Below are 1096143 nucleotides of genomic sequence, written 5' to 3' on the forward strand. Positions count from 1 at the left end.
CACAACAGCTGCCACTAACGTGTGCTCAGCTTGTTTCTCTAACTTAAGATCCAGAAATCTGATGACTAAAAACCTTTATCCGGTTAAAATATATACTGAAAGACGACCAGGATTTAAAAAGTTTATCATAAAAATGTGTCTTAAAACTGGATAAAAGTCAATTTATCAAATGAAACGGACCGTTACCTTGATTAAAATTAAGTATTTCTCTATTTTTGAAAATTGTTTGAAACATTTAGAATAATGTAGACAGGTCAACAAAATATATAACATAGGTCCAGTCGTTTTTAGACATTTTAATGCAGAATATATAGTTACATATTTCAGCTTTAAAGTGGGACTGCGGGACTTTTGTCTCCCCCTCCTGGCAGTGAGAGTAATTACAACATTGTTGACACATGCTTTACGTCCTAGGTTCCGCCGTGGCCTACTCTGTCGCTCCTGTTGTGGCTGTAAAACGTGGATAAATTGTTTTGAGCGTCACACAACCCTGCAAAATGACTCATTTCACTGTCAGAGTTTGATCCATTCGGTCCAATAACATCTGGAAAGTCTAGAAGAGCCACACGATTAAAGAGGTACTACACACTAAAATGTGTTTTTGAAATGTTCACTAAATGATATGACTATACTGGGATAAAACACTTCAATGCTGGTGTTAGTATTGGCATTGACACCAAATTTATAAAAACTGGCATTTCATGGGTTGAAAATGGCTCAACCTGTCACCTGCTGTTTAAAATCGGCCCTGAATAAGGGGTGGGAGGGGGGGCAATGCTGACAACAGAAATCCTCCTCGTATCTCCACCTGCAGCCCTTCAACTGTCTGTTCCTGCAGTTGTCAGCTGGTAAAATCTTGTTTTGAAATGTTTAATCGCGGTGTAACCGGAGCTCCACCGAGTCTGTCCCTTCTTGTCTGTCAGTTGAAGCTGTCCGCTGCTGGAGCAGAGCTGCAGAGCTGCGGTCTGACAGGTTCAGTAACAACTCCGGTTACACCATGATTTCATATTTTAAAAAAAGGTTTCACCAGCTGATAACTGCAGGCACAGACAGCCGGAGAGTTAAAGAGCTACAGGACGAAATGCGAAATGACTTCTGGCTCGTTTAAATGTCGTTGCACTATTTGTCCTCCTATTATTATTATCCTTATTATTATTGTTGTTGTTGTTGTTGTTGGTATACATGTCACTGAGAAACCCCTGCCCTCCTGCCTCACACAGTAGTATGAATTACTACTATAACCTCCTACCTGTGGGTATTTTAGGGCTTAAATATACAACAATATTGAAAGCAGCAAATGTGTGCAAATTTAAACTTTGCTGAAACTGAGGACAACGACTGAAAGCGAAAGTAATTTCATGTTCATGCTGGAGCGGGTTGTTCCACTTTAAAAGGGGAGAGGGGTCATATCTGCAGGTTGAATCAGCGGTTTATTAGAAGTGAGTCCCGTTATGTCGTTTATAGAGGGATTTATTCTAGGGTTTACTTAGCTATATTATTTTTATATTGACACTTACTTACTCACTTATAGTCTCCCATAGCAAGACCTTTCTGCAAAGCGCTCCTGTGGACTTTTAATTATTGGTGCACATACAGCAGCAATGGTAAACCGTGCAGTCTTATATTTCCTTTTTATAGTGGAGGTTTTTCCAAAAGGTAAGACAAAAGGAATCCATAATTATGATGTGCGTTACAGTTGGTTTTAAAGTAATTTGTTGTGAGTAGGTTTAGTTTGTTTGTTTGTTTAGATCCCCATTAGCTACTGTATTGTAACAGTATTCTTCCAGGGGTCCCCATAAGTATTTTTTAACAACATTGTAATAACAGAAGATGCATCAATACACACCCGTATTCATACTCACAATACATAACACAACTACTATGACACAGAACAACCGACCCAAAACCTGTCTAATACAAAGGCAACGATAGATCCATATAATCATTTCATCTCTTAATAATTGAGAAAAGAAATCACTGAACAACTCAGTCCACTAAATCACAAATGAAAGTAGGATGTATTGCTCTCTATATCCAATTACATCTTCAAGAACAGAAAAAAACAGTCATGTACTTTACTACACTATTCCTTGTGAGATTAAACCTAAAAATAACTGTGTATTTTGTCAATGACTTTCATTACATTATAAATCACAATGTTAAGCTGTAAAAATATATATATATAATAACCTCAGTGTCACATCTATAACTGTGATTTCTTTTCCTCCATGCAGGTCTAACATCTGTGATACAAACACAGCAGACTGTGATGGCAGCAGTAGGAGAAGATGTCCATCTCAGCTGTCAGCTCATGGAGTCTAAAGATGTTCTTCAGGTCACATGGCAGAAACTTTCACCTGAGGGGAAGAACAAGAATCTTGCCACCTACAGCAAACGATTTGGGCAAACAGTGAATCCTGGTTTTCAGGGCAAAGTGGAGTTTAAAGATGCTGGACTGCAGAACTGCTCCATAGTTATCAGGAAGGTGATGGAGCAGGATGAAGGCTGCTATCTCTGTTTGTTTCACACGTATCCTGATGGTTCTCTGACAGGCAGAACCTGCCTCCAACTCTATGGTGAGGACTAGGGCTAAAACTTATTCTCACTATTGATTTTTCTCCATGAAATGTCAAAAAACCCAAAGAAATGTAGTTTAATATCAGATATATTCACATTTATGAGGCTGGAAACAGTGAATTTTTGGCAATTCTGCTGAAATCAATCCATTACACGATTAATCGGTGCAGCTGTAAGGATCTATCTGCATTATTAAAGACATTTCCATAATCATCAGTTGGATTCTGTATTTCCAGTATTAAACACATTCCTGCTGGAGAATTATCGTGTCAAAGCTGATGTCTTTGAAAGAAATGAATTCATGTGAAACAGTATTTAATGTCTTGTGTTTGCAGAGCTGCATGAACCCATTCTACAAATCAGAGAATCAAACTCTACTGAAGAGACAGTTGTGTCCTGCTCGGCCACAGGTCGTCCTGCTCCCACAGTAACTCTGAATGTCCCACAACAAGACCTCTACTTCTCTCACAACAGCACAGTCAGTGTCACCAACACCAACGGTACAGTCACCGTCACCACTACGGCTGTGCTGTCTGGTTCCCATGAAAACGGTGCACAAGTTGGATGTGCAGCACGACTGCTCTCAGTCCCTGAAATTCAGGTGTTTAAGACAATTCCTGCAGTGAAACTGTTTTCAGTTCTTGGTGAGAAACACTTCCAAAACCACAGATTTATAGAGTAATAATTACTTTATGATTTTTTGTTTTTGTTTATTTTTCCAGGTTTTGATCAATAAAATGAATCTCATAACAGTGATTCAGTTAATGTTCACATGGTCTCCTGTCAGTAATGGCAATTTCTTATTTGATTCTTCGTTGCGTAATCAATGTTGTTTCATATGACAAATGTTCCTCTTTTTCTCAGGTTCCACTGTGATCGTTGTGTTTGTGGTATTGGCCTGTGGTTGTGTTGCTGCAGTCATCGCTGTCCCGCTTAAACGAAAATATAACAACAGGTAAGTCTTTCAGTCGATAATTATTGTAATACTTTTGTCTGAGTTAATATTGAAATGAATGTTTGTTCAGCTTTAACTTTTCTTAAATCCTTCAGTTTGTCACACAGGGACTCAGAGATGAATGAGATGAACCAGAGCAACAATTACAGACACTTATGAGTAACACACTTTCATACTCAGTACAAAACATGTTCTCTTTTTGGACCATTAAGTACTTGTTTTATTAAAGAAATATGATACGTGAAGTGATGCAAACATGTATTAATTTGCTTTTTTCAGGCGCATTCAGACAACGGACGTTAGAAGATTTGAAGGTTCAAAGAAGTTACATTTGACAGCAAGGAGACGAAATTTATTAGATCACCACTTGTAAATGTAACTGAATGAGGTGGAATTCTTTAAACTATTTGATATATATTTGTTTATATATTTCCTCTAAAAAACTTTCTTTGAACAGTTCTTTTTTTTCATATGAATATTTGACTTTGAAAAGTATTTGAATGATTTTAAGCTCAGCAAGAACTACTCTCATTCCACTTTGACATTTGCAAAACCAAACCACCTGTTTTATTTTATTTGAATTATTAACTTGTTTTTTTCATGTGAAAATGTTGTATATAATGTATACTTACTGTGTCTTCTTTTTGTTTTTGCTCTGTTTCTGTCATTTGTGTAGATTTAATTTTGTTGCCACTGGAACATAGCTAATTTAATATCTTCAAATAGAAATTCTGTTTTTATGAATCTTCATGTCTAGAAGTAGTTTTTGGTTAAATTAAGAGTGTTATTATAAGGTTTTAGAGCTGTGACAAGAAGCTGTGATGATTTATTCTCTTATTAAAAGGTAAAACTGCAACTATCAAACCCTCATACTGTGGTTAATACCGTGAGGTAAAACGGTTGGATGCAATTGCGCAACATGGACACCAGAGGTCCCACTGACCTCAAATGTACTGGCGAAGAGTTGAGGCGTTTTGAGAGATCAGGGAGTGAAATGAGGCAGCAGGAATTCGACGCTGGTCGGTCGTAGTTTTATGTAGTAACCATGGATTATTCTGCTCCAGTTTGACATTACCTGTAACGCAGGAACACCTCACAGACTGGGAGCCAAGCTTGTTTTTGGGAGACTGTCATCTGTCAGCGGGTAAGTTTAAAGTCTCTGCGACTTTTGTTTGACGTAAAATTAGTTTGGAATAACTTGAATGTTTAGTTTCCAGTTATTTCTGCCACTTTCTTACTTATTTCAAACTTTTTATGGTGACACTCCTCAGGATGCATAATCAGTGTAAATAGTAGATTAATAACTACCAGACAAGTCTATGAAGATGGCATCTTTTAAAACGAATCATGTTTTACTGAAAATAACATTTAATTAACAAGTTAATAATCTCATACACTTTTATCATTGATTTAAAGAAGAACACGTTTGATTTACTTATATAACTAACATGTTTTCCTTGTTGCACTTGTTATATAAGCTCTGCAGAACTGATGATGATTACCATGTATTTGGGGCAAATTTCTTTGAATTTCATACAAATTATGTCAGTGTCTCTCATGTCACTTTGTGGTTTCCTTAAAACATTTTCATTCATTTGATGTGATTGATTTACATCCACAAAATTGGACTGATTATGTGGCAAAACTTTTTCTTCTTCTTCTTCTTCTTCTTCTTGTGGTAAAGGTGTTCAGGTTTAAGCTTTTATTTCAGCAGACTTTGTTCAAGAAATCATGAAAAAAAATCCTCTGGAACTGAACCAGATATGGAGAAAATGGTCAGTGCACATCTGGATGGAGAGCAGATTTCTACTCTAATGAATGAGTTTTCTCAACAGAAACAAACACTGGATTTTCTACAGATTATCTGCTTTTAAACTACAAATCCTCTAACAGAAGTTTTTTTGAAGTTGAAAAGTGATTTAACTGTTGCCCAACAGGAGCAGGCCGACTGTTTGAAGCCAGATGGTTGGCGCTGTAAAAGGGCAAATCACGCCCATAAAGCTCTGAAGTCTCTACCTCATGGTTGTGGCGGGTTTCTATTTCCCAGCAAGTGCACTTCACTTCACTTACAGAAACTGATCAAAGGGCAGTTTATGTCTGACCCCTGCTGTTTACAGTCAGATGCTGGAGTGGCATCTTTCTATTGTCTCTCCCGAACAACAAGAGTGGAGTTTTGCCACAATGTGATGCTTACAGCCAACCAACCACAGGGCTCGGCTGGTGTCTCAACACTCACACACCTTAAATGCCTACGCTAAACCCTCATGACTCATGTCTTCTTATCCCGTCATGCATCATCATCTGGATGCTGTAATTTCATTCAGGTTGGATCTCTAGTATCAATTTGGAAATCTCATGTGGAAAGGTGCTGTCTAGACATGAAAGTGGCAGCTTGTTTTGCTACCGGATGATTATGGGCTTACTGGAGGCAGGGTGCGCGTACTGTGGATTAACATGTAAAACCCCAATTAGACCCCAGGTGATGTTTCCTGAATCAGCAGCCGTTGTTGTTGATGCTTACACATTGCATCTACATGGCAACACATTTTAAAGCGAACTAACTGCTGTCTCAGATGCACAAAAGTGCCAAAGTGATGGCTGTTTAGTTATTCACATGTTTGAATTTTGTAGAACTGCAACGATTAGTTGCTTGGTTAAATTTATCTGCAAATATTTTGATAATCTGAGTCATTATTTAAAAAAGAAACTGACAAATTCTTTGGTTCCAGCTTCTAAATGTGAATATTTTCTGCTTTCTGTGACAGTAAACTGAATATCTTTGAGTTGTGGACTGTTGGTTGAGACAAAAGAAGACATTGAGGGCATCATCTTAGGCTTTGGGAGACAGTGAACACCATTTTTCACCATTTTCTGACATTTTATAGACCAAACAACTAATAGATTAATCAATAATGAAAATAATCGTTAGGTACAGCACTAGAGTTTTGCACAGTGTAATCTCTTATGAAGCTGGCACAATGCCATCATTGCTAATGTCATCCTCTGGCTTCATGTTTCTCATTACAGCAGACAGTGTGCCAGTAAGATGCAGCAACAGCCACGCTGACCAGCAAGTCAGAGTACTGGACAGCTGAAAGGAGTACGTCTGAATCCACAACTTTGATTCACACTTACTGATTGAACATCTGTTTTTTAAGTTTACTTAGCCACAAGCTGTCATAAGTGTTCAATGTTGAGGTTTAAAAGTGAGATTGAGGTTGTGGTTGAAGATGTTTAAGTTGTCTGACAGTGTTTGTGTTTGCAGCTGCAGCCTGGATGTGATACTTGGTAACCCTGCCTCTGTGTGCGATGTGTGGACTTGTTCTGCCCCTGTGTTTGCTGCTATGGATAGTAGGAACAGCTTTCTCCAGGACACAAGGTATGTTTTGCATGTAATTTTTTTTGTTTGTTTGTTTATTAAATGGACTGTAACTTCTTTTAAGAGGGTTTTAGATGCTTTTGAAGTTTCACAAGGCCTCAATGCCCCTAACATGTGTATAAAATGTTAAAGATTTAAAGTGATTTTACATTTAAAAAAACATGTGATGAGTTTATGAAATAAAGTATTTATTAAAGATTAAACTCCAGATTTCTTACATTGTTTACTTCTCTCTAAACTTATCAGATGGTTTACAGTTTGAGGCCCAAAGAGGGAAAAATGTGAATTATTTCACAAATGGCAAAAACTAGAAAAAGTCTAAGAAAGTCTCACAACCTCCTAAATTTATCTCATGACCCTTTGGAGGCCCATCCCCTGGACTAAACTACAAAAAAGTACCAGCTACAGCAGGAAAATGCTATTGAGGCATTGATGCATCAGAATCAACAATCTAATAATGTCATATATAATAATATATCAGTCACAAGAGCTGTTTTTCTCCAGAATGAGTACATTTACTTTTGATACTTTCAATACATACACTGTAAAGTAAAGGATCTGAGTGCTTATTCCACCACTACATTTTGACAAAGACAGTTATTTTACAGCAGGGATGGGACGCTTTTCTCTACTGAAGGCACCACTTTTAGGCTGACAACATTTCAACCTATAATCTTGACTAATGCAGCCTTCAACAGTCACATTTTAAGCTAAAGGAAGTTTAAATTTAATATATTTTCTGCACTCAGCTTCAATGAAATTGATATTAAGACAAGCACATAATTATTCACTAATATGTGATTTAACTTTGGCAATAATGTGGTAACACTTTAATTTATAAGTTCTTTAATTTTATACAAATTTCTTGGAGATTTTCTGTTTAATTTGCAGGTATTTAAAGATATCAAACAATATAGTCGCATGTTAGACTGTTTTTTTCCTACTATTGTCCAGGACAGTTTTACAATTATTTACTAAAAGTAACTTCTGTTTAATTGTTAATTCTTTGGATATTTCTTTCAGGGGTTATGTAATTTAGTAGTATATAGGAAATGTGCTCATTAGAGTTTTTAAGAAACAACTTAATATGCTAAAATGTAGTTTGTCACACAAAACTGCAAACTGCAAATGGAGCATTTTCTGTCAGTCACAGAATAGTCAAGAATCTAACCTACTTAACACTTTTTTCACTTTTTTCCTACAATTTTTATCACCACTCTTTTCCTATTTGTTAAGTTTACTGTTAAATACCTGCAAATTACAAAAAAAACCTTTCCAGGAAATTAGTAAAAAAAAAATTAAAGAACTTGTAAAATGAAGCATTACCAATACTGTAACTTTAACAGTTATGCCAATAAACCTTATTTGTATTTGAAATCTGAATTAATTAACCTAACAAAACTTCAATGTCTATCCTGACTGGCTTGCTTGCTGTGTGTGTGTTGTCTCAGGTGAGGTCATGGCTCCTGCCAAACTGAACGCAGAGGCAGGTCTTCCCCTCCAGCTTGGCTGTAACATCACCACGCCGGCAGGCAGCACCATCCGGCAAGTGCGCTGGTTGAGGCAAAAGAAGATGCTCCTGGCGTACGAGCCACTTGTGCCAATCCGCATCAGCCGTCAAGATTCCAACGTGGTGCTGGCCTCCTCGCATGCCGACGCCAGCTACATCACCATCAAGAGGGTGCAGCATCAAGAAGAGGGCTGCTACCGTTGCATCTTCGATGTTTTCCCCGGGGGCCAGCAAGAAGGACAGACATGTGTAACCGTCACTGGTGAGTCCAGCTTTTCAGAAGCTCACCTGCAAGCCATTTCCTTTTCATTTGAGTCAGCAAGCTGTTTATTCTGTTTTATCATATTTTTAATTCTCAATAATATGTTCCAAGATGATAAAACAGTTTTGTGTTTGTTTTGGGATTGTTGGTTCCTAGCATATGTTCTCTTTAGTAAGCAACTTTTGTTCTTTTTTCTATAAAAACAATAAGAATTTGTAAGTGTTTATTTGTAGAAGTCATCTACTGCAGCCTGTGTGCAAGATGTCCTGATCAGGGTCACACAGAGTGTTTATTTTGCTAACTAGTCCCAGAATGCCTTGAGGCAGGAAGTAGTGGGCTCAAGTCTGAACTCCAAAACAAGCAGGGGAGAAAGCCCACCCACCTAGCTTTCCTTTGCATCCTGTTGTTACCATTAAATGTGCACACACACACTTTTATTAATCCTCCTCGTTAACCCTGCTCCTGCACGCAAGCAACATCCCTGTGAAGTGTTTGACTGTACATTTTAATGCCAGCAGAAATAATCCTCTTGACAGATACTGTTTTCAATTACAGATTTGTACAGTAATATAAATAATTGGAACATTTCCTTTGTCACAGGTAAAGTGCAGCTGGATGGAAACAAGACGGCCGTGAGCGGGAAGCCGGCCACCCTTTCCTGCTGGTACAACCTCCCTGAGAGGGTGCAGCAGGTGCTGTGGAGGAAAATAGCCGAGCAGGGCGACACCACCACTGTGGCCTCCTATAACAAACACGGCCAACAGAGCACAGATGAGGTGTTCAGGGGGCGTGTGAGTCTGAGCAAAACCCTGGCCAACACCGAGCTGACCATCCAGGAGGTCAGGACAGAGGACGAGGCGTGCTACACCTGCGAGTTCCACACGTTCCCAGACGGCATCAAGAGCGCCACCGCCTGCCTCTCTGTATATGGTGAGTGTGGTGACAGGGACGACAGCCACATTCATTCATTTTTAAAAACATAAGCATTAATGAGGCACTTTAAAGGAAAATGAAGGGATGTTATGACCTGGCCCTAGCACTCCACAGTTCATTGTACTTGAATCCTGTGTTTTCTATGAATGCAGTTGCATAAACAATGATATATGATTAATAACTGCTTCGGCCTTATATGAATCTGCAGGAAGAGTCAGCTGGAACACTTGGGGGGAAAGTATTTCATTTTGTTTAGAAGAGTCTGGACACATTATTTAACAAACAATCTTGACACAAACTGGGGATATATTGTACTGTACACTGAGAGGAAATGTGCATCCCAGATATAGCTCAGGAAAAGGAAACACTGTGTATAAACAAACCACAGGCGGCCCCCGAGGTGAGAGTTACTGAAGTGGGTGATTAATCTACTGTCCTGACCTGCTTTGGAGCCTCGCCACAGCGATTTGTGTCCTTCGCCAACACTGACTTAATCCCCGTCCTCTTTTTTTCCCTTCAGCGCTGTGACTGTGCGGCAGAGTTGTAAACCACAATGTTAAAGCAGTGTTATCTCTCTTAGACTTTTAGAAGTTGTACGCAAACTTTCCAACTTTCTGGAAGTGTGACTAGCTGTTGATCTTTCTCTGTATATTTGTGTGTTTTTGGAGTAATAATGTTGACAGAGGGAGGGTGTCATTGAGGGGAAAGGAGTGATTAATTTGGGTGAAAGCCCGTAGGATGAGTGGCTCACTGTTTCCTAGACACAAGGCCTCTGTGTGTGTGTGTGTGTGTGTGTGTGTGTGTGTGTGTGTGTGTGTGTGTGAGTGAGTGTGTGCGCGCACATACATCCATCTTCTAGCTCTGCTAACAAGCTTTGCTTTTGTCTAAACTGACAGAAAGATCCAGACACACACACACACACACACACACACACACACACACACAGTGTTAGTAAAAGCTGCTTTGCCTCTGTTCTCTGTCTGGGTTTTGTTTCCAGGCCGGCCTGTCGCAGAGACTGACAGGCGATGTGCTCTGTCTCTCCGTCTCCATTATGAAGGCAGAGGAACAAATCTCTGCTTTCTGTTGTCTGTGATTGACAGGCTCAGACAAAATACAAACCGGCAAAATATCTAAAAGAAACCACAACATAAAGCTCATTGAACTTGGACTGAAAGTCACATTTAACATCTGAATAACATCTACAAGCAGCCACTAAACAATCTTTCTTTCTCCAGTTTTACCCAAACCAGAGGTTACCTATGTGAGCTCACCTTCAGGGGTCACCGAGGCCAACTGCACCGCCCAGTCCCGGCCCGCAGCAGACATCATGTGGAACATCGGCGGGGACAACCGAACGCTGGGGCCGGCCATTTCATCGGCCTACGATCAGGGCGACGGCACAACGATAGTGACGAGCACGCTGTTCTTCCAATCGGCGCTGCTCAATGACCTGTCCGTCAAGTGCATCGTGCACCACCAGGGTTTGGAGAAACCTCTCTCAGTGTCCCTCAACACAAATAGTGAGGAGTTTAAAAATCCTGTTCTAATGGGGTTTTTATCAGCATGATTGGTGTTGAGCTTACTGATCTCTAATCAAATTAGCTCACAACAACCTCGTCTTAAAGGCCCTGCACTGCAGAGTTACAGTTATTCTTAATTTAAGCTTGAAATTCTTTCATCTGTGCCACTAATGGAGGATTAATGCTAAATTAAATCAATTCACTTTTGGATTCTGGGTCAATTCTGGATGCATTCAGCAACCATGGCAATGTGTTTTGTTCCCAACTGCGGCAACAAAATGCTTTCTGCCTGGCTTCTTCTCCATAGCAACGGCAGCCGAGACCGAGTAGCCTATTGTTGTATTTCGACCCGTCTGCCATACAAAACTGAGAGACAAAAAAGTTATTTTAGTCAGAGATAATTATAAGCTGCTTTGATGGGGTCCTAAATCCTGTAATGTTGCAGTATGTGGAAAGTATTATTCTTCTCATATGAATTATCGTACCACATCATCTAACATGTTTAGTCCAGATGTCTTACACTTACACGTTGTACTTCTGAAACATAAATAGAGCTTTGGCTTAAATTTAAGTGTGTGTGTGTGTGCTTGTGTGCCGCAGTGGCTCCAGCCATGGTTATCCTCCTCTCCGTGTGCGGTGTGGCAGTGGTCCTCCTCCTGTGCCTTTGTGTGTGTCTCTGCAAGTGCTTCATCTGCACTGATGGTGAGCTTCACTTATTTATTCTGCCAAGTTAAATTCACTATTGTCAAATAACTTGCAACAAGGTCATTCCTGTTCTCTTGTGGTCTTTCCGAAAGGTATTCAAGGAAGTGACGGTTGGGGGGTGCAAAAGAGTAATTTAGAACGTTATCAAAAATACTGTTAGGAGAGTATCTCATTGTGGATTTTCCCTTTTATGGTTGCTAATTTGAATCTTCCAACAGGAAAAAGTAGGTGGAGAAAGTGAAGAAGAGGCACTTTGATCAGTTCTGAATAATCCTAACTGCGTCAGAGTTCAACAGAAGACATTGTTCTGGGATTGACTCGCATTTTAGGCACTTCTTTACTAAATAGTTTCCATCATGGGAGAAAACTCACTCAGCTGATATGAGGAAAAATGTTTGTCTTGCTGTGCTGGCCAAGTTTTAACTGCCTTTTCACATTCATTCTGGTTCATGACCTGGAACAGAAAAAATTATTTTATGAGCAAGATAACCTCAGGAAACTGATTGACGAAACATGCTGCAAACCTCATTTTGTCTGTTAAAAGTTGCACGTGAACACACCATAAAGACTACAGCTAACGGACAGCTGACTGACCCCCACATGAGAGAAAATAACCAGTCAGCCTTCTGTAAGATGAGGAACATACTAAATATACTACAATCTAAATCAAAATTGCCCCCTTTGTTAGACAACATGGCCGGGCAAAAAATGAGCCAAAAAAAGTATATAGTCTGTTTTATCGATTTGTTCTGGAGAAATTTCAGATAAACCTATCATAGGAAATAATCTCAGAAGAAGTGAATAGGGCGGTGTGTACATGTTACGGTAAAGTGACAGTGTACAAAAGCATCACCTAACTGCGAAATAGCTCACATTTCTCTGAAAACACACTCAAAGCGTCAACATGTGTCATCAACACTCCCTTGACTCCTGTTGACACCTTTCCCACAATCCTCTCCACCACAGAAACAGTCCAGCGTAATGTGGCATTTGGACCTCTTCCCACTTCCCCTTTATCATAAATTTTCTGCCCACAAATGAGAGAAGCACCTTAGCACAGGCAATGACGGAGGCCTTGGCTGACGTTGCCACTTCTGCTAGCCAAACAAAAGTCGTAGCCATAAAGCAAGAAAAACGGAAGTTGGAGGTGATGTGTCATGGTCAGGACAGTCCTATGCCTCCTATTGATTTGGCAACATTTTTGTGTGTCAAGAGAAAGAATTAATCACAATAAATTGATATATTTGTCATACCTGCATGAATGTTCAGATGTTTGCAAGGTTTTAAAAACCCTTAAAAGGTGATGAAAAGTCTACAATTCCTCTAGAGCTATGCATTTCCTAAATAGACCTCATTCAGAAGGTTCCTCTCTCCTTCAACTTCTCCTTGTCTTTTTTTTCTTGTGTGATAAACAAGCAGAGGGCACATACGCCCGTTTTCCCTGATGTCTTGAGGATGCAAACCCACTGACACATTCTCTTAATTCCTCCTTTCCTTGTCACTTAAGATCCAAAATCAACAGTCACCCACACGGGTCACTCACAACAAAGCTCTCAGTCATGCTGTTGATTTAAGCGTGTTTGTGTTTTTGTCACATCCCTAACTCATGAGAACATCAGACTCGGTCTCGACACTCTCAAATACAGTGTTTGCATGAGATTGATAGCTTTGTGTTGGAGCAGGTCTGCGGCCAAATTTTGGCGTGGGATATTTTGAAGAGATCGCTGTAAAAATAGATTTTTTTCAAGGAATCAATCCCCTGTTTGCCTGAAACTCTTTGCCAAAGTTTCCTCGCTTTCCAACTCTGTGGATCCTGAGCAGAATAACAAGTGGTCGGGCTGATTGTGTGGAGTTAGTAGCCAGAAGAAAAGACCCTGTCTCTCTTTCTAATCCCTTGGACTGTGGAGGAAGAAGACAGACAGTAGGGGCCTGGGAGAGGGAGAAACAAGAAAAGAGTCCAAAGTTGAAAGCCTGCCCAGTTGATAACAACACTCGACTGTACAGACACACACATACTGTAGTTCATGTGCCAGGAACACAGGCATTTACTGTGATGGGACTCAGATTGCAGTTTAAGGGAAGAGAGCTGTGATGCACTCAGGATGCAAAGTGTCCGACATCCTCTGTTCATATTAGAGCTAATGTGATTCATTTTAGAGCTGAAATGATTAATTGATGAGCAGAAATTATTCTGCAACTATCTTGATAATTGATTATTCTCTAAAACCCTCATGCATTTTGATTGGGATTGTTGGGAATGAATCTGTCTTGGTAACACTCTAGCAAGCCAGCCATGACTTCCCACTAACTGAACAACAAAACTGGAAATCCTCTGGTGTGTAGTAGCTTTCTGAAAGGAAAACTATGTTGAGAAATATTTCAAGTGTCTGTGAAATGTTCGGCTGCAGAGAAACCCACTGAGGATGGTTTTAAAGAGTTGTCATGTCTATAGCTGAAGTCAAACCACAACCCTGTCCCAAGTAGGCTGTTGTGGTCCCTTCTGGATCAGTGGGCGTAATTCAGGCTCTGCCTGCTTCAATCTCATCTGGGAAGTTGGACCAAGGCCTGAGGTTCTTCCAGTAAAATGCTAAAATGTGATTTTTGGTGTGGCCTGAGTGGAAATGTACAGTCTTTAAGGTGCAGTGGTGGCACAGCTACAAGGGCAGGGAGTTGAACACAGATAAGCACCGGTCTTCTTTCATGAAAGCAAATGTTTTCAGTGGCACCTTTCAATCTGTGGCACTACAGGAAGTGCAGGGGAGTGACCATATCCTGTTCGGCACACAAACACGGTCAGCCTTTGAATCGTGAGGGAAGAACTGAGGGTAACACTGATTGCTTCTGGGGAAAAATAGATAAGAGGAAGCACACTGCAAAAAAAGAAGACCTCCACAGTGCTGATTGATTTTCCAGCTTAGTTACCTTGTCACTCTTGCTCCAATTAGATTTAGTCTATATGTGAGGATCCCATTTTAATGCTAAGTGAGCCGCCTCCACATAACTCACATTGCTGCCACATGTAGATTGAGGTGTGGCAGGGGCTTAATTACGGCTGTGGAATTCCTGCAGGTTTTTTTTTTTTTTTTTGTGCATGTGGTGTTTTGGCTCTGAGTGGGCGTTTTTGAGGACTATACAGACGTGTATGTGCTCACTGTGTTTATTTTTGCATTCTTGTGTGGGATATATATCAAGTAAATAAAACCTCTGCCCATGACATTATAACATTTTTGCAATAACATTGTTGGAAAACTAGGACAATGCAGACCGGTGAGGAAAGACTGGATCTGCGTGATTCATGCAAAAATGTGAAATGAAAAGTGGAAAGTTTCTGGTGGTCCCAGGACAAAGCTGACCAACTAACTGTGTGTGTGTGTCTCTATCTCTCTCACTCTCTGTCCAGACTGATTTGGAGCACAACGGCCACCACTGCTTTGATGAAGGTCCAGCAGAGCTCTGAGCCTGACCTAGCTGCTCAGCACCGTGCCCTCCAGCTCAGTGTGCAGAGGACAGGAACAGAGCTTTCACAGAGCTGAGCCAACACTGGTGGTTCTGCTTCTATGAGAAGGGAAGGGGAGGGAAGATCTTGGGGACACAAATCACTTAACAAAACTGTCAACAGAACTAAAAACACTATTTAATGCTACAGTAGAAGTTACACTTACAGTGGATATGTTGCTTTGATTGATAAAATAGCTGTGAAAGGAGTGGAGGCCTGTTGGATCAGCAAGTGGCATCATGAGGGTCCAACAGAGAACTGAGTAAATACAAAACAATTTGGCAAAAGCAGATACTGAAGGCCCAGAAAGATTATCTGATAAGTTATATTTGTTTATAAATACTGATATATGTAGCTTGAAAAGAGCTTTTTTAGTTGTGAAAGTATTTTTTGACTTTGTTGAGTAGCTTATTATTAAGCAAGTTAATTAAGCAATTAAATATATTAACCAATAGGAAAAAAAACATATACACTTATATATTAACATCTAACTGAAATTACAGTAAATTGCCTTATTTGTCTACTACAGCATACATATCTGCTATGTGCATCACTTATCCTGTGTTTTCCGTTGAGAAAAATCTGAAACCAAAAGGGAGAAATATATATTTTAAATGTATTTATTTCATGATGTGTCCGCTAGTTTTACCTTATTTTCATAACAGTAAATCAAATCTTGCATAAAGCAATAACATGGCGTTCTATCATAGGAATAGCAGACGGTCACACTGAGCCTGATAGCATCCTGCTACACAACACAAGAGCCACAGACTCTGAGCAACAACCCACATTAGCTTTCCTGCTAAAGTCTCCTTCTTATCTGACTTACAAACATGAACACATGTCTTGTCCTGCACATTAGCTGGTCAAACGAGCCACCAAACAAACTTTTGGGGGAAAAGTGCACCACTAACTTTAATTAGCAGTCTAGATAGCTAGATAGCATTAAACAGCATGTAAACATACCTGAAAATGTCACTTTGAACCTGTTAGATGCTGGTTTGGTTCTTATTCTTCAATACCACTGCTGACAACACGCTGTATATCCATGACATGTAGCTACAGCAGTGTTTACTTTGTCTCTGTTCCGTATGGTATAACACTGTTAGCCTGCTAGCTAATGTCAATCAAACAAGCCTCGGACACACCTTTCTCATATTTCCCCAAAGACCTTTTTTCTTAATCCTAATCCAAAACCATTAACAATACATTAAAAAAACATGTTGATGTTATTTTTAACTGCAAATGGGGATGATTAAATGTGATTTCATTTGGACTTTAATAGCACAGGCGTCACCATAAGGTCGTTATCTTTACAGTATATATTGTGCTTTAATGATGCATTCAGGACTGATTAAGTTCCATTTAAAAACAACAGAAATAGGCTTCAACAAATTCTCAAATAGTTTTTCTATATTCGTTTTAAGTGGCTGAAGTTAGACACATCAGCCACTATTACCTGACCACTACAGGGTCTTACATCACCTGAAAACCCTCTGTTTGTGGTTGTCAGTGACGCAAACTTTATGTAAACTGTAGTGGACAAGAGGTATGATTAAAAGGATGCCGTGCTAATTTTAAACTATACTCACAAGTTACAGGAAAGTAAAAATGATTACGAGGAATGAGGCTAAAGTGAACCAGCCCTGTATGACTCAGACTGAGAGCACGGTTTGAGGGAAGAATGGAAGGTTTGTTATTCATAGCTGCTGTGTCGTGTGGGACAGAGAAAGGTGGTTGACCTGTAACCTTCAAGGATTCACTGGTTAATACCGCCCAACCGATGCCTGTGCGGATGAGCCCTGCAGTTGTGAATCATTGTTTTTGTGTGTATGTGAGACAGACAGTGAGAGAAAGAGGGTGTTTGCGTGTGCTGTTCTGCAAGACTGTGTGTGTTGTGAATGCGAAAGAAGTATATCTGTTTTTATTTGCATTGTTGTACAGTATTCATGACTTACAGAGCCGAACTATAGGGAGCACCAGTGTTAGAGTTTAACTTTATATTTGCAAACTTGGGAAAATATATCATAGTCTCATACTATGGGTCATGTACAGTATATATTATTTTGCAGAGAATCTCATTTATCAGAAAAAAAAGAAGCATTATATTAATAATTAATCTCAACGTTTATAGTTAAGTCACTTACAGTATCTGTATATAAAGATGATTATAAGGTTTAAATTTTAATAAATGTCCATAGTGACGTGATAAAACTTAGCTGAAATACTAAAGCTGCTGTCCGTCTAATCCTGTCTTGAGTATCAACAGTGATATTTTCTTCTTTTTTTTTAAAATAATGTTCACCTTTCTTTAGTATCTGTAAAGTTTCCTGTGCTGGTGCTGAGATAAATGAAACTTAAGTGAGTTCCAAGTGGAAACAAATAAAATCTGAGTCTCTATCTTCTTTTGTTTCACTGCTCAAGTATTTTGCAGAAACTGCGTAAAAAAAATCAAGTGTTTTCTTGCATATAATAGCTCAAAATTATAACTGAACTCTCTCAACCCTCTTTTTGATATTGTTGCGTAGTGAAGTGTGTATGAAGACTGTGGTTGGCACTGTAAGTTACACAGTAGAAAACCCATTTCCTCTGCTTCCCACTCCAGTGACTGTACTATTTCATTCTCTAAACCCCTGCGAGTGGCATGTTTGCATTGTTGCTCTTTGCCTTAAATTGTCTATGACTAACCAATGCAAATATCTCAAGTTCAAAATAGCCTAAAATGAACTTGCATCCAGTTTCACAAAGTTGTTTCAGTTATTATTTGAGTGAGTCATTTGGTAAATCATGGATAAAATTAAAGGGTTTCGTTCCAGAATAACACCCCTGTCATTTGAAAAAATACGTTGAAATTGGCTGTTTGCACACCAAAGACCACAAGATGTAAACTGCCTAAAAATAAATGTTTCAAGGAACAAAAATGGTGTGAGTGATTTCAGATTAATACTTAAATTCAGCCAATTGAATATAAACTATTAGTAGTTGTCCCAAAAAGCTATACACTTCTCAAGAATAGAAACAATACCTGCTCTCTCTCAAGGAAAAAAAAAAGAAATTGTGTTAGATTCAGAAAGAGGAAATTGGTCTGTTTCTTTGACTTTTATCCAAATGGAATTTACCCTGTTTTGGAAATGAACTCCATCTGAATGGGACCATGGTAACATTCCATTGAAAACACCTTTCATCTATGGAAAGACATTTTTCCTTCCACAAACCTCAAAAAAGACAGGAAATGGAAAGTAGCTCCTTTGTTCCTCTGAGGCGTTGAACACACTTAAGTTGATTCTCTACGGCGATACTGATGTCATTAAAGCACTTATCAAAAGGAAACTGTCTGCTAAACTAGAATGGGCTTCACGATAAAGTCACAAGTGTGTTTTTGTTTTTGTCCCTCTCTGGCTGTAAATGTTTATGGACTCACACTGATAGGAAATGATCATTTTTATTCGAAATTATGTCTCATGTGCAACTTAATATTAGTGAGATAAAGAGATATAATCTGGTGATGAAAGTGCAGAGTTTGGCTTTTATACCACTAGGTGGCAACCTTTATTAATTTGCTGTGAGGTGACAGGTTTAATTGCACATGTCCCATCCAGCTTTAATTTACACTTCTGGATCCCTTCTACTTTACAGCTTAACATAAACAGGAAACTTGCATAGCCTTTAAAAGTGATGACATCTAATAACATCTGAAAACATGCTCATTTTTTGTTGTTTTTTTTGTAACACTCACTGCTCTGAGAGGCAACGAGCCTCTCCACCTGTATGCAACATTTGGTGGGCGATGCAATGTGTGAGGTGTTAAAGCAAGTGTATTTTTGTGTGAGAGTGCCTGTACCAGATTATGCAGACACTGCCGTGATGTACGTCAGCTTTCAGCACTTTCAAAACCACAGAGGTAGCACATCCCACAGGCCAACTCCACCTATGCCCGCTTTACTTTCCACTCATACTACAGTTCAATTTGCATCATCTTTGTCCATTTAATCAACACATTGCACTTTGTAGCTTGTTAACAGCTGCATCCTGCTTTTTTGACAAAGCCTATACACTGGCTTCTGTCCCCTAATTTAATGATAGTAAAAGTCTACAACAAAATTCATCAGACAGTCAGCATGGTTACAGATTTGTTTTCAAAAAATTCACACTCTAAAGTCAAGGTGCTTAATTTAAATGTAATGTCATTGCATGCTAGATTTCAAGCCACTTCCTGAAAGGTGACACTTATCAAAGTGTCTCTTATTCTGTGGCTTCACTTGAATGCCCCGTGGCCATAAAGAATGTTTGGTTTTTTTATTTCAATGTCATCCTTTTCATCGCCAGCCTTTTAATTTACATTCCCCTATGTTTTCCTACTGTGTTTTCTTACTGAGGTTCCTGTTGCAGAAATGACCTTTACAATCAAATTTCACAGATTCTTGGTTCAGTTTTTTTGTTGAAATTGTAGCCGGTTTCATTCTGAACTGAAACGTCTCATTTCCTGGATTAGAGGAGGGAAAGAGAAGGTTTTCCCCCTGTATAACTGTTCCATATATGTACCTCAACACCTGCAGGTTAAAGATGACTCATTCTGAAATATGGCAGATGTCATGTTGGGATTTTCATTATTAGTAGCTTGGACTACTAATAATTATTGTAATCTCAGTACAGTAGGCCTATATGTTAAAATGAAAGGGCATTTTTCAGTTGATGCAAATCACCTGAGCACAGGTCATAACTAATTGAGTTTAATGGACAAATGTGGATACATAATACTCCATTAAATCAAATGAAAACACATTCACAAGTGAATTTTTTACTGATATACTGTGTGCAAACATGATGCCGTAATCCAAAGTGTATGTATGCATGATGTCAGTGTACATATTATTAATGTACTCAAGTTAATGAACAAGATGATCAATTGGGTGCCATTTTTTGTTTATTAACTTAATCATGTCAGCTAAACTAAGATTCACTCTCGTTTTAGGCTAATCACATTACTGGCTATGCGAAATGAGTTTTTTGTCTATGCTAGCAGCTTGGTCAGTTGGTCGGTCAGTTGGGCCGACACTGGTCCCAACTGAAAAATGTCAACTATCAAATGGATTGCCATGAAATTTTGTACAAATATTCACGGTCCCCACACAATAAATCCTCATGAATTTGGTGACCCCCTGACTTTTCCTCTAGCTCCACCAACAGATTGTGGTTTTCAGTGAAATGTCACTATTGGATGGATGGCTATGAAATTTTTTAAAGACATAGATGATCCCTAAACTTTTAATGTATCACCAACATCAGGTCAAAATTTCAATTTGTCCATTACTTTAGTTTACCTGCAAAAATAAAGACATTCCCATCATCCTCAGCTGTAGCAATGCATTGTGTGAGGTGTTAAAGCAAGTGTATTTTTCTATGAAAGTGCCTGTACCACATAATGCAGGCACTGCCGTGATGTACGTCCGCTTTCAGCACTTTCAAAACCACAGAGGTAGCACATCCCACAGGCCAACTCCACTTATGCTGTGTGATTCCCATCAACCTCAGCTGTAGTTTGTGTGTACTTCTAAGCAAACGTTAGCATGCTAACATGCCTCAGTACAGCCGCCGGCATGGCTTTTAGACTCTTTCTTGTTGACTCTTATTTCTTTGATGAGGTTGCTGATCACATTATCAGGTAACTATATTAGACCGCTAATAGTCCACAAACCACTGTGGAACTGTTTATCATTTAGATCAGATAGATAAATGACAACCAGGTATAAAGGTTTACATCACTCCTTCAAAAGTTTCAGCTGGGTAAAATCTGAGCTTGAATTTGCTGACGAGTAGAGTTCATGACTAGTGTACTCCACTGTAAAACAACGTCTAGCCCTTGTTTTACGTATACGTGACGTGTGGTTTACTTCTGCTTCCTGTTCGTCATTCTGAAGTCTGCTGCCAAATGAACAACAGATACTGTACCCAAGAAGAAAGGGAACTTCAATCAACATCATCAGAGAGCAAATAAAGAACAGAGGTGCAAACACAAACACACACAATATAGACAGACAAACATAAAAAAAAAAGGCATCTGAACCGGATGTGTGCGCAAAGACTGTTACCTGTAGAGGAAGCAAAACTATTTACCTGTGAATGTGATACATTCTGAACACTTATACGCACCACACACATACACACACACACACACACACTTAGCAGATCTAAACAATAGTGGTTTCTCAAGTAAGAAATTTCACTTCTGTATTTTACAGTTTGATTAACCGGAATTCAAAAACACAAACTGGAGGTAAAAGTGTGATTCACCATGATTCACGAGAGTAAACAACATTGTGGAGAAACTGATTATATTTTGTAGTTGTAAAAAAAAGTTCATAAAAAAACAAAGCATATTACATCAAAATACAAAACATAATAATAGCAAAACCTTGCATGGACGAAGTAATTTAACACACAATTCGATATAAATCAGATACAAGTTACAACTTACAGTCTTGTAATGAACACTGTGAAATGTTTTCATATTAATCAGAACCCTGATATCATAAGATTTAACTTAGCAGATTGAAGTAGCATTGGGATCATCATTGATATGAATGGTAGACAAGACATGCCGGTTAGCGGAGCTTCCTCCTGGGAGAGGCTGGGGGCTCGGATCTGGTGTGTTCTTGGGTTTTCTTGCACAATGGACACCTTGGATTGACATCAGGTGAGATCACAATCATGAATATGTACCACAGCCTATTTATTTTACTGGTTTGTGGCATTAATCTGTTATTATGTTTTCAGAATACAATTATTGTATGTGAAAATCAGAAAACCTCACCTTTACAACCATGTTTTGATGCAACATATATAGTTATCACTATGACGACAAACAGCACAACTCCAGGAACACGGTACACATATGGCCACAAAGTATCTTGAGTTGTTGTGTTCCCTGCAAGATAAAATATTACATTTCCTACAGCATTATTTTATAGAGATTCATTTGACACCTGTTTTTTAGATTGTAAGCTGTACAAGGCCTGTTAAACACAAATACCACTGTGAGAGTGTGAATGACATTTTCTTACCAGTTTCCAGAGTCGTCCATGTAACTGTGGTGAGCTCAGCATTACCTGAAAAACAGTCAAATCTGATTCTCGGGAACTGGGAACAACTCTAAATGAGTCAATCAGTGGCAGTAAGAAATGGTTTCCTTCAGTGCAGTCTAGGAAAGATATAGTCCAGCTGTGTAGAGAGGATCACTTACCATAGACAGACACGTTGATGGCATGACCCACATTGTCTCCACTTCGACACAGATACAGACCTGAGTCATTTCTTTGTATGTTTTGGAAGATCAAAAATGATATCCCTTCTACATGGTTTGAAACTTTCCACTCTATTTTAATGTGAGGGCTCCTGTTGAAATTTACTGGAACAGGAGTATTTTCAACTTTATACCAGGAGACTGTTGATGGTGAATTGATGCAGAAAGTAAACGTGCAGTTTATCGTAAGATCTCCTCCAAGTAAAGCCTCATGAACCGTGTGACGGCGCACTTTAATTTCTGGGTAACAGTCATAATCTTCACCTAAAAAAAGGAAAAAGACAAAACATAGAGATTAGAAAGGCAGTAAGAATGATACAGAAAAGAATTAGATCACAGAGAATATTCGCTCGGTTTTTCATGCTTCAGCTGTGACCATCAAGCTGAAAATCTGTAGTAACTTTGTGGTTTTCTGACTCTAATCTGTAACAAACTCCTCCAAACAAATATGTTTAAGTTCACATTACTGAATTTTAAGAGTTTGTGTTGGAGCAACGGCTGAGATCAGGGTCCGCCAAACTTAATGAAGGAGGTGAGATTTGGAAAAAAGTGCGGTCTTTCCCGGAGAGGCTCAATTTAAGGGAAAAGAAGTTGTCTTTGGCTATATACAGGCTTATTTAGCGCAAAATTAAGTCATTACAATGCTGTTCTGGTAGCTGCAATATGTAGCCAAGTTTTTACAAGAGAGCACCCTTTCCAAGAAAAACAATGCAGGTGGACCAAGAAAAAGCTGATTTTACGGTCACATCTGCTCTCGTAAACGGTTGTTAAGGAGGTATTGCTAAAATTAACATCAACCATTTACACAAGATCATCCTGAGGTACAAAAAATGAACCAAAACCTGCATTATAGCATCAAAGACTTATTTTACAACTTCAAGTTTATCAGTTTTGTAGCGATTAATGTAAAACTCACCTTTCAAGGCTGCACATTATGAACATATTTTACTATTTCTCTCATAGCAATTCAATTGACTCCAACCATATCCGCATTCAAGTTTATTTAACTGTTGAGAATGCTGCACTGTTAAGTCTTTCGGTTTGTGTAGGAGAATATCTTTACGTCTGGTTTGGATTTAAGTTTAAGATATATTAAGTATATTTAAAACCTTTTGAGTATTTATAAGAGTTAACATGCAAAACATAACTTGTTTCATACTAGTGAATACATTACTTGGCGACAGAGAAACAAAGCCCCGCTCAGACTGAGCGACTTCGAAAGAATAACAATAACTTACTTTCAGCTTTCAAAGTGAAGAGGAGCACCGCTAAGATGAACACATGAAGGATGGTAAGGCAGTGGTTTGGTCTCATGGTGGAAACACTTAAGGAACCAGTTATCCACTTCTGTAAAACAACTATCACTGGAGGTCTCCTCTTTATATCACAGTAAGCGGTTGACTTTACTTCCTGTTTTTGATGATGGTGGTCTTTGGTCTACATGTATCCCCAGTTCAGTTTAACACATCACAGCTCACAGGGGGTTTTCAAATAAACTTTTGTGCTTGGTATTAGATTATATATAGTGTATAGTATTGGATTGATTTACAGGGGGGGAAAAGTGAGTCAGCAGTGATGGCATCATATAACATATAATTTTAATTTACAGTAATCAAAAACAATTATTCATACATGAAAAATGCTGTTTCCTGATTGCACAAAACAATTAATAATTCTGAAAGGTTGTGAAACATTAAAGGGGACCTATTATGCTCATTTCCAGCTCTATATTTTTAATTCAGGACTCCACTAGAGTAGCTTTGCATGATTCACAGTTCAAAAAACTCCTTATTTATCTTATACTGGCCCTTTAAGGTACCCCTCCCCAATGAACCCACAAAACAGAACAGAGGTGCAAACACAAACACACACAACAATATAGACAGACAATCATTAACAGGGTATCTGAACCGGATGTGTGCACAAAGACCATTTCCTTCCTCTGCCTGCCTCAATGCTTCCTGGATGGGCGGAGCCTCAGAATCAATAAAGGCAGCGATCTCACCTGTGGCAAAACTTTTAAGAACAAAGAAGCTGGCTGACCTCATGTGGACGCCTCGTCCCTCCAATAGTTTGATCTGTGTATATGATATGTAAGTTTCCTTTGGTTTAAAATGCACTTATAGCAGCTTATGATTTATTTGCTGTACTGATTAGGCTTAAGTAGTGGGGAAGCTATTTCTACATTTTTTTTTTACCTTTGTTGGATTAATAATTGTTGAAATTAGGAATTATAATGTCTAGATTAATATTCTTTGTTATCCTTTTTCTTCTGTTATTAGATCAACTAGTTTCAGCTATTCCACAATAAAACATTGGACTGGAACTCCTGCAGCACGTATATATGCCACACACACACAAACACACACACACACACACACACATAGCAGATCTAAAACCAATAGTGGTTTCTCAAGTAAGAAATTTCACTTCTGTATTTTACAGCTTGATTTACCGGAATTCAAAAACACAAACTGGAGGTAAAAGTGTGATTCACCATGATTCACGAGAGTAAACAACATTGTGGAGAAATTGATTTATATTTTGTAGTTGTAAAAAAAGTTCATAAAAAAACAAAGCATATTACATCAAAATACAAAACATAATAATAGCAAAGCCTTGCATGGATGAAGTAATTTAACACACAATTCAGTATAAATCAGATACAAGTTACAGATTACAGTCTTGTAATGAACACTGTGAAATGTTTTCATATTAATCAGAACCCTGATATCATAAGATTGAAGCAGATTAACAGATTGAAGTAGCATTGGGACCATTGGAATAATTTTCATAGATATGCATGGTGGACAAGACATGCTGGTTAGTGGAGCTTCCTCCTGGCAGAGGCTGGGGGCTCGGATCTGGTGTGTTCTTGGATTTTCTTGCACAATGGACACCTTGGATTGACATCAGGTGAGATCACAATCATGAATATGTACCACAGCCTATTTATTTTACTGGTTTGTGGCATTTTTAATCTATTATCATGTTTTCAGAATACAATTACTGTATGTGAAAATCAGAAAACCTCACCTTTACAACCATGTTTTGATGCAACATATATAGTCATCACTATGACGACAAACAGAACAACTCCAGGAACACGGTACACATATGGCCACAAAGTATCTTGAGTTGTGTTCCCTGCAAGATAAAATATTACATTTCCTACAACATTAAGGAAGCATTGATGTGTATGAATTTAATTAATGTAAAATTATTTTTTAGAGATTCATGTGACACCTGTTTTTAAGATTGTAAGCGGTACAAGGCCTGTTAAACACAAATAACACTGAGAGTGTGAAGTTTTCTTACAAGTTTCCGAAGTCGTCCATGTAACAGTCAAATCTGATTCTTGGGAAATAAAAGAAATTACAAACACCTTTTGAATAAATCATTCAGAAATGGTTTCCTTCAGTGCAGTCTAGGAAAGATATAGTCCAGCTGTGCAGAAAGGATCACTTATCATAGACACATTGATAGCATGACCCACAGTGCCTCCACTTCGACACTGATACTGACCTGAGTCATTTCTTTGTATGTTTCAGAAAATCAAAAACAATGTCCCTTCCAAATGGAGAACTGTCCCTCAACTAATCTGAACATCTCACCTTCACACCCTTGCATTGATATGACAGATATCACTATGATAACAAATCCCACTATCCCAGCAGCAGAGTACACGTACATCTATACATTTTCTAGTGGTGTAGGATTAAAATTTAATGTAGTGACTGCAAGAAAATGAGGAAGTTTGGGAGGCAAGTTTTTTTGTATCTAATAGTAATGTACACTACAAAAATGTTTTAGGATTCAGATTAGAGTAAAGTCATGGATAGCATGTGGAATAGCAGAAACTGTATAAAGTTTTCTTACTTGTTTCATTCTTCCCTGTATCAATGGGAGGCTCAATGTTACCTATAGAACAAAACAGAGGTTAGTTAGTAATACTAGGTAAGTACAATCCAGTCCAGAAGTATTTTAATCCCTGAAAAAGTCACACTTACCATAGACGGACACATTGATGGTGTAGCTCACATCTTCTACACTTTGACACCGATACAGTCCTGAGTCATTTCTTTGTATGTTTTGAAAGATCAAAAACAATATCCCCTCTACAGAGTTTGAGTCTTTCCACTCAATTTTAATGTGAGGGCTCCTGTTGAAATTTACTGGAACAGAAGTTTTTTCAACTTTATACCAGGAGACTGTTGATGGTGAATTGTTGCAGAAAGTAAACGTGCAGTTAATCTTAAGATCTGCCCCAAGTAAAACCTCATGAACCGTGTGACGGCGCACTTTAATTCCTGGGACACACTCAAAATCTTCACCTGCAAAAGGAAAATACAGAGATTAGAAATGACTGACCAATTTATCATCACTTGAAAATTTGATAGCAGCTGATGATGACAGAGTACACTTTTTTTTTTTAAAAAAACTCAAGCAGTAAGAAGGATACAGAAAAAGTTAAAACAGTTTTTCATGCTGCAGCGGTGACCATCAAACTGAAAGTCTGTGGTAACTTTGTGGTTAAGGCACTTTTCTGCCTCTAACCTGTAACAAAGTCTTCCAATCAAATATGTTTAAGCTCACATTATTGAATTTTAAGAGTTTGTGTTGGAGCAACGCTTGAGATCAGGGTGCACTAATCTTAATGACGGAGGTGAGATTTGGCAAAAAAGTGCGGTCTTTTCTGGAGAGGCTCAATTTAAGAGTAAAAGAAGTTGTCTTTGGCTATATACGGGCTTATTTAGTGCAAAACCCAGTCATTACAATGCTGTTCTGGTAGCTGCAATATGTAGCTAAGTTTTTACAAGTAAGCACCCTTTCCAAGAAAAACAATGCATGTGGACCAAGAAAAAGCTGATTTTACAGTCACATCAGATTGTAAAGGAGGCATTGCTAAAAATGTACCATCAACCACTTACACATACTCTATAAAGATGCTGCATTGTTGAATGTTTCGGTATGTATATGAGAATTTTTACGCCTGGTCTGAATTCAAGTTTGAGATATAAGAAGTATATTTAAAGCCTTTTGAGTCTTTATGAGATTTAACATGCAAAACATAACTTATCTGGTTCATATTAGTGAACACATTACTTAGCGACAGAGAAACAAAGACCTGCTCAGGCTGCATGACTTAGAAAAAATAAGAATAACTTACTTTCAGCTTTCAAAGTGAGGAGGAGCGCCGCTAAGATGAACACATGAAGGATGATAAGGCAGTGGTTTGGTCTCATGGTGGAAACACTTGAGGAACCGGCTATCCACTTCTGTAAAACAACTATCACTGGAGGTCTCCTCTTTATATCACAGTAAGCGGTTGACTTTACTTCCTGTTTTTGATGATGACGGTCTTTGGTCTACATGTATCTCCAGTTCATCACAGCTCACAGGTGATTTTCAAATAAATATTTGTGCTTGATATTAGATTATATACAGTATATAGTATTGGATTAATTTACAGGGCGGAGAAAGTGAGTCAGCAGTGATGGCATCATCTAAACATATAATTTTAATTTACAGTAATCAAAAACATTTATTCATACATGAAAAATGCTGTTATTTGGTTATTTGATTGCACAAAACGCAATCAATAATTCTGAAAGGTTGTGAAACATTAAAGGGGACCTATTATGTTCATCTCCAGCTCTATATTTTTATTTCTGGACTCCACTAGAGTAGCTTTGCATGATTCACAGTTCAAAAAACTCCTTATTTATCTTATACTGGCCCTTTAAGGTACCCCTCCCCAATGAACCCACAAAACAGAACAGAGGTGCAAACACAAACACACACAACAATATAGACAGACAATCATTAACAGGGTATCTGAACCGGATGTGTGCACAAAGACCATTTCCTTCCTCTGCCTGCCTCACTTCTTCCTGGATGGGCGGCGATCTCACCTGTGGTAAAACTTTTGAGAACAAAGAAGCTGGCTGACCTCATGTGGACGCCTCGTCCCTCCAATAGTTTGATCTGTGTATATGATATGTAAGTTTCCTTTGGTTTAAAATGCACTTATAGCAGCTTATGATTTATTTGCTGTACTGATTAGGCTTAAGTAGTGGGGTATCTATTTCTACATTTCTCTTTACCTTTGTTGGATTGATAATTGTTGAAATTGGGAATTATAATGTCTAGATTAATATCATTTGTTATCCTTTTTATTCTGTTATCAGATAAACCAGTCTCCGCTATTCCATAATAAAAGATTGCACTGGAACTCGTAATTGTAATAAAAAATGTTATTTTAAGTTCATAAAAAACCAAAGCATATGACATCAAAATACAAAACATAATAATAGCAAAACCTTGCATGGATAAAGTCATTTGACACAAATCAATATAAATCAGATACAAGTTACAACTTACAGTCTTGTAATGAACACTGTTTTGATATTAATCAGAACCCTGATATTGTAAGATTTAACTTAGCATATTGAAGTTACATTGGGATCATTTTCATTTATTTGAATGGTGGACAAGACATACTGGTTAGCGGAGCTTCCACCTGGGAGAGGCTGGGGGCCCAGATCTGGTGTGTTCTTGGATTTTCTTGCACAATGGACACCTTGAATTGACATCAGGTGAGATCACAATCATGAATATTTACCACAGCCTATTTATCTGATTGCTTTATGGCATTTGTAATCTGTTTTTGTGTTTTCAGAATACAATTGCTGTATGTGAAAATCAGAAAACCTCACCTTTACACCTACGTTCTGATACAACTAGTATAGTTATCACTATGATGACAAACAGCACAACTCCAGGAACACGGTACACATATGGCCACAAAGTATCTTGAGTTGTTGTGTTCCCTGCAAGATAAAATATTACATTTCCTACAGCATTAAGGAAGCATTGATGTGTAGAAATTTAATTAATGTAAAAAAAATGTTTTCGAGACCTGTTTTTCAGATTGTAAGCCGTACAAGGCCTGTTAAACACAAATACCACTGTGAGAGTGTGAATGAAGTTTTCTTACCAGTTTCCAGAGTCGTCCATGTAACTGTGGTGAGCTCAGCATTACCTGAAAAACAGTCAAATCTGATTCTTTGGAAATGAAAGAAATAACAAACACCTTTGAATGAATCATTCAGTGGAAAGATATAGTCCATCTGTGTAGAAAGGATCACTTACCATAGACAGACACATTAATGGCATGACCCAGACTGTCTCTACTTCGACACTGATACAGACCTGAGTCATTTCTTTGTATGTTTTGGAAAATCAAAAACGATATCCCTTCTAAATGGTTTGAAGGGTTCCACTCTGTTTTAATGTGAGGGCTCCTGTTGAAATTTACGGGAAGAGCAGTGTTGTCAAGTTTATACCAGGAGACTGTTAATGGTGAATTGTTGCAGAGAGTAACTGTGCAGTTAATTGTAAGGTTCTCCCCAAGTAAAGCCTCATGAACCGTGTGACGGCGCACTTTAATTTCTGGGTAACAGTAAGAATCTTCACCTGCAAAAGGAAAAAGACAAAACATAGAGATTAGAAATGACGGACCAATTTATCATCACTCGAAAATTTGATACCAGCTGATGATGACAGAATACATCTTTTTTTTTTTTAAATCAGGCAGTAAGAATGATGGAGAAAAGAATTAGATCACAGAAAGAGTTGTCTTGGTTTTTTATGCTGCAGCTGTGACCATCAAACTGAAAATCTGTAGTAACTTTGTGGTTAAGGCACTTTTCTGCCTCTGGCCTGTGACAAATTCCTCCAAACAAATATGTTTAAGTTCACATTACTGAATTTTAAGAGTTTGTGTTGGAGCAACAGCTGAGATCAGGGTGCACTAATCTTAATGAAGGAAGTGGGATTTGGAAAAAAGTGTGGTCTTTCCTGGAGAGGCTCAATTTAAGGGAAAAGAAGTTGTCTAGCTATATACAGGCTTATTTAGCGCAAAATCCAATCACTACAATGCTGTTCTGGTAGCTGCAATATGTAGCCACATTTTTACGAGTAAGCACTAGGGGTGTGCCCGAATACAAATACGTTATTCAGCAAAGCACCAATAGTGGGCTTTTTTTTAACAAATATTTGTTTCATACAAATATTATAAAAATAACTTGTTTTCGGAAAGAAAAAAAAACATGTCAAATACCAGCACACAGGTCGGTTACATCGCTATCTCAGTCTTTCTCCTCTGCTCCACTGTTACATCTATGAACAGGTCTCAACGAGGGGAGTCACATCCACCTGCTACATGACACACATTTCCTAATTTGAGGGTGTTCCTCAGAGATAAAGTTGAGCTACTGACACACACAAAGTGCTCGCAAGGGACTCCCCATAATCTGTTGTTCCCCCTTTCCTTCCCACAAAGTTAGGTTGTAAAAAAAAATAGGCAATAAATGAAATGTGCAAAGCAATAATCACCTTTGAAGTTCTACCCTACATATAACATGGTGTGCTGTTTCTGTGTTATGGGTGTATAAATAGGTAGAGGTCTGTCTGCAATGAGACGACAGGTTAAGTTTTTCTCAGTAGTCAGCGCAGTCGTCTATGATCTCGGAGACTCCAGTTCGAGACCCAGAGAGGGGGCCTTCTTCATAATGTAGTTTATTCATGAATACTTATTGTAAAACTTTAATTTTCTAAAATTAAAAGTGTAATAAAAACAAAAACAGGATTTTTTAAGACTCTTTCCACTTTTATTTGAATACAAATACATATAATTTTGCTGCCTCAACAAATACAGATATAAATACAAATACTGGGCCCTCTGCACATCCCTAGTGAGCACCCTTTCCAGGAAAAGCAATGCAGGTGGACCAGGAAAAAGCTGATTTTACAGTCACATCTGCTCTCGTAAATGGTTGTAAAGGAGGTATTGCTAAAATTAACATCAACCATTTACACAAGATCATCCTGTGGTACAAAAAATTAACCAAAATCTGCATTATAGCATCAAAGACTTTACAACTTAAGGTTTTGTCGATTTTGCAGCAATTAATGTAAAACCCACTGTTCAAGGCTGTACACTATGAGCATATTTGACTATTTCCTTTATAGAAATAGAAAATAAATGGACCACATCCGCATTCAAGTTTATTTAACTGTTGAGAATGCTGCACTGTTAAATCTTTCGGTTTGTGTAGGAGAATATCTTTACGCCTGGTCTGGATTTAAGTTTGAGATATAATAAGTATATTTAAAGCCTTTTGAGTATTTATAAGAGTTAACATGCAAAACATAACTTTACTTGTTTCATACTAGTGAATACATTACTTGGCAACGGAGAAACAAAGACCTGCTCAGACTGAGCGATTTCGAAAGAATAACAATAACTTACTTTCAGCTTTCAAAGTGAAGAGGAGCACCGCTAAGATGAACACATGAAGGATGGTAAGGCAGTGGTTTGGTCTCATGGTGGAAACACTTGAAGAACCAGCTATCCACTTCTGTAAAACAACTATCACTGGAGGTCTCCTCTTTATATCACAGTAAGCGGTTGACTTTACTTCCTGTTTTTGACGATAGCAGTCTTTGGTCTACATGTATGCCCAGTTCAGTTTAACACATCACAGCTCACAGGGGGTTTTCAAATAAACATCTGTGCTTGGTATTAGATTATATATAGTGTATAGTATTGGATTGATTTACAGGGGGGGGAAAGTGAGTCAGCAGTGATGGCATCATATAAACATATAATTTTAATTTACAGCAATCAAAAACATTTATTCATACATGAAAAATGCTGTTATTTGATTGCACAAAACACAGTCAATAATTCTGAAAGGTTGTGAAACATTAAAGGGGACCTATTATGCTCATTTCCAGCTCTATATTTTTATTTCTGGACTCCACTAGAGTAGCTTTGCATGATTCACAGTTCAAAAAACTCAGCAAGGTACCCCACCCCAATGAACCCACAAAACAGAACAGAGGTGTGAATACAAACACACACAACAATATAGACAGACAATCATAAAAAGGGTATCTGAACCGGATGTGTGCACAAAGACCATTTCCTTTCTCTACCTGCCTCATGTTTCCTGGATGGGCGGCGATCTCACCTGTGGCAAAACTTTTGAGAACAAAGAAGCTGGCTGACCTCATGTGGACGCCTCGTCCCTCCAATAGTTTGATCTGTGTATATGATATGTAAGTTTCCTTTGGTTTAAAATGCACTTATAGCAGCTTATGATTTATTTACTGTACTGATTAGGCTTAAGTAGTGGGGAAGCTATTTCTACATTTCTTTTTACCTTTGTTGGATTAATAATTGTTGAAATTGGGAATTATAATGTCTAGATTAATATCCTTTGTTATCCTTTTTCTTCTGTTATCAGATAAACCAGTTTCAACTATTCCATAATAAAAGATGGGACTGTAACTCCTGCAACACGTACACACACACACACACAGCAGATCTAACCAAGAGCGGTTTCTTAAGTAAGACATTTAATTTCTGTGTTATTATAGCATGATTTACAGGGATTCAAAAACAAACTGGAGGTAAAAGTGTGATTCACCATGATTCACGAGAGTAAACAACATTGTGGAGAAACTGATTATATTTTGTAGTTGTAAAAAAAAGTTCATAAAAAAACAAAGCATATTACATCAAAATACAAAACATAATAATAGCAAAGCCTTTCATGGATAAAGTCATTTGACACACTAATCAATATAAATCAGATACAAGTTACAAATTACAGTCTTGTAATGAACACTGTTTTGATATCAATCACAACCCTGATATCATAAGATTTAACTTAATTTAAATTCATGTAGACGGGATCATTGGGATAATTTTCATAGATAGGAAGGGTGCAAAAGACATGCTCGTTAGTAGGGCTTCCTCCATGGAGAGGCTGGGGGCTCGGATCTGGTGTGGTGTTGGATTTTCTTGCACAATGGACACCTTGGATTGACATCAGGTGAGATCACAATCATGAATATGTACCACAGCCTATTTATCTTATTGCTCTGTGACATTTTTTATCTGTATGTAAAAATCAGAAAACCTCACCTTTACACCCACTTTCTGATACAACATATATAGTCATCACTATGATGGCAAACAGCACGACTCCAGCAACACGACACAGATATGGCCACAAAGCATCTTGAGTTGTTGTGTTCGCTGCAAGATAAAAAAGAGTACATTTCCTACAGCATCAAGGAAGAATGTATACATTTAATTAATGTAAAAACATTTTTAGAGATTCATTTGACACCTGTTTTTTAGATTGTAAGCTGTACAAGACCTGTTACCACTGTGAGAGAATGAATTTTCTTACCAGTTACCGGAGTCGTCCATGCAACTGTGCTGAGCTCAGCATTACCTGGAAAAACATTCAAATCTGATTCTTTGGAAATAAAAGAAACAACAAACACCAGATGAATCATTCAGTGGTGGAAATGGTTTCCTTCAGTGCAGTCTGGGAAAGATATAGTCCATCTGTGTAGAAAGGATCACTTATCAAAGACAGATACAATGATGGCATGACTCAGACTGTCCTCTCTTTGACAACGATACAGACCTGAGTCATTTCCTGAGTATTTTTTTCAAGACCAAAAACGATTTGGCTTTTAAATGGTTTGAAATTTTCCACCTTATTTTCTCATGTTTATACCAGGAGACTGTTTGTGGTGAATTGTTGCAGAGAGTAACTGTGCTGTTAATCCTAAAGTCTTCCACAATTACACAACTAAAGTTTAATAAATTGTGTCGCGGCATATTTAAATTTCTAGGTAACAGTCAGAATCTTCACCTGCAAAAGGAAAAAGACAAAACATAGGGCCAAATGTACCACAAATTGTGCTGCCTAGCAACTAGCGTGCGCTTGTCTCATTTGCATGCATGTAAATGATGTAATATTCATACATTCTTACTCATACATCCTTTTTATGCAAATAAGCCTTGTTGCAAAAACGGTCTAACTCACAAAGACCAGCGCTAATTGCCCCACGCAATTAGGGTGGAGTTATTAGCATCTTCAGATAGTTGGTGTGTGTGCTGCACGCACTTTCTCTCTCTTCGGATCTTCAAGCTTGTGAGGCTTGAATTATAATGAATTGATATTGAATGAGTTCAGTTATACATTGGGGTGGGGATCAAGTGGGTATGGGGTTTTAGGCGTATATCGGCTTATTTCAGACCTGCCTGAGTCACATTAATAGCTGTAGCCTATTCTGACGGACATTTCAGTAGATTATGTTGTAGATGTGAAATACTAGAGAAGCAAAAGAAGCAAAATAAATGAAAGTTGGTTTGTGATTGTGGAGGGCTCTGTGTGGGCGCACCCCTGCTAATTAAAGACATGCAATTTGAGGCTTCTGTGCTCTCTGAAAACCGCTCCACTCATACAGTTGCAAAACTTTATGGGCATGTTTGTGCCGGCCTAAAGCAAAATCTTTTGGGGCAGATTGTGGCTGCAAGTGCTGCACAATTCACGAGAAACAACCTGCGACTTAGTCATTTAAAAATTTGAAAAATACCAGCTGATGATGACGAAAATACACGAAAAAAAACAGGCAGTAAGAATGATACAGAAAAGAATTAGATCAAAAGTTGTACTGGTTTTTCATGTTGCAGCTGTGACCATCAAACTGTAAATTCAGGTCAGCTAGGCAGGCCAGCATGTCATCTGTGGTAACTCTGTGGTTAAGGCACTTTTCTGCCTCTGGCCTGTAACGAATTCTTCTAAACAAGTATGTTTAAGCTCACATCACTGAATTTTAAGAGTTTGTCTTGGAGCAACGGTTGAGATCAGGGTCTGTCAATCTTAAAGGAGGAGGTGAGATTTGGAAAAAAAGTGCGGCCTTTTCTGGAGAGGCCCAATTTAAGGGAATAAGTTATATACGGGCTTATTTAGCGCAAAACCTAATCATTACAATGCTGTTCTTGTAGCCAAAATATGTATCCAAGTTTTTATAAGTAAGTACCCTTTTTAAGAAAAACAATGCAAGTGGACCAAGAAAAAGCTGATTTTACAGTCACATCTGTTTGTAGGCATTGAGGCATTGCTAAAATATATAACCATTTACACATACTCTATAAAGATCATCCTGAGGTACAAAAAAATGAACCAAAATCTGCTTTATAGCACCAAAGACCCATTTTATAACTTCAACTTTTGTCAAATTTTCAGTGATTAATGTGAAACCCACCTTGGTTTTTCTTTCATTTTTCTTTTTACAGAGTAAGGCCGTACATTATGAAAATATTTTACTATTTCCCACATATGAATTAATACACATTCCCATTCAAGTTTATTTATTTGTTGAGAATGCTGCACTGTTGAGTCTTCAGGGTGTGTGTAGGAGAATATCTTTACACCTGAAATTTAAGATATAATAAGTATATTTAAAGCCTTTTGACTCTTAAGTTTTAACATGCAAAACATAATTTATCTGGTTCATATTAGTGAATATATTACTTGTATGCTCAGATTGAGGGTGAGCAACTTAATAGAATAACAATAACTTACTTTCAGCATCCAAAGTGAAGAGGAGCACCACTAAGATGAACATATGAAGGACGGTAAGGCGGTGGTTAAGTCTCATTGTAGAAACACTTGAGGAACCAGCTATCCACTTCTGTGAAACAGCTATCACTGGAGGTCTCCTCTTTATATCACAGTAAGCGGTTGACTTTACTTCCTGTTTTTGACGATAGCGTTCTTTGGTCTACATGTATCCCCCAATTCAGTTCAACATGTCACAGCTCACAGGGGTTTTTTAAATAGACATTTGTGCTTGGTATTAGATTATATACTGTGTATAGTGTGAGATTGATTTACAGGGGGAAAAAAGTGAGTCAGCAGTGATGGCATCATATAAACATATATTCTTAATTTACAGTAATCAACAGTTATTGATGCATGAAAAATGCTGTTATTTGATTGCACAGAATCATCATATTATTACATTCTCTATTTCCTGACACAATCAACAATTCTAAAAGGTTGTGAAACATTAAATTATAGAAGAAAATCAGTGAAGCTCATTAGTCATTCGTATAGTCAGAAAGTGATTGAATAGGTGATACAGCACAGGTTGCAAGAAATGAAACTATTACTTCAAGTTAATTCAAGTCATGGATGTGCACAAACAGCACAGAGTCACAGTTTTAACCATTCGGTGAGAGCAGGACACAAAACATTCAAACCAAGATCACAAACAAATCCGTAAGAGAGATGGTAAGAGATGATGCTGCTTTGGGCTTTTATATCACAATCTGAGGGTTTTTGTAGCCTGATTTCTTCCCTTTATGCACTTCTATCTTAGAGCACAAGACTGGTGTGATTCAATATTTTTCTTATTCTCAACAAATCTCAGTAAAATCAAACACAACATTAGTCTGTCTTTCAGTTCTTTCTGACTTCCTGCCCTGCTTGTGGCATCAGCACATTGGTTTCTACTGAAGATATAACTGTTCAGAAAAAGTTTAATCTTTTAAAAAGTAATTTTCTGAAACAGCTGGGCATCGTAGTTTTTTATCAAATCAAACCCAAACAGGTGTAAGTAATGAATTTGTTGGGGACTATTTTTAGTCGTGGATTAATACACATTTGGTGCTTTAATGAGTATTTACAGCAGGACAGTGTATGTGGGACTGACTCAAATAAACTACAGTGTCCAAATTTAGAATATTACTAGACTTTTAATCTGTAAATGCTCCCAGGAAATTTCTATATTGAAGTAGGAGTTGATTGAAGCTCCTGCAATTTGCCAGCTCACAAACTTTTATGAAACTCTTGCACCATATGGCGAGGTGGGATTAAAAACAGCAACATTTCACAGAAATACAAGCAAAATAATAATAATAATAATAATAATAATAATAATAATAATAATAATAATAATAATATAAGTACCCAGTGGTCTTTGGTTTTTGTAGCTGTTGCACACTACATGCTAACAAACTTCATTTACCCTTTGCAAAATTGTTAGCATAAAAAATAACAAAAAGGAAATGTTAGCAATTCCATAACACATAATCATGCGTGTAGGTATTAATTTTGGCATTTCTTGCTAATCCCATGTTTTCTATAAGAATTTTAGAGATGACTCACACCCAGCTAGCTTCGTTGCACCTGTTAAGGAGGGACACAATACATCCTCACCATTCTTACTGGCTTTTTTCACAGCAGACATTTTTACTTGTCATAGTAGGAAAATAATAACATTAAATTCTATTCAAGTGTCCCAGTAAGCCATGACAGCGTGACAGTGAGCCAGCATGCACAACACCAGGACCCTGAAACTTGAGCAGCTAATTGGATTTCAGCCATCATTCATTTAATTATTTACACCTGTACTTTTCCTACTGTGTCATGTAAAAATGTTTCCTGTGCAAAAGGCCTATTGGTAAAGATGAAAAGATGTTCAGCATAGCTCCACCCAACTTCAACCTGAGCAGAGGTCTCATCAGCCAGAGTGAAAACACCCGTGCAGGTGTGCAGGCTGTCAAAGTATTGACCAAATGGTGGAGATGCTAACTTATGAGCTTACTTATGGAGCAAATCTCTGGAGTCTCATGTAGATGGGTGAGAGAGTCTGTGCTGTGTCATCCTCACGTTGAGTAGAGAGCAGTTTTTACAAAAATGTAGGAAACAAAAAGGACACTTTGGCTATCCAAGACGAGTTTTCAGAATCCGCACATTATGGAGCTTCCTGCACCCCTTCCTGGTGTTAGGGTCACCCCCTTGTAATTGTCCTCCTGAGCTCCTGACATGATCTTCTAGTGTGAGCTTGTTGAATGAACCAAACTGTGTCTCTGGCCAACATCAACAAGACTATTAATCCAAATAATGTGACATGTCCTCCGCTTGGAAATGGCGTCTAGTGGATCTTTAAGGAACACGGATAGCTGCGTACTCAGAACTCTCCTCTATCTGAATCCTTGGCCGAGCAGCAGCTGCTGGTGCCCGCTGATGGTTGAGTGCAGCATAAACAACAGAACTCCCCTCTTCCTCCGCCACATTCCTCTGTCTCTCATCGTCCTCTTTTATCACGCCGTAAAGATGGTCTTCTGGTAACGTCGACTCATTGCGTTGTGAGGGCGGCATCTTCTTCCGTGTAGATCGCCTAGTTGGCGGGACAGAGGGGCCTTCTCTTGACGACGGCTGGAGGCTGGCTTGTGGGAAGGCTTGCTCGACCATTGGCATTGCCATGTACTGTAAAGATCCAAAAAAGCATTTTGTATTTAAATGTTTGAGGGGATAAAAATGGGATGATATAAGGATGGAGGTAAGTTTGAAATGTATCTGTATCTCACCTGATTTTCAGTACTTGTCTCTTTCTTTGGTTTCCCTGCATTGTGGACATTTTGGTGAAATAGACAGACTCATTAATATTTACTGCCTAGTATATTGATTTGAACATTTTGGAAAAGAGAATTGTCCCTTAATGAATCAAAAATCTGAAAGTCTCACCTTTGCATCCTAGCATTGATACCATAGATATAATTATCACGACGATGACAAATCCCACTATCCCAGCAGCAGAGTACACATACATCAACATATTATCCTGAGGTGTAGTATTCGGATTTGACATGTTGTCTGCAAGAAAATGAGGAAGTTTGATTCAGCATGAAGGCAGGTTTTTTTTTAATATCTATTAGTAATGTACACTGCAAATACATTTTAGGATTCAGATTAGAGTAAAGTCATGGATAGCATGTGCAATAGCAGAAACTATATAAAGTTTTCTTACTTGTTTCATTCTTCCCTGTATCAATGGGAGGCTTAATGTTACCTATAGAACAAAACAGAGGTTAGTTAGTAATACTAGGTAAGTACAATCCAGTCCAGACGTATTTAATCCCTGAAAAAGTCACACTTACCATAGATGGACACATTGATGGCATGGCCCATATTGCCTCCACTTTGACACCGATATTGACCTGAGTCATTTCTTTGTATGTTTTGGAAGGTCAAAAACAATATCCCTTCTACAGGGCTTGAAGCTTCCCACTCAGTTTTAATGTGAGGGCTGCTGTTGAAATTTACTGGAACAGGAGTATTTTCAAGTTTATACCAGGAGACTGTTGGTGGTGAATTGTTGCAGAAAGTAACTGTGCAGTTAATCGTAAGATCTTCCCCGAGTAAAGCCTCATGAACCGTGTTGCGGCGCACATTAATTCCTGGGTCACAGTCAGATTCTTCACCTGAAGGAGAAAAATGAAAACAAACACATGCAAAGTGCGAATGAGAAAGTGATTCATCCTTGCTTGATACTGTACTTAAATACTGTAATAAAACAATTGAATCAGATACAGCAAATGATAAAAGAACATGACACTAGATTTAAAAACCCATAGACCAACAGTGTAGCACAATATATCATCCAACAAAAAGCAAATTTTTTTCTTATAGGTGCTGGCCGAGGGGAGTTGTTAATGGTAATCAGGTATCTGAAATACACATTAGAAGTCTTCATAATGCACTTTCAATGTAAGCGATGGGAGACAAAATCCACAGCCCTGTGCAAAAATATATTTAAAAGTTTATTTGAAGATAATTTGAGGCTTCAGTCATCCAAATTAGTCAAATCACTTCAATATTTTTCAAAGCTACTCTTTATAAGTGCCAAATTTCCTCTTTTTGTTAGGATCGTTCATGTCCTCAGCAACACAAAGAGGGAATTATTTTACTGAAAAGACAGTAACTGTGGAAGATATCCACACTGCTGAAGGTTCACATAATCTTCAGATAAACTTTTAAATGCATTTTTGTTCAAAACGTGGACTGTTGATTTTGTCACTTACATTGTAAGCACATCTGGAGGGGATTTTCTAATGGCCAGTATGAACAGGAGGAAGGATTACAACAAGCAAAACATGTTTCAGTGTTCATTTTGGCACCTGACTGTTCTTTTAAGACAGCCTTCAAAAGCTGTGAACCTGTCCTTTGGGGGAAAGTACCATCATGTGCAATAATAAGAATATTAACATGATCCAAGGCTGAATACAGTGATGAAGAAAAGATAAAACAAACTAATTAAACAAACTGAGAAAAAATCATTCTGTGACATTTCATTTTGTGATGAGCGGAAACACAATTTGCATGAGATCCAACAGTTTGAGGAACTGAGAGTTGAACCCCATTTAAAATACACTGTCTCCAGGGGAAAGTTTAGCTCAGACATCTACCTCAGTTTAACGCCTTTTACAAATGTTATGGCCCTTGATCACTTGGCATAAATCACTAGCTGAGCTTGGAAACAACACTGACAAAACAGTCTGACTACAAGCTCCATTTAGTAGCTGTTCTGATCATATCATATTAATAGCGATAACTTTCTCAGTTATTTGAGAGGGTGTTTCATGGATGTTCACACTCGGTAATATTAACATAGATGCTTATGATTTTGCTTTGAATCAAGTACATTTAAAATAGCGAAAATAATGTTAGTGGCAACTTGGCTCACTTTGAGTCATGTTTAAATAATACACGTTCTCCCCTCAGACCACAAAGAAATTTTTAAGGCACAAGGAAACCACAGAACACTTGATAAATACATGAATGAAACTGTGGTTGCTGACTGTTCACACCATTTATAAGAATTGATCGGTTTCCCACTCCTTTGTTGTTTTTTTTTAGAATAAGAAATTCCAGCTGTGTTTTTAAGATTTTTAAGGAGGATAGATCACGGAAATTATAGCCTTCCTCGTGTAAATCAACACTTTAAAAACACAAGGAACATGAAAGGAAGTGGGCTGACTATTGATAAAGCTAATGAGTGAGTTCAAGTTCTGCCTCTCTCTTTTGGGTAAATTATTTTATTATTTTTCCGTCAAGCTCCCACACGCACTCCAGAAACACCCTCATGTTTTGGAAGAAGGAAGCATTTTTAGCTCCTGAAACTGACATTGTGAATTGGTTTTACATTTGCCAGCTTAACAGTTGTTCATTATAAAATGTACATACTTTTAAGGATAGGTTAAGATGTGCAGTAGCTTATTATGTGGTATGTTCAAGAAACAATCACTCTCATCATAACCATGTTCAATGTACTTCGATAACAAATATCTGTTACGACTTTTTATGTCAAATTGAGCCGTTGGTTTTGTTTGGGAGATGATTTTTTCAATATCTGTCCTTCCGACAACTGTACAAACTGCCAATGTACTTTACATTTGTACATTAAATGTGAATCCACAGTGGACACATACGCAGCACTTTAAAATTCATGATGAATCAGGCAATCATCAAGTCGCCAATCCTACCATGAGAATTTGGATAGTGGTTACGAAGTTCTCCTCACGAAACATAACAAGCTGACTTTTTATTCTGAAAACCTTAGTTAACACTTTTTACACCTGCAGAGGAAGCAAACTTCACACTACACAAACACTGAGGCAGCATAACATGCAAGAAACAAAAACTTACTCTCAACGTTCAAGGTGAGAAGCAGCCCCGCCAAGATGGACACATGCAGGATAGTCCAGCAGGGGTTAGGCCTCATGATGGAAACACTCAGAAAACCTCCTGTCATCTTCCAGTCGCAGACAGTCCAAATGGGAAACGTTCCTCTGAGCACATTATTTTTAAGTTAAACAAAACAGAGAAGTGCTGAAGTTGAGGTTGGTTTTACCTCACTGTATGCTGCTTCCTCTTTCTAGTCTCAGCTCGCTCCCTTCCTACCTCTGCCTCTTTCCCCTTAAAGTAGGGGCGGTGAATGTAGTGGAGGTGAGTGCAGAACGGTGGGTGGTCTTGCTTCTGCAGATGTTGCAATGTTGCAGTGAAACATCTCAGATTAGGGGGTTCCCGCAGCTTCGGAGGCTGTCTGTAAGACCTGCTGTTTTACTATAATCTCTATCTCTCACACTCTCTTTTCAGTCTTGTTTCAGTCTGCGCACCTTCATCACTTTTTGGCAGTGTCTGTGGTTCACATTCTTCAAGCTGACTTCCTCTCCTCTCTCCCTTCCTTTCAACTCTGCCGTCTGCATCTCCTGCAAATTTGTACGGCCCTGTGCACAGCATTGCGGTTACAGGGGAAGACATAAAGTGCACTCAAGACGAGATGAGGATGCTGTGTGCGTGTGTGTGTGTTTGTGGTCACTCAACACCATTAGCCTGTGGACTACACTTTTTTTTCGTCTTTTTCTTTTTTTTTAGCAGGAAGGTTGTGTTAAGAGCTGGGGACAAAAAGTTCAAAAGCCACACAAAAGACTCTTGAGTTGTACTGTGGGAAACGTAGTATCCAGAGCTTTGGGGGCTTAACCTTTAGTATACTTGTGGCTACAAGTTATCCCAGGCTCTGCTGCTTATATTTTTAACTATTTTTAATATTTCTCATGTAATTCGGCCAACTTGTGTCCCTTTAAAACTCAGAAGAAACAAGAGCAATGAAGGGAAAGTACAAAAATCTGGAAAAAGTCCCTACAATAGTACCCAAGTAAAAGTACATTTACATTAGTAAATTTTAGGCCCATTCCAGTGGGTAACCTTAAAGTAGTCTTTTCTTAAATAGTTAAAAAGTACAGTTGTTACAGGTATTCTGACTCTACACCATATTATGAGGCTTTTGTATGTTTTACACATTATTATCCAAAGTAGGGGTAAAATAATTAGGCCTATAGGGGAGTGAAAAGTGCAATATAAGGAAGTATTCAGATCCTTCACTTAAGTATAGAATTACTATCAGAACCACAGTATCACAAATAAGAGTACTCATAGAATGGTTGCTTTCAGAGTTTTACAGTATTACATACAGTATATTGAACTATTACTGATGCAGTAAAGTGTTAGCAGCATTTTAATGTTGCATTTGGGCCAGGTGGAGCCGATAACTTGTCCTGGGTAGTTTATTATATAAACTATATTTTAACATGACATGTTTTGTGTGTAAAATCCAACTAGTAATACTAGTAATCTTATTAGTAACGTCAGATAAATGTAGTGTGGTTCCCTTAAAAGAAGTACAAATAAGCAGAAAAAATGTAGCCTATGTAAAATCTTAACTAGTATAACGGTAGATGTCAGATAAATGTAGTGCATTCATTTTACATGGGAATTTTATTATTCATTTGAAATGTAGAGGGGTAGAATTACAAATGAACAGAAAAAATGTTACACAAGTTAAGTAAAAGTACCTCAAATAGTAGCATTATTTGAGTATGTACTTCATTGCTTTCTGGAAAATACTCACTTACTGTGTACACATCAGGGGGGAGGTGAACATGTAAATTACAGGTAAAAACCATAGATTGCATATACAGATATACAAGTGATAGATAAAAAAAAGATATATAGATAGACTTTGGCATGGTAAATTACTAAATTTGGCGACATCTTGAGGCAGTTTGAGCAAGAAGACAAGCAGGGTTGAGAGAAGGACAAAAGTCTGAGTTGTACAGAGAATTAATATCTTTGTTTCTGGATCAACAGCGCACATGTGTGGTCTTCAGGGTCAGTGCAAGCCGCCGGAAAAGTACCGACTGCGCAAACTCCCTTCCTTTACGTAATGACGTACACCGTAACGTCCGCGACGAGCCGAAAATGGCGGAGTACCTGGCATCCATTTTCGGCACAGAGAAAGACAAGTAAGTTTTATTTAGTATTTTTATTTAAATATACACTTAAACAGCGGGGTTTGTGCAAAGTGAGGTTGCAGCTATGTGGACTTTACCGCCAGCGAGCCCCAGTTTGTAGCCGTTGCACCAGTGAATGCCCCAGTTAAGCTTAAATTAGCAAGAGGAAGCTAACGATCGGCTAACGCATTGAATGAAACTCAGGAAGGCACCTCAGCTAACCTGCAGCTGCAAAATATATCGTTTTGGAGATTGTTGCCACAAATCTTAAACAACTGCGAGCATACATTGTAGTTTGTTAGCCAGCTTGGTTAATTAACGAACTTGTTAGCTGAGTGGACGGATTGTTTTTGTTTTTGTTCACCGGTGGAGAGCAGCAAAAAGCATCTCACACATGCTTTTTAGTCAATTAAATATATTGATTGTACCTTGCTATCAATAATATAATGATTATTTGGGGTATGACTTTTGATGCCTTCATATAAGATGCAATCTGAAAGGGGATGGTCTCCATGTGGTTCAAAACAACGCAGTATTATGGTTATAATAGGGTTTTATTGTTCATTTACCTGTAGAGAAACAATATTTGCAGTATTTATCTGATGCTTAACATTTTATCGCAAACTTAGCTATATGTTATAGTAGCTATACTTAAATCAAAACAGTCTCTAGGTTCATGATATGGATGCATGCAGCTAACATTTATTCAGAGAGTTGTGTTATTGTGTTGTTTTCAGCTGTGATACTTGAGTATCTGCCTCCTTTTTTTTATGTATTTATGTATGTAAGTGTGTAATTGAATTTGTTTATTTAAGCATGACCTAATTATTTCTGTTATCGATTACAGACTGAAATAAAAAAAATGCACGTTTTCATTAGTGATTAATTATTATTATTTTCGCGATTAATTAATTTGTAGTATGGTCTATAAAATGACAGAAAATGGTGAAAAATGTTGATAACTGTTTCCCTAAGTCTAACATGACGTCCTCAAATGTCTTGTTTTGTCCACAACCCAAAGATATTCTGTTTACTTTCACGGAAGACTAAAGAAACCAGAGAATATTCACATTTGAGGAGCGCGAAAAAGAGATTTCCGACTTTTTAAAAATGATTTAATTGTTTATCAAAATAGTTGGCGATTTAATTCAGTAGTTGACAACTAAGCGACCAATAGATGCAGCTCTAATGTCATGAAGCTGCTCATTTGTACCACCTATTGAACATGTGTGTGGCTGCAGCTGATTATTTTCATCCTCGATTAATCTGCCAATGATTTTCTTGATATATGATCATGTAAAATAGTGGAAAATGTCCCGCACCCTTTCTCACAGTCCAAGACAGCATCTTAAGATAGTTTGTTCTCTCTGTCCAGCACTCCAAAACAAAAACATAGATTCAATTTATTACAGGTAAAGACAAAAAAATCAAGCAAATATTCCCATTTAAGAGGTCAGAACCAGTGATATATATTTTTTACTTAATTAATTAAACATTTAATCAGTAAAAAAAAAAATGTGTCTGATTGAGCTCTGAACTTGTGGTCATAGCGCTGTGTGCTCTAACAGTCCCAGTGAAACGTTGTCAATAAATGTGAGCGTGATGACACTGTTCCTTCTCTTCCAGGGTCAATTGTTCTTTCTATTTTAAAATCGGAGCTTGCAGACATGGAGACCGCTGCTCGAGATTGCACAACAAACCAACCTTCAGCCAGGTGAGGATGCCACCGAGCCTCTCTCTCTTTTAAAAATAAAGACCGTCTTCTGTGGAAAATCTTCTTACTGTTAATGAAATATTGTGTCCTCTCTGACATCGACCTGTCCCATTTATCTTGACGCCAAAAGTCCAACGTGATATGCGCTGGGGGCCTTTTTTTGTTTGATTTATTTTTGATGGACATTACGTATTGTTTTTAAATATAAATCATATTAAGTATGAGTACTGGATATACCCGATGTTTTACTAAACCCATTGGGGTTAAAAGGTCAGCATTGTGAAAGCAACATGCTGTCAGTCATGTTGTAGTTTTGTCCTTTCCTATTCATACTGTAGTAGTTGCCTTTTAGATCTCATGTTTTGCAATTATGAACTTTCCTGATTCAGCGTTTTGTTCTTTTTCAGTGAGGTCAAACTTCTAAGCAGTCTCTGTATTTGGATGAGATTTGTTTGGGGGGGGGGTTATTCTTAAAAAGAACGAACTTATGTGTACAAGTTGTAAAGGAAAACGGCCGATATAACTTAATTTCGGCTTTAGGAGGACGTCAGGGTGTGATGAAGTCAAGCTTCACAGCTACAGTTGAGCTGACCTGCTTTTTTGGTTTGCCCCATCTTCAAAAGATCATGTGACAGCATAACTCTTTATGGATGCAAACAAGCTAAACTAGTTGTGCGTGTATTTTACGATGTCTCACCATATATTTCTTTTTGTTCCTTGCAGACCATCTTGATTCAAAACATCTACCGAAATCCCCAGAACAGTGCACAGACGGCCGACGCCTCGCGCTGTAAGTTTAAAAAAAATTTGTCAGCAAACTCTCTTTCTGTCTCTTAAAAGTGGTGCTCAAATATAACAGCAGACATGAGATACCGCTTCAGCTCCGTTAACGACTGATTATGTCTACAATCTATAGGCATTAGCAGACACTCGATATCCCTAGTGATGCTTTACCAGGCCTCTACTGCTGCCATCTTCACTTCTTGCTTGTTTTAGGGTTTTTTTTTTTTGCTCTTTAGCAAGTGACATTTAATATCTGGAGTGCAAAGCCAAAACAAACATACTTAAATTGCACTGATTACAGTAGATTATACTAGAACTACTAGATATGATCAGTAAATATGTTGAGCCCATTCTAGCAAAGCTGAGGCAGGACCTCTGATACAGGTAGGTGTGTAATGGAAGAATGTTCAGTTTACATCCAGTGAATTTGAAAATGATTTGCGTTCACTCTGCTGTAAATTTTGAGCATTTTGTGACTGTTGAACTGGTCAAAAGTTCTTTTATCAGCATCTGTAGTCTGATAAGACTTGATCTGAAATGACCTCAGTGATAGATGCAGTGATGGAAAATAACAGGCAATTATTGGCTATTTAAAGAGAAATTCCAGTGTATTATTTTATTTTATTTTTTTCATTTTCCATCCCTTTGAATGTTATTTGTAATGTCGCATGCACCACAGTTCAAGACAAATTTAATCTGTTTTGAAATACATCTGTAGGTCATTCACTTCCATTCAGCACCTAATTTGGTACACAAACAACTCTTGACTCTTAACCCAGTAAAGATCATCTATTAATCTAGTAGATTACAGTCGTGTTTTGCAAGATTGCATCAGAGCAGTAACGTCGGGGTATAAAAGTTCACCAGCATGTGTTTGATTTTCTTGTTTTTCACCCCCAAAATGGAACGTTCAATCAACAAAAATTCTGTGGACCTACTTTCTGTAGATCACAACCTATTCAAGCAAAACTAAACAATATGTTTATGCTATACATCATAATCTCTGATGTAAAATGGGAATTAAAGCAAGGGTATATATAAGCCCACGGTCATAGCCCATTTTCCACCAATTATCTGTAATGTAATGTTTTAAACTATTAACTTGAGTGTAAACTGGCGACTGGTGAAACAGTCCAGTCGTAGACATCGTCTCACAACTCCAAATCCATTCTGGCGTCTCAAATGTTTAATCAGGCTGTAAACAACGACAGGCACACGGAAGAGGAAGTGGCCTGGATATCCGCTAGCTACACCAGAAGCCTTGACACATTGGCGGTTGCCCACAAAGACTAAATCATTGTCAGACAATAGCTGATGAGTTCTGAGATTGGAAAAAAAAAAAAAAAGTTGAGCTTCTCCTCCATTTCTAAGATCTTGAACGCAGCTTTATCCATCACATAATTAGCCGGAACTCATGAGATGTGATAACGAAGGCTCGCAATTTACTGACAGAAAAATTTCTAATCACATTTTTTCCTCCCCAGCTCTATATTTTGGTTCACAGAAGTTTACGTTTTGTATTTCAGACCATTTCCCTCTTGAACATTTACCTTCATAACCTTCAAAACTCTGCCCAGTCTGCTGATGGTTTACACTGTAAGTTTTCCCTTCATACGCAGGATCCTCCGGCACCGACTCCATTTAATTTACTGTTTCACACCTCCCACAACCCCCCTCCCCATAAATTTGGCTTAGTCTAGCAACATGTCCCCCCTTAGAGACATCTTAACGCATCACATCATTCCTTGGATATAAAATAACTGGCCCGGCCACATGCTGTTTTGCATGTTTCCCCGGCCTAACTCAAACTACCTGAGACAATGTGGTGCAATAATGTGCACAGCTTTTGGTTTTTAGATCCTTCATTCTGCTGACGTGAAACAGATGTTTTAACTTTGTGTTTTTTTGGCTTCACACTTAACCGTTTCACATTGAGTACACAATTTTTGCTTCTGATTCATTGAAGCAGGGTCCTCCTAGTGCTGTACCCAATTTAGGAAATCCTCCTTCATGTAATAGGCAGGAGTTTTCATGACTAGTTAAATAACTCCCCCCCACCCCCGAATATCGATTCTGTGATATTACATAATGACCTCTTTCCGCACATCATGTACGTGTTGTTTGTAAAGAAGTAAAACTTTTGTAATTTTAAAGTAAAACTCTGCCAACCTGGAGGAGGATAAATGGGGTCAGCTCTAGTTTTTACTTTGCTTCTATGAAAACAGGAAACTGAATAATTGTCAGTTTAAACTGTAAAATCACAGGAGAGAGGCCTGCTCATGTAGCATCTCATAACATACAGAATTTTACCCTTTTGACTTACAGGTAAATTTTTATAAGATTTGGGTGTAACATTATAGCGATCATGCTATGTTGCTACAGTTAGTTTTCTCTGTTAAAAGATGTTTAAATCCATTGAAATGTCTTTGTTAATCACTGTCCATGTAGCTGCGGCTTGACTTTCCCTTGTTGACATTTTGTAGGCGCCGTCAGCGATGTGGAAATGCAGGAGCACTACGACGAGTTCTTCGAGGTAAGTGACCTTTTGTGCTCGCCGCTCGTCTTCGTTTCACATATTGCACCGAGCGACGTCACAATTATGTTATCTGCCTTTTGTAACACGTTGCGGCCGAAAGGAGCAGCATGAAATGTATTCAGTTTATCTTTTTATGGGTTCAGGAGCAAATATTTGCACAGAAGTGAAATGTAACAGCTGCTTTTATGCATAGAAACTGTGTGAAAAATGTGATTAAACTCATTGTAGATACTAATCTGAGGAAAACAAGATGAATACTCTACATGTTCACGTTGAGAGATGATGATAGAGGATTGTTAACATTTTTCAGTTGCCCCTGACATGACATGAATGCAATGATGCAATCACCAGGCAGGCTTTCAATATCCAACTCATATCTAAACACAACCTCTAATCCAACTTTCAGTCAATAAAAAGAATGTTTTGTTAAGAGGAGTTGACTTAACTCCAACAGTATCTCTCACTACTTTATATCTGAGTAATCTGAGCTGGTTGCAGTTATTAATTTCTTTTATGCTTAAAAAAAATCAACAACCTTGGCAGAGTTTTCACTGGAAGTGGTTAGCTGTTGTGGTGATCTCAGTTAACCAATTTCCTGATTGAAAGATAAAGTAGATAACAGATAAGAACCAGTTGCACAGGCCAATTGTTCTTTTGTTCTTTTTATTGGTGTAGGAGGTGTTCACGGAGATGGAGGAGAAGTACGGAGAGGTGGAGGAGATGAACGTGTGCGATAACTTGGGCGACCACCTCGTCGGCAACGTCTATGTTAAGGTTCGTGACGAATTTGAGAGGAGGAAGCTAATAAATGAGATGAAAGGGTAATAAAAGTGCCGCTGAGTCTGATCTTGAGTTGACATCATTATAAGCTGATATGAAAAAGTGTTTCACAAATTTATGTGAGATAAGAAGTTTAATGGACTATATTTATTTTGTAGAGTTAACTACCACCAGTTATTCCCTAAGTTAACGTTTCTTCTGTGTGCAGTTTCGTCGTGAGGAGGATGCAGAGAAAGCAGTCATGGACCTGAATAATCGCTGGTTCAACGCCCAACCCATCCACGCAGAGCTCTCGCCCGTCACTGACTTCAGGGAAGCTTGCTGCCGCCAGTATGAAATGGGGTGAGTGACATTTTGTAGGTTGTAGGTGCACTGAAAACTTCCTATTAATAAACAAGATTAGGTCAAAACCTGGTTAAAAAAAAATGGTATAAATGCAGTTGCAAGAACAATAATTTGATTTGAAAGAGAACTTATTTTAATTCTAGTCATAACTATTCAAACTCCCCCCCCCACACTTTCATCTGTTTCTATCTGCATTGAGTATTTAGTTTTGTGTTTGGGGTGCTTTAACCGTGCGCTCTCCCTCATGCCCCTATCCGTCTTTTATCTGCCTCTGTCCTGGTTGATGGTCATGGAGGCTGCAGTGGAAATCGTAAATGAAAGTTTTGGCAGCATTTTGTGTGCAAATTTCAGGAGGCTTATCTCCACCTAGTTACTGCAGTTAAATGCAAATCGAGCGTACTTGCAGAGCAGCCGCCCCACACTAAACTGATAAAACGGCTACATTAGTCGCACATTTTACTTGCAAGACCTGTGTTTTAATGCTGTTGTTCATCATTTGTGATGTGAAAACATTAGGATGGTAGTAGTTCCGTTATAAAATCCAAACGGAGCGTCTCTCCTGCCGGCTGCTGACAGCGCTGCCAGCCACACTGGACGGTAGAGGAGAGGACAGTAGAGACGCTGGTAAACATCTGTTTAAACAGGAGTTTAACCGACTGCACTGTATTTGACACCGGAGCATCTTGGAGCAGGAAACACAATCACTCTGTGTCACTCTACATCACTTTGCGTCACACTGCGTCACACTGCGTCACACTGGGTCACACCGGGTCACACCGCTGTCCTCCGCCTCCATCATCTTGCGCTGATTCGTTTTGAAAGAGCATCTGTCAGCAGGGAAACTCCCAACACTCCACTGGCCAAGGAGTGGCGTAACTTCATTACTCTCTCTCACTCACGTACGGTTACAGGGCCGGTTCATGACCTGTCCAGGCAAAAAAAAAAAAAGTAACAAAATCTCTCCATTTGACTGTCTATGTCATTGTCTGTAATTAAATTTAAATGAACAGCAGCTGTAAACTACAACAACTGTGTCTGTAAACCATGTGTTATACACGCTGAGTCCTTAAATGGAATCAAAACACAGCTGCAAACCATTACCTCTGCAGCTTCAGCCCCGTCTATTCATACATCTTCTGAGTTTCCTGCTGAAAGCCGAATCTCAAAGATTTGATATTGAATTTATTTGAGAAGCCATTGTATTAACATTTGTAAGGGCATCAGGTAAATGCAGCAAAGGGCATCAGGTGGTAGCTGTAGTATTGAAGTTTGGTAAACTGACAAACCACTGAAACACAATATCACTGGACCTTAAGATGGTTGAGGTAATTCCTTTTATCTTATCTTGAGGCCCTGTCTTAAAGAGTGTCTCTGTGTTAAGATTTGACTGTTGCTTATATCTTAATTACTCTGATGAATTAGCTACAGTAAACTCGGGGCCAGGTAGTATTCCAGCATAACAAGCTGCTGGGTCTCCAGCCACTAGATAACGCTTCACTGTTGACGGCATCCAGCCTGCAGATGTGTCCTTGTGGAAGGCACTGAAAGCCAGCTGCATGGGCACCTCGTGAATTATCACATTTTCTTTTAAATGCAAAGATAAACTTTGTCCCCGCACAGTGGGAGGAAACTTGCGCTCCTCTGCTTTATGAGCCCCTCAGTGATTTTCCATTGGAGCGGAGGTTGTTTGCTCTGTAAGTGATAGGACTAACTTCATGTAGAGGGAGATAAACATCAGACGTTCTGCGTGGTAGGCTGGCAAGCTCCTCAGCATGCGTAAGAGCCAACCTCTCCTCGTGGCACCGATCAACCAAAATGCATGCACAGTAAGTTTTAACCCCTTCATGTGCTGTTTGCCTACAGAGAGTGCACCCGAGGTGGCTTCTGCAACTTCATGCACCTGAAACCCATATCGCGGGAACTCCGTAGGGAGCTGTATGGCCGCCGCAGGAAAAGGTATAGAAGTCCAGTTCAACATTTATATTTTAGAATCAATTTTATACTTATTTAATCTTTTTCGACATTTAAATGAATCCCTTCTTCTCTCCCACCAGGCACCGCTCTCGCTCGCGTTCCAGGGAACGACGCTCCCGCTCCAGGGATCGACGAAGGGACCGCGAGAGGCGGAGGTCGAGGGACCGAGAACGTTCTGGAAGATTCTGAAGGAAGCCCAAGACTGACCCGATCTCCTACCAAATCCCTCCTTCTTAATCCTAGCAGTGAAGACAGTTATTTTCTTTTTTTTTTTTTTTTTTTCTTTTTTTGGTGAATTGTTGGAAGTGTTTTTCTTTTATTCCTTTTTTTAAGATGAGCTTGTGTCGCTTTCTCAATAAAACAGATTTGTAACTCTGCACTGGCACCATTTGCTTATCTGAACATAAGTTTGTTTCTTATCTAGTATACCCTCAACAAACCAAGATACTTGTATAAAATAATTACTAAACAGGTGTGGAAAGATATAAAAAAAAAATAAACGTGGTAACTTGATGAAGTCTTAAGTTTAGAAATTGCATAAAATTTCTAATAAGTTGAGCGGAGACGTGTGTTAAAATGTTGAGGGACTAAACAATTTGGAGACATCGGAAGCTTTGAGTGCTTTAAAAATTTGTGAAGTGATCTCATACCTAATGTATTTATTTTAGATATTTATATTGACCAATTAGGTATTTATCATATTGTCACAGTCATTGCTGCAAAAAATTACCAGTTGTTTGCTTTTAAACTGTCAAAAACCCCAATTTAAAGCTCCTATTTTCTCCAGTTAGACTATATTTATCACCCAACTATTTCATTTTATATTTCTGAAAGATCACAAGTAGTAATGACATTGTTGTTTTATTCTATTATATATTTTTTTACATGATTATTTTTTATAGTGTGTGAATGATGCAACATGAACCAAACCTTAATCAGCCAATCCTTCGTTCCTTTCCTCTACTCTCAGTTCTGTTTTATTAAGGGAGTAGGAGTTAGTGATTAATTAGTTTGCTCAAGATTAATATTTCAAAATATGTTTTTGCAATCTCTCGCTCTGATATATGCTGATTTCAGCACATATCATACTGGACACCAAATATTACGCCATAGAAGAGAAAAGTACAGTTTAAAGCCATTTTAAATGACTATATGGCCTTTAAAGCTATTTGAAACACTTAATAGCTTTAAAAATAAATACATGCTGACTCGTTTTTTATTGTGGGAACAACAAACTGCGCATGAGAAGTTCTCAAGATGTCACATGCATCAAAGTCCGTGCAGTGTGTGTTGGGTCAATAAAAGGTAAACATATGGTGAGGACAACTGCAACACGGCGTCACCCCTAAATCCTTATTGAGAAATCTGCGCTCTGATTGGTGCAGGCAACAAACAGACGCCCTCGCCGTAGCCAATCGGCGAGCGTTCTAAAACTTTGCCCACGTCCTCCCAGCTTGGTCCACGTGTTCCGTCACGAAAACTGCTCCGTTTCATCAGTGCTTGCTCACTCCGCAGTGTTGTTCCTGCCACGCCGGTACGTCGGAGTCTTCTCTGGTTTTTTACACACGTTTTTGGCCACATTTAAGTCGTCAGGTGAGTGAAAATGAACGAGTAAGTGCGACATGTAAAGGAAAAATGTAACCTCGATAAATGAAAACGAGTGATTTTAAAAAAAAATTATCTTGCTGCCTCAATGCTGCTCCGTATCCGCTGCTCTGATGCAACAATGTAACTGCGCAGTAGAGAGATGTTGGCTCGATGCATGTTTCCGCATATTTGCCGCATTTAACACATTAATTATGTGTCAGTGTTACGTATATCCTCAACCTTACATTTCATATTTTACATTTTTATCATTAATTCCGCCAGGGCTGAACCGTGTGTATATTTAATCCGCTAATACAACACACAATAACATCTCTGTAGCATGGTATGGCTAGAAGAGAACACCTCACTGTTCATTTTCTTATAGTAATGATTATTTTCATTGGATATTAATCCAGCGCAGTCTAAAATGTATATAGTGAATAACACCAGTCACATTTTCCCGAAAACCGAAGGTGACTCATTCAAATTCCTTCTTTTGTATGACTAACAGTCTAAAGAAAACCAGCTAATACTCACCTTTTGGAAACAGCAATCAACGAATTTGCTGACATTTTTGCTTTAAAAATGACAGAAAATTGTCACAGATTCATTTTCTGTCAATCCATGAATCCACATCCAGTGTCTCATTACACTTCAGGGTCACATGTGGTTATCTAAGCTAAAAGGTCATCATAAATTGCACCTTTGGCTCTCTAACATGTGGTGGGTTTTCAGGTGTGGGCTACATGTTTGCACTTTTACATTGTATTTCTATGGCAAGCATTCCTGCTGTTCACATTTGACCCACCATTTGTTATGGCTGAGTGAGTATCTATAGTCTGCTCTTCTTGTGCTGTTGACCAGCTGATATTTTGGTAGTGTTTGTTGCTGGCAGAGCAATTATCTGCCTCAACCATATGCCTTTTTTTTTTTTTTTTTTTTTTTTTTTTTTTTTTTTTTAAAGTCCTTCTGCACAGTAATTGTTAAACTTTGAGAGCACTGAACATACCACAGAGGATTAGAAAAGCCACAGCTTAAGCAGATATCCAAGTCTGATAAGGTAAGAATATTACAGGGATTTTTCATTAGATTGAGTTTGATGTTGCCAGACAGATCAGGTGATTTTCTGCTCTGTATTTCTTCAGCCTGGTAGGTATTTGGGGAGTGGATTCTTGGCTTAAGTCCGGAGTATTAAACAAAAATTGAAAATTCTCCTCGTTAAATCCTCTTGCGAGTCTTAAACGGCCATGCAGCCTGGGCTCAGTGCCGCATGTGGTCTCTCAGAGGATCATATTGCCCTGTTGAACCCTGCCTCAGGCCACTACATACCATCAACTCTTTCCCACATTTACAGCAGCAGTTGTAGCCAATGTAACTTTAATTAGCAGCATGACTAATAGTTACTGCAGACTTGCTGATATTAAAATTTGAGGTTATAAGTGGGCAGAAAAGGAGAGTTGAAACACGCAAGATCGAGCTCTGCATCTTTCCTATTTGAGAATAGATAGAGATCAGATGGATCTCCACTTTGTGAACAGTGAAAGTCTCCCACAACACATGAAAATCTACATTAATTCCTGTTTTCTCCTTCTATTGATTTATTTGTGTTTGTTTTATTTATCAGTGCGTCACTAACTCTAAAGCAGCACATCTCTGTTAGTTCTCTCCCACGGAGAGCTGTTTGCTTAAGAAGATGTAGTTGGCTCACTGAGTGAACATCATCTGAACTCATGGTGGAGTCAAAGAGGGGCCCCCGGTTTTAACAGCTGGCCTCGGTGTGTGCACTGCGTGTTAGTGAAGGTTCATCTGCTGCCATTCCAGCTGGATGAGGGAGAAACCGAATGGATGTCTTCATATTTTTAGAAGTCGAGGGGCTTAAGTAGCGAGAGGCATCTGATTCTTTGTATCTGTACTGTTGTTGTCTGCCAGACTTAAGCTCCACCAGAAAAAAAATAACAAATAACCTGCTTCTGTTCCAGGAAAGGTATTACTGAAACCCATATCGACCCATAAGATCTGTAATTATATTAACTGCATGGTAATGTTTACACTAATAGTCCTTAACCAGATTAAGAGGTCATTTTAAGTTCACTTACCGTGCTGTACAAGACTCCAGCTTAAGATAATGTTTAACATTTAGTCGTAAAAGTGTGACTTTAACAGCATTTCAAACTTGTTAAGACAGAACATTGAGTCATTATAGGTTCACATTAACCACATTCACAAACACAGAGCCCATCTGAGCTTTAAAAGGGAGATCATGATAACAGACAAGTGCATGTCTGCTAATTTATCGTTAAATATAATATGTTGCTCTTAATTTTTTTGTGCGATTTTGACCTCTAAGATATAAATCTTTTTTTCTGTAGTGAGTGTCTGATGCAATATTAACTAAAGCTTGATCAGCCAACTGTAACCTCCTCCCACTTTCTCTCTAGTAGCAGTGATGACTAATTTTCTTGCTCATCATGACAATGGCAGTAGTTTAAATATGTGTCCGATTGAAACTCTGCAGGGGTGCGAAGGGCAGGGCGCAAGTAATAACGCCAAACTCCTTGCCAAGCGTGATGCAGCTTTTTTTTTTTTCAGTGCTGATATGACTCAGCATTAATAAGAGGGAATAGGAGTGGTTCAGTGTTTTTTTTTTTTTTTTTTTTATCTCACTGGTTCCTGTTTTAATAGTAGTCTGAAATAAAGCTAAAGATTTGACTTGTTTTTCTCTTTTCAAACAAACAGTAACATCCGGATTGGATTTACTATTAATCAAGTTCATTTCCTGTTATTGGCATTGTTTTAATGTTCCTTGCTGCTGCTAATGTCCCAGTTCCTCTTCTGGTTGTTGTAACACAGAGTATCAAAAACTGTCAAGTATCAAAAGCTGGCTCTGAATGCTTGCTCCGGTTCAAGGTCTTGCTTACTTACTTTGTGATTTGATACTTCCAGATTTGCTAATTGTAGCCTGTATCTTTTAAGCTCTTGTACAGCTTCTTTGTGCTAAGGTACATTTTTATACTCCTAAATGAGGTATTCAAGTATCACATTGGCACCAGCACCGCAAAACTTCAAACAATCCCCCGTTATTTTCTGTATGAAAAAGAAAAGATTACGAAAACATAACCCTTCTTCCTCTGTTTTTTTTTTCTTCTTCTTCAGGGTAAGCCATGCCGTCAGTTCCCTCGTCCAAAGAGACCCCCGTCAAGGGCCCCGTCTGCCCCCACGCTGCCAAGATGCTCAACCACACCAACGGAGAAGCCAAACTCCGGGAGGGTTCCTTCCCACTGAACGGGGTTGACAAGCTGCCCGCGGTGCTGGACACCGAGGAGGCCAACAGAGCCCTTCAGATGAACACAAAGAACGCTGCAGTTGAGAGGAAATGGATCCGGCCCGACCTGCCGAGCCGCTGCAAATGGAGCCTGGGAGCCTCGAAAGCTGACTCCCCTCATACACAAATTCCAAGGTGAGTCCAGTTTTCACACTTTACATATAAAACATTTGAATTTGCAGTTCAAAAATTGACCAAAAAAACAGGAACTGAAATGTATTATTGTACAGATATATATAAGTTTTATTTTGCTTGTTCAAGCCAGTGAAAACCAGTTCCATTACACTACTCAGGAATGACGCATACAAACACCCGCTATTAAAACTCCTCAAACTAGTGAAACGAGTGGAAACGGGTGTAATTATCTCCCACCAGCGGTAGCAAAAATATTTGAGACTGATGTTGAAGCGATTATCTTCGCTGTGAATCTACACACAGACACGTGACGTGTGTCTGAATCTGTTTCTCTTTGCTGAAACACGTGTTGAGGTTTTTTTTCTCTTTCTCTCTCTTCCACTTTCTCCTCCCAGAACGGTTACGCCAACTATTCTTCCAAACATCCTGCATAGGATTGGTGAGACTCCCATGGTACGCATCAACAAGATCCCCAAAGCGTTTGGACTCAGATGTGAAATATGTGAGTCACCCAACACTCAAGCCGAGACACATTCTCAAATCTAGAAGTGTAACGTTTGATGCTTTCACACAACGGAAACAAAAGGTTACACATAGCGAGTTGTGGCGTGCGATGTGCTACGTGTTCAGTTTTTGTTTCAGTTTGACAAGATTATGAATAGAACAACTGGAGGTGGTTCAGGGTCATACGCATCATTCAGCTTTCTAAATCAACTCTTGTACAAATATGTATCTGTTATTTGTTTTTAAGTGGCCAAGTGCGAGTACTTCAACGCTGGCGGCAGTGTCAAGGACAGGATCAGTCTGAGGATGGTGGAGGACGCTGAGAGAGCTGGCATCCTCAAGCCTGGAGACACCATTATAGAGCCCACCTCTGGAAACACTGGTAATTAACCACATGTGTTTGTCCTCAAGAATGCACGTGTTGCTATGGTGAAAGGTATTTAAAAGTGTTAATGGTATGTTATTTACCGTACAGCGGTAGTGTTGTAAAACGTACTCATCTGTACTCGTGTGTGTGTGTGTGTGTGTGTGTGTGTTGTTTCTAGGTATCGGATTGGCTCTGGCTGCAGCTGTAAAAGGCTACCGTTGCATCATAGTCATGCCTGAGAAAATGAGCATGGAGAAGGTGAGATCTTGAACGTGTCAGTTGTTTTGCTCGTCCATTACTTGAAAATAAAATTCACAAAAATGATAGAGACATAGCTTTTTTTTTTTTTTTATAGTGTAGTGAAACTGAAATTGCAGAAGGTGTACACCTGTTTCCTCTTATGATTGTTTTTAGTAACCCATAGCACATTAGGCTTGCCTCCTGTCTAAAATAACACACTGTGCTCTTTTTAAAACCCTAAAACCTTTTGAAAAAGCAAAGCATTTAAACATTCAGCAGGTGTGTCAAGCCTCTAAAATGCCACTGTTAATTAAAAGCTGCACCTTAACCTGTGTGGTATTCAATTTTCTGAGTCCTGTCCAAACCTTCTTGCTGCCACATGTCTTGACTGACAGAAATTATGCAAAACTCTATAGGTCAGCACTCATAAGCTATAGGAAACCATTATATATTATAATTGATATTTTTTGTAATGTCAAGCTATTCAGTCTAGCTTTGCTAATTTTAATACAGGTCTATGTTAGGCTGTTTTATGTAGTAAAATATAAATGTCAGATTGAGACTTGGTTGTAGTTTATTAATAAGATCATATTTACTCAATTTGTTTTTCTACGCAGGTGGATGTCTTGAGAGCTCTCGGAGCCGAAATCGTCCGTACGCCCACCAGCGCTCGCTTCGATTCGCCAGAGTCGCACGTTGGCGTAGCCTGGCGCCTGAAGAACGAAATCCCCAACTCGCACATCCTGGACCAGTACCGTAACCCGAGCAATCCCCTGGCTCACTACGACACCACAGCCGAAGAGATCCTTGAGCAGTGCGACGGTACGAAGACACCACAATGCTGTCATGTTTTTATTTAAAGGATCTTATCTGTTACCACCATGCTCTTCTGACGTTCAGCAACAATCTCCTCAGTTCACAAAAGACCTCTGTTCAAGTAAATTACACTTTTTTTTTAATTTAGAGTAAATCTGAATCATCTGTTGTGCCTCTGACTCATAACAGGTAAAATAGACATGCTGGTGGCAGGAGCAGGTACAGGAGGAACCATCACAGGCATCGCCCGCAAACTAAAGGAAAGATGCCCCAACATCAAAGTAAGTCGTCTCTGTCCTGAAGTCAAAGGGGATAACTTAGTCACTGCTTTCTAAGATCATAGAGGCATTACTGTGTGTTACAACTGCTTCTTACCGTTCTTATTTTCCGATTCTGAATATTTCCAAGACGTCAAGCTACATTTATTACTTTTATATTCATTTGAGCCATGGCTAAAAAGAAGCGGAATAAGAAGCAGATGTCAGCTGAGCCCCATTGTTCATAAATGTTGTGTGTTGTGTGTAGATCGTTGGTGTCGACCCAGAAGGCTCCATCCTCGCTGAGCCTGAGGACCTTAACAAGACCGATAAGACCCAGTACGAGGTGGAGGGCATCGGGTACGACTTCATCCCCACCGTGCTCGACAGATCAGTGAGTTCCAGAGGCTTTTTTTCCCCCTTATATCCCCTTTTCTTATGTGTTTCTGAGTTGCGTCAACTTAATATTACGTCTTTATTTCATATTTTCAGGTAGTTGATACCTGGTACAAGTCCAACGATGAGGACTCCTTCAACATGTCTCGTATGCTAATCAGAGACGAAGGCCTGCTGTGTGGTAAGTACTCTTTCCCACTTACAAAAAAAAACCTCAGAAGTGGATTGTAATTATAATAATTATTGTCATCTTAACACGTTGGTGAAAGGCAGCTAATTTTTTTTGGACTTTTCTTTAACAGGAGGCAGCTCTGGAACGGCCATGTCAGCAGCAGTAAATGTCGCCAGAGAACTGAAGGAAGGTCAGCGCTGTGTCGTCATCCTGCCAGATTCCATCCGCAACTACATGTGAGAATCCCCACACATCCAATAACCATATGATTTGAAATGAAGGGGTTCAAAAAAAGCCTATTTTTGTGATATTCGCCATTACAGACAGATGTATAAACTTTCAGGATTAAAGCAAGTGATTTCTTTGATAATTGCAACATGGGAATCCTATGAAAACTGCTGATTGTGAATTAAAATCGTGCAAGATTTTGATAGGTTGGACCCTCATGGTCACACATTTGTTTGAGAACAGATCGTTCTTAACGGGGGTAAAGTGCCATGTTTGTCAGATTTCTCCAGGGACTAATATGGGCAATTTGTAGAAAACTTCATGTTTAGCTCCCCCATGTGGAAAATTAAAGTAATTTGTTCAACCTAATATGTCATTGTGACAAATTACATTGATAAATCATACGGAGCTTCTCAGAAAATAAATAAATGGTGCAGCAATATTAATAAAACAGGTATTACTGTGTGGTTTGAAACCCTGCTTTGATGATCAAGGTAATCACTGATCAAATCACCGACTTCAGCCTTAAGAGGTCACTTTAGGTTAGCTGAGCCTTCGAGTGATTGCAAATATCCGGTTTGGTTTCTATTCATTGTGTAAATAAAAAAAAAAATCTTTCATCTTTTTCCCCTCAAGGTCCAAGTTCCTGAGTGACAAATGGATGGTCCAGAAAGGTTTCCTGAGGGAGGAGGACCTCATGGTGAAAAAACCATGGTATGTGTGTTCATTTTCTCTCTCTCTCAATTAAAGCGTATCTCCTTGCATGCTCGTTTACGACATAAATCCCTTCCTATTTCCTCTTTGTCCATCAGGTGGTGGAACCTGAAGCTGCAAGGCTTGAACCTGTCTGCCCCCCTCACCGTCCTGCCAACAGTCACCTGTCAGAAGACGATCAAAATCCTCAAAGAGAAGGGTTTCGACCAGGCGCCCGTGGTGGATGATGCTGGGTGAGTGTCCTGAAAAAGAAAGACAAACTAGCTAACTGCCACACAAAAAAACAGTTGTTGAAACCTTTTTGTTGCATTGCAGTATTAGTTATATACCTGTTGTAAAATGTAAATTTTTATCCTGGACTTCTGTATGTGTGTATGCAGGTTAATCCTGGGCATGGTGACATTAGGGAACATGTTGGCCTCTATTCTGGCAGGGAAGATCAAGCTGTCAGACCCAGTCAGCAAAGTACTCTACAAGCAGTTCAAACAGGTCAGACATCTCTGTTCTCAGCTCTTGTATATAAGGAAATGTGTAAAAGTAATGCATTCATAATGATTTTCAAATAAATTGGATGGAGCACTGGTTTACAGCTCTTTACCAGAACCGTTACCAGAACGACTATTCAAGTCTCAGTTCATCAAGATATCTTGTCAGAATTAAATGTTCTGTAAAGCTTTGGCATCGTCATACGCTCCTTGTGTATATGTTACTTTCAAATTTCACATAATTAATCATTGAAATAATAACCTTTTCTTCCTCCCAACACATTCTCTCGTCATTCTCAGATCCGTCTGACCGATAACTTGGGAAAGTTATCCCGTATTCTGGAAACTGATCACTTTGCCCTGGTGGTGCATGAACAGATTCAATGTAAGTACAACACGAGTACACACACACAGCTCATAAACACACTTCCTTTGCTCTTATTCTTTTTAGCCGGGTCTTAGAAACTTTGATATGTTGGCGCCCCCCAGTGGTAGTATGACAGAAATACACTTATTACATTTCCTAAATCCACACCAAATACTACTTTTATGCAGGTTTTTAATATTTAGTGTGTTCACACTGGAAAAGTAACTAATGTACTCAAACCAGATAGTATGCAGACTAAATACGGTAAGTTTTTGTGCGTGCTTTCATATTCTAACCGCTAAACATTATACTATCAAAGTTAGAATGTAGTTTGGGTTTGTCATCCAGCTTTTTGCAGCCAGCAATGCACACTTTGTTAGAAAAAGATCTAATCAAAATTATTCTAATTGCTCAGATTAGTGTGAAAATTGATAATGATGCCTTGTGGGATTAAAACCAAGTAGTCAGGAAACCAAAAAAGTAGTAAACAATTTTGCAATCAGTGTCTTCATCCAAAGCAGCTTAGTCTGAATGTGTACACACAGGTTCATGGTCTGTCTCAAGGACACGGTATTGATTAGTGTTGAACCCGTGGTCCTGCCGCACCCACATTTTTAAGATAACATTGGTCTGTCTCAGTGGGTCAGTTTGCCACAGATCATTCCTCTCTGATATACGAGTGTTAAAGTCCAGCTGCGAAGGGAGCATCCTAATGGGAAATGGATTTTGGACAAAAGTAGTCTGGAAGAGATGAGTATTTGGCTAAAAAACAAGGACACACCAATATTTTTGTGTGTTTTTGTCTAATGTCATGCAAACACTCCAAAGTTGTGAGGATATATTCAAAAAGAAAATAATTTACATCATATAATTAATGTTCAAGCTAAGACAGAGTTATTGCATATTTTCCAATGATTCCATGTGTTAAATAATCAATAACAAACTCAGATTTACTTGATTTGAAGAAGTACAAAATGACTTCATGGTGCTGTGGGTTTACTGAATAATAGCATCTCTAGTTTTTATCTTTTCTTCAGCAGCTGTGTCAGAATAACCCTGATAAGTGCCCGGGGAGGAATATCACATCTAAGCCGGACACAGAGTGACCTTTTCAATATTGTGGAATTGCCTTTTATACACATTTTTTTGAAACCACCAATTTGGTTTTTTTCCATGCTGGACATAAACAAGATTTGGCATAAATGCAAACCACCATTTAGACGCCAGTAAAATGTGGCTTTAACGGTAGTAAACAAGCTCCATTATATGTTTTCAGTTATTTGTTTTCTGCTACACATGCTGATGTTCAAGTGTAATTCAGTTGATTACTGGTTTAATTTGAGAAACCGTGACCAGCTACCTCAGCATGCGACATGTCACATGCATAATATTTAATGCAATGTGAGATTAATGTGTCTGGCACTGTTTCAGAGTATTTACACACACATTCACATGTGCCTTTTTCATTTACTTTAATCTCCTAGATGGTTTTAGATACAGTTTATCAAGTGAAAAAAGGATTATTTCAAAGCATAATGAAAAATTGCATGAATAACCCCAGTAAAGTTGAAGCAGCACTAATCAATATTTTATGTTAACAATTGATCAGTGGACCATACATAATGTAAAAGAGGTCACTCATAGTGATGAATCTACAGAGTAGGGCTGCAACTAACAATTATTTTTATTATTGATTAATTCATTAGCTGTTCGGTCCATAAAATGTCAGAAAATGTTGGAAAACGTCAATCATCATTCCCTAAAGCCAATGATGCAAACTCAACAAATAGTCCACAACCCAAAGATATTCAGTTCACTATCAAAGACGACTAAAGAAACCAGAAAATATTCACATTTAAAAAGCTGGAACCTGAGAGTTCAGGCTTTTTTTTGTACAAAATTGCTCAAAACAATTAATCGATTATCAAAGTTATTGGCAATAAACGCTCTATTGACTAATTGTTGCAGCTCTACCAGAAAGAACCCCACTGCAGTTCTCAACTTTATCGAGCACTAAGCTTCTTTCAGCTCATTGTTTTTGCATCAGTGTCCCACTCTCATAAACCTCGACCAAAACAGAGCTAAAAGGAGCGTGAGTATTTTTAATTACTCCGATCATCACTCTCTCTCTCCTCTTCTATTCTTCCACCAGACTTGACAGACGGCTCTCCCAGTCTGAAGCAGATGGTCTTCGGGGTGGTCACCGCGGTCGACCTACTCAACTTCGTCACAGGCGTGGAAAGGAGAGAGCGGTCCCTTTCAGAGTCCACTGACGAGCTGTGACCGGCAGACTGAAACACACAGTACACACTTGTACATTTCTGACACTAGCATAATAAACGCAATGAGGAGTTTAGTAGAAGTGTCTTAAAGAGGGCAAAAAATGATCTTGTGAAGTTTTGATTTAGGTTAGTTCTTTTTTTTTCCACTTAAAAAAAGAAATGAATAGATTTTTTTTTTTTTTTTAATGTTTTGGACTTGAGTCTTAAGGTTCAATCAAGTGATGGATGGATGAGATGGAGCCTTTTATGCCAGTCAGTCAACTTGTGATATTGTTTGAAGCCGTTGATTATTACTTATTATATCTGCTTGTAGTGCTCAAAGCAAATCTTTTATAAGTTTATAACTTTTAGAAAGTTTTTGTTTTATATTATCTTAAATATTGAGGCCTTTGTGTTGCTTTTTTTATTTGTCTGAAAGCTTCATGATTGTTTCACTGTGGCCTCGTGCGTCAATCGAACATTAGAAATAAGACATAGATTAGTCTCAATTATCTTGTTAATCAAGATTAGACAGGTTGATATTTGCTGTATATAAGTAAGTGCTGCTTTTTTCATTTTTGTGTGTGTGTGTGTGTGTATATACACAAAAAGAAATACACGTGGAATATAATCAAATTTCTTGCACACAATCATGTGGCGTTCTCTGCTCTTTCAGTGACAGTGGTGTGACTGTAAAGTTGTCTTGACTATTTAATCGTAGCTGTGTCTGGAAGAAATATTTTGTATTGCATCATTTTACCTTAATGAATGTGTATGATTTAAATAAAGTTTAAAGAGATTCTGTAGCTGTCTGCCTCATTACTGTAAACCAACTGACGCCATGATGATCATGAATCTTGCTTTACCCTCAGTGATGAAGAGTAAGTGAATAAGTCTGATCAAGCTCAAATTTAACAACAGCCAATAAGATTTAGTTATTTTTGTAAATGTTTGATGTAAAAGTTTCCAGAATACTGTTTTTTTTTTGTGTTTAAAAAATGTAAAATATAAAAACAAGCCTATGTAGTCTCACATTTTATTTTTACGATATTTACATATGAAAAACATGTCAACATAAAACTTACAGTATTTAATCTTAGCCTTGTTTAGAAAGTTTTAAACTGTCCCTTAAATCCAGTAGTTCCCAATCTGGGGGGTGGATCTTTTTATTGTTTAATACTTAATACTTTAATACTTTATTTGTTTCAAAGTTGTTTTCATACATGTTGTTTCCACTTTCAGCAATTCATGATGTAGAACAGAGAAAGCAAAGCAAAACTAATGTTGATTAAGTTAAGTTGATTGAGGTAGAGTGATATGACAAATCAAACTTATAGCTACATCATTTATATGATAAAGATAAATCTAAGGAGTGACCTCATTGCCTTTTTTCTTGTGAGATACTGAATAGTTTAACCTCTTCAGGGCTTCTGATGAAACAATCTGAGAAGTAAAAATCACTGTTTGGTTGAACAGCTCACAGCTCACTTCCGCAGACGTGTTGGAAACCTTTGCCAAAATGAATTAAAGGTGGTTTCAGATGAGGTTATTTGGTTATAGACAAATCTGCACATTGAACACATTTACATACTGTACTTTCTGCTTCATTCATTTTTCCTTTACTGTCCAAGTTTCACATTGGTTTACTGTAAATGTATGAATGAAAGAATGAAACCCTTTATCGTCCCCTTTGGGAATAGTACATCCTATGTAAATAATCAAACAAGACAGAGCATAAACCAGAGCGCAGCATTTAGGTTCAACCATGGGCCAGTTTTTTCACATTTTTTTCAATGGGGGACATTACTCAGTGCAGTGTAAATGCAGGCCTAAGTGTTTTAATTTTATTTCTTTTAATTAATTTAAGAATAAAATAGATTTATAACACTGTTAAGGATTGTATCGGAGGGAGAATAAATGGCATCTTGTGAAGAACAAGTCTGTTTTGGTTGCACAGGCTAAAGATGTTGAATTAAAATAGTGTTCATGCATTAAACTTTAATATCTGGTAGGTTTCATTTCAGCTCTGTGCACTGTTCAAATAGCAATTATAATTGGGAGTTGGGATTTACAGGAGTCTTGTGTTTATTTTGTTATCTATAGTAGATTTGTGAAAAATTATGTAAAAGTTTTGATGTAAATTATAAAAGTCAAAACTTTTATCAGGGGGCCAAATATTTATATGCAGTTTTTCTGCACACAGGTTACATAAAATACACAAATTGCAAAAATACTGTACCTAAACACAACCTGCCAAATAATTTAAAAATATTTGATAATATATTTGTGTCAGGTTAATGTAGATATAAACATGTTTAGCTCATGAGTTAACATTTTAATATTCATATTCATATTAATATATTGAAAAGTTCCAAAAATTGAAAACCAATTTGTGTATCAGAACTTTGTTTTTTCTTCTTTCCTCTCCCATTAATCATCTCACGACCCCTCAGATTCATCTGGTGACCCTTTGGAGGGGCCTGACCCTAGGTTGGGAACCACTGGACTAAACTAGCTAACTGTATGTAAAGTAGTTGAAACTAGCTTCACCTCCAGCAGCTACAACAGTAACATGCTGCTCTAACACTGATGCTTCAGTATCAATAATCTAATGATGTCGATATAATATATCAGTCAGAGGGACCAAACCACTACTTTTACTTTCATACTTTAAGTACATTTTGCTGCTCACTTAAGTAGGATTATTCATGCAGGACTTTTACTGATAATGGAGTATTTTTACATGGCTGTATTGGTATTTTTACTTAAATAAAGCATCGGAATACTTCTGCTATCACTGTTAACAGCACAATTACTCTAATAATTTACTGTTTGTACTATGAGCTTGATAAGAGTCATTAACAACGCGCTGTGTTTGTGTCTGCCATGTGGTTTGTGGCGCATGTAATGTTCTACCGCTAACACCGTGTGGGCGGGGCTTAACCGAAGGCATTTTCTTGTGAAAGAGAAACTTCGAGTCCGCCCTGACCAGCGTTCCTTCGGCGCGCGCTGACACCGCAAAGGAGCGACTCCCTTTACGTTGTCCAATCAGCGCTGTCGATGCGAGCCGTTGACCGTGGCGATGTATGGTGTTGTGTGGTAGCTGCTACGAGCACGGCTAGACAGGCAGTATGGCGGAGGAGGGCAGTGTGTACGAGTTAGAGGGGCTTGAAAAACAACTACAGAGTTTGTTAAGCCGTTACTCAAGCGATGAACTGCGAGCCGACAGCAAACCGTTCTGCTCGGACTACTGCAAGGTAAGGAGCTGTAGCTTGAAGTTGGTGACAGGCTTGTTGTCGAAGATAGAAGCCGACTCCCCTCCCCCAGAACACGGCTACCGTTAGCAACTGTTAGCATCTAGTTAGAACGAGCCGTTGTCGCTTTAAACACTAATATAACGATATAACACCTTTTTTACGATTACAGCCGACAACCAGGGCTGAAATTTAGGTGACGCTTTCGACGCGTCCGAGTCATATTTTGACAATGATTGTTTAGTGTACAGCTAGGAAGCTAACACGGCTAAACGCTTGAGCCAGCTGCCCAGCTAGCCCAATATTTGCCCGCAAGTTAGCGTCGTTTGTCGGCTGAATGTTTACCAAATTACCCACTGGATAACTTTTTGCAGGCACACAGCACGTTTGGTAAACGTTGAACTAGAAAGGAGGGTGTTAGTTAGCGTCAATCTCTAATTTAAGGTTGCCATGTGATGTGTAGCTAACATTACCAAACATTTGCCAAATAGCCTACGTAATGTAGAAATCTGGCTTAATGACCTGTCTTAGGACATGTAGCTTAACTTTAAGTGTACTGTTGCAATAGCAGATAACATAATTTATTGTATCACAAGATGTGCTTATACCCTTAAGTTTTCCTTATTGCCATAACGTTAAAGGAATAAGATCGGCCACTAAATCTCATGGAGAAGTGCATTTAAATGTCAGCTGTCTGGGATTGTTTGCTAATCTTTCCCTGTCACAAAATAGAGTCGTAAATAAGGCTGCAACCTAATTAGTAACAAAGAAAAATAATTTAAATATTGCAGGGTTTAACTCGCATAGCTGTCTATATCTCAAAAAAACCCAACCCTGTTATTGTTACCAGTTGACAAAAACAAAATATAAATTATTGTTTTGCTGCTTGGCTATTGGCATGTCATTCAAACTTTACAGTTAAGGAGTAGCCCAGTGTAAAAACAGTTTGGACACTCATTATGGTAAATTCATGAAGCACAATGAGTGTGTTGGATCAGTGTTTTGAGTCAGCTTAACTTGTGATGCTGTGCAATTTGCGGCAGTTTGATTTAGTAGGATACTGGTTGCACAGATGGGACAAAGGCCTGAGAACAACATTGTTGACAGTTGACATTCACCGGATTCCGGTGGTGTACAACACTGAGGTTTCTGGATCTCCACCATTAGAGGGCAATATAAGCACAATGTGTGGGTGGGGGGGGGTGTATGGGGGGGTACCACAGGCCAAGTCTGGGTGTTGTGTAAAGCAGCACCGAATGCCACTCTTGGGATGCAGACAGACAGCCCCTCAACTTTAATAGTATATCATTGTAGTGATACAGCATTTAAGGGGGAAAAGACGGATATAACTGTTCAGACAAGATGGCTGTGCCCAGTCTTCATCTACTGTACACTGAATAGTTTCATTTAGAGCTACAACAGTTACTGGCCAACTATTAAATTGATTGCCAACTATTTTCATAATTGATCGATCATTTTAGTCATTTTTGAGTCATTTTGTAAAGAAAAAAAGGCAAAATTCTCAGATTCCAGCTTCTTAAATGTGAATATGCTGGTTTCTTTTATCCTTCATGATAATAAACTGAATATTGGGACAAAAGACATTTGAGGACATCAGCTTGGGCTTTGGGAAAACCGATTGACATTTTTTTTCCTGGGCCAAACAACTAATCTCCCTAGCACCATACTAATCAGTGAGATAGGTAACAGTCTGTTTTCTCTTGGTTTTTAATTTCATGTACTTACAATTAAGAAAAAAATGCAAAGCTGTACACGTGTTGCATGAATCCCACTAGTTTGTTCCTTGTACTTGTTGTACCCATACTCAAAATCTCAGTCAAAACATTGATTATTGCTACAGACATAAACACGCTAAATGATACAAGCTATTAATCGTCCTTGTATTGCAGTTTTTGACTCATCTTTGTTTTGTTCCTTCTCCACGCAGCTGGTGGAGGAGTATGCCTCTCGCTGGCAGGTGCCGCTGCCTCAGCTCAGGATCTTTGAGGTGGCTCTCCGCTACTTCGCTCAAGCCTCCATCTTCTTCACATCAAACTGTGATCATGTGCTCCACACACTCAGTAGTCTGGCCTTGTAAGTACACAGACCTCCCTAAAGAGGTTTCTTTAAATCTTTGCAGTCCTAAAAAAAAACCCACATATTTAAATCTAAATTTGAATCAATTTCATACTCTTGCTAAATGGTTTTCCACTCAGTAGGGCTGTTGTTGTCGCTCTCATTCAGTTCAGAAGCAACGCAGGATTTACAGTCGGGATTTACAGTCACATAAATTATTGTTACATAAACATGCAGCACTGGACATGACAGTTTAACTTAGTGACCATAAAACACGTCTGGAAACAATGTGTGACTGACAGAACTACGGCCTCATGTTTTCATTCCTCATCTCTTGCCACTGTCCTTGAATCTGTGCACTTTTATTGTCCATAGTGGAGCCGGCAACATTGAGCTTCTGAGCAAAGATAACATGTTTGTTTAGGTAATATTATTGCTGCAAAACCAGGCTTTTAACGGCCGAGACCATTCACAGCCTCCACAATCATCATAGTTGGTTTTCTCGCCAGTCCAGTGATGTGAGGGTTAGTGTAGTCCAGTTTTACCATTTTTAACACACAATGTGATCTCCATAAAAATGACACTCATCTGCAAATTATACCTGAGTTGTTTGTGATGATTCATTTCTCATGCTAGCTAAAACTAAATGACCAATACATCAGTTGTAACCACAGGCTAGTTGTCGGGATGGCTGTGTTGACAGGAACATTGCTGAAATGTCTTGTTTGAATTACCGCCCATGAACAACTGGACATGCAACCAAATTTTATTTTTTCTGTTGCACAAATGCTGGTAAAATGCTCAAATGACCGCAAACCCTTCTCTCATTCACATTTCCTGAAGACAAAGTTGATCAGGTGTATCTTGCACCGTTATGTTTTGGTTTCTGTTTTGTTCAGTTTTGCTTCTCTGTCCAAGTTTCGCATTCATTTATTGTGAGTGAATGAAAGAATTAATGAAATCCTTTATTTTCCCATAGGGAACAATACATCCAAGGAAAAATGATAAGCGACACATTAAAAAGACAGAGCATTAACTATATAAACACAATTAACATAAAATACACAAACTCATTTGCCAGTGTTAACAAATTGAGAGAAGAAACAACTGTCAAATCAGTAGCATTTGATAAATGATAAGAATATTTAATTGAATCAGCCAAACATTTGTTTGTCTCTGTTTGTCAACCACCTCTGTAGTATTCTAGTTTATTCTGGGCCAGTTGAAAGTTGATTTTGCTGACACAAGCACATTTGTTGACCCCACTCTATCCATAAACCCTCAATCCTCCACACCGCCTCCCGCAGGGTTCCCCGCAGCTTCTCAATTAACTGCATTCCACTGCCTCTTTATCACAGTCAGTGTCTTTAAATACACACAAAGAAGTGAAATACTGTGGATACCTAGATTGGCCCAACAGATTAAAGTTAAGTTTACACTGTTTAGGGTAACCCTTGTTAATGAAAGCCAAACAAATTTTCATCTCCTCACAGGAGTGTTTTTGAGTTGCTGCTGTTCTTTGACCAGAAAGACTTCCTTCAAGAGCCACTGAAACACTTCACTGTTACATTCCAGGTGAGAATGACCTTTGTAGACATTTTTGCGTGTTTGTTTGTGAATCATAAATTAAATTACATTCTGTGCTCTATATCTCAGTGCAGCAGATTACTTGAAACCATTCACAACATTTTGTGTAACATGGGGTGATGGTGCACTATAATTAATTGTTTTTGTCCCTGGGCTGTTTTAGGAATGTCATTTGGCCCTTGCGAAGCATCAGAATGTTCACTTACTTCAGGTGGAACGTTTGGTTCGGGGTGGTGGGGCTTGGGCCAGTTCAGCCTTACAGGCAATTCTCAGTGAGTCCAGTTTACCTCAGAATGAAGGTAGGTAACATTTGTAGTCATTACCTTTTCTAACCTAACTAACCCTGGACTAGACTTAATCACCTCAGCGTGCTCTCCTTATGTACATTGTAGACACGTCTGAATATGTTCATCTCACTCTCTGATCCTGTTCATTTCGGCATTTACTATAGTTAAATGTCAAGATGTACAAGATGATAAAATATAATTTTTAATGTTAAATTCTGAGGCAAAATAAATGTGTTGTTGCATATTCGGGCTTTAACCCAAAAGTTTGATTCCAGTATGGAGCTGAATGTCCTTCTGTATGGTTGTTCATTGTAATTCTTGCTAGTCTTTTCAGCATCAACAGTATTCACTTTCAACCATATCTTTCTCCATTTTGGTTTGGCCTTCTCTCAGTGGATGGGTGCATTAGCTCTGAGCTGCCAGTGTTCTTTGAGCTTCGAGTGCGCTACCTTTTATCCTGTGAGCGGTTCAGTGAGGCTTTGGCCCTGGCTAAGTGTTGTGCTCAGCATCCAACAGCAGGGCAACACTTGTTCTTCCTCCAGGTCTACCTCACATGGCTTCACAAAACGTCACAGCATGATCGTCTACATAAAGAGGTGGGTGGAGTGATAGCATGAGAACTTTGTCTTCTGTGTTTTGTACCAGTTGTTGTTGATCACATCTACTCACACATCTATACCAAGATTGTACAAAAACAAACTACCTTTTAGCCCTAAACTGATGCTCTGTCTTTCAGGTAGCTGACCTCAATGGCAAAGATGCTGTGCACATCATCTGTAGTTTGGAACGTGAAGAAAAGGATGAGTTGCTACTTGCTCTCAGCAGAGCCTTCCTCTCCCAGCAGCTTCGAAGGGGAAACATGTACTATTTGTGGTAGGTCAACTTAAATTTGATGCTTATGTAAAGAGAAGTTGGTTTATGACACCAACAGGGGCCTATTTATGGGCTCCCACTTGATACAAAAATGAAAAACCATTCAAGTAAGCACTAAGTCACTTCCTTTGTCCCCTACAGTGATCTTGTTTTCATATGGAGCAAACTCCACAGTCGGTTGAAAACATCCAAACAAGCTCTACTTGAGGAGAGTCGTCAACTGATGCGGTCTGCCACCAATGTCAACTCAATCTTTCCATTTATCAGAGTGATTCTGCAAGAGGTGAGGAATTAGTGTTTTTTTATTTGCAGATCAGAGCAAATGGTATTGAAAATACATAACAGTGTAGAATTGTTTAAATGTTGCTCTTACAAATTGAAAAAAATCTGTAAAAAATATTCATAAGTTTTGACCTGCAATGTTAAAATGATGTTAAAATTTCGAAATGTATTTAGATATTTAACAAGTCCTCTGTGCCTATCTTACTAGCTGGGTGAAGATGGTATCCAGTTTTGCGTGGAGCTTTGTGCTAATGCCCTGGAGTCTTGCCTTCCCTGTGATGTCGTCACCAAGTCCCTAATCTACAAAACCATTGCTGGCCTGCTGCCCAATGATCTGGAGGTTTGCCGGGCATGTGCTCTTCTTGTCTTCTTCCTGGAACGCTCTGTTGACACCTACAAGATGGTGTACCTGCTCTACATGCATCCTGACCAGGAGTACCACGTGGAGTACAGCCCCATCAGAAATCACATCCGCTTCGAAACCCTGCAGGTAGAGCACCTCTTTTTAATGACAGAAAAGGCATAGTTGTGTACAAAGTTTCACATTGTGTATTATGTTTCCCTAACTTCAGTTGCAGTAATTACCGCTGGACAACTTCTGTAATATAATATATGGTGACTTCTCAATGTGTATTTTTTTCTATTCTCAGGTCTTGAAGAAGGACCTGTATTTTGACCCAGAGTTTTGGAACCTCATTGCTTTGCGGACCAACTGTTTGAAGCTGATGAGTGGGAAGGTGGTTGATGCTGCCCTCGAGGAAATCATGGATGAAAAATGGATCTCTAAGTATTGCACCAAAGAGGCCGCTTCCCGATCAAGCGCATCGCTATGTCAGAAGGGAAGTAAAGGGGCAGCAGCAAGGAAGCGCCACCATAAAGAGGACAGACATCATAAAGAGGATATAACTGATATGGCACCCAAAAGACTAAAGATGGGTCATGGCACGGCTGTAAAGAAGAAGGGCAACCAAGGGTCACGACATATGAAGGAAGCCTCATCTGAACCTTTGAGGCGTTCGTTTTGGCAGCTAGACAGAATTCAGGACAATGTAGTGATTCCATATGGAGAACAAAGACGCACTACACGGCTGTCTGAAAAGAACCCGCCAAAACGGAGGATTCGTAAACCCAGGTGGCTTCTGGAAGACTCAGGCACTCTTGAAGAGAATAATGTTCCTCCGAAGATCAAAAAGCATGGATTGAAACATGGAAAACACCATCAATCGTCTGTCGTAAAGGGGCCCGAATCTGGTCAGAGCAAGAACAACACAAAACACAAAGTGTCAGTAAACTCCCATTTAAAGGCGAGGGAAAACAACACCAAGCACCAGAAAGGGTTGTCTGTGGACTCTCTTAAACCAGCCTTTGCTCCACAAGTAATTCTTGAGCTCTCACTACCAGACAATGAACTGATGGGTACGTTTACAGAAGACACTTGCAACAAACAGAGAGGGTTCCCTCAAATGCTTCTTTACAAACCTACAGTGAAACTTCCTGCCGCATCACAGCCAGTGAAGGCTGTGCATCGCAAAGAGGTTATTCTTAGAGCAAGGGATGCAACTATGTTTGTACAACAGTTGCATTGTTATGCTCGGCGGGAGAAAGGAAAAAGGAATGGGTCGAATATTCATGGATCAGTATCAACAATCACACGCTCATCTGTGCAGGGAAGTCCTCCCAAAGATCCACCAAGAGAGCTTTTTGAAAATCCTGATGTTGAGATGAAGGGTGGAATTTCCTCACAGACACCAGCAGCAGCAGAATCCCCAGTTTTAGGAAAAGTCCTTCAAAAGAAGGGTTCAGCAAGAGAGCTCTTTGAAAACTCTGCTGTTGAGATGAAAGTTGCTGCTGCTTCACAGACATCACCTGCACTAAAAGTTACAGAAACTTCCGTTTTAGAAAAAGTCCCTCAAGCTCAAACCACAGAAAAGATCTCACAAACCATAGTTTCAGCGAGAGAGCTCAGTGAAGAATCCGCCGTTGAGATGAAAGTCACTATCGCTTCACAAACCACAGCAGCGGCTAAAGTGACACAATCCCCAGTTATAGATAAAGCTTCTAAAGTGCATAATATAAAAGATGTCTCAAAAACCACAGCCTCAGCCGAGGCTTCACAGACCATAACTGCACACAACAATCAGATGGTAGTTACTGATGAAATCCCTCTAGTGTCCAGTACGGCAGACAATTCAAACACTGGAGCTCTAGGTGAACAAGAACCGAGTTCACTTTCCTCTCGGTCTGAAAGTGGCAAGAATTATGTAGCCCATGTTAAAGCAGACACTTCAGGGGTGCTCACCACAGTGGTACCTAAAGACTCAGATGGACACATGCCCTATAAAGATGAACTCAAAAGGGACACAGCAGATACAGGTGTTCAAAAAGACACAATGTCTGGCGAGAACATGGGGACTTTGTGTGCGATTTCAGAGACAGAATCTACTTGTGCACCTACAGAGCCAGACAGTATAAATGATATATCTGCTCTGACATTAGTAACAGAGATGGTAACTGAATTTACACCTGAGGAACTTGCTCGAGATCTGGAGAATCACAAACAACCAGTTCTGGAGGACGGTGCCTCCAAGGAGTCAACATCAGTGCTTAAACCGAATGTTCCTCATAAAATACGGACTACCTCCAGCTGCTTTGTGCCACAACAGGGGACCTCTAGAGTTGCTGACATGCAAGGTAAAAAGAACGAGGGAACCGATGACATTGATCCAGAAACACCAGAGAACAGTGATCCAATGGAAACAGCAGTTGAATCAGAGGAATCCAAGTTAGAGTTCTGTTGCATCTTTTGCAACAAGGACTTCAGGGGTAATCGTGTGGTAGCACATGCAATGTTTCATTACCGTAAGGATGAGTGTATGTTCTGTGGGACAATGTTCAAAGATGACCTCCTGGCCATGATGCACCTGTCTGATCACATAGAGAAGCTGAAAAAGAGCAAAGAGTCAGTCGGCAACAAAGCCCAAGAAAACTGGGTGTCTGACACCAAAGATATCTCCACACCTAAGACCTCTGCCAAAGCTAAGACCACAAACATGTCTTTAGGGCATCGTAGTAGTGGGAGACCGAGGAAATGTGCTGTCCGTCCTAAATCTCTGAGCAATCTAGAGTCAGGCCCAACTGAATCAAGAAAGTTAAGATCCAGTGACAAGCCAGCAGATGGTCAGTTTTTACAGAAAGGAAAGGAGCAAAACAAGAACCTTGATAGCAAAACCTCTGTTCACAAGGTAAATGGACATATTAGCAAAAAGAAACAGCTTGACAGAATGAAACAGAACACCACAAACTCGAAAACTAAGCAGCCGCTTAGACAGCAGGAGATCACTCACGACAGAACAAGTGATGGAGCAGTTAATCCTGGGTTACCAGAAACCCATGATCTCAAAGTGGATTCCTCTACAACATCAATGCAGGTAGAGAAAGAGTTTGGCAGTTCCACTGAAGATACAGTGAAGGAGACAGAATCTCTGCAGGTCCTGAAGACAGCCACAAAACAAGACAGGAAGGTTGTTGAAGAGAAAAATGTGGAGCCACAAGAGAAAGTTTGCTGTCCTGCGGATGGATGCACTTGGTTTACAGACCTGTCTAAAAATCGCGTTGCACTCCTGTACCACGCTCTGGATGATCACTATGGTGATGTCAAACCTTTAGAACTGTCATTTCAAATCGGAAACAGCAGATGCAGTATTTGCATGAGGGTTTTATGGAGTTTTGAACATTTTCAGCATCATGTAGAAAGACACAGACTTGCGCCTCGGCATCCTTGCCTTCATCAGGGTTGCACTGCCAGATTCAAAACCGGAATGGAAATGAGACGCCATGCCAGGAGGCACAGTCCACTGCAGGCAGTGTGCTGCCTCCCTGGTTGTTCTCAATTATTTATTTGTCTCTGGGCACTGAACCTTCATGAAAGAGAGCACTACGCTTCTAAACCCACTAAACCAATCAAGAACACAAATGTGCAAACAAATGACAAACATAACAGACCAGTGGAGAAGAAGCAAGATCATAAGCCAAAAGATTCTACTGCTGCCACGACTGTAAAAAAGACTGTGAGTGTCAAGACTGCTCGTAAATTAAGAAGACAAGCTTCTCATAGTTCATCAACAGGAAGAAATCTTAGTGTTCCTTCTCTCTCCTCTGTCAAATCATGTCTGTTGAAACAAGAGAGAAATGAGACCAAGGATTCCAATGTGTTGAAGAATCTCTCTAACAAGGACACCACCGGGGAGTCAACTGTTCCTAACCTGAGATTAAGGCAAACATTACGAAAAGGGCAAGTAGCAAGAACAAATCTGACAGCTCCCAAAACTCACAAAGTCTTCTCATCATCTTTGTTAAAACACAACAGCAAAGTAAGGCACAAGCTAAAGAAAAAGCTGGTCAAAGTAAACACAAAAGGTCCTAAAAGAAGAGGGCGTCCTCCTAAGTCAAAGAAAGCTGTGCACGATGAAAACACTACTACTAGTCGAAACAATGAATCTGTCAAAGCGAAAACTGCTCAGCTTCCTACAAATACTACTGAAACAGCAGAAACTTCAACAGTTAGCAACAAGTTTCAAGAAGAAAAGAGCCAGCATGTTCAAGATGTAGTAAAAATGATAGAAACGTCAACAAATGAATCGAAATCAGTGAACAAGCAGATTAAGAGCAATCATGTTAAACAAAAGATCTCACATAATAAATCTACACCTGCTGATACAGCTAAGAGTTTAAATGAGTCAATCATCACCACGTCAGCAAACAAAACACAGATGTTAACTGCTGACAAAGTGAAGAAATCGCATATTACAAAAAAACGCTGTGCTCCTGAAGAAGGCAATACTGTTTCTTTGGACTCCAGTAAATCAAAGAAGCACAAGGTTACAAACAGCAAAGTCAACACAAAGACTGTCAACAAAAAATGTCCTCGCAAAGATCTGGGCGTCTCAACAGCCTCAAAACTTGCCAAGTCAAAATCTGAGGCCAAAGCAGCAGCAGCAGCAGCAGCAGCAGCAGTAGTAGAAAGTCTTGCTGATGAGCAGGGAAAAGTAAAGGCGGAAAACACAGACTCAACACAAAACAGTCCTGGTAACAGTTTCAAAGAAATAACTTCACCACACACCACCTCAGGAGAGAAAAAGCAGAAGTTGACAACAAAGGAAAAATCTAAGAAATCTCATAGTCCCAAAGAAAAGAATACTCAAGCTGCTTCCTCTGACTCAGGCAAAGCAAATAAGAAGCACAAAGTTATAAATAAAAAAGAGGGCAAAAAGACTGTCAAGGAAAGACGGCCATGCAAAGACCCGAGCAAAACATCTGCTTCAAAAAAGACTGCAAAGTCTAAATCTGTAGTCCAACAGGTTGAGGCCCAAGCAGCAGCAGCAGCAGCAGCAGCAGCAGGAGAGAGCTGTCCCAATGTGGAAGGAAAAGCAAAGGAGGAAACCTCAGACGCAACACTTGAAAGCCCCGGTTCCTCCTGCATATCTGCTGTTACTTCTAACAGTGTAAATGAAACAACTTCCCCACCAACTGCCTCTGAAGAGAACAAACACAAGGAAGCAAAGAAATCTAATATGAAAAAATCTGACCCCAACAAAGCAAAGGTGATTAAGAAAGATGGTGATATGAAGACTGTCAAGAAAAAATGTCCACGTAAAGATGAGGGTGCTCCGTCAGTCTGTAAAAAGCCTGTTAAGTCAAAAACTAAAATCCAACATGGCAAAGCAGAGGAACGAGCAGAAAGCGAAGATGAAAAATCCACCGTGTGTATAGACACTTTGGCCGAGTACGGAAAGAAGCCGTACATGCGTCTCCCGCCGACAGCATACCTCGACGAGAAGTTCATCACCATGCCAAAACGAAGGAAGGAGATGCTGTCTTTCCAGACGTCTCAAAGAAACCCCCCTCCTGAGCGGGCTGATGTTACAGCGGCTCCGCAGAGACAAAGATGTGCCAACTGTTTCGCCACTTTCAACAACACCGAGGAGCTGCAGAGTCACCTCCGGCTGCAGAGTTGCTCCAACCTCTTTGGGTTTGACTCTGATGACGAAGGTGAGTACGCAGTTTTGACCTTCTTGGATTTTTCATACTATGGAAAGTTCAGTTAATTGGAATCTAGAGGAAAATATTTTTACGCGTTTTCTTCTTTTTGTGTTTCAGGCAACAGTTGAATTTGTCTACTTAATTCAAAGTGACTTGACATTTTGGATGCATAATCGAGTGGCCTGTGGACCCGCATGGAGCTCCTGGATGGATCATACCTCAACAGATCTCTTGACGACTTTCTCATTATTTTGGGCAAAGACTTGTACATCTGGAGTTGCCAGAAGAAGAGCGCGAGAACTGAAAGGGTTACCCGACTTTCGCTGCAGCATGTGCCTGGGCATGTGCAAGGCCCGGGAGCGGCCAGAACACATAAAATAGCCAATCAATAAAAGACTACTGAACAGAATCCCATTTGGACTTTTTAGCAGAACAGCTAGTACTGAAGTGCCTGCTCTGGAACCAGTTTCCAGCTGCTTCAACTGGTAATGGAGATTAAACATTGTGGCTTAAAAGACTGGACTCTTGAAAGCTGTGAAAGAAACTGACGAAGACAAGGCTGCTCCTGCTATCACTAGGATACATATTTTTCGCATCAGTAAGCCATAAAATTGCATTGTTTGCTTTTTGCACTCTTCTCATAAGATTTTGTTTCTGCCTAAACTCTCAAAGTGATGGGGATTGTACAATGAAGCGTCTTAAAAGTTCCTGCTTTTTTAACATCTTATAATTAAATACATAATTTAGACTGAGTCTAAACTTTGAAAAGTTGTAAGATTGCTGTATCAGTCTTCTTTAGAAAGTTTTTAGGAATAATTCTTGTTTAAATACTTACTGTATTTCTTACACAAAATTCCCCATAGAGTTGATTAGGTCTTTGCTGCTTGTCCTTACCACGAGTAACCAGTAGGGGTCAGCGTGCGCTCAGCCTCATTATGTTAACTTTTTTTCCCCCTCTTGCTGAACACAAGACAATATTGTTCGCTCGTTTTTTTGCAGCAGCAGCAGAAAGATTTCTACATTTGTAGCTGCTCCACTGTATTAATCACTGTATGGTTTAACTTCCAGTCACATCCAATCAAGCTTTATTTCCTTTAGCAATAACAACTACTAACCACAGTTGGTGCCAGTATCCACACAGTATATTGCAGGATGCTGCCTCTGATCATGTCTCTCAGTCGCTGTCAGTGGAGCAGCTCAAATTCTGGCTGTTTATATTTTCTCATTTTTAACTTAACAGGACTGTCCAAGACCATAGAAACGTTGTGATTTCTCTTTTAGGCTGAATGTTGTCTTTTAGGATTCCTTCAACGAGACAGACGTGGCAGTCGTGAACAACCATAGTTTTAAGTGTTACCAGGAGGCCACACCTGTCTTTCATGAGCAGCAGCAGCAGGTTATATTTATTTATGTTTTATTTTCTATCTTTTGTAAATATTTGAAGAGTTTCAATGGCTTATTATATAAGGGGGTGTTGGAGCTGGGTTTATATTTTGTTCTTGAAGAAAAAATAAAACTTATTTGAAAATGGCATCAATTCTGACTTATAATGGCATTTAACAGACAGGAGGAGTGTGATGTCATTAGAGGAATGAACAGACCAAAAGAAATAAAGTAGGAAATAAAATGCTTCAGTGCACTGGCCACAGATAAGACACAGCAGTGTTGGACAAAGGGCTGCAGAGGAGGAGAAAATGTTAGATAATGTTCCACTTTAAAAAAATGTTTTAAGTAGACTCATCACTCAAGATAAATCCTCACCTTTGCCAACTTCTGGCATGTGTCACTTTACCATTATTGAAGTTTGCAATCCAACATGTGTAACTACTTAAAAGATAAAACAAAGAGCGGAATGCAAATTGCCAAGTGTGCATAGCCTGATGATAAAAGGGCTCCATCAGTAGATGGAAAAATGTTTTTAGCCAGTATACAAATTATCCTTGTAAAAAGGATCCAATTTTTAAGAGGCCATTTAAAAAAAAAAAAATCATTAGTTGCCAGTCTCCTCAGCCCTTTCAAAAAGCGGCTCTAAATATTTTAGCATTTTCTTGGTATGATAATGATAATCGGAGAAGAAAATCTCACTGATTATCTGGATTGATGCCGAGGCACAGGAAGTAAATCAAGTGTATCTTTTATTTCTCCAGTTAAGCTCATAAAAATACAATAGAACGTACAAGGAAGAGGATGAACCTGATAAGTTCCCTTCAAGCCTCGTGATGAATTTATTTGTTGTGGCCTTTTAATTTACAGCAATCACTCCCATAACCATATTTTGATATTTTGAATTTTGAGAAGAAGCTGAACCCACAGCTGCACTCAGATGACCTGGATCTCTACCAACTGCTTCAGGCTCAAACTCTGTACGCCTGAAATTTCAGTGACTTCTCAGGGTAATTTTATCGCAACAGTCAAGTCAAGTCAAGTTTATTTATAAAGAACGTTTCATATGAAAGGCAGAGACTCAATGTGCTTCAAGATAAAAAAAAAAAAAGTGGATCATACATGACAAAAACATAGAAGATATACATATAAAGTAGGACCATAATGATTGAAGGCACCATAGGCCATTTAGAATGTATTCTGTATAGTGAGGAGACCTTCGCTTGACGATCAAAGGCAGAGATTTTCAAAGTGGGAGGCGGGCCTCCCCAGGGGCCTCCAAACAGTTTCAGGGGAGGCTCAGTGAAGGGAAGTGAAAAAATATTACATTAGTTATTAAAAGGAGATCACGTAGAATAGCTTTAATGTGTGTGATTTGGTTAAAGAGAGTTCAGACGTACAGTAGTTACCAGAGTCAGAAACTAATAAATGCCTTCAGACAGACCTTTTTTATGTTTTTGATGTAGTCTGAAGCATGTCAACAGCAATATTAGGCTATCTTAGCTCAATTGTTGAGTGTCTATGGGATCAAATAACATAATCACGATCCCATAGGCATCCAGGAATTGAGCAAAATTAAGTAAGTAAATTAAGGGGGGCTGAGGGGGCACCTTTTTCTAAGCTTTGTCTGAGGGGAGGCCCACAGGCTCAGACTTTGAAAACCCCTGATCTGAGGGATCTGTCCGGTGTGTACTCAGTGAGGATGTCAACAACGTAGGAAGGAGCTAAGCCATTCATAGATTTAAAAACAATAAGAAGTATTTTAAAATCAGGCTGCATCATTCTGAATGAGCTGGAATTTATTTAATACAGTAGGGTCCAAAAGTCTGGGACCATTTTCCCATGGGAAAGACTTTTGGACCCTACTGTACCTGCTTTGTCAGTTCAGCAAGAAATGTATTACAGTAATCTAGTCTATTAGAAATGAATGCATGAAAGAGCTTTTTCAGAGTCTGACTGTGACAGGAATCATCTAACTTTAGGTATATTTCTGAGATAATAAAGGCAGTCTTGGAGATATGAGACTTGTGCCTCTGGAATTTAAGATTAGCATCCAAAATCACACCCAAGTTTTTGGCATGCTCACAAGGCTTTACCAAAAGGGGAGTTAACAAAGAGTGCATGTGGTGCTCAAAGCCTTCTGACCTACCAAAAGAATCTTTGTTTTGTCCTCATTTAGCTATAAAAAAATTGTGGCCATCTAATATCTGATATCTGGAATGCATTGGATGCAGCAACTTCCCGGGCTGAAAAATGAAGCCAATGCAGAAGTGCCAAAAACCGCAGTCCCTCGAATGGCCACTTGAGGCTGGCTCCAAAAGCAAGTCAGTCCCCATGTTAAATTGTCCAACTTTACAGCAGAAATAAACATGTTTACAGCCTGGTACAAAAAACAGTTTTGGTCTCTGTCGCTGATTTACCTGTCCATGACAACTGTACGGGGCGGGGGGTGAATTTTTATATAACTCACCTTTTTAAATTGTATTAAAGCTTAAAGTTAGGCATATTTAAGGGTGTGGCTGCTTTGAGTGAGAGGACGGTGCCATTGCAGGCAAGACTCTACCACTGCGACAACGTTGGTTTGGAAATGTAACCATGGCGTAACCCCAGATTCTCAGCATTTAGGTGTAGCCGTCACTATTTCAGTGTTTCTCCAGTTCACAAAAGTTAATTGTAGCATATTGGTCACTTACAAAGTCTTGTTCAGCATTTTGTTTAACTAAAAGACCCTTTAAGGAGTTGGATTTTCAGTTTTTCCGGTGAGTATATTTTGTTTTAATGGTTTTAAGCCTGTTCTTTGCTAGCAAAAATTAGCATTAGCATTATGACAGTTACCCATAGATTGTAAATGCACCGTGCTAACCAAGCAGCAGCTAGCATTAGGATCAGCTCCACCCTCTCGTCCAAATATGGTAACATCTGGCTCCAAAAATCCAAGATGGTGACAGTCAAAATGCAAAACAGGAGGCGACATATTTTTTCCTTGGATGGCGAAGTCATGACCCATACCTACTCAGCCTCTGATTAGCTTACCCAGATATTCTTACCCTAACCAATCTCAGTCCTCATGCCTGAGCCTAACCAACCCAACAAACGAAGGCAATGAGTACTGGCCAATCAGAGGCAGAGTAGGCTGAGTCATGACTTTGCCATCCTGAGAAAAAAAATTGGCTAATGGGTGACATTTTTTACAGTCCATGGGCGAAGGTTGTTGGTAGAAACAGATATGTATAACTGTGCGTCATCAGCATAGAAATGATATGAAATATTACATTGCTGAATGATGGACGAAGTGAAAACATGTACAAATTAAACAGCAGTGGGCAAAGAACTGATCCTTGAGGGACTCCAGTAAGATAGGAAGAAAGCCAATTAGTGCCTCTAAGGCCTAAACAGTGTTCTAGGTGCTGAAGAATTATATGGTTAACTGTGTCCAAGGCTGCACTGAGGTTGAGAAGTACAAGAATAGAGACTTTATGGTTGCCTGGGCTAGTTTTAAGATCGTCAACAACTCTGACCAGGGCAGTTTCTGTAGCGTGCTTAACTCTAAAACCAGACTGGAAAACGTCAAACAAATTGTTAGACGACAGATACATATGTAATTGTTGGCATACAACCTTTTCAAGAATTTTTCCCAGGAATGGAAGGTTTGAGATTGGTCTGTAGTTCTCAAAAACACATGGATTAAGATTACTCTTTTTCAATGGTGTTAATAATATGTTTGAGACTTGTGGGGAAAATTCCAGAGAACAGGGAGTCGTTAACAGTCCCAAGAACATTATCTACCAAACAGCTGAGAACATTTTTGAACAAAAAAACAAAGGCACCATTTCTTGAGAATGACATTCAGCTTTTCTGTGAAATAAATCCCATTGCAAGTGTAAATGAACCTGCTTGCGCTTTTGCTGCCCTGACATTCAGACTTTGGAACAATCTCCCCCCTATCACTATATCAGCTGAGTCTGTTGACTGTTTTAAACAACATTTAAAAACCCACTGTTTTTTTGGATGTCCTTTCTATAACATTTGATAACTTCAAGGGTTTGCTCTTGCTGGTGACTGGTTGCTGTATGCTTTCTGTGCTCGTATGTGTGTTATGTCTGTATATATTTTTGAATGTTTTTTTCCTGCTCTGTTTCATCCTTTTTTTCTGTTTTTCCTGTTCTTTTTTTTTACTTACTGTTAATGTCAACAGAGCAGCCAAAGTGGATACTTACCCTGCCGAGTCTCATCAGAGTCAAGGTATTTAACACAAATGATCAGAGATTAAAAATGTCTTTGTTAGATGACGCTCTGTATGTCTGACTTTAGTAATTAGTGTTTGGCCATTAGTCACTGTAATCATGCACAGTAATCAGCCGATGATGCAGGCAAACAAGTGTTGAGGCAGTTCAGAAGGCAGACATTCACCAGGCCCAGACAGAAAGGCGATCTCTCTGTTTTTCATCCGAGTCAATATTGTTTATTGTGGTAGACACAGACAGAGGGAGAAGAAGAAATGGGAGACCACAGGGAGAGTCAAGTTCCTTCCCACAGGTGTGTGTGTGTGTGTGTGTGTGTGTGTGTGTGTGTGTGTGTGTGTGTCCGGAGTGGTTGGGGGGGAGGGGGTGGGGCTTTTCACTATATTGTCATTTGAAACATGAGCATGTAATATGCATTTCTCATGCAATAGACCTTTTTAAAGGAGCAGTGACACATTTAAAACGAATTTCAATTCAAAGAAGAGTTGTTGAAATGAATGTTTTATATTCCTAGAGATTCAGGAGGGTTAATAATGAAATGAGAAGTTTACATTCTCTACACACAGGTTTTCTAAAGGCTTATTCTGACAGTTTTTAACACTAAATTGGACTTTTTAATGCAAAAAAACTAAATAATATAATATATAATACTACATTTACATAAAATGAAGGGAGTTTGGTATTCTCTATCAGAATGTACATATTTGTCACTAGACAGACACAGACAGAACAGTTAAATGACAAAAAAGTGCATTTTTTGTTATTTCTTAAATGGTGTAAAGATTAAACAGAGTTTGGTTGGTATGTTTTATTTTGCTCACAGGCTGTTGTTGTCAATATACCCCCCAAAAATACACTATAATATTGAATCTTAACAAAATGTCACCACAAATGCATCGGTCTGACAAGGCTTTTAATCAATACTTCAAAACAATTTTAAATATTTAATAGTGTCATGATAAAGTTTTTCTCTATATCCATGTAGCAGAAGTGGGCTACCACAGCACAAACACTACAATCACTGCTACACTGCAACAAATCTTCATCTTAACATTTACTGTCCTTTTGACCCCTAAAATATTTTTAATGCATTACCAGTAAATTACTTGTTAAGATTGATCTTTTTGCAGTGCTGGCAAAACGGATAATTAAAAACATAATTCAATTTCTCTGTAATAATTAAAACAGCTGGAGTACAAATACATGTAAATACTTTCAATCCAAAATATTTAGTTATGATAGTGACTTAAATACAGTATTTTACAACAACAGATGAGTCCATCTTAAAAATGTTTTAAATATGAAAAAATTAAATATTTACAAATAATATTACTCAAGAGTGTGTAAAGTTAAATTACAAGAACTGTATCTTTGCGAAAGGTAGAATGACTAAACTCTGCCAGTGTTACCATCCATTGTGATTCAGCCATGTCTGAGTAAAACCTTCAAAGAGCAGCACTACAGTAGAAGCAAGTAGAAACTGGAGGGTATAATAGCCCTTGGGAGTGTTTAAATCAGCATTTCTTTAAACAAGGTCTGACAAGAACTCTATTCTCAGATTTCAGGTTAAAGAAAGGGAGAGAGTTGAGTTTTATCACAAATAAAAAAAATCAAAACAGATACAACCTATTCGTGTTGGGAATTGTTCTCTTAATGCGCTACTAAAAGATAATGTCCTTATTACCACCGCTACTAAAACTGTGAATATAAGGCCCCAGCAACATGCAGTGACATCACATTACATGATTTCTGCACATTAATCCCTTCAACCTCTCGAAAATCTCGTCCCTCAAGGCTGCCAAAGTGTGAAGTTGTCTAAAGCTTATTTAAACTAAAAAAAACATGGAGTCTGATCTGTTATTATCTCATTCCACTTTCACACAGTCATGAGTGGTGCCTCTGCGGCAGTGGGGTGGTTGAATATCGTGCTCAAACACGTTGCAGCGGGGATCAGTGCTTGCTTTCGAGTCTGATTGGTCCGTCCTGCCCTGCTGTCACACTGCTGTCAGGTGTGACTGGTTTGCTTTCAGTCAGGATCATGTTATTAACGTTGGGAAGAGGGCCAACACATGGGCACTGTCAGACAGAGTCCCACAGAGTCCAATTTCTTTCCTCATTTCCTCTTTTTTTCACTGGTTTTACTGCATATGTGTGGCTGTTTTTGCCTTTTTATTTCACTGGGCAGCTCCCACATCCGCCTTTGGATGCTAGCTTTTTTGGAAGAGTGTCAGAGCACCGATAGTATTATTAAAACTCCTCCAAGTGCCATTTGTAGTCTGTCATAATCCAATAAATTTGTAGTTCCACCTTCGTGCCCTTCCAGTCAAGAGGCGCTTCACCTCCTTGCCCAAAAAGTTTCTAGCCTCAGGTTAAAGGACAATAAATGGTGGCGTCTGCAGTCCGCTGGCATCTAGCTCTGCTCCTCTCCACAGCTCCCTGTGATTGGTTAATTCCACTCAGGCCTCATGTAGTTGGGGATGCATTGGCAGACCTGGTGACTGTAGTAAAACCCAGCCTGGCACACACGCCTGGGCTTCCTGCAAGGCAGCCTGTAACAACTAGAGACGGGAAGAACAAGAGAAAGATTGGAAGATGGGAAAGAAAGCCAGAAAAAACAAGGTCAGGAGGAAAATGGAAAGATGAAGGCGAAGTAGAGGTGAGAGAGTTTAGAGAAGGAAATAGAGCAAAAAGCGAGACAAGAAGACACAAAAAGATAGAGATGGTTGAGAGAAGGGTGGATGGAAAGAAAGAGGGAGGATGAGAGGGGGGATAAATAAAAAGAGGACACAGGGGGGATTATATTCCCTTGGCATGAATACTATTGATTATTCAGATCTTCACATCCCTTTTGGATAAACCCTGGTCCAAGTTTTATTTGTGCGTGCATCAAAAGATTCTCTGAGAGACAGGGAGGGAGTATTTCTCAAGAGAAGGGCTGAATACAGCCAATTCTGGGAACTCTCCCCTTCAAAATCACAGTAGGTGTATGGTCTTCTCACCACCTCCTGTGACCAGATGTTGAATCAAACTTAAAAAAATAGGCAATGAAAGGAATGATGGACAAAGAACAAGTAGAAGAGTTGGACTCTTGAACTTGGAGTTGGAGATATAAATCCATACTAAGTACTTGCGTGAAATCCATTCTAAGTTTCAAACCAGTCATTTAAAAAATTAGGTCATACATCTAAAATTTGGCCATCAAAGAAATGTCTTAGCTAGTTAAGACTTTAAAAACTGAACAAAAGAAGAGAACAAATAGGTCTTTAAAAGAATCGTTTGATGTTTTAGGAAATATGCTCATTCTGTGTCTCGCCAAGAGTTAAATTAGCAGATCGTTACCATTCTCATGTCTGTATGGTAAAGCCAGAAGCTAAGCTTAGCTTAGCATAACTGAACGCAGGGAAGACGCAGCTACAGTGAGAAAAACAAATGAATTGAATGCAAGGCTCCGACAAGTCACTGCACCCGGCCAAGAAATAGTCCCAGACATCTGCTAATTCTTGGCAAGAAAGCAAATAAGTGTATTTCCCAAAATATCAAACTCTATTAACTTAAAATAGACTTACGTAATGTATGTTAGGAAACGTTTGTGTTTATAGCTAAGTGCTAACATGGAGAAAGTTAGTATTCATGCAGTTTACATGTGATTACAATGAAATTATGCTACAGTAGCGTAACATTCCGTAATGTGAGGTATGTTGTGTTACTTTTCTGAAATGTAATTTACCGGTTTATATCATTTTTTAACAGTATTTAATCATGTGTATGGTCAAATGTGTCGACTTTTGCTATAACATTGCGCAACTGTTACACCCGGTAGTTACTGGGTCTTAACATGTAGTAAATACTCCACGTAAGTTTAGTTTTGTTTGTGTGGTGCAAACCATTTTAATTAAATTTAGTAAAAGCCTAAGTTATAACTAAGGCTAAATGTGAAGATAATTTAATTTGTTTTTCGAGATAAAAAAAGGCAAATTGAGTGAAACGGGAAGCTTGAGAATCAAGGAACTCTAACTCATCCTGAGTCTCAGATCTTTTTTTTTATTTCAGCCCTCGTAAGCTGAAAATGTTTGAGAATCTCTGGCATGAAAGGTCGCCTGTATGTACATTTGTGAACTTTCCCACATGTGTAAAGTCACCAATACAAATACTCGCCGCTCATGTCAAAGCTCATGTCTGCTTATGTGTTTTTCTTATGTGCCTGTCACTCCATCTGTCTCTGTGCCTGCCCGCCTGTCTGATCGCTGCTCTGCTCGCTATCTCTCAGCAGGCCTCTCGGGTCAGAGGCCTCTTGCATGCCGGCTGTGGGAACCACAACACGCATGCATTACACGCACACGCAGCTGAGAACATGGCTGAATGTTTAGGACGCCGCATGTCCATAAAAGGTAATAAGGAAACATCTGATAGAAAGAAAGTGGAGAAGGAAAGTTCCTCTTTTTTCAAGTGTGGAATGTATGACATGTCCATTGAGACTTTTTGGAAATGCAGATGTTCATCACACATTTCATTTTGACCACTTTAGTTATGCTCAGATACTACTCAACATGACCCATCTCCGCTTATAAAAACATTTTTTGCTGGCCTTCTATCCCCCAAACACAGTTGATTTAAGTAAATAGTGATATGATGGATTTGTTTAACTACTTAAATTACTATAAACCAGGAACTGTCTCGTCCATAGCAACAGTTTTTACCCCAAAACACTGAGTTTGAGCTCTAAAAAGTGAACTCAGTTAACCATAACAAATGTGAGCGACACACTGACATTAGCTAGGCAACAAGCACACATAAACAAAACACACACATAAATTGTAATTATCAACAAAGTATACATTTCTCAGTAAAAACCTGCTCAGAAATCTATCACGTCAGTGCAATTCTGTCATTATGGCAAAGTTATATAAATTGAAACACAATGTACTTATCATGGTTATTTCTGACCACAAGCTCAGGACATCCTTTTGGCTTCAGACCACGTTACATCACACACTTGCGCAAAATGACCACAAACATAATTTATGCTCTCGTAAAAGTCTTTATAATGAGTCTGAGTGCGTCTTGGGCTTCTCAACATGCAGGTAAGATTGTGTAGCACAGCTGAACATTGCTGGACCTGTGGGTTTACATCATTCAGGATTTTTATTTTTATGCAATTGTAGAAGCAGGAAGAGAAACCAATAACAATGAATTGCTTTGCCTGGAGCCTGGAAACCAAACTTCACACTCTTTTTTTTTTTTTTTTTGGAATTAAACTGAATGTATAAACACACAGATATCAGGCAGCTTAACTTAGCTTATAACTTTAAAAAAATGTGGTGGCCCAATTTAAATGATAAGGTTACAATTACGTAAAGAATGGATGCTGTTTTTATTGCCATTTGCCATTTTGTTTTTTAGTCTCAGCAGGGATTTCTAAAAGTTAACGGCCTCAGTGGCTGAGGCCCAGAGTGTGGATACTTGGGATAATTTCATCCCCCAAAGGAGACATTCTCCCATTGCTTTCCCCTCTCTCCACAGGGAGGTTAGAGTGCAAAGCTGAGAAATTCAGACCCATCACGGGGGCTTGAAACCAGACCGAACACACTTTTTTAATACTAAATCGGGCTGGTCTGCCTTTTTTTTTTTCTTCGGCCTACCTGCAGGTGTTGGGGTTGAACCTCTTGCCTTGCCGCAGACAGGACTCCGGACTCTCTCTGCACTGGCACAAGCAGGTGTCGGGGTTGAGGGGTTGATTCCCGGGACACACTGCATCACACACACAGCCGCACAGCTCCTTATCCCACCGCTGGCCGGCAGGGCACCACTTCCCCTCTCCTTGACCTTCACACTGACATTCACCTGCAACAAGACAGAATTGCAGAACTAAACATTTTGCTCCTTTTATGAATTAAAACCAATCAGATATTGCATTGTGCACTTCTGTCAGTTTTGCTGGGCTAAATATTTTGTGGTCAGGTTCTGACTTGTTAGACATTTTCATAACGCTCTGCTTCCCAAATATTTCCTTCTATCTGTGTTTATCCTTCCTTGCTTTATCGTGCCTGGTTGCTTCAGAATTACAGCCTTTTTCTCAGGAATTTGGTGCATTTACAGTAAATAGATCCTCATGAAACTAAGGCCAGAGGCAGATTTTTTTCTTTTAAAAAGGTATTTTTGAACATTTTTGGCATCATTTTTCATGTGGCAGTACCTATTGTGCAAATGGAGTGTAAAGACTCTCTTCTACGCCTTTAATTTTCTTTTAAAAGACACGATATTGTTAAATATTTTTCATTAACTTAAACCCCTCCTCACAGGTGTCGTGGTCCAGTTTCCAGCCTGGATCGCAGCTGTCCTTAGTGAGTCCGTTTCGACAGACACATTCACAGGTGGACTCTTCTAAAACCCTGTTGGGCCCACAAAGAGCCAGCAGCCCCGAGTCCAGCGCCTCTGGAAGCCACAAAAAGACAGACAGGTTTGTCAATTTCATTATTAGACAAAGCAAAAAAGTAGATGGTAGGCACTGTAATTCAACCACTCGCTGCATGAATGTACAAGTAAAATGCCACAAAGACACATTCGCTTCTCATGTTGCAGTTGAATAAACACTCCCTCAGTGGGAATTATTTCCAAGTAATTTCATTTACCGCTCAGGCCTCATCATCATCATCACCTGGCACTCATCACCTGGCTGCGGTGGTGGAGTTTTTTTGAAAAAAGCTATTTTAGCAGAACCTGGCTCACATCCCCAAACCAGCTTCCTTTGGTTTTAAAGTGCAGCCACATCCTCATGAATGACATTGTATCCTGTGCCATTCATTTTATTACAATTACAATCATTATCTAAACATTCCTAAAAATGTATGAAATCCATTCATAGATGACTCACTGGCCTCTGGTGTTTGTTTGCAACATGTTGGGGTATAATTCATGCACTTTTTGTTGCAGGACACTGTAATGCCTAAATGTTTAAGGGTGTGCAGCTTTTTACTTCTACCAAACTGCAGCAGGTGATTTCACTAGTTACTTCCTCTCTCTGGCTGTGTTGTGCTAATCAGTGAAATCACCTGGTGTTGTGTTTGCTGTCCTCTGTCTGACGTCCCATCTTGAACCTGCTGCAGTGTTATCACCCTTTCCAAACATTGCTTTGACTACAGAAGTTAACCTATGAGGTAAATCTGTCTTTTTGGTCTGCGATATACTGCTTGATTTAAATTTTGCAGGTTTCTTGCTTAACATCCTGGTTTCAGAATATAATGTTGCAGTTGTAGTGACTATTTGCTGTTGATTTGCTGCTTCATTTTCATTTAACTCTAAGAAAGTAACTTGTGCAAAGCTAGTTTTCATGTCTTAAAGTATTAAATCAGGACCTAAAATAGATGATAGACATTTTTTTTTTGGCTTGTGACTCCCTTACCAATTTTATTAGCTCAGTTTAAACTCAACTTTAAGCATCTTTGGGTTCCTTTAACAGTGCTGTATAAATAAAATGTATTATTATTATTGTTATTATTATTGTGAACTTGTCTTCTGTGGCGCTGGAGGCACCAGAGTTATCTGGGCTCACAGATGATACATTTTTAGCAGCAAGCGTGTGTTTCAAACTAGGGCAGAGAGAGCCTAATGTAAGATGTTAGTGAGTTGCATTATGGGAAATGTAGGATCCACTGTTTTTTGGACTACACTTGAGGCAAAAAGTCAGAATATTTCAAGTTCTGCTGCTTCGATTTTGATTATTTTTTTGTAATCTAATCTAATCTATCTCTTGAAAGTCCTATGAATTTATGGAAAGACAATACTAAATTGCTGGAGTGCACCTTTAATGAAAGCTGTGCACTTTCTCTTTTCTTCTTTTTTTTTTTTTTTTGACAAGTGAAGAAAAGTTGGAGAAATATTAGAAAGAAATAAACATGATTTTGTGTGACAGAAATATTGTTTTTCTTTCTTATCCCTTTAATTATCTTGGGGATCCTGACAGCCAAAAGCCACAGCTGTAGTCTGAAAAGGCAGCAGAAACAGATTAATTTGTCTAACTTGATGTAGTCTTACCCGTCTCTCTCTCAGAGTAGTTTATGGCGTCTGTAGAAACACACACACAGTTCACTGGATCCCATAATAACCCTGAAGCACAGGGAACCTCAGGAGGGGAACACCTACACACACACACACACAGACACACACAGATACACCAATACACTTATTATAAATACATGGATACACAGACTGACTCAGATATATTTTGTAAACGCACACACACCCTCTTCACTTTCACTCACAGGTAATCTGTCGCGGCTCGTCTTATGATGGAGTGCAGCGGCCGTTTGGAGAGGCATTCGCACGAAGTGTGGTTGACAAAGGTTACCATGACAACAGAGCGTTCCATCTTAGGCGGGGACAGTTCCATCAACTGGCAGGAGGAGAGACAAAAGTCAGAAGTATGCATGTATGAAGAAACACAGTACTTTTTGCTGTTTTCCTTTGTATTCATCTTTTACTGCTTTCATCACATTATTATTGTTGTGACTAAGTGTTTCTGCTTGAAGCTGATGTAATGGTTGCAAGATTGTGCAACTATGCGTGACTGTGTGTGTGTGTTGTATGGACTTGATGTCCAGTTGCAGCCAAAGGGTGTCCCACTACAGAAGGGCGGATTGTGATACAGATGAGCTTACATAACTGGCTAGATTTTCTCTTTTTCTGAGGCAGTTTGAGGTATAAGAGTAGAAAAATACCAACACAGTCATGTAATGGAGCAATGTTAAATAATTCAATTCTTGACGTGGAACTAAACAGAGTAGATGCAAGAGGGAAAGAGGAAAATCCAGCTGCAGCACTTACTGTTTTGTTGACAAGCGTGTGGCTCGTGTTGGTGCAGTAAAAGGCTTCATTGGTGCAGCATCCACCACACCGATGCAGCGCCACACAGCGGGGGAGGTAGAACCGACTGGTGGATTCTGGATATTCTTTGGCCACCTCAACGCACACCTCTCTGGGCTGGCATGAGGTTCGCTGGATCTCCTCTAGGATGACTGAAAACATATGTGATTGCGTAACTGGACTAGCTGCTTTGGGAAGTTTTGCGGTCATGGCAGGAAATCACTGGTTGTTCAAATGGCGTATGTAGTCTTAGATTCCTTGGATTTTTGTCTTTTTTCCATTTATTTTATTTACCTTTCTGTTTTTGTCAACAAAACAATTAAATCTGTCCATCAAACATGATTTTTTTTAGGTTACAGCTCTGCTTCTGATGCAACTTCGCGGGAAGACCTGATCCTGATGAAGATGATGCAAAATGCACATTTAAAGGGGACATTACATGTTTTTTTGTGATTTTATGTCATTTATACACTGTTATAATGTCGGATGTCTATGTTAAACATAGTCAAAGTTCCAAGACTTGAGAACATACAATATATGCTCCCTCCTAGTCAAAAGCCAGGGCTTTAGCCTGCTCTGAACGTTCCTACTTCCCCTTCAAACTGACGTCAGATTGTTCACACATGCCTACAAACGTCCGTTCTGTAGACTTTGTTGTTATTCCATGGGTTGTTCACATTATCCACTTGCATATTTTGGATCATATTTGGACTCGAACATGTATGGATGTATTTGAGAAGTAGAACGAGAAGAGGAAGCAAAATTTGATTACTATTGTTTCTTTACATAGCCTCTCAATGAATCTTCTGAAAGCTGGCCAATCAGAACAGAGTGGGCTCATTGGGAGGGGGGCCTTAAAGAGACAGGAGGTAAAACCGCCTGTTTCAGACAGAGGCTGAACTGAGGGGCTGTGTAAAGACACATAAGGTTTTTTGAACTGTAAATCATGCAAAAATGTTCCAGTAGATATAGACCTGGAGATGCAAATGATACGTCCCCTTTAAAACTTTAAAATGTCCTAACTCCTTGGCTATGAGCTTGAATGACGCCTTGCGCCATATATGTGGAGTCAAATGTATTATTTCAGATACCACTAGTCTGCTTATCATCTAAATTTAAGTTTTATTAGGAAACATAGCGTTTACCTGCCAGAGTCCCGTCAACTTTGTAAAGAGCCTCCTTCCTCGGCTGACCCCACAGATCTTCGTTGTTGGAGTGGACTGAAGGGCTCGCTGAAGAGGCGGAAAAAGAGGAGGAAGAGGGTGAGGCGTGCCGCGATTTCTTCCTCAGGCAGTGCTGAAGCAGATTGTATTCAGGGTATAGGAGCTGTAATAGCTGATCCACGCTTGTCACCGTCTCTAAACTGGGCTGGTCATCTGACAACGCTGGAGCCTGGAGGACGGGAGAGGAGAACGAAATGTGGCTCTAATAACACATGATTCTTTCAGTCATGATTTAATAACACGTAACTCTCTCAGTCATGATTCAATAATACATAACTCTCACAGAAATGATCGTCACTAAAGCCCTTCTCATAAAACGACAGAACAAGCTTTGTATTCATGAATAACTTCACCAAAGGGGTAAAAAATCGGAGATGAGGACACAGGAATATGAAGCTAAAAGTTACACAGAAACTTAAAACCAACATTTGCCTCACAAGACACAAGTTTCAGGCTCATTATTTTTATATTTTATTTTAATTGCTAGGGAGTTTTTTGGAGAAAAACTGTTAGATACTGTCGAATTTACAGGGTAAGCTTTGCTGGTTTGAGCTGGATACACAGTGAATACCTCAGCTACCAATGTGTTGTAACATGTTGCTGTTGGCTACTGTTAGTTATTATGGTGTGTCCTCTCCTAACCTACACACACACACACACACACACACACACACACACACACACACACACACACACGATGTTGCATTCGGGTACACAAGGAAGCTGCAGAGACAATTTTCTTTTGGCTTTAATCTCGCAGTTCTTGTTCTTCCTTGTTTCTTTTTGATTGTGCCCTTTCATACCTAGTTATACTCGGTGTTTTTAGAAAATGTCACCTTAGGGAAAGTGATAAAATTTGAAAATACCTGACTTGTCGCTGCAGTGCCCTTGAGCAAACCATTGAAGCACAAGCTTGCCCTGCACCATTAACCAGTTTTTATATTTTACAAGTCCTTTTGGTTGCTTTATTGATCCATTTCCTTGTAAAATACGTCATGCTACCCTTCTTAAATGTGCCTTCTATAACAAGACAAGTTCTAGTCTCATAAGTGCAAGCTCCTGTGGAGTCCTTGAATGCAGCATTAGATCAGCTTGAATGAACCAAACAGATATTCCGCAGTATTATCGTACAGCGATAGCTTTATGTGGTGCACCAGATCCATGCAGGAAATCTCAGTTTACAAAATCACTCTATAAACCATGCGTGATGTGAGTCATCCATAATGATTTTTCACCCATCATGATAGGTGACTCTGCTGTACTCCGTCACGATACAATAGATGAAAGATAAGAGGTTAATTGTGAAACAGACTGGTTAATAGAGGCTGCAGTATTATCTGTGGGGGGGGGCTAAACGTAAGCTTGGAGTTGGCAGTTTGAGTTTCACATATTAATTCTTCCCTCAGGGGGTGGGAACGGTTGTTTAGTTTTCCAGGCTGAGAGGGAGCAGACTGGCAGAGCTGGCATTACCTAAACAGAAACCAGATCTCTGTTATCAGTCTTTCCATTTATCTCCCCCTCCTTCTCTGTTTCTCTCCATACATCTCACTGTGTTTTTCTGTCTGTCTGGCCCCCTGTATTTACACTTTTTTGCCTTATTGCTTTTTTTAGTGCTCACCTGAGACGCCAAATATGAAATTCTTATTTAAACAAGATTAAATGGAATCCAAACATACTGGCACATTTTCATTTCTCTCTTTCTTTCTCTTATCTTTTATCTTCCTTTGGCCAGAGAAAGCCTTAAAGTAATGTAGCAGTCTCTGGCAGCCATATTAGAGATCCACATCTCTTGGACAACACCGGTTGTAAACAGCTGAATGAATTTCTAAATATACAGTTCATCTACTTCAGCAAAACTGTAAAGACGTGATTGATTACTTGATGTTTCTGAGTGGAATCGCAACATCTTGCCCGTGAATATCCAATCAATTTCACTTGTAGTTTATCATCAGTATGTCTGGATGTTACACCTGAAACTACAGTAGCAAACGTAGTGACTTGATGGTGTATCTGAACATCAGTTGTTTTAATACTGCTTCCCACTTGGACACTCAAAAAATCCAAGTGTATGCTTTATGATTCAAGTCGTGGCTTCACAATTATTACAATCATATTTTACAACTATGATACTTTGAATAGAGGAGAAAGGTAAGGACAAGATAGTTCAAACGTCTGACCTTCTTGTCAGCTTTGTGTTTTTTAGCCAGGTTTTAGTATATTAGCACAACCAATTTACCTCTGTAACTGTAAAGAGTTTAAAGACTGATGATACAATCTCATTAAGAGAGAAAACCTTGACAAAACCTTCTTTTTTTGGTCAAAATTGGAAATAAAAAGCCATTTATACCTTTTAAAATTTGACAATATTGGCTCTATATTGGTATTTTCAAGCTGATGTAACCAGTTTTTACGATATACTGTGGTGAAACAGTCTGATGGTAACAATACACCTCTTGCGTCTTTATTAGCGGTTTCGCATTTTTTACTGCTCAAACAGAGACACAGCAGGACCAGAGAAACCTCAAACCCCATTGTTTAAGTGAGTCCAAGTGATTGTGTAGTGAGTGTGCAGGATTTTCCAGAATTTCTTAAACTATAAACAACCAACCTACTTTTGTTTGTGGTGTTTTGGTGAGTTTGCTTCACATTTCACTCTACAGCTTGTTCAGTGAGATTAAATCCAAGGCAATCATGGTGTGTAAAGTACAGTAATTTCACCTTATAGTAGTATTTCAGAAAAGTTTGATAATTATCGTGATAATACCATTTATTTATGATACACACAATAATTGTAGCATGACAGTTTGATACTGACACATACCTAATGTCTACATATATACAATATTGATGTGTACATGAAATTTATGCACTAGACAATGGATTATTCTCCATTTCTTTAAAGGTCTTCCCAGATTTCCTCTTTCTTTTATTCCTCTTTGTGTTCTTAGTTATCACATGATGTAATTGCTGTGGGACTATGAAGTCATGATGGACAAATGACCAGCAGTTCAGTGCAGCGCTGTGGGGTGTGTACTGCTGGCACAAGACACACGCATATAAACACACCCATTTGTCTCCCATCTTACATCCGAAATTACTGTAAAATACATTTACATTTCAGACAAATTATGTGACTGCAATCCATCCATCTGCAATTCATTCATTCATTCAACTCCAAGAGGATTGTATTACTTAAGAGCTCTTCTGGTGCATTTGTGCACTTTGTTTAATGAGAGAGGAAACAGAATTCCTGGCAGTAAACCGACGCCACTGTGAAAACATGAGTGAAATGACAGAACGAGTATCATGAGTCACAGCTTTCCTCATGTTTTTGACAAGGCAGAAGCTTTTAAATCAACCACAAATACTTCAACAGAAGTATGAGTGTGTCAGGATTCAACAGAGCTTGAAAACTAAACGGTTTCCTGGCTGGCTCATGAGCAGCATTTACAGTAAGATGGAAATCGAAGCCAAAGCAAATGATAACTTGTTAGTGTAAACTGGCTCATAGTCTGATTTAAATGACTTCAAAGGAACAAACTACTACTACTACTACTACTTTACTACTACTACTAGTACAGGAAACTTATTATGTAAACTAACTGAGTTTATGTGAGTAAAATTAAATTAAATGATGATTCAGTGAGAAGTGATTTTACAAACTGCAAAAGATATTTCTTCTTTATCTTCAAGAAGTTACTTAAAACTTAAATTTAAAGGGAGACATAACATGCTTTTTGTGTTTTCTGTCATTTATATACTGTTATCATGTCACATGTCTATGTTAAACATGGTCAGAGTTCCAAAACTTGAGGTGAATGTATGTAAAAATGCTTCCTGCAAGTCAAAAGTGAGGGCTTCACTCAGCTCTGATTGCTCTGTTTGCAATGGTACCTCTACTTCCCCATCAAACTGACGTCAGATTGTTCACACATGCTCAAAAATGACTGTCTGTTCTGTAGCCTTTGTTGCTTGTTGCTAAAGTAGTTCTGTGGGTTATTTCAGATCAGATTTGGGCTTGAACCAAGAGCAAACCAATCAGAACAGAGCAGGCTCATTGGGAGGGGGGCCTTAAAGAGACAGGAGCTAAAACAGCCTGTTTCAGACACAGGCTGAACTGAGGGGTTGCGTAAAGAGCCAGTATAAGATGAATAAGGAGTTCTTTTGAACTGTGAATCATGCAAAGATATTCTAGTAGAACCCCAGAGTAAAAAGAAAGACCTTGGAATGTGCATGATGTGTCTCCTTTAAAAACCACTTTTAAGGGGATACTACAGATTAAGTTTTATGCTTTCCTAAAGACTCTCAAGAGACATATTTTAAAAAATCTAAACTGAAGCAGAATAGGGCGAGATATTCTGACTTTTAGTCATTATTATGGAGTCAAACTCCAAAAATGCTAGATCCTACACTTCCCATAGTGCAACTCAATAACATTTTTCATTAGACCCTTCCCTTTATTAAACCCTGATGATGTCACTTGGGTTTTCTTTCTTTTTTTTCTGCTTTCTTTTTTAATTTTCTAGGTTTCTTATTTACTTTTTCAAATTTGTCATGGACTGTATACATCTGGATTTGTTAAGGTTTTCCACTCTTTTATTCAGGTTTCACCTTTGAAATGACATATGTAATTGATTATAGACATTAATTGACAAGCTGTAAGAGTTAGTGAAACTTAAGTACAGGCAGACACGTGTTTCTTGATGAAAGACATATTAAATAGCTCACCTCGGTGCCCATGTCTCCAGTTTGATAATAGTCTGTATAGTCTTGTCCTGAGCACAAATTGCTGATATTAAGAATCCATAGGAGCAAAGCTGGTATCCACATAGTGAGGAGATGGAGATGGAGAGGAGAGGAGGAGATGGAGAGATGTCAGAGCAGAGGAGGAGGAGGAGGGAGGAAGTTAGAGAATTTAAAGCTGGATGTAAAGTGAAAGAGAGGAAGGAGGAGAGGAAGGTGGAGGAGTGTGAGGTGAAGAGGAGGAAAAGGAGGGTATCACAGACTCGGCAGGTATCTCTTCGCTCCTCTCTTTCATTCTATCCGGGGACGAAGTTGCTCTTCCGGCGCAGGTTGTTTGAATTTGGGAAACCAGCTGAATAAAACATGATGAGGGAATCGTCTCCTCTTCTTCGTGTCAAACGCTGCCGCCTCTTCCTTTTTTTCCCCCTTGCACTTCAGAGGAAGTCTGTCCTCTCCTCACGCTGCACTTCCATTCTAACTGTTGTTTAATTGATGTCAGGTGTCTTCAAGACAGATCAAAAAAAAAAAAAAAGGAATGAAAAGTTCTTCTTTATTTGACCTTCAACTGGAATTGTACCTCAGTCTCTTTCTTTTATTTGCTGTTTTTCCCATTTATCTCTCTTTTTCCTTCCAGCCTTGGTCGTCCCCGTCGCCCTTCACACTTGTGCACCTCCTTGCTTTCTTTATCTTTATTTTTCCCTTCTTCTCACACAACAGCTGTGCTCTTCCCTCCCCTTGTCTCTCTCTCTCTCTCTCTCTCTCTCTCTCTCTCTCTCCCAGATTATCGCTGCCTCTTTATCTATCTCCTGTTTCTTCCTCTGAAACCTTCGGGGGGGAAAAACTCTCTCTCTCTCTTTTTTTTTGCCACTTTCTAAATCTGTCACAACTCTTCTGTCAGACTGTCTGATCCTTAGAGAGGCATCAAAGAGAGAGAGAGGGAGGGGGAAAAAGAGGAAGAGCTTATTCCAAATCCTGTTTAAAAAAAAAAAAAAAAAAAAGTCCAGCTTTTGGTGTTAAGTTCTTATCCAAATAGAGTGAAAAAGACAAGAATGGTAGTAGGAGGATTGCGTCCTGCGTGTAGACGTCCTGGTGGAGTGAATGAGAAAAAATACAAGAATGGAAGGATTGTATGTTGTGGGCGGAGTGGAGGATCTGAGAGAGATGATTCGTGCTTTATAGCTGATTATACTGGCACACTTTCTTTTTTTTTTTTTCTTTTTTCCTCCGCAAAAATTGCAGGCTTCACAGTGTCTGCAGTAGCAGCGCCTTGGCACTGACACACACTCTCTTAAAACATGTCATCATCATCCTTTTTATGAGATTTATAATTACTGGAGAGCTTTTGTTTAACTTTTGGACTTTATAACTTTTATTAAAGATAAGGAAAACAGGTCCTCCCGCTTTCCTTATCGCACATCCCTTTCTCACACATTCGTTATCTCGGATGTGTGCGTGTGTGTGCGCGCATGTGTGAGAAAACGTGTGTTCAGTAGCAGCCAGTAGTGATGAACGTGTGAGTTGCCCCACAGCAGCTTTAAGTGCCTTTTTATGTGCCGCTAATACCTTTGCTCTCCCCCTCTCTCTCTCTGTCTCTCTCTTTCTTCGCTGTTCCTGATTTATGCCAGCTGCCCCGCCAGTCTCTCTTTAAAATGTTGACCTCGGGAAGCACTACTCTAGTGTCAAGACTAATCTGAAATCGGCCTCACACTTGCAGCTCCAAACACCTTTTCTGCCTTTGTTTTCTCTCTCACACTTCATTATCTTTAATGCTCCCTTTTTCCCTCTCTCCCCCCTCTCTCACTTTTCCTCTTCCTCCCTTGTTTCCTTCTGTTCTTGACCGTCCAAGGTCTTAAAAAGCCAAACTTTACATACCTCCTGAACTATTCTGCCTCAAGGCTGTGGGCATGTGTGTCTGTGTGTCATGGAGGAGGAGGAGGAGGAGGAGGTGGTGGTGGTGGGGAGGGGGTAAAGAGAGGTGAGCTTACATCTTTGTCTGAATTATGATACCTTTTTTCCTTTCTTCCAGGGCAAAGCAGTTACCGGCAACTGTAAAATAAATCATGGAGACGGACAGACACACTGAAGAAGAAGAAGAAGAAGAAGGAGAAGAGGAGACACCGGTTAGTTAAAGAGAGGCTGCCAACGACTGGGAGGGAGAAAGAGGTGTGTCTGGGAAACGCTCGAATGAGAAAACATCCGATTTTTGGGCCAGTCACTGCCAGCCTTTCCAAAGGATTAAAGACGCACAACCCTGCACACTCACATGCACGCACACGATGGCAAGTGTCTGCTTGCAGTACACTTTATGTGTCGAAATCTGAGCAACCAAATTCCACATTCCAGTCATTGCTTTCTCCACTTCATCATGTGAGCCTTGAGCATAGAGTGGAGACGATAGAAAGGGACGTTTATCAGTATCAGTCATGTGCTGTTCAGTATAATTCTTTAGCAACAGGCTTGCTGGTGGTTTTTTTGAGTAGTAGTTTTTTATGTTTAAACAAAAGATGTGACAAAACCAGTTCACCTGCTGCTTGAAAATGAACTCATGGAATGAATATGCGTCAGATGGCATTAACTTGGATAACTGTCTAAGAGGAAAGGATTAGCTCTTTCCTGGTGGGGTTAAGGGATGATTTAAACCTCTGTGATAAATAGTTATTATCCATGATCCTCTCTAGAAGCCGACAACAAACCAAAAACGGTTGAAACCTGAGCAGAAGTGAGGTCAAGTCAGAAAAAGACACGTAAAAACAGATAAAATAGATAATTTTTCCATCAGGTGCAAATCTTATAAAATGTTGGATTAGTGTTTTATGGCCGTTTTTGCTGGAAAAACCTGATGCACTGAAATTCTTTTAGGACAATGCATGAGGTATGTGGTGCCCCTTTTAGAGACTTGTGAAATTTAAAAGTACACACAAAATAGCAAATTAGCTGTATCCTTCCCTTTGTAGAAAAGCAGAAAAAGCAAAATTCAGAAAGCATTTACTGCAGCGTGGCCTTGATTAAAATGAAATAAACATCTGTTAGAATCTGATTGAAGCTTTTCTGCTCTACTTCACAGTAATCACCGTTTCGTTTGTGAAATAACCGCCATGCCTATCTGTGACAGGTGAACTTTGTGAACCTGCTCAAACAGAAACAAACCTGGCTGAGGCTAAGCAGGTCTGATACAGTTGTTAATATTTGACGTCAAATGTTGAGCCGCAGTTAACATACGAAGATTTGTATCAGACTTTACACGCCAGAGTAATGCAAAACTGCTAAGCTTGGTATGTCTTAAGACGGGGAAACCATACAGTTGTAATAATTACAATAAAATCGTCAAGGTTAAAGGTGCATTCATGACAACTTGGGATTTGAAAACTGTTTGTAAAAGGAGGAAAAATCCTTCACCTGCCCTTCAACATTTAACCTGAAGCTGAGAGTTCCTCAAGTTCCATGTAGATCTCTATGTATGTACAGTACAAGTAAAAGTTTGGACACATCTTCCCATTCACTTCAATGAGAAAGTGTGTCCGGACTTTTAACTGGAACTCTATATTTGAAATGTAGTAATTTCTTCAGCGGAGAAACCATACTGTTGTAATCTAAACACAATTGCTCTAAGAAATAGACAGACAAAGCTTCACATTTATAATCTTTAATTTTTTTCTTTTTCTTAGTGGCCATACTGTATTTACCTCCGCCAGACATTACCCCATTAATCCAACACCCAAGTGCTTTAAAGTGTACAACTTCATCCAAAATCATAGTAAAGCAATTTCCATGTAAAAAAATGCAAATAAAGAAAACAACTCCTTCTTAAATTATATAACATTTTACTCCAGCTAGACTGACAGTGAAGAAATACAACTCAAAATGTTAAGTCACATGTGTAAATAACGTCACAGCCACCAAACGTCCATTGAAAGAACTTTAAGGCTTATTAAGAAGCTGCAGATACTGGGCTGAGCAAACGTCCTTATCTCAGATATAATTCGCAGCATTCACAGTTGATTTAGTTCAGGCACAACAGCCTGACTGACACGACTAACATAATTTACGGTTCAGTTTCTTCTCTTCTCCCAGCCGTCCTTGCTCCGCCGTTTATCAAGTGCCGTTCCTCTGCCTCGACATCCTGTGCCCTGCAGTAGATAGAGCGCCCTTTGCACCGCACAGTTGCAGAACTCACACAGCAGTGGCATTGTACTCCATAATTATGGAAAACTGCTTCCTCTATTTTCAGTTTCTGCTGCCGTTTAGAGCGGTAATGACATCCTCTGCTATTGAGTTGATGTTGACTGGACTGGAGGCTCCTCTCTGGGTTCCTCTGTCTTGGTCTTTATGCTCTCAACTTTTGAGGTTGGTTTGGCCAGCGTACTGTAAATGGTCATAGCCTGAAGGCAGAAGAACAGGGCAGAAACTATTTAATACAGTATATTATAGAAATGGTGACAATTTACAGCAAAATTAGTGATAATTTACAATGAGGAGTTGAAGAAGAGCTTGACACAAAGTATAGTAATGTTTCCTATTCTAAGCTTATTTTTTTTCCATTTCAGGTCACATGAGAATGCTAGGACAACTTACCAAAGAAATAAGGTAAGCTATCTTTAAATCATCATCTTTTTCACTTTTTTTAAGTCAGTTTAACATGTGGTTCTGTATTTATTTATTTAATTACATCCACACTTGACCAACATAGATGTGAACATGAACTACAACGTAGAGTATGACAAAGGAAGTCCATAAATGGATGAGACAACGACTACGAAAAGGTCTATATATCAATGTTCAGATCATTTTATTTCACTTGTTTGTTTTACATTAAAATAGTTTCTAAATGTGTCCAAAGATCAAAATTCCTGTGAAAATGCCACATTTTTTTAAAAGATTCCTGGGGTTTCCCTTATTGCTTGATAATGACTGATAATAACCTCTGAGCCTCAAATTATTTGAAAGCTCAAACCACCGTTCTGTAATTTTTTACCAGTGAGATGACTGTTAACGTACTGTGAAATAGGTCTAGTCAAATTTATTATATCAGGACGAGCCTCTTGAGATGCATCGTCTCCTTTTCAATGGGGTCCCAAAATTAACTAATTTGGCTATGAACCAGAACTGTATTGGGAGTCCTGATTTACAATGTTTAAATAATTCTATACCAAGAAATGATGATATAAATGTATTAAAAGCACCCAAAACAACATTAAAATTAATAACTTAACCACACACAAAACCTCAAGTGTAGAAAACAATAATTTTCCATGACACACCAAACTGTGACCCAAAGAATGGTAAAATATTAAGTAGTGCTGTCAAAATGAACGCATGCATTTGAATAAATTTGAAATATTTAACATGTTAAAAAAATGAATGCATTACTGTCTGAGGCTCAGTTTTAAAGCTAGAGTGAAGATACTGGTATCATATGAAAGTAGACGACCATGAATAGTAATTTGTCAGGAAGGAGGTAAATAATGCTCCAAAGTTAAAGTCTGCTGAAGTTTTCATATTTGTATGGACTAATGTGGACCTTGCTGAAATTCAACTGGCACTTGAACATTACATAACATAAATAACACATTTATTGTTGTAAATTATCATTTATATAGTAATTGTGATTAATCACAGCAAACTGTGTGATTATGTAGTTTTTAAATCGATTTACAGCTCTAATATTAAGTTCCTTCATCTTTAAAGCAAGTCTCGGGTAACCTCATACCTGTGTGACCATCCCGCTGACGTCACCGGAGTTGGAGGGCAGGAGGACGGTGTTGGACTCCTTGGCGAGTTTGGAGAAAGCAGAGACGTACTGTTCGGCAACACTCAGAGAGGCTGCAGCATTTCCGTTCTGTGGAGAACACAGCCAAACATCTGGTTACAGTGAATATTCAGAATATTTCCAAATAACACAAGATTATTCTGTGATTCTATAAAGATAAATGAAGCCGTAAAATCTGCTTTTTTACCTGTTCAGCCAGAGCCTCTGACAGCATACAAATGGCTTTGGCTTTGGCCTCTGCTGTGGCCAAAACAGCTTGGGCCTCACCTAGAGAGAACACAGGATCAATACATGATTTCACAGAAAAAATAAGACGTCACTTAAAAGTTGTTTTAGCACGGTGGTTAAACCCATGCAACGGCCTGAGGCAGTTAGCAACCATGTTTGATTTGTTTCATGTCTGAGCCTTGAGATCCTCGTGTAATGTAACACAATCTGCAGGCAGGTAATTAAACGCTTTGTGGATTAAGTGTAATGACAACCTAAGCCCAAAGTTAACAAAACCTTTAATTACATATATAATCATATGATACATGCATGTAACTGAGTCTATGGGAAACAATTCTTTAAGTCAAACTGCACCAACCAGCTGCTTTGTTTATCTGCTCCGCTTTCTCGCCCTCTGAAGCGAGGATCTGCGCCTGCTTGTAACCCTCTGCGATGTTGATGGCCGCTTCGCGTGTCCCCTCCGACTCCAGCACCGTCGCTCTCTTCTTACGCTCGGCCTCCACCTGCGCAGGGAACAAAGAACAAAAAACGGATTACACATATTTCACCTTCAGGCGAACAAAATAATCCTAAAATCACCTGGTGGTTGGGGGCTATAATTTTCAGAACCTTTTAGGAGCTCTCAAGCGTGTAAGCTATATTTAATAGCCTGAATTTAGCATAATTTGTGCGTACAAATTCTCAAAAGATACTTAGGTTTCCTGAAAATTAGATGGTACTGAAAACATCATTATTAGTAGTACTTTTCCAGAAATACAAGGCATGAAAACAGAAGTTTAGACACCAGAAAAAGTAGGATTGTTCTGTCATTTCTGGAAATCCTGACTGCAAACTTGCCTTGAAATGTCTTCTTAAACACACTTATTCACATGTGTGTCTTACCTGCATCTGCATCGACTCTTTAACCCGAGGTGGAACCTGTATATCTTTGATTTCGTAGCGCAGGCAGCGGATGCCCCACTCGTCTGACGCCTGGTTGATGGAGTGGACGATGTTGGAATTGAGAGACTCCCTTTCCTTGAAAACCAGACAGGCAACAGGTTCAAGGTACATGTCATTTCCTTGCTGCAAGAACTGTAACACATGGCATGCGGTACAGCTGCTTCTTACCCTGAATACTTTATCCAGCGTGAGTTTGCCCAGTTCTGAACGCATTGTGGTTTGTGCGAGCTGAGTCACAGCATATTCTGGATCCTCTACACCATAACTGGCCTGGAAAGACACCACTGATCAGTCTCCAAGGAGAGCATTTCATGAAAAATATAATTATCTGGCACCACCTGGTGGCTAAAATACAGAATGTCTTGCTATGGTCACAACATTTAACATCAGTTATAGACATTTCTTGTCTTTTTAATAGTTCTGCAATTAATTTTAGTTAATATTTTGTGTCAAACATAGTAGTAATTTGCAGAACAAACAACTGACCAGGTACTGATGCACAAGTACTCTAAGTGTTTAAGCAGTTATAATTCCTTCAGCATACCTTAAAAGGATCCAAGATTCTCAAATAAAGGACCCCATCAATTTGCAGCGTTACATTATCTGCGTAAAGACAAGCCATTAATTAAACCGATAATGAACACAAATGTTTAGTGTGTCATTAGTGGTTTTCTTAAAAGGCAATAAAAGAGAAACGCTTACCAAGGGATACAGCTGACTGTTCAGGAACATCAATTACAATCTCTTTAAGGCTCTGCACGTAACGAATGCGGTCAAGTATGGGAATGAGGAAGTTCAGTCCCTATGAGAAGAACATGCAGAAAGAGTGATGTGAAGGAGGGTTCTGCTTTTTCCGTCTATACATAAATAGATATGTGGTCACAGAGAGCAGCTTTACCGGCTCTAAGATCCGGTGAAAACGACCCATCCTCTCGATGACCCAGGCTTCCTGCTGCGGCACAAACAGGACCACAGTGTTCATGGGTAAGCGCGAGGCCCATCGTTGCTGGGCAGGAGTCACCCACAGCTTGGGCACAGTCCTCTGGGAGTTCTGCCGACACAGAGGATAACATATTATACAAATCAGTAGATCTGTCCCAATACCCACATTTCCAATATCTCTGAGTATATTTTTTGATAATAGTCAACAGGGTCCAAGTGATTGTTAAAATTGACAATATGTAGATACTTTTAAACAAAAAAATTGTGCAAAGTACGTCAGGCACAAAACAAGTACCCAACACAATACTGGGGTGCTGATAACAACAATATATATATATATATATGTATATAAATATTTGTAAAATAAGGCATAAAAACAAAATCTATGAAATTAGAGACAAAAAAAATTCAAAATAAGTTAAAAATGAAATAATCACAGGGGAAATAGGGTTAATGACATCATCCTGTCAGTCACACAAATGCATAGCTCTTAGTGCTAAAGCTAAAATGTATTCATTGTTATTAATTACAAGGACTTGACTAATTAATAAGTTAGTAATGAACAAAAATGAAAAGGTTTAGATATAACATTATGATTTATATTTAGGACATGTACCCATTATAGTAGACCATTAATTATATTCGTTCATGTTGATGATGAGGTAGCTACTTTCGGTTGCTATGGGTTACAAAGCTTTAAAGCCTCGCTCCAGCCAGTGTTACTTCCTGTTTCACGCTTCTTTCTCAAACTGAGAACGGGGTTGTGGTTAACAGTCAGACATAATCCGTTACCGTGGCAACCAGAGTGCCATTCTGGCACACTGGCGATGTGTCGGAATGATATTATAGCCTAACCTGTCCACGTACCTACAGCATTAGCTATACAGACTAGGTTACATGTCAGTAACAGTTATGTGAAATCACATGATAGCTTTATTGATGGATCATCTATCATAAGTAATGACATCTTGCTTTATTTTAGCCTATGATAAATGTCTGTAAATGTTCCTCCTCAGTGGCCAGGCCCCATATTCTTACAGTATACATGGAGTGAGCAGTGGTGTAATATAAATAGATGATATATCATAAAAAATGAAATATGCTACCCCTGAGGATGTCTTGTCCGATCGGGGACACCAGCTGTGTCCCCAATTGGGAAAAAGCTGTTTTTTGGGTCATCGGTTATGGTTAGAGTTAGGGTAAGTCTCCAGGAAATTAATGTTGGTCTAATTTATGTCCCCAAATGTGGCCTAGGTCACTGTGTGTGTGTGTGTGTGTGCATGCTGTGCCAGGTGTGCAGTGAGATGTGAAAAATAAAGCATGAGAAAGCCCCAGCCTTTATACTGCTACACAGCTGGGGAACAGGAGATGTGTGTGTGTGTGTGTGTCTGTCTATCTGTCTGTCTGTCTGTCATAGGCTACTTTGGTAAGAAATTTCAGACTAAAGATCAGTTAACTGGGGATGGCTTGTCCAACTGGGGACAACAGCTGTGTCCCCAGTTGGGAAAAAGCTGATTTTTGGCCAAGTGGTTAAGGTTGGGGTTAGGTTAAGACTCCAGGAAATGAATGTAAGTCCCCAAATTTAATGTCCCCAAAAGTGACCTAGGTCAATGTGTGTGTGTGCATGCATGTGTGTTGTGCCAGGTGTGTGGTGAGATGTGCAAAATAAAGTGTGAGAAAGCCTCAGCCTAAATACTGCTATATAGCTGGGGGACAGGATATGTGTATGTGTTACACAATATTATTATAATATTTTTATAGGGTTTTATTACTATTATTTATTATTTTTGTTGTTGTAATTCATGATAGTTTGGCAACATTTACTATGTTTCTCTGTATAAACAACCCATTATTACTACAAAGTCAAACACAACAGATGTAACTTTGTGTGTGTGTATATATATATATATATATACAGTTAGCTAGTTTAGTCCAGTGGTTCCAAACCTAGGGGTCGGGCCCCTCCAAAGGGTCACCAGATAAATCTGAGGGGTCGTGAGATGATTAATGGGAGAGGAAAGAAGAAAAAAGTTCTGATACAAAAAACTGTTTTCAGTTTTTGGACTTTTTCTTTAATTGTTGCTGAAATATTGGATCATTTGAACATTTATTGAAATGAAACACATGTGAGAAGTTAAGAGAGAAAAATCACTATTTGGTGGAGCTGTTAATAACTCATAGACATCTGACATGTGACCCCGACTACACACTGCTTTATGTAAGAAGTCAGGTTGGAAACCACTGGTTTCATCTTTAATAATGTGTTGTATTTTAAAAGCTTGTTATATTATCTAGAGAGTACAATATTTCCCTCTGAAATGTAGTGGAGCAGAAGTTTAAAGTTCAAATGGAAATACTCAAGTCAAATACAAGTACTTCAAAATTGTACTTAAGTACAATACTTGAGTAAATGTATTTAGTTACTTTCCACCACTGCCCACATCCATTTATAGATCTGATACTGTATCAGTGACGCTCACAAAAACAAAGGGATTTTATGAGGATGACTATGACTGCAGCTTTAATTTTTTGAACTTTGAGCGCAAAATTAGGTTATTTGTCAAAACATATTTAGTGAACAGTGTGGCTAATCAACATTACCAGGAAATGACTCAGAAAAACATGAAATATCTTTTTTAAAAATGCCAGAATACACTGGAGTGGGGCTTCAATTTCCACCAGTTTGACAAGAGCAGAGTCACCTGGTTATGTTACGGAGAAATAGCAAACTTTACGGATATAAATGCACATAAAGGAACCTTAAATAACAGGTGTTGCCAGTTCCAATAGCAAACAGCGAGGTGTAACTTTACCAGCTAAAGTTAGCTAGCAGCTAGGTGAGTCAGCCGGCAGTTATCACTGAAAGACAGTTAGCGGATAATTAACGGGGTCTTTACCTTTAAAACGGCGCCGCCGGCCCGACACAATGTCCGTAACATGTTTTAGGGAAAAAACTTATACAAAGGTGTCACAACCACTGACTCAGGTTCATGTCATTTTTCATACAGAGGTTGGATTATGTCCTGTACGCGATGGCGAAGTCATGACCCGCCCTACTCTGCCTCTGATTGGCTAGTACTCAGGCATAAGGAGTGTGATTGGTTAGGACTAGGGTAAGAATATCAGGTTAAGCCAATCAGAAGCAGAGTAAGGCGGGTCATGACTTCGCCGCCGTGATTTATTAAATGTTGGTATGCAACACCGCCACCTTCTGCTTTGGATGACGGCACCGCAGCTGTGTGCCTCCAGCCAACAATTGTGTCTGAAAAGTGTGATAGATAGTCAAGAAATAAACCCTTTTTACAGCTGACACGTTGGATCGTTAGAGCAGGACAAGCACAGGTGAAATTAATGACATTAATTGTCCATGTAAGCCATGTGACTGAATGACAGGGTATCTGCAAGTCTTGAAAAGTCTTAAAAGCATTGATTCAGGTTTCCTAAAAAAAAAGGCCTCAGAAGGTATTTAAGGTTTTAATTTAAGGTATTTAACGAAGGTCTTAAATATTAATTGTAGCCTACCATATGTTTTTTTTTTAATGATTTTAGCAAAGCTGGATGGGAAATCCCGAAATCTATTGTTCCAGACCTCTGACCTTAAATGAATTAGTTGTCTTTTAATTGTTTAATCTATCCATCCATCCATCCATCCATCCATTCTTTTTCTTAGTTATATCATTGGAAATTATTGTTATATACTGCCAGGACTATATAATGATGACAAAAATGTGAAATAAATTGAAATAGACAGCAAATATTTAAGTATTTATATAGATTTATACCCAAAGAGCTGTTTTAAAAACACTGTTGTTTGCTGTAGCTACATTGTTCATGTTCATTCAATTGTACATATTCAGGCCCGTAAGGACGTGGAGAATGTGTGTTATTACTTTCCGCCTGCTCATATATTGCCATTTCAACTGACTAAAAGTTTAATAACCATTTTCCAACCATCTTGAAACCGTCTTATGGATAAGTCTGAATTCAGAATAAATATACCAAAGTATAGTGCTATAGTGAGTGTTAATGAGTACTTTTTAAAAAAAAAAAAAAATTAACAGCATTGTTAACACAACAGGTAATAAATCATGCAAGAGTTAAAAAGCACATTAATATATTTTAAATAATTGCACAGCTTGAATGAAAAATAGGAGAAAGACATAAAAGCTTTTTTTATGGAGATTGTGCCTAATATACTCTGTTTAAGAGAAAGCAGGGAAATAATTTGATGAGAAACAGAGCAGACTGACTAATCTCTGTGCAGCGTTGATAAGAAATGCGTCTGATTTTTGTACATCTTGTGATAGGGGAGTAAACACATAAAGCAGTACTGCTTTGTCATAACAAATGAGTCATAATGCATTTATTCATACATACACCACCTCTAGGTTTTATATATGAAGGTATATAATAATAATATATTTTATTTAAAGATCACTTTTCAAGGTACTCAAAGACACTTCATATCACTTCACTTATATCTTATTGTTTCTGACAGTGAGATAAAAGGGGGAAAAAGCATTTTTACACTGCAAAGTATAGAGATGAAATATGGTAAAACTGAGATCTTGCCAAAGGACACATAAACACACACAAGTGACACAGGAAATGACCAAACACAGATGATTTCAGTCCTGTCTACAGGATGTTGACCTCCCAGGAGTGAGGCTGCAGTATTCTGAGTGTTAGGATGAGTTTGATAGCTTTTCTAAACCAGCGGTAGAACAGAGCGTAGATCAGAGGGTTCACACAGGAGTTCATCAACATGACCCAGGACAACACACTAAAGTACGACAAGCTATTGGAGGTGTCTTGACCTGCCAGAGCTGGGTAGTAATACGGACAGAAGCACATTAGAAACACAGCTATCACAATGCCAAGAGTCCTGGCTGCCTTCCTCTCTGATCTTTTAGCAGTCGGAGCCGCTCTCATCTTAGTGGCAGCAGTCTGTGACTGAATGACTCTCATCTGAGATACAGCAACTACAAACACCCTCATATACAGCACAACCATGACAGTACAGGGCCCAACAAAGGTGATGAAGAGGTCAACAGTTCCTGAGATGTGGCTGATGACTACCACACACTCGCCGTGGCAGGAGTTGAACCTGTCCGGCCGCCCTAAATGGTCCAGTAGAATCAGCCCGTTGTAGATAATTGAACAGGCCCAACACAGACAGATACAGATTTTAACCTTAGTCAGGGTGACTTTAGAGGAATAGAGCAGTGGGTCACATATAGCAAGATAGCGATCTATGGATATGAGCACCATGTGGCCCAAAGAAGCTGAGAGAATACAATAAGAGACATAAGGAGTCAGAGCACACATCAGCCTCCCCAGCAGCCAGCACATCAACATGTAACGCAGGCCTTCGATAGGCATCACCAGCAGCCCCACCACCAGGTCGGACACGGCCAGAGACAGGAGCAGGGTGTTAGTCGGGGTGTGGAGCTGCTGGAAGTGGGAGATGGAGATGATGACGAGCAGGTTGAGTGTGACAGTGAGCAGAGAGACGAAGGCCAGCAGGGTGTAGAGGAGTGAAGACTCAGAGCGGGGTAGCAGCAGACGTCTGCAGGAGGAGTTGAAGTCAGGGAAGCAGAGTGGGGGGCCCCCAGTGCCATCCATCAGGGAGGAGGGGAAGAAATGCAACTCCCCACCAGACAGTTAATTTATCCTCCTTTAACCTGCCGCCACCCTCCCTTCTTTCCAAACATCCGCTGATAGCAGTGATGCAACTTCTCTCACGCATCATCATCTTCATCACTTCACCCTCTGGCCTATTTTTCCATTGCAAAGCTATGAATGATACATTCTGTTCAGTATACATGCAGTATAGCTAATATTGAAAAGCACCAGAGGGCTCAAACTTTGATTTAAATGCAACAAAGCCTTGAATGTATAAATCTAAACAGAACAGGATATCACAACATGCAAATTAAAAAAAAAAATGTCTTAAAGTTCCAAGATGGAGCACTTAAGCTGTAAGTTGTAACAGAGTTACTATAAGTCAAGCAAAGGGGCACAAACCAAGTAAACTTTTAAAAGTGTGTACAATTATGGCCCAAATACAGTGCATTCAGAAAGTATTCAGACCCCTTCACTTTTTTCAAACATAAATTCATTTTTCCCCTCATCAGTCTACACTCAATACCCCATAACATAGATATCCCTAATGAAAACCTGGTCCAGAGTACTTAGGACCTCAGACTGGGCTGAAGGTTCAACTTCCAACAGGACAATGACCCTAAGCACAGAGCCAAGACAACGCAAGAGTGGCTTACGGACAACTCTGTGAATGTCGTTGAGTGGCCGGGTCAGAGCCCTGACTTGAACCCAATCGAGCATCTCTGGAGAGACCTGAAAATGGCTTAGAGGATCTGCAGAGACGAATGAATGGCAGAAAACCCCCAAATCCAGGCTTGCACAGCTTGTTGCATCATACCCAAGAAGACTTGAGGCTGTAATCGCTGCCAAAGGTGTTTCAACTAAATACTGAGTAAAGGGTCTGAATACTTATGTCAGTGTGATATTTCAGTTTTTCCTTTTTATTGAATTTGCAAGAAATTCTTAAATTCTGTCTTCACATTGTCATCATGGTGTTTCGAGTGTAGATTCATGAGGGAAAAGATGAATTTAAATGATTTTAGCATAAGGCTGCAACATAACAAAAATTGAAAAAAGTGAAGGGGTCTGAATACTTTCTGAATGCACTGTAAGGTGTAAATTGCTTAAGAAGTCCTTTGCAAGCAATTCAAATGACTTTTTACTTAAGCAAATGTAAGGCAAATGCAAATATAGGTGGAAATTTTCCTCAAATGTCTAAAAGTGAAAAATAAGTATACAGTTTTAGCTCAGTTGCCATAAAGTGTATATTAAATCTGATGGTGTGTTATTTTTTGTGCAGTAGACATTACAGCTGACAACATACATTGACAGAATAACATGAACACCTTAAGATATAATGCAATCCAGTGTAACACCGCAAACTACCATGTTTCAAAGTAAAGTAGGAATTGAGGTTTCCATCATTTCACAGTGGGTGAGATTTGATCTGACTCATGGTTGTAAAAAAAGGTGGTAAAATTTGGTGGTGTTGTGCTTTAAAATGTGGCAGAAGGAGGCTTTTAGAATATTTGTAGCTTTATTGCTTTTTTTACTCTACAAAGGTGCAGCAAGCATCTTTTAGAGCACATTGTAGACTGTGCTAATAAGACTCCTGGAGCGCCCCCATGTGGCTACAGCCAGAACATGTATATCTTGTGACTGAGCAAAGAAAGTGTTACTTTTTCAGCAAATTTATCCCTCAGAGTCCATCATTTTTACATATTTCTACCTAAAAATGTGTCCTGTAAAACTGATTGTCTTTTGTTGTTCTCCATAGATGTTATATGTCTTGATTAAGGGAGGACTGTAGTAATAGTTGTTTGACCTCAGGGAAGTGAATGGGTGTTTTGTTATTTTCCTCTTACTCAGATTTTTCCAATTTGAATGACTATTTTCTAATTATCTTCCGTCCTTTGTGATTCACAGGCCGGCTCCACACAGACGTCCGGGTGTGGTTGCCTTATGGGTAAGTCTACGTGCAAAGTGAAAATCCAAAAAACACATATAAATGTAGTGGTTAATTTAGTGTGTATGACTTTCTTATTTTTGGCGGGACAAAACATGCCATTTGTTGCATGTTGGTTTTGGAAAATTCAAAATGTTTATGTTTGTTTTAAAAAATCAAATGTCAGCATCAAGGCAAAAAATAAAAACTGCAGGCATTTTGCATTTGACAGCTTTGTTATAGTACAATAAATAAACCATGGAAGAAAATACAACACACTGATTTGATTATTTTTATTAACTGGCTTCTTGAAAGGCTTACAAGTAAATGATGAATAATAGTGATAGTTGAAGTGCAAACCACTTTAAAGCATTTATCTTGAAATTATGCTCAATATAAAGTGGTAGGAAAGCAAAGAAACTAACAAGGTCAACAAGGCCACTGAGGAGAAACAAGCCTACTGTCTAGTATGTTTGATTAGAATATATAAACCTATTATATAAGTTAATATATCCAAATGTATTATCATGCATTATTTTAAAAACATTTTAGATATACATATGGTTTTGTACATCATGTCTGTACTCATTAATCAAAACTAAGTAATCACATATAACCATTCTGTTGACTGACTAATAATGTATTCATAAATAATGCTCATAAGCCATTCATTGTACAGTGCATGTGTTGTGGCTCTGTGCTCCAGTGAATTGGCTTTAAAAATAGTGAATGAATGATTATGAGGTTTAAGTGCTGACCTTCAGATTTAAGTGTTTCAGGTTGTTCACATCTACATTGAATAAACAATGTGGGAATCATAGCCTTTTTATTTTGGAACAAGGCAGCAGGAAAATGATGGATTTAATACCCTAAAGTGAGTAATTATGCACATCAGTGCTCAGCCAAATTACTTCCTGACTACACTGTACATGTAGAGACAAGTGAACAATGATTCACTATTGTGCTTTTCTATGATTTTTCGGACCTTATGACAGTGAGGTAAAGACAAAAGCAACACATTTTACACTGAGAGTGTAGATATTAAATATGGATAGAACCGGAAAGAAAAAAAGGCTAAATTGTGAAGATACACTTCTCTAAATCATAGAAATCCAGTCACTTAAATCTTTGTCATATATGTCAGAGAGCACACTCACATACAGGAAAGTGAGAGCATGTTTCCAAAACAATATAAAATGACCAAACACAGATAATTTCAGTCGTGTCTACAGGATCTTGGCCTCCTGGGAGTGAGGCTGCAGTATTCTCAGTGTTAGGATGAGTTTGATAGCTTTTCTAAACCAGGGGTAGAGCAGAGCATAGATCAGAGGGTTCACACAGGAGTTCATCAACATGAGCCATGACAACACACTAAAGTACGACAAGCTATTGGAGGTGTCTTGACCTGCCAGAGCTGAGGAGTAATACCGGCAGAAACACATTAGAAACACAGCTATCACAATGCCAAGAGTCCTGGCTGCCTTCCTCTCTGATCTTTTAGCAGTCGGAGCCGCTCTCATCTTGGTGGCAGCAGTCTGTGACTGAATGACTTTCATCTGAGAAACAGCAACTACAAACACCCTCATATACAGCACAACCATGACAGTACAGGGCCCAACAAAGGAGAAGAAGAGGTCTAGTGTGCCTGAGATGTGGCTGATGACTACCACACACTCGCCGTGACAGGAGCTGAACCTGTCCGGCCGCCCTAAATGTCCCATCAGAATACACCCATTGTACAGAAGAGAACAAGCCCAACACAGACAGATTGAAATTTTAACTCTGTTCAGGGTGACTTTAGAGGAATAGAGCAGTGGGTCACAGATAGCAAGATAGCGATCAATGGATATGAGCACCATGTGGCCCAAAGAGGCAGAGAGCATACAGTAAGAGACATAAGGAGTCAGAGCACACATCAGCCTTCCCGGCAGCCAGCACGCCTCTATGTAGCGCAGGCCTTCGATTGGCATCACCAGCAGCCCCACCACCAGGTCAGACACGGCCAGAGACAGGAGCAGGGTGTTAGTCGGGGTTTGAAGCTGCTGGAAGTGGGAGATGGAGATGATGACGAGCAGGTTGAGTGTGACAGTGAGCAGAGAGACGAAGGCCAGCAGGGTGTAGAGGAGTGAAGACTCAGAGCGGGGTAGCAGCAGACGTCTGCAGGAGGAGTTGAAGTCAGGGAAGCAGAGTGGGGGGCCCCAAGTGCCATCCATCATGGAGGAGGGGAAGAAATGCAACTCCCCACCAGACAGTTAATTTATCCTCCTTTAACCTGCCGCCACCCTCCCTTCTTTCCAAACATCACCTGACAGCAGTGATGCAACTTCTCTCACGCATCATCATCTTCATCACTTCACCCTCTGGCCTATTTTTCCATTGCAAAGCTATGAATGATACATTCTGATCAGTACACATGCAGTATAGCTAATATTGAAAAGCACCAGAAGGCTCAAACTTTGATTTAAATGCAACTCAAAGCCTTGAATGTGTAAATCTAAACAGAACAGGATATCACAACATGCAAATAAAAAAATGTGTCTCAAAGTTCTAAGATGGAGCACTTAAGCTGTAAGTAAAGCATTAAAAAGGGACACAAACCAAGTAAAACCAAAAAAATGTGTACAATTAAGGCTCAAATATTGTAAGGAATACTGTAAGGTGTAAATTGCTTAAAAAGTCCTTTTAAACAATTCAAATGACTTTTTACCTTAGCAAATGTAAGGCAAATGCAAATTTAGGTGGAAATTTTTAAAAGTGAAAAATAAGTATACAGTAGAAGCTCAGTTGCCATAAAGTGTATATTAAATCTGACGGTGTGTTATTTTTTGTGCAACAGACATTTCAGGTGACAACATACCATGTTTCAAAGTAAAGTAGGAATTGAGGTTTCCATCATTTCACAGTGGGTGAGATTTGATCTGATTCATGGTTGTAAAAAAAGGTGGTAAAATTTGGTGGTGTTGTGCTTTAAAATGTGGCAGAAGGAGGCTTTTAGAATATTTGTAGGTGTATTGCTTTTTTTTTACTCGACAAAGGTGCAGCAAGCATCTTTTAGAGCATATTGTAGACTGTATTATTAAGACTCCTGGAGCGCCCCCATGTGGCTACAGCCAGAACATGTATATCTTGTGACTGGATCAAGAAAGTGTTACTTTTTCAGCAAATTTATCCCTCAGAGTCCATCATTTTTACATATTTCTACCTAAAAATGTGTCCTGTAAAACTGATTGTCCATAGATGTTATATGTCTTGATTAAGGGAGGACTGTAGTAATAGTTGTTCGAACTCAGGGAAGTGAATGGGTGTTTTGTTCTTTTCCTCTTACTCAGATTTTTCCATTTTGATTCACTGTTTTCTAATTATCTTCCGTCCTTTGTGATTCACAGGCCCGCTTCACACAGACATCCGGGTGTGGTTGCCTTATGGGTAAGTCTACGTGCAAAGTGAAAATCCAAAAAAGACATTTAAATGTAGTGGTTAATTTAGTGTGTATGACTTTCTTATTTTTGGCGGGACAAAACATGCCATTTGTTGCATGTTGGTTTTGGAAAATTCAAAGTTTTTGTGTTTGTTTTAAAAAATCAAATGTCAGCATCAAGGCAAAAAAATAAAAACTGCAGGCATTTTGCATTTGACAGCTTTGTTGTAGTACAATAAATAAACCATAGAAGAAAATACAACACACTGATTTGATTATTTTTAATAGCACAACTGGCTTCTTGAAAGGCTTACAATTAAATGATGAATAATAGTGATAGTGGAAGTGCAAACCACTTTAAAGCATTTATCTTGAAATTATGCTCAATATAAAGTGGTAGGAAAGCAAAGAAACTAACAAGGTCAGCAAGGCCACTGAGGAGAAACAAGCCTACTGTCTAGTATGTTTGATTAGAATATATAAACCTATTATATAAGTTAATATATCCAAATGTATTATCATGCATTATTTTAAAAACATTTTAGATATGCCTATGGTTTTGTACATCATGTCTGTACTCATATTAATCAAAACTAAGTAATCACATATAACCATTCTGTTGACTGACTAATAATGTATTCATAGATAATGAATAAACAATGTAGGAATCATAGCCTTTTTATTTTGGAACAAGGCAGCAGGAAAATGATGGATTTAATACCCTAAAGTGAGTAATTATGCACATCAGTGCTCAGCCAAATTACTTCCTGACTACACTGTATATGTAGAAACAAGTGAACAATGATTCACTATTGTGCTTTTCTATGATTTTTCGGTCCTTATGACAGTGAGGTTAAGACAAAAGCAACACATTTTACACTGAGAGTGTAGAGATGAAATCTGGATCTGGATGGCTAAATTGTGAAGATAAAATCCATTGTCACTTTCATCTTTGTCATATATGTCAGAGAGCGCGCACACAGAGAGGTGAGAATGTGTTTCCAAAACACTGAAAAATGACTAAACACAGATGATTTCAGTCCTGTCTACAGGATCTTGGCCTCCTGGGAGTGAGGCTGCAGTATTCTCAGTGTTAGGATGAGTTTAATAGCTTTTCTGAACCAGGGGTAGAACAGAGCGTAGATCAGAGGGTTCACACAGGAGTTCATCAACATGAGCCAGGACAACACACCAAAGTATGACAAGCTAGTGGAGGTGTCTTGACCTGCCAGAGCAGGGTAGTAATACGGGCAGAAACACATGAGAAACACAGTTATCACAATGCCAAGAGTCCTGGCTGCCTTCCTCTCTGATCTTTTAGCAGTCGGAGCCGCTCTCATCTTGGTGGCAGCAGTCTGTGACTGAATGACTCTCAACTGAGAGACAGCAACTACAAACACCCTCATATACAGCACAACCATGACAGTACAGGGCCCAACAAAGGAGAAGAAGAGGTCTAGTGTGCCTGAGATGTGGCTGATGACTACCACACACTTGCCGTGACAGGAGCTGAACCTGTCCGGCCGCCCTAAATGTCCCATCAGAATACACCCATTGTACAGAAGAGAACAAGCCCAACACAGACAGATTGAAATTTTAACTCTGTTCAGGGTGACTTTAGAGGAATAGAGCAGTGGGTCACAGATAGCAAGATAGCGATCAATGGATATGAGCACCATGTGGCCCAAAGAGGCAGAGAGCATACAATAAGAGACATAAGGAGTCAGAGCACACATCAGCCTCCCAAGCATCCAACACCTCTCTATGTAGCGCAGGCCTTCAATAGGCATCACCAGCAGCCCCACCACCAGGTCGGACACGGCCAGAGACAGAAGCAGGGTGTTAGTAGGGGTGTGGAGCTGCTGGAAGTGGGAGATGGAGATGATGACGAGCAGGTTGAGTGTGACAGTGAGCAGAGAGACGAAGGCCAGCAGGGTGTAGAGGAGTGCAGACTCAAAATGGGGTAGGAGCAGACGCCTGCAGGAGGAGTTGAAGTCAGGGAAGCAGAGCGGGGGGCCCCAAGTGCCATCCATCATGGAGGAGGGATGCACGGATGAGGTGGGGGCAAGAGAAGTGGTTAAACTCAGTACCTGACAGTTAATTTATCTACCTCTAACACCAACCCTCACATTTTCCCAAGAAACCTAAGAGAATGATGTCACCTCTTTTCCCTCATTATCTTCATCACTTCCTCCATTTTTCCTTCTTTATCTTTATTTTTATTTACACATAGAGTTAATATTTATATCAATAACTGGTGTGTATTGGCTTTGATTTCTTTAACTTTTAATTAGGTCTTCAATTCATCACAAAGAAGACCCACTTAAAAGACGGGTCAACCACTTGTGGAGCATCTTAGCCAAACTCCAAATATCAGAAATGTGTTAACAATGGAGATGCAACAATTAGTTGATTAATTGATTAGTCGCCATCCATGAAATTAATCGCCAACTTTTTAAATTATCTTTTTATTAAAAAACAACGTCCAAATCTCTGCTTCCAGCTTCTCACATGTGCATATTTTCTGGTTTCTTTAGTCTTCTGTGATAGTAAACTGAATATCTTTGGGTTATGGACTGTTGTTGGGGACAAACAACATTTGAGGACGTCATCTTGGGCTTTGGGAAACAGTGATTGGTATTTTTCACCATTTTATGGACTAAACAACTAATCGATTCCAAGAAAATGATCAACCCACCACCAGATTCCCTCTTCGGAAAACATCCAAGTTATTATAATAATTACTTTCAATAGTAGGTCACAGTAATCAAGACAGACAAGAATTGTTTAAGTTCAGTTTACTGATATAGCCTTGAGTTTCCTGAGTTATATATTAGCTTGTTGTGTTTCTCATCATACTCACCCTGCTTTAGGAGATTAAAGGGGGAGGCACCCAACCACTTCCTGCTTTTAAGCTCCCGCTGACATCACCAGTGATGTCACAGGCTAAGGCCAAGTATGGGGGGGATTTATTGTATTTAGTTCAATGTTTTGTTTAGTATTTGAGTGATTCTTACTAATTTTTGGCTTGGGGTAGGGAATATGGGAGGTACTGTTTATATAGACAATCTGTACTGGTACAAGAAACATTGTTGTTAACCTGTTATAGGTGTGGAAGACTAAAACACCCCCGAGAGAAATATGGTTCTGCCTAGACAGATTGGATATAAATATTTTTTTTCTTATCTGTTTTCTGTACAGTGCTGTTGTGTATTTAGGATTTTATCCATACTTTATTTTACTCTACGCTATTAATGTTCCCCCTTAATCCTCATAATTATGTCTGTGTTTTTATTTGATTGTAATTCTTAATCTCTATAAAGCATTTTGGTAAACATTTGTTATTTTTTAAAATGTGCTCTATGAATAAATTGACTAAATTAACATGACTAACATTTGTAATTGTAAACACCCCTCTAACTTGCTCTTTCTTCCTACCTAGCACTTTAAATAATTTTGATGACTTATTAGAAAGTAAGAAATAGAGGAGTATTTATGAATGACTTATCTGCACTAATCAATGTTTGTAAGATATTCATAAAGAGTCATGAGCTTCTCACTTAATCAAAGAGCTAGCAAAACAGACATCCTGTTTTTGCTGACCATCAATGGTTTAACTTCTCACCTTTCCTCAGTGACGTACAGGTGGACTCCAGGAAACCGTGACATCACTGTTGGTTGTGTCAACATGTCTCCAACCTTTAGAGACCCTTAGACCTCCAGACCAGCTGAGAAGGCTGCCAGCGAGGAGCCTGTATGAAAGGCAGAGGAGGAACCCAGCTGCAGACCTTCTGGTTTCACCCCCCCCCCCCCCCCCGATCACTCAGCTTATACTCACTGTAGAGGATGATGCATCTGGATGTCTCGCCATGGCTTACTTGTCTGGGCATGATCTACTTCTTGCCTGGTCTGACAAAAACAGTAGAGTCAGTGAATTTGAGGTTGCCAAAGTTAAAACCACATGAAACTTTAATATTCTGTGTAAATATACTTAGATACATGAATGCGCCGAAAAGCCGGACATCCGAGTTTTCCACCAGCACTTAAACGCAGCATACGTTTGTGGATCAGAGACTGTGAAAAGACTCAAAACTCCAAACACAAATATAAGATGATCCACACGTGTGAGGCAAGCCGTGCACAGATTAACAATCTGTAAATAAATGCAAACGAACTTCACAAATATTTTAGATATTTATATGCACAGGATGCTTTTAAAAAGCAAATTTTGTCATTTCAATGAAGTTGAAAATATATATGTATATGTATAAAATATTCATATTTATTCAAGTTGCTATGTATTTATTTGTAAAATTGTTTTACATTTGTTCAAATTGTTTGGTATTGGTAGTTTGTGGATTGTGTACACCATAAATTACCCACAATTTGCCATACACATTTTGATAATGTAACACACATTTGTCACTATTATTGAGACTAATTTCTCTCTGAAAACATGCGATTGAGAGGAATCTGAGCTGGAAGAGAGTTGGGAGAAAGGTCGACATCATGGTGGAGAAAATATTTGTTATTTTGAGCCCTTGAAACACACAGAAATGATCTGCTCAGATGAATCATAATGAAATTAAAAATGATTTCAGTTAAGGTGGAAGAAGATGATTCCAACCAGCTATCTATGGTGGACAAAGGATGAAATATTGTTGTTATCATCTGTGTACTTAAAGTACTACATGCATAATGTTATGTACATTAATCATAATGCAGTTTTCCAGTGATGCATCCCTCCGCTATATAGTTAAAAATGTTGCTTATGCTTATTCCTGGCAGTTATTAGGCAATGTAATATATCTTATAAAGTAATGTTGTCTGTGGCATTAAAAGATGAATTCAAGAAAATGTTCAGACCTTCAAAACCTCCTTAGTTTGAACAAGTACAAGAAAAGTTGCTGTTTGACTTGTTTACCTGTTGTTTTGTTTTGTATCATTATCCCAAAGTTGCATCATTATGTTTTTGTTTTGTTTTTTAACACTTCAGATTGGCCTGGTGCCTTAGCGGTTTAGAGGTGTTACTTTATGACACAACAGGTGAACTGCTCTTCTCGTAGCCATTAACTACGATAGAAGCTTGTTTTGTTTGCTGGGTGCGAAGCTTTAATTTGATCTCAGAGGTATTACTTTGTGCATAGTTGCATTTGTTTGTGTGCGTGATAGACATTGCGTCATTATTAGCCTCCAGCAGCATTTAGTGTTTGCTGAATATGTGACTAATGATGTTTAAAAAAAAATCCATCCATATAATCTGTGGAAAAATCTGGGTACACTTTTTATCCAACGTTGAAATTACTGCCACACATAATGAGTTCACTTCTGTGTTTTTGTTACTCCTAAACAAAGAAGAATTGTGATATTTCATAATTACTGCTCCAAAATCAATAAAGGAACATTTGCAGTTATGGTGCTTAAACTTACTAACAACATGCCAAAGAAAATATGATTAAGAAAATGTGTTTCTGAAGCTTAAGTGGAAATCCATTTTCATAAATTTGCTTTTAAATGGTTCCTTGTTATTGCTCTCTTTATGCAGCAGTAGTTTTGTTAATTAGCTTGGAGTCCAATATGGTTTCTTAATTTTCCTGAATGGTTATTAATGAGCCTTTAGTTTTATATTGTATTAAGTGGTCACTGATCAGCTCATGGAGGTATTTTGTCTCATTTCTATTTATATAACCATTACTGGCTCTGGTGGCTAAATTGGCCTTAATGAAGCCAGCAGACCAAATCTTCCCCTTTATTGTAGCTGATTGTTTCATTTTCACAGCTTATTGCAACATCTTGAAAACACCACAGTTGAGTTCTCTTTCAAATTAACATTAAAAATGAAAAAAGAAGAACATAAAATACTATTTATATTATATTAGTTATAAAAACAAAAATATATATTAGAACATTCATGTAAACCATAAAACTACATTAACTTAATTTACTCAAGTACAAGGAGTATTTTCTATTAACAGCTTTACCAAACCGATAAATAACCTTTTAAATTGGAGTCTGATGCACAGTTAATTATGGGCTGCAAACCATACAATGCTGGATTTTGTATATAAATTTGTTCTGTAAGCACTGACATTCTTGCACATAATACATTGGAATAATTACTCAAAGGATGATATAAGATCATGATCAAGATTATTACCAGTATATCTGTATTAATTAATGGATATGGCTGTCTGTGATATGCACATAGGCATATTACTCTTTATTCTCTTTATTATTCAGCTGTGGAGACTCACAGAATCAGCAACCAGTCAGAAGACAACAGACTGTGTGCTTTAAGATTGTGGGTTTAACACAGTTGGAGAGATTTTTTTTTATTGTCAAAAAGATGAAGGCTTTTGGTTGGAGCCAGATAATTGCTTATAAAATGATATATATATCTTGAGTAAAGACTCTGACAAAACTGTTTCAGTGTCCTGATCCAGTAACTCAACCTGTTGGTTACCTGTTTGAAGTTTCTGAAGCTGTGGGTTCAATCCTCAGTCTGTCATTTAGTTTTTTCAGATCAGCTTTAGTGCTGAAGATTGAAAAGCTCTGGTGAAGACTGGTGGACACCATCTGATGGACCACTGAGGACTGAAAACATCACATGAAAACATTGTGTCACTGTGAATCTGTAGCTTACTGTGTTGAACAGAAACACTGAAGTTTTAAAGTTGTTACAAGTTTTAAGGTTGTGGGTTCAAGGAGGAGACAGCGGTGTGGCCTCACTGAAACAAGTCACCTCACAGCCTGGCTGCCCGGTGTTACGGACAAACTGGTCCTGGTGGTTCAGCCAGTGGTCTGCACTGAAGCAGTTTTACGTGGAGTGGGGTGTTTCCCACCTTTGTGGTAGCTTACTGACCTTGTTGAAGTTGTGGGTTCAATCCAGAGCCAATCAGCAGTGCAAAACTTTAGCTCACTGTGTTTGACTGCAACACTGAACTTTTAAAGTTGTGGGTTCAATCCCGACTTGAGCGATGAATTTTTAAAAATAGCAGCTTGGTTTAAGATGTAAAACCCTTTGTAAAGGTTTGACCCTTGAAACTCACTGTGTTAAATTAATACTCAAAGATTTTTAAGTTCAAGATAGAGCTATGTGGAGATTTTTAAAAGCCAATATCTGAAGCAAGAAATGTCCTGGTCTAGTAGCTCAGTCTGTTTGGCAGCTGTTTAAACTTATTGAAGTTGTGGGTTCAATCCTCAATCAATCAAACACAAGATACACCACTGAAGACTGAGAACATTTAATGACATCTCCTTGTTCCCATCTGAGACAGCGGTGCACTGTGTATAATGTTTTATGATTGTTTAAGTTTTATGATTGTGAGTTTTAAGGTTGAGTTAATATCTGGCTCAATCCGTGATTTTTGAACATTAGCAGCCTTGATGAAGATTGAAAACCTTCGGTGATAATGCCTGGCAGCTGTTTCACTCTGTAGCTCATTGTGTTAGATGGCTACACTCAAGATTTAAGTTCATGGGTTCAATTCACAGGAGGGTGTTTTTTTTTTTCAAGCAAATAAAGATTTAAATACTCTGTCAAAATACCTTTTTAGGTTCAAACAGCTTGAACTGTTTGGTAACATTTTGACTTTGTTGAAGATGCGGATTCAATCCAGCCGCACCACTGAGGACTGAAAACATCAAATGAAAACATTGTGTCTGTGTGAATCTGTAGCTCACTGTGTTGCACAGTGATAGACAATTTTGAAAGTTAGCTTAAAAACCTTTGATAAAAGTGGCTGACTGTGTTAAATTGCTGCAGATAATATTTATGTTTGTTGGTTCAAGCTGTGGCCAGTACCTTGATTAAAGACAAAAATGTTCTGACAAAACATTCTTTCAGTATTGCAGGCCAGTAGCTCAGTCTGTTTGGCAGCTGGTTGAAGTTCCTAAAGTAGTGGGTTCAATCCTCAGTCTGTCATTAAGCTTTTTCAGATCAGCTAAACTGCTGAAGATTGAAAAGCTCTGATGAAGATTGGTGGACACCATCTGGCCCTGTGGCTCCCTGTGTTAGACAGCTTGTCAGGAGCTTTATGGTCATAGGTTTGATCCCAACTCTGCCTTTCAATGTTTTATGTCAGACACACAGCTGAAGACTGAAAAGCTCTGGTCAAAACTGATATTGACCTTGTAGCTCACTGTGCTGGACATCAACATTGAAACTTTGAGGTTGTGGTTTCAACCCTGACTGATACTTTATTTTTAAAAGTCAGCCTCACTACGGGAGATTGAAAACCTCTGGTGAAGACCGTCACATATGATCTGATCTTGTGGCTCACTGTGCTGGACAGTTGCATTGTTGTTTTGAGGTTATGGGTTCGATCCCGACTCTGTCAGTGAATTTTGAAAGTGATGACTCAGAGGAGAGGTTTAAAAGCGCTCAGAGAAGAGCTGTGAGTGTGACGGGGACCTGGTGGAGTGATGGCGTCGTCAACACACATCTCAGATACATCTGCTCTCATTAAAACCCTTCAACTACGTGCTTGTTTATCTCAAGCTTTTAGGCAATTTCTTTGAAGTTTAAAGGTTATGGGTTCAATCCTGACACTGGCAGGTAAATTTTTAAGATTGAAAACCTGATAAGACCGTTGGATGCTATCTGAACCTGTAGCTCACTGTGTTAGGTAGCTTCAGTTGAAGTTTTATGGTAATGGGTTCGAATCCCGAGTCAGTCAGTGACTTTTGAACATCATCACTCAGAGGAGAGGTTTAAAAGCGCTCAGAGAAGAGGTCTGAGTGCGAAGGGGACCTGGTGGAGTGACGGCTTCGTCAACACAGATCTCAGATACGTCTGCGGACGTGAGGTGGCTGGTTCGATCCCTCTCCTTCACCAGTAACTGGAGCAAAAAAACTGTGTCCCACATGGGTGGGTAAGGGGGGGGGCCTTGTCCTCCCCCGATGTTCCACAGGTCTGTATGCAGGGGGTTATGCAGCAAAAAGTCCTACTCAGCTAAAGTTTTATTGATGCATGAAGGTGCGAACAAGTTTTTAAAAATGTTGGAAGTCTCTTGCCATCGCATGTTTGTTGCTTATTATGTTCTGTCATTATTAATACACAAAGCCACCGCCTGCCTATCGGGATAAAATGCAAAATTCTCAAATGACACTCAGTGTCTCCATACTGTTGTAGACTGCTGTGATACTTATATATGTACTCTGTATTTGGTTGGAGCCAATATCAATACTTTGTAAAGCAACATTACAGGCAGAGCAACCAAGAAGATCTTTATCCCTGAGTGGGGATTGAACCAACAACCACATGTTTAGGTACTTATTACCTGTCACTCACCCTATTGAGCTATACTTCTGGTTAACCACATAGGGGTTTATCTCATGCACATTTTGTTCTTGCACCCCTCATGTTACACTTAACATTTCATGAAAATAAGGAATTAGCACATGGAGGCAGTGCAGCTTGTGTGTGGTCACACTTGTCTTTGGCCTTGTGAGGGTTCATCTGGCTGAATTGGGGGATTGAACCAAGAACCTTTGTAACACCAGACCTTTTCTACAACCACTCAGCCAGTCAAGATTCCAAAGAAATGCCAAAGAAAGTATGATTAAGAAACTCTGTTCTTGTAAAACACAAGTTGAAATCCATTTTCATCCTCATGTTTTTGTGACCCTGGCAGAGTTAACAATATAATCCTTGGAACAGGGTGATTTTGACACTGTAAGACTGTCAGTGTGATGCTAAATCACTTAAAATTTGATAAAACACATTTATATCTCAAACACATCTTGTTTCTGCAGCCTTTATGTTACACTTAATGTTTCATGAACAATTGTTGTTATTGTAACTTGGGACAGTATCTCTTGTGCACGTTGACACCTGGGGGTGGTCTGGTGGTGTTTGGGAGGGACGGGTGGTGCACTTTCTTGTTGGGAGGCTTTATCTGGCTGGGTTGAAGACACCATTGCCTTGTGGACACCAGCCCTTTTCTCTAGCCACTAAGCCAGTTAATCCATCCACCCACCCATGGAAAATGTACATTAATGTAACTTTCACCACATGGCAGAATTAACAACATCACCCTTGGAACAGGGTGATTTTGACACTGTGATGCTAAATCAGTTAAATGTTTTAGTAGAGAGCACAAACAGTTGCACCTGTAGAGTCCTTAAACATGCAGGAGACAGGGGTGTGGCCTCACTGAAACAAGCCACCTCACAGCCTGGTTGCCTGGTGTTATGGACATTCTGGTCCTGGTGGTTCAAACAGGTGTCTGCACTGAAGCGGTTTTACGTGGAGTGGGGTGTTACCCACCCTTGTGGTGACTTTCTGACTTTGTTGATGTTGTGGGTTTAACCAAGAGCCAATCATCAGTCCAGATCTTTAGCTCACTGTGTTTGATTGCAACATTGTAGTCTTAAAGTTGTGGGTTCAATCCCAACTTAAGCAATGGATTTTTAAAGTTAGCAGCTGTAATTAAGATGTCAAAATATCTTGAGAGCTCACTTTTCTGGTGTAGTATCTCAGTCTGTTTGGCAGTTGTTTTAAGTCTATAAAGTTGTGGGTTCAGTCCTCAATCAGTCACACTTCTGAAGGTTGAACAACTCCAATGAAAACTCTTCTACACCATCTAGTTGTGAAGCTCACTGTGTTAGACAGCTTCTTTGAAGTTAAAAGGTTATGGGTTCAATCCCAATACTTTCAGTGGGTTTTTTAAAGTCAGACACACTCATGAAGATTGAAGATCCAAATAGCTCTGGCTTCAACCTTAAAACCTTTGAGTAGCATGTGTCCTCAACCCAGCCAGATAAACCCTCCCAACAAGAAAGTGCACCACCCTCCCCTCCCCAACACCACCAGACAGCCCCCAGGTGTCATTGTGCACAAGAGATACTGTCCCAAATTAGAATAACATTTTTTCATGAAACGTTATGAAACGCTGCAGGAACAAGAAGCGTTTTAGATATAAATATGTTTTATCAAATTTTAAGTGATTTAGCATCACACTGACAGTCTTACAGTGTCAAAATGACCCTGTTCCAAGGAATATATTGTTAACTCTACCAGGGTCACGAAAATATGAGGATGACAATGGATTTCAACTGCTTTAAAAGAACAGAGTTTCTTAATCTCCTGTTTTCCTTTTATACACTTGTAGAGAATGCCCCCCTAATCCAACATTAACACTGCTTTTAGTCTGTCATTAAATAAATAGATGAAAATGGAAATAAATATTTGTGGCCTCACTGAAACAAGCCACCTCAAGCTTGGCTGCCTGGTGTTACGGACAAACTGGTCCTGGTGGTTCAAACAGGTGTCTGCACTGAAACAGTTTTACGTGGAGTGGGGTGTTACCCACCCTTGTGGTGACTTTCTGACTTTGTTGATGTTGTGGGTTCAACCAAGAGCCAATCATCAGTCCAGATCTTTAGCTCACTGTGTTTGACTGCAACACTGTAGTTTTAAAGTTGTGGGTTCAATCCTGACTTGAGCAATGATTTAGACCCTTGAAACTCATTGTATTAAATTGCCACTCAAAGGTTTTTAAGTTCAAGCCAGAGCTACATGGAGATTCATAAAAGCCAATATCTTGAGCAATGATTGTCCTTGTCCAGTAGCTCAGTCTGTTTGGCAGCTGTTTAAACTTGTTGAAGTTGTGGATTGAAGAGTTGAAAACATTGTGTCAGTGTGAATCTGTAGCTCACTGTGTTGCACAGTGACAGACAAGTTTTGAATGTTAGCTTCTCAATTGAAGATTAAAAATCTTTGGTAAAAGTGGCTAATATTTATGGTTGTTGGTTCAAGTTTTGGCCAGTACCTTGATTAAAGACAAAAATGCTCTGGCAACATATTCTTTCAGTAGCTCAGTCTCTTGGGCAGCTGGTTGAAGTTCTTGAAGTTGTGGGTTCAATACTCAGTCTGTCATTAAGCTTTTTCAGATCAGCTAAACTGCTGAAGATTGAAAATCTCTGGTGAAGATTGGTGGACACCATCTGCCCCTGTGGCTCCCTGTGTTAGACAGCCTGTCAGAAGCTTTATGGTCATAGGTTCAATCCTGACACTGCCTTTCAATGTTTTATGTCAGACACACTGCTGAAGGCAGAAAAGCTCTGGTGAAAACCTTTTTTGACCATCTGACCTTGTGGTTCACTGTTCACTGGTTCACAACATTGAAACTTTGAGGTGTTGGGTTCAATCCTCACTCTGTCACAGATGTTTTCTTCTTAAACTCAGCCTTACTGCAGAAGACTGAAAACCTGACATGAGGACAGTTTAATATGATCTGATCTTGTAGCTCACTGTGTTGAACAGCTACATTGAATTTTTAAGGTTGTGTGTGTGGGTCAGTCTGTGACTTTTGAACGAAATCACTAAGAGGTGAGGTTGAAAACCAATGACTAAAGCCTCAGTAATAGTCAGACTCTGTGGCTCAGTGTATTAGACAGCAGGTTTGTGTTTTAGGGTCGTGGGTTCAATCCCGGGTCAGTCTGTGACTTTTGAATGACATCACTCAGAGGAGAGGTTGAAAAGCATTCAGAAAAGAGGCATAAGTGCGAAGGGGACCTGGTGGAGTGACGGCTTCGTCAACACAGATCTCAAATACGTCTGCGGACGTGAGGTGGCTGGTTCGATCCCTCTCCTTCACCAGTAACTGGAGCAAAAAAACTGTGTCCCACATGGGTGGGTAAGGGGGGGGGCCTTGTCCTCCCCCGATGTTCCGCAGGTCTGTATGCAGGAGGTTATGAAACAGGAAGTCCCGTCCAGCTGAAATTTTACCATTGCATCAAGGTGCGGACAAGTTTTTAAAAATGTTGGAAGTCTCTTGCCATTGCATGTTTGTTGCTTATTATGTTCTGTCATTATTAATACACAAAACCACCGCCTTCCTATCGGGGTAAAATGCAAAATTCTCAAATGACACTTGGTGTCTCCATACTGTTGTAGACTGCTGTGATACTTATATATGTACTCTTATACTTTATATGCACTCTTATACTTAGATATACATACTTTGTATTTGGTTGGAGCCAATATCAATACTTTGTAATGCAACATTACAGGCAGAGCAACCAAGAAGATCTTTATCCCTGAGTGGGGATTGAACCAACAACCACATGTTTAGGTACTTATTACCTGTCACTCACCCTATTGAGCTATACTTCTGGTTAGTCACATAGGGGTTTATCTCTTGCACATTTTGTTCTTGCACCCCTCATGTTACACTTAACATTTCATGAAAATAAGGAATTAGTACCTGGAGGCAGTGCAGCTTGTGTGTGGTCACACTTGTCTTTGGCCTTGTGAGGGTTCATCTGGCTGAATTGGGGGATTGAACCAAGAACCTTTATAACACCAGACCTTTTCTACAACCACTCAGCCAGTCAAGGTTCCAAAGAAATGCCAAAGAAAGTATGATTAAGAAACTCTGTTCTTGTAAAGCACAAGTTGAAATCCATTTTCATCCTCATATTTTCGTGACCCTGGCAGAGTTAGCAGGGGGAACGCATTGTGACATCCAAGAATGTTACTGTCAGATACTGTTCCCCCTGTGTCTAGTAGTAAAGGAAGCTCACACACCTCTGAAATTGATAATCTTGACTTCTTTCCTCATAACAGCTAAGTCTTGTGACATGAAGACAGTTTAATATGATCTGATCTTGTAGCTCACTGTGTTGAACAGCTACATTGAAGTTTTAAGGTTGTGGGCTCGATCCCGACTCTGTCAGTGAATTTAGAAAGTGATGACTCAGAGGAGAAGTTTAAAAGCGCTTAGAGAAGATCTGTGAGTGTGAAGGGGACCTGGTGGAGTGACGGCTTCGTCAACACAGATCTCAGATACGTCTGCGGACGTGAGGTGGCTGGTTCGATCCCTCTCCTTCACCAGTAACTGGAGCAAAAAAACTGTGTCCCACATGGGTGGGTAAGGGGGGGGGCCTTGTCCTCCCCCGATGTTCCGCAGGTATGGAAGCAGGGGGTTATGAAACAGGAAGTCCCGTCCAGCTGAAGTTTTACTGATGAATGAAGTTGCGAACAAGTTTTTAATAAATGTTGGAAGTCTCTTGCCATCGCATGTTTGTTGCTTATTAGGTTTTGTCATTATTAATACACAAAACCACCGCCTTCCTATCGGGATAAAATGCAAAATTCTCAAATGACAGTCAGTGTCTCCATACTGTTGTAATACTTATATATGTACTCTTATACTTTATATGCACTCTTATACTTAGATATACGTACTCTGTATTTGGTTGGAGCCAATATCAATACTTTGTAGACCAACATTACAGGCAGAGCAACCAAGAAGATCTTTATCCCTGGGCAGGGATTGAACCAGCAACCATGTGCTCAGGTGTATATTACCTGCCACTCATCCCACTGAGCTATCCTTGTGGTTACACAGATAGGTGTTTATCTCTTACACATTTTGTCCTTGCACCCCTCATGATACACTTAACGTTTCATGAAAATAAGTTATTTGTACATGGAGGGAATACAGCTTGTGTGTGGTCACACCTGCCTTCTACAGGTTCATATGGCTGAGTTGGGGATCGAACCAGCAACCTTGTGAACGCCAGCTCTCTTCTGTAACCACTCAGCCAGTCAAGGTACCCTCCCATCAACTGAAAATCCTCAATCAATTAATGTCATATGCAACATGCCAAAGAAAGTATAATTAAGACACTCTGTTCTTGTAAAGCACAAGTGGAAATCCATTTTAATACACTTGCTTTTAAATGGTTGCTTTAAATGTTATTGCTCTTATTGCTCTCCAATATGGTTTCTCAATTTTGCTGAATGGTTAATACCTTGTGATCATCAGCCCTTTTCTGTAACCACTCGAGTAGTAGAACCACTGACCCACCCAAGGAAAATGTGCATTGATGTTACTTTTGTGACCATGGCAGAGTTAACAATATGATCCTTGGAACAGGGTGATGAACACTGTGAGACTATCAGTGTGTCACTAAATCAATTAAAATGTTTTGGTGGAGAACACAAACAGTTGCACTTGTAGAGTCCATAAACGAGCAGGAGACAGGGGTGTGGCCTCAATGAAACAAGCAACCTCTCAGCCTGGCTGCCCGGTGTTACGGACAAACTGGTCCTGGTGGTTGAGCCAGTGGTCTGCACTGAAGCAGTTTTACGTGGAGTGGGGTGTTTCCCAACCTTGTGGTGACTTTCTGACTTTGTTGAAGTTGTGGGTTCAACTCAAAGCCAATCAGCAATGCAAAGCTTTAGCTCACTGTGTTTGACAGCATCACTGAAGTTTTAAAGTTGTGGGTTCAATCCTGACTTGAACAATGAATTTTTAAAGTTAGCAGCTGTATGTAAGATGTAAAACCCTTAGTAAAGGTTTAACCCTTAGTAAAGGTTTAACCCTTGGTAAAGGTTTGACCCTTGTGGCTCACTTCGTTAAAATATGCTACCCATAGGGTTTAAGGTTCAAGCCAGAGCTGTTTGGATCTTCAATCTTCAGGAGTGTGTCTGATTTGAAAAAATGCAATGAGGGTGTTGGGATTGAACCCACAACCCTTAAACTTCAACAAAGATGTCTGACAGAGTGAGCTTCACAACCCGATAATGTTTTAGAGTTTTCATTGGGACTGTTCAACCTTCAGAAATGTGGCTGACTTGGAAAAAGCTCAACGAGAGACTGAGGATTGAACGAATGTTTGTCAGAGCGTTTCTGTCTTTAATCAAGATATTGGTTTTAAAAAGTTACCAAATGGAAACAAGTAGATGATGTTAATTGTTTTTATTCTTCAGTGGTTTATCTTCTGTCTGACTGATTGAAGATTGAATCCACAACTTCAAAGCCTTTAAACAGCTACCAAACAGACTGAGCTACTGGACCCAGACAGCCATGACTCAAGATTTTGGCTTTAAAAAATCTCCAAGCAGCTCTGGCTTGAATCTTAAAACGTTTGAGTAGCAATTTAACACAGTGAGCCTCAAGGGTCAAACCTTTACCAAGGGTTTTCAATCTTACATACAGCTGCTAACTTTAAGAAGTCATCGCTAAAGTCGGGATTGAACCCACAAGTTTAAAAGTTCAGTGTTGCAGTCAAACACAGTGAGCTAAAGTTTTGCACTGCTAATTGACTCTGGGTTGAACCCACAACTTCAACAAAGTCAAAAAGTCAGCACAAGGGTGGGAAACACCCCACTCCACGTAAAACTGCTTCAGTGCCAACCACTGGCTGAACCACCAGGACCAGTTTGTCCGTAACACCGGGCAGCCAGGCTGAGAGGTGGCTTGCTTTAGTGAGGCCACACTGCTGTCTCTTGCTTGAACCCACAACCTTAAAACTTTTAACAACTTTAAAACTTCAGTGTTTCTGTTCAACACAGTGAGCTACGGATTCACATCATGTGATGTTTTCAGTCCTCAGTGGTGTAGCTGGATTGAACCCACAGCTTCAACAAAGTTAAAATGTTACCAAACAGTTCAAGCAACTGGATCAGATGCCCAAAAAGGTGTTTTTGTGAGAGCATTTAAATCTTTTGCATGACAATGAAAAAATAAAATAAATCTCCAACTCTTTGTTAAACCCACAGTTTAAAAGCACACAGTCTGTTGTCTTCTGATTGGTTGCTTATTCTGTGAGTCTCCACAGCTGAATAATAAAGAGAATAAAGAGTACAGACAGCCAAATCCATTAATTAATATAGATATACTGGTAATAATTTTGGGTTAGATCTTATTTTATCCTTTGAGTAATTATTCCAATGTATTATGTGCAAGAATATCAGTGCTTACAGAACAAATTTATATACAAAATCCAGCATTGTATGGTTTGTAGCCCATAATTAACTGTGCATCAGACACCAATTTAAAAGGTTATGTGCACAGTGACACCTGGGGCCTGTCTGGTGGTGCTGGGGGAGGGACAGGTGGCGTACAGCAGACAGCAGTGTAGCCTCATTAAGCAAGCTACCTCACAGCCTGGCTGCCCGGTGTTACGGACAAACTGGTCCTGGTGGTTCAGCCAGTGGTCTGCACTGAAGCAGTTGAACGTGGAGTGGGGTGTTTCCCACCCTTGTGGTAACTTTCTGACTTTGTTGAAGTTGTGGGTTCAACCCTGAGCCAATCAGCAGTACAAAGCTTTAGCTCACTGTGTTTGACAGCAACATTGAACTTTTAAACTTGTGGGTTCAATCCCAACTTGAGCAATAAATTTTAAAAGTTAGCAGCTGTATGTAAGATGTAAAACCCTTGGTAAAGGTTTGACTCTTGTGGCTCACTTCATTAAAATATGCACATCAAAGGTTTTAAGGTGTCACCAGTCTGATGACCAGCAACACAAGCAGCACTGTTTTACCTGGGAGAAGGGAAGGAGCTTCATTATACTTCATATAAATCCCTAAATGTTGAACTTGAACTTGACCTCCTTTTCATGGTTGTGGGGTCAGAAAAGGTCAAATTACAGATTAAGACAGGAACAAGAGTATTATGTTGTATGATCAGTAGTAGCTACTGAAACTGAAAGTATAACATTTGACAGAATATCTGATTAAACTAGTGTTGTGAAACTATTAGAAAAAAGAAAGACAGTCAGACTCTGTGGCTCAGTGTATTAGACAGCAGGTTTGTGTTTTAGGGTCGTGGGTTCGATCCCGGGTCAGTCTGTGACTTTTGAATGACATCACTCAGAGGAGAGGTTGAAAAGCATTCAGAAAAGAGGCATGAGTGCGAAGGGGACCTGGTGGAGTGACGGCTTCGTCAACACAGATCTCAAATACGTCTGCGGACGTGAGGTGGCTGGTTCGATCCCTCTCCTTCACCAGTAACTGGAGCAAAAAAACTGTGTCCCACATGGGTGGGTAAGGGGGGGGGCCTTGTCCTCCCCCGATGTTCCACAGGTCTGTATGCAGGGGGTTATGCAGCAAAACGTCCTACTCAGCTAAAGTTTTATTGATGCATGAAGGTGCAAACAAGTTTTTAAAAATGTTGGAAGTCTCTTGCCATCGCATGTTTGTTGCTTAGTATGTTCTGTCATTATTAATACACAAAACCACCGCCTTCCTATCGGGCTAAAATGCAAAATTCTCAAATGACACTCAGTGTCTACATACTGTTGTAGACTGCTGTGATACTTATATATGTACTCTTATACTTTATATGCACTCTTATACTTAGATATATGTACTCTGTATTTGGTTGGAGCCAATATCAATACTTTGTAATGCAACATTACAGGCAGAGCAACCAAGAAGATCTTTATCCCTGAGTGGGGATTGAACCAACAACCACATGTTTAGGTACTTATTACCTGTCACTCACCCTATTGAGCTATACTTCTGGTTAGTCACATAGGGGTTTATCTCTTGCACATTTTGTTCTTGCACCCCTCATGTTACACTTAACATTTCATGAAAATAAGGAATTAGTACCTGGAGACAGTGCAGCTTGTGTGTGGTCACACTTGTCTTTGGCCTTGTGAGGGTTCATCTGGCTGAATTGGGGGATTGAACCAAGAACCTTTGTAATACCAGACCTTTTCTACAACCACTCAGCCAGTCAAGGTTCCAAAGAAATGCCAAAGAAAGTATGATTAAGAAACTCTGTTCTTGTAAAGCACAAGTTGAAATCCATTTTCATCCTCATATTTTCGTGACCCTGGCAGAGTTAGCAGGGGGAACGCATTGTGACATCCAAGAATGTTACTGTCAGATACTGTTCCCCCTGTGTCTAGTAGTAAAGGAAGCTCACACACCTCTGAAATTGATAATCTTGACTTCTTTCCTCATAACAGCTAAGTCTTGTGACATGAAGACAGTTTAATATGATCTGATCTTGTAGCTCACTGTGTTGAACAGCTACATTGAAGTTTTAAGGTTGTGGGCTCGATCCCGACTCTGTCAGTGAATTTAGAAAGTGATGACTCAGAGGAGAAGTTTAAAAGCGCTTAGAGAAGATCTGTGAGTGTGAAGGGGACCTGGTGGAGTGACGGCTTCGTCAACACAGATCTCAGATACGTCTGCGGACGTGAGGTGGCTGGTTCGATCCCTCTCCTTCACCAGTAACTGGAGCAAAAAAACTGTGTCCCACATGGGTGGGTAAGGGGGGGGGCCTTGTCCTCCCCCGATGTTCCGCAGGTATGGAAGCAGGGGGTTATGAAACAGGAAGTCCCGTCCAGCTGAAGTTTTACTGATGAATGAAGTTGCGAACAAGTTTTTAATAAATGTTGGAAGTCTCTTGCCATCGCATGTTTGTTGCTTATTAGGTTTTGTCATTATTAATACACAAAACCACCGCCTTCCTATCGGGCTAAAATGCAAAATTCTCAAATGACAGTCAGTGTCTCCATACTGTTGTAATACTTATATATGTACTCTTATACTTTATATGCACTCTTATACTTAGATATACGTACTCTGTATTTGGTTGGAGCCAATATCAATACTTTGTAGACCAACATTACAGGCAGAGCAGCCAAGAAGATCTTTATCCCTGAGCAGGGATTGAACCAACAACCATGTGCTCAGGTGTATATTACCTGTCACTCATCCCACTGAGCTATCCTTGTGGTTAGACAGATAGGTGTTTATCTCTTACACATTTTGTCCTTGCACCCCTCATGATACACTTAACGTTTCATGAAAATAAGTTATTTGTACATGGAGGGAATACAGCTTGTGTGTGGTCACAACTGCCTTCTACAGGTTCGTATGGCTGAGTTGGGGATCGAACCAGCAACCTTGTGAACTCCAGCCCTCTTCTGTAACCACTCAGCCAGTCAAGGTACCCTCCCATCAACTGAAAATCCTCAATCAATTAATGTCATATGCAACATGCCAAAGAAAGTATAATTAAGACACTCTGTTCTTGTAAAGCACAAGTGGAAATCCATTTTAATACACTTGCTTTTAAATGGTTGCTTTAAATGTTATTGCTCTTATTGCTCTCCAATATGGTTTCTCAATTTTGCTGAATGGTTAATACCTTGTGGTCATCAGCCCTTTTCTGTAACCACTCGAGTAGTAGAACCACTGACCCACCCAAGGAAAATGTGCATTGATGTTACTTTTGTGACCATGGCAGAGTTAACAATATGATCCTTGGAACAGGGTGATGAACACTGTGAGACTATCAGTGTGTCACTAAATCAATTAAAATGTTTTGGTGGAGAACACAAACAGTTGCACCTGTAGAGTCCATAAACGAGCAGGAGATAGGGGTGTGGCCTCAATGAAACAAGCAACCTCTCAGCCTGGCTGCTCGGTGTTACGGACAAACTGGTCCTGGTGGTTGAGCCAGTGGTCTGCACTGAAGCAGTTTTACGTGGAGTGGGGTGTTTCCCAACCTTGTGGTGACTTTCTGACTTTGTTGAAGTTGTGGGTTCAACTCAAAGCCAATCAGCAATGCAAAGCTTTAGCTCACTGTGTTTGACAGCATCACTGAAGTTTTAAAGTTGTGGGTTCAATCCTGACTTGAACAATGAATTTTTAAAGTTAGCAGCTGTATGTAAGATGTAAAACCCTTAGTAAAGGTTTAACCCTTAGTAAAGGTTTAACCCTTGGTAAAGGTTTGACCCTTGTGGCTCACTTCGTTAAAATATGCTACCCATAGGGTTTAAGGTTCAAGCCAGAGCTGTTTGGATCTTCAATCTTCAGGAGTGTGTCTGATTTGAAAAAATGCAATGAGGGTGTTGGGATTGAACCCACAACCCTTAAACTTCAACAAAGATGTCTGACAGAGTGAGCTTCACAACCAGATAATGTTTTAGAGTTTTCATTGGGACTGTTCAACCTTCAGAAATGTGGCTGACTTGGAAAAAGCTCAACGAGAGACTGAGGATTGAACGAATGTTTGTCAGAGCGTTTCTGTCTTTAATCAAGATATTGGTTTTAAAAAGTTACCAAATGGAAACAAGTAGATGATGTTAATTGTTTTTATTCTTCAGTGGTTTATCTTGTGTCTGACTGATTGAAGATTGAATCCACAACTTCAAAGCCTTTAAACAGCTACCAAACAGACTGAGCTACTGGACCAAGACAGCCATGACTCAAGATTTTGGCTTTAAAAAATCTCCAAGCAGCTCTGGCTTGAATCTTAAAACGTTTGAGTAGCAATTTAACACAGTGAGCCTCAAGGGTCAAACCTTTACCAAGGGTTTTCAATCTTACATACAGCTGCTAACTTTAAGAAGTCATCGCTAAAGTCGGGATTGAACCCACAAGTTTAAAAGTTCAGTGTTGCAGTCAAACACAGTGAGCTAAAGTGTTGCACTGCTAAGTGGCTCTGGGTTGAACCCACAACTTCAACAAAGTCAAAAAGTCAGCACAAGGGTGGGAAACACCCCACTCCACGTAAAACTGCTTCAGTGCCAACCACTGGCTGAACCACCAGGACCAGTTTGTCCGTAACACCGGGCAGCCAGGCTGTGAGGTGGCTTGCTTTAGTGAGGCCACACTGCTGTCTCTTGCTTGAACCCACAACCTTAAAACTTTTAACAACTTTAAAACTTCAGTGTTTCTGTTCAACACAGTGAGCTACGGATTCACATCATGTGATGTTTTCAGTCCTCAGTGGTGTAGCTGGATTGAACCCACAGCTTCAACAAAGTTAAAATGTTACCAAACAGTTCAAGCAACTGGATCAGATGCCCAAAAAGGTGTTTTTGTGAGAGCATTTAAATCTTTTGCATGACAATGAAAAAATAAAATAAATCTCCAACTCTTTGTTAAACCCACAGTTTAAAAGCACACAGTCTGTTGTCTTCTGATTGGTTGCTTATTCTGTGAGTCTCCACAGCTGAATAATAAAGAGAATAAAGAGTACAGACAGCCAAATCCATTAATTAATATAGATATACTGGTAATAATTTTGGGTTAGATCTTATTTTATCCTTTGAGTAATTATTCCAATGTATTATGTGCAAGAATGTCAGTGCTTACAGAACAAATTTATATACAAAATCCAGCATTGTATGGTTTGTAGCCCATAATTAACTGTGCATCAGACACCAATTTAAAAGGTTATGTGCACAGTGACACCTGGGGCCTGTCTGGTGGTGCTGGGGGAGGGACAGGTGGTGTACAGCAGACAGCAGTGTAGCCTCATTAAGCAAGCTACCTCACAGCCTGGCTGCCCGGTGTTACGGACAAACTGGTCCTGGTGGTTCAGCCAGTGGTCTGCACTGAAGCAGTTGAACGTGGAGTGGGGTGTTTCCCACCCTTGTGGTAACTTTCTGACTTTGTTGAAGTTGTGGGTTCAACCCTGAGCCAATCAGCAGTACAAAGCTTTAGCTCACTGTGTTTGACAGCAACATTGAACTTTTAAACTTGTGGGTTCAATCCCAACTTGAGCAATAAATTTTAAAAGTTAGCAGCTGTATGTAAGATGTAAAACCCTTGGTAAAGGTTTGACTCTTGTGGCTCACTTCATTAAAATATGCACATCAAAGGTTTTAAGGTGTCACCAGTCTGATGACCAGCAACACAAGCAGCACTGTTTTACCTGGGAGAAGGGAAGGAGCTTCATTATACTTCATATAAATCCCTAAATGTTGAACTTGAACTTGACCTCCTTTTCATGGTTGTGGGGTCAGAAAAGGTCAAATTACAGATTAAGACAGGAACAAGAGTATTATGTTGTATGATCAGTAGTAGCTACTGAAACTGAAAGTATAACATTTGACAGAATATCTGATTAAACTAGTGTTGTGAAACTATTAGAAAAAAGAAAGACAGTCAGACTCTGTGGCTCAGTGTATTAGACAGCAGGTTTGTGTTTTAGGGTCGTGGGTTCGATCCCGGGTCAGTCTGTGACTTTTGAATGACATCACTCAGAGGAGAGGTTGAAAAGCATTCAGAAAAGAGGCATGAGTGCGAAGGGGACCTGGTGGAGTGACGGCTTCGTCAACACAGATCTCAAATACGTCTGCGGACGTGAGGTGGCTGGTTCGATCCCTCTCCTTCACCAGTAACTGGAGCAAAAAAACTGTGTCCCACATGGGTGGGTAAGGGGGGGGGCCTTGTCCTCCCCCGATGTTCCGCAGGTCTGTATGCAGGAGGTTATGAAACAGGAAGTCCCGTCCAGCTGAAATTTTACTGATGAATGAAGGTGCGAACAAGTTTTTAAAAATGTTGAAAGTCTCTTGCCATCGCATGTTTGTTGCTTAGTATGTTCTGTCATTATTAATACACAAAACCACCGCCTTCCTATCGGGCTAAAATGCAAAATTCTCAAATGACACTCGGTGTCTACATACTGTTGTAGACTGCCGTGATACTTATATATGTACTCTTATACTTTATATGCACTCTTATACTTAGATATATGTACTCTGTATTTGGTTGGAGCCAATATCAATACTTTGTAAACCAACATTACAGACAGAACAAGCAAGAAGATCTTTATCCCTGAGCAGGGATTGAACCAACAACCATGTGCTCAGGTGTTTATCACCTGTGACTCATCCCACTGAGCTATCCTTGTGGTTAGACAGATAGGTGTTTATCTCATACATGTGTTATTCTTGCACCCCTTATGTTACACTTAACATTTCATGAAAATAACTCATTTGTACCTGGAGGCAGTACAGCTTGTGTGTGATCACATCTGTCACTGGCCTTGTTAGGGTTGATTTGGCTGAGTTGGGAAATGCACCAGCAAACTTGTGAACACCAGCCCTTTTCTATAACCACTCAGCCAGCTAAGGCACCCTCACACTTAGGAAAATATGCATTGATATTACTTTCTTGACCCTGGCATAAAAATATGTTGCCATTGTAATTTGGGACAGTATCACCGTGACAGCTGGGGGCTGCCTGGTGGTGTTGGGGGAGGGACAGGTGGTTTACTTTCTTGTTGGGAAGGTTTATCTGGCTGGTTTGACAACACCAGCCCTTTTCTTTAGCCACTAGGCCAGTTGACCCATCCACCCACCCAAGGAAAATGTACGTTGATGTAACTTATGCCACCCTGGCAGAATTAACAATATTGTCCTTGGAACAGGGTGATTTTGACACTGTGATGCTAAATCAATTAAAATGTTTTGGTAGAGAGCACAACAAGTTGCACCTGTAGAGTCCATAAACGAGCAGGAGACAGGGGTGTGGCCTCACTGAAGAAAGCCAGCTCACAGCCAGGCTGCCCGGTGTTACAGACAAACTGGTCCTGGTGGTTGAGCCAGTGGTCTGCACTGAAGCAGTTTTACGTGGAGTGGGGTGTTTACCCATCCTTGTAGTAACTTTCTGACATTGAAGTTGTGGGTTCAATCCCAACTTGAGTAAATAATTTTTAAAGTTAGCAGCTGTATTTAAGATTGAAAAGCTTGGTAAAGCTTTTATCCTTGAGGCTCATTGTGTTAAATTACTACTCAAAGGTTTTTAAGTTCAAGACAGAGCTATGTGGAGATTTTTACAAGCCAATATCTTGAGTAATGACTGTCCTGTTTATGCATCAGTTATAGTAATCCAATGAATGATATATAAATAAAAGAAACTAATTATGCTGCATAATAAATACTTTTACTCTTGCTTATAATTGATCAAACAGCTGTATTTCAACCTTTAATAAATCCGCTACACGTTCAAATACAGTCACCGAAATGCTGTTAATCCTAAATGTGTTTTTTAAAAGCTGAAACACATTAAAAGTTTTATCCCAGAGTGACGTCAGACCACCAGGGAAGGGGTTAAGATACGTCACCGCGACGTAGGTTGTATACAAGGAAGTAACTTGACTGTACATCCATGCTCTGTATTAGCTTCGGTAGCTAACCTATATCGCTTTAATTGACAGTTGTGATGAAGAATAGTGACAACACTTGAACTACACCTCGATTCAAGTGTTTAACAGTAATGCTGCTACAAACACCTGACACTAACACTACAAGCAACACGTTACTTACTTAATGAACGGAGACGAGCCGGGAGCACATGCAAGCTGGCAGCTGAGTTAACATGTCCACAAGCTACCCCACTCCCATTTACAGTCACGCTGGACGAGGAGACTTCAGAGATGTGTACGAGCCGGCGGAGGACTCTTTCTTGTTAATTGATGCTCTGGAGAAAGACGCAGAGAGGCTGCAACAGATGAGGTGACACGTTTGCCTCTTTTAACATTAAATATTTCCCTTTATTCCAGCTGGATACGACCTGTGACTCCGTATAACTCATGTTTCTTTGTTGTCTGCAGCCCATGTGTGTGTTTGGAGGTCGGCAGCGGCTCAGGAGTGGTGTCTGCATTCTTGGCATCCCTTGTTGGATCTTCAGCTTCATATCTGTGAGTGACTCATACATTAAAAAGTAACTTTTTTTTTTCCTCTATATCCACCTAATAGAAATGTCTCTCCCTCAGTTGCACTGATGTGAATCATGCAGCAGCACAGTGCACAGCAAAGACAGCCTCCTGTAACAGTGTTTCACTACAGCCAGTCATCACAGACCTGGTGAGACTTTTTGATTGTACATTTCAAGCAGCTTCACATGCAAGGACTTGAATTGCACATCTCAGTTCTGTTTTTCCTACCTCAGGTGGAGTGCCTCTTACCCCGGCTAAGTGGAAAAGTGGACGTTCTCCTATTCAACCCTCCCTATGTGGTCACACCTTCAGATGAGGTGGCTCAACTTTGGCAGGTTTTCAGATTTCAGAGGTGTGTAGAGTGTCATCAAAGTGCTTAAGTGCATTTATTCATTTCTTTCAGGTTGGGAGTACAGGCATTGAAGCTGCCTGGGCTGGCGGGAAGCGAGGCCGAGAGGTGACTGACAGATTTCTGCCTCTGGTGTCAAAGTTGCTGTCCAGTAAAGGGCTGTTTTACCTCATTACCATTGCTGAGAATGATCCAGGTACGATACTTTTGTTTCTCTGATGACTTCAAACCATCTGAGTCTGTATAACAAGTTCAACCTCCTCTTTTTCTTTACCAGAGGAGATCCTCCAATTACTGGGCAAACATGGTTTGAGAGGAGAGTCGTGCTTGTCTACAAGAGCTGGAAATGAAAGGCTGTCTGTCCTGCGCTTCCACAGGAGCCAACAAACGTGAACTCAACAATAAATCCTTTGAAAGGATTGCAAGAACTGAAAAAGAAGTCAGTGGACAGGATTTCTTTAATCTAATGGGGCACAGTCTTGGATTTTGGAAGGACAAATGTTCTCTAATGAGGAAAACTGAAAGATGTACACATCAGACGAATGATGAACATTTTCTGATTAAAGCTCTGCAGGAGTGAAACACAGCATGAGAAAGAACCTTTTTTTTTTAGTGAGAAATTTGCTGGGTGAAAGGACAAAGGTGCCTTTGATGTACTGGTAAAACAAATAAAGTAGAAATACAACAAAAGTGAGTCCTTGCATTGAGCCCGACAGGTTTAATAATGAAACGGCATCCAGAAATTCATCATACTGTAGTTCATTATATTAACATACACCATTCACACAGCATTACAAGTAGGAACAACATGCTTAATGCTAAATTAGAGGTTAATCCCAGTGCAGACACAAATCTAACAAGTCTCAAAAGGTATAAATGGAATGTAATTTTTGTTTCAAGTAAAATGCTCACGAAGAAAGAAATCTGACTCTTGTGTTTACATGCTTGAAGCATCTATTAACGAAATCTACTCAAAAGTTCCGTCAATATGAAAAAAGTCCATTTTGAGGTACTGGAATGTGTCATCTATATCAGTCTGCTCTGTCAGTGTTTCTTTAACATTGTTAATCCAGTTCTAAGTAACAGAAGTAAGAAGGTTAATGGTAGACATTGACAGTGGTAAGCTGTGGTCAGTGTGAACTTTTAACTCTGTGAATTCGACTTCCAGACGATGTGTCCGTCCTCGCCGAGCCTGACCGCGCGGCTGGCTACCAGCTCCAGAGCGGCAGGGAAGGCGCGGTGCTCGGCTTCTCGGATTCTGTCGCACAGACTTTCCTCAGTGTCGCTGCCGAGCACGGGTACCGCCTCCTGCACGATGATGGCTCCCGCGTCCACCTCTTCCTAAAAACACAGAGAAACAAAAGCTTTGTGAGCTGTTCCAACTCCAAGATATTTTAAGTATTATTAGTTTGGCTGCTGTATTTGACAAGTGTGTCAAACTTACTGCGACAAAGTGGACCGTGCAGCCGCTAACCCGCACCCCAGCCTGCAGAGCCTGCTTCTGGGCGTTCACACCCTTGAATGAGGGCAGCAGGGATGGGTGGATGTTCAGTAGTTTACCTGAGGCAAGGACAGACAAACGCACAACGTAATATACCTTCCTGTGACTCCAAAATGATCATATCAACAGTGCAAATATGAGGATTTACACACCGTTCCATTTCTTGACAAAAGTCCCTGTGAGGATCCTCATGAATCCAGCCAGACACACCATCTCCACCCCGAACTCTTCCAACACTCGGTCGATGGTGGCATCAAACTCTGCTCGGCTCCCGTACAGTTTGTGGTCCACCACCTAGTTTGGGGTGAAAACATCTGCTTTCATGTAATCTGGGATCTCATTAAGAGACTGGAGTCCTGGTAAAGAATTATTCTGTGATGTTTATTTGAATGTTTATTTTTTTTTGTACCCGTGTCTGGATGCCAGCCAGCGATGCTCTCTTCAGGCCCTGAACTCCGGGTCTGTTGGAGATGACCACCACAATCTCTGCGGAGCTGGACGGACGCTTGGCCTGCTCTATCAGGGCCTGCAGGTTGGTGCCTGGAACGGTGGAGGATTTTTGAGACACATCGTGAGGAAAACATAAGGAATTCTTTTGTAGGATGTGATCCACTTTCAAGGGAATAGTTCAACATTTTAGGAAGTGATGAAGATTGATACCACTCATGTTTTGTACAGTAAATATGAAGCTGGAGATAGCAGCTGATCTGTCTAAACAAAATCCACCTCCCATCACCTCCAAAGCTCTTTAACAGTTTATATCTTATTTGTGTAATTTGTCCAAATACCGACGTATAAGAAAAGACAATGCTGTGTTATGGTGGGAAACCAGCGGAGACTCCAATAAGTCAGCGGTTACACTTCTTATTTCAAGATGAACAAAAACACACCTGTGCCAGAGATGAGAACAGCTACTCTGGTCCTCTTGTGTGGCGTGCAGCTGTCACCATGGCAACCACCATTCAGCTTGACCTCCAACTCCCCACTGGAGGTAGGACCTGCATTCAGCAGGCTGTGTTTCAGGTTGCGGACCGCCACAGGCTCTGCACCTGTAAAAGCACATACAGGAGTTTCACCGTTTTTGCTTTTAACCTTTATTTTTTCCCGCTAGTATCTCAAAAAAATCGTTTCTGACTGCTCTGCTGTGTTCCAAAGTATCAGTCATTCAGTGTCTCACCAGGCTGCTTCTGGGCCAGTGAACCCACAATCCAGGCCTCCTCGTGAGCTTGTAGCTGGCGCAGGACCCTCTGAGCGTCCACGGGTGCGACCACCAGTACCGCCCCCAGGCCACAGTTGAAGGTGCGGGCCATCTCCTCCTCGCTCAGACCCCCTTCCTCGTGGAGCCAGGAAAACACCGGGGGGAAGCTCCAACGAGAGGCATCTGAGTCATGCATAAATAACAAGCGTAAATATTAAAACGAGACTGTACGCTTTAAAAACACAGAGTGACCTCTACATTTTCAAGACGGGAAAGACGGGCTGTTTATTCATTGTTTTTATTTGCATGAACTTCAGTGTGCACAAAGGTCATACAGCTATAAATGTTTATACTATTTTTTTCCCCTCGCATAAATAAAGAATTGATTTTCAAAATGCAAATGCAAACCTCATCCGGAATCTAAATTGCTGACGTCTTATATGCTTATGTTGCATATGAAGATGAAGTGTCCGTTTGCTTTCATCTCACCTAAATCGACTGCCAGCTCTTGCGGCAGCACCCGAGGGATGTTCTCCAGAAGGCCGCCGCCGGTGATGTGAGCGTAGGCTTTGACAGCACCGCTGCGCAGGATTGGCAGAAGCAGACGGCTGTAGATCTTTGTTGGTGTCAGCAGAACCTCCCCTAGAGGCGGAATAACCTCAGTTATTTGAAAATTAACAGCACGCTTAGTGTCAGCGATGTGACTTGGAGGTGACTTACCGACGGTCTGTCCCGGTTTGCCAAAGGGAGCAGGGGAGCTGTAGCTGAGGTTAGCTCTTTCAAGGACTTTGCGGACCAGGCTGAAGCCGTTGCTGTGGACCCCAGAGGAGGCCACTCCGATTAGCAGGTCTCCTTCGGCGATGTCCCCCAGCCTGGGCAGCATGGCTCCGCGCTCCACCGCTCCGACACAGAACCCCGCAAGGTCGTACTCCCCTGGAGCGTAGACGCCCGGCATTTCCGCCGTCTCTCCACCTGGACATGGACACACACAAATATTTTAAGGAACAAGACGAGTAGGAAAAACAAGCTACAGCTCTTCTTTTTGATTTAGAGATGCTACAAATCGTTTCTCACGGTCGACTCCAAAATAAAGGATGACGTCTCCTCTTACCCAACAGCGCGCAGCCGGCCATCTCGCACGCTTTGGCAATCCCGCCAACCACCGAGGCCGCCACGTCCACGTCCAGGCTGCCGCAGGAGAAGTAGTCGAGGAAGAAGAGCGGCTCGGCGCCCTGAGCCAGCACGTCGTTCACACACATGGCCACCAGGTCCTGACCCAGGCCGCCATGCTGCCCGCACGCCTGAGCAATCTGATAAGTGACAAAAATGCTGATGTCCATGAGATAACCCTGATCTTTAAAAGGCATAGATTTATATTTCTTTTCAGCGGTTTTAAGAGGCCCAAGTCTGAGCCTTTGAATCTGTCTACAGATAACTGTATTCCCTGCTGCTCAGTTACTTCCGAGCCAAATTTGAATAGTTATTTCTTGGCCGATCTGGAATCAACTAAAGCCAATTTGGACCGAGTTGCGGTTTTAATACATTCATTTGGTTCTAATTTGTTCCAGGACCGTGACAGTGAAGTCTGGGAAAAAAAAAAGAAAAAGGACTCATGGGGAAAGTGTGATGACTGAACACAATATGAAGATTACCAGAAATCACTAAATTTATTGTTTTTATTTTCCTCCCAAAAAGAGGATGAAAGAATCGAAATCCCACCTTGAGTTTGGTCCCAACTCCGTCTGTCCCAGATACCAGGATCGGGTCGACAAAACCTGCTGCCTTCAGGTCAAACAGCCCAGCAAAGCCTCCCAGTTCTGCATTACAGCCTGGTGGAAAAATACCAGTTACAGTCACTGCTTTGTCCATTCATTCCAGTTTGACTGTTTGTATTAGGGCTACTTAACACTGGAAAAATACTATTAAAAACTTTTTCTCCCATTACTATGTGTGTTTGATGCATCAGTACTGCACCTAACAATTATTTAAGTGCACTAGAAGGTGTTTTCTTTCTGTCACACTTGCAGTCTTTAGTTTTTGAACATGAAAATAAAGTTACCAGCGCGAGAAGTTGCCTTGGCCAGAGGCTTGATCATGTCCACCAGCTTGTTACCGGCAGCGATGTCGACTCCGCTGTCCTTATAGGTCAGACCTCTGTCAGAGAGAAATACTGCTCACTGAACTGATCAACTGTGACCTAATTCTTATGAAAGATGCTTTAAAAGGGTTCAAATCAGTAGAAAAATATCTGAAAATGTGATTTTTTTTTTCTTCATTTCTGGTTGTGGATTAGAACACAAATCAAAATGTAAATTAATAGAATTAAATATTAAAAAGAGGACACACTAGGACACACGTATATCCAATGTGAAGTTTATTAATGAGAAAATTCTACATCACATACAAAAAACACAAAAAAAAATCTCTATTACATAATACAAAAACAACAAAGGAATGTTTTAGTGTTTTGTTTTGTGTGTGTGTGTGTTCAACTTGTACCACGTTCACACACACCTGCGTTGGTTCAGGTGGGCGATGGCCCGGTGGCCGATGTCACGGCGATACACGGCGCCCGGGAAACCCACGGCCGCCACGCCCTGATTGGCCGCCCGCAAAGCCGTTTCCAGCGAAGACCTGACCGCGGTGACCGTCAGGACCCTCCCGCCGCTGGAGACAACGCCTCCGTCTTTCAGGGCCGTGCCGGCGTGGAAAACCTGCACCCCCGTGTCCTCAACCTGGGACAAACCTGTGGAAGAAGAGAGGTGTTAGTCTGGCAGGTTACAAGATACGTATTTAGAAAAAAATCCAGATCATTTTGATTTAAAGCCTCTATGTGTCGGATTTAATATGACTGCAGCATCTTTCAAGTTATTCTGATGATGAAAGTTTTTGCTTGTAGAAAAATAAGCCTCTTCCTCTCAGTGTCCATGGATGCATTGTTGTCTGCCAGTCTCTTTTGATACAAGCAGCTTTAAATTTTCAAATCCAACACAAAGCAGCTTAAAGATAATATCTGAAAAACATTTAAAACATTTTTTAGAATTATGAGGACAACTAGTGAATGAAATTTGCTAGAACCACCTTGTATTATTAAGTATAACATGGAGGTTTGTATAAAGATTAAATAATTAACACATGAAACCTGCAACAATTTGATGAATTGTTTAACTCATTTTTTTAAGCAAAAATACATTATAATCTGGTTCTGTGTGATATTTTCTGCTTTTCTTTGTTTTCCATGATAGTAAACTGAATATTGTTGAGTTCTGGACAAAACAAACCATTCTTATCATCAGTTTCCACTCCAAGAAAACCAATTATCTACCAAATATTAATTAACATGGATACTACAATTTAACATGCCAAAAATAATCTTAAATTGTGGGTTTGCACTGAAATTGCCTTTATAGATTTTCTAACAGACAAAGAAACCAAATTTTGGGAAGGTTTCATTTTGTTGTGTAATTTAACCTGGAATTTGGCATTGCACATTCCTTATCAGTCTCACATGAATCAGGCATGATTCGTTAACTGTGTTACGGGACATGTGGTGACAGATTTCACTGCCAACATGTTTTTGGCAGTTTTACAACTTGTTTCAATGCAGACACGTTCAAACAAGACTCCCTTTTAATGTTACGTCAAGGACTAACGGCTAAGTTTGAGCGTGGAATTTATTCTCACTCCTGGGATCAGCTCAACTCGAGGCCAACTTATAAACTTTTCAGAAGTGTTTTAAACCTCATCTGTGCAACATCAAATACCACTTCCCCTCTTTTATTCCTGCACATGTCTAACCAAACAACCGTGCTGCTGCGCCATATCCTACCTGTGATTTCTACTCCTTTCTTGTAGGAGCCGGGGTAACCAGAGCTGGCCATGACCACTGTGACTGCAGAGCTGTCCTGCTGCCACACGGGGGCGTTGGAGGCCAGTTTGCCATTCATAGTGTTCAAGATGACTTCATACAGGTCGCTCTGCAGAAGAGGCAGCAGGACCTGAAAGAGCAACATTTATCATTTATCTTGCATTAAGAAGATCCAGCGACAGACGTCAGAAAACAAAACACACCTGACACTCGGGGTCACCGAAGCGACAGTTGAACTCGAGGACTTTTGGCCCCTGCTTGGTCAACATCAGGCCTGCGTACAGCACGCCTGGAAAACAAAACAAGCAGAATTTCAAACTCGCTGCTGCAAATATAAGGACAGACTGGGGAAAATGAGAGTTATGTGAAGTATAGATGACAGAAAAAGAGCACTTGCCCACATAAGGAGCACCCTCCTCTTTCATCCCGTCCACGGTCTTCTGAAGGACCGTCTCTCTGATCTGCTGCAGCAGCTCCTGGCTCACCTGCACAGGATCAAGAGGAAGCAGCAGAGTAATTAGAGATAGCTGTACACTAGCGGACTGTTTGAATAATCTTAAAATAAATCCAACATCTAACAAAAAGTAGAGGAAAAACTCAAGTGGGAGTAAAGTTTTGGAAAGAAGCACCCTAGTACCTGAGGGGTTGGGCAGTAGGCTCCCATGCCGCCGGTGTTTGGGCCCAAGTCACCGTCCTGCAGCCGTTTGTGATCCTGCGCCGGAGGCATCGGAGACACCGAGGAGCCGTCACTGAAACACAAACACTACAGGACAAAACACACTGTCAGGTTTTATTCTCATCCATACGTTCATGCATATTAACGTGAACGTAGAATTGGTGTCGTTCCGACTCACAGATACTTCCTCTCCCTCTAAAAGCTCCTCAACCACCACCGTCTCCCCCGCAGCTCCGAACGCTCTGTCCTGTAAATCACAGCGTTAAAAAGATTTACCTTTGAACATGTGGAAACTGTTGAAACTGGAAGGTGTAATTACTGAATGTATATCTGGTATTAAAAAAAAAAAAAACCTAGCTTCTGTGCCTGAGGTTGCAGCACTGCTGAACAGGCAGAATAAACAGTAGTTGAAGACTTTTCCAGTATTTTTATTTTATTTTAGGCAGAAAGAAGAAAGTGTTTCACTCAAAAAAAGATTCACACAAAAAATACTTTCACAAAATTAAACTGTTGGCTAGAAAGCAATAGTGACTGCAGAGTTTAATTAATGTTAATACCCTTCTGCCATCATTTCAACCCAGAGACATAACGGCAAATAGTCTCTTAACTCATAATCGTTCAGTGGGTTAAATACTGCAGAGTATTTTCTACAGCTTTGCCTGGAAAAGGAGCAATGATCACACAGAGAAATGTCCAATAGTTTCATACCTTCATGATGTCCATCACAGCCTGACAGGCCTCTTCCTGGTCTCGCGCCACAATAACTCCTTTCCCTGCCGCCAGGCCGCTGGCCTTCACCACCAGAGCTGGAAACTCGGCCCTGGAGATTCCGGATAACGAGATAAACTCAGAGATATGCAGTAAAAATCTACATCTTTTCACAGAAAACACATCTGGAACAGATGCTGGATAGCAGATATAAAGCATTAGATGTTTTTTGTGGACCATTTAACATTTTGCACGACGCACTTTTGTTTGGGAATGGGTTTGGGATCCATATGGTTGAAGGCTGTAAGAATACGACAGCTGTTGTTGCTGCCCGAGATGACCAAAGAAATGATCTTCCACTGAGTACGAGGGATTTCTTTTCATCCTCTATAAAAAAGTTTCAGCTCTCTTTATGTTGGATCAGTTTCTTCTTTGTGGGTGCTCTCATATGAAAGACAATCATCACATCTTAGATCGTTAACTCGGGAAACCATCTGAGAAACAAACTGTCATATTCTATTACGGTGCAAATTTTTGTGTGTTTAATGGCTCCGAAAACAAAACATTCATAACGTTCTATGCTGGAAATCAGGACTGATAAAAATGATGTTTTTTTCCCTCAACATAAACAGCGAGAACAATAAATTCAGCATGAAGCTTTACACATAACAATGTTTATCATTTTTATTACTTTATTCATGGACAAATAACTGTGTCGACACTCTTCCAAAGCTACTGAGTCTACCGTACTGACGTGCGGATGTAGTTGCAGGCTTCCTGGGGGTCGGTGAAGGAGCCATAACGTGCTGTGGGGATGCCGTGACGCTGCATGAAGGCCTTGGAAAAGCTCTTACTGGCCTCCAGCTGAGCCGCTTTAGCAGAAGGGCCGAAACACGGCACTCCTGCAGTCGTGAGGTCATCTACGATACCTGGAGAGGAACGGTACGGTTGATGGAGCGGAAGGGAAACCAAATAAAACCCACAGAAAAAAAGAGCGTTAATGTCCACTCACCCGCTGCCAGCGGCACCTCAGGTCCCACCACAACCAGTCCCACATGATGATCCTTACAGAACTGAGCCAAGATAGTGTGGTTACTCACTGACACCTCTGCATGGAGACAAACAGGGAGAGAGATGCTGCAATCAATCGATCAATACATTAACTGAATTGTACTCTATTCATTTAAAAAAATAAAGGAAAATAGGAAAAAGAAGTCCTTATTCACACTTCTTCTTCTTCTTCTTCTTTATTGGGGGATGTGTTTGTGTTACTGTGTTCACTACATAATAAAAACCACAATTTTCCACTTATGTCTTGGTGGGACATTATAAAATATATCTGCTGTCATTTCTTCTTTCATGTAAGAAATTTGGAAATTTTGGGGGGGCATTTTTTACTATTTTCTAACATTTTATAGTCCAAACAATTAATCAGTAAAGAAAATAATTGTTAGTTGAAGCCCTAAATGATTCAGTATTGTATATATTAGAAATCTTGTACCATATACTGCATCTATAAACTTCAGGGTCTAACATATAACGTATGTCATCGTGTTTGCATTTACCAGAGTTGCTGATCTTCCCGCAGTCTGCCGTGCCAGCGTTACCGGGGGCCACCAGGACTTGCTGAATCTGCGGTGACTGGGCCAGCTTCCAGGCCAGAGCGTGCTCCCGCCCACCGCTGCCGATCACCAGCACCCGTTCCGCCATGGCACCTGAGTGACGGGAGAATAAATCTCAGCGTGTAGGATTAGACTGAAACCTTTCACACCTTCGCTGCTGTTCAAAGGCACGGCCGAGCACTTCTTCACGTCCGACTTTAATCGTTCCTAAAAGGGCCGTTTAATTGCATGCAAAGATTGACCTATAATGAAAGGGGAGCTGTGAGGGAGCGCTGACCTTTTCTGAGGCCTGGGGTCTTATATTATCTTGTAATGCCACACTAACAAGGATCCAATCAACTAGAACAAAAACACGAGTCAACAATTAAATGGCGTGGTCACCAAGCAAGACCAAATCACCGGCAACTGTGAACGGAGGCTCATTTGCATTGAAAAACAAATCCATTATCAGGTTGATATACGGTTAACTGTTCAGTGGAGGCTCAGCTTGGCGAGGCAGTTATTCCACAGTTTTATTTACAGAAAAGCAACGACTGGACCACTTTTTTGTTTCTGAAGCAAACCAGAGTTCTGTTATCTGCACATACAAGGGCTGGAATATGCTTATATTAGCTTTTTTCATTCATTTGCAACCATTTAAAGCATTTGTGATGTAATTATTGATCACGTTTGACGGGATTTGATGCTCACTGTTCCTATCTCAAATAAGATGTGATATGCTTTATCATACTGATTGTTAGACAATGCAAATTCATGATAAACATTTGGATCAATGTAACATCGTCACCAGAATAAAAACTTGAATGATTTAACTGGTTTTGTGGCTCTTTTGTTGTCCTGAATTTCCTAAACTAGACAAAATCACTCACTAAATTCAATTCCAACTTGTAACAGCTACTAGTGTGCAGATTTTTACATTAAAAAAACAGACTTCTGTTCTCAATCTTTAACCCCCAAACAACTCAAACAAACCGGGGTTAGAGTTCAAACCATCCCAGTCTGCAGTGATCTGAAACCTATGGCTTAAACTCAGAGGATTGTGCAATAAAGAGTGAAGGCCTGTATGTGCAGAAACATTGTCTACAAAAAGATACAGTACAAAGGGGTGAGTGTTGCACAGTGGGTGCACATGTTGCACAATTAGCCAAATCACCGGCTTTGATTGAAATCACTCCGCTCATGTGACCCACATGTCAGACAGCGACTAAAAAACACATGAGCCTAACCATGCATGATTTTTAAACATCACTTAAAGAAAAAGGTTGTAAATATGAGGCGGTTGTAGCATCAGTGATAAAAAATAACTTTAATGTACTCTTAACTGTACTCCACTGCAGGTTTGGAGTATGAAACTAAAATTATGGGATTAAAGACTTCATAACATCAAACTTTGCTGTGGTTAACTTGTGTAAAAGATGTCAAAATAAAAGCAAAAAAGCATTTAACTAACAATATGTTTCTCCAATATGGCTGCACATGTATATATATACTGTACATGCACTTAGCCAGCAGTTAAACAGAAGCAAACTCATCCAATATCTCAAAAAAAGGACAATATCTCATGTATTTACTCAAACCAGCTTCAATTGTTTCACTATGCAAGCTAGTAAAGCATGGATGGCATACATTCATTCTGGTCTTGCATGGAAATAAAAACTGTTATGACTTTAGTCAGACAGTTAACTTGCTTTTTTTTTAGCAACGTTAGCTCACAGATTTGTTGGTGAATTAACACCTAGCATGCTGTTTTGACACTCACCTGTGTCTGTGTGTGTGAAGCAGGAAATAGCCGGAGCCCGGTTCAGCAGTAAGATGTGTCTCCTCTGCTCTCAGCCTGCTGACTGACCGTGGATGCAAAGTATGTTATCACACACACATTACACACGCACACACACACATACTACACACACACCACGTGGATCCAATATATCACCATGATGTACTTAATGGTGCCAACAGACGTTACGAAAAGTTACTTAAAAGTGCTAAATAACATTAAAAACGAACAAATTCGCCGTTGTTTTCTATTTCGTTAACATACGTTTCTGTTTCTTACCTTTATCTGCTGCCTAAACTGTTTTTGGGGCAGGTTTTTGGGGATTTTGTCAACTTCCTCGGGGGTGTAACAACCCAGTGCATCATGGGAATTGAAGTTAATTAGCCATTCCGTGTGTGTTGCCTTTTTTTCGCCCTAAAAAACATTCCCCCGGGTTTACATTCACCTCGGTTTCACACTAGAGAGGAAAATAAAAGTCATTTTATTTTTAATTTCCTCCTGTGGCGCCGAATATAATTTTAAATACATATTAATTTATTTACTAAAGATTTGGAGCCACTATAATCACAGTTTCCCAATGTTTTTCAGTCTAAAAATTAGTCTACTACTAGGTTCATTGTGCAATACACAATAAGAAAGATGATAATAACAGAAAATATTATAGATAATAGGAATTTTGATAATCTTTGTAAAATGTTTATTTGTCACTTGGACTGCCAACAGCAGAGGTGGAAGTAGCTAAATACATTACTCAAGTATTTAAGTGGGATTTTGAGGTACTTTATCCTTCAACTTCACTATAATCTTGAGGATATTTTCACTCTTGATACCTCACTACAGTATTCATTTTGCAGACTGTATACTAAATCCAACATTTGCTTTTAAAAGTTGATGCATTGTTACAGTTAAACTACATAAAAGCAGTTAATATTAGCTTCAACTTGGCCAGCTACAACAATTAAAGGCTGCTTACACCTTAACGCATCACTAATCATCCAATAATTTAATATATACTCATATAGCAGGAGCCATTCTGCTCCATAATGAGTACTTTTGATACTTATGATATACTTTGCTGCTATACACTGCTACTTTTACTTAAGTAACCACCATTTACTCCTCTATATAACCTTGAAATTAATACAGATAAACTTCATCTCATGCAGGCTGGTTCATAAGTAGTCTTAAACACCACACACACTGACACATTATATATCACATAGCATATCACATAAATTGATATGAGTTTAATGCAAATATTGAAAAAGACAAATGCTGCCAACATTTAAGCACTCTGGCTGCAGTGACTCCATCCCCTTTAATGTGGCCTTTGGAATAATCCGAGGTGTTTAGTCTGCTGATATAAGCTCCTGTGTATAAGAACATAACAACTCTGAAATATGAACTGGAGCTGTGCCATTTATTGCTTTGAAAGAAATCAATAAATTCTGAAAGTCAATCCTCAAATTAACTGGAAGACGGTGTAAAGTAGCCAAAACACGGACTGATGGAATCTGCTTTTTTTTTTTTAGTTCTAGTTAAAAGTCTGGAGGCAGGAGGGTGCAGAGGAGGACGCTACGAGACTCAGATAGTTACAGTGGATGTAGAGAGAGTGTGGTCAATTAATGATGCAGGCAGGTAGTCTTGTGTCAGTTTGCACAGGTGCTTAAAACATACTGAATCTGCTGCTGCTTCAATAAGAGAACAGGTGGTGTTGTTATAATCAACAACAGATTTTTATGGTTGTTTCTCTTCAATGCACAAAATAGTTTCATTTTCTCTTTCTGTGTTGCTTATATCTTTTCTTTCTTTTGTTTTTTTTCTCCTCTTTCTGCAGCGTAACAGTCTACTGAGTCGGTGAGAATACAAAAAATCATAAAAACACACATTGAGAATTGATTACAGGAACCTTCTTTATGTCTTGAAATCTGACTCCATGTCAATATTGGTACAAAAAACTGACAAAAATTCATTCAGCAAAGATGTCACTCTCAAAATCATGACAGATGTCTATTAAAATGTCACTTTGTAAATGTACGAGTGGTTTAAAATAAATATTCTACAACATCATGTGCCGTTTCTATCACTTGTCTTTTTGCTTGCATCTCTTCCAGGGAGGTCAGAGGTCAGACTCAGTTACACAGCATCACTTCAGCAGGGAGGATATTTTCCAATCCACGAGGATCATCAGTGTCATATTTTCAGTTTTTAACACAGCAGATGAGTCTTATCACAACACAACACGAGTCTTCATGCTTATTTCGAGTTCATGTGTGGCAGTCCGGTCACAACACAGGAAGTTCAGGAGCGTCGAGGAGTTCTTGTCCTAACTCTGAATGTCGTCGGGCGAAGAGCGTGATGCCTGAGCTGTACGCTGCAGGGATTGTAATGTGGGTTAACTTCACTTGTCCCTGCTCCTCTTCCAGGGCCATCTGTCTCACTTGACCTAAAGAAAGCAGACAGGGGGAAAAAATGTGGAAAATATGTTGCATATGAGGTGAAAATGTGCAGGAATAAGACTTTAAATAACTGCTTTTACCTTCGACATCCATTGCTTTCCACCGCGGGTCAGACTGGCAATCTGAGAGGTCGGACAGGCAGCAATCTGGCGTCAGCCGCTGCAGCACGTCTTCTCGGCGAATCAGCAGCACAGATTCGCTGCAGAGTCGCTGGTGGACTTCTCCCTCGCTTACTGGAACAGAGATAAAAACATAGGAACAAAGTATTTCTCCTGAAAAACAATAAGGAGTCACTGTTTCCTTCCCCCTTACCCACCTAAATCTAAAGGATTGGTCATGAAAACAGCAGTGGGTGCGACTCCAAATATGAGCTGATGGTGCCAGGCGTCGGGCACCTCCTCTCCCTCGGGTACAACCAGCTGCATGTTCATAGTCGCTACGGGAACGGCGCCTTTCTGGATCCAGCGTGCCAGCCAGGGGACTAGTTTGACCTGGCGGCGAGGGTGAAGGTGGAAGAAGCGACCTATAACCTTCCCTTCACTGGCTTCCTCGGCTCCCGCGATGAGCTGAGCGTGAGTCGCACCTGAAAGAAAAATAAATTCCTCATTTCACCTTTTTCATCACCTCTAGCAATACAGAAACTAAGTTATTATATTTAAAATCAATGAACACAAGTGTACTTCTTTTCCACTCAGGGTCTCATGAGTGGGGCGACAGCTTGAGATAAATGCCTGAAATGTCAGAGTAAAAATTGTGAAACAGAGCTGAGAAAGTCAATTACAGTCTCTCCTCTGAGAGACATAAAAGTCTTTGTCTAATTCAAGAGGGTGCTTTTTGAATTTGCCTGGTTGGCAGTGCAGCCAGCTGTCACACAGGCAGGAACAGCGCTTATGGGTTCAAGATGTTATGGAGCCTCGTTTAGCGGTGAAGTTATAGTCCCTGCTAGCATCTGTCACACCTGAGATATAACTTCCTGTTAGAGCAGGTGCCGATACAAAATTATCCTTCATGTATTAATATTTCATCGCCTGAAATGGTAGAGAGCAGTTTGCTGGAGCGGTAGCTTTGAGCTGGCGCCAAGTGTTTATAGTATAATATCTGGCAATTTAGTGGATGGTTTTTTAAGTGTGAATAGACACATTAGAACGAGCAGATACAGAATAGAAGCTGAGACACACAAAGTGATATTCACATAAAATTGAACATGGATATACTTCAGGGTTTTGAGACTTTTTTTCTTTTCTTGAAAAAGTTGTAATGATGACATTTTCTATCACACAAGCTCAGAGAGGATTGTTCAAGAGCAGATACTGGGAACGGCTATTTTTGATTGTTTTGTCATCTTGTAGACTTTTCATCATGTTAACCTCTGTGTTCTACTTGTTGTGTCTTGTGTTGGCAAAATTGTACCAACTTTGTTAACACACACACAGCTTCAATAAAAATACGTAAGACAAAATTAGACTCATTCTTTTAGTCAGTGCTTTAATTTTCAAAAAATAACACCCTGTCACTACAATGTTCACACTAAAAGAATTAAAATGTTGATTTTCAGCACCTCATTCGACACATGAAATAGCATTTAACTCATTAGTTGACTGAAAGAAAATGAATCGGTAATAATTTTGAATGATTAAATGTTTTAGAGCTGCAACGATTGCCAACTATTAATTTCATTTTTAAGAAGAAAATATGCAAATTTTCTGATTCCAGCTTCTTAAATGTGAATATTTTCTGATTTCTTTAGTCCTCTATGACAGTAAACTTAATATTTTTGGGTTATGAATTGTTGATCAGGACAAAACAAGACATTTGAGGACGTCATCTTGGACTTTGTGAGTCATTTAGTCCATAAAATTTCAGGAAAATGGTGAAAAATGTTGATCACTGTTTCCCAGATTAATCGATAATGAAAATAACCGATAATTGTGGCACTAAAATGTTTATTACAAAAATTAACTGGTTCTTCTTTTATGATAAACTGAGTATACAGTATATTTCAGTGTTTACCCTACGTTAATTCTTCAATTCGACAATTGGTTAGCCTAATCGGACCAGGCTCACTTAAGGTGGACTGACCTTTAAGGTGGACCAGCTATTCTCATTTTAGAGACAATCTCAGCTGCTTCTAAACAGAGAACAGAAAAACAAGTGGCTGCTGAGTCTCTATTGAGTTTTGCTCAGCGCATCCTGTGATAAATAAATCAATTTGGGCAGATTAACAGATATTAGAACCAACTGTTAGTTAGCCCTAAATAATATAAAGTGTTTTATTCACATCAGTAAAATGGTGTTGTGAAGATGCTGACAAATCTAAGGGTCAGCTGGAGAGGAGCACTACATTTTTTCAGGGACACACCCCTGCTGTTTTATATTTTACCCAAACTTTGCAGGTGACCTGTAAATACAAATTCTCTCTTCCTTGATCAATAGTTCTCAGCTTTGTCTCCTCCACAGGTACAGTGACCTCCTTACACGTGTCAAAGCACACAGCTGAGGGCATGTTCAGTGCTAAATAACACACTCAGGTCTTGTGTTGGCACCTGTGTATCTCCTGCACACCAGGACATTTACCAGCTTCGCTCCGGGACAGCAGGTAGTCAGGCAGCGGGGACTCGTTCCTCCTCAGGCGGGTTTGGACGCAGCGGTCAGCCTCCTCTGGGGCCACGTCCACGCCGAGGGCCTTCAGCACATCCACCACCGCCGTGGCCCCGCAGGCTGATACTCCTATCTGCAGGGTCTGCCTCTCCAGAGCCTCCTGGATGGACCACAGCATGGCTTCCTCTGCTCCTGCCTGCTCCTCCTCCTCCTCACCTCCACCTCCACGGACCTGCTCACTCACTGACTCCATCTGAGAGCCTCACCTGCACACCTGGAGATTAGATTAGATAGAAATTATCAACACACAATATTAAGATTAAGGACATATAGTAAAAAAAAGGATAAAAATGAAATATGAAGTGCATGTGAAGTGCATCAATAAAGAGCTCCATATGATTTGTAGTGTGGCACGAGATGTCAGGGCCAAATAATTCAGTTATAATGGAGTTAAACTTACCTTTTTAAAGAGTAAAGAACAATTTAGTTACTTAATAAACTAAAAAATTATATTCTATTGCCTCACTTAAATTATTTTACCAACAGTCTCTTTATTGCTACAAACTGAATAAGCATTAAATTCAAATGCATGTTTGCCAGTACAGAGTTATTACATATTTATCTGCTGTTTTCTCACCATGTCTCACATATGACAGAAGCCGACAGCAACAACTATATTCAGCTTTGCGCATGCGTGAAACACCGTCGGCGCTTTCTTTGCTGGTCGAATAAGGAGGTAAGAAGACAACTAGAGCCCCTGCTGGTCGCCTTCAGCCATGACAGAGAAGAAACATTGCAGGTGTAACTCTACACCAAAAATGGCTTTACAAAAGATAAAACCCGCCCAAACATAAACATTTAAATGGTCAAATTAATTAATATATAACTGTAACTAAAGAAACACCGTTCTCAAGGCACAGTATGAATAAGACTCCAGTATATTCTGTGGGTGTGTGTAAAACGGATTAATATAATTATATTGTATATTTTGTTTTGGGTTTTTTTTTTAACCAACTTCCTTTGGCCCCAGTTACTTTGGACTGACTCCTGCATTATAATGTAATGTTGTGATCGTGTTTTATAATATAGGGGCCTTGAGTCAAACTTATCTTGTGCTCATGTGATGCATTTTCCCTAAATGTGTTTTCAAAATTACAAAAACCTTATTGACACACAGACACACAGAAAACCTGAGGCCAGTAAGTATTATTCCAGATTGAGAGTATTGGTTGGTTTCTGGGTTTCTTTGCAAAATACTGTTATAATGAAGCTGGGGCCCAACAGCATTTATTTATTTTTTGCCATGGGGCCCCTCAAATATCCGGCTATGGTGATTAGGATAAACATATTATATATTGTATTAACTCAGCACACTTTTTCAGTATGGAGAATACACCTACCTTCTGTCGTATTTGAGATTTTGATGATAGTTTCCATGCTGACATTACACTAAAATCTCTTAAATCAATCTTAATATCACACAGATATCTAGATATATAAAGGTCTGGGTAGGGAAAAATCATAGAGTGACGCATTTCTGGAATTGATCTCTGATTGCACTTTTTAAATTAGTTTTTAAAGCCCATCCTACAAGTGACCTAACCCCAACAGATCTGTGTAATATCTGCATTCAAGCTGAAATGTGAAAATCACCTAAGCTTATGGTTATACAGTTTGTGCATATAATGACGTGGTCACGAGTCTCATAAAATCTACATGTTTTTCACATTTCAGGTATTTTAGATGCTATTGGTATTGAAAAGCACAGTGCACACAACACCCCAGAGATGTTCAGGCCTGTTCAGTCCTGTGATGGTTTCCCATCAGGCCAAGAGATGTCAGTGTTGCTACATGTCAGCGCAGCAGGAAACAGAGCACAGCAAATACTGTGTGTGTGTGTGTGTGTGTGGTGTCACTATAGGTGATGCTTGGCGAAACTGCCTGAGGCGTGCAGCATGTTGCCAGCGGCCGCCTCCTCCTTCGTGTCTCGCATGAGCATCAGTGTTTCACATGAGGGGGGGGGGGCATCGTGGTGAACCTGGTTAGTGACTCTGAACTGTTTGGTTTTCCTGGGGCAGAGGTTCTCTTCAAGAGAGGTGGAAACAGGGTTATTAGAACAAAATATTAGAATAATTTTCCATTTTTACACCAATTTCAGCTTCTCTTAATGAGGCCAGAAGGTCAGAGCAGGTAATCTGACAAATTTTGTGAACCTAAATCCAAACAATATTCATAATTGTTTTCGTACATCCTCAACAAGTTCAAATTTGAAAATGAAATCCAGCAGAAGTCTGAATTCAGACCACGTAGCCCAAAATTATCCAAACAAGACTCCCACAGGACAACAGTTCCCTCTGTTATCCTGTGGCCTCAGGGCCAAATGTGACTGTTCACCACACAGTGCCATCTGGTGGTGGAAAAGGGATATAAGACAAACATTTCCAAATGATCTCCACCTAAACAAAGACTTTCAGGTCATAAAGAAAGTCTTGTTTTCATGATCTTAAACACCTTGCTTTGATCTTTCCTACAGTAGCTTCATCTGTACTGATCCCATGTAATCATAAACTGCTTGGTATTCATCTCACCTCTGCATTCTCCTGGTTTTTCCACAGTTACAGCGATGGCTGCTGGAAGCACTACTAGGAGGGAGTGTGATTAAAGCTGACTGGGCCCCCACGAATGTGATACGCCAGCCGATATGAAGCATGTCAACGAAGAGATGAGGTAGGGAGGGAAAATCTTCACATGTCTGGGATGAAAGATAGAACCAGAGAGGCTGTCTCAGTTTCTCACAGGCAGCCTTCACCTCAGCATCACCTTTTGCCATTTGCAGATGTGGAGAAGCTGCAGAGTTGAAAGTGCTGTAGTGGATTTTTCTTACTACTGTATGAAGTAATCACAAGGCTGAGCTATTAGTCATCAGACTAGTCAACAAATACACAGATCAATATGTTTGTTTATAAGGAATATGAATGATGCGAATACCGTGGGCTTGGAGGTTGCTTGAAATGTTGGATGTGTTAATAACGTTGGCAGACACTCGAACCAAGAACTCCTATCTGCAGATTGCCACAAACACCAAAATACAAACAGAAATATGCAGCAGGATTTGAACAATTAACCCTTTTTGACATAAAGGTGAAAGATAATGAACCTCAGCAGGACAAACCAAGAATATACAGAGAAGAATAAAACATTCAGTTTTGGTTTGAGGTGTTCGGTACATGCTGGAACAATTCTTTAACACCAAATCCTTGAGCTTTCTGCATTGGAGCTGGATAGATGGAGCTAAAACAGTACTTATGTGGGCCTAGTTCTGTACAGAATAAAACTATTTGAACCAGCAACTGACTGAACTTCAGAGAGTTAGAAGCAGCGCTGGATATCACGGTGTTATGAACAGTGATGCTATCATTTGCTGCTCATGATGAGATTGCTTAGCTTAGAGAAAAATGGACAAACTACAAACTCTGCGGCTACAAATCTTTGAAATGAACTGCGCAAAATGAATCAAAACAGCCGGCTGATTTGTAACTTACACCACTAAATCCTCAGAGAACGTCCACCAGGCACAGCTGCATCACTGTCAGGCTTCATCGTAGCGAGCCGGTGCCAAAGTCCATCCATCCCTCCTATAAAAGCCTGTATTTATTAACAAGTTACATGACATTGCTTTGTCTTTACATTCTTACAATAAAACTTGCTTTTCTTGTTTATGTCATTTCTTGAAAGTCTGTGAAGCAGGAGAAAAACTTCTCTCTGCAAATATACTGCTAATATTCAGGAAATACAGATACAAAATCAGATCATAAATGACCATTTCCTCATGAAACACTTCTAGAGGACAACTGGACCCCGACAGAGATGTGATGGAGCTGTAGTGAAACCGAAAATGGACATTTGGGTTAATCCTGTGGAGATGATCTCAGTGGATGGGGCTCCATCTTATTTTTGGCGCCATCTGAGTGTTATAAAGAGAGCATAAAGAGAAGTCCAATGAATTGTTTTGGTTTGTTCTGATATCTCACAACCAGGATGACAAAGATGACTCTACACAGATTTTATGGTCCCCAGCTGCGTTGCCATATATATAAACAGCTACATTACCCAATATCTTAATGTTATTAAAGTGAACAGCTGGCGGGCCTGTGAGATTGTTTTTTTCTCCCATTACACAGTGCCTATATTCCAAATACATTTCATTTCGTCGCTGCCCTCTATTCAAAATCTGCTCACAAACTGTCATTGCTGGTGATAGCGTCTTGCGAGCCTTCAGGTTATGACTGGTTGCCACAAGCTGTACAGTTCATAAAGATGAGACAAAAAGAGAAGAAAAAACAACAAAGGAGGTCTTGTTATGTAAAAACAGGGTCTTAGTTCAGTTTGTGATACCTCGCTGCTACTTCCCAGATGTGCGGGAAAAAAAACGGAGAAAATAGGGAATCTGTCGGCTGTATATCGTCCCCTTGGTATAATAAGAGAAGCAGTCTGTTTAAACAGTATCTCTATGACCTCTTGGTGCACAGCAGCTCTGCAGGGATCTACAGGATTAACCGGCGCCTCTCAGGTAAGCTGATTCATAATAAATAGCAGCAACACTTTGAAAATACCCATAACAGCACATTAGCATTGAAATGAGGTAGCACTTTTGTCAGCAGGTAGTCCTGGGTCACAGAGACAAACGTTGAATACTGCTGGAGGTACATGAGCACACACTCTGCTGTCCCCTCCCAGGCCCAGTGCGCCTACATTGGTAATGTCAATAGTGTTAACATCCTGGCTCGTTTGCAGAAGAGCAGGGGCAGGGGAGGGATTCCTTCAGAGCACTGGAAGCCATCCATTTTGGACAGAATTCAGATTCATTTTATGCGCTACATACATGACAGACTTTTCTACATACGCTGTAAAATTTACAGGTTCATACAAAAGCCATGAGGTTGATAAGATTTGCACGTATCTTATAATCTTCGTTTCAACTGGCTATAAAACGGTTCTTGTTGTTAACTTAGCATTTATATTGGTTGTTACAGGATGCACCCTCATCTCCTGCAGTAAAGGTTCTCAGAATTTCAAAAGGCAAGTGCATGAATAGTCACATACAGTATTTAGTAACCGGCAGGAGCATGTTTATATGTGTTTTGTCGAGCACATAATGTGAATTTTGCACTCCAGGGAACATTTAAGTGGCAGGTCTATAGGGCTGTGTTCAGAGTCCAAGTTGCATAAGAGCAAAATCATGATCTGCCGGTTATTGAAATTATAGAGTAAAACATAGCTGGCTCTGAGACACAATCCTATACCTGCCAAGCTCAGCTGTCAAAAAACTGAGTTTTTTTATGGTTTATTCAAAATCCCATCAATGGCCTGTTCTCTCGAGTGAATATTGCAGAGCACAGATTGTTCTTTCAATGGCAAATAAAAGGTTTCCTCTCTCTTACTGTTCTTTTATTTAGGGATCTGTTATACTGTGTTCAATCAGATGTAGCATCTGGAGTCGCCATGCTGCGTGTCGGCCTCTTTTTAGTGAAATCTGAACTCTAACTCAACTTCTCAAGGTAAATAAAACCTTCAAACATTGAGAATTTCATATGTTTACCAGCCTTTTTGGATGATTTCTGCATAATGTGAGGATTCTGTGTACTCACCAAGGAAAGAAAAGGCTTTAGTAAGATTGATTCTCAAAGCTGCTGTTGTCCAAACACTTAACATGAGCTTAGCATGCAACAACAAGAATCCTAACAGCATGACAAGAGCGCTCTGCAACAGCTGCACGGCTCGTTCATGAATACAAATCAAATCGTACGCCACTTTCAATTAGATCTTCAAAAAAATACTTGTGTGGAACAATTCACAAAGGACATGTTTTATTAGTATGTTATGTATCACAAGCAGTACGTGAGTGAAAGCAGAGTGTTAAGTCATTATTTATGAATGTCTGATAGGGAGCTGTTGTTTGGGTGCTTGTGCGTAATGATTCAAAAATTGTTTATTGCCCATTATCACGTCTAACCAGGATCAGATTCGGCTCACACCTTGCCTGACGACTGAAGAAACACTCGCCTAAGCTAGTTGTGAAATGCTATACATCATCACCTAACCGCAAAAACAAACTGTCCTTGGCAGATAATGTTCCATAAAGTTGCTTGAGCTGGCTGATTTTCCTCTCTGCAAGACATTTGTCAGGTTTTTCTGACACCGGGACAATTTCTGCTCCTTGCTCATATATCACAGAAGTAAAGGTGATGAGTTCTTTTTTGAAGTTGTCAGCTGAAAATAGTCGTACTGACATTCCAAATCACACATATGACATTCACAAAGCGAGCAGAAAACTTTCTATCTGTTATCTCGCAGCCCCTGCTTCAACTCTGACATGGCCGAGCTGCCATCGTGCAGAGGCCTTCATGCACCGATATGGCAGATGTGACTGAAAGGTGCTCTTTAGGTGCAGACACCTGCATCATGCAGCCTGGCATTAGCTCATGATGCCCGCTGTGGTAGCTGTCACTACAGGTGAGTGTCTCCACAACAGAATGCCATTTTCTCTGCTTCGTTTCTCCAGACCCCTGCTGCTCGGTCCACAGTTTAACTATCAACCTCTGACATTTATCAGCTGTGTGGTAAAAGTGCAAGACTCTAAAAGGGTTTATGGAGGATGATGCGCCAGGTCTCCTGTTTTATCTGCTCAGGCTTGAAGATAATGTGGGTTTTGAGAATGTGGCCTAACCGGAAACTTTGGCTCTTGCCCTCTGTATGCTGATGTTTGTGCTGCCATTTGAGCAAAGCTGCAAACACAGAAGAAGACATAGAAATGGCTTGGCAATATCTCAGACAAGAAAATAACAGCATCGCGACTCATGACAGTGGAAGGCGGGATGCACAAAGCCTCCACAAATCTTAACCATAACTATACCAGAAAAGACACATTTGTAGGTATTTTTAACGATTTTGGGGCTTTGCGCCACATCAGAAAATACTCATATGGATTGTTTTCAACTGCAATGACAATCTGACTTTTGGAGGACTTGTTGCTAAGGCCACATGTCCCCTCTCTCTCCCTCTCCTGCCCACTCAATCTCCTCTATTTACTCTCCAACAAAGGAGAAATGACAAGGATATTTGCTACTTAAGGCTGGTATACTCAAAGGACGCCCTTATATAATCAACATATGAATATGAAACAACTGGGAATGGAGTTGGGAGGACCAAAGGCATGTAAATTACAGATATCTTAAAAGAGAATGCCATACAGAGAATTTCTGCATGTTAAACCCTCTCTCGTCACCACTCACCCTTTTGGTAAACATGAAGCGTCGCCTTAGATCTATTTCTCATCATGTCCTCCCCTCTGACTTCCTTGAGGAGTGCTCATTGTTCAGAAGTGATTGGGCCTTAAAGGAACAGACTCTCTAGATGACTCTGTTTATTTGTGTGTGTGTGTGTGTGTGTATTTGACACAGAAAGATAGAGGGAAAAGGAGAGAGAGACAGTTTTTTGAGAGCCCATCTTCCGATCTAGAACCAATTTCTATGCAAATGCTTCGACCTGATTTGGAAGAAGCTGCCATTGTTCGGCGTGGGCAGGCAGGGTTAAGGTGTCATAAGACTCAGCAACCGAGCTGGCCGACACATAAAACACCGCATATGCTCATATTTCCTGAGCTGACAAACTCGCCATGTGATGCATTTTAGTGCAGCGGCACGTGACTGGAGGGCAATACTTTACACGGCTGTGACAAACAGCTGTAGGGGAGAATCACACCTTGCAGGGGGAAGAAGGCCAGCAAACTAATCGTGAGACTGCGGGGAAATGTTCCTCTTAGCCAATGGGGCAGAAACCCGGGTGCTCATATTTCTCGGCCACTATATTGAAGCCCTGAAGCATCATTCAGGTAACAAATATCAGCGTCTGGTTGTTGCAGTGCTTCTCTGCGGCAGCCGGGCAGCTCCTTTCATCAAGCGCTACAGGGGACGTAGCACAAAACCATGTGTGCCATTGCTGTTAATGGTTGTTGGCCGTGATGGTTAGCTATTGTTGTCGGCCATAAAAATAGCATAGAGCAGTTGAGTGAGCAGCATTGCGACGCAGTTACATTTCTAGGCCGCAGCAAGCATGAAAGTGGAAGAGAGAGGAGCTCCAGGATTTTCAAAAGAATACATAAATAGATGGCAAAGGATTTTCTCTGAGATTTGCGGCCTCGCATTTTCATTCACTCGCTGTCCTTCATACACACACACGCCCACTCACAAACGCATAGGGAACTTTGTGTGACTACAGAGGAGAGTGATGACCCCTATTTCACTTATGTGTTCCTGGATGAGTTCAGACACTGAAGGGAGCATAAGCAATCTCGCCTGCAGCGCCGGCAATGCGCTGCCCTGCATTCGTTATGTGCGATTCTGATTTAAGCAGAGACTACCTCCACCCTCTGTGGGGAAGGCCATATCACACCTTCAGTAAAATATTCCTTATCACTATGCAAACATGCGCCCGAAGAAAAGTTTTGTACTCTTGCCATCACAGCGAGTAAGAGGAGCCAACTCCTCCAGTTAATTACGTGCTCAGATGGTCTCACTGACACATGGTACTGTAGATCAGTGGCACTCAAAGTCCCGCTAAGGGGACCCTTGCAGCCTATGAAAGACTTCTGAGTGGCCCTTGAACATTTTCCAGCATGAAACATCTTCTGCCCTGGACTACAGAACCACCTTCTTAAAGATGACAGGACCTGTAATCAATGTTTAACAACTTCATCCACAGTTACTATTCCCGAAAGAGATGCAATTTTCAAGCACTGCATTCTTATTTTAACAAAATATCTGTTTTGTTACATTCCGATACTGATTATTATGAAGCTTTTTCCTTATCCTTTAGGTTTTACATGGAAAAAATCCTCTGCAACACAAGAGGCAGCAAGAGCAGGTTGGTGAGCAGCTAGTCGCTAACGTTAGTCTGACTGTTCAACAGCTGCCTGGAAGTGACGGTATGACAGACACAAAAAAGTAAAACAATTTGTTAAAAAAAAAACACTCTGTAAAGCTGAGGGGAACTGCAGTGTCTGGTGATAATTCTTTGTGGGTTTTCTCTATGAGCAATCACTTTTACCTTACACTTTTTATCCACTCTTATAAAAATATTGATTAGTCCAACTTTAATAAAATATAAGTAGGAAAGCTTCACAGTAGCATCTCAGCATGCTGACTGCAGTAAAGGCACTAAAGCATTCTATATAAAAACAACAACAACAAAGAAAATCATACTTCAGATCCAATATGATGATCCATACTGTACAATCAGATTAAGCCCAAAAGTGATATGTGTGAGTCATAAAATGATGGGCCTTCATTTCCGTGGCACAGATAAAAATCAAAGAAGGATGAAATGCAAATTACTGAAGCAATAATTTGTGCGGTGTTAGCGGCAGGCCAGGATGAGCAAAATTCCATTTTAACGTCATGCATTAAGAAACATAAAACAAATAACCGAGGAGCATTAGAGCATAAAAATAAAGCATGAAATATACTTTGACACTTTGAATATGAATTTCACACAAAAAAGCCTGACTTGTCCCTGAAAAGTAGATTGGATTAACAGAGACAATTATAGAAAGGGAAGATGAGAAACACATTATATAAAGGTAACATACAGGGTGACACATTTAGCAAACTAAAAACATATAATAGGGAATAAATATTTAAAATAATTACATTTTCTCCATTCAGCACCACAACAACCAAATAATCTAAAAGAGCAGCAAACAGGCCTGATAAGATGTTATCTCTCAGTGCTCTCTTTTCATGGCTCATACCAAGTTGAGTCTGTGTGATATGATGAAAAACTTAGTAACTATTGTACTTACTACTGTAAACTATGTGTTACAGCAATAATCAGATTTTTCATTCAATCGAATTTAAACATGGATCTTTTTGTTATTTCCTCATATTGCCTTCCACTTCTCTTTAACCAATATTTAAAGGTAGAGTCAGTCATTCTGGAGAGAGATTGTTGATATTTGTACACCCAAACAGAAGCTCTGCCCCCTAAATTTATGGATGCGCATTGCCATGGCAACGACCAAAAGAGAAATACGGTGGAATCCAGAGTGATGCGTCAGCTGTAGGGTCACTTCTGTTCCTCTCACACTTTATCACAAGCGGGGAAAAAAAAATTCATCTCACGTGAGCACAACAGTCCATCCACACTCTGCAGCCTCCCTACTTCTCACTCAACCTGCGTTCAGCGTCTCCGTCCACAGGAGCAGCCGTCTGTCAGCTGCAGCTTCTGGGGAGCTGAGAAGACAACGGCCAGACAAACTGCCTTCACCAGGCTGAATTTACTGAACTAAAATAGTTTACATGTTGGCTCCACGGGAAGAAATCAACAGTGTTTGTATTTATTGATTCATTGAAACATCTATACAGCGGGATATTTGTGTAATTTAAACAGCTGCCTGCTCAGATTACACTTCACTAAACATGACAGAAACAGACTCAGAGCATAAAAAAACGCAGGGGGTCTCCGTGAGACTGTCTTGGATTCAGTGTGGATTGATACATTTAATTAAAATGGAAGCGAATCTGTTCTTTGAGAAAACACTTTCTATGTGAATTGGCTATGGTCTCTCTCCAGTTCACAAGCCCTCCCCGACCATTAAACGGGTGCTGGAGACTGTCATGTCCTCACACAGACAGTTGCTCTGATGACTTCCCCCTGTCCTGTACACGAGCACGAATTCCCCGTGCTGATTGGCTGGAGTAGCCTTGTGTGGTTCGCTCCGAGCCTACATGCCCATTTGCAGAGCAATGTGCTATGTATGGACACCGTATTTTTTTTCAGCACACACACAGAACAGACAGCTAGTGGACCGTGAGGAGATATTCGCTGAATTTGACATAAAAGTGTCGAAAAGAATCGCTGTCTTTGCCTTTAATGTTCAAATACTTTTGCACGCCGTTGTGCCCCAGACATGTGCATTAAGTGCCAGAACAGCAACAGGATCAGAGGCCTGTACTATGAAGCAAATTCAACATACCCAGAATATCTTTTCGTTAGCATTTTGTTAACATTGGCCATCGATAACCAGTACTATGAAACTGGGGTTTTCCTGTCTAGCCACAAGCGTGATGTGAAAGAGGCGGGGTTGTAAATTTTGAGAAACATAATCAGAACTATGAATGAAGTACTTCATATGATATGAAATGAGAGTGATACCAAGTACCCATGGAAAACTTGTGTTTTAGGGACAGCAAAAAGTCATATTCAACAAAGTGAAATGTAAAACAACAGAATAAGAAGATGTAGAAACACTAGAAATAATTTCCTCATATTAAAAATAGGCTACGGCTTAAAATACATGTAGGAATTATTATATATGGCTTAAGTATAGAGTGATTATTTTCTGCTATTTAGTTGGATGATGAAGAAACCATCTGAATATGTCACATAAAAAACCCTTAAAAGTAATGCCAGACTGTTTTCTGCTACTGAAGCAAAGAGTGGAAAAGTAGTTAATGACTGATGAGGTCTATCTGACCCAAATGTTGTTTTGTAATCAGGGAGCCAATTAACAGTGTGGATTATTTTTCTAATAAAAGACAAGCTTTCGCTTTTATTTCCACTTATCATCACACAGTTGTCTCATGTTATTCTGAGCTGCAGTGATGGAATCAGAGTGTAAAATCATCCACACTGTCAGCTTCACTCCGGGGATAAATAAACTTTATACTATTAAAATGCAGCTAAAATCATCATTATGTGTTTAGTTCGATCTCTCCATTTGTTAGAAGCTCTGTTTGAAAACCAGAATGGAAATAGAAAGCCTGGAACAATAAAATGTTTCCACTAACCTATAAAAATATATATTGCTCTTTTTTACTTGTCACTTTATTGTAAACTCAGGACTTTTGTCCATGTCCAGTTATCTGACTGGTCAGTGGTTGGAGTGTTGACAGATTGTGATGCAATGCTCTGAAGTTAAGCTGTTCAGCATAAGTTACCATGGCGATGAACCCTGGTCAGAAGTGAACCACCATCATAAACCTGAAAACCGAGAGTTAAACCTTAAGTTACCTCACTAACCCCAAATCCTGCTTTATAGTTCAGGCCTCAGTTCTCCTTAAGACAATCAGATGAACCACAGCTGGGTTCATTTACACCTTCATTCTTAGTAAATAAATTGAAAAATTGCAGTCATTCAAATGTTTGCAATCCTGACAATAACTGACAACAGGCATAATAAATAACCACCCTTAGCCTGCTGTCAAACCCGTCTCGCACTCCTTTGGAAAAGAGCGATTTATAATGAGTGCAAATGAAAGAAATATAAGACACACTGAGTATTTGTACAAAGTAAACAATAGATTATTCCTCAGCAGATGGCCCAGTTGTCATGGATTTGCAGCACCCTTTAAGGACTTTAAGCCAAAAGTTAAGCTTCAAAGTTTTCTCTTGTGAGAGAAAAAATGTTCATTTCTGAAGGAAGATGTACAATGTTCAATTCATGGGCAAAATGTTTACAAAGGAATGTTGTAAGTTAAGCCTTGTCATAATGATTTCATCTACAAGGCCTCTGTCTCTCTAACCCTGGGTGCCCATTTTCCCTCTTCTCAGGTTGCACAATCTGTGCTATAGTATAAGAACTGACAGTTTCTTGTGTGCCTTTAAGTTTTTGGTGTGACTGTATCCATGTATACACTGTGCCAAAGGCTTCTCTGATATCAAATATTTGTTTTCAATAAACTTCATATAGTCAAATAAGCATCAACTGGAGCCTGTGGAGTTTCTTCATCTTTATTCTTCATCAAAAGTGACATCGGACAAGGCGACAAGAATTTCTCCATCAATTCTTAACCTTGAAAACAGCAGATGAAGATCATGTGATATGATCCAAAGCTCCAGAACAACAGCTAAATGGACCTTTAGGTGCTGTTTCCAAAGTCAAGAAGGAACTTTGGCATTCGATAATCAATATGTTTCATAACAATTTAACAACAATGAATCAAAATGACATTGTGTAATGTCAGACGTGTTGCTCGTAGTGTTGAACCTACAGAGAATTATCAGTGACTCTGCAGCTCCCTTCAGCTTTACGGAGCATTACAGCGAGTTTCTGCTCATTGTTTAGCTGCGTGGCTGCAACTTTACTGTTTTGGTTCACTCTTAGCACTCTCATAGCATCGTTTTTGGCAGCAGCAGGCAGCTATTTTCAGAGAAAAAGCTCTAAAAGCCCACTGTACACTGCCTGCCCAGCAGCAAACAGCAAACAGACACAGTTAGCAACTAGTTGGAGAACATAATGGAGCATTTAGCAGCTAAAAAGCTGGTAGAGATCCAAAACAGAACTAAAAGAGAGTGAATATTTGACTTAGGCCTACATTCACCAAGTGGCCAGAAACACGACTCCAAATGAGTGATAATGTTACTCCGTAATTGCTGGACGTGTAAAGAAGCTACAAAAGTTTGCTGACAAGTTCAACATATTAACTTAAAAGGTTAAGATATGTTGTGTCCACAACTTGTTTCTGCTGCCCCCAAGTGCCCCAAAAAATCAGTTAATGTAGTTTAACGTGTTCAGAGAATGTGGAAATTCAATTCAATGGCAACAAGGCAAACTCCATCTGCTGATGAAGATCATGGGATATGATGAAAGCTCCAGAAACTAAACGGACCTTATATTGAGATACAGATGATCCAGTCACTTAATCTGTTGCATTTTTTCAACGACAATTCTTTTAAAAAAAAAAACGACATCTTTTAATCTGCTACTGTCAACCAGTTCATGAGAATACATGTCACTTTTTAAAAAAATCAGATATCTCACTTCACTTATGTGTCAAGTCTTCATTTATTCTGCCTGTCAGAATCTGAAAAACTCAAGAGTCTCCTCTATCCACGGATCAAAAATCACACCATGCTGCTGATGGCTGTTTCTGAACCACTCAGAGCTGTTAACCTCATTTCATTCTCAGGATTAATAAGCATCAGGAGAGTGAAGCCTCTCAGGGTGCTGCTGAGATCTTTGGCTCAGTGGAGGATTTCTCAACGTTTTCTCTCCCCCCACTGCCTTCCCTTCTACTCGCTGGGTGTCTCATTACAGCGGCGCAGGACCAGGTAGGGGAAGAGTCTGCTGGAATACCCACCTACGGACATTTCAAAACTCTCTCTACTGCAGTCCTGTCATTACATCTGATGTGGAAGTCATTTAAATTAAAGTTTATTGATCTCAATCTGGAACATTATACATCCCTGGAACATCAAAATAATAAATCCAGACAGGTAGGTAGCTATTATAGAAGGTGTATGGCATGTAAATCATGCTTTTGTAGCACGAATGTTGTTTTTGAATATTAATGTGTTTTGTTTTACTGATAGTGATAGTGGATTTTTGGTGAAATTACATTTGAGTAGATGCAGTTTTGGGGATGTGCTCTAGCTAATCAAAAGGTTGCACAAACCTACGTAAATGGTTTCACCAGATTATCTAACTCACTTTATTTGGAAGTAAAACCAAAAGTCAAAGCACCCGTAATGTGGGCAGTGATCCCTCACTGCATGGGGAAACCATGTGCAGACATCTACAGTAAGTACGGTAGGTCAAAGTTAAACCAGGAAATCAGTCTGTAAACTGTGATACTTGTTTACAACAGACTTTTGGGTAATAATTTTATTTCTTTGTTGTCTCTTATAAAGAAGTTTAGCGATCCTGAAAATTCATTTTGCTTGCCCTATTGGATTTCTTGGTGAGGTTGCCTTTTTCCCACATCTCAGTGATTAGCTGTAAAAAACTGGAATGATCCTTTAATTACTACTCAATACAGAGAAGGAAACTTCTCTGTATTGAGCAAAAAAAAGGATCTATTTTGAGAACAAAAAGTACCAAACTTGTCACAGGAAAAAGGCCAGTGTGACATCTTAAGAGCAATGATTTTAATATGAACAGCCAATCCATCTTCAGTTTAGTATACTCCTTAAAGTGCCATGAACAGCAAAAGAGATACAGAGCAAAGTACTCCACATTAAAAGGAAAGAGGCATATTTATTGTTTCCAGCCTTTGGTTTTACTTTAAACTCCATAATCAGGAGCAGAAAAGGAAAGTTCTGCTAATAACAGCGTAGCCACGTACTGTATCTCCAAAATTTTCAGTTTTGTGAGGAAGCATTTTTAAGATAATCCAAAAGGGTTTATTTATCTTAAACTGAAAAATTGAAAATCATATAAATAAATACAAAGTTTTCATGGGAAAGCGACAATAAGCTCTGATTGTTATGCATCCAAAAGTAGTCGGGTACAATACTGAGCCAAAATTGTACTTATTTAAAGTTATGGAGTACTGAGTGAAAAAAAACACTTAATTGAAGCAAACAGTTATTTTCCAAACCTGGTAATCATCAAGTATCCTATCACCCCCTTTTAGTTCTTGCAGAAACACCTCACCTCCTATTTGTGCAGCGATCGTGAGCAGAATCCGTGTTAAAACCCTGCACTGCCTCAATTTGCCATGCACACACACTGCAAATATAACACACACATGTTCTTGACCTTGGTTCTTGTCTATAATAATAAAAAAAAAAAAGAAATGAGGTGGCTGGGTGGCCTAGTGGGTACAGAGACCTTCCTTTATCGGAAAGGTCACAGGTTCCATCCCAGCCCGACAGCCAGTGTGTATCCATCAAAAGCCGTTTATCCTCTCCAAACGTCCTTCAGCAAGACACTGAACCTCTTCCTGCTCACCCACTGTCACTCTACCTGACAACTACATATCTTAAAGCTCAAAACATTCAGACCACTGACCTGTGAACTAGAGGGATACTTTTCGACTAGAATCTAAACAATCTGTGATTAATCTTTATTTCACTAAGGTTACAGCATCAGCGACTCCTCAACAGCTCAAGTGTGTGTATATGTGAATGTCTGCAGTCTCTACTGGACGCATCAAAGCACTCTTGGATGTACCAGTTCGATCGACATGTTTGATCAGGGTATTCATCAAATATCAGCCTCTTTTTTACAAAGTATAATCAGTCTCGCTCTGAATTATGTAGGAAGACAAATTCCAATATTTCTCCCAAAGCTATTGGTCGATGTTGTATCAACTGACCCATTTTTATCTGGCTGCTGAAGTGATTAATTTACTTCAAAGTGGGTAAAACTACAGCAGGAAATAACTTCAGAGACCAAAACCTTGAGAGCTTTTATGTGCTTTAACATTTCTTATACAGCAACTCAGCAGACTTTAAAGAACACACAGTTTTTTTATTCCAAAAAAGAGATCACAAATTAATTACAAGACATTCATATCAGTGAGATAATACTGTAAGTGTTTACATCTGACTGTCTGTGAAAGCCGTCAGCCAAAAGCCTAAAGAGTACAATTGTTGCTACTGTAAGCTACTTAGCCAAGTTGTCAGAATGAAATCATTAATTCATTTTCCTCAGTTAGACTCCCCTGAGACTCATACAGTGAAGGGTGTATGTGTGTTTGTAGAGAGAGTAAAGCAGATAGAGAAGGAAATGGCGCCAGAGCAGAGCAAAGGGGATAAAAATTGTTTATGATCTCGTTTGCGCGAGGTCACATTTTTAATTAGCTCCCAGCTCGGGAGGATTTGAGTCAAGGTCCCTAGTTGTGTGTAAATTGTTTTATTTGGAGTCTCAGCAAGAACCTGCCCTTTCCTCTTAGGCTTTTTTTTCTCTCCAGCTTCTATAAAAGGACCCTGAATCGGAGACCTGAGCGACCCTTCGCCTGACTGAGACCTAAATGCACCGCAGCACAAGGGCGCAGTGGGAGCCAGGCTGGCGACTAGCCACGCTTCAGATTAAACACTGTAATTATTAATCCTGAAGCCTCTAATAGAATAGAATAATGTGCCAGTTGCCAAGAGACCACACTGTGCTTTATATGTGGAGAGGCTTCCTGAGACAGACAAGAATGGGGCTTATTCGCCACGAGTACTGAAGTGAGAAATATAAGGCGTGAGGGGGCGGGAGGTTTGTTCTGATTTCTTAGGAAAAAAAGTAGTCAAATCCTCCTTTTGTAGCAAAAGTTTCTGATTCTGTGTTTAAAGGACAGGTTCACAATTTTTTTTTCTTAAAATGACAGTCAGGTGCTCATATGAACAGTGAAAGAGGTTTTCCTCGCTGTCATCATTCCTCCTGTTCATACTGGCTTTCAATGTAAGTGATGGAGGCCAAAATCCACATTGTGTCCACACAGTCATTTTGTGCAAAAATGCATTTAAAAGTTGGGAAACAAAATCCATTTACCAGTACCTAAAATCACAAATGAACGGATTATGTCTTGCCAAAATATAAAAATGACACATAGTGACTTTTTGAGGGGTTGTGTCCCCGACTGTAAGCTAGCACTACCCTCCTGTTTCCAGTCTTTGTGCTAAGCTAAGCTAACCAGTTCCAGGTGGTACCTCCATATTTACTGTTCAAACATGAGAGTGGTATCGATCTTTGTTTCCCAAAGAGTGAACTATTCCTTTTTCAAAGCCTTACTGTTACAGCTAATACCATCCCACATTAAGCTTTTCATACAAGTATCTGATTTAGAACAAATGTCCATTTTTATAATTACTTTTTCTCCCTCTTTATTCTTTGTGAAATCATTACACGCCTCGTCTCTTGTCTGTACCAAAGTCCTTTGGAAATTAGAAAGATTTCGAGCAATGTGTGCAGTTTTTCCCTTTTGATGATTATGGGAGATTTGCTTCAGAGAAAAACGTTTGTTCAGGTCAAGAAAAAATACCACTTGTATGACACTGGAGTTATTCAGACATATGTTTTTTGTATATCATATGTGAGAGAATGATGTATTCTGTAGGTCTGTCTTGTAAATCCATGTATGATGTGCAGCATGAAACAAGGCAGTTGCCAGGATTTTAGAAGTCAAAGGTGCAGTGTGTAGAAGCGGCATCTAGCAAAGTGGACTTGGCAGAAATGGAATATAATATTCTTAAGTGTGTTTTTGTCACCTTAGAATGAGCCCCTTATATCTACATAGGGGGCGGGTGCTCTTTCACAGAGCCCGCCATGTTGCACTACCATGTTTTTACAGTTGCCCAGAACGGACAAACCAAATACTGGCTTTAGAGAGGATCTAGATGCCACTAAATCCTCCATACTGCACTCAAAAAATGTGTTTTGCTTATTGTTACTTCACTTGGATATTTCAGCTTCACTATACAGAAGAGTTTGACACTAGAAGCCTGTTTTCACATTCTGTGCTTAAATCTGAGTTTAAAGTGTGTACCAACGAGCATCACAATGAGTTTGGAGCCAATCGTGGTCCAGTTTGCAACTTACATAAGTATGCTGTGGAAACTCAAAGCCTCCAGTGCAAATACACAGAGAATGGTCTTTTCAGAGAAGTAGAAGACATCTTGTGTCCAGCAGTTTAACTTAAGAAATGAAAAATATGAAAAATATATTCTATTTGCATTGTTCTAGTTCTAGTTTTTGCCTGGAATAAGCCAAATTTAAGTAATGTAAACTCCTCCTTTGCTAAAACTGCCAAACATAGAAGACATGACCTCAATGTCCTCAACAGTAGCTACAACTCCGACATGAGGCGCGCGTCATCAAAATCAAATAAAATCATGCACATCTGTGAGCAAACCAGCCAACACATGGTCCTATTTATATTTGGCACATTTTACAGAGATGTGAAGGTTGACATGTTAACTGATAATTTCCATATAGTGTTAGAGAGCCTTATTGGTGTAGAATAGGCTGCACAGTATAATATATGATACGCTGTGTAATAATGAAGTCCTGAATTTAGCAGTGGGAATTGGTGGATGGTTGCTTGATGGGACACGGTTTGTTCGTTATATGGAGTCTAATGGGATTAAATCTGCATTTCACGCTGAAATATCACTCTTTAAAAGCGGCCATTAACAAGCAGCACAGATGTTGCTGTAATGGTGGAGATTTTAGATCAAAGTGCTTAATGAAGACGCTGTAAAATAAGGGCTACAATTTAGGGTTTTTACAATTTCAACACACCTATCAGTCTCCTTTTCATCAGCGACAGGCCTTTCCGCATGCAGGGTTTGATTAACGTATCACAGTGTGGTCTTTGGTTTTGATCAGCACACTGTGCCAAACAACAATAAATCTTTTCAATCAGCCCGGTTTGCCGCTTTCACACCAACACACCCCTCTAGAAAAAGTCCAATCAGTTTTGCATGATTTTGAAATTGGGAATTGATTGCGAGATGACAATCATGGATTCACATCAGAAATTGCTGTGACTCACCCAAATGTGAGGAAGTTCTGCAATTACAAAATACCATTTTAGAATACCAGGTTGTCGCCACGCCATGCCGCAGCTTCTAAAACAACATAACAACCTTTGACACCTTTGACATTCTCTCTACAATTTCTAACTTTAAGAACGCACACACAAAGTCCATCAAAATTAAAACACGTCACACAACTCTTCTCCTATTCACCATGTGCTATGAAACGTGCACTTTTAATGGAAGTTAATCATCCAGTCTCTTCTCTTAAATATGTAGGAGTTGAGTATGTTTGCCAAAGAGAGGGAGAGATCTGGAGAAGGTTATTATACAGAAGATTAATCTCCCTTCTGATATCAGAATATCAGAAAATAGTGAAACATGCCCATTATCACCTTCAAATGTCTTGCTTTCATCCAACCAACAGTCAAAAACCTGTTTACAGTGATATGAAACAGAGAAAAACAGCAAATCCTCATATTGGAGAACCAGCACATGTTTGACATTTTTTTCTTATAAAATGACTTAAACAATTAATCAATTATCAAAATAACTGCAGATAATTTTTCAATCAACTAATCATTTCATTTCTAGTTTTTCCTCAAGAGGGATTTCTAAATTGGGTGCTTTAAGCCTGAGAGGGTTAAATGAGCAACTTCACTTGAAGCCATGTTTATACCGGATTAACATGGCTTAATACTGTACTATACTGGATTATATTAAAGAATAGGAATGTTTTGATGGGGAAAAACAGTTGGAAATTTAGTTAAGGGGTCCATGTGTTAAGGTCAACCATGGGTTGAGCTTGAAATTAGTTAGGGTTATCCATCAATACTAAGAGATAAAAGAGATCTGAGTTTTTTGCGTTTAGAATGAAAGAGCACAGAATTGATGGGTGAAGATGACAGATTGTAGAGTAAATATGGTATTTTATAAAATTTTATTTATTCAAAGATGATGATGATGTTGTTTTGTATACTTACATTAGTATGTATGATGTTTTAATTCATTCTCTCTACTGCTACAGTTTTCTATGCATCCTAGTGTAACAGTACAAATACTGGATCTCTTTTGTTTGCAGCTCAACAACTCTATTATTGAAGATTACATCGGGGTGGAGTATCACAATACGATTCAGAGTAAAAAACATCTCAGCTCTCAGCTCTGCCCTGAGTTATTCACCCCTGCACAAAGCATGAAGAGGTTGTTGACACTGCAGCGCTCTAACGATCCAACATGGGGCAGCCCACGCTCTGTGAGGCTCAGGGGTCTGGGAGCACCAACGGAGAGCGGAGAACAGGGAGGATGGGGATTGGGGGGGGTACTCACAGTTTCATTGTTGACCGATGACTCACACCCAGGGACAGTATAAAAACATACAGCTAAAGAGATTGGCTTGGAGGCAAAGTTGTCCCATTGGGAGAGGGTGATAGCGAACTCTATTACCGTGAGTGCAGATTGAAATGGGGAAGGAGCAAGGAGGCGTTGGGTTTGAATGGGGATGAGAGGCTTAACATGATAGGGAGCATTAAGGAAGTGATATGGTGTCTATATGAATGTATGAAGTGGGGGTGGCACACACGCTTGTAGTATTCACGCTGTTGCTCTGCTCAGGGTGTTTTTGTAAAGAGCATATAACCAAATGCAAACAGCCTGCAAATAAGATCATCATTCAATTTGCTTCGAACAGTGAAACACCTCATTCATTCTGTGGAGGATGAACAGGGCCCACATTTCACTCTAAGTGCTCTGGATAATAAAGAGATACTACTTAATCACCATACTTTAATCACTTTGCCGTCATCCCCCCCCTCCCCCTCAGGTACCTTTCATTTTTACTTTGGATTTTTATCACACGATTCTTGTCAAAGAAATTTTTTTCTCCATAAAGCTGATCTCACCATGAACCAAAATTAACATGTGATAAGTTCCTTTCTCAAATGGAAACAACATAATTGGGTAAAGATTATGATTCAGTATCTAAATTATTTAGTTTCCAGTCAGTTCATTAAGCAGTAATAAAGGGTATTTTGGATTGTTTTGATTTTATGATATTAATCATTTATCAGTTAATGCCTCACTTTTATTTATTTATTCGACTTCTATTCCTGCTTTTCATACTGAAGTGTGCACTGGCTGCATTCTCCCGGGTGCTATCACCTATCATCTCTCCTGTGGCAAGGTAATCGACCTAATTGAAGTCATACTCGCTCTCATTGACCTGCATCCCACTGTCAATGTTGTTCTAACTCATGTGGGAACAAATGACATCATGGCTAGTAATTCCAGTAAATTACATGCAGACCTTGATTGCCTATGCTGCACAATTGAGAGTCTGGGAAGACATTATCTTATGTCTGGCCCCATTCCACCTCACATACTCTGAACATTTTCACCTACTCTTCAGTCTCCACCACTGGCTAAAAAACTCCTGTTTCTGCTGCAGGATATGAGTTCATCTCAAACTTTGATTACTTTTGGACTAATTGAAGCGTGTACAGAACAGATGGTGCACACCCTAATAGAAAAGCAACAAAGCAGTTGACTGCTAATTTTATGCATTTTATAGCTTTTAACTCATCCTGACATGCACCACAGCAAGACCTGATCCAGACCTCTGTGGATCCACACTGTTATAGTGGGTTTTACTTGGTTATACTGGGTTTGCTGCTACTGTAGGCTGTGGCTCTCAAACCCAGTCTCTGAAAACCTCAAACCACCCTAGGCCCGACTCTGCCACAGCTGACAATTCTACTTATTCTGCAAGCTCTTTAAAGATGGTGCTCCTCAATGTCAGATCCCTCACTAATAAAATTTTCATTGTTAATGATTTAAGATCTCACAGGCTTGATTGTATCATCTTAACTGAGACTTGGCTTGATGAAACTGGTAGCAAAGAACTGATTGAAGCTTCACCATCCCATCTATTTTTTCATTTTCACACTGTTCCAGGTCGAACAAGAAGGTTGGTGGTGTTGCTACTATTTTTTCAGATATTTTATCATGTAAAAACATCTTATTTGGTTTTTACTCTACTTTTGAGTATTTAGCTCTGGTCATCAGGTCTGTATATCCCAGTCTAGTGCCCACTGTTTACTGCCCTCCAAAGCTTAAAAAAGGCTTTATATCTGAATTTGATCAGCTTTTATCTAAAATTACTGTTGAATATGACTCAGTTCTTATTTCTGGTGATTTTAACATTTATATTAATAACACCTCAGACCATTTTGCTAACCAGTTTACTGATATCAACTTTTGAGTTCATACAGCACATATGTGCCTACTCTTGACCTGGTTATTTCTAAAAGCCTTGATATAACTCCAAAGTGCACTCTAGATGTTGGGATTTCAGATCACTTTTGTATTTTTAGTCAATTTTACTTGGATGCCCAAACATGTTGCTGGATGTGCAAGATAGACCAATTCTGTGAGGTATACCTGGTCACATTCTGAATTTAATTTGCCTTCCTTGTCTTTGTGTGAAAATATGGTCAATAATTTGAACTTTTCAGTGACACAAATATAGATGACATTGCACCTATAAAACCTCAGTTTATTTCTGGTAAAACAAAAGCACCTTGGAGGAATGTGGAAAGGGTCAAGGCACTAAAAAGAACCTGCCGCAAATCTGACCGCAAGTGGTGTAAGACCAAATTGCAGGTTGATTATATCTTTAAGGATTTTCTCGGGAAATATTACAAAGAAATGTAAACATCTAGACAGCACTACATTTCTCAAATTATTACTGAAAATTTGAAAAATTCTAAGTTTCTGTTTTGTACAACTGATGAATTGATTAATCCTCTTAGACAAATGCCTGCTGAGCTCCACTCCGCTCCACACACACAGAGAAATGTAATGAATTTGCCTCATACTTTAGAATTTCTAATATTAGGAATAATGTCGGGGCTTCCTCTGCTGGTGGATGTGACCTCTCTTCTTCCACAGTCTTAACTCAGTGCCATGTTGCCCACACTCTGTCCAACTTTGCTCTCATTAGTGAACACAGTGAACTACAAGAAGTCATGCAGCAGTGACATCCTGCAACATGTGCTCTTGACCCAATGCCTGCTAAGTTGTTCAAAAATGTTCTCATCTGTTTGGTAGATGATGTCCTTGAGACTGTTAATGCCACCTCAACTCTCTAGAAGCTTCCCCACAAGTCTCAAACATGCTATTATAACACTAGTGTTGGAAGAAGAGTAATATTGATCCATGTGTTTTGAGAACTACACACCAATCTCAAACCTTCCATTCTTGAAAAGGTTGTATGCCAACAATTACACATGTATCTGTCATCTAACAATTTGTTTGATGTTTACCAGTCAGGTTTTAGAGTTAACCACAGTACAGAAACTGGCCTGATCAGAGTTGTAACGATCGTAACACTAGCCCAGACGACCATAAAGTCTCTTGTACTTCTTGGCCTTACTGCAACCTTCAACACAGTTGACCATATAATTCCTCTTCAGCAGCTAGAACACTTCAGGCCTTAGAGGCACAGTTCTTAATTGGCTTTCTTCTTATCTTATTGGAAGATCTTTTTCTGTTTCTATTGATAACTTTGAATTAGTTAAAGTCAGCATTCCATATGGAGTCCCTCAAGGGTCAATTATTGGTCCACTGATGTTTAATTTGTATATGCTCCACTTGGATCCATCATTCAGCAATACAATATTTCATATCACTCCTATACTGATGACACATAGTTATACATATTTATTTCTGCCAACAACCTTAGCCCAGTGCATGACCTCATCCAATGCATTGCAGATATCAGATACTGGATGACAACAAATTTTTTTACAGCTAAAGGAGGACAAAACAGAGATTCTTTTAGTAGATCCCAAGGCTTTGAGGCACTGGATGCACTCCTTGTTAACTCCCCTGTCAATAAAACCTTGTTAGCATGCCAAAAACGGGTTTGTCTGCTACAACAGTGCCTTCTTTTAAAAGCAGACTAAACACATCTCTTGTCGCATGCTTTAAGTTAGGTTTAAAGTATGTGGTTAATGGCTACAACTTTAATTTCAGAATCAGTAGTATTATTATTTCCTTTCTTATCTTATTCCCTTTTATTGTAATACCTTCTTATCTTATATGTTTTTATCTTATATGATTTGTCATGTATGATCTTTGCCTATTTTACCTGTCATATGAAATATGCTATATAAATAAACTTGACTTTACTTGCAGAAAACTTTCATCCAGCACACACGTGGCGTCACTTGCCATATAAAAGTCTCGACAACCTTCAAGATGTTCTTTACCATGATTACAGGTACTTAAGTGCTGCTGACAGTATAGGTTAACTGCCGCCAAATAGTACCTGTAATTACAGAAGAACACCCTCCAATTTTTTTTTTTTTTTTTTTTTTTTTTTTGTTGGCTTCTCTGCAGGATGCCGGTATAGAACCAAGGGTGAGTGTGTCAGTCATAAAATAAGAATCATGTGGTTATAAAAGGGGAAAATAGTCACAAAGTAGGTTTAATGTGCAGTTACAAAATAAAAAGTGGTGGCCCAACCCACTGACATTGCCACCCCTTGCCGCTGACTCAGCTAAATATAAAGTAGCTTGAAATCATTAGTAATCAGAACACATCATTTTGTTGTGTTTGCCAAAATTTGTTTCACTTTTATTGTGCATTTTGGTGGCAATGTGAAAATTACAATAATAACCAGATATTATCTGTAAATACTATATTATGTTTGAATATATGATCAAACGTCTCAGTGTAATGTACGTGTGTGGTGAAGAGGATATGAATAAGTTTGCACAGTACAAAAATAATTATACTGTGGATAAAAATCTGAATCAAGAATCAATTACACAAACAAGCAAATTAGAAACAGTAGGAGAAACTGTAAAAAAAAAACCCAAAAAAACCCACCACGGGTAGCAGGCAGCTGAAATTGTGTAAATGCACAGGAGTGCACGGACTGGAATCTTATTTCCTATCACAGAATGAAAAGAGCTTCTAAAATATAATTCAAGGGCCTGATGCGATTAGAGGTTACAGACACTCAGGTCAGTACTTTTCCATGAATTAATTTCCTCCCACATGCAGAAATTATCTTATTAATCTCTATTAACCATGGACAAAACAGGCTATGGTCCTGTAATTACTCTACCACATTCTCAAAATGACAGTCTTCATGTTCAAATCTCCACTATTGTGTATTTCACAAAGACATAAATGAGCACAGAGGATTAGAGTGTGTATTGGTGTCACAATATATATAGAACACTCTGTACAATCTGTGAAATAAAGACTGCAGCCACTGGACATTACAGATTTTTACTTTCTTTTTGTGTGGATATTAAAATACTTAAATAGAGCAGGTTGTGATCTGTGGGCTGAAATAGAGGCATGACCTTATGCAGCTATAAAACAATCAAAATATGCATCTGTTACCGCTTTGTTATTTCATAACTTTATGTTATGTTAATGTAGCATTATATAGAGTTAATAATTTCCACTGCAAGCACTAATTGCATTACAAACTGAAAAAAGTCAATTAAATAACACAAGAGCTTCTCATTAACTTTGATAATGGATGCAGCCAGTGCCCAAACATTTTATGTGATGCTTTTTTGCTGCAGTCTTTCAAATAAAAGTTGTTTTGAACTGGGAATCTCTGAAAGGCTAGAACCAACTTCTGATCTATAGACACACAGAAAACACACACACACACACACACACAGTCAGGGACAGACTACCATAATGGCAGAAATAATGTAAAGTATTGTTCGAAGTTGTTTATATAATTCAGCCTAACAGGGCCTTCACAAAAGAGCATGTTCGACATTGTGCAGAGCGTGGCCATTATTTCAGACAGCTGCACATTTTCCGACAGGTTTTGCGTTTACTTCCACAACGGGCATCCAATAAGATTCTGGTAATAAAAGGGAGGTGGAAAGGTGGCAGCAATTTTACTGTAGGCAAGAAAAGTTTTGTGGATCTGTGAATTCCCAGAGTTCTGTAACTCTACTCTCCGATCCTACTGGAACATGAGTAAAAACTCTGACACTTGGCAGAAAATATCAGAGAAGAAATGGCACAGGTCAGAAAATTAATATTGTGATTATTTACATTCTGATGTAGTCTATATAGCATTGTGGTTAGCTGCTATGTGTTGCTTTATTCTGCTCTTATGATCTTATGTCATTGGCCTCAAGAAAGTGCTTCGTGAACTCTTTTTATAAATTCTGTTGTTGGACAGAAAACAGATTCTTTCTCCTTTTCATGCACATAAGAGTATTTTTTATGATGTATAACCCTGGTCACATTTGGCACCTGATTATAATCTTGCACAGGAAGGTTAAATACATGTTTTAATGCTTGACTGACAGTTATAAACTGACACTCCAGCAAAGTAAAGAAACTGAAATAGTCTCCTATGGATCTTTTGTTTGCTCCCTCCTCTCCCTCAACTCTGATCTGATTACCAATATGGAACTAATGTCGCATTGGTTCTGTCAGTCGTTTGTCATATGTTGGTGGCAGGTCAGGTTTCCTGTCTCTCTGATGGACGTGCCGGGGCAAGATCCGTACATCAGCTCCACGTCTATACATCAAGTCCCGGCGCCTCATCTTGTTTGGAAATGAAAGTCTTTATTATTGATTTTGGCTCAGACTGTACATCTGTCTCCAATTTGTACTCCATCCCTCCTTGTCTTCACCAACTATCCATCTCCGAGCCTTGCTCACAGTCAGTGCATGTGAGTGAATTTATAAGTGTGTGTGTGTGTGTGTGTGTGTGTGTGTGTGTGGGTGTGTGGGTGGGTGGGTGGCTGAGTGGGTGTGATGTATGTTTTTTTTTTACTTGTGTTTTTGAAGCCTAAATGTTCCCATGAGTACATATAAAAATGTTTCCCCAGATAAAATTTAAGGAAATGGTTCATGACCTGGGGTTAGCGCTAGTTTCAGCCTGATTTCTTTTAGGATTGAGAGATGGCTGTGAAAAGATTTAAAACGGCTGTAAAAACACAGAGCGAGAAAACACATAAATACATAAAACCTCCTAAAATATGTTGTTTTGACTTTTAGATCTATTTTTTCTGTACGGCAAATGTTGCTGGAATTTCTTTTTATCTGTCCATCACACCTTGTTAATGGCTGATGCTGTACCAGAATAATTTATCAACCTGTGTGACCATTTGTAATTCACACACTAAACTGGGAATATTTAGTCTAGAAAGTGAATAGAAAATGCTTTATTCCCTTTGCTGCAAGGTCAGAAAGCTGAAAACATTTTCTCTCCAACCGTCTTGACTCAATTAAACACTATCTTTGTCAATATTAAAATATAATAGTCTGCTGTGAGGGTAACGCACTGGCCAGTTAAGGCACAGTGGTCTCTTTAATGGTGCAGTGTGCAGAATTTAGTGGCATTGAGAAGAACGTACTTGGCAGAAACGGAGTAAAATATTTCGAGTTTCGCAGCCACCATAGGATCCCCTGCACACTTGGGGGGGGTTGCAATGTGCAACCTCAACACTAGATGCCACTAAATCCTACACACTGCACCTTTAAATGCTCCTCCTAACCTCCAACTCTTCCTGCCATTGCTGAATCTATCACCAGCATGCATCCAAGGACACCCAGTTCACTTGTAAAAAAAAACAAAACAAAACAGGTCAGCCACCCCTGTATACAGTTTTACTGGTACAGTACAGTCTACAAAATGAAATTAAAAAATATATATCTAAGAAAAACAAGACATGTGATTGATTTATTGACGGATGTGAGCCCTACAACAAAACACTTTACACAGAACCAAGGCCAGTATTTCAGTTTCTGTGTCAGTGTCAAACACGAGGGAAATGTCTGCAGACTGAGGCTGCAAAACACATATTACCTGCAACAAACTACTGTTTCAGGTTGGGGCTCTATGATATTAAACACCCGGGGCGCCTGTGGAGGTCTTAATCCAGCCATGAGCTCGATGGTGTGTAACTCCATGAATTTGAGTTGCTGGAACCCAACTGCATGATAAATATTGTGATAAATGAAAGTATAATGAACAATAATAGAGCGAGAGTGTGAAGCTACATTAGGCAACCTTTTTCCCAAATGGCTGAGATGTAACAACAATTATGTTTTAGTAACAACTACAACCACAAGCTACTTATTTTTTATTTTTGTTCTTTATTTCCTCATCCTTTCATGGATCTCACATCACACTTTGTGGCTATATTCGTATTTTGCTGCACAGAAGGTTATAATTTCCCTACTTTTAAAATTAAAAGTTAGAGTTAAATGTGTGTCTTGTCAGTGATGTCAATAATAATTTTGTCACTTGTTTGACGGTTATCTAGCAGCCACCTACACACTTATTTTGGCTGATTATACCTCTGTGTGTATGGGCATGTGCATACTAAGACTGACTTCTCCCCTCCCTCTCTATGCTTTTTCACTGAAGGTATTTAGACATGGCATGTTGGGAAAAGCACAGGCGTAAATGATAAAATTAACGATGGCTGAATGACATTTAGCTGCTATGGTTTCAGGGTCACGCTGTCATGGCTTAGCGAGACACTTGAATAGCTCAGAGCCATCGTTGATGTCATTAGCAACACCTGTGCTTATATGAAAAGTTAAATTTCTGCTGTGAAAGAGGTCTGCTCTTCTGTCATTACTGGTATGTAAACTCCCAGTGCAGCTTCTTCCACCTCCAGCATGAACAGAAGTCTAAACAGCCTGAACAAATGACACCTGTGCATGTACGCAGGGCCTTTGACAGAAAGTTTACTATCTGCTTTTTTTGGACTTTTGTGAAGAAAATTAATTACGTTTTTAAGTGGCGGTGAAATTAATTTCGCAATTCCATTAAAAAATTCAATTTTAACTCATATTTTAAAGCGAGAATAAGGAAAGATAATAATTAATTGGTAAATTTAATGAAAATGAAAATGAAAATGTCTTCTTCATTCAATACTCCCTATATAACAGACACTCAATAGTCAACTCTATAGTAAGCAGTAAATTAGGATTTGAAACACTTTTAAACCGTCATTTTGTTTATCACTGACATGCGTAGAGTTGCAGGACAGAAAATTTCACATTTCAGGTTCGTTATGTTTTCAATTTTATTGTAAAAAATCTGAGGGCTCATTATAGAGCATACTGCAAATAACACCGTCAGATAACTGAGGCCACACTTTGTACTTTCAGCTGATATAACAGGTGTGCGTTTAACTTAAACATCCACAGAATAAGTTAGAGAATGAGTGAACATGAATGCATTTCAAGTGTGACACTGCTGAGATTTGTTTGTACTGTGTAAACAGCACACGTGTGTGTATGTCTCTATTTATATGTGTGTCTGTGTGTGTCTCTGTCTGCCATGCTTACAAACCCTGACGGTGATTCGTCAAGAGATTCCCATTAGTGTCTGAAACTATTTGGTCATTATTGGTTCTGTCATTCAATCAACTTATTTTTTTCCTCCTGATTTGAACACTTCCGTGCCTTAAGCTCGCTGTAATTACTTCCCATGTGGTCTCTGCTTTATTCTTCACCATCTTGTGGGGGAATTTCACTGGTGCCAAGGGCATAGAGACTAAGACAGAGGAGGCAGGAGGGGGAGGGAGCAGAGGTTGATGCACAGCTCGCTGATTCTTCCTCTTCCTACGATAGCATCTCTTTCAAAACATCTCCAAACAAATGGCTTTGAAGGATTAACCTCATCAAACATTTCCTCCAAACGATTGAATGGCATCATCTCTTATTTGTTTATGAATGCACCCCTACTTTTTTTTTCTCCCTCTCTTTATTTAACGCGATGGGAGTTAATGGAATTGTTGTGATGGTGATGTATGGGGGATTGTGTGAGGAGACAGATGGGGAAATGTAATTACGGATGTTTCAGGGCTTCGGGGAGAAAAAAAAACTTGTCACAAAGGAGAGTTCAAGAAACGCAGACAGCACCATTCATCATGTGAGACAATAGTCAGAAAAAATTAAATCAAGGGATTTTTTTACATAAACCGAATTCTTTTACATTTGTGTTTCACCCACAGCACAACTGAATAGGATTTTGTCATTTTCTCGAAGGGCGTTTAGGTAATATTTTTAAAAGAATTTTGCAGAAGGCTCTGTTGTTATGGTTGGTTTAAAACCAAAGGAGCTCAGATCAGTAAAAGTCACATTAGAGCAAAAAAGACCAAAAAAAAGGTGATACTTCCAAAGATTTACTCACTTAAACAGGTGTTAACAAGAAAATATGAAAATTAAACACTTGAAAAATGTTTTTTATCATAATGTTTAAGGCCCAATGAATACATTTAGACCATATATTACAGTCACATTCACACCTTTATATAGTTATTCATTACAAGTCATACATTTATGTATAGGTACCATGTCAGATGGGGATGTGGGGATGTGGTTTATCAACTTATCAGCGAACTATTAATAACTCAGGTAGTTGTTGTCAGTTAATTAAAAGACCTGTCAATCAATTTTATCTTCAGACAAGGCTTTATCTTTTGATGCCCCTTAGTCTCTGGAAGAACGTAAAGATTCCCTACAGAAAATGAAGAACGCCGAGGCTCCAGAGATGGACAGCATTCAGCCAGAGACGTTTTCCAAATGTCGAGATGTTTTATGACCTTTACGCTTGGATATGATTAATACAGCAGTTCAAAACTGATGTTTAAAGAAGGATGCATATACTGCTTTGATTACTCTAATAGTGAAAATGTGTAAATACCAATTTAGGAGTGAGGGCAGGTTCAAATTCTGTGATATGAATTTTGGTGATGAGCATGTCAGCCTTTGGTTTATATTTGGATCAAAGATAAAGACCTTTAAGGTTCAGGCTTGTTCAGGTGGTGCTGCAGTCAAACTATCTTGTTTACTGTTGGGTAAGTAATTCTCTCGCTGGGCTGTAGCCACCAAAGTAAACCTAAAAAAACATCTTAAAGGATAAAGTTAGCAATTTTCTATATTTTTCTTATTGTCAACAGATCTCTATGTGCAGAACCAAACCAACAATGAACTCATCCTACTTACAAGTATAGTGTGTGTATCCAAAGCCTGATATATCTTATTCCTCTGTGCCGTAGACCTCTGTTATTGTCCAAAAACTATTAAAAACACATCAATGAGCCACAGAGTTGCACTGGGCAACATGTTCCTTCACCACGATGAGATGTTAGTTTATTTAGAAACGGCTCCAAAGTTGTAGTTCAGAGTAGTTCTTTGTACAGCAGCCGCCACTGTTTGCTTCACTAGATTGTTGTGCTACATATCACAACCGCTTGACTTTGTGCTATATTGTAAAAAACTTAACTGTAGTTCCACAGAGATCTATAGCACAGAGGAATAAAATATATCACACTCTGGTTACACACACGATATTTCAGAATCAATTCATTGTTGGTTTGGCTCTGCACATGAGATTTGTTGACGATAAGAATAATATATAAAATCGTCAGCCTCATCCTTTAAAAAGTACTAAATCTAAAAATGTCGAATGTAAAATGTTGTAGGATGTAAAATCCACACATTCTTAAATTAAGAACCAATGCTGAAGATATAATCTTGGTAGCTACAGCTCTGCCTTTTAGTACTTATTTTTCTGAAAATACATTTGTATAGATTTACTTTTAAAGTTGCTCTTTTACTCTAGAGTTGATTTTGACCTTTTGGTGGGGCATTTGGGTCTGGATTCTGTATTTTGTAGAGATAAATACAACATCAATAAAAACACACAGGTGATAAAAAAAAAAAAAAGTGAAAGCTTACAAATGGCCTACATGGTGACATATATATACATGTATTTGACTATACATGTAGTTCCTTGCTCTGCAGCACAGGAAGATAGATCAAAAATATTAAATAATATTACATGACTGATTCATTACATTACTCATCTGCACAGAAAACAGCTGCATTAGCATAAGGTTGCCTGTAGTCTTCATAAACAACACAAGGGTACGACGAAGCCCACAGCTCACCATGACACAGATGAATGAAAAGTAATAAATCATAAACTCTCGTGTCAGACATGAAAAAGCAGGGAAACAGTGGATCATATAAAATGCCTGAGCCTGAACCACACGGACAGAGCAGAGGCCGACGCCGCAGAGAGAAGAAAGACAGGGTCATGACACCGACTGTCTGAACCTGTGGGAATCAGGGCTCTCGGTAACCTCCTTCTGGACCAATGACCAACAAAATACCCACATAACAAAAAAAAAAAAACCCAAACATTTTCACTTCCTCCTCCTCTCCCCTCTCTCACCAACACAGTCCGTCAATCTTCCTGCCCTTTCTTTTTAACCTTTCATCGGACATGTTTCATGGTGTGAGTAAAGTAGCCGTCAAATCTGCGGGGAGGAACAGGTCGTAGAGAGGTTGGCAGGTTATTTTGAGGGTATGATGGCAGTTTGAGGTGGTATTTTACTTGACAACAGTCGTGCCTCCAGCTGTCGTATTCTTGGTATCCCTACATTCTCATTATATCGCGCTAGGATTGACATTGACACGCAGCAGAGATTAAGGGTGTAGAACTAGAGAGTAATGGGGATAAGCAGGGGGAAAAAAACACACACTATAGGCTCTATTGAAGTACACTCTCATTCCTTGCTTCTAAATCACCATCTAAATCATGTATGTTTGTGGTTGCACCACACCATAACATCTATAATGTGTCTTTGTTGGGCTCTTGTGTTGTTAAACATGTTAATTTACTGGTATTTCTGCTGACAACAAAACAATGTATAGACAATTTAAATGATAAATTCAGTGATATTCTATATTATGTATCAACAACCTTCTTCAGGTATAAATATACCTGAAGAAAGTCGTTGACCAAAACGTAAAATATCTTTATGGAGCAAGTGAAGACAGTGTGCAGGTGTCCTTTCTTCTTACTAGTACATATAAAAACCTTAAAAGTAATGCCAGACTGTTTCTGCTACTGAAGCAATGAGTGGAAAAGTAGTGAATGAATGATGAGTCTATCTGACCCACATGTTTTTATAATCATGGGAGTCAATTAACAGTGTGTGGATTATTTTTCTAATAAAAGACAAGCTTTCGCTTTTATTTCCAATTATCATCACACAGTTGTCTCATGTTATTTTGAGCTGCAGTGATGGGATCAGGGTGTAAAATCATCCACACTGTCAGCTGTCACTCCCGGGATATAAAAAACTTTACACAATTAAAATGCAGCTAAAATCATCATGTGATGCTTTATGTGTTAGAAGCTGTGTTTTAAAACCAGAGTGGAAATAGAAAGCCTGGACCATTTTTTTTTATAGGTCCACTGACCTATAAAAATATATATTGCTCTTTTTTACTTGTCAATTCATTGTACATGTAGGACTTTTGTCCATGTCAGGATCCTGTAGGAATGATGACACTTTTTTTACCAGTGATCTGAATGGTCAGTGGTTGCAGTGTTGACAGGTTGTGATCCGATCCTGTGAAGTTAACCTGCTCCACTGCAGGTTAGCTGTTCACCAGTTACCATGGTGATGTACCCGAGTAAGAAGTGAACCACCGTCGTAACCCTGAAAACCGAGAGTTAAGCCTGAAGTTACCTCACTAACCCCAAATCCTGCTTCACAGTTCAGGCCTCTGGTAAACTGGGAAGAATGGTTACTTTCTCTACGATGGCGAGCAACAGGAGAGGTAATATCACCACGTCTTTGTTGTTGTTTTGAAACTGACCATTTATCCCACATTAATATCTGAAAACTAAATAAAAGGAACATTCTAACTGACTTGGGTGTGCAAACCCCTTTTTGTGCTTTGAAATAAGATCAATAAAGAAGCGCGAGCTGTCACAATGTTTAACAGTTATGCAACATTCTTGTCAAGTTGAATTTTATATAAAAACAAGCTTTTAACCAGAAGAAACCATCAATGTCAGATTCTTAGTAGCTTTTATAGTTACAAGAAGGACATATGAGATGCTATTCTACTAAGCCCACCAATGTCTGCAGTCAGTGATTGTAACAAAGATTATCAATTAAATAATACTACTGTACTCTTGGAAAGCGAGCAACACCTGCTGCTATCCATTTGTGATTGTTTTTAAATTGAAAGCTGGAATTATATTAGACATTGTTTGCAAGCAGTGGCAACACAGTGTCATACTGCTCTTAATATAATATTAATGTGACATTAGTGGATGAGTGCAGGTGTCTCAAGTATTTTATGCAGCATTTCTTATTTTTTCTACATAGAGCACTGAGTGAACATTTATTTAATACATTATAAATATGCCAGTAGACAGTATCTTCAAATAAATACAAGGTATGAAATATAGAAGTGCTTTTTCAGAACAATATTTTGACATGTTCATGAAAAATTTATGGTGAATGCTCTGAATACTGTGAATAGTAAATACTGCGGCAGGATGGCTCAGAGAGAGCAGGGAGTGTCCTTTAGCTGGATGATCTGGACTCAGTCCTTTGAGCTGGCAAGCATCCGTCCTGCTGAAGTGTCCCTGAGCAAGACGCCGAAGCATTACACCTGACCTCAATGTTCAGCCAATTAAAATCCTGAATGGAAAAGCACAAACACATTATGAACCGAGGTTTTCTGCACCCTGACTTTCCCGCTGGCTGGTTTTGTCTTTGTCCAGCAAACCTGCTCTTGATTTATCAGTATTAAACTCACGACTCTGTATATTTTCACAAAGCATGAGTAAAGAGGAATCAATGAGCCCCTTCATGTAGATGGCTCATTGGCCAGTTGGAGTAATGGAGCATAGACAGGTGCCACGCCATTGGCCGCTGCCTGTGATGCCTTGAAAGATAGATGGAGAATGAAATCACTCGCTGTCATTTCAACTCTATCATTCTCAGCACTTGGTCTCTTTGCCAGGAAGACTAGCGGTACGTGACCACACCGCCTAAGCAGCTCTAAACCCTCCCCTGCATACACCGCAGGAACAAAGCTGGACAGCACTACTAAAAGCCAAGAGTCAGTGAACTTTAAGGGAGGAAAAAAAAAACCCAGCTTGGAGCTTATTCTGTTGGTTTAAAGAAGAGACACATTACAGCCAAGATAAAACAAGTCAGCTCATTGAGGTGTACTCTTATCTCGTATCTCCCAAAGACACCAGGTGATCCTGCGGAGAGTTAGTGCTGCCGTCAGATGAAACTGTGATTTGTAACTTTCACCTTAGAGCCACAGAAAGGAGATGTGAGATTGTAAATTCTGCCCAGAGGCACCAAAGAAGAAGAGAGCTGCCTCGCAGTCTGAGACTCAAGACGAATCTCATTGGTATTCAATGCATTAACATGGGACCTGGCACAGTCATGCTGCATATATTTATGAATAGCAGTTCTTCTGAGGTGTGAAGACTGAAACAGGGCATCGGTGAGGGCAGGGTGCAATTTGCTGTGTGGGTGCGTTGGCCTCTTTCTTGAACCGTCCTTATGCTGCCAGGTTCAACACCATGCCAAGCTCTTCTCAGCAGCTGTTGCAATGCAAATGTACAAGACGGCTCGCTGTTGCGTCGTGCTAATTCATGATTCTCCTTTAATTGCTCGAGTTCACATGTGAAAAATCGCTTGTGATTGTAACGTGTTTTTATTTTTTTTCCTTTGTGTACCGCCACGTTGCACTTGGATGCTCGGTGATGCAGTTCAGCCCCGAGTCTCCTTGCTCAGCAGAGAGGTAGAAAGGAGCATTAATTCTTAACCCTGTGGGAGGAGCAGCGGAGAGCAAGGCGGATGACTGCGAAATCCATCTCTGTCTCGTCCCCCTTGAGAGCTGAAAGGTCACTCAGCTGTCAGGAAGTAAAATTCAATACCTCAACCTTTCAAGCATGTCTCTATCCTCTGTGTCGCCGTCAGAGCTACACAATCCCTCTCTGATGCATCTCTGACAGTCCGGCTCCTCGCTGTATGGACGATTCATGTTCAGCACTGCAAAAAATCCACATCCTCTCTGACACCAACGGCCAGCACTGACAGCCTCACTGACACCAGGAAATCCAACACAAGTAATGAGTTGCATTACCACAAGAGGTTACTGACCTGATGACCAAAATGTAATGATCCCACCTCACTTGAACAAGAGGGAATTCTAAGATATTGCTGCAAAACAACCTTTTCAGCAATCCATTGCATCAAGAACTACTAACTAGTAGTATTTCTATAAGGCAAATTATTTCCTGGCTTGTAAGACGCAGTACAAGTAAAGGATGGACCTCTGAAATGGGATCAGACATGTTTGCTCAAAGATCTGCAATTCACTTGCGTCGCTAGACTCCACAGCTTGCAGAGTGTTAAGTGTACAGTAAATGCCAATAAAAACAAAGCCCTTCTGAGCAGGTGAGTAATGCTGCAATGAGACGTCTCTATCCAGGAATCGTCTGATTCCCATTCCCAGGGCACAAGCAGGCAGTGGTTTAATGACAAAACTATGTAAAATGATGGGCTTTCCAAGTCACAAGATCTCAAATAAGATGCACTAACTGCGATTGAATGATAAAGCAAATATGGAAGCATATAAAGCTGCAGTTCTACTAGTGGCCACTACTGGCTTTAAGAAAGATGTTAGTACTTGCAGTGCTTGCTCATGGGGGAATTCTTGGGTCTCTGTAAATTAAAGAGTACGGTCTTGACCTGCTCTTGACCCTGAGATGACTTTTGTTGTGATTTGGCGCTATATAAATGAAAATTGATTGATTGATTGACTGAACGACTGTGAAATCTTCTAATAGAAGGAGTGAAATTAAGATTTTTTTTCAACAAAATGTCATAGTCTTAGTAGTTAATTTAAATTTTGATTTAAAAGAACTGTGATGTTTAGAAAGATATTATTCTAAGGCTTAAATGATCAATGTGTAGGATTTAGCGGGATCTATTGGCAGAAATTGAATATAATATTCATAATTATGTTTATGTTTATGTGTATAATCACCTGAAACTAAGGATAGTTGTGTTTTCGTTACCTTACGTTACTGGTCATTTAAATAATAAATTTGGCAGTAAGTTTGATTGACAGGAGTCTCCGCCAATCACAGTCAGCTGGTGTGCAGTAAACCAAATCTAGGCTTGAATATGTCCCTTTAGAAATCAATATATATGATGTTTATTACAGGCTATGATTATCAATCTATTTAACACAAGCAAGCACAAGCATTTGACACAAGCACATAACTTGAAGCCTGACAAGATGGATTCTCATGTGATTTTGTGATGTTGTGATCTCACGAATCCAGCTGCCTCACAAGGTAATCGACTACAGACTATCATAAAAAGTTAATGGGATGATTCATTCATTTAATATGATTTAATTAATTTAATTATTGCAACAAATTAATATTTTGCTCATTTTGTTTTGTGCATATAATTTTGTTGGCTGAAAGTAGGGTTGACATGTCATTTTCAACAGCCACCTGTTGAAAAAGTTTTGATTAATAGATACATATTGACTTACATTAACCATGATCATACTGCTTTGAAACTTTTTCATTGTATAATGGTGAATATGTATATGTTTTTAGGATTTTCGGACAATTCTGTCACACAAGAATTCAGCCAAAACATTTTTCAGCGACTAAAAGACCAGCCGACTGTCAGGACATCAGTGAGTGTGTATGTTTTTATCCTTGGCAAACAAAATGAGCACAGGTTCTTGAATAACTATGATCTCTGGTACAGGATAAATTATGTCACCTCAAACTTTGTGACATGTTCATATCAAAATACTAAGCCTAAAAGCGAAACCTGAGACGAGGCCAGGATCTCCCGAGTCGACCGTGTGAAGTTACTCCGTGTTCATCAAGAGTGGCCGTGAGTTTTGAAGGTCTCTGTTGTTTTGTTGTTTAAAAGACTGAAAATGACAGCGGCACAACAGAGAGCCAGTGCTTTGGTTGTTGCTCTTTGATCGTCAGGCATGACGGCTGCCTTTTATGCCACTTTGAAGAGAAAGGTTGGGGAGAAAAATACAGAGACAAAGTGTTAAATAAAAAAAAAAAAAAGGACATACACACGCAGACATCAACAACATCAATACAAACCCCATGTGCTGTAAAAAGAAATGTCACTGTGCAGATATGCCTTGAAATACATTTCCAGTTTGTGCTATTTATAGACAGTCAGGGGCAGAATGGGGCGTTATATTGCCCCTTGATAAAAAGTAAACATCCACAGGTAGGGTTAGGAAGAATTTGCAGCTACCTGTGGTACTGTAGTATTCAAAAAGCATAAAAGAAGACATGTACACAGGCCTAAACTGTCAGTTTTGCCTTTGAGTTTTTTTAATTGTCTTCCCAAATAAAACTAGATCACTTAAATTAGCTGAAATATTAGAAATGACCAAACTTACAAAAGGGTAGCGTGTGAAGTTAAACCTCTCTTTACCCCAACTTTCACCTCCTCTACCCCGTCTTGTACCAGCAACTTTACAAATGCATGCTGCATGCAGGAGTCTTTGATACTCAAAAAAATTAAATTTGAATTCAGGGCAACACTGCAAAGTTTCAGGGAGTCTTTTTTAAAAGTGATACACAGTAATAGCGCAGCAATAAAATCAAGAGTTGGATTTAAATATTACTCTTAATGTAAGGTGAGATAGCTGCAACATCAGCATACATCAATGAGTTTTTTTCTAACATTTAAAGGGAAATTTTAGTCAGAATCGGGGCATATAAGGGGTTAACCAAAACTTTTAGCTGCCTGACCTTAAAGTTGTTTCACGAGGACATTGATTCAGTTACGATCGAGGTATGAGGAACATAATTAAGGAAAATTATGGTCCAAAAAGTTCAGAAAATTACAATCATTCGGACACAACTCTAATCCAAATTCCACATAACTGTATCAAGGTTAATTCCACATGAACTGCCTTCAAACTTACATGAACCTTTGAAGCGGTTGCAACTTTTTTAGTATTGAGCAACTATTTTTAGCATGTCAATGGAACTTTGAAGAATCCTCTGTTGAGGACAAGTGGGACGAGGACAGACTATTTCCAAAATGCTTGTTAAAACTTTTGATTTATGTGTACTTTTCACTGCTGTCATACAGACTACTACATTTCATTATTATAGATTGTACCAGCAGCTATTTGCCTCTGTTCAAACCAGTGAAGTGGGTGAACAGAAGACAAACAGTTGATAAAGTGAGATCATTGGTGGTGCTACAACAAATGCTAGTATTTGTGTAGACAAATGCTGCACAGCCAGCGTGAAATGTAATATATTCTTATCATTCTCATCTCCTCTCGACTTACTGCTCTCTCTTATCTTTCTCCTTTGTAACAATTGTAAATATTTTACTTAGTACTTTAATTGGAACTAGAGCTTGAAGATGACAAATTTCACTGCCTTCAATGTTGCCATCCACTGTATTGCTGTGTACTTGACAGTAAAGCTCTTGAATCTTTTATCTTAACCTTATTCTAACATTCATCACATAGGTTGTACTTGCCTGTCTTTCATTTACTTAATGTTGTTTTTTTCCAAATTGTCTATATGCCTAAATGATAAAATAGGTCCAAAAACACCCATGTGACCATTCCAAAAACAAATATGACTTATTTCAGATCGTCCACCCCAATGGTGAAGGTTTCGTTAAGTTTAGGTAGCAAAAACTACTTGGTTCAGGTTAGGAGACGATTGTAGGAAAAACCTGAGAGTGATATTTTGACCCTACAAGGGATCCATCAGGAATATAGCCAACATGGAAAATAATTGATTACATCCCGCCAATGTCATAGTCAAGTGATCAAACAATAAATACTTGCTATACAATTCTTGAGATTCTACATTCGATTGTTCGGGCGACCAACAACGTCGCCCTGTCAACACCGGACATTATTATATGACAAATCAAAACCTCTCAACAGGACAGGTTTACAAAAAAAAAGCTCCATATCAAAATCCTCATTGAGACTCACTGAGAGAAAATACGAAGGGAAGATTGTAGTCATGCTTAAGGTTAGGAAAACATTGCTTTGGTATCTGACAGGACACCAACATTACGCTACTTCCACTCTTGCAGTAATTATTCTCTTGACCGCAAGATGTTGCTTGTCAGGGAAGTGTCTAGAAAGGTTCTTTTAAGTGTTTTAACAAAGTAGCAACACTGTTGTTTTTATGGTGAGGCCAGATTTGAACGTGTGAAAATGTCTCTGCTTCATGTTTCTGTCGCATAATCATATCGTGTTGGAGGAGCACTCTCGCCACATTATTCATGTCCACAGTGCATAATCACCATTCAGACTTTGATTCGATTTAATCAGATTTTGTGGGGTTGTGTTGATTTCCTTATTGACCATTACCGTATAACCCTCCTTTTAGTTCCACTTCTATTTTTGCCAATATGGTCTCAAATACTTAATTACAACGCTGCCTCTCACCCGCCACCCACATCTCTTTGATCCATTACCACAGTGCAGCCGTGACACTGACAGCCAAGCATGCTCAGTCCAGCCAAGCCCCACAGCCATCTAATCAAACCCCTTACTATCTTTTTATGGACACGGCACTGGGAGGACTGGTGGGATAAGCCTATTGGAAATCAAGTCTCTTCCTACAGTTGCCGGGACAATGGAGGGAGGCCTGCGGATCAGTCAGAGCAGCTTAAGAACCACTCAGAGCTCTGTGTGTGTTTACATCAATATCCTGCTCCTCCGGGAAAGAAAAAGACGGAGAGAAGAGGAAGAGATGGAAAGAGAAAGGGCAGAGATGGAGAAGACATAACAGGAAAAGAGGGAAAGGTGCATAGGGAGGAAAGATGAAGGAAGAAAGGTAAAAAACAAAGAGGGCGATGGGAGGATTGATTCTGAGAAATGGGAGTTCAATGCTAAAGACGAGGGAAGGAGGGAGATCGAGCGGCATTAGCGAGAGAGAGAGAAAGGAAGTGAATTTGGAGATGAAAGGGATTGAAAAGAAGAGGATGTGGGTGGCACTGGGAAAGAAGAAAAAGGATAGAGAGGAAGAGAGAAAGAGCAAATTCCTCCGGGAAGCGAGCCAGTTCAGTTGAACAATGGGAGTGCATAGCAGTGCTGATTAGGGTGGCGAGGTGGGAGATGACAATATGCTTACTGCTGTTCTTTATCCGGACTCGAGCTCTGCCAGTGCAGAAGGCACTCCACACTCAGCAAGACACTTTCTCTTCAACCAGCACCGTGGGCAATTAACCCAACCACCTGCTGCTCGCCAACAAATTGCCTCTCGTCATTGCCAATCCGGCTCCACTGAAGAAGAAAGGCAGCACAGTCAAAACATCAAGACACTGCTCAAAACACTTTGTTTTTTTGTTTTGTTTTGTTTTTTTTTTTTACCCAGAATGCACATGATTGCAGCAGGTCATATAGATTCATTCTAAGAGGTGAGTGTATATCTGTGTGTGTGCGCTTCATCGATCGTTTTATTACATGTGATATGGAATGTACCATATCTCAAAGGGTCCAAGGAAAGAGAATCCATCCATCTTAAAGGCAGGACCTGGACCAAACCATACAATGTGATTGATGGGGGCAGATATGGTGTTGTGGGAGATCAGAAATGTTCAAGATTACTGGACAACACTGAGAAATTGGTTGCTATAGAATTGGACAGCGATAAATTTACAGCCTGTGCTGTCTGAGTCTTTGAATCAAATGTCCACAGAGATAGATAACACACCTACTGGTGAGAGCTGTACAGTGTTCAGATTAAATGTCTCATATTAATTAGGCTGATGTTAAATTTTCTTCACCTCTGAATCATACATTTTGTTGTCGCTCTCCAAAACCGAGTTTTGACAATCTCCTTTAAGCTTAGGAGTGACAATCTTTCATGGCCTTTCTGACGGCCTTTCAACACTCCCCCACCACCTCTCCACTGTCCACACAGTGATGAAATATGACCTGATCTCCGTCTCTCGCTGCACTTTCTGTCACACCTCTCTCACCTCACTGTCTCAAACTCTGCCACTCCAATTTCCTTGTTCTCGTCTTTTCTGACTTTTTTTTTTTTCGCCTTTCCCCTTCGCACTCGTGTCGCTTCGGCCGCCTAGAATTTCTTATTCAGCCCCCAAACAAGAAGAAGTCACTCACCCTGAAGAGAGATTCTCTGAACCTCAGCCGTGTCAGAGGTTAAGCCTCTCAGTCTTTTCTTCTCTGACACACAATCTTTGTCATTTTCTGTGTGAATCTCTGAAAATCAACTGATGCAGCACCACAGTCCATACTAGACTGTCCTTGCATTCCAACGTGATTCAAAATCTTATTTCTCTTGATCACAAAATATGTCTTCATGTAGCCTGAAACTAGCTGCATCCTTATTCCAACATACAGTACATCTATGTTACTTTCTCCTACTGAGTCTCCATCTGTTCACATTTTTTATGTCTAAATTGTGCCAAGTTCATGTATTCCTTTGATCACTATGCGACCATGACATGTTACATATCTGGTGTTGAAGATGTGATAACGTAGCAATCAGAGCAGAATCTGATTTAAGCATCCAGACCTGTCACTAGTGGTGGCATGAGAGGATGATAAAAGGCATATTTAAATGATAAGTGCAACCTCCACTAACGGTGCAAGTCTTTGAAGAAAAATATAAACAAATATGTTGACGGAGGGTTAATGCTCAAAAAGATGCAAAGGCAAATTACATGCTGGGAAAGGTGAAGGGAAGAGGAATTTGTAAATTAATCTATTTTAAAAATGTAGCTATGGTACAGCCTTGGAGCTGTGATGAACTCTAAAACAGACAGTTGACATGTGGTTCTGTACATACACACTTGAAAAGGAAAGGGCAATCTTTAAACAACAAGAAGATCTCCCTTGTTTGTTGTTTTTAGTTGAAAAAGTTGGGAAAAGCACCTGGTCATCTTTATATTTCTTTACAGAAGAATTATAAAGATGCAGCTCAACCAACAAGCTCTTGCAAACAACCACCATGTGATCTCGTGAACCCTTTAAAACAAAGCAATATCTATTTGCAGACCCTCATCGCAGGTTGCATATTTGTATTGTTGGGAAAAGTTGATCAAAGAGTAATTTTTCCTTCCTTCACTCACATTTACTTGAATTGTTTCTACAGGTCAGAGGAGGTAAAATCATCCAGTAATTCAGGACAAAAAGCAAAGATTAGAGCAACTGTGAACAGTCCAAATGGTCATAATGTTTTGGGTGGGACATGAACATGAGCAGCTGACAAAACGTATGTCACACGGACCACTGAGCCTTTATGAAAGACACATGAAGAAGAATGAAACCAAAACTCTTCTGCATGCTCATCCTGTTTTATTGCTCAACTGTAAAATGCTCTGCTGAGTGTATGTTATGTGTTTATGTAAAATAAAAGGAAACCTCTAACATATGTTTAAGTGAAAACTACATGCATGGTTGAAATCCATTGCAGAGGTGAAGATGATGATCTCCAGTGATAGCCTACAAACAGCAAAGCACTGCAAAATTGTGCCATTTGTAGCACAGACAGCTCAGTAGCACATGACCAGTTTTGAGGTTGAGATGTCCAGGAAACCCTTCTGGTAATGAAACTGGTTATGACAATATGAACACTTGTTGGAAACCCATTACCGGATCCATCATCTGCTATTAGATGGTCCATCACCACGGCTGTTAATTTTTGGTAATGACTCATTATCTGAAGTTCACACTGTGATGGTCCTGTGACTTTCCCTGCTGTATAATTGATGCTGCTCTTTCACAGGCATCTGAGTGGCTGCGAATGAGCTCGCTGACCTCTGATTGCTCGGGAAAACTGCCGGCACTGCCCTTTAGAAAACCAGCTCGCGCGTGCTTATGCCTGAGGCACATACACACACAAATCTTTATATCTACCTTGCTATTATGATATTTATCCACAAACATACCACTTGGCTTGATGCATGTAAACAGGTAGAGTCTTGAAGAGGTGCAACATCACCAATAGCTTGTCCATCATCAAACCGTGCCCGTTTGAGTCCTTATACTCTCATGAAAATGTCGTTCTGCTGTGCTGAATTGCCTCACCGTGGCACCGAGGAAGATATGTCAAAACTGCTTGCCTCTTTTTCTCTCTCTATCTCTATTGTGCAGAATGCTGAAGTGTCCCTGACAGACCTCATCCACACCTTAGGCCATACATGAGTGGACAGGAGAAGAAAAGAGGGAGTTTTTAATCCAATATTACCAGCACGGTGGCATTGCAGTGGAAAATTACTGTTTTTTGCATGAGAGAGATCAAAGTCATTGGCCTTATTCTGCCTTTGGTGCTTGGGATTAAAGTTACCCTCTTTCCATGGACTCCTGATCGCCTGGCAACATCAAAGCAAATAGCACAAGCATCTGATTCATCAGAGAAAACATTTGTCAACATACTCACTTACCCAGGTAAGGGTTAACAGAATTAAAATAGGGAAAAAAATCAGTAAATGACGGTCAAATAAACGATAAAATATAAATAAAAACTTTCAGCAAGTTGGCAGGAGCTGCCGTTCAGTCGGCTTCTCCAAAGGCTTAGCAAAGATCCAGTTGGCAGCAAACTGTCTCTGCAGAGCACAGATGGATTAGAAACCGACAGTCCAGACCATGCTAGCAGACGTCAGAATGACAGATGTGTCGCTAAGGCCCAACACATGCTTTATGAAGGTCTTGGATTAGCCAGAACTCTCCAGCTTGGTGGGAGTTGTGTGCGTGCTTCAGAGGACGCCATGTGAATCGTGATGCCATCTCCATCTCACAGTTTAGTTCAGTGTGGAAGTGGCTGGAATGCAGAAAAGTGTGCAAACACGAGCTTAACGGCCCGTTCTCCGCTCCCTTAAAATGAATTCCTCATTTATCTACCTTCAACTCGACAGGGCTCAGCCTCATGGATTCACACGTATATTTACAGGCAATTTAATGTAATACTTACATCAACTTTACTGTTTTCCATAAAAAAGTCGAGTAATACACAGTTGAAAGAGGGGGAAGTGTTGCCAGAAAAAAGTGCTGTGCTTGGCTTTAAAAGGGAAAAGTCATTTAATGCCGATGTTGTGTGTGAGATGTGAAATGAGTTTTTCAATCCTGTCATATAAAGCTGCTCGAATGTAGTTGCGCAGGAGAGGAGTTCGGGTGAAAAAATAATGATTTTAAATGGTCTTTAACTCTGGAAAGTAGCAAATAGCTGTGATTTAAAGCCACAAACTGCCAGAAATATGACTGAATCTGAAAAAAAGAGAGAAAGCCATGGGAAGAAAATGAAACAAGGCAAACAATGAATAAATAAATGATTAAATAAATAGCCTGGGCTCCGTATAATATCTCTGTAATTCCAGAAGCAGGAAAGACACTTGCCAGCGTGATCAAAAGCAGCACATGTGGCACTGCCAACTGTGACCCATTGGATTTAGCATCACTCATTAGCAGCGTCCGCTCTCATTAACCGACATCTGTATCTTAATTAAGCAGAAGAAGACAGGAATAGATGCAGGTGTCCGTCCAGGTTGGCCACTTAAGCATCCAGGCAGTGTTTCCTCTCACCTTTATTGGGATTTTAACAACTTTTATAAGGTGCATGGGGCAGTGAGCAAGGATCTGTTTGGATTGCTAATAAGGCTTGGATAATAGTGCCACTCTGGTATGCTAGGGTAGTTTTATGGGAAGGTGACTAAAAAGCAAAACAGCAGAGTCTTTAGTGTTCCTCCGATGGTTTAGCCCTAAAGACCACACAGTCTTCTTAATTCTTGACCCAAACTACGTGATCCTTACATCTGTTCCCCAGTGAAATCTACCTAAACCCCCACTCCCATATAAATTCTGTTATTCCACACAAATTGTTGATAGAAGGGTTTTTCCATGCAGCAATTTTGAAGTAGTTTTTCATTAGTTTTTGTAAATGTTTAATATTTTCTTTTCTTTGGAGAATGCTAATTATTATTTAACCACTTTTTCCTAAATTTGTTGATACCCTTACATAGATAATTGGCTTTTTAATATTATTTTCAACATTATATTATCAATATTGTTAGTGATTGATGTACAGGTAAGATTTAAAAAAATATTAACCAGGCAATCATGTTAAAAAAATACATTTGTTCGTTATTAAATGTGACATGACAGGTGCTTTAAAGTTTTTGTATCCACAGACAAATCATTTGCACTGACAGTTGAATGGGAGAAATTGCTAACGGCTTTCTCACTGCTAATTATAATTTTACCATTATTATCCATTATGTATTAGGAATTACTGTTATTAATCAATTATGCAAGCAGTTGGAGATATGGCGAGGGAGAGCAGGTTGTGGCGATGAGTGTAATTTGAATTTTATCGTCGTCTGTCTGGGTGTTTCTTCAAATGGACAAGCAAATTGTTTTTTATGACATTGGGCAGTTTGACCAGAAGCATTTAGAGTCTGAAGGACCAAAGATTCAGATACTCCACAGGTGTTCGAGTGGTAATTGGAGACAAATCTAAAAGCCTGCAGCATAATTTGTTTTGGAGCAGATGGGAGGACCGTACTTCAGCATTCACAGGCTTTTGCAGCACAGTTACAAATATGATTTAACTTTTCAATAATGCTAATGGACAGCCATTTGTTATTTGGTGTACAGGCTTTTGTTTTGGGTGTTTTTATATTAGATTAATGTAATAAAAATCCGATTTTACTTGATTACGTGTCAATTCAAACTGTTAAACAGGCAGAAAACCAATTAATTGTGAGTGACAGCTGTAACCAGGGCTGGCCTTCGTCCTTATGGGGCCCCTTCACCTTTTAAACATGAATCATTTCTCCTAAGAGTGAAGGGTTTTTCTTATGGTGTTTTCATGACTTTTACAAAGCTGATACTTAATGGACATCCCATCAAAGTAAAAGAGACGATAACAACTGATAATAGACTGCAGAGATTTTTAAGCTTTCTCTGGCAAAGCACTCCACCTGACAAGCCAAACCCTACTGCCAGACAACCCTGGATTACATTAACTGACAGTGTTTGTACCGTTCAATTTTTCCACAGACAGAACAGATGTCTCAGAACCACATCTGTTTCTGGCGCAAAGTCACCCGCCTGGCAATTCAGTGATTTTATTTTACAACAAGAGCAAATAACGGAAGAACACTTAAAATGGTCGACATAGGTGATTCTTACAGTATCACTATGTTATCTGCAGCTGCTTTATAACTCACCTTCAGTTCATTAAATCCCTGCAGCCATCTGCAAGCAGCAGGACATATATGTTGATAAATCTGCAGCCGCAGGAGCACAGCACCATTACACACAGCCGTCTAGCATGTTTACCTTGATTAAAATCACATGATAACGACACAAGGCTGCTACAAAACCAGTTAGTTATAATAATGATGTAGCTCATCAATGCTGTGCATCACTGCCTCCCTTTTTTTTAAATTTGTTTTTTAAATTTAGTGGGGTTTCATATTCTGTCATTGTCCTCAAGACCCCCCACCAACAAGTTAAAAATCGATCCAATCGACCTTGCCTCGTACTCCACATCTCTGAAGTACAAGACAACGCCACAATCCCCCACTAGTAGCAGCTGTAGTGGGATTGAGAGGGGCGAGTTCAAGCTAAAATGGGTGTTAATATGCTCTTTTTCGGTTCAGGAAATAATATGGTTTAGATTTGGTGACTAAATAAGTTGATCCATGTTAGGGAAAAACAAACTAACAAAAATAACAACATTAAATGCAAATCTGTGATGGGATACAAACTTTGGTCTCAAATGCAGCATATGCCTATCCACCACCCGGACCGCCTCTCTACGTAAATGACGCTCTCCTCCCTGCATTGGCACTGAAGATTTGGCATTTAACAATCGTCCAGTGTGAACATAATTCCTAGGGATATGAGGCTTGACAGGCCTGTGGATCTACTTGGGGGATTTAGCCGGTCTGTAAAAAGTTGAGTCAATTTCCATTGCTCCCTTCACTTACATATAGGCTAAAACCCTCAGCTTAAGTTTGCAAAATGGAAATATGAGAATATAAAACTCACAGACTGTAATAAAAGTAGACGAGGTAAAGTTGAGAGAGAAAGTTACACACATAAGCCTAACATCGCCGCATTATCCAAAGCAGAGAGGCAGGCAGCTGATGAACTAGAGAGCCTGAGAGCTGAAATCATATTCCAATAAACCGAAAATTAATTAGGTCTATATGTCATTACTAAGAAATGTGCTGTGGGACTGAACAAAGGCTGTACTTGTTTAATTAGGCTCCATGAATATCTGATAACCTTGTCTATTAAATATGGGAAAAGGCAGAGTTTCCTGAATGGGGATCTGTTGTAAAGCTGCACTCAAACACACCATGATGGTGGTTGTTGTCATGCATTATGTTGGTACCATATACTCCTTAAAGTATACCATCAGTGGACTGCCAGGGATGTTGGTGCTACCTTAAAACATGCACCCAGGATATCATTACAGATAAAAAGCATCCATCAGATGGAAAAATGAGGATCTATTTGTGTTTTATATGAAGTTACTGTGTGTCCTAGTATCTCACACACACATAAGCTTGCCGGTGAGTGATACTCATCATATCTAGATGAGATTCTGGCTGTCTCAAAGTCATCACTCCTGGCTGGATCTGCATCCCCTCCTCCTTTCCCTCCACTTCCTTTCTCCTTGCTGTACTGCTCTATCGACATTCAGTCATCCTGACAGATGTTTCAGTCACCTGGGATTAAAAATGAGGCAGAGTTGATGGATCACCTCCATTGTGAAGGATACAATTTTTAAAATGTCCCTACATATTGTAAATGGGGAGCAAAGCACAATAAAACACACTGTAAATTGAGAATGGCCAAAGAAATTTTATGTTAAGTCAGCTTTTAGAAACACTGTTTAAGAACTTATTAATGTGATTTATGGGGTATTACATGACTATTACTCTGTCTGATTTCACACTGACATACACATAGACATAGAAAACACAGAAACATTGGGAAATGTGTCTGAAAGGGCAACGTCTGGAGAGTCCTGTCATTCCACTGATGAATGCAACTGCCATGTAAAAGCAGCTTTCTGGCTTTAAAGCCAGCCTGGACCTTTATTGCTTGTTACTTTCCCTCTCTTCAGCTTCTCTTTACTGTTGAACTGTCTAATAAAGCAAAAGTGCAATGAAAACAGTCTTCACAAAGACATTTACAATGAAATGCTCTGGGGCTCCAGGGTACAATGTCTCCCTTTGGGAAAACTTGTTGAAAATCTGCTTTTAAAAGCTACTCTGTGGTGATTTCTTTGGCACAGGAGTGTGTACATATCCTTTCAAGGTAAGGAATGCAATATACTTTATACTTTTTCAACAATAAATTACAGGTATAAATGAAAATGAAAACATGGCTTTCCAGATAGTTTTCCAGAAATTAAGACAAAATATGATTCAGCTGTTCAAGGTGGTTGAAGTAGTTACACTTAGAATATTACTTATTAGTATTTTTCCACCATTTATCCATCTTGATTTAGAGTGTTAGACATTTGCTAATAAGCACTAAAAAATGCAGCTGAGAATACAGCCGAAGTTGATTAGATGGATCCATTTTACAGGTGTTTTCTTATGAAACCAAATTATTGGACAAATTAAAATTTCAACTTGATGTAGGCGTTAGATGACAAGTTATCCATTCAATGTTTGTCAAGATATATCACTGCAAACCACAAATGTGAACCTCAGGATGGTTCTAGAGGAAAAGTCAGAGGATCAGTCCTCTGGGGACCATGAGTGTCTAGTACAAGCTGAATCATCCATTTGTACAACATGAGCTGAATTGGTATTCTATTGTAAAACCTGTTTCATATTAATATACCGTGACAGTAGCTGGTTTTTTACCAGTCACCTGAGTTTAAATGCTCTGTGGATGCTGCAAAAATCTGATTTGTTCTCCATTTGTTCCTTCCTCCGCATGCTGTCTAAACAAAGGAAGGAAACAAACATCTTATACACAGAGAGCACAAAACAAAATTCATGTAACTTAAAAGACAATCAATTGCCAACCTACTGTTTAACAGTTGTGGAAATATTGTTATAAATGCCCTTCACGCTGGTAAATACGTGCTGAAAAATCAGTCCAACCTGTCTAGTTATACGTTATTTCCATCCCTGCAGTCTGAACAGAGCAGGAATAGCTACTGTATCTCTACATGCATATGTAGGTAAAAACAACACTTTTCTCAAATGCTGCACAAGCTACAAATAGGCTTTCAAATTGTGCTGCTCTAGTTTTGGATCCATTAACTGATCTGACAAATGCGTAGGACGCTTTTTGTTTTATTTTTCTTTTTTATTTCTGGAAACATGCTCACAGCTCTAGTGATGGGCAGATTTCTGGCACTAGCAACACGTGGCTCTGTTTACAGACATGAGTGTAATAGACCACTATGTCATTAACCAGTCCATTGAACTGGCTAATAATATGACTTACATGAGGGAGGCCAAACCATTAGGTGCCAGTTGGCTCTCCGTTGCTATCATTTCACAGCACGTGTTGTCAGCCGCTGTCATTGCTTCCCAATGCAGACCTGGGATATAGGTAATATTTGCAGCACAAATTAGTTTTTTATTTCTCAAAAGAAAACTTATTGGACTTGATACAAGTAACAGGGATGTTTGCTTCCAGAAAGGCAACACGTTGGTTTAGATTGCAGGCAGCTAGATGCAGATCGACAGAAAAACTCAATTTTAAGATAATTTACAAACACCACATTTGCAACCAAAAAAAAACTTTTTTGTGACGCTCTATGGACAGGCAGTGGAATTTACAGAATTATAGGTGCAGTTTTTGATTCTACATCAAATCCGCCGAGGATGACTCAGGAAATGTCTCTCTCACAATCCCCCCAAAAAATGTCATCCTTCTTAGTATCAAAGTCTTCTTGCTTAGTTTTTCTAATTGATTCCCTGTGGAGTCGTGCCGCACGCTGGCATGACACCAGAGATGATGAGGTGGGACGAGCTACACTTCTCTGTTCCGGTGGTTCGAACAATAAACATTTGCTCATGTCAACCGTGAGACAACGGAAAGGTAATCACGGACAGAAAGACCTCTCTGCATATTGCTCCTTATTGTTTCATGACAGCTCAAAAGCTATTCCTATTGCTGAATTTTAATCTACAACGCAACGACTGTCTGCATCAGATCGTATTTTCAGTGCTGATTTGGTACTGATATCGGGTCATTTGATACTGCACACACAAACACACCCTATAATGACAGAGCCAGGCGGGTGACAGACATGGCTGACCGCTATCACAACAATCCAGTCCCCGTATGCAATACAGAGAGGTTGTTGGATGAGATGCGATAATAATTACAGACAAAATCCAACAGAATGAACAGATCCTGCCAGCCTGATAGGGCAATAAGGAATTACATCACAAGAAATGAGAAAGGTGAGATTAAGAGCCTGCTGAAATAAACACCACATCTATTTCTTACAAGTTTGTGTAAGGATTATAGCATGTAGCTGTGATTATGAAAATATGAATGATTAAATGACAAGGCTAAAACACCTATCTATAATTTATAGGTGGCAGAGGAATCTGAAAGTGAATAAACAAGGCTCAGTTCCCCCATGAGAGACATTCAGAGCTATTATCTTTGATTAAAGATTTTCTAAGTCTTTTCTTTCCAGGCTGGTTCCTGAAAAACTCAACACTCTCCAATTTGATCAAATCAAAGAGCAAAACACACTAGAGCGTCTGGGCAGAAAATGTTTTTTTGTTGTTGTTTTTTTGGCTTATATTGGAGTGTAATCACAGCTTTTTTTTTTCTTTTTTTTTTTAAACCAATCTAATAATTAGAACTCCAAGCAAAATTAAATCAATCCCTATCAAATCTTACGGCCTGGCTTGTGTTCTGAAGCTGCCAAAACTGATATCATTAACTTCATGTTTCATTTTCCTACCGTAAGGAGGACGATCCAGGGAATCACTTGGCACTCTGTCATATTTCAAATATACTATTTCTGGCTTTGAAGAGAATTAAGATGCTTACATAACACTTTGAGCAGTCCAAACTGATAACTATCACTCCCCACAGCGCTACAGTATGTTCTTTTCAGTGGTGGAGGAAGTGCTAGGATCATTTATTTGAGTGAAAGTACCAACACAAAAATGTAAAAATACTCCATTACAACTAAAAGGTCCTGCATTCAAAATTCTACTTAAATACAGAAGTATTACCAGCAAAATATACTTACAGGAGACGTACCATGCACATTTTCCGGTCTGTATTTTTATTCTGGGGCTCTGCTGGAATATCTTTGCATGATTTACAGTTCAAAAAACGTATTTATCTTATACTGGACCTTTATGCAGCCCTTCAGTTCAGCCTCTGTCTGAAACAGGCTGTTTTAGTTCCTGTCTCTTTAATGCCCCCCTCCCCATGAGCCCACTCTGTTCTGACTGGTTAGCTTCAGGAAGCTGCCCCTCTGCAGATTTCCATTGGCTCAAGAGGCTATATAAACAAACTACAGTAGTCGGATTTAGCTATTTTTCCCTTGTCTTTACTCTAGATATAAACTTCTCAAATACATTCGTACATGTTTGAGCTGAAATCTGATCTGAAATATGTGAGTGGACAACGTGAAAAACCGTAGCAACAACCGTAGCAACAAATACTACAGACAGACGGCCCTTTGCAGGCATACACAAACAATTTGACGTCATTTTGAGGAGGAAGTAGAGGTAACTTTACAGTCAGAGAGTGCAGAGTAGGGGGAAGCCCTGACTTTTAACTTGCAGGGAGCATTTTTACATATGTTCACCTCATATTTTGGAACTTTGACTATGTTTAACATAGACATCCAACATTTTAACAGTATATAAATAACAGAAAATCACAAAAAGCATGTGTGTCCTCTTTAAGGAAAGGACAAGTACTGTAAAATTGTACTGAAGTGCAATACTGGGGTAGATATACTTTGTTTCTTTCCGCCATTGGTTCTGTTTGTGTTTGATATTATAGCAGAGCTTTTCTCCATCTTTTTATTCATAGCACATCACATGAACTCCCATCATATCTGCTGTGTGCTCTGCACAGTGCACCATGGCAGCTCAAAGAAATTATTATTGGAGTGGATCTGGTATTGGGAAATGGACTCCAGAAGGTCAGTGGCCAATACTTGTGCCCCTGGCCAAAGGAGACGAAGGGGTGGATGGGATATCCCCCACGTCCTGTCTGGCCCTGGTGAGATTACCAGCGATGTAATAGGATCGTCCATTTTCTGTAATAGAACACAGAAAGGCTAAGCCCTGGCTTGGGTCTTACTCGCGCCCCAGATCACCACCAAGGCAACAAAAAATATATAACTCTCCTTGCTCAGAGGAAAGGAAGCTTAGCTGCCTTTAGACTTGTGCAAAGATACACAGTGGTTGCTTTGCACCGCAAAATGGGGCAATGCTTCCAAGCCACAAAAATCCCCACTGAGCCGTAATGAGAAGTGAATAGACTGCGATAGGAAGGGCTTTGGCTGGATTGTTTGTACAACAGCATAGCGTATTTCATGTTGGTTAATTGGCTCATTTGCAAACTGATGATACACATTCAGAGATAATGGAGTTTCTGTATTGAAATGCATGACACAACTGCACTGAAAGACTGGCGCTGGTACAAATGATGTCTCCTTTTTATTGACGACTCAAAGATTACACTTCCAACGCAGAAAACAATCATTCTAGTGTGTCTGACATATTGGGAATAAATATGTTTTAGTGTAGTTAGTGAACGTTATTTCTCATGAAAAGATTAAAGGAGTAACACATTCATTATTTTGATAATGCCACGGTTGTGGGTCTGCAGCAACGTTGAGAGGCAAACACTCTTAATTTGGTCTCCTGTGGTGTTCCACTTCCATCTTCAGCAAGTAAATCTTTTTTTCAGAGTTGCTCCCTTGAGTGTATCTGAGAAAAGCCTTCAAAGGAGCTGAATTTGTATTGTCAATAGATGTTTTGTTTCAGCAGGGGAATGTATTTCAGAGGCAATTCCATCTGAAAAGATGTATTGATTGACTCATCCTGCTAAAGGTGGCCCTCAGAAGCAGTAAGAATCCACTGCTCATGAGAATCTGATAGTTCAAACTACTCCTGTCTTTCACTCCTCTGTTTTTTTTTTTTTTAGAGAGGCTACTACAGGTTAAACTGACTTTGGCCAACTGTCACCCGTCTGCCGGGTTGCTATGGCAACTGCATTTCATTCTTCAAACAAGATGCAATGAAGAGTTAGGAGAGTCAAATTCTCAGACCTTCCCGAGGCGTCACTGGAGGACCAGACATTAAAAATGAATGTGGCTGGAAAATAAAAATAAAAAAATAAAAAAGAGGCTTCACATGATTTCAATTCAGCAAGTCGGTTATCAAAACAGATAAACACCGTCGTCTGTTCAATATCCCTAGGCCTGGAATAGTCACCATCTGTTCTGACAATTTCCCAGAGAATAACATTTGAATTTCTCCTTAATGAATGCTCACACACTGCAAGTATAGTCTGCCACTATGGTGATATGGTCTGGGGATGTTAATGAAACTTGAGGAGGGTGCTGCAAAAGAATATGAAGTTGACAGCTACATTAGCCACATCTAATCCATTCAATTCCCATTATTCTAAACAATGGGAGGCATAAACAATGCATCCCCATCCTGCAAAATGTCTCCTGCAGCTAGAGCTATTTGATGCCAAACTTCTGGAGGGGATGGCTGACTGTGGGGGACGCCTGAGGAAAGGTAATGAATGCAGACTGCACGCTGGCAGTGGCGAAAGAGAGGCGCTTTAAAAGAGGAGGGAAGCTCTTTGAACGCGGAGCCCTAATGTGTGTTCATCTCTGAGCAAGGCCTGATCTTTTAAGGAGCCTTGATTAGTGGCACAGTCACCTGGCAACCACAACCATGCATTTGTTCTACTATATCTTGTGGTTTTTTGTTATTTCACAGCACTTTTAGCGATTAATTGTAGCATTTTATTGTAGGATAGTGCTCTCTGCAGCCATGAATGCCTATAGATACATTACAAAATAACATGATCTACGTTCCTATGGGGTGGCTGTGCATTTGAGCAGAGTGAAGAATGATTAATTCTGAATATAGGAAAGAATTTTTTTCATTGCAAAATCCAGAGCCTACAGTAGTGCATAATGTATCAGAAAATCGAATCTTCCACTCCTGAGTCAAGCAGCAATTCTTCAATGTCTGGCTGGTTGACTCCCCCTCACCCACTCAGGCCAAGCTCTCTTTAGCCTTTGCACCGAGACAGTTGGCCCCTGTAATTATAAAACTAACCGCTGTCAGTGATTGTCATACAGTATATTCTGTGAGGGTCACATCTGACAACGAGGGACATGACTTTTAAACAAATCCAAATGTTCCTGTGGTAAATTGTGGAAAACATCGTTATCTTTTCTTGGCTTGTACTTACAATTATAGGGACATTTATTGACCTGAATAGTAACATACTATTCTGTACTTTGAGTGGTGTGATAAGCATCCTCTTGCTCATGCTGGGTTGACGTCAAGAGAAAAGGCTGCAATCTTTAAGATTTCAGTCCTTGTTGAGAGACACAAGTGATTACTGGTGGTGACAGCAGGTGCATTTTAATAGTTCAGGTTCCAGAGTTCTGTTTGAGATGATGCCTGCATCCACTACGGGGGCAGCAAACACGCCTTGAGCAGCTAATCTGTCAGCAGAGGAGCAACTGTTGCATCTGTTTATAGCGCGGCCATATAAAGCATGGGCTGTGATTCATTGCATCACATTTCAAGAAAGAAGATGGCTGATGGTAATGCACACATGCTTTTGCCTTTTGCATCATATCCAGTACGTGCCTTAAGGCTCTCACCTTTTCAAAAAATCTAGTTCTACTGAATGAGAAGTAATTCATAATTTGTTTGAATTAAATCATATACAAGCCAAGTAGTCTAATTGTAAAATAGAGCTAACTTTTATTTGTTTATTTGCGGTGCCTCCACTGTTTCACTGAGTGACAAGCAGACAGATTACTTCAGATTTGTTGTCGGGATAACAAGCATCAGTTACTATCATCACTTGAGCTTTTAAAAGGCAGCAAACAGCCCATTCTTCATCCAGGATTTGTCAAATAAAAAATTCTTCCACACTTGCTTCTCTGATTATTATGCATACAGCACGACTTGCTAGTTTCCTCCATTTAGAGTTAACAAAGAAGACAACATTTGTCTAGTTGGCTGACAGGGTAGTAGGGCATGCCATTGATCAGAGTGACAACTCCCTGCTTGAGTACTTTGTTGCCCTCTACTCTTTTTGAATTTTGAATAAAAATGGACAACCTTAACATGCTTAATCTCCTGTGAATCCCTTGCACATTAGCACACAATTTGAATCTTGAATCTTGAATGTAAATACACCGAAAAGAAAATTCTGATTATAAATAGTATTAAAATTCATTGAGTGAAAATCTTAAAATATGCAGTATTAATTTGGATGCTCTCCCCTCTACTGGCCTAGTACACAGAACTTAATAAAAGTTACTGTATGTGTGGTACATTGCTCAGAGGGTATCACAAGCCTTAAATTTTGATTACTTTAGTGCAAGACACTCAAAATTAATTAATCATAAAAACAAAAACTGCCAATCACTACACTACAACAGGCTGATATCCTGTATTAAATGATGTATCTACATGTATTATCGAGGGGCTTTGTAAAAAGGAAAATAGGAGATCTCTCATGGGTTTTTAGAGACTCAAAGAAAGTCTATTCCTCCTATTCCCTCCTGGTTCTAGAAGGCGCAGACCTATCCAGTTGCCTCTCTGTTAGCCCTGCTAATTTTATGCAGATTTATGCTCTTTATGTTTATTTTTACAATATTAGTTGTACTTTTCAAATGTTTACATTGGATTAAACATTGAGGAAAAGGTGGAGGGGATAAACACCAGCTACAATCCTGACCACATAGACAAACATGACCATCTCTGCGTCCATCTCTGCATCCATCTCAACATCGGAGGAAGCACAGAGGTAAACATGGAAGGATTAAACACTGGCTGCAATCCTGGCCACATGGATCTTTTTGCCAAGCATCCTTCTAGCCAATGTACAGGTGCTGGGTAATAAACTGGACAACCTCTGTACCCACATCAGTTTCAAACGGGATATCAGGAACTGTAATGTCCTGTGTTTCACTGAAACTTGGCTAAATCCTGGAATAACGGACTCTGGTGACTCTTTTTCTGTATACTGATCTAACAGAACAGAGGACTCTGGCAACAAAAAAACTTGCTGAGGTCAAAGTATGTAAACAAATTACAACGCATGCTCCCAGTGACACGAGATGCCAGGAAATGGTCAGGCCAATCAGAGGCTGCCCTACAGACTGCACCACATGACGCAGTCTGGAACACATGTCGACATCACTGATGACATCAATGGATTCACTGAGTCTGTGGTGGATTTTATTTGTGAAACAACAGAAACAACTGTATCCAAAACTACAGTTAAATCGTTCCATAACCAGAAACCATGGATTACCAGAACCATTTGTGATGCCATAAACACACACTGCAACCTACAAATTAGGGCTGCAGTCTGGAAACATGGACAATAATAAAGCAGCAGCCTACAATGTAAGAAGGAAGCAAAAATGAATGACAGGAAGAAAGTGGAACCACAATTCCAGGAGGACAATCCCAGAAGCACATGTCAAGGTCTAAGAACTATGACAGATTACAAGCCCACCACCCACCCCCTTGTCAAATGCTGATGCAGCTCTAGCAAGTGAGCTAAACAACCTTTGTGCTTTCTTTTAGGCCATTGGTAGCCAGCAAGCAAAAACAGCTGAAGCAGAGATTAATGGATGGGTGGGTGTACCTTTCACACCTATCACCCTTTCTGAGCATGACATCAGGAGAGTTTTCAAGTGTGAGAAGACCGGGAAAGCAGCAGGACCAGATGGTATCAGTGGGTGGGTCCTCAAACTATGTGCTGACCAAGTAGCACCAGTGTTCATATATTCAACCTGTCTCTGGCTCAGTCTGTCATACCCACGTGCTTCAAGAGGTCCAACATCATTCCTGTGTGCAAGAAAATGAGACCAGACTGACTGAATAACTACTGCCCAGTGGCACTCACCTCTGTAGTGATCTGCTCCTCAATACCCAGCACACTGAACCCACTACAGTTTGCACAATCATCCCGACAGATCAACAGAAGACACTATAGCATCACATCCTCCACACTCACCCAATCTCACCTGGACAAGAAAGGGAGCTATATGAGATTACTGTTCATTGACATTCATTTACAGTTCAGCGTTTAACACCATAGTTCCCTCCAGGTTCACTAAAAAGCTCAAGGACCTGGGATTATGTCATGCCCTCCACTTCTGCCTCCTCCTAGTGGGTGTGTGTGTGTGTGTGTGTGTGTGTGTGTGTCTCCCTCTCTCTGGGTTGTAATTGCAGGAGTGGAGACAGGTGTGTGGGAGTCGGACGAACAGCTGCCATTCATCAGGAGGTCTGCTTAAATATTGGGTGCAACCTCCCACTCACCGCCAGATCGTAGACTCTGTTCCTACAGTCAGTCACGCTTCCAGCCTACTTATTACTGTTCTGTCAGTATCCAGCAATTGCCTAACTTTTGTTTTCTCTGTGCCTGCAGAAGACCTCAGCCTGACCCCGGCCCTGTCTCCAGTGCTCCTGCCTCGCCGGCTCAGCCTATCCCTCTACCTGGCTCCCCGCTCCATCCCCTATACCCAGCCTCACGCCCAGCCCAAGCCCCCAGGTTCCCCAGCTACTGGTCTGGACCTTGGCCCCAGTCTCCCAGTTTTACCGCCTTGCAAATAAATCCTTTTCCAACCCCACTCGCTGCCTCCTGCCTCAGTGTCTTGCTCGTGGGTTCATTAGCCAAGCCTTAACAGATTAAAAACCTCACTGTGCATGTGGATCCCTGACTTCCTGATGGACAGACCCCAGGTGGTGAGGGTAGGTGGACATGCCTCTTCTACCCTCATCCTTAATACCAGAGCACCCCGGGGCTGTGTTTTGGGCCCCCTACTATACTCCCTGTACACACACAACTGTGTAGCCACTTTCGACTCAAACACCATCATCAAGTTTGCTGACAACACAGCTGTGGTGGGCCTGATCACAGATAACAATGAAAAGGCCTACCTGAAAGAAGTGGAGGTTCTGACCTGCTGGTGTCATGACAACAACCTACTCCTGAACATCAGCAAGCATAAGGAGCTAATAGCGGACTTTTGGAAGAAGCAGGGAAGGAAGTACTTCCCCCTTAATATCAACGGGTCCTCGGTGGAGAGGTTCAAGCACCTTGGTGTCCACATCACTGATGGCCTTACCCGGGCCCTGCATACTGACTCAGTGGTGAGAAAGGCAAGACAGAGACTGTTTCACCTCAGATGCTTGAGGAAATTTCGGGTATCCCCTCAAATACTGAGGAATATTTACTCCTGCACCATTGAGAACGTCCTGACAGGGAACATCACTGCATGGTATGGAAACAGCACTGAACAGGACCGCAAGGCCCTGCAAAGAGTGGTTTGTTCAGCTGAACATACAATAGGCAGTGCTCTACTCTATATTTTCACCAGACGCTGCAAGAATAAGGCTAGGAGAATCATTAAGGATCCCAACCACCCTGATAACAGCCTTTTTTCCCTGCTGCAGTTGGGAAGAATGTACCAGATAAACCAGGCCAGCACTGAGGCCAGAACCCCCTCCAATCATACACATATATTTAATACTATTCCTAATCTTTTTAAATTATTTTAATGCACAAAATTGAAGGAACTGATTGTACCTTGTATGATTTAATGTGACAAATAAACTTGATTGATTGATTTATGGATTTACATATGGTATTCACTGTCTTAGACTGCCTCAGTGCCCCTATGATAAATGAATTAGATGCAGTGTCAGTTTTTCTCATTTAATTATGTGCTTTTTGGTTGAATCCTATGAATTAATTAATTTCATCTAATTAAATGCAAATGATGAAGCAAATATTTGCAAACAGACTGGAAATGGGAATCTGTTTCACCCAGAGAGACTTTTTTTGTTTATTAGAATTGGCTTGTAAAGAAAGGAGAGCAAGGAGAGAGGAAATCATGTTACGAGCTTTGGCAAAATGAGCTCACCACAGGGTGCTCCATTTTCAAAAACTGGTTGTTGACCTCCATCTTACGGGGTGTGAGTGAGTAACAAGCTCCCAGGAGAACAACACCTGAAAATACACTTATTTTAATGTTTGTCTTTTTTCTTCCATTGGTAGAGAGAGTGGTGGATCCTGAACCTTTTATTTTGGTTATTCATTAGTCAGTTGCACTTGGACCTGTCTTTGATTTCCCCAACTACATTCATTATTGCAACCATTTTGTGTTCCCCTGTGTTTATTGAAGCACTCCTTAAGTTCTGCCTGTGCATGGAGAAGGCACTTTATGCATTTTTGTCAGGATGGAGAGTCAATGACTCTTACAAAAAAGCTATTTGTATAGATTTTCTGCAGTATTAGACATTTGCAGGCACATTCAAAGCAATCATCCTGGTGGGCTCCATCAGTGCCTTGTTTCTAAGAGCAGAATGTTTCATGTGACAGTTTTGAGAATTTAATCTACAAAAGTATGTGCTGAGTCATAACTTAATTAGTAATTATGGACATTTTGAGCTACTGTATAGGAGAAGTACAGTATGGTAAGTTATACGTTTGTTTCTATTTCTTCCAACATCATCAACTAATAAAAGACAAACATAATATGTGGCAAATTTAGATGAGCTCTATTTTGCTCACCTGCAATGCCACAATGTTTTCCTATAGGTAGTACCAAAAAAAACTTTAAGATGGGGCTAAAGCACTTCAATAAGTACTGAACAAATTGTGCATATACAGCCAAATTTAAATGATTCATGTAATCTGTGATTTATTCTCTCAATTAATCGCTCTGTAAAACATCAGAAAACAATGAAAAGTGACAATCACAAAATCCACATAGCGACATCATCCAATGTCTTGTTATGTCTGATATTTAGTTTATAATAATGTAATACCAACAAAAGCTGCAAATTCTCAATTTTAAGAATGTGGATCCATCAAATGTTTGGCATTTGTGATTTCTTCAATGATTTATCAATTACCAAAATAGCTGAATGAAGCTTTCTTGCAGTTTGATGGCTTTTTGCCTAAGGGTGGTGCTAAGCAACATGATACATTTAAATGACTGAAATTCAGTCCAGAGGTGTTGTTTTTCTTGTCCTCAAGCAACGCTACAACGTAGTTTGTTTATGGTGCTAATAGCGTCCCTCTGGAAACTCCTGTTTTACTTATTTCTTGCTATTTAATTATTCTACTGTATAAGCCTCTTTTATTGTTTGACTATGGTGATTTTATATTTTGTTTTATATCTCAGTGTGGTTTTGTGATGCTCCAAGGTTTCTGTTTTGTTTTATGTGAGCTCACAGATGCAAATTCCTGTCAGTTATGTTGAAACAGCTATAGTGTCTAGTACTGAATCTTGATTTGCTATGATGCAGATTTTGATCCAGACGCTGATTAAACTTAACAAACTTTAACTCAATAACTAATTCAGGGGGTTATGCAGTCTTGGCTGATTTAAATATTCTCTGGGTGCTAAATCTTACTGTGTGTTATGGACTTACATAACCCAATACAACAAAACTGCAAACAAAAAATGAAAGTAGTAACAATGATGAGAATACGGCCAGCTGCCAGACAGCTCCAAGAGTGGTGCTCTGATGTGCGAAATATCCCACTACATACATATTACTGAAGGGATCAAAAGCAGCACAGCAATAAAAATTAAAAAAAAGCTCAGTGAATTTATGACACCATGAACATTTCTATTTATTTCAAGACCCGATTAAATTATCTGATAATTGCAATGGTAATTAGCGTTTATTGTAATTACAGGCCATGATTCAGATGGTGAGGATAACTCACCAAATAATTCAGACTTTCCAAGTGCAGCCTACATGGCTTCACAAGTCAAATCTATCCATAGGTCAATAATATAACTCAAAACCTCACACTGTGCTTCTGTCTGCTTTTACCACAGTGCAGTGCTTCCAACATGAAGCGTGAATTAAGTGAGTTTCTTCTGACAGGGCAGCTCAACACAAAGAGAATCACTTTGAAGGAAAAGTTGAAGGAAAAGTATACACCATAGTAACTTCCACTACCTCACTCTGTCTGTCACCCTCCTACACACATCTCTATCATGTTAATCTCAATTAACAGATGTAAGGAGGAAAAAAACCAGCCAAAGATGGATATTTAATACAGGTTATTTAAGAACAAAATAACCGGTATCAGTGATATTTTTAAAGCAACCCACTCATGTGATACTGAGATAAACCTAAGCAAGTACTGCCTACAGCCTTCAGCGAGTACTGAAGGCTGTGCTGCTTATCGATGCATATGTACAGCCGTGCTTGTTTATGTGTGGCAGCTCCAAGATAAGTTGCACTGCCTTATCTCCCGTTGCCCTATCAAAGAATTCAAGCACAATTCAACACAGATTTTAAAAAGCATCTGGCTTCCAGTTACACCCGGGCCTTCAGGAAAACCATGGCTACTGCCTTTTTTTAATGGATGAAAATAGCATAAAATGAGAAGACATCTGGTCTTTCATCCAAACCACTGTCCAAGGAGGAGAAGAACAGAACATGTCAGCTTGTGAATTAACATTTAACTTTTCAAATCTCATTTAATTATGAGTGGTTTTAAATTTGATTGAGTAAAACTCAAAGGATGTCATCTGAAGTCTTTCATCTAAAGCTGATAAAGCGACCATGTAATGTGTTTTCTACGCGCACATGCAAGTTGTTTCACTTCTTAGAGATGTCACCCACATCATAGCCGACAATTAAGAGTCATAACCGACTCTAAATGCGCCTTTGTTATTTATTCTTTCACAGTATTCAACTCCTGCATTTGTAAAAGCTAATTAATGCAAAACTGCAATTTCCTGCTGCACACCATTAAGATAAAATATTAGAACAAGCAGCTGATAAACACATATTATGCATATCTTCAGCTTTTTAGACTTGCACCAACCCCAGGCGGCTGATATTTAATACTGTCACTAACTAACCCCAGACTAATTTAAATTAACTACCTGTAGTACCCATTTGATGTAGCAAGTGTGGAGTTGGAGAGTGACAGCTGGATGGGATCCATGCTGATGTATTCATAGCGCTCAAGACAACATGAGACTTCACCGCAGTCGACATTTTCATCCCCACCATCGGCAAAAAGTCTCAGAGGCACTCTGACATTTCCATATAAAAATACATCTGGTTTGTAAAGGTTCCCCGGCAACTTTCTTCCTTCTCCTCAGGGTTGTTTGTTGTGAGCATTTGTGGGTTCAAACAGAAACATTAGATTAGGCCCGAAGGACACAAACACCATCGCAACAGGAGCAAATTGGGAACTGAATGAAAGAAAAATCAATTATGCCAAAACCCCTTATTAACAATTAGTGCCGGTGAGGGGGCTTTCTCTTGCTTTTGTTGTGGCTGATTGTTTTGAGAGTGGCATCGGCAGCTGGGGTTGTTTGTCTGACTATTGTCTTCGGTGCTGATTGTCACTGCCCAAAGGGGAATCTGTATAAGTATTATTTGTAGGTCTACAAGTTTTACAGGCCACAAACTCTTAACAACAAGCTACTGTAACTCACAAAACACCCAAACATGAGGACTTAGAACTACTGTTTTGAATATGTGACTCATCGGTTCACTTATCTTTTGGCTCACTTATCACAGTTTAGAGATCTGCAGCACAGAGAAGATAAAGAAAGAGGGTGTATATTCTCTGAAAGATGCTAATTACAGAAAATGTCACTGCACCTGTATTTAAAGAGGAAATCTTAGGAAATCTCTTCAGCAAACTTGGCATGTTAGGGAGAAAACATTTGTAAAGGTGGTAAAATCAAATTCAGTAAATTTGCAAATAAAGATGACCGACTTGCACCGCACAATCTACAGTATCACATTTCCAATCAGAGTTAATTTACTACTTACAGAAGGTAGCCTAACAGTGTTAATAGTGTTAGTATTATATTTTCTTGTATGTTAAATACCCTAAAATTGGTACATGTCCTTGTTCTGAACAACTCAAGCACAAATGGTCACTTTTATATGGCACTGTACACCATATAAAGGTGATCAGGCTCAGGAAGAAAACATTAAAATAAAATAAATTGCGGTAATAAGACAGTGATACCAGATGCCTGCTTTAAAAGAATCTTTTGTTTCACTGTACGTTTCATCCTGTTTCTTTCATCCTGTTTTTCTGCTGCTCACAGAGAGCTGACCTTTCCTTTTTGGTCTTCACTCCTTATCATATCTTGTCTCCCCTCTGATCTTCTTTCATGCGGCAAAGACAGATCACACTGATAAACCTTTCCGTACCCTCCTAATAAAATCAACTTCTGATCAACCGTTTCAGCACAGGGGCAGCTTCAAAGTTAGGTACACAGTTCAGCTCACTTATCTGTGTAGACAGGACATGTCTGAGCTGGCTGATCCGCCCCAGGGCCCCTGTGGGCCAAGCTGGACGACCCCTTACATCCAATCACAGCTGGCAAGAGGCTGGTTGGGCAATGATGAGCAGCTGGCTTTGTCACATTAGCCGTGACCGCCTGTGACCCCAGGGTGGCTTGGCAAGCTGCTGACTTACCAAGAGGCCTGAGAGGCAGCTCGGTGTGGGGATCGGGGTGGGAAATGAGCCGGAGAGGGCGCTGTCTTCGATAGGACGCTGGTGGACTACAAGAAAAGGAGGGACATGCAAGCGTGCATTCGCCTCAGCTCTGCCTGGCCTGCAGCCAACCGAAACAGATGTTATATGTTGATTTGGTGACTCAGACGCTCCAGGGGGGTTATTCATAAAAAGGTCTCATGGTCAAATGTGATTTTAGCAATATGGTAGGCAAGTAGAAGAAGTGTTTGTTTACAGAAGTTGCTGGTTTGAGAGGTATACCTTTCCTTTCCTTGGGGCAGTTTTGGGGTTGATAGAGGTTGTGTGGTGTACAGCTTCCACATTTTTTAGATTTGGGAGTCAGTACTTCACATTTCTGATCTAAGGCTCAACTACAGAATCAGGAATATTTTCCAAATGAAAGAAGAAGGATAGCAAGTAGGGCGTTAAGTCGAGAAAGGAAGTTGCAAAATTTATATGATAATTTAATGGGAGTCCTGCTAGCCAAACAAGCAGGCAAACAAAATCAGCTAGAAGGCAAAAATATTAAAGTTTTAAAAGGTAATAAAACTGTTCAGTCTAACTACTTTATATCCAGTTTGGGTGTCAATTGGCATAGAGACCACAAACTGAGGTTAACTGTTCTAAAGTGAAAATCTACTGGGGTACCTGTTCCTCCATGAAAAAAGAGCGACCTTTGCTGAAGTAAACCCACACATGATGAGCAGGGAACATGATTTAGCTTGTCAGCTAAACTGGTTTAGAATATTTATAGGCTGAGGAAGCTCAAAAAAATGTACTTGTGATGAAAGTGAAGATCAAATCGAAGCACAAGCCCCAGGCGTGACTCCCTACTGAGAGGAAAGAGGGACGTGAAAGGACAGGAAGTGGACAGAGTGGAGTGCAAGTCGGGGAGAGAAGGCAGGAGAATAGAGTGGGAGATTGAGGGAGTAACAAATAGAGAGCTGGAGTAATATGAAAGTAAAAGCGATAGAGATTGGGGTGGAAAGAGCAGCGGGTAGAGTAGTGCCCCAATTATTTCATCATCTCCTTCTCACTCGCAAGATGGTTTCACCCAAAATGAAAAGAGGAAATAAACTGTTTTTATTCCACGGCTAAACCAGTCACAATACGATGTTTAAAGAGCACAGGGAAATAAGAAATACTATTGAAACGATGAATGAAAATCATAAGTTAGAAATATGAGAATAGAAAGTGAGATTGAAAAATTGAAAAGTGTGTATCTGCAGCTTTTTAGACTTAAGGCACTGCCAAAAAGACTCTAACCTTAAACATAAGCATCTCCAAATGGGAGTAATAGATGTGTCCTGCACTGATGAGTGTGTTTCCTATGGGGCTACAGTACTTGAAGCCTTACAGCAGCACGTCTTTGCTTTTAACTGTGAAGCAGCTGCAGGTGTTAAAGTTTGCATTAACATTTCAAAGCAGGGCTGGTCTGACAAAGCATGACAGCGGGAAAAACAGACCAGAAAAAAGTGAGGATCTATTGAAGAAAAAGAACAGAAATATAAAACGAAACTCCACATGACAGCGACATTCTGCAGCTAAACCCTGCGCTTCTTATTAGTCAGTCTCCATTTTCTTCACACTTCATGCTTTGATGAGACAGCGTTACCAACCAAACACCACAGGACACAATAGTGGACAAAAAACACCAATATCTCCTTAATTGGTGTCGCATTTCAATCAGAAACCTTTAACACAGAGTACTATAACTGAAACTATTTAATCAATATTAAATGTTGGAGTGCACCTTTTGTCTCTGTCTTTTCTGACATTACTGTGAGTTTATAATGGATATCAGATATAAAGTACATCCTAGAATAGATACAATAAACTTATATGAGCAGGAAATTGAAGCAGAGCTTTTACACCTGTAGTACGACTATAACCTGAGATCTCCACGCAGCGCGACTTAAAGGACGACTTATAAAGATTCAGCAAGGTGGATGATGAGCCTAAACTGTAAAGTTAACAAAGTGGATTTAATCATCTATATTATGAAGGAGCTTCCACTTTCTCAAATACCCCTCCTCGGTTTTAAAGTATATTATCCGTCAGTGACTCATCAGCCGTTATTTCTATCGAATTCTCTGTCATATGGTGTTAGAAATGTATTAGAAATGACATCAGCATCATTAACTGAAAACTTTCTCTAAAACAGGCTGGGAAGCAGCAGCTCAGCTCTGATGCTGTCATGTTTCTTCTCTACATGTGAGTCAGTTTGGTGCAAAACTTTTTTTGGGAACAAAACTTAATATAATTCACTAAAACTACTACATGAAGTACAACCTCCTGAAACTCGCTGCAAAAATGACGTTTGCTTTAACAATACTTCAGTATCAGTCAGTCAGTCCCAATTTGATTGCTTTTTTTGTGACTTAAATTCATTTTTCTTCCAATTCCAATGCAATTTGCTACCTTTCAGTGTTATTTTGCAATCATTTTACAGCTTAAAACCCACCATTGTTTGAGGAACTCCAATAACAATAATAACACCAATATTCATAATACAGTAGTTAATTATTGTTAGTAGAAATACATGTTTCAGTGCAGAAATTATTTTCCTTTTTTATTTCTATTCATTTGCTGGTTTGACAGCATGCTTGTGGATGTTATTGTCAGGGGAGTAGCAGGAGATGGACCCCAGTGCAGAACAAAGCAGCCAGTATGAACTGAATATCTCATTAATCTATTCAGGCGTGCAGGCACAACAAAACACAACAAGCCAGAATAAACAGAAAAGAGGATCCAACAAGACAGAACTGAAAACCAGGACTTAAATACAAACTAAACTGACGGGGGGGGGGGGGGGGGTGAGGTGCAGGTGGAACAGGAGAACAGGAAAGGAGCTGATTGGCTGGGGGAGACTCTGGGAGCAGGGCAGGGCTAACGAGGCTGATGTAGGGCAGGTGTGGAGGGAAAACACAGAGCAACAGAAAACTAAATCCCCTTCATAATTAACCAAAATTCATAAACTCGTCTAAGAATATACATGAAAATAACCTAAATACACGAGTACGCTATAACCTGCAAACTATCTTATATAATTTCATGATGATGCAGTTCCTCAAACATGACACACAGAGGCTCTAAATCCAAATTACTTAAATCTACAGAAACAATCAGTTCAGTCCAGTTCAACCAACAGAGAAAAGGTCTGAGGGCTGGTGAACTGGTGGATAATGGCAACCAAGGAACACAGAGCCAGACAGTTATGTAACTATGTAGACAGATAGAGCATTTAAATACAGAAATGGTAAAATAAATAACATTAAATTTTTACTGTATGAGCCATAAAGAGAGAGCAGCAGCATCATCTCAAGTGAGTTTTGCTGCATCTGGATGATTCATGTGTGTTTAGAGACATACAGCCATTTCTATTTACTGTATGTAGCGCATCAGTGCCCATTCTCAAATAGCATCTGTCACCTTTTCAGAGGGTGGACATCTCATTTTGAAGCGGGCTCCATATAACATATTAAGAAATAGATGTATGTGTGTGTGTGTGTGTGCGCGCGTGTGTGTGTGCGTGCGTGTGTGGCTTTGTGGATTGCATGGTCTCTAAAATTAAAGTAAGTTAATTTAGCGGTCTATTGAGTAGTCCATTCTATTTCCCATCACATCCCAAGGTGACAGCATGATACTCTATAACACACTTTCATGTTGTTTTGAAGAGAGAGCAGGAAGAGAGAGAGGAAAAGGAGGGAGGGGGGGGGGGAGATAAAGCGACAGCTGGTGTGTTTGCTCCGTCCTCTCCTCATACACTATAGTGCTTTCTCCTACACAACCTCCTATTACAGCCCCTCTAATCAGATTTGCCGAGCGAGGCCAAATGCAGGGCTATCTTGACTACCTTCACGCAGCAAAGGGGGGGGTGAGCCATCAGAACTCCTCTCTGGACAGGCAGCTGAAATAACAGTGATCACTCCTGACAGCAGCGCATGAGCGGAGTCTGCACTCACATTTGGCACGGCGCTCAAATGTCATTTCACCTTCGGCGCACACTAAAAGGTGACAGGCTTCATCCTTCTTGCCATGCAGATGGGTTGGCTGTAGGCGAGGACTCCGGGGATGTACGCTGAAACCGATATGTGTTGAAAATGAAATGACTCACTGCTCTGACTGACAGACCCTAAAATGAACAGATATGTTAATGATACATAATAAATGTCACTTGGGCAAGGTTGATATTCAGAAGTGCGCTGTATAATTAGATAATAGTTGAGGGCAAATTGTCATGTTGATGGTATATCACGGCTGAATCAATAGCAGTAACACATCCAATAATAGGTCAACGAAAATAACACAAGTTCATACTTTTGTTCATCCAAAGAATCCAAATAAAACATGTGTTTCACGACAAAACGGTGGAAACATGCACAGCTCTTACAGTTTTGCCAAAGTAGTTGAGCTAAATAGCAGAAGCATCGCACGAAAAGAGATTTTCATTTTGAAGCAACAAAATCACAGTTACAAAGCTGCTATAGAGGACAGTCATATTAAACTGAATGCCAGTTGACAGCACGCAAACCAAAGGAGGGAACTGACAAAAGGTCCAACAAAGGGCAGATAATGGTGCTCTAATTGTAGGTGCATCAGTTACATAACATTTTTTGTGTTTTTAGAGGAACAGTCACGACCCGACGAAGCTGGTTCACTTCAAACTTTCACCAACCTCACTCAAACTTACAGTATGTCCAATCAAATGTCAATCATATATTCTAAGTATTTACCTACTATAGCAAGGTTGTTGTGTAAAATGCAGTGTGCACCATTATATACATGCAGACTTTGAGATCTAAGTACAGATGAGCCTTTCCTGCTTGTCAAGCTCTTTTTTGCGATGATTTTTAAACATGAAATAGTTCAAAGACCCTGCTTCATCACGTCTGTCAGGGACCTACAAGAATGACCCACAAGACCATTTTATAATATAATGATACTTTATGGTTTGACAATGCTATGTTAAGGTCTGGTTAGGTTTAGGTACAAAAACCACTTGATTAGGGAAAGGTCATGGTTTGGACATCCGAGCCGTAGCAACATGCAGTATCTTTTGCAGGTAAAGACACTTGGTTGGAAGCAGGAGGTGAACAGTAGTCTCCTGCAGCACTTTTTTGCCTTTTTTGCCATCTTGCTAACTATCTAGCCATCCCCCCCTACTCGCCTCCTAATATTGACCTTATAACCTTATACTGACGGCACTAGATGGCGTAAACATAACCAGAAGTCTTTTCTCCGGCCTGAATTTGAGACCTATACTGTCAATTTTCTCATGAGGACGGGCTGTCTTTTGTAAAATGAGTGATGTCGATGTGATGATGTTTAAATTAGAAAGTAAAACTAAACCAACACACACACACAAAAAATGAAGTCAATAATTGATTTGCCCTGTTTGTGTCGTCCTTGTCTTCCTCTCCCTCTTTTTGCATCACATATTCATCTTAAATCTAATATATTCATTCATCTTTCCCCAGCGTATATTTTCAGGTATCCTCTCTTTGCTTCCTATTTATGGTGTGTATGTTGTTTGTCAAGTTTACATACAGCAAGTCTAATACAGAAATTATGATGTGCATATTGAAACTTACAGGAACAGCCACTGCTGCATTTTAAAACTGGCTTCCACCCAGTACCATGAATTTAAAAAAGACTATAGACTGTTTACTGCATATTAAACCTTGTTTAATATTAAATACTGAATTTCAAGTATAAAACATTTATTTGTGTAGCTTACAACATTTATGCTTTGTGATGAGTGTACTTTCCTTATATAGCATGGCTTACAGACATAAATATGCAACGTTACTTTAAAATGTAAACAGCATCATCTTCATCACCGCAGACAGCCGATCGTTGCTTTCAAGTACCACTTTGGGAAACACGTTTAAAAATTTAAGATTGTAGAAATTATCTTAGGAAGCACTCTTAACTTTTAAGATTTATCATAATTGGGAAACGAGGTCCAGGTTGTTTCAATAAGAAACATAATCCATAAATATTATATGCTAGGATCTTCACCACACCCAAAAGGATAGTCACGCAGCCCTGCACACGCATTCAGCACCAACGCATCAGTGAAAGAGTCATTCCTCATCATTCTTTCTACATCTGGACATTGGTAGAAATTGAAAGAGATGAGGCTTCAGGAACACCATAAGATAAAGTGAAAAGCAGTCCACAGCCCTCCTGATCCTCACATCAAAATATCACTGAATCTTCACAGGATGCTGTGGAACACAGGGTGTAGAGTAGATTTCCAATTCCTTCATCTCTCAGAGAACTGGAAGCTTTTCCCTTTGAAGAAGTGATCCAATCTCCCACTACACCCATACAGAGGAGGACTGAAGCTGATCTGAAGGCAGAGTCTGGTTCTACTAGTTAACGTGCACTCATAAAGTATATAGTAATGTTAGTATATGTTTTATTGTCTGTTGCTCCATCTGTATTTCTACTGTCAGATTTTGTGGATTAGCTGGTACATTATGATGAATTTCTGCACACTTTCGGACCTTGAATGTTTTATTGTTAAATATAAAAGTCGTTCACATTGTTTTCTTGGCATAAATATTCTCAGTTCAGCCACTGTGAAGCTAAATCAGTAAAGTGGATACGGCTTATCACACAAACCGTAAGAAATGTTTCAGACAGTTTGATGCATATTCCTGCGTTTAACCTCTATACGACTGAAAGAACAATGAACATTTTTCCATATTATTTCTTGATTGATACCGCAGAGGAACGAGACAATGAGATAAGGGGAGCGGTATCAATCATCATTTGCAGAAGGTCATTTGCGTGGACACTGAAACCGCTCTGTCCCTTCACTTCAGTTTTAAAATTAACATCCAGCCTGCTTCAAGAGTCTGGACATTATGGTAAAAGATGCCACAGCGATGAGGCAGGAGCATTAATTAACTTGACCTTCACAATGACAATTATTCTTACACCGGGATCATGTGTGTGTTCTTTAACATAGTCATACTGTAGGATCTTATTGATTATGACTATTTAATTAGTTTGACCTACTGGGGTATTGCATTAATGTTCAGCCAGGGAATTTAATTAAGACCATTGCTAGAAAAAAAAGTGTCTTACAAGCAATGAAAACAACAGTAGCCCCTTGCTCCTAACGAATATTTCCATGCTCTTATCTACCATCTGCTGCACTGACAAGGTGTTGCCTTTGTGTGATAGTTAATTATGCGCTGTACACTGGCTGAGAAGCATTAGTGGGAGTAGCTGTTCTCTGGTTCCTGCAATGAACTCAACCTTATAATGTTGTTAAACCGATTAAACCTGCTGCTCAAAAGTTACTTCAACTTGAGTGTGGTTTTCTTTTTCTTTTTTTTTTCATTATGCACTTCTAACTTTGCTGAGATTAAACATTTTGACCCTGTTGTTGCTTAGCAACAGGTATGGAGGCTCATTATATGTCTTTAATCATGCTCTTTCCTCAAGTGACCACACTGAAGTATTTTAAAATGTAACTCCTATAAAGTGGCAGCTCCTGAAAAGAAATGGAAGCAAAATCAAGACATAGGCAATAAATCACATATAAAGCAAAATACATCTACCCTACTATCTTTAAGAAATCTTCCCCCTCGAGTTTCCAGATATTGGAGTTGTTAAGATATGAATGAATTTATGTTGAATAAATAGTTTAAAGTTGTCCTGTGAGTAGTAAAAATGTAAAATTAAGATATAAGTAAACTCAACTGGAGATAACAAGTTCAATAAACTTTAACAAACAACATTATGTTGAATCAACAACTGTTCAGTCACACTGACAAAATATCACAGTCAGATTTGCTTTTCCGTTTGCATTTTCTCAGTCTGAGGAGTCAGTTTTTCATTTGATACAAATAATTTAGAGTCAGCACAAAGTCAGAGTGTGAGGCTGCTCTCAGTGACTTTGTTGAATTATACGTGTACAGGAGAAGGGAATTAATTTGATATTAACCTCCATCATGGTTTGCATTGTTTTCATTTAAACTACGACTTATCTTAAAAGTGCAGTGTGTAGAATTTAGTGGCATCTAGCAGGACAGACTTGGCAGAAATGGAATATAATATTCATAAGTATGAATTGAACAAGAATTGTTGTGTTTTCGTCACCTTGGAATGAACCCTTTATATCTACATAGGGAGCAGATCCTCTTCTACAGAGGCTGCCATGTTCCTACAGTAGTTTTTCGCGAGTTTCGTGGCCACTGTAGGTTTTCCTACATGCTTGGAAGGGGAGGGTGAGGGGTATTCAGTTGGTTGCAATCTGCAAGATGCCACTAAATCCTCCACACTCATCCTTTATTTATTTATTAGTTTATTTGTCAGGCATGATGCAAAAAACATTGTAACAGGTTAAAGTAACATGAAACAGATGTATTGCATACAGGATTTCTGTCCCTGGTTAGGCTTTTCTACTTAAAAAGTCATAATATATCATTATCAGAAATACATTATTTAAACAGAGCTCATAATAAATAATGACCTTCTCAATAACAACAGTATTTACATCACATAATCACATGTGTTGCGTATGTGTGCACATGTGTATGTTCCCTAATTCATGGCAATGATGTGTTTTTGTGCATAATATTTAAAGGTGCGTGTACATACATGCATAGTCTGTATCAATGTGCATGTATGTTTATCTGTATGTATCTGTTCCTTTATCTGTGTGTACATGTGCATGTGTGCACGCAGGTTTGGTTTGGTTTCAGCCAATGTTTCACCTTCTCATTCAAAGCAGTTTTCAATGTATGTTTTCTTCAAACTATAAAAAAAGAAGAGCCTCTAGAGAGTTTTTACCCTCAAAATTGCATGCTGAGAAGTCTGCTAATATGCTAATTATACTTATTTTTTAAAAAAAATAATTTATGAGTTGAGTAAACTCTCAGCAGTAATTTCACTCAACTCATCATTTCAAGTCAAAAGATTTAAGTCAGATTAAGTCATGTTCATAAGTTCAGAAATGGTCTGAAAAATAAAACTAGACAAGTTGAATTGAATTAATCAAATTTAAATATTTAGAAGATTAGTTGATTCCACTAAATTCCTTTATAATGATACAGTGATACAATTTACAGTGTAGATACAAATTAATTCCTCATTTCATTCAGTCTGCAGGCAATGAATGAACTCAGTCCAGTCTAAGCTGCACTTTGTCTTATCCCTTTTACTTGTTGCATATTTCTATTATGAACTTCTTTTTTTTTTTACTGTATTCAGTATATTGCTTTCCCACTTTTTATGCCTTTCATTGTCTAATTGTTTTTTTAAGTTGCCTTGCTGCAAAAATATCTCCTCCTATTGCACAATGAAGGTATGATCTGAACTGTATACATTAGGTGTTGTGGATAAAATGTTCTACCATATACTGTATGTAATTTTATATTGCTGGGAATGTGCATTGCTGCAGTAATTAAATACCTGACACATGACAGTACTTCATCACATTGATGCAAAAGTCCTGTACTGCAATAAAGCAGTCCTGTCCATTGATTTGTACCAGTGCTACCTTTGCAAAATATCATTATATTACCAAGACTTACTGGAGTATACATGTATGTCAATATGTCAAGCTCAGAGTCAAGATAGAAAATAACTGCACTGCTCCTTTAATGCTGCTGCACTGATGTTCAGTTGACGTCACACTCTTGTTGATTCAAACTCTGAGCATCATTTCATTCATGATCCAAATCCTGCTCCACCACAGCCAACTTACCACACACACACGCTGCCTCACAACGTGCTCTTTATACAGCTGCAGCTCCACCTACATGACACCAGACTATTGACAACATGCTATATTCTATTAGTAAAGGCTCAACTCTGTAGCTTTCTCATGGATTTCCCATATTAATCATTTCTGGAGTATTTCTCCAACCCCAGAGTCAGCACTGTAGGAGTTATGCTGAAAACCCTGAAGGCAGTTACGTCGTCTAATCACATGGCACGTTGTGAAAATCATCGAAATCATCACACACTCTGATATTGTGATGTGCTGCTGATTCAGACGGCACGGCAGTAACCCTATCATGGATCTGAATATAGATATTTCATCTTGGCTGGATGCTTCGCCTTTGATAGTCTTATGCATATTCATTAACCGTGATATCCACCAGAAGGTTATTATCCATAAATGTCACTCTGTAATTAATTAATCCTGTCTGCTGGTTGCTCTCCCTGCCTCATTAATGAGCCAAGTCTAGCTGATTGTATTCATATTCATGTGTCCAAATATACAGCTCTGTTTTGGATTCAGATGCCAGAATATTTCACTTCATTAGCAGCAGGAATCGCCGGAGGGCCATTTGACAGGCAGGATCTGCATTTTGAGTTTCCTGTCAGCGGCGTGCACAGGATCCCGTTTGTCTGTTTTGGTTGTTGCAATAATGAGGGAACACATGGCTCTGGAGTCAAAAGTGAGGGAACGTCTTGGTCGATGAGATGAGTTTACTCACATTCGAATGAGAATCACCTTCGACGGGTAATGCGGTCCAAGGAGACAATTATGGGGGTTATTTTGTGCTGTTTAGCAAATTGATTTTTAAAGCTACCCCAGAGGCACATCTATTACTGATGGTTTGAGTTTTAATAAAAATCCAATATGAATTTGCACAAAGCTGAGAGGAGTAACTCTGGCACATTAGGCTAATAGAGAAGAATACCACAACTCACGAATGGCTTGCAAATAGTTTGACATTTACCCTGCCATGCACTCAATTATTGGGAGAGAATTTTATCCTTAGGCCCTGCTCAGTTATGCATGATGCTCTCTGCAAATGGTTATAATCTATATAGGCTTTAAGGGACACTGTAACACATGCTCTGCTGATATTGTATGTGGCCAAAGTGTGTGCTTAGCGACATGGCTTAGTGCTAAGAGAGATAGCATCGTAATTGGAAGCTCACATGTCAAATCCCCTGACATCAGCCGTGTGTAAAGTATTCTTGAGCAAAACACTAAACCCCTTCTCGCACACTGTCACTTCTGATGGGAACATCAGCAAAATGTATAAAACATGAATGTAAATTGAACGACTTGAGCAGAGGGCTTCTTTTGTGTGCCTAAGGCTTCTGATTTAAATCACCCGCAGTTGGGTCTGTATCGTTCAACTACAATCCCTCTGCAGTTGGTGAAAGCCATTGTTAACTGTTAACTGGTTTGCTGTTTAACTGTGACGAGGAAGCTTGGCTACTGATATGAGACACAGCATGGAAATGAAAAAAGATTGTGGAATACATACCGTGTATATTTTTAAATACTGATTACAATGTATCCATGTATTTAAAAATGAATTTGTCATGACTTTTATCACCGAATCAATGAAAAGTTGCATATTAAGAACTTGTGAAGGGTGAAGTTTGAATCTTCAAAGAATGTCGGTTAAGTAGGACTAATATTAAAGGGGACGTGCACATTTTCAGGTCTATATTCATATTACAGGGCTCAACTGTAACTCAACTCTTCATGATTTACAGTGTAAAAAAAACTCTTTATTTATCATATTCTGGCCCTTTATGTAGCCTCTCAGTTCAGCCTCTGTCTGAAACAGTTTGTTTTAGCTCCTGTATCTTTCAGGCTCCCCTCCTGGTGAGCCCACACCCTGGCTCCAGAGACTACGTAAACAAACAATAGTAGCAGGATTTCACTTCTCAAATACATCTGAATACGTTCAAGCCCGAATCCGATCTAAAATATGCGAGTGGCCAACGTGAACAAACTTAGCAACAAAGACTACACAACGGCCGACGACTTAGCAGTTACAACGGATGAACCCCAATTTTTCTGAACTCAGTTGGCAATCATCTAATAATAAATTTGTGACATAGTAAGAATAAGAGTCTGCATCTACATGCTTACATCATCATGCTAACATTCTCACAATGATGATGCTAAATGGCTGATGTTAGGCAGGTAGAATTACCATGTTCATCATCTTAGTTAGTTGGTTTTGAGTAAAAGATATAGCTTTTACTCAAAACCAAAGACGTCAACCTCATGGTGGTACAAGAGGAAAAGTGAAAGGATCACCAAAGTTAGTGTCATCCTCTGGGCACCATGGATATATCTGCCAATTATCACGGCAATCAATCTAATATTTGTTCAGATATTTAAGTCTGGACGAAAGCGATAAGCCACCTGACTGTGGCTAAAAACAAATGTGACAGCAGAGAGTTTAAAATAAACAGAATACATATAATTATAAAGGTAAAATGTTCTATTGGTTTTAATTGCTTTTTTATTTTCTAAAGATTATCTGTGGGGAAACATACACTAATTAATTGTGAAATATCTGAAGTAAAAGCCATCAGCACCTCTCACACTCCCGTACAGGGAGACATAATTACGCTAGTTATGAGCCATATTGTTACATACAGTATGATGAGTCATACCTCGGGGTTCACAGGGTGCAGCGTCGTGTGGTTGATGGAGTCTCATATGCTGTCAGGCTGGGATCAGCTGGCTTCTCCTATAAGAAATCTTGACTATATTAATCAAATCTAAACATGTAGGATTATCTCAAAAACACACTGTCAAAGAGCTTAAATCAAAGCTGCTTTTTTAATTTCCTGAAAAACTGACATTTTAGATACACATGGTTTTCACTACAGAGCGACGCGCTCATTAATCCTAAAAGCAGTGAATTACAGTACAGTCAGTGATTAGCTGACTTTAGCTGTCTTTAATTAAGCTTTGTGTTTAATTCATTTTCAAACAACTGAAAGGATTTTAAGAATTCAAAGCTGAGCAAACCTCACTGACTTTCAAATAAAAGTTTCAAACTAAGTTTCTGTTTTAATATCAGGTTTAATATCAAGGTCTAAAAAGATAAATTGAGCAGGTAAAACATAAAACTGAATGAATGAATTTACCACAGCATGGAGCTGGTTTTGAACAGCATTTCAAGAAGTGAGCTTCCTTAAAGGTGATGTACTTCCTGTTGAAACAGGATGTTGTGATGAGGCAAAAAAAGTAGATCCTACACTGAGGAAGGACACTTAATTGCTCACTTTGCCATGCAGTTTCTAACAATATCTTTCATAGTGGATTTAGATAATACTGTCACACAACTATAATTTCAAGCTATTACGTGTATAAAGAGAAGAAATCAGCCTAAAGCACCGACACATCAACAGTCTTTGTACAGCTATTGTGCTTTGCATTTCTGGATTTAAATGCTTGGTGCTTGTGTGGTTATATTATTCACATTAATACCATGGCCAAATAGATAAAAGCCATATCTCTATATTTCCAGCACAGCGGTTTCTGCATCAGTAAAGCAATTACAACATTTTATTGTAAAATAATGCACCAAGCATCACTAATTGATGATGTCTAATTGTGTACGATTATCCAAGTGTGAATTTTTCCCTTAAACACTGCCGGCGGCAGGTCTTTGTCTACATACACTTAGTTTTAAGTTTAGGAAAGAGAAGGATCCCATAGATTGGTGGTATTATTAAAAGTGGTGAGAAAATATTCTCTGAGGGTCTAGTTGAATAGTTAATGAGACCTTTACTCTGAATGGTAGGAACCTTGATTTCCATACAACAGCAGCCACTTGAATTATTTGGAAAAAAAAACAAAAAAAAACTCACAAATGAGTGAATTTGGTTTGATCATATTTATCACAGACTGCTTTTAACTAGAAAAGAAAAGCACAACATTGAATTATTTAGGAGCTACTTGTTAGCATTAAATCCATCCATTGTAATTTGATTCCACTGAGAAAAGAAATTCATGCCAAGTGTCACACTGAAACTTTTCTTTTCCGCAAAAGAAAGTGGTCTTTGATCCGACAGAAAAAGGTATTTCACAGCTCAGCTGTGTATGCACAGACGCAATTATGTCTCCTGTAGCTCCGAGCTTCATAATGAAAGACTCACAGCACAGAGAGATAAAGTGACCAATGTACGTGACTTCTTCAAGATTTCTATCCTGATGTATTTATGTGTGTCTGCCCTGCATATCAAAAGGCCCCTCTCGCACTAGCTCAACACACCTTATGTGTTTCTCTTTTAAAGCATTGCATCACTTTGAAAGAGTTACAACCCAAAGTAATTTAGGCCTATTCCCTTGGAAAATCCTCCCGGTGTGTCCTTGAACACTAAGCCTGCGGTGCGAACAGCCATAAAGCTCTCATTTGTCATCTGGATTGTGTTTCAGTTCCCTCCAGAGCTCGCTTGTTTGGAGAAAAAAAAAAAAAAAAAAAAAAAAAGCGACAGTACGAAGACTGTTTTATCACTTGATGTTTAGTGGTTTTTAATAAAGAAAATAGAACAAGTGAGACTTTATTTTATTCCTCAGCAATTTATGTTACCACTCCTGCTCCCTGTTGTTAGAGTGCAATGTTTCTTGTATGAACCACTCAGAAAAGCCAATTTAAGAAGTTGCAGCAGGTGCCGTGACCTCATCTTAAATTTATAGAACATAAGTCAGCAGGTTCTTGAGGATGTTAAGAATTCTCTGCCCAGTAGCTCCACTTTGCACCAGTTAATAGGGTTATATTGAGTTTGACAGATGTGAATATATTATGCTGTAGTTCCAAACGAATGACGACGCGAGCATGTAATGGCTTTCACAGAAATGCTAAGCGATGCTTCTTTGCTGAACTTACTTATAGAAACGCTCATGATGGAAATACTGAGAGGAAATGTCTCTCAATCACAGCGCGCAGTGCAGGAATCTGCTCAAACTCATCTTCTCTGCGCGCGAAAACGTGGCACCTTTCCAAGTCTGTTCACCTTCCTCGACTCTCCTTGCAAATCTTTAGGGAGCCGTTCTGTTCTCAGCATCTACTTCAAATATTTGCCTCCATCCTTCATCGTGCTGCTTCACCCGCAATGTGAACGAGGGGCCAGCCAGCGTTTCGATATATGACTTGTCAAAGTAATATTCATCTTCAAGAAATAACCTGCAACATTTATAACTAAATGTCACTTTGCTCTCTACCGTCAGCTGCTATCTTTCAGCGGTGACATGAGCTTTACACGGATCAAGACAGCTTTTATACTTGCCTTTCTAAACATTTATAAAGGTAAAATTCCTCTGCTGCTGAGGATACCAAGTGTCCTGTTTAAGGCAGCAAGTGGTTTCTTTGGAATAAATATAAAAAGATGGAAGAGGGCACCATATCTTTATTATTCCAGTATGATGAGCGAGTTTCTACTCTCCAGAGCAAAGGCTGCTTATCACCAGAGCTGCTGCAAAAGGTGTAAAGCAACATTGCATGAGAGTAAAAGTTCATTCTTGACCAAGCAAATAGTTTCTTGCAGGTTGTTACTATTGAGTTTCCAAGAAAACATCATAGAAATCGTTTTCCTTCTGCAAACTTCATCTCCAAACAAAGCAGATCTGCAAGGTAATTATACTTTGCTAAAACTCCTTTAAACTGCAAACAAGTGAAATGATATCATCTCCTCTGTTCAGTTTTTCTTCACTTGAAAGAAAAAGCATGATCTCCAGAGTGTATCTAAGGTCAAACTGCTTTGTTTAAGAGAACATATGTGCAGAACGGTGGGTGAAATCTCACAATCCTCCGTCTTAAAGGAACCCTGTGGAGTTCTAGCGCTTTAGCTTTTTGTTAGCATGACTCAGATTTCTTTGTAGGCACGCAAGCGTGCAGCAATGCATTTCACTTTTCTGCAGGCAATTTCAAGCATCCCACTGATAGTTAGCGGAAATAATGCGCCAAGAAATGAAGCAATGTGCCAAAAACGGCAGGGAAGATGAAGCCTGTCAGCTAGCAAAACCTTGATGTAAACAATGTAGGTTTCAAGATATTTAAAAAATCTACTTTGCATGTGTTTTATGAGGGAGGACACGCCTTGAGGAAACACACACACACACACACACAAACACACACATAAAACTTCATGGAGTATACATTTAAAGAAATCTTGCTTTGGCTGCATGCTCTGCGTTACATCACTGCTGGGCATGGTCAAAAGTGCAACAGAGGTGAAACTTTGAAACAAGAGAAAGTACTTTTGTTGCCATGACAGATTTATGGTATCACACACACACACACACACACACACACATACCTGTCGTTCCCCATCTCCTCTCCTGTCAAATCAGAGGAGAGCCGGACCACTGCTGGGAGACTCTGAAATTAAGCAGATTAAGAAAGTGGAGGGTGGTACCTGCCAAAAAGCTCTCTGCTGGATTTGTCCATGATTCGCCCATGTGGCAAAGCTCCACTTCCTTGGCAAAGTTTCAGAAACGAGTTGAGCGCGTCACTGTGGAATTCTGTGTGAGGGAGAAGTGCACACACACACACTTGTGAATGTATCAGAGAAAACTTCTACAATGGCAGAGAGATTTCTTCCCAGACTTCCCAAACTTCTCTCATAGTTGGGATTAAGGTGCTGTCAGAGCACTGTATCATGGGAGTCTCTGCAAACAGAAAGATTAGAGGAGAAATATTACCTGAAGGCTTACTGCGCTATCTTTTCATGTGGCGCATGACTTCCCAGCGGCGTTCATTGGACTAAAACACAGTGTTTGCTTATGTGTGTGTTTGTGTGTGGCCCCCAACATTTGTGCTGTTTGTCTAACTTCCCCTGTGTAAAAAAAAAATAATACTAATCACCTGTAACAGACTGTCACACTGCTGCGTGACAAATTTAAAGAGAGGGTGACTTCACTTGTTTCTCTTCTCCTCCAATATCTCTCCTCTCTGCATCTCTTCATCCAAATGAGACTCAGTGTTTGATGTGCAGGCTTCCTTTGAGCCCCTGTGGGAGATGAAGTTGAAGTTTGTTCCCCTTGTTAACAGAGGCCCTTGCATCCAGGATCCAACAGGCAACCCGCTGCTTCCCTCCCTCCCTCCCTCACGTGGGAGGGAGACGTCTGAGAAACGTTATCTGCTGACTTCAAATGAGTGTTGAAGAGGGGGCAGCTTTGTTAAGGAACACTGGCTCCTCCGTGCTATTCAGAATTGTTTTAATTCCTCCTTTGAGCTGAGCTTCTCACTGTCTCTGGCTTTTTATCATTAAAGCACTTCTTCTGTTTCAAGGAAGAGAGGACAGATTTAGATGCAACACAGTTGAAACAGAGTTATGGAGGTTTAGGAATGACCTTGATGAAAATAGCACTGTGTCCTCCGGAATAAAAAAAGAGCTCCGCCGACTTCAACGGCGAAAAAAAAATTAAAAGCTATTAAAATTGTGTCTTTGAGGAGTAGTCTGCTTTTATCTCATGATTGCTCCAGACTAAAGCACAGCCTATTACAATGCAGAGGATTAGAATGAAATGTTCACCCAGTATCAGTATCTATGACAGTATCTTCTTTTCACCCCACGATGGTCAGTGTAACATTACCTCATAGCGAAGCCCAGAATGTGAAAAATGAAAGAAATTCATACCTTGCTTTCATTTCACACTGTGTTAAATGCTCCCACAATCCCTCACTCGAGATTTTTTTTTTGTACTCTCGCACCGATTAAAAGGACTCCGCACCTGTTAGCGCACATTTCAAATATAATTGTTGCTTGAAAAAAGTGGAGTTGGACAGCTCCATACAATTCAGGTGTGTTAGCAGCTTCAAAGGACTACACTGGTGTTTTTATATGGGACAATTATGGAATTCTTGTGCTTTAAAAGTGAGTGATTTCTGAGTGTGTAAGCAGATAAACAATTGTTCTTCATGCATAATTAAGGCAGTTACGAGCTACCTTACCCCTCCAAGTTTCACCAAAATTGGACAGATGGTGCTGTTATGGCCTGCTTCTGTAATAAAACTTAATAATTTAAAAAATATATATACTTTTAATGACATTTTGGGAAATACGCTCATTTGCATTCTTGCTGAGAATTAAGAGTTCAAACTGAAAGTTTATCACCAACTACAGTGCCATTTGGCACTGTAGTTGGTGATAAACTCTCATCTTGGAAACTGAACATACGCCAAATGTTTCTGCTGAGTAGCTCAACACGTGTTTGATGCTTATGGACACCCACTGGAGAGCCAGTGAAAAAAGGCCAAAAAAAAAAAAAAAAAAAGAAAAACTATGAATGACAACATCTCACTCTCTTCTACCAGGACATGTTTATTTACAGCGGCAAATGACAGGAGTCACAAGTGTTCCACAGGTACGTACAGAGAGACATCAATAGTTCCCACCTCCTGCACAAAGCACACTCAGCGAGGACAGTCCAAGGGACGCAGGGAGCATGGACACATACTGTACACTGAGCTCAAACACACCTGTTTTACCCCCTACAAGAAAGGACTGTGGAGGAGACAGAGAGGAGAGGAGGACGAGAGGGGGGGAGGAGGGGTGAGGTTGGGTTGGGGGAGGCGGGCGGGCGGGTGGGGAGGGGGGGGGTTTAGACTCATATTCAAATACAAAAGAACATGTACAAATCGTATAGCCTCCAGGCACTGTGCTCCCATATTTACAGTCACTGTAACAGGCAGCGGAACCACTCCATGGCAGGACCATCCGTTTGAGATATGCAGGTACGTGGGCTCGTTGTGAGAAAACAAAGCCTATGAGGTCTGGGATAAAAACCGATGGAGTCTGAGAGGCAGGGGGATAGTGGCGAGGGGGCGGCGGCGGCGGCAGAGGGGGGCAGGGGGCGGGGGCTCGCAGACACACGTGTGGAGTGCTGCAGCCCCGGGGAATTAATCACTGTCGAGAACTACATAATCAGATTTTACCTATCAGAGAACACTCTGAAACTCAGCGTGAGAGCTCTCGCCGACTCGCTCCACACTCAGAGAGAGAGAGAGACACTCGAAGCACTCGGACATTCATACTTGGCACACGGTCATCATAACCTACATGACCTGCAGAGCCACATAATGCATCATGGAGCTGAGAAGTGTACTTTATAACACACCTTAATATAAATAGTTAACAAAATGAACAAATAAATAACAACAAAATAAACGCCAAAATAAAATTAACTCTTTCATTTTAGGATATTTTCTATAATCGGGATGCTGTGTGAAAAATCTAAATGGGCACACACACACACACACACACACATGCTGCGTACGTGCAGATACATTCAACAACCATACATGCAACCTGATTCATGAAGACATACAACAAAGTGTATTCACCCACCCATGCATGTATGCACACACACACACACATACACACACACACACAGACACACACACACACACACACACACGTGATGATGCATTACCTGGTATTGAAACTAGATTTCTGCAGCCCATCACTGCACTTTGTACTCAGGAGTTGCAGCATCAGCCTGACATGTAGTTGTACTAAATAGTGTTTCCGTCCAGTGTCGTTGTCTACTACCCACAATCCTAAGACTACATTTCCCAGAATTCCACAGCAATCACAATAAAAATTTCATCTTTTAAACACATTCTGTGGCAAAAAAAAGCAGCAAAGTTGTGACCAAAAATTCATTTTGATGGTCTACACTGCTGCTGCTGCTGCGGCGGCGGCAGCACTGGGCCACAAGGGGGGCAGGGGGGAAAAAAAAAGAAGAGAAGGCACACTAATGCCGTAATTACTGCCTCCATTGAAATGCTGTGAAATAGCTTTAGGGCATGGACTTTCTTAAGGGAAAGCAAATGACTTGAAAAAGCATTATTACACCATCACTGAACTTTGGACCAAAACACAACAAAAGGAGGAAAAAAAAAAAAGTTTTCATCTGAGGGAGGAAAAAAAAAAAAAAAAAAGCCAAGCCTGTTGCATTTTGAAAAAAGACACATCCCTTAGGGTATATTTACATAAAAGCTTTGTAAAATATTCTTTTTTTTTTCACCTATGTACAACACATGACAACATCAGAGAGAAAAGCGATCAGACCGAGAAACAAAAGGTTTTTAAAAAAAAAAAAAAATTAAAAAAAAAAGCATCTGAGGCAGATCTGACACAGGAATGAATAAAGAAGTTTATCATTCATTAAAAACAGAAATTACACACATGTTGATTTATTTGTTATCAGCATACCTTTACCAGATTGTTCCCATGCCTTGAGCACAAATCAGCTTGCAGTGCAGGCGATGTATGTTGTATGCGGTTTGAACAAAGATGAATGAAACATACTGTGACGATGCACGTGTTAGAGAATGAAACAGTTGATGTGTCAGCGATATTCAGTGTCAATATAACAGGCTTTTGTAACAATGACATCAATGCACATGTGTGGTACGCTATTATATCGTATACTTCATAGACTGCAACACATTATTCTCTCTTTTTGTCCTTTTTTGTTGAAGATTTTTGATTTTTTTTTTTTTTCCTACAACACACAAAGTGAGATCCAACAGCCCTCCGGAGTCCAAATTCTTCTTCATAATTAACCATTACGTCCTGTTTCATACAATTTTTCACCCTACTGGGAACAAATTCCCCTCATAAGAACCTGTCGTTATGATTTCCTGGAGTAATAAAAGCCTAAAATCTCATTAAAAGTGGTTTAGCTTTTGTTACTGAAGCCAGCTAGCTTGAAACACAGTGCTCAAGTGTTTGCCCCTCATTAGCCATTCACCTAGCTGGGCTATTAAAGGCATACAAGGGCTGCTGTAGTGTAACGAGGCGATTGGGTTTAAATCAATGTGATCTCCCGCAGTGAGGGTCGGCCCGTGCGTTTGAACAAAAAAAAAAAAAAAAAAAAAAAAAAAAAACAGAGAGAAAAGCAAAAGCACACTCGCATACAAGCTTTGCCTGCGTTTCTGATTGTGTCGCCGGGGGAGAAGTTGTAGACGGGGAGGGTGGGAGGGTGAAGGGGGCTGGAGACGTGATTTATAACCATTATCTGCATGGAAGTCTTACGTGGTAAAGAAAGAATGACACAAAACAACAAAGCATCATCAGAAAAAAATAAAATAATAAAAAGCCAAAAAATAATATACAATCATTGATCAACAAGAGCCTTCCACTGATGCCATGTTGGTAAGAACATGATACATTTATCACTCAGGGTGTCTAAAAGGTTGACCCTTTCTTCCTTTCTATTTTCTCTCTATTATTTGTATTTACACATGCCTTTCACTGGGGCATTGTTATAAACAGATATGGTATTTTACTCCACTTTTTTCCAGTGTTGTAGTTTCTCTGGGTTTTGGTCTCGTGATCCGAATGTTCTTTTGGTGGCGAGGGGGGACCGACCCTTTACGCTTTGCTGTCGTCAGGCTTTGTGTGGATGCTGTTGTCACTGTGCACTTTGATTTCAATCGTATCCGGCTTGAGAGACTCTTTTCCATTTTCTTCCTTCAGCGGTAGCTTCCTGTTGGTAGAAGAAGACGCAAAAAAAAAAAGCATATAAGTGAGATGCTGCGTGTATACTTCACTTGAGTATGGTGATTACGGAAACTTAAAGCACATTTACAATTAACGTGAACAGGCACAGACTTCAGAGTGACTACCTGGAGGATGTTTTTGTATGAAGCAGGCACATACAGTAAATGCTAGCTAAATTAGGACTAAATTACTACCATTTGAGAGCGTGGGCTTAATGGTTTGCTCCACGAAATGTGTACTTTCCTGCTTTAGAGCCCACCAGTAATCACAATAATCACCTTTTAGACCTTTTGGTGCACGGATCAGTTGCCCCCATTGGGATTAATAAAGCTGAATTTAAATGAAGTGAAAAGGCACCAGGGATATTAAATATAACAGTGTCTACAGGGCTGCACACAGGCCAAAAGAAAGATATATTAATCATATTCATGCCTTCCTTTGGCCTCAGAGGTTGATTAAACAGAGGACATCTGACCTAAAATAGACACCAGTTTGTCTGATTGTCTTATGCTTCCTTCCGGTGCTCAGATATCTTATGGGAGAGGAAGATGAGATGAGGATAGTAACCAAACATGACTTGGCAGGCCCGTTGTTGGATTTTCTCCAAATGTTCATTTGGGATAAATGCCACTTTGGTACACTAGAGTAACAACTACATAATATTTATATGGATGGTAAAAGAGTATTGAGACGCAGAGTCAGTCATATCAGAAGACAACCCTGTGTCCTAGAAATTACATTTATTTACTAACAGCCAATATAATAAATGTAATTATGCTTTTTATATCAGCATAGTAAAGAAATGATGATGATAAACGTACAGTAGACAATGCAGGATTTAAATATTTTTTAATAATCCTCTTTGCAAAAGGTTCAAATGCTCAAGGATACACACAATGTGCTTTAGTGTGAATGACTGAATGTAAGCATAACTTTGTTTACAATAAAACTCCACAGGGTGCCTTTAAATACTATAAAAGGCGATGCCGACTTGAAGGAGAGGGGACGTATTTACTTTAATATCTAACCAAAACCATGATCTTTTCTTAAAGAGGACATAACATGCACACTTCCAGGTCTATATTTCTGATTCACAGTTCCTTATTTATCTCATACTGGCTCTTAATGCAGCCCCTCAGTTCAGCCTCTGTCTGAAACAGGTGGTTTTATCTCCTGTCTCTTTAAGGCCCCGCCTCCTGATGGAAGCTCCCTGCTCCGGAGACTACATAAACAAACAGTAGTTGTCACATTTTGCTTCTTTTTCCTGTTCTTTACTCAAAATATAACCTTCTCAAATACGTCTGTACATGTTTGAGCCCAAATCTGATCAAAAATATGCGAGTAGACAAAACGAATGACTGCGGAGCGACTGAATGATCTGATGTCAGTCGATGAGGAGGTAGAGGTAACTTTGCAAATGAAGCATTCAGAGCAGGCTGAAGCACTGACTTTTGACTTTGACATTTTTATAAACATTCACGTCACGTTTTGGGACTCTGACAATGTTTAACAGACATCTGTCATTATAACAGTATATATAAATGATACATAATCACAAAAAACATGACATGTCCCCTTTAACCCAAATGCTTTTGCAGCCTAAACCTAAAAACACACACAGGAAGCAGGAATGCAAACCCAGGTTTTCAGTATCCAAGTCCTGCGCTTTGTACACCTGCCATCCTTCCAGACCACCTTGTTATGACTCCTGTGTGATACAGGTACACAACTCCTCTTGGACTAAAAATGTTGTCAGTGAACATAATCCAAGCTGCAAAGTTTCTTTTAAAAACTTCTCTGGCAAACACATCAAGTAGTATATAAATGTAACTTCCGGACATCTCATCGTTCACGTTGGAAGTGAACTGGACTTGGATTTAACAGATCTATGCATCTTAAATAGCAGATTTTACATAACTGAACAGTTTCTCACATTATTACAGCATTTGAACAATGTTCTGTTAGCTTGTTGTTTCTTTCTTCAGTCTGTGCTCTCATTGTTCTAGCTGTGTCGGCCTGAATAACATCACTTCAGAGCTGGCAAATATCCCATTTACTTTTGATTTGATTCATTTTGAGGAGAGAGAGAAAAAAAAAGAGGGAACGAAATAAAATATACATGCATGTGTTATTAGGCATGAGACATTTGATTGGCTGGCTGCCTCTTCTCAGCCGCTGTGTTCATCTCATCTTCAGAGTCTTGTATCGAGTAATTCAGCAGAAGGACATCACGGCTTTATCTTTATGATAATGTGGATGAAAATCTAAGCAGCCTGTGTTTCCAGTAATATGATGTATGAGGGCTTTTATCTGCATTCAGCACTCTAAAGTACTTTATCCTATTGCAGTTAATACAGTGACTGAGAAAAAGTCAGAATAAAATAATAAAGTGACATAATATGACTTTAATGATGACGATTTATAATATATGTCAGACTTTGGTATGGGTATGTGTTTTGTTTTAATAGCTCACATTTATACTCCTGATTTTACTAAACTCATACTGTATTTAGACATTTTAAATGGATCATAATTAGACAATGAAAAGTAATATAAATCTCCCATCTGTTACAGGTGATTTACTGGTGTTTTCATGCTGTATATACATCTTTTGGTACAATAGTAAGTCTACAGGACACACATTGAAACAGTTGATTGTCAATTTTATTTGCTGTAACCGTCAAAATAAAAAAAAAAGTCTAACCAAAAACCACCTATTGAGAACGCAATATGAACCATGCACGGAGCAATGTGAAGTAAACACTTGTCTATCATTTGTCGCTCTATATTGTAAATAAAGCAATTTGTCGTTCAGCGGCAGCTTGCTCCAAAAAAACAAAAAAAAACACAGACAACAATAAACACCTAAAGTGCAAAAATATGAGGAAAATATTGAGTTGTAGTGGCTTTTTCCTGGATTCTCTTTTTGTTCATTCGGTGTGTACTTTTGAGATACTATCAAAATATTAAGGAGATGGGATTGAGTCAGAAGCAAAGAAAGCAGATGTAGACTTGATCCTGCTGAGTGTGCTTTAAGATGATGGGTATCAGGCTACCAGCAGGATGGTATTAACACACTTTAGCTGAGGGCTTCTCATTTCCTGAGTTCGCAGGGTTGCTCTGGTTCTTATTCTGCTGTATTTCGAGCTCCTGTTAATCATTCAGAACTTGTTTGTCACCCTGCCTGAGAAACATAAACCATTCATCCATGCTTTTGACTCTCTAAGCAATAAAACCTAAAAAAAAATGTTTAATCTAATCTTATTTAACTCTCAGAAAGAAGGCGAACAACAATACTCACCAAAATGTAAAAGGTTTGACCAGGACAGTTTAATTTCAATTTTATTGACCTTTAATTAAATATTAAACATTAATCAGTCAGTGGTGCTCGTCACTGATGTGATGGAGCTTTCATTTAATTCAGTAATTATATCTGAATTATTTCTTTATTTAAAGGCCTATTTTGTGTCACAGTGGTGGGTCAGTGGAAAGTTTTGGCCTAAATGTTGTTTCACCATATTTCATTATTTTTTTTGCCCAATTTCTTCAAGTAAATAGTCAATTCCGAAAGGCCACACAACACAAAATCACTGTCAAATAGCTGCACTGGAGTTTGTTTCTGTGAGCGAGATCATGAATGTAAAACAGCAGCCCTGCGTGATACTTTACCTAATAAGCCCAAATATTGCAAGTGGCCAGAGGGGGTTCCCCTTTGGTTGATTGGTGGACGTTAAAGTTCCTGCACAGCGGAGCCAATTTCATGTCCCATTAGCTTAATGCAAACCCAGATTGGACTTATGCTCAGACGGGGAGGTTTTCTCAACATATGGGAAGGTTTCACCGCTTCGCTTGCTGTTTCCCTTTTTCTCGGGTGCGGACGCCATATCGAGGGAGGGAAGGAAGGAGTTTTCTGAATCGACATATCGATTCAGTTTGTCATTAAAAAAGATGATGAACACGCCACACTTCTTTTCTTTGATTTCCTGTGTTTTTTTATGCTCTGAGTTTAGTGTTTTCTCTTTAGCTCGTTTTATAAATACATAACCTCCACATGCAGCCATTCAAATCACACAAATCTCCAGTTGTCTATATGTTGGGAACTAATTAACTAGTTCTGTAATGATTGACCCCCAGTTTATGAGCGCTCTACTTCCTCTATGGGCACATAGAGCTAAACGACTCAATAAATTAAAGCAATGCAATTTTCCTCTTGTATACTCCTCATACATTAGAGCCTTCTTGAAAACTATTTTTGTCCAGTAAATGTATGACGTGTCTCAGCCAGTTGAGGTCAGTTTGTCCCCCCTGCTGTCCTTTCAGAGCTTGAGGAGCCGTGCTGCTGACAGAACAGCTGGTACAGTGAGGACTTAAGGCCACGTTATGCTCACAGGAAGCTAGTGTATATGATGTGTCCAACTATATCTGAAGGCAAAAGTGTTTATAGCTGTTCTGAACATTACAGAGACAGGTGAGAAGTGATACTGGGGATAATATGGGAACAAGGAGAAGTCATTTCATATGTTATGAACCAATACAAATACAATTCAGCAGCGCTTATGTGTCGTTGATGCCTCGCATCCATATGTACGCTACTAACATCAAGGTGTTGCTGAATTGTCCCAACCAATATTTTTACTGATCTTAAATGATCTTTCCATTTCAACTATTCATAATATTACTGGTTACATCACTGCAGAGTTGTCAGGTTAGTGTGTGAGAAGTGGATTATTAATGATAAAGAGTGGGATATGGAGGATAATCGACTTGATCTGGCAACCCCCAACTTCAAGCTGTATTGTGCTGTCGACTAGCTGTAGCCTGGTAGTAGTAGGAGTACTTATAGTTTAAAAAAAGTTTCAAACGTCACATAATTGAAAACGTCTCCACTGGACAAAACTAACATCAGTTGATATAATATTCAAATTTCAGCTGTTATGTGTTGTTGGCTAATTTATAATTGTTTCTCAGATGTCATTTTATTAAAGAGCTTTATTGCTGTAAGTGAAAATGCCTCCAAAAGCAAATTAAGATATCAGAAAAAATGTAAAATATCAGTTTAAAATGAGAGAAGAAAACATAATACAAGTCCAGTTATATCAGCTAATGCATATTCAATAAACTATTTGTAGAGTCAGACTCTTTATGAGTGTGTGTGTGTGTGTGTGTGTGCATATGGACATACAAGTGCATGTACACATCTGTTTGTGCCAAAGATAAAACTAGGCCTCACATCTGTGGAAAACTGACAAAAGATTTCCCCAGAAATGACAAACAGCCTTGCTGCTGCCTGATTTTGCTGTTTGCATGGACGACTCCTACTGCAGATACACGTTTTTACACAAAGATATTGCTTTGTTTGTATAATGTAATTAGGTTGTATGTGTGAAAAGTCAAAGGTAATAAGAATATGTATTTTTCCTCAAATGCTAAAGGAAATTCTGTAATTTCTTTCTCTTCCAGGGTTTTGACCTCAACAAGACTCCTGCACACGCCGCCACATACTGTATTTTGCATGCATTCATGCACCACACGCTCCCTCAGATATTATATTTTAAACAAACAGCAAACAGAAAAGCTACTGGGTCTTGACAAGCCTCTTTGATTGTGTTGCGAGAACCAGCATCTGTGCGCACCTCATGGTGGGCTGGGAACATATCACAGAGTGTGTATGCAGATGTGCATTAGTAATCTGTAAGTTTCTAAGTGACACCACAGCACAGCAGGGGTGACTTGCTCTTCTCCTCCCCTGACGTTAATTAAGGCCATCTATGGCAGACCATACAGGCTGCCTGGAATCCCTGCTTTTCAATGAGATTAATTAGGTGGCCCAAGTTCTAAACCGTGCTACATCCCAGGGATGTTTGTTTACAGTCTTATCTAAAGCTTTACATTTACATGTATATTTTCTTCAGGCATATTTTATCTTCGCTGACACCCAGGATCTTATGGTGAGTGTAAAAGTCTCACTCAAGGACACTCTGACAGCGCACACAGCTGCTGATGGACACTGGCTGTTCGCATGGGGATCAAAGACCTTATTACCTGACCTGCTAAAGGAATCAGCTCGTTTGCATGATTGTGCCGGAAGAAGAGAGGCAATGTAAGTTAACCCTTCTACAAGGCCAAGCAGGTGTATGTTTTGATTTCCCATTTACAAAGTCAGGTGGGCTTTCAACAAAGCCTTTTTAGCTTTGCAAGACAGCCAAGCTTTTTGTTTGCTCTGGTGTTAAGAGGGAGTGCTGCACACTTAATTAAAGCTGAAGTGCGAGACTTTTGTCTCCCCCCTCTGGCAATGACAGTAATTACAAAAACACTGTCGACACATGCTTATGTCATAGGCTCTGCCGTAGTCTACTCCATCGCTACTATTGTGGCTGTAAAACAGTGGATAAATGGTTTTGAGCATCACACAACCCCTACAATATGACTTGTTTCACTATAAAATTTGATCCATTCAGTCTAATAACATTTAAAAAAGTCTAGAAAAGTAACACGATTAAATTATTTTATCCTCATTCAAGTTAGCAGAGAGCTAACTGGAAGTTAGCTGCTCGGCCGGCGGGTGTCTTGCAGTATGCATTCATCTGCATGGCACGGGAATGTCACCACTGACACCAGATTTAAAAACTCTGTATACTGTGAAATACAGAGAGATTTATAGGCTTAATCAGCATTGTGTGAACTCGTTGGACATTCATCTTTATGTAGAAGTTGCACATTGCAGGTTTAAATGTCAGACGTCAGAGCCTGCCACTCCAGAATTTATTACTTAGGTGCTCTCAAGGTGCTGTCAATAACACAAACTGTCTTCAGTAAGTTTAAAAACACCTGCGCAGGGTCTCTGTATGATGTCATCTTTTTCTTATTTTTCTACTATAGTAGCAAGACAATGACAAAGAGGGGGGTAAATGCATATTTGCTTGTGTAATAAAATGCAACGAAGCACAAAATGTTAAAACAGTAATTAAAGTAGGGCATCTAATCATGGATGAGTAACCAAAGTGGTTACAATCCATTAATATTAATGCATTTTTGTGAGCTTAACTTTATTTTCTGTAACACAACATCCAAAAACAAAAAAGTTTAGTACAGTATATACTATGTATGTGAAAACTATCCTTATTCATTCCACTCATTATACTGTAACATACAGAAATGAATGAAAAATCAAAATAACAGCTTTGTAACAGGGTCAAATTGGGTGAGATTTTCTTCCAGATTTGACTGTTCAGGTTGTAAAAAAAGTGAGCTTGTGATAATTGTTTTCTCTACTGATCTATGACACTTTCTATACTTTGTTCCTTCTTTTTTTTCTGACACTAACAGGGGTGAAATCTGTTTGTAAAAGTAATCAGATGAATCCTGGAGGTTGCCGTAGAGACCTGAGACAGCTGTTTATCGGACTTTTACAATATAGTTTTCCTTCCATGCATTGAAGTGATCTGGCAGTGCTTATAATTTGACAACAATCTAAATAAAAAGTTAAAAGTTGAACTCAAAGTGTGGATTTTTGTTCAGTATTCAACACTATAATCTAATGTTTTGTTTTATATGTCCTGCTGTGAGTCATAAGAGCATGAAGACACTTAAAAGTCTGGTCTCCTTCCAGTCAAATCAGTAATTTTCTACTAACCTCTGAAGTCTGACTAAACAGCAGACTGTTCACTGATGTCTGAACATATGCATGGTTATTGCACCTTTAGTCACACTTTATTTGAATTCTGATACATTCAGTAGTTTCAGTTCAGTTTAAAAAAAAAGTTTCTCTCTTTGGGTGAGAATAAAGAAAATGTATTTGCAGCAAAAAGGGCTTCATTCACATTCTCTTCTTTTCACCTGATAGTTGAGCGTCAGTGCTGAACCATGAGCCTCTACTTCTGCGTGACGCTGCTAGGAGGCTACTGAACGACCAGACAGATGTATAAATCTATTCCTGGATCACTGCCTGACAGTTAAACAGCAGGGATTGAGTCAGATACTCTCTGTATCTACTGCTTGCACGCAGAAGTCCACAGCTCTGTAAAACTGTCCAGAATTACGGTGCTCAAGTCTTTCTCTCCCACTGATATAGTGCGAGGCAAGAACTTGACTTTAACACTAAAAAAAACTACAAGCAAGGATTGACTTTTGAAGTCAACGGGGTCACTGTGAACACTGCCGAGTCTTTTAAGTTCCCCTGAGGTGACTGTGATGCGCAGCGTGTTCTGACTGATCTCGGCGCAATTCGGCAGATTCATAACACTCAGATTCACCATCATCCGCTGGTCCAGCTCTGACTTCGAGCTAAAAGTGCACCGCTGAGAGGGCACTTGGCCAGTGGCCGCTCCCCGCTAGGCTTCTGCATCAACTGAGGTGAGAAAACAGACAGTGAAGACCGTCTATGACCTCGTTGACCCACAAACCTGTGTGTCTCAGAGAGAGATGCGCAGAGCTGCACCACCTGTCACCTCCAAATTTTCTTTCCGAATGCTCACACAGCCCACACACACAAACACTATCCCTTGCAGCTCTTATTTCCTGAACACCAGCAGTCTCTGATTAGTGCCACTTCATCATCTCCCTCATTTAAAGTCCACCCTGTGATAATTTATCACTCTATACACTCTTATCGATATCACTATTAGTGTGAATGCTGATTCAGCACTCGCACTATTGTTCTTCTAGGCTTTATTCTTCTTCTTTCCTATATTTTTTTGCTTGACTTTTACTTCTGCAGCTACAGAAATCATTCAAATATAAAATGTTCAGCTCTTTAAGGACATTTATGTTATTACTTTTCATCTGTCTACCTTTTATATCTTTTAAAATATTAAGCTATTTTTTTATTACATTGGAAGTCGGTAGGAAGACATTTCACATCTTTCACACACACATGCTGATGCATTCACTTTACAAACACATACTGACACACACACTTTCTGTCTACCTACTTTCTAGTTTTAAAGGTTTATTCCACCCAAATACTACTTTCTGCATTTTCAGCAATGCTGTGCAGCTCTCAGCTCTTTAAGATAATGCCTTTTTGTTCCAGAGTGTTTAGGAATTCAGTTAATCTGTCTGAAATCAATATAAATAATTTCTTCTTTCAGCCTTTTCAGGCAAATTTATGTCAAGTTCCAACTTTTTACAGTATTACAGTTTAGCTTTCACCTTTTCTAGTAATGTATTTCAACTTTCAGCTTCTTTAGGTGATGCAGTTCAGCTTATTACAACATATTTCACTTCCAGGTTTTTCAGCAGTTTTTTTTTTTTTTAGCAGTTTTTCAGCAGTGCAGTCAATGCAATCGTTTGAGCTTTCAGATTTTTCAGGCAATTTGTTTCATATTTCTGCATTTTCAGCATTTTCTTTGAGATTCAGTTCAGCTTTCAGCTTTCACATGCATTTACTGCAGGAAATGCATTTTCTAGTTGATGATGTCGCTGAGGGTTTGTTGGTCTTTACAGCTTAATACCCCTCGGCACCTTCACACTAACTATTGACATCTTGCAAACTCGGTAGGAGTCTCTCAGCTTTGTATTATCTCAGGTGTTATCTCATTATAGTCACTTCAGCTCAGTGGTGTTACTCATTGTGCCGCAGACTACTGCATTACTTCATTTTCTCCACAATAGCTCAAAGAAAAACTGAGCGGGGATTTGTTTTCGCAGTTATGGCCATCATTCCTATCAGTTATGTAACTGGTTTCTCTGCTGAGATCTGAGGATGCAGAGACACCAGTTGCAGAGTCTAACAAGGCTGCAAACACAAGTATTCACACAACTAGTTTTAAACAAGTCCCCAGTTTAAAAGAATATACTGTGTTTTTGTCTGAATATACACCAACAGTCCTTTCAGATGAGCTCAACTACCCGTCTTTTGAATTCATTATAAGCTGGATGTTCATTTACACAATTAACTATACAGAAGTGGATATTGTTTCAATATATATTTTGTTCATACAAGACACAGTGATCATGGTATTGTCCATGTTTGGGTTCTCTTTTCATCACCACAGATATGTGGATATCTATATTTTCATTACTCTGGCATCTGCACACACCTGAAAAGTCTGTCAAAATGATCAATTTTGCTGTATAGTTGAATTACTAACTTTTCCAAAAGGATACTTGAGTTAATATGGTTAAAGGATAATTCCAGTTTATTACACTTTAGGTCCTATTTTTGCAGTTTTAGCCATCATTTGTATTGATTATGATAACACTGTACTTCAGACAATGGGACACTGCAACATGACAACTTATAAACGTCTGGTGTTGTCGTTGTTTTGTGCTGTTTCCTGTGTTGTACTGCAAACAATTGCCCTTCGGGGACAATAAAGTTATTGAGTCTTGAATCTTGAAGACTGAGTTGGTTGTTCACATATGAAACATGAAATATAAAAATTAGTAAATTCTATATATTACATGTAAATATGAAACATATAAACTAGCCAGTTACTTGGAGAAAGCCTGGGAGAAGAGTAAGAAACCCTTTATCACAATAAGTAACAGATTAGTGAGTTCATTTGGGAGTTTATGTTCTTTTTGTCTTTTCTTTTCTTTTTCCATATGCTTATGTATTTGTATTACCAGAAGATGCATTTTTTGTAAAACAGCTGTGTCTTGTAATTCCACGTGGGATGGGCCAGATGTTTGGCATGACAGAGAAATAAAACTAAAACTAAAGCTATAATCCCTCATTGCACAGGAAAAGTGCAGCAAGAACAGTAGGTCAACACTGAACAAGAAACATCAAGGTGTGATGGATGCTTACAATAAATTTACCACCTGCCTTAGTTTTCTCCTCCAAGTCTGGCTAATGTGGAAGTTTATTTAAAACTTTTATGATGTTCTAATCTTTCTGGATCCTTCAGGACGTCAATGACGTCACTGTGGTCTTAAACCTCAACAATTAACGTTGTGAATAGCAAAACTACAAAAAGAAAACCCAAGTTGTAAAGAAATGGATATATACTTTGAACTGCTCTAAATACACCTGTCACCATGTGTCGCTGTTAGAGGTGTAACGGTATGTTTATTCGTCCTGAACCATCACAGTATGGATGTTACGGTTTAGTGCACGGAGTCGTACAAAGAATACGCTCCATGACCCAAACAACTACTGTCAAAATAGTTTAATAATCCAATTAGTCCGACATGCAGAGCAAGAATTAGAGCATGAGTCCACCAAGAACGTTTTGGCAGCACGTCACTTAGCTGTAACATGCTCATGGATATATGCTAGCCAGCTTAGCCGAGGTAGCCTGGTCATCCTGTAGTGTCGCTGCCGTCAGAATGACAAACCAGAGACCCATAACACTGACCGAGTGCAACGCTATTAAAACATGCTCCGTTATCTCTGTAGTGAAACGATACTGCGTCTCCCCATCCGCCTCCTCTCTCTGTGATGGTCGGCTTTTCACTCCGCCTTTGAAGCCATTCAGAACAACAATAAAAACATTTGATTTCTGACATAGCCATACAGCACATCATAAGAACCAGTTCTGTGAGAGAAAAATGTAGTTAAAAATATGAAAATAAAAGTAGTGGTTTGGTCCCTCTGACTGACTTTTTTTTTAATTTAACCTTTAATTAACCAGGAAGTCCGTGGAGATTGAATCTCTTTTCCGAGGGAGACCTGGCCAAGACAGCACACCAGTTACAGTAGTGATAAAACACAACAGATAGGGAATACAAACATCGAACACACAAGGAAGAGACTAAATCCAGCTCAAATAAGGCAGCTGCAATTCTCAGTTACATGAACTTTTACCGTGGCTTTAAAATTATCCATATATTATATATATTATTATTAATGACATCATTAAATTATTAATACTGAAGCATCAGTGTGTAAGCAGCATGTTACTGTTGTCGCTGCGGGAGGTGGAGCTAGTTTCAACTACTTTATATACAGTTAGACCATAAATCAGCATAAAACAGCTGTCAGCAGGTGTCCTGACTCCTGGCAGGGAACAGAGAGATTATTTTACTTTTCCACTGCAGCACAACTAAACTGTTTCAGTAATAGTTATGGCCAATGAGCCATTTTCCAAAATGAAAGACCAAAATGGTATTTTCTACCTTTCTTTTTTTTTCCCCTGCTGTACTGAAATCGTACCAAACTGTGAATTTTGTGTACCGTCACACCCCTAGTCGCCATGTCACTGCGTCTCAGCAACAAAGCTGCAGGAGAAAAATCATAAACGATGTGAATAATGAGCACAATTCTAATAATAAAACCCAGACTGTAAAAGAAATGTGGAGCTTCTTTTGCCTGTCAGGACCATTTTGCACCATTCTGCTGCACTTTATGTGAAGTACTGTATGCCTGTGACACTGCTTTGTATTTGTGATGTGATGGTGCTAAATTATCAACTCTAATATAGCCATAAAAAGTTGGAACGGTAACATACAGCAACACGCAGGCTATAAATGCCTGCGTGAGTTGCTGCTACGGAGCAGGCAGTAACATAAAGCTGAGGCGGTTTCTGCATGCTGTCTGGGCCGGCAGTCATTCAGCCCTCCAGCACTGTGAGCTTAGTGACTCAGCAAAAAAAAAAAAAAAGTCAGCCTCCTCCTCCTCCTCCTCTCTTTCTCTGTGCCCTCTCTCCGCATCCTTCTCTTCAGCAGACACTGGGCTGGCACATTGACAGTTTTAACACAAAAATGGCACTGCTGAGGCCAATGAATCAGATTCTGTGGGTGCCATCTCACAAAACCTCCCGTTTGGCTCGCACCAGGCATGAAATAGTAGTGGGACTAAATCTGAAAATCGATTGTACAATGGATTTCATGGGGGTACGCCTATAATTGCAAGCTGTCTGATGATAATAAATTCTTAAAAAACGTATGTGTTTGCTCTTCTCACGAGGGGTCACTCAAACTATTTGCATGCTCACATTCAATGTACACACAAACATTAAGTATGGCAGCACAGGAAGTCAGTGCGTGAACTACAGACGTGTTTATACATGCACATCATGAATGCACACAACGCATGCAAACAGGATACTTTGAAGGTGAACTCACGACACACTGTATGAAAGGCACTGATGTTAGTGAATAAGACATTATCAAAGACATACTGTGGTTGAAAAGGTGGTTGGGCGGCTGTTGTAGGTGTACCTATATGGTAAAAAGAAATCTCCTTTTCTTATTCACACTAAATATGTTTCTGTTTCTGTTCAAATTAAAGCTGCACATAACAAGATGAGTTTCACTGTGCTATTCATCTCTGTTTGAAAGGCGAAACTTGCAGAATGATTGAAAGAAACTGAGCGTAGAGGAGTAGGTTAAAGAAAAATTACACAATGGGAACATTTTTATAGACTTAATTCAAGTTTTTTATGAAATATTAAATGGTGAACTTAAGGTAGTTTTTTTCTTCTCCTCTCTAAAACTCGTTATGCAACATTTTGGAACAGAACTCTTGATCTTTGTATAGATTTTGTATTCATCCATTCAGGTCTTTGAGTTCATCGTTCGTCATCTTCAGTTCATCATCATGCACAAAAAAAAAAAAAAAAAAGTAGTTGCCAGAGAGACCCGATGTAACCCACGAGTATCAAGATACACCCACAGCAGATGCTCTCTCTGCAAGCATGAATGACCTGGTGACTGACAAACATTGATACATCCCCACTGTTACCATAGAAATTAAAACCTTTGACTGAACGTGTTAAAGTTCCTGTAAAAGACAATTAAAAAAAGAGCACTCACAGGTAGGCGGCCTTTCCCTCCTCTATTTCTTTGCCCTTGCCGCTGGTGGCTGTTTTCTTGCTGCACAGCGTGCGTGTGATGCACATCAGCAGGCCGCAGTGACGCAGGAAGAAGCAGCTGACGTCCACCAGCACGAGGAACAGCAGCAGCGCTCCCAGGCCGAGGCCCACCACCGCCCCCAGCCCCAGGCCGCTGAACAGGGATTCTGCTAAGGCAGTGAAACACACACGCAGACACACAGACACGACAAGGAGAAAACACTGTTAGCAATTTTGGTTCATGCACTTGTTTTTTTTTTTTTTAAGATAAAGAAAGAGGTCAGGGTCACGAGCTGGGAGGGATTCACCGTCTCAAGGACGTGTCCTCAGGTCGGATGCCTGCTGTGACAGAGTCTGACCTCTGCATGGAGGTCAGCATCCTCGCTACGCCCCCCCCCTAACGCCCCACATCTATACGTGGGAGGTGCAACAGCGCTGTAAATGTGAAACAAGAAAACGATAAAGCTGAACCAAACAAGAGTGCGCTCACCCCAAGAAACTTTTACCGTTCTACCAATCGAAGGTCAGTGAATTCCTCTGGAGCCAGTTGGAGAGTTTCCAACACATAGATAAGTCCTAATCCACAATGCCGCAACTCCACACAGTCCTCAGTGGAGGATCTTGATTATTAGCGTGAATCTACCAAATCTCCAAAACAAATCAATTTCAGCCTGACAAAGTTTTTCTTACACAATCAAAGGAAAGAAATTTCAAAGACTTAAATAAATGCAGAAAAAGGAGATCTACATCACTCCAAGACAGGTAGGAAAAGGCTTTACTCTGTGATTCATTTGTGATATCAGAAGCTTTGCAGCTTCCTATCTGTTTAGGAACTTAAAAAATAGATTGATCATTTGACAAGACAGAGACATGAGCATTGTATAGCCCTAAAACTACACAACAACACACATTTTTTTCTTATTTGCCCTCAGGCATTTCATCTACTTTCTCTAGCATGTGCCAGCTGTCAATGTCTCTGCCTCCACAGGTGCAAAACTTAGTGTTCAATTTTAGCTATGCTGTACACTGCAGCTCAAGGCAGCAAGCGTCAGCATTACCATACCCATGCTTCAGCCTCTGTGTCCACTGGGTGCCTCTTATTTCGTAGCTTGCAGCACTAAACACAATCACGTAGGAAGAAAAGATGGTATTTTGAGCTAAAAGTTGAAATACTTTCTCTCAAAGTGGTCCGCAATCTGTTCTCTAAAACACGGCGAGCTCTCAGCTCAGTCGGGAACAAGCAGCAGGGACCTGCTTTCAATTGAAAGTAATGAGAAAATGAAGGCGGTACTGTGAAGAGAGGCTCCCAGTGGGTACAGCCTTATAGAGTTGTGCCCTTAAGTGATCCTGGGGTTAAGCAAACTGAACATCCACTGTAGGATCAGTGTTGACAGCTGGAGGTCAGACCTTGCCAGGAGTAATCACCAATGGAAGAGTGAGGGTGAATTAACTTTTCTACTTAAGAGTGTTCTCATATGGGTGTTCAGTAGCCTGTGAGTTAAAAAGGGGGACTAGATATTAACATGAAGGTGTAAGAGAGGGCCGAGAGGTGAAGCCTGACACCTACAGTTAAAAAAAAAAAAAGCTCAAACTGTACAAGGACTGAATGGGAGCTTTTTTTCCCCCTCCTTGACTGTCTCCTCTTTCCTTTGTGGCAACATAGAAAGAAAATATAAGCAACTGCAGTGGCTGTAACCAGTCTCCTTTCAGTTTTTCTACATTTTCACTAACATGCTGTATATAAATGGTGAATTTGAGCTAATGTTAGATGCATTTACAAAGCGTTGCTGGAGGAAAAACTTTTCTTTTACCCTTCAGTAAGCAAGGAGGGGGTTTGTTATTTGGGATGGCATCCAGCTGAAACCTCACTCAACCTTGACAAGTGTAAACCCAATAAAATCCCAATATCACTGCGGCAAGGACTTCTTTTTTTGTAGCAGAGATACTAACAAAACATAACAATAAAATAAAATGTAAAAAAAAAAATACAGTTTTACCATGTTTGAGCTTATGTACATTAATTAGGGTCAGTAATATTTAGACTAATTGTGACTTTGACAGGAAAATCCAAAGCTACTTTTCAGAAGAAGCCGGAAAGTTTAAGTAATTTAACTAATTTAACATTTTCAGGATTGTTTTAGTATTAGACATTTTCAGTTATTTTGGTTCTCTTTTTTCACCACATTGGACTTGAAATGAAACAGACTGTGGTGTAAGCACTGACTTTCAACTTTAAGGTGTAGACATCCATTTTATTTACATCCAATAAAGGAAAAGTAACACTTTAAGCTTTCTTGTGTGCTGGACTACATAGTCCACACAACAAAAATGTGTGAACTTCCAAATGCTTCTACTTGTGCATTGGAAGTCCTCACTGTGTGTCACAAACCAAATGACTCATGTCAGTGACTTTGTTCTTGACTTAGAGCTGAGATTGCAGACAACAGTGACTGGCACCTAGTCAAAGCACAGAGAGACAAAAAGAAAAGCCAGAGAAGAAGAACCTTGTGGCAAAGGAAGTCTAATTAAAACACTTTGCGTTTTTTTGAGAATCCCGGGATATGGGATTTGAAACTTGTGGACTGGATCAATATTTTCTCACCGCCACAGGCTTCTGTTTTGTATCTCACCTTTTGAAAGTTTATCTGAGTTAATTTGGCTGCTGAAGCCACAGATTTAGAAGCAGTAAACAACACCTCTCCAGCTCCCCTGAAGCACTCACATACTCCAGAAGAGAAAGAGAATACACTCTTTTTCATCATAAGACTGCTGTGGCCTTAAGGATTCATATCAGTGTTTACATTTTTACATCACATAAAGCTCTTGTCAGTTTTATACTGTATTATTTATGATGCTACAAATAATGAAGCACTTAGAAGGATATCAGGCAGGATTCTTGCATTATACTGTACACAGAAAATACAGTGAATAACAAAACCGGTTGAGGTTTTGATCCAGTGATGTAAATGTTTTCCAAATAAAGTCACCAATTAAAAAGTTGAGGCGCGAGCATTTGCTTTTAAATCGAAAACTAATGGAAATCTTTCCCATTTGAAGGAATGCCCAAAGTATTTAGTTGCGCCATGTATCAAGATCCACAACATTTGCACGGATAAAGATTTTATTTAAGTGTCATTTTTTTGGGATGCCAGCAAAAACTCTAAGACTGAAAGACTGAAATCCATAAACATCAGACTTTCATCCAATAAGGAGTATTACTCTAAAGTGCTTAGCAGCAGCTTGACAGTTTGAGGTTGGACTGATACGTTACACGCTTGTTTATTTGAAGCTGTTTTGCCAACCATTTTATTTTATTTATTCTCAAGTTTGAAAGTAATTTCCAAAAGAACAGTCTGTTTTATAGTGAAATATAAATGGTGCATTGTTGACTAAAGGAGCATCATCAGCTGTTATTGTTCATGTATTACAGACATGTATTACAGAATAGATGGAAACTGTATGGTGGCCCTGAGGTGCAAAACAAAACAGCACTGGATGAAATACATGAATAAATTTAGAAAACACAACATTTCACAGAACACAATGGTATTCCTGAAAACACAACAACATTAGAGAGAGTAAATGAACAAAACTGAAAACATAACTACATTTTAGTGTTTTCGGAACTGTTGTTTTCTGTTTTGTTGGTGTTTTTTTCCTATTTTGTTGTTGTGTTTTTTTTAAAAATACTCTGTTATCTGAATTGTTTTCTGCTTTGTTGTTGTGTTCTGATTTTGTAATGTGTTTTCAGAAATGTTGCTGTGTTCTCAGTTTTGTTGCTGTGATTTCTTGAACGTCATTGTGTTTTCTATGATGTATTTTCAAAAATATTGTTGTATTTTCTGTTTTTTGAAATGTGTTTTCTTGTTGTGTTTTTTTAAAAGTAGTATTTTCTGAAATGGTATGTTTTATTAATTTGTGTTTTCCAATTTGAGTGTTCTAAAATGTGTTTTCTGATGTTGTAATGTGTTTTCAGAAATGTAATTTCACTAGAAAGAACCACGCCACAACAATATGCCATTTAAAGGTTTTTCAGGAGGTTGAATGTTGAGGATAGATGAATGAATGTGGGTGAATGTAGAAGGAAGATGTTGTCTGTTAGGCTGGTCTGGGAGGATGTACTGAAGACCAGGCGGAGGGAGACTCAGTGTGGGGGTTCTGTCTCAGACATATTTCTGGCCAAGCTGATCACTGGCCCCCAGACGGTGCCTAGAATGAGACATGGGAGAGGTTTGCACCGGATTGAATAGGAAGGGATGGGGGAAAAACAGAGGGGAGGATGAAGGGATGAGGGTAGGGATGAGGCAGGAGGATGAAAGGATGATGGGAAGAGAAAGGGAGGGTGGGTCGAGAAATCTGAGACAAACAGGGTAGGATGGGTTGACCTGATATAAATAGGCTTGGTAGGTGATTAAAGGTGTGGTTGAGACGACGTTCTGCTCCTGAACCTCAGTTAACAAGTTAACTACATTTGTTCTCTATGTTCTCAGTGTTGTTTTTGTGATTTCTTAAATGTCACTGTGTTTTCTATGATGTTGTATTTTCTGTTTTTTTCAACTGTGTCCAATTTTTTTTGTTTTGCACTTCAAGGCTACCGTACAATTTGCCAAAAATGATGTAGGATTAAAAAAATTATAGTTTATTTAATGTTTGAACATAAAGTATGTGAGATTACAATTAAGTGTACATCTAACTTGCCCCTTTTTCACTGTTTTCTTTGAATTTTTCTTTAAATTTAATAGAAAAACATAAAATTATAATGACTTCTTCAGACTTCCTGAGCTTCTACAACTTCAAGTTGGGGCCTTCGAGGACTCAGCAGCTGCTCTGAGGTCCAGACTTAAAATGTTGGAGGCACCAAGTACATTCCTGTACAAAACATTCTTCACCATCTTGTAAAGAATCAGGAAAGAATAGCATTTCTTTGAATAAACATATTTCTGTATCACAAGAATCCAAGGTTACCTGCTGGGTGCCCTGGTGTCTTTCTCACAATGTTAATGAACGACTATTCATGGAGAGATTGTAAAAGGAAAGGAATTTAAAGAAAATGCTCCAATATTGTCTTTACTCTCTTTAATATGGCAGCCTGGGTTTGTTTGTTTTTTTTTTTTTGCTCCATTCTTCTGTGAGCCAGAGACAAGATGCCTTACTTCTTGAAACAGCTCAGATCTCCACATAAGCAATTAAGGCATGAAAAGCAGCTTAACTTGAAATTTAATAAACAGAGATGAAACAGCCAAACAAGTGTGTGGCTACGAGTCAAACTGTTTTCAAGTTAGGAGCCAAGATGCCTTCTAACAACCAATACTTTCAAGAAAAAACATTATGATGAGAGCAAAACAAGACAAATTAAAGGGGTTATATAATGATAAGTTTTATATAAAGCGATTTTTTGGGGTCATTTCCAGTAAGTGAGGAGAAGTAATGAGGTCATTTCTGTGGGAGGGGTCTATCAGAGGATAGAGGGCAACGCTGCTCTCCTCTTGTACTGAATGGTCAGTTGCACTCAAACTAATGCGAGAGGCAACGGTAGCTGTGAAAACCATCCCCTGTAACCCACAGGTCGGGGGGATAAACTGCCTGCGGGTGTTTAAGGACTAAAGCTGCACTGTGCATGTAAATTCCATCTTCCTGGTCAAGAGAGGGAATTCTCCTTTGATTTTCATGGACTAAAATTATTTATTGATCTAAAGGCATGTTTTATTCTCACATTAAATCTGTATCTTAAGATGTTGGGTGTTAATTGGTGTGCCAGGTAATACACGTGTGGTGGTCTCTATGTTTACAGAGAACAAACCAGAACTTTCTAAAGAATGTGAAAAGAGACTGGCATTTTCATGAGGAGTAGTAAGCCTGTTGGAGTCTTTTCAAAAATTCAGAGACCAGGGGAAATATGTCCTCTTGCAGGCATGTGTGTCTGGCTGCTTTATTATTTGTGTCGAAATACAGAAATCATGTCATTTCTTTCATGATTCCTTCGGCGTGTGATCTTTCTGAAGAATGCATGGTCACAGTAACCCAATCAAAAGGTCTCTTTGTGTGCTATAATATGGTCAACATTTCAATGATGCTTTTAGTTTATTAACTGTCTTAGTTTATTAAGATCCCCACAGAAGCAGTGAGTGTATCTTCATTGTTCCAGCTGGAGTACACGTGGTATTTTGATTCTGCTGTCTCTCCGCATCTATAAAACTGTCCATACTGCAGCATCACTCCCCATTTCATACTCTTCTGCTAGAGGTTAATCTAGTACACTCATCTACTGAAAGTCTGCTTCTGTAAAAGCTTCTTTTTTTTTGGTGTTCAGATGTGATCATGGTTCACTAAGGTCATAGTACATCATTTAATGAGAATTACAATAAGCTAGAACATAAATAATATACTAAGATGAATAAGGTTTACTGTTAGTACATAGTATAAAGACATTGGATAGTAACAATAAATACTTAAAGCTGGAGTGTGGGACTTTTGTCTCCCCCTTCTGGCATTGAGAGTAATTACAAAAACACTGTCAGCACATGCTTACGTCATAGGCTCCACCTTAGTCTACACCGTCACTACTGTTGCGGTTGTAAAACGGTGGATAAATTGTTTTGAGTGTCACACAACCCCCATGAAATGACTCGTTTCACTATTAGGCTTTGATCCATTCGGTCCGATAACATTCGGAAAGTCTAGAGGAGACGCACAATTAAATTATTTTATCCCCATTAAAGTTAGCAGAGAGCTTACTGAAAGTTAAGTGGCTTGGCCGGTCAAAGTTTCTAGTGCACATGCTCTGCTCATAAAATATGTACCATATATGTACGTGCCGACTCTGAAATAAAGAGAGATTTATCTGGTGGTGATAGGCTTAATCAGCATGGTGTGAACTCGTTTGGCAAAGGCTTGAATGTAACGGACTTGTAGGAGTGCAAAACTGTAGGTTTAAAGTATTTTTATTTGTATGAAGTTTCCTTGTTTCAGTGGTCTTCATAATCCCTGTATCTCAACTGTATCCAGCCTCACTGGGATCAGCTTTTCATCACAAGACTGCACAGCAGACCAGTTTGCAGAAAAAGCTCAGTGCAAAAATGTCTGAGTCATACTGTAACCTTAGTTACTGTCTTTTATTATCATTTTTAGTCCAATAGTTATTATTAACAGCACTATAAGTACCATTTTTCTTTATGTTAAACATTCAAGATGCTTATTTATCTCCCGTTGCCTCAGGGTTATGTTAGTTTTTACAGTTTTAACAGTAACAAATGCAACAGCAGAGTATTGAGTTGGAAACCTCATGACAGAGAAGCTGGTTTACAGTTTTTTTTCATGCCGGCATTGATTAGAGAAACTGTAGCCCTCTAATTACCCACAGCCCAGAGTGACTAGAAAATCCTTGTCTTGTAGAGGTAACTTAATATTAGAAAGAGGAAGTGTTTCATGGAATCTTCTTTTGCTCAACACTTTTTGTCAGAGCTTCTTAGAAATAACTAATTGCTTTGTCTGACTTGAGTTTTCACAAACTCTACGATTCTGGACACTCAGTGGTCATTAATTCTTATTTCCCTGCTCTATTAACCCTTTTACTGACTTATTCTGATTACTTGTTGAAATATAGGCCCATTAGCAGCATCATTCAATTCCTGGAGATCCAGCTGCGTGTGTGGCACCTTGAAGTCATTCATACACATCTCACTTTGACAATACAAACTCATTAGGCCTGAGCAGTGATTGACCGTCCCTCGATTGGATCTTAGAGGAAGTGACTCGATTAATGATGACCGAACTGGCGTTCATTGATTGGGAAGGTAGCAGGTGCTAATCTCTGGAGGGATAAACATAATCATTTGTGGGATGTGAGTGAGGATACTTCCTAAGTGCTCACTTTGGGATGCACTGAGGAGCGTTGGAAAGAAAGTTTGTCTGAGAAGGCCCTTGTAGAATTAAACACAATCATTAAATCCAGCCTCGTTTGAAGGCGAGGGATGAGTCCTTCCTTTTTGTCCATTTCTGAGCAGGAAGCAGGCGAGCTCTGATGCGACTGAAGTGCACTCAAGAGCCAGCTTATAGGAAATCAAAAACCGTGGGAAATTCCTCTTAACTTAGAAGAATATGACGTCCTTAACAATCAACCTCAAAAGACTTCAAAGAAATTTGGTCCACTTTTCTATAATTGCTGCTGTCTGAGGTTACAACTTATTTCAGCAATAATTCAAGTGTATCTGCCTTGATCTCTGTGTTTGAAATTCAAATTCAAACAGCAAAGCAAGACAAATTGTAACATTTAGTTTACAACTAAAATGTTTTATCATAGTGACCCTCAATTGAACCCTTGTACTGGTCAAATGGTGCAGAAAATGGAAAGGATTGACTGATTAATGTTAGAAAACAAAGATCTTACCTTGTTTTCTGAGTGTATTCTTGGCATGTACGGCCTCTGGAAGCCCCCTGAACTTATGTAACATAGTTGAGCCAAACAAAATATTAGAAAGAACAAAACACCTCCATAGAGACCAGAGCAACAAAACACTCTGCTGTTATATTTTACCACAACAGTTACTTCCTGTTCTTTGACACTCGCTGTGGTTCATAATGTAGTGGAGAAAAAGAGCCAACGGCAGAGAGGAGGAATTTAAAAAGGCTATTTATGATCTTATTTAGAGTTATTTTGATGTATTTTTCATCGACTTCACCTTCTTCTTCGAGTTGTGCTTTCAGTAAGACAGATAATAACATACATTTCATACAAATACTTTATTGTTGTGACTTTTGCTTGAGTCATTCTGTAAATCTGGCAACATTTTTCATTGTTTCTTCAATAAGAGGACACCTTGAAGCTGATTTTCCCACGTTTTTCTTTTGGATCGGTGGTGCAAATCACTGACAATGCAGGAGGGTTTTTATGTCATTTATTTATTTAATTCTACTTTAAGAAAAATTGCAATTTTATAAGAATATCTTGCCTTATTTTGCTGTTTTTTTTCCTTTATAACAAATAAAACATGATCACTATATACTGCATATGTATTTTGAACATCCACTGAGATTAAATAACACTATTTATGTTACGTGAATTGCAATAAAAGAGCACTAATAAGTAAATCTACATGGAGGATTGTGACATCTTTAACATTAAAACATATACTGTACATACATATATCTTAATTCTGCTCCATATATCCAGGTTAGTAACATGTAAGTAAAGCTTATACAAACTGCCTGAAGCTCAGGATTGTGTAAAATTGCCATAAAATGCTAAAAGCAGATTGTTTATCGTGGCTGCTTTCTTTCTATCTCAGCAGGAAATTCGCTGCTCGCTTGTCTTGCCTCTGATAAAATATTTACATACTTGACAATGATACTGTCTGATGCTAAATGTTCTCCCTCAGAAACACGGTCCTTTGATCTCAACAGGATTATCTTTGTTCAATGAATAAATGAGTGAGTCAACATGTAAACATCATTGCTGATCTTGTATCTCACTGTTAAAGACTTTACTCGGGTAAGTAATATCATAAGTAGTTATATACTGTGCTTCAGTCAGACGAATGTAGGTCTTGGATAAATCTCTGTGGCTTGTTTGTACCCCTCCAGATTCTTAACGATTGTGTCATCCTCAGTTCATATTTTATCTTTAATCTGATCATATTTTCAGTTAAATCAGTTGTGCGGTAGATGCCTTTTTTTTGGTTTCTGGTGTGCCAGTTTCAGAGCAGCGGTGGTACTTCAGCTGATTATAATCAACAAAGCGCTCTTTTTTTTTTTCATCTGGAATAAAACTGACTCTTACAGAGCAAAGACTTCAAAGACTGTTTACAGGACTCAATTACATAATTGCTTTAGTGTATGACTCTTTTTAAATCTCACAATATCTTTATTTGCCTAGCCGAATGCTAGCTTATGAGCTCTAATGTTAGTCAGTCCTGCCTAAGATTGCTGGTAATTTATTCAGCTGCAGCTATTGTAATCACGACAGTAAAATCCAAAGGTTTTACCTCACATAGCCTGAATAGTGTATGCTTAAATGATTGAACAACAGAATTGATTGTCATGCATTTTTTTCATTACACTGTTTTAAAAATAATGACTTCCATTTGGAAAATTTATGAGAGGATTGATTAGTGTAATGGACAGCTATAAAAGTACTCATTTCCCATTTTGATTTGCTGGCATCACATGCAGGAAAGTTTCACTCCAGCTCACCGAAGACGAGAGAGGCCTTTCCAGATTATTTCTTCAAGTGCTTTGATGAGATTATTGCACTGCTCCTCAAACAAAATCTATGACGCCTGTTTCAATCAAGGCTTTTTATGGTACATGACTGGAAGGAGAGAAGGGAGCCAAAAGAAAAAAAGAAAAAAAAATAGAGCAGCCACAACAAAGCTCAAAACAAGCAATGATGCCATGCAAATGTTGGGAAGGAAATCCTGAGACAAAAGTCTCTTCGTAAACGCGTCGGTGCGGTAAAACCATGCAAAAAAGGTTGACGAGGCAAAAAAAAAAAAAAAAAAAAGGTGGCGTTAAGAGACACAATGGTGTAATTGGGGAGGGCAGGGGGACGGTGCAGTGATTTAGGAGGTGAAAAGAAAGCAAGGGAGGCTCTTTGATTTAGGGAAAAAAGGCTCGAAGGAAGAAAAGTAAATTGAAAAGGAACCAAGGGCAGTGTTGCAATCAATGGCGTTTTTCTTAAAGGATTCTATGCGAGCAGGAGGGGAGAAGGTTATGCAGCCTGTTACAAACTAAAATAGGTTGGAGAAAGGAGGAAGAGAAGAAAAAAAAAAAAGGAAAAGTGCCATTCAATACTCACTGCAAATGCATAATACATAGAGAAGGAATTGAAGAGAGAAATTGGTTGGTGAGAGATAGACAGCACCTACGGTATATAGTATGAACATATTGTCTGTGTCAGGGAAAAAAAAAAACAGAAGCTTTCTTTCATCAAGCGTGAGCGTGTGAGTATGGGAGGGAGGAAGAAAAAAAAAAAAACATAAAAACAAGGCGGTGAATTGGAAAAGATAGTCCGCAATTGGGACTGGCAGATATTTCACTTCTAATATAGTTGATTGAGCTAACAGCGACCAGACTTCTTCAATATCCAATTTCAGAGTAGCAGGAAATGTGAGCACGGAGTCATTTTTCTGTTTAACCCGCACATCTTTCCAATAAGTAAATGAGCATCATTTTGGCTGAAAAATATTGGCACTGAAGCCTTTACTTAATGAAAATGCAATAAACAGAAAATGCTATTATTAAGCTGTAAATTGGTAGGGGGGGGACTGGTATCAGCTGGATTTGGTTGTTGGTTTTCCAAAAGCAGTAATTAGAGAGTTAGTGCGAGAAAAGTTGAGAGACAAAGTTTGAGCGAATGATTCTCAGGTGAGTTCGGTTCATATGAGACGGGTTCTGAAAATCTGTTTCCACATTTCCGCTCTCTCTCTTCCTTACTGTACGCACCTTTATTGCCTTTTTAGCCGAAAAAAGCTCGCCGGTGTAACTTCGCTTCAAACAAACACATTAAGAGAAAAGCGTTTTCTAACCCCGTCTCTCCACCCCCCCTCTCTCCCGGGCTCTCTTTCCCCACGATGCACCGCTGTTCGCTAACAAGAGAGGACAGCCAATCGAAGTGACCCGCCTTAAGCTTGCTGCTTCCCCGGTCTTGTTTTCTATTTGAGAAGCAGCACATGCTCTCACAGGCCATTTAGCCGACGCGGTAATGACAGAGGCAAACACTTGCTCGATCCAAAACAGCACAAATGGATGTGCTAACAGGCTCGGAGAGGAAAGCAAAACAACACAGAAACAGCCATCCTTTTGTTTTTGTGTTTTTTTTTTCATATATGAATGCGAGGTCTGCAGGGGGGGGGAGTGCACATGGGAGCAATGAAAGCATAACATTTTTATTTCAACAATACACGTGTCTGTGTGTCCTCAACTGTGTGTGTCCTAGCTTCAAAGTGTACCAGTGTCGCATGCTGCATACTTCAAAGCCTCTCTTTGCATTTCTGCACACGTGTGCATGCATCCATGTTAGCCCCAAAAAAGCTGGAGGACTTGGAAATGAGAAAGCTTCCTGCAGACCCAGGCTTTTTTTTTTTTCTAGTACATTAAACACGAGACTCAATAAAGAGAGAACCGCACCGCCGAACACACACGCTTCCATGGGGCAGAACCACATAACCTCAACATAAGGACAAACAAGACCGAGAGCTGAAAACAGTGTGCATGTTTGTGTACTGGAGTATATGACTGTCTGCGTGTTGGTGTTTTCAAATGAGATACGAGCTCGGCTAGCCATGCAGAGGCCTTCTGTCTGCGCTGCGTTCAGGAGCAGAATAGCAAAGTAGCACCACAGGAGAACCGCGGGATAAAAGAGAAGAAAGAAGAAGTAGAATGATGTTTTAAAGAAGGAAACTTCAGCCGGAGGGTATTTTCACTTGTGGTCTGTTTGGGCTTCTTTGAAGTGAACCTTGGTGTTATTGCGCCATTTGTGCTGTTTATTTGAACAGGTGTGAACCAATCCCTAGTGTGGAACAACCACAAGATATGAAACATATATGTGACATGTAGGAAACTGAACAAATGGACCTGTTTTATATTTGTTCACGGCATATAGGATGGATAAGCTCTTGGTTTTGTGGCAACATGTTAGGGCGGGATGATATATTGAATTAATTTGATTAATTACATGTTTTGTTTTTGTATAAAGCGTAAAATGTCTAACTTGTGAAAACTTTGCTATCACAATATGCACAAAAAGGCTTTTTCTAGTCAAAAAGTAACTTTAAACTGACAGGACTGTCATGACTCCAGGTGGCTCGCTGTCTCCGGCTGTCTTGTGGTGAATTTAAGGGTTGCATCTACAAGGAGGACAGACTGAAAAGACTTTGCACACTGATCCGCACTCTCAGTTTATGTTAGTTGACGAGGCATCATCTCTGATTATGAAAGCTGAATGAAAAGTGTGCTGATTCTACTTGGTGGTGTCCCTGCCTGCTGGGTAGCTAACGCTAGCTAGCAGCGGTCTGCAGACATCAGGCTGATGTCTTGTAAAGAAACACAAACAGCAGCAGATCAATTAGTGAGCGGACTTTTCTGCTCTGTCTGAGCTGAAACTGAGTATTAAACTAGATGCCTATGATTTACTGACAGTCAATAGCTGTGTGGGATAACCTGTATGTTATCAGTAATGATGACAGCCTTGCAGGTGTAGCAGCGTTTTTTATTATTCTTGCACAACTGTCTAAAAATTATGATGTTTCAATCCTGTATATTGCAGGAAAATATCAATTAAAAATATGAATCTACCCTGAGCTTAAAAAAAAAAGCTTGTTGCTTTGGTTTGTGCACTTTTTCTTATTCCTGCAGATATATAACTGGCCAAATGCAGCTGATGTGATGTCAAACAGAGTCTCATAGCAGAAAACTTCTCAACTTTTCAATGCAACACAAGAAAATCAGCTTTTGAGCAAAGCACTTCTCTCTAGACTCTCGGACTTTAATGCCATTCAACAATCATACCAGGAGAAATCCATTGCAGGAGAGGCACAGACTCCAATTTCTCCACTGACAGCAGCCTCATTTGTCCAGAAAGCAGCGCAGCAACAAGGCCTGTTGCGTTCTGAGCCTTGCTTTATCTCGACTGGAACATCTTGCTCTCTTGCTTTTGTTATCACCGACGCTATCACTCTTTCCAGTGACACGAATAACACGCAGCTTAACACAAGAAGTTCAGGCTTTCAAAAGGCATCAATCACTAAATAGAAGTAGGGCAAGTTGAGGGAAAGTGGATGTATTTAAAATTTAAAAAAAAAAGCTAATCACAACACAATCATGCTTTTACCTGTAATGTCGGGTTTCTGTGGCATGAAGAACTGATAGAAGGTGGGCTCCGACAGGCCTTTGACGTTGCGAGCTGTGATTTCTACTTCGTATCGTGTGTTCCACTGCAACGGCTGGAGCATCGCAAAATCGTTCGCTCCTGGGACTAGCTTGGTCATCCACTGCTCCTCTTTATCCTGAGAAAAGACAAGGGGGGAGGATGTAAAAGAAAAATCCTTGTACCCTTGAATAAATTACAACTTTAATCAATGCTCTACATTTCATTTTTTTTTTTTTTTTTTTGTCTGCAAGCGTCAAAGGAGAGCAGAGGAATTGTTGTTTTTATGTGATAAACAACAGCTTACCCTTTGTGTTTTTAATCTGGGGATTCAGAGAGAATCAGAAATTGAGTCGCAGTTGTAAAACACCCACACGAATGCACTCGCATAGGTAAAAAGAGAGGGTAATCCTTTGTTTTTCATCGTACAAGTTCTCTGATACCTTTGTGGCCTCAGCCGTGTCTCTCTCTTCCTCCCTTCCCTACATCATTCTTTCTTTCCTTCCTTGCTCTCTCATTGTCTTGAGACCATTTGCAAACAAAGGATTGGAGACTGAAGAGTCAGGCTGAGAGCTGTACATTGAAAGCCTGCCAAATCTACTGTGTGCTTACTTCTTGCCTCCTAGGTACCTTTTTCTTCAAATGTTAAGAGGACAAAGAACAAACTGGGCTTTTGCAAAGTCAAGGTCCGGGACATTTATGTATGTAACATTTTGTGTGGATTGTGAGGTGACTATGATGTGTGATGTGAGGTCTTTGTGCGTGGGTGCACACACAAGTCTATTCTAGTTTTCATGTTCCTCCTTGTTGCATGCTCCTTCATGATAAAGCACTTGTGTGTTGGATACTGGGGTATGAAGCGTCCTCCTTGGCGTTCCAAAACCTGGCTATGAGTTCCTGACCCTTATTCCACAGCATGTTTTTAAATCTCTGTCACTTTTCTCAATGAGACGGAGAAATGCCTGCTTGGACACATTAGCATCGAGCAGATAGGAGATTTGGACCAGCCCAAATCCACTTACTACTGGGGAAGAGTTTTTGTATGAGTGCCATCTATTCTGCTTCCTGGCCTCATCTCAGTGACTCAGTCGCCTTATTTTGTGAATTTAAGCTGCTTTTTCCTATTTCACACAAAACAGAGAAAAAAAACCAACAACCACATAAATAGATGAGTGAATTCTGAAAGCTTGTTGTGCTCTCATTTAAAGGATAGAGAAAAAAAAAGAGATTCTCAAGCAAAAACATTGTTCATTTTGCCCCCGACGAAACCACTCAACCCAACTGACAGGAACTAGTGACTCATGCGCACTCCACCAGGAGAAAAATAAATTGCCAGTGTCACATCATGCATAGCTATAGTGCCAAACAACAAAGTGTTACAATATTGTCAAAATTGCATACTTCAAAATTAAAGAAAATACATCCTCTAAACTGGATGGTCCTTATTTTGTAAATTTCCTAAGTGGCAGCCTTGCTTTATTCAGTTTTCAAACCGGAGCCACTATGATGGGTTTATTGAGCAACATTGCTACTCTGTTCAGTTCAAACTGTGAAAGCAGTGTCTAAAAGACCTTGAGCAATGTCATAATGCCTGTGTTCAAGAGCATAGTACTTGTGTATAGTCATAGATGCAAGAAACGTTCATTCTCTGCATGATTGGATTGGATTTTGTAACAACACACAGACGCATATCAATGCAATAAATGTACATTTTACACAAGTTAATACACTCACTGACCACCTGGAAGGTAAGAAATCAATCCAAACATGTTAAACCTTTCATGGTTATACAGAAATATGGATGTCTATAAAATATAGACAATTTCATCCCAACTTAATAATGAGATAATTTAGGGTATTATGGGTTTAACAAATAGAAAAAGAAAAACATTTTAATCATTATTTTGCTTTTCCAGGAATTTACACTTAATCCTGTCCTGAAAGATAAAGCTGATGGTTAATCTATGTTGTTCTTATTGTCAACAAACCTCGTAAAAAACACCAAAACCAACAAATGTGTTAGTCTGTCGCTCAATACTTCTGACTCAAGTCTGGTCCTTTCATGGGGAAAAAAATACAGAATATCACAAGCCTTTGAGAAAATTCTGAACTATATGATTACTCACTGTCTTGTACTTGACAATGTACTCCACGATAGGCATGCCTCCATCGTCCTGCTTGACCAGCCCCAGCCTGTAGGCCTTGCCCATTCCTCTCTGTCCGTGGACTGCCGGCGGGCTCGGCTCTCCTGAGGGAGACGTGAGGAGGAGGCTTCAGAAGAGATGTGAAACGATATGTCTTTGTTTGTGTGTGTGTGTTGTTTTTTTTTGTTTTTTTTTTTCTCTGAGAGGATGTGTGTGTGTTCCCGAGGAGGGGGAGCAGGTAGCAACGTGAGATATGAGATAAGGATGCAGCACAAGGAGAGAGAAGGCTTTAAGCTGAATTAAATTCATATTACAAGGCAACTCCCACTGCCTGGCTATAATTAATGTTGACTGAAGGTTCTTATTATTCACTGAATTTTGCTAATTGGGTCTTCTTTCTAACACTCATTCTCAGTAGCTGCACTGCTGTATAATATTAACGGTGGAAATACTTTTCTATGGCCTTGCCTGGACTTTCTGCAGTCCTGCTGTGCCAGATTGCCAGAATAAATAAAAAGCTTATCATAAAACCCCTGCAGTATATAATTTTTAATGCAGCAGTTTTACATCAAGACACAAATTTGACAGGATCTATTCCAAGCTCCAATAATCTGGATTCATATCGCTGAAATATGAGTAGGTTGTAACCATCTCAAATAGAAGCATGCCAGAGTTTCCTTAGATGGCAAATAGGTCTCATTTTACTAAGGTGCTGATGCTTTGATCAGTTTTCTGCAGCATGTTTGCATTTCTACCAAATATTTTTATTTTATTTTATGAAATCAGGACCAAAATATCTTTCAAATATCAAAATCAAACACATTTTCATAGCTGTTTTATCAGTGTGTATATATGTAGCATGACATTTCGGAGCACATTGTGGTTTGCACTTGATCACCTCCTGCATATCATCGCTTATGAAATGCTGGGATGTGCCATTAATGAACAATAAACCCGGTCTTATTTCTAGAAACTCATTGAAGTAATGAATAAAAGTGATTATGACTGAATTATATTGCATAGATACATATCTAAGTGGCTGTTACATTAGTTCTGAAGATCCAGTTCGGGCTGGATCTTAACAAGCTGAGGAGCTCTACAGTAATTTTGAACAATGCCTCATTAAACAAGGGGAAAGAAGGGGATAGAACGGACACAGAGGAGGAAAAAAGGGGAGACGGACTCACGGATGGGTAAAGTTTGGAAGGTCTCCGTGTGGCTGAACTCTCCCTGACCCTTTCCGTTGACGGCTGCCACTCGAACCTCGTACGTCGTGTTGGGCTCCAGTCCTGTCAGCACCACTGTCGCTGGAGAGAAACAGGACCAGAGTTCATGTCACCAGGAAATATGTGGTGACCAACAATCATGTAGATAGCAGATCTCAATGAGGAGAAAATTGGAAAATGGGACCCATATGTAGTTCCAATTAAATGAAATCTTATTGCTACAGGATTCTATATTATTTCTGACAATAGTGTGCATCCGACAAAGTTTGAGGAAGGCTCTTTCCTCTTCAACCATTACAATCCTGAGCGAGGCCCAAAAGAAAGTGGTTTTTGCCAATTTGTGTGTGTGGAAGATCTAGACTGGTCTGCACAGAGCCCTGACCTCAACCCCAGCCAACACCTTTGGGATGAGCTGGAACACTGACTGCAGCCAGCTTCCAAAAATCGTGTGGAAAAAGCCTTTCCAGATGAGTGCAGGCTGTTATAGCAGCATGTTAAGGGTGTCAGTATGTTCCAAAGGAAGTAGTTACTGCAGTACAACCACATCTGAAGGCAAAAGTGTTTATAGATGATTCAAACGCCCACACAAGTCAGGGTGATAAGTACGCTGTTATAGAAAGGGGCGAGGCACTTTGGGACAGTCTTTTCCTTGATTGCATTTGTAGTGTTGAACTCCCTTATATGCATGAAAACTGACAGAAGTGGGTTAAAAAATGAAAAAAAAAAAATTGGAGCTTGAGAGAAGTTCAAAGTTCAATCAATTTTCAAGTGCAAATTTTGTTAGGCTCTCAGTATAAAAGCTTTAGCAGCAGCAGCTATTATTAAGTAAAAGATAGTATGAGGGATAATACTAGTATGTGATTGAAACAACATTAAATATTCCATTTATATAATCTGCTGTATTAGGTAGCAAATAAGAAATGAGTAGAGATTTACAAAAACAGATATTCACCTTAATATTAATCAATATGTTCTAATAAATAATATAGTCAAAGACTAAATCTCATGAGAACATCATATTAGAATTATAGCGATAGTTACAACAAGGTAATCACTTGCATGTACACTGTAAATTGCATTGATTATTTACCAGAAAATATCATTATCAGACCACATTACTGACTCCTATTCAAATCTTACAGTCACTAGAATCTATTTACATAACCTTCACCATTCAGAAAAGCCAGTACAGAGTTGGCAGTGTAATGAGCTTGAGTGAAAGTTGTTGTTTTTGTCAGTCTGCACGAATTAAATACTTGAATGGCCCTATAATAGGTGCTTTAGCAGTTCTTTAGGCCTGGAACTGAAAAAACAAAGTGTGCAATTTGCCTGTGGAAGGGATACTTTCCAGGCTATAAGCAGACATTTCAATTTGGGCAAAAGCATTGAAATGAAACGAGTCCAAGCATCTTCATTCTGCTGAGGATATCTGAAGTGGCTTCTGTGATTACATGATGCCACTTACTAGCTTGTAATTAGTCAAGCTCACAATTTTAATATTTTAGTGCTAATTTTGATTGAAGAGGCAAATTTAACCAAACAGACTGGACGTTAAATTTACAATCAAGCTGCATTTTTCCAGCACATCCTCATAATTAAACGACAGTACAGGTCTAAACTTCAGCTGGCAAAAAAAACCTATAGTTTTGTTACATAATAAGTTTTATAGACTTTCTAAAACTGTTACAAATCTTCATGCATGTGTCTAATTCTCTGCAGTATATTTTTTTACATATACTATACTGTTTAAGTGCTGTTCAGTATTCACCTCACTGCATATCCATATTGTAATTGAGTCTGAAATGAGGGATATTAGTGATAAGCCCCTAAGGTTTGTCGGACCTGCTTATCCTCACACTATTTATCCTCTGGCTTCCATTTTCTAACCATCCATCCTTCACCTCATGGTGTACTTTCCACCAACAGGCTCAGAAATCAATTTGGAGTCGTAAAGCATAAGGAGAGGAGGAGGAGCGTGGTCTTTCAGCTCTGACAGGTTCTGGCACTCTCCCACGAGGTGTTTGAGGTCCGTCATGACCCAACAACATCTCAGGGCCGAGGCTTTGAGGGATCGCATGATAGATTATAAGATACGGCTTCCACTCATGGTTGATTGGTGTCGATCGATGTGTGTGGAGTTAACAGAAATGCTGGTAAAAGCCGCATAGGATGTTAATTTGGATTGGTAAGGCGCAACCGCTCTGCTCTAATAAGTTATAAGTTTGAAACTGTATGATGAAACTATAAATATATAGTATTCCAATTGTTTTTGTGCAATGTTCTGACCACTGAGAGGTCATAAAACTCATCATTTATCATGTGACAGAGCAGACTTTAAATTCAGGTAACTCTTTTATTTTAACATGTATTTCTTTACTACCATGCAAAGATCATATATGCACAAACTGTTCTTTGCAAGGACATTTAAAAAGATCTGACTAATATGAATTAAATAAAGTACTTTAGCAGGGACATAGCTGTGTTTTTGCAAGTTTTAGCGTCTTATCTAGAATTCACAAATACTTATTGTACACATTGATTATTTTTACTATAATTGATTCATCGTTTAGTCAATGAAATGCAAAAAAAACACGTACGCTGTAGGATTTCATACTCCAGACTATTTTTCCTACTCTTCAGGCAGCCTTTTCTATCGGTTCTTTTCCACACTGACAAAAATCAATAAGCAGACTCTTGAAACTCGCTTGTGTTTTGTAATCCATCACAATGACCATTAATGAAGTCTGAACTATTTTCAAGGTTATTTTTTTATTATGACTTTAATTATGCTGTAATAGAAACAGACAGCTCAGGCAAGTTTCAAGAGCCTGCCATTCGAGTTTTACCCCATAAAAAAATAATGAAAACCAATAGCTGCCTGGAAAGTTTTCATTCAATACATTCTAAAAATCTGAAACACTGCAGCATGGCCTGCAAAATAGTCAGCAGTATTGTAAAGCATTCCTGGGTTGTATCAAATGGTCTTCAACAGTAATATTTCTGGCATTGTCCTTTAAGCAATAGTTTCCTGTGTACTAACACTTCATGTTCAAGAGTCACCGACTTATCCTCTATCAGCTATCGCACGATTGTAACAACCTCAGAAGGTCTCTGACACAGCTTACAGAAACCTATAATTGACATAATAATCTGAGTCTCTCCTTCAAAGCAGAACACCAGGTGGACAAAGTGTAATTTATCACTTACTGTCAACCGGCTCTCACATGTTAACTCTGTCCATGAAATGACCCGAGCATGTGAATAGGTGAAAGCTTTTTTATCGATCTGACAGATTCCAGCTGCCTCGGTCATGAAAGGGAGATGGAGATGTGTTCAAGTGGGCTTTTAGCCGTCTACACAATAAGAGCATGGCCCGTACATAATGACGTTCGCCTCAACAGCCGTGTAATGTTCTTTATATTTTGCAAAATGAGAACATATTACAGTCATTTTCAGTAAAGGGTGTTTGAAATGAATGAATGGATGGGAACTAAAATCCCTCGCTTGAACTGAATATCAACACCACTCACTCTGTACACTGTGCGACTTGACGTCCCTCCAGTCCTGTGAGCCCACCTCCTTGTACTGGACCAGGTAGTAACTGATGGGAACGCCGCCATGAGAGTCAGGCTTCATGAACGTGACGGTGGCCAAGCGCTGCGAGACGGCTGACAGTCGCACCGAGTACGGATTCGATGGTACATCTAGAAAACACAAACACAGCATTTCACTTCATAAGGCTGGTGGGTTCAAATCCAGTGTCAGAGTTTGACTGTTCTTCCTTCATATTGAGATGAGACAAGAGAAAAATGAACTCCAACTCCAAATGCTTTATACATAAAACATCCTCATTATTGAAATTGGATGCATAGTTTTTCATCCAAACTCTGGCAAGCATTTGCAAACTCCATGTTTTTAGAAATAAATAATTTTATTGATCAGAGATGTCTGTTATTGCATGTGAAGTGCCTTTTAAAACTGTGCAAACTGTGTTCCAAATGATATTATGCATGCACACAGACAAAGGAGCTAATATTTGTTTTAAACAGAGTTAAGTTACTACTAGTTGCTACGCAGAGAAAAACCTCTCAGACTACACGTATGCATTTGCATTTACACAATAACAACAATAATGCTAATGCGTTTGTTCAAACTGAAAATAAAGGCACTTTAAATGCTGCAGGCAGTACTCACTGTGCCTTCCTACCCATTACATCACTGTCATAACCATAATCAAAGTAAAGATAGACATTATTGCTATAATAACTCTGTGCCTTGAAAGCAATTTAACATAATTTACTTCGTTTTGAGGAATGGTGGTACATCACTCAACTGCATCCTTTGTTTGTCCTTGGATGTGTTTTAGTTGCACATTGACGTATTTGCTCTTTTTTTTCATATATGCACTTTGTAAAGCATCAAGACCATATTCACTGGTGGTTGCATTTAATTCAAAATAGTTTACTTCACTACAAATGTTTTACATTTCTAGCAGCTATTGCTCAATACATTATACTACTACAATTAGCTTTACAGGCAGTGCTGGAGGAACGGATGAGTTTTTGCAGCTTCCGTCTGAGATCATCTCTCTTCTGCCTCTCCATTACTGACTCTGTGTCAGTAATAGAGTGTGTGTGTCTTTTGTGCAGGATTAGAAGTATCAGAACAACTTCCAAAACCCATTGTTTCCTGCAAGACTACATATTAGGTCAGCTTTTTGCTCACTACTTTTCTCCTTAGCCAGAGCAATTCAATCTGCACTAAAGATAATTGGAATGCACTATTGTGTATTAGCCTGCGCTACCGTAAATTTGGGGGTACTTCAGTAAATAGCGAGGGGTATGGTAAATCAGCCGGCACTATTTGAGATTATAGGCTGAATAGGGGTTGGGAGTTGTAGTGGAATTTATCTTCCTGAGAATTGCAAATAGCTAAGGCTATTACCATCAGTAGAGAGGCAGAGGGTTACAAAGTAGTGGAATGGTTCGAGTTACTGTGATTCAAAAGGTGCGGGATCCCTGACTACACACATTCTGGACTTGAAATTAAGTCACCAATCTCATTAGCTCAGGTAAATGGGCCTCACAATAGTAGCAGCTGCACACCCACCTGCCTGGGCCAGAATGAACTCCTGGTATCGAACTCCAATGTTGTTCCGAGCCGTGCAGTTGTAGCGTCCAAAGTCCCTGTCGGACATAGGAGTCACCTGGAAACACGAAATGAAAAGAAACAAGCTCAACTCAGCTTTGAACGAGTAACTGGTTTTGATTTCATTTGTTCAGGTTTTGAAATATCAGTCTCTGAGGTATTGTTTGTGGTGCTCATAGAATTAAAGAACACATTTAAAGTGGTATTAATCAATATTTTTGTATTAATAACGGATCAAGGGGCTACATGTAATCTGAAAGAATTATCTCCCAACTCTGCGGTTCGTCTTAGCTCTACACAGAGTTATGGCCCACAAATTTACTGATTTGGTTCAGTCTTGCTGCTCTTATCAGCAGCGTTAGCAGCAATAGCAAGCAGCTGTTTTCAGCAAAAAAAAAGGATTACACTTACATTCATCAAGTGGACAGAAACACTAATGCCATTATAGCTTGTTGGGCTTGCCCTAAGTGGCCAAAAATCAATTTATGCAGCTTTAAAAAGTTGGACAGCAACATTTCTTTTTAGGAAAAGTGTCTGTGAACAGTCTTCACAAAGATTTATTTCTTTAGTGAAAAGCATTTTCTGATGGTCTGTGAATTATCTTGAGTAACTACGACTAATTAAGCCAAAATTATTTGTGTGGACACATATTTTTAGGGTTAAGTGAGAATAAATGTTGTAAATTTGAGTGAACCAACGTCTAAATCATTTTGGGCTGTAATTGTTTTCTTACTAATTAACTGGTCAAATTTTTTTTATTAGTTTTTATTGCTTAATGGTTTAGTCTATAAGATGTCAGACAGTAGAGAAAAACAACCATTATAAGTTAGCAGAACCCAAAATGATGCCTTCAAATTGCTTGTTTTTGTCAGAAAAACCAAAAGATATTCAATTTAAAATTATAGAAAAAGAGAAAAGCAGCAAATCCTCAAATTTAAGAGTTGGATCCAGTAAATTCTTGGCTTTTTAACTTGATAGGGGACTTATAAACTTGTTGTCAATAGTTGCTAGGGTAAAATACCCACCTCCAGCACAGACTTTCCCTCTGCACTGTGTACCCGCGTGTTGGCAGTGCCCTCTGCAGAGATGGTGAAGCGCTCTCTCCTCCACAGCATGGTGGCAGGAGGGTTGGACATCACATCACAGCTTATGTTCACTGGATTCCCCTCCCATGAATAAAAGATAGTGTGGTTGGTCAGGAACTTTGGTATATCTGTCCAAAACATAGAGATATTATCTCTCACACTTGCCTCATTTATCTTGCAAAACTCCTTTTTGTGCTAAAACAAGACCTAAATTGCTAAAAAGTAATTGCTGGTGTGTCTAGAATTTGTGGCAGCCAATTAAACACTCAAATCAAAGGTGGAGCTGCACTGGATGATCAAAGACATAAAAATGACTTGCTGAGGCTTAACCCACAAATTCCTCAAAGGGAAAAGAAAAAGCATTTCATTAACGCTTCCCAAAGTCCCTCTGCAGTGTTAAAAAGGAAAAACTTAAACTTAATTGAAGCCACCTCATGCTGGCTGAGGGGGGGGGGACTCTCCATTACTATCATCTCCCCAAGAATAAAAAAATAAAGGATGCAAACAGAAGCTCATTTTCCCCTGCAAATAGAAAGGGCAGTAATGGACAATCGCTGTAGCGAGCTGTCGTGTGGATTTCTTTCGGCCCAGTCAGCCCAGCTCAGTTGGAGAGGCATTATGGTTGTTTTATGCTTGCTTGCAGGATTCCATTAAAGAGATTGATGCCTGGCTCTCTGTCACAGCCGAGGACGTGTTATCCCCCTGCAGCCTGCAGTGACTTAGTAAATGAGTTCATTAGTTTGGTGGCAGCGGCTGGCTCAGCCCCGCCACACTCAGACACACAGCCTGTGTCTTTGTGCAGAGTGTAGTCAGCGGCAGAGCGGGTTGTCAGCTGTGGCTCCAGTAATACAGCTTTGCAGTGTAATGACTGATGATTGGAGAGTGGGTGCATGTATGTGAGATGTGTTTTTTTTTTTTTTTTATCAACATGAGGAGGCCATCCTTACTGGGTGAAAAACTTTTTTCATAATGTCAACTTCTCAAGAACTATGCAAAACTGGTTTTGAAGGGATTTCAAGAACCAAAAAGTCACCCCAGCCAGGGGAGGAGAAAATTGGTTTCCACATGACAACAGAGATACAGTATATTCATTTTTCTCCTGCGCCGTCTCTCAGAATATATTTGTTTATCTGCCTTCTCTCTTTGGTGCTCCTCCAAGCTTCAAGGTGGAAATGCTACGACCAAAAAAAAAAAAAAAAAAAAAAAACGGCAGTGTTTTCCACTGGTCTCATTGAAGCAGGCTCTCATAATGAACCTAATCATTCCGAGGCCAAAATGGAGATCTTGGCTTCAGAGCTCATTAGGCAGGGGATAGCCTGCCCCAAATAACCCCAAACAACTAGCACTGAGGAATGAGTGCACTCACTGGGAAGCAGGGGAGCTGTCAGCGGGGGAAAACGAAAGGCGATGCATGATATTCTCTCACAAATTAAAGGGATAGTTCGCATTTGTTGAAGTGGGGTCGTGTGTGGTACTTATCCATAGTCACAATGTTGCCTGTTTTGGCTTTGGCTGTGTAGTATATGTTTCTAATACAAATGTACATATTGTGGAGACACAGGTGAGGTTTTTAGTCATTAAATTAGTTCGGAGAGGTGGGTTTGTTGAATATTTGTTAATACAAGCACCTACAGTACAGCCACGCAGGTGTTTTCACTTAAGTTGCCTGATGAGCCCTCTGTGCAGTGACAGTGTTGTCAGTCTAATTAGCAGGAATAACTGAAAACACCTGTGAGGCTGTTGCACTGATCAGATAATAAACATAATTACACTCAATGTCCAGAAACATGCTCTTCTGATGGCCTCCGATCCTGCTGAGCGCCTCGCAGTCGAAGCGGCCCAAGTCCGCCAGCCTCACGCCGCTGATGGTCAACACCGACTTGCCGTGACGACCGCGAACTTCAAAACGCCCGTCCTGGCTCTGAGGACGCAAAACAAAAGGTGAATTAGTATTCTGTCCTACAAATAGAGACAGAGAGGATGGTCAGAGCTGGAGAAGTGATGAGGTGGTTGCGATGTGAACGGGGAGGAACCCAAAGCCGAATCTCACACAAGAATCCAGAAAGGCTAAGACAGACCCCGTCACCAAGTCATTTGCAGAAAGTTGCTCAGCTAAAGTTTGTACTCAACTTTGAATGACAGCCCCTTGATCCATTTTGACCCCCCTCGCAGGCAACCGTCACTTGTCACACAGAGTCAGGGTTAATGCAATAAACTGTCGATTTATTACAAGGTCATTACATCTGTATGAAGACAGATGGTATCAATTTGAAGCAACGGGTCAATTACAGCAGATGAGGCTATCATTCCTGTAATCGACATTCACTCGTAATGAGAAAAAACACCCCAGGAGCATCCTTGTTGCAGACACGATACGGCCATAGCCTCCAGACTGTTACCTAACAGATAACCTCCGTCACCCCAAGAAACTACTTTTCAGCGGTATTGCCCATGGACTCAGAGTTGATGAATTTGAGAGCTGCGTGACTGCAGCAGTGTTTTCTTTAGCTTTTTTTTTTTTTTTTTTGATTGCAGGAAGATTTGAAGGTCAGATAATTTTAAACAATGTCACTCACTACCTTTTATCTTAAAACACTCCATTTCTCCGTGTTTAGCCAAGGAACATTTCTCCTATCCATGCAGAGAAACCTTTGCAAACCAGAAAGTCCTGTATCAGTCTTATTTCTGCAAATCAGATGATGATTATGAAGAACACGAGCTACAAAAGCTTTTGTTTGCTTCATTGTGTCACTTAATACAAACGTGTAATGAATAAGTTGGCACTCTCTCTTCCTAGAGAAGACACCGCCATGAATAGGACACACAGTTTTAGCTGAGTTCCTCTTATTATTCATAGAGTTTGAGAGTGCCGTGGGGTATTTCCAATTTAAGTACCCACCATGGCATAGATTATGGTGGCAATCTATCCTGGACTCTTGAGGCCTTGGTGAACAAAAAGACATGGCCATCAAAGACAGCAGCAACATATCATGTTTGCACTATCGTTGCTAAGTAACGCTGAAATAGAGCGGCTTGTATAATCTGAAACACTTCTGCGCATGGTGTGGCCACTCGCTGCAAGAATACGTCTCGTTTTTTTTTTTTAATACAATCAGGAAATTATGTGACACATGCAGACACAGAAGTAATAACTATTAAAAGGGAAAATAGCATGATGGGTTTTAGAAATATATATCATGATCATGATGTTTTGGATGGTTAAAAACATTCATCTTCATCTCATTCACAAGTTTGCTTTTCTCACTTTGTTGCCTTCTGATGAAGAGCTTTAAATAGAGTAAAAACACAAATCACACAAAACAATAGAATAAAATAAGATAAATAGTTAAATAGTTAAATAGAAAAGGTTATTATACATACATGTTATTTAGCTCAAGGCCTGACAGTTGTAGATGTAGGATTGCACCCAAATTAGTGTTGTGAGTTTGCTCCTAATACAGGAATTAAAAACGACAAAAACCTGAGGCTGAGAGTCAAATCAGGCTCCCGGTAAAGCGATTTATCAAAGAGATACCCCACAATCCTCCAGGAGGTTTTCGTAGTTCGAGTCGTGATCAGCAGGATTCTTGTTTGTGTTTTTGTGGCGGGTGTCGTTTTCATCATTTCTGTGGTGATTCTGCACTGCAGTTCCCAGAGATTACTTGACAATCACACTTTGTCTCCTGTACTGTGATATATTGTCTTTGAGAAGTGTGTCTAGTCTCTGTAAGTGTTCGGCCATGGATGTAATCACTGTTCATGCAACTGTAGCGAACCAGCTCTTATTCACTCCATAATGTGAACTCAAAGTCCCACAGAGGAATCCGTTCATTGTGTATCTTAAACTGTTAAACAGTTGCTTGTCTCCCCCAATCACGGAAATTCGATACCTGAGGACCGCCCATGGACGGCTAAAATTGGTCACTGTGGCATGTGACCAATGACACCATCAGGTCAACAAAACCAGAGCTCCCCTCTTTCCAGTTTCTTTTCTCTTGGACTCTTCACACTGGAGGCGAAGAACTTACACTGATAAGAAGTGAAAGCTAATTGGTCGTCCCATTGCAACATCTGCGCACAGCAATTAGAGCTACACCTCCACTATTTTAGACTGAAGGTGACTACCGTACTATCAAAGAACTTAATAACACCAGTGAAACATCCCGCCTTAAAAGTGCTGTACAAAAGTAAAACAAATTCTTTCTATTCTTTTGTCATATATTTAATGCCTCTACCGAAACAGCCTGTGTTGAACATGAAAAAATATTATAAATATGCATATACTTGCTTATTTATTTATTACATTTATGAAAGAATCAAAGCAAAGACTTGTAAAACATTCATTCAGAATTTCATTTATTAAACAACAAAAACTAAAAAATCATAGGTTTACAAATTCTGAGTGTTCCAAATGGACATAACTTTTTATCCTGCTTCCCACAGAAAGCAAAAAGTGAGTAATGGACATAAATGGAAGCTAGAAAAAGCCAGCACTCTTGGGATTTAGAGAACAAGGACCTCCAAAATAGATGCACAAAACACCACAGACCCGTGTTTGAGAGGCTTTTGTCTAAAGAATCCCCTCTAAGAAGCTACATTCCCTGGAAGTTGGTGTAATGAAAGTGAAATCAATCTGTTTGTCTGGGAACCCCTGCAGCCCTCTCAAGGACCCCTGCTGTTTTCAGACCCCAGTTTGGAAACCATTCTTATAAACAACTCGATAACCACATTACAAGGTGGATAAACTTAGGGATGTCACAAGAATCAATACATACAGCCCATAGATCACAAATCAATACCAGCATTTAGAAAATGATACTAATACCAGCGTTTTTAGTTGTCAGTAGTATCAACACGTCACTCTATAACTCAGTGTTATTATTCTAATATAGCCAGAGTGTGTTTGTTTAAATGCTGAGACACTTAAAGTTTCAGTCATACGTACAAGATTGCAGACTAAATGAGAGCAAATAATCACACAGCTGTACTTGTTATTACAGAATGACATTTCATACAGTTTCTCTAATTTGAAATGACTATTTTTCTACTTTTTGTACTGTAGGTCAATAATTTAATTTGTAACTCTTAATCAAATGCAGTCCGTATGCTTAAATAATGAAACACACAAAGTTTCTGTTCAATTTTTAATGTTTATAAAACGTTTTTTAAATAAAGGAGTATATCTTGAATGAGACACACTGGCGTTGCCATGGTATCAAATCAGGTATTGAGAGTAGTGAAGCTTCAGTGGTAATTCTACTATGGCGACATCACCATACTTTAAGTGTCATACAATTTACTAATGACTTATTTTGAGAAATTTTCTATTGTGCTCTTGATTTGGCTGAGAGATTTGTAGATTTTGGGTGTGTAAGATGTGATGAATTTGAATGAATGTGATGGCGTTTTCAGTTCAAAGTTTCGTCTCCTGTGCATCTATACTCTTTGCTGCAGCATGCAGCTGCACTTTCCCCTCTTTTCGATCTTAGCCGCAGCCCAGCTGCAGCTCTGCTCTCTTTCCTTCAGTGAAGCCTGCTTGGAGCAGACTACCGAACAGCAGAAGACACTACAGCCTGCCTAAGATCCCTGGTTTGCAAGGTACGCACCTCTAACCAAGCAACAGGAGCTTCGAAGCCAAGTTAGCGCCAAGGTCGCTGCTAACTCTGTAAGGAGTACAAAGCAGCCAGCACAACTGACCTCCTCAGTGACACAGAAGCCAGGAAGCCGCGCAAGCCTGCAGCCCGCTGGATTCAACAAAGAAGCGACTGGTTGCTGCATCATCAGACACCGACAGACACCATGATCCCTACAACTGCATATACTGGATATGCAACTGTGGGCGGATGGAAATCTAAAACATCACTTCCTGATGGATATTTTTTCCAGGAAAGTGGGTTCATGTCATACAGGAGTTACTGTAATCACCAGTTTCTGACATTTTTTCAGATTTTGGGAGATTTGCGTATTCGCTTTCTTGCTGAGAGTTCAAACATGAAGCTACATACAGGAAATGGTTGGCTTAGCTTAGCATAAATACAGGCTAGCCAGCCTATGTCGAAAGGTAACAAAATCTGCCTACCAACACCTCCAAAGCTCAATGAATTAACACATTATATCTCTTTTGTTGAGTCTCGATGTCAACGTGAGATTGCCAGGCAACCAGCAGAGAAAGGAGGAAGTCCCAGCCAAGAAAAAGTCTGGCACATAATCTCCCATATATATATATATTTTTTTTTAATCACAACTTGTCATTTGTACATTTCGTTTTTGTACAGATCAAACAAATAAGATGTGACGCGTCAATTAGTGAGCTAGTTAGATTTTTTCAACCTTTGGACAGAAAGTATCATCAACTGGTGAACTGTAGATTTAACCACTACTGTCTACACTATACTGCATTTAGCAATAGAGACTAAAAAAATAATTATCTTTTTCAGCAGTTGCTTGTATTCTCCTTTTTGAACTCAGGAGGATTGTGCGTGCGCTGGTGTGTTTGAGCAGGGAGGTCATGTTCAGACGTTTGCATGTGTCTTTACTTATGTATACTTGCATATTTAAATCTGTGTGAGTGTGTTTGTCTGCACACATCTTCCATAGATTTCCCCACTACATCAATGCACATCCAGCCTCTTCTAATGCCCTCCTGCCTCTGCTAATACTCATTATGTGTCTAAGCCTCATAAGCCTTGGCCTCGAAGCCCCCTCTTCTGAATCACACTCTCTTTATGTTGTCGCTCATAGACAGCTTCAACATTATCCTGTTTAGAATGGCTTATCTGTGCTCTTATCGTAGCAATACTATCAACCAATGAGGTGAAGCGGCTTTTAAAGGCTCGGTTCTGGTCTCTTTGTGCTGCCACTGCACAGTTTGCTTGTTTGCTTCGCCAGCTGAGGTCAATGGGATTGGGAGAGTGTGTGTTGAATAGGAATGCTGAGGATGGGGGGATGAGAGAGGAGGAGGAGGAGGAGGAGGAGGAGGAGAAAGAGAGGAAATCTTCCAGGAGGGAGCTTCTGAGTCAGGAAATTACTTGCTAACCTGCCCCCACCCCCCTCAGTCCCCCCCCAACCCCACCCCACCGCCAACTGACAGGGTCTGTGTCTAGAGAAGAACTCAGCCCCTAAAGCACAGCCTGTTTGATATGCAGCTCAGTCCAACGTCAAGGCAAGCGGCCAGATGTGAACACAACAGCATGCACACTCGTGGACACACACAGAGGCATATGCATGTTCCTGCAACTGCATGCGCACTCACACATGTACAGTACACACGTGAGTGGTAACCAACATGAGAACACACAGATAAAAGGAAAAGAAATGTGGAAGTTGAGGGAATAGAGGAACCGGGGGGAGATAGAGGAGATGAAAGGAAAAGCAGGTAGTAGAAGTAGAAGGAGGGCAGAAAAAAGGAAATGTATGAAATCCTGTCCCTATCCAATCCGTAAGACCTCAAAAAAGCAGCGCGCCTTTACAGTGAACACACAAAGCTAAATCTCAAATACAATCTCTCAAATGGGATTCTGGAGCTTGTTCCTGTGTTATTTCAGTCCAAATGCTGGAGAATTTTCAGATATTAAAAATGTCAGCTGTAAATGTCAGCGAGGCTTGAAACACACTGTAGTCTAATTCTGGCAGGCATTGCTTATTCCAACAGTTTTGGTGTAGCGCTGGAACACAGGGTCGTCATATTTGCATCACTCTAATGATTACTGTATCTCCTCATCCATGTGACAACAACAAAATGACATTTAATAATGGCTTTCCGGTTCCAGAAAATGGAGGCCAACAAGGGCTTTCGCACAGGAAGCCGCAGCCAATCCTTGGCAAAACAATACACCATTACTATTATCTATTTTTGATTGTATTTTTCAGTGCAGTATGCTGTTTCTGCAGCCAGGTATCGGTTGGAAAACACAACAATAGTCACAGTGGGAGCGGGAGTCTGCTTTTTTTTTTTCAAGGTTTAATTGCAAAAATGTCTGTTGATTAGAGCTTAAATTAACACAAATACATTTCAAACTTGACAGGTGAATAACTGAAGAAAAAGGTTCAAAAGTTGTTCAAAATTTTAGAGTCTATTGAAACACTGTCAATCTGTGAAACAGTCGTTGAAGCAAAAGTACAGACTTTTAATGATATTAGCTTTTCAGCCTTGGATGTTTTGCATGAATAGAACAAAGGGTACAATAGAGTTTGCTAACCTTGCGCTTAACTGAAACAATACCAGAGGAATGAAACAATAACCCGACTAAAATCCAACCTTAGTTCATCATTTAATTTCAGGAACTGCGTCCCATTATGTTCTCTTACCGAGGGTCACAGTGTTAGTTGACGAAGAATGAGAAGAACGGAAGCAACATTATGCAGTGAGTAAAACTAAGCCCTTTGAAGCTTAATGTCTCAACAAGAGAGGAGCGTGTGCCGACTGGATATGCAGATTGGAGAGCAAATTGAGAGAGGAACATCCTGCCTTAAACCCAAATGACTACGGCCATCCATCATGCCTCCTGCTGCACAAGCCGTGTTTGTCTTTGCGTATGTTTAGGTGTGTTGGTTTGCACTACGCATTTCCATAATTGCATTTGCTGTGGGAAGAGAAGCACTTACTCTCATTTTCGGCTGTGATTTATCAACCCGAGCGATTCGAGCCAATGCACACATTCATTTATCTCTGCGGTGACCTTTTTCCCAAGCAAAAGAACGGCTGCCATCTTTATGTTTTTGTTTTTTTTTTATTTTTTTTTATTTTTTAAAACTGCTTCTGTGGAAGCCTCAGCCCCCTGCCAGGGAAGCAGTGATGGAAGTGCACATGGTTTTGACATTGATGGCAGCTTGTTCAAGAATAATTACTTTTCCAAGAAAATGCAGCTGCAGCTCATTCAATTTCTGATTTGTGAGGCTGTTCTTATGGACAAAGTGAGTAATGGATGCTGAGAGAAAAAATACACAACAGAGGCTTAGTGCCGTTTCAATTTCTTAAGTTGAATTACGTAAAATGTTGCCAAGTCAGTTTGAGGTACAAACCAAAATGTAAATTGAGAGTATTAATGTTGTGCCCTGAAAACGTCATGGTTCTGGTTGCTTCTTTGTGCGGAGAGCTAATCAAAATAAACATGTGTGCTGATTTCCCTTGAGATAATAATCTCAGCAAAGTCGGGAGATTTAAAAACTCCCTGCAAAAAAAAAAAAAAAAAAAAAAAGGACAAAGGTGAATATGCATCTACTGCTTGACTGTAGCTTTGATAATATCTGAGTCTCTGAAGCTTTCATACTTCTGTTACAGTATGGAGAAGCAAATGCATACTGTGTTGTCAAGAGGAAAGACAAAGGCTCAATCATTAAGCCCTGAAATATTATCAGCATCCGCTTTAAGACAAGTCTGAGCAGCAATAAATTACTCTAACTGCAACATTTCATGTATGGCAGATGGGAATGATTATGTCAGTTTCTGTTTTTATGAGGACATATACAAGTAATTACCAGTAAATATTGGCTATTTCTTTTAGTACTCAACCAGACCAGACACAATCAATAGTCAGTTCTTCTCCAAATATATAAAAAGTATAGTTTAATGCTCACCATAAAGACAAAAACAGGAAAAAATAACATTTTGCCTGCACTGTTTCTGCAGCAGAAACGTTCCAAGACCACTTTGAGTGACTTTTATGCTGCAGCTCCAGTTAAAGATTAAATTGTTCTCTGTGAGGTGATTCTAGGACACTTTGGTTTTATTGCAACCTTTCAAAACCTCATCGGTGAAACTCAGTGACAACCTGTCTGAAAACAGGGTTGCATTTCAAAGTTCCATTTAGAGTTGACATTTGGCAAATACGAGGTTTTCACTTATGTCATATTCAGAGACATGTTTCAAGCAAATATGCAAATTTGAAAGAGTAGATGGATATAGTTTACATGCTTGCTAATATACAATGCAGGGGGTGGAAAAAAAGTTCATTCATCCATTTCTCCATAAAACACACATCTCGGCTTCATTCATTTATATATTTTTCACCTTTCCTCAGTTTGGGTTGACGGTGGCAGGTGTTGACCCAAGATAGAGTCAAACTCACTCGCTCAGCTGTCAAAAAGGTTGGGAACCACTGAACTAGTCTAGCCTGATGAATTACGGTTCCTTTGAAAAGCTTAGTTCGTGGTATGACTGTAAGGAAGGTGTAGATTGTGTTGTGGTTATATTTCATTGCGTTATAGTAGGTGTTTTGATTCAAATTCAAATTCAAATTCAAAGGAAATGCCATCAAAGGAAAGGTACACACTTTAAAGGGACAAAAAGAAGTAAAAATCTGACTACTACTGTTTGTTGACATAGCCTCCGAAGCTGGTGGAAGTCTGCCAAGGGTCAGTTTCTGGCAGCTAACCAATCAGATCAGAGTGGGCTAATTGGGAAAGAGACAGGAGCTAAAACGGCCTGTTTCAGACAGAGGCTGAACCACGAGGCTGCATAAAGATCCAGTATAAGATAGAGTTTTTTTGAACTGTAAATCATGCAAAGATATTCCAGTAGAGAGCCTCAGAATAAAATATAGACCTGGAAATGTGCAGTACTGGTGAATTTCTTCCGTTTATATGCTCTATACTTCCTAAGTTACTCGTCCTGTGTGTCATATAGTTCTAGCCCATACACACACATACACAAACAGAGCCAGATGGACTTTCTGGCAGTTTCTACCTTGTCTCCATCCACGAAGGTCTGGCCGTCGCTGGCTCTTCTCCAGGAAATATCAGGCAGAGGCTCGCCCTCAGCCACACAGGAGATCATGGCGGCGCTGCCCTCCACGGCTGTCACGTTTTTCAGCTGGGTGATATGGGGCTGGACTGGAGGCCACAGAGGACGGCGGGGGAAAAGGAAATGAACAAGAGAGAAAAATTAGATGAGTGAAAAAGAATAGATTGAAAGGCAGGGGGGAATAGGTGTGATAGAGGAAGGGGGGTTGAGTAAGTAAAAGGGTGCACAGGAGAGAAACTGTCAAAGATCTAACTCATAAGGGAGGGAAGATGAAGGCTATACCACGGGGTTTAAACACAGCTGATGCATGACTTTGGTACTGACAGTCTGGGCCAAGATCATTTATATACTGCTGTCGTACTCTCCAGTTTTCGCATCAGGGGAACGCATGCCCTCTGGCCTATTTTGTGTAGATCCCTTGGCCTAGATGACAAAACAAAAACTGACTTTGCTAAAGTTTTAAAGCCAACAAGATATCAAAAGCGCCTCTCCTTCTGTGTGTGTTCCACCATTCTTGTTTTAAATAAATATAGATTTTTGTTTGGAAGGATGCCTCTCCAGCGCCGTGTGATTTGCTTTTGACGCTTAGCGAGCACCAGGATAAGTGCTGAAAAGCATGCCGTTTGGGGCTGATGCCCGCTCGCCTCCTCCTGATAAGGCGCTCTAAGCAAGCTCTGGAACACCATGCATGTCAGGGGCGCAGAGCATGTCACATGAATCATGGATTGCTCCCCCCCCCCCGTCCACCCTCCTTGTACACCACACTTAAGTCCTTAACAGGGTGCTTGCAAAGTAGCATTGCATAAAATCCAAACAAAGAGGGGAAGTGAATGGAAAATAGTGACTACTGCGCTGAAGGCTTTTAAAACCGTCAAGGGGTGGGGGGGGTGTCTGGGAAGTGTTTTGCAATTTCACTTGGCGTGAACCCCGGGGCGGAGAAGCCATCTCAAGGGATTTTGGGAGCTTGTCAAAACATGGGGTCACACAACTATACACACACACACACACACACACATTTGTATCCCCACAAGGACCTTCAGTGAATAGATCAACGCTCTGAGAATAGAAAGAACCTCACTGAATGACAATATACCAAGTTAAAATTAACCCTCATCCCAACTCAATCTAGTTTACTGCAACATTGGATTTATTTTGGTCATTTCATCAATCATTTCTATCAGTTATGATGACACTGAACTCTCTTTATGGGATTCTTGTTGGTTAACACTCCGTTGCTCAAGATAGCAAACACTCAATTGCTGAGATCTACGTACACTGCAACATCCCTCCAACGGAGCAAGAAACATGAGCAGTCACATAATCAATAAACAAAACAGGGAATTTACCTTTTACAGCAAACTGTAACACTTAGAGTTTGCTCTGCTCTTTGAAGGACTGTCAAAGAATCTGAGCAGCAATCAGGACTTTGAAGGGAGAACTAATCCCTCCTTAACCCATATATGAACACTAGATCATTGTAAAGTCAACAATAAAGCTTAGTACAAAAGGGGAGGTGAACTAGCCGTTTGAGGGAATTAGCAGAGTAGACAGTGGAAAGTGTCTGGTTATAAAGCCGCTGTATGAATGTGATCGGTTGTAATCGAGCCGCTGATGGTAAAGAATGTAACTCTGCCTATAAGCAACACTCCATTAATCCCTCACTGTACAGAAAACATTTGTGCACAACAACTGTAAGCACGTTAGGTGAAGGTTTAACCAGGAAGTCGGTCTGTAAAACTGTGATGAATGTTTACAAGGGACATTTTGGGCAACAACTGCATTCATCTTCTTTTCCAGGTAAATAAGTGGCTAACCTGGTGGTTTGTTAAAAAACAGCCTAAACATCAGACTGCTTCTTTTTCTTCCCCTGTCAAATTTGTTGTTAGTGATGTTCCTGCAATTCATTTTGCAAGAAAAGTGTCACAACAGATAGATAAACAGATAGAAATGATGGTCAAAACATGATAAAACTGATTTATACTTGAACATAAAACCAAAGACCTTTTCAGCACCAACACCAGGGGAAAAAATTAACATACTAATGAGTTATTTGGTCTACAATTGAGTTCTAAAACCTTGTTTTCCTAAAACAAGTCAAGCAGATTTGCCAGTAAGGAAAAGATAATGTCACTAATTTCTAAAACAAATAAGCTCACTTAAAAAATCTACAATCAATTGTGCTTGTCTTGATAAGAGTGCAACAATCTGCGTGATTTTGTTTTGTGTCAAGAAAGAAGGAGGCTCCAGTGGGAACAAGGAAAATTATCTCAACCCATTAGCATAGAAGGTTTTTCTCATTCTAAGAAAAAGAAGCTTTAAAAGCACCAAAATGAGACTTAATGACTTGTTGAGACGATTTGTGCAGAGATGAAGATGTGAGGAGCACTATAGATGATTATTCACATCTATTAAACCTTTTGATGGCTTTTTGCATCAGAAGTACACAAGTATACAGTCAGTCATAAACATAGATAACACACAACTCACATTCCCCGCACCCACACACACACACACATACAGATCGAACTGTTAATAGTACTAAGACCGGCGTGAACCAGTTCTTCATCACCGTCTTATCTGCAGACGTTTTGCCCCAGATGCCCTTCATCATGCAAATATTAAATGGAAAACGTCTCTTTATCAAGCGCGGTGCAAAAAAACCACTCTGCAGGGAACATTATTAATAACACATTATCTAAAACATTTCAACTCCAAATGAGAATGAACTGAGAAGCATTTGTGTCTCAGAAAGATAAAAATCCAGAATTAATTTGACCTTCCAGGTTTGGAGTGTATTCTTTTCAGTTTGATTTGTAAATTTAAATGAGCTTCTGTAAATTTCCTTGTAACTCGGTATAATAAAAAATAAAGGGTATTTTTTATTGCATTTGTTAATAACTATAATTACAATTATTATATTAATTACAGGTATTATAATGATTAGAATTGTAAATGCTGTATTTAGCTACTTCATAGTGTCAATCCTGACTTTCATATTAAAAAACAACCCTGTGGAAAACCCATTAATGTCAGTGTTAGAACAGAAAGTGACACAATGACATAACCGATTGTTCTTTTAACATTGGAAATACAGTTTAGGTACATTTTGACTTATTGTTGGCTTATGAAGCACTGAAGAAGGGTTTCTGTGTTAGCATTTCTCAGCTGCTCATTGACAGTTCATGCAGGAAAAGGCTTACAATTCCCCCCCAAATGCTGCTTTCTTATGCAGCTGAACAGTATTTTCATCCCCCTCGATAGCAATATTTGACATTTCATAAAGCTCTTATCCCTCCCTCTGACAGGTATCAGAAAACAAAATGTGTGTATTTGTTGTTTTAGCTGTACGGATCCACAAAGCAAATGTCAGCATAGATTCACTGCTGTCAACCCTGATGCCTCTTATAACATACAAACTTATTGGGTTTAGCAAAAAAACAGACACTAACAGACACTGTTCTATTATATATTATCAGTCTGTGATTTCCAGTTCAGTAATTTAATTTTTTTTTCACTGTCTTGTCTTGCTCTGTTTATATTTTACATCCTGAATAGTGAATGTGGAGACAAAATACATTAGTTGTTTCTTGTCAACAAAAAGTAAAGAGTGCACAGAGAACAATGCCATGATGTGTTCCGCCAAGTTTTTCAAATTATGAAAAACCCATTAAAAAGAGATGTTGTATTTTGCAGAGTACTGACAACACATCTAAAAGATGTAAACTACGGCTGCAGAGGACTCTGGTATCTCTACCGTCTGCAAGTTTAGAAAGAAGCACCTTTCCCTTTCACCAAAACCTGACATTCATACTGAACAGCTGATGCTTCACATAGGAGAAAAAGTTCCTCCTATCAAACTGTCGACTCTTGTCTACATTTAGGTAGCTATCTGTCAAAATAATGAGGGGAATGTAGTCCAAAAACAGTGACACGAACAGCGGATGTGCCTCTGAGACTGTTTATATTGGCTGTCTGCATTTACATATGTGTTCAGACATTTGTTGGTGTGTACAATCCACTCATACAGCCTGCACGGTCGTAATTTTTGGGCTGTGCGTGGACCTTTCTGGACATGGGAAGAAATTTGTGTCATGCAGAGTCTTGTGGAACTTTGCACTCATGTAGATAGGGAAACTATAAATTGCACTCAAAGGCACAGTGGTGACTTGAGCTAAATGCAAACATGCTCACAATAAGAATACTACAGTAACATACTGATGTTTAGCAGATATAATGTTTACCATGTTAACATTTGCTACTACAAAGTAACAAACTGTGATCATCAAAGTTATTACAACTTATCCTAAGGAATGACCAGTTTTCATGACAACGCATCCCATGATTGCTGAGATATTTCACTAAAAACCAATCTGGTTGGTGCTAGAAGAAAAGTCAGGAGATCATCAAAGTCAGCAAGGTCATTCTCGTTGGGATCATGAATATCTGTACAAAACTTCACAGCAATCCATCCAATAGTTGTTGAGATATGTCGGTGCTGACCCCTAGCATGGCTAAATACTTAAGCCAAAAAATGCAGTGTGGCTATTCCATAGCAGTGTAAATGGTGAATTTTTGCTTTAAGGTATTGAATGACCTGGAGCCTAAAAAAGTTGACATAATCCCTGACGGATTGATAGTAGCTGGAAGCACCTTTGGCATTTACATCTCGGGGGCTGCTATGGCGACGCTCCATAGCAGCCAGACAACACACTGCCGTGATATGGGGGCACTAGATGTGAACGTTCTGAAGTGTATGAATGTGAAGAAGGAATGAAAAGGCTTCAAGCTATTAATGGCCACAATAACCTGTTTGTGGCAACACATGGTCATGGGTCTAGAAACCCATCTGTGAAAGTGAATATCCAGCAGCCACTGCAGCTTTTAATAAATCATTCCCCATCCTCTGATGTGAAATGAAAACTCATCTCTTCAAGAAATAAATTCTCTGTTTTTTGAATCGCATCTCCTTTTTTTCACGTCTTTCATCTCATTTTACGCTGAAAATCTTATTACCTTAGAAAAGTCGATTACCTATAATCATGGAATCATAAAAGGACACATTTGTCAGATCTAGTGTCTTAAACATGAATGAAGAACACATACACATGTGTGCAAACACCTCGTCTGACTTAAATGCCCTGTTCTCCTCCCGCCTGTGCTGTCAAGGGTAATAAAACTAACTTACAACTGCGTTTCCCCACTGCACAGTGAAAAGCTGAACTCCTCCCTCTCCTTTAACGTCTTCATTTAAATGTGCATTTTGAAGAACAAGCGCTTCTCACATCTTGAAAGGATGTTGATGACTAGAACACAAATCTCCATACATTTTCATGAGCAGAATACGCACTATCAGAGTGATCTGTGAGGAAATAGCCAGCAGGTTTATGAAAATATAAATTGATTTTTTTTTTATGAGGAGTGCACTCATTTAAATATGAAGCAATAAATGAAATATTTCCTTGCAGGAGAAATATATCACATTGATGCAGTTGTTACTGTGGAAGGTTGAGGAGGATATTTGGACATTTGTACTCATGAAAAATAGTTTTTCATGAAATTTTTGAAAGTCCTTAACAATAAAGTTTTATGGATCAACATAAAACATTGTGCAAAGCTATTATACTTAAAAGCTTTGGTGGATCATGATATGATAGATAATGTAAAAGGAAAACAAACTTTTTAAATGATAAGAGGCAGTTGTATCTAGTATATTTGTCCAGTTTTTGAGATATCTGTCTCTGGGATTTATAACATTTACATCCCTAGTACAATGGAGGGTGAAAGAATGAAAGTCATACCCATTGTATTGGGGTGTAAAAAGAAATCTCAGGGATGGATGCTGAAAACTTGGTCACCAATGTATGTCTTCATTATTGTAATTTGTGTGGACCAACCCTTTAAGTCAACCCTCTTTTCCATTAAGGGTTACTGCATCGAAACAGAGCCTATGCACACATCAGGACTATAGCAGCTACATGTATGAACATACCTGATGGAGACAAGACACACAAACTGTGATTGGTCAGTTTGTGTTCAATCCTACAAGTTTCTGATGCCATTCAACACTAAGCAACTAGAAGAAAGGGTCAGTAATCTGCTTCTTCTCAGTAACACTGACCATATAATCGCAGCTGTCTACTACGGCGAATGAAAGAACATTAACATGATTTCTTTAGCTATTTCTCACCCTGAAATAGTTTTTCATTCAGTAGTAAGACAAGACAAACTTGTCGAGCTTAATATAAAAAAAGAAATGAATGAAAGAATGTAAACACGATTGCTGTGCGGGAGATAATTTAAGCAGGATATGGCCTGTTAATGCTACGTACTTCTGTCTAATGGTGTAACAAATGGGTGTAATCGGATACTGAACTGGCATAACCACCACCATAACCCCTGGGGTTAAGTGGGAATCTTTAATTTAATTTAAACACTTTATTAAACCGATTTGTTTGCACTGTTGTATTAAACTGAATGTTATCTGTACGTTATGTTTCTCAAATAGTTCTTAATAACAGTAATTCTCTGTTTGATCGACTGTCTGCGTCCTTACCAAACACTTTGAGGAAGAGCTCTCTTTCCTGAGACCCTGCCTTGTTCGTGGCCTTGCAGGTGTAGGTTCCTCCGTCGCCCTGACGGATGTTGCGGATGGTTAACATGCTCCGCCCTCCCTCCAGCCTGTTGAAAATGTACTGCTCCGATGGCTCCAGCTGCTGCCCTTTCCTGCACAAAAAAAAAAAAAGAAAAACAAAAAAAACCACAAGCACAACACCACACTCGAGTGAGACTTGACATTGACCTCCGTAGAATTCACACTTCAGCACATGTTTGATGTTACAGATGTATAACCTTAACACTTTGGATTCCATAAAAAGAGAGGCTAAGTGCAGACAGGTTAACCTTGAAAGCTGTTTCTATCTATAGCACATATGCGGGTGAAAAAGAGACAGCACTTTTTATAGAAACCCTTTCAAGCATGATAAAAGTATTGTTTTGGGTAGACATATCACACTAGAATTGAACTACCGTAACTATAGTTCAATGAATCATCTGTAGTATGTCATCAGAATTCTTCACACGCTACCAATTCTCAAACTCTGCCATCCAGAAAAATATCCTCTTCTTATGCTCAGTCAGTGTTTCAGTCTTGTCTGAGCTCACTTGTGTTGTTGTGTACATTCTGTTATGGACTGCAGCACTCGCTAAATGACTCCACTGTGGTGCAGAATACAGTACTGACTTAATGTCTTTTCTTATAGTACTCTGTTGGGAAATTACTCAGGGAAAAAAAAAGCAACTGCTAAATTGATCCCTGTCTATATTTAAGCTTCATAGCAGATGCATAATGGTGCAGGCATGGGTGCCTTTTTATGTAATTTGCACGCAGTTCAATTAGTGGATGATGACAGCATGTGATCAAGTAGAAACAGCGATCAAAACTATTAAAATACACCTTAAAAGCTCTCAAAGATAGAACAGATAGTCTTTCATGTTAACCTGCATCTTGGCTGGATTAACCTGCTAGTGGCCGCCTGAGGAAAGAAATGTTCTTTTGAATGCAATTTAACTGTTTGTCATTTTTAAAGCAATAATCCCCAAAAATTCACTGCTACTGGCTTGTCAAATATTATTAATATATACTAGTTTTCTGTCACTGTAAATTCAATTGTCTTGGGTGTGGGACATGAGCAAAAAAGATGTTAACTGGGCTTTTTTCACTGTTTTCTGACCTTTTATACACTAAACAATCATGCAATTAACAGAGAGAACAATCAGCTGACTAATACATGTTAAAAATTGTTAGTTGCAACCTTACATTACAGTACATAATAATACTTCCAAATGATGATGTCATGATGCTGTAAAGAAACCCTTTTAAATGTAGGCTAATGCAAGCATGAAAACTTCAGCTGCTACTTACTCCACAAGTCCTGCAAATTGAACGACAACATACGCTGCTGGTCCGTGTATCCAGAACGACACATACAAGCCTTTTCTAATCTGACAGCCATGCAGTAAAGGGCAGGATGACATTAACTGGTAGTGCTTTCAAAAATGGTTACAAGAAAGTATGGTTAAGGTCTGGTTAGGGATAAAATAACTACCTCATTAACTTTGGGGAAACAACGTTATTTGGGTTAAAATGGTTCTGGTTTATAAAAAACTGTTGGAAATGTGAAACTCCAACAGCAATCCCCAGTGTTAAAGTCCAATGACTTCTTTCCTCCCATCATAATTGTTATGGCTTGAACGTCATTTTGGAGCACCTGCGTAGACGACTGTCGTTTTTCTCGGAAGGACAGTCTCCCATAAGCGTTCAAGAATTCACCTAAGCCAAAAATAATTGTTCAGCCTAACATTAAACACAAAGATAGACAAAAACCTCATTTGTATAGGTAGGAAAAGTAGAAAAAAAAAGGTTGAATTATTCAAAAAGTGAACTATCGCTTTAAGACACAAACAGGCAGGTTGGAGATGCATTCTCACACTGAGTCTAGAGGTCAGAGATGCAGGCTGGTGTTGTGGCTGGGAGGGAAGTGGTTTGCATCCTAGGAGCAGATGAGAAAATGCAGATGGGCGAAGTGAATAAGTAATGCTTTCCTCTCCCTCAGCAACCAAAATCTAAGTGTCCTTGAGCAAGGCACTTAACCTCCGGCTGCTTCGGTAACCAGCAGCGGTTGTTACTGGGCAAGTGAGTCCTGAGTGAGTGTGAATGTGAAGTAGTGCACAGCTGGGTGAATAAAAACTTTAAATAAATACAGCTTTGGGTAAAAGAATACCATGAAAAAACAAAACAAAACTGATCTGATGTTTACCGGTTGCGGCTTTGATAGTCTCAATTTAATATTAATCTGCCCAAATGCTATTGTAACCCTGAAAAACAAAGAATGGCTATGAAAACACATTTTTATTTTTTACCTGTTCATTCGCTACGGACAATAATGCCCTCAATCTGAAAGTGGCACACTGCATTTTAACCTCATAAGGTATTGAGTAAATTGAATTCCAAAGTGATGAGAACACAGAGCTTAATAATGCAGACCTCTAAATATGTTTAGTGGCTTCTCTCTACGGTCTCATACTGTATAGTCTATGTGAATGAAAAAAAAAAAAAATCTTATTATTTTTTTTGGAATTTCAAATGTGGGGGTTTCTAGACTCAAGACACATGCACACACAAACACAATAATACTGTGTAGCGAGGCCTATGCTCCAGCCTCACATACTGTAGGAAAAGCGAGAGGGAGGATAATTGAAAATCGACGGAGGAAACACCAAAGCCAAGTAATAATAACTCTGGCGAGCCAAAGAGGAAATGAAGAGAGGCCTCATCTTTGGAACGGACAGTACAGGACGGGCTGCAGCACTGAATGTCATTATACTGACTGACTGCTGACAGGTAGTCCATTACCCAAGATGCACAGAGGACGAGGCGAAATCTCGCACCGACAGGAAATGCAACTGGGAGGCTGGAGGACACTGGGAGGGGTGACATCAAAAGAAAAACTACACCGGGTTGTGATTGTTGTTCACGCAGAAGCAGATTCCTTTGTTGTGATGTGATGCATTTTAATTCTGTGGTCTTTGATTGACACACTGGACTCGTTGACTTGGGAAATTAAGGTGAATACATTGAAAGGTTTGACAGTCGGTGGACACAGCAGAGTTTATGATCAGTGTTGAGCAACAGTTGAAGTGATGTTTCTACAGTGAGCGGGAGTCATCTGCCCTTGACAAATGCTTTACATTTTATTAAGCCACTTGAAAAATGTAAGCCTGGATTACAGTGGAGTGGAAACACAAACATTTCCCTTTTAGCTAGAGGCTTTGTGGAATGGTGTACAGAAACAAAACATCATGCCAGACATTCATTAACAAGAAATTTTCTCAGGCCTGGTCACACCAATAAGGGCAAGATGGACTTCGAGGGAGCAGAGAGCTGAAGAGTCCAGAAGGAGGACACTATCAAAATTTATAAGTTGTGTAGCATCATTGAGTTTATGTAACCCTGTTCTGTGGGAGTATAAAGCCACAAGATGGGAGTCAATGGTCCAAATATGTCTCCTGTGCTGCGTTCAATACAAGTCAGAGGTGGGAAATTTGCCAGTTGAAAAATGACGACCTCATCTCACGACGTCAAATGCAAACAATTAACATGGCTGACCGCGATTACACTCGTATGCTGGCCGGCAGCATATGAATATCTGCAACGTCAGCAGAGCTTAATTGGATACAGTATTGAAATGGAGGGTTAATAAGGTTGTCACACATAATATTTTACACCAATTTAGTCAGAATATTATACACAACAGCCTACCAAGTACCATCATAAATGACTAGTACTAGTGAATGTACAGTTCTGATAAAAGATACCAAGCGGAGTAAACAGTATTGTACAGAGAAAATAGAGAGAATTTCCTGGTACTAGCATGTTACCAGCTTGCTAGTACGTTAGCTTGGTTACTAGGTTAACAGCTAGTTCGCTAACTAGCCCTGCAAAGCTTCACAAAGACACGCAGTTCTATCTCACCTGCCAGTGTTTAGTGTGACCAGGCTTTACCGACTCTCATTTATATTGCGAATGGCAGTTTGACAGTAGACAATGCAAACAGGGACAATTACTGCGGTGAAAATATCTCTATTTGGTCACAATTGCTTCATCTGCAAGTGGTTTTTTACCCATCTTAGAGCATGACAATGATCACAGTGTCAATACACACCTTTGAATCATTGTGTGTTTACACGGATAAAAGAAGCAAACAGAATAACGATGCAATTTTCTACAGATGAACAGGTTTCATTTCATTTCACTTGCCTTTTGTAATTATCACACCAAATATAACTCAACTCAATTTCCTATGATGATACAAAAAGACACAGCGATTAAAATAATTGTGTAGGAACAAAGCTGTCACATGGATGGTCTCAATTAGAAACAAAAGTGAATCAGTACAGTAGTTGTATATTTATTTTACCACACATCATAACTGGGAAATGTTACTGCATTGTATTATGCATGCTGTTAAATCATTAAAATTACATTTTTCTGTTTTTCTCTGTTGCTGAAAGACGAGGTAACACACCCAGGAGTAAACATAATTTGTTGTTGGGGTTGGAAACTAGAGAACAAGATGAATTAGGCTTACAAATTTGAGGTTGTTTCCAGCTGTGCAGTGTCTTCAAACTTTGTTTGCATTGCCTCGCTTTTTTCAGCCATGATCGACTTCTCTTTCAAAACTAGAACACAGACACTTCCGTTCATATTATGTTTGTGTCAGTTTTGAAGACAATGTGACATAAAAATATGGAGCTGATGCATTCACCTCAGTCTAAATGCATATTTCATAGTATACTGTAGCTGTACAATGTTCTTGCCATCTTGTAAATGCTGTAATATGTGACCTTTCGGTTAAGGTGATACAGTAAATATGTAAATGCAGATATCTTCTTGTTTACCCTTTGATATACATATTCTGACTCACTCAATGTGTGCACTCTTTTCCTTCTGTCCCCAAAATAACCTCTGTGTAGCACTGACATTACTCCTAAGGAAAAACACACCTGTATACTAATACTATGTCAACAAAATGGTAATTACTGAGCAACAAAACCTTGAAAGAAATTAATGAAGTTGCACAACAATTGAGATTGTTTTCTGAATATGTTTAACTGTATTCAAAGGAAGTATCCAAGATGCCTCCTGCTATTTTTTATTGTCAATTAACTACAATTTTGTGTTTACTGTATGTCACAATTTCCTGCATATTCATTAAACTAATCGCCTACTCAGGCAGTTCTGACTGTGCTTCTGGTTTATACCTGCTGGTCACACGCCCTACACTTGAACCTCTTGTAGATCAACACTAACTGTACAGTACACATTATATTTAATGAATATTGGCAGAAACTAAAAGAAAAAAAAATCAGCTAAAGCACAATAAAACTCCTCCACTCTGCAATAAATACTACAAAACATGATAGTTAAAGAAAATAATCATTTGAAATTGAAAAGATAGAAAGCTACTATAAATGTGGGTGTTTAAAACTTCACATTTAAACATTATGTGTCATTCTGTTCAGTTCAGAGCTATATTTTTATATAAGGTCCATAAAATATTGATACTTTAAGGACACTGTATGTTATAGCTTACTCACAATACATGCAGTATATCTACAGTATAGCCATTTTTCAAAGTGTACTTATAATTTTTTGAATGTGTTCTCCTTCCAGGCAGCCATTAATTTCCATTAATTTCAGTGCAGCGTGAAAAACAACTTACAGAAACCTGAACCCTGCTCGAGGAAGGTGATACATCACAATGAATATAACGTCAGGTATTTCTTATCAAACATGTGTCCTTTCAGTGTTACATCATTGTTGTATGATGATACAGTTGTAGGTACAAACTGATCTTTGTGATAATGTAAGTTTGAAAAAAAATGAGGCAGACATGTATGTTGTTTACTTTGATGGATTACTTCAAGACAGTATAAAGTCCATGCAAGTTGAACTGTAGTGGAATTAATAGCTGCCTAGAAGGTGGGAAGTGCACTTTTTAAAAAAATCGAAAACACTACAGTCAGCAGCAATATAGGGCATAATTGATTTGTACTAAATGGGCTAAAACATACAAAAACACTGCTATGGTCCATTAAGATAAATTAGCGAGAAGAAAAAACAAAAAGTGCATTAGAAGTAGAAAGCATCTTCACTGGAATGCCAATAAACTGTTATCAATAGATGCTCAGGCGCAAAATAGCTTGTCACGATAGGCTGCTGAGTGGGTGCAAGCTAATTACTTGATGTTGAGGTGTAGAGTGGATAGTGGGGTGTCAAATGCTCTTCAGGTGCAAATTTTCACACTGCTGCTATGTGGCATGTGATATTATTGTGCGGGTTGCTGGCGGCGATGTGCGAGAGTGGACTATAAATTCCTCAGTTAGACCTGTGAAAGCACGTCTACTTGCTCTGTAGCTAAAAATCTACAAGAGGAATAAATATATCAACATCTTCACAAGCACAGATCAAAGGAAATACAGTAGGTTTGTACTGTAAGCCAAATAAAGAGTTTGAGTCATCATGTAAAGAAATTAATTTACATACTCAGCTCTGATTGGTTATTTTCTGCCGTTTAAAGTGTACTGGCACACAACAAAGAAGTTCATTTCCAGAGTAAAGTGTCTCTATGCATCATTTTTTCTTTTTAAGCCCCAGTAGCTTGTTGAACTATATTATATTGAATGGAGAAGCTTTTCTCACATTTGTTTTTACCACAGTTCAGAGTAGAAAACAGCAATGCTTCCTTTTCCCGAGGGAATCAAAACAAGTGCGATTGGCGTTTCCAGGTTGTCACTCCTACATGTCGGAGTACATTTGCATTAAGTCGGCTCTGCTTCAACTTCTCCGGGGCGCGCCACTCGGCAACTTTTGAGTCATAAATGCTGGTGGGCAGCACCAGGGTGTTATTTGGATGTTCCTTTCACAATGAATGGCAGCCTGTCACGCCTCTAATTTTTTAGCAAACGCTTTTTCTGGCTGAACAGGAGCCGATCCCTGCAGCTAGGCAGCATATTAATGGTTTGAAATGACATATTCAACAATAATATAATAAGTGTAATGTTCAGGTGTTTACATGCATATATACCACCAGTTTCCAAAGGCTGACACTACTGCGAGGTACTGAATGAGTTAAAGGTACCTGTGCCATGTGACCAGAGGGTCAGGAGATCCAGAGGTGATGCAGGTAAAGGTGACTGATTCCTGGTAGTCGGCTGTGGCGTTGAAGGACTGCTGGGACACCGACAGCACCGGAGGGACTGCAAGACACAATGAGAGCGGAGAGAATAACACGATCAGAAAAGAGTGCTGAGAGTTGATGGATTAAATTGAGACTAAAAGCCTCAATCTGACTTGATTCTCAAATAAATCGCAGCGCCTATAAAGCCAGATTCAGAGTTCTAACATATTCAAATGAAATAAATTGGCCTTATAAATGGCCTGTAAGCAGTCACTGGAAACGTTACTTCTGTTGGTAATCCCATAGGGATTTTAAGTAACATTTTGACCCAGCTTTAGTAGGAACACAAAGGAGCTCAACACAGTGCTGTGAAACCATAATACTATTGTTTGATTCAGATATGCTTGGCTAAATCCATATAAACAATGGCAAGACAGAAAATGTGTTTCAACTATACCATCAATAAAAAAAAAAATTTAAAAACTTTTTTTCTCTTCCAAGTGCTTTTTTTTCTATTCAATCACAGTCAAGTGCCTGAGCGCTATTATCCGTCCTGCAAGGCCAATTTCCGCAGAATCAAAATTAGAAGGGCTTCATTGCTGAGAAGTCAAGCCAGTGCGAACTCAAAAAGCATGTGCTCTCTCAGGTATGCGATATAGTGACTATAAAACATAAGAAACACTCTACTTTTTACAAGGAAAGTGGAGCACTACATGGTTGTCCTTTAACACCACTTTACTGTAATTTGCTTCAGTGCTTGAACCAAAACCATAGATGTGACACCAACATGTAATTCTATAATTACAAAAGACATCAAAAGTACAAATAAATAATCCTCTGTCGTAACATAAAACAGACAATTTTCTACATTTTTCACACATTGTGTTTTGCAGATCATTTCTTTGTGTCTAACTGGGCTTTGAGTGACACGCATATACATATAAATATATACTTCTTCTTCTTCTTCTACAAGAAGCAGTATTGATGAACAGCAGAGGTCTTGATGACTTTATCAAGAGTATATGTTGAGCGCTGTCAGGAGAAAGCGACGCGTCCCTGCTATCCAATCAGTTGAGGACTGTCAACTTGTCATTCAGCAAAAAGAGAGCGGAGGAAGAACAGGCTCACTCTTTTCACCGTTTGCCTTTGCAGTGACAAGGGAATGACAGATTTATGGTGCAAGCATGTTTATCAGGCGTCTCGGTCCGTTTCTCAAGCCTGTACTTAACACTACTTCTGCTCCCACTATAGCTGCTCTGCTGTGTGCTCTGTCCAATATCACGGCATGATTAAACATATTTGGAGCAGCTTATTGGAGCTCTGGAGCGTTTACTCCCTCAGTTTGCTTGTGTTTTGGTAGGTGAGAACAATGGCTCTCCTGAGGATACAACATACTGTAGATGAGTAACAAAATAAATTCAGTTTGCGGCTTATAATTAGCTACTTTTTATGCGTTCTTACTGTAGGGTGGTATGGAAATCAGAGAGGCTACACAGAGCAGACAACTTATACGGTGTTTACACACAAAGCATTTCACTCGCATATTTTAGTTACAATCCTATTTTAAACAACAAAGCTATTTCAAGTCTATTTTCTTCCATTTCCAGCATCAAGTTGGGATCTAACTCCTCCTCACCCTACTATCTCAAGCGAGCTCTGAAACGTAGAAAAAGCTAAAGAAAAATAAGTAAAGCTGCAGAAGCATTGGGACGTGCCATGATTGTTAATTAGTCCAACAGCCCCACCTACTTAATTTTCATAATGAGATCTGTGGGTAAAATCGAGATAACGAGAAGTCCTATTAATGCCAAGTGTAAATGTAAAACTCGGTTATCAGATGTCATTATCCATGTCGTTGCATCTATGTCATTACGAGGTGTAAATGAGAGCTAACCTTACAAAACTGGAATTAGATTTTACTCCTCCCACCTTCAAAAAATGTCACAAGACAACTAGTTACATAAAAATTGTATTCATTTAAAGAAAGCAAATGCCAACATGCAATAAATCCAAACTTCTCCCTTCTGTATATAGTATTACACCTGATGATGTAATGCTATATATATATCTAATGCTATATTTACATGCTTTAACAACATCTACTGAGTACCACGTACTAGTTTTGGCAGAAACTGTGTTTTTCAATCACTTTCACTCACAATTTATCTATATAATACATTCAAGGTGAAAAGCAAGAAAATATCAATACAAATTCAGCACAACACGCAGAGTTGTCAGCATAAAAATGACAGGAAATCACTTACTTACTGTCTTATAGAGACATCTTGAATTCTGTGTCTGAAATATCTGGCTATTCTCATCCTGCAGATGACAACCTACATAACAGATGTTTGCACTTGCGTTAAATATGTGTTATTGTAACTGGCAGCTGCACAGTGATATTATTTCAGCACCATTTGTTTTCCTTCTGATCGCAAAAAAAAAAAAAAAAAATGGGTTGAGAGTCATTAAAGGTGTCACTTTGTAGCAAAACAAAGCTGATTCGCTGAATTAGCTCCAGGCGTTATTGAGAGTTAATGAATTGAATTTGTCCTCCAAGTGATGTCATCTGAAGGACACTTATTCCACGTAGATCTAAAAACGACTCGGTAAAAGGTGAAAATTAAATATTATACAGTAGGTGGCTTAAAATCTCATTAAAATGCCGTCTTGATGAAAAACCGTTGAAAGGTGGTAGAAACAAAACAACGCTTAACATATTTGGGATAATGAATGGGGAATTCTAATGAAAACAAAACACAAAACACAGATGCAACCAAACTCTGCGGTGTACTGCAGTCTCTCTTAAAATATCAATTACACTAATGACACCAGTGTGTATTACAGAGTAAGTGAAAAACTCTTCATGGTGCATCTAAATTCTACAGTCTCTAATCTCCCTCTGCTCTCTCATGGTGTCTGTTCATCATTTAGTCATAGCCATACACTAAATATTTAAATTTTTGTGAGTAAAATCAACACAATCAAGCATCAATGAGGAGACACAGGCCTGAACAAGCACACACACACATACACAGGCACACACATTGAGGTGCAGAAAGCTTTTCAGGGATAAAAATGAGCCTAAGCAATAATCAAACACCATGAGTCCTTTCCAATAGCACTGACTCGGCGACTGAGAGGAGCAAGCATCTGCCTGACATGATAACCATTGATTTCCACGCCAATAGATCTCCATTCTCCGGTGTCCCTCTCTTCCTATGCAACACAACACATCAGTGAGCCCTGTTGAAACAGCGCTGTTAATGAGACACACTGCCAAGCAGAAAGACTTCAAAAGAGCAAATCAGCAACAGGGTTTAAGCGTCCAAAAAGAATCTGGCAAGCTTTATGAATTCTTCATGTATTAGTCATATCCTTGAAACTTCAGAGGCTCGGTGGAGATAATGTGAAGTTTACAGACATCCCCACCAGCGTGAGCGTGAACTGCAAACATACTTGAAGATGCAAACTCACTTGGACCGATTTAAATGCATCCATGAGGAGCTAGAGGACTTGTTTTCTGTTAAGCACTAATAGGCATCAGTGAAGTGAGGATCACCCATGTTTAGGACTTGTGAAATGTTCTTGGTGGATGTTATAACCATATTACACCTACTAGAAATTCAGCAAGTGAGATTTTGAGACAAAACCTTTGCTGGAGTGCTTATTAAGGATTTGTGTTGCCTTGTAGATTAGCACACAAGCTGGAATTAAACCTTACAGAGAGTACTGTATTTAAATTCTCTTCTTGAATACCCAGCGGTTATGATTGACGCCACTGCGAAATAATTTAAGAAATCTTGAAGGACACAGCCAGTAGATTGCACTGACAGCTGAAAAGGGGAAAATTGTGGGTCTAGTGTGTGAACGAGTGAACCAATAATTAAGTGGATACGTCTGGGAAGGATACAGGCGGAATAAGGCAGTTATTTCCATTTTGCATCGCCACCAGTTGCCATAGAAACAAACTGTGACTACAGTGGCTAGCGGGTCAGCAAAATGGAGAGGGAGATGTTTGATACTGATGAAGGGAAAACATTTGGCTCTATTGAAGGTGGGAAGTGGAAAAAGTTGGCAGCGGCTAGCCGTACTTATGAATTATGATGTTAAGATGTTTAATAATCAATTCAAATTTAATTTCATTGAGTGAACTAGCGGAGCCAGGTCCGCAGCATCTCTATCTGATGCAGATAGTACACAGGAGAAGAATAATTTGTTTGTCCAGCTGAAATATCTCTCGTTTCAATGGGATTCCCCTCAACGTTCAGGGATGAAAAATTACAGCGTGTCATGAAACGAAGGACAAACATACCGGTGATAAACTGAACTAACAGTGGAGGAGTGTGTGATGAAAAGTGAACGTGTCACTAAGAAGGAAAGCAGGGAACCTAAAGTGCTCCTATGCTTCTATTATTTTAAAGACTTGTTAACAACATGCACAGAACAAAATTACATTATTCTTAATCATGCCAATTTTACATTTACATTCTGATGACAGTGGCAGATTTACATCAATCAAACATCTTCTTGTTTGTAGCTAAACTAAACTAAAGCTAAACTAAAGATTTTGTCAGCTGAAATGACAACTTTCACTGGCAGATTTTATTAGCTGTAGCTAGCCTTACTGAGCTAATGTTTAGCTCCATGAGTTGGTTGATGTTTCCAGCTGATTCTTTTCAAAACGAGAATCTCGCAAAAGAGTCTTTATTATGCACTTGAGGGTAAACATACTGTACACAATATGCTAAAAGGATATATGATAATTATATAGATAAAAGGCTAAAATTGCATGTCCTAGGCAAAAAGTGAAAGTCTGATCTTACTTTTGTCCTATTACACTCTAACATAACCCTGTTTGGCTGCTTAACAAACCTGGACAAGCAAAACGGAGGTTAGATTTATGCTTTTTGTTCGATTGTTCAATCACTTCAGTACACATTTTGTTCCTTCTGGCCTTTGGTGAGGATGAATAAAAACACACCACCCTTAGATGCCAAGTAACACTCTTACTACAGACTCATGCACACTGCTTTCTGAATGTGGAGAAATTCAAAGCTTAACAGGCCTTGGCATCGCATAGTTACAGTTGCTAAACTAAGATTGGATAATCACTGTTCTGGGGAGGGGTTTTACATGATGGTCAATTGAAAAATCCCACAAGAAATCACTTGATAAATGTCAAATCTAATCCGTGTTTTTTTTTTTTTTAGCCTTTTCCTCTACATTGTTGCATGAAGTAGATGAAAGGCTTACACAACTCCTCTGTGGTAACTTCTGAGATCACTTCCTGAATTTTTCTGCACCTTTCCAGACACTGAGCTGTTTCGCCCTCAGGTTGTTTAGCCAGTCAGCGGGTGGCCCTTTTTTCCTCGACACGCCATCATCCTCATCTACGGTCTGCTTTGATGGTAGACTAGAGACTGGGAGCCACAGCAGGTCAGCGGAGCTTCATTCGCTGCATGCTTCTGGGCAAGGAACCACTCTTTTATCAACTGACCCATGAATATTTATGACTTTGCATGGAAGGAAAAAAGTATACAGTAAGCTATTTTAGCCCTGCTCTCAGACAAGTTGTTGTTGTGCATGACTGGTTCGAGCTATGTTAACATGTTGCTGAAGCAGTCAGAACTGACACTTCGTCTGACATATCGCTTCTACAAGCTGGACATAACTCTGAATAACACCTAGCTCAGAGACAGTGATCTGATTCAATTTTAGTTCACAATAGAAATTAACCATAAATACACTGCAGCATTCAATCAGCCAATCAACAGTTGCAGTAACCAATTCAGCAACATCATTTTGGATATGGGAAAAAATATTGTTTAACTTCTGTTCAAACAAAAATCCAATGATTCAAGAGGCAATCTTTCACTTTTTTAGGCAGATAAATGAATAAATGAATGGACGAATACATGGAATAATCAAAGCTTTTGTCAGACAAGTTTTTCAAAATGTTTGCTGTTCATTTTTTATTCAGTGGGAGGCTGAATAATCAATGAAAAGTATGAGACATCTCTCATGCAGGTTTTATACGGAGCTGTCTATCCTTTCCTTGATATCATTGTTGAACAAGACTCTTCTGCTAATTGGTTCCTTAAATATAAAGTTGGCATTGTGCTGTGAACTTGACCTAAGGGCTTCTCCAGCCCTTTGCAGACATTGAATATTTAACACTGATGGTGCTTTATGACATTCAGATATAGGTGTTTGTAATGTAACTTTTACTTTAATTCCTACTTGCTCGCATGCCTTATGTGAAGCGATTTGCTGGATATCCATAATTTCATCAATATATTTTGCATTAGGGTTAGGGTCGAGATGAAATGAAAAATGCCTTTTTAACCCTTTAAGTTCACATCCCTGGCCATATTGTACACCTACTTAACAACACATGCCAAAAAATACAAAAAGATCAATTTCTTTGTATTCTTATATCAGTAGGCTTGAACCAACCAATTTCAACCAATAATATCATGACATCCACTCATCAATCAATCATCAACTTTCAGCAGCACAGAGCTAAGATTAATTATGACACGCCCACTTTTTAACGTTCAAATCAAAATCCTCCCAATGTTACGTCATGCCCGTCTGTCCTATTTTCACTACGTCACGATATGGAAGTTAGATACTCTCGAAATGCCTTTTCATCTGGACTGTAATGAATGTTGAAAATTGCCCAGCGTTTGAACAGTGAGCAAGACATGTTTGATCTCTGTGTGTGCGTATCTAACCATTTATGCTCTTATAAGACAGTGGTGCCCAACCAGGGGGTCTGGTCCTCTCTAAGGGGTCACAAGATGAATCTAATGGTGTAGGAGATGATTAATAGGATAGGAAAGAAGAAAAAAAAGTCCTCCAACACAAATTGGGTTCTTTTTTAAAAAAAATTTGAATAGTTTTATCTCTTTGAGCCTCAAACAATTAATTAAATACCCCAATCAAGTATGGTTACAGGAGGAAACTCTTTGTTTTAACGGCTCACAACTCATAGATGGGGCGCTGCAAAAACACAAAACACTGTCGTAAGATAAGAGGAAACTGTGATGATCCAGTGTGGAAATTCAGTAATTAATAATAATAATCACCAAATGGTAAGATACAGAAAAGAAAAGAGTGACAGCATAGGATCAGTCCAAAAAATGCTTTGATGAGGGATTTGTGAGGGAAAGTATCCACATTCAGCTCCCTCTCTATTGGTTCTCACTGGTGCTGTATGGACAAAAATCAATGTCCAGGCTGACTTTGACACAAAAGATCCCCTTAAGTGCTCCATGTTGTACCTCAGGAGATGAGGTGGAGCCTGTAGCTGCATCTGTTTAGTCCTCATCCTTTCTTCTTTCTACTTCCTCCGAGGGTCTTCAGACAGAGGACGACAGTGTTTCTGCCTTTTTCTCATCCGTTTGTTGATCTTACCTCACTGCTGTGTCTCCAGGCACCACAACAGAGAACAGTGTGCTGTCCGCAGCTGATTGATAAAACATGTAGCGTAGTCTGTTGCACTCATTGACATACCTGAGCCTCCTAGCAATCTACTTGATCTCTATCTGCTTGTTTTCAGGGCTTCTGTGTTGTCAGACCAATCCGGGTTGTTGTTGATACAGTATGTTCGCTGACAGACCCGATGGCTTTGTGTTTCTTTTGGAAAATCCTCTGCTATGGTGAGATGGCTCCTCTTGGTCTACCTCATGATTACGACCCATAGGAGGTAATCCAAGTGAATTCTCCAAGTGGTATGCCTGATGAATTTAAAGGCAGAGGTGTAGAGAGAGAACATTCAAATTCCCCCTTGGTTCACAGCCTGGAAACACAGATGTTCCTAGTAAGAGATTTACACCTTTCGCTTGAGGGCAAGGAGCTGAAAGCATCACAAGTGGTTGCTTGTGCAAATGGCTGAGCCTATAGGCTAGAGCACAGTTGGACTTTTGAATACGTGGATGCAAGATCTGTCTGTTTGTGATCTAGTCTGGTGAGAGGAAGGCCAGTTGAGTTCATTTGCTTTCTGCACATCCATCACTTTGTTCTCTCACTACTTGCACTTCACATATTGATAAAAATGTGTAGAGTAGAAGAGCGAGAGGCGTGGTTGAAGTCTCTTGGCATTACCACGAGGAGCTGAATGGATGACAATACTCACTTTCTCCTGATTGAGGTGGACAGTTTATACTTGCTTGCCCTATTAGGTAGGACACACACAGTAGGTGAAATTTAAGGAGAGACTCTTTCACACACAGTTCCTGGTAAATACTGGGATAACCTTTCAGGCACCACTAGTGATTTTCACTATTCACACATGCAGCTGCATTCAGGGACATTTCCATCTTGCGCCTTTTCACACATGCCATGGCAATGCTGGAATAGATGGGGCAAGGGACGGTCCAGCAGAGGGCAGTAATGAAACACTTATGGATGCCAACCGCCATAAAAGTCAACAGAAGAAGAAGAAGAAGATGATGGGGGGAAGAAGGGGTCAACTTGACTACTTGAATAAGAAACGTGCATTCAATACATCATAAGGAACAAGAGCATTGGATGCTGAACTGGACAGTTATCAGTGGAGTCTTGGGATTGGTTCACTCGCTCCACATGAAAGCGTCTTTCGTCAGATGGATGTAACCCTTTACATGCTTGTCCCTGCAATGTTACTGCTTTCATTCACAACACAGGTGTGCCAGCATTTTCCCTGAAATGTTACTAGTTCTTGAGGTGGAAAACTGGCAATACGGATCTACCTGAATATCCATCCCTGCTCCCATTCACACATGACCCCATGCAGGAAATCTTCCTGAACATTTCAGGGACAGACTGCATGTGTGAAAAGTGTCCTTTCCAGCTCTGTCACCTTCAGCTCTCTTTCCTCTGTTTTTTTGCCAGAAGCTTATAAATATGTCTCTGGATCTCTTTGATAATGTAGGATGGTAAACTTCCAAATTTGTTTGTTAAAAAGTGATAAATGTACTACAACGAAGACCAGCAGTATTACATTAAACACTGATCACTCTTAGAGTGCTAAAGATAATACACAGATTCATTCAATTCCAGAAGCAGCTTACTGCAAATTGTGAGTCAATTATTTATTCATTCAGAATTACAGATGGTGTAGTTATAATATTGCAGAGTTACACTTATTGTCACGCTGTATTTCCACAGACTGGAATCATTACAGATATAACTAGCCTATTTTTTCCCCACCTGTACAGGCACATATGTTAACAAGGGGTGTAATTGAAAGTGGAAATGTACAGTGGAAGAGAAGATTTCATGTTCTCATGGAGAGGTGCACTGCAGCCCACAGAGGGTTTTTAACACTTTTGCTGTGCATGCAGTAATGCAGAATATATGCAAGGTTTGGCCTGACCTAGATTGGTCACCTATATTTATTACCTATACACATGAACCACGTGGTAAAAAGTGATACTATTTTCTGCATTTTGAATATCACTGCCATCTATAATTTCAAATGAAACAGTCAGCAAACTAAAATACATCATCATTATAGTTTCAACTGTAGGCCGGAGATAGTCGTTAAACAGCAAATGCACACTTCCTCTCTCTGAAAAGTAAGCGTAGGCAGCTTCATAAATTACTTTTTTTTTCATCCTTTTTAATCTTAGTTTAACATTCAGCATGATTCCTGATTCCTGAGGTAGACAAAAGTGTATACACCACTTTAACAGCTTGGTGGTACCATATTGGACAAAATCATTACTTTTAATGACGTCTTACATTCCTCTAAGTACTTTATAAATTTCATGAGTACCAAATGGTGTTTCTACAAATGAGCTTTTGTGTCCCTCAGGCTCAACTTAGGGCACTTCTTAGCGAGAGCGTCCTTAGGGATCAACAGAGTGAGTCTCCTTGAGGCAAAGCGAAGTTCACTCAAACTGTCCCTCAGGGTGTGGCTCCCTCAGAGAGAGCGTGTTCTTCTCAGGACGCTCGGCAAAGCGCTCCGCAGCCTGTCCCGTCTCTGCATGGCAAGCGTCGTGTCGCTGCAATAACAGGTTTTGCCTCATTGAGCAAGCTTATTGGATCTTCCTCAGAAGTGAGGTAAGTGGTGTGCTAAATTGAATGCAATTCATAGTTTTTGGGCGGAGGGTCGCGTTGCTATTACATTAGGTAGGAGAGAATTACATAGACAGAGACAATAATGCAGCTGTTCAACCGTTACAAGACGCGCGTGGCCTTAGTGAAATCACATTTCAATCACTTCAGCAGTCTCAGGTGACTCACTGTAAATGAGGACAAATGAGAAAATTAAAATGACATCCTTCGATTTTTGGGCCACAGAGGCCAAAGCCATCGCTAATTGAAATTTTCAATCACACTAAAGAATAAAGAGAATAAAAAAATCACAGCAATGGCAGCAGAGAGAGCAGGCCTGCTATATGTGTGTCAATGACGAACTTATCTGAGTCAGTGGAGCTGAACATCAGTAAGTACTATTTCAGAATCACTGATTTGACTTTGCAGATGATCGAAACACTGTAAACAAACTCTGGAACGTGTCAGCTTCATGTCAAAGTAGTCTAGTGATGGGCTAAACAACAATTAGTGATCATCAACAAACTGACAGTTTACATTGTGATAATATCCTATAATATGTGCCTCCATATCAACAACTTCAATTAGAGGAGGTCAGAGGAAAAGGTATACTATGCAGGATTTGTTGATTGTGGTTTGTAAACACAACATTCAAAGTTGGTCCCTCCTCCCCCGCTCAATGACACCAGAGTGAGAGAGCGAGAGAGAGCAGTGGTCGAGTGAGGGAGGGAGTGGCGCTGGTGAGAACAAAGCAGTGAATCAGATAAATAAAATGTTATTTTCTGATTGGCGGTTACTTTCTAAAGCACAAATAAACACACCCACACCTCCGCACACCTCCGCACACCTTTGCACAATTGCAGGAAGGCGCTGCATTGCTGTATTTGGTGTGAATGCACACGTTTCATCCTGTCCGCTGTGGCCTCTCTGCTCTGCGTGTGTGTAGGTCAGCCCCGCCCTCGGTCAAACAGACACAGACCTGTTCTCTTTATACATCCATGACACAGACAGAGAGCAGAGGAGAGAGACGGAGACAGCTATGTAACCTGACCTCACACCCTGCGCGCTGTTATTGGTTGGGGGTTACACAACCACTGCCCAGAGGTTGACACCCAGAAATGTCCTGAACACAACAAAATAATAAGAAAATACAGGCAGAGGGCAGAGTCTCTGCAGATATATGTACACAGCCACACACTTCTAGTGGGTCATGATGAGTGAGAGGGGTTATTTTTCTACTCCTTCCCAAACACCAATGATAGGCAAAGCTGCTGCTGTGTTGAGTATATTGAGATGAGCTAACCATGCTGGCGTATTGTACTTTTAACCTTGTTCACCTGCAGACTTGAATGCCTTGTAGGATCCAGGATGAAAAGAATGAGTGATGTTCAGTTTTCAACAACAACATAACTTGTGTATGCAGAGGAAAGTGAAAACACAATCCTTAACGCATGCTAATCTGTCGACACTGCATTAAGAGGCGTGCGTGTCTGCTTGGAATCTAAATTGCCAGTGTTAGTGTAGGTTATGTCTGCATGGCTTCCTTTAAAGCTTGATGCTTAAGACTTTTTTCACTTTCTTATTCTCAGCAGACTGCAGAAAAATAAGGACTTTGATATTATCTATAATCTTTCAAGTTTTGGGTTTACTGTTTGAATAGGTTAAAATCCACAGTCGACTGTGATAAGGTCAAGCAAATATGCCATAAAAAATACCTCTATCTGAAGTTTTCTTTTTGTTTGTTTTTTTTTCTTTATTGTGAAACAAATATTTCTAAATTTCTTAAAGAAATTCCAATGAAGATGAAGAACTTAGGAAAGAAAAGCAAGCGGGTTCCCATGTTCACTTAAAAAAAAACACAAAATGACAGGAGAAGCACAATCTTAACTATGTGCATATATTAGCAGTGTCAACCACAAACCATTCATTCCTTCTGCTGAGATATATCTGGTCACAAGAGTGTGACTAAGAGTAAAGAACTTACCATAAAACATGGTAAATTCTCATGGAGAGAGATTCCTATTGGCTTCAGAGTTCAGATACTCGATTCATGATTCAGCATGTTACTGGACAAGGGTATCAGGCTCTAGTCTCTAGTCTAACAAAAAGGTGCTATCCAGTTGAAACTTCCAAATTTAAGTACAATTCTAAATCTCTGGAGTGTCCATTTAAAGGACAGGTTTACAGTTTTTCCAGTCTGTCTTAAAACAATGGTCACATGTCCATATGAACATTGAACAAAGTTTTACTTGCTGTAATCATTCCTCCTGCTAACACTGGCCATTAAAAGATCCCTTTCCCATGTAAGTGGTGGGGGAAAAAATCCACAGTCCTCATCCTGTGCAAAAATGAATTTAAAAGTTTATATGAAGCTAATATGAAGCTTCAGCCGTCTGAGTTGGTCAGATAAAGTGGATATCTTCCAAATTTAAAGTCTTTTTAGTATATAATTCATTCATTGTGTTTCCCTGGACAGTGTTTCCCTTTTGAGCTCCAGTAGAGGGATAGTAACAAAAGGCGGAATTTGGTACTAAAAAGAGAAAGATATCCACTTTATTGGATGGGTAAACCTTCATATTAGCTTCAGATAAACCTTTAAATACATTTTTGCACAGAGGAGGACTGTGGACTTCGTCCACCATCATTTACACTGAAAGCACATTAGGAAGGAATCTTTTAATAGCCAGTATGATCAGAAAGAATAATTACAGTGAGCAAAACCTGCATTAATGTTCATTTGGGCACTTGACTGTTGTTTTAAGAAGGATTTGAAGAATTGTGAACCTATCCCTTAAAGGCCCTATAAAATGAAAAATACATTTTCTCAGTTTTAATCATGTGTCCCTGGGTTAATTGTTCATTTATCTCTTGTTATATGCCAAATAAATGTCAAAAAATCAGTATCAGGGTATTTTTACATCAAAATCCCTGTCTTTTCTCTCCCTGTAAAATGTTTGATATCTCATCCTGCACTCAGGGGCATTTACAAGTTCATCCAATCAAATGTGACTTTGGGCGAGTAGCTATCCACACCGGTCATATAAAACCGCACTAAAACTGTAGTAGCTAACAGAGCAATATGCAGAGAGAGAGGAAGAGATGTGTGTTTGGACAAAAACTTTGTTTTCATTTCCAAAACAATGTGGCTGATGTCTAATTCATTCATCTCTCCCTCGTCCTCCTGATCTAACAACAGGTGAGGGAGGTATATGTGGAGCCAACAGTCCTCTACAGCTCTGTATAGCACTTAACTCTAAGCCCCACCCACTTTTTAGTGGTCCAATCAAATGTGAAGGATTTGATTTAAATCCCTCTTATAAGTGTACACTGCTCAGATTTTCAGTTTCACTGATAAATACCTCACAGCACAGAAGCTAAAGACTCTAACTTCCGTTTCATGTGTCCTTCAAAGCACTGCACAGCTGTTCCCCTCAAGTCATCATGAATCTTGGCGTAAATACTCGAAAGCAAACTCACCGTTAACCACCACAGCGATGTCCACAAAATCGATCTCACCACGGGCCTCTACGCTGGCTTCACAGCGGTACACGCCCTCGTCAGCCTTGGTCACCTGATGGATCTGTAGGTTGTTGTTTGCCAGCACCTGGAACCTGCCTTCACAGCACGGGCGAAGAGGCGGAGAGAGAAAGAGAGAGAGAGAGAGAGACAGAGAGAGAGAGGGAAAGCCAGGCAAAGACAGAAAGAGAGAGAGCGGGAAGAGGAAACGACAAAAGAACAACAGTGTATGATAGAGAGAGAAGCGAGATAAGAAAGTTAGGAAAACAGCAGGAGAAAATTGCCATCTCCACTCCTCAGTAGTTAGACTGTCAATCTTCACTTCAGCACATTTACCTGATAAAGTCCACATAGATAAACACTTCTGCAATTACAGTTCCAAATAGTCTCCACTCTCTCCCATTGTGGCCACTCTGAGATTGGCCACGAGTGATGAGGCCTCTATCTCATTTCTCTCAAGCAAAGATATTTATAACCATGCATCGTAATTAGAGTGAAATGATAAAAAAAAAAAAAAAAAAACTCTTCTCCGTGTTTCATCATCACTGTTGCACTGAAGATTTGAATTTCAATTAAAAAAATGTGACAGATTCAAAGGGTCACTCTTTCTAATCAGTGTTCAGGCATGCATTTTGTCTGGAAGGAGGATGGGGAAGTGGTGTAGAGAGTTGTAAATCAGGGAAGAGGAGATGAGGAAATAATGAAACTGAGTCTGCTGGTTCTTACTATTGCACCTGCTTTCTGTCAGGAAATAATATTACTGAAAGTGAATCTGTCCTCTGAGTGCTTCTAAGGCTCTATCTGTCGTTTCTGTGCAAATTAAGTAGACCACCCTCCTGATATTTAACACCATTAAAGAGACTGGAAAAGGTGTGATTACAAGGGCAAGCTTTAAAAATGATATATATCCGCTTTAGATCAAACGGGACAGAGGATGACTGCTACTATAATTGTGGACTTGAGTTAACAGTTGCACATAAATACAACCATTTGCTGGAATAACCTTTTTTTTTCAAAACATACAGGGTGCCGTTTTGCACTTCCTCTTATGGGAAGGAGCATCTTCGAATGTCACCATCCAACTGCTCTATAATCCATCCTTTTAGTCGCTTGTTAACATGGTTTCTGTCCAAGTTATACGCCTCCTCCAGGGCTGATGGGGGTTTCTATTCATAGAATTTGATATCCTTGTCTTATTGTGAATTCTCACAAAGGAAGGAAATAGCATTTCCTAGAGAACAGTATTTTTGGCACATTAGCGCGTCTTTTCAATGAGAGAGGATTGGGCACATCAGGACTCGGGGAGCATTTTTCTCTCACAATAATCAAGTGTATTTGGCAGGTTTACATTCAAAATGTAATCCTCCACAGATTACTGCTTACTTGCAATTTTCATTACTGCCATAATCTACTGGAATAATCAACATTAGTTACGCAGCAGTGTTGGGTAAAGTTACTCATCCAATAGTTGATACTTGCCCCACTATTAATATTGCAAAAGTTACTCTTTCATGAAAGTAACTAATTAGCACCAGTCAACCACAATCCAATTAGAAAGGAAAACACAAAAAAGTACGAAAATTACATCACAATTTCATAAACTGAAACCTAATGATGTTTTTTTTTCTTTTAACTTTAATAGTTGCTTTTTCATATTACAGAGAAATGCTTCAGATTTGAAATAAATGTAAACATTTGAAAAGCTGATTTTTGGGAGAATTTGAAAACTACTTTATTTAGATCCATGTTTAATTGTTATCAGTCTTATTCTTTGCTGCCTTAGTTGGCACATTGCTAAATTTCTCTCCAACAAACTGCTGTATCAGTTTGGTGAAATTGCTGTGAATTGTTGGTGAAACATAATCTAATTCACCAATTAGATTATGTTATTTAAATTTTAGACTCATTTTTTTACTCTGAGAATTAAATTTTATGCCTAGAAAAAGTCCATAAATCCATTGCTTTTCTAAACTACTACCAAATAGGGTTTCACCCCGTTAACCTTCCATCAAATGAAAAAAAAATAAAATAAAATAACAATACAATAGGAAAAGCAATTAAAATTAAAGCTGCAAGCAGCGATGATCGGGCCCTCGCACCCCAGCGCATGTCGAAGTGACGCTCAGTCGAAGGGCTTTTGTCAGTGACTTGTTGTGTAAAGTTTGAGGCAGATCCAACCGTGTACACTCAAGTTATATCAATTTCCTCTGTCATGGCGAAACATCAAAACTCAACGCCACGCCACGGCCAAACCATCATGATCATACACTAGTCTAGATGACACACACTGATTTTTAAGTCCTTACGATGAATTCTGTAGAAGGAGTTCTTTAAAATACAAGGTATGCGAAATGGCCAAGAAAAGGCGAAAATTGACCAGTTTTTCAAGATGGCCGACTTCCTGTTCGACTTACAATAAGGCTTCAAGAGACTTTTTTGTGCGTGTTGACATTATACATGTGCCCTGTGAATTTCATCTTTCTATGTTAATCTGGAAGGCGGGGCTGCAATTTTGAAATTTTAAAGGGGGCGCTGTTGAGCCATTTTGCCACGCCCATTCAAAGCGACCACATAGGATTTGAGCTGACATCACTCTAGACATGTGTGTCAAGTTTCATGATTGTAGAGCAATCCCTTCTCCCTGAAAAACAGTATCATATTTCATGGCGAAGGATGTGTCGCCATGGTAACAGCATTCAGTTTTGGGTCATGAGCTGCCAAATGTAGCATCACCAAGGTCTTGTTTATTAGCTGACTTAATTTCAGGTGCATCAGCCAAATTTCCTAGGAGTAATTAGACAAAGTACGACGCATGATACTTCCTGTTGCCAGTAGGTGGCGCTATGACTTTGGCTAAATATGAGACTGAACATGTGTTCAGATCGGGACTCTTAACAAGCATATGAAATTTGGAAAAGATCAGACCACGTGGAGTCAAGTTATAAGGCATTGAAATTTCATGGCGTCACATCGAAATTGGCCGCGTCGCCATGGCAACACCTTTCAACGAAGGGTCACCAACTTCATAATATAAGATCTCCAAGGTCTTGAGGCTATTCTCAGTAAATTTCAGCTGGATTCCATCACCGTGCTGCCCACAGGGCGTCAGAGCGTAAAACATGTAACTTCCTGTTGCCAGGAGGTGGCGCTATGACTCATATCCTGTATTGTCACATGGACCCGTTCAGGGCGGGACTCTTATGAAGCACAAAAGGTTTGGCTCTCTTAGGATCATGTATGCCGGAGTTATAGCCGTTTCATTTTTTAAAGGGGGCGCTGTTGAGCCATTTTGCCACGCCCATTCAAAGCGACCACACAGGATTTTAGCTGACATCACTCTAGACATGTGTGTCAAGTTTCATGACTGTAGAGCAATCCATTCTCCCTGAAAAACAGTATCGTATTTCATGGCGAAGGATGTGTCGCCATGGTAACAGCATTCCGTTTTGGGTCATGAGCTGCCAAATGTAGCATCACCAAGGTCTCGTTTATTAGCTGACTTAATTTCAGGGGCATCAGCCAAATTTCCTAGGAGTAATTAGACAAAGTACGACGCATGATACTTCCTGTTGCCAGTAGGTGGCGCTATGACTTTGGCTAAATATGAGACTGAACATGTGTTCAGATCGGGACTCTTAACAAGCATATGAAATTTGGAAAAGATCAGACCACGTGGAGTCAAGTTATAAGGCATTGAAATTTCATGGCGTCACATCGAAATTCGCCGCGTCGCCATGGCAACACCTTTCGACGAAGGGTCACCAACTTCATAATATAAGATCTCCAAGGTCTTGAGGCTATTCTCTGTAAATTTCAGCTGGATTCCATCACCGTGCTGCCCACAGGGCGTCAGAGCGTAAAACATGTAACTTCCTGTTGCCAGGAGGTGGCGCTATGACTCATATCCTGTATTGTCACATGGACCCGTTCAGGGCGGGACTCTTATGAAGCACAAAAGGTTTGGCTCTCTTAGGATCATGTATGCCGGAGTTATAGCCGTTTCATTTTTTAAAGGGGGCGCTGTTGAGCCATTTTGCCACGCCCATTCAAAGCGACCACACAGGATTTTAGCTGACATCACTCTAGACATGTGTGTCAAGTTTCATGACTGTAGAGCAATCCCTTCTCCCTGAAAAACAGTATCGTATTTCATGGCGAAGGATGTGTCGCCATGGTAACAGCATTCCGTTTTGGGTCATGAGCTGCCAAATGTAGCATCACCAAGGTCTCGTTTATTAGCTGACTTAATTTCAGGTGCATCAGCCAAATTTCCTAGGAGTAATTAGACAAAGTACGACGCATGATACTTCCTGTTGCCAGTAGGTGGCGCTATGACTTTGGCTAAATATGAGACTGAACATGTGTTCAGATCGGGACTCTTAACAAGCATATGAAATTTGGAAAAGATCAGACCACGTGGAGTCAAGTTATAAGGCATTGAAATTTCATGGCGTCACATCGAAATTCGCCGCGTCGCCATGGCAACACCTTTCAACGAAGGGTCACCAACTTCATAATATAAGATCTCCAAGGTCTTGAGGCTATTCTCTGTACATTTCAGCTGGATTCCATCACCGTGCTGCCCACAGGGCGTCAGAGCGTAAAACATGTAACTTCCTGTTGCCAGGAGGTGGCGCTATGACTCATATCCTGTATTGTCACATGGACCCGTTCAGGGCGGGACTCTTATGAAGCACAAAAGGTTTGGCTCTCTTAGGATCATGTATGCCGGAGTTATAGCCGTTTCATTTTTTAAAGGGGGCGCTGTTGAGCCATTTTGCCACGCCCATTCAAAGCGACCACACAGGATTTTAGCTGACATCACTCTAGACATGTGTGTCAAGTTTCATGACTGTAGAGCAATCCATTCTCCCTGAAAAACAGTATCGTATTTCATGGCGAAGGATGTGTCGCCATGGTAACAGCATTCCGTTTTGGGTCATGAGCTGCCAAATGTAGCATCACCAAGGTCTCGTTTATTAGCTGACTTAATTTCAGGTGCATCAGCCAAATTTCCTAGGAGTAATTAGACAAAGTACGACGCATGATACTTCCTGTTGCCAGTAGGTGGCGCTATGACTTTGGCTAAATATGAGACTGAACATGTGTTCAGATCGGGACTCTTAACAAGCATATGAAATTTGGAAAAGATCAGACCACGTGGAGTCAAGTTATAAGGCATTGAAATTTCATGGCGTCACATCGAAATTCGCCGCGTCGCCATGGCAACACCTTTCAACGAAGGGTCACCAACTTCATAATATAAGATCTCCAAGGTCTTGAGGCTATTCTCTGTACATTTCAGCTGGATTCCATCACCGTGCTGCCCACAGGGCGTCAGAGCGTAAAACATGTAACTTCCTGTTGCCAGGAGGTGGCGCTATGACTCATATCCTGTATTGTCACATGGACCCGTTCAGGGCGGGACTCTTATGAAGCACAAAAGGTTTGGTTCTCTTAGGATCATGTATGCCGGAGTTATAGCCGTTTCATTTTTCATGGCGAAGGATCGAAATTCGCCGCCCAGCCACGCCCCCTAGGAAAGACTAATGAGAATTGTTTTAATAACTTTTAGTCTCCTATGCCTGTAGATGATACGGACCGAATTTGAAAGTCCTGGGGTCAAATCTCTAGGAGGAGTTCGTTAAAGTATGCGGGCTGGAAATGACAAAATCGGTGCAAAATTTCAACTTTGATACAAAATGGCCGACTTCCTGTTGGAGTTAGGCTATGTGTCCTTGAGACTTTTTGGTGCGCCTGGTCATGATACATATGCATACCGAATTTCGTTCTCCTACGACAATCTGTATCGAGGGGCTCAATTTTCTTGACTTTCTAGGTGGCGCTGTCGAGCCATTTTGTCCCGCTTTATTTCAAGACCCATAAAATATCGCAATTTTCGCCAGTCCTGACATCTGTGCAAATTTTCATGAGTTTTCGTGCATGTTTAGGCCCTCAAAAATGCGTTTGTTTCGGAGGAATAATAATAATAATAATAATAATAATAATAACTCCTTCAGTTTCAATAGGGCTTCGCACCGGTCGGTGCTCGGGCCCTAATAACTTATTTTTAAAAGCAGGTCATCAAAACTTACTGTGGTGCTCCTCGGTGATCTCCCTGTCCTGGTAGTACCACACCACCACGGGTACTGGTGAACTAATGACATCACACACCACCTCCGCCGTCTCACCATGGCGAAACTCCTGCGGTGACTGAACATCCCGAAACGTCAGCCTCTCTGCAAGATCAAACAAGATGGAGATTGAACACCTTTTTTTTTGTCCTGTGAACATTCAGAGCAGACAATTTATTGCAGGTCTGAACATCAAAAGGAAAATAAGAAAAAACTACTGTGCTTTCAGTTTTGAGACTAAATTTAGGGTTAAGGTTCGGAAGTTGTTTTTAAATAAATTTCCTTCCAATTTTCTTTCTGGGTTGCATCCCTGAAGTTGAGTGTTTATGTTTTTAAGGTAGTTTGACGGTTACAATGTTGTGACTAAGAGTCTACAGCCACACTGTGCACAAAGACACAGCGGTGCTTTGAGTTAAACACTATCATTATCTTGCTAACATGCTCACTGTGACAATGCTAAAATGCTGATGTTTAGCAGGTAATATTTACCAGATTCACAATCTTAGTTTAGCGTGTTAGCGTGCTGACATTTAGTAATTAGGACTTAACACAAAGTGCAGCTGAGGCTGATGGGAATGTCATTCTGGTGCTGGGCAAAATTAATGGCACTTGATTTAAAGTCACAGTTTTTCCAAAGTAATTAGAATTGATCTTTTAGGGACCTTGAATGTTTGTAGCAAATTTCATGGCAATCCATCAAATAGTTCACTCGAAACTGAAAATTTCAACCTCATAGTGGTGACAGATGAAAAGACAGTTAAATTCACCCTGTAGGGACCATGAATGTCTGTACAAAATTGTACGGCAATCCATATAAAAGTTATATATAACATTTTATTGAATAATTGACAAGTTTGACCTGCTGTAGGCATTGAAGGAAAAGTTCACCAAAGTTATTGGGATACACTGTCTGGAAACCATGGATGTCCATAAAAAAATTTGATGGCAATCCATCCAATTGTCACTGGTCTAAAGTGGTGGACTAACAGACATCAAGTATTTTGGAAACATTCATATGAAAACAACGTGTGCATTGGAAATGGATGGGTGGCTTTCACTCACATAATCACATAAAACAAAAGTTAATCCCGCTTTGACTGTTTTCTGGGACTCAGATAAGGCGATTCGGATGAAGCAGCACAGGAGACAGAAGGGTGGCTGTTTTTACTTGCTGCCAGTCACAACCATGACAAAAAAAAAATCCTGCAGCTTTTCTGTTTGCAGAATTAGACAAGAACACAGGCAGCCTTTGAGTCACTCTATCTTGGTTTCAGGAACACTTCAATAATAGATCCCACTGTGTGCCGGTTTGAAGCTGTGTCCTCCCCTCTTGACAAACATTTGGTGTTTTTGACAAATTGCTTTTGTGAGGACATTGTTCTTGGACCAGCATTTCTCCACAAACAGCACGTGATTCATCTCCGAAACCCTTCTCTTGTTCGGATAGCTGGCTTTACTCTGTGCCGGGGCTGGCACCACTAGCGCTGCAACCACCTACTATCATCTGCGTGCTGTATTGTGAAGGTGTGAATAAATCAATGACAGCTCTCCTATCAGTCCCTTCCGTTAGTGAGGTTTCAGTATTAGCATTTTGCTGTGTGATTTATGCCAGGCTGCTCCCTAAAATGAGCTTTCTCTCCCCGAGTGCACCCTCCGCCTGCGAACGTGTCTGGCATCTCAGTGTCTTCATTAACTTCAAGGATGCCTTCGTGTGTTTTTGTCATTCATTGGGTTGCTTTCTTATCAATTTCTCACTTCTTGTTCTTTTTATTTCCAGAATCTGTTGCTCTTTCACTCTCCTCGTCTCTCTTAGGTTCGAACGCTTCTGCTGTCACTTGTTCCTTCTGTTTGTATCCACTTTCTGTCTCTTTTGTAGTCACACTGCTCTACAAGAGAATCGGTAAGGGAAACATCCTCTCCCTAGTAACACTCTACTGCACACTTGACACTGGCGTATTGAGAATGTACTCAGTACTCCAGAGTTTCTCTTCCGCCATTTGCCTACACATCACTGTGAGGATAACTGCTTGATACAATGATGAGCCAATTTCCCTGGACCACTCTCAACTGGGATGCATATTTGTTCCTGTCTTTACTGGCCAGTTTTGCTGGTTTTGGAAAATGGACTCATGCAGCAGAGAGAAAATAAAAGGCTCAGACATTATACTGGCTTATTTTATTTGTATGAATTTCCTTTCACCTTGTATGCCTGCAAAAGCACCAAACTACAGCAGTAAATTCAAAGTGATTTTCAGCTATTGCCATCAATGAACTCCATGTGGGACAGCAAGAGCTTTATTTAAAAAGACAAAGTCTACACTCATGTGAGCGACTCTGTGACGCTACACTTAGGAGTGATGCTTAGACCTAAATGCTAATGTCACAATGACAGTGTTAACAGGATTTACACATACAATTTTTACCATGGTTACCATCTTAGCTTAGCATGTAGCATGCTAAGCACAGCTGAGGGTGTTTTGCAGGAACCAAAGTATTGGACAAAGTGAAAATATGACCTAATGATGGTGTTAGATGAAAAGTTAAGTGGACACCAAAGTTATCACAATTTATCCTGAGGGGAACATGAATGTCTGTACCAAAGACATTTCACTCAAAACCACAAATGTGAGCCTCACAGTGGTGCTACAGCAAAAGTCAGGGGATCACCAAATTCATCAGGATTCATCCTCTGGGAACTGTGGATATCCGTACCAGATTTCATGACAATCTTTCCAATAGTTGTTGAGGCATTTCTCTAAAAAGCAAAAAACTTCATGGTGGCGCCAGAGGAAAAGTCAGGAGATCTCCAAAGTCAGTAGGTTTCCTCCTCTGGGGACCACTGATGTCTGTATTGCCATTCAAAATTGAAAGGCAATCCATCTAATAGGTGTGCAGGAATGTCAGTCTGAACCAAAGAGGTGCACCAACCAAGAGACAAACATTAGCCACTAGCATGGCTAAAACAGCAGGAGAACAAGCTAACAGCTTTTCTGTGTTTGTTTGAAGTTCACTGAAGTCCAGGCACCTGTTTTGGATTCCAAACTGATCTGCTCCTGAATGCAGCATGATTATAACAGGCCATCATGGAGATGTCAGCAACTACTGAGAGGATGTCAACACTTTCCATCCCACAGGTCATGAATTTCATGTAGAACATGTTGTAGCACACAGGCCAGTGCACCGCCTGAGGAGTCCTCGCCTGCTCTGGCTGCGCGCTGGCAGACTGCTGGCTGGAGCTTTAGGCAGGTTTTCATGTGCATGCTGTTCATGTAATCCACACCGAGGGCCCGAGTGAGTGACGCCCAGTTGCCATGGAAACAATGGTTTTAGGGAGCTGGTTATGTGGTGAATGAGGCGAGGGCTGAGTGGTGGCAGGTGTGATTGAGGCTGTGATGTCTCCCCTAATGGTTCGCTGGGAAAGGATGAAAAAGGCAGCAACGCAGCAGGTGATGATTTCCAGTCTGTGTGCACATGTAATTGTGTGTGTGTGTGTGTGTGTGTGCGAAAGAGTGTCTCCTGGCATCAGCTCCCTGTACCTTGACGTTTTCTCCAATTAAACTTGGGGAATACTCCTGATCAAAGCCCAGTGTATGTGGGTATTTGGGTTATTCACATCTCAGAAATCACTTGGTTCTTATGTAATGTTTGTGTGTGTGTGTGTGTGTGTGTGTGTGTGTGCCTGCCTTTGCATGCATATCATAATGCTAATCCATTTCGTGACACGGCGCTACCTGTGAACAGAGGGTGTTGTGAGGATTAGGAAAGGTGCCTTTTCCAGCACAGGGCCACAGCCAAAATTTCAGAAATAGACTAATCCTGGTTGTAGGCGGAAGTAAATAAACCGCCATTACTGGATGGCTTGTCACTTGTAAATCCATGCAATATCACTGTAATGCATGTAAAGGATTTTGCCTTAAAACATCATCAAATTGGAATTGAAATAAAGGTTATAATCTTAAGAAAGTCAAACTTTTTATTTTTTCCAAATGTTAATAGACTGTGTCATCACCAATTTCAAAATAGTGTTTTAAGACCGAATAACTTCCACATGTACATTTGCAACTGCTGTAATGGCGGCAGCGTTAGAGAGCACAAACATCTGGCAGATACGTCTACACTGAATGCCACTCAGAAAGTTCTGACGAGACAAAAACAGTTTCAAATGTTATTTATTCAGTAAGCTGCTCACTTATATGTTTTGTTAAGTGTAAACTCCCAGTGTGGAGAAATTTGCTGTTTTAAAGCTTTTTTTTAGAGATTTCTCCACACTGCCAGGCTGTGTTGCCAACTATTTTCAGTGTAAAGTAGCTAAAGCCTGCTGGAAAAGTCACTAGATGATGTCATGTGCTAATTTGCATATCTATGACGTCATGACATAATTACATACATAAAAGATTTTTAAAAATCTAACGAAAATTAAGTTAAATTAAACTAGCTATATCATTAGCCATTTTTTTCAAGCAGCTCCTCAATGTGCATCTAAATCTACCTAATGCAGACTCAACTCCATCTGAAGTATGATGAATAGAGAGATGATCATGCACTGGAAGAAATATTTTGACTAAACAAAGTTAAGCTTAAATAGTAAAGTTAAATCATTTAGAATAAAAACAATGAGGATAAATGACTGGTCATTACGTTCACACATTCACAGCTCATTCAAGACTCTGTCTGGTTGGTGATTGGTCCACTGAACGTGCTGCTGCTCTGTTCCACCCGCTGAACAGTCAATCCAGAGAGCCACATTAGCTCTCATTCACTGAGAAATACCAGCAACTCCCTTCAAGGAGAGGAGTTAAGGTCTGTCCAAAAAGTCAGAAAAAGTTGCTTAGGGGGTCTGAGCAGTTGCTAAGTTGGCAACACTGCTGCCAAGAATACAATTACGGTTGATTAATATTAAATTTTGTTGGCCTAAAAGTAGCCAAATTTGAATATATTGAGTCTAAAAATACTGCAGTCAGACAATAAAATATCCGTCATGTGTTAGTTTCTTGAATTGTAGAATGTAACTCCCCAAAGGTGGTTAATACTCCCAGAAAATAGGGCCTCAGTGTCCCTGATAGAAGCTACAATCCTGGTCCTACATGCTTTTTATATTTTTGTCCAAAGCAAATCACAAGAATGAGCTGGAAAGGCGTTAAGTTGAATGTATTCCTCAAGGACACTTTTACATGACAAATGGCGGTTAATTCACTGCTCGCCGTGAGGATGAAACTAGCGATGGGACAGTGTCTGTGACCACCGAGCCCCCCCCCCCCCCCCCCCACCCCCCCCGTAACATTAAGTTTTTCCCTGGAAATAGTGATGGGTCAGCAAGGCAGGTTAGCCTCGGTGCCACATCCCTCATTATGCCTGGCAGGATCCAGGTCCCATGGCATTACTAGCTGTCATTATACTTTAATCACTAGAATGAGTGTAACACACACGCTTGCACCGGCTCACACATAAAGTCAAAGGTACACATGGACCTAAAATGCACTTGCACAGACAGAGCCAACATTTCTAACAGCTTGTGGCTGCGAATATGAATAGGCTGTCTGTCCCTGCGATCAAACACTAATGCAGGAGGTTTATTCTCTTCATGTCTTCATGTCTAAATCTCCTCAGGAGGCAAACATAGAGGCTCTGCAGGTAAATGTGGAAATGTGTATGTGTGTGCACGCTATCTGTCAAGCTTACGGTAGATCTCCAGCACGACCGAGGCTTCCTCGGTGTGACCGCTGGCGTCAGTGGCTTGGCAGCGGTAGATACCCGCGTCCTCGATGATGGCGTTGTAAATGATGAGCCTGGATCGTGACGTCTCCGTGTGGAGTGCCATCCGCTTGGAGGGCATGATGCGTTCGCCCTGAGGGTTGTACCACTCCAGCCTCACCGGCTCGCCGATAGCTAGGAGCAAGGACAGAGAGAGAAACACACATAGGGAAAACTGACTCTTTTTTACCAGGCAGGTCATAATCATGTCGTACTTTAGTTTTCTTTTTTCACATTTACATTTCTTGCTTTCATTCATACTCCCACTCACACCTGGGATCTGTCTAGAAAGGTATCAGTAATGTTGAGTACGTTTAAATGCCTGAGGACATTTATTTCCTGTGCAACAGACCGCCAGCATCTATATGTATTTTCCAAATTACTCCAATAAACTGAACCACCAACCTTGCAGTCCCAAGATCATTTCTGAAAATATTGCATTTCCCAAGAGTGACATTCACTTGTTGCCTCTATGCATACATCATATCAGTCAACCTGAAAGATGCTCATCCATAAGCAGGTGTAGAAAGGCAAAATATGGTTTGATAACAACTTATTATGTGAGTATAAGTCTACTGCACAGGCTAAATGTTTTAGTGTAGCTTTGTTTAGCTTGTTACATTTTGCATTTTCAACCTTCATTAAAGTTGATAGGCACCAAAAACTGAGAGAGAAAGGCAGGAATATAAGCGACCTAAGCCAAGGTCTCCACAAACTGATCTATTTTTAAGATTCAGTCAGACTCATATTAAGGAAAATCTTGAGGCAAAAATAATTTGAATTCCAATTAAGACAGCCAATCATTTCCAGAATCTGAAGTAAGTTTGAGGCACTTTTGTATAATACAACAACACTTAAAATCAGCACACAGGGATAAAAAAAAAAAATGCACGGCTATGCCTCACTGAATGAAAGGATTTTATTGATTTGGGTGTGCAAACTCTTTTTGGACACATACAGCGCTGCCAGTGAATAAGTTTTTTATTTCCCTGATGTATTTGAACATGTCAGTACTATAACATTGCAGCTCGCTTTGGTCTGCTGAACAGCTGAGGACCATCCAGTGTTGTTGTTGGAACTTGTCAAGGGAACAGAAATGACATGATTATGTCATAATCTTGGATTTACATAGCTAATAAGCCTGTAAAGGAATAGGGACATATGTAGGCTGTAAATTCCACTCTCATTTCCCGAGAATATGCACATATACAAACACACAGACACTAAACGCAGAAACAAATGGTAGGCCTAATCAAAAGCTAAGTTGCACCCTGATTAAAACAGTGTCCATATGTAGCCTATGAAACATGAACTCATCTGGCTACTGGTAGAGATGATAGCACCATCTGCAAGCAGCAGGTGCCCTTTGCCTGTAAATTCTGCTGATAAAAGTGTCAGTGTGGAGGGCCATTACTTGGCCTATCAATCAGCCAAAGCCTCCAACACTAGAGGAGATGGACCGAGACAGGTCGCTGGATTTAATTAAGGAAACAAAAGAAACTGGAGTATCAAACTGAAGCAATACGAGTTTGTGACACAAGTGTCTTGTTTAGGAAAATGGCAACCCCAGAGCGAGCGAGCAGAAAGCAGGCAATTTGAAGCTCTCTTTTCACTCTGCAACTATCAGCAAGATGCCCTTGAGCAAAGCTTTTAACCTCCAGCTGCTCAGCAGCCAGCAGCACATGGTTGTGTCGGTTCATGTCAACAGCTCCCAGGTATAATAGACCATTTTTACAGCAGACACTTTGCCTCCTCAAAGCAGGAAATGCACAAATGAAATTAATACCATTGAAATGGCTTACTGGAACAATTAATGCAATACAGCCATTGCTAATGTTATTATTTACATCTGTGCTTTTCCTGCTTTCACAAGACAAAATGTCTACTGTGAAAATGATCCATTGTGAGGAGACGGCTTGGTGTGGGCTCGGCAAGATTTAGCTGAAAAACGTCATGTTTGTTCAGAATGTACAGTTTTAATGTAAAATTTATGTTAATAGCATATAACATCAATATAATGATCTCTCAGTTTGATAGTGTACTGTCATCTAAAGGCAAATGATGACAAATTAGCTGATTTGTCTCCTGTCTCACTTTGCATCATAGAAAACCATGCAGACCGCAACTCACAACCCAGCACGCTAACACTGATCATCATCACTGTGTTTCCAGCAACCATCAGCATCATATCCTTGGCATGTGTTTCTGCTGCTCGTTAGTTTCGAGGCCAACAAATCTGATGAGGCAATCAAGCACGAGCATTGCTGAAAATCATATTACAGTACAAGTGATCCCCCCCCCGCCCCCCCACTCCTCACTCTGCCTTCCTTCACACGTGGCTTCCCTCTGGAGCGTCCTGGTTCATGTGGGTACTTGTGGGGAACAGATAAGCGTCTCTTTATACCTGTTAGCGTTACAACGTTATCACCTCTTACCATTTTACAGTCTGTTGACAACAGAGACAGCTAAACATGTTAAAGTTGATGCAGCTAGCATGGTGACAGGCCATTTGCTTCACAGATGATTGGAGAAGACAGGAGTGTGTAGCATGCCGCCCTGTTTTTCACGCTCAGCTCTGCCCCCCCTCTGCGTATTTACAACTGTAGCTGATGGAAATTTCTGTCAGGCCACTCTAAAAACCTACATAAGCTCTGGCATTATTACTGATTCTTGCACAATGAATAACGCCTCTGACGGTAGATCAGTTTTCTAGGTGCTGGAAACACGTCTACACTGCAACACACTGATTGGTAGTCTGCTTATGTTAACCATGTTAACCATACGCATGGAAATAAGACTTTAAACAAGGCCAGGACAAGCTTCAAAGCTTTGTATCTGGAAGGTGTCTCAGACAAAGTTTATGATCCTCCTAAGCAGTGAGGGAGCAATATAAAGCAACTGAAATATTGAAACAATCTCAGCCTCCTGCACAAGGCAGATTATTGACTAGACGTGCCCCTTGGCGCCAAAATTAGCCGAGTGGAAGCCGAAACACCCCCGGGTCCCCACGGTAGCTGGCACTGGAGCCATGGTAGTAATTGATTTAGGTCTCCAGGGAAGTTGATAACAGGGGAGAAACAAGAGCTGAGCAGAAAAGGAAGGAAGAGAGCATCTAACTGGTCAGCATGATGTCAAAATTACCACTCATATCTTTCTGTCTCTGTCTACTCTGTAATGTCTGGCCAATGGGTAAACAACTGGGACGAGTGATGTCACATGGATCAGCCATACTCTCGTTAGACATCTGAAGGAACACTCTTGGATCTTGTTTCATTATTGAGGCAGCTTTTGAAGCCGCTTCTGTTTTGTTTCAGCAGCCAACGGGTGTTCTGGCTCGCTGCCACTGCAGTCATAGGGGAGGTTAAACACACACCTAAATACTACTTTATCCACCTCCATGTTTGTCACGCTATGAGCCCAGGTTCATTTCACCTGACTGGAGACACATTTTACATCAGATAAAGAAAGTGTGTTTCCCAACATAAGCTCAAACTGACCCTTTTAAACTGAATGTAAAGATTGGTACATGAAGAAAACTTTTTTTTAAAACATTTTTTAAAATCATTTGCTTGTTTTCCATGATGTGTCACATTTTCTTGGAAGTTTTTGCTGACATTGTTGTCTTGATGAGTTCAATGAATATGAACTATAGAATATAAGATCATGAAAATCATGAAGCAACAGTTATGACTTTGGATTTCTATAAACTGCATGTTGTTCATTCAATAATATACAAACAGATGACAAAATAAAGGGAAAACCTGAATGAGTGTAGAGATATAACATATATATATCCTTCCATACAGGCCACATCTAAATCTATAACTTAACACCTTTGGGAGATATTGGAGCAATGTATTAGTGCTCTCCACCACCACCACCATCAAAACACCAAATTAAGGACTATAGTTTAGACACTTGGCCAATCAATGACTAAGATAACTTAAGCTGTTTGGGAGGCTTGTGGTGGTCCAACACCTATGAACTTTTGTTTTGGTTTTTCCATTAATGTTTGACCAATCTATATATTTCTGCAGCCCAAAACAAAAGTTACATTAACTACATATTTGGTCAAGGTCAGAATCTGACTTTCTGATGCCTATTTTCATATTAAAATATACTGGAGTATAATTTCTGTGAAAACAAAAATTTGCACTACAAAATATAAAATGGAGCCAGATGGAGTGGGTGAGATAACCAAGGCTAGCCTTGCAAAAGCTCAAAACTAAATCCACTCATTGATGTCATCTGTCGCTGAAAAAAATACATTTTTATGAACTGACATCTTGGTAACTTGTTATTCCACAGACCTGAATGAGGCCGCATCTAAATCCAATCATGATGGACAACAAAATCTGAGCTAAACTCCTGCTAAAGGTAACTATCTTAGCACCATAACTGCAATCTCGGCTATGCCATTTGATGCAGTTAAGCTACCATTATATCACATATTTATTAATAGGAAGCATAAAAGGGTGTAAAGTGAAGGCATTATGTATGCTCTGTAATACAGTCAAGGTGAAAACTTTAAACCCTTTGATTTCTTAACTTCACTGCTTCTGTTAGTCTGCCTTTGTAAGGCAGTAAAGAAGGAACATAGTTTTACCTTTACGCACAAAACCAGACTAAGTGCACTCATGTAATACAGCTAAATAGTACAACTTCTACTGCAGCTTTGCACAATGATAATTTTCTTATTTGACTTCACACCATAGTGATGTTGTTGACACACATATTGTTGCAGAAACTGTTCGTACCTCTCATTGAATGCATTCATCATAGAAACATCCCTGACCTTTCCCCTCGACTATGATGGAAACAGACCAGGAACAAATGCACCCAAGGTACAAGGTGACACGAGCACAAATAGAGTTTTTCTCTCCTTCTAGTGGACTGCTTAGAGTCAAACATTTTCTAAAGATAATCTCCACATCCATCCCCTCCCTCCTGCTTTGCAGCTCAGTTCACCTGTTCTTTCTCTCTGCTTCTCATTTGCTGTTTTCCTCTCCTCTTCCTTATTCTTCTTATTCTTATGCTGTAGCGAGAGGTGATGAATAAAAGTTAATTCAGCTGAATGGACGCCTCTCACATTTTCTTCTAAAAGCAAGAATCTATGAATAGATGGCACATCTCTCACTCTGAGAATGAAAGATAAAAGAGGTTTTGAAAAAAGGGGCTTGGAACATTTAGAGGTTATTCGACTAGCATGTACAATTTCATGTTTGTACACTTAGAAAATGTTCAGTCTTGATGGGAAATTTAGTCTACAGCAGAAATGTATGTATTTCTGTTTCAGTGGAGTATGGAGAAAGTGTCCAACTACACTAAATGCACTGGTTTCTGTGTTCAGCATTCATCAATTGTTTGTGAGTTTGCCCAGTTGTCATATAATTAATGAATGAATTAAATTTTATTATTTTGTCGTGCATACAATTGTATGAGCTTACCAGTCACCATAAATTCAAACAAGCCAGGACCAGAGTACAGCATATACACTGTCAAACAACAGAAAAAGAAATAAAGAAACAACTAAAGCATATTTCACCTTCAGATCTTCTGACAATCAGTGAGTAGGGCAGAACTCCTAAATCACTGATAGAAACTTACTATGTATTACTGAAAAATCAAAATGAATACTTCACAAACAATCTATCTTGCCTTCTTTTCTAGGCTTTTGAGATTAAGTTAACAACATCGAAATTAAACAGCTATTCCAGTTTTTACTCATCTGAACACCAGAATATTTCAGGGTTTTTGTCGAGCGATTTCACACTACAGTAACTCTCTTAAGTCATCACAATTTGTACAGTACAACAGAAAATGGGTCTCATTTTCCACTTCACCCAAATCACAGAGCTCACAGTCTGTTTTGCTCTGGAATATTTTTGAATCGACCAACCTCAATGGCCAGATGAAGAATACCAGCTCTCAACTGTGCAACCCTAAGATCTTTGGCTTCTAGATAAATGAGATTCTGTTTGATATGCACAATGTCCTTAATTTTAGCTTTGATAGAACATTTTCAAACCATTTTTCTTCAAATTTCAGTGAAACCTTACTTTTGATGGGGTTAACATTACAGCACACATTATTCCTGTAGATATGCAGCACATCCACATCCTCAAAATTGAGTAAAGCTCTTTTAACCATGGAGAACTGTGTGATTTGCTCCACATAAAAACTTCTTCTTATTTATTCTGTCCTCTGCCATTTTGATTAGATGGTTCCACAGTTGGATCATTTTACATTATCCTTGTACAGACCCTGGTACCCATCCCATGTCTCACTGAACTGCTGGAATCTGAATCTATGAACCCCCGGAAAACTTTGCATAACTCTATTCTGTATGGTGTCTATAGTTTTATATTCTTTTAAGCCCCTCTCACTTCTGCAGCATAGTTCAGTTTGAGGGAGACACATGCATCGTAAAGTGTTAGAATAGCCAAGATCATTACATACTTTCAGTTTGTTAATAACTGATCCCAAAGCTCTCCCAGCAGAATCAACAAGGGACCCAATTCCAACCGTAAGTCATAAAGTCATCAATAAAAAAAACATTTATATGAACTAACATATTCTAAAATGACTGAGCCAAAACTAATTCTTTGTGTACTTCTTTCCATACCTTTCTTTCTGAAGTGCATTATTTGTGTTTAGCTTTGATTTATTGATAATCTCCACTTATAACACCACAAACTAACCACATTCAACATTTTCTGTGGGTCAGATTCAGACTCAGCCAGTAAAGCCAGTAAAATTATATCATCCGCATATAATAAAACCCCCAATTTGATGTCATCCAAGTATACGCTTAAATTAGCCTCTTTAATCTGTAAAGCTCAGTCATTCACGAATAATGCAAAAAGAGTTGGAGAAAGTATCACCTTGTTTTACTCCAAAAGGTGTATCAAACCAGTCAGTAAACATATCATTGATCTCAACACAGGCACCTATACAAGGTCTGGATTACTTTATAGAATCTACCATCCACCCCACTTCCATAAATTTAAAGGCAAGCAAATCTCTGTTAATCTAGTCAAACACCTTTTGAAAGTCAATAAAACATGTGAAAGTGGGTTTGCCTTCTGCAATTCTAGTTTTAATTACGGTTGATACTGAATGTATATGATCGATACAGGCTTGTTTCTATCTAAATCCATTTTGCTCATCAACAAGATCCTGTCCCATCTCTAAATACTGAGTGGGCCTGTTGTTCAGTATATTAGCACACACTTTGTCAACTGTATTAAGGAGGCTGCTGACACTATGATTGAGGGATATTCTGGGGTCATTCTTTGATGACTTTGGAATAGGATTAATAACAAACTTGTACCAAACTGACGGGATTATACCATGTTCAAAGCATGTCTTGAAGAGATAAAAGAGGATCTCGACGAGATGTGGAGATTTTAAAGCTTCATTTGGGATACGTTCTATTCCAGATGCCTTATTCAATTTTGCTTTGTCGACAGCCTTTTAACTTCCTCTATAGTGATGTTCAGGAATGTATTTTGAGCTATATCCTGGTATATTCATAGCCATCTCCTAACATCTCCTAATGAACATGTCATCAAACCCAGGTGGAATATGATCTCCTGAAAATAAATTTGCAAAGTCTTTCTCCCATTTTCCAAGCACTACCACTTTTTTGTTCTCATTGTCACCATTATCTAGTATAATTTCCATTGGGATTTTCTTTAGTTTATTAGAACCCAATTTATTTATTTATTTTCCAAATAAATATCACTCCTGTTGTGGATTGTTACTTTGTTATTGATCCAGCTGTAATGCTTTTCCTCTTCTGAACTGCTATTTGTAGATCTGTATGTGTACCTCAATCAAAAATAAACTGAGTTTGCCTCTATTGTTCCATAAGTTGCGTTCTGGTCAGTGGGTCCTGACATTTTAGAAATTCCCTCTCTGCCTTTAATCACTCTGAAGTTTTGAGTTATGCATTCAATATGGCTTAGTCTTACACATTTTCTGATATGACCCTTTCTGACTTGAAAAATCTGATTTTGTCAATAGGTACATATATATTTCCCTGCACTTTATATCACAAAATAATCCATATCAATTATCAATATTCATTTGTGTTTTCTTGCGTCATTCTAATTTACTAATAAGTTCCAACAGAGCAAGAAAACACATATTAGAAGAAAAGAAAAGTGTCGTCTTTTAGTTGGACTGACCCCAGTATCACCTTTAAAAGAATAAATCTCAATAGTAACATTAATTTTAAATCTAAGCATTAACAAAGAATGGTCCGGTAACCTGCATCTCACACCTATAAGGTCAATACAAGCAGGGTTATTGTTCAAAAGCTCAGATGAGGTGATCACTTTAAAGTCAATATGTATGTCCATACAATCATGGGAGGTTATTATATAGTCCACAACAGTGTTTCCTCTTGATGATATAGATGTAAAATTGTCATTAGCAGGATTTATTCTGCCATTTAGGACACAGCATTTGCTGAGAAATTCAAGGAGTGATTCCCATGACTGTTTATTCTTAGGTCTATGGCCACTTGAGGCAAAACATTATCAATATCCCCTATACAATCATCTTTTTTCAAGATGAAACTATTAAAGTCTCCACATAAATAAATGATGTCAGCATCAAAGGAATAAACCTGAGCCAGCAAATGACTAAAAAAAATAACTGAGTTTCTCCTCTTGTAGATCCCTCTGGTGGTAAACAGCAGGAAAAAATAACTTGACTTATACTGCAGCTCCCAGATGTGTTTCATTTCATTTCTTAATTCAACAGTAAGATTCTGAGTTTGGAGTTCAGACTAGTCCAGCCATTAATGTTCCAGTGCGCCAGGGAGAAACAACAAGGATACACTGTGTTTACAGGCTGGGCAGATCCTCCTCAGCCTCTCCCACCTGCAGCAGCTTGGCCGCTCCCCAAGATACAGAAGTCCTTTCTGGCCAGTATCTCCTGAAGAAGCATTTTAACATTGAACCCAAGGATCCGATCAGTATGGGACTTGGCTGATCTCAAATAAACCTTTTTGAACTGGTTGTTACTCTTCAGCTTTTGTTTACACCTAAGCACTGCCACCTTATCCTCACCACTCCCAGGCCGGGTCCTCTTCCTCGCCAGACCAATCTCCAGTAGCTCTCTAATTTTTTCATTCAGGTCTTCCACATCATTGTAAGGCAGGGCCATCTCAACGATTGATATGTCGGGACCAAATTTATTAGAATGTCTGGGGCTGGTTGTCCATATTTTTCATCAAGCGAATCCAGCTGTGATTTTAAGATACTGATTTCCAGATCAATACTTTCCCTTATTTCTTTAAGTAACTTCTTGAGCTTAGCTCTCATAGTTTTTTCGAGGGACCCATGCATGCTGTACGCTTAGCTGTTGAACTGTCTTTCAGTGCTATCCATCTTTGTTTGCAGTAGTTTCATCTCCTTCAGCTACATGTTTGTTTCTTTGTCTTCATCCTTGTCCAGCGCTCGGTGGAGCATGTGAATTGATTTTTCTGCCATGGTAGCTATTTATCAAATAGCTTTGTTGTTTGTTCAGTAAATTTAGTTTTATAAATGTTTATCTACCAGAATTCTGTCTGTAACTTGCCTTCTTTGTTGTGGATGTATCAGTTTTGACTACCTTAAGTTACAGATACAAGCATACAGCTGGTGCTGGCATCCTCTATATGTTGTTCTATATGTTGTCGTTATTGTAAATGTTCAATTTTCCATTTTTACTGAGCACTTTATGGACTTCTGGTCCACATTGGCTTAAGAGCAGAGGTGTACATAGTTCATTCTTGACCTTGGAAACAGCAGCTGTCATAAACTCACCTTAAGGTGTTATGGACAAGCAGTCTTTTAAGTGCCACATAAAAATAATAATAATAAAATCAGGTGATATGATCAAAAGCTGCGGAAGAGCTACTCAATGGACCTTGGGGCAAGATTTTTTTGTCAACAATAACAATATTTTTGTCATTTCTGTTCATTTTAAAGCCCCTGGAAACTTTGAAATCCATATATCCTTTGCAGAACTGCAATTGTGTACCATCAAGTACACTTAGAGTTTGGAGAAATTTTAACAAAATTCTGTTACATCCTGTCAGAATCAAGTATAAAAAATGTAAATCCCAATCTACTCTTTACTATGAGAGATGTACTCGAACATGAGCACATAATTTTCTGTGTGGGGGGGCTTAGTGGGGGGAAAAGTGATGTCACATACTTCTGGGCACCAGTCAAATCAATGTCCCTCAAATCTGATCAAACCACATCCACAGAGTGCTGATGAAGGAGATTATTTTGACTGCTGAACTCAATAATATCGAAAGATTTTCCAGTTGTTTACTTTGGCTGTTGCATATTACATCATGAATATTTAAGCTTACAGATAAATACTTTGAGATTTCAAAACAAGGGGTTTTGAAGGCTTTAAAGGAAAGTGAAAAAGCATTTTTAGAGGAGACAAAAAAAAAAGATGCAACCAGGATTTTCTTTCCTCCGAGCAAGCTGGACAATCTACATTTGACCTTATATTGACCTAAAACATTTTGTTTGGACAATTCAAGAAATAAAAGTTGTGTTATCTTGGGAAAAAAATAAGGTGTTCTATCTTTTTATCCTGCTGTCAATTATTCCAGACAAACTTCTGAAACAAGACAGATTTGTATCGAACAAGTGAATTGATTTCACCCTGGTTCCTTTCTTTCATCAACAACACAATCACCTCTCTGTTCTGCTGCTCCTCACAAACAGCTCAAACCCATGAATCGACATGCAATACAAGTGCCTTCTGTTCCTTTTCTGTGCATTAATCCATATTTATGTGGGCCTGATTCATACAATGGGAAAAGTCACTTTAAAAGACTCCTTCTTTAAACGGGACCTATTATGCTCATTTCCAGCTCTATATTTTTATTTCTGGACTCAGAGTAGCTTTGCACGATTCACAGTTCAAAAAATTCCTTATTTATCTTATACCTTATGCAGTCCTTCAGTTCAGCCTCCGTCTGAAACTGGCAGTCTTAGCTCCTGTCTCTTAAAGGCCCCCCTCCTGATAAGTCCACTCTGTTCTGATTGGCCAGCTTTACGGAAGCCGCTGAGGGGGGCAGCCGTATCAGAGTCAAGTTAAGTTGCTGCTGATGCAAACCCAAACATTTCCTGCTTTACTGCTTCATATTAAAAGCTTTTAAAAGACTAAATAACGGGAGACTTTTATTGTGAAGAATTTACAGGAAGTGAAACATTTTCCACTGAATTAGCACAGCTTTGTTAGAGGTGCAAGAACCAGTTTAAATAACAAGATATGGAGATCTTTGGAGCTCTTTGTTCAGTGGATCAGTTAGAAATAATGCAGGGGGGAATAGCACAAGCACAAACAGCCACAGTGATGATGATGTTTGATGAAGAGCTGCAGACGACCAGCGCACCTCCAACAGGTAAACTACTTATTTTACTTTGCCCTGCTGTCTAATGGAGTCATGGCTCAGCATGACTACCCCCAAAACAATGGAAAAATGCCATAATGTTAGCAGAGCAGAGCAGTGAACTGGCACGCTGTGCATGGAGCAGATGACCAAATAAAGAAATCTGTCATGAGCCAACCTCAGCTCGGGGTGAAAGTAGAAAAAAACTTTGGAAACTGAGCGTTTACAGCAGTCAGAAGCTGATGATTTTTGCTCACAGGGATTACTTCAACATATGTTTACCTCATTATTTGACACATCGGCCACTTTTAACATCTGACATTGTAAAATTGTACATATGACTGAAAATAAGGAAAAGCATAATAGGTTCAGTTTAAGTATTTGTTTGCAGGCCAGGCTTTTCTGCCCTGCTTTTCATCCCACTCCAGTTGGCAGGACTGCATGTGAATATGGTAAAAATCAGGCCCATCATAACTAACTGTGGAGTAAAAGGGCAAACAAAAGCATCGAATGACCCAACACTTCCTCCCACGCATTTTGACGGAGGATGGTGACTACTTATCTCACACCTCCAACACTCTTTTGCCTCAAAGCCTTTTCCATTCTTCTCTGCTGTCATTTGAGCTTTTTCTCAGTGAAAGCATTTACTATTTCCTTTCAATACCTGACCGTTTTATTTCACCCACCTCTACTTTTCTACCCCCCATTCTGTCCTCCTCACGTTAGACCTCCGCGTCCCCCTGACGCTCCTCCCAGTGCGTCTCTGGTCTCTTGGCTGTTAGCTCCACGCTGAGTGGGTTGGCAGGAGAGAAGAGGCAGCCAGCAGGAGGCGGGCCAGACCTGCCAGAGTGTGTTGCCACCCTACCGAGCCACTGGCACCGGTATCAGGTTCTCTGCAATGGCTGAGTGTTGATGCACCATTCAGAGGGGACAATGAGGAGGAGGAACGAGAGGGGTGGGGGGCATCCCTTGTGTGGATCCAGTCACCGTTGGGTCAAAGAGTCACTCACCATATGGATAGCATGGATCGTGTTGTGTTCACTGTCATACAAACAACAGACTTCACAAGAGCTGATGTAAGACCCCCCGGTGTATCTTTGACCTGCCTCCAAACACACACATACACACATACACATAAAAACACATACAGTAGTAGTAGTAAGGGGAATTTCTACCTGTGCAGATGAAGAACTTGGACTCTCCCACACTTAACTCCACTTTGTTCAAGGATATGGACACCTGCAGAGCCGCTGTAATGAAGAAAGAAACATAGAAAGAGAAACCACACACAAAAAGAAGAAATGGATTAGTCATTACGGTCGGAAGAATACAAAACAAAAAAAGGATTTTCATCATTTGCTGACTGCATAGACATAATACTACAAAATTACTATCAAAAAGTGTCTGCTTCTTCAGCATTGTGGCACATTTCTGTCTTTGTACCAGATTTTTTATTTTATCTGAGGACCAATTACTATTGTATGTGACTATTTGCTGCGTTTATATGCAAAACGGTGAAAGGCTTACATGAAAATATCCCTCTATATATAAATCAGACAGTTCTTAGAAATAACACACAGAACAGCTATTGCTAGTATGCGACACATTGTCCCTGCTGAATAGAGCAATTTATTTATTTTTTTTATCCAAACTTTAACTGCTTTCAAAGTTACTATTCAACAACAGAACTATTTCTCTCTACAAAGCTCAGAGACAGATGGCTTGATAGCTTCTATTAGGCATATAGCTGTTTGTGACAAGCTTGTCAGCCGGTTTCACAATGAATGGGATCCTTTCAGCTCCAGATAATGCTATTTGAGGCTATCACTCTCCACGATGCTATATGCATTGAACACTAGTGGGATGAGAATTTAAGAAGCTAAGCAATAGCAGAGATCAGTAAATTACTCAACAGTGCTGGTATTTTCCTCTGGTGAAAACTTGTCATGCAAGACTCTTTACATCCAAAGTAACAAATCAAGAGTCTACCACCTTCTGATATATAAAAAAGCTGACTGGAATTGTCTGTTGTAGCAACTGTACTACTGTAAAATTACACAATTGGGGCTCCAGTGGAAGTTTTGTAAGACTGAATGGAAAGGTAGTGAGTGTGTGTGGCCTGATCTTAGCTGACACTAATTTGTCAAATGAGAGAATGAAAGAAGAATGCAAGGGAGGAGTTGTAGCCAGGAAGACAATTAGACACAGAAAAGGGAGTGTTTGAATGGCGACACAGCGAGCTGAGAATGTGTCTGGATGTCTAATGTGATGAGTAATGATTGGCAACTCAGCGGGGAGAGGATCATTTTTAGGCCAGAGCTTCTCGATGCAGCAGTAGTCTTGCTTCATCCCTGAGTGAAGTGAGATATTTGATGAGCCTGTCATATCTGAGATCCTCATTCTCAGCCCTTAGAGCTGCAAGTCTAGTTAGGATCAAACTCTTAACCACACACACGCACACACACACACACACATACATACTCTCACACAGGCTGAATAATACTCTAATGGATGTTAATTTTCTACAACGCAGGAAACTTAACAGTGGGGCTCAAGGCGCCTGTCAATAATTGAGGAAATGATGAAATGATTATCTGCAGCTTCTCGGGGGAAGATGGCTGTAGCCAGCAGCAGCAGCATCACACTAATGCTGCTCTCCAGCACTTATCACTGGGAGCCATCTGCCATGAGCTGAGGCTGCCTATAGATGGCAGTAGAGGGGCATAGCCACGTTCACCTGAGGAGGCAACATAATGAGGTTCAGGAGCTGCTTTATCTATGTATTTGATAATTTCTGCTGTATCACTTGACTGTCATAGCATTACACAGTCAGTAACAGAAGCTCTGAAACACACACACACACATGTGGAGAGGATGGAGCACCAGTATGGTAATGCAGGATAGGTACACAATTTTTCAAATCTGTCTTAAAGCAATTGTCAGGAGCCCAAATGAACATTGAAACAAGTTTTGTTCGCTGTAATCATTCCTCCTGTTCATATTGACCATTAGAAGATTCTCTCCAAATGCATTTACAGTGTAAAGCAATGGGGGACAAAACCCACAAGCCTCTTTTTGAGCAAAAATGTATCTAAAAATCTGAAGATAATGAGGCTTCAGCAGTCTGAGAGTCAAATAAAGTGGATATCTTCCACAGTTACAGTCTTTTTAGTAAAAATTTTTCCTCTGTGTCGTGACAGGGTGTTTTCCTGTTCAGCTGCAGTGGAAGGATTACAGCAAAAAGAGAAAATCTGGCACTAAAAAGTAACTTTGAAAGATATTCACTTGATATGACTAATTTGGAGGGCTGAGGCTTCATATTAGCTTCAGATAAACCTTTAAATCCCCCATCACTTACATTGTAAATGCATTATGAAGGGATCTCTTAATGACCAGTATGAACAGGAGGGATGATTACAGCAGGAAAAACATGTGTCAGTGTTCCTTCCTAAAACCTTTAAGGCTATATCTTCAAAATCTACTTATAATTCCTATGTAATATGGAATTGGGATATGGCTTCTATCTACATAGACACACTTTTTTTTCAAATGAATGCAAATACTGTTCTGGGGTTGATTAATCATGTCTATTTAACCTGGTGCCCTTCCACACTGCCCGCCCCTGACTTAAGGCAGATTCCAATCAACGCTTCAAGTAGTTTAATGGTTTTCAATTATTAATTGATCTGTCTCTTCATGCCGCATGTGATTGATCACGCATTAAGTTGCTCACAAAACCCGGCAGGCAAAAGAAAAAGAAAAGCCTGAGCTTTTCAGAGCTGCCCGAATTATCGGTGTGAATTACATAATTAAGTTCAACCTGGAAAATATAACTGTTCAGCTGGCGTTTTTAAGCTGAACTACTCAACAGCCCCTCACAGCAAATATACATTGACATTTTAATGAGAATGCTGACTAGATTTGAAATATGACACGGGAGAATTTGTTTATTCAACACTGTCTCGCCTGGTGGGGACAAAAAGAGACATGCTAATTATATCAATTTTCAGGAATGGAATGTTTTCGCCCGCGTTCACCTGCTTATTACAGAGCTCGGGTCAATATGTTATGAGCCTGGTAGCAATTATCAGCTCCAATTATTAGCTCCTCCGAGAAGCGTTGGAGACAAGCAAAATAAGACAACAAACAAAACCATTGATTGCCATTTGTAATGTGTCTGAGATGGTCGATACCATACATAACTCATTGCTGGCCTAACAACAAGGAGACATGAATTATTCCAGCATCAATTATGGAATATAAGGTCAAAGACACAAGCTAGAGAAGCAGGATTTTGTCCAGAAAGTTGCTGGTTGTAACCCTCCCACTGGTTGAGACTACTGTTGAGGGAAGTTCTTTCATCTCCCTCGTTTAGCCCCAATCGTCTCGCTTTTCAAGTCCGAAGCTTTTCAAGTTGAAGCAAGATGCTTTCACTTGTTAAAACTCACCATTCTGAATTATCCCGAAACTACGCCAAACCATTATATTCCTCGAATGGAGGTCAACAGTAGAGGAGGTGCTGACTGAGCTGGCCTGGTGACATGATTCAGTGACATCTGGACCCCGGTGCGACAGTGTGCACAAACTTGCCAGCAGCTAAGTCAGTGTGACTAAATCTATAGCAGACGAAAGCGGCCTAAACGCACCGTTGCATTTAGCAGCGGGCTAAATCCAATGTTTGATTGACAGAGTGCAGAGTGTCCAATCAGCTGGCAGGGAGAGAAGGATGCGATTCTGTAATCCTGTACTCCATAAAAAGCACCATTAAAGCCATGACCAAATAAAACGCACAGTAGAGAACATGCCTGTTTTGATACATGTAAGAGCCTTTGTGTGTGGGGGTGTATGTGTACTGTATATTTTTATTTCTGTGTGCATATGGGTGGGCGACTGGGAGGCTGTGTGTATTTTTTTCTGCGTGTATGTGTGTAAATGTATTAAACACACAGAGCAGATAGGCCCCGAGGCAAAACAATGCTCTGCTTTAATTGTCTGTGATTCTGTGGAGGAGTTGAAGGGTTTTCTTCCCTTGAACCACAGAGACAGAGAGTGAGAGAGACAAAGACAAGGGGTAAAAGAGCGGGTAGAGCAAGAGCAAAAAGAAGGAGATACCAATACTAATTACTATGGTTTGTATTCACCAAACTTGTGTGTCTTATGCATTTCCTCAAATGTGTTAGCAGAGGCAGAAAAAAGGATTTCCAGAAAGAAATTAGCTTCAAAAACCCTGAATAGTCAGCATTCTTTAAAGCTGCGAGGACTTTCAGGTGAGCAGTGGCACAAGATACTGAGGGATGTCAATGATTTTCCTTTGCTAAAGGAAAATTCCAGTTTATTAAAACCAGGGTTTTATTTTTATCCATCATTTCTGTTGGACATGGTAACACTTTGTTCACCGAATTCAAGTTAATTTTGTTTATACAACCAAAAATTACAACTTCGCCTGAAAGTCTGTACAACATCCTCTATTCTTAGTCGCTCAAATCAGGTAAAACTCCCCCTAAAAAACAGACAGAAATAACAACAGGAACATTACAAAAAGAAGAAACTGAATGGCAATATTAGATAAACAAAGTGCTGCCAAGTGCTGTTGGGACCTTGACCTCAAAACCTCCTCCGCCTGTGTAAGTTGTCCTCTGCTGACATCACTGCCACAAAGTCATACGGGACAAGAAACAAGCACTCAGATGATCAAACAAGTTTTAAACAAGCAGTTAAAGGATATGGCTTTCCCTGTAATTTTTTTATTGTCAACAAATCTCATGTGCAGAGCCAAACCAACAATGAACTGATCTACTTACAAGTATTGTGTGTGTGTATTTGAAGACTGATATATCTTATTCCTCTCTGCCGTAGACCTCCGTTGTTCTCAAAAACAAGTTCTTTTATAGCCACGTCAACATGTATCCCAAATCTCAGCAACTATGTTGTTGTTGTTACCAACATCAATGATGGCCAAAACCATGAAATAAAGACTCAGTATGCATGAAACCAGTTTTTTTTCTTTAAGTTTCTTCTGTGGGTCAGTTGCAAGTTAGTAGCTGGGATTCATTAACGACTCAATCTCTAAATCTCACTGGATAAGTCATTCATTTACATGTATAGTTCTAACTTTTGGCTAAAAGACATAGGGACATATAGATTACTAATCTCTGTACACAAACTGCACCTCAGTTTCTATATAAACTAGCGGCGGAGAAGGTGCTGTTGACACCGATGCTGCTGTTGGATATCCCACAATGATTCACAACGCTGGGAAATGGGTTACATTGTATTTTGATGTGAAGCAGAAAGAGAAAAAGAGATGCGTGATGAGCCATTTCTAACGATGACCCGAGCATATGAGGCACTAAATCAGAGAAATCATATTTGTGGGGAGTGGGGAGTAAATTACGTTTCATAGCAACAGACAATATTTCAAAATCATTTTCACATCCATCTCCTCCAGTGCAGGCAGAGAGCGTTGAGCAGAAGGAGAATGTTGCAGCTTGATATTACAGTGCTGGGATGTTTGATTTCACATCGTATAGAAAGCTCTTGTGAATTAGTCGTAGCCATCTTTGCTTATAGATTAATTTAAAGTTGTTTCGCAATCTGTCAAATCATAAGTGCATGTTTGCCAATCTGGCTCCCCGTGTCCCGACTCCTATATGTCTGTCTGGCTGCATAACAAGCCTGCTTTCATGCTGGAGAGGAGAGGAGAGAGTGCTGGTTTCTCAGCCAACCATATCCAATCGTACAGACATACAGTATCAGGCCACATGTACAGTCTCCGGCACAACCCACAGCTACCTATTATCTTCCCTTTCTCCCGCAACACCTTCTCTGTATATCTCTGCTTTTTGCTCACCAACTGCTTTGCGATTCATGTCTCCTTTTTTAAGCCTCTTATGCCTCAGGCTGCGGTGGCCGTGATAGACCTCTCTCTCTCTCTCTCTCTCTTTCTCTCTCTATGTACATCCCAAAACTATAAACTGCAGTCATGCGCACACACACGTGTGCGTGCAACATGCAAATTCACAGATGTTTAGTTTCACACAGATGTGGTGTCTTTTGCTAATTAGCAAGAAAATGCAACTTGATCTTATCTACCAGGTGGCCCCTTTTCTACAGTGTCTCTTTCCTTCTCTTTCCCTTTCAACAAAGAAAAAAAGCATACATATGTGTGTATAAGTTGTGACAGTACTCGTTATTAACAAGGCCAGCAGTAAAGCAGTAAACATACACTACAATGTACACACTGTGTAAGAATACCTGAAGCATAGTGACAATACAAACTTACTTTTGGCTTCAGGCTTCACTGCATTTGCAGGTTTCGATCAATTAGATTTTTTTCATTTTGGCATTTGTGGCGCAACATATTGGTTGAGCTTATGCACTCACAGCCCTTGGGTCACTCAATTCATTAACAAAATGAGCCCTAGGGGATAGACTCACAGGTCAGTCTCTAAACGATTCGCTCATAGAGACTGAGGGCAATCTCCCAGGTTTTGTTGCTTAAACTGAGTGGAAACAATTAGAGAGTTTAAAAAAATAAACCCTGCATGGCAGAACGAATCCAAAGTCTTTAGGGTGGCCCTTCATATTGGGGTGGTGACATGCAGTTCACTATGGAGGAGAATGGGGGGAGTACTTCATTTACGGTAAGGTGTCCTTGACAAAATGTAAGGGGTGTTGGTTTGTTAGCGGTCGTTCTCACCGCTGTCCAAGCAACTACCGTCTATTTAGAAATCCCCAGACTTCAGCAGGCAGAGATCTCTGATTGTCTGGTATTGTGAGACTACTTAGGGGAAAGTGCACTTTAACCAATGTGTCAAAATAGGACCAAAGTTCATCAAAGACTCCTTTGTGGTGTCTGAAAAGTGTGTGGAAATGTGGAAATCACTTTTCTTGACAGTAAAGTTACATTACTCATACATGTATTTTGCATGACTCCCTCAATCCTTTTTGCTATTTGCATTTATTGGACCAATAAATATTTCACACCAAATCCCTCATTACCAGGAGAAGTAGTCTTTGCGATTATGATAAGCACAAAAGCTCTTTAAGTTTTTAATAGTGATATAGCCTACAGCAAGGTTCATAACAGGTCACACAGCGACCATTGTTCAGCTGGAAAAAGGTGCCTTCAAAAGGTTTTCATTTATTGTAGAGCATTTGATTGGGTAAAAAAAAAAGCTCAATTAAAAATTGATCTTTGATGCAGAAACATCTTTTAATCTCAGATGTTAGAATTTACAAGATGCACTGGAGCCACATTTCGACTTAGATCCAACAGGATAAGATATGAAATGTTCGATATTATTCTAATTAAGAGGCTATAAAAGGCTAAACAATGTCATACAACTAATGATCTACGACCTTAAATCAATAACGGACTGGTGAAGTTTAATTTTGTTCAAGCAGATCAAAAAATAGGGATCCTTGGGGGTTAAAAGGAAACCAAAAAGCAACTTACAACTCTGAAAGGGAAGGAAATCTTGAGCGGTTTACTTCCTCATACTGTAACCACAACAGAAACAAATCACAAAAAGTCTTCTTAACCCATCCTCCCTTCCCCATGTCCTTCATCTTTTTATGTTCCATTTACCGTCCCATCATCCTCTCATCCCAGATTTCTTTTAGGTACAGAGTGCAATGCCTATTTTACCAATAATATTTTTTACAGCAATTGGTTTAATCAAAACAACCTGCAGGAGTAAAACGTACCCCATCAGAAGGTTTAAAATTATCATCATGTCAGTCCCAGAGGCTGTAAGACAGCTATGTTCCTAAATGACCGCTCTGTCCGGCTGTGTCCACAAATCGAACGCTAAACCTGTTGAAAGCCAGTCAGACAATTGAGGCGGTGTCAGAGGGCAGATGAGTTGCTAGAAAGGAAAAAGCCGAGCTCCAAGTGGCAATGCAATCATCAGCCATGATCGAAATAAGAGACGGGAGGGGTGGGGGGGTGGGGGGGGGGGTTAACGGCCAGGACTCCAATTTAGGTTTTCAATTGTTACCTTGCAATCAGAGCTTCCAGGTGTCAAAGGTGCTGGAAAGTGTGAGGAAGCGCTTCGTCAAATAACACATTCACATGTGCGGTACAGTTTGCAACCACACACGCAGACCCGTAGACAAGCAGAGACTCAGAATGACCTAGGTTTTGTCTCACAACCTCCGTCTTCTTTATTCTCCATCACAAAGATGATTTCTATCCCAGGTTGCACAGAAACTGGAGCATCACACTGTGATAGAGTAAATCCCATTTGCCCCGGTATTGTGTTTATATTTATGGAAACATAAGAAAAATGGGGGCTGTAAACATTGGTGCAAGATAATGCCTTCGTCCCCACTCCCTTTTCCAAAATAGAAAGATGCTACACTGGAAATAACACAAAAGCTTTGTCCATTTCCTAGGTGTTTTCTTTACTTTGTCTTTCTCTCTGTGCTGCTGATTCCACTGTGTCTAATCTATTAGTCGTATTTTTTCTTATCTCTGTCTTCCTACCACTTCTGTTTCTTGATATCTTCCCCTTTTATCCCCTCTCTTCATTCTCTCCTTGGGCTTCAACCTGAATCTGCATATGGCAACATCAGCAAGCAACTGAGAAGTCTGGGGATACAATAACTCCAGGTATGTCACTCAGGCAGGATGATTCAATTCAATGCTTCAGTTCTTTCCCATGCTGCCTTTCTCTCACAGGACTGGGCATAATATTCATAGAAAATAATATCTTTTCTTACCAAAATGTGAAAAATAACAAAAAATCTTCCTACAGTGATAAAGTGCTGTCAACGTGAATTGCAGTTATTCCACGTTTATCTCAAGGTAGATAGATCACCTCGTCAATCTATATATGTCAGCTTTGAATACTAATGATACGCTGATCAGGTGTAAGCTTGTAATATAAATAGAATAGAATAAGTGGAGCAGCGCTGACGGTGTTAATGAGTCGCCTGAGTGGCTCCGTTTCCAAGGATTGTGGCAGTTTCTTCTATGTATTAATAAGGTCATCCATCAAGACGAAAAGGTTCCCGTCAAATGATTAGGGTAATAAAGCCAATTAAAATGACCGGCCATTTTTTTTCTGAATACAGACAAGCTAATTAAATATATATTAATAAGAGGCTGCTTCTGCCACTTTGGTGTCGCTCTGCAATGCTTCAATTGTGGACGAAACAGTGTCCAGGAGGTCGACAGGAAAAGGACGTTTTTAAAATCATAGGTTAATGTCATCGGCGTACGTGGCATGAAAGGTTAATCAGACACACTGGCAATGTAGCAGCTTGGAAAGACATGTTGTACTGAGCAGTGGCTGAGAGCTGGTTTGAAGGCTGGTTCGCAAGGCGACTGCAGATCTTTTTTCCCCTTCACATTTTCTGCAAATAGTCTAGAAATGCATCAGTCACACAAATAATAGTCTGGAGCTGATGGAGGTGGAGTCAGACTACTTTTTCTTGGTCAAAGAGAATGGACTCAAGCAGAGGTGGGTGACAGCCTTGCTTATGATGATCCCTGTGAAATTCAAAATATCCTGCCATTCAAACAAACATCACATATTGATCTTGCGAATGGGCCGACTGAGCTCAGCTGATTATTTCACTGGCCCCTCTATAAGCGCACTGAGATGGGCGACTGATGGGAGGCTTTCCGCTTCTGTTGGAGGAGGTGACTCGATTGAGTTTGGTGAAGAGTGATTCAGTAATAAAACCTAAAGGCCTTGGAGGCAGTATTTGATTTCCAGGCACTGCTGAGGGAAGTCTCGTAGGTTGCGGGAGAGTGAAGGTCCAACATTTGTAAGAAGCAGACAGATGAGCAATGCGGTGTGTGTATACAAGCCGACATAAAAGGACTCTAACATGAGTACTCATCAATTCTTAGTGGGGAAAAAAAGGCTTATTGCATCAAATCCTGCACACTGAAGAGTTCTAATTGCCATCTTTGAAGATAAATGGCAGTTTCAGGCCATACAATCAAACAAGCAAAATACAAATTCAGGATGAGTGTCACGACTAGGCATAGCAGCTTCAAACAAGGAGAATTATGGTGGGCCAATGTCAGCGGAAAGAGCCTTCCAGTGGTATGTAGGCGTTTCTCTCGTTAGATTTAGTAAAACATGCAAAGAGGAAGAGGTTTACTCTCCCACCAATCTGCAATCTTCCTCTTCACTCTCTCCACTCCCAGAAAGAAGCAGGGGCAAATAAAAATAGAAATAATCCATTTCTTTGTTCCGCCATTCTCCTTTGCTAGCTGTTTGTATGGGAATAATGTAATTCATAAACATTTTCAGAGCATACAAATCCCAATTACTATGATTCTGGTCAGCTAGTATTAGCCTTGTCATTGCAACAGAACAGTGTGTGGTGATAGATTGATGCTGGTTGTCACACCGGGAGCAAAAACCAGCTCATTATCACACCTGCAGTATGTATTTGTGCAACATCGGATGTAATTAGTAACTTTGTGGATGATCTAGCAGCTGTGCAAGTGAGCAGAAGCAGAGAAAGTTTTGGTGACCTTATTATCAACCTTCACACATACTTTTTATTATTTAAGTAAGAGAAAAGTTACTATATTTTCCAGGCTACAATACATACACTGTTAGAGGCTTAATCAAGGTTGCACTTTGGTACTTTTTTGTCACACAAGGGCCACTTTTGACATGCTGTCCATCCAAGTTCCCTACTCTCCTCCCCAGAAATTTATCTGCACTGATGACCTAAGGTTTCCACCAAGGAAGAGCACTGAATCCACATTCATTTTAATGGGGCAAAGGGTCAGAAGCAGATGACTAGAGTGAGGGCTTTCATAAGAGCATTTTCCTCTTGTGCTAACAAAAAGCTTTTGGTTTCTACAGTTCAGACTCTGTGCTGCAAATGTTCGAACAGCAGCTCAAGGATAAGTGCTCTACACAAAGTAAAGATTTACAATTTTTCTCCTAGAAAGATATACAAAATTATGTTTTCATCCCCAGCTGGAAGCTACTTCGTGTTCTTTCAACTGTTTTTTCAACTTTCGACTGTTATTTGGTCTTTCGTCGGTCAGACTCACTTTGACAATACACAATTTTGCCAGTCAGAACATCCCAAAAGTACAAATGTACATTCTCAAAAAACTATTTGACTGTTTCAACATTCAACTACGAAAACGTGTGAACATGTGAAAGCAACATTTTCTACTACATCAGTTGAAGATTTCAATGTGACAAGATACCTTTTTTCAAGATGTACATTCTACATACGAAGCGCACCAAACACTTTTGCTAACACACAGGTCGAAGCTTCGCCTTGCAGAACATTTCCATCTAAATACCAGAAAACCCTTTTCCGCCAAAAAACCAGAGCAAAGCATCAAAACTGATCAGTGAGGTACGCCTATAAGGGCTTTAATCTTAATTCTCATTTCATGCATGCTGGAGAATGAGAGAAGCAACATGTTTTTTTTTTTGTTTTTTTTCTGCGGTGAAGCGATCATTGCCGCGGGGATTAAAATGGCACGGTGGTGGGCTGATTATTCTCCTGCCACATCCTGTCAGTGGCTGTGACATGGCCATTATCTCAGGCCCGCAGATTAATTCAGTCACAAAAGAGAGGTCACTGGCTCCTGCCAGGCCTGAGAGAGGAGACTCTTGGGATTATGTGAGGGGGAGAGGGGCAAAGCAGAAACATCTTCGTCCGGCTTTTCTGCAATGAAATTCAAAGGTTTAAGGTTAACAGTCTCCCTAATTGGGAGGGTACGTCCCATGACAATACCGGTGCAGACCATTAAAGCTGGAATTCTCTGTTAAATGATCTGCATTGTAAACTGAATTACACTCATTTTCTGAATTTTGCTGCTGAATGGGATAACACTGTGAGCTCTCAATTTAAGTGTGAATTGGATTGGATTCTAAATCCCAATTACGTTGAACTGGCAATGAATACGCACCAAGAATAAGGTAGGATTGGATATGTTTATACAATGAGTCGTGCGGCTGTATGCTTTTGAAATGACATTTAAATTTTACATGGCTTACATGGCTGTGAAAGTGAAGCCAAGAAATACAATGTATAGCCTGAGATGTACAGTAAATTAATATTAAATAACTTCATCCTACATTCATAACTCCACTATTGGTAGAATGTGAAGTTTTCTATAAAGAATAAGGCTAATAAAGAAGACATTTTTTTTTTCATTAAGCTTGGCAGACCAAAAAAAAAAAAAAGAGAGTCATAGTCTGAGTTAATGTCATTCTCTTCTCTGATTTCAAGATCAGTGCTTCAAAGGCTCAACCTGCATTATTCACTTTTCAGCTTGTCCGATTCCTCCCACTCCAGCACACTTTTGTATTTCTATTTCCCTTTCTACCTATCACCCTTAATTTTACTCAAGTCAGAGCCTTTCATCTTTGCCTCTTCTTGCTTCATTGTGCAATGAATTGCCTGTTCACCTTTTCTGATTCCCTTTCGGATATCATGCCTGTGTGTTGTTCACTATCTCTCTCTCACACTCTCTCTGACAGTTTCGTGGTTGGTCATGCGGTGTTACTGACAGAAGCTGCTACCAACTGTCACCACAGCCTGGCCAACTAGGAATTTAGGATGCCAGGACCAGGCAACCATCGACTCAAATCACGCCTGTATAAATATTACTCAAAACTTTCTGTCCCTCTCTTCTTCCTGATCCCTCCACATTATTTCTACATCAGGATCAAAAGACAAATCAACCCAGTCAATCTGCATTTAGCTCAAAAGTCAAAGTATTTTATGACATTTTAAAATATTTACACAATTTATCAAATAATATTGCTTTAATGCTCTCATTATCACTCTATAACTGGAAGTATTTCTTGGTTTTGTTTAAAAGTTTTGGACAAAATCACTACAGTTGTAATCAAAAGGTGTAAAAGGATCTACAATCGAACAAGACTGAGGCTCCATGTACTCCTGGTATTAACATGTGATCTGTAAATGGATACATTATCCAGATAATGATAGCCAATGCATGAGTCTTTGCATTTACACCTGGTATTAAAATGCGCTTTTGTTCTCAATTGTACTTGCATTATGGTCAGATCTCAATATGCAAATAAGCTAGGCAAGGCTGCAAGTATTTGGTATGACCTGAAAAGTCAAGGAATCACCGAAGTGTTTAGAATCTATCCTCTAGGGACCCTGAATATTTGTAGTAAATTTCACAGCAATCCATCCAATAGTTGTTGAGGAATTTCACTCCCAAACATAAATGTCAAACTCTTGGTGGCGTGAGAGGAAAAGTCAGAGAATCACCAAAATCATCAGGATTCATCCTCTGGGGACCAAATTTCATGGCAATAAATCCAATAGCTATCAAGATATTTCCATTTGGACCTAAGCTGGACCATTTTATGAAAAGAGGCTCACACTCAGAAATATACTTGATTTAACTGTTCATCTGTGTGTCTTGCAATCAGACCTAAGCTGGACCAACACACTGACTGCCATTGCAGAACTCCTTCATCAGACCTTCATCAAGACCTGATGAAAAGATCCATTATGTTAATGGATAATTTACAACCACCGTGAAAAATGCCCATGTTACCGTGGTGACATTGAAGAGCACTATAAATCAGTTCAATATGAGCTGGTATATATGTAACATAGGAACACTCTTGGACATTGCAGTACATTTTTTAAAAGCCCAGTGTGAGCATCTATTGATTGGCCTTCATTTATTCAAAGCATGTTTTCCCAGGCTTGTATGATCTCTCTCCACACTGCTCCGTGTTGCTCACCAGTGCATTCCGACGTGAGAGATGCCCGAAAAAACTTTAATCTCCGACTAAACACCAACATCGCTTGTGTTTGATGCTGTCACAACATATCATCTGTTAGAAGCAAGCCAAGCAGCTTCTTGGCATGTAGGATATATTTTAGTAAGCCGAATGCTTGTTATCCTACTTGCATGTAGATTGTGTGTTGGCGAGATCATTACTGGCACTAACTCCGATTAGAAACTTAAACTGGTTGCCATGGGAGATTGGCTTCTCCTGTGGTGTGGTGAAAGGTCAAGTCATTATTCAATCTGATGCTGTATCTTTGAAAATAAACAAAGCTGGTTAGAATTTGTTGAAAGTTTAATGGGATGATGAAGCAAACCTACTAATTGGTCGTACCTCTGCGTTCATAAATCATGGACGCATGGATGAATAGATACATAGACAGAAAGACAAAGGCTCTAGGGCATTTTAGCTGTCAAATAGCATAAGTAGGAGGCAGTTATAATTGATAGGCAGACAGATTGCTCTGTGTGAAGGTACAGTACATGTGAATTGAATGATGAATGCAGAGCAGAGTGGAGTATTGCAGTAAGCATATTAAAGAAGAATCTGCCACTGAGCTCATGGACGAGTACATCAGCTCTCCCCTCCACACACCCACCTCCCCACTGATGGATGATAGTGGGGTGTGCATCTGCATACATAGGCTCAGCTCCACATGGCTTTCAATTAGAACTGTCAGGAACATGCATTCAGCGCCCCACTGAGATAAAGATAGGCGAAAAAATCAATATGCATGTAGGGAAGCATTCCTCTAAAACTAACATTCCCCCCTCAACACACATATATCCACTTGATGCTACATGTATTGTATGTCACATTCATTTAAAACATATATACTATATTTATGACTGCAGGCAAACTTCAAATTAGTGCAAAACATCTGTGCAGCTATACATCACATCCGCCAACACGCTGTCCTACATTAACGCACACATACAGAAAATGACACTCAAGAACATGACTGCACACACACAACATACTGCAGCCATAGACACACAAGTACACATACAGTTCACCACTGCGAGTATCCCTGACTTGGATAATTGTCGCCGCTGTAACTCAAAAGACAACATATCCCCCAGCTTTAGAATTAGCATATTCATTATTTAACTGGGGAGCAGCTGGCTAATTGGCAAATGAAATGCTTTCAATAATGTTCACATGAGAAGCAGAATTTGATTAAACTGAATCTGGGGAAAATACAGAAAAGGAAATGAATATAAATGAGGATGTGGAAAAAAAACTTTTAGGACATGAGCAAAGTGACAGCCTATGTCACTGTCATTGCGCAGATGTACAGACTTTGCAGTGTTTGTATGCAAATAAAAGTGGTTTGCAGTCAACAAAAATGCATCAGAACATGGTGACAATTACCGCAATTTCCCATCCGGCGCTAACTGTAAGCTCTCCAAAAAGAGTAGAAGGATATTGCATCTCAGCTCTGGCGCAGGTACTCCAGTTTTAATGGACTTCCAAAGCCAACTGACTCATGTCAGCTTTCTAAATCAGAAAGGAAGGAGGAGGGGCTCAGATGTGCTCGTAAAAATGCCCCCACGATTCTCGTCTCCACTCATTCGAGTTAATGACACACACTCTCAGGCCATATATCAGGGTCTGTTTGATCCTGGTCAAGGATATTAAACTTTGATGGGTTCCCGCTTTCACTAGTCCCCTGCCTTTTCTCTGCAGAGGACAGTGCAGGGTTCTTTTGTGCACCCATCTGATAGCAAACAAGAAAAGACTCATAAATGCAGGCGAAGGTGTTGGCACCGAGCTGACACAGCGTCATCCCAAAATACTTCACACGCGTTTTGACAATTTTTTGCCACTTTTGATCCACAACAAAGGGATCACATGGTCAAAAAGGATCAAGGGATCAAAAAGGTCACATGTGTGTCAGCTAGGGTTGGGCCGATGTAAAAAAAATTAAAATTTTACCACTAGGTGTCGCATGTGACTCCGCTGCTCCTGAGTGGAACATAATAAGAGCCCATGAATGAGAGTATAGCGGCACCACAGTCAAGACAACTGAGTGACACATTGTGTTTTTATTTCTCAAAACAACCATTCAACTTAACTTTTCTTCTTGGATGCTAAAATGATCCGTTGCGTCCATTTGTATTCACAGGCTGTTTTCGAAACATAGCTGCTGTCAGACTGCTGGAAGCTGTAAGCAGCCCAGCCGGGTTTATCCGGGTTATCGTTGAGATCTGCGCCATTAGCCTGGGTCAGCCCACGTCGTCCAGCTCATCTTTAGCGTCCAGCTGGGTGGACAGCTGCAGCCAGCCCTGTCAGTGTCGGAGCCTTTGTGTGAGACGCTTAGATGTTTCATAATGACAAATGCCACTTCTTTGCATAAAATCAAACTGGTTTAAGCTTGTACACCGTACCAGACCGGCAAAACCGGAAACCGACCCAACCCTAGTGTCAGCAGGGTAGCGTCAAAAGAGTACCAGGAGAGTGGGAGAAGAGCAATGGGGCAGTAAGTGGTACAACAGAGGAGAGAGATAGAGAGACTGGGCGGATGTGCTGTTGGGCCACAGCAGAATCTGGTGGTGGTTGTCACTACACAAGAACTTGCAGCCTGTTTAGTGTTTTCCACTAAGATACATATACTATAGCTTGTGATCCAAGGATGGGAACACTGCTGGCAGCAGACCACTGGCGGCTGCTGTGGATGTCTGTCAACCACCATCAGAGAAAAAGTGTATTGATTGAGATCATGACTCAGAAGTTACAAATTTGTACCACACTCTCTGTAAGGTACTACTATGGTAACTGGAAGTGGACAAATGGTCTTTGCAACTTCTGGCTTGTCGATATGGGCGTGTCAACACTCCCAATCACAGCAAGTGACTTTGTGCCAAGCAGCACTTCATTTTCATCCATATTTGTAATTTTGAAGGCAAGGGTCAAACAAAAAAGGAATCCATAAAACTACAACAATAATCTTCTTCTCCACAGATACTTTCCCACACCTGGCAAAGACAGATTTCGGAAAATCAATATGGAGCTTTGCATAACTATCAACCTCTCCCCTTACTCTTACCTTTTATATTTGTCATTCTCTTGCCACCATTCACTTACACTCCATTGAAAACGAAAATGGGAAACTACTCCTCACGTAGCAGCACATCTTTACTGTTATGCTACCTGTGAAATAGTTTAGAGATTCAGTCAAGTCAAGTTGGAGAATTTGTTGGCCCAAAGGTATGGCTGCATGTGGTCATAGGTGTGTGCCTACAAGCTATGTTCATGCTTGCTGAGTCAATTTGTCTTATGTAATGTGCATCCTCCCAAACTGTTGTGGAAAATTCTTTTTTCTGGAAAAAGCCAGACACAGCTAACATCACACCACTTGACAACAAATGTTTGGAGCCACTCCATTCAAGTGCCATGGTGAACTATATTTTCCAAGCACACTTTAATAAAAGCACTTCTTAGAAGACACTCTTAACAAAGTGCTGTGGTGTGACTTCTGTTGTTTATTTTCCCATTTCCCTCTTTGCATTTAATTGTATACGGTGGGTGAGCGTTGAGTTAGCTGACTGTGACGACCCTTTGTGTTGACGACTGAGTGGAGGCTGTTTCCACACAATCACTGGCAAAGGCCCACGCTAACATTTAGAGATGGGAGTCCCTGCTGGGTTTGCGCAAGATGCAAATGTGCTCCTTGTCTCTCCGATGGGTTTACTCGCTTTTTTCCCCTTGCTGTTGGTGTTGTTGTTGTTGTTGTTGATAATAGTGTTTGTTGTTGGGCCACGTGAGGGAGGGGGCAACGCAGTCTCCCACAGCTGCGCCACAGTGGCCTGGAGACAATGGGCATCCTGGGTGGCTCTGACGCAATGCAACAATTGTTTGAGGAAAGAGCAGAAACGAGTCAAGAGAACACCATCTCTTCATTTCTGATTAGCATTGGAAATGAGCTGCACCATCAGGGCCTGCGGAGGGCTTCTAAGAAAGCTGTAATCTACAAGCTTTGTTGATAATGTATATATCAGTAGAGCAGTGTGGGTATTTGCATTCTGTTTTTGTGCAAGAGCAAGAAAGGTGTCCAGTGATTTTGCTTTCTTTTAAGACCATTTGTGCAAATTGTAGCCGCAACAGTTGCTGGCTGTCAACACTGCATTGTGTCCAAGCCTGTAGCTACCTTTAAGGACACCAAGGTCATGTTCTCTGTATTTTTTCTGGGTCTTTTTAATTTTTTTTTTTTTAAAAGTGACACATTGCTAAAACTACCCAGTTGTATGGTGTGTTTTGAACAAAGGTCAGCCTCATCTCACCAGCAGACCTGAATAGCTCTGTGTGCGCAACTCGTTACATTATGTGACATACATGTAACGAGCTGCACATGTACAGTCCTGTCATTCTATTCACTCCGTGGGCGAAGACTTACTACAAGATCAGCCAACACTGTGTTTAAATACAGGTTGCACTTTCAAAGCACACATAACTGGCCTTTCCAAGATGGTGTTGGTAATATGGATGATACGAATCCTCTTAAATCATTTAAGAACAATACAGAATGGCAATAATAAGGACGGGCACTGTGGTTATATAGCCTACCTCTTGAGGCAAGATTAGTCAATACCATGAATGATAGGCCAGGCTATAGCTTTCCATAGACTGTATTCCACCTGACCTCTACACTCAAAAGTAATTTCGAGTAACACAACAGGAACAGAAGCAGCAACTGTGTTCAAGATCTGAGCTCACGAATTATTTACCTATATGCTTTCAAAACGTAACATGTCTAGACTTTTGCACGTAAAATCAATTAGGAGTTTCTGCTCTGACATTTTCAGTAGCAAAAATATTCACAGTGGGAAATAGGTTAATACTTTATATGTCCAAAATAAATATGTTCCCATGAATGAGAGAGAAGCCAGTTGGGTCACTGTGCTGCTTAAGATTTTGGGATGACAAGATTTCCTAATTCCTTTTGCTCTCTAATGCTGCGCCTTCATGTATCAGAATCTTTGCAGATAGGAAATGAGGCACAGATAGATAGCTGTATGTCCAGTGATTATTACCAAAATGTTTCAGTGATACCTCATTTGTAACTGTCATTCATTGATCAATCATGAGAAATGAGTCATCTTTTTATTTTATTGCAAATAAGAATTAAAAATTTTCCAGCACCTTTTCCTTCCCTTGTATTGAACACACCATTTTTTGAGTGTAGCAACCACTAAATTTAAAATTAATTATTTCTGACCCTGCCTGTCGACCTCACACCTAAAAGTAAAAAAAAAAAAAAAAAATTAATTACAAACAGGGCAGTAGGCTACATTAGGTAAGCGGTGGTCCTGGCTTCAAAAAGCGTAGCTAAATGATAAATCGATGCTAATTCATTGCTTGTGTCCCCATTGTGACATCATTAAGGGCAATAATTCTGAACAGCTTGTTTTAGAATTGTTAATCTGAAGACTTCAAACCCTGGCCAAACACCTAGGAATACCATATTTATGTAATTTTCCCATTTATTGTATGTCATTTTTCTAATTTTTAAAAGGAAGTGCCTAAATAACATTTCAGCCTGCCAAATCCATACAAAGACTGGGCAAAATCCATTTTCCGTAATATGCCCCCTTTAAAATTGTACCCTATGTCACTAGGGGTACTGCAGCACCCTCAGAAGAACCCATACTTTGTAAATAGCCCTCAGTACTAATAACTTGACATATTATCTAAGTAACAAGTCAGAAATGTCTTCCATGTTTTGTTTTTTTTTGTTTGTTTTTCTAGGCGTGTCTTTTTTATCTTGCATTTTTATGTTGTGTTTGGGTTCAGGGGTCCTAAAGCTTCTCCCTGTGTTCTACTATATTCTATACACCAATTTTTCACTGTCATGCCACGTGTACCTTTTCGATTATGGCCTATTGTTGATGATGAACTTGAGTAATGAGTGTTAGAACACTTGTCAGGTAATTTAGGGCAAAACCTGAGAGATACTGCAGTTGTGCTCCTCTGCTCAATTTGTTTGACAGTAAAAGTGATTTCAGTGCAAGAAGAAACTCAGCTGAAAAAGAGTCATTCCAAATTTGGCCATATTCTATCTTCCTATATCTTATCTTATGTCGGATTCTAGTCTGATTTTCATCTATGTGTTGGCACTGATATTATTTCCTAAGTGATTATTGTTACTTTTACTCATGACCTCAGTATTTCTATAATCCTGCCTACGGCCCTGACTGTGTTGGCTATTGTTTACACTGTAAGGGCAAAAATAACTTCCACTATTAATGAAAAACAGAGTACAATTTCAGTTTTCCAGTAATCTCTCGTCTCACTTCTCAGTGTTAATGAGCTGCGGTTTCGCCATCGTTATCAACAGCACAGCCTGTTTAATTATTCATACTGAGCCTGTTCTTTCTGCTATTGTTGCCTAGAATCCTTCTTCCCATAGTTTTCTTTTTTTGCTTTTAAGAAATGCTGTTTACATGCAGCCTGGAGGTGTGGTGAATGACAGCTTGAACAGTAGAGTTTGGCTGGGCTTGGTTGTTCGCTTGTTGTGCATGAGCTCCTTGATCGCGGGGAGCAGAGGAGGAATTTGACTCCCTGTCTTTTAACACAGCAAAACATCAGTTTTGTTGAGTATAATGATGAGTTGTAGCGCAGAACATACGGTTCAGAACATGAGTAGGAGCAGGTTAGGTCCAAATCAACTCTGCAAACACTTTGATATGTTGTTTGGATATGAAAGGAGCCACGAACTGCAGCAATAAAGGCTGTTGTGCCATGCATACGATTGATGAATAAATAACACAGGCTACCACAGGGGAGGCCCAGATTTGCAGCATTTCACATACGCTACCTCCTTTCATGATCATCCTCCAAAAACATTCCAATACATCCTCTTCTTCTTCCTCCTCGTTTTCACTCTCTCATCCCCCTTTTTTTCCACCCCCTACTCCTCTTTTAGATTTCTTTTGTTTCCATAGAAACTGGGTCTTGTCCCATGCATTTTTCTCTCATGGCAGCTTCCTTCCCCGCTGGATAGGCTTCTGGAAAAGTATCACTCCTACCAAACAAGCAGCATCAGCAGCAGCAGCAGCTTCACTTGCAGCTGGGAATTCTTACCACAGAGATCCATCAGTCAAATGTGGGTATTAACATGATGTAGCTGTGTATTGTATGTGCACAGCAGCTTACTACTGACAAAAAGGCATCACAAGAGCTTGGGTGTATGTGGTATGTAAATCGATATGACATAGCTTACGTATGATTGGAAGCAGCAATACAGTGGTGGTGTCAACAATTGTTTCGATACGGCGGGTAAAGTGTGGCCACAATAATAACTCTATACTGGAATCTGTTGGTAGACGTTCAGACACCGACGAGACCACCGTAAATTAAAACCACCGCTTAACATCAACTGATGCAGGAAATGAAACACTGTAGGATATTCATCATGCTGAAGCTGAAAAATCAATAATATGGGACACACGGGATAAGCTGTTGCTGCTAAAGCCGAAATGAAAACGTGTCTTTATGCTCATCCGAATGCTACAACTCTGTATGTAAATTTTTTTTAGAGTCACATTTTAGGAAATGCTCTTATTTATCCTGGTGTCATTCTCAGAGAATTTCACTGAATTTTAAAGAACCAACTTTCATTCGACACTACTAATCCTTTGATTCTATTCAACTTTTTATTTCACACAGTGTAGGCATCAATTTCTGAAAAGCATCTTAACGCCAAGAGGATAGCTGATTTAAGCTAAGCTCGTGGATGAGGAAGCTTAGATTAATTAACAAATTCTTATTTACAACGGTGGCCTCGTGCCCTTTATCCAAAAAGGGCAAAGCTGCCAAAGAAAGTTAACGGATGGGACGGAAGATGTGTTTTCACGCTAAAATTAATTCAAGAATCTTGTTAGTGTGTTTGAAACAAGATACAGATTGGTGCTTGGATGATAATTTTGAATGAGGTTAGAATAATCAATGACTGAAATGAACCAGAAGCAGCCAACATTCTGAGCAATTGCATAGTCGACGCATAAAGTTCACCAATGAGACCAGATCTAACTTTCCTGTTTTAGTTTTCTCGACCTTGCTAATAGTAGAGGGCCTGAAATGACCCAGATGCATTACTGGGTCAAGAGTCTGATTCGCCTCCAGATATATGAATTCATTGGCTCCCATGGTTGATCTCTAATAAGTTGGACCTCAGCCTGAGTGATCTGGCTCTGTGAGCATAGTCAATTAAGGTGCAATAGGTGAATCATAGTTTTGCCACTTTGCAGCATGTCAGCCAGCTAATCTGTGGCAAAACGCTGCAAACTGGACCATTATGCCTGAATTTGGCCTCGTATCTCAGGTGTAGATACTCTTATTTCACTTCAGCAGAATAAAAAAAAAGCAAATTCCTCTCTTTATGGTTCACCTTGTGCTTTTTTTTTTCTCCAAATATTGAAAAATATATTCAGCTATTTCTTTTGCCAGATTTGCAACAAAGTGTCGGACCAAAGTGTTTGCCAATGAAAAAAAAAAAAAAAGCAAATCAAGGCCAGCGGAGTGAGTGTATGAGGGTAACCTCGCCCCACTCACAGTTCAGGGATTTGATAAAGCTACTGTAATTAAGTTTACAGGCTGGTTGTTGTGGATTATTTGTTAAGCTGACACTTGTCATAATAAAACATGTGTGCCTGTTGGCAGCGCACAGTGGGGATTTAACCAGGTTATTAAAGCTTTAACCTCTTTCAATTCAGTGTGTGCTAAATGGATAACAACCACAGAGATGGATTTCCATTTTATCCTAATTCACAGGATCATGCCTACATATTCTATTTCCCCCGATGGTTCTCGTTTCAGAACATCCATCTGCATCAAGCGTTTTCTCTTTCATCATCTGTTAGTATAATTTCATCTCATACTCCGAGTACTAAAGGAAATGGGAGGATGCTTTTCAGTTAGAGTGCAAAAATATATGCTACAAAATAGAGAGCAATGAGGAAACACACACAACCACATAATTAATAGTGATTGAGAAATTAATTACAGCCTGCGATTCCTGTAACCTGTTATTCTGAGTGATGTGACACTAGGAGATGAATACACTGATACCACGTATTATAAACACAGTGTAGGTAGTTTGTTGCTTCCTGTTTACTTGTGCTGACCAAGATATTTCATGTTCTCAAAGAGTTAGGAGTAAAGCCGAACTTGTTACAAATTAACACGCTGACCTCTCAGACCTTTAAGTGTGACAGCAGTGATAAGAGCTGCGCTGTGTAGAGATCGAGGAGGTAATTATAAAAAGCCCAACAAACTGCAGGTCGATGATGTTTTAATGGAAGCTTTAATCTGTTTAGTGGGAGATACGCAAGATGGCTTGAGTGGATATGATGTTCAGATATATGGATGTTGGAGTTCGGTTTTATTACAAATGCAAAAATTGATTGATTTGGGTTTTTTTTCACTATTAATTATTGTGTTTTTCTAATAATAGTGCAAATAAAATGAGCATTTTGGGCTAATGCCCAGCCAGGACAGGGTATTAGGGAGGGACAGACCTCCATTAACCTGTGAAAGAGAATCAAAAAAGTAGTTGCAACTTCAATGAAGCCAACCCCTTGTCCAATTTCAAGTAATGATTAACTGTATTGCAGCCTCTAGCAGTGTTCAATTGACACGACATGGGTCCCAATTCACTTAATAGCTCATTCAATCAGTCATTTTACGACTCACTAGGGTGAATCGGCACTCCCAATCCACTTAAAAGATGGAACAAATCATTCAAGACCTGCACATCACTAATCAGACCATTAAGTCTAAACAATACGGTGCCAGCGACTTCAAAAAAAAAAAAAAAAAAATGGGTGAAATGTTAGGCTGCTAGTTGGATGACTCAACAGAATACGAGCCAAACCTCAGCCTGCTCCATCGCCGCCCTCTGTGAGACAACAGCAAATGTTTGGTTACGTCTGGAATGTTTGAACAGATGGAGGAGAACCCTCTCTGCCAGTCATCATCGCCTGAAGGTAGCCCGCCCTAATGCAGCACGCCGCCGACTGGAAGCGACGCCTACATCATGCCCGACATCACATATCCACACATCTCCCTCGTCAAAACCCTCCTTAGTAACTCCCCGGGCTTGTCTTTGCAATAACTCCAGCCGCGCCTCCCCTAACACTGACCCCGACAACCCCTGCTTCCACCACACTCCTCTCATTACGCCAGCTGTTTTCTCTGCAGAGCCCTGGACTCCTTCATTACGGGGCCTCGCCGTGCTCACTGGCAAGCCCCCCCAGGGCTCGTTATCGATAGCGCCGCGCTGAGCAGCCCAGCCGATTGGAAAGACTTGCTGCTGAGGCTCAATGGACGTGCGGGGGCGAGCAGGGAGAATTCATTAGAGCCTAGTGGCACCACTAAATCTGATGCAGCAACTGCGACTTATGCCTTGGTCTGATAGGAACAATTTATTGGAGGGGAGTCTTTCCTCCCCCCCCCCCTCCCCCCCACTCTCCTGTGATGTGGGGATGAGAGGGGCTGTAAACACTGGGCCTCTCCTTGCAGCGCGTGAAGATAACGGTGGCAGAAGGTTATCTGCGCCGCAATGGGAGTGATGTATGCACGGCAAATATGGGAGAGTGGCGTACTATTGTGTCTGCCTCCCTCTTCCCTTCTCTCTCTCATGGCCGGATGTACGCGTCTCTCTCTCAGGCTCTCATCTTTTACTGATCTGATCTGTTGTTGAAATAAAGATCTGTGGTAAACACTGAAATGTGTGCGGTTGTCTCGGGCGAATTCGACGCACAGCGATCGCCTTCCTCTTTCTCTCTCTTTGTTCCAAACGCACACAGAACTGAGAGTGGAATCATTACCTGCAACCTCAGATTAGCCCTCTAAACTCCTAAAACAGAGGCCACACATCTGCTTGGCTTATACACTCATACACAACCCCAATGGGCACTCAAAGTGGCCCTTAACAACAACCCACTGAATACTGATTACAGTAGCTCGCTCCTTCATTACCATGACTTTAATTGGGGTCGTGTTTGCATTTTTTCTCGCCGTGCAGGTCCTTAAAGCATCCAGAGGGCTCTCAGATGTGTCTATGTCTACGCCCCGATGACTGAAACAGTGTTCTGGCCTAGGGACAAAGGAAACTATGTCCCTATTTAAGGCTGTTCTGCTCAGTGACTGCCCCCTGGCAAAGCAGAGGAAGCTTTTCTAGTGGCTAGTCTTGACTGTGTGTCCTCAGGCTGAGAGCTGCTGTAAGGAAGACACGATGGAGAAAGAGCTATCGCCGGGAAATGATGTAGACAACACTGGATGTGTGACTGGTTAGTGGCTTCCTGGCCCTGATGAGGTTATGGGGAGTCTGAGTGCATTCAAAATCTATGCACACACACTACTGCTTGCCCCTTTCACCCCAATTTCTGTTGCTGGGGGCCGCTTGCCCTGCGAAATCTGGTCCATCGATCTATCCGGGGCCGACTAGAGTAAATGTACTATTCACAATCTGTCTCCTTGCTTCTAATTTCCATTTGAGCAATTGGCCTGTATGGCTGGAGCATCGCCCAGAGGCTGAAGTCCATGGAGAGTAACTCTATTGTCTAGTGCTTTATTTATCCCTCTCTGGGCTAGAAAACTACGGCCCCCCTGCCAGCCGCCACCCTCCAGCTGGGCAGCCAGCAGCAGCAGCAGCAGCAGCAGCAGCAGCAGCAGCAGAAGAATGGACACTGCAGAGGAGCAGGGGAGCTTGTCTGCTATGGCTGCTTCAATTGGAGTCTGTCTCACACAGGCTGGCGGAGTTGCGACTGTTTCAGCGGCGCCTCGGCAGCGCTTGGGCCGTTTTCAGGTTCACTGGTGACTGTTGAAGCAGCCAAGACATTGAAGGGAGTTCTGAAAAAAAAAAAAATGCTGCGCAGTTTCCTTTTTCTGACTTGCTAGTGGGTCTTGGGTTTTTGTTGATTCCAAAAAGGCATGTTATTGTTATGTCCTCAGACAAATTTGCATTTTGCACTTGTTTTGAAACTACAAAAACCACTGTGCTAGCGTATCCCTCGACTGGCAGTCTCTGTTGTTTCAAAGAGGAGCCATGAGATGCCTGTGGCTTGTTATGTCTGTGTGAAAAGCGATATAGCTCGATTAGAGAGTGTCAAAGTGAAGTCCATAAACTCAAGGCCATCTGGTTCACCTTAGATGTCTTTTAGGGGTCACAGAGGCAACAAATTTATGAGTCAACTCACCTCATGTAGGTAAAGTGCTTTGATTTGTTTTGAAGGATGATAACAAAGTTAAAAGGAAGCCTGCGGCTGCCCGTATGTCTCCCGTTCTACTCTGCTATCAAAACACAAAGTAACCCTAACCCGAGCTCAATATCACATTAACAGCAAAACCCCTCGAAGGCTTATATCATCTTGTTTTTGTTGAATTAGTTAGGTAGCCGTTTCAATGCATCCAAGCTAATGTCAAGGTGGTTTATCCTAAAACAGACAGTTTGCTGTATCTGCAAAGACACAGTAGCCACCAGTTTTGTTGAAATGTTCTGAAGTGGGAAGGGGTTGAAGACTGGGATTTGAGATTCCACTGTGCCAAAATCTTCTCACATTTCCTGTGAATAACACCTGCGTGCACCTGTTCATTGATCCCTATGTGCTGAAACAAAGACGGCTTCTCCAAACCTCATTAACACTACTATGCAACTATTGTGGCTATAGTCCGACCTTGAAATGCCATTACAGCTGCAGCGCTTTCTTCCAGTTGTATTAAGGTAAGTGTGAAAAATCTGCAAATGAAAACTATACAGAGGGTTCAGCTGTCATTAGTCCTCAAATCTGAGTGCGCGGCAGTATTCAACAGGTGGATCATTGCATGCATAGACAGTCTCAACTTTATAAGTACTTGTCAAACAACAATGTTCCTGTTAATCAAACCAAAGAAATAAAACTAGGATGGATGCATTTCACTTCTCCTCCACTGAACACTAGTCTGGTTTGCTGCCATCTCCACATTTCCAAGTTTGTCATAATAATAATCAATAAGATATACTAAAAAAAAACACAGTATCAAACAACTCTGTATTGTTGGCAGTGTGTTTTTTCCACCTCAAAGTATATTTTAAGGAGAATTGTTGTTCTTTAACCACATAGACTGAAGAACATCAGATAATTACAACGATTTTATGATTCATTATCTACAGTTAATCAAACTTAATTCATGGTGAGAAATCAAGGAAATCTCAACAAAAATGTGACATATTCCTATGAAGAAATAACTTTAAAATCCTTCAGCCTTACATCATATGGATATTTATGCACATGCAATAGATAATTTACTATAATAATATGTTACCAACAGTCTCTCAACTCTTTAAATCAAGGGGGAAAGTACATATAACTTGTCTTCCTGGACACTATTCCTCTGGAAATGTTTATATTATATTTAGCAGACACTTTAATCATGATTATGATGAATCGTGCTTCTCAGAAAGAAAAGAAGTCAGTTGATTATCTTTTGGGTGATATAATAAACACATCGGCGCCAACAGCGTGAGCAAAGATCTTTTCATTTTTCGAGATTGGCAAAACAGACATTTGAAATATGACATCAGAGAAAGAAGACACGAAACTGTCATGTATGCCTGCAAACAATCTAGTCTAATACTTTGAGTATTTCAAATATCTCAGAGTAAATGATCCATCCCTTAAAGCAAATTGAAATGATGCCTTTTCTCATTTTCTTTGTGGAAGGGCACATGCATGAAAAGAATTAAAGAGAACGTCTTCCTCCCTGAACGCATTCATTTGAAACAGTAAGATCACGTGAGTTTATTGCTGTCGAAGATGAAAAGTCACACTGACAAGTAGTCTTTTTGAAGCGGGTGAGGCCGCTGCAAGCAGAGGCTGTGATTGATGTCGTATAAAAGTCTACCACGTGCGTCTATGGCACACTGGGGAGCAGGCTGGAATAGTCAGAACTCACTCCTGAAAAGGTTAACTGAAAACAGGGGAGATAATAGACATGTAGGTGGTAAAGGAGGGTAGATGAATGAATAAATGGAGGGGAGAAAGACGAAAAAGTGACAAGACGAACAAGGGGAGCAGAGGGATTAAAGAGGAAGTGTGGGGGAGGGGGGGGGGGGAGCGAAAGAAATGTGGAGAAAGTGGAGGAGGAATCTTTACTTCTTTTCAAATAACTCCCATGGCCATGTGTGACCATCTGCCTGCAGAACACTGCGGGGCCAGTGCTGGCTGCAGACGTGCCTGTCTGCCTGTGGCTCTTGCCAGGACCTCATCCACCTGCAGTGACCTGACAGAGCGTCCGTCTGCTTAGAAAGTCCCCACCTGGCCCAAACCTGGCTCAATTATGTCCTCCATGTGTGTCTGGTTTGTGTCACAGCGTGCGTGCGCTTGAATACATTTCAGGTATGTCGGCGTGCGTGTGGGTGTGTGCATTTGTAAATAAGTAAGAGTAATCCTCAAGGGGTGTGTGTGTGTATGTGTGTGTGTGTGTGTGTGTGTCAGAGAGAGTGCAGTCAAACGAGTGAGCTGGGGACGTTATCTGTCCATGAAATGTAAAGAGGGACAACCTCATGCTCACTGTCCTTCCCAGTCGGCCACTACTAAGCAGGCAACAGATGGCCTGCTGGCATAATAAGCTGTATAACGGCCACACACAGACATATACACACACACACACACACAGACACGCACACACTTGGAGCAGTGACAGAGAGACACAGCTACGTCTTCTTAGAACTGTACAGAGCAGAGAATGTAAAGGAAGGAAAGACGCAGACAGACCGGCCTGATATCTTAGCAGCAGCAGGATGTGCACTCTAAGAAATATCGAACTAAAGAAGTCATGTTTCTGCATCAAAAACTTTCAGCACTCTCAGTTAATTAAAGATTTTACACACAGGCCTCTAATATAAGGATGGAAGTGTAAACAGCTGGCCAGGCTTGTCCATGCAGCCTTACTTAATAATCTGCTGATATGTTCATTTATCACTGCAAAAGATGCTGTGATTTCAGATCAGGCTCAGCTCAAGATCCATCAGACTCCAGGGTTTGTTTTTTTTTTATATTGGCGGACAACGCCTTGACTCAGATAGAAAAAAAAAAAAAAAAAAAAAGGAGAGCAAAGAAAATTCTTACATTTTTATGAAATATATTAGCTTCAGGGACTTCAGGGCGCTCTCACAGCAAAAGCTGCATATTTAATGAGTAAAGCGACTGTTTGGACAATCATTTTTTAACTAAATTGAACTGTTTAGTGGGATTCTGTTTGCTGGTTAAACATAACAAATGTCACTGGCTAGCTGTGGCTAATTAACATTAATGCTGTAACTGCTAAAATTACATTTGTAAGCGCCACAAATAATATGTCAATTACAGCTTAATACCAAAACATGTATGGTAGACTTTTAGCATATTTATTAAGTGTACAAATCAGAGTTAATATAAAAAAAACATCTTATTTTTAAAGAGATAACTTCAAATTTTTGAATCACTACTTACAGATTTTATTTCATTTTTATATGTGATGTCACCTCTCTTATTAGACCAATTAATTTCTCGGTATTTGATGTCACTCATTAGCATTTTTCATGTTTCACAGAAATCTTACTAATTGATTTGATTAAATGGATTTTTTTTATGCTGTCACCATGGGAAGAGGAGATGAGGCAGGTAGTCCTCTCTGCTACCAAATTAACGCCTTTCAGATTCTATTCATTACAGCCCAGGCAGGGGAAAAAAAAAAAAAGCACATCCACCAGACCCCTGTAGAGCAGTGCTGACTCATAAATCACATGCTCCTGATCGGGGTTTGCCTCAAAAGCAGACTGTGACCTTGTTTTGAAATGCTGAGGCACCCCACCAGCCATTAACTCCCAGCCGTGCCTTTGGATTCGGTGAGTCATTAACGTGAGTGGGCCTCGCTCCACAATTCACTGGCTTCACAGTTCAAGAAGCTCAGTGAATGTATGAAACTAATATGGACGGCGACGGTCACAGAGGCAGAAATAAAGCGATTTTTAAGTCCTCGAGTGTGGAGTGCTCCGTGTTGAAACGCGCGTGGTTAATTCGACGTCCACTTAATGAGTTTGGACCCTTAATGAGTTGCGGATATGGATGTACACACATATATTATCTCAGTATCCACTGGAAATAACAGCAGTCACTCTTTGAGTGAGACTGCGGCATTTCAGCCAGATCGGTTTTGAAATAGAGATAAAGAGACAGCTACAGTATGTACCACAGTGAGAGAGAGATAAAATCCTATTATGAAATCTTCATATGCCTAGAAATCCTTTATCGCACAAATGAGGGTAAAATTTTGGAAGAGATCAAGGAAACAGCTCTCTTGACTACCAAATATGTATCTGGATACGAGTGAAGGCGAAACCTGTGAGACCAAATTATTATTACAGACATCAAGTTTATTCTCTCTCTGTTAGAATACACAGTAAATGTGTATTTGGGTTATACTGTGTATCTAGGAGATTTGGTTTTTTCCAATTATTACTATCTTTTTTCCTCAGAAAAATGTCAACTATAAGGCCAAAAGTATGTGGACACTCAAACTTTTTACTCGTGTGATTGTAAAACATTTCATTCCAAATTCATGGGTGAATTATCTCCCATTTCTGCAGTTCTCATGAACTTGTTTTTTTGGGAGGAAAACCCTAATAAACGTAATGTACACACTATCTGCCCAGCATTTAGCGACTACACAGCACAGATATTTCCCTCAGGAGCTGGTGGAGACCAAAAACAGAGCTAACATGAGAGTGAATATTGGACTTACATTCACCAGGTGGCACAAAAACACAGCTGGGAATGAATGTTAATTTGCTAGCATGTTCACAATAACAACTTTGTAAAACAGCAATGGGTTTTCCGCTGCCCCCAAGTGGCCAAAAAATCACTTAATGCTCATTTAATGTTAGGGGGCAGTTGTGGTTATGGTTTTAAACAATCAATTAATTGCAAGCCTGTGACTGTACATTAACTCTGGTCTCCTGCATGACAGTCAGATGCGATTCACCCTTACTTTCCACTTTGCTACATAAAGGGCACGCTTTTTCCTGCACTAACATCAAAAGTTGGTACTGGATGTACGTGGAGACAGGATCCACAATTGGCCATATTGTGTATATGATCACTATCTAATCATATGGTTTAGCTTCGTCAACAATGCAACCAAATGGAAAGATAGAAAGGTACAATAGATGGAAGATATTCAGACAGACAGACAGACAGACAGACAGAGGTAACAGGATTCATTAAATTGACAGATTCTCCATTAATTTTCTGTACATGTGTATCATCCAGACACACAGATGCAAGCGACGTGAAAATGTTAATGATTCATTCATATCTGACAAGCTCTCGTTAATTTCTCATTAACATAGATCACGGTGCATGTCAGCTGACACGGCTGAATATGAGGAGCTCAGTATGTGTGAGTCTGCACATGCTCGCTTACAACTGAGAAGAACAGCTGTAGTCTCGGTAAAACATGATGTAAACAGCGAGGTAATATTTTTTTTAGTCCAGAAGAAGCATTGTGTGCTCCTCACATGTTAGGGTTAGTAATTTTTGGTGCCAAAAATTGCCCCATTGCCTAAACCTGAACACAGTCCAGCTTCATGGGTGGGCCAAAGCTCGACAGAGTGCAATGTCTGAGCTGATTGGCTCAATAGCGCGTAACGACCAAGGTGATTGGATCAACAGTGCGTGAGATCCAGTTCGATTGGGTGAAGTGACCACCAGCTGAATGCAGAGGACACATCTGCTCTCCACGCTCGCTATCCTGTCCTGAGAACACACACACACACACACACACACGTGTACGCATAGACACGGCTAGATCGACCACTTATGTGCAAACACCCACTGGTGAGCATGTTGTAGATCCATATGTAGTACCATGCTGTGTTGCCCTAGGGAGGCATTACCATTTAGAGTAGGGGAACGATCCAACAGCGCTAGTCGGAGCCATGGCTCATGTAGTGGCTACACTCTCCTCTCAGGAAACGACACTCCTCGACCACAGCCTGCTGTTGCTGTCTGTCCTGATGCCAGCAAACTATTAGCTGGAGTATCATCCATCATGAAACCTCTCCTGTTTTGGACGCAAAATTCATCCTCTCCATCTCTGTCTTGAGGCCGATTTGTCTTTGCAGCAAACACAGAAACCTACACATATGGGCATTTTCCCCACACGCCTACACACACACCTATAATGACCATATGCAGATGTGCATACAGAAATATAAGATAAATTATATAAACACAAGCTATATATACAATACATGAACTTATAGGATCAAACTTTTATTCTGATTCAGTCAAGTTTTACCAGTTTTGGGGGAATATAATCCATGCATTAACTGATTAGTTTCCTAATATAGTAATACTTCATCTTTATGTTCCTTCTAAAAGTTAAAAAAAGGCTGAAACAAGCTTCTCCAGGCTGCACAAAGGTCATTGTGCATATGGGTTTGTTCTGTGACATCGCACAGCTGTGTCTTTATACTTGTATGTACAACTTGTATAATGTCGAAGATGTTCTCCTCTGTTTTGAACTTTTTGACAGGAGTTGGAGCGTTGGAGATTTGGGAGGTGTCCAGATTGGCTCCAGTCTACGTTTACCCTTCTCTGCATGGGTTTTACATCTGTCTTCAGCAGCATAAACCTATGCAAGTAATATATTTTCTCCAGGGCTTGAATAGACTCCCATAATGGCTCGAGGTAGCACAGAGCCATGAGATGTTTCATGATGAATCTTCATCCAAAAGAGAAGTCTGAAGTTTAACAACATATTTAATGGCATAGAAAAGAAGAATTGCATATATCTGCTGCACAAAATTACATTAAATTCTCAAAACTTGTGTTCTTGTAAACTCCTTAGAGCTACTATTCTGTAGAAATCAGGGATATACCTCCACAAAACCCACAGAACAGCAACTAATATAGCACCATGGTGACTAACATCTGTTAAATGTACAAAACTCTTCTACAAGTTTATATGCATCCGGCAAACTAAGTGATTTAACCACACACAGGCTGAATAAGCAGCTTCTGAAACAGACCTCTTTTCTCAGAGATTTATGTTAGCAGAGTCTGGCTCTCCCTGATAATCATACTAAATATTTCCCCAGTCTGTTTTCAGCTCTGAGTCTACGCCGTGCATGACATCTTTTAGCTCTGCTACCGAGCAGGAAACTTACACAGGCAGCGGGCAAAAGGGGCTCGAAACTGTCATCACACTGCCACTATACGCGATACGATAATGGGTAATTTATCCATGCTCATTTTCTAGGCTAATTTACTAATTGAACTCAGTGGGAAAATTGGTTGAGAGCAAAAAAATAATAATAACACTGAAGAATGGGGTACAGCTCAGAGCAGGTTACTGACTAATTACATATTAAATACAGTTTAATTGATTTTAGCTGATGCTGAACTCGGGGTTCAGCTGTTTTTTTTTCGTGTGTCTGGTTTTCAGAAGTTTAATCTTTTTACAGAATGTGTGTGATCATTTAAGCAAAATCACTATTTATCTGTAAATATGATTAAAAAATTGCATAAGGAAGCAAATTCCCCCGTCACACTGCCACTGCAGGGCACACACACACACACACAGACACCAACACACTCCTCTTCTTTTCCTGTATTATACTCCTTCCAGTACAAATCTCAGCACTCAGCAGGTGCACACACACGCATATTCCATGAATCAACGGCGTACAGTGAGTGAGCTTGCAGCTTGTACGGCGCGGCCCACTTTCCGGTCAGCACGGGAACGATTGAATATGCTGTAGGAGAAAGAGATCGCCCGCCGCGGTGCCTTCCCCCCGTCCTTATCGGTGGCAGGCAATGGCGGCTCGTCACGGCTCTTTGGGCTGCCAGGAGATGGCCATTATCGCTGGCACTCCACAGCTGTCTGTGCCACTATCTCCACTTCGCAAGGTTCCTCTTTTTATGCTGAGGGACATTTTTTTTTTTTTTTTTCAAAGGGGTGTGCTTGTGTAGCAGGTCTGAATGCGCGTGGAGAGGGAGACATCAAGGATCGAAGCCCTGGTCGCTTTTCTAATTTGCTCTTCATAAGAGAGGTTCTCGATACTGAGATCAATACGGTTTGAGCGGAGGGACGAAAGCCTTCACTGGTCTTAAGGCTGCTGGTAACATTCTCCACTGTGACTTCAGGGCCTGAAGTTTGGTGACTGGCGGTTCATCATGTAGCACACTAGCCTGAATATAAGAAAATATCTTTTCTGGACATTACATATGAAAAAGTGAGGGTTGTATTTGATCAGAAAGGCTTGTGTAACATGTTTTCGTGTCAAAAAGAAAATACGACTGATTCATGTTGTATTTTATGAGAAAAACAGCTTCAAGGATGAATCTATACCTTCAAAAAAAAATGTCTGGCTCCTTTTATTATCAGGGTCATCTTATATTTGGGCCAATATGGTAGTTCAGATAAAGGCTTTAACTTCAACTTCACACTCTAGTGACGAAAAAGTGAAAAACAGAGCAGAAAACCCAACCCCCGTGTGCTTGTTACTACACCTATTTTGTTTCAATTTGAGACTGTGCATTAACATTACATTAATGCAGTCATCAGCCATTGTGTCATCCCCACAGACCGATGATGTTTCCATCCTCGGGCTAGTAGATAATTACAGTGGCAGAGTTGACACTAAACTTCCGACCCAAGTGCCGCTTTACTCACATGCACACGAGTAAGAGTGAATTTTGTGGACGCAGATGCAACAAACGCTTTGTTCATCAAATGGCCATTTAGTAGGGGGAACTTTTAAAGTAGTCACTTGATGCCCTTGCTTAATTTTGTTTTTTGAGTGAGTGAACTTGCTCCTGTTTTATAATTAAACTCATAAAACAACAGTGTACTTTAATATCACCACAGAGCGGGGAGGCTGATCGGCAAAGTCGGATCTTGTGCAAAACAAACGGAACAAATCCCGGACAAATCCTTGCATCGCACAAGCATGTATGAGCAGCTCCAGCATTTGAATCCGGGCTTATCTCTCCCATGTGGCGTAGATGTATATAGTCATTTGAGTTGATGCATAACTAAATCAAAGCCCCTTCACATTTCCAAGTCTGACATGAACTCTCCACATAATCAAGAGTCTCTTAGCGTTTAAGATGAAATATGTACGTATGGATAAAGATATTTTACGCTTGAGTTACACTTGACTGTGTTTAAATGGGGAAAACCACCAAAATGACATTTGAGCCTGAAAAGGATAAAAAGGAATTTGTATATTTCATTATTTGCCTATTCAAGTTGAAAACCAGTGAAGTGCTTGACTGATCCACTGTGGAGATAAACTGCATATTGAAAAGGCACAAAGCAAAGATGGTGTCAGCATACGCTTTCCCGCTGAAATACATATTTTTTCGGAATTATTCACAACACCGGGATGTGTTACTGAGTCCCCTGCAGTTTGTTAATTAACAAAACTCATCTGCCAAGTGAGCTCCTGGATTGCAGGACTGGGACTCTGGATACAAAGTGTCACTTTGCCTTGATATTCCCACGTGTCTCACTGGGGCCTGCATTGTTTGTTTCCCCTAATCGGCCAGTTCCAAAAGTGTGGGTTTATTAATGTTTGCTAATCTCTGTGCCTGGGCGTGAAATAGGACAGGAAGTGCTGGAGGAGGGACAGATTTTTGCTCTTCTACCATTTTGTTGTTTTTTTTTCCACCCTGCATGTTTTTGTTTAGGTCTTGCATTAACTTTGCATAAATTCCTCATTTTCCTCACCTCCACGGCAGCGTAATGCAGGTGTTGGTATTCAGGGCAGAGGTTGGTTATGCTCCCCATAAACCATTAAAAGAGTCAAGCACGTCAAGGTGCAGGTTTCGGATGTGTGTGTGTGTGTGCGCTCGTGCACGGATGGAGATTAAGCAGCATGTGCTGATGAGGTCAGAGTACAAGGACTGTGTGCTCAATTCCCCCGGGCGCACTTATCTCAGCGTCCCTCTGAAACTGTGGAGCTGCTGCATTTTTCTGTCACCGTGGTGTCGCTTACGAAACAGAGCTGCCTGTAAGGGAATAAGGCATGAGAAAAAAAAATAAGAGTCACGACAGCACAACCTGTGCATGACAGTCAACATGTCAAAACACTGTCCCACAGATCATAGAAAGCGCTGTGCGAGAACAAGGATGCACACACGTGTGAGCGGATGACATGAGCACGGCTTTGATTCAGTGATATAGCAGTTCAGTCAGGACACTCACGTCAAGGCTTTATCCATTTATTGAAACAATACGCCTTGAGGTTTGGCAGCGCGGTTCTATTCATGTGATGCTCTGGAACATGGGGTGTAAAGACGAAGCAAACCGATAAAAGAGTCAGTGATCCGGCTACATCGATACCGCAGATCTGACCCAAATTCTGCCTGAAATTCACAAAATAACGCTCTCTCTCTTTTTTCCCCTCAATCACACACCTGCCTCGAGCCATACACAACTTTCCCACACTGCCAAAAAAAAAAAAAAAAAAAATCTTGGGACCGTTGTGTACAACCCAGCATGAGATCTTTACACCACATTAGCAGTCATCAAACCTTGCGAGTGACGCTACTTCCAACAGGCCTCAACTTCTCCCGAGTTACTGAAACCATGTGATGTTTTTTTTTTCACAGACACACATAGTTTACCTGTATCGTATTCCTATTGGATGCTGGACTGTGTATCTGGGTACATATTGAACCTTTTGAGACAGAGATCTTATACAAATCTGAGCAAACTTGACACTTGACTTTTCCTGAGCTCACAAATCCATCTGGCAGAGCCTGAGATACACAACACCTGATGAACATGAGCACATATCAGAGGAAACAAATGGTCGGATGGTGTATGGAACACGCAAGAATGAAGACATAATCCATACACCTTCGCCAAGCAGCCGAAAAACACACACAGTCTAATAATAAGTTCCTTATTAATTCACAAACGCTCCAAGTGAAAGAGCCATCTCTTCTTTTTTCCAGCATGAAAAATGAGACTTTGTCTCAGAAACACAGCTTGTCAGCGATCCCTTCACACTTGATACACAGCTGATTAGCCAGGAATAAATAATGGCTCATTAGGAGTCATTATAAACTTATCAGATACAAGACCATGTGACCTCAAAAAGGCCACTGAAAACAAAGAGGATTAGGGCAGTGAGAGGGAAAAGCGGCAGATTCAGCCATTGTCGGGGCGAGATAATGAAATCGCTCGCTAATAGAGCCGTAATCTGGTGAGGAGGGTGGGGTGGGGGGGTGGGGTGGGGTGTCGACGCCAAAATTCACGCAACTGTGTCGGCGCCCACACTTGCGGTGTGTTTGATGTTGACAGAAAGGGAGACAGAGCATGAACGCCTGGCTGTGTTTGGATTGAGAGTGTGTGTGTGTGTGTGAGGTGGTGTTGGAAAAAAGGTTGGGGGGGGGGGGGGGGGTTGGGGTTGGGTGTCAAGGGACAGGAGGGAGGATGGTACAAATGCAAAGGGGAAGGCAGCAATCAAGCCTCAATCTGCACATCCTCTGCCCCCAATTAGTGTAAGAGGAGTATAATAAGCAGTGGCTGACACCTCCCAGTGGAAAATGGTATAAACAAAGTGACATGAAGGCAGAGGCAGAAAAAGGAAATGAGTTGCGATGATGGAGAGAAAGGCGGGAGGAGAAGAAAGAAAAGGAAAAAGGAGAATCAATTCTCAGCTTTGTGCCTCGGGCCACGGCATGTCATCTCATCTGTATCAAACCTGTCAGCGGCTCTGGGTCTACCTGTTGGCTGAGCGAGCGACTGCTGAGAGAAAGAGGAAAAGAAAAAGTGACAGCGAGCGAGAAAGAGAAAAAAACAGGAGGAGGGAGAAACAAGAGGGAAGGGATCCGGAGGTGGTGAGACGGAGAGGAAAACCCGGGAACAAAGAGCGGGAGAGGTGGCTGCCAGTTGTAGGAAAGTTGAGTGGTGACTGGAGACTGAAATGCTTTTTTTTTTTTTTTTTAGTTGGTGATTTTCACTGAGAAACTTCAAGTCTTGACTCACTCGCTCTCCACTACAAAACCTCACGAACAATTAGTTAAAGCCTTGTAGATCTATATTACAAGAGGCACAGCCAGACCTCCTTCTCTTTAAGTTCACCAAGGTTTAAAGAAACTCAAACACTATGAAAATGACTCAGCCTTCAGTTATTATAAACCGCTCTGAAGAATTTGTTCATACCTTTGCAAAAAAAAAAAAAAATGTTTTATGGTGAATGGCTGCTTCAGGTGAACATTTCCTCGACACCTCTGTGAACTGTGACAAAACAGGACGTCTAATTTCATAAGATTACAGGGACACATGAGTCAACAACCGGGTGGACGATTGCCTCCCTCAGATTTACTCAGAAGCTAGTATCAGTGTGAAAGGTGAAATCTGATGACATGTCTACAACAGCGACAGACAGCCGATCCAATCGGGGTGCGAGAGAGTTTATGTTGTAGCGCTTTTTACACGGATTTTTACAATCTGCGGCGTTCGGTTTTCGTTCTGGGTCACGCGAGTCGCACGAGTGACTTTGCATGTTTGTTCAGATCGAGTACGACTGCAGGTGTCTACTCGCTGACAGGTGTGTTTGATGAAGGTTTCAACAAAAAAAAAAAAAAAGGGTTTATCATTCAGCTCCTTGTTTCAAACCTCCCACTCAGCTACTACAGTGTAACTACTGCACTGCTGTAAATTTTTGACAAAATCTCCCTCTACCTTTTCTATCTGTCTCTATCACACATCTCTTCCTCCTGCTTGCACGCAAGCCAACGCACCAGTGAGATGTTATTTTTCTCATCTCACTCGCTCCGCTGGAACACTCCCTTGGGCAAATTTCTTTGACTTCTCTTCCCTCATTGAATCTGACAACTTCACAGCCAGATGTTGGAAGACGAGATCATCTTTTAATTAACCTGGGACACACTAGAATTTCCTTTTTCGCTTCCCCTCCTCACCGCGTTCTGCTAAGTACTGTACACACGCTTTACTGTCAAAAAAAAAAAATCCCTCCTAACGAAATACACAGAACTACAGCAGAGTTTAGTTGCGCCGGTTAACCTTTAATTAACCTACATTATCTACAGTGATGTTAAAACAAATCTTATAAATTGCTAGCTGTCTTTCATGCAATCCAAGCAGCTGCCGTATAGGAATCCGGCACATCAAAGTAAGCACTGCATATAGAGGTTGTTGCCTGTTTTCACACTTTGTGCTTCAAAAAAATCCTTCCTTAATACGTCTGAATCAGATAAATACATATTCCAAATAAAAACTGCTTGAGTTTAAAGTTAGCAGGGAGATGGAAAGGTGGATGATGGGAGGAGATGTGACTGGGAACGACAAGCCAGACACAAACCCATAATGTCATGAGCATGTGGCATTTGCTTCAGCCCCGTTTTAATATCAGTGGTGGCAGTAGCCTGAGGGTTGAGAATCTGGGCACTGGTTTGAGTCCTAAAAACCAGATGGGAAGACTGATGGTAGCACAAAATTAACCAGAACAGCTCTGCTCTGCCTCGATTCAGCTGTCTCCTTTCCACAGCACTTAACCTCCGATAGCTCAATGGTCGCAAACAGAGGATGAGAAAAGAGTGTCCTTGTGTGTGTGAATGCGATTTGTTCTGGATAAAGAAGTATAGTAATAAATACATCCACGCCATGTTGTTGGACAAATAAACAAATGCAGAAAATGGAAAAAAAGCCTTAAGTGCATCCTAATAATGCACACTGTATTCTTTACCCAGGATTTTCATTATCTAGGTAAAGAATACAGACAATTTCCCTTGTTTAGGACATTTGTTAGTCTAAGGCAGCTGTTTCATACCTTTTTTTTTTTTAGTCCACAGACTGTTTTTATTGATTCATATTGATTTACATCAGCCGCCTTATATCTGCTAAAAAAAACAAAACAAAACAAAACAAAAAAAGCTTTATTTGGTCTGTGTTTAAACGTGCTATCTTAATAGTTTGAAACAAGAGCTTACAGCAATGCTAGAAGCAACTTTGAGGCTGTATTTGGGCACAGCACAGCTTTGAGCTAAACGCTAACGTAACCATGCTAACGTGCAGGATGACAATGCTAACATGCTGACGTTTAGCACAAGGGATCACTGAAGTCAGTTACTTTATCCTGTGAAGAAAAGTTTCATAAGCTGTTGAGATATTTCAGTATGAATCAATCAACTGACAGATGTGGCTAAAAATACAGAGACCTCTAAATGGCACTCAAGTGGATGTAGATGTAGATTTCATATACTTTACTTTAATTAATGTCATTAAGCCTTCTATAAGAATCATACTGTTTCCTTTCGGCCTGGTAGCAGTCCACAGCCCACAGGTTGGGAACCTCTGGTCTTCACCCAGGAAAATAACTCTGAAATACAGTAAACCTTGTCAAAAACAAAACATATGAAAGAAATTTCCTTACACGAGGTAAAAACAAAGGTTGGGTCACGCATTATGGATTCATGAGTCCAAATCTGTGGCAGCTACATGTGTTTATTGTCCGACGAGAAGAAAGCGGATGTAATAGAGAAAGAGAGATGATATCTTATCAATCCCCCCCCCCACAGGGATAACTATCTGCAGCAGCCAAGAGCACAGACAGAAGGATTTGAGAAGGAGACAAAAACAGGCAGAATGAAGGAGGAAAGATGGTGGAAGTGAAGGCTACTGCTGTAAACGAGGAGTAAACGCTGGGCTGGGGCATCATACTTTGCAATATTTTCTTTTTATCCAGGAAATATCTTCATACTTAATGCCCCAAAAAGCAATAATGAGAATATAAGTGACTGTTGATAATCTCTCAAATGATTACAAGAGAATATTACAACATTTAGAATTACTTTATAGTTATATTTTCATTCTTGGGGGAAAAAAATAGCCTTAACTTCCATAATCATCCACTATTCTGCTATCATGCTGCTATCCCAGGTCTTCATTTCTGCCCTCAGTGCTATATTATGTTGGAATTTTGTGCTAATCCTCATTGCACAACAAGGAGTCATTTTACCTAAATGGTGGATATTTCATATTAGACTATAACTCCATGTGTATGCCCTGTTGCTCAGGCTTACAATTCTCTGTGGTATCTTCCAGCTGAAACCTGGCTCACTTGCCCTTCTTCCTGAGGAGGAAATGTGGCACGGAGCTAGCCATTAGCATTGCTAGTGCTGAGTAAACGTAATTAAAGCAGCGGCAGGCTGGCTAATGCTGAGCTTAACACAATCCCTAGCCCCAGTTCCCCATGCTAATGTGATAGAATGTTTGTCGAGTTGTCCCTTATTGGCTTGTTAAAGACACGAGAGCCTGCGAGAGCCAAGGGAAAGAGAGATGGAAGGGCAGCTAGAAACAGAGCAGAGAGATGAGATCGGGGAGCGGGGGAAGGGAGGGTTTGCTGCCGAGATGAAAGAACATCAATAAAAAAAAAACAAAATAAAAAAAAAACATAAGAGGAAGTCAAAGAAAAAGTAAAAAGCGAGGGAATGAAAATGCGAGATGTTCTGTGCTCTGGGTGGAGGGAAAGTTCAGAGGCCAGATGTGTGGATTCTTTAAACTGAGTTCACTGCTGAACAGGCGTAGATATTTTTCTATTAATTCAAAGAGAGAATTTATTTCTTAAGGAATATATTTAATATCTTTTGCAGGTGAGGGACGATTGTACTAAAACTGAACGACCCCGAGTGAAAAGAGATGTACGTTGTGGTGTCAGGTGTCGACGTCTGCACACAAGCTGAGACACCTGAATATCTGCTACAGGATAGAAAACGCAAGTAATTCTTTTTGTTAGTGATTACGTGTAAAGGATTTGGCCTCTGGGTCAGTGAGATATTAGCTGGTGGAGGAATACACCTGATGTGATACGGGTGCTCTAAGTGTATATATTTAGTTGGTATGACTTCTCAAAAACGACTGAGGATTCCCATGAAATTTGGTTGAAAGTTGGACCGAGAGAGATGGGATTAGTTTTTGGAACAGACAGTACCAACTTCTGGTCATCTCACCTAAATGTTCTCTGAGTTTCCTCGATAATGGTGTTTTCTTGGGGGATGACAAGGACAGCACAGTATCAATTTTGTACTTGACTTGAGCAAAGACTGCCTGATCTGCTCTGAAACGCTACACTCATGCCATTTCAACTCAGCTCCTCCCCCCCCCCCCCCCCCCCCCCACCCTCCCCACCCTCCCCACCTGCGTGACAACAGCACGAGAACGGCAAAAGAATGAAAGTCAAAGATTGCACCAAGTCGAGCATGTTCTGCTGGTTGCTAATGGACTGAATGAGGACAGCGGCGCTGACCCCCGAAGAGTTACCATGAAACATTGATGAGAGGCCAAATGTTCTCCTAACAATTCCCCACAGGAAAAGAAAAAATATAAAGATTATACTCTCAGCAAGAGTCTCAGCAAGAGCTAATGAAAGGCTTCAATTCTTTCTCTGCAGTCAGCAGGGTGTATACTGTCTTAATTCCCATTGTAACCACACAATAAACTTGGTCATATAGAGTATGGCTTGTTGCTCCGATTATGGAGAGTGCTTTTGAAATTGTAAACAATCACAAAATAATGTAAATACAAAGCGAAAGCACATTTGTCTTTCATTTTATCTAACTCCTCAATAGGAGAAAAGGAATAGAATATTGCAGAGAAAGCCTCCGCAAAAATAGATGAGCATACTTTAGCTCAAGGAAATAAAAATCAAATCGATGATTGACTCACCATCTGCTTGCCATCTCCTCTTGTTAAATTGAAAATGATAAGGCACAGAATGAGGACTGAAATCTCAAGTTTGCTGGAGTGTATTTAGAGGAGGAGAAGAGCTGATCTAAGATGTACTTCAGTTTTTATACTCAGAAACATTCCCACACAAACACACTAGTGTGGAGTGATGGTCATGCAGACGGTGCAAAGGAGGAAAAACTATGTCAATCCACAAAAAGACGTATGTAATCCCTCAACCTAGTTTGCTAACCCCCCCCCCCCCAGTTACTGTTGCCAAGCATGTCAGCTTTCCATCCTCACACAATATACAGTTTACAATAAGGTTTCACAATGATAGTTTTTGAAACAATGGGTCCGTATTTCAATACAGACAGATGAAAGCAGGGTTTTCATTTCTAGACAGCAAGTGTTGTTTTTGCTGTCTAAAATCAGCTGTTGCTATCTGAGATGATGAATGTTGTTTAAAAGGTCTTAAATATGCATTTAATGCTATAACAGATGTCATGCTCAAGCATTGAGGCTAAATCTACATGTTCCGAGCAAAAAGTCAGCATCCTCCCGAGCTGATGATCCATGAAGAAGACAAGGAAAGAAGAGCTTTTGTTCTTGTATTGCAGGGTCATAGTCTTGTGAGTATGATGAGGAAAAATGTAAAACCAGACTGGTTTTTATCATTACAAGAAAAAAGGTTTACAAGAAGAGAACTAACCAATGTTCCAAACTCTTTAAATGTAGAATATCAGTCTTATTAGCTTCAACATGTGAAGAAACCCAAGCTTGACAAGTGTCTAAGTAGAGTTGCTAAGCTATGGTTGGATAATTGCTGTTTGTAAAGGGATTTAGGGAGCGGTCAACTTAAAAATAGGGAAAATGAACGAAACTTGAGATACGAGATTGCCATCCAGCAATGACATATGCTCTCGGTCTTAAACATAATTACAGTATTTCTCTGATCACTTGTGTATTGTGGTCAAATCTGCTTTTCAAGCTGTCACGGAACACCACACTGTTTGCTTTGGCATTACCAAGGGTTAAAGTGCCCATCCTCTGGCACGGTTTACCCACAGCAGTGATCTGATAAACTGCGTCTTTTAGATGCTTTGGCTCCACTGAAAGCTCCTGTATTCAGCTAATCTGTCAGTACATCACTTAGGAAGACGCACATTTGCAGAAAAGTCAAACAGACGTGGGAGAGTACAAAGCTGCCATGAGGGAATTATTACTATTCAGTATAAGAAAACAAGAACAAAATGTTTCTTTGAACTAATCTCTATAAATCAGCACAATCCCTGGTTCTGCTTTTTAAAATATTGATTGCTTTGTGATTCTTGCTCCCTTGATGTCTTTATTTCTCCAAATGCTGACTTTTACAACCTTCTTTTCCAATTAGATTTAGGACATCAGTGCTACCGTAGGTATCGTTATTTTAAGTCCGTTTGAGCTGATCTCTTATAAAACTAATGAGACACAACCTTACATGATACCATCTTCCAGCCGTCCTGACTTCATGTCCTCAAAAACCTTTTAGAAACCTGCAATACTGCAAGACCTGCCTTGTTACCGAGTGTCAGCAGCCGTCTGGATCCTTCTGTTATCTTAGAAAAATTTCAAAATTACCAAGATCAGAGGTAGTACAGTAAAAGGTAGCATAGTGTGTTTAAAATTCTGCAGGAAACCAAGGTTAATGGTGCAAGACTGTATCTGCCCCATTTCAGTGTCTGCTCACTGGTTGGATGTACGTTTGCAGAATTCATTAAGACACTGTGCAGACTGATTTAAAGGTGTTGCAAGACCTCAGCCTAATTATCAACCTGAACTGTTGATTCTTAAGGGCCTTAAGGGAGTTACTCAGGCAGAGCATTCCTCGTTTTTCCATGTGCAAGAACTCCAAAGCTCTTTCTTTTTGTTTTTTTTGTGAAGCCACGGTTATTAGTCTGACTTTTTTTGTCTTGATTCCTAACTTCAAGGTATCGTTGATACCGAGTACTGAGACAACCTGGTTGTTCTAGACAGAGAAATGATCAGAAAATGTGCTCTTGTAAAAATTACACCAAGTAAAGTTTTTGGTAACGTTAGCCAACCGAAACTTATGTTGTCACAGACAAGCCCTACAGCTGCCCTCATATCAAAATGCAGTTTATTGTGTAATCCATGCAGGACGTAATGAGTATCAGCAGTACATTTATGCATCAGAATTAACTCTCTGCAACAAATGAAGAGAGCAGAGCAGAAAACTGTGTTCAGTTTAATAAAATGAAAGGTCAGTATCTGGGCAGAGATAAGTGCATCTCTACCAATCTCCCTCGCTGAGCAGTATGGACTCTTGAGAAAGGCTGATATGATATCTAGTATGAAATCCAAACTTTTACTTGAGACTAATATGAATTTTTTTATTATAGAAGTCTTCATTTCTTGCCTGTAGTATGGTGTTTATTTACTAAACCCATGCAACTATTAAATGCGTGTCTCACTAAACACATTAATACCTGAGCAGAGGATGTAATATTCATCATTTTACTAACATTAAAGCACAATCTGCATCACTGTCTTCTTCAAGCTCCTCACATTTTTACTTCCTTTTCTCTGCAAAAATGATAAAACAAATATTGAGCTTTATGAATATTTATTCAGAGTAAAGTCTTTGGGCTTATTTAGCAATTCGCTACTAAAGTTCCTCTGGATGGTGATATCTGTATATGGACCTTATCAGATTTGAAGAGCAGTTAAACAGATTTGGTTTTCTTTCTCATATACACCTGAAATTTGACAATTTAGTATAATGAATAATATTTTTTGCTTTGGCAGGGTTTTGACAAAATATTTTGATAAAGGTGTACAAACGAGTGAAGACTTCATATGAAGAAAAGAATGAAAAGGCAGCCTGTGATCATGTCAGAAAGTTAAAGCACCAGTAACAGGATATTGTAGTAACAATAAGCATGTATGCTTGCAGTAGCCATGATTAGATATCACTAGTGTATAGTGATATTGTGTAATCATATTACTGTATGTGTACATCATCAGCTGGGTGGCAGAAGAGGACAGGCCATAGAGACAGAACACAATCAAGTCCACCCTGGAGGGGAAAACAGTTCATTGCTCTCCATTGACTTTGTATTGAGTGAAGGTGCCTCCTTGTCACTTCTGTCTGCTAGCAAACAACAGAAAAATGCCTAAAAGCCACTGTGTGGTGGGATGCACTAGCAACAGGGTTAAGTTTATATAAGCTGCCGAACTGAAAAACTGAGCCTTTAAGAAGACAAATGTGGATACAGACCCGAACTGAGCTGCACGGACAGCCTGCAGCTCGAAAAACCTCCGTAAAAGTGACACATATACATGGACACGCTGCTAATCACAGAGAACACACATGAAAGTAAAAACAAGAAAAGCTGTTTAAATGAAAGGTATGAGGTGTTTGTAATAGACGTTTAAATCACAGAGTAGCTAACCTGCATTCGGCTGAACTTCTAACTGTAAAAACAGCCTGACTGGGAAATGATTGCATGTCTATGCATGTGTAATTTCCCCATCTATGTTCACAAACTGTACTCGCCATTTAAACTGTGAAATGTGTCACGCCAGCCTGTTATGTGTAGACATGATGTCAGCCCTTGCATTCATGTATTTAATCTTAATGTAACGGTTTTCAGCGTATGCTATAAACTACCTTTTCGTCTCTGGTAGATAAAGGGTGCTAAAATAATCATTTGACATGCTGAAAGCTAGTGTTTTTAGCTAGCTACAGGCATTTTGTTAGCGTTTCAGCCCTTGGTTGCATATTATGGCGCCGATTGTTTTCCCCTCCGGTGGGCGTGGTGTTCAGAGTATGACGCGTTGCGCTCTGTCTCTATGCAGGACAGATGGCTCACTTTGATGATGTGCCTTTGATGTGCATGGGTGCATTGGCACCGTCTCAGCTCGCCCCCAGCTCCTGACAGCCTTCAGCCGTCACAGTTGGGGATGTAGAAGGAGAGCGAAAAGGAAGGGAGAAAAAAAAAATCAAATCTGAGCATTTCAGCCAATCGATGGCATTTTTGATGGTTTTGGATTAAGGTATGATCCCTTTTGGACTGAAAGCAGAAGCTTTGTGATGATGCCAGGACTGCCGTCAATGACTTGGAGTTAGAGGGGAATTTTTCTCTAACCAGAGAGATTTGGGTTACATCTGGACGCCTGGTACGGTTTTTACAGCAACTCTGCCTGAGGTGTTACTGGGTGTTTGCGAAATTTAAGGAACCTTATCTTTGGTAATTAAACTGAATGGGACAAATAAGAAAACCCTACATCTGCAGTAAAACTGTTGAAGTCAACAGTTCATTGTTGACCTTGAACAACAGCTGACTAAACAATCTCAACTAAAGGTCCACTTATTTGCTTGCTCTGGAGCTTTCAACCGTATCCTATAGCCACTAACAAGACTTCATCAAATCAAAAGCCCCAGAAGAAGCAAGTAAGTGGATCTCGAGTTAAGAGAATCAACTGTCAACCTCATCTTTTACGTCAACATGAATGAGAAGTCCTTAACTGAATAAACCACATATGCTGAAGGAAACCATGTGATACAGTCAAAAGTTCCTGAACAAGCAACTAAGTGGATCTAAAGATAGTTTAATTGGGTCTAAATCTTGAAACTGATGACTTCACTTGAGCATGGCAGTTTTTCACCTCCAGAACTGTGATGAAACCTCTAAACACAAAGTTGAAGGCGGCCATGGGATACGGCCTAAAAGCTTCAGTAATAGCCAAGAAAGTGAACCTTGAGTTTAGAGTTTGTATCACATGAAAATCTTGGTAAATCAGAATTGATTTTCAATAAATCCTCAGACTTTGGAAATAAAAATCATTGTCTCATTATAAAACAAAATATATCACAAAATACTCATCTGGTGTGTCTATAAATTGTTAAGTAACATTTTATTTTAAGCGACTGATCACACTTGCTGTCAGAAAAAAAGATGACAGCAAGTTCATCAATCAAATGACAGCACATAAGATAAAAAAAATTAGATTTAAATGAGTGGACTTAAATGACTTTCAGCAGTGGAGAATCAGGTGAAACACATGTATGGTTATAGATACAATTTCCTTGCATGGTTTCAAAAATTTCACATTCCTTTTTTTCCCCCCATAGAAATCACATCTAAGGAAAAACATCCAAAGCAGCAGTCAGCTGCTAGTGTCTCGGCCTTTCTTGTGTTAATTGCCTCAGCTGCTCGGTGGAACTGCCGCTTGTGATATCTATCTCACAGTGCAGCCAACCGTCAGTGTGCACGCTCTCGAACACTCAATGGTCCCAGCCCTGCTCCTCCCTTTTGTCCACCTACTTCTCTATTCTCGACTATCTTGATCACCTGTTCAATCACGCGGGACAGTTCATCTGCCAATCGGATTATTTGGCAACGGTTCATGAATCACGGTTCCAAGCCAACACACTCCTCTTTCATTAAACCTTTAACATCAGAAATCTTGGGTGTATTCTAGCGGGGTCTTGCCTGTTGAAAGAGAAGCCAAATGAGCATGTTCTGCTGCTCAGCGGCCAGTCAAGACTGATGAAAAACCCTGAAAGAATACTCCCGCAACCTACGATGTTCACAACACAAATGCCACACGCCTTTATCTTCCCGTGATGAATTTATTTGGCATAGTTTTATATATCTGACAGCATTACTCAGAATAAATAGAAGCATCATACCTCATACATTTTACACCGGAGCCAAACCTCCACGTGGAAATAAAAGCATCTTAGCTTGTTGTTTGCCACCCATGCAGAGAGTAGACTGAGCTCTAAAGAGGATTGCTAAAAAATTGATCCCACTTTCCAAACTTTTTGATCCTAATGGGTAAAGTTTTACAAGATCTGCAGAAAATTTGAAGACACGCGATGATATACCAGCATCAGCAAATCTGAGACTAATGTTCATAAAATATAGTTGAATACATTTGGCTTTTTTCTCTCAAAACTATTATTTAATGAGCCATCAACTGAATGTTCTCTGCTTTTTTTCACACAGAAACAATATGACTGTGTGGTGCAGTGACCAGCTTTCAGAAATTAGTGGTTTTCAGTAGTTGTAGTAGCGATATAATGCCATGTTATGCATTTTTTGAGTTGGTCTTAAGAAAAAAACATGTATCCGTCATAAAATATTTTAATTACACTATGATAGTCCAAGTCAAGAAGGCAGTTTGACTCTGTCTCCTCTCTTGGAAATAAACTCTTTCCACTCATTAACAACCAATAATAATAATAATTATAATGATAATAATAAGCCAATAATTCCTGAATTCTTTGAAATGTCGATACAAGCAATTTATCTAAGATCCCCTGAATCTGAATGAATTGCATATTTTAGATATAAAGTGATGGAAAACTATTCCCTGATTATTTATTGTTACTATATGTCTCAAAATTTAAGATTTTTTTTTTTTTTGGACAAAAGTGTGAATTATACAGATATCAGGGCAGTGGAATATTCATCATTTTCTAAATAGAGATCCTGATTATGTGATAATGTGGGTTATAATGGTAGTTATGAAATATGTTTGAATTGGCATAAAAAATGTGACCTTAAATAAGATTCTTAACAACCTGAGTAGTTCCCAGTGCTTCCTCAATGCTCTTGCAGAGTTCATATAATAAATACTTGGTTTAGTTTTAGTCTTTCATAGACAATCTACACATAACATACTCGTCCAAACATTCACAAAACAAAACAAAAAACAAACAACAAAATACACTAATTCAATCTGATATGAGACTTTTACACGCTGAGAAAGTTAATATAATTTATTTCTTCAGCATAGTGGTCCTTTTTGTAAATCTATGCACACAAACTGGACACATGCAGTAACCAACATTTATTTCCTCACCATGCAGAGCTCCATCCACACTGCATCTGATCCTGAACTTCTAACTATCTACTTTTGCCTGTCAGGTCTGAAAATGTCAAATAATGCTAACTTATTCCTTCAAGTGGCAAGAGGTCATACGGGGAGAGGGCAGCATCGGAATATGCTCCACACTAACAGATTTCAAAGCTTGCCTCTCTGATAAAGCTCTCAGATAGCAATCTAGTGAACCCGCTTAATTAAATCTAGCCCACTCCTGACTCAGACTACTTTCATGTTTCATGATGTTGAAAATGGATTTAAGACTGACCATAATGAATCCTTCTGGCTGCAGCCCCAAGTTTACATTGCACCAGCAAGGTGTGGGGGAGCAAGGCCGAGTCTCTGATTAATCTCATCCATGGGTGTGTTAACTGAATTGTTCCATCTGCAGCCAATAATCTAACAACCTGGAAATATCTCCGCCATCCCATCCAAGGCTGCATTAAAGTACCATAGGCCCCCGAGGCTACGACTTTATCAAGGCCCTGACCCCAAGCACCATCACGACTTAACTATTCCAACGTCCAACCTGCACAAACATTACTAAAAGGTACAGACTGGCTCACGGTGAGTAGCCAATCACAGGTGCAGATTCGCAGTTTTCAACTAAATAAACTTTTTGAAAAGCTTTTGATGCTTGTATTGTTGTTCAGATCCTGAAAAGTCAGCCTCCCAATTCTGGCACTGGATTGGTCCTTTTCTAACCCAATAGTCCGTTGCATTCTCCGTTGATTTCCCCCCAGTATCCCGGGTCTGTGCTATTGTATGCGGGTGCCGTGGCAGGTGGTTTTGGGGCTGGGACAGCCTGTAGCCGGTCAGGTTCAGTATCAGCAGCTGTTGATGTCCCCGCTCTGGGTTCTTCTTCAACTGTCGCCGTCAGGATTTCAGGTTGTGATTCTGAGGCTCCAGTGTCATCTACTGTCAAGCCAAATGCAGGAGACTGCAAGCAGAGCAAGCCTGAAGAATAACTTCTTTATTCTGGGCATTCACACGCAAAGTAAAGCTGGCAGAAAAGAGTAAACCAGAAACAAAACTATACAGAACAAACAGAGCAGAATAAAGGATCCAACAACACTAAGCTGAAAACCAGGACTTAAATACAAACTAAACTGATGAGGGAATGAGGTGCAGGTGGAACAGGAGAACAGGAAAGGAGCTGATAGGCTGGGGCAGACACAGGGAGCAGGGCAGGGCTAATGAGACTAATGCAGGGCAGGTGTGGAGGGAAAAGCAGTCTGGAGACACAGGAGGAAAAACACAGAGCGAACCAAAAACCCAGAAACAAAATCCTCCCTTCAATATATCACACAAACATATTAAACTTTTAATCATAGAAGTGAAAGCAGCATAAGGAACAACAAAATCTCACAGACTGAGACTGTGGAATCGTTTTAGCATGTTAGATATTTAAAGGACATCCACCTTCTGTCCACCTACAGATTCCCCTTCAATCTATCCACGAATATAGATAGACAACAGATCAATAAACACATCTGTTGCAACAAGGCAGGATTAAACAATCAGTTCATCTTGATATTCTAAGTATCTTCTCCCACTCAGTCCAGATTTAACATCACAGGTAGAAGAAGTTGAGGGTCTCTGGTGGATAATGGCAGCTAAGGACCATGGAGCAAGACTGGAACAGAACCATAACATAGTGTGGGAGTCAACAAAAGCACCGCCTTGAAATTAGAAGCTAAACTAAAACTACATTATCTAATTCTAGCCAGCTAGGCCGGGAAAGTTATAGATAACATTCGTTAGCCTAGCACTAGCTAATGTTAACTAGCTTAGCTAACGTTAAAGCTCAAATTCATAATTATCTGGAATTGCGCATGATAATTGGTTCGGGCCTGTCCTGACTCCTGACTGTTATTTGTTTGCTAAATTCGCTAATGTTGTCAAGCTAGTTAGTTAGTTAGCTAACTACCTAAGACCTAGCCTGCTACCTAACCTGTGGAAGCAGGTGGTAATCACGCCGCTGTCCTCATCATTGTTTCACTTGCTGGCTCTGCTACTAGTTCTGCTGCTGGAGGGTTTTCGGTCATCTCGTCCTCTGGGCTTGCAGCTTTGGAATATCCAGTCAGCTTGGGGATTTTTTCTCAATAGCTGTGACTCTCGCTGCCCTTTCTCTCTTTGATTTTTGCTTTTTGAGCTCCACTTTCACATTACTTTCCAGACATTTCTGCAAACGTGGCTTTTGAAGTAAATTTCCACTCAAGCCAGGAAACTGCCATGCATATACACCGTTGAAGAACAGCAGCTCAGACAGGCATGTCATGCATTTACAAATCACAGTGGCTTTTATTTATTTTTTCAAGATTATTAACACCCCCCCCCCCCTCACCCCCTTCCAGACACACACACACACACACAAAACAGTCAGGAGTACCACACAAAGTCAAGCATAATTCTTTTTTTCTCCCTGTGAATTTTATTTATTTTTTCCCCAAGCCTCATGGGCCCTTTCATGTCGTCGGGCCCCGGGGGTTAGGCCCCGGGGCAAGAACGTGCATAAAAACAGCCTTGTTCCCATCTTAGACACCCGTTTTACATTTATCAGCAGGATGAGACTCTTTACTCAGCACACTCCCTTCCACTTGTCTTTTGCTAGTTGAAATGGCAGCAAGAGGAAAATGTCATAATTTGTCTTACTGAGAGCTGGTTACCTTCAGCTCTAAAGATAAAATGTGCAGTATTCAACAGTGAGGATGCCATTAGTCTTAAACTTCATAATGATATCCCTCCCATTACACCATTAAATGGTTTTTGGTAAGGCCACTAAAGAAATCTCCAGAAACAGGAGCAAAACTCTCACAAGTTTCCCTCTCTGACTTTGTTTAGACGATAAATCTACTTGTCTCTCGGGCACATGCACTTTCGATGCACATTGAATCACAATGATGTGGATTTGCATGAATGAAAAGCAATTTTGAGAAACCTTAAATGCAACACACACACATACACACACACACACACACACAAACACACACAGCAACGGGTGTCTTTAAAACAGCTGGCAAAAGTTGATAAGAGCCATTTTGTACTTCAAAGTCCTTGTATATGAACTATTTTTTTTTAAATCAGCAATTTGTTCCAAAAGCAAAGCTGTAAATTGCCCGTGGACATCAGCTATGAAAAAAAATCAACTATTTTTGGAATCACGCTGCAGTTTGTTGTCATTGTTGGAAAACAAACTCAGGGGAGGAGGGGAAATGCCCCAATATGTCGCGTTGCTGTAAATAATTCTGCTGTCTTGGGATATGCTAACCTCAGGGAGTAACAGGCCCGAACCACTTACTCGTTTAATTAAAGTGTTCAAATGTCAATGTTTATTTATGAGATTGATTTCTTAAATGAAGACCTGAGAATAGCAAGACTGTGCTGATATTTGTTCCATTTTAAAGAGAAGAAAGACGTTTCTGACGAGCGTGAAAAGGATTTAGCAATTTAATATAATACACATCTGCAATGAGCAAGGCGTACAGTCGCTTCTATGTATAGTGAAGCTTTTCTCTCAACATGACAAAAAAACAGCCTATTACCGATTCACAGTGCAGGGTACAATGTTCATAGAAATCCCAACAAACAACTCGACATCTGTGTAAAGTCAAATGAAATGGATTCACCATATAAATATTTGCTCTGCTGCAATCAAACTGTGGATGATGTAACTTTGGGCCAGCACCCAAGAGTATGGTTTTGCATGGCATGTACTGCATGTATACTTATATATCTTTGATGTAGTGTAGCACAGAGAAACAAAAGGGCAAAGGGTTCAAAAATATCCCAGACAAGGCAAATAAATGTACTGCTTCTTTGTTGAACTCTTGTTTTAAAGCTGCCACATACAGAAAATCCACAATATTACACTGTATAAACTTTAAACTCATGGTGATAGCATTGTATGACAGTCGAATGGACCTATGAGTAAAGAAATTACTTTATTCCTTATGTGTGTCTGTTACAATTACCTCTGAAATATGGAGGATTGTCTTACAGCATAAAAACAGCAAAGTGCCAATGACATTCAGACCTAATCACATTATTAAACTATTACGTAATGTCTGCTGCAGTAACATTGTCAGAGTAGTAATGTTTGACTAATTTTAAAAGTGGAATGCCCCAAACTATTAATAAACAATGAATGATATTTTCAAGGATAAGGCTGTTGTTATTCTGTATTTTTCTTAGAGTCAATAAATCCTGTGAAAAGAAGCAAAGTTTGCTTGTCGATACTTTCAGACTTCCCTACTCAGCCGAGACCATTCATTTCACTGAAGTCATAAATATATAGTTTCATTTTTAAAAAAGGCTACTTAATCACCTAAAGAACTTGGGCACTGTAGTTTTTTTTGCAAACATTATTCAAACAGAATAAATAGTGAATTACTTGGACTATTTTCAGCTGCGGATTAATACACATTTGTTGCGCTAGGAAGTATTTCCCACAGTAGGACAGTGCAGATAGGATAGATTGCTCGTGTTCATGTCAGCCAGTAGAGCTCTATTTATTAGAGCATAGAAGAAGACAGTATTTATTTATTCGTAGCATCAATTCAATGTTTGTTTTGGTCTTTGATGTGATTTCGTCATAGTTACAGCGTCATTTAATCTTTGGTTATTAACACACTGTGCTATAAGCACAATAATAAACTCAAGGTTGTACAATTATTGAAAAATAACACATGATGCAAAGTCTAAGGAAGGAGTATGATGTGTTATTTTTTAATAACTGCACCTGTCATGGTTTATTATCCTATACTCATAAAAAAAAATTATTTTAACTAAGCCAAAAGCTCAACTTCACTGTCATGTTTACCTATCAGGTGATACAAGCTGCTTTACATTTTCTTGACAACTTAGCCTTTTGGTCACATGTGTTGCTTTATTTAGTTGACTGCTCTGCCTAACCTGCCAAGACTGATTAGTTACACATTAAGATCAGCGGGGTAAAGAAATAATCAGTCAACACCAGCAGGTAGCAGCTCACAGAAATATGAAACACAGCAGTAACAGTTGTTCACGATTAGTTTGACAAAAGCTTCATCTTGTGTTGTTGTAAACTTGTTTTAATATCTTGCTTCTGAAAAAAAATCCTGCAAATCCAAACTTTTGAGAAGAAGTATCATCTCCACCTTTGACAACATAAAGTTTAGGAGAATAACAGGTGGCTCAGTATTAACAAAAACAGGCTTCAATCCAATGACAGATAACCACCATTTAAAACTGACAGCTACTTAATCAAAATGACCGATGGCGCAGTAACTTAATTATTAACTTTGTTAATAAGTTTAGATTTTTCAATGACAAGTATGGTTGGAAAATGTTGATTGGAGTGTTGTTTGTCCACTCATAGAGCTAATATGGCTCTTGATGCCTCTTCACAATTAACACAAGTGTTATTGTTGATGTGGGCTGTTATAAATATGATGTAATGCTAATTTCACAGTGTAGAGTGAAAGAAAATTAAGGAATATCATAATAATTTTCTGGATTCTTGTTTTAAGAATACTGCCGAAACAGATATATGGTTTTTTTAGAAGTGACATTCATAACATTGACCCTGAATGCACCACAGTGCAGCAGGACTGTACCTAGCATGGTAAAAATAAAAATGGATTGTGAAATGGACAATGCTTTATGAATATAAAAACAGTATTGAGCTCAGACATACTGAACTCCACAGTGCTTTTTCTAGACAGAGCTGTCGGTTTTTGGAGTCTGTATTTCACTCGCTATCTCATTGTCCATTGTCCCCCATAAATACAATAATACTGCTGTTTGCGGTAATTGAAACTTGTGCACTCATTCATATGCTACACACAATTATTTGCTAAATGACTCCGAGTAGCATTTCCAACTGTGATGCATTCCTCTCATTTGAATTTGGAGGCTCGGTTTATTGTGTGCCGTGTGCCATTTTCTTCCCACAGTCTCTTCAAAGTCGCGTCTACAATCCATGAAATGAACAAAATGGCTCAGAAAATGAAAGGAATACCATAAAATTACATCCAAATAGTGCTGATTGCTTGATGAGCATCTGTGGTGCCAATTTCAAGCCCTCAAAATCCATGTCATCTCTCTACTGTAATGTGCTTCATTAACTACTCCCAGCTAGATTTCCAAAACCACCATCATGCTCTATAGAATATCTTCTCTTTGATGTGCCAGTAAAGATGATAGATTCTCTAAAAAATGACCTCAATTTTGCCATCATACCCTGATGGTGATGATTGGCTTTCTTAGAGTGGTCTGGTAATGTGACTGTGATCCGATTGCTACGGTCACAGTGGACTCCAAAGCATAACTGCTGAGGGGAGCTTTGTGAATTAGCCAGAGGAGAAGATCAGCGAGTACAGTGTGCTTTGTCTCTTTACCACTATTTCATATAGAGACAGCGCCCATGGATTACCCAATAATCAATATTCAATTTAGCCTGCATTGCATTCAATGAGGGTTTGCTCACTCCTCAGTATGTGAGCTGTTTGTCTGCATCCTCAGCTAGTGCTTGCTGTTGGATTTCAAGTACAAATATAGGTAAAAATGGGAGTCAGGGGCAAAAATGAGACAGAGGAAAGACTCTGCATAGTAACAGGTTTGAGTCACTGTAACAGTGACTCCTGGCAGGACACAAAAGGTCCAGTCCTGAGTTTGTTTCATGACTTGAAAGTGAGGGAGGAACGCGTTTTTTTGACGTTCAAAAAGACCAATAGACTGACAAGTCTGTCTGTCAATAAACAATCTGTACACATCATCCTTCTGAGTGGCTGTGGTTCAGGAGGTAGAACGGGTCGTCCACTAATTGGAAGATTGGCGGTTCGATTCCCAGCTCCTCCAGTCCACATGTCGAAGTGTCCTTGGGCAAGATACTGAACCCCAAATTGCTCCTGATGGCTGTTCCATAAGTGTATGAATGTGTGTGAATGGTTAGTTCCCCTTGATGGGCAGGCACCTTGTATGGTAGCCCCTGTACCCATTAACCGTATGAATGTGTGTGAATGGGTGAATGTGACTCGTAGTGTTAAAGCGCTTTGAATGGTTGGAAGAGTAGAAAGGCGCTACATAAGTACAGTCCATTTACCATTTATAGGTTGTAGCTACAGCAGTCAAGGACTCTAACCAGTAGTAAATAATAGTCATATCTCTTGGTTATACCTTTTATAACACCAACCAATATCTTAATGACCTTAATGCAGAGTTCTGCACATTCAGAGCCGAGCAGCAGCGCGTCTTGTCAGTCTGTGAAATTGTTAACATTAGCTAATATTAGCTCAGCAGCCAACCAGGAGACTGAGAGCTGTAAACAGGATTAATTTAGATGATATTTACTATCTTCAGCTCCAATTATCAGTTGTGACTTACCGGCGGTTTGTCATTATTATAAGTGGACAACTACTAAGCAGCTACCACTAAATAAAATGCCACTTTTGATTAGATGATTAGAAATGTTGTATCACAGCTACAGTCAATCCCTCCTTGACGGCTATAATAATATGTCTGAACAATTCTCATATCATTTTAATATGCTGTAGCATTCGATAATATCAGCTTCAACACTGATTGTCCATATGATGAAAAACAAGAATCAGATGCTTACACGAGGTGTAATACACAGGGGCGCCATGTGGACGCCTGAGACACTATACATGCAGGTACGAGGCTGAGATGGAGAGATGCGGGGTGTTTTAGTCACGGCGAGGGAAGCAGAGAGGATTCGGGGCCGAGCAGAGACACCTAATGTCAGAGTGACAGGTGATAAAGATAAGCTTGTCAGGCTACTGGAGGCTCCCTCACTGCACCAGCGCACACACCTCACTTCCTGCTGACAGATACACGATGGAGCGGTGCAAGCCAGAAAAAAAAAAAAAAAAAAAAAAAAAAAGGCCACTGTAATTTTCACCTTTTTTTTTTTTTTGCTCCTCTCATCCATCCCTCTCTCCTTCCTGTTCCACCCTTGCAATTAGCATATGAATTTATTCACTTGTTTTATCTAATTTCAGGGGGGAAAAAAAAGAAGCACGGTTACACAGTCCATCAGCGCAGCCTTTTGCCCAGAACTAATGAAGTCTCATGTCTATTGAAATTGGCTATGTGCGTTGCCATGGCGATGGCAAGACCACCGCAAAGATCTGCCTTTGTTTCACAGCATAACTCAGTCTGTGGCTGGCTTCCTTGGGTCTGGATAAAACAGCATGTTTCTCTCAGTGTCACACAGCGTAATAGGCTGCGACACTGAGACACTAATATGTCTTTTTATTTATTTATTTGTTTATTTGCTAGGCAACATTAGATAAAAGCCTTCAGTGGTTTTAATGATACACAGAGCGATTGATTAGAGGTGAATTATGAAAACACCTCTTCATGCCTGGTTGATGTGTACATTTTGCTCTTCTTGCACAAGATACGATCATAAAAAAAACGACTTTTTACTGCCTGATCTGATGCTTTTTACAGTTTGCTGTTAACCAAGTGTGACAGGTTATTGCATTGAAAATGTGCCCTGCATGTGCCGTTTAAAAGTTCTGACTAGTAAGTGTTGTTTTCTCGCTTGATTTATTCAGGCATGTGCATCTTTACCTTGCTGCACCTGCGTGTGTGTGTGTGTGTGTGTGTGTGTGTCTCGAGGCCTCTTCATGGGTGTATTGATCGTTGGCCAGCTGATGTACAGTGGTCATCGCTGGCTATCAGGAGAGAAAGGTCACTATCGTCCATCAGCTCCAGTCTGAGACACCCTGCTGATACATCAATGTATTATAAAACACGACTCGGGAAGATCTCCCTGCCAACAGTGAGAAAGAGAAGATATATTGACCTAAATTGGTTGATGGGCTGGCTTCAGGAGTTATGTATGGGCTTTATGGTATCAGAGTGGGAAGAGGAAAAATCAATACAGGCTCAGTATCAAAGGCCCATAGGTTCTAATATATTATGTTGAAGGCAAATAGAGCCAACAGCATTTCCTCGATGAATTTTCAAGTGCAAAAGTAGCTGTGAACAGACTGTCTGGTCTAGATGGGATCACATTTTTCACAAAGTGCAGGAAAACTAATCTATAATCAAAGAAAGGACAAGAGACATGCAGTAAGAGGATTGATTTTAATGCATTTTATGTTTTTCCTTTGGTAAAAGTTGGAAATAAAGCATCACCGTGGGCCTAAAACAACTCGCTAAATGTTTTTCTTGCTGCAGGAGAAATGGCAGAAGGCGCCACTGTTGTTTAAGACTCCTTTGTACACAAAAAACCGTTTTAATCAAGCAGATGCCCTGTCAAAAAAAAACTGAAACAAAATTCTTTCTCCCTTTTGCTTGAATAGGATTACAGCCGAGGTAGGATGCTTCTTCTTGAGCACAAGGCAGAGGCAGCACAAAGACAAAGAAAGACAAATGAACACACAAATTAAAGCAAGGAGGGACAGCTGCAGAGTTGCTGTTAGTGGATGTGTGGGAGGAAGGGAATGGTGTGTAAATGAATTGCTGTATGCTTAATTAACACAAAATCCCTTTGTCTTCGGGCTCCGACCAGGACAATTTGTGGGTGTTCAGCTGAAAATGCGAGGAAATTATTAATTAAGTAGCCCAAATGAAAATGAGTGGAGAGAATGGTCCTCTCTTTTGACTTCAAAAAAAAAAAGGGGAAGTGTGAGCTTCAAGGCCTCAGTCAAGGGGAAGAGGAGAAGTGGGGACTTGATGTGCGAAAGGTGGAAGGACTGATAGTGGACTCACCTCTAAATGACTGAGACCAAAGGCCAGGCTATAACAGCTCTAATTACACTCTGGAAATTGCAGTCATTGTGCAGTAAATAAAAGCTGCAACAAGGTCAGTGTATATATGTGTGTGTGTGTGTTTGAGAGTGTGTGTGAGCAGCAGACAGAGATAGAGGGACTGCAGGCTTTCACTACTGTATGTGGGGGTTCCCATAAATCTAATTTTCTTTCAATTATGCATACACAAATTAAGGCAAGGGTGATAAAAACCCTGTGAGTTGAATTTGAAATGATGAGAGGACCATTAGTAGGTCTGTGTTATATGGTCTGTGGGGGATATGAAACTGCATGGTTATGAGCCAGCAAATAGACTCATCCCATTCAGAGCTCATTGGCGCCACGGCTTATCTGTACTAGCCTATTTACAGCATGTCAAACGCCTGAAGGAACTTTGATTTCTCCTTGATGGGCTGGTTGGTTGGAAAGTGGATGTTAGAGAAGTTTGACAGATGCGAAAGGAAGATTGATGCGACTTCAAAGTCGCTTTGGAAGCTGTTTATTGGAGTGGGAGATGGCACTAGTTAAATCAGTCATCTTTGAAGTTGTGCAACGAGTGCAGGTGAATGGCTCGAAAACGTGTGTGTCCCAGTGTGCATGTGTCTGCGTGTGTGAGAGAAAGTTAGTACGCCGATACGAGACTGTGAGGAGAATAAGGTGAACAGAATCAGCCTGTTGCACCAGCTAATATAAACTTGAGTGCATAGTCGATACATGCTGCTTTGTTGTAACTAGTTAGTTTCTACTTTGTTCAGCTGCACCATCTTTACTCGACTGCAATCAAAACAAAACCTTATCTCAGAAAGTTCCATTTTCATCTCGTGCATCATTCAGATAAAACAGGAGAGAAAAACATCACTATCTGACAATAAGTAAGAGTCCTACAACATTAAAGTCAATACTCATCCATCAATCGCTTCTGTTGTACTTTCATATTTTTTGCTAAGGTGAAGATGGATGTATCACACATAAATATGGTTAAATAAGATAATAACACCAACAAGAGTCTGTGGAAATGTCTTAGTGAAAAGATCGAAGTAGTTACCAGTCTCTATTACAAGCAATCGACTCATGACAGCGGTTACCCTGATTTCAAGAAACGACTTACACCTGCAATTTCTCAAACTCTACATTTGAACTTCCACATAGTAGATGCAAAAGCCTGCAAGGTTTTATTTTTGTAGTTTTGGCTATAATTTCTATCAATTATGATAACACTGTAGTCACCAAAGCAATCTCTAAAATCTGGGCTCATGTCAGCATGGTTTCAACGAAGTCTGGCAGAGCAAGAAATATGGGTGAAAAACAAGTTTATTTGGAGGTGAAAACTGAAAGTGAGTGTATCTAAAATTGCTTTTTAGCAATGTTGCTACTTTCAGGGATCTCAGCAAATACCTTGGTGAGTTGAATTTCATCATAATCAATAAAACCAATGGAAAACCCCGCAAAAATAACATAAAGTTGTAATAAACCACAACTATCCTTGAAGATCAATTAGGCTTGAATCAGTCTACAACTTTCCTAATTTCCATTATAATAGATTTTAAAGCTATCTACCTACATAGGTAAAGACTCAACCAATCATGCAGCATGTTCACATTCACACAAAGAACACATACACCTTCTACTACAGCTGCTGCAAGTTCCCCGGCCAGATTGATCTGTGCGATCAGCCAAGATAGCCGGGAGTGCCGGCCACATCTATTCAGTGAATAAGTGCTGGGACAAGCTGTTCTTTCAGGGGCCAGCCGGGCAACAATAGGCCCTCTAATAGCTCCAGTTTGTCTCAGTTAAGAACAACAGCCTCCCCCTCTTTTTCCGTCGCATGCACACATTTCTTACTTTACACCTCTTCACACGTCGCTGTGTTGACCAAATAACTCATCAATCTCTCTGTTTGGTTTGGTCTCTCGCCCGCCGTCTTCATTTCATCAAGGGGGGGGGGGGGGAAACTGGGGATAATTTACTCTCTACAAAACACTTAATCCATGGAGAGATTTCTCTGGTTGACCCTGACCTCTGACCTTCTTGTGCAGATGGGAAAATAAGTGGAGATAAAAGATGATGTCTATGATGGTTGATGACCCAAAACATGAATATACCAGACAGGGATATGATGTAATAGGAAGGGCTTTATGTGCAATACCTAACCAATATGTATGTATGTAGTTTAATAATACAGAAAAATCTTCCAGTTAGGATTCACAGCTTGATATTGTTTTTCATCTCGAACAGTTTGCAAAGATTTGTTTTTCGATTGTCAGACTTGTTCGACTTTGTACTTCAGGGCAGTATTTTAGATAATAATCACAACGACCTAAAACATGAGTCTAATCTATTTATGTGTTTATTACATATTCGAATCCATGTATCTTTTCATAGTACTAGTAGTATGTGAAAATACTACATAGTGCTAGAGCCCTGTGGGCAGAAAACTAACTTCACAACACATAAAAATCTTGAAAAAAGCTTTTGCTGTTTTCCAGCGGTTGAAGTTCTCAGCTTGTTGGGGTGATGATGATGTGTACTCAGTGTGTGGTCAGTACACCGTGACATGGTTCAATAAATTATGCTTTTCAGCTTGGTGTAAAGTTACCCGTAAATAGATGTATAAAAAACACATGCATTTATTAATTTGAGGGCTACATTTTTAATGGATTTGCTCTTAGATGTTGGTCTGACTGAATTGATTTTTTATTACCAGTATGGAGAAACCATGGAGCGCCGCTGCTTCATTGAGTTCTCATGTGTACAGTATTCTGGCTAATAGTTCGTATCACACAAGCGATACATAAACAAATTAAAATTGAATTCAGGATGAGCTACTGATGTGCATCATTAAAGTCCATCACATACACAAATGTCCCTCCGTGCTTGGATAAAATGACTGCGGATGGATATTACAGTTGACAACAGAACATGCAGAAGCCACAAAACCCAACGGTAATTATGAGTGCGTACATGCCTCAATGTATGGATCAACATATTCAAGTTATGTTTATAGTAGGAATGTGGGTTTCTTTTAATGTAATACCATTATTGACTGACATTCACAAAAGGCTTGAGCCGCCACCATAAGGCCATCGTGATGCCTAACTGGATTACTACAGGCAGGATGTGACATTTCCATGCTGCAACTCACAAACAGAATAACTGAGTATCACACATGGTGGAAACACACTAATTGACAGAAGATGCAGTCTACTTTTTTTTTTCTTTTTTTTTTTTTTTTTTTCCCCCTGACACTGCAGAGATTTTCAAGGAGATTGTTTTCACTGTGGTGTGAAGTAGGCTAAAAGTAGGACGCAGCAGACGTGATGAGCAGAGGAGGGAAAAATAGACAAACAAAACAATTATGTACATGATGCACTTGTGCAGGGAGGTAAGAATAAGTACCATCTACAACCCATCATCACATTGTTGTGTGTCCTAATTTTCAATCTTCTGGTTAATTCCACAGAAAACAGGAGGACGGCACTTTGTTTAACTATGTGGTCAGAAAGACCTGCAAAATTAAATATATTAAATTCAAAATTACAAGTATTTTGATATGGATGAAGTTAAAGAGCAGAATTTGGTACGTTTACTTGTGTTTCGAAACATTACTAATGTAAGCAAATGTATGTTTAAAGTGCTGAGATTACACTGCTAGTTGCTATGAGCTTCGACATGAATCATTTGGTGGGAATAAGTGCTAATGTTGGCGTGCTAGGCTAATTAGCTTCCTCTTTCTGAGAGGCAAAACCTGCAGTTTCATCATAGGTTATATCTTCCCGCACAAAAAGTGAAGAGAGTCCAAATTTCAGCTGGCTTTTAAAAGCAGATTTAGATGTCACTCTGTGTTCACACATGAATCCCAGATTGTGCCTTTAGAGGTACTGACCTTGCCTTTTAGATCTTTTGATCTACTGAAAAATCCATGTCTCCATAAGCCGCTGTGCATTATTGGATGAGCTCAGACTGCCTTCATCCACTTTTAGCTCCTCAGTCGATATGCTAACAAAAACACCACCCTCAAAGCTTGGATGTCGATCACGTATGTGCATACACACTGATGGATCCACACAGGGCCGTCCCCTTGGGGATAATTTGGGCTCTCCCACCACTATTCCTGTTGTTGACTTCGGATGCAACACCGGGTTGTCATTACCTCACCAGTGCAGCTCTCGCCTGCCTCTTTCCCTCCATCTACCTGCATCTAGAGCCCAGCGAAGTGGCCACTTGACACTTATTCCTCTGACAATGCTGTGTGCATGTGCATATCTATTATTTTCTGTGCTTGTGAAATACAGCTATCCACTGTGGCCAGACAAAAAAAAAAAAAAAAACATGACTGGAAATGTACCAAGATGATAGTAACATGCATGCAAAAAAATAAGATATATATACTGTACACTCATATCACCAGAGCATGAAGAACAATAAAGGTGCTTTTGGATGTTTTATCCTATTATTAAGTCAATATTCTTAGATTACATGAACACTGTGTTTTTAAAGCATACCATTCATTTTGGAAATTGTTTTTCTACTTTAGACAGCTGCTGGTTCTCATTTATTTCAACAGGGAAATGCCTTGAAGGTAGGAAATCCATCTGAAACTTGCTTTTACCATGCTATGGAGAGTGGGAGAAAGCAAAGACAGCTATATGCAATTTGTAGTTAATGGGCTAAAACATGTAAAACTGCTGGTATGACCCTTTTAATAACATGAGGACACATAGACTGAAGTGGCCGCCTTTCTTTATGTACGCTGCATGTGATGCCGGTTCATTTCACAGTGAGGAAAAAGCCACAGCTCCTCGACAAACATAGCCCAGTGATAAGGACAAACGCGGACAGCTGTGTTCTCACGTCGTCATTTACTGGGAGTCATTTAACTAGCTGTATTGTCAGTGGCTTGGTGAAGCAAGCGCCACCCTCTACAATCCTGTTACTTTAAATAACAGCATCAAGGCCACCGGAGCAGCTGAGCGTGTCGGTGAAGGCCAGCAAAAGCAAGCTGAGAATATTTTAATGGATCCCACGCAGCTCCGCACAGAGTTTTAGCCCCTCCCGGCTGGGAAACGGCTGTGTGCTTTCTTCTGAAGAATGAAGAGATACAGGAACTCAGTGATCCTTAGCTGCTAAACACTCGTGGGAAAGACTTCTCTACAGCTGACACCGCTGACTCCCACCACTTCACCTCATTTCTGCTGCATAAACCTGTTGAAGGTCATGGATTGACATTTCGGAAAATACGCGGATATCCGCTTTAGGATTGATAGCACTTTCATGACCTGAGACGCTTAGCTTAGCTTTAGCTTAGCTTAGCATAAAGAGGGATAGCAGGGAGACACAGCTAGCCTATATCTGTCCATTGGTAAAAAATAACAAAAAAAACCAAAACAGCAACAGTTAAATCTGAATTCCATTTAAAAACTCGATAAAAACAATCACAAAAAAGTGCAGCTGTGTCAAACAAGCAATGACAATATACATCCACACCTCAGGCTGCGTTACATAATTGAAATGGCTTAAGGGAAGATGGTTAAAATAATCTAACTAGCAGGCTTCCCTCTCACCCAGCCTATTGAGAGCCCATTACATTGTAATCCTGAATGTGGGCTCTGACATCTCCGCTACCAGCATAACGTGGGTGGAAAGGAACAAGTGAACAAAGGACAATGCCGTTTGTAATCCCGTTAAAGGATTAAGGGCTCCAACACACACGCACACACACACACACGTGCACACACAAAAAAAACATGCACGTTTTGTTTGGGAGCATCCCTCTGACTTACACTTGTTCATTAACCCCTACGCTCGGGCTTAATGCTATTACAGCAACAAACTCTAAACTCCCATAACCTTAAATCCACCTTAATTCTGAACCCGAGCACAAACCAGACGATTTCTAAGTGTTGACCAAGAAAACACTTTTCTCATCTTGGACATGAGTCTTCTCTACGAGGATAAAATGAGAAAGCTCTTGCTCTCCCTCACACACACACACACACACACACACACACACACACACACACACACATAAACGTTACTGACTGAGTCTGAGCCTTCAGGCTCTGCACTTGACTTGTGGATGATCTCAGACTTTTGTTTTGAGACTTCTAATCAAATTTGTGGCAGGATATTACACCACAAGCAGGAAACAGATGATACAGAGACAGTACAAATGCACAAACACTAAATCTTTTGTTCTAGTAAACAAACCCACACACACACATACGCAGACTTTCCAGCAGTGGAGTATTAAGCCACTCTCCCTGTGACGTGGTGAGATTTATTGTCACAACATCCGGGATGCTATGAAAGGAAAACTAGGTGGGATTAATTTCCTTAATCCTCACACCGCTCTCCTAATGATCAGACTTGAAGCAAATAACAGTGCAGAATGGAGCTGCTGATGCCTAAGGGGACAAAAAAAAAAAGAACTTTTTGAAGGGCTGCCGTGCTGTTTTGATGAGCAGAGTGTGTAGTTATGTGGGTTGTGACATTGCCAGGGGCGTCGCGTCTGAAACTTCCATTTGAACTACAGCCAACGCCCAGCCATTTTGGATTCAGTTTAGCTGTACGCTCCAAAGATTTCCTGTTTTTTGGAAGGATGTTTAGATGACGCCTGCTCGTGTTATACCTCCGAGCCATGCACGGAAAAACTCTTTGTAAGGGTTTGCAGTTTGTAAATGAAGAATGAAGTGCTGGTGTGAATCCGATTCTCACTTGATTATGATCTCAATATGTTAAGCAGGCAGCTTATCAATGCAGTCAACAGCAGAACAAACTGTGAATTATTAAAAAGCTATTTAGCCTGCGTGTAGCTCTAATTTTGATTTGCTAGTTATTGCACTGAGATATCGACTGAAATTCAGGTCAGCGCAGTCATCCTCAGTTTTTGGTTCGTCATCTTGATTTCTTTTGAGGTCAATTTTTTTTTTCAGAAGCTCCTGTACGCTTCTTTCTTATCTCAGCTGCAACATCTGTTGTTGTTTTCTGCTTTCCTTCCTTTTTATGTTTCTTATATCTAAAAAAAAACAAAAAAAACCCTCAAGACCCTGATGACAATGTCTCGAGAAACAACACCTTTGAATAAAACACCAAAAGATTATCAAGCATATCTCTGCTAAAATAAATTAATCTCAGATGGTCACAAAGCAGAAGTTCCACCAATAAACTACCGACTCATAGATTATACTCACATAAGCATGTCAGCTATTGTCATAATCCAACCAACAGAAGAAGCACAGCTAAGCAATGTTTAGTGGTGTCTCAGGTTTGTCTTACCTAATGATGTTAGCAGAAACGGAGCGTCACCATTGGCCAACAGATGCAGTAATCACACGGACAGCATGGAAGGGAAAAGGAGAGAAAACGAAATGCTCATTAGTTAAGGATAAATTACACTTTGTAGGTTTTATGTTGTACAAACATCCATGTTTTCTTGTTTGTGGGCAAAGAGGCTATGCTAAATATGCTAAGAGCTCAATTCAAACAGAATCTGTTTACATAAAACCGAACCTTGAATCCTCATAATAAATGTAAAATAACTGTGAAAAGAACATTTGCAATGTTTTTCGAGACTTAATAGATGAATTCTTGTTTAGCATTTACATGTTGGAACAGAAAAACAAAAATGACACACAACATGCATAATTGGCGCCAAAACAGATGCTACATGGAGATTGTAAACATTAGCACAGCGATGGATGTGTGGGCTATTCTAAGATAAAGAAGACAAATAAGACTCAAGATTCATTGCAATACTCTTGTTCTACAAACACTATGTCTCCATTTGTGGTACTTTTACTTACCCCCCCTTAAAAAACTGAAGAAACATCAATGTTTCAATAAATCCTCACACAGCTTTTCCTCCCAATTTGGAAAAATTGAACGTAAGTGAGAGAATATATGTTCTTCGGATACTGTTACTGACTAATCATTATTATTACTATGATTAGTTTTCCAATTAAAAAAAATCGATTTTGAAGACTGCCTCCTCATCCTTATGTAGTCATAAAGCATTTTACAGTTTAAAAAATACATTTTTTTAGAGGTTTTTCTTTTTTTTTGCATCATTTGTGCCTATTTGGTGGGAGTCCTAAGCAACCAGGATGCCCACTCTGACTATATTTTAAAGGAACTATTATCTCCACGTGAGCAAATAATCAGCAACTGTGTTTCCACTTAAGTGAGACATTCAAAAATATCAACCATACAGTTTGCCATCTACTAACATGATGTAAATGCATCTGTAATTCTGCTTAAATGTCACTGAATGTAAACCTGACAGTGGGAACAGTAAGCTGGGTAATTTCATGGATATCTGGCTTTATTCTCGCATGTAGAGCTCATACCACTTCAGTAAAATAAAGTTCACTCAAATGTTCAGACAGTTCAGACAAACATTACATTAGTCGTCTGCGGGGTTCATTTCAAATTCACTGCCGCTGGAGCGTGTCCAACTTTTGTTTCTTCTTACAACTTAGAGCCTCAGTTCTGCTGTTTACTGCTTTAATACACAAGTTTTCTTCTTCTAAAATATTGATGAAAAAGTCCCACATGCTGCGAGTCCTGTGACTCAGTTTTACTGTGTGTAAAGACACACATACCGTCATGAAAAAGTAATATAATCTCTGCATTTTGTCATTAGTGTAACTGACTTTCCAAAACACATTTTCACAGCCATAACACAATGCATAATTAGTCTTTTGTTACAATGCGAATCCCCCTAAAGACGCACTTTTCAAAAATAACTCGCCCATTTCACAACAGCATTTCCTCAGTATTATCCCACTGAGGCTTTATGTCGTGTTCTTTTTCATTTTCATCACCAAGCTGTACCTAAGTGTTCTCAAAAAGACATCAATCTTGGGACAAATTCAACACATATTACTTTCCAATAACCTCAAAGTAGAAGCTGACATCAAACACGGATTCTTGAGGGACGGACGTTTATTACATTGTGTCATCTGGACCGGGATCGGGATGTGAAAATGGAGCCTTGGGGTCGGACGAGAGTCAGGAGGAATCCATATCGGTTCCATCACAGTCCTTTTATATGCCACAGCTGTCTCAGAGCAGGGTCATGATGTCTGATTATCTCCTCAACATAAATTCAGGAAATCAGTGAAAATATTGTGTGTCTGGTGCTGCATTAAGGTGAACATAAATGCCTCTCAGACTAACCTCACATGGGAGGAATTATGCAGGATCAAAACATTCAGAGTTTGGGCAATTAGCTCACAGTTTTTTTAGAGTCAAAATTCTCCAAGCTTGATGATTGTTCAAATGTCCTCTAAAACGTTTAGAGTTTGGTGAAGCTCATGCAGCAACATGTCAACGACGACAGCAGACTGATACCCACACTGCAAAACTAAAATTAGACACAGTCCTACCATATGTGACCGTGGACCACATATATCCTTATAGTCCTTATAGCTCTGTGCATTTGAGCTCAATATGGTTAGGTGTAAAATTATGCACATAATAAATCAGCCTTATTAGGAGAAGAGTCTCCTGCTTCTCTCCCTTACAGTAGCTTTATCTGCTGCTGCTGCTGCTGCAAAAACCCTGGGTGCTCTTTGTTTAAATCTTCTCTCTCTGTCACAATGATTCACATTTAGTTATGTCTTTAATGGATGGATGTCTTTCACGCACATACATACATCGGCTAAATAATTGTTAAAACAACAAACAGTTTGGTGTAATGAAAGTTTAATCAATGAAACTATTATAAACTAATCATTTCCCAAACTTCAATTCATATTTTTACTTTACAGTACCTCTCCACATCGGAGACAGCTATAGCCTTTTTCAACTTTTAACAGGTATCAGATACACCTTTAAATATACACACAACACCTGGCGGCAAGCTACAATCAGTGACATCATCGACGGGTTTCAGGTACACCTGAGGTCATCGGGAACAATTATTCTGCATTAGACAAAAACAACTTTAATGTCCATATATTTAATCTTAAATCAATGCTATGAAAAAGATAGTAATAACAATTTTTATGCTTTGGGGCATTTTATTACTTTATTAGATAGTGACAGTTGAGAGATGACAGGAAACAAAAGAGGGTATGCCGCGTAACAAAGGTCAGCTGTTGGAATTGAACCGCATGTGGCATATGTCTTAGAAGATTAATTTTACAAAAAAATGACAAATAGGACTGCATTCATTCTGTCAATTCTAGTTAGGGGCCTTGGCTAACCAACTGAATATGATAAAAACAAGATAATTTCAGCAAAAACAGCAAAATTATTGATTAATACCGATGCACGTTAGCTTATTTGATTAAACTCCTACTCATGATGAAGGGGAAAGAGGCTGATTTTAACTGAAAAGCACTGTTCGGGATGCAAAATGGAATAATATCATCACACCTGCTTCTTATTTCTAACTGAGGTACAACCTTTAGGTTAAAGTAAGAACTGGTGCACTTGTGTGTCTGAAGGTCCTTCAAAGGTGTGAGTATTTCGGGTTTTTTTAAAAGTGTTCTGCAATGGATAGGCACATGGGAACAGGCAGATAATGTTTAACACCGGGATAACTTTCCTAACCTCAGCTAACACTTGCCTACTCTCAGTGACAGCTGGAGTCACTGCCAGCTCCTGCTTACTGCTGTGATCCTTCATTTCTTGTCCCCCCCCCACCCTCAGCAAACCCACATGCCAAATGAAAAAAAAAAAAAAAAAAAAAATCTGAATGATGCTTCCTTTCACCATTGACTTCATTTCCTGACGGGATAAAGCTGAGGTTGTAAGCCCCACTTCAAAGTGCGGTGTAAGGGGTGCAAGCTTTACATTCTGTTAATCTGACCTGTGGGCAGTGCTTTAGCCACTAGCTCTAATGTTAATCCTTTGACTGTGCTGCTCTTCTATCCGGCTCCCGCTCTGCACAACACAGTCCACAGATCCTGGTGTCAAAGGGATGCTGAACCCCTGAGACATTTTTAAGTCGGCTCGGTTGTTGTTTGAAAACAAAGTCAAAGAGGGACTTGCTCATCTCTTCAAGATATAATCAGGATAAGAATTCAGAAAAGAGGTGCTTTTTTTTTTTTTAAAGATAGGTTGCTCTGGAGATGTAGGTTTAACAGGAACTTCAGGCACTCGAAATGCACAGCAGGATGTCAGCTGCTTGCACTCTGTCACAACAAACCGCTGATACTTTCTGCTAATCATTGCGTGTTAGAAAGCAGCCCTGGAAAGCCAGATGGAGAATGTCTGGCTGTGCTGACCTCACCAGTCTCCACTTATTTTCACATCAAGAATTGATTTCTAATGCTATCAGCCTCAACTGCTTTATTTGCTGGCTTTACCTAGTAACAGAAAAAACCCTAAGGAATACAAATAAACAGATAATCCACAGCGCTAGAACTTTAGAAAATAGTTAAACATTTTCAGAAATACGCTTATTGGCTTTCTTGCTGAGAGTTTTATGAGAAGCTACAGCCAAGAGGTGTTAGCTTAGCTTAGCATAAAGCCTGGAAAAAGGGGGAAAACAGCTAGTCTGAATTTGTCCGCCTATAAAACTACAGCTTGTTGTTTTTACTCTTCAGTTTTAGTATAGATGAAACTAATGAGATATAACATGTTAAATAGTGAGTTTTAAAGCTGCTTGTAGGTGTATTATGTTACTTTTGGACAGAGCCAGTCTAGCTGTTTCTCCTGTTGTATTCATGCAAGCTAAGCTAACCGGCTGCTAGCTGTAGCTTCATATTTAGCGTACATGAGAATAATATCGTCTTCTCATTTAACTAACAAGAAACTAAATAACCTAAGCTTATTTCCTCAAATGCCAAACTTTGAGGATCAAAAATTCATCCTTGAAATTGTTGGTTAGATCATATGAATCAGTAAAAACAGACCTAAACAAGGCTCCGTCACAACAGCATTTATCTAAATTGCAAACCAGCTAGTCCACTGAAATACATGAAAAACTGACATGCCTCAACAGCATATTTGTGTGTGTAATCCCTGAAATGTCATATCTGATGCATGTAAGCTCTGCTCACCAACTCAGCTACATAGCTGGTGGGTCAACGCTTGCACATGAATGTTTTATATTTTCACAGCACTCTAAATGACCTCAATTCCCGCGGGGTTTGGGTTTTTTAATGTAATGTACATGCCTAGAGTCATAGCAGTTATGATCCTCCTATCTCTGGCTTGCTCTCCCTCTTTGGCTCACTTGCTCACATGCAAAAAAAAAAAAAAAAAATGTTGCCTTGCTGGAATTTACTGTAAACATTTATCCACATTCATAGTAAACCATGTGGCTGCTGTGACAGCCTGCATAGACATCAAAGTTAGTGATGGAGAAAGACTCAAGCATCTCAGTGAGGGATTTATTCCTGGTAATAGCCACACACACACACTCAAGAGTGCACATGCCTACGCATGCACCCACGCTTTTAATATTAAAGTCGCTACCTGCTAGGTGTCAGTTTGCATCATATGAAAGGGGCTACTGATGCAGGCGGAGGGAGGTGTACACACTTATTTAGTGCAGTGACTTACACTGAAGGTTGCACACACATACAAACATTTCTCTCCTCATGGAATCTCTGTCACTGTTTAAGAAATCCAGGAGAGGCTGAGTGAAATTGCTCACTGCTGACAAAACTACTACTGAAGAAACAAGACTAGTATATAGCTGGACTGTGTATGAAACACTAGAGGCTTTTTTATTGGAAACGTCGGATACAGGAAGTGGTGACACCCGGCCACCAATGGTGTAACTTCATCTCTCAGTCGACCAATCGTTTAGTCACTCAGTCAGCCAGGGAGAGACATTTTATAGGGCTGGTCCCTGTGGTCCAGCCAATAATAGTGCATGTGATTATGTGGGTGGTGCAATCCATTTTTATTTATAGACAGCATATCTAATGCCAGCTAATGAAATAGCAGTAAGCTGTTGTGTTGCTCAGGGACTTGGGTAGTATGACACCTGGTAAAATTGCAGAGGACAGGGAGGTGTTAGCTACAAACAAAGGGGTGTGAAGTGTGTAACATACAACTCAATACATGAACCAGATCCAACTGTGCAAGGCTCTGCAGTGAGGCTGCAGCACTTTAGTATCTGGAATGTTGCAGATGGGTGAGAAATTAAAGGCAAAAGCAACATAAAGTGTCTCAAAGTGCTGAACAGTGTGAACAGCCGGTAAGGGGCCCCTCATGCCCTGTAGATGGGGTCATTGTCAACCTGGAAGAGACAACTCCCATCAGGATAGCAATGTGTCAAATGTGTTTTTCTCCACATGTGGAAGGATACTTGGTTTTCAAAGAGTTTGGAGGCTTGTGTCTTTTTTTAAACACCTTTCCAAAATCAAGGATACATGTGCAAAGGGAGTAAGGAATGGATTGAACTGTGTGTTTGTCTGCTCTGCCTCAAGCTACCAACATTAGCACGGCTAACTAGACACCTTCAGTATTGAACTAGCATTACTTCCCAGGTGAAGAGTTAGCATATTACTAACCAGATACAATATTATGTGGAGTTTAAAGGGGACATAACATGCTTTTTGTGACTTTCTGTCATTTATATACTGTTATGATGTTGGATGTTAAACATGGTCACAGTTCCCAAACATGAGGTGAACATCTGTAAAAATGCTCCCTGAAAGTCAAAAGCCAGGGCTTCAAACTGCTCTGAATACTCCATTTGAAAAGTTAGCTCTACTTCCTCCTCCTGATGACATCAGATCGTTTGCACATGCCCACAAACAGCCGTCTGTTCTGTAGCCTTTGTTGCTAAGGTTGTTTACACTGTCCATTCGTATACTTTGAGTTGGATTTTGGCTCCAACTTGTGCTGCGTTGTATTTGGGAGGTTGACATTTTGAGTAAAGAATGAGAAAAAGAAGTGAAAGCCTGCTACTGTTGTTTGTTTATGTAGCCTCTGGAGCCATCTGAAGCTAACCAATCAGAACAGAGTGGGCTCATCAGGAGGGTGGCCTTAAAGACACAGGAGGTAAAACAGTTTCAGACAGAGGCTGAATTGAGGGGCTGCATTAAGAGCCAGTATAAGATAAACAAGGAGTTTTTTTTTACTTTAAATCATGCAAAGATATTCTGGTAGAGCCCCAGAATACAAATACAGACCTGGAACTTTTCATGTTATGTCCCCTTTAAGGTTACATTAGACAAAGCCCTGTTCAGGACTGACACATCCAAGGTGTGGATGCTATTAATCGCTATCATTTCAAGGTGACATTAGTGACTCTGTCCTGCTCTTTATTGGATTTGGGGAAGTTCACCAAGATGACAAGGAGAGCTAATGTTGAATGAGAGCTAATGCTTTTGTCTATTTATGTCTGAAGGACCTACAAAAATGACCATGAATTTTGAGTTCTTAGGGTCACAGAATGTCACAGACCATGGTAGGATGTGAATTGTGTAATTGTATGGAGGTTTCATGTGTCTTTCCTTAGGTTTTCCCTTTAATTTGCTGCCTGTCCATGGCTCCAAACATCACCTAATGAACTGCCATCTCTCCGCCTGTTACCACCCCACACATATCTCTCCATGCTCTGTGCCTTTCTAAGCAGGTGACACGTGCCGCAGCCTCATCCCCTCCGGATAGCGGTCCCAACACCCAATGACATTTCCTTAGCATATGCCTGGCATTTAGTTTGATGGATTTATTGACATTTGCTGTTTTATACATACACACTAGTTGCTGGCTCTTTAAGAAACCGTCCACAGTTATGACCCCAATTCAAAACCTCCACTGCAACATAGTCCATGTCCCTTTAATCTGATTTTGTGCACGTGTGTTTTGATAAACAGCAACGTTGTGCAGCTGCGAGGCAGGTGAGCCCACGGGCCTGCACATCGGCATGCAGAAAAGACTTTGCGTGTGTAGCCACATGCATACTGAGATGTTGCTCTGTCGGCTTATATATATTTCAAAAGCATAGACTCATAATTACAGCGTATTTTGATTATCGTGAAAGCATAAAGTCATAATGGAAGATGTATTTCAGAGAACAGGCCAGCTTGAATAGTAATAAGCAGTGAATCTAATGGTCTCTGAAGAGGAGACACAGAGTCCATTAATTAGTTTCTTCGCTGCGTAACTTGAAATAAAGAGACGTGAGGGGGAGATCTGAGGCATTGATAGCTAATGTGGCAGAATTACCCAACCAGCATCTATCAGGTTTGGGTAGTGTCTCTCTGCATGTGTGTGTGTGTGTGTGTGTGTGTGTCTATTCCAAACCACAGTAGGGGTTGGTGTTGGAAAGAGAGATGTCCTTAATGAGAGCTGCAGGCGAACGAACACACACACACACACACACACACACACACACACACACACACACACACACACAGCATCCTCCATCAGTGCTGCTGTCTCACCTCATTTTGCTCCTTGCTGCCTTCTGCCTATGTTTATTTGGCATCAGCCCCTTGAATCGGTCCCTGTGTAAAACTTCCCATCACCCACTGCTGCTTGCTTTCCCTCCGAAATTAAAGCAACACCTGGACATTTTACAGCATTTACAACTATATTTTACTATGTTGTATTTCTTCCATCAGGCTCTTGCCAAGTTATGGGGGAGGACGTTTCTACATTAGACCTTTGGTGGTGAAAACTTCTGGCTAACGCTGCTCCAGATTTAAAAAAACAAAAGCAACCCTTTGCTTGGCTGTGATCTGGCAGCGCTCAGTGGAATTTAAATTTCCAAAAAATGCTAACATGCCATTTTCTATTTGACATCAAATATATGCTTTCATCCTGACATCATGACAAGAGCCAAGTGAAGAAAAAAATGCATTTTCAAAATGTCAAAGATGTCATAGGATCATGGCTAATAAGCCCTCCTTCAGCTCCCATCCTCCTCTTTTTTTTTGCAGAATCTAAAATAGCCCCACTCCTACTCTGCTATCTCTGCAATGTTTACACAAAAATTCATATCAGATCTCTGAATGTGGAGTAAGGCAGGACACATGGGAGGGGATCCAACACGGCGAGGCAGAATGTAACACGATTAGACCCACTACTAGCTTTTAGCCCGAGCCTCTTTCATCTGGCAACTTTTGATTTTTAATAGCTTTACATGATGTCATCTTAAATAGAGTTTTACATATTAGGTCATTTCTTCCTGCCACAGTGGGAAGAACTGATAATTTTGCAATTCTAACAGGTATTTGAAGGTGAATGGAGCTGGGAGCGATGTACCTCTGTGGCCCATGCGTATCTAAAGGGCAACTAGCCCCTGGAGTGTGGAAGCAGCATTGTTCTGCAGTAATAAAGTGAGACTGGAGCAGGAGACGGAGGAAATGACAGCCTGTAAAAGCTGAATTGCCACATGTTGGAAATGACAAGACAACAAACCTAGGTATGGTGCACAAATAAAAAGGAGGAGAATTAAAGACAGACGATGACAGACAGAAAACGAGAGAAAATACCTGACAACAACTGATGCAAGAGGGGAAATTAAACAAAAGACCTCAGGGACAAACAAGGGAGAAAGCAGGAGAAAGGTTGTGGGCAAGATGGAAGGCAGAGATAAAATTAGAAACAGGTCGGAGAACACCATTCCTATCCCTCCTTCCCCTCTCTCCCCCCACCCCCCCCCCCACCCTTTCCACCACAGGCAGTGATGCTGTCAAACCAAACTACAGCAGATCTCCGTCTTCCCCTTCCTCCACTCTGTCTGTCCCCTTGTCTTCATTCCCTCGCCCATCTTCCACCTCTTTTTTTCTCATTTCTCTCCCCATTTCTCCATGCCCCCTCCCCTCCCCATTATCTCGACATCAGCCAACCTATCAGCCTCTCCCTCATGAGCTGTGAATACCAAAGAAGCTCCGTCCTGGCATCCTGCCTACACCTTCCTACCCAATGCTTCCTCTGTGCCCAACTTCATGCTGCCTAAGTGGCCGTGATGTGCCAACGTGCCCCCACGCCAAGGTCAAACTGAGCCCCAACAGACACAGTGATCTTTTCCAACTAAATCCACTATATGCAACACTAAATACAAATTATTGAAAGTATACAGTGATATTTGTGGTTTACTGTAATGCACTGTTGCTTTAAACTGAATAATGATGACTAAAAACATGACTGTGAGAGCTCAATTCATGACCTTGGAAACAGTAGTTTGACAAAACTAATTATAACTCAAGGTATACTGACTAGTATTTTCACGGGCCTTCAACCAACCTTCATGGCCTTTGTCAGCAAATGGGGTGAAATGCAACTGATAGATCAAGTAAGCAGACCTTCAGTTAAGGCTTTATTTGTCACTAAACTACAAAAAACTTTGGTTGAGAGAACAATCTCCCCATAAGGTCCATTAAGTAGCAGTTCTGGAGCTTTCAACCACATGATCATCATGAAGTTTGCCGAGTTGTCATGGTATATTAGATGGTTTGATTTACATTTTTATGAGCACTTTTAGGGACTTCTTATCCATGCTGGCTCAAAACCTGAGGTTCAAAGTTCATTCTTGACCTTGGAAGAAGATGAGCAGACAACTCCATATGCTGATGAAGATCATGTGATATGACTGAAAGCTCAAGGGAAGCTACAGAATGTAGCTGTGGTAACGTTGTTTTCTTAAAAGCTGTTTCCAAGGTCAAGAATGAAGTTTGAACTTGAACAAACTGCTATAAATATCTGGTGGTGAATGGATTTTCATTTGTAGTGCTCACATAATTAAAAAAAAATAAAATTCAAGGATACAACAGCAACATGTCTCTACGCAAACAATGTCCTTGTACTCTTGATGATCTACAAGCACATTGTCAAAGGGACTACTTAGTAAAACCTGCTCTAACTAAATCTCTCTCCATGGTACCATACCACTAGACGTTTTTGTAATTTAGCTGAATTGACCCTTTAAGACATTGTGGTGAATGATCCATGTGTGCGCTCATATATATAGAGGTCAATTTTCCAACGTAACTAATGAAACCGTTGTTTGTGCAAGGGGAACATACAATCCCGTCACGATGGCTTCCCGTCTAACTACAAATCTTGCCCACACCCCTCTCGCTTTCTTCTTCTGTGACGACCGCTGCTGGTGACCGTCACATCTGCTTTAGTAGCTAATGAAAACTACGCCGTGACCATGAAATGTTTACAATTGACCAGCCTTTCACCCAATCTTTTCCAATGCTAACACAGAGCAGCCCCACATGAGCCATCCTTACATCCTTTTCACATCTGCTGTTAGCGATACTCCTCCTACATTTGGCACACTTAGCTGCACTTCATTACAGTTCGGGGAGATTTTGAACAGGTGTTGTGCGGCTATCCAATCCTGATTGAAAATGACACTTTTCTCTCAGCGATGGATATCAGTAGGGTTTTTAACTGCCCGGTATGTCGCTTAATATCCATAAAAAGAAGCAATATTAATCTCACATCTGCAAGCTCAAATGAATACTCGGTGCCTCAGAGGGAAGAGAAATCAGGCAAAAATGGAGCGTTGAAAAGAGTGATTTTTTAATCATGTCTGACATTCCTTCAACTACAGCACAGAGAGGGATCATTGACAAAATATATTTAGGAGGTGGCAGCAGCGTGCAGGGAAATGGATTTTAAAAACAAGCTTGGGACTTGAGGTTTGAAAAAAAAAAAAAAAGACGTGCATGGTGACTGAACACGAAATGATCAATCTGCTTGCACGTCTGCCACTAAAGTATTTCTTAGCACAGCACAAATCCAACTGTATCTTCTTATGCTCTTACAAAAATCATCAATCTGCAATGATCTATTACAAGAATGATTTTACTTAAGTTTGTGAAAGCTTCTTTTCTTGCTCTTTCCAGATGAGCCGAAGCAAGACTTGCCTTCGTTCAAAACAAATCACATCTGCTGCATTCTGGTCTACTTTCCTGTTTGTGCGTAGAGAAATGAGTCTCTCCGCCTCTTTGACAATGGATTTCTCCACATATGATTGCTGTCTGTGAAACGTAGATGATCTAGCCTAAAGAAAAGATGTTGCTCTGTCATTTTGACGGGCTGACACTCCGCTGATTGCCGCTGATGTTAGATAGCTGGAAAATCTTTCTGCTCGCATTGTAGCGACGCTGGAGGAATCTAAAATCGTAACATCTTTGTTATCTTTGTTGTTTCTTTTTCCAGGTATAAAAATAAAATGCACCAACAAGCCACACAATACACCTACCAGTAGTTTTTGTACTTGTTTTAGGGTATATTTCCTTCTGCTTTGGCCCAGTACCAGCAGAGAGAGGCTATGTTTGTCCTGATAAATTAGAAAATAATTACAAGCAGATAAATGTAAAATAATCCCCCAGCAAACTCAGCTAAGCATAGCTTTATCAACAGCTATCATAAATGCATGTAATGATAACTGCCCTTCATCTGGGGACAGAAATTCCCTTATAAATCTATTTCTCAAAAGTGTTCCTCCATCTTTAAGTGCTGTTGTTGGTTCACATACCATCACTTATCCTTATCTCCTGTTTAGGGAAGTGAATGCTGGCTCCCCTGGGGTGGACAGGTTTCTCTGTCAGGGGGGGGAAGGTAGATGGTATTTATCTTGTCATCTCAGATGGACGGGGGATTTATTTAAGGTGTTAAGGACGGTAGGATGGATTTAGGGCGTTGTTTGTGAAGGATGGTTGAAATGACCGGTTCATAAACAGCTAGGTGGGATGGCCTCTTAAAGGAGTGGCTATTTAGCAATTTTATGTCTCACTAGCTCAGGATAAAAACTGCCAATTGTGTGTGGGGCTGCAATACACTGTGCATTCATTTGCTGAATGAATATCTAGGACAGGACTTCAGATGGAGGGAATTCCTTGAAATTGTGTCAGATAGACTTTTGTCTTTTTGTCTGCCAGGTTGAACACATTAAAACATGAGTTTTGGTCATTGGAGGCATAACACAAAAAGCTAGACAGCTTATGAAGTTTATTTAACGAATGTTAGCAAACCTATTTATACATCTAGCACCTGGAGCAACGTTAGCATTCATTTGGAGTCGTGTTTCTGGCCATTTCATAAATATAAAGTAGAATATTTACTCTCATTTCAGTTCTCCTTTGGTTTCTGCCAACTCATAAGAAAAATATTTGTCTCTTAACCTGCTAAATGCTCCACTATGTTCATCAATTAGTCGCTAACTTTGTTACCAATACGGTGGATTTAGCTTTTTTTGCTGAAAACAGCTGCCTGTTGTGTCTGGTAAACATTTGTTGAGAGCGGTTTCTCATTACCAGCGACCTTTAAACACTACATGCAGTCATTTGATCCACTCTTTATATGAAAATATTGATTAGAGCAGCTAAACCATATCTTAATAATGATACAGTTCAATTCTAGATCGATTTAATGCCCAACAAAGACGCAACCGCTGGTGCAAAAAGTGATTTTTTTTCTCCCATTTTCTGTGTTTGATCGGCTTTGATGTTTGCGTTTTCTTTAACAATAGCAAAGAAATATTTGGTGTCATTAAAAGCCACATACAGAAGAGCCAAAAAGGGTGAATGCCAGCAGTACAAAATCCGATAAACATTATAGACAGCAGTTTGCTCTTTTCATGTCACAAGGATCCTTCCATCCTGAAAAGTGCATCAACTTTTGTGCTATACGTCACAGCAGGCTTACAAAAGGGAAGTAAAAGGAGGGGTGTATTTTCCTCTCTGCAGGGGACACAGAAAACAGATACAGATAACAATTTCACAGCAATTTCAACAAACACAATACACCAACCCGGCACCAGAGCATGTCAACTTAAAATCAGAAAGTAAAATGGATAAAACTCAAACGGCTGAGGACCTGAAAATCCAATATCTGGTCCATTCTGGCTGTTTTATTTGTTGATGTTGCTCCAATCTAGCCAAGTGTTGTGTCAATGACGGGGTCACAGATGCCGTGACAAGCTGCAAGTTATTTTGGGCTTTCCACCAATCAACCGCTGCACATGCTGACCCCTTGTATTGCCAAAGACTGCTGGGTATCGATCGGACCGCCTGCTGCGCCAGGTGTCCTTCCTCTCAGCCATTGAGCCATTTGAGTGCAGCTTGGGGAAGAGAAACGAAGCCTTAGAGAATAAGTGAAAATTGCCGTCTGCATTCCTGGCTCCAGGTGGGCGTCATCCTGCTGTGGCATTTTGAGGTTACACATCTTACTTTCTCTGTATCGGCCCTTTGATTGTTTTGTGGAGGTTCTGCCGATTGTCTCACTCTTCTTCTTTATATTTTATTCCCTGATGTGTGTGTGTGTGTGTGGCGCAGCCGCTACAGAAGGAGAAGAAGATAGCCTCAGCTATACCTGATATTAAGAATGACGCATCAGTTTTTAAAGAACAATCAGTGATATTCTATATTTTTGTCGACAAATCTCATGAAAAGATTACTTAACAGATATTGTCTGGGCAATCAAAGGCTGACATAGCTTATTCCTTTGTGCTATAGACCTCTATTGTTGTCCACATGTTAAAATGAAAGTGTGTATTTCTTACCGGTTTTTAAGAATTTACATCAGCAGGAAACAGACGTGTCACGATTTTGATTCTAAATTGAAAATCGATCAAAATGAGCGTTCAATTTCAACCTTCGAAATCAAAAGAAGGATCAGTGATTCTCTCCACCCCCGCCTACTTGTGCGTGTCCAGCAAACATCTGCAGGGACCGTCTACAAAGTGCAACACCTAAACTTAGTTTTCTCAAGCTGTTGTTGTTAAGTACCCTTCTGCCATATAGTGGCTTTTCTTTTTGGTTTTGTGATTAACAGTTTGCTCCTGATTAACTGGTGAAATTATTTAAATTTGACCATATAGCCTTAGTGTGGTACATTCCAAAAAAAAATATGGCGGATATATCACACTTGATACCATGTAGCCTATCCTTTAAAAGAAGAATTTGGAAATGTAAATGGCAGTTGTCAGGGAATAAAACCAATGATCTGTTGATCTTTAATCAAGACTTGATAGATAACAATGGCATAGCCGCCAGTGCTGAGAATTGAACGGTGGATTTGGAGAATTGCAACACCTCTAGTAGGAATAAGAGTGAGGTTGAGTGCCAGAGATCAGGTGGGGAAATCGAAAAGCATTGAGAGATAGACTAATGCATTATTGGTTTTTGGTCTTTTCATGGGATTTGTTGGCAATAATAAAAATATAGAATATCACCAGCCTTATCCTGAAAGTCTTGTGTTGCAGATTTTTTTTAAATTATTGAGAAAACACTGACAGGTGACAGTAGAAAGTACTCTGAGAGGTAACACTGTCACTCAAAAATCATATTAATATATAAATATATAACCATGACAGTTGTCAACATATAGTTAAATACGTTAAATAAGTTCTGTTTGGCAAAAAAATTGTAGCATAAAGTCCTCTTACTGCAAAGTTTCTGCAGATCTGAGATGCATCATGTGGACTTTATTAGTTTGCTCAGTTGTCATGGAGACGGATCTCTTGTTAATATATGATCTAAGTATAGAATTCCAATCACAACAGACCTTTGTGCTGAGTCTTTGTTCACTTGCTTTTTACTTCAATTATTTTGATATCAAATAATGACTGCAATCAGAAACTGTATCAAAGTGAAAAAGGGAGTTCATGTATCATGACATCTTTGCTCATTTGGCTATTTTATGTCCTCTCTGTACATTTTATGTGATGATCAATCTGAACAAAAACTAAATGAGTCTTTATTTGGTAACCATTGAGACTTGTTACATCAAGGTCATTCAGCACATCTTGTTAGATGACCACTATTACTACATCCCTTTATTTTCTTGACTGGGAGACAAAGGAGCCATTCAGCATGGCTCCCCCATTCTCCTCCAAGGTTGAACACTGAAAGAACCGGCGCTGTATCACTATTGAGACCTAATCATTTATTTGTCGACAGACTGATGTAATTACACTGTACACTGACTGGGAGAGTTCTGCAGTATCATTGGCAACGCCTTCATTATGGTTGTTTTCAGTGGACTGACTCATTCAAGTTGATTTGTGTGCTGCAGTGTGCGCCGTATTGTTCTGTGTACAGAGTAATTTATGATAGCGTCGCACAAACAAAATCATCTGAAAGGCAAAACCACTTTTCAACCTTTTCAGCAGAATGACACCTGCATTTTAAAATCCTAACTCTTAATAAATATGTTGCCTTTTTTCCTCAAAAGAACTCCTCGTAGCTTCTCTTCTTCTTTATCTTACTGTGTTCCTACTTTTGATGTCATCAGTGCAACAGATATTTGAGGAGTATACAAAAGCCCAAGGCTAGTAAAAAAAAATAAAAAAAAATAAGAAAAAGGAAACAGAAGGCTGCTGGCTTAAATCAGACTGAGCCATAGAGTATGTGCGCGTACGAGCATTGGAAAGCGATTTCGCAGAAGCGCTGCTCTGGGTAGAAAGCTTCCACCTACACCTTTGCTTGTGAAATGAATAGCATCTGCAGGCTATTATGACAAAGAAAAGGAAAAGGAGGGGAGCAGCGGGAGAAAAACCGAGAATGAGGAAACGTTTGGGTGAGGAGAGTGTGGGTGAAAAGTCTGTGGCGAAGAGGGAACGACAAAAGAGAGGAGTGTGCGCAGTCAAGAGAGGTAGGCAGGTAAAAAAATGAGACAGACTTTTGTTGTTTTTCTTCGTTTTGTTTCTAGTTCGGTTCCACAGGTGCTGGCTCTGCTCCTGATCCCAATGTGTGTATGTGTGTGTGTGTGTGTGTGTGTGTGTGTGTGGTGAGGGGGAAATCAGAGGTTTGGCGTCTGGGGGCGTTCTTTAGATATTCAAAATCCACAACATTTCACCTCCCCTCCCTTGCGTTTTGTCTCAGTCTGTCCCACACAATTGCATACACAAACAAGCACACGTGTACGCATTGCTCTTTAGCAGGGTTTCATCCTTAATCCCCCCCTCTCTCAATGCTTGTTTTCCAACTGTAAGCCCGTGGTTTGGTTGGGATTCCAGTGGCCCAGTCTCCCCGGTAGATATTATAGCTAATCCTGGTAGAGAGAAGAGAGAGAAAAGACAGAGAGGGAAACAAAAGACTGAAAAGGAGCAAAGATGAGAGAGGAGGGGCCAAGCAAAAGCCACCGGCGAGCAGTATAACAGAGGGAGGAAGGGAAGAGGAGGAGACATCACAGGAGTGTGTTTGGCTACTGATACCTCACTAATGCCCCCAAAATCCTCCCTGACTTGTTGTATCTAGTCCCAACGGACAGCAGCGCTCTGCCGCTGTAGAAATCTCCGACATCCACAGTGTTTTGTATCCGTGTCACACTAAAAACATCTGTCTTTGCAAGTTATTAATGCCTGTGGTTCTTTATCTCCCGCAATACACAAGAGATAAACAGCTTTTTAGTCGCTCTGCTCATTCAATCAGTAGCTTAGGACACTGAATGAACAATGAACGGCTGATTTTTTTCCAAAACGTTTGAACATGTAAGCTGTTACTGGATATACACGTTACTTAGTCATCAATACAGTTTGTACTGTTGCCGTTTTAAGGATCTTTACATCATTGTCGAGTAGTTTAACATGATTCTTTTGCTGATACATAATTACTGTCAAAGTTCGTCAGTTATATGTTATCTAACATATATTTTACACTCTGTATGCTGCCGATATGTTGGACAGGACACTATCATAGATTTATAGTATTTTTCTAAAAAGTAGTATTATCCTCAAAATTAAAGACCTGTTGAAGATCGTCTCTCTTTCCAATTAACTTAAGTTGCAAAGCGAGACTGTAACTTTTTGAATGAAGCAATAAAACATTCTTCACATGAAAAGATTCCTTTTTCATTAGCAATAAAAAAAAGACACCTCTGCTCAATTCAATACACTTGAGGGTTTTTTTTTTTTCTACTAATGCTTTAGTTGGTCTGGTATGACCAGTAACTTGTGGTGGCTGTAATGTATTTATCACTTGAGGCCACAGAGGCTGCTGCTCAGTGCTTTAACTGAGAAAATAAAAATGTTATGAGTTGCATTTCTTTTCTTCCCCCCCCCCCCCCCCATTGATTTCAACATCAGCTAATACCTCCAACATAGCAGCAAGCCGAAACAATATGATCTTTGTATACTTTACCCTCTATGTTTGGAGTACTGGATTACTTTTAATCCAAAGTTGAGGCAAGAGCTTTACTTTCACGGTTAAAAACTGTAATTGGTGTTCAGGTGAAGGAGAAAAACAGACACCTTGAAATGCTACGCCACCCGGCAGACATGGAAACAGGTGCTATATCCTAGCATTGTACCTGCGGTGGATTTACACCAGCTTTGTGGCTTTCCGCCGCCATCATTCAGTGTATATTTAAGCCTTTATCCCAGCTCCTGAGACACTGAGCAAACATTGGGCTTTCAAAGATGACCTTAACTTTATGATGGCCATTTTTATTGCAGGATTGTGCCATATTACTCCTTATATCCTCCGTTCATGTTAGAAATAAGGGCTTATTTGTCAGTGTTGGTTAATATTTGCATTTAGAAGCAAAAATGAGGAAAGTTTAACTGTTATATGCATGACGAGGTTTTCGTGAGACAGATAAAGAGAAGAAGACGTTGCTGGGTAACGCTGCAGGTCATGTTTTCGCCACTCTTCAAGTTAAATGTTAGTAGCCCAGCAACATTTTCCGGCTTACGCAAACAGATACACGCACTTAAAACAGATATGCAGGCGCACTTGAAAGCAGTATAACAAGAGCGCACTGATCAAAGGCTGTTCTTTTGCTTGACTGATCAAAAAAAAAAAAAAAAAAAATCTAGGCAAGTGTACAGAGGAGGACAAATGCTGCAGCCTCTCGCCAGCGTTAAGGCGAAAAGGCTGATGCTGTCTTCGCTCTGTGGTTAAAAAATGGTCTCAGTTGGCAACACCCCTCACTCCCAGATCAGCCTAGATGTGTTATTGATTTATGTTGTTGCTTCACACCAGCAATCCCTAAGAAAGTGCTCAAAAATTCTGGAAGACTGCGTGCAGATCAGAGCGTGTGTGTCAGGTTGTATACATGTGTGTGTGTGTGTAGATGGCTGGGCTGCGGCATTAACCGGTTAGTGTGAAGTGTTATTTTCCTTTAAAACCTGAGAAGACAGGCCCACACACACACACACACACACACACACACACACAATCACTGGCAACACTGCCTGCAAAGTCTAATCATAACATTTCCCTTCGGTCTGCCGGGGGAGATTTTCTGGTGAATTTGACACAATTAGCAATGCACTTTTTTTTTTTTTTTTTGACCAAGTACAAGTGTTCAGAATGAATCTCCTTGTGTCTCGCTGTGTTTCTTGGGAGCAGAACAACTGCGGTCTTGTGATGAATCGAGAGAGATGGTCTCTACACAACAGTAGGGATTCGATGGTAGCTTAATCAGCTCCAGTAAGTGACACATCTGTGCAAGTGAGGTGGAGGAACCGATGTAATTCGAGGGAAATGCATTTGCCGAGCCGCTACGATTACTGAAAATGGCAATCGATTCATGGTTGGTCCTATGTGTAAACACCATTGTCATTGTACAAAAATAGCCCTTAGTATTTCCATGCATTTTAAAATTGTATTTTTGACACTTTGCTGGTGCTTTGGAGCATTTGACAGCCGATGTACACATGATCTGACTCCATTGTGGCTGCCATTCTAGCCGATGTGTGTACTGCTCTTTTCCCCACTCCACTATATTTACTACCTGGTCTATTTTTGCTACAGCTGCACTCCCTAAATGTTAAATACACTTGTGAATATATAAAAGTGCCTGTATGTTTTGGAAAAGAACTCAAAAACATTTTTTTATGATGCATTTCATGTGCTACATCAGACAAAATAAACTAAAATACAGCTTATTAACAGCCCCTTTGTGACATTTAAAATTAGGCCTACTGTTGATAGAGATAGTTAGAGGCAACATAAGGTATTGAAGTACAGCTGAAAAGCATTTGTTCCCACATCTTGATGAGCTGCAAACACGTGTTTATGCTCGTAAAACACACAAAAATGGCTAAACAAATAAACTATATTATAGATGGGGTGCTAGAGAACAGACTCTGCTTCTAAAAACCTTACCAGTAGATGTTGAAACCACCATGGTGTCCTCCTTTGTAACTTTCAGGCTTTGCTGGTGATGCCAGACAACATTATTGTTTATCAGGAACAAGACGTTGGCTCTCAGTGTATGGGACACTGTGCACAAATAGTCACTGGCATGCTACAACTAGATATCCCTGACCTCTGTCAGAAGGTTACAGCAACTGATTCCAATGAATAAATGGCTTCCAGGCCTTGTATTCATTCATAGTGTCAGAATTCTTTCATCAGAGGTAAGATGAATACCAATCCAAGAAAACTGCTTCCCATTATATACATAATGGCACAAAATACAGGCATTCACTATAATGAGAAAATACCCCACAGTGAAGTAATGGTGCGCACTAGTGGCTACACACACTGAGATTAAATGCACCTGTTGAATTACCCACTTCACAATTAGTAGTAATACCATGGAGATATATATGCCATGAATGTGAATGTAAGAAATGTTACAAAGGTTCAGGCCAGTATGACATAAAGTGCAAAAGCAATAATAGAAATTCACAATTCAATAAGAGATAATTTACTCAAATATCTACACAAGGCTTATAACCATATAAGGTGGCCAGATGTGTCTTCAACATGGTTTAGGAGATAATATACAGAATATGAACTATGCCACATATACACAACATAACAAAAGGAGCACATTAATTATCTCTCTGGTTGCATCAGCTCTAATCTGCAAAGAGCACTGAGTGTTGCCTCATGTCCTCCTGTGCTAGCATAAACCCAAGTGGCTACATATTATGGCATCATCCACCTGCTCCTGCAAATATTACCTTCTTTTGGTCACAGAATGTCATAGGATAAGAATAGAAAGCAATTTATGTACTCATGAACGCACACATGTCCAGAAGGGAACAATAAGTCTGTTGAATAATGGAATTAACTTTGGACCTAAGTGGACTGAACTCACCCAGACATTTCACTTGTGTAACTAGTCAGTTTTTCTACTGCCAATGATTTCATGGGTGAGTCCAAGTGGTGGCAGTGGTAATTAGCTGTGGTAGGTTATCTGTTTACCTGCTAAAGGCTACAAACTAGTGATATCATGAACCTACATCACAACTAAACATATTATTCCAGAGCAGTAAGATCAATTCCCAACAGCCTTGTTATGGTCAATCAAGGCTGATTGCGTTGTCAGATAAAATCTGTTAAGATTCCTCTTAAACATTGAATTTTTAATGTTTAAGTGTCCTATTTAAATCGATGACATTATCCCAAGCATAAAAAATTAATAATTAAGCATGAAATTTGTCAGTAATTACTATTTTTCTGTCCACTGGATGTAGATGCAAGAAAAATATAATTAGTAACTCCTTTTTAATTAGTATAATTTATCATTTCAAGGCATGCAGGCTTTTCCTAAAAGGATTTTAAAGAATCTGGAAACATATGGTAACTTTGTGGTGACCTTTTTTTGTTAACACTGGTCGAAGCAGACATCAGCCTATTTATTCACAGTAATACCACATAAACTGATATGATGAGGTAATCAAAAATAATTTATAAACGAGCCCTCTTCCAATTATGGCACAGTTGCACAGGTCAGCACAGAAAATACCAAAACTTAACCCATCACTTTTTGAATAAGATTAACTTTTTGTGAATGTTTTCAATATGGAGAGCTGTGCTTTTTTGTGTTGCTTGAACAAAAACCACATGACTATTACACAGCAGCTGCAAGTCACACTTCCAGCTGTACACAATGGATGTTTCAGTCCTGATTCTCATTAGTTTATAACAAGTTTGGTGAAATACTGCCCAACTGCAGTAAATCCTCAAATTTTGAAACACAGCGACAAGGTCAGACCACCAAAGAAAATGGAAACCAAGCTGGATGGAAGATCCTCAATATCCCCGAAATGCTAGATCCAATCAGTGCTATCATAGTCATGGTATTTGAGGACAAGAGGAAAGCAACACTCAAGACTGACCCTGGCACTTCCGCCTATTCCCTGATTAATTCATCCCATTTCCATTTGCCTTCCAAGCCAGCAAAAAGGCTCTCATATGGAAGTGTTCTCAACTCACAAGCACAGCATCTATACAACATAAGAACAACATACTATATGTTTTCATTTATTAAGAAAATGTCCATCCCCATTTGGGGTGAATCGAATCATTTCAAGGACTAGAGAATGAAAAACCATTGTTCTCTAATAATATAGTGAATATGAAGATACACTCTCTACAAACTAAATTAAAACATCACCCACGCATACTGCATATATTCTGACACTAAAATGCTGGCAGTTCTGTCAAGTCCGGTTATTCAACAGTGCATAGTGATGAGTGATTCGCACTGAATTAGCCTCGCCTGATGGCTTTAAAAACCAAAAGCCCTCTGCGTGGCTGTTTTAGCCTCGGACAGAATCATCAGATTTTATGTTGCTATAAAGCAAAGGCTGCTCATATCTTTTTTTTTTATGACATTTGGAGCAGTCTGATTTACAGTAACTGGAAGTGTGATACAGCTGTCAGAGGCATATTCACTCCCAGCATGCTTTAGAAGGAGGTTGCTAGGTGTTTTAGAATAATTGAGTTTTTACTCATGACATGGAAAAAACATGTCTTTATCAAACAAAGAATCACATTACAATAGATGGAGGTTTTAACGGCCATGATGAAAGAGTATACTTAAGGTCAAATCACTCTGGAGGCAAACAATTTAACATACCTACAGTAGATGCAAACAGCCACTGTCTACAAGTAGATGTTCTGTAAATACACTTTTTTGCTCGAGTACAAATGTGTTGACTGTTCAAAACATTTCCGAGCATTTCAGGCTGACTTGTTGTCTCAAGGGCCCAATTGGTACGAGGCTGATTCTCAGTGATTTAATTTGTATTTGTTTCTCTTGTCATCTCCGATGGCCCCGAAAGCGCAGTAGAAACTGCCAAGCGCCGACACAATCTGAGCTCCGGAGGGGCCCCGCTCGGTCCACACCACCCACAAATCAATCACTGATGAAGCCATTCAACAAATGAATCCTCACCACTAGCCACCAGACACTGACAATTTCTGATGTGAAATTGTTGATGATCTCTCTCAGGAAGAGCTACACTGACAGAATATTTATGCGCTGGTCAGGGTCAATACTGCTACAAAAAGGAAGAAGACAACTTTTCTTACAAATGTAAGTAATCTCTTTTAAAACAGCAGCTCAGAAGTAACAAAATGTTGTGGCCATGACAAATGTGAGAGGTATAAGATATGAAATCTCATGTGGGTTGCTTTGCATCAACAGAAAACAATACTAGGTGTGATAGCCGTGTCCTATTGAAGATTAGCATTAGCCACACTTCTCCTGCGTTTATGTTGCGACTGTATATTAGAGTGTAAACATGGTTGAAATAATATCTATATGCACTGTGACTGATCCACACACTATTCACTTGCCTATTTGTTATGAATTACATGACACACTGTCTTACTAGCAGGCTAATAACAGTAAAACGATGTGTTTGCAACGGGAAAGGAATTTGATCTATTTGGTATTCACGTAAGAAGCAGGAGCAACTTCACATCCGAAAAACATGCATTTGCTGTAGTGGTTGGATAGTGGCCTTCTAAGTTCATTCAAGCATCCCATTTTAGAGACAAGACAAAGGAGATCAGTTTAAAATCTGGTCCATGCTCGGCTGCAAAGCAAGCCTATTGAGAGTATCTATGCATTTAAAAGGCTTTGCAAAGAATCATACTTTCTTGTTACAACTCCCGTGTTCTCTATGGTCAAAGGATAAGATCAAAAGTTTTTTCCAGACTCCACTCCAGGCACATGAGGCCAGAGTCGATGAAGGAGACTGGCCTTTGTTTCGAAACCTCGCATCATTGTAGGCTTGGGCCGTATTGAGTTGTCGCCAGAATGCGCTCCCGCCAAGAGGAGCGGCTTTAAACCCAATTAACTGATAAATGTTCGCCTGCAGGGAGCTGGCAGACAGTGAGATCAATGGAGCTGCATTGAACTGAGCAGTGTGGGCTTGAGAGACCATCCCTCAACTGTATAAACCTGGTTACAAGCCCCTGGGATGGCAAACATCAGCCCTGCATAAATGCCCTTGAGCAAGATACGGGATGCCTTTAAGCTTCAGGGATGTAACAGTAGAACTACCCCTAAGTGTTCAGTATATTACTGCATCATTATGGCTGCAAAGCATCATTAAAAGGATAAAAATAGAAATTGTGTCTCACCTCGACCAAATTCACACATCCATTCCTACAGGTTGTCACAACAGTAGTCTGTATTCCTGCATCAAAGGGCTATAACCTTGCTTGGTCTCAAGTGCGCAGATGCTACAGTAAACATGCTTGCTGAAAAATAGGAAAAAAAACCCCACAGCATATACAAGGAAGACATTCTCTTGCTGATTAGGGCAGCAATGCAGGAGCAGGGAAGGCATGTCAGCTCAGGCCCAGTTCCTCATTTCGCCTTACTACTCCGCTCGCCTCTGGCACTCCTCATGTATTATGGAGAAGCTTCAAACCTTGACAGGAGATGCCCATAGCCTTGGGTGTCCATACCAAGCTTATATCAGGAGGTATATGTGTCTACATGTTTGTAGCCAATGGTAGCAGTATGATTCTAGAAATTGTGATGTTGGTTTTTGGACGGTCAGTCCACCACTTTGGCCCAGAGGATGAATCCCTATGACCTTGGACAACCATCTGACTTTTACTTTAGTGCCAGCAGCAGGTCAAAGTTTTCACTTATCTACAAGATGGATTGGCGCCAAATTTGGTGGGAACATTCAAGGTTTTCAGATGATGTATCCTGATGACTTTGGTGATGCCCTGACTTTTTCTCTGGTGCTTGCTCTATATATTTGCTTAACATCAGCTTGTTAGCATTGTAATTGTGAGCATTTTGAGATGTTGGTGCTAGCCTTCCCATTTTTTCTGTTGGACTGGAGAAGAGTTACAATAAATAAAAGACAGAAACCAGAATGCAAACGTGTAACTGTTGTGGTTTAAACATTTGTCACAAAGCTGTGTCTCATCAATTATACAGATCTTGTCCGCCCACTCCTGCAGAACTGAGTGTTAACTATGGCAGGAGGACAAGGTCATCGTTTTATTGAGAGCACTTGTTGCCGTGGACCCTCGCGCTGAGAACAATACAAAGAAAATGATGAATAGCACAGAAATTGAACAGAAAAACACACAAAATAAAGTGGAGTCGTACTAAGGATTTGCTCTCATTGTGATTAAGAGGGAATTGTTCCAGAAACCTTCAGTTTATTGACTAGTAACCATTGTATAAGCAGAAGGAAATAGAAAAAGGTGAACGAGAGACTTGTGCTCTCCTAAATTCAACAAGAATGCTCCAATTACTAGCCGTCACAGGGGTGAAACTTTTCCTAACGTTCCACAGATCTCTATCTATCGTTAATCATCCTTGAAACTTTTTACGTTCCCACTGAGCAACCACTGAGTAATTAGTTAAGTTATTTGGATAATTGCCTTGACTCAAACTGTGAGATTAAAGCGTGCACAAGGAAGGTGACCACTGATGAGATAAAACACAACAGTGCTAATAAACAATAATAATGGGCTTTCCCGGGATCCCCTAAGACAAAACAAAGAAGAAAAAAAAAAGTGGCAGAAAAACTTTGTTGCCTCTCGTCTCTAATGAACTTAACCAAACAGATTGCCTTGCTCCGAGTTTTGTTTCCTTTGGGAGTTCTGATAGAGAATACGATTTCTTTGTGCTCGAAATGGATTTGTTTAGAGGGATGTTTCTTTGGCAGAGAACTGCTTGGGAGTTTTGTGGAATAGTGGGGACTTTTAACCTCAAATTATCGTCGCCTGAAATTTATAGCCAACCACATTGGCTATAACCTTCACTTGCAAGACCCCTTCTCTATTGGACCAAAATACTGCCCATATTTTTGTACGGTAAAAGAAAAATGACCTATTAAGATTCTCATAACTCATGCCAAAGTGTTTTTTTCTTGTGTTACCTGTATATTAATAATATAGTTACCTACAAAAAATCCAAATACCATCAAAAGTACCATCACAGATGTTATCCCAATCATATAAAACCTACAACTGACATGAGCAGTGACATATTACACAGCAGAGTACACCGCTACAAATTCTGTTTCCTTTGCCACCAGTTGCGTCCTGCTAGATGAATGCATAATATACACAGAAATGCAACAGCAATGAGTATAAAAGTGAGATATGTGAAGCACCACGAGCCCACAGAACGAGATTTAAACAGTAAATTAACACAAAGTCGAACAACCTAAAGCTTCATTGGCAAATGCTGAGTGATAAGAGTAAAGATAATCAATACAGCCCCATTTTGCTGAAGTATTTCTACAAGTGTTTTAATATTATGTTTGATTTTTACTGCTTCAAACATGTAGGTTATTTTATATTTGAAATTTGGAAAAGCTGGTGGAATATATTGGGTTTTGAGGGAGTTTTCTGCCCATATCTGTTTTACTGATTGATAAGATTTAGTTTAATCCCAGTAGATTAGAGAGTTGGTTTAATTGTACCAATCTATAAGAAGATGTGTAAGTGAATACTTAATTTTTCACTATTTCTTCTTCTTTCACATTGAACCTAGGCATACCTTACCTAACAGTCCTCATGTCAACCCTTTGCCTGTTATTGTAAGCCGCTCACCAAAATAGCACATTGAGGAAAAGATGCACTTCTAATCTCTATGACACCTCACAAGAACTAATGAAAAATGTGAGATCTCTTCCTGGGATAAACCTCTGTATTGCTGTTGAATGATATTTTTCTTTTCACACATCCTATTAGGTCAGTATAATATTCCCACTTATTTTAAACATAAAAGAACTTCAAAGTCATCCTGTTACCTAACAAAAGTTCAAAGGTGTTTCCCTGTGGACAATAACTTCAATGTTCTGATTTGCTGTTTCACTGAAAAGACATGCGCCTGCTTTACCCCTGACACAGCTGGCCTGCCTATTATATAATTAGATCAAAAAACAAATGTTAAACCCTCACATCAAAGACTCGTTTTAAAAAATCCATCTCTCCAATTGCGGCTGATTAGGGATCCTCCAGAGGCTGTTGGGAGGCAAACGTGTGCTGGGATGTAAATGAGATTGGCCTTCTCTGTTTTGCTGTAGATGGGAAAACAAGACTAAGGAGAAGGATTAGAAACCAAGGTTCACTTGTCTCTTTCTTTCTATTTTCTCTCTCACGCCTTGATTCCACCGGGCACGGCTGCATATCGCGTTCTGGCTGCACGGCGTCTCAGAAGCGGAGCGTTTTGCTCCGGCAGCACCAGAAAGAAGAGAACCACCCTTCTACCTGGAGAGGAAGCTAGGGACCGGGGCAGCAGTGGTGTCATAAAATCTTGTGATCTTCCACTTTCAAGATGAACCTGTTGTCCTACATGGTGACAAATACCCTCTGACCGGTTCACTTCCGGCCTGGTACCACCGGTTATAACGTAATGTTGATGTAGTGATGTTATATACAATCGGGAGTCTGCACAGGGTGTTGGATTTTGAAAACTGACCAGATGCTCTATGCTGTTCCTGTGTCTGATTTCCTGTCCAGCTCGATCTGCTCTGTACAGCTTGACTTGGCTTCCATCAAAAATAGACGAGGCATGTATATTTAGTGGAAAGCCACTTTTGGGACGCTTCTGAAACTCACTGTGGCATGTCAAGTGACTAGAGTGATTAGTGACTAAAGTGGTCGCGATCAGCTCTGGCGGCCATGTCACAGGTACTTTATTTTATTTGTCACCCATATAGTTGTGCAGTGAAATTCAATCTCTGCATTTAAGCCATCCTAAGTATTAGGAGCAGTGGGCAGCCACTGTGCAGTGCCCGGGGACCAACTCCAGTTCTTTGCCGGTGCCTTTGCTCAGGGGCACTGACAGGAGAATTAACCTAACCTACATGTTTTTGATGGTGGGAGGAAACCGGAGCACCCGGAGGAAACCCACGCAAACACGGGGAGAACACGTTAACTCCACAGGGAAAGGCCCTGTCCCAGCCGGGAAATGAACCCAGGACCTTCTTGAGCCACCGTGCTGCCGGAACGTGACGCAGCCATGCCCCGTGGAATCAAGCCGTCACGCTCTCCCTCGCTCGGTGCACCTCTTTGCTCTCTGTTTTTTCGTCGCTCAGCATGCCTCCTCCCTCTACTGTCTCTTCCCACTCAGTCTTTCTTTCCTCTAATGACTTGTTTTGAATTCGCCTGTGCAAACAAATGCTACAGCACCAAGAGGGCGAAGTCACCGCATGAGCATGTGGGCAGATGGTCAGGCTAGACACATTGGATGACCAGTAACCAAAAAAGTTGCTGGTTCCATCTGCAGCATTAAGAGAACGGAGTGGCTCTGCAGCAAGCACAAGACAGATGGGTGTCCAACACTGCAGCCATATCACTGAAGTGCTCTTGAACAAGGCACTGTATCCAAACTGGTTTAAGGATGCTTCAACACAAATGACCCTAAATTACTTTTTAATAAGATGTGTACTCAATGTGGGCGGATTACCCGCGCTAATTGACTAATCGTTCGCCAACACCCGTTCCCCTTAGTTACTGTTGCTACGCCTCACATGGCAAATAGCCAGTTTACAATGATGACTGAGGAGCTGCTAACATTAGCCAAAACTCTGATAGCATTCAGATGCAGACTTCTGCACAGTGGGAAAATACTGGAAGTACTATTTGTGAACAGAGCTTTTGTTTTTTAAAATTTGAATAAGCCTTGGAAGTCGAGCTTGGGTACAACTGTAGGTAGTAAGCTAGTTAGCTGGACATGCTAACAGTTGCATCTCACTTACTAAGAGCAGACACATTGTTTAATCTATTTTTTTACAATTGCTTTATGTTTTTGGTCTTGGAAAGGCTTCTTCCGCCTGCACAGCATGTTCCTTCATAATATAAAAAGCCATGAATTAGAATGACAGCCACATAGGGGCATCTATTAGAACTTGATAATCCATGTAGCAACTTTTATTCATTTTATGAAGTGCAAATTTCATGTATTGAGAGTCAGAAGCCTGATGCTCTAATAATACCTCCACACTCTCCACACTGCTCCACACACGGTGTTAAAAGCACTCCTGTCACTGTTTTTACTTTTAAATTAAATTACCCTCACTCTGTTATAAATGTGATTTCATTTTTCACTCATTGATATACAGTAGTAACATGGTTCATGACAGGAAGAAAAAAAAATGATGCTGATTCTCCCACGCACCTATATTTTACTTTTCTCTCTGTTATTCTAGACTATAGTATTTCCAATTCTACTCCAATATTAAAACCAGCTCAGAATCTCCTTTTAAAAGCTGTAATCCATCACTGCAGTAAAAGACACAAAAGCAACACATGAGATATGACTTGTTCATTGGTATTTGATGTATTAAGTTTATTTTGCCCACTTTTAAGCACTGGGAATAAATAACAGTGCAGCACAGAAAATACTCCGCAACAGACATGTGAATATTGCCATATAATAATGCCATGTATGTTCCCTACATTCATCTTCTGCTTGCTATTTCCAACAATGGATAAGAGCTCTCCCGCTTGTTGGGTGGCTGTGCAAGTTGTCTTTGATGTCGGTGGGAGCAGAATGGGTGAGAGCGACGCATGGAGAAACATAAATTAGAGAAAAAACGAGTTTATGTGAAATTGACCAGCGCTTTTCTGCCAGTTTGTCGGCAGTGAACCACAAACAATGTTGATGTTATGTTTTTAAAGCGGCTCTTGGCAGGTTTTTTATGTGAAAATATTACTGTCATACAAGCCTAAATTACACAGAAGTAGTCCATCCCTGCCTATTATAACCCCAGACGTCTGCACAAAAGAAATCTGACTTTTGGGCATATACGCAGGAAGTGATGAATCAAATCAAAACTAAAGGAAGGAAAACTGCCTCACAGTGCTTCCTTGTCAGTAGGATGATCACACATCAGTAGAGCAATTAGTTGATCAATTAGTCAGACAGAAAGCTTACTACTTTGATAGTCAATCTTTGATCAGTGATTTTTCAAGAGAAATGTCAAACATTCTCAGATTTAAGCTTCTCAAATTTAAGGATTTGCTGCTTTTCTTTATCATTTTCTTTATGATAGTAAACGGAGGGTTTTGAGCAAGACAAAACAATTAATCGAGAAAATAATCTTCAGATTGTTCGATAATGACAATAATCATTAGTTGCAGCCCTATACATTAGCCACATTTTATAACTGTGCATGCTGGTTGCATTTTAGTGATTTCAAATGGCCTTAATTCTGGGTATAATCCAACATCATGAAGGCTCTGGAACTGTGGCGGATACAGAACGTGTCTAATCACTGGGTCTGGAAAAATCTGGATGGGCCTGAGTTTTTTTTAAGCTTAGATATGTATAATGATGATATGTGAGGAAAAAGAACTGGTGGACCAGTAGTGAATTTTAGTATGCCTAGTGCCCATGTCAGAATACTTCATGCATATCAATGAGCCAGTCAGATGAATGACTATCTATACATAAATTAAAGAATTAATTAGAGGGTGGGCAAGCCTTCAATCTGGGTGTGCCCTGCACATCTGTAGATCCACCTGTGCTCTCAAAGTGATTCCACTGTTTGCTTCTATGTTTAAGACTTCAAAAATATCTAATTCAATGACTTAACTAATTTATTCAATTCAAGAATTTCCCAAATTAAATTTGATTTTCATTTTAAAGCTGCACTATTCATTTTTTATATCAACAATGGTTCAACTAATGTGTAACATGAACAGGGTCGTTCTGATGAAGCCACATAGAAATATCATCCAACTCTGCAGTTTCCTTCAGCTCCACTGAACTTTAAAGCGTCTTTCAGCTCATTGATTTGGTTTTACAGCCCGCAACTTAAATGTTTTCATTCACTGTCACCGCTCTCATCAGCCTTCATACTCCATGTTTCTGATCGACTGGCCAGCTCTTTGTGATAAAATTGTTTATATACCAGATTTTACTACACTTCTGGATTTCCCAAAGAATGAAGATTCAGATTTCTTTACTTTGTTCTTAACAGCTGTGCAGGGTGTTTGGAGACTTGTGATGGCAGAGTGAGAACTGTACTGATTGTTCAATAGGACATTAGTTGGTGAGGCGAGGTGTTTTACAGATGCTGAAAGATTCACAATCATTGATGGTTGCGGTCAGATAATAGAAGTTGTATTCGACTGGTAGAAGATCAATCTGCCTAAGCTGTAATGAACAAAAGAACTGAGTGTGATGGGTGGATAACAAGGGGTAAATAACCAGTGAAACCAAAAAAGCAAATGACTGGTTCTTCAGCCTCTTATTACCATTTGAAAACACTGAAAGTTAACTGTTTCAGAGCAGCAGCTATGTCTCTGACTTGGCATAATCTTACCCAAAATGATTTTAATAAAAACAGGAAAGATGAAAATTATATATCAGCAATGAGCTATTTTGTTGGGTAGAAATCTGGACATTTACTTCCATTAGGCACAAAATAGAGCATTCAGCACAGCTAAAAAGGAATCTTCCACTGTGGGAATCATGAATTACTGCTTGATAGGCACTATGAAACTTTTTTGGTTCTTAAGTTCTTGAAACTTAGCTGACTGCCTGAGGTTCGCCTGAGGAGATGTTGACAATCATTTCATATTTCGAATTGTATTGTCCATCCAAAACCATGGTTTCTGCAGTGCAAACAATACATAATCTAAAATTAGTGATACAAACTAAATACTTATCAACTAATTCAACAATTACCCGGTAGATTGAACTGCAATTAATAATTAACTCAAAATATTACAACAGACTAAAAGGAAATGCAAATAACTACAGATAAACATAACATGCTTACATTCTCAGGAGTGCATGGCAGGGAGGTTGGACGGAAGGCAGTTCTGAGTGAAGGCCTTATAAAGTGGCTTTAAATTTGAACACCTGTGTGCAATTGGCCATCAAGCAGGGGAATGATTGAGTTCATCTGTAGTGAGTATTCTGTCCACCAGGGGCCGCAATTTAGACGGCATGAGAGAATTCACAACAGGCACTCTTGTTCTTATCAGGCATTTTCAGCAGGCCTATGATTTGCTTTGTGCATCACGTATGGACGTTTACATCAAAGTGGCACTGGCTTGTTATGAGACAATCAATTTAACTACGATTATTGATGCGCTGCAATACTCGGACAATTAGGTTGTGAAAGAATGTTACAAACGTGTCTGTGTTCAGGCTGCTGTGTTAGAGTGGAAAGCATCCAGCACCTTCTTCTGGTAGACGGAGATGTTAGCTGAACACCTGATCAACTTTCAAGAAATACCTCACACCCTTCTGTGATTATCAGTCTCCAATATGTTCCTCCAATACTTTCCTGTGTTAAAAAATAAACTCTCTACCACTTCTCTCAGGAGTGCTTTACTTTGCCTCCCACTTAATACAGCACAGTATGTGAGTGTCATCCCTCACATGATTCGAGTGATCTTGTAACTGCAATGTAAGCTAATTCTGCTGCTTCTCGCCCTCATTGTCATTCACAATGGGTGCAAGCAATGGTTAAATCACCATGTAATAGAAACTTAAATGCTTCAGAAAAATGTTGCACATGTGCGCACCTGGATGTCAGTCTTTGCATACCTCTCTTTGTACCTTTTGTTCCTAAGACTCTTATTAAATGCACACAATTAGAGTCCCATTAGACGTAATGAAATAAAGTGCATGGAAACGCCATCAGTCTGAGAGCTGGCGTGATTAAGTCTCGCATAAATCAAGGTGCAGATTAAGCAGCTCGGTGAGCGTTTCTGCCATTAAAGTTAGAGATGTCTTTGTTTTGTGGACGACCATAAAACAATAGGGCACCTTGGCTGCACTGGGAGGCCCACACCAAGCGTGCAGAGATCCCACATTATCACATTATCAGCAAAGGAGTTCTGGGGGCAAATCTATATAAAAGATATTATGACTCACATTTACTTCCTACTTGAAACAGTGGTAGAATTACAGCTGTCAGTAATAAGTGTCTACATGCTTCACACATTAATGGTAAGAAAGGTGATGAAAGACAGCAATTATTACTAAAACATGTTAATTAGAGTTAAAGTACACTTTTGATTGACATTTCCCACCTACTTTATGATAACCTTTATTTAAATTCACCTCTAATGCACATAACATTTCCCATAATGGCTATTGCATATGTAATAGCTATTCTCAGGTTTAATTTTTTTTTATCAATTTTAACATTGTGTCAGTCATATCAGAATGAAAACAGTGGATGTCCATTAAGTTATGAAACTTTTTTCGGGCTCCACATGCCTGCATGAAAACCTGATATTCTTCTAACAGCAAGGCTGCTGCTGCTTCAAGAAATACTAAAACCACCAAGAGGGTTTTACAGTCTACCTTAGACAAAAGATAACAGTGCCTTTCTATGATGCAGGGTGGCTGTCAGCGGAGCAGCATTCCTCATATTTCCACTGGGGCTGGAGTGGAACACAGTGTTCCAGGACAGGAGGAGAATCGACAAGATGACAGGAAGATAGAGGAAGAGAGAAAGCAGGAGGGGAAGAGCGAGGAAGGGGACCACAGGAGAAGGATTACCTCATCGTGGTTATGCAGCAGGACCATTATCCCCATTGTTAGGCAAAGGATTTTCTGACGGTTTTATAGATGTGGAATAAAGCTCCTCATCTTACACAAATAGCTGTGGCAGCCATTTTTGTTCGAGACATAAGTCAACAATAGCAGGAAAGAATCATTTATATGAATAATATGAGGAGAAATCTTCCTAGTACTGTAGATTGTATATGACTGCACAGATAGCTGGCATATTCATCTGAAAAAAAACGACCAGATCTTCAAAAACAGAACACTCCACCAAGACAGTTTTTATATAGGCTTTCTCAGTGTTTAGGGTGTTTTTGTAGAAATACTGAAAGTTCATTTTTGACAAGCTCAAAAGCAAGGGGATTGAGCTGGAACGGGTGCATCAGACCGGATGACCAACTGGAGAGAGAACCAGGCCGATTCCTCAGATTTAAAGACAAAGTCAGGTTCATGGAGAAAGCATAGGATTTAAAAAGAAGTGTACATCAGCGAGGGCTATTCAAGTGCTGCTCGCCAAAAATGTAAAGAACTCATACCAGCTATACAACTAACTTATTGTTCACCCTGCCTCCAAACGGTCAGCAATCCCTTGTAGGCTACATGTGCACCCACTGAATATTACACTGTCCAACACATGAATGACTCAGAACACAACAAAACAATAGATAGAAGTGATTCTGCAAAATTTCTAGGTGTATTAGCACGTGAAAAATGTCCCGGAAAGACCCTATTGATTATATGTGCATCATTAGAAAAGTTGGTTCACTGGTAAATCAATCCTGTCTTCTAACACTCTCTTATAGTTTAATGTATCCATACATATCATACTGCAATATCATTTGGGCCAGTGCATATACCTCTTTCCTTCAAAAAATTATTTTAATCCAAAAGAAACTTTTAAGATTGGCAGCTGTATCAAATCGCCATGAACCATCGGCTCCCCTGTTCAAGAAATTAAATCTGTTATCCATTTCCAACATCAATATCTATCAAACATGCATCTTTCAAAAGTACAGCTTAACAAATGTATTTCACAACTTCTTTTTAATGGACTCTGAGTCCATTTATAACCAACCAGACAGGCAGAAGATATTCATCTTCCCTATGATCACACAACTCTTGGACAATATAGAGGAACATCACTTTGGAAGATCAGTCTATTAACACCTGTCCATCACTGTCAGTAACTAATATAAAAAAGCACCTGTGCCATAGTTAATGTGCTCAGTATGTGTGTTTAGGTTTGTTTTATTTACTATTATTATTATATTATTATCTCATTATGTTAAGGAAACATATTTACAGTATTAGGATAAATTGTAAATCCTAGAGGGAAGGTTTACTATAAGCCCTTTGGGGTTTCTTACCTCTCTTGCACAATCCCTGCTATGTCTGTTTTTATATACTTGATCAGAAATCAAGAAATCAATGCTTTTGAAGTATCATTCCAGTAACATTAAAAGCTCCGGTACAGTCCATATTCCAAAAACAATGGCATTGGCATCCAAAAAGTTGGCACCAAACCGCTCAAAGCTGGATTTCTTATATATCTCCAAAATATAAACAACTCTTATGAGAAAACATTTAGAAGTTGCTACTGTGCCCGTTAACCTGATAATCATGAATCATCCCAATAAGAAACAGAGAAAAGAAGCCCACTTTTTTATTTTCTCGGGCCGCAGCAGAGCTCGATTTTAGCAGAGAATAGATAGTATATCATAGTTAATGTGTTGCGGACTCGCCCTCTTGAACTTCACACAGAGTATATCACAGTCTTATCGTTACAAATGCCACATTCACTGGGACCAGCTGTATGTCCCTCTCTGATAAATGTATATTTCATCTTCTGCAAAGATAGATCATCAAGCCGGAGGTTCTCTACCCAGAATGCACCGCACAGCCTTGTTCTATAAATGCAGCACACATTGATGGACTCTTGACACTTTGCATGAGTGTTCAGTGAGGAAGATCACAGGGGCATATTAATACCAACATAAGCGGAAAGTGTTAGCACGCTATTGAAGATGAAAGCTCGTCTCTGCCCCAGTGAAAGACAGCACGGGAAGTACTGTGTGTGTCACTGCTAATCTCCTGCTTGTCCATGCATGACAAGGCTTTACAAACAGTTCATCAAAACCAGGGAGGCAAATGCTTCTGACTGTGGGTCTTTGTAAGACTGTGTGCATGCATTCATGTATGTTTGCCTTAATGTGAACTCAAGAGGTTTGAAAATGCGAGTGAGCTGTGAATTCAAGCTTGTGCTAATATGCAAAAATGCCTTTAAACCTGCTGTGAAACAACAGAGAATATTTTTCTTTGGTAAATTGGAGCCTTTTTCCTGTTGTTTTTGTAACTAGATATCATTTTAAAAACTCTTTGCTTCATTTTTTATGAAGGAAAAGTAGATTTAAACAAAAAAACACTGTCAACTTTTAGTCCTGTATTGTGTCTACTTTTGAGAAAAAAAAACAATCTGCAGGCGAACACGAGAAGTCATTTTTTCACTTCCTGAACACTGATTGTCTATTAGGCGCTCAGCGAGTGCACTGACCTCCATTTCTGAGCATGGTCCAAGGCAAGGAGAGCCAAATGTCCTTGTTGCCACCCTACAACATCAATGTCTCTCAAAGGGGGAGCCTTGGTGAGGCCAAACGAGCGCATGAGCAGCACAGGATTACATGCATCCATTGAGATTTAGCCCAAACAGGGCCATGGACAGGACATGCTAACACCAGGGGGTTCCATCTTGTAGATAGCCAATATCTCACCCTCTCCACGGGGGTGTTGGGCGCTGTGATACCCTGGGAGGGGAAATAGGGTACTTTGAAGGTTATCGACCAGCCAGGAACCACAGGAGGGTGGACTATTGGAGCGACCAGAAAGAAAACAGACACAGCTATCAGCTGTTTTCACTACACAAAATTAGCTTCCTTTATGGCTTCATCTGTTTCATTTCCACAGAAGGAAACACTTGATTTTCCTACATCTCTTCCAGCTTTGCCTCATTCTTTGTTCTTTTGTCAGCTGCAAACTAATTAATGATAACTTGTCATTAAATAATATAATATATTCAAATCTGCTATGCCTTGAGCTTTGTTCTCTGCTGTCTTGTTTTGGAAGTCTGTAGGCTAATGAAGAACTAGTCAGCTGTGTTTTTCACAGTCCTAAAAATGCTATGCACAATGCTATACTTACATACATGAGGCTGGGTAAAGCAACAACACACATGCTGTTATTGTTAATCTATAAAGACACATTTACATACACATCTCACTAGACAGCTCGTGTCCTGATGTTAAATTAAATTGAAATTAGTGTCTTTGCTAGTATTAGCATATTTTCCCTCATGCACAAATCATAAATTTATTTTCAATGCACATGTTTAAATTACATCAGTGGACTACAACCTACAGAATGCATGGTTTGCATTTAATCCTGCACTAGCACTACTGATTATATGTTGATACTGAGCGACTAGTGAGCACTCCATCTAGACAAAGTTGGATGTAGAGACATATGATCTTATGTGAGATCTTTAACTGGCCTGGTTGTTAAAGATAAGCATGCTCTGTACTTTCAGTCACATCTTATATATAGTTGGAGCTGATGAAATGCAGTGGTGGGTAGTAACACATTACATTTACTCTGTTGCACGTACTTGAGTCATTTTTTAAAATAAATTTTACTTCTAAGAGTAGTTGTTTTGCAGAATACTTTTTACTCTTACTCGAGTACATTTGTGATAAAATATATGTACTTCTACTCTGTTACATTGGGCTCCACACTTCTTGATACTTTTACTGATACATTTAGCTATAGATAATTTTTATATTCAGCTGAACTCACAAGCACGACAGAGTCTCTCTCCGACAGTGAGAGATAAGATGGTAGCCTACTAGCCAATGACAGCTCTGTAAATGGAACTCCCTCCACGACCCCCCTTCAACTGACTACAGTTCAAGATCATGGCAGAAGATGAAACACTTCCATCTCCTTCAGATAAAGCACATGCACATCACTGACCCAACATCCAGACCCTGTTTGCCTTTGACAAGGAGCAACAGTCATATCATGCTCTGCCTACTTTGTCAGCCCAAAACAGTGGACATCTCAACCTTCAAGAATTCCATATTGAATCTGAGACATGATGGTAAGTAGGTTACTCATGATGGTAATGCTAACTAGTGGGTAATATTGGGTGGGTTAGCCTACTTATTAAATAAGCTAACATTGACTAGAATGAGGGAGGGTCTTTCTACTGGAGTTAATCCATCTCTTAACCGAATAGAACAGTATTCACATTGCTAACCACTACACGGTAGCTAGCATTTTGAACTGAATTGGATCTCACATGGCACCGGTGGTGAGGATTTATTTATGACACGATAGTGCAGACACTCACTTGTGGAAGGTTGGGAAATGGTGCCTCACCCAACGCTATTATTGGGAACCCCAATGAGGAACAAACTAAAGTCTGCATATTTAAACTCTCAAAAAGAAATACAATTGCCCCACTATGTGCACATACCCTATTAAACCTCATTGCAAAGTTACTGAGAAAATTACTGTCTTGCATTGTTAATGAAGATATTTCAAGCACACAATTTCACAAAGCACATAGGATAGGAAGGTTCTGCTATCTGAATATGAGGCAAGTCTTTTTTGTGATGTTGACTCTACTTTTAATGCAGAATATGAAATGATAATGTATTATTGATATATGGATGATTTTTTTTTTCTTTTCAACAGTGAACTCATACCAACGAGCTAAAGCTGTATACAGATTGCATAGAAAACAGCAGGAAATGAAATTCCCCTCCAGCCCCAACTGATGAACTTCACCTTAAGAATACAAAAAAAAGTGCCTTTTCCATGTCTGTCCCACAGGTAAGGCAGGCAGCTTAACTTTATATGTGAAGGCAGCCAGTTGTTCTCTGTGGTCGAATTAACTTCATTCGAGAGCTTGGTACAAACATTACAACCTCACTGCACAATAATGTCAAGAAAAACTGTGGTGTTGAATATACAAGAAGCTGCCAAAACCAAACAGAGCTTGATTATAAAGAAGTTGAGTTCTGTGAGCCATGTCACTACAACCGCTGATTGCTGGACTGCCAGACAACACTGTTACTTGGGAGTCACATGTCACTGAACAGACCAGACTTACTTGCTGCAGCATTAGAGGAAATACATTCAGAGTACTAAATAAGGGAAAAAGTGGTATGGTAAATGATTTTTGATGTTACGAAAAATTACACTTGCTGTTGTCAATACATAGTCTAATTTGAATTATAGTTCTTGCATGACCCAATACAATTAGCACCTCTACTGCACCTCTAATGGTATCTTAAGTGCTATTTAATTTACCAATATCCTTTCAAGACTGGGCCTGTAGATGGTGGTTAAATAAATATAAAACACATTCATTTACATACTGTGCTTTTAGAGAGTAATCAGCCAAAGAAAAAAAGTCTGTCCCTGCCTGTAACAAAATTATTTTATGTTTGTGTGACAATTACAATTTATTTTACTGAGTTCACTCGTATTCCTATCAGCTGTGTTTTATAGGTTAAATCCAGATGAAATGGGCTTTTTGGGGGATGAAGCCAGTTACTATGGCCCTGAATATCCTCCAGGGGGAATCATCTGTCCACATAGGTTTCCTGCTGCCTACTCTCTACCAACCACAGAACAAACTGAGGAGTCTGCAGCCAACGCGCAAAGTCTGTGGACCACTCCTTGATGGCCCTACAACGTGGCATCCTGAAGCGTTTTAGGGATGTCGTGAAGGACCCAGAGCTTATTGCTGCCGCTATTCTCTTGCCAAAATTCAGGACATGTTGGACCATAGAGGAGAGCACCTTAAAAGCCAGTAATGTGTCTTTATTAATTCAAGAGGGGATCATTTGGCTCTCATTTAGACTACTAATCTATGTATAGGTTAGACTTAATGGCTTGTATTGTCAGCAGTGAGTTACATAAGCATATCAACGCTAAAACTACTTAAAATATTTATTTTTCCACAGGACTTCAATACATCAAAGGTCATCTCATCATCAGTATGGATGGCGATGCTCCCTTAAACCACTCTGATGAGGATGAGTTCTTGGTATCCATGAAGACAGGAAACTCAGAGGTCGACCACAGGACGTATGGATCTTTCGCATTCCTTTCCTCAAATAAAGTAGTTGTAACTCAGAATCAACACGAGTCTCCCAGCATCTGCAGCGTGTGAGAGACTTTTTAGTCACGCGGGTGTTCTCTTCACTGCCAAAAGATCACGACTCGAGTGCAAGAATCTGGAGAGCCGACTACTTTTGAAGCTCAGCAGTCACCTTACCGAGTGATTCTTCAAGACAGGATGAACATTAACCTTCTCAAACACTCACACGAAGATACACTCAGCGTTGTGTAGACACACACAGACAAGACATACACCAATGGACAAATATACACAAAGACACAGAATGACCGAGCCTCTCCTGTGTTCAGTGAGTGACAATTTTTCTCAAGTGTTAAGAGGTTAAACAGTGTTGTTACTTTGCTATTGGTTTCAAAAGATGGATGTTTTGAAAATGAGTGAAAATGTGGAGAAAAGTGCTTGTTACTGATAAGCTAGTGAATGATTTCTTGTGGCAAAATTGCATTAATTTGGAGATCTAATTTATTTTATTTAGTGGGATATGTTTTACTTTTTAATTGACTGCATCCAAGTTTCTCCTTCAGTGAGTGAGTGAGTGTTTTTTACATGTATATTGTCATTTATTTTGTTCTGTATATGGCACTTAAACAATATACAGTATGTGCACTTCACTTTTAATATTATCTGTTGAGGACGTGTTGTAATACATTCATGTCATATTGTTATTGGTTTCAAAAGATGTATGTTTCGAAAATAAGTGAAAAAGTTACTGACAAGATAGTTTAGATGTACATTGATGTAATTAATTGCATCTAATGAAGTTACTCACTATTTGAGTGTTTTTTTACAAGATACTTTTTATTCTTACTCAAGTAGTTATACTTTTACTTCTACTTGAGTCATTTTTTTTGTTTACACTACCCACCACTGGTAAAATGTTTACTCACGAAGTCTAATAAAGAAATGTTAAAATTTCTATTTGTTTCCCAGTTTTTCCCAGTTTTATTTATGATAAACTTTAGCTGCACTTAATTGTGAAGTGTATATTATATTATAATTCGTCCCACATTATCAAACTAAAACCTGATTTAGTCCTCACCGCTGCCTCCATTTTACAGGGTGCCTTATCTGATGAAATCAGAACTTGAGATACAGAGCGAGGAACAGATTCTTGTTCTGAGACAGGAACATGAGAAATGTTCTCATAAATATTTCAGATCTTATGTAATTTTTGCTCTCTTGTCAACCTTTCTCTAGAGGATCCCCTTCTATTTTGGTAATTATGACCTCTCTTCTAGCACAAAGGCCAAAATATCAACTTTGTATACATGGCACCTGATAGCTGGACTGCCATGAGATATACTGTGTCTATGAACCCCACAGATAATCCATTTACATTTGCACATATTCACAACACATTCACGCTCGCCAGAGAAAGAACCCATTTGAATTAGGTGATATAAAACTAATTTTGTAGTGTTACTATATTTTGGAACTTATACGCAAGGAAAACACTTAAAACTACAAAAAGGATCAAATAGAATCAAACAAAAGTCCTCAGTCATTATATTTCTAATATAAAATGTACTACTATGTTTTTCAGTTTCCCGGAAGTCTGAGGGAAAGCCCTCCATTATGATAATGTTGAGTTAAGTACTCCATGTATAAAGGGCACATCAACCATCCCTTTACCATGTAAGCATCATACCATTCTGTAATTATTGACAATTATACCTCTGTCTAATGAGAGAAAAGTATATGTTTGCAACCAGTAATTAAGTGTGAAACATGACAGCACAAGGTCAAGTGGAAATGTGGCGAACACACAAGGACACATTCAGGTGGGTGTACTCGGCACCAGGCATAAATGAAGCTTGTGAAATAATTAAATGTGCTTCCAACTGCAGGGCATGTTTGCTGTTTGGAGGTTGGAGGTAAATTAAAAACCAAAGCATGTAAATACAAAAGATGACTTTTGAAGAAACATAGATTGTGGAAATAATATGACTCCTCTTCATTTAATTTACAATAATATTTAAGATAAAATGTCCGATGTTAGACGTTAACAAAATCCAACTAATCCTTTAGGTTTTAAAGACACTGCAGACCATAACACCTTAAACTACCATTAGCACTTCTACTATTTAGAGGTAGAACAAAAGCCAAGTAATACCACATCAGCAACACGTAAAGAGCAAGTGATATTTTTAGAATGTTCTCTTCTTTGCTCTGCAACTGTAATTTTCACTCATGAGTCAAAGTAATCCTGCAATCGCTGTGCAAGATCATAATGTTTTTCATCCAGATCAAACTGGTTCCATGCAGATGCCAACAGCCCATTGGTATCCACGTTGGCAAATGCTATTTCTATTAGATTTAGTCACACTCCTGTGGTTCGCTCCCCTGCTTTGTAGCAGTGTTTGCACTTTGTCCTAATAGAGCAAAAAGAGCACCCCTTGTCTGAGCAATTTAAAAAAGCAATTTGTTCTCTTTCTCCCTCTGTTTGCTTTTACTGTGTTCTGGCCCAGTGCACTGGGAGCAAGCTAACCTTACATAAATTACTCCTCGTGCCTATGAAAATGTCAACAAGATGTGGCTAACACTCCTCCTCCCATGATTGTGTGTGCGAGAGAGAATATCTGTGTGTGTGTGTGTGTGTGTGGCACGGTGTAGACGTTACAACCATGCAGAGTGTGTGACTGAGTGAGAGTGTCTCTGAGTCTGTCTCAGTGCATGTCCCTGCAGAGTAAGTGTGTGTGTGTGTGTGAGAGTTAATATGTGAGGCGTCAGGTTGGGGGACAGCCGGGTGGCCCGCTGGCTGCTGACGAGGATGGATGGATGAATGTGAACATCTCTTTCACGCTCCTTTCACAGAGACTGGGCTGATTCATCTGTCTGAGATGCCTTTGTCATTTCGCTTGTCTGATGTGCACTCCTACCACTCCCACTGATGGATCATTCTGAGCCCCCCTCCTGTCTGTGACTACATCTGAGTTGGTGTCGCATGGTCATCTCTGAAAATCTTGGTCTCTCTGTGTGTGTGTGTGTGTGTGGGGGGGGGGGGGGGGGGGGTGCTTGAGAGCCTCCACAGTGCATAAATGTGCATTTGTCAAAACGAGTGGACATCCAGTTTCTTCTACATTTGTATTCTTCATTGAGACAAGTGGTGTTTTTCAAAAACCAGTGCAGAAAAACAATTGCAGAAATGTGGTCTCATGCTGCTCTTGCCCACTCCAAATGGTTCCTCTCTGCAGGTGGTTACCTTCTAGCCCCTGTCACCTGCTGTTTTCCCCCCACAAACTGCTCTTAAGCTCCTTTTATCTGTTGCCATCATTTACACAGGTACTCACATACACACATAAACTCTCCTTCTCACTTCCCTTTGTTTGAATCCTGTGCCAGTGAAAGACAAATGGTGCCGTGAAATGGGAATAAAAAGCATCAATATGGTCTTCCTTCAACTTGATCAGTCTTGAAATCTACCAAGTGGTTGTGCATTGTCTGCCATGTTTGTAGTTTACTCTATTACACCTGTATGGGATGCAGCGGTTGAACAGATAAGATGTGGCAGTAGTGCAAAAGGAAGCCGATCTGAGTTGACCGTTTGCCAGGTCTGGAACAAAAGAAGGTATCTTTTCTTTTCCCCTGTGAAACATCCTCAGACCCAAACATGGATTACTTACTACAGCTTATATCTACTCCCATGCGGAGCTGAAAGAATGCTTGCCCTGAGATTTGATGTGACAAGTCGAGTATACAAATACCATAATGGATTGAGTAATACTATACAGTACATAAAGGAAAGGGGAAAAGGAATCTCTAAGGAAGTGTTTGTACCTGGCTGGTACAGCATATGAGACCTTTATCATACAGTGACAGCACTGCACACTGTAGTACGGTATGTTTTCTAAAGTAGGGAATTAGAGCTGTGAGTTCAGCACCAAGGACAGCTCCTGCAGTCCTTGGCTCTGACTCAAACCGAGTACCATATTCAGGAGACATTTCTGGGTAAAAAGCTGAAATTTTCATGTAGTAAGAGGCTTACTTTAAAAATACAATAGTTTTTTTTGGCCAGTTTTATACTGCTAAGAACAAAGAAAGACATTTTACCAAAATCTACATTAAATAATTTGCTGGAAAAACTCTCACCATATCCTGATCCTGGTTTTGTGAAACCTGGATATGCCAACTGGAAGCCAAGTAACAGAAACCAAGAAACTGTAAACAGCTTGTTCAGGTTTCTGATCCGTGTCGGCCATGTGTGCAGGTTGCATTCTCAACTAAAGGTCTGTAGGAATATTAATTTTGATGAATGTGTCACAGAATAGTGAACCTTTACATTTCACTCCTAATATAACATCACATTTTTCAAGTCAGTCTTAAAACAATATCCAGGTGCCTAAATGGGCACTGAAATAGGTTTGTGTTGCTGTAATCGTTTCTCCTGTTCATACAAAGTGATGGGGGTCAAAATCCACAGTCCTTCTTCTTTGAGAAAATGTATTCAAAATTTATCTGAAGCTAAAATGAGGTTTCAGCTGGCCAAATTAGTCAAATCAAGTGTATATTTTTCAAAGTTACTGTCTTTTTAGTGCCAAATTCCCTCTTTTTAATAAATCCTTCCACTGCCGCTGAACAGAAAAACACAAAGAGGGTATATTCTACTAAAAAGACTGTAACTACGGTAGATGTCCACTTGATTTGACTAACTCAGACTGCTGAAGCCTCATATTAAGCTTCATTTTTGCACAAAAAGAGGACTGTGGATTTTTTATGTTGTAAGCACATTTGGAGGGACTGGGGTTGGTTCTTCTAATGACTAGTATAAGCAGGAAGAATGATTACAGTGAGAAAAACCTGTTTAAGAGTTCATTTTGGTACCTGAATATTGTTTGGAGACAGACTTGAAAAATTGTGAATCTATCCTTTAAATAATGTTTTAGAGGATCCACTGCTACAGTATAGGCATTTTCATTTGGATATTAACAAATTTAATCAAGCTGCACATTACCTTAAAGTGAATTAGTTTGTTATCTAAGCTAAACAGATCCTACAAACAACTAAAGCTAACCTTCTCCTTGTATAACCCACAAGATATTTATGGATATGAGAGAGGATGTACTCTACATTCTCATCATGTCTCACTAGTCCACGCATTTGTTACTTCTAGGCTGTATTATTACAATTCCTTATTATCAGACTGCCCTAACAGTCTCTAAAGAGTCTCCAGCCGGTCCAGAATGCAGCTGCATTTGTACTGACAAAAACTAAAAAAAGAGATCATATTTCGTCCATTTTAGCTTATGTGCATTGGCTTCCTGTAAAATCCAGAAGTGAAAATACTTCCCCTCACCTACAAAGCCCATAATGGTCAGGCACCATCATACCTTAAAAGAGCTCATAGTACCCTATTACCCAACTAGAACACTGCGCTCCCAAAATGCAGGCTTACTTGTGGTTCCTACAGTCTCCAAAAGTAGAATGAATGTGTCTCCTGTGGAGCCATCATCTAGTTTGGGTCCGGGACACAGACACCCTCTCTATCTTTAAGAGTAGACTTAAAACTTTCTTTTTTGATAAAGCTTATAGTTAGAGCCAGCCAGGCTCTCAGGCCTTGGACCAGCCGCTAGTTATACTGCTATAGGCCTAGACTGCCGGAGGACTTCCCATGATGCACTGAGCTCCTCTCTCCTCCTCCCCCTCTCCATCTGCACACATTCATGTACCATTGATGCATGTTACTAACTTGGCTTCTTCCCCAAAGTTTTGTGCTGTCTCATCTCATAGGAGACCTTTGGCTGCGGACCGAATGCTTTTCAGTTTGACGCCCACTGCTGCCATTATTATTAGTCATATTTCAGTTATGATTGTTGTTATTGTTATTATTGTTTGTTGCTGTGCTTCGCTGTATCTCTCTCTCGCTCTCTTCGTCTTTCTCAACCCAACCGGTCAAGGCAGATGGCTGCCCACCTAGAGCCTGGTTATGCTTGAGGTTTCTTTCTTGTTGCTGTCGCCAAGTGCTTGCTCATGGGGGGAATGTTGGGTCTCTGTTAATTAATGAGTACGGTCTAGACCTGCTCTATGTGAAAAGTGCCCTGGGATACCTTCTGTTGTGATTTGGCGCTATATAAATAAAACTGACTTGACTTGTGTCTCATTTGATTGCAACATCTCAATCAGCTGAATTGAAGGAGCAGAAGGAAACACATTTCCTTAAAGGGCACCCGTTATGCTCATTTCCAGCTCTATACTTTTATTTTTCGACTCCACTAGAGTAGCTTTGCATGATTCACAGTTCAAAAAAACTCCTTATTTATCTTATACTGGCCCTTTATGCAGCCTCTGAGTTCAGCCTCTGTCTCTAACAGGCAGTTTTAGCTTCTGTCTCTTTAAGACCCACCTGCTGAGGGGCAGCCATAGCCAGAGTTGTGTTAAGTAAGCTACTGATGCAAACCCAACATTCCCTGCTTTACTGATTCAAGTTAAAAGCTTTTAAATGACTAAATAACAGGAGACTTTTATTGTGAAGAATTTACAGGAAGTGAAACCTGAATTAGCGGAGCTTTGCTAGCGGCGCTAAAAACTGGTCGACACAACAACATATGGAAATATTTGGAGCTCTTAGTGCAGCGGATCAGTTAGAAATAATGCAGGGAGGAATAGTACAAGCAGAAACAGCCACAGTGATGATGATGTTTGATGAAGAGCTGCAGATGACCAGCACACCTCCAACAGGTAAACTACTTATTTTACTTTGCCCTGCTGTGTAATGGAAAAACACTCACAGCGTGCCAGCTCAAGTCATGGCTCGGCGTGACTACACCCAAAACAATAGAAAAACTTGCACGCTGTGTATAGAGCAGATGATCATATAAAGAAATACGTCAAATAGAGAAAAACTTTGGAAACTGAGCGTTCAGAGCAGTCTGCAGCCGGTGCTTTTTGCTCACAGGGATAACTTCTACATATGTTTACCTCATTATTTGACACTTTGGTCACTTTTAACATAAATATCCATTACATTGTAACATTATATATATATGACTGAAAATAAGGAAAAGGAAAATAGGTCCCCTTTAAACAAAGCAGATGTAATTCCCATGTATGAGTGAGAAATGGGACAGATGTTTTGGCTTCTATATGATGGTGGCAGATTCAAAAGAGAGCCATCAGCAGCAAAAATGTAGCAGCAGAAGCCAAGACCGACACCACAAGCTCTTTTCTTAGACAAGAGTTGTAATTACAGCCTTATCTACTAGTCTAAGCAATTAGTGAAATGGAGGGGAACCCGCGCCCACACTCACACACACACTCACAGACATACACACACACACACATATAGACACAATCTACATAATCACCAGAGGGTCAAAGAGGCTGTGTGTGAGTTCCTCTGTCTTTAACTGATTGCGTGAGCTACTCCGAGTGTGTGTGTGTGCATGATTTAACCTGTGTGACCACAGACGGGGCAGCTCGGCAAATGACAGTACGATGGCTTGCACAAGCGCTCTTGAATTACTGCCCTAATTGGGTTGGTGGGGACAGGGGCCACTGATGACTGTCCCAGGGGGAGGAGAAGATACATAACCCCTGTGCACCCTCCTTCACCCTCACAGGCAAGCACACCACTTTTTTTTTTTTTGGTAAAAAAAAAAAAAAGAAAAAAGAAAAAAATAGACCTTGCAATGACCAGTTTCACACTGTGTTTTTATCTCAGAAAAAATGAGAGCAGTAATCCATGAGTGCTTAATGTTCTTAGAGCAGCTGTGGCTCAGGAGGTAGAGCTGGTCGTCCATTAATTAGAAGGTTGGTGGTTCGATCTCCACCTCCTCCAGTACCTATGTCCAAGTGTCCTTGGGCAAGATGCTGAACCCCAAATTGCTCCCGATGGCTGGTGCCATCAGTGTTTGTGGGTGTGTGAATGGGTTATTTGGGGCTATTTGGATAAGAAGCGCTGTATCGCTCCTGATGAGCAGGTTGGCATCTTGCATGGCAGCCTCCACCATCAATGTATGAATGTGTGTGTGAATGGGGCAATGCTGGCATGTATTGTAAAACACTTTGAGTGGTCGATAAGACTAGAAAGGCCCTATATAAATGCAATCCATTCACCATATACATTTAAGCGGAAAGATGTGTCAGTTGTATCAATCTTCTCACGTAACTCTCTGCCAGAATGCAAATAAGCATGATCCCAATCTCTTCCAATTCTCTACAATGCCTTACTCCTGACATACATTTTTTCTATCTAAACTACTGACGCATTTCTTTGCTCAACAAACAGATGACATAGTGGCCACGGTGAACATCGCATTAAGCGCTCTTTTCATCATTCAAGCTCATCATTTCCACTGACAAACAGCAAAAGAGCAGTCAAGCAGAGGAATGGGCTTTACGATGATGTTCGACTATCCAGTTCCAAAGCAGAGAAACCTTATTCAAAGCATCTAGAGCTGTCAGATCAGATGAGAGGAAACACGCTAATTGGCCAATGCTGCACTCATCTCCAAGAAATGTTTTTTTGAATGCTTCCTGCCCTGTAAGCCAGCATTTGTAGGCCTGATAAGAGAGCGTAAGGAAAATGTGTTCCCATAAGCGAGAGCGCAGCTTATTTTTTGTCAGTTTTGTCTTTCTCTCTCATGAACTACACATGTGTGGGTTTGTGACATTCAAATACACTCCAAGAAAGTCTCACTCCCAACAAGCTTCACATACACGCACCAGGGACCAACAGGGACTTCTAGGTTCACTGAGCAAGTGCATAAATAAGCTTGAGCTCTGCATGTAAGTGTGTATATATGTGTGTGTGTGTGTGTGTGTATGAGACGGAGAGTCAACTGGGAGAGGCATGCGTCTGTCTGTCTCCTGGGTACTGATGTGTGGGCTAACCACTGCCGGTGTTTCCCCTCACTTCCAATCGCGGCTCAGGTAATTGGATCCCCCCGCCGGGCGGATGGCGTCCTCCTGCGACACAGGAGAGTGTGTGTTTACATCGCCGCATGTCGGTCAGTCGGGTGGCCTTAACGCTAGTCGGGAAAGGTGTTTGGCTCGTCTCTCAGAATGCAACAGAGCGTGGAGATGATTACCTGCAATGATAGCGGCTCGGCTGTTGACTCCACACAACAGGGGATGAAGCCACAGCTGAACAAGAAGCGAGAGTCGCAGCCATCACTTGACAGGCCACGGCTCGACTTGCTCTCAATAAAAATCACAGCATGTAAGTCTATATTTTTAAGGTATTTCACCAGAAATGATAGACAGACTTAAATTATGATTACATTTAAACATATATACACTACCTCTGAAAGTTTCCATTAATTAAATTAGATTTCTTTCAAAGGTCACCGCATTTATTCAAGTTTTAAATAGATGCTGCAAAAAGACGAATCTTTCATGAACAGTTTGAAGTTAAAAAGCCTCTTCTGAGTGCAGTTTACCAAATCATCCTCCGCTTCATTGCAGGTGATGAAATTCGCAATTACTTTACTTTGATTTGTATCACAAGTTAAATTGGCCATCTCCCGCTACAAGCCGAGAGCAAGTCAACTTACTGTTTATCTAACAAGCCCTGCTGTATCAATTACCTTCACGATAATACTTTCTTTCTCACGATAATAGCTTTTAATCTCTCCTACAACAGAGAGCAACTTATCAAACTTTACCTGAGGGGTAGCTGTTCTTGCAAATGGCATGTAGCTACACAGATCTATGGATTTGTGCCTTTAGCTATTGTGTGTATTATAAAAAAAAAAAAAGAGAAAAAAAAAACTTGAACAGATGCAAAAAACAAAAAAGAAAAAGCCTCATTTCTAATTTGCTGTTATCTTGTTAACTCTCTCACCCCTCGTGATTCATCCATCACAGCAGAGTCACAGATACCAGTCCCGGCAGCAATCAGCAGCGCAATCACACTACATGTATTTTGAGCGACGAGTGTGAATCTTGTCTTTCTATCAGCACAAAAAAGGTTAATCACTGTTATGAAATAGTAAATTACAACAACTCATGACAAATTACCACCTAAAACATCACACATTGCTGATATATATTTAGCATTTTAACAAAGTATAAGGTTGGGATTTTCAATTAACAGGATTAATGCCGTTTGAGTGATGGCTAAAGAGTAAAACAGCACTGAGTCCCGTAGAACATGTGCTGTACTTCTACCCACAGCTCAATCAGTGTTATCTCAGTAGAGGCCTATTTGCTGAAAATGCAAACTATAAAAAGTCAATTGGCTGATTTCCTCCAAATGTTGGGAGTTTATAAAAAGCTGTTTTGGCCACAACAGAATCTCTGGTCAAGTTAATAAAGCCACAAACCCAGAATTGATTTCACTCTGTATTAAATTACACACCTGACAAATCCTGGAAAAAAGTGTTTTTGTTATTTTGTTCTAGCAAGTAACCCAAGATGTTCCTTATTTACACAAAACAAATGGTCAAAATTGAAAAAGCAGAGGAAGAAGTGAATGAGTATAATCCCAAAAATTTGATTTAATAAAACATTTTAAGCGGAGAGTCGGTTACAGATGTGAAGCGACGTAAGAAGTTTTGCCTCTGAGAGGAGTAAGCAACACCCACCTCTATTTAGGTCATTGTAGTTTCCACTTTTTGTCCAAATTATTCATTTTCTCCATCACTAGTAAGCTGATTTATATGCATAGCTGTTTTCACAATGGCCGTTTCATTAACCATTTATGGTTAATTGTGGAAGTTAATGGGGCTGGGCATGAGGCTTGTGTACGTGCACAAACTATCAAATTATTGTCATTTATAATAGAAAAAAAACTGTATATAGATGAACAGAAGAAGAGTCAGAATATTTACCAGCCACATGCACATCATTAGCATGGAATCTATACATGCTTTTATAATTAATGTCCCTCATGTGTTGCCTTTGATAGCAGATGGAAAACATCAACGGCATCTTGTGTCAGCAGCAATTTTCTCTTCTGTGTGATTTAGTATTGATTCAGTCTTTAATTAAAAAATGAATATAACACCCACTTTGACAAATATCATTATCCAAATTCTGACAAACACATGAACAACGAGCATATCGACAGCCTGCTTTATATTCAGTAAACATTCAGCTCTTGGTAAAGTTGCACAGTGTTTGCCAACATGTCTAAAAATCAAAGTCCAGACTTGCCATCGAAAACTGTGAAAATAGTCGCACCATGCAGGTTTTTTTTTTGTCTTTGTTTTGTCTCTGCTTTTCATTGGGTTTAGCTAAAGAGCCACTTCTCCAAATGACTTGGATTTGAAAGGGACAGCAAAAACAAAGCAGGCGAACGAGACAAAAGCTGCAGCTAATCCAAAGCTAATCATTCGTAATAGACATTAAACACGATCCGCTGACAGACGCTGAATACGAACCAAACATATCTCGTTTATCTGCTCTAAGTCAATAAAAGGAAAATGCGGGGACGTACAAAAAGGCATATCTCAGTGCCTGTGAATACCCACAGCACATTTCCTGTGTATAATTAATAGAAACCCTCATTCATCGCAGAGAAGGGGGGTTAAAAAAAACAACATAATTAAAAGTAAACACCATGAACTGCCTTGGTCGCGCTGTCTCTGATCCTTTGCTCAAATACAAACCCCCGCCCCCCCCCCCCCCCCCCCTCCCTTCCCATCTCATGCACACACACACATTCAAGCCTCCAGCCGCGCATGTACACCCACTCAGCGACGGTGCTGGCACCCCACAGAGGGGTATCAGCGCAGCAGCTGGCATAGCCCTGGGCTCTGGGACTCTGTGGCTCCGAGCGCTGTGTTTAAGACTAACTGCCCGGGGGCCCTGCCGCCAGGAGCTGTCACTCAAAGCCACAGGGGAGGGGCTAAGCAACAGGAGGGAGATGATGTCATTTGTTTACTCTCGCCGTAGGGGAGCTGCGACTTAAAAGCTGGGGGGTTGACGAATTTTATCTTGTCTAATTTCACTTTTGTAGGGCTAAAAACACCCACAGTAACCCACAGGAAAATTAATATTTATCAGGTGCGGAGAACTTAACTGGAGGTGAACGCTACAAAAGTGCACAGTACTTTGTCGAAATTTTCAATGTCACTTGTCCCTCCCATACGGCCCCAGAAGAGACACTTCTGCTGCAAAAGGAGCCATTAAAACATGCAGTGAAGGAATCATCTATCAATCTTTCATGGCTGTTTCATGTGTTCAAAAAAAAAAAATCTTTTTTTTTTTTTTTTAGCAGTCAAATATTGATGTCGCAAAAAGAAACTGCAGGCTGAAAATATTATGATTCTGCACACAAAGGCGAGGACATAATGTCTTTCTGGTGTTCTGTGGAAAAAAAATGCTTCCTTTTCTCTCATGTCTTCAGACTGTTTCTATTTACGTTTTTTTTTTTTTTTTTTTTTTTATGTTTTTGTTGTTGTCTCCCTCTCATCTTTCACCCCTTTTCCTCCCGCTGCACGGTAAGCTAAGTAGTGAGCTGCACTGTTGTTTCCAAAAGCCTGCCGAAGAAGGGGCGCGGCGCCCCACTTCCAGCTTGTGTGACCTTGGGCGTTTTGTCTCACGGAAACAAGATTGTTTGTTGGGGGAAACAGGCTGATGGCGAGGAAGAGCTGCCTGCAGTGTCAACCCATGTGTACTCTTATTGAGATTGCACATGTGCATTTACATACCCCTGCGTCCAGATAACAGATTTTCAACTTTGGAATACATTTTGCCGTGGCATCTCTTACTTTCAAAATCATGAATTATTCAAACCTTTACCGTTTTCTTTCCATCACTTGTGCACATATATTCACTGTCAGGAAGAAAAAAAAAAAAAAAAAAAAAGGAAGAGCTGTCGAGGTGGCGATCTCAGCAGACGCACAGCGAGTGATACCACATGGTAATTCATTGTTGCTGCTGTTCTTATGCCTCACTCAGTCAGATGCTTGCAGCCAGAGGTTAAATGGGTCACTATGAGCAAGCATGAGCGTATGTCAGCCTGGTGTCTGTGTGTGTGTGTGTGTGTGTGTGTGTGTGTGTGAGTCTGTAAAGTGGGAGTAGCATTTACAGCTATTATAGAACAATCCACATCCAGAGGAAGCTTGAAATTTAAGCGACAAATGGAATTTTAACCTAAGCATGACCTCGGGGAGCGTTTCTATAGAAAGGGAAATGTGTAAGGTTAGCACATTAGCCACACGTGTTATGATAGCCCTGCCACACTAGCGCACATTCCCACAAGTGTTTGACATAAAGGTACCATATTTATCAAACTGCTAAGTGAAATTTAAGACTAAAATGAAAGATAAAATTAAAAAAAAAAAAAATTGTTCACATTTGCTCCTACTCACAAACTTCAGAATGAAAGCTTTTTATTATACATTTTTTGACTTCAAAAGAGAGAGCTCCAGAGGCAGGCAGAGGAGATATGACTGCACAATGCAGGATTTGTCATGACGCACAATATTTTATATAAAGCGTTATATTTGAAGCAGAATGGGGCAGGTTTGCAGCTGCTTTCTTGTGAGCCGTTATCACCCGAACCTACTTCTGATAAGATGTTTTTTTCTGCATTCCTCAGTGGTGCCAATGACGACAACAACAACAACAACAACAACAAGAAGCTTGCATTGATTTTATGTGCAATCTCTATGCATGCATCTCTTCTGCCTGCACTGCCAATGTGGTACTAAATCACTCTTCTTGTACTGTACAGTATGTTTTCTCTCTACCGGCAGCAGATTCCTTTCACTTTAGCTTCCTTTTTGTTTCCGCTTTTCTATAATTTCATCCTCATTTCTATGATTTGAGGCTATTTGCTGTTAGTTCACATGTTTTCTTTTGAAATAACATCGCATATGCTTTTGCAAAGCAACAAACCGTTGAAAAAGGAAGGAAGAGTAAGCAATCTATACTCTTTTGTCTGAGGCTATTCCTCTCTGAGCACATGTCTTCTTACATGCTTGACTTTAACACCAGACAATAACACAAACAAATCTCAACAATCATAATCTCCAAAACTATAAATCATTACCTGTAGTAACCTGTAGAGGCTGCATATCAAACTAACAGGCAGCATTAGCGCTGTGAATCGCAGTGGCATATGAGCTACACTGTACGTGACAATTACTTAAGCTTCTGATTCCATTATCTACATGACAGATAATGCCGCTTTACCAGCTCAAAAACCCACCAGGAGACTTCCAGGCAAGTACAAAAAGAGAGAAAGAGAGGGCGGGAGAGCCTAAGTGAGAGAGACAAGGCATCCCACTGAGCGCCATCCGCTAAGGCCTGCCAGCTTCATCTTCCCACCAATAAGACCAGCAGCTGGACATTTCCCAGAGGGCGCCGGGATGACGTATCGGCCTATCAGGTTTGTTAGCCGCCTTCTCTCCTTTCTCCCCTTCCCTCGGAGCGCGAGGGCCGTCACACCTGTCAGCTTGCCTCCCTGCCATCTACGCTAACAGCCTCCTCGCAATATAGTTTCCATACGGCATCCACGCTGCGGATGTGTTGTCGTGCGTGTGTGTGCACGTGTGTGTGTGTGTGTAGACAGTTGAGGCCTCAGTCAATAAGTGACTCGGACTTGAGGAGTGCTGCTGTGTTGGTTTCATTAGTTTGTCGTGTAAACACCCCGCTGTCAGTGAGTCTGAACATTTGCAGAAATGCCAACGCTTGTCTTTTTGTTTATCGCCACCTCCTCTCACTTTGTTTACTTTCCAGCATCTTAGTGCTGTTAAAAAAGTGCTTCATAACAAGTTATACAGTCATAACTTATGTGACTTGTACTGTAGTAGAAACTGTGATCCTAAACTTTTATCCTCATATTTAAAATACCAAGAGGGATTACGGGTAACAAGAAAAGAAACAACATTTTTGGGAGGCAAAAATATAGGAAAACAATAAAACTGTTGGCATAAAGTCACCTCCAGTGTATCACATACATAAGCCCCTGCGCCTATTGGGCATCTGTCTTTAGCTAGGAGCATAACACAGATGTTAGATGCACCGGTAGTTGCTATGAGCCCACTAGTAATGGAGCACAATTTGAAACACAGCACACTTGTGCAAAAAGTTGATATATTTTCAACATGACTGATTGGACCACAACAGCAGGGTCAGTGCTATAAACATAAAAGTCTGTGACTGAGTGATGAAGTTACATTGGTTGATTATAGTCACTTTAAAGAAAAAAGGATGGAGTCTATTATATGAATTATAAGCCCATAAAAATGAGCAGCTGAAAAAGTTTTCCATAAATGAGCATTTTGGGTTTTTTTTAGCTGAATAACTAAAAAGTTAATTATGCAACTGTCTGCCAAAAAGCTGATAGAGTTTGCAAACAGTCCTTGTATTTCAGTGCTAACCTTGATTCAGCAAAGTGGTGAAGGTTGCCCTGGCCTCCCCTGAGGGTCACTGACATATTTCACACCAACAGAACGCAGGAGCCTGTGGGGTGCTTTGATTTATTACCGGCCTAATTAGGTCACCCGAGGCCAAGATTCATTTGACAAGAAGCAGAATCAAAACTGAATCTTTCACCGTCTTCCATCCCTGGCACCCCCTCCCCTCCCCACCTCCACCCTGCCTCCTTCAAGTAGCCTCTGCCACCCTCGCTAATAATACACATTAGCTCTCTGTGCGCTGGCCTCTTTTGGCGATCGTCATAATATATGGAGATCTCCTCCATGCATATGGAAACCTATGCTAATTGGTGTCTAAAGCTCCACAATTATAGCGTTAAAGCTGGTGGCGGAGACTGTGCTACAAATCACTGTAGTGCAGCAGCAGTAATGACCCTCGCCGTGGGGGAGCTGGCATGATGTAGCGGCGCCGAAGAAATCATAAAGACGGGGTATAAGGTGGAGCATATGGAGAGAGAGCAGTGCTCATATTACACTCTCGCTGAGGAGAATGCGGCTTGTTGCACACAGAGTGGCAGCGGTTTCAGAACAGATAAGGGCTAAAAAAAAAAACCCACGTGCGTTGTATCATCCAATTTGTGCTGCTTATCAGAGAGTGTGTGCGAGATGATTTGTTATTCAAGTAGCGTGAGGAGTGTGTGTGTGTGCATGGAAAAACGAGAGAGGCAGGAGAAAGAGAATGAGCTCTTGTCTGCTGCTGACTTGTTTTGTTTGCATGTGTGAGTGCACAAAACCGCACAGAACAATGCAATCGTGCGTCTTATTTGTGGATGTATTTTCTCTTGGTTTACGAGCTTTATGTCTGTGCAGAAAGGGGATTCAGCCCTTACAGAGGCGGCGAGTCCCTCCTGTTCGGCGAGGAAGCTAGAGCCGGTCCTATCACTGCTGCCACCAAGAGTCATCAGTAACCCTGCCAGAGGCTGCCAAGAGCGCCACTGTGTTTGCACCACATGGACACCTGCCCCTCATTCCCTAGCAACCAAGAGGAAGAGGTGCATTTCTGAGTGAGCGTGTAGAGGGGGAGCAGATCCGGGTACACAATTTGTACATTTGTAGCCTCTGTAGGAGTCCTTGATTTTGCTGCAAGCCACGTTGAGCAACTGCTGTGTTGTATCCCTGTGATATAGAGGATTCTGTCTGTAATTATTATCTATCAAACAAGGATTTAAAGCCGAGCTAGGCAACTTTCCACGTTGGCAGCTTGCAAAAAGAGGCAGCTGTGTGAGCTATTTCCCAAAAGATGTATAATATGATGTCAGTGAACTACACAATTATGTTTACCACACTGGTCAGTCTGTGCTTACTTTAAAGGATATCAAAGGGACAAAAGGGAATCGGTTCTCTCTCCGCAGGGTGCTTATTTCTGCCATTTATTGTTGAATATTTTCTCCATTGTTTTGTCTATGACATGTGAAAAAAGTGAAAAATGGCCGTGACAATTTCCAAGATCCCCGGGTGACATATTCAAATTGCTTCTTTTATCCAAACAACAAAAGGTATAATGTTTTTATTTATTTTTTTCATACAGTATATGACAAAAAAGAGCATCAAATCCTCACATTTGAGATGCTGAAAGTTAATTTATGCTTGAAAACTGACTGAGAAATTGAACCAATTATCAAAGTTGACAATCAGAGATTGGATACTTATTTAGGGCTGACAAATCAGGAGCATTTATAAATAAAGTCTAACCTGCTAGAGCTTTAATTGACTTTTTTTGCACATTTTGTAACTTCAACATCCCATTTACACCTGACGTGTAAGTCTGAGCGCACAGCATCACTGCAGCTGAAGAGGATTCAGTGTAGACTTGCAGCTGTTGCACTTTTGGGGCTGCTTTTCCCGCGAAGGTGCAGACAAGGTGTAAATGTAACTTTTTTTAAATGGTCTCGTTTTGGAACAGAACTTCTCAACTTCTATTTGCACCACCGAGGTCTTTGCTTCATTTTCCAGCAGCTTGGTGGTTCTAAGCTTTAACCATAATTAGCCTCTTCAGTTAATATTCAAAACATTAGAGAGAGGACAGCTAACGAAGGTGGATGCTGTTCATTCAGATGTTTATGAAAATATAATAAACATCAGAAATGCGAATGTCTCCACGACATGGTATAAACATGGCGGGAAAAAGGCTGACTCTCTCACGTGTCGACTTCCCTTGAGGCTTCAACCGACAGCGTGTGCGGCTGGAACAAAGCCGGAGAAAAGAGGCAAATCACTTCTTTCAAAGTCCCCCTCAGGGACTGGTGACTTGGATGATACAGTTAAAAAAAAAAAAAAAAAAAAAAAGAGGCCACTGAGGAGCTACCAAAGCCTCTTTGCTGCCACAACACACTTCCCACAGCAGCTCTCTGTAGTCACCTCATTTCTCTTCTTCCTGTTTCAACCAACCATCACCCCATTCTCTCTCTACCATCCTGCTATTCCTTTAATCACCGCCCTTTGACTCTCGCTTCCTTTGCTCTTCCTTTGGGGGATGGGGAAGGGGTGGGGTGTGGAGGGAGGGTGAGACACATGGACAACCACACAAGCCACAAGAGAGTGTGACAGAAGACTTCAGACGCTGGCTTATCAACTTCTATTCCTTTTCCAATAAAGCCCAGCTCGGGTCTTGAAGCCCAGGAGCAAAATGAGAGAGGACAAACGGACAGGAAAAGATACAGACACAGAACATAATCATTGTTGGAAAGTGACGTCTGTGGATCTTTTACACTGGCAAAGCAAGCTGGGAGGAGAAGAGACAAAGTGCCTCCGACTGCGCTTGTTTGACCATATGATTCTGCTTTGCCGTTCGTTAGCCCCAGAGAAGACGGCAACAGAGGAAACAGCTAACTGGCTAGCTTCCTTATGTATTACTCACAACCCTTTTTTAATGGCCATTTACAGGGTTGTGAAATTTGGCACAAAAACACAGCATGGAGCACGTCTTTGTTCCAGAAGCCCGTGGCCATATTTCAGCTATGATTCAGGCTGCCAAAAAAAACACTTCTGACCAAAAGTTTTTTTTTGTTGTTTTGACAGGCAACTGTGTTAAATTTGAGAGGACGTCTTTGTCTGCAGTCGACTGACTTGTCAGAGTAGTTGTCTGTACATATAAGATGTTTCCGAAGTGGAGACCACCTAATTACAGGCTCAAGCCGAGTGTTTTTTTTTTTTTCCCTCTTCTTCTAAAATTAGTGTTGCTGAGGATGAAACATACTGGTTAATCTTTATATAAAGCATTGAGCAAAAATAGCCTTTTTCAGTGATTTAAGACTAAGCACATTTTGGTGGTGTGTCGGAAAGAGAAATATTAGGGACACCTATTTATAGGCAAAGTCTGCCTACTGCTTAGGACAAGGATTATCAACTCCCTGCTTTTATTTCACCGAAACAGCCTTATGCTAAACCCATCTAATGTTCCCAAACTGTGGTTCTTATGACATCAGCTTCTTCGCTTATAGAGGTTAAGATCTTTATATTAGAGACTACAGTTTAATTGGATTTTCCTTTGCATTTGAAAAATGGGCAAAGTTTGTAGGATTAATCTCCTTTGTGCCTATCAAAAAAAAAACACTACCCGAATTCCCACGTATGAAGACAGATGAAGGTATCAATCAATCAATATTAATGTCCTTAGTTCAAACTCCAAACATTACCATTAGTAACATTTGACGCTCTTCCTCTGACTCCTGGCCCCTATGTTGAAATAGATTTTCCATCCTCTCGCTCCGATGTCCCATTTTTCACATTAACGACGTGACACCCCCATAGTTTAATCTAATAAGAATGAATCAGTTGATTGATACGGTGCTGTCAGGAAGAGGACTTCTAATGTGACAGAGACGATAGCTAATTCAATATAGCAGCCTTCCGGTGCTCAATGGCAAGAGGTTGGACGAGGTAGGGAGATGTTGAGTGCTTTTGTTTGAAAGCTTCTGTGTGTTGGTGGAGGAGGTACTCTACACTCAATGGGTGACTTTGGGAGACATCTGACTTTGCGCTGTCCTTTGTGGCGTCCGTGGCTGTCAGGGAAAACGACAGGCGCTTATCTCCCTCCCGTCTGCTGGCTTATCTACCGCTCACCTACACATCGATGGGAAATCAATGGGAAGCCTTCAGTGCACCGTCAATATAACAAATGACCAATTCAAACTACAGCGCTCCTGAAGGAAGCCCCTCGCTCACAACCACAGGTGGGGGGTGGGGGGGTGGCTGAGGCTGAACGGTGACAAAAAAAAAATGTCAGTTCAGCCACCTCGAGGGCACACACAAGTGCAACTGCATATAATCTCATATGACGAATGCTGCAGGTCATGGTGTATTCAGGTGGATGGAGACAAACGTGAACACGGGCCTATATAAATGCTGTTTTTCCTCTCAAAAAAAATCAACTTTTTAGTTATTTCAAGCAATAAAATAGCAACAATTTGACCAAGATCCATAGATAAATGAATGAGAATGTTGCTAAAACTGAGTTATTGTACTGTTTGTCTACTACAAAGCTCTCACAAAACAGTAATCATGCCAAACTACCTACACAAAATACTGTTTTGAGAGTGTTAAGACAACCTAACAGTTGGATAAATCGAATGATATAAATGTTTGTGAAGCAGCTGTCACATCACAAAGTAGAAAGCCAATTATTAATTTCCACCTGCTTCTTAAGTTAATTTTCATTTATTTATTTCTGCCAAAGAATCCAATATAGCTGGAAATATATTTTTCTTTCCCTAGTTTGTTAAACTGAGCTGCACACTGGCATTGAATTATCATTTGGCACTAAAACCTCGATCCGATGCATATCTAAGTCTTAATTATGTCCAAGAAAAGGTTTAATTCAGTCATTTAATAATTCTTTAAAGACAAACTGTATCATCTGAACAGCATGCCAACAAAGTGAGTCAGAGCTTAAATTTGCTGCCTGAAGCACTTTCAGAGAAATGTCACAGACCCCAAAGGGGCAGCCAATTTCCAGAAACCTCTACAGTGAAATCATTATATCCTTCAAACCCTCACACACCCCTCCGTCTTCGCGCCGCCATTCTGTCTATTTCACAGGTTGATTTTCTCTCTTTTAACATTTCGGGAGAGCAGAGGAGCTGTCAGAAATTGGTGCATTCGATCTGTCTCTCTCTTGTTTGCCGCAGAAAACATTCCTCAAATCATCCTTCCTTTAAATGTGTCAGACTCACAAAGTCAGGGCCCCATCGCAATTGACCTTCCACGTCTGTGAGAAGAGAGAGGCAGAAAACATCGGCGAGAGGACGACACTCCAGCTGAGAGCTCAATCAATACCATACCTGGGGATCAGAAAATGGTGAGTGGCTTCCTCCCCCCCCCCCATAGCAGAGGTGATCTTGAAACTGGGGCCTTGCTTTTGCAGGAGCGTGTATTTTCCAGACACATTTGACAACATTTACTCCATTGTAAGTGCTGGTCTGAGGTCAGTACATCAGAGTATTGCAATGACTCCGGCCTTCTTTAATGTAAATTATGTGGATGAACCCAGTTAAAGAGTAACCGCCCATACAGGAGTAAACTACAGCTGGCTTTCAATTGGTTGGGGGGGTTTATTGCACAAAAAATCCAAGAGCTGAAACTGGAGCAGGATATCTGTGCAAGCGACAATATATCTGAGTGAAACATACAGTCTGAGCAGAAGCAAATATAAGCACAAGCAGGGGCTATTTAAGTGCGAGGGCAGAGGTTTCGAGGGAAAGAATGACAAAATCTGAACGTGAAATAAATAAATCATGCTCTCAAATTAAAAGACCACGATCTTGAATAAAGATAGGGAAAAAAAATCCCCATAAATATCCTCCTGGTACGTATTTGACTAATTATCTAATTAGGGCATGAAGATGATGTGATATTTCATTACAAACTGACATCAGATACGAGCGCTCAATTTGTTACCTTTACCTCAAGAGTCACACATAAAATAAGTGAGAATAAGACAGCAGTGCCTCATGATGATGGTGATTTTTACTTGAATTATACCTTTACTCGAGTATATTTTTTGAGCATTTTGTTGCTGCGTTTAAAAATACACATATGATGACCGGTTGGGACTTCTTACTGACTATCCCAGAGGAGTCTTGGCATAATTTCTCAGGTACACCACGCTTGCTTGTTTACTGTCAAGTGACCTTTAAGGAATTCAGCTGAGGCTCGGCTGAGAAATCAGCTGAATGCAAGACTTACAATGGCCGTCTTGTTCGAGGAGACTTCGACAAGACACATGCGTCTTGTTAAACTCATATTGGCCGACGAAGGGGTCAAATTTATGATTGTTCATTAATTACAGGACTGTTTCTGAAAACCTCCGGGCCACATGTCGCCACATGATTCAGGAATGATTAAATCGACTTCAAAACATTTCATAAAACAAGTGGTAACAATCACAAAGGGCACAGATTGGGATCACTGAAGACGTCCCTCTAGGTGTCCTTTCCCCTGCGGACTGCAAAGCTAGCTCACATCCCTCCCTCCCTGCTTTAACATCAGTATCAGACGTGCAATCAGAACCCTTTATGAGAGAACACTTGAGTTTAATGCATCTGCTAACACACGATAAAGACATGACAAAACCCTTGCTGGTGTGATATAAGCTCTGAGGAAAACATGGATAAAAAAAAATAAAAAAAACTGCTGACAGAAGTGCGAGGGAGGAAAAGTGCTTCCTCAAATGACCTCCCCATACTTGAAACAGGCTTTTAATATATCTGTAGCCAGTTTAAGCTTGGAGGATAGCATGTGGCAGTAAAAAAAGCACTTAGTGCAGTAATGTGCGATCTTTGAGGATAAAAGGTAACCTCGCTAACTCCTGGGGAAAGAAATTACAGGGCAGACAATAAATTCTGGGCTAACACAATCTGCTACTAAGTTTGTGGTGTTTGAGTGAAGTATTGACCGATAGAAATGGAGGGAGAAAGTGATTTGAATGATTGACGACCATAAACTAACACATGGCACTTCAAAATAAGCTTTGTCCTCAATGGAAGCAATGCAGCTATTATGTTTTCTTACCAAAAGAGTAAAAATTCGTTTCTCAGCTGGTTTAAGGTTTGACTGGGGTCATCTAATTTATTTTAGATGGTTTTTTTTGATATTTTGAAATAGATGCATCCACACTCAAACAGTCGATTGATTCATTTCTTCTAGAAGTTTGTACAGTATCATCTTTTCTGCTGTTTGTAAATCATCTAACAGCTTTTACCTTTTTCTCACTAGACAGCTCCTTGTGTGTCCCTAAAACACTGATGTCAGGAGCCCAACAAATACCTCCAGAACAGCTTGCAGCCCATCCAACCATATTGCCAAATGAGCACCGGTGGCAGGCTAAGTGATTACTGTTGCTATTAAGTGGGGGAGTGTTGCATGAGTGCAGCAAAAGGAATCTGATCGTTCTCGGGCCCGCACACTTAGCTGACGACAAATTACTGACAGAGAGTTTAGGGAAACTAATTAGATCACTGGAGGAAAATGGACAAAATGCAACGCTAAATGAGGAAGAGAGAGAATGCAGTGCAAATGAGGATCCAAGGTCTTACGAGTATGACCCTGCAGATTCATTTTGTTTTGTCGAGGTTATCTGGTGTCAGATATGTAGATTTCTTTGGACGTTGGCCAAATCAAAACCTGAGTAATGCATTTCTTTTAGAGGAAACTGGACACAACTGTCACAGTCACTTGCTAAACATGAGTGTGCTTTGTGCAGCTTGCAAATGTTATGATACATGATTTCTGGTTATTGAAGGGTGCAATGTGGATGGACCAACATGCAAATTCTCCTTGTTAAGCATTATCTTTAAAGTAAGTAAGTGTAAGTGCAAAGGCGATGTTTGGAATGTACAAAACAGCCAGGGATGCTGGTTGCTTTGATGAGTACAGATACTCTTATCTATTTCTGAACTTACGCCAAGTAAAGGTGAGAATATCACATTGGAATGTAGCCTAAGTTGTGTCAAAACATGTCAAATGTGTGGTAAAAGAACCTCGTCTCATTTGTGTGACTGCCTGAACCAATGTTAATGTGGCAACGCACTTTTTATTTGACTTCTGTAGCTATTGGCTGTTGCATTTGGCGGGTGGGTTGACTTAGGTGTACGAGAGCAACTTCAAAAGAGTTGCCAAAAAAGTACTGTCAGCTTCTCTTAAGGGCTAAAAATTGAACTGCAAACAAAGAAACACCGGTCCTGGCAACCGTGAAACGCCACGCTCGCCAAATGAACTGAGCTGGTCGACTGCCATAAAGAGAGGAGACAGACAAAGACAGGTTCACGCCGAGTTGGACCGCAGAAGAAAGGCCGCTCATTTCACCAATCCAACAGCCGCTGCCAAAAAAGTTACTGCCAACATTCAGCCAGAGGCCCTGGAGTCCCTGAGACAAATCATCTGACATAGACTGTGGCTGGTTGTTATAATACTAAAAAATGGTCATATCCATTTTAGACTGGCTTGTGTCAGGGTGTGTAGTGGAGGAAATGCTGCCAATACAGCAGAATTGCTATATCAGACTTAATCTGAAACAGACTAAGGATTGTTGAGACTTCAAAAGTAATTAGTAATGGATTACCTTTTCTGGAGAAGCTCTCTTGGCATAGTTTTATTTTTTTTTCCTCACTCATGTTCTTCATACTGATGTAATCACCATCTCAAGTTTTTTCCATTCAGTCTGCATGTAAGTTGATCCTACATTATCATTCATATCGCAGATAAACAAACTAAAAACTAACATTAACTGAAACATTTCATATCATCCAGACTGCCTGATGACAGTGCATTCAACAAAGTCTAATTTGTTCAAATTTATGGTAGAGAGGAAACCAGCACAAAAAATTATGCACAGGCTTGTGGCAAGCTTTGCCTCAAACACCATCACAATCTGGTCTTTGATAGAACATTTATGAGCTTATTTCTGCCACAAGACCCAAAAAAAAAAAAAAAAAAAAAATTGCCTGGAATTCTTGAAGCAGTATCTGGGCAGCTCGTTGATTTTTTTTTTTTTTTCAAAGATGATAAAAATTCATTACACATGAGAACACTGCCACAACACATGCATACAACCGGAAATGTCATACACTTCAATCAAACGCCCTCCAAGTCACAGCTAGCACCACAGCTGTCAGTGATGAATTGCTTTCTGTGTTCATCCTGAATGTCCCAACACCTTCATAATAGGATACACACATCTGTCGCATGTTGAGCGTTAACAACAACCTCTATTTTTTTTTCCTCGGTGGAATCCGTATGAGCTGCAGAGGTATCAATTACCGAACGCTGCAGAAAGACAGACTCTCGAGTGCAGATGGTGTAAGATGCTGTAAAGCGTGGACAGCCATGTGGTTAATACTAACACAAAGATGAACGATGGGCCGGCGGGGCTTGGTGTGTGTGTGTGTGTGTGTGTTTGTGTGTGTGTCTTGAAGGAGATGACAAGAACAATAGCTGACTTACCTAAGTAGACAATCCACATGGGGAAGAGAGCATGAAACAGAAAGAGAAGAAAGAGATCATTAGTTCAGCTATCAGATCTTTCAGCGCCGAATCAAGCAACACGTTCTAGAAAGCGTTATTAACTGTGTGATATACTTTGCAAATATTAGGCTATCTTTGATCTAAAACTGTTGTTGGAAGTCCCTCAGCTTCAGCTTTGTGTACACGCATCCCCCCCCCTCCTCCCAAACCTGTCCTCGCCTCCCCCTCTTGGGTTTTGAGGTACTCCTTAATGATTTTTACTCCACTAGTCAAGAACAAATTAGCATCTTTGCTAGTGCTCCCACAATCAGGCTGCTCAATTGGGAATCATCAGTGTGTTAAAAAAAAAAAAAAGAAAAGGAGGAAGAAGCACTAGGAAAGTTTACTTTTCCCGAGTCGTGATCGATGGAGGGTAGAGGAGGAGAGGTAGCAGAGAGAGAGGGCTCTCGGGGGAAAACAATCTATGGCACAAGTGGTAATTAGCAAAACTTGTAAAATAAAGCAAGGCAGGCAGCATAATGATTGCCAATATACTTCGGATGTCCTTGCTGTGTTGTTTGGCAGGTGCTTAGGGAAGCTGCGGATGATGTACAGGGGCGAGCGGAGTGGATTTGAGCTGTGAGGTGGATTGTTAGCGATGGGCGGAAAAGGATTTGAATGGGAAGACGAAACTATAACAATTCAGCTTGTGACTACCTAAAGTGTAAAGTGAGGAAATTCTTTTCCGGGCCTTAAAACAGCAGGATGTTATATGATAACCCAAATTTGAATGAGAGCTTGCAGAAATGACAGGAGGAAAATAGCTGAACTGATACTGCTCCATAATTGGAAATTCAAAAGCTTTGGGGTCCTTTTAGAGAGACTGATTTATAGTTTCAGTCAACAATCCTCCTACCAGTAGTCATATAAAGATTCAAACATGTAACATTTATTGCCACAATTTTGTCAGAATTCCCTCATATACAGTGACCAATAAGTCATTAGAGATACCATATACACAGAACATCAAAATCAATCACTTCTTCAAAATTACCAGATATAACATTGACAATAACTCTAAGAGAAATGTCAGCGGCCATACAACCAGAACATCTTTTCAAAATATTATCCAGAAAATGTGCTTTCATCTCAAACCAACATCAGTAGAAAGTTAAATATTCATCTTCCAATTCAGACTATCAAATTCTGTATTTAGATTATTACATAATTTCGGTTATTTAACATTTATGAATAACCCCAACCAATTCAGAAGTTAATTTGTACATTGACGTCAATTCATCCATCTATGAAAGATATTTCTTAGATTTTCACCTTAAGCCTGAGAGGGTTTAATGAGGAATTAGACCTGAAGCCATTTTTGTAGAGTTTTGTCCAGTAAAACACTGAAGAAGAGTTGTGCGACGTGTTAATGTTAATGTACTAAAAGTCACGCTGATTCTCAGTAACAATATACATCTTGCATAACAAAACAAGTCACATCTCCTTTCATACTATATCTCTAACTTATCATTCAGTAACTATGGCAACAAAACTACATTACTCTCACATCATAAGGTGGATGAGAATAAGTAAGAGCAACTATATGTGATCAGCTAAAATTACATCAATCTGTTGCTGCACATATTTAGAACTGGTATGGATGTATGTTACAGCTTGTGTGTGACACTAGTGAGAGGTAGAAAGGTTAGAAATAAGACAACAACACCTTTCCTCTCACTTCCTTTCACCTCTTTGGTAACACACACAAAGTTGCTAGCTGTTACTCATCTTAAGCTTATAGTATGTGCTCAGTGTGTTATCGCGTTCCTTATTTTACCTTCACTTGTGTGAAAATACATCTAAAGTGGTGTCAAAGCAGATGTGCTAAGTAGTATCTTCTTTTTTTTTCTGCTGATTGGTACCCTCAGTTTATACACAGAAAGTCAGCCGAGCATATACAATCCTCAGCAACACCTTTGCTGCAGATCACAGTCACACATTTGCTCACACAAGAGTGCTGGAAATAGGGGGTCCAAGAGGCTATAGGCCCCCCACTTTACCCTCCTCCCACATTCTTCATGAATCACTGTATCCTCACAAATGCCCCTATATTGCAACACTTACGGTAAAAAGACGTTTCAATCATTCCCGTCCACTCTAAGACATGCAGACAAACATAAAACGGGAAGAATATTTACATTTTAATCCAATCAAAGAGGACATTGTCACACAAATTAATTACACAATAGACCAATTTGTAATCCCCGTGAGTAAAGGGAGCCAAAGTGTTGAGGTTCATGCCAGCTCTATTATAAAGTTTGTTGTTAAATACGTAACCTGAATCTTTTTCTTTCTCCACTATCTTCTTTATTAGAGAGGACCAGCTGTCACGCTGCTGCAACTTTATTTCTAAGCTAAATGACTGTTTCTTAATTGGACGCTTATGCCTGTAGGTGAAACCTATTTGGCACACACACGTTCTGTAAGTTCACATGAATTGGTTCATTCATGATATTGCACTGAAACGACAAGTCCAAAGCATTTTCTTTTTGAGTAAAGGCAATCGAGGTGCTCCCAAGGTTTATTTAGGCTATGGTATGTTGATGATTTGCAAAGGTGAAGTAGTAGGAAAGTAATGTTTTTTTTCTGATTTATTGTTAAATATGGATTTGGGGCATGGCTGCTTACAACACAAGGATAATGTTAACATTCCTATTGCCTGCTTGCTGTTACTCAGAAGTGTTACCGTCCTGTAAACTTGTAGTTTTGGGTAACTGAACAAAAAAGCTTATATCTAATCCCACAAGCACTAGTTAGCTGCTTTCTGTTTGGAATTACACCGCCACCCTGAGGTGCAAGCGAGCTATAGTTACTACGATCTATCTACCGCAACACATACACACACACATACACACACACATTTTGGCCCCTGCACTTCTGAAATCAATCAGAAGAAAGAAAATGTGCTCACATTGAAACCTGAGAGCTACTACAGAAGCAGAAACATTTTTAAAAAAATGTCACTTTTGTTGCAAAGCAAAAAGAAATTGTTAATCTAAATAACAAAGAACACAAAATGAAAGTCAAATAATGTTTTAAAAAACAAGTGCAAGAGACTTTTGTGTGTAACAGGGGGAAAAAAAATGAGAGTGTAGATGTAAGGGAATGAGTCATTGAGTCAAGGGCTTCCTGGACAGTTTCCAATGGATCAAACCAGACACCTTCAGATGTCATCTGTGCTTGTGTGTCTTTTTTTCTTGGCCATGACACAGCCACCTACCCCCTCCAATCATCCCCGCTACTTCCACTGTGATGGCTGTCATTCATCTTTCACCCGTCAGTCATGTTTGAGAAGCTCGGTGATATGAAGGCGCTGGCCCTGAAGAAGAGGTGCCAGGACAGAGGCTAAAATCCTCCTCCAGTGGTAGAATAATCCTATAGTGCTATAACACTATTAAGAGTTATTCACACTATTACCTCCACTATGGCTACAGGTCTTTGAATTCTGATTCTACAGCACTACTCAGTCAAATTGCCATTGGGCGCCATTTTCCCATTTATTTTCCATCATGGCCGTCATTTCTGACCAGTATCTTGTCAATGGGTTCACTAAAGCAATTTATAGTGCGCGCTCTTAAATCTCAAATACCATCTGGGGAAGCAAATGGACACTAAAAAGAAGTTGACTCTAGAAAAAAACAACTGCACTTCATCAACACATTTGAAAATACATGCTTTTGATATAGATTTTTGGAGGGTCTGTTAGTGTAAATACTGTTGATTAATGCTCTAGAAAGCTAGAAGTCTTCACTGATCCCAAATTTTGGACCTGATCCACAACAGGGTTTATCCAAACAGTTGCAAATAGAGAGAGAACACCAACACTGGAAGTAGCAGCATGATACTCCACCAATTAACAAAGCACCCGCAGTTGAAAAGAGGAGAAATAAATGCTGTTTTTACCAGCACTTCACAGTTCACACTTTCCGTTCTGCCACAAAAAAAGGCCACACTTTTGTCTTGTGATGATAATGAATGAATGATGTACCTCAGACTATCCGGATCCACCTGGGTATTAACACAAGAAGCCGGTCAGATTCAGGTCCTGAGTCAGGTTTCGGTTATTGTAGCTTTACCATTAACAAATCTGGTTTAGGAGACGTTTAGAGTAACAATAAAGTCACGTGAAATCTGCAGTCTCACCACGAAAAGCTGGCCAGAGATAACTGCAGGTTATAGGGTGCCAGGCATCACTAATCACTTTAGAAACACCACAGGGTATCTCGATTCATTCGAGCTGTGAATCTGGAGGTCAAACGAAGAGCAATATTCAGAAGAGGTTCTAGTATTCAAACCTCTTTTCCTCCGCTAATGGGCCACAGAACACATTATCCTTCACCCATCTGGCGTATCTGTTTACCTTCCCAAGTGCATTGAAGGGATATTAAGAGAGAGCAACCGCTAACCAAACTTTTGAGGACATTGTCTTCCTAAGGGGTTATTAATGGGAATCTGAGACAACAGCTCATTCCATCGCAAAACCAGCAATCTGAGTATTTAGCCGCTGCGAGCAGGTATTGATCGCGGCAGATAATTGGGTTCGTAATGGAAACAATGCTGCAGGTAACTCTCCAGAGAGACGCTGCGAGGGGATTTAAATATGATGAAGCGAAGTGCTGATTGTGCCTTGTTGAGAAGCTGTCAATGTGTCATTTCACATTTTCTGCCCCTCCATCTCCTCTCGTTATCCACCTCCCCGTCTCAGAATACAACATGTGTTTGATGGCATCTTGTTATGTCGAAATGTAATGAAACCTACTTGTCATTACTACAATATTATCAAAATAATGAACGAGGGTTACAATTAGTTGAAAGATCTAACAATAATGAGACGTACAATAGATGTAATGCTGCATAATTTTGTCAGATATTCTCCTCTTGATTACTTTGCTAAATATCATGATCCCTGCTATTAAACAAAATCATTTATCTCAGTTTCAAGAACCACATGATTTCATTATTTTAGTGCTGTTTCAATTTAAATGACTCAAATAGCTTCATGTGTGGATCTGTTCTAGTTTGATGATTGATTTTGCTAAGCTAATAATTCCAGGAGCTGATGCATTTGTGGACACTACACTCGCCAACTGTGCAGCTATTGTATGCATTGTTGATTTGTTTGTTTGCCTTTCAACAAAAGGACTACGTGATGAAAATGCAACATCGTACTTCCAAGGCGCATCGTTGCTATGTCTCTGGGCACGTTACTGCCGCCGACTGTCGATGAGCAGAATACAAACACAATACAAACAAAACAGGGACCCACTAGTACTAGAGGTCAAACACTCCACAGGTATCGACACCATTACATTATCACATGCTACATAATTAATACACCAAATATATGGGTTTCATGTGCTTTCCTGTATCTCTCAAAGTAACAGCAGATACAAAATGTTGCTTTAGCTCTAACCTCTTGCTCATTTTGCCGTCATCATCTCATTTACAATTAAACTAAATCTTTCAAATCTACAAATGACACCTGTTGGTCAACTTTATGTTTCATGCCAAGACCCATTAAGAGGATTTTTGCTTTATTTTCCAGTTATTTCTCTTTTTTTGCTCTGTAGTTTCCTTTTTTCCATGTCAGACCTTATATGGGTGCTCATTGAGAGGTTGTTATCAGGCATGTATAAAAATAATATTCTGATATACTGTACAAAGGACGTCACTACTTACACTTACGTTGTTAATCATACAGACATAAAATGACAATATATGTCATCTGTGTTTGATTCTTCAGGCTGAGAATAAAGATTTAAAAATCGAACAAGACACAGACAAGTTACACATCCGTGAGATTCCTGTCACCTTTCTCCTTAAAGTGCACACACACACACACACACACACACAAGCAGACAGAGGTGTCACCTATTAAGACTCTCTTGACACTAGAGGAGATCATGTTTACATTTCAGGATAATGTTAACACTAGCCAAGGGCAAGTCATGGCCTTTTGGAGTCAAATTTTGTGTTTTAAAGAGAAGCAATTCAGCTCTTTTTATAATGGGGTCTTGTGTGTGTCCTTGGTAACTACAGTATGACTCAGCTAAGTATGACTCTGTATCCCTGAGGGCAAGGTAGCAGCTGATACAGAGAGTGACAACACAAGAAACAGAAGAGGAGAACAATAGAAAGTTTTGGCACAAAGCTCAGTGCGAGGTTTGTATTTGGAAGAAAAATTGAATTTGGCAGAGATGGACGGAGATGTAGAGAGAAAATTGGAGAGAGAATAAATGGCAAATATTTTTCTGAGACAGAAGGATAAGAGAGAAAGGAGTCTGCACGTTGATGTGAAAATGACAAAGAGAGAAAAAGACAGAGGTTGAGTGAGAATAGAGCCAGAAGTGATTTCTCAGTCCTTCCACGTTCACAGTGACGTGCCACAGACACCCATCAAGGAGTTCGTTGACAGAATGCATTAAGTATTAACATGTTGCTGTGGCGAAATAAAGACTCCTCCAAGGGCCTCTACACTACATACTAATTTCATTACAGCTGCTACGCAAGAGAGACATCTTTGTATTCAAATGAGGAAGCTCAGTATAAGTAAATTACAGCTCATGCCTGCCAAGTGTGTGATTATGGATATGTGGTGTTTGTGCTGTAACACTCATCCAAATGTGTAAAGCCTTTTGAGTCGAAGCCCACAATGGAACTGTACAGAAATACAGGATTTTAAAACTACTACAAAATGAAGTGCTTTGCTAAGAAAATGAGATCTCTATATATCACAGGATGTTTCTTTCCAACAATTTAAATGTGTTAAAATGTTTCATTATAGAGGACAATACATGCTTTTTTGTGTTTTTTTTAATGTTATTTGTACACTGTTATAATTTCGGATGTCTCTATTAAACATGGTCAGAGTTCAAAAACTTGAGTTGAATGTATGTAAAATTGTTCCCTACTAGTCAAAAGTCAAGGCTTCAGACTGCTGTGAACATTTACAGAGTTGCCTTTATTTCCTTCTTGTGATGATGTCAGATTGTTTGCACGTGCCCACAAACGACAGTCAGTCGTTGCTAAGGTTGTTTGCGTTGTCCACCTGCATATTTCGGATCGGATTCAGACTCTAACATATACGGATGTACTTGAAAAGTTTATATTTTGAGTTAAGAATGAGAAGAAGAAGTGAAATCCAACTACTGTTATTTGTTTATATGGCCTCCGGAGATGGCAGAAGTCTGCTGAGGGGAGCTGACCAATCAGAGCAGAGTGGGCTTATCAGGAGGGGGGCCTTAAAGAGACAGGAGCTAAAATGGCCTGTTTCAGACAGAGGCTGAACTGAGGGGCTACATAAAGAGCCAGTATAAGATAAATAAAGAGTTAACCTTATACTAATACTATACTAATAACTTCAAATCATGCAAAGATATAAGAGTAGATCCCCAGAATCTTATTATAGACCTGGAAATGTGCATACCATTATATTATATAACATATTTAACTACTGATTTATAGTTAATATTGTTGAACTAAAGCAGCAAATTGAGGGAGAATAAGAACAACAAAATGTATTGCAATGTGTAAGAAAAAAATATATATATAACAATTTATATGACAACACAAATGAAAAAACTCATATAAGGTGCCATCAAACAGTTTGATATGAGGGTGATATATTTCTACATTAAACATAGCAATATGATTCAATCACTTCTGAATCAATCCCACATACAATACAGTAGACAAACAAAGCCTCTCTTACTCACACACACTAACTTGACCTCCTAATCACTCCTCCCTCTCCTCCAGTGGAGCCGCGGCTGCCAATTTTCCAGTATAAGTCGAGTGGGATTTTCACTGACTTCACTCCCAGCTGTGACGGTTATATTTAATATATAGGAATCTGCCCTTCTGTAGTATATGTGTGGGAAGCGGGAGATCTCAGTGCTCTGAAAAGTGTGTTAAGAAGTCATTTACTTCAGTACGGTGCATTTGTGTTTAGAGTTTGTGAGGAAAAATCCCAAGGAAGCAAAGTTGACTTGCTTCCAGTACACTTTTTTATAAGTAACTTGGAGCACTCTGCTAGTATAAAGACAATGGATGCTTGATTTAGGAAAGTCTCTTTTCTTACCCCAGGAGGTTGGTTCTTTTACTGGAAGGAACAGGGGAAAACAAAAGGGGTGTTTTCAGACCGGCGCTTTTTAGTCTGGTCGAATCGGACTACGAAAATGCCCTTAAAGCTTCTACTCACTGAATTGGGTAAAATTCCCACATCCATGAGCTTGGTACTCATAACAATCTGCCACAACCTGACCACTCCTGTGTGACCATTACTCCTCTCTTTGTGCAAAAGTAGAGACATAGTATTATGGAAGCTGACGATGGTACGTCTAGAATTTATGGAAGGGAAAATTATCTTTGTAATCTCTGTCCCTGTATATTCATTCATGGTGACAATGCTTTACACAGATTTAATTTAATAAGGTTTAAGTCGAGTTTGATAATAGACATCTGGAAAGCACTGATGATATGAAGTTTTCCAGTAAAGCTCTGATTTAGAGTGGAGCTTATATAAGAAGGCATCATTAGCATAAAAATGTACATTGTAATGCTGAAGAAAATGTCTCTGATTTTAAGACTTTCATGTAATACCATCAACAACTACTAGTGGGTTTAGAGTAGTGGCTCAAGAGTTAGTTATTATCAGAAATCCTAATTTTCTGAATAAATGACCACTCAAACACAAACAAACATGTTCCCAGTGTCTGTTATGAATTGTCAATTTTGAAATGTGTAGATGCATTCAATCTATATTCATGTAGCCTGATTGCCTCCCAATCAGCTGGAGTAGCTTTGGTTGTTGCCAAGAGTTGTCTGTGTTTTGAACAGCTACATAAGAGCGAGGGAGGAAATGTGATTTGATCTGTTGATATTGTTTGTGCAACATGTCGACAATAGTAATAAAAAAAAGAAAAAAACCAGAAAGATTTGAATCAAACACAGCTCTTTTAGTTCATGTGAGTGGTCAGTCAGCCAGCCATGGTTAGGACCAATAGTAGAACATATCAATACTTGATAAGGAAAAGCAATAAATACAGAGAAAGGGCACATCCCAAACGAATGTCCAAAATATATTCATGTTTTACTGAGGAGGCCCATCCACACACAATAAAACAGCTCTCAACATGGACTCATCTGGTACAACCGTTTCTAAAAAGATGTGCAGAAATTAGTGATGGCTCGCCGACGCTCCCACACACACACTCATCACTACAGTATGACTGCCACTCATCCAGTCCCACATATCTAGTGTCATTAAAATGCAAATTACATACCTGCATTTAAACGTTTAGGTTTCGGAATATGTGAGGTTTTTTTTAAGGGGGGGGGGGAGGGGGGATGAAGTGAAAGATAACGTTTTACTGGAGTTGATTACTACGCTTGTTACTGCAAGTGCACCAACACCATTGCGAGTAAAAAGCCAATGAGTACTTCATCAAACCACCTGTTCAACGAGCAAAAAGCGATATTTCTTTGCCTGCAGTGTCACATCCACCGCTGGTATGTTTTACACAACCACTGCATTCTGGTTAAGCTAATAACACGAAAGCTGTCTGTATGTAGCTGAAATGTTTATCTGAGTTTATCACATATCTTATAATTTGGCAAATTCTTGTAAACTCAACTGCTGGCTGAGACAAACCAGCCCCTCCTCTCTACCAGCGGTACCTGCCGGCAGTGATTCACATCAGCAGCAGAGGGAAGAAGACAGCGGACAGGAGGAAGGACTGCCTGTTGTGTTAACAGATGGGTTTAAATTGTATATCCTGTGTGGATTATGTGCATAGATTGTGTTTCATAGACGATCTGTCAACTTGGGTAACATCAGACAAACATAGAAAACTTATGGATCTGTGTGTATGATGATTATTCATAATAAAGGTTGAGGGCCATGCAAATTACGGGAGAAATAATGAAATGGGAGAGAGGAGGCAAGAGCCGGAAAGGGGGTGAAAATACAGGAGAAACCTGGGAGTGCTGGCAGGAATGAAATTAACACTGGGACATTTGTAGCTATATCGAATGTAAGTGGGGTTTTTTTCTTGTGTCTGCATGTTTTATTGGCTGACCAGTAAAGGTTTTTAGCAGCATGGCTGCGAGGATGGCAATATCAGTGCCACTTTGGTCCAGACTAAAATATCTACTATATTGCAAATATTAGATGGATTATCATGAATTTTGGTACAGATGTTCCCAGACGATGCCTTCTTCTACTTTGGGGATCCTCTGACATTTTCTGTAACGCGACTATGAAGTTTTTTTCTCAATTAACTATTGAATGGATTTATGGATTTCCATTAAATTTGGTACAGATATCCATGAAACCCAGAGAATTAACCCTTATAACTTTGGTGATCCTTGACCTTTTCATTTAGTGCCACCAGTACGGGAAAGTTTTCACTTATCCAGTGAAATATCTCAATATATACCACATACTTGATGGATTGTCACAAAATTTGTACTGAAGTACAGCCTCACAGAGCGGCTAGCATGGCTATGAACTCTTATTTTTTGCTATTTTTTTGGCAGAATAGTCCAAGTAAAGTAAACACCTAAGATGATGATGATGTTCTGGCATCAGCAGCACCAAATTGCACACCTACATTTAACTGGCTGTTCTAATTTCATCATTACAATCAACATGTACAACCACAAATCTTCTTCAGGCTCCTGCTTTACCTTAGTGTCAGATATCTAAGTTTATTTTACTGGACATTACAATGACTATAAAGGTTAAACAAGTCTGCAAGTAGGATCTAGACTGGTTAATGAGGATCATCAGGTGGCAGTGGCAGAAACCAGCTGGTCAAGCTCTGAGAACACTTGGCTAGAAATGTGTTTTTCCTCCACCACACTAGCTTAAAGCCACTTCCTGGTCCAGCAGAGCTACAGAGGAGAACCCAGTGCGACAAAGCTGTTCTCAAGGTTTGCAAATACAGCAAGTGAGAGGCTCTCTACAGGTAACACAAGCTCATACATTACTGTATTTCTTCTCCCTGATTTAAAAAGAGGGGATACATTTTCCTAAGTGTGATAGAACAGACCTTGCACACACTGTACCACCCCAGCTGGTAATGGAAATATTCAAAGCTAGGATATGTTGTAAATGCTTTCAGTCAGTTCTATTACATTTCTAATGTTCTAGTTTCACAGTCTCACTTTCTTTTGAGAGCTAAAAGAGACTCAGATATTTCTCTGGCAGTCAAACCAGAGATATAACTGGCTGAATATTGGACTTACAATGGGCAGGAGGTTAGAAAGGTAGACAGTCCATGATGTTCTATTTTAACAGATTGCTCACACATTAGAAATAAGAACTTGTGAAGGTAAAAGTATAATAAAGAGTATTTAGCAGTCTCTTTTGGAATCTTTCTGCCACTTTATGGCCAAAAGTCACTCAACCCTGAAATAAGGAGTATATTTTCTTCAGTGCAACACTGTGTTGTGTTTGATGTTGGACTCAGCTTTCACCACTGGGTGTATGGGGATATGATCAAAGGTAAGGTTTTGAGATTTTCAGACAGTGGCGTTTTCTCTCAGCAGTGTCCCCATTTATCTGGATTTCTGCTCAGACTTTTTCAAAATGCTAAGTATTATAATATACACATTTAGGCTGAGTTACGATAAACATGTACTACGGCTGCAACTGTTATATTTTTATACTCAAATTAGTACAGACAGACATGTTCCCTGATACTCCCTGGTTTGTTGTTTTTGTGTTTTTGTTGGTGGACCCCAGGAAGACTAGCAACAACATTGTGGAAGCTAATGGGGATCCAAATAAATAAATAAATAACGAATACTGGATCTGAACAACTTCATAATTCAGACAGGTTAGAGTTCAGGGCGGCTAACTTACTCAGAGACTGGAGGGTTGAACTTGGGCGTTCCAGTTAGAGGTGTCAGTTATATCTTGGCAGCGACTTAATGCATCGAATGTAAGTGTTTTCTAAATCAGACAAGGAGTGTTTGAGAGTTCATCTTTCATACCTGGTTGTCAGAAATGTAATCCTTGAACTTGAAATTAAGATGCATTGACATAATATCACACTAAAAGATAATGTTAGGATGAATGTCTTTGTTATAAGATTAGTTATAGAATGAATGTAGTCTTTTCAATATATTGTTAAACTCGTCTTTTTATTGTAAACTGCATTTTTCTGCAAAATTGCGACATGCAGCCAAGGTGACAATCTGCTTCAACTAATCTGTTCTTTAAATAAAGCTCTAGGTACGTTCATGTGAAAACCTGAAAACTGTGGGTCTTAATTGTGCCATAAATATCCTCCTTCCCATTCACTATTTTTACAGAAAAGAGTAAACTATATCGTACAGCCAGGAATTACACAATAAAGTGAAATGGATTAACCTACAATATGACTGAAAGTTTTGTTTCCCTTGAGGTTTTCTCTTTTTTATACTTAGAGATACTGCAGGGCTCTTTGTCTTGGAGCAAAGTGTAGCACATCAAGGTAGCAGCTAGAGCACTGTCAGGGAAGAAGCTAAATTGAAGGCTTAAGTGAAACTCATATTTTTGGGTTCACTTGAAGGTTTTCCTGGCACATTGTCATCGCAGTTGTTTTTTTCCCACTAGTCATAATAATTTTTAACTTGGAGTGCAGAAAGTCTAGGTTGTCTCCATCTTTATGCCTATACATCTTCACTGACCCATCATATGTAAAGTAAATATAACAGGCGATATAATAACTTTCCCAGGTGAAAAAAAATCCCTTTTTTATGTACCATAAAGACTGCGTTATGTTCAGCCACAGGGGCTGCAAAGTCCCCCCCTCCCACCCCTCACTGCTCTCATATCCTCTCTGTCTTCAATCTCCAGTCAGACTTATTTTCCGTCATCCGTGAGGGGTTTCTGGTGCATAACATGCCGCACCATAAGGGGAAACTTTCATATTGTAAGGAAATGAGACGTGCCTGCTTGAAACGTGTTCAAATTGTTGTTTGTCTGAGCAAAAGCATGGCTTCAGATCTGACTAATTGCCTTTAATAACCTAATTTCATCATCAGTGAGACGGTTAGGTGTAAATGAGAGACACTGACAGCCTCTCACACACATTTAATTATTGTATTTATAATATGATTTAATTACATTGAAGCTCAAGCCCTTATGCTCTCCGACTTCCTAATTTTCCTCGTCACAGTTCTGACTTAATTGCTTAGGGTTAGTTGCGCATGACTTTGTAAACAGAATGTCAAGTTAAAAAACGGGAGAAGATTCTGAGCATTTCGACACTTTGATTGCACCGAAGCCAATCTTGCTGTTTTGGGTAATTCTTTGTGGGTGAAAAGAGAGGTAACAATGAGCCGGGTGTGAATCCAGCACTCCGTTTCTAGACCTGAGGTTGTGAAGTATGCATGGTAGGTGTGAAAATCCTTCCCCCAACACCAGCTGGGTTGCAGAGGCTGACTGACAGCAGAGGGTTCAGTGAAAACATGCTCATAACCCAGAGGTCAATGATGTAGAGGCAAACTTTAACCAGTTGCCCCATGGGAATCATTAAAGTCTAATTTAGTCTCATTTGTGTACAACCGGTGCCTGAATTTAACACCTGCCAAGCACCAAATGCCCAGAACATTCATGTTGGTGGATAAATCAATAAAGGCAACAGAGACATACTGTAGAGAAACATCTCAAGGCCTTGCTTCTTTCAACTGACCACCATAAAATTGCTATTAGACAGTCCAGAATATACTTACTACTAAGCACCACTACTACCAAGATACTAAAGGGAATAAATTTGGGATTTGGACTGCAAAAGCCATTAAAGATTTTACAAAAAATAAGCTGAAACCAGCAGCTTTTTGACAAGTAAAAAGGTGATCAATTGTACTTCTTTATTCCTCATGAAAAGTGCTCCAGGCAGTACTTTTCTGTGTGACCACAATCTAAATCTTTTCTGTCTAGTGATCCAAAAAGTTTCGGTGAGGTAAAAAGTTGTTTTTGGACACCAGGACAAGATCACAAAGTGTTTAAGCCAAGATGTTCAGCCCGTGTGTGAGCATTTGTCGTTACAGAGCAGAACTGGGTATCTGTGGGTATTGTGTTAGTGGCAAGATAACAATGCAAAGAAAGAAACATATTCCCGCAATAGGTTTTGGTCATTGTACCGTTAACTTAGAGTAAATAAAGCGATATTGAACCAACACGTTGTTTGAGGTCGCACAAGGATGCTTGAGCAGCCCCGGAAACTACTTTTCGGAGCCTTCGTGTTTGATTGCCTGTATGTGTGCGGGAGAATATGTTATTACAAAACAAATATAACAAAATATCTGATTCGCTTGGTGTGTAAGAGAAAACATGCCCTATCTCTACTGACAAGATGGAAAATGGCAAAGAAAAGCTGGTTAGAAACATCAATGTTTTACTTTCCTGTGTGAGATTAAATTGGATTTTGACAAAAGTAATGCCCTCTATCCTCTGGTCATTTTACCATCACATGCAAAAACACATGCAATTACATATATATTCTGCTATAAGCGTGTTGCATAACAGAGCTGCCAGAAAACTGTTAAGTTTATTCTCAAAAGATATGCACACGCACACACACACAGATCACTGTTCAGGGTACACACACATTTCTAGGTGGCAGCAGGGTGAAGCTCAGATTTCTTCTTCCCCTCGCTGCAGTTTGAGCTCACTTTGATCTGGCGTTGATGCTTTATTCCTCCTGTCTACCAGCCACAACTCTGTGAGAAGAGAAAGAGTTTTTGGTGTCCTGAAAACACAGGTTTAAGACAAGAGTGGGAATTTGAATTACAGCGGAGCACACAGCTGGGATGTTCTTGTGCCACTAAATTTAATGAAACCAGGGAAAGTTTGTGAAACTGCACAGCTCGACAGAACCTCCGAGCGCGCGTGTGTGCGTGAGCCTCCAGCGGTGTTCTCGGCATGCGCGCCCGTGCGTGCTGCGCTCCAAGTTATCTTCCTGTGTGTCTTTTCTCACACCCTCTGGGACTTTGAGTACAGTGACTCCATCATCGATTGATTTCATTGGATGATTCGTCTTCATTAACGCTGAGCAGTATTAAAGCGATCCCTGTGAGAGGAGAGCGACCGAGGAACTCTGGGATACGCTGCGCTGCACGCCGCCAAATGTGCCGATTCATCTCAAATGCAAAGAGGGGTCAAAACTCTACCTGGCGCCATATGGTCGCGCGTTGACATTAAAGACAGCCATGGCTGTGCTTGTTTAGAAATTGATTTGATTAATACCTGTTTTAATCAAACAGGAGAGTTGAAGCACTTCAGTTGTTGATGGAGCATGTTTTTGCTTAAAAGATGAGGCTGCTGTTTTATCTTTGTTGTTATTACTATCATCAAATCTCATGAAAAGACCAAAACTGACACTGAGATTATTCTTCTAGCAAGTATCATTTTAGTAGTCTGATATAACATGCATCCATGATCTCCACTGTCTTCAAAAAACAATTAGAAAGACTCCTAACTCAAATTTCAACACATACACAGCTTGAACTTGTGTGATTTTGTGCAATTTTCACTGAGAATTTACATAAAACCACTCAGAAATCTTTCTAAAAGATGCTATCTTGCCTCACAGTATAAACACTTACAGGCTAAACAATCTGGGGTGAGGCGTTGCTTCCAGCTAACTTGCCAGCTTCGTGGCAACATTATACTTTTTTTTTTGTTCACATCTCCAAAAGCACGATGGTGGCAAAAGCCTGGTGGCAAAATCTCAAATCATATTCATCGTGAATGGAAAACAGCGGAGAGAAAAACAAGAAGAGATCCACGAAAATGAGCTTTCCCCCTATTTTATGCTGTCAGTACATTTTCCGACAGCACTAAGACACAATGTTGCATCATCCCTGAAACACTGACACTGTCATCTATCCATTCATACTGCTGAAATGACAACAATCCTTGTGTGTAAAATGTCTGTTTTTATCATAAAAGCTGTCACAGAACATGCATAGCACTACTCACATGCAAATTGCTGTCATTATACTGATTATTTTTGAGCTCCATGGACAGTCTGCCCCTGCACGCCGAAGCATTGCTTGTTGTGTACGTATGCGAACCATGTAGACTGCAAAGAACAGCTGGTTACTAAATCTGCATCAGCAAAGATATGTGCCATAAGCCTGTAAATAAAGGAAGTGAAAACAAAGCAAAAACAGCAGAAGGATCAGGTTTTGTTGATAAAAATGAAGAAAAAAAATAGCGCCAGTTGTATCTGTTAAAATGGTTAAGGTGTAAATTTCGAGACATCTGTGGGAACAAGTTTATTACACGGGGCTTTATTTGTGCGTCCGGTGATTTCATCACTTACAATACAGTAAATCAATTTCAAATCATTTCCAGGATGAACTCTCATTGCTCCGGTAGTTACAGAGAATACTTTCCTGAAGTTCCTCGTGAGCTTTGCTTCTCATATGCTGTAAATTACACAGTCAAAGCAGGAAACCGCGGCTGATAATTGAATCACTGGCAGTGATAATCAACAATCAAGGCCATTGTGGAGCCTTCATCCAAATGATTTGAGATAAACTGATGAGAGTGGTTATGACAACGAGTGGGAGCTTGCGGAGTGTTTGTGTCTCCGGTTTCCGCCGCTGACCTCTGTTCACAAAGAGTTTTTTCACACTGATACACGATGCTGCTGCGTGTGAAATTGTTATCGTATCTCTGCCGTCAAGCCTTCGGCGTCATATTTTCCTCCTCTGCCTGTTTGTAACTGACCGTGGCTGACAGACACCTGTCTCGCCCTGACCTCCTCCATCAGCAAGGGGGGGGGGGGGGGGGGCAAAGGGTGCCACTAGGGCAGACTGTCACTTCTAATTGCGCTAAGTGACAGTCAAACGCAGCACACATAGTCAACCACTGGAACCTATTAGCGCTCTCACGTCGGGAAACCGATGAAAAACAGGCAAAACGCGCGTGAGAGCCGACGTGTGAAGGGACGATGTGTGATGATGCGATTCATTCGGAGGAGCTGAGTGCAAAAGCGAGCCTGTGTATTAACGTCGGGGAGGTTTGTGTTAAATGTAAGCGAGGGGAAGTGCGAGGTTCACCGGGAGTTCACGGCAAACGTCTCTCCTTCTCCCTCGCCCTGTCCTATCCATCCTGCACACGGGGTGACAGCAGGTTCTGCCTGGTTTGCGAAGGGACCCCGACTCAATGTATCTGAATCAGTCACACTTGTCCTGTCTCATCTGAGGGGGCACGGGAGTAGAAACGAGACGACGGGGGGGGGGGGCGAAAAAGCCGAGGAGTGAAGTGAGAGAGGGGACGGGACAGCTGGCTGTTTGTGTTTATTTCATTGGTTTTTTATGTCGCTGGTTGTCAAATTTATCTACCAACTGTCAATTTTATGTTTTTTGTTTCTTTACTATATGCACAAAACAAGGTGAGCATAAACTCCATCTGGGAATGTCTGAAAAATGTCTCAGCCTCGTATTTTCTGTCTTCTTCAGACACTTTTAAGATTCGAATGCTTCTATGAAACTTTGCTTGAAATCTCAGAAAATCTGGGAGGGAAAAGATGTGGTCATGAGGAGTTAATGTACCAAAATGAAATACATTTAGAAACAGTCCCTCATACATACTATAGTTGTTGCTTTTTTTCCTCATGATTTCTAAATAATTCAATGAACATTAAGTAGTAATGCTTAAATGCTTCCTCAATTAGTCATGAATGTTAAATTGTACTCACAAAGTCACAAGTTATAAATGATTCATCAGTACACTTGTTAAACATGACTTAAACAGGACGCATTTTGCAGCTGAAACTGCTCCAAAGTTCCCTTTTGCAATATTAGCAGGCACTTTAACGCCTTCCCCTGAAATATGTGAGACTGCGTTAACAAAAACAGTACGACTTGGAGCCACCGGTTACACATATGCAAGAAATACCAGCTTGTACACAGATTTCGAAGTTTAGACAGCGATCATGCTGAGGAAAGGGATATGAAGGTACTGTTTCTGCATCTGGCAGTGTTCCTCACAGGTAATAATAATAACAACTTGTACAGAACACCATGAGAGACACACACAACACAACAGCAACTGTAACAGTAACAACACGTTCTGTCTAAAAATACTTCGGCTTCACTTATTTCACTTTCTCAACTATGGCAGGCCATTTAGTTTAGATAGTTCATCCAGTGTTTATTCTTGACAACAGAAACAACAGTCAACAAAACAATCTCACCTCGAGGTCAGTTTAGTAGCTGTTTGAGGAGTTTTCCATCGTTGTCATGGAATTATGCAATTTTGAAATTTCTATTTTTTTGAGCGCTTCACATCTATGTCGCCTTTGGCTCATAGGATAGGATTGAAAGCTCCAGAACAACTACTAAATGAACCTTAAGGTGACACTGTGCAGCTGCAACAAATAGTCAATTAACCAATTAGTCAATTGACATTAATCATCAGCTGTTTTGAGACATTGTTCAAGAAAAAATGACAAAATTCTCCTGTTCCAGCTCCTTAAATGTGATTTTTTTTAGTCCTCTGTGATAGTAAACTGAAAACCTGTAGCATTTTATAGACCAAACCATTTATTAAGGAAGTAATCAATAATCAGATTAAACAATAATGAAAATATTAGTTAGTTGCAGCCCTATTAGATTGTTTTGTCAACTTATGTTTCCAAGGTTAATAATAAAGTTTGAAGCTCAATTTTTAAGCCAACGTGTCACCTCTGAGAAATAACTGGAAACATCTAAGACTCCCGTTTTATCTCGTTTTATGTTGAAGATCATGTGCTATGATCAAAAGCTCCAGAAAAGAAAAAGAAAAGATGATTAGCTCCGAGTCCAAATGAAATACCACTAGCAGCAGCACATTTCTCTCCAGACCACCACAGGCTCCTCCAGACCGACTAGATCACAGAAGCGTTACAGATGAACATTATCATCAAGTTTCAACAGTAAATATACAGAATGTTTTCTATGAAAGAATAAAAACTGCAGCCAACAGAAGGCAAATGACAGATTCATAAGCTCATAAAATCAGCAAACAAGCGCACAAACCTTAATCTGAAGCCTTAATGTTAAATCTCTTTAAGACAAACACCCACTCAGTCTATTCCCACCACACATGCTCTCTCTCTCTCTCTCTCTGTTTCTCTCTCTCTCGCCCGAGGCAGTCCAATCTAACGAAGCTTAATGAGCAGGAGAGTATTACTGCTGGGTGGGTCATCAGCCGAGTAGAAAATCAGCTGTGCTCTCTACCTCTGCTCTTTGTCTTAAAGTCACCTTGGCCACGCCGACATGTGAGCGTGTGACACCCCCGGGCTGCTCGTCGGCGTCACCCCGGCCTTGGAGAGAGCACGCTTCACCTCTTCACCAGCCATGCGACCGAAAGGCCTTTCAGACAAACGCTGGGGCTTAGGGGGTAATACTATCCTACATATCATATCATGAGCAGGGGACATATGCCTGTGTGAACCTTGTTGGCTTGATTTATTATAGCGGCGGTGATTTCTTTCTGATGGATGGCGAATGGAGACCGCTGGACAGGGATGACATTTCTCTTTGTTGAGCGAAGATGCCCCCATGTTTGTGTGTGCATCCGCAATTCGGGTGTCGCTCTATGGCACGCACCTACTGTACAGTAAGCACGCTTTGATGATTTGCACGTCCGAGTGTTTACTGTCTTGTGCGCCATTGCATGACTAACAAGGATTTTCCGCCGTACATTTATAGCAGCCCGCAGGCCTGTCAGAGCTCCGCCGAGGCACTGATGTATCTGTCTTCTCACCAAACTCTTTCCCCGAGCCTTCAATCAAACGGCCGCAGCAGCCCACATGCGGTGACAGTGCGCCAAAAAAAAATGGATCACAGCCCCTGCAGCCTGCAGCTGTAACACTTTCCAGGAAGAGTATGTGTGTGCAGGAAAGGAGTGTAAACGTTAGATAACGTTACTTGATTTGAAATATGGTTCCCATTATCACCACATTTTACCACCATTAATTATAGAGCCAATATACGTTAACTTACTGCTAACTACTTCAAAAGGGTTTTCAGATTGATTTCCATCTTTCTGGGCAGCCATTGATTTTCACCCATTTCAGAATCATTTGAGAACTTGAAGAGTTGAAGCATGCTATATATACTGTGGATAATCAGTCACAGTGAACGATTAGTCAGTAGTATTGTATTTTTGAGGTAATGCAGTCACAAGACGGACGCTCAGGCTTCCGAGATGGACAGAAAGCCGTCCAATGCAAGGGAAGACTTCTTCCTGCTGTGATGTCTAGGGCTGAAATCAGTCAATTAATTGATTAGTTGATCAACATAAAAATAATCTGCATTATTTAGATGATCCGTCAAGTTTCAGCTCTTCAAATGTGAAAACTTTCAGCTTATCTTTCGTGACAGGAAACAGAATATTTTTGGGTTCTGGACTGTGGGTCAAACATCCAGGACTTGATTGTAAAGGACTTTTTTTTTTTAGACCAAACAATGAATCTATTAATTGAGCCAATAATCATGAGATTCACAGATAATGAAAGTAATCGTTAGTGATGTTTGTTTTCTGACATTGACCGTCCCTCAACACAGTTTCAACAGAGTCAGTCAAAGAGCCACTGAACGCACCACGGAGGGGAGTTTTCATCATGGTCCTTGCTGACAACATATATTAATATGTAAAAGCGACCTGTTTGTGCATCAGACTTGTTTCACATGTCAGCAAGGTGATTTTTATGTCTTAACAGCAAGTGTAAATTATTTCTAACCACCCACACCTGGCTGCAGTTATGTCACTGTGTACTCCGGTACGTGTCAGTACACTGTGACATCACTGCTGGGTGTGACTACAGCTGTAATAATGTGCAACTCATCTGTTATGGAAATTTCACTTCATCTGCAATGTTTTACAAGTGTGTGTTTACACTCTCCAGCCTACACTCACAGACCTTATATTTTACCCCAAATTTTTGATAAACATATAGTGTCCTTTAAACGCGTCCTTGTATCTTTCATATAGTGTCATAACACTAGTATTTTCTCACAGGGACGTGCGCAGGTAATATTTCATATGCGCGCCAAAGGATGGATGAAACTACAGCATCTACTACAATGAAAAAACAGTTGTACATACTGTATATTGTCATCTATGTTCCATTATACATACACTGTAAACAACTTCGACAGGGATTCTTCACTGTCTCTCTGCCTTCAGTCTGCCTGCCCGCCTCTTTTTCACTTTTCCAGTCACAACTTGCTTAGCAAAATATAATAAATTTTTTATTATTTTTCTTGCTCTCAGCAGTGTCCTGCTGCTTTTTGGGTCTGTTACTTTTATCTATTACGACAGCGCTCCGTGGTGATTTTGATAGTGATGTAGCAAATTTCTGCTCCTCCATTATCATGCCCTAAAAGTGCGCTGGATGAGAGCATTCACTCATGAAATAAAAATGGGAGAAATACAGCGCTACACCTCCATCTAAATGTGACCCCTTTTGGGTTATTTTTTATTTTTTTTTTTTTTTTAAATCACAGAAACCACAGGAGATACCGCTGTGCCTGCTCAAAAACCTTTCAACCAATTCAGCCTATTCAAGTCCCTTCTTCTTACCTCTTTTGAGAGTGCCGATGTGGTGGGTGTCACCCCGTGCTTTGTCACCCAGAAAAGCAGAACTAGCTCGCTCACTTGACAGCAGCTGAATGAGGCACTATATGGAGGAACAGATGACTGGTATAATGGGTGTTGAGGCTGACAGTTTTTTTTTTTTTTTTTTTTTGTCCTCCCTCCATATTCAAACGCCAACCATCCTCTTCATATTACATGAAGAGTGTCCCCCTGTCTCTTCGCTTGCTGCTTGTAACTCTATCAGGAACTTTCTTTTCATCTCAAAGGGATGTCAACAAAAGAAACCGATGAAAAGTACGGTGGCCCTGAAAGCTCAACTGACTGCAACTAAAGAAAAGACAAAACAAAATGCACATGAAATACGACAAAGGCGACAAAAACAAATACAGAAGCTCGGTGCAATTCTTCATTTGCTTGTTTATTTGTTGTCTATTTGCATGTGTTTCATTTATTTACTTTTAGAGCTAAAGACAACCTAATTGATTCATTTAAATCTTTGTTTTCAAGATCACATGCACAAATAGTCTGTTATTCACCAAACAAAAGGGGGGGGGTGATGTCAAAGAGGCGACATGCAATTTCACCCACAACACCTTTTCACCGATGCCAAAAAACCACACAAACACGAGTAACCTCTCATGAGGCGCAACTGGAGCACAGACGTGAATTAGTAATTGGGGTCACAAATCACATGGCCCCCTCTACACAGCCATGTTTACGTGTAGGTGTCTGGAAAAAAAAAATTTAACACCATTCCAGGGTCAACGCTCAAACTCCCCCCCCCCCCCCCATCAGCCGGATAAATATGCATGCCTGTGCTCGGCCTCATCTGCATCCTTGAACTACGCCTGTCTTCGCGTATGCTAATGATGAGCTGGAGGGGGAAGGAAGGGAGGGACGAGTGAGGGCTTGGAGGGGGCAATGTGTGTGTGTGTGTGTGTGTGTGTGTGATGGAGGGAGGGCGGTTATCCCCGGTGACCGCATGCAGGTGTTTAAGCTCAGCTGAGTGAGAGAGCTTGCCCTTGAGTCGGCCAAGGTTAGTGCCGTGTTTGACTCCGACATTTCACCTTCCTGTAGCAGCTCTCTATGCTCTCCAGCAGGCGAGGAGGAGGAGGAGGAGGAGGAGGAGGAGGAGGAGGAGGTGGTGGTGAGGCTTGAAGTGTGTGTGTGTGTGTGTGTGTAGAAGGGGGAGGGGTGAAGATAGAAGAACTGTGTGTGCCAAGAGTTTGCGCGAGGGATAGAGAGAACTCTTTAAAGTGACTGACTCACTGACACTGACTACTTTCTGAGCAAAATAACAATACTTGTTATGTCGTACAGATTTAATAACTAAATGCAAATATAATAAGCGTCTGCTTTTTCTCTCACTGTTTTGTTACCTGGCAGAAAAAACACTCTTCGATGCACTTGTTCGTCTTTCAAGAGGAACTCACACAGTTGTTTGTGCTCTCATGAGCCTCGCCGCTTTACAAAATGTGGTCTTCATTAGCGCGCTGCCCTCTTGAAAAAGCCTTTGTTTTGTTTCTCTCTCTCTCTCTCTCTCTCAGCGTGGAGTCAGTGAGGATGGGTGTTGATAAAAAGCCGCCACTGGGGGACTTTGCTCTCAACTGCGACGGGATAGAAAAATGTGAGATGAAGACGCGACGAGAAAGAGAAAAGCGCAGATCAGTGGTTTAATATCCGACACAATAAAAAAAAGTCAAAAGAGCGTTTGTGTCGGCTGAAAGTCAAACGTCGAATCCGTGAAGTCGACCTTATGAAAGAGCGAAAAGCAATTACAGAAAATTACAGAAAATCTAACGTCATCCGCTTGTTTTTGTAGTGCATCAAATCGTCGCCGGAACACCATGAAGCGAACACAAAAACACACTTTCATCCGATGTGATGACACTGATTGATGAGCCTTTTTCTTTTTCTTTTTTTTTTAATAGCGGCTGTCGCTGTTTGTTGCATGTTTCCCCAACTTTTATTAGATGCTTTCATGTTTATCAACACCGGCAGGGGGCTGTCATTTCTAAAATAAATGCCGCAGATCATTCTGCTGCTTTATGATAAGACGCAATGAAATAATCCTCATAAAATAAAAAATGATTAAAGGGCTGCGTTTCATTGCTAAAGTCAGAGTCGCGCTTGTCTGTGACATTTATTGCGGACGTATAAAGTTGTATTGAACAACATAAAATGGGGCTTTGTGTGTGCTCTGCTGGACTGGAGTGCCAGATTCCATTTGAAAGTTACGAGCTTAGAAACCACTGAGCCTTATAATTAAACATTCAAACAAGAACTTTAATATTAATGAAGTCCTACTCAGCTTCCCCCCCCTTTAGTCTTCTCTCTGGTAATCTACACTTTCACAAATTTGCTCAGTTTTTGCATCCTCTCCTCTCACAGCTTGAAGAAATATTTTTGCGTGCTTGTGTTTGTGTGGGTTTTTCTAAGTGTGTGTTTGTATCCCGAGCGTGTGTGTGTGTATCAGGTGTGTGTGTGTGTGTGTGCGTGGCTTTTTGAGGACTTTTCATCTGCGGCATTAAACAGCTCGGCAACACCGATTTTTCATGGATTACCTCTGCCGCGAAAAGCATCCACACATGAAGTGCAAAAAAAAAAAAAAAAAAAAAAGACTAACATCTGAATGAAAACACTAATCTCTTCCCTGTTTGATCTTGATTAAACATCTTGTCAGATTTGCACGATTATGGTAATCATAGCGACTTTTGATTTAGGCGGAGGGAGGGGGTGGTGGGGGAGGAGGGGAGGGGGGGAGGAGGGGGGAGAGGGGGTGAGTCAAATCAAACAGGCTGAGCCGATTACACAGCTTTGACGTTTTTCCTTGAAATGCATCTGAAAATTATGTTTTGCTGACGCTGTGGTGACACGGAGACACAACACTAGTGGCTCCGGTTTGCGTGTGGTTAAAAATAATTTCTGGTAAGAAGTGATGGCGGTTCAAAGTGAATCAAAATCAACACTAATGGCATCCTGTGTGTTTAGAAGGGTTTGATTACCAGCAGGGGGTTAATCTGTCATTTTTCCCTTCCTGATGCCACCCTTTCCCACATTCCAGCAGTGTAAATGACATGTAGGATTACACATGAAACACATGTTCTGTGAGATCTATGCTTAGAGTTTGCAAGAAGCCAGTTTCATTCATGAGAAACTAGAAGTAGGAGTCATTTCAGTCCACTAAAGCAACTTTTGTTCAAGGAAGCGAGTGTAGCTACAGCCCATATCCTGGACAAATTAGGACAAATTATACCTTCTCTGTATAGTTATCTAACCTCTGAAACAGTGCTTTAAAGCTACATGCCTTGTGACTTCCACTTGTACTGCTACAAGACTCTGCTTCCAGTGTCTCTGAAAGGAAAAAACAGCTCACAGATTTGTGCATTAGACAGGCTTCTTAAAAAACCATCAACAATCCCTTTCAGAGTCGCACTTCTGAGGAGACAAAGACGTAAAAAAAAAAAGGTGGAGAGCCCTGAAATGTTCCCTCTGTTTTTTTTTCTGACAGCATGTCAAAAGGTTAAAGCCTTTCACTCGAGAGATCAGATATGATGGCAGAAAGGCTGTCGTGTCAAACTGAGCACACAGCGCCACACTGCGACTCACCTCTTTAAGCCTTTTTTTTTTTTTTTTTTGGCTTTCAAAGCACTGTAGATAAACCCGCATTTTCTCTTTCTCACAAAAACACACACACACACATATATATATATATATATATATATATATATATATATATATATATACACACTTGGCTCAGGACAAGAATGGGTGTGCTCTCGCAGTGAGAGAGGTGCTCCGGTTGCCGCATGTGTCACAGAGTCCTGAGTCGCTGTGTTCAGGCACAGATAACCAGAAGGAAACATTTTCTCACCCGTTTCACCTGCCTGCCTTGAAGTGCTGTATTCCTGTCAGAGTCACACATTCCTGTCAAGCCTTTAAGCCTTTCCTCCTACGTTTTTTTTTTTTTTTCCTTCGCCTCCGTCGTTCGATTGAGAAAGACACGCCACATGCAAAAATAAGAGAGATTGTGCTTGCGTTGCTCATGTCATCCACACAGTTACATGAAAATAGCATCACAGAACCTCCGCCCCCGTCCCCATCTGCCTGTCACTGACAGGGCCAGGCAGAGCCGGGCTCGGGAATGTGAGCTGCTCCCCTCGCTGTCTCTGAGGGTAAGCGAGCTCGGTTTCAGCACCACAGACAGCGCCGCTGTTGTGCTGCGGGATAGATGCTGTGTGCTGGAGCGATTCAGCACTGGCAGCTGGACAGCTCCCCCTCCAGCCTGCCTCTTGGCTGGCCCAGGGCGGCTAGGAGGCCAGCTGGGCCGAAGATATGTGATCTTCAACCTGCCGGGGTACCGGGGGAGCCGGAGGATAAAAAGACAGGGAGATGGATCAAAGATGAAGGAAGAACAGAGAGACGAACTAATGTGTCAGGGTGGGAGCGAAGAAGAAAGGACAGAGTTCTAAAAAAGAAAATCTTTAAGAAATATATTACATCCTTCCTTCCCCCTTGCTGAGTTTCTTTCCCTTTTTTGTACCTCCCCATATCTGCTAGCCACTAAAAGTTCTTTAAACTTACAAAGGCTGGCTGAATGCATTGAGAGTCCATATTTTTATGTGTCTACAGGCCTGCAAACTGTCACCTCCTGGCTGTTTTGAATGAAAAATCAGGCACCTGCTTTTTTTTTTTTTTAGTTTTTTTGGAGGGAGGCAAGTGGGGTCACACTCCAGCTAGGCAAATCACAAACTCACTGAACTTGATAGAGGACACTGCTTGGAACACAAACAATTCCCTTCTCATGGCATATTATCCTACAGTGTATGACGCGAGTCAAAACACCAGCACCTGGTTTCTATTGAAATCCGATGTGTGCTACAGGCATCATTAAATGCATCAAACCAGGGTGAGGTCTTGAAATTACTTGTTTTGTTTGAGTAATCGTCCAAAATCCCCAAAGATATTTAAGTTTTAATGGTATAAAACACAGAAAAGCAGCAAATCCTTACATTTGAGATGCTGAAATTGAAATATTTTTGCTTGATAAATATCTGAAAAGATTAGACCAATCAATCAAACTCATCTTTTCAGGGCTAAAATTGATGCAGTTAAACTTACTTCCTAAGCCTCTGCCTGCTCAAAGGGTGAATGGATGTTTAGTTTTTCTGCCTTCTGCAAGATACCGGTTGATAGCGGCTTTAATTACAAAACTGAACACGTTTCTTTTCCATCTACTTTTTTTTTTTTTCTCAGCGTGCATCAAAATTCTTCATTTACATGTTAAAGCTGTAAAAAAAATGCTCCCGCATTGGAAGTGTCACCTTTTTATCCCGTATGAGATTGCAGGTCTATGTTTAGGTTTTTCTACACACTTCAAACTGACACAATTTCACAATATTAGCTGTCTTTCTTTATATATTCCTCTACTACATGAGGTTTAATGGAAAGCTGCAACTTTTTACACTACAGTGACTGTCAAGGTGAACGGACGGTGCTACTTTTTTAAATATACAAGCTTACAGTTTCTTTGGATTCCCATTAGCTGTTACCTTGGAAACAACCATTCTACCTGGCATCCAGTGTCAACAAAACCTTGTATTTATTTACTCCAAGGTCAGCGTTATCACCCACAACGCTGTAGCATAGAAGATATAAAAGACCGTCAACTTTATCTGAAATTCCAGCGGAGAGAAACATTACACACCCACACATATAATATATACACACATACCAAGTGTCGTCCTTCCTGTGAACCTTGTAGTCACAATCTGGGGACAGCGGTACAGTGGGACATTGACCTGGAGGTTCAGCACTGAGCTTGTTACCAGCAAGGTCGCCTTTTTCAGTCCCAGACCAGCTGGGAAAATCTATGTGGGGAAATTGAGTGAGGAAGGCTTTCCGCTCCCTTAACATCTTCCGTAGAGGTGCCCTTGAGCAAGATACTGAATCCCGCTTTGCTCCAGGGAAATAGCTGAGTGGCCGACAGTCGTAGAAGGTAGTTATAAAGAGCAGCAACAGTGTCACTACGTGTTACAGTGTGAGTGTGAAGGAGGGCACAGTTGTAACAGAGGATGAGATCTCGATCAAAATTCCCTCGACAAGGGCTTTTTTTTTTCAAGTCGCTGAGATGAGAACTAGTGAATGGAAGTTCTTTTCTTTGGGAGTAACGAATTGTGAAGGGAGTTCAAATGATTTCAAGTGAACGCCAGGTTCAAGGACAATCCCCCCTGCCCACCCGCTCGCCTGCCTGCCCGCCTGCCTGCCTGCCAAGCAGAACTGTAAGGTGCAAAAGTGTGAAATCAAAGAGCCAAAGTACAGAGGCAAAAAGAAGAGCTTAAAGTTGAAATAATAGGAAAACACTGAGAAGGAATCCTTTATAAATAACAGCAGAGCAAAGGTGTAGGATAGGAAGGTGGCTAATTTGTGTCACATGCTGGCACATTAGAATAAAAACTGAAACACTGTGGAAAATATGTAACAGGTATTCAGATCTCTGCTTTCTTTAACTCAAAATTAGTTGTCCATTTCTCAAATGTGAAGATTTGATGCTTTTCTTCTGTTTCATTTCATTTTACATGAAATATATTTGGGGTTTGAACTGTTTTTCAGACAAAAAAAGCAATTTGAAGACTTTGCCTTGACTTTTTGTCACAGTTTTCTGACATTTACACTAAATGTTTAATTAATTGACTGAAAAATAGTCAAATGAAATGGTAAAATTGATAGTTAGTTGAAGCCAAAATACAAATGTAAAGGACCCATGTCCTAGTTAAGTAAAAGGTAAAAGATTTAAAGTCATAAGAGAAATGATTTGTTGTTGCTTAAAAGTGTAAAATTGTACATTTCAGTAAGTTCATGTATTTATTATGATATTATTTTCTGGTTTCACAAGTTACAGTTTTTTTTATATTCACTGATTAGTTTATTTAGTTATCTTGAATCAAACGGTATGAGCTTACGAGACACAAGACAGCAACAACAACCAAGATGATCACATAACAAATTCAAAAAGAGAGCATTTACAAGATTACATTTTCAGAAGAGAAGTGTCTTATTATGAAGGATTCTGTCTTTGATGCCACGCTTTTAGTATAAATCTCACCAAAACAAAAAAGAGCCGACCAACTTATTACCTTGATACAACCAAAAACACAACCACTGAAATTCATCAGCTAGATTTTTGTACATGCAGCAATGAAATTAAATAAAATTCAGTCTCAACAACACCAAGATCACAAAAAAACACATAAATGCTGCAGCTTAACAATCTGCCTACCTTACCTGCGAATGATAATGTACCAGTTCTTAATTGGGAACACATCTGCCTTCACTGTAAAATATATTAAATATATACAGTAGGTCTGTGTAGTAATTCTTTGATTCTGCATGCGATTTCCAAGCTGTGGCTTATTCCAGATATCCTTCTACCATTGAGATATATTACATTGGTGCTGAAAATAACTATTGTTTACTTTCTAAACCTTGATTTATAATTTGTAGAGTGAAAAGGCAGGTAGGACCCATTAAATATTGTTTTTATCCAAGAAATCCGAAACTCCACTCATGAAATGTGTTGCTTTGAAGCACAGCAGCCCATCACCTGCCAATCCTGCACCAGTGCTGATCAAAAAGTGAATAATCTGCACTCACCGAACAGTCAAGTATAACTATATGTAATACTTTACCAACTGCAGGATCCAACCCGTTGTTAAGTGTTGGTGAAATTGAGTGAGCCAGACTAATCACCAGAGGCAGTGAGACAACAAGAGGCCTTGTGTGCTTTGATGCAAACAGACAGGGCCTTCTCCGAGGCATTCACATGAATTAAACTCAAAGTGAGGCTTGACGTAAGCTGACACACCTGTTTCTTCCCACACTGCAAGGACTCAGCCCGCCGAGCCCTGTACAGTAGCACTTCAGAGGGTTTCCTTGAATCTCTTGGAAATCGATGTTATGGGCTAAAATGCTCACCGCTGTGATATTAACTAGACGCCAACCCCTAAAGCAGTCCGTGTTTCATCATACACTTGCTGTCTATACTGAAGAGAAATACAGCCTTAAATCCATTAATGTTAGCAAACTGTGCAGTAAGTCGTGTTTGACTTTTCTGATTTCTGTGGTTGAGATATTTAAAGATGATGGAAGATATTTTCCCATCTGTGTCACACAGCGGAGGCAGATACCACACGATTAAGGTTGGTTTCCAATAGTCGATTCCATTTTGCATCTTGCTCTCAGCTGGCAAAATATTAGGATTTATCCTGATGCCAAAGAATCTCTTTTATCTTCTATCTCTGCTCTCTCTGCTTTATTAGTAAAGAGCAAATGTAGGAAACATTTAGGTAGCAGTCGTCTCCCTGTCAGCTAGCATCGACTGTTGCTTATGCTGCTTAAAATGACAGATTTTGTCAGCTGTAACTAATTAACACTAATTTTATAACAGCTGAAATTAAACTTTCAGCTTTTGTTTGATGCCAGTTGACAGTTTGTTTATTTAGTTCCAGCAAGACCAACAAAGTGGCGACTCTCCTCTGGAGAAATCATGTAGCTTCTAGCTGATCCTGTCATGTCAACTTGAAGAGAATCTCCTAGTCAAAGACCCCCTCCAGACATGTTTTCAGACATATAAAAATACTATGAATAATAATTTGTGTCTGACATGATTTTTCCACCCAACAGGAATTAAAATCCTTAAAATCACATCTCCAGCTTCTCCCTAATTGAAAAATCCAGAATCTATAAACATGCAAAATAATACTGCTGGACACAAGATACTTGTGTGATAGTATCTGACTGTATACTGGACAACAACTGGCTCCAGACTAGTTGTGATGTCACAAATCATGCTAGCACGTTTAAATTGAGCACAGAGAAACTTTTCCCCCTACGGCACATGAACGTGAAAACAAACTCTGCACATACATCATTCTGCACAGTGAAGCTCAAACATCCGAGAGAAGTAATAATAAGTAAAACACAGTTTTGAATACAAGGCGCTTTAATTTACAAGTAGCTTGTAAAAGTGAGGTGTAAAAGTAAGTAAGCTACACTTGTTTCTTAATGTGTCAGACACGTATTTCGTCAACATTTCATATATTTTGCTTCACATCTCATTTTCAGCTTGTGAAGATTATTTACACCACCAGTACAAACTGTTTCTGTTGATTAGAGATCTTTAGCTGTTTATTATTTTAGTGACTTGCAAATGTTGAAAGCTAAACCTCATTCGATTTGAAAACCCCAATACAATACTGTGTTTCCCTCAAGGGGAAAGTCTCCTCGCCGCAACACTCATGATCCACCACATTTACACAAATAAACAATAAATTCCAGTGTATTCGCATGTCATTTACAACCCCCAACAACAATACATTTTCAATTCAATCTACTTATTCAACTGTGGTAAATGGAGATAAAAATTTCTCCTTTGACAATACCTTCAGAAAACCAAAATACAATGTAGCCTTGAAGATTAAACTCCCACTCGCTTGCTCTTATTATACTGTCACTAGAACTATACATGTAACCCATCGGAGAATGCAACAAGTGCACATCTGCTGCCGGGGAGTTGTCAAAATATATATATATGTATGTGAAAATGAAGTGGGGAAAAAAGACAAAATAGGAAGGAGAGGAAATGGGGATATGATGAAGTAAATTTCTATACTTACAAGATAAGCCTTTAACATCTTGAACATCACGATTTGAGGACAGATTTTGTCTTTTTATATCAAGGCAACCATGAAATCAGTTTTTTGAGGCTTCTCTATGTGTTTCTACTAACCAATAGTTCAAGTAGATTGTGGTTGTACTGGTCAGCTCCCAGAAAACCAGTTTATACAAATGTACCACAAGGTGATAATGAAAAGGAACATGCATTCATACCTCGGGGAAGCCCAAAATATTGTTAATCGTGTACTGTTGGGCACTGAGCGAAAACTGAGGATTAAATCTGGGGATTAAATGTCTTGCTCAAGGGTACCTGCGCTATAGTTGCTGATGGAGAGGAAAACATTTCTCCATGACCAGATTTTCCCAGCCAGTCTGGGATTTATTTCATGCATGCAAAATGTAGAGAAAAATGGGAATTAAAGTTTACACATCAAGGATATGAGACAATGGCCTCCTTATCTCCCGAAGGAGAATTTTTTGAATATCAATGCAGGATCCCGTCTGTTCGAAATATCCCCTCTCAGCCACAATGAGACATGGAATATTTGTAGGTAGCAGAAAGGAAGTGAGAGATGAAAAGAAGAAAGGGGGATCAGAGATAGATACAGTGACTCAGATGGTAAATAAGACAAAGGCGGGGGAGAGGGAAAAAACAGACGGCTCACAAAGGAGCCAGCTGAGGACGGAAACTGTGAAAAAGCAAAAAAAGAGAAAAGAGAGATTTGGTTTTAACAGGCTGAGAGGAAAAAAGACTGAAGGAGCGTGAAGGCAGCGGTTCATCATTAGTGCCGTCCCTCCCTCCTCCCTCCCCTCTTTGTCACTGACAACCAACACAACCACATCTGCATCCGAGCATCTAAACGTTATCGAATGGCCCGCGGAGCTATGAAGCGGGGAAGACAGGTGGAATTGCATTCTAACGCCTCCGATTAAGCTGATCAATAATGGCCTGTTGGAGTTCTGCCGGCAACACGAGGGAGCAATAGAGGGGAAGCGCAGATGAGAGTTGGGGAGAAAGTGGCAGGGAGGGTCGGGGAGATAATGAGGAAGATGGAAGGGATGATGAGGCTGTGATTGAGGGAGGGAGGGGGCTTCAGGCGTAAGGAGAAAAGACAAAAGAAAAGTAAGGAGGGCGAAGGAGGGGAAAGGGCGCAGCGGGATAAAAGAAATACTGTTGGGAAAGAGGGGGATGTGAGAGAAGAAGAGGGGAAAAGTTTGATTACAGCAGATGGGCAGATTATTATTGTGCTGCAGGAATGGCTGAGGAGGGCACAGGTGGACAGAGGAGGGAGGAAAAAGCCGGGTTAACACAGCACTTGAGTGAAAAGAAAACAACATCTCTCTCTCTCTCCCTCGTCGGTGATTTCCCCAGAGAGGAGGAGGACAAGGAGAGCAGTGGCAGGGAGAGGATTTGCTTGTGGCTGAAAATGTGTCTTTCTGGATTGTTGCAGCCGCCACCACCGCCGCCGCCTCTTTCTCCTTGGAAGTTTCACTCGGTTTAATAACATCCAGACGGACTGGGACAATGTAAATATTTCACATCAAATAAGAATTTTCAGTGTCGCTCAGCCGTTACAAAATCTTAATGCTAAAAATCATTTTGTTGTTTGGTTTGTGGATCAGCAGATAACGCGAGAGCACGCCAAGTGTCAACAGAGCAAGATGTATCAAAGGATAAATTACACCAAACTGACTCAATATGTGTGCGTTAAACTGTCTGTTTAACTGTCTGTTTGCTAAATGATAAGCTCGGATCCCAAAACATGCGAGGCATACAACAAAACACCTGAACTGAGTCTCTGCAAGCAAATAAGCCATTTCATGCTCAGCGTGAGCATCAGGTATCGAGCTGAATATGCATACACACGCACACACACACACACACGAGCGCACATAGATCAAAAAACGCTCACAAAGACAACATTTCTCATTTTTAAAGCGACATCTTAAAACTATATTAACATAATTTATTCACATTCCTTAAACAATTTTTCATACTGGTCTGCTGCGTAATGATGCTAATTCCAGTGTTAAGATAATGGATTAGTCAGAATCAGACGTATTAAGATCAACTGCGTGTTAAAAGGATGAAAAGTGTTCTTTAAATGCATTCAGGGTCTCACTGTTGTGGCAGAGCTGCACATGCTGTTGATTTAGATCTCTACACTCTGACTGGAATATATATATATGTGCAAATGTTTCAGATATATTATTTTTGCTTTACCAGCTGCTGCTGACTCTTGCTGGGAGATTGTTATTAAGGCTTCCACATGCAACGGACATTGCATGATGATTACTGTGTCTGAGAAAAGTCTCTGGATTGGAGAAAAAAAAAGTGTTATTAAAAAAATACAATGACATTATGCAATTCAGTGAGGCAGTAAAAGTGGAGTTTAACCCCAATTCTGCATTTGGTTCTTGAATAAAACCTCATTAGTATTTGTAAATGACAGCCTGTGATTAAAAATCAGCATCTGTGCTGGAGTTTTATACTTTTCTCTCTCCTCGGTAAAACCCTACCAAGTTTAACTGTGTCTATCTTCAACAGAATGAAAGTTTTAATAAAGGTTGTCTGTTGTGTTGCTCCCAGCCTGGCTCAACCATGACGCGCCTCTATGGGATCTGTTATCTGATTGGCTGTTTGCCAGCGGCAAAGTAGGGGAGAAAGGGGAGGGGGACAGGTGAGAGGGGGGTGTTGTGCACCAAGCATACCGCTTTGCAGCACTGAGAGCGTTCCAGATGGCTGTGATTTATGAACCTCTCAGAATGGTGGGACTAATGAACGCTACACGACATGTGTTCGGGATGGAGGGACCGTGTTCGGCCATCACTCTGTCTTTGAGGAGGGGTCTCGGACATCGTATCATAAGTGCAAATAGACGTTGAAAGTACTGTAGAAGCAGGCTTGTAATCCATCTGCTTTGTTAGATTAAAACAAGATCACATAAAAAAATGACATTCCTTACAAGAATAGTGCTTAATCTGTTCATACAAGCACTACAAATTAATCTAATTTGGATGATTAATTAGTTAATTAGGTTGAAATGTCTAGAATGGGAGACCTACAGGTAGCCACTGTTCAGCACCTGCACCTATTTCTGCTCATGTTAATAGCACAATATAACAGTCTAAACCATCATTTTATGTTCTGCCAAATGACGATCGCTAATCCAATAGAAAATATTTTTGTCAGACGTACTCATGTGATTGCTGAGCTATTTTTACAGTAGCACGGATGATTACAGTTACCATTTTTATAGTAGATCAGTGTAATCCCATTACATGGATATGTTGCTCCTCCGCCCTGGCACCATGTTACCCGGAGTCAGCAGTATGCTCCAGGTGAGCATTAGCAAAAAAAAGGTAAAAATTGATAATGCACGGTGTATTCAAAAATGGCAACTTTTTAGGAATTAAGAAAATCAGTCCTGTTTATAAAAAGATTGTTTTTTTAAATTGTGTGTCGGGTATTGAAATGGATTCAAATGTTTTCTGAGTTCACTGAGGCCCACGTAATCCCCAAGTGGAAGCGAATGGCTGTCATGTCATCGGTCCGGAGCTGAGAACTAAGCTGTGTGTTGTGCAATCTCTCTCATTAGACACTAAGTCATGAAATGCCTGCCGCTGACATTACACACAAGTTAAAGGGAACGTTAAAACTTGTCAGAAATCGTGATTGATAAGAGTCAGAGTGACTTTGCTTTAGGGCTTCTTTTTGATGTTTTCTGTAGGAACAGAAGAGTTTTCTGCTCAAGGTTTTCGTCCTGTTAAAGTGGAGTTTTTCCTCGCCGCTGTCGCCAAGTGCTTGCTCATGGGGGTAAAGCTGGGTGTCTGTAAGTTAAAGGATACAGTCTAGACCTCCTCTTTGTGTAAAGTGTCCTGAGATGACCTCTGTATCTTGACCTGACTTGACTAAATATGCTTTTCACACCATCCATCCCATCCTTATTCACAAAAAGTCTGCTGTTTTTTTTAAAAAGTCTTTGGCGCTATCCTCTAGACAGATCTGCAACAGCTTCTTGCAAAGTCAATGTAAAGGAGAAATAAAACCACCACAAGAACTCTGCAAACACAAAAACACTGTTATATCTTTAAAAACCTCCTTACCTACTGAACATTTACACCAGGAGAAAAGTACAGACTGGTCAACAAAAGTGTTTGCAGAAATCAGCTATTCTCTGTGATTTACTCGCTGCTGAGTAATGTGTAAAGTATTTCCTTTCACAGCTTTTTTTTTTTTTTTTTTTTTTTTTTTTCACGGCCTTTGGTGGCTGATGTGGCTTGGTAAATGGGAACTGGCTTTCAAAGCACAGCCGGAGCTTGGAGGCTGCCACAGATGGATGTTTTTAACGTTTACACGCTCTCTCAATCAGCTCCTGCGGGATCCTTTGATAGACACAGGGACAACACTGACTGTATGTTTGCATGTTACCTGTTCATATATTGTGTGTGTGTATTTGTGTGTATGTGCATACCGGGATCTGTTAGTGCTTTCCAAATTGATGTTTACATGTGTCCAATTACCTAATTACTTCCCCTTAGTCTGATCTGGAATATAGTTAATGAAGCTGTTAACATGCATAGCGTGGGAGGGGGAAAAAAAAAAAGTGGTGTCGATATTCCCATTTGACTGAGTGAAAAATCGCTTCAGCACCCCATAGGTTTCAAGCTACGTCAATCATTTCTTTCCAACCATGACGTGCTGTTATAATGTCGGGGCTGGAAACACACTGCACCAAATGTCTGTGGAAAAGAAATTTGTGTAAGAAATTACCTTTTGAACTGTTCTACTTATGCAAATTCACATAGCTACATCCTTTCTGCCTGTTTAAAGCCTTTCTCAGACTGTTAGACACTAAATGGTCTGTTAGCTAGTTAGATGCGCGTCTATTCAACTGTGCAATAAGGACAACCTGTCCAAGTGACTCATGTCAGACAACCTCTTGTTCTTTATTTCTGTTTTGCATGTTATCTAATAAAGCAAGAATCACTGCTACTCTATCTACACTTAAAGCCACGACGAATTCACATAAATCCAATCATATTTTCTCTTTAAACACCAGTGGAGTGCTTCCCTCATCTGTGCAGCGATGTTACAATGGCGATACGGTCTGTTAATCACCAGACAGCATCCCCAATGGCAGCCGTCTGAGTCAGATAGAGAGAACGTTTTGACTCAAGTGGGAGGACTTGCAAAGGAGTAATCATGGGGATATTACTGTGCAAAAGACCTTCTCCAGAGGCAGCTGAGGAGATGAGATGTGCAATTTTCTGAAAGCTGGAAGGACAATGAGGCAAGACCTTTAACTTGTCAAGTTCAACTGCAATCAAGGAACAATGTTACAGTAAATTCTTAAATGCATGAACACTTTTGAGATGATGCTCCCCACTGTCATGAGTGTCAAGATTCACTCGGGGTGAGTGGACTGCAAAGTGCAGAGAGGTAATATAAGTGAGGTAGAAACAGGTGTAAATTAATGGAAGACAATGGGGCCAAGAATAGAGCCCTGTGGGACCCCAAGGGCTTATACAGCTGTATCTGAAAAACTGACCCAGTGTTTCAAGTGGATTTTCATTGCTCAACACTATGTGATGTTTCTCTAAGATCTATAAACACAAAAGCTGCCGTTGCCTCCTTAAGTTGAACAAAAAAAGGTTATTTTCAGGGAAAAGGTGTAAAATCTTTCATTTTATTTACACGTTTATCTCTTCACAGTTCAAGGTGATGCCTCTAAAGAATATCTAGGTAAAAATCAAAGTAAATAATGTTAAACAAGAAGCTTTATTTATAGTGTTTCTTGAAGTCCAGGTCAAAAAAAGAGTCATTGACATCCTTAACTGCTTTTTAATGTTAACTGAAGAAAAATGATGGTGCAGTGAGGCAGAAAGTCTGGCTCTAAGTTTGTTGGCTATGTTGTTTAGAAGAGAAACATAGTTGATGTAAGCAAAAGGCAACACACAGACAAAGCTTCGGCTGGCTCAGACTCAATTACACACAACCATGACAGCAAGAAATGAGAGGTACTGCAAACATGTATAAACACAGACACACAATCAAATACACTGACTGAACCCGGCATACGTGCACGTACACACGCATATTTACGCTGAATATATCCATACGGAGGGAAAAGTCTGAAGCAAACTGATGCCAGCCTGCACAGACACAGTATCTCTTCTTCTCTCATATAAACAAACACACACAAAGCAGTGAGAAAAGCTGAGACAGGTGGAACACAAACCACAGCGAAACTTGCTGAATATTTCATAATGTTTTTACTGGCCTGTCAGGAGCGTCAGAGCAGCGTGGCGTGCGTGTGTGTGTGTGTGTGTGCGTTTGTGTCTGCATATGTACTGATTTAAATTGTATACAAGTGTGCAGACGATTTCATTTTTTTGCATTTGTGTGTGTGTGTGTGTGTGTGTGTGGGTGTGTGTGTGTGGCTGGGAGTGACAGGCCACTGTTATGATTGGCTGTCAAGGCGATGCTCACTAGAGAGCATGTGGCCGGTAGCTACAGTCAGTTCATCAAGACTCAATGATGCGCCAGAGAGCAGGCAGGTCATACGATGATTTTGATGATTTTGGCAGGGTGGAAAGCACGACTGGAATGAAATATATATACAGAGTGTGTGTATATATATATATATATATATATATATAGCAAGTGAAAATGCCATCTCCAGCACATCCCAGTGTCCCTCACTTGTTGTTACTATTACATTACATTTTACATGCTACATTTTAGAGGATCAGAGAGTTTGTGTTTTTTGGCCTTGTAACAACAAAATATGACACATTTGCTCCAACAATATGCACATCACAATATAGATACAATACACCTTAATCCAGGTCGGTCATATAGTATTTAGACACTTTAGACCCTGCTATAAGAGGTGTATGATAAGGCTGAAATCATATATATCTAAAAAATATTCACATTCATGATTAATAAAATGAACTGTGCTCCACTGCTTTGTATTATATTACACAAACAAAATCTTAAAGCAGCATCATTAATTTTTTAAATATTTTTTGCCAACATTCATTTGGAGTCGTGCCACCTAAGTTCAACATTCACTCTCCTTTTAGTTCTGTTTTGTTCTCCACCTACTCCTGAGGGAAATGTCTGAAATATCTGGCTCTTTAGCCGTTGCCTTTGTTTGTGTGTCGTTTGGTGTTGAACGGGGAGCGTGCAGTCATTTGTCAGAGCTTTTTAGGTGGAAATAGGGTTGATAGGAGTGGTGAGAGCGAACCAAAACAGTAAAGTTACGGGCCGCAAAGCAAAGCAATGAGCTGAAAGATGCTAGAACAATCCAAAACAGCTCGTCACAACGAGTGACCCCTATCACATTACAGAAAGTCATTTGATCCATTGTGAGCACAAAAATATTGATTAGCTTACAGCTTTAAATTGCTCCTTTTGTTGGATTTATATTATAAAATGCTTGGAATCATTAACATAACATGTTTATATCTGCAAAATACTATTATACTATTATTAAAATACACTGAAAGTTGATGAGTGATTGAATTATTTCCCAGCCAGTAGCTGCTTTTTCTCCAGTGCCATTGATTAGGATTCAGACCCAATATCCGCAAATATGACACCTCTTATCCTCCAAACAATAAACAATAGGAAAGTAATCTTTGAGTGTCAAAGTGCTTAGAAAACAATTTTCTTACTGTTCTAAGCTGCTGCTTATCTGGAAATATCCTATTAGTGATAGAAGGTAAAGAAAGTCCTGCTGTTGTGGATATAATTCCTCGTCTATACACCTGAGAGCAAACGTTAACTCCTACAGTCCTTTTTTTTTTCCCCCATCCAGCATCAGCCGATCCTAATATATGTAGGTGAAAGTCAGGTAGACGCTGGCTAGCTTGTTAGAAGACTGTGGGAGTGTTGAGGTCAGTCTCTTTCCTCCTGTCTCTCCTCATCCTTGAACCCCTCCTCCTCCTCCTCCTCCTCCTCCTCTCCGGTCCTTTTTCCTCACCCGCCGACCTCCTGCACCTCCTCTCTCTCTCTCTCTCTCTCTCTCTCTCCTCAATCTCCTTCCTGCCTGTTTGTTTATCTGTCTTGCTTGTTACCCTCTCTCTCTTCGTGTCCCTCTCTCCCTCTCTCTCTCTCTCTCTCTCTCTCTCCCTCAATCTCGCTCCGTAACAGGTGAGTTCCCAGAACTAATTACAGGAGGCTATCCCAGGGTGCAACGGGGGCCGGCTCATTTGCAGGCGGAGGGAGCGCGAGAAGGCTGTCTAATAACATTTTCTACCGCCTGATTAAAAACAGCCCATAAATCACTTGTTCACATGGGTCTATACACACGCACGCGCATGTGTACACACGGCGTCGGATTGAGCCATCAGCCACAGCCACATGCCTTTAATACACACTAAAATACTGTACGAGCGGTTTGAACGCCTGAAGGACACACACACTTACACACCCCGGTCTCACTATCACATAAAGCCGGCACAAATTAGGCTCTTTATACATTCATATAATGTTATAGTATAGTGATAGATTTTATATAGTTTACATGTATGCAGAGAACGCCTCTTGTGTATTTTTCATTTTAATTTGGGTGATGAGGCGATAAAAATGCAAAGAGGACCATCACGACCTTCCGGGATGAATTTAAACAATGAATGAACGAGTGATGTCGTTTGAAGTGATTTCATTTGACGAGCGGAGAACTCATTAACGCCTTTCACTCTTCCGACACTTCCGCCCTCACCATCGATTTTTCCTCGCGGGCGTTCGTTTACTGTTTACCCCTTCCTGACACGGCTGGAACGAGGAAATGGAACACAGGAGGGACTAAACGGCGCAGACGTGTTGGATGACAGGCGGTCAGCGGACGCACGTGCGCCCTCCTTTCCCGTGCTTTCATCACGCGCGAGGAGTGTCGGCGCCGTCGAGGGAACGGGGGTCACGTCTGAGGCTGCGGGTAACGATTCGTTCAGTTATCGATTATTCTGCTGAATGTTTCATTTTGTCTATTAAACGTCGGGAAAAGAATGAAAAATGATAATTACAGCTGCCTAAAGCCTGAAGTCACAACTTTGCTTAAAAAATAACTTAAATGATTGATTATTAAAATAGCTGCAGATTAAATGTTTCTGTCCATCAGCTAATTGAGTGTTTCTAGACTCTGTGTGTACATTTTAATGAGTTTAGGCTGACTATTCAATGAATAGATAAAGGGTTTGACCTTCCTGGCAGTGTGAGGAAGCCTTTAAAAAGCAGTCAGGCCTTCATGTTGGTAAATGGAAAGAATAATTAAACAGCTATTCAATTTTTAAAAAAGTGGTATAACTTCATGGTTTTTGGTCAACATTTTCTGAGGGTTAGTTAACTATTTAATTGATTTCAAGCCTTCTGTCCTGTTTAACGGCTCAAACAAACACTGTTTATCACCTTGATACTTCATGACTGAATTTTCTGATTTTAAACATCTGCTAGAGAAGATAAACACCTCACTTTGCTCTCAATGCGATGTTTGCCATTTCATACATTTTACATTCGGACTGGTTGCACAAAACAAGCAATTGAGGACTTCACCTTGGGCTCTGGGAAAATTTTTCTCATTTTTCTGACACATTTCTCAGACCAAACAATCTAATTAACTTAACGCCCTGCCTTAACCGCCACAGCGCTAGTGTTTGATCACCCACACAGCCTCATACTGAACTTACTGAACAAACCCTCCCTCATAAAGCAAAAACACATACACGACACTCCTCTACATTACGCACATACGCGCACACTTTCACACACTCTGAGCCCTCTAACCCTCTAACTGGCCCCCACTGAGGTTCATATGGAGTGCTGCCGTCTCTACTGGAAGCTCCCGACACAATAACCCAGTCAGTAGATTAGCGGCGATAGGATCACTGGCCCTGCACGGCAAACAATGGCGACTCTCTCTGTCTTCACACACTGACGCAGGGCCATTTCGCATGACTCTCACTTGTGTTAAATGGGCAAATATCTGTTTGTTTGTACACACGCGCAAACCGCACCGTGTCGAGTCAGCTGCTGAGGTAAAAGCATATGAATCGCTGTTAGATAAAGGCTGAAAATAGATTTTTTTTACCAAGAATCCTCCAACTCTTCTCACTCTCCGCAGTCTTGTCGTGCATAAACTTTCAATCTGACGGATTTCCTTATGAGCCGATCGGAGTAAAGCAGAGTTTGATTTGAGATTCGGGAGGTGAAAGTTCATGTATCATGGCACACAGGCTGTTTCTTCAACAAACAGCAGCAGGTGAATGGCGTTACAAGATAGGTGTCAAAAAAAAAAAAAAAAGAGGCGAGAGTGAAATTTAAAGCGACTTAGAGCTCCTGCGGAGGTGGGAGCAGCTGATTTCTCCTGCTGCTCAGATGTCAAGCTGCTTTGTGAAGGTTCACGCCGAGCAACGGCTCACACCACCCGTTTCACACAAACATACACCGAAGCCACGCTGTCAGATAATCAGCATATCGAATCCCAACACTGGCTGCTTTATAGTATACAGGATTACTTCTGGATTGCAAAATAATCTAATTTATTCTTAGTTTGTGCTGCGCAGACGAGCAAGAAGACAAGCTCTTATTATGGTCTAACATGTAGTCGGACATTTACATCTCACGTTGAGCTCACTGGTAAGCCTTGCTCTGCTGACCTCACTTGGCACTGGCTTTCAATTTTTATTCCTCGCAGGTTTCTGCAACTTCTCCTGAAAACTGCAGGAGTTCCGCAGCTCTGTGTGTGTGTGTGTGTGTGTGTGTGTGTGTATGTGAAGACACCGCAGATGGTTGAACATGTTGAGCGCGGCCACACCGAGTGTATCTCCCTCCCTCTGCGCTGCTGATGGACTATCAGGCCTTCTCATGATCACTTACTGAAGTAGGAATCCCGCCAAGAGATTATGATTGGACTATAATCGCCAGCTAGCTGGGAGGTCCTGATTTTGATTCAATGCTTGAACTTTCTCCTCCGCTTATCTGATTTTCTTGTCATCGCGGAGACGTGCGGCGCATGGCTGAACATTAAATTAAAACTTTTGTAATTATCTCAACATTTCAAGCAGGGAGCTGGCTGTAATATGAGACACAATGATTCCAGGAAATCTCAAATGTGTGTGTGTGTGTGAGTGAGTCTGCCTGCATGCCTGTGTGCATGTTGTTTTGCATACAGTTCTGCTGATGCAGGCAGATACAGGCGCTGCATCTTCACTCAACGCTCGGAGCATCGAGCTAGAAAGGGGCAAAACCCAAAACAGCGGAAATCAAAGAGTAAGCAGAATCCTGAAATAAACACGCACACAAACAAACAAACATACACAGCTGCAATCTAGTCCCTTATAACTCATTTCCCACTTTTCCACCATCAGCTCCTCGCAAGAATCATATTTGATTTACACACATATAGTGTCAGGTTTCACAATGGGATGACCTATGAGCTTGGGATCAGCTCATATCCTCTGCACACACACACACACACACACACACACACACACACACACACACACACACACACAGCTCCTGTCGCTAAGATGCAGCGCTCAGGTGCTAAAGCCTCAGAGGCACGTCGTCCAAATCTATAACAGGCAAAAGACTCCCCATTAAATAACCTTGGAGTGACACAGCATCCGCCTGAGCCCGGGCCATGCGTCAGACCGAGCTCCACGTGCTTCATCACAGCAAAACACTTTCAACTCCTCACAAACAACCTCTCCACATAACAAATGGTTTTGTTTGGGAGGCACAGGGCGTACTAGTATACTGTAGCGAGTTTGTCTTTCTGTTTCCTGTTTTCTCAGGTTATACGAGTGAACGGTTATGTAAGCGAGGAGCGAAAAGCACAACCGTCACACACCCCAGTTTATAACAAGTGTCCTGCGTTTGAGAAGTTGGGACTCACGGTAAAGCCGAGTGATACCTCTTTGTTAGCACAAAGTAATAGCCTTCATATTTCTAGGCCTTTTTTTATCTGTCTGTCTGTGACATATAATGAAAAATATGTTAATCATCCTTTGGCGACGCTATAAAAATGCAAACAAAGCCAGAGAGCACAAGGACGGTCCTGTGTTCTCTTTTCAGCACACATTTTTTATCATTGACTCCATTTTGACTTCAGCAATAATTGTTGTTCTGAAAAGATGATTGTTTTAGTTTTTCTTTTCTTTTCTTTTTTTTTTTTTTTTGCCCCCCGAGAGTTCTTGACAACACCACGGGTGGACGGAGCAGAGATGCAGCGATGATCAGTATTCATAAAGCTAACAGATACTCATTCTTGGAAGGGGGGCGGACAAAAAGTGAAAGAGAAAAGCAAAATTGTTTGTGAGACAAAAGATCAATGGTGCCCGCCTGGAGTGTGGCGAAAATTGTTACATTGTATTGTATCTTATGGCATCTAACGCTGTTATATATATATATGTGTGTGTGTGTGTGGTTGCATTTTCACATGTCTAAAGCTGCAAATGATGTTTAGCGGAGCCTTGGGCCAAAAAATAATAAGCCGATGACCATGAACAAGATGGACGTGCACAAGTGACAAGATTGCTGGCTGTTGTGGTTGTTAGATTCCCTGCAGTAATGTCATTATTATTTACACTTAAATAAATACAGTGGTAATAGTGGTGAAATAATCCACCCCAAAGAATTTCCACAAAAATGCTCGTGGCAGTGCTCCTTGCTATTCTGTTTTTGGTGGTGTGTTGTGTTGCTTTCTGTTCCCACAGATAATTGGCCCGATGTAGAGTGTTGAGGTTTTTCTAGCACGGCTACATCACACATTTTCCAGCAAACTAAAACATCAACAGTAAATATCAGTTTTTGGTGTCAGGCCCTCAGAATCAAAAAAAAAAAAAAAAAGAGAAAGTTCTTCTTTGTTGATTTGCTCTTCTTCATCGCTCAAGAATCATACTGGGAACAATTCATTATAGAAGATGCAACTTCTCCACTGAGAGTAGACTCAATAGACCAGAATTATGTCAAAAAAATCTCCCTTTTTACTGTCAGTATTGTTCCACATTTAGTATTGAATGCTTATCTCCGGAGGTTGTTGACAGGCATTCTGGGAAATCTAGGATATTATTCAACTAGAGGTAGACAAGGTGGGTTGATGTAAGATGTATGTAAGACTAAGAGCTCTGTGAGACTGTACATAGTCACAGCAGTACTTTGAGCTACATGCTAACATTAGCATACTAGCATACTCAGACTTCCGATGCTAAAATGCAGATGTTCACTGTAGCGGGTATCATATTTACCATGTTCAACATGTTAATTGTGAGTGTTAGCATGCTAATATTTCATTATCAGCACTGAACACAAAGTGCAGCAGAGGCTAATGGGAATTAGCGTCATTAGTTTTGCAGGTATTTGGTCATAAACCGATGTGCTTGACAATTTTTCATTTTGATCTGATGATGGTGCTTGAGGAAAAGTTAGGGGATCACCAAAGTGATTACAGTTCATCCTGAGGGGAGTATGAATGAAATGCAGAGATATTTCACTCAAAACTACAAATATCAACCTAATGGTGGTACTAGAGGAAAAAAGAGGAACATTATCCATTGTCTTGGAACCACAAATGTACAAAATTTCATCCCAAGCCATACAATAGTTGAGATATTTCAGTTTGACCCACAGCAGTGGACCAATAAATAGAATGTAAATATGATAAATGAAGACTGCTTGTGGCAACACGTCATTATCTAATGTAAATACATGTATAGATGCTGCATGTACTGATTTGAACCTTGTTGTGTAATCGGGCTTCCAGCTCTGGAATATATTTTCATCATGATGACACATCATCAAAATGGCTTCTGAAGACCCTGAAAAGATGTTATTTCCTAAAACCACTATTGTGCAATTTTTTTTTTTTTAACTGAAACAAAAAAAAGATGATTGGGTTATTCTTTCTGAATATATATTTGTATACTATGTTACGCCATGAGCAAGTACTCGACGCCAATTTTTTTATTAAGCAGACTTTGTGAAAAAATATGAATCAGTGCTGTATGTTTTGTGTCCAGTGAGTTGAGTGATTAGTCATTGTGTTAATCCTCGCTCCGAGGCGCACTGTTGTGAGAGAGTTGGTTGCTGTGTCTAATCTCGGGCATTGCAAAGATAATCATAAGAGTAAAGCAGGCCTCGGGGGCACACCACTCTCCACGTCTGTCACTGTGGATTTCACGCTGTTGTCAAGTGAGTATTTGTGAGTTTTTATGAGAAAGAGACAAAAATTGCAGAAATGTTAAGATGTGCTTTAAATATAGAGGCCAATAAAGCAGGGATGCGAGATGAAATTAAAGTATTTTCCTGCATTCTGGAGTCTTTTATGTAACTTCTACCATTAAAATATTACATCACATGGCTCAAAGTTGCAACCAGATATGTATGATACACTTTTAAAGGACAAAAAGGAGAAAATAAGTTGTAGTAATTGAACCAAGATGAGCAAAGCTTTGTCCAGGAGTTTCAAGGAAGGAGGTTCATAGGTGGGGAGGGGGGGGGCTGTGGGCCAGGTTTTACAATCACACAGGTTATTTGGGAACTCTTGGGGAAGTGGAGGGGGACCTCAGTGAACTCCTCATTTCTGTGGGGCTTTATGTAGCGTGACGGTTCCAAATGAAACTGCCTGATCATGTGGGAGCGCTCTATTAATTTGTAGCTCAGGCCGCCTCCTTGGGGAGAGAGCTGCCACAGCCGCTACTGCATCCCCCCCTTTTTTTGCAGCAGCAGCAGCAGCTTCCAGCAAAGCTTCTTGTTGCTTATTGACTGAGGAACTCCACTGCAATGTTTCTCCAAAGTCCACGGCTCTGGCTTTCGCCTCAAGTGCCGAGACGATCTATCATTCCTTTGGTCACCTACTCCAGACACTTCACAGGATGGATGAAAAGCAGCGTGAAATAAAAGTAATCTTAGCTCTTGGAGCAATATACAGGCTTTAAGCTAGCTGGGATATACTCTGTTCCTTCAACATAGCATGCTCTGAGAAATCTAATCTGGTTCTGTTACAGTATGAAAGTCTTGTTGAGGTATGGCCACAAAAACAGGAATTTCAAGCTAACAAGATATTGGTGGTGGAGTTTTATAAGTAGCAACCTGCTGTGAATGGATGCCAAGACTGACTTCAAAATAAACAGCATATTCTGTATTGTGAATTAGTTTAACACACATTACATATACTACAGAACACCATTTTGAGTTATGACTTGTTTACGTCAAATCACGTTCACAATCTTTGTTTCCCAGGATGCTTGTGAGTCTCTGTCGGTTGCTCCGGTGCTCATTACAATCAGGCTCTATCAACAAGAGCCAGCTACAAAGGCATGTGTGAATGCACGAGATCACAAGGCTCTCTTAAGACTCAAGCCCCGAAGCATATACATTCACATGAAAGGATGGCCAACGCTGGCACTCCTCCCGCAAATCTTCCTCGTTTGCCTTTTCCCTGCTTCACTCGGTATCTTTTCCTACCTTTAAATATGCACAAACAACATGCATGTGGTCTAATTAGTGAAGTTTTCTGTAGGTTTGACGAATTTCTGAAGGAAATATAGATCTCTACGTTCAGCCCTACTGCACACATAAAACAGGAAAAGAAAAATAAGCTTTACAAGGTAGGATAGTAAAGTAAGTAACCTAAAAACATCCTCAGCCGAGTGCCTCATGTGGAACCCACTGTGAAGAAAAGTTATTTCACCTGGAGTGCCAGCACGTCAGTAAACATGCCATCTGATCTAAGTAAAGACAAGACAGGTTCTTTAATTACTGAAAAATCCTTTGTGTATTCCCATTGAGACACAGATCCTTGGGAACTCTCCGGATGGTGGGCGGGAAGGCAGCAATCCCAGAGTGCCCACATTGGGAGTAGGCCAACTAGGAATGATGGGAAGCTGTGCGGGTATAGAAAGTAATTAAAAACACGCCTACAGTTTGCCTCTTGCGCCTTATGAGTGCTTGCAAGACGATCATTATGACTTTGAGAGATAATAACACGCTTGACGGAACAACCCTGAAACAGCCATACTTGAAAAATACCGCTGTTGTGCAGAAGAGAGTTGAGTAACTTCAAATTCATAGGTGTTAATAACTATATTGAGCAGCAGAACAACAAACATCATTAGCTTCCTGAGCAAATAGCATTAAGCATTAGGTGCTGCTTGAAAAGCTTCCCACGTACTGTAGGGGAGAACAGGATATCTTCCCCCTACAGACGCTGGTGATGAGACTATAGTGTGGGAGGACCACGGAACAGAGCGAGCACATGAAAAGAGGGAAGGGGAAGAAAAGTGGAAGAGAGGAAGTCAAACGAGAAGAGATAGAAACAAAAAATAAGCTGGCCCACATTGCATTAGGAGATTCCGTTTGAAGATTGTCTGGCATGGAGAGGCAATCAGGAGAGCAGGGACTGTTCGGCCTCACTGCGAGCTATTCTGCTGCACCGCGACCACATCTCAAGTGTCCCCCCCCCCCCCACCTCCTCCTCCTCCTCCTCCTCCTCCCTCCACTCCCCTCCCTCCACCCACCCACACCCTGTCTTTCTCTCTCATCTATCGCTCACTCTCTCTCATCTATTTCTCATCAAGCACTGCCTCCCATAAACAAGGATATTGGCCACCAGGCAAGAAATCTGAGAAGACTGATCCCTTTTCAAGATGGTCTTTGCATCATTTCCTAGCAGAACCAAATCCCGCAAGGACACTGGACGACTCATCTTGATGCACTGTTCAGTGCTGGGAAGTACCAGTGGGGGATACGTCGTCAACCATGCAGATTCTATCCCAGCCACTGTTATGAAACCATTAGGTATTGTGAGGTGTGATTGGCAGCTGGGCTGATCTCCTTGGGTGGGTCAGCAACGGGACCACAAGCTATTCACTCGAGAGTCCATCAATCACAATTTGGCTTAATTAACCAGCAGGAATGACAAGCCAAGGCCCCACTGTCTGAATGGATGGATGAATGGATACAAGGAAATATGATACAATACAATACAGTACAATACAATACAGCAGAGGATAATTTAATACTGTAGGCCCAAAGGAAAACTAAGTCTGCAAGGCCAGCACAGAAGAGACTACACAATAGTAGATGCCAGCCACAGAGAGAATAGTTCACAACATTAGGTTAAATACTACAGGCTGGTTTTCAGGTTCATTACAGATCGTTGTTATCTTATTATAAAAGCTAAGCTCTAAAACATGGTTCACATAGGGCGTCCTGGAGGTCTCAGGGCCAGAGACCTTTGTTATCTCCCCTCTCTCTCCCTTTATGTCCTACCAAATGAAGGCAAACATGCCTGAAAGACAACAAAAACATGGATCTCATAATCCTCTCAGACTTGAGAAAATTCTACAACTTCTTGAGCTTATGAAACTTTCTAAAACCCTAAATTTACAAGACGACATGCATAAAATGACCAAAATACCTCCAAAAATCAGACATTTGAACACCTACATCTCCATGACAACTGTGCAAACTCAATTAGTGACAATAAAGTTTTAGTACCACGAGCAAAATTAGGGTTTTTCAGGACCTTATTTTGAGAAATACAAGCATATTTTTCCACCAAACACTTAAAAACAAATACAGAGTTTTAAACACAAGCAGCTGTAGAAGAGATTTGCCTAAATAAACTTGTCTAAACTAAAATATTGATTTAAATCAGTTACTATATGATCAAAGTAAACACAATTAAGAATTTGACCAGCCTTTGTTAATTTCAGTCAGTACAAAAAACGTATTGAGGTTTAATGTTCTTTTAAAAAGCTGCTTTTTTTTGGCATAGACAATTTCCACACAAGTTTACAAGCACACACAGAAATTTCAAGATTGCTTGCAGTAATAAAGGCCACTCTCTGGCTTGTCTCATCACATTGATAGGTGTGTCCAGAAGCCTGCACCACTCTCTCATTAGTGTCTGCTAGCCAGCACAGCTACAATTAGCATTAGTCCTTTTCTTAATCACTGTGATGGACCGTGTAGACATTCGGCAGCCTCTGTGGGCTAACTCTAACTAATGCCCAATCGACGCAAGGCCCGCATCCACCAGGAAGAAGTAGAAAAATATTGTTGTTGTCTGTCGATAGAAGGCTCCTCTTCATTATGCTTCTATCTGTGTCTCAGCGTTCACACATTCAGCTGTCTGTTAATCTGTCATCCAGGCACCACTTCCTGTCACCCGTCTATGTCCATCTTGCTGCCTTCTGTGTCCAAATTTCTTGTGTCTGTGTGCTGGTACTTTTCACTATGTCACCCACTACAGTGATGTTATTTCAAGATGGGAACGCATCAGTTCACTTCTGTGAATAACTGCTTTTAGTGATGACTCATAGAAGTGTTATTTCTTTGTGTGCATCTGCTGTGCAACATCTCATCGATGGCTGTATCAATTCACCACCCTGATGTATTTGCCCAATTTCTGAGACGTTCTTGTCTGTATTTATTTTTCTTCTTAAAAGAGCCGTACCCACTTTTTCTTATTTGAAAGTTTTAGCTCCATTATATATTTCAAAGGCGTACGAATTTTTGCAATTCCAGGCAAATGTATTTCCAAATGGAAACTATTAAAATTCTCCAACACAATATGCTTCTGAAAATGTTTCACAATACTGAAAGGTCTTCAAGATTTGTCGTGAATGGACTAAAACATGCAAAAACACTTAACACTTACATAAAAGTTTATGTCTGCAAGAGGAACGTGATACACTAACTTTGTGCTGTAATTAACACCCCGGATTTATCGTGCTAATTAACACCACACAGATGGGCTCGGAAAAGGTGTTTCCAAAAAGCAAGTCTGGGGGCTGACAATTTAAAAACTTGAAAAATGTCAAAAACTCAAACAACTTGTTATGTTAGGTCAAGTGAGGTTTACTTTATTGCCTTATTTTGTTGTTTAATCTGTTTATTTATTTATGCTTTTGGAGTGGATATGTTCATGCCTCTAAACTGCAGTTATAGTTGAGATAATATTTAAGACAACTTATTTTGGGGTCTAGGGGTTAAGATGCAGATTTGAATCTGACCTGGTATCATTGTTGCATTTCTATCTATCACTATCTAATAAAGGCACAAAATGTCCAAAAATTATACAGAAAAAAGAACAATTTGAATTTTTATAAGATCTTGGTGTCCTCGTTTACTGTTACAGCACTTCACCACTATCTTGCAAAGGAGATAAGCATGAATATATTGTACCAAAACATGTCAAAAAAACTGGATTTCACACTATTAATGAGTGCAATATGTCTGTGTTACAGTAAAGGTAATAATATGGATACTGATATGTATACTGCTTGCCTTTTGACAGTTAATCTTAATTTAACGAGGGTAGTAGAGATACTTATAACTGCTGATACCTGCTGCTTTTACCTAAGAGTGAATAAATTTAAATAAGTAAACACATCAGATTATTATGTCAGGTAAATAAATGACAATCTCCAAGAGTTCTTAGAGCTCTTGCAGCAGCTAAAACAACCTTATCAACCAACAGATTAACATAAAAGCACACGTGAAGATGTTGTTCAGTATATTGCAGCTTCATTTTGTTTCGCCTACATCTATCATGGATGTTTTTCCAGCAGACTTGCACATTAACGTTGTCAGTGTTAACGGTACTGTGAGAGTACGGCATAACAGTCGATGTCATATCTGTGTGAACGCAAGTCTACACACATCACAGTTAATTTAACACATCTGATAACGCCTTTGACACACACATCCATACCAACTCTCAAGATTGTTGATGGTGACAAAAGTCATATAATTAACTATGACAACCTAAAAAAAAATTAAAAAAAATTCCAGCAGCTGGCTGAAAGATGGCAGAAGAAAGTGACATCACCATAAAAAGTCCAAACAGAACCCAATGGATGACGTCACCAACACAAAGTCAGTGTTTCCCTGAAGTCTATAAATCAGACTAACTGAGGAGTAGGCGTACAGCATAAGCAGACTATCTACTGGTGTTTCATTTTGTTTATGTAAGTGTTATGTCAGAAAAACTTCTTTCTGCAACTTATACTTCAGATATGATTTACGTCAGGCCTCTCTGAAGCAAACCCCAAGGCTTCGGTATAGTTATTAATACGGCCTAAGTGGGTCACTCAAAACGCACAGCCCAAACTAGAGTGGTTCTGAAGCTCTTCTGCCATTTCTCTGATCCCTCTGTTCTTCATTTAATCGTGCCTGCCGGTGCCCAAAACCAGAAGTAAGCCCCAGACCAACAGTGCTGCGTCCCATGAGGGGATGTGATTTGAAGGAGCAGACTATGAAGTGTGTGACTATGTGTGTGTGTGTACGAGCCATGCAGAACTAAAGTGAGCAACAGGAGAGGGAGAGGAGGACCGTGCGACCACTTTTTCTCCATCCATCTGTCAGTCAGCCAGTGTTCCCACTGATTCTGTTGTCACCCTGGCATCCTGGCTCTGCCTATTAGCCTGCTAGTTAGACTGGCATTTAGACTGGCAGGACACACACAAGCAGGAGCCAAAGGGTCTCCTGCTTGGCCAGCACCAAACTGATGTAAAACAGTAGACAAACCCACAGGAGCGCCACCGCGACATGCAGCAGCTGCCTCCTCCAATCACGTCAGTCTGGCCTAATTTGATTCCATCTCGACAGGATTCAATTACATTTTATTAATTTTGGCACAGTGCGACTCCATAGAGTTTGATTCGATCTCTGGCAATGCAATTTAACTAGATGCAATCAGATTCACTTGAATTGAATGAATTTTTAAACATGATCTCTTCCTCCCTTCTCCTTCTGTATGTATCGTCTCTTTCTGGGGTTCAGAATATAGAATATAAACAAGCGATGCCTTCCTAAAAGAGAACCCCGACTGCTTGGTGTATCTACATTTTCTTGGCTTCTGGTTGGGAGAGACTCCCTGAGGAGAACATTAGTCAGTTCCATGATAATAATGGGTAATTTGAGTGAAAATAGACTGACGTTGGCAGAGGGCATTATTGAGCATGCTGCTGTTTTTTTTGCTCCGTGCATCGCAAATAACCAAAGCTTTTTCAAAATATGCCAAGTGTTCACCTACTGGAGCTTGCAGCTGGAATGTCATCTCTCGTCTCAGTGCCTCAAGTTACTTAAAAGCCAAGAAATGTATGATTACAAGACAATATGTCTTCAAATAAGTATGAATATATTTGCTACATAGGTCTCTTAATCCCTGATACTAATCCTGTTAACTGAGCTGTGAGCTAATGACTGCACAGCTTGCACACAGCACCTTCCAGACATCCCTTGAGCAAGGCAGTTCATTAATATCAAGGCGCTGCACTACGGCTGACCTCTAAACTTCCCGACGATGAAGTTATTTATAGATGATCCACAGGTTTATTTATGAAGAACAAAAGGTTCTGCAACTTCATGAGCTGTGGGGAAGTGCTGAAACAAGGCGTTTGAGCAAAGTTTTAGTCACACAGCGTACTCGTTAATAATTTAATAGATCTACAGCCTTTGAGTTTGGAAATAAACAGGAAATACGGGATCATATGCAGGTAGGAGTTGGAAAACTACGGCGACATCTTATCTCAAAGCGGCTGCTCATTTCCTTTCCGGTCTTATTTCTGCCATCTCATTCTCAGCAAGCCGACAACACCCCTGCAGCACAGATGCTTGGCGGTGCTGTCCTGGTGGATCCAGGTGTTTAGAATGTAACACTCTCCTCTCGTCTTATACGCGGTATACAAATTTGATGCTAAAGCCTGAACTCGACAGGCTGAGTGCTAAAGGGCACACATGAGAAATCAAAAGCTTGCAGGCAAATAAATAGCATATCCATAACACTGAGATTGCCCTTTGTACAATTCAGAGGCCTGCTGACTCTAGTCGTTCCTTAAATTGATTTCTCATATGCGACTGCCTCGAGGGGGCGATTCCATTTTCATATATACACTGGCTCTCTATATGTGTGCTCTCCTTCCTAGTCTATTAATCAAATAATGCAATCAATTTCACCTTCGCAGGACCAAGACACAGGGACATTTCTTTTGTGAACAGCTTTGCATGTCTTTAATGGGAGTCTGTGACTGGTGTCGCATGATGTGATGGGTGCAGCATTGTTCCATTATCAAGTTATCAGCTCAGCCAGTAATATATTGTAGCAGAAACTTTGAGGTATAGATTTTGCTAAAAAAAAAAAAGAAAAAAAAGAAATCTGTGCTACCCTTATTAATATCTACCTGGTGATCCATATGTGTAGTTTGAGGCAGTGCATGTGTGGTGTGTGCGTTCATGTAAGCATGTACATAAACCAGAACTACAAGATGTAAGCAAACCTCAAACACTTAAGCCCAGGCTCAGGGCGCTATGAGAGACACTTAAGCGCAGGGGCATAAATCTTTTAAACCCTGAGCCACTGACATTTCCCCCCAGAGATACAGCGAAATATCTTAATTACGCCACTTAACATCACATTGGCGCATCCCGGGTGAGCCCAAGCAAGCATATAATTCATTGTACTAAGCATCGGTAAAAGCCAAATACATAAACCTTCAAGGATGCATACTCAAGCGCAGGGTAAGACGGTGAGCTGGGGACTTCAAAAGCAAATGTTTTCCTTCAGGAGCCAGAGGGGGGAGAACTGAGGACATCTGTGGAGTTAGTGTGGTAGGAGCTGGGGGCACCTCAATGACTTCTGTCAGAAACATCAAGCTGGCATCATGAATCTGAGAAAAACACTCTGGTTCTGTGCATTTAACTGATGTTTTTGTTTCTGCTCTGAATACCAATCTTTGCCCTTCACCTTAGAACAACCCTCACTATTCACATTACAGCAGGTTTGTCTAAAAGGTCAATTTGCGTGGACTCTGCCATCATGAAAAGCATGATAAGAATGGAAATCGGTTGGTAGTGTGATGTAATACTACTGCAACAAAGGGGAAGTAACAAAGCAATGAATATTCCAGTTAGGGCTTCAGAAGAGTCGCCTATGTATCTTTGTTTTAACTCAAGGGGATCGCATATATTAAATAAATGAAAATAATCCTCCTCTTCTTCCTCTCCATCATCACAGCCACTTCTAACAGCCTATTGATTGAATGGCTGTAAATATGAACCGCCAATAAACCCCTGTCCTTTTAAAATATTGATGATAATCAAACCCTGTGCCTCTGTGGCTTCAGGCGACTTACTAAGGTATGCTACAAATCTTTATAATGGGGGGTTTGCTACTGTTTTTATGTCACAGATCACCAAAACAAACACACATTAAACCATATGGACTCCCACAATTCTCCACCTGGCAAGGCTGGTTTATAATTTGAATCTTATGCAACTTTCCTTAGTACAAGTGTTAAAATTATACATCAGCAGTGTCAGAGGGATGTGTTATTAAAATTCATAGTCTGTTTTACACCTCCATACTGAAGTAGCTATAGTAAAAATTTATCTATGCTCCTCCATTTTTGCTTTGGGGATCCTTTGGAACCTCTTCAAGGACGCCTAGTGGCGCCCGAGCCCCACCTTGAGACCCACTGCCCTGAAGGACTTCAGCAAGGCAAGTATCTTTAGCCTGAATGAGATACAACATGCTTTAACGAGCAGTGGCTTATGGCTTCACTCTTGGCACCACTTTGCAGCGCTCTACCCCCACCTGCCGTTGTGCGCCAGGAAGCCAGTGTGCTCACACTGCAAAAAATGTCCATCTAACAGCTCCTTATATTTTGGGTTTTTAGACCTTTTAGTTTCTTTTAACAAGTGGAAAATTCACGCTGAAGGGGATAAGATAACCCGTTTTACCCTCGATGCAAATTAACTTGTTGCAAGATTTGTTTGGGGGGGAAAACAGAAGCCTGCTTTCTTTAAATGCATTGCATGTATACAGCAAGAGATGGAGGAAAAAAAGCTCATCGTGCAAAAAAAAATCTTTTTTTCGCCTCAAGAAGTGGATTAAGAGTGAATTTGAAGCTAGAAAATGAAAGGAGTTGGGTATTTTCGCAGTGCACGCAGGGCGTCTGCCCGCGGTGCCACAGCGACGCGCCTCACTGACCAAGACACAGTTAAGACACATACACAGAGAAAAAAAAAGCCAAAGGCGACTCTGTAATCGCTTTCAATCGGCTCCCTTTTTAGCAGCAGTAACTCAGGTAACATCTTTATTTCCCTCCACGCGTGCAACCAGCGCGCGGGCGCACAGGGACAACCATCACCCCCCTCCGGATCAGGTGCGCCACGCACATGAAACCCCAATTAACGGTGAAGTGTCATCTCCTCCTGCCACGAATGCAGCTCATATTTTGCAAAACTTTCCGAAGCATTTTGAGACAGTGTGACCGCGTCACGGGCCCGATGGTTGTCACGCACAGCCCGGGCACGAGATGCAGACACAGATGGAAGATGGACCAAATCTCCCAATCCCACAGTATTTTTTTTTCTTTCTGTTGTACGCAGCAGGACAGCGTGGACAGAAGAGTGGGTGAAAAGACGAAAGGCGTTGGTCCAAATAAATATGATTCAGAAGATGGAACTGAAATTAATGTCTGCGTGCATGATGTCACTTTAAGTTGGAAGACATCCACGGTTTTTACGATTAAACCAAGTAGGACGGAGCTCTTTGCAAATATGATCCATACACCAAAACAACGCATCATATAGATAAAAAAAACTCAAACTAAACGAGTGTCTAATGATGAAGATAACAGTTTTTGTCCGGGGACTAGAGAGTGTGTATCTAAACAGCTCACCCACCCTAAAAAAAGGACCCCATCATAATCCCCCTTTTCAGTAAGAAAGCATTCTGGCCCCTGCAAGACGTGCCTCAACTACAAAATAACGTCCAGTTAAACAATCCACCCCTCTCTCTCCCTCTCTCACTCCCCCTCTTACTCTATCTCTCTCTCCCCCTGTCTCTCTCCCCCAGCAGCTCTTTCTGCCTGCTGCAGATCACGATGGCAAATACACTCAACTTGTCCACAAAGTCATCAAGCTCGAGGATTTCACCCCCTCACGCACGCATCCCTACCTTGGCTGCCGCAGACGAGCACCCCGAGGAGATGGACGAGTTTGAGCATCATTTTCGGGCAGGTTTCGCGCTGCCGGACGCTGCTTTCAGCTGCTGTAAAAAAACGACAAGGGTGACACACACGCTCGGCTCCGTTCATCCGCCGTCTTGGGCTCCGCTGGCGACTGATCTGCCTCAGCTCCTTCCTTCCCTTCCTTCCTATACGCGCGCTCCCGCTCCCGCTCGTTCACCGGGCATGCTCTGCGCTGAGGACCCCCCCAGCATCACTTCTCTCCAACATCACTGCTGGAAGCTGTTTGGTGGAAAGCAAGACAAGGATCAAAGTCAAGTCAAACATGTTTATGATTTGGGTGCCAGATATTTTGTGAAAGAAGTTGAGGAAAAAAATATCTTTGGTCCTTGCATCTAAGTTGGCTTTGAGCAGGGGTGCAGCTAAGAATTCTGGGGACCCTTTCCAGCTGTGGGCCCCTGGATCCACCACCTACTTACTGTATGATCCCACTAAGGAACATGGTTGCTATTTATCTCAGAAATCAAGGCACACAGAAGAAAAATGTCTCACTTGAATGACATTATCTCATTCCCTATAAATCTTATCAAAGAATCTGTGTATTTAACTCGTCAACACAACCTCAAAATTAGTAATCATTCAAAAATATGACGTGTTTCTGACATATAACATTAAAATATCTGACCTTTAGGAGCACAGCCATTCAGCCACAAGTGTAATAGTGTAACAAGAATCATTTCTTGAGTCAGGTTTATGTTAAAAGTTTCAAGTTTTGACCTTTAATTATTGCAACCTCGTTAGCCCAATCACTAAGCACATGGTGCCGAAGATTACTTGTCCCTCAACTGTCCCTTTGGAGCAATTTGTCATGTTTGAGTTCAACATAACCTTTTATTTTATTGCCTCCATTAGGTCAGAACACTGTGCTGAAATGTGTTGTCCAATAAAGTTCTGTTAAAAGTGATTAAGTGATGTAGCAGTTATGGCCTTTTAAAATTTTTGACCTCCAGTGTATATTTTTCAAGTGTAAAATAAAGAAAATTAAATGCTGCTTGGACTAAAGATGACTAATCCATATAATATGTAAACAATAGATCAAATGACTGTATAACGTGAGAGTTGTGGATCATGCTGAAACTCTACAGAGCCTTTTAGTGTCTTTCAGCTCATTGTTTTGGTTTCACAGACCAGCAGTTCCTGTCTTTAGCAATGACAGGCAGCTGTTTTCACCAAACAAAACCTGTCCAGCACCAAACAGTTGACAGGCAAAGTTTGCGACCCGCTGGTGAACTCAGTGGAGTATTTAGCAGCTTAAGAGCCAGATGAGTCCAAAACAGAGCTAAAAGAAGTGTAAATACTGGACTTACATTCATCAAGTGGACAGAAAACACGACGCAAAATGAATGTTGTGCATTTACTGGATGTGTAAATAGGAAAATTTTAGCTAACATGTTCACCATATCAACCTTATAAAGTGATAGTTATATGTCATGTCCCAGCACAGAACCGTCTTGCTGTAAGGTTTTTCTTTGTTGGTCAAATAGTAAATAGAAAAGGGGGAAATAATTCATTGTACTTGTCAGAATTATCACACAATACTGACATCTAATTCCATCAACAAAAATCAATCAATCAACACAACATAACTCAAACAAATTACAGAATTCTTGGCATAATGCTTATTTTGGATTTTGTGGAGGCAGTAATTATTACCTCTCATGGCGTCCAAGAAACAGATCCCGGCTTTGCAAGCATCCCTTTTGGGAGCAAATGAAGTGATCAATTAAAACTAGACAAAACTCAGATCCACTTAAGGAAACAGAAATCATACTGGATTTTAAAACCACAGTTGTGGCTTTTAGGTTTGCCAAGATAAGGAAGCCAGACCAAGTCCACTTCAGCACCATGTAATCCTCTTTTTGAGCAAAAAAGAAATCATGATCATACCTCCAAATTTTGTCAAAATCATTAACAGATGTCTGTGGTTACATCGTAATAGATTGATGGATGGATTGGTCAGTGCTGCTGCTACGTACACATGAATCATTTGCTATGTGTAGGGCACCAAGTGCTGGAGGGAGCACCAAACAGCACCTCAATAAAGTTGGAAATATATTCACAGATTCAAACTTCCTGGATCGATAACTCATAAGCGAAATGTTGTTAAAACACGACACCTCTTCCCTACCGTAGTAAGGTAGACAACGAGCTACAACCTAACTTTCACCAAAACGAGCCATCCTCCGAGCTGGACTAATAACATTTGTCTCTATGTAACCAGGCTGTGAGATGAGTGCACAGGGATTGTCTATAAAGTGCAACACCGAAAAGAGATACTACAAAAATATTCAATAACTTCACTCTTTTACAGTGTGGTGTCCCCAAAAATCACTTCACACATCAATGGTCTCCTGTTGCTTATACTACATTAAGTTTGGAAAAACTTATAGAGTGTAGACTCCCCAAAAATCAACTGTTATAAAATCACATTGATGAGGAAAATACATTTCTTTGGTTTATTGAAGACGTGTTTTTTGCCTGTTCTATAGTTGTGTAGTGTAATATATAGGCTACTGTCTTTGCACCACAGCGCAATTATATTTAAGACACCCAAATGGCCAGCAGCAGCCCTGGGATTGGTGTACACAACCTCAATCCATAGTCCCCTCTCCGGGTTTCATTTTGGGACAGCAAATACTCATTTTTCGGCCCATGACTTGACCCACATTGCTGTGCTCCTAACGGGCATGTGTCAGAAGGGCTCCTGAGCTGTAATTCCCCAAAGTTGCCTGAAAGACTAATGCTACAGAGGTAAATGCGGCAGTTAAGGAAAAGTCCCAACCTGCCTAACAGCCATCTAGAGGTGAGTTTTTGGCTCTCAGGCTTTCGTTACGGTCAAACTTTCCAAGTGGAATCTGTCAATTTGTGAAAATGGAGGGCAACAATCATTTCCTAATGAGACCTGGATGATTTGTTTTTGTTTTATCTTGTTATGGTCTACCCAACAATGCTGCAGTTGTTTAATTGATGCAATGACTAATTCATTGTCCCTGTTAAATTCAGACCGTGCCTTTTTGTTTTAATACAACAGCATCATCACACCATTTTACTGCATTAAGAGCCACTTGATATTCTTCTAGCATTTCCCTTGCTGAAAGGTGTGATCATTAAAAGAAGAAATTAATTGCAAGTTGAAGTTTTCTTCTTCAGAACAAGTACGAGTGTGAATTCCACATCAGCTCCTTCCGCAAACAATTTGCTCCCTCATGGCTGGAGGGCAAATTTATGGTTTTAATTGTTTTAACAGTGTGGCTTCATGAGTCATTGAAATAGCAAAGTTCACTTTTTTTTTTCTGTCCGCTAATGTAAAATGTCTACCTGCCCTTTAAGAGGGTGATGGAGGTGCAAAAAGACTGTGTAATGCAGAATAAGCTCACCCCCGTATGAAATTCTCTTGACATTCAGTATTCTGCATTTATAAAACAAGACCGTTTAAAGAGAAGAGTCCCTTCACTCGCAACAAGGAGGTCCCAAGTGCAAATCTTAGGCCTGGTTTGTTGTGCATCAGACAAACTGAACACTCAAAAATGCAACAAACAGGCCAATGAGTATGAATGTGAGTGTGTGGCTCTGTGTTTATGGATACAGATAATGTATCAGCTTGAGGGTCAGGGCTTGTAAAAGAAAACTTTATCCAACAAGTTACATTGCATCATTGATGCCGTCATGGTGGTTGCCAGACGACATTAATGATGGTTCTTCAAGAGATGTCCGATATTCACGCTTTCAGAATAGTAAGTGTACTGTACACACACACATATATATATATATAAACTATAATTTGCACCAATACTTTGCTTTAAAAAGGCACATTTTCCACTTGCTTTAAATGAATAATAGTATAATAACTGCTGTCAGGGTATGTCCAACTGTGTATAAAAGGCACAGTCCATTTCACAGTAAACATGTCACTGGTAAGGGTCCACCACTTCACTCTTGCACAGTATTGCATAATACAGCTTCCCTTTGTGCTGGGGAAAAAAGACTTAGTGTTTTGCACCAAGTGGAAGAACTTGTGGCCTTTCTTGAAGTCAAGACTGTCAGTGATCGCTCCGTCATCACCGCTGTCACCCAGGCGAGCCAGTTGCCCTGGCAACCAAGTTAAATGGGTGTATTGAAGAGTGGACTCGCATGCACAGATAATGCATTGTTAAGGTTTTGTAAGGCTTACAAGTTAACAAGTCACCCCCTCCTCTCCCCAACCCCCCTTGCAATTATAACGCCTCCGTCGAGTCAAGTGCTGTAAATTTTCATAATGTGAAAAACACTGTGGCGAAATGTATTGTTTGATGTCAACACGGTCTGATCCACAGTCTGTCCCTTTTTATTGCGAGAGGGACAAATAGCTTTCATCACTTTTTCTTAAAACAAATATGTTTTGCCAACAGTGTAGTATGTCTACGCTCACTGTGGCCCCTGCAAATAACAAAACCAGTACCACAAATTTTAAGTTTGAGTCCATTGATGTTTTCCTTTGCAAGATACAGAGATGGAAAGTAACTCAGTACATTACTCAAGTACTCTTAGTATTACTTCAGTACAATTCTGAGGAATTTAAATTTGACTATAGCATTTTCATTTTATGTCACTTTATACTTACATTTCAGAGGGAAATATTGTACTTTGACAGCTGTAGTTACATTTGCATATTTGATTTTACATATAAATCATGCACTCACTAAGGACGTCATTAGGAACACCTGTGCAATCTAAAGCAATCCAATCAAACAGCTCTGCCAGAAATTCTAATTATACATTTTCAGTTTTTGTTGACATTGTCAGAAAGGTGATAATTCTACTTTATGTTTATTATAGAGGTTGTAGTGGGGGGTGGTGTGGAGTGCATTATATCCTAACCTTTTGGCATACTCATGTATGTTAATGAAGTGGACAAAATATTAGGAAGACTATGCTATATAATGCACTCTAGCACACCTCCACCACCCACTACAGCCTCAATAATACACATAAAGTAGAATTATATATTATTATACTGATGAGCACTTTGTATTTCAAGAAATAAAAGGCTGAATCTACAACAATGGAGTATTTTTTTTTTTTAGATATGCTGAGAATCAGAAGACATTTTAATAATTGTGGCCCAGTTTTACACACATGTAAGCCAAACGCAATACTCCAAGGATGTATTCACACTGCTATTCCTATATGTAATCACAAAAAAAAAAAATCACACAAGGGATTTGTGCAAGTGAATCTGTGGCTGAAATGACAGTGTTTAATCAGGTTTTTTTTATTGTCAGACCTATGTTAGGAGACTTTAAAAATACATACAAAGAAGATTGTGACAGGTTTTTCCCTCAATATAATTGTGTTCTAAGGTGAGAAAACAGCATTTACATACAAGTCTCAAAAATCTCATATCATGCTTTTCCTTCTGGGATTTGACACATATGTAGAGTATTGACCTGCAATAAGGCAGAGGTATGGCCTTATTCATTCTGTCTGTCAAAATATATTAACATTTTTTTCATCTCCACAGCTCTCCCCAAAGAAAAACACATTTTTATATATTCTTCTTAAAGTGAGAAGTGAGCGGGTGGATGTTGTAGCGGTGTTACCAAGTTTAAATCAGTCAAAAGTTTGAGTCGATATCAAACCCCACAAAGGATGCATGCATCCACAATACATATGGCCCCTGGTTATTTTTAATAACACAAACAAATTTATAATTAATTGCAAGACAGTGGAATAAAACACTCAATTCAAATAAACTCAACAACACTATCAGTTCAGTTTTTGAAGGTTATATCAGAGCAAAAAGGAAAGAAAAAAAAAGTTCTTTATAGTGCAGTCCAGTTCGGTATTATTCAGTTCAGTTTATAAAGCAACAACAACAGGACAAAAATTGAAACAAGGAAGTACAGACTATATTCACACGGTGGCCATTTTCCTCTGATGTCAGGATGGGAAGCTTGAACACTGTCAAGTAAAGCCTGCGCGAGAATGTCAAGATGGTCAAAAAACTTGACTTGTTTACCATCACTTTCCTTTGATCAAACTGATAAATGGACAGATGAATTTGCCAGGATACAACAACTGGATTAAAGCTTACATCCACGATGTTGAAGGTAAGACCCGGCGCCTGCACTGGAGACACTGTAATGTTACTGTAATTACAGTGTTTGATGTCAATGTTAGCAATACTAAAGTTGTCAGATGACAAATCAATCCATTGGCTTGTGCAAATATTAAAAAGTAAGTAATGTTACATGGTTTCATGATCAACCTTTTTTATTTATTTTTTATTTGAACCTACTCCTAACCATCACCCGTATTTATGGTTTAAGAGCTTAAAACCTTGTTACATCATATGATTTTATACTCAGCCATTTCATTGTGCTGTCTACTGTCTACTCACACTGGGTCCAACACATGAACCACTGAGGTGACTGTGAAGCAACACTTAGTCTGTTGGCTTTTTTATCTCAATATATAAAATGTGATGGTAAATAGTTGAAAGTTCTGAAACATTTTCCCTTTAACATTTAGAAATTTTTAGACACACAACTCAGAAAACTGTTCCATTGCTGCATCACAAGATGGGTCAAGTTTATTTGTACAGCACCTTTCAACAACAAGGCCATTCAAAATGCTTTACATAAGACATCAAAAGGCACAAGAGAGATCACTGTTGACTGGCTATGTACCCTGTAAGATCCCTTACATGCTATTCAAGATTCTAGTATCACCATTATGAAACTTGCTGTGAACTCTGAACCACCAAGAATAAAATTCCTTCAATAGTTAAAATAAATATAAGAATAGTGTGACCCAGAGGTTAACTAAACTTCTGAGGAGAGGGCTCTGCTAAGTACTGCAGTTGTGTGAGATTAAAAAGTGACTTCCTCTGTTTTCTGTGTAGGTAGAGATGCATTTCCACCACAGCAATGGATATGTGTCCTATCAGAACTCTGAACTCCGCAGCATCCCACAAGACAGAAATACCAACTGGGTCACAGCAAGATTAAATCAACTTTAAGACATCAAGTATTTTGGTCAATACACTGGCATAAATAATGTCTCTTATAAAGATGATTTGGCAACACAAAATAGCAGCGTATTAAACAGCGTTTCACTATTTGCATAACATAGCTGCTATCTCAGCTGTACCAGGTCACTCTGACCAGAAGTGACTGCAACGTTGCCGGTTAGCTGCCAAATATATTTCCAGCCCGCTACAATGATTATAGCTTATCTGACACAAGCCATCTTGATAGATATTTCTATACAGATAATGTCACTTTAAAGCTCTGTTATTAATGTTTTACACTATATTAATGTTGTAGAGTACAACTGTTCTGAATGTTGGATTAACAAAAACATGTATTCTACTGACTGATGTAGTATATGTTGTAATACCATTAATGATATTTTCAATGTTCCTGCTAAAAACAAACACATTTCATTTAAAGAGATGGATGTTTTCTGGTCTCAGTTAATTTATTTTCACAACTCAAACCTCCTGAATAAAGTAGAATGTGTTGAAATGGTGTTCTATAGAATTTAAAATAAAAAGGTTGCATAGGAGTTATGAGTTTGCAGTCATTGTCTCCTTTGTTTACAACTTAAAACACACTACAAACACCCACTTTTATCTACCCCTTGTTTGACCATGCAGATGTATAAATTATGTAAATTTAACAAAGAAGTGATTTCAGGTTTATATATATATATATATATATATATATATATATATATATATTTATTACACTCACCGGCCACTTCAGAACACCTGTGCAATCCAATCTAATGCAATCAAATACAATTCAGCTCTGTCATAAATTCTACATTTATGAAGCTTATACATTTTCAGTTTTTGTTGACATTGTCAGAAAGGTGATAATTCTACTTCATGTTTATTATTGAGGTTGTAGTGGGTGGTGTTGGTGTACTGGAGTGCCTTATATTGAAAAGTGTTCCTAATATTTTATCCACTCCATTAACATTCATGAAGGAGGCAAAATATCAGGAACTGAACTGTACTTTACAGAAATCCACAAACCCCCAAAGCTTTAGTCAAGAAGAAAAAAGGCAAAAAAAAAGGACAAATGGCCACCAGGCTTTCACCAACTCTGGTTACGGTGGTGAGTGTTATTAAGCTGCTGTCGAGTCTCTGGAGATGTTTCGCTGCCCAATCTTTGACAGATTCCTTTGGATGATGAGAGGAGATGATTTGCCAGGTTCATGGACACACACACACGTGAATAAGGAACGAACGCGGACTTAACACGGCGCAAATGCCTGGGTAGGCTGATGAAAGGGAGGTCCACCATCCAACACCATACTGATTTGTGCAACTCATCATAAAGATACGTAAGGGGCCGGTCTTCCTGAAAGCGGGTAAATCAGAGCCCTATCACTGGTTGACAGGACTGGTGGGTGTATGGAGATGAGCAAAAAAAAACCCAGACTGATCAACATCATTTGGGCGATCACCATAATGTTGCACCTCAAAACATCAGCTGCCTCGATAATATGTCACAATATAACGGTGCATGGAAGTGGGCTACACAAACAGAGTTATGCACATCATTGACTAAAGTGTTTTTTCCCTTCAAGTGAAAAGAAAACATTATGTATTTGGTCAAATTGAGGAGGGAAGAAACAAGTGAAAATCTGCTTGCCTCAGCAACTTCTCAAACACATAAACACACTTTGTATTCAACACAAGAAAAGTAGGATTATTATGATTAATGTGGTGCACGGATGTTTTTAAGCAAATGACAGGGAGCAGAGCTATTGGGACATTGTTGATTCTGAAAAATTACACATGCTCAAAGTTGTGTGCATACAGCAAATGGTCCAAAGTGATGTAGACTTAGATAAATTGAAGGTCTGTCAGCCTGGAAGGGATTTCCAGATGGTCAGAGCATGCTCAGACTGTCAACCTCAGTGTGTCATTTTATAGAGCCTGAATGTATTATCTAAGTACAGAAAGTATCTGAATTTGCACATATGGGTGCGAATGTGTGTTTACATATTCACTTGCTGTGTCATAAATTTTTTCCCTAATCTGTTATCTTCTCTGTGATTTTAAGATCCCCTCCAGGCATGTTTTAAGATCTATCTAAAATACTCTACTATGAATAATAATTTGTCTATAATATGTTTAGATATAAAAAAGTTCAATTATCTCATTAAAATCCTTAAAATTACATCTACTCCTTCTATCTCATTAAAACCTGCAGACTCTATGAATATGTAAATATTTGTCTTTTCAGAGGTTTAACTGCTGGACACAAGATGTTTCCTCTTCACTGTGAAGTCCATTCTCAGTGTTTGTGCTCTGGAAGCTTCAAAATGACATCAAAATGATTTAAGTTGTATACTGGACCACGATTGGTTTCCAAACTTCTTGTGATGTCACAAATATTTTATATTGAACTGAGATTTTCAGTGAGCCCAGATGTGATGATAAACTGCACATACATCATTCTGCACAGTGAAGCTCAAATATCCAACTGTGGCAACAATAAGCAAAACATACTTTTGAATGGAGGGGGACTTTAAGAAACAAAATTATGGCTCAGATTCAACAGCAAAGCAAATATCCACCATGGGTTCATATTGTGTCTATGTGTTCATATTTAGAAGGAAACAACATTATGTGCAACCCAGAAAGTGTGACATCCTTATAACACACAGAAAATAGATGAAAAGATTGATACCACTCTCATATCTGTGTGCAGGAGAGCTTAGCTTAGCATAAAGACTGGAAGCAGGGAGACACAACTAGCCTCTAAAGCTCACTAATTAACACACTGTTTCATGTTTGTTTAATCCATTCACAAACGTAGATGTAGAAACCACAATTACTTGATTTTCCCTGACCATAACCAAGTGCTTTGAGTTGCCTAATTAAACAGGTGTAAAGCATGGCTTAGCTACCAGGAGCAAACACTGTAGGAAAAACAAATGAAAAAAACTGCTGACAGTGGATATTTTGCAGATATATGCAGTATGAATACTTAGCAATGACAGTGCACCATTTCCAGCCGTGTTCTTTGTAAACATCTCCGCATTAGGCTGATAAAAAAAAACATAATTCATTGTTGCATGATGATGAAATTCCACAGGGAAACGGGAAACGCAAATGTGTCAATAGCCGCGCTGGTGCCGCAGTAGCTGACAAACAAGAAGCATGAATCAAATATGCATGACATGACACAAAAGAAAATCCATGTTTGTGGGGATCTCGGGAGATTGAGAAAGCAAACTGAGCACAAAAACGGGCATGTTAGTAAATCCTGCTCAGTAAACATTTAAGAGTAACTAGAAGCACTAAATAAATGATGTCTATTAAGTAGAAGTGGGGCTAAAGCCTAAAAAGCCCTCTTGCTTAACACCTTACTGGCACAAATTTAATGTGGCCTTCGAAAAACAACAGCAACAGTCCTATCTTTGGTGGAGAGAAGAACCCAGCCGCTCTGTCTAAGCTGTGATTGAGAAACCCCAGGACAGCCTCCTGATTCAGCACACAATGTGGACCGCAGATAGAGGAATCACTCGGCCCCTTGGCAATAAAAAAAAAACACAGAGCACCTACATTGTGTCTCTGTCTTAGTGAAACACACATTCACACCTTCTGTATCTCTCTGCAAAGAGACTGCTGCTATCTTGGAGTTGACTCAGTTTCCTCAACATTTCTATCCTCAGTTGTATCCTGCACACATAAATCAGTTACAAAACGATCGGCTAATTGTGTTTGAACAGTCTGAGAACGTTGCATGCTCCAAAAAGATGGTTGTGGGAAGTGCCGGTGGTGCTGTTGCTATGCGACTAACGCAAATTTGTTTGAGACGCTTTTCAGTTAAATATTTCTCTTTCAAAATCATGTTCAACTCAATAGATCAGTTGTGCAACTGAAAATTACTTTAGAAACAAAGACAGTGTGGAGGAGAGATTCCTAGTGGAAACTAATTTTCTTATCAGTTGGTGTAAAGTTTGGGAGGCCTACAAATCTGGGTTCTTTTATCTCTCTTCTTTGGGTTATAAATGTGTTAGAAGTGACCTAACAAATAACATTTATGCAACTGTGTAAAATGAAAACACATTTGATAACTTAAAAGAAAGTTTTGATATTTTTCAACCTGGGTCAACCTTGCTCTCAAAATCGTGACCATGTGGGTCATGCTAACTTTGCACTCGCTAACTCTGATGTAGAGATTCAGGAAATTCCACCAAAACAAGGCAAGCAGCCCGAGCCTGCTAAAGTTTCCCAAATAAACTTCGATTTCAAATGACTTTACAAGTAAAACACAGAAATTAGCCCCCTTCATTAGCTATTGTCGCTAACTGCATGGAGATCTTCTTAAGGGGAACTTGCCAGCTAACCATTTGGAGTGATCTGTTGATGTCTTTCTTATTATCTAACTCTTATACTACTTCTATTCAACATTTATAGCATTTTTACCATAGTATCAAACATTAAAAATATACTGCATCTCACTATTTCTTATGATCTGCTACCCATAAGCAAGGCTGCCCAATTGTTTTCATTTGTATAGTGTTGTATAGGCATTGGCCTGAATGTATGTGAGTAATATTTTTACATTTGTGAAAAGTTTTCTTTAAAACTTTTAACCATCAGGGTGTCTCATATGGGTTGGCATAGCAACAAGTAAAGGCTGGCTAGCACAGCTGGACTATGTATGACTAACCCATCTGATTGCTTTAGTGACCTGTCAGATGTATATATTTAATAACAGTGAGTGAAACACACTTCAAGGATTACAAAAGAGCACTTAAATATTCCACAATACATATAGGAGCGATCATTTAATAGTTGTTGACTTTACAGCATCTTATCTGTACATTTATTAGTTTTGTCAAGCGAGGGCTGAAGTACCTGTTATTCTTTGAAACGTACAAGACAGGTGTCAAGGGATGAAAATCACATCCTGAAGGAAAACCTTTCATTCTTACATTATTAGACAGATCTGTTAGACAGCAAAGGGAAGATGATTTGCAGCTTAAGTGAAGAGCGTCACTTAAACCCATCAAACATCCATTAAACGTCATTTTTAATCTCTGCCATTGATCCAGAGTGCCGCAGATCAACAACGGTTACAAGAATATCACAGCTATTAAATTAAAAGGGTTTCTAAGATACCTGACAGGTCATATGGTGAAAATAAATTTGATGTATATTTTACTTGCAGGACAAAGGATAAAAAGGTAATCCCGCTCACTGTTTGAAGAACAAAACTAGAACAGACAACTTGAGGAGGATCCTTGTCATAGTGACACATTTACTGTTTGTTAATGAGATTGTCTAATAATCTAACATGTTTCTCATCTTTTGTTCAAATGGCTGCCGTTCTGATGCACCTGTCTGTCAACGCAAGTGTGCAGAATTTTTTTTTATATTTGCAGGAAAACCACAGAGACATGACACACTGCCAGGGTCTTCTCTACGAATATTTATATGTTTAGGTGTGTGGTGCTGCAAACTTTCTTCTGACTGCATCCATAAGTAACTTTTACAGTCTGTCAGTTGCCTCGGTCACAAAGGAGCTGTAAAACTCTTCTTTTCTTTTTTTTTTTTTTTTTTACACAGTTTATGGGGTTATTTTGTCTTTAATTTAACACCGCAATTAGGATTTTAAGGTGTCTGGATCGTCTGATTAATTATATGATACAACTTATATTGTCAGTTTACATTGAAATTCATTTTGCATCCTCAGGCAGTTCTGTTCAAGAGATTTACACACAGATTAGACTTACAGTTAAACATATGACAGTTTTCATAGATGTACAAAACACATCAAACAGTCATGTCAATCATACATATCACGTTATAGCCTCTGGATTCAGATCTCAGTTAGGACAACACTGATTTTGGTTTAGCAACAGAACAGACTGATGTTTAAAAGAATTCTTCAGCTTGTTGCGTTTAAATTGAGGGACTCTAAATCGCCTGTAAGAAGGCAGAAGTTGGTATTCTCCATTTAAAACATGTGAGGAGTCAGAAGAGATACTATTAGCAAGTCTAAGCATGCTCTTGTTGTGTGCTATTTAATAGGAGTGTGCAACAGGTTGGCCAATAATCTTCACACAAATTGGGGTTTGATTATGTAGTTTAGTTTTAAGTTTCACAGATAGGCTGCTGAGCCAGGCCGTACCGCAGTACAGCATCACACTCTGAATAACCGATTTAAAAAATAGAAAAATAATCTTGCTACTGGCTGGCTGTCAGTCAGCAGAGATAGTAAGGTGGAATCATCAGAGTATTTTAGAAGTAACCGGTTGGACATACTGATGGTGCAATCTGAAGCGTACAATGTAAATAACACAGGTGAGCTAATGCGGCCTTGAGGTTAGGGATGGGTATCTAGAACTGGTAGTTCCTGACTGGTCAGTACTGAAATATTGATAAGCTCCTGGACAAATTGTGCTGCTGTCGGTATTTACGTAATGTTAATTCATTCTAACATAGCTGACATTTTCAAATTCCTAACCTTTCCCTAATGATGACAAAGCTGCCTGTGTCAGGTGATTACGTTTGACGTTGCGTAACTGTTTACATGCTGTCTTCTCCGGTCATGGCTGACAGTGCAAAACTTTCAAAAGTGTGGGTTCACTTTACTAAACTGAATGAAAATGCAGCTAAAAGAAAGGTAGTTGTGTGTAAAGGGGGTAACACCGGCAACCTCACGAAACACTTACAAATACAACATAGTTTTCTATAAATCTGATGTAGTGCAGCATGTTTGACTGCTTTAGCAAAGCAGCTGCTGCAGCTACTGTACGTCCTCAGTGCAGCCTCCCAGCTCCGATGCTGATGGGATTTGCCAAACTAAAGTCAAGTCAAGGTAACACTCTTGTTATTGACTCAGAGCACAGTTAACATTGGTTTTAAGCACTTCTAATACATGTTCCTAAATAATCCCATAGACAACATTAGTCAAGCAGCAGCCACAGCTACGTTCCTCATTATATATACAGGAAACCCAGGAAACAATTTAACTTGTTATTTCTGCCAAAAAAAAGGCATCTTTTCATGTCATGGGTTTATTTTTTGCACCAAATAAGAGTATCAATAAGTATCCATATCGATAAGCAATATCAGTATCAATATATAATATCATTAAAATCCTAACGACATCCATCCCTACTTGAGGTGCTCCAATATTAGTTCTGATTGGAGAGGAAAGTGTATCAATTACCTTTACTGGCTGTATTCTGTTTGTGAGAAAAGAGTTGCACCCGTAAATGAGGTTTGTATTGAACTGTAACTGAATCAGTTTGGACAGGAGTAAATCAGGCTGAATTGTATTAAATGCAGATGAAAAGTCCAGGAATAGAGTTCTGGCATATGTTTCAGGTTTGCGTGACAGCTGCATTTTCCTTTCTGCAACTTTGCTTGTAGGCAAACTGAAAAGGATCCTGTTTGTTACCTATTGCTTTGAAAACAGGATAAAGCTTTTATATAAACATATTCACTAACCTCTGATACAGCCAACAATATGTTGCAATATTTTTGCCTTTTTCAGTTTGACACTACTTACTGAGTAGATACAAAACAGTTTGTGCCCAATTTGATGTATGTCCTGTTGAAACAGGATGTTAGGCAGAACATAAAACAACTCAAAATGTGAATTGATTGTTAGCTTAAGCTGCACTTATCAAAATTAACAATGGGTCCGATGACTATGTTTGATGTGAAAGGGGTTGCTCATAGTGATGGACAGACAGAGAATTATTAAGGAGTAAATATTAAGGAGCATCTTTCAGATCATTGTTTTGGATTTGCTGCCCACAACTTTACCGTTTTGGTTCACTGCCACCAATCTCGTCAGTGAAAAAGCTCTAATAAATCCACTTTACACTAGAAAACATTAGCTGCTAGGTGAGCATCTTAGCTAAAGAGCCAAATATTTCCCCCAATAGTTGGTGGAAACCAAAACAGAACTAAAAGGAGAGTAAGTATTGGACTATAATTTATTGGGTGACACAAACACACCAAAAAATTGTTTAATTAATACTGCTTGAAGGTGATGAAAGATTTTTGATTTGATAGGACAACACAGAGACAAGGGAAATCTAAATAACTAAATAAATAAATAACGTCCATTTGTGAATGATGAGGTTACCATGAAAGTTGTTTTCCAGAACTGGCAGTTTTCCTGGAAATTAAAGTGTCCATTCCATGATTCAGAATGATCAGCCTAGAAATAAAATGTACTTGTAAACTTTATTAGTCAAATAAAAAGGTTCGTAAACTAAGTTTGTTTATTCAATACACTTCTAAATTTCCTTTTACTCAAACACCCACTAAATCTCAAAGACAGGCGACAATAACAGTTGGTGTTAAATCCTGCGGCATGCGTGTCAGCCTTTATGAACACATGCATGAGGCTGTTCCTGAACATCCTCGAAGCAGGAGTGAGCTGTGTGGGCAGCGGCGCGGATGCGAAGGGTTAGGTGAGATTGTGAAGGGGAGTCTTGCAGAAAGTAATCCCCCAGCGGCACGCCAAGCGAGCCTCTCGGTGGTCAGAGGCTTTCGTCAGCTCGCTCATTAAAGCCCCCCTATCTCTTTTCCTCTCTGCTTCAAATTGCCTTCCCAGCCTCATACTGCGCCGGGGCCATAGGGTCAACAGATTATCTTCTTAATCCCGTTAATCCGTCCTCACATCAGTCCGGGATGATTCTCACCATAATTGTATTCGCTGCCGCCTCAATTAGAAAGAAGCAGGGGTCTGAGGAAATGAGGTGGAATGAGACGTCATGATGGATCAGCGACGCGGACGCACATATGTTTGCGGTATGTGTGTGTGTGTGTGTAGCGGGCACGCGCAGAAGAGCGAATCAAAGTTCAAGGCTGCGGAAAGTGGTCGGGTTTGGTTCCTGACTGTTGCCGAGGCACTGACAGTAGTTCAGTGAGGTGAAATGACGACGGCCTGACCGCTCTGTGCTCCTGTCGTCTAGCTGATAGTATAGCTTAAGGACCGAACCGACGGAAGCATTGACATGCATGGTGAATGTACATATGAGTGTGCGTCAAAAAGACATGTCAAAGATCCATCCGTGTGTGCAGATGAGCGCAGAATGTGTGAAGTGTGTAAATAATATGTAAAAACATGAGTTCACAGTGCAAGAGCATCTGTGTGCTTCTTTCCGCTTCTCCTATTATCCCTGTCAGTGTGGTGAGTCAAAGGTTAACCACTCCTAATGGGTGGACATTATGTTAATTAGAAGATCTATTAGCATCCTGTCAGATTAGGCTCAGCCGACACGATGCACGGTCATAGGGGCGAGAGGCTGGGAAAATCCAAGAGAGGTTTTAGCCCCCTAGAGAACTTTCCTTCCTAATGGCTCCACACTGTGTGGCAACTGTCTTCAAGCTGGGAGTAATGTTATAGGTAATGGCCAGGAACTAAAGACATCTAAAGAATGTGGTGCACCAGACTGAGGAGGCAGTTAAAGGTTTCATTGTACCTGCAGTTAATTTTTGTTCAGTTCAAACCAAGGTAAAATGCAATCTGTTCTTGTATTGGCTTTCCTTGGGTGCATAGTGTCCAATTACAAGTAAAACACATTGCTTATTGGACTGACTTTTGTAGTTGCTGTAACTTTAACTAAGTTTTATTGATTCATCCACCCATCCATGCATTTAGCAGGTGAAGGAAAGTAGCCCCATTGCCCCTCTCCCGAGCTACTTCCATCAGCTATTCCAAGGGTATCCCAAGGCGTTCCTAAGCCAAATGGGATATATTACTCCTTCAACGAGTTCAGCTCCTGCCTTGGGAGATCGTCCCAAGTGGACATATTGTACCTCAACTGGCTTTTTTCAATGCAAATGAGCAGCAGTTCTAACTCTAGGCTCCTTCCAGATGTCTGAGTTTCTCACCCTGTGCTTAAGGGTAAGCCCTGTGAGTGAAATTCATTTAATTTGCTTGGATCTCTTGCTTTTTGTCACTACCAAAAGACTATAGGTGATGGTCAGAATGCAGATTACTGTTAAATCAAGAGCTTCATTGTCATTTTTAGCTCCCTTTTTACCACAACAGTTCAGTACAATGTCTGCATTAATGCACACTCTACACCAGTCTACCTGTCGATCTCCTATCTTACCTGCAGTTGTGTCCAAGACCCCAAAATACTTGAACTCCTTAACTTGGGACAACAATTTGTTCCCAACCTGAAGTGGGAAATCCCCGGTTACCTGGCAGAATTCTTAACCTCAGATTTAGAAGTACTGACTGTCCTCCTAGCTTCACATTTGGAAGAAACCATCCCAGAACCACACTAGAGGTCACAGGTCAAGCGAGTGAGGCCAGCAGAACTACTTAATCTGCCAGAAACAGAGATGAAAACCCAAGATTACAAAACTACATCTTCACCACTCCTCCACTAAACTAGAGATCAAAATCAGACACAGAATTGGTGACAGTCCAATATTCACTGAGAACTGGTAGCATTATGGACTATCCTGTATTTCACCTGCTCTGCTGTTCAGAGCGGGTAGAGACCACAGGGGAGAAATAGTCGAATATGATCATCAGTCCAGGCTGCAATTTGCCCTCAATTAATTTTCTTGTGCAGGGCTTTTCAAAATGAGAAACTGCTGGCTATGAGATGTCAACATTCATCTTTTCCCCTTTGAAAACCTATGGTTTATGACTTATTTCTAAGACAGTAGATGTACAGTTGTTCCAGCACAGAAGTATAAGAATCTGTATTGCATTATCACTCCTGACAGACTGCACCAGAGTACATTTGGAGGAGGACTGAGACCTGCACTGTAAGACCTTTCAGCGCGGATATTTATTTGTTTTTGAATGACCTGAGCTGCACAAACAAACTGCACTAAAGGAGTAAATGGTGCATGATGTGGGTCGAAGAAACACTGCAAACAAGCTTAATGTGAAGGTATAAGAATATTTTTTTTCCAGTGTGTGGACAAGATGAAGGCTATTATGAACTTTTATTGAAGTTTTAAATGTGGAAATGTCATTGCTACTAACACATAAATTGATTGTGTGAGAGGATTTCACTGTTGCAAGACATATGTGCACTTACTTTGTTTTGGTTTTTTTTGCAAGAATCTAATTTTTGCAAGAGCCTGAATGTCTCAGTTCAGCCAGATTCCAGTTCTTTTGCAAATAAACAGCTTGTGTACTGCTGATGCTTCACCTCCAAGCTGTATAAACTTCTTACCTTACACCACCTTTGCAATTTCCATCTGCATGATTGTCTTTGCTGTTAGATTGTTTACATCCATTTCACTGCTTAGCATTACACTGTATATTTTATTATGTTATCAGCTGCAGTGACTTTATGATTATAACTGGAGTGTGTAGTGCCCAGGGGCCCCACTTATCCAGGATGCTCCTCCACTAGAATTAATATGCTACTTGATACTACCAGGGTTCAGTGCTCTGCTTCAGGTGTACTTTTAGTCGCTGTCACTGCCTCTCTCATTCACTTGGTCACCTTTTCTGAATGGTAATAGCTGTAATTTTGTCAAAGAAAGAATCCCTACGCATTATCTGGCGTAAAAAAAACAAAAACATCCTAAAACGTCGGGGGATAAAGTCTTGCAAAGCATCAGCGCAGTGAGAAAAAAGACCCGGGTGAAACTGAAGGTCATCCTTGTGAATGGATTACCCCTTCAATCTGTCTGACCTTCAGTGTCTCCATGTCTGCTGGTCTGAAGTCAAGCTCAGGTGACCTTTGGATTTTTTACACAGGACTCCTGGCCCACCGACGTAACTCTTATCTTTCTCCGGGGCTGATAATGCCTTTCCTCCCCCTACTCATCTTGATGTGGAAAAGTCAGCTTTCCTCATATCGCTAGATGCAGTAAGAAAGATTATGACCTGGCAGGTGTGTGTGTGTCTGCGTGTGTGTGTGTGAAAAATGAGTATCCTGTACGACGGTGAAAGACAGAGATAAAGGAACATAAAATTGGTTAAATTGCAACACTGGAATAATGACCCCTAATTTCTTTTTAGAGCTTTCACATTTGAATCAAAGTGCAGTAATGACCCAGCTTACTTTTAAGGCACATTTTGTCTTCAACAGACAAAAAAAAAAGAGATTAAAATACAAATACACGTTTAAAAGAGGCAACATTAATACTTGCAGAGCTCCATTCTTGCGGTTCCTTATCAATAACCGAGCTACAGCCTTTCTATCAATGTTTTGCTTTAATAAGAGTTGAGGATGTCATTTTCTCTTGTAACTTTTTAAGCACAAGAAGTGTCGAATATACTGAACACAGTCAGCCTAAGTTTACAATTCACAGTGTGAAACGGCAACATCATATTTACTGTATATAACCACAATTTGGAAAACCAATGGGGAAAAAAAAGACTCAAATCACAAACACTTGAGACAATTGCAACATTAATAACTGATAAAAACATCCCTAAAATGAGACAAATAATATATCTCTCTACAGTGTGAGCATTTTGCTGCATGTGCCAGTGTGAGTGACACCATGATTGGCAAAATAAATGTAATTGCAGTACTCTGACGATAACAAATCTGTTATCTCTCCTCTCTATCTCATCTGCAAACCATTCAAGCAGCAGCATCTCATTTTTAGCAGCACTGACCATCACTCACTTCCGGTGGTTAAAATGACAAATGTTGCTGGTGGCAGGTCATATATTATCAGCTGTCGCTAATTAAGTTTAACTGTGAGAGTAACCTGATGACAGACTAAACTAAAACTTTGGCTGTTGATGGGTTTGTGTGCGTTCTGACCAAAGATCATTTGTTTTTGTAGTTTCCACAAAACTGACAGACGTCTACTCTAGGATTACGATCTAGCTGATCACATCTCCTCAGTTTCAGGAGTCGTATTCTTCCAGCTGAAATTTCATTCATGTCATATCTATAATTTAAGCTTATAGACATAACAGTTTTGAGCCAGGACCAAATATAAGTATTGGATCAGACTCTGTGTTGGCAGGTACCTGGTATTAAAAACCAAAAACACTTAATTAAAAGTTCCTTTCTTTGTACCGGATCCAACACAATAATTATTTTGGAATAGATGTACTGTATGAGCTTTTTAAGGTATAAACCATCCGCAGGATCTAACTTCAATTACTGCTTCAATGAACCATCTTGACAAGCATTTGTGTGATAATCTGATGTGATTGATTTAGCACAGCATAGGTCAGAGGTGTCCTGTTTCAATGTTAACAGCTTCCGACAATGATGGGGATGCTTGTCACCATTTAACACTATAACTGCTGCATTTTATAGTAAATTACATACAGTATAAAAGCTTTGCAGTTGACATTTTTGAGGCTTTTCTTTACAGTACACTGACTGAAGAGTGACAACCGTGAACAGGCAGTAATAGCACTATTATACTTGTGTATATGGCCTAACACTGGCTGATAATAGCCAGTTTAATATCTTCCCTACTGTATGTGCCACACATTCAGTCACACGTTAGCGAGTTCAGGGACTGAGGAGATGAGCAAAAATATCTGGATGGCTGTTCGGCCCGTGTGGCGAGCGCCAGGCTTTTTTGCTCAAGCTGAAAAGAACTAAAGGAGGTGAACACGACACGTTTTGGTTCAGGTGTCCTCCAAGAACTAGGGCAGATCCTCTCAAAAATAGGAACGTAGCTTCAAGGTGAAGAATGGCGCCATGCACAGATCAATGACCTGAAGCGAGATAGACAGGAGATCAGGATTTATAGCATTCTTGCTTTTCACATACATCAACACCGCATATGATCAGTTACATGACAAAGTGGGACTCAGTGTCCCCACCAGAGCTCATCTGCGGCTGAATTAAAGGTTTAAGAAAAAATGCTTGAGATGATGCTGTTTAAATACCAATCATTCTCCGAGCAAAACAACGCTGAAACACACGCTGGTTGAAATGAGTTCAATAAACATCCGACAGCGTCACGATGGAGAGAAATCTGCAAGCAGGAATGCTGTGGCATCAGTCTGCAACACAGTTTCATAGATTATACCACAGATTTACTAATACAGTAGAGTTTGGGCTTCAATATTTCCCACAATACATTATAAAATAGCAATTTGGAAAGTATCAGGTGTCTCCACCATGCTTTAATTTATTAAAAGTGTTAATACATCCTATCTGTTTTGGAGGTGTATTTAATAGTATTCACAAGTTCTTAACAAATCTCCATTTCTCAACTATTTCAATAATAGAAAACGTCCCTGGAGTCGCCTGTGTTGGGTGTAAAAATATACAGCATATTTTATAGTAATAGTAATTATAATGTCCTATTCTTCTAATCTGATGAGTAGTTTTAGTTGTAAAACTAGTGATCAAAAGTAACAGTAACTCTTTTTTCTTCCTCTCTTTGAAGACACAAACACCTGACTGACATGACTTTTGTCTCTATAAACACACAAAGACACACACTTTCAATTTTCCTAGTGTTTTATTTCTTTAGTGTTATTTTTGCATTTTAATATTTTCCTTTGCCTTTCTTGCTTCTTGTCAGTTATTTTTTGCTCTCCCTTTGAGCTTGATAGATTTTTATAAGCCCTTCTTTTTTTAGTCTCATCTTCACAGATGGTTGTATCAAAAGAATAATCAAAATCTTTGATTTTTATTTTATTTTTTATGCCTTTCTCCAGTGGCTGGTGATCACTTCGTGGGCGGGCGGTGCATCTTTATAAGGCTTTAGTATTGATCACTCAATCAAGTTCTCTTTTTGGACTTTCAAAAGCTTTTCATATAGTGTTTTATTTCTGAGCACTTGGAGATAATCTCCCGTTAGCGTTTATTGGCATTGCTGGCAGAATTAAGCAGGGAGTCAAACAATTTCTCTCAACATCACATATTTATTCCCATTCTGTTTCATCTCTGTAGCTTGATATGCAACATAATTATAGATAGAAGATGAATAAAGGGAAATGTTTTAAAGGGATTGTTTGAAACTGGAAGATTCACCTGCAGTTCAAAGTGTAATCTGGTTGTCTTTAACTCTTTGTCCTGCTACAAGTTACCACTTATCATCAAGAGCAGGTTGAGCACATTGATTAGCCCTGGCCTGACACCATTACTCATTTACATACTGTTAGTCGCCAGTAATGGTGTATTGTTAGCCCTCTTTATCTACAGAGTTAGATGCTTCCATGTTTGTCTGATCCATCAGTAAACAGAGAAAACGATCAGCTTCTCTGTGGTTAACAAAAGGATATTAAATATATGTTTTAGTTACTAAGTTACAAGATGATCAGTAGTGTTGTGGTACTGAGGTGAACATGTTTAAGGGTTGCTGTCTCATTTTGTTCTTGTCTGCCATTTTACCTGAAAGTATTTTCAGTATTAAGATTTTCTAGTATTTCTACAACATAAAAGTAGTTTAAGGAATAAAGATGAAAAATCCTTGTTGGCCTGACATTTCAATTCAGCTGGTCATGATATATGTACTCATACATCCTTTTAAAAGGGGCGATGATAGGGACAGATTTCTGTTACAGAGAGAAGCAAACTGGATTCATACATTACACATTGAGAGCCTAAAGGGTTTGAACAAAGAACTGCTGTTGAGTTGCTTCATATAATCTATCAGGGTCCCTGCTATATCAGGATTCCATACTTAGATTGTGTAGATGCATTTATTCTTAACATTGTATCTATTATATTTTCCTGGGCTCTCTTGATATGATTCAAGCTAGTTGACAGAGTCAGTTAACTTTTAATTAACCTTTAATTAAGTTTCTTTTATATGTATTTTGTCTTTACATTTTTTTCTACAATATCTTTCTATATACTATTGAAATGGTCCAAACTATTCAATGTCATATAGCTCTTTATTAAAGTTTACATGCTACTTGTCCTTGCTATCTTTGGATTCCTTATATGTTTATTGTGGATGTTGTTCTTGACATTTCTGCTATGACATTTTTCGATGCTCTCTTGAAATATACAAATTATGTTGGCTAACAGGGTACTATAGTTCTTTTACATCCTTTTGTCCATTTACACGCTATGTGTCCCCATTATAGATATAACCTGTTTCAGGGATTTTGAATGTATGTATGTATGTATGTATGATGAATCTGGATTGTATTGCTCTCTATATATAGCCTCTTGCTATATGTTTCCAGTCTTGGGCATTCAGTTTTCTATATTCATTACCTTTCAGCTCGCGACACTAGTCATTGTTTTTACTGATTACTGAGGTCACACCTCCTTCATTAGAAGAGGCTGTATCTGGGCAGCTCATTCACAGATGGATCTTATTATTGCTGATTGGTGTTTGAGCCTCAACTGTTCATATAAATTGCCATTTCTTCTGTTTTTATATTACACTGATTATGGCTTCTAGCTGAAATGTGTTTGTTTTTGTCCGCAATAAATAAGAAGACTATAGATGTGTGAGTGCCTGTGTTTTGTTTGTTCTGCCATTTTCCCTGACCCGGACTCTGGGGTTAAGATCATGGATGTATTAATTAGGAGAACTGTGCATGTTGTGCATGATGCCGCTTTGATTCAAATGTAAGTTGCTTATGCGCTAAGAAAGTTTTAACTTCCTGTTGGCTGCCTGCACACATGAATAGCATGGAAATAATTGACTGATACAAATCTATGAGACTTTTCAAATTTTACTGGATTAACCTGGTAGGAGAACACATGGTAAAAAAAATTTCTGGTGGGCCCCTAGATCCCCCACCTTCCACACTCTGCAATGTGAAGGTACCCAGTCATCTCATAGCTGCCATTATATCCAGTGCAACCAGTACTCCTGAGCTGTAGTAATTACTTTGTAGTAAACTGATTCAAAGCAGCTTGAGTGAAGAATATGTAACATATGAGCACAATGTTAACTAAAATAGTAAGGCTCCTTGAAACAGGGCCCCTAGAAAAGATACAGCAACAAAGTTGGTTCAGAATGTCGTCACAATTTGGTTATGTATATATTTCTAGTGATTTTCTGCATGTTGGCTATAGATTAGGCATTTATGTGGAAATCCTGAATGATAAAAAGTGAGGTGAAGGTCTGGGGGGGTTAGAGTGGGTTGTGTGAGTTGTATAGAATCTGCACCATTTTCCCCAGCTATAAAACCGCATGCAGCATTCTCAACATTGATTTACAATGGCCATCAATCAGCGCTCCCCAAGTTGGAGAAACTTTCACTCATGGATGACATAAAATGATATTATTGTGGTGGGCCTGGGTTGGATTGAGCCTCTGGGACTTGGATGCTGCAGCACTTTTGGCCTCCCCTCCTTTCCCCCCTATACCCTGAGTCACACTTCCTAAACAGGAGTGGCAACAGGACTGGGATGAAACGGTGTACCGAGGGAGCTGCCCCCTTTCGCGACCTGCCTCTTAAGCCATCGATCTCACTCAGGGTCCTCGACACTGGCCCATGGATCTCCCTGATTGAATTCTTCCTGTTCCTAACAGATCCGGTGGTGTTGGCTAACTCGCTAGCAACAGTGAAGCTATTACAGTCTTTAAATGGGTGAAAGTTGTGTTTCGGAGCATGCTATTTTTCTCTCTGTGAATGAATATGTAAGTTGGTTTTTCATCATGAATTTCTGCAGAAGCGACAACTTTTATGTCTCTTCATTTGACCCAGGTCACTCGCTTTTGTGTACTCCCTCTGCCTTGTGTCTACATATGTGTGTGCATTTGACAGGCGCCACCGGCCCACGTGATTTATCCCGCAGTAAAACACTTGTTATGCAAAGCACTTATTAAAGCGTCAGCGGGGAGGATCGATAAACCATTCTTTACGACAACAGCTTAAGAAAACCTGGTCACGGAGAGACAGCGTGCAGTGGTTTGCTGTGATATATGACATCGCTGGGTCAAAATTAATTTACTGATGTGAATGTGAGAAACACCATGCCAATAAAATGGCAGGGAGAAACTATTATGAATCAGCTTGCGTGCCTGTCTGTAACCATAAATACTAAAAACATCATTAGAGGCTTAGAAGGGAAACATCAATTATAACGATTATTGGCTATGGAGATCTACAGGACTGAAGAGGTACAAGCAAAAGAGCTCATGGGACTCTAATGACTGACAGCAAAGAGTATTTGTGAATGATGTTTGTGAGTTGTGTGCATAATTGTGTGTGTGTGTGTTTACAGGGGGAGGAGGCGAGGGTGATGGAGAGGGAGATCATACCAATACGCAATCCGAACATAATCAATTGTCTATGTGTTACACTGACGAAGCAGATTGTGATGTAGCATGATGAATCTAACCTTTACAGAGACCTGCAGTCCACTGAATTGCCTTTCCGGTTCACTACCTCCGATTAATTTACATCAAATAATGTGTGTGTGTAAGTGACGATGTACTCCTTAAATGGACTCGAAATGCTCACATGCATCACATCATGTCTCCTTAGTGAAAAAAAAAAAAAAAAAAAAAAAGCTGGGTGCAGCAGAAATAAGGTGCCAGGAAAACACAAATGTATAGACAATCAACAAGCTTGTCAGCCGAGGAAAAATTGGCCACAGCTGAGCTTTTCATGGTCCACAGCTGCCAGCAACATTTCTATGTGTTGTTACTTTCCTATTGTTTTATGAACAGATGCACAGCTGCAAACAAGTGCTTTTTATTATCGATTAATCTGCCAATCATTTTCTCGAATAATTGATTGATAGTATAAAATGTCAGGAAATAATGACTTTTTTTTTTTTTTTGTCATAATCTTCCAGAAGCAGGTGACCTTTTCAAATGGCTTGTCTTGTCTGACCAACAGTCCAAAGATATTCACTTTACCATCATATGAGATGACGAAAAGCAGCAAATCCTCACATTGGAGAAGCTGGAACAAGCAAATGTTGATTGACAAATAGTTTCAGCTTGAAACAGCTCTACCTAACAAGTGAAAAATTGATCCAAAGCTCTTCAAAGCTTCCCTGGTCTATATCAGTGGAAGAAGTAATGACTGTATATCCTTTACTAAACAGGTAGCAATAGCACAATGAAAAAATACTCCATTATAAGCCCTGCATTCAAAAATTTAGTAAGTCAATATAATAAGTTAAATAAGTACTGCAGTAATAGCAGCGCAATGTATTTAAGTGTAAAACATGATAAGAATAGTACTTTTCTTATGGTATATTATTGTTTTTGTTGTATTACCAGATTATCATCACTAATGCATTAAGCAGCATTTTTATGTTGTTTAGGTGGAGCTAACTGTAACATCTTAACACACTATTGGGCATGCAAATAACTACAACTATTATTACCACAATATTTTATCAGCTGATATATTCTATATGCAAAATAACTCTGTTTGCAAATGTATTGGAGTAAAAAGTACAGTAAAGTATAATAAAATGGAAATACTTGAAACTTGAAACAGTGCTTGAGTAAATGTATATTCAACCACTGGTGCAACTCATTTCTACTTGAAAGACGACTAATAAATGGACACACATTATACTTAAAGAGCTGCTGCATCTACTGTAAGAATCAATGATAATCTCTGAAGCCATGATATTGATTCTTCTCTGTGTATTTTGGATTAATACCGCCTAATTAGCACTTGCTAGCTTGTTATGTTATCTGATGAAAAAATGATGTAAGAGCATGAAAAGTAAAAATTAAAGGAGGGAAAAGTACACGAATCCTCCCGCTCAAGTCTTTGGAGCTGCTTCAGATGACAACATACGGACAAGGAAAAAAAAATGGTCACCCTCAGCTGTCAAAATCAGGATCAGTTTGTAATAATAAGAGCAGATGATGCATAAAAAGATGAATTTGTGATGTATCACAAGAACAATAACCTCTGCACCACCGCTTGCTGCGTCTGGACAATTTAGCACATGTAAATATGTAACAGTATGTTTAATCCTCCAGCTGTCAAGCTGCGATAAAGTTTAGGTTGACACTGCTGCAGTGGTATCCATCACTGCCCTGTGATTTGCATGTTTTAAAAGATATGCTCTCTGAAGTCAAGTGAATTTGTAAGAATACTAAGAATATATTTTATGGCTTTTTATCAAATACTTGCTCAAAAGAAGAAGCTACTCCTGTTATTTTATTCCTTCCTTATCACAAGTGAGTTTGTGCAAACAGCAGTCTGACATTTACTTAAACGTTGCATGAATGCACAGCTATTTATACTATTAATTAAAAGAGGTTTTAGTATATATTCATAGATGCACATATTCACTTGTCACTGCTCTTCCATAAATGTAAACTTATTTGCACTATGGAAAACTGGAAACAGTGAATTTGGTGGAGTTGGCTGCAGGTCACCTCAGGTGACTGACTTATTGTCTCGATTCAATTCAAGTCAACACTGCGTTTGTCCCCGAGGGGCAATTTGCAGAGGCACATAAAGTAGCACAGTCAACAAGCAACACAATACAGGGAAGTTTAACAAAAAAAAATGTGAAAAGCAAAAATAAGCTGTACACATTATGATAATAATGATGATATTAGGATGGTAATATTAGTGCAATGAAAGTATAATGCAGTATAATGCAAAAATAAGCTGTACACATTATGATAATAATGATAATGATAAGAGAATGATAATAGTGCAGTAAACGTCTAATGGAGTATACACAGTATACATATTGGTGGGTAGCTCTATAACATGTAGGTGCATGGAAATTCGATGAACATAGATAGCAGCATCAGTCCAAGCCATGTGCAAGTCACTGTGTGTGTGTGTGTGTTCGTGTGTGTGTGTGTTCGTGTGTGGGGGAGTGAGAGAGAGAGATGGTTCAGTGCATGAACCATGTGTGAGTGAGTGTGTGAGTGTGTGTGTGTGTGTGGGAGTGAGAGAGAGAGATGGTTCAGTGCATGAACCATGTGTGAGTGAGTATGTGTGTGTGCTGAGGAGATGAACAGCCTTGGGGACAAAGGTTGCCCTTTGTCTTTTTGCTACAACACTGAAACAAATCAATCCTCCATGTGAAGTGTTTAAGAGAAAAAAAAATATTCCAGGCTATCATAAGTTTAAATCAAAGGTATTGAGTTTGAGGGCCATGCTATTGAGAATGTTGGCCATGAATGACAGTTGGGAATGATGCTTTATACTCAAATTATATGTTAAGAATTTCAAAGGGGCATTTAGGTCGATAAAAGCTTCAGTCACACAAGTGTGGCTGTGAAATGCAAATGCTTTTAAGTTCACAGCAGGGGGATAGTCTGCGGGAAAAAAGTCATGGTCTTGATGAGCGGACAAGAGTTTCAAAAGCGAAAGCTCAGAAACTGTTTGATCACACTGCTCAAACTCATGTTACAACGTTTACATTCTGATTACTTTGTTGAAGTGCGGACCATTTTAGTGCTCGGGAACAATCAAGCTGCATTAACCAGATAGCATAAAGGATTGAGAACATTTCCCTTCATACCTGCAGCCTGTTTTCTTGTCGTCTATGTTTTGACAAGAGAAAAAAGTGGAAAAAATGTTCCCATACAAGTCACAAATGTTCCTCCAAGTGAGGGTCATCCCATCCAACAATAAACACAAAACATTTCCTCGTGCCCATTTGCAGGACACTCCATTTCATTAGCTTTTCCTCACCCCTTCACTATATTTGCTTGAGAAGTTTATTTATTTATTTATCTATTCAACAGCATGTGGTCCGAAAGGTTGATGAAACAGCAAGCGGTCTGCCATTTATGTGGGAATAATTATATGGAAATGGTATTCACAGGCCACTGTGTTGCTCCAGAGCAGCCGGTATTGAATTGACAGCAGTGAAGTGACTGGCAGCAGTGGGAATAGATTGTCCTCAATGATTTGCTTTTTGCTCCAAACCAGGCGTTTCACCAGCCAGGCTTGGCCTTATCTACGTGTGGTTAGCCCTCTGTAACAGCCGCTCGGAGCGTGCGCCTTTCACATGCAAGCCTTGACAGGAATCAGTCAATCTGAATAGGGAGATGTCATTTTCTGATCTGGTTTGCTTTATAGCGCTGCATTTTCATCAGGCTCTGGTTGTTAGGGGCCTTGCACTGGCCTAAACAATTTCTTTTTCTTTTTTTTTTTTTTGGACACAGTTCAATTCAGAAGAAAACTGTTTCAACTGATTTGTCATTCAAGAAAAAGTACATTTTTCAGCTGTTAGTTGTGAATGTTTACTGCAAAAGGGAGCATATTCCAGTGACTTTGAACCAACAAACAGATTCAGTAAAATAAATATGACTGCATTAACTGATGTTTTGGCCGCTTGGGAGCAATGCAAACGGTAGTAAACACTAATGGATATAGCCACCGTGATGTCACCCATTGGTTTGTGGACTCCCATTTTGAAGGCTCGAGTTTGTCATTTTGACCGTCGCCATCTTGGATTTTTGGAACCAGAAGTGATGAGAAGTGACCATATTTGGACGAGAGGGTGGAGCTGACCGTAACACTAGCTGCTAGCTGCTAGCTTGGTTAGCACAGAGCATTTACAGTCAATGGTTAACTTTGATAATGCTAATAGTAATTTTCACTGACGAAAAACAGGCAAAATCTGACACCTTACAGGGTCTTTTAGTACAACCAAACGCTGAACAAGACTTTTATAGGCCACCAAAATGTTACAATTAATGTTCATGAACTGAAAAAACACTGAAATAGCAACAGCTATGGCTACACCTATACTGTGTGAATGTGGGGTTGCGCCGTGTTTACGTTACGTAACCAATGTTGTTGCTGTAGTAGCAACTTGTCAATCACAGCGTAGTCACACCCTAAAGCAAACCCTGCTTTATCGTCTATTTTACTCTAAATGGGACCATGATTTACAAAATGAACATCATGCTGTATTGAAGGAGACTTGAAATGATTGAGACCATAAACTCATTAGGAAGCTGTTTACTGAGGTTATAAATCAAGTGAGAAGTAGGGACATTTTCTCATAGACTTCCATACAATCGGACTTCTTTTTGCAGCCAGTGGATTTGCCCCCTGCTGGCCATTAGAGAATTGAGAGAATGCAGGTTTAAGACACTTCCACATTGCCTTCACTTTTCAGACCAAGAACTACCTGCTTGATTATCACCTTCAAAGTAAGCATGCAGTGATAACCTTTATCAGCATTTTTCACCAATATGAATAAAATATACATTTTGTGGTGTCTGACTGGTATAGAATAGTAATGGCTAATTTGACCTAGCAAGTTTAAGTAATAGTAGAAAAGCATATATTTCCATTTACTGCTTATTGGCAGTAGTAGCAAGAAGCCACTACAATATGTTTACTTTCACTGAATCCATCTCTTTAATTCTAAGAAGACTTTCTCCGTATTGCTTATATTCAGAACTTTACCACCAGCATTGACTTTCCGTCAATTAGTGAAACACGACATGATAAAAGGCTGAGACAGACCGAGGTACTTGCAGTTAATTGATTGGTAGCTGAACAATTCTAAAGCACAATGATGTAGAAGCTCCCATTTAATCACAAGCATTGTGTGGCTTGCTTGAGGACGTTGAGTGAGAAACATTTTATTTTTTTAAGTACAAACTGTAGCACCTTAGCGGCTGTCTGGGAAAATGACTTTCTTTTGTTAAAATGCTTGTTAACTTTTAATTTGCCTCAAGAAAAGTGGAAATCATGCATGAACCTGCAGATGAATAATTGGAGTGGTGAGAATACATAGCAGCTGATTGCAAATAGCACATGTTTGCATTTCCCTAAGATGCCTTAGTGTCCTGCGGAGTGTCTATAGCTAATATGAAGAGCTATTCTCACTAAGAATTCTGTTTTTAACACATACTGCAGCTGGTTAGTTATGAGTTTTTCTATTCAGTGTGCTACCCACCATAATCAGCCCATTTCACACTCTGAGTTGAGGCGATCAGAAATCATTACCACAGATGACCAGTCATTTTTTCTCAAGGGTGCTTCTGTAACACTGTATTGGAAAAAAACATATAGTTAGGTAGGTGGGGAACTCTTTGAAAGGTACTGAGTGCATATGGGTTTTCAAAAGCAAAGCTCAAGCACATCAAGCAAATTGCATTTTCAGCACTTTGCAGCAAGCCAGGTTGATTATGTATCACTACCCAGGTAGCCAAAAAAGGTTAAACCCAACAGCAGCAACAGGTGCCATTGAGTGTGGTCCCCATGTAGACATATGACCAAAGTAGTTTGCCAGTTCAAGCCTTTTTTTGTGTGTTCTTTTTGCTTTTTAGTGCCTACGTTTTTGCACAAATTGAGCAGATTCAGTTCCTCCTCTTTTATTTTCTTTCTCAAAATCAGGCTGCAATTGATCCAACTCAGCTAGATTCAGGGGTATTTGGCTACAATAGTTTTATAAATACACAAAGTACACCTGCATACAGATTTAAGAAAACATTGTAGTTGTGTGCAGGTATTTTTCTGCAGTCCTTGAAGCCATGTTTCAATATGTTCTTGTTTGTACAAAACACTCACTTTGGTGTGCCAAGAACCATTTGGAATGAACCTCTGTATGAACTCTGGGAAACGAACCATGATCCCATCTGAACAACTTGTTCAAGTGCACATGAACTAAAGCGTAATAGCTGCAGTGACATCTGTAACTTTCCAATAAAATCACTGTGTTATCTGGTTGTAATTGCATTGGCTGAGCTGAATTTCTTTTAGTTTAAACTAGAGGTCAACCCAATTGATTTACTGCCATAACATCATATTGACATGTTGCATCTACCAATCTGTGGTTTCTAAATCCAGTTAGTCCCTCCCAAACAAATCTTCTTCTACAGAGTGAGGCTGAAGTTTATTGAATAGCCACTGAATCAAGTCCTTCATAATCTGGTGGTTACATTGCAATATTGTCAGTAGTATCAGTAAATAAGTGAATTGATGCGGTAAGTCAATTTTAAGTTAATCATTGTAATCGCCCTGCTAATGGTTTTCTAATGGAAGTGTCTGTATAACCAGTAAACATTAGCATTTACATGATCCTCTGAAATGAATTTAATTTCTTCATGCCCTGGCTGTATCATTTCCACTAAAATAGTCACACTGAATACAGTGCATTCAGCAATCTGTTATTATTGCTAATATGTTTTCGTGTCCCTCGCTGTTTTTCAATCTAATAGGATTTTTTCACCCCTGTGGTAAGGGTTGGGAGTCAATCTCTAAGATTTTATGGCAAATAAGAAGCTCTGCAAAAAGCATAAAATGTTTCTGATTGCCTTCAAAAACCACAGCCGCTGTGATGAAATTCTTTGTCTCCTCATGTGTGACATTGGAGTCTATCCGAAGGGCACCAATATAATCTTTTCCCTTACATCACTGTGCTTTTCTATAACCTTCAACATGAAAATGGCTTTTGTTCCTGACACTGAAAAACCCTGATTAGTTTCCTATCAGATAAAAAATGATAATGGAACAGGAGAAAGTGGTGATGACATGGAAATATGTATTGGCTCATGAATGAAGAGTCTTATGGGCCCATAAAGCAGCATTTCATTTTGATGGTATTTGATTGCTCATGTTTTGTTGCTGATAGGAGGTGAAAGGTGCCTTTGAAGGATCACATTTAAGTCATATTCACACATTGAGGTCATCTATTATAAATCTTAAATCATGTAGGGCATTACCGTACAGGGCTGGCTTGGTAAAAAGTATTGTGTTTTTTTTCTTTTTGTAGGATTGTGTGTGCTTTCAGATGTGTAAAAATGGGAAAAGAGCAACAAAAGAAGACTTTTGGAATGCTGTGAAAATAAGACCAAACCATAATAGCCTTTTAGTGGAAATAATATCAATTTGCCTTTCACTACACCCCTCTTCCATTCATATCTTTGTATTTCTCCACATGTTGAAGCAGTGTGCATGGAGCTACAATAAGAGAGATAACTGAGTATTTAAAGAATTTGGGGGATGATGTTTTTATTTTTTGGCCTGTCAAAAACCAAAAACATAAGACAAAAAGTCTAAGGAATAAATTAAACAGGATGTTTATGCTGAAACCTAAGTTGTAAAGCATATTCGGCTAGCTAGTTTAAAATCTAAGTTACTTCCAAGGCTAAGGAGCATTTGCTACATTATTTTTGGGGGTCACAAGTTGAGTAAAAAACAAAAAAACCCTCACAAGAGCACATCCACTGTGTAGCATGAACCCACTGACATTTTTCTTTATCATACTTATAATAACAGGACTAACCAGCTATATACTGCAGCTTTAGCTCTGATATTTTAGCAAAAAGAAAAATTAAGGAACTGTATTACAAAAATTAGTAAAGATTTTATCATTTTAAACCACATCAGTGCTGTGCAAGAACAGAAAGCTTGACAGTAACTTAGCAAATGGTCAATCTAATCTACTGGCACTTGTTTTTTAAAAAAAAATCAAAAGACTGACAAGAAGCTGTGAACGGCACATTAAACACGGACAACTCCAAGAGAAACAACATGGATTACTCATGCTGAACAGAACCAGGGTTACATATGACAACTTGTTCAGGTGGGTTGAGGATAGATGGCATCATTCAGTGGTGGCTTGTGGGTAGAAATGAGTCTCTCTTCCTCTCCTTCTCTACTCCTGCCGGGAGCAAGCTAGGGTCGCAAATGACTGCGGTTGCCAGACGCTCATATTTTACCTTCTCATTAGCAGTAAAGGAGGACGAGGTAATTACTAGGCTGGAGTGGCAGCTCGGCTCTGAGGTAAAGGAAGGAAGCTCCAAATGATGAGATGTGTATTTTAGCAAGAATGGAACCCCAGTCTGGGCTACAAGCCGACAGAGAATAATCTAACCGCTAAACTGTGCAAGAAAATATGTGTTTGTATGCATGCACATGTGATTTATTGTAGCATACAATTATAAATAATACAAAAGCTCTTTTGTGTAAACACCCCAGAAGTTGAACACAACCAATTATTTATACAAAAGACACAAAGAAATAGATGTGGTTGCCTGAAGGGGTGATATCTACAAAAATGTACCACATGCATTAAAGACAAAAGGAAGCAAGCAGTGATCGAGTCAAAGCCCTTAAGCTTACTGCTGGTAGTACACACAACAGTGTAGCCCTTTCACCTGCTGTTCACAGACACAGCTAAAAACCTACAGTAACTATTCATGACATTAATTCCAGATAAATCAAGACAATCTGACATGTATTACATTGGAACTGTTTACTCTTCATGCACTTATCTGACAAAAGTCTACAGTGACAGCAACAAAAGCCAAAACGACCCTCTGGGACATGATGACCTGACATTGTGCCAGAGAAACTAATAATATCTCATATTCTGTGAAACTTTTTTGGCTTTTTTGTCACCAGGTTGCAGCCAAACCCTCTTCAATTCTTAAAAAATTTAATAGTTGGAAGCCTCAGGTTCAGCCAAAACCAGAGTCGTGGCCATCTCGGGAATATATTTCTATTACTTCAGGTTTCAACATTTTCCATTCAAAATGATGTCAGTGTCATTTGGTGGCCAGTAATGGACATTTCTTTGCCCACCGGAAAAGAGAAATTGAAAGTTACGATTGAAATGAAAACAGCAGACAGATTGGTATATTTTTATATAGAACTTTTACCCACTGCTGTTTTAATCAACGGTGCTGTCAGGAGACACCAGGTGCATAGACAGAGGTGCAGTTTGTGTCTCTGTTATTATACAAGCATTGTTGCTCAGAGTAGTATTTCATTATCACACTGCTGTAAATGGACACCCCTGTCCATGTAACTGGATGTAACTGAGCCCAGCCAGCCACCACTGAAACCGGCAAGTCAAACAACCCCATGACTGCGTTGTGTTGTCTTGGTTGGAGGATTGAAGCACACAAGGTCTATTTTTTGGCTACCATAAAAATACTTAAGTTATTTTAGCACCATCGCTACCTAGTTTGTTTCCAGAGTGCCTATTTTGAGTGATATGATCATTATAGTACTGTATAAATGTATTAATTCCACTAACTATACCTTTTAGTAGGATTTCATAGCCTCACAGCATTATCATGAACAGCAAAGTTACAGGTAGCAGCAGCATTTACCCAAAACTCATCACATCAGAGCACAAAGTCAAAGTGGCCTTGAGATGATGGTTTCCCAGTAATTTATGACCTGATATACATAATCAAGGGAGCTCAGAGCATGCTGTCCATGCTACCTCACCATTGTGTGTATTGTATATAATTGCTGGCATGTATGTATTTATCCTATGTTGCTCTTGTCATGCTGTTTGTTACATGCGTAGGACCACAATGGGAATAAGCCTTTTTGGCTTTTTGTGATTGTAACTATTTTAAATCTGTATGTTTTCAACAATCAACTAAATCTCTTCATTCATTTATTCAGTACCAACTGAGAAAGGGCATCACTTAACCCGTACTGCATAGATTTATGGCAGGTAGAATCACACACTACACTTTGTTACATTCACATGATTTTGTGTACATTTAGTCTGAGGCACTTGTCTGTGGTTTGGGTTAGGCTTGTTATCTACGATTAACGGAAATCCTAATAGCACACACAAACATTTTAGTCAACAGTGTGCAGTTCAGGAAGGCCCTCTCCTTTTTCTACATGACAATACCACCAATCACAAAGCTATCCGTAAAGAAATGTGTTTCTCAGTTTGGTGAGGCTGAAGTTGACAGGCCTGCACAGAGCCATGAACTCAACCCCAGCCAACACCTTTGGGATGAACTGAAATGCCAGGTCTTATCAGCCAAAGTCAGTGCCCGACCTCACTAACACTCGTGTGGCTGGATTGGAGCGAATCTCTGCAGCCAGGATCCAAAATCTGGTGGAAAGCCTTACGAGAAAAGTGGAGCTGCATATTAATGCTCAAAAATTTTGAATGAGATGCTAAACAATCACATAAAAGTGTAATATTTGGTTATCCACACACTTTTGGCTGTATACTACTTCCTGTTCAGTGTCTCTGCAGTTTATTGGACACCAAAAATCTATTCAAAGAACTGCTCAACCAAAGCTGTTATGATAAAGTTGCGATGAAGCCAGTAGCTATAGGCTCATCTTCTGTTGGTTATCGTTGTAACAGTCGCCCGAACAAATGTCAAGGTTTAATTAAATGAACTGCGATTAAATGTAAATTGATTTATGCATTCTGCAGGCTACTGAACACGCTATGTGGGTCTGATCCAAGTGACCGAGGTTTGCATCTGGGTCAGAAGGCAGGAGGATAGCACATTAAGGTGCTGATCTGACCTTTAGCATTCCATAGAATGAATAGCGGTCGTAGAGTCATTAAGATGTAGCCTATAATGAGGCTACGGATGCATTTGTCTTCTCAAGCAATACAAGATCCCTCACACTCATTCTTCACCCACCTACACACACACACACACACACAAACACACACAGTGAAGCTCACTAGTACATAATGACTGCTTAGGGCACAGTCCTAAAATAATCCTAAAATGCAGCCAAAATATCATACAGCATTTTTTTAAAATGTTGTCTTGCCACAATACATTAGAAATCTACACCCATATGGAAATAATAACTACTGTAATAACAGAACTCAACCTGGTTACCTAAGTAGGCAAATGTGCTCCTCGTTATTAGGAACATACTCCTCAGAAGTTGCAAAAGTTGTCCAGCATCTGCACTAACGATGGGAAAAAGCTGTGTTGATGTTTTTCTCTGCCTCAAGCCACCAGCTGCCACACAGACTCCCAGAATATATAACAAAGAGTGACTTCAAACCAGAATGAAAAGCAGAGTTTCGCTGCCTTCTGTGGTTGAAAAATTCAAGTCTGTTGCACCTCCAGCAGAATCACTGATAGGTGTGGTTGTGGTGATCAGAAGTACACTTTGTTGCCTCTGTAACCACACCCACCTGGTGATGCCACAGCATACTGACACACCCTGGAGTATGTCTTTACATCGTTAAACCATTGTACTGTAGGTCAGCTGCTGTTAAAGGTGCCTTCTTTTAAATAAAGTTGTTTATGTTCAGTGTTTCTTACCAAAATCCTTGTGATCTAACAAATATACTGAGTTTTCCCTTCTCATAAAACATTTAAAAAGCTGATTTTTTATATATTTTCGTGCAATGTTACATCAGTCTTCTTCCTCAATGCCATTGTTGGGCATGTGGAATACTTAAATAACATGAAACTAGTGCCCATACCTTTAATTTGCTCTTGAATTAAGAATAAATAAAGTACAGACAAATAATGTTAGGCTATTTGTTTATATACAATTCATATTTACTTTATATAAAACAATATTTTAAAAGATTTCTTAAAAACCCAAAGTGCATGCAACATTAAAGTGATGAATCAAAACACTGAAACACTTTTCTTTTCAATACTACACTCTCTCAAGATTACACTTTCTTACTTTTCTTTTCTTACTTTTAATAGGGCAGAAACAATAAACCCATTCAATGTTTAATTTGTTAAGTTATATTTAATATAATGTTTTTGACACAGCACTACCATTGGCTTGTTTTCTTTTTGTTCTGTTCTTCTTGCCTAGGTAATGTAATTAGTGTCTTGAAAGCCCATGAGGTTTGGGCACCTTGTGGGTGTATGTCGCTTGAATAAAATAAATAACACATTAAATACATAATATAATGAATTATAATAGGAAATATGTAAACACAGCAATAAAACCTATTTACAAAATACGCCAGAAAATGTGAAAATCTCAGTGAAAGTATGTGAGCAGCACATAGGGCAAAGTTTCACACAACCAGTCACAGTAAAGTGCACATCTGAAGGTATTGTTTTATGATAAATTCCACCTCATGTATAAAGAGCAATTTAATATTGAAACTGCTGCATAATTTACATGTAATCAGGAATGATTTACAGTCACACAAAACGCGCCCCACAGAGATATTGACCATGGTGCTGCTGTCTGTATAGCCAGAGATGGATTTCAGCACCACGGACAGCAGCACCTTTTCAATCAGTGTCCAGATAATATTGGTAAAGCTGATGTGTTTGAAACAAATTACAGATGGGGGCATTTAATTCACAGCCACACACCCACAGATGAAATTGGATTTTATTGCGTGCGTGAGAAGTCCCCTGCGCCTCACTTACATTGTTAAGTCTGCAGCAGAAGTATTGCACTCTCAATATTTGACTTCTTGACGCACTAAGAAACCGGCAGCATTACATCGGAGGAAAGCCATTACTCCTCGGTTGTGGGGGAATGTTATGTGTGGCAATGACTTGTGTCATGTCCCATTAATAATGGTAATGATAGCATTAGGGGGGCGCTGTGGGATGTAATTCAAAGATCTGCCGAGTGCGAGTGACAAGGTCATTCTAAATGACAGTAAGCAGGCCTGACAGTTGCTCACAAGGAGAAATGTGCACTTTTCTTTTTGGATCACTAAAAGGATCATGATGCCCACACAGAAATCTAAACTTAGTCTATGTTATTAACCAGTAGCAAGCGGTGATTGTCTCATCAACATTATCGTTTGTCGGAGTACATCAGCTGTGCCCTCCGCATTCTGATATTTTTTACACATTTTGGACTTTCGGTTGACTCTCATCAGCAGCAGGTGTGTAATGTCAAAAGGAAACATTACTGTTGATGTACACTGGCTTCTGCTGGGACTGCACCTTTAACTACAGGACAGCCTCTCTAATCATTAGTCCACATGGCCAGGTAATGTGCTTATATTTCTTTCAAATCATGAAGAAAAAATTGTTTTCCACTTTCAGCTACTGCAAATGACAGACTTACACAACTAGTTTTCAACTGAATAAACAATTTCCAGAATAGATTGGCTCCTCCAAATGTGAAAAGTGGTTTAGGACTCCTTATCTTATCAAATTATTTATTAGGCTGTACGCAATTTCAAATTGTTTAAGCTGGGGTTTTTTTGTCCCCAGGTTTTCAAAACATGGTAACATATAAGAACTATGTTGATAGGACATTCTGAGCTCTTAGGTCTGTCAAAAATTGTATCGTTAGTTCAAAACAAATTGTATTGTTTTTCTTACTTTTATTTGTGATAACCATGCTCTGAGTTTTAGTAGTCCTTTTGACTTGCTTTTGTCAACCTTTTTAACAAATATACATCATAAAAAGTTATGTTTTATTAGCTACTACAGCAGTTCCTGTTTGCGTTGCAACCATGGATGGACAAAACTTCCAAATGTGATAATCATTAGGTAAGTTCAGGTGCTCTGTTGTGTTATGGATCTTAATCTGCATTGGATATATCGGAGATTTTTAGAGATTAATATCCCTGGAAAGCACTGATTCCAACTGTGTGTGTTCAGATTGAGTTATGACTCTAAAAAGGGGTGAGATTTTTTACACTAATTGCATTAAAATGTTCTAATATATTAATCTGCAAAAAGATAAAACAAGGTAATATTTTCCAGTGATTTAACATGTTATATATAGAATTTGCTTTGACATATATCAGACTGAATGAGCGGCACAGCTGCAGTTAAGAACATATTTCATCCCCTCTGGATCAGGATCATGTTGGCAGCCAGATCTTAATGCTCTATATATAATTAAGCTGTGAGCATCACACATTATTCAGCTGTCAGAGGCACCCCCCCCCCAAAATTGACGGAAGGAAATTTACGCACAATTAATCACAACTATCGCCTTTCTCTGCTGCTCTTTCTGTTTGTTTTTCGGCAGCACTTTCAGCGCGTGTGCTTTCAGTTGAAATCTCTCTGCTTTCTGAATTGCGTTTTAATTCCTTCACCCAAACAAAACACAATGCCACCGACAGCATATCCTCAATAAGTCATCAGATAGTGATTGAGTGCGATCATAAAAACAGTGCAGCTGCTGGGCCTTTTCATATTTTGATACATCTCAGATTTATCAATAGTCATTGCAGTGGTGTCCTTGAGAATCACAACTCTTAATCATAGTAATTAAAACAAGCAAACGTGTTGCTGTTTCCACACAAGATGTTATTGAACGACAAGTTATATTTAACTAAATTTACTCTGGGAAACAAATAGCATTTACACAGGATTCTGAGTATTTCTTGGTATCTTTTGGGGACCAAACCAAACCCATTCTCTACGTTGAATCAAGTGCATTTTACTTGATATTTCCCTAGGGGAATAAACCTTTATTCAGTGTTCCCACTGGTAAACAGACGTCTTATGTAGGGTTTCTGCTGAGGGAACAGACCTATTTTGTTTGGTATTTTTAATGGACGAGGACTTATTTTACTCAGTTTCTACCTTAGAACAGATATCGTTTACCCAGTGTCTGTACAGGACAACAAAGCTTTTTCAAATAAATCACTTTGTGTAAGTGAATCTACTTGGTGGTTTCTACTGGGGAACAGATTTGCAGTAAGCCTATTTCAGTCAGAGACACTGCTTTTTGAGCGAGTCCTCAAAGAATCCAAGCAACACATAATGGTACAAAATCAGAGATAGTGTAACTGTGAACATACATTAACATTTGAGCATAGCAAGACAACAATAACAAAGCATAAAGAGGAGGTGGTAGAGGGAGCTGTGGCGGTGAGCAGGTTTGGCTGCCGAGAAAACATCTAAGAATGTGGTTGGACGATACCAGTCAGCTGGTTTAGAAGTTGTAACTGATAGCTTCATTAATGGCTAATGAATTATTCAGCTGTCTTAGTGCTGTCTCTTTAGTTCATCATGTAGATCCCAACAATTGATCATTTGACTTCTGTAGTTCTGCAGTACATCTGGATCAACATTAATTTATTAATAACTTATTAACATTTATAACTGTAGGCTTGTATTATTGTAAGAAGCCTTTATTAACAACACATTAACATTCATATTATAGATTTACTAACTTTTGCTGTTATTAAAAAGTAATAAACTTCAGACCCTTTATTTTTTATGGGACTGTGAATAATTCAGTAACCCCTTGCAATGCCTGATTCCTCAAAATGCTGTTATGTATCTTCAATATATATAACTGACTTCCCTGCAATTTAGGTCAGATAAAGTTTGACAACAGTTGAGCCAAGTTGCATTAATTACACAAGATGCTTGCTTAAGCTGACTTTGTATTCTTTGATATGCGATATCAAAGCTTTGGCTATTCAGAAAGGATCAACCGAGACTCTTGTGTTGCATGTGCAGACTGGGGAGGTCCAATGTGTGTGTGTGTGTGTGTGTCTCTATGGGGAAAAACATTTGCACTTCTGACTGGAGATAAATGACATGACACACACATTCCTGAGTGAATACGGCAAAAAAAAAAACTTGAAGATCAAATAAGTGAAGCACAAACTAACATGCAAATTTCCTTTGAAATATGCTGCTGGGAAACAGGCCTCCTATTATGTGTTTTTACTGGGGAACAAGCACTTTACTCAGAGTTATGTTTCTCTAGCACATACTGTACATCTTTTACTGTGCTTCCACTACAGAGCTGATATCTTTTACTTCAGAGTAATGGCTTCACCACGGGGGAAGACATCTTTCTCTAAGAGCTGTGGAACATCTTACAGTCATTGTTTCTACTGGGGAACAAGCATCTTTTATTCAGAGCAGTGTTACCGCAGTGTATCAGTCCAACTTTAATGCGACAACAGTTGCTCCAGCTGCAGAAGCTGTTTCTATCTGATTGAGTGAGAGTGCCGTTGACCTTCAGCCATTTTACTGAGACTGTATTAAAAAGGCCCAGCCAGAGCCCTGATTTTATGGCTGAGCCTTCTCAAGGTCCCTCTGACCTGATGGATATTACGAGGATAAATCAAACTTTCATGCCAACACACTCATCCACAGTAGGGGATGAAGCATGACTGTGTTTTGAAGAATGGCATGACTTGGAGTTAAGAAGGCTGTGTGTGCATCTTTGTGTGTGCAAGTGTGCATTTGACAGTTTTTTTTTGTATTAAAGTAAAGTCAGTTTAATGTACAGTATGTGGGTTTTCATGAATGCGAGGTGTTTTAACAGATATTACTGTGTATGTGTTTGTGGTTGTCAGTCAAACACATCAGAGCGGCTGAGCTAGCACATAAAAGCAGTCCAGCTTGACAGCTGTAGCGTATATAATTTGTCAGTGAATAGTCTGACCCCGTCTTCTGCGGGTAACCGGAGCTCTTGACCACCTCACAGCGCCGTGTCGCTGCTGGGAAAGCAGTAGAGCGGAGCATTCTTTAATGCGCAGACATCAACTTAGAATTAACAATACAGACACACAGGGTGAGTGAGAGGACAGTGGTGGATGGCAGCTCGATTTCCTGACTGACCAGAGCCTCATATCCAGGGGCAGCCAGGGTTTGTCATTGCGGGATTTAAGCTTTAGTGTGTGGTGACAGCTTGATAATGCTGCCCTGATTCAGACAGCAAGCTGTGCTCCTCTGGATTTACTAAGAGCGCTAAGGGCGGATAGTCTTAATGACATGCATATACTCACTGACTTCCTATATCTAACTCTGAAAGCCTCTTATTTTTGCTGATCATGGCCTCTAACAGATCTTGTGGCAGAAATGTCAAAACTGAATAAGTCAAGGGTTATATTATTAGATTAAGTATTAGATAGCATGTATTTTGTCTAAAACAACAAGTATATATTCAGCTCAGTGATTGGAAAGTTTAAAGTTGACCAAAGAACCAGTGTGGAGTTTGCAACAAGAGTATACAATCAAAGCACCATCTGCTGTATATCTATCAAGGAATTTCACACCTGTCCACACATAATGAACAGCACCATGTTATTGTTATATCTTTCTGCAGTTTTTGGTAACAGCAATGCTGCATATTCTAAACCAAGAATAAGAAGCAGAGGTAAGTTTGGAAATGTCATCATTTATGCACAAAAAATATCCTCTTTATCAATTTGCCAATTTTTTCACCAAGACATGTCTAAAAATGTAGATTTTTTTTCAAAATTCATGGCATTTCTTATTTGCTAATTAAAAAAAAAATAAGTGAAGGAACCCGTTAAGTAGAAATGAAAACATCTGAACATCAGTGATGTACAGTCGTCCCCATCTAGGCTCCTAAGGGACTGTACAACAATTACTGGGGTGGATCGTTATGTTTTGCAAGGCTCTCCCATTGACTAAGAGACAAATTGCAACATCCTCCCTGCTATATCCGAAAGTAATATAATACTATTAAATTACTACAATTCATTTTGTCATTAATAACTAAAAGTGCACAAAGAAAATGAAACCTAAACCATAATGGAGGAATGGAAAAGTATGTTTTCACATAGCCACCAAATTGCAAAATTGAAGCAGAATTAATGATTTGAACCAAGAGCCCCCACTTTACATTTTTTGACAACGTTTTAGTACATTTTTAATTTTCTGCCTTCTGTTAAGATGCACAATAAAGGGAAATGGGCACTGCTGTCAGATAGTGACAAATGACATGCTCTCGGGACAGATAATGTTCAGTCACTAAAGACCTGGCCCCTTTCTCACAAAAACATGTAGACAACCCTCTCTTCAGCAGAGAGGGAGAGTTATTATTTTTGTACAGTCTCTAAGTGACAAATATGCCACAAATATTGTTCTGAGCTGTAACAGCCGTTGTAAAACTCATGGTGAGAGATTATTAACATCCTCACAGTGGTGCCTCACTTGTCAAATCTGACAAAATTAGCAAATAATGATTAATTAATGGACAGAGACTATTGTACCTAAAATCAAAACTGATTAAAATCAAAATGATCTGTACCAAACAAAATGTTTTTATTTAGCTGTACAGTACGTCAACACTATAGCAGAGTGTCTGTGTGCTGATTGACAAATTCTATTCATAGGATAGAACAAAATTTAAAAAACAGGAGAAAACAAAAAAGGTAACAAGCTCTCTGGGTATCATTATGGCAGCTAAAAATGACGGCCTGCAGTGTTTGATTGAAACGGCCTATTCAATGTCTGTGTGTCTCTGACCTTTCAGATATCCTAGACAAAAAATTTTAAGAGCTATAAAAAACACATTTTTGGGTTTGTTTCCTCTCCTCAAAGAGCATCTCCCTCAGTCACTTCCCGTCGCAGCGTTTCCTGTGCCTTTTTACCATAAATCCATTTCTGTTGTTATTGGGTCAGACTTACTTTCCAATGGGACTTCATGTTGCTTTAAAAACCAATAACAGAGAGCCTCTGGCAAGTTTCCGGACAATTTATCATTGCTGCTAAATGTAAGCGGGGCACTGTGGTGATGTTTACAAATTTAAAGGCAGTTTACGGGAGATGGTGTGAGTACGTGAGCCAGCCCACTTTCCAACTGAGTGTGCGAGTGTATCAATCAGGTGATGTATTTGAAGATTATGATCATACACAAGATCAGTAGTTGCTGCCAAATGTGGTGGTAACGGGTGTGATTGTTGTACGAATGCTTTAGTTTAGAGAGTAAAAAGAAAGCAAGCGGGTGAATTCTGTCTGCTGTCTTAAGATTTTACTGTCGGGTCCTTCGAGGACATTGAATATTTGATGGGAAGTGAAATTTTTAATGAGGAATAAACTGAATAAAAGAACATGATAAAAGGAAAATCAGTTCTTATGATGGGGGAAGCGTTCATAACAGGAATTTTAACTGGTGAATCAGGTCTTGAAGTTCATGTTTTTGGTTTTGGTTCAGTCTCACTAAAATCATCAAGACGTCTCTACTCAAGACAGTAGAGTGACATCCAGCAGCAGCAGCAGCAGGCAGCTGTTTTCACTGAAAAGCTTTGATAAACCCACTGTACACTACCTGGCTGTCAGCAAAGGGTTAGTTACTAGTCAGTGATCACAGTGAAAAATTCTGCAACTAAAGAGCCGGAGAGACGGATAAAAGGAAAGTGAATATTGGACTTACATTGTGCAGGTAGGAGACACACGACTCCATATGAATGCTAATGTTGCTCCCTGTGTGCTGGATGTGAAAATAGGCAATTGTTTGCTAACACCTTCCACTTTAATAAGGTTTTAATATGTTTACAGCTTGTTCCGCTACCCCCAAGTGACCAAGAAATACATACATTTCTGCTTTAATATATTCCTGTAGACTATATGACATTACAATTCATTATAATACATACAAGCATAAGTAATAACATTCCATTATTTTCCTATGACATGACCCTTCAATAAGTCCCAGTGTGGACCTTTGCTAAAATAACAATAAAATTGAGCCGAAGACAGCAAATATTCCACAAATAGGGAAGCGTTCCTGCACAGCTTGTGGTTTAGATTAATGGTTATATGTCCCTAATCTGCTCACAGATAAATTAATATAAAACAGAAACATTCCTGAATAAAATCCACATTCATGGCTGATTTGATTTGTTTGAGTAAAGCACAAGCATTGCTATGTCTATGCATAATACAAGAGTATTTACATTTACAATTTACAAATTGAGGCAGCCTACTTATGCTAACAGTATCAAAATCCATTGTATGATAAGTCGCCAAATATGATTTTTTTTCTCCATCGTCTTAGTTACCAGGCAGTTGACCTGTTTTTCTAAGTAAAGCACATTCACAAAACAAACAGCACCCTAAGGACAACACGAAGATTGAGAAAAGCACCTCAACTTAATACCCAGTCACAACAAGCATATCTGACATAATTTCTCCCGTTCATGAAGGTCAAACAAGTCAGACAAAGGTTATTCTTACAAAAACGCAGGCTATTGTATCAGAATTTTGCAGGTATAAAGATCTCAACATCGGTAGGCAGAAGCTGCATTTTGAAAAAATGCTTTCACAACAAACATGAACTGAGCACAACCTCGGACTCTAAATGCGGTGAGGGTGAAATGCTTCCTCAGTGCGTGGGCAAAGTAATGAACATGACATGAACACCAAAGAAAAGAAAATTATGATAAAGAGCACGGGCAGTTCCATCATGCTTAATTAAAGTTACACAGGCTGGAATTGAATTTGTTTGGGCTCCCCCTGCCAAGACAATCTCTAATATAGGCAGGATGGAAGGTTACTAAACTCTGTTTAATGAAACAAGTGCAAGTCTGCGTGCCTTTGGTTTATAAACGCTTTTTTTTTTTTTTTTAATAAGGTGGCATGAAACTAAATGGATCAAATCCAAAAAAACGTCTCTTCCAGTAGAGTTCCGGTGTGATCACACACACACGAGCAGGTTCAAAGTCTCGTGGTACATTTCACCACCAAATAACCTGCATTAAGCTGCCAAGATAGAGATGGAGCTTTGCTTTGGCATTTGAGATGAAACAAAGTGGAAATACTGTATGTGTGACTGACAGGATGTTGGGATTTTGCCCTTTTGCAAGAGCTTTCCTGATTGGCTGAATGATTCTCAAAGAGGTTATATAGAGAATGTGATGAGCGCAGGTACTGCACTAGATCCTGACAGTGCCTGAGAATAAAGACCGACTCGTGCCACCGACTTATCAAAACACTATTTTTATTAGTTGAAAAGAAACTTCAGCACTGTAGCTATAATGAATAAAAGATCAAATACGTGATTATATCTGGTCTGGTGATTATATCTCATCTTTACTGCTCCGTTATACTGCACAATGATCCAAAATATTGAATGTGAAATGTCACCAAGACTAACGACTCTATATCCAGTTAACTGTGAACATTTTCTGGTCATGATGGATGTGTTTATAGTGTGGCAAATGACCTTGACAACAGATGGTGATTATACTTCCACTCTATTTTTTTTTCCTGTTTCTCTGCAGCCCTCTCCCAGGCCAACAACACTGAGCAATTAACAGAAATACAGAGTGAGCTTCAGAGGGATAGTGCCATGTAAAGAACAAGACACAGGCGTCAAAGACTTCAGTATTTAAAGGCTTAATCAGATGTGAGCTCCCCCTTTTCACATGTCATATACTCTACTGTCTTTAATCAAGCAGATTAGACAATAGAGACATACTTTGTGTTATACTAAGTGGATCAAACGGCTATGCATTGGCGGCTTACACTTTCATATATGTAATGTATGCATGTTAGTTCTCTGTACTCTTTCTTATAAGGCAGATCCCAATGTAATAAGCATGATTTAAGATCTGAATCACTGCCCACCTCTCAAATATTTTCCACTGATTATTGTCAGTCTAACGTTGAGCTAATAGATAAAGGTTTTGCTAATTGAAATAACACCTGAGCCAATTAGTGCTTTGTAGGCAGGATGAATAATAGGAACGTCATCATCTCATGTCGAATTAAGCAAAAAGGTGCCAGAAAAATGGAAAAATGACCTAACCAAGTAGTTTTTGTACCTATAACTAACCAAACTTTTACCATAGCTGTGTCAGATCAGAAAGTGCTTTTATTTTTTGCAGCTTTGATTTGTAATGGTTTTGGAAGGCACTGATAACCTGCCAAAAGGAGCATCATATCAGGCTAAACTATAGCTGAATAGCTCACTAGAAATTCACTCATTCATTGTGGTCATAGACTGTATATAAAGATGGATGTATTGAGGTGTGACGTCACCCACTGGTTTGCACTGGAGCCAGTTTAAAGCTCAGAGTTGCTACCTTGGACCGAAGCAAACATTAGCTTACTGGGAATACCAGCTAACGTTAGCTACATTAGCTAGATCATGCTAACAGGGCAGGTATCATAATAAAGTAACATTAAACTTAACAAAATATTACACAACAGCAACCTCAGATGGTGTAACTCCTTGACCACAAACACAGAAGAACTGTCTGTAGAAAAATTATTCTTTAAACAGAAGCTCCAAAAGTTCAACTCAGTGCAAGTCCTGGAGCTAAGGAGAGCAGCAGGCGAGCGAACTGTCAATCACAGCTGTCAATCAACGCCTACACAGCAGATATCAAAGCTACCATAAGTCATAAATCTTATACAGAGCAATAATTTCCAAGATTAATCAATTGGAGGCAGGGATTCCTTGCAGCCAGCATCTAATAGCCGTCAGTAGTGTTGCACTTTAAGGTATTTCCACATTGGCTTCAGCCTTAAGCTATGGTAGCTGCCGCTTGTTCAGAGCACTAAAGGTTTTCTAAAACTATAACACACTGCAAATGAGGTCGTACAGTTTCATTTTAAGTTAAACCACAGTCATGTTTACCAGATAATCTCTTACATTTCCTCCCCTTATTTTATACAACAAGAACAGTTGTGACAGTAGCAAAGACAATGCTGCTTTACTGTGCTCTTGGAAACACTATAATTAAAATAGAGCGGCTAAAAGTGTTCAACATAAATGGGGGAAGATGAAATAAAGTCTTTAATATGTGTGCTTTTAACTCATGCACATAATTTAAGGGGGTCAGTAAATTTCATTCTAAATTACAAAGATGTCACAAAAACAATGGAAAATATCAAAGGCAGCTGCAGGATTTTGTGATATGAATCTCATTTTCTACCCTTTTTTCTTTATAATTTTCCTGATATGCCTCATTTACTCATTAAATATTAATTGCTCATTATTATAGGTCAGTCTTTATCGTGTTAATCCTCACACATCATGGAACATTATTCCCCATCACTGCAGTTATCTTTAAATTTAGTGTTCTGTCTGTGTCGCAAACTGTGAATACAAACTATCTACAGCTCACTACAAGGTTTAATTACTCATTTGGAAGTTCAGGGCTGACCTGGTTGATTGGAGATCTTTTCCAAATAATTCTGTGATGTTTTAATGAATTTTGATTTATTATGTTGGCCCGGTTTCCCCAGTTCACATCACACAGTCTATAACTTGCTGAAAAACGACTGAAGAAGACGGCGTAACTAGTTCAGACATTAGATATTTGTCACTGACGGTAAATTGGAACTTGGATCTACTGTAGTGCTCAGCCAATTTGCCAATAACACTGTAATTAGTTTCCTGTGTGCCACAAGTTCAAACACAAAGTCTTTCAAACAGTAATTCACAGGCCTCATTGGATAAAATGCATCAAACAGAGTCGATTACTTAACAGTGTGTTTATGAGGTACAAGGTGTTCTAGACACTGATGCCAGCTAAAGAAAATAAATAAATACAAATATAAATTAATACATGTTCACTCTTTTGGGGGAACAATTATACAGTTGCTAGGCAACTAATGAACAGGACAGGATTTTTTTTGGGAGGGAAAATTTAATTTAATACAACACCCCAGAAAAACATAAGACATTCATTTTAATTCATACTGCACTCACAGATAAATACTTTTAAGCAAGAGTTCAATCATCCGGCAGAGTTTCTGATTATGAATAAGGAAAAGGGCTTCATTATTTGGAGCACAAAGACTGAGAGCAGGCAAAACATCCACCCACCCACTGGCCTGTGTGTAGGTCGGTGTTAGTAAACACAAAACAAAAGGCTTTTCACTCCAATAAAAATGCCTTAAAATATAGAGCAGGGAAACTGCTGCATATACATAGTTGAAGGTTACAGAGCAGCAGGCCTGACTTCATGGTTATTACCAGCACTTGAAGAAATATTCTGCAAGTGGAGACCAAACCTCAACTACTGATTTTGTCTAAACGACCACCTCATACTCATATGTACAAATACATATTTCTGATAGGAAAAGAATCCAGTTTTTTGCAGTAGTATTTCCCATTTGCCAGAATGTAAACAAACTGGCAAATTGGCAAGCTGAATTAAGGGACTGTCTCAAAAATGGAAAATGGTGTTTTTTCAAATTTTTGTCAATAGCATCCTAATTTTTTCAGTGGCCCTTCATACCAACTTTATTTACATGTGAAACTCCTCCCATCATATACACAACCTCCATTTATTTTAAATTATGCAATTTGGCCCAGTGAGTTACTACAGTATTTTTGTCAATATCTTCCATATTTTTTTATCACAGACTTAAGACCCAGTTTACATTTACGTGGGTCTCCTTCCGTTATCTAAACATCCTTCCATTATATGCAATGTCTCAAATTTCAAGCATATTTACAGATGTAGAAAAGATAAAATAGGTGGAGGGGTATCCATATATCTGATTAAAGTCTTCAGTAAGAAATGATCTAGAAGTCCATTTTGTGTAATATCATTATTGGGTGTATTGATCGACTACCAAATTCAAATCTGTCAGAATTTATCACTGACCTATCACATGCTTTTCATATTGTTTCCTCTGAATGGAAATGCTGCTATTTAATGGGTGATTTTAATAACAACATCACTAACTCCAAGGATAATAATCAAATCACAGATTTTATTGATACTTTATTCTCTCATTCTTGTCAATATACAGTATGTTGTTAATCACTGTCCAATTTTTTTAATAGCCTCAAATAAAAGTCTAAATTTTGAACAAACATTTTACAATGCAACATCCAAATATAAAATAATTGATGATGAAACAAATACTTTAAATTTCAAACAAATGATCTCTCAACATTAGTGGACAGATATCCTTCAATCTGACGATCCTCAAAAGGCTTTCACCTTTTTTTTCTGATATTACCTCCCAATGATACAAGGATTCTTCCCCGTACATGTGTTTCCCCTTAACCTCACTGTCTATCAGCTAATCCCTGAATATCTCCCTAGTCCTACTCCATTTAATTTTGCTCAATTTAAAAATTACCAAAACAAATTAAATAATGTTATCAAAAGATCTCAGAAACACAACTTAAATAACAAATTGTCAAAACATGAAAATAATATGGCTTATCTTTGGCAAACCATTAACTTTATTATTAACAAAAACAAAAAATCCACCAAACTACCATCACAATTTAAGACAAGAAAAGTCAAGAAATTGCCCGTGAATTCAATCATTTCTTTTCTGAAATAGGAGACAACTTGGCTTTTAAGATTCCACCTAGTAGAAATGATCCTTTAAAAAGTTTATGAATTCTCCTGTACTAGAAGATTTTCAATTTTCTCACGGAAGCTACAGAAGCTCAGGAAGAGGTCCAGAAGGTCCTGTACAATCTAAAAGATTCATCTCCTGGTTTTGACATATCCCATCAGTTCAGGATGTAATACTAAAGCCCTTAACTCACATTCTTAATGTTGGTGTTGTACCTGCTGAATTATAAATAAAAAAAATCATTCAGGTGTACAAAGATAATTACCCAGCTATTTTCAATCATTACCAACTGACTGTAATGGCAAAAGTGTTGGAAAAACATATTTACTAAAGATTGTTGAATCATCTGGATGGGCATAACGTTTCATATACACATTAATATGGATTTAGAAAGAACCAGTCTTCCTCCAGCTCGAGATAGAAAGGAAAGCACTATTGGAATCTTCTTAGATATAACTAAAGCTGTCGATACTGTAAGTTATCCCATTCTTCATAAACTTTCCCATCTTGGAGTAAAAAAATCTGCATTTCTGGTTTTCTATCACTTGTGGTGTACCTCAAGGATCTGTCCTTGGGCCATTATTGTTTTTAATTTAAATTAATGATTTGTGTGATGTTTCTAACAAACTGTCTAAGTTATTATTTGTTGATGACACAACTGTTTTTAATTCACATAAAGACCCTGACGAAATAGCTTAAATATTAAATCAAGAACTCATTGAGATAAGTGATTTGTTTAACTTTAACAAATTATTTCTCATTATTAAGAAAATATGTTATGTTGTCTTTGGTATTCGGCCATGGAATGATGACCAGTCTTTAAATATAAAAAATAATAATACTATTATTGATAGAGTGCAATCTACATGATTTCTGGGTGTACAACTTGATGAGTCTCTTTGTTTTTAATTAGTCATTTTAATTGTATTTAATTACTTTGTGTACTTGGATATATGCATGTCTGTGAGTGGTTCAATCTTCTCTTTTGCCTTCTTTTCCTCTTTTCTTTCTTCTCTCTTTTTCCCATCCTTTTAATATTTTTTTCTCCTTCTCTAATGGATTAAGGTATGCACTGGAGAGTGCCCTGATCAAGCCTCTCTGAGGGGTTTTTGCACCTCTCCATCACATTTGCTGTTGTTAATGTATGTATCAATTTGTATCTTTTGCATATATGTAAACAAATAAAAATCCAAACCCATACATACTTTATTCCTTTTTTGAAGGTAGGGATCATGCTTGACTGAATGCTTGTCCCCTACAATGAGGGGATCTGGTGGATCTGTTATGCTGTGGGGGGCATTATGCTGGCATGGTTTGGGTCCACTTGTCCACTTAGAGGGAAGAGTCACTGCAAATCAATACAAAATTGTTCTGAGTGATCACCTTTATCCTATGATGAAACATTTCTATTTCGACAGGAGTGGTCTCTTCCATTTCTAGTTCTCAAAGCCAGCTTAAATAACATTGTGCCAGTGCAGTGTGTTAATATTAGTATTATTCAATAGTTAATTCATATCCTCTTCATATTTGCAGTGGATCACACTTCTCAAGCAAGTAGCGGAATCAGTTTAACTGTGAGGTGGGAGAGAGAGACAGAGAGAAGTCTGGGAAGTATAGCTTACTGAAGCTGGTAATGAGCCAAAAGCAAAATCATCCTAATACCATCCTTTATACAATGTTTGAGCAGACACTTTGATGAGTCATAGCAGACTCATTTTCATCCATTTATCTTTCACACTTCATAAAAAATGTCCAAATATTCCTCTTCCAATAATATAGTGCAATACTTTGATCTGATCCAAGAGAACCTGTTGAAGAGACCAGAGTCAGGGGCCTGTTCTCATCAATTACTCGCATTTTACGCAACAGTGACCTTAATGCAACAAGGTCAAGCAAAAATACCAACTGTAATTATGTGAAAATTGAGTCAAAGGCGCAGACAAGAAGGGATATAAAAACTGAGTCGAGTTTTACGAGAGAGAATATGAGAAAGGGAGGAGAGACGGAAAGAGAGAGAAATCATATGAGACAACACGGTCAGGAGAGAAGGCCAGAGACTATTTTAGATGAAGGTCTCTCCATTCATCTCTCTTCATTCTCGCCAATGGTAACACAAGAAGAATCATGCAGGTCAGGACCGTTGTAGGCCGTGCGCTGTCTACAAGCTCATTTTCTAGATGTCTGTATGCAGTTTCCTCACAAAGTATCCACAGCGGCACAGTTAGAGTGGTGAGGACAGACGTTTTTAATGGGTATGCCATTTTAAGAAAGGACTTTGACACAAAGAGAATGATTTGTTCAGTGGCGCCATTGAACAAACAGTCCTTGACTTTGCCCCAGTTAGTCTGAAAGCGTCACTACAAGGGCTTTAGTTGTCAGTAAATGGCCACATTTGCAGCAGTTTCTTTTGTTATAAATTTTAGTGCATTTGGCAAGTAGAGGTAAAAAAAAAAAAACCCATGTCTGCAAGGGCATCTATAAAATCAGGCCATGACAGGTCTGTAATGGTTTTTACGGTCATGATGACTCATAGCTAAAATATGTCTGTGTCTGTATCTGCCCATACAATAAAAAATGCTTGCCATGCGGCTGTTTATGATTCCTAGCCAATATTTCCATGTTTAGCTGACGTATCTGAACAGCGTACCTAATTCTTTAGTACCTAAATCTTTAATCATTTGTCTGTACTTCCCCCCTTTAATAGACCTTTTTCACAGCAAACATTTTGACTTGTCATTGCAGGTGAAGCACAGATGTAATTAATAACATTAATAACAGATGCATTTGATTTAGATGAGCCCTGTGCCTTGTCACTTACTGTCTGACTGCTACATAGCCATCTTAAATGGCTGCACCTGTGCTTGTCCTGCTATAATAAGTCAAAATGCCTGCTGTGAAAAAGGTCTATACATGTAGATCTGCTACAAACATATCTACAAATACATTTAAAATAATTATGTATAACAAATCTCTCTCTGGATGGTCATCAACAATAAATATTCAGACTTAAAAGATTAAAAGGAAAAGATATTTGCTATTTTTTACTTAAACTTGCAGTAATTGATTTTTTTGGCCACTTGGCAGCAACAGTAACAAGCTGTCAAGGTAACACTAACATATTATTATTTTAAGTTGAAACATCAGCAAACACTTGCTTATTTATATCCAGCAGAAACAGGGCAACATTAACTTTCATTTGGAGTAGTGTTTCTGGCCACCTAAGTCCAATATTCAGTCTCCTTTTAGCTCTGTTTTGGTTTCCAGCAACACCTGGTTAGCTAACTTTTTTTCTGTCTGCTGTTTGGTGCTGAGTAGGTAGTGTACAATGAGTTTATTAGAGCTTCTCCACTGAAAAACAGCATGCTATAGCAGAAAGCGACCCTGGTGAGAGCGGTCAGAGTGAACCAAAACAGTAAAGTTGTGGACCGCAAAACCAAAACAATGAGCTGAAAAGCACTAAAACATTATGAAGGGCAGAGAAGAACTGCAGAGTCAGGAGATAATAATCTTTGGGTTCATCACTATAAGCATTGTTAACATAAAAATATCAATATGTTAATATATAACATTATATAACATACCAGAGTCACCCTTTTGGTTCTAACTTATTAACTTGGTGAGGTCCAGTAATCATCAGGCATTGCAAAGGCAAAATGCTTCATTAAATTGAATTACGGGAGCTGGTTTTTGTTACTCTGACTTATTTATCCTTCTATGCACCTGTCTGTATGCAGCTGACTTTTCTTGTTTCTAAGTAACATTAACCTGCCCAGCATTGAGGATGAAAACTGGTAAATCTGGTGTATTTGCATCGTAATGCTGTCAATGTGTGTTAGTCCTGATAAAGTAAAGTCCAGCTGAATGCTGAATGACCATCAGTGAAACAACAAATAAAGCATGAAATGATGCGGCTGTGTAAAACTTATATAACTGCAGGCTAAAACTGTATAAAATGTTAATTCATCACCTGCATATTACTTGCAGTACATTTTTCTGCAGCCTCTCTGAGAGTGAAAAAGGCTTTAGATGATGCAGAATCTTAAGCAGATAAGAAAACACAGTGCCGAGTGGAGTGGATGATACTGTCGCTTGTTGCTGAGAGTTAGAAAGCCTGAGCACCTTTCCCACCTTTTACCCAGTTTCTTCTGGCTCAGCTGTGAACAACAACATATCCACTGAGGCCTGCTGCTAATGTGACAGCCACTATAATCAGCCTGGATCTATTTTCCTTTACTAAAGACAAATTAGACATGAGGCCTTTTATCGCCATTTAGCCTTTTCTGATAGAAGAAAAGCTTAGATAGAGAGTGATTTACATGCCACATAACTTTTTAATTCACAGAGCATTTTCCCTCTAAGTCGATCTATGCGTACACCATCTGTAATTAGATGCCAGTCATAATGATGGGAATCTTTGTAGTGGTGTTTGAATTAGATTAAGGTACTGTGTGTGATTTCAATCTCCAAATAGCCTGGTGTAGGCGAACATCGTTAGGCCTGCTTATGAAGCCCTCAGCCACTCCATTAAGTTGTTTTCTAATTAATTTCAGAGTGTGTGTTGGGTGTGTAAATATCATGGAGAGACGAAAGTTAGTTGGCCGACTCCGCAGCTACTGAAGTTAATGTCAAACTGCCTCCACATGTCGGAAAAAATAAGTGGCACAAAATAAAAATCCATCCTGTTTTTCTTCAGCTGCTAGAAATGAGAGAATAACACATACATCTTTTTTTTCGACCTTAGGGGAAAGATTTTTTTAATTTTTTTTTTTTTTTCTGATGTGTAGAAGCAGCTTGGAAACACACACATATACAGTATCTGACCCTTTCTGAGTTCACCATGCTCTGGTGATGATCCACAGTAATTTTCATGCTATACTTCTACCAGGAGAGATGTTGAACTACTTTACATAACGGTGCAGCTTTTCTCATCCATCAGCATGAACACACTGCTCATTACTGCCCTGCAAAGACAAACTGAAGTTAACGGAGTGGTAAGTAAAAAAGCATGAGTAGGGTTTACATATTTTACATTCCACCTTTAAACTTAAGATATTTTTACAAGAACAACAGATAAACTATGAAATTACATTTAAACTGCTAGTCCTGGAGGGAAAGTGCTCACTGAAACACCGTTTCAAAAAGCAGTGATGCACAGGTGGCTTGCATTTCTCATTATTTTGTGGTCGTCGGTGCAGATAACTCGCCAAACAAGACAACATGACATTACATCAAGATATTTCCAGCCGTGCATTTGATGTCAGAAAATGATTCGGTGATCTGAAACATCTACGGAAAAGCATCAGGAATTTTGGTGCCAGTCCCTCAGAATCAAAGAGCGATGGGGCCGCCATTTCACACCGAAGTTCAAATGATCACGCGGGGAGAAATCAATCACAGAGGAAGCACAGATACCAATTTTCTCACTGACAGTAGCCTCAATAGACCAGGATGCAATGCAGCGACAGCTCATCTGTGCAGGTCTGTTGTCAGCCATGTGTGAAATATGCTCTTTTGGACGACGTTATGTTGTATTTGACATAAATTAATGGTATATAATACATTTTTGAGGTGTAAAAAGTAAAAAGAATAAATTTGCATGCGTTTTTATGAGTGATGACTAATTGAAATGAATTTTGGGAAAGCCTCCCCTTCTACCATATTCACGGATATTTTTGATTTGGATGTCTGCCTGCATATTTCGGGATCTTAATTAATGTCCTTAAGTGTGAATTTCACTCAGATTTTTATGGAGTTCTGTGCAGGATTTTGGATTATAAAACATCCTGTGTTCAAAAACTAAATGGGCTACAGAGAGCCAAACAACGCATAGACAAACTAAATCAGAACATGAACGTGACGGATGAATGTGCATTGGAAGCTGACATGCCTGGTTGTAATAAGTGGGCCAGATAACACAGGAGAACTCAGCGATGCTTCCTTCGCCAAATTCAAGAAAGAGCCGCTGTTGTTTTGAAGTCTGATTCAGAGAAACGATCCTTTACAGTTATATCATGATCCAAATAATGGGGCTTATATTGGTAGAAGAGTAATGGAATCTACAATGGTGCAAGCAGGAAGGATGACTGCCATGCATCAATGGACAGAAGCACATTAGAGAGAGCGCTTTGTGAACACAAGACATTTCATTCATTCATTCTTTTGGAGCTCATACATATAAGGGGAAAATGTATTTTAAATTCATTGCAGTGATATAATGCAGCCTGTTCATGAAGAGCGAGCTCAAGAAATACAGTTTGTATCAGATACTTTGGAAGCAACATTTTGGTCTTTCAATAAGATTGTTTTTTTAATATTTTATGAATCGGGGCAAATTCAGACAGTATTTTAGCTAGATCCCCCATATATTGTATATTAAAACTTGTGTGATGAAATGAATTCAACTCAAGGCTCACTTACTAGCTTTTTACGGAGCTTACGACCACATCTAAGGGTCTTCATCAGCAAATGGAACTGGTTCAGGTGTCAGCACTTGACCTCTGTGAAGAGCACCCAATATGCAAAAAAAAAGATCATGTAATGACACCTGATGAAGACCATGAGTTCAGCTGAAACCTCCAGAAATAAAATCTAGTAAGTGGGCTTTGTGTTGAAATTTGCCACAATCCCAAGGTCAAAAATAAACTCAAATTAATTAGCTTTGATGAAGTGCAGCTACATCAATGAGGAAACAAACTAACACAGGTGAGGATGCTGGCAATTACCTTGTCATTGGCAACTTCTAGCTAATGAACTAATTATCTTCTTGCCCCTTTGTGCAGCGTGTTTGATTTATGTTAGTAGAGGCATTAAGGTTTGTTTGCCTCTGCATCCATCAGTGTGCATAAGCTCTTTGGTGATTTGTCTTGAGCGGACAAACTACTTAACTCTGGAGATGAATGTGGGAGGCCAAAACAGGCTTTTAGACTGATTTATGCCAATTGAAATGTAACTGTTTTTGTCTAAAATTCCTGATGTGACTACAACACATTTTCAACTGTTTCTTCTACATTCAATTAATGTAAACCACATGAATGTTCTGTTGCTTAAAATATATTTATGTTCAATAGGTCAAACATATCTTTTCAATGTTTACACTCCCTGCTTCATTCCTCAAGAAGACTCAATATTTCAGGTCTCTCTTATCCTAAATTTACACACAAATTTGTTTTCTGTAAACATTCATAAATGCCAAGTACTCAAGCCAAAGGACCTTCATGCAATTTACGGGCAAATTTATTCATATCCGTCTTGGCAAGTGAAACTAAATGTCAGCGAAAAGCACAAGGGAGATAGAAAAACAGTGACAATCAACATTAATTGTGGTTTCAATGTAAACACTTCAGTTTTCGAGTCCCTCTATTGTCCCACAATGTGTTGAACTCTTGATAAATGACCGACAGCACACCCTCATCTTCTACTGATCCCTGCTGGTTCACTGGAGAAATGACTTACAGAGACAAAATGATGTTTTACTCTGATGTGAAAATTCACATGTTAAACTCACCACTTAAAATGGTCTAATATTGTGTTTATTTGATGACAAATGTTGATGACTGGGAGCGAACTGCAGGTGTGTTTTCAAATTGTTAATTAATTAGTTTAACGTCAATTCGTGAGCATAGTTTAGACATTTTTGGCTGAAATTTCAGAAAGTTATAGATTTCAAAATTAATAGGGAGTGATGTATAGGCAGTATTTTATCTTCCGGTGGCCACTAGGATCTTTCATAAGAAAGAGATACAAGAATTAAAGAGTATTCTGTCAGGACGCAGGCTTCCTCAGGGCCATGTCTGTTTCAGTGCGGCTGCCTTAAGGGCCGGTTCAAAGGCTGAGCAAAGATAAAAGCCTGGAGAGTGGGAGAACAGAGGAGGGGAAAGGATATGATGATGTTTGTCATTGCTTGTTAAAAACAAACTGTTGAAGATCATTGAAGGTCCCATGCTTTCAAAACTCAGACCACAGGCCTTGAGCAAAACATGTGAATGAGGCACTCCTAATCAAAATGAGAGTCCTCACACCCCCATCTAGTTTCCCTCTCAGCTGGTGACTGATGTAGCACGGGTCCGCACAATCCATTACGAGGTGTCCTCAGGGTATTTTGCCATCTAGCTAGGGTCCTCAAAACAACATCTTCATAAATTTGTGCAATCATTGGAATGTCCTGGATACTTGAAAATGTTTTTTTCATCTCTAGGCGAACTGTCCTCGGGGTTCAAAAAGAAGTGGACATGTCCACTCACTGCAGGAAGGAGCATCACTGGATGTCTGAACAATGGCACAAGCACAGCGGAGATGTTAGAGGTGCATATGACCCAGAATATGGGCAGCAACATTATATGGATTGTGGATAAGTGCTCTTCAAAAGTGCCATCCGAAATCAATGAAAAAGACTCTCAGGAACGTTAACTTGGTATGACTAAATATGTCAGTTGAAAGGCAATTCCTATTAATGTGTGGTCAAAGCAGAAAAAACCTGTCCTGTCAATCTTTATCAGCGTGAGATTCACTGGATATTCAAGCCGTGAAAATGCAAATGAGGATATTTCCTTTTCATTAAACGTTTGTAATTAATTTCTTAAACAACAGACTTCGTTCTCCACACATTAATTTCAATGGTCTGCAGAAGCATATCTTAGCCTTCCCAGAATTAGTACAATTAACCACCTCTGAATAACGATCACTGGGCCATTTGAGATTGCTTCTGGCCCTTTCCTCTCCATTTCAGTAACATTAGATCTAACTGCCTGACGATAGTGAGCTGGTATTTGTCCAATATATGAACACATGAATTATTGATACTCACTGCTATATCTGTTGCCACTTCCCTTGGGTACTCTCACTTCGTCACGATGTTAGATAATGAAAAGAGTTAAGAGATAGATTTGCAATTTCTCTCCAAAACGCCTGTCTCCAGCTGTCAAAAGTCTTTTTAAGAGTGCTGTCTGTCTCCTCTGCTGCCTCTTGTACTAACGAAGCAACGGCAAGTATCTAATGAAAAATGAAAATGGATACTTTTGTGATGGAAAATAATATTTTTTTCTGTAACAATCTGCAAAATGTTGACAGTCCATGTAGGAACAATCTATTCTATAGTATTGTGGCTCTAAATCCCTGATGCACATTGTTATTGTTATCTTCATACTTCAAAGAAACCGCCGCCTTTAGCGAGATTTTGACATTGAAGGAGCTTTGTGATGAATTCCAGCAGCCCTGGGAAAGCTCTCTTTACTTTTCACTGAGTAAACAACTGCACAGAATCTAAAATGGTTCAGGTGCCTTGCACTGTGGGTGACCCATTGGCCTGTGTGATGCAATACGAGAAATACTGGTGGTCAGAGCTAAAGTTAAAAGAAGTAGGGTCCCAGATGTAAAAAGAGTCTTATATGTGATAAGTCTACTGTTTTCCAGAGGGTGGACAAAGTCATTGGGCCTCATGCAAGAATCATCGCTTTGACTTAAGTGTTATGAAGCCTTCATGCTTAAATATGTTACCAAATCAACTGAAATAAACCTGAGTTGCCTCAGGCTCTTTATGCTAGTTTCTGTCCAGGACTGAGTTGAACCAGCTGTTAGTAAAACCATCACTAACTTTGTGTGTCAAGTTGTTTGTCACAACTAATTTGTTTCAAACTAGTGATTACCTAAATCAGACCATACCATAAAAAAAAAAAGTTAACTGCCAATCTTTTGTGAATGTAGGTTTGACTTTATTTTATTTATATCTGCATATCTAGAGATATGTGTTTTAGAATTAGCATGAGAGGGAAATATCCAATGATGCTAAGCTAACTGACATTATTTGGTCATTTAGTCTAACGTTACTGGCAGAAAGTTTTGTAATTTAAGGTTTAGTGTGTTTTTTCTGTGAAATGTGAGGTGTCAGGTCACATAGGTCGACCGTATTCCATTTTTACTTCTTTTTATCTACATACAAATGTGATGATCCAAGGTATCATTAGTCGCCTGTCTGCACAAGTGATTGGCTGCTGTTGGGTTGATTAAAGTATATCTGTTGTGAGAAAAATAAAAGGCTTCTTTGACAGCTTTTTTTATAGTTTGAACAACCTAATGCAGCTCGACACGGCACCGCTCTCTGATCTTAGCTTTTGTTGTTATCTCTGTCATTCTCTCCACCTGTACAACACCTTATGCCCCCTTCTGTAGGGACTGAAACAGGTTGAGGAAAAGTGGATAAAGTTCAACAAAGTTGAGGCCAACGCTGACTGTATTATGCTCAATCGATGCAAACTGGTGTCAAGGAGGAGGTCTGTGAAGCATTTGAGTTAGAAAAGTACGAGGCACTTAAAGGCTTTCATTGTGACTGAGGTCAGTGCTATTAGCCTGTAGCCAATGAGGCAAGTAACCTTGGAGCAAACAATTTTGTCTCAGAGTGGATTTTGTGGGCGTGTGGCATGAAGAGGAGGTCAAGCACTTCTAAACTATCTGCTTGTATGCAGATCTATCAGCAGTGTAGGTTGTGTGTTATCAGCACTCCTCCCCACATTTTTAACTTTAACAGCTGCTATTAATTTGAATACATTCGTGTGATTTCAAATGAAGAGATCCAACCTTATAAAAATGTGCCCACATGTTTCTCAAAAATCTAATCCTAATTTATAATAATCATGCCTAAAATCTCCTCAATGACTCCCTCCACTTATCTCCAAATGCCTGTGAATTTGTAGCGCTTATGTCATTATGCCGTTATAAAGTGGAACATCAGTGCAAAATCTCTAGACATAAAAAGGGAAAGGACTCTCAATCTCATTTTACCCCGCTTCTATAGATCTGCTTCTGCAATCCTTTTCCATTCCTCCCCAAGGAACCTGGACCTTGATGGACTCAGACAAGCGTATCAAGCCACAGAGTGACACAATCTTTATTACATGCATTGCGACTCAGGGGGGGTATCCGTGGAGAGTATATGATAAGTTAATGGCAAGGAACTATGTTTGATATAGGTTGGCAGCTGTTGTTCAGTGTATCTCCATCATGAAGTGAATCTACCACAAAACTGTTGCAATCAGTAGCCCCAGAGGACAGACGGATCTGACCACTAGGCTTTTTAAATGCCTCTCTGTAGCCAGTTAGCTAGTTGAACATCAGGTTCCCATGGGGAGGCCATCTTGATGTGAATGTGAATTCCTGCAGGTTTTTTGTCCTTAGCAGACAGGGACACAGTACAGGCTAATTAAAACTAATAAAAGACAATAACTAAAAAGAACTGTGGTAAAAGAATAATAGCTGTGGTAAATTCTGTCGACTATCAAACCACTAACAAAAGCTTGAAGCTTACTCAATTTAATGACAAAGAAGGTTATTAGTTGAAATTAGTTTTCTATCTAAGTGCTTCAGGAACTTTAGTATGTGGCAGACACCAGAATGAAATAGGTGTTTTAACACTGTGGGTAATATTATAGTGATTTCAACAGGCTGAGCAACTAAAACACTGAAAAAGCACAATGGACAATATAATTACTGCTGTATACTATACTATACTACAGTATACTTTGTATTTAGAGGTGTTTAGAATATTCAGCAAAACACCACAACTATATTGAGCTTCAAAGGTCATCCATGACCTTGGAAACATTGGTCTTTGGTCTATTTAGCAGCTGTTCTGGGGCTTTCAATCACATCACACAATCTTCCTCATCAGATAGAGTTTGCGCAAGTTTTCACAGAAATGTAGATGTTCAGATTTCTCTATGGACATCTGGTCCACGTTGGCTTAAAAGATCATGTGAACAGCAGTTGATCAAGCAATCCCAGCACAATGTCCATTTAGTAGCTGTTCTGGGGCACACAATCATCCTGAGCTGAGGAAGTTTTCATGGAAATGTTAGATTTTCAAATTTCTCTGAGGATATCTTGTCCAAACTGGCTTCAAAGATCAAGATTGGATGTTTATTCTTGACAGTTGTGAATAGCAGTTGACAAAACAATATCATCACAAGGTCCATTTAGTAGCCCTTTCAGGGCTTTAAATCACGTCACACAATCTTCCTCAGCAGATAGAGTTTGTAGATGTTCAAATTTCTCTAAGGACGTCTGGTCCACATTGGCTTAAGAGAAAGTTTTGCATGTTTATTCTTGACCTTGTAAACAGCAGTTGTCAAAACAATCTCATCACAACGTCCATTAAGTGGCTGTTCTGGAACTTTTAATCAAAGATGCAAAACTGTTAACCAAGGTCAAGAGATAACTTTCAATCTCAACTGCATAAGATGAACAATCTACTGTAGGATGGACGAAAAGTCCCTAAAGTGCTCAGAAAAAACATTAACACCTACAGTTGCATGACAACTGGGAAAATTTGTGATGTTGTGATCAATATATCACAACAGCTACTATGAACCTTGTGAGGAGATTGTCAGTCACAAATCACAATCTAACAGAATTAAACACATAAAACAAAGATACAACAAGAGCGACAAAGACAAACACAATGTCATCCTAATGCTGACATGCTTAAAAGTAGCAAATTTATCACCAATTTTGTTAAAATATTTCAATGCGTCATCATACATTTAGACGTCAGTACTTCCATTTTACTCACTAACTACACAAAAAAAAATCCTTTCATAAAATTAGTGCACTATTCGTTGGTTCTACCTGCTCCACAGTGACTAGTTGACTAATTGCCTTTAAATAGCAATCCCATTAGAGATTCTTACAATCCCACTTCAACACCCCATGAAAACCCAGCCAACAATGCACTCAACTGCACTTTCAAACATGCTCTCCCACATAGTGTTCCTTTTTGGGTTTCTTTGTTGTTCAATGTCAAAGTAGACTTTAAAAAAAGTCACTACATAACAACTGAATGTCATTTGGTGCAGATCCCCTGAAGACAAACCCTGTGGACAGTAGTAATACCCTCATTTAACTGACTTTTGTCAGGCGCTTGGAATTGCTGGCTTTCAAATCTCACTTTTTGGCCCCTATTTTGGAGCAAAAGGTCCCTGCTCAGCGTTATTCCAGGACACTTCTAATCCATTTACGTCTAAGCTTTATAGTCTCTTATTTGTATTCCAGTTTTAGAGTTAGTACCAACAGTTATTCTGGAGGCCTTTCTGATCTGTTTGTCTCTCATGAATACATAAATTATATGGAAAAAAAAAACATTTCAGCCTGTAAAGTGTTTTTGTTTGTTTGTTTTTGGTGCACTTTGGAGCAACTAAGAGTCATTAGGAAAGTCAATTTTACCACAAAGTTTCATGAAGGACATAACAAAAGCTGCAAACATCCCCACACTGTTTGAATAAAGTCTTACCTGTGGTCATTCTGGAGCCAACAAACAGCTGCCCAAACCTCCGGGACAACCTTGCCCTGTATATGGGAATACACACACTGTGGATACTAGTGTAGGCTGGAAAAAGATGTGTATTCTAATAATTGGTCAAAAACATGTAGCTCCAGTGAGAAGCCACACTGAGCCCCACGAGGTACAGAATAAGTCTTTGTGAAGGCCGATTCTAGCAATGTGTTTTTTTCGCTCTAAGAAAAGCCAATATCTGAAATCCTGTGTCCAGGTGGATGTTAGACTGAGTCTGGCCTTGGACATTTATTGCATGTTATATCAGCCCATTTTTTCTACCAGTCATCCCTGTCTACATCAAAAGAAGGCAGAAAATATCCCAAAAAACCTTAAGGGAAATGGTAGTACTAAGAAACAGCAGCTATAGAAGCCTAAACCTTCCTCCCACAGCACCACATGTCATTTATGTGAAACATGAAAATTATAGAAATGACTTACAATCTGTCACATCTCTTTGTCTCAACTTTACCTCCTCAAGATTATATTATATGCAGCTATTTTAGAAAAGCAGGACAGGTTTTTGGATGAAACATAATGCCATCCAGATTATGTTCTTTATCAACATATCAAACAAAAAGTCTAGAGGACAAATTGTTCCCTGTTGTTTTTTTTAGAGATACATTAATACTGTGCTGAGTTTGTGACAACTGAAGCATGATTAATGGTATTTATGGTTATGTTTACATAACTGAAACCACTTGGTTAAGGTTAGACACATTTCAGGGTCATGGCTTTTAAAGGTCTGGTTAATGTTCGGAAAGAAGAGTAATTGCAGAAACGGATGCTGACATCTGGTACGAAATGGGACTGATACTGTAGGACACAAACCTGGGAAGAAGCCATTTTCCAACACCCTTACTTTTTCCTATTCGCTTGGTGAATATATCACCACTTCCTGCGCTAGAACTGAAGTTGCCAGTACATGTACTTGTCATGTACATAACATAAATTTAGTTGCACTGAAATGTGATGTAACTCAAAGGAGATTCAAAGGAGAAAATTGAGCCATTCAGATACTGAAAAACTAGCTACAGTCCAGGGTCTTTAAGTGCTTTTCTAGAGCCCTCGTGTATCTTCAGTGTGACAGATTTCTCATTTTTTCTGGCCAAAAACCACTACTGGTGTAAAGTACATGGTATAAGTTGACCTGCCATTTAGCGGTTTAGTTTTTTGATCAAGAGGATTGGTCCTGGTTGATATTTGCTTGTCTTGATTGCTGGATTTCACTGTTTTTTCCCAATAAAATGTCAAGAAATGTGGCCAAACTAAAGGCCCATTGAGTCATTTTTGACCGTATAAATTTCAAATATATTGGGTTTGACTGTTTCTCTTACTGTATTATAAGAATTATTTCAATAACACGTATGTTTTCTAGTTTCTCTTATATAAAAAAAACCTTTAACAGAGATTTTGTTGTTCTCTATAGTATGTGCATTTTGGATAGCACCTTTAAATACTATACTCTTAATGGTAAAAGTACTTAGATAATGTGCTTGGTGAAATCACACCAAATATTGTGTCATACTTACTGTTAATGACACATCTTAAGCTGTTTCTCCTTGACATTATCATTGTACTGTAACCTTGGTACTCTTGCAAATACCTTTTAGAGGGATTTCTTTATTTTCTCAAATCTTGACTAAGATGTTCAAGAGGATTTGCGGATGCTTTTTAAAATAGAAGTCCCCTTTAAGACCTCAGTGTCACTGCTCGGGAGCAGTGTTTGCTCTGAAAACCAGAGAACATGCCAGACAATTTAAATTAGAATCACTTCTCTTGACTAAACACCAAGCCAATCATTTGAATAGCACTCAGACAGACTACATATTTGATGAATGCCCTCCCTCCATTTTCATAATAAAATGGATTTATTGTGCTCAGAGAGGCACTTTGGATTGATTTGGGTGCTCTTTTTAATAGTCACATTCATTGAGGACAAATTCTCTATTAAATATTTAGGTTTTTCAAAGCCTTCTTGATGTGAAAAGAGGCTTTAATTAAACAAAAGGGGGGGGGGGGGGGGACATTATAGACGTAAGCTGCCGTATCTCTTCAATGCTCACAGTCCTCTTGAGTTATCACAAACAAGCCAGTTGGGAGACGTTCAGTGGACTGCCTTAGTACGTACCACACATCAGAGGTGCTGAGGTGTGTTGGCCGGGCACATTTGAAAAGCTTGGAAAGGAATAAACAAATCTTATAACCAAATTTGAACCTGTCTTCCAATACAAAATGTACAGAAGCTCCTTGGAAAAACAAGTCTTTTGTTTTTTTTCATAGAGAACAAACAGGAATCTCTCCATCCGCTCAATCAAGGATAACTTTAAATTTAAGTTAACGCTGCTGAACCACACATAACCCAACAGCTTCCAGTCCAATTAAGAAACACATTAATTACTCATTGCCATATCATTTACCCGGTCACCCTGCTACTCCATGTCTTGGCGAACGTCTTGTCACAAACAATTAAGCCAATAAAGATGGAAGTTAATTAAATTAAGGGCAGTGATGTCTCGTTTGTTGCAAAGTCATTACAATCACGCTGCCTGGTGGGTGGAGGTTATTGATGGCTGTCTTTTTTGGGGATAAATCAACCACAGTGAATGAATGAATCAATAAATCAATCAAGTTTGTCACATGTAATCACATTAGGTACAATCACAGTGAAATATAATCGCGCCTCTTCCTTCAATTTGTGCATTAAAAAGAGTTTAAATAGATATAAGGAGGAATAGGAATAGTAATAAATATATGTGTATGACTGGAGTGAGGGGAGGAGGCAGCAGTCTTAGGCAGTGACCTCATTTAGGATCCTTATGGCTTGAGGGTAGAAGCTTTTCCTGAGCCTCTCAGTGCTGGCCTGGTGTATCCGGTACCTTCTTCCCAACTGCAGCAGGGAGAAAAGGCTGTTATCCGGGTGGTTGGGATCCTTAATGATTCTCCTAGCCTTATTCTTGCAGTGCCTGGTGTAAATATCCTTTAGGCAAGGTGAGGCACCACCTATTGTATGTTCAGCTGAACAAACCACTCTTTGCAGGGCCTTGCAGTTCTGTTCAGTACTGTTTCCGTGCCAGGCAGTGATGCTCCATGTCAGGACGCTCTCGATGGGGCAGAAAATCCTCAGTATTTGAAGGGATACCCAGAATTTCTTCAAGCGTCTGAGGTGAAACAGTCTCTTTTTGCCATTCTCACCACTGAGTCAATATGAAGCACCTAAGTCAGGCCCTGAGAGGCTGTCCACCCTCTCCACCAAGGCAGCTTCCATAATGTTACCGAGGTTACATAGTGACAGGGCATTAAATGGTCTGATGTCTAAGTTTCCCTTATATGACATTATTGTAACTTCCATCTTGATTGTTTAACGCAATGTAATAAACGTAATATAGGAATAAGTTCTGGTTAATGAGTTTGAAAAAAGACCCATGTGTAACATCAGAAAAATTTCCAAATAGCTTAAACTCTAGCTATGCAAATACAAAGGGCTGGCCATTTTCATATAATCAGTGATACACGCATATTGAACCCACATATCAGTCGTACGCACATATTCTTAATTGAGGGCAGAGAAGGATTAATGAATGAATTACATGCTTTAGTGATCCCTGCTGAGAAATTCTGTTTTTGCTCGCCCCTCTCCGCAGGAAGGTCAGAGCGCAGGGTCAGCTGTAGAAAAAACACCCCGGGAGCTAAAACCGCTTCTTCATAAAGGACACTTGAGCAGAGAATGGATCCCCGCCAACATGTTAAAGCTTGACCCCCGGTCACATGTCTTGAACAATGGTCTCTCTCACCATGAAACCATCTCCAACCATCTCCAAGCGCCGAAGAGCTGTGGATCAGGAGAATATGACCTGAAATATTGTCTGCAGGCACTTCTAACTGAAAGAAAAACGAACTGAGACACTTGCCAAATGCAAGACAGAGCAGGAAATATGGTATATCTTTAAGCGTATAGGGAACTGATTTTAATGCTAAGGTTGGAAACGAACCTTCCTACAGTAAAATGTCACTCAGGCGTGTTGAAACGAGGCTTCCATCTCATTAAGGGAAGAAATGAACTCAGAGGAGTCTCAACAGCCTCCCCAGGGTTTTGGTTACCAGGCTTGTCCACAGGTTGCTCAGCAGCATCATGTTTCTGTGCTTCTGTCAGTGTCACCAGGCAAGGGAGCCCCATCTGCTGGGCGGGGGGTGGGGGTAGGGGGGGGGAGGGGGGGAATAAGAAGAAGAGAAGAAATGGCACGCAGCTTTTCCAAACTCCACTTGGGTCTGACTCAGAAAAGCTGGTCTTGACACTGCCAGCATGCTGTGGAGAATGTATAATCAGCATCACATCCATCCCAGTCACTGCTTTTGCTCCCTGTCTCCTCCAAGACTGACTTTTAACATCTTTACCAATGTGCCAACACACACAACCCACCCATTCCTTATTTGTCATCTCTACTGTTGATCCAAAAAGCTTTTTCACAGCATTTTCTAATTTCTTTCTAATTGTCTTGTTGTGCATTTTATTTGATAATTATACGCTTGCTTTCCTTTTTCCTGTTTTGCCTTGTTTTGTCATAAACACCTTTGTATTTTGACACGGCAGGTGTTATTATTTAGCAGAAGGAATAGTCGCATTAATGAGTATGTTCCTGACTCTGAGCCTATCCTCTGTAGCCCAGCTCCCTCTAAGCGGGTGTTTTGCTAGTTTAGAAGAGTGTGTTCCCATGCTGTATAGTTCTTGGCAAAACCCCGCCTCAGGCCACAAAAAACTTTTTGTGGTATAGCTTTTCCTCTCTTCTCACAGTTCCTGCTCTCAAAGAGACTGCAAATACAGCCAAACCTGCAGGCCGAGGGGGAGCAAACTAAAAATTCAACCATATATGTGTTTATTGTGCTTAGAGAGCATGTGCTACTGGGTGCACTCTCCAAAGGAAAGCTTCTTTTTCGCACATGCTGCTCCTTTAAGGGAAACATTGCCACAGTGCATCTTTTCTCCAACTAGGGAGTAGGTGTGCTGCTTTCATCTCTGCAGAGAGCAGCGGTGCATATGCTCTGTCTCGCTTTGGGGGTTAGAAAACTATAGAGCAGCCCAGAACAATATAGAACAGCCCAGTATCCGAGGAATTATGTTCATATTGAACAATTCTGCAGGTTACAACTTTCCTAGAATGGCAACATCGTGTGTGTCCTCTTACAGGCCTGCAGTAACTCTAAGATCCTTCTGTAACATTAAAGCAGCTATAAACAGTATTTTATAAAAACAATGCATTAAATGACAATGTGTGATGTGAGAGTCATTTGTAGTGATGAACCTACAGAGAATTATCACCCAAGTCTCTTTATAGTGACTAATAGCTCCTTGTTTAGCTGTCCAAAATAGTAAAACCTCAGCTATTTCTTTACTATTTTGGTTCACTCTCATCTCTCTAATAGGCAGCTGCTTTCGGTGAAAAAAGCTCTGAAAAGCCACTGTACACTACCTTTTCAGCACCAAGCAGCAAACACAAACAGTTAGTGACTAGCTGGTGAACATAGTGGAGCATTTAGCAGCTAAAGTGCAAAATATTTCCCTCAGGAGTTGGCAGAGCAAAAAGAAAGAAAATATTGGACTTCAATTTGCCAAATTAATAAAAATGTTGCTCTAAATAAACAACTGTTTGATAGTTTCCATATCAACTTGAAAGATGATGATACTGTATGTCCATGTTGAGTTCACTATTTCTTTTCGCTGCCCCCAAGAGGCCGAGAAATCAGCTATTGCAGCTTTAACCGAGCTGTGACTGCCTAAACATAACCATAAAAAGTTCAATAATGATGTAAGTTCACTTGGCATTATGTTAGGAAAAAAATGTAATACATCCATCCATGCTTAAATACTGTTTGGTGGAGCCTTTTTCTCTCTCAGCTGATACCATATACAGCGTGACACATACACTGCATATTCCAGTGCTGCTACAAGCTGTACTTTGACTATAGATAACTAATCATCAGACAAATCATAAAATATCCACAGCTGATGTCAAGTTTTGGTGTCATTTCCCCCGGAATGAAGAATAAATGGCTTCTTTCGAGATCTATTATTTTCCAATCATACATAGAGAAATCCATCATACTCTGCACTGTAGGAGGCAGAAAGCCACAAGACATTGTGGATTCAGAGGACGGGGCATAACTCTCACCTTTTTCCTTCTGAGAAAAAAAAAGTCAGTCTATGTATTAGTCTTACTTTGCTATTCCTGCCATGAAAGAGCTCATTATTTAAAGATATACCCAACCAGTAAATACTGAAAGGTTAAACAAGTTCTCTACACTAAAAAAACTTAAAGGAATCCATCTAATGGCAATTTCTTGAATGCAAAGAACATCAAGGCTGCAGATAATATGCAAGGGCGAATATTGCCTTTAACCCGCCGGGTGGCCCGTCTCAGCCCTGGCGCTCAACTTTGACAATAACAAGCCGTTCAGTTACGCGTGACCTTAAGGTTATGATCTTGTCAGACAACACAGCAGTGCATTTAATCCAGTCAGAGGGGAAATTTCGCACTACGCTGGACTGATGATTGCTGGATTGGAAGATCCAACGTCTGGCCATTGTTAGATGCTGACAGTGTTATCAAGATCCCATTGATGTTCCCTCTTGCTGTAATACACTAGGTGATTTTAGCTCCACAAGGATACCAGCTAATCCCTAAAGGCGAGGTATTGTGATGAAATTTGGTCCTGGCTTCTATGAATAGATACTGTCCGGTCCTTTTAATATGACACTGGTTCTTTCTTCTTGGAAGTAATAAGACAATAGACAGGACTTAAGGATAACAAGGCCGACCAGCAGTAGAAAGCTGAGATAACGAGGCTCCTGACAGACAGCTAAGGTAAAGAAGCAGCAGGGAACTTGGAGGTCCCCTCTCATTACCAGTTTCTCACCCCTCAGATTCCAAAGCCAACTGTGTTTGCTCAGTGTCGAGAATGTGCTGGTGTGCAAGCTGTGACATCTCGCCAGGAGCTTGTTTTGCCATTTCGATGACAGACTCAGAATAAGTCGAGCTAACGGCAGAGCTTTTTAGGGATCACATGCTACAGACGTACATAATGTGGCTGGCGTGTTGAGTTTCGGCGACGCTATATCATACAGATTATAATCGGAGGATACAATGGGCATCTGATTTCTGCCGATAAGTCACATTTTTTTGTTTGACTGAAATATTTTTGCTCGGTGTTGTGGACACATTGCTATGTGTGGGCAAGGATCAAGAGAAAAAAAAACATTTGGGAAGCAAATTTCTCCCTTCTCCACTCCTGCTCCACTAAAATTAGAACCACAACTCGTGATTATTTACTGAGATTTGGCTCCAATTTAAAAGCAGTTAAAAGCACCCAAAAATTAGAGGGTTATGCAGAGAAATGTTAGTGTTTATGCAGTCGGTGGGTTTTAACCCAAAATCTTTTTGCTGTAGGTGTTGATATTTTATATTGAAGAAAATGGTTAATTACTGAATCTGCCTTTTTTTTTTTTTTGTTCATACCCAACATTTTTAGAGCTGTTAGAGCTGCCAACAGACGCTTGATTTGTGTATGTGTGTGTGTGTTAGTGTGTGTAAAAGAGAGACAGAGAGAGAGGGGGGGGGGGGGGGAGAGAGAACCGCATGTGTCTTGGTGTAACTTTCCAAAAAGCCTTCTGGTCCATTGGCACTCAAATGAACCAATCTGTCTCTGCACAAACATCGAGGGGTTAATAGGATGTTCACCTTGGGGATGCCAAACTGAGAAAAAGCCCTCAAGGAAAAAGTCATAAGCATCTTCACCTTCCCATGATGCCCAACACAGGGTGCCTGATTCATGAGGACAGCAAACATTAAACTTTAATGGCCTCGGTTTCTTACATTCGCTCGGAAAAACTCCATAATTCTCGCGCTCGTTAGGCTTCCTCATCGCACGAGGCGAATCGGGACGTGTTTTTTCAGTACCTACTGCGAGAAAATGGCACGAATAAGAGCTACTGTTCAGACAAAAAAATGGAGTCATGTTGGAGTGTTTTTGTTTGTGCTTTAAATTATTGAGCATTGCTTCATCTTTATAGCCACAGCTACATTTCAAATTCATGACCTGGAATTTTCTACTCTGCTTTTAGCAAAAATCTGGGCTTCCGTGCACAAGTTGTGCCGAGAAACGACAATAAATAAATGTCTATTTAGATGTAAGAAGGTCTAAAAAGCCCACCTCTTCTTTACACGTGCCTTTTGAACAGACTGAGCTCCTTTGAAATCCAGCACGCTCGCTGGAGTGTGTTGATTTGTCAAAAACAACCGCTGCACAAGGAATTTGACTTTGTAATCGGTTGATACAGTTACAATACCGATGCACACACCGGGGGTACAACAAATAGTAACACAAAGTCCGCCTAACTGACAGACAGACCAGTCACAGATCTAACAAAACGCAGATGTCAGTAAACTGCACATGTTGTTAAACTGTGCCGCTGAGATATCTTGACAGACACACAAACTAAGATGGCAAAAAATGATATCCTTGGCAGGAATAATGAATGCATCTGTTTGAAGAATTTATGTTTTTGGTCTAACAAGAAATTGTTCTCCCCCCACAGCTCAGTACATAAAAACCTGTTTGGTTGTCAAACAGGTTCGTCAGATAATCTTATCTGACCACAGCGGCTGTTTTTTTTCTGATATATTCATGAAATAAATGAAACGGTCGCGCCACCATGCCAGGGCACAGGCGCTAATTTGTTCTAGTCACTATCTGATATATAGAAAGCCGCAGTGATACAATGCCATAGGTAGTGGAGTTAATTAGTTTTCTTTAGCAGGCATGCTGGCAGCATTTATCTCAGCAAGAAATCTCGGTGACATTTGTCCTCCGTAATACACAACTACAGTACACACAGCCAATAATTACAGTGATTGCTGCAGAGGCTAAATGAGAAGCAGTCACCTAATATCTTGGGGTTGATTATTTTCGTCGCAACGTATCTCACTTTGACATCTCCGAGTAAAAAAAAAAAAAAAAAAGAATGAAATCAGTGTGGTTCATTTATTTTATGTTTACTCTCATTCATGTTTTTACACCCTTACTGTGACGAAAAGGGAGGTAGAGCAGCAGTCAGTTTATAACCTCAATGAGATTATGTAAACTTGTGGCTGACTCATGGAAGATTAACCCTTTTACGTCCATGACAGAGGTCTCTCTGGCGCTTTGACTGATTTTGGAAGATAAAGGTAGAAAGGAGTATGTCTTGTGAAAAACAAACATTCCCATCTTCGCATCGACCGAGAAAGACAAAAAAAAAAAAAAAAAGCAGGGAGAAAGAGGCAAAGTGTGAAAGAGACAATGATTGATGGCCTTATCCCTGAAAGGAGCACAGTTTCTTGCAACAATAGTGCAAGTAAATCAAAGAACAAACAAACCCCTCAAAGAGTCCTTCTTTCCTTTAGTATGAGAATCTAAATTCTTATCACAGTGAACCAGGTGCATCAATAATACTGGTTTAATGCAAAGCCAAGGGCTCCATCAATATATACTGTATTGATGTATATATAATATGATGTAGTCCACTATATTGACTGTTTACTGCATTTAAATTGTTTAATTCTGTAAAATGTATCCAAACTCCTACAAAGAAATAAAGACAGTAACATCCACAGTATATGCACTACTATCTGCTTACAATCCCACAATGCAATGCTTTGCACTTTATAGATGCCGAAATTACTGATGTGCGTCATGCAGTCAATTGTTATGAGGGCGCACAGTTTCACACCAAACCAAGTTATTACCAGTAATTACCTGCTTTGGCTTCTATGTTTATGATCAAACCGCTACCCTATCAGCGACCATCTATAATTATAATTGAATGACACTCATTAACACTATATTGCATTTAATTGTAATAGCAGGCACGGTGACAGTGTGACAGTGAGCCAGCAGACCCTAAAGCTGAAACGGCTAAATGGAACTCAGCCATCATTCATTTTATTATTTACACCTGTGCTTTTCCCTGTTGTGATATGTCAAACTACCGTTATCCTGTTGCCAAGTGACCAGTCCTCTCGAGGAGTGTCTGTATCTACATTTTGATTCATCTCCATGTTGATGTGTATTCACAAGCTACTGTCCAAACTAACCGGTAAATAATATCAGTTTGTATTACCCACATAATCCTTTATGGTGTTTTTTTTTTTTGTGTGTGTGAGTTAATTGAGTTACATTTGCACAAGTTAGTGGTTTTATCATCCACCACCAGCAACACACACTCACCGACAGACAACAAAAGAAAACAAAGCAGGAACAAGAAACAGATTAATTAACCAACTAAGCTGGATGAGTCTGTTTCGGCTGCTAAGAGCTATATTAACCGCAACAAGGACTTGCAGTATAAATGGATGATTTTGTAGTGGGGACTTACCGTATAATGATGGGTTTCAATCCTCCTTATTCTGAGACTTACATGAGAAATATAATGATCACTAAGCTGTATCGTTACCAATAACTGATGTATTAGGCCCGTGAGCCAAGTTTTAAAACTCATGTAAAGCGCTATGTGTGAACAGGTGCACAGCTGATGTTTCATTGTCTTTGGAGTCTGTCATGCCTTTAGGCCGGCAGCCTCTGTGACTGTTCCTTTTGTGATTTTCATGTACTGTAGTAGGCAGAGAGAGGAAAGTATGCTTGCGTTTATGCTTTCATCTGCGCGGCCTGACACAGCAAAACATATGTGGAAATATGTAGTTTAAACAGCAGGTTGTCATAGTTTAAAGTCTTAAACACCTGCTGCTGTCTGTGTAACAACTCCTGGTGCGGTATCTGTTTTGGCACACTGCCCACCAGTTTTGCAATTATAGGCTCTATGATAAATATACCTGCTAATTGTGTATGTTTTAGTTTACTGTGGGGGAGTAACACGGGCCCAAAAGTGGGTGCACATCGCTGCAGCGTAGCGTAGAGTAATGGTTCAGTGGAGTGAATGCACTGTATGAATGAGTGGCAGCTCAAATCTTGCTTAGTTAAAAACACATACAGACAAAAATGCAGTTCGGGAGCAGTGATGTGACCTCTAGTAAAAATAGAGAATAAAGTTTCCTGCAACTCCAGCTAGATGATACTGGTTATTTTAAGCTGTATTTACAATGAGATCCTGTTTGGTTTACGTCCACCTTTGCAAATTTGGAACCTTAATCACTAGATTGAGCAACTTTTTAGCCGTGCCGTGCATGTCGGTCAGTCCACCAGTTAGAAATATCTCAGCAACTATTGGATGGATTTCTAAGAATTCTTGTACAGACATTCATGGTCCACAGAGGATGAAGCCGACTGACTTAGCCGGACCTTGACCTTTCCTCTAGTGCCAATGGCAGGTAAAACCCATTTACTACATGCATTGGATTATAATTTGGTACAGACATTCTTGGTTCCCAGAGAATTAATCCTACTAACTCTGGTGATTTCCTGTCTTTTCATGATGTTGACATTTGTGGTTTTAAGTGAAATGACTCAACAAACTACTGGATGGATCGCCATGACATTTGGTGCACTCATTTTTGTTCCCCTCAAGATGAACTATAATCACATTGGTGATCCCTTAACGATTAATCTATTTGGTAACAATCAAGTCAGTGATACTCTTTGCTTCAAAACTCTGGTGGTCACAGCCAAACAACAAATTCTGAGTGACTCCCTACAACAGTGAGAAGCCTATCTAGAGTACAGATACAATGAAAAGTGTCAGATCTGAGACATCTGCTGTAGTATTTGTCATCTAGATAGCCCTGTTGTTAATGTTGCTTGAAAATCAGTTAACTTATCATAAACTCTTTGGAAGACATTTTATGTTAATTTGTTTTTATTTGCAGATTTGGCAGATTTGTCTGTCACACTGCTTGATCAACAGATCTTCTCCAGTTTCTCTCCAAAAATGTCCTGCATTTTTATTGGTCACAGAAACATAAGTGAGCCTGACACACATTTTAAAACCAACAGGTTGTCATTTTGATTACACGAATCAGCTCACACACTGACAGCGACTCTCTGACACTCTGAGATGAAGTAGTTCAGAGCTGTGATTTTTTTTTTCTTCTTGCCCTGAAAGAGCCACACTGTCTCCACTCTGAGGTGGCCATAAGGCACATCACCTATAAATGAGATTAAACTGCTTTTTTTATGAGGAGTAAGGGTAGGAATACTTGCAAAAAAGGCAAGTCTTGCCTTTAGTATCATCAATATCATAGATGTGCCCTTCAGTGGCACATTATTATTAACTAGCAGCAAGGAATGTGATATCCTTCACCTTGTTAATACAAAAGCAGAGTCCTGTTTGCTTGCATAGTTTCGTGGACTGTTTGCAAGCAGAAATACTACCATTTTAACCGGGTTTGTATTCACAAGTATCTGAGGCTAGTCTACCATTTACATTTAAATGAAACTTGCTCTCTGCTCATATCATGCACAAGTGAAATGCATTCCTTTATAATCCGCCAAAAGTGTGTTTTATGAATTAATCAGCTCTTATCGTACTTTTCAGTAAAATATTCCATTAAATAAGACATCAAAGTCACTGGTGTTAGCACTACATGTTTTAATAGCTGTTCTAAAAGCCTACTGGTAGAGCATAAGAGAGATCTTTGGAACATTGAAAGTTTTTACTGCGATCCTTTTCTTTAAAAAATATGACACTGATAAAGATTTAAACAAAAGGTTTATCAACTTCTACAGAAAAATAAAGTGCATTTCTTTTCTTTTAGATCATTTGTGAGCCTGTAGGAAAGTCAGCCGTAAGCGCAAAGGATGGATTAGATTGACTGCCATCAATACAACTTTAGCCATGATAGTCATCCTGTCCCTAACACTAGCCCATAATGTAGCCAAGGAGTGTTTCTCCTTGCTCCTATGAAAGTGTGATAATATCTGTCATCATTCATTTCTACCTGACCTATCATTTGTATTGTCCAGCCTAAGAGTGTTTTATGTGGTGCTGCAAAGGGTGACCTCTGTTAGAGGGAGGTATGTGAGATTTACTCGAAGGTACAGCGGGCCGTCATGTTCAGGCAGTGAAAGACAACCGACTTAGAGAAGAGAGCAACCGTTAATCATTAGGTTTATGATCGAGGAGGGGGGCTCGAGGGGTTTTTTTTTTCTGCTCTTTGAATTTAATATAATTAATTGGCTCAACTTTAATTCCCTCGACACATCTGCTTCAAGCGATCCAAATCTTTCCCACACCAAAAGAAAATGTTGGGATCGCCGTGTACAGAGAATAAAATATGCCAACTGCTAGTCGCTACTAAATTAAGAAGACGACATGTGCACTGACAGTAAAGTTATTGTGAGGAAGAGTCAAAACAAGGTGAGTAATGCTAATGCTGGCAGCTGATGCTACCTCAAGTTGGCTCCTAACTCCCAGCTGAAGCCATGTGCTGTTTTATTTACATTTTAGTAGAAAAACTCTGTGGACTTGATAAAAAATATACAGTATAAGACTGTTCATACTGTTCATTTTCAAGATTTGAGCACAAATGTACCAGCGGTTGCAATAAATGACCTGTTTTCAGTTGAACCTTCGCCCCGAAGTTCTGATAAACTAAACAAACGCTTTCACTCTGCATAAAAGGTAGATTTGAAACGCTCCGCCACATTCTACTTTGCACCAATTAACTCGACCCAAAATCCCTCTCCTCTGCGCCTCTTCATGCCCATTGTATTGAACTTTTTAAAACGGCACAAAGAAGACTGTGTGCAAATTACCTGAAGCCTTGAGGGGAAACTAGTGCAAATTAACTGCACTTGTAACATGATTTACAATTGAATTAGGTACAAATATCTTGAAAATTGCTTTTTCATTGTGATCTAATGGTTTTTAATTGGCAAACACAGAAGTGAAAACAGTTTGATTCTCCGGAGGAAATCTGATGAGCTATTCGTGTTGCATAATTAATCTGTCTGTATGTTTGATGCCATCCTATTATGAAAAGGCTAAAGTTTAAATGTGATTTTTCAGAACTCTTGTCTATTAGCTATGTACTGGACATGTAATAGTTAGATATTTTATGGTCACCCTAAACCCTTAAAAAACCACTTGTACAAACAATATAAATTAAACATGGTTTACTTTTACTTTCTCAAATTAGGCTCAGTGTTGTTTGTGTGTTTGTACATGTTTATGTCTTCCCTCATTTCAAAACTCAGATTAAGTTTTATTTTTCAGGCCAATGTTTGGTCTGTAAATTAAAGAGTAAAGAGAAAAGTGCCCTGAGATAACTTTTGTTTTGGCACTATATAAATAAAACTAAATTGAATTGAACTATGTTTTAAAAGCATACTATGCAGGATTTTCCTAAAAAAAAACCGATGTATGGACTCATACAAAAGTAATCCCTCTCAATCATCACTTATGACTCACTAGAAGTGTGTGGGGGTGTATGTACCTGCAGAGACCCTGCACTCTGCCTGTGTTTTTTTGTTATTTTCTTATTATTTTGCTGTGTTCCGGACATTTCTGGGCATCAACCTTTGTACAGTGGGTGTGTACCTCCCAGCCAATAAAAGCGCGCAGGGGGGTGAGGTCGGGACTCGACCAGGTTATATCGCTGTCTCTCTTCTGCTCCAATCTGCTCTCTGTCTCTGTGTCATGGATGTATAAAGAGCAGCAGGTCTGTGTGTCTGCTCTACTGAGGGGCGGGGCTGAGCTGAGCTGAGCTACACACACGCGGAGCAGAGAGGCCACAGCGGACGGGATGAAGATCCGCTGTCACACAAAATCCAGAAATGTGGCGCCTTCCCACGGGGTTGTGGACAAGTTTATTTGTGCTTTAGAACGTGACCACCATGAAACAATCAGAAAATAACTTATTTATTTGATCCACAGTTCCAGCGCCACTTGCTCTCCTCATTCACTCTCACTTGAACGCTGCTGCTCTCTCTCTCTCATACACCAGGAAGGAGGGGCCATCTTTGAATACTGTGTGTTTACAATCCCTGCACAGTATACTTTTAAAACATTTCCACTGCAGCACCAAAAAAACATTTCTCTGTAATTACAAAGCGAGGTAAACACAACTGCTCCTGTTCCTTGAACCGTGATGATTTTTGCATTTGTAGAGGAAGAAAAAACAAGAACAACAGCAGCTATTCTGAAAATGCAAAGTGTTTTCCATGATGCAGCCTCCACCATTAAGTGTAATTCCATGATTTCTGAAGGATTACCGAGAAGAGGATTACAGTTGTATTCATCAGAGCATGTGTGTGAAAACAAAATGTTACAAAATTATGCACATCTGTGATGGCGTGATAAATATACATGCAACATGTTTAGTTGAAATAATCATGTTTTTCTTGCATTGCATTGTATTTTAAGTCAGATATTAAAACACTGTTGCACATTTTATCTTTAATACATGAATCAAAATTAATTAAAACATAGATTAAGGTTAAACACCACAGGAATCAATGGATATGCATGACATGTGGTCATATGCACAACTCAGTCATATATTAAAAACTATAAATAATGTCTGCTACCATGTCAGGAGCTAGTATTGATATTTTTGGATTTATGTATTAATAATTAAAGCATGAATTCCTCTCTGTTGTGGTTTTGGTAAAATGTTCAAAAAAATTTAAACATGTGCTGCTTCCTGCTGCATGTCTGTGTCAACTCTTAATACTGAACCAGACCATAAGACCATTATCTCTCCCTAACCATAATCAAGCCCTTTAAGTTGCTTAAAATATTCACGCTTTAATGGCCACAAGCGGATGTTACATAGGAAAACAAATGAAATATGTCCACAGTGCATGTAAAGAAGATTTGCAATTTTGCAGATAGTGTATGTTGGTTGAAAAATCTTTTCATCATGTCGACAGAAAACATAACCTCCGCGGCATTATGTTCCTTTCAAAAACCTATTTGCTGTTTTCTAATTAATCATTTATAAACACAATCTGTAAGAGACATGCGTTGGCTGTGCAGCCTCTGTTTGGGTAACACCGCTTCTTCAGAACTACTCGGAGATGTAAGGACGGCTGTGGCCAGCGTTTAACCTACGGTTCGACCGGTGTCTTGTGTGTGAATGTGTGTGTAAATGCAGTCTATTTACCATCAATATAAATCATATCATATCAAATAATGTGCTGCTGTCTTCCATTTAATCATTTTCCTCCATTTTCAGACACTACAAGAAAATGATGGATGAATGTATATTTTACAGCCAGATGCTATTTACATATAATGAAGAAAACCTGAGCAAACCAAGAGTTGATAGGTATCAACAGTACCTGTGACAAGTGCTAAACTGAGCATATTGCTGTTAAAACACTAAACCACATGAATGAATGATGGAATGATAAACACTTGTAATTTATTAATACATATGTATACAAAAAGTGAGTTTCATAAGCACTTCTGAGGAGAGATACTAGATTTTCAACAAATGATCAGAGCTGTGAAAGTTTCACATAGTTTCTTGATGCAGCTCATACTGAAGCTCTGTTCTGTGCTTGAACATGTTTGTAAAAGTTCTGCTTTAAACAGCCACACTGTGCTTTCTTATCCCTCTAAACTTATATCTGTCTGCTAGTAATGAACTGCGTATCAGTGCCGCTGCCCTCCTTTGTCATGCCAAAGGGATAGATCTGCTCTTTATCTTCCACGTTCTTGAAATAAATTACATTGTGCAAGTAAAAGACAAGCGATCCCGCTGCTGAAGAGATTGTTTGTGTTTGTCCGGACTGTGTTTTTTAATGGTTTTGTTTGGCAGCGATCTTTCTGACTCGACTTGAACAGCTGAAAATCCACCCCCCCCCCTCCCCCTCCAAGTTAAACATGCAAAGTGTTTGTTTCTATAATTCATGTTGTGTTTGCTATAACAAATGTGTACACACAGATAAGCAAACAAAGCTTTCCTCCACCCGAGTTTAAGCAGTTGACTTTGTTCATTTTTCACCAGTGGCGACTGAAATTCATAACGCTCTTGTCAGATGAAAACTATGTATCTACAGAGAGTCTGTTTTTAAGCCTTCCTTTTAATGTCACTCATCTTTCTCAGAATAAAAGGTCACCAAACTTCACATATCAAGTCTTTGCTTTTTGCTTGTTTTGCTGTAATGAGGCTTTCAGGGTCCTCAATTACTGTTGCTACTCCTGTCAAGCTTTTTTTTTTCCCCGATGGAAAACGCAGTTTAAAATGATAAAAGTGACATATTCACGACTCAAAATTCCTATTCATTTCTTAAACAATGCATTGTTGGTTTCACACAGACGTAAACATAAGTAGGCTTCTTCATTTCTAGCTGATAAGTGTGGATTTAGTCGTCTGAAACGACAACTGTTGCTAGCACATTTATCAAAAAGAAAAAAAAAAAAAGGAGTTGGTTAAAAACTCTGGACTGTAAAAGGGCCTTAAATATGCACTTAATGGCTACATACTGAGCTAAAAACCTGAAGCTACATGTCCCACGCAAAAAGTCAGCATTCTCACCAGATGATGACCATGAAAAGACATGGAGATAAAGCAGCAGCATTGTTCATGTATTGCATGGTAGAGGTACGGAAGCGCATCGCATTCTCGTAACTGCAAGAAAAGATCTCATAATTATTATAAAATACCTTGTAATTATGAGATCTTTCCTCACAAAGTCCAGATGACAAGATAAGGTGTCTTTTTGTTCTTGTTTTGAATGCACTGTGCTTCCGTTTAGAGCTAATTAGCTATTTGTTATTTGTTCTGACATAACCTTTGTATAGAAAAGCAACACTGGTTAGATATATGCTTTAATGTTCTTACATGTTAACATGCAGCTTATATTAAGCAGATAAACATAATGTTTAATCCAATTTCTTTCACTTTTTGCTGTTTTGATTTTGGGAAGGTGATAAAAAAAAAAAAATGACACCACCCTCCAAACCTTATCCAAAAGGTCGACAGGCCTGTTGAGCTTCTGGTTGCTAAGCTACGATTGGACATCGCTGACTGAGGGCGGGGTCTAGTGAAAGGTCAATCACAACCCTTCATTTATACATTTACAGTTACAAAGCCTGACCTTGAGATACGACGATATACAAGAGTCTGCAGAGCTTATAATGAAATAAAACCTTAATTTGTACCATATGGATGCAACATTTGGAGCGTCATTTATCACCCCAAATGCCACAACATTAATATATGTTTTATTTCCCTCATAATAAATACGTTTGGGTATGGAAGTAGAAGGTGTAATTTAAAAGAAATAACACCACGGAGTCATGAGGCTCACCGAGCTAAACTCTTGCAGATCTTGTAAAACTCTGTCCTGAGTCTTGTAACAGACTTCATCAGCTTCATGAGCAACTGGGGGGGGAAAGCCAGTTAAACGTCTTAGCAAGTTCAACACAGCGGTGGGAGAAAAAAAAAAAAAAGTTATCTGTCATCCCTGTGAGTCAGACATACTGAGCTCCATGTTGGCTCGAGGGAAAATAAAACTGACACAGGTGTCAGCTTCACTCATCTTCTTCAGAATTCAATTTTATGCGGCCAATGAAAATCCTCATTCACTGCTATTTTTAGATAGCACATATACTGTATTTACTCATTTCCTTATGCAAATAAGTCCATTAAAACAGTTATGAGGGGGAAAATCCATTATGCTCACGTTACAATGGCAGAGATGCACGTTGTTGTTATTCAGGTCAAAGTTTTTGGCGGTGCTATTATGTGTGGTGAGCTGCGACGCGCAGGAAAAGCAAGGCACTGCTGCGCTTTCATCACTTACTCATTTGCCGACTTATAACATTCACGATCATGCTGTTTATTTCCATATAAATAAAGCACATCCATTTAAATTGGGGAGGGGGGGAGGGGGTGTGAATTTAATCTAGAGGCAGGTTTATCTGCAATATCCACCATTAAAAAAAAAAAAGCTAGCACTGCCGGCTCATTATTTTTTGTTATATTTAATTCATGTTTGGCATATTTTTTTCCATGTGGAAGCCGGGACCCAAAAATGTTGAAACAATAACAGTATGAATCATAACTGTATTCAGGCACAAAGGGAAGAGATCATCACGCCCGATGATCTTGACAGCTGCACACAGTGGAAGTAAGCCGCAGATTTAGGGTCTTACTTATGAGAGCGGCAGCCAATCACATTCGATCTTTGGATTGTTTGCTTCTGAAATTCCATCAAAATATATAAAAAAAAAAAAAAAACAGGCCGTGACCGAAATAACCTCATCACAAGAGTAAAGACTTCTTGTGAGCTCTTTAATGGTGTGAGGCGCCTTCTCCGAATGGTATTTTGCCTTCTCTAAGAAGGAAAGGTCAGCACTTATCAAGGCTAACATAATGATTTTGAGGGGTCATTCTGGCTTTCCATCTTCATGCAGACAGCAGGGAATTATGCATCAAACACTGCTCCTTCCGTCTCTCAAAGACGCTCGATGCACATTAAATTTGGATCAACTCGGATTACTGAGAAGGCCGTGGCATATTTCGAACATTATGATCATGCTGTCCGAAATTACTTGTAGTGACCAAACTGCTTCCATCAGGATAGAACTGCATCAGGGGGGAGAATATGATCACACAGTGATAATAGATGGAGGAAAAACACGATGCACTGCTTGCAAAACGTTAACACACTGTACCGAAATCCCTCCAGCTACAGGCCCGAGCACGACGTGTTGTGCTCCTGCTGAATTTCCTGATTATTTATGAAAGGCTCGTATGTAAATGTACTCCATTTTTGCTGCTTTGTCTCCGTCACAACAGGTGTATAACCTCTGGGAGCTGAATTTATGGTAAGCTCGGGAAGGAGACAGTTATCAGACAAGCAGAGCCCGGTATCACCGGCTTGCTCCGACTCTTTCTGCTCTCTCGTTCTGCTGTCAAGTACATCTGTGTTTGAGTTTGTGTTTGATGCTCTGTTGCAGTCTTTGTGAAAGAGAAACACTGTGATGCCAAGCGGCATCTGTTGCATACTAATGCCTTGCCAGTGGTGGGTGGCTGCGATGTTAGCTGCATTTTTTGGAGAGTGTCATAAAGCTAACAAATATAAGAGTTTTGACTCACAGCAGAAAAAAGGGGAAGTTTAAGAATCAGCCGTTTGCTGTTGTTTCTACAAGCCCAAAGCTATTAGTCATTAAAACGGGCATCATCAAGTCTAAAAGTAGAAAAACAATTCTGTCAACATCTTCAGAGTAAATAAATCACTTGAGCATTGATAACATTGCTGTATATATATCTTAAGATCAGAGCAATTTCACGCTATGCGGCTAATTTAAATTGTGTGTTGATTTTTGAGTTCCTGAGTGTTATTTGCCAACTCGACAAGCAAGTTGCGACTGTTCAAAACTGAAGACTGAAAATGTCACACTAAAAGGAAAATTCTGCTTTCCTCCCCCGTTTGGAGAGGAGTTTTTCTTCTCTGTGCCATTCAGTGTTTCAAAAAAAGATAGTAGATATTCAGATTATTTGCCTACTGTTAGTAAAAGTAGTAATACCACACTATAAAAACACCCAAGTTCCAAAGCCAGTTTTAGTAAAAGTACAGAAGTATTGGCAACTAAATGTATTTAAAGTTATAATCCTTAAGATTTCAGTTCAGCCAGCTGTTACAAGAGGTAATGCTAAGAACGTTTTAGTAATACAAATCCCAGAGTTTCATTCAAAATTACATTCAATCTGTCCCGGACCTGCCCCGATCTCTGGGGGAGGAAAAGAAGAATGAAAAAAGAAGCAGTTTCTCTGTCAGAAATACAACAGAAGAAGACAAGCAGCTCTTTCATTTGCAAATGTGTGTCTCCTTTATGTAGGTGCGTGTGACATAAATATGTTACTTCTTCAGATTGATTATGTCATTACATGGCGTACTGTATGCAAATGAGCGTGATTACATGCAAAGTGGGCATGTGTCAGCTCTTGACTGACAGCTCTTGAGTTCAACGCAGGAACAGCTGACTCCACCACAGACAAACTGATACTGAATATAACGAGGTAACGAGTGAGTGTAAATAGAACAGAAGAGTTACAGCAAACACACTAAAGCATCTGGTTTTACTGTGAGGACAGTAGGAGCAAAGCATGGCTGCAGAGCTTTTTTCTGACCCATGGGCATTTTAAAGCCTTGCATGTAGAAACAATGCGCTCCACTGAACTTTTTAACTCAAACCGGGCATTGAATGTTGGCTGGTGAAGTATTTAATAAATAAAACAACACACGATAGAGCTGCGATTAATATTTCATGCGCCGCACACATGTGTGGAGAACAAGTCCTTTTCTCAGCATGCTTTTGGCACAGGACAAGTATGCACTTGGCCACCAGCAGCTCAGAGTAAATCAAATGCAAAGAGAAGAAGAGTTATATGGAAAGCTCAATCTAATAATCAGAATGAGCTTGCTGGGCTGTAGATGGAATTTACACTGAGGACAATAAAGTTTTGATCTTGAACTTGAGATCTATATCATCAAATATTTTTCTCTGCTCAAAGATATTTATTGCAAGGTCGTTTTATACTACATTTCCTGCCGCATACTTTTACAAGAATTTCTTCAAAAACCAATGCAAGATAAGAGGAACTGTAGATGTAAAAGACTGCCATAAGAAATTGGAAAGGTTTGGATTTGCTGAACGTGGATGTGTAATTGGAAACTGGGAACAAATTCACTGTTTTCATCATTATAAATCATAAATCAGAGTAGTTTATTGGTGGTATCTTACTGCTATAATATCCTACTAATTTGTTATGTCATATCCCACACATTAAAGCGTATACCCTGTGTGGTGTCTGTGCTTTATTACAAAAAACTGAAGCAGCACAGACACATTTTTATGCAGATTTTCACCTTAATAATGAAATAATGACCAGAATCTTTTGCTGTACAGCGCAGTAGTATTAGTAAAATAAGAATTATTGCTATTTTTCCCTCCGATGCTGTCAACAAGTGTTTGTCATCGTACATCTTCAACTTTAATACACACTATGTCATCTGCTGAGACAAAAAAGATCACAACTCTTCAGAGGCTTTGTTGTCGATAGCTGAAACAACAGGAAAGGTGAAGGCCAGCTCCGCACAAGCAGCCTTGTTGCAATTCTGGCAACACACTCCTCCGCCTGTCTCTCTAATGAACCTGCCGCACATTAATCCCTATCACTAATGAGGCCATTCAGAATGATAAGCTTCCCCAGCATTCGCTAATGAACACATGCTAAAGCTGCCGGGGCTTCTGCTAAGCACTCGTCGGCCCGGACCTAAATCACACAGCAGCACCTGCCTGTCACAGCAGACGTCTACTGTCCCGACTGTACATCAGCGGCACGAGCATATTAAAGTTCAACAGTATGCTGCACACATTGATTGTTTACTAGTGTAACTTCAGTGATAGAGTGTGCCATAAAGACTGGGAGAGGTCAGGAGTTCATCTTTCGATAGGTGCCACATGCAAACCATCTATACACTCATGGCTGTAACCAGAAGAGTTAGTTCACCTGAATCACAAGTATTTTCTCATTGGAGGGACTATTTCTTTAGTAGAAAGTAGTTCCAGTGAAAATCCAGAGTGACTAGGACACTGTCTCGAGAAAGACGAGTCACTTCAACCAATCATTCCCCTGCAAATCCACAAAATCCACTTCAATATTTAACCAACATCATCTTTCTTTAACACACATAATGATTAATGATTGAGTTCCTACAAGTAGATATTATATTAGTGGATATTTTAGAATAAATAAAACATGATTTTGAAATATGCTCAGGATGAATATTTGCGATTTGGCAGATACTTTCATTAAAAAATGTGTCTTTATTATGACGAGGTGGGAATTCACCCTGAACGTATTTGCTCTTCTAAATTAGTAGAGAGAATACTTTACTCTCATATTGAACCTGCGGAAAAAGATTTGTCTAGTAGTGGAAGTTTTAATAGCATTTTCTAGGAGCTGCCTGTGAATGTGTTAAGAACTGCAAATGTCATCGCACAGTGCTTAGCAGCACCGTTACGGTCAAAAATCCTGCTTTTCTCGCAGTGTTTATGCAAAATTCCATTCACTCAATCGAAGAAAAGTATTTTTCAGAACACCTGCACATAAAACCAAAACTACCTGCATGGCAAAATACCACTTGGTGTAACTGGAAACATGTTGTTTTGTAATTTGGGTGTACTTACCCTTTAAAAATATCCACATCATCCAAGAGGTAGGAGTCACACACACATTGCTTGTGATTATGGCTCTTTAAAAAATATAAATACCTGGCTATACCTCTCTTTTTTAAATGAATTGTGTCTTTGAATGAACGACAATGACAGGCGGTGTCCTCAATAGTCATGCACTGATGGTGCTGTTAGCAAAAAGTGTCACTGAAACAAGATATTTTACATTAGCAGTTAACACTTTTTTTTTTTTCTCACGTAAAAGGAGTCGATACGTCACCTCTTTTGTTTGACTTTACAACTGTTACCGCTTTCACACATTACACATCCAGCTGTTAGCAGTTCTGTCAGTGTCATTTCCCTCACTATGTGTTTGTGTGTGTATGTGTGACAAAGCCAACAGGGTGTCATGATATACTGTGCGGCACTTAGAATGAAGGTGCGTGCCTGCGGCCCATCTGCTTACAGCCCTCTCCCTCTTACAGCTCGCTGCTGCTGCTGGCGAGCTCTTGTGATAAACCGGGAGGCAGCCTGGTGTTTAAGTCTTCCCCCTGCCAGTAAACAACCTCGATACGACCAGGACTCCTGCCACGTCTCTCTCGACCCCACGCGGCCTGTGTTAAATTGAAGAATTTCAAAGTTGCAGTGATTTTTATGGGGAAGTCAAAGAAGTCAAACACAGAGAGCACACCACCAAGGATGTGTTAAAGTGGCTTTGATGGACTGGTGGACTGGCAGCCACTATAAGTCCTTCTGGTTCTTCTTTCAGGACATGAATCAGCTGTGAGGAAGTCCTTCTGATGAGAGCACATCCTCCACTGTTGCTTCATTTCAGCTGTATTTATTGTAATTTTTTGCATACATCTAAACGCTCTCCCTGCTCTGTGTCCACCTCTGTGAATGACCATCTGCGCTAGCTAAGGCAGTTTATAAGGATTCCTAACGGGAGCTTGGTAAAATCTTATACCAAAACTGAACCAAAAAGCCCTCAGATGAAAACACTCTCTAAGAGGTGTCACTCCAACATCTTGAAGCAGCTCTGCCAGATTAAAAATGCTAGAAGAAGAGAGGGAGGAGATAAAATGTCAGAAAAGACGCATCAGTGTCAGCCTGCAACTTATAAATCCTCCTCCGCAAAAAAAACACAGATAACGAATTAGACTTTTCAACAATCACAGCTGACATTTCCAAGTCCCTCTCACTTTTAGTCTTGTTATGATATAAAAGCGTTGCAACTACAGTGTGATTAAAATAATGCGACAAGAACACTTAAGCTCAAGGTTAGGTAAAGATTGGAGTAAAAGTTTCAAACAAGCTCCAACAACTTCCAAAAGCTTACTTCACTTGTCACACTGCTATTTTCTACTCTATATTGACATCAGGCATAAATCATGAGCTATATTTGAAATAGGAAAACCCAAGAGATAACCACCCCTACTGTGTAATCAGAGGCACATCCTGCAGGAGACGCTGGTAACAAGATAGTGTGATACAGCACCACAGACTCCGAATATGAACGCTTCACACATGTAGAGGTGTTAACAGCTTGTTAGCTAACTCTGATGATATTTCTTAGTATCTGACTCACAGTGTCACAAATCCCCCCCCCCCTCTCCCTCCCTTCCCTGCATCCCACACATCTCTAACCGCTGCCACTCGTCTGCATCGGCATGTAAAGGTTGGCTTTACGGCGTCGGTGCTTCCTTCGGTCCCACCCGGCGCCGCGGCGACCTGAGCACGGGTGATCGGCACATGAGCGTCGTGACATTTCCAACTTAACCAGAATGGCTGTGGGCCCTGCAAGAGGTCAGGTCATGTTGCAGCAAATGAAACAGTCAATCCTCGATATTACACTCTCTGCCACATACAATAACTTTCTCAAAAAGCTCATATCATTCTGCGGGTCATTATTAAAAAAAAAAAAAAAAAAAAACAGACACTGATCTCTGCTGCTACAGACACCAAATGTCAGTAGATATTGTGCTCATGTAGAGTTATTTCTGCCCATGGACAATGTTCAGCATTTAAGCCACACAGTGAGATAACGGCGCGATTTGTGTGATACCTTGACATTTTAAAACCATGGCCCTTGGATAAAATGAGGAATTTTAACAGCCACTTTTGAGAAAATGAAAGACAACAGTTTATTGAGCGTGCCCAGCAAAAACAAATAAACAAGTAAAATTCAAAATGCCACAGGGAGAGTGCAGCAAACTGCACAACCAGATAAGGGATTAAAGTAAATTTTTCATTTGACTGATAATACACTCTAAAGTGCGATTTTTTTTTTGTACTGCAATGAGAAGCATGCACAAGCCTCTACTAGCTCGCTACGCACACTGAATCTAAAATAGATTCACTGCCACTTTCAGCTGTGCACTGAACTTCATTCAACTTCCCCTCTCACTCGCATTAAGATCTTGTAAAAACATAAAGCCGGACGCGCTCGCCTGACGGTCGTACAGTCGCATTATGGTCCTCTTCAGCGCCAATGGCTCTGCCTTTCTGAAAACACACCTACGTCCTCGTATCACTATTTCAAAGTCAATTGTTGGTTTAACACATTTTTGTGTTAATACATCACATAGGAGGGGGAAAGGTGTCTATGTGAAAGTATGCCATTGGGAAGACTGATGGATAGCATTACGCCAAACGGGCCATTATGAGAGAGCCGTGGATCATAAACAAATGACATAACGATCACGAGGTGGTGTAGGAGTGGAGGGGAAGATGGGTATTCTATCTGGCTACACTAAACGCAGCAGTTAACGCGCCTCCACTTATGATAAATCAAAGAAGCACTGAAGGGAGGCCAAGCCAGTCCACTACTTGTGCTCTTAAACACCGGACCCGATTCGTCAGGACTGCCTTTCTCTCTCCGTCTTTTTTTTTTTTTTTTTTTTACCCTCATTTACCAGCACAAAAACACAACCCTCTTTCTTTTAGTCTTCCTCTCCGTCTTTGCACAGGCAGTTAAAAGGCGGCGGAGCGGCTCGGTCATTTGGGGGGGGGGGGGGGGGGGGGGGGGCTCCGTGATCTATGTTGATGACACTGACTTGCAAGCACCCACAGTCCCGCAAACTCCATTTGGGATGACCTTAGTCATAACCCGGCCTCACACCGCTGGCTCCGATAGATACCATCATTTATCATGAAGGATCCTCAAATTGGCCTTCTGACAATGACTTCCACATCACAAATTAGTAAATCAACAACTACATACATACGGAAATATACAAATAGCTGTAATTATCCGCAGGGAGGGAGGCCTTATTAATCATAATAATGGGTCGTGCCAAGGTGGCGAGGGTTGTTAAAGGGACCGTCCCTTCACCTGAAGGTTTAGGAGTCTTCACAAGGTGTCCTTTAGCAGGATGTGGCATCCAGACATAACTCAAATTTAAGCTGATCTGCATAAAAGTCACGGCCGGATTGAACCATCTGGAGGCTCCGGGGCAAAATGAGCCCATATCAACACCTCCTCATCACTGACTTGATTTTTTTTTTTTAAATTCATTTATTTCCGTCTGTAAGTAATTACAATAACAATTCGGGATGAAAGAAAACAACAACAAAAAAAAAGGCAATAACTTCTAACAGAGCAGTGTAGCAGAAAACAATACAACATGGCATGAAGATTTCCAACAAACCGAAAAGTTCTTGTGTTTATATTTGTTCATTAAATTGTCCTTAAAAGTCTAAAATGTGCTACTCAGATCTTTCTACAACTGCTCCATAAATTCATCTCTTTAAAATCCAATTGCAGCGTTTTGTTTTTTTGATATCAGGCTCTTTGTTAAACATATTTATCTGAAGTCATATTGGTCTTCCTTCCTCATTTTAAACATCTTTTGGATACTTTCAGGTGCTCAAAGTCTCAATTTTAGAGCATTTAATTTAATATATATATATTTTAGTTCACTATTCTTATGACTCTCTTTTGAAGATCCACCACCACATCTCACTGTGTGTTATATCTCTCTGCTGACACACAGGGTCATTATACAAGACAGAGCGTTAATATTAATGCCGGAACTATTTAAACACCCATTATCTATATTTATTTAATGCGATGCTGTAATTTAGTGATGATCAAATTACCTAAAGCCACAACAAGTACCTGGGAGTCTGAGCGAGTGCGTAAATCGGCTTTGATGAAAGTATCAATTAAAGACATAAACATAAGTTGCATAAATTAAACAAAATTGAGTAATTACGCGCTACACTTAAGGACTTCACTTGTGTCACTTACACCATATTTAGCGTGTCATCCATTAAGTGTTTAATGTTCAACACCTCCTTTCGTATCTTCTCAGCTTTTGAGTTCAGACAGAAAGTATTTTAGGGTTTTATAGACTTCCGCTTTGATCGAAATGGCTTCATTAGCTGTATAAACTCAGGGCCAAATGAGCTAATCAGAGACGGTTTTTAATCACGGTGCTTTCCGTAAACAAAAGTAAAGTTCTATAAGAAACAGTCAAAATGTTCACGGCTTTCTCATTTGCCTTGGTCTGCCTACTGTACTTGAGATGTTCCCTGCACATTAATCTACATCCCACTAGCCGGCCCAGCAGTAGAGTATCTGCCAATCAAAACTACACCCAGGAGGGAAAAGACGTATCAAACCAAAACAACTGTGTGATAGCACCGCGCTCCCTAGAAATGGCTGAGCAAATTCAATTTAATCCAAATGACTTCAATTAATACTTGATGTGAACTAATTTGAGAATATATTATGAACTGTAGGGCCTTTTATTAATATACTGTAAGCGACTGCTCCGCATGCAAGTTAGAATGAACTTCTGAAGTTAGTCACAGTTGAAGCAGAAGCCATTTTGAAGTCGTGCAGATTTCACAGTGGCCTTTGGGTCTGTCCCTGAAGTCCCATGCTAAAAAAAAAAAAATAAGCATCAGAGGGACTCTGAATTTATTCATTCACTCTCTTTGTGTCTTCTTGTAGTCACAGCCAATCACTGCTTGTAACCCTAGTCCTGCTGTATGTCAGAAATATATACTCAGCTGCCAGTAGCCTACATTTTGTGCCAACATTCAACATTTTTCTACAACTTCACACCAAAATATAACTTTCTCCCAACATTTCTTTCTTGGCAGGATGGAGATGTCTACTGAAACACAAACTAATTAAATTGTGATTGATGAGTTAGAAACTCTTGAGGACAGAGTGACCCGTGTGGCCATTATTCAGTGGCAGAAAAACGCTGGAATACATTACTGAATTTAAAAGCTGAACTAATTTAGTATAACATCATTGGACAGCTGAATTACTGCATAAATATGCAATGAGAACATATTTCTTTATTTCTGGGAGTCACATGAACGGCGGCTTTACGTGACTTGTCAAATATTCTTTTGTGTCAAACCAACCCAAAGGTCTTTAGAAAGTGTTTGATTCAGCTGAGGTGAATCAATAGCAATGTTCTCACTTACAGCGACGCAGCCTCCACATGCCAACACCCAACTAACCGCCCTGAAGGAAAAGTGTGAAACATAACTGTATATGTAAGTGTGAAGAGAGACTTACAGAGAAAGAAATATTGTCTGCCTCCTTTTTTTTATGGCTTTTAACAGTTTCCTTACAAGCGGTTACGACAAATAATAGACAATATGTATGGGAGTATGTCCACTCTTTGCATTTAGATGACAGGAAAAAAAAAAAAAACTCTCTGTTTTCTCTGAGTGCAAACTGACACACGACTCATTTTAAAGCTGCAGATGTCCTCCTCTCGCTCCAGGCACAGTAAGTGATGTGTATGAAACTTATTTATGTTGGAGTCATTTGTCATTTTGTTTGTGTAAATCTAAATGTAAATCATTTTGTCTCTTGGGTAGCAGAATATCCATTCTGTAGCTAGATTTTTATTCTATTTATGTTAAAAAAGGGGCAGTCCGACAATTTTGCATGTAAAAGTAAGTCTACTAGTCGTGAGGAGTTCTACTCACCAAGTGAAAATAGATGTACAACTACAAATTTCCCTAATTATGCACTAATTTCCAGCACTCCACTTGGGTCACGTGTATCTAATTTAGTAGTAAGTGTTTAATGTGCTACATCTCCTTAAACACCATTTCTGTCTTGAGGTCAGATGCAATACTGATATTTGTGCAAGTATTTTAAGGTTTGTGTTCACTTGAACTGAAGTTCTGATCAGACTCACTTCATTAGTTTCATAAACTCTAAATGGACTTAATTACTCAAGTAAGTTCACTCGAGTGGAGATCAGAGACTAGAAAGTTAGGGAGGTCTGACAGAAGATGCCACACAAGTTGCATTACGGGATGAAGAGTTTTGGAGCTTGACCTATTCTGCGGTCTACGAGTCAGGATATATCGTAACTCCCCAAACTTTATGGAAGTGCAGTCATATGAAACGTCAATGTGGTTGTCAGAGACTCCAGTCTGCACTTCACTGATAAACTAGGATAAACAAGCAAATTACACAAAATTACACCAAATACACCAAACTCCGTACCCACGTCCCCTCTTTGTCTCACTCACCCACGTCTGTATGCTCTCCAATTCTTTCTTCAACTTTCTCAAGCTCTCTTTTTTCTTTCTCTTTCTTGGGAGTCACTTAAATAACATTTTAACTTTGGTGTCATTAAATCAATTTCCATCCCTGAGAGAAAAAAAACACTTCACCAAAGCTGAGCTGCAGCTGACTGCGTTTGATTGTCTGAATGGGGTATAAAATTGTTGTAGTGCTCCTTTAATACGTCTTACACACTCTGGTTGCTTTCGAGTGATGTGACGATCCTCTTGAAGTTTTTCTCTTTGCAGGTTTAAGTTTTAACCAGCGCAACTAGTTTCTAAAGATTAAAACAGCATGTCATGATGTTTTGCTTTACGCTGTCGAACTTTGCATCCTTTCAGTTTGTGTGTTGTCAGTTTCTAACAAAGCAAGCCCACCTCCCTCCTCATTACCAAGAAGAATAGACAAAAAAAAAATGTCCTGGGCGGGGGTCAATTTCCAAATTATGCAAATGTGAAGCAAAGTGCAGCTGAAATTGCATTTAAACACCAGTTACAATCACATTCCCCTTAACCAAAAATCAACACTTCCAATCCACATGCATTGGATAAACAAATTGTCAGCGTGCCTATCCTGTGATTTGATTGAAATTGCCGTAGCATCAGATTGCCAATTACAACAAGTGTGTGATTACACTGATCGTTTTCAAAATGACCATCCCTGAATGTGCTGTCACTCTGGCACATTTAATTAAACCAATCAGAGTGTAATGTTTGCCTCTCGACTAGTCATCACACAATCACACAAACAAAAGAGCCTCTCTTTCAATTGGCTGTGTGCCGTCACTGGGCACAACAAAAAAAAAAACTTGTTGTGGATGAAGATTTATGTTTTCTCTGTGCTTTGCAATGAAAAATGAAAAATTTTGCCTTTCTCCAGTAAGGAAAATGGTGTTTTGGTATAAAGTGACAAAACTCAAACACTATAATTATTATTATTGATTAAAGAGCTTCTTTTTTTTAAAGAACATATTGTTTTGTCCTGAAAAAAAAAGGTTTGTTTATGGTTGAACTTTAACCAGAAGTTACAGCAAATCTCTGCCAAAATATGTGTCTGGGAAAGACAAATACCCGTCTAAAACTTAAAATGTCACAGATCTCTTCAATGGCTAAGTGTACAGAGGAGCAACGGATGAGAGATGAAATTGTCTGTCTCCATACTAACAGCTGAAACAGTAGGGGGAGAAATCAATTATCTGTGGAAGTAGAGCATAGTGGCAAAAATTCAATAAAGGGTTCTGAAAGTCACAAAAACACAAATTTGCTTCCCACTTTCTTTCTTTCTTTTCATCTCTCCTGTCTCACCTCTGATCTCCACATATTACAGTGAACAATAGGACGGCAGAAAATCAAAAATTAGCTGGAACAAGTAGAGAAAAAGGAAACTTGGTCATCTCCGGTCATGAAATTACACTACCATTGGTTTTCAGATCTGCTAATCTTTGTGAAATTATTAAATTACTGATGAGTAGCGAGCTCCATCGTGTTATCATGCAGGTCCAATATTTATTTCCGTGTTTGGAGTAATTTGTCCTGAGCGTTTTGTACGTTTTGTGAAGTTTAAAACCCATTGTTGAATCAGGGTGTGGTCCAGAAACACATTTAACCTCAAAACACCAGTCCTGACTTAAATGGCGCAGTCCCCTGCTGTAATCACCAGATGTGAAAGCCATCCGGTCCCCACACTGGAAACTGAATAATGTTAGTGATTAAATGAGCTATCATTATACGTCGTGAGTCACTACTCACAGTACAGATGATGAGAGAGGGATGTTGTGGTCTGTAGGAGAGACAGAATCTCCACTTCTTGTTTGAAGTAAAGAAAAAATAAAGACACAAAAGGTTAAAGTAACGACATTAAAAGAGTGCAACATTCTCTGTTTTTCCAAAAATGGAGCGTACGACTTACAGACGCACCTATTTTACACATAAGGTAAGTTTAACCATCATTAGAATAACCACTCAGCCTGTGATAACTGCTGTATAGTGTCTTCTGTGGCTCAGCAGGAGCTTTGTGAAAATGGCCCCTTATGATGTCATCAGGGGTCGTTTCTTTGAGATGACAAATCTTTAACGGAAAGGCAAGGAGGGTCTAATAAAAATAATTCAATAGCATTATGCAATTGCATTATGGGAAATGTAGGGTTCTGCATTTTTAGAGTTTGACCCCAATTAGAGACTATAAGTCTGGATATCTTGAGCTCTGCTGCAGCCACTCTGACATTTTTTAAAAATCTGTCTCCTGACAGATTTCAGACCTTTTCAAGTAATTGTAGAAGTTGTGTAGCATTGAACAATTGATCCATTTTCTTTCATCTCAAAGAAATTTAAAGATTTTTTTCAGTTAACTGTTCAAACAACTTGCAAGTCTGACTTTGACTAGTGTGTGATTGCTCGGAGGGGAAGACTGAAGTCCAAAAGATAAAAATCAACGTAGTGCAGCGGCATGTCATATGACACGCGTCATTTAATGCCCCTAGTACATATCAGATAGCATGTGTTGCATACATTTGTGTTATACTGTCTCATATACGTGTATGCGGAGCGCTGCACTGACTTTTTGTCTTTTTTATCTCCTTTCATTTGATTCCTCGCCTGAAGAGCCTATTCCTCTATGAAATGTCTTTAATAGTATCTTAGCCATGAACTGATGACACTTTTCTCCTTGTCCATTGTAACAGCTATGAGACCATAGAAGAAGAAGACGTGCTATCACAAAACACGAGGACAAGTAGCTGCCAGGAAAAAAGTGTAGAAATTCTGAAAGAAAATGCTGCTTTTGTGGCGCCTCAATGCCACTGATGTTCTGGTTAATACAGAGACTAAACTTCTTTGATGCATGCCCGATGCTGCTGGTGTGTTTTGGACATAAGTGACCACACTACCTGCCATACTCATGACTGTTCTCTCAAAAATACTTTTAAACTTAGTAAACAGTTGTTTCAGGTTTACTTTCCATATTCACAGAATATTTATGAAGCAAAGAGATAAAACCTTGAACCATGTGTGTGTGTGTGTGTGTGTGTGTGTGTGTTTGTGTAAGGCAGAACTCAACTTGATTACACTGATATTTTCCAGCTTTGAGAGAAAAAAGTTATCAGCTCCACTTTGACTGATTGGTCAAGTTGCCATGGCAACCTAAGTGAAAATGCCAAATCCCTCATTTCTCTATGGATCTCTAGAGATCCGTCCATGGACCTGGTATCACGCCTTAGTGTGTAATACACCCACTGGTCCACTGTGCCAGTGTCACGTTTTGGGTTAAAATGATCACTTGAAACATGGTGTGGGTTAAAGTTACTACTTCCTTAAAGTTAGGCAACCTTAATCGTCATGGCAACAGTAAACAACACAATCATAGTTTTTAATCATAATCACGGTTTTTAAAAAACTGTTCCAACACTCACTGTTGGAACAGGGAAGCCAACAGCGGCAGTGAAGTCCACTAACTCCACTTTTAGTTAGTTAGAAAGTTTAGTCAAGTTAGGATCTATCCATCCACCCAACCAGCCACCTCCAAATATGGAAATTTGTCACCTTATATAGACGTCGTCTGAACGGTGCCACTTTACAGGCTCTTTTAAAGTCGTACATGCTTGTACTTCACGCCTATAGGTGAGGCAAAACATGAAACTGACAGTGTATCCTGTCGTGGATCAGCAGGTCTATTACATGCTTTGGCGTGATACCGGGCTGTCTATTGACATCCATCATTCTTGTTCCCATTTTCATCTGTTGTGCTAAATATGCTGCTGTCCAGTAAATGTCATGACTAATCTGTCCAGTGTGCAGCGGTCGCACAAGTGTGGTGACCTTTCTTTGTACTTGTGATGGCACTTTCACAGAGGATTTGTTTCATTTCTTTCATGTTTTTTTATTTTTCACTCTGACTGGATAGACTTGGATTCAGTCTAAATATTCATAAAACAGCCAAACAGACGTGTGTTTGTTTGGCAGCTTCAGTGTGGCTGATCAATAAATCAACAAGAGATTCATGTGAAGAAAACAGAGCAATGCAACCCGAGAGCATGTAGCACAGAAAACCTACAACAGAAGCAAAGCCACTGCACACTAATAAATCACAATATGGTAATTAAACAGATTAATCACAGGTGCACACAGTGTCCACATGTGCACACACACGCATACATTCAGATGATTTGTTGTGTATTTCCTGTTTGATATATCTAGAAATCCCTAGTACAGAATGCTGTTTTTTTAAAGGAAAAACATGCTGTACTTTGCAAATGCATGAAGGTTTGTCCTCTTACAATATATGGATCAAGCAGAGAGACATAATAAGCAGTTTGTTTAATCAGTTATGTGGTAATTATTGCTACAAGACTAGGTAAAAACCTACCAATCAATGGCCAACCAATGATGTAGCTTCATCACTCAGTCAGTCATGGACATTCGCACTTATAGGGCTGGTCCCTGCAGTCCAGCCAAAAAAATCCTTTTGAAGCTTTTGAAAGGAGTTGTGTATTTCACTACTTTGCTCAGTCCTTGAGCCTGGACATGATATTTGATAAGATTAGGCTTAACATTATTGACTTGTATGTCTCTGAGTTAGACCAGTTTGCAAGGTTTTAGTAATTTGTGTTACTACCATAATTTTGGATTCTACGGTGAGTTTCATGCTAAAACTATTTCTATATGTAACTATTACTGTGAACAATAGCTGGGTGCAGTAACGTCTATATGGCTCTATATTTATTACTAAACAACACAACATTCTTATTTATTGTTTATTTCCTCAGTACAGCCTCCCATATGAGAAATATTATTCATGTCTCCACCCAGCCTACATGAGTCTCATCTTCTACTTGTAAGACGAGTGTTTTAATGTTGTTGTTCATCATTTGTCATGTGAAAACATCAGACTTCCACACAGTCAGGGAAATAAAAAGTGTGCGTCCTTGTATTAGTTCAGTTATAAAATCCAAGCGCAGCACGGAGCGCCTCTCCTGTCGGCTGCTGACAGTGCTTTGAGCTGAAGAATCGATCACACTGGACGGTAGAGGAAGAGACAGCCTTTCGTGCTGTTACACTGTGTTACTCTGAGTATAATGATGTGGCTTAAAAAAAAAGGCAGCGATTCGACTGACGAGTCGACTCAGGGGGTTTCTCAACTGAAGCATCGACTTGCCGGCCATGTTGGCAAGAGTATTTTTAAACTTTAGAAAGAACCAAGCTAGCTGTTTCCTCCTGCTTTCAGTGTTTATGCTAAGCTAGGCTAACCTTAGCATGAGGTCCATACTTAACATGCAGACGTAGAGTGGTATGTTCAACTATTCCTTTAGAAATCAATATAACAGAATATCAGTCCAGTAAATACTTGCCATGTTCCACTTACTTGGAGAGAGGAACTCAATGAATTAATTACTTAAACTATTTCATTTGAGAGGCACATATTGTATAAGGAAACTGGAGCTTCCACAGTATATTTGATGTATATTTTGTGCATCCTGTTTTACACTTTCTACCTGACTACAGCTCATGTTTTCCAGGCATATATGTGCTTCAATTATACCTGAAACAGGAAGCAAATGCGCCCTGCTGTCTCCCCTCAAATTATATTTAGTCGAACATTGGTTCAGATTTTTTTTTTTTTTTTTTTTTTTTAAATTGAACTTCTCTATGTATCCGATTTACATGAGAAGCTGCTCCATCGTCCTTTGCTTCATAAGACTGGATTACTCCACCTTAATTTCCATCTGTTCATCCCATTAACTGTACACTTCCATTCATGAATAATGGCACACATGTTTTAGTGGAAACAGAGCGCGCTGTTTATGCTTCAGATTAGTGTGTCAAATCATCACGTGGCATAATGTAAAATGCTGCTAATAAACCACTTGAGAAGAAAGGCACGCTTTCATTTGGCAGTTGTGGAACTATTCTACCAATCAATGCAAAGTAATGAGCTGTATTACCATAAAACAAGAGCTGTGTGCAAAACTGTGGATCTGCCAGATTTGTGGGGAAAACTCAGCAGGATGTTATGCAAATGAAGGTGCCGCATGAATACTTACTTGATCAAGCCAAAAACATGTCCTATATTATATGATAAGATACTGGATATGAGTGCTAAACAATGTGTCTGAGTTTCTGTATGTATTGTTTTTAAAGTGGGTTTGATAGAATACTCTCCTCTTGTTATTATTTCAAGTAAACTTAATATATTTCTGTATTATTTTCAGATTTAATTGGAGCTGTTCTAATTTTACTTGAACTGACATTAAAAGGTCTTAAAAAGTTTTTCTCTATGAGCATTAAAAGTTTGTGTTTGACCAGTAGTTAAACTTAACTTTATGATTTCACTGTTTTCAGATGCTTCAAAGCCGAGCTCAGTTTTAACTTGACATTTTTAAAAAGGTTAATCCACTCAGCGGGTGAGATGACGTCAGTTATGCAACAAAAATGTGTCAGTGTTGTGTTTTTGATTCACTGTGAGCCTGAGCTGGAACAAAAAAGAAAAAAAAACACTGCTTTTGACTCACTCGAGAATCAGGTAATGATTTTAGCAACTCAGATATTCATGAGCAACTTGGGAAGCAACTTAAACCACAACTAATATCTTAGGATGCTGTTTGTTTTTCAAAAAAAAAAAAAAAAAAAGGAAAGTGGTATGCATAATAAATGACTTTTATTCAAACTCACACAAAGAAGCAACTGTTCTGCCTACAGATAATGTAACTCACCCCGAGCATATAAAAGCAAATGAACTTCACAGTCTTGTCTGATGAAAGTAAAATAAGTGCAATAAACACAAGAAGAGAGAGGATTTAACTGAACCCTGGTGCCGCTGTTACTCCTACATGCTGCATAATGCTGTCACCAGTCGTCTTACTCTGTGCAGGTGAAGACTCTCAGGAGTCGCTGATCCACCTCCACCTGTAACTCATCAAAACCTGCTGTCGTAGCTCTTCTCTAGCAACTAAGTTTGCTGTGTTTTCCACTGTAGTGTTGATGCTTTGCCCTCATAATCCGCCAGCCATATATAGTTTTGTCACTTCATGTAAGAGCACCTGGATGCAGCAGCAGCAGCAGCAGTATCCTGGCTCAGATGTTAACATTGCCATCTCAGGTCATTGTTCACATTAATTCTGTCTAGACAAAGATACTGTGCGACACTTTGAAATGGAAAAATAGAGGGGGGTGAAGGGGAGTTTTTAGTTCCTATAAGTACATTTTGCCAGAGATAAAACTGTGAGAAAATATATGTCAGAGAACATTTCACTGATATGTTTAGTATCAACGTTTTGTGACTTGCCAGATGTGTTAATTATATCGATATATTGTTTTTTTAGGCCTTTTTTTTAAGAGTCTGTGCTGCCCTCAGATGGTTAGGAAGGCTGTTTCACAAGCGTGATGCAGCAGAGCAGAAGGCTCGATCCCCCGTGGTGCGGAGCTTAGTACTGGGGGGGCCCGGAGGATCTGAGGGTGTGAGTGGAGGTTTGTGGTGTGATCAATTCCTGTAGGTAGGGAGGCTCATGTACGTTGATGGATTTGTATGTGAGTAGCAGGACTTTGTAGTCAATCCTGAAGGAGACGGTGAGTCAGTGCAGTGACAACAGAATTGGTGTTATATGTTCATGTAGTTAAGGTTCTACCTCTATTCTATATTATTTTATTCTATTTATTCTGATATTTGAGTTGAGTTTTTTACCTATCTCATTGTTTTTGTATTTTGTGATTCATCTTTAGTAGCTGCTGTAATGTAACTTCCTCCAAAATTTATTTGCGGTTCTCAATTTGTGGTATCTAAACATAATTTCTAGGAGACAGGGTTGGTGGACGTGTATTTGGGGATATATGTAGGAGCATGAATGTATATGTGCATAAACTGTATTACCACATGTCCATTGTATGTATTGTGGGTATCTGTATCTGTTTTTAATGTGAGGCACGCACATGTTCAGGCCTTGAAAACAAAATTCCCCCTGAGACAAGAGAGAATATTTATCTGTTTGTCTACATGGTGAATGGACTGCACTCATATAGAGTTCTTCTACCCAAGTGGGACAAAGCGCAGGATATTATCTCTCATTCACCTCTTCACACGCACACCAATTGCAGTGAAGCCGCCATGTAGGACGGTTCAGTGTCTTGCTCAAGGACACACTGGCGGCCCTGCATGAGGAACCGAGGATCTAACCACCCACCCTGCCATTCAATCAATCATCTCTTGATTGATCCATTATATTTACTTGAGAATAACAAACAACAATAACAACAAGGATAGGACGGCAATCAGTGTTTTGTGGGGGGATTCCCGTTGCTCTCTGGATGTTATTGCTACTGTATATATTCCAGACTGCAAAACTTCTCTAAGAAGCATAACTCCAAGTCAAACAATATTACCTGCAATATGTCTGCCCGCCAGAGGTGAACCTAGATAAATATAAATTTACTTAAAGTCAAAATAACTTTATAGGAAAGAATGAATATAAGATTTATTATCTGACTTGACCTTTATTAAGCCACAGGTTTTATATATACTGACTGGTCCTAGATATAGGTGTCAGAGGAAAGAGGACACAGCTTTGACAAGGAAAAGGAAAAAAAAGTAATAAAGTCTTTCTACAAACTTTCACCATGAAAGTAATAATGGACATTACTTCTATTTAAATATCAGAAAGCTGCAATTATTATCTACTAATTCACACTTTGTTTATTGTCTGTTTTATTTCAACAGGGCAGCCTGGAAATGTAACCTGTTTAGCCACCGTAAGCCACCTTTTTCTTCTCATTCTGATATTTTTTAACATTCCCATTCAGATAACAGGAAATTGCAAAGAATTGTTACAGTATCTTTGTAAAAAAAGAGCAGGGTGAAACACCGCACATGTGGCGAGAAGTTGACTGGTCTGAGGAAACATAAAGACGACAGTTTTTACTGTAGAAATGATTATACTGAAGGGTGGCTTCTACTTTGAAGTTGAGAGGAAAACGATGTAAATGACTTGAACGGTGCGATTTAAGCTCTTCTAGGCAGAATGAAAGAAAATGTTCAGTCAGTCAAAGAAAAAACTTTCCAGGAATAAAATAAAAAGTGTGATTTATACAAATGCCTGAACTGTTCCAGCTTCACACTCAGCCAAAAAAATAGTTAATAGAGTAAGAAAATGTGCAATAGAAATATTTATTTATGTTCTAATATAATATCAGAGCTACAATTTAAAGACCCAAAGGCCCTCTCTAGAGCCAGTGTTTGGTTTGTCCATTCTGGGCTACTGTAGAAACATGGCGGTGCAACATGGCTGCCTCAATGGACAAGGATCCGCTCCCTATGTAGATATAAAGGTCTCATTCTAAGGTAGCAAAAACACAAAAATTCTTATTTTCAGGTGATTTTACACTAATTGAAACATACTTATGAATATTATATTCCATTTCTGCCAAATCCATTCAACTAGATTCTACTAAATTCTACACACTGTACCTTTAACTTGCTTTCAGTATGATGAATTTATTGACTTAATAATGGGTCAGTTGGTAAAAACTAAAAGAAAAAGGTCATATAAACCAAACATAAACCAGCCAAAAAAGCCAGTGTCCTACCATGTGTCCCCAAACTGCTAATATGAAGCTAAATTAAATATTTATATGCCCCTCTCCTTTTGTGCTGCCCTTTATATGATCCCAAAAGAGAGATATCATTAAGCAAACATCTAATTTTCAATATTTACTGAGGTTAATCGCCGCTGAGAAGAAATTCTTAATGTTATTTGTGAAATTTGTTGGGCCACAAACTAATATCTGAGATGTGGATTCCAAACTCTGACATCTTTCCCGTGTTGTGGTCTGTGAAGTCGATTCTACTTATCAGTGTCACGGGCCAAGTCTTGTAAGCAGCCAGCTGGTGCCTATAAGAGTTGCCCAGAACTTTCTCAGCCAACCAGTTTTCTTTGCCACTGCTGCACACTAGAGCCAAAACACACATCTGATGACTTCAGCCAAAACAGCAAAACGAAGAGAGGAAAATCTAAACTGGGAGTGAAATCTGTTAAAGGGGCAGATTCATGTGATTTGTCTTTTGGTTTGTCTCGCCTTTGCTGCTCTTTTTGATTGCTCTTGCTATATTTTCTGTACAGTAAATGCAGTTTTTTTGCATGCTCACTTTCTGGACATTAATTAATTCACAGATTCACCCGCTGTGAAATAATCTCAGTAATATCAGAGCTGAAAGTGTTGTCTGACCAAAGCCTCATTTGGCTCAAAAGTGAGAGCACAAAATCCAAGTTGTGAGCACAACTCAAACCTGCAGGAGTTGTGAGGAATCAGCTATAAGCTCCAGAACATGCTGGGACGTTTTTCAACGCTGTGGGTGAGGTGTGAATGTGATTCACAACAAGACCGTGTAATTTCTGGGGTTGTTTGACAACACGGGTCTTACTGGGAAGTAGTCCGTTTCTACAAGGTAGCCTGTGCCCAATTACCTCAAATCCACAAGTCCATTTCGTTCTCCAGTCTTTTCCCCAAGGCCTGTCAAAATCTCATCCAATTTTAATGCCACTTCTGAATTATGACCATCTTATTTGGCTATCACACTGGTGCGCACACACGTGCACACACACTTCCAAAATATGATGAAAAATTAATATGAAATTGCCCTAACAAAATTCATTTAAAATTAACATTTTGTTCTTGACACGCTCAGTCAAGAGCATCATAGAGTGATGTGAGCTTTTATTTCAGCTGTTAATATTCACATCAGGTATTTTGTCAATAAAAATTGCAGCAATGAAGCCTTAAGGTTGGACAAAATGTTTGTTTCTGTGTCAAACTTTCAAAAGCCAGCGAATATGATTGTGTTAAATCCTTTGAATAATTTGCTGGAGTTCAGGTACATTTTTAAATAATTTAAACAGAGAGCAGAACTTTAATTTTCCCTCACTGTCCTCAGAGAGCAAACGCTTTATGCAAAGAGAGTTCAAGTATGACTTCACAACAATCAAGTAAAGATTTGTTTTTCTTTTTCTCACCTTAACCAAGCGCTGTGAAAGCCTAAACATAACCAAAAAACATTAATCTGGCTTCAGTTATGAGTAGATATTAGAGATTTTGAAGGGTACTGTGGTTATGCTAATAAAAACATTATGACATAACATTATAACACGGCATTATGTTTCTCTCAAAACACATTTACGTTTGCAAATGAGTAGTACATAAATATCATTTCTAAATAACAGGGATACAAGTACTGGTAATCAATCTACTCACCCCTCAGCCCTTGCAGAAATTCCATCTATTGCACTAATAAAACAGCCCATCCTCACGAGGCAGGCGACAGTACAGGTCCAAATTTCAGGCCGGCAAAAACAACCTATAGTTACATTTATCTAGTGAACACAGTAATTATGACCCGGTGAAGTGACGCGGTTCAGATGATGTCGTTATAAGGTGACCTGATAAGATGATTTTGCCTTGTTGGAAGGAGGCAGGTTGGGTGGATGGCTAGATAGATACTGGACTGCTCCCCAACCTCCTGCCCCCAACCGCAAGTATCATGCTTTCAACTGCGAGTTGGGACATCTCTCCATCTCCATCTCTCATAACCAAGTTATTATATGGATATATGGATTATATGGATCAAAAACCTCGGGACAGAATCATTCCTATACAAATTCTGCTTAAATAATTCACTTATACTAATCAAGTAGTCCACTTGCAATATTCATTTTAGGTCTTTTCATACATGTCAACATATGGAAAAATAAATTGAACTATGGTAATTCAATTTCTTTTACTTTACTCCCATGATATACTGTTATTGTCTCACAGTAACCTGTCTGCTTCTGGCTGGTTACCTGAGGCCGGTGCTGCGTGCAAATTGAAATCATGAAGGGAAAAAGAAAGTAATTTTCTCTCAATGAAAAACATAGACTCCTTGAAGCTTATGACAAACTGCCAAAAATGAGCCAACGAGATGCAGCAGCGAAACAACCGGCGTTTGAAACAGCTGCAAAACTCAATAAAGCTGTCCGTTTCATTACTTTATATTCATGTAATAAATATACAAATATCAATTAGATGGTAATCTGCATGAAAAATAAAGAAAAAGAAAATAAATTTAGTTATAATACTCATCTGCTTATAGCGATCAATTTGACCCAGACATATGTGATCAGTATAAGCAGTTTCCACTGTATTTTTTAAACAGTGATTTATAAGAGTTTTGTAAAGCATGAGTGCATTACTGCAGCCGCTAGATGGCCACGTGACTAAAGGTCATTTTTGCCGGCCTGAACTTTAAACCTATACTGTCATTTTTTATGAGGATGTGTCGTGATAGTATCAGTAATAGTGATGATTGATATTGTACTGATACCAGCAGAGAAATTCTCTTCATGTCTGCCTGCCTCCACAGGAAGGCCAGAGGTCACGGTCAGCTTGTAGGCACTGACTGTTTTGCTCAAGGACACTACAGCAGAGCAGACATTAAGCTCATACAGAGGCCTGAAGCTGTGGTTAAAGGTCAGTCTCCCACTCTCCCGTTCCTACTGTCAAAACTAGATTTAATTTATCACCACGAGAATCATAATGCATGCAACCAAACCACTATTTTGCAAATATATGAAAGAGTTTGTAGCCTTGTGTCATTCAAAGGTTTTCTGATTTAATTTCAGCCAACCAAACTATTTCTACTTCACTGAATTTTTATAAGCAATTATCATTTTTAGCCACAGTAGTGCCATGGCTCTATGGATGGTAAGGTCTGTCTGGTTTCTGTTGAACCAGCACTTTGGTCCAGAATGAAATATCTCATATTCCCATGAAATGTTATACAGACATTCATGGTGATCCGGTCAAAATTTAAATGAGTCAGATACTTTGATTAATGACGAAAGACCTGCAAAACTAATGAGATTCTCATCAGCCTCAGTTGTACTTCGTGTTTAGTGCTAAATTAGCAAAATGTTAGCATGCTAAAACTAAGATGGTAAACATGGTATACAGCATGTTAGCATGCTGACGTTAGCATTTAGCTCAAAGCTTCACAGAGCCGCAAGTGTGGTTAAAGACTTTTAGTCTTGTTTCATATTTATTTATTCATGCTGAATCTCATTAATATTTTTGTGACAGCTTTTTGTAACAGCTACATTACTGAGAATATGTCTATATGAAACCAGCTCAATTCTAAAATGCCGCTTTTGAGCAAAAATGACGTCCACACCAGGCGTTTCAGCTCGTTTCTACAAATATCTCAGCCATTCTTAAAATTGATCATTTGTTGAGTATTTTTTATTTGTTTGATTTTGCTTCTATTGCATTTTTGTGTAGTTAAACTGTTGTATTGTGTAAAGTAACTATTTAGTTTGAATACGACCCAACTACAATTTCAACTGAAATTTGTGAGCTTTTTGAAATAAGAGTCAATCTTTTTACCCTTCTAGGACTCAGTATCATTCAGTCTGTACTAATCTCTTTCCCCTCCAACTTTTATACCATGTAACTTGATAAAAAACTAAACTGAAGAAATGATTCAAAAAAGTCTGAATAACTATATAGTAGAAAATAAAAAAATGAATCTATCCTTGTCTCACCTGGGACTGAAAGAAATAAATGAGACTGAGTTGCTTTTCTTGTAATAATATGCTTTACTGTAAGATTAAGTTAATCCCGCATCAATGCATTTTAGATCATCAAACACTCAAATTGAAAAGTAATTGTGTGGAAAGAACGCTGCTATTCCGTTCTTGTAATAAAGGCATTGGGGATGCAGTTTGGAGGCCGACAATCTAAATCGAATCTCGTAGTTTCCCCTTAAACGTTTTCCTCACAGGCTGTGCTCTCCATGGAGCAGTTGATACAGATCAGACAGAATTGGAGAGGATAAAGTTCCGCAATGAGGGAGTGTTTTTTTTTCCCCGCCTCTCATTCACAGTTGATGGTGATTCTCTCATACATAGTTGGCTGCTGTTTACAGGCTGAGGCTGCTGCTAATGTGTCTCCTTTTCACTGATAGGGGGGGGAAGCCGGCGTAGTGAGCAAGAGACACTCCATGAAGTTTTATCTTTAGGTGAGGATCATAGCGTGAAATGTGAGACTTGAAAACAATATTTCCTTTTAAGTCTACTGTCAGGTTGAGGTGATCCCCTTTCATTCATAAGCTAAGGAAACGCAGGAAGGCATCCATATGAAACACTGCAGCCGCTGCACGTAGTTTTATTCATCAGTCACTGACAGCATTGCACTGTCACATCTGATCAAATACTGAATGTGCTTTTGAGTGATAAAGAAACAGCAAATGTACAAAACCCCAAGGTGAAAGGCTCTTGAAGAGGGGGAAAACCCTTCATGCATGGCTGCTTCCACTTTGCAATGTAAGGTTACACACAGTCACGTCCTTCTGGTGTTCAAAGTGAGGGGACATTAATTCATTTTCTGAACTTTAACCCCCGCTATTATACAAGCTTAACCTTTCCTCTTGCACTGAAAAATCATCAAAATAAATCAAAAAGTCCTCAAAGGTGACCATAGTACTCATTTCAGAGAATCACTCACAGACAAACAAACCATAATGATTCATTAAAAATTGAATTCTCTATGACATATTGTACATTTTATCAGCTTTACCACTTGTCTGTCACAAATGGTAACGGAGACTCGCTGAGGAAGCAAAGTTGCTTCCCATTAACGTCACCCGTTAGCGCTCTGGTCGAGCTCTGAGGCAATGATCCATGACACAAATGATTCATGAGAGCGTGACATGTAATGTTTTATATTGCTGCAATGAAACTTTTATAAATGTCACCAAGAAAGGACAGCAGAATTGCCAGGCAGAGCAGTGCTATTCATAGATGTAGATACTAGAGAGAGGTTAGGATTGGGTGTGTTTGAGCAAATTATTAATGAGACATTGCTATAATACACGTGGCAATTTTGAGAAGAGGGGCAATAATGGTAATAACAGGATATGAAGAGTGAGACAGGGTCAAATACCCAATGTCATCTATAAAGGCGTATCTTATATTTAATAAAAATACTACGGAAATCCCTTTCATATTGTTACACATCACTATTGGACAGTTTTAATGTCAGTGCAGTGAAAGCTGAGCTTGTCACAACAAAATAGGGGCAGTGGGAAGGAAGAAGGAAGACGGGTGTCAATTCAGTAAAAGCTTAAGTGTGGCGATGACACCAGGCAGCATCAACATAATGTATATGACCAGTAAACACTTAACAAATGGAAAGCAAATGTTCTAACAGTTTAACAGTGTTTTAACCAGAATGTTGTACATGAAACTGAATGATTTGACTCATTATATCCAAATTAGGCCACGGTATTTCAAGACAGCTCACAAGATACAAGTTACAAAAGTACAAAAACAAAAACAAAAGACCTACAATGAACCTCAAATGAGCTAGACTTAAAAAATAATGCTATTGGAAAGCAGCATTGATGAAAAGAGTAACACCTGCACACGGACTCCAATGGTAATTTTTAAAATACTCTAAAATCATGAATTGTTGACCTCTATGTTCATTTATCTTTTTTGTTGGTACATATCGATGTTTGTTGACATGTTACTGCCACAAACTAAACTCCCAGAAGGATGTGAATAATGCTTCCTGAGAGCTTGTACACAATACAAACAAAAAAAACTTGCTTCACTGTCATCCAAAGCTCCACTGGGTACCTTCACCTTCAGTGCCTTTAATGGACAATGGGCCTCATGCAGGAAGCACTAAAAATGCACGTACGAGTGATTTAAGAACGTTTGTGTCATTCATCAATTTTCTCATACTTGTACGAGTGGTCTAGACCTGTCGTACGTGTCACGAATATCATCTCTGCCTTTCTTCACAGGAGAGAAACACCTGTTTGACTTACAATTATAATGTTCTAATCTGAATTAAATTGGAGTTGAAATATGATACTGGAATTTTAAAAAAAAATAAGTATAACAAACTTAATGCGAAATTTATCTTCTGTTTACCACATTTTCATTATCATGGCTGCAATTTAGTGAATGGTTTTTTGCATTTTATGATTTTTATGGCCATATTTTGGCACAGCAACTTCTACCTTTCAGTAGTTGCTAGGAAACTTCTCTCACTCAGACAGCTGCCTCTGTGAGTCTCTGCAGGTCTCTGTCCATTATCATCTTGTGTTGCAGCTGCCAGTGTAACATCACCTGCAGACTATAATATTCTCCTCTAATATCTCTGTGACTGTCACATGACCGCCCCCCCATCACGGAGCACTTAAGAAAGATGGGTTTTTTTTAAAGCATCTGACGTCACATCAAATCATTCCCTCTTTATTTCTGTCACAGTGCAGAGCTGTTCTAATGACATGTTAGCTGGATTCATATTTTCTAATTGTTTCGGGGTCTCCTGCTGTCACTCCTAAATTTGTTATGTGTTTGTCTTCTGCTTTCAGGATTCAGCAGGATTTGAAGTTGAGCAGAAATGAGCAATTTACGACAAGTTCAGGCAGTTAAGAGAGTTTGTTGAATCCCACATAGGATTTTCTTATTTTTCTCTTATTGCTTTGTGCGAGAACAAATATAGGAGAAAAATAAGAAAACATTCATGCATGAGGCCTGATATTTTTATCTCAGTCGGAGCTTCACAACAGTGTGCAGGCAGGTTCTTTTTTTTTTGATTACATTTTCAAAACACACAAGTGACCATGGAAGCAATTAAATGAAATTATGTACAACCTTACAATAAAATGAACTTAAATGCATTCAATCAAACTGTGAGAAAGTACTCATTCAAAGGGTATGTATAAGATCACAAATGTTCAAGGTCCTAGTTTGAAAATGTTTGGTTCAACCTAGCACAATATAAATGTATATGATATCAAATGAGGGATTTGCAAGAGTCCATATTTAGTTTTTATTTCAAAATATGTTGTATTATGTGCAATAATTGAAAAAAAATATGTAAAATGATTTTGAATGTTGAAAAATCTTTAGGTAAAACTGGGAGAGTGACAGCATTTGGCTGTCAGGAAGCAAATGAAACCGACAGGAAGGATGCTGACTCAAAATTCATGGCATCGCATTTCAGCATTCAAAGGGAAATGTCATCTCTCAGCTGAATTCACATTGTTTCATTTGGAAAAAAATATATATATCAGGAGCTTCATCCTGGAGAGCTGATGAGTCACAGATTGACTTTCCGAACTCTCGGGATGTTTGAGCTCCTCTATCCAAATTATTTCTTCCATCCAAATGAGCTCTCTTTAATTATAGTGCGACCAGTTTTTTGTTTTTTTTTTTTTACCGGAAAATGTGCTCACATCCCTGTAAAATCTCCTCAGGCAAACTCACTGTATCCACAAAAGTTGGTCTGCCTTTCCTCTGACAGCACAGAAGAACAGCTCCAGTTTTTTTTCCTTTTGATGATTTCTTGGCTCGGGTGCCGGTGTTTGCAAATCTAGGCTAAGATTACAAAAATAACACATTAATTCTGCTATCGTTGGATTTCTTTTCACTCCCATAGGTTCTGAAGTATACACATAGGGGCATTTATTTTGATTTAAATGTGAAATCTGCTTGTGCCGGTTTATTTTTAGGCACCAGTTCCAAATATTAGTCGGCTGTTTTCAACTCTTACCTGCTGAATTTTTCACTTAAGGTTCTTCTATCATTTAACAGACCTTTGTGAGTCTACAAAAATGTTGTCAGTATATCACAAAAGGATTTGAAGTGAATATTTGCTTTGCTTAAGTGTCCTTGAGCAAGACAGGATTACTTCTCTATGTGACCCTGTATATTTACACATCTACCCGCCTGCACAGGTCAAACTGGCAATGACACTGTATTTGCATACCGTCATGGTTTCCAAAATAAATGGCGACCTAATGAGACTGTTGACTCTCATATTGTTAGTGTAAACAACAGCACTTGTTTGTGCCAAGTTATTCAATTCGCATAGCTCCAATTATTTATAATTAGCGTGTGGTTTGTGCCCCAGGTCACTGCGACACTGGTAATTACAAACCTCATTTTACAAGAAAGCATCATGCGAGTGTCTCAAAGCTGCGGCTGCGAATGAGGCTTTAAAGCTTTCTATAGAGGCAGAGCAATATGATTTCAGCATTGTTTGGTTTTCCAGACGTCTGCTTGATTCTTTTGCTGTGTAAAGATTTTATTAACACTGAAAAAAGCGGTTTGCTGAACCACAGAGAGATAAATGAAAAACAAGAACAGTGGCACCCCAAAATTACCAAATTTGTAGCCTGATTAAAATTGAATTACAGCTATTATTAATCCTGTGTAACAGTTTTATTGAGTTTTACAGATGCAAAAAAAAAAAAAGAAAAAGAAACTTTAAAAGTTATTCAGTCAAAATCCTCATAGGTGTAAAGCTACAGGATGTCTCCACCCTGGACAAACAAGACACAGTCCATTACAAATTCATGCATAAACAACATTTCTAGCAGCTTTTGCTCAGCAAGTCATTTCATATCAGGATTACTGAGGCACAATGTAACTCCCTTGCAAAGACAGTGTTACTCACAGCGTCCTACCTTTCCTCTGTTGGCTATTTTTTGTTTTAAAATAACCCAAGGAGTCTGACACGGAGCAAACAGTCTAGCTCTATAAAAGGTTTAATTATGGGTGCATGAAAATAATTCAATTTCAGTAAAAACCTTTGCAAAAATCAAATGAACCTCCTTTGGGGTACAAACAACAAGGCTAAATGTTAGAGAGACTTTTTTGACAACGGTGTGTTCTGGTATCACACAGAAGAAATGAAACACTCATTTAACTTTCATAATATGGAATAATTGGATGGATGCCAGTTTGACTTAATTCTTGGTTCTGTAAGTGGTTTGGTCTCACCCACACCAAATAACACCGTTTAAATAATTCAGAGACCCGGACCACTGAAACTGAAATATTAATGAAATAACACAAGTTTCTATATTCAAGCAATTAGCTCGAGTCCTATCATCTCTCCAGAGCGATTTGCGCAGTGGGAGTTTGAATCTAACCACTCGGAGCATTTGAGGTGGTTTAGATGAGAAAACATGAGTCCAATATATTGGACTGAGGTAGTGCTTCACTTGTAGACCCATCATTACATTTACTTTACCTAGTTGTTAGCTAGAAACACACAATTTCATACAATTAGTGTCACAAAACAAAAGCTTTTGCTATTAATTTGGTCCTTTTGCACAGAGCACTTTCAAGAAAAGAGTAACCTCTCACCTGATCCCCCATGAACCTATTTTTCCCACTGCGGGGAACCGTCCACTGCAGACAGCGAAAATAATAGTTTGTTTTCAGTTTCAGTGACACAGGTTGTACACCTGCCTCCTTGAAATAAGATTTCTACTCTGTTTTTATTCAATCATGACCAAAATTTGAAAAAGTCTGTTTTGACGGGTAATAAACAATATCAGTGTCTGATAACCAAGAATGATGCACTCCCATTATTTATGGTTAGGCGTTCCAATTAGACTACCTCTGTTTTGCCCTTAATATCTTTGTGTATTTTGGCGTACTTGTGAAAAAATAATTATGTTTTATGGTGTGACAACACTGTAGTTAAAGTCTGGTTACATTTAGGCACAAAAAAACCCTTCGTTTTGGCAACTAAGGGTTGATAAAGCTGACAACAATAAACATAGTAATTGTACCTCGGCTCTAAAACGGTAATATACAAAAAGATGCAATGCAGAAGCGTGCTAGTTCAGGCAAAGAATAAGGTGAATACATGACAACCTGGTGCGCTTTGAGCTGCTAAGATTGGTGGCAAACATACGTGCAGGAGAGTTTGGAAACTTCAGAACCAGTTTGCACAACTCTGCTGACAACCAACACTGGAACAGCTTGTCAGACGTCAGCTCAACGTAGGAGTTTGTTGCTTCTATGTCAATAATGGTGCAATTAAGTTCTGCACCCCGGCTCTGTCTGGCTGTGCAGCTCAACATATTGAACATGTTGGTCTGACAGATCAATGAGCTGCATGTGCATCTGCTCCATCCCTGTTATTGGTGCTCTGACTTCTGACGTCTTTTGTCTCTCATGTGACTGATAGAAAAGAAATTTTCTTTGATCTTCAGGAGCACAAGGACATTTTTTTTTCCTCTTCTCTTGAACATCTGATTAGACGTGCATTTACCAAGGATTCACTTCTCTTCACATCACCTCATGGCAGTGATCCTGAAAAAGAAAATGGCAGGAAAAACCAGCCAGTCCTCAAAAGAAAAAAAACACTATAGGTCGACAATTAAGTCACCTGTTGTTACATTTGAGTGGCAGACACCATCTAGCAACCGTAGTAATTATGACCTGGAGAAATGACGTCTATGTAAGGTGACAAATTTCCATAATTGGAGGAGGCGTGTTGGGTGGATGGATAGATGGATGGCAAAAAGTGGACTTAGCTGCAGGAAACCGCTGTTTGCTTCCCGTTTCCAACTGTGAGTCGGGACACTATTGTCGTGGTGTTTACTGTTGCCATGGTTGCATAACTTAAAGGAAGTAGTAACTTTAACCCACACCACGTTTCAAGTGATCATTTTAATCCAAACCATGATCTTTCCTTCACCCTAACCAAGTGGTTTTTGTGCCTAAACCAAACCTTAACAACAGCATTGTCACACCATAAAATACAATTCTTTTTTAACAGTGATTTGTAACGGTTTTGGACAGCACTGATAGAAAACACTCCTATGGGTTGTTCTGGAGTGCAGGTACAATCAACCTATAGTGTTGTTTAATTATGAAGATGTGTTGTGAAAACAGACTTCCACAGATCTCACCTCTGAATCATGTGACACAATTATTTCAGCTCCAAAAGTCAACCAAATTGTGCTATTTGTGTAACCAAGCACACAGATACAAAGCTGAGATTTTCTGCTGTTTACTTCTCTACTGCAAAAATAGCAGTTCTCTGAATCTGGAGGGCTCATTGCCAGATGGCTCTGAAGGAGATACTTCACCTAACAGTTTCACCAAAAGGCTACACTTTTTCATTTAGCCATGCCTCTGTTCATGGATGATCTTATTCTTGCCATGACAAAGGCTGATAAACTGTCAGCCAGGATGCTTTCCTACTGGCAGGTGGAACAAAAAGATGAGCTAAAAGCGAGCAACTAAGACTCAAAACCAGAAATACTTTACCTCCAGCAAACTGATAGGCATCATTTAGTTGTTGGAGAAGTTCTATCTAGCCACAAGAGCCTTTGTAAGCATTTTCCCTTTGACACAAACTGCCAGTCAAGTAGGGGTCACCTTTAGATAGATCCCTCAAGAAAGCCTGTGGACTCCCCACCGGGCTGCACAGCATTCAGCAATCCTGGAATTAGTTCCAAATGTTGACTTGTAGCAAAAAAAAAAATACTGAAAACCACACCCTTTTCTTCTGGTTTCTACTACCAAGATAAGCATGAGTATGATTAAAAGTTAGTGCATCCAGAAATCCTCAAACCTACATTGGTAATGATTAACTCCTCTGAACATCAGTTGTTTTTGGTAAGCTGCCTTTTGCTGAGTCCTGAAAAACCTTGCCTAGGGCAGTGCCAGTCAGTTTTACAAGTGCTGATCCTCCTCCTCCTCCTAAGCGGATTGGGGGTATGTTTTGACGTTTTTGCCAGCCTCGGTCAGTGATAAGGATGACCCGGTCATCTCACAGCAAGCTTCTACACAACACTGTCTTTTCTTGGGAGAATAAGACAACACACTCTGTTCTTTGTAGATGCCCTCGCGAGGAGCAGCACAGCGTCCCGTGATAGCAGCTGAAAAAAATGAATGCAACGCTCTTTGTCAAGTATAATGTTTAGTGATTATCTTTTGATTGTTTGGTTTGTGGGGCAATTTTTAAAGAAATAAGCTGGTTGTGTTTTCTGTGTAGCCGCTACATAACCTGCTGACAATAGATTAAAGAAAAACTATTGAAGCCTTAGAAAAAGCAGGGTGCAACACTCTAAGACAAACAATATTTGAGCTAAGGAAGCCTGAGCTGCAGTTTTCCTTTTCCATTTCTTTCAACTTTCATCTGTGTTTATTAATTTAGAAAGTCTTGCAACCTACATAGTGCTGCGAGGTGTCACAAATGTAACAAATTGCCAGCCTTGCTCAAATGTTGAGCGTCTCACAGCAACAACAAGCAATTGGCCAGCAAATTGTTCCAGTTTACAAAGTAATTTGTTCTTAGAATTAGTATGTGGAGCAAAATGAGACACTGGGCATGTTCCTTTATGCTTTTAGATTTTATTTAATTCAAAGGAGCGCAGAGAAAACTTTTGCCTTTCAATGCTCGGCAGTACGTTCTCTGAGAAAGTGACACTAATAATGGCCTTGTGTTGAGACGTCTGTCAACTCTGCCTTTTCTGCAATGAAATAAATTCTTTACAAAAGAAACATGTCTCCTGCTTTCTGAATGCAGCCAGCACCATCTAATTTGTTCAATTTTCACCGCTGAAAGGGTACCAATTTGTGGAGCCGGGAGAGGAATTTTCAATTTAGCAGAAATCACATCAAGAGTCCGCCTTAGCAACATCAAACCCAGCCCTCTAAAAATCGCTGAACACATGATAGCACACCCCCCCCCCCCCCCTATAGGAGCGTGTGATACAGATCATGGAAGCACTTAAGGGAGTAAAGGGCCACCTCACATATATTTTGTGAAAGGTGGTGAACAGTGACAGTGTAGACAAAAAGTGGTTTATTACACTATTTAAATGGGGAAATGAATGCTGTAGATTTTTAAGCAGAGAACAATAATAACATTTTGGATTATTATGTTTCTAAAGCTGTTCTGTGATCATCATCTCGTTTTTTTTGTGTTTTTTTAAATAAATTCTGTAAATTATCTGCTTAATTGAATGTAAAACATCATTCTTTTCCTTCTGAACAGTAGTTTTAACAAATATTAATTACAATAATACATAAAAAAAAACAATGTCTTCACTCATGGTACGCTCACTAACTTCTTTGTAGCTTTCAACCAAATCTCATAGTCTTCTTCAGCAGATGGAGTTTGCTTTTTGCTGACATGAGATCTAGTGATTTTAATTTTAATTTAATTTAAAAGTGAGAGGCACTTATATTCCCTCACTTTTTTAAACTAGTGTTTCTCTGTTTTGTTGTTTTTACTGATATTATTTCAGCTTTGTGACTATTTTATTTTCTGTTCTGTAAATATAAAGCTTGTTGATTAAATTTAAAAAAAAAAAAAAAAAAAACTCTGAAGGGAAATGTATAATTACTGATATTGGAGTAGTGCAGCCTTACTTTGTTAGATATAAAGAATACAACCTCTATCATAGTGTGACAGATGTTGACAGGGGTTGATTTTTTTACCCTCTTCTCCCAATTTGAATTCTGTGAATATTGACAGCATGAAAATTAAATTCTTCCTCCTCCTACCCCTGTTAATCATCTTGTTACCCCTCAGATTTATCATGGGAAACACTGACCTATTGTAGGTCATATAGGGACACCCTTTTCATATATAAATAAGATATAATGTAGAAATGTACTTCTAATGTTCACAGCTTGGTGCTCAGGGGTTTGATACACAACAAAAAAAAAGCCCCACAGTTATTCATTTAAAACTGTACCAACACACGTGTCCTAGAAAATGCACCCGTTTTTAAAAATCCACATAAATACTTTTCACCATTCCTGGTGCGACTGGTGACTACAGTCAAGTTAACCTGATAAATGATTTAAATTTCACAGAAAGCCCGTGTCCTTGGTGGGCGCAGCTTGTGTTAGTCTTTCGCCGTGTTGATTGATAGTGGCGGATGCTAATTCCATGGCAAATGATGCTATTATTCAGGGGCTCAAATTGAATTACTTCATCCATTGGATCTGCTTAACATTTTCCCCATGGAGAGTTTAGCAACCAGTGTAATCTCCCCTACTTACTTACAAGTCTCGTTTGTCATGCCTAGTCTCTCTCTCTCTCTCTCTCCCTTCCTACTGGATGTTTTCATTGCAGTATTGCTGCAGTAAAATCTCTCTGCATGAATCATTATGCGCTTCAGTATGCCCAGAAACACTCGCACAGGTGAACGTGTTGATACCTGGAAGCTGGAAGGCAGAGAATCTGAGGTTTCTGCTTCACTTGCATCAGCAGATTGACTTATATAGACAGCCTGACGAAATACGGGAGTAAGTAAGTCCATCTCATTTTGTAAAAACAATCAAAACTGAGCATTCCTCCATATTTTCAGTAACCATTGACAAATCAACTCGACCACTGGTTTACATTTAACTGCAATTTAATTAACGCTGCGGTTTAAACTGACTGTGTTTAACTCTTATAGACCTGTGAGTGATTAACTTGTGTATCAGAGATCTGTGCGTAGCATATGGAGGATAAAGACCGGAAACAAAAACTGTTGTTGTGTTTACTGTCGCTGGTTGATATGTAGACTAACATGAAGAAAGAGGCGTTCAGGGGATTTTTGTTAATGCACTGAATATTCAGGGCAACAAATTAGCTTTCTTTCAGCTTTTGGTGGGATCTGAAGATTTTAAATTTACTTACAATGTTTTTAGTATGTTTTTTTCCCATATTTAACCCTATTATGTGAAATCCTATGTCTATGTTTGTAGTTTAATATGTAAGCTTGTATATATTGTAACCAGATGTGGCTTTTTTTGTCATTACTGTCCTGTCTCAGCATTTTTAGTGTTTCTTATCAGTTTTAAACTTCTTTACTCCATCCCTGATACCACTAATATTATCATTTCCCTCTTTTTACCAGCCAACATTGCATGTATTTAGTTTTAAGTTGCTTAAGTTAAAAAGTACAGTAAACAGTGATACAGTAAAGAAGTGAAAACTTAGTTCAAATTAGCAGCTGTGAGCATTGCGACAATTACTGGTGCAGAAAATCTGTGAGTGTTCACTCATTTACAGTACATATTTTGCAGCTGTTAATAACAAGAATGACAGGTGATGCTTCAGATGAAGAAAACATGTAAATATAGTCAAATTTATTCAGTCCAACTACGATATAACAATTATTGTTTAATCAAACGTGTGTGGAAAAGTGATAATAAACTGATCAAATAGCTGTGTGGGACTGTATTACAGGTTTTAATATGCGTCATTTGATGAGATGTTGAACAGATGTAAGTGCAATTGATTTATTTTCTCCTTTGTCATTTGTTAGAAGTTTGCTGCATTTCTAACATTTTTTTTAACAGTTGAATAAAGCACAAGATAAATGGAGATAATATTGTGTGACATAGTTTAAATAAGGAGGCACAATATAACAATGCCATCAAACTATGTTTTCTCGATGAACTTGTTCTTAATGAGAATGTTTTATTTTTGTTTATTAGACATTTGTCATTTGATATATGCAGCACTTAGATTGTTCCACTTTATTAAATTGAACTAGTTTCATTTGCTTGATTAACTCATGGTGTATGTTACTGTATATCTTTTATTAAATCAGACCTTTAATGTATCATGTCGGGTCTGATTTCATGTTATTCTGCGTGCCATTATTTCCTGTTGTTTATGTGTTTGCAGGAACCAGTTTATAAGTTTATTTATCAAGAGCTAATGGTATATGTTGTTGTTTACATGCTAACCTGCTCTGTTGTGGCAGCTGCTTCTGTTTAAATGGTATATCAATCAGTTACATCTTTGCACATTGTTTATGCAACACAGGTGCATGTTCTGTAGATGTGTTCGTAATTGAACACTGTTTATGGAGCATGTTGTGATGCATGTATGCAGTAATTTTATTGTTACACAATAGCATGCTGTGCTGTGTGAGACACACACCTTGTTAGCAGTTTGTTGATTTTTACACTATTTTCTTGTTGTTTCAGATGCAGTTTTCTACTTCCAGTGATTTCTTAGTTTAATAATTAATGTAAAGGAAAAAAAAAAAAAGTTTTGCCGAGTGCTCTCTCATTGTATTTGTACCTCGTCAGCTACTTGAGAATTTGCACCACGGCGCTTTTGAGTCACTGTCCTCGAATGCTTGATTGTCTCGCCTCGCTTGCAAGTTGCTTTGGATAAAAGTGCCTGCCGAATGACAACGATGTAAATGTAAACATGACGTCAGTTTCACAGGTGAATAAGTCAGAATAAGTCACTTTCACACAAAAGTCATGACAGTAGTGTTACTATATCAGACCTGGTAAGTCTGAATTCAATGCAGTCACATGAATGGATAGCCACACATAAGATTACGACGTCCTGACTGTTTTGTGGAAAAACAATCACGAGAGACTAGAATTTGATGTGCAGTGGAAGTTGTTCTTAACTACGCAAGATAGTAAAAGACTAGAAAGCTGCTCTGCCTCCATGCCAAGGAAGAAATAACCAGGCAGCTCTTACAGGCCTGTGAGAGCCACTGTTGTTACCTCAGAATACATTCATAATATATTAGTTGAGGCATGTCAAACAAGTTCAACAAGGATACTGTGAAACAGCTACTATTACTGATATCAGTGGTTATAAATGATTGAGTTTCTAGCGAGTATTAGAAAATATATCATTGCAGCTCAGTGTGAAGCTGTTTCATGTAGGCAACAGAAACAATTTGTTTATCAAGAGAAACAAGGAAACACACTACATATTTAAAACGCTGCTCTGCAGAGACGATGGTGCATTTTGAGGACAGATTCTGCGCTCTTGACGGATGATACAGAAAACACCAGTTAAGCACCATTACTGTATGAAGCCAATTTTCTATAAGAGCTCCGACATTGAGATCACTGAATTCCAGTACAAGCCATAGACCCTGTAAAAGAGAGGTACAACTTAAAAAAAAAAAACACATAGAGGGCCTCTGGCAGCTGATACACTCCACTCGTGCAAGTGATTTAAATTCGTGAGTCCTGAACAACGTTTGCATTAACAGGCTTTACTTGCATTAGCCCCAAAATAGGTGAAAATGTATTCACAGGCTGGAAGATGTATTCATTCTCAGACTGCGAGGATGATCCGCTCTTTCTCTGTGCTAGAACATGAAATAGAAAGGACAGCTATACAAAATCACAGCATGCAAACAAAATAAGACACACAATGCCTGCAGTAAACTGACAGAGGAAAGAAGGACACATCTCTTCATAAACGGCCTAAATGGTTATTTGAATTTGAACAAAAGTTGAGCTTCTGCAGGCCTGAGGGTCAGGATATTTACTAAATATGCTGTATGTTGTCGTATAAAAAGTGAACTTTCAATCCAAGTAACAAAAGTAAATATAGGCATTGCAGTCAGCACATGAATCATTCATAACCTTCTCTTTCAATTTCTTTATTCAGTTCGGGGTTTTCAAAGCAATGCAGTTAATAAAAGTTATTTATCAAGGGATTATGAAAGGAAAAGGTTATGAATGATGATTACAGTCTTCTTTGAGATAAACATTTTTTGCTTCGCTTGTTTGTTTTATTTAATTCAGAGCAGATCAGGAAATTAAATCTTAATCATTAATGCTGAACTGGATATAAAGAAAATGAAGGTTACTAAACATGACACTTATTGCAGCATCAAGCTGCAGGTATTTTATAATAAAGCAAATGAAATGCCGAGCAACCTTACTGTAGTTTATTTACTTTACACAAACACATTACAATGATTTGACTTTTAGATTTGAAGTTCATTTTTGATGCTAGAAACAGCAAATAAAACAGATAAAATAATTTCATCCACTTAGAGGCTGCTCTGTAACTTTATTTTAACACGTGAACTAAATCAGCAGATGGAGTTTGCTTAATGGACGTTCAATTTTACTACTCTCTGAGCAGAGGCACCTTTAACAGAGTTGGGCTGAGTAACAGAAAATAACATACTGTTGAATAATTAGTGAAGTAATGTGACTACTTAAAAGCTGCACTAATCAATATTTGTATAAAAACAATAAATCAAATGACTATGTGTAATTTGAAAGGAGTCACTTAGTCACATACTGATGAACCCACAAAGAATTATCACCTGACTTTGCCGTCCCCAACAGCTCTACACAGCGTTTTATCACCTTTCAGCACCTTGTTTTGGTTTTACAGCCCGAAACTGTTTGATTCTGTCTCAACACACATCAACCATGTTTCAAGAAGCAGCAGACAGATGTTTGCAGCTCTAATAAACCAACTGTGCTACCTGCCCAGCATTAAATACCAGAAAGACATTTAGCCGCCAATTAAATGCTAATCTTGTTTCATATCTGCTGGAGGCGTAAACAGGAAATTATTTGCCAACATGTCCCGCCATGTCAACAAAAAATCAATTTGTCCAGCTTTACAGAGAATTATGGCTATTATTATTAGGAGTATTAGTAGTAGTGGAAGTAGTAGTGGTAGTAGTAGTAAAAGTGAATGTTTGACTTACATTCGTCAGATGGCCAGAAATCTGACCACAAATTAAAAAAAAAAAATCATATTACAACTTTATAGAGTGATAATCTGTCAGTTTTGTGTCTAGTTGTGCTGCCCACAAGTGGCCAAAAAAAACAATTAATTCAGATTAAAGAGTAGTAAGTAGTAATTGGGAATGAAATAAATTAGAGTACGTTAAGCGCTGCAACTAACGATTATTTTCTAGACTAATCAATTAGTTATTTGGTCTATAAAATGGGAAAACAGTGAAAAATGTCAGTGACAGTTTCCTAAAGTCCAAGGTGACGTATTCAGAGTAATTTATCACATTCTACAGGTACACTGCTGATTATATTAAATCACTTAATCCAAGGAAATACATCACAACACCTCAGCTTGATCAGCAAAACGGCCAAATACTTGAAAAGTTGTTGAGTTCTATGAAAGCTGACATTTCACCAGAAAATCAAACACAACCAAAAACAAAGCAATTTAGTCTATTCTCTTGACTAAACTTGCTGACAGGATCTGGCTGTAATGTTTGTATTACTGTCACAGCTCCTTCAGTTGCTTTCCACCAGCTCTGCGTTTAAGGGGGGGCGGCCGCTCGTCCGCCAGTGAACCTGCAGGGCCTATTTGGGCACAGAGTATCCGAGAGTGATGAGCCAGGACGGTTGAATATAGCTACAGAAACCAGTTGTCTTCTCTCCAAAATGGGTATCCCACAGCGGGAGGCAGCCTGTCAGTTCCATCAACGCCAGGATAATCCCAGAGAAGTGACGGCATTTTTATTGGTCTTTGTCTCGCTCCAGTGCCAAGACCACCAGTCTAATAAGTCAGTGATGCCTCTTTCTTTCTCTCCTCTCGCTTTCTATTTGAGGCCTTCTTTTACTTACAGCTCTCTTTTTTTATAGTTTGTTACTTCAGATAGACAGAGGAGTTCTTTTTAATATGAAAACTCTTCTCTTTGTCAAGGCAGATGAAAAACAGAGTTCATCTGACCCATATTAGTCACTCAGCAGCCCATGGTTCTCCCTTTAAATTAGACACTTCCATTAATACGGAGGTATGAAATGTTTACAGATTGATGCGTAATATCTTTACATTGTTTTTTTAATTATATTAATAAGAAAACTTAATATGTGTTGTAAAATGTGTTTCAGTCTGTGTTATAATTGACTTGTTTGTGCTCCAACTTGCCCTAATCCCACCATTTCATCTGTCTGTTAGACGACAATTCCCCAAATACCTTCCATGGACAACCCACCCCCCCAGAAAATAGACCTGTGCCTTCTTCTTCTGCTGTTGTTGGTTTTACATGTTGCTAGAGTTGCTAACTTGTTGTAGAATTGGCTTGAATTTACGTGTACCTATAACTCAAAGTGGCCTTGTAAGCTTGAGCATTCGTATAATGCACATAATTAAAAGATGCTGAAACTCCTTAATGTCAAGAATCAAGGCTAAATTAAATTGGTTCTGACTCGAATGTCTGGATTATGTTCGGGGGACACCATAACCAAGAACAAATCAGAACACCATCCTTTCAACCATCTGCTCCTTTATGGTTACCTATATGTAGAACTACTTCACAATGTCTGAACACTTCTCCTTGGCCAAGAACAAAAAGTATATTAATATAAGATAATGACAAAACTGACTTCAGAAAGTTTTCTTCAACAGAATTAAACATCTTATGATACATTAACTGTACCTTTATGTGAAAAAAAAATCCTTCTTCTCAATCACTGTCTCTCTGACTGACAGACTCTGAGTGCTGAAATATGCTTATGCAAGATATCATGTGCTGTGTGTTCCAAAACCAAAACTGTCAAATTGTCATCAACCTTTAATGTTGCAGCACGAGCAGTTTCTACCAGCCTCCTCTGGAAATGAGTAGTATCCTTTTTATACAGCCTCCTTACCTCATGCTGTTTTGTTTGTTTCTGCAGGTACAGTACATTGTTAGTGATAGTATCAAAGATACTGAAGGTTTAACTAAGGAGATATTGGACTTAAACAAGAACCAATTAAAACTGATGTCTGACAAATAAAAGGTGAGAGAACAGTCTTAAATTGTTTCTATCAGAGTCGTTTGGAGACAAGAAAGGCTAAACATAGGATGCTAAAAGTGCCCAATGCACAAGCAGTAAAGTTAAATTTAAGTTCAGGTTTGTATTATAATAATATAATAGATATAAATATTATAATGAACAAGACTTTGGTATTGTCAATGTGTTCAGGACAAACAGCAGGACAGCATCATTGGTTTGAATTCGAGGCGATCCTTTTGACAACCTGGCAAAACTAGAACAAAAACAAAACTATAAAGAATACTAATAAAAAAGTTAACGTTTGTTCACATTAATCTTGTGTGTAATGAAGCATTAAGCCTCAAACATGTTTCGGATGCACATATTTTTCTCATATTGTAGCAGTTAACTCGACTTCTCATCACACCAAATCATCAAACCAAATAAAATCACCCATCTAGCTGTCACGGCTCCCTGTTTCTGTTTTTTCCCTTCCTGCCTGTCGGTCTGTGTTTGTGTGTGTTCTTGTGTGACCGTGGGCGCGGCTACCCCCTCCTCCTCCTCCTGCTCCTGCTCAGCCTACGACTGGCACACCCGCTCATCATTACCAAATCAATTCGACAGTATATCTACACCGGCTCTCCTTCCAGTCTTCGCCAGATCATTCCATCACCCGTAGTGGTAATTAGATGGTCAGGCCGACTTTCCAGTGTGTTTTTTGCTCTTAAAGTATAATTCGCAGTTCTAAACTTGTGTCTCCTTGTGCTCCAGAACTCCTCGTGTGCCATCCTGCTTGCTCCGTTCAACAGTTGTCCACCTGCCTTGCAAGACTCTTCTACAGCTATGCTCAATGTCTTCCCGCTCACTCTCCACCGCCATCTCAAGCTCGCTCCCTGCTGCTCCGCTCTGCTCAGCCTGCCTTCAGCCCCTAGTTCTCTACCTGCCTTTCCAACCCACCACCTCACCTTCATTCATACCAATAGATGTAAGTTTTTGCAATAAACCTTCTTAAACGTCCTCTCTGTCTCAGTTTGCTGCGTTTCCGATCGCTGCAGGATTATTAACTCTAGCTAAATTAACAATAGATGTAGGTGTTGACCACTGACTTCCACTAATCAGTGTTGAATTTCATGAATTAATAACATAATATCCAATAGGAAGAGGCAGTGTTCAGTATGTGTTTAACTCTATAATAGTGTTTAGTCACCATCTGTGGTGACTAAACACTATTATACTAACACTAAACAGGACTGACTTTAAAATGAGCTACACAAATACAAATTCAGCTTCTTAATGTTCAACAGCTGCTACTTTCATTCACAGCTAATGTTGACTAATTGGCCAGTCAGTCAGTTTAGCTCGTAGCTAAAGCACATGCAGCAGGTACCTGGTATACAAGTGATCTCCACCACCCACTTTCAAATCTCATTACATGAACAGAATCAGTTTGTAAGTGGCAGGAAAGTGCAGGATGTAGGACGCCTTTGCATTCTGGTCTACTGCAGCTGCTGCTGGTGAAAAAAAAAAAAAAAAAAGGCATCTACATTACATCAGTCAAAACAACAGTCAAGTTAATTCTGGCTGTACTGGAAATTTGTCAATGTAGGATTGAGGCTAAAATCAAGAAGAGACTGGGGACCTTCAACAAATCAAAAAATAGCAAACTAGCTTTTTATTCTAATTTAAATTTCTAAAATACTAGCTGAAACCTACAACAACCAGACATACTAGACATATTTTGACCATTTCCACCGACATACACAGATTTCTTCGTCGTAGCAGTCAGAAAGGAGAGACTAATGAACAATTGATCGAGCGATAGATAGGCTATGATTACAGTTATGTCATAAGGCGACCACCAAAACCCTGAATTCTCGTGTTATCCCGCATCAAAACAGAAACAGAGATTTATCAAAAAGAGCCTTGTTTATCTAAGCTGCAATATGCACATAAAAGGTAAAAAAAAAGCTAAGCTGTAGCTCTAAAACCTGAAGCTGATTACTTGCCAATGTTTTCAGACAGTTTTGTTTCTCCCATTCATAGGTGTTACATCAGCGGTCCCAATCCCATCTATAAATATTAAATATGTTTAAAATAATTGTACAGTCAGCAACTCAATCAGTAGTCATAACCATATTTATAATAAGCGCTCATAACACACTTGTCGCAGCCTACTGTTTAAATTTCTGTCTTACTGGATTATATTATATATTACTATGCATTTTCTTGGTTTGATGTCTTCTTGTAAAGGACTTGTATCTTCTAAAGTAGTTATTATTATGTCATGTTAGATGAGTTTTTTCCTTAAAGTGACAAGACTATTTTTTAGCATCTGGGTTGTATTGTCACTTTTGATACTTGTTTTCATCATTGTTGATTCATTACTGCCGCAGCCTTTCGAGTTATTGTAGCATCCATATTAAAAACATCAAAAATCACCACAGTTGGTTAAATGCTTATCCACTAAGCTAAACCCGGTTTCCCTCCCATCTCTTCTGTCACTGTCTTAATGGATTTTTAATGGGTATTTCAGAGGATCCAAGAAAGGTTGTACTCGTCTTGCTTGAGTCACGGTGAACAGATGGCACTCCAGGAAGGGAAAAAAAGGGTAGAAATCAAAGAGTTTATTGATCCAGCAGCTTAATTAAACAAGACTGAGTGTCAGTGCTTGGACTGCATAGTGACTGAACTTCACAGCATCTGGTATGAACTCTACCCGACAGATACAACACAAAGGCACAAACGCATAAGGAACCAGGGGGATAATACAGCCTTTGTAGACAACCTTATAAACACTCACACATCGCTATATACACACACCTACACACACACTTCAGGTCTCTATAGAGATACAGGTTCAGCAAAGGAGTTGAAGAGGGAGAAGCAAGGAGTAGGAGGAGGGTGACAACAATAGCTATACACTCCCAGAGGATTGTGGGATATCTCTTTGCAAAATAGACTCGTAGGGAGCTTGCTGTGGTTTTTTCACCCTTGGGTTGCTCTGGCATCACTTGCTGTTGTGCATGTTGATTTTGTTGCTTGATTGCCCTCCGCATTTTTTTTACAAGAAGTCAGCACTAAAAGCCGAAATGAGTTATTCTGTGAACTTGTGACACCGCTCTCACAAAAGGAGCTGTCACTTTCAACCGGGTCGAGTCAACTTTTCGACACAAAATATGTTAATAATATGTTTTTGAAGTAGGGATGTGCATTAAAAGAGCACACACACACACACACACACACACACACACACACACATGCTCACAGACACCTGAGCTGGCCGATATTGAGCTTGGGCTGTATTCCGGGGGGCTGTCAGAGAGAGACTGATGGAGGCTGGCAGACAGGCGTTTAGGGAGGAGTCCGTCTGTTCCACGGTGTGGCAGAGCCAGCCACCATCCATCTCCATTATACACATCCACATGCCACTGGGCAGGGGACAACTCCTCTGAGGATGACCAGAAGAGGAGAAGAGAGGGGGAGGTGGGGGGGGGGGGGGGGGGGGGGAGGGAGGGTGGTGGTGTTGGAGGAGGGCGGGATGGGTGCAGAGGAGGAGGGAGTGTCTGTCAAACTCCTGTTATGCTGTTGTTCCCGGATCCTGCTCCTCTTCAGCTTATACATGTCGCGCTCTGTGTAAATCACTGACAGAGCAAGAAGGAGCAGTCAGTGCAGTGGAGCCGATGTGTGAATTCATTCCTCCCAGCAGGCTCTGCTCTGTGTCTCCTCTCTACTGTATAATCAACATTTTTTATTGATTTCTTTCTGATCCATCAACATTTTATTTATTCGTTCTTCACCGGCTTATTCCTGCTCAGGCCCAGGTGACTTCAGACAGCTGGCTGGCAGTTCATAAAAAGACGGCAACATCAGGTTAAATGCTTAATTTAAAGTAAGACTCTTACATATAAACATGTTGATCCATAAGCAATAAAAAGCACCTTTGCTCATTTCATTACACTCAGGGGTTTTACTGGTACATCTTCATTTGGTCTGGTTGCTATGGTGGCTAATGTTAACGAACATATTCACCAACATTTTGACTCTACTACCTTTTAGCAAGTCACACAGACATCTCATTTGTCACATCCTTCTAAAACACTTAAGACCTCTACAAAAATGACTTTTTTTTCTGACCTGCTACCACTTTCATTAAGATTTGGTTCGGTTTAGACACAAAAACTGCTAAAGTTCAAAATATATCACAGTCGTGGTGATCTTGTTGATGCACCCGTTCACTCCAACCTCCTCTAACATCACCTATAACATCACATTTCTTCCACCTTTGCTCCCGACATACAAACGTTGTCATTCGCATCGGCCACGACGAGACGTCCTTGGCAGGAAAATGTCAACATTGCTCATTTCTTGTGAGGACAGTCTCTTATTTATGTGGTTCAGAGAGAATTATCTGAAGTATGTGCCAGTTCAGAATATTTCAACGGTTAAAAAGTTAATGCAGTGTCACGCAAGTTATTCCAAACATTAAATATCGTACCTATTTTGAGATGGGTTAGGATTGATGTAAAACTATTCATTCATGCAATAATAAAGATTATGTGGGGGGTAATTGATCATAAATATACTATATTTCAGTAAAGGTGATGACATTCGACCTCTGTGTATTCAGTCAGATCAGTGACATGGTTTGACTAGAGGAAATGTTAAATCAAAGGTTTGTCTTTTTACCAAGTTATTTATTGTTTATGATACTGTTCTGAGCTGTTCAATGTCAGTTACACCGAAAAACAGATTTAACTGATAAATTGAATGGTTCCACAATTTTAGCATATCTTTTTTTTTTTTTTAAATTGTATTCTTATGTCTAAATAAAGCCAAAATCTTTTCTATATTCAAAAGCCAATGAACCCAACAGCTGCAAGGGGGTGTTTTGTTTGTTACTGTCAGTCATTCACCCTCCACTGGAATTAATGACTTCCGGCCTCCATCAATCCGACAGTGCATGAAGTTGTGCACAAGATGTAAGGACCAATCATATCTGACACCTCCAGACTTCAAATAAATGCACTTTGTACCTTTTTTCAGCTAAACCTTAATGCAATGTATATAATACATGATCTCTAATGCAACTATTGACATCAAATATTTCCTCATTTTCATTTAATTTAATTTTACACCTTAAAAATGAGAAACAAAATCCCATTTTACTTACAGTATAGTGCACAGTCCAATAAACATATTAGATTTTTTTTTTTGGCATTTTGACTCTATTACTGTCGAAAGTTTGAGATACTGCAAGAAAGAGGGGGATAACGTGACAAAACCCAAAATGACCACACTGACATGGATCACTGAACCAGCAGGAAGACTCATTTTCAACACAATACTGAACAAAAAAATCTTTCACTCAGATATCACAATCTGTCTGCAACAGGTCCTTCAAAAAAAAAGATTCTCCCCCGACTATTTTCCTGACAATCTCTAAAACAGGGGAGGTGGGGCGTATCCATGATCCGTTAACGGCCAAATGATTCAGAAGATATGAATAAGCTCAGACATGAATGGCTAGCTAGAAATATGGTTGCCGTGGCAACAGCAGCCAGAAGACTACCCTGATGTGGGAATTATCAATCACATTGATCAAGTTTAACTGAACAAGTGCACGACACTAATTATGGAAAAGCTCTGTCAAGTGAGCACATGTCCCCGACTCCAAATTCACTTACACAACTTCTGCTTGATTTTCAGATATCACAAATAATAAACTAAATACTGCCATGTCTCTCACTGTCTTCATCTCTTATGTTTTTCCCTATTATCTCTCATATAGGACATTGTTTACGGTAATAACAGATTTACCAGTCAAAATTCATGTTATTTTTCAAACAGTGGGTCCTTGTTTTCATGCAGAAGTAGACGAAAGCAGGTTTCTCATTTTTCAAACGATGACTGTTGCAGTCTAGTTTAGTCTCAAGCTAACGTTAGCTCCATGAGCTGGTTGAAGACACTGTTTCTGTCTGACTTTTTAATGTTTTCCGCTCACTAAAACAAGAAACTTGTAAAAGGTTAAAGGTGTTTTAAATACTGAAGCTTAAGCCACATGTTCCAGACAAAACGCCAGCATCATTATCCAGATAATATGTAGAAAACATGTAATGCTAAATAAAGAAACAGCATTGCTCCTGTATAACCGTGTTGAGCTATTTAGCCTAATGCTAGCATGATGAGGCAAAATGTTATCAGCCTGTTATTTCTTTCTAATATAACTCTGTTTGACTGCTTAGCTTACATGTGTTTGTTAACAGTATATTTTCACCCAAGAGAAAAAGCTTTTAGGATTAAAGTTTAATGTTTACAAAATCCAGTCAAAAGCAGAACACAGCTCTTAACATTAGTCCACACTTGAATAGTTGTGCACGATCGACCAGTAAGCTAGTTAGCTGGACTCACTAATGACTGCTTATGTTAGGGCAGATAAAACAGTTTTATCCATTCCTTACACTTGTTTTCTTGTGTTTTTGGTTTTGGAAATGCAAGAAAAAAAGACCCCATCTGGCAATCCTTTCTTTACAAACAACAAAAGCACCAAAGAATGATTATTCTCTGCTTTCTCAATCTCTCCTATCTCTCCTTTCCTCTTTTTACAGATTACAACCGTATAAGAAATAGATTTCCCCCCAGAATCAGGTGAAGAGGGGCTGATGTTAAACATGGAGGCATGCTAGCTGGTATGTAATCACTGTTTTAACCTCCCTTTCGGTCATTAATCATAGTCAACATACTCAGGCAGGGGATGTGATCCTCTAGCCTCGTCCACTCCACGCAGCCTCTCTCGTACACGGGGAGCTGACGACCGGGAGCTCTTACACCAGGCAGCGAATCAGGGAGCCTGCAGTGAAAAAGCTGCGGACCTGGATAAAGACTATTTATTTAAATAAGTAGTGATTTTATAAGTCAGTAAGTATTAATTTAAATGTGTTTGAAGCGCCAAGCCTTGCCAGAGGCTGGACTTACACCTGTCATTTAAATTCTGCAGTGAATATAGTCCGAGACCACCTCACATCTCACAGAGGGTTTGTTTTCTTGCTTTGCACTTTTAGCATCTTTAGCCATAAATGAAACCAAATCAGTTTTGTCTCTGTATCTTTTTATGCGTGCTTTCAACTATATTCCTGTCTAATGAGTATGTAAAAAAGGAAAAAGCAAGGTCAGGTTTGTAGGCATTTGTCACAAATGCAGGTCATGATATTCACATTAAATTTGTGCAGATATCCATTACATTTTAGGTTAACCTTAGACTCAAGGATATGGATCTTTAGGATCGACAAGACGAGGTATGTAACCCTTGAAAAGTGGAATAACTGAATAACTTGTTCAAGACTGATTTTGTTGCTTTTTTTGGCTTATAAATAATAAATCTTTCAAATAAATGTTTCAAAATGTAGGTATTGTAGCCATAAACTGCCAATTTCCTAAACTAATTTGTTTAAGTAGCTACTAGATATTCACTAGAGTGTGATTGTTGTTTTTTTCTTTAATTACATTTAGTCATTTGACAGATGCTTTTGTCCAGAGTGTCAGGTGCATGAACTAACATATAAGTGCCTTCCTTAAAATTTCCTTTTTTTTTTCTTACATATGTCCATTTCTCCTTCTGAGGTCATTATGGAAAACAGTCTGAAAGTACAAAGCTGTACAAGCATTTGAATGTCTCATAAACCCAGAAAGTGAAGTGTGAAGAATTTATTGTTAGAGGGACGTCAAACAAGCACAGTGCAAATTTCAACCACAAACAAGAAGTCAAAAAACAGTCCAAAATAAACAAAAATAATTGGCTGAACACATGCCTGGTGTCTCTGGAATTATGTATTTTTAGGATTTCCAGCTGCGGATTATCAGCTCGTATTAAGAAGCTCACAATGTTTGAGGCAGCATTTGTAATATTAAAGATTTTGCTCTTGTTTGTGGCTGTGAGAGGAAAATAAAATTTTGTCAAACACTTTTCTCCAGATGAGGATTTACATAATGCCATCCAAAATATTCCACTCTGCATTTGTAATAACTTTCCGACTTTGCTCTGGTACTCCACAAAGGCCCATTTCCTCCTCAGTCATTTCTGATTTACATCACATATCCTTGCAGTATCGAAACCAGAAACTTATTAGCTACTTTAAATCTAGAAGATCTGGGTTCAAGAACCTGCAACCCCACAAAAGCTCGGGGACTGATACTGCTCCATATAATTCAGTTCGGCTCCAAAGTCATCATTTATGATATGTTTTCATTAGGCAAGCCGCTGCCATTGTGCAATTCATTTCTCCTCAATAAACAGTGACTGCAAGACAAGCCGCAGCTTCATAAAAATACCACAAGCATCTTCTTGAGTAGCAGCCGTGTAAAAATGCAGCTAACAGGCATCAGTTGTTGTCCTCGTCTCCTCCCCCCCTCCCCCCACTCCTTCCAATGGTTGTAAAGTATAAAGTGCATTAGTGAGATAACACCTCTATTACTTTTAACAATATTGCTGTTCCTCAGTGGCAACCCGCTGTTGGTTGTTAGTCACACTTATCAACTCAAGGGAAGCACAACTTCAAAAGGCACTCAGATCTGAGCCAAGTAGTCAGCCATTAGAGAAGAAACAACATATTAGCCTTGCTATGTTTGATGGCTCCTTTTTCCAACTTAGAATGACAGTGTGAAATTAGACTAAACTGATTTGGAGCAGACCTTGAAGGTTCAACCACAGGACTGCAGCACATGTTTTTTTATTTTCTTGCATCTTGGTTTATTGAGTGGTTTTTTCCTCAGGGAACACTGCAGCATTGCTCCGCTTACAGTTTAAGCTCCTCCTGCAACCACAGTACTGAATGTGGATGAATCCATGCAGAGTAATGGATTTTCATTATCGTCTTTATCCAAGTATAAATTACAACATTTAACAGCCCAATAAGCATTTTTTTGGACTTTGTAATTTATCAAGTAGTCCAATTCAGATTAAGATCTCTCAAGAGACATAGGGGTTAAGACGCCGACCTCTCGCTGAGGACCTTTATTACATCTCTCCCTCATTTCCTGTCATTTCTCTGCTGTCTTTATCTAGCTAAGGCATGAAATGTCCCCAAAATGCTTTTTTCTCTTTTAAAGAGAGACTTAAAATCAAGAAACATTCATAAAGCCCCTTTCAAACAAATAATTCCAGGAACTGTGGAGCCACAGGAACTATCCCAGGGACAAAACTATATATATTGCACAATATCCCTTCCTGTTAGCACCTCATTCAAAGAACCATCAAGATAACGCAAATTAGACCCAGTAGTTTGAAGTGCAATTTTCACACACAAGGACACAACAACATAGCTCTCTGCTTGCACAGTCTCTCAGTACTTACTTGTTTTGTGAATGTAGAAGTACACAAAATAACCAATCAGCGACGGGCAGCCCTCCAAACTCCAACCTGATCAGTCCCGATCAATCAGAAAGTACAACACCTGGAGCAGGGACTTTTTTGGCACCTGGTACTGCTGTAGAGGACACTCCAACTGAAACATGCTGCAGTGGAAACAGACAACCAACAAGCAACAAATATAATTCATAAAAACAAGTACAAGACTCATAAAAATGTCAGATAACAAAGCTTTAAAATCCTTTTAAAAAGATGAATAAAAAATCTACCTTGAGCACAGTTTGCAGTTTAATCCATTAATTAATAATTTTAGACACAGAAAAGCCAGACAGCCTTTAATTATATACAGAATTTAATTTTGATATTTTTGGTTAAATGTTGAATATGGTTCCCTTCAGTTTTATGACTCAACAAGAGACACAGGCAGATGTACAGCATACCATACTTGTGACTGTAAAACTACCAGTGTATTTACATATATAATAAAAAATTTTGATATAAAGCTAAAAAAAAAAGAAATATTGGTTGGAGCTGAAAACAGAGACTTGTTTTACTGTTGTGTTCACAGACATAACTGAAGTAAAGCAAACACACCTGTAACAGCACCAGACAACATTAATCATTTAGTTTTTTTTTTAGACTGAGTTGTTGTGATGTGTTTGTACGAACCATAGACTGTAAAAAATAAATAAATAATGGACGTATGCACCCATTGGTTTGTAGATTCTTGTTTTGAAGCCTTGAGTCTGCATTTTGACCGTCGCCATGTTGGATATTTGGAGCCAGAAGTGACCATATTTGGACAAGAGGGTGGAGCTGAAGCTAACGCTAACGCTAGCTGCTAGCTTGGTTGGCACGGCGCGTTTACAGTCTATGGTTAACTGTGATTATGCTAATGCTAATGCTAATCTTCGCTAGCGAAAAACAGGCTTAAAACCACTAAACCAAAATGTACTTACCGGAAAACTGTCCACCTGACTCCTTAGACGGTCGTTTAGTACGGCCAAACGCAGAACAAGACTGTTTTAGGGAACCAAGTTGTTACAGTTAACTTTCATGAGCTGAAAACACACTGAAACAGCAATAGCTATGGCTACGCCTGTAGCCACGCCCTAAAAGCATATCCTGCTTTATCGTCTATTTCACTCTAAATGGGGCCATAATTTACCAAATGAACATCATGCTGTGTTGAAGAAGACTTTAAACTAGTGATTGAGACCATAAACTCATTAGAAAACTGCTTACTGAGGTAATAAATCAAGTGAGAAGTAGGGTCATTTTCTCATAGACTTCCAAACAACCGGATTTTTGAGCTAGTGGATTCGCCCCCTGCTGGCCATTAGAGAGAATGCAGGTTTAAGTCACTTCCGCATTGGCTTCACTTTTCAGACCCAGAACTACGCTCCTAGTATGAGCACAGACCTGGAAATCAATATGGGAAGACTGTGTTTGTTTTTGTGTTTGAGTTTTGGTGTGTTTTTTGGACCAAATTGTACATTTAAAGTCATATATTGTCTCGTTTTGACTCTCTGCATTGTATGTACAATATATATGTTGTCAGGTTACTGCAGGCTCAACCTTTCAGGGTGCAGTGCATGATTTATTCTTTATATTATAATCTACATTTGAATCGTCCCTACCCAAGTGTGAAGCTGTGTCAGTGGTTTATATTGTGTGTGTAACTTGACTGTAGTCTGAATATCCGCTTCTAAGCTACAAATCTTTCTTTTTTCTGAATGAGTGATGGCAATGTAATGGGACCTATATGATTTTCCTGCAGGGGCTGTTTAAACAAAATAGGGCTACAGTGCACATATCAGTGGTGATGTAAGTCAGGGCGTATGCAACACTGTTTTTTAAACTTTTTCATTAGAGCTCTGATTGGTTCATTTCCAATTTTGCAATAGGGGTGGAATATTTATTTAACTCCCCCAATCCTTGTCAGTGTTCTCTGTGTATAGCTATGATTGAAGCTGTACACTAGTTTACTCCCTGCCATCTACAAACATCAAAACACTGTATGGCAGTGGAGGGAGAGCTTGCTTGAGATAAGTTTGTTTGCGCCTCTCTGCCTCTAAGGAGTCCAAGGGGAACAAACTACAGTTCACTCAGCTACCAGAGCTGCAAAGGACAGTTCAGACATTGAAAAAGCTTATTTGTGCGTGTCAACAAACAGTGGGAGAGTGCTGGGCTGTCGTTTTGACCAGGCAGCACAACAAATACTTAGAAGGGAAGTGTCGGGTAGAGCCACCAGGTATCCAGGTTATCCTTTATCTTTTTATTTTAAATCAACAAATTACTTATTCTACTAGTGTGTATTGTCAATACTATAACAAGCTTCAACCTAATATAGTTTATGCCTTTGTGCCACATTGTACCACTCTTTAAAATATAACGCTACAGGTTACCACTTAGCTTAGCTTAGCTCAGCATAAAGGTTTTGGTTGCCTGGCAACCTCACAATGATGTGTGTGTGAAGACCCCAGGAAGTCATTGCACTAGCCAAGATATAGTCCTACATATTACCCCTTGTAAATTCACAAATTGTCATTTTTACACTTTTTATGGTATGAATTAAAAACATGTTATCAGTTAGCTTTAGAGGCTTTGGTATGCAGATTTTGGAACGTTTTGACAGAGCCAGGCTAGCTGTTTCCCTCTGTTTCCAGTCTTTATGCTAAGCTAAGTAAACCAGCTGCTGGCTGTGGCTTCATACTTACAGAGCAGATATGAATATGGAGTCAGTCTTCTCGAAAGCAAACAAACATTTTTCCCAAAACATCAAACTGTTGCTTCTCCAGCTTCTGAAACTTGACAATTTACTCTATTTCCTCTGTTTTATATTACTGCAAATTTAATATATTTGGGTTTTGGACTGTAGATAGATATCACCTTGGGTTCTCAGTCACTGGAATGATGAGCGTTTTCATTTATTCTTAAGAGCAAAATAGTATTTGATCAACAGAAAATAAACAATAGTTCAATAGATAATGAAAAAAGTTATGCACTGTGAAAGTGACAAAAGAACAAGATTATCTGGGCGTGTTGGTACTACTACAGTATAATCCCTGCATGGAGTATATCAATTCATCTATGCACCATACAGAATCTAACTGCAGTGCAGCTGATGTAAAGTAATTGGCATCATCAATCGAGTGATTCAGCCCCTTTTTGTGTGTACAAAGTCAGAACATTTCTCAGAGGTCATTCAGGGAAATAAAAAAAAACCCTTCTGGCCTTGAAGTAATAGTTCATGTTCGTACAGTATTTGGTTGGGTTTTCTTAGACCATAGAAATAAGATTTAGCATTTTCTAGCAGAGTCAATTTTGCTGTTAAATCATTTTGCATGCCTTTGTGTACACTAACTCAAATGGTAATATCTTAAAGTGTATTCAGGATTTTAGCTCAGTCCACTGTGATGCTGCTAAAATGTGAGAACTGTATATTAAATCTGCCATTGTAAAGGTACTCTCAAGAATTTCTATGGCTCAGGCAGGGCAAGGCTTCTGCAGAAATAGGCTCTTTTGCACCTGAACCTTCTGCATCTGTAGCCAGAGGGGACTTTTGTGAAGTGACAGTGGAGTGGATGGCCTGGGTCATGTGCTATTATTGTATTTTTGTGTGAAATTGCTACATCAGTGAGGGCAGGTACGTTCGGAGTGGAGAGTCTTACTAAATGTACTCAAGCATTTCTGATTTTCAGGATTTTTTTTTTTTGCTCCGTCTGACTGTGTGCATGGTGATGAAAAACAGATAGTGCTACTCTGATTATACAGCAGGATAGTTGAAGATAAATGTTCAACAGTCTGCAAATAATTTAGTGTGCAAGGGAAAAGTTCAGTGATTTTTTTTTACTGTGAACTTGATCTCACTGTTCACTCAAAGTGGGGAGGAAGTATGTAATGTTCATGACCACATTTATACAACTTTAATTACCACAGAGGAAGAGAGGCTTTGTAATCATAAAGGTTACAACTTGTCTCTGCACTGCCTGGGAGGCTGAGTTCAGGGTAAATGGTAAATGGCTGCTTATATAGTGCTTTTATCCAAAGTGCTTTACAGAGTTTCTACTGCTCACTCACACACTTACACACCAACACGTTCTCACTTCCAACTCATCACATACCGAAGCTTGGTGAGCACCCCTTACCGTCACTTTTTAACGCACTGGGTACCCCTTTAGTGTCATTTTTCAACATGCAGTATCACAGCAATCACTGTTAAAAAATAATTATATTTTATGGTGTGACAACATTGTGGTTGAGGTCTGGTTCGGTTTAGGCAGAAAAACCACTTGGTTAGGGTTAGGGAAAGATCTTGGTTAGGGTTAAAAACTGTCCCGACTTGCGGTTAAAAACTGCAGTTGGAAAAGGGAAGCGAACAGTCCTGCAGCAAAGCCATCCACTCATCTATCCATCCACCCAACCTGCCACCACCTAATATGGAAATTAGACGTCACATTGAAAAGTGACACTAAAGGGGTACCCAGTGCATTAAGGGAGTGAGAATGGGCTATACACACCAGTGGCAGCATGCTACAACACAGGGTGCTGGTGCAACCATTTAGGAGTAATTTGGGGTTCAGTATTTTGCCCAAGGACACTTCACTTTGATATTCAGACAGGAGGAGTCGGGGATTGAACCACCGACCTTCTGATTAGTGGATCAGCCGCCCTGGGTAAAAAAGCCTGAACTCCATGTTGCATGACAACCTAGCTAGCAAGAAATATAAGGGAAAATTATAAAGATATATATATATATATATATATATATATATATATATATATATATATATATATAAGAAATACCATGAAAAGACCAAAGCCAGCAGTTAATTGATCCTGTTAACAAGTCTGTGTAGCCAAAATCTGATACAGCATGTTCTTTTATGCATAAAAAGCTGAAAACAAACACAGTTGTTCTGGGTGACATGTTCCTTCACTTTGATGAGGATGGGCACTGTAGTTTATTCTGAATTAATCCCACAATCACCATCATGCTGCTGGAAATAAGTCCCTACAGAGCACCAAATGCAAATTATTCAGTGGCTGAAAATAGTCCCCGACAAATGCACTATTTACTGTTTGCTAAAAATTACAATGCCCAACTGTTTTAGGGAATTACTGCATATACTTCTGTGACCCATGTTTAAAGATGTACCCCTTCACAAAGAAATCATAAAGTAGTGAGATGGACTAATACATTGTTTTAATCCCTCTCCTGTAAGTACACTCAATTTCACTGTTATACATCATCAAATATGTGGCATGTAGTCAAAAAAATGGTCTAAAAAGGGAAGAAATGGTAAAATATTATACGGATCACGATGAACTCTGGTGTGTCTTTAAAAATGGAAGAACTAATGATACAAAGGACTTTTGAGGGATGTCAAAGGTGTTTTTTTGTTTGTTACAGTTGCACTGATTGACATTAATTAATTGTTATATAATTACAACTCTGACAGGTATCAGTAAAGGCCAAATATGTGGGGGAAAATTGTTTAATGGTCCTTTAATTGCAGAAATAAGTTTAATAAGTCAAAAGTTGTGTTGATACCAATGTCCTAATGTCCCAAAGTGACACACAATTGAAATCATCTATTATAAGTGTAACAGAGGTCTTCTACTGTCAAGAAAATAGTAGCTGGTTTCTACACTAATCAAACTACCTGTAATGAAAGCTGTTAGTTTATGATTTTTTTTTACTTTGGAGTTAAAAACTACATCCTTGAGTGAGAAGAACATTTATTATCCCCACATTGGCAACAACCTGTACAGTTCAGATCTCAGATTTTCTTTTTTAAATCCCCCTCGAGTACGTCCTTATCCTCAGACGACTGACTGATTGATCCAATTTTCTGATTAATAATACCGCTTGCCCAAAAACTTGCTGATTTTTATACTGTGTATGTTGTGTGAAGTTCAGACAGCTTTTTGGAAAGACAACTGAAATCTCATCAAGGACCGCCAGAAAATGACTTAGACTTAGAAAATGATGATTAGAAAAGAATTACATTATTATAATTACTTCACCTTCAGAGCACATAGAGGAAAATTGCATGGCTGACAGATTTTGACCTTTACTTAAATAAAGCTTCAAGTATTTGGCTAAAACTAAAACTATGCAGTAAAAAACAATCTTCTTTTGGAAGGAAAGGGGTACATTAGGAGATTTATATTGCCCCAATACACTTTAATCATTTGATGATCGAGAATAACAATATGATTGACCTAAAACTCAGTTTGGGTCAAGTTTTACAATCTCCAAGGTTAGCAGATAAGTTGCAAAAAATTCTCCAGGACTTTGGCGAAGGACGTGAAGCATCTAAATATTATAGAATGCTTTTGGAATATGACTAAATGAATATATACATAATAATATATATGAATAAAACTGTTGCAGCCCTTAAAATTTTCTGGGAAGGAGATTTGGGTGTATCATTTGATAAACATGAATGGGATGAGATTTGCAACAACTATATAATGATATCAAGAGATCTGAGGGTTTATAGTGGTGATGATTATTGCACTGGATGTATTGGACCAAGACAGCTATTATGATTGGACGGCAAGTCATCCTCAGGAACTGGAGGATGCCTGGAGAGCCTCCTTTTCAGGACTGGGTGAGTGAATTAGGAAAAGTGGCTCCGTATGAAAGAATGTCATATAGGATGCAGGACAGGACAGAAAAACAGCTCCTCCTCCTTCTCTTATAACAGCAGCAGTGTAAAGACGAGGTGGAGGCACTTTTTTCGATTCCTATGTGAGAGATGTGCTTTTGTATATTGTCTTTTGATTTTATTATAATTTTATTTATGTATTCATCTTTAATTCTTTTTTCAGAGTTGTATTGTCTCTTCTTGCCAACAGCTTTATTATGTATCACATGTCATCTGTTGTATGATTGATGTCTATATAGTAAAATAAAAACTGTAAAAAAAGAAAAGAATGATGTGCCCTTCATTGGAAAATGAAACAATGACACAAAGCGTATCAAGTTCACATAAAGGCATCGCTTAACGAGACACACTTCCATCATCAGGCTTTGAATGAGACATAGAAGCTCAGGTTTTGAATTGTTTGGCTGCCTGCAGCAGGTCTGGGTCTCACAGGTAAAGAAGTAGATCAAGAGCATTTCAGACCAAGACCGCTGCCTGTCCAAGTCCTTTGGTAATGTCTATTATCCTGGTTTCATCAGGTCAAAATCCTGTTCTCGACATCAAAACGATCTTTGAAGTCTGAGATGGTCTTTTGATGTTATAAAAAATCTTGATGACCGAAGGTTAACCATCAGGTCTTTAAACCAGTGGTTAAGAAAAAAACACTTGAGTTTTTTTTTTGTGCAATACACTGGGGACAAAGTATGTCTCTCTTTGTAGCTTCTCATTTTATGGAAATATGCCCAGAAGCTGTCATTCCTTATGAAAGAATCAAACATAACTTAATAAAAGGACAGCTGAAGGTTGCTGCTTGAGAATTTTCTCTATAAATCACTTTTAAAAAGTTACATTTCAGTGAGAACAAATGACTTTTCATTAGGAAATGCAAAGATAAACAAGTATTTTATACTTTTGCCCTTTAACAAATTGACAAAGTCTCAATTATAGCAAATATGAATCTGAACGGTTTCAATTTTAACTCACTTGATGAAAAGTAAAGCTTGTTGAGAGCTTAGTGTTTCTCGTACTGATGCAATTTTTCACCACATGAACATAGATTTTCTGTTCTGTGGATGTGAACACAATATTTTCTACCTTTTATCCAGAGAACCCACCAAAATCTGGACACATGTACAGAGATAGTAGAAATAAAAGATCACACCACCCTTTCAAACATAATTACTTTGGTGGTGGAAGACAGTGGTACATCACTTAAATACCTTTACTGTAGCTTTGCTTAAAGAAACTATCATGCTAATGCCATAGTATTCTTTTGTGCAATATTTTGTCAATCTTTTGTTTGAATTTCTGTGCATGGCTTCATATTCAATATGGCAGGAGATACTGTTGATGCAAGGAATATATTCCATTGGAATTAGGTGAATTTGGCAATGTAAAAGATCCTAGATATGTAAATTACTCATAACAAGACTAAAAATCTTACTTATGCATAGTGTGCATTAGTTTAGCATTTTAGCATGCTACTGTAACATTTACCAATTAGTAGTAAACAGAAACTACAGCAGAAGATGATGGGAGTTTTATTAGTTTTGCAGATATTTGGTCATAAACCAAAGTACTGAACAAAGTAGATGAAAAGTCCAGTTATTATAATTCATCCTGAGGGTAACATGAATGTGTGTACCAAATTTCTATTTGCAATCTTTGCTGAGACTCAAAACTGCAAATGTCAACCTCATGGCGGCGCTAGTGGAAAAGTCAGAGGATCACCAAAGTCACAGAGAGCCAAAGTGAAACCTTGTTCAAAATCTCACTGATATTTGTAGAAACATATATATCCAGCCTTGGAACAAAACCAAAAATGTCAATCTGCTGGTGGCATCCGAGGAAAATTCAGGGTATCACCAAAGTGAATAGGCTTCATTATCTGGGGATGACTGTGTAGTCTGTAGAAAATTTTATCTCAATCCATCCAATAGCTGTTGAGATATTTCAGTCTGAACCAAAGAGGTGGCCCGACTGACCCTGCCATCCCTAGAACCATAATGCTAATCACACATTTTGAGACAGAATTTGAACATTTCAAAATGCAACTTTGGTATGTAAATGTCCACGACCCACTTTGACCTCCATACTATTACTTTCTGAAGCCCCTTTTTAATGTCAAACTGCTGCTTGTCTCTCATTGTGTCTTCAAATGATGGAGAAATAATCACAGCAGGGTTTAAAGAAAGCTTCATGAGTAATAGTGACAAAATGCATGATGGGATAAAATTGATCAATTAAATTTAATCAGCTGCACTTCATGGGTAGTCCAGGAAGAAAGCATACTTCATACTAATTTAGTTGCACAAAAAAAACCTTGATTGTGGCGAGACTTTAGATTGGCACTGTGTTTATTTTGATGATATCTTGTCTCTGCAGCACATACGAGTAGAGCCAGTCATGAGTGGCTATTGATATGAGCGCCACTCAGCCTGGCACTATATGTACGCACTGCAACCTTATATGACCTTTCCAAACCAATCCACTGTCTGCTGAAACTAGCTATAGGTCGAGGATTGTCGCGTTTTCATTACATTTCTCAAACACAGGAAAAGGTGAGGGCTGCTAGAAGACGAGACAGTAGTAATGATCAAACACACTCAACTGCTGGCGCCCTTTCAACTCCTAGGTCCCCTCTCCTGTAATGTCTGCCGCAACGTCGCTCAAAGTTGCAAAGTCTAGACTCAAAAGGTTGCAGAAAACTTTTGCTCAAGGAGATAAAATATTCAAATTGTACACGAAGTCAGGTTTCATGAACTTTCATGACATCTTAAGAGCTTCTTTACGGATAAATGGCACATTTAAGCGCACTTATTCAAAATTGCAGCTTTTTCTCCAGATATTCCAAGTTTAGGTGCATCTCCTTACTATCCACTCTTCAGTGGGTAATTCTGAGTCCTGCTTGTAGTTAGGTTTAGGCAGCTAAAGCACTTTGGTTGAGGTTATGGAAAGAATGTTGTTTCATGTACATCTTAAAGGGGACATTTCATGCTTTTTGTGATTTTGTGTGATTCTTCAATTTCTTTCACAGTAGCCGTTGTTGCTAAGGTTGCTCCATGGGTTTTTCACATTGTCCACTTGCATATTTTGGTTCAGATTCAGGCTTGAACAGGTATGGATGTATCTGAGAAGTTTCAATTTTGAGTAAAGAACGAGAAAAAGAAGCAAAATCGGATTACTGCTGTTTGTTTATGTAGCTTCCTGAGTCGCCAGAAGGCTGCTGAAGGAGGCTTCCTAAAGCTGATTTATCAGAACAGAGTAGGTTCATCGGGAGGGGGGCCTTCAAGAGACAAGAACTAAAACGACCTGTTTCAGACAGAGGCTGAACTGAGGGGCTGCATAAAGGGTCAATAGAAGATAAATAAGGAGTTTTTGAACTGTAAATCATGTAAAGATATTCCAGTAGAACCACAGAATGAAAATATAGACCTGGAAATGTGCATGATACGTCCCCTTTAAAGTAAACTGGTCCTGTCTTTTGCTTCAAGTCACTGTTGACTTTTTTAATATTCAACCTAGACAATGATTTTTCTCCAAACTTAACCAAATCCTGTGCTTACACACAAATATAAACATATTTTAATTATGCTTTACTTGCTACAAGTGGATATTATATTGCATAGATGTAGATTTGGGTGGATAATAGACATGTCAAGGTGCTTCTATCTATATTTTGTACCTTTAACTCTTCATAGTGTTGCCAGTAAGATCATATGTCATAACCTCAGTTATTACAATATGGATCATTATAACATCAACATTATTAATAAGATAAATCAGCCGCAGCTTATCCAGCTAATTAGTCTGTGAATGTCATGTATTATTTTATCAGGAGAATCCTGGTAGCAGCAGCCTGAGCAGCACAGAGACGTACAGACAGGTGAGCTACAGGCTCTGAGCACTGATGTCAAAGTGACATGTCTGGCTGTACAAGTGGAAGTTTCAGGATGGTTTCATTAAAGATAAATTGTATTGATGCATAACTTTGTCAGTTGCTGGACATTCATGAGCTGTGTGGCCAAAATCAACAAGGTGAAAGAGCTGCAGAAACAAGTTATTATGTACAAAAAACAATGTTTGAATATTCCTTTTGGTCTCAGAGTGACAAAGTGGGTGAGAACACATTATTTGTCCCTGTAACACATTGATGTATTTCTTTCCGTACTTATCATTTGTTTGTTTTAGCCAGTATAACATCTATATTTATAGCTTTGCTTTTGCTACCACCCCAGGTTTGTTTGTGTTTAGCATTGTTTTGTTACATTTATATCTTCTGGTTTAGTCAAGACAGACAAGTATTGATTAAGTTCTGTTTATTGAGTTATATATTAGCTTGTTGTGTTATTTACCATAGGTTAGGTCAAGTATGGGAGGATTTATTGTATTTAGTTAAATGTCAGTTTAGTATTTATGTGACCTGTACTCATTTGTGGCTTATGATAGGCGGAGAAAATGGAAAGTATTGTTTATGATGTAACATTGTTGTTCACCTGTTATCGGTGTGAAAGACTAAAACAACCCTGAGAGAAATATGGTTCTGTCTAGACAGACTGGAGGGCCTATTTAAGGGAAAGAGAGCAGAAACAAGAGGATGTCTGTGAGTCAAGCCATTTGTTTGTTTTCATTTCCTTTTTTTGAGACATGTTTTTTTGGTTACGTGGGTCTGAATAAATCACTTTTGTTACTTACTGAACAACTAAGTCTCTGTGTCTGACTCCTTTCACCTTCCTTGACGCCTTGGCTAAGCTCCCCTCACACTCAGATTTACAATGATAAAACAAAATATGAAATATCTGTTTAATATCAGACAGTTTCATAAGATACAAGTCCTGTTTTCAGCAAGTTATGTAACCATTAATATTGAATTAAGTCAACGTTTTGCAAAGTCAAGCTCTTTGTGTGTGTGTTCATATAAAAGAGAAAGACAGAAATTGCATATTGGTCGTCCCTACCAAAGTTAAAACCACACAAGGAAGATATTGTAGGGAGAGCAAATGAAAAACAGTATGTTGTCAGTGAACTTTTAGCAGATATGTTCAATATTTTGCAAATATTTTGACCGATATGTGATTAAAGACAGTTCCTCATTATGGTGATAAAAACGTAATTATCATTAACACTTGTTTGCTGTTGCACATCAGTGGTAAATAGAACATAATTTCTAGGAGAAAGGTTTGCTTTTTCACTAAATTTCATCTTCTTCTCTGGATTTTTTTCCCCCCCTCTGGTTAAAGATTTGCTTCATCCGGTCGACTTGCTGCTGGCTGAGCAAAAATATGTTCAGTGACTCTCTGAATAGAGGACACGGCAGTTTGACAAGGGAGTAAAATTCACGCAGCTCCAGCCAAGATCTCAGTGTAGTTACTTTCTTTAAAAGCAAATAGTTCATATACTTGGCAGATGGACATTCACAGAGGCCACAAATCTGCATCTGAATAAAACATGCGTCATAAAATCAGATAAGAGGGACTTTTCTAAACCTCATGAGTCCTTATAAAAGTTATACATCACTGATAAACAAAATTAATTGCCCTCTCTCTTTCCCAGAGTTAATTGCCTCTGGGCGTTTCATTCTACAGCTTAGCTCCATGTTTGTTTTTAAATTATTTATTCATATAGGAAATTATAATTCTTAACGCTCGCTTTCTCTCTCTGGCTTCTCTGTCATGCTCACTCAATTTTCCTCGCCAGCCAAAAAAAAAAACAGAGGTCTAAGGTGAGCGGCAGTAGAGATTTTCTGTCATGAATAAACCATTTCATGCCCTCTCACAACACCACTATTAAGCAATTTACTGTTTGAATCAGCACGGCTAATATGCCCTGGTGTGATATTACCACGAGAAATATGCTTTAAAGAGTCACCCCAGTGGTCAAGTTGAAACACACGCTCCCTTCCTCCGGGATGGGAGTCACATCGTACACACACAATTATGTTTAAATCCCTAAACTGTAAAGGGCATCAACAACAGTCCAGAAAAGTTGAACAATATTGACATTTATTTTTCTGTTTTTATTTGAGGCCACAGAGCTCTTTGTCATTCCTTCCCTGCTCTACAAGCCGCTGTATCAAGTTGGAGGGTATGTCTATCTTTTATTAAAGCTTTCTCCTGCAGCACTGTCTTCTTCCCATACTGAATTAATGCAGAGCCACGCTTTTGCATTCTTGCCGTGTTGCAGCCATACATACAGCAGTCTAATGGAATAAAAACAGAAAAATGATACAATTTACACTATGACCCGGGCCAATATTTGCGTCTAATTGGCTGTGTGGACGTTTATTCCTTTCAGATAGCTGGAGTTAAAACTGACTGATTTAACGGCATTTAAAATACATGCACAAATAAGATATGATCGTTAAAGAGCAGTCATAAATGCTCAAATAAATGGATTTTTGGGGGTGCTTTTATAAATCACACATTTCGTGATCAAGCAGGGTTTTGAGATGAAAAGCTTTTTAACGCCTTTTACATAAGATTAGAAATTCATGTTTCAAAATGTTCAAATAGAGAGCAAACCAAAAATGATGTCTTCCTAAAATGATCAATAAACAATCAATTATTGAACAGTACAGCAACAAAACTCAACGTGGATAAACTTTGCAAGGAATGAATGTGGTTTTTTTGAAATCCAACTGTGTCACTGACAATAAAAGTAACACACTGCTATCCATCTCTATTCTCTCCTCTGGCTTCTCTGTCCTCTTCTCCTCAGTTCAGTGAGTAGAGGATAAATATCTGCATTTATTCTACAAAAGTTCAGTTTACCTTTTGTTTTTCAGCCTGAAACCGTTTCTATTGGCGACCAGAGATTTGATCTGTATGCTACAAGAGAGAAGATCACAGGGCAGGGCCAGCCATGTAGGCAAGGACTTTACTTCTGGGACGACCGTGGCTTGAATGTTAGTGGGGAAACAATGAGGTGGTAAAAGTTTGAAATTCCAAAACAGGTTAAACACCTCATGAGGGCAGTTATACAAGCAAAGAAGCTGCTAAATGAGCAAATGTCTGGAGACGTAGTGTAGTCAGTGTCAGATTTTAGCACCATCTTCAACCAGAGATCCATGCACATGAGGCACATGTCCACAACTGAGTCCCATCAAGTCTTCAGAGTTAAACATCGAGATGCATCATCGCCCATATAAGTAGGATGATGTCATTTGTCTGATCTCACATGGCTATGGTTAAGGTTTATCTAGATTTAGATGCTAAAACAACTTGGTTAAGGTTAGGAAGACATTGTGGTTTTGGCTCAAATGTTTGGGGACCTTTGTCTTTATGGTTACAATATTATCAACTTGGTGACAGTAAGGGAACGATGTCGGTCGTGGTCAAAAGAAGCTGCAGTAAACATGAAGTGAACATGCTTAAGTCTGACATTTTGTTGACCAATTCCTCCGACCCGACCTCCTCCCTCTGCAGGCTGTATAACAACAACACCATTTCCTCACTTGATCTCCGAAAGACGACAGTTATTATTACTATGGTTACTGGAGGGCTTTGTCACTTGAGTGTAAACAAATGTTTTTGGGCATTTGCTGATATGACGGATGCTGTTGTTTTCTCAACAGGACAACTTATAGGTCATGTCACGTCCGCTCAGCCTTCCACACCCATCACGCATCTCCCTGCGAAGGCGTTAAAACTCACTTTCCCTGCTCACTGCTGTGTCTACTTACAAGAACCTTCCCCGCAGCAGCCTCCACCTGCTCTGCTCTGTTTCAGTGCACCCTGGAGGGATGCATTGTCTATGTTAATTCCCACTGGAGGATTATTGTAATGCTCCCGGAGTGTTGGTTAACATGTCGCTATGGATTTCGTGCTGTTATGCTGAATTCTCTCAGCAGGGAGCATCCCCGAAAGTTGAATCATATCAACAGACCAAACTGTATTGTCGGCTCCATTTCTGACTGAATTAAGGCTGAGTGTGTGTCAGAAACATTGTTCATAGCCTGGACAACTGTTTATTTATGTCTCTGTCTCTTAATACAAGAATGTATAGAACAAAAAGAGCTTTTGATTTATGCTTTATGATGACTTAACTTCAGTTTGCACACAGCTTACACCAGTGATCCCCAACCATTTTTCCCTGTGACCCCTTAAAATGAAGCCATATCTACTTGTGATCCCCCATCATCAAAACCACACATATCAATGAGTTGTGAGATGTTCCACCTAAAAGGGATTTTCTCTTTTGTCATATTGTTTCATTTGAATAATCTTTCAAGGCTGAAAAGAAGAATTTCACAGGAAAGAAGCACATAGAGAAAAGCTGTAAAAAAATACTTCATTTCTTGAAGCTAATTTGTGATTAAGTAACCACAACCTTAGCATTGTGTTGTAGCGATGGGACAAACTAATCACAAACTACCCTGCTGTTATGGTTGCTTTTGAAATTGAAGTGAAGATCAGTATTTTCATGAATATAACAACTTATAACATTTCATTTAGGCCACTCCTGCAGATCTGTCTACTTTTCTAGCAGCACTGGAAATTACAGTTTTCAGACTGCAAACAGTGGTCATAGTTTGTTAGATAAGTTAGATAAGCACAGATTTGTTGAGACTTGACATCGCCTTTAACCCAACAAGAGCTATTGTCTCTCCAGCTCTGAAAAACCAATTGAAGCAAAACATGGTGGGCCTAATAACACAATGCCCCAACAAATTCCAAGACAATCAGATGAGACATCTGCCTCCCAGCTTATCTAAGTTTCTCTCTCAGAAGTGTACGTACAATCACCGTACTTCCTCCCGACGGATGCACCCCGCTGGTGTCGATGTCTCAGAGTGATTAATGGTTGTTCATTGTACCTCACACTCACCTGCATTCAGCTGTTTGATTGATGGGCCTGTGTGCTTGACAGATGGACAGATGTGGCACAGTAGAGCACCCAGGCAGGGAGCGACGCATCGGCATCAGCAGCCACTTCCTACTTAGCGAGGACACGGAGAGGAAATTATGAAAGTGAGAGGGACAGAGAGAGAGAGAGAGAGAGAGCGAGAGAGAGAGAGAGAGAGAGAAAAGAGAATCAATTTGTCATTTTCAAAAGTGCAAATGGCTCAGATTTTTGTTTTTCCGTATATGAGCTGGTCGAAACAGTATCTGGTTGGCATTTTGGTGAAAATATCACTGAGAAAACATGAAACAACAGTGACAGGTGACCAGATTTATGTGCCCTCTGTGGGCATGTTTTTACCATAAAGCTTTTTGATAGAGAAAGCATTGCCTCAGGGCTTCCTGGTGGCGCAGTTAGATGCAGTGCACAAGCGTAACAACCGAGGTTTGTAACATTGGCTGACTCGGCTTCGGCTCAAAAACAAGTCATGCAGGCTCCTCCCTCCACTGGACTCTACGCGTAATACTCTCCTACAATCACGTGTTCGCCCACTGAAATTTTCGTAGCTGGCTAATCAGGATGTGCCTACTTGAATGCATGTGGAGCCCACAGTATATAAGGCAGCGTTACCGCAGTCCACCATCCTTTTCTCATCTTCTCTCCTTTCTTCAGGGCATTCATTCATCAAGCTCCGGCCACTGTACCCACAGAGTCCAGTGGACAGCTATGCCTGTGTTAATAGAACTAGGGTTACGATATTGTAACCTTTGATTTGGGAGATAGTGAGATATGATAAAACAGACCTTCAGTCAGTAAGAGGCAGGCAGGCAGAGACAAAAAGTAGTCAGACAGCCACTGTGAAACTGCCAAAACCAGAACAGGGAGGCCAGAATAAGAGAGCTGCAGCACAGACTGAGGAAAGCTGATTGTAAATGAGGAACAGGTGAGCAGCCAGGTTAAAGGTCAGCTGACAGGCAGAGCAGGAAAACATGCTGTCCCCAGCTATTGGACAGCTGAGGGTCTGTGGCTGCTCACTGTGTCCCAATTCCACACTACTAATTCTAAGCAGGTTTTGAGTGTGTAGAGTGTTCATATTGGAAAAGTGACAAAATTTAGTGGGCTGTTGATTGGCACCATTGTCCCCAAATGCACCAAGGGAGCAGAGGAGCAACTCACAGCTGCAAAAAATCAAAATAACTTGTGGATGGTGGTGACAAAGCTCCAGAAAGTCCTTGGAAAACAAAAATACATCTTGGGGAAAAACATTTTGTGAGCTTCAATTGTCAGTTTCATTCCAAAGTTGGCATCCGAAGTGCTTGTATTACATCATTTCCTGTAGGTTAAAAACAGTACATTCAGCTATACATACAGCTATATCATGGCAATTGGTATACAATGCACACTGTATGTAATTTGTATCTGGTGGTATTGGGACACAGTTCCAATTTGTCTTAATTTCACAACAAAAACCAAGAGAGTAATCTGTTGGTGAACTGGAAACAGCAGAAGAAGAAGAACTGGAGGCATAAGGGGGATTAGAGGAGGATATTTTAAACGCTAAATCCACTTTTTTAATTTAGTAAATTATACAGGCACTTTATTATACTGCAAACTAATCCTACTGGTCCCAGACACTGGCGTTCTTTGGGGACGGGGTTGTGTCCCTGTTGTGTTGGGTCATGTGTTCACGCTAAAACATCATTTTTGGACTCATCACTGAACTCAGTTGAAATAGATGCAGAAATACTTGTAAGACAAACTTTAAAAGTGGAGCTTTTATAATATTTTTGCATTGATATTATGTAAAATCAAGTAACGTAACATGCAGATACTCTCTGACAACTGGTTTGTTTGACATAATTGTTCACAAAATAGCTTGTTTACAGCTTGTTTGGAGGTTTTATGCACTGACTTTATCACAAAAAACACAGAGGAAACAGAGGAGGTCAAAGATAAAAACTTAATTCATGATTTCATAATTGCTTTCTTTTTTCCAGTCAGAGATTTTGAGTCATATTTTGTGTTATCTGTTTCATGTTGTTTGGCCGTAACTCTGCCTATGGTGGCAAGGATAAATAAAGGTTAAATAGATAATAGAAGCCAATATCAACTGCAAACTAAATCCTACATCTGCTGTGTCATTATTGCTGACGTTGGTCAGAGAGCAACTTAATCAGCACAGCAAGTCACATTAATACATTTTTCCAGTTTACATCTGCTCACACTCTCACATCAGTAGTCTTAAAAATATGGAATAATCACCTGCAGAGAAATCCTTAATAGATATGAATATCAGCCTGTATGACTTTCCATCAATAATTTGATCTATTTTCAAAACAAGTCTTATTTATTGGTATGTGACACCCTTTTCTCTCCCTTATCCACCAGTAAAGCTCACCGTGCAGGATCTGAGCAACAAGACAGAAGCAGTGAGCTCTCTATTCTGGGCTGCTGTTTCTGAAGTGAGAGCAGTGGTTTCAGTACGAGCAGCAGGCAGAGCCATAAATCATACATCTACTAATGGCAGTTCCAAATGAGCCCTCTCATCAGACAAGACAAGTGCCTTGCTTTGTGTGCTACTTCAAGCTCCACTATAACATCTGTGCGCTCTCAAGCAACTGTGCATGAGATGTGTGTCGCCCTTGTATTCATTAGGAATTGTCTACTGAGCCCTAACAGTTTAATTTAGCGTAATTTAGAGCGTATCTGAAAAGCCGGCTGTGACAATCAAGAGTAGAGGATTCTTACTCTGAGAGGTTGTGTGTAAGTTTTTCTTCTTTCTGCAAAAAAAAAAAAAAAAAAAGTCACATTTTTCAACTGCAAAACTTTCTCATTTCTCACAGTTGTGACAAACTTTAATTGCATTTTAATGTGTCATATGGTGTGTGTGTGTGTCCACTCCATTTTTTAAAATATCTAACAGTCATGTCATAATTATAAAATAATATAAAATGTTACAGTTTTAAAGTTCTGAAACAGAGAATAAGGCACGTAATATAAAAAAAATGTGCTCAAATAGACAAAAATACTCGCTTTTCTACAGGATCTTTGGAAAATATTGAAATTTTGAGACAATAACCAGAAAAAATAGTCAAATATGTATCGCTGCAGGACCAAAATACAAACAGTTTAATTTTAAAATGACCTGAACCCTATCAGAGCGAGGTTGAGGGGCTCTCGAGTGCCCTTGTGCCAAAACGAGGATAATCCAGCGGCTGATACAACACCCCACTCTGAGACCATGAATTAAAAGTCATAGTCTGCAGCCTGCGGGACCATGACACAATTTGATGTGTAACCCCAGAAGGGGTCAGTGTCTCTTTTTGAGTGCCAAAACCATTGAATGTTGGGCTTTTGTTCCATTTGGCAAGCGTATAATGGAGTTTGAGAGGGGTTTGCTGGTGCTGTACGGAGATAGGGACTGAATGGAAGAGAATGTAATTACTATACCTGTCTATGCAACAATGGCTAACCACCTTTGTCGCCCCTCACTCCACTTGAAGAAGCCAGACAGCAAGTGCTGTTGGATTGTGGGAGCACAAAAGCCGCCCGTGCTGCGACTCCCAAATCAGTGTCTTGCACTCACACTCAGACAAGAGGAAAAGGATATGTCACAGTCCTCTTTATTGTGTATCTGGAAGTGAATGTCTGCTATTCTAGCAGTGCTGGCAATGTGTGTTTTTTTTTTAATTTATACTTTGTTGTATAAAAATCTAATTTTCAAGATGATACACGGCCAAGAGAGGAAGCAGAATTATAGTGGGGTATAAAAGTCGCTGGCATGCAAACATAAAAATAACTGGGTGATAAAAAATCTGCGCGACTTTAAGGGAGGGAGAAATAAATAAAACTTCAAATCTAGACAGGTTCAAATTTGGCAAGACGGGCTCAGTCAGACGAATCATAACCCCTTAACATCCCATTTCTCCTTTTTATTTCCCCTTAAGTTGCTTCAAGGTTGGAAAAATCATCTTACTCTATACTGTTTGTCATATATATTCTGTCTCAACTCTTCATTGATGCTATAAATCAATAATCTGTGTATATAAAATTACAGTACAGCTTTGCATTTTTGGTATCTTTGAAAACCTCCAGACCCCTCTTTCTGCCACTTCTATTGCAATAAAATGCAGCGTTTTATTTAATATATCAATACAGTCTCCTCCCCCTCCATCTCTGCTTTCCTTGTGTCTTGTGTCTCATTAGCAGGCAGCAGAGAATAACGTGCTCCCCCTCATGGCCACAGCTGCTTATTGCCGTAGATTATTTCCATAATATATTGCATTTTTTTATCATTCAAATTTTAAAGTTACATCATTCATTATCCCCCCACCCTCCCCCCTCTTTCTGTTACATGTTGCATGAGAAGGATGAGCTGCTCATCAGGTGTCACACACTGTCCCACGACCTCACAACAGCTTGTCATAACTCCTCTGGGTTATCGTGCAGCTGACGGCGATGATGAGCATCCTGCCCACTGGAGCCAATTATAGAGGAAACACACTGATGACATCACAGTGTGATTAACTAACATGATAAGAGGGAGGAGTAGGAGGATGAGGAGAAAAAGGGGTGATGATGGTGGTGAATATAAACATGCTGAGGATGATGAAGAAGGATGTAACATGGATAAAATGACATAAGGCAAAAGACATCTTGAGGCTATGCCTTTGATTCTCCGCTTTCTGTAAAGATCTCTGATTAACTCTTATATTGGTTAAAAAAAAACTGAAGTTTAGTCCGAAGCTCTGGCGCTAAAGTCAATCTATACGGCGGAAAATGAAACAGTCGTCCTTCAAAGCTCGTTGCTGCTTCAGTCAGCTCTTGAAAGAGGAGCAGATGCTGTGACTTGGCAGGTAAAAACACTTATCTTGTAAACAACAGAGTATCAGATTTCAAACTCGAGGGTAGCACATAGGTGCTTTATGAGAATGTCAACAATCATAGATTGTTGGAACAGTACCTGCTGCCTCCGTTTTAAAATCCTCATAGTCAAATTGAATCTATTTTACATTTGAGCTTATTTCACAAATGTATTAAATGACTTATAATGACACACAGTGGCCTGTTATTTGGATCAGATATATGACATTTCAATAAGCTCTTATCATTGAGCCTCACATTGACTGCTTCACCATAAAATCTATTTTATTGCTGCTTTGACTCATTACAAGATTGATTTCTTAATGCACCAGGTGGATATGCTTCCACACAGGGCAGAGAATGATTAAGTACTCTTTTCTCCATGTACTTGATTTAAATACAGTCTTGACAAATCTGATATACTGTACATGAACACCTATTAACATGAGTTTTCGAATTTTATTTAGTTCCTTTTTGGCATTTACACACCGCAGCGTCCATTGTTATGCTGCCTGGAAAACATACATCACTGTAACCAAAAGTACAGACACTGTACGCTTGTATTTTCTGCATTATTAATATTTGCTGCTGCAAGACAAGTTTCCTTTTAAAGGACAATAAAGTGAAGTGAAGTGTCCAGACACAAAATTCTTTCAATGCTCAAGTTCTGTTCCAGGATGTTATGATTTAAAGCAAATAAACAGGTGCTGAAATCACCCCTTATACCACAGATTTTTTTTATGCCTCATATGCAAGCTGCATTATAAAAACTGCAACCTTCCTTTTAGACGAAACCTATTTACTTGCTGGCCAACTGCTGAATAGACATTTTGAGTAAAAGGAAAAGGTCTAAAGATGTTTTAAGTCTTGATGTACAATATTCAGTCAGTGGTGGTGGAAAATCCAAATTAGGCAAATATGGTTGAGCCTGAAGTTGAGGTAGAGGGAGTGAGCAGCAGCAGACACTCAAATATAACATGTCATCAACTGCAAACCTTTAAGATTTAATATGTCTTTAATGGAAAAGGAATCTTTAATATTGCAAAAAGTAAAAGTGTTGCTGGTTATCATTTGAATTTTTTGGATACTACTGCCGTTATTAATGTGTCAGTGCCTCTATCAAAAACTTTTTCCGGTGGCTTACTTTTTCATAGAACAAAATAAACTCATGTCCTCAAATTAAACACAAGCAGCTGTGCGATAACTAAATGAAATGAAATGACCTGATCATGGTAACACTTTTGGTAACACTTTCTGTGATGCCCATGTCTATAATGCATTATAAATATACTTATAATGCATTAGAATCTGCTTATAGCACTGTGTAATTATACTTATAGGGAATAAATAAATATTCATAATGCTTTACAACAATAATCATAACACATTATAAAGCATTTTATAATAATTTATAAGGTCAAGTATTATAATACGTCATAATTGCTGGTCACTAGCTGACATTTTTTTGCAAGGTAGTGTATTATAATTCTCATACTTTTAATACATTATAATAATTTTAATAATGCATGATAATCACTGTTATAATACATTATAATTACTTATCACTTACCGAGATTTTTTTAAGGAGTCACTTTTGTTGATCAAACGTTTACAGTAAAATATACACCTGCAGGTAAAGTAGACTATTTTTCATATTATAATGCATTATAAATATGTTTATTATGCATTGTAGACATGGGCATCATAGAAGGTGTTACCAAGATGGTAGATTATACATTTCAGCACACATTTCAGTACTTGACAGATTAATAGTCTTGACAGACACATTTTGTACCAACAAAGTATTTGTGTTCAATATCCAGCTCTAAGAATAAGTCAAATTAACTTCAAAGCTGCTGACTTTGTATTAGATAGAGAATGTGTGGCGCAGCAGAATAGCGGTCATTAAGCTGCTTGTAGCTTGTTAGCATCCTCGCAGCTGCTGAGGATTCAGCGTCTTGCTCGAGGACACTTCAGCAGGGTGGAAACTCTCCAAAACAACGACTTGAGCCTGGTCCTCTGTTTTTGAGAGGCAAGAGTCTGTTTACCCAGCGGACCACCCTGCCACTCCGCCGTGTTCTGCCTTTCTAGCTACTTGAAAAGTGTCAGGCAGGAACAGATTTCTTTTCATACTCTGGCCTTCCTCACTTTTCGGTGACAGCTGCTGAGTTGGCACATGTGCAGCATGCTCTTAAGCACAATCTTAGCTACGACAGCAGCGCTGACGGTGCACAGACACAGAGGACACTCGGTGGATCTTTGTGACTCTTTGTGATTGGCAAAAAGATATCAAGTGGAAGGACCAAAGCAAAAGCAATTTTCAGGAGCTGAGGGGAATATATTGAGGTCAAGTGAACTTCATTTTTTTTTTCCCACATTCACTTTACATGAAGTCTGGTTTCTAACACATTCATTATGTCTGAACAGCGGCCCCATAACAGCTTGTGGCACAGTTCTGAATACTGATTTCCTAAGCTCTCATGATGTATTCATGCAATAGTTATGGCACATGTGACAGCGGTAGAGTCGAGTCAGTAGGGAATAATGTCAAAAAGCCTTCCTTCAGTTTTTTTGGAATAAAATGAGAAGGAGACATCGAGTTTTATCTTTTTTTTTTTATTAAGGTTCTCTTCAAACATTGTGCCCTTTTGTGCAATCATTTTAAGCAAACTTGAGAAAATCTTTGCTTCTACAACGCAATGCCGCATGTAATTGTGATCAAACAGACCGTCTGACAAGTTGAAAATCAAAATAAATATGCTTAAAATGTTCATCAGTAGAGATCTCGGTGAAGCCACAGAGGAAAACAACCATCCAGCTTTCAAAAAGAAATCAAAAAGCCAATAATTGCTCATATTCTCAGCAGTGGGAGCTTATTTTCATAAGTGTTCAGCTATCCTTTAAGAGTCCTGAAGAGCCCTCGCCACTTCCCCATCACACCACACCCAAACACTCAACACAGGGTGACAGAACGAGAGCAAAAGGTGAAATGTGCTGGGATGCATGATTTTACGGGCCCCGCTTTAAGTCTGGCGATTCTGCAAAAGGCATCTCACTCTCTGGGTTTATTGACCGGGTCCTTTCTGCCTCAGCTGCAATGACCATCAGATCAGCCATCCTTTACTGCACAGTTTATGAACTTCAAAGCCGCGTGGCCAGAAGAGAGCGGATGATGGACTGCAGGGACGTTAAAGAGAGATAGCAAAGAGCCAAGGCTCTGTTCCTAGCTGTTTAATTTCAAATGAGTAGGATGACAAGGCATCCTGAGAGTGGAAAGTATGGGTGGGCTGTTAGGTAGTAAATAAATCAGAGCAAACGTCTACTGAGGCACAAGGCTCTGTGATGCTTTGTAAGCAGGAGTCTCTGATCAATATGTACATTTACAAGGTAGCCAGAAAAGAGGAGAGCTTGTTTGTGTTCTTGGAGTACTTCGGCTGGTGAGATTTGAGTATAGTTGGAACTTTTTAAGTGAGGGGTTGTGGCAGTATGAGGGCAAAGTGTTAATAAATACCAAAATTTGGAAAAATCTGGAAATATGCATCATACTGTATCACTCCAGTTCTGGATATTTGCGACTTCCAGATTTAATAAATAGTTTGACATTTTGGGAAATACGCTTATTCACTTGCTTGCCAAGAGGTAGATGAGAAGATCAATACCACCTGCCATGTCTGTGGAGCTGCAATAATTAGCCGATTGATCGGTTAGTTGATCGACAGAAAAATAATCGGCCCTTGTTTTGATAATCGATTTATCATTTCAGTCATATTTGCTGGTTCCAGCTTCTAATATATGAGGATTTGCTGCATGTTCTTATCATACATGATAGTAAATTTAATATTGTTTAGGTTTTGGATTGTTGCTCAGATGAAAAAAGCAGTTTAATCACACAGCTAGGAGGTCATAATGGCTGTTTTTCACTTCTTTCTGATGTTTCATGGACTAAACAACTAATCAATTACTGAAGAAAATAATAGGCAGATTAATTGATAATGAATACAATTGTTAGTTGCAGCCCTACATGTCTGTACAGTAAATATAAAGCCCCAACAGCAGCTGGTTAGCTTAGCCTAGCATAAAGGCAGGAAACAGGGAGACGCTAGCTGTTTCCCCCTGTTTCCAGTCTCTATGCTAGGCTAAGCTAACCAGCTGCTGGCTGTATAGGCATATATTTACCATACAAACATGAGAGTGGTATAGTGGTATCAATCTTCCCATATAATTCTCAACAAGAAAGCTAATCTCCCAAAATGTCAAACTTCCTTTAAAGACATTTAATGAAAGCCTTCTTCTTCCGTTTATCTTTGTTAGCATCCATGCCAGGCGTGGGTGTAGATTTAATGTCTCCTACAGTATAATGGCTGTTTGTTCTACCACATGGGCTGCAGTAATGATTTCCATTAGTTTCCATCTTCATTTATTATTTCCAAAGATGAAATTCTGTGTTGGTGTTGGAGCATCAACAAAAGCAGCACAAACTTCTAAACCTGTCCAATTTCTCACAATTAGAGGAAAGTGCTTTCATAAAACATGATGCATGGGAGATATTGAAAATCCCATCACCCCAAACCTCTTCCGTAATAAAACTGGGCAACTCAGGGGACAAAGACTGGAGGAAGGCTTTATAATATAACTAATACACACCTCCAACACTCAGAGTTAGGCACCTGGACACCAAAGATTTGAACACTTCTTTATTTAAGTCTGAATAAATTTACCTTGTCTTGAGATCTTGATTGTTAATTTCAGCCAGACAATTGGAGCTGGGACCTGTTGCACACATCTGTACGACGCCTGTAACAGTTTGTGTCTGCCTGATGAATTTAATGAGTGCAGTCTTTGTGGAAAAAGATGACCTTCGAAAATGACATTGCCAGATAAACAGACTTTGTCTCCGCTCAAACAAAATAACAGCAAATGTTGTCCCCGAGGTCCAGTGGCTGCTGATTTGCAACTCTCTATTAGGATGGAGTCTGATTTCAGGTGATATTTTCCACACACACATGCCCACACACAGCTAGATACACCCGATGATACAATCACACATGCACAACTGCAGCGCACACAGACAAAAACAACCACCCGAGTGCACAGATTGGCTTGTATAAAAAATAAAAAAAGATTGCAGAGGAGTTTCTATTGTCAGCAATTCGCTCCCAGGCTGCTCAGAAAAAGTAAAAAATCTACATCACGCATGAAATGAAGTGATGCAAAGGAGCAAAAGGTCCTCTCATATCCCTCTTCACAATGCTCATGTTTGCAGCTCTTATCAACATTATGATCTAATCTGCAAAGTCATTCTTCTCTTGATGCATTGAATGGCTGTGCCATTATGTGTACCATTAGAGAATTGAGTTTTAAAAGGCTAACAGCTTTTGTCACTGATTGTTAGCAGGCCAGTCATGTGCAGCGAAGCCTTGTCCCAAAATATGGGCAGATAGGTCTTCAGTCATGAAATTAACAAAAACTAATGACTGTTCGCTTTTCTGAACTCCTGTCGTGAGTTGTTCACTGATTTTTGGGGCTTTTTTTTCATAATCTTCCTCCAAATCCAGGCGATCATGTGATTCATGCTGCTATCAGACTACACCCCTACATATTACAACAACTTCTGGTGGTGTACTGGAGTGCATTATATTGAAAAGTGTTCCTAATATTTATCATGCATGTTAATGAGGTGGACAAAATATTAAGAATACTTTTCAAGAAGGGAAGTAACTAAGGGCGGTGGAGCTTTAGCGAACAGTCACGAAGGCACTTTCAGGATAATATTTTGTATGTTCAAAAGGATAAACACAAGTTCTGGGCAAAATTTTGGGCTAAAAAAACAGTTTGAGATGAAGCTGACTCACAGCTCTCTGACATAGTGTGAAGCTAATCTAAACTGATGCACTCACTGAGCTTGAAAAGGGTGTTAGCAAAGAAATAGATTAAAAAACTCTTCTGCAACCAAGTGGTGATGGAATTGATCCCAACAACTGCCAGATTATATCCATCAACAATTTCCTGTCAAAAGTTCCTCATTTCTACATATACAACCTATTCAAGTTTATGAAAATAAAACCATCTAAATGGTTAACTGTTCATGCGAACCGCGTGGAACAACAGACTGTCAGAAACCTGAACCTGCAGGGCGTTTGATGGGTTGAGCTTTCTACCCACGCAGCTGCAGGTTCCTACACTTCCTGAGGACAACAACACACAACACAACACCCCAGACTTACCACAGATCTGCTTCTTCTCAGGCGATGATTTCAACCTCGTGTGACCGCTCTCCTCACCCACTCCTTTCCGTTGCAACACAAGTGGCCGATCACACTTTGGCGTTAACTCTCGGAGAATTGTTTTTCCTTTTTCACAGGTTTTGGTCCACCCACACTGTCCACTCACAAATTACTTTTGATTTGCTCATTTCACAATATCGGATTTACAATTGGATTGTTCAGCTAAAATGGCTTTGTGTATTGTCCACTGGAAGAGGTCCCAAAACATCACAAAGAGGAACACAGGTATTGATCTGGATGAGCACAGCCCTCTGATTGCAAGGCCTGTCTGGATGTAAGCACAAAGGTAATGATTCAGGATACCAAGGCTCTCCACTACAGGAAGCTTTTGTGCTTCAGAAACATTTATGTTCCTCTATGGGCTGTCAGCAATTTTAATGAAGTTTATTATTTACATAGAGCTATGTGCATTGATTTTTGCATGTTGAATTTTGCTGTGTTCTCCTGTTTTTTCACTCTTTCTCGCTCCTCCGCAAGGGATTCTTCTAACAGGTGGCTGTAAAAAACAAGATCTGGATTACATATTGCACTTTAGGGAACAGTCTGGGAGTTGAAGTTGGCGAGGTGTGTAGTGCCATGGGGATGGGAGAGAGGATTATTCTTTCCAAAATTTGCAAGTCTGCCTAACTTAAATGGCTGCGTCACCTGCAGTGATGATGGTAGGTTGGACCAAGACCGCAAGGAGTCACATGACAGATAGCGAGCTGTGTGGGAGAGGAAAGAAGAGAAAACAAAGTTATGATACACAAATCTGTTTTCCAGTTTTTGGATTTTTTGTCTAATCGTTGGTTTTTGGTGAAATATTGGATCATTTGAACATTTATTGAGATGAAACCATGTGAGAAGTTTAGAGGTAAAAATCACTATTTGGTGAGCTGTTCACAACTCATAGACATCTGAAATGTGACCCAAAAGCCAAAAAGGATGGAAACCACTGGCTTTTTACAACAACGCATTATAGCTCAATGCTTCATCACAACTTTAATGACATTATCAAGTATTTCTTCCTTGCTGTAGTCATGTTGTAATGTTTATAATAGTACAAGCTAGAAAGGCAACCAAAATTTGCCACTTGACAATCTGTCTGTTTCCATCTGTCACATGACCCTCTTCTCGCAGGTCATGGCTGCCCCTCAAGCTCCAACCCGATTAAGATGACGGAGGATGGACAGAGCAGAACTCCATTTTGTCTTTGGCCACCAAGAAGTAACATTACCCTATCATTTCTTTTCCTTTTCTTTACAACCTCCTTTCTGCTGCTGTTAATAAATCCAATTTTCAAGATCTTAAGGTGACTCAGTGTGTCTGTGAGTTTGGGAAACCAGATATGAAAAGGGTGTCTTTAATGCATCTTGTTAGATGTCTTTCCTTTACAGTAGCCTATATATAGGTGCTGTAATTGCTACACTTGTGGCGTAAATAACCTTTTCAGTGCAGGATTAAACATATATGTCATACATGGAACGGTGATGAGATGATTACTGGGGCAACCACCTGAACCTGAACTGTATTAATGCTGTCGAGTGGCAGGAGAAAGACAAGGTCACTCTGAAAGTGTACAGACTAACTCTTAAAAACATACAACTCCCCTTTGGGCAGAAACACTCTCCACCTCTGTGTCTGATTTACCCCACGGGGAGCAATCACTCCTCAGTACCCTCACTACCTTTCTAGACAGTCGCTTTCCTCTGCCTATCAACGTCAGCGCTGCACTTCTCTTGGTTTCGCTTATTTTTAATTTGTCTTGTTGCTTTGATTTGACAGCGATTCTCTGCCTTCATCTGCTCTCAGCGTCAGAGAGTCATCCACCACCCACACGCATTCATCATGCGAAATAATGATTTCCTATCTCTGCTTGAATGTACAATCCAAGTAGTATAGTACGCCATGCTGAAAATGTGTGACTTTGTATTAGATATACCCTTTTTTTGGCTTCATTCTTGCCACATTCAGATTTCTGGCAGTGAAGTTGAGGATTGTAGGGCCATTACTTTAGTACTTTAACTACATTTTACTGCTAATACTTATGTACTTTTACTTAAGTAGGATTTTTCATGCAGGACTTTTACTTGTAATGAAGTATTGCATTGTAGTAATAGTAATACATTGCTGTATTGGTACTTTTACTTAAGTAAAGCATCTGAATATTTTTTCCACCACTGAAGAGAGAAGTATCACCCAACTCTGCGGTCCCCCTCAGCCCTAAGGAGCATTTTAGTTTTTTTAGTTAATTATTTTGGGTTTTATGGTCTATAACTTCACTATTATGGTTCAGTCTCACCGCCAGCTTTAACCTTTTAGCAGCAAAAGAAAAAGCTTTGATAATAAACCCATTGACACTCCATATGCTACACCAAACAGCAAAAAGAGACAGTTACAGACTAAATAAAAACAAAATAAGCAGTGTTACCTATTTACACAAACAGGTTGAGCAGGTTAGCTGTATCAACTGTAAAACTGCTAATTAATTAATATTGCTTTAAAGAGCATTAAGATTATTCTTAGTAGTACTAGTAGTAGTAGCAGTAGTAGTAATAGTAGCAGTAGTAGTAGTAGTAGTGGGACTAGTATCATAATTACGATGTTCTTTTTGTTACTGACGACTGAAAGTGATTTTCAAAAAGCCCCCTCTTTGTTTGGGAATCCAATCAAAGTATAATTAAATGGTGATTAAAAAAACATTAGAATGGGCTCATGTTGCAACATGTTAAAACAATAAGAAAAGTCATTCAAAACCACAGTTTCACAAGTGCACTTAAAATACAACACTTTAAAATACATTAAAGAACGGGTTCACAAGTTGAAAAACTGAAAAACAGTCAGGTGCCCAAATAAACACTGACACATGTTTTACTTGCTGTAATCATTCCTCCTGTTCATACTGACCATTAGAAGATCCCTTCATAATGCATTGACAATGTAAGTGATGGGGAACAAAATCCACAGTCCTCCTTCTGTGCAATAAATGTATTTAAAGGTTTATCCGAAGCTAATATGAAGCTTCAGCCTTTCAAATGAGTCAAATCAAGTAGATATCTTTCAAGATTACAGTCTTTTTAGTACCAAAGTTCCTCTCTTTGTTACTATACTTCCACCACAGCTAAACAGTGTCTGAGGAAACACAAAGAGGGAATTTGATGCTAAAAAGACTGTAAATGTGGCAGATATCCACTTGATATGACTAACTCAGACTGCTGAAGCCTCATATAAGCTTCAAATCAAATTTAAATGCATTTTGCACTGAATGGCCTCCATCACTTAAATTGAAAGCACATTGGAAGGAGATCTTTTAATAGCCAGTATGGACAGGAGGAATGATTACAGCAGAGAAAACCTCTTTCATTGTTCATATGGGCATCTGACTGTTGTTTTAAGACACACTTGTGTCACACAAAATGTTTAAAATGCGTTCACTGACTCAGGTGATACTGAGGCAGAGTTTATTAGATGGTGTTGGAGCTAAAAGCAGAAATCTTGTTGCAGAACATAGATCAGAAAAGATCAGAAATACAGAGCAGAGCCTAATCATGGAGGGCTTTCAAAGTAATCAAAAGAATCTGAAACTGAATTAAATGCTGAGGGGTTAAATATCATTAACTTCATCTCATCACTCTGTACTTCATCAGGAGTCTAAATCTGGCTTCCTGTCTCTCTCTCCTGTGTGCTCTTGAGCAAAGCAGAAATATCTTTAAACAACAACATTGCCTCACCGAGCCCACAGAGGACTGACATCAGAGTGTTTTAGGTACCTGACAGCTCCCTAATGATTTCTTCTGGCTTTCCTATCCTCCACTGTCTGCTGGCAAGTAATTATGGCCCAACTCAGCACAGATCAGTCTTTCAATGGGAACGGCATCGTCTGTCTGCCTATGTGTGTGTAGGTGTGTGTCAAAACCACACTTCAGATTAATCTCAATTGTGTGCATGCTTGCACATTAAGTGGCAAGTTGGAGAGAGATGAAAAAAAACACACACACACACCATAGAAATTCAAAAATAGAGAGAAGTCAAATCAGGATAATCCATATATCAGACTCATATTTGTGATTTTTATTAATTTGCATGACAGTAAATTACATTTAATAAAGCATAAACTATTAAAGAGTCATCAGATATAATAATACATGAAAAAATCACTTTACTTTGCTGTCAATTTTAGCCAAATCATGTCATCCAGAAGCTCTACTCAGCCTTTTTCAGACCTGAATTTACTTCCTTTACTTTACTCAGCATTTCTCCATCCTGTTACCTGATTTGCACCTCAGTCATTCAGTAGTGCTGACACATCGACACTTGAAATACACAAACCCACCATCTGACTATCATACACAAACACAACATGCGACGGTGTTTATTCACCTCTCTTTAATGTCCTTGACCTTTAAGCAGACTGCACCATCCTCTCTAATCAGGAGATGAGAGAGATCAGGTGCTCTGCTGGGTGTATTAAAGCCTCATTTCCACGTGGGGGGAGTCCAGTGCATATTGATGCACCCACAGCTGTGTTTTAATTAAACCTGTGTGGGGTTGACGACCTGTTGAGCTTTGATATTAAATGCAGAGATGCAATGGCAAACTTCTCAGATTACCCTCATTTGCCAAATGCCAAATGCAGTATAAAGCTATTTCTTGAAAGCTCTGGCAATTATTTAGGAAATAAAATTAAAATTTACATCACAGTTGGTGGGGTCATAGTTAACTCACTGTTTCACTTCCACCTAAATAAAGGCTTAAATTTCAAACCTCTGTTTCCTAAAAACAGGCAGACCTAGCAAGAGATGTTTGATTAAAGATATTCCTGATAAAAAAAAAACAACACATTTTAAATATACCAAGAAAAGTCTTCTGCACATTCTCATCCACTCACACTCATGACTCAACCAATGTGCTTCTCTCCAAGTGACATTTTCACTATCAAGAGGCAGATGGAGAGGTCAAAGGGTCAAAGTCAGCTCTTAATGGCTGGAAGGAGGGCTACCAACCACAGACTGCTCAATAACCTTCCCAGAGCCTCTCAACCTTTAGCTCCATCATGTTTTTCTTCTTGACAACAGCCTCATAAAACCAGCTGAAATCTCATTACTTTTTCTATTCTTTCAGTACAGTTTTCATTATGGGATATTTGTCTGGGAAGCATCTACAAACGCCTCCTGAGATCTACAGAACTTTTTTGAGTCTTTCAGCTCATTGTTTTGATTTTATGGCCTTCAACTAACCAACTATTTTGTGGCTATTTTTGCCAAAAAAGCTCTAAAACCAACTGTACACCACCTGTCTAGCAATAAACAGCAGAAAGGCAAAGTTAGTGACTAGCTAGTAAACTTTGTGCAGCATTTAGCAGCTAAAGAATCAGATATTTCTCTCAGGAGTTGGTGGAGACCAAAAACAGAGCTAAAAAAAGATAGTAACTACTCAGCAGGAGGCCAGAAACACAAAAATATTGTGTTCATAGCTTGTTTCTGCAGCCCAATTTGGCAAATATCAGCTAATGCAGGTTTAAATGATCTAATGAAGCATGATTTTGCATTTTCATGGCATTCTCCTGTCCTAAAACGTTCAGTTTGAGTGAATATTTTTCCGATTGAAAACCCGAAGAAAAGCTGTGTGTTCATTCAATCAGTTGGAGGAAGGATTCATGTCGACATTTCAACACAGGAGGCCACTTTTCAATCATCTGACGGTCGGATTTAGTCTTGTGTTAGACTGCACTGATTGATGTTGCTTCAATGAAAGAGCTGGCATGCTCAACTCACAGTCTTTAGAGTGTAGTGGGTGCCGACTCAAAAATCACAAAAATAACAAATGAAGTCATCAGCACTCACAAATAAGTGTATGTCACTTTTTTAATGATGCACAGCAGCAAAAAAAAACATGTTTCAGCCCTAGGCTTTCCTCAGTGTTACTGAAACATTAGTCAGTGTGACCCCTATCAAACAGCAGCCAGGAACCTGCTGGTGATTACAACCAGCTGATACAAATCATTCAAACAGGCACAAACAGATACAAATCATCAAAAAAACAGCACTAATAATAAGAAAAATAAGAAAATTCCAAGCAATTTAAGCTATCAGAGGAGATATATCACAATATGTGATTGCAACAACCAAATAGTGACTTGAACTGAATTGAATTTACACACTAATGATAAAAATTGCATGTATGTAACCTCATTATGTGCAGAATCTCCATAAAAAATAGCCTACAAATGCATGTACAAAAATACAAATCATCGTCAAGAGATAAATATTAGTAAGAAACAGCCAGATGAGTCATAGATCTATGCACTATATCACATATGTGATTGTAAAAGCCAGATAAATGACTGCTAGATTTACACACAAACAATAAAACATGTATGTATGTATATATGAAGACCAATCATGTGCAAAACCTCCATAGAATATATACAAATGCGTATACATCAATAAAACACATATTCATAAGAAACAAGACAACAGCAATTCTTCGTTTACACCTCTTGGATATTTGCTTTGTAAGTAGTGAATCTAATATCTCTCTCTTTGGAGATGTTTCCTCTTCCTTTCACCTTCCCTCAACAGTGGCCTTACAGTCTTGATACCCATGAAGTGTAGACCTGCAGAATTAAAGTGTCTGGCAACAGGAAATCTCTCATCTCATCTCTCTGCATCATTAAAAAAGTGATATACACTTATTTGTGAGTGCTGACAACTTCATTTGTTATTTTACTGATTGATGTTGCCTCTAGCTGAAGAAAATGCTTCTTTTCCAGACTATAATAAGCAAAGCTAAATTTCAACTCTATCAGGATAATAATGCTGTTCAAAACACTTGTTCAGGCATTCTGCAACATTTCTTGCTCCCATATTGCTTCAGTGCTGGTCCTCGTGGTCCCTCGAGCTGCCCTCAGTGCGCCCTCACACCATCCTGTCACTCAAAGGCCGATGGCTCCATCGATGTCGCACTTTTCTGACAATCCTGTTTCGCCCTCAGCGTGGCGCCTCTCTATCCCAGCTCACATTTTTAGCCCCTGTTTTGCTGAGCCTGGCCAGATACCACAACCTTCCTCTGGTCCTTTTTTCACCTTTATCTCCTCTTGTCTCTTCCCCGAATTCCACTTGCCCATTATTTGCACCTTTTTCCTTTATATTCTCTATCACTCCTGCTGCGAACACCTCATTATCCCTTATCTGCCTCTCTTATTCTCTCTCCCATCTCTCATTGGCTTTCCCCCCCTAATCTCCTGCTTTTTACTGCCTTTCTGCATCTCCTTGTGCCATTTGCTAACCACCTTTTTTATTTTTTATTTTACTGAGCTCAGTCAAACCTTGCATTGTGTCCCTATCAAGTGTGCTAATACTAAATGCTAAGAGGACATTGTTGGAGACGAATTGACTAACAGCAGAGTGCATCTGACGCATTAGCCCATTGTTTTAGATGAGTACTTACTGCAGGCAATGAGACTATTGGATCAGGAATGATATTTTAATGTGACATTGAAATAGGTCCACCATTGGCACAGCAGAGTGCATTTGTAGAGAAGGGCACTAGATAGGAAGGGCTTCGGCTCAAGTGCTTTGCAGGGCGGTTTCTTCATTTACATTAACTGTATTCATCTTCACCAATAGGTGCAAATTGCTTTTGTGGAATCAAGCCTGAATCTCATGAGCCAGCACTTCTAAGCTTTCTAGTAGTTACAATATGGGACATACCAGCTACTGCCAATTCTCCGTCAAAATCCCTATTAGCTTGTCAAGAAAAAAGAACACAGAATATCATTATTTTTTTTGTGTTGTTAAGTTATGGTATCTTTTAATTGGACATGATTGTTTTATCTTCTGGGGGTTTTGTGACAGAAGCTGAAGCAAGGACTGCCTCAGGGCTGCAACAGAGATTATTTCAGCTAACAGTTGTCAGTCGTTTAGTCAATAAAAATGAATAGAAAATTGTGACATCTTTAAACTGCCAAAACTCGAATATATTCAAATACTATTATATAAGACAGAGAAATGCAGCAAATCTCAACGTTTTTGAGAAGCCAGAGAAATGACCTAAAGGATTAATTGATTTTCTGATTAACTGACTTATTGCTTCACCACTAGACTGCACAGTTCTCTAACAAATCTACTTAAATTTCCTGGTTTACTCACACACATTAGTGGTAGAGGTTTATAGGCGCTGCCCTCAGTAGCAACACGCAATCACACAGTAAGCAGGTGATAATGTTTCCAAAGGGACTACACAGCGAAATGGAAGCACCACAATAAAAAGGATTGACTTTGAAGCTACTAAATTACCATTGAAAACACTACATAAAAGCTGGGTCATATTCAATTGCAATTAGCTGCATTTGTCAGCTGTAAAGGAGGTCTAGGTATCAGCGCTTTGTGTGTTTTCACAGAAATAGACAACTAGCATCTGTGCCTCAAATTCACCCTCCCCAGAATTGATTACAGCAGAAATGATCTACCGGTCATTTAAATCCCATCTGGAGCATCGTCCCTGTATTTTAAAGTACATCTTTGAGGTAGATCTTTCCACTGGAAGAGCTGCTTGTCCTTCTGCTACAACACCCTGCAACGATCATTAATATTAATCCCGTCCAAATGGGGCTACACAACCTGTGACGAACATGGACAGATTACCAAATGGGCCCAGCAGGCACAGACCCAAGGGCCACAGGAGTCAGGGGGTCCTTAATGTCAAAGCTCCTGTTTGAATTTACTTATATTAACATTTTTTGTTGCAAAAAGATGGGTCCTGTAGGTAGGGATGTGCAAATCCCACTTCAGTTGATGGTCTCCTAAAATATTCTGCGCAGTATTCTGTAGTGGTTTGAATCTTCTGTAGCAGGAATCTCTTGAAAGGTCATGGTCCCGTAATCTGTCCGTGGCGACGAGGGGTCGCAGACGTTGCTTTGCATAAATGGAAAAAAAGTTGAGAGAGAAAAAGAGTTCACAAAGGCAGCCTTCTGAATAAAATACTGTTGTAGTAATACTTGCAATTTTAGTTACTTGAAAGTCAAAGTCCTTTCCTAACATTACAAAGAACAAATACTTGACCCCCCGCGCTCCCCTGCTGGCAGCATCTCTGCATGTAACAGCATTAAATGTACATTTAAACAGTTTATGTGTGCATTTAGCAGCTGCTTGCTGGAGCTCAGTCAAAATTTGCCCATCACGTTCGTCAACTTTTCCCCTTTTCTACGCTGTTTAGTTACATAATGAGCCATTACACGGGTTCCATTAAAGCATGAAAGCATGCTGCTCTTTGGTTAAAACCGCCCTCCAGCTCTGGGCTGAATACAGTAGATTTAACCTCTCCTGAGCTACATTTTGCTCCTTTATTGTCAGCAGGTTTAGGTCAGACACTTAGTCAGCCCTGGAAACACCCTAAAAGACATCATTGAGCCCAGATGAATAGCAAGACTCACAGTTGCTAATAGTGTCCATGTATCCTCAACTCTGTTGTCTGTGCTATTTATGTTGCACAGTGATTACTGGAGCTGCATTGCCCTCTGCAGGCAATAACAAATGACCGCAGAGGGTAAACACACACACACAGAGCAGAGATTCACCAAACAGCACTGTAAACTCCCTGCAGACTCAACCTACTGCAGCGTAACCCCCTCCAGCGTGCAAGCACACTCAATTACTTATTACCTTTTCTATCCAGTCTTAAAGACAGATGCACAAACCACAAGCTAGAACATAACTTGTTCATTATTTGCTCTTTATTTAACCCTCAGGGTTTTATGACAGGTTGTCTACACGCAGCTCGCCATGGGCGTCTTTTAAACACTGCATAATAGAGATCTACCTCTGATTGCTCTAAATGACACACAAATATAGGAGAACAGAGTGTTCAGTTCTGGCCTGACGCTAGATCAAAGGCACAGGAGTTTGTCTAGCGATGACTTTATCATCATAATGTGTCCTAACTCTGCCTCCTCATGCATGTCCTCCTTTAACGTATGCCTTATTTGTCTTCTTCACTGTCTTCTTTTAGTGGCACAGGAAGGGAGATGGAGCTTCCTGCAGTGACCGGCTGCCTGCAGCGAGCATTGTTGCTGCATTTAAAGAGAGATGGTGAAAGATAAATGATAAGACGGCAATAGGAACGTAGTATCAAAACAGCTTTGGGATCCAATTTGAGACAGATGCCGGGGAGATATTTAGGACTGAACTTGTCAAAATGATGCGGTTGACAGCCAGGTAGGAGTTTTCACATTAGTACATGTACATTTCCCAAAATACTGCGCATTGTTTAAAGAATTTAAAAAGTATTAAAAAAAATCCACATACTGAGTGGATTTAGTGGTCACATGTTTGCGCTCTATCATCCGCCCACGTGTCCTTGAGTGAGACACTGAACGCCTTTCTGCTTATTTATTATAATCTGCTGTAGGCTATATAAGCTTTAGTCCAACTCATTCAAGGTGTGATAGGCAGCTTTGTGGTTACTTAATATTTTCACTCCCACCCCCCTGAATTCCAAATAATAAAAAGCAAATCTAGTATAGATCAGATTGTATTGAGTATCCAGGGACAGGAGCATTTCAGCATCTTACCTGAGTGGTATATCCAGGCGTTGTCTGCATGATAGCGCTTGCTGAGAGCTCTCAGGTAGGTGTTGTGGCACAAGAGAACATCCGTCTGTTTTTTTGATCTGCTGCCAACTCGGTTGGAAGACCATAAACTTGAAGAGTCAGGACAAAACTTGGAGATGTAAGACATCCTGCTGTTGGTCAAAAATTGATGACATTGCAGAGGCAAGCGAGTCCGTGCACTGTGCTTGACTACACTTAATAACCTCTGTGACTTTCATTGACTTTTTTATATTTCTATTGAATTATATATGAAGTACAAGCGGGCAGATGAGGGAGTTACCAAGCACTGATACTCATTTTCTATGTTTCATTCAGAACAATTAAGTCTTTCAGGGGGAAGAAAAGCTTACTGTGATTTACTGTGATTATTTGGCCTCTCTGCACCCTTATAAGCTAATGTTTTGCTACCTATATTGCACAGTGGCAGTGTATTCCCCAACAGTGCCAAGAAAATAGTAGCAGTCTTACTAATTTATCAAAGAAGACAACAGCAACGTGCAGCCAAGTACAACTTTGCACTTACATTAATTTTTCTTGGGAGGTCCCACTCCCCTCCAGCTCTAATTGCTCTGTGGCTGAAGTTGGCGAGGTAAAGTATACCGAGGTGAAAAACAGTCTGAGCTATTATGCAATTGAAGAAAATACTGCAATGAAGTCGATTACATGGTGAAATAATGCAAAGAAAGACACCCGTGATGGATGAGTGGAGAAGTTTCCTATTGGTCATCAAGCAAAACAAAGAGAAGGCATTGACTCACCTCAACAGGTGAGTTAATTGGTCTAAACCAACTCATCAGGCTCAATAGGGGAGCTCAAAACTCGATTTATTAGTTAATAATGTTGTTTCTGTTAAAAACACTGAGCCAGACAAATGTAAATTACGCTTTATTGTCATATTTTGACCTTATTTTTGACCTTTTGTCATGCACAATTTTAAATATTTTGTTGTAATGGATAAAATCCTTATAGATTATAAGGCAAGAGTAATTGTATATTTTTAATACTGCAGAAAAATACCATTAAAAGCTTTCCAATTGCCTATTTGTTCATACTGAAATGTAAATCTTTAAAAGCAGGTTACAAATATATATATAGTTTCATTTTTTAAAAAAGTCTCAGTGGTAAACAGTGCATTTGTTGGGGACTATTTTCAGCAGCGAATTGATACACATTTGGTGCTTTAGTGAGTATTTCCCAGTTTTTTTGGCTTTAGCAACACACAGAATACTTGTTAGTAGGTTTAATTAATTGTTGGTTTCGGTCTTTTCATGGGATTTGTTGACACTTATACACACACATTTAGTCTTTGACACATTTGTCTTGAACTGATAAATTATACAAGTGCGCTGTTATTGTCTTTGGTTTCTAATGCAATTACACCTGTCGACCACCTTGAAATGTCCCGCTAATAATGTGATAGTAGCACTCACATCTTAAGAATGTCTTGGCATGAGTTACTGTGCATGTGAGACTTCAGACTCCTCCAGCATGTGTACAGTATATCCAGCACTTCCCAACTTGTTCAGGAAGTCAAGAGTCAATGAGCAGTGAACTGAACAATTCCCTCACCGCTAGCAGCAATATTACCTGGTGTTATTAACACTGCTGTATAAGAGAGAGGGCAGCACCAGAGGGTTATGTGTGACCAAATCCAATATGCTGCATTTTCAGTCAACACTTTCAGATGAATGGTGGCCCTACTGGCAACAGCACAACTGCCCGAAAAAAAATTTCATCTCAGTTCACGGCCCTTTTGCTGCTCTCTGTATCCAAGTGATTTAACACAACAGTGATTCAACCTATTCCCTGCTCATGAAAGCTTTTATGTTTGCTGTTTTAAACGCTCGCTGCCCAGCGCTGTAGGTCATCCCCGAGAAAAATGCTCTGGTGTGCAGGAAGTGATGCGTTTTATGTATCCAGCAGCAGCAGCAGTTTTATTCAGAATAAACAGAAGAATAAAAAAAAAAAATGGTGGCGCTCTGCACCAGATGTCTCAATGATTTTTAAATAAAAACCTAAAAAAAATGATTTCTTACAGCTTATAGGATAAACTTGATGTCTGAATTTAATGCTTACATACTGCTATTTGATAGCAGAACATTTCTATCTATCTATCTATACGCCAACATTTGCACAATACAGACATCCACTGTAGAGGAGGAAGAGACACCAATTTCTCCAGACTAAATCTTCAATGACTAAATCCTCAATAGACCAAATTGCAATATAACCTCATTTTGGGATCCTGCAGCTTTTGCAAACTTGAGGCTTTTTTGTAATTTGAACATAAAAACTTCTTCTCTCCTTAACTTAAAACTTTCTGGGGTTTGCTGAGAGGCATTCTGGGTTATCTTAGAAAATCTGTAAAAGCAGATGCAGATATTTTTTGGGGGGCTGAGGGTGAGGGGGAGTAAATTACAACACTTCATCACAAAATCGCTCCTGGACCGCACTGGACATCACAGATTGATGATATCAAAGAGCGCGAGCATAATGAGGGGGGATGGATGGTTGGAAGCACCTGCTTAAGGGCAGCGGTGCATCTGCTGTCCTCGTCTTGCAGGACACGGCGTCATTACAGGAGGATTTCAACTCCTGCGTCATGACATCACTCACTTAAATGAAGCTTGTCTGTGTGTATCGACAACGGGGAGAACAGTAATGAGACAGCACATTACTGCAATGTTCTGGGTGCGGGGCCTGTAGACGCTGCTAACAGATGTTTGACAGAGTCTAAATGAGGATACGCAACAGCCAAAAACAAACCAGATTGCTGAAGCCTTTGTTCCAAATTGTGCTGTATATGTGTAAAAAAAGATCCAGGCTTCTTGTTACATCAGCTTTTCTCTCCTGTGTCTGAATAAAGAGCAAAAGATGAAGCCAGCCCACTCTCATCAGCACATGTGTAATTACTTTGTCAACAAGGGATTTAAATTGCCTACATTCCTTTAAAGAACTGCTTGCTTTCCATTTTGTGTTATCCATCATCAGCTGGGTGCAGGCTTCACTTTTTTGTGTGTAGCTCATTTTCAGATGAAGCCTCGCTTGTTTTATGATACAGCCTAATTCCACGTTGAAAAATGTCTCGCCCTTGGCCGGTTTAATTTGTATTAGTGACAGATCACAACTGCGCTGTGTGAGCAGACACCGAGCCGTGTGTTTTATAACTGTAATGAGTTCATTCAGTTCGTTGCAATCTGAAACAGTGAGTCAGGCTATATATAAAGTGACCTGTGTGTTTTCTAGGTCGAGTGGAAAAATCTGAATCTTATCTGTCAAACACGCAAAACATCATCTCGCAGTAAATGTTATGATAGTTTGATCTCAGTTGGATTCACCTGTCACAATGATGACAGCTCAGGTTATACAGCTTGATTGTCTCAGGTTGCAAGTAGAATTGTTTTTCTAATATTATCAGTTAACTACACTAAAAATGAATAGAAACAGTTTAAACATGATGTAATGCAATTTTTCTTCCTGGGTATCAAGTGTTATTTCTTGATTGTATCTAAAAAGTGTAAAAAATGGCTATTATTCTCTTCAAACTTTGCTTTTGTGACCTGAACAATGATAAAGCAGTAGGGAAACGGGCAAATTTGCACATTTTCATTCACATAAAGTCAGAAAGAACAACTGAATCAAAATTAACATGTATGTATACTTAAATTATACAAGTGACCACAAAAGATTTAGATGCGAGTAGTTTTTCAAGATTTATAATTATGTAACCCTAATCCTAACCCTGTAAATCACTTCCACAAATCTGCCCCCAAATACAGTCTCCCATCATCATATCCAGTGATTCATGTTGTTTTTTCTAACTTTATGTGAATGAAAATGTGCAAATTGGCCCGTTTTCTTATTGGAAATAGGTCAAAGTTTGAAGGGAATAACAGCAATTTTCTACACTTTTTAGGCATTAGTAATGGCTAAATGAAGTACTCCTTCATTAAGCCAAAAATTCATCAATTTGTCCATCAACTTGAAAAGACAGAACCCAAACTCCTTAAAACACCTTAATTCATACGTTAAATTGCCTTCATTTTCCATTTAAGGTGGTTTTATGGGGTAAAAAAAACCCTTAATTAGAAAATTGGATGCAAATAATGCATTAAAAATACCTTAATTTAGTTCAATCCATTAATAAAGACCTTAATTTCATCATTATTAATGTGTAAAAATTAATGGATTTGGGGTCATAGTGAATATTTGAATAGACTGAATACATATTTTAGGCTGATTGTATCCGACATGCCCAGCAGAGTTGCAAAAAGTTATTGTTGCTGAGCTATGATTGGACAATAGCTGTTTGTGGGTTTAGCGAACCATCCAGTGACAATGTTAAGTTGCAACTTTAACTGTAGTTCTTATATTACAAAACCTGATTACGATAAAGTAACTTTTAAAGTCATTACCTGAAGAAGTGATTCAAGCAATCAAGCAGTGACAAACACATTTGTGAAGTAGCAGCTGGATGATGAACCAACTGATGTTCACGTCGAGCCAAAAATGAAACACAACAAACAATTTCCAATCTAGCGGCAGCTGCAAAGAGAGAGACGAGCACAAATCGATTCTAATCAGTTAAGAATATATTTAAAACATCTTTAATTGTGCGGTTATAAAATTCAAACTGCGTAGAAAAAATATCTTTTCAAACATCTAGCTCATTAACAAGAGTGAGTGTTGTACTATATATTTGAGATATAATAATGCGGTTTTAAAGTGATATTTCACTCTCTAACTTGTGCTACACATTATTCTCATGTGTTCTGACCCAATATGGGCTCTTCCAGGTGTAAGTAATACTTTCTCCTCCCTCATTATCCCACTGCAAACTCTTCCAACACACAAAAACTTAACTGGGGCAATGGAGTGGTTCCAAGTTAGTGTTTTTTTTTTTTCTTTTCTGATTTGTGTTTGTGCTTTTTGAGATGTAATTTTAGCTATTTTCAAAGTGGGGAAATGGTTGCAGGAGACGAGCCAGGAAAGCTGGAACAACAACAGTGCTGGCTCGCACCTCGGGGGCCACCTGAGAGGCAGCGAGTCTGAGGCTGATTCTTCCCTCGAGAGAAATATCACTTTAAAAACAGATACACAGTGTAAACAGCAGAACGCGTACAAAATCTGTAGCCCTGTAGACAAATAAAGACAAATATATTTTCATACGTTTACATTTTAAAACAATAAATAAAGATCCTTTATGACGCTGTGTGATAAAGGACACACATTGTTCCCTATTACAGTTTTTTAAAAAATCTCTTTTTTTTCTTTTCATGGGCATAAAACCTTTACAGTATTTAAGTGAAATGTCAAGACATAGCATTAGTAAAACTGACCAATTAACAACCATGATGTAGTGTTTTTCATGTGCGCCCACACTTCACCTGTTTCACCTGTGAGGACAATTCAAGCTATGACTCACTGCTGCTGTAAAAAAAAACAGGAAAAATGTTTCCCCACTTTAAAAAAAAAAAGAAAAAAAAAAAGATCAAATTTAAAGCACTCAGCTGTGAAAAGCCACTTAAGAGCTCTACCTCTTCATCCATATCCCGATATATCAATGTTCACTGTCTGCATTACACCTTTGTTTACACTACAAAACTGAAGGTGCAAAAGCAAACGTGTCATTTTTAATGGCGGCGTGTGTACAAATCCATTATTCAGTAACAGACACAGACACAGAAGGTTATCATATACTGAACATATTTACATTCTTTGTCAATTAAAAGCATTTCAGTTGGACACAACTGACTAACACTGATATTAACAAAAAAATATATATAAAGTTTCAGCCTACAGTAGCGGAAAGAGTTCAGCACCAAATGTGCTTGTGTCAAGTGAAGACAGAACCTGACGGGCAGGTTCTACGTTTCACACTGAATTGCTGTGAAACCAGACAGTATTACGGCCTCTGAGCAGGACTTCGTTTCCCATGTCGCTCCTCTTGTCACCACGCTCGCAGGCTGCCGCATCCAACCCCCCCCCTCCTCCTCCTCCTCCTCCTCCTCCTCCTCGGGTTCGGCTGCGGTGTGTCTGTGTGTTTGGTTGGTCTACACACCGCTCGCTTGAGACAGAAAGCAAACAAAAAAACAAAAAAAAAAAAGGGGAGAGCCATGATTGGAGGGCCTCGATCAGTAAATTAGGTTAAAAAATGACGTCATGAGTGTCGCCGTTAGGCCGCGGCCTATTCGCGAGAGGCGGGAGAGGCTTCTTGTAAAACTCTGCGGAAGGGGAGGAGGGGGAAAAAAAAGGTTCGACTGAGTTAGTAAACTACATCCACTACATCCAGTCCTGTAATTTAAAAAAAATATATAAAACTGTCAATTCATGTGTGACTTAAAGCAACAAGAGAGAGACGTGGAAGGCGTGGAAAGATGCTGCGCAGAGGTAGATGGGAGAAAAATGTGGATGAATACACAGACAAGCCTTTGAGCTGGATTAAGACATCTGCCACCATGAAGGATCCACACACATTCAAACACATGCCTGGTGAAAAAAAAAAAAAAAAGTGGGAGAAGGAAACAAACAGTGATGTGATACTAATTAACAGTCAACACACATCTTGAGGCAGATAGAGTTCAGTGTTTTCGCTCTGCTGCAACACCAACCGCGCTGAGAAATGTACCATTACTGCTGTGTGGAACAAACAAGCCCACATGAATTCACTCTTACAAACAACTTTTTTTTTTTAAATTTTATAATAAAGTTTCCAATTAAAACGTTTTAACGGCAACATGTGCCAAAGCCAAAAGCGTTACTGTAAAGAGGAAACACTGAGTCACTGCCATGACGGTTAGAGAACGAGTTAATCCACACTTAAGCCCGAGTTAGTGAGAATGTGAGCGGCTGATTTTGGCTACACGACAAAAGGAAGTTAACACATGAAATTAGATGGTAGTCGACGGTGAGGGATGAAGAATAACTGGACGTTAGACGCGGCTTTACCGGAATGTTTCGAGTCCCCGAGTGGCTCTAGTTTTGGCAGCCTAGAAACTTTGGGTGTGGCCCATCCGACTACAAAAAAGAAAAACATAGAAAAGACATTTGTTAAAGACAAAATCCTGAAAAAGAAAGTGATACTGAGGCTGCTTCTTCGTCGGCAGGTGAATCTGTGTCCACTTGGCGCGATTAAAGCGAGCTTGTGTAAAAACCACATATGAAAACAGCCCGTGATGATGCGCAGACTGACCTGGAAGGGGTGGCGGGGTGGGGCTCTCTGCCGGCGCGTCCTCTGCCCTCAGCGGGTCGACCCGGTGCTTCCTCTTCAGGTGCAGCTTCCTCGTCTTCTTCTTGCTTTGCTCGCCTGTCGTACCTGTAACGTACAGAGACGTTTTGAGCATACGTTTACCGAAATAAGCCTTCAGTCATGGATAGTCAACACCGGACTTGAGCTGGTTTCAGCTGTTCAACTGCCATCTTTTTATCCCTTTAATTTACCACGTAATCATCTTCTTAGTGTGTAATCATCTGTATCAGATATTCTCAGAGCTTGGTGAGAGGAACACAGGATGAATATCAAGCAGTTAACTTGACTAGATGTCTCTTTAAAAATTTAAAATATCTCAAACAAATACTTGTTGCGGTCTCTGGGCATTTGTTTAATCACTTGCTTTCAAAGTGAAGCCAGATTCAATATCTCGCAAGCTCGGACTTTCTTCCCGTGGTGCGAAGCCGAACCACAAGATGCAAGAAAAGCCTCTTCAAAGGTGTCTGCTCCCCTCACATCTATACAGATCATCATTTTTATCTTTAATTTTTATATCGTTTTAAATAAACATGTTGGCACCAAGCAGATTTGATAAAACTACTGAACTATTTGCCAATCATTTGACAGCTATTCTGAGCCGTAACTTCAAAATTGTATTGACTTATAAACTAAACTAGAAATGTGGATATCTGGGGTGATTTTAAGGATCTTAATAACCACACAGGGTCCAAACACACTCACCTGAGCTGGTGTTCTCTGGCGTTTGTCTCGTGTCGTCCGGCTCCTCGTCGTTGTCCTCCTCGTCCTCCTCTTCCTCTTGATCGGCGTCTGCCTTCAGGCTGTTGGTCCTGCCCTCCTGGGGCTCTCTTTGCCTCTTCTTCTCCTTTTCTTTCTCCTCGTTCTGAGAGCGACATGAAGCACAAAAATCAAATCAAAACAGGACTTGAGGGAAGTTTGTAAAGTGCTGGTCTTTAACTAGCAAATGTGTTGCTAGCAAAGATGTTTAAAATGTACTTTAATTTCATCTCTGTGTCTGTAGACAGTGGTTACACACATCGGAGATGACGTTTCCGATTGGCTGGAAGGGGCTGGGCATGTTCTCGTCATCAGGATCCTCTTCCTGGATCTGCCTGCCCTCACGTTCTGCCTCTTCCCGCTCCTGCCTCTCTCTGCAGAAAGAACAAGACGTTAACCTTTCAGGATAATGATACACACCTAAGGATAAGTTGTTGCAATTTTTTACAGTCCTCGTGTCACACTCCATCCTCCCGCGTCCTCACCTCTCCTCTCGTATCCGCCGCACTCTCTCCGCCCTCTCCTTCTTGTCCTGCTCCTCCTGAGCGTGCTGCTCGGCCGTGTCCTTCTGCACGCGCTCAGTAATGGCCTCGTAGTCTTTGGCAATGTTGCTTAGGAGCCAGTTCAGGCCCTTCTTGATGGACTTGTCAACCTTCTTGCCGTAGCCCAGGACTGCAGAGCACGGCTCCTGGGATAGGAATAGAAACCAAGAGAAGAAACAAACTTGATGTTGAGGTTTTGTTTCTCTTATGTCATCCCTGCGATGCAATCTCACACTATCCTACAGTAAAGAAAAAAAATAAGCCTTGCTGTTTTTTTTCTATACAAGCGTGAAGCTACAGTTAAACCAAATGCCCTTAATGTCACTCAACTGTCAGTCCACAACAGGTGCAGAAACACTTACGATCTGACAGAGACACTTGTTCTCGTTAACAAGCTTCTCTAACGACAGGTTCTCGATGATGTCTGCTTCAGCCAGCGCTCCCTCCTGGTCTTGTTTGTTGGCGAGCCTGACAGCAGAGAGGGAAAAAACGAGAGATGTTAGTTACTGCTGTTGTGAAATGAAATAAAAACAAGTGTCAAATGATTGTAATTTAAGCTGAATGAATAAAACTCTACAATCTCTTTTCCATGGCTAGACTGGACTGGCTCCTGGATCAACTCACTCAGACTATGAGGGAGAAAATGTAGCTGCAAGGACAGTGATCATACTCAATCTTTGCAGTTATAGTGTCTGGAAATCTGATGGAAATTTTATGGAAATGTGACTCTGCCCTGACTGTAGATTGTTGATTGGAACACACTCTGCATACCTGGAAAAATACTTTAAACTCTCGGTGCCCTAACCTGCTTTGTGTTCTGATTACTGATTAAGCAGATGCATCCACAGATGCAGACACTAAATCAACCTTCAGTGCACATATTCAGCAGCAAATTGGACCAAGGACTCAGACTTTTAGGCTGGGCAATTTCTTTATTATCTCCTCATCTTTCACATTTTCCCCACTGTGTCTCACAGGGTCAAAGGTCGTTTTTTTTCCCCTACATTTTTAATACACTGTACAACTTCTTGATGCAGCATGTAAATGAAGATAAAGTACGATCACTCACACTAGCACTGGTTTGCCAGCGATGCGCGGGTGCTGGAGGACCTCGGCCATGGTCTCCCGTGTCTCTTGGATCCGCTGCACGTCGCTGGAGTCCACCACAAACACCACGCCGTGCGACTCCGAGTAGTAGTTCTTCCAGATGCCCCGGATTCTCTTCCCGCCACCCAGGTCGAAGATGGTCACCTCGAACTTGCCCTGCTTCAAGTCGACTTTGGAAAAACCCACTGTAGGAGCTACATCCTGGGGATTTTCTGAGGGAGAGTATGACAAAAAAATAGCAAATATAAACTTTTGTTGCACAATTTGTTATGCTTCAACATTTTTTTAAAAAATGTACAGTGATAAAAGATCAAATCAAGTGTTTTTAAGACAAGAAAAATGTGCAAAACACTGAACGTGCGTATAAAAACATTGATAACAAACAGTCCTGACCTCCTTGGATTCCTCGTACTGTGGCGGTCTTCCCTGCATTATCCAGTCCCACCATCACTAGAGTCACTTTCCTGTATGATAAGAAAGTAAAAAAATGAATATCCATAAAACACTGCGCACACACACATCCCTACTCATCGATAAGGTCCGGGCTTGTTCAGAACAGCTTCCTGTTAGGTAGGAAGTAGGACAAAGGGTGAAGCAGAGGTTGGTTTGAGTGTAACCTACAGTATCCGAGCTGAAGACGTGCCCTGGCATTATCTCTCGTGACGCATTTGGGGGCACGTAAGCCAATTAAGAATCTGAATGACCGACGCAATCAGAGTGTGACTGGAGTGAGTGAGTCAGCAATTGTCACGTGGTTGCAACCATTTAATTATATTTAAACTATTGATGTAGTTTAAAACGCAATATTAGTGCTGATCGAATATTATTTCAGACCAATTATCAAGTTGCTTTTCTATACTACTTTATACACATTTCTATTAAGCAAAACAGTTAAATTATTATAATCTTTATATTCTATTTTAATACATTCATTACCAAACAACTTACAGAAGTGAAATCTAATATTGACATTAGCCAGTATTCAAAAAACTTGTTTGTGTGTCTCTTGCAGAAACACAGTCATGGATGTCGACTCAGACAGACCTGCAGATATGTTTACACACACCTGAGCAGCGAGCTGCAGTATGACGGTCACAACAGTCACCACCAAGTCATTAACATGACTCAGACATTTTACTAATTGCAGTTGTTATCATCTTACTAAATGTAAATGTGGATTTGCACCATTATTTGCTACACTTATGCTAAACCAGGGATTTTATCACAATTTAAAAACATTTATTCCTGATTATTCTGTCAAAAAATACATGAAAACATTCAAGGTTTAACGCAACTTTGCTCTCACATGCTCTCATTATAATCTTGAAGAGTTTGGAGCCACTTTATGACTGGATCCACTGTATCATTTCACCTTTCAAACCTTTCACAAGATGTTTATATTACAGTCATAACAGCATCTTGCAAATCTCCTGATATTAAATGTTCACACACAAACACAAAAAACAAAAGAAAGGGCAGAATTCACTGAAAACCTGCAAAGACCTAGAACCGGTTGCACTCAAGACACATAGCGTGCAGATAAACACGACCCACGTTTGTCTCCTGACTCCATACTTAACTTTTAAACTTGCGCCGAAATGACATCAAGCGCACAATCCATCTAACCGTCTTCTGGAGCCAACTGGCTTTCATCAGGGCAGGCCTCTTGACGTAAACCTCCAAAAAAAAGGTGAGACACTGACTGGCCCCCTGCCCGCTAACCCATAACCCCTCTGTCCTCAGCGTTACAAACCCCGCACAGCAACAGGCCAAAAGGAAAAGACCCGCTGAACAGACCTGGCTGTGGGATTAGGTGAGGATTTCTGCCTAAATCCAAAGGATCAGATGCCTCATAGGTACCACGTGGGTTAAGCACTCTGTTACATTTTACTGCTCTTTCTCCAGTCACTTAGGGCCTCTTAGGGCTAAAAAAAATATTGAAAATAATAGTGGCTGGCTGATGACATGTTAATAAAAAGTACAGAATAGCAGAGGAACATTATTACTTCTGATCAAATATAAATGGCTGGAATAATATCTAGGGCTGCAACTAATGATTTTTTATAAATCAAATCAGTCTGCTGGTTATTTTCTCTATTAACTAATTGATTGTTTACTCATCACACTTTCCAAAAGCCCACAGAGATGTCTTCAAATGTCTAGTTTTGTTTGACCAACAGTCCAAAACCCAAAGATATTCACTTTACAATGAAATAAAACAGAAACAAGCAGCAAATCCTCAAATTAGAGAGGCTGGAACAAGAGAATATTTGGAGTTTTTGCTTGAAAATGTACTTAAAACGATTAAGCAATTATCAAAATAGCTGCCAATCATGTTTCTGTTAAGCGACTAATCATTTCAGCTCTGATAATATCTGAACATGGGTGAAACAGCCCCATATAGTCCACTATATTCCATTATAAATCACGCACATTATAACACAAAAGGATCCTCATCATTAAAAGACAAAATGTTTACAGTGACCTTTAAAAGAATCCAACAAAATCAGACAGTGCTTTCTCTGCATTTATTTGGCTGTGATGGGACAAGAATAAAATAAGGGCCTATCATGTCATCTTTGTTGCTTAAATCATATAAAATAATATTTACATCTCCAATGTCAAAATGAGAGCTGGTTTAAAATCTCTAAAACTAAAACTGCTGTTTGAAAATACTTCCATCATTCTAATTATAGGATTATAATGAACTTAATGAACTATCAGCTCAACTTTGCAAAACTAATGGCACAGATTTATTGGAGCTCTGAAAGATTTGACTGGGAATAATGACAGATTTGTGACTCAGAAGATCTCCTGACTTACCTTGCAGGCTCTCGCCAGCGTTTCAGCCAGTTACAGCAGTTCGCCATCAGGCTAAACATCGCAGTCCGAGTGGAGATGACTGCAATCAAGTGTTCATCTAGCCAGAAGCGTCTCACCACCTTCCAGCCCTGTTTAGTGTCGACAACTAGCCGATTGTACTAATAAACTAAGCTGCATAATGAGCAAACTCGTGACAGCATTGGCAGCTCTTCAATTGATTGTTTAAGATGCTGTATTACGTTTTAGACAGACGTTATTTGAGATAACATCAATTTCCAAAAATACACAATACGTGTACCGTTATCTGAGGGTTGGGTTAGCTTATCCAGTTAGCTTAGCGATAACGGTGGCTTTGTTAACTCGTTTAGTTTTCAGCACACATGCTACACGTCAAGTTACCGTCCGAATAAAAGCTCTGCTCGCCATTGACTAAAATATGTCCTCATAAATAAGCGATAATTGCTCACGATGCATTAGCTACTTAGCTGGTTTATAGCTGTCCGCTTTGTTTACGCCGTCTTTTCTGCTGCTAGGCTGCGGACGTGCTGACGTCATCTTCCGTAATCAACAAATCTGCGTCGTTTCTGGTCCAGATTGACGGCTGCTGGGAAAGAGCGCCGCCCGTGGACTGCAATAAACCTAAATATTTGTAGCTTTAAAGAGAAGGTTCACAGTTTTTCAAGTCTTAAAACAGCAGTCAGGTGTCCACATGGAGACTGAAAGAGGTTTTCCTCACTGTAATCATTCCTGCTGTTCATACTGGCTGTTCAAATGTATTTTCAAGTGATGGGGGCTAAAATCCTCAGTATGTCCATATAGTCATTTTGTGCAAAAATGCATTTAAAAGTTCATCTGAAGCTTATATGAGGCTTCAGCAGTCTGAGTTAGTCATATCAAGTGGATATCTGCCACATTTACAGTCTTTTTAGCATCAAATTCCCTCTTTGTGTTTCCTCGGACAGTGTTTCTCTGTTGAGCTGTGGTGGAAGTAAAGTAACAAAAAGAGGGACTTTGGCACTACAAAGACTGTAACGTTGAAAGATATTGACTTTCCCCCATCACTTACATTGTAAGTTAATTATAAAGGGATCTTCTGATGGTATATGAATGAATATGAACAGGAGGAATGATTACAGCAAGAAAAACATGTTTGACTGTTCATTTAGGCACTTGACTGTTGTTTTAAGACAGACTTGAAAAATTGTGAACCCGTCCTTTAATGATAACAGCTGTGGAAGCAAATTATTGTCAAATATACAGTGTTTAATATTATTTAGATGATTCAGCAACAACATATTGCACTTAATTCATACAGAAGCAAGAATGGCATTTTGCCATGAGTGCTATTAGTAGGATCTAACTCATTAACATAATTGACATTTTGGTCTTGAGTTTATATATTATGGTGCATCTTTGCTGCTTTCCTAATCAGTGCTGATATTTTAATATCATTTGTGGATATCTACTCTTTTCTTTCAGTTCTTTCAACATTAACTACACACACACACACTTAAATATTAGATATATAAAACACATTAAAATGCATAAATTAAAACATGTCAAACAAATGTGAAAACCCACCACACAAGCTCATGAAACAATCCCACATCAACGTGACTGACTAAGAGAGAAAATGTTCTTTTATCTTGTATATCAGCTCTGTTAAGAGAGAGAGAGAGTCGGTTGGTGTACAGACTTTCAAACCTTTTGTCCATCACCATAAAAACACAAATGTTCTAGACTAAATCTGGTTGTGAAACCAACAAATTAATCATACAGAGCACTTTAAAAAGCACAAAAAACCTAAAGTTGCCAAGGTTGGTATGTGGCTCTCAACAGAGAATCCAAATGCTGTGAATAAAAACTCAAATTAAACACTGAGAAGTTGTTTTTTTTATCCATGAAATAGTCCTTAAAGCTTCAAGTCTGTAAATATCATGAAATTTTAACTTCCCTCATTTTAGCCTTACAATATGATTTTTACTATAGTTTTAATACCCAAACACCTGTAGTTTTGGCACAAGTGTTCGTTCAATACCACTAAACTGAAGTGTCTTGACCTGAGGAAGACACAGCGTGTTACACGCAACCACAGAGATGCTGTGTTTACTCTTCTTATCGCTTCACCAGAATCAGTGAATTTCCTGCTTTCCACACAAGTGAAAGGTACTTTATTAGAAGACAGCAGCTTGCCTCGACTGAGTCTGCAGGCTCCACTTTGTTGTTAGACAGAATATCAAGTGTCTGTTAAGGCAAAGATAGATGCACTTTAATTCCTGGCTGAGTTATTGTCGCAGTTCATCTCAGCAAGCACTTACCGGTGAGTCTGCAGTCAGGGTAGCATGGCAGGATGAAAAATGTCTGCCTGAGGAAACATTATCTGCTCTTCAGACAACTTGAACTTAATTTTTATGAGATCTATCTGCTGCCCTCATAGTAATAATCTTAATTTGTTTACTGGGATCCAGTGTGGGTGCTGAAATTGGCTGGACTGACAGTAATGAGGCCGTTGTCCTTTTGGCTCCAGTTTGCCGGTGTATTAAAGAGATGCTGAACTTTAAAGCCTTTGATGTAATTCTTTTTAATGTTTTGCTTCTATGACAATATCATTGTCAAATAGTCTCCTAATATTGATGTTATGCTAAGTGGATTTTAATAGAGCCCGCAGTGCAAATCTCCCTTTTATTATATTGTTTTCATACTTCAGTATCTTCATATTTCACCTCTCTACAAAGACCATGTCTAGTTAATTAGCAGTGGGTGTATTGGATTTCTTATTTATTTTATTCCCAGGATTATTTTTATTATACTGTGATTCTTCTTGGCCTGGTGAACTCTCACAACAATATTTTATCAGGCATTTATTATTTTGTTTACTAGTGAGTATAATTGTTTCACTCAGGAACAATTAAAGACAACCCTACAATTAAAAATACCATGTTTTTCCTCGGCTCAGATAGCAGACGAGTTGTTTGTTTTGTGTATATGCGTTATTAAGTAACATACATTTTACAGAACTATGTACAGGGTATACAGACATGACATGGATATCAGAATAATATATTTTAAATAAATATACATTAACACATTTTTTTCAGGAGAGTTGCAAACCCAGTTTTCATAGTTTTAACATTTCTGGAAGACTTAATTAAATCACAGTACCTCTTCAGCACAATTTTAAAAACAAGCAGGAGAAGCCAAGACTTGTGTAGAATTTGGCAATTAAAAAAGTAATAATTATCCAGAAAAAATCACTTACAAACAAACAGACAAAAAAAAACATTCAAAAATATTTTTGCTTTCTCCACATTCAATGAAATCATTATGGCTGTTTTAGGTAACATGGGACCATGATGCAGTGTGATTGTGAATGTTTTTTTTCTCCATAAACGAAGAGTGTAAAACCTAAAGAATACACTCTCTCTGCTCTTTGAAAGCTTAACTAAGGGTAAATCACCCATTTATCAATAACTGATGATGTATTTATGAATGAGAAATAGATTTGTGTGTCAGAAATTTGATAGACTACTGAAAGAATACTTTGAAGGGCCAAAACAAGAACAATATGTAGAGTTAACTGTTTATAATGAACTATATTTTTTTAACAAGGTACTTTTTAGACTAATTACTGAACCCTATTGGACTAATTTGATATTCAAAAATAAAGAAACCAACTGACTCTTCCTTATCACTTTGGTGCCATCTGTTGGTTCACCATAATTTTTACTGCGCATGCGTCAATACGCACTCACTTCCTCCCCGGCTTCTGAATGTGGTTTGGTCCGATGATCCGATCCATTCATTTCCTGAAACAGACACAGTTAGTAAACAGAACTCTGAACAATCATCTGCACCTCATTCCAGGTAAGCTGAGCACCTTTGGGTGCACTTGTAAGCCGTGTTTTGCGTTGTTATACAGATATAACGTGGATTTTATGAGAGACACTTTCGAGAGACACTTTAGATAGCAGCAGCAATAGAAAACAAGATAAAAAAAAAAGGTATTGCACTGCAAGTTAGACAGTTAAAAACAATACAGAGACATGTGAGCACAGACGTAGTGTCCTTTATTTGTATATAATATATAAAAGGCTTTATGTATGGCAGGTAAACTGTAACAGTGCAGCTTCTCAAAGCACTTCATACATGGTGTTTCTTACAGTACATTAGTAGATACGAATAGATCACGATATTTTTTGACCAATTGCAACAATATTATCGGGAGGATTATTTACACAATGAGGTTTTTATAATCATCAGTAATGTGGATGTTATGACTAAAGGCCAATAAAAGAACCGCTAGAGCAGTCTGGTTAGTTCCAAAAATAACATCACTTCACTGCAATGCAGCCTTTAAGACCAGGAAAACACTTGTGCCGTATCACAATATTACAATATCCAAAATCTAAGACGATATTTAGTCTCATATCACGATATCAATATATTGATATATTGCCCAGCCCTAATCCAGTGTTTCTGTCCGTTTTTATGCATGCATACTGTATCATTGTGCAAACTCATCCTGCACCCAGTTTTATGACTTGGCTGTCACAGTGAATTAATTATTGAGTTGATTTACTTTGCAATAACAAAGTCCAGAGATCTCCAGTTGATTGCAGGCCTGAAGGTCGCAGAGATGCAATTTTTGTTCACACATTGATAGAAAGTATATTATTTATTTTCCCAGGGGATGTTGTTGTGCTGCTATAATAACTCACAAACTCTCTGATGAATATTTACAAGGCGGCAGATCCTCCTTAAAGTGACAGGAAAGTTGAGGCAGCAGCGTTTTATTCACTGTTTTCAAACTTGTATATGTGGATATATAAATGTCACCACCCACAGCCAAGAAAAAAAAAACTTTTATCTCTCATTTTTTAGTTCTATTCCTGATGTTTTTAGGTTGTTTAATATTTAATATACCCCAGTATTGAGCAGAAGCAGTCACAACAGTTACATATAAAGTTACAGACACAAGAGTGTTGCAGAGTTTTATTCACATTGGGGTGTTTTTCAGCATCTCAGGCTTTGTTTTATTTATAATTCTATGTCTCTTTTGTTGTATTCCTAAAAATTTGCTCAGAAAATGTTGAAATGTGTCTCTCCAAATGGCTGAAATGCATGTTAGGTTTGCAGATGTGCTGTCAAAGCAAAGTCTCTGAACATTTTAACAAGCCTCTACTAAACAAGCCTCTACTAAACAACATAGGTTGATAATTTAAAAAATCAGAGTTAGAATATGATATCTGACCCCTAACTGCTCCACCTGGTCTTATTTCAGAGGTGTTTCCGCCCTCCTGCGTCCGCATGGCTCATGTCTTCGTCTACGGCACCCTGAAGAAGGGGCAGCCCAACTACTTTCGTATGTTTCACAGCCCCAACGGAAAGGCAGAGTTCCTCGCTTCAGCCTGCACCACTGAGAAATACCCACTGGTGATCGCCAGCGAGTACAATATCCCCTTCCTCCTCAACATCCCCGGCCAGGGTCACCGAGTCCAAGGTGAGATCTACAAAGTGGACGACCAGATGCTGAAATTCCTGGATGCTTTTGAAGGCATCCCCACCATGTACCAGCGGACTCTGGTCAAACTGGAGGTGAAGGAATGGAAGGGACAGACAGAGGGTGAGGAGACGCCGTCACCTGGAAGCATCACGGAGGCTTTCGTGTACAGCACGACAACGTACAAGCCGGACTGGCCCTCTCTGCCCAGCTACGAGAGCTACGACTCGTATGGGGATCACGGGCTCAAGTACGTCACCAGAGAAGCTCGAGACTGATGTATCTCGCTGGATATGAAGATCCTGAGTAGATAGCGTCCACACGGCTTACCTGCATCCCCATAAAAATCAGCTTCCTTTCTACCTCTCTACTAATCCATTTATCATCAGTGGAGCAGGTGCAGACTCTCTCTCACATTTGAAGAAAATCATACTTGAATGCACTCCTGCTTCTAGGATCTTAGGAATGGCATATTATATGTAGTCATTCACCTTTATGTGCTGAAATTTACTGAAAGTACTGAGGCAGTGAATCATTAGAGGTAAGACGTATCAGAATAATGTATTTTACCTCCTGAAGTCAGCCATAAAACATAAAAGTAGAAGGAAATATTGCACTTCATAGTATTATTTTAATGGAGGAATTTAAAGACGGGAAAGGCTTCCTACATTTTGACACTAACGGTACAATCAACAGCCATTTTTGAGTCCTATTTCTTTTACTTACCCCATAACATTACTGTAGGTTAATTTCTATGATGTTAATATGTAATTCATTGTAGGTTTTTAACTGATTTGTCTCATTTAAAGTCCCTGAAAAGGGACAATCACAGGGAAATGTAATGGGCATTGATCGTGCTTCTGTTCTTATCGTGTTTTACCATCCAATTTCTCACTAGCATTCAAATATTTTTCTGTTTTAAGACATTCCAGGAGTGGCAAATGATGTGGTAGATGTGGAAGGAAGCTCCACACATTTAAAACATGTCTCATTTGACTTGAATTTGCTTCAGTAACTGGATCAGCTGAATCATTCACATCCTCTTTGGCACATGACTTGTCAGTAGCCAACGCTGATTCACAGCAGGCATGAATATCATTATACTGGACCTGCAGGCTTTTTGTAACTGGGTGTTACTGTGAAAGAAAATAAAGGCTTGATGAGGTTTTCCCTGCAGAGATATGGTGTCATATTTTTTAACAGACGTGTGAAGCTGCTGCCTCAGGCGTCTGACAGCATGACCTGTTTATACTTTATTTCAAAACCAAGAAAAATACACTTATTGGAGCTGCAATTTAAACTCTGAAGACTTTGATATCAAAGCTGTTGGAGATGTCGTGCTGTGCGTTTGGCCCACAGGTGGGTTTTGAAATTTCCCCGGTTTTAAATCTTGAAACCACAAAGCTACTCTTTTCAGACAAATTTGTAAATATCTAAATGATTTATGTATGTTTAAATGTGCAGTCAGTTTGAACTAATTGGAAGATAAATCAGCTGAAAGAACTCGACATTACTTAGCTGCACTTTTCTAATTTGCAGTGACAAAAACATTCAAAGAAAGAAAAAAAAAAAACAGGATTTTACCAATAAAAACTCCCTGTAGCTTCACTTTTGTACCCATGATGGCTTTATATATACATATTTCTATTTGAGTTTTTTCTTAAAATACAATAGTTTTTCATTATTTTCCCTATGTTATGTTGACCTAACTCAATCCAGGCTTTTGTCTTCATAAAAAAAAGTGAATTGTCTCTTTTTTTCCATATGAACACAATCTTTTCTCATCTTTATTTAAAATATTAAAATCCAGAAAACCTGGAGGGATACAGAAGAAGAAGATATTTGGCAATGAACCGTTGAAATCTCTATTGGCGTTTGGAAGCAGTTTCAAAGTCAGTTGTCCTTTTACAACGAGAAAAAAAACAACCAATAAAAAAAAAAGAGAGAAATTAAGCAGAGTTGAACATTTCACAGTGTATCAAAGTATTGTACAAAAAGTCGCCTTAAAAGGGAAACAGATGGTTGTGTTGTAATTGTGTCCAAACTGGCATCACATTTACTGTAATTCAAATTATTTATAGATTGTCATACAAAAAAAAGACAACATGAGTGTGTTCACATGCACACACTTTTCCACATTTAAGCAAATTATGTACATTTTTGAATCCCTATCACAAATATGTCATCATACATGAATATTAAGAACATTACAAATCAGGGAAACATTACATTGTGATAGGATGTGGTGCACAAACACATGCGTCAGTGTCCCAAATACTTCTGGAAAATCTCTTGTATTTCATTCAGGTTTATGATAAAGATAAAATCCTCCTGACTGTAAACAGGATGTGTTGTTGGGGTGAATATTACCGTAAATCCATGTCAGCATGTGTGCATGTGAACACTCGATGGGACAAACATAACACTGCCACAAATACTGTGTGCTGCCAGTTCAGAGTAAAAAAAAAAGTACAATTATTTTATGAATGAACTGCCTCTAATCAGACACTAGTGGTGCAGAAAGTGGCATTAAGCTGTTTGTGTAATAAGAGGGTGGATACAGGAGGTGGAGGTGACCAAGGTGAAGTGGGAGGACCTCTGAGTGATGTGTAAAGAGGGAGTGAATCAACTATTCAGAGGTATTAATTAGCGCCTGCTTGTGTGCAACACTATTATAAGAGTCTTTCTCGGGTGTTTGTGCAGTCGAAAGTCCAGATCTTCACCCAGGTGAGCGTCTTCGAGGAGAGCTGAGGGCGGCAGATTCGTTAGTAAAGGTCTTTCCTGGTGCTCGGCAGGGAGCGGCTGGCGGAGCAAGTGGCGCTGCGGATCACCTCCATCCACCTGGAGATGAGAAAAATTATATAAGAACATAAAAAACAAACTTGGTTAGTTAATTTTACAGCCATAAGTACTGGACTTTTGCACCTATTTTCAGTTATTTCACACATCATTTAAAATAAAGGACTTTCATAAGTACAGATTATTATAGTAGTGACCTCTTCAACTGAGAATCAAACAATGAACATTTTCAAACAATACTACCAAAAAAAGCAAAAAGATAAAGAAAACAATGATTGTTCACCGTTTCCAACATAATTCATAAATCCCTCATAAAAACATTTACTATATAATACTAGACAAATCAGAGTAAATACTATAGACTGTCTCGCCTTCTTTTACAGTCTTTTGAGACAAAGTTAGATCATCTGGACACCAGAATATTTCTGTTTGTTCTCTTGTTGAATTCGCTATCTTACTAATCTCTCTTGAAATTGTGACTATTTCTTAAGGTCTTTACATACTGTTGCACATAAATTTTAAATTCCTGCCAGAAAAGTCAACATTGTATTAAAATAAAATGAGATAGATTTGATTGTTTGTACAGCTACTAAAAGGACACAGACAAGTGTCTTCATCACTAATCACCCAAGATCTTGTACCTTTCAAACGTGTACTCGCTCTCCGATCTGAAGTAATAGACGTGGGACTTGAAGTGGAGTTTGAAGACGTAGTCCTTGTGGATGTTCTCCGACTCGGATGGGACAGTGACAGAGTAGCCCAGCAGAGGAAGGCTGGCCAGAGGGTAGTCATCCTGCAGGCAGACTTCAGTTAACTTTACTGACAATATAAAGTTACATTTATAAACCGGTAATAAACAGACTGACTAATACAGTGGCAAAAACGAAAAAAATGCACTAAAAAGTACAACACAGTACATTTTTCTTGCGTTGTTTTACATCTAACCTGGTGCGACTTGTAGAAAAAGAGGCTGAAGTTAGTGAAGACCACCCAGAGTTTCTGCCAGCCGTTACTGTTCTTAAACTTCCTCAGCAGGTTACCTGACAGCTGGTTCTGGAAACACAGAAGAAGCGAGAAGACAAGAGAATGAAAACCAGTTCAAATAACACAAACACAGCTGATTACATTATAATGTTAAAATGTAGAAAAAAGATGGGAGAGAGAAACTTGTCATGCAAAAGAAATATGACAGGGCTGCACATAATGATTCTTTTCATTATCAATTTATCTGCTGATTATTTACTTAATTTATAAATAGTTTAACATTTTGAGAAATACCCATCACAGTTTTCACAATATGATGTCTTCAAATTACTTGTTTGGGCAAATATTTGAAAAGTGAGTCAAAAAAAAAATGAGTGACTGAAATAGTTGCAGATTAATTATCTGTCTGATTGATTAGACTCATTTTTTCAGCTCTAAAATATGAAATACATTCTGACATCCTCTTCAAATGGGTTGTGTGGTTCTGTCAGCAATTTGTCATGATAGTGAGCACAGTTTAGGAAAAAAAAGCATTTTAAAACATCAATGTGGGCTCTAAGATATAGAATTTCAGAAAACTATGTCTCTAACATTGAACTTGTTTGTCTAGATTGTAGTTTGTGGTGGATTTGGTACAGTCAGACCTCAGCTGTGACTATTGCAGTACCTCTCTGCTCCAGCAGGTGTCACTAAAGGACAGGCTGTATATTCTGTACCAGCAAACCACACAGAGAGAGACACACGGGGCCCCTGAAGTCTGCTGAGGGGCCTCATCAACTCACTGGCCGGACTACTGGCCTCTGGTAATGTCAGCGTAGACAGACAGAGATGAAAGTGAAGACAGAGAGACAAATGGAGGGAAGACAAAGACCAAAAAACACAGACATGAGAAGAAAAGTGAGACAAAGGACATTGAATCAATGGTCCTTTGCCTGTAAAGAAGAAGACCGGGACAGACAGAACACACTGGACAAAAACAGACGACTGGACTCCACAGCTACCAGCTTGAAGAGGAGAAACAGGGATGTGATGTGTAGAGAGAAGACGATTTAGACACAGTCCGGTACCTCCACAGCAACGCTAAAGTCCACCATGGACACACTGGTGTTGCGATGCCAGCAGACATGCACGGTGGTGTTACCGCGGTGACCTTGGCGCTCCAGAGACGAGCGTGAGCCGCCAAGCTCCTCCTCCGACTCCTGCTCGGCTCCACCGTCCTCCAACAGCTCTGGAGAACGACGGACAGTTCAAGAAAATACATGCATACATATTATACATATGTTATATATTATATCTTGACTGGAGCTGTTTTTTGGGGTTTTTTAGTCAGCTTGTCTCTGTCAGTCAAGGCTGAATTATTTGTGCCTCCAGGAAGTGAGAATTGTTCATCAACTGATTGGTAGTAAAGGGGGAAAAACATAAAATGCTTATCTTATTTTTACCAACTGATGGGAGGTTAAATGAAAGTGTAACACTTTGTTCTTGGTTTCACACTCCATTACACATGGGTTTTGGAGTTTGGGTTTTCAAATCCATTTAATTTTTATAGTCTACAAGCACACATCTGTCTCAGACAGCTTTACAATCTGAACAGCAAACAATGTTTCTGATACTTGATTTGGAAAAATAGAAGTAAAAGTCGGCTGTAAGTAGTATAAACAAATACCAGTTCGCTCACGGCATCTAACGACATTCCCATAGGAACTCAATACCTCATTGCTAATGGACAGTATTGCTTTAAAGAAAGCTAACAAACAATTACAGTCATAACTGTTATTGCTGAAGAACTGGTTGTCGACTGATAGATCACATCAGGACCAAACTTGTGGAGAAACGAGCTCTGCAACATCCTCAAGATTGTTTTGTTATGCATGGCTGGCAAATGTTCTGTATTTTAACTGGTTGCAGCTGGAGGTGAGCATTTCCAGTCTTCTTTTGTTGGACAAATTTGCACAAAAGCAAGTATTGGGGCTTCCAGCTTTGGCTTTTTTTGGTTAGATTGCACTTTTCATAGACACACTGAAGCTTTTACAGGACTTGGATGTAATGTTGTAACAACAATCTGGCTTTAATAGATATTATTGAGGACAGCTACAGCCTCAACATTTAGCTTTACAAATCTGCTTGCTATTTTACTGTTTTGACAGCAAACAGAAAAATATATAAAAGGTAGACATGAGTCAAATGCTGACAGATGCATAAAATTTTAAGATTTAGTTCATAAAAGTCTAAAAATGTGTACACAAATGGAGCAAAAGAAGAAGCTCTTTTGACCAGAAACAAAGAGCTGAGCCAAAATTGTGATCAAAGCAATTTCAATACAATCTGGTCCAAAAAAAAGGAAGGGAAAAAACCCTTTTGTTGTTACTTGTAAGCCAATACTCTTCAACAGTTTGAGTTTAAAATGTACATAGCAGGCGATTTAGCTGCGGCACAATGGAGACGTCAAAGCAAAGGTCACCAGGCGGAGGCCTCATTGAAGATAATGACAGGCGTTTAAGATAAAGAATGAGAAGAAGAAGAGGTGCCTGGACGTCCATATATCAGATGACATTAAAAACATGATGAAAGGCCACCTGGAACAATTCATGAGGTGCTGAAAGCAGCTGTCTGTCTTGTCAAAGGGACTATAGGTAAAGGGTCAGACTTTAAAAATGAGCGAGTGAGCGCCAAATTGGTCAATTATTTAAAAGGTTGTAACTTTTTAAAACTGTTTGAAGTCTTACTTGATGTTTTTCATATTCACAAACTGAAAGACAAGTCTATAATGAGTCAGACTCACTGTTGTCAGATGGGCTGGTGGAGAGCAGGTCAGTTTGAGGACTGCTGCTCTGCTCCGCCAGGTCAATCGCCATCCTGATGTCCTCCACCCACCGCTCCATCTCTGACGCACAGCTGCACAGACACAGGAAGGAAGAGAGAGAGAGAGAGAGAGAGAGAGTTTTAATGCAAAACGGTTATGTATCTACATGCAGTAGCAATATTAACTTCATATGTTCCCACGAAGTGTATGAGAATTAGAAAAGTATGAAATAAGATCTCTATTTTACAGCCACACATACAACTTTTTAATCAGTGAAAGAGTAACTGAATGGAAATTAGGTCAGTTAATTGGAGGACAACCAAACTGTGGCGGGGGTCCTGCAGAGAAGAAAATCTATTTTTAATGAGGCTGACCTGCATTAATCTTTAAAACTGTTATTCTTAGACGCACACAACTTTCATTAAAAATGGATGACGTACTGTTTGTTTGATCTCTTTGTTCGTGTAATGTTTTCACTCATTTTCTTTTCCTTCCTTTCTTTCATTCACGGTACATATTTTAAATTATTTAGCCTTCTGTTTGTAGTGTCTTTGTTGTATTGTATCATTATTATGCTCAATGTAAGTAAATTAATGTGTTCATGTGTTCATGCGTGTACCTGGCGGCCACCACCACAGACTGGCGCTGTCCAAACAAGGTGAATGAATGAGGGACCCCCCACTCCTCCTCACTTTCTCTGATCTGCAGACACACACACACACACACACACACGGTATCATCAAGCTTAAGCTTAAATACACACACAAATCCCAGCTGAGGTTTTTTTTTCCAGAATATGCTTCCCAGAAAAATAACCCTGGACAAAATATTCTTAATTTTAGCATCATAAGATGTGAAAACAAGCTTTCACTTTTAAAGAAAAAGAGAAAACAAAACTGATTTGAATTTTTCTTGACACATTTTTAAATCTAGTTTTAAAAAAATGAAGTCTTTATATACCGTCATGCCATATAGAGGCAGCTGGCCATGAACCTTGAACTGGTTGGACGGGGTCATCCCCCTACTGGTGTACAACAAAGAATCGCTGAACTGGAGAAAAGACAAAGAGAACAAAGGACAAACAGAAAAAAGTGGGTGTTAAATATTTTTGCCATCACAAATATTAAATCCAGTTTGAAAAGTAGCTTTAATGTCGTACCAGGAAGAACATTCTTTGCTGAAGGCCCTTCCCCGAGAGCTTGCTGAGGCAACCGAGCCTGATAAACTCCTGTAAGTCAAACAAAATCACAAAGAATTGGCCAAGAGTAACCATAAAAAACATATAAGTCACTTATACTAACAACATCAAACTGTTTCCTGTCCTACAACACAAAAATAAAAGAGTCTAACCCTGCCGGGGATGGCGAGGTTGTCGACGCCAGTCACATCTTTCTTCAGCTCCAGAAGCTTCTGGAAGTTCTCCATCTTCATCATGGTGCCTTGGAGCTGCAGCACCATCTCGGAGATGTCGGCCAGAGCCGCTGGAGGGGAAGGAACAGGGACAAATTCATATTCACATGCACAAGAATATACATATGTGTGGGAGGGAAGGTCGAGATGGTGAAGATAAAAAGAAAAACATCCATAAACGCAACACGTACCTCTGGAGTCCCTGAAGTCATCGTGGGTGGGCGGGTAGTGCTTGCAAAGCCTCTCCAGGATGAGTTTGTAGTGCAGCAGGCGGTGAAGAGGCCGGAGGAGGAAGATGTTGAGGGGGAGGTAGCACACCCTCTGCTGCTCAAACTCCCGACACAGAGCCTCCGCCTTCCGACTGGACCTGAGGCGCAGAATAAGGACCATCATATTTAAGTATTTAACTACATTCCCTGTGACTACTTTTCCTATTTAATATCAGTTTTCTGTTTTATTAATTGACTTTGTCTGTTCTTACTACAACTAATCTACTTTTTTTTAGCCACAACAAGCAAAAGAGAGCACATCACACCCATTTAAGCATCCATCCACTGGCTTCCTGTCTCTTTAAGAATCAATTTTAAACAGTTTATTGCTAGTTTACAAAGCCCTGAATGGATTAAGACCTCCGGTTGCTATTTTAGGTCATTGAACACTACAGTAATGCATCTTACTGAAATATTTCATGTTACTTCTAGTTCAGTTTTTAGTTCAGTACCTCAGTTTTATTGAATTTTATTGCTTGTTTGCAAACTTTGATTTGTTCAGTGTTTCTATGCAATTCATGTGAAGTAACTTAAGCTGCAATGCATGAATTAAAGGAAAGTTTTTTGGGGGCTAAAATCTCACTATATTAAACATGGTGTCCTTTAAATAAGTCCTGGGTTGTTTCTAGTGCAGTACTGTATAATATTACCTACATATGTGCTCATTTTACTAAGAAAGTTTTAATATCTTCTCATGCAAATCAACCACTTCAAACTGTAAATTAACATACCAATCATGCCTATTACTGCTTACTCCTTAACTACTTTTGTCTGCATGTGTGTGATAGATTGTAACTAATATATATGTAACATGTACCGTATATGATTATATGTATGATCAGATCTAGATTTCTGTGGTTCACTATTCTTTGTTTGTATGTGTATATGGCTTTGAAATTGTATTTATTTTCTTGTAAAGCACTTTGTAATTTGTAGTTTTGATAATAAATAAATAAATAAACTTTATTATTATTATAACTGGAGGTTTCACAAGTAAAGATCTACAGTAGCTTTTCCTTTAAATGTAACTTTTGAAAGCAAAGAGCTCACTCTAATAACACTAGCCATTCCAGTAACCTCAATCCAGTGTTTGGCTGCTGAACACACAGCTATATACTTGTTTCATGCCAGCCTGTAACCTTTGACCTTTGCTTACTTATAGCTGTGTTGTGCTGCGTTATGCACTCACCTACAGGCTCGCTCCAGTTCCACCAGGCACTCTGAGTGTTTCTGAAGATGCATGGTCAACTGCTGCAGATGTAAAAGCGATAACAGGGAGTTCAAATAGAGATGAGAGATAAAGAGGCGACTGAAGATGGCATTTGTAGTTTTTTACGGCTATGGTAGAGAGGGAGATGTAGTTTATTTACCCTCAGACCCTGTATGTTCTTCAGTAGAACATCACCAATTCGTTGATAATCTCCTTTAATGTGAGCATTAGAGCGACCCTCCCTGAAAGAGATAGAGAGCAGTAACATTTATTCACCAGTAGATGCCAGACCAGAGCTGTTTTTCTCTCTCACACATACACACACACACACACACACAGAGGACTGGAAAATATTCCCCCACAATCCCATTCATCATTACCAGCAAGTCCTTGGGCCCCTGCCAAAAGCGTGGTTCATTTGTGTGTATGTGTGTATGTGAGTTTCTCCTGTCTGTCATTACAGAAATAACACACACAAGATTCCTCCAGGAGGCAAAGAGGACTTGGAGATCCTAAGCAGAGTCACATTAGACTTCATGTCACATCAGCAAGCTGGATCACCTTATTTTTTCCTTCTTCTTCAGCCAGCATTAGTTATCGCTAAAGCAGAACAGCAAATTACCAAACACTAATCTGGTCTTAAAATGCCTCACATTTTTCTGCTGGATGTGTTTTGTTTACATCCATTAATCCTGTTTCACTGCATCAACTCACATGAATTTGCATCTCTAAAATATCTGCAACATTTTCCAGGATTGAAACACACAAAATCAACTGAATATGGAAAGGGTGCAGAAAAAGACTAACTCTGTAGACATTGTACAGCCATGATGCTGCGATCTTTAAGTTAATGATTTTTTGACTTGTTTTTCCAAACGGCCTCATAAATTATAAGTAAAACCTCTGTTTCTCTGATGAGAATGAATGTGTTTGTAATGTAAAAAGAAAAGGTTTCCGTTTTCTGAATGAGAACACACACAGACACTGACCACTGCGCCAGCCTCTGCTCCACCTCTTTGAGGAATCCCTGGTGGAACTTGTAGACCGGATCGTAGCTGGCGGAGATCAGGTTGTTAACGGAGTCTGGAAACGCCTCGTCTTTCCCCAAAACACCCTGGAAGGACTAGGATAAAGCAACACACACACACACACACACACAAATATGCACACACAAAAACACATCAGTTACATGAGTGAGTTCTTGTCTGGGTGCAGCTCTCAAAGCGAGCAATCAAAACATTCAGAAAGGTCCAAATAAAAGTTTACATTTGGAGGATACTTATGACTGTCTCAAAAGAGCCGTGTCAAAGGAAGTAATGTGGATGAAGCTCTACTGTGAAGCAATGAATGTGGTTTAGGTTAAAGCTCAAACAATTAATCCCTTCATGTATTACTCAATTGACAGGAAATTAATCAGCAACTATTTATGATGTCTAGCAGAAAAGTTCCAGCCTCTCATATGAGGATTTGTTGCTTTTCTTTGTCTTATGTAATAATAAACTGTATATTTTTGAGTTTTTGTACTGTTGGTCAGACAAAAACACTAAAAAATACACAATTTTCTGATATTTATAGACCAAATGATTAATCAATTAATCAAGAAAATAAACAGCTGAATAATCTATAATGAAAAAAATTAGTTACAGCCCCATCTAAGACTTGTATAATAAAATATTTTATACTTTAAACAACAAAACAACACACTGTATTTAAGCTTTTGTACATACTACACATCCAAATCTCTCAAAACAGTGACTGAGTGATTCCAGGGGACATATATGTGGAAACATGTGAGCAGATAAAACACACAATATACTGTGATGATCCCAACAGACAGACGGAGGTCAGAGGTCAAAACGAGTGACTTGACTTGAAAGCGCAATCACATTTGTCTGCACCAAGGATAACCGTCAGCCAGCTTACAAACACACCGTGATCCTCATGGCCCCGAGCGACTACACCACAACCCCTGACACCGAGGTGTTGAATTCCTCTACAGAGTAAATCACTCACGATTATGACAGCTAGCGCAGAAAGGAGGCCGGCCAGCTGTTTCACAGAGGGACTCGGTGAGAAAGGGTGACGGGGAGGGAAAGAGAGAGGGAGGGAGGGAGGGAGGGGTGTGGGATCTCAGGCCTCAGCGGTGCCAGCCAAAGAAAATATTTAAGAGGTTTTAAAAAAGCGCCAGCACACGCCTTCCTCCCACATCAAAGAGGGTGGAAACTACTGTTGAGAAGAAAACAGCTGAGAGGGAGAAAAAGACAAGAAGAGAGGGGAAATATAATTTCATTTTCCAGTCCACAGCGAGGACAGAGGTCAAGGTGATGGGGGTCTTACTGCCACACAGGGCTTGAACCTGTGTTTTCCCCATTGGTGGTCTCTATTCAGGCTTTTGCTGCTGATTTTCCCCCTTTTTTTGTTGGTAACAGACAGACAGTAAAGTGGAATCATGTAAAAAGCAAAGTCTGACCCACATTAAGCTGCTCTTTTATCCCAGGATTTAGGATCCAGCGTTTTACAGCAAGAAAGAACAAACAAGACACAAGTTTTATGGCCTGAATGAAGATCATTTAGCACTTTTGTGTCGCTCTCTTCTTAAAAACAAAAAGGATGAAAGTAATTTAAAAAACACTCGCACAAGTCACTTCAATATGTTCACTTGGCAGCCATATTTTCATCTGTCATCTGTCCTGCAACTCTCAGATGTTGAGCCTCAGTCTTTCGCCGAAGGCCAAACTAAATGGACATGAAAGCCCATTTTCGGGATGAGAATAAAAAAAGTCAAAATACTGAAACCTCAGTTTAATATTAATGTCACATTACAACAAAGACAACAACCAACTTTAGTTCGTTTATAAAGACCAAAATGACCTCACTTTCCCGACATTCAGGTTGTAAAAACACCAAATTCACATCTGGATCCCAACAGTTAGGCTTCTCTGACTCACTGTCCCAACACATAAGCTTTAAAACGACCAACTTCGGTTCACTGTCCCCATCTGACTTTGAAATAACCAGCCTTGACTCAAGACTAAAGCTTTAAAAGAGACCAAACTTGGCTCACAGTCCTGCATGCGCGCTATGCACGACTGTATACTTTAGGGAATGTGTTTACAGTTGGCCAGACGAGCTCCTGGTCAGATGGCTTTTACAAAGATTTCTCTGTCAGCCGCACGAGAACGGCCTCACGCTTAGCGGGGACATGAAAACAGATGAGGCAGAAACAGATAAGTAGATGATGTGTGTGTGTGGGGAGGGGGAAATGTAGAAACTATAGAAATGTTATGTTAGAAATGTCCTCCTTACCTCTGTGATGACCTGCAGGTCTTTGAGGTAGGTCCGCTCCGTGGTCAACAGTTCCTTGGCTATGAAGTAAGCCTTGTCTGTAGGAAACTTCTGGACACAAACAGAAAGAAAGTTCGATCCATCTCTCCATCCATCAATCCACTGATACATTTCTGTTTTTTCTACAGGAAACAGCTTCACACATGTTGGATGCATTTTTTCATTATTTAATCAACACATAAATCATAAAACATTGGCACTGTTTACTTTTTGCCACCAATCCTCATTTACTTTTTGAGGCAGCAGGAAATCTGCTGTATTGCTTTATGGCACAGAACGGGAAGACGGGATTATTATTCCATCATGTACGGCACTAAGAGGCTTTCAGAAGCAGATAGTGAAAGTAAAGAAAGGCGGATTTCTCACTTTCAACTTGTTCTTTTCATTCTGTTTAGCCCAGAAAAAGACTGGAAAATCTAGTCCTGGTTTTCCCATATATTATCCAATTTGTTTACCGTAAATATAATAGAAATGTGTGTGACTTGGTTGAGGAAATTCTGTAATTTCCCTGTCTGCGTGCCCACCTTCCTCCTCGCCTCATCTTCATCCTCATTGCGGACATATCCTGCGTCAGTGAGCAGTGGGCTGGTGAGCGGCGATAGCTGCCGTCCCTCGGGACTCTGACCCGGACCCAGGACAGCGGTGACGCCCATCCCCTGTCCATTTACCGAGCCGTTACCGTTAACGACCACGCTGGGACTTCCCAGTGGAGAGTCCTCTGAACCAGGGCTTCCTGTGGGGAGGAGAGGAAAACCGAGAAAAATGGAAAGGGGAGGGAGACGGGGGACAGGAATAGAACAAAGAGTGAGATAAGGGAGATGATAGGAGAGGATAAGTGTTAAAACAGATTGAGCTACTTGCATGAAATTCACTGCCAACTTGTTTTCCTTATCATTTAATTCTTGCAGTGACATTTTCACTCTTTCACACTTTTCAGTGGTGGAAAAGGTTTCTACATTCATCCCCTTACATATTTTCAGCATTTAGAAGCTGAAGATATGAACATACCCCCTTAATATTTCCTCTATACATAACCAACCTGTATGGCAATGAATTTCAGGGTTAGACAACCCGACAAAATCAATCTGTGTCATGTTCCGGCAGCTTGGCACATGACAAAAATACCAGGATCCCTTGAGTCTGAATCAGGCTACTCTATTTCTCTATTTGGATCGTCATCTGAAAAGGTTCAAAAGCCAAAGTGAAAGGGAATAAATTTGAAGAAGAAAATGAAAAGTAGACGGTTAGTGACAAGTTACGAATTATACAAGTTAGTTTACTTGCAAGACTTTTAATAAAAGGGCATATCTGTGAATTATAAGGGCAGGTAAAAGACAAAGTTGCAATAAATACGGTTATGAGGACGTCTATACTCTTCGTAACTCAATGTGACCTAGTTTTACTTTTATTTAACAGAAAAATGATGTGACCACATATGCTTTTTTAGTTCCCTTACAATGCACTACAGATATGATCTCTTATCCAGTGTTAGCTGCCTAAAATCACCTGTTTTTTAATAGGAGTCTGGCATGATTGCAGTTGAAATAACTTACATCTAAGTCTGGCAGGTTTTTGAGAAAATACCAAGATCTGGACAGAAGAATAAAGACTATTTTTCACTACAGCTAGAGTCACTACAGAGGTTAACTACATGGTCAAATACTAAGTTGTGACTTCATACTTGCCCAGGTGCAAAGTTTCCAAACTGGATCATGGGTAAAACCATGGCAACCACTGAGTGCAGATCTGTGACGGGTGCTATAAAAAGAACTTACCACCATACAGAAAAAAAAAACTACTACAACGATAAACACAGGTGACAAGACAAGCTAACACATGCTTGAAAACATGACAAACAGACAAACGGATCAAACCGTGCGCGTCGGGCGGAGCACGAAACGAACAGCCTCTACTCTACAGTCTAACTACTACAATACAAGACACAGGGAGGGGTCACAGGTCAAGCAGGATGAGGGTATGCGGGTGGGTGAAGGTGTGTGAGGGGTGGGGGCAGAGGGTTGCTGGACACTGTGTCCGTCTACAGAAAAATTCTGGAGTCCCTTTTTCTTCGAACGTACAAGGTCGTTTTTTTTTATTGACACTAGTGCACACAATCAGTTACAGTGTTAAAAAGAGAAAATGAAGGGTAAAGAAAAAGAGCAAAACCTCAGAGAAGTCACAAGAATAAAAATCCAGTAGATGTTTTGAGGATGAAAATAAAAAAAAAAAAAAAAAGGACAGGTGTGCAGAAATACAAAGTGTTAACAAGAGTGACAAAGAAAACCAGTGAGTCAGTGCGTCTTTAGGCCATATATTCAGTATGCGTAATTTCAATTCTTTCTTTTGTAAAGGAATATAAAGACTTTCTGAGCTAGCTAGATCGGCAGCTGTTTGACCTTTGCATGCTGAGTATTTATTGTGATTTTACGCACCGTGCACTCGACACACACTTCTTGCGACAGCCATGGCATGCATGAGAAATCAAATAAACGCAATGCATGCAAAAGTCAATCTGCCACCTCAATCCTCAAATCGCAAAATGAAGACGAAATGGCAAAAAGCCAGTTTATTCCTTTAAAAGAAGAAGTCAGTACCAAGTGTGTTATGTAAACAGAAAGAGAAGCACAGATGTGATGCCAAAACGCCAGCTTACACCTTTTTTAACAGTCAGACTTACTGTAAGCAGCCTGATATCAGTCAAATAAGATCATCACAGTGTGAACATCGCAGAAGAATCTACAATCATTTTTTTTTGAGTAAATCTAGCAAATTTGGCTCTGATTTAATTAACTCCATAAACATACAAATTACAATATGAGTACAAAATCACAATCTATCAGTCTGATACTGTATGTACAGTACATTAAAAATCACAAAAACGCCTCAATGGAAGTGACTTGCTGCAAGTGCTATTCGGTGACAGGCAGTGGAAGGAAACACAAGGTGGACTCAGCTTCAGTATTCGTGTGTGTGTGTGTGCGCGTGTGTGTGTGTGCATGTGTGTCCATCTTCTGACAATCCTCTGACTTTTCTCAGAAAATAAAATGCTGTGACTCTCAAAAATCTTTTTTTTTGTTTGTTTGTTTGTTTTTCCACTTACATTATGCGTTAAGCTTAACTTTACTTGTGTCTGTCTACCTTCGCCTTCTCACTCGCCGTTTTAAAAAGAGCACTGGAGCTGAGTCAACGTTGTTTCATCCTTGTGTACAGTGAGGAAACCTTGGGCAAAACACACCAATGGCGTCTAAATATTTGAAAAGACAGGGTGCGGTTAATTAATCATGAGGGTGGAATATCAAAAAAGGCATGAAAGCTGTAATCTCCTACAAGTTAAGAGATGTGAGTGTATGAAAAACAAAAAAAAAGTACATTTCTAGAGTTGTTTAGTTTGCGTAATAGTGCACCCGATGCTTCTCAAACATTTGGAACCATTTTGAGCCCCATGACAGAAACACAGAGTGACAAAGTGAGCAAAAACAGCGCAGAATGACAGAAAAGCAGGGGCTTTGCTTGCCTGGTTGACATGCATTCAGAAAAAAAGAAAGGGAAATTGTGAGAAAACAGTGTTGAGGCGCATTTTTCCCCCCCCCTTTCCTCCCAGCTAACAGAAAACATGCTTAAAAACAGCACATTTACAAAGCATGAAGCATGAACATTTGTTTCAAGAAGAAGCTCTGAGCAAAGAAAAGGATGTTTGGCTTCAGAAAGCGACAACGTTTGATAAGATACAGATGATTTAGTCCAAGTTAAGTCACCTTGTAGATTCCTGATACAGTTTTCTGAAATTAGTGCTGATTCTAGCACGTGTGCTAAGTGTAATTTAATAAATTCGAACTGCTTGTAAATACTGTACCAAAAAAAGTCATGTGAGCAGACAGCCAGCAAATGACAGTGACGGGGATGGACGGTCAGCACACCTTTAAAAACTAGAATAATACCATAACAGAGGAGAAAATTGCATCCAAATGAAGACAACAGCGAGTTAACTTTTTGTGTGTGGTTGTAGTGCAAGCCAAGCAAAACAAACAGCTATGGATGGTCACAAGTTTACGATGATTGGCATGTTTGATTGTTGCCCATAGTGTGTGGAAGTGCGTGTACAACTGGAAAAGAATGAAAAATAGAAAGAAATTAAGTCTGAAAAAGCCCAGCTTCAGTTACTATGTAATATTATCAAAAATACGGATATAAATGGTCCTGTTCGTTTTACACCGATACAAATCTATGCAAATTGTTGGGACACTGTCCTCCCTAATGATGAATATAAAAAAGATTTACTACAAAAAGTCTCTACCACAAACAAATTACAGTGCAAGTTGCCCCCACGAGACAAGAAACCAAATGAAAGTATGAAAAAGTGCTCCGAAGAAAAGGACGTCAGCTAACTGGCCGGTAGCTTTAGCACTCCTCCTCCTTCTCCTCCTCCTCCAACGACAGATCCAAATAGCTTACACATTAAAACACATTTTTCCTACCGAGTCAAGTGTATTATTCTAAGTACAATCCATTTGCTACCAAGAACATTACTGTACAATTCAAGGGGAATATCTCCCAAGTCAACGATCCACAAACTGTATATCACATCTGACATAAACAACGTTCCTCTTTAAACCTCCGTGACTTCCCACTGAAATCCCTTATCTATTATCTTAAAGCCCTTCTATTGCACAAGACAACAGTCAAATAATTAGAAAAGTTCGATTTAGAGAAAATGCTACATTAGGAAACATTATTACTACAAACATACTGTCGTCATATTAGCATATAGTGACACAGGAAGGCAGCAGATCCTCAGCTCAACAGCTTTCAGTCACATTTCACCTTCAGTCAACGCCACTGAAAAAATCAACCGATCTCTCTTTGCTTCAACACGTCAGCAACAACAACAAAAGTTTTTTTGTTTCTCATTTACAAAACAATCAGCATAATCCTAATTCCTCCTAAATAGAATAGATTGAATAATATCAATGCTATCAAGTGTTTCTCTTGATAGAAAATGAGGAAGAATTGTAGAAATATTCTTCCCAACAAAATCTACAATTTCCTAACTTCCCTACACAATCTGTATTATTCATCTGCACATACACATCTACACTGAATATACAGTTTTATGTTTAAGTTATGGCACATTGTAATCCTTAAAACAGTACCTATGCTGATTCTTTTAACTTTTTTTTTTTTTTTTTTTTTTTTTTTTTTTACAGAGAGCTGGCAGAATTGCACCCAAGCTTTTCGAATTGATTCTCCCTTTGACAAACAGCCAGCCAAAACTTATACTACGAGTAAAGTTAGACTTAAGTCAGCAGTTTGTGAAGAGATTTGCATACTAAATACAAAAGATCATGGGGCTTAGATACAAAATGTAATTATAAGCCTCTGTGGCATGGAAAAGTAGGTTAATTAGCCCACGAAATTTGTCAAAAATGTAAATTCCCATACTTCTAAAATATGTTAGAACCTTAAAATGTGTGTTTGGTTATATAAGGTTCTCTATTTTAATCATCAGCTATTAAAGATCTTCATTTTTATAGCTATGTGATACATTTTAGACAATAAGAAGACAAAACCAGCTTCCATTTATAATATACTAGATATGTTGTTACAATTCTTACATTATATTTATGGTGCATCGTAACGCCTAAAGTGACGCTCAGCTACTCATCATCACGGATCTTTTCCTCCTCAGCAGCTGAAAACACGACCACCTATGTCTTCCTCAGTGAAGCGGTAACACCCTTCCTCCTCCTCGACCTCACCATTGTCCCCCTCCTCCAGCTGCAGACTCCCGAAGGAGAACTTGCTGCGGGGCATCGGGGATGAGTTTACGCCGTTCGAGTGAACCGAATTCATGGAGCTGACAGCGGCGGGGTTGCCGTACATTAACGGCTGGCTGTACGCACTGCTCCCGGTGTCCGACTCTGTGTCACTGGTGTCAGTGCCACTGCTGGTGGAGCCGTCAATCATTTGGACCGGCTGGTTTAGATTGTTGTGGTTATGAGCTGGACTATTACCGGGCTTTCCATGACGGCCAAACAGCCGCTGCACTGTATTGGACCGCGCCTGACCTGGAACTATGAGGTTCCCTGCATGGTTGCCGTTAGTTATGATCATTCTTCGCTCCATCGGGGCAGAACAAGGGGCTTGGGCGTTCAACCCGGAGCGACGTGGGTCGTGGTGGTGGACGGGGGTGGATGTTAGCTGGCTGAGAATGAACGGATCAGTATCGGAGCGATTGCGCATGTTGTTGTTGTTGTATGGTTTGGCGAAATGTGGTGGTGTGCGGTTTGAGGTGATTGGGGAGTAGCTGCCGTAGTGGTTTAGCGGTGTTGGGTGGGATGACGGCGGGACAGTGGGAGTCTCCACAGGCATCACCCCTGGACGTTTACTGAAATAATGCCCGCCATCATCCCAGCGTGGGGTCGAGCGAGGCTGACCGTGACCGTTCGTCATCTCAGCGTGACTGAGCGAGTTTGTCCGGTGGTGGAAGCTGCTGATCACCGGGCTTGAGCACTGACTGCGCGTCCCGGTTCCTAACGGTCGCCCTACCGCCACACCTCGCTTGTCTCGGCCCTGAAAGATTTCATCCAGCAGCGTGCTGTGGAGCGGCAGGCGGCCTTGATAAGAACCTCCATTTGATAAAATTTCATCATCTGTCAGCTCGTGACTCACACTGAACTTGTTTGATACTGGAGACTGATCTACTGTGTTTCTGTTACCCATCATGCCTTGCTGCTGCTGCTGCAGCCCCATCATGCCTTGCTGCTGCTGCTGCAGCCCCATCATACCTTGTTGCTGCTGCTGCTGCTGCTGCAGCCCCATCATACCCTGCTGCTGCTGCTGCTGCAGCCCCATCATACCCTGCTGTTGATGCTGTTGCATCAGCCCCTGGTGATTAGTGTGGTAGAACCCATTTACAACCCCGAACAGGCTCCCAGGCTGCCCCCCATTGCGACCAATACTACCCACATGCTTATTGTATGCACAAGGCTCATCCTCATTGCTGTCATTTGCGTGGCTGTAGCCCCTCGTAACCCTGTTGTTCTTTGTCACATCACATTCACTGTCTATATCGCTGCAGTCTATGTAAGGAATAGAGGAGCTGCTGCCTTTGTTTGCCCTGCAGGATGGACCTGGGTTGAGGAGCTGCTGGTCCGGCGCTGATCCGGTGCCGTGGTGGTTCTGTCGGGACTGAATTGGGTCTGAGACGGGAGCCGCCTGTATATCGTGGAAACCGTTGGTGGGGGATATGGCTGCTGCCAGCTCCTCTGAACCATTAGATTCAGCTTGATGGCCCAGTCTGGCTGAGTCAGGCTGGTCTGCTAATGGGACAGACGTGGCACTCTGCAAAATGAGGGAAAAGACAGAACAGAGAGAGAAAAGGGAGTGACGGGTTAAAGCAGAGAAAAGGAGAGAGCTGAGGAAAAGCTTTTTAAGCTCTTATTTCACTGGGCTTTTTACACTGAGTTACTGACTTTGAATAAATTGGTATTTACGGGAACTGCCTGAGGGACTAGCGAGCAGAGAGAAAGCACACATTCACACACTCTCACTCCCTGGAGCCGCTCGGGACAAAAACTGGTCTGTACTTTTGGCCACATTGCAGCTCCAGATTGAAAAAGAAAGATAAAGAGAAGTAATAAAAATAGAGTCCATAAATCTGTGCAGCCTTTACTAGGAAAATAAAGGCGATGTAAACAAATAAAAAAACAAGAACTGTAGGTATGGTATAATAATTGTCTGTTGGTGTTAAAGTATGTATTACCTCTTTTGGCACTTGCGATCTGAAGGAAGACGACTGAGGGGTCATGCTGCTACTGGACAGGATCTTACTGTGCTTTCTGAAATGAGGAGAGGGGACAGATGAGGTCAAACCATGTGCAACAAATCAGCAAACAGAGAAATTAGATTATTGCTTCATGTTCTTGCTAGGTCGGGTCTGTCTCATGCAATGATTTGTGTTTCAGAGAAACGGCACTCAAAAAGGAGCTTTACAAATCACTCACCTTTCAAATGGAACCTTCTTCACCTCTGAATCTTTCACATAATCAATGATCTGCTTCTGAGTTCGACCACTGCAAGTACAAGACACAAAGAGAGGAAAGCAAATGATGAAAAACAAACAAAAGACACATGCAAATGTAGTAGCTTCCTGTCCTCTTTTTCGGCTTTTACCTGAAGCGGAATGAGGATCCTCGGGTGAAGAGGATGGGCTTGGGCTTGGGTTTGGGCTCCTCGAAGAGCCTGAAGAAGGCGTGATACTCTACGCAGATCTTCCAGAAGATCTTACAGCAATCCCTGCTGGCCATGGCAAACTCCAGCGTGTCGTGATGGGCGTTTTGCTGGAAAATGCAGAGGCAGATATGACAGATATTTAAATAAGTGGATACATATAGAAAAAAGGAATAAAACTACAAGGAAAAAGAAGCAAGAAATGAGAGAAAGTAACTTACAGAAGGGTCTGCTCTCAGCTTGATTAGGAATCTTTTGCGTTTGAAGCTGAGCTTGCGAATTTTGGACCAGTTGAATGCGTTAATTTTTGTGTATCCCTGAATAAAGAAGAAGAGATTACTGGTTAATATTAATGAAAACCACAACAAAAAAGATAAACTTTGACATCTTCCAAGAAAACAACAATATAGACTTTATGCTCTAAAATGAATATCAAGACACCCAGTACAGTATACATGAGCTGTGGCACATTAAAATTAAGCTAAGCACAAGCACATCCAACCCTTAAGTACATTCTTCTCTGCAAGCTGAGGGAAGCTGGGTGGAGGCTCACCACAAAATCTCATGAACTAATTAAGCAACTTGTCGTATCAGCTGAATTTTCAAGATCGCAGCACTCTTTGAAAACTTCAGGATGAAGAAATTGCGCAGTCAGGACTTAATTGGAGTCAGCCTGATCAAAAGAGGATGCATCTTTTCTTTTGTTACAAACATAAGTGAGATGAGTTTCAAACAAGGCATGGCCTTCATTAAACCATAAAATGCTGACCGACACTTTGCTAAGCAGACTGTATTTAAACTCGAACCTGCAGTTTAATAGCTTTGTGCGACTTTGTCTCAGATCATGTGTCTGTATTCACTCAAACTACAAGAATCGGATGCCAAACATGGATTGGAGCTGATTAAGTTAAGGTTAATAACTCAAAAACTGGAGCCAAACAAGAATAGCCTATGAACCACAAAACAGATCTCTACAAAATATTATGTATTCCCCTTTTCCAGAAGACATTAAAGACATTTAAGAAATTTACAGCTCATACCAGTCTGTTCAAACGGAGATTTGCAGCCAGTTATTAACGGTTTTACCTGGAAAACCAGCACCCCAGTGTGTGCCACAGACAGGCTGAGTTTAGTGCCCTCGCGGTCCTTGGCCGGGTGGAGACGAACGCCGTACATCTCCAGCCGCCGGGCGATTTCCAGCAATTGGTAGTCTGATTCTGCTGGGGTCTGTCCGCTGCAGAGGAGATCAGCCCATCAATTATCCATCAATCAACATACAAATCAATCAGCAGCCTGTCATCTAACTCATTGTCAAGCAGAAGCGAGAAAAAAATAGTTTATTCTCTCTTTGTTCGGCAACAATACTCTCTCATAGCAGGGGTGGGTGTCTGTTACCATGGCAACAACCATGGGGATATTTTAGTGCACTTTCCTTTCAGTATCCTTAAATAAGCTGTCATGTGTTATTGTTTGCATGTGCCAGATGTTAGCCCATTCCAGTTGGTTTTAGCATATTAAGTCATGAATTTACTGTCTCTAAATACACTGCAGGATCAGGATCAGAGATGCCCACAGAGGGCGAAAAAAAAAACAATCTGCCACAAAAGAAGTTTGTTTCCTCACAAATCTGAAAATAGCTTCCTGTTTCCTGTATGAGCTGCTGAATTAGCCACTTCCTTCCTGTGTTGGCTGAGGGGGGGGAGAGGGGGGGGGGGGGGGCAGGGTTTGAGGGATTAGAGGTATGAGGTGGGTGGAGAAGGAGCCTGCAGTGTGACCGTGACAAATAACCAACATGTCAGTGGTTTGGTTTCCAGCTCTTAACTGTGGTTAAACAAAAGGTTTTAAGGGGAATTTACATCTACATACAAAGCATTTGTCATGTATTTGCAAACAGCGGTGGGGGAAACACAGCTAGAATGCAAATGAGAGCAGTGCTGTGTGTTTTATATATGTGTGTGTGTGTGTGGTGTTGGGGGGGTCCAGGGGGCATATAGCGAGTGCCAAGTGGTATATTTGCAGATAGCCACCTCTGCGGGGAAGAGATTAGAAGTGTGTGTGTGTGTGTGCAGTTGTGGTTAAAGAGATAAATATCTTTGCAGGAGAGAGGCTAATTGGTGTGGTGTAATTGTGTAAAGGGTGTGTGTTTTTGTTAGTGTGAGTGCACATTTGAATAAACATCTGGTGTGAGACTGTGGAGGTACAATATATGTGCTCTGTGTTTACGTGAAACAACAATCTCTCTCCTGACACCTTATAGCTTAATGCCACCTAGAAACTGATCCCCAGTCAGACTAAAGCAGCTCAGTATTGTTTTCCAAGCAGGGATAATCTTGACCAGCTATTTCCAGGTAAACAGCGCTAGAGTGACCTACATTGTTAGTACAGTCTTGCTATTAATTTCTTATATTTAGAACATTGTTTATTACATTGTATATTACTACAGTATCCAACCAATCCACAATAAATACAGTTTCTGTCATTATACAGTATTTATTATAATGTTTCTGCTATCAGTAACATCTGTTTTTTGTGTCACAGCTATTCTTGCTCTCAATTCCAATAATTTTATTGTACTGATTTTAAAATTTTGTAAAAACTTTCCTTGTTTTAGTAATTGTTAAACGAAAAATGCTAAACATTTGCTGGTTGCAGCTTCTCACATGTGAGGATTTTAAGCTTTTAGGTGACATACATGATAATGAACTGAATATCTTTGGATTTTGGGCTGATGATCAGACAAAGCAAGACATCTGAAGGCATCATTATGAGCTTTAAGACATTATGATGGACATTTTTTACCGTTTTCTGACCTTTTATAGACAAAACAATTAATCCAGAAAATAACTGGTAGAGTAATTGATTATGAAACTAAACGTTAGTTGCAGCCCCAATTTAATGTTTTAACCTGTACACATTTACAGATTCAACAATGTACTGAACACATGGCAGCTTTTGTCTCATTTTAAACCTTACACTCCCGATAACTCACACGTGCTTGCGGTGGCAGTCAGTGATCTTGTCCCTGATGGCGTCCTGGTCGGGCAGGTACTTATTGTGGAGGAGGTGCTGCCAGCTCTGGGTCTCATCGAAGTCTCCTATCTCGGCTGATGGGGGAGGAAAGGAGGGGTGGCAGAAGGGAGAGTATTGAATATTTATTTGGAGTGAAAATGAGGAGACGGGAGTGAGGTGAGTTGGGGAAATGGGTGAAAGAAAAAGAAAATATACATTCTTTAACTTTATTTTTCTTGTCTCTTTTCATTTCTACTCCTTTCTAATCTATTCTCCTGTAGATCAGATGAAGCGTGTGTCTCCATCTGTCCGATATCAGCAATAATAAACCCTCATACTGTATCACCTGCAGGTGCGCATGGTTACCACGGCAACCGAGTGATATTCTTTAGCATGCTGCGCCGTAGCCCACCGCTGTCTGTAAGACTCAGTCGAATCCATAAATTCTATCCTCCACATATGGTGCTGAATAATAACGGACACTGAGATGAACACAGATGCTCCCACACAGTGTTCACTTCATTCAAATGTCATGATGGTTTTAAATATGAGGGAATACTGGTGCTTTATGTATTAATGGTGCTATATACTGTCAGGATAATGGAATAAAGAAAAAGCGACAATGTAGAGAATCCTTCGGCAGGATGAACAGGGATCATGGTCTCATGCTGGTGAGCATCTGCCCTGCTGGAGTGTGCAAGATGTTCAATCACATAAAAAAAAAATCCCCACCAATACTGATCCCCATTAGTATTAGTGTTATTTTTAAATGTAATAAAATACAGCTTTGTATTGAATTGATGCTATATTTATGGTTCAACCTAACTGGTTTAAACTTAATCTAGTGACACACTAGTCATAGCAAGTGCAGCCTGAATATACCCCCATAGGGAAAATCTGTCATGTGCTCATATAATCGGACAAGGAAAACATAACATTTCTGTTTAAATCTCTCATAAAATGATGGCTTTTTGTTATTCAGACATGACAGGACATTTATAGAAAGAGTCACATGCTTGCACTTTAATGTCATCTGATGCACAAATTATACATATATTTATATATGTTTAAAATACAAAATGTGCAATAACATGTATACATATCATCCATTTCTGTTAGTTATATATTTAAGCAGGCTGTATATACTGTACATAACCACCACTTGTATGTATATAAAGTAACTTAATACCCATATTATGTATATTTTGTTGCTTCTATATCTATGTATACATTTTTTCACCAACTTGTGTGTATATAATGATATGTTTTATTATCTTTGTTCAGCTTTGTTGTCCTTGCCTTGGCTGTATGTCTGTGTGTATTTTGCTGAATATTGTTTTGTGTGAGTACACTGAGAGCCACTAAAACTGGAGTCAAATTCCTTGTTTGCATAAACATTCTTAGCCAATAAAGCTGATTCTGAATCAGTGAGAACGGCAGTGAGTTAAAAAAGTAATAATAGAAAGGAGGAAAAGAATGTTTGCTAATCAATTTTCTTATGTATTATAATAGAGAATTTTCATAAAGTCAGACTGTAGAGACAGACAAGACATTAAATTGGGACTATAGTTCAATTCCTACTTACTCACATGTTATATGTAAAGCGTTTTACTAGATTCATTTAGTCTTCCTTGCAGTTGGCATTGTCCTTTATAATGAGGGGAAAAGAATGTAAAATGGTCTCATTCACAGTTTATTATTTCATGGTTATTTTTGTTAATTCAGATGAGACTTCTGCCATGTTTAAAGTGTTAAGGAAATGTTACTAGGTCCTAGTCAGATTGCCGTTGTGACTTTTACATAAAAGTGACTCAGGCGCGTATTCAGACATAAGACGTAACGAGGTACATGTCTGAAATGAAATGACATTTCTTATTTGATTCACAGCTCCTGCACATACTAATTGTACATGTGTGTACATGTGTGTCTTGCGCTTACACTGAATGATGTGGGAGACCATAAGAGCAGCGCTGGTGTCATTACAGATGAGACGACCACAGGCCAGGTCGCGTTTAATCTGCAGGGCGAACAGATACCTGGAGAAAGGAAAACAGAAAGAGACAGATTCAGAGATAAATGGAAGAGAGCGTGAGACAGAGCGGGAAAAAAAAGGAAGACAGAAAGCGAGAGGTTATTGGGCTAATGCACACTCTATAAACTCAACAGCTTACAATGTTGGAAGCAATCCCATTATCATCAAAGTGTTGTCATTTATTAGACACACATTGCTGATACGACACATTTACTGACTTCAAACTGCTTTCTAATTGAGAAAACGCCCTCCGCAGTTGTTTTCTGTTAATTATTGTGCTACTTATAACGTGATCTGGACATTGTAAGTCATTGGTTCACACATATATGCACCCAGCGTGCACATGTTGCTGGGTCATGACGCTGCATTTCAGTCTGGAAACAGCAGAGACAGCACCATAAAGTGAAGTGGTGTGTGTTGAAGACTTTAGTGCATTCAGACAGCTGACCTAAAAACCTACTATCAGCTCAAAAATGCACACTACAGCACATGTACACATGCTTGCACACATTTTCCAGACATTCTTTGTCTTATTATTTTTTTAAATTTTTATCCTATTTTTCCCACATGAGTGCTTTTTTTAAACACAGAGCTTGGCTGATTCACCAGTCTTCTACTCACTATATGAGGACAAACTGTGCAGGAGAGTGCATCCGTGTGTGTATGTGATTAATGGTCCACAGCACCTTTTTTTTATGTGATAATTCAACCTTTTAATAGCTGCATGATTACCTCTAATAAAGTTAATGAGGCTTAGATGAGTTCCAGTATGATTTTATTTTAGCCTGGAGTGAAAGAATACCTGGCAATTTGAAGTTTAGAGTGAAATACATCAGGCCAATTCAAATTCTTAAAAGATACTTCGCTATGGAGAATGCAACCTTGCTATGTTCACAGCTTAGAGTGATAAAGAAAGGAAAGAAAGCAGCAAAATAGAGTCCAAAATGTCTCTCTTTAAAGGGGATCTATTATACTCATTTCTAGCTCTATAGTTTTATTTTTGGAGTACCCTAGAGTAGCTTTGCATGATTCACAGCTCAAAAATCTCCTTATTTATCTTATACTGGCCCTTTATGCAGCCTCTCAGTTCAGCCTCTGTCTCTTAACAGGCAGTCTTTGCTCCTGTCTCTTTAAGGCCCCCCTCATGATGATCCCACTCTGTTTTGATTGGCCAATTTTCCGGGAGCTGCTGAGGGGCAGCCATATCAGAGTTGTGTTAAGTTACTGCTGATGCAAACCCAACATTTCCTGCTTTACTGCTTCATATTAAAAGCTTTTAAATGACTAAATAAGGGAGACTTTTATTGTGAAGAATTTACAGGAAATTAAAAATGTTCCTCACTGAATTAGCAGAGCTACATTAGTAGTGCTAAGAACTGGTCGACACAACAACATATGGAGATATTTGGATCTTTGTTCAGCGGATCAGTTAGAAATAATGCAGGCAGGAATAGTACAAGCAGAAACAACCACAGTGATGATGATATTTGATGAAGAGCTGCAGACGACCAGCACACCTCCAACAGGTAAACTACCTATTATACTTTGTCAAGCTGTGTAATGGAAAAACACTCATAGAGTGCCAGCTCGACTCGAGTCATGGCTCGCCATAACTACCCCTAGAGCAATGGAAAAATGCCATAATGTTAGCGGAGCGGCGCAGTGAACTGGCACGCTGTGCATAGAGCAGATGTTCATATAAAGAAATCTGTCATGAGCCAACGTCAGCTCGGGCTGAACGTAGAAAAAAACGTTGGAAACCAAGTGTTCAGAGCAGTCTGAAGATGATGACTTTTGCTCACAGGGATTACTTCTACATACATTTACCTCATTATTTGACACTTGGGCCACTTTTAACATGAACATTCAACATTATAATATTATATATATGACTGAAAATAAGGAAAAGCATAAAAGATCCCCTTTAACCTCACTTCCAAAATACTGGAGCAGCACTGATTGGCTAGTATCCCCCCATTTTTAATAGAAGGCCGATATGTTATTGATTTGGTCTGTATTGCCCATGAAAGGAAATATTGACAACAGTGAAACGCTGTGAAAGCCAAACAAAGGAAAAAAGGCTGTGTGCCCATTTCCTGTTTAACTCTGGAGTCAGCTGGCACTCTCAAAGATAATATGAGTTCAGTGGAATAAATAGCCAGGCTTCATAACGTCAGTGAATCGTCAGTAAAAAAACATGTACAGCATTCTGAACTGGTGATGACGTTCTTTTGTGAAATTAAGTCCTTCTTCTATCTCATCACAGATGAGAGGCACGATTCTCGCTTCCTGTCTGGCTCTGGTTTCAAGTGAACCCAGCTGGACACTTCATGGGAGCATCATGGGAAAATGTGGAAGGTCAAATCATTCTTCATGTTTATGTTTTGGTTATGTGATGCAGATTGGTGCTGCACTGTAGCTGAAAGTACTACATGAGCTTGGGCTCAGGAATCAGCTCTGATAAGCTTTGTAAGACTAAACAAAACAAAACAAGAAGCCAGACAAGATGGTCACTGATAGTTTACAATTTCTGAACAAGACGCTGAAAAGATCTGAGGCAAAAAGGTGGGAATGTGAACGTTTATCCTATATAATCTCATCTTTCGACTCTATCAAGGCAAAAGAGATGCTTCCCCAGATACAGCTGGATGTCTGAGATTCCTGAAAGGTTAAAATATGTCTTCCAGAGTAAAAAAAAATCAGTCTTTTTACAGTAAAACTGCTTGTTTCCAAAACTATGACTCACTATGACTATGACTGGTTTTGAACACTTTTTTCATGAGCCTGGTTCCCAGATGACAAACTAAGAATTCTTGTTTGAGTCCAGAAACAAAAAAAACGTTTGACGTCATGACATGTGGAGATAAATGTGTTATAAATGGTATGTAGCTGACCATGGTCAACAAAAAAGTACAAAAAAGACATGCAAACATATTGTAACATCTCTGCTTTATGTTTTGAGTCAGCTGTCAACCATAAATAGCGCTTATAAATCCTCCAAGACCTACTTGAAGGACTGAAAACACTCTAGCCAGACAGAAAAACCAATGGCAAAACAAAATGTCTTTTAATTAAAGAAGAAGTTGTTCTTCGGATAGGTGTGGTTTTTCTGTGTTGAGAAGACTTACTGAGTCAGCTCCTCCGTGAGCTGTGTGTGGTCAGGAGGGAAGAACTTCACCACAAAACGAAGGATGGTGTTTTTAGGCCCTGAAAGAGGGAGAGGAAGGGGCGCGGTTAAGGAGGAAGAGACAGAAAGAGAAAGTTAGAGAAACTGTAGAAGGCAGAGAAGAGGTACAGTAGAGAAAAATCCTTTCACCAACCCTATTATGTATTCTCATATCATCTTATCTACATGGTGTAATGAGGCACAAGTATACTGTAACTTTGCACTTCTCGCTCAGCAAAATGGTGTAATTGTACTCTTGATCATTCTGGTGAACTATTTTGTAAAAACTCCAAATTTAATGGCACAACAGATTTGAAAAATTAGAATTAAATAAATGAACATGAGAGTTACTTACGTCTGATCTGTTTCAGTGTCGGCTTCAGCAGATCCAGCCACACCTGAGAAGGACGGAGCACAACATAAACATCACTGCCTCAAAAGAACTGATGCTTGAGGATTTTCTCCTAAAACATAATTACTGTGGTGCTTCTGTTAAGTGCTACTTTAATAGATTAATAGCTACACTTTTGACAGTTTCGGCCAGTCTAAACTGTAGAATAACTGCACCAGCAACACTGATGCATCTGTTTTAATGTGTCAGAAATTATCACAATACAAGCTCAATTTAAATAATTTTCACTTGAGCTGCGACTGCTTAAGCAAGGTCATTTTGTGCTTCTGCTCTTGGCTTACTTCAGCTCTCACCAACAGTAAGCGTGACAATGCTGACACTGCTGTTTCTATTAGTGCAAAACAACTTGAATATTTGATCAAATTACCACTGAAACCACCATTACGCTCGGAAAGCGCCTTATAAACCATAACGACAGGGTTATAACATTTTAAGCTTATAAAAATCACCTAATTTATTGGCTTATTTACCACACCAATATTATAAACTAGATAATAAACACTAGCTGAATGTATTTGCGTTTCTGTGTCTTCTTGTGTGCTAACAATGTTGTCATTATTTCTTCAGCATTGCATCATCTGTTCCACTTCAAAGCAACTGTTCTTATGCCCGAGGCACCAAAATGCACAGTAAGCATCTGTGTTCAAGTACATTCAAGTATTTGTTCGTGCATGTGTTGTTTTCCTTTATTTCTAGTGGTTTCCACGCACAGATAGAGATTCTACCAGCAGACGCTGGCTGCCAGAGCAGCAGTAGAGGCGATATTATCTGTTAGCTACAGACACGCCTCATGGCATGTACAGCAAGTGTGCAAACTATTACAAACAGCTGCCCTTTTATGAAATTGGTGGAACAAGTGAATCCAGGTGAAAACTGTGATCTCTTAGATGTAGATGAAAGATAAGTTTTACGCAGAGTCCCCTCACTTCCACACGGCCAGTCGCAACCTTTGAGTGCAAAATGTGCACCCATGTGATTCTAACTAGTGGGAAAGAAAGTGACCTCGCTTCAAGATGTTGGTAAATTGGAGGAGATCTTCCCAACCACGGAAAGGAAAATCCCCTACATGTACAAACATTTCAGACGCTAAAAGTAGATCAGTGTAAGTCATGTGGTTTCAAACGAGACAGCAACAAACAAGAAGAGATTCAGTTCAAAGTTTCCCCTTGGCTTGTAAATAATTACTATTTATTATATGATTTTTGCACATGTGAACAAAATAACAGTACGACAGGAAAATTAGGCTTTATAGCTAAAGCTACTTTGAGAAATACTGTACTAAAAAGGGTAAAAGGGTGAAAATATGTTATGTTTGTTGTACTTTTGCGAGTCCAAGTTATTCATAGTGACAGAAAATAACTGACATTTTAACTTTTGCCATAATCGTGCAGTCTTTATTCCCGTCTACTTTAAAATGTTAAAAATAACAAGTAGCAAACCAGAATCTATGGTAATTAATATAACTCACCGTCATCTTGCGCTGGTCCTGGTACTCCAGTCCAAAATAATCCCCCTCTACCAGGTTGAGATGAACACAAACCAGGTCGAACAGCACTTTGCCAGGAGAACGTTGCTGTAGGAGAAACACAGAGGTGGAAAAAAACAAATTAGATTATGTTACACAGCAGAGTGAGATGTTTAAGAGACATGTAGAAGGTGGGAAAAACACAAAAGAAGCCAAAAATCCTGACTTGTGGATGCCATTTTTTTCTAACGAGCCTCCCCATACTTAACAAGCAACTGACCTTTGACCCTAATGTGAGGTCTAGGCTTCAGGTTTGGGTCTAATGAATAGCTAGAGGCTGATGCTCAGCTGGTAGTGTTCAGAAAAAACCGCAATGGCCTAGGAAAGGTGTGTGTGTGTGTGTCAGCTACACTACACTAGCATCAGCTGTGGTCTCTGTAATGATGTAGCTATACCTGGTGCTGGCAGTGAAGGGTAATCATTGTTTTGTGTCCGTATACTGTATATCATTGTTTTCTCTGGATTCATTCAGCAGCGAAGAACATTGCAAGCATCCTCTCCTCCAGAATTTGACTTTCCTTTGATTCGAGCAACAAGAGCGGGGCCAAAAAAAGACACAGACATGGAACCAAACCCAAAATTAGCCCAGGGTAATTTTCTCCTCGGCAGCTCAAGCAAACTGGTACCACCCTGCCAGTCTGCAGAGCTTTAGAGTTACAACATACTATTATACATTCAGTGAATCTGATGAGGCTCCAGTCAAGTTAATATGTAGTTATAATAGCAGGCATTCCTTCCTTTGACAGGCACATACAAGCAAAAAACCTTTACCTGCAGAAAAGACTTATTATTATATTCTCCCTAATAAAAGGTAAGTGCTGATGTGTGTCTGTGTTTCTATGTATTGTGCTGAAATATTTTAAGAAAAAATTAAAACTCAACCTCATTGTAAAGAAATGTTATTTAATAAATGTTCTTTAATTGACTGGCGCCACGTGAAAAGTGACGTTATGAAATAAAATGTGACTTGAACAAAAATGTAATTGGGGGGAAAATACCATTATAGAATAAAAACAGAAAATAAATGAAAAAATAAAATTTGAGTTTCATTGGAGTTCATTTTTATTAGATCAGAGTTTTCTATAATCAAATAAAAAAGAACTCTAATAAAACTCAGTTAATATGAAAATAAAAATTATTAAATGGCTTATTTATATATTTTACATAATTTATTAATGTGGTTATTTATTTTATGTAGTTTTTATTGGTTTATATTGTTTTTTTTATATTGAACACTTTGGGACTCCATACTGCTAATGCTTGAGGGACAGAATTAGCAGAAACAGACATAGTGCCTGTTATTTCAGGATACAAAACAGGACGGAGGCTACAATTGCATATATAGCAGCACAGACTAAATACTTTTTAAGCATCAGCATGTATCATAGCGAGCTGCAAACAGATAAGTGGAAAGAAAAAGAAGCAGAGAAGAAAAATGAGGAGAAGAGGAATCAGAGCAGTGAAGGCCAAGGTGTGAGCCAAGTCTGTCACCATCTGGCTACCGTGTGTCCATCTGTTTCTGTGTGGTCTGTGTGCCTGTAAGGACACACCCACACACACACACTCATGCCACACACACACACACACACCCCTAGAAACAACACTTCCTAAATGACCACAACATGTTCTGCAGATGGGCATAGATCCTGCTGTCAGATAGTGAAGATACACCACTGAAACCTGAATGACATCCTGGGAAAATGACCGGCAGACGACACTGTCGTACAAAAAAAGCCCAGAGGATCTCTGGAGTTTGGACAGGATCCAGTTCTGGGCTGTGGTAATCTTGGTTGAAAGGAGGTTAAGAGGGGAGAGGGAGAGGAGGAAGCGGGCGAACAGGTTGGAAGAGAATCCTTGAGCAACACGGATTAAAAGACAGGAAAGAAGACAAAGAAGAAAACCAGGAGAGCAAATATCTAGCTACTGCTCCACCCATCTCTTTCTTTCCTTCCTCGAGCTGAAGCCTCACCAAATATATTAGTTTCATTCACCCGATTGATTCTTCTCAAACCAACTCAGCACTCATCGAACAGAACTTAAGTCAACCGTGTTTGTTTTAAACGTGCTTCATTAAAAACTTGTATGGAAACTCCCATATGAAATGTCCAACTACAACAATGCAGGATCCAGTTTTCTGCAGTGCACAACAATGGTGGGCTTGGAGGAGGCACATGAGCTCCGTCATGTGATCCCAAAACACACACACATACACACACACAGCACATGCTGAGACAGAAAGAAGAGGGAGATAGTGGAGTACGGTGTTAGAGATTTAGACTTTACAGATGGGTGAAAAGAAGACAGTCAGGACAGAATAAGACAAACAAAAATCATGATTTCTGTCTGTTTCAGTGATGAGCTGCTTGACAAGATGATAGACATCTTGGTTTTTTTTTTTTTTAAGATTAACTTTTGGAAAATAACTTTGGTGAAAGACAGAGAGACAGAACTAGGAATGCACAATTTCTTTAATTTCTAGTCGATATCACCCACAACCCTGTCTTTTTTTCCCTACAATTTTATGTTAAAATCACATTTCTGAACAGAAAAGAATAAGAAAAGCGTGGAAAAAGGTTAGGAAATTGTGCGGTGTAGCAGGTCATCTCGTACAAGAGGAACTTACTGTAATAAGGCCCGAGGCAAAATTCCAAGTATGTTTTGGGCAAAACCAATTTCCTTCAATATCAGCGAGCCGTTCTCCAATAACTACAGTAAGCCTGCGTGCATGCATCGGGGAGATATCTCATATCACATTCCAGTAATGTTAGACCGTGGAATGTCATTGAAGTAACGGTGGCGAAACCTTTAAATATCAATACCAGTTACAATAACACAGACCTCATGAACACATGATGTGTCACCGCAGAGGTTTGCTGTATCTTCTTACAGCCATGTGCAAAGATTAAACACCTTCACTCAGACATTCTTTGGTTCAGGAAAGCTACTTTTCCCCCCTAAACTTTAACCCTAACCCTAACCCCTTGTTTGAAAAAAAGAGTAATGCTAGATGCAAGTTTATTCCAGTCATAACAGAAACTCAAAGACTTAATTTGTGTGAAACTTGTGGGGAGAAGACGTCCTAATGAAAAGGTGAGACAAGAAGAGCAAGGAAAGTGAGGAAAGCAGGATCCCGACCCGACCTTAACCCAAACAGGCGCGGTCAGATTCAGTTCTTTTGGCCACTGAAGTAAAACCTCCAAAACCAACATAGCAGGCCAAATTCACTGAAATCTGCTCATCAAAGCTTTTGGTACAAAGAGAGCAGGGAGAGATACTTTTAAATCTCAGATGTGATATGTGTAGAAGAGTTTTAATAGTCACATTTAATGTAGGTTTATCAAGCTTGTTTTGTTGTTTTTGTTGATTTTTTTATTTTTTTTTGAGAGGACAGAAATGAAAGAGAAGTGGGATGATGTGGAACTAAACTCCCAAGACTCTCTCATCCTGTTATAGACTGAAAGATGGAGCACTGGCTATCTGCCACTGTGAGCAGAAAACTGTGTAAACCTTGCAGGATCATTAAGAGCGTCTTTCAGTCAGAGGTACAGTTCCCTCTCATCTGAGATAATACCTGCAAGTTTTCAGTCAGACCTCTCAGTTCCTAATCCCCTTCATCAGCAAAGTCACTTTGTAAAACGCAACGGTCACGTCTTAAGTGGTGAAAATCAAAAGGTCAAGGATTCTCGGGCTGCTGTCACTCATCTGTTCATGGGAAAGCAAAAGCCTTTCCTACCTTTAATGACACTCTGGACAGAAATAACATCCTTGGATTCCAGTTTTTATGGATATTAAAATGTCATACTTAGTCCAAGCAATTACTGAGGTACTAAGAGGTTAACAGGTAGATAAAACTGCTCTTGTGTGCTCTCCTGATTTGTGGAGGCTTCGGGCTTCACCGCAAATTAAAAAGGATGAAGCCATCTTTATGCCTCTGCCAGATTTCTGCAGAAGATTAGTTGCTTTTCATTTCTAAACGATGGTTAAATGCTGTACTCCAAAGATTTTCCTTGCATACCATACTGATGATTGTCTGATTAAACTTCCTGACGACATGTGATACTCTGTGATACATGGATTTGTATGTTCAGGCTGTGAACTTTTCAGAAACATTTGTTCATGTACCAAAAAAGCAACAAAACAGACAAGATTTTTCCACCTTCCGCAGCAACACTTTTGTTAACAAATTCAGTAAACAGTGGTGTAAATGTGGAGGAAATACTGCTTACTAAATGAAAGTGGCACTTAAAATGGAACAGCCCAGCCTGCTCTCATGATCTGCTCTGATCTTGGCAGCAGTTTCAGCAAAGGAAATAGTCATCCGGGCCGAGGTCAAATGTGATATATATATAGGGTTTGTTTATAATAATACAGGAGAATAAAAATAGGCTTGCTGTTGCACTTACTGAGGAGTGAACGGGGATAAGGATAGCAAGGAGGTCAAACCTTTCTAGACATTTCAACAAGTTTCACATTTTGAAGGTCTGACGGTCTAAAAATATCCAGTATGTATGCGTGTTGAAATCTTTCAGCTGAGGAGAGCTGACTGAGCACTGTGGAGTCCAAACTGAGCTTCTTTCAGTTCAAATCACAATCACTTCATTCAGTAACTCCCATCAATGACCCTTTCTTAGTCGGCCAAAGACACGCACACACACTTGTACACACTCACGCACACATAAGACACATTTTTATCTTATCTTGGAGCGTGATTTTTGTCTTATCTCACAGATGTGGAATGATGCTACGTGATCCAGGACATATTAAGTACTTTCTGTTACATATGCATACTCGCATGCAGGCACGCAATTCAACAGCGTGGAGATCTGTTGAAGTCAGACTTTCCTGCTCTAACTCTAGACTGTAAAAGCGACCTGCAGAGGCCAAGTCCAGGTCCTTAAAAAGGCAGGGTGCAGTCTCACACAGCTGTCCTTTTGGGCCTTACACCAACACAGCTCTCCTCGTTTTAAGAAAATTAGAGAGCTTCATTGCTAAAGCACTGAGCCTTAACCACCGACTGTCCATCAGTGAACTGTGCTGGAATCTGGCAAGCCTCATCCAACCATCCAAGGCAAAAAAAAAAATTGGTAAGAAGTCATCAAAATAGCTGCAGACATGGGAAAAGGAACAAAAAAACAGCGCTTCTCCTCCAAGCACCTTTTAAGCATATATCCAATTTTATTGTTTGTGACACAACTAATGGGGAAAAACAACCCATTCTTATTGATGCAACAGCACAGAGAACCAAAATAGCTGCTTATTTTTCAGCAAGTGAGAGTCACAAAAAAAAAAAAGTTGCCAGTAAAACACTGAGCCTGTCTGCAAGTTGTAGCAAATGCTTCCTCTCTGTTTACTTTTCATAAAATGACCCGTGCCCTTTTTTTGCAGCAAACTGTTCTTAAATTATAGTGGTGCTCCTGCAACAAAATGTATGTTAGGGGCTTGTGTGTCACAACCGAGTATAAAAATATCCATTATGGTCAGCTGGCAGGTTGATTGTGGTGGCTCCCACGCAGTGAGGGTTCCGGGTTTGTGTTGCTGACAATAAACATGGCTGGAGTGTGTCAGCAAAAGAGCCAAAGCTCAAATCGATGGTAAATCTACAAAACTCCTCTAAGAATGAGCGCTGAAGATCGACATGTTTGAACTTATTAATGTGATTTGCAATTTGGGATGATATGGTCCTCTTTCCATCTCTGCCTCTGTTTCTGCGGATTTCTTTTGGACTCACTACATCCCTTGTCTGGCGTCCAGACTCCAGTTAACCCGTGGCTCTTTGCCTATCTGGAAGTCTTGCCAGTAAGTTGTCAGCATGGCTGTCTTCTCAACGCTGTCCGTCTTTCTGCCAAACCCACCCTCACTGTTCCCCGGCGTCAGTCGTCAGCCAGCAAAAACACACACAAAAAAACTTGCGAACACAAATCCTCTCCTACTCACTAGTCTCTTTTCATCTCTAGACATCTCTCATGTGACACAGTCAATGCTTGATTAAACTGGGGTGCGGTTTATCAAAGTTATTGCTCCCTCTTTCCTACTATCCAGTCCCCTTTTGCCCCTTGAGGCCAATAGCTAAGAAAACCTACATATATTTCACTTTTCTCTTTGTTTCTCTGTGGCCAAAACTCACTTTATGTTAGATGAACAGTTAATGAAAAGGCATCAATTATAGGAAAGAACCGCAATCTGTCTTTCTCCCAAGAAAGTCTGCCGTTAATAAAACAGCCACAACAGTCTCTATGTGGCCTTTATAAACCGCTATCTCTTAACTTACGATCTGTATCTCACACTCTTGTTGCCATCCATCTACCATACAAGTCTACATTGACATATTACACCTATTCATTATTTTATTTATTTTCCAATATTTTCCTTCACTCTCCTTTTCTTCAGCCCTGCAGCCAATGGCCAAGTAAAATATTCTCACCATCTGTTGTGGTGTGCAGAGGGTTTACAGAAAGCCCCACAGCGTCACTGATGCAAATGATCTATGAAATTAAAAAACCGAGTGGACATTGCATTGGTTATATTTATACTTGGGTTATGATTATGGGTGCTTTTTAATTGACTTTTCTATATAAGGCCACTACTGGTCTGGTCCACTGTAAAAATGACAAACTTGGTGAGGACTTATCAAGCTTTTTCCGGAAATTTAAAATCAAGATGTTTTACTGCCCTTGCAGAATTGTGTTTTCAGAATAATGTGACTCATTTCATACATGAAACGATAGAAAATGTCTTGAGGGAAACTGGCCCAAAGTAAGGGGGATGTTTGAAGTAAGGGGATGTTTGAAAAGTACTTCTCTCTAGTTCTGGTCTGTTCTGCAGCACTCTGACTAATGTCGACAGGGATAGAAACCAGATGGGTGAGACTGATGATAAGAACTCTCCACGGGGGGAAAAAGGCAGGAAAAAAAACACCTCAAAGCTGTGCACTCTCTTCCTTCGGTCCCCTGCTATGAATTCCAGCAGGGATCCTTTCAGTGCAGCTCTTTGTCAGGCAGATGAGAGAAGAGTGCTTTGAGTTATTACTTTTAAACTGCACCATGCTTTTTTCTGACTGACAATTTAGCAGCAAGGGCCCAAAAACACAATCTTTCTAGAGGAGAAAAATGTCAGGAAATGAAGGAAATCCATCAATTAGTCATACTCAAAACAAACGTTGTCAACTTCAGGGCTATGTGACAAACGAGAAACTGACAGAGGAATGGAGAGGAAGACAGATAAAGACAGAGATATTTAACTGTCAATCAACACATAACCCAGCTGAGAGAGCACCTGAACCTTAGCTAAACCCCTGTCAGGCTGTGTGTGTACTTACCAAGCAGTAATTTGAGCTGTAAACCTGTAAATGCTTTTTCTTTTCATGGTCAACCTTATCATTAAACTCTGAAGGCTTCATACCAGAGAGCATGCTGCGTCCTGCTCTAATACTGCAGGTCAATGGGCCAAGATCAACAGAGCAGACTTAGGTTGATTTACACCCACGTGCAATATGACACAACTACAGAAATCACTCACAAAGTTGTCTTTTCAAAAGAGCCTTCTTGCTATTATTAAGTGTTAGTATGCACGCATCATTTTATCCTATTCCCAGATCATCTACTGGGACAAACAGATGGGGTTAGAGGGTTGTTCCCTCATGCATTGAGTAATCTCTGCAATGTTTAACAGCCTAAACACACAGGATATCTTCCAAGAGGAGCAAGAACAAGAGCCCATAAAATCTAGTTTAATAGTGTCATGTTAATGTAATTTCCATAGCGCCGGTGCTTTAGCTTTCTTTGATGCAGCCTGAAGCAATATTGTCACTTCTCAAGTGAGAAAACAAATCACAAACACCCCCAGCTGGTGTTGCTCATTCCCCACAGTGTTACAGCGGTAAACCCAGCAACTGCTCACATAATGTCAGAAGCAGTAGACTTTAAAGCACGAGCAACACCTAGCATGCTAATGGATTTACCCATTTTGGATATTTTGATATATTTGAGATATTTCTGTCTCCTACTCTTTGCGATTGATTACTTTTGATTGAGTTGTCATCATATGCTTCTTGAATTGTTCATTGTTTTGAGATCTTCACCACCAACTCCTGGTTGGTTGGATGTTTAACTACATCTGTCATCATAGAGCCTATCGGTATATATCATAGACTATATATAAAGATGGAATCGCACATCAAAGCTAATATAAGTCTTCAAAACACTAACAGTGAAATCATTTCCCAAATGACCACAAGCACACTTACTTGAGGGACTGAATTTAACTACTGAGACCGTAATGACTCATTGACTTAGTATTTCTAGAGAGAAGTTGATGCTTTTTGAGTGGGACTCAACTGGAGCCAGGATCTAGCAGCTGTCGGTGGCGTTGCACTTTCAGGTACTTCCACATTGGCTTTGGCCTCAAGCTGTGGTAATGTGCAGGTGTGATAACCATTTTTAAACATTCTGACTGGGATTGAAACGTTGTCTATTGGGGTCAGTGTGCAGGCATCAATATTGATGCTGGTTGCCTAATAGCCTTGCATCTTCATGTAATATATGTATAATTACACTCCTAATGCATCCACTGGTTGATCCAAATCCTGGACAACAATATATTTTCTATGCTGTTGTGTATAAGGTGAATTCAGGGTTGCTTTTAGCTACACTTGGATGACAAATCAAGCTTTCTAGACCTTTTGTTTCAGCAAACTGCAAAATTCATGCAAACTAATACACACTTTCCACCACTCACCAATAACAGTTGATTATTTGGGAGGGTTTGACTATATTTAGTACCTGGCCTGGACAGTGCAATTTCCCCTCAAGTGAAAAAAAAAGAGTTACAAAAAAAACAACCAACAAACAGCAGGACAGCTGGGAGAGGCTTCCTCCCTCCTCGATTGTCCACCAATCACATCCTCTTGTTCAGATTAGGTTAAATGGCTTAACCTACTGGCAAGACGTCAAAGCAAGTTCCTCCGAACCAACAGAAGGGAAAGGACTAAGGGTCCATGCACAAACACACACAAACACACACACACACATATGCTTCAACGGACTGTTGAATAAACCGCATGTTGGCAAAATACCTGCAAGCATTGTCAGCAGTGACAGCAAGGCACTGTGGGAAATCAAACTGGCAACACCCCCGATGGGGGACTCGTGATGAAAATGCCTACAGGCTGTAATGAAGATAGCAGCGTGTCTCTGTGTGCAGTAGTGTGTGAGTGTGTGTGTGTGTGTGAGTGCACGTTACGGCTCACAGCACACTTGAGGCAGACAATTAAATTGAACAGCAGAGGGGAATACATGCACAGTGTTGTACCATTAAAAAAAAGCAATTAGTGTCTTGTGTAGGATGGCGGTGGGTACGTTTGTACTATGCCTCGTGCAATAATGAGGTCTGTAAATCTCGCAACAGGGCTGCTTTTGTTTCCTAAAAGCCTCTGAAGCTCCATCGAAAACAGGATGATAAAATGAAAACCAAGTGGTAGATGCTTTTATCTAAATTATCGTACAGTAGCATGAGTACACTTGTAGCGTAGCTGGCTGCAGTGGGAACACAATCCATGTCAATAGTTTTGCTTTAAGTGCTGGTTGCCAGTTTGCCAAAGGTCTATCATTATTAATCATGAACGCCAACACTGTTGTTCATTATGTGAGGTTATCTGTAAAAAGATAACACTAGACACTTTGATCTTTAGGTTCCAGCAAAGAACCAGCCATTAAAAGCAAGTGGGGCTGCAACTTATGATTATTTTCATTATCGATTAATCTTTTGATTATTTTCTCGATAATCAATTAGTTGTCCAAGATGACGTCCTCAAATGTTGTTTTGACCTGAACAACAGTCCACTACTCAAAAGGTATTCGGGTTAATATCTTAGAAACCAAAAGATATTCACATTTGAGAAGCGGGAATCAGAAAATTTGGACATTTTTTCTTTAAGAATGACTCCAAGCGATTAATTGATCATCAAAATAGCAACCAATCAATTAATTGACTAATGGTTGCAGCTCTGAACGCAAGTCACAGATGCCTGAGCTAGACATGTTTTTTGTTGTGTGTCAATGCACATGATGCTGAAATGGAGGATTTACGAGCAAAAAGGGTGTTTAAACATATCTGAGTAATTACATAAGACTTGTGGTAAACATATTTGTGTGTGTGGTTCTGATGAAAATGATTTACAATTAAGGAATAAAATGCCACTTTAGTAACACCACAGTCAGAAATCTTTAGTTACAACCTGATAGTTCAGTGACATTTGAGTGGTCATTCACCAAACAGTTATATTCAGATGACAATGAAATCTCTTTGCAATCTCTGAGGCAAATCTACTTCAAATAAAATGCTTGCAAAAAGCATTTATAAGCTAAAAAGCACTAGAAAGCTCACTCAATCCATTTGAGAGTTTAAATCAATCACAGGCTAAGCCAGCAGAATGATGAGAGTGATTCATCAGGGGATGCAATACTGGAAATTCTAAGTGAATTATGTTTGTGTTTGAACACTGCAAGAATGATGAGACTTAAGCGTGATGAAATAGTTTGACAGAGAAGTGCATGAAGCCTGCGAAGAAGAGAAAGAAGGAAAGAAAGTAAGAAAGCAAGAGTTTAAGAATGTACAAGTCAGAGAAAAAGCAGGAAGCTAAAGTGAAAAACAAAACTACTTTTTCTCCCAAACATCACATTTTCGGGCTACATTCCTCTGCTCGTTTCTCAGAGAAACAAACGGCTGGAGACTCGGGACACAGCAGGGGAGACGCCATTGAATTCCACTGAGGCTTCTGGAAAACATCCAAAAGGAAGGCGAGGAGTGGGCGAGGAAAGAGATTGAGAAACACTTTACCTATTGAAAGAGAGCTCGGTGCAGCATGCTCCAACACACACACACACACACACACACACACACTCACTCAACAACATCTAAAGTCTTGAGAGCGAAGATACAGGTCCAGATTTGTGACAGAGATTGAGTAAGGCAGCTTTATGGCCTTAGAAAGGTTTAATAAGGAGCCATGGTTAACACTTAGCAAGGGGGAGAAATCTCATTTAGGACATTGAAGCCGACACTTGGGGTGTAAGCTGCTTGCTAAACTCTTAGCACGCCCACTTATGTCTCTATTTTAATCTAAAGCACTGGTTCCCATATGAAAGACAACAGACTCTCATGTTGAGGAGTCGCTCAGTTTCAGTACATATTTCAGTCACCTTTTATTTTAACAGTATTTACTGCAGCAAAAACAAGAGTACATTTGTCTTTTTTGATTGTCTAATAAGTGATGTGTTTTTGGGGGAAATTATAGCCATCCTTCCCCTACATTACCAGTGATTTTATTACCTTTGTCAAAGTGCACCCAAGCAAACTATTCTCCTCCATCATCAGACATTTACTGCAGCAGAGAGCAGGAAAGAGGAACCACATAGACCTGTCTACCTCACACCAGAGAAATAACAGTAAATGGCTAAATTTAGTTACTTTCTGAGTGACATATTGTGCAACAGGCTTTTTAATTAACCTCACTAAAGTAACCGACCTTCCATTTCTGCCATGGCCTTGCTCTTTCAAATGAGATTTCAGGTGGAAGAGAGAGAAAATCACAGTCAGCCCTCATAATGCAGCAAAAAATGTATGAAAACCAGGACAGGAGGCTGATTAAAATCAGTGAAACTAAACACTATGTCCAACCGCAGCTCAACCGCTTCTATTTTTTACCCGACGACCTCTTCCCTCTTTCACCATCCAGATTCATTTTTTTTCAAATACAACAGGAGCTCCAAAATGAGTTTTGGCCATCTGCCAGCGTGTCTGGTACTGATGATAAACCTGCCAGCATTTGGCTAGCTGCTGATGTTCATTTTCCATTGTGTTTAAAACAACAATATTGAGGTATTACCGTGCCAAATTGGAATGCTAGTCGAGATATTATTGTAGTGTGTTAAGCATCAGAGTACTATAACTTCTATCAAATACAGGAAATCATTAATATCCCACTTTTAAGAATGTAATGACAAGACAAAGTTGTAAAAACAGTGCTGGAAATTTCACCGCAAAGCCCACCTCGACAGCTACTTCAAGCTGCCTCAAACCATTACACGTTAGCCACAAAAACTAATAATTTGGTATGGTGGTTTCATGTAGCACAGTGAAACGGCAGTGCAGTGATTACCCTAAATGGGGCCCAGCTCTTCCACTGTTGGCTTGACTAGCCTCGTCACTGGGGACCTCATTCACTGCAATTACAAAAAAAAAAAAAAAAAGAAAAAAAAAAAAGGATCCCATCTGCAGCCGAGCGGAGCGGACAGTGTTTGCTCATTCACTGGCTGCCGGCGCAATGCAAAAGGCTTCTGTGGGAGACGGATGTGTGTCTGTATGCGGCTTTCTCTCACTCTCTGTAGTGCAATCTCTCTCTTTTGCCATCACAGCAAGCGTAACACCACGTCTCTTTTACATCCCTCAGTGGGGCCCTCTCTTTTTTTTTTTTTGTTCCTACCCCCATCCTGTTCCCTTTCAGAAACAATCTCTCAGTAATTGTCCCTCCATCAGCACCAGTCTTCCACTCACTAAGTAATAATCTCACTGTCTCACTCACTGGTTCCCTCCTTCCTAGCTCGGAGGCAGCTCTGTCTGTGGCACCGTGTTTGAACTCAGCACGTCTAAATGCTTCCACGTGGCTTCATGTGCACACACCCACCTTAATAGCAAAGTCACAAAATACTTGGCTCTATTGAATGAACACAAGTGTGTTTCTGCACCTACTTGTTTATGTCATACACACTTATGTTGGACTAAAAACACTGCAGTATTATCACGTCTTTCAGCCTGATCTTTTGAGCTATACGAGTATGATACTTCATTGTTTCCCATGAGTAAAATCTCTCTTCATTTGCTCCACAGGTGGGTCAAAGCATACTGCTCAGCTACTGGAGGAAGAAGAAGTAGCTGAGAGGAAAGTCAATTCCCTGTCAGAAGTCCTTTTCCAAGGTCTTTTCGACCACAGGAATGAGACCGGGAATGCCAACCATTACATAATACAGCACTGTTCCTCTGTGAGACTCTTTATTCAGGCATGCTGGATCCACATGTTTCTCAAACTCTGGTCACTTCATAGGCAGATGGAGGGCGTAGAAAACCACTGATGAATGGATACTTGTGGGATAGAAAACAAAAATTATAGCAAGCACACTAGTTCTAATTGCTCAAGCCCTGTCCTTACTGTTGCTACACTTGTTGAGCTAGCATGGCAAATATGGCAGTTTATATGGTTACAGGTGGCAGATTTACCACTCAGAATCTGTAGTTATTGTTGAAAAAATGGGTTCTCAAGTTTTTTTAAACAATAGCAGACTTCTTGTTTCAGGCCTATAACTGTCAATTCTGTCAGCTTAAATGACTGCCATTAGTACCTTTTATCAGCTTTAGCTAGCTAGCTAGCTAGCTAGCTTATTAATGCCAACTCTGTACATTGGTGGAAGACTCAGTGTTTAGCTGACTTTTCAATGTTTCCAGCTGACTTGTTTTGGAACAAGAACCCTGTAAAATGGTCTTAAATATTCAATTTATGGCTACATTCATGATATTGTGCTAAAATCCTGAGGCTAAGGCTGGATGTCCCGGGAAAAAAGTCAAATGGTAGCATTTTAGCTTACAGCTAATTAGTCTTATGCTATTGTAGTACAGTATCATAAATAAAAATGTAACTACAATGTTATTTGTTCTAACATAACCGTGGTTGAATGCCTATAACAAATACTGGGATAAGCAACTCAAATACTAGGATATGTCTTACTATTTGTACTATCAAATAGTTTATTTCACTTTTACAAGGAAAAAAAAGGGTCTTCCAACACGGTAGAGTAGTTCTGAACAGGGATTTTTCTAACATAACCTTTAATCCCACAACATAATGCAGTTAGGTAGTGAGGCTAAGTACTGTATATTTTAAGCTAGTTAGCCAGACATGCTAACATTTGCAGCTTACATTACAAGGGACAAAAACACTGGTTAATCAATTCTCATTCTTGTGTTTTGGGTCACCACCCTCTCTTTGAACTAAATGAACAGTCATTGATGGGACCTAAAAATAGGACCAGAAAAGGCTAAGAAACCATGATGTACACATTTTCCTGACACACTTCAATATGTCTGTGTTGTGACTCAGTGCGGAGGGTAGGATGATGCATCACTCATTCATTTAAATGATTAAAAAAACACAATGCATTATTTAGTCATGTTCATTCTACACTCCCATCTATGAGAGCATCAGGAAGGATATTACATCTGCAAATCTAAAAAAAAAAAAAAATTATTTCTAGAGGACTGTAATTAACTAGGAGTCTGTAGAACTGCATGGCGGGTTGTAATATGCACACATGCACTTACTGTATATATGTTTGTGCATATGGGCCATGTAACTTGGTTTAATGTGGCCCCTGTGAGCCCATGTATACGTTGTCAAAATAGTTTTAGTATGTTACAACACTGGTTCGAGCAGGGACTGGGGGGTTTTCACACACACACACACACAGAGCAGGTCTCTGCAGACAGTGATGAATGAGGCCTGCCAAATGGTAGTGCTGTAATCGCTCCAAGAAAGTAGAAAGAAATCATTTGGAAGAAGTGAAGAGCTCTTCTCTACCACACTGAGTCACAGAGTCACAAAGCTTGGGTTTCAGCCTCACCCTGAAATAACTACATTTTACTGTCTTTAAACATCACCTTGGCTTCACCCACACATCAAAAACCACTGCAACTTCACTGCCGGGACTCCTGCCAACTTTAGAAGCTATAAAGTCACACGATCCAAGCTTCAAAACACGCATTTACTAATCTCTTTTAACATTGTACTTGTCTGTCTCTCTCTTCTTTTAGTGGGGTGTAATAAGTGAATCTCAGAGGACATGCAGTAGATAGCGGATTTGAAAACATCTTCAAATTAAATATGAGAATTCTAGCTTGTAAAAAGAAAATAAGTTTGTTGCACAGCTGAAAGTTTTAAAATAACTTTGTGAGTTACTGTGGAGACTGAGAAATTGTAAGTGTCTGGTTCCTTGCATACTAATCCACTAGTGGCCCGACTGCATTAAAACTAATTGCCTCTGCTCTTGTCTCAGTGGTGTAAGAGCAGCAATGAGGCAGTCATACCTATCAGACCAAAAGAAAGCAAAACTAAATTGTGAAAGAAGTAGAAAGACTATTCATTTTTAGACAGCCTGTCATTGTCTGTTTTTATTCATCCTACTGTCTTTAAAGACACTTTTTAAAAAAAGGTGTGACTGACTATCTTCCTTTCTCATTCCTTTCATATCTGCTACTTCCACATGTATCATTTACTCCCGAGGCAACCGACAGCACAAAGGCTCATCCGTTTGAAATGTCAACCGTGCCACCACGGAGTAAAGGAGTGACTGTGTGAGTGTGTGTGTGTGCGTTTGTGCATAATGGGGCAGGGGACTTGTAGCCCATTTATCAAGAGGCCTCAGGGAATGCTAGTCCATCAAGTGATTTTGTCTATAAAACTGTTTTATCATCCCAATCCTCAGAACCCTTACTCCCTGTGGTTCTGTATCTTTGCCCAACACTGTATCATAGACAAACATAAGGTCAGGAGCCACACGGATCATAAAACCACAATCCAATCAGGCTCCAAAACCCCACTTAGTGATCTTATTGCACCCACACACACACACCCCATCCTCTCTCCTGCTATCGGTCCGTTTTTAAAGCTTCTAATATCCACTGAGAAAGTCAATCATGATGTGGATATATTGGATGGTCTTACAGAGATTAAGGTCAAGTATGCGTGCTAGACAAGACAAATATTGACCAATCAGAGACCACTGATGGCTAGATAAAAAGGGGGAAAAAAGGACAGCGTACTCCATCAGTAATTTATCATCTTTGAGGGAAAAAAAGAGACTAAATGTGATGCAAGAGTGAAATCTCTGTCAGGGCACATGTGGCTCCATATGTGCACTCTCGGTATTATATATGCATCATCTGCACCAATGAGATTTTCCAAGCGAGGGCTTGTCCGTGGGGGGGACGGACTTATCCGAGCTCAACTGCTCTCTGGGGAATCAGCAGGGCTTTATCTTTGTCACCGTAATGTAGTGCAAGTCCGCGCTGAAATATGAAGATATTGCAGATGTCTGACAAATGTGTAGCATGCTACAGCCGCAGGGGCCGTCGAGGAGGTCCGCTGGAGAGTAAGGTGTGTGTAAATCACGGCTAAATGTAAAAACCAGCAGTGGTTGCGGATGTTGGTTGCAATGTTTCCAAAGCGGACAGGATCAAAACGGTTTAATTCTTGTTATTGATTCCTTTTCTTCCTGTATGGCTCGAGTTTATTTTGTTCTTGTTCAGATTTAGGTTGAGACCCAGTTAACGTGGTTGTCTTACTATTTTCTAGCACATTTTATTCTCTTGGATTCGGAGATTATCTATGATTTTACATTATTTTAAGAACTGAAATAATTAGCCAATTCATCAATTAACAACTATCTTGGTAACTGATAATAGTTTTAGTCATTTTTTAAAGTAAAAACAAGAAACATTCTCCATTTCAAGCTTCTCAGTTGTGAAGATTTGCTGCTTTTCTTGGTTTTGTGCAATAATAAACTCTGGGTTTTGGACTGTTGGTCAGAAAAAAACACTTTTAAGCAATTTAAGATGTCACTTTGAGATTTATGAATGTGTGATGGACATTTTATAGACCAGATGATTAGTCAATTATTCAACAGTAATTCTTAGTTTCAGCCCCAGTTATTATGGTCAGATTATCCAATCCACTCACTTCAATTTTACCACTCGACATGACTTTCAGAAAACGTTCAAATCAGTATTTGAATTGGGGCACATGCTAGCTTCATTTAGAAACAGGTCAGAGTTAAATTACACTGCCATCACTTGTTCTTTTATTAATCTCTACCCTACAAATCACAAAGGTTTCCCTCCTTAACGTGGAGAGAAATGTCCTCCATCATTGATGGTGCTGCCTCACGATAAACTGGGATAATCTGGGGCAGGAGGCTTAACTTGTGAGGGCAAATCATGCAACAAAGTTTCTCTCTCTGTCATGCAAGTAAACACTGCGGCTTAAACAGATTATAATTGTAATGCCAATACACACATACACACCCCAGATCCTCTCAACCTTCAATTATTTACCAGGTGGGAGTGAACGACGATGTTCTGCACTCACACAAGCTGCTTCCTCTCTACATTAACCCATTATGACCTAAGGTACCCTCTAAAAAACATTATAAAACCTAAGGCATTGTTTGAAAACAACCTCCTAAAACCTGAGGCTAAGAGCGCTGAATAAAACAAACAAACAAACAAACAAACAAAAAAAAAATGCATCCCATAATGTATTTTCCATGTGTATTTCAGCGAATCACAATGCATTTCATCAGTCACACCTCTTGAAAACAATCACATCATCTAAAACGCAATCACGTCGCATCCGGCTCTAAAGGGAGAAGCACGCAAACCCCATCTTAAAGGGGTATACACGCAAATAATAATGAAGTGTATTTGTGTGTGAGTGTGTGTATTGGTGTGTAGCCATAGTGGTTGCTAATGCTATAAGTGTGTACTGTCATATTGTTGGAGCCAATGTCTTGTGAAAATGTCAGCACAAAAGACAAATAACTATTGACTAATAATGAACAGAAGCTTAACAATATTACCTACAGTATCTCCTATACGCAGTAGCTGAATATTCTATTTTCCTGTCATTCCACAAGAGGGAAAAGCTGTATTAGATTTAAATGGTATTCAGTCGTCGTGCCTATAAAAACACAAGAGTCCAGCTACAACTCTGTAGGCTCTCCTTTTGATCTAATGGATTCATCGTTACCCCTCACGGGAATCCGGTTAATAGTCCGTTCACGGTGCTGAGAGGAGTCTACATTCCCAACTGGAACCTTGAGGATACAGCTGATTCTATAAACACTAGAAGTATCCTGAGGACATCGACTCTGAGGATGAAAGCCTGGGCCTTCAACATCAACCACCAAGACATTTTACTATTGCATGTTGCGCCACAACATTTTTGAATGTTGCTCATGAATTTCTTGACCCACGTGGTGTTTATGAAACACCATTTCAGTCTCTAAAAGGCAAAGCTTTATTCTCTATGGAAACGAATTCAAATACTAAACCTGTTCTTCCGGATGTACATTAGACTAGCAGCATCATAATCCCAGATTTAACTTTCACTGGAAAACAAAGTCACTCAAGAGTCATCTACATTGTAAAATGGATCATGGATCTGCCAGAGGTGCCACATTGAAAATACTTGAATATTTTTTGTTCTGCTACATTCATATGTTGCATTGAGCTAACACTGATGCATAATTGGCTATTGGCTTGACACAGTTTTTCAAAAAGGACATTTTCTGCTGAATGTTTTTTAAACATTGCATGGACAAAATACAAAGCTAGATATACTGTGGGAGAACAGTTCTAAAAAAGACAAACTCTTAGCTACTTGAGTAGATGAACAACACTACAGAAGAGCTACATAACGTCGGTTTAGAAAGTTGGTTTTGGTATGTGAAAAAAGATTAAGAAAAAGGCGCACAGGCAGAAGCATGTAGTATCGGATCAGTACTTGGTATCTGCTACTTGAGTTTAGCTATCTGGAATGCTGTCAAAAGCGAAAAAAAGTGTTTCATGCATCCCTATCTACCCTGCTGAAATATAAACAAATTACCAACTCAAATCATTTTATCTTTATCTTTTTAAACAAAAAAAATGTTCTGGTGAGCCTTTTCTGAAGCCAAGACAAGCGGCCAATGGGTCAAATCAAATGTAGGTGACCACTTTGCTGTTGTTGGCTGCTTTTAAAACTTTGAAGAAAAAAGGGTTCAAACTCAAATTCAGCCATTGTGAGCTCAAGCAAACATTACAACAGTACCACAGTATACCAACATTATTACTAGAAGTAAAAAAACGTGACCATTAATGATTAAGAGTCTAATGTTTTGGATCTTTAAATTGTATTGTTCCTATATTCCACAGCCCCCCGGCTGGCTGAGGTTTTAAGATAACAGGCTCGGTTAATGAGCAAGCCTTCCAATTTACCTCCCTGTAGAGAGAAAAATGGCCCGTCAAGTACCAACGTTAAGTGTGAGCTGCATGCTTATCTCTTGATTCAATGTTAGACTACACCTACTGCACAAATACACTGGAGGGCATTGTACCAGAAAAAAAAGAAGACTGATTAGGTGAGTCAAGCTCAGAAGACAATGGCACCCTTATTTCACTGAATCGTCATTAATTCTGTCGGTTCCCTTTACGCTCTTTACTCCTCGCTCTTCATGCCTTCTCTCTCATCTCCACTTCTCCCTTTGTAATAATTCCCAGTCCAGTCCTGGTTCAGATTGTGAAACTAACTCTGGTATTGATCTCAGCCTGAACAATAGTGTGTGTGTGTGTGTGAGAGTGCAGTATTGGTATTTAGTGTTGTCAGTGTGTTCTCAGTGGATGCTCTCCTGTGGTCCGAGCAGTGACGTCTGAAGATGTTCCACAGAGCGTGTTTGTCAGATTAGGGGAGGAGATCCCTGCCATGAGGAGCTGCTTTGTGGAGAACCACAAGCTCAGTGTTTTTACATCAATTTGAGAAGACATCAATTTAGAAGAATGCTAAAAAAAAAAAAAAAAATGAAAAACACACCCACACTCACACCCACACACAGATAGAAGATCCCAACCCTCTGTCAAACTGTCCACTCAGCCACAGACACATCCTCAGGCACTAACAACCACATACATTCTTGGCATTTTCACAAGAGCCAATTACGGCTCCCCCGAACTGGCAGCTCTGGATGTTCTACAAGCCAGCTGAGACAGTGACTCGCTGCATTCTTTCTTAATTATCATCACAACAACTCCCCAAAATTTTAAAGCTGATAATGTGGCAACTGGGTTTATCTAAAGGCGTGCAAATCACGGCAGCCTTTAATTCAGAGGCCGAGGCTACACCCAGAGATGACATAGTGAAGCACCGCAGCACCAATGTGATTAAAGCTGCTGGTTGCAGCCTCTCAAAGGACTCCTTTCTCTAAACAGCATTAGGAAGTCAGAGTGCTGCTGTAGACAAACACATGCCTCAGACTCACTTATATGCGAGCATGCACACTCTGGGCATACTCGAGCTCATACACGAATTCTTGAAGATGCAAAAATGCCTGATTTACAAACAGAATATAACAGTTATGTACATTTCTGGATGCAAACAAGAGCATAAATAAGGCAGGAAAATAAGATAATAGCAGATGAAGGGAGGGATCGAGGCAGGGAGAAGGTGGAAATACAGTCAGAGATAGAGGATAGTGTATTTCTGTCTATGAATCAGCATTATGTTCAGTATTTCGTCAGGGGCCTGTAGGAGTGGTGTGCTGAGACAGGAAGCTGGCTTCTCTCCCACTTCCTCTGAGATAAGATTCAAGGTAAAAGCTAAATATCGAGCCATCCTCTCACAGCTAGCAACTGTAGATGGATTGTGTAAGGAATGAGGACAAAAATATTTGAATATCCCCACCGATACGCAACTTCTCTTGTGTTTTATCGCACCTTTTTGAAGATATGCATCAGTCATTTATTTGAGGGTACAGCAGGAGGCTGATAGATGAGATTGATTGATTGGCAGGCAAACAAATCCTTAGATAAAACAGAGCAAATGACGCAGCTAAGCTGAGCCCTCAAGGCATCACCGTCACTCAACAACTGCTGCTTTTGTGTACCACCATATAAATGATATACTTATCAAACAGGTTTAAGCAAAACATATCTGTGTGTTCATCCTGAGAATGACAGTTTGTTCAAGTATGAGAGCTCCTGTTACTGATACAGGACCAAACATTCTCATGGAGTAACTTTCAGTCCAAAGAAAACAAACAAAACAAGTCCTTCTTCCATTTATGAGCCTCTCGAGGTCTCTAATTAGCTTTGAATACGGATGTACTGAACATTTTCTTTTTCAGGATCACCAGACGATTTGAAAATAAAGAATGTTTTTGATGTGAATAGTTGTATTCAAGGGTTATGATGGATTATATGCATGTAGAATTTGGGTTCTCTGGGAAAAATTTGTTTCAAAATGCATTTCCTCCAAGTTCCGAGCATGTCAAAAATGATTGCTGATTACCAAACAGTAACACAACTTAGCAATTACATCTGAAAGGTTTTTAGTGTACTTACAACAGCCTCATAATCAATAAATAACATAGGCAATAGGGCAATTATATTCATTAGCAATTATGCTATCAATTATTTTCCCAATTAATCGATTAGTTGTTTTGTCGAATGTCAGAAAATGGTGAAAAATGTCGATCACCGTCTCCCAAACCACCAAAATACAACCTCCAATGTTTTGTTGTCCAGACAAATAGTCCATAACCCCAAATACATTCTGTTTACATAAAGACACCAGAAAATATTCACATTTGAGAAGCTAGAACCAAAGAATTTTGGCATTTTTTCTTAAAAATGACTCAAAACAATGAATCAATTATCAAAATAGTTAGTGATTCATTGTCTGACAATTGCCTAAACGCCTAATCGTTGTAGCTCTAATAGGCATAAATTGATAAAGTGCATCAACAAGCGTTTAATCAAACTAACTCTTTCTTGGGTTTTACTCCGGTAACACAGTGTCACTAAAGCCAAAAGTCAACAACCAGGACGTGAACAGTTAACCTTAAAGAAAAACGCAGGTAACACTACAGTGAACTCTTTACAACCTCTTCCCCCAACAAATTTTGATAAGGACACGTCGCTGGGATTGCAATAACAACATGCAAGGAGCGGTTACAACGAAGCATGACAGCTGATTGTGCTCGCAACAGTTGATTGGCAGCGAGATCTAATCAGTTTGTGTGATCAGCAGAGAATCAGCAAAATCCCTCCATTATGTCAGTAATCATCAAACAACTCATGTAAGCAAAATAAGCACACATTACTCACCGATATCTGGAAGACTTCCTGTGTGTCGTCAAGCATCTGAACTCTAATGGAGACTTGTTTCCCTGGAGGCTGGGCAGGAGGGCGCAAGCCTGGTTCCAGGGTGGACACCCCGAAACTTTCGGGGGCACCCAGCCTCTGGCCAGCTGCAGATGGCCGGTCGGCTGGTTCGACCATGGTGACAGACGCTACAGTGAGGAGCTCTCAAGCTTCAGGGACCTCTGTTCACATGTGGAGGATAGAGAGGAAAAGAGGGTTAGATTTTTGCTTCCATGTTCCAAAATATGGGGTTTCAGTTTGTGTTCTTTCAGGCGCTTCAATTTAGCGAAGCCAACAACCTCTTCAGTCTGTGATTTAGTATATTTTTGATTTTTGGCCTCTTAAATACATAGCAGACAATTTTAAACCAGGAGATTGAGGCATTTCTTCCAAGCTTCTGACTAAGCCCTCGCCCTAAATAGCACAGTTGCATCACATCCTGTGTGCTGTTAAATTTATGCACACAATTATCTTGTAAGGTATTCCTTTTTAGGAATCGGCAAGTGTCTTCTGTGGGTGTTTGATACATAATTAAACATACATTTTAAAAAGGTATACTATGCAAGATTTTACTAAAAAACAATTTATAGACTCATACAAAAGTAATCCCTCTCATCACTTATGACCCACTAGAAGTGTGTGACGGTGTATTTATCTGCAGAGACTCTGCCCTCTGACTATATGTTCTTATTATTTTGCTGTATTTAGGATGTTTCTGGGCGTCAACCTTTGTGCAGTGGGTGTGTAGCCCCCCAACCAATAACAGCACGCAAGGTGTGGGGTCCGGACTTGTAGCATAGCGACCAGGTTACCTCACTGTGTTTTTTATTTGACTCAATGTTTCCCCTGCTTCTCCATCTCCCTCCTCTGCTGTGTGCAGAGTGCTGCTCCTCTGCTGTCTGTGTGTGTGTTTGACCAACACACACACACATGCAGAGCAGAGAGCAGGCGTGTTTATTTGTGCTTGAGAACATAACCGCTGTGAAACAATCAGAAAATAAAGTTTTATTACTCTGATTAACAGCTTCAGTCTCGACAGCGCCACTCGCTCTCTTCATTCACTCTCTTGCTCGCTCGACCACTTCTCTCTCTTTCTCTCTCGCTTTGGCCAGAGGGGAGGGGCCAACCTTGAATGCTGCGTGTTTACAAACACCAACAAACAATTCATGCATAGCATACCTTTAAGGCAACCGGGCCAACTGCATAAAAGTAGGGAGCAGGGAGCGGCTGTTAATGAGAGGCACCATCAGCCTTCTCTAAGGGAAAGTTGGGAAGTACATAAAACATTTGCCTCAAAAGAGGTTTCTGTTGTGGTAATGTAGAAACCTTTGCTAGGAGAGGAACTTCATTAGTTGTAGAAATGTGTGACAAGTCTCGCCACGTTTATTCAGTCTAGGTTAAATTGGCCTTGCACAATGGGAGCACCACAAGAGATACAGCTGTTGAGTTTTCCAGCTGTGATTTTTTTTTTTTTTATTGGTTGGAGGATGATGAAATGAAATGAGTGTATAAACCACAGACCAGGACATGCATCACTAACATGACAGCTAAAGTTAGAGTTTAGGCCAGTGCACAAAGGAGCAGACAGATGTGTCTAAAACCTAGCTAGACACTCACATCACACTAACTTTTAGCACACGCAGGTGGGATTTACAGACAAACTAAGCTCTGTTTAAGACCAGTTCAGACTTGAATCAAAGATTCACAAGTGGGGCAGATGAGATACGGTCTGAGAACACACAAAGACACTACCCTCCCCTCCGCTCCCCTCTGCTTCCCTCCCCTTTTTGCCAGGCTCAAACACACAAACTTTTCAGCGCCCCCACCTCCACCCCACACTTGATAAACCTCGACCTCAGACAATAAATATCCTCTCAGACGGTTGGTGACATCACGGCTGAGGAATGTTTTAGAAGAGGGCAACGCCGGGATGAGGGTTACATGCATACACACTTGTTAGCATCAATGATCCACTATTTCCATCCTTCCTCAACTACCTTCTGTGTTTTTTTGTGTGTGTGAGTGCAGGAGTTTTGTGCAGGATCGCTTTTTCTCTGTTTCCTCCAAGCTGGAATTGCCCTTTTGTGTTAAAGCACAGGGAGAAAACATCAATCTTGTCAGTATATTGTTAAATCAATAGGTCATTAAGGACTCATTGGACTTCATGCTGATTAACAGGTCATTAGGTCTTTAGAGGAACAATCTTTCTGCAGTTACTACCTTCATAGGTTGAAAGGCCCTCATTTGAAAAGGGACCACATGCAGTTTTTTTTTTTTTTTTTTTTTTTAAACGTGAAAATAACACTGTGAAACTGACTAAACAGATCTTTGTAAATATTTAGGGGCTGATGGGTGGTGTAGTGAGCGGGGGGAAGAAGACTCCGCCACGGCCAATTTAAGGTCCATATTTCAAGACAAAATACAGTATGTCATCGGGTTGTCCAATTCCAAAGCTGCTTTCTTTCGCCCGAAAATCTGGAGGATACATCTAGCGTACAATTAGCGGTCTCCTGCAGACGATCGTGAAATCCACTGAGTGCCAGTCACATTTCTTTTACTGTGTGAGGTTAAAACAGGAAGTTGCTATGACACTGTACTGAAGTCGCTATCTAATTTAAGGAGGAGTCCCAACTTCAGGTTTTACAGAGCCTTCCCAAAGGCAAGAAGTCCAAAAGGAGGGGGGCCCCGGAAACGACCTCTGACTTCCCTGTGAAAGTGGACATTTCCTTGTTGGAAATCGTAAAAATATGCAGCCATGAAAACGATATTTAAACAAGGAAAAACATATGCAATAATCTGTGTTTGCAAAGAAACGCTTTTCGTTGGTTTCCCTTTGTTCTCTCACGCCTAACCTAGCCTTTTATTTCCAAACTGAATAGCCTATATCTTTTGTCCACAGAATTCACAAGGGTGTTTAAACAGCAAGGTAACATGTTAGAAAAAAAAAAAAACTCTGAAAAAATGACACTATCTTTAAACTAATCCCTCCACCTGCACACACAAAACTCTCTCCGCCTCAGTGACAAAAGCTGCAACTGGAAACTGGAGCCTGGCCAAGGAAGTGACCTGACAATAAAAAGGGACCTGATATTCAAGTTACTCATTACACCTGTGGGAACGTTCGCTTGTTCCTGTGTGCTACTTCCCCGCTGGACTGAAACGAAAGCTCTGTTTGGTTGTTTATAAGTAGTTCAGGGTTGGCCAGCTTGAGTGAGTAACTGACAAGGGAAAGACTGTGGTTAACCACAACGTGCTTGAATATTTCTGGTTCTTGAAACCCCACGCTCACTGGGTTAGGGTTACCTTTTTGTCTCTTCAAAGGAAGGCGGTGTCAACTTTGAGCCAGTTTTATAATTCTGACTAATCAGTCACTGACAAGTGTGTGCCAATTACCCTGACATACATCAGCAGGGCTTGTTTGTCACCTTCATGTCTTCATTCTCTCAACAGAAACTCATCAACAAGGAGCCTGGAGGGTTCAGCAAGCTACATGTAAGGCTTTTTGGGACTTTATTTTAACCATCAAAACAAAAGAAATGAAAGGAAATGCACTGTGTACTGAATAGCAAGCTTTCCTTCATCAACAAAACCATAAATATTGGGAATAATACACTAATTCTTCTACTTCTGATCATGAAATGAATCTTAAGAGTGGAAATTTGGCAGCAGAAGTTTCATCATCTGCTCAGTAAGGCGTTGGAAGGATTATACATGAAGCAGAGCAAGAGAGGAATACAGAGCGAGTTGGTCACACAGGCACAAAGGAAGCTACTGTGGGAGCCTCCAGCAGCGGGGCTTTAACTCTGAGGGACAGAGGCCTCTCAACCAGCCTTTGAACTGGTGTTAGTTGAAAATTTCCCAAGAGTTTGTGAGAGGGGAGCCAGACCCTGGGAATCGGATGTGAGTGCATGTGTGTGTGTGTGTGTGTGTGTCTGTGTGTGTACAAGTGCAGAGAAAGCTTTATTTTATACAAGCATAATATGGTTTTAGTCATTTTGTAATAGCAAATTGGTATTTTTTTAAAATAAATGAAGACATACATAAGTAAAAAAGTGAAAATAAGCAATAAATATCTGACATTATAATGTACTCGTGGTAAGAATACACACATGGTGGTCATCAGATATAAAACAGGTCTGAAAAATTGATATTTTGTGAATTTTCAAAGCAAAATACAGTAATTAAAGAGGATCGGTGGTCAAGAGCAACTAAAAAGGGATGTGATGGACATACTTTACAGTCCACTGCTAAGCTAAATACCGTGAATTCATATATAACCCACATTTCAAGTCTGTAGCAGTGTTTCTATTGGAGATTTAGTCCTTTTCATTTAAATTTAAGGTCTATATTATTTGATCTGCTCCTGTGTAGTGTGAAGATTTGGGAATAAAATAACAGAAATTGGCTGCAAATGGAGGGAAAGGAGCAGAAAAAGGTGAGTAATTCAGAAATACAGGATGTGGATTCATTACAGGATGAGAATAAAACTAATATAAGTGTATTGCAACAAATATGCACCACTAAGAACAAAAGAAAGACTAAATCTAAGCCTCAGCTACAAGCCCCACATTGACTGTGTTTCTAGTTGCCATTTATCCCAACACCAACGCCTGAAAAACAACATCTACTACAAGCATCAACTACAACCTGCCAAGCGCAGGTGAGGGCGAGATCAAGGCTACAACACAGTACACTTACACCGGCGGCCCTCGACAGATCAATGGCTGCGCTCGGTGCCACGTTTTATCAAGGTGACACTCTCCGCTCGCCGAGCCATTAAGCTGCTCTACTGCCCTCAGGAGAGTTCCTATTGTGAGGTTGTGTATGTGTGTGTGTGTGTGTGTGTGTGTGCAAGAAATAAAGAGAGTGTAACACCAATTCTCCTAGCATGGTGGGTGTGCTATTGATTGCAAAAGTGAATCGGAAACAAAGCTGTACGGTGATTCAAACCAGAACACCCAAGGTTCCATCTACATCTCCATCCTTTTCCCCCACTGACCCTGTGCCCTGACCCCCACTCTGGATGGGGAGGGGCTAGGGGGGGTGCAAAAAAGCACACGTGCCCCCCAGAGATCAATAAAGGGAAGGGATTTGTTTGACGCCTAATAGGTGCCACATATGCATTCCCTAGGGGGTGGGTGCCTGGTCAAGGTTTGCATGTGACAAGCACCTGCAGGTCTATACACACACACACACACAACAAAAACAGCCTTGTCAAGTGAAATAAAACAAACACACCCACTATGTGAGGCACATTTTTTTAAAAAAGACACACACATAATGAGTACAGTTGGCTAAGTGCAAGCCCCTGGATGTAGGTTAACAGAGTAATCCTTTAGGCCAGAGTAAAGATGTCAGTAGGCTAAGTCAACCTTAAGAGACAGGGCTTGTGTGTGTGCGCGTGTGTGTGTTTGTGCATGTGTATGTCTGTGTGTGCATTGCTTAATATTAATGTTCATGTGGTGACGTTTTGACAATGACAAGCTCAGCCTATTGTAAGCTCTATTGAATGGGTAGGCATTGACACAAAACTGCAGGGAGTAGCTGAGGAGGAGAAACTGGGAAAATAAAATTCAATAATTAACACAGACAGAGTTGAAAAAAACACAAATTTCAAGTGTTGGGAGAAGATTAAATTAAATTGGAGGAGGCTGTCCTTGCCTATGATTAAGCTTACAGTAAAAGAAGCTCTGCTGGACCTCCTAAAGCTCAGCCGATTAAGGAAAACGAACAGGCTGGTTGCAATCGAGGCGAGCTTATCGGGCTCATCAAACATCACGCATAGTTGCATTAAGAAAGCCAAAGCTTTACGTGTTTAAACTGGAAACTGGTAATGCAATGAACCTAAAGTGTGCAACCTACTATTACACCAGAAAGGCTACGTGTAACCTCGCTTCATAATCCGGATAGCATGATTTCCTTACCCCCCCCCTCTCTCTCTCTCTTCTTTCTTCAGGATCCACAGATTGTCCGTCAGTGGGAGCGTTCTTATTTCCCAACGCTGTCCGGTTAAAAAAAATCCCGCACAGTTAAAACAGCTGAAGCTCTCCCTCTCAGGCGGGACGTGGTTTCTGCGTGGTAGCCATTGAAACAAATGTGGGGGGAAAAACGGAGCAGTGAGCTTTCTGCTGGAACAATAAAGGGCAACACACCGCCTCCAGCACAGTCAGGCACCCCGGCACTACTACAGTGTGAGGCAGGCGGGGAGAAAGTGCGAGCAGGGCGGCTCAACAGCGCGATCCCACGGCGGTTTGGGGGAAATATAAGTGTCTGATAACAGTATGGTATCAGTTGAGCAACTTAAATGGTCGTTTTCTAATTCGCAACAGGCTTATGATAGGTTATTTATACATTTACAAGCAGGTAATGGTGAAAAGTACATTTACTCAGTTTGAGGTACTTGTGTTTTACTTGAGTATTTTCATTTTCTGCTGTTTTATACTTCAACTCCACTACAATTCAGAGGGAAATATTGTACTTTCTACTCCATTACATTTATTTGACAGCTTTAGTTACTTTTCAGATGAAGGTTTGACATAATGGATAATATAACAAGCTTTTAAAATACAACACATTGTTAAAGATGGAACCAGTGGTTTCCAACCTTTTTGGCTTTTGACGTCTTACAAAAAGCAGTGTGTAGTCAGGGTCACATTTCAGATGTCTATGAGTTGTTAACAGCTCCACCAAATAGTGATTTTTCCCTCTAAACTTCTTACATGGTTTCATTTCAATAAATGTTCAAATGATCCAATATTTCGACAAAAATCAACAATTAGAGAAAAAGTCCAAAAGCTGGAAACAGATTTGTATATCAGAACTTTGTTTTTTCTTCTTTCCTCTCCCATTAATCATCTCATGACCCCTCAGATTTATCTGGTGACCCTTTGGAGGGGCCCTGACCCCCAGGTTGGGAACCACTGGACTAAACTAGCTAACTGTATGTAACGTAGTTTAAACTAGCTCCACCTCCAGCAGCTACAACAGTAATATGCTGCTTACACACGGATGCTTCAGTATTAATAATCTAATGATGTCATATATAATAATATATCAGTCAGAGGGACCAAACCACTACTTTCATTGCAATACTTTAACTACATCAAGCTCGTAATACTTATGTACTTTTACTTGAGTAGGATTTTCCATACAGGACTTTTACTTGTAATAGAGTATTTTTACGTTGCTGCACTGGTACTTTTGCTTAAATAAATGATCCGAATACTTCTTCTGACACTCAAACTGCCAGTAGGCTACACCAACATAATTCACATCAGTGTTTTTAGAAACTCTTCAAATGATATATTTGATAATAAAATGTTCTTAGGAGAAGGAAAAATGCAAAATAAAGATCAGAAAGATCTATTCAGGCATCCCTTTGTTGAACTAGCACACCTACATGGTTTAAATAATGATAAAGTGAGAGAGGGTTTCTTTTAAAATTTTGCTATATTGAATGTTCTTGTGATTTATGTGGATTAGATCTGTTTTTTCCATGTACACAAACTGACAGCTATAGTTAAAAGACTAACTACATTCAGATTTTACAGAGGAAGCATAAAATGAGTTATGCTTCCTCTAAAATATGATGCTTTGTCACAGATTAAGCTACCCAACAGTGGTTATATAAATAGTTAAAATTAGCTCCACCTTGACCAACTACAACAGTAAAATGCTGCTTAATACCCATTGATGTATCAGTAATAATAATCCAGTAATATAATATAAAATATATATATATATATGTTTTTGATAGGAATACTTACTTGTAACTTTTTTTTGCAGGACTTTTGCTTCTGATTGCAGTATTGTTCATTTTACCTATGTAAAGATCTGAATACTTGCTCATAAATGATATATATGTACATATTGTGCTATTAATTTCAACTTGTTTTTTATTTAACAGGGGTCAAATGCAGTGAATGGTTTGGTTTGTATGTGTATTTCAACTTAGTTTGGATACAGAACTCAAGCAAAGTCCAGATATAAATAAATTCAAGAATATGTACAAAAAATAATTTTTAAGAGGTATATTGATGAGGATGGGTTGGTAGGATGAACGTTGAGGTAATTGTTAAAGTTAAAGTTATATCTGATTGACACTGGGTGGATATTTTGGGTTGTACATAACAGCATTGAGGTAGTTGGTTGTAAGTTATATGTATGATAAATATTGAGTTAATTGAGTTATGAAGAAGGGGTTGGACCATGTAATTGTATACTTCTTACTCCTCCTTTTCAGCCATGTAATATTTCTTCATGTTGTTTATTTATGTTGTTTATGTGAATTTGTTTATTGAGAGTTTGAGAGTATATGTTTACTGTTAATTGTATTTGTTATTCTTGTTTTGTTTTTGCTTTTTACTTATTTGTTACATGTTCGAAAAAAACATAAACCACTTGTTTGACGCTGTATTTTATTACTTTTCAAATTATATAAGTTGTATTGTATTGAGCGTATGTTATATAGAGAATAGAAACAATACAACATGTGTATTATCCATTAGTGGGGTTACGTAATTATTCAAAACAATGCTCTAAAGTCATGTAACAATAGGCAGTAAAGAAAAAACGCAGTTGGCCCGTACGGGGATCGAACCCGCGACCTTGGCGTTATTAGCACCACGCTCTAACCAACTGAGCTAACCGGCCACAATTCCGCAAGGAAAATAACGTCATATTTATATGTTGCACTTAGCCTGACCAGACGTGTCCAGTTAAGTAACTGGGCTGAAGCTTCTGTTAGCTAATTCTCTTTTTAAAAAAACAAACTTTAACTCACGCTGTAGACTAAAATATCGAGATGACCATGTAAATACAGCCTAAGTTAACTATATAAATAAAAACATATCAAAAAGCCGAACTTTAAATCGGGAAATCGTCTTTCCTTCGTCGTGTAGATTCGTTGCCATAGTTACCCTGGACAGAGAAAGAGAGAGAGGGACTGAGAGAGAGAGAGAGAGAGAGAGAGAGAGAGAGGGCGAGACTATTCACGTGACACAGCAAGATGGCGATCACAATGTAGAATGGATGTGAATGTGAGTACTACGTATTATTATCTAACGGCTGGATTAATAAGACAATGAATTGTTTCACGCTGTTGCATTTTTATTACAAAACAAATATTCCTTCTACAACGTAAACACGTTAAAACAACAGCCAGTGCCGTTTTTACTCTCGCATCAGCCTGCCAACTAAAGTAACCGCTAACGTTAGCTCTCGTTTAATCTGCTGCCAGATCATTTATTGTTTAACGTTACTCAGCTGTTTTCACACATTAGCCAAGGTAGCTCATCGCAGGCACTTGTCTAATCCTTTCTTATTATTCTTTTATGTGTATTTTCTTTTATAGGATTTAAACTAAGTGGATCTGCTTGTTTAATTGTTCATCATCATCAAATCACAGACTCAAGATGGCCCTAAATGTGTTTGGTAAGCAGCATGACACCTCAGATGTTGGCTATTGTGTCCTTATCTGAGTGTATTAATTTTTTTGTCTTTGTGTATTTTGTTTGTTTGTGGCTGGTACATTAATATATAGTCTAAAGCCGTCAGTTATTATTATGTCTCTTCACTGTAATTTGGGTAAAATTGGGAGAAACCAGTTGAAATCTTGTGGATCCAGTGGCTGTGGTGGACATAATTGAGACAATTTATTTAAGTACTGCACTTAAATACAATTTTGAGGTACTTATATATGGCTTAAATATTTCCCTTATATGCTACTTCAACTCCACCACATGTCTGATGCAAATATCATACTTCTTCCTCCACTACATTTATTTGGCAATTATTCTTTGCAGATTAAAATTTTAAATACACATTACATGGTTGGTTTATATATGATATAATACATTTTTATGTGTTAGATTACCCAACAGTATATAAAGTAGTTAAATCAGCTTTACCATGACCCACTACAACATAGAAGTGCTGCTTACACAGTAATGCATCAGCAATAATAATTAATTACATAATGCAGGACATTTAGGTTGATTTTATATTGTGGTTACTACTATTAATTACTACTTTTACTTAAGTATAGGCTCGTAATACAACTTCTACCACTGATATATTGTAGCTGGTTGTCGTACACCAGAATATGCAAAAGATTATTACCAGTAAAATGTACTTATGCATCAAAAGTCCAATTACTCATTGTGGAGAAGGGTCCCATTCAGATTTAAGTGGTGTAATAATATTTTATGATCTTTTTAGTGCATTTTAATGTAAAACCTTTATCTGCAATGTACTGAGAAGTTGCAGCTGGAAGAAAAATATGGTGGCGTGTTCCTCTTTCAGTGGGATAAAATTATAACACGAAAAGAAAAAATACTCAGCTAGAGTGTCAGTGCATTACACAGTTGCGCTTGCACAATTCGGTGAAAAGCTCTGGATTGTATTTCTTTCTCTGTTGCAGACACTGTGTGTGTCAGTATTTGATATGTTATGTCTGGTTTCTTGTGAGTTTGTCTATGCTCAAGGGTATGTTGCCTTGAGAAGGAGGGTGAGACACTTTGCCTGGGGGAGGACTTGGAAGTTATTTTGAAGACAGGATACCGGGGCGACGAGTGTTGAATAGATAAGGGTTGTGGAGTGAACATAGAGTCCACCAAGACAGGAAACAGACTGTTTAGTTCTACCGGTGCAGAGAAGGTGGAAGACAGCTTATGGCTGAATTTGCAAGATGCTGGCCAAAGGATGGGACATCCATCACATTATGACTCTAGTGTTGATATTTTTAAGAGGAAGGATTAAAGAAAGTTTTAAATTAATGTTTGGCTGATTCAAGGATTAGTTCAAGTTGGTCTTTCACTATAGGAATGGCTGCAGTGTGGATGCACATTTGTGCTTTAATTGCAGTTATTGCATCTTTTGTATTTTGTAGAAGAAGATATTGCTCAATATACAGAATAGAAACATGAAACCAGTGTATTGACCAATACTGCCTTTGTCACACTTATTTTTAAAACGAAACACTTTCAAATGGTTAGTAAGTATTGTAAATGGAGAACTGCACCAGTGCTGTGAATTTACACAGTTGCATCACACTATGAGTCACTGAATAAATGCATACAGCGCAGAATATGAACCTGAAAGGATTTCACAGTAATCACTCAGAGTGGAAGTGTTTAGTAGCTCTTGCAGAGTTCAGCCAAACTCCAAATGAGTGCCTGAGGGCTGAAAATGACTGTTCTTCTCAGTTTCTAATCTTGCTCCGAGTCACATTCACGCTAATATTAATGTCAGTGTTGTTTATGGTGTGCTACGGCTGAACAAGCAGTGTTGAAACACAGCTATAATGTTGGTGTCCAATTAAGACGTGTAAGCCTGAGGGCGTAACAGCGAAAGCCCGTCTGAGTGTAACAAAGATAAAGTCAGCGCGGAGAGATAATTTACAAGCCATCCGATTTCCGTCTCAATATAAATGAACCTTTAAAAGCTTTTTATGCTCTGCAGAGTAGATTTATTCATTAAGCTGCTTGTGTGCTCAGTGCAGCGTTTGTTGTGGAAAAGAACATCATCAATCAGTCTGATATTCCAAAGTAATTGCAATCGAACCAAAGAAAATAAGGTCATTGAATGCCTTGACTTCAAATGTCTTGCTGTCCTTGTGATAACCTTCCAATTGTAGTTTTCTTTAGACAACTGTTTGTTTGGCGTCAATAGCGTTTTGCATATTTAGTCACTAAAGTCAAATTCATGTGATTGGTGGGAATTCCTGCTGTTACTTCCCAGCACCAAGTGTTAATCAATTAAACTGAGTATTTTTGATTGAAAAGTCTGCTTTTGTTTTTACATAAAGCTCCCCCTGAATTATCAAATGGACGCTGTCTTATTTCATTGATTTAACATCAGAAAGAAGATGAAATGAGACAGAGAATCCTGATCCTATTTTATGTGGTGCATATCAAAATTGAGACACAACTGGCAGATAAAATCAGCACTGTTCACTACCATGTTTCTTCCACCTGGGGGTGCTGTAGCAAAGGTAATGAAGTTTGAGTAACATGCTGTACTTTTTCTGTCCTCAGATCATGATGAATACAGACCACCAGTGTGGAAGTCCTACTGTAAGTACCTACAAATATTTTTACTTTTTTCTGAATATTTTCCATTATTGGAATTATCGTTTACTAGCTTTTCCATTGCTGTCCTCATCATACCCTTATTAAACATGCCTTATACTGATGGTGATGTGTGTTTTCTGCCATAGTGTACCAGCTCCAGCAGGAGGCACCTCACCCACGCAGAGTCACCTGCACCTGTGAGGTGAGAACACACTTCCTAATCGTCAGCCAGTTTAACCAGTCTGTCATGGTTTGTGGTATTCCTGGGAAATCTAGTTTTGATCTATTTGATATTTAAGTGAGGTAGCATAAATTAACTGCATAGGCATGAGGCATTGTCAGAGCTTTCTGTCTCAGTTAATCTAGGAAGACAAAAGTTATTCCTTTTTTTGTAGTTAACAGTCTATTCAGCATAATTAAGTGAGACAGAAAAATTAAGTTTTAAGCTTATAATTTCCCTCAGATAGACATTTTCATGCATGATTTTCCTGTAAGACTTTATGATAGTGTTCTTAAAAATAATGGATACTAAATATTTCTGTTTGTCTAAATTTCCCTCTTGGATGTGCTGTCACCTGTTATAATTACCATTCTGCGTAATATCATGCGGCAATCCCCAGTGCTATTTTTGGCCAACACACAAAAATGTACCTTGAAGGAGAAATTTTAGCTCAAGTGCAGTCAGTGGGTCACTTTTTTATGGGGCATCCCTTCACAGATGTTGGATTTGAATTAGACCCAAAGCACCCTCAGGAGGTCTGGCACTAAGTTTGACATCCCGCTACATTGTATCTACACATGTTGTAGGATTATCACAGCAACCAAAAGTACAAGATTTGTTTTGGTGCTTGTGTTGTGATGGGAGAGAGGCTGCTCTACATTACGAGGGAATGCTAGCGCATACTGGCTGCTGCTCCTCTTTGCTAAATAGACAATTAACTGTGAACATCACTGCTTGTGTGATTAACATGGCCCTCCTGCATTTTGCTCAAGCTTTTTCTGTTTTTCTGTTTTCTGTCTTCTGTCTTCGTGTTTTGATTGCTCCCCGAGTTTGAATACGCTCTGTCGAACTGGTGGACTTTGGATTAACTAAAGTAAAGTAATGTCTATCTTCTCTACTGGGATTTATGGATTTTTGATTATTCAATGTAAAGTGCCTCCTACCTGCTCTACTGGTATTTCATGATTTTTGGACTTTTGAACGTAAAGTGCTTCCTACCTGCTCTACTGGGATTTACTGATTTTTGGATTATTCAATGTAAAGTGCGTCCTACCTGCTCTACTGGAATCCCTTTTCTCCGGAGGACAGCGACTATCTCGTCCTCCACCCTACTGGTTCAGGTGTACCACAAAGCCCCTTCTGGCTCCCCTGCACTCTCTATCAGCATGGAAGTCACCCAGAGCTGCACTGTCACTGACAGACGCTAGTGACTGGGGGTTTTTCTTCAACTGGAGCTCCCTGCTTGTTTGCTGTAATGATCTCCACTGTGAGACTGTGACTGTGGCTGTTACTAACGCTGCCAGTCTGCCCAAATGACGCAACTGCTTTAATTATGATGTCCTACACTGCCACACAGCTGTGGAGTTTACGCAGTTTCCTAATTACACCCGACAAGTGGTTGTTAACCTGCTGCCAAGAGTTTGGGATTTTAAGACATCCATATGAGGTTCGCGCTGTGGTTTCAATGTGGAATACGGAAGCAAAACAAATTTGGGCGTCATCGTTGGAAACATTGCGAGACTACCCTATATCAGGCAAGATGCAAAATATGGAGTGGATCAGTGCACTGTGGAGTTTGCAGAGACTTCCATCCTCAGGTCTGTCTCCTGCCACCATGGAATTATTTAATGCACAATCTCTCACCGATAAAGCCCTCCTCATAGATGACCACATCTTGGACAAGGGGCTTGATTTCATGTGCCTAACTGAAACCTGGTATAATTAATGAGGCCTGCCCTCCTGGCTATAGTTACATGGAAAAAGCCCACAGTTCTGGTGATGGTTTAGCATATCAGGCTGAACTGAAACTGTCCCCTGCCAATGCTTGATCTTTCTACTATTCAATGCCTTACTCTAAAATGTAAACCTCCATATTCCATGACAGTGCTTCTCATCTACTGCCCCCCCCCAAGTCAAACATATTTAAGTCTGATTGAATGTCTTGGCGTGAATTAGCATGTTAATGTCCCTACTCACACCAGGGGGCACACTTGACCTGGTCATCACCGACTCCGCCCCCATCAATAACCTACAGGTCTATGATCCGGATGTGTCCGACCACAAGATGGTCTCAATGGATTTGACATTCCTGTCAACCCCTACCTCCAACACATCACCTGCCCAGCTTGTGCATCAGTGGATGAACTAGTGGCACTCTACAATACATCCCTGAGCAGTGTCTTTGATCGTCATGCCCCTTTCAGCCCTTGTTCACTCATGACCTGCAGAAAATAAAAATAGCTGGACGTCTCCTGGAACGACACTTTAGACACTCTGGGCTTGCTTTCCATAAACTGGCCTTCCATGAACATCAAAGGAGAAGTCCCTTAAAGATGCTTGGTTACAGTTCTACTCCAACCTAATTAATAACAATCCTGGCAACCTAAGCATCTTTTTTTCAACCATAAATCATCTCCCGAAGCCATAATTATCTTTCCCAATTGAGGCTATAGAAGAGCAATGTAACAGTTCCATTGACTTTTTCAGAGCCAAGATCAACAACATTCACTCTCTGACGTCCAGCTCTTCCTCTCTGCCACCTCCTGTCATTGACCCTCTGTCTGGGAGCTTGCCAGCTCTACTCCATTTTACTGGCATCAGGCAGGGCCATATTGAGGAAATCCTCAGGAAGATGAAACCCTGTACTTGTGCCCCAGACCCCATTCCCACAGCTCTGCTCAAATCAAATACATCCCCATTCTCAGCCCCCGATCACCCAAACTGTCAACCTCTCCCTTCAAACTGGTAGTTTTCCATCTCATCTGCCCTCAAGGTCACAGTCATCTGCCCCCTCCTCAAGAGGGACTGTCAGACTCTGCACTTATGCGGTGTCAGTCCTACCTTTCCTGTAGAATATGTCTCACTGGGAGGATGCAGGTCTAGATCGCTCCCTGTCACCTATGGTGACAAGGATCAGTTCTCAGCCCCATCCTGTTAACCCTCTGCTGATGACACATCCAAGAGGGTGCATATAGACATGGGATGTCTTTTCATTGCTATGCTGATGATACCCAGCTGTACATCAAAACTGCCCCAAGTCTTTCCTCAGCTATGTCACACCTCAGCACCTGTCTTGGTGATAAAGGCCTCAAATTTCCTCAAGTTAAACACCAGCAAAACTGAAGCTCTCCTTATTGGCACTCCACACCAGATTCAGTTATCTTTCATACCACATCTTACCTTTAATGGCCAGGACATCCCTCTTTCCTCCTCAGTCACTAATTTTGGTGTCAGGTTTGACCCTCAGCTGACTTTTGATGACCATATAAGACGTCTATGCAAAACCTCTTTCTACCATCACAAAACTAAACTACACCTCTCTCTGACCCTGTCAGATGTAGAGAAACTTGTCCATGCCTTTATCTCTTGAAGACTGGACTACTGCAATGCGCTCTTCACAGGGATCCCGGGCAGGAGCATCCAGAAGCTCCAGTACATTAAGAACAGCGCTGCCAGGATCCTGATGAGAGTGCGAAAACATGAACATATAAAACCGTTTATATAAGGTGCTCCACTGCAAATAGAACGCAGCTATGTACAGCTAATCTTGACAATCCAGCTGTATTTTGACAGTGTTGTGTTAAGAACATAGACTAACTTATCAGAGATAACTTGCAGGGTTTCCACCAGATTATTGCAAGCCCGCCAGGCCTGAGTTGACCTAAGCCTAAGCATCAAGGAATTTAAAAAGAAAAAAGTATTTTAATATGTTTGCGAAACTAAAATGTGTTATACAAGTAGCGTAGTTACTTTAGGGAATAGCTCAGTGCGTAGCGAGTGTGCGGTCTTGAGAGAGAGAGAGAGAGAGAAAGTGTGTGTGTGGCTGTGCCAACACTGGTCTGCAGTGCACACAGACGCGAAGATGAGCCAGAGGATGACCACCGCTTAGAACCAGAACCGGAGCAACCTGCCTGCCATCCAGAGAGAGACACACTGAGAGCAGGCTGAGCAGACAAGGAGCGGGAGAGTTCCTGCTGAAAACAAGCACCAAGACGTGGGGAGACATGAGAGCAGCTGCTCGCTAACAGCTACAGCAGAGAGCAGGAGAGAAGACAGACGTCTCACTCTGCTACTCAGTGCTGTGACTCTGCTGCTGCTGCAGACTCATGGAGCAGGCACTATAGTTTATAATTGTAGCGTCAGCCGTCCATCTAAGTATTGATAACACCTTTACATACGTTAACACCCCCCAACAACTTTTCTGCCAAAAAGTTTGTGCAGGTGTTAATGATACTAACCATTGGTGAACTCCAGTATGATTCTACTCAGGAATTCCGGATGCCGTCTTCCCTGCAGTGAAAAGCCAACAAAAATCCTTCCTCCTGCGCATGATCATGTTTTGATTTGGAGTGTGCACAGAGAGGAGGGGCTATTCACAGACAGTCCGTTGTCAGTGTGTTTGTGAGAGAGAGTGAGAAACTGAGAGCGGGGCAAGGGAGCTGAGTGGATCAATGCGCTGTACGCAGATCTACTGTGAAACAAGATTTTATCCATTTTAAATAGTAAAAAAAACCCTGGTGCTGTACAAATTAAATTTATTATTATTGTGTATTCGACTTGAACACCACATACACTTTCTGAGCGCAACACTTAAATGTGATTTTAACCAGCAGAAACAATAATGTATTAATGAAGCCTGGAGCAAGCTGAATGCTTCATAGTGTGTCTTTGTGTGTGTGTGTGTGTGTGTGTGTGTGTGTGTGTGTGTTCCTGCCTCCTCAGAGTCTGTATTTGCTGACTTGACTTGTAGCAGGTCTGATTGTTTTTGCTGTAGTTCACCAATCCATTGTCCTCACAGCAAAGGTATCTGTTAAGCTGTCTACAGACTTCATCTAAAAATGAGAAACAACATGATGTTTTTTTCACGTTTTTTCACTATTATAAAGACAATTCAACATAGTGTATCGGTATTTTTGTACTTGTATTTTGAAGCACTCAGCTCCTGTTATGTTTAACCCTGTTCTGCTTCGTTAGGTTTTAGCAGATGAAGTAGTGCAACAGGAAAGATGGAGCTTAGTGACAGTGGTTAAATTATTTCTGCATGGTGACTTACAAGTACCCAGTGATTCCCTGAAAAGGACCTAACTTGGGTTACAAACACCTCCGTCCTAGCCGAGGGCACCCAGGTGGCACGTTGCTGATGCCCAACAAATGCCATGCACCAACCAGCACATCTGCCCACAGGGGAGACAACCACCAGATGTGTGTATTTTGGGGAATCCAAGGGGGATTAAAGATGGGGGATGGATGGTACAATGTGTATCTGTGTGTGTGTGTGTATAGAAGCTAAAAAATGAACATGTGTTGGATTTAATGCCCTGGTCTGGTCAGGTAGTCGGTGCTGACCCAGTTTAAAGCACACAGACTGGCAGACAGACAGAGTGGAGCAGCCCCCCTCCCCGTCCCCTGCTACCAGCAGCCCAGTGCTGTCTGCTGGGAGTTCAGCCATATGTGGTTCAATGAAACACCAATAAACACTTAAATAAACACATATAAAATAAGCCATATAAACACTTAAATATGGGTGGTATAATTTGCGGCGTGTCAGTGTGTTTGGGTGGCATAAATGAGTAGAGAGGCCGTGCTTTAGAGGCAGAGTTACAGTAGATTACTGTAAAAACAGTAAAATGACATAAAAATCACAAAAATAATCAAGAAATATGAAGAAAAGGAAGGAAGAAAGAAACTTAATTGATCCTAAGGGAAATTTAGGCATCCAGTAGCTTTATTCAACACATACAAAACACCAATACACTAGTAGCTTATATGTCTAGTAGTTAGCCTCTGGGAAATTGCAACTTTTTCTAGAATAACACAATTAATTTTAAAAAATAGAGAGATGAATAGGCAGTTAAAATAATAGTAGATTAATAGCAGCTTTAAATGAAATAGTGAAGCATTTGGGACATACAAGTGCCTTACATGTGATATTCAAAAACTTACAGGCAGTTTATTTGCCTAAATGGATGTGTTTAAACTATTCCATTTCACTCTCTACAAATGTATTTCATCATTTCATTTAAAATAATATGCAGCAGAGACTGGAAATGTGTTTTTCTTCAGCTCAGCACTGTGTAATGTGCAGTCATGGATGTCTATTGAGCATTAGTAATGGGTGTTAGTCTGTGCGCTCCATGCATGGCTTACTGACAGGCCTCACAGCAGTTTTGGTAGGTGTCCAGAGGTGCACGTGCATGGCTGATAATGGAGAGCTAACACAAATACAAGGCAGATTATTTCTTGTTCTTAGATGCAATCCAATCCAATACACACTTGCCTTCCTTCCTCCTCACACACACACAAACACACACAAAGCGTCCAAATTAAAATTCACCACTGTTTGTTGGGTCCTTGTTGATTTATTGGCTGGACAGCAGTTTTGTTGAGAACAACAGAACGTTCAGTACTCAGCTTTTTTATCTGACTTGTGCAATATTCTCCGCACCCACACACAAACTCACATGTGCGCACGCTCGTTGCCAAGCAAGGTTTACATTCATGTCTCAAAAATCTGCCAAAGTCTGCAGGAACACACAGTTTGTATAGTTTCTGAGCCAATGTCGTTTCACAATCGATATTGTTATTTTTGGAGGGATTAATAATCTGTTATTGTGTTTTCTGGCTCATTTACCAGTTTAAACATTCTTGAGCATCACTTTGGTACCTTATTCCTGAATTTTACAAATTTGTTTTTGCAGATGGGTGTAATTCTTCTGCCTTTTTTAGTGTTTTATGAAATGAATATTTCTCTTTTTCCTGCAGGTGGACAACCGACCTAAATACTATGGAAGAGAGTAAGTTGACCCTCTCTTGATCGGTATATTCCCACAATTTTTTGCAATTTTGGAATCCATCTTCACCTACCTTTGTATTTAAGTCATGTTTCCCACATAAATAAAAACATAATTTTTTTAGGGAGTATTTATTGTACTTATGTTCAGTTGGAAGCAAACCTACCCAACAGTGCTGTCTGCACATCACAGCAAACAAATCTAACAAATTCAGAAAAATGTATGATGATACAGTGTTGTGAAGGCAGTTTTTTTTTTTCTTCTTTTTTTTATGTCCAGGTACCACGGGATGATTTCAAGAGAAGAAGCCGACCAGTTGCTGAGTCAGGCCGAAGGCAGCTACCTCATCAGAGAGAGTCAGAGACAGCCAGGCACATACACGCTGGCTCTAAGGTATGTTTGTGTCTGAGTGATTGGATCATTTAGGGAGACTCAGACACTCAGTGGTGCCACTGGATGTGTGTAAGCTTATGTTCTGGGTCGGGGGTTTTCAATGGATTTATTAGAAAATGAACCACGACAAGTAGAAAAACAACAAGAGTCCAGAAAGTCTGCTGAAGTTTGGAAGAAAATGCATGTTCTCAGTCGTATTTTGTAGGTGTCATTGTTGAAAGCTTCAAAGTTTTTACCTCCTGGCATTTTGGAGAGTAGATGATATCTTGCCTTGCCATCATTTCTACTATCTGTTGTCTGCCTATGCCCATACCGAATGTACGACAAGACAAAGAAAAAGGAGCATGCGGTGCTGTGTGAATGATGAGGACGCCTGATCGTGAGTCCAGTCTCCAGGCGCTGTGAGGTGTGAGGGTTTATCTCTCGAGTAAAGGCGGCCGTCGAACTTTAAGCTGCTCAGAGGATCTCATCTCTGAACTCACATGGCTGCACACACACTCCTCGTGAGGAGAGATGAGAGTATGAGTGATAGTTTGTGGAAGCTAGTTTGAGAGTTCCCTTTAGCTACTTATATGGCTACCAGATGTTTATTGGTTCAGTATTTTGGAACCATAAATTGCCCAGTTTGCTCTTAAATAAATACCCTGAGTTGTAGTCAGTTTTACTTCAATATGATCTATCATTTTCTCAGAGTGGGTGTCACACTTTTAAATGGGCTCATGGCTTAATTTGAAGTGGAGCACTGTTTGGTTTTGGGTCAGTGTTCTCTATTCATAGTCATGTCACTCTTCCACCTGACCATGTTTCTCTCTTTTTGCTTTCTCTCTCTCATCCCTGTGGTTATAATTACCTTCCATAAATACTCCCTCATAAACTAGAGTCCCGCTCTGGGTAGGCAGAAAAGGAAAGGTTGGATTTTGGGTTAATGATCTAGCGGTGCCGTTTTATGTCACTGTGGTTTCATTGTGATCCACTAAGGAGGAGATAATGTGTTGGCCCAGTTCAGCGTCTGTCTGTCTGTCACAGTTCTGTCGCTTTGAGTTTGTGCTATTTCTTCTGACTTTGATGGGCTGCGGTATTTTTGTGTGTGATTTTATAATACAAAAATCTCAGCGTCCTACTTTCCTTTTCTCCACTTCTTGGAAGCAAAAATCCTTTTTGATGTCTGTTGGTGAATTGATCCGTCACTTGGTCATCCACCATGTTGGTCCAAACTGAAATATCTTAACAACTATTGAATGGATTGCCAGAAAAGTTTGTACAGATATTCATGCTGCTCTCAGGATGAATCCTAATAACTTGTTGATCCACTGACATTTCCTATAGCACCAGTAGTTAGTTTTAGTGAAATGTCTCAACAACTAGGTAGACTTAAATGGAATTTGGTACAAACTGTAGACTCTTCCACTCTCTTTGTATACAGTATTAGAGGAAAAAAGTTATCCAGTGTTGTCAAATAATGGCCAGACACTGTTTGAAGAGTCTGTTATGGGCAAATCATTTGAATTTCAGATTTATAGACAACTGCTTTTTCCTCCATCCCTTCCAGGTTTGGGAACCAGACGAGAAATTTCCGTCTCTACCATGATGGGAAGCACTTTGTTGGAGAGAAGAGGTTTGAGTCCATCCATGACCTGGTCACAGATGGCCTCATCACACTCTATATTGAGACAAAGGTGTGTTTGTGTGTGTGTCTATCTGCCCCCCCCCCCTTCCTTTTTATACCTATTCTAGCAACAAACAGACATCACTTTTGATCAGAGCCAAATAGTTGTTATCTTTTGCTGATTATGTATGATAACTGGCAGCATTTAAAGCGAGCTTTCGGCCCATGTTTGCCAAGTAAAAAAAAAAATGCTGAGGAAAGAAGGAAAATCTGCATTTTTCTTGAGCACAGTCTCCGTTAAGTATTTCATTCTTTATTCAGACAATAGGAATGCACCAACTGGGACAAACCAGTAATGAAAATGAAGTCCAGGTCCAGCTGTGTCAAATGTTTCAAAGGCAGAAAAATAATCATACTGTCAGTGGAGAGAAAAAGTTGTAAAAAGTGTAGGAAAAAGAAGTAACTGGCTTATTTACAGTAACTGTCTCTTCTGTCAGGCAGCGGAGTACATCGCTAAGATGACCATAAACCCTATCTATGAGCACGTGGGCTACACCACACTGAACCAGGAGCCCACCCTGAAGAAACACCTGCCAATCAGCCCCGAGGCCCCCGATGGACCTGCTCCAGCCAAAGACGACCGCAACGCAGAGGAGAGGGTGAGGACAAACACACAAGTATATATTGATTTTTGACACAAGACTTTAAAGAATCTCATATATTCAATTGAATGTCATTTGGAGAAAGAATCTCCCGCTATAGAACGACATGTTGTAGCTTTTAGATGCTGTACAATAAACCTTCAGCAGAAATCATACTGAATACCAATCGATATCTTCAAAACTTATCACGCTTCAAGAAAAATGGATATTTTTTAAATGGAAACTGTGTAGGAACTCTGGCAAAAAGTATTCACTAATCAACATATGTTATATTATTGGCACAGAGTTTTGGCTGCGTGCTTTGTTGGAGCTACAAACCAAAGCTTTCCCCCATTGGGGAACCCTTAAAAATTCACTTTCTAAGACAAATTGACTTGTTCACAACATGTAGAAACATTCATCATGTCTTATTTATTTCATGTGTTGCTCATTTATTTTCTTTCCCTGTAATAGAGAACTGTTGAAAAGTGAGTAGTTAATCAGTATCAGGACAGAAACTGACAGTGGAAAATGTGTAGGAACACTGAGATGGACGATGCTTTTAAAGATGGAATGATTCATAGGAGGAGTGAGAGATGAGGGGGTTTGAGTGGATTCATTTCTGTGTCCTGCGTCATCTCTGACGATCTCTGAATGTGGAAGACAGAAGAACAAAATCTTAGAAATTTTAGTTTCAGTGGAAGATGACTGGATTTATGCTGTGGGCAGTGAAATAAACAAATAACAATCTCTTAAACCTAACTCGCATAAATGAAGGTTATGTAATTAATAATGCACAAAACGTTACCATATATATCACCAGAATATCCAGAATAGTTTAAAACTATGATGAGATAAATGTATATCTAAAAAAATGGGCATGCATTTTTAAAAATATAATGTTTAGATACCCTGCAGAGAGTTTAAGTAAGAAAAGTTGCTGTAGGATGGAAGGATGAGATTTGAAGATCATGCTGAATGGAGAAGCAGAAGAAGAAAGAGGAGGAGGAGGATGGATGCAGAGGAGAGATGGCCTCCAGCCAAGGGCTCTGCAGTAAAATTACATAACAGCAGCTTGCCTGCAGAAACCTGCTATCGCCTAAAAGTATTCAGAGTTTGTCGTGGGATGTAATAAGTTTTCTGTGTTTAGTTTTTTTTTTTTATCTCAGAGTCAGACTGGAAACTTTTTCTAGAGATGGAGACACTTTTGCTTTTTCAGAGGATTGAAACAGATTTGACAAAAAAAATGGAGATGTGAGGTTTCTGTGTGACACTGGGCAGCATTTAATGTACATTTTAGTTCTGCAGCTGTGTGTGTGTGTGTGTATATGTGTGCAGGTGGATGCGGGAAAATGAGGCAGGAGATGCAGATCCATTCTGGTAACTGCTGCAGAACTACACACCCACAGACACATGTAATAAAACATACACATACACCTAAATATATGTAACACAGTGCAGTTACAGCGGATATTTGTCACACAAAACACTAACCAACAAGCTCATAGCAAAGTAGGTATAGTGTGTACACCAACCTCCTGAGGCCTTACATGACCTGCAGTGCATGACCACCTACACTGCACCTCATACATCACTGTCTGTACGTCTGTGTGTGTGTGTGTGTGTGTGTGTGTGTGTGTGTGTGTTTGTGTGTGTGTAATGGGGGTGGTCCCGTGTACGTGCATGCTTTCATAATTGGGTGGATTTGCAGACAAAGCAGTATGGCTGTGACATTGAGAGCAGAGGTGGCTCTGTATGGGAAGGTGCGTGAGAAATACATATTTTATATGTTTGAACGGTTAATCGCCTCTTATTGTGGATTAAACGCAGTTTTACAGCCCCTCCGAGAGCGATAATGACATCGCTCTGGTGATGAGTTTTTAAATTTTTTATTTTTAAGACCTGGTTGTGAGATTGAATTTGCTGGACGGTGACAGGGAGGAAGGTGAGATGAGGTGGCAGGAACACATAGATCATGATCCAATTTCAATCTGACAGAAAATGTAGAAAAAATACAAAAAAACCATCAGAAAATTAGCAAAGACCACAGAATATATCCCCATCAATATATGAGCTTTTTCCTCTTTTTTTTTTTCATTCTTTCTATGAGATGCTCTTTTGTTAGCCACCCAGCAGCACCCTCCGCCCCCTGATCTCCATGCAATGAAAACAGTCATTAAATATCCATGACGAGTCATACATATTCACTGTGTTGTGTATATGAGCTGAGGATTAGTTACATGAATATGTAGTTGTGCATTATAATGACATTTTGTGGTGTTTTTTTGTTTCTATTTGTTACTGCTTTTGCCTCAAAACAAGCTTTTTTAGTATCTTCGTATAAAATATCTAAAAAAGATCAAAACACGTTGCGTAAAACAGCCAATCAGAGGTATCTAAAGTGAAAATTCAGCCTTAAACTGCTCTTACATAATGCTAATTATATGATCTAAAATAACTGTGGATATAAGAGAGTGTAAATTTTGTTGTAGGGCAGATTTTTGGTAAAGAAATTTTCAGACTATCGCAGTTCAGTGTGCGTTACAATTCCTATTGTTTATTTAGAGAATTTGGAAAAACAGATGGATGTTGCAGGCAAGAATGACAAAAAGGGGAGGAAACAAAAGAGGAACAAAAAGTGTGAACGAATGAATAAAATAATAGTCTGTTTCTCAGTTCATTCTCTTTCTCCCTCCTGGGACAATCGAGGTGGCAGAATTGGTAGCGAACAACAAGAACCGCTGTCTTCTGATTGGTCCGTTCTCCTCTCAATGTGACCTGTTAAATTCATCCATTACTGCATCGTAGCTCTGCCCCGACCCCCTCCTCCTCCTCCTCCTTCCACTCCTTTCTTTCTCCGCCTCTATCCCTCCCTCCCTCCCTCCTCCGCTGGTTCTGCCTAGCGAGTGTGTAGAGGAAGAGGAAAGCGGATTAACACACACACACACACACACATTGAGCCATGTGGGCTGAAGCGCTCACCTACACGAGACCGAGAGCCAGGAATGCACATTCTGCCGCATCAGTCTGGGCTGGAGGATTTTGGTCACACCTTCCGAGAAGAGAAGATTTATCAAATTATATTAAGTGAACTTATTTCAGGATTTTTCTTTTTTGTATCCCAAGACAGATTCATTATTCGCTGGCTGGCTTCTTTTTTTTTTTTTTTTTGTTTTGAACAAGAATCGCACAGTGCAGTTGCATCAGTATGCAGAGCTAATCTGATTGGCTGATCTTTGTGGTACTAAGACAGCAGGATTGGTCCTGTGTCGGCTCCTCAGTTTTGGATGTTGTTGTTTTTGTTGTTGTGGAGCTGAAATGATTATATTTCTCCATGAGAGTCTGGTTGTTTTGCTGTTTTCCAACTTATTCCTGTTTTTATCATTTTTAACAGCATCTTTATGAGAGTATTTCCAGTTTTTTCAGTCTGATTAGATTGTAGTGTCAAGAGCAGGATTTTATTCAAGCAATTTATTTACCCCAGGTGGAGCTAAATCCACGGTGAAACTACACATACCACAATGCCGAGCCGAGAGTCGTATGTTGTTAGGAGAGGTAAAAAGCAATCAGGAAGGCGAGCTGAGAAGGAGGCAGGTCAGAAGGGTTCTTTGTTTACCGCCGCTCTCGGTTTAAATGTCAGCGGCGGTTCGATTCCCTCGCTGCCAGTCTCCAGCGGCGCCTCGGACCCCTGCACAGCAGGGTCGGGGACCCGTCTCGGCCGAGCACCGGCCCCCTCCAAACCCAACTCCCCTGCTTCCACCTTCTGGCAACCAATCCGATCTTTTGCCCTTTCGCAGCTCACATCGCTGGTGCGGCGGGCCACCCTGAGGGAGAGCGACTTTGCGCCCAAGTACGAGAAGGTGCACAACTTCAAGGTGAGCCGCTCCTTCGCTTCCTCAAATCATGTCCTGTTTGTGTGTGTGTGTGCAGTGCTCATGTGTGTATGCCAGGACCGCTGATTCAGCTCGTGGGGTCTTATTCAAATTCACCTCAGAGAGCACTGGGTATTCACGCACACACACACACACAGTGAACACACACATTTATGCATTTACATGTCATGTTTACAGCGTTTGTTTACTGCTACACTACAAAAGCTTCCAATTCCCAAATTTCAATATTACAAGCAGCCATTAGTAAGGAGCATAAAGGTCAGAGCCAGAGAGCTCTGGAGAAATGTGGAAGAGCACACACACTGACAGATAGCATAGGGATGTGTGTGTGTGGAGGTTATTAGCATTTCATTATGTGGAGCCAATTTATGCAATAAATGGGCAGATTGAAACTGTTCTCACTATAAGAGCCCTCCTATTCAGTGTCCATCATGCTTTTGTCAGCGCCTGTCATTCTATAATAAAGATTATTGCTAGTATTCAGATTAGATTTCCATCTAGGTATACAGAAGCTAATATTTTCTCACCTTTTGTTCTTAAATATACAATTTTCGGTACTTTCAATTAATGTGTTTTTCCAATCATCTTTTTGTGTGAATGTATTTGTTGTCATTTATATATTTGCAGTGAATTCTGGGGTACTTGACATGTAAAAGAGACACCTTATTTCCTTCTCCCTCCCTCTCTGTCTATCTTTAACCAGGTTCATACATTTAGAGGCCCCCACTGGTGTGAGTACTGTGCCAACTTCATGTGGGGTCTCATCGCTCAGGGAGTCAAGTGTGCAGGTAACGCACATACCTTTCTCATGCTGGCTGATTTTTATTTATTGAAGTTCTTCTCTGCTGTTAACCTTTCATCTGCCATAAAAGATATAAATTCCTGCCCCTTTTTGCCTCCTCCACTGTGTTTGACATGTTGCGCCTCCTCTCGCTTAAACCGTGACTCAAAACTGGGACAGCAGATGAAAGTTGGTCGCTTTCACTGTTGACTCATCCACAACGTGTCATGGATTTAAATGTTAAAAGACTCAATTTAGTGCCAAAGAACACACTGTCAGTGAGATTATTGCTGTGTGCGTGGGTCTCTGCAACACCTACGGGTAGACTTTTTGTTTAAATGCTACTTTTACCATCCAATATACTTATTATACTTTAAATATCAGATTTGGATGGACAAACTCACATTGTAGTGATATTGCTGTTGGCGCTATTAAGCAGTGTAAAGCAGGGTGAAGTTATACAAGCACACATTTCTGTAAATGCCGTCACAGGAGAGCCATTTTCAGTTTCCCCTGTGTGTCTTTCTTTGTGTCAGACTGTGGGCTGAACGTCCACAAGCAGTGCTCCAAAGTGGTGCCGAACGACTGCCAGCCGGACCTGCGGCACGTCAAGAAGGTGTACAGCTGCGACCTGACCACGCTGGTCAAAGCCCACAACACCAAGAGACCGATGGTGGTCGACATGTGCATACAGGAAATCGAGGCCAGAGGTGAGAGAGAGAAAGCAGTGTGAGTGTGAATTTGAGTGAGTCAGTGATTATATAATGTTGACAAAAAAAAGTATTGTTTGCTGCAGCCTTAAAAGAGAAACACCCACGATGCTGGCATGTACGTAAAATGTGTGTTCGTCAGTACACAAGCAGGCTAAATCACGCTTGTGTGTGTGTGTATGTGTGTAATAGACTGAGAGCCTGATGATTCCTCCCCTGTGGGACCTGACAAGCCATAAGGGAGCTGCCATAGACAGGATTTTATTGACTTAAATTCAAGTCCGGAGTGAAACTAACATGCGAAATCAATAAAGACACCTGACTGTGAAGTGATTGAACTTGACTGGAACAGGAGCGCCAGCTGAATCCACCCCTCATCCCCCCTTAACCCCCCCTGCCCCCCACTCTGTCTCGCTTGTCATGTTTTCTTTTGTCCTCTAATCAATATTCACTGTCTCCTTCTATCAGTTTATATCTTGATTGTGTGTGTTTTAATCCTATTCCTGTATCTATTTTAGCTGAATTTACTTAAGCCGATCCGTTGGCACAACAGGAAAGAAACCATTGTTGTACGTCAACATTTATCAACAGCTGACATCTCTGGAATAATAGGAGTAATCAGCAATAATGTAATAAAGAAATTAAGGCTGCAACTAACATTTTTTTCTTGATTAATTGTTCATTTTAAAAGATGTAAGGAAATATTAATGCTTTTCACATTTTCTCAATGCCCAAGATGATATCTGAAAAAATGTCTCTTTGTTCAAACAACAGTCCAAAACCCAAATATATTCAGTTTCTGATCATAGAAAACTAAGAAAATCAGCAAATATTCACATTTTACAAGCTAGAACCAGAGACTTTTTGGCATTTCCCCTTGAGAAATGTCTTAAATTGTAGGTAATGAATAAAACTCTTTCAGCACTAAAAGAAATGTTTATTTACGCTACAGTTAAAGTTCAGTCAGTGCTTTATACTAATACCAATTCTCCTTATCTGCCTCCAGGTCTTCAGTCAGAGGGTTTGTACAGAATATCAGGCTTCAGTGAGCTGATTGAAGATGTCAAGTTGGCCTTTGACAGAGGTTAGTATGCGCAAAAACTACAAATTACCGCTACACTCACTCACCACTTTAACTTATCTCCTCGATGTTTTGTTTGATTTATCGATTGATTTGCCCTACAGATGGAGAAAAAGCTGATATTTCCTCAAACGCCTATGAGGACATTAACATCATCACCGGAGCCCTCAAACTCTACTTCAGAGAGCTGCCAATTCCCCTCATCACATATGATGCCTACCCACGCTTCATAGAAGCCGCAAGTAGGTCTTCAAGCTGTCGGGACCTTATTACATTAAATTTTTGGGTCTTTCGTTTCATTATATGATAATGGATCCTTCCTCCTGTGTTTGTGTGTGAGTATGAGATTTGCTCCTGAAACACATCTCCTTTAATCAGTGTTTTTCGATATTTTTTTGTATGTGTGTGTCTGTTGTTTGTTGCAGAGATTGCAGACGCAGAAAAACGGCTGGAGTCTGTCCACGAGGCCTTGAAGCTGCTGCCGCCAGCTCACTGCGAGTCGCTGCGATACCTCATGGCTCACCTCAAGAGGTCTGAACATACAAACTGCTTAGCTTAGTTGTTGAAGATAGTTATTCAGCTTAATGACTGGGTTTTAATAGATTTATTTGTAGTTGTTGTGGTATAGGGGTTTGAAGAAATACTTCTTCCATCCCTTCCTTTTCCCCTTCTGATTATTCGTGTTTTCCCCTTTTCTTCACTCAGAGTAACCCAGTATGAGAAGGATAACCTCATGTCCAGCGAGAACCTGGGTATCGTCTTCGGTCCGACACTGATGCGAGCCCCAGATCTGGACGCTATGACGGCGCTCAACGACATCCGATACCAGAGACTGGTGGTGGAAATGCTCATTACCAACGAAGATGTATTGTTCTGAGAGGAGGGGGGGAGGGAAATGATTCTTCCAATGAGGAGAGGAAGGACAGAGAGATTGGGAGTATATGTGTTGTCCTCATGTGAAAAGATGGAAGACCTGTTGATTTTTTGACAAGAAAACGAAGGAGAAACAAGCAAGATACCTGAGACTTGTGTCTTGCTAGAGAGGACAAAAGGGACACTAACTGTTTATATGAGGAGTTGAAGGAAGGATCAATGAAGGAAGTGACTATTTGCAAAGAAGGAATTGAAAAAAAAAAACATAGTGAAGACTCTTCTTTGAGCGAAGAAGTGAATGGAAGGATGCAGTGTTTCCCTACATTTCTAATGTACATTAGCAACACTTTAGTCAACAAACTTGAAGCTTCTACAGAAGATCATAAATTTCTAATGTAATAACTGTACAAAATGGCATTACTGGAATAATGAATTTTGGGATTTTCATTGAGATGACTCATTTATGTCTCTTAATGAGCTGGGAGAAAAGGGGATTAATACTAGTAGCATTGCAATGACACTACTTTGTCTACGTAGGGGAAACACTGTGGGATCCATCTTTATGTTGCTCTCTTTCTTCTTAAATGGATGTCTTGACATTTTTTTTTCTCTCTGTGGCATTTTAATTTTTCTTCACCAGAAATGCTACTTTGAAAATGTTTGGTTAGCATTGTTAGCATTTACCACAGAAACCAAATGATACCACTAGCCACAAGCTAATGAGAAACTAGAGGTTTCAGTGAAAAATGCTGCTTTCTGACCAACATATTTACCAAAAGAGCAACTTTTCCCTAAAATTCTGGTGGTTTTTTTGTTTACTTTATTTTCCACAGTGTCAAGGTATCCCTTTAATCTTCCTCAAGAGAAGAAGCACTGACTTCATTACAGTAGACAGCTGGATGAATGAATGAATGGAAAAAGTGAATCACTCATCCATAATGCGCAATCATTCCTCTGAATGGAACTGAAGTGACTTGGACCTATTGTGTTTTCATTCCTTTTTTATGTACTTTTTTTTTTTTTTACATTACAGCTCCCTCTTCTGTACCACTGAGTGAAGTGTAATTACACAGTAATCTAACATAGTAGGATTTTAGTTGCTAACATAGAAAACCAATGCCCAGTCACTCTCTGTTGATCAGTTTTCTTACTGTGTAATTACACCCAATAATAGAACTGATAGAGCTGTAAATTCAGTGGTTTTCAATTGTTAACATTTCTTCCTCACTGTCTCTGAACCAATCCTGCATTCTCTCACTTCTCCACCTGCTTGCTTTGCCTCTGAGGGTGACACCCTAAAACCCTTTTGCAGAGGAAAAGTCACAATTCAGTGCCATGGGATCCCTTTTAAAGGAAATGTTTGGGAGTTTTTCCATGGCTGAACACATAAAGAACAGAAAAATGTTTTCTAATCGAACAGACAAATTCAACACAGACTGTTTGCTGGACAACATAGCCAGTAGAACAGACAGACTTTACAGAAAACAACCAATATTTACCAGCATTTGGCTAGTGGCTGGTTTTCATTTCAGATCTCATTTACACAGCTTTGGCTGCCATACATCACACCAGTGGCAGACGGTGAAGAGAGGAAGTGACTTGGACCATGAACAAGTGAAATGGTGCTTTATGTTGTTTTTTGCTTTGGTTCGTAACACGTGTGAAGCAGTATTTGTAATTAAGCGATGTTGTGAAGCACATTTTGAGCTCAAAATACAGATTGAAATTCTTGCCCGGATGTAATTTAACAATTAATTGAATTCCAAAGCAGTGTTTGAATTAAACCACTTAAGCCAATAACAAAGACTAAGTGGGATGATTCAAATGCTCAAAGCGGGAGATGCACTAGTACCAAGAGTGGTTTTTGGGGTACCACATAATTTGAAAATGTAATGTCATGTCCCATCCCAAAAATGAAAGCAAAGAAGCTCAATTAAACAAAATCTCATTATGGTAATTACTTAGTTTTAGTGTTTTCAATTAAAGAGGTATTGGCCCTTCCTTTCCCTGAAGTGCTAGTTGACAATGAGGCCGTGTTTTGACTCTGAAGCCATGTTTGAAAAGATGTGAAAAAACAGGAACATACACCAGCCTGCCGTAACCATCATTTAACTGTGAAAATGTGAGTAAAGAGGGTTATTTTTTTGACTTGTTTACCTCTGCCCTCTACAAACAAAACAAATAAAATGAGATTTTACCAAGATACAAGATAGCGTAATCAAATGCCAAACAGATGACTTGATGAGTTTCTTCCAGATATTTGAAGATCAGGCACTGGCTTAACATTACATATTGAAAGTTTCTCTGTGATGTTTTGACCATTCTCTGATGTAATGAAAGCAGTATTAATTGTGGGACGACGATGCTAATCATTTGTAATATGAAGGAGTGTATTTGCCATGTTATTTTTTAAACTAGTGCCATTTGAAAAGTGGAGGTGTGGAGTGGATGCCTTCTGCATGTACCCACACCTCAGCTAACACACACTATACCCCTTCCCTTACACCTTTTTATTCATTTCTACCCCCATTTCTGTCGGGGGTCACTGATTAAATATTAGAAACGTGCTTCATTTGCAAAGTAGTGACAAACCTCCAGGAGCTAAGACTCATATCACAAAGCAAAGACGGTTGTAAAAAAAACAAAAAAAACAAGCGCACCCATAGTGGGTTGGGTGGAAATCAAATGGATGTAACATAAAAGTAACATCAACATTTTTCTAACAAATTTTGATTATGTTTTTCATGTGTTCTTTATCTTAACTGTTTTGTTCTTCATTCCTCACGGGGTGAAATGTAACCCTGTTGATTTAACCATGTACTAACTATCATCAGCTTAACCCGATGACGACTTGTGAGCCTTCAGTGATCTGTGACAATTGCTTTTTTTTTTTTGGCATCATGAAATGTCTTTTTTTTAATATTGTCATTACTGTAAAGTATTTTCTATATGGTTTATGCATGGTGAAATTAAATTATTAAATATGGCTTTCAGTTGGCGCATATCTGAATTTTGTTCATAACTAAAAACAATCATCCTGGTTTTTAAACGAGAAATGTACTATGTGTTTATTGATGCATTACAGGAACTGTATTGTTGCAGAGGTGGTTTAGATCAGTTGTTTCCCTACTTTTTTGCATTATGACATCTAAAAATGAAGCAATTTTCCCTTTGCAAACTGTTTTATTTAGATACTTTTAGAGTCTTGAAGAGGTTTAACTATCCAGCATTTCACCAAAAATGGCAAAGATTTGACAAAACCAGAAAAAAACATAATTTTGTGATGCAGAAGTATATATTTTTTCCTGTTCTGTTAAGTCCTGTTCTGTGACCCTTCAGGTAAGTTTTAAAACGCTTTGGAGGGGTCTGGACGGCCAGATTGCGAACCAATTAACCACTATATTATATAAAATGTATATTTACAACGTAAGCAAATGTTTGCACATAAAACCTAAAAAAATGAATCCTGAAAACTAACTGTCCGATGCAAAAATAATAGTTTTTTGACAGTGCGGTCAAACTGTACGTAGTTTTTCATCGTGGTGTGATGATGTCATTCTAACACCACGTGATGTGGCTGCTCTTCCCTCATTGGCTGCTGCTTAATTGAAGGCGCCTCAGTGTCTCCGGTGACTTTGACGACGCCGATGAAGGAAATTCAGCAGATGTGATCGTATATTTTTACATTGTCGGTAAAGTTTGCGCTTCAAGGTTGCCACTAAATGTAGAATTCAGCAAATTTTCGTGAAGAAACCGGACTCCCGAAGAGGAAATGCACCAGCTCCTGATGAAGACGCGAGAGTTATTTTTGCCTAGGACCGTTGGAGAAAAATTTAAGCTAATTCGTTGCGGCTAATAGGTGAGTTAACTTACTACTATCTCTATTAGCATAACTTTTATTAACCACATACTATTTTTGTGACTATTTGTACCGTGTATAGCTGGATGTTAGCTAATTTAAGATGAGTTGAACTGAAGGTTTCTCCTAGCTTAGCAGAAAGACTGAAACGGTGCAGTCTTTCGCATTACAAAGTGTTACCCGAAGCCTCAATTAAGTCAGAATTTTATTAACTACTTAATTGTAAGTTCAACACTTCATATTTACTTTGGTTCAGAGTTGTGCAAACACAGCAAACCCGAAAAAATCGTTTGCACCGCGTTTCAGCTGCAAATCTGCACGCTTTTAATTAATTTTTAAGGTTGTCCCATTTGGAAGCTCTGAAGTGATTTTCACGAACTTCCCAGCAAATAAATACATGAAAATGCAACTTAAATTGTGGAAAGTTAAGCTACAAAGTTGGTCCTTTGTTAAATTTTCATCCACCATCTAAATCTTTCAGTCAGGCGCGTCAAGGTAGGAGTTGTAATATATCTTTGTCCTGTCCTTGTGTAATATTAGGTAGAGAATAAGTCATCCATTATGTTAATTTCCTCTAAATATACTTGGAAACTATACAGACAGGTTAAGGATGGTGAAGAAGGCAGACTGGGGTAACTTTAGGTCAGAAGCGGGCAGGCTGTACAGTGGGAGTGAGAAGCACTCTGCTACCGTCCGGTGGACAAAGAGAGAAACTACAAACAACATATTTTATTTGGCTTTTAGCTGTCAGTACAATCAGCACAAACGCTGCCGATTGTGGTGTGTTTTAGGTCATTAGAGGTCATTGAGGCTATTGGTTGGTGTTGTGTTCACGCCCAAATCACGTTTTTTCTGCCGATATAACCGGTTATAGTGTCGAAAAGTAACAATTCAGGGTCCCCGCCAGTGTATTGCACGCCCCGGTGTTACACCGTATTTGGTGACCCATCAAATTCTGTGAACAGGAGGAGGTATCCTTAACTTGAGTAAAAGTAGCCTATCAATACCACAATGTAAAAATACTTCAGTAGCTGCAGTGTGCAGGCAAACGGCTAACTGTAAGCTAGCGGAGTGAGTGGATGATGGAGCAAGGTTATTAGTATAGCACCTATATAAACACTTCCTGTTACGTTGTTACTGAAGCCTCGTTGGCGCAGTAGGCAGCGCGTCAGTCTCATAATCTGAAGGTCGTGAGTTCGAGCCTCACACGGGGCAAATGTTTTGCTTTTAATTTAACAATATCTTTTACTACAGTTTATTTAGCGGTAAATGGATTTATAAACATGCTTGATGCAAGATTTTGTTAGTAGAAAGCTGTTACTCAAGTACAGGAAATTGTTAGAAGCAAACAGATATATGAATAAATGCTTTTGGAAGGAAAATAAATCACAGTTTAATACTTTCCTGTAAGTATTTTAATAATTTTCGTTTACATTTCATTTGCATCATACAGTTCAGTTAGCTGTATTAGAGAAACCAACAATCAGAATGATAATTTTTATTGAAGCAATAGATGAATTGTAATTTCCATTGTTAGATAGCTGTGAGATGTTATATAAAGGGAAGGTTTTTCATGTTGCATCAGGCCCGGCTAGCTCAGTCGGTAGAGCATGAGACTCTTAATCTCAGGGTCGTGGGTTCGAGCCCCACGTTGGGCGCACAACTTTTTTTTTTCTCTCTCTCTCTCTATCTTCTTAAGTCTATTGATTATACATTGTAGCCATTGATTCTCAAGGCTTACACTTAATAGCATTTATTAGTTAGCAGTGATTGAGATATGAGTGGATTGATTAGTGGGTAATGTTTTAGTATGTTTGGTTTTGTTGTAATGTTAACATGCTGTTGTCTGTGTATAGCAAGTTACTGTGGGACTATGCCTAAGCAAAAGTACCGTATTTCCTGACAGATTTGACGCAATTGTGAAAGTGAAACTGCTTTTGTCATTGTATGTCTGTGGAGATAGTAGTATTTAAACACACAGGCTTTTTTAGTGCTCATGTGAGCATTGGTGGTTCAGTGGTAGAATTCTCGCCTGCCACGCGGGAGGCCCGGGTTCGATTCCCGGCCAATGCAACACACTTTTTCACTTTTAATATTAATGTATTGTTTGAAATTAAAGTATATGGTGGACGTAAGGTGATTGTTATATACCCATCACCAAATTTTTGTGTACAAATAGTCAAAAACAGCAACACAGTACAATTACAGTATTCCACTGAACACAGTTATGCACTTCTTTTGTGGTGCATATCTGCTTTTTGCTGCTTTTATTCTTTATTTTTTGTAGGAATAAGATGCATTGCTGCGTACAAGCCAACTAGTAATTTCTGTTAATGTTAAGTAAAAAAAGATACCAGGGGTTTTACTCATTCAGTTCTGCACACCTGTGGGCCTCGTTGGCGCAGTAGGCAGCGCGTCAGTCTCATAATCTGAAGGTCGTGAGTTCGAGCCTCACACGGGGCATGTGTTTTGTTACATGCACAAGTTTGCCTGGAATTATGTGTTGCTAGATACACTACACAATGACTACGTTTACATGCACAGAATATTCCAGTTTATTCCAAAAAATGCAATATTCGTACTATGAATATTCCATCCATGTTCCAGTTTACATGCAGAGGGTTTTCAGGGTTTTCAGAGTTTCCCCCTGCTCCAGTGGGAATGGGAATCACAAGATCCCTGCAGGCAGTTAAGGAAACCAGTGAGGTGACAAACATTAATGAGCTGCTGCCTGATATTTATAAGTGATATTGATATGACTGATAATATAAATGTATAGTTGCAGGCACACCAAGTACCTAGGTGTTCCCATGATGTCTACTACACTGCTGAGTATTTTTGGTGTGTCACAAAGTCAGAATAATACCGGCATACCTCTCATGTCTTAATCGAAAAATTTTACATTTGGAATAAGGCCTAATTAATAATATCCAAATGGAATATGCTGTTTACATGACCCATATCAAATTCAGAATAGTCATATCTGGAGTAATAGTGGAATATTAGTGTGCATGTAAACATACCTAATATAGTCACAGTTTTGAATATTGGTGCAGAAAAGATATTGTAGAATGAAATGCAGAATGTGCAGAGTCTTTCTCTTTGTGAGATTCACTACATGTTCACTCTAAATGAAGGCACATCTCCTTAAAGGATGTTTTATTCATCAATTAAGGTTATAAGAAACAGGTGTAAGAAAACGTTTTGAGATATTTGAAGAAAGAAATGTGCATTGGTTAAGTGGTATTAGGGAGGGGGGGAAAAAAAAAAGGATGTACACTCCCCGTCGGGGAATCGAACCCCGGTCTCCCGCGTGACAGGCGGGGATACTTACCACTATACTAACGAGGAGATGTGAGGTTGTTTAGCCCCTCCCTCTTTTAAGTGTGAAAACAGGTAGTGTTACTGTAGAGAGCGAAGAAAGACTGACCACTTGCTAGCAAAGTATACGTACATACATCTGTTTCTTGCTCTGTTCTGAGCAAACATGATGTTTCACACAAGGAAGAAGACTATTTGAGTTCATACTCTGCACTGGTTTCACTAAACATACTGATTCCTCAAGAAAGAATCAGAATCATCTTTATTGGCAAAGTATGTTTACACATATTCCAACTCCAGTTTACTGGCTCTCAGTGAACTTGCACAGACTTACTTTTGTCTCAGTGTACTTACTTTTGTTGTAGGGTGAGTGACTGGCAAAAAATGGCTGCAAGGCTGACATGCATATTCAGCTCTTTCAATTAGGGATGCACAGTATATCTGTGGATGATATATCATTAGCTTGAGAAAATCCCAACAGCTCAAAGATGTTTGGTGTTTGTGATGCAGTCTCAGATCTTGTCACAGTGGACAGTAGCATTAGAGTGCCGCTGATAGTTTTATCTGTATTTTTTTTTAAAAATTTGACAAGTAACCACAGAAATGCAGACCACAGCCAGCGTCTATCATCCTCTGTCAAGAACCACAGAACATGCAAGATATCACACCAGAAAGAAGAAGAGACTAACTTAACTTTTTGGAAAATAAAGGCACTATGTAGGGAAGGAGTGGAAGGGAAAAATTGTCCAAGACCCCAGCAGCAAAAATGTCTCTGATATGTGAGCATTGGTGGTTCAGTGGTAGAATTCTCGCCTGCCACGCGGGAGGCCCGGGTTCGATTCCCGGCCAATGCAACACACTTTTCGCTTTTTGGGAAACTTGTACTGTTAGAATGTGCAAGACAAAAACTTTTAGTTCCTGAGATGAATTAATTGGGTTTTATAGTTCCTTCAATCTTTTGGTCACTGTCAAGCTCTTTTGTTTTTCCTATTTACTGCAACATCATGAGATTATAGCTGAAGCACTACAGAGCCTGAAAGAACTGTCAACATCCAACTACAGGAGAGAGGTATCAAAAGAAGCTGGATATGTGCATTGGTTACATGGTATTAAGGGGGGAAAAAAAAGGATGTACACTCCCCGTCGGGGAATCGAACCCCGGTCTCCCGCGTGACAGGCGGGGATACTTACCACTATACTAACGAGGAGATGTCAATATACTTTTCCCCTCCCCCTTTTAAGTGGGAAAGCAGACAGAGTTACTGTAGACGGTTGTGAGGAAAATTCTTTGAATCAGGACTTTCTGGCAAAATATGCTACTACTGGACTTATGATTGCTTCTAGTTATACTAACATGGTGTGAATACATCTGTTTCTTGCTTTGTTTTGAGCAAACAGAGTGCTTCACATAAGGAAGAGGACATTTGTATTCACACTTTCACTAAACCGACTGGTTCCTCAAGAAAGATGAATGACATTTGGCTTTGGTGGCGTTCAGACGAGCATGAACCCTATTTGACTGATATTTATGCTTCGAGAGTGGCAACAGCCATGGCTGGAGGCATTATGTTTTCAAGTTGTCCATCCATCCGTCTGTCTGTCAGTACCATTCTTGTGAATGTGACATCTCAGGAACGCCTCGAGAGGATTTCTTCACATTTGGCACAAATGTCCACTTGGACTCAAGGATGAACTGATTAGAATTGGTTGTCAAAGGTCAAGGTCACTGTGACCTCACAAAACATAATTTGGCCATAATTCAAGAATTCATACGCAAATGTCTAAGAGGATCAAGTGATGACATTTTATATCCAAAAGGTCAAAGATCAACATCACTGTGACATCATAATGTTCTGCAAAAACACTTTTCTGGCCATTATTCAACGCCATAACTCAGGAACAGAAGGAGAGATTGTGACAATATCTCACATTCGGTTGGATACTGAATTGATGACACTAATTTTGGGTGCCCACCTTGAAACTGTGGTGATTGTAAAGATCTTCTGTGCTGCCAGGTTGAAGATGTGTGTGAAGCATCCACATTTCAGAATTTGTAGATTCTTTGCTGCAATATCCATATTGGAAGTGTTGTCTACTGTCATAGCTACAACTTTTGGTCAAGCATGTGAACACATTCAAGGAAAATACACTTATAAAATCTTAGTAAATACTTTCAAAGTCTACACTACAAATATTACATGAGTGTGGACAGACATGGATGTAAACTGCAATGTGACTGGTTGGTGGAGGCATACAACCGCCAGACGGTATTCCCGGAGGGCTGTGCCCGACAAATTAAGCTAAGCTTCACCATCACCACCAAACTACTCTAGCAGCTACCACTAAGGGAGTGATGTGTCAGAGAAACCTGGAGTGAGTCAGACATTTCCAAGTCATATCACTCTAGAAGGAAACTTTGTACAGAAGGAACAGAGGGGAAAATAGTCCAACGCCACACTGGAAAAAGGAAGCTATACATGTAAGCATTGGTGGTTCAGTGGTAGAATTCTCGCCTGCCACGCGGGAGGCCCGGGTTCGATTCCCGGCCAATGCAACAAGCTTTTAACTTTTCATTCATTGTACTGAAAAAAGGAGTTCACATTGAACTTGTGAAGTTTTCATGGTTTTACATTTTTCAGAGCACTTCTTGACTTTGCTGGCTTAAAAGTTAAATTGAATTATGTTGAGTTAAATGGAAAGTCCTTTCTTTACATTGGAAACAGTGTGGTTGCCAAAGTAATCTCACCACAAAGTCAATCAGCAATATCTAGTGAGGAACCACCCATTTAAGGCCAATTCATGCTTTCCACCTTCAACAGACAGCTGTGGACTTGCACATGGACTGCGCATGCAGATCCATACATACTTTTTCAGAGGTCTGATCACTGAGTAGTGGAATTACTGAAAGATAGAGCAACAAGTTTACCTCAGTGCTGGCATTACAAGTGAATTTAATTCAATCTGGGGAAAAAAATACAAAAAGGTTCAATATTGTCATGATCGACCAACCATTACTACCATGAGAGTTCTGTCATAAGATGCTTCGGTTTGAAGCTAAGCAGAGCTGAGTATGTAAATGATATACTTTACACTACACCTGCAAACCTCAGGCTTGCCAGAGGTAAGTTGGAGCCTTGTTTTGGTCTTTATGTATTGAGGGCCTTAGTATCAGACCTTCCGGGAGAGATTTCAGAAGACGGTGGTATATAAGAGACAATCCCAATTGCATGACCTTGAAAGCCCAGAAATGTTGGTTTGCTGCTGGCGTTGGTTAGTCCAATATTGGCAAGGTCGACCAGCCGTTACTACCATGAGAGAGCTGACAGAAGATGCTTGGGTTTGAAGCTAAGGGTACGATGTCGAATAAGCAATTGTAAAGCAAACAAAGGGAAGTGGTGGAACAACCCAGCGGCCGAAGCATTTGTGCACGAGTAACCACCCATTTGGAGTGGTGTGTCCTGTGGGCCTCGTTGGCGCAGTAGGCAGCGCGTCAGTCTCATAATCTGAAGGTCGTGAGTTCGAGCCTCACACGGGGCAAGTGTTTTGTTCTATCTATGGCTTTGCCTGGAATCATGTCCAGTCGGATATGAAGGTGTTTAGGGTGTACCAGCAGAGATCTTGTGGTGTTGAATGGTTTGTGGTAAGTGCTCACTGAGTTTGACCTTTGTGAGAGACTCTCACTGCGAGGCCTCTGGATGTCCTTGTTAAGTTGACAGTATCCATTTGTCAGTTTAGGCGAGCTGACTCTGTTTTGAGGAAATTCTCTTTGGTTTTTTGTCATGAGACAAAACAATCCGTAAAGGCTTAAATACACGAGACACTCACCAGCCAGTAAAGCTCTCTTGCAAGAGACAGAAGATAGAAGATTTTACAGAGAGCACCAAAACGAGTGCATGAAACTCAACTTCTACCTCAGACACACACCAAAGTACTCTAGCAGTTAGTACCCAGAGAAAAACATCAGAGTTTTGAGACATTTCCAAGTCATACGGCACTAGAAGGAAACCGTGGCGGGAAGGAACAGAGGGAAAAGTGTTCCAACGTCCGAGTGGAAAAAGCGAGCAAAGCACGAGAGCATTGGTGGTTCAGTGGTAGAATTCTCGCCTGCCACGCGGGAGGCCCGGGTTCGATTCCCGGCCAATGCAGCAAGGTTTTAGAGGCTAGGGGCACTCTGTAGGCAGGGCAGTGGGAAAGGTACCGGCGGAGAAATGGTCAAACAAGAGTCGTTGAGTCTCCCGTCAGGTATCACAATGTTGCACGCGGTTGTGAACATGAAAAGTGTCAGAAAAGTCGCGGGAGTGAGAAGTCCCCGGTTCTGATGTTGGAAAGCTGTTGGGGAAGTCCTTCTCGTGACGTATACTGGTACTCCAAATGTCCAAGCAGAGCTGAGTATGTAAATGATATACTTTACACTGCACCTGCAAACTTCAGGCTTGCCAGAGGTAAGTTGGAGCCTTGTTTTGGTCTTTATGTATTGAGGGCCTTAGTATCATACCTTCCGGGAGAGATTTCAGAAGACGGTGGTATATAAGAGACAATCCCAATTGCATGACCTTGAAAGCCCAGAAATTTTGGTTTGCTGCTGGCGTTGGTTAGTCCAATATTGGCAAGGTCGACCAGCCGTTACTACCATGAGAGAGCTGACAGAAGATGCTTGGGTTTGAAGCTAAGGGCACGATGTCGAATAAGCAATTGTAAAGCAAACAAAGGGAAGTGGTGGAACAACCCAGCGGCCGAAGCATTTGTGCACGAGTAACCACCCATTTGGAGTGGTGTGTCCTGTGGTCCTCGTTGGCGCAGTAGGCAGCGCGTCAGTCTCATAATCTGAAGGTCGTGAGTTCGAGCCTCACACGGGGCAAGTGTTTTGTTCTATCTATGGCTTTGCCTGGAATCATGTCCAGTCGGATATGAAGGTGTTTAGGGTGTACCAGCAGAGATCTTGTGGTGTTGAATGGTTTGTGGTAAGTGCTCACTGAGTTTGACCTTTGTGAGAGACTCTCACTGCGAGGCCTCTGGAGGTCCTTGTTAAGTTGACAGTATCCATTTGTCAGTTTAGGCGAGCTGACTCTGTTTTGAGGAAATTCTCTTTGGTTTTTTGTCATGAGACAAAACAATCCGTAAAGGCTTAAATACACGAGACACTCACCAGCCAGTAAAGCTCTCTTGCAAGAGACAGAAGATAGAAGATTTTACAGAGAGCACCAAAACGAGTGCATGAAACTCAACTTCTACCTCAGACACACACCAAAGTACTCTAGCAGTTAGTACCCAGAGAGAAACATCAGAGTTTTGAGACATTTCCAAGTCATACGGCACTAGAAGGAAACCGTGGCGGGAAGGAACAGAGGGAAAAGTGTTCCAACGTCCGAGTGGAAAAAGCGAGCAAAGCACGAGAGCATTGGTGGTTCAGTGGTAGAATTCTCGCCTGCCACGCGGGAGGCCCGGGTTCGATTCCCGGCCAATGCAGCGAGGTTTTAGAGGCTAGGGGCACTCTGTAGGCAGGGCAGTGGGAAAGGTACCGGCGGAGAAATGGTCAAACAAGAGTCGTTGAGTCTCCCGTCAGGTATCACAATGTTGCACGCGGTTGTGAACATGAAAAGTGTCAGAAAAGTCGCGGGAGTGAGAAGTCCCCGGTTCTGATGTTGGAAAGCTGTTGGGGAAGTCCTTCTCGTGACGTATACTGGTACTCCAAATGTCCAAGCAGAGCTGAGTATGTAAATGATATACTTTACACTGCACCTGCAAACTTCAGGCTTGCCAGAGGTAAGTTGGAGCCTTGTTTTGGTCTTTATGTATTGAGGGCCTTAGTATCATACCTTCCGGGAGAGATTTCAGAAGACGGTGGTATATAAGAGACAATCCCAATTGCATGACCTTGAAAGCCCAGAAATTTTGGTTTGCTGCTGGCGTTGGTTAGTCCAATATTGGCAAGGTCGACCAGCCGTTACTACCATGAGAGAGCTGACAGAAGATGCTTGGGTTTGAAGCTAAGGGCACGATGTCGAATAAGCAATTGTAAAGCAAACAAAGGGAAGTGGTGGAACAACCCAGCGGCCGAAGCATTTGTGCACGAGTAACCACCCATTTGGAGTGGTGTGTCCTGTGGGCCTCGTTGGCGCAGTAGGCAGCGCGTCAGTCTCATAATCTGAAGGTCGTGAGTTCGAGCCTCACACGGGGCAAGTGTTTTGTTCTATCTATGGCTTTGCCTGGAATCATGTCCAGTCGGATATGAAGGTGTTTAGGGTGTACCAGCAGAGATCTTGTGGTGTTGAATGGTTTGTGGTAAGTGCTCACTGAGTTTGACCTTTGTGAGAGACTCTCACTGCGAGGCCTCTGGAGGTCCTTGTTAAGTTGACAGTATCTATTTGTCAGTTTAGGCGAGCTGACTCTGTTTTGAGGAAATTCTCTTTGGTTTTTTGTCATGAGACAAAACAATCCGTAAAGGCTTAAATACACGAGACACTCACCAGCCAGTAAAGCTCTCTTGCAAGAGACAGAAGATAGAAGATTTTACAGAGAGCACCAAAACGAGTGCATGAAACTCAACTTCTACCTCAGACACACACCAAAGTACTCTAGCAGTTAGTACCCAGAGAGAAACATCAGAGTTTTGAGACATTTCCAAGTCATACGGCACTAGAAGGAAACCGTGGCGGGAAGGAACAGAGGGAAAAGTGTTCCAACGTCCGAGTGGAAAAAGCGAGCAAAGCACGAGAGCATTGGTGGTTCAGTGGTAGAATTCTCGCCTGCCACGCGGGAGGCCCGGGTTCGATTCCCGGCCAATGCAGCGAGGTTTTAGAGGCTAGGGGCACTCTGTAGGCAGGGCAGTGGGAAAGGTACCGGCGGAGAAATGGTCAAACAAGAGTCGTTGAGTCTCCCGTCAGGTATCACAATGTTGCACGCGGTTGTGAACATGAAAAGTGTCAGAAAAGTCGCGGGAGTGAGAAGTCCCCGGTTCTGATGTTGGAAAGCTGTTGGGGAAGTCCTTCTCGTGACGTATACTGGTACTCCAAATGTCCAAGCAGAGCTGAGTATGTAAATGATATACTTTACACTGCACCTGCAAACTTCAGGCTTGCCAGAGGTAAGTTGGAGCCTTGTTTTGGTCTTTATGTATTGAGGGCCTTAGTATCATACCTTCCGGGAGAGATTTCAGAAGACGGTGGTATATAAGAGACAATCCCAATTGCATGACCTTGAAAGCCCAGAAATTTTGGTTTGCTGCTGGCGTTGGTTAGTCCAATATTGGCAAGGTCGACCAGCCGTTACTACCATGAGAGAGCTGACAGAAGATGCTTGGGTTTGAAGCTAAGGGCACGATGTCGAATAAGCAATTGTAAAGCAAACAAAGGGAAGTGGTGGAACAACCCAGCGGCCGAAGCATTTGTGCACGAGTAACCACCCATTTGGAGTAGTGTGTCCTGTGGGCCTTGTTGGCGCAGTAGGCAGCGCGTCAGTCTCATAATCTGAAGGTCGTGAGTTCGAGCCTCACACGGGGCAAGTGTTTTGTTCTATCTATGGCTTTGCCTGGAATCATGTCCAGTCGGATATGAAGGTGTTTAGGGTGTACCAGCAGAGATCTTGTGGTGTTGAATGGTTTGTGGTAAGTACTCACTGAGTTTGACCTTTGTGAGAGACTCTCACTGCGAGGCCTCTGGAGGTCCTTGTTAAGTTGACAGTATCCATTTGTCAGTTTAGGCGAGCTGACTCTGTTTTGAGGAAATTCTCTTTGGTTTTTTGTCATGAGACAAAACAATCCGTAAAGGCTTAAATACACGAGACACTCACCAGCCAGTAAAGCTCTCTTGCAAGAGACAGAAGATAGAAGATTTTACAGAGAGCACCAAAACGAGTGCATGAAACTCAACTTCTACCTCAGACACACACCAAAGTACTCTAGCAGTTAGTACCCAGAGAGAAACATCAGAGTTTTGAGACATTTCCAAGTCATACGGCACTAGAAGGAAACCGTGGCGGGAAGGAACAGAGGGAAAAGTGTTCCAACGTCCGAGTGGAAAAAGCGAGCAAAGCACGAGAGCATTGGTGGTTCAGTGGTAGAATTCTCGCCTGCCACGCGGGAGGCCCGGGTTCGATTCCCGGCCAATGCAGCGAGGTTTTAGAGGCTAGGGGCACTCTGTAGGCAGGGCAGTGGGAAAGGTACCGGCGGAGAAATGGTCAAACAAGAGTCGTTGAGTCTCCCGTCAGGTATCACAATGTTGCACGCGGTTGTGAACATGAAAAGTGTCAGAAAAGTCGCGGGAGTGAGAAGTCCCCGGTTCTGATGTTGGAAAGCTGTTGGGGAAGTCCTTCTCGTGACGTATACTGGTACTCCAAATGTCCAAGCAGAGCTGAGTATGTAAATGATATACTTTACACTGCACCTGCAAACTTCAGGCTTGCCAGAGGTAAGTTGGAGCCTTGTTTTGGTCTTTATGTATTGAGGGCCTTAGTATCATACCTTCCGGGAGAGATTTCAGAAGACGGTGGTATATAAGAGACAATCCCAATTGCATGACCTTGAAAGCCCAGAAATTTTGGTTTGCTGCTGGCGTTGGTTAGTCCAATATTGGCAAGGTCGACCAGCCGTTACTACCATGAGAGAGCTGACAGAAGATGCTTGGGTTTGAAGCTAAGGGCACGATGTCGAATAAGCAATTGTAAAGCAAACAAAGGGAAGTGGTGGAACAACCCAGCGGCCGAAGCATTTGTGCACGAGTAACCACCCATTTGGAGTGGTGTGTCCTGTGGGCCTCGTTGGCGCAGTAGGCAGCGCGTCAGTCTCATAATCTGAAGGTCGTGAGTTCGAGCCTCACACGGGGCAAGTGTTTTGTTCTATCTATGGCTTTGCCTGGAATCATGTCCAGTCGGATATGAAGGTGTTTAGGGTGTACCAGCAGAGATCTTGTGGTGTTGAATGGTTTGTGGTAAGTGCTCACTGAGTTTGACCTTTGTGAGAGACTCTCACTGCGAGGCCTCTGGAGGTCCTTGTTAAGTTGACAGTATCTATTTGTCAGTTTAGGCGAGCTGACTCTGTTTTGAGGAAATTCTCTTTGGTTTTTTGTCATGAGACAAAACAATCCGTAAAGGCTTAAATACACGAGACACTCACCAGCCAGTAAAGCTCTCTTGCAAGAGACAGAAGATAGAAGATTTTACAGAGAGCACCAAAACGAGTGCATGAAACTCAACTTCTACCTCAGACACACACCAAAGTACTCTAGCAGTTAGTACCCAGAGAGAAACATCAGAGTTTTGAGACATTTCCAAGTCATACGGCACTAGAAGGAAACCGTGGCGGGAAGGAACAGAGGGAAAAGTGTTCCAACGTCCGAGTGGAAAAAGCGAGCAAAGCACGAGAGCATTGGTGGTTCAGTGGTAGAATTCTCGCCTGCCACGCGGGAGGCCCGGGTTCGATTCCCGGCCAATGCAGCGAGGTTTTAGAGGCTAGGGGCACTCTGTAGGCAGGGCAGTGGGAAAGGTACCGGCGGAGAAATGGTCAAACAAGAGTCGTTGAGTCTCCCGTCAGGTATCACAATGTTGCACGCGGTTGTGAACATGAAAAGTGTCAGAAAAGTCGCGGGAGTGAGAAGTCCCCGGTTCTGATGTTGGAAAGCTGTTGGGGAAGTCCTTCTCGTGACGTATACTGGTACTCCAAATGTCCAAGCAGAGCTGAGTATGTAAATGATATACTTTACACTGCACCTGCAAACTTCAGGCTTGCCAGAGGTAAGTTGGAGCCTTGTTTTGGTCTTTATGTATTGAGGGCCTTAGTATCATACCTTCCGGGAGAGATTTCAGAAGACGGTGGTATATAAGAGACAATCCCAATTGCATGACCTTGAAAGCCCAGAAATTTTGGTTTGCTGCTGGCGTTGGTTAGTCCAATATTGGCAAGGTCGACCAGCCGTTACTACCATGAGAGAGCTGACAGAAGATGCTTGGGTTTGAAGCTAAGGGCACGATGTCGAATAAGCAATTGTAAAGCAAACAAAGGGAAGTGGTGGAACAACCCAGCGGCCGAAGCATTTGTGCACGAGTAACCACCCATTTGGAGTAGTGTGTCCTGTGGGCCTTGTTGGCGCAGTAGGCAGCGCGTCAGTCTCATAATCTGAAGGTCGTGAGTTCGAGCCTCACACGGGGCAAGTGTTTTGTTCTATCTATGGCTTTGCCTGGAATCATGTCCAGTCGGATATGAAGGTGTTTAGGGTGTACCAGCAGAGATCTTGTGGTGTTGAATGGTTTGTGGTAAGTACTCACTGAGTTTGACCTTTGTGAGAGACTCTCACTGCGAGGCCTCTGGAGGTCCTTGTTAAGTTGACAGTATCCATTTGTCAGTTTAGGCGAGCTGACTCTGTTTTGAGGAAATTCTCTTTGGTTTTTTGTCATGAGACAAAACAATCCGTAAAGGCTTAAATACACGAGACACTCACCAGCCAGTAAAGCTCTCTTGCAAGAGACAGAAGATAGAAGATTTTACAGAGAGCACCAAAACGAGTGCATGAAACTCAACTTCTACCTCAGACACACACCAAAGTACTCTAGCAGTTAGTACCCAGAGAGAAACATCAGAGTTTTGAGACATTTCCAAGTCATACGGCACTAGAAGGAAACCGTGGCGGGAAGGAACAGAGGGAAAAGTGTTCCAACGTCCGAGTGGAAAAAGCGAGCAAAGCACGAGAGCATTGGTGGTTCAGTGGTAGAATTCTCGCCTGCCACGCGGGAGGCCCGGGTTCGATTCCCGGCCAATGCAGCGAGGTTTTAGAGGCTAGGGGCACTCTGTAGGCAGGGCAGTGGGAAAGGTACCGGCGGAGAAATGGTCAAACAAGAGTCGTTGAGTCTCCCGTCAGGTATCACAATGTTGCACGCGGTTGTGAACATGAAAAGTGTCAGAAAAGTCGCGGGAGTGAGAAGTCCCCGGTTCTGATGTTGGAAAGCTGTTGGGGAAGTCCTTCTCGTGACGTATACTGGTACTCCAAATGTCCAAGCAGAGCTGAGTATGTAAATGATATACTTTACACTGCACCTGCAAACTTCAGGCTTGCCAGAGGTAAGTTGGAGCCTTGTTTTGGTCTTTATGTATTGAGGGCCTTAGTATCATACCTTCCGGGAGAGATTTCAGAAGACGGTGGTATATAAGAGACAATCCCAATTGCATGACCTTGAAAGCCCAGAAATTTTGGTTTGCTGCTGGCGTTGGTTAGTCCAATATTGGCAAGGTCGACCAGCCGTTACTACCATGAGAGAGCTGACAGAAGATGCTTGGGTTTGAAGCTAAGGGCACGATGTCGAATAAGCAATTGTAAAGCAAACAAAGGGAAGTGGTGGAACAACCCAGCGGCCGAAGCATTTGTGCACGAGTAACCACCCATTTGGAGTGGTGTGTCCTGTGGGCCTCGTTGGCGCAGTAGGCAGCGCGTCAGTCTCATAATCTGAAGGTCGTGAGTTCGAGCCTCACACGGGGCAAGTGTTTTGTTCTATCTATGGCTTTGCCTGGAATCATGTCCAGTCGGATATGAAGGTGTTTAGGGTGTACCAGCAGAGATCTTGTGGTGTTGAATGGTTTGTGGTAAGTGCTCACTGAGTTTGACCTTTGTGAGAGACTCTCACTGCGAGGCCTCTGGAGGTCCTTGTTAAGTTGACAGTATCCATTTGTCAGTTTAGGCGAGCTGACTCTGTTTTGAGGAAATTCTCTTTGGTTTTTTGTCATGAGACAAAACAATCCGTAAAGGCTTAAATACACGAGACACTCACCAGCCAGTAAAGCTCTCTTGCAAGAGACAGAAGATAGAAGATTTTACAGAGAGCACCAAAACGAGTGCATGAAACTTAACTTCTACCTCAGACACACACCAAAGTACTCTAGCAGTTAGTACCCAGAGAGCAACATCAGAGTTTTGAGACATTTCCAAGTCATACGGCACTAGAAGGAAACCGTGGCGGGAAGGAACAGAGGGAAAAGTGTTCCAACGTCCGAGTGGAAAAAGCGAGCAAAGCACGAGAGCATTGGTGGTTCAGTGGTAGAATTCTCGCCTGCCACGCGGGAGGCCCGGGTTCGATTCCCGGCCAATGCAGCGAGGTTTTAGAGGCTAGGGGCACTCTGTAGGCAGGGCAGTGGGAAAGGTACCGGCGGAGAAATGGTCAAACAAGAGTCGTTGAGTCTCCCGTCAGGTATCACAATGTTGCACGCGGTTGTGAACATGAAAAGTGTCAGAAAAGTCGCGGGAGTGAGAAGTCCCCGGTTCTGATGTTGGAAAGCTGTTGGGGAAGTCCTTCTCGTGACGTATACTGGTACTCCAAATGTCCAAGCAGAGCTGAGTATGTAAATGATATACTTTACACTGCACCTGCAAACTTCAGGCTTGCCAGAGGTAAGTTGGAGCCTTGTTTTGGTCTTTATGTATTGAGGGCCTTAGTATCATACCTTCCGGGAGAGATTTCAGAAGACGGTGGTATATAAGAGACAATCCCAATTGCATGACCTTGAAAGCCCAGAAATTTTGGTTTGCTGCTGGCGTTGGTTAGTCCAATATTGGCAAGGTCGACCAGCCGTTACTACCATGAGAGAGCTGACAGAAGATGCTTGGGTTTGAAGCTAAGGGCACGATGTCGAATAAGCAATTGTAAAGCAAACAAAGGGAAGTGGTGGAACAACCCAGCGGCCGAAGCATTTGTGCACGAGTAACCACCCATTTGGAGTGGTGTGTCCTGTGGGCCTCGTTGGCGCAGTAGGCAGCGCGTCAGTCTCATAATCTGAAGGTCGTGAGTTCGAGCCTCACACGGGGCAAGTGTTTTGTTCTATCTATGGCTTTGCCTGGAATCATGTCCAGTCGGATATGAAGGTGTTTAGGGTGTACCAGCAGAGATCTTGTGGTGTTGAATGGTTTGTGGTAAGTGCTCACTGAGTTTGACCTTTGTGAGAGACTCTCACTGCGAGGCCTCTGGAGGTCCTTGTTAAGTTGACAGTATCCATTTGTCAGTTTAGGCGAGCTGACTCTGTTTTGAGGAAATTCTCTTTGGTTTTTTGTCATGAGACAAAACAATCCGTAAAGGCTTAAATACACGAGACACTCACCAGCCAGTAAAGCTCTCTTGCAAGAGACAGAAGATAGAAGATTTTACAGAGAGCACCAAAACGAGTGCATGAAACTCAACTTCTACCTCAGACACACACCAAAGTACTCTAGCAGTTAGTACCCAGAGAGCAACATCAGAGTTTTGAGACATTTCCAAGTCATACGGCACTAGAAGGAAACCGTGGCGGGAAGGAACAGAGGGAAAAGTGTTCCAACGTCCGAGTGGAAAAAGCGAGCAAAGCACGAGAGCATTGGTGGTTCAGTGGTAGAATTCTCGCCTGCCACGCGGGAGGCCCGGGTTCGATTCCCGGCCAATGCAGCGAGGTTTTAGAGGCTAGGGGCACTCTGTAGGCAGGGCAGTGGGAAAGGTACCGGCGGAGAAATGGTCAAACAAGAGTCGTTGAGTCTCCCGTCAGGTATCACAATGTTGCACGCGGTTGTGAACATGAAAAGTGTCAGAAAAGTCGCGGGAGTGAGAAGTCCCCGGTTCTGATGTTGGAAAGCTGTTGGGGAAGTCCTTCTCGTGACGTATACTGGTACTCCAAATGTCCAAGCAGAGCTGAGTATGTAAATGATATACTTTACACTGCACCTGCAAACTTCAGGCTTGCCAGAGGTAAGTTGGAGCCTTGTTTTGGTCTTTATGTATTGAGGGCCTTAGTATCATACCTTCCGGGAGAGATTTCAGAAGACGGTGGTATATAAGAGACAATCCCAATTGCATGACCTTGAAAGCCCAGAAATTTTGGTTTGCTGCTGGCGTTGGTTAGTCCAATATTGGCAAGGTCGACCAGCCGTTACTACCATGAGAGAGCTGACAGAAGATGCTTGGGTTTGAAGCTAAGGGCACGATGTCGAATAAGCAATTGTAAAGCAAACAAAGGGAAGTGGTGGAACAACCCAGCGGCCGAAGCATTTGTGCACGAGTAACCACCCATTTGGAGTGGTGTGTCCTGTGGGCCTCGTTGGCGCAGTAGGCAGCGCGTCAGTCTCATAATCTGAAGGTCGTGAGTTCGAGCCTCACACGGGGCAAGTGTTTTGTTCTATCTATGGCTTTGCCTGGAATCATGTCCGGTCGGATATGAAGGTGTTTAGGGTGTACCAGCAGAGATCTTGTGGTGTTGAATGGTTTGTGGTAAGTGCTCACTGAGTTTGACCTTTGTGAGAGACTCTCACTGCGAGGCCTCTGGAGGTCCTTGTTAAGTTGACAGTATCCATTTGTCAGTTTAGGCGAGCTGACTCTGTTTTGAGGAAATTCTCTTTGGTTTTTTGTCATGAGACAAAACAATCCGTAAAGGCTTAAATACACGAGACACTCACCAGCCAGTAAAGCTCTCTTGCAAGAGACAGAAGATAGAAGATTTTACAGAGAGCACCAAAACGAGTGCATGAAACTCAACTTCTACCTCAGACACACACCAAAGTACTCTAGCAGTTAGTACCCAGAGAGAAACATCAGAGTTTTGAGACATTTCCAAGTCATACGGCACTAGAAGGAAACCGTGGCGGGAAGGAACAGAGGGAAAAGTGTTCCAACGTCCGAGTGGAAAAAGCGAGCAAAGCACGAGAGCATTGGTGGTTCAGTGGTAGAATTCTCGCCTGCCACGCGGGAGGCCCGGGTTCGATTCCCGGCCAATGCAGTGAGGTTTTAGAGGCTAGGGGCACTCTGTAGGCAGGGCAGTGGGAAAGGTACCGGCGGAGAAATGGTCAAACAAGAGTCGTTGAGTCTCCCGTCAGGTATCACAATGTTGCACGCGGTTGTGAACATGAAAAGTGTCAGAAAAGTCGCGGGAGTGAGAAGTCCCCGGTTCTGATGTTGGAAAGCTGTTGGGGAAGTCCTTCTCGTGACGTATACTGGTACTCCAAATGTCCAAGCAGAGCTGAGTATGTAAATGATATACTTTACACTGCACCTGCAAACTTCAGGCTTGCCAGAGGTAAGTTGGAGCCTTGTTTTGGTCTTTATGTATTGAGGGCCTTAGTATCATACCTTCCGGGAGAGATTTCAGAAGACGGTGGTATATAAGAGACAATCCCAATTGCATGACCTTGAAAGCCCAGAAATTTTGGTTTGCTGCTGGCGTTGGTTAGTCCAATATTGGCAAGGTCGACCAGCCGTTACTACCATGAGAGAGCTGACAGAAGATGCTTGGGTTTGAAGCTAAGGGCACGATGTCGAATAAGCAATTGTAAAGCAAACAAAGGGAAGTGGTGGAACAACCCAGCGGCCGAAGCATTTGTGCACGAGTAACCACCCATTTGGAGTGGTGTGTCCTGTGGGCCTCGTTGGCGCAGTAGGCAGCGCGTCAGTCTCATAATCTGAAGGTCGTGAGTTCGAGCCTCACACGGGGCAAGTGTTTTGTTCTATCTATGGCTTTGCCTGGAATCATGTCCAGTCGGATATGAAGGTGTTTAGGGTGTACCAGCAGAGATCTTGTGGTGTTGAATGGTTTGTGGTAAGTGCTCACTGAGTTTGACCTTTGTGAGAGACTCTCACTGCGAGGCCTCTGGAGGTCCTTGTTAAGTTGACAGTATCCATTTGTCAGTTTAGGCGAGCTGACTCTGTTTTGAGGAAATTCTCTTTGGTTTTTTGTCATGAGACAAAACAATCCGTAAAGGCTTAAATACACGAGACACTCACCAGCCAGTAAAGCTCTCTTGCAAGAGACAGAAGATAGAAGATTTTACAGAGAGCACCAAAACGAGTGCATGAAACTCAACTTCTACCTCAGACACACACCAAAGTACTCTAGCAGTTAGTACCCAGAGAGAAACATCAGAGTTTTGAGACATTTCCAAGTCATACGGCACTAGAAGGAAACCGTGGCGGGAAGGACCAGAGGGAAAAGTGTTCCAACGTCCGAGTGGAAAAAGCGAGCAAAGCACGAGAGCATTGGTGGTTCAGTGGTAGAATTCTCGCCTGCCACGCGGGAGGCCCGGGTTCGATTCCCGGCCAATGCAGCGAGGTTTTAGAGGCTAGGGGCACTCTGTAGGCAGGGCAGTGGGAAAGGTACCGGCGGAGAAATGGTCAAACAAGAGTCGTTGAGTCTCCCGTCAGGTATCACAATGTTGCACGCGGTTGTGAACATGAAAAGTGTCAGAAAAGTCGCGGGAGTGAGAAGTCCCCGGTTCTGATGTTGGAAAGCTGTTGGGGAAGTCCTTCTCGTGACGTATACTGGTACTCCAAATGTCCAAGCAGAGCTGAGTATGTAAATGATATACTTTACACTGCACCTGCAAACTTCAGGCTTGCCAGAGGTAAGTTGGAGCCTTGTTTTGGTCTTTATGTATTGAGGGCCTTAGTATCATACCTTCCGGGAGAGATTTCAGAAGACGGTGGTATATAAGAGACAATCCCAATTGCATGACCTTGAAAGCCCAGAAATTTTGGTTTGCTGCTGGCGTTGGTTAGTCCAATATTGGCAAGGTCGACCAGCCGTTACTACCATGAGAGAGCTGACAGAAGATGCTTGGGTTTGAAGCTAAGGGCACGATGTCGAATAAGCAATTGTAAAGCAAACAAAGGGAAGTGGTGGAACAACCCAGCGGCCGAAGCATTTGTGCACGAGTAACCACCCATTTGGAGTAGTGTGTCCTGTGGGCCTTGTTGGCGCAGTAGGCAGCGCGTCAGTCTCATAATCTGAAGGTCGTGAGTTCGAGCCTCACACGGGGCAAGTGTTTTGTTCTATCTATGGCTTTGCCTGGAATCATGTCCAGTCGGATATGAAGGTGTTTAGGGTGTACCAGCAGAGATCTTGTGGTGTTTAATGGTTTGTGGTAAGTACTCACTGAGTTTGACCTTTGTGAGAGACTCTCACTGCGAGGCCTCTGGAGGTCCTTGTTAAGTTGACAGTATCCATTTGTCAGTTTAGGCGAGCTGACTCTGTTTTGAGGAAATTCTCTTTGGTTTTTTGTCATGAGACAAAACAATCCGTAAAGGCTTAAATACACGAGACACTCACCAGCCAGTAAAGCTCTCTTGCAAGAGACAGAAGATAGAAGATTTTACAGAGAGCACCAAAACGAGTGCATGAAACTCAACTTCTACCTCAGACACACACCAAAGTACTCTAGCAGTTAGTACCCAGAGAGAAACATCAGAGTTTTGAGACATTTCCAAGTCATACGGCACTAGAAGGAAACCGTGGCGGGAAGGAACAGAGGGAAAAGTGTTCCAACGTCCGAGTGGAAAAAGCGAGCAAAGCACGAGAGCATTGGTGGTTCAGTGGTAGAATTCTCGCCTGCCACGCGGGAGGCCCGGGTTCGATTCCCGGCCAATGCAGCGAGGTTTTAGAGGCTAGGGGCACTCTGTAGGCAGGGCAGTGGGAAAGGTACCGGCGGAGAAATGGTCAAACAAGAGTCGTTGAGTCTCCCGTCAGGTATCACAATGTTGCACGCGGTTGTGAACATGAAAAGTGTCAGAAAAGTCGCGGGAGTGAGAAGTCCCCGGTTCTGATGTTGGAAAGCTGTTGGGGAAGTCCTTCTCGTGACGTATACTGGTACTCCAAATGTCCAAGCAGAGCTGAGTATGTAAATGATATACTTTACACTGCACCTGCAAACTTCAGGCTTGCCAGAGGTAAGTTGGAGCCTTGTTTTGGTCTTTATGTATTGAGGGCCTTAGTATCATACCTTCCGGGAGAGATTTCAGAAGACGGTGGTATATAAGAGACAATCCCAATTGCATGACCTTGAAAGCCCAGAAATTTTGGTTTGCTGCTGGCGTTGGTTAGTCCAATATTGGCAAGGTCGACCAGCCGTTACTACCATGAGAGAGCTGACAGAAGATGCTTGGGTTTGAAGCTAAGGGCACGATGTCGAATAAGCAATTGTAAAGCAAACAAAGGGAAGTGGTGGAACAACCCAGCGGCCGAAGCATTTGTGCACGAGTAACCACCCATTTGGAGTGGTGTGTCCTGTGGGCCTCGTTGGCGCAGTAGGCAGCGCGTCAGTCTCATAATCTGAAGGTCGTGAGTTCGAGCCTCACACGGGGCAAGTGTTTTGTTCTATCTATGGCTTTGCCTGGAATCATGTCCGGTCGGATATGAAGGTGTTTAGGGTGTACCAGCAGAGATCTTGTGGTGTTGAATGGTTTGTGGTAAGTGCTCACTGAGTTTGACCTTTGTGAGAGACTCTCACTGCGAGGCCTCTGGAGGTCCTTGTTAAGTTGACAGTATCCATTTGTCAGTTTAGGCGAGCTGACTCTGTTTTGAGGAAATTCTCTTTGGTTTTTTGTCATGAGACAAAACAATCCGTAAAGGCTTAAATACACGAGACACTCACCAGCCAGTAAAGCTCTCTTGCAAGAGACAGAAGATAGAAGATTTTACAGAGAGCACCAAAACGAGTGCATGAAACTCAACTTCTACCTCAGACACACACCAAAGTACTCTAGCAGTTAGTACCCAGAGAGAAACATCAGAGTTTTGAGACATTTCCAAGTCATACGGCACTAGAAGGAAACCGTGGCGGGAAGGAACAGAGGGAAAAGTGTTCCAACGTCCGAGTGGAAAAAGCGAGCAAAGCACGAGAGCATTGGTGGTTCAGTGGTAGAATTCTCGCCTGCCACGCGGGAGGCCCGGGTTCGATTCCCGGCCAATGCAGCGAGGTTTTAGAGGCTAGGGGCACTCTGTAGGCAGGGCAGTGGGAAAGGTACCGGCGGAGAAATGGTCAAACAAGAGTCGTTGAGTCTCCCGTCAGGTATCACAATGTTGCACGCGGTTGTGAACATGAAAAGTGTCAGAAAAGTCGCGGGAGTGAGAAGTCCCCGGTTCTGATGTTGGAAAGCTGTTGGGGAAGTCCTTCTCGTGACGTATACTGGTACTCCAAATGTCCAAGCAGAGCTGAGTATGTAAATGATATACTTTACACTGCACCTGCAAACTTCAGGCTTGCCAGAGGTAAGTTGGAGCCTTGTTTTGGTCTTTATGTATTGAGGGCCTTAGTATCATACCTTCCGGGAGAGATTTCAGAAGACGGTGGTATATAAGAGACAATCCCAATTGCATGACCTTGAAAGCCCAGAAATTTTGGTTTGCTGCTGGCGTTGGTTAGTCCAATATTGGCAAGGTCGACCAGCCGTTACTACCATGAGAGAGCTGACAGAAGATGCTTGGGTTTGAAGCTAAGGGCACGATGTCGAATAAGCAATTGTAAAGCAAACAAAGGGAAGTGGTGGAACAACCCAGCGGCCGAAGCATTTGTGCACGAGTAACCACCCATTTGGAGTGGTGTGTGCTGTGGGCCTCGTTGGCGCAGTAGGCAGCGCGTCAGTCTCATAATCTGAAGGTCGTGAGTTCGAGCCTCACACGGGGCAAGTGTTTTGTTCTATCTATGGCTTTGCCTGGAATCATGTCCGGTCGGATATGAAGGTGTTTAGGGTGTACCAGCAGAGATCTTGTGGTGTTGAATGGTTTGTGGTAAGTGCTCACTGAGTTTGACCTTTGTGAGAGACTCTCACTGCGAGGCCTCTGGAGGTCCTTGTTAAGTTGACAGTATCCATTTGTCAGTTTAGGCGAGCTGACTCTGTTTTGAGGAAATTCTCTTTGGTTTTTTGTCATGAGACAAAACAATCCGTAAAGGCTTAAATACACGAGACACTCACCAGCCAGTAAAGCTCTCTTGCAAGAGACAGAAGATAGAAGATTTTACAGAGAGCACCAAAACGAGTGCATGAAACTCAACTTCTACCTCAGACACACACCAAAGTACTCTAGCAGTTAGTACCCAGAGAGAAACATCAGAGTTTTGAGACATTTCCAAGTCATACGGCACTAGAAGGAAACCGTGGCGGGAAGGAACAGAGGGAAAAGTGTTCCAACGTCCGAGTGGAAAAAGCGAGCAAAGCACGAGAGCATTGGTGGTTCAGTGGTAGAATTCTCGCCTGCCACGCGGGAGGCCCGGGTTCGATTCCCGGCCAATGCAGCGAGGTTTTAGAGGCTAGGGGCACTCTGTAGGCAGGGCAGTGGGAAAGGTACCGGCGGAGAAATGGTCAAACAAGAGTCGTTGAGTCTCCCGTCAGGTATCACAATGTTGCACGCGGTTGTGAACATGAAAAGTGTCAGAAAAGTCGCGGGAGTGAGAAGTCCCCGGTTCTGATGTTGGAAAGCTGTTGGGGAAGTCCTTCTCGTGACGTATACTGGTACTCCAAATGTCCAAGCAGAGCTGAGTATGTAAATGATATACTTTACACTGCACCTGCAAACTTCAGGCTTGCCAGAGGTAAGTTGGAGCCTTGTTTTGGTCTTTATGTATTGAGGGCCTTAGTATCATACCTTCCGGGAGAGATTTCAGAAGACGGTGGTATATAAGAGACAATCCCAATTGCATGACCTTGAAAGCCCAGAAATTTTGGTTTGCTGCTGGCGTTGGTTAGTCCAATATTGGCAAGGTCGACCAGCCGTTACTACCATGAGAGAGCTGACAGAAGATGCTTGGGTTTGAAGCTAAGGGCACGATGTCGAATAAGCAATTGTAAAGCAAACAAAGGGAAGTGGTGGAACAACCCAGCGGCCGAAGCATTTGTGCACGAGTAACCACCCATTTGGAGTGGTGTGTCCTGTGGGCCTCGTTGGCGCAGTAGGCAGCGCGTCAGTCTCATAATCTGAAGGTCGTGAGTTCGAGCCTCACACGGGGCAAGTGTTTTGTTCTATCTATGGCTTTGCCTGGAATCATGTCCGGTCGGATATGAAGGTGTTTAGGGTGTACCAGCAGAGATCTTGTGGTGTTGAATGGTTTGTGGTAAGTGCTCACTGAGTTTGACCTTTGTGAGAGACTCTCACTGCGAGGCCTCTGGAGGTCCTTGTTAAGTTGACAGTATCCATTTGTCAGTTTAGGCGAGCTGACTCTGTTTTGAGGAAATTCTCTTTGGTTTTTTGTCATGAGACAAAACAATCCGTAAAGGCTTAAATACACGAGACACTCACCAGCCAGTAAAGCTCTCTTGCAAGAGACAGAAGATAGAAGATTTTACAGAGAGCACCAAAACGAGTGCATGAAACTCAACTTCTACCTCAGACACACACCAAAGTACTCTAGCAGTTAGTACCCAGAGAGCAACATCAGAGTTTTGAGACATTTCCAAGTCATACGGCACTAGAAGGAAACCGTGGCGGGAAGGAACAGAGGGAAAAGTGTTCCAACGTCCGAGTGGAAAAAGCGAGCAAAGCACGAGAGCATTGGTGGTTCAGTGGTAGAATTCTCGCCTGCCACGCGGGAGGCCCGGGTTCGATTCCCGGCCAATGCAGCGAGGTTTTAGAGGCTAGGGGCACTCTGTAGGCAGGGCAGTGGGAAAGGTACCGGCGGAGAAATGGTCAAACAAGAGTCGTTGAGTCTCCCGTCAGGTATCACAATGTTGCACGCGGTTGTGAACATGAAAAGTGTCAGAAAAGTCGCGGGAGTGAGAAGTCCCCGGTTCTGATGTTGGAAAGCTGTTGGGGAAGTCCTTCTCGTGACGTATACTGGTACTCCAAATGTCCAAGCAGAGCTGAGTATGTAAATGATATACTTTACACTGCACCTGCAAACTTCAGGCTTGCCAGAGGTAAGTTGGAGCCTTGTTTTGGTCTTTATGTATTGAGGGCCTTAGTATCATACCTTCCGGGAGAGATTTCAGAAGACGGTGGTATATAAGAGACAATCCCAATTGCATGACCTTGAAAGCCCAGAAATTTTGGTTTGCTGCTGGCGTTGGTTAGTCCAATATTGGCAAGGTCGACCAGCCGTTACTACCATGAGAGAGCTGACAGAAGATGCTTGGGTTTGAAGCTAAGGGCACGATGTCGAATAAGCAATTGTAAAGCAAACAAAGGGAAGTGGTGGAACAACCCAGCGGCCGAAGCATTTGTGCACGAGTAACCACCCATTTGGAGTAGTGTGTCCTGTGGGCCTCGTTGGCGCAGTAGGCAGCGCGTCAGTCTCATAATCTGAAGGTCGTGAGTTCGAGCCTCACACGGGGCAAGTGTTTTGTTCTATCTATGGCTTTGCCTGGAATCATGTCCGGTCGGATATGAAGGTGTTTAGGGTGTACCAGCAGAGATCTTGTGGTGTTGAATGGTTTGTGGTAAGTGCTCACTGAGTTTGACCTTTGTGAGAGACTCTCACTGCGAGGCCTCTGGAGGTCCTTGTTAAGTTGACAGTATCCATTTGTCAGTTTAGGCGAGCTGACTCTGTTTTGAGGAAATTCTCTTTGGTTTTTTGTCATGAGACAAAACAATCCGTAAAGGCTTAAATACACGAGACACTCACCAGCCAGTAAAGCTCTCTTGCAAGAGACAGAAGATAGAAGATTTTACAGAGAGCACCAAAACGAGTGCATGAAACTCAACTTCTACCTCAGACACACACCAAAGTACTCTAGCAGTTAGTACCCAGAGAGAAACATCAGAGTTTTGAGACATTTCCAAGTCATACGGCACTAGAAGGAAACCGTGGCGGGAAGGAACAGAGGGAAAAGTGTTCCAACGTCCGAGTGGAAAAAGCGAGCAAAGCACGAGAGCATTGGTGGTTCAGTGGTAGAATTCTCGCCTGCCACGCGGGAGGCCCGGGTTCGATTCCCGGCCAATGCAGCGAGGTTTTAGAGGCTAGGGGCACTCTGTAGGCAGGGCAGTGGGAAAGGTACCGGCGGAGAAATGGTCAAACAAGAGTCGTTGAGTCTCCCGTCAGGTATCACAATGTTGCACGCGGTTGTGAACATGAAAAGTGTCAGAAAAGTCGCGGGAGTGAGAAGTCCCCGGTTCTGATGTTGGAAAGCTGTTGGGGAAGTCCTTCTCGTGACGTATACTGGTACTCCAAATGTCCAAGCAGAGCTGAGTATGTAAATGATATACTTTACACTGCACCTGCAAACTTCAGGCTTGCCAGAGGTAAGTTGGAGCCTTGTTTTGGTCTTTATGTATTGAGGGCCTTAGTATCATACCTTCCGGGAGAGATTTCAGAAGACGGTGGTATATAAGAGACAATCCCAATTGCATGACCTTGAAAGCCCAGAAATTTTGGTTTGCTGCTGGCGTTGGTTAGTCCAATATTGGCAAGGTCGACCAGCCGTTACTACCATGAGAGAGCTGACAGAAGATGCTTGGGTTTGAAGCTAAGGGCACGATGTCGAATAAGCAATTGTAAAGCAAACAAAGGGAAGTGGTGGAACAACCCAGCGGCCGAAGCATTTGTGCACGAGTAACCACCCATTTGGAGTGGTGTGTCCTGTGGGCCTCGTTGGCGCAGTAGGCAGCGCGTCAGTCTCATAATCTGAAGGTCGTGAGTTCGAGCCTCACACGGGGCAAGTGTTTTGTTCTATCTATGGCTTTGCCTGGAATCATGTCCGGTCGGATATGAAGGTGTTTAGGGTGTACCAGCAGAGATCTTGTGGTGTTGAATGGTTTGTGGTAAGTGCTCACTGAGTTTGACCTTTGTGAGAGACTCTCACTGCGAGGCCTCTGGAGGTCCTTGTTAAGTTGACAGTATCCATTTGTCAGTTTAGGCGAGCTGACTCTGTTTTGAGGAAATTCTCTTTGGTTTTTTGTCATGAGACAAAACAATCCGTAAAGGCTTAAATACACGAGACACTCACCAGCCAGTAAAGCTCTCTTGCAAGAGACAGAAGATAGAAGATTTTACAGAGAGCACCAAAACGAGTGCATGAAACTCAACTTCTACCTCAGACACACACCAAAGTACTCTAGCAGTTAGTACCCAGAGAGAAACATCAGAGTTTTGAGACATTTCCAAGTCATACGGCACTAGAAGGAAACCGTGGCGGGAAGGAACAGAGGGAAAAGTGTTCCAACGTCCGAGTGGAAAAAGCGAGCAAAGCACGAGAGCATTGGTGGTTCAGTGGTAGAATTCTCGCCTGCCACGCGGGAGGCCCGGGTTCGATTCCCGGCCAATGCAGCGAGGTTTTAGAGGCTAGGGGCACTCTGTAGGCAGGGCAGTGGGAAAGGTACCGGCGGAGAAATGGTCAAACAAGAGTCGTTGAGTCTCCCGTCAGGTATCACAATGTTGCACGCGGTTGTGAACATGAAAAGTGTCAGAAAAGTCGCGGGAGTGAGAAGTCCCCGGTTCTGATGTTGGAAAGCTGTTGGGGAAGTCCTTCTCGTGACGTATACTGGTACTCCAAATGTCCAAGCAGAGCTGAGTATGTAAATGATATACTTTACACTGCACCTGCAAACTTCAGGCTTGCCAGAGGTAAGTTGGAGCCTTGTTTTGGTCTTTATGTATTGAGGGCCTTAGTATCATACCTTCCGGGAGAGATTTCAGAAGACGGTGGTATATAAGAGACAATCCCAATTGCATGACCTTGAAAGCCCAGAAATTTTGGTTTGCTGCTGGCGTTGGTTAGTCCAATATTGGCAAGGTCGACCAGCCGTTACTACCATGAGAGAGCTGACAGAAGATGCTTGGGTTTGAAGCTAAGGGCACGATGTCGAATAAGCAATTGTAAAGCAAACAAAGGGAAGTGGTGGAACAACCCAGCGGCCGAAGCATTTGTGCACGAGTAACCACCCATTTGGAGTGGTGTGTCCTGTGGGCCTCGTTGGCGCAGTAGGCAGCGCGTCAGTCTCATAATCTGAAGGTCGTGAGTTCGAGCCTCACACGGGGCAAGTGTTTTGTTCTATCTATGGCTTTGCCTGGAATCATGTCCGGTCGGATATGAAGGTGTTTAGGGTGTACCAGCAGAGATCTTGTGGTGTTGAATGGTTTGTGGTAAGTGCTCACTGAGTTTGACCTTTGTGAGAGACTCTCACTGCGAGGCCTCTGGAGGTCCTTGTTAAGTTGACAGTATCCATTTGTCAGTTTAGGCGAGCTGACTCTGTTTTGAGGAAATTCTCTTTGGTTTTTTGTCATGAGACAAAACAATCCGTAAAGGCTTAAATACACGAGACACTCACCAGCCAGTAAAGCTCTCTTGCAAGAGACAGAAGATAGAAGATTTTACAGAGAGCACCAAAACGAGTGCATGAAACTCAACTTCTACCTCAGACACACACCAAAGTACTCTAGCAGTTAGTACCCAGAGAGCAACATCAGAGTTTTGAGACATTTCCAAGTCATACGGCACTAGAAGGAAACCGTGGCGGGAAGGAACAGAGGGAAAAGTGTTCCAACGTCCGAGTGGAAAAAGCGAGCAAAGCACGAGAGCATTGGTGGTTCAGTGGTAGAATTCTCGCCTGCCACGCGGGAGGCCCGGGTTCGATTCCCGGCCAATGCAGCGAGGTTTTAGAGGCTAGGGGCACTCTGTAGGCAGGGCAGTGGGAAAGGTACCGGCGGAGAAATGGTCAAACAAGAGTCGTTGAGTCTCCCGTCAGGTATCACAATGTTGCACGCGGTTGTGAACATGAAAAGTGTCAGAAAAGTCGCGGGAGTGAGAAGTCCCCGGTTCTGATGTTGGAAAGCTGTTGGGGAAGTCCTTCTCGTGACGTATACTGGTACTCCAAATGTCCAAGCAGAGCTGAGTATGTAAATGATATACTTTACACTGCACCTGCAAACTTCAGGCTTGCCAGAGGTAAGTTGGAGCCTTGTTTTGGTCTTTATGTATTGAGGGCCTTAGTATCATACCTTCCGGGAGAGATTTCAGAAGACGGTGGTATATAAGAGACAATCCCAATTGCATGACCTTGAAAGCCCAGAAATTTTGGTTTGCTGCTGGCGTTGGTTAGTCCAATATTGGCAAGGTCGACCAGCCGTTACTACCATGAGAGAGCTGACAGAAGATGCTTGGGTTTGAAGCTAAGGGCACGATGTCGAATAAGCAATTGTAAAGCAAACAAAGGGAAGTGGTGGAACAACCCAGCGGCCGAAGCATTTGTGCACGAGTAACCACCCATTTGGAGTAGTGTGTCCTGTGGGCCTCGTTGGCGCAGTAGGCAGCGCGTCAGTCTCATAATCTGAAGGTCGTGAGTTCGAGCCTCACACGGGGCAAGTGTTTTGTTCTATCTATGGCTTTGCCTGGAATCATGTCCGGTCGGATATGAAGGTGTTTAGGGTGTACCAGCAGAGATCTTGTGGTGTTGAATGGTTTGTGGTAAGTGCTCACTGAGTTTGACCTTTGTGAGAGACTCTCACTGCGAGGCCTCTGGAGGTCCTTGTTAAGTTGACAGTATCCATTTGTCAGTTTAGGCGAGCTGACTCTGTTTTGAGGAAATTCTCTTTGGTTTTTTGTCATGAGACAAAACAATCCGTAAAGGCTTAAATACACGAGACACTCACCAGCCAGTAAAGCTCTCTTGCAAGAGACAGAAGATAGAAGATTTTACAGAGAGCACCAAAACGAGTGCATGAAACTCAACTTCTACCTCAGACACACACCAAAGTACTCTAGCAGTTAGTACCCAGAGAGAAACATCAGAGTTTTGAGACATTTCCAAGTCATACGGCACTAGAAGGAAACCGTGGCGGGAAGGAACAGAGGGAAAAGTGTTCCAACGTCCGAGTGGAAAAAGCGAGCAAAGCACGAGAGCATTGGTGGTTCAGTGGTAGAATTCTCGCCTGCCACGCGGGAGGCCCGGGTTCGATTCCCGGCCAATGCAGCGAGGTTTTAGAGGCTAGGGGCACTCTGTAGGCAGGGCAGTGGGAAAGGTACCGGCGGAGAAATGGTCAAACAAGAGTCGTTGAGTCTCCCGTCAGGTATCACAATGTTGCACGCGGTTGTGAACATGAAAAGTGTCAGAAAAGTCGCGGGAGTGAGAAGTCCCCGGTTCTGATGTTGGAAAGCTGTTGGGGAAGTCCTTCTCGTGACGTATACTGGTACTCCAAATGTCCAAGCAGAGCTGAGTATGTAAATGATATACTTTACACTGCACCTGCAAACTTCAGGCTTGCCAGAGGTAAGTTGGAGCCTTGTTTTGGTCTTTATGTATTGAGGGCCTTAGTATCATACCTTCCGGGAGAGATTTCAGAAGACGGTGGTATATAAGAGACAATCCCAATTGCATGACCTTGAAAGCCCAGAAATTTTGGTTTGCTGTTGGCGTTGGTTAGTCCAATATTGGCAAGGTCGACCAGCCGTTACTACCATGAGAGAGCTGACAGAAGATGCTTGGGTTTGAAGCTAAGGGCACGATGTCGAATAAGCAATTGTAAAGCAAACAAAGGGAAGTGGTGGAACAACCCAGCGGCCGAAGCATTTGTGCACGAGTAACCACCCATTTGGAGTGGTGTGTCCTGTGGGCCTCGTTGGTGCAGTAGGCAGCGCGTCAGTCTCATAATCTGAAGGTCGTGAGTTCGAGCCTCACACGGGGCAAGTGTTTTGTTCTATCTATGGCTTTGCCTGGAATCATGTCCGGTCGGATATGAAGGTGTTTAGGGTGTACCAGCAGAGATCTTGTGGTGTTGAATGGTTTGTGGTAAGTGCTCACTGAGTTTGACCTTTGTGAGAGACTCTCACTGCGAGGCCTCTGGAGGTCCTTGTTAAGTTGACAGTATCCATTTGTCAGTTTAGGCGAGCTGACTCTGTTTTGAGGAAATTCTCTTTGGTTTTTTGTCATGAGACAAAACAATCCGTAAAGGCTTAAATACACGAGACACTCACCAGCCAGTAAAGCTCTCTTGCAAGAGACAGAAGATAGAAGATTTTACAGAGAGCACCAAAACGAGTGCATGAAACTCAACTTCTACCTCAGACACACACCAAAGTACTCTAGCAGTTAGTACCCAGAGAGAAACATCAGAGTTTTGAGACATTTCCAAGTCATACGGCACTAGAAGGAAACCGTGGCGGGAAGGAACAGAGGGAAAAGTGTTCCAACGTCCGAGTGGAAAAAGCGAGCAAAGCACGAGAGCATTGGTGGTTCAGTGGTAGAATTCTCGCCTGCCACGCGGGAGGCCCGGGTTCGATTCCCGGCCAATGCAGCGAGGTTTTAGAGGCTAGGGGCACTCTGTAGGCAGGGCAGTGGGAAAGGTACCGGCGGAGAAATGGTCAAACAAGAGTCGTTGAGTCTCCCGTCAGGTATCACAATGTTGCACGCGGTTGTGAACATGAAAAGTGTCAGAAAAGTCGCGGGAGTGAGAAGTCCCCGGTTCTGATGTTGGAAAGCTGTTGGGGAAGTCCTTCTCGTGACGTATACTGGTACTCCAAATGTCCAAGCAGAGCTGAGTATGTAAATGATATACTTTACACTGCACCTGCAAACTTCAGGCTTGCCAGAGGTAAGTTGGAGCCTTGTTTTGGTCTTTATGTATTGAGGGCCTTAGTATCATACCTTCCGGGAGAGATTTCAGAAGACGGTGGTATATAAGAGACAATCCCAATTGCATGACCTTGAAAGCCCAGAAATTTTGGTTTGCTGCTGGCGTTGGTTAGTCCAATATTGGCAAGGTCGACCAGCCGTTACTACCATGAGAGAGCTGACAGAAGATGCTTGGGTTTGAAGCTAAGGGCACGATGTCGAATAAGCAATTGTAAAGCAAACAAAGGGAAGTGGTGGAACAACCCAGCGGCCGAAGCATTTGTGCACGAGTAACCACCCATTTGGAGTGGTGTGTCCTGTGGGCCTCGTTGGCGCAGTAGGCAGCGCGTCAGTCTCATAATCTGAAGGTCGTGAGTTCGAGCCTCACACGGGGCAAGTGTTTTGTTCTATCTATGGCTTTGCCTGGAATCATGTCCGGTCGGATATGAAGGTGTTTAGGGTGTACCAGCAGAGATCTTGTGGTGTTGAATGGTTTGTGGTAAGTGCTCACTGAGTTTGACCTTTGTGAGAGACTCTCACTGCGAGGCCTCTGGAGGTCCTTGTTAAGTTGACAGTATCCATTTGTCAGTTTAGGCGAGCTGACTCTGTTTTGAGGAAATTCTCTTTGGTTTTTTGTCATGAGACAAAACAATCCGTAAAGGCTTAAATACACGAGACACTCACCAGCCAGTAAAGCTCTCTTGCAAGAGACAGAAGATAGAAGATTTTACAGAGAGCACCAAAACGAGTGCATGAAACTCAACTTCTACCTCAGACACACACCAAAGTACTCTAGCAGTTAGTACCCAGAGAGAAACATCAGAGTTTTGAGACATTTCCAAGTCATACGGCACTAGAAGGAAACCGTGGCGGGAAGGAACAGAGGGAAAAGTGTTCCAACGTCCGAGTGGAAAAAGCGAGCAAAGCACGAGAGCATTGGTGGTTCAGTGGTAGAATTCTCGCCTGCCACGCGGGAGGCCCGGGTTCGATTCCCGGCCAATGCAGCGAGGTTTTAGAGGCTAGGGGCACTCTGTAGGCAGGGCAGTGGGAAAGGTACCGGCGGAGAAATGGTCAAACAAGAGTCGTTGAGTCTCCCGTCAGGTATCACAATGTTGCACGCGGTTGTGAACATGAAAAGTGTCAGAAAAGTCGCGGGAGTGAGAAGTCCCCGGTTCTGATGTTGGAAAGCTGTTGGGGAAGTCCTTCTCGTGACGTATACTGGTACTCCAAATGTCCAAGCAGAGCTGAGTATGTAAATGATATACTTTACACTGCACCTGCAAACTTCAGGCTTGCCAGAGGTAAGTTGGAGCCTTGTTTTGGTCTTTATGTATTGAGGGCCTTAGTATCATACCTTCCGGGAGAGATTTCAGAAGACGGTGGTATATAAGAGACAATCCCAATTGCATGACCTTGAAAGCCCAGAAATTTTGGTTTGCTGCTGGCGTTGGTTAGTCCAATATTGGCAAGGTCGACCAGCCGTTACTACCATGAGAGAGCTGACAGAAGATGCTTGGGTTTGAAGCTAAGGGCACGATGTCGAATAAGCAATTGTAAAGCAAACAAAGGGAAGTGGTGGAACAACCCAGCGGCCGAAGCATTTGTGCACGAGTAACCACCCATTTGGAGTGGTGTGTCCTGTGGGCCTCGTTGGCGCAGTAGGCAGCGCGTCAGTCTCATAATCTGAAGGTCGTGAGTTCGAGCCTCACACGGGGCAAGTGTTTTGTTCTATCTATGGCTTTGCCTGGAATCATGTCCGGTCGGATATGAAGGTGTTTAGGGTGTACCAGCAGAGATCTTGTGGTGTTGAATGGTTTGTGGTAAGTGCTCACTGAGTTTGACCTTTGTGAGAGACTCTCACTGCGAGGCCTCTGGAGGTCCTTGTTAAGTTGACAGTATCCATTTGTCAGTTTAGGCGAGCTGACTCTGTTTTGAGGAAATTCTCTTTGGTTTTTTGTCATGAGACAAAACAATCCGTAAAGGCTTAAATACACGAGACACTCACCAGCCAGTAAAGCTCTCTTGCAAGAGACAGAAGATAGAAGATTTTACAGAGAGCACCAAAACGAGTGCATGAAACTCAACTTCTACCTCAGACACACACCAAAGTACTCTAGCAGTTAGTACCCAGAGAGAAACATCAGAGTTTTGAGACATTTCCAAGTCATACGGCACTAGAAGGAAACCGTGGCGGGAAGGAACAGAGGGAAAAGTGTTCCAACGTCCGAGTGGAAAAAGCGAGCAAAGCACGAGAGCATTGGTGGTTCAGTGGTAGAATTCTCGCCTGCCACGCGGGAGGCCCGGGTTCGATTCCCGGCCAATGCAGCGAGGTTTTAGAGGCTAGGGGCACTCTGTAGGCAGGGCAGTGGGAAAGGTACCGGCGGAGAAATGGTCAAACAAGAGTCGTTGAGTCTCCCGTCAGGTATCACAATGTTGCACGCGGTTGTGAACATGAAAAGTGTCAGAAAAGTCGCGGGAGTGAGAAGTCCCCGGTTCTGATGTTGGAAAGCTGTTGGGGAAGTCCTTCTCGTGACGTATACTGGTACTCCAAATGTCCAAGCAGAGCTGAGTATGTAAATGATATACTTTACACTGCACCTGCAAACTTCAGGCTTGCCAGAGGTAAGTTGGAGCCTTGTTTTGGTCTTTATGTATTGAGGGCCTTAGTATCATACCTTCCGGGAGAGATTTCAGAAGACGGTGGTATATAAGAGACAATCCCAATTGCATGACCTTGAAAGCCCAGAAATTTTGGTTTGCTGCTGGCGTTGGTTAGTCCAATATTGGCAAGGTCGACCAGCCGTTACTACCATGAGAGAGCTGACAGAAGATGCTTGGGTTTGAAGCTAAGGGCACGATGTCGAATAAGCAATTGTAAAGCAAACAAAGGGAAGTGGTGGAACAACCCAGCGGCCGAAGCATTTGTGCACGAGTAACCACCCATTTGGAGTGGTGTGTCCTGTGGGCCTCGTTGGTGCAGTAGGCAGCGCGTCAGTCTCATAATCTGAAGGTCGTGAGTTCGAGCCTCACACGGGGCAAGTGTTTTGTTCTATCTATGGCTTTGCCTGGAATCATGTCCGGTCGGATATGAAGGTGTTTAGGGTGTACCAGCAGAGATCTTGTGGTGTTGAATGGTTTGTGGTAAGTGCTCACTGAGTTTGACCTTTGTGAGAGACTCTCACTGCGAGGCCTCTGGAGGTCCTTGTTAAGTTGACAGTATCCATTTGTCAGTTTAGGCGAGCTGACTCTGTTTTGAGGAAATTCTCTTTGGTTTTTTGTCATGAGACAAAACAATCCGTAAAGGCTTAAATACACGAGACACTCACCAGCCAGTAAAGCTCTCTTGCAAGAGACAGAAGATAGAAGATTTTACAGAGAGCACCAAAACGAGTGCATGAAACTCAACTTCTACCTCAGACACACACCAAAGTACTCTAGCAGTTAGTACCCAGAGAGAAACATCAGAGTTTTGAGACATTTCCAAGTCATACGGCACTAGAAGGAAACCGTGGCGGGAAGGAACAGAGGGAAAAGTGTTCCAACGTCCGAGTGGAAAAAGCGAGCAAAGCACGAGAGCATTGGTGGTTCAGTGGTAGAATTCTCGCCTGCCACGCGGGAGGCCCGGGTTCGATTCCCGGCCAATGCAGCGAGGTTTTAGATGCTAGGGGCACTCTGTAGGCAGGGCAGTGGGAAAGGTACCGGCGGAGAAATGGTCAAACAAGAGTCGTTGAGTCTCCCGTCAGGTATCACAATGTTGCACGCGGTTGTGAACATGAAAAGTGTCAGAAAAGTCGCGGGAGTGAGAAGTCCCCGGTTCTGATGTTGGAAAGCTGTTGGGGAAGTCCTTCTCGTGACGTATACTGGTACTCCAAATGTCCAAGCAGAGCTGAGTATGTAAATGATATACTTTACACTGCACCTGCAAACTTCAGGCTTGCCAGAGGTAAGTTGGAGCCTTGTTTTGGTCTTTATGTATTGAGGGCCTTAGTATCATACCTTCCGGGAGAGATTTCAGAAGACGGTGGTATATAAGAGACAATCCCAATTGCATGACCTTGAAAGCCCAGAAATTTTGGTTTGCTGCTGGCGTTGGTTAGTCCAATATTGGCAAGGTCGACCAGCCGTTACTACCATGAGAGAGCTGACAGAAGATGCTTGGGTTTGAAGCTAAGGGCACGATGTCGAATAAGCAATTGTAAAGCAAACAAAGGGAAGTGGTGGAACAACCCAGCGGCCGAAGCATTTGTGCAAGAGTAACCACCCATTTGGAGTGGTGTGTCCTGTGGGCCTCGTTGGCGCAGTAGGCAGCGCGTCAGTCTCATAATCTGAAGGTCGTGAGTTCGAGCCTCACACGGGGCAAGTGTTTTGTTCTATCTATGGCTTTGCCTGGAATCATGTCCGGTCGGATATGAAGGTGTTTAGGGTGTACCAGCAGAGATCTTGTGGTGTTGAATGGTTTGTGGTAAGTGCTCACTGAGTTTGACCTTTGTGAGAGACTCTCACTGCGAGGCCTCTGGAGGTCCTTGTTAAGTTGACAGTATCCATTTGTCAGTTTAGGCGAGCTGACTCTGTTTTGAGGAAATTCTCTTTGGTTTTTTGTCATGAGACAAAACAATCCGTAAAGGCTTAAATACACGAGACACTCACCAGCCAGTAAAGCTCTCTTGCAAGAGACAGAAGATAGAAGATTTTACAGAGAGCACCAAAACGAGTGCATGAAACTCAACTTCTACCTCAGACACACACCAAAGTACTCTAGCAGTTAGTACCCAGAGAGAAACATCAGAGTTTTGAGACATTTCCAAGTCATACGGCACTAGAAGGAAACCGTGGCGGGAAGGAACAGAGGGAAAAGTGTTCCAACGTCCGAGTGGAAAAAGCGAGCAAAGCACGAGAGCATTGGTGGTTCAGTGGTAGAATTCTCGCCTGCCACGCGGGAGGCCCGGGTTCGATTCCCGGCCAATGCAGCGAGGTTTTAGATGCTAGGGGCACTCTGTAGGCAGGGCAGTGGGAAAGGTACCGGCGGAGAAATGGTCAAACAAGAGTCGTTGAGTCTCCCGTCAGGTATCACAATGTTGCACGCGGTTGTGAACATGAAAAGTGTCAGAAAAGTCGCGGGAGTGAGAAGTCCCCGGTTCTGATGTTGGAAAGCTGTTGGGGAAGTCCTTCTCGTGACGTATACTGGTACTCCAAATGTCCAAGCAGAGCTGAGTATGTAAATGATATACTTTACACTGCACCTGCAAACTTCAGGCTTGCCAGAGGTAAGTTGGAGCCTTGTTTTGGTCTTTATGTATTGAGGGCCTTAGTATCATACCTTCCGGGAGAGATTTCAGAAGACGGTGGTATATAAGAGACAATCCCAATTGCATGACCTTGAAAGCCCAGAAATTTTGGTTTGCTGCTGGCGTTGGTTAGTCCAATATTGGCAAGGTCGACCAGCCGTTACTACCATGAGAGAGCTGACAGAAGATGCTTGGGTTTGAAGCTAAGGGCACGATGTCGAATAAGCAATTGTAAAGCAAACAAAGGGAAGTGGTGGAACAACCCAGCGGCCGAAGCATTTGTGCAAGAGTAACCACCCATTTGGAGTGGTGTGTCCTGTGGGCCTCGTTGGCGCAGTAGGCAGCGCGTCAGTCTCATAATCTGAAGGTCGTGAGTTCGAGCCTCACACGGGGCAAGTGTTTTGTTCTATCTATGGCTTTGCCTGGAATCATGTCCGGTCGGATATGAAGGTGTTTAGGGTGTACCAGCAGAGATCTTGTGGTGTTGAATGGTTTGTGGTAAGTGCTCACTGAGTTTGACCTTTGTGAGAGACTCTCACTGCGAGGCCTCTGGAGGTCCTTGTTAAGTTGACAGTATCCATTTGTCAGTTTAGGCGAGCTGACTCTGTTTTGAGGAAATTCTCTTTGGTTTTTTGTCATGAGACAAAACAATCCGTAAAGGCTTAAATACACGAGACACTCACCAGCCAGTAAAGCTCTCTTGCAAGAGACAGAAGATAGAAGATTTTACAGAGAGCACCAAAACGAGTGCATGAAACTCAACTTCTACCTCAGACACACACCAAAGTACTCTAGCAGTTAGTACCCAGAGAGAAACATCAGAGTTTTGAGACATTTCCAAGTCATACGGCACTAGAAGGAAACCGTGGCGGGAAGGAACAGAGGGAAAAGTGTTCCAACGTCCGAGTGGAAAAAGCGAGCAAAGCACGAGAGCATTGGTGGTTCAGTGGTAGAATTCTCGCCTGCCACGCGGGAGGCCCGGGTTCGATTCCCGGCCAATGCAGCGAGGTTTTAGATGCTAGGGGCACTCTGTAGGCAGGGCAGTGGGAAAGGTACCGGCGGAGAAATGGTCAAACAAGAGTCGTTGAGTCTCCCGTCAGGTATCACAATGTTGCACGCGGTTGTGAACATGAAAAGTGTCAGAAAAGTCGCGGGAGTGAGAAGTCCCCGGTTCTGATGTTGGAAAGCTGTTGGGGAAGTCCTTCTCGTGACGTATACTGGTACTCCAAATGTCCAAGCAGAGCTGAGTATGTAAATGATATACTTTACACTGCACCTGCAAACTTCAGGCTTGCCAGAGGTAAGTTGGAGCCTTGTTTTGGTCTTTATGTATTGAGGGCCTTAGTATCATACCTTCCGGGAGAGATTTCAGAAGACGGTGGTATATAAGAGACAATCCCAATTGCATGACCTTGAAAGCCCAGAAATTTTGGTTTGCTGCTGGCGTTGGTTAGTCCAATATTGGCAAGGTCGACCAGCCGTTACTACCATGAGAGAGCTGACAGAAGATGCTTGGGTTTGAAGCTAAGGGCACGATGTCGAATAAGCAATTGTAAAGCAAACAAAGGGAAGTGGTGGAACAACCCAGCGGCCGAAGCATTTGTGCAAGAGTAACCACCCATTTGGAGTGGTGTGTCCTGTGGGCCTCGTTGGCGCAGTAGGCAGCGCGTCAGTCTCATAATCTGAAGGTCGTGAGTTCGAGCCTCACACGGGGCAAGTGTTTTGTTCTATCTATGGCTTTGCCTGGAATCATGTCCGGTCGGATATGAAGGTGTTTAGGGTGTACCAGCAGAGATCTTGTGGTGTTGAATGGTTTGTGGTAAGTGCTCACTGAGTTTGACCTTTGTGAGAGACTCTCACTGCGAGGCCTCTGGAGGTCCTTGTTAAGTTGACAGTATCCATTTGTCAGTTTAGGCGAGCTGACTCTGTTTTGAGGAAATTCTCTTTGGTTTTTTGTCATGAGACAAAACAATCCGTAAAGGCTTAAATACACGAGACACTCACCAGCCAGTAAAGCTCTCTTGCAAGAGACAGAAGATAGAAGATTTTACAGAGAGCACCAAAACGAGTGCATGAAACTCAACTTCTACCTCAGACACACACCAAAGTACTCTAGCAGTTAGTACCCAGAGAGAAACATCAGAGTTTTGAGACATTTCCAAGTCATACGGCACTAGAAGGAAACCGTGGCGGGAAGGAACAGAGGGAAAAGTGTTCCAACGTCCGAGTGGAAAAAGCGAGCAAAGCACGAGAGCATTGGTGGTTCAGTGGTAGAATTCTCGCCTGCCACGCGGGAGGCCCGGGTTCGATTCCCGGCCAATGCAGCGAGGTTTTAGAGGCTAGGGGCACTCTGTAGGCAGGGCAGTGGGAAAGGTACCGGCGGAGAAATGGTCAAACAAGAGTCGTTGAGTCTCCCGTCAGGTATCACAATGTTGCACGCGGTTGTGAACATGAAAAGTGTCAGAAAAGTCGCGGGAGTGAGAAGTCCCCGGTTCTGATGTTGGAAAGCTGTTGGGGAAGTCCTTCTCGTGACGTATACTGGTACTCCAAATGTCCAAGCAGAGCTGAGTATGTAAATGATATACTTTACACTGCACCTGCAAACTTCAGGCTTGCCAGAGGTAAGTTGGAGCCTTGTTTTGGTCTTTATGTATTGAGGGCCTTAGTATCATACCTTCCGGGAGAGATTTCAGAAGACGGTGGTATATAAGAGACAATCCCAATTGCATGACCTTGAAAGCCCAGAAATTTTGGTTTGCTGCTGGCGTTGGTTAGTCCAATATTGGCAAGGTCGACCAGCCGTTACTACCATGAGAGAGCTGACAGAAGATGCTTGGGTTTGAAGCTAAGGGCACGATGTCGAATAAGCAATTGTAAAGCAAACAAAGGGAAGTGGTGGAACAACCCAGCGGCCGAAGCATTTGTGCACGAGTAACCACCCATTTGGAGTGGTGTGTCCTGTGGGCCTCGTTGGCGCAGTAGGCAGCGCGTCAGTCTCATAATCTGAAGGTCGTGAGTTCGAGCCTCACACGGGGCAAGTGTTTTGTTCTATCTATGGCTTTGCCTGGAATTATGTCCGGTCGGATATGAAGGTGTTTAGGGTGTACCAGCAGAGATCTTGTGGTGTTGAATGGTTTGTGGTAAGTGCTCACTGAGTTTGACCTTTGTGAGAGACTCTCACTGCGAGGCCTCTGGAGGTCCTTGTTAAGTTGACAGTATCCATTTGTCAGTTTAGGCGAGCTGACTCTGTTTTGAGGAAATTCTCTTTGGTTTTTTGTCATGAGACAAAACAATCCGTAAAGGCTTAAATACACGAGACACTCACCAGCCAGTAAAGCTCTCTTGCAAGAGACAGAAGATAGAAGATTTTACAGAGAGCACCAAAACGAGTGCATGAAACTCAACTTCTACCTCAGACACACACCAAAGTACTCTAGCAGTTAGTACCCAGAGAGAAACATCAGAGTTTTGAGACATTTCCAAGTCATACGGCACTAGAAGGAAACCGTGGCGGGAAGGAACAGAGGGAAAAGTGTTCCAACGTCCGAGTGGAAAAAGCGAGCAAAGCACGAGAGCATTGGTGGTTCAGTGGTAGAATTCTCGCCTGCCACGCGGGAGGCCCGGGTTCGATTCCCGGCCAATGCAGCGAGGTTTTAGAGGCTAGGGGCACTCTGTAGGCAGAGCAGTGGGAAAGGTACCGGCGGAGAAATGGTCAAACAAGAGTCGTTGAGTCTCCCGTCAGGTATCACAATGTTGCACGCGGTTGTGAACATGAAAAGTGTCAGAAAAGTCGCGGGAGTGAGAAGTCCCCGGTTCTGATGTTGGAAAGCTGTTGGGGAAGTCCTTCTCGTGACGTATACTGGTACTCCAAATGTCCAAGCAGAGCTGAGTATGTAAATGATATACTTTACACTGCACCTGCAAACTTCAGGCTTGCCAGAGGTAAGTTGGAGCCTTGTTTTGGTCTTTATGTATTGAGGGCCTTAGTATCATACCTTCCGGGAGAGATTTCAGAAGACGGTGGTATATAAGAGACAATCCCAATTGCATGACCTTGAAAGCCCAGAAATTTTGGTTTGCTGCTGGCGTTGGTTAGTCCAATATTGGCAAGGTCGACCAGCCGTTACTACCATGAGAGAGCTGACAGAAGATGCTTGGGTTTGAAGCTAAGGGCACGATGTCGAATAAGCAATTGTAAAGCAAACAAAGGGAAGTGGTGGAACAACCCAGCGGCCGAAGCATTTGTGCACGAGTAACCACCCATTTGGAGTGGTGTGTCCTGTGGGCCTCGTTGGCGCAGTAGGCAGCGCGTCAGTCTCATAATCTGAAGGTCGTGAGTTCGAGCCTCACACGGGGCAAGTGTTTTGTTCTATCTATGGCTTTGCCTGGAATCATGTCCGGTCGGATATGAAGGTGTTTAGGGTGTACCAGCAGAGATCTTGTGGTGTTGAATGGTTTGTGGTAAGTGCTCACTGAGTTTGACCTTTGTGAGAGACTCTCACTGCGAGGCCTCTGGAGGTCCTTGTTAAGTTGACAGTATCCATTTGTCAGTTTAGGCGAGCTGACTCTGTTTTGAGGAAATTCTCTTTGGTTTTTTGTCATGAGACAAAACAATCCGTAAAGGCTTAAATACACGAGACACTCACCAGCCAGTAAAGCTCTCTTGCAAGAGACAGAAGATAGAAGATTTTACAGAGAGCACCAAAACGAGTGCATGAAACTCAACTTCTACCTCAGACACACACCAAAGTACTCTAGCAGTTAGTACCCAGAGAGAAACATCAGAGTTTTGAGACATTTCCAAGTCATACGGCACTAGAAGGAAACCGTGGCGGGAAGGAACAGAGGGAAAAGTGTTCCAACGTCCGAGTGGAAAAAGCGAGCAAAGCACGAGAGCATTGGTGGTTCAGTGGTAGAATTCTCGCCTGCCACGCGGGAGGCCCGGGTTCGATTCCCGGCCAATGCAGCGAGGTTTTAGAGGCTAGGGGCACTCTGTAGGCAGGGCAGTGGGAAAGGTACCGGCGGAGAAATGGTCAAACAAGAGTCGTTGAGTCTCCCGTCAGGTATCACAATGTTGCACGCGGTTGTGAACATGAAAAGTGTCAGAAAAGTCGCGGGAGTGAGAAGTCCCCGGTTCTGATGTTGGAAAGCTGTTGGGGAAGTCCTTCTCGTGACGTATACTGGTACTCCAAATGTCCAAGCAGAGCTGAGTATGTAAATGATATACTTTACACTGCACCTGCAAACTTCAGGCTTGCCAGAGGTAAGTTGGAGCCTTGTTTTGGTCTTTATGTATTGAGGGCCTTAGTATCATACCTTCCGGGAGAGATTTCAGAAGACGGTGGTATATAAGAGACAATCCCAATTGCATGACCTTGAAAGCCCAGAAATTTTGGTTTGCTGTTGGCGTTGGTTAGTCCAATATTGGCAAGGTCGACCAGCCGTTACTACCATGAGAGAGCTGACAGAAGATGCTTGGGTTTGAAGCTAAGGGCACGATGTCGAATAAGCAATTGTAAAGCAAACAAAGGGAAGTGGTGGAACAACCCAGCGGCCGAAGCATTTGTGCACGAGTAACCACCCATTTGGAGTGGTGTGTCCTGTGGGCCTCGTTGGTGCAGTAGGCAGCGCGTCAGTCTCATAATCTGAAGGTCGTGAGTTCGAGCCTCACACGGGGCAAGTGTTTTGTTCTATCTATGGCTTTGCCTGGAATCATGTCCGGTCGGATATGAAGGTGTTTAGGGTGTACCAGCAGAGATCTTGTGGTGTTGAATGGTTTGTGGTAAGTGCTCACTGAGTTTGACCTTTGTGAGAGACTCTCACTGCGAGGCCTCTGGAGGTCCTTGTTAAGTTGACAGTATCCATTTGTCAGTTTAGGCGAGCTGACTCTGTTTTGAGGAAATTCTCTTTGGTTTTTTGTCATGAGACAAAACAATCCGTAAAGGCTTAAATACACGAGACACTCACCAGCCAGTAAAGCTCTCTTGCAAGAGACAGAAGATAGAAGATTTTACAGAGAGTACCAAAACGAGTGCATGAAACTCAACTTCTACCTCAGACACACACCAAAGTACTCTAGCAGTTAGTACCCAGAGAGAAACATCAGAGTTTTGAGACATTTCCAAGTCATACGGCACTAGAAGGAAACCGTGGCGGGAAGGAACAGAGGGAAAAGTGTTCCAACGTCCGAGTGGAAAAAGGGAGCAAAGCACGAGAGCATTGGTGGTTCAGTGGTAGAATTCTCGCCTGCCACGCGGGAGGCCCGGGTTCGATTCCCGGCCAATGCAGCAAGGTTTTAGAGGCTAGGGGCACTCTGTAGGCAGGGCAGTGGGAAAGGTACCGGCGGAGAAATGGTCAAACAAGAGTCGTTGAGTCTCCCGTCAGGTATCACAATGTTGCACGCGGTTGTGAACATGAAAAGTGTCAGAAAAGTCGCGGGAGTGAGAAGTCCCCGGTTCTGATGTTGGAAAGCTGTTGGGGAAGTCCTTCTCGTGACGTATACTGGTACTCCAAATGTCCAAGCAGAGCTGAGTATGTAAATGATATACTTTACACTGCACCTGCAAACTTCAGGCTTGCCAGAGGTAAGTTGGAGCCTTGTTTTGGTCTTTATGTATTGAGGGCCTTAGTATCATACCTTCCGGGAGAGATTTCAGAAGACGGTGGTATATAAGAGACAATCCCAATTGCATGACCTTGAAAGCCCAGAAATTTTGGTTTGCTGCTGGCGTTGGTTAGTCCAATATTGGCAAGGTCGACCAGCCGTTACTACCATGAGAGAGCTGACAGAAGATGCTTGGGTTTGAAGCTAAGGGCACGATGTCGAATAAGCAATTGTAAAGCAAACAAAGGGAAGTGGTGGAACAACCCAGCGGCCGAAGCATTTGTGCACGAGTAACCACCCATTTGGAGTGGTGTGTCCTGTGGGCCTCGTTGGCGCAGTAGGCAGCGCGTCAGTCTCATAATCTGAAGGTCGTGAGTTCGAGCCTCACACGGGGCAAGTGTTTTGTTCTATCTATGGCTTTGCCTGGAATCATGTCCGGTCGGATATGAAGATGTTTAGGGTGTACCAGCAGAGATCTTGTGGTGTTGAATGGTTTGTGGTAAGTGCTCACTGAGTTTGACCTTTGTGAGAGACTCTCACTGCGAGGCCTCTGGAGGTCCTTGTTAAGTTGACAGTATCCATTTGTCAGTTTAGGCGAGCTGACTCTGTTTTGAGGAAATTCTCTTTGGTTTTTTGTCATGAGACAAAACAATCCGTAAAGGCTTAAATACACGAGACACTCACCAGCCAGTAAAGCTCTCTTGCAAGAGACAGAAGATAGAAGATTTTACAGAGAGCACCAAAACGAGTGCATGAAACTCAACTTCTACCTCAGACACACACCAAAGTACTCTAGCAGTTAGTACCCAGAGAGAAACATCAGAGTTTTGAGACATTTCCAAGTCATACGGCACTAGAAGGAAACCGTGGCGGGAAGGAACAGAGGGAAAAGTGTTCCAACGTCCGAGTGGAAAAAGCGAGCAAAGCACGAGAGCATTGGTGGTTCAGTGGTAGAATTCTCGCCTGCCACGCGGGAGGCCCGGGTTCGATTCCCGGCCAATGCAGCGAGGTTTTAGAGGCTAGGGGCACTCTGTAGGCAGGGCAGTGGGAAAGGTACCGGCGGAGAAATGGTCAAACAAGAGTCGTTGAGTCTCCCGTCAGGTATCACAATGTTGCACGCGGTTGTGAACATGAAAAGTGTCAGAAAAGTCGCGGGAGTGAGAAGTCCCCGGTTCTGATGTTGGAAAGCTGTTGGGGAAGTCCTTCTCGTGACGTATACTGGTACTCCAAATGTCCAAGCAGAGCTGAGTATGTAAATGATATACTTTACACTGCACCTGCAAACTTCAGGCTTGCCAGAGGTAAGTTGGAGCCTTGTTTTGGTCTTTATGTATTGAGGGCCTTAGTATCATACCTTCCGGGAGAGATTTCAGAAGACGGTGGTATATAAGAGACAATCCCAATTGCATGACCTTGAAAGCCCAGAAATTTTGGTTTGCTGCTGGCGTTGGTTAGTCCAATATTGGCAAGGTCGACCAGCCGTTACTACCATGAGAGAGCTGACAGAAGATGCTTGGGTTTGAAGCTAAGGGCACGATGTCGAATAAGCAATTGTAAAGCAAACAAAGGGAAGTGGTGGAACAACCCAGCGGCCGAAGCATTTGTGCACGAGTAATCACCCATTTGGAGTGGTGTGTCCTGTGGGCCTCGTTGGCGCAGTAGGCAGCGCGTCAGTCTCATAATCTGAAGGTCGTGAGTTCGAGCCTCACACGGGGCAAGTGTTTTGTTCTATCTATGGCTTTGCCTGGAATCATGTCCAGTCGGATATGAAGGTGTTTAGGGTGTACCAGCAGAGATCTTGTGGTGTTTAATGGTTTGTGGTAAGTGCTCACTGAGTTTGACCTTTGTGAGAGACTCTCACTGCGAGGCCTCTGGAGGTCCTTGTTAAGTTGACAGTATCCATTTGTCAGTTTAGGCGAGCTGACTCTGTTTTGAGGAAATTCTCTTTGGTTTTTTGTCATGAGACAAAACAATCCGTAAAGGCTTAAATACACGAGACACTCACCAGCCAGTAAAGCTCTCTTGCAAGAGACAGAAGATAGAAGATTTTACAGAGAGCACCAAAACGAGTGCATGAAACTCAACTTCTACCTCAGACACACACCAAAGTACTCTAGCAGTTAGTACCCAGAGAGAAACATCAGAGTTTTGAGACATTTCCAAGTCATACGGCACTAGAAGGAAACCGTGGCGGGAAGGAACAGAGGGAAAAGTGTTCCAACGTCCGAGTGGAAAAAGCGAGCAAAGCACGAGAGCATTGGTGGTTCAGTGGTAGAATTCTCGCCTGCCACGCGGGAGGCCCGGGTTCGATTCCCGGCCAATGCAGCGAGGTTTTAGAGGCTAGGGGCACTCTGTAGGCAGGGCAGTGGGAAAGGTACCGGCGGAGAAATGGTCAAACAAGAGTCGTTGAGTCTCCCGTCAGGTATCACAATGTTGCACGCGGTTGTGAACATGAAAAGTGTCAGAAAAGTCGCGGGAGTGAGAAGTCCCCGGTTCTGATGTTGGAAAGCTGTTGGGGAAGTCCTTCTCGTGACGTATACTGGTACTCCAAATGTCCAAGCAGAGCTGAGTATGTAAATGATATACTTTACACTGCACCTGCAAACTTCAGGCTTGCCAGAGGTAAGTTGGAGCCTTGTTTTGGTCTTTATGTATTGAGGGCCTTAGTATCATACCTTCCGGGAGAGATTTCAGAAGACGGTGGTATATAAGAGACAATCCCAATTGCATGACCTTGAAAGCCCAGAAATTTTGGTTTGCTGCTGGCGTTGGTTAGTCCAATATTGGCAAGGTCGACCAGCCGTTACTACCATGAGAGAGCTGACAGAAGATGCTTGGGTTTGAAGCTAAGGGCACGATGTCGAATAAGCAATTGTAAAGCAAACAAAGGGAAGTGGTGGAACAACCCAGCGGCCGAAGCATTTGTGCACGAGTAACCACCCATTTGGAGTGGTGTGTCCTGTGGGCCTCGTTGGCGCAGTAGGCAGCGCGTCAGTCTCATAATCTGAAGGTCGTGAGTTCGAGCCTCACACGGGGCAAGTGTTTTGTTCTATCTATGGCTTTGCCTGGAATCATGTCCGGTCGGATATGAAGGTGTTTAGGGTGTACCAGCAGAGATCTTGTGGTGTTGAATGGTTTGTGGTAAGTGCTCACTGAGTTTGACCTTTGTGAGAGACTCTCACTGCGAGGCCTCTGGAGGTCCTTGTTAAGTTGACAGTATCCATTTGTCAGTTTAGGCGAGCTGACTCTGTTTTGAGGAAATTCTCTTTGGTTTTTTGTCATGAGACAAAACAATCCGTAAAGGCTTAAATACACGAGACACTCACCAGCCAGTAAAGCTCTCTTGCAAGAGACAGAAGATAGAAGATTTTACAGAGAGCACCAAAACGAGTGCATGAAACTCAACTTCTACCTCAGACACACACCAAAGTACTCTAGCAGTTAGTACCCAGAGAGAAACATCAGAGTTTTGAGACATTTCCAAGTCATACGGCACTAGAAGGAAACCGTGGCGGGAAGGAACAGAGGGAAAAGTGTTCCAACGTCCGAGTGGAAAAAGCGAGCAAAGCACGAGAGCATTGGTGGTTCAGTGGTAGAATTCTCGCCTGCCACGCGGGAGGCCCGGGTTCGATTCCCGGCCAATGCAGCGAGGTTTTAGAGGCTAGGGGCACTCTGTAGGCAGGGCAGTGGGAAAGGTACCGGCGGAGAAATGGTCAAACAAGAGTCGTTGAGTCTCCCGTCAGGTATCACAATGTTGCACGCGGTTGTGAACATGAAAAGTGTCAGAAAAGTCGCGGGAGTGAGAAGTCCCCGGTTCTGATGTTGGAAAGCTGTTGGGGAAGTCCTTCTCGTGACGTATACTGGTACTCCAAATGTCCAAGCAGAGCTGAGTATGTAAATGATATACTTTACACTGCACCTGCAAACTTCAGGCTTGCCAGAGGTAAGTTGGAGCCTTGTTTTGGTCTTTATGTATTGAGGGCCTTAGTATCATACCTTCCGGGAGAGATTTCAGAAGACGGTGGTATATAAGAGACAATCCCAATTGCATGACCTTGAAAGCCCAGAAATTTTGGTTTGCTGCTGGCGTTGGTTAGTCCAATATTGGCAAGGTCGACCAGCCGTTACTACCATGAGAGAGCTGACAGAAGATGCTTGGGTTTGAAGCTAAGGGCACGATGTCGAATAAGCAATTGTAAAGCAAACAAAGGGAAGTGGTGGAACAACCCAGCGGCCGAAGCATTTGTGCACGAGTAACCACCCATTTGGAGTGGTGTGTCCTGTGGGCCTCGTTGGCGCAGTAGGCAGCGCGTCAGTCTCATAATCTGAAGGTCGTGAGTTCGAGCCTCACACGGGGCAAGTGTTTTGTTCTATCTATGGCTTTGCCTGGAATCATGTCCAGTCGGATATGAAGGTGTTTAGGGTGTACCAGCAGAGATCTTGTGGTGTTTAATGGTTTGTGGTAAGTGCTCACTGAGTTTGACCTTTGTGAGAGACTCTCACTGCGAGGCCTCTGGAGGTCCTTGTTAAGTTGACAGTATCCATTTGTCAGTTTAGGCGAGCTGACTCTGTTTTGAGGAAATTCTCTTTGGTTTTTTGTCATGAGACAAAACAATCCGTAAAGGCTTAAATACACGAGACACTCACCAGCCAGTAAAGCTCTCTTGCAAGAGACAGAAGATAGAAGATTTTACAGAGAGCACCAAAACGAGTGCATGAAACTCAACTTCTACCTCAGACACACACCAAAGTACTCTAGCAGTTAGTACCCAGAGAGAAACATCAGAGTTTTGAGACATTTCCAAGTCATACGGCACTAGAAGGAAACCGTGGCGGGAAGGAACAGAGGGAAAAGTGTTCCAACGTCCGAGTGGAAAAAGCGAGCAAAGCACGAGAGCATTGGTGGTTCAGTGGTAGAATTCTCGCCTGCCACGCGGGAGGCCCGGGTTCGATTCCCGGCCAATGCAGCGAGGTTTTAGAGGCTAGGGGCACTCTGTAGGCAGGGCAGTGGGAAAGGTACCGGCGGAGAAATGGTCAAACAAGAGTCGTTGAGTCTCCCGTCAGGTATCACAATGTTGCACGCGGTTGTGAACATGAAAAGTGTCAGAAAAGTCGCGGGAGTGAGAAGTCCCCGGTTCTGATGTTGGAAAGCTGTTGGGGAAGTCCTTCTCGTGACGTATACTGGTACTCCAAATGTCCAAGCAGAGCTGAGTATGTAAATGATATACTTTACACTGCACCTGCAAACTTCAGGCTTGCCAGAGGTAAGTTGGAGCCTTGTTTTGGTCTTTATGTATTGAGGGCCTTAGTATCATACCTTCCGGGAGAGATTTCAGAAGACGGTGGTATATAAGAGACAATCCCAATTGCATGACCTTGAAAGCCCAGAAATTTTGGTTTGCTGCTGGCGTTGGTTAGTCCAATATTGGCAAGGTCGACCAGCCGTTACTACCATGAGAGAGCTGACAGAAGATGCTTGGGTTTGAAGCTAAGGGCACGATGTCGAATAAGCAATTGTAAAGCAAACAAAGGGAAGTGGTGGAACAACCCAGCGGCCGAAGCATTTGTGCACGAGTAACCACCCATTTGGAGTGGTGTGTCCTGTGGGCCTCGTTGGCGCAGTAGGCAGCGCGTCAGTCTCATAATCTGAAGGTCGTGAGTTCGAGCCTCACACGGGGCAAGTGTTTTGTTCTATCTATGGCTTTGCCTGGAATCATGTCCGGTCGGATATGAAGGTGTTTAGGGTGTACCAGCAGAGATCTTGTGGTGTTGAATGGTTTGTGGTAAGTGCTCACTGAGTTTGACCTTTGTGAGAGACTCTCACTGCGAGGCCTCTGGAGGTCCTTGTTAAGTTGACAGTATCCATTTGTCAGTTTAGGCGAGCTGACTCTGTTTTGAGGAAATTCTCTTTGGTTTTTTGTCATGAGACAAAACAATCCGTAAAGGCTTAAATACACGAGACACTCACCAGCCAGTAAAGCTCTCTTGCAAGAGACAGAAGATAGAAGATTTTACAGAGAGCACCAAAACGAGTGCATGAAACTCAACTTCTACCTCAGACACACACCAAAGTACTCTAGCAGTTAGTACCCAGAGAGAAACATCAGAGTTTTGAGACATTTCCAAGTCATACGGCACTAGAAGGAAACCGTGGCGGGAAGGAACAGAGGGAAAAGTGTTCCAACGTCCGAGTGGAAAAAGGGAGCAAAGCACGAGAGCATTGGTGGTTCAGTGGTAGAATTCTCGCCTGCCACGCGGGAGGCCCGGGTTCGATTCCCGGCCAATGCAGTGAGGTTTTAGAGGCTAGGGGCACTCTGTAGGCAGAGCAGTGGGAAAGGTACCGGCGGAGAAATGGTCAAACAAGAGTCGTTGAGTCTCCCGTCAGGTATCACAATGTTGCACGCGGTTGTGAACATGAAAAGTGTCAGAAAAGTCGCGGGAGTGAGAAGTCCCCGGTTCTGATGTTGGAAAGCTGTTGGGGAAGTCCTTCTCGTGACGTATACTGGTACTCCAAATGTCCAAGCAGAGCTGAGTATGTAAATGATATACTTTACACTGCACCTGCAAACTTCAGGCTTGCCAGAGGTAAGTTGGAGCCTTGTTTTGGTCTTTATGTATTGAGGGCCTTAGTATCATACCTTCCGGGAGAGATTTCAGAAGACGGTGGTATATAAGAGACAATCCCAATTGCATGACCTTGAAAGCCCAGAAATTTTGGTTTGCTGCTGGCGTTGGTTAGTCCAATATTGGCAAGGTCGACCAGCCGTTACTACCATGAGAGAGCTGACAGAAGATGCTTGGGTTTGAAGCTAAGGGCACGATGTCGAATAAGCAATTGTAAAGCAAACAAAGGGAAGTGGTGGAACAACCCAGCGGCCGAAGCATTTGTGCACGAGTAACCACCCATTTGGAGTGGTGTGTCCTGTGGGCCTCGTTGGCGCAGTAGGCAGCGCGTCAGTCTCATAATCTGAAGGTCGTGAGTTCGAGCCTCACACGGGGCAAGTGTTTTGTTCTATCTATGGCTTTGCCTGGAATCATGTCCGGTCGGATATGAAGGTGTTTAGGGTGTACCAGCAGAGATCTTGTGGTGTTGAATGGTTTGTGGTAAGTGCTCACTGAGTTTGACCTTTGTGAGAGACTCTCACTGCGAGGCCTCTGGAGGTCCTTGTTAAGTTGACAGTATCCATTTGTCAGTTTAGGCGAGCTGACTCTGTTTTGAGGAAATTCTCTTTGGTTTTTTGTCATGAGACAAAACAATCCGTAAAGGCTTAAATACACGAGACACTCACCAGCCAGTAAAGCTCTCTTGCAAGAGACAGAAGATAGAAGATTTTACAGAGAGCACCAAAACGAGTGCATGAAACTCAACTTCTACCTCAGACACACACCAAAGTACTCTAGCAGTTAGTACCCAGAGAGAAACATCAGAGTTTTGAGACATTTCCAAGTCATACGGCACTAGAAGGAAACCGTGGCGGGAAGGAACAGAGGGAAAAGTGTTCCAACGTCCGAGTGGAAAAAGCGAGCAAAGCACGAGAGCATTGGTGGTTCAGTGGTAGAATTCTCGCCTGCCACGCGGGAGGCCCGGGTTCGATTCCCGGCCAATGCAGCGAGGTTTTAGAGGCTAGGGGCACTCTGTAGGCAGGGCAGTGGGAAAGGTACCGGCGGAGAAATGGTCAAACAAGAGTCGTTGAGTCTCCCGTCAGGTATCACAATGTTGCACGCGGTTGTGAACATGAAAAGTGTCAGAAAAGTCGCGGGAGTGAGAAGTCCCCGGTTCTGATGTTGGAAAGCTGTTGGGGAAGTCCTTCTTGTGACGTATACTGGTACTCCAAATGTCCAAGCAGAGCTGAGTATGTAAATGATATACTTTACACTGCACCTGCAAACTTCAGGCTTGCCAGAGGTAAGTTGGAGCCTTGTTTTGGTCTTTATGTATTGAGGGCCTTAGTATCATACCTTCCGGGAGAGATTTCAGAAGACGGTGGTATATAAGAGACAATCCCAATTGCATGACCTTGAAAGCCCAGAAATTTTGGTTTGCTGCTGGCGTTGGTTAGTCCAATATTGGCAAGGTCGACCAGCCGTTACTACCATGAGAGAGCTGACAGAAGATGCTTGGGTTTGAAGCTAAGGGCACGATGTCGAATAAGCAATTGTAAAGCAAACAAAGGGAAGTGGTGGAACAACCCAGCGGCCGAAGCATTTGTGCACGAGTAACCACCCATTTGGAGTGGTGTGTCCTGTGGGCCTCGTTGGCGCAGTAGGCAGCGCGTCAGTCTCATAATCTGAAGGTCGTGAGTTCGAGCCTCACACGGGGCAAGTGTTTTGTTCTATCTATGGCTTTGCCTGGAATCATGTCCGGTCGGATATGAAGGTGTTTAGGGTGTACCAGCAGAGATCTTGTGGTGTTGAATGGTTTGTGGTAAGTGCTCACTGAGTTTGACCTTTGTGAGAGACTCTCACTGCGAGGCCTCTGGAGGTCCTTGTTAAGTTGACAGTATCCATTTGTCAGTTTAGGCGAGCTGACTCTGTTTTGAGGAAATTCTCTTTGGTTTTTTGTCATGAGACAAAACAATCCGTAAAGGCTTAAATACACGAGACACTCACCAGCCAGTAAAGCTCTCTTGCAAGAGACAGAAGATAGAAGATTTTACAGAGAGCACCAAAACGAGTGCATGAAACTCAACTTCTACCTCAGACACACACCAAAGTACTCTAGCAGTTAGTACCCAGAGAGAAACATCAGAGTTTTGAGACATTTCCAAGTCATACGGCACTAGAAGGAAACCGTGGCGGGAAGGAACAGAGGGAAAAGTGTTCCAACGTCCGAGTGGAAAAAGCGAGCAAAGCACGAGAGCATTGGTGGTTCAGTGGTAGAATTCTCGCCTGCCACGCGGGAGGCCCGGGTTCGATTCCCGGCCAATGCAGCGAGGTTTTAGAGGCTAGGGGCACTCTGTAGGCAGGGCAGTGGGAAAGGTACCGGCGGAGAAATGGTCAAACAAGAGTCGTTGAGTCTCCCGTCAGGTATCACAATGTTGCACGCGGTTGTGAACATGAAAAGTGTCAGAAAAGTCGCGGGAGTGAGAAGTCCCCGGTTCTGATGTTGGAAAGCTGTTGGGGAAGTCCTTCTCGTGACGTATACTGGTACTCCAAATGTCCAAGCAGAGCTGAGTATGTAAATGATATACTTTACACTGCACCTGCAAACTTCAGGCTTGCCAGAGGTAAGTTGGAGCCTTGTTTTGGTCTTTATGTATTGAGGGCCTTAGTATCATACCTTCCGGGAGAGATTTCAGAAGATGGTGGTATATAAGAGACAATCCCAATTGCATGACCTTGAAAGCCCAGAAATTTTGGTTTGCTGCTGGCGTTGGTTAGTCCAATATTGGCAAGGTCGACCAGCCGTTACTACCATGAGAGAGCTGACAGAAGATGCTTGGGTTTGAAGCTAAGGGCACGATGTCGAATAAGCAATTGTAAAGCAAACAAAGGGAAGTGGTGGAACAACCCAGCGGCCGAAGCATTTGTGCACGAGTAACCACCCATTTGGAGTGGTGTGTCCTGTGGGCCTCGTTGGCGCAGTAGGCAGCGCGTCAGTCTCATAATCTGAAGGTCGTGAGTTCGAGCCTCACACGGGGCAAGTGTTTTGTTCTATCTATGGCTTTGCCTGGAATCATGTCCAGTCGGATATGAAGGTGTTTAGGGTGTACCAGCAGAGATCTTGTGGTGTTTAATGGTTTGTGGTAAGTGCTCACTGAGTTTGACCTTTGTGAGAGACTCTCACTGCGAGGCCTCTGGAGGTCCTTGTTAAGTTGACAGTATCCATTTGTCAGTTTAGGCGAGCTGACTCTGTTTTGAGGAAATTCTCTTTGGTTTTTTGTCATGAGACAAAACAATCCGTAAAGGCTTAAATACACGAGACACTCACCAGCCAGTAAAGCTCTCTTGCAAGAGACAGAAGATAGAAGATTTTACAGAGAGCACCAAAACGAGTGCATGAAACTCAACTTCTACCTCAGACACACACCAAAGTACTCTAGCAGTTAGTACCCAGAGAGAAACATCAGAGTTTTGAGACATTTCCAAGTCATACGGCACTAGAAGGAAACCGTGGCGGGAAGGAACAGAGGGAAAAGTGTTCCAACGTCCGAGTGGAAAAAGCGAGCAAAGCACGAGAGCATTGGTGGTTCAGTGGTAGAATTCTCGCCTGCCACGCGGGAGGCCCGGGTTCGATTCCCGGCCAATGCAGCGAGGTTTTAGAGGCTAGGGGCACTCTGTAGGCAGGGCAGTGGGAAAGGTACCGGCGGAGAAATGGTCAAACAAGAGTCGTTGAGTCTCCCGTCAGGTATCACAATGTTGCACGCGGTTGTGAACATGAAAAGTGTCAGAAAAGTCGCGGGAGTGAGAAGTCCCCGGTTCTGATGTTGGAAAGCTGTTGGGGAAGTCCTTCTCGTGACGTATACTGGTACTCCAAATGTCCAAGCAGAGCTGAGTATGTAAATGATATACTTTACACTGCACCTGCAAACTTCAGGCTTGCCAGAGGTAAGTTGGAGCCTTGTTTTGGTCTTTATGTATTGAGGGCCTTAGTATCATACCTTCCGGGAGAGATTTCAGAAGACGGTGGTATATAAGAGACAATCCCAATTGCATGACCTTGAAAGCCCAGAAATTTTGGTTTGCTGCTGGCGTTGGTTAGTCCAATATTGGCAAGGTCGACCAGCCGTTACTACCATGAGAGAGCTGACAGAAGATGCTTGGGTTTGAAGCTAAGGGCACGATGTCGAATAAGCAATTGTAAAGCAAACAAAGGGAAGTGGTGGAACAACCCAGCGGCCGAAGCATTTGTGCACGAGTAACCACCCATTTGGAGTGGTGTGTCCTGTGGGCCTCGTTGGCGCAGTAGGCAGCGCGTCAGTCTCATAATCTGAAGGTCGTGAGTTCGAGCCTCACACGGGGCAAGTGTTTTGTTCTATCTATGGCTTTGCCTGGAATCATGTCCGGTCGGATATGAAGGTGTTTAGGGTGTACCAGCAGAGATCTTGTGGTGTTGAATGGTTTGTGGTAAGTGCTCACTGAGTTTGACCTTTGTGAGAGACTCTCACTGCGAGGCCTCTGGAGGTCCTTGTTAAGTTGACAGTATCCATTTGTCAGTTTAGGCGAGCTGACTCTGTTTTGAGGAAATTCTCTTTGGTTTTTTGTCATGAGACAAAACAATCCGTAAAGGCTTAAATACACGAGACACTCACCAGCCAGTAAAGCTCTCTTGCAAGAGACAGAAGATAGAAGATTTTACAGAGAGCACCAAAACGAGTGCATGAAACTCAACTTCTACCTCAGACACACACCAAAGTACTCTAGCAGTTAGTACCCAGAGAGAAACATCAGAGTTTTGAGACATTTCCAAGTCATACGGCACTAGAAGGAAACCGTGGCGGGAAGGAACAGAGGGAAAAGTGTTCCAACGTCCGAGTGGAAAAAGCGAGCAAAGCACGAGAGCATTGGTGGTTCAGTGGTAGAATTCTCGCCTGCCACGCGGGAGGCCCGGGTTCGATTCCCGGCCAATGCAGTGAGGTTTTAGAGGCTAGGGGCACTCTGTAGGCAGAGCAGTGGGAAAGGTACCGGCGGAGAAATGGTCAAACAAGAGTCGTTGAGTCTCCCGTCAGGTATCACAATGTTGCACGCGGTTGTGAACATGAAAAGTGTCAGAAAAGTCGCGGGAGTGAGAAGTCCCCGGTTCTGATGTTGGAAAGCTGTTGGGGAAGTCCTTCTCGTGACGTATACTGGTACTCCAAATGTCCAAGCAGAGCTGAGTATGTAAATGATATACTTTACACTGCACCTGCAAACTTCAGGCTTGCCAGAGGTAAGTTGGAGCCTTGTTTTGGTCTTTATGTATTGAGGGCCTTAGTATCATACCTTCCGGGAGAGATTTCAGAAGACGGTGGTATATAAGAGACAATCCCAATTGCATGACCTTGAAAGCCCAGAAATTTTGGTTTGCTGCTGGCGTTGGTTAGTCCAATATTGGCAAGGTCGACCAGCCGTTACTACCATGAGAGAGCTGACAGAAGATGCTTGGGTTTGAAGCTAAGGGCACGATGTCGAATAAGCAATTGTAAAGCAAACAAAGGGAAGTGGTGGAACAACCCAGCGGCCGAAGCATTTGTGCACGAGTAACCACCCATTTGGAGTGGTGTGTCCTGTGGGCCTCGTTGGCGCAGTAGGCAGCGCGTCAGTCTCATAATCTGAAGGTCGTGAGTTCGAGCCTCACACGGGGCAAGTGTTTTGTTCTATCTATGGCTTTGCCTGGAATCATGTCCGGTCGGATATGAAGGTGTTTAGGGTGTACCAGCAGAGATCTTGTGGTGTTGAATGGTTTGTGGTAAGTGCTCACTGAGTTTGACCTTTGTGAGAGACTCTCACTGCGAGGCCTCTGGAGGTCCTTGTTAAGTTGACAGTATCCATTTGTCAGTTTAGGCGAGCTGACTCTGTTTTGAGGAAATTCTCTTTGGTTTTTTGTCATGAGACAAAACAATCCGTAAAGGCTTAAATACACGAGACACTCACCAGCCAGTAAAGCTCTCTTGCAAGAGACAGAAGATAGAAGATTTTACAGAGAGCACCAAAACGAGTGCATGAAACTCAACTTCTACCTCAGACACACACCAAAGTACTCTAGCAGTTAGTACCCAGAGAGAAACATCAGAGTTTTGAGACATTTCCAAGTCATACGGCACTAGAAGGAAACCGTGGCGGGAAGGAACAGAGGGAAAAGTGTTCCAACGTCCGAGTGGAAAAAGCGAGCAAAGCACGAGAGCATTGGTGGTTCAGTGGTAGAATTCTCGCCTGCCACGCGGGAGGCCCGGGTTCGATTCCCGGCCAATGCAGCGAGGTTTTAGAGGCTAGGGGCACTCTGTAGGCAGAGCAGTGGGAAAGGTACCGGCGGAGAAATGGTCAAACAAGAGTCGTTGAGTCTCCCGTCAGGTATCACAATGTTGCACGCGGTTGTGAACATGAAAAGTGTCAGAAAAGTCGCGGGAGTGAGAAGTCCCCGGTTCTGATGTTGGAAAGCTGTTGGGGAAGTCCTTCTCGTGACGTATACTGGTACTCCAAATGTCCAAGCAGAGCTGAGTATGTAAATGATATACTTTACACTGCACCTGCAAACTTCAGGCTTGCCAGAGGTAAGTTGGAGCCTTGTTTTGGTCTTTATGTATTGAGGGCCTTAGTATCATACCTTCCGGGAGAGATTTCAGAAGACGGTGGTATATAAGAGACAATCCCAATTGCATGACCTTGAAAGCCCAGAAATTTTGGTTTGCTGCTGGCGTTGGTTAGTCCAATATTGGCAAGGTCGACCAGCCGTTACTACCATGAGAGAGCTGACAGAAGATGCTTGGGTTTGAAGCTAAGGGCACGATGTCGAATAAGCAATTGTAAAGCAAACAAAGGGAAGTGGTGGAACAACCCAGCGGCCGAAGCATTTGTGCACGAGTAACCACCCATTTGGAGTGGTGTGTCCTGTGGGCCTCGTTGGCGCAGTAGGCAGCGCGTCAGTCTCATAATCTGAAGGTCGTGAGTTCGAGCCTCACACGGGGCAAGTGTTTTGTTCTATCTATGGCTTTGCCTGGAATCATGTCCGATCGGATATGAAGGTGTTTAGGGTGTACCAGCAGAGATCTTGTGGTGTTGAATGGTTTGTGGTAAGTGCTCACTGAGTTTGACCTTTGTGAGAGACTCTCACTGCGAGGCCTCTGGAGGTCCTTGTTAAGTTGACAGTATCCATTTGTCAGTTTAGGCGAGCTGACTCTGTTTTGAGGAAATTCTCTTTGGTTTTTTGTCATGAGACAAAACAATCCGTAAAGGCTTAAATACACGAGACACTCACCAGCCAGTAAAGCTCTCTTGCAAGAGACAGAAGATAGAAGATTTTACAGAGAGCACCAAAACGAGTGCATGAAACTCAACTTCTACCTCAGACACACACCAAAGTACTCTAGCAGTTAGTACCCAGAGAGAAACATCAGAGTTTTGAGACATTTCCAAGTCATACGGCACTAGAAGGAAACCGTGGCGGGAAGGAACAGAGGGAAAAGTGTTCCAACGTCCGAGTGGAAAAAGCGAGCAAAGCACGAGAGCATTGGTGGTTCAGTGGTAGAATTCTCGCCTGCCACGCGGGAGGCCCGGGTTCGATTCCCGGCCAATGCAGCGAGGTTTTAGAGGCTAGGGGCACTCTGTAGGCAGAGCAGTGGGAAAGGTACCGGCGGAGAAATGGTCAAACAAGAGTCGTTGAGTCTCCCGTCAGGTATCACAATGTTGCACGCGGTTGTGAACATGAAAAGTGTCAGAAAAGTCGCGGGAGTGAGAAGTCCCCGGTTCTGATGTTGGAAAGCTGTTGGGGAAGTCCTTCTCGTGACGTATACTGGTACTCCAAATGTCCAAGCAGAGCTGAGTATGTAAATGATATACTTTACACTGCACCTGCAAACTTCAGGCTTGCCAGAGGTAAGTTGGAGCCTTGTTTTGGTCTTTATGTATTGAGGGCCTTAGTATCATACCTTCCGGGAGAGATTTCAGAAGACGGTGGTATATAAGAGACAATCCCAATTGCATGACCTTGAAAGCCCAGAAATTTTGGTTTGCTGCTGGCGTTGGTTAGTCCAATATTGGCAAGGTCGACCAGCCGTTACTACCATGAGAGAGCTGACAGAAGATGCTTGGGTTTGAAGCTAAGGGCACGATGTCGAATAAGCAATTGTAAAGCAAACAAAGGGAAGTGGTGGAACAACCCAGCGGCCGAAGCATTTGTGCACGAGTAACCACCCATTTGGAGTGGTGTGTCCTGTGGGCCTCGTTGGCGCAGTAGGCAGCGCGTCAGTCTCATAATCTGAAGGTCGTGAGTTCGAGCCTCACACGGGGCAAGTGTTTTGTTCTATCTATGGCTTTGCCTGGAATCATGTCCAGTCGGATATGAAGGTGTTTAGGGTGTACCAGCAGAGATCTTGTGGTGTTGAATGGTTTGTGGTAAGTGCTCACTGAGTTTGACCTTTGTGAGAGACTCTCACTGCGAGGCCTCTGGAGGTCCTTGTTAAGTTGACAGTATCCATTTGTCAGTTTAGGCGAGCTGACTCTGTTTTGAGGAAATTCTCTTTGGTTTTTTGTCATGAGACAAAACAATCCGTAAAGGCTTAAATACACGAGACACTCACCAGCCAGTAAAGCTCTCTTGCAAGAGACAGAAGATAGAAGATTTTACAGAGAGCACCAAAACGAGTGCATGAAACTCAACTTCTACCTCAGACACACACCAAAGTACTCTAGCAGTTAGTACCCAGAGAGAAACATCAGAGTTTTGAGACATTTCCAAGTCATACGGCACTAGAAGGAAACCGTGGCGGGAAGGAACAGAGGGAAAAGTGTTCCAACGTCCGAGTGGAAAAAGCGAGCAAAGCACGAGAGCATTGGTGGTTCAGTGGTAGAATTCTCGCCTGCCACGCGGGAGGCCCGGGTTCGATTCCCGGCCAATGCAGCGAGGTTTTAGAGGCTAGGGGCACTCTGTAGGCAGAGCAGTGGGAAAGGTACCGGCGGAGAAATGGTCAAACAAGAGTCGTTGAGTCTCCCGTCAGGTATCACAATGTTGCACGCGGTTGTGAACATGAAAAGTGTCAGAAAAGTCGCGGGAGTGAGAAGTCCCCGGTTCTGATGTTGGAAAGCTGTTGGGGAAGTCCTTCTCGTGACGTATACTGGTACTCCAAATGTCCAAGCAGAGCTGAGTATGTAAATGATATACTTTACACTGCACCTGCAAACTTCAGGCTTGCCAGAGGTAAGTTGGAGCCTTGTTTTGGTCTTTATGTATTGAGGGCCTTAGTATCATACCTTCCGGGAGAGATTTCAGAAGACGGTGGTATATAAGAGACAATCCCAATTGCATGACCTTGAAAGCCCAGAAATTTTGGTTTGCTGCTGGCGTTGGTTAGTCCAATATTGGCAAGGTCGACCAGCCGTTACTACCATGAGAGAGCTGACAGAAGATGCTTGGGTTTGAAGCTAAGGGCACGATGTCGAATAAGCAATTGTAAAGCAAACAAAGGGAAGTGGTGGAACAACCCAGCGGCCGAAGCATTTGTGCACGAGTAACCACCCATTTGGAGTGGTGTGTCCTGTGGGCCTCGTTGGCGCAGTAGGCAGCGCGTCAGTCTCATAATCTGAAGGTCGTGAGTTCGAGCCTCACACGGGGCAAGTGTTTTGTTCTATCTATGGCTTTGCCTGGAATCATGTCCGGTCGGATATGAAGGTGTTTAGGGTGTACCAGCAGAGATCTTGTGGTGTTGAATGGTTTGTGGTAAGTGCTCACTGAGTTTGACCTTTGTGAGAGACTCTCACTGCGAGGCCTCTGGAGGTCCTTGTTAAGTTGACAGTATCCATTTGTCAGTTTAGGCGAGCTGACTCTGTTTTGAGGAAATTCTCTTTGGTTTTTTGTCATGAGACAAAACAATCCGTAAAGGCTTAAATACACGAGACACTCACCAGCCAGTAAAGCTCTCTTGCAAGAGACAGAAGATAGAAGATTTTACAGAGAGCACCAAAACGAGTGCATGAAACTCAACTTCTACCTCAGACACACACCAAAGTACTCTAGCAGTTAGTACCCAGAGAGAAACATCAGAGTTTTGAGACATTTCCAAGTCATACGGCACTAGAAGGAAACCGTGGCGGGAAGGAACAGAGGGAAAAGTGTTCCAACGTCCGAGTGGAAAAAGCGAGCAAAGCACGAGAGCATTGGTGGTTCAGTGGTAGAATTCTCGCCTGCCACGCGGGAGGCCTGGGTTCGATTCCCGGCCAATGCAGCGAGGTTTTAGAGGCTAGGGGCACTCTGTAGGCAGGGCAGTGGGAAAGGTACCGGCGGAGAAATGGTCAAACAAGAGTCGTTGAGTCTCCCGTCAGGTATCACAATGTTGCACGCGGTTGTGAACATGAAAAGTGTCAGAAAAGTCGCGGGAGTGAGAAGTCCCCGGTTCTGATGTTGGAAAGCTGTTGGGGAAGTCCTTCTCGTGACGTATACTGGTACTCCAAATGTCCAAGCAGAGCTGAGTATGTAAATGATATACTTTACACTGCACCTGCAAACTTCAGGCTTGCCAGAGGTAAGTTGGAGCCTTGTTTTGGTCTTTATGTATTGAGGGCCTTAGTATCATACCTTCCGGGAGAGATTTCAGAAGACGGTGGTATATAAGAGACAATCCCAATTGCATGACCTTGAAAGCCCAGAAATTTTGGTTTGCTGCTGGCGTTGGTTAGTCCAATATTGGCAAGGTCGACCAGCCGTTACTACCATGAGAGAGCTGACAGAAGATGCTTGGGTTTGAAGCTAAGGGCACGATGTCGAATAAGCAATTGTAAAGCAAACAAAGGGAAGTGGTGGAACAACCCAGCGGCCGAAGCATTTGTGCACGAGTAACCACCCATTTGGAGTGGTGTGTCCTGTGGGCCTCGTTGGCGCAGTAGGCAGCGCGTCAGTCTCATAATCTGAAGGTCGTGAGTTCGAGCCTCACACGGGGCAAGTGTTTTGTTCTATCTATGGCTTTGCCTGGAATCATGTCCGGTCGGATATGAAGGTGTTTAGGGTGTACCAGCAGAGATCTTGTGGTGTTTAATGGTTTGTGGTAAGTGCTCACTGAGTTTGACCTTTGTGAGAGACTCTCACTGCGAGGCCTCTGGAGGTCCTTGTTAAGTTGACAGTATCCATTTGTCAGTTTAGGCGAGCTGACTCTGTTTTGAGGAAATTCTCTTTGGTTTTTTGTCATGAGACAAAACAATCCGTAAAGGCTTAAATACACGAGACACTCACCAGCCAGTAAAGCTCTCTTGCAAGAGACAGAAGATAGAAGATTTTACAGAGAGCACCAAAACGAGTGCATGAAACTCAACTTCTACCTCAGACACACACCAAAGTACTCTAGCAGTTAGTACCCAGAGAGAAACATCAGAGTTTTGAGACATTTCCAACTCATACGGCACTAGAAGGAAACCGTGGCGGGAAGGAACAGAGGGAAAAGTGTTCCAACGTCCGAGTGGAAAAAGCGAGCAAAGCACGAGAGCATTGGTGGTTCAGTGGTAGAATTCTCGCCTGCCACGCGGGAGGCCCGGGTTCGATTCCCGGCCAATGCAGCGAGGTTTTAGAGGCTAGGGGCACTCTGTAGGCAGGGCAGTGGGAAAGGTACCGGCGGAGAAATGGTCAAACAAGAGTCGTTGAGTCTCCCGTCAGGTATCACAATGTTGCACGCGGTTGTGAACATGAAAAGTGTCAGAAAAGTCGCGGGAGTGAGAAGTCCCCGGTTCTGATGTTGGAAAGCTGTTGGGGAAGTCCTTCTCGTGACGTATACTGGTACTCCAAATGTCCAAGCAGAGCTGAGTATGTAAATGATATACTTTACACTGCACCTGCAAACTTCAGGCTTGCCAGAGGTAAGTTGGAGCCTTGTTTTGGTCTTTATGTATTGAGGGCCTTAGTATCATACCTTCCGGGAGAGATTTCAGAAGACGGTGGTATATAAGAGACAATCCCAATTGCATGACCTTGAAAGCCCAGAAATTTTGGTTTGCTGCTGGCGTTGGTTAGTCCAGTATTGGCAAGGTCGACCAGCCGTTACTACCATGAGAGAGCTGACAGAAGATGCTTGGGTTTGAAGCTAAGGGCACGATGTCGAATAAGCAATTGTAAAGCAAACAAAGGGAAGTGGTGGAACAACCCAGCGGCCGAAGCATTTGTGCACGAGTAACCACCCATTTGGAGTGGTGTGTCCTGTGGGCCTCGTTGGCGCAGTAGGCAGCGCGTCAGTCTCATAATCTGAAGGTCGTGAGTTCGAGCCTCACACGGGGCAAGTGTTTTGTTCTATCTATGGCTTTGCCTGGAATCATGTCCGGTCGGATATGAAGGTGTTTAGGGTGTACCAGCAGAGATCTTGTGGTGTTGAATGGTTTGTGGTAAGTGCTCACTGAGTTTGACCTTTGTGAGAGACTCTCACTGCGAGGCCTCTGGAGGTCCTTGTTAAGTTGACAGTATCCATTTGTCAGTTTAGGCGAGCTGACTCTGTTTTGAGGAAATTCTCTTTGGTTTTTTGTCATGAGACAAAACAATCCGTAAAGGCTTAAATACACGAGACACTCACCAGCCAGTAAAGCTCTCTTGCAAGAGACAGAAGATAGAAGATTTTACAGAGAGCACCAAAACGAGTGCATGAAACTCAACTTCTACCTCAGACACACACCAAAGTACTCTAGCAGTTAGTACCCAGAGAGAAACATCAGAGTTTTGAGACATTTCCAAGTCATACGGCACTAGAAGGAAACCGTGGCGGGAAGGAACAGAGGGAAAAGTGTTCCAACGTCCGAGTGGAAAAAGCGAGCAAAGCACGAGAGCATTGGTGGTTCAGTGGTAGAATTCTCGCCTGCCACGCGGGAGGCCCGGGTTCGATTCCCGGCCAATGCAGCGAGGTTTTAGAGGCTAGGGGCACTCTGTAGGCAGGGCAGTGGGAAAGGTACCGGCGGAGAAATGGTCAAACAAGAGTCGTTGAGTCTCCCGTCAGGTATCACAATGTTGCACGCGGTTGTGAACATGAAAAGTGTCAGAAAAGTCGCGGGAGTGAGAAGTCCCCGGTTCTGATGTTGGAAAGCTGTTGGGGAAGTCCTTCTCGTGACGTATACTGGTACTCCAAATGTCCAAGCAGAGCTGAGTATGTAAATGATATACTTTACACTGCACCTGCAAACTTCAGGCTTGCCAGAGGTAAGTTGGAGCCTTGTTTTGGTCTTTATGTATTGAGGGCCTTAGTATCATACCTTCCGGGAGAGATTTCAGAAGATGGTGGTATATAAGAGACAATCCCAATTGCATGACCTTGAAAGCCCAGAAATTTTGGTTTGCTGCTGGCGTTGGTTAGTCCAATATTGGCAAGGTCGACCAGCCGTTACTACCATGAGAGAGCTGACAGAAGATGCTTGGGTTTGAAGCTAAGGGCACGATGTCGAATAAGCAATTGTAAAGCAAACAAAGGGAAGTGGTGGAACAACCCAGCGGCCGAAGCATTTGTGCACGAGTAACCACCCATTTGGAGTGGTGTGTCCTGTGGGCCTCGTTGGCGCAGTAGGCAGCGCGTCAGTCTCATAATCTGAAGGTCGTGAGTTCGAGCCTCACACGGGGCAAGTGTTTTGTTCTATCTATGGCTTTGCCTGGAATCATGTCCGGTCGGATATGAAGGTGTTTAGGGTGTACCAGCAGAGATCTTGTGGTGTTGAATGGTTTGTGGTAAGTGCTCACTGAGTTTGACCTTTGTGAGAGACTCTCACTGCGAGGCCTCTGGAGGTCCTTGTTAAGTTGACAGTATCCATTTGTCAGTTTAGGCGAGCTGACTCTGTTTTGAGGAAATTCTCTTTGGTTTTTTGTCATGAGACAAAACAATCCGTAAAGGCTTAAATACACGAGACACTCACCAGCCAGTAAAGCTCTCTTGCAAGAGACAGAAGATAGAAGATTTTACAGAGAGCACCAAAACGAGTGCATGAAACTCAACTTCTACCTCAGACACACACCAAAGTACTCTAGCAGTTAGTACCCAGAGAGAAACATCAGAGTTTTGAGACATTTCCAAGTCATACGGCACTAGAAGGAAACCGTGGCGGGAAGGAACAGAGGGAAAAGTGTTCCAACGTCCGAGTGGAAAAAGCGAGCAAAGCACGAGAGCATTGGTGGTTCAGTGGTAGAATTCTCGCCTGCCACGCGGGAGGCCCGGGTTCGATTCCCGGCCAATGCAGCGAGGTTTTAGAGGCTAGGGGCACTCTGTAGGCAGAGCAGTGGGAAAGGTACCGGCGGAGAAATGGTCAAACAAGAGTCGTTGAGTCTCCCGTCAGGTATCACAATGTTGCACGCGGTTGTGAACATGAAAAGTGTCAGAAAAGTCGCGGGAGTGAGAAGTCCCCGGTTCTGATGTTGGAAAGCTGTTGGGGAAGTCCTTCTCGTGACGTATACTGGTACTCCAAATGTCCAAGCAGAGCTGAGTATGTAAATGATATACTTTACACTGCACCTGCAAACTTCAGGCTTGCCAGAGGTAAGTTGGAGCCTTGTTTTGGTCTTTATGTATTGAGGGCCTTAGTATCATACCTTCCGGGAGAGATTTCAGAAGACGGTGGTATATAAGAGACAATCCCAATTGCATGACCTTGAAAGCCCAGAAATTTTGGTTTGCTGCTGGCGTTGGTTAGTCCAATATTGGCAAGGTCGACCAGCCGTTACTACCATGAGAGAGCTGACAGAAGATGCTTGGGTTTGAAGCTAAGGGCACGATGTCGAATAAGCAATTGTAAAGCAAACAAAGGGAAGTGGTGGAACAACCCAGCGGCCGAAGCATTTGTGCACGAGTAACCACCCATTTGGAGTGGTGTGTCCTGTGGGCCTCGTTGGCGCAGTAGGCAGCGCGTCAGTCTCATAATCTGAAGGTCGTGAGTTCGAGCCTCACACGGGGCAAGTGTTTTGTTCTATCTATGGCTTTGCCTGGAATCATGTCCGGTCGGATATGAAGGTGTTTAGGGTGTACCAGCAGAGATCTTGTGGTGTTGAATGGTTTGTGGTAAGTGCTCACTGAGTTTGACCTTTGTGAGAGACTCTCACTGCGAGGCCTCTGGAGGTCCTTGTTAAGTTGACAGTATCCATTTGTCAGTTTAGGCGAGCTGACTCTGTTTTGAGGAAATTCTCTTTGGTTTTTTGTCATGAGACAAAACAATCCGTAAAGGCTTAAATACACGAGACACTCACCAGCCAGTAAAGCTCTCTTGCAAGAGACAGAAGATAGAAGATTTTACAGAGAGCACCAAAACGAGTGCATGAAACTCAACTTCTACCTCAGACACACACCAAAGTACTCTAGCAGTTAGTACCCAGAGAGAAACATCAGAGTTTTGAGACATTTCCAAGTCATACGGCACTAGAAGGAAACCGTGGCGGGAAGGAACAGAGGGAAAAGTGTTCCAACGTCCGAGTGGAAAAAGCGAGCAAAGCACGAGAGCATTGGTGGTTCAGTGGTAGAATTCTCGCCTGCCACGCGGGAGGCCCGGGTTCGATTCCCGGCCAATGCAGCGAGGTTTTAGAGGCTAGGGGCACTCTGTAGGCAGGGCAGTGGGAAAGGTACCGGCGGAGAAATGGTCAAACAAGAGTCGTTGAGTCTCCCGTCAGGTATCACAATGTTGCACGCGGTTGTGAACATGAAAAGTGTCAGAAAAGTCGCGGGAGTGAGAAGTCCCCGGTTCTGATGTTGGAAAGCTGTTGGGGAAGTCCTTCTCGTGACGTATACTGGTACTCCAAATGTCCAAGCAGAGCTGAGTATGTAAATGATATACTTTACACTGCACCTGCAAACTTCAGGCTTGCCAGAGGTAAGTTGGAGCCTTGTTTTGGTCTTTATGTATTGAGGGCCTTAGTATCATACCTTCCGGGAGAGATTTCAGAAGACGGTGGTATATAAGAGACAATCCCAATTGCATGACCTTGAAAGCCCAGAAATTTTGGTTTGCTGCTGGCGTTGGTTAGTCCAATATTGGCAAGGTCGACCAGCCGTTACTACCATGAGAGAGCTGACAGAAGATGCTTGGGTTTGAAGCTAAGGGCACGATGTCGAATAAGCAATTGTAAAGCAAACAAAGGGAAGTGGTGGAACAACCCAGCGGCCGAAGCATTTGTGCACGAGTAACCACCCATTTGGAGTGGTGTGTCCTGTGGGCCTCGTTGGCGCAGTAGGCAGCGCGTCAGTCTCATAATCTGAAGGTCGTGAGTTCGAGCCTCACACGGGGCAAGTGTTTTGTTCTATCTATGGCTTTGCCTGGAATCATGTCCAGTCGGATATGAAGGTGTTTAGGGTGTACCAGCAGAGATCTTGTGGTGTTTAATGGTTTGTGGTAAGTGCTCACTGAGTTTGACCTTTGTGAGAGACTCTCACTGCGAGGCCTCTGGAGGTCCTTGTTAAGTTGACAGTATCCATTTGTCAGTTTAGGCGAGCTGACTCTGTTTTGAGGAAATTCTCTTTGGTTTTTTGTCATGAGACAAAACAATCCGTAAAGGCTTAAATACACGAGACACTCACCAGCCAGTAAAGCTCTCTTGCAAGAGACAGAAGATAGAAGATTTTACAGAGAGCACCAAAACGAGTGCATGAAACTCAACTTCTACCTCAGACACACACCAAAGTACTCTAGCAGTTAGTACCCAGAGAGAAACATCAGAGTTTTGAGACATTTCCAAGTCATACGGCACTAGAAGGAAACCGTGGCGGGAAGGAACAGAGGGAAAAGTGTTCCAACGTCCGAGTGGAAAAAGCGAGCAAAGCACGAGAGCATTGGTGGTTCAGTGGTAGAATTCTCGCCTGCCACGCGGGAGGCCCGGGTTCGATTCCCGGCCAATGCAGCGAGGTTTTAGAGGCTAGGGGCACTCTGTAGGCAGGGCAGTGGGAAAGGTACCGGCGGAGAAATGGTCAAACAAGAGTCGTTGAGTCTCCCGTCAGGTATCACAATGTTGCACGCGGTTGTGAACATGAAAAGTGTCAGAAAAGTCGCGGGAGTGAGAAGTCCCCGGTTCTGATGTTGGAAAGCTGTTGGGGAAGTCCTTCTCGTGACGTATACTGGTACTCCAAATGTCCAAGCAGAGCTGAGTATGTAAATGATATACTTTACACTGCACCTGCAAACTTCAGGCTTGCCAGAGGTAAGTTGGAGCCTTGTTTTGGTCTTTATGTATTGAGGGCCTTAGTATCATACCTTCCGGGAGAGATTTCAGAAGACGGTGGTATATAAGAGACAATCCCAATTGCATGACCTTGAAAGCCCAGAAATTTTGGTTTGCTGCTGGCGTTGGTTAGTCCAATATTGGCAAGGTCGACCAGCCGTTACTACCATGAGAGAGCTGACAGAAGATGCTTGGGTTTGAAGCTAAGGGCACGATGTCGAATAAGCAATTGTAAAGCAAACAAAGGGAAGTGGTGGAACAACCCAGCGGCCGAAGCATTTGTGCACGAGTAACCACCCATTTGGAGTGGTGTGTCCTGTGGGCCTCGTTGGCGCAGTAGGCAGCGCGTCAGTCTCATAATCTGAAGGTCGTGAGTTCGAGCCTCACACGGGGCAAGTGTTTTGTTCTATCTATGGCTTTGCCTGGAATCATGTCCGGTCGGATATGAAGGTGTTTAGGGTGTACCAGCAGAGATCTTGTGGTGTTGAATGGTTTGTGGTAAGTGCTCACTGAGTTTGACCTTTGTGAGAGACTCTCACTGCGAGGCCTCTGGAGGTCCTTGTTAAGTTGACAGTATCAATTTGTCAGTTTAGGCGAGCTGACTCTGTTTTGAGGAAATTCTCTTTGGTTTTTTGTCATGAGACAAAACAATCCGTAAAGGCTTAAATACACGAGACACTCACCAGCCAGTAAAGCTCTCTTGCAAGAGACAGAAGATAGAAGATTTTACAGAGAGCACCAAAACGAGTGCATGAAACTCAACTTCTACCTCAGACACACACCAAAGTACTCTAGCAGTTAGTACCCAGAGAGAAACATCAGAGTTTTGAGACATTTCCAAGTCATACGGCACTAGAAGGAAACCGTGGCGGGAAGGAACAGAGGGAAAAGTGTTCCAACGTCCGAGTGGAAAAAGCGAGCAAAGCACGAGAGCATTGGTGGTTCAGTGGTAGAATTCTCGCCTGCCACGCGGGAGGCCCGGGTTCGATTCCCGGCCAATGCAGCGAGGTTTTAGAGGCTAGGGGCACTCTGTAGGCAGGGCAGTGGGAAAGGTACCGGCGGAGAAATGGTCAAACAAGAGTCGTTGAGTCTCCCGTCAGGTATCACAATGTTGCACGCGGTTGTGAACATGAAAAGTGTCAGAAAAGTCGCGGGAGTGAGAAGTCCCCGGTTCTGATGTTGGAAAGCTGTTGGGGAAGTCCTTCTCGTGACGTATACTGGTACTCCAAATGTCCAAGCAGAGCTGAGTATGTAAATGATATACTTTACACTGCACCTGCAAACTTCAGGCTTGCCAGAGGTAAGTTGGAGCCTTGTTTTGGTCTTTATGTATTGAGGGCCTTAGTATCATACCTTCCGGGAGAGATTTCAGAAGACGGTGGTATATAAGAGACAATCCCAATTGCATGACCTTGAAAGCCCAGAAATTTTGGTTTGCTGCTGGCGTTGGTTAGTCCAATATTGGCAAGGTCGACCAGCCGTTACTACCATGAGAGAGCTGACAGAAGATGCTTGGGTTTGAAGCTAAGGGCACGATGTCGAATAAGCAATTGTAAAGCAAACAAAGGGAAGTGGTGGAACAACCCAGCGGCCGAAGCATTTGTGCACGAGTAACCATCCATTTGGAGTGGTGTGTCCTGTGGGCCTCGTTGGCGCAGTAGGCAGCGCGTCAGTCTCATAATCTGAAGGTCGTGAGTTCGAGCCTCACACGGGGCAAGTGTTTTGTTCTATCTATGGCTTTGCCTGGAATCATGTCCGGTCGGATATGAAGGTGTTTAGGGTGTACCAGCAGAGATCTTGTGGTGTTGAATGGTTTGTGGTAAGTGCTCACTGAGTTTGACCTTTGTGAGAGACTCTCACTGCGAGGCCTCTGGAGGTCCTTGTTAAGTTGACAGTATCCATTTGTCAGTTTAGGCGAGCTGACTCTGTTTTGAGGAAATTCTCTTTGGTTTTTTGTCATGAGACAAAACAATCCGTAAAGGCTTAAATACACGAGACACTCACCAGCCAGTAAAGCTCTCTTGCAAGAGACAGAAGATAGAAGATTTTACAGAGAGCACCAAAACGAGTGCATGAAACTCAACTTCTACCTCAGACACACACCAAAGTACTCTAGCAGTTAGTACCCAGAGAGAAACATCAGAGTTTTGAGACATTTCCAAGTCATACGGCACTAGAAGGAAACCGTGGCGGGAAGGAACAGAGGGAAAAGTGTTCCAACGTCCGAGTGGAAAAAGCGAGCAAAGCACGAGAGCATTGGTGGTTCAGTGGTAGAATTCTCGCCTGCCACGCGGGAGGCCCGGGTTCGATTCCCGGCCAATGCAGCGAGGTTTTAGAGGCTAGGGGCACTCTGTAGGCAGGGCAGTGGGAAAGGTACCGGCGGAGAAATGGTCAAACAAGAGTCGTTGAGTCTCCCGTCAGGTATCACAATGTTGCACGCGGTTGTGAACGTGAAAAGTGTCAGAAAAGTCGCGGGAGTGAGAAGTCCCCGGTTCTGATGTTGGAAAGCTGTTGGGGAAGTCCTTCTCGTGACGTATACTGGTACTCCAAATGTCCAAGCAGAGCTGAGTATGTAAATGATATACTTTACACTGCACCTGCAAACTTCAGGCTTGCCAGAGGTAAGTTGGAGCCTTGTTTTGGTCTTTATGTATTGAGGGCCTTAGTATCATACCTTCCGGGAGAGATTTCAGAAGACGGTGGTATATAAGAGACAATCCCAATTGCATGACCTTGAAAGCCCAGAAATTTTGGTTTGCTGCTGGCGTTGGTTAGTCCAATATTGGCAAGGTCGACCAGCCGTTACTACCATGAGAGAGCTGACAGAAGATGCTTGGGTTTGAAGCTAAGGGCACGATGTCGAATAAGCAATTGTAAAGCAAACAAAGGGAAGTGGTGGAACAACCCAGCGGCCGAAGCATTTGTGCACGAGTAACCACCCATTTGGAGTGGTGTGTCCTGTGGGCCTCGTTGGCGCAGTAGGCAGCGCGTCAGTCTCATAATCTGAAGGTCGTGAGTTCGAGCCTCACACGGGGCAAGTGTTTTGTTCTATCTATGGCTTTGCCTGGAATCATGTCCGGTCGGATATGAAGGTGTTTAGGGTGTACCAGCAGAGATCTTGTGGTGTTGAATGGTTTGTGGTAAGTGCTCACTGAGTTTGACCTTTGTGAGAGACTCTCACTGCGAGGCCTCTGGAGGTCCTTGTTAAGTTGACAGTATCCATTTGTCAGTTTAGGCGAGCTGACTCTGTTTTGAGGAAATTCTCTTTGGTTTTTTGTCATGAGACAAAACAATCCGTAAAGGCTTAAATACACGAGACACTCACCAGCCAGTAAAGCTCTCTTGCAAGAGACAGAAGATAGAAGATTTTACAGAGAGCACCAAAACGAGTGCATGAAACTCAACTTCTACCTCAGACACACACCAAAGTACTCTAGCAGTTAGTACCCAGAGAGAAACATCAGAGTTTTGAGACATTTCCAACTCATACGGCACTAGAAGGAAACCGTGGCGGGAAGGAACAGAGGGAAAAGTGTTCCAACGTCCGAGTGGAAAAAGCAAGCAAAGCACGAGAGCATTGGTGGTTCAGTGGTAGAATTCTCGCCTGCCACGCGGGAGGCCCGGGTTCGATTCCCGGCCAATGCAGCGAGGTTTTAGAGGCTAGGGGCACTCTGTAGGCAGGGCAGTGGGAAAGGTACCGGCGGAGAAATGGTCAAACAAGAGTCGTTGAGTCTCCCGTCAGGTATCACAATGTTGCACGCGGTTGTGAACATGAAAAGTGTCAGAAAAGTCGCGGGAGTGAGAAGTCCCCGGTTCTGATGTTGGAAAGCTGTTGGGGAAGTCCTTCTCGTGACGTATACTGGTACTCCAAATGTCCAAGCAGAGCTGAGTATGTAAATGATATACTTTACACTGCACCTGCAAACTTCAGGCTTGCCAGAGGTAAGTTGGAGCCTTGTTTTGGTCTTTATGTATTGAGGGCCTTAGTATCATACCTTCCGGGAGAGATTTCAGAAGACGGTGGTATATAAGAGACAATCCCAATTGCATGACCTTGAAAGCCCAGAAATTTTGGTTTGCTGCTGGCGTTGGTTAGTCCAATATTGGCAAGGTCGACCAGCCGTTACTACCATGAGAGAGCTGACAGAAGATGCTTGGGTTTGAAGCTAAGGGCACGATGTCGAATAAGCAATTGTAAAGCAAACAAAGGGAAGTGGTGGAACAACCCAGCGGCCGAAGCATTTGTGCACGAGTAACCACCCATTTGGAGTGGTGTGTCCTGTGGGCCTCGTTGGCGCAGTAGGCAGCGCGTCAGTCTCATAATCTGAAGGTCGTGAGTTCGAGCCTCACACGGGGCAAGTGTTTTGTTCTATCTATGGCTTTGCCTGGAATCATGTCCGGTCGGATATGAAGGTGTTTAGGGTGTACCAGCAGAGATCTTGTGGTGTTGAATGGTTTGTGGTAAGTGCTCACTGAGTTTGACCTTTGTGAGAGACTCTCACTGCGAGGCCTCTGGAGGTCCTTGTTAAGTTGACAGTATCCATTTGTCAGTTTAGGCGAGCTGACTCTGTTTTGAGGAAATTCTCTTTGGTTTTTTGTCATGAGACAAAACAATCCGTAAAGGCTTAAATACACGAGACACTCACCAGCCAGTAAAGCTCTCTTGCAAGAGACAGAAGATAGAAGATTTTACAGAGAGCACCAAAACGAGTGCATGAAACTCAACTTCTACCTCAGACACACACCAAAGTACTCTAGCAGTTAGTACCCAGAGAGAAACATCAGAGTTTTGAGACATTTCCAAGTCATACGGCACTAGAAGGAAACCGTGGCGGGAAGGAACAGAGGGAAAAGTGTTCCAACGTCCGAGTGGAAAAAGCGAGCAAAGCACGAGAGCATTGGTGATTCAGTGGTAGAATTCTCGCCTGCCACGCGGGAGGCCCGGGTTCGATTCCCGGCCAATGCAGCGAGGTTTTAGAGGCTAGGGGCACTCTGTAGGCAGGGCAGTGGGAAAGGTACCGGCGGAGAAATGGTCAAACAAGAGTCGTTGAGTCTCCCGTCAGGTATCACAATGTTGCACGCGGTTGTGAACATGAAAAGTGTCAGAAAAGTCGCGGGAGTGAGAAGTCCCCGGTTCTGATGTTGGAAAGCTGTTGGGGAAGTCCTTCTCGTGACGTATACTGGTACTCCAAATGTCCAAGCAGAGCTGAGTATGTAAATGATATACTTTACACTGCACCTGCAAACTTCAGGCTTGCCAGAGGTAAGTTGGAGCCTTGTTTTGGTCTTTATGTATTGAGGGCCTTAGTATCATACCTTCCGGGAGAGATTTCAGAAGACGGTGGTATATAAGAGACAATCCCAATTGCATGACCTTGAAAGCCCAGAAATTTTGGTTTGCTGCTGGCGTTGGTTAGTCCAATATTGGCAAGGTCGACCAGCCGTTACTACCATGAGAGAGCTGACAGAAGATGCTTGGGTTTGAAGCTAAGGGCACGATGTCGAATAAGCAATTGTAAAGCAAACAAAGGGAAGTGGTGGAACAACCCAGCGGCCGAAGCATTTGTGCACGAGTAACCACCCATTTGGAGTGGTGTGTCCTGTGGGCCTCGTTGGCGCAGTAGGCAGCGCGTCAGTCTCATAATCTGAAGGTCGTGAGTTCGAGCCTCACACGGGGCAAGTGTTTTGTTCTATCTATGGCTTTGCCTGGAATCATGTCCAGTCGGATATGAAGGTGTTTAGGGTGTACCAGCAGAGATCTTGTGGTGTTGAATGGTTTGTGGTAAGTGCTCACTGAGTTTGACCTTTGTGAGAGACTCTCACTGCGAGGCCTCTGGAGGTCCTTGTTAAGTTGACAGTATCCATTTGTCAGTTTAGGCGAGCTGACTCTGTTTTGAGGAAATTCTCTTTGGTTTTTTGTCATGAGACAAAACAATCCGTAAAGGCTTAAATACACGAGACACTCACCAGCCAGTAAAGCTCTCTTGCAAGAGACAGAAGATAGAAGATTTTACAGAGAGCACCAAAACGAGTGCATGAAACTCAACTTCTACCTCAGACACACACCAAAGTACTCTAGCAGTTAGTACCCAGAGAGAAACATCAGAGTTTTGAGACATTTCCAAGTCATACGGCACTAGAAGGAAACCGTGGCGGGAAGGAACAGAGGGAAAAGTGTTCCAACGTCCGAGTGGAAAAAGCGAGCAAAGCACGAGAGCATTGGTGGTTCAGTGGTAGAATTCTCGCCTGCCACGCGGGAGGCCCGGGTTCGATTCCCGGCCAATGCAGCGAGGTTTTAGAGGCTAGGGGCACTCTGTAGGCAGGGCAGTGGGAAAGGTACCGGCGGAGAAATGGTCAAACAAGAGTCGTTGAGTCTCCCGTCAGGTATCACAATGTTGCACGCGGTTGTGAACATGAAAAGTGTCAGAAAAGTCGCGGGAGTGAGAAGTCCCCGGTTCTGATGTTGGAAAGCTGTTGGGGAAGTCCTTCTCGTGACGTATACTGGTACTCCAAATGTCCAAGCAGAGCTGAGTATGTAAATGATATACTTTACACTGCACCTGCAAACTTCAGGCTTGCCAGAGGTAAGTTGGAGCCTTGTTTTGGTCTTTATGTATTGAGGGCCTTAGTATCATACCTTCCGGGAGAGATTTCAGAAGACGGTGGTATATAAGAGACAATCCCAATTGCACGACCTTGAAAGCCCAGAAATTTTGGTTTGCTGCTGGCGTTGGTTAGTCCAATATTGGCAAGGTCGACCAGCCGTTACTACCATGAGAGAGCTGACAGAAGATGCTTGGGTTTGAAGCTAAGGGCACGATGTCGAATAAGCAATTGTAAAGCAAACAAAGGGAAGTGGTGGAACAACCCAGCGGCCGAAGCATTTGTGCACGAGTAACCACCCATTTGGAGTGGTGTGTCCTGTGGGCCTCGTTGGCGCAGTAGGCAGCGCGTCAGTCTCATAATCTGAAGGTCGTGAGTTCGAGCCTCACACGGGGCAAGTGTTTTGTTCTATCTATGGCTTTGCCTGGAATCATGTCCAGTCGGATATGAAGGTGTTTAGGGTGTACCAGCAGAGATCTTGTGGTGTTGAATGGTTTGTGGTAAGTGCTCACTGAGTTTGACCTTTGTGAGAGACTCTCACTGCGAGGCCTCTGGAGGTCCTTGTTAAGTTGACAGTATCCATTTGTCAGTTTAGGCGAGCTGACTCTGTTTTGAGGAAATTCTCTTTGGTTTTTTGTCATGAGACAAAACAATCCGTAAAGGCTTAAATACACGAGACACTCACCAGCCAGTAAAGCTCTCTTGCAAGAGACAGAAGATAGAAGATTTTACAGAGAGCACCAAAACGAGTGCATGAAACTCAACTTCTACCTCAGACACACACCAAAGTACTCTAGCAGTTAGTACCCAGAGAGAAACATCAGAGTAGGCTGGAGTTTTGAGACATTTCCAACTTATTCCGTACCAGAAGGAAACTATTGCAAGAAGGAACAGAAGGAAAAGTAGGGATAGCAGGGATGTTATGGTGTTGAATGGTTTGTGTTAAGTGCCTACTGAGTTGATGATTAAAAAATGCAGAGCACTTTTTTTTTGCTTGTAGCCAGATTGAGAATTCAAATTAGCCGAACATGGTTTGAAAGCTACTGTGTTAAGCTAACTAGAACACTGGGGTACATCACCCAAATCTGTATCAATCATGGAGTGGATAAGTAGCCCAGAAGTGTAGCATAGCAAAGTTAATGCTAACCATGTCATGTAAGTGAATGAAAGATGCTAAAATACCTAGATTCTTAGTTTGGGAGATATAGTTCAATAAAAACACAGATATGTGTGATCTACCTTAGTCTGCTAATTAGCCGATTAATCAAGATAACTAGCTGACTACTGGGGTAGTTGATAATAAGCTCAAAAATTTCGTATAGAAAAGCTAATGCCTACCGTTTCATGTAAGTAAATGGAAGATGCTAAAATGATTAGAGCCATACTCCAGGGGGTATAGTTAAATAAAAACAAAGATTCAGGTGGTCTAACCTCGTTTGTTGGTTAGTGGATTATTCAAGCTTTCTAACCAAGTAGGGTCCATTTGATAGATTTGGCAGTTAATAGCAACACGTTTAAGCTATGCTAACTGTTTCATGTATGTCAATGGAGAATGCTAATACCATTAGCTCAATTTTCCGGGAGGTATAGTTAAATAAAAACACAGATTTAGGTGGTCCAACCTATGTTGCTAGTTAGACGATTAGTCAAGCTTTCTAGCCAAGTAGGGTCCATTTGATAGATTTGGTCATTTATTCCATATCAGCAAAACATTTTAGTGAGTGAATGGAAAGTATAATGGTACTTGAGCTGAAAGTGAGCTGTCAATCAAACGTGATCTCAGTATGCCCACACAATCCTGAGAAATGGTTTGAGCAGTCAAATCAGCTGTTTTTGAGCTAGGTTTTCTAATAGTTGTGAATGTTTATTTTCATTCAGATTTTTGTGGATGCTTAATGAGATATTCAACCATGATATCATATATGCATTTTACTATTTCAAGCCACATTGTCAGAGGCTTTAAGTAAAGCGTTTGAGTACTTCCTCCACCATTGGTGATAAGAACTACCAAAGAGACTGAATTGAAAAGGTTTAGAGAGTTAAGCTCTATTCCCATTCCTCACACGCAGGAATAGTCTGCATGAGTGGTGTTTAGGGGACAGACACTGTTCTCTCTTGGTATTGAGAAATTGGCCACTTCCGAACAGGCATGTTTTGAACGAGCACTGCACTACTTATTCTGAAATGGGCCACTCTGCATACTGAGTGCTTTTACTTTAGGTACTTTAAATATATTTTGTTGCTAATACTTCTGTGCTTACTTAGAAAAAAATGAATGCACTTTAAGTGCATTCAATGATAAGTATTTGCTACTTTTACTTACTTCACTTTACTTCACTTCTACTTCACTTCACTGAAAACATTATGGCCTGCACAATGTCTGAGATGTGAATAACAACAGAACCGTGATGCTGTATAAAAGTTTTTTATTCAGGACAATAGGTAGACATATCCATGTCTATAGAAAGCTTGCTAATTCCAAAACCACAGAGCTAGTCAAGCAAGGCATTAGTTGATTGGATATATAGACAAAACAAGCAATTTTCCTGACATTTTGTAAACCAAATGATTAGATGATTAATCAAGAAAATTAAAAAATACCCTCTATAGCTATTTTATATATGACACCTAATACTATTTTCAGACACAAGCTGGCTGCCAAAAGACAGCAAGTAGAGTAAAAAGAAGAATTATGAGAAAAGGAAAGAAGAAATTAAGTTACAGAGCAGGATAAAAGAATTCAAAGACACAATATGAATTAAAATATGCATATTAAAATGCAAAAGACTATGACTGAATACATCAGTAGAGTGCGTCCTCTTCTTGATCATGCAGTGTTCTTCACTGTTGAGCAGTTTCAGTCCTATTTCAAAAAAGAGGGGAAAAAACTTGATTTGAGTTTCAAGTGAGTTTATTTAGTTAAAAATATTCACAGTCCCGTAGTGTGCCTGATGTATTTCTGGGTTTAATATAATTGTTTCTAAACTAATATTTCACAGCTACTCACGTTTGAGGAAGAATTACTTATAATTATACTGTAAGTCTGAATGATTTTGTACTCAAATTCTTTATTTAACTATGGGAACAGAAATTATAATGACACGTGCTCATTGTGAAACTGAATAATCAAAACAGACTGAACCTACCTGTTTCTACAGTAGTATTAAAGAGAAAGAAAAACAAAAAATTGAGAAATGTGACTAATTATCCAAAACATATAGTATAAATTCAAAACTAAACTAAAAATAAATATAAAGTGTCTAAAATATAATCTTTATTGTGGTCATACTGAGTCACACTTACAGAGTAGGTCAGCATTGCCATCATTGTACAAACAGAACTGCAAAATGAAAACACATGAAAAAATAACTGCAGGAAGTTTAACCACATTTTAAGTCATGTAGTCCATCAGTGTCAATATCATAATATGACATGTTTGTGTCAATTACATACCGCAGCCACCAATCAATACAGTAAGTAAACTGAGGTCTGAGGTCTGCTGCTTCTGCTCTACAAAAGAAGCAAGAATTTAAAATAGCATCAGAAGCACCACCAAACTTTAGATTTTTATTCATAATAACACTTTGAAAATTGAATTCATATTGTAAGACGGCATAGTCTTGACACTTACTGCTTTCAATGGGGCTGTTTTCCATGATGGAACAAGCTGTTTCAGGGAGACAAAAGGTTGCGGTTATATAAACAGTAGTAGCCTGTTGTATATGTACAGGAAATTAACAGCAAATGTCAAAGCACAGGGTGGACACAAAAAGATGATGCAATTCAATGCACTGATTCTTTTAGATATAGATAATAAATGTTAATATGGGGATTAGGGATGTCAGCAGGTAACCGCTAATCGGTAAACCGCCAAGAATATTTTTGACCGGTTACGCATGTTGGTCTATAGGTTAATTTGCACCCTGTGCTAATGGCTAGACAATTGCGTTAGACAAGCTAGACAAGTGTTGCATTATGGGTTGTTTGTAGCATTAATGTTGCTGGGCTAACTAGTGTCTTAAAGTCTGTGTTTATAGTCAGTGTGTTAGAGTCAATCATCCCTAAAAATGTTTTGTTAGTCCAGTTTAACCTGCAGGAGTTTCTGAAGGCTTGTGTGAAGTGAAAATGAGTCCAAAGCGTCTTCTGACGTCTCTACTGCAGAAACGGAATATGTCAAGCTGTCAAATACCACTGTCACAGATTATAAGAAGCTCAGAAAGACACACAGACAGTCTTATAAACGCTAACTGCTTCCAAGAGCCTGGCAGGACAGTGTGTGAGTATGTAACTATACTGTGATGACATTCAAAAAGTAAGGTTATTTTTGGAATGGGGGTAGGTGGGGGCGGGGGGTATATTCTTAGTACTATTTATATTCGTTATGCCATCAAGAGCTACTGTGACTAAAAGCATTGAAAAACCCTTTGTGGAGAAGAAGGATGAGTTAAAAGTCAAGCTAACATTAGCTCCGACCACCAACTGCTTGACAGCTCTCAATGCTCTCACAAATGAAAGCTACATCTCAACTTTTCTTAAAAATTAACCGGTTAGTTATTGGTTAATGGATGCTGGTCTGTTGACTTCAAAATTAACTGAAACTGACATCTCTAATGAGGATTATAAATATTATGAAGAGATGAAGCTGCAAACCATAGTTAAAATATGTTTGAGGAATGCGCACAATAAGCATTGATTTGGTGTGTTTCAAGTCAAAAGATGACCAAACATCTGTAGGTCTAAGATATCCAGACTATAGATATAACCAGGGTTTTCAGCAGTGTTCTGGCAGGAGGTGGGCTCCTACCAAAACTCTGCTAACATCATACAAATTAAGAGAAAACACAATTTTACAGGAAATGAGCAGAGGTACCATTTCACAGAAAAAATGGCATATATTCTATGACTGTGATATATTTAGGTCATCATGTTCAAATTAAACTGATCATGACACAAGATGCGACCAAAGATTTGAGTGCCTTTCCACCTCAGCTTAACGGTTTCCTAGAGAAAACCCTCATAACTGCTAGTTCAACATCATTTTATTAACCCAGTGTCTGGGGAAAAAAGGAAATCACCACTTAGAGCTTATTGAAAAATGGAGCGGAGATATACTTTGTGATAAGATGTATATATATTTATGTAATACATACAGACTGCAGGGGTGTTTACGATATGCTCTCCATCACTATCTTCCACCTCCAGTCTTCCTACATCCCCTGAGCAGATGATGGCGATGCTGGATTCCACACAACTCTTAGAAGAAGGTGCAGGGATTCCAGAGCATCCTGGAAATGACTGGTTTAGGCGTCTGTGGTACAGATGAGTGTCAGCAGTTTCATATATGTTCACCAACTTTGGACATGTATCCTTGTCCATGCAGGAAAAACACTTGACTGCTGTCAAAACAGAGAAAAAAAGCATTGGTGAGTAGCTCCCAGGCGTAAATGTGTGTACATTTAAATTATACAGAAAGGATTTCTTTCTTGCTATAGTAATATTTGAAATAACAAAATCAGTCTTATCTTACACTCCTGGTCTGCTGCAGGTTGAGCATCTATGGCAGATAATATAAGGAAAATATCAATTAGTTTAAAAAATGGGTCAAAACAGTGTTCACAGTACACTATGAGAAGTAATCGAAGCTCCCATTCAAGACAGTGAAATCTAAATAAATGAATAAAATGCAGTGCAAAGATGCAATGCAGAATATTTGTGTGTCACACCACATACCAGCATTGCCCCCACAGGCACGGATATTTATGAATGTCATCCAACCTAGAAGGCACCCTGAAAACATAAAAGAAAAAATAGAAACTTTTGGATTTAACTCCAAGATTATATTAATTATTGCATGTACATAGATTTGGGAATAACATGAGAATCATACATTAATTAAATAATATTGCACAAAATTAGTAATTAGTTTAATTACATTTCCATTTCTTCGTGGCTGCTCTTTTTCTGCGACGGTTCCTATTTCTCCCTTCTCTAGGAACCAATGGTGAGCCTTTTGGTTTTGCTTGGTTTCCCTCGGCGTCCATCTTGCTGGTGCAGCTCTGCTCTCCTCCCACCACCTCCTCAGCATCTGTAATGGCTGTTGTTCCGGGTAAAGTGCTGACAGTCAGGGCTTGGGGTGTGGCTTGTGGTGGAAAGTTGCTTTTTTGAACCAGAGTGGACAGTTTTAAGAAGTCCCCTTCAGCAGCTGCAGGGTATGCCTCAGGCTCTGTGTGGCGCATCATGGACAGGACATCTACAGGCCCAAACACTGATGGGTGTTGCCTAATCTTTCCAACCATCTCAGGGCTCTCAAAGATTTCCCGTAGTTCGCTTGTCGGAATCGGTATCACAGAGCTGCCTTTAATCTCTATGGGCAAAGCACTTTTATCACTGAACTTGTGCCTCATGTTGGAGGAGAGGCCAGCATCACTGTTTGATGAAAAAAGGCACATTTCATTTCGAGAATAAACTTTTCAATGAAAACTAATATGATGGAATCATGGAAACAGGTACAAACATGCAGCTAAAATCAAAATGACTCCAGCCATCACTGCTTGAGCACTGAATTACATGACATTTAGAATAAAAGAGAAAGAGACAGAAACATACCCACTCTCCTGAGTGTGCAGGGCACGGCCACCTTCAAGTGTAAAACAATACAGTAAAACTATTAACAACAGCTATAATTTAAAAAATATGAATATATTTTAGTCTTAAGCACTGATTAGATTACATTACCAGAAAAAACTAGTCAGCCACATTTAAACTTTAAAATAATCTCACCAGTTGATAAAAAAATTATACACGCTAATTTTGACCCTAAAAATGTAGATATATGTACAGTAGTCAGATAATGATGCGTAACAGAAATGCTAAAAGTTCCTGTATGTGATTATGATGCAACATACAGCAACACGGGCTACTTGTGATGTAGATGCCATTGTAGTTTGCTACTGGCATGATTTCAGCGGCAAAAATATGAAGAAAATAATTTATTTTGTCATTGAAGTTAATAAAACTCGGAATTTGTTCAAAGGCTACATGATGAAAGTCCTCAAGTGCAAGCCTTGAATGAATGACATGAAGCACTGCAGATGAACACAGGAAATATCCTTCTTCTTGCCTAAGGCTATCAAATGAGAGAAATTGAAGTAAACAAACTTACTCTCTGGCTGAGGATTGATAATATCATCTGTTGGGTGGGTCATTGTTGTCAAAACGAGCAACAACGCAGCAGTAAAGGTGTTGTATGATCTCTGTCTTTAAGCAGACTGCCCAAACCAGGAAATGAATAGCAGTTAGGGTGTTCCCATTAACAAACTATAACACAAGACCTCCATCTGGTGGAAGAAACGTGAGGCTTCAAGAGGCTCACTCCACTCAGGCGGATGTAGTTTAACAAATACAATAGGCTAAGCACAGGAGAAACTGTGTGTTTTACGTTTTATGTGTTAATGTGTCAATCATCTGCTGAAAGTGGAAAGTTTCTCCTTGCTCAATGAAAATATGATCTTAAGGGGCAGGCCTATGAGCAGGATTTGTGACATCACAGCTAGTTTTGTGATGGCAGCCACGCATTTAATGGATAAATAATGGATTACTCCTGGAAAGCTATTGATGTAGTACTTTTCTCCTTATGAAAATAACACAGATTATTCGACCAATGAGAATTTAGTCGGACGAGAGCATATCGACCAGCTAAAAGACCAGTCGACCAGCAGACTACAGCCCTACAAAGATCGATGTCATTCCGTAAACACAGCTCTGACTTTCCCAGAGGAAATGTACATATCTGCCCACTATTTATCTAGTCTTTCGTCAAAAAGTCGCTTACTTTTGTTGGACAAGACAAATGCAATATACAAAGTAGCTGATAGGCTCAATTTCGCCTCTGTTCTTCTCCGGTCACTGACACTGAGTGAAGATTTGAGGAAGAGAGACTGAGTTGAAGCGGTTACAGCGCCAAAAAGCATCAGTGGCCGGAAGGCGCACTACCTCGGTAGTGGTTTAGCATTACCATAGAGAATGACTGGGAAACAGTTTAGGGCAGTTTAGCTAAACTCTCGGGGCACGCGTGGGAGGCCTGGGTTTGATTCTTGGTCAATGCAACTTCAGGACTGCAACAAGCTTTTAACTTTTCATTCAGTATACTCAAAAAAGGAGTTCACAGTGAACTTGTGAAGTTTTCATGGAATTTTAGATGCTCAGTTTTCCATTTTTCAGAGCACTTCAAAGTTAAATTGAATTATGTTGAGTTGAATGGAAAGTCCATTCTTAATGCTGGAAACAACGTGATTGGCAAAACAATCTCACCACAAAGTCAACCAGCAGTTTCTAGTGAGTAACCACCCATTTGTGGCTAAATCATGCTTTCCATGTTCAACACCTGCGGACTTGCATGTGGATCGTGGATGCACACACAGTTCTATATATACTTTTTCGAAGGTCCATGGACACAGACATATTCCACATGTGCACACTAATAAAGAAAAGTGACATCTTACTGAGAAAAGGGATAAAACACATACATACAGTAGATGAGACAGGCAGCCGTTTGCTTTTCTTGCAGTTGGCACGTTTGCTATGTGTTCAGTCCGCATGTTCACAAATTTTGAGCGGCATGTGGACGTCCACAGAGGACTTTGTGTGGACCTTGCAGATGTGGGTGAATGATGAAATTCACATCAGTCAGACCCATGTGGATCCTCGCTGCCACAACGAGGCGGAAAGCATGAATTGGCAGTTATGGTGTGTTGTGGACCCTGTGGGCCTTGTTGGTCGACAAGGGGTTTAAGGGGGTTTCTGAAGCTGCTAGAAAAGTCCTTCTCCTGACACATGCTGGTATCGTAAAGGACCAACCAGGGCCGAGTATGTAAATGATATGCTAAACGCACCCGCAAACCTCAGGCTTGTGACCTGTTTTCAGACTTGATGTATTCAAGGCCTTGGTATCATAACTTCCAGGAGAGACTTCAGAAGACGGTGGAATATAAGAGTCAATCCCAATTGTATGAGCTTGAAAACCCAGCAAATTTGGTTTACTGCTAGGGTTGGGTACCGAACTCGGTCCTTTTAAGGGTACAGACCAAATAACGTAAGTACCACCAAGAACCTATTCACCTTTGATCAGTGGTTGTCAATTGGTGGCTGTTTTGATTGGGTCGTAGATGTGTGCGTGGAGTTTTGTTACATGTACAGGTTTGCGTGTGTTGCTAAATACACTCCAGTGTTTCCCATTAATTACCTAGAGCCCGCCATAGTCTAATTTGTCCAGCCACCGTTTCATAATGAACTGAAAATATTTTTACACTACTCACAATAACAGAATAGATCTTTAATGTTGTGTTTTATGCCGTTGCTTCAGCGATGTTGACGCTTGTGGTGCTAGGAATTTTGTTGTCAGGTTTGTCTGAAGGTGAGTTGTTAATGTGAAATGATGTGAATGATATGATGTGTTTTCAATCAGCTGCCAACACTGGAGCCCAGCTGCAGCTGCATGTGGTTTACGTACAGGTAGCTTTAGCTGCTAGCACCCGCTACGGCTTATAGGCACGCTAAGCTAACCATCAAAGCTTCACGTTAACACAAAGCTGCAACTGCAGTATGTCATATTTCACTGATAAGGAGAGGAAATAGTGAAGGATAGAGCAACAAGTTTATCTCAATGCTGGCGTTACAAGTGTATTTCATTCAATCTGGGGGGAAAAATACAAAACGGTTCAATGTTGTCAAGGTCGACCAGCAGTAACTACCATGAGAGACATGTCAGAAGATGTTTGGGTTTGAAGCTAAGGGCACGGTGTAGATGAAGCAATTGTAAAGGAAACAGCGAAATGGTGGAACAACCGAGCAGATGAAGCATTTGTGCATGAGTAATCACCCATTTGGAAAAGAGCGTGGTAGTGGCCTTTTTGGCGCAGTAGGCAATGTGTTAGTCTCATAATCTGAAGGTTGTGAGTTTGAGCTTCACATTGGGCAGATGTTTTGTTCTATGTATGGCTCTGCCCGTAATCATGTAGTCAGATACTTTGTGTGGTCCATATTGGAAGGCAAAAGTATTTGCTTTTCTGAACAACCACACTTGTAGACAGGGTGAAAACTTGGCCATCATTGAGAAGAGAGAGACTAGTTTTTAAATATGGGTATGATGGTGCAAACTTACACAATGTCTCTAATCAGGTTTCATAATGTTGCATTCAGTTTTAAAAATGACCATGTCCCAGTTCTGACATTGGAAAGTTGTTGGGGTAGGGGTTTCTCAAGCTGTTAAAGAAGTCCTTCTGATGACGTATACTGGTGCCTTAAATGTCCAACCAGAGTTGAGAATGCAAATTATACACTTAACGCTAAACACACCTGCAAACTTCAGGTTTGTGAGAGGCCAAGATGGAGCTTGCTATTTTAAATCTGTATGTAGTCAGGGTCTGCAGAGGAACAGATTGGACATTGAGCACAACCTTAGAATTGCTTTGTCTACCATCTCCCCAGACTTTGAAACCCTTGCCAGGAGCAACAAACATCCTGTTGTTGTTATCCTATCTGTTTCCCCAAACTTAGGTCTGTTATGTCAGCCAGTTTTTTTATCCTGTTTGAATTGTGACATGATTTTCACATATGATGTTTGTCAATTTATATCACTAAAAGTCAAAAGTGTAGCATGGCAAAGCTAATGCTAACCGTGTCATATGAGTGAATGAAAGATGCTAAAACACTTAGCTTCTTAGTCTTGGCTGTATAGTTCAATAAAAACACAGATATGTGTGATCTACCTTAGTCTGCTAGTAAGCCAATTAGTCAAGATAACTAGCAGACTACTGGGGTAGTTGATAATAATCTCAAAAGTTTTGTATAGAAAAGCTAATGCTAACCGTTTCATGTAAGTGAATGGAAGATGCTAAAATGATTAGCACCATACTCCGGGGCTTATAGTTAAATAAAAACACAGATTCAGGTGGTGTAACCTTGTTTGTTAGTTAGTGGATTATTCAAGCTTTCTAACCAAGTAGGGTCCATTTGATAGATTTGGCAGTTAATAGCAAAATGTTTAAGCTATGCTGTTTCATGTATGTCAATGGAGAATGCTTATACTATTAGCTCAATGCTCCAGGGGGTATAGTTAAATAAAAACACAGATTTAGGTGGTCTAACCTATTTTGCTAGTTAGTCGATTATTCAAGCTTTCTAGCCAAGTAGGGTCCAATTGATAGATTTGGTCATTTATTCCATGTCAGCAAAACGTTTTAGTGATTGAATGGAAAGTATAATGATACTTGAGCTGAAAGTGAGCTGTCAATCAAATGTGATCTCAATACGCCCACACAGTCCTGAGAAATGGTTTGGGCAGTCAAATCAGCTCAGTTTTTGAGCTAGGTTTCCTAATAGTTATGAATGTTTATTTTCATTCAGATTTTTGTGGATGTTTAATGAGACACTCAACTTTGATATCATATATGCATTTTTACTATTTCAAGCCTCATTTCCAGAAGCTTTAAGTAAAGTGTTTGAGTACTTCCTCCACCATTGGTGATAAGAACTACCATAGAGAATGAAAGGTTTAGAGAGTAAAGTTCTAGTCCCGTTCCTGGAACTTTGTATATAGACATAGTGCAGGATGTGTCAGCCACGTTTTGTACAGGCACTACAGTTAATCCAATCAACTTCAGCTCAACTAAAAATTGTAGTTTCCAAATATTCAGCACTGTTCTCTCTTGGTATTGAGAAATTGGCCACTTCTGAACAGGCACGTTTTGAACCAGCACCGCACTAGTTATTCTGAAATGGGCCATTCTGTGTACTGAGTGCTTTTATTTTGGTACTTTAAGTATATTTTGTTGCTAATACTTCTGTGCATACTTGAAAAAAATTGAATGCAGGACTTGCTAACTTGTCATAGAGTATTTCTACACCATGCTACTTTTACTTCCTTCACTTTACTTCACATCTACTTTACTTTACTTCAAACATTATGGCCTGCACAATGTCTGCACTGTGAATAACGACAGAACTATGATGCTGTATAAAAGTTTTTTATTCAGGACAATAGGTAGACATATCCATGTTTACAGAAAGCTTGCTAATTCCAAATGTCAGAACTAAAAGTCAATTAGTCAAGCAAGGCATTAATTGATTGGACATATAGATAAAACAAGCAATTTTCCTGACATTTTAGATGATTAATCAAGAAGAGTAAAAAATACCCTCTACAGCTATTTTATGTATGACATCTAATGCTATTTTCAGACACAAATTGTAAAGTAAAAAAAAGAAATATGAGGAAAGAAGAAATGAAGTTACAGAGTGTGATAAAAGTATTCAAAGATAGTATGAATTAAAATATGGATATTAAAATACAAAAGACTATGACTGAATACATCAGTAGAGTGCTGTCCTCTTCTTGATCATGCAGTGTTCGTCACTGTTGAGCAGTTTCAGTCCTGTTTCAAAAAAGACAATGAAAAAACTTGATTTGAGTTTCAAGTGAGTTCATTTAGTTAAAAACATTCACAGTCCCAGTAGAGTGCCTGATGTATTTCTGGGTTTAATATAATTGTTTGAAACTAATATTTCATAACTACTTATGTTCAAGGGAGAATTATATATAATTATACTGTAAGTCTGAATGATTTTGTACTTAAATTCTTTATTTAACTATGGGAACAGAAATTATAATGACACATGCTCATTGTGAAACTGAATAATCAAAACAGACTGAACCTACCTGTTTCTATAGCAGCATCAAAGAGAAAGAAAAACGACAAATTGAGAAATATGACTAACAATATCCAAAACATATAGTATAAATTCAAAACTAAACTAAAAATAAATATGTAGGGTCTAAAATATAATCTTTATTGTGATCATACTGAGTCACACTTACACTGTAGGTCAGCGTGGCCACCATTGTACAAACAGAACTGCAAAATGAAAACACATCAAAAAATAACTGTGGTTAGTTTAACCACATTTTAAGTCATGTAGTCCATCAGTGTCAGTATCAAATTGTGTCATGTTTGTGTCAATTACATACTGCAGCCACCAATCAATACAGTAAGTAAACCGAGGTTCGAGGTTTGCTGCTTCTGCTCTACAAACGAAGCAAGAATTTAACAGAGTATCAGAATTTACACCAAACTTTTCATTTTTAATGCACTTTTTAATTTTTTTTATTTATAATAACACTTTGAAAATTGAATTCGTATTGTAAGACGGCATAGTCTTGACACTCACTGCTTTCAATGGGGCTGTTTTCCATGATGGAACAAGCTGTTTAAGGGAGACAAAAAAAGGTTGCAGTTATATAAACAGTAGTAGCCTGTTGTACATGTACAGGAAATTAACAGCAAACGTTACAGCACAGGGTGGACACAAGATGCACTGATTTTGATTGACAGCTCACTGATTTTTTTAGATATAGATACTAATATGAGGATTAGTCAACAGTTAACCGTTAATCGGTTAACCGTCGAGAATATTTTTGACTAGTTATGCATGTCAGTGTATAGGTTAATTTGCATACACACTCCGTTAATGGCTAGACAGTTGCATTAGACAAGCTTGACAAGTGTTGCATGATGGGTTGTTTATAGCATTAATGTTGCTGGGCAAGCAAATGTCTTAAAGTCTGTGTTTATAGTCAGTGTGTTAGAGTCAATCCACCCTTAAAGTGTTTCATTAGTCCAGTTTAACCTGCAGGAGTTTCTGAAGGCTCATGTAATATGTTCCCCTGCCACGGAGGAAATAAATTCATAACTAGTGAAAACGAGTCCAAAGCGTCCTCTGACGTCTCTACTGCAGAAACCGAATATGTCAAGCTGCCAAATACAACTGTCACAGATGATAAGAAGCTCAGAAAGACAAACAGGCAGTTTTATATATGCTAACTGCTGGAGAAAATAATTTTTACTGCTTCCAAGAGACTGGCAGGAGAGTGTGTGAGTATGTAACTATAGTATGATGTAAGTTACATTCAAAAAGTAACGTTATTTTTCCAAAAAAAAGCTGTTGGAAAAGGGGGTGAGGGGGCGTCTTATAATCAGGGTCGCCATATATTCTTAGTATTATTTATATTCGTACCTTCAGCCCAAGTATGTTATGCCATCAAGAGCTACTGTAACTAAATGCATTGAAAAACACTTGAGGAGAAGGATGAATCAAGCTAACGTTAGCTCTGACTACTGGACAGCTCTCACAAATGAAAGCTACATCACAACTTTTCTTAAACTTAAGCGGTTAGTTATCGGTTAATGTCAAAAAAATGAAAATAAAACATACAGGAAAAGAACAGAGGTACTATTTCACTGAAAAAATGGCATATATCTATGACTGTGATCTTTTTAGGCCATCATCTTCAAATTAAACTGATCATGACACAAGATGCGACCAAAGATTTGAGTGCCTTTCCATCTCAGCTTAACGGTTTCCTAGAGAAAACCCTGATAACTGCTAGCTTAACGTCATTTTAATAACTCAATATCTGGAAAAAAAGGAAGAGATATATTTTGTGAGAAGATGTATGTATATTTATGTAATACATACAGACTGCATGGGTGTTTACGATATGCCCTCCATCACTATCTTCCACCTCCAGTCTTCCAACATCCCCTGAGCAGATGATGGCGATGCTGGATTCCACATAGCACACAGCACAACTCTTAGAAGAAGGTGCAGGGATTCCAGAGCATCCTGGAAATGGCTGGTTTAGGCGTCTTTGGTACAGATGAGTGTCAGCAGTTTCATATATGTTCACCAACTTTGGACATGTATCCTTGTCCATGCAGGAAAAACACTTGACTGCTGTCAAAACAGAGAATAAAAGTATTGATGAGTTAGAGATATAAACAGGCGAGTAGCTCCCAGGCGTAAGTGTGTGTACATTTAAATTTTACAGAAAGGATGTTTAAAGAACTCTTGCTACAATATTATTTGAAATAACAAAATCAGTCTTATCTTACACTTCTGGTCTGCTGCAGGTTGAGCACCTATGGCAGATAATGTAAGGAAAATATCAATTAGTTTAAAAAATATACTGCGCTTTGTGGGTCAAAACAGTGTTCACAGTACACTATGAGAAGTAATCGAAGCTCCCATTCAAGACAGTAAAATCTAAATAAATGAATAAAATGCAGTGCAAAGATGCAATGCAGTATATTTGTGTGTCACACCACATACCAGCATTGCCCCCACAGGCACGAATATTTATGAATGTCATCCAACCTAGAAGGCACCCTGAAAACATAAAAGAAAAAATAGAAACATTTGGATTTAACTCCAAGATTATATTAATTATTGCATGTACATAGATTTGGGAATAACATGAGAATCATACATTAATTAAATAATATTGCACAAAATTAGTAAACATTTTAAATAAATGCACATTTTAAAATTAAAATGAAATTTAATTACATTTCCATTTCTTCGTGGCTGCTCTTTTTCTGCGACGGTTCCTATTTCTCCCTTCTCCAGGAACCAATGGTGGGCCTTTTGGTTTTGCTTGGTTTCCCTCGGTGTCCATCTTGCTGGTGCAGCTCTGCTCTCCTCCCACCACCTCCTCAGCATCTGTAATGGCTGTTGTTCCGGGTAAAGTGCTGACAGTCAGGGCTTGGGGTGTGGCTTGTGGTGGAAAGTTGCTTTTTTGAACCAGAGTGGACAGTTTTAAGAAGTCCTCTTCAGCAGCTGCAGGGTATGCCTCAGGCTCTGTGTGGCACATCATGGACAGGACACCTACAGGCCCAAACACTGATGGGTGTTGCCTAATCTTTCCAACCATCTCAGGGCTCTCAAAGATTTCCCGTAGTTCGCTTGTCGGAATCGGTATCACAGAGCTGCCTTTAATCTCTATGGGCAAAGCACTTTTATCACTGAACTTGTGCCTCATGTTGGAGGAGAGGCCAGCATCACTGTTCGATGAAAAAAGGCATATTTCATTTCGAGAATAAACTTTTCAATGAAAACTAATGTGAAATAGATTTAAACAAATTACGATATTTCAGCCACATTTATCGAAACAGGTACAAACATGCAGCTAAGACTCCAGCTATCACTGCTTGAGCACTGAATTACATAACATTTAGAATAAAAGAGAAAAGAAACGGAAACATACCCACTCTCCTGAGTGTGTAGGGCACGGCCACCTTCAAGTGTAAAACAATACAGTAAAACTATTAACAAAACCAGAAAACATACTAGTCAGACACGTTATTTAAACTTCTTTAAATAATTTCATCAGCTGATAAAATTGATTGTTGCTGATGATTTCAGCGAAGAAAATAATTATTTTGTCATTGAAGTTAAAAAAACTCCGGAAAGTCCTCAAATGTACAAACCGAAATCCTGTTAGAGCTGGTTTGCAAGCCTCGAATGAATGACGTGAAACACTGCAGATGACCACAGTAAATATCCCTCTACTTGCCAAAAGGCTATCAAATGACAGAAATTTAAGTAAACAAACTTACTCTCTGGCTTAGGATTGATAATATCATCTGTTGGGTGGGTCATTGTTGTCAAAACGAGCAACAACGCAGCAGTAAAGTTGTTTTATGAGCGCTGTCTTTAAGCAGACTGCCCAAACCAGGAAATGAATCGCAGTTATGATGTTCCCTATCAACAAACTATATCACACGACCTCCATCTGGTGGAAGAAATGTGAACACTCAGGCAGATGTAGTTTAACAAATACAGACGTGGCTGAAAATATTGGTACCCTTCCACCTTTTTTAAAAAAAGTTACATTTTCTCTGTATTTAGTTGAAACCAACAGAAGTGTATGGTATCCACTATTCTTTATTTCACATTGAATATAACTGAAACTTTGCTTTTGATTTACAACTTAACATATTATTTAATACAGTAAAACAAATGGCATGGCCAAAAATATTGGTACTTTTAACTTAAAAATTTGTAGCACAGCCTTTGGAGGCAATAACTGCAGTCAAGTGCTTTCTGTAACTCTGAATAAGGTTTCTACACTTCTCCACTGGAAGTTCGGCCAACTCTTCTTGAGCAAAGTGCTCACTTCTCTCGAATTTGATAGGTGCCGTCTCCCAACAGCAAGTTTCAGCTCTTTCCACAGATGTTCAGTTGGATTCAGATCAGGACTCATAGCAGGCCATTTCAGAATGGTCCAGCGTTATCTTCTCATCCACTCTTGGGTGCTTTTTGATGTATGTTTTGGGTCATTATCCTGCTAAACCCATGACCTGTGACTAAGACACAACTTTCTGACACTGGGCTGCATGTTCTGCTCCGAAACGCCTTGATAGTCTTCTGATTTCATTGTGCCCTGCACAGATATAAGGCACCCAGTGCCTGAGGCAGCAAAGCCCCAAAACATCACTGAGTCTCCTCCGTGTTTCACAGTAGGCATGGTGTTCTTTTCTTTGAAGGCTTCATTTTTGTGTTAACATAGGGTTGATGTGATTTACCAAAAAGCTCTAATTTTGTTTCATCTGACCAAAGCACATTCTCCCAGAAGGACAGTGGCTTATCAACATGCATTTTGGCAAAGTCCAGTCTGGCTTATTTGTGCCTCCCTCTTAGAAGTTGGGTCTTCCTCGGTCTTCTACCATGGTGCCCGTTTTCATTCAGACAGTGGTGCGACTTGAAAATAATATACCTTGAACTTGAAGATCAACTTGGATCTTATGTGTTATTCTTGAATAGAATATAATATTGTGTAACTTTTACTAGACTGAAACTATAGTTCCACAGAAGACAGTGGCTGAATTAGAGCTTAATTTTTCACTACCATAGTACATGTAGGTACTATGTATGTTACTATGTAGATTAACATGTTTCATAATGAGTAAAAGTTTAAGAAAGGTCCAGTTCATACCTGGCATTAAAAACCTGGCACGGGTGATCACATGCAGACTGCTCTAAATACACATATGAACATAATATAAACTCAAGCATTTATTGTAGTCTGATTACAGATTAAGGTCAAGGTCACTTTTATTGTCTTCCTCAGGAGAAATTCGTCTTGGATGAAGAGAATTGCTGCAACAAACAACATCACAATAAAGGTAACAACATATAAACAGAGACATCACAAACAAACAGACGATGTGCAGTAAGAGCCTCTATATCGCCAGGAAAGCAGTGCCATGTTGTTGCATCTGTTATTAGATTGCACTGCAGCGGGACGAGCATGACAAACCACAAACATCCTCTTTCTCCCTCTATCTGCACTGTCCTGGCCTACTTGTATTAATCCCTTTCATTTTCAGTTGTTTTGAAGAGGTTTAGTTGTCTTCTCTGCATGCATATTTCAGTTTATCACGGATTAAATCAAAAAGAAGAGTGGAGGTAAAATTGTGTCACTCATGGTCACTTGTGATTAATTTCAGATCAGGTCCAAAGAGAGCAACAGAGAAACAGAGTGAAAGAAAAACTGTCCTCAGCTTTCAACTTCCTGGTGAGTAATCATTAGTAAAGTATGAGTAACTGAAACTGTTTGATCACAAGTTATTTATTTTTTCATCACAAGTTTCTATTTCTGTACCAAGGAACCTGAGTTGCTAGGCAGGGACGTAACCAGCAGTTTAGAAGTACTGAGGTCAAATAATAATAATAATAATAATAATAATAATAATAATAATAATAATAATAATAATCTAATAAATAAATAAAATAAGAAAAACAGAAGTTAAAAAAATAAGAAAACAGGCTGTTTCACTGGAACAGAGAGTATGCAGTGGAAACCAAAATCATTTTTAGTAAAATTGAAACAGCCCCTTATGAGGAATGGGCTACAACAATGGCTCAATTGGCTGCTTATGAGAGGGTGACATATTCTCTATTGAATAAGCTTGATCAATATATTATATGTTTACAGGAACTCTAATGCTCTATGGAAAGTCACATGCTTCTGTGCCGCTGATGTTTTATTTTTTTATTTTTTAAACATGATACTCCAATATTGGGTATATGCTGATTATCTTTTCTCTAATAATGCTGCAGAGCTACATCAAAATTAGTCCCCCTCCACTCATAAATATGTTTTTCTTCTTGTTCCTACTGTTGGATGCTTCACTGTGCAGAATGATATATGTGCAGAGTTTGACACTAGAGGGCTGTTTTCACATTCATCTGCTGAAAGTGGAAAGTTTTTCTGTGCTCATTGAAAATCTGATTTTAAGGGGCAGGCATATGAGTAGGATTTGTGACATCACAGCTAGTTGTGCCGATATTGGTCCAATAGGAAACCTACACAAGTGTGATGTGGAAACTTGAAGCATCCAGTGCGCAGACACAGAATGAACTTCTTAGTGAAGTAGGAGACATCTTGTGTTCAGCAGTTAAACTTCTGAGATTAATGATATTTACATATTTATAGATCCTAGAATATTTAATAAGGTAGAAGGAGTAGATGCCATTTTTAGGATTTTAACATGGTAATAATAGGATTTTTTTCTGGAAAAGCCATATCAGAAACACGAGGTGGGGATCTTTAAATATGTTTGACAGCAGAACAGCTCTGCTTGAAGTTTCTTTTGATAGTTTCCTATAATATTTTGTACAGTATGCTGTTCAACCAACATTACTATCGATAGGCATGCCAGTCTTGTGTCCATGTCTGTTCACCCCTCCAATAGTGCTTCTCTCTCTCTGTGAGGCTGTATTTAGACACAGCAGTGTTTTGAGCTAAATGCTAACGTCAACATGCCTTCACCAGGCTGACTGACAACAGAAATTAACTGAACCAAAATAGTTTGCATGTCAGCTCCACAGGAAGAAATCAGTATTGGTTGTATTTATTGATTCATTGATATGGTTAATAAATTGAAAACACATATACAGCAGGATATTCATGTGATTTAAACAGCTGCCTGCCTGCTTGCGCAAACAGACTTGGAGCATAAAAAAAACATGGGGTTCTCTATGAGACTATCTCGGATTCAGTGTGGATTGATAAAATGGAAGTGTATCTGTTCTGTGAGAAAACACTTTCTCTGTGAATTGGCCACGGTCTCTCTCTCCAGTTCGCCAGCCCTCCCCCACCATTAAACAGATGCTGGAGACAGGAGACTGTCATGTCCTCAGACAGACAGCTGCTCTCATGACTTCCCCCTGTCGTTTGCAAAAACGCACTCTGTTGATTGGCTGTAGTAGTGTTGTATGGTGTGCTCCAAGCTACTGTGTTTACATGCCTGTTTACAGAGCCAGTGCTATGTATGGGCGCTGGATTTTTTTCCAGCACACACAGAACAGACAGCTAGCGGACTGTGAGGAGATATTTGTTGAATTTGACAAAAAGTGTATTGAGAGTAGAATCACTGACTCGACCTTTAATGGTTACATTTTCATCCTGTTAAGGACACTCTGTAGACATAGCAGTGGGAAAGGAAATGAAGGGAACATGGGAAAATGGTGAAATAGTTGTTGACAGGTTGATCACATCCTCAGAACTTGGGTTTAATGCGTCAGTTTGCTTGAAACAAAGTGCTTCTCTGATCTTTAAACCCCCTCACCAGGCACCTTTCTGATGTTGAAAATGGGGAGCTCTGTCCAACAAAACAAGCTAAACTTTACCATCACCACTAAAACTGGTCTAGCAGTTACCACCAAGAGAGAAATGTCAGAGTAACCTGGAGTTTGTGAGACATTTTCAAGTCATACCACACTAGAAGGAAACTCTGTAGGGAAGGAACAGAGAAAAAAATAGTCCAACGCCACAGTGGAAAAACTGAAATATACATGTAAGCATTGGTGGTTCAGTGGTAGAATTCTCGCCTGCCACGCGGGAGGCCCGGGTTCGATTCCCGGCCAATGCAATGAGCTTTTAATTTTTCATTCAGTGTAATCAACAAAGGAGTTCAGATCGAACTTGTAAGGATTTCATGGAATCTTAGATGTTCAGTTTGCTGTTTTTCGGAGCACTTTAAGGACTTCTTGACTTTGTTGGCTTAAAAGTTAAATTGAATTATGTTGAGTTAAATGGAAAGTCCTTTCTTTACATTGGAAACAAAGTGGTTGGCAAAACAATCTCACCACAAAGTCAACTAGCAGTTTCTAGTGAGTAACCACCCATTTAAGGCTAATTCATGCTTTCCATGTGCCGCAGACAGCTGTAGACTTGCACATGGACTGCAGATGCGCACACAGTTCCATACATACTTTTTTGGAGGTCCACAGACACAGACATGTTCCACATGTGCACACTAGTACACAGGGTTGCAGCATGATAACTTTCCTGAGTTGTAAAATCTAGTTTTATGAGTTTTTCAAACCGCTGTGCAGTGTTTTTCTGATCAGCCTTTAAACACAATCATCTGTTACTCCAACCAGATTTGCTGGATCGTATTTAATGTCTCACCGGCGCTTTAAACATCGTGCCCACACCAACACAGCTCCTTATATTGTTTTACATGGGACTGTCTTCAGTCAGAAAGTAGCTGAGGAGTTCCTGTATGTTGCTGAACAACAAGAGAAAGTTGAAAAAAGAAAAGTAACAACTTACTGAGAATTCAGTTGAATTCAAATCACCTTATTTGTCTCCAAAGGGTAATTGCAGAGAAATAGGAATACAGTACATACATACAGTAGATCAGACAGGCATTCCTGTTTGCTTTTCTAGCACATGCGCAGGTGGCTCACTTGCTATCTGTACAGTCCGCATGACCACAAATTTTGAGCTGCATGTGGACGTCTGCAGAGGGATCCACGCAGACTTTGTGGATGACAAAGTTTACAACACAGACCCTCACAGTCACATGGATGAAGAAGTCTGAATTGGCCTGAAGGGTGTGTTGCAGGCCTCGTTGGCGCAGTAGGCAGCGCGTCAGTCTCATAATCTGAAGGTCGTGAGTTCGAGCCTCACACGGGGCAGGAGTTTTGTTACATGTTTCACCTAGAACCACATACAGTCAGATACACAAGTATTTAGGGTGTACCAGCAGAGATCTTATGGTGTTGAATAGTTTATGTGTTGCATGCTGACTCCTTGTGACTAGAAAACTCTGTCTAGGTAAGCCATGGAAGTGCGTCATTGTTACTACCAGGAGAGACGCATCAGAAGATGTTGAGGTTTGTCAGACATTCCCAACTCACAAGACATCAGACGAAAAAAGGGACAAACTCAGAGACATAAAGACATTTTTTCTCCAAACATACCTTTGCTGATTGTGTCCTAAGAGTTTATTTTAACTTCATCAGTCCACACTACTTGTTTCCACAATGCATCAGGCTTCTGTACATGTTCTGTTGCATACTTTTGACATTGGATTTTATGATTAGGACGCAGGTAAGGTTTTCTTCTACTGGCTCTTCCATGAATGTCTTGTTAATGCAAGCATTGCTCCACAGAGGAACGGTGCACCCCCACTCCTCAGTCTGCCAAATCTTCCTGCATGTTTTTTGCAGTCAAATGGGGATTTTGATTTGCCCTTCTGACCAGCATACAAGCAGTTCTCTCTAAGAGTTTCTTGTTCTTCCAGATCTCATCTTGACCTCCACAGTTCCCTTAAACTGCTATCTATTAATTACATTTCGTATAGTGGAAACTGCAAGCTGACAACACTTTGCTATCTTCTTGTCGCCTTCCCCTGCATTGTGGGCATCAATAACTTTCATTATTGAGTCTCACACAGCTGCTTAGAGGAGCCCATGGCTGCTGAGTGTCTGCACAAGGTTTGAAAAATCAGACTATTTGTAAGTTTTGAAACTGGCACCAGCTGACATTTCCTAATGACAATTGTTGACATGCCTCAAGCCTACGAACTGATTAAGGTCTGAGACCTTGTAAAAAGGCCATTGAAATTGAAACTTCATTGAAGTCAAATGCTAATAGAATATTTGTCAGTGGTGCAGATAAACCCTGGTGGGTACCACAAAGTACTTTCCCACCCTATTTTTCACCTATAATATTTTGTAATTTCCTAAATATTATCTTTTTTCTGTGTAATCAAAAAGCACTTATATAGCAAATATCAACTCTTATGTCATTTTAATAGTGATTTGTAGCACAGGTGTACAGGTTTTTCACTCTGCTCTACGTATTTGGTCATCATATCTAGATTAATAATATTCATCATCTTTATTAATTCAAATTTACTATTTTATATTTTCCCCTTCAGATTGAAACACAGTAGGATTTGTGTCAGTGTGTCAGATAATGAGAAAGAGGTTAAATTAAATATAATACAAACAAAAACAGCAGCAGTATTAACAGCATGCCACACCTCAGTTGATTTTTAATAAAACATTAATGTCAGACTTTTCTTTAAAAAGTAAAATCACCCGGTTTCACGTAAACTGCAGGTAAACAGCTGCACACGTACTGGCGTGTAAACTATTATATATAGGCTATTTTTACTATCCAGTGGTGACACGTATTTCAGACCGAAATTATTTGATTTCAACTCCTGGTCGTAGGAAGCCTGTGAAACCGTTCAATGTCAATTTGCTTGAACTTTACTATGCTCACTCTTCTAGTGCGTCTGGTGCTGACCAGCAGGGATCAACGGTGTCCTGCCTTGGTAGCTGGTACGGTGGGAATGGTTTTGGGTGAGTGTATGGACGATGCTGTTCTTGAGCCTGATGAGGGGTTGTTGTCACAATCCAGAGACCCTGCTTGCTTGGCCATTTGCCAGAAGCACAGACTTTGAACTTTGAAGAGCCTATTTTGAACTATTTAGGTTTGTTTGGTGACGGGCCATCCCGCAATGGTCAGGTTGAGCATGATATTTATGTGGGTGATGCACAGCCTATCCGTCAGCATTTTTATAGAGTTTCTCCTGAGAAGCGTAAATATTTAGATGCTGATGTGAAGTTTATGGTTGACAATGATATTGCGGTGCCTTCCCCATCAAGCTAGGCTTCTCCATGTTTGTTAGTGCCTAAAAGTGACACCAAGTCCTGTTCAGATTTTTGAAAGGTCAACAAGGTAATGAAGTCAGATCCTCTTACATTGCCTCGTATGGAGGATTGCATAGACCAGGTTGGTGCTGCCAAGTATGTCAGCAAATTTGATCTGCTGAAGGGTTACTGGCAGGTGCCCTTGTCCAAAAGAGCACAGGAAGTGGCAGCTTTTATCACTCCATCTGGGCTGTATTCCTATAAAGTCACACCATTTGGATCAAGAAATGCGCTGGCCACTTTTCAACTTCTGGTGAATCATGTGGTGGCTGGGCTGGCTGGTTGTGCAGTTTACTTAGATGATTTATTGGTCTGCAGTGATTCTTGGTTTTCTCACATGCAGGGGGTTAGAGTGCTGTTTGGCAGAAGCAAAGCTCACAGTGAGTCTTGCGAAGTGTGAATTTGTTCATGCAGCTGTGATTTACCTGGGTTGGATGGGTGGACAGGGGCGTGTGGCTCCTGTGCGTGTTGGCAGTTGAGCAGTTTATGCAGCTGGCCACTAAAAAGTAGCTCATGAGATTTCTCGGGATGGTGGGGTATTACAACTGTTTCTGGCCTTGTATCCCTCCATCAGTCCACCAGTTGCCCTCAGTCTTTTCCCCTGTTTGTTAATCTGGACTGAGTGTAAGGACAGATAAAATATGTTGCAGATTATATTAAAGGACCACTTGAGATACTGTTGTTCACTGCATTGAACCTTTGTGTAGACATTTTACTGCCCAGTTCATTATACATGTGCTCAATTGGAAGAGCATACAGAACTGAAGTGAAATCTAGCCTCCAGGTTCAATGCTTTTCATGAAATTCACACTCCAAGTGGTGAATCAGTCTTTGGGTTATGGAAGAGATATATGTTTTGGAGTTTAAGAGTTTGCATTTGTTAGTTTATCTTGCAGCCTATTTAGAGTGTTTTTTGTTTGCATTTGGCCTGCTGGCATTTGAGGGTTTCTTGAGCCTACTTGTGCTTTCTGTATTTTTGGTATTCTGTTTGCTCTGTTTCCCTACTGTGTTTCTGTGCTTGCTTTTCCCTCCTCTGCTCATCCACACACCTGCTCTCTATCAACCTCATTAGTCTTGCCCTGCTCCCAGTGTTTCCTTCAGCCTATCAGCTTCTTGCCTGTTCCTTGTCTAGTCACCTGTTCCTCATTCCCTCATTAATTCTGTTTGTATTTAAGTCATTTCAGTTCATTCTTTGTTGGATCATTGGTTTTGTTGTGTATTGTTCTGCTCTGCTCAGTCCTGTGTTGTTCAGGTTTTGCTGTGACCTGCCAGCTTTGTTTTTGGCCTGCGTGAGTCTTTAATAAAGGGGTTTTCTTCAGCCTTTAGTCTTCTGCTTTTGGGTCCATCTCCTGCTGCTCTTTGTGACAGTTTCTGTAAGAACTGTTGGACTTTTGTGGCTCCACGTACTGATAAACTGAAGGCCAGGGCTCAGTTTGTGTGGTCAACTGAGTGCCAGGAAGCTTCTGGTAATGTAAAGTCTCTTTTGCGGTCAGCACCAGTGCTGGCTGCACCCTATTTTGACTATCCTGTTGTTTTGCAAGTGGTTACAAGCCCTATAGGGGCAGAAGCCATGTTGATGCCAGTTAGTTTATTTTCTAAGAGGTTTAACCAACATCAGTTAAACTACTCAGTTGTTGAGACAAAGGCTCTTACTTTTGTCAGGGCGCTGCAGTATTTTGCAGTTTATGTGGGGTCTGGGGTGGCACCAGTGGTGGTCTACACAGACCACAACCCATTAACCTTTCTGCACACCCTACAATGCCTTAACCAGAGGCTGATTAGGTGGTCACACCTGCAGTCTTATGATCTGGACATCTGAAACATTAAAGGCCATGGCAATGTGGTTGCAGACTCAATCCAGTTTTGGGTTAGTGGCTTTTAAGTTTATTTGTTCATCTCCTGGTCTTCCCTCTCCCCTTTTATTCCTTTAAATTTGTTCCCTATAGGTTGAGAGGTTGCAGTGGGAATGGTTTGTGAACTGGCAGGATGTTTGGGGGGGGTAAGTTGTGATAATCAACTTATTGTGTAGTGTTGTTTTTTTTTTTCTTCTGGTTAGTAATCTTGCCAGTGTTCTTTCAAAAATCCTCTTCAAGTTCAGTTGCTGTGTGCTCTCCTCACTTTGGTTTTTTGTTGGCATTTGGCTTGTTTCTGTACCATACAACATTGCACCTACAAACTTCCTTACTCATACACTCATCTAAACTGCTGATCTTGGTGACACATACCACTGTTAGTTTAGATTCTTCTTATGTTATTCCTTTTTTCAATAAATAGTTAAATTGACTTGGTTGTGTGTGTCTCCCTCTTTTGTCATGGCCCAATTTGTGATAGGGCCCGATGTAGATAAAGCAGTTGTTAAGGAAACAGGGAAATGGTGGAACAACCCAGCAGCTGAAGCAATTTGTGCACGAGTAACCTCCCATTTGGAAGGAAGTATGTTGTGGGCCTCGTTGGCGCAGTAGGCAGCGCGTCAGTCTCATAATCTGAAGGTCGTGAGTTCGAGCCTCACACGGGGCAGGTGTTTTGTTCTATGTCTGGCTCTGCCTGGAATCATGTATAGTCAGATATGAAGGTGTTTATGGTGTACCAGCAGAGATGTTATGGTGTTGAATGGTTTGTGGTAAGTGCTAACTGAGGTTGACCTTTGTGAGGGAGTTTCACTGGGAGGCTTCTGGTGGTCCTTCTTGAGTTGACAGTATCCATTCATCAGTTTAGTGACTCTGTGACTGACTCTATTTTTAGGGGATTGTCTTTTGTTTTTTGTCGTAAGAAGTCTGAACGATCCGTAGAGATTTAAATACACAAGAGCCCCAACAGCCAGTAAAGCTGTCTTGCAAGAGACAAAACAGAGATCACCAAAACTAGTGCATGAAACTCCACATCTACATCAGACAGACATCGATCTAGCAGGTACTACCAAGAGAGAAATATCAGAGTAAGCTGGAGTTTTTGACACATTTCCAAGTCATACCACACTTGGAAACTATGGCAGGACAGAACAAGGGGAACAATAATCCAATGTGAGAGTGGAAAAAGGAATAAAAGAATGTGAGCATTGGTGGTTCAGTGGTAGAATTCTCGCCTGCCACGCGGGAGGCCCGGGTTCGATTCCCGGCCAATGCATCAAGGTTTTAGAGGCTAGAAGCACTCTGTAGACAGCGCAGTGGGAAATGGTCAAACTAGAGTGGCTCAGAGTCTCTCGTCAGGCATCACAATGTTGCACCCGGTTGTAAACATGAAAAGTGGCAGAAATAGAGCTTGAGTGAGATGTCCCCAGTTCTGACTTTGGGAAGTTGTTGGGGTAGTGGTTTCTGTAGCTGTTAGAGAAGTCCTTCTCACAACATATACTGGTACCCTAAATGTCCAACCAGAGCTGAGTATGTAAATTATATGCTTTACACTAAACACACCCGTAAATTTGAGGCTTGTGAGAGGCAAGATGGAGCCTATTGTGAGTCTTTATGTATTCAGGGCCTTAGTGTCATAACTTCCAGGAGAGACTTCAGACGATGATGGAATATGAGAGACGATCCCAATTGCATGAGCCTGAAAACACAACAATTTTGGTTTGCTGCTAGGGTTGGGTACCGAACTCAGTACTTTTAAGGGTATGGACCGAATTACGTCGGTACTACCGAGTACCTATTTACCTTGGATCAGTGGTTGTATACAGGTGGCTGTTTTGATTGGGACGTAGATGTGTGCGTGAAAAAAAAACTGGAGTTTTGTTACATGCACAGGTTTGCCTGTGTTGCTAGATACACTCCAGTATTTCCCATTAATTACCTAGAGCCTGCCATAGTCTAATTTGTCCCGCCACGTTTCATAATGAACCGAAAATATTTTTACACTTCTCATAATAGCATAATAGACCTCTAATGTTGTGTTTTGTGCTGTTGTTTCAGTGATGTTGAAGCTGGTGGTGCTTGCAATTTTGTTGTGAGGTTTGTCTGAAGGTGAGTTGTTAATGTGAAATGATTCAGGTGTGTTTTCACTCAGCTGCCAACACCGGAGCCCAGCTGCAGCTGCACGCAGGTTAAATACAGGTAACTTTAGCTACAAGTGGTCACTACTTCCTATAGGCATGCTACCCTAACCATCACAGTTTCAAGTTAACACAAAGCTGCAACTCCAGTATGTTATATTTCACCATTATGGACAGGAATTACTGAAAGATAGAGCAACAAGTTTATCTCAGTGCTGGTGAAATGGTGGAACAACCCAGCAGCTGAAGCATTTGTGCACAATTAACCTCCCATTTGGAGTGTACTGTGTTGAGGGCCTCGTTGGCGCAGTAGGCAGCGCGTCAGTCTCATAATCTGAAGGTCGTGAGTTCGAGCCTCACACGGGGCAGGTGTTTTGTTCTATGTCTGGCTCTGCCTGGAATCATGTATAGTCAGATATGAAGGTGTTTATGGAGTACCAGCAGAGATGTTATGGTGTTGAATGGTTTGTAGTAAGTGCTGGCTGAGTTTTACCTTTGTGAGAGACTTTCACTGTGAGGCCTCTGGTGGTCCTTGTTGAGTTGACAGTATCCATTCATCAGTTTAGGTGAGCTGACTCTGTTCTCAGGGGATTCTCTTTTGTTTTTTTGTCAAAAGAGCTCTGAATGATCCATAGAGGTTTAAATACACAAGAGCCCCACCAGCCAGTAAAGCTCTCTTGCAAGAATCAGAACATACAAGATTTTACAGAGAGCACCAAAACAAGTGCATGAAACTCCACATCTACATCAAACAGACATCAATCTAGCAGGTACGACCAAGAGAAATATCAGAGTAAGCTGGAGTTTTTGACACATTTCCAAGTCATACCACACTAGAAGGAAACTGTGGTGGGAAGGAACAAAGTTAAAAACTTTCCAACGCCACAGTGGGAAAAGAAATCTAACTATGTGAGCATTGGTGGTTCAGTGGTAGAATTCTCGCCTGCCACAAAGTTAAAAACTTTCCAACGCCACAGTGGGAAAAGAAATTTCACTATGTGAGCATTGGTGGTTCAGTGGTAGAATTCTCGCCTGCCACGCGGGAGGCCCGGGTTCGATTCCCGGCCAATGCAACAGGCGTTTTGAGGCTTAGGGCAATCTGTAGGTGACACAAAGGGGAATGGAATGAAGAGAAAATGGTAAAACAATTACTGTCCCAGGTTATGCAAAATAAAAACTGGTTTGTAAGATGTGTTGTCAGATCGTGTTGGAAGGCAGAAGTGTTTGCTGTTCTGAATGGGCACACTCGTAGGCAGGGTGAAAAGCTGGCCACCATAGAGAGAGCAGAGACTTGATAAGGGTTTCAATCTGGGAATAATGACACTCCCATCAGGTATCATAACGTTGCACTCGGTTGTAAACATGAAAAGTGGCAGAAATAGAGCTTGAGTGAGATGTCCCCAGTTCTGACGTTGGGAAGTTGTTTGGGTAGTGGTTTCTGAAGCTGTGAGAGAAGTCCTTCTCATAACGTATACTGGTACCCTAAATGTCCAACCAGAGCTGAGTATGTAAATAATATGCTTTACACTAAACACACCCGTAAATTTGAGGCTTGTGAGAGGCAAGATGGAGCCTATTGTGAGTCTTTATGTATTCAGGGCCTAAACGATTCAGGTGTTTTCACTCAGCTGCCAACACCAGAGCCCAGCTGCAGCTGCACGCAGGTTAAATACAGGTAACTTTAAGTACAAGTGGTCACTACTTCCTATAGGCATACTAAGCTAACCATCACAGTTTCAAGTTGACAGAAAGCTGCAACTCCAGTATGTTATATTTCACCATTAAGGACAGGAATTACTGAAAGATAGAGCAACAAGTTTATCTCAGTGCTGGTGTTACAAGTGTATTTCATTAAATCTGGGGGAAAAAATACAAAACGGTCCCAGAGATTGGCGCTCTGTCCTCATCAACACTTTCTGATGATAAGAAAAGGTCCAGCTGCTTATATCCTAATCTGGTCTCTGTGCCAGTTGAGGGACAAAAGTAGAAGTTGAACAACAAAGTAGAATCCTTTTTCCCAGCTGTGGGGAAAAAGGATGAAAAACAAAAACATAATTAGTGACATGTAGTCATTTTCACATGTTATTATTATCATCATAGATTGGCCACAGTAACATCTTCAGAGTAGTTATGAAAACATCTTACTGTGTGGTGGATCAGGTGTATGGTTCAATTAAAACCAATAAACTCTATTTACTTTATATTGCATAATTTATTTATTTACTTTATTACCATATTTGTTACCACTGCTGTACAGTCTTGAAGAAACTTAGAACGCCCATATGGGCCACAATGTAGACATAATTTAGGAGAAAATAAAACTGAATACACAAATCAGCCCGTAATACACACCTGGGGCTGAGACAGTCGTCTCAGTTTGCTCTGCATTGCTTTCTCCAGCTGCTCATCATCATCTATCACTGTGACAGAGATATTAAGTTTCTACATTGTACTTAAATTATTTTGGTTAAAAGCAAATGTTCCATGACTGAGTTGTATTTGGCTTCATAAGGTGCACTTGAGGAAAGACCTGGAGGAGAGGAGCTGCGGTTTGCTTAACAACTTGGGTTCTATTCCCAGCCAGTGCAACTGGCTACATTTCATGGTTACATTTCCATCCTGCTCTTTGGTGCTTAGGACACTCTGTAGACAGAGCAGTAGGAAAGGAAATGAAGAGTAAATGATAAAATAGTTGTTGGCAGGTTGCTCACATCCTCAGAACCAGGGTTTAATGTGTCAGTTTGCTTGAAACGAAGTGCTCTTATCATTAAACTCCCTCACCGAGCACCTTTCTGATGTTGAAAATGGGGTGCTGTGTCCAACAAATCAAGCTAAACTTTACCATCACCACTAAAACTACTCTAGCAGTTACCACCAAGAGAGAAATGTCAGAGTAACCTGAACTTTGTGACACAGTTCAAGGTCATACCACACTCAAAGGAAACTTTGTATGGAAGGAACAGAGGGGAAAATGGTCCAATGCGACAGTGGAAAACATATATTTATGCGAACGTAAGCATTGGTGGTTCAGTGGTAGAATTCTCGCCTGCCACGCGGGAGGCCCGGGTTCGATTCCCGGCCAATGCAATATCCTTTCAACTTTTCATTCAGTGTATTCCAAAACGGAGTACAGATTGAACTTGTAAGGATTTCATGGAACCTTAGATTTTCAGTTTTCCATTTTTTAGAGCACTCTAAGGCCTTCTTGACTTTGTTAGCTTAAAAGTGAAATTGAATTATGTTGAGTTAAATGGAAAGTCCTTTCTTTACATTGGAAACAAAGTGGTTGGCAAAACAATCTCACCACAAAGTCAACCAGCAGTTTCTAGTGAGTAACCGCCCATTTAAGGCCAATTGATGCTTTCTGTGTCCATGGACAGCTGTAGACTTGCATGAGGACTGTGCATGCACATGCAGTTCCATAAATACTTTTTTTGGTGTTCCACATGTGCGCACTAGTAAGCAAGGTTGCAGCCTGATAACTTTCCAGAGTTGTAAAATCCAGACTGTGAGTATTACAAACCTCTGTGTAGTGTTTTTCTGATCAGCTTTTAAACACAATAATCTGTTACTCCAATCAAACTTGCTGGATCGTATTTCATTGTCTCAACAGCACTTTAAACATCATGCCCACACCAACACAGCTCCTGATATTGTTTTACACAGGACTGTGTTCAGTCAGAATGTAGCTGAGGAGTTCCTGTATGTTGCTGAACAACAAGAACAATTTGAAAAAAGAAAAGTAACAGCTTACTGAGAATTCACTTCAATTCAAATCACTTTATTTGTCCACAAGAGACAATTGAAGAGAAATAGGAATAGAGTACATACATACAGTAGATGAGACAGGCATTCTTGTTTGCTTTTCCAGCACACATATAGCGTACAGTCCATGTGATCACAAATTTTGTGATACATGTGGACATCCACAGGGGGATCCACCTAGACCTCATGGACATGGGCAAATGACAAAATTTATGTCATACAGACCCAAGTGAGCCCTCGCAGCCACGTAGACACAAAAGCATGAATTGGCCCTTAGCAGTATGTTGTGGGCCTCATTTGTGCGGTAGGCAGAGCGTCAGTCTCATAATCTGAAGGTCGTTTTTTGTTACATGTTTCACCTGGAACTATGTACAGTCAGATATAAAAGTCTTTAGGGTGTACCAACAGAGATGTTATGGTGTTATGTGCTGACTCCTTGTGACTGGAAAACTCTGCCTAGCCAAGCCACGTAAGTGAGTCATAGTTACTACAAGGAGAGACGCATCAGAAGATGTTGAGGTTTGTCAGACATTTCTAACTCACAAGACACCAGAGGGAACAAGAGACAAACTTTTTCCTGACTTTCCTGAGGGAAAGGGAGGGAAAACAGAAGCATGTGGCCCTGAAAAACCATCCAGTTTTTGTCCTTTGTGGGCCTTGTTGCCGCAGTAGGCAGCCCGTCAGTCTCATGAAGGTCGTGAGTTTGAGCCTCACACTGGGCATGTATTTTGTTCTATGTTCCAGGCTCTGCTTAGAATCATGTATAGTCAGATATGAAGATGTTTAGGGTGTACATGAAGAGATCTTGTGGTGTTGAATAGTTTGTGGTAAGTGCTGACTGGTGGTCCTTGTTGAGTTGACAGTATCCATTCATCTGTTTAGGTTAGCTGACTCCGTTTTGAAGAGATTCTCTTTTGTTTTTTGTCATAAGACGTCTAAATGATCCTTAGAGGTTTAAATACATGAGAGCCCCACCAGCCAGTAAAGCTCTCTTGCAAGAGATAGAACATGCAAGATTTTACAGAGAGCACCAAAACAAGTGCATGAAACTCCACATACATCAAACTACTCTAGCTGATACTACCAAGAGAGAAGTATCAGATTAAACTGGAGTTTTTGAGACATTTCCAAGTCATACCACACTAGAGGGAAACTGTGGCGGGAAGGAACAGAGGGGAAAGTGGTCCAATGTCAGAGTGGAAAAAGGGGAAAAACCAGTATTTGAGCATTGGTGGTTCAGTGGTAGAATTCTCGCCTGCCACGCGGGAGGCCCGGGTTCGATTCCCGGCCAATGCAATGAGATTTTGACTTTTCTGACTGGGGTAGGGGTTTCTGAAGCTGCTTGAGAAGTCCCTCTAATGATGTATACTGGTGCCCTAAATGTCCAACCAGAGCTGAGCATGTAAATTATATGTTTTACACTAAACACACCCGCAAGCTTCAGGCTTGTGAGAGGCAAGATGGAACCTGCTATTTTGAGTCGTATGTACGAACAGGGCCTTAGTGTCAAAACTGCCCTGGAGAGACACTTTGGAAGATGATGGAATTTGTGAGACAATCCCAAGTGGATGAGCCTGAAAACCCAGCCATTTCGGTTTGCTGCAAGCATAGTTTGAGGAGTTGCACTGTGAAAACTTGTCATCATTGGAATCGTAAACCACATCCTTCTGTCTTGGGGTAAAAAAGGAAACTACAAACATTTCAGAACCACCTGTCAGAGCCTCACACGTGGAATGAGTTTTGTTCTATCTGTGTTTCTGCCTGGAATCATGCAAGTTTCAGTGAGCTCATGCTGTTTTGAGGGGGATTCTCTCTCTCTGTCAAAAGAGGGTTGTACAATCTTGCAGGAGACGAAACATGCAGGTTTTAAAGAGACACCAAAACAAGAGCATGAAATTCTACATCTGCATTAAACTGTCCTCGCCGTTTCTACCAGGAGAGATATATCAGAAGATGCTGGGGTTTGTGTGACATTTCCAACTCAGTGACATAACATCAGAGAGAAAAATAAACAAACGTATTTTTTTTCCTGTATTTCTGAGCTAAGGACATTACATTGGGAAAGGGATTTGAGGGTAAACAGAAGCATATGGTCCTGAAAAACCATCAATTTTACAGGACTTCTGGGCCTTTTTGGCGTAGTAGGCAGCGCGTCAGTCTCATAATCTGAAGGTCGTGAGTTCGAGCGAATGCACCTTCTACGCTGGTTGCCAACTTCCGTCATAAACCAAAAAGATTTTTTTCCAGAGTGGTACATCCTGTCAGCCGAGGTGTTTCCTATCTGTGCAGCCAAAGCTCCTCTACAGACTGTTTCTCCCTGACGGTCCTGGTGCTTCCTCCGCAGGCTCCACTTCACTCAAGCTGCCCGTCAGACCTGCTGCTTCTTCCCACTTTAACCTGAATAACAAACCAGGGCCTGGTGCTCTGTTTGGATCCACATGGAGAGCTGCGGCTAATGTTAGCTGAGAGGCTAGCAGAGCGTTAGCCACAGCATGGCGAGGGGGAAGCACAGCCAGGTAGCCTCTGCTAGCCTCCCAGCTAACGTTAGCCCCGGTTCTGCATGTGGATCCAACCAGAGCTCCGAGCCCCGGTTTGTTATTCAAGTTAAAGTGGGAAGAAGCAGCAGGTCTGACAGGTAGCTTGAGTGAAGTGGAGCCTACGGAGGAAGCACCGGGACCATCAAGGTGAAACAGTCTGTGGAGGGAAGCACAGTCAGGCGGCAGAGGAGATGGCAACAAATCAGCCTCTCGTAATCAGCAGAAATGGCTGATGCCGATATTTCATTTTAGAGCTTTTATCGGCCAATACCGATGACGTGCCGATAATATTGTACATCCCTATTTAAAAGCTAAATATGTGTCCCTTCAGCATTTGGTAAAGATCAAGAACAGAGCTAAAAGAGAGTGAATATTGGACTTATGTCCATCAGGTGGCCAGAAACACGACTCCCAATGTTGCTCCGTAACTGCTGGATGTGGAAATAAGCAACTGTTTGCTAACAAGTTCAACATCAACTCAAAAGCTTATATTTTTGTATGTTTGAGACATTTCCAAGTCATACCACACTAGAAGGAAACTGTGGTGGGAAGGAACAGAGGGAAAAGTGTTCCGGCATCGGAGTGGAAAAAGAGATCCTAGCATGTGAGCGTTGGTGGTTCAGTGGTAGAATTCCCGCCTGCCACGCGGGAGGCCGGGGTTCGATTCGTGGCCAATGCAGCAAGAGTTCTGTGGCTTAAGGCACTCTGTAGATAGCGCAATGAGAAAGGGAATGAAGAGGAAGTGATGAAACAATTACTGTCGCAGGTTATGCGAAATAAAAACTGGTTTGTAATATGTGTTGGTGTACCATGTTGGAAGGCAAAAGTGTCTGCAGTTCTGAACCACCACACTTGTAGCCAGGGTGAAAAGCTGGCCATCATAGAGAGGGGAGAGACTTGAATATGGGTTTAATGACACACTTTCACAGTGTCTCCCATCAGGTATCATAACGTTGCACTCGATTGTAAACATGAAAAGTAGTAGAAGTAGAGCTTGAGTGAGAAGTCTGCAGTTCTGATGTTGAAAAGTTGTTGGGGTAGGGGTTTCTGTAGCTGTTAGAGGAGTACTTCTGATGACGTATACTGGTGCCCTAAATGTCCAACCAGAGGTGAGTATATAAATTATATGCTTTACACTAAACACACCCACAAGCTTCAGGCTTCTGAGAGGCAAGACAGAACCTGCTATTTTGAGTCTGTGTGTATTTGGGCCCGTAGTGTGACAACTTCCAGGAGAGACACTTTGGTAGATTGTGAAATTTGTGAGACAATCCCATTTGCATGAGCCTGAAAACTCAGCAGTTTCAGTTTGCTGCAGGCGCAGTTTGAGGAGTTGTACTGTGAAACCTTGTCATCATTGGAATCTATTAAAACAACATAATTCCAAGCTGAACAGAGCTGCAGTTTTGGGGTATTGGTTGTTATGGTTTGTGGTAAGTGCTGACTGATTTTGACCTTTGTGAGGGAGTTCCACTGGGAGGCTTCTGGTGGTCTTTGTCTATCAGTTTCAGTGAACTGAGTTTGTTTTATGGGGATTCACTGTAGGTTTTTTTTTTGTTAAAAGAGGTTTGAACGATCCATAATAGGTTAAATAAACCAGAGCCCCACCAGCCAGTAAAGCTCTCTTGCAAGAGACAGAACATACAAGATTTTACAGAGAGCACCAAAACAAGTGCATGAAACTCCACATACACCAAACTATTCGCAGTTACTACCAAGAGAGAAATATCAGAGTAAGCTGGAGTTTTTGAGACATTTCCAAGTCATACCACACTAGAAGGAAACTGTGACAGGAAGGAACAAAGTTAAAAACTCCAATGCCACAGCGGGAAAAGAAATTTAAGTATGTGAGCACTGGTGGTTCAGTGGTAGAATTCTCGCCTGCCACGCGGGAGGCCCGGGTTCGATTCCCGGCCAATGCAACAGGCGTTTTGAGGTTTAGGGCAATCTGTAGGTGATACAAAGGGAAATGGAATGAAGAGAAAATGGTAAAACAAGAAGTGCGTGCATCATGTCCTGGATTATGCGAAATAAGAACTGATTCGTAAAATGTGTTGTCAGACCATGTTGGCGAAAGTGTCTACAGTTCTGAACCACCACACTCGTAGCCAGGGTGAAAAGCTGGCCATCATAGAGAGGGGAGAGACTTGAATATGGTTAGAATGACACACTTTCACAGTGTCTCCCATAAGGTATCATAATATTGCACTCGGTTGTAAACATAAAATGTAGCAGAAGTAGAGTTTGAGTGAGAAGTCTGCAGTTCTGATGTCGGAAAGTTGTTGGGGTAGGGGTTTCTGTAGCTGTTAGAGGAGTACTTCTGATGACGTATACTGGTGCCCTAAATGTCCAACCAGAGGTGAGTATATAAATTATATGCTTTACACTAAACACACCCACAAGCTTCGGGCTTGTGAGAGGCAAGACAGAACCTGCTATTTTGAGTCTGTGTGTATTTGGGCCCGTAGTGTGACAACTTCCAGGAGAAACACTTTGGTAGATGGTGAAATTCCCATTTGCATGAGCCTGAAAACTCAGCAATTTCGGTTTGCTGCAGGCACAGTTTGAGAATTTGCGCTGTGAAAACTTGTCATCATTGGAATCTATTAAAACAACATAAATTCAAGCTGAACAGAGCTGCAGTTTTGGGGTATTGGTTGTTATGGGTTGTGGTAAGTGCTGACTGACGAACAGATAAACAGTTAGCAACTAGCTGGGGATCATAGTGGAGTGTTTAAAAGCTAAATGTATTTCACTTCAGCATTCGGTATAGATCAATCAGCACTAAAAGAGAGTGAATATTGGACTTAGGTCCATCATGGGCCAGAAACACGACTCCCAATGTTTGACAATGTTGCTCCATAACTGCTGGATGTGGAAATAAGAAACTGTTTGCTAACAAGTTCAACATCAACTTAAAGGCTTATGATAGGTTTGTGTTGTGCTCACAACTTGTTTCCACTGCCTCCAAGTGGCCATAAAAACAGTTCATGGAGGTTTAAATAATGTGGGAAATGCTGATTGTAGAAGGACGCAATGGGAAATGGATTTGCGGGGAAAACAAAAGCATATGGCCCTGAAAAATCATCCATTTTAACCATCAAGTGAGCCTCGTTGGCGCAGTAGGCAGCGCGTCAGTCTCATAATCTGAAGGTCGTGAGTTCGAGCCTCACACGGGGCATGTGTTTTGATACATGTGTGCTCACAACTTGTTTCTGCTGCCCTGAAGTGGCCAAAAAAAAGCAGCTCATGGAGGTTTAAATAATGTGGGAGATGCTGTAGAAAGACACAATGGGAAATGGGTTTGAAGGTAAACAGAAGCATATGGCCCTGAACACCCATCCATTTTGAACACCCTGAGGGCCTTGTTGGCAGTACCCGACAGCCGCTAGTCTATACAGATATGGCTAATCACATCACGAATTCCATCATTTGACAACTAATCATGGTTCGTGGTCCATCTTTCTAAACGCCTATCAAATGGCAAGATCCAACTTTGATAGGACAATCAAATCATGCGTTCCATCTTTGAACAACCAATCATGTCAAGTGGGCTTCAACGTTGCTGCCGCCATTTTTTGCTGCGGTTTTCGGTTGGTAAGTTAAAACCTCTATGTTCTTGTCTGAGTTGTATTGAATTTTATTCCAATGAAATAGTCTATGTTTATTTTAATTGCTGCCACTCACGTAAATGTCACCACTTCATATAATCACTAAATTTGCAAGGCCAACGTTACATCTGTGGCATTAACCATTTAAAAAACATCTAAAAGTAGCTACCTAACTTTAACTAGCTAACTATTCTAGACCCGGGTGACCAGATGCCCCATTTTCATCTGAACAATCCTGGTTTTACTAGTTTGTCCAGGTGTCCGTATCATTCTAAAAATTATGTAAATATGTCCCAATTACATATGTAATGCATGCTGACGCACACACTTATAAACACCAAAACAATACACCTGTGCACTGTATTTGGTGACCTGTCAGATTCTGTGGCCTGCAGTGCTGGAAGAAGTACTCAGATCCTTAGCTTTAGTAAAAGAATCAGTACCACAATGTAAAAATACTTAATTACAAGTAAAAACCCTGCATTTAAAATCCTACACAAGTAAAAGTATTACCAACTAAAATTTACTCAAAGTACGAAAGTAAGTACTAATTTTGCAGAAAATCGGACGCAGCAGGATTTTTACTTGTAATTAAGTATTTTTGCATTGTGGTGTTGATACTTTTACTTAAGGTCTTGGCCGAGGTCATTTTCCTCTACAGGTGCCTGGCCAACAAGTGCAGGCAACAAGCCTGTTCCTAGGCAAAAAAGATGCCATGACCTTTGTCATAAGGTAAAATGATGATCCAAAAAACTCTGACACAGTACACTCAATTTTGTCTTGTCTTGTTTAGACAATTTTTGATAGAAATGGTATTCTGCACTTTCTTTTACTTGGAGGGCATGGACAGAGAGCAGATGCATACAAATATATAGCACACAAACGGAAAGTGAACCAAAAATTTAGATCTAACAGACAATAGGTACTAATCAGGTACAGTGTGGTGTTAACAAGATTGATTATGTTTTGTAAGACAAGAGTGAGATATTCTTTATAGTTACAGATTGAAAATTGCCCTCTGCAATTGAGGGGTCAAAGGACCCTTGTGAGAGAGCCACAGAGCTACTTGTGTGGATTTTATACTCACATGGTAACTATATTTAAATCTACAAGCTGCAAATGTAGATTCCAGTGTCATGTTGACTGCTTACAGTTGAAAGCACATTAGCAACTATGTTTCTATGTTTTCAGGAACCTTCCATTCACTAAGGTGGCTCCACACCATCATGCAGTGTAGTTACGTAGCAGTAAATCATCCTAGAAAACAAGTTCAACCAATCTAGAAAAGAGTTTTTAGTGACCAGCAATTATTTGTGTGTGTGGTTCAGTTTTTTATGCCGAGTACGTAATATAATGCCACATTTTGGTTTCAATCTACTATCTTGTTAAACTAATTGTTTAAGGCTCCTTGTAGTTTTATGAATTATTGCAGAAAGCATTTAACAATCCCTAAAAATAAAAATAAAATCCTTAAACAGCAGTTGAACTGAATAAGTAAAGTCAAAATTACTTTGCAGGAAGCAGTAGGGTACAGTCATCTGTAGCAATAAGACTTTAGACTTGTATCAGCTGTGGAGTGTGAATATTCTGGGAGGACTCGAGTGTTTTAATTTGGTACAGAATGCAGTAGTTTACCTCCAACCTGGATCGTTTGTGTTTGGCCATAGAGGCAACAGGTCTGTTCTTCAACAGAAGAAATAGCATTACTGTTATCATAAGGTAAAATTACACCGGGTAATTGAAACTTAAACTCACCAAAATACCCTAAAACAATATATTTGTTTTCAAATATGCATTGTAATGGTTTCTGCCTTCAGATAACTGATACCCCCTGCCGATGTGGATAAGGCACCGGCAGATGGCTGTCATCTACCTCTGACCTAGGTATTGAACGGGTTCCCAAAATCTACACTTGAGACCATCGTAGCCTTGCATAGGGAAACAGAGTTCAGCCTGGCTTCTGTAATCACCAGCTGTCGTTGAACCTCTCTGAACGGGCCTATTTAGTCAGGAATGCCTGACAGCAGGGTCACAACGAAGTGTATTGGTGCATATAGGTGTTGGAGGTTTGAAAGTACTCTAAGATGACCCTTTAACAGGCTGTCTCTGGAGGAGGCCCGCTCCGTCAGTCAAGGGCACTTGTCCAGTTTTATAGGGCGGCTTCAATGCCCTGGCCCTAACATTTTAGCCAGTTAAACACCTATAATAAACCATTCAACTACTGTACTGAAATATACCTTTATCACATTTGCAGCAGATTGATCATTCAATCATTAAATCTAAATCTTTACAATTCTGTGAATTAATAAACATTGAAATTTTGTCCTTAGCAAATTTCATTATAAAGTTGTAATCTAAATTTAAATCTCATGTCAGCCATATCCCAGAGGGACGTCTTTGCTTACCTGGAAAGAGCTTCTAGAAGACCTCAGAGATGAGCACAAGTCAGGAACTTTGGAGTGTATAAAAATACAAACCAGTTTTATTTGGCTTTTTCAAAAATAAATAATGTATATGCAAAAAGTAAAAGTACACAAACTTGAGTAAAAAAAATCAAAGACGCAAAAAAGGCAAGCTGGCAAAAGGACCTCAAATGATGACTCAAAAAGGAAGCCCCCCCGTCTCCCTTGGCTTTTATACATCTCCGCCCATCTTTTACATCTCCCCCTTCTTACATTCCTACATCCATATATGGTCTTCCACCAGGACATCTACCAGCTACATGCTGATGTTTCATGACTTTGAACAAATCAGTGACCCTTCTTTGACTGTCACTTACAACACATTCCATGAAACATTGGAAACTTCTACTTGTTTACAACACATTCCATGAAACATTGGAAACTTCTACTTGTTTACAACACATTCCATGAAACATTGGAAACTTCTACTTGTTTACGTTTGAGGTTAAAATTTAAGGATGTTTGCCAGGTGCAGAAAACCACAGCTTCTCCTTTGGCCTCAGGTTTTCTACTGGTTGTCTATGTCTTAGATGATTGATTGTGTTTGTGTAGTCTCACTTGAAAGTTCAGATGTAGTTCAGTAAAAATCCGCACAAATGGTGTATGACATTTGACCATGTTTTGACTTATCACCAATTATAATGAAATAATTTAGTCAGAGGCAGGTTTGAGTGGAGTTTGTCTCGGCCACTTATAGCGGAGCTTTCAACAGTATGCAACAGGCACTAACAGGTATTAAACACGTACAGAAGGTGGCAGTAATGTTTTTATTAAATTGCTCGTTAATTATGCTTTACATCTGTGTAAGGCAAAAGATTGTTGAAACGTGTTAGTGGATTCACACTCTAGACATAACCTCAGTTATATGTACATGCACCCTGCAAATGTAAATTATTGTGTTTCCTGTGACCCCACAGTTTCCTCCTGCTGCTTCAGCAAACACTGCTGGCCAGAGCACCCTTGCATCCAGTAATGTGTTAAGTCAGAAAGTCAAAGGGCCTCAACTTCAGTCTCCATCTTCACTCATTTCTCTTTTTAGACCAGTAAATCTATACATGAGCAACACAGACACAAATCAAATACACTGCAAGCCAGTTTGTTTTGTCATAACCAAAGCTTAACTAGACACAAGGAGATTGTGATGCTGCAGAGCCAGTCTTAAACATCTGTTTTATTTTTCCAGCATAACATACCAGGAATGGACAGTGTGGACGAATTGGCAGAGTTCCTGGTAGAGCTGCGTGCACAGACAGGCCTAACACTGACCAACCAGCAGGCCAGCACCATTGTGGGTCTGTGGCAGAACCTGGAACAATTTCATAAGGACAGAGTTGTGTATGCTGCTCAGCATCAGGACAGGTTGTTGACAGGCTGCTTTAGGAGCAAAGAAGGCAGTTTTTACTCCTGGTGTTGAGAGCACAAAGAGGTGTGTTCTGGGTTCAAGTGGTTCATCTGCTCAGTAGCCTCACTGCTGTCATCTTATTGAGACTATCTTTGTGAGGCTGTGCAACATTCACACAAGCCCCCAAAAATGGGAAACCACAGCATGTCAAGATGGTCTCTTATTCTGCAGGACTACAAAAAAATAGGCAGCTGATTTTGTGCAATGGTATAATAATGCAGCAAACCACCCTTCTGGTTGAGGTAAACCAGACCACCCTCATCCATTGGTATAACCAACGGCTGAAGGGTCAGGAGGTCTCTGTGCTTCTGGAGGGGGGAACCACTGATACCTGTGAAGACACAGCCTGAGGTTCCTCCACAATATCAACATCAGCTGCACACTTACCACATGCCACCCAACACAGCTGGGCAGGCAAAAACCAGGTTTCAGCGGATCAAGCCTTCAGTTACCTCTACAGAGCCATCAGCCCCCCACCTTCAGTCACTTTCCACCCAGATCCAACCATCGACTCCTTCAGTGCAGCTTCCAGGTACCTCAGAATTGTCAGGAGCAAAATAAAGGCTGAGGCTTATTCATCCTAAGCCAACAGCACCACTGCCACAGCTGTTTTTGTAACTGGTCCCATGCCGCAGTTGTTGATGCCACCCAGTCCTATCCTTGAACCAAGTGCCACCAACACTACCTCTGACAGTCCTGCCAGTAACACAGCTGCACAAGTAAAACGTAGATACAACTAGACGATCACATGTAATACTTGCAGGAGGACAGTTTCACACACAAGAGACTGGCCATAGCCAATGCAAGGGCAGAATATATTGCCCAAATACAGAGACTCTTAGTAAAGAAGAGTGGCTTACTCACATTTTAACTTTTGATATTAATTTGAATATTTTTTGTGCTGAAACAAGTCAATCATCAGAAAATTGATTGAAATTCGAAGTTTGTGAAAATGAGAATTTTTTACATTTTTATTATTATTTTATCAGTCTCATTGACGAGAAAGTGGTCACAGCAATAATTTGCTTCCGCACCATCTGTTGCCACTTCTAAAACTATTTTCACACATCGCTGGAGCTTTATTTTTATCAATATGTTATATATTTTTCTTTAATATTTCTGAATGTAATTGACTTCAGGTACTTTACAGCCATGAAAACAACCACCCTGCATTTATAATTATAGTGTGTATTATTGAATGGAACTTGGAATCAGGTGGAAAGCATTCAGAGTTTTGTTTTTGTAAGGATTGAACGTTTTTAGCCTTTTTGGCAATGATTATTAACTGTATTGCTGGAGGGGAAAGGAAATCTTAGAAAATTTATGTAACTGTGTATGCAGCAAGGAGATTTCTGGGTGTTATGGGAGTGTCTGAAGAAGGTGTGCAGCAGCTGTTGAGAGATGCTTTTAGTTTCTCTTAAACACCTGAAAAGTAGAGAACTTATAGCAGAATGGGAAAAGGGTGGGAAGGAGTTATTATTTTATTTTAATTAGTCAGTTGAGAGTTTAGTTTAAATCCAGTAGATGGCGGTAATGCCACATTTTAGATGCCAAAAGCCACTATAAATCAAGAAGAAGAAGAATTGAACTTGTATTTTTAACACATTTTAACACTGCCTTTGTTTTCTCTTTCTTCCTTCCCTCCTGCTTACAGCATGTGATTGATTCAGGTACTACAGCCATGAAAACAATCACTCTGTGTTTATTATTATAAGTAATCATGTATTATTGAATTGAACTTGGATTTCAACAAATAACAACAAATTATAAACAATTGCCACAAGAAAAGCCTTCAACTTTTTGTGGCATTGGATGGGATTTGAACTCGGTCTGCCTTTGGTGTTTTCTCTTTCCTCCTTCCCCCCCTCGCCTCCCCTCTTCATACAGACAATTGTTCCACAGCTTTTCTATTGAAAGAGGATTGAGCGATCTGTAGAGGCTTAAATACATTAGAGCCCCACCAGTCAGTTGAGCTCTCTGGCAAGAGACAGGACATTTTATTTAATTTTACAGAGACGTATCAGAAGATGCTGGGGAGACTTTTCCAACTCACTGACATAACACTAGAGAGAAAAAAGAACAAAAATTTTTTTTCCTGAATTTCTGAACTAAGGATGTTACATTGGGAAAGGGATTTGAGAGGAAACAGAAGCATACGGTCCTGAAAAACCAACAATTTTGAGTAACTTCTGGGCCTTGTTGGCGCAGTAGGCAGCGCGTCAGTCTCATAATCTGAAGGTTGTGAGTTCAAGCCTCACACGCGGCAGGAGTTTTGTTCTATCTGTGTTTCTGCCTGGAATCATGTACACTGAGATACAAAGGTGTTCATGGTGTACCAGCAGGTATGTTATGGTATTGAATTGTTTGTGCTGACTGCATTTGGCTAGATGCTAGACAGCCAAGCCACATAAAAGGTTTCCACTAAGATGCACCCATGCGTCAGTTTCAGTGAGCTCACTATGTTTTGAGGGGTATTCTCTTTTTCTGTCAAAAGAAGGTTGAACAATCCGTAGAGGCTTAAATACATTAGAGCCCCACCAGCCAGTTGAGCTGTCTTGCGAGAGACTGAACATGCAGGTTTTACAGAGACACCAAAACAAGAGTATGAAACTCAACATCTACATTAAACTTGCACTTGCAGTTTCTACCAGGAGAGATGCATCAGAAGATGCTGGGGTTTGTGAGACATTTCCAACTCACTAACATAACACCAGAGAGAAAAAGAAACAAACATAGTTTTTTTTCCTGAATTTCTGAGCTTAGGACGTTGCATTGGGAAAGAGATTTGAGGGTAAACAGAAGCATATGGTCCTGAAAAACCATCAATTTTATGTGAATTCTGGGCCTCGTTGGCACAGTAGGCAGCGCGTCAGTCTCATAATCTGAAGGTCGTGAGTTCGAGCCTCACATGGGGCATGTGTTTTGATCTATGCATGGTTTCAGCTGAAATCATGTATTATTAGATACACAGGTCCTTAATGGGTTTACTCTCACCCCTTTCATAGTGTCACTTTGAGCTGGAGCAGTTGGCTCTGCGACTAGCTAGTGAACATTGTGCAACATTTAGAAGCTAAATATATTTCCCTTAAGGAGTTGGTAAAGATCAAGAACAGCGCAAAAAGATACTGGATATTGGACTTAATTTCATTGGGCGGCCAGAAACATGACTGTTGGATGTGGAAATAAGCAACTTTTTGCTAAGAAGTTAACCTTAAAAGGTTATGATAGGTGTATGTTGTGTTCGCAACTTGTTTCCGCTGCCCCCAAGTGGCCAAAAAAACAGTTCATGGAGGTTTAAATAATGTGGGAAATGCTGATTGTAGAAGGAGGCTATGGGAAATGGATTTGCTGGAAAGCAGAGGCAAACGGCCATGAAAAAACATCAATTTTGAAGGATTTTTGGGCTTCGTTGGTGCAGTAGACAGTGCGTCAGTCTCATAATCTGAAGGTAGTGAGCTTGTGCCTCACATGGGGCACATGTTTTGTCCCTTGTATGGTTCTGCCTGGAATTATATACAGTGAGAGATAAATGTGTTTAGGGGTTAACCAGCAGGGATGTTATGGTGTTGAATGGTTTGTGTTAAGTGCTGACTGTCTTTGACCAGAAATCTCTGACTAGATGCCTGGTAGCCCAGCCACCTCAGAGAGTTCTACTAAGAGGTTTCTGGTGGTCCTGGTTAAGTTGACAGTATCCAGTTGTCAATTTCAGTGAGCTCACTCTGCTTTGGAGGCACTCATTTTTTCTTGTCGAAAGAGGTTTGAATGAATCGAAGAGGCTTAAATACATGAGAGTCCCACCAGCCAGTAGAGACATCTTCAAGAGACTGAACATAAAAGATGTTTACAGCTAGCACCAAAAGAAGTGAGTTAATGAAACTCAGCATCTACATTAAACTGCACTCGCAGTTACTACCAGAAGAGATTCATCAGAAGATGCTGGGGTTTGTGAGACATCAGACATCAGTCTCCTAATCCGAAGGTCATGAGTTTGAGCCTCACACAGGGCAGATGCTTTCTTATATATTTCATCTGGAATCCTGAGTCAGCAACACAAGTCTTTATGGTGTACCAGCAGAGATGTTATGGTGTTGAATGGTTCATGTGTTACGTGTTGACTCCCTGTGACTAGAAAACTCTGGCTAGCCAAGCAATGTAAAGATGGCTGTATACTCCCTCAGACATGCTTGTCAGAAGACGACCATTAAACCCCGCCCCAACCAGCGGACATGGGGAAGCTGCACATGGCCATTTTCCTAACTTTCTGATATGGACAAACCAACATTACGCCCACTTTACGCAGTGATTGCCTAGCTGTGCGAAGGTAAGGGAGGAGCCAAGGTTTGAACTTTCTCTTGCTCTCATTTTTCATTCTTGACACAAGTATTTCTGTCACTTTTTATGTTAACAACCAAGTGCAACACAGTGACTGCCTTCCAGGAGAGATTGTCTGAAAATATGTGCCATTATCCTCGTATCTGAACGATACTGTGTCTCCCCCACACCCCTCGCGTCTCTGTGACGTACGGCTTCTCACTCCGCGTTTTAGCGAAGCTGTTCGGAACAGGTTCAGAACACCAGAGGGAAAGAGACAAAGTCTTGGGAAAAATGTTCCAGAGTTTCGGTGCTAAGGACACTGCGCTGACCAAGCCATGAGAAATGGATTTGAGTGAAAACAGAAGTTTTTGGACTTGTAAAACCATCTATTTTGTATATGTTCTAGGCCTCGTTGGCACGGTAGGCAGTGCGTCAGTCTCATAATCTGAAGGTCATGAGTTCGAGCCTCACACAGGGCAGGAATTTTGTTCTGTCTGTGTCTCTGCCTGGAATCATGTACACTGAGATACAAAGGTGTTCATGGTGTACCAGCAGGGATGTTATGGTATTGAATGGTTTGTGCTGACTGTGTTTGGCTAGATGCTAGACAGCCAAGCCATGTAAAGGGTTTCCACTACGATGCACCCATCCGTCAGTTTCAGTGAGCCCACTCTGTTTTGAGGGGGATTCTCTTTTTCTATCGAAAGAGGACTGAACAATTGATAGAGGCTTAAATACATTAGAGCCCCACCAGCCAGTTGAGCTCTCTGGCAAGACACCGAACATGCAGGTTTTGCAGAGACACCAAAACAAGAGCATGAAACTCAACATCTACATAAAACTGCACTCATAGTTTCTACCAGGAGAGATGCATCAGAAGATGCTGGGGTATGTGAGACATGTCCAACTCACTGACATAACACCAGAGAGAAAAAGAAACAAACCTAATTTTTTCCTGAATTTCTGAGCTAAGGACATTACATTGTAAAAGGGATTTGAGGGTAAACAGAAGCATAGGCCCTGAAAAAACATCAATTTTGTATGCTTTCTGGGCCTTGTTGACGCAGTAGGCAGCACGTCAGTCTCATAATCTGAAGGTCGTGAGTTCGAGCCTCACATGGGGCATGTATTTTGATACATGTATGGTTTCAGCTGAAATCCTGTATTATCAGATACACAGGTCCTTCCTTGGTTCACTCTCACTGCTCTCATAGTGTCGCTTTGAGCCGGAGCAGGCAGCTCTGCAGCAAACAGACAAATAGTTAGCGACTAGCTGGTGATTGGAGTGTTTAGAAGATAAATATATTTCGGTAAAGATGAAGAACAGAGCTAAAAGAGTGGCCAGAAACACCATTCCAAATGGTTGATAATGTTGCAACACAATTATTGCCTTTCAGGAGAGATTTTCGGAAAGCATGCGCTGTTATCCCCGTATTTGAACAATATTGCGTCTTGTGTGTTGGTGGTGGCGTGTGTTTTGGGTTCTGGTAAGACAATGAAATAAGATCCAGGAAGTCCAATTGGAGTAATGTATAAAAGAGATTATGTTATGATTATTACATTATCAAATAGGTTGACATATGATGTTAATGCAGGGTATTTTTCCAACAGTTCACATATTGCGTATTATTTTAAAGTGGAGACAACCAGTTGATTCCCTCTGGAATTGAATTGGTGGGGGCCTCGTTGGCGCAGTAGGCAGCGCGTCAGTCTCATAATCTGAAGGTCGTGAGTTCGAGCCTCACACGGGGCAAATGTTATGTTACATATCTGAAATATTGTATGTACAATCAGACATACGAATTGGAGTGGCATCCTAGGATTTTTAGTTTCTGGTGGCTTTCTGCTTCCCTTCTGTTGCACTTTCATGCTAACAGACAGGCTTCAAACACTTAGAACATACAAAGTCTACTTGCTTAGTTTGTTCTTCCAGAGTTCTCCATGAGTGTTTTTTGAGACCTTCCTGCTTTTCAGAGTTTATGGTGTATATATACTCAGGAAAGGAAAAAGGAAATGGAGGGCAAATGGTGAAACAAACAAGGGACAGAAGCATCGGTGCATGAAGAACAATCCATCTTGGTTATATCATGGGCCTCGTTGGCGCAGTAGGCAGCGCGTCAGTCTCATAATCTGAAGGTCGTGAGTTCGAGCCTCACACGGGGCAAATGTTTAGATAAAGTCAAGTGCTTCTTGGAATTATGTAAAGCCAGATACATAATCTGTGATGTCAGGGTCTTCCCAGCCTGAGATCAGCAATACAAACAATCAGTGGTTAAAATTTAGTGAGCATACAAATTAAGAGACTTTGTTGCACTTTGAGAGATTTACAAGCACATGTTGACACTTAATTTCACTTTGAAACCAATTTTTGGCAGAAAAAAGGAAACAACAAGCTTTTCTAGCCAGTTTTTACAGCTACAGATGGTGAGTCTTTGATACTCAAGATAGTTACTTGGTGGAGTATCACTACAAGTCTCTCTGTGTTTCTCCTTTCTGGCAATCACATCATTAACGTGGGCCTTAAATGTCATGTGTCTGTTTCCATAATAAGGCTTCTGCTGATGTTCATGTGTTGGACGTTGCTAAGAGAAAGTGTAAATAGTGTCACAGCTGAGAGATGATCAGATGTGTCCGCAGTAATAAATTTCACCCTGAGGAAAATATCTGTGCTATTTTTCTTTGTAAAGGGCAATCGTTTGAAGAATTCTCTCCTGCGTTACAGCCATCCACATCTGCAAAGCCTGTTAACTGGTGCCAGAAAGTCAGGCTCAAGTCTCTCACCAGTGCGGTCAGGGGAGACAGTGTAGCTCTAGGTTATGTAAATACACCTACAGAAGACAAGAAGCCTAAGTGACATCTGTAAAATAAAGTGACTCTCCACCACTGATGGTAAGATTATGCAAGTACTAAATATACTAAGATTACTAGGAATGTAATTTCCAGTCATTATCTTAAGTTTGAGCTACTGTGAAACACTGAATTTGCAGTAAATCATGTTTCAAAAAAATAAATAAAATGAAAGACTCAATGCAAATAACCAGTAAACATAAATATATATGTTCCTCTTTCACATATCTTTGATGGTCTAAGGATAAAGGGTGTCATGTTGTGCAGATTGTTAATCCCTTTGTGATTTTGACTAATGTAAATACATTTGACTTAACTCAAATTGACTTCTGATTCTTTATGAGCTGTTTAACTTTGTTTTTTCAGCCCAGACAGTTTCTGGCTCTGGAGTAAGATGTACTACAACCTGAAATCACAGCAGATCCAGGCTGCAGCAGACATCACTGTTTGAGACCTACACAGGACGCAGGGAATTACAAATGACCTGAGGGATTGTTGATTTTACCTTGTGGTTGATTCTTACATTTTGAACTACAGTTTATTTTTTTGAATAAATCTACAGTACAGTAACTCAAAAAGAACATTTTCCCCCCTCTGTTGCAAAAATAGTCATGAAAACGAAGGTTTACACAGGGACAGAGTCACTACTGAGTTATATAATAATGAGGTCACTGGACTTTGTAGTGTTTTTGTTTTCTTCTGTGGGATCACTCTAATATTCCTGTGAAGACCTGCAGTGATCGCTTTTATACCACTGTTAACACTTCAATCCACTGTGATTGGTCATCGTAAGGAGTATTATTAGTATTATTAGTTGATAGACAGCACGAGGCCACATTAATTCATCAACATCTTTGGGAGTCTGGATGTTTTTTTTTTTCCATCTATGGATGTTTTTGCTCATTGTTACAGTTGTTATTTGTTATAATTGCTGTAATATGATTGTTTTATATATTTACTCTGAAATTTATTATTATTTTTCAAAACAGTACTTTTTGAAGATTTGGAATAAATCACCTTGAAAAATGTCGTATAAATTCAGATTTTTCTATCTCAGTAAAGTTGAATTAGAGGTTATAACTATCCTACTTGATTAAACACTGTCTAAACTTCTTATCAGCTGCAGCTGTCCAGGAACAGTCTTGACATTCAGGTTGACGTTTACAGAAAGCTTGGCTCACATCTCTCTGTTTACTACTGCGGTTTCAACATTACGCAACCTTTGGAATCAGACTTCAGAGTGGAACTTTCCCAGAGCTCGCCCTCCCCTACAGGTGCATGTGATGTGTTTATGAATAGCAGTGATGCTCACATGTCGGAGGAGTTCTGACAGGCATGTCTCAACTCTTTGATTTCTCTTTCCTTTTACTGCAGCAGCAGTTCAGTCATACCTGCTGCCCTGCTGTTTTATCGTTAGATCGAGAATCTGTCGCCTGAAGGCAAGCACAAAAACAAACAGGTGCATCAAAATCAAAGTGGCTGTTAGTGTGTCATTTATGTATAAGAGTGGAGTGAAGGGGAGTATTTGTGTGATAATTTATATAGATCCTCTGGTATAGTTGGACCAAACAGGCATAACAAGCTTACCCTATATGAGGAGGTGGAGCATGACCTTTATCTTTGTGTCAGGACTTGTTTTGCACTACCTGTCAATGATGATTGGTTTGTTATCTCATCCATTAAAAGGTTACTTGAATATAGAATATAGAGGCCGCAGCTGTTCTAAGATGCAGTGTAGTTTATTCCCAATCAGCTTGCCTGAGTTTCCTGATTTATGTGAATGGGGGTGGATGTGAGATAAAGGTATAAACTGTTAAATATTAACCAATAACTAGCATATAAACAAGTAAAAAGCTTACACATGGAGAAGGGTTAACCTCATTAACTCTGCTTGGATGCCAGTGTCTGCTAGTTGTCCCTCTCGTCCTTTCTTGTGGTTTTGCGGTAATCATGAAGACCATGTGTTTACATAAATATGGGGTCTCCACATGTCCATTTTGGAAATCTGCCTGGACCTTTTCATGAAAAAAAAAAAAAACACTATAGAGTTGCCAGACTGTGCGCTATCTTGTTCAGATGTGTTATTTGGACTGAAAAGCACTTTTACTTTAGGAAGACTGATTTCAAGAACTTCTGCTGTTTCTGTATCACCATGATTGTTCCTGATGCTTTCACAAGAAACTTTGGGAGGTTTCCTTTCTGACAAGACCTTATTTATGCAAATAGTCACTGTGGTTCAGGAGCTACAGTCATTTTAATTTGGGTATGCCATTTTAGTTTTTGCTCCAAAACAGGGGTGGAGTGGAAGAGGTTTAAGACACCAGTCAATACTGTTTGGTTGATACAGCTCACATACATGTATAGTAGCACTTCCCAAACAGTGGGGCACAAGAAGAAAAAAATAAACAACCCAGAACCTCTGCTGCCTTCAGTTGCTTAGTAAATATTGTAAAACGGACACTTTGTTTTCAGTCGACCAGATGTATTGATAAATATTGTGGGAAATGTTTAATTCTCCAACACCTATATTTTTGATTTATTTTTTAAAGATAAATAGACGTAGAACAACGAAAAAAAAATTATAAAAGTAAAACAAATACAGTGCAGCCAACCATATATTACCCCCTTAACCCCACCCACACCAACCCTCCCCTAAAACGCCTCTGGGGCAAAACAGTATAAACTACTGTTAACAAATAGTAAGAATTCATTGCATTTTACACTTCATACTGGCAATTCATAGCAGAAAATAACCAACTAGCATAGAAACACAAGATATGAAAAGAAAGGCAAAGGACAAGAAGACAAAAAACAAAACAGAAACAACAATTCTCTAACATCTTAACTGCCTAAACAGTGCGTTAAGAGGAGAAAGACGAGTAATGCATAAATAAATAAATCTTCATACCCCAAGAAAAGCGAAACAGAGGTATTTAAACACGTTAATCAAGTCAAATCCGATTTTGCAGTGGAGCGTGAACGTCGCACCAGTTTGATAAAGTGGGCTGAGACGCGCATGCGCAGTCGCAGTGTTTGCAGACTGACAGCCCGTTAGCTGCTGCTGCTCACCGGCAATGATACAGCAAACACGGAGATGGACGTAGCAACCACTTTTTTATCATAACAAAGACGGAAATTATTTAGACGCCACTGTCTATTGACAACAGATGGATTTATATCTTCACCAGGCTCACGTTTGTTTCGGGAAAAAGGAAGACTCCGGGTCCGAGGAGAGGAATGGATGCGACGGCTGATTTCCTGCGACATACACCGGCCAGCTAGGAAACCTCCACATTCACCTCGAAGACCCACCTGGGTGCACCTTAAACTATTTAGTCTATTTCTGTGTGCATAACTTGTGAGTGTAATATCTGCGACGTCATTTTTATTAGCAGTGAAAAAGGTACGTCAAGTGCTGGAGGTTTGTGGCTAACCGCTAAGCTAACCAACGGCTAGCTGGATTTCGTTGTTTATTTTATTTGCCTCGTTGAATACAGTCGTTTTTTTAATCTTTCTCAAGTTGGATTAATACTGTTGTGTTGTATATAGACACTGCTTATAAGCTAGAGTCTGTCTAACCACAGCTTGATTTTTTTTAAAGGACATAAATCATCTGACTTGTCACTTATGGCTCGTTAGTATCGCGGTACTGCAGCTAAGTTAGCCGTCAGCCACTTCTTGGCCTTTTAGAAACGTTAACTCCCTCCAAAGTAAAGATGCACCACCAGGACTTTTCCGGAGACCCTCCCGGCACCGGGAGCAGGAAAACGCACTACACCCACTACAGGAGGGGCAGCAGCGGTGCGTCTGCCTCCTCCGCAGCCGGCGGCAGTGGATCCAACGTGGTCGATGACAACCCAACCCAGGCTGGGTCCTCTTCTCCGGGACTCCACCACCAGCATCAGGCCCAGTCCCAAGTGGCTGGAGCTCAGGTGAAGAAGAAGAGTGGCTTCCAGATAACGAGTGTCACCTCAGCTCAGATTAACGTGAGTGGTAACAACAGTTTAGCTGATGACACTGAGAGCTATGATGATATGGATGAGTCACACACTGAGGACCTCTCCTCCTCTGAGATGCTGGATGTTTCTGTGTCGAGGGCCACGGATACAGGTGTGCCAGAGCGAAGCTCTTCCGATGAGACCTTAAACAGTCTGCATGGGGTCGACACACCCGGCATTGTGTCACCCAATGAGCCTCTTCATCCCCATTCCATCCCTCAGGGCTCTCAGCAGCATGCCTCCATGGTAAACGGGACCGTGCATCATTATTATCCTCAGCAGCACAGCCAGCCCCACCATCATCACTCTGACAGCTTGGGAGGAGGTGAACCCCCATTGCCAGCTCTCCCCGTCGCTCCCTTGGCTAGCTCCAGCCCAGCTATGGTTTCCAAAGCTGGGACTAGTCAGTCCCAGAGGCCACCAATGTTGGATAAAGCTGCAGGAGGGACAACCTCAGCTATTGTTGGTGGGGCAGCCACTGATCTACAAGGCAATGTGAACATTTCTAACGTGTCTGCTGTCCCTGCTGCTCCTCCTTCTGGGCTGCCAGGTTTTGACAATACAAGTGTGAGTGGGCAAGTGGCTTCTACTGGAGGAGGAACAGTCCAGCCTGCTGCTGCTGCCCCCAACACTCAACCCCAGCACACCCAAACTCAGACAGCCACCGGCTCTCGTTTCAGGGTGGTCAAACTAGACACTAACTCTGAGCCGTTCCGCAAAGGAAGATGGACGTGTACAGAGTATTATGAAAAGGAGGTTCAACATGCAACTACGTCTGAGGCACCAAAAGGTGCAGAGGTTGCTGCAGAGTCTGAGGCAGGTAACGCTGGTATTAATCCAGGCCCACCTGCTGTACAACCACCTCACACGCTGCAGCCCTATCAGCCACCGAGCCAGGACTTCACCAGTCCTCAAGCCATGCAGAGCCCACCACAGGGACTGGCCCAAACCGCCCCTCTCACCTATGTGTCACCGCAGGAGGTGGTCGGTGGAGCTCACATGCAGAAACCAGTTGCTCCTGTCGCTCTCCCTCCAGCAGCTCCACAGGTGACAGCACAGGCTGGTGTAAATCAGCCTCTTCCTGTAATGCCCCAACAGTTGCCCTATGCTGCGCAACCCCAGGGAGGTTACCCTGCGCCTCAGCTCCATGCAGGTGTCATGGCCCAAGGTAGTGTCCGGCAGCCAGACTTTATCCAGCCCACTGCTCCATTCCAGACCCAGGTCCAGCCTCCGCTGCCGCACATTACAACAGGAATCTCCATAGCACCAGGCCCCGGGGTCACAGCGCAGCCACCGGTCAGCATCACTCAGCAGCTACCCCATCAAGGTCAGGTGGCTCCACCTGCTTTGGCAACCTTTCCACCACAAACCCTGCCAACTCAGCCCCAACAACATCACCCACAGCCCCAACCTCAGCCCCCCTCCGCTGCCACAGTCCCAGTACCACCCCCCCAGGTGACCCCATACATGCCTCTGACTGCACTGCAAGCTGACCTCCAGCCCCTCCTCAACCCGGGTGCGACCCTAACCCAGAGTGTCGGAGTGAGCTCCCTAAAAGCCTCCCAGCTGGAGGACGCCCAAAAGCTTCTGTTCCAGCACCAAGGCCTGCTGGGTCTGCCCAGGCTTGGGGTGGCAGCAGGTGGAGAGGGAGCTGCAGAGGCCAGTGGCGCTGCTGGAAGCCTGGCGCACATGGGGATGTCAGCTGAGGCCAGCGCCTTCATGGTTGCGGCGGCTGCAGGCCTCAGGACTCAGCATGCTGACGGAGATGAAGACAGGTGAGGACAGGCAGTTGTTTGTTATTACGTAAACTGTGTGTTGTTTTTTTACTGAACAAGGAGATGAAGTAATTAATTCTGCTACAGCTTGTGCAACATTTTATCAGCATTCATCAACATTTCATCACAAGTATTTCCCCTTTCCCCCCTCACATTCACACCCATCTTTGACACAGCCAAGCATGATTAACAAAGTGTAATATTACTGTCTGACTAAATAATACTTAGTTGTAGATCTGCCTGGCTTTAAATGCAGAGCAGGAGTCTCATTCAGATCTAGAGGTCGAGTCCAATGTCACAAATCGCTTGTCCCCTGAGGTCACTCTGTCAGCCTTCGGAAGACAGCAGGGTTAAAAACAACTCTCTGGACATTGCTGTTGTAAAAATATCAGTGGCTTGAATAGAAGCAGCGGAGCTGCTGAGTCACTGAGGGAGCTGGTGACTCAGCAGATGCGCTGCCCTGACAGACCCCCTACCATCAGACATATATCCACCTCCATTAGCTCAGTACTCTGTGTCAGTAAAGGCTACATTTTCTCTCTTTTACTGCCTCACCCTAGCCTTATTCCCTCATTCAGTGTTTTCCTTTTCCCCCCTCTCCCCCTTAGATTTATTCTTTTATTAGACACTGGATCTGTTGATTGGCACCATCCCGAGGGAACTGCGCAATAGTTTATTTATGTGTACAATTACTAAATGCTAACGTCCTCCAAAAGTGGTTATTGCAGTTGCAGGTGGTTTCTAAAAACGCAAGGTTGGTCTAAATACGGCTGATGACCTGGAAAAAAAACCCTCCCATGCCCCCATTTGAAGAAGCAGTCCTGTAGAGACTGTAGAGTCGGATCAAGAGTTGTGTTGCATGAATTTGATGAACTGGCGCTGCAGAGAAATGGAGCACTGTTGTGGCAGCAGTGTAGTGTTACCTCTGTACTGTCCTGTGTTCTGGTTGAGCAGGAGATTCATGTTGTGAGTACAACACTAATGCCTCCTGGGTTTGAAGGGAGTTAAACTGAGTACTGTCTGCCTCACCCAAGCACCCATAACTGCAAAAAAACAGAAGATCTTTGTGAATATTGGGGCTTTTTATTTAGCTGCTGGCAGCAAATACACAAATTACCAGCACAGAAATGGAGACAAATAAACACTTCCGAGTATTTCCATGATTTACTTCTAATTCAGTCGTCAGCACAGTCTGTCATTGCTAAGCTGAAGCTAGCATTTATGTATTTTCAGCTGCTTAGACTGTGTCTGTGCTTGAGGAACAGAGAGACGGAGGGTGCAACAACTGCTGGCTTAATCTCGACGTAGTCTTAGTCATATTCAGCTGCAGACAGAGCAGGGCTGTATTCTGAGTGGAGGCTTTTGTCAGTGATTCGTGGCGTCCCATCATGGCTGTGTGTGTGTGTGTGTGTGTGTTTTGCATGGCCTGTGCATGTCTTCCTTTTCTAAGTGTGTTTCTGTGTATCAGTCCAGTTGTCGGCTCGTTTTCTTTCCATGAATCAGCCTCTGTGCTGCAGGCTGCAGGAGCTGCAGACAGTCTTGGTGTGTGTATATATGTGTGTGTCTGCTTTGTTTATAGTCATAGTCATGTCATGCTGCAATCTGTGACTCTTTTGCTGTCTCTGCTTTCTTTCTGTCGCTTATTCTCTGTTTATCTCTCTTTGTCACCCTGTCTCTTTTCCTCTTACAGGCCTCAGTGCGTTATGTCAGCTGTCCAAACTGTTCCTCTCTACCCTTTTCTTCTGAACACTAGTCTTTTTCTATTCTTTTCTCCTCTCAAAATATCCCTCTCCTCTCCTACTGCTTACATGCAATGTCTCCTGCAAGCATACAGCCATACAACCAGTATGTTTGGGATTTTACACCAGTATTTACTGTATAGAGTGAGCAAGAGCAGAGTGAAATGAGAACTGTGTCAGTACCTTTTAGCTAATCTCAACATGTCCAAGAACAACTTCTCTAATGAAACTGAGTTTGATGAGAAGAACAGACCAAATTAACAGACCTTGAAAGCTTTTGTTACTGACAAGTTTTTTTTTGCATTGAAGCCAAGTTCTTTCTTTGTTTTGAGGGCAGTATTTGGGTCGACACTAAATGACAAACCTAGTGGGAGCAACACAGACAGGAAGACAGTGACTGGGCTTAAAATATTTGTTACATTTTGCTAAAGCTGCAATGATTTGTTGATTTATGAACAGGAAATTAATTGGCAACTATTTTGATAATCAAATAATCTTTTCAGTCTTTTTTTTTTTTTTTTTTTTTTTTTTGAAAAAAAAAAGATAAAAATTCTCTTGTTCCAGCTTCTTAAATGTGAATATTTTCTGGTTTCTTTAGTCCTCTATGACTGTGGACTGTTGATTGGGACAAAACAAGACATTTTTGGTTGCATGTTGGCCTTTGATCAACGTTTTTCACCATTTTCTGACATTTTATAGACCAAGTGACTCATCAACAGATTAATCGATGATGAAAATAATTAGCTGCAGCCCTACTGATGTGTCTTACATGATAGTAAACTGAATATCTTTAGATTTTGGACTGTTGATAAGACATTTGAAGATGCCCCTTAAGCTCTAAGAAATTATAACAGGCTGTTTTCACACAATTTTCTGACATTTTACAGACAAAAAGATTAATTGATAATGAAAATAATGGTTAGTTGCAGCCCCGTATGTCGCTCTTTTATCTATCAGTGAGTTACTGGAACAACAACAACTTGTATTCCAGGATGATCCAGGAAATCAGCCGGGTTCACTCTGAGTTTCAGCAGTGACTACCTGTCTCTAGAAGCCTTATGTTGCAGCTGTCATGACTGTGAGCTGTCATGTTGTAAAACAGGGGATGTGAGGGTGTGTCTGTGTTTTGTAGAATTCAGCTTGTTTCTTTTCACCTGCTCGCTGTCTGTTTGTATATCAGTCAGTGCAGTGAGGACAGTGGTATTAATCAGCGCTTTCATCAGGTCCTCGTGCTTCCCCGGGTGGAATTTCAGCCTGCACGTCGGTGCTGGTATAATTTGACTTTTGAATAGCTGCCAGGACTGGCTGACAGCAGAGCGAAAACACTTTCACACACACACATTTTCAGTATACCGTACACCTGCTGTCCTAACACTCTTCTCTCTTTACAGCATCTATTACAACTTGCAGAGAAATATAACTTTGCATATGGGTTTTAGTCTTCTTTAAACTGAATTATATCAGCTTCTGCAAGTTGTTTTGAGGCAGAAATCAAGTGTAATAATATCACAAAGCAACACAGGGGAGACGGCACAGCTTAGAGGCTGCTTATGTTTGCACAGCGGCGTCTTTCTTCTAGTTCAGCGTGATGTTGGCTCTGAGCCAAAACCAAAATTATACCTTATGAATACTTATGTGTGTATTACTTTGGAGTCAATTACCATGACAAAATTATTTTCTGCTGATGAACCAGTGTGTAAGATTTAGTGGCCTCTACTTCAACTTTATTATTATCCTGAAGGAAATTTGGTCTACAGCAGGCATCAAACACATCAGGTTACACAGAGACATATAAACATTTGACAGTAACAAGCATAATAAATAAAAATCTGAAGTAAACTGTCAGCTCAAGTAAAAACAAGGACACTCCTACCACATTGAACAATAAATGATATTACATATATATATATATGGATGTGCAGGTTAAAAGTCAAGAAAAATTAGCCCGATAAATTATGCCTATCAATAACAACAGAGATTCTGAAACGGCGGCCAGAGGGAAGGAGGTTGAACTCCTTATAAAGTGGAGGGTCAGGACAGTTAAGGATACTTTGGGCCTTATTGATAACGCGCTTACTGTAAATGTCCTGGAGCTGGGCCTGCTGCACCCCGATCACCTTATCGGCCTCTTTAACAAGCTTTGCCAGCCTGTTTTTACTGGACAGGGTGAGGCAACCAAACCAGGCCACAAAGCAATAAGTAAGAACAGATTCAATGAAACATTGCACGCCCTAAACGAATTCATCTCTCTTAAAAAAGAACAAAAGCTGCTGGACAATCTCAGGGTCGTTATACTCCATACTTATATCTAAATATGTTTTAATTGGTGTATAATCATCTGAAAATAAGAATCGTTGTGTTTTCGTTACCTTAGAATGAGTCCCTTATATCTGCATAGGGAGCAGGTCCTCTTCCACGGAGGCCTCCATGTTGCACCACCATGTTTCTACAGTAGCCCAGAACGGACAAACCAAACATTGGTTCCACAGAGGGTCTTTTGTTGGGGAGGGGAGGGGAGGGGAGGGGTATTCATTTGGTGACGATCTGCAACCTCACCGCTAGATGCCACTACATCCTGCACACTTGTCCTTTTAAAAATGTTTCCCAGGTGTTGTATATGTTTTATATAAAGTGTGTAAATAGCCAACTGTCAAAGATGTGTTAAGTGACATAGTACATTTAGTGCATTTTATGGGGCATGACATAATCATTTTGAGCCATAAAAGTTACGGCATCTTTAGTGATAATTGGCTCATAAAACATACTAGACACACCTGTTCTTGACTTCTTGACAGATTTATATTAGCAAACTTTTTTTTTTTTCTTTATAAGCATCTTAATTAAAGGACCAGTGTGTAAGACTTAGTGGCATCTAGCAGTGAGGTTGCAGATTACAACCAATTGAAGACCCCTCCTGCTCCCTTTCTAGCGTGTAGGAGAAGCTATGGTGGTGAAAAATATGAAAGACCCTCTCTGGAGTCTGTTTGGTTGTCCATTCTGGGCTACTGTAGAAACATGGCGGTGCAACATGGCGGGCTCTGTAGAATAAGACCTGCTCCCCATATAGATATAAAGGTCTTATTCTAAACTAAAGAAAACACAACAATTCTTATTTTCAGGTGATTATAAACTAATTAAAACAAATTTATGAATATTTTCCATTTCTGCCATGTCCAATCCGCTATATGCTACTAAATCTTACACACTGGTCCTTTAAGTAAACACGTATTCATTGGAAGCTGAGGTTAAGTGAGTTCAAACACAAGGGTTTACAGCTTGAACACAGAGCGAAGTGATAATTATCATTCAGTCAACAGAGCCTTTGTAACAATAAACAGATAAAAAAGAGAGATGTAAGAGTGTCAAGACTCTTTATTGTGCCTGGTAAAACAATCAATCTTGTCAAGAGAGCCTTGTTGTAGTGAAGACGTGAATATTCTGAAGTTGTGGCAGTTACTTGGGTGATTTTTATTTTTTATTTTTTTAAGGGATACAGGTTTGTTTTTTTTGTGATTCAGAGGTGGTTAAGTTAGTTGTCAGGTGACATTTTAGATGTTGTAAACTCAGCCTCTGATCTTGCATATGTTTTTTGTGATAATAAGCTGCCTGTCAAACTGCAGCTCTGCTGGCTTTGGCTGGTGATTTATGCTCTGTTGATATCGACAGGCCTGTTTTTAATAAGGCTTTCCATCCAAAGCTGAGCTTTTAATGAAAGTGAGGTCCCCAACGGCCAAATATGCATGGAGCCAAAAGGAAAGTTGCTGTTAGGGATGTATGATTTCAACAAAGTCTTAGTTTCTTTAAGAACCAGATTATAAGGAAGCTTTAGTGTCCTCAAAAATGTTTTTTACTTGGATTTAGGATTGTAAGTGTAACATAATACACCATTCTACCTCTGCATAAACATTTACAACTAAGCAGTGAGTCATACCTAACATCAAACATTTGTGAACTATTGCTCTTGTGAACACAGCCAAAGATAATAATGTTAAGTCTACTACTGCATGGTTTATACAAGCTATAAAGATGAGAATAAAGTCAGACACAACAGCTTTAAGTTTAAAACTGAATCCTTAATGCAATATATTACATTTTTTTTCACATCTGGAAGAAACTAATCTGCACAGAATTCACTTCATATTGTTCTGTGTGAGATTTAAAATGTGCAGACCTTGTGATCAAGGCATGTTGAGAATTTTGTAGCGGGTAAAATTCAAAATGCCTTATTGCAAAGTAGTTTTTATCATTTGTTCAAATTTGAGGTCTTAAGAGTTCTGCATTAAATATGAAATTAGGTGGCCAGTAGCAGAATAGATGGCCTAAAAATCCAAAAGCCAACTTAATGCCTTCCTCTGTGCTAAATACTTACTTTTACTCTTTCATGTTAGATTTAGTTATTGGGATCAGACATATTCTAGATAAAACCAACTCTCTTTTTTTCTTTTTTTTTCCATGTTAACCTCTTGAACTCTGTTGGACCCACCTCTGCTTCAGTTTTTACAAACTCAGTGTTCAAAATTGGCAAAATTTGATTTTAATTCTGGTGGAGATCCCTGATACTTTAGGGAAACATGGGTTTTCTTGGGTTAATGGGAAGAATACGACTGCATAATTTGCCCTAAAATTTGTCCCAGTTTCGTGTTATTTTGTTTTTAAAGTTCTCATCAAGTATTTAATGTTAAACTGAGTGATATCCCATCCTTTGGTTTCTCTTTTACTGCGCTGTTATTCCTGTTTGGTGCATCTTTCAGTTGGATGTTGGCTGTAAGTTTTGTGAAACAATGAGTTCAGCAATGCTTCTAATTTTTCGGGCTTGTCCTGGATGTCATGAACAATAAATCACAGCTGAAGGTAGTCAAATCATCTGTCTATTAATGAAATGTGACATAAAATCATGCTTCAGTTGAGCCACATAACTCGGCTCTCTCATGCTGTCGTACTGCTGTTTCGCCACAAGGTGGCAGCTTCTGCACATAATTCCTCCCGGCCTGGACAGCAGTTTATATAACCTTAATGTGCTTTTGAGAATCACTGACCTAAATGTGCCTTGCAGCTAAGTGGAAATGGCCTTTCTGCATGCAATGAATGAATCACCAACAAATTAGTGTTTTTCACAGTAAAAATGGGTGGGTGATGTCTGATAAGTGAGGTTAGCGGCTGCAGAAGGCTCCAGCAGTGCAATGATTGATATAATATATCCTCCGGCAGGGTTTATAACACAGTAGGTGTGCTTATTTTTAGGGATGGACCGATTCACGCTTGCCAGTGCTTGCCCAGTACTACTAAGTTTGTATCATCTTGTCTGAGTGACTGATAAATGAGTCACACACAAGAAGTTATTGTGGATTCCCTTTTTTAATTTGTACTATTAACAGCGTCTCATCCTGAATATGAATCACTGCACAGCTGTTGTCTCTAGTTGCCATAATAACGCACCCAGCTTTACCTGCATTATAAGACTGGGGTTCTTTTTTTGTTTGTTGTCACTGTTTTTTCCCCAAAAAATTCTCAATAAAACCTGTCAGTACAGGATTATAGAGCTGAAGCATTAATTGACAACTTTAATAATCCATTAAATGTTGAAATCAACATTTCCTTGTTCCATCTTCTTGATTGTGAGGATTTTCTGCATCGTCATATGTCATACTTTTGGTTTTGTGGTGTTGGACTATGCTATTTTCAATTCTTTTTTAGATCAAATTAATCAATTAATGGGGGAAATCATTAGGAGATTAATTGATAATGAAAAGAGCTTGTTTTAGACTCTTTGTTGTGCATGTGAGTGGTCTGACTTCATTATTTATGCATGCGTCACATGTTTATTTTTGCTCTGACACCATATGTTTGAATCCAAGAGAAAACACCGGATGGGCAATGTTTTCAGGCTTTGCCAGCATCTCTTAAAGGGCATCTTGACCTCTGTGCGTGAAGACGTTAATGCAGCATGATCGGAACATCATCCAGCTCCGACAGATTTGGTTTTGAGGCACATGGGTGGGTGGGTTTTGGAGGGTGTCACGTTTGCTCGCCTTGTGCCTTCACGCAGAGCTGTGGATTCTTTGAGAGTCACAGGCCTAGAGAGGATGTAATATGTGTCCATGCATGTCTGTCTGCTTCTCCCTGATGGGTGAAGTCATAAACACGCTCCCCTCTGGGTTGTTATGGTGTGTGTGTGTGTGTGTGTGCATGGTAAGTGTTTACAGGAGAGAAGTTTTTAAAGGTTGTTGAACTGTTTTTTTCCCTCTTCAGGCTTTTAAACGGAGGGGAAATCATGAGAAGCAACATTTTTGGCTTTAACTGGTTGTGTCGCGATCGCTCTTCTGACAACTGTACAGCTATTTTCTTCCTCTCTGTTATTTCCTCTTTACATAACGTAACCCCCTGGCTTTTCTCAGTTATGATGATGATGATATTTCAAATCCTGTAATTGAACCTTGGATGCCAAAACACCTCAAAGTAGCCAGCTGAGCCTTCAGCTTTCTGCAAGAGGATAATTTGTCCCTGAGCAGTTTTTGTTCACATGGAAGGGATGATTTTGGTTGACTTCTGAGTAACATAACCCCTCCGCTACCTGCTAAAGAAAAACATTTATCCCCCCTGAAATTGACACTTCCTGGTAAAACACAGACTTCATGGTAAAGAGAAATAATAATAATTCTGCGTAAAGTGTCAAAACCTTGACCCTTCCTACTGTTAAAGTACTTTCAGAGCAGCGCACGGAGCCAGCACACTGCAGAGAGCCTGGAGCAATGTTTCTCAATGGCTGCTGAGAACCTCACATAGCCGCCTCACTATTACTGCTCTGCTAGTTTGGTTTGTTGACATTGACAGAGACACCTCGAAGCTTTAGGCAGAAACACTGTGCACGCCCATGTGACTCTGGGTCGATAACCTAACTTCCTGTGACGTCTCACGGTTGTCTGTGCGTCGTAAGATTGTGTAATGTTCGTTTGTAGAAGATTATTTGAGGGTCCAACTGCAGACCTCGTGAACGGGGGCCAACGGGAAGAGAGTAGGGTGCCCATACATGAGGTGCATCACTTCCATCAGTGGTCTTTTTTAAAAACTTTTTTTATTAAATTTGCAAAAGGTCACATTTCTGTGCTCAAGAGAGTTATCCAAATGTTTTTGTCAAGTAAAAAAAAAGCTAAATATTCATTCTTGTGTGTGTTAGGTGTGAAAGAAATACAACCTGGTTTGATGTTACCTAAACATTCATGTTAACCCTCTAAAAACCAGGTGAAACAGATGTTAATATAATATATCCACTGGAATGAACTGAAAATCTTTTGTTAGCAACAGTGTTAGATTTTAGGAAATTAGAAAACATTATTTTTAGTATTTTTTAACTCCTTCTCACTCAGGATAAAAACATTACAGTGCTGTTGATTCCTTGACTAACACAAAATACACTGACTGTTTAATATTAGCATAAAGTTGAGCCCTGTTTTTTTTATGTTGGCAACAAACATCTTTATAAAATACTGAAAATACATTTATATCTGCCCAGTAATACCTGAACATTTCAGTTTACTCTTTGTGTGGCTTCCTTGGATTTTTATTTCACATGTAGCATATTTTTTACACAGAAGATTCTGTTAACTTCTCATTCTGAGCAAAACGGAGTTAAATTGACTAAAATAAGTCGTAAGGAAGTGACAAACCTCACGTCAGGAGATCCTATATTGTCTCTCCAATTTCTTCCCTATGTACAATAATGCGTTTGTGCTTTTAGGCACATACATGCATCATAGCGTCCTCTTTGAACTCTACATCATCTTTTTGGGCGTTTCTTTTTTAACGTGTCACAAATTCCTCGCTAAATTTGGCAGCCAAAAAACTCTCTGTTATTTTTGTCTGTGTATTTTTTTAAAAATAGTGTGAAGAATGTCTGTGGGTGTTGAAAGTTAATACCTCATCCATCAGAAGAACAAGGTGTGTCTGATCTGTCATTAAACCAGTAGAGATATTGGCGCTAACGGTCGTCCTTCCTGCTCTTTCTCTGTCTCTCTCTCATGGCCCATATGGCACCGAGGCTGGTTATGTAAGGCCTTGCGTGCATGGCAGAGAGCGATTCACTTACGCTTCAGAGAATCACTGCCCCGAAGCTCTGAGATGCCATGAGAGCTGTTCGAGTTTTTGGGGCGTTCCCGTCTCTTTGTTTTGTCTGTGTGCAATCAAAGATTAAAGATTTCATCCAAGTATTGCAAACAAACCGAATCCTGCTTTTGATTGCTACCTTGGTGCACTTGCAGGAATTATACCTTGTAAAATAATTGCAGGTTGCAGATTCAGTTGTCTTTTTGTTTTTATTCCCATATTTGGTAAATAAAAACCCTTCTTTTGCTCAAGTGACGTGTGTGCGGTAGTAGGGGTTGATCTGGCTGTCGGCCTTTGCTTCTCCGATGTGTAAAAAGCCTCCGAAACCGGATTCCGCCAGTCTGCATGCATAGCCTCTCTCTCACACACACACACACACACACACACACAAACACACAAAGAGATGCACGCAAGCTTGTGTCTCCCAACTGCATGAAGAGAAATGATGCAGAGGGAGGCGATTCACAGCACAGCATACACACTGATTTAAAAAAAAGAAAAAAAAGAAAAGAAGGGCATGATATAAAGTGTCTACTTTTAGATTCACTTCCTGTTGCGATGCCCCATTTTGTCATGACATTGGGTCCAGTTGTGTTGTGTCTTTTTTCTGGTGATTACTCTTACGAATGCTGTTATCAAATCCTTGACTTCTTAATTATTTCATTCAAGTTGTGGAGGATTTGGGTGTTTTTCAGGACCACACACAGCAGCCTGAGTGACGGCTCCCCGACTGGGCACAGCTCTGCTTTCTGTCAAAACTACACAATATAGTGAAGCGTTGCACTCAGCTGGGCGCTTTTGTGAGAGAGAGTGCGTATAAAGAGGATGGATGGATACTAAACTGTACAGCAACAACACTAGAAGGCATTTAGGTTGATGTTGGCACCATTGATTTCTCGCTTTTTACTTTTCTGGAACATCTAGAGCTTGTTTTGGCTTGTTTCTCGTCTCTTCTAGGCTGAATTTACATTTAAGCCTCTGAGGTTTAGTTTAGTTTTTTATGGCTCCTTTTAAAAAATTAAAATTAGTTTTACTTTGCAGCTTCTGAAATATACAGGAGATCAAAAAAAGCAGCGTTTCTTCCACCCAGTACACCAGAATTTGAATTTTAAAGACAAGTGTTGCTTTTCTCAAATATACTTTTGAGATGAAACTCTATATTTTTAACTATGTGGGCAATTGCAGGCACCATCTGCTGCCATAATGTGGCTACACATCTGCCATTTTTGTGAGTTTTACAGGGTGTGGTGAAGATGTACACCGCTGCCACTTGTTTTCTTTACTCTTTTCAGATCTGCTCACACTGTCGGAGCCAACTTGTAGGCTATTTTTGGGAAGTGATTGTCTTGGATTGAAAGGTTATTGTGATGGATGAAGATGCTGGACACCATGTTGTTGTTAAAGGCTTAAAATAGAGTTAAAATGAACTCAAACTAAATTGGTTTATACACAGTTTGGTGAGGCTGAGAGCTCATTACCTAACTAATAAACCTTAGTGGAACATCAACGAGGTAGCTTGGCTAATAAGGAAGACTTTAATTAACTGTGTTGTTCTGTTTTTTTACATTATCTTTTCATTTCTAAGTCTTCTAAGTATACATATAAGCTTCAACATAATGGTTGGGTAATATATGGGTCAGCTCTTTGAACAGGCCACACACACAGCCTTGGGTAGACGTGGATACACAATGAATGAAAGCATCCCATCTGGGCTATGTGTGATGTCATGGCGTCAAAGTCTCCCACCATTGGCTGAGTGGAGACCGTTGCGCCATTTGCAATTGGTTGAAAGTAAAGCTGTCTCCACATCAGTGAATGCTTCCCTTCGGACTGGTTTCCAGCCTTTTGTTCTAAGTGGGCATGCGCACAGTGACCCCAGACCCCACAAGTACACAATGTACAGATTTACAGTATGTGAAGAGTGTTTGCATTTTAATCAATACTGGCACTTTTGAATAGGTCATAGGTCCTTATTAGTCTCTCAGCAATTGGCAGTTTCCTTCGTTTCCCACTCTGTCATCTTGTTCCTGGGCCTCTGCGGCTCCTTAGATTAGTGACACATACAGTGGAGGGAAGAAAAGAAGACGTGACCTCGACCTAATGAGGTTAATAATTTCACTGCATGAACTGAGCTGAATCCCACCAACAAAACTCGCCCGGTACCCCGCTCGCCGCCATTTTGTGGTCCCCTATAACTGCACTGTACATTGTTTCTTCCCTTTTGTTCTCTACAGTTCATCCACTCAACACTTGATGCTGTTTTGTTTTTTAAACGCTGAGATACGATTTTATGCATCAGTTCATTGTCTGATTTGAAGCCTTTCTCGCCATCTTGTTTTGATCGTCTTTGTTCAGACGGTAACGTGCTGCCCCATAGCCTGCGTGGGAGTTTTTTTTTTTTTGCTAGCGTGGAGGTACACGTGAGGCGCACTTAAGTGGAGAACCATACTGTGAGTGTGTGTGTGTGTCCAGTGTGCGTCCACTTATGAGGAGTGACAGGGCAGTTAAAGGCTCCTGAGATATTTTGAGGAGGGGCGCAATGCTTCCAGTGTGAGAAAATAAGAAGGATGAAGGTGGAAAACTGATAGAAGGAGCTTTAGAGCAGGGTACCACTGTAGTATCCCATCATCCATCACCTCTGCAGAGGATGTTGCAGGCTGAAGGGAGTGGCTTGTAGACGACTGTGCGCGTGCTAACGGGGTATGTGGTCAAAAATGGCTCATCCCATTGGACAGATCACCCTAATCTCAGCTGACAGTTTACATAACAACAGAAGGAGGAGGTGACTTGACTCCTTATGCAGTGACATCACAGCCCACCCTCCTATCTCGCCTCGCTGTGCGCCCAATCGTCTGACAGTCTATATGTGATTCAGGCACAGGGGTGGCTTAGTAAGGGGGCAATCAGGAGGACTTAACACACTAACGCGCGCTCCCGTTGTACACAAACACACTCCCACTCCCATCCCCGTCTTTACACAAGCTCCATCCTGGTCTCTATTGTTGCTCAGGCTCCCCTATGTGAAGCTGCTACAGCTGAGGGGAGCAAGGGGTCGGGGGCCGAAGGGCGCAGGTCAGGAGGACGGGAGAAGGTGGTGGTAGTGGTGGTGTTTGTTTGGGGTGTTTTGGGGAGGGGGGCGGGCGTGCGTGCTTGGTCGGAGTGTGTGGGGTTTTTTTTTTTTTTTAGCCTGAGAGCATCAATGAGAGAGAAGGGGCTGGCCGGGGCAGGAGGAGCACAGGGCAGGGACGCCATGGCCCTAAAGCTGCTCTTCTGGGAGCTGGAGAAACATCTGAAGAGGTAACGATGACTGTAATGTTGTCAGGGGGTCCGCGGCGGCGTAAACAAGGGTGGACACAAAGAGGCTTGTTGTTGTATCTGTCTACTTGTTGTTGGTGTTGTTGCATTCAGTTGGAGTCTTTTTTTTAAATGTCGTGTGAACATTTTATCCAGCGGTATTGAAATCTATCTTATAACATCAGCATGTGGAATTTATGCCCTTCTCTTCCTGCAGCGAGGCATCACCTGAGCATGTGCAAAACCCCTGCTCAGCAGCCCTGAAGGGCTATCAGTGTGTGTGCGAGGACACAGTGTTCTTGCTTCTGCACATGCATGTTGTTACGCTCGACTGTATGCGAGTGTGAAAAAGCCTGGTTGACTGGTGTTTGCTCGCGATCACATGGGGTGGCTGTCTCGCCTGCTTTCAGTTTAATTTTTTCCCTCCAATATCAACTGTCAGAGATAAACATCATATTCCAGTTCCTCAATTGATCTGGCGAACCCACATTTGCTTCCCCATGCTCAGTTATGAGGCCACTAATAGACGTCAGTGTCCCAAACCCAATAAAGCAGTTGTACAATCAACAAAAAGCACAAAATTTCTACAATTTCCTTCCCACCAGTGTATTTAATATTCATCTCAATCATTTTTGCATAAGCATTCATGTATAAATAAGGCCTCTACTACACTGCAGACATGTGACACTGCTCCTTTTGGATAAAAGAAAAGCAGAAGTCGCTACAAACATATTCCAGCTCTCTAAAAGGAAATTACAAAGATATGAGCAGGTGGAGGGGTTATGTCTTTGAGGAAGTCCTGTCTCTTCAAACAGATTTCTGATCTCGTTCACACACACACACACACACACAGCACACTCAGTGATCATTAATGTCCCGCCCAGAGACGGATATAACACAGCTAAGGTGCTTAAAGCAGGACAGGTGTCCCGACATGCAGTCAAAGAGCACAACACAGCTGATCCAAGCTTCAGACAACAGTTTGATCTCTTACATGTGTCCCCCTTTTTCCAGTCAAAGTCAGTAAAAGGTGTGAATGAGCAGCAGCAACAAGTCCGTTATCTCATAAGGATTCAATTAAAATGTGTCTGTGTGGTTTCAGTGCTTTTATCTTGACTCCACATGCACTGTTTATCCAAACTGGGTCCACACCTTTTATACCATCAAAACACATCAGTGTGGCTTAATTAATCAGTAACTGTTGTCAGATGTTTATGTGATGTAATTAGTGTTTCTTACTTGGATCTGATCAGCTGCTTAAATCATTTACAGCCCCGTGATTACATCAAAAACAACTGTAAATGTGTTATTGTACTGATATATACACTTTTTTACTTTTATTACACTTTATAGACAATTAATTCGATTGATTGGGTTCATTTTTTTTTCTATTTCCTTCCTTCTCATATTATATTTGATTGTGCTATTGTAATATTATACAATTTTAACAATCTCAAAATAATGTAATGTCCTTGTTTAAAGCTGAATTAACAGCCATTGTGATGACAATGACAATTTACACTTTTTGATACTTTCAGAATCAAAAAAAATGAAAAAACTTCTGCAAAAATATAGGTTCTGCTGAAGCCATATGGATATATATATATATATATGACTCTTTTCTTTTGCTCAGGGGGCTAAAAAAACACTTCTACTCAGGAATCACACATCCTAAAATTATAAAATTGAGACAGATGCCAAATGATTTGTAACAAAGCCTGGTCTCTAACATACACATTTGGAGGGGTGGTCCTGTTTTACTGTAAAGAACAGCGTGTTCCCACTTCACAGTCAAACTGATGATCTACTGAGAAACAGCTTCTCTTTGTGCCATCTGACTCTTCACTTTTATTCACACTGGCTGCACTTTCAGGGTTGTTTATTTACTTCCCACGAGACGTGACAGCTGGACATTGCTGAGCTCAGCTTTTGCACACTTTTTTTTTTTTTTAAATCACAGGGCCAATTGATTAATGTCTCAACTGACATGAGGCGAGTATATACAGTTTGTGAAGGAGTCCCCGCATGTTTTAACCCCTTCATACATGCGTTATAACCGATAGGTGGAGGCATTGTTTCACATATCAGTTTCAGCATCACCTGCAGCCCCTATATGTCCAGACAGGTTTAATCCAGAAAGGCAACATCACGTTTTAAGACCAAAAAAAGAACAACTGAAGCTCGTTTCCTAGACCCTCCTTTCATTTCGCGCTGTGGCGGGTAAACTGGATGCGGGCTTTTATAGAGGACAGTGCACCCAGGTAGAGAGATGTTAAATAAATTATCATCATGAGCGACCTGTCGTCCAATCAGGCGCACGCAGGGGCTGTTTTCTCGCATACATTATGCAAATGAGCGCCCCTCTCGGCCAATCACGGGGCTGCTGGCGCTGTTTTCCTGCACTCATCACGCAGAGAGGGAGCCGCAGCCCGCCGTTTCAGTCTTTGTGCTCAGTCCCGGCTGCGAGCTGCGCGTCGCCCGGAGAGAGCAGACCTTTCCCCCCCCTTTTCCCCCTCAATAATGCTCTATTTTTCTACTTTTTATACCGCTGGATGTCCAGTTTGTACAGCTGAAGAATCGCCTTTGGGTGTTTTGATGGACGGGGTAGCATGAATTCCCAGTGTTACACAGTGGCGATGGACCTTGGCGTTTGTCAACTGAGGAATTTCTCAATATCGTTTCTGTCCTCTGTGCTCGGGAAGGAGAGTGCATCAGTCAGGGTTGACAATAGGTAAATGTCACTGCGTTTTTTTTTTCTCAGCGATGTGCAGTAAGATTCAACATGAAATCTGAAAAATGTTGCCTGGTTGATTCACCGCCATCAAAGTCAAAACTGCTGCTGTGTCGACCTCCATTTGCTCCGCTTTGTTGCAGACGCTCGTTAAGATTTCTGTTGTTCTGTTTCAGCTGATGTTAGCAGCTTAATATTTTTATTTTTTTATTTGGCACCTTGCCTGAAAACAGCAAATGCCTCTCTGCCTTTATAAAAAAAAAAAAAACACCTTTAATGGAGACACATTTGCACCAAATACACACTCAGCTAATGTTGCATCATATAATCTTTTTTTTTTTTTAATTCAAATTTTTCTGTCTTTCAGCTCCTCTGGTGCAAGTGTGGTGGCCATTGACAACAAGATTGAACAAGCAATGGTAAGCGACTGTTGTTGTTTTTCATTTTAAAATCATGTAAAAATCCAGTAATATTGTTGCTGCAGTGTTAGTAAATAGGCCCAGTTCATCATTTACATGTATGTGCTGCCTCCGGTGTTATGTAACCCAAACACTTCTCCGCTCATTCAGCAGAGACACACAACTATTATCACCCACTTCTGCTCTTTATTCTCTACTTTCTTTACTTAATTTATCATATTTGCAAAATAATGTTATGTATGTTTTAATAAGAGAGGGAGGGGGGAAGCTCAGAGTGATAACAGTAGATAAAAAGCTTTCCAGACGAATGAATGAATGAAAAGTATCTCAATTCTAAGTTTATTAATGCGGATAAAAAAGCAGATTATTTTCCGCATCTGTGCATCTGCTGGTATGTCAATTAAGAAGCAGGAGCAACAGGAGCTTCCTGCTCTGTCACGATTTGGACCGATGACCTCCGGCTTGTTGGCAACTTGATGTGGGCCAGGCTAAAGGTTCACACGCTATCTTTCTCATGCATATACATAGTCCCTCTCCCCTCTCCGCGCCGTGTTGCTAGGCAAGCAGCAGCCTCCCCTCCGCTCGGTATAAATAACTCCGCCGGTGATTGGCTCCTCCCACCCCGTGCAGGAACATTTTGTTCCCTCGCTGCCTGCTGGAGCAGGGAGGAGGAGGAGGAGGCGGGTCCACAGAGGAGGGGATGCTCAGATTATTAATCCCTGTCTCAGCAGGCTGGGACAACACACGGCTCAGGCATCATCATGGGGATGCACTACAAAGCTGAGCATGTAAAAAAATAATTAAAAAATCTGTTTTATGGGTGTTTTTGGAGGAATTAGTGATGTGTGAGCATCCCTGTGTTTCCTCCCGTCATTCACAGTGACAGCTGGCAGGTGCCGTGTGAGCCAGTGAAGTGATTTGTGTTGCAAATTTAGCCTTTGTGCTGTGTCACGCATTTTTCTGTGACATGTTTGTGAGACTTACTCAGTGTTTCCTGTAGTTGATTTTAGATCTTTGTGAGTATTTTTCCCCCAGTATTTATAAATAGAATAAACATGGATGAGTAAAAAATACATTTTAGGGAAGCAACAAAGGGTTGTTTAGAAAGGAGTGCATGTAATGAGTGTGATTTAATTTTAAGAATAAATAAATGAAAAAGTTGGTTTGTACAATAATAATACCACAGTCTAAAAGTCTGTTTCTCCCCCCTCTGTCAGGACCTGGTGAAGAGTCACCTGATGTACGCCGTGCGTGAGGAGGTGGAGGTGCTGAAAGAGCAGATCAAAGAGCTGATGGAGCGCAACACTCAGCTGGAGCAGGAGAACAACCTGCTCAAGACCCTGGCCAGCCCCGAGCAGATGGCTCAGTTCCAGGCGCAGGTCCAGACCGGCGGCTCCCCGACCAGCGCCGCCCAGCCTCCGCTCCCGGGCTCAGTCGGGACGACACAAGCCCTCCCTCCCACACAGAACTCAGGCACGTCTGCGTAACACAGAACCTGGAAAGAAGCCGCCTGAGGATTAAAGATGGAAGGAGGATGAGGAGGAAGGAGTCTCGCCATACTGTGAAGTGACTCAAGCTGACTATGCCACCGTCTCGAGGAGCGCACACTACAATCACCCGGAGGACGACAAACAACTTTACTTTGTTGCACATTTTATTTAACTGAAAGACTGTGGAGTTGCACCGGTGTGTGTGTGTGCGTGTGTCTACTTTGTCTCCAACTTTTACCTGCTTAAGACAATCGCTGTCATCGTGGTAACGAGGGAAAGGACAGAGCTGAGAGGCGACACTGCAGCCGCCGCCGCTGCCATTGTTCAGGGCCCCCTCCATGGAGGGAGGGAGGAGCTAAAGCAGGGCCCGACCAATCGGGGTGGGGAGCACGCTGCACGCTCTCGTCAGTACCGTCAAATCCTTCGCAGTGTGACCCGTGGAGAAGTGTGCCATTGTCTTGCCCCGCCCCGCCTCAACCCAGCACTATCCATCTGCACACGATTTTTTTTTTTACTCTTCTTGTTTCATGCTTCAGATTTTTTCAGTGCCGTGGTTTAATGCACTTTTTTGTTTTTTTTCAGCCACATCGACAGCGGACGAACTTTTAAAGGACAAACAAAAGATTTGTGCGCCCCATCTGGAATGGGAGAAACAATTAGTCCAGGTCTTCGTGTTCTGGGTTGAGGAGGGGTATAAAAAGAGAAAAAAAAAAGATTAAATATATATTAGCAGCGCCTCATTGCTCACTTTGAGAACTCGGTGTTCTTTTTCGAGGTTCACGTTGCTGTCCCCACCCCTTAACGCCGCACTCTGCCCCGTCTTGGATGGAACATTAAACATTTATGCAGGGAATCAATGTGTTTTTTTTTTTTTTATTATTGTTTTTTTTTTTTTTTTTTTTTTAGGGAGGGCTGAGAAAGATCTGGGATTGCAATTAGTTTTTTTGTCTGTTTGTTTTTGCTCTTGTTAATGTAATTAATGTCCTAGTGATTTGTAAAAAAAATAAATAATGGAAAGGCGTATAAATAGGACATGACTGTTTCTAGGTAGTGAACTTTGTACAGATTTAAAAAATTCCAATTAAACTCTGCCAAGTGCCTGGTTTCTAACCATAGATACATATATAAAAACCTTTTTTTAGTTATTTTATTCAATGTACATATACAGTATATGTGTATAAATATATATATCTATGGTTTTGCCAGGTTTTGAACTACCTGTGATGTCAGTACTCAGGGTGGGAACAGAAGAGGATTATTTACCTCGACACTAAGATGCTGTCTCTCCTGCAGTGACACACGGCTTCGTACTGTATGTGAACTCTCCGCCGCCGTCGCTTAACTCACTCGCTCAAATGATCTAGACGGTTTTCCATTTGGGGACGTGTGTAGTTTTTTCTTTAGGTTTTTTTTTTTTTTTTTTTTAATGAATGACGATGGTGTTTTCTTTCTTTATTTCTTTTTGTCTTTTGTACAGCCAAGTGTTTTAAGTTGCTTGTAGGGCAACTAAAGCGCTGAACACTATAAATGAGACACTTGGCAAAAAATGGAAAACGCCTAGCAGAAGTATGTCAATGTTTTGTGCATGTTCCTCAGCCCATCACAAATGTGACGTTACAATTGCACTAGACAGTTGCACCTCAAATAAAAATGAAAACAAAAAAAAAAGTCTAAACTGTACTGTTTGGTGTTTTTAAAGATTTTACAATCAAGTCTGACTTGATCTGTGCTGTGTTTCTCACAGAAAATAGATGCATTCATTAGAAATACAAAGCTTAAAATAAGAATCAGGCTTAAATCTGTCTTTTCTTTCTCTAAAAACCTAATTAAATCAGTTACACTCTCTAAAACTTTTGATTTGAGTCATTAAATTAGAGCAAAAATGTAGGTAAACCACAAGTAAACCATCCTATTCCACTAGTATACACACAGTCCAGTAGATCACATTGCACAGGCGCAGAGCAGGCTCACCATGTAAATATTGATCTATATGGCGCCCACTCATTGGCTGTACGCGACCGAGCCCCCCTGAAGCCATCCTCATGCCCGCTCCGCCCACCGCTTCCTCACGTGGATGTGCACGCTGCCGGTGAGGGCGCGCTAAGGGGGAGCGCGCATAAATGTAGGGCGACGTCATGAGAGGGCGATGGTAGAGGCTGAAAACGGTGTTTGATATTAAATTATTTTAATTGTTTGGTTATCTTAATTCAATTGGACTAGTTTGTGTATAAATTGGCGTTAAAAAGCCTTGAAAATGTTTTTAACTCGATTTATACAGATAAAAATATATATTAAACAAAACACGTGATGACAAAATAGGTGTCTGTAAAGAAATACAAATCCAGTTTGTACTTACAGTGTCTGTGGGTTTATATACTTGAGGGTATTTTTAATCTCCTACAGTAATGTGGATTTATAGCCAAGCTCTGCTGCCATGTCTGCATAGTATTAATGTAATATTGACGATGGGATTATTATAAATCTTTTCTGTAATCTCCTCCCAACATACTCAAATACTACAGTATATTCTCTATACATATTTATTCACATCGACAAAGATAAAACATAAAAGTAAATCATGTAACTGATTTGAATTAGGTTGTTTTTGCAGATTTAGTGTCTCAGTAAATGTCTTATTATGTCAATGATTCAATTTAATTTTAATAATTTTAATACTTTTTTAAAAATAGCAGCTCTACAAATGTAAAACATGAAGGCAACCTAACTGTAATGAAGCACATGCAACTAGAGCTTCAAGGGTTAGTCGATTAATTGATTAGTTGCCAGCTATTAAATTAATCATTAATTATTTTGATAATCAATGAATCATTTTCAGTAGAAAAAAATGTCCAAATTCTCAGTTTCCAGCCTCTCAAATGTGAATATTTTCTGCTTTCTTTCATCTTCTATCACCATTAACTTAATATCTTTGGGTCGTGGACCTTTTATAGACCAAACAACTAATTGATTAATTGGGAAAATAACAGATAGATTAATTGATAATGAAACTAATCGATAGTTGCAGCCCTACATGCAACCTTACACCATTTTTTAGCACAATGTACACTTACTGGAAATGTTCCAAAGACTTTGGCCACATTCCTTGGCCTTCATCAGTGAATGGATTTTGCTCAGTTGTCAAGGAGATGGTTCAGTTGTTAAAGTCTCCATGACAACACCGTCCACTTAAGAGGGTCATGAGGTGTTGGTGAAAGTTCGAGGTGGACCTTGTGCTAAGAAGTTTCTGTTCCCAAAGTCACTGATGAATCTTTAAGCTCATCCAATTTAATATTTCATTGACTGACACTTCTTTTCAAGGCCACATTTCAACCTCGAGGTGTCTGAACGGTATTTTTAGAAACTTTTTCTAGGCTACATTTTTTCCACATACATAGCTTTGCAGAGTAGAAAGCATCAGCCAATCAAAATCAGGGCCTTTTTGATGAAGATTTTTAATTGTTTCAATCAAAAGAAACATCTTTATGTATTTTAATCAAGGTATTCTTTTCAAATCAATGCAACTTCTTGTTTTGTTCACCCCTAGTATGAAAATAACATCTGAGAACAGTAATGTGCTTCATTTTGGGATGTCCCAGAACAAAATTGAATCAATTGTGGTCTATGGTCAAATGCTGTGTCCTGCCCCACTTCCGCTCTGCCCCCCTCAGGTCAAGTCTGATCCCGGTGCCTGACCTCGGAGCGGCTGACTGTCTCGGTGGATCAGACGCTCCTGCTCTCGTGTCCAGATGGCACTTTCGCAAATCCCATTTCATTGACAAAAGGTGTTTTCTTCAAGCACGCCGCCACCAGTACAGGATGTACTCTGAGGCCGAGGGATCACACGTGGATTAACCTCCTCTGTTTGTGCCGCCGGTGATGTTTGGAGGCTCAAATATAGAGGGCAGAATTAACACTGCTGTATGTGCTATGATCCATCACTGAAGTCTTTGGACCTGGTGGCTTGTTTTATACTGTACGCTGTTTTCTCACATACTTATAAAGTTTTTATTGACAAGGATGCACGTAAATATACAACCTCTACTTCTGGTCTACTGTTACCAGACACACAAAAACCAATCTGCGCCAAAATCGACCCCTAAAAATCCTCTTTACGCCCCCCTTCACTGGACCTCCCTCTGTGCTGTTGATGTATTTCTTATTGCTGAGAAAGCAGGTGGCCTGCTGGTTAAACCCCGGCTGTCCAGACTATCAGGGAGGCTCCACCTCCTGTTGGCCCCCCCCCCCCCGAGACGCTACATAGGATTAGCCTGTCCGGTGTCCGGGCATCGGAAACACACTTCATGTTTGCACACACACACAAAGAAAAGCTGTTACAAGCACACTCATGCCTGCAAAGTCCCAAATACAGGTTAAAAGGCTAAAACCTGACATTGTAGCTGAGCTGAGGGGGACGGTATAACAGCAAACGTATGAGGAAAAAGTGCTTTCGTGCACAGTTAAACTTTGGCTGACCAACAGCAGAGATTCTGACTTGTCAGTAGGAAAAGCACAGGTGTTACTAATAAATGTTAGCGATGGTCCCAATAAGCCATGACAGCGTTACAGTGAGCCAGCGAACACAATACCCGGACCCTGAAACCAAATGGAATTCATTATTTTTTATTATTTACACTTGTGCAATGTCTTGAAAGTGCCAACATTTGTGGAAATAGAAAGAACCAGCAAGTTCAAGTATGACTCATACAAATACAGGCTCCAAAAATAAAAAACACATTTAACAAAATGTTATTATGTAACGTATTGTAAGTTTAGTCGGGGTCTCTATGGTTGTCTTTGTTTCTTCACGCGCTCCCCTGAGATGTTTTTCTTCGATAACTCCTGGTTTCTGAAGGACTACATGACTGCACCATTAGATTGTGCAAAGTTTCACAAAACTGACGCTACAGATGATGTTTTTGCAGGGAATTTTGGGACTTTTTTTTTTAGGCTGATTCAATTTTTTTTTGGTTGTGAGCCAATAAAATAGATGAATTCATGCTTAAGGAGAGGTTGTTGGGAGGACTTTTTGGTTTGGAAAACAGTGATACTACTCTTTAAACTGCACCAAAAATTATGGGGTCAGAGATGTTTTGTTTAAATTTCAATCTGACGTTTTAATCTGATATTCTGTTTAACTGGGAGAACTCTTTGATAACACACACACACACACGTGATCAGTTGATTCAGTGGTCTGCGTATATGTCCGAGGCTGCCACACAAATAGACCGCATGTGGAGTCTTGTTTTCAGTCACATGTACACACACACAGACTCATGCATGTGCCCTCAATCAGCGCTGTTTTTTTAAATTCAAGTCAGCTGCCGCCACAGGCCTGCGAGTACATCTCTGAGCTGATCTGAACATTCGGATACATGCAAAATACAGACGAAGGGCGACTCATTTGATGCACCATGTGACGCCAATAGGAGAAACCCTCAAAATGTGTGTGTGTGTTTGTGTGTGTGTTTACGTTCCCCTGGAAATTACCAGTTCTACTACACTGGTCACATTTAATTGGATGTCCAGTGGCTATATCTGGGTCACGTCTGTGTTTTTGGGAAACAGCTGAGGGGAGGTGTGAACAGGGGGCTGCACTTTAATGGCGCATGAGAGTCTAGAGGATAGTCACGCTGAACATATGAGCTCCTTCACCTGCACAGAGTCTTGAAGAACGAGATGTCTGTTGAAGAGTCACGAATTTAACGGAGATGCATTTATCATCACCGTGCTGGACAATGAACCCCAGGAGTTATTTTGCTGTGTAAGGAAGTGTTGTAATGGCCTCAGTATGCTTCAAACGAAGTGCTTTGCATTGTTCAATGACATCTGAAACCCCATTTCCGGTGTCTGACAATTTTTGTAACTTACCACTGAGCCAAGGTGTGAAACTTTTTTTTTCAGTCTTCACACAGCAACTTTAGTCATTTTGTATGTTCACAACCGAGGGGAACAATATGAATGCCTCTGAGGAGAGAATGTAAAAAAAAAAAGTGGTCTCTCCATTTCCGATAATAAAATACAACATGTCTGAATAGCATTTATAAAAAAAATACAGACTAATAAACGTGTTTTTTATGGCTTTTTGTGGCTAAATCCAAATGAAAAAGGTCCTGTACTATCTCAGCAACACTTACAAGCTGTCAAAAAAAGGAAATCAAAGTTGACTTTGGCACATTTTTCCATCTTTACTCAAAATGCAGCTTATCTTGTGGCTGTTTTACACTCTGGTCTCTTGAGGTTGCCATTGCAGAAAATGAGAAAATCTCTTCTTCTCGTATCTCCTCATCTTCCCTCTTCTGCTGTGGAGCGGATTTCCTGCTGCCGCCCTTTTATTGTCGAACATTGGAGCAAAATATTAACTCTAGAAAGAGCACTTAACTGTTTGATTCTGTACAGAGAGAAAAAAAATTTTCAATAACCAAACATATTTATTTCTAACCTCAATTTTTCATTCACAAACTGCACAACAATGACTTTAAAGCATTAGAGGACAGATTTGACATGTTAATGCACAACAAAACATATCAGGGCTTCATATAGTTCAGACGAGATGTATCACATAATAATAAACTCAATTTAAACACACTAACAGCGTGCATTCAGTGCTACAACTTGGCTGCCATTTTATCCTCAATTTCCATTTATTGCGTAAAACACTAGTTCAAATATTTGCAGTATTATTAGTGTGATTTTTCAGGAGTATTTACTATTTTGTGTGAAGCTCAAGGTCGGTGTCTATGTGCGTGTTTCCTGTAGCAGGTCTGTTCTCCTGTGTGTCCTCATTCGTCCTCTATCCAAAGTCACATTTCTCAGAGGCACGTGCCCCGCCGCCGAGCGAGAGAGCCCTCTGAAAATTCAAAACAAACTGCAGACAGAAGCGCTGAAAGAGGCACGGAGCTCGCGCCCCACTGGGAGAGAGAAGGGGATTATGGGGGATTACAGCCCTCTCTTATCCTCCACTTTTCCTCCTCTCAGCACCTTCTCTCGCTCCCTGTGAGCTGTCAAAACAGGAAAAGTTTCCATCCTAAACTCTCTGTCTGTCTGATGCGGTCGGGTTAACAAGGACAGTAATCACTTCATTTCTTTTAAAAAATGTGATTTTAGTCATTTGAGTGCATGGTTGAAGTGTAATGTACTGGATCCTTTACAGGTAATGGTTTTTCTTCAGTCAGCTGTCCCAGAGTGGTTTGACCAGTTCCCTAACTGTGTTATTATTGTTTAGTGTCACTAAGTGTCACTGAGAGAAAGCAGCTGCATTCCTGATGTGTGTTTAGCGTCTGCTAGACAATTTGTAATGAATGCAGCCCCTTCCCTTGAGCACAATTCAAGTGACGAAATGTCAGCGAGAAAAGACGCACAGAAATTCATGAGTTTACCACCTTTTTTGTCTTCTTGTCATATACATATATATATATATATATATATACACATACATAAAGAATGAATCTGATTACATGTGGCTTTACAAAATGATGTGGAAGCAAACTTGGATTCTGCTTGAGTGCGCTTCATTATAACTCTTTGTTTGTTTTAGCTGACATACTGAGACTTGCTTTGTATGTGTGTGTGTGTGTGTGTGTGTGTGTGTGTGTGTGTGTGTGTGTGTGTGTGCGTCTTTCCCTTGCAGCCAGACAGTCATTACGCCATTGTTGAACCGACACAGCAGGAGAGAGAACAACAGGCCCAACAACGCTACGTTCACTTAAAGAGCTTTCCTCTTAATCAGGTTGTTTATGGCGCAGACTGCTCCAGTTTATTAGAAGAAGGACGCTTGAAGGACTTTAAGTTTATTGGCTATACAGTGAAGTATAACCTGCGTCTGGTAGGAAGGAACAGGCTTGTGTCAAAACGAGTGTTTAAATGATCCATGGTATGACGGAGATTAAGTCAGTGTGTTGCACACAGCTTTAGAAAAAGGAAATAAATCTACCGCTGAAATGTTATATTCTACAGAAACAGAGTCAAATACACAAAGTAACCCTCAACAGTTTGACCACAACATCCTGTTTACGTCAACACTGTTTCTGACCTACGTGTCACTTTGTTTACTGAATACACCACAAAAACAAAACTCTTTGTCTCCCATCAGCTTGTGTTGACAAAATGCATCCGATACTCAACTCTAGTCAGTACGTTCCTCTTGTAAGGTATCACATTGAAAGGTTTTACCTCATTTTTAACCCATTTGGAGGAACTCATTATTATTATTTTATTAATATAATTAATATTTTATTTACTACATTTAGAGTTTGGATGGTAGTGTCTTTATTTAAGCCTTTATAAAACCAAAACCACAAGTGTAAGGAATTAATTAAACTGTGTATTTGTCTGCTATTGTTAGTATTTTTCCTTGTTTAACTTGACTGAGTGGGAGAAGGACGGATGAGAGAGGTTGCAGATCATATGAAGGGATCACTTGAGATACTGTTTCGCTTCACATTGACCCTCGTAGAAACTAAGTAACACTGGGATGACAGTCTGACAATTTGTCTTGTTACATGCAGCCTTTATATGCAAGTCACTCTACTTGACAAACTTATTGTTTCATTTTTATGTGAATAGCAATGTATGTTTAAGGTCTTTAAAAAGGTTGGTAATGTTATGCTGAGGTGTGTTTACTGTTTTTGCTCAGAGTAACTTGTGTATTTAAGTTATATTCATGTGAATTCTGGGTTTTGGATTTTTGTTTTTACTCCTGTGTCCCTGTTCTGCTTTTCCCTTCACACCTGCCCTCTATCAGCCTCGTCAGCCCTGCTCCCTGTGTTTCCCCGCAGCCAATCGGCTCCCTGTCTGTTCTCCTGTCTCCCCGCCTGCGCCTCATCTCCTCGTTAGTTTAGTTTGTATTTAAGTCCTGGTTTTCAGTTCAGTTTTGTTGGGTCCTGTGTTCCGTCTGGTTCAGCTTGCATGTCTGCATCCTCATTAAAGAGATATTTTTCAGTTCATACTGCCTGCTCTGTCCTGCTTTTGGGTCCATCTCCTGCTACTCTCATGACAGAGCTTTAATCTCAAGGCCAGGAAGCTCATCATTAACTACTTTCATTAGTTTGTGGGGTTACTGGTTATATTTTAAAAAGCCTTGTTCACAACTAACACATCCAATATGTAGTACTTCCCCACTGTGTGGAAGCTATCAGAGTTCAGGCTAACGTTAGCAGCTCTGTCATTGTAAAAGCCTTTTTCTCTTGTAACGTTAAAAGTGACAAGATACTATTCAAATGAATAGTTGAATGAACAAGTATGTAAGTGAAACTGCTGAACAGGGATATGTTAGAATGATATTTTACATTTAATACTATAATAGTGCATATTTAACAGGGGTCTTGTTTAAGTCAACTGGAAACATTAAAAGTCAGTCTGAGACGGCATTTTCAACCAATTCATGGAGCTTAATTAGCGAGCTACTTTCAGCTGATAAAAGTAGTAATTTCAGCTGACAAAATCGTCATTTCTGGCTAGAAATGAAAAGCTGCTTCTGTTTATTTCTGTCTGACATGATGGGCCCACTGTTTCGAGAAAATACCAAGGATTTCAAGTGATAAATCTACCACCACTATCACTGTGAACAGTCAAAGCTTGACAGGCGTAGCAACAGTGACTAAGGGGGCAACAGATAATTGCTTCACACTGTGACATCAATAATAATTGATTTCCTTCCTTATACAGACTCTCTGACATCAACTGTTTCATGAAGTAAAGGGCAGACAGTCTGTTCTCTGGCAGACAATGTGCTGAGCAGCAACAATCAGAGGGCACGCTCGGCGGTCACAGTGCCAGTGTGAGCATTAAATACATCCTTCCTCTGTCTCCTCTACATGTATGCATTCGCACAGCACTCAGACCGGAGGAAGGAGAAGTCTCGACCTTGTTGACCACAATAATGTGACCTAAAACCACAGCAATCTCAAAAATAACTTCAACACTCGGCAGGCATAGACGATCGATGTGAACGTGATCTGATAGGGAAGAACATGATCTATGACCTTACAAATGAAACAATCCAGTGTTGTGCCAGAAATCCAGACTTTTTTGTTTATGCAAAATTCACCACAGCGAGTTTGTTTGAGCAGGTGTGCACCAAATGGTGGACTAAGCCTGAGGCCTTTTAAATAAAGTAGGAGCACAGATCTGGTAAAAGTCATGGAAACCTGAACCTAGATCAGCCCAGATACTGGTGTAAGTGGAAAGTTAGGCATCATCTGGTTGACATCTGCCCGTTTGTACTGGCCGACACATCTGCAAGAACGTGCAAAGCCCTTCTCGGAAACTCACAAATCCTACTTTTTGTTTGCAGGGCCGGAGAGTGGGTGTGTTCAGTGTACAGATAATTTGACAGGGCAAAGTTAAACAAACCCAGGCTGATGATGATCTCAGAGCATATTTGCTCATCTTTCCTCCAATTTAGCCAGACACTCGGGTGCTTCCACAGACACAACACAGCTTCCTCTGCAGCTTTTTTTTTTCTTGCAGCAGCGCTATCAGGGGAGTCATTTTGTTGTTGGCTCTCCTTCAGCTCACCATAAACAGCAATTTAACAGAGATAGATGGAGCAGATCTGGGTCAGTCAGTCACGCAGCCACAGATATGTGAAGACACCACAGCTGTGTGACAACACATTAACTAAAACTCTCACATCCAAGCTGTCTTCTCACATTTTCAGTGTGTCTGAAACTGTATTTCTGTGTATCCTCCATGTCCTTGAACACAGGTTCCGCCTACGTCTGGTACATAGTGTTCAACCACACACACACGCAAATGTAAACACACATAGTCTGAGGTCAGCTTCTATCACGGCAGTGTTTCCTGTTTGTTTCCTATTTTTCAGACAGGAAGAGAAATCAGCAGCCTTCTCTTTCTTCCTCGTGCCGTCCTTCACTTCTCACCTCACTCTCATTTCCACTTCTATTATTTTTTTAACAGAACGGTGGGATGTCATGTAATTTCTTCTTTTTTAGGGGGTGGCCAACTCATCCATCTCCATCAACAAATACCAAATAATTATTCTCGTCTTTGCTCTTATGCTCATCTCCAGCTGTTTTTACATTTATTACACTGACCTCCTGCATATCTACCATCTGCTGTGATGCTTTCTTTTTGAATACTCTTTTTTTTGATGCTCAAATTTTGTAGATTTGGAATGAGGTTGTATTTTTGACATAGGAAATTGGTTACACAAACAACACAAATGGACTGGTTCAAAAATAGTGAATGAGTGCATTTTAATGACATGTTTTTTGAACAAGAAAAGAGTAGAAATATAAAAAATGACAATAAACAAAGTCATTTTCATGAGGCCCAATATTTCAGACAAAGTCTACATGTTGCAACTCAGATATATAAGGAAATGTCCACCACAGAGAGTATGACATCACTGGATTATTTCCATCTCTTCTCTATTTGTTGACACTGAGATAATTACTGGAGGAAATGCACTAAAAATACTGGACCACTGGCGGTCGATGATATCCTGACAGCTAAAATTACATTTATTGCTTGAGGCTAGATTACAAAATAACCACTAACCCTAAATAGAAAGCCTTTATTTTGAATATTAGTTGCCCACTAATCTATATATTGTAGGAAATTCTTTACTACCACTCATAGTGCGAAATAATTTGGTGTCACATCTCACACCTGACTGGCAAGATAAGACAATCTTCTTCAAAAATCTGAAGTGTTTCTTTAAATTCTTCCCTCCTTAAGTCTGAGGGTCTCTGTCACGTTTTTAGTCCAGCTCCAGGCAGCAGACAGCGACACGTGGTGCCAACATCAGCAGGAAGAAAACGCAGGCAGAGGCAAGAACCGGAGAGGAGCACAAACGCAGCAGAGTGAAGCAGTGAGAGAAACATGAAGGCCAAGGACGACATAAAAGAATAAGTTACACAGTCAAATGCACATGTGCCAGAATTACATGTCAAACCTTTTTATGCAACTTGGCTGTATGTGACTGAATTTCATCAAAGTTTCACTGTGTATCAATTGAGATGTTGTACGCAATGTACAGTAGATGCATTAAGGCATGTGACCATCAGTTGGGTAAGACCAGCTGATACTAATTTAACAGCGGGCGACAGAAAACACAGTCATCAAGCATTTTAAAGCTTTGAGGATTTACATGATACATAAATGTAGCTATGTTTAGTTTAAAGACTCCCTCCAGTCACGTCATATACGAACTCTTTGCTTGGAATAAAATAAATTGTGTCTGATATGTTTTTTTCCACACAAAAAAGTTCAATTACCCTTTATTAAAAATCCTTAAATTGACATCTCCTCCTTCTAGCTCATTGAAAAATTCATAATTTATGAATATGCAAATATTATTAATTTCAAAAGTTTAACTGCTGGATACAAGATGTCTTGTACTTCACTGAAAAGTTCATTCTCAGTCTATGTGCACTGGAGGCTTCAGGTTTCCATCTCACACTTGTGTAGGACAACAACTGGCTCCAAACTAGTTGTGATGTCTCAAATTATGAGCGCAGGAATACGCTTTAAACTCAGATTTTCAATGAGCACAGAGAAACTTTCCACTTTCAGCAGATTAAAGTGAAAACTGCCTTCTCGTGTCAAACTCTGCACAGTGAAGCTCAAACATGCGACTGAAGGAACAAGAAGAAAAACATTTTTGAGTGGAGGTGAGCTTTAAATAATTCAAGATAGTTTAAACTTAGAGTGGATGTTAGTAACTTCACTGTCTTAAAATATATAAAATGGTTGTTTGAAATGTTTTTGTGTAGCTGCATAAACGTCACTCACAATTAAGCTGTAAAGTTTTGCTTTGTAAAGGATAAAAATAGGATAAAAATATACAAAATAAAAGGTCACGTGTCATAACTGGACTCACAGACAATCTAAAATGATACAGATTAGCAGGACTTGGTGGTTTAACGTATGTTCTAACATTTCTCTTTCCTCTGCTTTTCTCTATGCATTTAAGCAAGATTCACTAGAACAATGCAGCCCTGATAGATGATATACGGGATATTATTTATTCATTGAGCCTCTGAATCCTCCCATCAAAGCAAATGAAGAGAGACAGAGAGCGAAAACAACAGGGGAGTTAAACAGACAAAGAAAGAGCGATTGCCTTAAGTGTTAAACAATCAATCTTCTAATCAGAATTAAACCGTGTAGATTGATACAAAAGGTACACTTGATATTTAGGTCAACCTCACTGTGGGAAACACCGATTGAACCCCCCCCCCCACCAGCACCCACCAGCACCCACCAGCACTACCACCCCTCCTCTCTTTAGCCGTGGGGTTTTAGGCTTTGAGAAGTACAGGCTGTTCCAGCACAGTCTGTACATATAGAATACAGCAGACTCGCATGTATTGACACACACATGTGTGTGCATGCATCAGAATGCGCCCGCCCAACTTGTATTCTCTTTCATACACACACACACACACACACACACACACACACAAACACACACACCAACATTTGCATTTTTTTTTGCATTGTTTTTAATATTTCCATGCAGTACACAGTGTCCTCATCAGTCCGTCTCTAACAGAACAGGTGCAGGGCAGCGTTAAATATGAGTGTCAGGCGTGGGACACAAAACACCTGCAGTTCATGGGATGTGGCATGAATACAGGATGTACTGTATGTTGTAAAATACAGATGAAGCACTTCTGTTCTTCACCACAACATTTCAGTTTTGTAAAGGAGTCTGTATCCAGTGTGGGAAGAAAAACGCAGCCAGTTATAATTGTTCTCTGGGGATCTTTTTTTCAAATAAGCTAATGAATCCTCATATGGTAGATGTCATCTTTACTCTTACTCCTTATATCAGATAAAGTGTGAAATACTAAGAAATACCTACAGAAACTCAGAGCATTCATCTGCATTCAGAACTATTGTTTTACAATCAACATACATGGAAAAAGATCACAACACTTTACAGGTCTGTAATTATCTAATAACTTTTGGAAAAAAAAATTTAATTTTGGTATTAATAACAAGGAAAATAGAAACAGTATTCACTAAATATTTACTTGTGTTTAAATGGAGTTTTCTTTCAAGGTTATTTCTATATCCTGTATGTACTATATCAAATTACACCGTTCTTTCCAGGAAATAGTTAGTAAATTATGGACCTCTAAAGTGATTTAAATTTTTTTTTTTTTTTTTTTTTTTTTTTTGGCGACATGCTTGTAAAGGTGTTTTTATGTGTATGTTTTCAAGTTCCGAAAAATGGCGCTATTAGCACAAGACGATATGAAAAGCCGACACACATAACATCAACGTTACTTTGTGATTTTAGCTTTCAAGCACAAATAAAACGGCACAAAACATTAATGCCACGTATGTTTAACTGCATTAAATTATGTGAACTGTAGTATTGAAATGATACCAAACACTTGTCATCACAATCTGGACCCTAGGTTTGCCTTTTTAATTCAATCACTTCATTATAAATTACATTAAAAATCACAAGGTGTATGATTCTTTTTTTCTATATTTAATCATGTTGGACCAACAAATTAATCATTTAGATCTATCAGCGCTAAATTACTCTTGATTATACGTCTAGAACTGTCTCTTCTCACTTACATGAGTGCTCAAATGCTTTCCCCTCATTATCACATGCTTGAATTGTCTGTATCACATGATGTTGTGCTTTGTCGTCTGGCAGCATTGATTTAATGCCTCTAATTGTAGTACAACTTCTGAAACACCCTCAGCTTCCAGATTAATTCATATCTCCTCTGTTCTCAGAGAAGATCTTATTTCTCTCCTTCATCCAGGACTCACACAAATACTGTATTTGCAACTTTAGAAATGTGGGAACTGAAGCTTAATACAACTCACACATGCACACTCAGACTGATAAAATGAACAAAGAAACACACATGCATGCACAACAACCATAGAGGAAGAACAAACAAAAGCAGTGGAAGGGTCAGTGTTTTAGCAGCAGTCACGATACATCAGAGCGTAGGCAGAATGTGCAAAATACTGAAGTTCTCATGTGCTTTAAACAAGAAAAACAGCACAATTTCAGGTTTTTACCCATTGACTGTTGTCAGTTTTGCAGCTGTACATAATTTGTCATTTTTACAATACAAAATGTCAAAGCTAACGTTACATTAGAGACTGTCATGGCTTACAAAGACGTCCCGAATATGAAGATGACGATGTGACAGTAAAGCTTCTGATACGACATGTTTTGAAGGATTACTCCATGGGGGAGTCTCCCTGTAGGTGCCAAGTGATTGACATAAAGCCTGATGTAATACACATGCTGGTATGAAAAACTCACTTCAGCACAATGAAGCAATGACAAAAGTGAAATTCTGCTAAAGCCAAAATGAGATTTAACATTTACTGTGCTGGATTTTTTAGTATACTGTACACTGGAAAATTTTCAAGCATACTCTTTGTGCAAATGAAATGTTTTTTTGGGCCTGCAGCTACCCAGAAGCACTCTCTTTAAAAAAAAAAAAACACCAGCAGAGAAAAGGCAAATATTGGCATCTAAACACCCACACACACACCTGGTTTACAGTACTGAGAGGTAAACAAGCAGCCTCTTAATAAGCAAGGGTTGAAAAAGGGCTGCTGGGTTTGTTTGCATCAAGTGTTTATCTCAGTCTGGAGCCTCTTTTTGGAGTGCCATGGGAGAAGTACGGCAGTGGTGAATGTCAACCTCTCCTTTGTCATTATGAGGGATAAGAGCGATGTTGTAAATGTGCTGCAGTTACCCTACATTTCTTGTGCTTAAAATGGTGTTTGTGGGAGATAAAAAGAAGCCTTTTTATCATCATATAAAGCTGATTTTCACATCTAAACACTGAAGAATGGTGCATATTTCTTATGTAGCTTTACTTTGTAGGAGCTTCTATCTGCTTTATTCAAAAGCTTGAATGAGGCAGGATAAAGCTATGGAGGATATTAGCGACTGGTAAGACGTTTTGTCTTTGTTATAGCCGGTCAGCAGCCACACTAGCGGCTCTGTGAGGCTGTGCTTTGAGCTTAAATGCAGATGTCAGCATGTTAACATGTTCACCATCTTGTGTTACCATGCTAACACAAGACGTTTGCTATTGATCACAAAGTACAGGTGAGGCTGATGGGAATGTCATTTTTGCAGGTATTTGCACATAAACCAATGTCAGATGAAAACTCAGATGATCACCAAAATTATTATGATTCATCCTGAGGGAGAAATCCATCCAATAGCCGTCGAGTTATTCTCCTTGCTTTTAACATACATCCTTGTTGTCTGAATTGTGTTTATAGCACTGGCACCTTTGATGTCTTTTATTGTCTTGTTGTGTTTTCATGGTTCTTTTTATGCTGCCTTGCTGCAAAAATAATTTCCTCTTGTGGGACAATAAAGATCTGAACTGAACTGAAAAAATAAAATAATCTCAACCTCATGGTAGCGCTGTAGGAAAAGTCAGAGGATCACCAAAACCATGAGGATACATCACCTGGGAACCATGAAAGTCTACATCAAATTTTGTGTCAATCCACTTATTAGATGTTGAGATATTTCACAGCAAAAGTGGTGGTGCTAGATGAAAAGTAATGACCAACAGGCTGACATTATCATCCCCATAGCCTTTTATTATCACCGTGATTTTCCTATTTAAATACTAAAGAATAAAAAATGTACTTTTGTGGGAAAGAGCATGACATTTCCTCAGCTGAAAGGCTCATATTTTGTCTGAGGATTTTCACCAAATGTGACCAAAATTTACTTACTTTTAATAATACAGTTATGTTACAATGTCCTGCTTTTTTTAAATTTCTTCCAGTGTTTAAAATTTTGCTTTAAAAGTCAAGGCTTTAATATTTTTGGTTTGTCTTCAAAGGTCATTTCTGAGTGCTGTCTGGTATTTAGATAGAGGCTGATTTCTATTCTCAGTACAAATGTTTTAATGAGGTGTTAGGTGACACCAGTATCTGTAAATTTAGGCTTTTCTAGGTTGTTTTATAATATTTGTCCACATACAGAGGCTGACTGAATCTAAAATGTGAGTGAAACCTTATAAGGAAATCCATATAAGGTTTAATGTTCTCAGTCATATAGATCGGAGCAAGAACATTTTAGGAACAGGGGAGGATGTTATTCGTGTTTTTCATTGGCCATGTTCAATGCCCTGTGAAAAAAAAAAAAAAAAATCACTGTAGAGTGATAAAACTGCAGCTGTGGTTTCTGTGTGCCTGTGCGAGGGGGAAATAAATAGGGAACAGTATGTACAGGACGGTGCCGAGCTTTTCCATCTTTGCATGCGAGAGAGAAAAAGAGGTGGGGGGAGAGAGAGAGAGATACGTGAGTTTTAGTTCCTGCCCACAAATGCTTCCCTCTCAGTTTCATTCATAATTTACTGCTCCAATGTTCTGTCTGCAATTAGGATACAGAGAGGAGGAAACAAGCTAAGGCAAAGCCCCCTCCTCCTGCCAGCACACTTGTTCTCATGATGTAATGGACGACCCGGGACTCCCTGCTGCTCCCCCTAGCTGTCCTACTTTCTGGCTTGCGGAGGAAGAAAATCAGCCTCCTCATATCTTGTGTTTCAGTTTAAAGGGAGGCCAGAGCTTTTACGGTTTCGCTTGCACGCATATGGCATAAAGCATCTCATGTCTCAGATTGCACTTGTTTGTTTACACCAGAACCTTTGCTATTTATAACTAGTGTGGTGCATGTTCTCAAATTTAGGCCATTTTGGAAAAGACATAATGTCATTCATGTCATTTGGATCAGGCTGGGTTTTTTTTAATCCGGATCACCATGTACTCTTTACACAGAACCTCGACAGATTACACACAAGGAAGATTAGTGCTGTGGAAAATGTTGATGTATGCATGTTTTAAGCTTTCTTTTATATTTTACACAAAGATGTTAAATACAAAGTAGGAAGAACAGGTGTAAAACATATTTAATGCACAGAGTCAGGAGTCTGTGACTTGTGCAAAAACTACATATTAACATTTTTACTAGAAGAAATAATAATCAATATCTTCCTCCTAATGTGTTTATTTTCTCACCACACATACATACGCTGAATAACAGTCTGGACAGAAGATTCTACATAATTTGAGGCCTTGGCATAACTGATTTTGGGTTGCAACTAACAATTACTTTCTTGTCAATTAATCCTCTGATTATTTTTGTGAACAATCACTTAATTGTGTTGAGTGTAAGATGTCAAAAATAGTGAAAAATGCTCATTATAATTTGTGTGTCATCTTAAAATGTCCACATATTTTAGGAAGCTGCAACCACAGAATGTTTTATTTGAAAAGGACTGGAACTAATCATTTTTTTATGATTTTAAATGCTTTCTTTCTCTGGGACAGAAGCTGTAGCCATCTGATTAACACTGGATGATTTAAGATGGTGAAATGCTGAACAGCGTTTACAAAAATGACTCACTGTTGGGTGGGTGGGTGTGAAACACTGACTCACACGCCTCCAGATGTACAGTGCATTTGGCAGGGGGGCCAGATATATATTATATACAGTATATTGTATATATAGAGTATGCGTTCTTGTAGATTCAAAATTCATAGGAGACTAAATAAATCCTACAACATGCTGCCTACATGTATTATATGATGCAAGCTGTGTTTTAGAACAAAGATCTGATCCTGTTATGTACCATGGATACCAGGACATAAAGTGTGTGTGTTTGTTTGCGTTGCTCAGGTACATTGCAGGGTGTGGCTCTGTTAAAGGCGTGTTTGTCCGAGGCTCATGTCTGAAGTTGAGCAAGACCTTTTAGCCGTGTCATGCTATTTAATTCCCTCATCCAGCATTCCCCACGCAAAGTCAAACTCATCTGTTGATCATTTCGTGTCCATGCAGATCACAACATTTCTCAGGCTAAAGCCAAACCACACCCTAAATTATGTACTGTAGCTCTGAACACCTTTTCATTGTACCTGGTTTCTGTGTGTTGCAATTAAAGGGCACAGCTCTTGACCTCTGGAAACCATAAATCTTTGATAAACGGCCTTGTGACTCAACGAGTGGTTTTGTTTCAAAGTAAAAGAAGAAAAAGAACTGAGGAGAAAATTTTAGTCATCAATGAATCACATATTGACAATTATTATTGCATATTTAATCAGATACATAAAAGGCAAAATAAGGTAGTGTAAGGCCTGTGTCATGCTGTTGTTTAGTCTAACAAGGAGCGATGGGAGCAATTAGAGGCCAGCAGAGTCACAGTGGTTTCCCCTGTGTGCTCAGTTTGCCTTTCTAGGGATATCCCATCCTCACATCGTTTTTAATTTGGCTACGCCCACGCAAACTACACACCGAGTCCGACACAAACCAGGGGCTCGTGTCTCATGAATCAGGATTACTGCTTTGTCAGACAGGCCCTTCTCAGAGTTGTTTGGGTAACTTTACAGAGACAGTAATTACTTGTACAAACAAAAGAAGGCAAGTAAACTCTCTCAGGTCTCTGGAGGTAAATCCATTCTCAAGCTGGTGCCTGGGGGGTCTAAGCTTCTTAAAGACACCGTGAAACAATTACCCGAAACACTGAAATGCATGTTTCTCTGGGAATTGATACACGATCAACCTCTGAAACTGAGTTCATCTTTCAGAGATCAAACACCAATATATCCAACACCCTCTCCTAACTCGTTGAGCTTGTGTGACAACATGGAGAGGAGGGAGGTGATACTGAGTGAAGGCCAGTCAGTTGGAGCTTATTTCAGGCATGCTTTCTCGGTAAGATCACTGCACCTTTTCTCAGGTGTGAATGAGCTGCATGAAAACTTCTTTAGTGTGTTTACGCGCACATCAGCTCAGCTAATTGTGAGCCACCCACCATTAACCTGGTGTAAAAATACACCTGAAGATACAGGGAGAAGCTCAAACACATATAAAAAGAGATTTTTAATGATTGTTAATGACCATAAGATATCAGCTGGGTGTTTGGTTTGATAGAGATGTGAATTAAAGCTGAAACGACAAGTCATTTTAAAGATTTGTCAATCGAGAGGAGAAACAATTTTGATAATTGTTATTCTTCAAGCAAAAATGCCTACAGGTACTGGTTCCAGACCCTTCTTTAGTTTAACTTATTTAAGAGCAAATAAAATCTCTTTAAGTTTTGGAAATGTTGTTCAAACAAAACAAGATATTTGAAGACGTCACCTTGGGCTCTGGAAACTTGCCAATTTTCACTATTTTCTGACATTTTATGGACTAAAAAACTAGTCAATTAATCAACAAAGTACTGGCAAATAATTAAGATAATGAAAGAAAGCATTAGTTGCAGCCATAGTTTTATTTTTTTGATTAACCAAGTAATTGTTTAGTCCATGAATGTTCAATGAAAATGGCCAAATTTTCCAGATAACTCAGAGTCCCTGCTTCTTGGAAAAAAGCCGCAGAGGATCTTTGCTGTGCAAAAACAGTCTGACAGACTAACACAACTTGTTATTTTAACGTTGAAAAGGGAGCTACAGCAGCTGATACACATTTGTCTGGAATGTGATCTGTTCTGTCCAACGCATTTGAGTGACACTTAAGGAAGACACAATGTTTTCATAAGTTGAGGATTATCTTGACTTGTTTTAAAAATTGTTGTCACAGGAGTTAGAGGTAACTCAGGTGAGATAAAATGTTTAAAACTGGATTTTGACTACTGGAAATCAGGGAGTGTTAACACATACAAGTGCACATGAAAACAGAAGAGACCAAATGAGATTTTCATCATGTTTAAACAACATACACACCCACACAACCAGCAAAATAAACACAAGCTCCCACGGTGCATCATCTGTTTTTTTTTTTATTCTACACTCCTAGTGCTATGTTTCAGTAGAGTGCTGCTGCCAAACTCTGCAGTAAATACACCTCAACCTATAGTAGTAGGAGTCCAGGAATTTATTACACATAACCGAACACTCGAGGCACGCAGAACGATTTCTCATACGCTTCGGGTCAGCTGTCTCTGCCTCCATGCAACACACATGGGCAGCTAGCCAGAAGAGGGAAAAAAACAGCTATAAATGTGCCAGTCAGACACACTTCATCATGCAAGAGAAGGGAGGTGTGCAGAGCTGTGACGGTGCAAAACAAAACACAGCCGAGAGCGGGATATGAAATTACAGGTTGTCACATTCTGTTCTGCTTCCAACATCTCTTGTTCCTTTAGAGAAGAGATTTATAACCGCACACCTACAAAAAAAACACCATGTCTTTCTGCGTTATGCAACCATTGATACACATGCAACAAAGGAAGAAGTATGTTTTCTGCAATTTAAAGTTTACAGTCATCCCTTGCCATTTACTATTTGGGACTAAATCAGCCTAGATGGAGCAGGTGGACCTTTGAAACATATAGAATCTAATAAGATGCTAAAAAAAAATCTGGATTACAATGCCAAAAATAAATCTAGCTGCTAAGATAAACACCATATTTATCACCAAAGTACCTTTTTTTCCTCCAAATTAATGTCATTTCTCAGTGACAAAACGCAAAAGGCCTCATGATTCAGCATAGACAGGAAAATAAATGCAACAATTCTGTTATTAATAGCTGTCCTAAATCCTTCTCATTGCTGAACTCAATTTTTTTTTTATTGAATAACCACTGAAAATAAATAAAGAAAGAGTTTGACCCACTAAATATTTTGTGCATCTGGTCATTTGTACTGTACATTTTACAGTGTTTTATTTACCATTACACATTCTAAAAAAGCTAAATTAATGTGATACAGGACAATAAGCTTGGTTAACACACTGGCTCACTCTTAGTCAAATACATTGACAGTGAAATGAACTGAGTTCTTCTTTTTTCGCTTTTTATTACTTTCTCTATGGATGCTGCTTAGTTGGATGAGTAGAAATGTATAAATACATAGTGTGCTGCTTCTATCAAAGATAACAATGTTGCATGCAAAAACACATGTGCTCAGCCTTTCTGCAGAGAGCTTATCAGTTGATCTGAAATGCTGCCAGCCGTGTTTTCATGGCACACTCATTTATCAAAAGGCCAATTCATGTTTCTTGGAAGAAGGAATGTTAAAATTTGAATTTTGTTATTTAAGGTCAAAGAACAAAGACCCAGATTTTTATGTTTTTTATGTCACTACGTGATAATCTCTTTACAGTATGAGAATGTCAAGGTACTTCTTGATGGTGTAAAAATGACCTTCAAGGGTGATATAACTACAAAAATATGGATTGTTTTTGCCTTTTGGGAGAAAAATAAATCTCTAATTTTAAGTTTGTTTAAGTTTCCACTGGCTGGTAAATCCCCAAACTCCCCCTGTACTTTCTTTAATTGAGCTGCCAAGTATATTTTGAGATGACGATTGGTGCCAAATTAGAGACAAATGTGCCACTGCCAGATAAATAAAACCAGCATGAAGTAGAAGACTGGTGTTAAATTAATTTCCAAATTAGCATGGCTTAATTAGCTATGACTGGGAGCATTTATTTAAAGAGTTGCTAACACAAGGAACAAACTACAAGGAAACGCATTTCAGAAAAACAGTTCTAGAATCCCTTCAAACGTAATTAAGGTGTGTTTGACAATGCATGACTTGCATGACTATGGTCAACAAATGATTCACTCTGAGTTAACAGTTTTCCACTATGGCATATAGGAGCATAATATTTCTGCATTTGAAAGGAAAAAAAGTTTATTTATAGGGAACGAAAATAAGTTAATTTGATAAAGGGAATCTTTTTTTTTTTTTTAAAGCAAGTGATGACGAGGAATATTTATGTCTCGTGTATTTCAAAAGGTCACACTGTTAGCAGTGGTACAGTGGGGGTGAGTGTACAGGCACGTGCTTGTACTGTAAAATGTGAATGCTCGAAGGGAGAAAGAAAAATCACTCCGCCAGTGACATTGCAGTACGTCTTTATATATACTGGACTATTCTTTATAGGAGGATGTTTTGGACTGTTTTCTGCAGTTTATCTTTGTGTAATCCTGTGAGGGTGTAATTTGACAATTTGAGCAGAGGAGGCTGGGGGCTGAGCAGAGGGTTGACAGACCAGGAACATGCTAACGAGGTCAATCAGTACAGCAGACATCCCACACTGGCTGGATGGACTCCCCTAGAGCACCTTTGAGGAAATGGACCCTTAAACTATAATTTGTGGTTGAGTGGGTAACAGTAAACAGTCCCAACTTTTAGATAATTCATCACACATTTTCCTTTACCTCCCACACATTCAACCAGACTCCTTGACTGTAAATTAAAGCTGTGGGGTTACCACATACTGTATACTGTATGTTCCTGCTCAAAACTTTTCCCACAAATATTTCATCAAATAAAAGTATAATTTTGTTGTGCAATACTTGCATTTGTTGTTTGGAAATTGTTCATTTTGTTGTTTAGTGGATGACTAACTGCATATATGCCAGGTAAGATTTGGAAAGCTGGCAATCATCACGAGACACACACATCCAAAAGTCATGTCCATGTAGAATATAAGAAGCGTGTGTGGATATTTTTTTCATCTTTTTAAGCTTTGTAATGCTACAGGAAATCAAATTTTCTATAGCCTGGAATTTCCTTTCCAGGCTTTGGATATGCAGTTCCATGACTTTTCTTGGTTTTTACATAAATGTTCCAATAAATTCAGGTATAGAAAAATGTGCAACCTTCACAGAAACTCATTTTGAGGCTGATGCAACGCACTCCGATGTAGAGAAATGCTCTGAAATGGCAGCCCTGCTGTTTAATTAGTTTTTGAGATATGGCTGAAGTAGCACAGTCCCGCCCTTGTTAGCTGGCAGTGGGACTGTCACCTCGCAGTCCATCAACCGACCCGGTGAAGCGGAAGCTGGAACATCGTGTACCAAAACAACACCATCTCATCGACAGTTGGAGTGGACACTTGGCCTTTGTTCTGGACGGGTCACTGTTGTGGACATCGACAGGACAAGCTGATATCAGTGTCATCGCCACCAGACCTAAAATCCCTTCCCACGCACGGCTGATGTTGCCCCTGATCTGGTCTTAAAACACATGTGACACAAAGTGCGTGCATGCTTTGCTGCTATCAAAGGAAATCATTTGATACGATAAAAAAAGAATATGTTAATACTCTTCTATTTTTTTCTAACAAAACTTGTTCATAAAGAGGAATAAATAGAGTGATAACCGTTGTTTATATCTGTTATCAAAGACAGTGGAGATGAGGGCGTTGTGATAGGAGTTAAGAAGATAAAGTTAGACATTTTGTTGACACTGCTGCCCCCAGCTGTTCAATTGTAGTAACAGTAACAACTCTTCCTTACACAAAGAGAACTACTCATAACACAACCATTTCAATCCAAATAAGAGGGTTTCATAAACCATGTTAATCTAAATAAGACATACCTGACACTACAGTATAATCACCACTGAGTCCTGTGATGACTCCAGCTGCCGTTTGAGCTTGGCTATCTGTCTCTCCATGTGGTAGATATCTCCTGACATTTGCCTGTGTAAAGCAGACAGTACTTCAGTAGAGTTTAATATGCGGGACATTATTGCCCTTGCAGCAATTTTCCTCCAAAGAGCCTCCTGTTATATTACAACAAATGCTAAGTTACTATATACAGTATGAAAAGTGATAGGGAGTATTATTATAAACAAAAAATAGATCTCTCCCCCCTATTTTGTCTTTTAAAGCTACTGTAGAGCAAAAATAATGTAATTTTGCGATCTTTAGTTCTTAGTTTACTTCTTGCTTGTCTTCCATAAATGTAGGTTTAACATCTGTGCAAAACATTTATTGAAATTAAGCGTTCGTAAACACTTCATAGCGATACAAATATAGATTGCACCATCACTGGTGTTGTATTTGTATTTATTTTTACCTGTGGACAGCCTGGGCCTTGCTCAGTTGGCAGCGGAGGCGCTTGATGATGGCTTCATAGCGCCTGTTTTGGATCTTAAACAGTGGAAACATGAATGTTGAGTTTTCAGAAAGAAAGAAAGAAAGATGTTCTTTATTGTCCAAAAAGGGAAATTCTGTAGCTTCATCTGTTCTGCTGTATCATTTTCATATCTATTAGCGGTTATTAGTTTCACATTTTGTGTGCCATACCTGTATGTCTTTCTTTATCTGGCTCTGGGTCACAAACTCTTTTCTCAATTGTTCTCTCCTCTCAGCTACACTCTTCCTCATCACTGTAATCTCGCCTTTTAGAGCATTAATCTCTCTCTGTTGACAAAATGCAGAAAAATGTTGCAGAACTCGGTGGAATTGAGGAAGAAATTGAGAGACAAATGGAGGAGGGCAGGAGTAAAGTTGATATTCTACAACAGAAAGAAAGAGATGTAATTTTTTGTCCTACAGACCAAAAATAAAATAAAAATATACTTTATTATGTTTAAAAATCAAATAAAGAATCAGGACCATATAACACCTTTGCCATCTGCACTGTGTTTCCATTTGGATTCTCCAAATCCTCCTTTAGCTCCTCTTTCGTCTGTGTCAACATCCTGACCAGCGCTCTCTTCTCCTCCAGCTCTTTGTGGGCCTCCGTCTGGCTCTCTGCATGCAAAACCGCTGCTCTGTGGCCCTCCATCTTGTTTCGATAAGTGTTGAACCCTGCCAGTGCCGTGCAAGCCTTCTCCTCCTCCTCGCTTATACGAATCTGGAGTTTTGTGTTGTCTGCGCTGATGGATGCGCAGCGATCGTGCAGGACTCGTCTCTGCAGTTCCAGGTGCTCCACCTCACCCTCCAGCATGAGGAGCTCCCTCACCTTAGATCTCAGCTCCTGCTCTGCCTCCTCAGCTTTCTTCTCGACATCTGAGAGACTCACCTGGAGAAGACATTAGATGTTTAAACCTAAAAGCTCTTTTGGACAGTGGTCAACCTTATTAACTGGATGCAAAAGAAAATTCTAATATAAATATGTTTTTTAACAAATTTACTGCAGGGATCACCTATAGAAATATTAATTTAACCATGGACTTCCTCTTCCTAATCTAGGTGTTTGCAGGCCAGATTCACACTTTAAGACTATATTTTCTGTAAGTAAATCACAAATAAAAATGATTAATTTATTACTGCGATGAATGTGAATGTGGCTATAGGCTATAACTTGAAGAATGTACCTTAATTTCAACCATGTTTATGTTCCAGCAACAAATAGTATAAAAGGAAACACAGGTGTACCAGCTGTACTGTAGTTGTTGCATTCCTTTTTACTTATTTTCCTTATTCCTGTACTTTTTTTTCTTCGAATTATTCCAGGATTTCCCGGATTCCTTCCTGTGTTGGGGCCCTTCTGGCCATTTTTATAGACTTGCTTTTGTGTGATGTTGTCTTTTTATCATCTTTTTATCTTTCGTCATCTTTTTGTCTTCTCTCTACTATCTTTTTGTCTCTTTTGTCTTCTCGTCTTAACTTTATCTTAATTTTGTCTTGCTTTTGTTTTGTTTTGACCTCACTCTCTGGCTGTCTTTCTGTTGTTATATTGCTTTCTGAGCATCCTGCTTTTGTTTTGTCTATCAAAGCACTTTGTAAACTCTGTTTTAAAAGGTGCTATATTGGCCAAATTAAAGTTATTATTATTATTGCTGTATCCTGGCTAATACAAAACAATAGATTTAAAATAGAAGTAAAGATCTCCAAACATAATATGGCAAATTATTATGGTTGCAGTACCATTAAAACCGTAGTGTCAACAACTTTTACCTCTACAACTACTACTTTTATCATTGCCTCAGCTACTATGTAAACACCAAGAAAGTGTTTTGAGCACATAATGATGAGAATAAGTGGATTTAGTTAATATGCAATGTTAGTTTGAGTATAATTAGAGGTGTAAGGTGAACCTTCAGGGAGCTGAGTGTCTTCTGTCTTTCTTTCAGGGCCTCAGTTTGTGCGTACCCGCGTTGGCTGACATCCTCCACCGCCTTGGTTAATGAACACTGTTGCCGTGTTCCTGAGGATCAGTTAATAAAAGTGTATTAACGGTTTCAGTTAATTAAACCATCCGACTTTTAACAGTTAGGTCTTGCTGACAGTATTTTCAAAATTACATAGATTGTAGGCTGCGATACACTTTTGACACAGAACAAAAAGTTAGGATTTGTAGCTAATAAACCGCCAAATAATAAGGCTGCAATTAATTTTAAACTAAAAGGAAACGTTGACAGTAACGCTAAATAAGTTAAATTATCGCTGGCTAACTGTTAGCATAAGGTTAACTAGCGAAAATATAAAGTTATAAGTTGTTATTTCATAGTGTCAGCTGTTGAAACACTTTAATACTGATTTTATTTGTTTAATTCTGTAAATAAATATGTCAAACTGGTTAAAATAGTCTTACCATCTTCACTGGCTTTGAAATTTGACATTTTCACATCAGTTAAATTAGCTAACTAACGTTCGCTAACGTTAACGCTGACTTAACGGCAAAACGTTTGATGCTAAAAGTAGTTTTATAGATAGATACGTTAGATATCAAGCTAGCGTTAAATAGATAACTTAGTTAAATAAATGTGCAGATTATTATACAGATAGATAATTTAAGATATTGTTATATTATAGTATAATGTATTATATTGTCGTATTTTACTGAAAATGTAAAACAAATCATACAACTACAGCAAGGTGAATAACTGCCCGTATAGCATACAACTACAATTCCCAGAATTCACTTCGACCTCCTCGACCTTGTTTGCTGAACTACATCCGATTTCTCTTACATGCTGCGAGCTACAGTGGGAATGATATTTTCATTTGTCACAAAAACACCTGTGAACATACTGTGACTTTACCTATTTCGTATGTAGTCAAATGCGTCGTTGGGTTCGTTTATGCTCTTCCTGTAGCCGTGTAGTTTACAGCAGCAGAAAAGGAGCAGGATGGAGGACACTTACAGGACACACCGGTCTAAACCTTATAGAGGTGCAACACTGGGGCAAAGTGACATTAAAACGCTTCTGTCACAGTGATTTGGGGGACTTATACAAGAATGAGTCCGTGCAGAGGTATCTCCAGCAGCTCATGGAGGAGTACAGAGACCTCAGCAAAAAGTTACAGCATGCATACCTCAGCGAGTCAGACAGAAAAGTGCTTATTAAGAAGCACACAGAGCTGCTGCCATTGGCAAATGTGTTTCGGAGTATTGAACAAGCTCTGAAAGACCTCGAGGAAGTCCTATCACTCCTGCACAGTGAGTAGATTTTTTATTTCTGTATTTTTGTCAGTAATAATTGTCAAAAAAAATATGTAAATAGATAACACTTACATAATGATTGATTACCTTGAAATGTCTGACAAAGTCTTGAAATTAAAAATGTAAGGTCTTAAACAGTATTAAAAAGGTATAGGGGTGTTTCTTTAAAACCAAAAACAAAGCATGCATCCAGTTTGTATTTGTTAACACAAATCAGAGTGGTTATCATGTATTTGCTGCTGTAAATAAGCAGATTTTTCACAGTCTGTCTGTTGATAATGGTTAAATAATGGAGATATATTAACATGAAAATAAATATGTTTTGCTCTCCCCTTGACTGCAGGTTCAGCTGGTTTCAAAGACGAAGACAAACAATTGACCCAGCTGCTGAAAGAGGAGGAAGCACAGATCTCCAGCAGAATTGTAGCATTAAGAAAAGATGTAAGAACACACATAGATGGTCAAATATGCGTAGAAATGTGTTGCAAAACATCAGGTTTTAATGTATTTAAGTGTATATTCTTTCTCTCCAGTTAATCAAAGCTCTTGTGCCGACTGACCCTCTTGACTCCAGTAATGTTCTGCTCGAGGTTGTCTCAGGTCGGACAACAGGAGGTATGTAACAACTCCTGAAATATTATATGTCTAATATATAGTTTTCCACTTTCCTGTTACAGATTACCTGCTGCATGTCTAATTTAGATTAATGACTAAATAATACATTTACATTATCTGCTTAATTAAAGACATTAGCAGTTCATTTCCTGCTTAGCGTGTTTTGTGAAGCCCGAAATCAGGCTTTCCACTGTTACTGTTTGAAAATGTATTTAAGTTGAAGTATTAGACATACTCATACTAAGTTACAGCCACAGCTCACCAGTATTTAGCAGCTTTCTGATCCTTTCTAATACCTGTTTATGTTGTTTTAGGGGACATCTGTCAGCAGTTCACCAGTGAAATGTTTGACATGTACCAGGGTTTTGCTTTTTACAAGAATTGGGACTTTGAAGTTTTAAACTACACACCTGCTGAGTATGGTACGTCTTTTCCCTCTGTCTTTCAGTCACATGCAGAAAAAGGTCTGTTATCATGTATTATATTAGTTTCAGTGGTTGCAAAAGTTGGAATCTTATCAACCAAATCTCAAATCTGTAATACTCTGAAGACATTAGAACTTTACTGACAGTGTTTCTGTCTTGAGAAAATCAGCCAGTGTTTTTCCTGTAACTTTCTGTATCTTCATAAATGCACTGAGCTGTCGAGAGTTGTTGCAGGATTAACATTTAAACTTTGTTTTTGACTGTGTTCCTCAGGTGGTTTACACCACGCAGCGGTACGAATTGTCGGGGAGAACGTGTACAGACGTCTGAAGCATGAAGGAGGGACACACCGGGTGCAGAGGATCCCTGAGGTGGGCCTTTCCTCCAGGATGCAGCGTATCCACACTGGAACCATGACTGTTATTATCCTGCCAGAGCCCATTGAGGTACTCCCTATTCTACTGTTGTTTCTTCATCACCTGTCTGTTTATGTTGTCCTTTATGGGTTGTGTTTGTGTTCATAGTTTGATGTCAGCATCGATCCGAAGGACCTCCGCATTGACACGTTCAGATCTCGAGGTGCTGGGGGCCAAAGTGTCAACACAACAGACAGCGCAGTGCGCATTGTTCATCTTCCCACAGGTAAAACATTTAAACAGATTCTTAAAAATTCCAAACATATTCTGCTTCTGTTTTAATTGTATTCCTTCCCTCCTGACAGGTATTAGGGCAGAGTGTCAGCAGACTCGCTCTCAACTGCAGAACAGAGACACGGCCATGCGCGTACTGAAGGCCCGGCTTTACCAGAGCATGATGGGTAAAGAGACTGAGCAGAGGCATACAGCACGGAAACAGCAGGTGAGTGACCTCCTACAGAACGTTTTTTTCCAGTATTTCTACATGTAAAATGCAAGAAGTATTCACAGATTTATTGACTTTTTAAAAAACTATTTATTGATTCTTACCCAGGTGGGCACACGCTCTCAGTCAGAGAGGATTCGCACCTACAACTTCAGCCAGGATCGAGTCACAGACCACAGGACTGGCTATGTTACCAGAGATATTAAGGTTAGCACACAGGAGTCCCCAAACTCTGCGTGAAAAATCAAAGGAAACTATTAAACTGTCAGACTTCAGGGAGCTTCTCTTGTCAAACAGTTTCACCCCACATGATGTAAACAGTAGAAGCTTTATTTTATTGCCTTTTTAGTCAGGTTTTACTACTCCAATTCTTTATCACCAAGAACAGCCTGAGTTGTGAAATTTGTATCTGTTGTCACATCTGTTTTTGATCCACATTCAGGAGTTCATGAGAGGAGGGGAGGCCCTCGACGATCTGATTTCTGACGTACTCGAACACGCAGAGAGGGAGGCTCTTCTGGAGATGGTGGTGAACAGCAACAGCAGCCTGAAATGACCAGTCTGGACAATTTGCGGACTGACACCCACCACAACTTACTCTCAAGTGGACTGAATATACAGTACGTCATTTGGTGGAAGCCCGACTGCATGTTAGGCCTGAGATATATATTGTTGATGTAATATTGCAACAAAATGTGTGCAGAAATACTGTAAATAATACAGTGTGAAACAAATTTCAGGTATCACTCATTATTTTTGTAATAAAATCTTAAATTATGTATGTTGTTGCATATTAATTTGCACAGCAGCTTTATAAATATATTTTAAACTGGAGGACAAATCAGAATATCCTTTAGACATCACCTACATTAAACTTATTCACATGACCTCTCTTTAGGAGAGGCTAAACGCCTTCACTTGTCTCCTTATTGTTCATGAACTTCAGCCTGGATTTATTGTTAAATTGCTTTATCCCAGAGGTGACAAATTCTTTGCAAATTGAGCTACTTAAGTTGTATTTACTTAATTACTAAATTCTACTCAATCTACTAAATTATTTTGGACTGATTAGATATGAGCCACAGGCCAAATGCTGCTCTTTCTACTGTAAACAGACATCAATATACTTGTGTAACTCAGTAAGTATCCTTCTGTGCCAACCAGGGTGCGGTGAAATCACCTATCAGGTTTATACACACATGCTCCCCACCAGCATGTCACACCCTGCATGTGTGTGCCAACTGACTGGCGGCCTCTAGTATTTTTCTACAGTCATTTGGCCTGTTTATTATAAATTAATGTTTTCCTCACTCTTGACTAGTGCCTGTCTTTGTGAGATAAAGTCTGATCATCTTTAATTCAGCTGTGGTTAAAAACCTTTTAGTTTTATATATTTTAGTACCCTGACAGTCATCATTTATGGTGATAATTTTCCCATCTTTAATCACCTCTTTTGATATTGCTTTATTAAAGTATAATAGTAATTCACTTTAACTGACAAACATTGCAATGACATGTCCACATGGGTGCCTTACTAGCTTTTACCAGTGCACATTGGTAAAAAAAAACAAAAACATATGGACAATAAAAAAAGTTATTTGAATTGCTCTTTATAGACGATAGATAGATATGGATAAATGTACACACCGGGAAGCTGACTAGTTGAATATTGTAAACCTAATACCTATTCTGTATAAAACTGGCACACCTTTATTGTGATAGATTTCAGTACAAAGGAAAATAAATTGATTATCTCCAATGCCACATATTTTAAGGATTAAAAAAAAAAAATTGGGGTTTCCAGGAGAAAAAACAGCAGTAGATTTGATTACTTTGTCTTCAGGTTTGTCAGGCCAATTTGTCCAAAAATTATTTAAAAAAAACAAAAAAAAAAAAACAAAGATGCTACCTGTGCATCTTAGGTAAACAAAATCCTAATACACAAACATCAAAATGGTACATCTAAATGTCAAAAACGTCCCTAGGAAGAGTATTTACTTTTGTAAATAATTCAGCAGAACTCTGGCGTGAAGTCAGTATGTGTTTGGTTCAGTCATCATTGTCTCTCTGTCGGAGGCTCCTGGATCTGCCGTTCTGTGTCTTGTTTTTCCTGAATGAAGCAGGTCCACCTTCCTCACCGAGGGAGGTGATGATGCGCTCCTTGAACTTCGGTTTGGGCTCTGGTGGCAGCTCGGCCTGAGTGGTGGCTGCGCCTCCCTCCACCTGGGGCAACTGTAAGTCCACACTGGCACTGGAGAGGAGAGAAGGGAGAAAAAAAAAGAACGATAAGAAACGTTTTAGCACTTAAACAGTTTCACGTCCTCACTTATAGATGGGATACTTACTATGGATCCTCCTCCAGCTGGATCTGTTCCCAAGTCCCATATGGGTTATATGCTTTTGGCTTCTTGGCTTGTGGCTCTTTTTCCTCTTTAGGCTCAGTTGTTGTGCTTTGGACCTCTTCCTCTTTTTTGTTCTCTTCAGCATCCTCTTTAGGACTACCATCGCTAGCCTTATCCTCTCCCTCCTGTTCTGAGGGCTCAGCCTCTGCTTTCCTTTTCTGAAAACAGCAAACAAAGAAGTTGGTTAATTGAGTTTAAAACTGAAGATGATTTTTTTCACAGCAGTTTATACTTCTTGACACATCCTCACTGTCAGGACTCTTCTCTCACCCTGAAGCTGATCTTTGGGACTTTAGGCTGCTGGCTGGGTTGTTCAGTGACTTCAGCCTCCTGAGATGCCTGAGCCCCATCTGAGCTCTCCTCTCCTCCAGAGAGTGGCTCCGGCTGAGGGGTCAATGGCTCCTCCTGACTCTCCCCCTCTCTGCTGGATCCACGGCCGGATCCAGACTCCTCATAAGAGGGAAAGTCTGCTGGCTTCTCCCAGCTGGACTCTGAGAGGTGAGAAGGACAGAGGTTGTGATTACAGGAAGGTAACTCCATAATAAGGATAAAATGTAATCCAGAAAAAGAGTAATTCAATAGTAATTAAGCAAAAGTGATTCCACCTCCTGTCTCTGTGTTGTAGTAATATATAAGACCATCAGCACTGACGCCTTCCATCCAAGCACTGCTCAAGGAGCTCTACAGAGAAACACAATGTCATGATTAATGTTATCAGCAACTAACAGAAGATAATATATATTTTAGATTATATTAATTTAATGTAAGACAACCAAAAAATTAATAACCTCAGTTTGTTCAGGCTGTGCAGAGTCTGGAAAGTCTCCCTGGAGACAATCTGGTTTTTCCCACTGAGAGTCTGTCATAGACAGACAAGACATACACAACATAATACCACATTTGCAAGAGTTAATTTACCAAAAAGTATGGATATATTTTAGGAATATGGCACGTTTTGATTGAATATTGTGTTTTCAAGTCATGCTCACCTCCAGTTTCTGTGTTGTAATAGTATGTGTGTCCATCATCTGTCATTCCTTCAACCCAAGCCTGTGCTTCTGTTTGTTGTCTGGATGACTTGCTTGGTCTCTCTTTTTTCTTTTGCAGTTTTTTGGTCTGCGGTTGTGCCTGATGTTGTGGTTGTTCTGTCGTTTGAGCTTGTGAACCTGATCCTAACACACAAAAACATTTAATCAAAGTGTAATCAAAGAGCAAGGGTTCCTCCTGTTTTGGTTAAAATGTCACAATATTACCTGACTCCATTTCCATCCTCTTCAGATCCTCCTGATATGCCTTCAGCGCAGCCTCCTCCATCGCTGCAAACTCTTTAGACATACGTTCCTCCTGCTTCGCCTTTTCAATACTCTTCTTTTTAATCTGCAGAGAGACAGATAGGATGAGATGAGTGGCAGCTGCTTGTGGCCAATAAGAAGACGGCTTTAGAGTCACACCGTCATGTTTGGACCTTATCTCTCCTGCCAGTCCTGACGACGGTGCCAAGACACGCAAGTTTTTCTTGGCTGTTTATATTCATGCCCATGTAACTGAGAACCACCACGGATGAATATAGTGTGTGTGTAATGTGTGTATTATTGTACCAAATGTCAATCCATGTTTGTAAATGAGCAAGCAGACTGAGGATATACATGTGCAGGATTCATGCAAAATGTGAATTTCAATTCAAGTGACTCATGGTTGAATTTCAGTGAAATATTTTCTTTTGGTTCTATTTATTTCTGGAGATCATATCAATTATTACATTAGAACTTGACACCATTTCACTCCTGCTATGTGGATTGATTCAATCATTACTTAAACACAAGGAAAATATATTTTTTAAAATGTTATTACCTCAGTAATTTTGGCAGCAACATTTTCTTTGTGATTCTTCCCTCTTTCATGGAACTCGATACTCTGCAGATGAAAACAAACATGAGGAAATATATTAGCATCACATGGAGACTGTCCTGAGCAACATGCACTACAACTACTGCACGTTTTTGGCCAACTCACAGGCTTATTGTCGGCGATCCAACACTTGCAGTACTGGCAGAATTTCCTCGGTTGTGACTTCCAGTAGTCAGCCCTGAAAAGGCAGACAACTATTGTTAGCAATCATAACAAATGAGTTAAACAACCCTTAGCTTGGGACAGCTAATGTGGCTAACTGCTAACTGAATTCCTGCCCTGAGCTGAATAAATCACCTAACATTACAGACAAAATATAATGAATGTGTCTCCTTACTTACATTTTAGGTCTTGGTGGTTAAAAGGCAGCGAAGAATATAAAACGAAAGAAATAAAAAGACAACCGCTTCCTACATTTCAAGAATGACAACACTGTCCATTTATGATGACGACATCGGCCGTCGGCTTTCAAAAAAAAGAAGAAGAAATACTATTTATACTACTATAAAAACTACTAATACTACTATTTTTTTAATTTGATGTAAGTACATACAACTTTACTTGCAGACCAACAAAGACATTGCAGTGGAAATTGGCCTCATTACTTTATTTTGTAATGTCCCTTGTCACTGGCGCAAACCGTTGTTTGCATGTATCTTAACGATACATTAAATATTGTGTGCTACCTCACGAGATATTTGGTCAGAATAGTATTATATAAAGCAATTAATTTAATTTCCATAGTGACAATTATTAACACACATAAAAAATATATTTATATTATATAACCACGAAGATGGCCATTGGACAGCTTCCCATATGGTCTAGCGGTTAGGATTCCTGGTTTTCACCCAGGCGGCCCGGGTTCGACTCCCGGTATGGGAACTACTCCTTTTTTGCATCACAACATAAGAGCTATTGATCCCTCAACAAATAAATAAGAATCATACTAGCAAAAAAACGTTTAAGGTACTTATGTTAGGCAAAGACAACCGTCTGTACCCCCATGCAGACAAAGGCAATGGAAAAAAACATCTTAATTACATATTAACATATTTCTATTCAAGATTGTGTTGTGAAAAAAGTGAGAGATATTCATGTCCAATATGGCAATATGGCAGACTTTGCTAGCTTAAATGACTGCACGCACACTACTATAGTGTGTTTGTTTTTATACAGTGTTTTACCATGGACTGTATGGTTTTTACTTGTCTTACCTTCCTTTTGCTCTGTATATCAAAGTCCTGTCTCCATTAAAGAAGCAACAGTGTCCTCTGTATTTTACAAAAAGTGCAAAGTGCAAAAGCTTACAGCACCTGGTATTCCCAGGCGGTCTCCCATCCAAGTACTAACCAGGCCCGACCCTGCTTAGCTTCCGAGATCAGACGAGATCGGGCGTGTTCAGGGTGGTATGGCCGTAAGCAAGAGAAATAGTCACACACACACTATTTATACATGATGTAATGTCATTTATTCTTCTGTTTATATGTGTGCTGATTGTATATGTAGCCTGTAGATTGTCTAGATAAAACACATCTTACTACAAGACAAAATGAGCCTGTAACAGCTGTGGCTGTGCAACTGTAGGGGAACTTTTTGCATTTGATGATTTTACTGCAAAAAAAGTGTATTTGTTTCGAATAATAGTTACTATATATACCTGAGGTTGTTGTGTGCCCATGGGAATTAAAACAAGTTGTCTAATTATTATGGTTTTAGAACAATGACCCATCAAAAAAAGTTACTCCCATGGCACAATTTGCCCCAAGTTAGGGGTAAAATGAGCACTCTAGGTATAAATTGTGCCACCGTTAAATACTGATAAAAAAAATGACACAAAATCAAACAAATTGAGATAATTTTGAACTTCATTAATGCCATCTGAAATGTGACCCCGATTACACACTGCTTTTTGTAAGACGTCAAACGCCAAAACGATATCTTCATCTACATAAACCCACACAGATGTTCATGATGTTGATGATCGACATCTATAAAATGTCTGTTTGTCTCTGTGCCCTTCGCTTACGGCCATACCACCCTGAACACGCCCGATCTCGTCTGATCTCGGAAGCTAAGCAGGGTCGGGCCTGGTTAGTACTTGGATGGGAGACCGCCTGGGAATACCAGGTGCTGTAAGCTTTTTCACTTCTCTTTGCAAACTGCAGAGGGCGCTGCTGCATTTTAAATGGGAGAGAGTGCCTCAATAACTGACGCACATTAATTTGTGTGGGAGGAATGAAATAAAAAGGTGTAAGATGGCAATTTTCTAAACTCCCAAATGTAGTTACAGCTCTGAATTATTTGTATTTTCCTGGAAATACAGTAGAAAAACTACAATATCTAATAGAAATCAAATTCAAAGAACAGTAATATATAAACAAATACAAAGAACAAACAGAGGAAACGAAGTGCCAGGAAATTCAATTATGTTAAAATAAAATAAAAAAGGAAGCTTTTTATATTCAATAAAAGCAAAATAATACATAGGAAAATAAATAAAAGTAACAAAGGAGTACAGGTTGATAATCAAGTAACATCAGTCAATAATTTTATATGTTTCAAACATTGTTTATTTTACAGCTTGACTCAATATCAATAGACTAAGGGTAAAGTTTGCTTTTTATTGGTCCATTTCATTTTATGTATATGGACTTTGCCAAAAAATATAAATAGTTGGATTTAAAAACTAACACTCTTGTTCATTGAGCTATTTTCAAGATTAATTAAAATATCACTACTATAAAGCATGACAATTTGGCCTGTTTTTCTAGATAGAATTTGTTTTGCATATCAATTCAAAAATATTTTGGAATGCATACAATGGAAAAAAATGTCCATAGAAATCACATGAATAATTAATATTCAGTTTAAAACTTTGCAGAACAAACGTTACATGATATATTGTATTAATTTTTAAAAATGTTATTGTAAATACAATATTTATCTGATATTCTCCATCTGCCTTTTTCCAATTCAAGTCACAATAAATAGAAGACCAGAACAATTGCAATTGGATATTTAAATCACCAATGAAGCTATCCCTTCTCTAATCTGATGACAATGAGGAAGTATTAGGACCACACTGAGAGGAAAAAAATCTGAGATTTCGACAAAAAAGTCGTAATTTTATGAGAGTAAACTGTTATTGCGAGAAAAATATAAAGAATAAAAAATAAAAATATAAAGAAAAATATTAAATATAACACAAATAATGAAATACTTATTCAGCTGGCACATCAGCACCAGATTATTATGAGTATCAGAATTTTGAAACGATTGTGTGTCTCTTTTGTGGAAGAGGCAATATAGGTTTAGGCACAAAAAACACTTGGTTAGGGCACTGACTGTATATAAAGTTTATGATGATGATGATGATGATTATTATTATCATTATTATATACAATCAGGTCAATGGGTTAAGGTTAGGGAGAGATCGTGGTTTGGGTTAAAACAATCATTCTCGCGAGATCTTTCATAAATCTAGGGTTATCAAAGGACACTACGCCAAAAAAAAAAAAATTCCTAGGATGGCGAAGTCATGATCCGCATAGTAGGCATAGCAGGGCAGGTCATGACTTCGCCATCCTAGAAAAAAAATAGCCCGGACGGTACCGTTGTGCGTCATCACTGAGCGCCAAGACGACAGTTTACGCATGATGGGTGCGACTGACTGAACGCCTGTCTTTCGTGAGGCTTGAGCTCATTGATCCGCTTTACCTGTGGTTGTTAATCGGTTTCCTGTCCAGTTCCCAGTCCGGTGCCGAAGCTGCGGGGCTGCCCATGAACGGCACCATGGCCGCGTCCTCACACCGGATAATGCTGGGGCCGCTGGTTGCTGCCATCGACCAGGGAACGAGCTCCACCCGGTTTCTGGTAAGACATAAACGAATGAAAGCAGGCGGCGTCCTTGGGTTCATTTTCCAGCTCCTGTCTTCATTATTGAGCGTTTTGCAACCATAACGGACGCATTGTTAGCGTTTCACGTGACTAAAATAGCCGTTATTGTTAAGAAATGCTGTAAATTAATGATTAACTCCCCACAAGTGCTCATTTAAAGCTTCCAAGAGGAAGCACGTCGCATTATGTCCTCATATTGACTGTTATTATTGAAATATATTACATTATTATATACGTTCAAGCTGTCACTGTTAGCCTCTTTGCTGCTGAATCATTCAAAATAGATATTGTTATTTCCTACAGCACTTGAAGGCAGCAGCTCAGTGTTTATTTCCACACGACATGAAAATATCATTGATTAACCTCAAATACAATAATTTATCTCAAAGATAATAGATGGCACCAGATTTTTTTTTAAATTTAGTACTCTTTATTGTTAGTTGTGATCCCTTAAAATAGTTACTTCTTTAAAAAAAAAAAAGGAAAAAAGGAGGATCAAACAACTTAACAGTAATTAATGTATATCCCAACATCCCAACGTAAGTAAGCAAGTGTAGTGGCAACAACAGCTGTAGCAAGTAGTGAAATTATAAAAGATAGGTTTAGCTCAGGAAATATTTTTTTTAAAAATTAATATTTGTTTTTGTATCCTTTTCTGTCTTGCATCAAACAGTTTAGATTCTGGCTTCTATTTAAAGTCAGAAGCTAATCTGCAGACAGTGAATGTTAAAAAAAAGGCTTTTATTCAGGTTGATGCAGGACCAGCATTTTAGAAATTGATTAACGAATGACCTACTTTTATTGAAATATGGGGTTTACAATTTTTTTAAGAAGCATGGAAGGCTCCGCCTCTTTTGTTTTTGCTTTCTAACTGGTTGAGTAGAAAGAACAGATGTTTTTTTATTTCTTGTGTGCTGACAGTTCACAGCCAACAGTTTTATTGGCATGAGTCAAACAGTCGTAACCTTTGGATCAAAATTGTATGCAGTGCTGTAGATTCACAACATAGTTTGTCAATGAATATTAATTTAATGCAGTCAACTTAATGTTTTAGCACAAACTACAACTTCTACATCTACAGTTTGTTGCAGCTAATTTTGGCAAATGCAACATGTGCAGATGTATTTTTGGCTGTGATAATGGAACCATGAAAAGGTGATACTGGCCGTGCAGAGTAACAGCATTGCTGTCGGGCAAAGGGTGAGAATAAAAAGCCCTGCAATACTGTAGAGTGAAAACACTGCTGCACTGCAATTTTAAAGTTGAACATTTAAATTAAAGTATAAAATAAATGAACTATTAAAGTAGATAATGAAGGATTTTCATCCCTCTTTTCAGTCTCTTTTCAACTTGCAATTTCAGATCTAATTTTTCGCCTCAGTGGCTCTAATTATTGAAGGTGTGTCTGTTCTTCCTGGTGACACGAATCATACGATTACACGCCAACTGGGATGATCCAACTAATGGAAGTGAATTAGACCACGAGGAGGCCTTGAGCGGGGTTAGATTAACCTCACGCTCAGTCAGCTTTCCCCTGGATGAATGAAGATTAAAGCAATCTGCAGTCGACTGATGCTATATTCCCTCTTTCACTTCTGTTTTTTTTTTTTTTTTGAAGGTTTTTAATTCAAAAACAGCAGAGCTCCTCAGCCATCATCAGGTGGAAATCAAACAGAGCTTCCCCAAAGAAGGGTGAGTAAAAAGTCTTAAAATCCTCTATTAAAAGTTATTTTTAACATTTGAGCTGTCTATAAGTTGCACAGAAAATTTCAGAAATGTGTAGGTGTTAATTTCTTGTTTTTCAATGTGCTTTTCAGATGGGTGGAGGAAGACCCCAAGGAAATTCTGCACTCAGTGTACGAGTGCATGGAGCGGACGTGTGAAAAACTCACCCAGCTCAACATCGACATTTCAAACATTAAAGGTATGCAGACACTGTGCAGACACTAGGCTGTATACTACCACCTGCTCTCTTAAAGCAGTACGTGACCATAGTAGTTTAATTACTATCACAGAGATGTAAACAATTTACAATCTTTGGAAAATGTTGCTTTAAACTGTCCAGCTATTGGAGTGACCAACCAAAGAGAGACCACGCTGGTTTGGGACAAAGAGACAGGAGAGCCCCTCTACAACGCAATCGGTAAAGTTTTAATTCTGTGCACTGTCAGCTTTATTAATTGTACATTATTATCATGCATCCTGGCTCAGACTTAGCATGTTAACTGGTATAAATAGTGTAAATGTAGCTTAAATGTAACTCATATTGAATAAAGTAAATGGCAGCAAAAACACAAACATTGAACTGACTCTCTATTTTCCTTCAGTGTGGTTGGACCTGCGGACTCAATCAACAGTTGAACGTCTGATCAACAAAACTCCGGGAAGGAATAAGAACCACCTGAAGGTGAGACCCTCATCTGTTCCATTCACTTTACTCTATATGTATCTTTCAGTCTGTTTTCCATCGTCAGGAAGGTTGAGTGCAACTTTCAGAGCTTTCTGAAGCTCCACAAGTGCTGGCAGTGGATTTATTGTCTTGTTTTGGGTCGACAGCAAGTTGGATGGACAAATAAACTACTATCTCCCTCATCACTCTATCATAAAATGTTTCTAAACAGTATTAACAGTATTTTAGATGGTAGACAGAGTCAAAGTCCTTGTATATGAGAGTTTCTGATAGTTGACTTGACAGTTGCTTTTGTCATAAAATTACTGTTATCTAATCTTTTTTTATTCCTATATGTTTGATATTTGAGCACCTTGCAATTAAAAGGGGACATATCACGGACATTTCTGGGTCTACATTTTTATTTTTGGGCTTTACTGGAATTTCTTTGCATGATTTACAGGTTAAAAAACTCCATATTTATCTTATATTAGTCCTCAATGCAGCCCCTCAGCAGACTTCCTGTGGCTCGGGATATGTTCATCTCAAGCTTTGACCATGTTTAACATCCAACATTATAACAGCATAAAAATCAGAAAATCACATAAAGCGTGTCCCCTTTAAAGACAAGTGCTGACTTTTCTTTACTCGTGGCAGCACAAGCAGAGTTGTTAATGTCATTGTCATCTTACAGCACAAAACAGGGCTCCCCATCAGCACTTACTTCAGTGCGGTGAAGCTTCGCTGGCTGATGGACAACGTGAGCGAGGTCCATGAAGCCGTCGTGTCTCACCGCGCCATGTTTGGCACCGTCGACTCTTGGCTCATATGGGTAAGATCTCCTGTCCTGGTCGTATGGAAAATATTTTATGTAGGAAGAGATACAAGTGACTGACGTTGTGAAAATTGACTTTTTTTAATGTCTGTTCAACAGTGTTTAACTGGGGGGAAATCCGGTGGAGTTCACTGCACAGATGTGACCAACGCAAGCAGGACCATGCTGTTTAACATTCATACTATGGACTGGGACCCAGAACTTTGCAAGTATGACAGCTTTTTGAAAAATATCACTCATAACAAAAGATGAAATTTGTGTAAAGCAGCATTGGTTAAAATCGGCTACTGCTCTTGTTTCTTATTAGATATTTTGGTATTCCTATGGAGATCTTGCCCAGAGTGAGGAGTTCTTCAGAAATATATGGCCTCATGGTAAGCATCATCATAAATCTGTGCATGTACTGTATGTAGCCAAGTCTAGGCCACACTTCCAGTTTCACTATATTAAATGTTTTATTAACTTGTAATGATTTAATTTCTGTGTCTAGTGATGTGCTGAAAGAGTGGGATGTCAACAGGCCACTAATAAGATAATAGAGGGATTTTATGTTTGTTTGTTTGTTTGTGTGCTGTTTTTTTTTTCATTAGTGTGCTTTCAGATTGTTCTAAGTGCATGATGGTTGACTGAGAAATTCTTTTAGGCATTTTTTTTGTGTGCCATTGTCTCTCTTCTCTCACTGGTAGAAAATATGTTCTAGCAGGGTAAGTAATCCTCGCCATCACTATTTTTTCCTCATCATGCAAAGTAATCTGTGCTGCTTCTCCGTGGCCAAAGCGAATATACCATCACACAGTGCATTTCCAAGATCCATATGAAGGAGTTAGCGATTTTAGGAAAGTAGTATAAACTCGTCAGATTTCTGTTTATTTTCATACCAGCTGTCATTTTCACTCAAGTAATTGTATGTCCTGTATGTCCCATTATTGAATTTAGGCATCTAGAAACATACAAATGCTTGCTTAGATGAGGTGATTGTGACTAACTTGTGACTAAGATGATATATTGATATATTTTATATATTTTCCACTAAAATAATCACATTTCAGAAATGCATTGTCAACACAAGGCTTTAAACATGTGAGTTAATTTACCAAATTACTAAATAAGATAAGTATTTACATCAGTTCGATGTGGACAATAGGAGAAATCTAACATTTTATTACTACAGATGTAGTAGTTATATCTTAATCAACTGCAGTTAATAAAAAGTGTCCAAATTGAACTGTTAAGCTGATCCACGCAGGCAAAACAACATATTTTGTGGCAAGAACAACTTCTCATTAAAGAAAAATGTCATCCAGTCAATTATAATTGCTTTTTCTGGATATAATCAACTTTGTAAAACAAGAAGATCTAAACAGATTTCTAATATTTGCCCACAGACTGTCATGGTTTATCTTCCAGTTGTCTTGGTCTTTGATTATTGACTATTTCCATCAACATTAGGCTTGTTAACAATCCAGAAAAGCAGCAGAGAAACAAGAAGAAACGTTTGTAGTGGTTCGGTTTTCGTCACCAAGATTTAATGCTTGGTTGTCAGTGATTTCAGTCCCAGCAGACACACACTCACACACATACTAAATAAAACCCGAGTGTCTCTTTTGGAAATGTACTGGGTGGTCCCTGTCCCACATTGCTTCTGTCATGGCATGCTACTCGGCCGGTCGCCCACAGCTTTCCTGACAGACCACCCTTCTCTGCAACGTCCCATCCAAACTCTTAAATCTCTTCACTCTTGGGCACAGTGTGATGTAACCTGTTTCACCTTTTCGTCTTTAAACATCTAACCAGACCTGCAGCCTCACTTAGGAGTGAAGACATTTTGATTTATCCAGGTTCACACTTGCCCTTGTTCTCCCTCACTGTGTTTTCACTGTTACAGTACGCTTTATATATAAATTATGTGCTAGAATTAACATGATGTTGTTTATTATTTGGCTTCATATAGTCAAATAATATGAGTAATTCCCTTTTTGTTTTAAGCGTTGTTATCTGGGCAAGGTTGTTGCTCATCGTGGTTAAACATTAAGATGTTTTCCATTGATTACTGATTGTATTTTCTGTTAAAGTATTACTGTCGATTTGATATTTGAACAACAAATATTCATGCTTGAATTATACTCAGGTGTATAAGTTCAAGTTTTTAATCAGGTCGGTCATTTTAAACTTTTGGCCTCCTATTTTTCTTTATAAACGTGGACTGATAAAATATTAATGGAAGAGATTTAATTTCCCTGATTTGATATCCAATTGGTGTAAACATTTAAATTGTTCCTCCACAAGTCCAACATGCTCTTCAAACCTAAAATACAACAAATTATAGAAGAAAACACACTGAAAATGTTTTTTTAAATGTGATTTATACAAAAAATAAAGTGCACAGTCCACTTATTAAACAACTTGGCATCTTTTCTCTTGACAGAAATCAGGAGCCCTGTCAGGTATCCCCATTTCAGGGGTGAGTTTATCTTTTTTATTTTTTTACTTTGAGAACATTGTCTCCTGACATGTACTGACTGTTTGAAGTTTTGATGAACTGGCAGAGGCACCGTCTGATAAATGTATGTGTTCTTTAAATCCAGTGTCTTGGGGATCAGTCAGCAGCACTTGTTGGACAGATGTGTTTTCAGGACGGGCAAGCTAAAAACACGTAAGTGGTTTTGTGTGTTTTGAAGATTTGGGTTGTGATCATGTTGTTCAGATGTACGGCGTCTCCTTTGTTAGAAATTCAACCAAAAAGTTGAATTTATTTTATGTTTCAGGTATGGAACTGGATGTTTTCTACTGCGAAACACTGGAGCCAAGGTACATTAAGTGCATAAAGTGTTCAGATTAGCTTTTTAAATGGTCATATCCTTCCAAAATTGCATTATTGACTTGTGTTTTTCTTGTTTCTGCTACGTTGCAGCCTGTAATGTCTGACCACGGTCTTCTGACCACTGTGGCGTACAAACTAGGTCGAGACAAACCTGCCTGCTACGCACTGGAGGTACAGTATCTTGAAAATATAAATTGACACTAATATTTCCTTTCCCAAAACATGAATTCCTTCCATCCTTTCATTACTAGGGCTCGGTGGCCATTGCAGGAGCTGTGGTTCGTTGGCTGCAGGACAATCTCGGGATAATTGGAACTTCTGAAGAACTTGGTATGTCCTGCTGGTCTTTGAGATGTTAAGACGTTGCTTCCACTGATTCTTTGTTTACTCTTGTCCATTAGTTACTCTGTGATTAAGTGATGTAATTTACTTTGTTTCTCTTTTTTATTTCCATTTTTTTGATTCTTTTCCTGTGCAGAGAAGTTGGCAGCATCTGTCGGCACATCCTACGGTTGTTATTTTGTCCCTGCGTTTTCGGGTCTTTACGCGCCTTACTGGGAGCCCAGTGCAAGAGGGTAAGAGCTACTCTGTAGTACAATAAACATGTTTTAGTGTTCATACTCTATCATTCACTAAATCTCTCAACTCGTCTTTGTGTCACAGGATTATTTGCGGGTTAACTCAGTTTACTAATAAGAGTCACCTGGCATTCGCTGCACTGGAAGCCGTCTGTTTCCAGACACGAGAGGTGAGATCTCTGCACTGCTGTGCAAAAACACTTCTTTTAAAAATCTAGATTTTAATAGGATGCAGGTATCTTTTGTAATATTTAGGATATTCGTTTGGATACAGATACTCGACGCCATGAATCAGGACAGCGGCATCCCACTAACTCAGCTCCAGGTGGACGGAGGAATGACGTCCAACAGGTTGCTGATGCAGCTGCAGGCTGACATACTCTGTATCCCTGTTGGTAAGATTGTCATTCACATATAAACACTTTTTTTTTTATGAATTGTGTGCCTATAGGGATCAGTGTCACACTCTACTGCTAAACTAATAATAAAGCAACATGCTAAAATAAACTCAGCATGAACTGATCAAACAGGTTCTTCCTCCGCAACTGCACCATAATGCCCAGTTTAAAAAAAGCACACAAAATGTTGCATATTTAGAAGTAGAGACAATATTTTCCATGCATTCATTCGACTCAATATTTTTATGTTACATTAATAATATACATGGATACCTAAGAATGTTAAGAAACTTGGCAGTCTTTATCTAAATGTTATTTTGGGGAAATACTGCCTTCTGCTGGTCATGTGTTGAAAAAATTATTCACAATAACTCTTGAAAATATTCAGTATTGCTCATGCCTGTTGAAAACTATGGGTTAATGAAAATTGAAAAGAGAAAAGTCCAGACTGTCTCCAAAAAGCAGATAAAAAACTGCTGTTATGACTAATGGTTATTGGGCCTGTTGTTGTAAATGATGTTGATTTTTAGTGAAGCCGTCCATGCCTGAGACCACCGCTCTCGGAGCAGCGATGGCAGCTGGAGCAGCAGAGGGGGTGAGCGTGTGGAGTCTGAGCCCAGAGGACCTGAGCGAAGTCACTTCGGAGAAGTTCGAGCCTCAGATCAACCCTGAAGGTGCAGTGAGCTGCAGCTGTCCCTCTTTGCGCGCCAGGCGAGATGAGAGCTGTGTGTTTACTTCTTTTTTTTTTTTTTCTTCTGCTGATTAAAACTTAAAGGTGTTTGTCTGTATGTGTCTGGCAGAGAGTGAGTTTCGGTATGCACGATGGAAGAAAGCAGTTCAGAAGTCCATGAACTGGGAGACGACGGAGCCTGTTTGTAATGGAAACGGTAGGCAGAGTTTGATTTTTGTGAGATAGTTGGATAGTTAGTTAGTTTTTTTGAATTCTGACTTTTTATACAGTTGTTTCTGTCTTTCTGTGTGTGTGTTAATGGATGACCATCAGGTGAAACTAGTATCTTCAGCAGCGTCCCACTGGGCTTTTACATCATGGGCAGCATGTTGATGTTAATTGGAGCGAAATACATCGCAGGTCAGTGTCTGCTTGACGGCAAAATATCCTGTTTGACATAAAGATTACTTAGTAAACATTTTAACACTTTTCTTTTAGGGTGTAATCAGGGAATAACAAGCTAATTACATGCAAGCTAAGTTTGAAATTATCTTTTATCATTTATGGAAAGTAAAGAAGCTTCTGACAGGCTACAGGACGATGTTTAGATAATCTACTTTAACAGGAATGTTTCACATGACACGATAACATCAACTTTCAACTATTTTGCTAACAAGCCATCTTAAAAACATCATGATAGAATGACAAGTATTTGACTTGTCACTGAACCCGCTGGAAGATAAACATACCAGCTCTCTGGTATCAATGATGTAAGCAAAGCATTTTTCATTAAAATGTAGCATCGACCTGTGCTCACCTTAAATGTGTTTCTCCATCGCCGTCCATCAGGCCATGACTAGGCTCCGACTCCTGGAGGCATTAAAGTGAAGAGGACAGTGGAAGCTCTTCGTGCTGGACCACCACTTTGTACTCTTGGTTGCACTCTTTTTTTTTTCGTTTTTTTCCAAAAGGCATTCCAGAGGAAAGACGTTTCAGTCGCTCCTGCTGAATCTTACTGCTGAATGGAAGATCAGGACGAAGTCAAGTTTGAACTGATGAACTTTTTCTTTATTATTTTCTTTTTTTTTTGTCTGTGACAGACAAGAACACATTGGTACATTAGACATGAATTACAGCAGGAGTGTGCATGTAGTTTTTCTTTTTGTACAGTGTTGAAATACTATGAATTCTGAGCTTATTTATGTAGAAACTTTGCTGATGGTAGAGCCGATTATTGTAATCTTTCCACAGCTGTGTTATGTGAAGTACGCTAATTTGCATTACTCGTTGTTTTACACTTCACTGTTACCTTTCAACGGTCTTTAACAGTCATCCTGTGATGTTTTGTTGTTTGAGACTCGCCACTATGAGCTACAGAGAACTTTTTAGAGCACTTTATATATTTTTTTTGTTTTGTCTCGTGGGAGCTGTGTACTAACAAGAGCCTATATATATTTTCTAACAGTTGGGATTAATACACAGAAAGTTATTTTGCAGTGGAATAAAAATGTAGGATGATAGGGAAGAGAGACACTGAACTGTCAAGGTTGCTTTTTGGCAAAAAGTGACGTTCTTCTATATACTTGAATCAGTGAAAATATGTGTTTAATGTGCAAACATGCAATGAAGGGCAATGACAATTTTTAATTTCATATGCTATAAAAGATATTCCAGGAACAAACAGGCACCTATTTACGTGAAGTTGACATTAAAAAACATTAAAAATTCTCCCAAAACTAGAAACCAGAAAACCAAGAGTGTCATTAAAAGATGAAATCTGAAGCAGCTAGTCAATAACTAATTCATTATGTAGACCAAAATGTTCTGAGGGGTTTTAAGGACTATCATGGTTAATATGTAATTTTAATGTTTAAACATTCTTTGCTGTTTGGCTTTATAGGGTTGCGAACACTGTTAGCTTCCACAGAACTGTGAATATTGTTCCTCTAGTCACAAGTTGATGTAATAGTATTATATTTATTAATAATTTATCAGGGAAAATAACATGTCTCCATTATTTTCTTACAGCTGCTGTTATTCCTTTATCAATCTGAAATACTTAAAAAATGCAAATTATGCAAAACCCTCAAATGCAAACATCTCATACACACCCTTGCTGATGCAGCTGTATTTTACTGAAATTAAAGAGTAATTTTATGTGAGTAAATTATTTAAATAAAAACTAAATTTAAAAGCAGCTCCGCAAACCCACAGGAACATAAACTAATTCTTAAAGTAGTTCCACTTGATAAACTGTCGAGGAAGTAGAAGCGAGTAAATGTGAATCAGTATTTATTTTACTGCCCAACATTTGTCATGCTTATCTTCTGTGTGGATCTGAAAGTGAAAATAAAGCAAGCGTTTCTATTCAACGCTTGATGAAGGAGAAGGAATGGATATTTTGTTTAAAAGATGGTTTAGTGTTTGCTCTGTATAGTCATGCAGTTATTTATTAAACTATACAGTTTGTTTAAGGTATGAAATTACTCAAAGTGCTCTCTTGGGGTGTAAACACAAATTACAAATGAATATTTATGAATGCATTAAATAGATGGGAAAAGAGAGGAAGTGTTTTACACTAAAACATGTCAAATCTGAGAAACAGACTTACAATGATTGAAAGCAAACTGTATTACATATTGAACCATGAAAAAATGCAACAATAACCCTTTTGCTAATGACTCTGCATGTTGCTGTAAACTTATTATATCACTGATGTAATACTTGTACAATCCTATTTAAGTTCTCAACGCTTTGGGGCTTATTTGTGAAGAGGAACAAGCAGCAGGCACGGTTTCGTTGGGTATGTAACAGGTTTAAAATGAGGAAACGTTTATGCGTTTATGTCATTACCTCTCATGTATTGAAACAGGTTTTATGGGAGAATAAATGCCATGAAAAATAAACTCACTTTTCTGTGGCAGTTGGGTTTTTTATGGTGCGAACTGACAATGCTTTAAGATTGTAAATAACACATTTAAAGACAGAAAAAGAGACTAAAGGGTATCTTTTTGTATGTAATCGCATATAAAACTGTGTGAACATAAGTTATTTTGAAGTTTTACAGATTAACAGTACATTTAAAAAATATCTGTATTTCCTTGGTTGTATGATCAGATAGCAGAGGCACACTTTTAACAAACATGCAGTGTTTGGATGAAATCCAAGCACATCCTGCCTTTCTTTAGAGGGGAAATCACAACAGACAGGAGCTGTTAAAAAGGGTGTGGTTTGTGCCACCAACTGCAAAATATTTAATACCTACACTTCTATATAGTGTGCCATTGTCTCTCTCAGCTCACAAACTCATTTCGCAGATGTTCCAGTGGGGGTGTTCGGCTTGACCAGTAAGTCTCTGACAGATGTGTAAATTTAAAAAATTGGATGATTATTTTTGCTGTTTTTCACACAACCTTACTGTGTATTTGTCAACAGTATATTCTACTTATATAGTGTATTCTAAACAGTATATTCTGCCTTATAAATTACTTACAAGATTACATTTTCACTTGCATTTTCATTATTAGTATTTCAAGTTTGCTTATGAATTCGTTTATGAAGGCTTTATTGTTCAGTTGCTTTGCATATGTATGCAGCACATTCATCTTATTTTCATATCATATGATCATCAACAGTTTTCCTAGTTGAGAAGTAGACTTCAGACTAACTGCTTCCAAAGATGTTTTCAAGTCATTTATTTTCTTTTAAATGCACAAAATACTTCCAGATACGGATTTTAATTCATTCATTTTCCTTAAAAGATCCTGTTCTCATATATGTTTTATACCCCTCTGAATCAGCCTGAAACTTAATGTAAACTCTATCTGCTAAAAAAAAGTGAGTAAAGTAAATTAAGCTGGATTTACAGTCCAGGATTAACTTTTAGTATTGACATAATGTATAATGAATCTGACATCAAACCTGCCTCAGAGTAACCTGTCAACCAGGAAGTGGGACGTTTTTCTGTGGCAGTTGTTCCTCATTTCTGATCTTGTGGTGACAAGCAGAAAGGTGCAGACAGGTGAGTTAGTCCTACATTTATTTTTTTATGTCACACTGTCTTTACTTCTTCACTGCACTGTTTTGACAGCAAGTTTACATTCCTAGGACTTCAAGGGGGAAAAGAAAGTTAAGTTCCTGGTGGAGTTGAGCGTTAATAAATGACTCCTTAGAAACATGTTGGATCAAACTCGCAGTGAGACCAGAGGAAGCCAGTTTCTGTCAGCAGGGATCAACTCCGGCAGTAATGGTAAAGATCTGTTTTTATAGTTTCAGACATCAGCACCATCACCACTTTTAAAAGTATGAAATTCTAACCACACTTACTTTGTGTGTGACTTGTTCCTGAACATTTGATTCCACCTGTACGGTAGGCTACTGTTTTTTTAAAGACCTGAGGAAATGAGGAAATCCGCCTAACTTCTGTGTGTTTAGCCTGTCACACTGACAACAGAGAACAGCGGTCTGACCAGCACTTAACAATATGATAACCTATTTGACTTTTCTTAAAGGATAGGTTCACAGTTTTTCAAGTCTGTCTGTGAGGTTTTCCTCACTGTAATCATTCCTCCTGTTCATACTGGCTTTTAAAAGATTCCCTTCAAATGTGCTTTCAATGTAAGTGATGAGTGAGTCATTTAAAAGTTTATCTGAAGCTTATATGAGGCTTCAGCAGTCTGAGATAGTCATATCAAGTGGATATCTGCCACATTTACAGCATTATTACTATATTAAACACTGTTTAATTTAGTTAAGTTGATTTAAGTTTGAGCACTGTAAAAATAACTCAACCTTGCATGGATGCTAAGAGTAAACGCTTTACCTGTTGTTGTTTTTTGTGAACCTTTTTAACACTTATTCTACTTACATTTCAATATACAACTAATATGTTAATATATATGTTATGTACATTTTCTAGGCGGTTAGGTTCAGAAAATCCAATTTTTTAATCTTGTGAACAAGACTAAAAGAGTCATGCTAACATGCTCACAATGACAATGCTAATATGCTGTTGTTAAGCAAAGTTAACCATGCTCACCACCCTGGTTTAACATGCTAACATTTGCTAATTTGCTCTAAAATGAAAGTAGGGCTGAGGCAGGTATTTATTTAGTCATAAACCAAATAAATCTTGGCGTCAGATGAATCCCACCTTTATTTAACCAGGACGTTTCTTGAGATACATTATCTCTATTACTAAATGTGGCCAAAATGGCAGCGTAAAATAGGTGTGACATAAAAACACACATCATTTATTTACAACAATCACATATAATGCAACAAAACAGGACCTGAAAGACATGAACATGAGAATTTAAAACAATTACATTCCTTATGAAACAATTTTGAATGTGATGCTGATATGACAGGCTCAGGGTGTGTAGAAAAAGAAGATGCAGTTTTATCAAGTTCAGATTAGACTCCAGTTACACTGAAGATCACATAATAATCAAATTTTTATCATATTTTACTCAGAATTTACCCTCTTTAACCCTAAATCTGGGATTGCTTAGAATGATTATACAAGGTTGAGGACTTTTTAAATTTTGAATTGAAGAAAAATTCACATTCAGCCATTCTTATTATGTTTTTTTTTCTTCAGGCTTTTTTATCACTGATCCCAGGCCACCAGGAGCGGTGCACAAGAAGAACACGGTGAAGGAGCTGCTAATGATAAGCCGCCAGGTCAGTCAGAGTAAACAGGTATTTCAACAAGCACATGAACGTGACAAGACACGTTTTACAGACGGCTCAGCAAATGGTACAGTCAACTCATAAATGTGTACATTACCGTCTAGTTTTATCTATGAGGAAAGAAAGACTTTGAGTTCCTCCAGTATGAGGAAGAAGTTAAGCATTCCTCCACTTAAGTTATTCAATATGCAAAACATTTAAAGGGAACACCTGATATGGGTGTGTCTGTTACGTAACTAGGTCTGAAAATATCTGAATTGAACTCTAATAATAGCTCAAAAATGATTCTCTTTCAGAAAAGGAGCTACTTGCAGGATGACAACTCAGAGCATAAATGTAAATCACCCAAATTTGAAGCCTCTGACACAACTTTTCATGTGTTGAGTCCTCCAGCACTAGTGAACCCCAATATCACTACTCATTTCCCCCCTGCTGCACCTGAAAACTGCTACATCACCCCACAACATATGCAACATGCAGCTCTGCAGGGACAAATGGCTCCGACTGGTGAAGTCAAAATGACTTTGTTTCAATGGCAAATACAACAAGAGGCACAGAGAGTTGAAGGACTTTCTCTTGAGCTGATGAACATGCAAGATGCAGATGGTGACACGTACGTATTCATGAAAAAGTAATTATTTGGAAATGATTTGCATTTGCACTCTAACTCATTGCTTGTATCATTTTTAACTACTAGATTTCTTCACATAGCAGTGGCACAAGGTAAAAGGGCTCTGGTATATGTGCTCGCTGCAAAAATGGCGAGAAGTGGCTCACTGGACATGAAAGAGCACAACGGGCAGGTATAAAACTCTCACAAGGTTATAAAGGTTAAGGCAATGGTTACATGCCTCATGGTATTTTAACCTGCTCCCTAAAGTCTTGTTAAGCTTTTCTCTTTGTACACACAGACACCACTTCAGATAGCAGCTGCCACCAATCAGCACTTAATTGTCCAAGACCTGCTGCTGCAAGGAGCAGAAATCAACACAAGAGACCTCTGGGGCCGCTCTCCTTTGCATGTGTGTGCTGAGAAAGGCCATTTTCTTAGTCTTCAGGTAATAATTTGTTGTTAACGCATCGACACACGTCATGTTTAATGAATCAGCAGCTTATGTAACTCATTTAAGATAAGTTTAACACTTAATACAATGTAAGAGCAGCATGTTTTCAAATAGTTTGTTTTTGTGTTTGGTTCTCACATTATGGACATTAAGTTTGATTCCTTTTTTTTTTTTATTAAAAATCCCTCAAATTAAGTAGACTTTTTAAAATATGTTGTTGAATTTTTACATATTTGGTAAAAAAAAAAAAAAAAAAGAATGTTTTCTGTGTTTCCTTGTCATTGTCAGCAGTTTCTTGTACAAATTAGATGATTTAAAAACAAGAAAACTTAATCACAGACACAGGTCAGTAGATCAAACAACTGATTGATTTTTGATTGACTGAGTCTTTAACACAATTACTTGCTACTACAGGGGCTACTGTGAGTAAATGCATTCATACAGATATAAATACCCAAACAAAGTCAGTGTGATACCTTCCAAAATTCACTACAGAGTCGAGACTGAACGACAACTTTAAAATTACAGTGTATTACAGTATTGCGATATTGCATATTTTGTTAAATCTTTCAATCTTCCCTTCCCTGGCTTTAAAAATGTATGACTGGCAACAGACTTGAACCTACAACCTCAAAAACTTCACACAGAATTTACAGATGTGACTACACCTTGAGCTGGTGGATGAGTGGGCTATCATGACAAATTTTGGGCTTTTCAAATGTTGTTGTATTCCGAGAAACACAAGCTAATCCAGCAGGTATAGCAGGCATATTACTAAGAAGTTAAAGACAAGCATTTCCTTGTATTATATCTCAAACATCAGTCTGGGACCTCATAGAAAAAGAAGACAAAAATAGACTCTTGGACCCACAACCACAGGAACTAGAAGCACTCACACCATAGTTTTAACCTCTGCACTAAACCTCTTCAGGAATTTCCACCAGAACATTTCAGTCTTCACTTGTCGGCTTTAATATTCACCAGTTAAATCTCAAAGCTTAACTGAAACCATTAATTCCATTTACTGGCTGTATTGTTTAATTTGTTACAGTTGCCATTCTTCACTCTGGTTGTTTGTTCACAGCCTGACAAAAGGCTCCAAACCACAACCTCAAACCTCAACCTCTCCCCTGAGATGTTGGAGACTGGCAGTAGTTTTAACCAGTGGACCAACCTACTTTGAACACTTTTTATCAGAGGTTTCCAAACTTTGTTGTCCAATAAAGAGAAACACCAGATACTGCACCGCAAATAATACATGTCTCATACAGGCAGAACTAGGTGGTGACTCAGTATCAAAGTCATCAGTTATTCGTTGATTCATAATTAATTTAAACTGGATTTTCAACTTCAGTGATTATTCTGGCATTGAGTCAATAACACTTTGGTATCAGGTTAATGAGTCTAAGTAAAAGAGGGAACAAACCGTGCATGTATCACAATGCTCAGTGACATGCAGCTTATCTGACTTGTTAATTTTTAACTGCACATTAACACTGTTAATGTGAAACACTGAGCCTGCTTTGTTGGTTCATCAAGTATTTCTTTGTCAGACTTTTGAGTCATCATGTGACTCAGAAAATTTAAAACAAACTCTGGACTTTAATCCACATCTTGCTCACATCCTTTATTACTTTGTGAATCAAATCAATAATTAAATTATTAATTTGTGTTATCTGTTCATACACATCTATGTGTGCTGAAGACTTGAGAAGACTTGTAGGTACAGTATTTAAGTTTGTTTGTTGTATTCTACACTATATTGATTTCTTTTTCTCACACTTGTTTCCACAGAGCATCTGGAGGACAATGTTAGGAAGTGGGCGACCAATTGATATAGACATGTTCAATTATGATGGTAGGTGTTTTGTCTTTCACCAGACAGCTTGGTATAACCTACGACAGATGAATCTTAAAATACCACTGTTCTCTCTCCGGAGGTTTAACGCCGCTTCATGCAGCCGTCCTGTCTCACAATGCTGTCGTAAAAGAGCTGAGGAGTCTGGAAAATACTTGTTCACATATGACAGTGGACCTGGCACAGAGGAGACAGATGTACGTTCAGTGTGCTAAGACTCTGCTGCTCATGGGAGCCTCTTTTGGGATGAAGGTAACTTTACAACTAACAGCATTTAACTAACATTTAAGAAACCAGGAACTGCTTGGGGTTTTCTTTGAATTTCCATTAACAAATTAACATAAACATTAGAAGTGAGTCTTTTTTCATTTCTGCAGGATCAGAAAAGTGGGCGGACGTGTCTTCACATAGCTTCAGAAGAGGCAAATGTGGAGCTATTGAATATTTTCCTTGAACAGCCATCATCACTGACTGTTGTGAATGTTAAGGTTAGTGAATTTTGACATTTGACCTTTTAACTTTTAATCCCCTTAAAGCAGATCTGCAAACGTACAAAAACATATGAATCTAATGCAATGTCAGGTTTTTAGTAGGTTTTGTATATTATATCACTTTAGCATCTCACAAGATATTCAATTCACCACAGTCTTATCGCACGTCGACTTTGTCTACACTAACCGGTTTTGTGTCTGCATGTTTCAGACGTTCAGTGGAAACACGGTCCTGCATATTGTCAGCTCCTTGCAAAATCATAAAACTCAGGTGGAAGCCGTGAAGCTGCTGATGAGGAAAGGAGCCGACCCCGGGGCCAGAAACTTTGAAAATGAACTGCCGTCTCAGCTGGTGCCTGAAGGACCCATTGGTGAAAAGGTAGGGTGTGAAATGATGACTATGTTGTCCTATCACTTTACTTTTAATTAAGATGTCGCCATAGGACCATTAAGCAGAAAATAATTCACATGACATTATTTCTGTCTTTCAGGTGCGGCAGATCCTGAAAGGGAAAAGTGTTCATGCTTAAGTGAGCTCAAAAACACTGTCAGTCAGACAGTCAAGTCTATCATGATATTATTTGCCTACACAGGGCAGATGCTGGTTGTTTCAGTGAAACATGTCTACATGTTCATTACCATGTAATGCTCAAAAAGAAAATGAAGCTATGATTTGTGTTTTTTGTGTATGTTTTAACTCTTACTGTTTTACATTAGATACATTAGAAATGCTGTACAAGGAGAAAATGAAAATGTTGTGTGTTAAATGTTTTGGATCTTGCAATTATTGTTCAGACTTTCTCAATATTTAGGGAGACTTTAATCATGGGTTTCAAAGTCTTTTCTTTTGGAATGAAAAATTGTAATGAAATCATTTGAAGAGGTGTAACTTTTACCTTTTTTTTAAAAAAAAAAAGTATATTTCTGTTAGTATTTAGTTAGCGTATCATATGTAGAAACTGTGGGTTATTTTAAACTCATTTTGGAGTTAAAGGTGCATTGTGTAGAATTTAGTGGCGTCTAGCAGAACGGACTTGGCAGAAATGGAATATAATATTCATAAGTATGTTTTAATTAGTGTATAATCATCTGAAAATAAGAATAGTTGTTCCCATTATCTTAGAATGAGCCCTATATGTCTGCATAGGGTCCTCTTTTAGGGAGGCTGCCATGTAGCACTGCCATTTTCTATAGTAGCCCAGAATGGAAAAACCATTTTTCATGAGTTTTGTGGCCACTGTAGGTTCTCCTACATGCTTGGAAAGGGAGGGTGAGGGGTATCAGTTGGTTGCAACCTGCAACCTCACCACTAGATGTCACTAAATCCTACACACTGGTAAACTAATAAAGTCATGTGTTTGTTGTAAAATGGAAATGTATTTTCTCAAATGTATTATATTATGACTGCACCACTTAACCACATTTTATTGTCAAAAAATGATTTTGTGATGTTATATCATGTCGTCTAAATGTTCATTTTTAGGGTTGACAGTTGACACAAAATTTTGGGGTCTCAAAAGTGAAAATAAAGTATGTTATGTAGAAAACTTTGACATATTCTGACCACACCATTAACTACAATTTATTATGAAAAATATATTGTGCTGAAAAATTCTCTGAGTTTTAAAGAAGTTCAAGAGGTGTATGGAAGCTGAAGGTGACTGTGATCCTGTTTTTGCTGACCTTCAATGGTTTAACTTCTCACCTTGTCTAAGTGACGTACAGGTGGACTCCAGGAACACCATGACACCACTGTTGGGTGTGGAGCAGAGTACATTTCTGACTACACTCACTTTTGATGCTGGGTGTCTCTCAGCTAGTTGTCTTTCGGCACTGCTAGCTAGCTTGTTTTGCTGCTGGGTGAGAAGCTATAATTTGATGTCAGAGGTATAATTTTGTGCATGGTGGCATTTATTTGTGTGCATGATAGATGTGTTGTTATTAGCCTCCGGCAGCATTTAGTGTCTGCTGGGTGACTAATGGCTAATCTGGGTCCACCTTTTATTCAACATGGAAATTACTGCTACACATAATGAGTTCAGTTCTGCGCTGCCTTCAGTGCTTAAATTCTCTAACAACATGCCAAAGAAAATATGATTAAGAAAATGTGTTTCTGAATCATAAGTGGAAATCCATTTTCATAAACTTGCTTTTAGATGGTTCCTTGTTATTGCTCTCTTTATGCAGCAGTAGTTTGGTTAATTAGCTTGGAGTCCAATATGGTTTCTTAATTTTCCTGAATGGTTATTAATGAGCCTTTAGTTTCATATTGTATTAAGTGGTCACTGATCAGATCATGGAAGTATTTTGTCTCATTTCTATTTGTATAACCATCACTGGCTCTGGTGGCTAAATTGGCCTTAATGAAGCCAGTATAAGTCAGTGTCATACAAAAAGATTTGAATGCTCTCACAAAAGCACCTTTTTGGGCACCTGATCCAGTTGCTTGAACTGTTTGGTAACATTTTGATGTTGTTGAAGTCACACTGTCAAAGATTGAGAACCTCAAATGAAAGCTTTCATTTCCAGTGTGAATCTGTAGCTCACAGAAGCACTGAAGTTTAAAAGTTGTTATAAGTTTTAAGGTTGTGGATTCAATCCTGAAAACACAGATAATTACTTCAAGCCCTCTGACAAAACTCTTCCAGTCTCTTGATCCAGTAGCTCTACCTGTTGGTTACCTGTTTGAAGTTTCTGAAGTTGTGGGTTCATTCCTCAGTCTGTCATTGAACTTTTTCAAATCAGCTGAACTGCTGAAGATTGAAAAGCTCTGGTGAAGACCGGTGGACACCATCTGACTCTGTGGCTGCCTGTGACCGACAGTTTGTTAGAAGCTTAACGATCATAGGTTCAATCCCACTTCTATTGCTCAATATTTTAAGTCAGACATACTACTGAAGATTGAAAAGTTCTGGTGAAAACTATTGGTGACCTTGTGGCTCACTGTGTTGGATGTTAACATTGAAACTTAGTTCTTAGTAGTTGTTAGTCCTGACTCTCACTTATTTTTTCTTCTTAAACTCAGCCTCACTGCAGGAGATTGAAAACCTCAGATGAAGACTGTTTCATCTAATCTGACCTTGTGGCTTGCTGTGTTGGACAGCTACCCTGAGGTTTTGAGGTTGTGGGTTCGATCCCGACTCTGTCAGTGAATTTCAAAAATGATGACTCAGAGGAGAGGTTGAATCAATTAATGCCATATGCATCATGCCAAAGAAAGTATAATTAAGACACTCTGTTCTTCTAAAGCACAAGTGGAAATCCATTTAATACACTTGCTTTTAAATGGATCCTTGTTATTGCTATCCAATATGGTTTCTCAATTTTGCTGAATGGTTAATACCTTGTGGTCATCAGCCCTTTTCTGTAACCACTCGGCTAGTAGAACCACTGAGCCGCCCAAGGGAAATGTGCATTGATGTTGCTTCTGTGACCCTGGCAGAGGTGAGATTGAAAACCAATGACTAAAGCTTCAGAAAGGGTTCGACTCTGTGGCTTGGTGTGTTAGACAGCAAGTTCATGTTCATGTTTTAAGGGTCTAGGGTTTGATCCCGCATCAGTCTGTGACTTTTGAACGAAATCACTAAGAGGTGAGGTTGAAAACCAATGACTAAAGCCTCAGTAATAGTCAGACTCTGTGGCTCAGTGTATTAGACAGCAGGTTTGTGTTTTAGGGTCGTGGGTTCGATCCCGGGTCAGTCTGTGACTTTTGAATGACATCACTCAGAGGAGAGGTTGAAAAGCATTCAGAAAAGAGGCATGAGTGCGAAGGGGACCTGGTGGAGTGACGGCTTCGTCAACACAGATCTCAAATACGTCTGCGGACGTGAGGTGGCTGGTTCGATCCCTCTCCTTCACCAGTAACTGGAGCAAAAAAACTGTGTCCCACATGGGTGGGTAAGGGGGGGGGCCTTGTCCTCCCCCGATGTTCCGCAGGTCTGTATGCAGGAGGTTATGAAACAGGAAGTCCCGTCCAGCTGAAATTTTACCGTTGCATCAAGGTGCGGACAAGTTTTTAAAAATGTTGGAAGTCTCTTGCCATCGCATGTTTGTTGCTTACTATGTTCTGTCATTATTAATACACTAAACCACCGCCTTCCTATCGGGCTAAAATGCAAAATTCTCAAATGACACTTGGTGTCTACATACTGTTGTAGACTGCTGTGATACTTATATATGTACTCTTATACTTTATATGCACTCTTATACTTAGATATACGTACTTTGTATTTGGTTGGAGCCAATATCAATACTTTGTAAACCAACATTACAGACAGAACAAGCAAGAAGATCTTTATCCCTGGGCAGGGATTGAACCAGCAACCATGTGCTCAGGTGTATATTACCTGTGACTCATCCCTCTGAGCTATCCTTCTGATTAGACAGATAGGTGTTTATCTCATACATGTGTTATTCTTGCACCCCTCATGATACACTTAACATTTCATGAAAATTAGTTATTTGTACATGGAGGGAGTAGAGCTTTTGTGTGGTCACACCTGCCTTCTGCAGGTTCCTCTGGCTGAGTAGGGGATTGAACCAGCAACCTTGTAAATGCCAGCCCTTTTCTGTAACCACTCAGCCAGTCAAGGTACCCTCTGGTCAACCGAAAATCCTAAATGAATTAATACCATATGCATCATGCCAAAGAAAGTATAATTAAGACACTCTGTTCTTGTAAAGCACAAGCGGAAATCCATTTTCATACTGATATTTTGGTGACCCTGGCAGAGTTAAGAATATGATCCTTGGAACAGGGTGATTTTGACACTGTAAGACTGTGATTGTGATGCTAAATCACTTGAAATTTGATGTAACATGTTTATATCTCAAACACATGTTGTTCCTGCAGCCTTTATGTTACAGTTAATGTTTGATGAAAAAACTGTTGTTATTGTAATTTGGGAGAGTATCTGTTGTGCACAGTGACAGGGTGATTGGAACAGGGTGATTTTGAGACTGTGATGCTAAATGAATTAAAATGTTTTAGTAGAAAGCACAACAAGTTGCACCTGTGGAGTCCATAAACGAGCAGGAGACAGGGGTGTGGCCTCACTGAAAGAAGCCAGCTCACAGCCTGGCTGCCCGGTGTTACGGACAAACTGGTGGTGGTGGTTCAGCCAGTGGTCTGCACTGAAGCATTTTTACGTGGAGTGGGGTGTTTCCCACCCTTGTGGTGACTTTCTGACTTTGTTGAAGTTGTGGGTTGAACCCTGAGGCACTCAGCAGTGCAAAACTTTAGCTGACTGTGTTTGACAGCAACACTGAAGTATTGAAGTTGTGGGTTGAATCCCGACTTGAGCAATGAATTTTTAAAGTTAGCAGCTGTATGTAAGATGTAAAACCCTTGTGGCTGACTTTGTTAAAATATGATAATGAAAGGTTTTAAGGTTGAAGCCAGAGCTGCTTGGAGATTTTCAATCTTCAGGAGTGTGTCTGACTTTAAAAAACTGACAGAGAGTGCTAGAAGTGAACCCACAACCCTTAAACTTCAAAGAAGCTGTCTAACACAGTGAGCTTCACAAGCAGATGATGCATAACACTTTTGATCGGAGCTGTTCAACCTTTAGAAGTGTGACTGACGTGAAAAAAGCTGAGTGACAGACTGAGGATTGAACCTGGAACATGAAAATATTGAAGCTGCTGCCAATTAGGCTGAGCTACTGGACTGTGCTGCTGAAAGAATGTTTTGTCAGAGCATTTGTCTTTAATGAAGATAGTGGTTTTAAAAAGTTCCAAAATGGAAACAAGTAGAAGTCATTAAATGTTTCAAATCCCCAGTGGTGTATCTTGTATCTGACTGATTGAACCTTCAAACCTTTAAGTAGCATAATTTAACACAGTGAGCCTCAAGGGTCAAACCTTTACCAAGGGTTTTCAATCTTAAATACAGCTGCTAACTTTAAAAAGTGGTTGATCAAGTCAGGACTGAAGCCACAGAGTTTAAACTTCAATGCTGCTGTCCAACACAGTGAGCTAAAGCTCTATGTTGTCACAGAGTTTACACTTGGTGTTTTCAGTCCTCAGTGGTCTGGCTGGACTGAACCCATAGCTTCAACAAAGTCAAAAAGTTACCAAACAGTTCACGCTACCGGATCAGGTCCGTAAAAAGGTATTTTGACAGAGCATCTAAATCTTTAGGCACGTTATTGGATTTAAAAAAACAAAAACAAGCATCCTCTGAATTGAACCCACAATCTTAAAGGTTAAGTGCAGCCATCTAACACCTTGAGCTACAAAGTACACCTGCAACCAAGAGGTATCACCAAAGGTTTTCAATCTTCATCAAGGCAGCTGAACAAGCCAGGATTGAAGTCACAATCTTAAAGCTTTTGAACCCACAACGTCAAAAACTTTAAAGAGCTGCCAAACAGACTGAGCTACTGGACGAGGACAAGCATCACTCATGATATTGGTTTTAAAAAATCTTTGGGCAGTTCTGGCTTGAACCTTAAAACCTTTAAAGTATATTTTAAAACAGTTAGGCTGAAGGGTCAAAGCTTTTACCAAGGGTTTTACATCTTAAATACAGCTGCTAACTTAAAAAATGACTGATCAAGTTGGGATTGAACTCACAAATTTAAAACTTCTGTGTTGTTGTCAAACACAGTGAGCTAAAGCTTTACATGGCTGTTTGGCTCAGGGTTGAACCCACAACTTGAACAAGGTCAGAAAGTCACCACAAGGTGGGTAACACCCCACACCACGTAAAACTGCTTGAGTGCAGACCACTGGCTGAACCAGCAGGACCAGTTTGTCCGTAACACCGGGCAGCCTGGCTGTGAGGTGGCTTGTTTCAATGTATGTGTTGGATCCAAGAAAATGATCCAAAGAAAATGTCTGTTAATGAAATGTTAAGTGTAACATGAAGGGTACTCATACTCAGACAAATACCAAAGTCACTTTAATGAAAATGTTTTCAATAATTTAACATTACACTGACAGCTTTACAGGGTCAAAAATATCCAATTTCAAGCATTGTATATTCTGCAGTGGTGGGTGGTTGAAATGGCCCAAATGTTAAAGAAAAGGGCAGCTCTGCTGCTGAAGGAACGTAGCTCTGCAACACAGCAGTTCTACCTGGAGTGGGCTGATACCCACCTTTTTGGTAAGTTTTTAAGTGAAGACAGAGAACCTCAAATGAAATTCTTTTTCAACCGGTATAAAACTTTAGCTCAGTGTATATTGATGTAACTTTCGCCACCCCGGCAGAATTAAAGACATCATTGTTGGAACAGGGTGATTTTGACACTGTAATGCTGAATCAAATGAAATGTTTTGGTAGAGAGCAGAAACAGTTGCACCTGTAGTGTCCATAAACAAGCAAGGGACAGTGGAGTGGCCTCACTGAAGCAAACCATCTCACAGCCAGGCTGCCCGGTGTTACGGACAAACTGGTCCTGCTGGTTCAGCCAGTGGTCTGCACTCAAGCAGTTTTACGTGGTGTGGGGTGTTTCCCACCCTTGTGGTAGCTTTCTTACTTTGTTGAAGTTGTGGGTTCAACCCAGAACCAATTAGCAGGCCAAAGCTTTAGCTCACTGTGTTTGACAACAACACAGAGGTTTTAAAGTTGTGGGTTCAATCCCGACTTGATCAGCAATTTTTTAAGTTAGCAGCTGTATTTAAGATGTAAAACCCTTGGTAAAAGGTTTGACCCTTGAGCCTAACTGTTTTAAAATATACTTTAAAGGTTTTAAGGTTGAAGCCAGAGCTGCTTGGAGATTTTTTAAAGCCAATATCTTGAGATAGGACTGTTCTGGTCCAGTAGCTCAATCTGTTTGGCAGCTGTTTTAAGTCTTTGAAGTTGTGGGTTCAATCCTCAATCAGTCAGATACAAGATACACCACTGAAGACTGGAACCATTTAATGACTTCTACTTATTTCCATTTGGTAACTTTTTAAAACTGGTATCTTGATTAAAGACAGAAATGCTCTGACAAAACATTCTTTCAGCAGCATGGTCTAGTAGCTCAGCCTGATTGGCAGTCAGTCTCAAGTCAGCCACACTGCTGAAGGTGGAACAGCTCAATCATGACGTCAGACACCCTTTCTATATCGTCAAATAACTAATTAAAAACAAACTTATAAGAAAAATGAGCACTTGGACAAACATCAGCATGATAAGAACTACCTGAAATGACAGAAACCATCTTTGGGAAAAATGTATTTGACGTGTACTTTGACTGTGACTCGTTTGGCTCATGTCCCATCCACTAACATGGAGGGGGTGGGACTTATGACCTATACTGCAGCCAGCCACCAGGGGGCGATGGAGATGTTTGGAGATGAACGTTCAGCAGTGTGGCTGACTTGAAAAAGCTCAATGAGAGACTGAGGATTGAACCCACAACTCAAAACATTGAAGCTGCTGCCAAACAGGCTGAGCTACTGGACTGTGCTGCTGAAAGAATATTTTGTCGGAACATTTCTGTCTTTAATCAAAATATTGGTTTTAAAAGTTACCAAATGGGAACAAGTAGATGTGATTAAATGTTTCCAGCCTGACAACAGGCTTGAACCTACACCTTGAACTAGTGGACCTGAGGGGTCTCAAGGCATATTTTGGAGTTTTCAGATGATAGCATTTTTCAAGGAACACAAACTAATAAGGCAGGTTGATGTAATATTATGTGCGGCTGAATAGAAAAAAAAATCAATGGCATGACTGAGAATTGAACTGACACCTTCAAGGCAACCTGTAAACTGTTGCCCAACAGGTAGAGCTAATAGACCATGTGGTGTTTTGTCAGAGGATTTCTTAATGAAAATACTTATTTTCAAAATTAGCAATTGGCCACAGCATAAGCTGTCAACCCTTAAAACTCAGCTGTAGCCGTCAAATACAGTGAAACACAAGGGTCACACAGTTACCTCAAGGTTTTCTATCTTCAGCTGAGTTAAAAGTTTAGTGATCAAGTCAGGATTGAACCCAAAACCTTAAGTAGTCTAACAGATGAGACAGTTTCCAAAGGTTTTTATCATTAGTTTACGCTTCACTTAAACTTCAAATTCAATGAGCTGTGGAGTCAGACAGGAACAGTGAGGTTGACTGAGTCAGAATTGAACCTATAACTTCAAACTTCAAGCGAGCTGCTACACCGGGGCCCTGAAAGCCTGTTTTTGACAGAGCATTTCAATCTTGTCATACAATTTGTACACCTATGAGAAAATACTGCTACCAAGAAATTTTCACCAAAAGGTTTCACTCACTTACAAAATTGATTAATGGTGATTAAAGATACTAAGTCAAAGAGCATTTCAAGAGTTTAATTCAATTAAAATATAGCATGTCTTCTGTGCCATATTTTTACCAATTATTTCCAGAAGCAAGCTATATCCATTCTCTTTCATTTTTCAAATTTTAATGCTCAATTTGGACTTGTTTCTTATTTCATCTATTTATTTTAATATGCACAGTGACCTGGAGACAGACAGAAAGCTGAGAAATACTGTAAACAATATCCATTTAATCTGATATTCCAGAAACAGTCTGATATACTGTCGCTTTATTGGAACTTTACACAAAGAAGACATAATTTGACATAGACACCTTACATTTAAAGGGAACTCATGATGAAACAGTCCAATGGCCCTCTGAATAAAAATGCTGATGCTCCTCTGAAATTCTTTCGACCACATGTCTTTAGAGCTCAGTTATTATTAATAACAGTGCAATTTAAGTTTTGTATTGAATGAACTGAATTGAAAGCACAAAGAGAAGCTGTGTCCTTTCCCACTGCATAAGTTAACCCTCTTTAATCTCCATGTATCCAGATATTTTCACAAACGGCGACACACGTAATCAAAAGAAATCAGTAAAAGTCTAACACAGCAATGACATACAGCATAATAGAGAGAAGCAGCCAATAAGAAAAGACTCACAGTGCATTGGTGTGAATTATGGCACATATTGATCCTGTATTATGTGACTTAACAACATCAGTATCATGATCAATCATTAATGGACTGTAGCAGATTTTGTCCCAACTTCTCCTCTAATAAAGCCATGACTTAAAATATATTAAAGACTCAAATATGTCAGGTATAAGAATCAGGGCAGCAAAATTTAAGCTTTTCCTTAAAAGTGGCTGTTATTGGAGGTATGAGGTTTTCACTGCACAGAATAAACTCATCTTAAACAGACGTGTTGATATGGACAGACGTGTTAATATTTCTCCGTTAAGGCATGGAATGAGCAACGAAGTGACAGCTATCTACTGCATTGCTTCAGTCGCAGTAAGAGGAGTGTTGCCGCCCGCTGTTCTGAACATCACAGACACAAACAAAACAACATAAACGGCACTGTAACATGTGAGAGCTTTTTTTCAGAATTGCTATTTTGAAGCTGATATAACTTTGGAGACCACTGAAAGACAAGATAAAGCTACAGTCTTTGGTCACAAGTAAAATGTTCTGCTGCACATTATACACTGAGTTAATAGGATATACAGTATGTTTGACATTATGATTGCACGACGACAGCTGTCAGCTGCAGTAAACTCAGTTTTGGTTTAACTACCACTGAAGCCAGACTCTAAAACTGCATTCAAATGTATGTACATTAAACAAGTCGATGGTGGATTTAAATCCTGGTTTCCTTAATTGAGTGAGACGATTTCTGTCATTATCAATGCTGTCTCACTAATGCCAGGAAGTTTTTTGGGGGGGACAGAGACAAGGCACACTGGACCCACACAGAAAGAGATAGAGACAGGTAAGTGGGAGGTGGCGGGGGGAGGTGTGACGGGCCAAGACGATTTGATTGGATGTGGATGAGTGATCAACGGCGAGGGCGGCCAATAGAGGAGGCTGTCCCGAGGCGATGCCCCTCCCAGTGGCGGACAGATGCAAGAACGCACCAACGGGACATACACAGAGAGAGGGCCACTGTACCTAGAGAGGTTACCCTCCTGCAGAAGGCATTGGGACTCATCTAGCACATTGGGTTCACTGTAAAAAGGGGGGGCGAAGGGGAAGGATGGGAGTTTAGTTGAGATCAAAACACCACCCGAGTCCTGAGCCCCTTCCTTTTGAGGACAGCCAGAGCATTCACTCTGTCCATAATAGCTGGGGCTAACAGTCTTACCAAGATACAGAGTCTTAGCTACAGTACTTCACCATGCTGCTCTGAGACTGTTGATCAGAAAAACATTATAAATGAACAGATATACACACAAAAATATTGGATATGACAATGCAAGTTGTAACCAGACTGTCCAAAGTGTGTGTTTATAAAGGTTTGTAATGAGCGAGTGAATGACTGAGAAAGTGACTGAGTGAGTGACAGTCATTACGAGTAACCGAGACTAACTCAGTGAGTAACTGAAAAGTGTGGCTAAGGAGTGATTGTGTGGGTGGGTGAGAGGGTTTGCTGATTCATATCAAGTCCCACTCAAAAGTCCATTAATTTCTTTAGGAGACTTAATACACAAGGGTTGACTGATGTCATCTTTCTCCGTCTTTGGTGAAAGGACGGGGTTCTTCCCTCAGCGTTTATCCCTGTGAACCGCCTGAAAAACAAAAACAGTGTGTATTATAAACTGTAGTAGTATAAATAGCACACCATTCTTCAGTGTTGCATCCATGTTGCCATGTACTAATGCTCACCACATTATTGTAACCAAATAACTGCATCTTATCAGTGCCTGTTTTTTTTAAATTGGTATTTTACATTAAAAAAAAGAAAAGTCCCTCTAATGTAAGTTGTAACCAGACTGTCCACGTGTGTGTTCATAAAGGTTTGTTTGTTTCTTTAAGAGACTTAATACACAAGAGTTGACTGATGTCATCTTTCTCCGTCTTTGGTGAAAGGACGGGGTGCCTCTCTCAGCGTTTATCCCTGTGAACTGCCTGAAAAACAAAAACAGTGTGTATTATAAACTGTATTATTATTATTATTATTATTATTATTATTATTATTATTATTATTATTATTACTATCATTATTGTTATAAATAGCACACCATTCTTCAGTGTTGCATCCATCCAGGAAAGCAACACTGAGGACTGGAATATTGCTGCAAATTGCTGATGTGTTTCATACAGGCCACTATAGTAATAAATCTACAAGTACACACTACTACACAGACAGCAACGGGACATTATCTAAATAAAATTAAGTCATTTGGACACGTTGGCATATAAAACAAAGTAAAATGAAACTAACCATATAATTTGGAGCATCAGAATCACAAGTCCAGCTGCGCTCTCAGAAATGTTGATTGATGCTGAAACAAGACATTATTTTAGCAACAGTACAGATGATGTAGTAGTTAGCAAGACTGATTTCAAAACTTAATTCCTGCGTCTCAAGTCCTATGCCTTTCGTATTTTATTGGAATAAAATTCAATATGCAATACTGCATCATTACACATGGTAGAGCTGCAACACAAAAATACTGCAGTGCCTGGAGCACATTTACTCAACTACTGTAGTTAAGTACAATTTTTACAGTTCAGCATCATCGCCGATAGATAGCGACAGGTCAGGTGCACTGACTCAGTACCATGTCTTTCTTACACGGGAATAACATCAACATAAAATAGACACGGCGGTCTACAACACTACAAGGCCTATTCAAATATAAAATAGACACAGCTGTTTGCCTAATCAAACACAAAGCAGACAGTCAACAACACCACAGGCAGTGACACAGACAGGTGCCGAGATGCGGTAAACATGGAGTCAAACAACACATTAATCTCACATTATGACTGATTTCTTCATAACCAACATTTAAGTTAAGAAAGAGACTAATTATGGATGTTTGTATCTTTGTTGAGGTCTGAAAAGGTGAAAACGTTCAGTATTTCCCAAGAAAAGAGCAGCGCAATTAGAGAAAAATCTGAATAAATGAACAGAAATTGCTCTTTTTTTGTATGATACTTTTTCTCATCTTGTGACCTCAAACATTTATCAAGGTTAACTAAATCAAGTGTGAAACTAAGCACTAATAATAGCAGTGGTGTGGTCAGAGGACAAGTCAGACAGGTCATTATAAAGAAATAAGGTACACCGGAGGATAACATGTCATTTTATCAAAACAGAGTGTTTCATAGTGGTGTAATACAACAAACCACATAACATTCAATTAGAAAACTCTAAGATGGCATCTAGACAGCATATTTATGTTCTCATCAAAAAGAAATAATGCACATATCATACTGTAGATACATGACTCACACATATTTCTTTATGTATATTCTTTATGAGTTTTTGTTCATGTCAAAAAGTATCACTGCATGTATCAAATACACGACTTACTCACTCTTGTTTTCTGCAGGAATGAATTCTCACAAGCAACAAGCAGCTTCTGCACAGGCTCATTCTCAAACCACACAGTCAACAGGTGACTGAACCATTTAGAAATGCAAAACTGGGGAAATCCACCTTATTCAAGGCCTCGGCGGGCTTGTCAGTCCCAGTACAAGATCCAGTTCATCATATAACATCCATAAGTTATGGAAGTGACATGTTTCACTCACCAAGTGTTGTCGCCGCTCAGCCTGCTGTAGTTTAGTGTAAATTAGTCCATTTGTGTCTTCCACCATCCTCCATAGAACAAAATAATCCCAACAGGTTAACCAACTTTATACATATCACGGTCCCTTTTTAAATCTTCATCCTCCTCTCCTTCATGGTGCCACTTTGTCTTTGTCGATGTTTATGTCCCGCTCAACACACAGCAAAGTGAGGTTGGATAGTCTGGCCGTTAGCCGCTGTCAGGCTAGTAGTGCTAGCAATAACGTTAGCTTGATGATCCGCTTTTCTTACTCTCTCGCTCTTTGCGTTTTAATGCAGCCGATTTATACTTTACCTCCTACCTAGATTTAAAAAAACACAAACATCACCTTGATCGTTAACTTGACAGTGTGCGACAACATGACGCATTCACGGACACACAGGCTGCTGGCTTTTAAAACTCCCGGCAGCCAAATAGAGGGGCAAGGGCCCTATTAAGGGGGTACTAAGGGGGTGGAATCAACGACAATACAAACATACAAGACGAAAACCTCTTGGCAGTGGTGGGGCTCGTCTCTGATCTGCAGAAGACACGACGTGGTCTGAGTCTGACTTTTTATTATTTGCCACTATCAAGACAAACAAACACAAACTTTATTCACAATATTCAACTAAACAACAAAAATGCAGTTAGCAGTTGACAGCTAGCTAGTTGTTATATCCAAAGATGATAATATCTATTCTGTTCTTGCTGATTAATGCTGTTACCTCTTCTTTAGAGTCCTTTCTAAAGATTATTTGACGGTTATTTTGCAAAATGTTCCACTTTTTAGGTCCAAGTTTGAGATGTGTTCAGGAGCTCATTTTGGTGCAGCTACTCTCTCATACAACTTTTTTTTTTTCCAGATGTCAGATGTCTATGAGTTGTTAACAGCTCCACCAAATAGTGATTTTTCCCTCTAAACTTCTCACATTGTTTCATTTCAATAAATGTTCAAATGATCCAATATTTCACCAAAAATCAAAGATGAGAGTCCAAAAACTGAAAACAGATTTGTGTATCAGAACTTTGTTTTTCCTTCTTTCCTCTCCCATGAATCATCTTACGACCCCTCAGATTTATCTGGTGACCCTTTGGAGGGGCCCAACCCCTAGGTTGGGAACCACTGGACTAAACTAGCTAACTGTATACAGGGTTCAATGTTAATGTTTTTTTTTGGTGGGTCAGAAATCAAATTGCCCAAAGTCAGTTTTTATTTGCTACTATACAAATTGTTTTATTTATTAGCGGTTATCAAATAACAAAGACTAAAGTTTATTGTCTTGTTTAATCTTTAATTAAATGAAACAGAACAAACACACAAAGTGCCATAGATGTGAAGTAACAAACATTCTTGCATATCAAAAATGTTATGACTCATCTCCTATATTTCACTGAACACTAAATTCTTTTGATCAGCCCAGTTTCTTTCATATAATGAAACAGACTCACTAACCTGATGGCAAATACATTTTTTAGACTCATTTCTTCCACTTCAAGCTTCCTGATTTCCCTCTTTAATGTTTCTCGTTCTCAAGAGTATTTATGACAGTGAAAAATTACATGCTGCACTGATTTCTCTATTTGACAGATCACACATAATTCTGAGGGATGTTTGTTTCACGCATCACACTACTAGCCTACTAAATTTTTGATTGGCTGCGCCAATATTCTCATGCGTACAAGGGGGAGGAGGCTATGCTGTGTGCCAAAGAAGGAGAATATAATTTATGATACAATGATCAAAGAATGATTTAAACTTTTTTCTGATAACGTTAATAAATATAAGATAAAATAAAGTGAATATACAATACATAATATGTAATATATATGTGATATATATATACGGTGCATAGGTCTCTGAAGAACCTCCCATTTCTCCATCAGACACAGACACACATCGGAACATCTTCCCTCGGGTTTGACCTCACTGTGGGTCTTCTCTGTGTCAGGTGCAACCCAAAGCTGACCAAACACAAACCACAGTCTTTTTTCTCAAATCTACCTACCACTGACCTCAGCACCCGTGTAACATGAAATGGAAAATAAAGCCCATTTGATAATAAAAATAAGATAAAATAGATGAAGTGAAAAATAAAGTGAAAAATACTAAAATTACATAGATTGCATGATATAAGGTGGAAGATAAAACCCACTGACATATAAAGTAGAATGCATACTGAATAATAATAAGAATAAGAATAAAATAAAATAAAAACAAAGTGAACACATAAAATACATAGAATGTATAAAATAAAGTAAAATATTTAGTGAGCTGGCTTCCCTGATATCTATCTGTAGTGTGTTCCATAGGTTTGGGGCGTAATTGACAAAGGCTGCATTCCCGATTTTCTTTCGGCTATTGTTGGTCATCTCCAGATGATCGCAGTGTTCTTGAGGGCAAATAGTTAACAAGGGAGTTAGCAATGTAGCTTGGTCCTAGCCCATTAAGGGCTTTGTTTGTATATGAGGAGGAGGACCTTAAAGTCAATACTGAATGTTACAGAAGCTGGATCAGAGCAGCTAAAAGTGAACTAATGTGTTCTCTCCTTCTTGGTTCTGGTTAATATCTGAGCTGCAGAGTTTTGAATGAGCTGAAGTCTCTCAGTGTTTTTTTTTGGTAGGCCAGTAAAAAGTGCATTATAGTAATCAAGTCAATTTGAAATGAAGGTATGAATCAGCTTTTCAACATCTTTTTAGATTTATAAATGGTCGTACTTTGGCTAGCAGTAGTAAAGTAAATTCAGATGCCATATTATAAATCCTGTAAATTAATTAATAATTGTAGTGTCAAGTGATTCTGCAATAATCTGCAGTGTCACTCTGGTTTCAACAGATACAGATGGTCACATGTCTGAAAGTAAAGAGACATTTAAAACTTATATACATTTAAAACATATATACCACTTATATACAAAGACAGGAAAGTCTTTCTAAACAAGCCTCTGCTGGAGATGATCCACATGGACCAAAATCCAGACTGAGACTCAGGTCCAGGAGGAGGGTGGAGGAGGTGGTTGAGTCTGGGTGTGTCTGCAGAGACTGTGTAGAAGGACAGAGCAGCAGCAGAGCAGTCCAGATACACTGATGATACTCTGTCAGATCCAGAGGAACACACAGGGATGATGGTGGACTTGACTTTGTGTGTGACAGTGGAGCAGTTCTCAGATCAGTTCAGACTGCAGCACTGAGACTCATCTCCACTTCTTCTGATTCCTCTGTCAGTCACTGCTGGATGAAGCTCTCCTCTCCACTCTACCTCCCAGTAACATGGCCCAGTCAGAGTCTCTCTACACCCAAGCTGCTGCTGCTGCGGCTTCAACCTCTCTGGATCATCAGGATACAGCTGATCCTCTCTCAACACGAACTCCTGGATGTTCACTCACTCTGACAGAGATCATCACTTCAAGCTGATGAGAGAAGAAGAAACAACAGAGGTCATAAATCAGTGTTTAGTGAGACTCACTTCATCAGCTGTCAGTCAGTGATGCAGCACATCCAGTATAAAGACCAGCAGGGACTTCAGTCCTGTTCAGACCAGAAGTGGAGCAGCTGTGCAGCGTAGCCTGCTTCCTCTCAGCTCTCATGTTAACGTGTTGGAGTGAACACACTGAGCTCCGATCTCACAGACCTGCAGAGACTTTTGGCATCAAGTCTGTTTACTCTGCAGATTTCACTGAAGTACACAGAGGAAATAAAGTGCAGAGAGTCATGAACACATCATTACTGCACAAACACTTTAGTGACACATTTACTGTTGTTACATGTGACCTGCTGTTAAAGTGAAAGCAAGAGTCTCTGTGTGTTGATCAACATCTTATCTGCTTTTGAAATATCATTTGACAAATAAAAATGGAGGCTGTCATTGAAAATATTTGGAGGAAACAAAATAAGTGATGGACAGATATAAAGATGTGATTCCTGGACTTCAGCAGAGGTTCTGGTCTGTATAAAGACCACATGGTTACTAAACGTAATGATGGTTCTGTGAAATCAGAGCCAGTGATTTGCAGGCTTCAGTCAGACTGATCTTAGAACTCTGACAAAGATGAACTGATCAATTCTTTAGTGTTGAAATGAGAGAACAAACACTTTCAGATCAGATTTGATGGTACGACAGTTGGATGAATGAGGACCACTGTCTTTATACATCTTGTAAGGCTGTCAGCTGTAATCCAGCTTTATTTCCTGCAGACATGAACAACAACAACAACAGTCGTCTTCACATCGACTCAAACACATGATCACAACAAGCTTCTGGCTGATCTGATTGGCTGACTGTTCTCTCTCTCTCTGTCGTTGTGTCCGATCCTGAAGCCTGTCACCGTTCTCCTCTCACAGCTTCACTGAGGAAGGCAGCCACTAAGAAGTTTGGAGGTTCACCAGGAAATACTGGATCTTTGCTTTGATACTAACTGTGTTTAATACAAAACTGCTGAAACCAGCACGGACTGACTCCAACTCTCTACTTACCTCAGAGTCTTCAGTCTACAGTCTGGACTCTTCTTAAGATCAGACAGCAGATTCTTGTCTGAAGAACTCAAGAAGTTTCCACTCAGATCCAGCTCTCTCAGATGGGAGGGGTTGGACTTCAGAGCTGAGACCAGAGAAGCACAGCTGATCTCTGACAAACTGCAGCGCCACAATCTAAATAAAGAAGAAATCATGTAGCGTTAGAAGCAGATTATTGTGTTTGAAATCATTCAATGTTTCATAATCTGTTCAGAGCTGAAGAAGGTTTAGAATGAACAAGTTTAGAAAATGGAAACTCCAAACACCTGAACCCAACAGGATGCAGGTTAAAAACTGTCAAATACAAACAGTGAAAAAGAGCTTCATTAATATTAATGACAACATGCTGCTACTTCAATAAACACACAGTGACTTAACAGTGAATTAGCCAGTGCAGCTTTTTCATGTTATATTAAATATGAAGACCAAAAAGATGCTCAGTGTGAATCAGTAAAAAGTCTTTGTCGTCACAGATGTTTTAATGTTATCAAAATTGATTTAAAATAAAGGTCTGAATGTTTGAAAGTTTGTATCCACTCTGCTGAGGAAACTCATGGACTTCAAGTGGGACTTCATTTAAGATAGTGAGATTACTCAATCCCATTACTGGCTTCTATTTATCAAAACACCAGCTGGTCTCATTCGTCTAATTCTTTCTCCCTCTCAATCACACACACACACACACACACACACTCAGAGGGCTACCAAGGCTGGATTGGGAGAACTGGTGTCTTTGACTGGGCCATAAGTCATTAACTAACTCACTCCCCTGCCATCGCCCAATACTTGGACTTCTGCACTTAACCGTGTTCCTTGTTAGAGCCTGACATACAGTTCATATTTGGACATGATGTAACATGTCTGCTGCTGTTCATTATATTTTCATTTATATTTCAACTGTTTTTGACAGACAGCATTATATTGACAAAACATCTTTTATTTATGTCATGTTCATCTTTTTATTTGTACCACTGATATGCCTTAAGGCTGGACAATATCTCCAGTATATTCAGATGTTACATGATATAGAGCCAGATATTATCTGAGAGTTTGTTTGTAATTCTGTGATGTAGCTCAGTTGTCTGTAACTGTTGCTGCTCCACAAAGCAAGGTTAGTAAGTTTACCACATGACTTTAAAAATGGTAAAACTGCTGAAATTTGGTTTGTTATCATGAACTTGAATTTTGAATCATAATTGAATCATATCCAAATAGCTCATTCAAATGTTGCTTTACAGATTCAAAACACTATCATGATGATGTCATCTTTTCACACTTATCTGCCTAACTTTCTAATCCTGCTTTGTGGAACAGTCCTCTGGTTAAAAGCTGCTTAACAGCAAATGATGCAGTTTTATTCAACTGAACTGTCCTGTTCTGGTCACCTGCTTTGCTTTTCTAAACACTGTTTCATAAATTTTAAATATACTGTTTGTCAAAAAGGTGATACTGTATAGTTGATCATGTCAATATTTCTGAGCCTAAGTGCCTTGTACTACTATTTCCATCAAAAAGCCAAAGACAGTTTGAGAGAGAACGCTCTGTTTCAGCTTTTTGTTTAACATGCAATTGTTCTGCATGTGAAGTTTCCAACTTTATATTCAAATAAAAAGTCAAGTGCAACAAGAAGCTGTGTTTTTTTTCTCTTACATTGTAATTACATGATTGAAATATCAGTGATTTAGCTCTGTTCTTCAATCCTAAAGAACATTTTGTTCTGGTTTGCATTATGTGCTTGTAGCCAGCTTTGGACAGAGATTTTATGAAGAATGACAACCAGGTCTATTAAAACCTTTTTCTTAACAAAAGTGTCTTTAATTGTATGTATTGTGACTATTCCTATGTGTTTAACCTGCTCAGTCAGTATTCATTTAGGTTAAAAATAGGTTTATTAAAATGATTGTAAAAAAAATACAAACTAAATAGTTCAATCAAACAAATCTGTCAACTGCAAGATACTGTAAAAGAAAAAAACAGTTATATTAATAAAGCAATGAAAAACCAGATCATACTGTATTTTTCATTAACAGCACGAAACCGTAAATTTTAGTAACAGTAAAAAATGTTAATTTTACAGTAACTTAATGGCAACCCTGCTGCCAGTTGTTGAATGTTTTTACAGGAAGTTTTAACACTGTGTGTGTAGATGTGTGTGTGTTTCTACTGTAGCAGCCTGGTGTCATCAGGAGATTTAATGAAGGTAAACACAGTGAACGGTGGTGCGTAACGGCACTGCTCTCTGGCGCAGCACTTCTCAGAGGCTGCAGATTTATCAACATATCAGTCCTGCTGACTTCAAATGCTGCAGGGATTTAATGAAGTGAAGGAGAAGCTTTTCATACAGTATAAACAGCTGTGGACAACAGATACAATCACCCACATTCATTTATACATCACTGCACACTGATTTACTGACTTTCCTGCTTTAACCACATTAAACCTTATTTTCTGTGCACATGTTGGTTGGAGAGTGTTTAACTGAAATAAATGATTTATATTTGAAGCATTAATCTGTTGTTGCAGCACGTCTGCATCCAGTAGACTATTTAGTATGAAACACAGGCGCCTGATACTGTATCAGTAGCCTATGTGACGCTCACAAAAACAAAGGGATTTTATGAGGATGACGTATGACTGCAGCGTTCTACTATAGTCATACGTCATTGTTCAGTTTTAACAACAGCTGACATTTTTGATCTTTGAGCACAAAATTAAGTTATTTGTCCACAAATATTTGGCGAACATTGTGGCTAATCAACATGGTCAGAAAATGACTCAGAAAAATATGAAATATCTCAAAAATGCCAAAATACACTGGAGGGAGGCTTTAAATAGTATTTAAATGTTTGAAAACAACATTTGAATGTGTAAATCTGAAGGAGATTTTAAAAATCATCCTTTGTCTGGAGTTTAGTGTCACCACAACTTTCACATCATATTAATCTCAGCACAGAAGTAAGAAATGGTGTCTGACCTCAGAGTCTCCAGTCTACAGTGTGGACTCTCCAGAAAATCAAACTGCAGATTCCTTTCTGAACCGTCCCGACTGTAGTTGTGACTCAGATCAAGCTCTCTCAGATGGGAGGGGTTGGACTTCAGAGCTGAGAGCAGAGAAGCACAGCTGATCTCTGACAAACTGCAGCTCCACAATCTGAATAAAGAAGAAATCATGTAGCGTTAGAAGCAGATTACATGGGTGCAAGAGCTCCGTCTACAGACGGATTTCCATCAAAAGTGACTTATTTGTTCCATCATAATCTGTTTATTTTACCACTAACACAAAAAAGATTTTACTCTGCCACCACATTTCTGCTTTTTTCACTTTGTAAACGATTAAATGGCGAGGGAAAGAGAAGTTTGTTGTTCCAGACATCAACGCTTGTTCCAGCTACCTGCGGTTGTTTATGCATCGATTTATACGTCTGTTTTCTCTAAAATAATCAAAGGTATGGCAGTTTTATTTAATGTGCACTTATTTCTCTGTAGGGATGGGTACCGAAACCCGGTATTAAACGAGCCCCGAGGATAAATTATTAAAGACTGTAGTACTGATAAACTCTGATGTTACCGGTTCTTTTATCAGCACTTTTTAATGTTTTGGTGTAATTTATTCTCAAACTGCAGCCTCTCCTCCACACACACACACACACACACACACACACACACACACACACAGCAAAGTCAGTGAACAGCAGATCACATGTGAAGTGATGATTACTCGAGTTGATGACAACTACGCTCGTTACTTCTTAAGTGCAATAACACCTTAGCAAGTAAAAAGCCAATACTCTATCAATACACCTGATCAACAAGCACAAACATGTAGAAAAGTGATATTTTCATTTTAAATTTCATTTTGCTCTGTCCGCAGTCTCTCATCCACCGCTGCTATGTTTTACACAACCACAGCACGCTAGCTCGGCTAATAGCTAATTGTTAGCAACAAGCTAAAACTAAAGCTGTGTGTATGTAGTCTAACTGTTTAGCTTAGTTTGCCACCAATCTTCAAATTTGGCTCATTCTTGTAAACTCAGCTGCTGGCTGAGACAAAGCAGCCTCTCCTCTCTGCCAGCGGTACCTGCAGCAGTCAATCACATCAGCAGCAGAGGGAGGAGGAGGAGGACAGGAGGAAGGACTGATACTGACTGATGTCTGTCTTCTTCTTTCTTTCTAAACTTCACTCAGTATTTTCATGTCAGGAATATTATTTATTTTATTGATATTTTACATTTGTTTCCAGAGATATTATTGAGTTTATATAGTAAATTTGCTGTTGTAAACATGACTGTTGCAGCTGGGCGGCTGTGGCTCAGGAGGTAGGGTCAGGAGCGGGTCGTCCACTAATCGGAAGATTGGCGGTTCGAGTCCCGGCTCCTCCAGTCCGCATGTCGATGTGTCCTTGGGCAAGATACTTAAACCCAAATTGCTCCTGATGGCTGTGCCATCAATGTGTGAATGATTAGATTTCCTCTGATGGGCAGGTTGGGACCTTGCATGGTAGCCCCTGTACCCATTCAGCGTATGAATGTGTGTGAATGGGTGAATGTGATTCATAGTGTAAAAGTGCTTTGAGTGGTCGGAAGGCTAGAAAGGCGCTATACAAGTACAGTCCATTTACTGTTGCTGCTATGGAAACAATGTTTAGTTATATTTATAATAAAAATAAATTCTAATCCTTTTCTGAATTTATTTTAAAAAAAAGAATGAATTCAGAACAGAGTGTAGGGCTCGACTTTAAGGTTTGTCCGATTTCTTTATATGACAAATGGAAAAGAAATTTACTTGTCCCACCACACAAGTTAAAAGCCACAAAAAAAATCCTCACAATGTTTCATCTGTTCTGCACCTCTACTGTACCCACTGAAAAAGAGGGATGATGAATCACAGACAGACAAAGTCTGTGACGAGATGTCAAGAGGCAGATATTCACATTTTATTACATAATGAAAAGGTCCAAACCTTCAGATGCGCAAGAAAGAAAACGGAGAAAAGAGGAGGAGGAAAAGAAAGCCCAATATAGAGGTATGTCGTCTAATGTTTACAAAGCTAGCTAAGTAGCAATAAAGCTAATGCTAGATAATGATGCTACGATAGCTGCTGGACTCACATATCGTTACAGATTGAAGGATATGAGACTGAATGATAAGCCAGTATCGAGCTATCTGGATAACTGCTCCTTCCTACAACGTAAGGCATTGTGCTGAAATTTCACTGACCAATATCAGTGATAATGGCTAACGCTATATCCATAAAAACATAGATTTCTGCACTGGGTTGCACCAACTATGTGTAAGCTGGCATGAGCCACTTGGCATCGTAGCACATTGTAGTAAACCGGATCAATAGTGAAATATCATATCAATAAATTAGGTCTCTACTGGATTACTGTGTTGCTAAATGGCAGCAATTACAGTTATTTTGTAACTTATCTCCGTGGTGAAAGCTTTTATTTTACTAATGCATAAATCACAACTTAGTGATAATAATTTACGTTATAACTAAGTTTGAACTGACACACAGCTGGAGCAACAGGCTGCAGCAGTTGTTTGTCTACTCTGCAGCTACATGTTTTTGCTTGTAACAGGCTGATATCTACTCTATAACTGTCCAGATGCACTCAGGAAATATCTGCAGAAGCCTCCAACTGCTGGAGAACTTACATCTGATCTCCCATCTACACCACTCTCTGAAGCAGATCAGTTCAGCCACTTATTTGTGGTCTCTGTGTAACTGATAATACACTGCTATGTTGTCTTTATTATTATTATTATTATTATTATTATTATTATTATTATTATTATTATTATTATTATTTGAATGTTACAGTTACACCTTGTTAATTTCAAGTCAAATATCAATATTATCTTTTATTAAATGGTTTCTTACATAATTGTGTTATCATGGTAACAATAAAATATATTGATTCATAAATATAATTTCTATATTATAAAGGGAACATAGCTAACTTAAATACTAATCAATATTAGACTGCAACCATCTATATTTATTCAAGTTGTCTACAGGACACATTAAAGCTAGAATAACTTATTCCATCTAAAATAATTTAAACTTGGATTCTTGACCTTTTTTCACTCATGTAATTGAACAGTACTGGTCAACCGTTATCTATAATTTATGCTTCAGATGTGTTTATTGTCTGATGTGTTGTCATTTATGAATCATTGTGTATCCTTACTAAAGGATTAATAAGTATATTTACATGTATGTTTAGATTTACCTGCAGGTGAAGCAACAACAGACACAACAGACACTTCTACTACTCTACAGCCTGCAGACACCATCAACTGGAACAGATCCTGAAGTATGTGAGTCCATCAAGGCAGCAGCTATAGATCCTGCTGACTGGCAGCCCTGTCTGATATGGTGAGGACAGAGATAGTCAGCAGAGGCCATATCAGCTAAAATAAGACTCTACATTTACAAAATGAGAGGATGGGAGAAGTTCCCATCACCACCACTTCTACAGAAAATAAGTGAATGGAGAGAAAATCAAGAGAAGTTGGTTGGGTATATTCCAAGAAAATTTTTTTAAAAAGTCTTTACTGCTTCTGCTGCAACCTGTTCTCACAAAAAAACTACAAACTAATCAGTAATTGATTTAATGACTGGAAAAATTGCAGTGAAATACTCAAAACCCACGAGAACAGTCCAGGGATCTCATTTGTTGAGTAAGCAGGAACGGGGCCTGAAAGAGGCGTACGCCACTTCCCAAGCAAAAGTTGTGATCTATAAAAACAAACTTGATGGGACAATGTGCGCACCTGCACCTAAACTCTTACCCATGCATAGGAACATTTTAGAGACAAGGGAAATCCACGACGCAGAATTGAAGTGAATTGAAGGCAGATTGTATAATAATCCTCTCACACATTTCATTTCACTTAATATCAAACATCAATTATAGATCCACATTATCATAAACACTCAAACCAGCAGTGTTATCTGTACTTTGGCTTGTAGTGAGCCATAACTTCCATAAACATCTTTCAATTTGTAAAGATATAAAGCAACTCAGATCTTAAAGTCTGCCCAACATTTCATCAGTGCTGCCTCACCCGGAGCACAAAGGAGAGAGTCAGTTGTGGAGCAGCAGCAGCTGAAATGAATGATGTCAGGATGTGGCAGGTGGCAGGATTCTGCAAAGTCTGGGTTGCCTTTCTCCAATATTAGCTAAGCATGAAAATACTGATTGATTTTCACCTTAGCCACGTTAACTTACTGATGAAATGATCATCATTGATTGTAGAAATCCAAGATGACATCAAATAACTTAAACAGACGGAACTAAAACATATTTACAGGACAGAGCGTTAATAGATTTTTAATATTTGGTTATACTGTGCATATATCACCAAGTATGAGTTCCCATGTAGTTTATATGTGTAAAATGGCTACAGTGAACACGGCTGTATTGTCAAGCACAGAGACACTGGAGACACAGCGGTGGCTGCCACACACACTCTGCCTTCTCCAGTCACCTCACCGGCTCATCTTCACCACCTGTGCTCACTGTGTCAATTAGAGAAATACCTGTATGCTGGATTTTGGAGTAAATATAAACTAATATAGTGTTTATTGTATTTTACATATTGAGTGAGTGGTGTAAAAACTACTTATACTGGTTAACTGGGAGCTGGCCCACTGCAGGGTGTGTTAAACATTTAACCAGAGATGTCTGACTTAATAATCCACAGGAATGTTTATTGAGGTTGTATATGGTTGTTTTGGGTTACACACATAATTTCAATACATCTGAAAACAGGGAAATAAAACGTTAAATGTCTGTTCATGCCTGTTGCGGTCCTTCCTCTGCTGCTGCTGAGCACAAGTGACAAGAGAGGCTCCGATACACTGACTCTCAACACTGATTGGCCAGGCGTCTAAAGACAGAGAGAGTGATTGGTGCGGCGAAAGAAACACATGTACATGAATATTCATGAAGGCTTTTGCATCGACCATTTATGGTTGAATGTGGGCGTGTAGAGGGCGGGATATGACGCTGATCCATGAGCGCACATTTCCAGGTGGACTGTGATTTATAAAGGGAAATATACGTGCATTCGTGTGTACGCATGGTTTTATAAATATGATTATTTTTCGGTGCACGCCATTTTTGGCTTTTGTGCGCACGTACAATTTTAGTATGGATCCTACACACTGTTTTATAAATGAAACCCCAGAACATTGTGGGCACATGACATCATGGAAGGAGTCATCTATCCAGTGTAATCTATCAACCAAGTGCCAGCGTCTTGGATGTTACTAACAGGTAAAGGTAGTTAATAATAGTAATATTTAACAATTGACTCATTCTTTGAAACATGATTTGTTTGTTTGAAAAGTAATTGCAATTTATAAAAATATATATTTTTGTCTTGAAACCATTGTGGTGTCTGATGTTTGTTGTCCATATTTTTACTGTAGAATGAGCGGGTGTGTCATGGACTCATGGTTTGGGCTCTTTGTGTTTTTTCTTCTTTTGGTTTTCTGTGTTACACTTGTGTTGTCCAGTCTTTTTGCTCATTCATGTTATTTGAGTTGTATCTTTGAAAGACTGTATTAGATTATTGGTTAGCTTGTAGTGCTGTGTACCTAGGTTGGTTTATTCAGAGACAGTTTGATTTATGCTGGCTTGTTATTGAGTGCTGTTGTGTTTTCTGTGTTTTACTTTGCTCTGTGTTTCTCTTGTGTGTTCCTTCACTCCTCCTGTTTTCATGTGCTCCTCCTCTCACCTGCCCTGCAGTAGCCTCGTCGGTCTTGCCCTGCTCCTAGTGTCTTCCCCAGCCTATCAGCTGCCAGCCTGCCCTTGTATTGTGCCACCTGTTCCTTGTTGTCTGATTACTTCAGTTTGTATTTAAGTTCAGTTTTCAGTTCAGTCTTTGTCGAGTCGTCTGTTCAGTTAGTCAAGTCTGTTCTGTCGTGTTTGCTCAGTTTCCTGCTCAGTCGATTTTTTTTTTGTATCTTGTTCTACTCAGCTCATCCTGCTTTTGTTTTTTTCCTGCCAGTCTTTGAAATAAAGATGGTTTTCTTCAGCCCTGCTTTCTGGTCTCTGCATTTGGGTCCACCTGCTCCTCAATGTATGACAGGGTGGTGATGAGGCAGTACTGGTGGAATAATGTGGTTTGGGGGGGGCACCAAAACCTAATCTCTCCTACGGCACCAACATGTCTAGAGCCGGCCCTGCTGTCAGATTTATTAAAGGAAAGCTTTTACATTTTCAGAGTGAGTGAAGAAATCAGGAGAGAGGAGACAGAAGTGAGGAAGAATTGCAGGATGTAACTTAATGGTGTTGAAAGAAAAACAAGGAGAAAGTAAAGAAGTGATTGAAAAGGAAGAAGGTGCAACTGATTCAAGATTTAAAGAAACAGTTGAAGGAGTAAAGAGAAACACACAGAGGCAGCCCAGGCGTCAGGTGATGGAGAGACATGAACACATTCAAAACAGGAGGCAGAAAAAACTGTTAAGGTCTGACTTCCACCTGTATCTAGATGAATTACTGTTCTCTAAATATGTTTAAAGGCACAATCTGTTATCCAAACTAAAGGACATCCTAACAAACAAAAGTCAAAGCACAAGATTCAAACCTGCTATAAAAGGACTTACAGATGTTTTAACACAGGTACTAACACTACACAACAACTCTGTTAACATGATGTTTTCTTCAGCTGTTAGAAGGTCGTTGACCTCAGTAACTGTTGTAAACACAGCACTAAAACTGACACTTTCAGTTATTAGGAAACAAAATGCTGATTCATCTGATTCATTTATAAGTCAAACTGTTGTCTTGATTTGGCTTTAAGTTTAAACAAATTAATTCCCCATCAGTCAGTTTTGTTATGTTGTTATATTACAAACATTGATCTATATTAAGGATCATATAGAGGCTGAGAATCCAGATTTGTTTTTCAGATAGAGACTGATTGGTCCATCTATCATCCATAAGTCTTACGTTTATTTATGTGTTGTAAATAAATACTGTTAATATTTAAAAATGAGGTTAATAAATATTGTTAATATTTGTTTAATATTTATTTACCTATTTTTTGTGCACTTGTTTCATTTCAGCTCAGTGTAGAGAAATACAGCGATACAGACAACCGCCTTACTGCGTATCTATGACGACACTGTCGACACCGCGTATCCGTATCTGTGACACGTCTGCTCCGTAACATAACTAGTAGTTTCAGGGGGCCTACCACCCCCCCTGAAAATAATCCTAGTAGAAACACTGTCAATCATTATTATTAAACGTCAGAAGGATGATCAATAATTAATCTATAGAGCTCATATTGAAACAGACTTTACAAAGTGCTTCACAATTCAGGATCAAATGAAAAGATCATTAACAGGGAAGTAATGGCTTGAATAAAATTCATAAATTGAATCATTTATATGTTGACACTGTTTGGATGCTTTCAACTGTTTGTTCTTCTGATTTCTACGTTCACAAACAAAATGAAAAAAGTAAATTATTGTCATTTTTACTCTGACAAGTGACTTTTGTGGATGTGTGGAACAGTTAAAAAAGGCACTTTAATAATTCTTATTTCCAATTTGTGTTTGTGAATTTTATCTCAATGAGGAATTTTTATTCATTAATGTTTCCTGTGGAAATTGCCTTGCTGCACATCGTCCCTTCTGTCCCTCACAGAGCTGTTTTGCATTGCTGAGGATAAGTTGTGTGGAAAAATGCTGCTGCGCTATTTTATTGTTTTCTATGGAAATTGAACCTTTTATGTTGTAACATTTAATGCATATTGTTTACTGTTAATACTATAACTCTATCTAACTCTTATCTATCAGATGCTGCAGGGATTTAATGAAGTGAAGGAGAAGCTTTTCATACAGTATAAACAGCTGTGGACAACAGATACTGTAACAATCACCCACATTCATTTATACATCACTGCACACTGATTTACTGACTTTCCTGCTTTAACCACATTAAACCTTATTTTCTGTGCACATGTTGGTTGGAGAGTGTTTAACTGAAATAAATGATTTATATTTGAAGCATTAATCTGTCGTTGCAGCACGTCTGCATCCAGTAGACTATTTAGTATGAAACACAGGCGCCTGATACTGTATCAGTAGCCTATGTGACGCTCACAAAAACAAAGGGATTTTATGAGGATGACGTATGACTGCAGCGTTCTACTATAGTCATACGTCATTGTTCAGTTTTAACAACAGCTGACATTTTGGATCTTTGAGCACAAAATGAAGTTATTTGTCCACAAATATTTGGTGAACATTGTGGCTAATCAACATGGTCAGAAAATGACTCAGAAAAATATGAAATATCTCAAAAATGCCAAAATACACTGGAGGGAGGCTTTAAATAGTATTTAAATGTTTGAAAACAACATTTGAACGTGTAAATCTGAAGGAGATTTTACCTGATAAAAATCATCCTTATGTCTGCAGTTTAGTGTCACCACAACTTTCACATCATATTAATCTCAGCACAGAAGTAAGAAATGGTGTCTGACCTCAGAGTCTCCAGTCTACAGTGTGGACTCTCCAGAAAATCACACAACTTTGTTCCTGAACCGTTGAGAATCTTGTTGTGACTCAGATCAAGCTCTCTCAGGTGGGAGGGGTTGGACTTCAGAGCTGAGAGCAGAGAAGCACAGCTGATCTCTGACAAACTGCAGTTCCACAATCTGAATAAAGAAGAAATCATGTCGCGTTAGAAGCAGATTACATGGGTGCAAGAGCTCCATCTACAGACGGATTTCCATCAAAAGTGAATTATTTGTTCCATCATAGTCTGTTTATTTTTACCACTAACACAAAAAAGATTTTACTCTGCCACCACATTTCTGCTTTTTTCATTTTGTAAATGATTAAACGGCGAGGGAAAGAGACGTTCGTTGTTCCAGACATCAATTTATACGTCTGTTTTCTCCAAAATAATCAAAGGTATGGCAGTTTTATTTAATGTGCACTTATTTCTCTGTAGGGATGGGTACCGAAACCCGGTATTAAACGAGCCCCGAGGATATATTATTAAAGACTGTAGTATTGATAAGCTCCGATGTTACCGGTTCTTTTATCAGCACTTTTTAATGTTTTGGTGTAATTTATTCTCAAACTGCAGCCTCTCCTCCACACACACACACACACACACACACACACACAGCAAAGTCAGTGAACAGCAGATCACATGTGAAGTGAAGATTACTCGAGTTGACGACAACTACGCTCGTTACTTCTTAAGTGCAATAACACATTAGCGAGTAAAAAGCCAATACTCTATCAATACACCTGATCAACAAGTATTAACATGTAGAAAAGTGATATTTTCAACTGCTCTGTCCGCAGTCTCTCATCCACCGCTGCTATGTTTTACACAACCACAGCGCGCTAGCTCGGCTAATAGCTAATTGTTAGCAACAAGCTAAAACTAAAGCTGTCTGTATGTAGTCTAACTGTTTAGCTTAGTTTGCCACCAATCTTCAAATTTGGCTCATTCCTGTAAACTCAGCTGCTGGCTGAGACAAAGCAGCCTCTCCTCTCTACCAGCGGTACCTGCAGCAGTCAATCACATCAGCAGCAGAGGGAGGAGGAGGAGGACAGGAGGAAGGACTGATACTAACTGATGTCTGTCTTCTTCTTTCTTTCTAAACTTCACTCAGTATTTTCATGTCAGGAATAATATTTATTTTATTGACATTTTACATTTGTTTCCAGAGATATTATTGAGTTTATAAAGTGACTTTGCTGTTGTGAACATGACTGTTGCAGCTGGGCGGCTGTGGCTCAGGAAGTAGGGTCAGGAGCGGGTCGTCCACTAATTGGAAGATTGGCGGTTCGAGTCCCGGCTCCTCCAGTCCGCATGTCGATGTGTCCTTGGGCAAGATACTTAAACCCAAATTGCTCCTGATGGCTGTGCCATCAATGTGTGAATGATTAGATTTCCTGTGATGGGCAGGTTGGGACCTTGCATGGTAGCCCCTGAACCCATTCAGCGTATGAATGTGTGTGAATGTGATTCATAGTGTAAAAGCGCTTTGAGTGGTCGGAAGGCTAGAAAGGCGCTATACAAGTACAGTCCATTTACCATTTACTGTTCCTGCTCTAGAAACAATGTTTAGTTATATTTATAATAAAAATACATTCTAATCCTGTTCTGAATTTATTCGTTTTTTAAAATAAATATATTTTTTTAAAATTAATTATTTATTAATGAAAAAGAACCAATAACAGTATTGATAAAGAACCAAACCGATAAGGAGGATCAATAAGACTATTGATTGTCATGTTAATATGAAAGTAACAAGAATTTTAACTTTTTTCTTTTACTGACTGATGTAGATTCTGGTTGCCTTTAAAGTTGATAAAGATAATAAGTTCAGATATTTGTGTTATTTTTATTCTAAAATATAGTTGAATAGTTAAAATAAGTAGGCCTACAAGTGTTTTGTCAGTAAGGAGAGAAATAGCATACTTTATGAAGGTCAAATATTTTATTTTATGCTTTTCATGTATAAATTGGTGCCTTTGCCAGGAATAAAAATCATGACCAGAATGCACCAAATTGCATCATTTAAAAAAAAGGTTTTCCAGGGGGGCATGCCTCCAGACCCCCCGAGGTGACTTCATGCCTCAGCGCTCGTCGTTGGACACCAGTAGAAAAAAGTTAAGTCAAAAAAATGTTTTTCTCTTCAGCATCCATGAGATTATTGTGTTTGAAATCATTCAATGTTTCATAATCTGTTCAGAGCTGAAGAAGGTTTAGAATGAACAAGTTTAGAAAATGGAAACTCCAAACACCTGAACCCAACAGGATGCAGGTTAAAAACTGTCAAATACAAACAGTGAAAAAGAGCTTCATTAATATTAATGACAACATGCTGCTACTTCAATAAACACTGGACTGGACAATATCTCCAGTATATTCAGATGTTACATGATACAGAGCTCAGTTTTTGCTCAGTTTCCTTCTCACTCGATGTTTTTTTTGTATCTTGTTCTACTCAGCTCATCCTGCTTTTGTTTTTTTCCTGCCAGTCTTTGAAATAAAGACGCTTTTCTTCAGCCCTGCTTACTGGTCTCTGCATTTGGGTCCACCTGCTCCTCAATGTATGACAGGGTGGTGATGAGGCAGTGCTGGTGGGGTAATGTGGTTTGGGGGGGGCACCAAAACCTACAAGTACAGTCCATTTACCATTTACTGTTGCTGCTCTAGAAACAATGTTTTGTTATATTTATAATAAAAATAAATTCTAATCTTGTTCTGAATTTATTTTTAAAAAAAGAATAAATTCAGAACAGAATTTACGGCTCGACTTTAAGGCTTGTCCGATTTCTTTATATGACAAATGGAAAAGAAATGTACCTGTCCCACCACACAAGTTAAAAGTCACAAAAAAATCCTCACAATGTTTCATCTGCTCTGCACCTCTACTGTGCGCACTGAAAAAGAGGGATGATGCATCACAGACAGACAAAGTCTGTGACGAGATGTCAAGAGGCAGATATTCACATTTTATTACATAATGAAAAGGTCCAAACCTCCAGATGCGCAAGAAAGAAAACGGAGAAAAGAGGAGGAGGAAAAGAAAGTCCAATATAAGGTATGTCGTCTAATGTTAACATAGCTAGCTAAGTAGCAATAAAGCTAATGCTAGATAATGATGCTACGATAGCTGCAGTACTCACATATTGTTACAGACTGAAGGATATGAGACTGAATGACAAGCCAGTAGCGAGCTATCTGGATAACTGCTCCTTCCTACAACGTAAGGCTTTGTGCTGAAATTTCACTGACCAATATCAGTGATAATGGCTAACGCTATATCCATAAAAACATAGATTTCTGCACTGGGTTGCATCAACTATGTGTAAGCTGGCACGAGCCACTTGGCATTGTAGCACATTGTAGTAAACTGGATCAATAGTGAAATATCATATCAATAAATTAGGTCTCTACTGGATTACTGTGTTGCTAAATGGCAGCAATTAGAGTTATGTTGTAACTTATCTCCGTGGTGAAAGCTTTTATTTTAGTGATGCATAAATCACAACTTAGAAATAATAATTTACGTTATAACTACGTTTGAACTGACACACAGCTGGTGCAACAGGCTGCAGCAGTTGTTTGTCTACTCTGCAGCTACATGTTTTTGCTTGTAACAGGCTGATATCTATTCTATAACTGTCCAGATGCACTCAGGAAATATCTGCAGAAGCCTCCAGCTGCTGGAGAAGTTACATCTGATCTCCCATCTACACCACTCTCTGAAGCAGATCAGTTCAGCCACTTATTTGTGGTCTCTGTGTAACTGATAATACACTGCTATGTTGTCTTTATTATTATTATTATTATTATTATTATTATTATTTGAATGTCACAGTTACACCTTGTTAATTTCAAGTCAAATATCAATATTATCTATTGTTAAATGGTTTCTTACATACTTGTGTTATCATGGTAACACTAGCGCAATAAAATATATTGAATCATAAATATAATTTCCATATTATAAAGGGAACATAGCTAACTTAAATACTAATCAATATTAGACTGCAACCATCTATATTTATTCAAGTTGTCTACAGGACACATTAAAGCTAGAATAACTTATTCCATGTAAAATAATTTAAACTTGGATTCTTCACCTTTTTTTACTCATGTAATTGAACAGTACTGGTCAACCGTTATCTATAATTTATGCTTCAGATGTGTTTATTGTCTGATGTGTTGTCATTTATGAATCATTGTGTGTCCTTACTAAAGGATTAATAAGTATATTTACATGTATGTTTAGATTTACCTGCAGGTGAAGCAACAACAGACACAACAGACACTTCTACTACTCTACATCCTGCAGACACCATCAACTGGAACAGATCCTGAAGTATGTGAGTCCATCAAGGCAGCAGCTATAGATCCTGCTGACTGGCAGCCCTGTCTGATATGGTGAGGACAGAGATAGTCAGCAGAGGCCATATCAGCTAAAATAAGACTCTACATTTACAAAATGAGAGGATGGGAGAAGTTCCCATCACCACCACTTCTACAGAAAATAAGTGAATGGAGAGAAAATCAAGAGAAGTTGGTTGGGTATATTCCAAGAAAATTTTTTTAAAAAGTCTTTACTGCTTCTGCTGCAACCTGTTCTCACAAAAAAACTCCAAACTAATCAGTAATTGATTTAATGACTGGAAAAATTGCAGTGAAATACTCAAAACCCACGAGAACAGTCCAGGGATCTCATTTGTTGAGTAAGCAGGAACGGGGCCTGAAAGAGGCGTACGCCACTTCCCAAGCAAAAGTTGTGATCTATAAAAACAAACTTGATGGGACAATGTGCGCACCTGCACCTAAACTCTTACCCATGCATAGGAACATTTTAGAGACAGGGGAAATCGACGACGCAGAATTGAAGTGAATTGAAGGCAGATTGTATAATAATCCTCTCACATATTTAATTTCACTTAATATCAAACATCAATTATAGATCCACATTATCATAAACACTCAAACCAGCAGTGTTATCTGTACTTTGGCTTGTAGTGAGCCAAAACTTCCATAAACATCTTTCAATTTGTAAAGATATAAAGCAACTCAGATCTTAAAGTCTGCCCAACATTTCATCAGTGCTGCCTCACCCGGAGCACAAAGGAGAGAGTCAGTTGTGGAGCAGCAGCAGCTGAAATGAATGATGTCAGGATGTGGCAGGTGGCAGGATTCTGCAAAGTCTGGGTTGCCTTTCTCCAATATTAGCTAAGCATGAAAATACTGATTGATTTTCACCTTAGCCACGTTAACTTACTGATGAAATGATCATCATTGATTATAGAAATCCAAGATGACATCAAATAACTTCAACAGACGGAACTAAAACATATTTACAGGACAGAGCGTTAATAGATTTTTAATATTTGGTTATACTGTGCATATATCACCAAGTATGAGTTCCCATGTAGTTTATATGTGTAAAATGGCTACAGTGAACACGGCTGTATTGTCAAGCACAGAGACACTGGAGACACAGCGGTGGCTGCCACACACACTCTGCCTTCTCCAGTCACCTCACCGGCTCATCTTCACCACCTGTGCTCACTGTGTCAATTAGAGAAATACCTGTATGCTGGATTTTGGAGTAAATATAAACTAATATAGTGTTTATTGTATTTTACATATTGAGTGAGTGGTGTAAAAACTACTTATACTGGTTAACTGGGAGCTGGCCCACTGCAGGGTGTGTTAAACATTTAACCAGAGATGTCTGACTTAACAATCCACAGGAATGTTTATTGAGGTTGTATATGGTTGTTTTGGGTTACACACATAATTTCAATACGTCTGAAAATGGGGAAATAAAACAGTAAATGTCTGTTCATGCCTGTTGCGGTCCTTCCTCTGCTGCTGCTGAGCACAAGTGACAAGAGATGCTCTGATACACTGACTCTCAACACTGATTGGCCAGGTGTCTAAAGACAGAGAGAGTGATTGGTGCGGCGAAAGAAACACATGTACATGAATATTCATGAAGGCTTTTGCATCGACCATTTATGGTTGAATGTGGGCATGTAGAGGGTGGGATATGACGCTGATCCATGAGCGCACATTTCCAGGTGGACTGTGATTTATAAAGGGAAATATACGTGCATTTGTGTGTACGCATGGTTTTATAAATCTGATTATTTTTCGGTGCGCGCCATTTTTGGCTTTTGTGCGCACGTACAATTTTAGTATGGATCATACACACTGTTTTATAAATGAAACCCCAGAACATTGTGGACACATGACATCATGGAAGGAGTCATCTATCCAGTGTAATCTATCAATAACAAAGTGCCAGCGTCTTGGATGTTACTAACAGGTAAAGGTAGTTAATAATAGTAATATTTAACAATTGATTCATTCTTTGAAACTGATTTGTTTGTTTGAAAAGTAATTGTAATTTATAAAAATATATATTTTTGGTGGTTTCTTGAAACCATTGTGATGTCTGATGTTTGTTGTCCATATTTTTACTGTAGAATGAGCGGGTGTGTCATGGACTCATGGTTTGGGCTCTTTGTGTTTTTTCTTCTCTTGGTTTTCTGTGTTACACTTGTCTTGTCCAGTCTTTTTGCTCATTAATGTTATTTGAGTTGCATCTTTGAAAGACTATTGGTTAGCTTGTAGTGCTGTGTACTTAGGTTGATTTATTCAGAGACAGTTTGATTTATGCTGGCTTGTTATTGAGTGCTGTTGTGTTTTCTGGGTTTTACTTTGCTCTGTGTTTCTCTTGTGTGTTCCTTCACTCCTCCTGTTTTCATGTGCTCCTCCTCTCACCTGCCCTGCAGTAGCCTCGTCGGTCCTGCCCTGCTCCTAGTGTCTTCCCCAGCCTATCAGCTCCCAGCCTGCCCTTGTATTGTGCCACCTGTTCCTTGTTGTCTGATTACTTCAGTTTGTATTGAAGTTCAGTTTTCAGTTCAGTCTTTGTCGAGTCGTCTGTTCAGTTAGTCAATTCTGTTCTGTTGTGTTTGCTCAGTTTCCTGCTCAGTCGATTTTTTTTTTGTATCTTGTTCTACTCAGCTCATCCTGCTTTTGTTTTTTTCCTGCCAGTCTTTGAAATAAAGATGGTTTTCTTCAGCCCTGCTTTCTGGTCTCTGCATTTGGGTCCACCTGCTCCTCAATGTATGACAGGGTGGTGATGAGGCAGTACTGGTGGGGTAATGTGGTTTGGGGGGGGGCACCAAATCCTGATCTCTCCTAGGACACCAACATGTCTAGAGCCGGCCCTGCTGTCAGATTTATTAAAGGAAAGCTTTTACATTTTCAGAGTGAGTGAAGAAATCAGGAGAGAGGAGACAGAAGTGAGGAAGAATTGCAGGATGTACCTTAATGGTGTTGAAAGAAAAACAAGGAGAAAGTAAAGAAGTGATTGAAAAGGAAGAAGGTGCAACTGATTCAAGATTTAAAGAAACAGTTGAAGGAGTAAAGAGAAACACACAGAGGCAGCCCAGGCGTCAGGTGATGGAGAGACATGAACACATTCAAAGCAGGAGGCAGAAAAGACTGTTAAGGTCTGACTTCCACCTGCATCTAGATGAATTACTGTTCTGTAAATATGTTTAAAGGCACAATCTGTTATCCAAACTAAAGGACATCCTAACAAACAAAAGTCAAAGCACAAGATTCAAACCTGCTATAAAAGGACTTACAGATGTTTTAACACAGGTACTAACACTACACAACAACTCTGTTAACATGATGTTTTCTTCAGCTGTTAGAAGGTCGTTGACCTCAGTAACTGTTGTAAACACAGCACTAAAACTGACACTTTCAGTTATTAGGAAACAAAATGCTGATTCATCTGATTCATTTATAAGTCAAACTGTTGTCTTGATTTGGCTTTAAGTTTAAACAAATTAATTCCCATCAGTCAGTTTTGTTATGTTGTTATATTACAAACATTGATCTATATTAAGGACCACATAGAGGCTGAGAATCCAGATTTGTTTTTCAGAGAGAAACTGATTGGTCCATCTATCATCCATAAGGCCTACGTTTATTTATGTGTTGTAAATAAATACTGTTAATATTTAAAGATTATGTTAATAAATATTAATATTTGTTTAATATTTATTTACCTATTTTTTGTGCACTTGTTTCATTTCAGCTCAGTGTAGAGAAATACAGCGATACAGACAACCGCCTTACTGCGTATCTATGACGACACTGTCGACACCACGTATCTGTATCTGTGACACGCCTGCTCCGTAACATAACTAGTAGTTTCAGGGGGCCTACCACCCCCCCTGAAAACAATCCTAGTAGAAACACTGTCAATCATTATTATTAAACGTCAGAAGGATGATCAATAATTAATCTATAGAGCTCATATTGAAACAGACTTTACAAAGTGCTTCACAATTCAGGATCAAATGAAAAGATCATTAACAGGGAAGTAATGGCTTGAATAAAATTCATAAATTAAATCATTTATATGTCGACACTGTTTGGATGCTTTTAACTGTTTGTTCGTCTGATTTCTACGTTCACAAACAAAACGAAAAAGTAAATTATTGTCATTTTTACTCTGACAAGTGACTTTTGTGGATGTGTAACAGTTAAAAAAGACACTTTAATAATTCTTATTTCCAATTTGTGTTTGTGAATTTTATCTCAATGAGGAATTTTTATTCATGAATGTTTCCTGTGGAAATTACCTTGCTGCACATCGTCCCTTCTGTCCCTCACAGAGCTGTTTTGCATTGCTGAGGGTAAGTTGTGTGGAAAAATGCTGCTGCGCTATTTTATTGTTTTCTATGGAAATTGAACCGTTTATGTTGTAACATTTAATGCATATTGTTTACTGTTAATACTATTACTTTAACTAGCTGTTTCATGTTGTTTTGACTGTTAATATGAGTTTTGTAGATGCTTTTGTTTAACTTTCTTGGTGCCATTTGTATTACAGCAGGCTGCCCTGCATCATGTAGTCAACGTAGCGCTGCAGAGATTTTAGCATCTATTTCCTGGTGTAAATTCTGTTATTTTGCATGTTTAGGAGCAGATGTGCAGGAGAGACCAGAAGGTGATTCATATGTGTTACATTGTCTTCTGCAGGAGCAAATAAAGGCTGGAAACCAATCCTTTGAGTCGTCTCATTACATGTCCTCACCACATCTGTCACACATGGACAAGTGAAAGATAAATTTACTTGTCTGAAGGACAAGAGCCTCAAAAAGTTAATGTGGAGCCCTGCATGCGCACCTGTCACCTGCTGTTTTGGTTCATGTATGTGCAGCAGTGCAACGTGTAAAAGGGCTGAGTGAATATAGATCAACTGGTGTGGTGATTAATAAATACTCTCTCAGCCAGTCACATCACTGGTCTCATAGCTGTGAAACACTGAAGCTGTTTATATGATTATAGCCCATTGGACTGACGCTATTTCAGCAATAACTATAGCCTAATGTATCTCACCTCGTACACGGTCACATAGTTTAGTAATTACTGTTACACAACAGCGTTTGCATCATAATGTGTCTCAAGGATAAAACATGAGACGCTACTGATGAGGCTGATGAGCCCCGCTAATCCGACGTCTCCTTCATAAAAAAGCAGAATATCGAGTTATAACCGACCAGTCTGATGTGTGTAGAGGTGTGTGTGTTTCTACTGTAGCAGCCTGGTGTCATCAGGAGATTTAATGAAGGTAAACACAGTGAACGGTGGTGCGTAACGGCACTGCGCTCTGGCGCAGCACTTCTCAGAGGCTGCAGATTTATCAACATATCAGTCCTGCTGACTTCAGATGCTGCAGGGATTTAATGAAGTGAAGGAGAAGCTTTTCATACAGTATAAACAGCTGTGGACAACAGATACTGTAACAATCACCCACATTCATTTATACATCACTGCACACTGATTTACTGACTTTCCTGCTTTAACCACATTAAACCTTATTTTCTGTGCACATGTTGGTTGGAGAGTGTTTCATTGAAATAAATGATTTATATTTGAAGCATTAATCTGTTGTTGCAGCACGTCTGCATCCAGTAGACTATTTAGTATGAAACACAGGCGCCTGATACTGTATCAGTAGCCTATGTGACGCTCACAAAAACAAAGGGATTTTATGAGGATGACGTATGACTGCAGCATTCTACTATAGTCATACGTCATTGTTCAGTTTTAACAACAGCTGACATTTTTGATCTTTGAGCACAAAATGAAGTTATTTGTCCACAAATATTTGGTGAACATTGTGGCTAATCAACATGGTCAGAAAATGACTCAGAAAAATATGAAATATCTCAAAAATGCCAAAATACACTGGAGGGAGGCTTTAAATAGTATTTAAATGTTTGAAAACAACATTTGAATGTGTAAATCTGAAGGAGATTTTACCTCATAAAAATCATCCTTATGTCTGCAGTTTAGTGTCACCACAACTTTCATCATATTAATCTCAGCACAGAAGTAAGAAATGGTGTCTGACCTCAGAGTCTCCAGTCTACAGTGTGGACTCTCCAGAAAATCAAACTGCAGATTCCTTTCTGAACAGTCCTGACTGAAGTTGTCACTCAGATCAAGCTCTCTCAGATGGGAGGGGTTGGACTTCAGAGCTGAGAGCAGAGAAGCACAGCTGATCTCTGACAAACTGCAGCTCTTTAATCTGAATAAAGAAGAAATCATGTAGCGTTAGAAGCAGATTACATGGGTGCAAGAGCTCCGTCTACAGACGGATTTCCATCAAAAGTGAATTATTTGTTCCATCATAGACTGTTTATTTTTACCACTAACAGAAAAAAGATTTTACTCTGCCACCATATTTCTGCTTTTTTCACTTTGTATACGATTAAACGGCAAGGGAAAGAGACGTTCGTTGTTCCAGACACCAACGCTTGTTCCAGCTTCCTGCGGTTGTTTATGCATCGATTTATACGTCTGTTTTCTCCAAAATAATCAAAGGTATGGCAGTTTTATTTAATGTGCACTTATTTCTCTGTAGGGATGGGTACCGAAACCCGGTATTAAACGAGCCCCGAGGATAAATTATTAAAGACTGTAGTATTGATAAGCTCCGATGTTACCGGTTCTTTTATCAGCACTATTTAATGTTTTGGTGTAATTTATTCTCAAACTGCAGCCTCTCCTCCACACACACACACACACACACACACACACACACACACACACACACACACACACACACACACACACACACACACACACACAACACACAGACACAAACACACACAAACACAAAGACACACACACACACAAGCATACACACACACACACAAACACACGCACACATAAAAACAAACACACACACACACACACAGGCGCACACACTCACTCACACACACACACACACACACACACACACACACACACAGTCAGAGGGCTACCAAGGCTGGATTGGGAGAACTGGTGTCTTTGACTGGGCCATAAGTCATTAACTAACTCACTCCCCTGCCATCGCCCAATACTTGCACTTCTGCACTTAACTGTGTTCCTTGTTAGAGCCTGACATACAGTTCATATTTGGACATGATGTAACATGTCTGCTGCTGTTCATTATATTTTCATTCATATTTCAACTGTTTTTGACAGACAGCATTATATTGACAAAACATCTTTTATTTATGTAATGTTCATCTTTTTATTTGTACCACTGATATGCCTTAAGGCTGGACAATATCTCCAGTATATTCAGATGTTACATGATATAGAGCCAGATATTATCTGAGAGTTTGCTTGTAATTCTGTGATGTAGCTCAGTTGTCTGTAACTGTTGCTGCTCCACAAAGCAAGGTTAGTAAGTTTACCACATGACTTTAAAAATGGTAAAACTGCTGAAATTTGGTTTGTTATCATGAACTTGAATTGTGAATCATAATTGAATCATATCCAAATAGCTCATTCAAATGTTGCTTTACAGATTCAAAACACTATCATGATGATGTCATCTTTTCACACTTATCTGCCTAACTTTCTAATCCTGCTTTGTGGAACAGTCCTCTGGTTAAAAGCTGCTTAACAGCAAATGATGCACTTTTATTCAACTGAACTGTTCTGTTCTGGTCACCTGCTTTGCTTTTCTAAACATTCTTTCATATTTTTAAATATATTATTGGTCAAAAAAGGTGATACTGTATAGTTGATTATGTCAACATTTCTGAGCCTAAGTGCCTTGTACTACTATTTCCATCAAAAAGCCAAAGACAGTTTGAGAGAGAACGCTCTGTTTCAGCTTTTTGTTTAACATGCAATTGTTCTGCATGTGAAGTTTCCAACTTTATATTCAAATAAAAAGTCAAGTGCAATAAGAAGCTGTGTTTTTTTCTCTTACATTGTAATTACATGATTGAAATATCAGTGATTTAGCTCTGTTCTTCATTCCTAAAGAACATTTTGTTCTGGTTTGCATTATGTGCTTGTAGCCAGCTTTGGACACAGATTTTATGAAGAATGACAACCAGGTCTATTAAAACCTTTTTCTTAACAAAAGTGTCTTTAATTGTATGTTTTGTGACTATTCCTATGTGTTTAACCTATTAAGTCAGTATTCATTTAGGTTAAAAATTAGGTTTATTAAAATGTTTGTGAAAAAAATACAAACTAAATAGTTCGTTCAAACAAATCTGTCAACTGTAAGATACTGTAAAAGAAAAAAAACAGTTATATTAATAAAGCAATGAAAAACCAGATCATACTGTATTTTTCATTAACAGCACGAAACCGTAAACTTTAGTAACAGTAAAAAAATGTTAATTTTACAGTAACTTAATGGCAACCCTGCTGCCAGTTGTTGAATGTTTTTACAGGAAGTTTTAACAACTGCACACGGATTTACTGACTTTCCTGCTTTAACCACATTAAACCTTATTTTCTGTGCACATGTTGGTTGGAGAGTGTTTCATTGAAATAAATGATTTATATTTGAAGCATTAATCTGTTGTTGCAGCACGTCTGCATCCAGTAGACTATTTAGTATGAAACACAGGCGCCTGATACTGTATCAGTAGCCTATGTGACGCTCACAAAAACAAAGGGATTTTATGAGGATGACGTATGACTGCAGCATTCTACTATAGTCATACGTCATTGTTCAGTTTTAACAACAGCTGACATTTTTGATCTTTGAGCACAAAATGAAGGTATTTGTCCACAAATATTTGGTGAACATTGTGGCTAATCAACATGGTCAGAAAATGACTCAGAAAAATATGAAATATCTCAAAAATGCCAAAATACACTGGAGGGAGGCTTTAAATAGTATTTAAATGTTTGAAAACAACATTTGAATGTGTAAATCTGAAGGAGATTTTACCTCATAAAAATCATCCTTATGTCTGCAGTTTAGTGTCACCACAACTTTCATCATATTAATCTCAGCACAGAAGTAAGAAATGGTGTCTGACCTCAGAGTCTCCAGTCTACAGTGTGGACTCTCCAGAAAATCAAACTGCAGATTCCTTTCTGAACAGTCCTGACTGAAGTTGTCACTCAGATTCAGCTCTCTCAGATGGGAGGGGTTGGACGTCAGAGCTGAGAGCAGAGAAGCACAGCTGATCTCTGACAAACTGCAGTTCTTCAATCTGAATAAAGAAGAAATCATGTAGCGTTAGAAGCAGATTACATGGGTGCAAGAGCTCCGTCTACAGACGGATTTCCATCAAAAGTGAATTATTTGTTCCATCATAGTCTGTTTATTTTTACCACTAACACAAAAAAGATTTTACTCTGCCACCACATTTCTGCTTTTTTCACTTTGTAAACGATTAAACGGCGAGGGAAAGAGAAGTTCGTTGTTCCAGACATCAACGCTTGTTCCAGCTTCCTGCGGTTGTTTATACATCAATTTATACGTCTGTTTCCTCCAAAATAATCAAAGGTATGGCAGTTTTATTTAATGTGCACTTATTTCTCTGTAGGGATGGGTACCGAAACCCGGTATTAAACGAGCCCCGAGGATAAATTATTAAAGACTGTAGTATTGATAAGCTCCGATGTTACCGGTTCTTTTATCAGCACTTTTTAATGTTTTGGTGTAATTTCTTCTCAAACTGCAGCCTCTCCTCCACACACACACACACACACACACACACGCACACACACACACAAAGACACACACACAGACACACACACAGACACACACACAGACACACACACTCAAACACACACAGACACACACATACTCACACACACACAGACACACACACAAACAAACACACACACAGCAAAGTCAGTGAACAGCAGATCACATGTGAAGTGAAGATTACTCGAGTTGACGACAACTACGCTCGTTACTTCTTAAGTGCAATTACACCTTAGCGAGTAAAAAGCCAATACTCTATCAATACACCTGATCAACAAGCACAAACATGTAGAAAAGTGATATTTTCAACTGCTCTGTCCGCAGTCTCTCATCCACCGCTGCTGTTTTACACAACCACAGCGCGCTAGCTCGGCTAATAGCTAATTGTTAGCAACAAGCTAAAACTAAAGCTGTCTGTATGTAGTCTAACTGTTTAGCTTAGTTTGCCACCAATCTTCAAATTTGGCTCATTCTTGTAAACTCAGCTGCTGGCTGAGACAAAGCAGCCTCTCCTCTCTACCAGCAGTACCTGCAGCAGTCAATCACATCAGCAGCAGAGGGAGGAGGAGGAGGACAGGAGGAAGGACTGATACTGACTGATGTCTGTCTTCATCTTTCTTTCTAAACTTCACTCAGTATTTTCATGTCAGGAATATTATTTATTTTATTGACATTTTACATTTGTTTCCAGGGGTCCGTTTCACAAAGCAGGTTCAACAAACTCTGAGTCTAATCCTGAACTCTGAGTTGATCTACTCTGAGATAAGAAACTCTGAGTTTCCGGTTCCAGAACAGCTGATTTGAGTCAGTTTATTCAACTCGGAGTAGTTTCACCTGGAGTTAAGCGCGTGCACCACAACTATAAAAAGCCAGCATCAATGGAGCCCTGATTCAACGAGTCACCATGGCAACGGGGAAGAGGAGGGCGGCGTTTTTCACCCCACTAGAATTAGAAATCTTAATGCGATAATACGGCGAGTTTGAACATGTTTTCAAAAAGAAGTGCAACACCGCTGCAGCTGCAAAAGAGAGGGAGACGGCGTGGGAGAACATCGCTGCTCGGGTCAATGCGTAAGTTTAAATGTAGTCCTTTGCAATCACAATAATATTACAGAGGAAAACTGCTTGATTGGTCGCCTATTAATTTATTTCATTTAGGTCCAATCCCGCGAGGGAGAAGCGCACTTGGCAGCAGTTTAGGATGAAATATAAAAACATTGTTCAAACAGGTGAGACCTCGGCATAATCTCATGGGGGAACCTCACTTTGATCATGTTTTACATTGTAAAGTAAATATTAAGTGGCTGTTTGACTGAGCAGCTGTTTTATCCCCAACATAATGCTGGTTTCACACACATAAATGTCTTCTCATCTACATCATGTTCTGTTAAATAATTAATCCTATTTAAATTAACACAGACTTCTACTCAGCCAACAGAAAGAAGGCAGATGTCCGTAAAACGGATGGTGGTCCAGCACCGCCACCTCTAACGGAGGCAGAGGAGCTGGCCCTAAGCCAGACTATAGGAAGGCCAGTGGCTGGCTCCGACACTGTACAAAAAACTTCCGTTTGCAAAGAAACGCAGCGCAACACACAATATCTGCTGGGATGTGAGAGCATGATTACGATTGGTAATGTTGCAAATGTAAGGACGGATTAGGTTGTGTATGTAGATGATGGACTGTGACGTGAAACGGTACCGCTCAAAAAGATAATTGTCTGGAAATGTTAGAACATCTATGCGTGGTCTGATAACCTCAACGAATATTTAATTCTCTGCGCAGTAATGCTGCACCTTCATCCACGAAATCGTTATCAAAAGGACATGCCATGTTAGTGAAAAATGTTACTGTGCCTAATGGGCTTCTAATATACTGACTGATTTTTTTTTTTCTTTTTAATGATTTTTTTAAATGATAGACGGCAGAACTCGCCTGCTGACTGAATGAATGAGGAAATCAAATGGAGTGTGTGGCTCTGAAAGAGGGCGGAGACTGAGAGAAACTCGAGGTTCATTGAGGAAAAACCTGGTCCCGACCAGGTTAGGTTCATAGAGTCTGTTGCTACGGTAACTGACCGAGAGCTTAAGTTACCCCTCTCTGTGAAACAGGCTAGAGTTATCCCTCTTTCTCTGGTTTGAGTTACCTCCCTTTTTGAAACGGAAAACTCAGAGTTTCCCTCATTTCAGGGTTAACAAACTCTGAGTTTTCACTAAACCTGCTTTGTGAAACGGACCCCAGAGATATTATTGAGTTTATAAAGTGACGTTGCTGTTGTAAACATGACTGTTGCTGCTCTAGAAACAATGTTTAGTTATATTTATAATATAAATAAATTCTAATCCTGTTCTGAATTTATTCTCTTGTAAAATAATTTATTTTTTTAAAATGGACTTATTTAGTATTGATAGGGAACCAAACTGATAAGGAGGATCAATAAGACTATTGATTATCAGTGTTCAGTCACATATGTTAACATGAGAAGTTTAAAGATGATAAAGATAATAAGTATAGATATTTGTGTTATTTTTATTCTAAAATATAGTTGAATAGTTAAAATTAGTAGGCCTACAAGTGTTTTGTCAGTAAGGAGAAAAAAAATTTTTCTCTTCAGCATCCATGAGATTATTGTGTCTGAAATCATTCAATGTTTCATAATCTGTTCAGAGCTGAAGAAGGTTTAGAATGAACAAGTTTAGAAAATGGAAACTCCAAACACCTGAACCCAACAGGATGCAGGTTAAAAACTGTCAAATACAAACAGTGAAAAAGAGCTTCATTAATATTAATGACAACATGCTGCTACTTCAATAAACACACAGTGACTTAACAGTGAATTAGCCAGTGCAGCTTTTTCATCTTATATTAAGGTTTCAAATCTGCAGCTCTGATACAGTCAATAGACTAAATCACTGAAGAAGAAAATAGATGTTAATAGTAAGATACTCAGTGTGGATCAACATAACATCATCCTTATGTCTGCAGTTTAGTGTCACCACAACTTTTACATCATATTAATCTCACAGGGATTACAGCAAAAAAAAAAAAAACTTTTCAGTGAAATTTTTTTCAAGGCGCAGCCAGGTCATGTTATTCACCTGTAATTTGTAAACCTATATTACTTGATGCCTGCTAAACAAATAACACAAGATGTAAAATTATGAGATTTCAGCACCACTTCACACATAATCATGGAGCTCTTTTTGACTGGTCCTTGGATCTTGGGCTACTCTTCTGACTAATTTTCTTACTGCTCGGGCAGCAATCTTGTGAGGAGTTCCTGTGTGTAGCCGGTTGATGGTGGAGTGAAGCTGCTTCCACTTGCAGATAATGGTCCCAATGGTGCTTATGGGAACATTTAGGAGTTGAGAAATCAGTCAGTAACCTGTGCCATTCCTGTTGCTCAACAATCTTGTTGTGAAGGTTTTGGGAGAGCTCTTTGTCTCTAATCATCATGAGATGGTTCTTGCATGACAGCTTGGTAACAAATAATATCTTCACAGATGTCTAACCCTTTTTAAAAGAGTGGAAGTGCTAACAGCCACATGCACTAACCCAGCTGATTGTAATTAGCACAGGTAAGAGGACTAATTAATAGAATCACCTGGTTCAGTGCTTTTTCTTACTGCCTGTTCAATACTTTTGTCCTGTGTCATTCCAATTCAATGCACATAAGTTTTTTGTTGAATGGGATGTTATGATTTCTTTAGCTGTGTTGCCTTATTGCTTTAATACCAATGTCTGGTCTTAATTTCATATGAATAGCTGCACTGAAATATGTCTCCTGAAAAAAGGTTGATTTATTGAATACTTATTTCCCCCGCTGTACATTTATATTTTCTTATTAATTAATGATTATTATACACATGAGATTAAAGGAAGACAACGCACCTGAAATAATTATATTTCTTCTGACTTATCACATGAGTTTGCCTAATTTGCATAATTTCATAATAAAAATTAAAGGTTATAATACAGAAATATATTGGATGAGAGTGTATATTACTAAGTTTCATTTTGATAGAAGAACATGGATTATTTTGTCCTTATTCAACTGTGGTGCCTTAAAACACATCCACCCTCATCCATGTTTAGGTTATTAAGAAATTTCACATAGGCTTGGCTATGCTGCAAATTGAGCCTACTGGTATAGAAAAAATAGATGATATAAATTAGGGATGTCAATGATTAATCGATTATGGGTTAATTGCCATTAATAATTCAACTGATTGAGTTACAGGTGTTTCTGGTGACCGCCCGTAAGGGCCGCACAAGCTGTAAAACGAACGCACCTCCCTGCCTTCCGACGAAGAAAAACAGTTGCAGACTCGCAGTGAGCCTCAATCTGCTCACTGTGTCGTCTGGTTGAACTCTGAAGCATAAAGCTGTGAAAACTCCACGGAGTTGTTGTCTGGCGGCTGTGCGGTTCAGCTATCTGAGGCTCATGCTAACGCTAAACTAACATGTTGAACAGAAGCAGCTGCTCGGTTAATGCAGGCTGAGAGCTGACTGTCAGACAGCAGGACTCTAATTACACATGCTTCCAACAAAATCAACACAAAAGTGATGAACTGTCTAAGCGACACTCCCCTGATCTGAGTAGAAATGCATTTTAGCGGTGACAGTAAATGGACAGATAAAGTCACAGCCAACAGTACTGTTTCGTCCCCGGGACATCCGTCCAGCTGAGCAGCTGTTTCCAGCAGCTGGACTAACGTTAGCTACAGTAAACACACGTCACTCCATCATATAGATCAGGTCTGAAGATTGTTTTATATAAAACTAACCAGATGATGTCTGTTGTGGGGAGATTGGGGTAACCTGTTTCACATTTACATTGTTACACTACAATGCCCGCTGTACCAACAAATTATATAATTTATTTTAGTCTAAAATACAAAATGTGTGACATTTCACTCACTATTGTATATCTGAGCAGGCTGCAAGTTATATACTGTAGATAAACACCTACTATACACTATGTACTGTACATAAAGTAACATCATTTTACCATTTACCATTACCTATGTTTGACACAAAATAAGAGTAGACTACATTAGGAGTTACAAGAAAAAAATAAGCAAACACCAGGTTACTTAAATGATAAATCACACAAACAATGACTTAATTTAGAAATTACAGAGCTCCCGTCTGTTGCTATTCAATAACTGGTCCGCCAATATCCAAAGCATTAAACACAGCAAACAGCTGCACAACTTCCAGCTTCACTAGAGGACAGCCACCAGGTGCACAGGCCAAGATCTAGGTCTACAGCCTACGGAACACAATTAAACATCTATCTGCTTGTTATTTTCTTTTAATAATAATGTGTAATTTACTTGCAACTAGTAGGATAAACGTGAACTTGCCCAGCGCCAGGCTAACGTTAGCTGACCAACTACCATCTGTAGCAAACCGTTATTTATTTGTCCATCGTTTATGTTTTCACTGTCACTGACTCGTTTTCACTGATTGAACTTTCAACAACAATAATATGAATCTTACCGTTTTTATTCCATCATGTTGAACTCCGATGTTTGTTCTGTCACTCAGAACTATGAGCTAAAGTTGAGCGATGCTCTGTGTTTAGATATTCTGCGCTGTCTGTGTCACGTGATTCATGTAAACAATCCCATTGGCTACTGAGATGTGACACTCTACGAAGAACAACATCTGGTTGATGCAGCTCTCACTGTTTTTTACATCAAAATCACAAACAAAATACAGAATGAATGGGAAGTTTCTCTCTCTCTCTTTCTTTTGTTTTTCCTCGGATCTACACTTATCTCATAAATGGCCTCTATGGATACAACAACATTCAGACACCTATTCATGTCAACAAAGATCAATAAAATGCTGCTGACTGTAAAATGGATCAAATTAGACATGTTGGATTAAAAGCTTATGTATTACTTTTATTTATCTTCTTCCTATAAATGGTAACAATTAAGTGTAATTTCATTAAAACACTACAGAACTTGAGCATATACAGAAAAATTCATATTTTCCTCCTACTGAGGAACTTATTTCCAACCACAGATTTACTCTCATCACCACCGCTGACTGACTGTGATCAGTGCCAAACACCAGACTTTCACATGACTTCCCTTTTAACTGGTGGTGCAGCTACACAAAGTAACATCATTTTCTGCCAGGAAGCATCATGCACATGTTGAAGTGTAGCAGCTAAAACATGACTTGAGATACAAACTGCATTTGCAATTATGATTTGCTCTCTTTGTCTGTACTCCTGTATGAGAGTTTTAAAGTGTGTGTGAGAGAGACTTTATGTACAAGTTCCTACAAAATAGTGTGTTCTCAATGTTTAATATAAGACATTATTCATGGATATGCAATGAAAGTCTTGAACTTTTTTCCCATTTGGTTTACAGATTTGAGTTTCACACGTACCAAAAATTGTAAATATTAAATTGGTCTAACATAAAGTTGTCCAATAATTTCAATAATTTCTTACAAATATCAGACCCTTTCGATGGTAGACTAAATTCAAAGTGAAATCAACTGTTCAGGCATTTTGGATTTTAAACATTTTAGTGATTTGTGAAATACAAATGAATCAAATTAAATGTGAAACTTCTATTATGAATTTAAATAACTGGGTACATACAAGACGTACAAGAGGAAAACACAGTCGGTGAACTGACCTCAGAGTCTCCAGTCTACAGTTTGGACTCTCCAGTCCAGCAGACAGAATCAATCCTGAGTCCTGCAGGTTGGAGTTTCCACTCAGGTCAAGCTCTCTGAGATGGGAGGGGTTGGACTTCAGAGCTGAGGCCACAACTTCACAGTGAGTCTTTGAGAGTCCACAGTCCTTAAGCCTGTTATTACAAATTATATTACAGTTAAATATGCTAAAATCAAACACCTCTATGATAAATATAGACACTATGCATTTTGATGACAAAGCACATTGTGTTTTGAGGGGTCAGCAGCTCCATATAGTGCATTTATGGTAAAATGCTGTCTGTTGTGATAAAATGCTGACTGTCAAAACACAAATCCTTAAGTCCTGAAGTTCTTTTGCTGGATTTGTATTAAAACTAGGAGGTGAAGGATAAACTGTAAAATGTAACATTGTTTATAATTAAACAGAATAACTGTGTTCATAAGTGTAAACACATCAACTACAAAGTTTTTCTTTGTTGTGAAAAATTGTTGTGAGAATAACTGGTTTACAATTTTGGCAACAAGCAGCTGTAACACAAGCTGAACACAATTTAATAGTTTGTAAGTTTTACAGTGTGCATGTATGTAAAGGAGGGATGTATGATATGTCAGTGGCTGATATTTTATTGGCCAAGAAATGAGAAAATGTAACTACTGTATTGTTATTGTTTTGGTAATTGAATTTCAGTCAATAATTGTGTCCGATAATGCAGAGCCTTTTTACAGTGACTGTGGACTAGTGACATCATTGTAAACCTGGTTGTGAACAGGGACTTTTTAAGGTCAGGTCTTGTGTTGGTACTGGAGCGGACTGAGAGTAACAGAGCAGACATGGTTTTAGAGTAGATTATAGTAGTCTGTACAGTCCTGCCTCTCTTACCTTTCTCTCCTCTGCTCTTTGTGTTGCTGCCTGTTTTCACAAGGCCAGCGTAACTTACAAACAAAAATAACCTACATTGTTTTAAGATTAATAATATTGGTTATCGTATTGGTATCAGACACAACAAACATAATTATCAATTGTTGTCATTGGCCCTGAAATACCTCTTCAGTGCATCTTTAATGTAAAGTGATTCACACTTTACAGCATGCACTATACATTTACATTACACTTTACTGTAATATTGATATGATTGATGTAATATTGGCTTTATAATGTTGATATTTTGTTTCCCAATCACTATCAACACTGTAAAACACACCCTTAAAAATGTTTATCTTTGTTACAGGTACAAAGAATACAACGTTTGGAGACCAAATAGACTCTTCAGAGTTGGGTACAGAGGCAACAGGAAGTATCTAAAACATTTTAGACTGAGCAGCTGGACATGAGAGATGTGTGTGTGTGTTCTGCAGTGACTGATTTATAATGTTGATCAGATCACATCTGGACTTACACAGCCTTTCTGCAGTTCCTCACAGCTGGGATCAGTCTCAGTCGTCCCTCATCTGATGTGTTGTACTTCTTCAGGTCCAACTCATCCAGAACCTCCTCTGACATCTGCAGCATGTAGGCCAGAGCTGAGCAGTGGAACTCAGAGAGTTTCTTCTCTGATCTGTTCTCTGACTTCAGGAACTCTTGGATCTCCTGATGTACTGAGCGGTCATTCAACTCCATCAGACAGTGGAAGATATTGATGCCTCTGTCAGGAGAGACATTAGTACTCATCTTCTTCAGGTTGTTGATGGTTCTCTGGATGATTTCTTGACTGTTCTCGGTCTGACCCAGCAGGCCTCCTAAGAGACTCTGGTTGGACTTCACTGAGAGGCCATGAAGGAAACGAACAAACAAGTCGAGGTGGCCATTTTCACTTTGAAGAGATTTGTTCATGGCTCCCATCAGGAAGTTATCCAGGGATGAGTGACTGTAGTCTTCTCTCATGAAGTGATGCCTAGATAAGAAACTGTGGGGGTTTTTTCCCAGGAAGGCCTTCAGTACCCTTGTGTTCCTGCTGGTGTAACAGTGGTACATGTAGACTGCAGCCAGAAACTCCTGAACACTCAGATGAACAAAGCTGTAGACTCTTTTCTGGAAGATCACACTCTCTGTTTTGAGGATCTCTGTACAAAATCCTGAGTACACTGAGGCCTCAGCGACATCAAGACCACACTGATCCAGGTCTTCTTGGTAGAACACAATGTTTCCTTTCTCTAGTTCTTCAAACGCCAGCCTCCCCAGCTTCAGAAGAACTTCCCTGTCAGCCTCCATCAGCTCCTGTGGACTCATCTCATGTCCCTTATCATACTTGTGCTTCTTCCTCTTTGTCTGAACCAGCAGGAAGTGTGAGTACATGTCAGTCAGGGTCTTGGGCAGCTCTCCTCTCTGGTCTGTAGTCAACATGTGCTCCAGAACTGTAGCAGTGATCCAGCAGAAGACTGGGATGTGACACATGATATGGAGACTCCTGGATGTCTTGATGTGTGAGATGATTTTGCTGAACAGATCTTCATCACTGAATCTCCTCCTGAAGTACTCCTCCTTTTGAGCATCAGTGAAGCCTCGTACTTCTGTTACCCTGTTAACACATGTAGGAGGGATCTGATTCGCTGCTGCAGGTCGGGAAGTTATCCAGACGAGAGCCGAGGGGAGTAGATTCCCCTTGAAGAGGTTTGTCAACAGCATGTTGACTGATGACTTCTGTGTGACATCAGACACGACCTTCATGTTCTTGAAATCTAATGAAAGTCTGCTTTCATCAAGGCCGTCAAAGATGAACAAAACTTTACAGACAGCGAGCTTCTCTGCTGTGACCTTATGTAATGTTGGATGGAAAACATGGATCAGCATGAGAAGACTGTACTGCTCATCTTTGATCAAGTTCAGCTCCCTGAATGAAAACAGAATCACCAGACTGACATCTTGGTTTTCCAAGCCCTCTGCCCAATCCAGAGTGAACTTCTTCACTGAGAAGGTTTTTCCGACACCAGCGACGCCGCTCGTCAGAACGACTCTGATGTCTTTCTTTTTGTCAGGTGAGCTTTTGTGTTTCTCTTCGGCTGTAAAGACTTTAAACATGTCGTGACACTTGATTGGAGCGTCATGGAGGATCTTCTTCTTGGAAGCTGTCTCAAGCTGCCTCACCTCATGTTGGGTATTAACCTCTTCACTCTGTCCCTCTGTGATGTAGAGCTCAGTGTAGATGCTGTTGAGGAGGGTTTCACTTCCTGCTTCATCAGTTCCTTCAGTCACATGTTCACATCTCCTCTTCAGACTGATCTTATGGTCATGTAAAACCTCCTGGAGAGCAACATTCACTAAAACAGAGAAAACATGTGAGACTAAACAAAGACAATCTGACAATTATTCATTATTATCAACACAAAAACAATCAGTCTTACTTTGTACAGTGATGGTCTGACTGTCTGTCTGCAGTCCAGGTCTTGTTCTGGATATTTTTCCACACTGAGGACATGAGAAGTCTCCTGATGAAGCAGACTGGTCCCAGTATGAGTTGATGCACTGTCTGCAGAACCAGTGTCCACAGCTGGTAGAGACTGGATCCTTCAGGACGTCCTCCTGACACAAAGAACAGCAGGACAGCTGCTCCTCCACAGAAACACCACTCCTCTTCTTCTTCTTCTCTCTGTAAAGACATTTCTTTATCACTAATATGCTTCATTGATTGTTGTTGAAAAATATTAAGATTTGGCAAACACTGTCTAAAATCTCAGACAGTCACAGAGAATAGTAAAAGTGTAGCTTCTTCTCTGACAATAATTGTTAATTTTATTCAAACTCTCCTGTTTTCATAAATACATATTTAAGTCTTGTAAACTGACATAAAGAGATTCATTTGTCTCTCTGCTGAAAACAATCTTTAAAAACAATCTTATCTGGCTGTCTTACTAAACATTTAGTGATCTGCTTGTAGTTTGCTGTTAACACAAACTCAACACTTCCTGCAGCTGCTTCACTGTAAAAGCCTTCCATTAAAGAGAGCTGATTATGTCCTTTACTGCTTTACAGTCCCTTTGGGCAGCTTATTTTGGGTTAGTTAGGTTTGAACTGAGGTTAGAAGTGGTCTAAAACTTGTGGTAGACCAGCAGTCTAAGACACACAGCATGTAACAGTGTGTGACATGCACTAGTAAGGTCCACTTACTGATGATTCAGAGCTTTCAACTGCAAGCTCCAAAAGATTAGTAAGTGGACCTTTGAGCTTAATTTTCTTCACCATATTTTATATAAGCTGTTAGCTGAAGAGAAAACTCAAACACATTATCAAGGTGAGCAAAGCATTTCTACAAATAACCTTTTCACCACATGTTGCACTATTATGATATGCATTCAATAGGACATCTGGTAGCTTATAACAGCAGATCTGAGGTATATTTTGAGTAAAGAAGGGGATTAGAAAAATAATGAAATATAAATCATTTATATATCTCCCATTTTAATTAACTTAGAATAGGGATTATGATTATAAATAAAATCTAACTTACAAACTAACTAACTACTTTTTTCACCAAAACATCCAAAAAAGAGATGGCTGTCTCTAGTTTGTATCCCAGTATACCTCACAAGGACGGCCTGGAAGCTCTGAGTTATTTTTTGAATCTTAGAACTGAATTGGATCCCTCCATGGAGTTTTTGTTATCTTTAACCAGGGAAGTATTGACAAAGAATTATTTTAAGTTTCAGGACCAATATTATCTCCAACATCAGGGCTCAGCTATGGGCTCACAGGTGGCTCCGTATTATACAAGTCTGTGTAAGGGGAAATTTAAGTTAGATTTTATTCATAATCATAATCCCCATTCTAAATTAATTAAAATTGGAGATATATAGATGATTAATTTTTCATTTGGAGTGGTAGTGCTAATGACTTGAAAGAATTCCATGCATACATGAACTCAAGGAAGGAATCTATTAACTTAACATTGTGTTTTGATGTTGGATGTATCTCTTTTTTGGATGTTTTGGCAAAAAAGTGGGAACCTCTATACACACGGTAGTATATAAAAAGAAAACAGTCAATTATTGAGGATGAGACGCATCTGTAAATCGGACGATTCTTTTGAGTCACATGCTAAAGTCTTATGTGATAATTTTAAGTGTGTAGGGGTTATGGAGAGACGTTATTGGATCAGCATCTTAAGAGGGTACGCCTAGTTCAGCGATCAGAGCTACTTAAACCAAGGGAAGGATCTCTTCTCGGGGCTTGGCACCAGTGTCTACATTCAGTTCTATCTTTAAGTCACTCCAAAAAGTAGTGAGTGAACATTAGCATATTTTTGGAGAGCGACCCCCATATTGCGAGTGCATTTCAAATTCCATCAATACTTTTATAGAGGTCCTCCAACTTACGCGACCTCTTGGTGAAGTCTGATTTACCTGAGAGTTACATGCACTTTTTGTCTCAGATTCCCAGTGGTAACTTTCCTTGTCATAATTGTGTACACTGTTATGCTATGATTCAGGGTAATCATTTCACCCACCTGAAATCTGGTGTGGAGATTAAGGTTAAAGGCAGGATTACATGCAATACCAAATATGTTGTTTATTTGTTAAGATGTCCATGAAATTTATATTACGTTGGTAAAACAAAACGAGAGTTCAAAACCAGGATCTGTGAGCATAAGTGTTCCATCCACAATCATGACGATATATCATCTGTGGCTAGGCATTTTAACAGCCATAACCATAGTTTGTCAGACTTACATTACATGAGCATTGAAACTGTGAATATGCCATGGAGAGGTGGCAGAGACAGAATCCTTCTACAGAGGGAGACGTACTGGATACACTCCCCGAATATCCTCATTCTCGAGGGGTTGAATGAACAGATTTCATTTTCCTGTTTTCTAGTGAAGAATCTGCTACATGATTGAGGTGTTTGCATTTCAGTTTATTTTATTTTACTTTATTCATTTTATTTGTTTGATTCACTTCATTTTTTTATTAGTATTTATGTATTTATTATTATTATTATTATTATTGGTAGTAGTAGTAGTATTTTTATTTGTCTCTCATGAACTGAACAGAATTTGGTTTTGTTTTGGTTTATTTGAGTTCTACGAGATGTCATAACTCTAAGCTCTTAGAAATTGTGAATATGCCAAGGAGAGGTGGCTACAGCGACAGAGTTCTTCTGTAGAAGGAGACATATCGGACGCACTCTCTAAATGCCTCGACTCTCAATGGACTGAATAGGAGATTTCATTTTCCTTTTATGAACTTAAGATATTTTTTTGTATGATCTGTATATAATTCTCTATGATGTGCCACATGAATGAGATTTGATTTTTATTTGATTATTTCCATAAGTCGTTTTTGCTTTTTTGTTTATTTTGTTTATTATGTTATGACTCATATGTGTAGCTCCCTCTGTTTGGATGAACCTGTTGTGTCAGTTGTGGATGTCTATAATAAGCTCACCTGTTGTGGATTGTGTTGATTGCCAGCATACACTCTGAGGAAGGGCACCTGTATGTCAAATTTAAAATCAGTTGACTAGGTGTGCTGTCCTAATCCCCTTCTTTATTCAATGTCAATATTCTAAGGATTTAGCACCCGGCTTTTTGATTGTGAGTTGAGTGTGTTGAATTACATACTTTGAGTAAAAACGTGAGAAAATGAATCACACATTTGAAACACATCCTTTCAGTGACAGTGACTTCAACGTTGGGGCAAAGATGTATGAATATCTTTTTGAAATGTAAATTCTGACATGGAGGGTTGCTATAGAAATACTATCTGTAGTTTCTGCATCATGAATAGAAATATTGTAGCAGAGCAGCTTGTCTTCATCCTCACTGAATCATCTTCCATCAGGTCAGTTTACAGCAGAAACAGTCTCTTACTTTGTGTCTGAGGGTCCAGGTTCATTACTGAAGTTCAGAGGAGGACGGTTGGACCGGTTACTCTTCATAGACAGACAGTCTGATGCTGGAGACTCTGCTCTCTGTCTGTGCTCTGTTTGACCTCTGTAACACCACCAAGATGTTTTTATTCATAACATGTGAATCCTTGATAAATTCTCTGATGACAAAGCCATTGAAGGAGCTCTAAACACACAAACTGCTGCTCCTGCAGATAATAAGTCGCAGATTAGATCACAGCTTTTCTAAATGACTGACAGCTGACACAGATACTAACTCAAAGTCAAAAGCTTCGCAATTTAGCATCACAAAAGACGTTCCAGGTCACCTACCAAACTTGAAGTTGCTCTGGTTAATTCTCTGGGAGGAATTTGTTAAAATACAACACTTATAATTGGCTTCACTTTGCAAAAAAAAAAAGGCACAGTAAATTCAAAGTGGCTGACTTCCTGTTGGACTACATCTGCCTACCAAGTTTCTTACATCTACATCAAATTTAAAGGTTGGGGTTGTGACTTTAACATTTTCTAGGGGGCACCCTTGAGCCATTTTGCCACACCCAAGCCCAAGATCCATATCAGATATCAAATGTTGCCCCTTTTGATGCATGTGAAAAGTTTTGTGAGTTTTCAAGCACCCCTAGCAGCTCTTAAATGCTAAAAGTAATTAGGGAATGCTATAGAGCCAACCTGCCACACCTAAGCCCAATTGTGATATCAAATTGAAATATTTACTAGTTCGAACATGGATCCAAAGCTATTGAAGGAGCTCTAAACACACAAATTGCTGCTCCTGCAGATAATAAGTCGCAGATTAGATCACAGCTTTTCTAAATGACTGACAGCTGACACAGATACTAACTCAAAGTCAAAAGCTTCGCAATTTAGCATCACAAAAGTCGTTACAGGTCACTTACCAAATTTGAAGTTGCTCTGGTTAATTCTCTGGGAGGAATTTGTTAAAATACAACACCTATAATTGGCTTCACTTTGCAAAAAAAAAAAAAGGCACAGTAAATTCAAAGTGGCTGACTTCCTGTTGGACTACATCTGCCTACCAAGTTTCTTACATCTACATCAAATTTAAAGGTTGGGGTTGTGACTTTAACATTTTCTAGGGGGCACCCTTGAGCCATTTTGCCACACCCAAGCCCAAGATCCATATCAGATATCAAATGTTGCCCCTTTTGATGCATGTGAAAAGTTTTGTGAGTTTTCAAGCACCCCTAGCAGCTCTTAAATGCTAAAAGTATTTAGGGAATGCTATAGAGCCAACCTGCCACACCTAAGCCCAACTGCGATATCAAACTGAAATATTTACTAGTTCGAACATGGATCCAAAGTTTCTTGACTTTTTGTGCAAACCGAAGGCCTCAAACCTGTGTTTGTAAACTGAAAATTGATGCAAGAAATCCAAAATGGCTGACTTCCTGCCGGGCAGAAAAAAAAACTTAATTATGTCCTGAATGATGAGGACAATGATCCCACCAAATTTCATGAACATCAAAGCAGATTTATTCCAACATGGATCTGTGTTTGAGGGCGCTATGGAGTAGGCGGTGCTACACAAGTGGATCATTAATGCAGCAATACATTTAGCCATTAGTCAATCAGTTTACAGCAGAAACAGTCTCTTACTTTGTGTCTGAGGGTCCAGGTTCATTACCGAAGTTCAGAGGAGGACGGTTGGACCGGTCACTCTTCATAGACAGACAGTCCCATGCTGGAGACTCTGCTCTCTGTCTGTGGTCCGTCTGACTTCTGTAACACCACCAAGATGTTTTTATTCATATCATGTCAATCCTTGATAAATTCTCTGATGACAAAGCCATTGAGGGAGCTCTAAACACACAAACTGCTGCTCCTGCAGATAATAAGTCGCAGATTAGATCACAGCTTTTCTAAATGACTGACAGCTGACACAGATACTAACTCAAAGTCAAAAGCTTCGCAATTTAGCATCACAAAAGTCGTTACAGGTCACTTACCAAATTTGAAGTTGCTCTGGTTAATTCTCTGGGAGGAATTTGTTAAAATACAACACTTATAATTGGCTTCACTTTGCAAAAAAAAAAAAGGCACAGTAAATTCAAAGTGGCTGACTTCCTGTTGGACTACATCTGCCTACCAAGTTTCTTACATCGACATCAAATTTAAAGGTTGGGGTTGTGACTTTAACATTTTCTAGGGGGCACCCTTGAGCCATTTTGCCACACCCAAGCCCAAGATCCATATCAGATATCAAATGTTGCCCCTTTTGATGCATGTGAAAAGTTTTGTGAGTTTTCAAGCACCCCTAGCAGCTCTTAAATGCTAAAAGTATTTAGGGAATGCTATAGAGCCAACCTGCCACACCTAAGCCCAACTGCGATATCAAACTGAAATATTTACTAGTTCGAACATGGATCCAAAGTTTCTTGACTTTTTGTGCAAACCGAAGGCCTCAAACCTGTGTTTGTAAACTGAAAATTGATGCAAGAAATCCAAAATGGCTGACTTCCTGCCGGGCAGAAAAAAAAACTTAATTATGTCCTGAATGATGAGGACAATGATCCCACCAAATTTCATGAACATCAAAGCAGATTTATTCCAACATGGATCTGTGTTTGAGGGCGCTATGGAGTAGGCGGTGCTACACAAGTGGATCATTAATGCAGCAATACATTTAGCCATTAGTCAATCAGTTTACAGCAGAAACAGTCTCTTACTTTGTGTCTGAGGGTCCAGGTTCATTACCGAAGTTCAGAGGAGGACGGTTGGACCGGTCACTCTTCATAGACAGACAGTCCCATGCTGGAGACTCTGCTCTCTGTCTGTGGTCCGTCTGACTTCTGTAACACCACCAAGATGTTTTTATTCATATCATGTCAATCCTTGATAAATTCTCTGATGACAAAGCCATTGAGGGAGCTCTAAACACACAAACTGCTGCTCCTGCAGATAATAAGTCGCAGATTAGATCACAGCTTTTCTAAATGACTGACAGCTGACACAGATACTAACTCAAAGTCAAAAGCTTCGCAATTTAGCATCACAAAAGTCGTTACAGGTCACCTACCAAATTTGAAATCGCTCTGGTTAATTCTCTGGGAGGAATTTGTTAAAATACAACACTTATAATTGGCTTCACTTTGCAAAAAAAAAAAAAGGCACAGTAAACTCAAAATGGCTGACTTCCTGTTGGACTTAGGGTATGGGTCTGAGAGGCTTTTTTTTTCAATCTGAAGATGTTACATCTGCCTACCAAGTTTCTTACATCTACATCAAATTTAAACGTGGGGGCTTTGAATTTGAAATTTTCAAGGGGGTGCCCTTGAGCCATTTTGCCACACCCAAGCCCAAGATCCATATCAGATATCAAATGTTGCCCCTTTTGATGCATGTGAAAAGTTTTGTGAGTTTTCAAGCACCCCTAGCAGCTCTTAAATGCTAAAAGTAATTAGGGAATGTTATAGAGCCAACCTGCCACACCTAAGCCCAACTGCGATATCAAATTGAAATATTTACTAGTTCAAACATGGATCCAAAGCTATTGAAGGAGCTCTAAACACACAAACTGCTGCTCCTGCAGATAATAAGTCACAGATTAGATCACAGCTTTTCTAAATGACTGACAGCTGACACAGATACTAACTCAAAGTCAAAAGCTTCGCAATTTAGCATCACAAAAGTCGTTACAGGTCACCTACCAAATTTGAAGTCACTCTGGTTAATTCTCTGGGAGGAATTTGTTAAAATACAACACCTATAATTGGCTTCACTTTGCAAAAAAAAAAAAAAAGGCACAGTAAACTCAAAATGGCTTACTTCCTGTTGGACTTAGGGTATGGGTCTGAGAGGCTTTTTTTCAAACTGAAGATGTTACATCTGCCTACCAAGTTTCTTACATCTACATCAAATTTAAACGTGGGGGCTTTGAATTTGAAATTTTCAAGGGGGTGCCCTTGAGCCATTTTGCCACACCCAAGCCCAAGATCCATATCAGATATCAAATGTTGCCCCTTTTGATGCATGTGAAAAGTTTTGTGAGTTTTCAAGCACCCCTAGCAGCTCTTAAATGCTAAAAGTAATTAGGGAATGCTATAGAGCCAACCTGCCACACCTAAGCCCAATTGTGATATCAAATTGAAATATTTACTAGTTCGAACATGGATCCAAAGCTATTGAAGGAGCTCTAAACACACAAATTGCTGCTCCTGCAGATAATAAGTCGCAGATTAGATCACAGCTTTTCTAAATGACTGACAGCTGACACAGATACTAACTCAAAGTCAAAAGCTTCGCAATTTAGCATCACAAAAGTCGTTACAGGTCACTTACCAAATTTGAAGTTGCTCTGGTTAATTCTCTGGGAGGAATTTGTTAAAATACAACACCTATAATTGGCTTCACTTTGCAAAAAAAAAAAAGGCACAGTAAATTCAAAGTGGCTGACTTCCTGTTGGACTACATCTGCCTACCAAGTTTCTTACATCTACATCAAATTTAAAGGTTGGGGTTGTGACTTTAACATTTTCTAGGGGGCACCCTTGAGCCATTTTGCCACACCCAAGCCCAAGATCCATATCAGATATCAAATGTTGCCCCTTTTGATGCATGTGAAAAGTTTTGTGAGTTTTCAAGCACCCCTAGCAGCTCTTAAATGCTAAAAGTATTTAGGGAATGCTATAGAGCCAACCTGCCACACCTAAGCCCAACTGCGATATCAAACTGAAATATTTACTAGTTCGAACATGGATCCAAAGTTTCTTGACTTTTTGTGCAAACCGAAGGCCTCAAACCTGTGTTTGTAAACTGAAAATTGATGCAAGAAATCCAAAATGGCTGACTTCCTGCCGGGCAGAAAAAAAAACTTAATTATGTCCTGAATGATGAGGACAATGATCCCACCAAATTTCATGAACATCAAAGCAGATTTATTCCAACATGGATCTGTGTTTGAGGGCGCTATGGAGTAGGCGGTGCTACACAAGTGGATCATTAATGCAGCAATACATTTAGCCATTAGTCAATCAGTTTACAGCAGAAACAGTCTCTTACTTTGTGTCTGAGGGTCCAGGTTCATTACCGAAGTTCAGAGGAGGACGGTTGGACCGGTCACTCTTCATAGACAGACAGTCCCATGCTGGAGACTCTGCTCTCTGTCTGTGGTCCGTCTGACTTCTGTAACACCACCAAGATGTTTTTATTCATATCATGTCAATCCTTGATAAATTCTCTGATGACAAAGCCATTGAGGGAGCTCTAAACACACAAACTGCTGCTCCTGCAGATAATAAGTCGCAGATTAGATCACAGCTTTTCTAAATGACTGACAGCTGACACAGATACTAACTCAAAGTCAAAAGCTTCGCAATTTAGCATCACAAAAGTCGTTACAGGTCACCTACCAAATTTGAAATCGCTCTGGTTAATTCTCTGGGAGGAATTTGTTAAAATACAACACTTATAATTGGCTTCACTTTGCAAAAAAAAAAAAGGCACAGTAAACTCAAAATGGCTGACTTCCTGTTGGACTTAGGGTATGGGTCTGAGAGGCTTTTTTTTTCAATCTGAAGATGTTACATCTGCCTACCAAGTTTCTTACATCTACATCAAATTTAAACGTGGGGGCTTTGAATTTGAAATTTTCAAGGGGGTGCCCTTGAGCCATTTTGCCACACCCAAGCCCAAGATCCATATCAGATATCAAATGTTGCCCCTTTTGATGCATGTGAAAAGTTTTGTGAGTTTTCAAGCACCCCTAGCAGCTCTTAAATGCTAAAAGTAATTAGGGAATGTTATAGAGCCAACCTGCCACACCTAAGCCCAACTGCGATATCAAATTGAAATATTTACTAGTTCAAACATGGATCCAAAGCTATTGAAGGAGCTCTAAACACACAAACTGCTGCTCCTGCAGATAATAAGTCACAGATTAGATCACAGCTTTTCTAAATGACTGACAGCTGACACAGATACTAACTCAAAGTCAAAAGCTTCGCAATTTAGCATCACAAAAGTCGTTACAGGTCACCTACCAAATTTGAAGTCACTCTGGTTAATTCTCTGGGAGGAATTTGTTAAAATACAACACCTATAATTGGCTTCACTTTGAAAAAAAAAAAAAAAAGGCACAGTAAACTCAAAATGGCTTACTTCCTGTTGGACTTAGGGTATGGGTCTGAGAGGCTTTTTTTCAATCTGAAGATGTTACATCTGCCTACCAAGTTTCTTACATCTACATCAAATTTAAACGTGGGGGCTTTGAATTTGAAATTTTCAAGGGGGTGCCCTTGAGCCATTTTGCCACACCCAAGCCCAAGATCCATATCAGATATCAAATGTTGCCCCTTTTGATGCATGTGAAAAGTTTTGTGAGTTTTCAAGCACCCCTAGCAGCTCTTAAATGCTAAAAGTAATTAGGGAATGCTATAGAGCCAACCTGCCACACCTAAGCCCAATTGTGATATCAAATTGAAATATTTACTAGTTCGAACATGGATCCAAAGCTATTGAAGGAGCTCTAAACACACAAATTGCTGCTCCTGCAGATAATAAGTCGCAGATTAGATCACAGCTTTTCTAAATGACTGACAGCTAACACAGATACTAAGGGGAAGATGGAACAAATTATTTGAATGAATAATTTTTAATATACAAACACAAAATCAACCACTGGGGATAGAAAAATAATGTCATTGGCAGAGGTTATTAAAATTAAAGCTGCAAGCAGCGATGACCGATGAATGATTTTTGAGTACCTTGACCCCAAGACTCCAGGAACAGCACTGGGATTTGATGCAAATTTGACATAGCAGCCGAACCATGTAATTACAACTTCCAGGTCCGTCACGTGATGCCCATTGGCGCAAAAAGCATTTTTCCTACACACAATCATGGGAAAAGGCTAAACTGGAAGTAACTAGCTAGGCCGGCAGAAGTCTCTGGTGCACATGCTTTATGGGCCTCACAGATGCGGAAGATCTGAGTAATTTTATAACTGGAAGTTGAACTTTCTTGGCTTCATGTATGGATGTATAAAGAGAACTGGATACAGCATCGGAGGCAGGGCCCTGTTCATTCCTATGAAAGTTGTGGTGAATGACGCCAAAAAAGTTTGACTTCTGAGTATAAAAGTATTGTGCTTTGGAGCCCACTGGCAATGCCCGAGCCAAATCACTATAAAAGATATAATTTCCCCTCACTTCTGATGCACATGCAAAGTTTTGTGAGTTTTCGAGCATCTTTAACCCTCAAAAATGCGATTCATTGCAGAGAAGAAGAAGAATTGCTTCAGATACAATAGGCCTTCTCACCACTCTGACCTAATAATCTCTACAAAAACAACAGATTCCTCATGACTAATGAGTCATATAAATGAGTTGGTAGCAGCTCTCTTACTTTGTATTTGACGATCCAGGTTCATTACCAAAGGTCATAAAATGATCATTGTACTGGTCACTCTTCATAGACAGAACGTTGGATACTGGAGGCTCTGCTCGGCCCTCCTCTTCCTCCACACGAGCACTCATCTTGTGGACTTCAGTCAGTCTGAGAGGTAAACCAGTAACACTGACCGTGAGATTAGAAAGCAAGATTCAAGAGAAACAAATTACTCAAACAAGTTATTATCTCCCCGTTTTATTTCCTCTCTTTATATCCACGCAAGTTCATTCTAACTCTTCTCCCCTCTACAGTCCTCAGGGAGGAAACTGAGACTTTCATAGTAAAATAAGAATGTTTATTAACACTCACCCTGTGTCAGACATCAGTTTTTATCCATCTGCTCTGCTCCGTTGAAGACTTTCAGTTCCAGTACTGCCACCTACAATAAATCACACAACTCTGTCAACGTGTGTGTGTGTGTGTGTGTGTGTCATAAACATGTTTATGAGGATCTCTTTTGGCTTAAACAGGTTAAATTAAAATAGGTTTTGGTCAAAATGTTAGTACTTCAGGTAACCCTTTATAATACAGTTTGGAGTGTAACTTCCAGTCATTACCATGTTATTTACCAGAACTTGCAGTGTTATATAACTTTTTTCTTTTGAATTTTGCCTTCATTTGTTAGTCTAGGACAGGTCTTCACACTGAGTTGCTGAGTTCAGTGTCATCCTCAAGGGAACATCAATAGTAAATGTTACAATAAAAAGTTGTGAGGATAAAACTTAGCCTACTTTTAATCTTTGGAAATTATTTCTAGTGTTACTACATCTTCTTATTCTTATGACTTTTTGCTGTTCCTAAAACAGAAGTTTTCTGCAGGTACTTGGTATCAGCGTTTCATCTCATATCATATTAAGTACTTTATTCGTGGTTCTGATGATGTCGCTCGTAATTAACAACCCCTCCTCTTTCACACACTTTGTTTATTCTATTCATAAACGTTGAGCTGTTCTTGGGGGCGTTTGTCTGTTTTAATGTCAATTTCGTCCTACATTCGAATACACATTTTCACAATTTCATCATTAGACTTCAGGGGTTTCTTATGTTTTTTCACAGTGCTGTCAAGTCTTTTTTTCTTTGGTTTTACCTGCATAACCACATACAAATTTGTTTTGGGCTCTGAGTGCTTCGAAAACACAGGTGATCTACGCTCAACACTGTACCTGAACGCCTCCTGTGTAAACGGGGAATCTATGCTGAGTCTCTATCACGGTTTGATGTCATTTATGGTCGCTCTAGCTTCTCTGTCCTCTCCTCTGCTCTATTTGTTGGTGTTTGTGTTTAGCTTAGTTATTATCGTGTATTAAAATGTGTTAAATTTCTGTAAATTTAGCTACTGGCTGAAACAGCCCCTCCTCTCAACCAGCAGCAGACGGAGGAGGAGGAGGAGGACAGGATGAAGATACTGATTGATGTCTGTGTTCTTCATTCTTTTTAAACTTCACGCAGTATTTTAATGTCAGGAATATTATTTATTTTATTGACATTTTTTTATTTCTTTAAAGTGAGATATTGTTGAATTTATATAGTGACTTTGCCGACTGTTCTGAATTTATTCTTTCTTTAATAATTCAAAAAACGCCAATTCTTTGGTAATGAAAAAGAACCGATAAAAGTATTGATAAATACTCTTATTTCATTCCACCAGTGTAGTCAACAAAGCAACATAACTCATCACTATAACGACCATCTCTACTGTTCAGATCATTTTAACACCCGCAGACACAAACATGGTGAAAACTGTTGGCTACGTTACCTTTAGATACTGAAAATAATCTGAATCAAGATGATGAATGACGGTGAAATTAATCAGCAGATTCAACCAGGAAACCAACCAGAAGAAGAACAAACATGTAACTCACAGCAGGAGGTTTTTAAGGTCTGTTGATTCACAAACAGTCTCAACTCTCTGTATTCATCTTTAACCTGAAGTGTTCTTTAAAGAAAAACTGATAACAGAACAGCAGCTCTGAACTTTGGAACAAAAAACCCGGAACAAAAGTCAAATATTAACAGACTTTATAAATTTTTATGGTTGGATCATAAAGTCTGATGCAGGGACGCTGGAAGTCAGTCACAGTTGGGACGTCATATTAAATGCTGCGCAACATTCATGATTTCTGTATAAACTTGAACGGCCAACAATATTTTACACCAGTTTTAAATCATTTTACACTTCAACAGAAAGCAAACTTGAACACCAACATGCTGTATGACAAAGCAGTATAGTAACATGTTCAGCTATATTGTAACCAAGACCAAAGTGTGGAAACAACAGGTAAATAAAAGGCAGAGCCTCCATTTTAATCCAGTTCAGGTAGAGATAGTCATTCATGTGAATGTGGACGCTGCACATTTATCTTTAAGAAAAAGAACCAGAGTCAAAGAAAAGTGTCAGTAAGTTAAAACAATGAAGTTTTATTCAGTGTTGTCCATTAATTCATCATTTACCAGACTTACATTTCCTTAATGATGATAAAGTGGAATCTGACTGTGTATCAGGCTGCAGCTACATTACATTTTAAATATATTAGTTCAGCTTTAATCTGACGGGGATAAAACACAGGTAGGCAGCAACTGAAGATGAAAAATATAGTTCAAGATTTAAAGAATATATAGATCAAAGACATAGAGACATGACTGTAAACTCAGTCTGATCCAGTAATAATGTGTTTGGTGATTTGCACTTGAAAAGGCGTCGAGGTTAAAATACAGCAGATTTTAAATGTTTAGACGTCTATTTGTATCTTGTCTCAACAGCATTCAGTGACTTTATTTCAGCTACTTCAACAAATGTAGTAAATTTAAACATTGTCACTGAAATGCTGTTAAAACACGTTCAGACTATGCTCCCTATTTAAAAAAACTCACTTTCAAACTACATTCTGCAGCTGCACCATGATCCTGCTCACTTTAAAATTTTAATATATAATCTCCAATATTATAAGAATGATGTTCCATCAGTGCAACCAATCACATCATGAGTGATAGAGATAATTATAAAGCTTCATACCCATTTTAAAAAAATTAAACTGAGATTACACATTATGTGCAGTAAACATTTCAGTGCAGGAGCTGCTCTGATAAACTGACAGCTGTCTTGTGTCACAGTGTTATAACAGAAGGACATGCAGAGGTTTGATTCTGAGCTGAGGCTGAATTCACGCTGTGTAATATTTGAATGTGAGAGAAAAAAAAACGCTGTTCAAAGAAAGACTGATGTGCATTAAAACGGTAACTCGAGTAACTAAACCAATATCCTACAAGGATTTTGATTCTGACATACAGTAAAACTCTGCTACTGAATGCGCATTTATACAGACTGAATGAACGAGGAAATCAAACAGCGTGTCTGACAGAGAGAAACTCAGGGTTTGTCAGTTACTGCGGTAACTGATCCACAGTTTAAGCTAGCTTAAGTTAGCTATCTGAGTTTCCCTCATCTCACTAAACCCGCTTTCTGAAACAGGCCCCTGGTTGTCTGGACAGCCACTGTTAGGCTCAGTGAAGCCAGATACCGAAAATATATTCTGGGTATGTTGAACTTGCTTTCGTAGTACAGGTCTTTCAGCGAGGGCTACGTGAGAAAGAGTTCGACACAACACCGGAAATACCACACAAACAAGTTATCTACCCGTTTTATTTCCTTTCTTTATAGCCACAGAAGTTCATTCTGACTCTTCTCCCCTCTACAGTCCTCAGAGAAGAAACTGACTGAGACTTTCATGGTAAATAAGAATGTTTTATTTACACTCACCCTGCGTCAGACGTCAGTTTTTATCCATTTGCTCTGCTCCGTTGAACTATTTAGTTTCACTTCTGCTACCTGTAAGAAATCACCTGAGGAGGCGGAGAGACCTCAAAACTCCTCCTTTAATTCATCCAGTAGTTGCTGAGTTCAGTGTCATGCTCAAGGAAACATCAATAGTAAATGTTAAATAAAATTTGTCTTATCAAGTGTGTGTTGGGATTTAAACTGGTAACGTTGTAGTAAATATAAAAAAACAAAACAACTGGTACAACTGAGGCACTTTGAAGGACAAAGAATTTTTTGAGACATCCGGTCAGATGTAGGACATGCTTGAAGGACTACATCTCCCAGCTGGCCTGGAGGAGTATATTGCAGAGTCAAAAGACCATTTGTGCTGCTAGATTCTGACCAGAAGGTTACTTGAAAAGGGGAAGAAGCTTCAACTGCATATGCCAGGTTATCTTAAAACATCTAAAACATTTCATCATAAGCACTGCACACCCACACAGGTGTTCAGTTTCTACTTGATTAGATCTGCTCAGGTTGAATGTGGACGGAGGTGTGCTGGCAATTACGTGAGGTCTCAAAACTTCAACGGCAGAGTCAGAGAGATATCAATCAATCTCAATCTGTACATACATGCTCACACAAGTCTATTCAGCCACAATAAGTGGAATCACATGTCTGAGTCCGGCAAGACCTTTAACCCAACTGAAAGCAGACCAAAGAAAATATAAAACTTGCACATTTACACATGAATTTAATAAAAAACAGTTTACAATCATTTTTAAAGGACAAATATAACTGTTTGCTTTGACAGTCCAACATTATTATTCTCCATTTGTGGCGATGTTGTTGGAATGAGGTCAGGCCTACAGCATCATCTCTGCATCCTCCACAGAGGCCTCGCTCATCTCCTCAGACAGCTCCTCTTCATCCTCCTCCTCGACCCCCTCATCCTCCTCAGCTGCTCTCTTCATGCCCCTCTGCTTGGACAGGGCCACGGCATAACGAATGTTGTACATGTTAAAGTCACACCTGAACACAGAAAATACACATGCAAAATTACTGACTTAACATGACTCGGTTTGAATTTGGGTTTCGAGATTCTCTGTGGACACTTGTACTGTAACATGACGGCATTCAAGGAACAGAAAGAGGAAAATGTATAAAAAAACAATTTATTAAATGTTTTGACATTGCTAAAGATCTTTATAAGTGTAGGAAAATTGTGCAAATGTAAAATATTGACACTTACAGTTTGGACATATTGTCAAAGTGTCTCTGGATGCTCTTCTGCAGCGCCTGCAGGGTGGGCAGTATGGCTCCTGACCTGCAGAGCAAACATCATCAGGTAGAGTCAATCAATCAATTTTACTTAAAATCTTGTGCCAAAGATCTTGTGCCATATTATAATTTAAAACAGATGAATAAAAACTAATAAAGGTCTGGAAATGGACCTGTTCTTGAGTTTCTGTCCGTGCAGCATGAGCAGGCTCTGGGCCCAGGTCATGTAGAACTGCAGGTGACCCGACTTCTCCAAGCACGCCGCCACAAAGCCCAGCAACTTCTCAACGTAAATGTCCGGAAGAGAACCACAAACCACTCGGACTGGAAAACACACACACACCCCCAATCCATATTGTACAAGGATTTTCAGCTTCAAAAGGTAGTAACTCAGCTTTTCTCTCACCTCGGGGAGTGAATAAGGTTGAACTCTGGAAGTTCATACAGGTGGATGATTCCAGAGACAAAACCTGTGACCAGGATGTCGGCTTGTGGTAGGCAGCGGCTGTCAAGTTGTTAAAATCCCTCTCCTTATTGAAGAAGTGCCTACAAGAGCAGAGGCGAAAGAAAATATATTTGAGCTGCAACTTCTAGAGGCAGCTGATGTCTTTATTATCAACGTAAGAGTTGGCTCTTGTTGGACATTATGAGTCATAATCTGGTATTTATCTTCACCCTGCACCTTGATATCTTTTTTGGAAGAAGTTTCTGGAGATTTAATTGAAAAGAAAAATAACTATGAGGCGTTGGCTCAGAGGTAGAGCACACACTGATTTTCATTACAAATGCTGATGCTGCTGTTACAGTTTTAAAGCAGCCAAGGGACAAATTAACCTGCACTGTGTGTAGCCAACTGCCTAACAGAGAGGCAGATATTTGAAACTCAGTGTCACAATGTTTTTTTGGAAAGACATCCAGCTGTGAAGAACTACTGCGGCTCAGAGAGTGGAGTGAAAACTGTTATATGTCTTTCAGGTTTGACACAAACAACTTTACTCTCCAAAAATACAGAAACTAAAATCAACTATGACACTCAAGTCTCAACTAAAGATAGAGACACGACTAAATGTGATGGGTTATAACAGATTATTTCACATAAATTAAGTAAATGAAAAAAACTTCCTACTACAACTGCCAGCATATGCAAGATTAGTTGTTACTAAATATTTATACACAGTAACTTGTTTAGACTGAAGAGAAAAAGGGGTAATATGTGATATGGTCAACACATCTGATGTGACACTTGTTCAAAATGATGTTTAATAATGAAGAAAACTGAGAAGATTTTAAATGACTTTTCACAAAAACAACACATTATACCTCAAATTACAAAATGTTATGCTAATCAGACTAGCGATTAGCATAACCGGCGAGAAATTTTGTGAATGCAGTTTTTTGAATAAAGTTCAGGGAGAAAACACACTTCTTAATATGTCCGTGACACACTAAAACCAAAACGATGGAGGTCAAACAAAAAAATCAGTTTGTGTGACTTTGTTGCATTTTCAAAGCATCAGAGCTGCAGATGGATGAAGCGAGCTGATGACGTGTCTCTGCTTTCATTTACTTTTTTCTATTTACATCACAGCGCTACAGTTCACCAGGTATTTATCACACAGTCTGACAGCCTCAAACTGATATCGTACAGTCTGACACAGATTGCAATTGAGATTTTAATCACAGGCATCTCGCACAACGTGACATGTTATAAACTTACACCATCGTTGTTGTCGCACAGTCTGAAGGCCTTTAATCAGATATTTCCCACTCGTTCTAAACTGCATGAGTACTAATAACTCTGAAACACATACAGTGTTTCTCCATCTGTGCACATATTAATATAACAAAGTACTATATGCAATTAAAACGACTGGCTGTTAAGTTTAATATATCACTTGCCCCCCTAAAACTGCAAATTTCTGGCAGTCATGATACAGCTTCGATCTGTTTGAATAATTAATTGCTTTTGATTGGAGGCCACTACTAGCAACCAATTTACACATTATTAAAGTCTTTACTGGGCAACTTGATTTAGTAAATCACTCATTTGAAACTAGCTAGTAGATATTAAGAACTTACAAAGAACTTTACTCACAATTAAACCCATAATATACTGTCTTTTATGAGATTATTGCATGTATATCCACACTTGAAAATGGCTGTTGTAGATTTTAATTATGATGCAAATTTCATCATCAAATCATAACTGACAGGTCTGGATTTACCATTATAGGATTGAAAAAAAGGGATTTTATTGACAAAATCAGTCAGAAAAAGAAAGAAAAATAAGAGTTATTACTTGATCCTCTGCTTGTATCAAACATTCTTAGTCTCCTTCTGTTTGGGAGCTTCAGCTTTCCCTCTGATGACCTCTCCCTCCTCATCCTACTCTTCCTCCCCTTGTCTCGGGGGCTTGGGTTTGTCGTGGCTCTTCTTCAGGATGAGGCCGTCCGGTTCGGTGTCGCTCTCCCAAACGCACAGCGTCCTGTCCTGGCTCACCGTGTACAGCTGGAGACACGGGATTAACATACAGTTTGTGGTGATAATGAGGATTTCATTCTGTGAGCAGAGTCGTCTGTATTGAAACTCACATCCAGACTGTCCTTCTCAAAGAAACAGCCCACGATGAAGTCCTTGTGTCCACCCAGGGAGCAGTAGATGAGGTTGGCCCAGCGCTCTGTCTATCTATGGTGTCAGGTTTTTTGGTTATGTTTTACATTTTTTTGTAGTGAGTGTGTGTTGAGCCTGTACTTCAGCTGTAAGTTCATGTAAATCTATGGTTTTTATAGAAATATAAATGTCACTTTATAAGTGGGAGGAGGGGGACATTTCAAGTGTTGTCACCACACTATGTTAATCAGGCCTGGAAACACTCAATTCAAGACTTATTTTTCAGGTCGAAGACAGAGACTTTGTTTCCAACTGGACTGATCACAGCGTTGCTATATTTGAAAAATTCAGATTCCCCTGATGACAGACTGCTCTGAGTAGCTTTGAAAACTACAACAGAGAGACAGTGGTTTTCTTTTTTTAATCACTTCTATCACTCCTGTCTGAGGAGTAAACTTCATACCAAACTCCATTCAAAAAATGTAGTTCAACAGCAACACAATACAATACAGCTTACAGGCAGATATTAACAAATGAACCGACTTATACCAATTAACAAAACAGTAACATGTTCTGCTTGAGTTGGAGCTTTATTAAAACATCAACTCAATGGCTCTTCAATAGTAAAACAGGAGTTATTTTAGCTGAAAATGGAGAAGAACCTACTTAAAAACAATAAAAATGGATAACCAAATGATTTTTGGTTTTAAACCTCTCTCTCTCTCACACACACACACACAAACAGACACACACACACTGATTCCTGTGTGTGACTGGCATGCTGAGTGCAGACTGCAGCATAATGTCCTGCTCTCCTTATTCTTCTACAGAAGGACGACACACTTAATGAGTTGTCCTAACACACACAGAGGTGCACATTCACACTCACACACTTGTACTTCCATACTTGTGAGGACTCGCAGTAACCTGAAACATTCCCTATAGCTTCTTATCTTAACCTTGTCCCAACTCATTGCCTACCCCAGACCCTTAACCTGACCCTTACCCAATTCTAACCTTCACACTAAACCAGATCTTAAAAGAGCCCCTTTAAGAAGGGAAAGGCAGACAAAATATCCTCACTTTCCAAAAATGTCTTTATTTTCAAGCTCTAAAGTTCAACTTGGTTTTTTAGGGGACACTGAATGTGCTGCAGCTGCTTGTTTTTTCGGGTCATGAATGTGATACAGACGATGTTTGTGCTGCAAGAAATCTGACGTCAAAGTGAATCCAATACAAGATGTTTTACTAATAACATTTTGATCCAACCTTTTAAACAGTCTGACCTCATCTGATCAAAACAATATGTCAATAAAGTTTCTATAAATATATCAATAATACACTAAATCCTTGCTGTAGCTGTGCTGATCTAGATGTTAGCCTGACCTCTGACCTCTCTGGGTTGCAGCGAGTAAGAAGACATTCCCTCCAATAAACTAACACTCAAACTATCAAACACACAAACTATATCGCTATAGTTTGAATTAATAAGGAAACAAGACTGTTTCTCCAACCAAATAAGCTTCATGAGGTCACATTATTGATAAAGATAAATCACATATTGTTAAACTCAATTATCATTTACATTTTCACAGGAAAAATACATGAATGAATACATTATAATATAAAATAACAATAAACTAGAAAAGGTGTAACTTTCTGTAAGAAATGTGAGTGTGCTTGCTTTAGCTGACAGATGGTGTTTCAGTTCATAACCAAGAGCCCTAAACTCTTCCAATGAACCAGCTTCAATAGTCAGGACAGCGCCTCAGTAAAGGGTGACGGCAGGAGCATTTTTAATCAGCCAGCGGGAAAGTTAATCACCGAGCTAATTGAGCTGGGGAACTTTTTATTGTGACACAACAGACCACTGACCCACATCGCCGCCCTGGTGATCACACGCTTTCCTGTGGAGAAGTCAAATTAGCCGTATACCTGTGCGAGGGAGCGACATCATACAGAAAAAAGAAAGATACTTTGATATTTCAATTACTAAAAACAGCTAAATTGAATGGATGCGCACATTTCATCAAGATGCTGCACATTCTTACATTTGAATGAAGTTTGTAGGTAAAAGCACGTGAGACTAGTTAGTGAGAGTCTGATTTGATAAAAATAATACAGAACAACCCCATAGAAAACCCTGTAGAATAACACACACACACACAGAAAGAACTGCTTTGTGTTTCAAGAGTTAATACTCTGTACTGTACTATAGTGAATTAACAGAACAACTAAAAACATGCAGCTCGTTAACCTTCATCATTTAAAAAGCTGTGATTTGCACTTTTTCTTTTTCACATTCTATCTTTTATCTCCTTGCACAAACACAAAAATACACACTTTTTGAATCTCTGGCCTGTGACACACACACACGTAACATCAATATTTCTGTCAGCTTGGTTAGAGTGAATCAAAACTGCAGTTCATATAACAGGAACATAGACATCCCTCTTCATCATTTCTTGAATTCAGGGTGAATTGACACAGAACCAACAAGAATATGACAAACTGGCCCTTTTCAAATAACACACAAAATCCTACAAAATATTATACTGTATGTATCCTTAACGCTAACTTAACACATATTTCACCAGAGAAAGAGAATGAACTATTCTGACCTTGAGGGTGGTGTTCCAGCTTTTTAAAGTCTCTGTTTAGGTTGATAGTATGAATTTTCTTTCCATCTGTTCTAACAGAAAGAGGACAAGTCAGACAGGTCATTATAAAGAAATAAGGTATACCGGAGGATAACATGTCATTTTATCAAAACAGAGTGTTTCATAGTGGTGTAATACAACAAACCACATTACATTCAATTAGAAAACTCTGAGATGGCATTTAGACAGCATATTTATGTTCTCATCAAAAAGAAACAATGCACATATCATACTGTAGATACATGACTCACATATTTCTTTATGTATATTCTTTATGAGTTTTTGTTCATGTCATAAAGTATCACTGCATGTATCAAATACACGACTTACTCACTCTTGTTTTCTGCAGGAATGAATTCTCACAAGCAACAAGCAGCTTCTGCACAGGCTCATTCTCAAACCACACAGTCAACAGGTGACTGAACCACTTAGAAATGCAAAACTGGGGAAATCCACCTTATTCAAAGCCTCGGCGGGCTTGTCAGTCCCAGTACAAGATCCAGTTCATCATATGACTTCCATAAGTTATGGAAGTGACATGTTTCACTCACCAAGTGTTGTCCCTGCTCAGCCTGCTGTAGTTTAGTGTAAATTAGTCCATTTGTGTTTTCCACCATCCTCCATAGAACAAAATAATCCCAACAGGTTAACCAACTTTGTACATATCACGGACCCTTTTTAAAACGTCATCCTCCTCTCCTTCATGGTGCCACTTTGTCTTTGTCGATGTTTATGTCCCGCTCAACACACAGCAAAGTGAGGTTGGATAGTCTGGCCGTTAGCCGCTGTCAGGCTAGTAGTGCTAGCAATAACGTTAGCTTGATGATCCGCTTTTCTTACTCTCTCGCTCTTTGCGTTTTAATGCAGCCGATTTGTACTTTACCTCCTACCTAGATTAAAAAAAAACACACACAAACATCACCTCGATCGTTAACTTGACAGTGTGCGACAACATGACGCATTCACGGACACACAGGCTGTTGGCTTTTAAAACTCCCGGCAGCCAAATAGAGTGGCAGGGGCCCGATTAAGGGGGTACTAAGGGGGTGGAATCAACGACAATACAAACATACAAGACGAGAACCTCTTGGCAGTGGTGGGGGCTCGTCTCTGATCTGCAGAAGACACGACGTGGTCTGAGTCTGACTTTTTATTATTTGCCACTATCAAGACACAAACTTTATTCAAAATATTCAACTAAACAACAAAAAGTTAGCAGTTGACAGCTAGCTAGTTGTTATATCCAAAGATGATGTTTCCTCTTCTGTTCTTGCTGATTAATGCTGTTACCTCTTCTTTAAAGTCCTTTCTGAAGATTATTTTGCAAAATGTTCCACTTTTTAGGTCCAAGTTTGAGATGTATTCAGGAGCTTATTTTGGTGCAGCTACTCTCTCTCATACAACTTTTTTTTTCAGATGTCAGATGTCTATGAGTTGTTAACAGCTCCACCAAATAGTGATTTTTACCTCTTAACTTCTCACATGGTTTCATTTCAATAGATGTTCAAATGATCCAATATTTCATCAAAAATCAAAGACGAGAGAAAAAGTCCAAAAAGTGAAAACAGATTTGTGTATCAGAACTTTGTTTTGTCTTCTTTCCTCTCCCATTAATCATCTCACGACCCCTCAGATCTATCTGGTGACCCTTTGGAGGGGCCCGACCCCTAGGTTGGGAACCACTGGACTAAACTAGCTAACTGAATACAGGGTTCAATGTTAATCTTTTGTTCTAATTGTTTTATTTATTAGCAGTTATCAAATAACAACAAAGACTAAAGTTAATTGTCATGTTTAATCTTTATTTAATTAAATGAAATATAACAAACACACAGAGTCTCATAGATGTGAAGCAACAAACATTCTTGCATATCAAAAATGTTATGACTCATCTCCTATATTTCACTGAACACTAAATTCTTTTGATCAGCCCAGTTTCTTTCATATAATGGAACAGACTCACTAACCTGATGGCCAATACATTTTTTAGACTAATTTCTTCCACTTCAAGCTTCCTGATTTCCCTCTTTAATGTTTCTCGTTCTCAAGAGTATTTATGACAGTGAAAAATTACATGCTGCACTGATTCCTCTATTTGACAGATCTCACATAATCATGAGGGATGTTTGTTTCATGCATCACACTACTAGTTTACTCAATATTATATATTGATATATAATATACGCCAATATTCTCTGATATGTACAATCCTGTAAATTAACGGTTATAGTGTCAAGTGATTCTGCAATAATCTGCAGTGTCACTCTGGTTTCAACAGATACAGATGGTCACATGTCTGAAAGTAAAGAGACATTTAAAACTTATATACATTTAAAACATATATACAACTTATATACAAAGGCAGGAAAGTCTTTTTAAACAAGCCTCTGCTGGAGATGATCCACATGGACCAAAATCCAGACTGAGACTCAGGTCCAGGAGGAGGGTGGAGGAGGTGGTTGAGTGGAGGAGTCTGGGTGTGTCTGCAGAGACGCTGTAGAGGGACAGAGCAGCAGCAGAGCAGTCCAGATATACTGATGATACTCTGTCAGATCCAGAGGAACACAAAGGGATGATGGTGGACTTGACTTAGTGTGTGACAGTGGAGCTGTTCTCAGATCAGTTCAGACTGCAGCACTGAGACTCATCTCCACTTCTTCTGATTCCTCTGTCAGTCACTGCTGGATGAAGCTCTCCTCTCCACTCTACCTCCCAGTAACATGGCCCAGTCAGAGTCTCTCTAGACACAAGCTGCTGCTGCTGCTGCTTCAACCTCTGTGGATCATCAGGATACAGCTGATTCTCTCTCAACACGAACTCCTGGATGTTCACTCACTCTGACAGAGATCACCAGTAGTCCAAGCTGATGAGAGAAGAAGAAACAACAGAGGTCATAAATCAGTGTTTAGTGAGACTCACTTCATCAGCTGTCAGTCAGTGATACAGCACATCCAGTATAAAGACCAGCAGGGACTTCAGTCCTGTTCAGACCAGAAGTGGAGCAGCTGTGCAGCGTAGCCTGCTTCCTCTCAGCTCTCATGTTAACGTGTTGGAGTGAACACACTGAGCTCCGATCTCACAGACCTGCAGAGACTTTTGGCATCAAGTCTGTTTACTCTGCAGATTTCACTGAAGTACACAGAGGAAATAAAGTGCAGAGAGTGATGAACACATCATTACTGCACAAACACTTTAGTGACACATTTACTGTTGTTACATGTGACCTGCTGTTAAAGTGAAAGCAAGAGTCTCTGTGTGTTGATCAACATCTTATCTGCTTTTGAAATATCATTTGACAAATAAAAATGGAGGCTGTCATTGAAAATATTTGGAGGAAACAAAATAAGTGATGGACAGATATAAAGATGTGATTCCTGGACTTCAGCAGAGGTTCTGGTCTGTATAAAGACCACATGGTTACTAAACGTAATGATGGTTCAGTGAAATCAGAGCCAGTGATTTGCAGGCTTCAGTCAGACTGATCTTAGAGCTCTGACAAAGATGAACTGATCAATTCTTTAGTGTTGAAATGAGAGAACAAACACTTTCAGATCAGATTTGATGGTACGACAGTTGGATGAATGAGGACCACTGTCTCTATACATCTTTTAAGGCTGTCAACTGTAATCCAGCTTTATTTCCTGCAGACATGGACAACAACAACAGTCGTCTTCACATCGACTCAAACACGTGATCACAACAAGCTTCTGGCTGATCTGATTGGCTGACTGTTCTCTCTCTCTCTGTCGTTGTGTCCGATCCTGAAGCCTGTCACCGTTCTCCTCTCACAGCTTCACTGAGGAAAGCAGCCACTGAGAAGGTTGGAGGTTCACCAGGAAATACTGGATCTTTGCTTTGATACTAACTGTGTTTAATACAAAACTGCTGAAACCAGCACGGACTGACTCCAACTCTCTACTCACATCAGAGTCTTCAGTCTACAGTCTGGACTCTTCTTAAGATCAGACAGCAGCTTCCTGTCTGAATAACTCAAGGAGTTTCCTCTCAGATCCAGCTCTCTCAGATGGGAGGGGTTGGACTTCAGAGCTGAGACCAGAGAAGCACAGCTGCTCTCTGACAACCTGCAGCGCCACAATCTGAATAAAGAAGAAATCATGTAGCGTTAGAAGCAGATTATTGTGTTTGAAATCATTCAATGTTTCATAATCTGTTCAGAGCTGAAGAAGTTTAGAAAATGGAAACTCCAAACACCTGAACCCAACAGGATGCAAGTTTAAAACCGTCAAATACAAACAGTGAAAAAGAGCTTCATTAATATTAATGACAACATGCTGCTACTTCAATAAACACTCAGTGACTTAACAGTGAATTAGCTAGTGCAGCTTTTTCATGTTATATTAAATATGAAGACCAAAAAGATGCTCAGTGTGGATCAGTATAAAGTCTATGTGGTCACAGATGTTTTAATGTTATCAAAATGGATTTAAAATAAAGATCTGAATGTTTGAAAGTTTGTATCCACTCTGCTGAGGAAACTCATGGACTTCAAGTGGGACTTCATTTAAAATGGTGAGATTACTCAATCCCATTACTCGCCTCTGTTTATCAAAACATCAGCTGGTCTCATTCGTCTAATTCTTTCTCCCTCTCAATCTCACACATACACACACACACACACACACACACACACACACACACACACACACACACACACACACACACACACACACACTTAATCGTGTTCCTTGTTAGAGTCTGACATACAGTTCATATTTGGACATGATGTAACATGTCTGCTGCTGTTCATTATATTTTCATTTATATTTCAACTGTTTTTGACAGACAGCATTATATTGACAAAACATCTTTTATTTATGTAATGTTCATCTTTTTATTTGTACCACTGATATGCCTTAAGACTGGACAATATCTCCAGTATATTCAGATGTTACATGATATAGAGCCAGATATTATCTGAGAGTTTGCTTGTAATTCTGTGATGTAGCTCAGTTGTCTGTAACTGCTGCTGCTCCACAAAGCAAGGTTAGTAAGTTGGGAGAACTGACAACCACATGACTTTAAAAATGGTAAAACTGCTGAAATTTGGTTTGTTATCATGAACTTGAATTGTGAATCATCATTGAATCATATCCAAATAGCTCATTCAAATGTTGCTTTACAGATTCAAAACACTATCATGATGATGTCATCTTTTCACACTTATCTGCCTAACTTTCTAATCCTGCTTTGTGGAACAGTCCTCTGGTTAAAAGCTGCTTAACAGCAAATGATGCAGTTTTATTCAACTGAACTGTTCTATTTTGGTCACCTGCTTTGGTTTTCTAAACACTGTTTCATATTTTGAAATATATTGTTAGTCAAAAAGGTGTTACTGTATAGTTGATCATGTCAATATTTCTGAGCCTAAGTGCCTTGTACTACTATTTCCATCAAAAAGCCAAAGACAGTTTGAGAGAGAACGCTCTGTTTCAGCTTTTTGTTTAACATGCAATTGTTCTGCATGTGAAGTTTCCAACTTTATATTCAAATAAAAAGTCAAGTGCAATAAGAAGCTGTGTTTTTTTCTCTTACATTGTGATTACATGATTGAAATATCAGTGATTTAGCTCTGTTCTTCATTCCTAAAGAACATTTTGTTCTGGTTTGCATTATGTGCTTGTAGCCAGCTTTGGACGGAGATTTTATGAAGAATGACAACCAGGTCTATTAAAACCTTTTTCTTAACAAAAGTGCCTTTAACTGTATGTATTGTGACTATTCCTATGTGTTTAACCTGCTAAGTCAGTATTCATTTAGGATAAAAATAGGTTTATTAAAATGATTGTAAAAAAATACAAACTAAATAGTTCAATCAAACAAATCTGTCAACTGTAAGATACTGTAAAAGAAAAAAAAAACAGTTATATTAATAAAGCAATGAAAAACCAGATCATACTGTATTTTTCATTAACAGCACGAAACCGTAAATTTTAGTAACAGTAAAAAAATGTTAATTTTACAGTAACTTAATGGCAACCCTGCTGCCAGTTGTTGAATGTTTTTTACAGGAAGTTTTAACAGTGTGTGTGTGTAGAGGTGTGTGTGTTTCTACTGTAGCAGCCTGGTGTCATCAGGAGATTTAATGAAGGTAAACACAGTGAACGGTGGTGCGTAACGGCACTGCGCTCTGGCGCAGCACTTCTCAGAGGCTGCAGATTTATCAACATATCAGTCCTGCTGACTTCAGATGCTGCAGGGATTTAATGAAGTGAAGGAGAAGCTTTTCATACAGTATAAACAGCTGTGGACAACAGATACTGTAACAATCACCCACATTCATTTATACATCACTGCACACTGATTTACTGACTTTCCTGCTTTAACCACATTAAACCTTATTTTCTGTGCAGATGTTGGTTGGAGAGTGTTTCATTGAAATAAATGATTTATATTTGAAGCATTAATCTGTTGTTGCAGCACGTCTGCATCCAGTAGACTATTTAGTATGAAACACAGGCGCCTGATACTGTATCAGTAGCCTATGTGACGCTCACAAAAACAAAGGGATTTTATGAGGATGACGTATGACTGCAGCGTTCTACTATAGTCATACGTCATTGTTCAGTTTTAACAACAGCTGACATTTTTGATCTTTGAGTACAAAATTAAGTTATTTGTCCACAAATATTTGGTGAACATTGTGGCTAATCAACATGGTCAGAAAATGACTCAGAAAAATATGAAATATCTCAAAAATGCCAAAATACACTGGAGGGAGGCTTTAAATAGTATTTAAATGTTTGAAAACAACATTTGAATGTGTAAATCTGAAGGAGATTTTACCTCATAAAAATCATCCTCATGTCTGCAGTTTAGTGTCACCACAACTTTCACATCATATTAATCTCAGCACAGAAGTAAGAAATGGTGTCTGACCTCAGAGTCTCCAGTCTACAGTGTGGACTCTCCAGAAAATCACACAGCAGATTTGTTCTTGAACCGTTGAGACTCTTGTTGTCACTCAGATCAAGCTCTCTCAGATGGGAGGGGTTGGACTTCAGAGCTGAGAGCAGAGAAGCACAGCTGATCTCTGACAAACTGCAGTTCATCAATCTGAATAAAGAAGAAATCATGTAGCGTTAGAAGCAGATTACATGGGTGCAAGAGCTCCGTCTACAGACGGATTTCCATCAAAAGTGAATTATTTGTTCCATCATAGTCTGTTTATTTTTACCACTAACACAAAAAAAATGTTACTCTGCCACCACATTTCTGCTTTTTTCACTTTGTAATCGATTAAACGGCGAGGGAAAGAGACGTTCGTTGTTCCAGACATCAACGCTTGTTCCAGCTTCCTGCGGTTGTTTATACATCGATTTATACGTCTGTTTTCTCCAAAATAATCAAAGGTATGGCAGTTTTATTTAATGTGCACTTATTTCTCTGTAGGGATGGGTACCGAAACCCGGTATTAAACGAGCCCCGAGGATAAATGATTAAAGACTGTAGTATTGATAAACTCCGATGTTACCGGTTCTTTTATCAGCACTTTTTAATGTTTTGGTGTAATTTATTCTCAAACTGCAGCCTCTCCTCCACACACACACACACACACACACACACACACACACACACACACACACAGACTCACACACGCACGCACGCACAAACACACTCTCACACAAATACACATACAAACACAAACACAAACTCACACAGACACACACTCACACGCACACACACACACAAACACACAGACACACACACAAACACACAGACACACACACACAAAGACACACACAAAGACACACACACACACACACACAAACACACACACACACACACACACACAAACACACACACACAAAGACACAGACACACACACACAAAGACACACAAACACACACACACACACACACAAACACACACACACAAACACACAGACACACACACACTCACACACACAAACACACGCACACACAAACACAAAGACACACACAAACACACACACAAACACACACACACACACAAACACAAAGACATACACACAAACACACAGACACACACACATGCACACACAAACACACACACAAACACACACACAGCAAAGTCAGTGAACAGCAGATCACATGTGAAGTGAAGATTACTCGAGTTGACGACAACTATGCTCGTTACTTAAGTGCAATAACACCTTAGCGAGTAAAAAGCCAATACTCTATCAACACCTGATCAATGTTGAAGAAATTTCACTCAAGTCCTTGTTCAAAGTTTGCTGTGGTGGAAGTGGTTTAATAGCATTCCGGAAATGCGGTGAGCATACTGACACAGAGCTGGTCTGATACAGTAGACTGACCCAGAGCAGAAGAAGTGGAGAGACTTTATACAGTAAAGATCAAAGCACCAAATGGTGAACAAAAGCTACAGTATGGATCAAAGTAGTGAGGGCATTTACATACAAGATCATGGTTTGCCAGGGGCACGTCGGGAGGGGTCAGATCAGTAGAGGTCAGGAGGGTGACTAACAAATGGTAAACAAAGGGGTAGAAAGGGAGGGCATTTACATACAAGATCAAGGCAAATCCAGGGGCAATACAGGAGAGGTCACATCAGCAGGGGTCAGGAGGTGGAAAGGACACAAACTTGGCATATGTTTGATCAAAGAGTTGTCTCAGACGTTATTTGATTATCAGGTCTCCAAACTAAATGTGTTCTCCTTTGATGATTGAGTCTGCTCCCAAAGGGTATTCTTCTTCATCAACAAGCATAAACATGTAGAAAAGTGATATTTTCAACTGCTCTGTCCGCAGTCTCTCATCCACCGCTGCTATGTTTTACACAACCACAGCGCGCTAGCTCGGCTAATAGCTAATTGTTAGCAACAAGCTAAAACTAAAGCTGTCTGTATGTAGTCTAACTGTTTAGCTTAGTTTGCCACCAATCTTCAAATTTGGCTCATTCTTGTAAACTCAGCTGCTGTCTGCTCTGTCTTCTTCTTTCTTTCTAAACTTTACTCAGTATTTTCATGTCAGGAATATTATTTATTTTATTGACATTTTACATTTGTTTCCAGAGATATTATTGAGTTTAAAGTGACTTTGCTGTTGTAAACATGACTGTTGCTGCTCTAGAAACGTTTAGTTATATTTATAATATAAATAAATTCTAATCCTGTTCTGAATTTATTCTTTTATAATTTAATTTTTTAAAAAGGACTTATGTAGTATTGATAAGGAACCAAACCGATAAGGAGGATCAATAAGACTATTGATTATCAGTGTTCAGTCACATATGTTAACATAAAAAGTTTAAAGTTGATAAAGATAATAAGTTCAGATATTTGTGTTATTTTTATTCTAAAATATAGTTGAATAGTTAAAATAAGTAGGCCTACAAGTGTTTTGTCAGTAAGAAGAGAAATAGCATACTTTATGAAGGTAAAATATTTTATTTTATGCTTTTCATGTATAAATTGGTGCCTTTGCCAGGAATAAAAATCATGACCAGAATGCACCAAATTGCACGATTTAAAGAAAGATTTTCCAGGGGGGGCATGCCTCCAGACCCCCCGAGGTGACTTCATGCCTTGGTGCTCGTCGTTGGACACCAGTAGAAAAAAGTTCAGTCAAAGTTTTTTCATCACCAGCATCCATGAGATTATTGTGTTTGAAATCATTCAATGTTTCATAATCTGTTCAGAGCTGAAGAAGGTTTAGAATGAACAAGTTTAGAAAATGGAAACTCCAAACACCTGAACCCAACAGGATGCAGGTTAAAAACTGTCAAATACAAACAGTGAAAAAGAGCTTCATTAATATTAATGACAACATGCTGCTACTTCAATAAACACTCAGTGACTTAACAGTGAATTAGCCACTGCAGCTTTTTCATCTTATATTAAATATGAAGACCAAAAAGATGCTCAGTGTGGATCAGTATAAAGTCTATGTGGTCACATATGTTTTAATATCAAAATTGATTTAAAATAAAGATCTGAATGTTTGAAAGTACGTTTTTAAATTGTTAACTATGGTTTAAAATTAAATAATTAAAGTCCCACTCCAGCCAGTGTTACTTCCTGTTTAACGCTTAACGTTCTGTCTCAAACAGAGAATGGGGGTGTGGTTAATAGTGGGACGTAAGCCGTTACCATGGCAACCAGATTGCCATTCTAGAGCACTGGTGATGTGTCGCAATGGTAGTGATATTATAGCCTAACCTGTCCACTTACTACAGCATCAGCTATATACACTAGGTTATATATACTTATATACACACACATATGCCATGTCATATAATGACTCATCACTTTGTATTTCTCTTTCTGTGTTCTAGGGATCTGCCACTACAGCTGACGTTGAGAGGACAATCTCCATACCTGCAACTCCTTGTCTGATACTGCTTGGTATGTTTACATCATTGGATAGACAAGCAACAAAATGTTCTATTAAAGCATAATGCAATACTCTTGTAAAGACATATTCTCATCTCCTTTGTTATGGGAATGCACTGCTGTTTTTTAAATTCAACTTCTCTTAGTTGCAGTACTATTGGTTGGTCAATACATAAAGAATTTATTTGCAAAAAACCATGAATGATATTTTTGAAAGAAACAACAAACTGTTGAATGTAATGGTTTACATGGTTTACTTTCTGAATCCAAAATGATGCAAAAGTCAACTCGTGTTTTTGAATATTATCTGAAGAAACACATGGTTTAGAGAAATTAGCACAACTGACGATATCTGTTTTTTCAAGTGGACTCTTCACATGGTGCTACACATGTTGCTGTCTGTGTGACCACGGCAGGAAATCAAAAGCTCCTCTGACTGTACCGTGGTTGTATTAGCATCAAAAAACCACAGCTGTTCTTCTTTCTGCCACAAGCCAAACAAGATGCACAAATTTATATCACAATAACTATTCTGTAACCATTAAAACTTCACATCTCTGCATGTTACTGTGCTACTGTTGTTATTGGGGGCAGTTGAAATGAGAGGCAGTAACTTAGATAAATATTGATTCAGGGTATAAACGGACAGAATATTCATTTTGGATAATGTAGGAGGACAACCGCTTATTCTTTAATTCTGTTAACCAATCTTTGACTTCTTAAGGAAAATAAGAGACAGACTCCCTGGATTCCTAAGTTCGTATTAGCGGACCCTCAGCCTGCAGACCTGACCTTTGTAATCCTAATTGAGGGTTTGATCAGTGATGCTCAACAGACTCAGAAAGACCTAATAAACCATTTCGATAAGTTGAATTATGACACGAACTAAGAGCACGAACTGACCCTAAATGCCACCTGGACCGGAGAAAACAACTCCCACCTTAGATGGAGCACAGACTCTTATCAACAACGACATAAACTAATCCACATTCCTGAAGACTGTGAAACCTCCCTGCAAATTTGAGGCAAACCTGAAAATTAAGAAAGTTGAACTAATGAAGGTTGTGTGTTTAGACATCATGAAGTGTTAATATGAAGGTTAATGTTTGTTATTAGAAGAACTGACTTATCATGAATCATGTAAACTGTTTAACTGTTTCTTGAATGGTTTTACAAATATGATACAAGCTGACAGGACCGTTAATCAGAAATATCATGACTGCTTGGACATTATGAAAAGAATGTGTTTACAGCTTTAATGTGAAATAACAGGCAAACAGTGACTTGAAGTGTCAGTCTTTGCATGTAAAAACTCAGAATTAGATTTCACCAAATTCCTTTACTGCAGGAGGCGCAGGCTGTAAACCACCAGCCACACCTAAAGCCCCTGGAACAAAAAAAATGAATATTCATCAATAATTCAGCGCGAAACCCTTTAGAACATCCCTGAAACTCCTCCCATCTTATTCTAACTTATAAAAACAGCCTCAAGGAGATTCCTCTTTGAGCTGGCCTCCAAGAACTCAAGAAAACTCTTCAGACGTCCTTTATTCTTCAACCAAATATATCCGTATTTAATCTTTTATTGCAACAAGTTCATTTGTTTCTGTTTTATTATTCACCTCAAGTCTTGTATTTCCACACATACTGATTTAATTTTGAAGTAAACACGTACAGTATTTTATTTTGAAGTAGACGCCACTGAAGATTTGAGCGTAGTCAGACTAAACTTTATTCGACACTTAACTCAAGTTATTACAAGCCAAGTAAAGCCTGAACGTAAGCTCCTGAAGAAAAGAAAAAGAAGAAGAAGAAGAAGAACGCTTCATACTGAACCTGCTCTCTGAGAGCAATACTGAAAACCAGAAGTGAAGCCAACCTGAAGACTTTCAGAGCAGCCTGAAAAGGCCTGATTCTTTACTGGCATTCAACGCCTCTGCATCTATGGAGATGCACTACAGCCCACAGCTGATCCGGGCTCTTTCACTGCAACACCGCTGGAGATGCTGCACCAACAACGCTGGACCTGCCAAGATGACGTCTCTAATACGACACATCAGCTCAACAGTAAGGCATAACATGGCTTTGTGATCAAGGGTTGATGTCAGATAACGTTTAAGTTAAAGAATTTATTTAGAGAAGTTGAATTAGCTTTCCCCTTAGCATTCCCCAGTGCAACACGTTGAGCCTTGAGTCACACACTTCGAGCCACTTCTGCTGAATAATTTTCTTTATTAATTTTATCATCATTCTTAGGCCTTTTATTTATTTATTTATTTTACTTTTCTTTTTATTCATTATTTTCTGTATATCATCTATACTTCATCATGTATCCTCAAGACGTTTAGTTATAAATAAATGTCTTCATTTATCCTAAAAGTGTTTTGTTGTTTCTTTGAGCTGCAGTAAACAGAGGTCACTGTGTGGGACAAGAACTTCCGATCATGAGACTGATTCATTGATCAAATTGAACAAGGGTTAGTGCTCCCTCCTGGCACTAACAGATCCTAACCAAAAAGGAGGTGGTGCCCCCAATAACGAGGTAATTAAATTATTATTACAATAATTATTACGATAATTACATGATTGAAATATCAGTGATTTAGCTCTGTTCTTCATTCCTAAAGAACATTTTGTTCTGGTTTGCATTATGTGCTTGTAGCCAGCTTTGGACACAGATTTTATGAAG

At 40.2% G+C, this 1096143-nt stretch overlaps 32 protein-coding genes, 8 long non-coding RNA genes and 126 other non-coding genes across 217 annotated transcripts in view; 138 read left to right on the forward strand and 28 right to left on the reverse strand.

Annotated features, from left to right (window-relative positions):
• The first annotated feature begins 1143 nt into the window (after positions 1-1143).
• Positions 1144-3900, forward strand: LOC122976365 (OX-2 membrane glycoprotein-like). Of its 2 annotated transcripts, none has more exons than XM_044344813.1 (6): positions 1144-1656; positions 2235-2576; positions 2913-3221; positions 3442-3532; positions 3628-3691; positions 3812-3900. In XM_044344813.1, exons 1-5 carry the CDS (start codon positions 1602-1604, stop codon positions 3689-3691), a joined length of 861 nt encoding a protein of 286 aa, XP_044200748.1. In that variant the 5' UTR covers positions 1144-1601; the 3' UTR covers positions 3812-3900. The 2 variants fall into 2 exon arrangements, with proteins under 2 accessions (XP_044200748.1, XP_044200749.1); XM_044344814.1 differs by having other exon boundaries at positions 3640-3691.
• A 23-nt stretch (positions 3901-3923) lies between these two features.
• LOC122976347 (OX-2 membrane glycoprotein-like) lies at positions 3924-15433 on the forward strand. Its single transcript, XM_044344785.1, has 8 exons — positions 3924-4676; positions 6560-6632; positions 6798-6911; positions 8363-8683; positions 9284-9613; positions 10852-11136; positions 11737-11838; positions 15242-15433. Exons 3-8 carry the CDS (start codon positions 6842-6844, stop codon positions 15244-15246), a joined length of 1113 nt encoding a protein of 370 aa, XP_044200720.1. The 5' UTR covers positions 3924-4676; positions 6560-6632; positions 6798-6841; the 3' UTR covers positions 15247-15433.
• A 6219-nt stretch (positions 15434-21652) lies between these two features.
• LOC122976699 lies at positions 21653-28275 on the reverse strand. Of its 2 annotated transcripts, none has more exons than XM_044345331.1 (5): positions 27808-28275; positions 22578-22901; positions 22399-22443; positions 22149-22262; positions 21653-22015 (listed from the first exon to the last, which is right to left on the reverse strand). In XM_044345331.1, exons 1-5 carry the CDS (start codon positions 27881-27883, stop codon positions 21879-21881), a joined length of 696 nt encoding a protein of 231 aa, XP_044201266.1. In that variant the 5' UTR covers positions 27884-28275; the 3' UTR covers positions 21653-21878. The 2 variants fall into 2 exon arrangements, with proteins under 2 accessions (XP_044201266.1, XP_044201265.1); XM_044345330.1 differs by lacking the exon at positions 27808-28275 and adding an exon at positions 23876-24243.
• A 301-nt stretch (positions 28276-28576) lies between these two features.
• LOC122976700 lies at positions 28577-29409 on the forward strand. The gene is made up of 3 exons (XR_006401020.1): positions 28577-28640; positions 29136-29236; positions 29320-29409. It is a non-coding gene; the product is annotated as an uncharacterized LOC122976700 (long non-coding RNA).
• On the reverse strand, positions 28883-32455 carry LOC122976698. Of its 2 annotated transcripts, none has more exons than XM_044345329.1 (5): positions 31954-32455; positions 29793-30116; positions 29638-29682; positions 29357-29470; positions 28883-29220 (listed from the first exon to the last, which is right to left on the reverse strand). In XM_044345329.1, exons 1-5 carry the CDS (start codon positions 32027-32029, stop codon positions 29081-29083), a joined length of 699 nt encoding a protein of 232 aa, XP_044201264.1. In that variant the 5' UTR covers positions 32030-32455; the 3' UTR covers positions 28883-29080. The 2 variants fall into 2 exon arrangements, with proteins under 2 accessions (XP_044201264.1, XP_044201263.1); XM_044345328.1 differs by having other exon boundaries at positions 29357-29494.
• Positions 32456-37896: 5441 nt separating this feature from the next.
• Positions 37897-42756, reverse strand: LOC122976697 (B- and T-lymphocyte attenuator-like). The gene is made up of 6 exons (XM_044345327.1): positions 42011-42756; positions 39463-39786; positions 39333-39374; positions 39050-39178; positions 38893-38927; positions 37897-38791 (listed from the first exon to the last, which is right to left on the reverse strand). The coding sequence occupies exons 1-6, from the start codon at positions 42114-42116 to the stop codon at positions 38468-38470; spliced, it is 960 nt and encodes a 319-aa protein (XP_044201262.1). The 5' UTR covers positions 42117-42756; the 3' UTR covers positions 37897-38467.
• Positions 42757-44059: 1303 nt separating this feature from the next.
• Positions 44060-52663, forward strand: LOC122976760 (splicing factor U2AF 35 kDa subunit-like). The gene is made up of 8 exons (XM_044345420.1): positions 44060-44166; positions 45781-45868; positions 46592-46658; positions 49135-49184; positions 49863-49961; positions 50176-50309; positions 52176-52268; positions 52367-52663. The coding sequence occupies exons 1-8, from the start codon at positions 44123-44125 to the stop codon at positions 52473-52475; spliced, it is 684 nt and encodes a 227-aa protein (XP_044201355.1). The 5' UTR covers positions 44060-44122; the 3' UTR covers positions 52476-52663.
• A 1091-nt stretch (positions 52664-53754) lies between these two features.
• LOC122976482 (cystathionine beta-synthase-like) lies at positions 53755-64943 on the forward strand. Its single transcript, XM_044344987.1, has 15 exons — positions 53755-53879; positions 57027-57330; positions 57726-57832; positions 58082-58216; positions 58380-58459; positions 59059-59263; positions 59447-59538; positions 59783-59908; positions 60007-60091; positions 60213-60318; positions 60947-61024; positions 61123-61257; positions 61405-61513; positions 61810-61894; positions 64029-64943. Exons 2-15 carry the CDS (start codon positions 57035-57037, stop codon positions 64157-64159), a joined length of 1770 nt encoding a protein of 589 aa, XP_044200922.1. The 5' UTR covers positions 53755-53879; positions 57027-57034; the 3' UTR covers positions 64160-64943.
• A 2252-nt stretch (positions 64944-67195) lies between these two features.
• LOC122976403 lies at positions 67196-80068 on the forward strand. Its single transcript, XM_044344851.1, has 10 exons — positions 67196-67394; positions 69340-69485; positions 70961-71042; positions 71218-71353; positions 71735-71937; positions 72078-72214; positions 72356-72497; positions 72705-72986; positions 73147-78544; positions 78653-80068. The coding sequence occupies exons 1-10, from the start codon at positions 67269-67271 to the stop codon at positions 78661-78663; spliced, it is 6663 nt and encodes a 2220-aa protein (XP_044200786.1). The 5' UTR covers positions 67196-67268; the 3' UTR covers positions 78664-80068.
• A 2312-nt stretch (positions 80069-82380) lies between these two features.
• LOC122976465 lies at positions 82381-104743 on the forward strand. 2 transcript variants are annotated; one of them, XR_006400939.1, is made up of 8 exons: positions 82381-82677; positions 84114-84160; positions 84393-84454; positions 88427-88547; positions 90459-91313; positions 101011-101147; positions 103529-103568; positions 104670-104743. It is a non-coding gene; the product is annotated as an uncharacterized LOC122976465 (long non-coding RNA). The 2 variants fall into 2 exon arrangements; XR_006400940.1 differs by having other exon boundaries at positions 90459-90616.
• LOC122976459 (vascular endothelial growth factor C-like) lies at positions 86292-100122 on the reverse strand. Its single transcript, XM_044344961.1, has 8 exons — positions 98970-100122; positions 94164-94410; positions 92980-93170; positions 92418-92548; positions 92191-92294; positions 90457-90591; positions 89799-90000; positions 86292-86717 (listed from the first exon to the last, which is right to left on the reverse strand). The coding sequence occupies exons 1-8, from the start codon at positions 99069-99071 to the stop codon at positions 86606-86608; spliced, it is 1224 nt and encodes a 407-aa protein (XP_044200896.1). The 5' UTR covers positions 99072-100122; the 3' UTR covers positions 86292-86605.
• Positions 102615-109906, reverse strand: LOC122976460 (stomatin-like protein 2, mitochondrial). Its single transcript, XM_044344962.1, has 10 exons — positions 109761-109906; positions 106820-106972; positions 106624-106723; positions 106466-106524; positions 106090-106191; positions 105862-105996; positions 105338-105482; positions 104939-105018; positions 104692-104820; positions 102615-103363 (listed from the first exon to the last, which is right to left on the reverse strand). The coding sequence occupies exons 1-10, from the start codon at positions 109800-109802 to the stop codon at positions 103250-103252; spliced, it is 1059 nt and encodes a 352-aa protein (XP_044200897.1). The 5' UTR covers positions 109803-109906; the 3' UTR covers positions 102615-103249.
• A 1474-nt stretch (positions 109907-111380) lies between these two features.
• On the reverse strand, positions 111381-112520 carry LOC122976464 (trace amine-associated receptor 13c-like). Its single transcript, XM_044344965.1, has one exon. The coding sequence runs from the start codon at positions 112486-112488 to the stop codon at positions 111502-111504; it is 987 nt and encodes a 328-aa protein (XP_044200900.1). The 5' UTR covers positions 112489-112520; the 3' UTR covers positions 111381-111501.
• A 2489-nt stretch (positions 112521-115009) lies between these two features.
• Positions 115010-116692, reverse strand: LOC122976462 (trace amine-associated receptor 13c-like). The gene has a single exon (XM_044344964.1). It carries the CDS (start codon positions 116626-116628, stop codon positions 115639-115641), a length of 990 nt encoding a protein of 329 aa, XP_044200899.1. The 5' UTR covers positions 116629-116692; the 3' UTR covers positions 115010-115638.
• Positions 116693-118097: 1405 nt separating this feature from the next.
• LOC122976461 (trace amine-associated receptor 13c-like) lies at positions 118098-121646 on the reverse strand. Its single transcript, XM_044344963.1, has 2 exons — positions 121456-121646; positions 118098-119807 (listed from the first exon to the last, which is right to left on the reverse strand). Exons 1-2 carry the CDS (start codon positions 121518-121520, stop codon positions 118877-118879), a joined length of 996 nt encoding a protein of 331 aa, XP_044200898.1. The 5' UTR covers positions 121521-121646; the 3' UTR covers positions 118098-118876.
• A 20788-nt stretch (positions 121647-142434) lies between these two features.
• n6amt1 (N-6 adenine-specific DNA methyltransferase 1) lies at positions 142435-143976 on the forward strand. The gene is made up of 6 exons (XM_044345040.1): positions 142435-142838; positions 142937-143023; positions 143099-143189; positions 143275-143358; positions 143445-143586; positions 143668-143976. The coding sequence occupies exons 1-6, from the start codon at positions 142702-142704 to the stop codon at positions 143781-143783; spliced, it is 657 nt and encodes a 218-aa protein (XP_044200975.1). The 5' UTR covers positions 142435-142701; the 3' UTR covers positions 143784-143976.
• A 117-nt stretch (positions 143977-144093) lies between these two features.
• On the reverse strand, positions 144094-155127 carry gart (phosphoribosylglycinamide formyltransferase). The gene is made up of 23 exons (XM_044345038.1): positions 155020-155127; positions 154723-154804; positions 152907-153056; positions 152354-152449; positions 152096-152270; positions 151342-151453; positions 150812-150880; positions 150595-150720; positions 150355-150442; positions 150161-150246; positions 149919-150087; positions 148604-148835; positions 148149-148243; positions 147809-147918; positions 147201-147399; positions 146810-147061; positions 146579-146731; positions 146069-146272; positions 145782-145940; positions 145301-145431; positions 145044-145185; positions 144835-144950; positions 144094-144731 (listed from the first exon to the last, which is right to left on the reverse strand). The coding sequence occupies exons 3-23, from the start codon at positions 153049-153051 to the stop codon at positions 144534-144536; spliced, it is 3057 nt and encodes a 1018-aa protein (XP_044200973.1). The 5' UTR covers positions 153052-153056; positions 154723-154804; positions 155020-155127; the 3' UTR covers positions 144094-144533.
• A 1508-nt stretch (positions 155128-156635) lies between these two features.
• Positions 156636-237655, reverse strand: LOC122976721. Of its 8 annotated transcripts, none has more exons than XM_044345364.1 (9): positions 237570-237655; positions 237090-237166; positions 163340-163432; positions 162786-162855; positions 162386-162549; positions 159774-160071; positions 157516-157782; positions 157280-157432; positions 156636-157186 (listed from the first exon to the last, which is right to left on the reverse strand). In XM_044345364.1, the coding sequence occupies exons 6-9, from the start codon at positions 160048-160050 to the stop codon at positions 157026-157028; spliced, it is 858 nt and encodes a 285-aa protein (XP_044201299.1). In that variant the 5' UTR covers positions 160051-160071; positions 162386-162549; positions 162786-162855; positions 163340-163432; positions 237090-237166; positions 237570-237655; the 3' UTR covers positions 156636-157025. The 8 variants fall into 8 exon arrangements, with proteins under 8 accessions (XP_044201299.1, XP_044201298.1, XP_044201300.1 ...); XM_044345363.1 differs by having other exon boundaries at positions 162786-162859; XM_044345365.1 differs by lacking the exon at positions 162786-162855.
• An 8022-nt stretch (positions 237656-245677) lies between these two features.
• Positions 245678-682165, reverse strand: LOC122976189 (neural cell adhesion molecule 2-like). 8 transcript variants are annotated; one of them, XM_044344504.1, is made up of 21 exons: positions 682063-682165; positions 681890-681989; positions 681245-681352; positions 665745-665905; positions 532520-532811; positions 345659-345733; positions 332999-333205; positions 327281-327424; positions 321147-321284; positions 307584-307701; positions 300437-300606; positions 293827-293972; positions 284913-285063; positions 283083-283270; positions 282019-282115; positions 280440-280613; positions 276871-276990; positions 275666-275787; positions 273504-273678; positions 259641-259848; positions 245678-245925 (listed from the first exon to the last, which is right to left on the reverse strand). In XM_044344504.1, the coding sequence occupies exons 5-21, from the start codon at positions 532656-532658 to the stop codon at positions 245811-245813; spliced, it is 2487 nt and encodes an 828-aa protein (XP_044200439.1). In that variant the 5' UTR covers positions 532659-532811; positions 665745-665905; positions 681245-681352; positions 681890-681989; positions 682063-682165; the 3' UTR covers positions 245678-245810. The 8 variants fall into 8 exon arrangements, with proteins under 8 accessions (XP_044200439.1, XP_044200444.1, XP_044200438.1 ...); XM_044344509.1 differs by having other exon boundaries at positions 259641-259845; positions 681849-681989; XM_044344503.1 differs by having other exon boundaries at positions 681849-681989.
• Positions 423329-424341, reverse strand: LOC122976192. The gene is made up of 3 exons (XR_006400856.1): positions 424068-424341; positions 423792-423869; positions 423329-423703 (listed from the first exon to the last, which is right to left on the reverse strand). It is a non-coding gene; the product is annotated as an uncharacterized LOC122976192 (long non-coding RNA).
• Positions 424941-427015, reverse strand: LOC122976191. 3 transcript variants are annotated; one of them, XR_006400854.1, is made up of 3 exons: positions 426978-427015; positions 425761-425868; positions 424941-425651 (listed from the first exon to the last, which is right to left on the reverse strand). It is a non-coding gene; the product is annotated as an uncharacterized LOC122976191 (long non-coding RNA). The 3 variants fall into 3 exon arrangements; XR_006400855.1 differs by having other exon boundaries at positions 424941-425271; positions 425408-425868; XR_006400853.1 differs by having other exon boundaries at positions 424941-425868.
• A 16066-nt stretch (positions 682166-698231) lies between the features above and the next one.
• Positions 698232-716034, reverse strand: arl13b (ADP-ribosylation factor-like 13b). Of its 8 annotated transcripts, none has more exons than XM_044344919.1 (12): positions 715472-716034; positions 713042-713112; positions 712611-712860; positions 711904-712009; positions 711485-711687; positions 711259-711373; positions 710946-711105; positions 710187-710309; positions 709943-710011; positions 703518-709483; positions 702956-703083; positions 698232-701300 (listed from the first exon to the last, which is right to left on the reverse strand). In XM_044344919.1, exons 1-10 carry the CDS (start codon positions 715528-715530, stop codon positions 709323-709325), a joined length of 1317 nt encoding a protein of 438 aa, XP_044200854.1. In that variant the 5' UTR covers positions 715531-716034; the 3' UTR covers positions 698232-701300; positions 702956-703083; positions 703518-709322. The 8 variants fall into 8 exon arrangements, with proteins under 8 accessions (XP_044200854.1, XP_044200856.1, XP_044200858.1 ...); XM_044344921.1 differs by having other exon boundaries at positions 702956-703125; XM_044344923.1 differs by having other exon boundaries at positions 703518-709218; positions 715472-716033.
• A 3173-nt stretch (positions 716035-719207) lies between these two features.
• LOC122976439 (gamma-glutamylaminecyclotransferase-like) lies at positions 719208-722147 on the forward strand. The gene is made up of 2 exons (XM_044344927.1): positions 719208-719335; positions 720753-722147. Exons 1-2 carry the CDS (start codon positions 719242-719244, stop codon positions 721247-721249), a joined length of 591 nt encoding a protein of 196 aa, XP_044200862.1. The 5' UTR covers positions 719208-719241; the 3' UTR covers positions 721250-722147.
• Positions 722148-722631: 484 nt separating this feature from the next.
• LOC122976792 (FERM, ARHGEF and pleckstrin domain-containing protein 1-like) lies at positions 722632-790707 on the reverse strand. Of its 4 annotated transcripts, none has more exons than XM_044345474.1 (28): positions 780085-780389; positions 774125-774340; positions 752108-752212; positions 750583-750625; positions 750190-750268; positions 746968-747065; positions 745010-745124; positions 743107-743254; positions 742242-742337; positions 741964-742130; positions 741795-741863; positions 741554-741629; positions 739497-741132; positions 734316-734509; positions 733753-733842; positions 731436-731569; positions 730607-730688; positions 730426-730487; positions 729159-729334; positions 728908-729038; positions 728717-728785; positions 728518-728607; positions 728177-728259; positions 727537-727649; positions 725822-725982; positions 724716-724823; positions 724412-724563; positions 722632-723812 (listed from the first exon to the last, which is right to left on the reverse strand). In XM_044345474.1, exons 2-28 carry the CDS (start codon positions 774296-774298, stop codon positions 723737-723739), a joined length of 4527 nt encoding a protein of 1508 aa, XP_044201409.1. In that variant the 5' UTR covers positions 774299-774340; positions 780085-780389; the 3' UTR covers positions 722632-723736. The 4 variants fall into 4 exon arrangements, with proteins under 4 accessions (XP_044201409.1, XP_044201406.1, XP_044201408.1 ...); XM_044345471.1 differs by lacking the exon at positions 780085-780389 and adding an exon at positions 790690-790707 and having other exon boundaries at positions 722640-723812; positions 734316-734524; positions 740922-741132; positions 774125-774342; XM_044345473.1 differs by having other exon boundaries at positions 722640-723812; positions 733753-733839; positions 734316-734524; positions 740922-741132; positions 780085-780380.
• On the reverse strand, positions 782739-782812 carry trnai-aau. The gene has a single exon. It is a non-coding gene; the product is annotated as a tRNA-Ile (tRNA).
• On the forward strand, positions 782927-806218 carry LOC122976793 (N-chimaerin). 3 transcript variants are annotated; one of them, XM_044345475.1, is made up of 15 exons: positions 782927-783198; positions 783513-783592; positions 786196-786234; positions 786378-786433; positions 793214-793245; positions 793522-793635; positions 795185-795311; positions 795739-795900; positions 799680-799757; positions 800479-800563; positions 801093-801266; positions 802273-802350; positions 802452-802589; positions 802773-802878; positions 803053-806218. In XM_044345475.1, exons 2-15 carry the CDS (start codon positions 783574-783576, stop codon positions 803222-803224), a joined length of 1380 nt encoding a protein of 459 aa, XP_044201410.1. In that variant the 5' UTR covers positions 782927-783198; positions 783513-783573; the 3' UTR covers positions 803225-806218. The 3 variants fall into 3 exon arrangements, with proteins under 3 accessions (XP_044201410.1, XP_044201411.1, XP_044201412.1); XM_044345476.1 differs by lacking the exon at positions 782927-783198 and adding an exon at positions 783232-783359; XM_044345477.1 differs by lacking the exons at positions 782927-783198; positions 783513-783592; positions 786196-786234; ... (3 more) ...; positions 795185-795311; positions 795739-795900 and adding an exon at positions 798809-799532 and having other exon boundaries at positions 799629-799757.
• Positions 806219-808221: 2003 nt separating this feature from the next.
• trnam-cau lies at positions 808222-808294 on the forward strand. Its single transcript has one exon. It is a non-coding gene; the product is annotated as a tRNA-Met (tRNA).
• Positions 808295-808664: 370 nt separating this feature from the next.
• trnak-cuu lies at positions 808665-808737 on the forward strand. The gene has a single exon. It is a non-coding gene; the product is annotated as a tRNA-Lys (tRNA).
• A 344-nt stretch (positions 808738-809081) lies between these two features.
• On the forward strand, positions 809082-809152 carry trnag-gcc. Its single transcript has one exon. It is a non-coding gene; the product is annotated as a tRNA-Gly (tRNA).
• Positions 809153-809469: 317 nt separating this feature from the next.
• trnam-cau lies at positions 809470-809542 on the forward strand. The gene has a single exon. It is a non-coding gene; the product is annotated as a tRNA-Met (tRNA).
• An 816-nt stretch (positions 809543-810358) lies between these two features.
• On the reverse strand, positions 810359-810430 carry trnad-guc. The gene has a single exon. It is a non-coding gene; the product is annotated as a tRNA-Asp (tRNA).
• A 753-nt stretch (positions 810431-811183) lies between these two features.
• Positions 811184-811254, forward strand: trnag-gcc. Its single transcript has one exon. It is a non-coding gene; the product is annotated as a tRNA-Gly (tRNA).
• Positions 811255-811536: 282 nt separating this feature from the next.
• Positions 811537-811608, reverse strand: trnad-guc. The gene has a single exon. It is a non-coding gene; the product is annotated as a tRNA-Asp (tRNA).
• A 1275-nt stretch (positions 811609-812883) lies between these two features.
• Positions 812884-812954, forward strand: trnag-gcc. Its single transcript has one exon. It is a non-coding gene; the product is annotated as a tRNA-Gly (tRNA).
• Positions 812955-813864: 910 nt separating this feature from the next.
• Positions 813865-813937, forward strand: trnam-cau. The gene has a single exon. It is a non-coding gene; the product is annotated as a tRNA-Met (tRNA).
• A 537-nt stretch (positions 813938-814474) lies between these two features.
• On the forward strand, positions 814475-814545 carry trnag-gcc. Its single transcript has one exon. It is a non-coding gene; the product is annotated as a tRNA-Gly (tRNA).
• A 640-nt stretch (positions 814546-815185) lies between these two features.
• Positions 815186-815258, forward strand: trnam-cau. Its single transcript has one exon. It is a non-coding gene; the product is annotated as a tRNA-Met (tRNA).
• Positions 815259-815795: 537 nt separating this feature from the next.
• On the forward strand, positions 815796-815866 carry trnag-gcc. Its single transcript has one exon. It is a non-coding gene; the product is annotated as a tRNA-Gly (tRNA).
• Positions 815867-816506: 640 nt separating this feature from the next.
• Positions 816507-816579, forward strand: trnam-cau. Its single transcript has one exon. It is a non-coding gene; the product is annotated as a tRNA-Met (tRNA).
• Positions 816580-817116: 537 nt separating this feature from the next.
• trnag-gcc lies at positions 817117-817187 on the forward strand. Its single transcript has one exon. It is a non-coding gene; the product is annotated as a tRNA-Gly (tRNA).
• Positions 817188-817827: 640 nt separating this feature from the next.
• On the forward strand, positions 817828-817900 carry trnam-cau. Its single transcript has one exon. It is a non-coding gene; the product is annotated as a tRNA-Met (tRNA).
• A 537-nt stretch (positions 817901-818437) lies between these two features.
• Positions 818438-818508, forward strand: trnag-gcc. The gene has a single exon. It is a non-coding gene; the product is annotated as a tRNA-Gly (tRNA).
• A 640-nt stretch (positions 818509-819148) lies between these two features.
• On the forward strand, positions 819149-819221 carry trnam-cau. Its single transcript has one exon. It is a non-coding gene; the product is annotated as a tRNA-Met (tRNA).
• A 537-nt stretch (positions 819222-819758) lies between these two features.
• On the forward strand, positions 819759-819829 carry trnag-gcc. The gene has a single exon. It is a non-coding gene; the product is annotated as a tRNA-Gly (tRNA).
• A 640-nt stretch (positions 819830-820469) lies between these two features.
• trnam-cau lies at positions 820470-820542 on the forward strand. The gene has a single exon. It is a non-coding gene; the product is annotated as a tRNA-Met (tRNA).
• A 537-nt stretch (positions 820543-821079) lies between these two features.
• Positions 821080-821150, forward strand: trnag-gcc. Its single transcript has one exon. It is a non-coding gene; the product is annotated as a tRNA-Gly (tRNA).
• Positions 821151-821790: 640 nt separating this feature from the next.
• On the forward strand, positions 821791-821863 carry trnam-cau. Its single transcript has one exon. It is a non-coding gene; the product is annotated as a tRNA-Met (tRNA).
• A 537-nt stretch (positions 821864-822400) lies between these two features.
• Positions 822401-822471, forward strand: trnag-gcc. The gene has a single exon. It is a non-coding gene; the product is annotated as a tRNA-Gly (tRNA).
• A 640-nt stretch (positions 822472-823111) lies between these two features.
• On the forward strand, positions 823112-823184 carry trnam-cau. Its single transcript has one exon. It is a non-coding gene; the product is annotated as a tRNA-Met (tRNA).
• Positions 823185-823721: 537 nt separating this feature from the next.
• Positions 823722-823792, forward strand: trnag-gcc. The gene has a single exon. It is a non-coding gene; the product is annotated as a tRNA-Gly (tRNA).
• A 640-nt stretch (positions 823793-824432) lies between these two features.
• trnam-cau lies at positions 824433-824505 on the forward strand. The gene has a single exon. It is a non-coding gene; the product is annotated as a tRNA-Met (tRNA).
• A 537-nt stretch (positions 824506-825042) lies between these two features.
• trnag-gcc lies at positions 825043-825113 on the forward strand. The gene has a single exon. It is a non-coding gene; the product is annotated as a tRNA-Gly (tRNA).
• A 640-nt stretch (positions 825114-825753) lies between these two features.
• On the forward strand, positions 825754-825826 carry trnam-cau. The gene has a single exon. It is a non-coding gene; the product is annotated as a tRNA-Met (tRNA).
• A 537-nt stretch (positions 825827-826363) lies between these two features.
• trnag-gcc lies at positions 826364-826434 on the forward strand. Its single transcript has one exon. It is a non-coding gene; the product is annotated as a tRNA-Gly (tRNA).
• Positions 826435-827074: 640 nt separating this feature from the next.
• Positions 827075-827147, forward strand: trnam-cau. The gene has a single exon. It is a non-coding gene; the product is annotated as a tRNA-Met (tRNA).
• A 537-nt stretch (positions 827148-827684) lies between these two features.
• trnag-gcc lies at positions 827685-827755 on the forward strand. The gene has a single exon. It is a non-coding gene; the product is annotated as a tRNA-Gly (tRNA).
• Positions 827756-828395: 640 nt separating this feature from the next.
• On the forward strand, positions 828396-828468 carry trnam-cau. The gene has a single exon. It is a non-coding gene; the product is annotated as a tRNA-Met (tRNA).
• A 537-nt stretch (positions 828469-829005) lies between these two features.
• On the forward strand, positions 829006-829076 carry trnag-gcc. Its single transcript has one exon. It is a non-coding gene; the product is annotated as a tRNA-Gly (tRNA).
• A 640-nt stretch (positions 829077-829716) lies between these two features.
• Positions 829717-829789, forward strand: trnam-cau. Its single transcript has one exon. It is a non-coding gene; the product is annotated as a tRNA-Met (tRNA).
• Positions 829790-830326: 537 nt separating this feature from the next.
• On the forward strand, positions 830327-830397 carry trnag-gcc. The gene has a single exon. It is a non-coding gene; the product is annotated as a tRNA-Gly (tRNA).
• A 640-nt stretch (positions 830398-831037) lies between these two features.
• trnam-cau lies at positions 831038-831110 on the forward strand. The gene has a single exon. It is a non-coding gene; the product is annotated as a tRNA-Met (tRNA).
• A 537-nt stretch (positions 831111-831647) lies between these two features.
• trnag-gcc lies at positions 831648-831718 on the forward strand. The gene has a single exon. It is a non-coding gene; the product is annotated as a tRNA-Gly (tRNA).
• Positions 831719-832358: 640 nt separating this feature from the next.
• trnam-cau lies at positions 832359-832431 on the forward strand. The gene has a single exon. It is a non-coding gene; the product is annotated as a tRNA-Met (tRNA).
• Positions 832432-832968: 537 nt separating this feature from the next.
• On the forward strand, positions 832969-833039 carry trnag-gcc. Its single transcript has one exon. It is a non-coding gene; the product is annotated as a tRNA-Gly (tRNA).
• A 640-nt stretch (positions 833040-833679) lies between these two features.
• Positions 833680-833752, forward strand: trnam-cau. Its single transcript has one exon. It is a non-coding gene; the product is annotated as a tRNA-Met (tRNA).
• Positions 833753-834289: 537 nt separating this feature from the next.
• Positions 834290-834360, forward strand: trnag-gcc. Its single transcript has one exon. It is a non-coding gene; the product is annotated as a tRNA-Gly (tRNA).
• Positions 834361-835000: 640 nt separating this feature from the next.
• trnam-cau lies at positions 835001-835073 on the forward strand. The gene has a single exon. It is a non-coding gene; the product is annotated as a tRNA-Met (tRNA).
• Positions 835074-835610: 537 nt separating this feature from the next.
• On the forward strand, positions 835611-835681 carry trnag-gcc. Its single transcript has one exon. It is a non-coding gene; the product is annotated as a tRNA-Gly (tRNA).
• Positions 835682-836321: 640 nt separating this feature from the next.
• Positions 836322-836394, forward strand: trnam-cau. Its single transcript has one exon. It is a non-coding gene; the product is annotated as a tRNA-Met (tRNA).
• A 537-nt stretch (positions 836395-836931) lies between these two features.
• trnag-gcc lies at positions 836932-837002 on the forward strand. The gene has a single exon. It is a non-coding gene; the product is annotated as a tRNA-Gly (tRNA).
• A 640-nt stretch (positions 837003-837642) lies between these two features.
• Positions 837643-837715, forward strand: trnam-cau. Its single transcript has one exon. It is a non-coding gene; the product is annotated as a tRNA-Met (tRNA).
• A 537-nt stretch (positions 837716-838252) lies between these two features.
• Positions 838253-838323, forward strand: trnag-gcc. Its single transcript has one exon. It is a non-coding gene; the product is annotated as a tRNA-Gly (tRNA).
• A 640-nt stretch (positions 838324-838963) lies between these two features.
• On the forward strand, positions 838964-839036 carry trnam-cau. The gene has a single exon. It is a non-coding gene; the product is annotated as a tRNA-Met (tRNA).
• A 537-nt stretch (positions 839037-839573) lies between these two features.
• On the forward strand, positions 839574-839644 carry trnag-gcc. Its single transcript has one exon. It is a non-coding gene; the product is annotated as a tRNA-Gly (tRNA).
• A 640-nt stretch (positions 839645-840284) lies between these two features.
• Positions 840285-840357, forward strand: trnam-cau. The gene has a single exon. It is a non-coding gene; the product is annotated as a tRNA-Met (tRNA).
• Positions 840358-840894: 537 nt separating this feature from the next.
• On the forward strand, positions 840895-840965 carry trnag-gcc. Its single transcript has one exon. It is a non-coding gene; the product is annotated as a tRNA-Gly (tRNA).
• A 640-nt stretch (positions 840966-841605) lies between these two features.
• Positions 841606-841678, forward strand: trnam-cau. Its single transcript has one exon. It is a non-coding gene; the product is annotated as a tRNA-Met (tRNA).
• A 537-nt stretch (positions 841679-842215) lies between these two features.
• trnag-gcc lies at positions 842216-842286 on the forward strand. Its single transcript has one exon. It is a non-coding gene; the product is annotated as a tRNA-Gly (tRNA).
• A 640-nt stretch (positions 842287-842926) lies between these two features.
• trnam-cau lies at positions 842927-842999 on the forward strand. Its single transcript has one exon. It is a non-coding gene; the product is annotated as a tRNA-Met (tRNA).
• A 537-nt stretch (positions 843000-843536) lies between these two features.
• trnag-gcc lies at positions 843537-843607 on the forward strand. The gene has a single exon. It is a non-coding gene; the product is annotated as a tRNA-Gly (tRNA).
• A 640-nt stretch (positions 843608-844247) lies between these two features.
• trnam-cau lies at positions 844248-844320 on the forward strand. Its single transcript has one exon. It is a non-coding gene; the product is annotated as a tRNA-Met (tRNA).
• Positions 844321-844857: 537 nt separating this feature from the next.
• Positions 844858-844928, forward strand: trnag-gcc. The gene has a single exon. It is a non-coding gene; the product is annotated as a tRNA-Gly (tRNA).
• Positions 844929-845568: 640 nt separating this feature from the next.
• Positions 845569-845641, forward strand: trnam-cau. The gene has a single exon. It is a non-coding gene; the product is annotated as a tRNA-Met (tRNA).
• Positions 845642-846178: 537 nt separating this feature from the next.
• trnag-gcc lies at positions 846179-846249 on the forward strand. The gene has a single exon. It is a non-coding gene; the product is annotated as a tRNA-Gly (tRNA).
• Positions 846250-846889: 640 nt separating this feature from the next.
• On the forward strand, positions 846890-846962 carry trnam-cau. The gene has a single exon. It is a non-coding gene; the product is annotated as a tRNA-Met (tRNA).
• Positions 846963-847499: 537 nt separating this feature from the next.
• Positions 847500-847570, forward strand: trnag-gcc. Its single transcript has one exon. It is a non-coding gene; the product is annotated as a tRNA-Gly (tRNA).
• A 640-nt stretch (positions 847571-848210) lies between these two features.
• Positions 848211-848283, forward strand: trnam-cau. Its single transcript has one exon. It is a non-coding gene; the product is annotated as a tRNA-Met (tRNA).
• Positions 848284-848820: 537 nt separating this feature from the next.
• trnag-gcc lies at positions 848821-848891 on the forward strand. The gene has a single exon. It is a non-coding gene; the product is annotated as a tRNA-Gly (tRNA).
• Positions 848892-849531: 640 nt separating this feature from the next.
• trnam-cau lies at positions 849532-849604 on the forward strand. The gene has a single exon. It is a non-coding gene; the product is annotated as a tRNA-Met (tRNA).
• Positions 849605-850141: 537 nt separating this feature from the next.
• trnag-gcc lies at positions 850142-850212 on the forward strand. The gene has a single exon. It is a non-coding gene; the product is annotated as a tRNA-Gly (tRNA).
• A 640-nt stretch (positions 850213-850852) lies between these two features.
• trnam-cau lies at positions 850853-850925 on the forward strand. The gene has a single exon. It is a non-coding gene; the product is annotated as a tRNA-Met (tRNA).
• A 537-nt stretch (positions 850926-851462) lies between these two features.
• On the forward strand, positions 851463-851533 carry trnag-gcc. Its single transcript has one exon. It is a non-coding gene; the product is annotated as a tRNA-Gly (tRNA).
• Positions 851534-852173: 640 nt separating this feature from the next.
• trnam-cau lies at positions 852174-852246 on the forward strand. Its single transcript has one exon. It is a non-coding gene; the product is annotated as a tRNA-Met (tRNA).
• A 537-nt stretch (positions 852247-852783) lies between these two features.
• On the forward strand, positions 852784-852854 carry trnag-gcc. The gene has a single exon. It is a non-coding gene; the product is annotated as a tRNA-Gly (tRNA).
• A 640-nt stretch (positions 852855-853494) lies between these two features.
• trnam-cau lies at positions 853495-853567 on the forward strand. Its single transcript has one exon. It is a non-coding gene; the product is annotated as a tRNA-Met (tRNA).
• Positions 853568-854104: 537 nt separating this feature from the next.
• trnag-gcc lies at positions 854105-854175 on the forward strand. The gene has a single exon. It is a non-coding gene; the product is annotated as a tRNA-Gly (tRNA).
• Positions 854176-854815: 640 nt separating this feature from the next.
• trnam-cau lies at positions 854816-854888 on the forward strand. Its single transcript has one exon. It is a non-coding gene; the product is annotated as a tRNA-Met (tRNA).
• Positions 854889-855425: 537 nt separating this feature from the next.
• Positions 855426-855496, forward strand: trnag-gcc. The gene has a single exon. It is a non-coding gene; the product is annotated as a tRNA-Gly (tRNA).
• A 640-nt stretch (positions 855497-856136) lies between these two features.
• On the forward strand, positions 856137-856209 carry trnam-cau. The gene has a single exon. It is a non-coding gene; the product is annotated as a tRNA-Met (tRNA).
• A 537-nt stretch (positions 856210-856746) lies between these two features.
• On the forward strand, positions 856747-856817 carry trnag-gcc. Its single transcript has one exon. It is a non-coding gene; the product is annotated as a tRNA-Gly (tRNA).
• A 640-nt stretch (positions 856818-857457) lies between these two features.
• trnam-cau lies at positions 857458-857530 on the forward strand. The gene has a single exon. It is a non-coding gene; the product is annotated as a tRNA-Met (tRNA).
• Positions 857531-858067: 537 nt separating this feature from the next.
• On the forward strand, positions 858068-858138 carry trnag-gcc. Its single transcript has one exon. It is a non-coding gene; the product is annotated as a tRNA-Gly (tRNA).
• Positions 858139-858778: 640 nt separating this feature from the next.
• trnam-cau lies at positions 858779-858851 on the forward strand. Its single transcript has one exon. It is a non-coding gene; the product is annotated as a tRNA-Met (tRNA).
• Positions 858852-859388: 537 nt separating this feature from the next.
• trnag-gcc lies at positions 859389-859459 on the forward strand. Its single transcript has one exon. It is a non-coding gene; the product is annotated as a tRNA-Gly (tRNA).
• A 640-nt stretch (positions 859460-860099) lies between these two features.
• trnam-cau lies at positions 860100-860172 on the forward strand. The gene has a single exon. It is a non-coding gene; the product is annotated as a tRNA-Met (tRNA).
• Positions 860173-860709: 537 nt separating this feature from the next.
• On the forward strand, positions 860710-860780 carry trnag-gcc. Its single transcript has one exon. It is a non-coding gene; the product is annotated as a tRNA-Gly (tRNA).
• A 640-nt stretch (positions 860781-861420) lies between these two features.
• trnam-cau lies at positions 861421-861493 on the forward strand. Its single transcript has one exon. It is a non-coding gene; the product is annotated as a tRNA-Met (tRNA).
• Positions 861494-862030: 537 nt separating this feature from the next.
• On the forward strand, positions 862031-862101 carry trnag-gcc. The gene has a single exon. It is a non-coding gene; the product is annotated as a tRNA-Gly (tRNA).
• Positions 862102-862741: 640 nt separating this feature from the next.
• Positions 862742-862814, forward strand: trnam-cau. The gene has a single exon. It is a non-coding gene; the product is annotated as a tRNA-Met (tRNA).
• A 537-nt stretch (positions 862815-863351) lies between these two features.
• On the forward strand, positions 863352-863422 carry trnag-gcc. Its single transcript has one exon. It is a non-coding gene; the product is annotated as a tRNA-Gly (tRNA).
• A 640-nt stretch (positions 863423-864062) lies between these two features.
• Positions 864063-864135, forward strand: trnam-cau. Its single transcript has one exon. It is a non-coding gene; the product is annotated as a tRNA-Met (tRNA).
• A 537-nt stretch (positions 864136-864672) lies between these two features.
• Positions 864673-864743, forward strand: trnag-gcc. Its single transcript has one exon. It is a non-coding gene; the product is annotated as a tRNA-Gly (tRNA).
• A 640-nt stretch (positions 864744-865383) lies between these two features.
• Positions 865384-865456, forward strand: trnam-cau. The gene has a single exon. It is a non-coding gene; the product is annotated as a tRNA-Met (tRNA).
• A 537-nt stretch (positions 865457-865993) lies between these two features.
• Positions 865994-866064, forward strand: trnag-gcc. Its single transcript has one exon. It is a non-coding gene; the product is annotated as a tRNA-Gly (tRNA).
• A 640-nt stretch (positions 866065-866704) lies between these two features.
• trnam-cau lies at positions 866705-866777 on the forward strand. Its single transcript has one exon. It is a non-coding gene; the product is annotated as a tRNA-Met (tRNA).
• A 1248-nt stretch (positions 866778-868025) lies between these two features.
• trnam-cau lies at positions 868026-868098 on the forward strand. Its single transcript has one exon. It is a non-coding gene; the product is annotated as a tRNA-Met (tRNA).
• A 537-nt stretch (positions 868099-868635) lies between these two features.
• On the forward strand, positions 868636-868706 carry trnag-gcc. Its single transcript has one exon. It is a non-coding gene; the product is annotated as a tRNA-Gly (tRNA).
• Positions 868707-869346: 640 nt separating this feature from the next.
• On the forward strand, positions 869347-869419 carry trnam-cau. Its single transcript has one exon. It is a non-coding gene; the product is annotated as a tRNA-Met (tRNA).
• A 537-nt stretch (positions 869420-869956) lies between these two features.
• On the forward strand, positions 869957-870027 carry trnag-gcc. The gene has a single exon. It is a non-coding gene; the product is annotated as a tRNA-Gly (tRNA).
• Positions 870028-870667: 640 nt separating this feature from the next.
• trnam-cau lies at positions 870668-870740 on the forward strand. The gene has a single exon. It is a non-coding gene; the product is annotated as a tRNA-Met (tRNA).
• Positions 870741-871277: 537 nt separating this feature from the next.
• trnag-gcc lies at positions 871278-871348 on the forward strand. The gene has a single exon. It is a non-coding gene; the product is annotated as a tRNA-Gly (tRNA).
• Positions 871349-871988: 640 nt separating this feature from the next.
• Positions 871989-872061, forward strand: trnam-cau. The gene has a single exon. It is a non-coding gene; the product is annotated as a tRNA-Met (tRNA).
• Positions 872062-872598: 537 nt separating this feature from the next.
• trnag-gcc lies at positions 872599-872669 on the forward strand. The gene has a single exon. It is a non-coding gene; the product is annotated as a tRNA-Gly (tRNA).
• A 640-nt stretch (positions 872670-873309) lies between these two features.
• trnam-cau lies at positions 873310-873382 on the forward strand. Its single transcript has one exon. It is a non-coding gene; the product is annotated as a tRNA-Met (tRNA).
• A 537-nt stretch (positions 873383-873919) lies between these two features.
• On the forward strand, positions 873920-873990 carry trnag-gcc. Its single transcript has one exon. It is a non-coding gene; the product is annotated as a tRNA-Gly (tRNA).
• A 640-nt stretch (positions 873991-874630) lies between these two features.
• Positions 874631-874703, forward strand: trnam-cau. Its single transcript has one exon. It is a non-coding gene; the product is annotated as a tRNA-Met (tRNA).
• Positions 874704-875240: 537 nt separating this feature from the next.
• On the forward strand, positions 875241-875311 carry trnag-gcc. Its single transcript has one exon. It is a non-coding gene; the product is annotated as a tRNA-Gly (tRNA).
• Positions 875312-875951: 640 nt separating this feature from the next.
• Positions 875952-876024, forward strand: trnam-cau. The gene has a single exon. It is a non-coding gene; the product is annotated as a tRNA-Met (tRNA).
• Positions 876025-876561: 537 nt separating this feature from the next.
• Positions 876562-876632, forward strand: trnag-gcc. Its single transcript has one exon. It is a non-coding gene; the product is annotated as a tRNA-Gly (tRNA).
• A 640-nt stretch (positions 876633-877272) lies between these two features.
• On the forward strand, positions 877273-877345 carry trnam-cau. Its single transcript has one exon. It is a non-coding gene; the product is annotated as a tRNA-Met (tRNA).
• Positions 877346-877882: 537 nt separating this feature from the next.
• On the forward strand, positions 877883-877953 carry trnag-gcc. Its single transcript has one exon. It is a non-coding gene; the product is annotated as a tRNA-Gly (tRNA).
• Positions 877954-878593: 640 nt separating this feature from the next.
• Positions 878594-878666, forward strand: trnam-cau. Its single transcript has one exon. It is a non-coding gene; the product is annotated as a tRNA-Met (tRNA).
• Positions 878667-879914: 1248 nt separating this feature from the next.
• Positions 879915-879987, forward strand: trnam-cau. The gene has a single exon. It is a non-coding gene; the product is annotated as a tRNA-Met (tRNA).
• Positions 879988-880524: 537 nt separating this feature from the next.
• Positions 880525-880595, forward strand: trnag-gcc. The gene has a single exon. It is a non-coding gene; the product is annotated as a tRNA-Gly (tRNA).
• A 640-nt stretch (positions 880596-881235) lies between these two features.
• trnam-cau lies at positions 881236-881308 on the forward strand. Its single transcript has one exon. It is a non-coding gene; the product is annotated as a tRNA-Met (tRNA).
• Positions 881309-883260: 1952 nt separating this feature from the next.
• LOC122976211 lies at positions 883261-886152 on the reverse strand. The gene is made up of 5 exons (XR_006400864.1): positions 886062-886152; positions 884543-884578; positions 884365-884421; positions 884215-884251; positions 883261-883774 (listed from the first exon to the last, which is right to left on the reverse strand). It is a non-coding gene; the product is annotated as an uncharacterized LOC122976211 (long non-coding RNA).
• A 6766-nt stretch (positions 886153-892918) lies between these two features.
• On the reverse strand, positions 892919-897704 carry LOC122976207. 4 transcript variants are annotated; one of them, XM_044344540.1, is made up of 10 exons: positions 897363-897703; positions 897011-897041; positions 896314-896807; positions 896077-896133; positions 895860-895886; positions 895444-895701; positions 894136-894171; positions 893936-893992; positions 893786-893822; positions 892919-893342 (listed from the first exon to the last, which is right to left on the reverse strand). In XM_044344540.1, the coding sequence occupies exons 1-9, from the start codon at positions 897403-897405 to the stop codon at positions 893794-893796; spliced, it is 1032 nt and encodes a 343-aa protein (XP_044200475.1). In that variant the 5' UTR covers positions 897406-897703; the 3' UTR covers positions 892919-893342; positions 893786-893793. The 4 variants fall into 4 exon arrangements, with proteins under 4 accessions (XP_044200475.1, XP_044200474.1, XP_044200476.1 ...); XM_044344539.1 differs by having other exon boundaries at positions 892919-893348; XM_044344541.1 differs by having other exon boundaries at positions 892919-893822; positions 895444-895698; positions 897363-897704.
• A 3907-nt stretch (positions 897705-901611) lies between these two features.
• Positions 901612-901682, forward strand: trnag-gcc. The gene has a single exon. It is a non-coding gene; the product is annotated as a tRNA-Gly (tRNA).
• Positions 901683-902663: 981 nt separating this feature from the next.
• On the forward strand, positions 902664-902736 carry trnam-cau. The gene has a single exon. It is a non-coding gene; the product is annotated as a tRNA-Met (tRNA).
• A 4472-nt stretch (positions 902737-907208) lies between these two features.
• Positions 907209-907281, forward strand: trnam-cau. Its single transcript has one exon. It is a non-coding gene; the product is annotated as a tRNA-Met (tRNA).
• A 535-nt stretch (positions 907282-907816) lies between these two features.
• On the forward strand, positions 907817-907887 carry trnag-gcc. The gene has a single exon. It is a non-coding gene; the product is annotated as a tRNA-Gly (tRNA).
• Positions 907888-909044: 1157 nt separating this feature from the next.
• Positions 909045-909117, forward strand: trnam-cau. The gene has a single exon. It is a non-coding gene; the product is annotated as a tRNA-Met (tRNA).
• A 634-nt stretch (positions 909118-909751) lies between these two features.
• Positions 909752-909822, forward strand: trnag-gcc. Its single transcript has one exon. It is a non-coding gene; the product is annotated as a tRNA-Gly (tRNA).
• Positions 909823-911765: 1943 nt separating this feature from the next.
• trnag-gcc lies at positions 911766-911836 on the forward strand. The gene has a single exon. It is a non-coding gene; the product is annotated as a tRNA-Gly (tRNA).
• A 1903-nt stretch (positions 911837-913739) lies between these two features.
• On the forward strand, positions 913740-913810 carry trnag-gcc. The gene has a single exon. It is a non-coding gene; the product is annotated as a tRNA-Gly (tRNA).
• A 4349-nt stretch (positions 913811-918159) lies between these two features.
• On the forward strand, positions 918160-918232 carry trnam-cau. Its single transcript has one exon. It is a non-coding gene; the product is annotated as a tRNA-Met (tRNA).
• A 5305-nt stretch (positions 918233-923537) lies between these two features.
• On the forward strand, positions 923538-931558 carry LOC122976210. The gene is made up of 3 exons (XR_006400863.1): positions 923538-926847; positions 929528-929729; positions 930054-931558. It is a non-coding gene; the product is annotated as an uncharacterized LOC122976210 (long non-coding RNA).
• Positions 924720-924792, forward strand: trnam-cau. Its single transcript has one exon. It is a non-coding gene; the product is annotated as a tRNA-Met (tRNA).
• Positions 925370-925442, forward strand: trnam-cau. Its single transcript has one exon. It is a non-coding gene; the product is annotated as a tRNA-Met (tRNA).
• On the forward strand, positions 928521-928593 carry trnam-cau. Its single transcript has one exon. It is a non-coding gene; the product is annotated as a tRNA-Met (tRNA).
• trnam-cau lies at positions 928932-929004 on the forward strand. Its single transcript has one exon. It is a non-coding gene; the product is annotated as a tRNA-Met (tRNA).
• A 778-nt stretch (positions 931559-932336) lies between the features above and the next one.
• On the forward strand, positions 932337-954908 carry zgc:65895 (uncharacterized protein LOC393546 homolog). Of its 3 annotated transcripts, none has more exons than XM_044344532.1 (3): positions 932337-935460; positions 951692-951743; positions 952961-954908. In XM_044344532.1, exons 1-3 carry the CDS (start codon positions 933404-933406, stop codon positions 953228-953230), a joined length of 2379 nt encoding a protein of 792 aa, XP_044200467.1. In that variant the 5' UTR covers positions 932337-933403; the 3' UTR covers positions 953231-954908. The 3 variants fall into 3 exon arrangements, with proteins under 3 accessions (XP_044200467.1, XP_044200469.1, XP_044200468.1); XM_044344534.1 differs by lacking the exon at positions 932337-935460 and adding an exon at positions 948471-948596; XM_044344533.1 differs by lacking the exon at positions 932337-935460 and adding an exon at positions 950998-951324.
• Positions 935521-980625, reverse strand: LOC122976209 (coiled-coil domain-containing protein 122-like). 6 transcript variants are annotated; one of them, XR_006400861.1, is made up of 8 exons: positions 980503-980625; positions 980006-980115; positions 978589-978987; positions 978267-978383; positions 978037-978110; positions 977555-977657; positions 959941-960231; positions 959135-959621 (listed from the first exon to the last, which is right to left on the reverse strand). XR_006400861.1 is itself a non-coding variant. In XM_044344544.1 (7 exons), exons 1-6 carry the CDS (start codon positions 980528-980530, stop codon positions 977561-977563), a joined length of 825 nt encoding a protein of 274 aa, XP_044200479.1. In that variant the 5' UTR covers positions 980531-980625; the 3' UTR covers positions 935521-936503; positions 977555-977560. The 6 variants fall into 6 exon arrangements, 5 of the variants coding, with proteins under 5 accessions (XP_044200479.1, XP_044200481.1, XP_044200478.1 ...); XM_044344544.1 differs by lacking the exons at positions 959135-959621; positions 959941-960231 and adding an exon at positions 935521-936503; XM_044344546.1 differs by lacking the exon at positions 959941-960231 and having other exon boundaries at positions 959135-959559.
• A 228-nt stretch (positions 980626-980853) lies between these two features.
• Positions 980854-984034, forward strand: mtrf1 (mitochondrial translational release factor 1). The gene is made up of 9 exons (XM_044344535.1): positions 980854-981351; positions 981698-981795; positions 981888-981969; positions 982284-982391; positions 982668-982840; positions 982919-983036; positions 983116-983252; positions 983364-983462; positions 983698-984034. The coding sequence occupies exons 1-9, from the start codon at positions 980973-980975 to the stop codon at positions 983809-983811; spliced, it is 1308 nt and encodes a 435-aa protein (XP_044200470.1). The 5' UTR covers positions 980854-980972; the 3' UTR covers positions 983812-984034.
• Positions 984035-984844: 810 nt separating this feature from the next.
• wbp4 (WW domain binding protein 4) lies at positions 984845-988042 on the reverse strand. 2 transcript variants are annotated; one of them, XM_044344537.1, is made up of 10 exons: positions 987907-988042; positions 987671-987743; positions 987509-987571; positions 986911-987034; positions 986647-986823; positions 986446-986516; positions 986263-986338; positions 985928-986148; positions 985601-985815; positions 984845-985506 (listed from the first exon to the last, which is right to left on the reverse strand). In XM_044344537.1, coding segments are annotated over exons 1-10 (1224 nt in total). In that variant the 5' UTR covers positions 987909-988042; the 3' UTR covers positions 984845-985304. The 2 variants fall into 2 exon arrangements, with proteins under 2 accessions (XP_044200472.1, XP_044200471.1); XM_044344536.1 differs by having other exon boundaries at positions 986647-986829.
• A 336-nt stretch (positions 988043-988378) lies between these two features.
• On the forward strand, positions 988379-988450 carry trnae-uuc. Its single transcript has one exon. It is a non-coding gene; the product is annotated as a tRNA-Glu (tRNA).
• Positions 988451-988869: 419 nt separating this feature from the next.
• Positions 988870-988988, reverse strand: LOC122978021. The gene has a single exon (XR_006402231.1). It is a non-coding gene; the product is annotated as a 5S ribosomal RNA (ribosomal RNA).
• A 600-nt stretch (positions 988989-989588) lies between these two features.
• LOC122978136 lies at positions 989589-989707 on the forward strand. Its single transcript, XR_006402342.1, has one exon. It is a non-coding gene; the product is annotated as a 5S ribosomal RNA (ribosomal RNA).
• A 1479-nt stretch (positions 989708-991186) lies between these two features.
• On the forward strand, positions 991187-1002066 carry gk (glycerol kinase). Of its 2 annotated transcripts, XM_044344980.1 has the most exons (21): positions 991187-991441; positions 993084-993157; positions 993283-993389; positions 993531-993608; positions 993793-993872; positions 994549-994686; positions 994789-994898; positions 994997-995063; positions 995376-995393; positions 997115-997150; positions 997275-997342; positions 997455-997497; positions 997601-997681; positions 997762-997840; positions 997989-998085; positions 998174-998258; positions 998363-998483; positions 999017-999160; positions 999287-999373; positions 999490-999576; positions 1000006-1002066. In XM_044344980.1, the coding sequence occupies exons 1-21, from the start codon at positions 991349-991351 to the stop codon at positions 1000014-1000016; spliced, it is 1704 nt and encodes a 567-aa protein (XP_044200915.1). In that variant the 5' UTR covers positions 991187-991348; the 3' UTR covers positions 1000017-1002066. The 2 variants fall into 2 exon arrangements, with proteins under 2 accessions (XP_044200915.1, XP_044200916.1); XM_044344981.1 differs by lacking the exon at positions 995376-995393 and having other exon boundaries at positions 991188-991441.
• Positions 1002067-1003086: 1020 nt separating this feature from the next.
• nfkbiz (nuclear factor of kappa light polypeptide gene enhancer in B-cells inhibitor, zeta) lies at positions 1003087-1009272 on the forward strand. The gene is made up of 11 exons (XM_044344982.1): positions 1003087-1003177; positions 1003264-1003405; positions 1004759-1004841; positions 1005147-1005463; positions 1005548-1005653; positions 1005762-1005908; positions 1007709-1007772; positions 1007855-1008024; positions 1008150-1008260; positions 1008475-1008642; positions 1008755-1009272. Exons 2-11 carry the CDS (start codon positions 1003333-1003335, stop codon positions 1008791-1008793), a joined length of 1278 nt encoding a protein of 425 aa, XP_044200917.1. The 5' UTR covers positions 1003087-1003177; positions 1003264-1003332; the 3' UTR covers positions 1008794-1009272.
• A 10340-nt stretch (positions 1009273-1019612) lies between these two features.
• On the reverse strand, positions 1019613-1022245 carry LOC122976037. Its single transcript, XR_006400794.1, has 3 exons — positions 1021749-1022245; positions 1020430-1020490; positions 1019613-1020113 (listed from the first exon to the last, which is right to left on the reverse strand). It is a non-coding gene; the product is annotated as an uncharacterized LOC122976037 (long non-coding RNA).
• Positions 1022246-1023039: 794 nt separating this feature from the next.
• On the reverse strand, positions 1023040-1051827 carry LOC122976033 (ribonuclease inhibitor-like). Its single transcript, XM_044344281.1, has 6 exons — positions 1051184-1051827; positions 1048252-1048428; positions 1037791-1037964; positions 1029252-1029428; positions 1026239-1026412; positions 1023040-1025175 (listed from the first exon to the last, which is right to left on the reverse strand). Exons 1-6 carry the CDS (start codon positions 1051378-1051380, stop codon positions 1025166-1025168), a joined length of 909 nt encoding a protein of 302 aa, XP_044200216.1. The 5' UTR covers positions 1051381-1051827; the 3' UTR covers positions 1023040-1025165.
• Positions 1045882-1046897, forward strand: LOC122976040. The gene is made up of 2 exons (XR_006400797.1): positions 1045882-1046527; positions 1046815-1046897. It is a non-coding gene; the product is annotated as an uncharacterized LOC122976040 (long non-coding RNA).
• Positions 1051828-1059940: 8113 nt separating the features above from the next.
• The window catches only part of LOC122976030 (protein NLRC3-like), a 165428-nt gene continuing 129225 nt past the window's right edge, over positions 1059941-1096143 (reverse strand). Inside the window, exons 3-10 of the mRNA XM_044344277.1 lie at positions 1073105-1073174; positions 1072751-1072900; positions 1070408-1070530; positions 1068076-1068198; positions 1067006-1067128; positions 1065351-1065473; positions 1061887-1062131; positions 1059941-1061802 (exon numbers count right to left, since the gene is read on the reverse strand). Of these exons, the coding sequence (XP_044200212.1) occupies positions 1059941-1061802; positions 1061887-1062131; positions 1065351-1065473; positions 1067006-1067128; positions 1068076-1068198; positions 1070408-1070530; positions 1072751-1072900; positions 1073105-1073118 (2763 nt within the window). The 5' untranslated portion in view covers positions 1073119-1073174. The remainder of the gene's footprint in view (positions 1061803-1061886; positions 1062132-1065350; positions 1065474-1067005; positions 1067129-1068075; positions 1068199-1070407; positions 1070531-1072750; positions 1072901-1073104; positions 1073175-1096143) is intronic.
• Positions 1077281-1096143, reverse strand: part of LOC122976034 (periodic tryptophan protein 2 homolog) — a 75137-nt gene continuing 56274 nt past the window's right edge. For 3 of the 6 annotated variants that reach the window (XM_044344286.1, XM_044344284.1, XM_044344285.1), the window contains exons 4-8: positions 1080133-1080341; positions 1078240-1078379; positions 1078007-1078157; positions 1077805-1077879; positions 1077281-1077584 (exon numbers count right to left, since the gene is read on the reverse strand). In XM_044344286.1, coding sequence (XP_044200221.1) covers positions 1077419-1077584; positions 1077805-1077879; positions 1078007-1078157; positions 1078240-1078276 — 429 coding nt within the window. In that variant the 5' untranslated portion in view covers positions 1078277-1078379; positions 1080133-1080341 and the 3' untranslated portion in view covers positions 1077281-1077418. Of the gene's footprint in view, positions 1077585-1077804; positions 1077880-1078006; positions 1078158-1078239; positions 1078380-1079550; positions 1079571-1080132; positions 1080342-1083064; positions 1083265-1096143 lie in introns of those variants that run through there. The other 3 variants (XM_044344287.1, XM_044344282.1, XM_044344283.1) reach the window with 3 other exon arrangements.
• LOC122976028 (protein NLRC3-like) overlaps positions 1085662-1096143 on the reverse strand; it is a 48268-nt gene continuing 37786 nt past the window's right edge. The window contains exons 9-11 of one of the 3 annotated variants that reach the window (XM_044344273.1): positions 1090001-1090177; positions 1087027-1087200; positions 1085662-1085966 (exon numbers count right to left, since the gene is read on the reverse strand). In XM_044344273.1, coding sequence (XP_044200208.1) covers positions 1085951-1085966; positions 1087027-1087200; positions 1090001-1090177 — 367 coding nt within the window. In that variant the 3' untranslated portion in view covers positions 1085662-1085950. The remainder of the gene's footprint in view (positions 1085967-1087026; positions 1087201-1090000; positions 1090178-1096143) is intronic. The other 2 variants (XM_044344275.1, XM_044344274.1) reach the window with 2 other exon arrangements.

This window comes from Thunnus albacares, chromosome 24 (genome assembly GCF_914725855.1).
Source record: "Thunnus albacares chromosome 24, fThuAlb1.1, whole genome shotgun sequence".
Taxonomy (NCBI): Eukaryota; Metazoa; Chordata; class Actinopteri; order Scombriformes; family Scombridae; genus Thunnus; species Thunnus albacares.

Bases quoted from the DNA above. Each gene is read 5' to 3' on its own strand.
- LOC122976207 (XM_044344540.1), bottom strand. From the start codon at position 897,405: ATGACCCACCCAACAGATGATATTATCAATCCTAAGCCAGAGA. The intron at 896,134-896,313 runs GTAATTAAATTT...TTATGTTTTCAG, and splicing joins AGCCACGAAGAAATGGAAAT to GGTGCCTTCTAGGTTGGATG. The intron at 895,702-895,859 runs GTAAGATAAGAC...CTGTTTTGACAG, and splicing joins ACCTGCAGCAGACCAGAAGT to CAGTCAAGTGTTTTTCCTGC.
- LOC122976721 (XM_044345368.1), bottom strand. From the start codon at position 160,050: ATGGAGTCAGTGAGTGAGCAGGTCCGTGGAGGTGGAGGTGAGGAGGAG. The intron at 157,783-159,773 runs GTAAATGTCCTG...TTTTTCTTTCAG, and splicing joins GCTGTCCCGGAGCGAAGCTG to GTGCGACTCACGCTCAGCTC. The intron at 157,433-157,515 runs GTGGGTAAGGGG...TCTCTGTTCCAG, and splicing joins GACCAATCCTTTAGATTTAG to TAAGCGAGGGAGAAGTCCAC.
- zgc:65895 (XM_044344532.1), top strand. From the start codon at position 933,404: ATGCACCACCAGGACTTTTCCGGAGACCCTCCCGGCACCGGGAGCAGG. The intron at 935,461-951,691 runs GTGAGGACAGGC...TCTGTCTTTCAG, and splicing joins GCTGACGGAGATGAAGACAG to CTCCTCTGGTGCAAGTGTGG. The intron at 951,744-952,960 runs GTAAGCGACTGT...CCCCTCTGTCAG, and splicing joins ACAAGATTGAACAAGCAATG to GACCTGGTGAAGAGTCACCT.
- LOC122976482 (XM_044344987.1), top strand. From the start codon at position 57,035: ATGCCGTCAGTTCCCTCGTCCAAAGAGACCCCCGTCAAGGGCCCCGTC. The intron at 61,025-61,122 runs GTATGTGTGTTC...TTTGTCCATCAG, and splicing joins CTCATGGTGAAAAAACCATG to GTGGTGGAACCTGAAGCTGC. The intron at 61,514-61,809 runs GTCAGACATCTC...CGTCATTCTCAG, and splicing joins TCTACAAGCAGTTCAAACAG to ATCCGTCTGACCGATAACTT.
- LOC122976209 (XM_044344544.1), bottom strand. From the start codon at position 980,530: ATGTCAAATTTCAAAGCCAGTGAAGATG. The intron at 980,116-980,502 runs GTAAGACTATTT...ACTGATCCTCAG, and splicing joins TTTCAAAGCCAGTGAAGATG to GAACACGGCAACAGTGTTCA. The intron at 978,111-978,266 runs GTATGGCACACA...CCACTGTTTAAG, and splicing joins AGATAAAGAAAGACATACAG to ATCCAAAACAGGCGCTATGA.
- LOC122976461 (XM_044344963.1), bottom strand. From the start codon at position 121,520: ATGTTGACACAACCAACAGTGATGTCACGGTTTCCTGGAGTCCACCTG. The intron at 119,808-121,455 runs GTGAGAAGTTAA...CTCCTCCTGCAG, and splicing joins CTGTACGTCACTGAGGAAAG to GCGTCTGCTCCTACCCCATT.
- LOC122976189 (XM_044344505.1), bottom strand. From the start codon at position 532,658: ATGAACGGAGCCGAGCGTGTGTGTCACCCTTGTCGTTTTTTTACAGCA. The intron at 345,734-532,519 runs GTAGGGATGCGT...TCTTCATTACAG, and splicing joins GCTCGTCTGCGGCAGCCAAG to CGGCTCTGCAGGTGTCCATA. The intron at 300,607-307,583 runs GTACCTTTAACT...TTTTTTGTGCAG, and splicing joins CCTCTGGTCACATGGCACAG to GAAAGGGCAGCAGCTGGAGC.
- LOC122976792 (XM_044345474.1), bottom strand. From the start codon at position 774,298: ATGGTCGAACCAGCCGACCGGCCATCTGCAGCTGGCCAGAGGCTGGGT. The intron at 750,626-752,107 runs GTGAGTTATATT...CGTCCTTCTCAG, and splicing joins AGGACCAGCGCAAGATGACG to GTGTGGCTGGATCTGCTGAA. The intron at 742,131-742,241 runs GTAAGTTACTTT...TGCATTTTCCAG, and splicing joins AGCTGAGAGCAGACCCTTCT to CAAAACGCCCATCACGACAC.
- wbp4 (XM_044344536.1), bottom strand. The intron at 987,572-987,670 runs GTGAGTTGGCCA...TTTCATCTGCAG, and splicing joins GGATCGCCGACAATAAGCCT to AGTATCGAGTTCCATGAAAG. The intron at 986,339-986,445 runs GTTATTAATTTT...GTTTCTCTGTAG, and splicing joins CACAGCCTGAACAAACTGAG to AGCTCCTTGAGCAGTGCTTG.
- LOC122976365 (XM_044344813.1), top strand. From the start codon at position 1,602: ATGGTAAACCGTGCAGTCTTATATTTCCTTTTTATAGTGGAGGTTTTT. The intron at 1,657-2,234 runs GTAAGACAAAAG...TCCTCCATGCAG, and splicing joins AGTGGAGGTTTTTCCAAAAG to GTCTAACATCTGTGATACAA. The intron at 3,533-3,627 runs GTAAGTCTTTCA...TAAATCCTTCAG, and splicing joins AAACGAAAATATAACAACAG to TTTGTCACACAGGGACTCAG.
- LOC122976033 (XM_044344281.1), bottom strand. From the start codon at position 1,051,380: ATGATTTCTTCTTTATTCAGATTGAAGAACTGCAGTTTGTCAGAGATC. The intron at 1,048,429-1,051,183 runs GTCAGACACCAT...TTCTTTATTCAG, and splicing joins TGTAGACTGGAGACTCTGAG to ATTAAAGAGCTGCAGTTTGT. The intron at 1,037,965-1,048,251 runs GTCAGACACCAT...TTCTTTATTCAG, and splicing joins TGTAGACTGGAGACTCTGAG to ATTGTGGAACTGCAGTTTGT.
- LOC122976460 (XM_044344962.1), bottom strand. From the start codon at position 109,802: ATGTTACGGACATTGTGTCGGGCCGGCGGCGCCGTTTTAAAG. The intron at 106,192-106,465 runs GTATGCTGAAGG...GTGTCTTTCCAG, and splicing joins GAATCTTGGATCCTTTTAAG to GCCAGTTATGGTGTAGAGGA. The intron at 105,019-105,337 runs GTTGGTGCAGTT...TGTTCTCTCTAG, and splicing joins GCAGATAAACAAAGCAGCTG to GTGAGGCCCAAGCTGTTTTG.
- LOC122976459 (XM_044344961.1), bottom strand. From the start codon at position 99,071: ATGTGGATACCAGCTTTGCTCCTATGGATTCTTAATATCAGCAATTTG. The intron at 92,549-92,979 runs GTAAGTGCTGCA...TCCTCCTGCCAG, and splicing joins ACACGCTTGTCAACAAAACA to TTGATGGAACTGTCCCCGCC. The intron at 90,592-92,190 runs GTAAGACTACAT...TGTGGCTTCCAG, and splicing joins CTACTCTGAGAGAGAGACGG to AGGCGCTGGACTCGGGGCTG.
- LOC122976439 (XM_044344927.1), top strand. From the start codon at position 719,242: ATGTGGTTTGGTCCGATGATCCGATCCATTCATTTCCTGAAACAGACA. The intron at 719,336-720,752 runs GTAAGCTGAGCA...GTCTTATTTCAG, and splicing joins TCATCTGCACCTCATTCCAG to AGGTGTTTCCGCCCTCCTGC.
- LOC122976403 (XM_044344851.1), top strand. From the start codon at position 67,269: ATGGCGGAGGAGGGCAGTGTGTACGAGTTAGAGGGGCTTGAAAAACAA. The intron at 69,486-70,960 runs GTAAGTACACAG...ATCTCCTCACAG, and splicing joins ACACTCAGTAGTCTGGCCTT to GAGTGTTTTTGAGTTGCTGC. The intron at 72,498-72,704 runs GTGAGGAATTAG...CTATCTTACTAG, and splicing joins TCAGAGTGATTCTGCAAGAG to CTGGGTGAAGATGGTATCCA.
- arl13b (XM_044344919.1), bottom strand. From the start codon at position 715,530: ATGTTTAGCCTGATGGCGAACTGCTGTAACTGGCTGAAACGCTGGCGA. The intron at 713,113-715,471 runs GTAAGTCAGGAG...CTTATCATACAG, and splicing joins CGCTGGCGAGAGCCTGCAAG to GAAAGTGACTCTAGTGATGG. The intron at 712,861-713,041 runs GTCAGGACTGTT...ACTCTCCCTCAG, and splicing joins AGTACGAGGAATCCAAGGAG to AAAATCCCCAGGATGTAGCT.
- LOC122976699 (XM_044345331.1), bottom strand. From the start codon at position 27,883: ATGAGACCAAACCACTGCCTTATCATCCTTCATGTGTTCATCTTAGCG. The intron at 22,444-22,577 runs GTAAGTGATCCT...ACTGTTTTTCAG, and splicing joins CATCAACGTGTCTGTCTATG to GTAATGCTGAGCTCACCACA. The intron at 22,016-22,148 runs GTGAGGTTTTCT...TGTCAATCCAAG, and splicing joins ATCAAAACATGGTTGTAAAG to GTGTCCATTGTGCAAGAAAA.
- n6amt1 (XM_044345040.1), top strand. From the start codon at position 142,702: ATGTCCACAAGCTACCCCACTCCCATTTACAGTCACGCTGGACGAGGA. The intron at 143,024-143,098 runs GTGAGTGACTCA...TCTCTCCCTCAG, and splicing joins GGATCTTCAGCTTCATATCT to TTGCACTGATGTGAATCATG. The intron at 143,359-143,444 runs GTGGCTCAACTT...CATTTCTTTCAG, and splicing joins TGGTCACACCTTCAGATGAG to GTTGGGAGTACAGGCATTGA.
- LOC122976462 (XM_044344964.1), bottom strand. From the start codon at position 116,628: ATGATGGATGGCACTTGGGGCCCCCCACTCTGCTTCCCTGACTTCAAC.
- gk (XM_044344980.1), top strand. From the start codon at position 991,349: ATGAACGGCACCATGGCCGCGTCCTCACACCGGATAATGCTGGGGCCG. The intron at 993,158-993,282 runs GTGAGTAAAAAG...TGTGCTTTTCAG, and splicing joins CAGAGCTTCCCCAAAGAAGG to ATGGGTGGAGGAAGACCCCA. The intron at 993,873-994,548 runs GTGAGACCCTCA...GTCATCTTACAG, and splicing joins GGAATAAGAACCACCTGAAG to CACAAAACAGGGCTCCCCAT.
- LOC122976464 (XM_044344965.1), bottom strand. From the start codon at position 112,488: ATGGATGGCACTGGGGGCCCCCCACTCTGCTTCCCTGACTTCAACTCC.
- LOC122976697 (XM_044345327.1), bottom strand. From the start codon at position 42,116: ATGACAGGAGGTTTTCTGAGTGTTTCCATCATGAGGCCTAACCCCTGC. The intron at 39,375-39,462 runs GTAAGTGTGACT...TTTGTTCTATAG, and splicing joins CATCAATGTGTCCATCTATG to GTAACATTAAGCCTCCCATT. The intron at 38,792-38,892 runs GTGAGATACAGA...GGATCTTTACAG, and splicing joins AGACAAGTACTGAAAATCAG to TACATGGCAATGCCAATGGT.
- LOC122976793 (XM_044345475.1), top strand. The intron at 795,312-795,738 runs GTGTGTTTGTGT...CTCTTCTGTCAG, and splicing joins CACTCTATATTGAGACAAAG to GCAGCGGAGTACATCGCTAA. The intron at 795,901-799,679 runs GTGAGGACAAAC...GCCCTTTCGCAG, and splicing joins ACCGCAACGCAGAGGAGAGG to CTCACATCGCTGGTGCGGCG.
- gart (XM_044345038.1), bottom strand. From the start codon at position 153,051: ATGGCGGAACGGGTGCTGGTGATCGGCAGCGGTGGGCGGGAGCACGCT. The intron at 147,400-147,808 runs GTGGGATTTCGA...GTCACTTATCAG, and splicing joins GAGTTGGGACCAAACTCAAG to ATTGCTCAGGCGTGCGGGCA. The intron at 145,186-145,300 runs GTACAAAAAAAA...ACCCCAAACTAG, and splicing joins TGGCTGGCATCCAGACACGG to GTGGTGGACCACAAACTGTA.
- LOC122976347 (XM_044344785.1), top strand. From the start codon at position 6,842: ATGTGTGGACTTGTTCTGCCCCTGTGTTTGCTGCTATGGATAGTAGGA. The intron at 9,614-10,851 runs GTGAGTGTGGTG...TTCTTTCTCCAG, and splicing joins CGCCTGCCTCTCTGTATATG to TTTTACCCAAACCAGAGGTT. The intron at 11,137-11,736 runs GTGAGGAGTTTA...TGTGTGCCGCAG, and splicing joins AGTGTCCCTCAACACAAATA to TGGCTCCAGCCATGGTTATC.
- mtrf1 (XM_044344535.1), top strand. From the start codon at position 980,973: ATGCGTCGTTGGGTTCGTTTATGCTCTTCCTGTAGCCGTGTAGTTTAC. The intron at 982,392-982,667 runs GTACGTCTTTTC...TGTGTTCCTCAG, and splicing joins CTACACACCTGCTGAGTATG to GTGGTTTACACCACGCAGCG. The intron at 983,037-983,115 runs GTAAAACATTTA...CCCTCCTGACAG, and splicing joins CATTGTTCATCTTCCCACAG to GTATTAGGGCAGAGTGTCAG.
- nfkbiz (XM_044344982.1), top strand. From the start codon at position 1,003,333: ATGTTGGATCAAACTCGCAGTGAGACCAGAGGAAGCCAGTTTCTGTCA. The intron at 1,003,406-1,004,758 runs GTAAAGATCTGT...TTTTTTCTTCAG, and splicing joins GATCAACTCCGGCAGTAATG to GCTTTTTTATCACTGATCCC. The intron at 1,008,261-1,008,474 runs GTTAGTGAATTT...TGCATGTTTCAG, and splicing joins TGACTGTTGTGAATGTTAAG to ACGTTCAGTGGAAACACGGT.
- LOC122976698 (XM_044345328.1), bottom strand. From the start codon at position 32,029: ATGAGACCAAACCACTGCCTTACCATCCTTCATGTGTTCATCTTAGCG. The intron at 30,117-31,953 runs GTAAGTTATTGT...TTCCTTTTGCAG, and splicing joins CTTCACTTTGAAAGCTGAAA to GTGAAGATTCTTACTGTTAC. The intron at 29,221-29,356 runs GTGAGGTTTTCT...TGTCAATTCAAG, and splicing joins ATCAGAACGTAGGTGTAAAG to GTGTCCATTGTGCAAGAAAA.
- LOC122976760 (XM_044345420.1), top strand. From the start codon at position 44,123: ATGGCGGAGTACCTGGCATCCATTTTCGGCACAGAGAAAGACAA. The intron at 46,659-49,134 runs GTAAGTTTAAAA...GACATTTTGTAG, and splicing joins GACGGCCGACGCCTCGCGCT to GCGCCGTCAGCGATGTGGAA. The intron at 50,310-52,175 runs GTGAGTGACATT...GTTTGCCTACAG, and splicing joins TGCCGCCAGTATGAAATGGG to AGAGTGCACCCGAGGTGGCT.